The sequence below is a fragment of the Rhyacophila brunnea genome, unplaced genomic scaffold, assembly GCF_057557595.1.
Source record: "Rhyacophila brunnea isolate RB1 unplaced genomic scaffold, BYU_Rbru_1.0 scaffold_7, whole genome shotgun sequence".
Lineage (NCBI taxonomy): Eukaryota > Metazoa > Arthropoda > Insecta > Trichoptera > Rhyacophilidae > Rhyacophila > Rhyacophila brunnea.
This window is the reverse complement of record NW_028233339.1, coordinates 44,515,908-45,669,340: the sequence shown is the minus strand read 5'-3', so window position 1 is coordinate 45,669,340 and position 1,153,433 is coordinate 44,515,908. Positions and strand designations below refer to the sequence as shown.

Sequence of the window (1,153,433 nt, the reverse complement as noted above, 5' to 3'; positions counted from 1 at the left end):
AGGCCAATGAAGTAACAGGTGTCTTAGTGTAATAAATTAACTTAGCATTTTATAACATGCAAGGTAAATCTTTAATTTATTAAGAGAGCTAAAAATAAGAATGAAATATTGAGATAGTTATATACCAGAAGAGGGGGGGGGGGGGTGGATTATACCTTAAGGTCGCAGGTAGTATTGAGCAGCAGATTGGAGGGCTTCAAATCCCGGTGCAGCACGTTCGCCGAGTGGATGTACTTCAGCCCTCGGAGAATTTGATAAAGGAAGTAACAAATGTGGTCATTGCTCAGTTTCTGCAACAGATCAAATCGATTGATTGAGTACACATGATATAATCAAAAACTTGAGTTAGAATTAGTTTTCATATGATCAAATACCTGTTCATGGGTGAAAATGTTTTGTATGAAAAGTTTGGATTATATCCCATAGACATGGTGTACAAAATATTATTAATTGCATGTAAATAATTTAAATGTTCTGGTTTTAATTGCCTACCATCTATGAAACATAACATGCCCACCAAATGTGACCCAATAGAGCAAATTATCTTTTTAAGCCTTGATCAAATTTGGGTGTTGCGTCCCAAGAAAAGATCGATAAACTCATTTCAAGAAACTTTATAAATATTAATGATACAAAATTCAATACTTGGCTTTGAATATGTTTTGAAAGCTCATCAAATCTTTATGTTATATTAAGATAGACTGCACCTTTGGTCACCTTCGGACAAGTTAATTTTTGTAATAGTTATAATATTTAAAAACTGTTAGAAACTGTTAAGAATGCACACAGACAATATTTTTTTCTTATTGAAACTTCGCATTCACACGAATTGCTCTCGACGTTATTACTATGGACAAAATCTTCATGCAAGTCTTGAAGACATTATCTTCTTCAGGAATATGCTGATAAAATTCCACTGGGTATTATGTTTGGTGAGTTATTTAAAATGTTTGGTGACTTGCAGTAGAACCTTTTTCATAACATGCTATCTACACGTCATATCATACATCACCGAAGCCCCCTCCGCAATATCAACACATTCGATTTTGTAATATAAAATATATAAAACAGAAATAAGGAGTCATACCTGTGTTTTTAACAATTTGTAAAGGTCAGTCTCCATTAGACACTGCACTATGTAGACGTCTTTCATTTGATCTATTGTGACTGCTCTCAATATATCTCTTATGTCAATAATCTGGGGAAAAAAATTAAAAACAATATTATCAAAGAGGGAATCGGACGACTGGCCTCCGGACAATTGGACGCCGCACTGTCGTAGACACGTGTAGACGAGGTATTTTAATCAGTTTCTATCTACTACTTAGTAGTTTGAATTCATTTTACTCTTAACATAATGTATTCTTTATCGTGGATTGAGAATTACCATGCCTAAGGCTTTATATAACATAAAAAAACTCATTTTTCGTTGGAACTTAAACATATGCACGATTAAATCATTGTTTACGCTTGCATATTTACATTCTTACCAACTATTAAATCATAATATAATCATTGAAGTATAAATAATAATATTGAATATTTTTTTTAAAGTACCTATAAGTACTTAACGTCTATTTATTTTCGAATTCCGTGGCGTCCAGTTGTCCGGTGCCAAATCGTCCTAGACCCATCAAAGACTATTAAAAGTAAACTAATTCTGGGTAATTACGCTGCAGGTGCCCGCATGAGCTTTTATATTTTTTTTTTACGAAAACAGTTTATTCCATGTAGACAATTATATTAAATACCCCTTTCTGTCAGCGCAGAAGCTTTTCGATCCAATTGTTAATTTAAAAGTTGTAATTTTCATACATTTCGATGCATTATTATCACAGACTAAGATTATATCAGGTTGGGGTAGGTTAGGTTAGGTTGGGTTTGGTCTAAAAAGAAAGTTATAAAAACTCATGCGGTCATCTGTGATACATTTACCTAATTCTGTACCTACCTAATGACACAGACAGTATAATATCAGTGTATTTCAGCAAAAAACACTTTCAGGAAAATGCAATTTAAGATTTTGCAGGTGCTTAATGTTAACAGACTTACTCATGTATATGGATTCGGGTCTCTATAATGAATAACGTAATACACATATTGTTTTTCAATGTGTGTTTGCAGTCCGAATATGGATCTAATATGGTGAGCGAGTGGCTAACATTCATTTCTCGTAAAAACAAAAATCTGTCAATACAAATCTCCACTTTGTGAAGTATCGGACACGGTCAAAAAAAATAATAAAATAAATTGGCTCTGAGAGATATTTTTGGTTTAAAATCTGTAGTTAATAACTCAGGCAAAATTAGACTAAACTGGCTCTGAGGTACAGAACTAATATATTAAAGTGGACGAAACCATTCCAGATTGTCATTAAATTGTGCAAAACCATTACCTGAACTAAAGTAAGATAAAATTAAACATACAAAACTATTGATAATTTCAGACATTGAAGAAAAAGTTCTTTACTAGACGGAACCAAAATATATGAAAGTGAAATCGAAAAGGTTACTAATATCAACGATTAAATTAGCTGCAAGTCATTTCGCAAATATACGCTATTATTCTACAAGCATTTTAACACAATTTTGAGATATTAAATTCTAATGGATTCAAGCTCTGTACTATTCCATTTAAGTCGTTTTTTGCGAACTGGGTTTCGCCTTTCGGCATCTTCAGGCGCCGTGTACACACACTAACAACGAACACTCTTTGGAATAGTACAGAGCTTGAATCCATTAGAATTTAAATTCAAATTCCATCAAGTACCTTCAGTCGATAGTATTAATATTTGAGATATTACCGAGATAAACATTAAAAGTTGAATTTTGTTATAAATGATTGGTTTTATTTTGTGAAATACATTGACCATTTCTAACATGAATCATGTTAGAGTTGAACCGGAATCAAAGCATTCACTGTAAAATGAAAAATGTAACTAGAACTACCTGTGAAAGAACAGATTACATCAATTACTGCACAAAAATAGCCAGATACCGAACCAAATTTAGATTATTTAAAATATTTAGATGAACAATCATAAAAATCGCATATGTTACACGTACATTATACTGTCACGTTAAAAACACTAGCCACAGATGACTGTAAATAATAGTTGGTCGATCGCTAAACTAAGAATTACACGTGACAGGTGGGGTAAATTGTGTCCGGAAAGTTGTACGTATGCAGTTTGGCATATCACAATTCACCGTGAGCTATACACAGATTGCTGTCTAGCATTGAGATAAAATTCATGTCTAAATAAAACACATAAAATTACGTTATTTTGTTAAAAAAAAATACTTACATTTTCATGCTTAAACCTTGTCAAAATTTTGATTTCCCTTAGAGTCCTCTGGCAGTAGGTCTGGTGCTCAAAGGGCGATATTTTCTTTATGGCAACTTTCGCTTTTTTCTCATTGTCGTGGGCCGATCTGTAAACGAAAAGAAATATGTCAAATTAGACAATGGTGTTTAAAACAGCAGCTTGCCTGCATGATATAACAACTGAACTGCTTATTGAGACCCGAGGAGAATAGAAGCGTGCCATTGGAAGAAGAAGAATTTTAGGCAACTTTTCTCCCCTTCGATCCCCTGCAAGCCTGTCCACTTTTCCGCCGTAGGCGATTGTAGAAGTGTGTATTGCATTGAGTAAAGAGGGTAAAAGCTGCTGCGACCGTGGTCAACATGTGCGGACAGCCTAATGTCAACAGATGTGTACTGTCATTTTAACGATTATACATGCCTATTACGATAAAATGATTAAATGTGGCAGCATCTACAGAATAATCAATATGATGTAATTATGTATACAGCTCGAATTTTACCCACGAGATGGCACACATAAATTAATTACGGGAAACTATACTGTTTAATTTCAATTCAATACAGACACATAATTATTTCAGGTACATTCAGCATCATCTAAAATGTAAATATATTTTTACGAGGATCAAATCCGATCTAATTTTTCAATCATAAATTGTACAGTAACCAGTAAATAAACGAAAATTCATTCAAATAATCTTATTTAATTCACTCTCATTTTTCATTTCCATATTATCGCCATACAACCTTCCATAATTTTGACACACAATGTCTAGTTTCAAACTCACAGCCAGCAGCATCCCTACATAAAGTATGCAAAGTAAAATTGTTTTAAAAAGAGAAAGTAGGCTTTATCGAATAATAAAAAATATATAATATTATGAAAAAGTTACCTTTAAATTTTAAATTCACAAAAAGTGATTTAAATGAATTTTGTTAAAATTCCAACAAACCATTAGAGTTAATGAAAGTTTGTAAGCAAAAAAAAAACTATTCCAATTTAATCATTCTGAGCTCATAATTTATTTAAAAGATACTCAGGATTAAAAGCTCTCAGTGAAAAATTAGATTATTCAATATAATACGTAATACAAAAAAAAAACGTAGACACCTGAATCCATTTAGACGCCAGCAAGAAATTAAAACTACGAATTTATTGTTGTGTCCCATAAGACTAATAAGAAAAGTTTAATTTTCAGAGGACAATGATTTAATCTTAGCTAAATAATGAAAGCATTTTTTTCTATTTACTCAGCCAAAATATAGTGTTATTATTAGGTATACTTGAATTGAAAAATCGAGAAATATCAATGAATACGAAAATAAGCTAGTCAAAACATTAGTGTTCACCACTCCATAGGGCGCGAGGTAATTGACGTCTTTCAAATATGGTGTTGGTGCCGAATGCTTCGAATTCGTTAGATAAAGCACAGAAAGAGTCACCTAGCAATGGGATGACTGTCGACCAGTGGCGAAGGGTGGATAGGCTGTGGAGATCCAACATAAATAGTGCACATCAAACTTTGCCAATAATACTTATTTGATAGAACTAATGATACAAATTGCAAATGGTTTTGGTTAGTTTTTAATATTCAATTAAACCCTGCCTAGAAAAACCATAATAATGTGTAAAAGAAGTTTTAACTTTTATCTATTACGGTTTTGTTTAGGCAGGGTTTGATTAAATTTTAAAAACTAACCAAAACCGTCTGCAATTTGTATAATTCTACTAAAACTATTTAGTGCAATATTTATGTCGAATCTCTACAGCCTACTTCGCCACTGCTGTCGACAATATGTATAAAAACCAAAGAGATGGGAGGAGTCCAATCTCTTTGATAAAAACACATTATTTCGGGCGTAATTGCTAGTCATGGACTGGAAGAATGTTAAAAAAAATCAATATCTCTATAGGTTAATTCGATAAACTGAAATTATGCACATCTATTCACAATATGAAGCAAATAGTAAAGAATAGCATTATTAATCAACAGATGGCGCACTGAAATCGCATCATTTCGTTTTAAAGTCGTTAATGAAATTCGTATCATAAACGTCAAGAATTGTGAACGAATTAACGTAATGCGCCGAATAACGAACGAACCAAACGACTTACCTGCGTTACTTAATTAAGTTGAATGGATACTCTGGCGAAAGGGCGCAGGATTAATTAACGAAACGTTTCCCACGGCGGGTTCAAAAGAGAGAATCGTCAAAAAATATGGGAGGAATATAATAGCTTTAATAATATTCAACCAAATACAAGATAACTGTTTAAATTTGAAATATTTATCGTTCATGTTAACATCTATTAGGTATTTAATAAGATGATATGATTTTGTTCTATTTTATTTTAGTCGGTAGCAGAGTTGTAAATGTAACCCTGAGAACCCCTTAAATATGTTAGAACCAAAATTGGGCTGGAACATTTTATTCTGAGAATCGTAACCTATTAAAAATGTCCGGGTTCCGGAGGTAATATTTTTTAACATTGGTTTTGAAATCCGCCGTATTTCGAAACAGATTTTATTACAAAGAATGGATGTTGGCAACTTGCTCAACCCACTGAGCCGATGTCAAGTGAGTATAATATTAAGAGCATACATAAGTGAAACGGCAAATATAATAGGTGGAACGAAATTTCGCAGTCGTCGCCAATCGGAGACTGACAACGAGGTGTGAGCACGTCAATTTGTTTTGTGATGGCGTTGGAGGAATATATTCTTAAATCGTGTAAAGATGACTAAAAAACGTTCCGCATGTACTTGAAAAAGAAAACATGTTGAATTTTTATGACAAATTATATTTCGTTCGGCTCACGTTATTTGCACAATCTGCGCATCGCCTAGTCACGATATTTTTAGACAATGCCTCAGCTGAAGTATAGCCTTAACATTTATGACAATATGTCTACTTGCCTGATTACTGCTTTAGAATCGGACACTGCGCGAACCAAACTGAGGTGCATGTCGCGGACTATCACGTGACGTCACAGTAAGCTGCCGCTACGGGAGAAAAGTGTGTAATGACGTTGTACTTGGTGTTTAAAATGTTATCAGACTGATGCTCCCATCCCGTAGCACATTTTGAACCTTTAAACGAACATTGTCAGTTGGCATAATCTGCCGAAATCACTAAAACAGTGAGGTCACCTCACGTTGAACTGCACTGCTTCGACACCTGCATGACGTTATCATATTCCACATGCCTACACTTTTCGAATGCCATGTCAAAATCACGTTTTTTTTTGTTTTTAGCGGTTGGCACTATGTATTTTCGATAACAATGACGTCTATTATCTATGGTCTGCAGTCAAAATATTATCTATGGATGTCATGCCGCAAGTATTTTAACATACGCACACGTAGAAACTGTTTAAATTAATTGAAATTAGCATGAATAATTAATTAATAATTCAAATTACTAATACATTATATTAGACACTCTTCATCAGTGTCATTATTCAGTGAATTTACTTATTTATTTATTTAGATGGTGATGGTTCAAAATATTCTGCAAAGTGACGAAACCATAAATACTAAATTTGTCGCCGCGATAGCGTGACAGTGGGCGACATGCACCATGACATGCACCTCAATTTGATTCGCGTTTATCACGGGGGAGGGGGGGGGGGGTAGGGTGGTGATCAGAAAATTATACATTCCTCCACAACGTTATTTATTCATAGAGATAATATTAAAAAGAAGTTCGTCATAACTACATCCTATTCTGCTCATTTAACGTCTGAAAGAACAAACATAATAATATCATAGTTAAAGGAGGTGAACCAGGAACACCGTGTTGCACTGCCTTTCACACATACACACGATTGCAAACGACCTTGGGGGAAGGTCTAGAAAACCGCTGTTACTAGGCGAGACCCCCCATATTTTCCCAGCTCAAATATTCACTTTAAGCTTACCTAATATCCACCTGAACCGTACGGCAGGATAATAAAATAACACGCGTAACGTATTAAAATTAATTTCACTGGATAATATTTTATTCAAGGTAACTTCCTGTTTACACATTGTTAACAAATCCTATGTAAGTAATAAAAGTTTTCAAAATTTCTTACCTTTAGTAGGTATACAAACAAATCTGAATCACAACCAGAGCTGGAAATTGAACCGGAACCGAACCCCTGAATCCTAATAAGTGATAACCGATCAGCTGAAATAATTATTTTTAAATATTAATTCTGAATTTGGAGAACCCAAACCGAAACCGTTTAAATATCAAGGGGTTCGGTAGGCTTCTTAATTTTTAATTTTGTAATATATTAAGTATAATATTATTTTTAATCTGCTGGTGCCAGTTATTCAAAAATAATATTAATTCATATATTATAAATTACTACGTAATGTTTATTTTTTTTAATAATGTGGTTGAATATCTACAAATTGTGGAGTCCATATGCTCCACCTGATAACGATATCATGGAAAAGTAGTATATACACACAGTTATGGAGTTTTCAAATTACATATTCATAATAAACTATTTCTTTTATTCAACGAATTTATTCACAAGATTAAAGAATGTAAGATTCTAAATAATATTGAACTTACCTACATCATTTGAAAACATCTCATGCATATACCCACTAGAAAAAATCATCTTTTTTAGAAAAAATACGACACCCGACGGGACTTGAACCTGTAACCTCTGGATTCGCGCCAGCGTGCTTCATAAATTAAATTACGGGCATCCTACTTAATTACGTCGATTTTAACTAGCTACTTAACTTGATTAAATATACAAAAACCGATAGCCAACATTATAACGCAATTCGACGAGCAGTTCATATAAGAACCACTAGTTAAAATCGACGTAATTTATCAGGATGGTCGTAGCTTAATTGGTAAAGCAAGCACACTGGCACGAATCCATGGGTTACAGGTTCAAGTCCCGTAGGGTGTCGTATTTGTTTCTAAAAAAAGATTTTTTCTAGCAGGTATGGGTATATATATACGATGTTTTGAAATTATGTAAGTAGGTTAAATATTCATAACATGTAATAACAGTTATGACTGATTAAAAACAACTATTTTCCACTGGAACGGTACCCGGAATCGAAACCTTTAAAATAAATATGGGTTCTAAAAGCTTTGGTCAGAACTCAACGATTTTGACGACCTGGGATAACATAATATTGTATGATGTACATTGTACCTACTCACACAGAGATCGGCAATTTTTTGACATATAGATAAGAGCCAAATGTTAGTAGCAAAGATTTCGATTTTCAAGAACCATAAGATGTATTTCATTGGGCTTTTTAGTTTACGGTGCATAAAAATAGGGTAAGGTCACAAACAGGAAAACACGTGCAACAATATTGGCGAAGCTTTTGTATGCATAAGCAAAGAGTTGGTAATTCGCTAGGTCTACACTAACGGAACTTTCAAAAAATTTAGTTTCGGACAAACAACAATGTTTAGGCACTCGGTAATTTCAATGGTTCGTTCCTACTAGTACGATTTTGACTACAATTAAATGAAAATGTCATCTAACCAGGGTTCACTCGTCTATGAGCAGTTTTCAACGTAACCGTCGTATTGGTTGAGTGAAAGTAATACTAAAGCTCAGTTGCTATGAGAATGTACAGTATTTAAGTAATTTGATTTGATTAAGTACACATATTGTTTTTCAATTTGTGTATGTGTCAGATACGGACCTAATAGGTTGAGCAAGTAAGTGGCTGACATTCACTTCTCGTAAAAACAAAATCTGTTAATAACCAACCTCTACTCTGTGGAGGCCCATATGATCATATTAGGATCGGATATGGTCGAGAGAGAATGTTATTGAAATTTCAAGTACTTTTATTATCTTGCGAAAGTTAAATGAAATAAAAAATGAAACATTTTTGTAAAGGTAGTAATACAGTAATCTGGACAAGATAAACAAGAAAACTTTGTGGAGACGATCTGCGGAACTAGTCTACTCATTTGTGTCCTCCCAGCAGCAAAAGATGGAGCGTTAACTGCAGACCAGATAGTTCACATCCCGGGATAATTAACTGTTAGAATACGACACGAGTAATACGACATACTTATCACCTTTTTTTATAAATTGAGTTAAGTGATATTATGTTAGAATAGTCTTGCTGGCAATTCTCAAAAATATGAATACATCACAGACCTACCTGTCGAAAATACGCAAAACGAGATATTGTTTCGTACGTGTATGGCTAAACAGTTTTCCAAGGTTTGCGATCTCTTACCGAGGAGACAAGTATATTGTTTCACTTTGTTCCGGGGTGCTATGTCCCTGACCCCGGCCCCATACCCTCCGGCTGGATCAACAGGACGGTGCTCCGCCCACCCCTCCTCCTCTAACACCCCGAGAAAAACCCTCGCGGCCTGGGAAGCCTTTATTGCCGCACGAACCCTTGGCACTTTGACCTCCAATCGAGAGCATCATATTGCGTTTCTGCGCGTGTCATCATGAAACATTATTATGTAAAAAAAGCAAGTTTTAAAACACTGATAAGTAAAGTTACGATACGCCAGAAAACCAAAAAGAAATTATCGTTAGGGATAACCATTGCACGTTCAATCGATGGGTACAATTAAACATTCTTAGATTAACAAAGATTATGATATTGTATACGCGTCGGCGTATAATGTCGTGGGTCCCAGGTTCGAATCCTGGGTCTGGCAAATACACATTGTTTTTCAATTTGTATTTGCACATGAGGCCCATATGATCACATTAAGATCGGACATGGTCAAAAGAAAAAAATATATATTTGTCTAGGTTTATCTGTCTGTCTGTAACGCAGCGTAGCACAGAGCCCACACGCACGCACTCTCTTGGCCAAGGTATAAATTTTCATGCGAAAGTTTGATGCCAGATCGCATAAAGAGCACACCGACGCTGCATCCCTCTCACGCGCGATGCACTTATGCTGCGAACACATTATCATCACGTGCTGGCACGGCGACAAATTTAGTCTATGGTTTTGTCAATCCGCAGAATATTTTGAATGATAACTATCTCTATAAATTCAACGATAGAAACTGCCAACTCTAATTTATTAGTAGATATGTATTTTAAATATTATTCATTATTAATGGTAATTTCAATTATTATAACAATTTCTACGCGTGCGTACGTTAAAATTACCTAGGATATTGCATCCATAGATAATAGTTTGAAATGAACACAACCAGTAAACCATAAATAATAGACATACCAGAAATATATAATATTTTAATAGACAATCCATAAAACAAAAAAAAACAAAGAGCACGGGTTTTGACGTTAGTCGAAAATGTGTAGGCAAGCAGAAAATAATAAAAAAAAAACGTTCACTGACTCGTTTGGTTGGCGATGTAGCGCGATACGCATTAGGTGACCATCCATGAGATGACCCTTCATTTTTTACTGGACATTTCGGCAGACTTTTCTAAGTGACAATGTTCGTTTTTAGTTCTAAATATTGTGCTACGGGATGGGAGTATCGTATATTTTAAACACCAAGAAAAATGATATTACACTTTTTTCCGATGTGCGAGCTTACCGTGCCAGCACGTGGCGTGATCGTAATATTTTCGCTGCATTAGTCACGTATATGCATTACGCTCACGCGTTTAAATAAATAAAAAAACTATTTTAAAACAATATCAATCTAACTCACGTAAAATACACCGCACCGGCTTTATCAAAATACACACCTACCAATCCATACCGATATTGAAACCGACGCGTTCAGCTATGAATATTATGGTTACATGTAAGTTGTACGTATGCAGTTCATCGTGGGACACTTATTCGTATCTTACAAAATGCGGCGATTGTTTGCAAATAGTACTGTTCCAATTAGATTAACCCTAACCTAACCTAACCTAGTAAAGACATCTCATAAAATTCGCCACATGTTGTAGCATACGTACAACTGATATACTCCACGGTGAAATGTTCAACGAAGAACTCGTCATTTGATTAAGTGTTACACGAACTCAAGTTTCACGTAATGCGTCGCACGAATAAGTGTCCTGCGGTGAACTGTTTACGTAGGAATTTTCGGATACGGAATATTATTACACTATATCAGGGTTGAATTCTGGGTCTGGCAAGTGCACAATATATTGTTTTTCAATTTGTGTATCAGTCAGAGTATGGACCTAATAGGTTGAGCAAGTGGCTGACATCCATTTCTCGTAAAAACAAAATCTGTTAATACATACATACATATGGAGGCAGCTTGTTAACGACACGAGACACAAAATACGCAGTAAACCCGGTATGAATAACTATCCAATTGTTATTTAGTTTATTAATTTTTTACACTATTTATATTACCTACGGTGCGCAATGACGAAATCGGGAGATTTTCATACTCTTTGGTCCAATTTTATTGGAATTTAGTACACTGGATGGATGACCAATTTGATTGCAGCCATAAAATCCAAAACTACCAAACCATTATGAAACTAGAGTAAAGTTAACAATTATTCGGACAATTCTGTGACACATTATCGCGGCATCGGTGACCATTTGTGAAGAACCCAAGATCAGTAAAGGGAATTCAAAATTTAGTTTACAATAAACGACAGTAAAACACAAATTTACAAATGTAAGACACATAATTCAATCAAAACCTAATTTACGTATTAAAATTAATATAATATATCTACAAACACCGTTGTTTTGTCGAAACGATCGTTCTTTCATATTATATATAGGTATATAGCCCAAAAATACACCAAAGTTCTATTCACGTATTAATATTTCGTCGAATATTGGATACTGAGCCTCGGATCAAATATTTGGTTAGGATAGTAAACAAAGACAAAGTTTTCACTGTATAAATAATTTACGTATAGAATTGTGTAATTTTATTGAATATTATAATCGAGAATTGTAACTAATTGTCTGTTATAACTTACAATAACAATAAAACAGGGTTTTATTTGTTTATCATACTAAGATAACTATTATTACAATACACCACAACGTAATACTATGTAAATACAAATGGACGTTAACGTAATTATTAAATACAGATGATATAATAAGATGTTAAGATATTAAACTATTTTTACGACAGTTTCGTTTTAGTAAGGTTTAGAAATGATCAAATAAGAAGTATCTACAATGCGATGACGAAAGGAAAATAGCGGTTTATGTAGGTACCATTAATTTTTTACGATTTTTAGCAATTACTCATTTTAAACAATGGTTCATCTACGAAACATCTTTTAAGCGTCACTTTCGTATACGTATTATAAGCGATGGTGCCCATAGAACGCGTCGAGCGGGCGAAGTCGGCGTATGAAGTGTTTATTCATAACCATAATCACACGTCTCTCGCCGCGCATTACCCTTCACCTATGTAATAAGCGGCCCAAGCAGCACAAAATAATTATTATTACAGCGCCTCTCATAACAAAGCAATAAAAATATTATATTATTTCGGGGCTTGTAATTAATATTTACGACGACATTATTCAACCAGCTATAAACTGGACACGCAATAAAATTAAACAATGACTTCCCTGTTATTAAATAATTGCTTTTCGCCCGTCGATCGACGACGCCTCGAGCAGCGTAATTTTGGTAGCCGTGTTCAATGAATGGACTTCATTAGTATTTTCATTAAATCGTATCGCCGAGAAGCGAAAAACGGTGACTCATGCGGCAGGCGGGGCGCAAGGCATCGTCAAGTCCAGTGGGCGCTGGCGTATTTGATTACGTTGTATTTTTGATGATTTACGCGCCACTTCTAGAAATTTTGCGCGAGCGCCGCACTCGCTGCGTCAATGGGCTTTATGCCTAAGAGTTATATTTGCATATAACATACATCGGCAGTTTTTTCCCTTGTATGGCGCAAAACAAAATTGAAAACCGCTAATTCAAATTTTATTTATTTTAACGTATAGTGAACATTACAAATTATTACATCAAGACGTTCACAACATGACATTTAGAAGCAAAGAAATATTAATAAAACGGTATTATATATATATAAAAAAAATCAGCATTAGAAAAGTGTAAATACAAAAAAATACATAAATTAGATACAAAGAAAAGAAAAAACAATGCCCACCTATTATACTCATCCTCACGCAGGTGGAATATGTCAATATACGAAGTGATTTGGTTGAACAAAGTTATTGCCCTCCCAATTGGCATTACCAATGGCAGGTTAGTTCTGCACCTTGGGAGAACAAACAACGGATGACCTCGATTCCTAAGATAATTATCAGAGACACACAAACCAATACCACCAAGAAAGGCAAGAGTTTCCATTTACACCGCGTATACGTCGGAAAAAATATGTAGCTAAATGACACATATATATTTATAGTAGTATATTGATTAAGAGCATAAAAACTCTCAAATATCTCATATAAATATTTAATAAGTTAGCAACAACCGACAGCGGGTTTAAGTCTACATCTAGATTCTAGAACATGCTCCATCTCTTCTCTCTACTGGGCTGGTATATATTGTTGATACCAAAGTTGGGAAATGTCCATCGACCTGTAACCATTGCCCTGCTATAACTAGACTGATCATAAAATCTCGGCATATGTACTAATTCAAGTGATACGTTTCCATATAATGGCTATATTATTTTCAATAACAATAAGCCACCTAAATGGTCGCAATTTCAACTTTTACGGCAGTAATCTATTTACTTAAAGCAAAGGGTGAGCCTGAAATTAGAAGCACACTATTTAACACTAAATTGTGAACATTAAATAATAATATACCATTTACAAAACTCATCAAGTTTATATCTCCACTTTATACAAAGTGGTAATAAATAATACTAGTCCTCTCATTGACCTTAATTTATAAAGCCTATACCTTATCTTAGAAGCAAGTATTAATGAACATAAAATTATACTTAGTCCATAGTAATATACTATAACATCTAAGCTCCTCTCCTTCAAACCATCAATCTGCCAGTGCCACCCAGTAACGCTAAATTTTACAAATTAGATTCAATTTTCTTCGGTGTAGGTAGATGCTAAGTTTCAATGGAGAATTAAACCTCAGGACATAAGTTCATCATAATATCATAATACTAGCATGCTCCCGTGCCAAACATTTATCAGACAGGGCTATGAGAAGCAGCTATTCAGCGAGTAACAGTGATCATTGATTGTCCAATGGAAAAAAGATGACACCCTTTAAACAGTCGTTCATGAAATTAAAATGATCCCCTCAAAAAATAGTTTAAAAGTTTTCTTCTTCTCTGTTTAACTTGCGTGCGAAAAATCGTCAGTTTTATAAAAAAAAATACGTATATAATATATCAATATTCAATATCGTATGTTGAATAAAGAATGTTATATTCCCAAACCTTGTGGATTATTCGTTGAATAAAAAAAAAAGTTTGGTTGGGCCAATTAAAAAAATCCAACCCTCCTCATCCAATCCTCAAAAACCCTTATTTATTATTTTCGCAAGACCAGGACGACCAGCAGTTACGGCTTATGAGACGACCGTGATTGCGAATAACATTTAGTGAGCTCGAGTGACATCGGACGCGTGCGGGCTTGTTATAGCTTAGCCGTCGCTAACTACAGAGTGACAAAACACATATGTTCAACCTTCGTTGCCCTAAGTCTGATACGGTTTGAGCGAACTTCGCGTCTATCATCCACCATGTACTTGTCATCATCATTCACCATCAGAGTGACATTCCGAACAGTCCGTTCACCAGTGCGTGAGTGCATGAACACCGAACCCGCTCCAGCGCGCGCCAGCCCTCTCAACATAAAAAAGTCAGTGTCTGGCATCCTGGATAACCCTCCCCCTACCAAATGCGTAATCCAATAACCAGCATCCTTCAAATTACAGTCTACTGCTAAAAAACGCGACCATAGTTTATTTAACTATTAGCAACAAACTGCAAGTACGTTATAACTAAAATTTGGAGAGATCCTGACACCAGTTTGTAATTACGGTAATTAGTACCTACCTACTTTGATTGAGAAGCCGAATGCCAAAATTAAAGCAATAATTTGTGAAGCGCTTCAGGGAGATTTAAAAAAAACAATTTCGTCACAATTAAATGGGACGCACGCAGCTTAGTTGCTATATCACGTTGACGCGAATCCAGTGAACGCGGGTTCGGATCCCGCTGGGCGTCGTATGTGTTTTTCAATTGGTTATAAATATTTCTCTGATTATTATGTATGTGAAATGATGGACGCTAAACCAAGAAATGTCACGGAGACTTGAAGCTTTCGAGATGTGGCTGTATAGACGCATCCTCAAAATTTCTTGGACTGATCGGGTGACAAATGTTGAAGTTCTCAATCGAATGGGGAAGGACCGAGTAGTTCTACGTAATATCAAAACCAGGAAACTTCATTACCTCGGCCATATTATGAGAGGACAAAAATACAGCTTTCCCCAACTTGCCATTCAAGGAAAGATCAATGGGAAGCGTAGCAGAGGACGGCGCCGCATTTCGTGGCTTAAGAACCTCCGTGATTGGTACGAGTGCACCTCCACTGAACTGTTCCGGGTAGCAGACGACAAAGATAAGATCGCCTTGATGGTGGCCGACCTCCGCTAGGGGATGGCACAATAAGAAGAATGATAATTATTAGATCTAAAATGTGCACACGCTGTGCAGATCCAGTATAATTTGTATGGAATGGTGACGGCATCAGGGTATATACATATATTACTAAGCACACGAAGAGTCACGTCAAAAAATGAATAAATTAATTTTCCATTAAAAACCAGCCGAGTTTATATTGTTTCGGGCATAATAAAAACAATTACTGTGGAGCGCTGCCATAATTTGCCAAACATCTCATTAAAACTTTCAAAATGAAGTTTGCTCGAGCGCTCACGGGGCACAATTTTCCAACAGGCTTCTAATTTTTATACATTAACTTTTGTTAATGTAAACCTTGGACATTTTTTTTATGTGGAGAAACATGTTTTTTGTAATTACATCGATGTAAGTAGACCGCGTTTACAGATTAAACGACACATAAAAAAGAAAGATTTATGAATGCTGTTAAATGTCATTGGCTGTCATACTAATAAATCCACAAAACACCACAATAATGGAAAATGCGTTACTTTCTGGTGGTAGGTAATATATTTTATATCTCGGGTGTGGACAAATTAGAAAAAACTTAGAACACGTGTTAAAGAATATGTTATTTTTATCAATTGCATTACATGACGTAAACGTAACACGCATTCAATATTGGTAATACTTTAGGACGCTTGGTATCTTATGTGTCATGCGATTTATGGCCTGAGTAATAAACCAAACCCGGTTTTAAAGCCTTGGTCCGTGACGACTGGCAAATACATTTCTATCTTATTAATATGTTCTATGAGTAAACCTTAAAATATATTATTTTACAGTTATTTCTTAGTGGAAGTACATTGTACTTTTTAGCCGGCTCGCACATCAAAATTCGTCTCGCCTGCAACGTTTAGTGACGTCATCGTTATTCACAAAATACACGTTGCCAAATGGAGCTCACCGCAGATTGGTCGAATCGACTTATTAGTTTGAAAAAAAAAAATAGTTCTGCTATCAACAAATCGCATGCGTTTCGGGCTGCGAGTCGAAGACGCCAGAACTCGTACACACACCTACGAATTGGTCATTCCTATATCGGCTCGCTGGTCGCCGCATCCAAAAGTATAATATACGTTTCGAGAGGTTACGCGCGACTGTCGCTAGGTTGATGTGCACGGTCTTCATATGCAACACCGGAGCGACGTTCCTATAAGGTTTGATGTATCGCTGTGCGGCAGACGAGGCGAGTTTAGATGTGAGAGAAGGCTTAGAGTCACTGATATCTGAATGTACCCACGCCATGTCATAGTTACAAGTATTCACCACGTCCCAATGCACATTAGCAAAAATTACTAGCAAGTTCAAGTTACAACAAAAAATCTTGGGAGTGATCCGTGACGCCGGTTAGTAATTAAAGTAATACCTACTTTGATTTAAAATAAGAAAGCCGATCGCCAATAGTAGCTCAATTTGGAAAACGCTTCAGAGAGTATTAAAACCCATGACTTAAAATTTGTCGCAATTAAGTATGGCGCATTTAGTATAGTGGTCTATGTGCATGGGCGCGATACCCGAGAGATGCAATTTCGTTTCCTGCGGGGTTTACTTTTTTCAAAAAGATTTTTTCTATTGGTTATAATATATTTTCTCAGAAGTGTTTTCAAAATTATGTATGTTAGATACTAGTTCAGTTACGTTATGTATTAATAAATACCTGTTGGACGGTTAATGGATAAACTTAGAAAAGGATTCATTAACTTTGGAAGTTGACTGTCAATCATTCTGTTTTTCTCGGCGAAAATAATAATATTATGCAAGACAGGCAAATGTTAAAATTATAACTGACTTAAATCTTAATGAATTCGTTTCACTCGGAAAATTCGAGTTATATTTATAGCATCCAATCTATCATCGTGGTAACTCAGCCTTCTCATTAATAATAATTTCTCTTTTTCTTTCTCTAGTTTTTTTTTCACAAACATATCCGTGCGTAAAAATAACATGGTTGGATATGGGTTGGATCTATTTTTTTGTAGCGATGTTGAAAAAATACTTTGAAAGACTCAGTACCAAGGTAGGTACCTACTAGGGATTCTGAGCTATTTTCGATACCTATGAATCCCGGGATTGATGAACATAATCCCGAAACTTTCGGGATTGATTTTTAAAGAATTTTTATGGAAAATAAAATAGAAACGAAAATATAACAGAAAAAAATACTTTTAATAACAAATAACTACATTAGAAATAAACTGAGTTTGAATGAAGTATTTTGATTTTTGAAGCGGAATGGCCATAAGTACACCATGATTTGCTTTAATATTTTAAATCTCGCTAACCCATTTATTAAGTCTTTACTATCAGAAACAGCAATCTCATATTAAATTCACATTATTATTTATATTACATTATTATTTACTCCATTAAACTTATGTATTTCCAAGATTGAACGTATACAATATTAACAAAAAATGTCTTAAATAGTATAAATTATACTAGATTTATTTTTGACCGATTTTATCAATGTTATTTGTAAATATATATTTTTTTTATATTAACAACGGAAAAAATACCAATCCCGGGATTGTCAAATTGTAATCCCGAAATCCCGGGATCAGAATTTTGGCTCGGGATTGGATTCCCTAGTACCTACATTAAAAATAATAAAAAATAAATTACACATGATAACTTTAACGTAATAAGCCAGGCTTTTATATGCTCCAAATCTTGGCCCTCACATCCTGAAGCGGGCCCCCTACCTATTGCTAAGGTTACAGGCAGTCTGACGCTCTACAGTGGCGTTTACCAAATGGTGTTCGAGGTCAAATAAAATTCAGTGTATTTTTTTAACATATCGAACTATGGAGTTATCGAGTATAAACACACATCAACCAAAAATTGCATCGCACAACCATATATTTTAAAAGGTAATAACCCTGAAGTAAAATAGTTCCGCGGGCGACTTCTTTACTATTGGAGCAAATTTAAGATGTGTGTTTATCTCATTTATCTGGTCGACCCGCCACGCCGCCGCCCCTCCTCGTAGGGGCCTTGCTCCAAATACTATAGTAATAGACTATCCATAATGAAATATTGAATATATGGATGCATACTAAAGGTTTTAACTTTTCCAGATGCTTATTATTCCAATCCCCAGCATCATAAAAATCTACTGGAAACAATTCTCATTGCGGGTAAATGTTGCTTGGAGACATGATAACGATGACAGAGATAGGGTGAAAGAAAATCTTGCGGTAGCCCCTAACCTACTTAAGTCGTCTTCCTCAGTCCGATCGATCAACCACAATCCTGGACCACGCCATCCAAGCACCGTAATTTGGGTCGTCCGGCCGGACAGCTTCGCACCGAAAAATATCGGCCCAGGTCCATGGTTGAACATGACCAACCCATTTTAGTTGGAAATTGTTGGTGGTTTGTATATTGTTGGGTTCCCAAAACCCCACGTAAAATTCACGGTTGTAACTAGAGTTGGGTATTTCCCGAGAAAATCTCATCTCGAGATTTCCAGAAAAGAATTCTCGAGATATCGAGAAATAAACTTAATAAAAAAAACTAAAAATCCTAAGATCAGTGTAAAACAGACAAATTCCAAAAAAAAATATTTTTATATTTTTTTTTATTATTATTTATTATTTTATTATTTTATTATTTTTATTTAACACAAACAAAATAGAAGTAGGAAAACAAAAATAATTCAAAACATTACTTATTAAAATAGAATTTAAAAAACAAACTGTCAATCGCTGCGCCAGAGACACAAAAATCCCTGATGTTGCAAAAACTGCGCTCATTTTGAGACGACGTTGGCTTAATTGTGATGCCAGTCTTCAGTTATCAGTCTTTGAACGTTTTGTGTTTCTGTCCACTTTTTTCATATAAAAAATGGCTTTTTCAATTAATATTTGATAATAAAGAAATCTCGAGATCCGGGATTTCCCGAAATGTTAAAAATTTCAATTCTCGAGATTCGGGATGGAAAATCTCGAAAATTTCTCGAGAATTCCCGAAACCCTCCAAATTTCGTTCTCAGGAATCGTCGTTCAAAAATCAGAATACCGGTTTCTTGCAGCTACGTATACAATAATATTATATATTATATCTAATTTAGTCATTGATATTGCACAGAAAAAAGATGGTTAACAGTCAGTGGCGAAGAGTGGAGGTAGGCTGCTTGAATCTGACATAATATAGTGCACACTAAAATTTGTCAGATGTCTTTATTATTTTTGTCGAATTTCCACAGCCTATCATTGTTATGATTTGGACTAGGCAGGGTTTAATTCAATTTTAAAAAATAACCAATTTCATCTGCAGTTTGTATTCTTAGTTCAATGAAAACAAATAAGAATGACTGACAAAAGTGTAATGTGCCCCATTTATATCGAATATCCACAGCCTACCTTAACCCTTTCGCCGCTATTAACAGTATATAATATGGCGTGTGGTGAAATCATCATTGAAGAGACAACATGCCAACAGAAACCAACGGATCAGAAAATTAATCTGATGGTCTACAGGTTGAAACCAATGACTTGGTAAGATCTCTATATAACCTATACGTTTATTGTTTATAGATGCAAAGTTTTTAAATTATAAATAAATAATAAAATATACCACGGGTATACATAATTTATTTTTGAATCACTTAAAAATCTTTAAATTGTATTTTTAGTGTGAATTCGCGTTATCGGTGATATCATTCTTATCAAAGCGAACACTCCCGGCTAGGTACTGTTTATCAGTTGATATTATTTACTTTGTGTAGTTTCACTTATAAATAACTAAAAAAAATACACACAACGATATTTTCTAGTCGGCACGATAACAATGTTATTGTGTCATAGAATTTAAACAATCATAATTATGTTTAGTAAGTAACGCTAATTATTTAAATAACTGTGAAACAAAGAGATTGAAAGACTGTCCAATCTCTTTGGTGTGAAATGTAAAACAAAATGGTTTTGTATAATAATTAGGTACCTACTGAATTTGTGTTATTTCTATCCACATTATTGTCACAAAAAAACGACTCTGCTAGTAGTATAATATGAACTAATCAAGAAATTTATTAATGACTTAATGATGCATTTGAACAGTGCAACACAATTTTCATTGGTAGAAAGACTTTTATATTAAAATAATAAATCTGAACTAAGGACCGAGAAGAGTGGAGCTATGGGAGACTTTCATCCAGCAGTGGATCGATCCTGGCTGATAAAGATATTATATACCCACGAGCGGGTCTATTCTATACACAAGGCTGCTTTTGGTCCACTACAGCAGCTAAATAGGGTAGGAAAGTATCGAATTAGAACACTTATTGTGACAATTATAATAATTTAGTTATAATTGTTACAATCAGTAACAGCACCTCTCTTGGCTGTTATCAATTTTAGACCGAGATTTGTAATAAGTGTTAATAATTCGATACGTTCCTACCTTATTTAGCTGCCATAGTGGACCGAAAGCAGGCTTGTTATAGAATAGACCCGTAGGTGGCATTACCATCTCGACAATTTGAATTTTTTTTTTTAATTTTTCTAAATATTCAATAAATGACCATAATATATTTCGCCAGTACAGATAAAGTAACAGAAATATACTGTGGATTCTACACTCAAGCGAAAACCATTCCTATGCAAGATCTTAGGGAGTTCTTTACGTTTTTTACGCCATGGTGTGATCCGTAAATGATGTAGGACATGGCGGTTTGTAGAAGGAAAATCATTAATTATTAGTCTTCTATTTTCCTTCTTCTAAACGAAGGTCGACTATCAATAATTGTTAAATCGCAATCAATAGAATTAACTATTTTTTTTTATGCAGACGATGAAAACCATTTATACAAAATAAAAAAAAATGTAGGAATTACTTTTGAAATGTAAATTTACGTAGGCCACAAAACTGTGGATTAATTCAATAGAAAAGCGGCGCGGTGCTACCCATAACGGCGCGAAATGGTATTTTTTTATAAATAAGGCCTGAAGAATAGTAGGCGCTCAGGGAGAGCGAATAATTGACGACAATTTACTCGACATCCCTCGTTTGACGTAACCTAACGATAATTACTGACAGTCAGTTAGCATAAAGCCTATGCCCAGTCTTCGCGAGTACGCACAAAGTTGTAAACTATCCAATAATGGATAGCCAACCTTCTTAGTTGGCAGTTAGAATGATATTCCTTCAAAAGTTATTACTCCAACAGAAGAGTATGGTGAACTATTTATAGAATTTAACTACTTACTATATTACGTATCGTATTTACCTGGCAGTGGCGAAGGGTGGAGGTAGGCTGATAAGATCTGACATAAATAGTGCACACTAAGCTTTGTCAGTCAAACGTATTTGTTTTCGTTTAACTAAGAATGTATAGATAGGGTTTGTTAGTTTTTAAAGTTCAGTGAAACTCTGCCCAATCCAAGGCATAATAGATAAAAGTAAAAAAATACTCATCCATCCATAAAATATCTAAAATTTAACCATTAAACCTTATATAATTTTAGATATGTTATAGATGGAAGAATATTTTTTATCGATGACGGTTTCGCGTGGCCAGGGCTTAATGTATTTAAAAAAACTAACCAACACCATCTGTAATATGTATTATTAATTCAGCGAAAACAAATTAGTATGACTGAAAAAGTGTGCACTATTTTTGTCGAATCGCCCATAGCATACGTACCTAAATTTGTATGGTTTGGTTAGGCAAGATTTAATGAAATTAAAAAAAAAACTGACAAAGTTTAGTGTGCACTATTTATGTCGAATCTTAACAGTCTACCTCCACCCTTCGCCACTGTTACCTGTTAACTATACAGCAGAAGACTTGAATATTAAATTTTAAATAATATGCCTACAACAAATATTCGTTCAATCAATGGGTTTGTAAGACCATTTTCATAGGAAATATCAGAAGGTAGGTACTTAATTAGGTTGATGTAGTCCAGTGCGTAAGGCGCTGGCCTTCATTCCCGGTGAGGTTACCATATATTTACGTGATTTTCCCAAGGCCTGGGTGTTTGCCATTGTTTCACTTATAATATCTTATTATAGGGAAATTCGGAAAAAGCAGGTAAGTAAATTATGATACTCGTCCCAAAGGCCCGCATAACTCAACATCAACAATGAATATGGGAAGGTGACAATTGGATACTAAAAGAATTTCAGTTGAGCACTGGTGAACAGAGGACGAGGAATAAGGAAATGGGCATAAGAATTAGGAAGAGACGAGCTACCCGAAAGTATGATTTCTCGGGGAGGGAGTTCTTTGTTTATATACAACACTAAACCCGCGGCTGAGTGCTCCGTATTGTTTCACACTACACTACTGTCATTGGGCCTCAACGCCTGATGTAGGGCTAAAAAATAATATAATATATGTACATATGTATATTATATAATATATATATATATATATATATATATGTGCGTATTTCAATAATTATTTAATTAATAAATCACCACCCCTTTCGTCGTATACGTGTTAATTTTCGCGCGGGAGTTGTGTCACTATGATTCGATTTTAAAGTGGTTACCACATATTATATTCTTCATATCGTCGGTGTTTTGTAAAAAGGGCGAATCAACCATTTTGGCGAAATCGAGATTTTAATGAAAATACAATATGTACCCCACTAGCTTTGTTGTGTAAAAACGGCGAATTTTTATCTCTATAGGAAAGTACTTAAAAACGATAATCGACTAAAACTAAATTAATTAAAATTACGAAATAAAAAGCAAATGTGACATTGTAACGTTATTATTCACAGGCTTGTGTATAATATACGTTTTAAACACTAGCAACATTCGATGAGGATTTTTGGGACGTCGTTAAATTGGCAGGACTGCGCAGAGATTTTTTTAAGTTGTCAGCTTGCCTACGCGCGATTGAAAGGCGTACGTATTACTCTGAAGATAGTCGATAGTAGTATATAGTATATTAGTCTATGGTCGATAGTGAGACACGAGCAAGGAAGGACGTTTTTCGGACGGGCTGCTCGTCAGCAAGATGGCGACTTGACTCTACGGTATTTATTGTATCGAATTATGTTTAAAGGACTAGATTCCTATCTCTTAAATTTGTATTAACCTTCCCCCGGTAACTCTGGTAGTGTGGTTAGGGATTTTGGCATTGGTTTCGGACCTAATTTTGTAACTTTTATAATGTAACCTCGGCGATGGCCGCGTTGTTTTACTAGTACCAATAAATATGCTTAGTGTCCATTTTGGACCATCCTCCAATGACTTTATTGTTTTTCTTGACCTGATTTGTTCTTTATATAGTAATATGCCAGGAGAGGAGTCAGGCAAGATGGCGCCCTCTAATAATTTGTAATTAATTGATTATTTTTCTTAATCCTAAATGCAGAACACTGGAAGTTTTATAACCAAAAGACCACATGGAAGTCCACGACCTACTGTTTGTAGGTATTATAAACCTACGGGGATGGGATCCTCATGTTTTACCGCTGTTTTGTATTTGAGCTATTCCGGATGTGTTAAGCGAACGGTCTATATCTATTTTAGCCATGGTAGATGTTGTTTTAATCTCCTTTCGTTTCAACATATTAGGAATTTTAAAATATTATATAATAGTATCTATTATAATGACAGTATTCTTTCTAAGCTTTATTATAAACTTGTTAGATATTAATAATCACCTACAGGTAAAACACAAAAATGTCAAAAGTTAAAAATCCTCCTCCTGTAAAGTAGCATTTTGGTTAATTCGCTCTTTTTACAAAACAACGACGATATATGGAAACCAATCAACGATGCAATTACTAGGGTGATTTTTTTATAAATATGTTTCAGATGTCCTTAGCGACGAAATTAACAAGACATCACAATGGATTTTGCCAACAGAAATAACCACATGCTGTGCATCAGTATCACCTTTACTTTTGTATGGGGTGCTCGCACACGCCGTTGCTCCAGTTAGACAGTGCGACCGGTATCAGTTGTAACAGGGCACTACCTTACCGCAACTCGATGCTTACATCCTTCACCAATTTCGTCCTGAACGTATATCTGCTCATGCCCAGGAACTCCGCATTTTAACTCTAGTATTCAGTTTTGTGCGTAATAAGATTATTACTAAAAGGTGACTAGCATAGAAACGTGTTATTGTGAATCGGGTTTGCGTGGCACTGGCTGTGTATTTCTGATGTAAGACGTTTCGTAGCGTTGCGCTTCCCTTAGTGGCAATCGACGTCATCGGCGTCTGTCGTAGCCGCGTGTAAAGTGAAAGACGTCGCGACGGACACAAACGAGCGTCTAAACGATGAGCTGGTTCATTTCAACTTTAACCCGTACAGAAAATGCCTCGCCACCTAACTAATGGCGAGCGCGTGCTTCGTGGAATATTATTGTGAAGGGATGTTTGTAATAAAAACATATTATACAAATGCTAATGCTGTATGTGAGAACTATACTAGACTATGATCATTGATCACCATGTGGGTATAATGTACATTCTTAGAACTGTTGGTAGAATACTGGTAGAGAGATATCATCAACGTCATTTGGAACTACGTAGAGAAAATGATTATAATGGTTCGACTCTGTAGGTAAATCCGGCACATTGATTAAACCACACAGATTAAAAAAAAATAGAATAGCAACTTCAGCAGGCGATTCTAATATACCAATTAACTCCAAAGTCAATAAAACATGTGATAAATATGATATGTCGTATTCCGACTGTTAATAACCCCAAGATAGGAACTGTTAAGCTTAATCTTTTTTAACCCATTGGAGACAATCAACCATATAAATGTACCTACATATTTAAAGAGACTTATAAAATAAATTGTTTCATAGCTTTTTTTAAATTTTGAATATAAACATTATACTCGTAATAAGAAAGTCCTAGTTAAACTCTTGTCAAATTACCTACAAAATGTAATCTGGCTGTTGGTCCATTTTTTCTCCTTTAAACCCGGGTCGAGATAAACTGGTTTATAGCAAGATAGAGTACGACAATTAAATATTGAGAATTGAGATGCGGCGATTTTGTAAGTGGATACTAATTTCAAACACTAGCGCTTCGGTCGTCGGCTCAGCTCATCACGAGTTCATTCAAAGTTGTCCGAGCTCTGCAAAAAAGAGATGCAGTTCATACGACATGCGCACCAATTTAAATATTCACTATTACCAATTATAGTAGATAATTGTTTTGTAGTAGTGATATCCATGTTATTTTGGATCAAGAAAAATAACAGAAACGTGTTAATTAGTTAGATTTTTACTGAATAATTTTCATTCGACGTGATAGTGTTATGTTTCTAATTTTTATAGTCAAAATTATGTATTTTTATATAAAACCGATTAATTAAAAAAAAAACTGATAGTACTTTATTTGGTAATTACCTAATAACGGATATTAGGACCGGTTTCGTCCGGTCTGAATGACATTGTATGCTTCGAGCTGACAATAATGTAAGAAAACCCCATTATAACGTAATTTTATAATTAAAACACGCACAGTTAAAAACACACCGGTAACAGTGCGAATGTTAGTCATACTTGATATTCATATTCCCCGAGTTGTTTCCATTAAAAATTTCACGCGGTCGCATCCCTAGGGGTAAATATTACAAACGCCGTACGAAGTTATTTCTACCCCGGGGGTTTTATTGTAATGTAGCGAGTACTCCATTTCACTTCAATTAACGCATTTTGTTTGAATTAAAAATAAGCACATACACGCGAATGAAAATTATTCAGTAAAAATCTTTTGAAATTTTAAATAATTATTATTCGTTCTGGGAACCTTTTAGTGGAGTATGTTATGTTTCATATCTTTGAACCCCGGCTCTAGGAAAAAATAATGTAATATATTCTAAAAATATATTGTTTACATATATATTTTCAGCCGGGGTCGATCCACTGCTGGATGAAGGCCTCCCCCAGCTCCCTCCACTCTTCTCGGTTCCTTGTTTTTCTCTGCCACGTATTTCCACCAAACGTGACAAGTTCGTCAATCCAGCGGGTTTTGGGGCGCCCCTGTGGCCGCTTAGTGCCCCTCGGGTACCACTGAATGACTGCATTCGTCCAGCGGCCGTCCATTCGCCGTGCGATGTGTCCGGCCCACCATTTCATCAATTTGGTGACCTCTATCACATCTCTCACTCTTGTTTGCTTTCTTATCCATTGGTTTCTTCTGCAGTCCTTACGCGTGCCCAACATGCACCTTTCCATGCCACGTTGCGCAACTCTCAATTTTTGGATCATTCGTGTGTTGAGAGTCCATGTTTCGCAAGCATACGTTAGCACTGGTAGCACACATTGGTTGAACACTTATTGTTTACATATATTATCTATCTATTTATTTATTACTACAAATATTAATACAAGTGAATATCATTTGATCCAATTTTATGCGAGGTAATCAGACAAAGATGCCCATCAGTATAGCAAAAAGTACAAAAAGGGGCAAAGTTATAAAATGTATACTCTACTGATCTATACAGGGAAGTAGAGTATCCTCCACGTAACCTTGCCATTTCGAATAGATTTTTTTTAAAATTAAAACGTGAGTAAACCAATCAAGTGCTTGGAATTTACTAATACAATTATACGGTTGCGTATACACACAAATCCTTGTCACTGTGTACAATGGCAAGGTTACGTGGAGGATACTCTACTCCTCTACTTACTCCTTAACTACAATTTCCAATAACCCTTATAGCCCATTCTCATTTCTTATCAGCGACCACAATCGGGACTCCATTGCATCATTGTAGAAAATTAAAATCTTACTCGAGGAAACTGCAAGCCAAGCCCCCCATATATCCAACGTACTTTTACCGCGAACACTACGAGCCCGGGGTCTTGCGCATGGTAGAATGTCTTCGAAGATAGATGCCCACGCAAAGGGAAGCCAACAGCTGTGAAGACGACAGTTTGTTGTGTGACACGTAAGGACTTCACCCATCTAGCTACTGACATTGCCGACTTCCAGGCACAACTAAGCACCTGTGGGTATTTAAATTCGCCAAACACCCCAGATGAAGAGGATAAAGGCCCACGTCCCAAGGCCCTTGTAGTCGAGTACGTAAAGCCTTTCACCCGGGTTCGATTTCCGGTGAGGTCACACTATATTTACATAATATAATATGTGAATTCCTCAAGAATAGAGAAAAAATATATCAATATACTGAATTTTTGTTTTCATATTAGTAAAATTGAGTAATTCAATACGCTTGTTACTTCAAATCATGTAAGAGATAATAATCACTACGAATCCAATAATTCTACAATCGAAGATACAATTTTTAGTATTAGCATATCGAATTCAGAAATATAACAATAACATAATGATGTTGTGATGAAACAAAATACTTATATAATACGGACTGAAGCTAACGTAGTGATTATAATCATTTCACAGAGCAATCATTCATCTTTATGTCGTGTAAGTAATCATGTGAATATCAGATTGTTAAAATAACACACATTTACGCAAGGCGCACCTAATGAAGTGATATTAAATTTCTGATGAGAATTGATTTCATCACAACATTCCCCGAGGGTAGGCAAATGTTTTGTAACTTCAGTCGTGTTACACTTCGTGTTAAAAGTATTATCAGTATTATCACGTATCTAGGTATCATAAGATTCATAAGGATCTGTCTAGAAAGGATAATACAGTATTGAAATGTCGTCAATAATATCACTTATAACATATTATAATGTATCACTAATACGATTTTGCAACTTTAAAGTCTTGGGATCTCGGGTTCGACTGTTGTATGATTTGTTGTCATATTTTTGTGACTTAACTGCGTAGTTTCTAAATAAATCTATGCAAACATATCGCTACCTGCAAAGCAACTGTGAGACAAATAAAAATACTGGTCTTGAGATAATTAATACTTGTGAAATTGGTAGTTAATTACGTATATTTCATAATAATATCGTATAAGGAAGAAAAAAACTTTAATTACCTAAATAACCAGTACGGAACAAGTAGTAATATTCAATTATCTTGATACTGGTATTTTTGGTTTGTTTGATTGTGGTTATATTATGTTTAATTGAATAACTTTACATATTAAAAAATCAAGGCATTCACAATATAACACAGAAAAAATAGTAATAAAAAAACAAAGAAATAGAAGCAGTAACAGAAAAAAACAGTATCTATACACGGAAATCAATTCACTCAGTAGTGATTAGGAGGCTTTCGTTCAATTATATTTAATGATCCGTTCTGACTACTTCGTTCATTTGCGTCTGTTGGAAACATGAACGAATTGGGCGATACCATTTTAACATCCAAGTTTTGACGTCTCACTATTCCCGAAGAAACAATTATGCCATCAAGTCATGACTCTTTACTATGCAAACGTAGCTTTTTAGCAATGACGACATGGTCAGTCATAATGCTTTCGCTTAGACTTAGAAGAAGGCCCATGACTGATTAACGGACATGCCCCGACTCATGTAGGTTTAATCAGTCGTTCGTGAACGTCGCACGCTAGGGGCGGCAGGTTATATGAAAGTATGGTGAAAAAGTATGGTGAGGCAGGCTGGTAATCAATATGTGGCCAATTTTCCACGTTACCACTATATTATATGGGTACGTTATAATGACCAAAGTAAATCATCCGTGATGCTCTGCATTTTTTTTTATCCCGTCGCTATTTCACGTAAGTTGTCGGCTATTGTTGGCCTGCTTCATTCAGTTGTATGAGAAAGCTGATTTCTTGCCCCTCTTTTTATTTAATACCTCAGTGGTCGCACGTCTAACTGAGAAAATATAAACATTATACAGTACATGAAAGTACGTCGAATGAGCTAAAAAGACTTATTTCAGAATTTATAAAACAAGAACGTCCACCTAAACTCATCCTCACATCGGTGGAATATATCAATATCCAAAGCGATTTTGTAGAACACAGTGATTGCCGGCCCAACTGGCATTACCAATGGCGGGTAAGTTCTGCAGATTGGGCGACCAAACAGCCGATGTTCCCGATGTATACGATAGTTATCAGAGACTCAAGAAAGGCAGAGATCGAATTTACAGATATTTATTTAGTAGATATATTAATATACCGCTACAACATCTGCTAAATGACAGGAAGTGTCATTAAGTGTACATAAATAGACAGTTAAATGCACAATATTTAGATGAACGACAAATATAGATATTATAAATGGCCAAAGCCGGTGTCATATATCAATGCGCCAACTTACAAAATAATATTTTGTATGTCGCTACTGATTAAAATGCTGGTAGATCATTGTGAAAAGTTAACAAGGCTCCATTTTGTTCGTGTCCGGAAACTTGTACGTATGCAGTTTGCCGTATCACACTTCAACGTGATGTGTTGTATCGGAAATATAAAGCCGTATATTAAAGACCGTCCAACCTCTTTCGGTCGTATAGTACTGACATAAAATTCATGTCTAAATAAACCACGGTTCTTGTCGGTTTACACTTTACAGGAAGCCAGCAGCAAACAAATTTTGAAAATAGCCGATATACTGGATTATTTGTTAGGTTAGGTTAGGTTTTCTTTTTTGAATTCATGAATTTTGCCAAAATCAGTCATGACAATTAAATTAAAGTTCATATTGAATCTAATAAATTGGAAACCGTATAGGTACTGTCATCTCGTTCCGATACGAAAGCTCACGGCGAACTGGGCCACGGTGAAATGTTTTACGTACAATTTACATGTATCCCATTTTGTTATAGTCCAAACTCTTCGAAAACACCAATCTTGATATAATAATATGCTCTTTCATTCTTAATAATTATGGATTCTGGGTAAGAGGTCGCCATTGTCGATTAAAATATGCATAAGTACATTTCGACTTTTCAGCGGGATAATCGAATGCCTTTCAAACGCGAAAAGATCAGATTTTCAATAAAATATTCGTCACGGCTCGAGACTCCGATTGATAAAGAAGAAATTCGAGATATCTCATATCACAGACCCAATAAATATCCGAACAAAACCGCTGATCTTTTCAGCCGGGGGGGGGGCGGCAGTGGAGAAACGGGAGTGGACAACAGAACAAAGGCTTCGGGGCGATGGGAAGGACATGGCCGCGGTCTCACGCCGACACGGGGGTTAAGAAAGTTTTGAACGCGGACTTATTTTCCGGAGATCGTAGTTAGAAACTATATTATATTTTTATTGAGCAGTGGCGAAAAGTGCCTCTTCGGCGAAGGTAAACGATAGTCGATGCCGCCCAGACATTGCCGCCAAAACAAATGCGCCCGTACCAGTGCTCGTCAATACCGCCCGGACAAATCCGCCTAGACAAAACCGTCCGTAAAAAATACAAAAATATATAAAACAAGTGCTTTTTTGGTTTTTCGAATTATGTATCGATAGAAATTTCCACACTTACGAATCTGTGTAATTAGAGATTTAATCCGTTGCCAGCTGTTAGTAGAATAATAACTTAAAATCATCAGCTTTAAACACTTAGTTAATGGTGCAGTGGGTAAGGCGCTGGCCTTCCACCCGAGAGTTCTGGGTTCGATTCCCGGTCATGACAAAAACATTTATGTGTTTTTCTCAAAGCCTGGGTGTTTGTGATTGTTCAAAAATTACTAACAACCACCTTGTACGAAAAAGCAAGGACATGGTTATTAATAATTCTAAAAAAAAAACACTTAGTTAATACCTTTGTAGTATTTCTAATTTAGAATATTTAAGAAGGTTAGCACACACTATTGAAATTTAATTTTAAATAATTTATATTTTTTTAATATCTTTATATTATATTTTATACTACGAGGGTGGGTCAATAATTCCTTAGAAAAAAGCATTAAAACAGTTTTTATTTTTGTATTTTTTTTTTATTTCTCAACATAATCTCCTTGGAGCTCAATACACTTGGTTAGACGTTTCTCAATTTTTTTTAAACCGTCAGAAAAATAAGTTTTCGGAAGGTCCTCAAAATAAGCATTTGTCCGATCGATGACTTCTTCATTTGAAAAAAAAACGTTGTCCACTTAGCCATTTTTTTAAGTTTGGGAAAAGGAAAAAGTCACTGGGGGCTAAATCTGGCGAATACGGTGGGTGGTCGACCAATTCGAACTTCAATTCTTCAATTTTAGCCATTGATCGTAAACATGTGTGAACACGGGCATTGTCCTGATGAAAGAGGATTTTTTTCCTGTTTAAATGAGGCCGTTTTTCTTCAATTTCGTTTTTTAGCTGATCCAATAAAGATGCATAATAATCCCCTGTTATTGTTTTTCCTTTTTCCAAATAGTCGACGAAAATAATTCCACGTGCATCCCAAAATACAGTAGCCATAACCTTACCAGCTGATTTTACGGTTTTCGCCTTCTTTGGACATGGTTCGCCTTTCGCAATCCACTGCTTTGACTGTTCTTTCGTCTCGGGAGTATAGTGGTGTATCCATGTTTCATCTACAGTCACAAAGCGACGAAAAAATTCATCCGGATTGCGTTGCATGAGCGACAACAGGGCTTTAGAGGCCACCACCCTATTGCGTTTATTGTCGACTGTGAGCAAACGCGGCACCCATCTTGCAGAAACTTTTTTCATGCCCAATTTGTCATGTAAAATAGAAATGACGCTACCTTTTGAGATCCCTGTAACCTCAATTATCTCACTCAACTTTAATCTTCGGTCACTTAACACCATATCGTGGATTTTATTGATCATTTCTGGTGTAGTCACCTCTACAGGACGTCCTGAGCGTGGTTCATCCTTTGTTGATGTACGACCACGTTTAAATTCATTTAACCAGTTATAAATAGTTGCAAGTGAAGGAGCAGATATGCCGTGAACTAAATCCAACTCATTTTTTATTTCTTATCTTTTATTTTATGTTAACCCTTTTATATTAAAATGTTTAATAACAGCTCTAAGCTCAATTTTCTCCATTTTTGTAAACAAGCAAATTTTTTTTTAAATGTACGAAAATAAAAAACAACAACCCGACCAATCTGATTGAAACTTCGCAGCATACTGAATCAGTAGTGCCGCTGCATGAAAACAAACCGCTTACAGTACTAGTCGCGCCACCTGTCGGCTTTTCTAAGGACTTATTGACCCACCCTCGTATATTACTATTATTATAATTCATATATTTGTATGTAAATAAGTGAATCTAGTCTTATCACTGTGATTTTTTTTTGTGTTTGGTGATAGATGACAAATTTGATCAGATAAAAAAATCCTATATACGCATTTATATGCCTTGCGGCAGATTTTAATTTCAAAAATAAGTAAACGATCATTAATATGTCTGAAATATTATGGATATACTCGTGGCAACCTTGCTTCATTTGTGTCTTATGCCAGACGTAACCCACACGAGGTATATGGACACCAGCTGTCGCCCCATTTACCTACTATACCTACCAGGAAGCATGGGGATGGGCATCACGAGCAAGACTTACTCCCATAGACTATAGATACATCTAGACGCCACCCGTTGCATTGCTAAATGAAGCTGCGTGCCATGCGTTTGGTTTGTGAGCGAGCGAACGCATTCGTCTACAAATGTTGGAGACCATCACCGCGATTTCCTAACTATCGTCTCGTGTGGCACCAGACGATAGTTAGGAAATCGGGCCCCATAGACCATTTCGGTAGTGCTCGCCCAAAGTGCTCGCACTAGACGCTCAGAATTAAAATATAATTTTCTATTTTTTTACGTTATATAGTATTTTTAAGCGGTCAAAATGCAACCATTAGATAAAGATATTCACAATTTAAGTTATTTTAAAGAAACACTAGGTCACTGATATTAAAATATATAATAATAATAATATACAAATAAATTATCACGAACATGTATCAACTTACCTATGAAACGTAATACCATCTTCTTGCTTAACAGTACGGCTACCATATTTTAATACAACACACAGAACCATCTTTCCTACTTAATTAACTAAAAATATTTACCACTGACTTTATGTTTAACACAAAAATAGCAATTTAGCAACACGAGCTACGACGCTACGTGAAGCGATTCACCGCGATTTGTCAGCGATAGTTTTGGAAACTAACTAAAACATATGTAGACCTTTTATCTTACTCTAGCGCGTGTCGCAGAGATTATAAGGGTGCCGAATACTTTCTCACTCGCACTCATGCATCGTTTTTGTTACTCCACTAATTCGCCAGTATCGGTGGAGTGGGAAGCGTATGATATTTCTTGACTAACGTTGGTATCACACTCATTCTCTTCATGCGATTTGATGCTGCCACGGGTAAAAAAGTTTGGCCAGAAAAAAATATTTCCCCATCCGACAATTTTGTTATTTTCAATCACAGACATTCTACGCCACTGTTTCGGAAAAATGTGAATATGAAAAGAAAGAAGTGATAGCCGCTTCGGATTTTACAATATTATTAATAAAGTGTCTCCATCTCAGTCCTATTCCCGACGCCACTCGTTGATAATGGAAACGTCCCTCTGAGAATCCATTGTGCACCCCCTCGGGAACCACTCCACTGCAGTTGGCAATCGTTCATTAAAAATAATGAAAAAACATCAAGAGATCACGGAAGAAAAAACAATTATATTGAGAGGCTTTTAACCATTATTAAATTTAATCCACCAAGTATGTTTCATAATATAAAGTATAAACGAACCCTAAGCGAACGCATCAAAATAAACTCTTTCATAAAATTAATAAAAACAAAATATGAGTTAATGGAAACAGTAGTCATGAAATTTTATTGAATAATTTTCAGAAAAAAAATGACTAAAGATCAGTGGTTCTCAACATTTTACGGGTACACACTATTTTTTTTAAAGCGACACGTGCGACAAACTAAATATGATTTTCAAACTCTTAAATAACATAAATATTATTCTAATTGATTCAGTTTTGTACTATTCCACTTGAGTCGTTTTTTGTGAGACGGGTTTGTCTTTCAGTATCTTCAGGCACTATGCGCACTCACCAATGATAAATGCTCACTGACAACGAATACAGTTAATTTCGGATTATTTAATAAATTAAAACAATATAAGAAGGTAAAGTATTATCAAAAAAGTGAAGGTTTACGTATATTTTTTTTTTTAAATATTTAAACAAAGTGTTTGTAAAAACCCGTAGTAGATAAATCGTAACAAATAAACAGTTATAAAGTATAATCCATAATTGTTTACGAGTAACGCCAATTTAATGCGCTTACTGAATGTGTAAGTTGTACGTATTTTCTGATCCACACGCAAGAAATCAATAATTTGAGCCCCAAAACACCATGTTATATTGTATTTTACAACGTTTTTATTAGGTCGTACTCTTATTTGTCCGGTGGTTGTCTATCCAGTACAAATCTTGCCATCGATTTTTAACTAACTTCCCGACTAGCTAGACATTTGAAACTTTTAGAATATACCAGAACACGATGCCAATGCATTTTTAATACTTTTAGCCATCTTTAAGTAGAATTGAATTCATTTTCAGTTAATTCTATTTTGTATGAAAAGTTATTTCGGAAGAGATCCGTAATCCAATCCACTATTATTGGTTGCTAGGGGTCTGGGGTCCTAGCAACTACATTATTAATATAAACGTGCGTTACTATGGAAATCAATATGTCTAAATGTCAAAATGACATTTCAGTATTATTTCTATCAAATTACCTACGATTTTTTTTGATCGTTTAAGTTAGTCAAGTCAAGTTTATATGATTCAACAGAAAATTTAAAAACGTAAGTATATAAAAAGTTCTTTCTATCTTGTAATTATTACATACTTAGCCATGATTATGTTTTATATGACGTGTGAAGTTTTGTTATTGGTATATCAGCCATTGCCAGATAGTGCAAAATCGAGGTTGTCGAAACACTTTGTTTTAATCTTTGACATATTATAATCCGTGTTTTATATACCAGTGGCGAAGGGTGGAGGTAGGCTGTTAAGATCCGTCATAAATAGTCCACACTAAACTTTGTCAGTTATGCGTATTTGTTTTCATTGATATAAGACTACAATTTACAGATGGTGTTGGTTAGTTTTTAAAATACAATTTAACCCTGCGAAGCCAAGCCATAATAAATAATAGTCAAAAAACACTCGTCTATCTATAAAATAGGTATCTAAAATTATGCAATTAAATCATCCATAACTTTGGATATTTTATAGAGACAATAATAATATTTTTTATCTATTATATTTTGGTTAGGCAGGGTTTAATGCATTAAAATCCTTAGAGCGCTGACGGCACAGCTGTTGTGTCCTCATTAGGTGGACGTTATATATAATTAGCATGTTATTTAAATGTGGTAATTAAATGTTCCGCGGTGAAGCGGACTTAAAAAATGAACCAACAATATGTGTAATACGTATTCTTAATCCAAAATAAGTACATACGAATAAAAAAGTGTGCACAATTTTGTCGTATCGCCCAAAATATACATACCAAAAATATTATGGTTTGGTTTAGGCAGTTGAAATCTAACCAACACCATCTGTGAATTGTAGTCTTAGTTCAATACAAACAAATATGTACGACCAACAAAAATGTCACTATTTATGGCGGATCTTAATAGCCTACCTACACCCTTCACTACTGTTATACACACACTTAATGATTTTTTAGTCAATAAATAATTCTAATTTTATAGTTTAATTTTATTTTATTTTGTCCTGGGTTAGACAAAAAGAATTATTTTAAACCTACCCAGAACATACATAATATATAGGCATAATGTATTATTCGAATGTGCCCTTCTTGTATCCAGGCAGAAAAATAAATAAACTGGTAGACTTCGTTGTCATAAAAAAATAAGGCATTTTTATTGTAACGATGGTGGATATTATATTAAGAGCAAAGTAAAAAAACATTGAAGATACATTTTATTATGTTCGCGATAGAGTCATGGCCGCCTTTCTTTGTGCGGCTAAGAAATTTAGGCGGGAGGAATCTCTTTTCAAATTAGTAAGTAGGTACGCAGTTATTCGTTTCACTTCCATTATTATAAAGTCACTCTAGGGATGTTTATTACAATACATGCGTCAAGGGATTTACTTAGAACAGTCGCCGTGTCCGAACACGTGTACTGTCGATAGAACACGTCAGAATATGAGTTTAATGATAATTATAGGTATGTGCAAAACATAAAACTGTATACTTGTAGAAAAAAAATCACAGCGACATGTCTAAAAGTTGCCATTTACTAAAGCCATACTGGGGCTGCAAACTGCGCGTCGTGGCCTAAATATGGGATTTTCGTATACGTATTTGTAAAACTTGTCAAAACACTACGTACAAATTACCATCTTTGACCCTGAGCGGAGCATAATATGGGCCTAATAGTTGTTAGCCATTCGCCAAACCCCAAAGAGCTCTTGCACTGGATCACATAAACTTTTTTTTTCAAATGCATTTTTTGATCGGGTTCGAACCCGCGATCCACGCGTTCATATTTATATAAAGACAACAGGTGCCCAATGAACCAGGCCAATGAGACATAATTATTTTAGGAAAGTTATATAAAGCATAATGGAATCTTTTCCGGTGACTGTTTGTTTGCAAAATTCAAAAACAATCCAACCTTTTTTTCGCATAGTATCTCTTCAGTAAAAATCAATGTCACATAATTTAATCGGCGCAGATTTATTGGACCCGGCCGAGTACGTCGCTATCTGACGTCCGAACAAGTGAAACTCTTCACGGGGCGAGGGAATGGACATTTACCCCCGCGTCGGGTTTTAACTGTGTTTTATACTTAAGTGAAATTCCCATGTGATATGTTGTAATTATTGTCAAATTCTTGTAATAATGAAGACGTGGTAACTTTTTGTTTTAATTGCACCCAACTTCATACACGTGGCCCACTGCAGAAAGGTGGAAGGTTTCAGTGGTTATGAGATCAAAATACTGAACTAAAACAGTGTATGCATTTGGATGAAGGCATATGTACGTATATACATTCAAATCCATTTCCGACGAGATAGTCGTGTGGGAATAATAAACACTAGTATTGGCAACAAGTGAAAACGACGCGCGGTTAAATCTGGCGGATGAAAACATGCCCGACACTCGCCCGCGAATTAGCCTAATGGGAAAAGTTTCAGTGGGGGGAGTGGGCGCTGGTCTCAAGTTTCCCGACCACCCGAAAGTCGGCGACTGAAGAAAAGTTGGAGGGAAATATCCGCTGGATGAAAGCGGGCATCATTAGCGGCCGTAATTACCTGGCCGCTATCACTTTGTAATTAGTCATTTCTATCTTGAAGTTATCTGATGGGTTAGAATAAAGGTACCGAATTATGATGAGCTCCCGTAAGTATACTAAGTTTGTACGATAATCCATTCATAATATACAGTTTTACTTAAATCATAATAACTTGACATAAGACACTTGACACGTAAGAATATTTTCTTCTACGATGAAGAATCCAAAATATTAGATAAAATGAGAAAATGTTACTATGGTGTAATTATCGTTTCGAAATACCGTGTCCATTTAATTAAATTAAATTAAAATTTTGGTTTTCCAATATTTATTTAAAAGAAAAAATGTCAAGAATGGTAAAAGTATGGAAACGCCACAATATACATTGAATAATCATAAATTAATACATAGTTAATATATTTTTTAATTAAATTTAATTTAAAGTTACTTTATCATTGATTAAAAGAATTAATTAAAACATTATGAATCCAGTATATCTAGTAGGATAGATTATACACTTGATCTATTTTTTTAATATGGCAATAAAATTGGTAGATTTTTAAGATATTTGTTTACATTTTAGATGTAACAGACAATATATAATACGTATTTAATAACGATAGTCGTTCGTATTTGCGTATTTTAATCGATATCGTAGATATTTTAAATGCTTGCATAGCATTTTTGTTAGTTTTGCGCGAATACTGACCAAGTCACGAATGACACGTGTCGCCTGTCAACAGGTATATGCGGGCACCACGTGTGTTGATTTTTTTTCGCCATTCGTTAAACAGTCGTTCATCGTTGGACATCGCGCTCTTAACAATATCCTGTTTTCAGATATTTCCATAGTACTAATAATAACACCCTAACCAACGTATTACTACCATTAACAAGGCGTTGTGATTTTGTTGACATGTTTCTGTTTGACATTCAACAAATTAATATCAATTGAATGCCATTTACGCTCGATTATTGTACTGAACGTATACGCTGAGCATTCTGACATTGCGGTAATAATCAGAGCACAGGTAAATGCCTCAGTAATCATTCGCTAACGAATTTCCGCCACCTGCGAACCGAATGGGAGATACTGTAATAGGCCCGAAATTTACGCTCGGTGTGATTCCCCGGAGAAATCGACCTACGTAGAAATAGGGAAGCAGAAGAAATGGGCGACCTTCCATCTGCACCGCAAAAACCTCTAATTAGAGAGACGCTGATTAATTGGGCCGTCCTCGTTTTGCCCTTCATCGTTTCAGTAGTTTGTGTATCGGATACAACAGCGATGTCGCACCTTTTATCAGCTGCATACAATAACATTAATATGGACGAAGCGTCTGGAAAAAAATGACACTCACTTTTTTGTCGGGTCTGCCGAATGGCATAATCTGTTCTAAAGCCATTAAAATATTGCTATAAATTCCCGATGCTTTTTGTCGGGTCTGCCGAATGGTTCGGTTCGAACGGGTTCGCTCAAATAAACATTGGCACTAGAAACACAGGTTCTTTATTATTACAAAGGTGATATTGCTATAAATTCCCGATGCGTGATATCGCATAATGGAAATTGCGTGACGTCTACCTATACATGTGCGAACGTCGCTATGCGCGAATTTACTTGCTAGCTACTGTATTGAGTGCGTTGTCCATTAACTGACGGCGTAGTACATTTATTAATCAAGTGACATTTTTGCAAATCTGAGAAAAATAGCTTCTATATTCTATCTTTATACATAATTATATTGGCTCGGTGAGACACCGGGAGAAATGTCGCTAAACATGTTTATTAATTTCAAATAGAATATCAAAAGAAACAATAAATATGCCTTGAACGGGACACGGCAACATCCCACGAATTCCGCACCTTCGCCAGATAGCCAACTGTGGATGCTGCGTTAAAATATGAATTAGAAGTCCCAGGCGCTGATTGATTTTGAGGCCTCCTACAATAAAAAATATAATAAAAATCCTAAATTCCAACTACCAACGTACTTACGTAACGAGTGATTATGTTACTAGCCCTCTGAAATTAGTTTAGGGATATTTTATAGGTCTATCTACTCCGAGAAATATGCAAGCTTTTTGGATTTTTATATAATTTAATAATTGTATGATTGGTTTGAATTGTTTTGATGCCGCCTTTTAAATCGTATAAGAATGCTCTGCAGAACAAAGACAATACCGCGGCCTTAAAGTAGCACGTCGTAAATTGGAATCATCGAATAAGCCGTTTGAAGTTTGCTTAAAATCTAAAATGAAAATGAACAGGACATGTACCAACATTTCTGTTTGAGTTTATATTTTAAAATTTACAACTGTTCATTCTCAAAGTTCTTTTTTCAATATTTTAGACTGCAGTATTTGACAGCTCTTCCCAATGACGTATTGTTAAAAGTAACGCTGCTCGATTGGACAGTTCATCATAAAATCGCGTCAATAAATCGTCGTCTGGAGGCGGCTTAACGATATCAATATTCTCATAACTCATAACTCATAACATAACACACCTGCCGCGACTTAAGATTTCCCACGTCTAGTAAACTAATGAAAACAATCTATTTATTCTTGACTGCTAAGTGCACTTAGCACAAAACACTCTTTTATAATACACCAAATTATTTTTTTAATTAAAATTTGACTTAAAATTTGCGATTTTTTTTCTTCTAAAATAATAATAGGTACACTATGTTTTATTCAACGAATATTAAATTATTTGCAGGTATAAGTTATAACTAAAATTTGGAGATCCTGACATCGATCAGTTTTAAGGCAATTATTTAATACTTTGATTTAAAATACAAAGATCGACTACCAAAATGAACGCAATTTGTGAAGCGCTTCAAAAATGTAAAAACACTGGTTAATTTCATCGTTATTAGATAGAACACACATAGCTTAGTTGGTAGAGCACATTGCCGCGAATCCAGTGAATGCGGGTTCGGATCAGGCGTCGTATTTTTTTCTAATAGTCATATTTCTAACGCCCACGATGGTCGAGAGGCTTAAGCGTCGGCCTAGAACGTCGTGGATCCAAGGTTCGAATCCTGGGCCTGGCAAATATACATATTATTGTTCAATTTGTGTTTCAGAGTATGGACTTATGGGTTGAGCAAGTGGTTAACATCCATTTCTCGTAAAAACTAAAATCTGTTAACACAAACCTCCAATCTGTAAAACTAATAGTAAAAAAAACTCTGTGGTGTTTTTTTAATTATGTATGTTCAATATATTTTTTTTAATTACTGACAAAATTCGATGCAGACAAATCTTTGCAATTTCAATTTCAAAATAACGCGGAGTGATGTCCCAGTCGCGAAATGTTCCGAAATATCTGTAACTGTTTCACTGATGTTACCACTTGACAAAACATTGTGTTCAGTACAAATTAGTTTTTCATTGTGAAGTGTTTCGTATCTGTACTACATAATAATTGTTTAAGAAAACACAAGAGCTATCATACACAACAGATTAAAAACAAAAAAATATTTTAATACCGAATTAATCACGCCAAACGCAAAACAGAACATGACGTTTATCTTTACTGTACGCAACAGTAGCCTGAGGCGATACCAATAACTTACGGCCCGGTTTGAAAGCTGTCTTATGCGAATCATGGATACGTGTGACAGTCCCCCCGAAACTTTTGAAACTTTGGTCAGACAGTAATTACATTTGAGAACTTTATCTTTCCCAGTCAGTACGTCTAGAATGTCTGCGATCATTGGCTGATATATCATATATTGATTAGCGCACCATTACCAAGTCGGGGGTGACTTGTGCGAAGTTTTCAACTCGGACACATCAAGCGAGGCAGTGTAGACGCGAAAGAAAATCAGCAACATAAAGTTTTCCTTCTCAGGACACGGTTGAGGACGGTCTATCAATACGTAAAAGGTAGAATACCAATAATGGAAAACTAATCGCATCTAAGAATCTCTGATAAGATACTGGATATTTTATCGGGAGGTTTTTTTTAACATTTGGGATCCCAGTTTTTTTCTGTTGAATGGACATATTTATAGAATAATAAATCAATCGACGATTTCGCGAAACTGATATCTTCAGATTATTTTTGATCATTTTAAGATACTTAACTTGAGTGTGACTGAAATAATTAGAAGATAAAAAGAACTTTTTATATACCACGTTTTTAAATTTTATGTTGAATCATATAAACTTAACAATTATATGTATTAATAAATACTTTTTTTGTACTTGATAGAAAAACTGAATAAATATAGATACTGAAATGTCATTTTGACATTTCATATTGATTTCCATAGTAACACACGTATATAGTTTAGTTAATAATTTTGTTGCTAGGACCGCCTTAGCAACCAATAAAAGTGTTATACTTTTAACGATTTTTTCCGAAACATACAAAATAGAATTAACTGAAAATGAATTCAATTCTGTTTAAAGATGGCCAAAAGTATTAAAAGAATGCATTGTATATATTCTAAAAGTTTCAAATGTCTAGCTTGTCGGGAAGTTAGTTAAAAATCTTCAATCGTCCAATACAAATCTTGGACAAACAAGAAAAAAATTGTACCGGACATACAAGAAAAAATTTGTACCGGACAAACAAGAATACGAGCTAATAAAAACGTGGCAAAAAATCGCAGGGTTTCCAGACACATTTTTGCATAACAATTATCTCCTGTGATTCTTTTGACATATAATATGTCGACAGTAGAAAGGGAAAAGGACGTAACCCTCAGTTTATTCAAAATAGATTTTATTAGATAATAACGTTCTACCTATAGGACTAAATACACGTTGTGTCAAAAGGATGTAAGCTGCAAAATGCCGATTTATCATCTAAATTAAGCTGGAAATTAAAAAAAAAACAAAGAAGGAAATGAAGTGGAGAATTAACTATCATTTTTGTTGGTTTTTCTTTAATTAACTCAATAATTAATATCATATTGAAGGTTAGGTTTGTTATAGAAAAAAACGATTTTAATGACAATATGTAATCAAATTTCATAATTAAAATAGACAACATTTAAGAATGTCGCATTTTATTGAATACACATTTGTAACATGTCAGGAACACATCCATTAGGGACTAAATAGAAAAATATTTAAACCCACAACCATCGCAATCCCCGACAATTCCGTGTAATGTTATTAAAAATATGTAATTACAAAACATAAGTTGAGAAGTTGTCCAAGAAAAATGTTTAAAGAAAAAACTTTTCCCACGTACGCCAACATGTCGTGATTAACATCAGCGTTTCCGAGCTGCGAATCCTCGGAGCGTCTATCCATCGATCGACGTCGGGCGGGTTAATTTATGCGAAAGCCTTACGTCCCGTCTATCCAGCATTAATCTTCCCCTCCAGGATCTGAGAATTTCGGCATTCCGGCGACCCGAAGGAAGCGCCGGATTAATTAATGCCGCCCTTTCACCTGGCCGGTCCTGGTAGACTCGATCAGTTGCACGGTAGTCGGGTGCATTATGATTGCTTATTGCTATTGGGAAACCGTGCATCACTGTATCAGCTGCGAAAACGACTTGACAACGAGAAACGGCTAGGAATTTAGAATGTTAAGTTCAAAGGTTTTAAAGAAACTCTTATGTACTTGATAAATATATGAAAATGAAACTAAAAAAAGGACTTGTCGACTAAGAAGTAAAAAAGTAATGTTAAATGGTTTGGACATTTAAATTAATTAGTTAAAATTTTAACTTAACGCAAAATGTTGCAACTTCTCCGAAATTAAAAGTTTTACCGAATATATTTTACTACCTAAATAATGTTAAATTAAATGAAAACTGTAGATACGATCAATGCGCATGTTGACAAAATAATAATTTGAAAAGGTGCTATAACTATGAACATCTGTTAACAAATATGGCTTTCTTTTCAACTTAACATGACGTTTACAATAATACTCTTGTGTGGTGGTATTAATATATTTTATGTGATTAATTTTTAAGAAGAGAAAGGACAGGTTATCATAATGAAACAACAAAGTCTACATATTATCTAGGCTATGGTCGCAAAGATATGTAAGTACCCAAAATTCTTTATTTTTGACCTTCACACAGCACCTGTACCCTTAAAGATGAAATGGATATAAGCTAGAGACATAGACGAATAAGAAACATTCAGTGGAAAAATCTCTCAGTGGTACCCTGTAGGTAGAAAACGTCCGAAATATAGGCCCAATTTCCGCCGGATCGAAAAATTAGTTATGTTCTGTGGAATTATTACATGGCAAAGCAAAACACATGACCGAATGCAGTGGAATCAGTTTGGAGATGCCTTTATCCAGCAGTGGATAGATTCATACTGATAACGACGATAATACGTCATACTTGAAATGTAATTTTTGGAATAAAATGAATAAACAGAACAAAACATGACGAATGTTTACTTTTAAGCCAATAAATTTTCCGTAAATGCCCACAGATATTAATCACATCAAAGATAAACAGTACATGCGAAGAAATAAGCCAAAAATTGAAAATGAATACACGAAAAAACTTACCCGAAATTAAATTTATTATTTAATAACACGAAAAAGAGTATTTTATGATAATTGGATGATACCGATCTCTGGGGATGTTATTCCGTTTTCACAAAAAAAAAAAAAAAATGAGGTTTTATATATGAATACTGTCTGAATCTGTGCCAGTGGCATCGCATAAAAAGGCTGACAGGGTGTGATGTCTGGGTTTTTCTAATTGTAAGTGGGAAATCGTTTTTTAAATTGCAATTATCACAAACATGCATAGTTGTGGTCTCCCTTAAGTAAGCATTGTCAATTTTGTATACTTATACTAATGTAAGTGTAAGTTGAATAAGTACCAGATACATATTGTGTTAATGATTTTGAAACAAATATATTTTTGTTAATTTTACTTTAACTTACGAGTCATTTACGTTGACAGCTGTTTGGGCTATAAACCCATCTTCATGAATGGGTTCACACCCCGAAACAGCTTTCAACGCAGATGACTCAGTTATAGTAGAATCAACAACAATAACTTTTAACTATTTTAATTAATAAGCATTGTCATATTTTATCAATAGGCTGAAGATATTGGCTACCTTAAATTCTACGATCCAGTAGAGATATCTTGGGGTTGATTACATTACCAATGAGGATCTTTAAGATGAGTCTATACGACACGAGAACTTGCGGCTACTATCAAACGAAAAAAAGTTGCATACATCTGCCATATTTTCCACAATGATAAGCATGATTGACTCCGACTCAGAATGCAGGGAATTCAGAATGAGATTCACTTGGCTACCCAACCTCCGTAAATGTCCAACGTGTACTTAGCAGTGGATGATCTAGCCTGATGATGGTGATGTTTAGCAGTATATTGAAAGAGATAACTACTCAATGATTTTGAAATGAATTATAACGTCTACATATAAATGAGTTGCCTAGAGTCATAAATAACTTACTCACATATTCGAAAAATCGAGTTTTGAGATAATCGAAAAAAGCCACCAGAGCACTGTTTTTTGTAATTAGAAGAAAGCTATTGCACTTCCTTGAATATTAATGAGTGACTGAGTCAATTTACATTTTTTTTTTAAATATATATAATAATCCTAAGGATTAATGAGTGACTGAGTCGATTTACATTTTTTTCTAAATATATACTTACACTAATCGTAAGGCTGCACACTATGAGAAATAGAGTTCCCCGATTGGTCACAAAGGCCTTGATGACAGAACTCACATTAATCATTGAAAAATGTGAGTTATGAAACCAACAGTCAACTTTTCAACGATTTTAGCATGGTTTAAACTTTAAAGTGACTTTTAATTAATAAAGTTATTAATATTTTTATTTATATAGATTAATGCCTTTAGAATCACAATGACAAATTTAGAAAATGTGAATTATGACTCGAGGCGACTCAAATTATTGATACCAAGCATTTATTTTTCTTCCCCTCGTGTGGCGATGCACACCCACGGAATTCGTTATGATACGACACTGGTTTCAATTTTTACTTTTGTAGTTATTCGTATAATATAATATATATCGTTACTTCACGAAAGTTAAAAAAATAATAGAATCAATGCATTACTGAGATGATTGAATTGAAAGAAAGGAAATATTCAATTTTCTCTTCATACATTATTTTTATCCACGTCTCTCTATGGAGATATAAAAAAATATTTTTGTCAGAAATATTACTATGCTATATTTTTAATTTATATGTATGTGTACAAATGAGCAGGTAAGTATGGAATATTTTATATTCGATATTTTTATTATCTTTTGAAGTCTAATGAACAATTCAGTTAAAAGCACAAGTATTTAAGTCAAAGGAAGTATAACATAATAGACAGAAGTTTTCCGACAGCTTAGAAATTTCAAGAATAAAAATGCCAAAGGCGACCACTACTCGAGGGACAGAGAGTTCCATATAAGGCAAAATTACTGTAGTGAACGTAAACGTTTTATGAAATGAATTTGTCATTTTTTGTATTCGCCACAGATAAAAAAATGTTTTACGAGACGTGTTTCGATTATTTGGTGAGCTTTACGAACCATGAGTAGTAGTAATAATTATTATTGGCCTATGCTAAAAACGTAGATATGTTTGGAGCATTTTGTAGTATTATTAACTCACAAAATGTAATATATTATGACTTCTTGGACAATGCATAAATATAAAACAGATAGTTTTCATTAGGAGAGTTTAAAGCAAAGGATCAATTACATAAAACTAATCAAAAATACTATCTAATAAAACTTTGTAAAACCGTATACCTGTCTCAAAATAATCAACATTGCTCATTCCAAAAGACAATAGATATCGTCGGTGTTTTGTAAAAAAGGCGATTAACCAAAATGCTATTTTACAGGAGGAGGATTTTTAACTTTAGACATTTATTTATTAATTACCTGTGGATGACTATAAATGTCTAACAAGTTTATAATAAAGCTTAGAAAGAATAGTGTCCTTGTAATATAATATTTTAAAAGGCCTAATATGTCAAATTCACTTTTTATTCGTAATACTAAGTGTATATTCGTCCTTACGATTATTGTTTTTAAGTACTTTCCTGTGGAGATAAAAATTCCCCGTTTTTACACAACAAAGCTAGCTAGTGAGGTACATATTGTTTTTTCATTAAAATCTCGATTTCGCCAAAACGGTTGATTCACCCTTTTTAAAAAACACCGACGATATATTATAATGCATATTAGGGGAGCAAGGGGGAATTGGAGCCTACTAAGGAAATTGTTGAAAAAAAGTAACAAAATGTTCTAATAGTTTATTATTAAAACTTGAAATGAGTCCTTTGGTTACATAGTAATAATATTACTGGAAATTTCCACTCAAAAATTCTATAACTAAGGTACAAAAAAAACGTTTTCCCAAAAAACACATTTGGCTCCAATTACCCCACATGGAGGGTAATGAGAGCCAAAAATTTACCAAATATGTAATGGGAGCTTCATATTTTAATATGCTTACAAACACTTAAACACATTATAACAGACATAGGTACAATAAAATGTTAAATATTTACTAATGTAATTCAATAAAAATATGCTCTAGTACTAAAAATATCAAAAGAATCAACACGTCATGTTATGGAACTAAGCAAACAACACAAATATAATATTTCTGGTTTCGGAGGGCATTTTCCAACGAAGTCACCGTCCAACCAGCCTTGAAAGTCGTCAGCTTTCTATTTCTGGGCACCTGGAACAATTAAAATCTTGTCTACTAGTAAAAGAGGTGTGAAATTTATATAGGGGCAATGGGAGCCATAAGTTCCAATTACCCGAATGTCAACCACTTTGAAGATTGATAAATAACGTAACCAAACCATTTTAAACCTTGATTCTGAAACTACTAAAAGAAAATACATGTATCCGGCTGTACAATGGACACAATATATGATAAAATAAGTAAAATTTTAAGTACTTGTAAGATGTTTATGTATTGTAAATTTATATAACAACCTAGCCCAAAACACACTTCCACTTGCCACGCGCGTGCACCTGCCACTAAGCAGCCGACAGCGATCGACGGGCTTAGCCGACGATTGACGAAGATGTTTTGGTTATTTTCGAGTCATTATAGTGTTAGATGGTACCTGTTTTGCAGTCGCTCCAATTACCCGCCGGCTCCCATTACCCCACGTTCCCCTAATATTATTGAGAGTTGCAAAAACGTGTTGATTATCCGGCACGCGTCCTGCGGGTTCACCACAAGTTACTAAGCAAAATATCGAGTGTAGTAACATCTATAGCATTGGCGGCCAACCCGCGGCCCACGGGCTGCATGCGGCCCGCTGGGTGTCAACTTGTGGCCCGCGGAGCAGTGAGAAAATAAAAATAATATCAAATGCTGCCGCTAGATGTGTTAATTTTGCAAATTGAGATTCGATATTGGATCACTCGAATTTGAATTCGCGCGCGAACACGCACATAGTCCTCACACCCCGCCTCTCACGTCACTGAGCACCAGCCAATCTGCGGCGAGTTTGCAACGCTGTTGAAGGTGTGGTCGCTGTGTGCGTCGTCGACACGTGCATCGTGTGCTTTTTGCTGCATTTGCAACGCCATTCTCCGTAGACGTGAATTTGTTACCGAGAAATTTACAAATGGAACATTGTGAAATATGTTGCGATGAACAGTTAAAGGAGCAATTCCATCAGGTTGGTTTGGAAGAGTTTTACAAAACTTATTTGGACAAGGAGATATATCCTGCATTTTACAAACATGCTCTTTTCTCTCTCTTCTCAATTATGACTTCGCTATTTGGAAACACTTACACGTGTGAACAGCTTTTTAGTTGGATGAAGCATATCAAATCCCGAGTGAGAACACGAATCACTGATGTGCATTTGGAAACTTGTTTATTTTTTATTATTTAAAAAAAATCTAATCTTATAAATATGTTTGATTCTTATTTTTGTTTTGTTTTATTAATATATATTTCTTTACTGTTTTGTATAATAAAAGAAATTGGTTGTGCGGCCCGGTATAAAATCTCATTTTTAGAATCTGGCCCGGCTGCTGAAAATGTTGGCCACCCATGATCTATAGTCTAAGGTAGCGCAAAAAAATGAGGGGGCGGTCTCCAGTTTTATTAAACTTTATATACAGTTTACCCTGTGTACGTGACCTCCTAGTGTTCCCCTTAACGGGCTTTATATCAGTCCGGTGGATGGGAAGAACGACTTGACTGTGCCGCCGAGCCCAGGGGGTTGAAAACTACACATGCCTGCGCGGGGACGTATAAAATGTTACGCGCCATAAAGACTGGGAACATGCGGACTTAACAAAATGAGTTTTTTTACTGCACGTGGAACACACAGTGGCCGTATATTCAAGATAAAACAATTAACAAAATATTTCGATAAATCTAAACAAATACGTGTTTGTCAGTGGCCTTGATTCCGAGTGGCCTTGATTCCGATTAATATATTGTGTCTGACGATGCGTGACAATAATATACGACAAAGAGGTCAGACATTTGCGATCTGAAAGAAATAAACACGAAAGGCCGACTCTGTGTCCTGGGTATGTATAGCAAGTACAGATATTGTTTTTCAATTTGTGTACGAATCAGACAGAGTATGGACCTAATAGGTTGAGCAAATGGCTGACATCCATTTCTCGTACAATTTAAATCTGTTAATACAAAACCTCCACTCTGTACAGGCCCATTAATATGATCTTATTAGGATTGGACATTGTCGAGAAAGAAATAGTCAGTGGTCGTCGCGGAAGAGGGAGATCGCCTACACGATGGTTGCACCAATAATAATTGATGGACGATACTTCTTCTTCTTCTTTTGCCATATCCGGCCCTTAACTGGAGCATATGGATACGACGCGGCGCCTCCAAGAATCCTTGTCGCTCGCCAGTCTTCTTGCTTCGTTCCAGGTCAAACCAGCATCCCGTAGCTCCGCCGACGATACAGCCCTCTCAAAATTTAGCCATTTGGACGATAAAATGCAGGCATCAGTGAAGACATAACTCGGAAATTGAAACTGTATCCAACCTTAAACAAGGATATGAATGTCGAATAACACTCAAAAATCACTGCGTTAATATTGGGTAACTAGGCGAACTGAACGTCAGGACGGCCGAATAAATGTCGTCCCTAATCGAAGATTTTCGGGCAAGTTAGGGATCTAAACTTGGACAAATCGCAGTCTGTTCGGAAATTATTTTGGTCATTATGAGGTCATATCTTTTCTCATAACATAACATAACTTCAATGATCATGTAATATATTTTCATACCAGAAAATAGTATTATTTTAAACGTTTCAAAATTTCGTACTAAAATTGTTAATAAAGTCATGAATCCATTAGAATTTAAAGTCATATTAGTTTCATTAGAATAATGTATCAGTGTTATAGCACCTTTATAAAATATTGTTTTATAATATGCACTTTATGCATTTAATTTCATTATGTCGTACAATAATATATTCGATAAAGCTGTATATTGCAGTTTGCAATTGAGTTGTAATTTTTCTAGAGATATTTCAACATTTCATCTACATTTTCCATGGTGAATTTTTATGATAAATGCTAATATTAAAAAATATAAAATTATTTTATAATAGCACCATGGGTGATTGGAAACATTAATTTGAAGACGAGCGAGTGCGTTAAATCAAGTTACATTATATTATAACCCTATTATATAAATAATTACAAGATAAAAATAACTTTTTATATACAACGTTTCTAAATTTTCTGTTGAACCATATAAAGATAGTCAGCTTAAACGATCAAAAAAATTTCTACTTGACATGTCATATTGATTTCCATAGTAACGCACGTATATATTAATAATTTAGTTGCTAGCACACCCTTAGCAACCAATAATGGTGTCGAAATAACTTTTCATACAAAACAGAATTAACTGAAAATAAATTCAATTCTACTTAAAGATGGCTAAAAGTATTAAAAAATGCATTGGCATCGTGTTCTGATATATTATAAAAGTTTCAAATGTCTAGCTTGTCGGGAAGTTAGTTAAAAATCGATTGCAAGATTTGTACCGGACAAAGAACCACCGGACATATAAGAATACGAGCCAAGAGAAACTTTGTAATATACATAAACATATAAGGTAAGTCGGGGGAGTATGCCTAATGGGGGGAAGACGCCAAAGGTCAATTAATTTATTTGTCCATGGCTACATATTATGTCGGTGCAGTAACCATTTTTAGGATCTGTCATTAGTACCGGAAAATACATGCTCGGCGATGGCCCTGTCAAATTTTAAATTGAAAAAATACGCTTATAAAACGAAAAAAGTACTCATTTTTATGGTACTTTATTTACACATTTACTCAAAATATTCTTAGCATAAAGATTTGATTTGATTCATGGTTAAATTCAGTTTCATTGAATAATACACTGTCTGGCATCTCATTTTACCGATTGCGGTTATGTTGCATACTGGCGTTATTTTATTTCAGTCCTTGGCACCTTACCCCTAAAAATGGGGGAAGATGCCATTTTGAATATTTTTAGTCATTCACGATCTCGGTTTTTAGTATTTTGCAAAGCCTCATCTTTAACCATTATTACATTAACATTAAAACGTATTTCTGTAATTTTTGGTGCCAAAATGGCTACATGCAAAAAACATGTCCAATCCGGACATTTGCCACCTGTGTCTGCAGTCTTGTTTTTTTAGTTTGTGACATCTTCCCACGTCAAAGTAGAGGAATATGGCATTTTTAGTTTGTATATATATTTTTATATTGTTCCAGTTAATTTTTAAATACTATTGCTGCTAAATATTATAATGAGGTGTTTTTCTAATATAACTATATATTTTACAATCAGTAACCAGTCAAAGTAAAAATTAGGCATATTCCCCCTACTTACCTTGTATGTGTATTCTAATTTGTACGCTCACGTGAAAAGGAATAAATGAAGCCAGACGGCTGCGTGTAATACAGTCATTGACTAAATTAAATTTTAGCTCGACATCAATCGACCGTGTGTAGGTAATTCTCACAAGCGATCAACGCGGTGGAAAGCGCTTACCCTGCGACATTCGGAAACAATAAACACGAAGACGTTTATCGGGGGTCAGGGCAAGGGTGGGGGCTGGGCCGCACTTTCGAGTGGGCGAAAGCCAAAACACTTGCGGTAATTGGGTCGGCGGCGGATGCAAGATCACCTGTGCGTCGAGCGCTGGGCGGCGCGGCACGGCTGCTTGTCGTGTCGGACTGGGGTAGCCACAGGTGGGCGGCGCGGAAGACGGCGCAATCATTATTATGAGGGCCCGGAGGGGCGCGTTGCAGCGCTATATAAACAACAACCAGGAAAACAGACCAAATCTCACCAGTACATCTAATATTAAATTTCACAATTTAGTTCCGTCAGTCCAGTGTTTCCCAGACTAATAACATAATTTGGAACACATCAGACGCATTTATAATGCATGGAACTTGAATCCACAATCATTGTATGTGCGGGATTCTCTTCTAATTAATACTGATAATGGCCAACATTTTTTGTAATTTTGCTTTTGAAATAATTCCCCGTTAGAGACAGATTTTACCGAAGAATGTCACTTTCACCGAAAATAAATTATGGTTTATTGTTGGGTTGTAATCAAAAAATTGAAGATTAAAAATATACATAATTTGAAATATAGCATGTTACATTCTTAAATCTCGTGTCTTATTTCTTTCAATAAAAAAATAGTTTATTATTAAATAGAAAATTTCAAATAATAATTATGTTATATACATTCAAAGACATGTTTGTACTTCTTCTTTCCATTCCTTATCGGCCACCATCAGGTCAATATTTGCTTTACGGTATTTGCTTTGTGGAGTTGCACTCGTTCCAATCATAGTAGTTCTTAATCGGCGTATTCCTCTGCTCGTTTCCAGTTGATTTTTCCTCGGCATATGCACTGTAGTTTTTCCCTTTCATAATGTGTCCGGAAGTACTGTCCTTCTCTGTTTTCCTCCATTCATTTGTCATTGACATGTCAACATGTACCAACTAATCTTCAGTTCAAGGATTTTTGTGGATACGACTATACTCTTGGCATGCTCTTGTTTGTCGTCCGCACTTGCATGTCGTAGACAAGGATTGGGATGACATAACATATTTTACTAATGATAGTTAAATATTATTTAAGGCATTTTATAACCATCTTACAACAAAAAAAAAACACAGAATGTAATTAATTGAATAATTACATCGTTTAATTTTTAATTATTGCACCAGCTTTCAAAGCACAGTTTTACATAAATCAATAATTTATTATCCAACATTTCAGGAGCAGAAAACGTCTATTAAAATTCACAACGTATCTCGGAATCGACTCTTCACAATATCAAAACGATATGATACTTTACGGCCACGTATATTTAATGTTAACCCGGCTTAAACAACGGTATAAGTACTTAACTTTTATTACACCACAAAATTTATTTCCCAAGGCAATGCCATCTCATCCAATCATCTTCTGTAGTCAAGTCGTACTTGCGCAACTAAGGAACGACTCCTGGCATTCAGACGTATCGGAAACCGATATATCCTGCCGTATAAATATTATGACGGCGGAACGGCATCAGATAAAGACGTTTCAATATTTCACCTTTGACTTTTTATGGTTTCGGGTCGACCCGGGGCACCTTCGGCCAAATTCCTTGTCAACTAACTCCTGGTTAGCGAAAACCTTTTTTATACAAACGTTGCCCAAAGGAATAGGGTTATTTCAAGACTATTTCAAAGTTTACAGCATGTGGTCTAGAAAATTAAATAATTTATACTATACATGTACATAACAGTCAAGAATAGTAGCTATATAATATTATCGTTTTTTTAGACAACACATTATTACAAGGTTAGTTAATCATAAATGGATAATAAGATGATAAGTATAGTACATAAGAAGGAATATCTCGCTTTAATCTGTAAACATCATTTCAAAAGTATTGTGTATTAGTGATGTATTATGAAATATTAATATCCAATTTCATTAATTTTAATGTAATTGTTATTGACAAAATATTCTTGGATGGATAATTCAAAGTATTGGTAAATTATTTGTGTCACCTTTTGAATTTGTTTTGATAAATGCTTGTTTTATAAAGATTGGCTGGGTCGCAAAAAACGACTCAAATGGAATAGTACAAAACTTAAATTCATTAGAATTGAAAGATTATTTAGTTGAAAATGTCCCTCTGAGGTGGACGAAACTGGTCCAGATTTATTTATTAAAAGTCGAAAAAGTACCTACTATAAAAAATGTTGTGTTTTATTAAATTAAATTAATAATACAATGCATTTCCACCATGAATTGACAGTTAACACAATAAGAGAAATCTGTGAATTATTCTTAGTTAGAAAGATATTGGATTAAATGAATGTAACATACTAATTATTGAACATGTTTAATCTTGTGAATTATTGGTTGAATAAAAAAATAGTAAATTAACAACTAAAAGAATTTATCATAAATCATATAAATTATACTCTGTAATCACACAATCAGAGTTTTCGATTCATTTAATCACATGTAAACTGATGGTCCATGATATCTGCGTTTTTCCATAAAATAATTTCGTTTTCGATAGCGTATGTACCTATATGATTTTTGTGGATACGACTATACTCTTGGCATTTTCTTGTTTATCGTCCGCACTTGCATGTCGTGGACAAGGATTGGAATGACATACAATATTTTACTAATGACAGTTAAATATTATTTAAGACATTTTATAACTATCTTACAACAAAAGAAAACAGAGAATGTAATTAATTGAATAATTCACAAGATTTAAGAATGTAACATACTAATTATTGAACATGTTCAATCTTGTGAATTATTGGTTGAAAAAAAAAATGGTAAATTAAAAATTATTAAGTAGCAAGTTCAAGAAAGTTACAACAAAAAATCTTGGAGTAATCCGTAACGTCGGTTAGTAATTAAAGTAATACCTACTTTGATTTAAAATACAAAAGCCGATCGCCAATAGTAACTCAATTTGGAAAGCGCTTTAGAGAGTATCAAGAGCCACTAGTTAAAATTTGTCGCAATGAAGTATGACGCCTATAGCATAGTGTGCATGGGCGCGAAACCCGAGAGATGCAAGTTCGATTCCTGCTGGGTGTTTTACGTTTAAAAAAAAATCTATTGGTTATAATATATTTTTTAATGTTTTCAAAATTATGTATGTTCTTTTAGTTGTGTTATGAATTTAAAAATAAGTCTGCGTCTTATGATCGGGGACGTCTTATAATCGACACAATAACGATACAAAGGAGTAAACGTTACGCAAAGAGAACCACTATTGATTTTAAAATATCATTATTTTTTAATGCCGAGTCGAGGGTGTAATTATTACAGCGTTTAATCAAGTTTCGGAGAAAACTTCCCGTAAAGATAATGAATAATCATTTTTCGTTTTCCGGTTCAATCGCTTTTCCTCCGTTGTGATTTTAATCAAAAGGAAATATTTCAGCCGTTCGCGGCGACGTAAGAAAAATACCCAATAATGCCAAATAAAATGGCGGATTTTTCAATAAATTTCTGTGAAAGTATCCATAATGGAGTTGCTTTTAATAATATTGTAATTTATTTTATACTAGAAATAATTATTGTATTTAATTTTAATGTTAAAAATAAATTTTAATGTCCCACGGTGGCATAGTTGATATTGACCTTGTATCTGTGTACAAAGTACGTTATACGGAATAATATGTCTGTGGGATTCGGGTACACGTCGAAATAAATATTTTGCAGAAGTTTCTTTAACGGTGTCAACGTCTTCCGTACGCCGGGCGAGTGGTCTAATACGGATAATATTTTTTGTGAATGTTTCATAGCACCAATGGCGAAAATGTCATACTAGCCGATTACTTAAAGCTTACCTTCCTAAGAAATATCATTTATAAAAAATATCAACATATCAACCCGTCTATAACTATAATATAATTTTGGATTCACATAAACATAGATATGCTGTATCAAAGTCTATCAAATCTTCTACTAAAACACTAAGACTACTTGACAGATGTATAAGTACTTTATTTGATGAAATGACTGATGCTTCCACGACAACGTCTACCTACAAGGCACATATTGTGTAATGGGTATCTTATTTAACGCACAGTAGACAAAGTCCGGGTGGCATACGGATAAGAAGCCCAACTAACGAAGCTGTAGATGTTTTTTTAGCGCAAATTCGATCCCGGTCCGGCATCTTTTTTTTTGTAAAACAACATTTTATCTAAAGTTAATTGTAGCAGTAAAATACTGAAGACGAAACAAGTAATATGGCTACCCTAGCAGTTTTTTCATCCAGCACCTTTAATAATGTCTTAATTATTAATAATGTCTTAATTATTACGAGACGCTACTTCGTGAGATAAAATAATCTAAACCTACGTAAAAGCCATCATTTCGTGATAGAATACATTATCATTCGGATATAAACGTACTTCAAATTACGTATTATGTAATAATAAATAATTATATAAATAAACATTATTTGTTTTATGATTTCGGGGAAAAACCATTTCAAAGATTCGAGAAATTATTAAATTGCCACAAATCGGCAACTCGTACAGGTGTCAAGGCATTTAGTTGTCGGAGAATTCATTATTTAAAACAGAAGTTTCCCAGGAATCCCCGTTTTGCCTGTCTTATCTTTTAGAAGAGGGTATGAATTCGTAAAAGAAAGTTTTGGTTTTGGCAACGACAAATGATATAAGTTGAGAAATATCTGAGAACTTACACTAACTCGTAACGAATATAATAATATATCTTTTATAATATATAATATACAACATTATATATATATATAACACGAGTGTTTATCAAAGAATGATAAAAGCTTATTGAATGTATTATGCGTGTTAATGAAAAGCAAATGAATCCAGGGTAATTGAATATTTCTAAGGCAAAAATCCTGAACAAAGCGATATGGCGAAGTGGTTTCCGAAGTATCGCTCATCGCACACAAAAATGAGACACTCACTCCACTACCCATATGATCAGTAGCGAAGTAGTGAAATTACTACATTTGATTATCTCAGAAAGTAAATCGATCGCATTTTTTATTTCATTTTTCATTTTATATTCAGAAACCTAATTAAGTCAACGTCGACTCAAAGGGAGCGCAATTTTTCAACATCAGGGAATTTTGTGTCTCAAAAGCATGCGCGCTTGTCAGACGCATCGATACAGTCTGTATTTTTTGAATTTCTACTTTAATAAGTAATGTTTTGAATTATTTTTGTTTTCCTACTTCTATTTGTTTGTCTTCTTACATAAATGAAAAAACATATTTTTTGGAATTTGTCTGTTTTTACATTTGGTTTTGGTTTTAGGATTTTTACAAGTTTTTTTAAAATTCCCCGATACCTCGGGAATTCTCGAGAATTCTTTTCTGGAAATCCCGAATCTCGAGATTTACATTTTCTCGGGAAATAACCAATTCTAGATAATAATAATGAATAAGTACACATTAATTCAATGAAATTTCAAAAACTCACTGACAACATAAAATTGAGCAATGAGTTTAAATTACGTTTATATTTCTTCTTTTTATCTCTTCTTAATTTATCTTTATATTTTTAAAAACAATATTAATATGCGATTATCCACAATGGAAATATTTTTTTTTAATTATCAAATTATTAATTATTTTGGACAAAGTAGTCATGACAATAATATTATGCGTAAAGGTTTAGACTCTGCGATATAAGCCTAATATATCTCATACAATTCAATAGACTGACTGAGGTTACATGATGTTAATTCAATACGAAAAAATATCACAATTCCTTGAGAAATAATCCGATATTTATTTACGTGAAGACAGATGGCGCGCTGTGGTATATTTTTTTAAACCTTTGCAGATTGTTTAATAGTTTAATACATTCCAACATCATATTATACGACATCTGTCATTGGTAAATTAAATTATGTTTATAAAATAATCAAGTGATTATATAAATATGTCAATATGCAATTAAAACTATTTTTCTTAAGAAGGTAGGCTTTAAATAATCGCCTAGTATGGAGTCTTCGCAACTGAGCTATACAATACCCTTATCAGGCCTAGGAGGGGAAGCTGTGTAGTGGATATCCTTGAAAGGAAAATATTGAGAAGGATCGAACTGAAAGAGCGACGATATCTGAAAGGTGGGTAAGACCAAACCACCCAAAGTGCGCCACTTAAATACGTCAAAATTGAAAAAAGAACCTTGCAGAGTGGAGGCGTTTTCTGTGGGAGGTTGTAAGGGTTGTGTTGTAGTGCCGATTATGTATCTTTTTAGTGATTTTATTATGACTAAATGCTGCATTTATATATTTTTTCGCATGCGGCCACAATTTTCGATGTATACAGAAAATTCGAGCGAAAATTCTATCAGTGAAATGATTTCCGTGCTTCCTCCGTAAATAAACGTTCCCGCAATATCGAAAATTATTCTCGTTCGCGGCCGACATCACTAGCGGGATAATCTAAAGATGGTATTTTCTGTATCTCACGCTCTCTATGTGTGTGTGTATAAGACGAACGTATTTTTTGTCAGAAACAGACGGGAAAGTTTCAAGAATTTTCCACAAAACAAAGAAAAAGCCTAACAGCGTAATAATATACATGCGAGACGCGGCGTAACAGGCCGGGGGAGCAATTTCGCGTTTACCTGGGCAGGATTACATTGGAATTGACGGGTGTTAAGCATAGTGAAAAATGCTGTAAAAATATGAAATCATTACGTATTGTAGGGGGAAAAAGCTAACAATTTTACCTTCACCATTCTTTGTAAAATATAGTATGCACAATATTATAAACACATTGACGTTTGGTACTGAAGACACTGAAGACCCTGGACACTGAAGAATAAAATTGTGAATCTGAAAACACGGACTTGTAGACAAAAGCTTAAATTATTTGGAGACGAGTCACATAGCAGATTTATTTAAGACGATACATCAGTGAAACGGCAAATAATTTTCAACTATAGACGCGACGAAATTTTGGACTCGCCGGTTTTCGGAGAGCGAACGTCGAGGTGTCAATACGTCAATTTGTTTCGTGATTGCGACGGGGGTATTAATTCTTAAATCGTGTAAAGATGACTAAAAACGTTACGCATTTACTTGAAAAAGAAAACATGTCATTGAATATAGTATTATTGTTACTAATAGAACATACGTTAAAGTGCCCACCACCACCCGTCATATATGCACAACCGTGGATATGCACGGCCGCTTTCTATGACGCTTTAAACGTGTCTGAAAGAAGTGATTTTAAGTGCTCATTCCGTCCCGAGACGGAGCCGCACGGGACTGATGCTGCAACCATGCACCGTAGTGCTGAAAGAAGAAAGTTAAGAAAGAAAATGTTTGTTTTTGGACTGGCTCTGCTGTCCGCTGACGTTAAGCGCTTTGTGTACCCGCATACTGAGTGTCACGAATTGAAATGGATGAGTCTACAGAAGAGTCGGGACTATCCCGCTCCCCATACGACGCTGCAAATTTCTCAAATGCCGCAAAGTTGGCCTCGGTTGCTACCAGATCTCCATGACCAATTGGGCCCGTGTGAGGACGGACCCTGGCAAACAGCTCCGCTCGTTCGAATTCCATAAGCAGGCAATCCCAGAGGATGTGTTCAACATCTTGGTGGTCATGCCCGCAGGTACAACCCGGCCCATCTACTATCAAGCCAAACTCGTGGAGTCTGGCGGCGAAGTTGCCATGGCCGGTGAGGAACTGACTAATCCAGTGCGAAGGTTGGAGTCTTCTAGTTTGGTGCCTGCAGAATACGTCTGGAAAAAAACGGTAAGTGTGCCGCCCCTTGGGGGAGGCGGTCCACCTCGCCTGCCATGCCGCAAATGCGGTCTTGTACACAATGTCACTTACAGTCTTCCTGTAAGGAACGTCCTCGGATCTCTGCGGTGGTGTCAGATGGACACCGGCGAGTATTGTGCTGATCCCCCTCAAGAGGAGGGTGATCGATCCTCTGACTTGGACGTGCAGATCGAGGGGTAGCACCCCCGCGAGTACGGCAAGCGCGTCAGTAGAAGTTGTGCGGTAGGCTTTGGTAAGCGAGATCAGCGCAAGTCGCTGCCCGCTTAATAGTGCGCGTCTCACGAGAGTTAAGGAGTTTACTCGAGAATGCCAAATGCTGGAGGCGTAACCGGCAATTCCCATGAAAATTGCGCCGTATGCAACCTTAAGGGCTCTAGGTTTAAGTCCCCAATTGCTGCCCGCCATTCGGGCCATTCTCTGATAGGCCGAATTGGCCTTAGAGACGGCCGTCTTGGCGTGGTGAACGAAAGACAGCTTGTCATCAAGAATTACTCCCAGATACGTAACCCTTTCGGAGAAACGCACTGAGGTCTGGCCAAAACGAACCGTGGGCGGCCGTCGAGTTATGTTGACCCGAGAACTACCCCTGAGGAGGACAGCTTCCGTTTTGCTCGGGGCAAAGGTCAGCTTGTTCAGCAACCCCCAATTAAGGATTCTGCCCAAGGCGTCCGTGGCTGCACGCTCAAGTGCCGGTCGGCTGGTCGCCCCAACAAGCAGGAGCAAGTCGTCGGCGTACGCAACGAGCGTGCAGCCCGGAGGCAGTGGCAGTTACTAATAGAACAATAAACAGAACATTAAATGGACGCATGTTGGATTTATATGACAAATTATATTTCGTTCGGCATGCGTCATTTGCACCCGCGACCCGCAATCCGCGCATCGCCTAGTCACGATCTTTTTAGACCATGCCTCAACTGAGGTATAGCCTTAATGTATTTGCAGTCGAACTTGGTTATTACGAGGAAGATGGGATCGACTGAATTTGCTCGTTATAAGCGTTACTCGTTATTTCAGAGAATGGTTATTTTTTAAATGAGCGGTCACATAACGCAAAAAGTCGCAATTCAAAGAAAAATACACAATTAGAATTTTTCCCCGAAACAAGCACGGCATTCATAAACTACAAAATAAGTTGTTTATTGTAATGAACGCTGGTAGGTACCTAGTGAGTTCACAAACCTTGGATTTTTTAAGTGCAATTTCAACCATATGCATGTATACTTTTTCAATATTGTCGGCGAAAACACAAATTAGGTTGGTACTTAGATATTTAACTAGTGTCATAAACGTAATCCGACCCCGGCGGCATCCTTTCCGGTCGCATTTTATTGCTAAAGGTCGAAATGTTAAAATTTTTAAGTAACAGTAATTTTAAGAATTTTTTTGACGATATTTTAGCTCGGTATACCGATAAGGAGCTCGTTAAAAAAGTGAATAAGGTATGTGGAAAATCATAAACTAAAATGTCAGCGAATGTTTCCTCGTTACACCCAAGATCTCACCATATCCGTGATCGTAATAACCGAGTGCGACATAATAAAAATAAGTATTCTTTTCACGTAGCATTTATATAGTAATATTATTGTGACATCTAACATTTGTGGTGGTTTGGGTCGGAAAAAAACAAACAAATACGGTCGGTATTCAAAATAAAAGTGTTTTGCAAAGTAAAATAAATTTAAAGGACATTGCGTTAATAAATAAGTGTCCTTTTAAATAAAGGACTGGTGGTCACCTTAAAACAAAAAGATCGTTTCGCCATTATTCATAACGATAACAGTTGCAGCTGTATGCTTTTCGGGACGGAATGAATATCTTTCGGATTTATCCCGTTGTGACGCGCCCGACTATTAAAAACAATTATTTTTCCCGCGTAGCTACTTCGATAAAGCCCGTCAAGGTCATAAACTTTCTCTCTATTATTATTAATGGGCGTTGGGTGAATCCTCCACGAGTGATTTTTTTGTAAGGGTGCTGGCCTGACCCAGTGATTGTGAATTGCAGATTCGGGATTTGAAACCCGTCATACGTAATATGCATTTTCACTAGGTTTGTTCATATGAAGTTTTCGGTGGAGAATGCCAGTTCAACGTATAGGTATACCAACGGGATTATTTCTTACAAAATCTCTAAAAAGCTACGACTGAACCATAAATTGTTTCTTATTTTTCTATTTTCGGCAGTTTTCTTGCTTTCATACAGCAGTTAGTCTCAGCATCATATTGTAAGATAAAGTTTGTTGCGATGTTTTTAAAGAATATTTTTGTTCGTTTGGGGTATGATAGAGTGGTACACGTCATAATAAACGTGTTTTTTTTGTAAATTAGCCATTTTTTTTCAATGATTACTTTTTTAGAGTGTCTTCTTTCTTTTGCCATATCTGCCCCTTAACTGGAGCATATGGACACCACGCGGCGCCTCCAAGAATCCCTGTCGCTCGCCAGTCTTCTTGCTTCGTTCCAGGTCAAACCAGCATCCCGTAGCTCCGCCGTATACACTCTGTAGATTGTATTTAGCGGCCTTCCAGGACGCCGGAATCCAGTCGGCTTGAAAAACAGGCAAGCCAGGTTGAAGTTCTCTTCCGCAGTACGTGACCGAGCCAGGTCCAACGTCGCCTCTTCACTTTCAACGTGATGAGAGGTGACAAAGATGCTTGGTGCGTTCTCTTATCTCCTCTCCTGTAGGCATATTATTTATTTTTTATTCGTTATACCGTTCACCGCTCTAGTCTAGTTGAAGGAGGCGCAGAATACTGTGAACAAACGTACGTAACGCAGAAGTCTGATATCACCATGAGACGAATACTAATATGTATCGAAATCTAAGATGTTTTACGTAAAAGGAAACTGCATCCATAAACATTTACCAACGGATTCATCATCATCAGCCTGAATCTATCCACTCCTGGATGAAGGTCTCTCCAAGCTGATTCCACTTCTCTCGATCCTGTGCGTTGCGTTGCCACGTACTTCATCGAGCCAGCGGCCTCTAGGTCTACCTTGCGAACCTTTTGTACCTCTTGGATACCACTGGATAACTAATTTTGTCCACCGATTGTCTCCTCTTCGAACTGTGTGTCCAGCCCATCTCCATTTGAGGCTTTTAATGAACTCTATCACATCGCAAACCCTTGTCTGCTTCCTTATTATTATTAAGGAATGAGTGGATAAGGAACCAACGCAGTACCAATCATTAAAACAGTTTGATTGAGCCAACAACGATGCGATTTTAATATAAATGTATGTAATAATCACCCCACTCCCTTTGAATGTATTGCAAAATCATAATCCCTATAAATACACAAGATTTAAATTTGGAATATTACACTGCGCGTAACACAGTCATAAGTCACGACTTTGATTTACGGGTTCAAAAATGGTGCTCACAAATTACGCCCGATGTATCCATAAATCGAATAATTAGACAGATTGCTTTAATATCCGTTACGCCAAGCGGCACGCTATCGAATATCCACGACACAAAGCCTTAGAATAGATGTGCAGGATCCACGGCACGAAGAGCAAAGTTCGTGGGCAGGTCGATAAGTTCTCGACTTGGGAATTGGGCTAATATGTGAACAAACTTTTCAAGCACACTTCATAATTTAATAACCAAATTACATGAGCAGAATTGCCGGATTGAGATATCTCATTTTCAATCTTTCGTCGTGTTTAACATAAAAGAAAAATAAATATTCCTACTTTACATACATAATTTTGAGAAAATATATAATAACCAATAGAAAAATCTTTTTTTTTTGAAAAAAGTAAGACACCCGCACGAATTGAACCTGCGTCTCTTGGGTATCGCGCCCTGTGCATTACCACTATGCTACGACTGCCATTCTTAATTGCAACAAATTTTAACTATTGGCCTTTTACCTGCTCACAAGCGCTCTCCAACTTCATACTTTACTTTGATTCATCTTGACAACTGGGGGCGATAGATTGCTCGATGGACCGATGGTGTTAGCTTCTGCCTTCCGCCCCGTCAGTGCGGTCGGATTGACGTTTGCTTTTATAATGATGGCCGATTAACTTAACTGTAGATTCTTGGAGGAAAGGCAATATATTAATTAAAATATAATACAAGTAATATATCACCTTAGTTCCGGACGGCAGTAAGGTAATCAAGATGATATGCAAGCTTCAATAAGGGACGAAGAAACTCTTAAAGTATACAGAAAGTTGACCATAGTGCAACTGCCTCACTATATATTAAGACCAGTAATCAAATGGTGTCAATAATTAAATACAGGGTGGCTACTCGCGCAAAATTTACATGTTTTTTCAATGTACTTGAAACAGAAGGGCGAACGGTAAACACCAATTATTACCGATTCCATAGGCTCTTTAGGAGAGAATGTGATAATTTGCATTTTAATAACACAAGAAAAATATGGGGAAGAAGGTGAATGGATAACGAATTAACAGAAAAATCAACCCAAAAAGTCATGCTTACTTAACCTTACTCGTTCTGTGATGTTACGTTATACGTTATGGATATTCCGAAAAAATGAATTTCAGTTTACTTCATCTACATCTACATTTTAGTTACTTTAGAATCATAAACACATACTAAATAATGATAGAAAATATTTATAAATCTGTATTTGTTGCCAAAACGGTCATTTACTTTTTCAAATACTGCCATATCTTGAAACTAAAGCGGCAACGTAACGTGACTGACAGCACACGACAGAAGGGTATTTATTATCTCAGTTAGATAAGGGTTAATAAAGAAAAATATTGTAAGCTTGGAAAATGCTGAAAAATAAAACGATGGTACTATTTTTAATCTCCTTTCCGATTCCATTCCAAGGGCTTTTCGGCCTGGCCCATTAAAACATTCGCTATTCTGAAATCGGGGAGCCTTTAAATTATAATGAAGATTGAAGCGAAAAACACGTTACGGGCGCTAAGTGGAAAAATATCGCTTAAAAAAGATTCACCCGGTGGTTGTATTTCCCACCCCTTTCATTTATAAGAGGTGCGTAATGAGCGGGATGACCAGTGAAGTATAATAGGATAATTAAATTATTATACCATTTACTTGCCTGCCTAAGCTATTTAAGATTTTTAAACACAGTACCTACTTAACAACAAAACATTTATTTGTAGGATATGTAGAGACGTTGCAACTCATTTAAAATTAAAACCAGTCACAATAATTAAGCATATTAAGTTCAATACTGACAACTGGCATATCTACAATTTGTCAGTGTCTTGATACGTACAAGTGATGTTTGTTTAGGAGCACATTCCCAATATATATATATATATACAATCTTAGAAATAAATAGTTTATTTTTAATCAAGTTAATGCATTTTTAAGGCGAATAAGAACCAAGCAAAATTGCGCCGCCAACTCCCGGTCCAAGATTTTTTCTAGGAATTTTCTAATAGTTACGTGTCTGACACTTTTACACGTTACGTAAAATATAAATATATATATTAATTGAACTTAAGTTTCCATCGTAGAGCGTCGTTATACTGGGTTAAAGTTATTGTAAAACCAAATGCAGTTTATTCAACGCTTGACGCCTTATGAATGCTCAGAGCAACCGTATACTGAACTTCGAGAACAGATAGAGAAGAGAAACGAGAAGATAAGAGAACGCACAAAACAACATATAATCACGCTGAGAGTGAAGAGGCAAGTTGGAGCTGCCTCGGCTACGTGCTGCTCAGCATGGCTTGCCTGTTCTTCAAGTTGACCGGATTCCAGCGTCCTGGAAGGCCGGTAAATATTACCTAAATTCTATATTGTATACAACGGAGCTACGGGATGCTGATATGACCGCATAGTGTCCATATGCTCAAGCTACGGGGCAAATATCGTCGAAGAAGAATAAGTTTGTTGTGTCAGGCATAGTAACACCATCGCAGTTTCGTTTTCTACTTCGACTGAAATGTGCGTAAGTATTTCTACATTTTTCAAGTTATCGAGTTGTTTACAGGATGTGAATATAGGCCGAAATCATTACGGATCTATCAAGACCAGGGGTCCACAAAGTGTGTCCCGCGTGACTTTTTGATGTGTTTGTATTATTTTTTATTCTTCATATCCAATATTAAAAATTACATTTAAATTAAATATTCTTTGGCAAGAATTAATGATCAGACACTTTGATATTTGTGTGTATGGGTGTGCGAAGTGCTGTTCCCGTAAATATGGAGTTTGAATGAATAGATTTGCAAGTGAACGCGGGAGCATAAGCATCTTATCGTGATAAGAATTTAATTGAATTCTACAAAGGACTTTCACTTGAGGTAAGTATATCCAAATATAGTTATAGATGCTCATCAAATGGCTTCTTTAATTAGAAGTATGTACCTATATTTGTGAAAAAAACATTTTCTACAATGACCATTAATAAATCAAACTTAAGATCACAATTAACAGAGTGTCATATCACATGTTTTGCGTATTCACACCACAAAATTTGAGCTAAGATTGCAGGATTTAGTTTCAAACAATTGCATAAGCATGGCGAAAATATTATTTTGTAGTATATTAATAGGAGTACCAAATAATAATGTATATTTAGTTGAAAATATAAGTTTACACAATGAATTTTTTTTGTTTTTTTTTTTTTTAAGAGAAATTATTTACAAAAAAATGGCGGCCCGTCAAATATTTTTGATTTCAAAATTGTCCCTTTGACGAAAAAGTTTGTGAACCCCTGAAAGACTCTAGACTAAATTGTTCGATTGTTGTATGATATACACATTGTAGGGAAAGTAGTAGGAAAAATAACGCATATAAATTTGAAGGTACACAATATGATATAAATCAAATTGAAATAAATCTACATTGTATGTGCCTACGTGAAGTACCTATGTATTTATGGATAAAAATATCTAGCCAACAATTTCTCTTTGAATGAAATTATAAATATTGGTGATATGCGTTAACTGATGCGTAATTTGCAATTAATTAATATTTTATTGTTTATCGAAGCATATAATAATAACTATACGATTTATTTTACCTCACTGCAGTCAGGATATTCAGAAAAAGGTATAGAAGGTCGATTGAAAAGGTGAAAAGCAACTTACCTGAAAAAGAAGAAAACAATATATTAATTTTTTATAAACAAATAATATATCATATTATCATATCGCAATAATCTCCGTAACAGCTTCCAGTTCGGCTTGTTGCATGGCTGAAACTCCTGCAGGGAAGGTACATTAATTAAAGTACTCTAAAATGTGTTCCGTGGTTTGAATTTCACCAAACTCGTACAGTATTGACACATTGCTGTATGTGTATTTACATTTGTTTATTAGTTTTAGGATTTTTTTAGGGATACCAACTGATTTAGATCACTATACGCAGGTATTTCATACAATTCGTTATAAAAGGATAATTCATTAGTTTAGGATAGAAATAGTAACCAAGTAGGTACTGTAGCAATAGGTACCTGATAAAAGAGTTATTTTTATAATAATGTTTGCTGTTAATGTGTCAAAGTCTACATTTTCCATAAAATCCTCTCAAAAAGTCAAAAAATCTCAGGGTTTGTCGTACACTCGTACAACTACGTTTGTTGGGAATCGGGTTGTGTGGTCGAAGTAGTGAATTAAAGTATAAACGATCAGCTGTTGAAGTAATTTTAATTTGGTCTGTTGCTATAGCGCCCGAAGTCGATGTCAATAATGTCCGTAGTTAGTGCGAGCGACCTCCTTTGTTGCTCTGTCTATGCAATTCTGCAGCAGTGAGTGGCACATTTTTTATATTTCTTACGTCTGCTCTTTCCTATACTTGTTTTATTTGAGTCTGTCATTGTCGTTTGTTATATGTTAAGAGTTCGTCAAGAAGAATCGTATTATACCTCATTTGCTTTGTTGCGAAACATGGCTGTCGGTGGCACATGCATAATGTGGCATGCAACTCTAATTCGTTATCTATGCAACACCACTTTACTCATTGCGATATCTTGATAGTTTTAATAAGTTAAGTTACTCCACAATTACAATTTCATTTTGGTCATGTCACTCTTCCATTTATAATGAAAAGCAATTTTTAGATTCGACGCCACTGACTACGGGAGCGACTACAGTAATGAATGTATGTTTTCGAAACGGTGTTTTTTTTTTTGTTGCTCTGAGCACTTTTACAATAAAATTTATTCGCGGGTTCGCGCTCGAATAAATAATTCGAAGGGCGGGCGCCTTTGTTACATTGTTCAAACAATGGAAAAAAATATTATAATAAATTCTACACATTATATATAACGCGGAGGTTTTTGTGCAATCAAGTAAACACCTCACATAAACAATCAAATCATTTGCAAAAACAGCATAACATACAACACATAAACACACAGGTACCAATTATTAAACTAGTAATCATCTGATTGTCTCTTAAAACTGCAGAAAAGAATAGCGAATGAGGTATGAGGATATACCTATGTATTCTAAGGAGAATAAATTAATGCCATTAATATCATATCCACTGTTGGATGAAAGCTTCTCCTAGTCTCGCTAGTCCTTTCAGCCCTTTATTATATTTATACTTACACTTATTATACCCACTTATGCTTTTAAATGTGTCGCTACATTATTTGTAGGGTATTAAGAATTATCTAAAAATTAAAATTAAAACATTTTTACCAAGGACAACAGCGGCATCAAATTGGCGCCGATTCTCTCCAATGGGTAATAATAGTTGCTTGGCGGAAAAAAAATGAAAATACGCAGAACCCGCTGGATCGATTAGATTCTAGTCGAAGAAGCCTTAAGAGACAAATGCTCGAAAAATCAAATGATCCCGTGATACGCAACAAACAGAAAACGGCCCATTAATATATAAGTTTAAAATATGGCTACTTAAATGAGGAGCAAGCATTCAAAAAGTGATTTGTCACACATTTTGAAAAATGCCGTTTATTGTCAATTCTGATAGTCCATATTTAAATCTTTGAAAGGAAACCAGGATCAGTGTTCAAAGAACCTTTTATCCTATAAAAAAATATAATGCCTTGATTTTCATTCAAATAGTGTTTTGCCCACAAGTTTCGTGCAAATCGTGTTTTGTCCAAATTTCAAATCAAAAAATGAACCACTTCCGCGAATTTTGGATTATACAAAATACCAGGTTTAAAATTCTTTCCTTAAACAGTTTTATAATAAAAAAAACCATTTTGAGTACAATATGTTTTTCTTGATTATCTCAGCTCAACATCTGTGTGACAAATCACGTTTTGAATGTTTGCTCCTCAAATAGGAATACCCAAACACTATAGGCGTGTCGCAAAATCTAAACTGCTTTTTCAAAAGCTTATGTCAACAGCAAAATAATTATTAAAATGGGGTGAAATTTCATGGCCCACGATGGCCGAACAGTAACGCGTTGGCCGATTAATGTCGCGGGTCCCCGGTTCGAATGATGGGTCTGGAAAAAACATGTTATTACCACGTTTTTATTAGCTCGTATTCTTGTTTCTCCAGTACATTTTTTTTCTTGTTTGTCCAAGATTTGTATTGGACAATTGAAGATTTTTAACTGACTTCCCGACTAGCTAGACATTTAAACCTTTTAGAATATATCAGAACACGGCGACAATGCATTCTTTTAATACTTTGAGCCATTTTTAATCAGAATTGAATTCATTTTCAGTTAATTCCGTTTTGTATGGAAAGTAATTATTGTTGGTTGGTAAGGGGGCCTAGCAACTAAATTATTAATATATACGTGCGTTACTATGGAAATCAATATGAAATGACAAAATTACATTTCAGTATTCTATATTTACTCAGTATTTCTATCAAGTACAATAAAAAGTTTTTATTAATACATATAATTGTCAAGTTTATATGATTCAACGGAAAATTTAAAAACGTGGTACATAAAAAGTTCTTTTATCTTGTAATTATTTGTCAATGTATGTTTGGGAGTATGGACCCAATAGGTTGAACAAGTGCAAAAACAAAAACCTGTTATTACAACCTCCACTGTGTGGAGGTCCATATAATCTTCTTAGGATCGACCATGGTAAAATATATATATATTCTATAAATATATTTTTTTTAATTTTAAACTTCTCCTAATAACACAGTGGTGTACAGCCAGCCATCCGTATGCGGACCTCTGTATTATTAAAATTTATCAAAATTAAATGAAAAATAAACTATTAATTATTTAGACTAGCTATAGGTACTTACAGTAGTAATTTTTAAATGTATTGTTTTGGAACTGATATCATTGATGCAGGCAGTAGTGTAAAACTATGTTGCACTCGCTATAGGTTGATAATATATATAATGATAAATGTGCGTCAAATTATCAGTTAAAAAAACAGAATTTTCGCTTTAAATATACGTACGTTCGAAGACGCTTAAAGCATGAACAACTTTGACAAAGTTGGTTAATAAACACGATGTAGTAATAGCATGCTTTATATGCATACCTACGACTAAACCAGCGACCAAAACATTTAATGAAGAGAATATATTTTTTAATTAACCATTTTTTTATTCAACAAATAATTCACAAGGTTTAAGAATGTAACATTCTAATTATTGAACATACATAATATATAATATATTTTCTCAGAAGTGTTTTCAAAATTATCTATGTTCAATAATTAGAATGTTACATACTGAAGGGGGACATGCTCAGCGTAGGTCAAAATGTAGCTTTTGTTCTATTTTCAAAACATGATCCTGTATTAAAAGAATACTATTTTATGTAATAAAAAATACTTTATGCAGTCATAAAATGTTTAAAATAAATATAAAGGATAATAAGGCTTCAAAATTATATAAATAGATTATCTACAACGTTTAAGGTATTTCCAGGATCATGCTTTGAAAATAGAAAAAAGCTTAATTTTGACCCACGCTGAGCACGTCCGCCCTTAATTCTTGTGAATTATTATTCGTTGAATAAAAAAAATAGTTAATTAAAAATAATTAGCAAGTTCGGGTAAGTCGCAACAAAAAATCTTGGGAGTGATCCGTGACGTCGGTTAGTAATTAAAGTAAAACCTATTTTGATTTGAAATACAAAAACCGATTGCCAACACAGTAGCTCAATTTAGAAAGCGCTTCAGTGAGTATTAAAAAGGCAAATAGTTTGTCGTAATTAGGTATGACTCCTTTAGCATGGTGGACTATGTGCGTGGGCGCGATACCCGAGAGATGCTGGTTCGATTCCTGCGGGGTGTCTAATTTTTTTCAAAAAGATTTATTCTATTGGTTATAATATATTTTCTCAAAAAAGTGTTTTCAAAATTATGTATGTTCAAGAGAATATATCTTTATCGGCGATACTTGTACCTTGTACAGCGCACAAATAATAAACTGGCAAATGAATAAATTGGACTTACCGATAAAAATGTTGTGCATCACTGTTCTAAATTCATTATTTTAATAATTCGGATTGAGCATAGCAAATGAGAGAGTTGACAAAGCTTTGTAAAAGTGTATTTTACAAATTGCGCACGTATCACAAACTGATAAAATACCACAAATATATATAAATAAACATACATAGCATTATATAATATTATGTAGGTACGGTGGGTCGTAACGGGTTTATATTTAAAGCGACCAAGGTAAATTTTCTGCCTAGCCTATTCTAATATAATTTAAAAACAAAAGAAAAAATCGAAATTTTAATGGCGCAATTTATAGTAAAAACAACAATAAGGTTCGCAGCCGCAGGCTCAAGTTTTTGAGGTTTCGATGTAAAAATATTTATTATTTGTAATAATACATTTTTTCGCGAAATGAAAATACCTCTGCCTAAATTTTACCGTATCTCATTACAGTATAAAATGTAAATCTTTTTTTTTGTTTCGTATTAAATTTATAATTAATATTTCGCCAAGGGAAAATTTAACGAACATAAATAAATTAGCACGTTATAATATTATTGAGTTTATTTTTGATTACAAAAAATGCGTTCAAACACGCCTTTTTTAACTATTTAGACCATCGATTTTTGACTGGGTTGCTGTACAATTGAGCCCTTGCCCGGAATAACGTTGTATCCAACAATATTCTTGTTTTGAGAAAAATGGAAAATATTATACCAGTTATGTTTTGTTACATTTTATATTTTAAATACAATAAACACACAATTATTAAGAGTTTTAAATGTAAAGTGGTGAAAAAAGGCAATTAAATTTGAATGTATTACAAAAAATATAGTAAATTAGTGGAAAAATGTTGTATATGAAAATTTCACATACAACATTATCCCGCAAAATGTATTTTATTTATTTTGCTTCACTCAAGAGTGCCTTAAAAAAGCAACATGCTCATCCAACATGAATTCACACATGTCATTGAGGTCTTTGAGCTTAGAATTATCTCCGTCTGCTTTCTGAACATAGCGTCCGACATTCGATTCTCAATACATGAGACGAGATGATGACTTTGTCCATTGTGATTCAGGAACCTGAATGCTAATTGAATATTTGTCTTGATATTAAAATCGAGAACACATCCCGGATTCAAATTTTTTTGGCACAAACGCGACCTAGCAAAATATAACCAGGAACGATTAAAAAAAACTATAATGCCAGCATTATTACCAAACAACATTTCCAATAACAATATGGATAAATCAATTGAATACAATCGATTAACGTTCGACATAATAATAATAATACGTCGAACGTAACAATTTTATTCATGAGATCAAGAGAACTAACTGTCAAATGGTATACAACATTATTCCACAAAACTGTTTCGACGGGTCAATTGCAGACTTAATAATATTTTTTCTGGATAAATACTCTTTTCCTACATCCTTCAGCTTCCTAGCTTTGATATTTTTCAAGTTTAAAACATTAGATGTCCGTTTTCTTCCTTTATTCAAGTGAATTATACCACGCTCCGTGAGATTGACGGACAGCGACGCCATTTTGACAATAACATAAATACAACGTTCTTCCACAAACCATTGATATACTACTGGATGAATCATATGCTTCTTAAAATGACGCCCGATTTTCAGCGAGTCGGCCTTTGTTAAAACTTACTGAGTAAGCCCGGTCTAGCTTGCATCTTACTCTAACTAATAGTCAGCGCATGCCGACTTGCTCTGTCTGTTTTGCGTTGCAGCCACCCTTAGGTTCACTATTCCAAGAACGCAAATTTAGTTTTACAGCCAGGGCAATACGGGTGAAATTCGGGAATCCATGTTAACGGTCTTAACGCATTATACCTACAAGGAAATATTATAAGACGATATTCGTTATATCTTTTGTGGTACATTTTTAAAATGACACTTGTATGGGAACTGCTCATCTAGTAGTATATCAATGCCACAAACCGATAACTTTAAAATGCTGCCACAAGCCTAAATATTTTTTCTTTGCCATAGTACCTACCTTAAACGATGCATAAAAACATAGCCAACATTATTCCATCAATAACTCAACATTGATAATTTTGTTGGATACAACATTATTTCGGGCAAAGGCTCAATTCATATACGAGGTTATACCATACGGTGATGGTACACAATTAGTAGATGAAGACCCAGCTCACGCTGTATCATGCATAGTCTTCAACGGATATACTACAAGATGACGAGGAATGTATTTTATGTAGGTCTGGTAATGTTCTGAATTTATTTTTAAAGGACTCACAAGAGTAGAATATATATAAGGGAAAACATAAAAAAGAAAAGTCATCGATCTGACAGCTGAGAACTTCATGCTCGCCATATAACGCCGAATTTTTAAAGCGTAAAAATTAGCCATTATGCCAACCGATGGGCCCCCAACAGCTAGTTGGGTATCTGTACCCTTTCAATACACATTTTATGACATTTCTATAGGATTTAGTCAGAATCGTGCGATTTTACAACTAGAAGAATATGTATGCCGATATTACAAGAAAAATTTGGAAAAGCTTGCGATAAATGACTCGTTATTAGCAAACAGTGCAAAGAAGACACGTAAAGGCCTTAATTTAAGTACTAAATAGCATAAAGTTCTGCCGAGGATAAATTCTAATATAAATTTGATTAAAATCACGACCCTCAGCAGTGAATAGAAGATTAAAGAAGAATGAATTGATAACAAATAGTTTATTGAACATACATAACTTGAAAACATCTCAGATATATTACCCACTAGAAAAAATCATATTTGAAAAAAATACGAAGCTCGACGGGATTTGAACCCGTAAAGCAACTGGTATTGCGCCAACTGTTGCATTAACCAATTATGCTATGAGCGTCCTGTCTAATTGCGACAATTTAAACTAGTAGGTCATACATGAAATGCTTACAAATTGCATTATTATTGACTATCGGTTTTTGTGTATTAAATTAAGCCACACTGGGATGTAGTACCGGAGAAGAATAAATATATTTTCGACAAAATATCACGGATTAGCTTATTTTGCTTTATTTATATTTTAAAAAATTAGTATATTTTGTTATTAATAAAAAGCAGACAACTAATAATGTTACGCCGTAACACGTACGTAGTTGATTAAGTTATCAAGTGATTTAGTGCCATTTAATATGTGGTATAAATTTTAGTTTACAGACTTCTTCCAAGTTAATTTACTTATAGTAAAATAAATATGAAAATGCTTACCTCACGAAATATACAGAATAATTTATGAATGTTAAATCCACTCATGGTAGAAATGATTTATCATAAATATGAAAGTAAAATGATAAAAATAAAAAAATTTAACGATATCCAACAACTTAGGAATTTAAATTAATTTCAAATGACAATTAGTATATAAGCTGCTTAGTGAAATAACAGTTGATTTAATTGCGATAATGATGATTAATTGATGTCACATATTGCGTATTAATTTTAATTGATTGAATTCCCTATAACCATCATTCAAATTAGATTGTCAGCAGCATTAATTTTATGTAGCCTGACATAATCAAGGTATATTAATGTATTCTGTGAAGCTAGGGTAAATTAAAATCACTCATTTTTTAGCAAACATTTTTTTAAGAGTGTATTCAAGTCTTTAATAAACAATAACTGTTTAAATTCTAATGCATTCAAGTTCTGTAATATTCCATTTAAGTCGTTTTTTGTGACCCGGGTTTCGCCTTTCGGCAGCATCAGGCGCCGTGTACACTCACCAAAGGTTAACACACACTGACAACGAACACTCTTTACTCTAGCTTATATAATAAATCAATACAATAAAGTAGGTAAAAACTCCATTACCTACCTATCACGTCAAAGGTCACAAAAAATACAATAAACAAATTATGAATAGTTGAAGTGTCAGTAAAAAACCTTATTAGTAAAAACCCTATCTTATTAATAACAATACACTCCATAGCATATTATAATAAGTCGTCAAAACCTAATAATAGATCATTATTATTTATGTGAGTGTACACGGCGCCTGAAGATGCCGAAAGGCGAAATCCGGGTCGCAAAAACGACTTAAATGGAATAGTACAATAGTACAGAGCTTGAATACATTAGAATTTAAATTCAAATTCCATCAAGTACCTTCAGTCGATAGTATTTTAATATAATAATTGTTTAAATTGTTGTCTTTAAATTGTCAGTATGAATAGCTGTATGATTGAAAATATTTATTTGTTGCATCAGTTGTCGCCAAGTGGACGACATCGGCTCTGACTTTTATTTTAGGGAACGGGTGCTGTGTGAAGGTCGAAAATTTAAAATTCGGTTTATCTTGAAAACCATGTTTAAATAATCTGTAGACTTTGTAGGAAATGTGAATATTATGTCGTTATATTTCAGTATCCTTTCTCATCTTACAATTCAACATTTCATGAGCTCATGGCATATATTAATACAGTGAAAGAGTATTATTGTAAACGTTGATGTACTAAAATTGAGAATAAAACCGTATTTCGCACATCAGACAACTGTGGTTATAGCACTTTTTAAAAATATTATTTCATCAACAAGTGCATTATATCTTCAATGTGAACGTTAAATAATATTTAATAAAATATAGTCGGTAAAATTTTGTAATTGATACGCAATTTGGGTTCTGACTTTATTTCAATGAGTCGTTGGATCTTTATAAATTGCATGATAAACAGTTTACCAACGACATTATACATACAGTTCGTGATTAAACCAACACATAAATACACCATTTACAAAGTTAGCCCAGAAATCTTTTTAAATACCAGGGACACAGCATGAAAGGGAACCGGCTTACCCTACTGAGTGTGGTTGGTATATATAGTTAAACCTAAACACGTGTTAAAGAATATGATATCGCCCATAGCCCAATAATAATGGTAAAACTCCCAGGCTTGAAAAATTTACGTATTAAATTATGCAAATATATTTTGACCTTACCGGGAATCGAACCCAGAACTCCGGGATGGAAGGCCAGCGCCGTACGCACTGCACCAGGAGATAATATAATTATGTGTACATAAATATTAATTTAAAGATTACAAAATTACACTACCTACTTAAACAGACGCTTCAGGGCAGTTTTTTATTTATCAAACATTGTAAAATGTTATTTATACGCCGGTTGGATACGCAGACAAAAGTTTCAAAAATAAACAAAACTATTCAGAAGTTGTGTTTCACTCGCCAATAAATATATATACTTATACACATACATATATATTGTGAATTGTCTGGAATCAATTATTAAATCACCGGCCCGGACAAGTTTCAGCGGCGTCGTGTAATAATAACTCCCGAAGCTCCGACGTAGAGGCCACTACGCGTCTCCGTAGAGCACGGTTGCTACGCCGGGCGAAAAGTTGTAGCACGTACGGCGATAAAGGTTGGGGGGAGATCCCCCGAAATGGCTTCTAAACGCCCGAGGATAAATTATTCCGCAACAGGAACACCACGCGCTGTTGTTGATGTCGGTGTTGGACGCATGCAAAATCGAGACATCGGCAAGGAGTCCAATCAAACACGCTTTCAATCATGCAAGAAAATGTTATTAAATCAACTAGAAGCCAAAACAATATTGTAACTAATTATTGTGGGTGAGTAAAAATAGCATCTAAGGAATATAGTGCGTACAGCAGTACCAAAAAAGACTTGTAATGAAAAAATCAAGTTAAAACGTATATAAACGTACATAAAGTATAGGTTTTTGAGCTGAGTATTTTCTTATAATATTGTATTATTGATTAGATTAATAAAACGCATTTTTTTAGTACTTATTCCACTTTTATCATTTAATAAATTTGGACCGTATCGTCCGCCTCAAAGGGACATTTTCAACATTTGAGGCGGACGAAACCGGTCCAAATTTGTTAAATAATAAAAGTGGAATAAGTATTAAAAAATGTTGCGTTTTATAAAATTAATCAATAATACAATGCGGTTCCACCATGATTTGAAAGTTAACACAATAAAAGAAATTGTAATATTGTATTTAATAAGTGTTCAAGCCTTCGATAAATACAGTAAACTCCCGAGTATCCGTGTGCGGATTATTCTGTTTGCGGATTAACCGTGAACGATATAATAGCTTTTACAAAAATTCGAACTGATTTTAGAAAATCGTTACAAGATTCCTGCAAACAAAGCAAAATTGCAGATTTTTTAAAAATAAATAATGAGTATTAAACATGTTAAAATAATTATATGCTTTAGTTAATAGTAATAGTAGTAATACAATAGTAATATGTAAACCATAGTTCGGATTATTCGTGTTTTTTGTTTATCCGCGCCGCCTCTCTCCACCATTCGCCCATATAATCGAGAGTATAATGTATATATTTTTTGATATTCAGTATAAATAGCTGCATAAATACATGTTTCGTATCAGTTGATAATTGTGCTACAAGGACGAAACGGGCCCATGGTATGAATAATATTATGATATAAGTATTGTATTTTGTTTTGACGTCGGAGATTATTTCAACAATCACTGAGAGATTTGGTATTACAAATTTACAAGTGACATGATTAAAAAATTCACATATCCGCATACCTATTTATGCGTTCACACGTACAACAATTAAACGGGTGAATACTTTTTCACACATGAATAGGTATGTACTGATGTGAAAAAATGCTAACATTTTTTCCTAATATGTCATAATATATACCCGTTTAATCTTCAGCTCTTCAATTACTCCACCGATGTTTATTATATTCAAGCCGTCATAGCTTGATGGTATAGTTATATAAATAACTATATAACTTTAATAATACTATCAACCGAAGGTACTTGATGGAATTTGAATTAAAATTCTAATGGATTTAAGTTTTGTACTATTCCATTTGAGTCGTTTTATTTTGTTTCGACCCGGGTTTCGCCTTTCGGCATTTTCAGGCACTATATCATTAATAATTATAAACAATAAAAATACCACACTCAAGAGGTGTAAAATCGTGAATTCTGGGAACAATGGCAACACATTGGGAATTAATGGCGTTAACTAATGAGATATTATTCATAATTACTATTTATTATTATTAAGGTATGGGTTTTTTTACAAACACTTAATTTGTTTGTTATATTTTTTTTATTGTGATCCTTGACTTAATAGGTAGTTGATAGAGTTTTTACCAATTTTATTGTATTGATTTGTTATATAAGTTAGAGTTAATAGTATTCGTTATCAGTGTGTATTTGCCTTTTGGTGAGTGTACACAGTGCCTGAAGATGCCGAAAGGCAAAACTCGTGTCGCAAAAAACGACTCAAATGGAATAGTACAAAACTTAAATCCATTAGAAATAGATAACAATTTTGAAGTTCTTTATCAAATTTGACTTTGTAATTTAATAAATATTACATTTATTTACAAACGTTATGTAAAATTTAATTTTTCAGTATTTGGGTATTTTGACTATCGTGATTTTCTCTAAAGTTTTGATCATGTAAAAAATGAAATAACTCAAATATTAGAGAAATTGAAATTTACGACCAATAAGGGCTATGTATAAAATCACTCAATCTCCATTTGTTGACTGCCGTAGCGCGTGAGTAACCTACGTCAAAGTTTCAATGGAGAATCTTCCGATTCCCTCTAGGTTTGCCCAAATTGAAAATGACTGGCGTTTTTGCCATTACCAAAAAAAAACGGATTATGCAAGTGAGACGCTGGGGTTATCGTAGAACTTCGCTAAGATCTATCTAGAAAAAAAACCTACCCCAAATATCTTTTTCAATCAGACCTTAAGTGTCACCGCAAATCTGCGACGTGAGATTTGTCAAAAATACACTCCATGCTTTATGAACGCGTGGGTAAATAAATATTTTCGCCAGAGAATATATCTTTCTCGAACATGGGAGAGAGGAAAAAAGAACATTGAACAAGAAACTTTTTGTCGCATTAAAAAGAGCAATCTTTTCCATACATGTGTATTTATTCTTCTGCTTTATGTATGTATTTATATACATGTATATTCCGATAAAGCTTCCCAAACTTTGAACCACGACCGCATTTTAAGCATGACACATTTTGGCGACTCACCTCCTCTCGGTCATTGTTTTTAATGTATTACTTACTACGCACGTTAGAATAAATCTGGATCCTAGAGGTAAACTGGATTATACTAAATGTAAACAAATTAAAGTGTTTTTTGCATTCGCCGTTTGTTCATTTAAAGGTAAACTGCCTGTTGTCATATTATATTATAATATTATATTATATTTTAAATAAGACAATTTCGCACTCAACTGGTATGTACTTTTCGAATAGACCAATATTATGTTAAAATAAGTCATTTGCTGTGGGTCTTTTTCCATGTATGATTGACTAATTTCAACGAAATAATTACCCAACTATGAACTTGGTTAACCCACAGATAACTGTAAACAATGGTGTCTGTAACTACATCTATCTCTATAGAAGGTGGTATGTCTGACGAAATTCTGCAAAACAAACTTGGTGGGGATTGTACACAAGCGCAGGGTGTTTAGCCGATGTGTGCTTACGGTGCTCACATATTATGAATATGAAAGTTTAGTAATTCAGACATTGCTAGTAACAAATGCTAGAAATGAAGATGGACCTGACACAGCTCTGCAGACAGGATGGCTGCTGGACGAATGAAATAATCTAGTGGTACCCAAAAAATATAACACGACCAAAAACAACCTCAAGGTACGTTAGATTGACGAATTATTAAGTTTCTTAAATTACGTGGCAGCAAAGAATAAGGAACCGAGAAGAGTGGAGAGAGCGTGAGGAGTAGACAACACTGTTTCAAGGACAGCTTCTGACTCGCATGGTTCAAGTCAGTTGTACATGAACGACGCATGTCTAACCAGGTGCACATTTATGTACTGTATTTGGAATGTTTAATTCAAAAAAATAGTTTAATTAATATCACCTCGAAATATTAATTGTTTCGGGCAATGTGCCTGCTACAATGGGTAGAGGGCGAACACCGATGAGATGGAGAAACCAAATCAAAAAATTCACTAGCATCCACTACAAGGCTTGTATATGATAGAGAAAACTGGATAAAACTGATCCAGAGTGTCACAGAACCTCATTCATGAATGTTAGGTACGAATAAGATGTCTTACATAAATAATTATATTTAAACGAAGTGCTTGAAATGAAAAAAATCACGTTTTATACTAACATGTTTTTACAAACCGTATAATATAATATGGAGGTATGTTAGTTTAATATTAAAATATATAAATACATTGGAATTCAAAAGTCATTAACTGATATTCTGTGCTGGCTTATATAAGTACCAATATAGATAGTCATACAGTGGTAATGAAGAAGCATAAAACGTCTGAAAGTTAGGCGTAGACCTAGAGGTCGCTGGATTAGATGGTAGGCACCTAAGCGGATATACGAGCAACTCACAAGACCAAAATCAATATAATCAGTATGTTGATGCCTTTATTCGCCAGTGGATTGATTCAAGGTGACAATACAATATGACCCGCCTTAAAAAAGGTTTGTTAACAAATGCTGTATACTTGGAATTTACTTCCACCGATGTGAACGTTGGCATGCTTTCAAGTAATTATTTAAATATGTAAAGAATTAGAAGAGCAAAAGTAATAATGTTTCTTTACTTAATTCAATAACCACCAACCGGCGACTCATGGCTTTGGGAAACGCTGATCAATAAAATAATAAAAACAAAATGACGTACATACTGCGAAAATGGAGTGAGACATGTCTACAACTCATATCTTCGTAGATTTTTCTATGTTTTGCATATAGGGATAGTATTAGGCAAGAACGTGCCAGTGAAGAAAGAAAAAATATATAGTATACCATTTATATATTATGCACGTCCATCAGCGACATGGCGCACAGATTTATATTATTATTATTGACAGACATTTTCTGATTATTGGAGAAAACAAAGAAAACATTTGGTTACTTGTCTAGCGTATTTTGTTTATTCTAACAAAGGAATAATGTAATAGTTAGATCATTATTTGAAAACGTCCGAGTGCTACGTACATTATACGTATCATTAATTGTGTTGAGTATTCTTAAATATGCCAGCATTATTTGGAGTCCTAACAGGTCCGTCCACACAATTACGTTGGATCGAGTCCACAATAGATTTCTTAGATTTCTCTACTTAAGGAAATACGGATTCTTTTCTTATGATAATGATATTAAAACGAATTTTCCAACTCGTTTTTTTCTGTGTATGCTATCAATGCAATCCTTGTCCACCCGAAGAGTGATTGCTCTTTTAAAGCATTTCTTTTTACTTCATCGTGGGTTCATTTACAAACCGTATATACTGGCAAAAATATTAATTTTAATGTTCCCACCAATATCACTCGTAACACTACGGCCTTCATGATACCTCGTCGCAGAACAGATGTGATGTCTCATGATGCTGTGTATCGTGCGATTAACTTATTTGATGGCACCATAAAGGTTGATTTATTTTTTATTAACTATATCATGTCTGTGGACGTGTTAAGTAGATTAAATTTATAATTGTATTTATCATTTTACTTTGATATCTACACAAGCACATACTTTCTTTTCTACTTTCTTGTTATATTGGTTGGTATTGTAATAAGTCATTTTTATAATTTGTATGTATTATATGGCGCATTGGCCAATCGCTGTAATGCCATAATACTATTTTTCTAAATAAATAAATATTATGTGAATTATTATAAAAAAAAATATGTGTGACATGGAATCCATATAGCGCAATATGAAAAGTAGGTATATTATAATATAACATGCATATACAATAATATGTGCAACAACGTTGTTTTAAATTCGGAGAAAATAAAATATTTTATTGTACCGGAATTCAATCCTACTGAAGTGTAGAACTCCAACTCTTCCGAATTTGAATCCGTAGCTTCTACGGCGTAGGTAGATACGAGGGTGGGTCAATAAGTCCTTAGAAAAGCCGACAGGTGGCGCGACTAGTACTGTAAGCGGTTTGTTTTCATGCAGCGGCACTACCGATTCAGTATGCTGCGAAGTTTCAATCAGATTGGTCGGGTTGTTGTGTGTTTCTCGTACATTTAAAAAAAAAATTGCTTGTGGAAAATGGAAAAATGGAAAATGGAGAAAATTGAGTTTAGAGCTGTTATTAAACATTTTAATATAAAAGGGTTAACTGCAAAGGAAATAAAAAATGAGTTGGATTTAGTTCACGGCATATCTGCTCCTTCACTTGCAACTATTTATAACTGGTTAAATGAATTTAAACGTGGTCGTACATCAACAAAGGATGAACCACGCTCAGGACGTCCTGTAGAGGTGACTACACCAGAAATGATCAATAAAATCCACGATATGGTGTTAAGTGACCGAAGATTAAAGTTGAGTGAGATAATTGAGGTTACAGGGATCTCAAAAGGTAGCGTCATTTCTATTTTACATGACAAATTGGGCATGTAAAATATTTCTGCAAGATGGGTGCCGCGTTTGCTCACAGTCGACAATAAACGCAATAGGGTGGTGGCCTCTAAAGCCCTGTTGTCGCTCATGCAACGCAATCCGGATGAATTTTTTCGTCGCTTTGTGACTGTAGATGAAACATGGAAACACCACTATACTCCCGAGACGAAAGAAGAGTCAAAGCAGTGGATTGCGAAGGCAAACCATGTCCAAAGAAGGCGAAAACCGTAAAATCAGCTGGTAAGGATATGGCTACTGTATTTTGGGATGCACGTGAAATTATTTTCGTTGACTATTTGGAAAAAGGAAAAACAATAACAGGGGATTATTATGCATCTTTATTGGACCAGCTAAAAAACGAAATTGAAGAAAAACGGCCTCATTTAAACAGGAAAAAATCCTCTTTCATCAGGACAATGCCCGTGTTCACACATGTTTACGATCAATGGCTAAAATTGAAGAATTGAAGTTCGAATTGGTCGACCACCCACCGTATTCGCCAGATTTAGCCCCCAGTGACTTTTTCCTTTTCCCAAACTTAAAAAAATGGCTAAGTGGACAACGTTTTTTTTCAAATGAAGAAGTCATCGATCGGACAAATGCTTATTTTGAGGACCTTCCGAAAACTTATTTTTCTGACGGTTTAAAAAAAATTGAGAAACGTCTAACCAAGTGTATTGAGCTCCAAGGAGATTATGTTGAGATATAAAAAAAAAATACAAAAATAAAAACTGTTTTAATGCTTTTTTCTAAGGAATTATTGACCCACCCTCGTACTACGCGCGTAGCAATTACGGATATTTGAATGTGTCTGATTTCCATCACTCAGGAAGATGGAATACCACTAGATGTTGTGACTAATATCATTTTCACTGGTGACATAACAACAAGACTATATATATATATATATTATATACATATATTTGTATTATGATTTTAAATAAATAAACACACGTGACATAAACCTGAAATCAGGTCATCGGTTATTATGATTAAACCCAGTACATATTATACCAGCTCAGTACGTTCTATTTCTTTCTTTCTAGAGGCGGTATCTTATTTTGTAAACAATTGATTTTGAAAATTTCTTAAGAATTGTGTATATTGTTTTTATTTATATGTCAACGGGCTATATACATCATAGACGTGCGAATTGCAGTCGTTGTATCTAAATACTCAAATAATCTAATGAAATTGGGTGTCATAATACCTACTTTGATTTAAATTACAAAAGCCGATTACCAATAGTAGCTTAATTTGGAAAGCACTTCAGTGAGTATTAAAAGGCCAATAGTTAAAATTTGTCGTAATTAAGTATGACTCCTTTAGCATAGTGGACTGTGTGCGTGGGCGCGATACCCGAGAGATGCAGGTTCGATTCTTGCGGGGTGTCTTACCTTTTTCAAAAAGATGTTTTATATTGGCTTTAATATATTATCTCATAAGTGTTTTCAAAATAATGTACTTATGTTCAATAATTAGAATGTTACATTTTTAAATCTTGTGAATTATTCGTCGAATAAAAAAAAAATTAAAAATATTATTTATATATAGTGAAGAAGGGGGTGACCTAAGGGCGGCAGGTTACATGAAAGTATGGTGAATCAGGCAGGTATGGTGAAAAAGTATGGTGAGGCAGGCTGGTAATCAAGTTGCGGCAAAATTTCCACGTTACCATTATATTATATGGGTACGTTATAATGACCAAAGTAAATCCTCCGTGATGCTCTGCATTTTTTTTTACCGCGTCGCCATTTTCTTTTATGTTGTCGGATATTGTTGGCTTGCTTCATTCAGTTGTATGAGAAAGCCGATTCCTTGCCCCTCTTTTTATTTAATACCTCTAAGGGGGTGAATTTTATTCAAATGTGACTTGGAATTATCCAACTATCGTAAATTTCTGTATTCATACTTTAATAAGCTCACCGCGTGATCTGAATAAGTGATAGTTACATAACAAACTAGACAGGTTTCATCCTAGCAGACATTTTAAATATTAATTTTAAGTGTTTTTTATTTCTAACACAAAAATATAAAATACAAAATTGAATTCAATTTGAATTTAACAATTAATAAAAATGACATGTTGGTATACTTAATTGCCGTTTTGACATTCATGTTCAACGATACACCCTCTCACAATATTAAAGTGTAAAAAAGAACCCTCTTAATATACATACTTTACTACCGCATGTACCTATTAAACTGTAGGCGATAGTAATATATATATATATATATATATATATTTGTGTATTGAAATAAGCTGTGTGGTGCCAATAACTTTGCTTTCTAGCCAGCCAGTATACATAAACAAGCTACGTGTAATAAATGGTGCTGCTGGCTGCCGATTGTACAGGTCAATGTCAACAAAGCTACAACTCTGGAATACATTTAAAAAGAAAATACACTTTCACGTAAAGCTTTATGAGTTTTCTGACAGGGAATTAGCATTCGACAATACAAACTGTCAAGAACTGTCCAAATAGAGCCGGAAAGCCTTTGTCGGTGAGATTGCCCAGAATAGACAAAGCGAAGTGTTCAACAAATGGATAAGTATGGTATTCGTGCAAAAAGAATCTATCGCACAAAAGTAAATTACTATTATGAATAAGTAATTTCTTTCCTTGTTAAATTCGTTGTTTTAAATCGATTCGGAATATAGTTTTTATTTTTAATGTTATTTTCTGAATAGTAGGTAAGTAATCTTTACAGTCTGTTGGTTTATAATCTGAGATAAAATACACTAATATTTATATTTAAGTGACAGACACAAGAGTGTAATTACTTAGTATCTTCGTAGCATAGAGTGAGGGTTATATTAATAGAATTTTTACGGAGAATAGTTGTTAACCGTTCACCAACCCGATGAGTCATTGCCCTGGATCGCATTGAAAAAACAAACAAAAATGTGTTTTTTTTTGCGTAGACAGACGGCAGAAACAGATACGCATTTTCTGCAATGTGTCGAATTTAGTACCTATTAAAAAATATGTGATATGCGTATCCCATATGCGTCGCATAACATTGCGTAACATCGCATGCATTGTGAAATAATCCTCACGTAAGCTTAGAGAGAGAAAAGGAATGATCAGCATGATGTGCAGAAAGATACACAGTGTGGATCGAAGAGAGTTTGCTACGGACACAAGCGCAATAAAGACATTTTCTGGAGAGAACCAAAACGATCGAACAGTGGGTTCAGTACCTATGATAGTGGTGGAAAATGGTAATACAACCTTTTTAATTGTTTTTAAAGTTATACTTCTGTTGGCGCGTTTGGGAAATCAGCTCAGAGTGTATTTTTGGCGTGTGACAAGTAACACATTATTTATTTTTTCACACAAAAAAAACGCACTCGATTGGATTCGAACCATCGATTGTTCGGTTATCAGCCGAACGCACTACCTTTACGCCACCGTATGGTACTGCAATCGTGACGATTATACAGTATAATATTATAGTATGGAATTGTTCCGTTGCCTAAGCAGCGAATTTATTATTGTCGGCCATTTGCAATTCCTTACGTAAACAAACGATTAAACGTCTGAGTGAAAGTTGGTACTTTAAAAATAAAAACAACGAGAAACCATTATATAATTTAGTAATGTAAGTTAAAGTGTATAGAAATAAACCAACGGCGTTCCAATAAGCAGTTTTTTTCTTGAGTGTGTAATTTAACAAGATACGAGGGTGGGTCAATAAGTCCTTAGAAAAGCCGACAGGTGGCGCGACTAGTACTGTAAGCGGTTTGTTTTCATGCAGCGGCACTACCGATTCAGTATGCTGCTAAGTTTCAATCAGATTGGTCGGGTTGTTGTTTTTTATTTTCGTACATTTAAAAAAAAAAATTGCTTGTTTACAAAAATGGAGAAAATTGAGTTTAGAGCTGTTATTAAACATTTTAATATAAAAGGGTTAACAGCAAAGGAAATAAAAAATGAGTTGGATTTAGTTCACGGCATATCTGCTCCTTCACTTGCAACTATTTATAACTGGTTAAATGAATTTAAACGTGGTCGTACATCAACAAAGGATGAACCACGCTCAGGACATCCTGTAGAGGTGACTACACCAGAAATGATCAATAAAATCCACGATATGGTGTTAAGTGACCGAAGATTAAAGTTGAGTGAGATAATTGAGGTTACAGGGATCTCAAAAGGTAGCGTCATTTCTATTTTACATGACAAATTGGGCATGAAAAAAATTTCTGCAAGATGGGTGCCGCGTTTGCTCACAGTCGACAATAAACGCAATAGGGTGGTGGCCTCTAAAGCCCTGTTGTCGCTCATGCAACGCAATCCGGATGAATTTTTTCGTCGCTTTGTGACTGTAGATGAAACATGGATACACCACTATACTCCCGAGACGAAAGAACAGTCAAAGCAGTGGATTGCGAAAGGCGAACCATGTCCAAAGAAGGCGAAAACCGTAAAATCAGCTGGTAAGGTTATGGCTACTGTATTTTGGGATGCACGTGGAATTATTTTCGTTGACTATTTGGAAAAAGGAAAAACAATAACAGGGGATTATTATGCATCTTTATTGGACCAGCTAAAAAACGAAATTGAAGAAAAACGGCCTCATTTAAACAGGAAAAAAATCCTCTTTCATCAGGACAATGCCCGTGTTCACACATGTTTACGATCAATGGCTAAAATTGAAGAATTGAAGTTCGAATTGGTCGACCACCCACCGTATTCGCCAGATTTAGCCCCCAGTGACTTTTTCCTTTTCCCAAACTTAAAAAAATGGCTAGGTGGACAACGTTTTTTTTTCAAATGAAGAAGTCATCGATCGGACAAATGTTTTGAGGACCTTCCGAAAACTTATTTTTCTGACGGTTTAAAAAAAATTGAGAAACGTCTAACCAAGTGTATTGAGCTCCAAGGAGATTATGTTGAGAAATAAAAAAAAAATACAAAAAAAAAACTGTTTTAATGCTTTTTTCTAAGGAATTATTGACCCACCCTCGTAATTAAGAGCTAGTCAAAAAATCTAGTTTTTTTTTTTAAATCGGTATTTTTCTGAAAATTTTAAAGTTCGCCGACGTGTATTTAAATTATGAATTATGTATGACTCACGAGTGCATGTAGGATGCAACGTTTGTATATGATTTGCGTTGGTCTTGTGTCATCTTTTATGTAATGTATTTTTAAGAGCTTTCGTTGCAAGTGCATTAAGTGCTTCCAGGTGTGCTTTAAGATGCATAAGAGGGAGCTTGAAAGAGTCATCACTTTGCGAATGTAATAAGATTCAGACCACGGAGCACAGTATCAAGTCATGTAAAATGTATGCCGTCCCGGTGGAGTTTCACACATACACCAGGCCTAAGGCCATCCTCCCACGGCGCAACTTATGTCCGTCGGAACTGAAACTAAAATTCCAGCCAGTATCTAGCTAATGTATTTCAATGGCGGCTCGCTGACGGCGAGACCGGAATCTCTCAGCTTCAAAACGGTCGCGAAGAGATGCGACATGCTAGTCGCGCGGTCTCTGAAGTTTCCAGTCACCGTAAAACAGTGGTACCAACATCATTAGATTTCGGTGAAAAATCATATTTTCTTACCAAAATTGGTAGCACTTCGTAAAGCCGCTAGCGTCATATCGTAAAAACCGAAACAATCAGAGACGTCAAAACTCAAAAGTACAAGATGAGCGAAGCGAGCATGTTTGTATTTTCTTTTTGAATAGCAGGAGTAATGATCCTAACAAGCTCGAGGTAGCTTTTCTTGGACATTCTACAGAAAGCCAGAAATTTGGAATCGGTTTCTTGCAGTTCCTTTGCAGCAACAAATAGTCTGCAGTTTATGTTCCTTTCTATATAAGGATGAATCCAATATTTTCTTTTATTTTGACTCCTGTATCTGTTGTATTGATACAAAACCAGTCTCCTCGTCGCTTGACCCGCTCGAAGACATTGTTTGTTAAATATTAACTTAAATTAAAATAGCCTAATAAGCGCGCGTGTTTTGTACAACACAGCTGATAGTCCAGTTTGACAGTTTGAGGTTATGTGATTATTATTTCAACTGAGTTTCAGTAGCGCCGTGTGCGAAGCATCACATTGGCCAGTTTATGAGATCCTTCACAAACCAGTTCTGTCAGATTTCAGTTGCGCCGTGGGAGGAGGGCCTAACTGGAAGCTATTCTGTGGATTGATGCCTACCTTGTCGGTTTCGCTGTGACCTTTTATATTATTAGTTCTGTGATTTTGTTTCCTAATAACTTTTCTTTTTGAGAAAAATGTTATACTTTTTCTTTTTTTACCCATATGCATATATATTATAATATACAATATTGTAAATTCACCATGGCAATTGTTTATCATAAGGAATGTATCTTCGAACATGTTCGATCCTAATAGGATCATATGGGCCTCCACATAGTGGAGGTGTGTATTAAAAGATTTTGTTTTTACGAGAAATGGATGTTAGCCACTTGCTCAACCTATTGGGTCTATACTCCGACTCATACACAAATTTAAAAACAATATGTGTACTTGTCAGAACCAGGATTCGAACCTGGGACCCACGACACTATAGTCCGACGCTTAAGCCACGCGGCCAACGTGGGCAATTGGATAAGTATTTATATGTATTTTAGGACCCATGATTTTAGGACAATGTTCAATTCGTTACATGTATTGTACAGAACTCACCCTTCTGTTTTTATAATCCGCCGTGTACCATGGGTTAATTCCGTCCTGCATAACGCCATCCATTATAATTATTGTTATTATAAGCACCGTCGGTGTTTTGAAAAGTGTCAGACCAGATGTCTTAGGTCACCGCTCTACAAATGCTATTACACCGCCTCGCTTTGAAACACCACAAATATTTCCAGACCACATATTGTTTCAGAGTGTCGGTGAAAACTTTGGCACACCATATTGGAGTATGCTCGTGAAATTCATGAATAATATTAGTTATCATACGAAACAATATCAATGAAATCATACATTGTACAAAGTACAGCATACTATGGACTGCTATTTTGCACGCAATTTTCAATCCCGTGTTAGAAAGAAATAAATGAAATCTCACGTATTTTTTTTACCGAAGTGGTTGATATGAATTTAATATTTTTAAGTGAAACTTTTTTGCGCGCTGTCATGACATAGGAAGGATGTGTATCGAGAAAGCTCACAGCCGACTTGAAAACGTAAAACGCCTCCGGGTTGGCTGGAACCTTCGTTTGTTTGATCTGCAGTCTAAATGTCTTCCAGGCTGAGAACGTAAAACGCCTCCGGGTTGGCTGGAACCTTCGTTTGTTTGATCTGCAGTCTAAATGTCTTCCAGGCTGAGACTGGGGGAAATACTTCGTTGTGTATTATTTAACACGAAATCGTAAAAAATATAATGCAGACAGTTTAGGTCAAACCATGAACATTTCGAACGCTCTACCACTAGTAAATGGTACGTACGAATGACCATGTCGTATTACAAAGGCATAACCAGGATTCTAAAATAGAAGTATAAACATTATACGCAAGCTTATTTAGTGAACTTCTAACAATGTGTGCACATGTTAAAGTTAATGTACTCAGTACAAATGCAAGACGAAAATTTATTAAAATACAATAGAACTTATGTGGATTGCACGTGGTGTAACAATTAAGAACAACCCAAGTATGAATTTTGTTTTACTAAATAAACCACAACACGACATCCCTACGACGATGATCCTTTTGTAAACATAAAGTATTCCACTACATCATCATACAATATGCGAATGTATATTTATAGTTATGTTTGCTGTCAGGTAGGTAGGTACATGGGTAAGCCAAGAGTTCTGAATTTGGCATTGTTCGTGCAGAGTGAGTGAAAGCTTTGTTTAGGGCAAACAAACAAACTCCAGGCGGTGCTTAGCATTAAAACAATGTTTTAAAAACTTTGGCCATTAAAATGTATAAAGCTTCAATCAAAACAATAATCAAGGGGAAGGCTTGCTTCAGGTGAACCGTGATTTAAAATTTACATTTGGAGAGTGATTTACAGCATAAAGCTGTTTAGAGTATGCCGGAGGTAAACTAATGAAAATATTTTATCATACATTTTCATTTCACTATTCGTCTAGGATAACACGTGCATAGGGTAGTGTTTTTCAACCAGTGTGCAGCGAGTAATCTTCTAATATTACGTCGATAAAGTTTTATCTATATTCCATACAGAGTACGATGAAATAACAATAGTATAATAGAGCGCAAATCTGGTTCAACAAAGGATTCGAATGTGGTTGCAAAAAATTACGGTGGCCGTAATCGTTACTTCCCAATTCCCACCTCCCTCAAATCCCAGTATTAAGACCAGACAATTAGCAATTACGGGCCACGAAGGACCGTAATGCAAATAACATTTAGTTAGCTCGAATGACACCAAGCTAGCGGTCCTGTTGCGGGCTCCATGATAGCTTGGTCGTCGTTAACTACCGATTACACTGTGGTGAGGTCAATACCCTACCACCTACATGACTTGGCAGGAAACCAATAATTTATATTTACAATGTATCTTGCAACATAGTAATGTTGAAATAGCAGAACAAGCAATTTATGTGAATCAATCAATTTTTAACAGAAAGCTTATTTAGCAAAATAATTTAATAATTATATTAATCAATTATTTATAATGTACCAAACAATTTATCATGATATGCACAAAATTGTTTATATGAAAATCAATCGTGCCTAATAATTAAAAAGTGCTTAATTGTCCAAAATTAAAATCAATTATTTATAATTTACAAACAAGCTATGCATTACACAACAAAGCATGATTATCAAAATATCCAAATAGTGATAGCAGCATTTTCTATTGTATCGAATCGCTATAAAAACACTTAGTACATGAAATTAAATAGTCAGTCAGTTATCAAAGATTTAACCGTAAGGTTATCGTTCTGCTCCGCCCGATCGACTTCGCAATTCACCAGAACTCATACACGTGATTTTACTCAGCTAAATTATAAATCTGTAAACTTACCTGTAATAATTAAATTGATATTTATTTGTAAGGAGATAATAAAACCAGGGTTCATTTAATTCACGCATCACTCTTCTTATTATTGGAGTCAAACAAACCTACCATGCCTGTTCCCTATTCCATCTCACTTCTAAAACACTACTACTCAAAAGTATCTGTTCGACCTTAGTTTCACTAAGTTACGATTTGAGTGAACGTCGCGTCGCGTCCATCAATCATATACCCTATCATAATCATTCATCAACCCCATATTATATCATCCATAAACTGTGTACCGTCAAGTGCCGCGCACCGGGTAACCCAAACATACAATACTGCACGAGTGACAGTGCAACCAGACCACGGAGCCATCATAAAAGGTCAGTGTTTGGCATCCTGTTAAATCGCCCCCACCCCTAGATCCAGAATCCACATTACCCTTAAAATTATACAGTCCACTTGCAAAAAGCGCCACCTGAATGCATTAGCGGTAGTATGCACACGTACTGGGTGGGGAGCGATTCAAATAACCCCGAAGTGAGTAAAAATAGCTTGCTAGATGTCGATTGCAAGAGTCCTGGTCAATATCAATTACCGAGTAAGAGGAGTATAGTAGCAGGTCAATTGGAAGAGGCCAAGGCTGTAGTTCCACTAAGATGCGGAAGAAGAATAGATTTGACGAAAAAAACGGAATTTACACTGTAATATAGAATACTATGTGTTCTTCATATTTGGGACTTTTCTTTTAGCTAACATTAGCTATCTTCAAAATCTGTATACTAATACAATAGTATCCTGTTGCTTTTAACGGCGCAATTTTACGACATTATAAAATCAATTACTAATATCTGCTACTACGATATAGATTTATTAATAAACTATCAAATAACTATTCTCCCTTAACGCTGCTTAATTTCAGTGACATTTATTCAGTAGGTATATCGATTTTAAATTCACGTAAAGAAAATGCGTTATACCCTTAAAAGCCCGTTACGCATAATAAATAATACCATAAACATAATGTTATTACGGTAACATAATATTTAAATCACCTTTCTACCTGCTACGGTTCTACGCCTCTACGGTGCTACGCCGACTTCACACGTGCAAACATTTTCACGCGCCGAACAACGGATCATAAAAAAATATAAAATGAAGGTAAGAAAACCTGTATGTGCGCGATGTACACACTGTTATGTCTCAGACATATAATCTCCAAATTCGGAGCCTGGTTTAAAAACAAAGTGGCAATAGCTTGTGATGATATTACGCATCGCAAATTGCCTGCCTTGTAAATGGGTACGCTTTGTTTCAGAATAATATTGTGAGTTGTGAGTTCGGATTCGTCAAGATGTTATCACATTTGTACTAAGTAATCACGCCGGGAGTTGCCAGAGAGCACATATACAATGTATAGTGAAAACATGGCAACACAACCAACACTTGCTGTTTTGAGAATTGACCTTGCTTGAATCGTTGTGAAGCTAATGGAATTGCCTGTCATAAAACTTAACGCACTACTACGTCAAATAAAATTAATCTCGATTTGGTCTGCAATACAATAAAACCACTGAGTTAATAACTATATGGAGACCACATTTAGGCGAATAATGAATATAAAACTTGTCAATATCGCTGTTTCAACTTTCCAATCATGCATTTAATACATAAATAAATCCATTATATGGCGAAGTGACTAATAATGTAATAATAGATATATATATATAATAGATAGTGTTGAAGTTTAAATCAATTGCCAGGTACGGAGTGAGTGATTTCTCTCTTCTAGAAAATAAAAAGGAGTACGTCTTTCAGGAAGGTTGAGGAAGGTCGTGAGGGGTGGAGTTTTCGTAGTTCAAAATCATTTCAGTAGGAACGACGATCCTCAGCCGTGAGGGACAATAAAATAAATTAATAATATAAAGGACGTTTGTTTCTTAAAATAACTTGCAGTATTTAATTAAAAAAACTATGTAATTCGATATAATACCGAGAGCACACGAACAGACGTGCAGATTTTAAATCTTTTCATTGAGTTGTGAACGACATATTTATATTTTAACCCGATCCAATTTGATGATCGGGGTGAAAAATTCCATCAAATGCGTTAAGTTTTACGTCTGGCCGAGAGCTACGCGATCTGTAAATCCTACCAGTTTGACGTTTGTTTTCATAATGATAGTCGCCTGACATCGTTCCATTATTTTAACAGACAATAAGATGTGACAAACTACAAAACATATCACTTGTCCGAATACAATTGCCATTAGTTTGCGACAGCATTCGAGGCGCATATGAAAATATTACTGTGGCCGTCAATCTGACCAATAAATATGTGTTTCATTAATTTTAATAAAAACACTTTTATTAAATAATTGTACCGGTTTCAACCCCAGTTGAAAATGACTCTCTGAGGCGGACGAAACCGCTACGGCTATTTAATAAAAAGTGGAATCAGTTCGATAATATTTGTGTGTTTGTTAAAATTAATAATAAAATGCATTTCCACTGTGAAGTGACAGTTAACACAATAAAAGGAATATATTTTTTAATTACTTATCATTTTTCATATTAGCAACATAACGCGGTACTGTGATGGCAAACGGTTATAACTGCTGTTTACATAATTTTACAGGAGAGCAAAAACAAAGTTTTTAAATCAGTCCGACAAGAGTCAGTTTATAAGATATTTATATTATATAGTATTTTATATCAAAATAAGCGGAATTAGCATCCCAACACAAACCTCAAATCATTTCTTTTTAAAAGATTGATTTTTTTATGTTGCATTTTAAGCATAAGTATATATTTTTATGCCATATCAACTTTTTTCACATTTGGTCAGATGCATATATATTTTACCGTTACTTTGTGACCAATAAAGTTGCAGCTCTAATATTTTGCCACATCAATATACAATTTGGAATATATTATGGAAGAACACTCATCTCTCATGAACCAATAATCAAACCAAGCATTTATACCTGAACCGTCACGTGTAATTGATATTTAAACGAATAAAAAACGATCGGCGTGTATCGTCGAATCTGCTACTTGAATACCTGAATTTGTGAAATTACACCATTAATAAAAGATAGAACATATTATTATAACCTCTACACAGCAGGAACATGTTTCAACCCACCCCTGTTTTCTTCTGACTTATCGCCGCTTAGCGATCCGTACGTGTATTTGTTTTCGAGGCAAATTTCCTTCGCTACACAATAATATAACGAGATGAATTTATAACTTGCAGGTTTATTAACTAAGACAAAAGTGTTCTGCGAAGAGTGATTGTAGACTCGGATCGTTTCCTATTTACACAGGCAATGATTAAATACAGAGAGCAGGCAGTCAGAACAATTCCCGGTGGCTGGCATTTAGAAATGTTTTAATAGGCATTTAATTATTTAGCGATTACCTGGAATCGCTATTTAAATTATAAATTACTATAATACAGACAATTCATCCTGTTTCCTTGCTTTCTCGACGAAAATATGTAGGCATCTTTCGAACACGATTCAAACGAACTGATCTGTTATTAAATTTTCGCAAGATGTAGGAATGTAATAGTCTTTAATGGACATATGTAATCAGGAAGGGTTTGTTTCCAAGGTTATTATATTTAATTAAATTATAGTATATTCTCAATAGGAATTCCAGTGTTTTATTTCGTAGCTACCGTGTAATAATTAAAACTAGCATAGTGCCTCGCCTGTCCGCCAGGATATTCTTGGCGAAAAATAACGAAAGCCATTTTAAATCAACGAATTGTTTACACAGCACGCCGTAAACATCTTCATGTTGACATTTCACGGAATTATACGCGTAAAATGGCTACTGACTGGAATGCAGTTATCGATGCCTGTTTCCCCCCACTCGCCAATACAGAAGTTCTGACCAATTTATAGCTGATATTTTTGTCTACACAGTGGAATACTTTTTGATTTGCTATTTTCATTTCTTCAACAGATATAATCGATTCTACAGATTTGGTGACTTGTCTTTCTGAATACAAATAATTATGTAGTTCTACGTCAAAATATGACTCGATAAATAATCAAACTAATACTGATTGCGCGAATGTCAAGGGGTGGCAAAAAGCATCGCCGACATTATGACAAATCACACACGTCGACCCGGTGGCGTTTGAAGGACAATTATTGTGTACGGCCGCCGGTTAAGGGTGGAAAATAATAACCTCTCCGGGGGTTAGATTGCCATTCTACATTCAATACAACAACCCACCCCCCGATTGCAAGTTTATTGCGATCGGATCTTTATCAAAATGTCTTTAGCAGGAGATTTACGAGTGTATTTTTGTACGGGGCTGCTCAGCCGATAAGTGCCGGGGGATGGCAGCTGATGACGTCAGAGCGATAAATAATACACTGGATAGCTTCTATAAATCTATCACGCACTTCTGGGTTTTTTAAATCTGATATATCATTGGCTGTAGACAAGGGGGCAATCGATATCACTAAAAATATCTCTCGAGTAACGATTCCCATTTTGCGGGCCGCTGAACCAATATTCCGTATCGCGGCGGTTAATACCAAAACTAACAAGAATAATATCTAAAATATAAATAATATTTTTGATATAATTAATAGAATGAATTAGAAAGAACATATCGTCCATATTGGCCAATTTTATTGCATTTCAAAAATTTGTGGCGTCATACTGTCAACGTGAAGATCTCTTCACTTCGAATGTTCAGAGCTTTGTATTAGCTTTAATTTGTTACTTACTACAATTTGTAACATTGCCTCTACGTGCTCATCTCTCCCTTGGGTACATTAACTAAAAATCATGTAAATTCAGTCAAAGCACATTTGAGTGCATGGCGACCTTAGTCTTGAGTATCTGCTCCTGAGACATTCCCAGTCATAAAAATAAAAATGATGCTTCACATCCAAACGCAGGGTTCCATGATACGCCCGATTAAGACCGGGTGTGGTTTGGTGGGGCCATTAAATTCAACGTCCATATTTGTAAGTGACATGTCGTGTCAGTGGTGTGACATAAGAGTAACAATTGCCCATTGAATCAATAGTTGTACTGGCCAGCATACATAATTCGGAAACACCTCAGAAACACAGCTTTAGTTAGAATAAATCTTGAAAATAATATAGTACTGGGCGAGAGTCGAAATCGTTGCTACGTTTTACAAAAAATGTAAACACATCGACAGTACACCATATCACATGTAGGGAATCCAATCCCGAGCCAAAATTCTGATCCCGGGATTTCGGGATTACAATTTGACATTCCCGGGATTGGCATTTTTTCCATTGTTAATACAAAATTTTTATATTTACAAATAACATTGATAAAATCGGTCAAAAATAAATCTAGTATTATTTATACTATTTAAGACATTTATTGTTAATATTGTATACGTTCAATCTTGGAAATACACAAGTTTAACGGAGTAAATAATATTGTAATATAAATAATAATGTGAATTTAATAGGAGATTGCTGTTTCTGATAGTAAAGACTTAATGAATGGATTAGCGAGATATAAAATAGTAAAGCAAATAATCATGGCGTACCTACTTATGGCCTTTCCGCTGCATAAATCTAATTAGTCAGCCAAATATGAAACTGCCGTAAAACGTATGATATCATGGTGAAATTACTTTGTTAAAAGTGCGAAGCATTGTTTTTTTCCAATCTTTCCATTTTTAATAATTTATGTGAAAAAATAAAATGAATCGGCAACCTACACATGGGTATAAATCAAACTTCATTCAAACTCAGTTTATTTCTAATGTAGTTATTTTTTATTAAAAGTATTTTTTCTGTTATATTTTCGCTTTTATTTTATTTTCCATAAAAAATTTCAATCCCGAAATCCCGGGATTATGTTTATCAATCCCGGGATTCATAGGTATCGAAAATAGCTCGGGATCCCGGGATTGGAATCCCTAATCACATGGATGAGGGCTGTTTTTTTTCGAATTAGGTACACCAGTGTCAACTTAATAAGAATGTATCACATACGCCTAATTTATCACATATAATTCAAATTACACTTTACAAATTAAAAATCAATATGTGTATTTGCAAAACACAGGATTTGAACCTGGGACCCATAACATTATAAGCCGACACGTAAGCCGCTCGGGCATCGTGAGGGTCAACATAGCGTTGTCTTTTACATAATATTATATAACATAAGCACAGAACAGATAATAAATAGAATTCCGATAGGCTATATTCTATACGCTACATTTTGACGCTGGGTTTTGAATGTGTGAGTGACTTACGAAAATGAAACACATTATGCACGTACAATAGTGTGTGTAATACACCAATATTAAAATATGAGCGTCAATGCATAAACCGAGAGCAGTGAAGTTGTCAGTATTCGACGTATGACGTATTCTTGACACGTGTTTAAGTTTATACTGGATTCTTCCTTACTCGAGATCGTTTACCTGCTACTCCTTACCCGTTAGGTCTTTTAGTTCCCATTATTTCTGAGTTCCCTGAACATAAGTTTTAAAACGTCTGATTGCACTTTAAATAAAATACTAATGAAGTTTTTCGATTATTTATATGGTAAAAAATAAATAAATAATGCTTGATTTAGACATTTTCTTTTGTCCCGGTTTGGGGGAAAATAATTATGATAAGTGTATATATATGTATATTTATATTATAATGAATTGTAATTCAAAATTCTCAGTGATCTCACGTGCCAACATGGTATACAATAAAACAGTAAAGCATACACAACAACAATAAATATAATGTTTATGTATCTCACTATATTATTTCTACATTATAAAATGATATATTAAATATTAAGGAACAATCTAATTTATTTATTTACGCAAATGAATATCACAAAGTATAAGTCCTCAATATGACAGGAAAAAGAAGCAACATAATAAAAAAACACAATGAGATAAAAACATTCAAATAAAAAATATACCTACCTTACATAATAAAAAAAAACGTTTGATATATTTTTAAAAAGCTATTATAGTATAGGTTATTATTCCGTTTGATACAAATGATATTTATCTTCCCCATTCTTAAGAAAGGAATGCGATATTTATTATTCATTACAAATATATATATTTACCTGTAAAAGAAATATATTTACCTTACTTCAATACTTGCGTTGTAACTATATAGGTACGTCAATCAACATTATTGGCTTGACAATTCTGCGTGGATACCGGCTGTCTTCCGTAGAGGTTTTTGAACAGAATTTTGTGTGTTATATACATTCAAACGTACAATTTAAGTACTCATAATTTTTATATTATTATATATCATCATCATCAGCCTGAGTCAATTCACTGCTGGATGAAGGCCTCACCTAGCTCTTTCAACTCTAATCGGTCCCTAGTTATTTGATGCCATGTACATCCACCGAACTTTATGAGCTCGTCTATCCATCGGGTTTTAGAGCGTCTCTGTGGGCATTTAGTATCCCTTGGGTTTTCTGCCGAAAGAGTCTAGACGATATTTATATTTGACCACGTATTTTTCCAACTTTGCCGTAACCCAGAAATCCTCGAAAGATTAATTATTTTGAGCAATGTGCCTGGTAAAAGAGGCAGAGGACAAACACTGATGAGATTGAAGATATTCACTAGAAAGACCGACAGCATCTACCACAAGACTTGCAAAAGATCGTGTCAGGAATTTTGTACGTATGCAGTTCACGGTATAACACTTCACCGTGAAATTTTGTATCGGAAATACAATATGGTCGTACATTAAAGAGATAGTATAGTACTGAGATAAAATTCATGTCTAAATAAAACACGGTTCTTGTCGGTTTACAGGAAGCCGGCGGCAAACAAATTTTGAAAATAGCCAATATACTGGATTATTTGTTAGGTTATGTTAGGTTTTCAGTCTTGAGTTCATGAATTTTGCCAAAATCGGCTAAGAAAATTGAATTAATGTTCATATTGAATCTAATAAAATTTGGGACAGTATAGTATAATTATACGGTCAATTATTTTCGATACAAAGCTCACGCCGGAATGTGCTACGGTGAAATGTTTTACGTACAATTTACATGTAACCGCAAAGAATATGTGCAGGTGGAGAAGGCTGATCAAGAGTTCCGCAGTACATGTTCCTAAGTGATGACAATCCTCAGTCATGAGGGTTATGACGAGCAAGAATAAGAATACATGAAGAACTAACGAAAGGACGCGGTAATAATAGCGGAATTTATATACTTTCCTGGTGTAAAATATAAATGCCTTAAAGAAGACTTTTTATAAGTAGCGGTTTCCTTTGCACTGATGATCGGTTGGGACTAAAACAATATCTTTGGAATAACGAAATTGAAAGTCGACATGATAATGCTTTTCGGGGATGTTTTAGCCCACTCTGTTACAGGGAGACAAGTTCCAAAGTAAGTATTGGAAGTATTATTATCGAATTCAGTGAGAGAAAATTACGCTCGGATGGGCAAACAGATAATGTAATAAAAATTTACGCGCGAAAATACTGAGGGGGAGTGCCCGGTTTAAAATATCAATGAGGGAAAAACGCTTCGGGGAAGTGAACAGAATCGTTTTTAAAACATGAATTATTATTGAGCCATTCAATTTCTTTGTATAACGAAAATATCAACATATTATATAAATAAATTATTTAGAAATTGAGTTAGCATTTACTTGGTAGAATTCCATTTTACAAGAAATGAAAATATAATTGATATTAAATTCTACAGGTTTTAAAAAGGTTTGTCGATAGCTATTTCGGTTGTAACATCATTATCAAGACTATTCAGATAGGAAGGTTTGCCTTTGCTTAAATACTATACGTATAGATAGAGACAGAATACATTTTCTTATTCGTTCAAACAATATTATGACTTTGTATACTTATTATTAATTGTAATATTATTAATACTTTGAAAACCCTACGTGTTTTTTAATGGATATCAAAATTTACCAAATTTATCGAAAGCACAGCGAGTGCTTTAGTTATCTATTGACATTATTAATCAATTAAAATATTATTAGTATACTTGTCTTAAGGGGGAGAGGCATGCCAGGAGAGAACCTAGCGGAAAAATACGAAGCTTGCAATTTGAGATTTTTTTTTGATAATTTACAATTTCAACTGTATTAATTAATAAATATGTATCTGAAAACATTAAAGATTTTTCGTTTTTTTTTTTAATTTAAAAATAAACTTGTGTAAAAAATGTAATAACAAGTGAATTCGTTGTAGGGTCACATCTTAGTATTACATTATATTTTATAGTCATATTTATTAGTAAAAATTAGTTTATTAAGTTTTAGATTTTTTGTCGTTTAGATTTTTGACTAATTCATGGTTTTAATATTTTTTATATTTATTTAAAAAAACATCCATTTTTATAAAAAATATAAATGTGCATAACTTGAAATCCTTGAGTGTTTTGGTTTCGGTACAAGTAGTCATTGATTACAAATTATGGAATGATAATTTGAAACATTTTGGCGGATTTGGGGCGATAAAAGTATGAAGTTTGCTATATGACGATATGACGTCAATGTAATATGCCAATATGACGACATGTATAAATAAAAAAACATATTTTTAGCTCTTGCTTGATGTTGATTATTTCGAATCGACGAAATGCGTACTTTGTTACATTCATCGCTACATTAGTACAAAAAATCCGATGACAAAAAAATACCTCTCTTTGAAAAAAAAAACGTTGTATGGGAGAACCCTAAGTTTACAGCACTTCACCATTAATACAATGTACCATAGCACTGCGTACACAATTTCAATGATTGAAGCGGGTGAACAATCATTTGGCATAAAAACACATCTTGCGGTGTAAAGTAGAAGTTGTAAATTGCCCACTGAGCAAATAATTAATCAATTAATATTCTCACAGGCCAGTCTAATTCATAGACAAAGATTTCATTCATGGATTGTAAAATTTAATAACAAATAAATAATTTCAGTGATTATTTGGAGCATTTCATGTAAAAGTGATACCTAAAATATAAATATATATTAATATATTATATAATGTTTTTTTTTAAATAATAGGATATTTGGGTCGCCTAGAGTCATAACTCACATTTTGCAATTTTGACATTTTTTGAGTTAAATATACCAAGTGAATCTAAAGGCATTACTCTATATAAAGAAAAATAGTTGGCTATCAAAAGTCACTATGAAAATATTTGACGAAGTTGACTATGTGAGTTCTGTCATCAAGGCCTTTCTAATCAATCAGGGAGCTATATTTTTTCTCAGTGTGAAGCCAAGAGTATTATATGTATTTAAAGAAAAATGTAAATTGACTCACTCAATTCAATACTTTTTTTTCTAATTACAAAAAAACAGTGCTCTGGTGTTTTTCTTGCGATTATCTCAAAACTTGATTTTTGGAATATGTGATTTGTGACTCTAGGCAAATCATTTAACGGAAGAAATAAATATTATATATACGGACGAGTAGGTATACCCTAAAAATTAATATGAAAAGTTTTTATTTCGTGAATATTCCATAGTAGAACACGAGGAAACTAATATAACCATAAATTAATTATTATCGACAACTGCGGAAATACAAGTTACTACGGAAAGTTTAACTTAAAATGTTTGCTAATTAAATTAGGCCTAGAAGTCTATCGGGCCGTGACAGCCCCCGGGAAAATAATTACAAGTACCTATTTCACTATTCAAAAACCTTCAAGCTTTCCGGTACAATAGGGCGTAAGGGAATTCTGTGACCCCCGCCTCTCCTAGAAGTAATAGGGTGGGTAAACAATACGTGTCAGCGGACAGCGAGTAGAGGGGGGAACATGCCACAGTTCATTTCTTCCGAAGTACGTGATCTTTCTTTCATCGGGTCTTTGAAACTCTGACGTGGACACAACAGAAACCTCATGATTAACTGCCCAACAATGGCGGGGAATAAGCAGGGGATTTGCGGCGGCAAACGACAGGCATTCAAACTAAATCGGAATATTATGTCTACCTATACTCTCACTTCAGCGTGAGCTTTGTTTTACTACGGGGTTGTTTCCTTGTGAGTTGCGAGCACTAATATCCCGGTTTTGAATTCACCCATCTGCCTTATACCCGGGTGAAATTTATGGCGTGCTCCAGTTTCGCGTCGACCGCCCTCTCCTCTATCATAATAACTGTCAGAAGTACACTAACACAATTTAAAGAATGCAGAAGATTGTTACAAGAACAACCAGTATTGTAAGGATATGTCGGTCGAATAATTTAGAGATTTAGAGGCTGGTTGGTGGCTTTGTGTAGCATTAATAAAAAAACGAATTTGAAGAAGAGTTAGGAATTAGCGGAATTCAGTGAAAAATGGAGAAGATTGGATACTTAAAATTTTTATTATGGAAGTGATATTTTTTGGTTTTATTGTTAATTGATATTTTTGTTGTTAAGTACGTTATATCTCTCACACAATCAAATCAACTCATTCCGTTAGTGAATTTTGATTAAAATTAGAAGTTAGTTGCAAAACCATCACCAATTAAATTTAATTTTTTAAAATTTCAAATTTAATTACATATGTATTTTATTTTAACTTGACAAATTACAAATTTAAGATCTTCAAAACATGACATGGAAAACAAAGAAATAGTATTAAAACAGAATTTAAAAAAAAAACAAATAAATATAAGTAATATCAGTAACAGTAAATTTATTACAAAAATTATGTAGTACATGGAAATACGTCAAATGAGTAAAACATATTCTAAGAATTTATAAAACGACATATATAGTAACATCTATCGACATACAATAGTACTGTGTTTGTAAAAAACCCATACCTTATCAATACAACACGTCAACTATTCATAATTTATATATTATATATTTTTATCGGATCCTTGACTTAATAGGTAGGTGATAAGTTTTTACCTATTTTATTGTTTTGATTTATTATGTAAGTTAGAGTTAATAGTGTTTGTTGTCAGTGTGTGTTTGTCTTTTGTGTGAGTATACACAGCGCCTGAAGATGCCGAAAGAATGACTCAAATGGAATAGTACAAAACTTAAATCCATTAGAATTTAAATTCAAATTCCATCAAGCACCTGATAATAAGCATTGATAGTATTAATATAATCTAATATTGTTGCGAATATCTCGAAATAAACGTTTATAGAGATAATTGACTTTGCAAACTACTCTACCTTTGTTTTTATAAACAATTTGTGAATTCATATCAAATTAAAATATACAGGTAATTACGTAATTGTCGAGACAGAGTTATCGCAAATTATCTATAGTTTGTGATATAAACATAGTGTATATTTTAATATTTGATTCAATTTACTAAATAAACGACCCATTTTCTATTATTCGTTAGTATAAAATATATTGGATATACTTGCTTAGAATATAGGGTGGGGAAAGTGTGGCACAGCTGTGTCTATCAGACGTTATTAAGCCTTTTCATTAGCGTATATTTAATTCGAAAATATATATAAATGCAGACACAAATTCACAAATATAACTAGTAACCTTGTCGTGTCAACGAACACCATAATTTAATTCAATAAACGGCACATTTCATATTGAGTTTGCTCAGCAGTATTGCAATATATATATCGCGAAAGTTTATGTGCACAGTAGAGAGAACTGTCACGTATCAATGACAATTAGCTATTATTAATACTGCTTGTATTATAGTTCCCCTTCACTAGTCAACGCACGAGCGGAGAACTGATGTTAGCTGTTTTATTATTTAGATTATCTATCTGTTAAACAAAAAAGAAAACATACATACCCAGATACCAACGCCAAATATAGATACAGTCAATAATAAAACATATTATACAATTACGATGGCATTACAGAAATTACATTATAATATAATCTCATGTAATTCGGTTTGTATTGTTAGGAGCACTCTTATTCTACAGTTCAAAGACATGAGGATTTAACGTGTTAGCAATTCCCTTAAGTTACTGGTATTCGAATGTAGAATATAGAAGATCTTTGGCCACATATACGAGGATGTCAGTTTTATTTATACAATAGAGTGTGGGAAAACCATTCGTGGTAGCTTGGTGACATACAGAAAAACTTGTGAGAACTGAGACTAGGCAGGGTGAACGAGTTTAAATTAAGAAAATTTTTTAATTTATTTGAAAGCCAATTGGTTGGACCAATTATACTCGCATTCATCCTTTCTTCCCACCACAAATCCCTTACTTTTTTCACGGGTCATCAATCGACCGTGATTGCATAATATTTAATTAGCGGCGGCTCTCGTGGTGCAGTGCGTATGGCACTGGCCTTCCATCCGGGAGCTCTGGGTTCAACCCGGTGAGAACACAATATATTTATGTGATTTTCTCAAAGCCTGTGATTGTTCAAAATTACTAACAACCACCTAGTACGAAAAAGCAAGGACATGGTTATTAATAATTTCAAAAAAAAAAAAGCTCGAGCGACATTAAGAAAACGGAAGCGTGCAGACTTGTTATAGCTTAGCCGTCGCCAACTGGCGCCACCACCAATGGCTTTTAAATTGCTACTAAAACAGCAATATTCAAAACATTATCTCGAGATATAAATGTTTATTGTAATGTTATATCAATTGTTACATGTAAATTGTACGTGAAAATTTTTACCGTGGCACAGTTCGCCGTGGGCTTTCTTACCGGAAAGAGATAACCATATACTATTCGCCATACGGTCTCATATGTTAATACATACAATATGAACATTGATTCAATTTCCATAGCTGATTTTGACAAAATTCATGAATTCAAGAATGAAAACTTAACTTAACCTAACCTAACAAATAATCCATTTTCGAAATTCGTTTGCTGCTGGCTTCCTGTAAAGTGTAAACCGACAAGAACCGTGTTTTATTTGAATATTAATTATGTCAGTATTATACGACCCAACTAAATTGGACGGTCTTTAATATACGGCCATATATTTCCTATACAACATTTCACGGTGAAGTGTGATACGACGAACTGCATACGTACAAAATTCCGGACACGATCACAATTATGTTGCGACTGTAATATTATAATATACAAATGTCAACACATAATGAATACAGCTTTATATTGTGTATTATGTAGCTATCAAAGGTGTAAATTTTACTTGAGACGAAAGCCTTAACTTAATTCAATAAACGACACATTTCTTATCGCGATTACTTGGCAGTATGAGGGGTGAAAAAATCGAGAAGGCTCACGCGGACTGTAGACGGAAATGTGTCACGCACCAGTGTCTATTAGCCGTTATTAAAGCTACGCCGGGCGAAGACGCCGATGCGGATGACACACAGCGACATACGACGCCGCACATAGAAATGTCACGGAGGCCCTAATGAAAAATAATGTCGCACATAATCCCGGACTCCTTTTACGGGCGCCGCCGTACGACTTTTGGAACGTTCGCAATGTTTATTTTAATTAGGGAGATTAATTAATTAATATTTACCCGAGTTTTTGTTTTCTTTTTTTTTGTAATAATCTTCTTGCTTCATCTCAGGTACAAAAGATATCAATACTAGAGGTGGGAAAACTGGTCGATTTTGAAGACTAAGTATACTTACTACCAGTATTAAAAAATACTTAGTATCGAAACTTGTTCCAAAATACATACTAGTATTTGAAATATCGGCTATAATAGAATCGTTAAAAATACATCCGCTTTTCGGAAAGTCCCATTTTCGAGACAGGTATAGCTGGAACTATGGCACTAGTCACTCCTGTTTCAGTAGAAAATACTGAAGCATTAAAAGCACTGGTTTCATTTATCTGTAAAGCATTTTTATTTACAGGTGGAGCTATATTTTGCCTGGCAAATTCAATATGAATAGTTGGGTGCTTGCGCTGTAAAAGTTTCTTCAAATTTGACATTGACTTGTATGAATTTTTTATTTTACAAACATTACAGATGGCATAATTTGTAAATATTTCTTTGGAACGATACCACACGAAACTTAACCTTTTAGTAGCCATTTTTACACAAATTGTTTATTAAGTATAATATAATTATTATCCATTTATACAATCACGCATACAATTTGAATTCAGTTTATGTTTATAAGTTCCAATTATAACACTAAAAAATCGAGAAACTCGACGTGACAAAACCAGATAAACGCGTAGTCAGTTAGCGTTATAAGAACGCCGTTATTCCGGCTTGCGACTGACGTCAACTCGATGTAAATATCTTACTCAACTGAATCTAAAACTAAAACCAGTCGCATACTAAACATACGCGAGTCGCGACGCCGAGGTGTGAGATTTCATACGTAGCAAGACTACAAACTATCCAGCGGACGGCGAGATCACATACCATGCGTCGAACTACGGAACTCGATAAAGTCTCATACTCAACTGAAACTTAAAACTCTTAAAACTAAGGCGAACTCAAATAGTATACTATAAAACGAATGACCATTTCTGTCATTCACTATACCAACTTTACAACAGAGGAGAAAGGGAGAACAATGACAGTTGAGTATAATATCAGGGCTAGACATACGTGTATCATGATATCTCGCTCGCGCGCATTTAATATCAATAGCGTTGAAAGTCAACCAGCATTACGCGAGTCACTGCTAGACGCGACTCGGCGCTGGGCAAGTCACTGCGATGACATCATCAAATGCGTTCGAATTCGAACATCTAATACGTTTCAAGTTTCTTGAAACAAGTTTATTGGGCCACAAATACTTAGTATGGATAGTTTCATCCGAAACTTAAGTACACAAACTGGTGACAGTATTTCCAACTCACCTCTAATCAATACCCTAGTAACATAGTGAAATAATTAAACAATTTAAGGACTAAGAAGGATTTTCATTTATCAATAAAGAAATATGTAACAATATCGAATAACGCTTCCTGGGATTAATCATTATTTCAATTATATGTGGGATGATTATAATTACAAAGGGAGTATGAAGACAAAATATTGCAATATTTGTACCTTATTTCCCCATCTACTTCACATCCTTATTTATTGTCACAAGACAAGGCAACCAGCAATTACGGATCATCAATCGACCGTGATTGAAAAACATTCAGTTAGCTTGAGTTACTCCAAGACAACCGGGCGCGTAAGCTTGTTGAAGTTAACTCGCTCTATCTGATACGATACGAACGAAGCCGTCGAAAACTACCGAGTGACTCAAAACGCACATGTTAGACCTTCGTTGCACTAAATCCGTTACGGTTTGAGTGAGCGTCGCAACTATATCATCCATACATCAACCTCATATATTATCCATCAAAAGTGTAGATACCGTCGTGAGTGCGTGAACACCGAATCGGCTCCAGCGCGCGCCAGCCCCCTCAACATAAAGGTATCTGGCATCCTGTATAAACCCCCCTAGATACGTTATCCACCATCATATAGAAAGGCTACAGTAAAGGAGAAGTATGCTGAAAACAAATCGTATTCAGGGAGGATAAGGAGACTATAAAGTTTGGGTACTGAAGATCCCGGATATTCCGAATGGCCGAAATTCTGACAGTCAAAATGTCGAAAGCAGAAATCTCAAAATATGATTATTGTTAATAATATTCATCGGCGAGTGTATAATTTAAAAAAACATTTTTTTCTATATAATATAAAATAGATTCTAATGATACCGAAGTATCAACGGATGGCTTCTGTCTGAGCTAACTATTCGTCGAAAACAACAAAATTTAAGCAAAATAATTAGGAATAATAAAACAAAAAATAAGCTATCAATTTCGATAGGTACAGGAAAACATCAAAGCACTGCCAAAATTGAAATTGTAATAGTATCATGTAAACCGGATTTGCCGAAAAAGGCAAAATAAAGGGTAGGTATTATTTTTGTTTCCCAAAACTCTTTAAAGGGTTTTCAGAAGGAAAACAGCTGTTTGTATTTTTAGGAATTTAGGAATATAAATGTTATTCATGTTGTGAATGAAATATGTACAAAAACACTCATATAGCATATATAATTTCTCTCGTAAAATAATGGATTCCGTAACATAAAAAATATTCCAATTATTTTATTATTTACGTATTGTTAGTATTGGGAGGTGGCAAGTCCAATATACAACAACTTGAGCGGAGTTTAAGTTTCAAAGATAAAGACAGACAGTGTACAGTTTACAATAAATATTATATAAAATAGAGAACCAAAATGAAGCGATAGAACTCCAGACTGGCGATACCGTAAAATTGACGAATTCAAATTCGCAGTGACGACACTATCTAAACATCGTCTAAGCGCCGATGTGAAATGTAGGAAATGGCTCACTGGCAGAACATTCAGGTTACTGTCTTATTCTTACGCATTGTTGGACATTTATAAAACTGCATAAATAAAACATAGTAATGTTATTTGTATGCGTTGAAGCCACTCCTTGTATGAGACCGTCAGAAGACGGTCTCGGCCTAATCCCCAATGAAGTCAATTTAGTGGATATCAGTACCTCGGCTACATTATGAGAGGACACAAATACAGTATTCCCCAACTTGTCATTCAACTTAAGATCAATAGTAAGCGTGGCAAAGGACGGGGCCGCGTTTCGTGGCTTAAGAACCTCCGTGATTGGTATGAGTGCAGCTCCACTGAAAGGTTCCGGGTAGCAGACGACAAATCTAAGATTGCCTTGATGGTGACCGATCTCCGCTAGGGGATGGCACGATAAGAAGAAGAACTAAATACTTATTATTTTTGGTTTTCTAAGACAGCGAAATAATGAGTAATGTATTGTCTGTAAAATGTATATTGAAAATAATTACAAAATAAAAAGAACTTTTTATAAACAACGTTTTTAAATTTTCTGTTGAATCATATAAACTTGACTTGACTAGCTTAAGCTTAAACGATCAAAAAAAAATGTACTTGATAGAAATACTGAATAATTAAATGTCATTTCATATTGATTTCCATGTGCACGTATATAATATTATTTATAATAATTTAGTTGCTAGCACCCCTAGCAACCAATAATGGTATCAAAATAACAAAGTGACGATACAGATTAATTCAACCGCATTAAAATTTTGCGGAAAAATATTTGGATGCGATATTTCCTCGTAGAGACGTTTACGCGTGGAGGTTTCAGAGAAAACAAAATGTGCCGTAGACGGTTCTACGCAAACCGTAGACCCACAAGATCAACCGATTGAAATTCTCAGAAATATTACATGCTACGCCATGCAAATGATACTTCTAAGAAATAATGTACGAGGGTGGGTCAATAAGTCCTTAGAAAAGCCGACAGGTGGCGCGACTAGTACTGTAAGCGGTTTGTTTTCATGCAGCGGCACTACCGATTCAGTATGCTACGAAGTTTCAATCAGATTGGTCGGGTTGTTGTGTGTTTCTCGTACATTTAAAAAAAAAATTTGCTTGTGGAAAATGGGAAAATGGAAAATAGAGAAAATTGAGTTTAGAGCAGTTATTAAACATTTTAATATAAAAGGGTTAACAGCAAAGGAAATAAAAAATGAGTTGGATTTAGTTCACGGCATATCTGCTCCTTCACTTGCAACTATTTATAACTGGTTAAATGAATTTAAACGTGGTCGTACATCAACAAAGGATGAACCACGCTCAGGACGTCTTGTAGAGGTGACTACACCAGAAATGATCAATAAAATCCACGATATGGTGTTAAGTGGCCGAAGATTAAAGTTGAGTGAGATAATTGAGGTTACAGGGATCTCAAAAAGTAGCGTCATTTCTATTTTACATGACAAATTGGGCATGAAAAATATTTCTGCAAGATGGGTGCCGCATTTGCTCACAGTCGACAATAAACGCAATAAGGTGGTGGCCTCTAAGGCCCTGTTGTCGCTCATGCAACGCAATCCGGATGAATTTTTTCGTCGCTTTGTGACTGTAGATGAAACATGGATACACCACTATACTCCCGAGACGAAAGAACAGTCAAAGCAGTGGATTGCGAAGGCAAACCATGTCCAAAGAAGGTGAAAACCGTAAAATCAGCTGGTAAGGTTATGGCTACTGTATTTTGGGATGCACGTGAAATTATTTTCGTTGACTATTTGGAAAAAGGAAAAACAATAACAAGGGATTATTATGCATCTTTATTGGACCAGCTAAAAAACAAAGTTGAAGAAAAACGGCCTCATTTAAACAGGAAAAAAATCCTCTTTCATCAGGACAATGCCCGTGTTCACACATGTTTACGATCAATGGCTAAAATTGAAGAATTGAAGTTCGAATTGGTCGACCACCCACCGTATTCGCCAGATTTAGCCCCCAGTGACTTTTTCCTTTTCCCAAACTTAAAAAAATGGCTAAGTGGACAACGTTTTTTTTCAAATGAAGAAGTCATCGATCGGACAAATGCTTATTTTGAGGACCTTCCGAAAACTTATTTTTCTGACGGTCTAAAAAAAATTGAGAAACGTCTAACCAAGTGAATTGAGCTCCAAGGAGATTATGTTGAGAAATAAAAAAAAAATACAAAAATAAAAACTGTTTTAATGCTTTTTTCTAAGGAATTATTGACCCACCCTCGTATAACAGAGGACCCTTAGGGCTGGATATTTTTAGCAGCTTAGAAGATGGCTGCAATGAAGACTGGTCACGATTTTCTACCATAAAGGACCAAGATAGAAGAGACAAGAAGATAATTCTTGAACAATCACAACAATCCTTTACAACATCTAACTTACATGATATGCGTATAAGAGATATGACAATATCACAACTACAGTGAAAATTTTCCGGATATCATATTATAATATAAGATAATCACAGTCTTATTTACAATATACAGATTTATCACAATTCGTCGAAATCTAATATAGAAAATTGCCTACGTGTTTTTCTTCATCGCAGCAATTAAATTCAAATCGAGTTTAATCCAAAATCAAAAGCCATTTCAAGAATCCAGGAATCCAAGTATTTAGATATAAACGTAAATGTAGTTTAATACAGAGCTTCTCAACCAGCGTGCCGCGAGATATTGGTAAGTCGGCCGGTACGGTAAGATTATTACTATTTGCCACAATATGTGAGTTATCTTTCTCATCGATTATAACTATCAAGAAATCAAAGAAGTCATTTATATAGAATGTCTTGACCAGTGGGTCTTCTCTATACTTATCGACCGCTAAAGTGATAAAGTGATAAATATTATGAAACTTAGGGTAGGTTTGTATCAAAGTATTAGCACTTATTTTAACAATTATAATAAGATGTTTGTAATTGTTGCAGCAATTTAACAGCAGCAAGAGAGGTGCTGTTAAAATATAGCATTTATCACTTTATCACTTTAGCGGTCGATAAAGTATAGAATAGACCCAACGGAATAGTTATCATTCTCTTTCACGCATCGAACTAAATAATATAAACAAGTATCTTACGGTATGAATATAAATATTATCATTTAACATTGTTATTTGTTTATTAATTTGAATTGAATTGAAGTGGTATTACAAAAAATCGGTTCAATTAAAATTATTTTGTTTTACATGTAAATCTAAAATACTGTGAGAATTCAACAAAAAATGTTAATATTTAAGAATTTTTTACATTACATCACATCATTCGATCCTAAGTGTACGTCCTGAGTGGCAGCGTTCGGCGAAGCGTTGAGCGTTTTGCGCAACTCAAACGTATAACCGTGTGTGAAAATGTTCGTAGACAATGTCTTTTTTTGGTTATACATTTATACGGTTATACGTTTGAGTTGCGCAAAAACGCTCAACGCTGCGCCGAACACTGGCAGTGAGGCCTCACACTAAGAGAATCATATGGGCCTCTAATCTCAATATAGTGGAAGTTGTATTAGCAGATCTTTGTTTTACGAGAAATAATTGATGTTAGCCATCTGCCCAACCTAACATAACCCGTTAAGTAAGCTAATACGTTAACGCTCGGCTATCCTGGGCCATACTTAGAAACGTAACTGGCGTATGACGCTAAATCTAGCGTTTTTCGATAGGTACCGCAAACCGCCTTAAAACGTATCATAAAAATCCTAGAATATTACACCAGATTTTCTTTAACAGTCTCATGCTGGCGTTTGTACCATACACCTTACCAATAAACAAAAGTTATATAGGTACTTTCAATATTTAAGCGATGACCAAAATTAATAATTTTGTAATATTAAATTATTGTCGAGTCTTTGTCCCCATGAAAATAATGTTGAGAAAGGCGACTTATTTTATGAGATGCTAGTTTACACATTTTAAATTTTGAGACAATCTAGCATTCTGTTCCATTGTCGAAGTCATCTTTTTATCTTGCTGGACATTTTTTTGAAACAGTTGGTAACACTGCTGCTTGGGTACGGTATTCGCAACATTCACCACCGTTGCGATTCAGCAAAGTTCATTGTCAGAACCCTTCCCGACATACTTAGAGCGGCGTTCACATACATACACCTAACAGTACACTTCTATACATTATTCTTGAGAATGGATTCTGGAACGAGTCTAAAACGTCAATATGATAAGAGGAAATAAAGAGAAGAACACACAATTTTATAATATTTAATAGTTATAAAACAATATCGTTAATAGTGGGTTTTTTTAAAATTATTAATAACCATGTCCTTGCTTTTTCGTACAAGGTGGTTGTTAGTAATTTTGAACAATCACAAACACTCAGGCTTTGAGAAAACACACATAAATGTTTTTTTGTCATGACCGGGAATTGAACCCAGAACTTTCGGTTGGAAGGCCACCGCCTTGCCCACTACACCACGAGAGCTGCCCGTAAATAGTGGTTTGGGTAATGGGACTTAGTCGAAACTCTTATCATGTGCATAAGTGGATAGTAATCCTAACAACATATACACAGGGGATTTCATTAAGGATATAATACGCTAAACGAAAGATTTTCTGAGAATTATAAGGTACCTACCTATCTAACTAACTAACTCCATCATCCCTTGCCACAAATATGAGTGTGAATCCTATATGTCAGAATATTAAAGCACACATTATAAGGCCTATAGAAAACTAGCTCAATAGCGCTTCTCTGTTCGAGAATCAAAAAGAATAATATGAAAATCATACCATTGATCCGGAAATTTTCGAGGAAGAGCTTTATTATTTATTCCCCGAGTGGTTTGGCAAAAAGGCCAGTATTTTATAAAAGCATTCAAAAATAATTTTTATTTTATGCCTACCTACTATTTATACACCAGCGTTACCAACACGTTTGGCATGGGGCTCGGATTTTTAAAAAAATATTTGCGACTGAAAATGTCAAAAAATAAATAAAACATTTTGTTCATTAAGAATACGTCATTTAGAAAAAAAATATATAACAATAATATAATATAACAGGTCACAGTGGAACCTGCAAGGCATCAATCCACGCATTAGCTTCCGGTTCGGCCTGGAGTTTGGCTGAAACCGACCAGTATGACATGTTCTTAATAATTGTCACATGTGTAATAATATATTTACGCCCATATCCATAAAAATTGAATAGTTTCCTTTTGATCAGCATTTTGACTATTTCCATGATAATACCTATCCGCAAAATATGGTTTTCTTAATTTCGGATTCAGTTCTTTTTATTGTTCTGTTAGACCTCAAAAATCGGACACAATATTGATGAAACTTGTACCAACGTATTAATAGTTTGATTTCATATCTAAAAACGTTTTGAAGTTACAAAATGAAAATTCTCGATAATAACGCACTTAACACAATTCCTTACGAGTACCTAAGTGCAATGGTCATATAGCAGCAGTGGAGTGGCGAGGTGAGGTTCGGGCATAATAGTGCGCGGTAATATCCAACCATTGTCGATTACGCGATATATAGTTTTAATTAAACGAAGATACGAGGGTGGGTCAATAATTCCTTAGAAAAAAGCATTAAAACAGGTTTTATTTTTGTATTTTTTTTTTTATTTCTCAACATAATTTCCTTGGAGCTCAATACACTTGGTTAGACGTTTCTCAATTTTTTTAAACCGTCAGAAAAATAAGTTTTCGGAAGGTCCTCAAAATAAGCATTTGTCCGATCGATGACTTCTTCATTTGAAAAAAAACGTTGTCCACTTAGCCATTTTTTTAAGTTTGGGAAAAGGAAAAAGTCACTGGGGGCTAAATCTGGCGAATACGGTGGGTGGTCGACCAATTCGAACTTCAATTCTTCAATTTTAGCCATTGATCGTAAACATGTGTGAACACGGGCATTGTCCTGATGAAAGAGGATTTTTTTCCTGTTTAAATGAGGCCGTTTTTCTTCAATTTTGTTTTTTAGCTGGTCCAATAAAGATGCATAATAATCCCCTGTTATTGTTTTTCCTTTTTCCAAATAGTCAACGAAAATAATTTCACGTGCATCCCAAAATACAGTAGCCATAACCTTACCAGCTGATTTTACGGTTTTCGCTTTCTTTGGACATGGTTTGCCTTCGCAATCCACTGCTTTGACTGTTCTTTCGTCTCGGGAGTATAGTGGTGTATCCATGTTTCATCTACAATCACAAAGCGACGAAAAAATTCATCCGGATTGCGTTGCATGAGCGACAACAGGGCTTTAGAGGCCACCACCCTACTGCGTTTATTGTCGACTGTGAGCAAACGCGGCACCCATCTTGCAGAAATATTTTTCATGCCCAATTTGTCATGTAAAATAGAAATGACGCTACTTTTTGAGATCCCTGTAACCTCAATTATCTCACTCAACTTTAATCTTCGGTCACTTAACACCATATCGTGGATTTTATTGATCATTTCTGGTGTAGTCACCTCTACAGGACGTCCTGAGCGTGGTTCATCCTTTGTTGATGTACGACCACGTTTAAATTCATTTAACCAGTTATAAATAGTTGCAAGTGAAGGAGCAGATATGCCGTGAACTAAATCCAACTCATTTTTTATTTCCTTTGCTGTTAACCCTTTTATATTAAAATGTTTAATAACAACTCTAAACTCAATTTTCTCCATTTTCCATTTTTCCATTTTCCACAAGCAAATTTTTTTTTTAAATGTACGAGAAACACACAACAACCCGACCAATCTGATTGAAACTTCGCAGCATACTGAATCGGTAGTGCCGCTGCATGAAAACAAATCGCTTGCAGTACTAGTCGCGCCACCTGTCGGCTTTTCTAAGGACTTATTGACCCACCCTCGTAATTTGTGGTTTTTTTAAACCTTCAGTGCTAATTTTTCGAGACCCACCGCGACCCGGTTAATTATTTGCTCGCGGACCGCGAAACACGAAATGGGAAAGACTGTCAAGCTCGATGCCTGTTACTCAAGCTAGGCGGTGGAAATATAATATTTGTTTTCTCTTTTGATGGACAGGTCCATATTAATATAACATATATTATGATTTGATTCTTTCTCTGTACCACAATATTTCGTCAAATAAAAAAACGAAAACAATTTAGAATGATTTGCATAGGAAATGAAATATATTATATTATATTCTTTTAAAAACTTGGATCGTTTTAATGATCAAAATAACCCTGAATTGCATTGATTTTAATTAAAATAGAAATTCCATCGTTATATTGAATATAAAATAATAGCATCGTATTGAAAACCATTCTACCTAATATACTACACTCGACTGTGATTCTGCAAAGTTTTTAGAGTGTAGTTTTGAATTAGCACTAGGAACAAATAGAATTTTGTACGTTTTTATTGTCCATAAAGATGTATGCAAATCCACGCTTTGTACACCATGTCAGTCGAGTGATTCTAATTTTACACGAAACTCCTTTATTCGGCGCTCTTGTTTAAATTGGGATGTCTATGTCTACAAAAATGATCCATGCAATAATCCATCTCCTTATTTAAACGCGCCATCTCCAAAATGTGAACTGAAATTCAAATGTATGTCTTTTCTCCTTTTTGTTTTTCTGTTCCATCTTGCATTATTCATATGTCCACAATTCAATAATACTTAACACACATGTTACCTTTTCGTTTATAATAAATTATACAATATTCTTTTTCGATTTGTCTTCTCATTTTTTTTTCCTATGTTGTGTTATCGCTATCTGCTATTATGCCAGATGCGGTTGATAATAGTGTGAAATCTGCAAGGCACGAATTATGAAAGGTGTGGTAGATATTTTTAGCGTCACATTTATACATATAGATTCAACATTCAACGTATACAAATAATTGATGATCGCAATAATAAGTTCGACTAGTTTTTTCCATCAACGGGATTATTAATTAGTCCGGTGGCTATTCTGTCACAGCTAATGACATCTATATTTGGAATTCATAATTAATTAAAAGCTTTTTACGATATGTACTCAATTACAATATTGTATGCATGTTTAACGTGACAGGTGTATCATTTCATTTGCAACGTACACATAGTAATAATTAATTACGTGTAATTTTACAATAATTAAAGTAATCAAAATGGTGTGTTTTAAATAAAATGTATCATTGATGCTCTAGTGTTTAGCAAAACTTTAAAAAATAACGCAAATATTTGTGGAATCGTTTATTTTAATCCACATTTTAGGACACCGTTCACAAAACAGATTAATATGTAAAACACCAGATTTACTAAGGTGCATATTCATTAGTTCTACGATCTGGTGTGGATCTTAGTCATATGGGGATAAAAAACTCATTTCGTGTCAGCATATTGATCGGCGATAGTAAATACATTACCGCAATTACAAATTCTTTAACATCCATTTGCCGTAGTGTCCAATTATGGCAAACTCAGTAAATAGCTTACTGCAATTATTATTTCCGCGATATCCCTTTTTCCAGATAATTAGCTATATCCGATGACGCAAAATCCATATTATTTTGATTATGAGTACGTCAATAAATAGCGGATCATAATTCATTGGACATGTCACTCGAATATAAGTTCTCAGTCTGTTGGTATCTCAGTCTCTGTATCGCTCCGCACAACATCTCATTCTACTGAGACTCGGGCCTTGGAACAGTATCATAAGTATTGTAAAATAACTACTGTAACATACTCCTGTACCGACTGTACGCTGCAAATAAAACTCGCTCCTCCATCCATCGGAGCAACCGTCAAATCTCTACCTCTTCACCCACAACAACATGACCCCCACAGTTAAATACAAGTAGGTATGGATATATTAATAATAATACTATCGACCGAAGGTACTTGATGGAATTTGAATTTAAATTCTAATGATTTAAGTTTTGTACTATTCTTTGAGTCGTTTTTGCGACCCGGGTTTCGCCTCTCGGCATCTTCAGGCGCCATGTACACTCCACATAACACAAAGGCAAACGCACACTGACAATGAACTCTAGCTTATATAATAAATCAGTACAATAAAGTAGGTACGTAAAAACTCCATTACCTACATACCAAGTCAAAGGTAACAACAAATACAACAAACAAATTATGAATAGTTAAAGTGTCAATAAAAACCCTATCTTATTTTCATTAATAACAATACACTCAATAGCATATTATAATAAATCGTCAAAGTCTAATAATAGATCATTATTCTTTATAAACAATAAAAATACTACACTCAAGAGGTGTAAATCGTCAATTCTAAGAACGGTCATACATTGGAAAATAATTAATGGAGTTAACTAATAACTTATGAGATATGGATATAGCAATATTAATCTATTAATTACGAATGCATTGTAATTTTAAAAGGTGGATTGAGCGAATGGCTAACAAGGAATACCCAACTTTATTAGATTCAAACTATGAAGCTTGTGGCAGAAATGAGTGAAAATACAGTTTTATTATGCACCCTTCGACTATAGCATCCCATAGAATGAGTTCCGGCAGCTGCGTAATAGGACGAAATAATTGAAAATATGGCGAGAGTCCGGTGAATAATTTATTTTATTTGTCGTTCTGAATACAGATTTGTAGCCTGAAACAGGTGTTTTTGTTGCATAAATCTGGCTGAATTTGCTGTATGGCGTTCGTTATGTTGGCTTTGAGGGCATCAGTTGTTTGCGGTTTATTCGCATAGACGTGCGATCTAAGATAGCCCCAATGAAAGAAGTCAAAAGGCGTTAAATCGCACGATCTCGGTGGCCAGTTCCGGTCGCCGCCGCGCGAGATAACCATGCCCTCAAATCGCTGGCGCAGATGTCCATCGTGGAATGCGCTGTGTGACACGTAGCGCCGTCCTGTTGGAACCATATGTTATCGGTATCCATATTATCCAGTTTAGGCGACAAGAAGTTGCTTATCATCAATATGTAGCGCTTGCCGTTGACGGTTATGGCAATGCCAGTTTCGTTTTGGAAAAAGTACGTACCGATGATTCCGTCAGACCAAAATCCGCACCAAACAGTGACTTTCTCGGGATGCATTTGGTGCTGGTGTATCTCGTGTGGATTGATATCGCCCCAAATCTGACAATTTTGATTTTTGACAACGTCGAATAGTCGAGGCAGACGGTTGTAGCGAGGATAAAAATCACGTATTGCGCGGAACGTTTCTCGAACGGAGCACTGACTTTGATAATAAAATTTGATGATTTGCACACGTTGTTTGCACCAAGCAAGGCACCTGCCTATGTGGCCGAAGCCTAAACAATTCACAACAAATTTGACAGATGTCACTAACAACATGTCATTTATGAACATTTAAAAAGCGAGCGGCCTTATTGAAAGACCCTTTATTATTATATTATAATATCAAGCATACGTTGTAAAATGTATGGCGAATTATTATGTAAATTCAATTATTATTCAATAGCCAGTCCCAAAGGAAAGCGACCACGAGAGACGTTTTGCAGATGCAGAGATGCGCCGCCGGCAGGTCAGGGTGACCCAGACGCGGCGGCATCCCGCGGCTCTTAACCCACCCCCACAGTCTGTCCCGGCCCCACAATGAGGGGGCACTAAGAACTTATTAATTTTTGAAAATAATTCTACGACCGTTTCTATTTGTTGCTTATTTTCGTAAAGATGTATCAATTATTTATTATTAAGACTTAAATAATTGGCTTTAATATTTTGCCTTGTCTCAAATATGTATGTGATATTATTGATTTAATTTAATAAAACGCATTTTAAGTACTTTTTCCACTTTTAATAAATAAATTTGGACCGGTTTCGTCCGCCTCGGAGGGACATTTTCAACTGAATAATCTTTACAAAACAGGCATCTATCAGAACAAATTCAAAAGGCGGCACAAATAATCTACAAATACAATTATCCGTTCAATAATACTTTGCCAGTAATTATTAAATGAAAATTAATGAAATTGGATATTAATATTTCATACTACATCACTAAGGACACTAAAGAGCGTACTTCAGTGAAACGGAAAATAATTTTTAACAGTAGGTGCGACGAAATTTCTCACTAGTCGCCAATCGGAGACAGACATCGAGGTGTCCCGCACGTCGATTTGATTTGTCATGGCGTCGGATGAAAATATTCTTGAATCGTGTAAAGATGACTAAAAAACTTTTTTACGTATGTACTTTAAAAAAAAACAAGTCAAAGAATTTACTATTATTATTAGTAATATAACAATAAACATAACTTTAAATGGAAACATGTTGGATTTTTATGACAAATTATATTTCATTTGGCACGCGTCATTTGCACAACCCGCGTATCGCCTAGCCACGATCTTTTTAGACCATGCCTCAACTGAAGTATAGCCTAAACAAAATATTCTAAATTATTACCATTTTTGGCAATGAGTCGTCAATTTGAGTCAATTTGCGTTTTATTAAATTAAATCAATAATACAATGCATTTCCATTATGAATAGACAGTTGACACAATAAAAGAAATGAAATGTATGTGACGCTTAATTGAAATATCTCAATAGAACATAAATATTAATATTAGTTTAATTGTTCAACGCCTTCGCTTAATATTTTCAGAACAAGCATCCGATGAATAAAGGTAAATAATATGATTCATTTGAAAGATTTTCCATGGCTACCTAAATATTGTTGCAAATTTTAGTTTAGAGATTTTGCCGCCTGACATCGCCACCGGTTTTCGTACATTTTAAACGCGGGAATTAAAAGTCAAATAATCGAGTAGCGCAACGTGGTATGGAAAGTTTCGTGTTGGGGATACCGCGAAAGAAACCAATGTATACTAAGGCAGACAATAGTACGTGGTGTGATAGTGGTCGATATGAATGGACCCGACGTGTCACTCTGCGAATGGATAAATGCAGTCATACAGTTTTACCCAAGGGGCACGAAACGACAACCCTTTTAAAACCCACGATCACTCACCACTTGACTTGACTTGTGATATTCTTCGGTTTCAGGGCACCCGAGCTAATCCCACATCCCCTTCATCTGTATTTTTATCTGAAATATAGGTTTGTATGAATTTACGTGTGCGATTTTAATTTTAATATCCCGGTTCTTGAGGAGGACCGGGAGGGGTTCATACCTCCAAATGCAAGGGTGTTGTTTTATAATTGATTTTAGAAGCTACTATCTTTATATATCCTCTCGATCTCGAGCCACCCCCTCGGCCCACACCGCACCAACCACGCCGCCGCTTTTGCACCCGACGTGACGATCGTCATGCCACCCGACCGGGCTCATTTTGATGCATCTGGGTCCAGTGGCTTCGACATGAGGGTTGAGAAGGTTGCGAGTTCTGGAGTTCGGGCGTACAACAGTCACCAGCTCGAAGCGAAGACCGATGAGAAGAAGAAGAAGAAGAAAATACTTTTGCCAGGTAAGCAGTTAAAACCTGTTCGTTCATCAAAAAGTGAACCGCGGTGGGGTGAAAAACTCCGAGAGTGGGGTGTGCAATACTCTCGGCCAAAAACCTCACCGCTGTGTTTTTTTCTGAAAGGGAATTGGTATTAGTGGTCCTTGGTTGCGTTGGTCGTCATGGGCTGCTTGGCTCTGATATCAGAGGTGGTGTGTTGGTAGATCCTGGTTGTAGGTGATCCCTGATTGGGTATGTCGTTAGATGTACATATATGGTAACGAAGGTCTAGGGTCCAAAAGAGTGAAAGAAAGTCCAGCAGCGGACAGGCATCGGCTGATGATGATAAATCTAATAAAAAAGGACCTGTCCATCATTTAAATTATGTAGTCACTAGTTTTTGCTCACGATTTGCCCAATTTAAATACTACAGACAAAATGTTACTTAATGTTACTTTATGTTCCACTCAAAAAAAAATTATTTCGTAATTCTAAGCAGTAACTCAACTGTTAATTATCGCGAAAATAATTGCGAAAATTATCAAATTTCGATTATATTCAGACGATAATCAATACATTTTGTGATGTGTTATTACAAGAGTGATTGTATTCGCGGAGGCAGCGCTAATGCGCTGTCGAATGGCGCCCTCCCTCAAAACCGACCCCGCGCCAAATTCAATTTACACGAAAACTCTCAATATTCAATACGCGGCGCTCGCGTGACATTGCCAAAGCAAAAGTGGCGGGTTCGCAGTTCGCACCATACCCCCGAGCACTTTCGTGAGACAACCAATTACGGCTGTAGGCCAGGAGATAATCACCATCGAAGTACAGCCGTTAACACTTAATTGAAAGCATTACGGATAATCTTAAGGGTGGGATTTTCCCCTTACAAAACTGCAACATAAAACCCACGTTTACTTGTAGAATAGTAGACGTAACGAGATTACTTAGGATTATGTTTAGTAAATTTTGTTTAGAAGTTTGCTGAGGCATCAACATTACGCGCATATTATAGTAAATTGGATCGTATAAAGCTGTACTAAAGTAAGCCTCACTCTTTTATGAAAATAAGTTACCAGTGAATGCAAAAAATAAATATGTTTTAAGTAAACTATTATTCTTTTCAACGAATTAAAATATGTCATCAGCCTAAATCTATTCACTGCTAGATAAAGGCCTCTCCAAGTCGAATCCACTTCTCTTGGTCCTGTGCGTTGCGTTGCCACGTACTTCCGCAGAACTTAATCATTTCATCGATTGCCTCTAAGTCTACCTTGCTGACGTTATGTACCTCTTGGGTACCACTGGATGACTAGATTTGTTCAACGATTGTAGGTGTAAAATATGTAATATTATTTCAAAAATACAAACAATAGGTAAGTAATGAGACGCGCGTGCGGTGTCTTTCAAAAACTTCCTAGGCTGGCACCATGACTTTTCTAGTGTAAATCATCTCAGATGGACGAGTCATAAAAGAAACTGCGTCTCTCATATTACCTACACGAAACTGAGGAGTGCGAGTGACGTACTTGAAGTATCAAGTTATGGAGGAGAGGAGTGGAAGCCACGACCACTTCCGGGCCTGGCATCATAATTTTTCGTATATACTATTATTGTCTTCGGTAAACGAATCACAAAAGAAACTGCGTCCCTCATATTATGCATACTCAACTACTCGTAAGATCCGGTCTAAAATACGAATAATACATAATTCAATATGTTTCATTTAAATAAAAACAGTAATGGTGGAACTTCTAGTATTTACAATTAATAATAAAGCTATTAACTGCTATGACTGAAAACATATCCTGATAACGGCACTCGCCTCAAACAGTTGAAGAATAACATACGTGAGTCAACAAGTGTCAAGACTATATTATATAGATGTATGTTTGGTGAAATTGTACGCACATTCTGGTATGCTTTTGGTAGTCCGATTAATGTCTTCAAAGGTGTATATATTGTGCCTAAAACGCGAAGTATAATTTAATTAATTTTCGTAACATGTGCCCTCATTAAGAAAGAGATGCATGCTGGCCATACACGTAGACAAAAAACATAATAATTGGGAATGGTAAAAAACAAAGGGTAGGAGGTATGAGGTGCAATATGAGTTTGAAAAAAACTTTAAATGCAAATGAGCAAGACACAAAGCTAGAAGACGAGATAATTAATTGCTGGATAAGTTAAGTCATCCACCTGTACCTAAGAGGTAGAGACCTTTCAAAAGGCAAACCTAAGAGCGATTGGATCAATATGTGAATGGAGTCAGTACGGCGAGGCCTACACTACAGTGAATCGAACCACGGCGATGATAACGTTTTATAATTTTATATCTCATATTACTTTAATTAATAATTCGATATTTAATTTTATAACTAAATATTAATAATTTACGATAAGACTTCATTGAAACAAAAATTAAAGGCGTAGGTTATATAAAACGAGATTTTTAATATACATATAGCGAGGTGACTGCCATCTTGGTAGTCAACGAGAAAGGTCGTTTTAACCCAGCTAAAAACATGGAATAGTTAACATGAAAATCTTTATAAATAGGTATCTACTATTTTAAAAGATATCTTCTAAGTGATATACATGAACATTTAAAAGACAAAGACAAATGCTAAAATAATAATACGTCGCCCTTTCGAGAACTTAATGGGGCGTGCTTGATAAGTTTCTGGAGAGAAAAAAATGTATTAAATGTCAAACGAGCGGCAGAATAACAAATTCATTCGCTGAAAAAAGTGGGCACACTTAGTAATGAAACGTATAAATAATTACTGAAGGGTTTTTCACTTATTATTTTATGAGAAGACTGTATATGCCGATAATATTTGTGTTCCTCACAGCGTCAATGAAAATCAAAGTTTCTATTATTTTGTCTGTGACACAATATATGGCGGATGCCGCTTAGGAGTAAAACACTCCACGCCCTTGTGCACCATCAACACGGTTTCCCCGGCGGATTGTGGTGCATTTAAAAAATGTACAGACATTAGATCAACTATAAAAATTCTTCCTTACTCAATGATAACACAATCTGGTACTCGCCATTCTACTGATTTATCGATTTGAATTCTGCTATTTGTACTGACTTCCACATATTTCTTACTGACAAACAGGTGATACCTGAATCTCCGTTAAGTGCTGCCGACTCCTGCCGATATTCTTGATCAACATCTTCGCTGCTCACCTACCGTTCTGCCCAGTGGTACACATCACTTCTGCATCCCATCTCCACGCGGCACCCCTGCCATTGCTCATGGACATGGCTTAAGTGAGTCATACCGCTGACAATATCCAATCCAAGCTGAACTCAAATGAGACTCAACGCCATGCTATGGCTACGGGAGCGTGCCCCCCTCTACACTACATCATATTGCTGACGGCTTTTCGCGGACACCTAATCACGAAAAACAACATAAACAATGGAAATTAAAACCTAGCGCCACGTGCATAGGGCCGCTCCCAATTTACTACGATGGCTGCAAGAACTATCCTAAATACAACCGACCATCCGCCACTCACGCTTAAATAACGGAATAGGACACACCCGAAAAATCTTGACCTCAGTCGTCACGGATTAAGGATTAGATCTACCATAAGTCGCAGAGACCAATGAAAACACCAGACAACGTTCACGGACCAGCATAAAAAATATGTTCGACAGATAGGTGAAAATCCTCGTCTCAGCCGAAAAAACCGTTGAAAGAATTGAATCCGTCAACATAACCAAATAAACCAAAGATCCACAAACCGCAGGCAAACCATTACAGTGAACAGGGTGTCGATTTAACTATTGTTCATCTTGACTTGACAAGAGTTATTGTAAATTCGCTATCCCAAAACTTCAGACGAATGTGTCATAGGTTATAAAACCAAAATACATCAAATACTGAAACAACAACAAATTGCCATACATTTACACCAATTTCGGGATCAGGGACGAGATTACTAATCTCGCCGTCACTGGCTTACCTGCCGATTCGAAATTATCATTGATATTAAAGTACATGACAATATACGAGTGTCATTGTTATCCCTCGATAATGGCGTATAAGAATAACGTAAAGCATTTATTGTTTGAGCATACATTGAAATTGCTAATAAACGTGCATCCCGAATTCCCAGAGACGTTTTAAAAACACTTTATGGCGACATATTATTATAGCACGTCATATTACGGCATGCCGTGCTCCAGTTTCACGTGCACCGCGAAGCAAACGCGTGTCCTCAATTGTACTTATGACGGCAACATAGATACCATTTCACGTAAGGATTCCGAAATTCGAACTATTACGTGTATTTTTTCGTGGCTCCTGTAATAATTATTTTAGTAAATCGAAATACTCATTCCATATAATTTCCACCGTTCTAAGCCGGCTCTTACATCAAAACTCGTCTCGCCTGCAACGCGTCGAATACGCCGATGTGACGTCATCGTTATTCACAAAATACATGTTACCAAATGGAGCTCCGCTTATAATACATATAATATGGACAGACAAGAGTGGGAGAAACTAGGGAAAGCCTTCACCCAGCAGTGTATCGACCCCAGCTGCTGCTGTAGATGTGCCGTCATCAATGGCTACAGATTTAGCTTAAAAAATTAGGGATGTCAACACCATCTCAACTTGGAAGATCTCATTGAAATTGTATTGTGTTTAATGCTTTTTATTTTAACGTACTCGCAAGCTAATTCGTTAGAAAATCCTATTGTCGCCCATACTGTGCCCTATCTACCATCAGTATATTGAAAGCTTTCAATGATCAGTACCTGATACTAGTACCGTGAGAGCTTTTGCACTTGTGTAAAGTGACGTTTACGACCTAGACAGTTTTAATATATGTATATATATTAAAGCAATGATAATAAATAGTATTATCATATTATAAATATATCGACAAAAATATGGCTACGAACCAGCATCGGAATTACTCGATGAAACTCTATACAAGGTCTGCAGTCAGTATGGCGTAGCACTGGCGTAGACCAGAGGCGTAGAGGGCATACACCGCGCCGTGGCCCCTTGGTAATATTTACGATACTGCGACCGACCGCAGCGCTCGCGTAGAACTTTCAGCCTCGCCAACACTGCAGACTCGTTAAAACATAATTAAAAATGCAACGGAGCCGCAGGAAGGTTCTGGCTCCCTTTGGCGCAATTTTAACGACTCCCCTTCTTCCACATAGCATGTATATATAATTTTCACAGAAAAGAGACAGAAATAAATTGAAAATATAAATTGTAAATTGTATATTTTCTTATTTGGTTTGATATAAGGCAATATTTCTCAAATTATCAAACCTGCAAAACATAGTATTTATAAGTGAAGTTTCTTACATAACACATACGAGAGTGCACACCAGGGTGTCTCTTAGGGTAGATTTCAGAGGAAAATGAAGGTTGCCAGACGTAAAAATCAACAAGACAGAATACCCATATCTACAATACAAAGATAATGCGTAGGTAGCGAGTTTAATTGTCAGTTGTATGTCAAAACTAAAAACAGTTGAATTACTTTTATGTATACACGTTTGATACTAAATGTTCAACAAACCGGCATAGTTCGTCATTACTCCTGGTTAAACAATTTCCAACTACTAATAATTAGTTTCAGATCTAATTCAAGTAGTTACACAATATAACATTACAATAATTTATCCACGTTAGAAGAAAATTACTTAACGGCTTGACAATGTCGTAGATATATATATGAAAATCCCAAGTTGTTGGAAAAGAATCGTTATCCAGCAGAGTGGAAAAAATCGCGATTTAATGCCAGCGTAACAAAACATATATATTATAAATGTTACACTACACGTACGGACAATAAATATAATCATAACGCTGTTTTAGTTTGTTTGACAGTAGACTGAAACCTAAGCGAAGGTTGAGTTTATTGATAGGTACATTATATGTTTACAGTGCACACACTGATGGATAAGGGTGGATCAACAACCAAAACATGGCGTCATATTTTAATATTAGGTTATGAATCCAATTAAACGTTGACAAATTGACAGAACGGAAAGTAGTTAGTCTGATTATGATGACGTTAGTATCGTCCCGGTAATTTACTGTTTTACTAATTACGTTGGTTGAATGACTTGAGTATTGCCATATCACGGTTTACATCCATTACTATTTGGGAAAATATTATTTATTTGTTTTAATCGTAAACACTGAATTACAAGGGTAAGATTGTCGAAAATCCGGAATATCGGTCCGGAATCGATAACTTTCTGCAGTGACACTGAGTCGCGAGCCGCACAACGAGAACCGCCGTTCAAAATGATAAAATATAACCCATTCTCCGTAAAAACACGTAAAAAGTGTAAAAACGGTACCATATTTACACGGCTCTATCGCGGTTGCTTTTAACACATACCTTTATACACACCGTGTTCCTGTTTCATAATAAAAAATTATACCATGCAAACGCTCACAAAGGCGAGCAGTTAAATTGACTTTGCTCTCTCGATACTGTACCGCCAAACTTGATCATTTTTTATCGAGCCAATGGCGAATTTATACGATAGGAATATATTATTACATACTTTATTTCTGTGAAGTCGGGATTAAAATAATGTTTTATTATTTATAAGGCGACGTACGTTTCGTATTGTTGTGTACTTCGAATGAGATCATTGCAAGATAGAATTTGTGCCATAAAATAGAGACAATTGGTTCGTGGATATATTATGTATGTTTGAGGAAAACTAACAATGAATAATATATCACACATTAAAATAAGAATGGCAGTGGCAAAAATTGATATGTCGCAGGTGCAACTAATCTGGAGACGTAAAAGCATTACCAAAGCTCTAAAGATCTAAAATATCTTGTCTTCCCAATGTTGATGTCGTTGGGCTGTTAAAACCTCTAAGATGACAATTGTATCAAAACGTTTTCATAATATTAATAAATACTATCGACCGATGGTACTTGATGGAATTTGAATTTAAATTCTAATGGATATAAGTTTTGTACCCATTTGCAAAACTTCAAAACAAAAATTCAAAACGTTTTTATATATCGTCACTAGGTCAAGTATCGTAACCCTCAAATATCAAATTGTGCAGGAAGTGACAAAAACTGTGGGCATTGAATTTACTTATTATTTTTTTATATAATATGTATTTATTATTTTATTATAAATTGAGTGGCTTACTCTGTACGTACCCTGTGGCTTACGTTTAGAGAGGGTTACAGCATTTGGCTGGAATATTTTCTGTCAAGTTACAAATGGCTTAAAAATAGTTTTGAATTATTTTGATATGAATTATTTTTTGGGATTTATGATACTTGGCCAGTTCGCGTAAGAGTATGCAATAAGTCCCTTACCATCAAAATGTCACTTAGGTGACGATATTTATTATATTTTGTTCCGTTTCTACTTGTCCGCATTTTTAGTAATATATACCACCAAAATTTAAATATAAATAATTATAAAAACTTCCAACTTAACTGGTGTCGTTTATTGTTATTTAGATACATGAAGTTTTCCGGCGATACAAAAATAAGTATACGTATAATATCTCACATGTAAAATTTAATTATGTCACATTGAAGGTTCAAACAGCCTCAACTACGATAATATGTTTCTATGACTAGTGTTGAAAAGGTAAAAGAAAAAACAGAGACTAGACGTATTTGCAATCTGTTGAAGAGGGATGTCGAGAATCTATCTCTTTGGGCGGTCAAACGAACTAACGAGACTACCACCAGTAAACACATTTGAGTCATACGTTTTATTTATACAGCCCGCGGGGAAGATGACAGCCATGAAAAATGCAAGGAATCTGGTCAGCTCTAAGGCAGGAGAGGGCGAGAAAGAGTTCCATCTAGAAAGCCAGATCATATCAATAAATGCTACAGTTTTCCACTGACAAGAGGCAATGCGTGTCGCTGAATGCCGAGAGTAGTGGAACTAAGCCGAAATAAATAATATTACACGTATCAATCGCGAGACGTTCATATATGCGGTATATAAAGAGAAATTGTGAAAATGAGTTAAAATCTTAGTGAAAATTAAATTTCAAAAAACTAGATATTTATGTTTTTCCCTTCACCGCATGTCTTACTTCAAAAGTCACCGCACGCCACTGGTAGCTATTTGTTTTATTGTTCAATTTAAAATGCTAGAAATAAAATAAAAATCAACTGCAATAATTGGCGCGAGTCGAAAGGACTGTATTGTTAATAATGCGGTTATCTCTGCCGGGTTGAATTAATATTATGTATATTTGAATGATATATCATATAATATAACCTATACAAATAGTATAGGTAAATGAAATACAGAAAGCATTGTTTAATATTCTATTGAGCCGGGTTATTGACAGCTGTTTATAGCCCGAAACACTAGTTGTCAATATTAACAACAGCACCTCAAAACTTGTACATAAACAAAGCAGTTTGATTCACACCATTGTAATGAAATTCTGCCCTCCAAACAACAGATGAGTACATAATATTATGATTTGAAACATATTGATAAATAAATGCATCGATATTTCAAACACGTCAAAAATGACAACCGCTATCAACCCTCAAATTACATCAATGTTTATAGCTGTCATCTTTCGCAAGCCGTCGACAACACTGTTTGCAATTATTATTGTTTTTATCTAAATATTATTACTTCGTCAAACTGCTTCTGCATCTTTGGCTTAAACCCTTGTGGGTTGATAGATACAGGTGACGAGTGTGCGGCATGCTACAATCTAATATGCAACACGAAATGAGCTTTACATCCCTTTTTAAGCTTCACTTTCATATATATAGGCTCCGTCCATAATATAACTTAACAATATCATTTGTTTCCAGTTGTGTACGTATTGTGCCGAGGTTGCTTCCTTTGAGCGCACCTTTTGTTTTTATGCATCCTATTATTACATGCACTTTTTATCGTCGTATTGCAATACAGCGATAAAAAGCTCTGCAGAGCGTCTCACAAATTGATTCCGGTAGTAGTACGAGAACTATTTCTAAATTAAGTCGGTCAAAAGTTGTATCTAAATAATTACAAGATAAAAAGAACTTTTTTATATACAACGTTTTTAAATTTTCTGTTGAATCATACAAACTTGACTTGACTAGCTTAAACGATCAAAAAAATTTCTATTTGATAGAAATAATACTGAAATGTCATTTTGACACTCATTGATTTCCATAGTAACGCACGTATATAATATTAATAATTTAGTTGCTAGGAGCCCAGACCCCTAGCAACCAATAATAGTGGATTGGATTACGGATTTCTTCCGAAATACTTTTCATACAAAACAGAATTAACTAAAAATTAATTCAATTCTACTTAAAGATGGCTAAAAGTATTAAAAAAATGTTCTGATATATTCTAAAAGTTTCAAATGTCTAGCTAGTCGGGAAGTTAGTTAAAAATCGATTGCAAAATTTGTACCGGACAAACAACCGCCGTACAAATAAGAATACGATCTAATAAAAACGTTGTAAAAAATGTAATACTGTTGAAATGCTTCTTAACTGCGGTTTGCTCTACTACTGGCAGTGGGTCAATTCAGTTAAAACACATAAAATACACAAACGTACTGGAGGAGAAATGAATATTTATATGTATGTATATACAAGCAGATCTAAGTCGATCACTACACAAATTATGTAAACCACGTGTTTATTCTTATATAAGGCAGACCGTATCACCATGAAACACATACATTGAATAATCATCTGATTGCGATGTTTGTTCATATAAAAACAGAAAGTTTGACTATGCAAAACCACTTGAAACGAGAGTCTGTCGAAATACATTTAAATTGTTTTACACAAGCATAGTGTATGTACCATCGGTAGTTAACATATATGTAGGTACTATGTTTCAATGAAGTGAAACATCTCTGAAATTCATTTGCATATATCTCTAATGAGTTCTAAAACCCGTTTTATGTTATACTTTAACTGGTTAAGTCACATAAACGACTATAGTCGGTTTTTGAAAACAAAATATATAAACAGCGGAAACAAAAGGACGCACGGTCACAGTAATTACAACTCATTCTTGCATGCTTTCAACAAAAGAAAAATAAGAAAAGCTTTCAGTAGACAGATAGTTGATACCAGCTATTTAACGGAACTTTGATAAAAATAGTACAGCGTGATCAACGGGAGAATAGGAATATCAAGTGATACAGGATATTTATAATTGTTATAACTTAACGACCTTTTACAAATGGGAGATACTTACTTTTATCAGAAACACCGTGTAAAATTATGGTTGTCAAACTTTTTCATTTGGGATCCCCGAAAAAATAGTTTGACAGTACATACAGTAAAAACACAAAACCATGATTTGATTCGTGGATTGTATGCGTACTAATACGTGTACGGTTATCAGCGCTACGGGCATACCGGCTAGCAGGTAATTAATACCATTAGTAGGGCTCGGACATCCGCACGCACACCATCGAACAACCGAATCATTGTTATGTTTTTACTGTACTTTATTCACCATTAATTATTATATATGGTTTTTTGATTAAAAATAATACAACACTTCAGATACTTACTTATAAACCGAAAAAAATAAAATGTCCCCCACTTGTATAATATGTACATACATATTATATGTTATATTTTTGAGAAACGTGTACGAATGTGTATTATTATGGCCCGGATTTATATGCTAGTGCATGTTTTGTTAGGGTGTATGCACAGCTATGACAGTTGCACAGAAATTCGTTTTGAAAGACGCAGAACCCAAAAATAAAATTTTATTGTGCATATAAATGCATATTTGAGACGTTAGAGGATATTTGAGACATTCGTGCATATTTCATAAATAAATGCATATTTTAGGGTTGTTCCATTTATAATTATAGTTTTCTTTAACCGAAATATTACTAAATTAGGTAGGTAGATAGTTTAGGTGCACTTGAATTTTTTATGGCATCCCCGAGCTATGGATTTATCAGAAAAAGTGAAGTCAACTCGGGCATCTTTATTTAAATTTTGCGCAATCATCTCTGTGGACGTTGAGAGATCGTTTTCCGTATATAAACAAAATAACTGACAGATATGTGGAAAATTCTAATGCCAGAGCACAATATTGAAAATATATTGTAACTTTTTTTCGGACAAAAAAAAACTATATACCTACACAGATAGTATTTAGGTTTTTAGTATTTAGTCGTTTTTGTTTTTTAAAGTTGTGTATAGTTTACATTGCACTTCTTATTCAATTATTTGCAACGAACTATTTGAAAATTGTAATTGATTAACTTTATATTGATAATTTGTGTTTTTTGTTATTGTATTCTATTGATTAAGATTACATATTAATTTGTTATTCGATTTGTATCAGTAATATTGGATGAAGTAGATATTTACAAATTTTTAACTGCATATTTTATTGGTTTAGTGCATATTTTAATGATTTTAAGTGCATATAATCATGTTTTTTGTTTCATATAAATCCGCTCACTATGTATTATATTATATTACTTTTATTATATATACAATATCTGGGAACATGAGCATGAACATGGCACAGAGCATGGTGTGAGACGCACCAAAATCAAACTGCCCTCTATTCTTGATATTATTAACACTGAACGCGAAGACTAAAAATAATATTGACACACACAGATTACATTTTCTTTTATTACATTACACAAAACGAAGAATTTATTTAAACGTGCGATTTTTTTTAAATAATACTTGTTTGTTCATACATAGATACGTACTGAAATATCTCGTAAGTTCTTGGAAGTAAAATCAAACCCATAAGTACACAAAATTACTATATGCGTAAGAGGAATTGATGAGATATAGCCTAGGCTTCAGTCAAAATTATATTCAAAATCATATCATGCGAGAGTGGTATGCTATTCAAACACAATTTCGATTAAATTAGACTTAGAACCTGAGGCACGGCTATTAATTAATTAATCTGTAGACGAAAACAATATCATCAACCCGTGCCATTGGGGTTGACAGCCCCTACAGACAACAGCGCGCCATACATAGATCACTTCATTGTTAGTTTTGGTTCGATTTCTCCATTTATTTGCAAGTAAAATTTAATCTCCCGTGCAATATTAACAGAGGTACGTATCGATTACACCAGAGAATTTCAAGTATATTAGACACAATGCCAATAGAAATATAACATTTGTTATGAATACTGGATTGTTTTGTAACGTAATAATTGAATCAAAAGGGGAATTATTAACTTTTAGTTATTAGTTTAAATAACACATTCCTAAACATACATAATTTTGAAAACACTTCTGAGAAAATATATAACCAATAGAAAAAATCTTTCTTGAAAAAAAACGACATCTAGCAGGAATCGAACCTGCGTCTATCGGGTTTCGCGCCCAGGCACATCGACCACAATGTTATAGGTATCCTATCTAATATTGTAAGAGCCATTAGTTAAAATTTGTCACAATTAGATAGGATACCTATATCATTGTGACCAATGTGCATGGGCCCGAGAGACGCAGGTTTGATTCCTGCTGGGTTTCGTATAATTTCAAAAAGATTTTTCAAAATGATCTTCAATAAAAAGAATGTTACATTCTTAAATCTTGTTGAATAAAAAAAAATAGTTAATAAACATTCCTAAACGTTTTGAGACGTGAAGTTGTAGTTTCAAACATTATATAATCACGTTGACTGCACTGAATGCATTGTTTGTAAATAAAAAGAAAATTAGTAATTTAACTGAAAAAGTGGTGTTTATTTGCTACAGTGAGTAATTTGTCGAGCAGTTTATCTGAGGCAAACATGCAGAAGTTTCTGAACCTACATTCGTGGAAAATTGATAACGTTAGTTTCACAATATGCCATATTATCCAACTCATGTACATAACGTAACATAACCTAATCCATACATGTGCATCTATGTGACAAGGGTCATTGGCTTAACCTGACAGAGGCTTATTTTCTCAGTCAGTTAAAATATCAGAAATTATAGAGACGCACAAATTAACAAATTCACTGGACACCATCTTGATTACGACTATCTATACATATTTCAACATTCAACAGACAGTTAAACGCCAAAAATTGCCAAGCAAGAATATGGCATTAATATAGCATTGCAGATGGGTTAAAGTCTGAAACAGCTGCTAAATAAATAACTGAAGTATTATAGAACTAACAAAAAAACTTTTTTAAACGTTTTTAAAATCAAAAGAGATTATGTCGGTACGCAATTGATAAGTACCCTTCTTTAGATACTTACTTGCCTACTGGTAGTTGCGTTTGTATCTTAATAATGACGGAAAATTGTATTACGAAAATATTTTAGTACCCACGATATCATCATCATCATCATCATCAGCCGGGGTCAATCCACTGCTGGATGAAGGCCTCTCCAAGCTTTCTCCAACTCTCTCGGTCCTGTGTCGTTCGCTGCCACGTATTTCCGCCGAACTTTACCAGTTCGTCAATCCAGCGGCTTTTAGGGCGACCCTGTGGCCGTTTCGTACCCCTTGGGTACCACTGGATGACAGCATTTGTCCAGCGGCCGTCCTTTCGGCGAGCAATGTGCCCCGCCCATCTCCATTTTAGCTGTTTGGCAACGTCTATTACATCGCGTACTCTTGTCTGCTTCCTAACCCATTCGTTCCTCTTACGGTCCTTTCGCGTGATGCCCAACATGCACCTCTCCATGCCTCGCTGTGTGACTCTTAGCCTTTGGACATCTCTCGTGTTGAGGGTCCACGTCTCGCAGCCATACGTGAGCACGGGTAGCACACATTGGTTGAACACCCTACGCTTAAGACATAATGGTAGGTCACTCTTGAAGATAATATTCAGACGTCCGAAAGCACTCCATCCCAGCTTTGTTCTTCGAGCAATTTCATCGTGCATGCTTCCGTCTATGGACACCTGCTGTCCGAGATAGACGTAGCTGCTGACTTGCTCGAGTTGGGTGCCAGAAATACAGATAATCGCAGGGTCCGAAAAACAGTTCCTCATCACTTTTGTCTTTGAGACATTTATCTTTAGACCGACCGTTTGACTGACATCCGCGAGTTCTTGCATTCTACCTTGGAGGTCTTTCGGGTCTTGTGAGAGTATAACAATATCATCTGCAAAGTGCAGGTGACTGAGGTGCTCCCCATTAATTGGAACACCTTTTTCCTCCTAATCAAGTTTCCTAAATAAGTCCTCAAGAGTAGCGGTGAATAGTTTAGGTGAAATGGTATCACCTTGCCGGACACCTTTGTTAATGGGGAATTTACACGACCGTTTGTGGAGTTTCACGCATGCTGTGGAATCACTGTATATACTGTTAAATATGTTTATATAGCGTTTGGAAATTCCTTGGTTGTTAAGGGCGTCTATAATTGAGAATTTTTTGATGGAATCAAACGCCTTTTCATAGTCTATAAAATCAAGATATAATGGCAGTTTGTATTCCTGGTAGCGCTCTGTGATTTCCCTGACAACCTGTATATGATCCATAGTACTGTAGCCTCTTCTGAATCCGGCTTGCTCTCTTGGTTGGTTCTCGTCTAGAACTGTTTCGAGACGGTTTGAGTATAGTAATACTACGATATAGTAATAAGGAATTATAAAAACTAAATAGTTTACCTTACTGCGACTGAAGTGTTAAAAGATAAAGCGTATAATTCGAGTAGAAAACATCAAAGAAACTTACCTGAAACAGAAAAAAACAAAAAATTAGTATATACAATTAGAATTAGAGGAATAAAAAGACATTTTCAAGAGATTCAGTAATCCCTGATAATTTTACAAAATTGATCACGACGTCATGTACTCCGTTCATATACTATAAGTAAACATTGTCAAGTATAAGTAACAAAATGTTGAGTTATATTATAATATATTGTAGACATTGAAAGAAATACGTGCGTTTTTGGCCAGTCGCGTTATCGAACGCGCGAACCACGGCTAACCAAGGCGGGTTTGTTTTCCACCTATAAATAAAAGGTTATAAATATTTTCGATAAGATGGTTTGCTTAATTGAAATAACCATAATTTTAATAACATAATAATGAAAACAGTTTTTGTAATAGAATATTTTAATATGAGACAAGAACTATATATTCAAATTTGCAATTTTATTTATTTAACAATTATTAACGCATTCAAATCCATTGAAAATATGTACAGCGATTCTTTCGCTACTATCACATAATTATAATGAAATTAGGTACGCATGACAAACACTAATTAATTTCGCCCATCCAGAAATAAATGTCAATACCGTAGATCTTTCAGGGATAATAATGTGCAAGTGGTACACGTTTATCTTCAACGGTTATGGATTGCAAACGCTAATCGAACTCTATACACTAACTAAAGATTTTGGTGGTGGACATTGATAACATAATCATATATTGATGCAACGTCCGTTCGTTCACATTAAGCGTTGCCAGACGTCCATTGATTGTTCCGCGCGGGACAGCTAAATTCACGATTATTCAATGAATACAAATAACGCGTAGGTCAAAATGGAGCTTTTATGGTATTTTCAGAGCATAACCCTGGACATTTCTTAAACGTTGTAGATAATCTATTTATATAATTTTGAAGCCTTATTATCATTTATATTTATTTTAAACATTTGATGACTGCATAAAGTATTTTTATTACATAAAATAGTATTAAGTTTTAGAATATAGTCATATTTCAGTACGTCCATGTGAAGTGGTTTTAAGAATTTTTAGAACACATTTACAAAACCATTAGTAAAATTAATGTAAACATTATATAGTGACATATTTACGATAAAAAAAAATATTTTATAATCTTTTTGATCCCAAATTTGACAAGAATTAGGCATTTTGTTATTCAAAAATGGGCACGATTAACACATTTGAAGAAAATTTTAAAGATACTGACACTGACTATAAGCTATGTCTTTGACTATTCAAATGTGATAAACATCCTACGAATAATGATTGCTTTATAATAATCGACATAAGAATAAGGTAGTATTTTTTTGAAAGACGCCATCTCTATTGGCATTTCCCAGTGGCTAAGCTACAACATACGGCCGTAGCCATAAATTGACAAACGATAAATTAAGTAGGGAGTAAGATCATGGTAACGCGCGTGTTTGAACATGTACTAAACCGAAATTTTTTTTTTTTTAAAAACGGTTGTAAAAAGCTTTTCATAACCATGAAGAACGAAATAAGTTTCTAGCGTATAGAGAATGCGGTGTCTATATTAAATTTGACGGGAGAAGTAGATATTATGGACATGATGTATGAAGAATTTAACTCGCTGAAACCTTATATTGATCTGATTACGAAAAATTCAGAAAAAAGACTACTTACATAAAAATTCACAGAAAAGTTATTCAAATTATTCCCAGAAACAGAAACTAAAAATATTTTCAAACTAATTTCATTTATTTTAAGCATACCAAAACATCAAACTGCTATACCGAACGGGCATTTTCGCAGATGAATTTAAAATGGTCAGACGCAAGAAACAGCTGATGTTCTATTGAGTTGATAAAATCTGAATTACCTGTTCAATTCAACATCATATTATACTAATGTGCTGAATTTTACCAATACATTAAGCAGCAGAAAGAAACTCTTCAGGAAGTAGAATCAACAAGTACAGATAGGTGAGTTTCGCGTAAAAATATTATTTTGATAGTTTTATAGTTTGTGTTTATGTGTCATTTATGATTGCTATTATAGAAATTAAACATTATAAATATTGAACTATGCGTTATTTAGTTTGTCCCGCTTTTTGCTTTTAATTCCGATTTTTTTATTTCACATGGTAAAAATCCCGATTTGGTAAAATAAATATATGGCAACGCGCTCATATTGCAAATTTTTATTTGCAAAAATACAAGACTTCTTTTTCTTCTTTCGCGTATACCTACGACGCAAGAGAAAGGTTATAAAATAATTTTAGTATTACAAATCGATAGCTTTAATCCAAATACTAAACACGGAGCGGTATGACTAAACAAATTATGATTTCATAAACCCTGGCCCGAATTAGCGTGGACATATGAAGACAGTGTTATAGATACATACGACCACACGCATGATAACATGTCAGGGTACCCGCATGATTTCATTATCTCTAAGGGCTCTTAACTAGCTTTCACTTGCCGCGAAATACAATATGTCAGTTTTACTTTAACTCTGTATCAGAAACAATTCAAATTGAGGCAGTGTCAAAATCACGAATATTCAAAACTGAGCCGAACGCAACTGAGAATCTTAAATCGTTACAAGTTATAACGCTTGCTCTCAGTATTAATAGTAAACTTATTATCATGCCAACAGCGGAGCTAGAAACATTGAGTATATAGATAATATTAAAGAGATAACTAGTCGCCAAGGCTTTAAAACTAATTATCATGCCAACAGCGGAGCTAGAAACATTGAGTATATAGAAAATATTAAAGAGATAACTAGTCGCCAAGGCTTTAAAACTTATTATCATGCCGACAGCGGAGCTAGAAACATTGAGTATATAGAAAATATTAAAGAGATAACTAGTCGCCAAGGCTTTAACGGCGGATTTCGTTTGTGACATAATAATTAAACAAAACATACACAGAGCTCCCTGAATGTCCTCAAATATAACATACATTGAAAGCGCGTTGCGTTTACATATCAAACTTGAATGCATATTATGATAAAGGCGTAAAATTGAAAATAACATAACATTATTTTGTACGTTTTTAAGTTTGTCCAATATTTCTATATACACACTCGAGAATTGTACCTTCAATTATTGTTGTGTTCCCCTACGCACTGTATAACTTTCAAATATACGAGGGTGGGTCAATAATTCCTTAGAAAAAAGCATTAAAACAGTTTTTATTTTTGTATTTTTTTTTTATTTCTCAACATAATCTCCTTGGAGCTCAATACACTTGGTTAGACGTTTCTCAATTTTTTTTAAACCGTCAGAAAAATAAGTTTTCGGAAGGTCCTCAAAATAAGCATTTGTCCGATCGATGACTTCTTCATTTGAAAAAAAACGTTGTCCACTTAGCCATTTTTTTAAGTTTGGGAAAAGGAAAAAGTCACTGGGGGCTAAATCTGGCGAATACGGTGGGTGGTCGACCAATTCGAACTTCAATTCTTCAATTTTAGCCATTGATCGTAAACATGTGTGAACACGGGCATTGTCCTGATAAAAGAGGATTTTTTTCCTGTTTAAATGAGGCCGTTTTTCTTCAATTTTGTTTTTTAGCTGGTCCAATAAAGATGCATAATAATCCCCTGTTATTGTTTTTCCTTTTTCCAAATAGTCAACGAAAATAATTCCACGTGCATCCCAAAATACAGTAGCCATAACCTTACCAGCTGATTTTACGGTTTTCGCCTTCTTTGGACATGGTTCGCCTTTCGCAATCCACTGCTTCGACTGTTCTTTCGTCTCGGGAGTATAGTGGTGTATCCATGTTTCATCTACAGTCACAAAGCGACGAAAAAATTCATCCGGATTGCGTTGCATGAGCGATAACAGGGCTTTAGAGGCCACCACCCTATTGCGTTTATTGTCGACTGTGAGCAAACGCGGCACTCATCTTGCAGAAATTTTTTTCATGCCCAATTTGTCATGAAAAATAGAAATGACGCTACCTTTTGAGATCCCTGTAACCTCAATTATCTCACTCAACTTTAATCTTCGGTCACTTAACACCATATCGTGGATTTTATTGATCATTTCTGGTGTAGTCACCTCTACAGGACGTCCTGAGCGTGGTTCATCCTTTGTTGATGTACGACCACGTTTAAATTCATTTAACCAGTTATAAATAGTTGCAAGTGAAGGAGCAGATATGCCGTGAACTAAATCCAACTCATTTTTTATTTCCTTTGCTGTTAACCCTTTTATATTAAAATGTTTAATAACAGCTCTAAACTCAATTTTCTCCTTTTTTTTGTAAACAAGCAAATTTTTTTTTTAATGTACGAGAAACACACAACAACCCGACCAATCTGATTGAAACTTCGCAGCATACTGAATCGGTAGTGCCGCTGCATAAAAACAAACCGCTTACAGTACTAGTCGCGCCACCTGTCGGCTTTTCTAAGGACTTATTGACCCACCCTTGTAATTTACGAAAAAATCCCGAAAGTAGTCCAGCTACCTGAAAATCAGTCCGCTGCTCACCGTCGTTCGTAACTTATCTCGTCAGAAAATAGTTTATTTTCGTAGAAGGTTTTCAATTAACAGGACGAAAGGAACTATTAAGTCAGATCCCTTTAATTAAATTAATTTGTGATATATTTATTCTTACTGTAATAATATTTATGAAATAAATACGTTATGGGTTAACCATGGCCCCCACAAAGGGGGGCTGACAGGGCTCTAGCCTGGGGGCCCGGGCTCAGGAAGGGCCCGGCGTGGCGAATCGACCACATAAGTGATTTGAACACACATCACAAATGCTCTCGAATAGTTAAAAAAAAAAAAAAAAAGTCGGCTGCGGCGCTATTTATCTTCAATATTATTATTATTTAAAATTATGTGGTTGTACGATACAACTTTTAATTGTGTAACGATAAGTACTCGACAACCTCATAATTCAAATATATGAATTCAAATATACAAAAAACACTAAATATACATATTAATTTTACCGCGGACACTATTTGGAAAACGCTACTGTAGAGCGTCATACTGCCTTTATCTTTAGCGATAGGTAGGGGGCCCATGAAAGATCGTAGCCTGGGGGCCCGCTTCAGGACGTGGGGGGCATTGGGATAACTCATATACGTGTACATCGTTTATTGTGATTTACCACACACGAATTGTCAAGAAATTCTAAGTCTCGGTATCTGTTTATTCAAATATAAAAGTTTTACTTTCAGTAGGCAAAATTTTTGTTTTCTATTCATTTAGAAGTGTCAACGTAAGTAATAAATTCTGACTATCGGCGAGGCTTTTCAACATTAACTTTATATGAGAGATAATAGACAGAAAAACTAGATACTTTACAAGATCTTTACGATAGATCGTAAGGACTATATTTATAAGTAAAGCGTCTCTTGAAAAAACATTGTTTATGTTAAAGATAAAAGAGTAAAGTTAAACAACATTTTCTTAAAATCTTCTTCACGCACCGGGGCTCGAATGAAGTTTGTTTTTTGTTAGTGGCAAATTCGGATAGAAAATAATAATGGGCAGAGCGTAAACAGAAAAACGTGAGATATTTTTTAAGAGCCGAACCCAAAATGGAAAAACATGTTTTATCTTTTAAAAGGTTTAAAATTTGAGGGCAGGGCATGGATCGGCAAAATCCAGTCTCGGCCGCCGCCAGAATGTAAACATCATTACGATTTCGAAAATTATTATCGAAGCGAGGGGGGTGGGTCTCCGGCAAGGGTTCGTTTGACCTTCGTTGACTGATGCGGAGGACAGAGGGGCGGATGCGGTCCACAGGCCACGTATCTCGCGAAATGCAAGTCAGGATGATAAATGATATAATATCTACCAAGTACCAGTAGCTAATAGGTTTGCCGAGTGACAACAACATATTTTTTCCGGGAAGTGACAAAATAATTACGAGTTATTACATAAAATGCCTATGTTACTATGATAAATTGTATTTTTTTATTGGATTCACCTATAAATATTAAAAACCTAAAATGCATGAATAAATCAATCGACATAGCATCAGAAAGAGTAGAGTTGAAAAGTACCTGAAAATAAGTCAGGTTAAAATAATATAATTAACATTATTTGACAATATACGGTGTAGGTACCTATTTCTTGATGTAATATTAGCTTATAATGTGATTTTATAACCATTTTTTAAAGTTTCATTATTCAATGAATATAATATGTACCTAAAGACCGACAACTATAGCTTGAGGCGCGGCGTTGGTGCTACTGTCGCGATGTACTACGAACTATTAGTTCATCAAACTGCCGCAACCCAAGTACTTACCTACTATAGTTGTCGGTCTATCTATATTATACACACAAAACTTAAAAATGTAACATTTTTTACCTACGAAAAATGTAACGAATGTGATTTGAACCTACATTCAAGGTATAAGTATTCAATTCCATTCCAAATTATATTTGTTCAATAAAGACTGCTACATTCTTTAATCTTGTGTATTATTCATTCAAGAACAAATATTTTAATTTAAATAATATTAAAAAAAAAATAATAATTTGTACAGATCCCGATGCCATCTAAGAATAAAAGTTAGTATTCAATTAATGTTAATTAATACATTAATTTTAAGTTATGAATGTTATGGTTATGATATATTATATGGTCGCCAATATTAACGGGAATTCAAATAACACTTCAGATACCTACATAGTTAGTACAAAATTTCGGCATGACATGTAACACATTTCAGTCGATAGCTTAACTCAAAAAACTTCTCGCCTTAATATTGGGTTCACGTCTCAGTCAGCATGTTTCTGAATGTTCCAAATTATTTAACGTTAATATAAAATATTACCTTCTTAAATCTCATATATTTTTCAACATTATATAAAAAATAATCCACCTAAATTAAATAATCGTATGTAAAAGTAAATTACCATTAATTCACCAATAATAGAGTGATTCACAATCTTGTCCGAGAGAAAATAATAATAAAATCCTGTCTACGAGCAAAAACAAAACCATTTAAAAATTAATTCGAGAGTTTTAGTCATCAAAGTGTCTTATGGATACCTAGACGAATGTAGTAAGAAAACTTCGTTCAAAACTCAATTAAGTCCTTACAAAAACATGATTATGTTATTCGTAGTCTATTTCCGTGGTTTTCAACTTTAAAAAGAAAGTAAACTACCCATTTTTCATCCCTGAGCGCTCCACAGCGTGTATGATTTGAAATGTGATTTGTGGAGAATAGTTGTTGTTAGCTTATTAGTTATGTTAGCTATTACCCTTACACTAGTTCAAACATAAATTGTATTCTTTAATTGAAACTCACACCCACGCCTTCAGAAACGTTTGGAAATGTATTTAGAATTATTGGCATTTCTTCTTGTATAAAATCACACAATCTAGCAATTGAAGAACGGGGAATGGGACAATTGGGCGCCAGAACAGTTGGGCGCCGCATTATCGAATGAAATAATTGTTTAATCATTTTTTTTAAATACGTTTTATACAGAAAGTAGACGAGGAATTTTATATATTTGAAAAGTGCCTATAATAATTCACGAACGTCTATTTATTTTCGAATTTTATTTGATTGCGTAGCGCGCAGTTGTCCCGGCGCCGAACCGTCCTAGACCCATTTTACGTGCTCTTGCATATTAACTCCGAAAAATGCACTATATTTTCATTTGAATGTCCCACAAATTTGGAGGCCTTTCTTTAACCGTGTGGTAAATGCAGACCTGATGATATTATAAGTGGATACATTATCAATTCATGCATTTTTTTAATCGCTGAGAGCGTCTTCTCCAACGACCTCCCAAACACAAAACAACATATTTCCTGGAACGTAATACCAGGTAGGAATGTAGTCAGTATTGATGCAATAGTTACATTACTTATCGAATTACTCAAATACAATATATATCACACCACCGAAACATAATAATGTTAAAAATGTTAGTCACAATATTAAACACTTAAAAGTCTTTGAAGTGAAAGATAAACAAAGCGGAGTAACATCATGTGATATAGATTTGCTGATAAAAATAAGTCTGCGTAAGGCATAAAGCCCATTGACGCAGCGAGTGCGGCGCTCGCGCAAAATTTCTACAAGTGGCGCGTAAATCATCAAAAATACAACGTAATCAAATACGCCAGCGCCCACTGGACTTGACGATGCCTTGCGCCCCGCCTGCCGCATGAGTCACCGTTTTTCGCTTCTCGGCGATACGATTTAATGAAAATACAAAGAAGTCCATTCATTGAACACGGCTACCAAAATCACGCTGCTCGAGGCGTCGTCGATCGACGGGCGAAAAGCAATTATTTAATAACAGAGAATCATTGTTTAATTTTATTGCGTGTCCAGTTTATCGCTGGTTGAATAATGTCGTCGTAAATATTAATTACAAGCCCCGAAATAATATAATATTTGTATTGCTTTGTTATGAGAGGCGCTGTAATAATAATTATTTTGTGCTGCTTGGGCCGCTTAATACATAGGTGAAGGGTAATGCGCGGCACGAGACGTGTGATTATGGTTATGAATACACGCTTCATACGCGGACTTCGCCCGCTCGACGCGTTCTATGAGCACTATCGCTTAAATATAACTTTTAATATAATAAAATATTCTGCCATATTTTTATAAGATAACTCGAATACCACCAGTAAGATCTTCATATTAAAGCATTATTAATTATTAATAATTAATAATTATTAGAGGTGCATTACATAACGATAACTATCAAAAATAAATATTCTCAATACGAAGGTAGATACTTTCAACAACTAAAATAAATTTGTGCCCCTCTATCTAACCATCTATTTTGAAAAGCAAATATTAGCGAAATAATTTCAGGAAGAATTTATTAGATAATAATATAAACGCTTCCTGTTTCCCGATAGCGTTTGTCAACGGGGAATACATTCTCAATTTAATAATTTAAGTGGCCCTAAAAGTAATTGAATTACACTCATTAGGAGTTATCAATTTTACCATCACTGAACGTATTCAAAGGAAACCAAATAATGAAATTGGCCCCGGGAAACTGAGTAAAAGTTACCGCCTAGGCGAATTATAATTTTAATTAAACGATAAATTTCATAAAGGAAAATACTCGACAGAATGTAAACTTTATTGGGATTTATTAATTTATAAGGCGTTGTCTCTACACTACACCTACCAAAGACTCGCGAGACAGCATACTATAGAATGGTGTATCAACCTAAGACGTTGTAACAGCCATTCTCCAGAACAGAGCCACCCAACCGGTGTACCGCCAGCATGAAGCAAATGTGATGCAAGATAAATGTTGTGGACAGTAAAATTCAAGTGATTCTAGGACGAGATGCATAAAATATCAAGAATCACTAAACACAAATTAGCTGTTTGTCGGGTGACAAACGGTTAGCGCTAAACACTAATAATATACAGATGTACATCCCATCTGCAAATCGGACACTGTCACATTTTAACAAGAAAAATTACAAGATAAAAAGAACTTTTTATATACAACGTTTTAAATTTTCTGTTGAATTATTATGCTCAATATGCTCAAACTTGTACTTGATATGAAGTAATAAATAAAAAACAAACAAACAAATATAGAATACTGTCATTTTGATTTCCATAGTAACGCACGTATATACCACGGTGGCCGCGCGGCTTAAGCGTTGGACTATAACGCCGTGGGTCCCAGGTTCGAATCCTGGGTCTGGCAAGTACACATATTGTTTTTCAATTTGTGTGTGTCAGGGTATGGACCTAATAGGTTGAGCAAGTGGCTGACATACATTTCTCGTAAAAAACAAAATCTGTCAACACAAATCTCTACTCTGCGGAGGCCCATATGATCTTATTAGGATCGGACATGGTCAAATATTAATAATTTAGTTGCTAGGACCACCTCCTTAGCAACCAATAATAGTCTTTTACTTTCTACGGATTTTTCTGAAATAACTTTCCATACAAAACAGAATTGACTGAAAATGAATTCAATTCTGCTTAAAGATGGCTAAAAGTATAAAAATAATGCATTGGCATCATGTTCTTATATATGCTAAATGTTTCAAATGCCTAGCTAGTCGGGAAGTGAGTTAAAAATCAATTGCAAGATTTGTACTGGTCAAACAAGAATACGAGTTAATAAAAACGTTGTAATAATAAAATACGCAGATCCCAGTGGGGATTGACATTTTTTGTCGGCATCGGTAGTGGAACTAACTGGTATTGAAAGTAGCAAACGTAAACCGTAAAAAATACAACATTTCAAATGTCGTTTACTTGTTGCCAACGAAGGGAAAATATATTAAGTATCGAAAGAATAGCGGTATAAGCCTTATCATACTATTAACTTCCCGGGTTCGAAACTCGAAAAATCCTAAAAATAAAATATGTTGACATTGTTATAAAATAATATTAATTCGTAATGTTATGAAATTGCTCCGATGATGAAATCCGCCATCTCATAACATTGAATATTTAATAAATATTATTATAATTGAGATCTGGATTACAGGAAACCGATGACAGCCACATGTTTATAGGGTCAAATGAAAAGGAATTTCCATTAGTATATAAAAGGCTAAGACCCTAACCTTTGAAATGATTGATCCTAAAAACTCAACGTAAATTGTTTATTTTTTACTAAATCTCACGGATTTATAATTTATCGGCTGAAATATTTATAAATCGCGGCAATGAACAAATGTTAGGTAATATTAAAATGTAAAAAAAAATACTTACAGTTGACGCCGTGAAAGCTACTCAAAAACCTCTCTACACACGTAATGAAATACTTTATAAGCCGTGAAAAAGTATTTTCTTTGAAGTCATTTCGTTAATTTCAGCGAACTGGAATATTATTTTTTTATCGAAAGTGGCCAACGCTCGTTTAATATACAGCCTTTTGAGTAGCTGAGGGAGTAAAATTTGAATAAATTATTTAATTTCCAACTATTTCGCAGCGAATTCACTCCAAAGCGAAGAATTTGAAGGATTTTTAAACATAAAAAAATCCTGAATTGCGCCGTTCATTTCACGCCCGTGCCTGATATTTAAAACACGAGAGATCCAAAACAGACTCATTGAATACTCCTTAGGCAGATCGCCAATAGAAGGCGGCGTGGCGAGGTGTGAAATTCGCCGAAAGGTTCAACGCACACAAAAAGAGTTACATGTAAATTGTACGAAAAACATTTCACCGTGGCCCAGTCCGCCGTGAGCTTTCTTATCGGAAAGAGATGACCGTATACTATACGGTCTCCAATTTTATTAGATTCAATTAATTCAATTTTCATAGCGGAATTTGGCAAAATTCATGAATTCAACAATGAAAACCTAACCGTCCTAACCCAACAAATAATCCAGTAGATAGGCTATTATCAAAATTTGTTTGCTGCTGGCTTCCTGTAAAATGTAAACCGACAAGAACCGTGTTTTATTTAGACATGAATATTATGTCGGTACTATACGACCCAGAGAGGTTGGACGGTCTATCTTGATAGTAGCCTTTGCAACGAGCACAAAACGTCGAAGAAAGAAGGAAGAAGTATACGCGGTGGAAACCAAAACATCTACTAGGTACTATAAAGAATTGTAAGTTAAATCACAACGTTATAATTACCTATATTAGTAGTTTTTATAATGATATAATAACCGAAATAGCTATCGACTTAATCAAATTAATTTATAACAATCTTATTCACGCTAACTAAGAATATTCTTCTATTACTACTGAAAAAATGAATTGGTACCCAATTTCTTTGAAGTGACTTAAATCTAGCAAGTAACTAGACTAAATTAAAGATGAAGGCCTCGTTGTGGTATTTCCATATTATAATAACCTGGGTATAATTGCCACATGGGTGGGTATATAAACTTTATACAAGTTTCATATGTCTCACAATTATTATTAAACCCAAATAGTTTCGTGCTCTATCGAAATGGCCATTGGTCAGGCCCGAAATGTATACTTTCTTTCCCCCCGTGTATAATTAGATAGCTTTTTAGGCAGGAATAACATTTTACTTGTTTTATTATTATTACAAGAGATCGTAAATTATTTTCGTATGAAAAAATAATTTAATATCCATCAACAGTAGCTAACTTTAAAGTCCATAGGGAAAACTGAAAATGTTTTGAAGTTTTGAGAGGAAATGTAAATTACCATAATATAGTGAATAAGGCAGAGCATATTGATGTTGATACGGCAAAAGAGCGTAAAGAGGCATTTACGATTTTGAAGGAGAATAAAATCTTATTGGTTTCGTAGATATCTTTCTCACTATCACCAGACGTTCCTAACTCTAACTAATAACTTCGTCATATAATAACTCTTTTTAGCAATTTAGTATTCTTAATAATAATACTCTTACGTCATTTTGTGTCTTTTTATTACTAAAACTACGGTTAAGTTTAAAGCTAAATCGGACATGATGTCCATGTCTTTAGACGTACCTATGTAACCATTTATCTACCTACGTACACCTATATTACGTATGTAAAACAAACATAAATCAGTCAATCATGCGGTTAAACTCTGAATTCACGACACTGTCATTTAAGTAACTTGATTTTTTTCATAATTGATGACATGATCAGAACATAGCAGAATAACACTACAAATAAAAAAGACCGACGTTTGTAAATTATTACACCGTACTGGCCAATGTTGACATTATATGACACGCCTTAGTGTGAGGCCTCAGTGGCAGCGTTCGGCGCAGCGTTGAGCGTTTTGCGCAACTCAAACGTATAACTGTATACCCAAAAAAAGACATTGTCTACAAATATTTTATACGTTTAAGTTGCGCAAAACGCTCAACGCTGCGCCGAACGCTGCCACTCTGGACGTACACTTACTATACTAAATTCTTATTTTCCGTTGCGCGAGGAAAATATTGAGCGGGTGGACAACATGTTTATTCCAGCCAACTGCCGTCCTAAATCGGATCGAGTACCCATAAAGATTGATTAATTAGCTGCAAGTAAATACGCATTGCAGATTGATTTCTAGCCTCACTCGACCACCAAATTCCATAAGTTACTAAATGTAAAGATATTGTCAGGTTAAACCCTGAAAATAAAATGTGTTATGAGTGGATGGATAGTATCGGTTTGGAATTTTGAACACAAAACACATAATCAACTTATACCGGAACCGAAAAATACAGTTTACAATAGAATATATGTAGATATTACTGCCTGCGTACAGATATATAGCATATGTTATTGTGTTATATATATACAACCAAATAAACCGAACCGTCATATTATTTAATATATTAAGATGAACAAACAGTCATACGTACGTACCTAGATAATATAGTCATAACTGAATATAAAGACTAAATTGTATGGAAAGTATAGGTACATAAAATAAAGCACACCACATACTCGGACATCGCAACAATTTATAATAATATAGAATTTATTTTGCTGAATGACTTCAACAAAAGCAATTAAACCAAATATTTGGACAAAGGAAAATAAAATAATAGTGTGGCCCAGACTCCAGGAGCATGGACACATAATTTAATCAAATAACTAACTCTATTTCATAAAACATCGTAATGAATCGCTGTGGGAGTTGGGGGGTGTCGAGTAAATCCCGACGCACTTTAAACAGTGTGTATTGTGTTTTCACCTTCTTACGTATTAAATATTCATTTTTGAAACACTACGAGGATTTAGCAAAAACGCTTTTGAAACATAAGTAACATTAGAACTCTGCTCTGAGTAAAACTATTTTCGAATTACCTGTGTATTAATGTGTAAAACAGGTCCGACTTTTAAAACAAATGTGTCTGGCAAAGTACCTACTTTAATTACAAGAGCGAATTAATTTAAAAGAGAATTTAAGTCAAGAAGACAACAAAATAACTATATTCCTTTTATCTTAGATTTCACATTGCTAAGAACGTAATGCAAAGAAACGTAGAAAATAACAAATTATACAATGTATAATAAAGTTAATATACCATTTCGCAAGTATTAAATAACAGTTAATGAAAAATCCGTGGCATTCTTGATTTCATGCGCCCATCTATCTATAGGAAGCTATTCATCGTCCTTTTAGATTTAGACATTCGATCTGTTTATCAGATCAATTGGGGAATCTAACGCAGGTAAACTATCTAGAATACTCTAGAAACTGATGATTGAGTCGCTCGTCCGATTGGCCGTTCACGCGACTTACAGCACCAAATTTTAAATGCGTCTCTAGCCTTCGTCTTGGAAGCATTTATACAAATTGGGAAGAGAATAGGTAGGTACCTACGTCAATCTAATGCTATACCCATTTTAGTGATGTTTTAGCTCTTTCAAATTAGGTACGACGTAGCGATATTTACCAATGCCATTATCCTTGTGATGTCAGTCTCACATCCACTTTACTTATAAACATAAATGTATGCATATCGGTAATATGCTGTGATCTAAAACGCAACTATTTCAGTATACAAAAATGATAATATAATTATTGAGCATACATAATTTTGAAACACTTCTCAGAAAATATATTATAACATAATACCTATAATATAATTAATGATATTAAGTTTTTAGGGTTGGTTTATTTATTCCATAGCTCTATTGGTTCTCACACCAATATCAATAATACTTGCGCACAAAATAATGACAATGTATGACGAGCGTCATACCTTTCGACTAGTATGAAGTATAATTTATATTTATATTAATACTTTTTGTCAAATGAAATTTTACCTAGAAAACGATAATTCAAATAATATTAGACGAAGTCAGAGCGGTAAATAAAGAAAATTCTTTGAAATACGTGTACCTATTTAATAAATAAAAACGTTTCAGTATTCAGTAAAAAAAATTCAGTACTTATAATATTTATATCCATTAAAAATATTATGCTAATATATTTGAAAGGCACGTAATAATACGTGTTTTTTTGGGAACAAAAGAAAAAAAACTTTACACCCTACTTTAGAGTCTACAGGTGCTGAAACTGTTGAATTTATGGAAGCAATTACCCAATGAGACTGCAATAATTCATAAGATATTGTTTAAGTACCAAAATAATTATTTTTACTATTACCTACAATAAATTTACTGTCGGCGCGTTTAGCAGTGAACCTTTCTTTTCCTGTGATGTCAAGTAACGTTACATAACTTTTTTTTTTAAATATTTTATATTACAGTTAATATGCACACCATCCACTGTATATGATGATGTAAAAATATTTAAAAATCAGCTTAAATGGCATTTCCATTTGAAAATACGGTCTAACCGTGAAACTAATACGGTAACACGGTGTGAGCACGGTAAGGGAATGGTAAGACCAAAATTAATAATAAATCAGCTGATATACACAAACGATTACTACAAACACGGATTTACTGAGGTGGTTTGAGTTCCACACGTGTCAATTTATTGGTTTCGGAGGCTGAGGTAGGCAGATTTATGGAGTAAGCTGTAACACGCAGACCTGGAAACGCGTCGACGGTTAAGTTAACATAATACGGTAGACAGGTAAGAAAATAATCAACAAAATAATAGAAAAGATAAATACCTTTATTGCTGGACGTCAGAACAAAATCGTGGCTATTAAAAATTACTGAAAGATTTCAGTTTTTTTTTTGTAATACATAATTTGTGGAATAATTTACCTCGGTGTCGTGTAACCAAGAAAATTTATTTATCATAGTAAAATTAATTATTATCTAAAATTTTCCTCAAATAACTGAGTCTAAAAGGGCGAGATTATTGCATTGACCACAATATTATCTACAGGACACTCCATACAATGTCTGCACAGAAAATTGAGTACATTATCCAGAAATAAAAATAGTCTGTTAATTTTTTTATTATAACATGTGCAATCCTATGAAGATTGTATTGCGGGCCTACGCAGAATGGAGATTTATGTTTTTTAGGAGAAATTAATGTTAGCCATTCGCTCAATCTGTTAAGTCCATACTGTGGATCTAACACATACTGAAAAACAACATGTGATTTTGGCAGACCCGGTATTCGAACCCTGGACCCCCGACATTATAAACCTGATTAATGCGGCACCGCTCGGTCATAGCGGCTTATTATGAAATAAATAAAAACTTGAAAACTAGTAGTCATTTTATTTTTCACACACTTTTGTATAGTTAATACGTCAATGGAGTTTATTAATATTTGATCATGATTATAGTCCCAGACAAAATCTTTCTATTCCAGGAAAGGTGAAAATATATTTTGCCAACATCCTTCTGAGAACATCGTTAGACATTAATTATTGTTAGACTCATTCTGTCTACGTTACACAGGTACGATTACTCTACTACGTTAAACCGACGCAAGATAATCTTCACAATATAATAATATATTGTATATTGACTCGCATGTGTATCCGTGCTCTTTGAATTGGCAAAGATTCTTGTAGGTAACTAAAGACAAAATGATTACTTAACAAAAATTTAATTATTAAATATTTGCCATAGGTACCATACAAAATTACATAACCCCCGGAGCACAAAGCAGCAATTCTGCTAATGGGCCGCGCTTTAAATTTATCTGAATTCCCCGGTTGAAAAAAATAATTCTTTCCCTCTAGCAGGGGACTGAATCCAGCCCAGATGCGAGGGCCTGGGGTGGGTGGATAAAGTGAGCTACCCCGAGGCGGATAAACATACGGAGGCAAAGATGACGGTGCATGCAATAGTGCGGAATATGGGATATGTACCTAATGCTAAGTAAATTTCGCTCTAGCATTTTTCCCAGAGAGACAAACAAAAAGCGAAATATCACGTGAAAAGACAATATTTCATATCGGATGGATTATATTGAGTGTAAAAATACATATTTTCTATTTAATATCTACTCTTATCAACGTGACATTGCAAGAAGAATAATAAATATAATATATATTTATCAGTGGCGAAGGGTGGAGGTAGGTTGTTAAGATCTGACATTAATAGCGCGCACTGAACTTCGTCATCCATACTTATGTGTTTTCATTGAGAGCTAAGAATACAAATTGAAGATTGTATTGGTTAGTTTTTAAAATTCAATGAAACCTTCTACATAATTTAAAATAGTTTATAGATAGAAGAATATTTTTTATCTATTATGGTTTGGTTTACGAAACGCTAATAAAACACTATCTGTAATAATATGTATTCTTAATTCAACGAAAACAAAGAAGTATGACTGAAAAGGTGTACACTATTTATATCGCCTTGAACATATCTAAATTCTAAACCAATATGGTTTGGATTAGGCAGGGATTAGTTGAATTTTAAAAACTCACTAACACCATCAGTAATTTGTATTTTTAGTTCAATGCAAACAAAAATATATGACTGACAAAGTTTAGTGTGCACTATTTATGTCGTATCTTAACAGCCCATCTCCAACCCTTGCCACTGATTCATATATAAAAAAATCTTAACATGTCAGTAGGTACGTATGTTTAACGAATACCTATACCTTCTTAAAGCTTAATTTTGTTTCATCATAATATGAGTTTTGTAAGTAAACACTGACTCAATTAATTACAATTCGAGTAAGTATAGAATTAATCTAACACTATTAGGGATGGTTTATTCGTAAAATTTAGATGAGTTTGCCTTTGAGAACGTTTTCAATTAAATTTCCCGATAGGAAAAAAAAACAAAACTTAAACGCCGAATTTCAGCGTCTCAAAATCGCCGCAAGATCTGTAAATGCATAACGCAATCCAATCGGAAATTGAAATAGTCGCTAAGTATAAATTCTCAAAATATTTGGACTGTTAATAAAGCATTACTTATCTTCCCAATCTATATATAGCATAGAATAACTGAAATAGAGCGTTCCACATCGGACGCGCCCCAGGAATTCCATTACTGATTAAGTGGATGTCTATTTGCCAACATGGTTAATTAATTAAGTTCTCGGTGGACTAGAGTATTTGCTATTTCCAAGGCATCGATAATATTATTTAAAGTGCCGATGTTTCAATGTAAATAGTGGTATATTTAATTATGTATTTATTCAGAAAACTGTATAAAGGCATACTAGTGATTGGCCAATAAGCCAAAAAACACGGTTATCATAACGTAACTGTACAGGCCAGGTAGCGTAACCCTCAAATATAAAATTGTTCAGGAAGTGAAAAAAACTGTGGGCATTGGATTATACAATATTTATTTATTATTTTATATATATTATTGCAAATTGGGTGGCTTACTCTGTACGTACCATGTGGCTTACGTTTAGAGAGGGTTACAGTATTTGGCTGGAATATTTTTTGTCAAGTTACAGATGGCTTAAAAAATAGTTTAGAATTATTTGGATATGAAATATTTTTTTGGGATTTATGATACTTGGCCAGTTCGTGCAAGAGTAGGCAATAAGTCCATTGCCATCAAAATGTCACTTTGGTGAAAAGTGAGGGTTACGGCAATAATCGGCCTGTACAGTGACGATATAATATATTATTGTACAAAGCATGTATTGGAGGGATAAGTCAGTGACTCGATCTCGTTTCATTGTGTGTTAGAACTAGGAATTAGTAGTTTTGAGTAATGGCTGATTAAAGTTTTGACTCACTTATACTGACTTGTAGATAAGTGACAAAAACATCCCTATAAAGACAACTAGTAATTTATTCGAGTTGTAATTTTGTGGGACTGAAGTGGAGCGATATACGAATATAATGGCTAACATAACTAAAAACTTGAATTTTTTTACTTATAGTATGGAACTGAGCCATCGATATAATATACCTATTTTGTTTTGATTTATCTGTAACGCACGAGAAACAACGTGTACATGTGTAGGAGAGGGTTACATGTAAGTTGTACGTATGCAGTTCATCGTTGGACACTTATTTGTGCGCCGCAGTACGTGAAACATGAGTTCGTATAACATTTTATCAAATGACGAGTTCTTCCCTGAACATTTCACCGTGGAATACATTCGTACGTATCTTACAAAATGCGGCGATAGTTTGCAAATAGAAAAAGAATTTCTGAAATTAAATGAAAATTATGAAAGAATTCATGTTTCATGTTCTGCGGCGCACGAATAAGTGTCCTGCGGTGAACTGTTTACGTACAAATTTCCGGATACGGTAGGAGAGATGGAGAACTACTAAAAGAAGTGAGGTAATAGAAAATATACCGACACAAAAAATAAACTGATAAGTAAATAAAGAACACGGCTTAAGCGTTGGACTATCACGCCGTGGGTCTCAGGTTCGAATCCTGGGTCTGGCAAGTACACATATTGTTTTTTTAATTTGTGTGTGAGTCAGGGTGTGGACCTAATAGGTTGAGAAAGTGGCTGACATCCATTTCTCGTAAAAAACAAAATCTGTTAATACAAACCTCTAGTCTGTGGAGGCCCATATGATCCTATTAGGATCGGACACGGTCGGGAAAAAAATCGTTTATTGTAATTGGGCCATGAAAGAAAACACATGCTAGGATACTGGCATAATAGTGGAGGGTACAGAAGAAATTCTTGAGACTCCTTTACTTGAGGTTGTATGGATACTATCCGTGGCTTTATCCAACTGACTTTCTCTTAGGCATGCTTACATACCGCAGTCTGCAATTTAGAAGAAATCTTTATTTAGCTACGTATTTTTTTCGACTTATTCGAGGTATAAATGAGAACTCTGCCATTCTGGGTAGTGTTCACCTGTATGTCCCTGATAGGTAACTTATCTTATAAATAGAGACCATCAGTTGTTTATTCTCCCAAGGTGCAGAACCAACCTGCCACTGGTAGTGCCAATTGGGAGAGCGATAACTATGTTCAACGAAATTGCTTCGGGTGTTGATATATTCCACCTACGTGAGAATGAGTTTAGGTGGATGTTGTTTTATAAATTCTTAAAATAGGGTCTGCTTAACTCATCCGGTGTACTTCCTTGTACCTATCTAATTTATCTACTGATATATCTCTTTTTTATGTAATACTGTTATAAACAAACGGTATAACATGCACAAAACTCTCGACATGTGTAGGAAGCCACCATGACAAAACCAAGATTTTGTTAGCTCTAATGCTGGCTGGTGTCAAGAATGTGGCGACATTGTCAAAGCAAATACCTACCTGTTATTTATTCTGTACCTCAGGGGTCGAGTGTCACTTTAGTAATCATGCGAAAGAGACAAAATTGTAAAATAATTAGAATTACACTGAATAATGTAGACATTTATTTATTCAAATGATTTAATTAAATATCATGTTCACTGAGAAAATATTCTACTGTACATTATATTCTGTTGGGTGTAATACTGTAATGCAAAAAGGTCGTGTTTGTACTGTACCTTTTATTACGGTGTAACTCTGTTACACGTCAACATAGGAAATACCACTTGACATCTTTATGTAGTTAATAAAATTACAAGAATCTTAATATAAATAATTAATCTTCATGAAAACTGGACGACCGATGTTGTACCTCTGAGGTGTGTGTTTTTTTTTTAATAATTTCCCAACGCAAACTTCAATATTACGATGACAGAGTTTGTTACATTAGTTTTATAACCGTTTTGTTATTAAATCAATTTCCTAGTCTACATTCTTTGTACGAAGAGATTCACCATTTTGTGGCAATGTATGGCAACTTATTAAATGTCTCACATCACTTATTCACCACGTATAAAATATTTTACAAGACGTGTTTAATTCACATAGTAATCCTTATCCAAGTATACGTAAAAATATCAATGCCATAAAGTGGGGGGTGAAAAAGAGATATACATACCTATATTGTGAGAAAGGGACAGATGGTAAAATTTCCAAATTACATTTGAGCAGATGGAGGAAATATTTGATGGGAAAATCGTGAGTGGGGTGCAATTATTGGTAGTTAAAACTGAATTAATGGATTAAGCAATCTCGCAAATTGTGTGTTCGAATTCCACTCGGTTCAAGATGTTTTCAATAAAAAATGCTTTGTTTATAAATTAATAGGTAACCCTCCCTCACACTCACAAAAGCGAGGCAGGAGGCGTGAGACGTGGCGATGGACCGAGGAAAGTGGCACGACCTTGTCCTTGCCCTTTGCCCCAACACTGGGGCGTGACAGGGTGAAGTAAATAAGTAATTTAAAAAAAAATATATATATATATATAAAATGTATAATATGCAAACCACCTAATCGAAAATAGACATAGGTTCATTAAAGATATTGGTAATTGAAAAATACTTGTACTTCTACTGACTACTCTACTTTCATATCCATTATCAGTGATGTCAGCGAAGATTTTGAATGCTTTTCTCTGCGTCGATTTTCTAAACAAACGGCAGAGTGCTGAGCTCGAGATTCCACAATACGCGGAATTTAATATCTTTTAAAATAGGCTGGTATTATACTAAATATATTCTGTAAAATTAGCAACAATGAGAGTAAAAATACAAATTTTCTACGTATCAAGTTAAATAAAAATGAAGATTCTGGTTACATATTTTTCCTTTTTTTTTTTCTGTCGCTTCCACGAAATAATTCTTGAAGGAGAAGAGCTCTGTCACCGAAAAGAATTCTATTATTGTCGCAAGTAAACTAATGTATTGTCGAGTAGGTACCCATGATAGGATATCCGTCATACAATCTAGTTAGGTTTATCCAAGAGATTTTTTGAGAGTGTGCTACATTCAAGTACTAGGGTACACGGTTGGGTCGTTGAACATTATACTAATTCAACATCACAATGAAACACTTTTTCAATACTTGATAAGGTCCGTTTTACTAGGGATGTGAAAGGAACTTTGGCAACAGAAACTGAAAGTGTCGTCTGGCAAGTATCTCACGATGTGCATCAAAAGTGAAATGGGGGCTGTGGACCATATAATTCTGTAAATTAGAGTCTAACGGGGATGTTAAAATAATTGTTATAAAATGATTTCCATGTCTCGATAAGTAATTTTCTCTACTTCCGTTTTTCAAAGCGCTTTTCCGTCTGCATGAGGCGTCCACTCCGCGATGCAAGCGGTGTTCTGACATTAATTGCTTAATTGGTCTACCCGGTAGATTGGTTGTGTTTCTCAACTTTTTACGCCTGCGGACCGATGAAAATAGAATACATGTTTCGCGGACCGCAACACATAATAAAAAAAGATTCTTGTATATTTAGTGGAAGCCAGCGGCAAAAAAATTGAAAATAGCCGATATACATGATTTGTTAGTTTAATTGAGGTTAGGTTATCATTCTTGAATTCATGAATTTTGCAGAAATCGGCCATGAAAATTGCCGCTGTTCCCGCCTGGATTCCAGTAAACAGACTTGTACAAAAAAAACTATTATTTATAACATAGTATTTTATTTGTTAGTTTTAAATTCTTGTATTATAACTGATGGACTTAACAAATATATACCATGAAAATTCTATTGTCAACAGAAATAACTAGAAACAGATCTGTAAATAAACTGTTAATAGGCCTTAAACAGCTGCATCTTTGATAGAATAGTAGCCTTCGCTAACCACGCGCTGCATTTATATCCATTTTTATTACTGATATGGCAAACAGTCTTCTAACATGAATATGCAGTTGAAGTGATTTTAGGGATATCCAAAATGGAGGCAATCTTTGTATTTTATGGATGAACACCAGTGGGTCTATTCTATACTTATCGACCGCTAAAGTGATAAATATTATCAAACTTAGGGTAGGTTTGTATCAAAGTATTAGCACTTATTGTAACAATTACAATAAGACGTTTGTAATTGTTGCAATAAATGCTATATTTTAACAGCACATCTTTTGCTGCTTTGATAATATTTATCACTTTATCACTTTAGCGGTCGACAAGTATAGAATAGACCCACAGGTGGCATTAGAAGAATAATATTTGTATTTTTTCAAGATTTGTTGGAATTTTTGGCGTTTTAAAATGGACGACAATACTATTTGCGGACCAGTAGAAATTTTCTGCGGACAGGCGATTGAGAAATACTGATTTGGACGCCGTGTGTCCCAAGTAAGATTTTGCCGAAAATTAGTTGAAGTACAAAAATCACCAGCGAATGATATGTTTTTGAAATAATACAATGAAACGTACAACGTCCGTCACGGAGTTCACATCCTGCTGTTTAGATTTTAGTATGATAAAGATAGTGTCTTAATCGCTTAATAATAACAATTATACTTTGATTTATTCATTACACGATTTTAGACAAAACGACTAGAAATGCTTTTTCGTTTTACTAGAGCTTATACGTCTCTTAATTTGTCAACATTTGATGCGAGACTAATATCAAAAGGAGAGCAGTACTGGCAAAATAGGCAACCGATTTGAAGGGCGAAAATATTACCAAAACGACTAAAATGCGTTTATCACTTATCTTCCAAATTTTAATACTTATGTCGCTGAGACTTTTGACGGTAAAAGTAGGAGAAATACAAAGACAAGGCGAATTTTAAATGTGACACTGGAAGCATATTATGCTGAGTTTCGTGTACAGTAGAACGAACTAACGATTCGATATTCAGCGAACTCCAGAAACAAGACAGATTCTCCTCGGTTTGCCTAAACCGGAACACTTAAATTTTTTCGTTAAGTAAAGTGTTATCACATTAGTACCTACTATAGATTTTTTTATAATGTCATAAAAGCCGTTTATTTCTGATTTCTACCAACATTGATATTTGTGTTCAGTATTGTTTGGCAAATCATCATGGAAAGATACACAGTTGTACAAAGTATACAAATCTATTCGAGCTACGTTTTGGACATTACGTGAAATTTATGGTCAAAATAATCGACCTACAGAGCTTATTATTCGTAATTTATTTGGAAAATGGTAATTTTTATCAAAAATGTCAAAAACGTAAACGTTCTGCTGAAAATATCGATGTTGTGAATCAAAATGTGGACGAAAATCCAGAACAATCAATTACACGCCATTCTCGAGAACTTGGACTTTCTTATGGCATTGCATGGAATATTATTCATAAAATACAGTTAATACAAGAACTTAAACCGAATGACCATCTAGTGCGTCAAAATTTTGCCGATTGGGTTTTAGAGCAACTTGAAAAAAAAATACTGTCTTATTTGATAACCCTATATATAGCCCGCAAGGTCAGTGACAATCTGGAAAAACTTGTGATTTTGATCAGGTTGAAAAGTTCGGGTAAGACGAGGAAGAGCTCCCTCCAGATGGATTGACCAAATCACGAAAGCCACACAAAGACGCTGCATATTGCTGAATGTCCCGAGGGATGGAGACAAGCCGTGGAGAAGACTGTCAGACGATCCAATTAACCGGGTCACGATCCTTACCCATGAACTGTAAAATACCTATATATTATGAATGCTATAAAAATCTTAAAGAATTATATTATGGTACAAATTTAAACAGCCAAAAAAAATGTGCCATGTTCCTTTGTGAAAGTTTTAAACGAAGCGCTCTTACGCCGACACCATCCATATTTAAGAGAAGACAAATCTTTAAAGTTAATTATCTCAATGTATATATATACACGCACAGAATAGTTTAAGAGGATTTTAATAAAGTTAAAAAAAAACGCGCGCAAAAAAATAATATATATGTATTTATAATTAACTCCAGCAGCCCTGTGCAAATATACCGTAGCGTTTGAGATTGAAGAGCGAAAAACACTAGCCAAGTAAATCGAGTTAATAAACTCCACCCGAACGGATAGCTGGCAAATATTTTTCAACCCCCGGTAATGAATATGCAAATGCCGCCACGGTAATCCTTGAATAACTAATTAAAGTTTCTTGGAATAGAAACCTTCTTACTGAAGGTGCTTGATGTGGTTTTGGGGGATCGGGCGCTCTCAGGCAACGAAAAGACACTATTTAAAATATGTATTTAAAAGTGCGTAATTAATTCTAGGCGGGCTTTCGGGGAGTTGTATCGTAGTTAGCACGAGTTTGTTTAAACGTAAATCACTTTATTCATTTAACACAATCACTGCTAACCTTTTAATTACCACATTTAAATAACACGTTAATTATATCTAATGGCTAAGTACTCCAAACGCGCCAGTCTCGGTGTTAGCACTAAATGAGTAAAAGAAAGAAAAACGCCCATACAGTTCCGAAACCAGAGCGTCAACTGCCAAACAATGAATATTAAAAAAATATATATTTATTTATCATTATGTATGTTAGTCAATATACGCATCCTCGAAATTCCTTGGACTGACCGTGTCCGGAAACTTGTACGTATGCAGTTCGCCGTATCACACTTCACCGTGAAATGTTGTATCGGACGGTGTTTATATGGCCTTAAATTAAAAACCGTCCAATCTCTATGGGTCGTATAGTACTGACGTAACATTCATGTCTAAATAAAACACGGTTCTTGTAGGTTTACACTTACAGGAAGCCAGCAGCAAACAAATTTTGAAAAAAGCCGATATACTGGATTATTTGTTAGGTTAGGTTAGGTTTTCATTCTTGATTTCATGAATTTTGCCAAAATCAGCTATGAAAATAGAATTAATGTTCATATTGAATATAATAAAATTGGAGATCGTATAGTATTCGATCATCTTTTTCCGATAAGAAAGCTCACGGCGAACTGTGCCACGGTGAAATGTTTTACGTACAATTTACATTTAACCGGATTAACTGGGTTAGGTTAGGTTAGTGAGAAAGGACAATACAGGTAAGTACGTAGCAGAGGAAGGCGCCACATTTCATATCATAATAACCTTCTCGATTGGTTAGAAACCAGTAGCAGATCGCCCTGATGGTGACTGACCTCTGATAGGGGATGGCATAAAACGAAGAAACCTAATTGAAAGACCTTTAATGTGCTTGTTCCAGTGACATTCTTTCACAATTAAATCTACCGACCACCAATCAATGAACCCGGGAAATGCAACTTTCTGAGACTAGTGATTTTTAGTGTAGTTTAGTGACAATATAATAGTACCCACCCCTTACCATACCCTGTCTTAACTGGGCGTATTAAGAGGCACAATCGGTGACTAGAGCCGTGTACAGTTTTTTAACGTTAGAAATGTCCAAGACTTAGGTTCTCACTCATACGACATCAGCTGAATGCAGAACTATTCTAACTCACATTTGCTTTGTTTTAGAATGGTGTTCTTTAAAACAACCTACTTCAATTATTTATTATTAAATTTATATAAATATAAAATCTCATAATTAAGTAGAACTGTTGATGAATAAAATGATGTATACATTATTTGTTTATATAATTAATAGATAACTTAAGTAAGCTGTTTCAAAAAACACTTCTGTAAAATATTTCAAATGTGAGTTAGAATAATTCTGCATTCAGCTGACGATTATAAATTTATTTTTTAATGAGGATCATTTGAGAAAAAAGGAAATAGATGAATGAAAAGCGGTCGACATCACTTGGAATTATTTTTTAAACGTTAAAGCTGGCCCTTTTGCAATCGGGCAGGACGACCCGATGGGTTCAACAGGTGGTTGTATCGACCCGAATAAGTTTTATCTTTCGGTAAACAATTCATGGTATTCCCAGAAAATGGAATTAGCATCCTGTCAATCACAACCTCAACGAGAATTAGGCCAACCTACTATACCAAGTTGGAATAGTTAATGCCTATGATCATTCAAGAATCGGCTTGTATGATTGTCCGGATAGAGTGCAGTTATATTCATTATACACATAATGTTCGGAAAGAAAAACTACGGAAAACTTGTACTAAATGATCCTCCTGATTCTGATGATAGCAGAAAGTCCACCCAAACAAAACCTTAAGCGTATCTTGGCTTCCGATCAACTTGAGACCAAATAATTAAGACGGAGGATATAAATGGACGTGTCAAATATTAGTTCACTCGTATGAGCGACGAGACTCATTTTGCTAACTCTCTTTGTAAATGTAGAGAAAATAATATTAACTTAATATTTCTTTATGTACACAAAAATGGCATCTTGCTTATTTTAATCTATTCATATATATTTTTACATCACACAAAAGGATCATATTATTATGTATTAACAGATTGTTATTCTTACGAGAAATGGATGTTACCCACTTGCTCAATCTATTAGGTCCATAATCCGGGTCCAACAAACACAAAACATCAAGAGAAATTTTACCAGTACCTACTTACCGGGATTCTAACGGTTACATATAAATTGTACGTAAAACATTTCACCGTGAGCCTTCTTATCAGAAAGAAATGACCGTATACGGTCTCCAATTTTATTAGATTCAATATGAACATTAATTCAATTTTCATGGCTGAATTTGACAAAATTCATGAATTCAAGAATGAAAACCTAACCTAACCTAATCTAACCTAACAAATAATTCAGTACTTATATCGGCTATTTTCAAAATTTGTTTGCTGCTGGCTTCCTGTAAAGTGTAAACCGACAAGAACCGTGTTTAATTTAGACATGACTTTTATGTCAGTACTATACGACCCAAAGAGGTTGGACGGTCTTTAATATTAATTTCCGACACAACATTTCACGGTGAAGTGTCATCATACGGCGAACTGCATACGTACGACACGGATTCTAACACGATACCCACAACATTCAACGCTGATACGCTACCGTTCGGCCATCGTGAGCGTAAATAATAAATACTTTATAATATATTAACATGTAATCGTGAAGTTATTACAACAGTCATCAGTTCAGAACAGAGTCCAGTGGGATTTCTTTCTTTGGAGGAGGCCTTCACCCGAAGATGGGTTCTAACAAACCAAACAAACTAGTATCTTAGCATTAAAAATATTATTTAAGTTACAAATACAAAAATATATACTAATATAAACGTTACATAGCACTATTTAATATACAAACATTATTTATTAGTATTATATACAAAATAAAAATCTTAATATATGTACCTATGTATTATACAAAAATATAAAAATAATAATTAATATTATATAAACTAGATAATAAGTTGATAATACAATCATAGATAGTTAGATATATATACATAATAGATATAATCATAGGTTATCATTAGATATTATAGTCAATTCACTGTCATTTACTTTTTTTGTTTGTAAGAAATAAAAAGGCTTTTTTTATTTTATTTTTATTATTAATATCACAATATGTAATCGTGAAGTTCTTACAACAGTCATCAGTTTATGAAAATGATTTTTTCGTTGAGTTTTCATAAAAAAAATACAATAATATCGACGGAAAACTATCTCTTCTTTATGTATATTATTTTAGTTAAATAAACACATTAAAATAATTCACCTATGTAAAAATAAATTGTACGAGGGTGGGTCAATAATTCATTAGAAAAAAGCATTAAAACAGTTTTTATTTTTGTATTTTTTTTTTATTTCTCAACATAATCTCCTTGGAGCTCAATACACTTGGTTAGACGTTTCTCAATATTTTTTAAGCCGTCAGAAAAATAAGTTTTCGGAAGGTCCTCAAAATAAGCATTTGTCCGATCGATGACTTCTTCATTTGAAAAAAAACGTTGTCCACTTAGCCATTTTTTTAAGTTTGGGAAAAGGAAAAAGTCACTGGGGGCTAAATCTGGCGAATACGGTGGGTGGTCGACCAATTCGAACTTCAATTCTTCAATTTTAGCCATTGATCGTAAACATGTGTGAACACGGGCATTGTCCTGATGAAAGAGGATTTTTTTCCTGTTTAAATGAGGCCGTTTTTCTTCAATTTTGTTTTTTAGCTGGTCCAATAAAGATGCATAATAATTCCCTGTTATTGTTTTTCCTTTTTCCAAATAGTCAACGAAAATAATTCCACGTGCATCCCAAAATACAGTAGCCATAACCTTACCAGCTGATTTTACGGTTTTCGCCTTCTTTGGACATGGTTCGCCTTTCGCAATCCACTGCTTTGACTGTTCTTTCGTCTCGGGAGTATAGTGGTGTATCCATGTTTCATCTACAGTCACAAAGCGACGAAAAAATTCATCCGGATTGCGTTGCATGAGCGACAACAGGGCTTTAGAGGCCACCACCCTATTGCGTTTATTGTCGACTGTGAGCAAACGCGGCACCCATCTTGCAGAAATTTTTTTCATGCCCAATTTGTCATGTAAAATAGAAATGACGCTACCTTTTGAGATCCCTGTAACCTCAATTATCACACTCAACTTTAATCTTCGGTCACTTAACACCATATTGTGGATTTTATTGATCATTTCTGGTGTAGTCACCTCTACAGGACGTCCTGAGCGTGGTTCATCCTTTGTTGATGTACGACCACGTTTAAATTCATTTAACCAGTTATAAATAGTTGCAAGTGAAGGAGCAGATATGCCGTGAACTAAATCCAACTCATTTTTTATTTCCTTTGCTGTTAACCCTTTTATATTAAAATGTTTAATAACATCTCTAAACTCAATTTTCTCCATTTTCCATTTTTCCATTTTCCACAAGCAAATTTTTTTTTTAAATGTACGAGAAACACACAACAACCCGACCAATCTGATTGAAACTTCGCAGCATACTGAATCGGTAGTACCGCTGCATGAAAACAAACCGCTTACAGTACTAGTCGCGCCACCTGTCGGCTTTTCTAAGGACTTATTGACCCACCCTCGTATATTATTATAGTTAAATAAACACATTAAAATAATTCACCTATGTAAAAATAAATGATTGAAAATAGAGTTATCAATGTGCATACAGTATTTACTTCACAAGTATGCAGAAAATCTAAGCATTATAACTCGGCAGACGTTTGAGACATGGAATACGTCATATATTATACGACTGCTAACCTTTTACAGACAAACGTCGCACAAAGAAGCGCATGAAAATTCTTCACTCCAATCCTTTGAGATAAGATAATATGTCAATTTTCTTCAGACAGACGACGGAATATGAGACAATCCCTGCCGAATGATAGGTACGTACATCGACGCCCAATGGGAAGACATCAGTATGCCAACCGCATCTTCAGGCGGGGCTCGCATCATCTGCGAGTCGACGCATGCAAAATTTACCGATCGAGAGAAGTAACGACTTTATTATTTTTATGTCCTTCGAGGCAGAGAATAAAAGATGGCGAACGCAATGAATAAATAATAATGCATGATATATTAAGCAGCTTTTGTGTCTAATTGTTAAATGTCTAGAATATAACAATTATAATGACGTGTATAATAAGTTTATTATAACAATAAGTAGAATGAGCTTCTGAAACCAGTAGGAATTAGAGGTGATTTGGAAAACTACCCATACTAAGTATTTGTGGCCCAATAAACTTATTCCAAAAAACTTGTGATGATATCATCGTGAGTCGCTGTTCTGTGCACTCGCCAGTTGGTAGACTTTCAACACTATTGACATTAAATGTGCACGAACAAAATAGCACTTGGATATAGGTATATTTTAATTTATTAGTCTATTGCGTTCGAATGTATGAATAATAATAGGTCATAAATTTTGTGTCGCAGCACAGTGGTGAGATGACGCACAGGCTTAGGCTTGTTATATACCGCTCAAAACATGTTTAAAATTTTTTTAAAAAATCACTGTTATTCATTTTTGTTAACAATAATATTGTAACCAAACAGAAAAACAACTCATAAATTTAAAATTTTATAATAAATGGGACTTTTTGACAAGTGGAGGAGCTCAGCGTATTTTTAGCGATTATATTGAAGCCGATACACAGTCTGAGTTCCCTGAGCCGATACGTATTTTAAAATACTAATAATATGGAGTTGGTTTTAGTTTCAGTATGAAACTTTTGTCGCATACGCACGCCAAAGGATCTATATAGTATTCCAAATACTAGTAAGTATTTTGGAACAAGTTTCTATACTAAGTATTTTTTATACTGGTAGTAAGTATACTTAGTCTTCAAAATCGACCAGTTTTCCCATCTCTAGTAGGAATACTTCGACTGTTAAAATTCAAAACACTCTCAAGGGACTTAGAAAGTAAATAAAGTAAGTAAAGAAAGAAGAAAAAATGTTCAGGAAAGCCAAACATCATGTTTTCATGAATCGCATTTCTGTAATTATTATAGAATTTTAAATTTCCAATTGACATTGAATAAAAAATGGCTTTCGCACTTCACAAAAAAACACTTCCACTGTTGTATGACCTTTACTAATCATCAATATTAGGGATTCCAATCCCGGGATCCCGAGCTATTTTCGATACCTATGAATCCCGGGATTGATAAACATAATCCCGGGATTTCGGGATTGATTTTTTAATCAATTTTTATGAAACATAAAATAAAAGCAAAAATATAACAAAAAAATACATAATAATATAGTAAAAAATAACTACATTAAAAATAAACTGAGTTTGAATGAAGTTTGATTTATACCCATGTGTAAATTGCCGATTTATTTTATTTTTTCACATGATTTATTAAAAATGAGAAAGATTGGAAAAAAACAACGCTTCGCACTTTTAACAAAGTAATTCCACCATGATCTCATACGTTTTACGGCAGTTTCATATTTAGCTGACTAATAAGATTTATGAAGCGGAAGGGCCATAAGTACGCCATGATTATTTGCTTTACTATTTTAAATCTCGCTAATCCATTTATTAAGTCTCTACTATCAGAAACATCAATCTCATATTAAATTCACATTATTATTTATATTACAATATTATTTACTCCATTAAACTTATGTATTTGATTGAACGTAGATATACAATATTAACAATAAATGTCTTAAATAGTATAAATTATACTAGATTTATTTTTGACCGATTTTATCAATGTTATTTGTGAATATAAAAAAATACTATTAACAATGGAAAAAAATGCCAATCCCGGGATTGTCTAATTGTAATCCCGAAATCCCGGGATCAGAATTTTGGCTCGGGATTGGATTCCCTAATCAATATGGTATCCAATACACAATGAATAATGGGTTCCCAAATTAAAAACATGTATGCACAAAAAGATTAATTCGAAATCTTCGTAATTCGTAGGAAAACACTGGTTTTAGTCTAATTATTAAGATCTTATACATTGTAATAGTATTTGTTTCATGTTCCTGTACTGTTCATTAATTATTATTAAGTACCTATTAACTTTATTACGCTTCCTGGGAACCTACGTGAAAAGTTGAAATTAGTTTCATAATTAATAAAATACTTGGATTACTTTCTCTGAACAACAGGAACAGAACAGTGACAAAACAGAACAGCGATTATGATGTTACTAGATAGATTACAATACGTAGACAAATAGCAAAGTTTTCGTTTTTTATCTTCACGGAATTATTAAACTCATTATTTCGTTGTTAGTCACACCTAAGCATTTTGAAAATATTAGATTGATTAAGACGAGACATAGCCTGCCGGCAACACCGAGTTGAGTCCCGTTTAATTGAGGCTTTCCAACGATTAGGAATGTACAAACTATATAATAATTTGACTTTCTACGGTGAACTGAAACCCTATATTATTAAAAATCCCTACAACATAAAGGCATACGACAAATTCAATATTAAACGTTATATTTTTCATCTATACTGAATTTTCATAGTTCTGAATTGGCATAGTTCTATTTCTTCATGTTCTGTTTATTCATGTTCCATTCTGTTAATTCATGGAACCGTTTTTTTCTGCCAAAAAATGTCACACCGACGATATGTGCAGCAGTACCTACATTAAAGAAGGTTTACCTATTTTATTACAACGTTTTTCTTAGGTCGTATTCTTATTTGTCCGGTACAAATCTTGCAATCGATTTTTAACTGACTTCCCGACTAGCTAGATATTTGAAACTTTTAGAATATATCAGAACACGATGCCAATGCATTTTTTTAATACTTTTAGCCATATTTGAGTAGAATTGAATTAATTTTTAGTTAATTCTGTTTTGTATGAAAAGTTATTTCGATACCATTATTGGTTGCTAGGGGGTCCTAGCAACTAAATTATTAAATATTATATACGTCCGTTACTATGGAAATCAATATGAAATGACATTTCATTATTCAGTATTTCTATCAAGTACTAGTCAAGTCAAATTTATATGATTCAACAGAAAATTTAAAAACGTTGTATATAAAATGTTCTTTTTATGTTGTAATTATTATTATAATTAATATAATGCAGTTTTGTTTCATTTTATTGCTAAAGCAAAAACGTGTATTATAATAATATATCATAGCAACCATCTCTTCAAATGTAATATATTTCTTCAATATCAAGATGTTTCTTATAAATTATCGACCTCCAGCAAGTGGCGCTAAAGCAGAGTAATGTTTCTATTTATTTTAAAACTATCAATGATCAAAGTCCTCCTCTAGTCCAAATTCCATCGTAATGGCGTATCGGTGGCGATTTTTTCTGCTTTCTTTAAATACTTCCCCTTAAATGTAATTCGAGAATAATGTAACGGGGTTGCGCAAATACAAGACATCAAAGTAAAAGACTTAACGATATTACACCGACTCTCTTTTTAACAGCCTAAATTAAATCAATTTGAATCGCCGGGACTTTTTTTAAACGTATTACAGTACAAATGAAAAACCACGCGAAAAAAAATTGTGGGCACTGGAAAAAAATTACAACTTACCACCGTTTCGTATACGGATGTTTCTGTCGCTATCGCAATTAATTATGTATTTTCAATAAAAAATGTTACTTTCTTAAACCCTGTGTGTATTATTATTTAGCCTTGTATAATACAACTATAAAATGTTTACAAACATAACATTTAAAATATATTGAAAACTGCCATTGTTGAAATCATTGATTATTATTTATCGCAATATCAAACAACTTAACACAAAAACTAAACATATACTGTAATAAATAGTCAATTGTATAGTAAAATTTATTAAGTAAATACGGTTTCCGAATTACTTAGAATAAGGGTAGTATTCTTTAATTAAATGTTGCCGGAGAGAAAGAGATGGAGGATCCCACATCTTTCAGCGAGCTAAATATTTAGGAAGTGAGACAGTAACAGATCGTTTTTCTTTCTAATCGTTAGTCTTGATTACGGTGTGATAACCGAAATAACTATCGACCAGCGGCGAGTGGTTGAAGGTAGGTAGGCTGCGGTAATTATCTGAAAAAAAATCCTTAGAAATCCGTATTTACAGGACTCGAGTTTGAATTTTGTTCATATTTTTTTATATTATACCATTTTATAATAGATATTACACTAAAAAAAAGACAACAGGTGCTATAATAGCTCATCGCTGCTAACACAGGAAAGCCTGTTAGGCTTAAATACATACAGCATCAGGTCACGTGATAGTATATTACACTGGTTGTGACATTGTGTGTGTGTTTTTTACAATACACATGAAATCGTGTTGATGTGTCAAATAACCAAGCTACCTCTTTACAGTTTTTTTCTATGTAGGATTATGTCTACAACATATATATATTATATACAACTAAAGTGCCTAATTCCTATTATCTCGGAATTAAGATTGTACGATAACGATTGCGATATTATTCCAGCCAGGGACTCAGCTGTAAGGGCGTATTTGCCATGTACTTTTGAAACATAAATACCAATAAGCCTCATATTAAACTAGAAATCCAAGATTATGTTGCCTTAATAATAAATCACCATATTATATTTATTGTAAAATTAAGCCGACGGAAATTACCAAAGGAGATAAATCACATAATAGGGAGGTAATATTTTAATAATAATAAATACATATTATGTAATGATTATAGGTACATTCGTTTTTTATATAGCTAAATAAATGTAAATTATAAGTAATATCTGAAGGTTCTTTATATGTCAATTAATATTAAATGTGTTTTATTACAGGCTAAGCGGTGATTACATTAGGTACATACGAATATTCTAAGCACCGCAAAGAAAATGAATGAAGATTACTCGAATGAATAATTAGTATTTCCATAAATTTACAAGGCTGGAGACGACAGAAAAGGTTTACGAATTGGGCAAGTGCCGTATTATGCAGTCCGTAAAGATGGAAATAATTTTCTATGTGTAAACGTTACCATAAAAGGTTTCAATGCACTTCTGCCGAGACGAAAAAAATAGTAAGTATATTAGAATGTATTTTTTTCTATTAAAATAATCCCACACAATCTTGATACAAAACACTGATGGACAGTCACAGTCACAGCGATAGATTCGAATGGCTCGATTACTGTGTTCTTAAGATTTATTTTTCAATTGAGCATATAGCTCTCTCCTTGTCGCAGATATCATTTTAACTGTATATCTAGTTGATTAAAAGATTCTACAAACTGTAGTAAACAACAGATTGGTTATTTTTCGAGCACATACATCTTTGTAAACTAAGGGCTAGGAGCACAGATTGAAAGCCAAAGTCATACTGTCTTGATACCAGTGAATTTGGTGCTTACCCGATGGATTATGTAGGTATTACATTTTTTTTATATATTTACCATACACCAGAATGAAGGTGACATAAAATGTCATAAATATCAAAAATAATTCTTTATTGTTAAGACGATACATCAGTGAAACGGCAAATAGTTTTCAACTATAGGCGCGACGAAATTTTGGACTCGCTGGCATTCGGAGAGAGAACGTCGAGCTGGGAACACGTCAATTTGTTTCGTGATGGCGACGGGGGTATTAATTCTTAAATCGTGTAAAGATGACTAAAAACGTTACCAATTTACTTGAAAAAGAAAACATGTCAATGCATATATTATTATTGTTACTAATAGAACAATAAACAGAACATTAAATGGACGCATGTTGGATGTATATGACAAATCTTATGTTGTGTACGTCTTGAATTTAGATTTGTTATGTCCAAAATGTTTTGTATTCTTAAATAAATAAATAAATTATATTTCGTTCGGCATGCGTCATTTGCACCCGCGACCCGTAATCCGCGCATCGCCTATCCACGATCTTTTAGACCATGCCTCAACTGAGGTATAGCCTTAAGACGACAATGATAGAATGCTTAAAACACAGTCATGTAACGGTTGTTTTTTAAGCCCGATATATTATTGTAAAAAAATAACACAAAAGTTTTTCATACTTTTAATGAAAAAAAATCACGGTTAAGTAGGGTCTGCGATCGCTGGATGGTGATAACTGAAGAAAGAACGCTGAGGTCCAGGCAAAAGTACCTACAGATACATAAGCCCCGAAGAAAGTAAGCTACTTAAATTTCAAATACAAAATAATCAGAGACGATTAAAACTTAAAATTACCGCTTCGAAAAGACATCAAACAAAAAAACAATACCTATGGATTGATACAAAAAAAACACAGTGAATAAAAAAAAATCAATCGTCTTTTTATTTCATATTTGAGTGAGGACAAAAAACCGTTTGAAGCGACAGGTAATCCCCGGAGTGGAGATCGGAAAAGGGGATGGGGGCACACAAAAATAAATGATTTATATTATTTTTTTAAAGAATTTTCCCGGCCAAGGACCGCGTATGAAAACCCTCAATACCCGACGTCAGGCGGTATAATTAATTGTTTCCTACGACAAGGAAGACAGCGAAGTGCCCACGTATTTTATTTTACGTTAATGCTATTGTACTTTTTATTACTTACCAAATTATTTTTAATCGAATTAAAATTCCGACTACAGATTTTAGACTAATTTTGCGGTAGGTAGATTAATGATACCTATTATATTTTTTTTTTATTAAATTTCCGTATTTAATTAAAAATTTGATTCATATTTCAAAACAGTTGTCATTATTTTATCGTACACAAAGAAAAGTTATAACATATTTTATGTTATAAAAAATAATACTACAGAGCAGCGGTGGCGAACCTATGGCACGCGTCTACATGTAGCACACGCGGTAATTTTGATGAAGAATCTTAGATGAAATCAATTTTATTTCAAAATAAAATGCTTTTTGAAGTTATACTTCTTTTGGCGCGTTTGGGAAATCAGATCTGAGTGTATTTTTGGCGTGTGACATGTAACACATAATTTATTTTTTCACACGAGAAAAAACGCACTCGATTGGATTCGAACCACCGATTGTTCGGTTATCAGCCGAACGCACTACCTTTACGCCACAGTATGATACTACAATCGTGAGGATTATATAGTATAATATTATAGTTTAGAATTGTTCCGTTGCCTAAGCAGCAAATTTATTACTGTCGGCCATTTGCAATTCCTTACGTAAACAAAACATTAAACGTCATAGTGACAGTTGGTACTTCAAAAATAAAAACAACGAGAAACCATTATATAATTAAGTGATATAAGTGTATAGAAATAAAACAACGGCGTTCCAATAAGCGGTCCTTTTTCTTGAGTGTGTAATTTAACAAGATAATTAAGAGCTAGTCAAAGAATCTAGTTTATCACAAGTTTTGTTTTTGTTTTGTTACGCCAAGGAAGTATAACTTCTAACGCGCGTACATAAGTACACACACCGTTTTTTTTACAGGATAGTTTTGGCTATTTGGCTTACTATATGGAGTCTGCCAGACGGTCGTCATTATAATACGAACAAGCATTTGGTTTAAATGGTTTGTTAACAATAAATGTTGTTTGGGTTGGACAATATATATTCATAGATTGTAAATATATGACAATTGCATTTAAATAGATTTTCACTGAAGCGTTTTTAAGTTAAATTAAGTTTAAATTTCTAATAAAACAAGTATCTGATGTAAATCACTTGTGATCAGTTTTCTCACCAGCATGATATTTTGGGTGATATACATTTTACTTTTAAATTCAGAAATATCGTATTTATTGCGGTTTTTCTCGGTTCTTCAAATGAATATGTGTGTTTAACTGGTCAAATCTACTGATTGTATAACAACACATATCGCAAGTTGAAATTTCACCAATAATATCGAAATTAAAATTATTTTTTTTTATTATTTTAGTTTTACTAACACTTTATGGACAGGGCGGAGAAATATATATATTTCCCTAAGTTTATAATAATAAAGTAATACTACTAATTGTCACATAATGCAGTTGCCAATTTATAACTGTTTACCTCCGATATTAGCCATTGGCACGCCACTCATTATTACGAATATTTTGCCACGTATAAACAAATTCGCCATCGCTGCTATAGAGTTTAGACTGAGCCGATATTTAAATAATGTGTAATATTATTTACAATACAATGTGTTATATTTTAATTAATTAATAATGTATTTATAAAGCCTACTCTATAATGATGGCATAACACTAAATAAAACCATTAAATCCCCATCACACTACGTCGTTAATCCACCACCGTAAGAGTAAAAATTTTACTGTATGATATTATATTATAAGTTCATATTTTAGTGCCGGATATGACGCAAACATGCTATTTCCGTTTTTATTACACCGAATGAGCAGAACGGGTGTTTTCCTTTGCCGTAGGGCTGGTGGCTGGTGTGCATCGGATGCTTCGAGCAAATAGGTTAGACGGAAACTGGTTCTAAGGGAATAATAACTTAAAAGACAAACCGCAGTGTCAGTATTAGCGATTGTTGTGCAGCGATTATGTATGGAAAATATAACAAAATTAATATACCTACATAGGATTTGTTTTTTTCGTGTAGAAATGTTGCATGGCAATTATTCATTTCTATAAACCTCATTATTACATAGCATATTATGTGATTACGGGAAATACAACGCAAAGTGGAAAAAGAGACTCGCCAATGTCGATGTGGACGCAAGAGAGGATACGAACTGCCTTTCGATGTCTGGAAAACGTTCAATAGGCGAACAGTCGACGTTACAAAATTCAAAACTAATTATTGTTGTGGAAACCATAACCGATGAGAACATCCCATGTGGGTGCAATACATGGGTCATATTATGCAACGAAGAAAAATTACCGGCGATCTACGCTACAATGTTTTGGAGATAAGTGACAAGATTTCGGACACGTTAAGTAACTAACTCAAACGGAAATCGGCAGCGCGCATAGTTCGAAGAAGAGATTCGCTGTGAAAATGTAGCCACCCAGTTTTACTGTCTCGAGGCCGTTGGATAGACGAAATATATGAGTTCTGCGGAATTAAGTGACAACGTAATGCAAATGCCATAAAGAATGGAGTGTCAATCACTTTTTTACGAGAATTAAGAACAATTGTTTGAAATGAAATAATAATAAGCAAAAACCAAAAGAAAAGCAGCATACTTCAGCCATATTTTCCGAAATAAGACGTATAATTTAGTAAAATTCACAGTGCAGGGAAATTAGAGGTCAGCAGAAGCGTGGGTAGAAGAAAACACTCTTGGCTACGCAGCCCGCTAAGTTCCTCAATGTCCATGTCGTTTGGTAAGCTAATACGACTGGCCCAGGATATAAACTTTCGATAGAAGTGGCACCAAAAGAAGAAAGACAAATAATAATTATAAATACCAGAAGTATGGTTAAATTATAGGTAAGTAAGTAGATAATAATTACAAAGCAATATCTTTTGATGTCTGAAATTATTTTCGATTAAATTTTGATATATGTGATCTTGGTATATTTTTTTTTTAGAATTATTAATAACTATGTCCTTGCTTTTTCGTACAAGGTGGTTGTTAGTAATTTTGAACAATCACAAACACCCAGGCTTTGAGAAAAACACATAAATGTTTTTGTCATAACCGGGATCGAACCCAGAACTCTCGGGTGGAAGGCCAGCGCCTTACCCACTGCACCACGAGAGCCGCCTGATCTTGGTATATTATCATTGAAAGGTTTCCAGCTACTCCGAAATATATATAAAGGTAAAATGTTAGAGATGGACAAACCATTTTTCTTTGTGATTTATCTCAGGTTGTTAAGATTAATTTTACCCCCTGGCAATATTAATACAGGGAAGACCACGGTATTTTCCAACGCCAGGAAGGCGATACGGCGGGAATAATTGATAAGCCGATAACCCGACCCGATTAAACGTAACAGGCCAATTCGGTGATAAAATGATAAACGGGCTACATCTCCCCGTTAATTCGCCTGTCTTAAATTCCGCCCGCTCCTTCGAAAATTTTCATAACACTGCCAAAAATTTAATTAAACAATATATAAATCAGACGGCTCGGCGCGTGAAACAAAAACAAATACATAACGGAATACATACCAAAAGAGATTTATTATTTTACATTTAAATACTGTCAAACGACGGGTAATACAAAACGTGCCGATCTTTGATTCTGAGCAGCATTAAACAAGAACAGCATGCATTCTGATATTGTATATTCCAGTGGCGAAGGGTGGAGGTGGGCGGTTAAGATTCGACATAAATAGTTCACACTAAAATTTGTCAGTCATATTTGTATGTTTTTATTGAACTAAGAATACAAATTGCAGATTGTGCCGGTTAGTTTTTAAAATTTAATTAAACTTTGCCTAAACAAAACCATAGTAATTTATGTATGCTACGGGCGATCCGACAAAAAATAGTGATAAGATTCAACATAAATAGATCACACTTTTTCAGTCATACTTATTTGTTTTTGTTGATTTAAGAATACATATTACAGGTGGTGTTGGTTATTTTTTTTAAATTCATTAAGCCCTCTGTTCCAATCCATAATTGATAAAAAATATTGTTCAATCTATAAAACATCCAAAATTATGTATGGTTTAATGTCATAATTTTAGATATTTTATAGATAAACGATTACTTTTTGACTATTTTCTACTATGGCTTGGATTAAGCAGTTTAATTGAATTTAAAAAAAAAATCTATCTATCTACACATAGTAATATTAGTTCAATGAAAACAAATACGTATGACTGACAAAGTTTAGTGTGCACTATTTACTTCGGATCTTAACAGCCTACATCCACCCTTCGCCACTGGTATATTCAATAAAAAGTGATAGCAACAACATCATGTAGATTCGAAGATTTTACAAAAGAAAACTGATCTAATAACGCCTGGACACGTGCATCGATTCACTGGCACCAATAGTGTGTAAATTTAACTATCGCGATAATAACAACTGTTTACAAGTAATAGTGCTGATTATCTTGCCGATCTCATTCTTCAAGCGAAAGCCAGACATGTTGTTGCGCTATTTGATAGGTTGTTAAACGTCAAAATGCGTTGCGTGGTGTAGTACATATTTTTTCCGGCAAGTTCGCCACTATGCCGAAAAACTAGATTATAAAAAATTGAAAATGAAAAATTATAAATGCATTTTATATATTGTAGTGGTTCCTTAAAATGACGAAGCACTGTCTGCAAAGCATTAAAAAGATTTATTGGAAGATTTCTGGTCACTATTAATTTATATAATATTAAAACACCTCAGAGAAATATATAGAAAAAATCTTTTTGAAAAAATACGACGCCCAGCAGAATTCTAACCCTCCCCCACTGTGCACAACCAACTAATCTACGTGCGTCCTATCTAATTACGACGAATTTAACTAGTAGTTCTAGTAGATTTTACACCTCTCTGAAGCGCTTCATGAATAATGTTAATTTCGACAGGCAGTTATTACCTTAATTACTAACCGATGTCAGGATCTCTCCACATTTTTAATTATAACGTAGGTACATGCACTTGCTAATAATTTAATGAACATTTTTTATACTCAACGAATAATTCACAAGCTTTGAGAACGAAACATACATTCTTGAAAACACACCAGAGGAATATATTAGAAACAACTTATTGAAGGAAAAAAATACGACGCTCAACGGAGGATGTTTTCTATAAAGAATGGTACATTCTCAAATCTTGTAAATTTCCGTTAAATATAAAAAATAGTTTATTACTTCGTTAATTTTATTACTAATTATGGAAATAATATTTTAATATATGCAAGACATTTTCTTTTGTAATACTGGTAAAAAAATATGACTGTATTAGGTACCAACATTAGGCAATCTTTTATCGTTACTTTTATAAGGACAAGTTCCCAATAATTAAAAATAAATTATATAATTTAACGTACGCCCTTTCAACCTAGTAATGACCGAGATGTAATATTAAATATTATGTTTATTTTATTCTTCCAATTATTAATTTTTACCAAAGATAAAGTTTGCATAATATTTTGGATTCCATTTTGATTTGGTGTTCTGTTGTTTTACATAGCCGTCAAAATTATTTTCATTTTGACGTATTATATTGTAATAATCAATGAAGCGATCTCGTGCGATATCGGCTACTTCAGTTAATTATTAATAAAAATGAAAAACAGCACTAGACGACAAACTATTTTAATCATCGCAATGCAGCAAAAGATATAATATATTAATGAGAATTTTCTCGCAAGAGACTTTACAAAAAAAAAGTCACTCTGAAATATTTATTCGCAAGAAATCTTCCAAGAAGAGAAGAGTGTAAGTCTGTAATTCGAAAATGATTCGTCTGGGGAAATGGCAAAGTCATAATGTTATACAAGGAGCAAATCTTGCGCCGGTGCTCGACAATATTACTGAATCAGACGGGAGTAAAAACAGAAAGAATACCTTTTTACAGGTGAGAGAGAATCCTTGCGGGCAGATAGACAGCAGAGATCAAAGACAGATCATACATACATACACTGAGCAATATTATAAGCAGTTCTGAGACGAGAGATTTTTTACGAAATAATAATAATATACGAATTTGCACGGGATACTTGGTCTCGCAACGTTTTTATTATACACTAGTCGTCGAGTCGTATATGCATATACGACGCATGCATAGATTTGCAAAATAAGTATATAATATAATATATATAAATAATGTAATGGGGAAACCTAGGATATAAATAGTTTTAAAAATATTAGTTCATCATTTAATTTTACATCTGTTCTCATTGTAATTCTCTATGTAGTCTAATTTAATAAACTCGTTTTATCCAGAGCTAATAATGTAATAGCATTTTCTATAATCCATTGTAATTGGCCGGCTAGACGAAAGCGACTTGCCTGCGCGGTATAATTTGTGCAAAAATACGGAACACTTTAACAGCGCTTTTCGGTTTTTTCACGAGCTACAGTTTTCCCGTCCATACACACGGGCTTCCCGATACAAACCAGTTAACGCAAGTAAGCTTATAGTAAAGCACGAGCGTCTAGCCGGCGCATATAACAATCAACAATTTATTTGGTCGTATCGGTGGCGGGCTTAGGGACTTGGAGGCCCGAGGTACTTCCTGATTTTGAGGCTTTCTATGAAAAAAGAAATAAAACACAAATCATAAATTCCAACTACCAACACCGAATACAATATTAGTGTAACCCTTTCCTAAAATCACGTCTTGTAACTAAAGATGATTATTATTGAAGATCAACGTTACGACGCCCACGATGGCCGAGCGGCTTACGCGTTGTCTTATAATGTCGTGGAACCCAGGTTCGAATCCACATATTGTTTTTTAATTTATGTTTGGAGTTAGAGTATGGACCTAATAAGTTAAGCAAGTGGCTAACATCCGTTTCTCGTAAAACCAAAAATCTGATAATATAAACCTCCATTCAGTGGAGGCCCATATGATCGCATCAGGATCGGACATGGTCAAAGGAAAGAAGAAAGTTATGAGTTTACGACACAGTAATAATAACAGTGGTTAATTATTTTGTGTGCTAGCACGTATCTGTTCATATTATAGAGGTTTTTGTTATCTCTTTCCGCAATATTCTATACTCAAATTGTGAGAATTTGGTAGATATAATTTAATATTTTTATGACTGGTTTGAAGTGTTTCAGGTTTGCAACTTTTAAAATCTTCTGACGATTGAACTGCGTCATTTGCGTCAAAGAAAATCGTCGCTAGTCACCATCATCAGGAGCGCGACAACCCGGTGTGGGTCCTGGCCTCCTCCAACAGCTCCCTCCACCTGTCCCTATCCAGTGTGGCCGCTTTCCAATTTGGTACCCCCAGAATACGGCAGTCACTGGCAGCTCCATCCAACCAGCGAATCTTTGGCCTCCCTCTTCTTCTACGTCCTATTGGATTGCTGGACATCACTCTCTTTGCCGGTTCATTGTCATCCATACGGTGCACATGAACTAGCCATCGCAGTCTCCCAATCTTGATTGATTGAACTGCGCTGCAATCTTCGTACAGCCCGTAGAGCTCAGCATTATATATTCTCCTCCAATTGGTGCCATCCCTGATCGGTCCATATATACGGCGCAGAATTTTTCTTTCAAAGATGTTCAGGGCTCGTTCATTTCGCAGAGTTAATGTCTAGGTTTCCGATGCGTAGGTGAGCACTGGCTTTACAAGTGTCTTGTAAAGAGTGCTTTTAGTTCGGCGAGATAGTATGCGCGACTTAAAATGTCTTAACAGGCCAAAGTAGCATTTATTCGCAGACATGATTCTCTTGTTGATTTCTTCTGTAATATCATTGTCGTCGCTAGTATTTAGAGGTCATAACTCGGACATTAAATAATATTTAGTGTTATTTAAATTTCATGTTTGTTTTGATGGATATCTGACATTATTTGCTAACCTAACAGTTAATTCGATCATTAAAAAATGATGACATCGATACGATTAATTGTCAGGGCTACATTATTAGTTTATTACATGAAAACAAGGCAATTATGAAAGAAAAACAGCTTACAATGAATAGTTCGACATATTATTTAGTCTTCTTTCGTGTGACGTGTCAGTTAAATCAGAAGTTAAAATAATAGGCCATGCCATATGTCTATCATTTGTAAAAAGGCGCTACAAATCTTTGGCTTCGTCTTACGTACTTCTTATGTTAAAAATTGACAGATTCTGTTTTTCATTTTTATAAAGGTCCATTTATCAGGATCATTCACAGATAATACATATTGATGATAAATATAGCAATATAACTATTTTTCTATGTAACGAAAAATTCACAAGATTTACTAATGTAACATTCTTTCATTGGCGGGCCCCTTACTTATCGCTAAGGTTAAAAGCAATGTGACGATCTACAGTTGCATATTCCAAATGGTGTTCGAGGTAAAATTAAGGGTATTTTTAGCGATTTTTTGTATTTTTATACACCCACTTTTATGGTGATATGCACAATTATGGACATGTCAAATATCGACAATAATCATACATACGACATAAGTGAATTTTTTTTTCACTATTGGTGCATGTTAGTGATGTGTGTTTATCTCACTTGGCTAGTCGATCTCTCACGCCGGCCGCCCCGTAAGCCCAGGCCCCCAGGCTAGAGGTCTGTCTAGCCTGTCAGCCACCCCCCCCCCCCCCCCTTGTGGCAGTCATGACTATCTAGATACTTGACGTCATAAACATCAGTGGAGATTGATCATCACTCACCTTTCAATATGACGTAGATTCTTTAATATTTAAATTTTACTTATTTTACTTCTACTTAGTAGAAGACCTTTAAATGTGTTGCAGTGTATAAAACCTTTCCAAATGGTCGTGGAACACCTATTCAGGTTCAGCGGAACACTGGTTTTCCGCGTAACATAGTTTGGGAAACCCTGGAATATGATATGAATATATAACCACTGTCTTTTTGAAAAATACGACGCTCTTAGATCACGCCGGGCGTCGTATTATTTTCAAAAAGATTTTTTCTAGTGGTAATTTATTTTTCTGTGTGTTCATATTATCGATGGCTTAGAGCTAAAATATTGTATCTCCAGTTTTGGTCGAAAATGAGTTAAGTACTGAAATGTACCAAATATAGCCTATATTTTTATGTGTTAAAATATTGGATCTTCTAAACCTACCATTTCAAAGATATATACCTATTTTTATATCACAAAATCTAATTTTCCAAGGTTTGCAAACTTTCAATTGCAGTTTTCTGAATATTATGATTTATGGAGATACAATATTTTAACTCTAAGCCATCGTTATGTAGACACATATCATAAATATAGCACTGAAATTAAATTATAACGACAACAAAAACAATAATTATCAAAGCAGACACGGATTATGTATATTAGGCACATACTACCTTTAGTGTGCTGTATTTATAACTCAATGCTATAGAAAATAATTGGGGAAAATATAAAACAATGAACGAGATTTACCTAGAGTTATCAGTTAGCAGTTTATCTAAATACTAATCTAAATAGCATCGGAGCAAAACAAGAAGAAGAAAAACACTCAACCCCTATGACGGTTTATCGTTCTGCAGAGTTGAGCCACTCTATAAGTCCGAGATTGGTATATTGGTGAACGAACATGTGAGGCCGAAGTTTACTCAAGGGATGTTGAAATTTATTTTAGACTGAATTGTGGGTAATTTATGCAAGTAGTTTAAAGACATAAACAAGGTCAGAAATAGTTCGCCAGTTTGCTAATGATTGTATTTTGAAATTTTGCACTTGAGGTGTATACTAATTATGTAGTTCTGGTTTTGAGTGAATGACTATGCCCCTTTTCAGTTCTAATAATAGGACTGACGTAATCAATGGCGTGCGGTGTCTTTTTAGATGGGGGCTCTTCTAAAGCATATTCATATAAATGGGCATTGTCAGATAACTGTAACAGCCTACCTCCACCCTTCGCCACTGCGAAATAGCATACATAGCAAAGACTACATATGATTTTCACTTTTATTTCTGAGATATTTAAACGAAAACTTTGAAATGGATTTTTAAAAATATTTGATAACTAAACGGAAATTCAAAACATATTAAGAAACCACACGGGGCGGGTATTAGGGGTGAAATACTATTTATTTTGTCTACAAACTGAGTTTTTTAAGAACTTAATTCTTTTAATACAACTAAGAAGTTGTTGACAAAAAATACATAACATCGACTTTTCTAAGCCAAAAGGGCGTTAGTGACTACTATTCAAGAGATCTAAACAAGTGAAAAAATCATGTTAATGAGAACAACTCCGTTTCTTTACAACATCTTTCTTAGTACTTATTGATTTTTTTCTTTCATTTATTGTAGAATATTGGAGTATGTAGTATTAATCTATTTATTTATTTATTTGCAATTACAATTTTTAAATCACTCAATTCCTTTTAGCTGTTCTAGAAAAAATACAAAGTTCATAAAGGAACATAATTGTGTTTTTTTTTTATTATATTATTCATGTTTTTGTTCGTATTTCTGTTTATTATAATCATTTTAATTTTGGTACGTTAATTCTTATTGACTTTTTTTTTACACTCAAATTGTAATTGTAAAAGCATAATTCTGTTTGCAATCGTCTATGAAGAACGCCCTTTTGCCATTTTGTAGATTTTTTTGTAAACCTAATCTCATATTTAACTCAAAATCACCAAAATGTTACTTACTCCTTATTGGCTTGGTGAGGTCGACATACTGGATACACAATAAAAAAAATAACAATGTTAAACATATTATATAATTAATTAGTATCTAAATAAGTACCATAAGTGTTTGAGTGGAGTATCATAAAAAGGTAATATCACATGATGCGGTACTAATTAGATATTCGCCATAAAAAAAATCTCAAAATGTTACTATTTTTGTTACACAATAACATATTACTCTTATCAAACTGACAACATATCAGGTAAATAAATATACGTTCAGACAACTTACTCGAAATAACCCATATTGTATTCAAATAGGTGGCAAAATCGTGTCCAGAAACTTTACGTATGCCATTCGCCGTATCACACTTAATATGGAATATGGAAATATATGACCGTATATTAATGACCGTCCAACCTCTTTGGGTCGTATAGACTGACATAAAAATCATGTCTAAATAAAACACGGTTCTTGTCGTTTTACACTTTACAGAAAGCCAGCAGCAAACAAATTTTGAAAATAGCCGATATAATGGATTATTTGCTAGGTTAGGTTAGGTTTTAATTCTTAAATTCGTGAATTTTGCCAAAATCAGCCATGAATAATTAATGTTCAATTAACCATTTTTTTTATTTAACGAATAATTCACAAGTTTTAAGAATGTAACATTCTAATTATTGAACACACATAATTTTGAAAACACTTCTGAGAAAATATATTATAACCAATAGATTTTTTTTTTTTAAAAAGTAAGGCACCCCGCAGGAATCAAACCTGCATCTCTCGGGTATCGCGCCCACGCACATAGTCCACTATGCTAAAGGAGTCATACTTAATTGCGACAAATTTCAACTATTGGCTTTTAAAATTCACTGTTCATATATTATAATATAATAAAATTGGAGACCGTATAGTATACGATCATCTCTTTCCGATAGAAAGCTCACGGCGAACTGTGCCACGGTGAAATGTTTTACGTAAAATTTACATGTAACCGGCAAAATATTATAGAATATCGCTTGACAAGTATTATTCCTTTCACTAAAATTGGATGTGAAATTATTTTTCTTTTAGAGTTAAAATTTATTTCTCTCTAAGTATGTAATTAATTATTATCGAATGGACATCAACCAACGTCACTCGCTTTTGACGTGCAACCGATGCCACAGGTGGTTAGAGAACAAAGCATTATTATAATACTATTAAAATGGCGATAGATATTCCAAGCAACTTACATGAAATATTTATAATTCATAATATTATGATTGATGACAAAATAACCATAGTAATATTATAATGTAGATTAACAGAGATTTTTATGAGATGGAAAAGTCACTTAGGCAAGCGTAATTTTATTAAGAGGATGAGTTTTCATCGCCTGACAACAAATCGAAGAAAAAGAGAAAAATTATATTTCGATCACTAAAAAAATAAGCGCGAAACATTGGTAAACGCATTACATGATAAACATTACCAATTAGGGTAAAAGGGTATATAACTCCGTCCAGGTAGAGAAAACAGGGTGTTGGTGCGTTCATTACCTTTTAGTCATACCATTTCGATTAGATTTGACATGGGCTGACTGGAATTTAAAAATCGTTCGCAAGAATTACATACGGTAGATATATGTGTGTAGTTTTTTATCTTACAAAGTAATAGATAGAATCAAATTTCCCGAAGTCGTTATTATTAAAAGTAGCATCACATGGTTAGAGCATTCCGCCGTAGCGGCTAACCGTTTCTCGCCCCACAGTGATCCTACAAGACCAATCTACCCACCGCATCGTTGACACGACAAAATATGATAAAATGCTCTACCTTTTGCTCGTTTGCTTCGCATCGTAGAAGCAAGCAATCATAGTCCAACTTTCTTTGGAAGAAAAACCTGGTCGCAAATTCCTTTGGCCTTACCTATCATTTCTTTTATTTGACGACCCGATTAAAATAAACGGTTCCTTTATTGGCGAGTACTGACAATAAGTTAGTTGTATTTTTTTATAATGTTAATTGTCAATTCATGGTGGAACTGCATTTGATTAATTATTTGTTTAATTAAATAAAACACAATTTTGTAGTACTTATTCCACTTTTTTAATTAAATTTTGGACAAGTTTCCTCCTCCTCCTCAAAGGGACATTATCAATTTCGTTGCGATGTATTGGTAGGTTATTTTGTCGCTTTTATGATTTTGTTTGATAAATGCCTGTTTTACGATTATTATTTAGTTGATAATGTCCTTTTGAGGACGAAACCGGTTCAAAAAAATTGTTGTAATTGTTACAATAAGTGCTAAACAGCACATCCCTTGGGTGTGTTAAATTTTAGAGCGAGATAGACAAGTTTTGACTTTTTAAACGGCTAACGTATTGTAATTGTTACAATAAATGCTAATACTTCGATACACTGGATAGCTGCCGTAGCGGCCGAAAGCAGTCTTGTGCATAGAATAGATGCGCTGATCCCTCAAAAATACATACTTTCTACAATAATTATTAACGTAACTGTTTCTTGGTTTAGTAGCCAATCTCCCAATCACTATTAAGTATGTCATAATACACTGAATAAATACACAATTAAATATAAAATATAGATAGATAAATCAAAATAAATATATTATGTAACATAAATAATGATTCAGATGTTGGCATAACGGTATCCTATTCAAAACTTTCTGATATAAACATAATATTATTATGACTACATGTTTGTCTGTTAAAATATTCTTTACTGTATTGGAATACTCGTCAAGTGGAAAACTGATGCAGTACTATAATATTTTTAGCGCTTTATCCAGTGTGCCATGGGCTGATGAACGTTCAACAACGCTTATATACAAAGTCGAGATCTTGTTCAGTTGCGATCAAAGTGGCTTGGCAAAGTTAAACAACATGTCACCACGGTTTCAGATGCTCGATCAGGCCGACAACAATGCCTTAGATACACAGTTATTTACATAACAGGCACCCCTTAATTCCTTTCACGAGACAGCTTTTATCCCATCAACGATATAATCAAATAAGAGTAAACGCCTATATGAAATTTAGTCTAGTGCTTTTGTAACGAGATGTTTTGACATCGAATCGATAGAACAATAGTATCTACAAAATAAATCAATATAAATTTGTATGTCGTTCGATTAAAGGGGTACATAATATTATAACCTATTGGAAGGATACATAAATCTAAGAAATGTAAGTAGAAAATATAAACTCAATTAATGTTTTTGCGTGTACTGTCCGACGACAAGATCTCTTCGATAACCGGAAGTCGTTGCAGTCGCATATGGAAGACTTCTCAATGACGTACCTGTCATGGCGGCAATGCGTGTTTAAATAATGTATCGGCTCTCTTTTTAGATGCGACTCCTTTTCTTCTTCGCAATAAACCAAAAGTTTACTAATAATAATTTTAATATCACTCCTTAACGTTGTATATATTTTTTTATTATAAAAAGCATAAAATTATGTAAATTGATAGATCCGTACACCACGAAAGCGTAAAATGAAATGATAATTTTAGGGGAAATGGAAATACGATTAACTGCAAAGGAGGGGCTTGTTAGTTCACAGTTCAAGAAGATCTTGTTCGACAATAGGTATAGTACTGTCTTTATATTCTTTAAGTACCTACACGGGCAGACTCGCCGACTCACACCGATCGTTGTGAGCAATCGATAAGACCATGAAACTGGCTGATTCTCACACCGATTGTCTGGGCCGATTATACGAGGGTGGGTCAATAAGTCCTTAGAAAAGCCGACAGGTCGCGCGACTAGTACTGTAAGCGGTTTGTTTTCATGCAGCGGCACTACCGATTCAGTATGCTGCGAAGTTTCAATCAGATTGGTCGGGTTGTTGTTTTTTATTTTCGTACATTTAAAAAAAAATTTGCTTGTTTACAAAAATGGAGAAAATTGAGTTTAGAGCTGTTATTAAACATTTTAATATAAAAGGGTTAACAGCAAAGGAAATAAAAAATGAGTTGGATTTAGTTCACGGCATATATGCTCCTTCACTTGCAACTATTTATAACTGGTTAAATGAATTTAAACGTGGTCGTACATCAACAAAGGATTAACCACGCTCAGGACGTCCTGTAGAGGTGACTACACCAGAAATGATCAATAAAATCCACGATATGGTGTTAAGTGACCGAAGATTAAAGTTGAGTGAGATAATTGAGGTTACAGGGATCTCAAAAGGTAGCGTCATTTCTATTTTACATGACAAATTGGGCATGAAAAATATTTCTGCAAGATGAGTGCCGCGTTTGCTCACAGTCGACAATAAACGCAATAGGGTGGTGGCCTCTAAAGCCCTGTTGTCGCTCATGCAACGCAATCCGGATGAATTTTTTCGTCGCTTTGTGACTGTAAATGAAACATGGATACACCACTATACTCCCGAGACGAAAGAACAGTCAAAGCAGTGGATTGCGAAGGCAAACCATGTCCAAAGAAGGCGAAAACCGTAAAATCAGCTGGTAAGGTTATGGCTACTGTATTTTGGGATGCACGTGAAATTATTTTCGTTGACTATTTGGAAAAAGGAAAAAAAAATAACAGGGGATTATTATGCATCTTTATTGGACCAGCTAAAAAACAAAATTGAAGAAAAACGGCCTCATTTAAACAGGAAAAAAATCCTCTTTCATCAGGACAATGCCCGTGTTCACACATGTTTACGATCAATGGCTAAAATTGAAGAATTGAAGTTCGAATTGGTCGACCACCCACCGTATTCGCCAGATTTAGCCCCCCAGTGACTTTTTCCTTTTCCCAAACTTAAAAAAATGGCTAAGTGGACAACGTTTTTTTTTCAAATGAAAAAGTCATCGATCGGACAAATGCTTATTTTGAGGACCTTCCTGACGGTTTAAAAAAAATTGAGAAACGTCTAACCAAGTGTATTGAGCTCCAAGGAGATTATGTTGAGAAATAAAAAAAAAATACAAAAATAAAAACTGTTTTAATGCTTTTTTCTAAGGAATTATTGACCCACCCTCGTATATGGGCATTTTCGCCAAAGTTTGTACATGTTTGAAATTTGGGTAATATTATTTTTTCACTCAAATTAACCATTTTTATATAGCTAGCAGATTTCTTGTTCTATTGCTGAATTGGTGATAGAAATTTTTCAGCAAAATATTGATTAATACAATATTTATATCATTTTTATTATGAAATTGGGCAAAATAAGTTTCCGTTCCGTGACTACGAAACTAAGCTTTTAAAACATGAATGAGACACTTTTTATCACTTAAAAGAGCTCTATTAGATTAAAAAAACCATACACTTAAAAAGAAAACTACAAATAGTCAAAAAATATTATTGAATTTTAATTCTTGGGCACATTTCGTTCCCCTCCGTTACCCTATGTCTATAATGGCAGAGCATTTTTCCTTTAGTATTTGAAAAAACCAATCAATGTTCGTTCTGCTATTTTTTTAAAGACAATTATCACTTTTACTAAATTTTATTGGAAAAATAAATAAGTTTCGTTATTTAATAATCAAATGAAAAATAGTTAACGTTCAACTTTTTTGGGGACATTTTCAGAATGGAATGAAATGGTAACGGAGTGTAATTTGTAAAGCTAAAGTTACATGTTACCATAAAAACAAATTTTTGTTTTATGAAATTTATTTGAATTTTTTGATAGACAGATATATATTCAACGTGCGTCAAAATAACAAAACAAATCAAACTTAATCACTAAAATGGACATATTTTATAATAAATTTCGCAATACTTGTAAAATAAGGTAGGTAATAATTTTGACACACTATACATTACCATAACGTTTATTTGGCATTTATATTATTTGTAACTCAGATAAAAAATATTTTTAAGCAAATTAACAATATATGAAAAAAAAAATCAGCAAGGGATTCGGACGCGAGTTCCTAGCGCGGCACGGAGTATATAACTTTTACGAAAATAATTACAGTCAAACTCGGTTATTACGATCTCGGACATAGCGAGATCTCGGATGTAATAACGAAACATTTGTTGACATTTGGTTTATGATTTTCGCCATACATTTAATTTTTTCACTGTTATAACGAGCAACTTATCGGATATACCGAGCTAAAATACTGTTAATGTGTCGATCGTTTTAAAACATTTCGACCCTAAGCAATAAAATCCGATTGGACAGGATGCCGCCGGGGTCGGATTACGTTTATGACACTAGTAAAGTGTCTAAGTACCTACCTTATTGGTGTTTCGCCGACAATAATAAAAAAGTATCCACGCATACGGTTGAAAAATCCAAGGTTTGTGAAGTCCGTAGGTACCTACCAGCGTTAATTACAATAAACAACTTCTTTTGTAGTTTATGAATGCCATGCTCGTTTCGGGGATTTTTACGATGGTTTCCAAATTTTTATTTTCGACTTTTTGTGTAATGTGACATGCTCATTTAAGAATACCTATTCTCTGATATAACGAGTAACTCTTATAACAAGCAAATTCAGTCGGTCCCATCTTCCTCGTAATAACCAAGTTCGACTGTATGTTGTCTTGAAATTTACTTGTATTCATCAACATAAAATGTAGCTATACAGGTTGATTGTAATCAAGACGTACTTTTCTGACATTTCGCGAATACCTACAGTTCCAGGTATTAAATCTAATAGAGTACACATTTCTGTTAAACGTGACAAAAAATACTTTTTCATACATTTTTATAAATTTCTATGCCTAAAATGTATGGAGAAGTTTTAAAATTTTGGTGGCGTATAACAGAAAGAGTTTGACAGAGCCAGTGCCTGTCTCGCAATTATTTCAGTCTGGTGTTTTTTCTTTTCCTTCTGTTGTTTTTTTTTTATCTCCATACTTTTATCTGCGCTAGTTTTGCGTATTCAGACATATCACATACTTTTTTAATCTTTATTATATAGTCAGGTTATTTTCTATATTTTTTAATGAAAATATTTTTGTTTTTCATACGAACAGACAAAATAAAACTTTTTATAATCTATGAAGAACTAAACACACACTGTAAACCCAACTTTATGCATTCCATTTCGTTACTTTTACATTACACATATACGTTACCACCAATATAGTTTCGGACTGGAAGTAACGGATTCGGTTTCAGAAGTGTTTGAAGCCAAAATTTAGCTTAGTTTTATTGTTAAACCTGCGATATGTTTTATTATATCTGTAGTATGAAAGATAAGCTCCATATGTATAGTATGTGAAATAGAAATATGTGATTTCTTACCTTATTAATCGTGGTAACAGTAGTGGAACTTCTTAAACGACCAACCCAGAAAGCAACCTGTTCCGATAGCGATACCGACACACACCAACAATTTAAATTGTAAATGGCGATCAGTGTTATACAAAAGTGTTGCTACATTAAAAAAAAACATATTTATAGTGGAAATTTTTCGCCTTCATGCTAAAATCGTGGTAACGGAATGTGGAGTTCCACTTTTTCAAATATCCTGGGACACACTTTAAACGTGATTTTTTTCAATATTGGTACAAATTTACGGAAAAACTATATATTTTCCAAAAATATATAATGTAAGCTGTTGAAGACACTACGAATTTAATTTTACACACCAAAAATTAATGACGAAATCAGACTTTGTTTATTTGAATTTAGGGGTGGGACATGGTAAAAACACACTACCTTTCGATATAAATAATCAATTAAAAATATATACAGGTCAGATAGTTGTATTTAACTGATCGAATAGGGTAAATTAATAAATTTGGATGTTAAAAATTCATAACTTTCCAATATTTTATAATATAATAACTATGAAAAAATCAATCAAAGTCATGGGACATGCCAAAAACGCAATGTACAAACTTTGGCGAAAATGCCCATATGTAAGTCCAATTTTTCGCGCACGTCTTACTCGTGGATCGGTAACAGTTGGATCGACGATAACTGAGAACAGTCGGGAATTGTCGACCCAATTGTCACTGAATTGGGTTGTGACCGAAAAATAGGAATTATACTACTATTCTTCTACAATCCAAAGTGACATTTCACGACAGGGTCAATTAGCGCAGACGATCGGCGTGCGTCGTTGGATCTGATTGCGTCTGCGAGTCCAACAGTGTAATCTGAGCATTACCCTTAAATAATAATTACACGCAACGATTCATGTATGACGTAGGTAATAATTGTATCTAAATTGCCCATTTTCAAACTATTGCAAAATATTGTATTTTGGTTAAGTAGCATGTTACTTTATTTTTGTCAAATGTTGAAAAATGAATCATATATATTTACTTATTTTTTAATATTAAACTTTGTAGCTTAACAGCCCCTCCATGGAATAAGCCAAACCGAATCGTTTATTACCCTCAAAACTTACGCTGTTTCCGTTTACAACCATGTACTAACTAGTCGAGTGTTCATGGAGGTGCTTGCGAAACTGTATACAGGAATCGCTTCGTGTTCCACAATGCTCCATTCAAATAACGGTGTTTGTACATGCACGTCTATTTGAAACAAGTATTCCTTATACATAAACAGAAAAATATTTTCCTCTATGGCCACTTTTTGATGTCTATGGGCGCTTAACTATCAAATAAACGATAAATTTTCGCATTTTGCCGCTTGATATCCCTAGTAGTCTCTATATGTTGAACTCGCTATTACATACTTTCATATTTCTTTTAGTTTTAGATTTAATACTACATTATGTTACGTTATTGAATAAATATATAATCATTACAATATTTATTTATAGGAAATCTCTTAACGTGGACGGTAAACAAATAAAAGTAAATGGTTATCGTGATAGTATAGGTACTTACATATAATTATTATGCATGAATCGATTCCAGCACAATCATGTCAATTGAGTTGTTAAAAATATAATATTATTATATTTATTAGATTTTCATGAATCTGCGTCTGATGTGTATTTACTAACGAACCTCTTGAATTCGAAAGCGTCGCCGCTTTCACGAAATTTGCGGCATTGTAGACTAGTTTCATCTACGAAAGCAAAGTTTAGTATAAATAAAGCAGTCATGATTGAATAAAATGAAGCACCAATTATATGATCAATTGTAAAATAGATAATACCATTAGACAATAATCAAAATAATTCACAGAATCATAATAAAATACAGAAGAAAACAAGTACCTATGACAATTATCAACAAACACGGGCTGTCAGTTGCAATCTGTCAAACATCGACTCTGGCAAATTTTGCAATCGGTTCGCTAAATTTATGGTAGAGGGTCATTCTGTGTACGGATTCGGCGAGATGCTTATATAAAAAATTTGGATGAACGCAATTATATGTTTTGCACGCCATCTGGCATAAAATCGCATTCGAAAATATTGGATGAACGAACAGGGTATAAAACCAAGACAAAACGACGAAAAAACTGTGGCAGAAATTGGGTGTCATTTAGCGGGAAGAAGGCGTATGAAGTGACGATATGTGTCGTTATGGAAATCGAAAGACATAATGCATCCGCTGCCTTGGGGACGTTACTGGAAGGGGGGCTGTGGGTATTGTTCTACCTGTTGGGGGAAACAGCATATTTACCTTTATTATTTATCGCTTATTAAAAAAAAATTGGTTTTATATAAATGTTGTGTAATGTATCACTGAATATGTCAATACCATCATGCTGTTTGTGGTTGAATCGAACAGCGTTTGCAACTAGCATTTCATAACAGTCTGACCGAGATTCAAGTGAAACGAAATCATACCCTAAAGAAATATAGTAGGTTAAGAAATCCAAATGCCTCACTACCTGGATTCAAGCAACAATTTTGAATAATTGGAAACGTAGGTACATCATAAAGTAGATCAACGTAAAAATGCAAACTTTGCAAACCAACCGCCATTCGGTTATATAGCGATGACTGAATGAGGTACACATTTCAAAAGCGACTGCAAAGTTTCGATTCGATTAAAACTACTTCATCTTTCAGATCCGGATACTTCCTTGCAGCTATATATAAAAAGTAATAAACCATTAATTTTTTGCCTTACCGCGATTGGAGACGCATGAGATAAGTATGTCACAAGGATAAAACATCAAAGAAACTTACCTGAAACAGAAGAAAACAAAATATTAGAAATACGACATACCCTACGTGAAAAATGAAACCGGATATTAAAAACAAATTAGTACACTTGGAATTATAATTATTGTCCTCGTTATATATTTCAGAATCGGACAACAGCGTACCTACCTAATACCAGTAGCGAGGAATGCCCGTCGGAGGGATGCAATCGGTAATAAAACACGAAACGGATTACAATACATACTTAGACAGTAAGGGTACATGTAAATTGTACGTAAAACATTTCACCGTGGCACAGTTCGCCGTGAGCTTTTTATCGGAAAGAGATGACCATATACTATACGGTCTCTAATTTTATTAGATTCAATATGAATATTAATCCAATTATCATAGCTGATTTTGGCAAAATTCATGAATTCAAAAATGAAAACCTAACCTAACCTAACAAATAATCCAGTATATCAACTATTTTCAAAATTTATTTGCTTCAGGCTTCATGTAAAGTGTAAACCGACAAGAACCGTGTTTTATTTAGATATGAATTTTATGTCAGTACTATACGACCCAAAGAGGAGGCTGGACGGTCTTTAATATACGGCCATATAATATTTCCTATACAACATTTCACGGTGAAATGTGATACGGCGACTGCATACAAGTTTCCGGACACGAGACAGTAAACATTGCGTCATAATGATAACAATTGATATAAAAACTTACGCATTTTTCATGAGTCAATTACGAAATTGTCGATTGTCATCTATTACGATTTTTTAATAATAATAATTATCATTACACTTGTGGCATATAATAATGCCAAAGAAAATTCCGCATTTCGTTCTATTCTATATGATTTAACAAAAAAACAGTATTAACGTGTTTGAGTTTTTTATTAGGTGTATTCTCAATTTATAGTTTTAGATGTATTTTGCTCGCATGGTGAGCTTGATCAAGTATAAATATATTATTTGTATATATCATCATCATCATCAGCCGGATGAAGGTCTCCTCAAGCTTCTTCCAACTCTCTCGATCCTGTGTCGTTCACTGCCACGTATTTCCGCCGAACTTTACCAGTTCGTCAATCCAGCGGCTTTTAGGGCGACACTGTGGCCGTTTTGTGCTCCTTGGGTACCACTAGATGACGGCATTTGTCCAGCGGCAGTCCTTTCGGCGAGCAATGTGCCCCGCCCATCTCCATTTCAGCTGTTTGGCAAGGTCTATTACATCGCGTACTCCTGTCTGCTTCCTAACCCATTCGTTTCTCTTACGGTCCTTTCGCGTGATGCCCAACATACACCTCTCCATATTTCCACATTTGTACATATATGTGGTGAATATTTACCGAGTTAAAAATACATGTTATAAAGTAGGTATCATGAATTGCCACTAAATAAACGCTGTATCTTTTGAAAGAAAAAGAAAGTGATCAATTAATATTCTTATGCATCCAAAATGCGGCGCTAATAACATGGATATAATAACATGGATATAATAACATGGATAAGTAATATATTAGTTACGATTACAGATCAAATAATTTCAAAATATTTAAAGGTGTCGCACATTTCTCCGGTTGGTAATTCATTACTTTCGAAGTCGCACTATTTGTGGAAATTGGGTTAAGAATATTATATTTCAATTATTTTTATGAGTATTCTTAGTATTGAATTTTTGCCACTCCCTATTTAATATAAAACAAAGCATAAAAATCGACACGCGCGGAAAGCCAAATTTCAATAGTCGGCAAAAGTGAATAACGATGGCAATTAAAAATCCGATAGTCGTATCAACAAAAATAAAAACCAAAAATATTCCATACGAAGAGCGCAATTTGCAGTTTACGGTTTTATTAATTTTCGTCGATAACACAAATTTCATAGATATGCCATGCACGGTTGTTATCGACTTTATATGCCAGAGAAAAAAAAACTTTTGTTTTTTTTTCAATATTTTGTACTTCGGTGAAATTATTTTTAATAGCCCTAGAGAATAATAATATATAATATGGACAAATTCCGATGTACCAATTTCCAATATCCAATATTCATGCATGAATTATGAATCATTTTAAGCCATTCAATTTAATAATAATTAATAATATATTCCTCATGGGAATTAAAACATTCCACCGCGTTAACCACATAATCCTTCAATTTGTGATGCTAACATGAAATTGTATTATAAATGTAAATGTCTACATTTTGACACAATAAACAAAACTAGACAGCAGGCTGTATTGCAGATATTTCAGTTTCCATATTGAGAAACAAACGTTACTAAAATACCATGTATACAATAAATACAGAAGAAAAATACTATAGCAAAAAGGAAACATATTTTTTTGAGTAGCTTTATGAAGTTATCTGACGAGCAACAGACAGATAAAAATTTTAAGATAGTCCAGAACGGATTGGCAATTGCCAACATGGCGCCTGTAAAAAATAAATAAACGCGTATAAAAATTTTATGGCATAAAATACCTGATAGAAAGCCATTGTAGACAATATACATAATCATGTGGTTTTTTATTCATTTAATTACGTGGAGTAAGTACTAAATATTGCGTTTTATCTTAATGAATACATAATATCGTCTCTGTTCTAGCAGAACACACTAACTGGAGAATACTAGTTTTGAGTAATTTGACTTTGAAGTTGTTAAAATGTTTGAAATGGTCTATCATGTGAGTTTATTAAGTAATCGTAAAAAGGATGACTTTAAAATAAAGACTGTTTATTTATTAAGAAGGTTTCCAGACGGTAAAGTTTGAAATAAGGAACATTTTGGTATAACTAACTCAATATGTCATTTTTTCGAATTAGTGTCTTCTGCCAGAACAGTGACGATATGCTGTTAATGACCGAGGGTACTTGATGGAATTATATATAATATAATGGATTTAATTTAAATACATATTGTGCGCTGCGAACATCGAGTAGCTAATAATATTATGTAAGTAATCAGTTAAAAAAAAGTTTAATTTATTTAACTAAATTTAAAAATAAAGTATAACGGATAAAAATATTATCAAGTTGACCCGATTTGTTGTCAAGATGTATTATCGTGGTTTCCGGGTTCGAATCTCGGGTCTGGCAAATTCACATGTTTTTTTTTCATTGTGTGTTGGAAACAGTCCAGCAGACTACAGAGTATGAATGGCCCTAATAGGTTGAGTGAGTGGCTAACATTAATTACTCGTAAAAACAACTTAAAAAAAAACGACTGTTAATAAATAATCTCGTGGAGGCCCGTAAGTTGATTGTCTTAGGATCGAATATGTTAATACGGTGATGTGAAGGTACATACAATTTTATATCGTAGTTTTTAGTGATTGGTCTAGTGGGTCTATTCTGTACTTATCGACCGCTAAAGTGATACAGTGATAGATATTATCAAACTTAGGGTAGGTTTGTATCAAAGTATTAGCACTTATTGCAACAATACAACCAACTTATTGTAATTGTTACAATAAGTGCTAATGCTTTGATACAAACCTACCCTAAGTTTGATAATATCTATCACTTTATCACTTTAGCGGTCGATAAGTATAGAATAGACCCACTGGGATCCAAATTGGTGAAATGATTTTGCTAGATCAGACGAAGAGGCGGCACAATTAAATTTCCTTTCAATTAAACGGTTTTAGTCAATGTATTGTTATAATATAATAATTGAGAAAGCATTTAGTTTTGTTTTCATCATAATAATTGTGTACATTGAATAATTCGTTTTCCCTATGAAAACAAAACTCATATCGGATAGAAATGGAATTGATAACTAAAATACTGACTAATAATCGACATCAATAACGTATAATAATATTATGTGATGTAAATGAGAGCATATTAATTTCCCGCTATAATTGAATTGTTTTATAATAAAATGAGTAATAACATAATATATTTGAAATGTGTGTTTCCAGTTGAGGAAATTTCATATTTTACCAATTTATAAAAAAGCTCCAACCAAAAATAAATAACGCAGAATATTATATTCAGGTCGATAACGATTGACAGCATATTTGTATTTACGCAGTATAAAATATGCCACAATTTATATAAAAAAAAATATACCTAATAGTAAACAGTGAAAAGTGGGAAACGTATTTTTTTTTTCAAGGAAAATCTTTCCTGGACAAGACAGTTTCAACGAAATAAAACTAAGGGGTGTCTCTTTACTTAAATAATAAATGTCAGCTTAATACTCGTATAATAAAAGGGTGTATCATTTCAAGGGGAATCTAAATTAGAACGAAAAATACTGAATATAAACACAAAAAAAAATAGAAAGAGAAATACAAAAAACTATAATCGGCAGGCAAAGTAAAAAGATCGCAAAAAAACTTGAACATAAAATATATTCATGGCATCTGTAAAACTAGCAGCCGCCGCTATCATCGGCCTGTTACAAATTACGGAGGCATTGTTTCAGAATTAGTGGGAGGGTCGCGCCCGGCTGGCTTACCCCTTTCAGGGGGCGAAGGCTGCCCACAGCGTGTGTGAATAGGAATAGGCGAATAGACGATGCCCACATAATAACGTACCGTTCGCAGACTTTTGACTACGGACAATAGGGTTTACGAATTTGGCCAGAAACAATAACAATTAATTGTTGGATATTCGCGGAATAATTATTTATCCCTATTACTATTTTCCGATCGTTTCAATTGCCATCCATTGTGCCTGGACGTTAAAGGAACGAACAATAAGAAGACTGGGGGCTTTCGGGTTATGGCTATAAATATCAGTGGCGAAGACATACTAGGCTATTATTTAAAGCAGTGCTCCGCAACCGGTGTGCCGTGAGACGATGCTAGGTGTTCCGCGGAGCAATGCTTCCAAAAAAACACAAATAATTTTGTATATTATACAATATTTACTTTATAGCCAAATTTGCGTACATGGCTGGTAATACATTTGAGCACCTGCATGAACTTAATAAAATAATGCAAGGTCAGAATGAAAATATATGGACGTGATCTGATAAATTAGAAGGAGTTAAGACAAGTATCTCTACAAATGTACCAAAGGACCTACCAGACCACCAATGAAAACTAGCAATTAATTTTGGATCCGTCTTAAAAACATTTAAGTAACTGCTTCAAAAGAAATTTCATCGATACGTTCATACAATCAATACGGCTGAATCCGAAACCCTTTTGCAACCAATGACGAAAATTCTATGGAAGCGGTTTCCCTATAAATTTGAGAGTAATTTTTTTAATTGAGAAACAAAACTGAACTTCGCCGATGTTCCATTGGCTATTTTCTGGATTTCGGTTAATAAAGAATATCCTCGTATTTTTGACAAGGCTATCACAGTTCAGCTCCCATTTTCTACGACATATCTAGATGAGCAAAGTTGTTTAACTCAAGTTATAATTAAAAATAATATACAGTCTTGCTTGAAAGGTTTTGACCAAGAACTTCGGGTTGCTCTTTCAAATATCAAGTCAAAATATATTAAACTTTTACGTTCATTGAAACAAGATCAGGTATCACATTAATTAGTTATTTTATTGATAATACAAATACATGGGAATATGTACATTTGATTCTTCGTCTTGAGTTACGTATATTTAATTATATATCAAATAAAAAACATAACATAAGTATGTAATGTAATTTTGGTGCATGTTCCCCACGAGGTGGGGGGCTCTAGCCTGAGGGCTCAGGCTCAGGGGGGCGGCGTGGCAGGTCATGCAGATAAGTGAGATAAACACGAATTACAAATTTGCTCTAATAGCAAAAAAGTCGCCTGCGGCGCTGTTTCACTTTGCTGATATTAATATTTTAAAACATATAATTGTGAGATACAATAATTTATTATTATTGTGTCAATACTCGACAAACAATTATTCTTAACCCGACCACTTACACTAATTCAAGTGGATGTATTAATAAATACAAAAAATCGCTAAACATACAATCAACACCATTAATTTTACCTCGCACACCATTTGAAAAACGCTATTTTAAAGTATCACACTGTCTTCAACATTAGCGATAGGTAGGGGTGGGGGCGCCGAAGATTCTAGCCTGGGGTCCGTGTTTGTGTGTATAAATTGTTTTACGCGTGGTGTGCCGTGGAATTCTGGGAAGAACTTTAGTGTGCCGTGGGTGAGAAAAGGTTTCGGAGCACTGATTTAAAGCGTACCTTCTTAAGAAAAATAATTATTTAAATAATAACACATCTGTCTGTAGGTATGTATTATAAATCAGTTGAAACCAGCTGTGGTACTTACTAATAATATAAAGAAGGCTTTAAGTAATTTCGAACATATCACGCATACAACACGTACATACGATTACACATGCATTGTAAAAAATATACGCAATATCAAAATCAGTCATACTATCACATGACCCGGGGTTGTAGGTATTTAAGCCTAACGGGCTCTCCGGTGCTAACATGGATGTAATTTTTGTAACGCTCAACTACCGTGATGTACATTTTTCTAGCCCTAGTTTGAACACGGTTGGGTATTACGTTTTTAATATCTATGTTGGTGCCTGTTGTCTCTTTTCGTGTACCTAATATATTACTAATAAAAAATGTGAAACATGTTTTCTTCAGTAAAATAATTAAAATAGGATCGAAATTCTAATTTGAAACATAATTGTGGTCTAGGACGTTTCTGGGCTGATCACATAACAAATGAGGAGGTTTTAAGATGAATCATTAAGACAAGAAAATTTATCAGAAGTATGGAACTCATAATGCATGGGAATGTAGAGGGCAATATAAGCATAGGTAGAAGAGGATTATCTAGGCTACGCAACACCTGTAAGTGGCTCAATGACCAAGGCGTTGATGATCTGATACGACAGGGAGATATATGTATAGGTAAATCATTCTACAGTGGCACCATGGGTACGGCAAAATTGATTTGCAATTCCATTGAAACACCTGCTAATTGCCACTAATACCACTGACAATGATCTCTATAGTAAATTGGTCGCCAACTTTCGATAGAAGACGACACCAAAAGAAGAAGTAGCACACAGGAAGCGAGATGGCGGTCCAGTGTTAGAACCCCTTTAACTGCGTGTAATATTCATTGTTTTTATGTCATTTGCTGTATTCAAATGTCCTAGTACATTCCGCCATATTCAGATATGAAGATTTTGAGAGACCCGTATCGTCCTTCAGTCGGTCAGAAATACATGTATTGTAAGACCTCTTCTTCCGCGTTTCCGATGACAACGATTCTTTCCAAATGAATGATTTCCCTTATGTGGCCCAAAGAGCTTTAAGCTATTTGGAGACATTTTTCAAGTCGAGTCAGTCCTTCAAGTTTATTTATATCAGAGCGGGAATATTTGCCTTCTTTGCCATCCATAGAATCTTTAGCATGCGTCTCCAACACCACAACTCATGACATCATTCTTACGTCTTTCTTTTTCCCGTATGGTTTTCCAAGTCTCAACAACATGAAGAAAATGGAGAACATCAGAGACTTATTTTACTCAGCCACATGTAATTTAATCCAATTTGATATGGCACTAAATTTCCATACTTTGTAAAACGGCGTCATTACTGACTTAGCGATGCCTATTCTGCAATTTTATGTTAAGCTTTGTTCTATCACGGCTACACGGAGGCGGGTGTTCTATCATTACTCCACCGTAGTCACAAATATTACGCGCAGACAAAAAAAGGAAAATCGTGAAAATTTTCATAAAGCTGTCATCAATGTCACCGGAGGCTGAATGTGTCGAGGGCGGAAAAAATAATTGAGATAAAAGAACACTGAGCACTTTTCAAACAAAAACATTTCCCGCGCCGTGAATTAATCCCGCGCGAAAGCTATTCATGCGCTTCGAAAAAGGCATTTTACGCACAATCCAGGATCACGCTGTCATCGCGAGCGGTCAAATTAAATTCGCATAATGACACACAAAAAGACATTTTAAATAATTACTATTTTAAAATCTCCGCTCCATTGTATATAAAGTGTACACATTTGGGGATAACAGTGAGACTTATAATAATATTTTTTCAATAACACGGAACTCATATTCACCTAGTTATTTATATGTATAAAATGATGTCATGAAAAAGGATCGCTACTCGGGTATAGACTAGAATTATCCACAGATCAGCTCACCTTGTCCATGATTAGCATAGTTCATCATGTTCGTCCGGAAAAACCTATTCTTCGTCCTATCCGACCTTAGAGCTGACGGAATACCACGATCTTTCATAAGATTTTGATGTCTTTCCTGGAGAGTATGGTCAAAATACCGGAGACTGAATTAAGTGAATAAAATAAAAAAACGTAGGTACCTACATAAGATATTTTCTGTTATAAAATACCTACATCATATTTTGTACCAATATCGTTTGAAAAAAATCTGGATAAAATCTTGGACCGATTCGGATTCGAACACATAACATTTACATTGTTTTGCGACCCGGGTTTCGTCTTTAAGAATCATCAGGCACTATGCGCACTCACCAAAAGGCAAATACACAATGACAACGAATACATTGTTACAAGTTACAATACTTATTTAGTTTATTTGAGAATCTTGGATATATATTATTATCAACAATGAATTATTTATTACTAGCTAGACGAAGGGTCACTTCGTGGTTATATTTATCTTAGATATTTAAAAAATAGTAAAAGGAAATTATTTTTTTAATATTAAAATATCTGTGTAATACAATATGGCAATATGAAAATAATTCTAATAGGAGTAAAGGTCAAACAAAAGAACACTAAATTAAAATCGAATCCAAAATATGAAAACGTTATTAATGTTATTAATATGTAGTAAAAAAAAAATCAAAATTGTATGGAATAAACAAACATTGTATTTTATATAATACTAATTTAGAAACCTTCGCAGGTGTGCGCACAACAACTGACAAAAGTTTCATCGCAATCGGATGAATGGTATAGGAACGCATACGAATAGAAGAAGAAGAAGATGGTTGTACCAATTCAGAAACCTTTGCGGGCGTGCGCACAAAAACTGGTCAAAATTTCATCGCAATCGGATGAATGGTATAAGAACGCATACGAATAGAAGAAGATAGAATAGAAGAAAAAGAAGAAGAAAATGGTTGTATCAATTCAGAAACCTTTGCGGGCGCGAGCACAAGACTTGTTCAAAATTTCATTGCAATCGGATGAATGGTATAGGAACGCATACGAATAGAAGAAGAAGATGGTTGTACTAATTCAGAAACCTTTGCGGGTGTTACCACAACAACTGACGAAGGTTTCATCGCAATCCGATGAATGGTATAGGAACGCATACAAATAGAAGAAGATAGAATAGAAGAAGAAGATGGTTGTACTAATTCAGAAACCTTTGAGGGTGTTAGCACAACAACTGACGAAGGTTTCATCGCAATTGGATGAATGGTATAGGGACCATACGAATAAAAGAAGATATAATGAAGAAGCAGAATATGGTTTTTCTAATTTAGAAACCTTTGCTGGTGTGCGTACAATAACTGATGAAAGTTTCGTCGCAATCAGATGAATGGTATAGGAACCATACGAATAAAAGAAAATAGAATGAAGAAGAAGAAGATGATGGTTTTTCTAATTCAGAAACCTTGGCGGGTGTGCATACAACCCAGCACTCAAAATGGAAAAATTTACGAACCGGAGCGCTCGACAGTTATCTGAAGATTTTTACATAGTAAAGTTATCAAAGTTTATGTGTTTTTTTTCTTCATAAAAATAAGTGTGTTAGATTTTCTATTATATGACCATCCAGCTCAGACGGTAAAATTATTTATTCCACGAGACGGTGCGATAATTTTACCGATTTCACGAACAGGAACGGCGCTCCGGTGCGTTCCGGTCCATTTCGAGCCCTGATACAACAACTTAGCAAAATTTCATCGCAATCGGATGAATGGTATAGGAACGCATACGGGACAGACAGACAGACATTCATTTTTATATATAAGATATAGCCTATACTAAGTGCAAGCAATAAGTTGACAAAGTTTTATCGCAATCGGATGAACGGTATGGCAGCGCATAAAATACGAACAAACAAACAAACAAATATTGATTTTTATATATTAGATTATTAAATTTAAATATTTTTTATCCAATATATTAAATGTACAAAAATTTCAGAATTAAACTATCTTTTTTGTATATTTATTTTCTGATCCTATAACAAATTATGTAATTTTCAGTCATGAACTAGGTCAAAACTACAATTTGTAGAGATCCTGACGCCATCTAGGAATCACAGTTAATAATATTTAACGTGATTTAAAAAATTCAAAGATGGTTGCAAATAGTACATGTGCACAATTGTTTGGAAATGTCTGTAAAGATTTTAATATTTTTTAACCAATGTGTATTTAATGTACAACAATTTAATAATTAAGCATTATTTTTCTTGTACTTATATTTATTTTCTGATCCTATAACAAATCATGTAATTTTTAGTCATGAACTAAGTCAAAACTAAAATTAGTAGAGATCCGGACGCCGTCTAGGAATCACAGTTAATAATATTATAACGTGATAAAAAAAAATTACAAAAGATGGTTGCTAATACATAGTACATACTATGCACAGTTGTTTGGCAATGTCTGCATAGATAGTGTTAACGGCCCACATGCTCGTCGTAGGTCAAAATTGAGTTTTTATTGTATTTTCAAACCATGATCCTGGACACTCCTTAAACGTTGTAGATAATCTATTTATATAATTTTGAAGCCTTATTATCCTTTATATTTATTTAAAATATTTGATGACTGCATAAAGTATTTTTATTACATAAAATAGTATTCTTTTAAACCTCTCGCTCTAATGTTTTAGAATTTAGTCATATTTCGGTACATAACTGTGCAGTGGTGTTAAGATTTTTTACATTTATTAATTTTTAAATGCATTTATAAAACCATTGGTATAATTTATGACGAGATAATTTTAGTAAAATATTCACGATAAAAAATTATATTGATAATCTCTGTGATCCCAAATTTGACAAGAATTAGGCATTTTATTATTAAAAAAATCGGCAAGATTAACAAATAACAATTTCCCCCCTTAGGGCGGTAGCTTACCCATCAAAGTCCAGATTGCGATGAATATAGAATCAAAAAATATATATAAGATTTTTCTAACAGGTATGTTTTTGAGATTGTTCTCTAAACAGTCTAAACTATGTAAGCTCCCTTATTACATACTTTGAAGAATTAATTAAAAACCCGTGTTAAATTTTGGCTAAAATATTAAGTAAAAGGCAAAGTACCCACTGTAACTTTTCGCTAACCGTGTTTCAGATTAAAAGGCGATTCTTGTAATCGTAGCCTCACAGCTCGAATAAGTTTATAGACTGGAGAATGTTTGATATATTAATAATAATTGTTCGAAATTCTAAACTGAGATAGAACGTTCTCGCGCGAAAGCATCGTCAAAGGCAATAATCTCCCTTTGTCACCAAAGCGCAAGGTTTACTCAAAGTTTATGTTTTCACTAATAACGTATAACTACAAAACATGGGCTATTTAACCATAATAAGGTATCGCTCCCTTAATACATTCCAACATACAATGAACATACCAATAGTGGCTATCTCTATGAAATCATAATATTATAGAACTTAATAAAACACAACTGACGTTTGAGCGAGCTTTCTTAGAGAGGTTAGGTTTGATGTATTCCAAAACTGCATTTACCATGTCATTTTTGTTCTTATTATTTAAAACAAGGAAGTTACAATAGGTGTACATAAACATGGTTACATAATATATCACTATGGAATGAGTGGCGGACCATTGCCGGCCCCGCCTCGATTGTAAAATCAATTGATTACATTAGTTTAAATATAGATTTACATTCTGAGCAAATTAGATAAAAATCACATGTTTACTCTCGGTCCTTTCACGACTGTCTTCCTTGTGAATTGAAATAAATGTGTTATTGGCATAAATAAAATTAAGCTTGATCTGTTTATGTCAAACAATTATTTAGTTAGATTGTAATAATGCATCAGAATATTATAATGATAAACACTGTAATATATTAGAATATAAGTACTGCTGTACTGCTATTATAAGGTACACAGCTCACAGAAGGCGACATCGCGGGCGTCAATTTTCCGATCGGTACGACCAGTCAACAAAATATTGCAGATCCCACAAGTATGACGTGGCCTTCACACTTGGGCCTCCAGAGGTTTGGTTAAGCGGCAAGCACCTTTCATATAAATGAAACGTAAAAAAAATATGCCGTCAATCTATATTACGAGATAATTATTATTATTATTTCTTCAGTTGTAAGACGCAGCATATTTACAAATAAGCTGACGATTAATTGGATACATCTGACAAACAAATAATAAAAAAAATGATTCAACCATATAACTGGTTTCATGACATCTTCAGATGAACTAACTTTATTATATTTTTTATGGCATATCAAAACTTCATTTGAACGACACACTGATAATGTCGTACCTACACACAATATACATGCAACAAGCTGTTGCAACAAAGATTGTAGGTACAATAAAGTACGATTAAGATAAAAGAAGAAACATAAAGTTTAACGCAGCATAGTTCGGCACCAGTACACTGCAGGATTTAGCAAAATCCCCGCAAGCTTACGGTAGAATAAAAGAGACTTCGAGTCATAAAAGCGACACTTTACGACCTGAAGCGACAGTTCTTGGACCGTATCGGAATGGGATCTTGTAGAAAAGTTTAAAACATTAGTAAAAATAATTATAACATTAATTGATATAGTCATTGCGATAAAAAATTTGAGAATATCATTTGAATTAGATTACAAATATACTTTTAAATCTTTTTAAAGAAAACCGAATGTCATGCATCCATGTTTTACCATATATGACAGTGGTGACGAACCAATGGTACGCGTACCACCAGTGGCACACGAGATGATTTTGCATGGCACGAGTTGAAGAGAAAAAATACATATTATACTAATAAATAACAGATCGCATTGTATAAAAAAAAAAGCAAATAGTATTCAAGAATAAGCATTACGTTTAATGTAAATATATAATTGAATTGGTCGGTCCACTGTAGGTGGACAATGTACGAGTTTCATTTGTAAAAGCATTATCTCCATTGAGTGCAGCGAAACCAAACCTCATTCGGGCATGAGTACAGACCTACAAACTTATCTATAGAATGGATGGGGGAGCCCCTGTCGAAAACTGTCGCAACTGGACAGAATCTGACATTCGAAAGACGTTTTCAAAATGGCGTCCATACGGTAGTTCGTAGTTCCATTTTTGACCATTCTTTAGATAAGTTTGTAGGACTGTACGATGCAATTTAACCACATTACAGTTTGATATCATGAGGGCGCGAAGATTCAAATCGGTGGGTTAAGCTGTTAGATGCAATATGCGATGGATCTAGAACTCTCCACAAAGTGTAAGGATCCCCAGTAGGCATTTATGCCACCCCTGGAGGACAGTGGCGAGGGGTATAGGTGGTTTGTTAAGATTCGACATAAATAGTGCACAGTATATACTAGTAATACTTATTTGTTTTCATTGAAGTAAAAATACAATTTACAGGTGGTAAGTTTTTTTATATGTAATTAACCCTCCATAAACCAAACCATAATAGTTTAGGTATGATATAGGCGATCCGACAAAAATAATACAAACTTTTTCAGTTATATTTATTTGTTTTCTTTAAATTAATAATACAAAAAATACAGATGGTGTTGGTTAATTTTATAAATTCATTGAGCCCTGCCTACATTATACCATAACCAATAAAATATTCTTCCATCTATAAAAAATCTAAAAGTGTAGTTTAATGGCATAATTTTTGATATTTTCTAGATGAACGAAAATTTTAAACTATTATCTACTATGGCTAGGATAAGACAGGGTTCGATAATTACACATTGTAGTCATAGCTCAATGAAACGAAATACGTTTGACTGACAAACTCCTACAAAAACGCCAAAAGCCTAAATCCACCCTTCACCAATGCCAGAAGAGATGGAGGCAATGCTGTGATCGCTCCGTGCATGCTGGGTAAGTACTACCCCTTCTTATGTTGAGGCGGAGTGAAATCAGTACAACCAACTGATGTAGTCCATGCATAACTAATTTGTTAAGATAATAGACATGGTAGAAATTATTGAAAAATTGAGAATAATATAATAATCAAAAGTTCACAAATTTATTAACGTTAACACCATGTTTGATCCAAAGGAGATTAATATGGCCCTGCACGCCACAGACTGGAGGTTGTATTAACAGGTTGTTATTTTTGTTTACGAGGAACGGATGTTACCCACTTGCTCAACATGTTAGGTCCACACCCTGGGTCCAAATATTTATAATTCAGAGTTTATATCGCGTCTTACTCTTCGTCGGGTAAGCAAATACATGTTCCTGATATACTTCTTTATATACTATTCTAGATATACTATTCTTACGCGTTCATAAATATCTCGAGAGCGTTAATAGTCCAGTGAAATTCCTTAACATACAACTAGAGTTGGGTTTCGGGAATTCTCGAGAAATGTTCGAGATTTTCCATCCCGAATCTTGAGAATTGAAATTTTTAATATTTCGGGAAATCCCGGATCTCGAGAATCTTTCCTCGGGATTCGGGATTTCTTTATCAAATATTAATTGAACGTAGTTATGCAGAATGTAGCCAGTCCACAATAATGTCGAGCTGAGATAATGCCACTTTAGTAACAACATGATTCAAAAAAATGTATGTAAAATGTCAAATTGTAAATAGTATTTTATTTCAAGAATATTTTTTTTGCGACTTGGCTATTTTCAGCAGAATGTAGAGAAAACCTTCTCGCATCTGATCTATATCATATCTCATTTTTTTATTTTTTGTGGACTGGCTACTTCCTGCATAACTATGTCCAATTGAAAAAACAATTTTCTATATGAAAAAAGTGGACAGAAAACACAAAACGTTCAAAGACTGATCGGGGCATTTAACACAATTTAAGCCAACGTCGGCTCAAAATGAGCGCAATTTTTGCAATATCCGGGAATTTTGTCCCAAAAGCGTACGCGATTGTCTGACGCAGCCATTCAGTCTGTATTTTTTGAAATTTTATTTTAATAAGTAATGTTTTTAATAAGTAATGTTTTTAATTATTTTTGTTTTCCTACTTCTATTTTGTTTGTCTTCTTACATAAACAAAAAAAATCATATTTTTTTGGAAATTGTCTGTTTTTACACTGATTTTAGGATTTTTACAGGTTTTTTTAAATTTCCCGATTCTCGAGATTGAGATTTTCTCGGGAAATACCCAACTCTACATACAACTACCAGCTATCGAACGATTTGTCCGACCAATTCAAATTTCAGCCGTTTGGCGGCATTAATCGCAATACAAATAAAAAATATGAATAAATCGAAGATGGAAAAGCGAATGTAAATATTCTACGTAACTACCAAGTAACGTGAATACCTCCGAGTATAACTCGATTATGTTTTCATGAAAGCTTCGCGACTAACCGACGGATAAAGTTAAACCCATATATTGCAGCCGGTATTAAAAGTTACTCCTTTAGAGTGAAACTGCAGGAAAATGCAGTAAGACAGGCGAGGCAAACGGTCGACCCGTGGCCACGATGCAAGTCAAATGTTTGTTCTGTTATACATTGTATTATATGTTGGAATACGTAATTAGCTTCTGCATCTTACGTAAATATATGCTATGTTTTGTTAGTGCGTAGTATAAATTAATATGGTTTCATTATCAGCGCCTTTATTCCATTGTATACAGCGCGAGTGGAATTTGTCGCACCGGGATTATTACGTATACCTATTATTTCTCTCGTGATGGTTACAATCATGGACGCCACAAAGGGGGGCTGACAGGGCTATGGCCTGGGGGCCCGAGCTTAGGAGAGGCCCGGCATGATGGGTCGACCAGATAAGTGAGATAAACGCACTTTAAAAATTCTCTCTAATAGCAAAAAAAGTCGCCTGCAAGTAATTAACATTTTAAAATATGTGGTAATGCGATACGATTTTTGATTATCATGTGTCAATAATCGACAACTTCATAATTAAAGTAGATGTTTTCATAAATACTAAAATCGCCTCGAACACCATTTGGAAAATGCTTGTATATATAGTGTCACATTGCCTTTAACATTAGCGATAGGAAGGAGACCCGCCAAAGAGGGCCATGGTTACAGTAGAACAAAGGCGCTGGAATCCTTATACAGTTTCTTACAAGCTTATTTTAGAGCGAATCCAGAAGAAAATTCTTTATTTGAACATTTCCGTTTTCTTTCTCTTCTACTTTTACTCTTAAAGCATTTTTTCTGATAAAACTCCAACACGCACTAACTCACCCGAGAGCGTTCCGTGATGCTCAACTGTGGTGACTTGATTCGTCGGACTAAAATTTTGTCTCATAAAAGTTAACGATTCCTATAATACTACGAATATAATGCCATGAAAGCATTGTATACTCATTGAAAAGGAAAATGGCAATTCGAGAAAGTATTTAAAGATGGCATTGCGGCGTGTTAAGATGCTAATTTATGTTTATTGCGAAATTGAAACAGGGAAGCTTCTTCGGAGCTACCCTACTCAATAATGACCAGAGCTGGAAAAGGGACCGAACCTTGAAAACTCCTAAATATTTTTTGAACCGGAATCCTAAATTTCGTAACTTGAGAACCCCGAATCAAAACCAGCGGGTCTATTCTATACACAAGGCTGCTTTCGGTCCGCTACGACAGCTAAATAGGGTAGGAAAGTATCGAATTATTAACACTTATTGTAACAATTACAATAACTTAGTTATAATTGTTACAATAAATGCTATGTTTAAACAGATCCTCTCTTCCCTATGATACATTTTAGACCGAGATAGACAGTTTTGACAGTTCAGACGGCTAACTTATTGTAATTGTTACAATAAGTGTTAATAATTCGATACTTTCCTACCCTATTTAGCTACCGTAGCGGACCGAAAGCAGGCTTGTGTATAGAATAGACCCGCTGAACGCGTTAAAATATCGGGGTTTCGGAAGTTACATTGTTAAAACGCTATTTTCACTCCGTACCCTTGTGGCATATAAATGCGATCACCTACCACTGGAGTGTGTGAGTGACTAACATGGACCTAGAGAGAGATTCAATTTCAGTATTGACTTGCGAATACCGCCCTAAGTGATTCTACTCAATGTTTCCAATATGTATTAATTATTCATTGCTGCTATCTCAATATTGCGTTCGATAATTAAAGAAATCTATGGTTGCATACTGCTTTTCCAATGAAGTAACTGATTCTCACACACTTTCGAGATAAATGACATGTGTCTTTTTTAATTTTTGTACTGCGATTTAATAAAAAACGGTAATATTTTTTAGTAGTAGGATGTTAAAAATACAAAGTAATAATAAACAAGCAGTAACTGCAACAAATATGTGCAATGACTGCCTTTTTGCTAAGAAATGTGTATTATTTTAGCAGATGTCCATTTTTCACGGATTTCAGGATTTTAACGGTATTTTAGTGATAATACTGATTTAAAAGTGAACAGAACATAATATAGCTTTCAAAATTACCTAACGGATGGCATCCATAACTCAATTTCACAATTATACGAGTTACCGCCTTCTTCCTTGGAATGGTTGTTTAGGGAGCTGACAGCGATACAAGTTGCGCGAGGCCTTCTATGGGGCCGTCCAGGAACTTATTTCGATGTCGATCAGAATGCTTTGCGATTAACGTGAACTATACATCTGGCTGCAATTATCTAATTATTCAATAAAATGGTTTTACTAACCGTAACTAGAACATTACCATCACATCATGGACGTTTTAGCGACGATCTGGGGAACTACAAATCCCCCCGCTCTTTCAAGTTCGTGACAAAATCAAAACATATTGGTCATAGAATAACTCACTTTATTTTGGATTACGCGATACAAAAGGAAAAAAGTACAGAACAACGCACATTATATAAATTCACAAAAAGAAGTTTCATACAATATTTATGGACCGAATCTGTCGCTAACGATTAAAATTGTTGGAAATTCAATAATGGGATAAAAACCCATACCCAACCTTTTACAATTTGCAAAGGGGGAGGGGGGCACAGGAAATCGGAAAATGGCGGATGCGATGAAATCACGAGACGAAAAAATTTACTCCCTTCACACGAAATTCCATCTATCATTATTATTATTTCATAAAACACACATATTATATAAATTTAATAATCGCGAAGGTTCGCGGGGGAGGGGGGGTCATATTTCCGATTTCATCGCAGACCCTTTCGCGTCCGCTTTGGTAGACATTGGGCCGCCCCAATTTAATACGGGCTTATAAATTCATCTTTTTTTTTTTTTATTCAAATTTTGTAGCCGACCCTGAGATTATACTGTAATGTGAGGTAATAATTTTGATATAAGGGAATAACATTTCTAATTTTTCTCCAAATGTATTTATTCTACCGTGCAAAGTATGATTGCAATAATTTAATCCTAAAAAAACAGTGTTTCCTAAACTGTGGTAAATACGTGAACTCTACGCGGAAGGAACGCAGTTAATTAAAATATTCCTTTATGCATGGCGCAACACAAATAGAGCCAAGAGTTTTCTTGGATGAAATTTTAAATTTGCGTGACCGTAATATATATTGTCTTATGGATCCATTGGTTAATATTATTATGTCTTTACTCATTGTCATTATACAGAATACTCGAGCAGTGTGCATGATGAGCAGACAATCACAGATGCTTACATACTGACCAGGCAATGTATTTTTTTTTAAATTTAGAACTCATTTGCTGTCAATGAATATTTTCAAAATTAACATATATACCCCACTTTCTTGAGTAAATTGTATAATTGCTCCTATTTAAAAAGACAAAAATAATTACAAGATAAAAAGAACTTTTTATATACAACGTTTTTAAATTTTCTGTTGAATCATATAAACTTGATTTGACTAGCTTAAACGATCAAAAAAAATTGTACTTGATAGAAATACTGAACAATGAACTGTCATTTTATATTGATTTCCATAGTAACGCACGTATATATTATTTAATAATTTAGTTGCTAGGACGCCCTAGCAACCAATAATAGTATCGATATAACTTTTCATATAAAACAGAATTAACTAAAAATGAATGCAATTCTACTTAACGATGGCTAAAAGTATTAAAAAATGCATTGGCATCGTGTTCTGATATATTCTAAAAGTTTCAAATGTCTAGCTAGTCGGGAAGTTAGTTAAAATCGATTGCAAGATTTGTACCGGAAAAACAACCACCGGACAAATAAGAATACGACCTAAGAAAAACGCTGTAATAAGGAAAGTCACTACAAAAATTGCTTTTCATCTGATTAGGTCTAAAAGTTTCAAATGTCTAGCTAGTCGGGAAGTTAGTTAAAATCGATTGCAAGATTTGTACCGGAAAAACAACCACCGGACAAATAAGAATACGACCTAAGAAAAACGTTGTAATAAGGAAAGTCACTAAAAAAATTGCTTTTCATCTGATTAGGTAGGTACCTATTCTAATCACATTGATGTATTAAAGATTTATCAGGACATGAAGATTACTGTAATGAAAACATGTATTTTCCGTTTATTAATATATTGCAGCAAACCACCGCTACGTGTATGTACACGTGACAACGCTAGAAACAAAAACGACAGTTTCCATTTTTTTTAAACGTTGGCAAGTCAATAAAATTGTCTTATTTCTCTCGTATGAGATTTCTAAAAAAAGTATTAAACAATGTTATATATTATTATTATACAAACCACATTTAAAAATACTTTTTTTCAAAAATTATACGTAATATAAGAAAGATAGCGCCTCATGTAAAAGAGCAACTATTAATAACTCGAATGGCATACTTCCTTTACAATATCAGCATCGGTGTCAAGGTAATATCCTATGACATAAAAATACACGCATCTGCTATACTTAACTGCATCCCATTTTAATCCCTAACATATTTTTTGTTACTATATAAATAACTACATACATTCGTTGGTTTTTATTTTCAAATACATAATGATAATCGATTATAACAACTGAGGGGAATCTCAATTTAACTAAATTAGTGGCTATATTTCCCCATCAAGTAAATCGCTCGTTATCAAAGAAGCAGACTAGAAAATGAGGCACTCGCGGAGTCCCTTGTAAAAACACTTTGAAAACAAGTTCGAACGAAAACACACTACTTGAATCTGGAAAATTTACAAGAGAGTTTACGAAGTCTTTGATAATTATTTAAAAAATAAAAGACCGCGTTTTTGAAGTTCGAACACTTTCCGAAGTTAGATTTACCGTAACTTGTAATATAACCACATATTTTTCTCGCAGACACTTTGGTAATATGTACAACAAATTATTACTGAAGACTTTATTTTTATCATCATATTTATTATCACTATATTTATTAGCCATCATCAATGGGTCTATTCTATACTTATCCACCGCTAAAGTGATAAAGTGATAAATGTTATTATCATTTTATCATATTTATGTATTGAGGTATTATAATTTGTTACAATAAGTTAGCCGACTAAACAGTCAAAACTGTCTATCTCGCTCTAAAGTTAACACAGCCAAGAGAGGTGCTGTTAAAACATAGCACTTATTGTAAAAATTACAACTAATTTATTGTAATTGCTACAATAAGTGCTAATATTTCGATACAAACCTACCCTAGATAGCTGCCGTAGAGGCCGAAAAGCAGTCTTGTGTATAGAATAGACGCGCAGGTGGAAATACCACGAGTCTTAGGAATGTATTAGTAGTTCATTCGCACACCCTACTCATAAGGGAAAACAATACTGCCCTTGATTCATTCACATTTTTGAACCTAATGATATTTGCAGCTAGGTGTAACCAGTGGCGGCTCGTCCATGTGCACTGCGAAACTGCAGCACCCCCAAGCAAATTGAGAAAAATATAACATTATAATATACATAAACTTATTTATGTATATTATATGAAAATATCAATATTATTTAAGCGTGATATTAAAAGAAATAACAAACACAAATTTTGTTTAGTTATTTTTATATTTTAAAATTTGTTGTAAAAATCGTGTAAATAATAGATATACAAAAATAATATCTTAATTATCTTTGAATTTCACATTAACCTTACATCTAATACTTCAGTTTAAAAAACGTTTGAAAATGCTTAACACTAGATAGATATTCGAAATGTTTACTTACTTGTCAAGCTTTTGCCTCAAATATCCCAGTACATCTAAATCACTCGACGTGTGGCAGGAAACAATCGAATTTCAGAAAGTACTAACAAGCATGAAGCAAAAACTTTATCTCTTTCTATCTCATAAGAAATGTGGATTTCGGATAACACATTCTTACAGTCATAGAAGTCCTGCCATTCTTATTTTTTGGAATTTATTCTAAAATTGCCGATAATTGGAGCAATGACGGAAATTGGTACATTTACCTTATATAAATGTGTCGCTAGTTTTTCTCGTTGTGGATTTCGGATAACACATTCTTACAGTCATAGAAGTCCTGCCATTCTTATTTTTTGGAGTTTATTCTAAAATTGCCGATAATTGGAGCAATGACGGAAATTGGTACATTTACCTTATATAAATGTGTCGCTAGTTTTTCTCGTTGTGGATTTCGGATAACACATTCTTACAGTCATAGAAGTCCTGCCATTCTTATTTTTTGGACTTTATTCTAAAATTGCCGATAATTGGAGCAATGACGGAAATTGGTACATTTACCTTATATAAATGTGCCGCTAGTTTTTCTCGTTGTGGATTTCGGATAACACATTCTTACAGTCATAGAAGTCCTGCCATTCTTATTTTTTGGAATTTATTCTAAAATTGCCGATAATTGGAGCAGTGACGGAAATTGGTTCATGTACCTTATATAAATGTGTCGCTAGTTTTTCTCGTTGTAATTTCATTACTCGTTGATGGAATGATACATCAATTCTGATCATTCTTGGCAATTATTGTAATGTTAATGTCATCATTGCATTGATATACTACTAGATGAGCAGTTCCCATACAAGTGTCATTTTAAAAATGTACCACAAAAGATATTACGAATATCGTCTTAATATTATAGGTATAATGCGTTAAGACCGATAACATGGATTCCCGAATTTCAACCGTATTGCCCTGGCTGTAAAACTAAATTTACGTTCTTGGAATAGTGAACCTAAGGGTGGCTGCAACGCAAAGCAGACAGAGCAAGTCGTCATGCGCTGACTATTAGTTAGAGTGAGATGCAAGCTAGATTGGGCTTACTCAGTAAGTTTTAACAAAGGCCGAGTCGCTGAAAATCGGGCGTCATTTTAAGAAGCATATGATTCATCCAGTAGTATATCAATGCATCATTGCATCAAAATCATTCTGAGTTAAGGTAAACGTTAAATAATCAGCCGGTTTAGAGCCTTCGCCGTTGCCTATTGATATGGTAATTAATACACATGTATGCCGTAAAAAACCAGCACGTACTTTATGACGCAACATACATTTTAGGCTCGTACCCATTACAATATAGACATTGTTAACCTTCTTTGCAAAGTCGTTACGGTTATCCATATATCACTGGGTTAAAACCCTACGGTTCAAGGGAGTGAAGAATGCGTACTTATAAAAAATTTATAGGCAAATACGTAACACAAAGGTAAGCAGTGAAAGGAAAATTGTTTCAGGTGTAATAGTCTGTCTGTACGAGGTTAGGAAATTATACATAAAAAGATCATGAAAAGAATGAACGTTAATCCTAGAAAATGGCGAAGGATTTCGACTGATATTATACTAATTATTATGGGCTAATTATTGCTAACACTGCGCACAGTCAACAGTTTAACAAAACAATAGATAATGTGGCAACATCGCTTTTTGCGAACGAAGGCGCTGCCCTTAAAAATTGGCAGTCACATTGGCAGACTGGTCCATGTCCAAATTTCCTCAGAAGCAACTCGCAACTTCTGCCCTGCCATCCAGAAAGACTTTCATTTCATGATTTTAGCCGGAATTCGGGCGAAAAGATTATGTTACAATTATTTAGCGATGTTCATAATTAATATAATATATTTATATATATGTATGCGTGTATAACCTAACATCGCAGCGTAAACTCTAGTTTCGTTGATTATTTTAGACTTTCACTTCGAATTATGCCAATTTGAATTGAGGCTATTTTTAAGAAAATTTAAACTTTATATCGAGATATCGAATGTTAAAAATGGTTTTTTCTACCAAAACTATACTTTGTAGAAACTTTCTTTCTTTCAACGGTCGAAAATTAACCGCAATGTCGCATTCTTCTTCTTATTGTGCCATCCCGTAGCGGAGGTCGGCCACCATTAAGGCGATCTTATCTTTGTCGTCTGCTACCCGGAACAGTTCAGCGGAGCTGCACTCGTACCAATCACGGAGGTTCTCAAGCCACGAAATGCGCCGTCCTCTGCTACGCTTACCGTTGATCTTTCTTTGAATGACACGTTGGGGAATGCTGTACTTTTGTCCTCTCAGTGTCGCATGACACCTTTTAATACGTAGCGTTTTCATACGATTCTGAATGTGTGAATCAAACAACAGTAGTAAAATTATGCTATGCAAAATTTCTGCGCTCTACCTTTTTTCAGTTGGGACCAAATAATTCATTTACTGATAAAGTGCTGTTAATTAATTAAATTACATACGTCATGTCACACATAATCAAAATAAATTACTGAATTTAAACAAAGAAGAAATTCGCCGAGATTACTCTATCCATCTCTCATCTCCATACTCTATCCAAGCAAATATTTAATAATGGAGTAATTTGAAAAGCCTGCGAAAACACAATTCTCGTAAAATACGGCTCCGTTTTAAATTGAGCGACTTAAATAAGAGAGCAAATAAAAATTAATCTTGCGAGAAGCGGCGGCGACTATCTTGAGGGGCAATTTTCAAAAATTATTCGGTTCGCGGAATACCACTCGGGAACGTCTTTCCTCTTCCATTTGTGACAGAATTGAACGATTTACTTTAGTGACACAATCTGTAACTGTCTGGCGTATTTGTGACAAAACTAAAAGAATATTGTAATAAAACAACCCAACTGTTTTTATTCATTTTTTTGGTAACCTTGTAATTGAAACAGATATAAGATTGCCAAAAATGGAATGACACGTCTTACCATAATAACATAGAAAGACCGAGGAATCTCAATTGTCAAAAGCATCATTATGTTGATCTGCCCTCTTATTGGCGTCATATGCTATGAAAAGGGCCTTCTGGGGGCGAATGACAAAACGATCTACGGAGTATTGTTAAGAAAAGAAGTGACGTCTCCGTTAAGTATTCAATTATCTATATATTGCACGATGATGAATGATGACTATTGGAGACCAGAGGGCAAGAAAGCGCAAGGCTATTGGTGTATTTGAAATATCGATGATCTAACATTTCAATTATTTTTTTTAACATATTGTGGACATTACAAATTATAAGTTTAAGACGTTCACAACATGACATGAAACATTAGGTATTATAAAGAAAAAGGGTAATAAAAACGATAAAAATGAAAGAAAGATAAAAATAAATTTTTATATACAACGTTTTTAAATTTTCTGTTGAATCATATAAACTTGACTTGACTAGCTTGAACGATCAAAAAAATTTGTACTTGATAGAAATACTGAATAATGAAATGTCATTTCATATTGATTTCCATGGTAACGCACGTATATATTATTTAATAATTTAGTTGCTAGGACCCCCTAGCAACCAATAATGGTATCGAAATAACTTTTCATACAAAACAGAATAAACTTAAAATGAATTCAATTCTACTTAAAGATGGCTAAAAGTATTAAAAAATGCATTGGCATCGTGTCCTGATATATTCTAAAAGTTTCAAATGTCTAGCTAGTCGGGAAGATAGTTAAAATCGATTGAATCGAAGAATACGGCCTAATAAAAACTTTGTACAAATAGAACATAATATAAACGTACAAAAGCAGTGAAAATACAATTATACATATATTATAGAAGTTCAAAGAAGTACACCAACTTTGCTAAGGAGACCCATTTTAAAAGTTTATAAAATAGCGTCCACCTAAACTCAACTCACGCATGTGGAATATATCAACACCCGAAGCAATTTGGTTGAACATAGTTATCGCCCTCCCAATTGGCATTACCACTGGCAGGTTGTTCTGCACCTTGGGAGAATAAAGAACTGATGCTCTCTATTTCCAACATAATTATCAGGGACACACAGACACATTGACACCTCGTATCTGACATTTAATTTTTTTGATAGAGTAGTTAAAATGTTATACAAAAACTATTAAATGATATTAAATAAAAACAAAAATACATTAAAAATTGAACTAAATTATTTTTGCATTAAGCGTATTTTTGTTTTTATTTAATGTCATTTAATAGTTTTTGTATAATATTTTACTACCCCCTGTCAAAAATATTGAATGTCAGATAAGAGGTGTCAATGGTAGAACATCGATATGGAGTTAGCACCGCACACAAACACAAACCACGGCACACACTGATCAGTCATCCAAACACACAAAATAAAGGAACGGCTGTCGATCATTATTAGTCCAAGACGAATTTATATGATAATATATTGCTCACCAGGGAACCGAATAATATGGTAGTTATAATATGTAGACTTCAGGTAGGTCGCAAAAATTTCCCGAGTGCCCAAGGACATAAAAATCAGAATTAAATAAATAGTCGCAATTTGATTATATTATCTTAACTGTACAGGCCAATTCCCGTACCTACCCCTCACTTTTCACCAAACCCTCACTTTTCACCATTTTGGTGATAATGGACTTATTGCATACTCTTACACGAACTGGCCAAGTATCATAAATCCTAAAAAATATTTCATATCAAAATAATTCAAAACTATTTTTTAAACCAATTGTAACTTGACAAAAAAATATTCCAGCCAAATGCTGTAACCCTCTCTAAACGTAAGTCACAGGGTACGTACAGCGTAAGCCACTCAAATAATAATTATTTAATTTTATATTTGAGGGTTACGCAACTTGGCCTGTACAGTAACGATATTAAGTCGACGCTGATAAAATTAGCGAAGAAACAAAACTCATCTATGACGATGATTATTTGCGGTGGGTCTATCACTGGTGGATGGTTTTCGTTTAAGCTGTCCCTATATTAATCTTCATTGAATATAAGCTGGGAACAAAATAAGCCGACTATAATTATTAATCATGTTAAAAATAATATTGAAGTAATATTATTACCTTGATATTACAAATTTGGGAGCCATTTCTTAACGGAAAATCTATTTAAAACAATGTATAAACAGCGTGAATGTAGCTGTAGGCAATTATAAATGTGTTTATTTAATTTAAAAGAACATACTGGTATACACACCCGTTTTGCCCCAAGCCCTCAGTTGATTGTATGAATATTTTGTCTGTTAGATATACATTTTATAATATACTTTGGATATTTCATCATATAAACTAATTAGTCAATTACTGGTTATTTTTCGATCGATTATGTTTTACCTTCATTTGTTTCATAATTATGAAAATGTACATTGTACACATTCATGAATCAGCAAACAGTAATATCATAAATTGTATATTATATTCACTTGGAATCTCGATTTAAAAATTACTTAATGCAACACGTGTTTCGCTCACATAGTAAGGTTTATCAAGTACACGTGTGGTATTAATAGATAAATATAAAAATTAGAGATAGATAGATTTTTAAAAATTACCACAAAGTAAACGTCGAATCTCTTAAAAAGGTAAGCAATCAAAATCAGCAACATTTTTCTATGTTTATGAGGTTTATCAAAATTACATAGTTAGTTACTTACCAAGTAAATTTTGTATTTTTTATATTCCGCTAAAAGTAGATAAGTAAATATTTCAATTTATTATTCATCACACAGAAGGATCCTTTCACCAACACGCAGGTGAAGGTCTCCCCAATGATATCATCGATGTCTGACAAAAAAGCCAGACAGTTATATACATAAATAATAAATGATCCATTACCATCAGACGGCCGGCCGGTCTTGAAAGATTGTTATAATATTAACGTAGTATTAATACAGTATATTTATTTTAGAATAATATTAAATTAGCCCTAAGCTATTCCTCTGGAAGTCTGGAAGGTTCTCTCGCCGCTGGAACTTTTTGACATTTATTGAGTTAGGATCTCGAATTTCAGCAATCTAATAATATAAACCTTCGCGAACAATTTTATAAAGGGTCAACTTACATAAAAGGGTGCCCGGACCATGCACGTCTATTGTGAGCTATTAAAAGAAATGACAAAATATTTTCTCTATTCCATATATGCATATTTCTATACTGGATACCTCTAGCAGTCTGCAATTTAGAAGAAATCTTTATTTAGCTACGTATTTTTTTCGACTTATACAAGGTATAAATGAGAACTCTGCCATTCTGGGCAGTGTTGACCTGTGTGTCCCTGATAACTATCTTAGAAATAGAGACCACCAGTTGTTTATTCTCCCAAGGTGCAGAACCAACCTGCCACTGGTAATGCCAATTGGGAGAGTGATAACTATGTTCAACGAAATTGCTTCGGGTGTTGATATATTCCACCTACGTGAGAATGAGTTTAGGTGGATGTTGTTTTATAAAATCTTAAAATAGGGTCTGCTTAGCTCATCCGGTGTACTTCCTTGTACCTATCTAATTCATCTACTGATATATCTCTTTTTTATGTAATACTGTAATATTTATATATCTTTGTTTCTAAATGTCATGTTGTGAACGTCTTAAACTTATAATTTGTAATGTCCACAATATGTTAAAAAAAATAAATGAATTGAATTGAATTGAATTGAAATGAATGTGAATGAAAAATCAACTCAATAATAGTCGTATTCTAAACGAAGATTGCCTATCATCTTTAAATTTTCGCCATATTTTGCATAAAGGCTCTGAAAAGTGAATATTATTATGTATCGCTAGAAACTTTCACGGTTGATAATTACTATTGTATTTAGTTTTTGTGTTATCACCGTGTTTTCATCTTCGTTCTTTCATTAGCGTTTCGTGCTATGAAAAGACCATTCACAGGAGATAATGGAATAGAGTCAGGTGACATGTTAAGCATGGCCCCAGATCGCGATGCGGGGCCCCTCTACCTATCACCAATGTTAAGAGCAGTGTGATGTTCTACAGCAGTGTTCCCTAAACGGAATTCCACGGAACCCCTGCAAGGTTCTACAAGGTAAAATTAATGGAATTCCGTATATTTTTAGCGATTTCTTGTATTCTTAAATAAATCCACTTAAATTATTGCATAGTCGGCACTCAGTATCGCAAGTCAAGTAACACGCGACCCTTCGTCATTAATTCTACACGAGAATTACATTTAATTATATCAATCATCAAATCACATCAAATTGCATTGCAGTCACATATTTAAATAATTACAAGATAAAAAGAACTTTGTATATACTTACAACGTTTTTAAATTCTGTTGAACCATTTAAACTTGACTTGACTAGCTTAAACGATCAAAAAAATTTGTACTTGACACGTCATATTGATTTCCATAGTAACGCGCGTATATATTTAATAATTTTGTTGCTAGGACCCCAGACCCCTAACAACCAATAATGGTATCGAAATAACTTTTCATACAGAACAGAATTAACTGAAAATGAATTTAATTCTACTTAAAGATAGCTAAAAGTATTTAAAAAATGCATTGGCATCGTGTTCTGATATATTCTAAAAGTTTCAAATGTCTAGCTAGTCGGGAAGTTAGTTAAAAATCGATTGCAAGATTTGTACCGGACAAATAAGAATACGAGCTAAGAAAAACGTTGTAAAATGGTAATATCCATTATGGAAAATGCGACTTTTTTTTACTATAAACCAAATTTGTAGTGTGTTTATTCTTCTCCCTATTTTCTTCAACATCGTTCTAGGTTGAACGCAATATATTTGACTAACATAAGCAATTATCATGGTTTTGTATAACAAACGTTTTACTAATTATTAAACCCCGTATTATTTACCCCAAAATCGCTGGAGAAGAAATCCATGCATTTATTACCCGTTATTGTGCAGGTTTCTTATACTGTCTTGTTTTGCGTGTTCGTGTTAGATACTAGTCCATATCCACTCCCTCATACAAGTATGGAACTATAAATATGTTTTATTGTATCTCCTTTTCAGGTGTGACAAAAATATACTTTTGTTATGTTTTTGAGGCATCGATTTTTAGCCCGTATCCATTTTCATAGTGTAATCGTGGTAACCTCTACTTGGATTGACTTGTAATAACTACATAACATGTCATCTAAATAAACACCCATCTGCAAGCAAATTATGCCTACTCATGCTTCCTGCACAAGAGCTAGGTGGACAGTGGATCACCTTGTCTAACTTCTTAATACTTTGGACGCGGAAGACGCACACGGTGCGTAATGACCAGACGGCCGATCGATGTAATTAACGTGCATTTTAAAGGGGGCAATTAAAATCTCATTATCTATTCAGCAGCGAAAGCGTTAATCGTAATACTTACGGTTGGTGCATTCTGAACATTTAACATTAATAATTGAGATTCTGATCGTTTTTTATGACTTACTAGCTTTAAGGGGATTCTTAGTATTTTCAGATATAATATAATATATCATTTCGAATGGTGTATCCAGATAATTAAGAGTTTTCGATGCTTCCCATACGGTAAATTAATGAGTTTTTTTAAACCAAATTGGGTACTATGACCAAAGGATTACCCAGTAAACCCAAAAAGCCTTGATTTAGTAGCAATCAATTTTATCCGTGTATATATTTATACAATATATTTAGGCGTAACAAATGATCAAATAACATATTTTGTTACAACGTCTTGAATATATTTGTCGACGAGAATTGGCAACACTGTTTCACATACTTACTCGGAATTCCAGCAAAGTTATATATTTTTTTATTATTTCAAACAAGCTAAACGACGCGTTATATAGACTTCACGTGTATTTTTTCAGGTTGTTTTCCTAGCATTAACCCTACACACGAAGACACTAAAAGCGTAATATTAAAAAATACACAATACAGAAGAGTACACAATGATTCCGAGAACGGGTTAAGTGTGCTTTCAGGAGGAAGCGAAAAATAAAGGAAAAACTTATCGACGGTAAAAGATGGGGCCACAATAAGGACGATGTTGCAGTTCCACTTCATTTCACCGTAGAGCGAGTCGGTACTTTTCACTTCCATTTGCTCGAGTGGCCTTCACTCGCCACTCGGCAACCCGGTAGACCAATTAAGCAATAATTGACGTCAGAACACGGCTTGCATCTCGGAGTGGACGCCTCTGCTGTGGAAATGCAGACGGAAAAGCGCTTTGGAAAACGGACGAAGAGAAAATTACTCATCGAGACGTGAAAAGCATTCTATATCAATTATTTTAATATCCCCGTATGCCCACTAATTATAATAGATTGGTGCAGGCCGCAGGGGTTACTAAGGCGAAATATTTCAAATATAAAGTGAAAGATCTTGGCATATTGTTTGACTGAAAATTATCTTTTCACTCACACATTATTTTTACAGATCTACAATTTGGATGGGCAAAAAGAATTTTGGCGAAAACACCTAAAAACAAAACAAAAAGAATCCGTATTAGGGATTGAGGTGGGAAAAAATAAGTTATGGAAAACAGCTAAAAACGAGTCGACTCCCGTGAACCAAAAAAAAAAAACTAGGTAACCTTTGGATTTATGGGTATGTGTTCCGGTCAGTTGATCGGTAGTTTCGAGGTGTTGCTATAAAATCAAAGACGGCTACAAACAAAAATGTTGGTGTAATGCGGTATAGTAATATTAAGTCTAAAACAACTGCAATGATACCTCAGCCGCATTACACGTGTTTCAGACAATTTCGAGTTAATCCAAATAAACCGAATTTCCGCACGCCACTGCACATTACACAGTTAGGTGTCACTATCTAAACGTGTATTATAATTATTTACGTTTACTCATCGTTTATCTTCGTCCAACAGGGAGTCATCGCCACTGATAGGCAACTACTTACATTAAAAAAAAATGAATTCTTTTCTAGATTTACTTAGTAAGCGCTTCGAAAAAATTACCCCCATGGTTATTTTTGTAATAATCAAGGTGCTGAGGATTAAATGATAAACTTCAAACTTAAATGTGCAATAACTGTATTTTTACATGACGGTTTTCTAACATTCTGTAAATGAGTTCCTGTTCTCAAATGATCCTACTATTCCACAAAATAGTATTTATATTTATTTGTGTTTATTAATGTTTTAAGTATTTGAAAGAAGACATTCAAATTATACTCATCGTAAGATAGCTATGAAATAATAATGACGGTTTACAGTTTACACACAATGTCCATGGGATGGATATACTATAATGTTTTAGGAATAAAATGCTTATATTTTTAATACTAACCAGTTACGTATTTGAATCCTCTTTCACGCATAAATTGGTACATGGTGATGTGAAAACTGGTCGTCACTAATATTCTAATTATGTCGTTTATCCCTCAACCTATCAATTTTATTATAATATTACATAGAATTCAATATTAAATCTCTCTCACTATGAGAGGGTTTCACTATGTATGAGTCTCACTAAGTGTTATATTTATTTTTTTGTGTGATGAATAGCAAGCGATAGAGACATTTTATTAATTAGAAACTTATTACAGTTTTCAGTTCAACTCTTACTTTGGAGAAAACTTATTACCAAACTTATGACAGATGATATTTCAATAACAAAAAATAAACTAAGTTTCCAGTGGTACGAGGGTGGGTCAATAAGTCCTTAGAAAAGCCGACAGGTGGCGCGACTAGTACTGTAAGCGGTTTGTTTTCATGCAGCGGCACTACCGATTCAGTATGCTGCGAAGTTTCAATCAGATTGGTCGGGTTGTTGTGTGTTTCTCGTACATTTAAAAAAAAATTTGCTTGTGGAAAATGGAGAAAATTGAGTTTAGAGCTGTTATTAAACATTTTAATATAAAAGGGTTAACAGCAAAGGAAATAAAAAATGAGTTGGATTTAGTTCACGGCATATCTGCTCCTTCACTTGCAACTATTTATAACTGGTTAAATGAATTTAAACGTGGTCGTACATCAACAAAGGATGAACCACGCTCAGGACGTCCTGTAGAGGTGACTACACCAGAAATGATCAATAAAATCCACGATATGGTGTTAAGTGACCGAAGATTAAAGTTGAGTGAGATAATTGAGGTTACAGGGATCTCAAAAGGTAGCGTCATTTCTATTTTACATGACAAATTGGGCATGAAAAATATTTCTGCAAGATGGGTGCCGCGTTTGCTCACAGTCGACAATAAACGCAATAGGGTGGTGGCCTCTAAAGCCCTGTTGTCGCTCATGCAACGCAATCCGGATGAATTTTTTCGTCGCTTTCTGACTGTAGATGAAACATGGATACACCACTATACTCCCGAGACGAAAGAACAGTCAAAGCAGTGGATTGCAAAGGCAAACCATGTCCAAAGAAGGCGAAAACCGTAAAATCAGCTGGTAAGGTTATGGCTACTGTATTTTGGGATGCACGTGAAATTATTTTCGTTGACTATTTGGAAAAAGGAAAAACAATAACAGGGGATTATTATGCATCTTTATTGGACCAGCTAAAAAACAAAATTGAAGAAAAACGGCCTCATTTAAACAGGAAAAAAATCCTCTTTCATCAGGACAATGCCCGTGTTCACACATGTTTACGATCAATGGCTAAAATTGAAGAATTGAAGTTCGAATTGGTCGACCACCCACCGTATTCGCCAGATTTAGCCCCCAGTGACTTTTTCCTTTTCCCAAACTTAAAAAAATGGCTAAGTGGACAACGTTTTTTTTCAAATGAAGAAGTCATCGATCGGACAAATGCTTATTTTGAGGACCTTCCGAAAACTTATTTTTCTGACGGTTTAAAAAAAATTGAGAAACGTCTAACCAAGTGTATTGTGCTCCAAGGAGATTATGTTGAGAAATAAAAAAAAAATACAAAAATAAAAACTGTTTTAATGCTTTTTTCTAAGGAATTATTGACCCACCTTCGTATCATAGTTAAATTTTTAATAAATTTAATGTCAAGACTCGTTGAGCAATAATATATTGAAAAAAATTTGATTAACCAAGTTTCTAGTTTTTGTGCGGCTTTAAAAAAAAGTTTAGCATCTGATATGCGCAGCAATTTAGAATATAAATAAGACTTTCGTTGTATTGTCTTTGCAAAATTCCACGTTTAGATGAACGAACAGAAAAAAAACCTCATCCCTAGACGAAATGGATGGCTTTGTAAAAAGCAATCGCGAAATTGTTTGCAAAATATATATTACGCTGAAAGCTGTATGCATAGTAGTCTGGCGAATGGAAATTATTCGCTAAATTTACTCCATACAAAGTCATATCATTTTCATACAAAGAACGTCTGGATCAATGTTAACAGATCACTAAAATTGTAATATCGAATTTTTCTCAACGACCTATCAGCTTGTAAGAATATCTACATAGGAATAAAAATGACAGTACGTATTTTAAACATCATATTTTATCAGCGCATCTATTCTATACACAATACTGCTATCGGCCGCAGTCTGCAGCTATCGAGAGTAGTTTTGTATCGTAGTATTGGCACTTATTGTAACAATTACAATAAGTTAGTTGTAATTTAATTAACTATTTTTTTTATTCTATGAATGATTTTAAGATTTAAGAATGTTATATTCTAAGTAAGTATTGAACATACATAATTTTGAAAAAATGTTTAAAAAATGTTAAAAAAAAACAACCAAGACACCCAGTATAGTACCTCGCAATACACGAGATATTATGCAGGTTCGATTCCTGCGGGGATGTATTACTTTTTTCAAAAAGATTTTTATATTGGTTATAATACATTTTTTCAGAAGTGTTTTCAAAATTGTGTTAGTTATAATTGTTACAATAAGTGCTATGTTTTAACAGCACCTCTCTTGGGTCTGCTAAATTTAAGAGCGAGATAGACAGTATTGACTGTTTAGACTTTAGACATTCAATAATTTTGAATACTCCGTAGCCGGTAGTAGTCGTTATCATCGTTTCCAGGGGGCAACAACGTAGAGGTTCTTTAAACGTGCTTGTCCGTTTTAGAATATATCAGAACACGATGCCAATGCATTTTTTAATACTTTTAGCCATTTTTAAGTAGAATTAAATTCATTTTCAGTTATTTCTGTTTGTATGAAAAGTTATTTCGGAAGAAATCCGTAATCCAATCCACTATTATTGGTTGCTAGGGTCCTAACAACTAAATTATTAATATATACGTACGTTACTATGGAAATCAATATGAGTGTCAAAATGACATTTCAGTATTATTTCTATCAAATACATTTTTTTGATCGTTTAAGCTAGTCAAGTCAAGTTTATATGATTCAGCAGAAAATTTAAAAACGTTGTATATAAAAAGTTCTTTTTATCTTGTAATTATTTTTATTGAGCTTCAAGATTTAGCTTCGCTTTACAATATACACACCGTTATTACATTTGTGAAAACATAATATTACATATTTCAAGCCATTTAAAGTAAGTGCTAATATGTAATAATACCTACATAATATTACAATTTAGCTTCATCATGACGTGGTATTAAAATTTACACAGAAATGGTTTCATATTTGACTGAGCTACAAACATCCCACGATTAGGTGGTAATTGGTATTTTTGTCTACTTACATTTTCAAAATGCCTTTGTCTTTGGGCATCATATAGGCAGGAGACATTGACAAACAATGTGATTGAATGTCTTCATTATCGCTTCCGCACTGACACTTAGGACCATTTATTATACCCAAGCGAGCTAAGGATGCTGCAAGATTATAAGATCAGCTCTGCAACGATTAATTGTAATAATTGTTTCTTTATTAAGCATTTTATTATATTACGTAATACTATCTTACACATTGGAATAGCTCGGATGGATGTGTGTATGGATCTTATTTTAATTATCATAAACCAATGATTTGATCATACATAATTTTGAAAAACACTTTCTGAGAAAATATATTATAACCAATAGAAAAAATCTTTTTTGAAAAAAGTATAGTGAAATATAGTAAAGTATATTAAAAAATTGGTTATACCTAATATATTTTCTCAGAAAGTGTTTTTCAAAATAATGTATGTTCAATAATCAGAATGGTACATTCTTAAATCTTGTTAATTATTCGTTGAATAAAAGAAATAGTTAATTATAAATTATTAGTAAGTTCAAGTAAGTTACATCATAAAAAAATATTGGAGAAATCCACGACGTCGGTTAGTAATTGAAGTAATATGTATCTACTTTGATTTAATAAAACAAAACCCGATTGCCAAAGTAGCTTGATTTAGAAGAACGCTGATGAGTAGGTATTAAAAAGGCCAATAGTTAAAATTTGTCGCAATTAGTACGTCGCCTCGTAGCATATAGGTAAATGCAACGGACGGGGCGTAAACTCAGTAGATGCAGGGTTCGATTCCGTTTTTCAAAATTATGTATGTTCAATAATCAGAATGGCACATTCTTAAATTTTGTGAATTATTCGTTTAATAAAAGAAATAGTTAATTATCAATTATGATTTACTAAAAAAACAATTAAAGTATTGTTTCGTTAAATATTTGGTTAATAAAGTTTCATTCCTCCCTTTGCAGTGCATTGTATGCAAACACAGAGAAGTTAAAGTCCCTCCACCAAACCCGCCCCGTACCACCCTCGGTTTTAGTCGAGAGTATCACGGGACCCATCAATTAATTGGTGAAACACAATATTATTTAACATGCGAGTATTAATTAGCCTAATACCCCGTTTACGCGTGCATGGATTTACTGTTGACAGTAAGTATTATCGCGGCCATAACAAGAAAATGTACGGGTAAACATGTATTATCGTGCAGTTACAAACTTGCATGCATAAATCAAAAAAGTTTGGAAGCTTCTAAAGTTTCATGCGACAGTAGGGATTTTTTTCGATCCGGCGAAAAAACGAACTATACCTACTCATTTCGAGGTTAACCGATTTTCACTATCTGTCAAAGAGTATCATAAATTGACAACATCGCGTTTCGCTTATTCTTGAAGAATGAGATTGGAGAGACAGTCAGCATTTTTTGTGTAAACGGTTATTATCACGATAGTTTAAAATACGCACTATTGCTGCCAGTAGATCAATGCACGTGTGCAGGCGCTATAACTATATACGAGTTATATGTCAAAATCAGCCAAGTCCATAATAGATGAATAGGAGAAAAACAACTTTTTGTTTTCTCAAATACACAGTCACAAGGGTGAAAGTTTATATTATTTCGAGTATAGAATATTTAAAATTAATAAATTCCACATTCTGATAATGCAGAAATGTTAGAAAGCAGTAGTTCTTCAACAATTCACAAAAAAGTAAAAAAAATACCTAAATGTGGACTTGGCTGATTTTGAATATGTACATGCTTATAATGATCGAAAAGTTGTTACTGGCTCTGTCGACCAAAATGCATTTTATACAAATAAACAAAGAAACATTGCACGCGCGTGAATAAGTTTTATAAAAAAATATCTTTTATCAACGTCCATGACGTAAATGTACTTTTGTAATCTCTCAAAAAGTAGGCAGATACTTGTTTGCATCAGTATTTTCGTCTAATCAATTATAAATACGTTCCAAGGACGCGCATTTTTGTATTCATTATAAATTATCAAAGCGAAAGCAGAAATTCTGTATTTACTCTGGCCCGAACAAGCAAACGCTGTCTTCGGACAAACAAAGGAGAAGAAATGCGCAAAATGTTCTTACTATGGCCTCAGATAAGACGGAGTATTTTAAATACAAGTAATGTTGGCATATAAGGAATAATATATAGGTAACAAATATTAAATTATTGTCCATAATGATGTCAGTGTAAATACACAAGATTCAATTCATTTATTTATTTTCATGCGTGAACATTGGTCCCAATTTCTCAGAAAGCTAAAGGGAATTAGTAAAGGGTCATGCGTATCTATTCTGTACACAACGCTGCTATCGGCGGCTATCTAGGGTAGTTTATCATATTTATGTATTGGGAGGATAATTGTTATGGTAAATTAACCGTCTAAACTGTCAAAAAGTGCTATGTTTTAATACCACTATTGGCTGTGTTAACTTTTAGAGTAAGATATACAGTTTTGACAGTTAAGACGGCTAACTTATTGTAACAATTATAATACCTCAATACACAAATATGATAAACTACCCTCGATAGCCGCCGATAGCAACCTTGTGTACAGAATAGATGCGCTGGAAACTGAAAAATAAATTAAAATACTACTGTTAATATATTTCGCAATCGTACGGTCAATTACATACAATAATTATTTGTAGGTGAATCAAATAATTATAAATTTTGTTTTTATAACTTAGCCATGACCAAACCAAACAAACATAACCAAAAAATACGATTTAGCAAATAATATATAATATGGACAAAAAATTAAGTAAGTATGTTTTAATTATTTGGTTTTATTTGGGACCCCAAAAAGTATTAGCCAATGCCCCCTTTCAAGTGTAAATTGAAAAGTTTATAGTTATTACAATATAATATTGAACTTACATAGTTTGACAACATCTCACGCATATTATATTATACCCACTAGAAAATTTCCTTTTAGAAAAAAATACGACACTGATCGGGACTTCAACCTGTAACAGCTGGATTCGCGCCAGTGTGCTTCTCTAATTAAGATACGGACATCTTACTTAATCACGACGACTTTAACTGGTAGTTGTTACATGAAATGCTGTCAATCAAATTGTTCAATATATAGAATGTTACGTTCTCAAATCTTCTGTCTTATTCACTGAATAAAAGAAATGGTTTATTATAAGAATTTGTCAAACGTTTATATGACAAAATATCATAAAAATGAAATTAAAAAAAAGTCAGAGTAATAAAAAAAATATACATCATGATTTACCTACATACACGTACAAGAAAGTACCTACACCGACAGAGCTAAATATACCCCATTTTAAGAATTGTCAAAACTGCATCCACTTAAGTCTCCCTCACGTAAGTGCAATACATATATTATCAAAACACAGTTATAATCCTCTCAATTAGCATCACCAATGTCAGGTTAATTTTGTATATTGGCAAAAAAGCTGATGCTCCCGATATGTCACGATACACACGTATAAATAAAACCAAATTAAAATCAGCGTACCGACTAAAAATCTATTCAATATCAGAAGTGACAAGACAACGAAAGTACAAAGTAAAAATGTTTGTTTGTTCTACCAATATGTATTACAGATGGCGCGGGTTATTTCTGCGCTCTGCATCTTTGGCGGTAAACGACTGATGTTACCGATTTCTTATATAGCCATCAGGGAGACTCAAATGAACGAATGAAGAATTACTTCCAGAAGAATATACTCTGGTTCATATCAGAAAAAAATACATTATCACCCAAATAAACATATTTTTGACTTTCACACTTTAGTAGGTCATGGCTGGGGAGGGCTGACAGGGCTCTAGCCTGGGGGCCCGGGCTGTGGGGGGCCCGGCGTATCGGGTTGACAAGATAAGTGAGATAAACACACATCATAAATTAGCTTTAATAGTAAAAAAACTCGCCTGCGGTGCTATTACTCTTCATGGCCATGAACATTTTCAATTACTTATATAATAATTATATTGTGCGATATATTTTTTGATTATTATGTGTCGATACTCGACAGCTCCATTATTAAAGTAGATGTATTAAAAATCGCCAATAATTCACTGTATAAGTACCCTTAATTTGAACTAAAACACAATTTGAAAAACGTTAATGTAGTGTTTCACACTGCATTTAATCTTAGCGGTAGGTAGGGGGCCCGCCAAATATCCTAGCCTGAGGGCCCGTTTCAGGATGTGGGGACCATGGTATAGGTACACCGAGTGCAATAGACAAAAGACCGATAAACGAGAAATTAAGCTGTGAAGAAGAAAAAATTTACATTCTCCTCCTTGGCCCCCCCCAATATTAAATCCTGGGTGCGCCACTGCCTACGAGAAAGTCAGCCGAATAAAAGCCTCGCGCACACATGCAATAATTTGTGACTGTCATCGTTTTATTCAATACTATATAATTAATAATATTTTAGTCAATATTATTGAATATTCATTTTTCACGTACAGTCCAGTACCTACATACTTATTAATATGATTTCGTAATGTTATGACTTATGAGATAGCGCATCTTCAATTTCATAACATTACGAATAATTAATGTTACTTATTTCATCGCAATTTCAAAATATTATTTCATAGTTTAAATATGTATAGATAGGGCGTCAGAATCGAGATGTAGCATGGTTATTAAACCAACCATGCTGTATGCATCCCCAATTTGGACTACTGACATCACCAAATCCAATTTAAAGATGCTGCAAACAATAGAGAACAGATGCATTCGAATCGTCTACGAACTCAAGCCTCACCATAGCATCAAACACATCAATGCAAAACACGATAGAATCGACATTGCCGAAACCATAACTAAATACAGAGAGACCTTCTTGAATAGACTGACAGAAGGGCCTCATAAGAAACCTACACTATTTGCCAACAAAACTCAAAATTTTAAGTACAAGCGCAAGGAAGCTAGGCTCCGTCATAAGATGATGCCCCCTGACTCTCCAAATCCTGATGATTCACCCCCTCCTCACTCAATTACAGGTACCTCTTCCACATTAGATGCGGCCGGTAGTACTCTGACCCCGCCGGATCCCTTCCAGGGTCTAGCGGTAGAGGTAAAAGAATGCTAGGAAGCCCTAAGAGTTAAACTAGGTAGCTTTAGGATGTACATCAGAATGAGACTCGGGCTCAAAGCCCAAGTGAGAGCTAAACTTGTAGAAAATAGAAAACGGAGTATACCCCCTAGGGCAGGGGGGGCAAACTGCGGCCCGCCGGGTATTTTTTTGCGGCCCGCCATCATTAATTGTACTTCTGATTACGAATAAGTTTTTATAATTTTTTTTTAAATATTGACAATAGATTAAAATTTGAAGAATTTGTTATTTTGTAAATGTATTATCTCAATACGTCTTCCTTGCGTCTCGTCTCACACTATGTAACCATTATTTTCTACGTTGAGCATCGATTTCAATAGATATTGATAGTGTTCCGACAGAGCTACAACTTGAGATTATTGATCTGCAGTGTGACACTGATTTAAGAGAATTGCATCGTCTTGAAGAAATCTCCAAATTATACAATGCCCTTTTCAGACAAATTCGACCAACTTAAAGATTATGCAATAAAAATGTTCGTTATTTTTGGATCAACCTATATAATGTGAACAAACATTTTGAATTCTTAAATTTGGCCCTCCATCCAAAAAGTTTGCCCCCCCCCCCCTGCCCTAGGGACTGGGCGAACATCTTTGATGTTATAAAATGATCCACACAAGATCATAATTTCAAGCCGAACATCCCGCTAAAGGATGAACTTTTTGTTGTTGGACCTATAAGGACAATATTCGGAAGACTGTTTTCCCTCGAAAGACTTGTTTGAAAAGCGAAGGTAAATGTAAATTCAATAGCTCAATACTTAGATAGATTACATGCGTGAAAGGGCGTTAATGTACTCACAAGACCCAACCCTAGAAATAATAGTCAGGAAACCGAGGTCTGCCTCTCAGACCTCACAAGGTCTCAGTTAAAAGAAAAGGCAGGAAAAAAAAGATTGGACATCTCACTCGATTACAAGTTTCCGTCAAAGACACATCGCACCGAACTACAGTTATTTTTTTCATTATTATTATTATATTGCATCGATTGTACCATTGTAGATATTTGAAACAGTAAATAAAATCTCGCCTCCTCCATCATTACGAACAACTACTACCGTATCTTATCTGCAATACATATCCTCTGCCGAACGAAAAGTATACCCAGTAAAATAAACCCAACTTTTTTTATTTGTAAATAAATACCGGATTTTAGAGTTTCCAAATGATAACCTTTATGTACAAAATGCTGTACAGATAATTACTAATAAAATTGTCCTTTGTAATAAATAGTAGATAATATTACAAAGTAAACAAACGCTATATGTACATAGCTATAATTTCATGAAAATAATGATCATAGGTATTGAAAATTGAAACACCTGAGACCTACTTCAGCTAATTATTAACAACTCGGACAGTTTGTATCACCCTATAATATTTTAAATTATTACTAAACGCCAGTGGTGTGCGGTGACTTTTGAAATCAGGTATGCTCGACAAAATAATTAATCGTTTTACTTATCAAAACAGCTATTAATACTAGAATTACCTACATATTATTACAAATAAGTCTTACTTGAATTTGCTATATAAGTATCGGGATTTATTTGAAAAATAATTATTTAGTGTGTTTTGATTCATGAACCACGGAGCATAACACTGATGGGTAGCTAACATTCAGTTCTAGTAAAAAAATCTGAAACAAGATGCACACTCGGTCTTAATCATGTATGTGAAGCACCAGCAGTCGTTTACGCCTGGGAATGTCTCAGGAGCAGATTCCCAAGACTGATTGACCCAACTGGTTAGCGTACGGTAATTATTTAAACATACCGTGACATCACTGTCCAGTCTGTGTACACGGAAGAGAGTTGTAACAGTTGGCAGTTGTTATTTACGGCCATGTTGCAGTAGAGAAAATTTTGCATGTGCGACAAAGTTATTAAGTATTTCAGTTGCGTCAATCCAGCAGTACTGAGGAATTTTAAGCACAGTATTGCGCCTATGTGGACAACAATGAAATACAGAAAATGTACATTATATTATATCTTGAAATAATTGAGGCACGTCTCGCATCCACAGAACCCATGTCGCACACCACTGTTAAAACATATATATCTATGTAATAGCATTCAATAATATGAATATGTGGATGCTTATAACTTGGGAAGTTACTTAGCAAACTTGAATAACAAACAGCAAGCCTTATAATAATGAAGATGGGTAACAAGCGAATTATTAATTATTACTATGTTATTGATAACAGTAAGTTATGCTACGGCAAAAGTTGAACAGGTAAATTACGTTTCAGCATAAAATACCGGGTTTTCAAGTTTGAAGCGATCGAAGTTGATTTATTTAACAACGAAATAATAATATTACGGTAATACGCAACTTTTCATAATATTAATTAAATTCAAATTGAAATTAAATCAACCATCAATCAAAAGCACGAATAGAAGAAGTCTTGAATCCGTCCATCAAGTCAATCTTGGTTTGGGGGGCAATAAAAGATGTACATATACAGGAATGTCTTCATATTATACACTTGTTCTTGTAGACAATTAGGTAAGTATGTTTTATTCGGAACTATTGTTAAACTATGGGCAATATTTGATCGATACGTATAGGATACCATCATTATTTTTTACCAGTTAACACCAACATAAAATACCGTTTAAATATCTATGATAATATAATATATATTTGATGGCCCAAACATTGTCACCTAATCTTTACCCCGGCGGCTTTATAAAACTCGTAATTAAAATCCCTTGGAAAATCGTCAATCTATCTTTCTATTTCAGTTTAAGTCCTCGCCCTGTGTATGCACTGGTGTACACTAGGTGGGAAGAATTTGGTAAATTGAAACAAGTATGCGAGGTGACGAATGGAGTCAATAGATTAAGTAAATATTTAAATTGTTTAATTATGTTTTCAAATAATATGGTATGTACATAGCACGTAAGTTTTAAATAAAGAAATATCTTATTAATAATTATGTATACTCGTATGTGAGGAAGATGTAAAATTGATATACTATAAAGGAGATGAATGCCGGAGAGAATGAGAACTACGATAAATAAATATAAGCATTCATTAAAAATGTAATAACATGTATAGCAAAATTACCGAAGAGGGTTACTATTAAACTCAGTAGTTTTGTTTTGTATAATTAAATTCAGTAGCTGCATTTTATAATTTAAAATAAATAACGTGTTTAAATAAAATCTGTAAATTTAAAATAATACACGCACTGCACTGCGTATTCTGTCAATCACTCGATATGCGTGAATCGGGACTATTTTGATAGTGTGTGTGCACCGCTCACACCGATTCGAAACAAAGAAAGAAAATTTTTCGGCGGGAGATCCCTATATAAATTTTTTTTCTTCGCAATGTTTTTATAATTTGGAAATTGAAATAACTTCTTCAATACTTAACTTCCTGCGTAGCTTTCTTCCGTAATTATGTTTTAAATAATTTTACCTAGTTGTTTATAGATTAGAATAAGAGTTTATAACAAATTAAATGTTAAGGAATAATACGCGCGATCGCACTGCTAATTAGGTGGTGCCTCTGAAGGGGGACAGGCTTTAAAAAATAGGTCCTCTCCCGAAATAGAAGTAGTGTGATCAGTTCGATTTCGCTCTTCTAACAAGATAGTTGAGTTCGATATTCGGCTCCTATAGGATTATAGTATAAAACCCACGCTCCTTTATGGTGTGCAAGTTAATAACTAAATAAATAAAAATATTATCAATTGAATATCAAAAAAAATAAATTCCTAAATAAATAACCCGTTTTATATAGAGTTAATAAAAAATTAAATGTAATAACCCTGTAATGTCTGAAATGATAAAAAGACCGTGTTATAACAAAATAAATAAATAAATAAACAGATTTTAATATTTTCTTTAAGACTTTAATTCACATTGTATACATTTCCAAAAAAAAAACTATAAACATTTAATAACCACCCTATGGTACGTGCACTAACAAGTGAGCTAGCCAGATTTGTGTCGTGCTATTGAGGGTGTGTTACAGTGATACGATAAAATTATAAGAGAGTCTCTTTTATGTATCTTGTGATACGATGAACGATACCGATTACCCATTGGCGAAGGGTGGAGGTAGGGTGTTAAGATCCGACATAAATAGTATACACTGAACTCAGTCAGCTGTACATATTTGTTTTCGTTGAACTAAGACTACACATCGCGGAATGATAGTGTTGGTTAGTTTTTAAAATTCAATTAAACATTGCGTAAACCAAGTCATAATTGGATAATATTCAAAAAATACAAAATTATGTACGATTTAATGGCATACATTTAGATAATTTATAATGGTAAAATATTTTTTTATCTATTATGGTTTTTTAAAAACTACCCAGCACCATCTACAATTCGTATTATTAGTTCAATGAAAACAAATAAGTATGACTGACAATGTTTATGGTTTCGTTTAGTTTAGTCGGATCTTAACAGCCTACCTCCACCCTTCGCCACTGCCGATATCCATATTTAAAATTCAAATTTATTTATTTACATACGGGTAACTTTACAAATTACAAAATCAAGACCTTCACAATGACATAAAAAATATTAAACAGTATTTAAAACAAAGAAACAGACGCTGTATAAAAAGAGTATAAACAGTAAATACAAAAAAATTGAACTACATAGAGTTTAGAAGACCATATTTTTAGAATTATTTATAAAACGACATCCACTAAACTCATCCTCGCGTAGGTGGAATATATCAATATCCGAAGCGATTCGGTTGAACATAGTTATTGCCCACCCCATTGGTTCAATATGGTGGAATAAGAGATCTGATGACTAAGCCTACAAGTGCGGTATATTATACCCGTTTTTACGAAAGGTGTACACACTCACCAAAATACCAATTCTACGAGATTTTACAAGTTGCGAAAAAATGTTATCTTCTTTGCCAACTTCTAAAACGACGCCCTGCAGTCATTGGAACTGATAACGATATGAAACTTTAAATATTGTTATACATAGTTTTATACACCATTTGTTTGTTTACCGGCAAATACATCAGTCTGAACTAGGCTAAATGTTCAAAACATGTCAGTTGAATGCAAAAGGTTTCACAAAGGAAGAGAAAATCCCTTTCTTGCAAAGTAACTTAATTAGCCGGGGTAAGAATTTTTCTTCCCTAAAATTAGATAAAGAAAAACAAACCCTAACATAAAGCGGCGAATTGTTGTCGCTGTGCCGTGTGACTAATTAATTTATGGGCAAATCGCTCGGTCAGCACGGTCAGTTTGACGTGTGGCCCTCGGGGAAGTTGCCCGTGTGTGCGGTCGGTGCAAACCACCTGACCCAGCCGACCAGTATTGACCCGACTCGGCGATGCAGTTTATGCAACTAACGAACCGTTTTGGCAGACTCTGTGAAAACGTAGTGCAACATTTTACCCTGAATCACAACCACTAAAAATACATTTCCATATAACAATGTTGCAATAGTCCCCGGGAAAATGTCACATACTTAGTTGTATAATGTAACACAATACTGTTGTCAGTCGTTGTCAATTATTTATTAACGTAGTTTTAATATGGAATTCCGAATTTTGAAAACGTAACTGTGAAACCTGAAGCCTAACAGAGGAACAAGAGAAGATTATATAAGTATTCGAAAATAAAAATATCCGAAAAATACTTGGATCGGTTAAACTGGTTAAAGAAAACCAAAGGTGGTGCATTCGCACTAAAGCGTTGGTGACATTGAGCTACTTTACAAGCTGCTAGTCGGCGACTTTAAAAGCGGGCGAGTCAGCTAGTGCTATCTTGATGATGACACACAAAACTTTCCACTCGCTGCAACAAGCTAGCGAGTTGAAACCGTCATTTTTGGTACTATTTGACAGGACGTATTTAGTAGTTCGTTTTTTTACCGGCAGGTTCGCCACTATCACTTTACTGCGCAGACGCAGATCGGCCGACACGACAGCAAGTAGCGAGTAAAGTAGGCGGGCTTTCAACTTTTCTTGGTAGATTGTTTACAATCTGCTTGTTAGCTAGATCCATGATGACACTGGGCGAGTTTACAAACAGATTGTAAATTCGCCGGCTTGTAACTTGTAAAGTAGCTCAATGTCATTGACGCTTAATGCTGAGGTCTGCGAAAAATTGAAGTCCAATATAGTCAGTCCAATGCCTTGAGGGCGCGAAGACAGTTGGCCCGGTCACGTTATTAAATGCGATTAATCTAGAACTATTCATAAGGTTTTTGAAGGAACCCCTGTAGGCACTCGGCCCCTAGGCTGCCCTTGGAAGAGATATTCGGATAACGTCAAGAGGGACGTGGAGAGGCTGAGTAGACTTCTTTCAGGTAACCAAAACGGTTACAACCAAGGCCTGAACAATAACGATGCATGAGTGCGAGTGAGAAAGTATTCGGCACCCTTACAATCTCTGCGACACGCGCTAGAGTAAGATAAAAGGTCTACATTTGTGTGAGCTAGTTTCCAAAAGTATCGCCATCAAATCGGGGCGAAACGCTTCACGTAGTGTCGATAACTTGCGAGCTCGTGTTGCTAAAATTGCTATTTTTGTGTTAAACATAAAGTCAGTGGTAAATATTTTTAGTTAATTAAGTAGAAAAGATGGTTCTGTGTGTTGTCTTAAAATGTGGTAGCCGTACTGATAAGCAAAAAGATGGTATTACGTTTCATAGGTAAGTTGATACATGTTCGTGATAATTTATTTGTATTTTATTATATATTTTAATATCAGTGACCTAGTGTTTCTTTAAAATAACTTAAATTATGGATATCTTTATCTAATGGTTGCATTTTGACCGCTTAAAAATACTATATAACGTAAAAAAAAATAGAAAATTATATTTTAATTCTGAGTGTCTAGTGCGAGCACTTTGGGCGAGCACTGGCGAAATGGTCTATGGTCTCGAACATTTGTAGACTAATGCGTTCGCTCGCCCACAAACCAAACGCAAGGCACGCGGCTTCATTAAGCAATGCAACGGGTGGCGTCTAGATGTATCTATAGTCTAAGGTTACAACTAAGGCCTAAACAAAAACTAACAATAAGTGCGAGTGAGAAAGTATTTGGCACGCTTATATCAATGCAATACGCGTTAGAGTAAAATAGAATTTCTACGGCTGAATTAGACATTTTTTGTAAACGTCGCCAGTAAATATTGTTTTGAATGACTACATTCATTTAAAAACTGCGAGCACGTGTTGCTGAAATGTATTCTTTTTGTGTTAAATATAGAGTTAGTGTCAATTATGTTTAGTTAATTTAGTAGAAAATATGGTTAACTATGTTGTATTTAAATTTGGTAGCCGTACTGAGAAGGAACATGATGGTATAACATTTCATAGTTAAGTTAATAATAATAAAATTGAGGTTCTTCTGTGCGTTATACGCAAGAAACAACGGCTACACTTTGCCAAACAATATCCACTCTCTTCATATTATTACTCTGGTGTTATGTACAACCCCCTGATTTTTTTTAAAGGATCGATTCCTGTAAGTGTAGAAAAATAGCATGTAGTTCGGCGGTTGCAGAGTTATATTTCATCGAATCAAAAATTATTAGTACAATCCGAATCACTTTATGATTACTATTCATATTACGTATCAGCCATTTTCCAGGAGAGCCGAAACAAACTTTTTGAACCATGTTTATGGTAACTTGATTTAATGTCTAATGGCTTTACAATGTCCAGTTGTAGAATTGGAAATATATCTAAAATATATATAAAAAAAATATATCTTTCTAGTGGCATTCATTTAAGAGTATCAGAGTTACTGGAGTGTTCTTCTCGATATTTGACTCAATTTATTTAAAATAACACTGGAGTTATGGGTATATCTCGTTAAATAATTTTTTTAGAGATACGCCAGTATTCTCCTGAGATAGAGAAAAATAAATGTAATTGAACTGCATTCATAACTCAAAACAGCAAAATTCAGACTTACGTCAGTGTAGGTCTGGGGGTGCGATATTTAGATTTTAGCTTAGTTTAAATTATTATATATCACAGGAATAACAAAACTCATGCTCATATTATGACCAAATAAAGTTTCGTTATCTGATTACAGCCATGATAACGCCTATGTATTTTGACGAACTATTACAACTAATCGAGTGTTGCTTACCGCAGTCGGATTGCGATGGAATATGTATTCTACGGGGAGATTGAATGGAAACGTCAAAGAAACTTACCTGAAACAGAGGAAAACAGAAAATTAGCACAATGATACGAGGGTGGGTCAATAAGTCCTTAGAAAAGCCGACAGGTGGCGCGACTAGTACTGTAAGCGGTTTGTTTTCATGCAGCGGCACTACCGATTCAGTATGCTGCGAAGTTTCAATCAGATTGGTCGGGTTGTTGTGTGTTTCTCGTACATTTAAAAAAAAAATTTGCTTGTGGAAAATGGAAAATGGAGAAAATTGAGTTTAGAGCTGTTATTAAACATTTTAATATAAAAGGGTTAACAGCAAAGGAAATAAAAAATGAGTTGGATTTAGTTCACGGCATATCTGCTCCTTCACTTGCAACTATTTATAACTGGTTAAATGAATTTAAACGTGGTCGTACATCAACAAAGGATGAACCACGCTCAGGACGTCCTGTAGAGGTGACTACACCAGAAATGATCAATAAAATCCACGATATGGTGTTAAGTGACCGAAGATTAAAGTTGAGTGAGATAATTGAGGTTACAGGGATCTCAAAAGGTAGCGTCATTTCTATTTTACATGACAAATTGGGCATGAAAAAAATTTCTGCAAGATGGGTGCCGCGTTTGCTCACAGTCGACAATAAACTCAATAGGGTGGTGGCCTCTAAAGCCCTGTTGTCGCTCATGCAACGCAATCCGGATGAATTTTTTCGTCGCTTTGTGACTGTAGATGAAACATGGATACACCACTATACTCCCGAGACGAAAGAACAGTCGAAGCAGTGGATTGCGAAAGGCGAACCATGTCCAAAGGCGAAAACCGTAAAATCAGCTGGTAAGGTTATGGCTACTGTATTTTGGGATGCACGTGGAATTATTTTCGTTGACTATTTGGAAAAAGGAAAAACAATAACAGGGGATTATTATGCATCTTTATTGGACCAGCTAAAAAACAAAATTGAAGAAAAACGGCCTCATTTAAACAGGAAAAAAATCCTCTTTCATCAGGACAATGCCCGTGTTCACACATGTTTACGATCAATGGCTAAAATTGAAGAATTGAAGTTCGAATTGGTCGACCACCCACCGTATTCGCCAGATTTAGCCCCCAGTGACTTTTTCCTTTTCCCAAACTTAAAAAAATGGCTAAGTGGACAACGTTTTTTTTCAAATGAAGAAGTCATCGATCGGACAAATGCTTATTTTGAGGACCTTCCGAAAACTTATTTTTCTGACGGTTTAAAAAAAATTGAGAAACGTCTAACCAAGTGTATTTAGCTCCAAGGAGATTATGTTGAGAAATAAAAAAAAATACAAAAATAAAAACTGTTTTAATGCTTTTTTCTAAGGAATTATTGACCCACCCTCGTACAAATAACAATAAAGCAATAACTTTAATTAATTAGATTGGCTTTTTTTAATTCATTTCTATACACACGATTTACGAATGCTAGATTATTACAAAATTTACTTATAATTATTTTAAGAACATCTATGGTTTCACATTTAGGTATTGGGAAAAATTATGTAACAAAATTTTAAAAAGATGTAGTAAAAAACCTCTACTCTGTGGAGGCCCTATGATCCTTTCAAGGATCCTAGGATCGGACATGGTCGGAAGTAAAAAATAAGCTTACAGTACACAGTACATTTATAATGTATTTAAAACGGTTAATAAGCATTTTTAAGTCGTTTTAATCATGCTTCAAATTTACTACGAAACGACTTCAAGATAAGAAAATACTTTTTAAAATTAAAAAAAATTAAAAATATGTTAAAAAATATTTGATATCTGTTTCGCGATACAACATTCCATATAATGTACCGGCACTGAATCGATATACGATGCACACCAGCGACGCCAAACGTCCCGATTTTTGCGAGACGTCCCGCTTTTTAAGCAAAAATACATTGTTCCACGTGGAACAGCTAAATTCACGATTGTAAAATATTTATGTTAAGATGGGTGATGCACACGTGTTTACACATTAATTTAATCTATTTAAACATACCAACATCAAATTGCTATACCGAACGGGTATTTTCTCAGATGAATTTAAAATTGTCAGATGCAATAAACAGATGTTCTATTGAGTTAATAAAATCGGAATTATTTTTTCAATTCAACATGATATACTAATGTGCTGAATTTTACCAATACATTAAGCAGCAGAAAAAAGGAAGTAAAATCTTCAGCCAAGTACAAATAGGCGACTGTCAATTCATGGTGGAACTGCATTGTATTGTTGTTTGATTTAATAAAACGCAAATTTTCTTGCAGTACTTATTCCACTTTAATAAATAAATTTGTACCGGTTTCGTCCGCAAACAACAACAAATATTATATTGTTTAATGTTATTATTTTGATAGTTTGCGTTGTCATTTATGATTGATATGTACTAACTATGCGATATTTAGTTTGTCCCGCTTTTTGTTCCTAAATCCCGATTTTTTATTACACATAGTGAAAATTCCGATTTGGTAAAATAATTAATTATCTGGCAACGCTGATGCGCACCATCGATCATATACACTGTACATGTTGAATACCTATGTATACCTCAACACTTAGATAAAACGTTATATTTCCTCGATAAAGCCTCCAGAGCCAATTATCAGCTATCATTTGAGCCAAAGTTCTACCACTAAACCGCTTAATTTGCATTATCAATAGGCGCATACCAAATCTGCCTGAATTTAGTCACCAAGACATACCTGTGGCATCCCACAGGCAGTGATGTAATCCTTTGTGTATCAGATTTGTCGATAAAAGGGGAAGTTGCTCGTTCGGGATAGGTATTGGAATTTTGTTTGGGGAGAGCCGGGTAAAAACGGCCTTGGCCCAATTCCCGCGGCGGTTTTTCACCTCGAGGTAACGCATGAAAAGCTAAAGCCTCTCTAATAGTCGCGAAATGCGCTGGAATACGCCCCTAATGCAAATGAAAGCATTTAGGAAACGGTTGTGATATCTTAAAATATTAAATAATCAATTTTTGATACCTATATTAAATCCAAACTAAACGTAGGTACCTACATGTAAATTGTTAATATTGTAATATCTACAACAGGGTTCGCGAACCTTTTTACGAACGCGTGCCAAATTTCCAAAATATTATTAGTTGACTGTCTGACGTGCCGAGCAGTTTTTCATATGGATTAAAAAAGTTCAAAAATTATAATTGAGTTAATTGAGATTAACAACACACAACTTTTACAAATTAACGCTAGAATTGCTCCGATCAGATGAGGCATTATCTCGCTACAGTGGTCTCAAGTATTGTAAAATGATTGGAAACCAGAGGTTAGCGGCGCGGCTGCCTCCGCCGCCTGTTGAGGTCAGTGCGATAATATTATGTTTGACGCATTGAACCTAAGTACCGACTATGCAATTTAAATGAAACATAATGCTTATTCTTGAAGAGTATCTGACTGCCATTTTTTATACAATGCGATCCATCTTGGCGTATGCATAAATTACGCCGTTTCACAAATTAAATATACACTTATACCTATTTATTTGTAAAACATTGAAGTAAAAAAATATTTTTTAAATTGTTACATCTATTTTTTTCTTCAACATTCGCGTGCAATGCAAAATCATATCGCGTGCCATAGGTTCGCCATCACTGATCTATAATAATGAAAGCATAGAGTTTTATGGTAATATTTTTCAAATTTTACTTTACAATAAAATGTTCGATCAAACGATCGAAAAAAAAATTGGTACAGAACCACGTGTTGCTTCTTTGGCAAGCGCACTCCTACTGCGTGTCACGTGTTCAAGCAATAATCCTTAACTAGATAAAATAGTGCGATTGCCAATTACTAATAATGTGTCACCGAGTTAATTTCCAAGAGATATGCATTCATACTCTTAGCCCCCTGAATTCTGTAATTAAGTAAAATATGAGATGTTGTCTTACGTTTTAATATGGCTTTAAAACAAGAGAATTTGATTAATAAACGAAAGAAGAAGAAAATTCAGTTCTAATCGTGGAAATATATCAATATTTCAGACGATCCAAATTGTATGTACCTATACGTCTAACTCTAATCCATAAGGAAGTAAAGAAGATACAATTCGTTGCGGCCGCAATATGCGTTTATTTCACCTGCATTTCACGTACAGCTGGCGTAACTGTAGGCTATTAAATCGTAATGGTTTTCTTTAAGCCGTAAACATAAACAAGATTTTTTTATTTCTAGTTTAAACCAACAAGACGTATTCGTTTTTATGTCACCATTGAGATTGCACTAGTTTTATATTTAAAATATTAAATCCACCGTTAAAGTTTTTCCTAGCCGATAACAATTCCGGTTGCAACACCATTATAAAGGTTTACTCTTACTATAATAGCTATCGAATTTAAAAAATCTTGTGGATACAACAATATTGCGTTTTATTTTAATTAATGAATTTAATACCTACTATTGTAAAAAGGCAAGGAGTGCTCTTCTCAAAATGAGACGCCTCCTTAGCAATCGAGATCTTAACCTAGGTCTGATACTGCGTATGGTACGTTGTTATGTTCTCTCAATTCTTTTCTATGGTAAGGAAGTATGGACGCTAAACCAAGAGATGTCACGGAGACTTGAAGCTTTCGAGATGTGGCTGTATAGACGCAACCTCAAAATTCCTTGAGATTGACCGGGTGACAAACGTTGAAGTTCTCAATCGAATGGGGAAGAACCGAGAAGTTCCACGTAGTATCAAAACCAGGAAACGACAGTACCTCGGCCACATTATGAGAGGACAAAAATACAGCATTCCTCAACTTGTCATCAAGACGATCAATGAGAAGCGTAGCAGAGGACGGCGCCGCATTTCGTGGCTTCAGAATCTCCGTGATTGGTACGAGTGCAGCTCCACTGAACTGTTCCGGGTAGCAGACGACAAAGATAAGATCGCCTTGATGGTGGCCAGGGGATGGCACAATAATAAGAATTGTAAAAATAAATATTACCAAGAAAATACCATCACAATTAATTAAAACATCAAATTTTACCGATTTCTTTATATTTTTTGGTTGCAAGTATACCCACTGCTTACGAATTTTTTATATCTCTATTAAAATATTATTTATTTCACAATTTTCACTATTTATCAAATACCTACTTTGATTTTTTACTGCATATTATGAGTATTATGACACATTGGCCAATCATGGCATAATTCCTTTTCTGAATAAATAAATTTTAACATAATTTTATTTATTTTAAAGTTGAAATGAAAGTTTATTATTTCTCAAAAGCAACAGTTTGAAATAACTTGTGCTTTTGAGAAATAAAAAATCTAAATAGGTACCTACCTAGTTGCTTCTTCCAAAATTAATTATATTTTAATTATTAGCGGGCGTTTTACACGCTGCAGATTTGATATAGCAAGAGGCAAGTATGACACAAAGACCAAGGGATGTGGCGCGACATTGTGCCTGCACTACGCTCTCATATTGGAGAGTGAAGTAATATAACAGTAATTATTCCCTATAATCCATTACAATGGTACTGTATAATATCAATTAATAGCCCTTTGGATTGATGAAATAATCAAGTTTAGCCGAAGTACGTGGCAAGTAAAAACAAAGAACTTAGAATAGTGGAAACAGATAGCGGTGTGATTGGCAGAGATGAATATACGAATACAAAATATATAAAGCATTATTGCCTTTTTTGGTTCGTACAAGATTATGAATTATTCAATAGGGGATGTTTTGAAAATCGGAAGGGAATAAAAACAAAGCAAAAATTCCAAACGATTTCAAATACATAATTAAATCAGGCGAACAACATTGAATGCTCTCGCATGTCCGCATTCCGGTAAAATATTTAAAATTGCTGCGTGTTCCCGCCTCCGGAATTTCACCATAGACAAACAGAGGAAGAGTAGAAGCGACTCTCGACACCGGTTGCACAAAACAACGGTTGCCGGGAATTGGATGTTGGATTTTATTTGGGTACAGTAGGTAGGCAAGAAGAACCCTTGACCCATTAACCGCTGCTCCTGACCCAATTCTTCGCACCAATACACATCATAACCTATTATATAATTTAGGTACTTATAAAGGCTACAGGTCATCGTGAAATTGTTAAGTTTTGTAGCCATATACTCAAAAACTAATAACAGTATTAATACCTTATTTGAATTTAGAACATATTTACGTTGTATAAGTAAAACGCTTCAAGTACATACACTAATAAACTATTGCTGTTTAATGAGTTTTACCTATGATAGGACGACACCTTCCTCGAATATTTTTTTAATCCATTAATTTAGAAAAGGGGTCACCAACCGGCGACCTAAAAATGGTTGAGATTTGTCAAGCAATATAATAAAATACAAGTTGAGACTCCAAAAGAAGACTAATTTTCTGCAAGTACCACTAGACCTGCACAGAGGTATTGGATATGTCAATAGACGACACAATGGAAATATAATGAATCACTGTGATGTTGAGTATGGAAAAATTGATTTATAAAAATCAAACGTGAAGTGGTGTCACATTTTTCGTATATCGAGAGGATATTTTATCTACGCAATTTAAATTTTAATTGATTTAAGATTGGTATTATTCCATTTGAGAGCTTTGTAATGACCTGTGTTTCGTCTATGGTAAACATACAACCAACAGATTATATGTGTCAGTAGTACCCAAATAACGAGGTCCAATAGTCATGGGATTCTACGGATATGCCGATGATATAAGCACATAGTGGCAAAATCGGAACCAGCCCTAAAAGAAGCGTTCACTGCCTAGAAATAACTGACAAGGAAACGGATCATTAAATGGAGTGGAGACGTTTCCTGGCGGCTACTAAAACCCACATTAGATTGTAGTTCCCACAATGTACTAAAAAAATGACGCTTAAGCAAGGTGATTTTAACTATCTGAATTATCACCCCGAGAAGAAATCATAAGGCAAACATAGATTATTTGTTACAAGACCTGTGCCCATAATAAACATACAAATAGATACTGTCCATCCACCATTTCTGAGTTGAAAAAAACAAGGTATCTAAATGAGATCTACAAAGTCTATAGATTATTAAGCTCGCAGCACCCAATTCTTAACTTTCGACCTTCCAGCCCTTATTGTGCCTTTATTTGCATGTAGATTAGTTTTCGACAAAATGAATTCGTGGAACGTTTAGACAACTCGTGTATGAAATAAATATTATTTTAATATATTTTGTAATTCACATGCGACGCCAACAAACTGCTTTTTATTATTCTTCAGTTAATGAATTTACATATAATCTGATACTAAAAATAGAAAACTGAACGGGATTAATAAGAATTTTATTATTTGATTAATTATTTGTAATTAAATGAAACACAATTTTATAATGCTTATTCCAATTTTTAATTAAATTCTGTACCGGTTTCGTCCTCTTCAAGGGGACGTTATCAACATTTCTTTTAAGTTACAAATAATTAAAATTAAATCGTCAGCTGAATGCAGAACTATTCTAACTTACATTTGAATTTTTCGACGAGAGTTTTTTGAAACAACTTATTGAAATTATTTATTATCTTTATGGATAAATGGATGCATCATATTTTAGTAGGATTATTGATGAAAAAAATGGTGCATACACCTGTCCATATAAATAATAAATAACAGAAGTAGGCTGTTTCAAAAAACTCTTCTGCAAAATATTTCAAATGTGAGTTAGAATAGTTCTACATTCAGCTGGCGAAACAATGCAGTTCCACCATGAATTGACAGTTCACACTATAAAAGAAAGAAAAGAAAAAAGAATGTTATTGTTTGCCGTTTACCTCAGTGGATTCGTGGAAACCATGCAGGGGGTTCCCCGAAATTTTAAGTTACTTCCAAGGGTTTCGAAAACAAAAAAAGGTTGGGAATCAATGGGGCGTAGATTAAGCGCGTGACGAATGCTTTCTGTCTTGCACTTATGTTTAGATTATGTTCAGACCAGATAATAAAACACATTATGCATGCAAATATCGAAACATATGAAATCTATAAAGTATAAGCGGTAATACGACGCAACGGTCGCAAAGTTTGAATGGACGTTTAGCGCATTCAAATTGGATTGGGTATATTATACGCGTGAGAGATAAACCCTGTTAGAACCCCGATAAAGCAATAGATATTTTTACGACTTTCATTATGCGGCATCTAAACCATGTTAATTCATTCCGCCGTATTTTGCAGAATAAATTAAAATAGACATCGGTATTTAATTGTGTAAATAGTGTTAAAAAATACGTAGTGACGAAGAGTGAACGTAGGCTGTGGAAATCCTACGTAAATAGTACACACTAAACTATGTCGGTCATACTTATTTGTTTTCATCGAACTAGGAATACAAATTGCAGATGGTATGTATTGGTTAGTTTTTAAAAATCAATTAAAACCTACCTAACGCAAACCATAATAGGTAAAAAAATATTATTCCCTTGAAAATACCTATCTAAAATTATGGTATTAATAAATCATACACAATTTTAGATATTTTATAGATAAATAGAAGAATATTTGTTATCTTTTATGGTTTAGTTTAGGCAGGGTTTAATCAAATTTTAAAAACCACTTGCAATTTGTGTTCCTAAGAAACTAATTCAATGAAAACATTATGACTGACAAAAGTGTGCTTTATTTTATTCTGATCTCCATAGCCCATCTCTACTAATATTGTTTTGTCTAGGCAGGGTTTCATTGAATTTGAAAAAATAACCAATACAATCTGCAATTAGTAACATTAGCTCAATGGAAACAAATAAGTTTAGCGTGCGCTATTTATGTCGAATCTCGACAGTCTACCACCTCAACCCTTCCCCACTCCAGTGTGCTGTCATTGTCAAAATATCCCTGTGCAAACAAATATTATTACCGGAATAGTCGACTGACATTTTTTACATTATATGCACCCAATCTTCAAGTTGAAACATCGTCTAGTGACTATTTCGCCATGATGGGGAAGGAGGGGAGGTCGTTACCAGGGAACTCAGAAATAATGTGAACTGAAATACACAACGGGTAAGGCGATAGCAGGTAACCGACTCGAGTAAGGAAGAATCCGGGTTAAACTTACACACGTGTCTAGAATACGTTTTACGTCGAATACTGAAAACTGCTCTCGGTTTATGCATTTACGCTCATTTAATGTTGGTGTATTACACACGCTATTGCACGTGCATAATGCGTGCTTCATTTTCGTAGGACACTCACACATTCAAAAGCCTGCTTCACCATGCGGCGTATTGAATATAGCCTATCGGTATTCTATTTATTATCTGTTCTGTGGTCGTTACAATATTTACTTGCACGAAATTAGCCGCTGGCACAGAGTGAACGATTATTTCGCCAATAGAGTAATAGAATAAACTGACATCCTAGCCGCAGCCCGTTAATGGCGTCCGGCGAATTTTAAGCCGTAAAGTAAACCAACAAGTGGGAAGCGCTCTGGTATATCCAATAAATACCCCAGCACTTTGCCAGCCGTTTAACCACACTAAATAGTATAGGATTTGTCATGCTAGCCGCCAAACCAACTTCGTTTATACAGAACAAAGCGTAAATGTAAAACTAATAAGTATATCATAATTCAGTTAATATTTTGTCACAATGTAATTATATTAAAAACATTGCGCCACTATTATAATAACTATTTTTTTTTTATTCAACGAATAATTCACAAGATTTAAGAATGTAACATTCTAATTATTGAATATACATAATTTTTGAAAAAACTAGGTACTAAGAAAATATATTATAACTAGGCTTAGGATTCTTAGGTATTTAAAAAAAAATTTTGAGCGGCCCCACAACAAAATATCAAAAATATCTATCTCTTCTTTCTTTCTCGGCACTACATCCCGGGGCGGGACTTGGCCTCCTCTACAATTGTCCTCCACACGCTCCTTTCCCTGGCTGCTCCTCTCCAGTCATCTGTTTCAGATAAATTTGAAACATTTAAGCCCTATTTGTTAGCACCTATTTTTAAATATTTTCGGATAATTACATATTATAAGTTTAGGCACACCTTTTCACATAAACACAAAATTTCAATGTTCCTGGACCAATTAAATAGTGTTTTAAATAAAAAATACTGGACTTCAAACGCTGCGGAATATTAAAGCTGTTTTGGAAAATCCGTCAGATGCCCCTCAGATGTTTCAATTTTTTCTACTTCAGAAATAGTTTCATTTACATACGCAATAATAACATCTGTAGAAGTGGAAAGAATGTATAAAAATTTGCTAATATCGAATCGTCAAAGATTAGAGATAAAGAGAATTCACTTCAATTTGAAGCATTATTTTATTATTTATTGTAATAAAGCGTTTTCTGGTTGTGAATAAATAATAAATTAAACTGTTGACATATAAATGTATTTATTGAAATACTTACTTAAATATTTAGCACCTATTTATTTTTTTTAGCACATAATTACGAAATTTTAATAACATATTTTCCAATTATATCTACATATTTTAGGTACCTATTATTCATTTTTAGCACCTAAAATCCTAAGCCTAATTATAACCAATAGAAAAAAAATGAAAAAAGTACGACACCGATCGCCAATCTCAATAATTTATAATTCATACGTTTATACTGGGCGCGGGAGAATTTCAAATAAGGTTGTTCTGGTTTTCCGTGAGAGTGCCATGTTTTTTAGAAGCCTTTGGAGACCAAAATAGTACCTGTTGGCGAGGGTGTTCCGGGTATTTATTTCGTCGCTCGTGTTATTAGTATTCGTGACGAGCTACCCCAGATTAAAAAAAAAATCTACAGTTTCAAAAAGCATCGCCGCCAATGATACGGGTGTTATTATCATTTGTTGCACTGTGGAGGACTGGTAGGTATTTTGCTTTACTTCGTTTATCCGGAGTCCCGTGTTTGCAGCAGCTGACTTTATGGAAATAAATGCTCGTTTCAGGACTTCTGTGGACCGAACAATGACATCGATATCGTCAATAGTTGAATTGATTGTACTACCTACCTATATATTTGTAAATTTCATCAGCAAATGAAATTACACCATTGTCCTGATAGTGGTTTTACAACCGAAATAATTGTCGACAAACTTAAATATTTGTAGAATAGAGTTGTAAATCAAACTACCGTGAAATGAAATTCTTCGAAGTAAATTTTAGCACAATTAACAAGTCACGAAATTTTAGGCAAACTACGTAATACTATTTACCCTAAACCGAAACTAAATTTTCTCATGTTTTACTTTTTAATATTAAATGTGACAAAACACGCAAATATTATATAGTTTAATTATGCATGTCTTGTAAAATAAGTGGGAGGTATATAAAATGAAAAACAATGGTGTAAGTTTAATATTATTCCAACGTGTTTACATTTACATTTTCGTTATAAATTCCAAAAACTTATAAAATCTAAATGACACATGACGAAAATACCGCTACGAGTCCGATTTACCTAAGTGTTAGCGGGAAATTAGTTGACATTTTAAAGAGAAAATAAAATACTCCAACCATGAAAATAGTATCTAAGTTTAAACTTTAAAGTTTAAACTCATAAGTTCCTGCTATATTTATAGAGTCGACTGATCGGTAGTGTCAAAGATAACACTGTATTTTTTTTTTAAATAGTATCAGCAAATAAATTGGTACTGTTCGGTTAAAGCAGATACAGCGGAAAACGCATTTTGAAAATAGCCGATAAACTGGATTATTTGTTAGGTTAACCTAACCAAACCTAACCTAAACTAACCCAAACTAACAAATAATCCAGTTTATCGGCTATTTTCAAAATGCGTTTTCCGCTGTATCCGCTTTAACTGAACAATACCAATAAATTTCCAAGAATTTTAGATCAAGAAGCTTTAAAAAAAATAAGAAAGGAAAACGTGGGTAAGAATAATTATTGTCTCAGAGACTCACAGGACCAGTTCGCGACTTCTCGCGACCCTCAACGGTAATCTAAGTAGGTAACTTCTGTCGAAATTTAAAAGCGAATTTGGGTTTCTCTTACGTCAACTAATCTACTTCAAAGGCAAAACATTGTTAAAATATTTTACACTGGATAATCGATATATTTGTTGGGTTTGAAGTTGATTTCTAAAATACACCAATTAATGGAAGAGTTTTTGAAAGCATTAAATAAATCGTACATTGTTACTTCAATTCACGATAACAAAGAGAACTATCAACAAAATAATATAAATTACAAAGCCTGTCAAATAAATATTTCAAATATAAATTAGTTTAATGAAGATTTCACAAAAAATCCGGCAGTCATCACAATACCTGTCGAAGGAATCCAGGTCCAATACCGGTTAAACGGTTACTGGAGTTCAAAATAAATTCTGAGACATTTTACTTAAGCGTGTATGGATACTATTCGCGGAATTATCTGGCTGACTTTCTCATAATGCATCCTTACATACTCGTACTATAGTTTAAAAGTTATGAGATCTTTATTTGGCTAAGTCATTTTTCAAAGTCCAGTGATGTTATTCCCTAATAAATATCGAATAAATTGGGAGCACCAGACGTTTGTTGTAAGTCGATGAAAATTAGGAAGGCAAGAAACGTGATAAGTGATAACGCAAATCATTTCGGATATTGATTTATTCCACTTACGTGAGAATGCGTTTAGGTGAATATCGTTTTATAAATTTGTAGGTCATATTTTTTTAACACACTGTTTATTTATATCTATATGTAATTTTGCATCGTACTACTATTGTCAAGCTACTTACTTATCATTTCGTGTCATGCGTTTATTAAAAATAATTCACTGTCATTATTTAATAACGCCATTTTGTCTCATATTTTTTAATATACCGACACTCTTGGGCGTATATTCATAAAAAATCATTTTAAGAAAAAAACAAAAAACACGACCGGTATACCGATATAGAAAAAGAAACGATTTACCGGTACACAAAATAACCGATTTACCGAAAAGTTATCAGTCAATTTAACTACAGAATACCATACATCGTATAATCTATCATAACATCGCAAAATTGCTTACACGTTGAAAATGTTTTCAAAATATATATTATGACGAAAATATTTAGTATTTTTAACGCAAATGATTTTCCAATAAGGTCGCCTCGCAAAATTTTGATGGCTGCGGGCGAAAATCACGGCACGTGCTAATTTTATTTGCCGTGTCAGGTTCACGGGGACACCCGACCGGGATTATTATCACAGGAGGTTAGAGTTAATCGGTATTTCCACGAACACTTTCCCACTTTAAAAGAGCGTTCCAAACAGCGGCGACACATCTTTTTCTATAAAAAATATCTTTAACGGTAAAATAAAAGCTATCGAGGCACTAGGTACGGTAGATGCGTTGATTTTTGCCCGGCTCTCCGAAAGGTCTTATCCGAGCGTTATCTTAATCGGCCCTCCTCCGAATGAAGGCTAAGTCCAATCTTTGCTCGACTTAGGAGTGGGAGGGATTAAATATCTGGCAGTACTTTACCGAAGACTGATAGCAATCAGCTTTTATTTCGTAATTTGTTTTACCAGTAAATTTTCGTCGCATTAAATGTTTCAACTGCCGGCACACATCGATATTCCCTAAGTAAGTGATATGAGTATGTAAGAGATGCAATTTCAGTATCGATTTGCGAACGCCTCTCGAAGTGACACAAGAGTGCTAGCCTCGATGCAGTCCAATATAATATATTATATTACAAATAACCAACCGCTAACGAATGCAGATGATCTGGCAATTGCAACAAAGGGGGGTTCTTTTGATGAGATCGATAAAAACCTAAGTCAACCGCTACGAGCACTAGATGAATGCTATAGGGCCAATGCATTGCGACCCAACCCATCCAATACTGTAGTTATCATCTGGAGCTGGACGTAGTATGGAGAGGTGTGACGTTTAGACATTCACCAGGGCCAGGATACCTGAGGACCACACTGAACAGAAAGAACCCTAAATATCAACGTCCACTGCGAAAAAACAAAAATGAAAGTCACCATAAGGATTTTTATTTTAAAGATGGAAGTAGTTTGGGTGCTTGACCTCATGTTCGAATGTTCGAATTCACATTTTTAACTGGTGGATATTCATGCCCCGTAAGGACACTTTCAAGTGACACGAGAAAGGTGAAAATCTTTGTAATTATGTTTTTTGGCTGGGGTCGCATCCACACTCGCCGATGTAAATCGCACACCCCAATTGTGTTGTGAAAGACATCCACTATATGAACGTACAACAGCGCGATCACGTCTGAAATGCAGTAAAAGCTTCCTTAGATGCAAAGGAAAGAAAAGCAAGGTGGCGCAAAGATGCGACTAAACAGCCTTTTTAGCGATACCCGACAAGAATAGATCACCTGGGTACACGGAGACTACCCAAATTAGAGAATGATGAAACGGATATGAGCTGAAATAACAAAAATTAAAAACAATATGAAAACATGAGAAAACTTCGGATCACATTATGGTCAGCCCACTTGTTGCACCATCGCTGTGGCCTATCCGTGGATGGGAAGCGTTTACGCGGATCTCTCACACGGATACGACTAAAAAAGATCTCAGCACACACATGAAAATTCAAAATACATTTATGCGATAACAGGGTTGGATACCCCTGCAAGAGCTTGCTACAGTACCTAGTGTTTATCTGGATCACTCACTGTTAGAGAGCAATATATTTGTCAGCGATATATTATTTCTCTCGTTGAAATAAATTACGGATAGTGTCATGTTGTCACTCACTTACCCTATTAAACGTAAAAAGGGTATACCTATATATATATACCATTAAAACAGCACTCAATACAAAACACTGCCGGTATTAGCATAATATATTCTTTCACGAAAACTCAGGCGTGACAGTGACTGTGAGAGAGAAATGTAGGTATTTTTTACTCGCACCCTTAGCCCGGTCTCACATTGAATCATCTCGACTAAGATATGGACATAAATCAAAATCGGGCGCAATGTTGCAAAGGACTTGTTGCTGTAAATCGGAGTCTCGCTCTCGCGCCAGATGTTGGCAACCGCCGTATTAAATATTACGCCACGCGAAACGGCTTCCGCGGGAAAAGCAAGCGGCATTAACGATTCCTTAAATGTAGAGTGCTTTCCAAACAAAGTCGCCGCCGCGGAAGAGGGATAATGTAGCCGGCGCAGGGATTTCACGGGAGTTCCGGAACGCAAAGGACTGGCGCCGCTACGTGCAAACCGCCAAATCAGAACAAACATACAATAAATATGGTAAAGCTTGCTCTATACACTAGAGGGAGAATATAGTAATAGTTTTTATTATATTATATTTTATAAGTTGGCGCATTGAAGCATGATGACATTATTTATAGACACCATCATTAATTTTGACACTCAACTTTTCGTTGATAGGCGTTTCACAGAAGCTATTACTGTGAGTGCTATCTAAATCAGCAGTCCTAGTTAGAGGTAAATTACACGAAATGGGGTAAACGTGAATTTTTGGAGGGCAATAATATACCTACGCCCGAAAAATACAAATAAGTAGGCGAAAGAGTGTGAAAGCGACAAAGGTGTATTTTCAACCCTTATTAAGAAGTCCTTCAGGCCCTGATATCAAAGTTGTTTTTTTATCAAAACTGAAAAACACCAATTTTAGACATTTCATTCGGTTTATATACTTACATAATACCTACTTCGCTATATGCGGTATTTAAGTGTAGCCTTTGAAGTATTTCATTAATAATCAGTATTGAGAGAAATTCATTGTTTATTTTAAGGGAAATTAGCTATTTTACAACGTTTTTCTTAGCTCGTATTCTTATTTGTCCGGTGGTTCTTTGTCCGGTACAAATCTTGCAATCGATTTTCTTGAACTTCCCGAAGCCAATACATTTTTTGAATACTTTTAGCCATCTTTAAGTAGAATTGAATTCATTTTCAGTTAATTCTGTTTTGTATGAAAAGTTATTTCGACACCATTATTGGTTGCTAGGGCTCTGGGGTCCTAGCAACTAAATTATTAATAATATATACGTGCGTTACTACGGAAATCAATATGCCATTTTTTTTGATCGTTCAAGCTAGTCAAGTCAAGTTTATATGGTTCAACAGAATTTAAAAACGTTGTATATAAAAAGTTATTTTTATCTTGTAAGTATTTCGTTTACTTTCGGGAGGGGGTTATATAATTAAAAAAAAAAAAAACACATGTAGAGTGATCCAAAAGAGTCCAAAAAAGTAGCCCGACCCCTGATTTAAATATTATAAATACATAGTTTATTTGGCTACCCCCCTACCCAATGTTCAGTCGAAATCAAGCCTTTGCCTTTGTCTTTACAATAAATTATCCTCATCCATATATGCCCTACTATAAACAATGAATTGATGCAATCTCTTCTCTTACAGGCTGAATTTGAAAATTGAAAGGCTAAGTGGGGTATTCTTTTATTTTTCAGTCGACGCAAAAAACTAAATTCATCCACCATTTATTTAGTGATAAACATTACAATTGAAATCGCATGCATTTAAAATTGATTAAGTGCCTAATTTCGTTTATGCCACGACTGAAAAATAAACTTATAAACACACTTTGCCTCTCGGCTCCAAGAAAACTTATACATCTCTTGTGTAATACCCATTATGTAAATAACGCGAACCGGGAGCCCGAAAAGTTTCCGGATATTTTATTAATCTGGGATTTTATATTGAGGGACTTTCAAACAATGAAAACAGAGTGCTGAATAATATTGAAGTAGCTACTTACTACCCATCTGAGTAAATTCCTAAAAGTTTAGTTGCCTACCTGTTCGAATAACAGAGCGAGATATTAATTTTGGACGATTACGCGCGCCACTGCTCGCTTCTCACGATATAAAAGGAGATTTTTACATTTAAATGCAGGTAACTCCCCGTTCGCTTGGAATAAAGTATATTCAAAAAGTTTTTGAAGAATTTATGAGCAAAAAACTGACAATTTTAAAGCTGGAAAAGACATGCTTTTATCTTTACCTGTCAAATTCAGTACCCCACCACCGTATTACGTCACCAACAGATTTCCTCGAGAAGTGAAAAGTTTAGGTGGCTTAAAAATAAAAGGACAACCGTAAGCTACCCGTGCCTTGATTACATTCTTTCGTAATCACATAAATATAATGAATTTGGTTGAAAACTGAACTTCAACAGTAGTGTAACCTTACACACACACCGACGCGACCGACCCCTATGTAATTGTGACGTATGCTCAATGCACGCATCGAGGCGAGCCACCCAATGCGCACGGCCCATTATAGATATTATTATGCCGACACACTTATCTGTGTATGGGGACAATGATTAACGCCAGTGGCCTTATGTTGTAACTTGCTAGTTGAAGTCGCCCGGTCGACATGACGTCATATGACATCATTGTGACGTACTCCCGGAGTGATAATAGCATTCGAGAAATTAACGCTACTCAAATACTGGCGTTTTTCATTGTCCCCATACACAAATAGGTGTTTCAGCATAATAATATGTATGGTGAGCCGTGTGCTTGGGCGGCTCGCCTCGATGCGTGTATTGAGGTTACGTCACAATTACGTTATGTCGTCGGGTGACTTCATGTCACAAGTTATAACATAAGGCCCCAGTATCAGAGTAGCGTTAATTTATCGAAGACTATTGACACACTCCGGTAGTACGTCACAATGATGTCATATGACGTCATGTCACCGGGTGACTTCATGTCACGAGTTACAACATAGGGGGCGCGTAGAAGACCACGATTTCATATAAAATATTGTCGGTGGCCGCATCGACTCGGTCGTAGTCGTGGCCGCATTTATTAGTGCGAAGCGTGGATCTTCATTCGAACGACACAATAAACAAACAAAAAATATACCTACTCATTTATCTATAATTATACAATACGCACTTATATACTGAAATTTTAACTTCAGACCGGTGTGGGCATCTGTCATAATTAAAAATCCTTTCAAATTGTTAATTGTCACACAAAATATGCTCGAATATAATGGCACGCGTATTCCGCAACACCCATTACGCGTGAACATTAAAAATTACAATATTAATATTATTTTGAATATGAAAATATGTCATTATTTTACTTTGTATCGAAAAATGGAAGTTTCAACACGCTACATTTCGAAAAAATATAATTGTAAAGAGTTTTTCATAAATATCTAAATACCTAAATTTATCTGTCCGTCATTTTTTTCATTTAAAATTCAATTTAGCTATAAAACCATGAGACGCAACCCGTATTACGTCTCCGCAACACAAAATTGACGTTTTTTTGGTAGTATAACACAATCAGTGGCGGCCGGTGACAAGAATATGAGGGAGTGCAAAAAAAACTCACCTATTTATGCAAGAAGTCCATTTTCCATCGATTTTGAAAACACGTCGATAAGACGAACATCTATACTTAAAATCGCAAGAGCATTTAGCCTGTCTTGAGTCATTGTATTTCTCAAAAATAACTTAACCTTTTCTAAAGTTGAGAAACAACGCTCACTTCCCACTGAAATCATCGGGATTGTACAAATTATTTTTAATAGGGTAACACTTTTGCCAAATACTTCCAGTAAATTATTATTAGTGAAAAGTTGAAGTATCAATAATGCTCCAACAGTAACGTAGAAATCTTCTCTACTGTATTCTGTACTTCTCTACTGTCTAATCTAGACTATTAGTTCATTTTTAAGTTTAAATTTGTCACGTTAATAATAATTATTCATTATTTATAATTAAGTATTAAATTACCCGATTTAAAAAAAATCATTTACTAAAATATAAAGCCAGCCGGCTAGGTAGGCGGCTAGCTCTCTTCAGTACACATTTTAAATATACGTATGATTTTGAAATGATTAATGCGAAACATAGCTGATAATTTGGCATAATTCGGTCGCGTTGTTTACGGAACTCTAACTGTGACCGCCGATTTTTAAAAATTCATTGCGTGCGGTCGCATTGTAGATATGTTTCAGAAGATGCATATTTACATATTCCAAAGTTTTAGCGTTGTCCATCGAGTAATAAGATAGTTATAATAAAAGTTATAAAAAATAAATGTCACCTCCGCGCATTGCCAATCTGCCCCTATGTTAAACGTCGAACTGCAAAAAATGATATAAACTTTGCAACGAAGGAATTTCGGCACATTTAACATGATGAGTGACATGCTTATTGAACATATTTAAGCCGAAACGTCGATATTGAGTGGGAAAAATTAATATCTTCGGTATTTTCTTTAAAATCAGCCCATGTCAGATTCAAATCGCAGAACGTTCCCGCGACACGACAGTGCTGTGGTATGTCATATAAAATCGCAACTTCGTTTAATGAATGCATTTTCACGATACCTACGATGACGTTATTGAATTGAATCGTCAATTTATGCTCTAAATTCCCATTGATGACATTCTGCCGCTACGGCAGCTATCCAAGGTAGGGTTGTATCGAAGTATTAGCACTTATTGTGATCCAAAAGCAGTCTTTATACTTACCCACCTATAGAATAGATGATGCGCCGATGTGAATAATAATTGCTCCATGAATTCGACTCGGAAAATTAATTCCCATTAAACTATAGGACAGTGGGTAGTTATCGACATACTACCTACACAATTACCTACCTAATGATAAGGTTAATGATACCTACCTAATCTCAAAATGACCACAAAAGAAATGGGGCCTTTTTATCCTACTTACTTACCTATCAAAATAGGTACCACCTAATCTCAAATCGACCACGAAATAGGGCCCCATTATCGTTTCAAATAAGAAAAATTATAAATAGGTAGGTAGGTACCGTTCAATGATTGAATACTTGGCTGAGCTAATAATGTCGGCCAATGTAAACTGTCATCCGTCTCGATGTGAATCGCTAATTAAAGTAACGATGAACAATAATAATTTCACTTGTAAAATTCTCATTCAACGACAGTACCTATGCTCCATGTTCCTTCTTATTGAATAGATACCTACCTACCTATCTGTACAAAATAAACGTAATAATAGATATTATAAGTCCTATGTAACTAGGTACCTACTTCAATGCGACAAACACTAGGATAATTAATTGTTAAAAGCTACCCACCCACCTACGTCTACAATTCTACACCTAAACCTATTTATTCTCAATAACAGCCTTTCTGTGGAATACCCACCTGATTAAAATCATAATGCACCTAAGTACCAAATTAACAAGCTGAACTGAACTGTGTGTACATCAAATTTAAGATACCTACCTATTGAAACACTAATAGTAATAGGGTAATCTCAAAATGAAAATAAAAACATTAATCCACCAACGTTAGCATAATAATATCGGCGAAATCGGTGAAACCGGGAGCGGCTTACGTTGAACTAAACTTACTAAACCAACCGTTTGATAAATAAGTCGGGAATATGTTTTTTTTTTGCACTGCATGCATCGACATGACATTAGTCATCAATAATTAGGCTTCCAACTATATCTCGACGCGTGGCCTAAGCTCTTGTGTTGGAATATTTATATCGGCCAGTGTATGATTTTATTGTCCGAACGCCGAGTTAAGCTTTGTGTGCTATGGCATTAGGTACAGGCAACCTCCTGAAGAATTAACTTGGAAAACATCATTTCCAACGAAGATTCATGTAGTCTTATAGAACTTTGTTGGTTTTGATTCTACTAGCCTCATTTGTCGATGTAAATTTTTAAATGTATGCGTGAAAAATAGTGTAAATTCAAGGTACACTTTGAATTTTGCTCCTTGGCATGTCTCACCGATGGAGGCATGTGTGTATTGGTCGCGTCTCATTGGTGTAGTTACGTGTGTATTGGTAGACGGTGGCGTTGGCGCGTCGAAATCACTATGTTCGAATACGCGCGGAATTCAAAATGATTGATTTCGTATAAGTTTCCGATATCGCATTTTTCGGAATACATGGGGGTTGTATATTATATATTTTTATTTAATCGATGATGGGAGTGCAGTGCACACTTTGCTCCTTTACTAGAGCCGTCCCTGAACACAATAATTAATATTTTGAGCAAAAATCCCTTTCATTTAAATCAATTGAAAGATTTTTTCGACTGGCAGCCCAGAAAGTGTTTTTTGTAGCTTTTTTAAAAGAAAAGTTTCTCGAGAATCTTGACGATTGCAAAAGTCGACAAATCACAATGCGTAAAGCATTAATGTAAATACTTTTTAGCATTAATTTGTGTAATAAACAGAGTCCAGGTTGAAAAAAAGCAACGTTCCGATAAAAGCATAACAATGTATCCCTGCTCTGCTTTCTATTGACTTTTCCGTCACTTCCGGTGATGAATGGCGGCAGATTTAAAATATCGAGCGTTATTAGACGGAAAATAGCGCGGCAAAATGTTTGCGACCATGAATGCCGTTGACTTCATGTCGTAACACTGATCAATCCATCACGACTGAAATATTACACTTTGAGACCGGTGCTTCTTAAACTTTATTGAGCCGCGGCACACTTGATGGATAGTGACGACATAAGCGACACACCATTATTTAGTTCACCCTGATGTGTATGTTAAATGATACTATTATCATGAATATGTACGTAATAAACAGTCAGCGGCATATTCAGAAAACATGAGGAATCACTAAAACTCACTGAAGACAGGCGGGAAGCTGTGCGGAAAAATACATCAGAGCACTGGTATTACATACGAATCCCTCCATGTTAAAATAACAGTATTTTTTTCTCACGCTTAAATTATGATTTCTAACATCGGCATTAAGAATACAGGCGGCCACAGTTATTTCTATAGTTTATTGTTTGATCATCTTCCGTTGCAAGTAGGTATACTTAATTTAAAATGATAGCACCGCAGGCGAACTTTTTGAAAAACGTTACAACTATTAATATTTCGTTATTTGACGACTTACGTACTAACTAAAAATCAATATTTAGGTCCTGAGAGATAAATTGGGTTATACGAAATACGCAGAGTGATCAGTCGAGACGAAAAATAAAACCAAGTTATTGTTGTCCGCTAGCTGGATGAGAATGACTGGAACAACATTCAACTCAATGCGGAGTGTCTGGGATTCACGACTGTGCTCAGTCAAAACCAAATGCCGCCTATTCGACACTTGCATTCTGACGGTGCTACTTTACGGTAGCGATTTACGGAAGGCTCTTGCTATTCTTGGTTGCTCTGAGAGCAACCGTATACTGAGCTTCGACAACAGATGTTTGCCACGGTGGGCGGTGTATTATAGCTTTAGGAGTAACGAGGATATAAGAGAACGCACCAAGCAGCCTCTCATCACGCTGAGAATGAAGAGGCGACGTTGGACCTGGCTCGGCCACGTGTTGCGGATGCCAGAAGAGAACCTCAACCTGGCTTGCCTGTTTTTCAAACCACCCAGATTTCGGTGTGCTAAAGACTGCTAGCTACGGGATGCTAATATGACCTGGAACTACGCAAAAACTGACTGGCGGGAGCCGCGTGGTGTCCATATGCTCAAGCTAAGGGGCGGATGTGGCAGAAGAAGAAGATTGTTGAGTCATACATACTAACTCAAATGCATACATTATAATATATGAGATGGTTTCGTTTTCTACCCCGACTGAAATGTGCATGTTTTAAATAATCCAGTTTACCTCTTATGACAAGGTTAACATTAATCAGACAGGTGGGAAGGATATTTTTTCAAACAATATGCCTGATAAGTAAGTATGCCATGTAAATATATCCGCGGTGCACCATGTGGAATTATCGATAACATAGTACCTACAGTGTTTTTCAACCGGTGTGCCGTGTATGTCCACCTAGTGTGCCGCCAAATTTTAGTAAAAAAACTGCAAAGTTTTACTTTAAAGAAAACAATAAATTATTATTCATTAACATTACATCAAACTTTCCAACAATCCACAACCATGACAAGAGATCTGCAGATATGCAACTGGTTAGGTACATTTAAGTGACGATTGTTTATTGTAATAGATTTTTGGATTTCCACCGTGTGTACTTCTTCCTTCTTTCCTCGACGTTTCGGGCTCGTTGCAAAGGCCATTATCAAGAGATGATATGTTTTATGATGAAGTGTAGTGTATGTATATTATGAATGCACGCTCTAAGAATGCCAAAAGAAATCCGATTAGCTAAGAGCAAACGTTGCTCTGGCCTCTGCAACGAGCCCGAAACGTCGAGGAAAGAATAAAGAAGTACACACGGTGGAAACCCAAAAATCTACTACGATAAAAAAACCGTGAAAGTCTCAAACATTATATGACCATTGTTTGGTTCCAAATGACAGCTCATCTACACGTGTATTAGTTTAGCACGATTGATCAGCAAACTGGTCGTCGACACGTTTCGAGCGTTGTCAGTTATTGCGTTGTTCCGGCGCCTTCTGTGCAACCGCACCGTGTCCCGGTCGACCGGAATAATTCGCACTTTGTTTATAGGGAGCGTCATGCCTAATTATAATGTCGATGATTGTGTGTCATGATAGTTTAGCACATGGTCAAATGTGCAGCATTAGTAAAAATATTGAAAAACACTGACACTTTTATTCTTATACAATCATAGTATGAGGTGTGCTCCGTGCTATCATGCCATGATTTATTATCAAGATCTAATACGTGGCATTTAAATAGAAATCACAATCGACTTAAGCAAACTTAGCGATATCTACCTAGATTACTTAACAAAATATTACGAATCCAATCCACTCAAAACTATATTACCTGATAACGTAAAACATTTTATACAACATCGAACTGTAAACATAAGGTTGATTTATACACCTCGGTACCGTATCAGTACAGTGTTTAAGTATTATCTGTAATTACACCTGTAACTACATATTCCATTACATCAGTGGCGAAGGGTGGAGGTAGCCGGTAGGCTGTTAAGATTCGACGTAAATAATGCACACTAAAATTTGTCAGTCATATTTATTTGTTTTAATTTAGGTGTGCTATGGGCGATCCGATGAAAATAATGCATACTTTTTCAGTCATACTCATTTGTTTTGTTGAATTAAGAATACATAATTACATATGGTGTTGGTTAGTTTTTTTAAATTCATTAAGCCCTGCCTATTCCAAACCATAATTGATAAAAAAAAAATTCTACCTCTAAAACAGGGGTGAGCAAACTGCGGCCCGCGGGCCGCATGTGGCCCGCCGGGTATTTTTTTGTGGCCCGCCATCATTAATTGTACTTCTAATTACGAATAACTTTTTTTATATATTTTTAAAAAATATTGACAATAGATTAAAATTTGAAGAATTTGTTGTTTCGTAAATGTATTATCTCAGTACGTCTTTTTTGCGTCTCGTCTCACACTATGTAACCACTATTTTCTACGTTGAACATCGTGGCACATTTAAATACTTTTAACTCCGCGTTGCAAGGAAAATAAATATATGCCCATATATGGTAAAAAGTTTCAATGGATTTCAATTAAAACTCAAGTTATTCCTTCGACAAATATCGAATAACAACGTGGACCGCTTTCCAACTTTGAAGTTGGTGAATATACCAGAATATAAATTTGAAGAATATGGTAAAATTATTAAAGCTCTGAATGACGATTTTTCACAAAGATTTAGTGACTTCCGAAAAATTGAGACAAGTTTAGCAATAGTACGCGATCCATTTTCAATAGATATTGATAGTGTACCGACAGAGCTACAACTTGAGATTATCGATCTGCAGTGTGACACTGATTTAAGAGAATTGCATCGTCGTGAAGAAATCTCCAAATTTTACAATGCCCTTAATTCAGACAAATTCGACCAACTTAAAGATTATGCAAGAAAAATGTTCGTTATTTTTGGATCAACCGATATATTATGTGAACAAACATTTTCGATCATGAACATCAATAAAAATTCTTTACGATCAAATATCTTCGATGCCCATTTACAAGCAGTTTTAAGGATATCAACTACAAAATTAACACCTGCATTTAAAAAAATGTAGGTACAACAGTTTCATTCTTCTCATTCATTTTTTTGTAAGTAATGTTTATTTTTCGTGATAATAAATAGTGTATATCTAAAAATGGTATTTTACTTGCGGCCCGCCGCTCATTTTGAATTCTTGAATTTGGCCCTCCATCCAAAAAGTTTGCCCCCCCCTGCTCTAAAACATCTAAAATGATGTACGATTTAATGTTATAATTTTAGATATTTTATAGATAAACGAATATTTTTTAAATATTATTTGCTATGGCTTGGATTAGGCAAGGTTTAATTGAATTAAAAAAAACTAACAAAGACAATCTACATTATAGTAGTGTTGTTTCAATGAAAACGAATACGCATGACTGAAAAAGTTTAGTGTGCACTATTTATGTAGGATCAGGAACAGCCTGCCTCCACCCTTCGCCACTGCATTACATGGACAGGAAGGCGCCGAAGTCTCAATTATATTTTACATACAGCAGTGAGTAAACAGTATTATAATATACGAAAAAAGGATTAATTATTTTGATTGACTTAAGATTTATTTTCTTTTGCTGTAGGTATATCATGGAAACCAGTTGATAACTTCAGTAATATGGAAAAGTATTAGTTACTATGGTATTTAATTAATCAGTACAGTATTGTAGTATTGCAGATTTTGGCGAACGTGCTGCATATAACATGTACATATACAATCAAGTAGGTAGTGTCAAAATCTTCAAGACAGCCAAATATTTGATGATATTCATGCATGTTATCAGAAGAAAAGGGTCAACTTCGTAACCTTACCAATTTTGATGGACAAACAACTCTCTGGTTATCTAAGAAATCAGGAGCATCATTTAGCTGTTATCCCAAATTCCCAAGATGCAGAATTGACCTACAAATTATGAGAGCAATATAACTGTGATCAACCAAATCGCCTTATATAACGATATATACCAGTGATGGCGAACATATGGCACGCGAGATGATTTTGTATGGCACGTGAATGTTTTATTTTGAAGAAGAAAAAATCATCTAACTATATTTATTTAAATGCGACATATCCATGAATATTTTCTTCAGTTTTTAATATCATTTACAATCGATACGCAAACTGAAACGACGAAATTCAAGCATAACTGAGAGATCGCATTGCATAAAAATGGCATTACTCTTCAAGAATAAGCATTACGTGTAATATAAATATATAATTTGATAGGTCGCTCCTTAGGCTTTATGCAGCATACACAATATTACCCCACTGACACCATCAGGGATAGGGGAAGCCGCACCGCGAACCACCGAGTTTTATCGATTTACAATACTTGAGACCACCGTAGCGAGAGAATCCTTCATTTGATCGGAGAAATTTTAGTGTCAATTTGTACGTAACCAAATTAAGTACTTAATGCGGAAGGAAAAAAATATTCAAATAATAAAAGATAACTATTCGGTTAGAAACACGGTGAAAGATAGAATCTAAAGAACTCAATTGTATTTTTAAACTTTTTTAATAGGATTCTTAAAAACTATTGTTTCATTTTTTTTTCATCAAAAACTGCTCAGCACGCCAGATAGTCGAAAAATAATATTTGGGAAATTTTGGCACGCACACGTAAAAAGGTTCGCCAAAACTGATATATACCATTTGCGGAAGGTGAATTTAGATGGATATTGTTTTATAATATAGTGATAGTCACTCGACGCACTTCTTTGTATGACTATTTTTTAATATTTATATGTCTCACAGTTTTTATTGTGCTAGTTTTTTTTTTGTTATATTTTTCAAGTCATGTTGAGTACGAATTTAATTCGTAATTTGTAATGTTCTCTCTTAAAATAAAGGAATCAAAATAAATGTATAAATCCATATTTTTATGTGGACCGAGAAACATCTTTCATTATACAGTGTTCGGCACAAAATATGTTTTATTAAACATGTGTCATGGGTAAAAATAGTTTAAGAACCAGTAATATACAAAATATATCATCAATTGAAATTAACATTAAAACTAATAATATATACGTGACAGTGTATGTACTGATCCAGTACCGAGACGTGTAAATATACTATTACACTTCTTAAGTGTATTAACATTAAAACTAATAATATATACGTGACAGTGTATGTACTGATACTGATCCAGTACTGACACGTGTAAATATATATTACAGTTCTTAAGTGTATTAAGTAAGCCAAGGTTAGGTAACGTTAAACAATAAAATCACAGTGTAAATTTCTTGTCCGAGTCACGAGAAGTATGATAATAAAAGGCGGATGGTCCAGTAAATCCGGTGAACGGTAAGTAGCGAAGAAAGGAGGCTTAACAGAGTTCAGATTAAAGCCGCTATCGCCTTCCGCCCGATGGCGCTCGCACAATGCCTACGACAATTTTATTTCATTATCCGATAACACTTTTGGGCGTTGGTGGATAATCAAGGAGCCTCCAACGAGCGACCTGATAAGCAGTGACAACATACCTTAGGCTTAGACATTTGGCGTATTTAAAATTAATTAAATTTTGAAATAGATGAGTTACTTCAACAACCGTTTGAGTGTAACCAGGGGAACTAACTCACTGATATAGATAGCTATTAAAAAAATCGTAGTATTTTATATTTTTTCGGTTTCGGTTTTGTACCTTACAAAACTGTACGGCGTGAGCGGAGTGGGCGTATTTTTTTGCTGACGAGAACTACTGACCGTAATTAACTGTCGTGCAATTAATTTCCTAATCGTCGATCTTAATGTACAACTTTACTTTGGTCATCAAAATGACATCGATATGCAGGTTTTCTTCGAAAAATTGACACTATGCGCTCCAAGATTTCCCATCGTTAGCCAGTGTTTTCATGTCTCCATAGGTCACGCCAACATCACGCAGCACCACCGTATACACCATGTGGATACGCCACGGTGGATTCGCTGGCAGCCTCTATGAACATGGTCTTGTATACTACAATTTTATTATTTGCCTCTACGTACCTACTCCTCTCTGCAATGGGTACTCTTAACTTAAAATTATGTAATTTCGACCAAAACACATTTATGGCGACCGCAGTCTTGGGTAACTGCTCCCCAGTCATAAAAAAAATGATGATTCATATCGAAACGTAGGGTCCCATGATGCGCCCGATTAAGACAGGGTGTGGTGCGAGGCGGATGTAGTTTGGTGGTACCATTAGATTCAACGTGGATAGTATCCAAAGACTTCGCTGGGTGGGACACACAGAAAGGATGCAAGATAAATCAGCGTCGAAGCGCTTAATGTACATAAAAACGAAGAGATGACGACGTGCCGGGAGAACACGACTCAGGTGGCTGGACAGTGGACGGAGTAGACAAAGACTTCCAGAATCTCGGTACGTCTAACTGACTTCCAGGACAAGGAAATGATGGAGAGCAATGTTGGGGGCGGCCGGAACCCTCACCGAGCTGTAGCGACATCGACAATAATAGTACGCCTAACTAGTTTGTTTATTAGACCACTAATATATTATATATACAAACGATTGCAATTTACTGGGATAACTAAATACACAAAATATTGCGATAGTTTGTCAGATTCGGCAGACGTGTTACGCTTTGCACATAGCCATAACTTTAACTCTGCATCACAAATTGTCTCGCGTCCAATTGTAATTATAATAGTAAAATTACTAAAACATAACTTAACAAACGAGTATTTGTCTCACCACGAACCATAGGAAACTGCGATTGGTTTGAATTTCGTATACCAACAAATTTTATCCGGCATTTATGATGAGAACCTTGTTGATTGAGATGTTGTGCACAACTGGAAAATATGCTTACGAAATCACAGCGAGAATAATATGTCGACGAGAATGAAATACCGCACGACAAAATTATGATTGATGTCAAGACGCCACCACTATCTCACCTTTCTTTCATGCAATATTATATAATATATATACACATGTGGATTAATTATTTAGCTTGTTGCTTTTTTCTTTTATGTTTGCTTCCAGAGCAGGGATTATACCAGCGGGCGCATCTGCACCTTTTCGTGTGCCCAAGGAGTCATTTGTCAAATAATACAGGTAGCGACTCACCGATACGAATCGAAATTATTGGAATAGGAATATCGACATATAAACACCTAACAATGAAAAATTGATTAAAAATGCCAAAAAACGCACTAATTAAATTGTCATTCTATATAGTTTTTGCATACGACGACCAAATATATTTTTATAAAAAACATAATTAAATAATATTTAAAACTTCTTTAATACTGGGTTATTGACTAGGATTTACTTTACATTAAGGATCCATTTTTCCCACGCATACGTGAGCACTGGTAGCAATCATTGGTTGAACACTTCAAGCTTAATACACAATGTGATATCACCTTCCAGATACTATTCAAGCGCCAAAATGCAGTCCATGCACGTTCACTTATGCGAGCAATATTGTCATACATCAAATTTAATATTTATGTACTATGTCTGTATGTTATGTAAGTTTTATTGGAAAATAGTGTCTCTTATGAAAATAACGCCATTCCATATTTGGCTATAAATGTGCTTAAAAATAATGTTGGGAACCCATGAAACAGAGCATCGATTCGATGGATTGACATAACAAAACTATATTGTAAGCTTAACTTTATCACCAGGGAACTCAGAAATGATGAAACTGAAATACCTAACGGGTAAGGAGTAGCAGGTAACTGATCTCGAGTAAGGAAGAATCCGGGATAAATATAAACACGTGTCAAGAATACGTCATACGTCAAATACTGACAACTGCTCTCGGTTTATGCATTGTCGCTCATTATTTAATATTGGCGTATTTATTACACACAATATTGCACGTGCATAATGCGTGTTTCATTTTCGTAGGGCACTCAAGCAATATTCATAACCCCGCTTCAAAATGTAGCGTATTGAATATAGCCTATTGGAATTATATTTATTATCTGTTCTATTTTTATCACTTTTCCCATTTTACAAACATAAAATTTTGACAATCATTTCGACAAATACAGTCACGAACACGTCAGAAATATAGACCTAGACACCGCTTGATCCACGAAATAGTTAATATGCAGCAAAGCAACGCAGACGGCCAAGAGGAGTGGAATCAGCTTAGAGAGGCCGTCATATAACAGTGGGATAGATTCTAGCTGATGATGATAAAGTTTTGTCCATTTGTCGGTTACAACACCTGTTTGAATCCGTTCACAGATGAATTAGTATAAAATAAAACAGGACACCGTTCCCATGGCAACAAACAGATGGCAGGCGCCGATAGCCGGGCTGGTAACACTCGGCTCAAAGAGCTTGGGCACGCTCGATTGGTTTTCCACAATAATAGCCGCTATCTGGACGGGGGGGCTAAGCCACGAAGATGCACGAAGACATTTTGTGTGTTTACCGAGTGGAAATCTTTCGATACATTTTTTAGGGGCTCTTTAAATATTGACAGCGTCTGAGCTTTTGAGGGGTTTCTCTTTTAATACGTTTTTGAAAGTTTTCTGAAATGATGACATTATCAAAAAAAACACGTACGAGCATCGATACTGGAAAATTCTATTTATATTACGAAAAAATGGATATATGAATACGAAAGGTGACACCTAAAGCATGAAAATAATAATGGATTAAATAAAACAGAAATGGTGATGTAATTAAGATTTTTTAGGGGTCATTTCAACTATTTTATCGTCGCAACATTGTAGCAACATAATATGAAACTATTTGATAGAGTTTTCAATGTTGGTATTAAGTAGTGGCAAAGGATGGAGATAGGCTGTTAAGGCTATATACCTCAGTTGAGGCACGGTCTAAAAAGATCGTGGCTAGCCGATGCGCGGATGCGGGTCGCGGGTCCAACATGCGTCCATTTAATGTTCTGTTTATTATTCTATTAGTAACAATAATAATATATTCATTGACATGTTTTCTTTTTCAAGTAAATGGGTAACGTTTTTAGTCATCTTTACACGATTTGAGAATTAATACCCCCGTCGCCATCACGAAACAAATTGACGTGTTCCCAGTTCGACGTTCTCTCTCCGAATGCCAGCGAGTCCAAAATTTTGTCGCGCCTATAATTGATGTATCGTCTGAAGATCCGCCATAAATAGTAACACTAAACTTTGTCAGTCACACGTATTTGTTTTCATTGAATAAGACTACAATTTACATAATATTACGGTGTTGGTTAGTTTTTAAAAGCCATAATAAATAATGGTTAATAATAAAAAATATTTGTTTATTTATTTATAAAATATCTCAAATTATTCAATTAAATCATACATAACTGAATATTTTATAGATAGAATAATATTTTTTATCTATTATAGTTTGGATTGGACAGGGCTTAATGAATTTTAAAAAAATGAACCAACAATATGTATAATATTGTATTCTTAATCCAACGAAAACAAATAAGTATCAATTAAAAAGTGTGCACAATTATGTCGTATCGCCCAAACTATACCAAAACTATTATGGATTGGTTTGGCCAGGGTTTAATTGATTTTTAAAAACTAATTAATACCAGCTGTAAGTTGTCGCCTTAGTTCAATAAAAACAAATACGTATGACTAACAAAGTTTAATGAGCATTATTTATGGCGGATCTTAACACCCTACCTGCAACCTTCGCTACTGGTATTAAAGTAATATTATTTTAAATGGCGGAATTAGGCGATACAGATTAAATTTTACACGTTATGATTTAATTTAATACGAAAAATAGATGCGCTGCCAACCACATGATACCGATAAAATGAACGCTCTGGAAACAAAAACAATTGCAATTCAATAAAAATATTTTATTTCCTTCCAATATGTAGGTATTATTTCTAAAAAAAAGTATTCTTAAATGCTATTATAATTATTATATACCTACAAACATTTTATGAAAATGGAAACTAACCTTTTTATTTCTAATGCCCTCAAATAAATACCTACGTCTGCTTTTACTGTTTAGTAATTACAACAATCTCAATGCTACATCTAAGTATAAAATGTTACACAAATGTAATGATGAAAAGTATTAAGGCTATACTCAGTTGAGGCATGGTCTAAGAAGATCGTGGCTAGGCGATGCGCGGATTGCGGATCGCGGGTGCAAATGACGCATGCCGACCGAAATATAATTTGTCATATAAATCCAACATGCGTACATTTAATGTTCTATTTATTGTTCTATTAGTAACAATAATAATATATTCATTGACATGTTTTCTTTTTAAAGTAAATAGGTAACGTTTTTAGTCATCTTTACACGATTTAAGAATTAATATCCCCGTCGCCATCACGAAACAAATTGACGTATTGACACCTCGACGTTCGCTCTCAGACTGCCAGCGAGTCCAAAATTTCATCGCGCCTATAGTTGAAAATTATTTGCCGTTTCACTGAAGCACCTTAATGTAATAAAAACGAGTAATGTATCAGACTAGTGTCACTGACTCGTGAAATTCTAAAATATGACAGGTCAACTTCTGCCATAAATATGAAATATATTAAAAACATAAATCACAATTTAAGTACATATATTATATATATATGTGGGATTGGTTGTAGGTGTAGTGTGGACACATTTGACTTCCGTTTATTTGATTTGATTATTTAAAGATGTATTTGTTACTTGTGTGCGTGACTGTGTAATGCGTGTGCCTTCTGCCGATGCCTGAAATGGACCGAGTATTAGCGAGACGTTACAGTGTATTTTACTATAATTATAGGAGAGGCCTTTAGCTAAATTCACATATTATTATGTCTGATGTATATGTTACACCGAATGTGTGAAATTGCTTATTACACGAAATCGGCAATATTTTGCATAATTCATGAATAAGACAACGGGCTTGCATTATTCATGAATTAGGCAATTTATATGCCGAGTGCATAAATTTGGCAGGGTATGGAATTTGTAACTGTCAACATGACAGTAGAAAAAGTAATTTTAATACGGATGGTTTTATTAGTTATAATTGGACATAATATAATAGTATTATTATTAAGTTAGGTTAGGTTAGGTTTTGTAATTCTGAATTCAACAGAATGTCCATTTTGAGGTTAGCTAACATCTGTCAACATACTAACAAATCATACTATCACAAACAAACAATCGACCATTGCACATTGATACCCAAGCACGAATCAAATCGCGAAAATACCTTTTAATAAAATTCTTCCGTCATCATATTATAGTTCTAGATTTTTTTTGGGCATAGTAAAAACAAACAACACAAACAAAAAACACCACCGGAGCCTCGACCCTCTATTTTGACCAATGCATGAGCATTTGACACTTTGGTTTAGTTGCAAAAAACACCACCGTAGCGCTACTATCTAATTAGCCCAATGCATGAACTAGGCAGAAAAAATTACTGCCGAATTCACGCACTTGGCAGATATTTTGCCTAATTCATGACTAAGGCAACGGGCTTGCATTTTTCATGATTTAGGCAAAATTTTGCCCATTTCATGTAATAGTCAATTTCGCACATTCGGCGTAACATATATACATACATTTTCTGATAGTTCTTTAAGCATTCGGAGCCATTCATTGGTCGGCGTTTTGGTATTAAACAGTATGCACCCAAAGTGGTATCGCCTGATTATTATGGAGTAGTTTTCCTCCCCTTCAGATTTTATATCGGGTTCGTTCAAAACTGAAGGGGGCAATGTACGATTTTTGTTCGTAAGAACGTCTCCGTGAGCGCAGCGAAAAAATCAAACCCATTGACTATGAGATTCCAATATAATTATTACAGATTCACCTAATTAGTTAGTTACACACTTACATGATTTGATCATTATATTATGTGATGATATTGCCAAAATAAACCTTGAATATTTAAATTCATAAGATTAGAGTGTATAATTAAATTTGTCTTCAATTTGACATTTGAACATACTTCCTCGATATGAATAATCACGTAAAATACTGAGAAAAGCGTACGTAGGTTATATACAACAAGCCATTTTGTTGTGTTTAGGACTGCCAGTATAAGAATAAAATAATGAATAATGAACATGTTTACCAATGCAAAGAAACGTAAAATCGTTCGATTGGAAATGCCTTAAAAATTCCAAATTCGAATCGTTCTATCCAGAGTCAAAATTCTTTAAAGTCACCGAAAAGAGTTTAAAATAGTAATCAATTATAAGTTTATTTATAACTATTATATAATATTATATCTGCCAGTGACTGCCGTATTCTGGGGGTACCAAATTGGAAAGCGGCCACACTGGATAGGGACAGGTGGAGGGAGCTGTTGGAGGAGGCCAGGACCCACACCGGGTTGTCGCGCCCCTGATGATGATGATGATATAATATTATAATAGTATGTTTATCAGGAAATTATAAATAATATATATAATGTCGATCGTTTTAATGTCGGCACGGTCCGCCGGTGGTATATTTCCTAGGCAGGATATTGTCTTTCCCTTGCCACAATATCCGTTCGGCGGTTACTACGATTCTAGGAAACTAGGTGCTCGTTCCATTGGTGCTCGTGCACTCGATGAAAAAATATCGACCCTACTGAACGCGTTTCAATGTCCCACGTAAACTGATATCAATAAATTTACCGGTGATTTAATTTCCATGAAGCAGCCTCTTCTGTTTCTCCTGCATGCCGTTCCGCCAAACGATTGGCGATCACTGCTCTGCCCGGTATAAATAGACCCAGTTAATTGTAATCGAGTTATCATTTATGCGGTAAATTCGTATTACTTATACAAAAAGGTCTAATATACACTGTTTTTAATTATAAACGCCATAAGTTCACTGGTCGACAGCGATTGGCTATCATGATAATGGTGTGACTACGTGATAGCCAAAATAACTCGATTAATAAACCAATATGTAAAATTTTATATTTATTTTTTATTTGAAACATGTCAATCAATCGAAATGGGCCTCCACACAGTGGAGGTTGTGTTCACAGATTTTTTTACGAGAAAGCCACTTGCTTAATCTATTAGGTTCATACTCTGGGTCCAAACACGGTGCCCACGACATTATAGGCATGACGCCTAACCGTTCGTCCATCGTGAGCGTATAAGTATTTATATAATAAAAATTCCATACAAAAACTCAATTTTTAAATGGAGTAGGTACTGGATAATGATAGTGGATGAAAAGTAAGTCATATAAACTGTTAACCGGCTCTCACATCTAAACACGCCGCGTCTGCCGCACAGCCATAAATCAAACCTTCTAGGAACGTCGATCCGATGTTGCATATGAAGACCGCGCACATCTACCTAGTGACAGTCGCAACCTCTCGAAAAATATAGATATTTGGATACGGCGACCGGCGAGCCGGTATAGGAATAACCAATTCGTAGGTGTGTTTATGGGTTCCGGCGTCTTCGACTCGCAGCCCGAATCGCATGCGATTTGTTGATGTTTTTTTAAACTAAAAAGTCGCATTCGACCAATCTGCGGAACTCCATTTGGCAACGTGTGTTTTGTGAATAACGATGACGTCACATCGACGTATTCGACACGTTGCAGACGAGACGAGTATTGATGTGCGATCGATCAACATCGATTGTCAAAAGTTCAAATTGATTATTGATTTATAATTTATTATTCAACGTGTATTGTGCAGTTTTAATACGTTCACCAATAATTGTAGGTACTATGTCAATTTAATTATTTTTTTTTAAATACTGAAAATAGAAAGTTTTTAAATTGCAGCACTTTTGATCGCAAAAAGCGACGTTTTCATGCTATTTATTGTTTTAGTAAACTATCGACTGTGAATAAAGTTAATAATTAATTAGTTAGTTTTAAGACGTCTTCACATTTGGCCATTAGTTCTTTTATAACCAAAAATATGGTGCTGTAGTTTTCGCTGATTTTTACTGATTCATGCTAGAACAGCCTTAACGATAATTATTGCACACGGCATTATGACCGTGACCGTACCATTGAACGATACACATTTGCAAATGTCTACATTTGATTCGACATGGACAACTTTACTCTAGTTGGCAATGCAAAAACTCAAGAATACACCTGTGGCACTTATCCGAGGAATGTACGTAAGTAAACAAATAAACGAATGACTTTAGAATGTTATAAATAAAATGAGGTCTGATGATAAACTTGTTTAGATTGCGATTACTGCAACAATGTGTCGTTTTTTTCCTCGGTTTTGTTTGCAATCTCGGAATATCCACATAATTATCCATTTCATACAATGTGAGTTACGTCAACAACAAAAAATCAGTGCATACAGATAACACATAAAACAAGGTGTGTGGAATTGAATAATATATTATGAACTATTTATATTTATTCATGATAAGTCAGTAACACTCCTCAACGCACACAAAAAGAACACGCCCTCCGCACTGCTGAGTCTAGTATCGAAGTACTGAAACGTCTGTCTTCAACTATTTCAGAAAGTATATCAACGACAAATAATCGCCCGGTAAAGATTTCTGATAGATTGCACCGATAGCAAAAAAGATAGGCGGGCAGTGACGTTCAGGAAAAACTAGCGCGCCATCAACCCCTTCATATTGAATTAGATTACATTATATTTTGGTTTAGTCCACACCGCTAGCAAAATTTAGTAGGTACCTAGGTACATCATCCCTTTGTCAACTCGAATCATCGCATGTACATATTATATCAATGACAAAGTATTATGTTGCACAACAACAAACTGAAATTGTAAGTAACGGATATTTTTATCACATTTCACTGAAAACTTTATGACTATTTTTACAACCTCAGTAAGTTTTTGCGTACCTACCAAGAATTTGTGCTGCCGTTTGAAGTACACCTTGTACGAGACACTAATAAGGCCAGCTGTCGTGTGTGTCTCGGAAACCTTGATCATGACGAAAAATACACAGTGCTTTGCACAGCTTTACGGGGGTGCTGTGTGGTGTCTTCAGTCACATCAATTATGTCCAGTCGGGTGACCTCAGGGAGTCCAAAATGTAATGGAAATTACCCGGAGAATCTTGGAGCCGTAAACTGGAGTAGGTCAAGACCCACATCAGGATATATACCAGAAAGAGATTAGCTTATTTTCGTAGATAGAATGATGGAAAAAGATTACAATTACACCCATGTCATATATCCGGTTTTTAGCAGATATGTTAAAGAAACCCTTCTTCTGTCAGATGGTGTTCAACATTGCTAGTGAGTCATATCTGCCTTTTTGTTTTTCCTCAATTAGTAAACAACGTTTTCTTTGCTTCACTTACATAATATTTTAGGCTTCATCTATATAGAACAGGAGTTCCCAACCCCGTGCCCGCGGGCATCATGGCGCCCGCGGAACGATTCGTATGTGCCCGCCACTATTCGACAGAGACAGAATTTTCACGCTAGCCTGACACACGCCTTGAACAATTCAACAATTTGAAGAGAGATTTTTGCAGTTTACAGATATCGAGTCAATTGTTTCCTTCTGTATCAATCCTTTTACTTGCCAAATAAATGTAATGGAAATGGCCGCATGTATTGCAGATTTTGTTCAAGGTAAGACTAAGAAGTTAGAAATTTTGGAGCTTAAGAATGATATTTTGCTTAAATCCTTAATATCTGAGGACTTTTGGAATACAATGGACAGAGAAAAGTTCCCATTTTTGAAAAACGCGGCATATACAATTGAATCATTTTTCGGTTCGATATATTTATGCGAATCATTGTTTTCAAACATGAACTTAATAAAATCAAGATATAGATCTCGACTCACCGATGAGCATCTTTATGATTGTTTGCTAACAGGATTATCGTCATACTCTCCTAATTATGAGGCACTGGCCAATGATATGCAATGCCAAAGATCACATTGACATATTGATATTCTATTTTTTTATAAAATGTTTTCTTTGTATTTGTGTTTTTTGTTTACGTTTTGTAAATACATTTCTCTGTTTGTATGCAATTTGAATAATAGTTTTATTATTTTGAAACATTTTTGTTTATTATTTATTAATAAATTATGAATATAAGAAAATAAATTATGGGAAAATGGGAAGTTATTGAAGGAGTTTGTCGATTAAAAATAGATGGTGCCCGCCACCCTACCGATATTTTATAATTTGCTCTAGAGTACAAAAAGGTTGGGAACCCCTGATATAGAATAAGGTTTTCTTTCATTTTTTTTATACCAACCGGCGTAGACCTTGGCCGCCTATTGTAGAGTCCCCTTTTAGAAGTGATGGTTATGAACATTCGTTCAACCTATTTATAATGCTCTGGAGCGAAGCGCACGTTTAAAAAACACCATGACAATGTTGTCTAGTCGCGGCATTCGATTCGTCCTATTTTTGAGACGTTCGTTTTATCCATTACTCCAGTGTAAAATATCATACTAGATACTTTCACGTGTTCGTGTTACAATTAACGAACCGGGTTTCCTGACCGAAGACGGTTTTCCAACTGCTAAACGTGTCATTGAAAATTATTCAAACCAACACTATAACACTGACACAATTATTATTCTTGACTAATAATAATTTATTAATATAATTAATTTTCCTTACTGTTAATCCCAGTGATTAAATAAACATCATGATTTTGTTTTATTTTTTAATCAATACCGGTTTCATCGGTCAAGTCAATAATAATAATAATGTGCAGGTAATAGGTGGCCGGCATAAGCGTTGGACTATAAAGCCGTGGGTCCCAGGTTCGAATCCTGGGTCTGGCAAGTACACATATTGTTTTTCAATTTGTGTGTGTCAGGGTATGGACCTAATAGGTTGAACAAGTGGCTGACATCCATTTCTCGTAAAAAACAAAATCTGTCAATACAAACCTCCACTCTGTGGAGGCCCATATGATCCTATCAGGATCGGACATGGTCGGAATAGGTATGTAAATATAATAAGCGGTGTGTTCTCACGGTGCTGCACTGGGAGCACTGTTGTGTAGCAAACATCGTATGAACAAAACAAAATATTATGATCGTTTTGAAATACGGCTCCAACTGGGCAAAATTTAAAAAAAAACATGAATAAAAAAATCGATTCCACCAGATAACTAAGATTATAATAATCGTAGATACCTACCTACATGTTATTAATGTATCCCTGAATTTCGGCTATTCTGGTACAGTGATGTACCCATACTTGCAAACTAAAATAAGCACATAAGGGCATATAATTGTAATGTATTAATTACATTATATGTCCGTGTGTATTTGCCATTGGTGAGAGTGCATAGTGCTTGAAGATGCCGAAAGGCGAAACCCGGGTTGCAATAAAATATTCAGATTGAATACTACAAAGCTTAAATTAATTATAATTTCAATTTAGATTCGTTTGACTTTCATAAACACACTAAAGACCATCATTAGTTTTAACTCACTATATGATTTCGTACGTTAATATGACTTTTCGAGAAGCAAACAGCCTTCTTAATACGGCGGGGTCAAGACAAATAAATACTGGATTAATTAAGTCTAAAGATGGATGATGATGCGATAGTTAATTTATTGGAAAATATTAACGATAAAATGATAATAAAATTCAGTAGAGGGCTTATGATAAATGAATCTGGCCGGAGGGATTGAAGTAGCTCGCGAAAAGACAGGGTGGGAGAGTCTTCCTGAATGCCGAATAATAAAACCAATCAATCATAACACTCTCATAGCCATTTTGACGCAAATTACTTTGCGATCACGGTGTACTCGAGTACAAAGCAGAGATTCTCGACCATGCTTTTATGACATGACATAAATGTGTACTACGCATACAAACGACATTAAACGATAGAAAAATGCAGTCGTGCAAGTATTATGTATTTGGAATTTCGCGTAGGTAAGTATATTCTAATCAATAACTACTTTAAACAAAACTTACCTATAACTACCTACTTAAATGTTTATATTCTCTATTATAAGGCTATACTTCAGCTGGGGCACGGTCTAAAACGATCGTGACTACGCGACGCGAAGATTGTGCAAACGACGCGTGCAGAACAAAACATAATTTGTCATAAAAATTCAACATGCGTCCATTTAATGTAATGTTTATTGTTCTATTAGTAATAATAATAATATATTCATTGACATGTTTTCTTTTTCAAGTAAATGGGTAACGTTTTTTAGTCATCTTTACAGGATTTAATAATTAGTTCGCCCGACGCCATCACAAAACAAATTGACGTGTTCACAGATCGACTTTCGCTCTCCGATTGGCAACGAATCCGAAATTTCGTCGCACCTATAGTTGAAAATTATTTGCCGCTTCACTGAAGTATGCTCTTAACAGTCTTGACAATTATTGAAAAGAGCAATTGAATATTTTCAAGAGATTCAGGATTTACATGGTGGTAATCCATGATACATTTATAAAATGTGTTCACCTGGTATTCACTAAATATGACATGAATGGCTTTATCAAATAATAGGCACTTTTATTTACATTTGAGTTTAAAGTACTGTCATAATAATAATTATTATTGACAATACTGTGTAGTGTGTAGTGGTTGTAAAAAAAACAAGACAGTAATGTGTGAAAGCGATAGTTGGTAAAATTCCAAGTGACATCAGAGTAGAGGGGGTTGAATTTTTTATGTAAAATCGTAATAGATTGGTGTTATTAAATGTTGGAATAGCTCGTTTCAAATTGAATTTTATCTTGGCATATTGTAACCTATAAATCTAATAAAATATTTTTATTCAGTAGATACTACACAATGTGGCAATGTCACCAATGAACTTTCGCCCAATTTACCCCGATTCAAACACAGAGAAATATAAAATAATAGATTGGATGATCGTCATCTTTATGATACAACGAAATGGCGTCTTGAAAATGAAAATAAGTAAATATAATACTTACAGCATTTATCAATTTATAGAATATTCCCTCACTGCAAAAGCATTTTAAAAATCGAATACATAGTATCGTGGGCGTACAGGCAGAAGTCACTAACTCCAGTTTTGACGAAATTGAGATTTTAATGTCATTATATAGAAAAAGTAATACTGCTTGACTGGCATAAGTCACAATTCAAGATTATTGAACATATAAAAAAATAAAAGTAATGAAGAACTCAAAAAATAAAGATTTTACAACCATTTTAAGAACACCAAAAACACAAAACATTGATTATCTCAGAACTGCGTATTTGGAGTTAGTGACTTCTACCTGTACGACCACGGTATTAATTCTTTAAAGTCAACAAAATCACGTATACAGTGCAGATTGCCGTTATCGTACTGACACAAGATTTCGTGAACAAATTACCTACTTAACATAAATTCATGTAAGTTGACGCTTTAACATAGAATTCACGATATGCCATGGTCTATTGATATCAACGAACTGTTTAATGAAATGTAAAAACAATTTCTTCGCTACCGTCTGGTAATTTCTGGAGGAAACTAGGTGTGCCGCACTAAACGCAATTACATTGCAATAACAATACTTACACGGCGTATTATCAAGTTATAATAAATGCATTATTATTTTTTTATGATTCCAATAAATGTTTCATACAAAAAACATCCGACACATTCATGTATCACATAAATCACGTTTATATTATTTATATTGCTCAGGGCGAATTATAATATGATATATCTATATATAAAATCGAGCTAATTGCTAACTATAAATACTAATAGACCAGTAGTGAAGGCTGTTAAAATCCGCCATAAATAGTGCACACTAAACTTAATCAGTCATACGTATTTGTTTTAATTATTAATCTAAACCAATTCAATTAAACACTGCGAAAACAAAGCCATAATAGAATACGAGGTACTTTTCGGTTATCGGGAATACAGCGGAATACATTTTGAAAATAGCCGATAAACTGGATTATTTGTTAGGTTAACCTAACCAAACCTAACCTAACCCAAATTAACAAATAATCCAGTATATCAGGTGTTTTCAAAATGTGTTTTCCGCTGTATTCCTGATAACCGAACAGTACCGAATATTATAATAGTCAAAAAATAATCGTTTATCTATAAAATATCTAAAATTATGCCATTACATCATACATAATTTAGGATATTTTATAGATAAAATAATATAGTTTATCTACTATGGTTTGGTCTAAGCAGGGCTCGATGAATTTTAATAAACTAACCAGCAACATAATATGTATTCTTAATTTATCGAAAACAAATAAGGTATGAATGAAAAAGTGTGCACTATTTTGTCGAATCGCCCATAACATACCAAAACGATTATGGTTTAGTTTAGGCAAAGTTTGATTGATTGTTAAAAACTAACCACACCATCTGTAAATTGTAGTCTTAATTCAATAAAAACAAATAATAATGACAGACAAAGTTTAATGTGCACTATTTATGTCGGATCTCAACAGCCTACCTCCACCCTTCGCCAGTGGTATAAAATCTAGCCAATTGCTAACGATAATACTAAACATCATACAGACACTAGGTACAAATTAATAATACGAGGGTAGCCGCTTATATTTCGGGAACAACAAACAAATCCGATTTTTTTATCAATGAAAACAGTTTTATTGTTTTTCAAAATATTCTCCACGATAATTTATACACTTTTCCATGCGTTTGAACCAATCTGAAAAGCATTTTTGCCAATTTGCAGAAGGTAACTCCAAAACATGGTTTTTGAATGCATCAACCGCCTCTTATGGCGTAGAAAATCGTTGACCACGCAATTTATCTTTCACTGTCGGGAATAAAAAGAAATCACTTGGTGCCAAGTCGGAACTGTACGGTGGATGACCCATCAATTTGATGTTTTGAGTACTCAAATAGGCGCTTGTTTGAGCCGATGTGTGAGAGTTCGCATTGTCTTGATAAAGGATGATTTGACGCCGACGGTTGCTTTTCCTTATTTCACCAAAAACTTCTGGTAAACAAATGGTTCTGTATCGTTTAGAATTGACTGTTCTACGATTTTCTAAAGGCGCAGTTGCGACATGGTCCGTTTTTCCGAAAAAAACAGGCGACCATTTGCTTCGAAGTGCTTGAGCGCGAGCAACTTTTGTTGGTTTAAGCTCATTTTGGAAGACCCATACGATCGACTGCTGTTTAATTTCGGACTCATACGTATATATCCAAGATTCTTCACCTGTAACAATCTTATAAATGGTTTTTGAAGCTCCTCGATCGTATTTTTTTGAGCATTTCATTGCATTAATCGACACGCGACTTTTTTCTGCGATTGTCAAATTATGCGGGATCCAACGCGAACATAGCTTCTTCACGTCTAAATGTTCATGCAAGATCGTATACACGCTGGTGTTACAAATGCCCAGAGATGCCTCAATCTCACAGTATATCACATGACGATCTTGCATTGTCAGTTCACGCACAGCATCGACGTTTTCTGGAGAAACAACCGATTTTGGACGACCTTCACGCGGCTCGTCTGTGAGCAAACGACGATCACGATAAAATTCGCTGAATGAGCGATATACTGTAGTTTTTGATGGTGCTTCATCACCATATAAAGCACTAAGTTCAGTAGTGCACTGTTCCCACGATAATCCACGTCGAAAATAGTGAAAAATAATCGCACGAAAATTTTCACGAGTTAATTCCATTTTTGGCCGAGATAAATTTTTCAAATGAATTTAAAAAAAATAAAAAGCGTCTGTTTATTATAACGTTCTAAGTACTTTTGCCGTTAAAAATGTCAAACTTCAAAATACAGAAGTCAAATTGCACCTAGCAACACCAGTGTTGCCAATTCCCGAAATATAAACGGCAACCTATGTAGTATGAATTATCAAATACAGAAGGATATTCGGACGATGGTTGCGTACCACAGTAATGTAACAGTAATGGCAAAACTTTGCCGATCAAAGAAATTATTAATATTTTCGCAGACTATATAATTATCGTAAATCTAAAAAGAAAATCTAGTAGTTAGTGCATAATGTGAAAAGAAACCCACTATCCATGCTTTGGGTAAAACTTTTAATGTCCGGACAAGTTTTTTAGTGGCCACCTAAAGCCTCGTAAGAATAAACGCCTACAAATTTGATCATCAATCTTCTTTGCAAACACACTGTGGCAAAAAAACCATGAGCTCTTCGGGAAGCGATAACTATTATAATAACAGGCAGTGTTTAGTACCTAACCTGTAACTAAACTTATATAAATTCTATAAAATTAAATAAATTTAAGTTTTGTACAAAGAGATTAGACTGTGGTTTTGTACTATTCAGTTTGAGTAAAACGCAGTTAGTACGTAGTAAAAAGTACATTTACACCCACGATGGCCGCGCGGCTTAAGCGTTGGCCTATTGCGTCGTGGGTTCTAGGTTCGAATCCTGGGTCTGACAAGTACACATATTGTTTTTCAATTTGTGTATGAGTCAGAGTATGGACCTAATAAGTTGAGCTAGTGGCTGACATCCATTTCTAGTAAAAACAAAATCTGTCAATAAAAACCTCCAATTTGTGGAGGCCCATATGATACTATTAGGATCGGACATGGTCGAAATAAAAAAGAAAAAGTACATAGTACAAAACTTAAATCCATTAGAATTTAAATTCAAATTCCATCAAGTACCTTCGGTCGATAGTATTAATATTATATAAATAACGTATACTGGTTTATCGTATCTCCTTCTTATCTATAGCTACGTAATATGTACATGAAAATAGCAGTGGTGAAGGGTGGAGCTAGGCTGTGAATATTCGCCATAAATGGTGCACACTAAACTTTGTCAGCTATATGTATTTGTTTTCATTGAAATAAGACTACAATTTACGGATGGTGTTGGTTAGTTTTTAAAATTCAATTAAACCCTGCGAAACCAAACCATAATAAATAATAGTCAAAAAATACTCATCTATCTATAAAATATCTAAAATTATGCAATTAAATCATGCATAACTTTGAATATTGTATAAATAAAACAATATTTTTTATCTATTATAAGTAGTTTGGTTTAGACAGAACAGAGCTAATGAATTTAAAAAAAATGAACCAACAATATGTGTAATATGTCGTCGCCCTCAAGGAAGAACTCACCAATAAATAAAAGTAAAATCCTGAGATAATCGACTTTTAAACTTTTTGAAAATTTTAAATTGCTCTCATTAGAAAACGAAAATACATAGAAGGAAACGGTTTTTTTTTGTTTGATTGGCTATTTTTATGTTTATGTACATTACATTTAAAACATTTAACCTTTTTCCTGACTTTTTCCATAACACAAATATCTTTTCTATGTAGTTGGTGAATTTTTTGTTTTTGTAATTTTTAACATAAAACGTATAGATAGAACTTTGGTGATTTTTTCTAAGATAGAGTTAAAAATTGCAAGATTTTCTGTATAAATAACTCATTTTGAGCAAAAACTGTATTTGGCGAGTTCTTCCATGAGGGCGACGATGTATTCTTTAATCCAGCGAAAACAAATAAGTATGAATGAAAAAGACTGCACAATTTTATCGTATCGCCCAAAATATACCAAAACTGTTATAGTTTGGTTTAGACTGGGTTTAATTGATTTTTAAAAATTAACCAATACCAGCTGTAAAGTGTAGTCTTAGTTCAATAAAAACAAATATGTAAGTATGACTAACAAAGTTTAATGTGTACTTTTTATGGCGGATCTTAACAACCTACATCCACCCTTCGCTACCGGAAAAAAGACTATATAATAAACTGTCTTATTAAAACAAAAATCACATCTCTAGAGTGTCCCAACGGATGTGCCACATGATTTATTTCTATACAAATCATATAAATTCTTATATTTTCGTATGCTTTTCCCACAAAGTTATTCTCCTCGTATGTAAATAAGTTAAAAAAACAAAATTATCTTTAGTATTCGTTGATAGCAGGTATCCTTTTTAAATTTTAGATTATTGTTTACTTATTATATAATATATAGTCTCACTGTTCCTGTGACAATCAGAGTGTTACATACTGCGTATTATGTTGATTGAACGGCATCAAAAAATGGCAAACGTCATCTGTACCCGTCTAAACACAACGTCAAAATAAGTCGCCAAAGATGACGATAATAAACAAGAGATTATAGTCGCCATTTTTTCAATATACCGCCAACATACAAAACATTAATTTTTCTGTGACTACCTATAAATCCACACAAAAAACGTTGTGGAAATGTAGAATAAATGACAAGTATACACAATTTTGTATGGCACCTTCTGGTTATGTTTTCAAATTTGGATTACGTAAAATACGATAATTTAAAAGTCTGAAAACGTGATGAGACTGATGAGTATTTAAGTATTCTTCAATGTGACGCGAAAATTTTATAATTTTAAAAGTGTGCCTAGTTTTTAAGCATGCTTATTTCTACAATATAAATTTACAAAGTGATAGATTAAAATAATATACTTATAGAATATATACCATCATAAATAGTCAGGTGTTCGAATTTTGAACTAAGCTCATCATCACATTAGAAAAAGTATTGGATGATAATATGTAAAATGTTAGTATGTGACGCCCTCACTCAGCGGACAACTTATACTGATGGTTAGGTTAGGTTAGGTGATGTCGAATACACAATGAATTATAGGCGCGGGGAAAATAAATGCAGGGGAGGATTTTAGTTCCAGAAACAACCACGGTGACGTAGAATACTTGATAATATAGAAGTCGCACTGTAGCCATAGATCAAAAGATTTTAAACTCTTATTATATATTATTATAATATGTAAGTAATGTGTTGTTTCGTCGATTGGTACTTGGGTACTTCGTATATTTTAAATTTCAACATAAGATTCAATAATTTATAGAATCGAATTGAATATACCTAGGACCATTATTGCAAAATGTTTTATTCGGGTATTTTGCCGCCTTCTGAATCTTTTGCCGGGGTGCCATGAAACGGTAACACATCCCATTGGCGCAGCACTGAGCCCGGGCTCAAGTACCAACCCTTAACCAAGTTTTCAAATTATAATAATACCTATTAGGTACCTATATTAAATATTATTCAATGCACCCTATTAATATCCCACTTATTAGTAATTTATTCGTCGATCGTGATCAAAATAATATGTTGATCATCCGTGAACTTGTACATAAATTTACTATAATATGCTGACACGTAAACTAAATGAACGAAAGAAATAACATGTAACAAGTATCTACCTACACCCATACAAAAAATATTTGGCATTATTAACAAACAGTAAATTATAGCAATTCGGAATGGTTCGTACGAATGACGTTTATTTTTATTGAAATGTCGTTTCCTTTCGGCTTGTCATAGTCATACGATAGGAATTTAAAGAATTAAAATTTTCTCGATGCCATCCTATGTACCTACAAGTGTCAAAATTTTGTAGAAGTTTTGACAGCACAACCACTGATCGAACGATTATCTAAATACGTGAAAGTTATGTATTTGTGTTAACGGTGTCCCGTTATTTTACACGATACACTACAATTAGGAAAGTAAACAATTTTAAACGAAACTAGTGATTAATTTAACATATCAATTTATTGAATTCTGCGGGCACTCTTGTTATGACTTTTACAACAAAGATGGTTTACCCATTAACACATGAAAGGTGGATTATTTAGATTCATATAAAAACAATAGTTTCATCGATAAATAACAAATAATCATCACAAATACCGGGACGGAAAACATTGTTTATCATGAAGTTTGTCATGCTAGGTAGTACTTAGTATACGGCATATGGGGCGTTTACAGGGTCACTGACAGAAAAGCGAAAGAATACGTTAAAATAAATTAAAAGTGAAAAATACTTACACCACCATGCCGTAGGCACCTTCCCCAATGTATTGTAAATTTGTGTAACGGGGTCCCACTTCAAAAACTTGACCTCGCACAATTTCTGCATTCGGATTAGCGCTAGCGGTACTCGCAGCTTCCGCCATTTTGACAATACAAGTTTCCACAGACGAAAACAGTTTGAAGATCGGGTACTCACTGCTCCTACTTTGATAAGCGACTACCTTTTTTTATTATTTGTGGATACTCGATCACAATACATTTCATGTAGGAGCGAAATTGAATTAAATTATTACACATTACAATAAAACATTAAATTAATCATCAAATTGAAATAATATTACATCAATAATAAACGGTAGTTATAAATAAAAAAAATTATGGCTCGTATTAAATAATTATGTTTTGTAAATAAATACTGAATAATAACAAAAAGTAATACATACCAATACAACTTGATTAGATACATAAACGTATAATGTTTTTTATTTCTTCAGCCATGTTTTATTGAATTTAAATGTCCATTGAATGACATTTTTTTCACTGGTCTAAACTAACCTCGTTTCGCGGTAACATTTTGAATAATAATTATATTAATTATGTCAAAGAGATAGGAGAGAAGAGAATCTCTTTGTATTATGTAGATACGAAAGTTGAAATTTTTAGTGTAATTTTAGTTCGTTTAAGCTCGTTAATATTATATTGTTAATGTTATTATAAACTACAATCATTAATAATTTTATTTCAAAATTTAAAGTATTTCTTGGCAATATTAATTTTATTGTTAGGTATGTACCTACTACATACTAACATCTGTGTTTTTTGAAAAAAATTACATATTATTTTATTATGCAGATTAGTATATTCCACATTCCACCCATTCTTGTGTTCAGGCTTATTGCATAATGTATGTTCACATTCATGTTGAATATTGGCTAAAAATTGATAGATTAATGAAATATTTTCCAAGCCATGTTTTATTAGCTTGTCCAAAACAAATTTCACTATTTTTTCCTAAAGACACAGACTTCATAAAGAGCAAACATAATATGAAAGAAATCACTATCTCACTACTAGATATATAATATCTTTTTATCCGCCTAGTAGGTAACTCTGAAAAATTCAGATTCGATTCAGATCGTACTAGATAAATATTTTTTTATTTCTGCATTAGCGATCCGCAAAATGTTTCTCCTATTGGTCCGCAGGTGTAAAAAGGTTGAGAAACTAGATTCTAGTGTAGGTATACGAAAAATAAACTTAATAAATAAAACACAAAAAACTTTATGAAATAAATAAAAATCTCATTATAGAACTATTTCATTAAAACATTGAGGAATTTAGTTATTTCATTTTTAATGGCCATTAAAAGTTTTCAGCATACTAACACACACAATGCACATCTAGACTTCGACTTCTATATTGAGACGTACATGTCACTGCAGCCGTTCCTGGAACTAAAACCGTTGCTATACCGCCAGCATGCAAAAATGCATGGCATAATACTTAAATTGCCAATGAGACACTGCGGACTGTGTGATAGAAGACGATGCACGCGGTTATTTATACAAAATCCTTGCCCAATTTATATCATTGCCAAAGAAATGGTCAGCACAAACTGGATTTGTTTCACTCGTTATCCCATTAAATGCTGGGAAGCATTAGCATGGCGGTCGGTACCTAGTGGGCCATGAATTTCTATAAAAAAAACATAATTTTTTTTTGGGTTACACCATGATTAAAGATTTTGCAGTGTGTACAATATATTAAATTATGGAATTGTAGAGCGTATGGCGTACGTGCAGTTAAATATTTTTTGTACAATTAATTTACATATTGTTTATTGCCTTTATTACCTCCAAGATTTTCAATTTTGCCCTACTTGGGGTAATTATTTACCCACTTCACCAAACCCTGCACTAGACGTACAACTAAGTGTCTGAAGAATAAAATGTACATGCTTTATAAAAATTATTATTAACTTTGTTTGTAAATACAAATCGAAACAAAACTCAATAATGTAAGGTTTTAAAGATTTTTTTATTGTAATAATTATACTGGAAACATATTATGACAAAACAAAACACTCTATGTTATTAGAACAGATGAGTACAATTGGGTATGTACATAAAAATAAATAAATATGCTTCTCTAAAGACAATAATAAATTAAGGTGCAGAGATTTAAAGGAGTTCATCTGCACCAGTAACCGATGTGAGTAAATCAACTTCAAAGATGCCTTTGTAAATTCTAGATAACTTTACTGTTTAGAACATTTTGTAAATCAGATCTGATTTGATTCATTATTACTATTCCGAGAAAAGGTATTGATATTTCTTTATGTCTATTAATGTTTTTAGCATTTTATTGAAAAGTCAGGCCAAAATACAATGCAATTAATAACATTTTATACTCAGGAATATAATTCGACGTTAGGAACAAAATGCTAAATTATACAAAAAAGTTACATAGTTATACAATGATATGAAAATGTTCCCAACTTATTTTCTACTTATATATTATAATATATATATATATCACTTGTACTCCTTTAATCCTCGGCCTCTGAATTATGAAATGCCAGCAATGATTTGACCACATAGAAATAGCATCATACCGAATCTCTTGAAATGATGTATCGTCAGAGATTCTAAATAATAAACACGAAAAATAATCAAAATGGACAGAAAATTTACACAATTTTTAATTTTACATATAATATATCTGGTAAATTTTTAAGTATTACATATTATATCATAACATACACAACTTAAAACTAGGGGTTGCATGATTATTGGTAATGTTAAAATGTACTGTGTATCATATTTTTCATTGAAAAGGTTGAAACGACGGTCCGAAACAATTTTCAATTTTAAAAAAATTACTCAATTAATACATCCATATTACATAATCACATAATTAGGACATTGTTGCAATCTCTTTTAATCACTAGGGCCAATTAATCAATTTTAATATTTCTTTGCAGATGATACATATTGTGTCACGGATAACGATGTATTCTCTCCAGAGTCTAGACTTTTAGACTTACAATTTGACACAAATTATAACTAATGGCAATATAAATCTACAGCAAGAAAACTGTTACAGCACAATAAACTTTAAAAGCAATTAACTGATGAAACCATTATTTTACCATGTTTTGTTGAAAACCTAGTCTAGGTAATTCATTTTTAGGATATATTATATTATGTACTACGGTTTTACTTTCACATATTTAAATTAGATCATGGACCACAATAGATGGCATGGCCGGCACATGTAAAAACAAGGAAATTGCAGATTGAGAAGCCTGAAAATTCATTTGTATTAATTAGGTCATTAGGTGATGTTAGATTAGGTTGATATCATGGCCATTTTGCCAACATTCTCTCTAAGGCAATGATTCCCAAGCGCGGTTGCAGATTAAAGAAGGAATACGAATATTACAACTTTTGATAGTAGATTATGTGAAGATTACAAATAACATCCTGTATATAATATGTTCGTAGAGGTGTAAATCGTAATTATAAAGATTTTCTATGAAAATATCTTTTAAATATAGCAACACATAAGAAATTTAGATAACATTTGGAACTAAAAATGGCAGATATGTCACTGGCATGGACATTAAAAATGTCGCGAGGGTTCCGTCAAACGAAAAAGGTTCAGAATCACTTAAGAGTTTAAGGTGTGCGTGAATAAAATTTTGTATTATATCAAGATCGATGGATGTACATGGCAGCGAAGAACTAAGGACCGAGAAGAGTGGAGGGAGCTAGGAGAGGACTGCATCCAGCAGTGGATCGACCCCGGCTAATGATGATGATATACACTGAGCATTCATTTTGATTTCGAGATTAAAAACTAATGGTTTTGTACGCTTTTCAACATATCTCTCAATGATATACCACCTATCTACATACTACTATAATTTTAACATTTCATCCTTTTATTACTCATGCTATTTGTACGTTTACGGTAAGGTTCCACAGGATATCACTGGAATAGCATTAAATGAAATCTTAATCACTCAATTTTCAAAATTTAGCGCTTTATTTGGTACAAAGATCAGATCCTGCTTAATCTTGTCGTCAACATTTCGGAGCGAGCTGCACAACTGAACCATATGCTTCTTCGAGATTGATTTCCTGGCCGAGTGTTTCAAAGGTGTCTTCAAAGGGGTACTTGCAATCTCCGGTGTCTTCTCCTGATTGTTTGTCATATTTTTAGGACTGAGTGGTTTTGTTTGACTGATGTTATTCATATTTTTACGGGTGACGAGATCGTTGTCAGTATTTTCGTGAACCCTCGATAATCTTGAACAGCGTCGGACGGGTGTTGCAACATATTTTGACTTTACGGTGACAGTGTTACCATTCAACCTACAAACAGAGAAACAGAAAGTAAAATAAAGATATGGCAGTAAATAGGTTTCAATTCTAAGTTGATTATGATATTAAAAATATAATGGAAATCAGTGTAAGAGGGCTTTGCATAGTTCTTGAATGGTTTTGATCTCTTTCAACATCCCTGTCGTCCAGTTGCTTGGTGTACAGTCGATGGCAGCGCCGAATCATCTTGCCTTTTCTGTGAAGTTGCTTTTTCAGCATTTGTAGACATTAAGTTAAAAAAAAAAAAGGAACAGGCTTTTGGATGTGGAACCGCATCTCAGATTAAAATTAACAACCAGGGAATCAAATTATGATGATCTGTCATCTAACATAAACAATTTCATCCTTCTCATTGATTATAATGAATGTTATTTATAATATAACTTTTATTTATTTAATTTATATTTTATGAATGAATTTTATTTTTCGTTTATTATTTTGTTTATGTACTAAAAAAGGAAAAAAATATATTTTGATTGTTATTAAAGTATATGCAATTTTTTTTGACGACGGGTACAAAAATTATAGAAGGGGTACCAGATGTCGAAAGTTTGGGAAACACTGGTATAGACTGTTAGAGGAGTGCATTTACAGCCATTTACTCAAAATTGGATTATCCATCTCTTATTATGTCTACTAAATATGTAGAACTTACTTAATTTAGCAGAACAAATTGATAACACCTTTGTTAACAAAATTTTTTGAAACAAAAGTTCTGGCAAAACAGGGTAACTAAATCTATTTCATTCTCGCTCTACTCCATGTATGCATCTCTGTTTGACGTCACCCCTAGCAACAATAAAAACATTGTATGTAGTGACAGCCGATTTGACAACACATTATTATAATTTTTCACTATGTCGTTATTAATATTATTATAGCGTTATTACTAATCGTCAATTCACACTATGTGCAATGAATAAATGAACAAACCATGAGGTATTGAAGCTTATTAACGAGGTTTATTTATGTATTGAACTATCGAACGTGGAATCCAAACTATATAATGATCAAAATATGAAAAGGCCAATTATCAAAGCTGCACAAACGTCTGGATCTGGAACAATGTGAGCAATCGAAGAGTTGAACACCCTGAATAAATACATTTAACTCCTGTATTTAACAAATACCTACTTAAAGTCAATTTTTGTCATTCTTGTAAAGTTTTTAAATAAATAATTATCAATAACTAATTTCTGGTTTATATTACTTATTGTTTCACGTTTGTTTAAGTAGGACCCGATCCAAATCCTAATTTAATTTTAAATTTGTTTATGTGATTATTTAGGACGAGATATGGTGCAGAAACTTCATTGCCGGCTGTTGTTGTCACGTGTAAGCACAAAATACATCAGCCTCACTTGCCCGACACTGACGACTGGTCATACATTGCCCAGCAACTGGGCAATAGTTGCATCATTTTTTTGACAATTGTATCGGCAATCTGCAATTTTTGAAGCTCGTTTACGGGCCCCTTTTGAGCTGAACGTCTCAAAAGTAAATAAAAGAAAAATAAAAGCAAATTACCATTTTCACTCATAAGTAGAGCATATGGGCCTCCAAAGAATGGGGATTATATTAACATAATTTTTATGAGGAATGGCTGTCAGCTATTCCTCATAAACACCCGTTGGACTCTTGTGTTGGATCAAATGCACATTGAAAGAAAAGCATTTTTTTGTTAGCCACAAGATCAATCCTGCAACCTATGGCTTCAGAGAAGGGCGGTGTACCACTGTGGGGTACTCGTTACACAGTAACAAATACACTATCTAAGAAATCTTTCAGACCCGGATGTAAAAAAAATAATAAATAAATCAAATACTAACTCTTCAATATTTTTCTCTTGAATCGCAAACTGAATCAATGTGGATTTGAAGACATTTTTGACTTCAACTAATTTAGACTCATTCAAAACAGCTCCTTTGGTATCATTCGGATCCAATTTCAATTCCATAAACTTTACCAGAAGAGCATCGAGGGAGTTCTCAATTTGGGATGGCTGAAAACGACAACACAAATAAATGCATGATTGTGATTATAATAGCATTATTTATCGTAAAATACAATAAGTATGTGTAGATAAAACTATTCTTAAATTATTACAAGTGATCACAGCGGCGAAGAGTGGAGTTAGGCTGTTAAGATTTGACATACATAGTGCACACTAAACTTTGTCAGTCAAACATATTATTTGTTTTCATTGAACTAAGATGTGTAGATAGTATGTATTTGTTAGTTTTTAAAATTCAATTAAACCCTGCTTAATCCAACCCATAGTGGAAAATAGTTTAAAATATTTGTTTATCTATAAAATATCTAAAATTATTCCATTAAACCATACACAATTTCAGATATTTTATAGATAGAATAATTTTTATCGATTATGGTTTAATGAATTTAAAAAAAAAAACTAACACCATCTGTAATAATATGTATTCTTAATTATATTAATAAAACGAAAACAAATAAGTATGTATGACTGAAAAATTGTGCACAATTTATGTCGTTTCGCACATAGCATACGTAAACTATTAGGGGTTTAATTGAATTTTAAAAACTAACCAGCACCATCTGCAAATTGTATTCTTAATTCAATGAAAACAACTAATTATGACTGACAAAGTTTAGTGTGCACTATTTATGTGGAATCTTAACAGCCTACCTTCACCCCTAGCCACTGATTGATCGAAATTGGCATTCAATAATAATTATGTTATAGTGCAGGTGCAGTCGAAGAACTATAAACATCAAGAATATAGAAAAGTATGTTTAAAATTTCTTGAAATAAGAGAAAAATTAATAAAACTGACAGACGAGTGTCGGTATCTTTAAGTGTAGATCTGAGTAAATATGCCCTTATGATAATATACACCAAAATTTTATCTTAAACTAAAAACAACGCGTTTAAATTGAAGAAATTGTTCATTAGGTCACAATGTATTTAATAATCACCTCAACCCCTTGGGTAATAGCATTCTTGAAGCAACCGACGGCTCGAGGAAAATCTCCTCGTTTTTCCTCCAATGCGGAGCGACATTCCCAATAGTCGGCGGTATTTGTGATAATACCGCCGACACGCTTCGTGATAAGCGTCAGCCATTCCGCGCAATGCTGCCAAGAGTAACCCTGAATATAAAAAAAACAGTTCATAATTATAAACATATCACATTAGTGTCAAGTTTGATAGTTTTGACAGAATACGAGACATAGTCGGGGCGCTGCCAAGCAAGATGAAACGATGCAATGATGTATAATAATAATTATTGTAAATGCAGTTGAGTAATAGTATAACAATGATGACATTTTCTTGCCAAATTGGTAAATACCAGAAGAAATCGCATATGCACATATTTAAGGTTAAATAATTGTTCCTCTATGGCAGGGTTGACAAACCTTTTTACATACGTGTGCCAAAATTTCTCAAATATTTATCGACTGTCTGACGTGGCTAGCAGTTTTTCATGACAAAAAAAATGTTTTTTTTAAAGTTTTCTAGAAAAAAAATTTTTAAGAGTTCTGTTTAAAAAGTTAAAAAATTACGATTGAGTTCTTGATATTCTATCTTTCACCGTATTTCTAGCAAAAGGCGTTTATTCTTTTTTTGTATTTTTTTCCTTGTTTTCAAATTTCTCAAACAGATCGTGGAAGCATTTAAACCACTCTTATTTCATATTATATTCTCCATCACTGAACGGTTTTCCATTTTTAGAGATTATATTTGAGGAAAAATAACAAGCAGTCATTATACTTAAATGCCTGTCGATAATTAATTTCATAAGGTTTGTTGATAGAATATTTTTATTTTTAATTCCCTGATCCTAAGGCAATAATTGTATATTTACATTTAACGTAATGATTATTCTTGAAAAGGATATGCCTGCAATTTTTTATACAATGCGATTTGCCATTTATGCATGAATTTCGTCATTTCCGTTTGCGCATCGATTGGCAAACATAATATGAAAAACCGAAGAAAATACGCATGGCTATGTCGTCATTATTTTTTAATTTATATAAGTACTTACGTACTTATATATTTATTTGTAAAACTTTTTTATAAAAAAAACACTTTTTAAATATATTATAATATAGAATAGGTAATTTCTTTTTCCTTCAGAATGAAACATTCACGTGCCATGCAAAATCATCTCGCGTGCCAGTAGTGGCACACGTGCCATAGGTTCGCCATCCCTGCTCTATGGTTAAGAATATTACTTAATATATTATATTAGATATATATTTTATTAAGTAATAGTACCTATATTACATTTTTTGCTCTTAGGGGGAGCATATTTAATATAACATGATAATATTATGTGGAGGATATATTAATAGACTTTTTTATAAGAGATGTTCGTTAGCCCTTTGCCCAACCCACCGGATTAAACACACATTAACAAATCAATATGTAGTCACGGACGAAACCCATAACCCAAGATTTTAGAAATGGCCGCTCTACCAATTAGGTCACCGCAATATTTTAGTGATAGATATTTCATTCAAAATATTCCACAGCTTAAATGTTGGATTTTAAAAGAACAGATATCAACGTGAAATGAGGAAAAATAAAACTCACATCAATTATTAAGTTTTGTAGCTCACGCAATGCAGCAACTGCAACCGGAAGACTAACAGATACATCTGGAGAAAGTTGTTTGAAATCAATCGAATCAGCAATGCTTTCAGGGGTGAGGGAAAGCGCCAAAGGAGCCGAATGATCCTCGGGTTTAAAATTATCTTTGCGCCACTCAGCAGCCACATCCTTCACGTCGCCTGTCATGTTTTCATGGAAGGACTCATCATCGGTTATCTCTTCATTTTCCTTGTTTTCGTCATCTACTGGAGGAAGCGAGTCGAGTGATTTCGATGCAGATTTCCATCCGTGATGAGCACCGAAACAATTCAAATGGCGGTAACCGCTGAGAGACTTTCCTCGCTTGTGCAAATAATCATTCAGACGGCTCGTCAGCTCGCTGAGTTTCGGGGTGTGAAGAAAAACAATCGGTGAATGCTTTTTACGGAGTGGCGTTAGGAACTTGACGGATTTTTGTCTTTCAGATACAACGGGCAGAGTGTACTCTTTTGGTGGAAAAATGTCACCAGCAATTTCTTCAATGTCTCGATTCTTCATGTTACCCACGGAAAGGGTTCTCGTCATGCACTTCTTGGCAACATCGGATCCCAAACGCTTGAAATGCACAGTAGAAAGAGACCTTCGCAAAGTTGGTATCTCACTAAAGCGCGATTTCGCTGGTGCCTTATATTGGGCACTCGATAAACGACCAACTATCATTGATTTGCGGTCAGCTTTAAGAGATGTAACTACTGTATTTTGTATGTGGCGAACAGGAATCGGTTTTGCAATGGTCTTCGGTTTGGACAATCTTTCAACAGCTGCCATGGTCCATTTTTTGTTAAGGACTTTCGGTTGCGTCACCGCAGCAGTCGAAGCCCCGGCAATGTTTTTATTTTCTTTTTTATTAGCATGTAGAGAATCCAATTTTGACTGACTGATCGACTTGGGTTTTGACAACCTTTCGACGGCAGAAATATTGAAAGATCTATTCGATGAAGACTTCACAAATGGTTTTCTCGCCGAGTTTGGAATATTTGCTTTTGTTGTACTGTTCACAACCGTCTTAGCAGAATGTATTGACTTCCGATTCCAATCATTGGGACCATGGTATGATGCCGATTTGATCAATTGGGAATGTGGTAATGTTGGCACTTTATGAGAAACCGTGGATGAATGAGAATACAAAGATTTTTTTGATATTTCACTTTTGTTTATTCCGATTGGCGCATGTGGTAATATGGAAGAAGCGCGAGATCCCACAGGCCGAGCGGACGCCGGGTTCTTTTTCGGTTCTTGTAAAACTTTCTTTTCAGAAATTGGAATTGTGTGTGTCTTCTTTCCTTCATTTCGATTAATGGTGGCCAAAAGCTTTGACAATTCAGCAGTTTTTTGGGTGTTGATTTTCCTCAACTATAAATAGAAAGACCATCAATGAAACATTACTAAAAGAAATCTAAAATAAGGGCGTCTCCATGAGCGCAGTGGAAAATATAAACCAATTGCCGGATATATTATACCTATGTAGGTACGGTTTGGAAACTAATACTGAAGAGAAAATTTTGAGAAAAAAACAATGATTTACGGCAATAAAATCCGTCTCTAGTAGAACGTACACAAGACGTCATATACACTCCACACAGATCAGTAATAGTCGGAGTAGGGCTTACCATCTGTGTTCTAGCAGCATGACGGAGTATTCTTTCATCTCTCAGTTTTTTAACTTTTAATTTCATTTCTTCTATTTGACGCTCCTTTTCGAGCCTGACATCCTGAACATTTTTCTTGGCAGAGTTAAAGCCATCCATGTTTTCAGAAACTAACGAATCTCCCGATTTTACAGACTTATTCATATTAATAGCTGGTATTTAGTTTTCAATAATCTAAGAATAGAAAAATCGTTATGTCAAATTTAACGGGCAGACGAAGTATAATATTATTTATTGAGCAACTTATATCTCACGCATGTCTCGTAGCATTGGGAAGTTTCTATCTCAATGCTATTTTCAAATTATATTACAACTTTTACAAAAACAAACGCACAAATACCTATAACTAAATTCACAAACTGTCTGTCACTGACCGGCCGTTGTAAAATTTATTTTCAATAAACAATTAAACAAGCGGTCGTTCAAATTTAAATTTGAAAACAATGCAAATATCAATGCGTTCCGAAAAGTGCAAACTATTTTTAACGTAAAATTGCCTAAAGGCCATATTCCATTGGCAGACGCACAGACCCAACCCGATCCAACGATCGACGCCAACCGTCGTCGCTAGCTATTTGCAATTACACGCAACGATTCAATCTCGTTGGTCCTTGTTTTGATTGGTTAAAATAATAGTAGTGTTGCTATTATTAAAAATATAGGTTGAGTGAAAACTAGATATTTCTTAGATTGGTGGCTACACTGAGCGCATTCTCGCGCAATTTTACGTCAACAAAACTGAGCTGTCAGCTGTCAAACCTAGCGAGATGCTAGCATGATGCTAGCGAGCATCAGATCTGTTAAAATTTATGCGGCCGTTTGACATTTATAGAAAGTTTGTATACTTATTGTTAATTTACATCATGAATAACTGGGCGAGCTTGAATCTCCAAACCAATTGAGTAATTCGAATATCGAAATCGAATAATCCAAAGACTAATTTATTTATTGTAGCAAGTATGGCTATATTTTAACTGGCTCAGGCGGTCAGGACTCGCCGTAAACGAAAACACTGGGTCAAAAGTTGGCTAACTGAAGAACAGCGTGATCGCCATTGAATATGGCGGGTTTTTTACGTTCCACACTATATCTTTGGCGTGTATTTATTCGACGAGGACTGTGTCCTCGGTGATACTCCATATATATTTTTTAAGTTTTCGCCATCTTGTAGTTGTACAGTTGAAATCGACCAGTAGAATGAAATGAACGACCGTTTGCATGACTCAGGCGCATATTCGGCTATTTTCGTACGCTTTCGGCAATCTTCGCTTGATAATGAAAGGATCGCACGACGGATAATAGAAAATTTTCCACTTTCGACCCGATCGCTCACGATCCTTGAAAACCATAGAGAATAGAGTTTGACAGTCGTGGCAGACGATCGGGCCAGACGCAATCTGCCAATGGAATATGGGCTTAAAGCTGCGTTTTTACGTATATTATCTATTGCTGCGTTCAAAGCGCCGCAAAAAAAGGAAAGGAAAAAGGAAAAAATTTATGAAAGGAGTTTTACCTACCAATAAAACTCTTATTATTCATGTTGACTTTGAAGTCCTTGAGATAGGGCTTGCTCTTTCTTCTTCGCGTGAGGTTATATTCTACTAATTTATTTTCCTTTTTCTTGTCGTTGGTCATTCCTCCCTTTTTATTTACTGGTAATACCCGCGCGTCTATTTTTTTATGTATGTAGTTTGGGATCGCTTTGTCTTCATTATGATATGACTCAAGGAACCGGGTAGAAGTTACCTGGATATAATATAATAATAATTATTGGTAGGTAAAACTCCTTTCATTATTAGAATTTGACTTTGAAGTCCTTAAAATATCTGTTTGTTATCACCTGGTGTTGGGTATGCCAAATTCCTGTATGTGACAATGATTCATTAACGAGGTATAGACCATCGTGACTTTCCATGTATATGGTTGAATAGAGAAGTTATTGGGTTCTTTTCCCCTTCTGATGGTGGTGTATCCATCGTTCTCTGGTAGTTGTCGTGAAATGTCGACTCACTACGCCAGTTACCTCTCTTTAAGATATCATCTATTGGGTATATTTACAGTTTGAGGAAGCCACCACTGAGCGGACACTGCTTGGTGGTTCTTGTACCGCTGCTTCCAACAGTACTGACCTTATTCAATTCCCTATAACTGTCCTGGTGGCTGGTTTTGGTGATCCTCTTGAAGATATAAATAATTCCGAAATAACCCCACCTTCCCCTCTCCTTGGGTTTGACATGCAGACGAGTTACCGTAACCAGAATACTGGGTCGACGTGGAAGCGCTTAGCTTCCATTCCGATTGACGATGCTTGGAAGTATCTGTATTTGAGCCAAACATTGGCCATACAATTATGTGGTCACTTTTTTCCACTAGTCCATTGTCTACTATTACTGAGTAGTGTGAGGTCATGAACCCTTCGTCCCGATGCGAGAAGCAGCCGAGTAGGTAGCTGTCCTGCGAGAGATTTCGAATAGGTTGTACTCCACCGGTGTTGTTTTCCTAAGATGATCTACCACTCGTCCTGGATCCCAAACCGGTGGTTTGACGGGTTTCGTTTTTTGTACCGAAATTGCCTGTAACATATTGTGTTGTACTACCACGTTGATGCTGATATCTACAATGATAATCGGTTTGCAAAATGTGGCTATGGCTGACTTATGCACCAGGATGGTGTTGTACGACAAACCCTCCATGTTGTGCATGTAGCCTAGGTATCTGGCCAATTCCATTGGTTGAGGGCCATTATGATCCATTAGGTTCATGTTACCCATGTCATTGTCTTCCATTTGTGCCAAGCCGGTTTGTAAGCTTTTAGAGTCGAAGGCCGCCATCTGGAAGTAAGGAGTCCCTTTCTTCCACCATTCAATTTGATGTTATTTCAACCCCACCCGAAATTATCCATAGTTAAAGGGACAGGTCCTGGGTCCTTGGAGGTTGACGGTTGGTCTCCATACCTACTAGTGTCGTATGTAGGTGAGGTATTGTATAAGGAGGTACTATCGCCCTTTTTCGTAAGTTCACTCCCCAAAAGCATTGTTTCCAGCTCGGTGCCACTAGTAAGTACTTCCCTTTTGCTGAGTTCAGGTGCGCTAGGACTCGTGAAAGTATGTTTGGTGGGGGAAATATCCACGCCAGTCTGAAGTCCTACATTCAGCTGAAGGCGTTGTGAAACAGCGCGCCACTGTCTGTAACGTCTCGTGACACATACGTTGCAATGACATGTGCTGTTTCGCTTGCGAATAAATCCACCTCGGGAACACCCCATCTTTGAAACAGGGGGTGGTTGCTGTGTTGATGAGGTGCCATTCGGGAATGAGTTGTCTGCGGAAGAGATGATCTGCCACGCAGTTGTAATTTCTGCGGAAGTATTGTGCAGTGGGTCTAGGACGATTTGGCACCGCGAACTGGCCTCCGCCGATTGGCCTCCGGTAATTGGCCGCCGGTACAATCGGACGCCGGCCCAATTGGACGCCAACCTAATTCGACGCCGACCCAACTGGCCTCCGGGAGATTGGACGCCGCACAGTTGAATTAAATGCGCAAAGGAATAGACGTACGTTACGATTTGTTGGAGTAAATAAGCAAGTCAGTTTAATATGCTTCTATCTTCTCAGTAGTCGTACCTGATACATTTCGCGCTTGACACATTTTTAATATAGATTGAGAAAAATTATTATGCCTTATGATGTTTATTTAAAGAAAATAATTCTTCCCTCGCAAAAAATTAAAGATGTGCATAATCAATTAATTTATTGTCTATACATGGGTACTTATTTATATTTACAACAAATATTAAAAATAATGTTAGATGTTAGAATGAAAATTACATTATATTTCAGCGTTTTATCGACTTAATATTATAATAAAGCTTAAACATGTATATTATTATGCATAAATGCGTATTTTAAGATAGTATGAAATTGCAAACAAAATATTAAGTAAGTTATCTGCTAATTATAAATGTTTTAGTAGTTTGATTGATAAACTACTTAGGTACTGGGTGCCGGACGAAATCTCGAAGGCCGAAATCCCGAAAGCCTAAATCCCGAAAGCCGAAATCCCGAATATCGAAATCCCGAACGCTGAAATCCCGAATGGCCGGAATCCCGAAGGCCGAAATCCCGAAATACAAACATCAATAATTGCGCAATTTTTGCAAGAGACACAAAAACCCATTTTTTGTGGAAATATAAAAAAAATGTAAAATACAAACATCAATAGTTGCGCAATCGTGAATTGCGCAATTTTTGAAAGATGCACAAAATCCATTCGTTCTACAAAATGGTTTCTCCCGAAAAAAATTGCGCAATCAGAAAAACCCATTTTCCGAAAAAATGGGATTTGTCTCTCTTACGAAAATTGCGCTCACGATTGCGCAATTATTGATGTTTGTATTTTAAATTTTTTATATTTCCACAAAAAATGGGTTTTTGTCTCTCTTGCAAAAATTGCGCAATTATTGATGTTTGTATTTTTTCATTTTTCGGGATTTCGGCCATTCGGGATTTCAGCATTCGGGATTTCGGCCTTCGGGATTTCATCCGGCATCTAGTACCTAAGTAGTTTATCAATCAAACTACTGAAACATTTATACTTAGCAGATAACTTACTTAATATTTTGTTTGTAATTTCATACTATCTTAAAATACGCATTTATGCATAATAATATACATATTTAAGCTTTATTTTAATATTAAGTCGATAAAACGCTGAAATATAATGTAATTTTTATTCTAACATCTAACATTATTTTAAATATTTTTTGTAAATATAAATAAGTACCCATGTATAGACAATAAATTAATTGATTATGCACATCTTTAAGTTTTAGCGAGGGAAGAATTATTTTCTTTTAATAAACATCATCAGGCATAATAATTTTTCTCAATCTATATTAAAAATGTGTCAAGCGCGAAATGTATAAGGTACACCTACTGAGAAGATAGAAGCATATTAAACTGACTTGCTTATTTATTCCAACAAACCGTAACGTACGTCTATTCCTTTGCGCATTTAATTCAACTGTGCGGCGTCCAATCTCCCGGAGGCCAGTTGGGTCGGCGTCGAATTGGGTCGGCGTCCAATTGGGCCGGCGTTCGATTGTACCGGCGGCCAATTACCGGAGGCCAATCGGCGGAGGCCAGTTCGCGGTGCCAAACGTCCCATTCCCTTGTGCAGTAAACGTGATGTTGGCTCGACTGGTAAATACTAGTATCTGTCGGCATAGGTTTAGGAGGGTGACAGATTTTGTGCCGCCCTCGTTGTTGATGTATGCCACCACTGTTTTGTTGTCTGTCTGCAGAAGCAGATCTGATCCTATGATTGATTGTACCTGAGATTGAATTGCAAACATTTCCTTCCTGTTGTAATGCCATGCCATGCTAACTGGTCTTGTTCCCACGTACCTGATAGGTGGTGTTCATTCAGTTGGGCTCCCTAGCCTGTGTCAGCTGCGTCTATCGTCAGGAAGTGATTGATGTGTGTCAACTCTGAGGAGCCTATCACCTGGAGCCACCACATGATGTCCTGTTAGGCCTGTGGTGGGATTGTCGTCTATTGGCGAGAATGGGACCTCGACAATATTGATGACTGGAGCTTTGTAGCCATCGGCAATGCAACCTTCCTCGTGGAAGTAGGATGCGAAGTTAAGTCGCCCCAGAAGGAATTGAACATGTGCCTGCCTGAGGGACCAACTGCCTTTTTGTACCTGCGTTGTGTCAAATCTGAGGATCCTATCGCCTAGGGCCACCACATGATGTCCTGTTGGGCATATGGTGGGATTGTCATCAATTGGCGAGGATGAGACCTCGGCCATATTGATCACTGGAGCGTTGCAGCCGTCGGCAATGCAACCTTCCTCGTGGAGGTAGGATGTGAAGTTGAGTCGCCCCAGAAGGGATTGGGACAGAAGGGGAAGGGAATGTGCCTGTCTGAGGGACCAACTGCCTTTTTGTACATGCATTAGCAGATGGTGACGGAGTGCTACACACTTCTCCGGCGACAGAAATCTCCGCTTGTTGTGCGTGTTTTACGTGATGTCCAGGGACCTTCGTTGTTGGCTTGGGTTCAGACAGGATCTTTTAATATGTATTAACCACCCTAAAGACTGTAGGAAGGTTATCCTGTATTCCACCTGAACCGAGACTGTTTCTCGGATTGGTTGGCTACTAAGAAGTCGTCTAGGTAACTGAATATTCTCAGCCATTCTTTCGTAGGCGTTCGGCGACCCAATTGGTCAGGGATGCCAACATAATCGGAGCGGTTGGCAGCACGAACGGGAGACACGTGAATTGTAGAAGCTCCCCTTGGTAGGCTAGTCGAACGAATCGACGATGTTAAGAAGCCATTGGTACCTGGAGGTACGCCTGGCTTAGATCTATTATCACTAGCCAGTCTTCTGTTTGTAAGACGGCTGGAACCTCGTAATGGTGAATTAGTTTGAATGGCTTGGCTGTAAGAACGCATTCAAACGCTTTCGGTTGAAAACAGGGCATAGGGCCCCGTCTTCTTTCTTGATCAGAAACAGGGTTGAGATAAAAACTGGGGGTTTGACCCGCTTCTTCTAGAACCCCTGAGTTCTTTAAGTCCTCGATCTCGAGAGTGACCTCTGCTGATTGTTGCGTTTGAAATTCCTTCCGTAAAAGTAAAGAAGGACTTACCAATGGTGGTATCTGCACAAAAGGTATGCGGGCTACGGCTATTATTTTTACCAATGTTGGGGGGGGGGGGTACACTACGCCATCCAGACTCCCCGAAAGTCTCTTAGGCGGCCCCCAATGTTGTTGGTCGTCCAGATGCGGTCACCTTCGTTTAGAGTACGGAACCCTGGTGGAGCCCGTACCTCCGATGGAGAACTCCCTTCCCACAGGACGTCGCCTCTTGGGAGTACCCCGGCCATAATGTGAGTTCGAGGGCCTTCCGGGACTCTCAGCTCGGAGGAATCCTTGATAGTGCCTCCCGATTGAAGGTATCCTTCCGGTAAGGATCTGAGTCATGTTCTCGCAAATGTTATTATCCGTTGTCCCCAAAACCCTCTTCGATTTTTTGGTACAGACTCATCGCTGTTATGATGTTTTGAGGATTAGTTGCCCAATCCACTAACCCTTGCATACCCTTTCAGAAGCTGTCCTGTTGGGAAAACATCGCATTCTGGTGGGCCGCGATGGTCCTCTCCGTCAGATGGTTAGATGGTTAGATGATGACGAGTGGTCGCACCGACGTAACTTGTCATTTAGACCTAACTCTACGACCGTAGGGGCCGCCAAGAATTGCTTTTTGGGCGTTGTGCCACTCTTTGCCGGTCCCCCTGCTGAAATAACGTACGTAACGAGGATACCTCAAACATCAGCATCTTAATCGACGTTCGTACGTTGAACTTTTCCTCCTGTAGCAGTTCTGCTTCGCCGTCTGGTGTCCATTGCTTTTAGAATATCCTCTTCACGGTCATTCAGATGTTGCGCCATAATCACTGTCACTATCACTTAACGTTCGTCCAAGATAATTGTTTTGATACGAGGGTGGGTCAATAATTCCTTAGAAAAAAGCATTAAAACAGTTTTTATTTTTGGTTTTTTTTTTATTTCTCAACATAATCTCCTTGGAGCTCAATACACTTGGTTAGACGTTTCTCAATTTTTTTTAAACCGTCAGAAAAATAAGTTTTCGGAAGGTCCTCAAAATAAGCATTTGTCCGATCGATGACTTCTTCATTTGAAAAAAAACGTTGTCCACTTAGCCATTTTTTTAAGTTTGGGAAAAGGAAAAAGTCACTGGGGGCTAAATCTGGCGAATACGGTGGGTGGTCGACCAATTCGAACTTCAATTCTTCAATTTTAGCCATTGATCGTAAACATGTGTGAACACGGGCATTGTCCTGATGAAAGAGGATTTTTTTCCTGTTTAAATGAGGCCGTTTTTCTTCAATTTCGTTTTTTAGCTGGTCCAATAAAGATGCATAATAATCCCCTGTTATTGTTTTTCCTTTTTCCAAATAGTCAACGAAAATAATTTCACGTGCATCCCAAAATACAGTAGCCATAACCTTACCAGCTGATTTTACGGTTTTCGCCTTCTTTGGACATGGTTTGCCTTCGCAATCCACTGCTTTGACTGTTCTTTCGTCTCGGGAGTATAGTGGTGTATCCATGTTTCATCTACAGTCACAAAGCGACGAAAAAATTCATCCGGATTGCGTTGCATGAGCGACAACAGGGCTTTAGAGGCCACCACCCTATTGCGTTTATTGTCGACTGTGAGCAAACGCGGCACCCATCTTGCAGAAATATTTTTCATGCCCAATTTGTCATGTAAAATAGAAATGACGATACCTTTTGAGATCCCTGTAACCTCAATTATCTCACTCAACTTTAATCTTCGGTCACTTAACACCATATCGTGGATTTTATTGATCATTTCTGGTGTAGTCACCTCTACATGACGTCCTGAGCGTGGTTCATCCTTTGTTGATGTACGACCACGTTTAAATTCATTTAACCAGTTATAAATAGTTGCAAGTGAAGGAGCAGATATGCCGTGAACTAAATCCAACTCATTTTTTATTTCCTTTGCTGTTAACCCTTTTATATTAAAATGTTTAATAACAGCTCTAAGCTCAATTTTCTCCATTTTCCATTTTTCCATTTTCCACAAGCAAATTTTTTTTTTAAATCTACGAGAAACACACAACAACCCAACCAATCTGATTGAAACTTCGCAGCATACTGAATCGGTAGTGCCTCTGCATGAAAACAAACCGCTTACAGTACTAGTCGCGCCACCTGTCGGCTTTTCTAAGGACTTATTGACCCACCCTCGTAGTTAGAATGAACTGTCAGACGTAACATGTAAACAATAAGAAAGTCAAATCCTTAATGAAGACAAAGCGATCCCAAACTATATACATAAAAAATAGACGCCCGGGTATGACCAGTAAATAAAAACGGAGGAATGACCAACGACAAGAAAAAGGAAAATAAATTAGTAGAATATAACCTCACGCGAAGAAGAAAGAGCAAACCCTATCTCAAGGACTTCAAAGTCAAATTCGAATAATACATATTACTGTGAATCGTGGTTTTCGTGAGTAGGTACCTACCTAGTCTCTTAGTAGGTACTCAATTTCGTTTTGCATTGCTCTCTGGATTCAGCTGAAGATTTAAGAAGATCAATGAAGTTTCTGTCGCATTTTTGGGTTTAGTGGTTCAGCGCGGGGATACTACCTATCTACTTATTTCCTTTCTTACAACCGTTTACGCTGCCAATAATAAGCAGTCCATCTAGCATGCTCCACGTTCGAGTCTTTTCACTAAAAACTGCTGACTCCGTATCAAACAAAATGGTTGATAGTTTTTTCACTATTAAATTTGCTCTTAAGTTATGGCTTTTCTACGCTTGGTGCTAGGTAGATGAAATCTTGAACATACGTCTCCATCGTTAGGTAGGTGGTAGGTACATTTCATAAAAAAATATTCTTCTTCATTGGGCTCTCGTGACCAAGAATCAGGACCCGGATGATTTTGCCTTCTTCACGGCTTGGTTTCATCCCACTTGACATTCAGTGGTACGTAGGACATGTGCTGGTGGGTAACCCGTGATATTCTTGATATTTTGGTGCATCCATCTGGATGGAGTTGTTTCTCTTCCTATCCGGATTTTACATTCATCAAAAATCATGAGTTTTTCAAGAGTGTCATCTCCCCTGTGGTCTATACTCTATGTATAATAACCAAACAACTGAAGAGTTCAACAATGGCAAACCAAGAAAAATCTTATAAGCATCGACCCTGTTGAATGCTATTAACACGCAATTACTAGGGCCATATTATATCAAATGATAGAATATATCAATACCTACCTACTTGGCATCGATATTGTATCCAAAGAAAGTACCTACCTACTTACCGGTATAAACATCAACGCGAAGAAACCCAACCTGTTGTGCAATAGCACCAGTCAGTTCCAGAGTCAGTTCCTCCCTGATTAGAGACGGGCAAAATATCGAGTATATCGAGAAAAGCGTCATTACATTGAGCTTCTTTACGAGCTGTTTGTTGGCGAATTTAAAAACGGGCGATTCAGCTACTGCGATTTGTTGATTACACACAAAACTTTCCATTCGCTGAGAAGCCACAAGCCAGCGACTATTTTGACAGAACGTAGTTCGTTTTTTTACAGGGATGTTGCTACTGCGTCGCGCAGTAGGCCCACACGCCGGTGTGTAACGTGTAAAGTTGACCGGCTTTCAACTTTTCTCGGTTAAAACCAAATGCCACCTATTTAACACTTACATTATGACGGTACTGCTTTACAGTAGCGATTTATGACATATTCTAACGAAAGCTCAAAGCAATCATATTATACTGGAGCTTCGAGGACAGATGTTTCCATTGAATACTGGGTGTGTGGTGGTATTTCTTTGGGAGTGAAAAGGCCGTGGTTAACTTGGCTCGGCCACGTGTTGCAATAGGTAGGTACCTCAAGAGAATTTCAACCTGGCTTGTTCTTCAAGTCATCCGAATTTCGACGTCGGAGCTATGCGATGCTAGGTAGCATGATCTGGGAAGATGCAAAAATACTGGCGAATGACAGGCATTCTTGGAGTCGTCGTGTAGTGTTCATATTGTGGTCCAGCTATGGGTCAATGACATTGAGCTACTTTAAGCTGCTTGTTGGCGAATTTATAATCTGCTTGTAAACTCGCGCAGTGTCATCATCGAACAAACTAACAAGCAGATTGTAAACAATCTACCGAGAAAAGTTGAAAGCCCGTCTACTTTACACGCTACAAGCTGGCGTGTGGGCCGATATGCGTCTGCGCAGTAGAGCGATAGTGGCGACCTTCCGGTAAAAAAACGAACTACGTCAAAATGCTTGTGGATTTTGAGCTAGTGGAAAGTTTTGTGTCATCATCGGGCTGACTGGCCCGCTTTTAAATTCGCTAAAATGCAGCTTGTAAAGTAGCGCAATGTCATCGAGGCTTTGTGGTGGAAATGGACGTCGACGAAAGAAGAGGAAGAACATATCCACTTAAATTTATTTAATTTAAAAAAAAAATCGAAAGCGAGAGATAAGTAAAGTTAATACCTATTCGAAATTTAAAAAGAATGTCAGCTCAAGTTTCTTACATTTTAAATTTCCTGCCATGTATCCCTGTCGCATCGACTCGAAAGCGTACATTGAGAAAATTTCCTTGAATTTAACCTCAGACCCGAAAACTTTTTGGACGTATGTTAGGAGCTTACGTAACTCTTCTGCACAGCTATCGTCTATGTCTTTTGGGGGTAGTGTATTGAATGGCTATAAATCCATCGCTGACGGTTTTGCTGAATATTTTAGGTCAGTTTATTCCACGATTCCACCAAAACTTCAACCTCAACCTGAATACTTTTCGTCTTCTTGGCCCATACTAAATATTGGTCCTCTTGATGAGTCAGATATGAAATATGCTTTTTCTAGACTATATCTGAAATCCTCAGTAGGTCCAGATGGCATTCCTCCATGGCTATTAAAAGGATGCAAAAAACTTTTAAGCGATCCTTTGTTGTATATTTTCAATCTATGTTTAAGTAAATCTACCTTCCCTGAATGTTGGAGCTTAACTCGTATACGACCGGTGTATAAAAATGGCTCGGTATCTGAAATAACTAACTTCCGACCAGTGGCTGTTCTCTCTGCACCGGTCAAACTATTTGAGTCCATTTTACATAAATATATATATACACAATATGTGGATGGTCAGCTGACTGACGCTCAACATGGTTTTCGATCTACTCGATCAACAGTTACCAACCTCATGGAGTACACTGAATACATATCTCGTTCACTAGACAATCATTGTCAAGTTGATGCAATTTATACGGATATGTCAAAGGCTTTCGATCGAGTTGATCATGATATTCTTTTAACTAAACTAAGTGCAGTAGGCGGATCTATTAATTTTGTAAATTTTTTCAAATCTTATTTTTCGCATCGTTGTCAATATGTCGAGTACGCTGGGTGTGCATCTGAAGTCTTTCAAACTCTTTCAGGTGTTCCCCAAGGAACAAATCTTGGACCAATTATGTTCCTCATATTTATCAATGATATAGTTAAAGCCATGGATGGAGTAGAATTTTTACTTTTTGCGGATGATTTGAAATTATATGCACCAATTCGGAATGAGTTGGACTGTTGCATGTTACAGAGAAATCTCTGTTCAATTGAAAGTTGGTCAAAAAAGAATAAATTAGAATTTAATACTGACAAATGCTTTTGTATTACTTTTTCTAGGTCAAGAACTCCGATTAAATACCATTATATTATGTCAAAAAATTCTTTAAAACGTCAATCTGAGGCGAAAGATCTTGGGATAATTTTTGATTCTTCATTATCCTTTCACTCGCATATAACTTCCACGGCTCTACGTGCGAGTAAGCTTCTAGGATTCATCATGCGACAATCCAAACCATTCAAGAATCCTAATGTATTACGTACACTCTACGTCTCATTAGTGCGTAGCATTCTTGAATATGGGTCGATTATCTGGTGTCCTTATGAGGTTTCCTATAAGCTTATTTTAGAACGCGTCCAGAAGAAATTTCTTCGATGTCTTTATTTTAAAACATTTAACTATTTTCCTTTCGATAATTCGTCAGATGATTATTTTCCGACTGCCTTTCTACAAGGCATGCTTACTTTTCACTCTCTTGAATCTCGTCGGTCTCTTCTGCTGTTGAAACACTTTTGCCTGTTATCGCGAGGGATGGTTTCCAATCCCGGTGTCCTAATGAATTTGAATTTCCATGCGCCTGTCAATTACCTACGTGGTCGCAGTCATGATTTATTCTGGATTGGAACCGTTTCCTCGCGTCAAGCCTATCAGGCACCATTAGCGAGGGGTGCAAGACTAGTAAATGCGCTCCCTAAAGACATAGACATTTTCAATGATGTACTTTGCATTTTATTTTTGAAACTGTATTTTTCTGTATAAAATTGTATATTTTCCGTTCTCAAAAATTAAATTTTTCTGTATTAAATTATACTTAAGTATGTTTTGATTATATATATTTTTTTTGTTATTATTATTGTTATTATATATATATTTCTTTTTCTATATTCTCTTCTCTCTTGTGAGGGTAATGTTTGACTTATAATGTAAATCTCATGTTGTGTACGTCTTGAATTTAGATTTGTTATGTCCACAATGTTTTGTATTCTTAAATAAATAAATAAAATAAATAATGTGCTGCGGTGTATTGCCGAGCAAGTGCATGTGCATACCACGAATATTACACATTCCTTCTATGGACGTAACAAATTAAGTAATGCCAACCGCAAAAAAATCGACCGACCTGCCAAAAAGTGTGACATAAGTTACACAACCTCACGATACATTAATGAGAACGTGAAAAGGTCTTTAATTATTCAATAATATGTGTTAAATACTCATTTTATAAATAAAGTAACGGAAGATTTGAGTGGGTTAACATTTATTGTATGTGAGTGACATATACTTTTCAGTTTCAGCCAGGATGGCTGCGCCTGTCAACTCAGAGGACCTAATCGGTAAAGGATTCGATAAATGTCTCACTGACGGTATCATCAAATTTGGTAAGACTTTGTACGATGCTCCATGAAATTACTGTGATGAATTGAATAGTGCTTTTTGTTAATATTGGCTCTTATTATTCAGGAGGCGGAACCGTCGTGGGAGCAGTACTTTCTCTGCTTTTCTTCAAACGAAGACGATGGCCGATTCTAGTTGGGGCAGGTATGGGCCTCGGAATGGCGTATAGAAGCTGTGAAATTAGTGTAAATGATTTATTCAATTCGCCATCCTTTCATGGAAATGAAGGTAAAATAACGGACTCCGTAACTGGAGAGTTTATTTTACCGAAAAAGAAGTGATGCGGCTGTTGTAATATTTTTAATGTTTTATTTTTGTAAGTTTGTTTCATCGACACGTTTATGTAGAAAGTTTTCTATTATCTATTGATTAAGTGCAATCAAATCATGTGTGCTTGTTATCAATTATGTAATTTGGAATAAATTATTATTTATCAGTAAATCTAAAAAGTTTTTTTTAATGAAATTAAGCCTCTCGACCAGGCGCTCCCAACTGGTTTGTTTTCAGAAGAATATTATTACCAAGAATGAAGTTGCGAGTATAATAGCGCCTGCACACGTGCATGGAATCATTGTCGGCAATAGTGCTTATTTTAAACTATCATGACAATAACTGTTTACACGTAAAAGTGCTGACTGTCTCTCCAATCTCATTCTTCAAGAGTAAGCGAGGCGCGATGTTGTCATTTTATAGTACTATCTGACAAGTCATATTGAAAATCGGTTAAGCTCAAAATGAGTAGTTCGTGTTTTTACCGGCATGTTCGCCCCTATCGCGCTACTGCGCAGGCGCAGATCGAAAATAATCTTACTTGCGCTTTGAATTCGAAACCTTCCAAACTTGTTTGATTCATGCACGCAATCTTACCAACTGTAGGAATACATGTTTCCCCATACATTTTCTTACTGTGCACAGTGAATCTATGCACGTGTAAACGGGGTATGAGATTGGAGAGACAGTCAGCACTTTTACGTGTTAACAGTTATTGTCATGATAGTTTAAAATAAGCACTATTGCCGACAGTGATTCCATGCACGTACAACGTACACAGGCGCTATAATATTTATCCATTGAAATGTCCATAATTAAATTTACCTATTATCTCAAAAATAAATCTTAATGCTATTTTTTTGTGTCCAGAAACTTGTACGTATGCAGTTTGCCGTATTCCAACCTCTTTGGGTCGTATAGTATTGACATAAAATTCATGTCTAAATAAAACACGATTCTTGTCGGTTTACACTTTACAGGAAGCCAGCAGCAAACAAATTTTGAAGTTCTTTTGTGGTACTTTATCCGACACAAATCTTGCAATCGATTTTTAACTAACTTCCCGACTAGCTAGACATTTGAAACTTTTAGAATATATCAGAACACGATGCCAATGCATTTTTTTAATACTCTTAGCCATCTTTAAGTAGAATTGAATTCATTTTCAGTTAATTCTGTTTTGTATGAAAATTTATTTCGACACCATTATTGGGTGCTAGGGGTCTGGAGTCCTAGCAACTAAATTATTAATATATACGTGCGTTACTCAAAATGACATTTCAGTATTATTTCTATAAGGTACAAATTTTTTTGATCGTTTAAGCTAGTCAAGTCAAGTTTATATGATTTAACAGAAAATTTAAAAACGTTGTATATAGAAAGTTCTTTTTATCTTGTAATTATTTTAGTTAATAACTATTGCTGAAAATAATGTTTCACATACATAAGTAGAACCAAAATATCTTTTTATCTTATGTGATCCATTTTTTAGGAAGATGTTATTTACAAAATAACACAGGTACCTACTCAAAGATTCGACTTTTAGATTATCGCTGATAACCATTTTGCACTCAATATATATCCATAACACATTGGGGTTATCTCAGATACATAGCGAAACAGTATGTTTATAAAGTTACATACTCAGAATAGATCTGCCGATACCAAAAGCTCTCGTCTATTGCACATTATTATATTATTTTGGATGTCCAATACTTCTAATTCAACAACTTGGCTTCTTGCTTGAATGAATTATTAAAATTAATTGTCTATTGAATCAACTATTTCAGTAATCATTTTTGGCATAGATGGATTGACGAAACGGAAACCACAGGCATAATATTCTCGGATGATGGAACTCACTTGGTATTTTCGATAAATATAGAAAATGCACAAGAGAATCAATCTTTAAATGAGACATCCACAATGCTATTATGGTACTCATCATTAGTCAGGGTCGATCCACTGCTGGATAAGCCCTCTCCTAGTTCCTTCCATTCTTCTCGGTCCCTAGTTCTTACATCTGCCGAACTTGTTATATATCGTTAATCCAGCAGGTTTTATGGTGTCCCCGTGGTAATTTAATGTCTTTCACAACATTGTATTACCTACTGCATTTGTGCAATCGCCGAGTTAAATTTACGTCCCATTGCCATTTCACGAGCTTAGCAATCTCTTATTCATTAATTTCTTTTAGGAATTGCCACATTATCGAATTTCCATAACACGTTGCGCTACTAGTAGTTTTTGGATTTCACTTTCATTAGACTGTTTCACATGCATATGTGCTGATGATACATTGTTGAACACAGCGCTTTAGGGACAATGGGATGACACTTTTGAAAATAATATTCAGGCGCCCAAATGCACTCCATGCCAGTTTGTGCTCGAGCTGCCTTTTCATGCATACTTCTGCCAATTGACATTTGTTGTCCAAGTAGACCAAGTGCCATTGGCGAAGACCGCTTTCTGGTCAGCAAAGCAGTTTCTTTCAAGTGAACGTATTATACTATTTGCATTTTAGTGATGTCCATCAGAGGCACATGCATGCGCCCGCTGACACATGGTTGGGAACCCGGCGTAGACTGCTGTTATGTCAGCATTGAACAAGTTAGGTCACAATCAAAATAAAATAGATGATTCAAATTCTCTCAATATTATTTGATGTACAAACTCTTAGGTTAAATTGAATAATCAATTTTAATTGAAAATTCGCTCACAAATTCTTATTGTTACCATCAGCCAAAATTTGAATGCATACAAAATCATTATAAAGCTTATTCCATGTTCTAATATTTTCAATCCTGAGATTAAGGAATCTAGAACAATTATATTGCTTGTTTATAAGTGATGTCTTTCGACTGACCTCAAATCAATTGAGACAAATTCTTGTCTTCTGATTGGTTCGATGGTAGGATATGGATGGGTGCAATATTAAAAAAAAAAAAGGTGTAAAGTGTATATTTTAAATAAGTTTCTTAACTGTACTGATGCAGATTGCACAATAGGAAACATTGTTATAAAATTATTGGAACAGCAGCAGCGTTGCCAACTTGACGCCTTTTTTCCAGATTTAGATCCATTTTTTAATAAAAATATTGCAAACATGCAACTGGCGTAAGACTTTAAATTTAGCATTATTATTTAGTATTATTTTATACCATAATCAACTTAACATTTCTCAAAAATTTCTTTAGAACAACAAGACTAGCTTGAAAATTAATATTCCGACTGTACCTTATATTTTAATTATAAACATAACAAACAATGTTTAAGCGATAATCGCATTAATCATTTACAAATTAATAAATTATTCAATGTAACTTATCCTTGAAAAAAAATTGGCATTTTTTGATGCCAAGTGGCTTACTTTTTTTTGTGTGGCATATATTTTGACAACGACAGTTGGCAACACTGAACGGCAGAATAATATATAATGCGGATTCAATAAAATATTCAACATCTTTGTATATATTCTTAAATACTAAAATATTATGCAGTTGATAACTGAGAGTACACATAAATGGTACAGCACACCCCCAACAATAAAACGACTAGAATCATTTGCACAGGCTTGTGATTATTTCATCACAACAAAAATATACAACACTACACATATAAAAATCATTTCTTCTCTTACTTCCGAGGTTTTAGAGTTATAGTATTTCAAAGGTGGCATGATGTAAGTGTTTAAACGAAAACGATAATTATTTTAATGACTACAGCTCGGTTTCTGGTGAGCACAAAGAAAATGGCATCTTGCAGTTGGCAGATTATCTGTGTGTCCCCCCCCCCCGGTGGTATAGATATAACACTAACAAGTGTCGCTAGATTTCAAAATCAGCTAAGTCCATAATGGATGAATAGGAGAAAAACAGCTTTTTGCTTTCTCTAATACACAGTCACAAGGGTGAAAGTTTATATTATTTCGAGTATAGAATATTTAATATTAATAAATTCCACATTTTGATAATGCAGAAATGTTAGAAAGCAGTAGTTCTTCAGCAATTCACAAAGAAGTCAAAAATACCTAAAGTTGGACTTGGCTGATTTTGAAATGCAGCGACACAAATATGCTATAGTTATACATAGCCATAGAAACATTGTCCTTTGTACCCTTTACTTCTACTGAATTAGTCGTAAAGAACCACATCTTTAAATGTAATACAATTTTTTTTCTTATCTTTGTAGGTAATTTATAAAATACCATTTGTGCTTCAAGACAAGAGCGTTATGAATTTCTGCTCGGTTTATAGTGATTAGTTTAACTCATGGGTCCATACGGTCAACCCAAACAAACACATAATATACTGATTGAAAAAACAATTTGTGAATTTGTTTGTTATAATTTTGTTATTTGAGGTGAGAGTTCTTGCCTCTATTCTACTGTGGATTTTAAAATTAATTTTGATATGGATTGATGTTATATATAACTACTTTGCAACCTGCAGTAAGAGAAGAAATGGTTTCCCCCTACATATTGTGACCGCAAACCGATTCAAAATTTATAAGAAGACAGAGAATAGTGAAAAATTGTTCCAGAGTGAAGAGGTTTAAAGCTATGTTTTATCTTATGTTATGTATCTTTAAGATTTGATAATAATAACGTAATCTATTCATAATACGGGAAGATTGATGACAAAGCAACGCAACGAACCGAGTTCCACACTTACAGCGATTTCTACAAATTAAGCACTATACTATGTATTAGACTTGTAAAATCTTACTTCCGTACTTTGTCATGTACTAAATAGGTATATAAAATTTTGAAAAATGTTATTATTTTGTAAAAAGTGCGCACTAACTACGACACTACACTTGAGTCGTTCGGCTAAGTTATTGATTCATCATTCGGCAAGTGAAAATCTATTCAATATAATTATTACAACTATGTTTTCTTAATAATATTTTTGGTTATAATTATTATATCTTCAAAATCATAGTATAATTTACACAAAAACACAGGGAATATCTCGATAATTAGAAATAGTCAATGGCTATTGTTTGAAAAAAAAAGGTAAATGATTATTTTAGCTCCTAAACTTTGCAGATGGGTCTCGGCAGACTTTTTATACAAGGAATGGTTATTAGCCATTTGTCTAACCAATTCGGTCCAGGCTCCAGATAAAACACATTTTCACCAGACGCAGGATACAAACACGAACTCAGATAACCACTATAGACAAAACGTATGCTGTGTTTCTGCCAGTTTAGTTGCAAGCGTCAAATCACTTTTTTACATCAACAACATTAGAGTCAACCATGTATATTGTGTCAATGCGTTAAATAACATGTTAATACAACATACTGCTTACAATAACGCCTGATATAAGTCGACAAAATATATATACATTGCAAAATTTAATATCGAACATTGATCTCATATCACTGTGTTAATTAAAATTCAAATCGGCGAGATTTCCCAGTGCGTTGGCAGTTAGTTAAATAACATATTATTACTACTATAATCGATTTAAATGAACATCCGATGAACTCAGGTGATATCTCTAAATATGGTGGTCGTCATCCTTAACAAATTGAATCACTCTGATTTTTGTTTACATACTATACAATAAACAATTTAAACAATACATAGTAATATAATAAATACACAACATTAATCAATAATTTAACAGATCAGAATATTAACTGACTACATAATAGTATATTTACATTATTTTTTAATGTAACACGTTGAGAAATAGATCTCTGGATCTCGTTACAGCATGACTGTCGGAAGAGGGTTTCGGGAATTGCATCTGTTGGGAAACGTGGCTACAATTACACTACTCAGACTGTAAAAAAACTGTCCAAAAATACTATATCCCCATGCCTGCGTCAGCACTTACATTTTCCAGTGTTGCCGTCAGGAATTACTTTCAATATTTTACCAATTTACGAGTCAATCATCTTATTATTAGCCAACTAAAATGCTTTTTACTTTACGTTCGTCTAACATTAAAAATGGTGAGAAAGTAAGAAAATGTATAAAATCTCTATAAATGCCTAATTTTCATACTTGCAAGCGAATGCTAAGACGGCTATTGACGACGCAAACATTTAATATTAGTGAGTAGGTAAATTTATTAGTTTTGATTATTAAATAATTGGTCAATTATTGCTAACCAATTTCTTATGGAGAGGAAATCTTTAGAGAATCAAGATTTGTCCTTATTGATAATATATTATGTAGTTTTAAATATTTTAAGTGTTTCGCTACAAGTATGTTTTTTTTACAAATGCTCAAAAAGGTGTTTGACAGTTACTAATGTAGTAAAACGTCTTCAAGCCAGCTAACTATTTTAGCTACGATGGTAACCGTGTATTAAAGGTATGCAGGAAGTGCGCAGGCATCTATGAACGTTGTAATATCATATAATAAAACAATAAATACCACACTGACTCGAATATAAGAACACCTGTTTTACGATGATTACGAAGGACATAACCAAAAAATTAACTGTTGCATAATATACAATAAAGATTTACTTATCCAATCATTAGCATAAGTATCCGTTTAAACCTCAAGTAGTCAATGATATGCGTTCGTCGAATATCAATTCGAACAACACGACGTGTTTATTCTATTTTAACTAGTCGACATCATCACTGAGTCTGTTTCTTATGACACACAACTCTGAAAATAAATGTTGCCTTGGAATACGAATAGAGTGCAGGCCGGTTGTGAAAACTGGCACGTGTTCTGTCAGCATGAAGTTGACAAATGGATGTGGTTTACACTGAAACTGCAGGCCACTCGCAATCATGGAGTTTTTAAAAAATTTAAACCAGCAAATTCTTTGTGGTAAAGCACCTGGCTTAAACTCCTGCCGCGAATTCCATTGCCTGCTGTCACTATAACAACTCTCATTGCACAATACAGGTCTTTTCGCACCGGCTTGTGGAATCAGCCTGCACCCTGTCCATTCTCCCATATTCATGTCAATGAACAGTGATGACCGAATTTAAATGATTACATATAGTGAGGTGGGTTCAATGGTACCGATTACATACTTAAAAACAGTAAGTATATGATTTGAAAACCCTTTAAATCTCATTAACAAATGACAATTTACACTACAGATCTGTACGGTATATGGATACATTAGTCGTTGAGAGCAGGAAACTGTAGACAAAGGTTACCCTAGATACAAGTTTAATAAATAGACTTATGATAAAGGTGAAGGTTTATTTGGTTGTGAAGTCGGGCCAATAGTTAATGTAGTAGCGGTGGGTCGACCCCTCGAAGAGGCGGTCCAGCCAGTTATCCAGGCCGTCGAGCAGAGAGCCTTGCAGCAGGAGACCTCCGCTGGTGCTCTCGCTGTCCGAGGACTCAGAGCTGTGGAAGCCCATGAAGGCGCCCGCCTCCGCATCTGCATCGGACGGAGTGCCGCCACCCAGACGCCGAGTCATTCGGGCCATCCTCTGATATAAAAATAGCATCATTTATTACACACAGTCTGTAAATTTGGACCAGAAATGTCAAGCATATGTGAAAAGTTTAACTTTTTTTGGTCACATCAAAAAAAATCACCACATGTAAAATGTATTCCCAATTATTCGATATTGCATAGTATCTTTTTATAGAATTATATATTTTAGAATTAAATATGCACACCGTGAGGGAAGTAAAGTCATATAGTATTTTTGTCGGTATCTAACAGATTGACCGTTGAATTAAAAATTAATTGAGGTACTTACTACTGACATGCACAATTATTAAATTTAGCCTAGCATATTATTAAATTTACAAATCATTAATTAGTAAGTAACATTAAATTAACATCTTTGCCCTTAAGCGGACATGTGGACCTCCACAGAGTGGAGGTTATATTAACACATTTATAAGTAATGGTTGTTAGTCATTCGCCCAATCCATTGGGTTAGTTGAAGATCAAATATACATTGAATAAACATGCATTTTTTGCCGAGCCGTGGAACCAACCCCGCATTGCACGGCTTCAAAAACGGCCACTCTATCAACCAGGCCACCGTGGATGTGATCCTAGTCATACTAAAAAACCTACTAGAGCAAAATATATAGTATCATTCAGCCACAATGGTGAATTATAATATACAATCTCATGGGTGCTTTACCTTTGTCCCCTTCACGCTCTCTGGATGCTTCGCGTGGAACATACAAAAGTATTTCCGATGGCCATTGAGGGCGAGAACTGTTCCGACGCAATTACGAGGGTTAATCATTAGCTCTCGCGGCTCGGGGAGTGACAGTTGAAGCAGGCGGCGGTACCAGATCACGTGGCGTTCTACATCCAGGTATGCAAACAGCAATGTCTTGTTTCTGGTCAAAAATACAAGTCTTAGAAAACGACTACTTATATTAAGCTGATATAATTATTAAAATCAAATATCAACAGAATAAAATGAAATCATATATTTTATGACCAATTCTTATATTCAATCCCCCCATAAAGTACTAAAAACTTCAACAGTGGGTCTATTCTAGACACAAGGCGGCTATCGATGCTAGCTTATCATATTTATGTATTGAGGTGGTTAATTGTTACAATAAGTTTTTTAACAGCCCCAGACTGTGTTAATTTTTAGAGCGAGATAGACAGATATAGATAGAATAGACCCACATGCGTATTTTTCACAACCTCAAGATTTATAAGTAATTTTTTTATTGCAATACAACTATGTATATTATTATATTTTTAACACTTGGTATTTGGTTTAATGCCGATTAAATTTTACAATACTGACATAAAACAGTCAATGTGTTTATGTAAATTTATTGACAAATAAAACTTTGTAACTTTTATTCATTTTTTAAAACAATTTAATTGGCTTAATTTCTATAATAGAGCACCGCAAAATCAGTTAGCGCCTAGGGCCTCAATATACCTTAAACCAGGGCTTCTCAACTATTTTCAAATCAGGGCACTATTCAAATTACAAAATTTTCATGACACACTGAAGAATATGTACCTACTCTTTCTCTCGTCTGAACGGCCCACATGCCCCACGTAGGTCAAAATGGAGTTTTTATGGTATTTTCAAAGCAATAGCCTGAACATTCCTTAAACATTGTAGATAATCTATTTATATAATTTTGAAGCCTTATCATCCTTTATATTTATTTTAAACATTTTGATGACTGCATAAAGTATTTTTATTACATAAAATAGTATTCTTTTAAACCTCTTGATCTAATGTTTTAGAATATAGTCATATTTCAGTATATCCATGTGCAGTGGTGTTAAGATTTTTTAGTTTTATTAATTTTTAAACGCATTTATAAAATTAATGTTAACATTATATCTATAGTGAAATATTTACGATAAAAAAAAATATATTTATAATCTCTGTGATCCCAAATTTAACAAGAATTAGGCATTTTATTATTCAAAAAATGGGCACGATTAACACATTTGAAGATAATTCTAAAGATACTGATTATAAGCTATGTCTTTGACCATTCAAATGTGATAAACATCTTACGAATAATGATTGTTTTATAATAATTAGTGACTTAAGAATAAGGTAGTATTTTTTTGAAATACGCCATTTCTATTGGCATTTCCCAGTGGATAGGCTACAACATACGGCCGTAGCCATAAATTGACAAACTATAATAACTGAAGTAGGGAGTAAGATCATGTTAACGCGCGTGTCTGATCATGTACCGAACCGAAAAAAAAATTGTTTTGAATATTATTTCTTACTTTCTGTATGGCCAAACAATCTTGTGAAACATTGACAGAAGTTGCACACGGGACTGAAGATCGACCAATAGGACAATGGTACGGCATCCAGGCTTCAGTAACCTAAGAATACAATAGACATAGAATATTTAAATTACATTCCAAGAGGTTTTAGTAACAGATTTTTGTTTTTACAAGCAATGGATTTTATGTCACTTGTTTTAGTTCAACTTATTAGTTCCATAGTCTGACTCCAAACCCGGACCGCCTGTTCTCAGCACCATGATTTGGTGCATACTGCCGTTCCAAGGAAGAAGGCAGTAACTGACTCTAACACACTTTCGAGATAAATGTCATGTGTTTTTTTTTCAAATTTTAGTACTGTGAATTAATAAAAAACGGTGATATTTTTTATTAGTAAGATGTTAAAATACAAAGTAATAATGAACAAGCAGTAACTGCAATACTTTTTGCTAAGAAATGTGTATCATTTTAGCAGATGTCCGTTTTTTCACTTTTTTAACGGTATTTTAGTGATAATACTGATTTTAAAGTGAATAGAATATATTATAGCTTCCAAAATTACCTAACAGATGGCATTCATAACTCAATTTCACAAATTTTGCGAGTTAGAGCCTTCTTCCTTGGAAGGGCAGCATACTGATCAATCAAAAAATTGATTAAACAATATGTGGACATTCTTTCTTCAGCACATTTTTTTAGTTCAAATTAAACTATACATACTTAGATAATTAAAATAGCAATTATGAACACAGATTTCTACAATTCCTTGCCACATGTAAACGGAAGATGAAAATCTAATGAATAGTTAATGCCTTCCATATATAATATTGCTCATCAGTGATAGAACACTGAGAATGTCAACAGTTTCAGTTGTGCATCACAGGAGATGGCACTTAGCAAATACTGCCTGTTCAATGCTTGCATTTTGAAGTATACTGGAATCATTCCACAGTGGCACCATGGGTTTGGAAAAAGCGATTCGCAAACAGATATTAGCGGATGTAGTGATATAGCTTTGTCAAAAACGAGGAAATAAGAGAGCAGAAAATGTAACCTCTCATAACACCTAAGATGAAGATGTGACGTTGGACCATCCACAGGGATATAGATTAGATGGTATGCTTGCATGACCTGGAAAGACACAGGCGAGTGAAAGGCATTTGTGTGGTGCCATATCATGCTCTATATTAAGAACAGGCATAAAGAAATAAAATATTCATACCGGACAAGTCCATTATATTTCTCGGCTCGTAGTTCATGAAGCTTTAACTCCGACTGTTGTATTGCAGTGGTACGCGGCAAACTCGGTGAGCCGTTGTTATTATTTTGAGACGCTTTGCTTCCGTCATCATTTCCATTTGCTCGCTTTTCGGCTTCACGGCGTTGTATGGATTCTTCTTCCATTCGCCTGAAACAGGAATGACAAACATAGCTTAATTTAAATAAGTACGGTCGAATCTTGAATTTAAGATGGGATTTTCTCAAATGCAGTATCCCAAAGTTTCATTACATTATTTTACATTATTTCCAATAAATTCCAACAATTTAGATGAAATTTGGCATAGGTTTGTTTTAACTAAGTAAACGTTTTTGAAAGAAACATTCTCCACAGTAAGAAAGAAGAAATATTTATCGACACCTATATGGTCGGAAGTGCAAAATGGTAACTTTTCCGCAGTACGATTTCAATAAATTTTAATGACAGCACTACGTTAATTTAAATGCTGGAATCATATTTTTTTAATTATGCCTAAAATAAAATATTGATTGAATTTTTGTTTTTTTTTTGATATCATCGTTTTATTATCTTTAAAATTATTTAATAAAGGCAATCAAGTCAAAATAGCTAAAAACGCAGTTCTGACCTTTTACGTAGGATCTGTCGATATACATTGTGTTCTTTTTAATACAAGCCATAAGGCCCAATGAGAGTATTGTAGTACCTAGTAGTGAAAGTTAAGTTAAGTGAAACAATCACTTAAGCACCCAGACTTGACCAGACACCACATAAATATATTTTGATCTCACCGGGAATCAGACCCAGACAGACCCATGATTACTGCGAAGTTCAATCAATTAAGATTGAGAGACTGTACTGGCAAACTTGTGAACGACGATGGACCAGCAGAGTCCAAAGAAATTCAATAGGGGGCAAAAGACTTTTGGATTAACGGCTTGTGTGCGCGTGCAAAGTATATAAGTTTTAATGAAAAATTATATGTGTGTGTTTGTGGGGGGGGTGTAAATTTACCGCACCTGGTGACGGCCCGTCACTGATGGATGACACCAACCCTAGTTACGCCACTGCTCAGATGCGCTGATGATCCGCACACACAATAGAAAAATTAGAGGGAACGTTGGTCATAACCCGTGTTAAATAAAAATTGGACTGTACCAATTAAAAACTTACTTATTTACGAAAAGATGATTTATCAGTTTCCCAGAAATTTAGTCGAAACTGTGTTTCTTATCAGCGAAAAGGTTTAATTAGTGATAACGGTAAATAAGAAGTTTTACTTACACAAGATGCGCCATGAGGTATCCAGCAGCCAGAATGAGGAGAATAGTTGCAAAGACAGACAAGACAGGTAAGAGTGTGTCCTTCCGAATAGCATTTGTAGCCTGTTCGGCCATTGCAGTAGCCGCATCGAGCAGACGGCCCCAAATTCCAGCTGTGTGCTCGTCTATAAGTTCCTGTGACAAGACAACTTTATTTGTAAACAAATCATTTGACAAATCACAGTGGCTAACCACTTCGTTCTATTTCTTTAGGTGGAGCATATAGACACAATGCAGTGCTTTCAAGAGTCCCGGGCCATGCCAGCATAATTGGTTCCTCCGCATCCTGTGAATGGTATTTAGTAGCCTTCCATGACGATAGAATATGATTGGTTTGAAAAAAGGCAGATCAGGTTGAGACTCTCTTGAGGTATCCGTAGCATCATCGACTTTAGTTGTAACAAGAGGCAGCATGATACACTTCCTTCTAATAATCTCTTCATTACTGGCAAAACCATCTGCCGTAAGGAACTGTTGTTGAAACCCAGCATACGGTTGATTGCTTTTAGTCTTCGTAAGGTGGCATTACTGTAAAGCACTGCTGTCAAAATGCAAACTGTTAATGACACTTCAACTACAGTTGGCATAAAAAGACATCTTAAGTTTAGCACAAGCCACAAGAGAAGCTTTATTTCACTTTACGATAATATATCAGTAAAATTACCTTAACAACTGTCTCATACGAGAGCGGTTCAGTAGGCCTCAACAATCGTCGTAGGGTATCAGCTAGATGTCGCTGCGTTCGGTTCAATTTCGAATCGGAGTCAGTCTCTCCTGTGGCAATTTCTCCGCCTTCAATTCCCGTGGCGCTGTCCACTGTGGCAGGCCACCGGTCGGCAAACCACTCATGCCGGATCCGAGATTCATCTCTGCGCCAAATTATCACGATGCGGAGCTCCGCCCACGATGGATCTTCTGACTTGCTGCCAGCTGCTATCGAAATGGTTTATATAATATACAAAAAAGGAGACACAAGGATGACTTTTAAGTATCATGTTCTGATTGTCATGTTAGAAGATTGTATATAATGTTAAAGGACAGAAGCGGGGGATGAAGACATAGACATGTACGTGAATTGGTGGTGTGATATTTAGTTTCCCATATCTCCATGATGATGCAACCAGAATATAGAATTCGCACAGTATGTGATACATAATACATGCATAAATGTAAACCAATCAATCTTCATATAGATGAAGCATCATACCAGCAGTGGCGAGGGCCTGAACAAATTGCTGCTGGGAGTCCATGTAGACATGGGCGAAGCGCACTCTGTCAGGAGGCAGTTGGGCTGAGCGAACGTATCTCCGGAGAGCGGCACGCGCCCCAGCATGTTGAGTACCACCCCGACTGACGAGCACCGCGCACAGACGACGGCGTCCTCCTTGCCATTCCGCTGGACATACTGACTCCAATACACCCTAAAAATTATATCATTTATATGTCAGTGCAATTTGGCTGATTCATCGCACGCAACCGACTATATTTTCTTTTTAGGCCTGGTCGTTTCATAATTTCTTTTTCGTCCTGTGTTAACCCTTAATTAATGTCTCTGAGGGACAGGCAATTAATTTCTTATGTTATATATCATTTTAAACAATAAATTATGACAATGACTAAATATGGGGACATCAGATCAAATTTTATTCTTTCATAAAAAATCTTTAGTTTGTTTCTGCAATTTGATTTTAATCCGATATCCAATAATTCAGGCAGTATAGAATGTACGTACGTAGCTGCTTGACATACAAACGAAACGATCTAAATATTCTTTTTCTTTCGACCATGTCCGATCCTAATAGGATCATATGGGCTTCCACAGAGTAGAGGTTTGTATGGACAGATTTTGTTTTTTACGAGAAATGGATGTCAACCACTTGCTCAACCTATTGGGTTTATACCCGGACACACACAAATTGAAAAACAATATGTGTACTTGCCAGACCCAGGATTCGAACCTGGGGCCCACGGTGTTATAGTCCAACGCTTAACCTGCGCGGCCACCGTAAATATTATGGGTATTTTAATATTCAAGAAATCTTTCTTCTACGATAATCTTCTATAAAAACAAACTAACAGATGCTTTGTCGTACTTATGTAAATGACATTATTCGGCGAAAAACGGACGCATAACGAATGACTCCACCCAACTGTCGGAATTTAGAAACACAAGTGACTGCGATGCGTTCATCTACCGAATGAAAAAATGCATGAATGGAGACATGCCTATTACCATTATAAGTGGATACTGTTTAACTAATAATATAATAATGTCAACTATGCAATGAGATCATGATTAGTTAGTTTCACATTCTTTGCACCCGGCCCATAGACATTGGAAACATAAATAGCAATTCTACCTGCGAAGAGAGCCGTGGCAATGTGAGGAATTGATTGGCGGAGACAATCTGGTGCAGGGTGGTGGTGGGGATGTCCGCCATGCTGACTGTGGCGGCCGGTCGGTGCCAGTCTTCACGGAAGAGCATCACCGTGTCAAGGCCTCGCGCCACCGAGTACCGACTTCGAATCTTATCTGTGTTCGGAGCGCTCAGATCCACAAACCTGTGAATGTTAAGGTAATCCACATTTAAGAGAGCATGAAAAGCAAGTTTTGATATTATAGATTTTGTACATAAAATTGAATATTTTTTACAATAAACTGTGTTGAATAAAATAGTATATTTTCGAAATTGTTATAATACATATAACATAATAACATATAGAAGGTATATATAGGCAATAGTCATATCCAAAAAAGAATGCCATCTGTTGAGAAAACGTTGACAGAAAATCTAGTTTGAGTGTTGAATGAAGCACCATTAAATTCAAAACTAAACTTCAAATGGACATAATTATGCAGAAAGTAACCAGTCAAAAAATTAGATATGATATAGATCAGATGCGAGAAGGTTTTCTCTACGTTCTGCTGAAGATAGCCAAGCCGCCAAAAAAATATTCTTGAAATAAAATACTATTTACAATTTTACATACATTTTTAATATCATGTTGTTGCTAAAGTGCCATTATCTCAGCTCAACATTATTGTGGACTGGCTACATTCTGCATAACTACGTCCAAATCTAACCATCAGAATTTAGAAAAATTGTCATTGATTTATAAATGCGTAACGCTTTTCGTTTATGTAATAAGACATATCATACAGTGGCGGAGTCCGATACGATATATATAGTGATTATAGAATTTTTACCTACGTATTTTTATTCTAGTGTCCCCACTGCGAGTGGAATGTATCACAGTGCGTACTATCGAACTATTATTACTTTCGTTATTTTCAAGGTAATAATTCAATAATCCTGGCGATACATTCCACTTGCGATGGTTACATTGTATAAAGGTGTAAAAAAAAGACTAAAAATAATTTAAATATTTGATTTTTCTAAACATAATACCTACAAGGCTATAGCGACAAATATGGATTAATTTATCATTCCATCCATAAGTATATAATATTCAATAGGATTGACAACATGAAAAATTATCGACATCTATAAATATGACAGAACCTCGATTATCTAGCTAGACTTATTGGGAGTGAGATAATCCGGATAATTGAAAAAATTGTAAAACATCCATTTTACTTCCAGAATAAACTTTTTTAATGTCAATTTTTGAAAAAATTCTATGTCATGAAATCTGGATAACCGAGGTTCTACTGTAGAATGAAATTATCGGGTCTGCAATCATAACTAATATTTGTATAGGCGCATAGTTGATCAGCGCTGCATTTTGGGAAAAAAAGATGATCTGTTATTTAGAAATCTTTTGAGTTAATCTGATTCCAAAATTGCTACTGTCACTATATTCTGCAGATATATTATAACACACTGGTCACTGTCAAGTGTGTATTGTTATTTTTTTCATGCAGTCTCCACCATTGATATCTTGAGAATATAATTATTAGTAAATAATATTGTCATGCTATTAAATATGCCAGACCTGACAAAAAAATGCTGAAACCTGTCCTTTGAATGTCCAAGAATCAAGTATCAAAAGCAAAAAAAATGTTAGCTAAAGTATGCTGAAATGAACCACATAAATTCCGGCATACTACTTCGAATTGAATTTTAATTGACAAATAAGATGTTGGGTCAATTGAGAGTAGACAGGCGATAGAGAGTGATTTATCATGCAATGAAATTGGGTTATGTGCATATATACATTTATCAAACAATCGGTACTTAAGAGCTAGACTACCCTATCTCCAAAATAATAGTTTCCAGAAAATGAATCAATTAAAAAAAATTCATGGCTTCAAATGTTAATGGCTTTATTGTTTTAAGAATTTCGGGTTTCTGTTATAAATATACTGAAAGTGTGAATTGAGTCAGACAGATATGACAATTATTTAGGTACAAAATCTGTACGTAACTCATTTTCGGCAAATATGGGTCTGAGTCATTCTTCAAACTTCTGTATTACAACATTTGAAATCGATTCCAGAATGTTTATATTGTGGTTCAATTGGTAAGTTAATAAAAAATTATACTCTATACGTTGGCAGCATTGTTAATGCATTATTAATGCAGCATTAAAAATGACAACTTGCTGTCAACATTTTGCTTCGGTTACTTTATGTACTGTTACAGTAAAACTTCGTTAATACGAATTCCACGCGACCGAAAATCGAAAAAAAATTCGAATTACAAAATGTATGGGGGGAAAATACTAAAATTTTGATTTTCATTAATTTGGTTTACGATCATAGATGTGCCTACCAAATTTCCGATAAAATTCTTTCAAATTAAAATCTGTGCAAATACCATGTGTCAATTAATTGAAGTTACCAAGTAGCTAGAATTATAGAAAATTTAATGAGAATATTTTTTTTTTCCAATTTGTCAACACAATTGTTTGGCATTGGTTCTCTAGTAAAACTATGTGAAAATCGAATAAACAATTAAATACCTACAGCCCTGAAACTGACAGTTATTGTTGTTTTAATGGGTCATAAAATTTCAGGATTATTTTTATTACCTTCATAAAATAAGTAATTTATGACGTTTTAAGAAAAGTCTGTCACAATTTTCAATGACTGGCTCATGAAATAGTGTACTTTATTACGATTTATTGAATATTTTTATATGCTAGGACTCTGAAATCATTTCAAATTACGAAATTCGAATTAAAGGTATGGTTTTATATGAAAATAATGTTCAAGGGACTTTTTTTTGCGAAAATTTCGAATTACAGAGAATTTCGAATTATCAGTGTTCTTACTAACGAGGTTTTACTGTGTTTGTAACTATATGCGACTGTTATACGAAATAACTTTTTTAGGCTTATAACACTAATTCAAGGTGATGGTGGCGGCTATGGAAAACCAATCTAACGAAACTTACTACAAATTAACCCGAAAATGGAAAAAGGCTCTGTACATTTATGATTGCCAGTATGATTTTTTTTAACAAAAGTGGAAGTAGGTAGTCAAATCTGCTGGGTATGAATTGGCGCAATGTCGAGAGCTGGCATATGCGTGAAGTGCACATCACAGTGATATGGGAGATGTTAGTTAATGCATCGAAAAGCATGTTAACAATGTTGTGTTGACATCGAAACATATTGAAAAAAAAAGTGTTACTTAAAAATTACCCAAAAGCGACCCTGTCTCGGTAATGAAATGCAGTTAGAAGGTATCTCAAGCGCACGGCCGGTCTATCCTCGAAAATCAATCCCCTTACTCTGTTATCCTCCCAACCGTCCAGGAAATGGTCGACATTGTCATCCGTAATGGGTCTTACCAGTTTGTAAGGCAATTTGCTCCGAATGAACTCTGAAAATGGAAAACATGATGAGTAAATTTTCCAATGACGTTAATTGACGATTGAAGAAATAAATAACAAATAAATAATATAAGTGTTTCTCTACCTACGACTTTCTGGACAGAGATCATACTTTCTCGGTAGACATAGGAGTGCTTATCCACAAGCAGCACGAGGCTAGGTAAGCCAGGAACGCCCAGCTGTCGAGCTAGTAGGGGTTCGTGTCCGGCATGAACAGTCGCTAATGTGGCCCCTCGCGGCTGAAGGGCATCTACCAGTCTGCGCCACACGGGAGCCGCCCGGAGACACTCCATGCACCAGTCCGAGTAGAATAGGACCAGGACGGCATCTCGGCCACTCTTTTCTACCAGTTTATTCTCAAAATGTCTGCAACAAGATTTTTGTCAATATATTAAGTACTAATTTGTTGGTTGGTCCATAGCTATTTATTAGTGGGGCCAATTTTATGTGTACAATCTACAATATAATATAGGATAGGTATATATTAGTGTCACTCACACGTATCAACAAACATTTCAACATTACCTTTGTCATCTTCAAAGTGAAAAGGAAGCGAACAATACGGTTTATTTTGCTGTGAACCACTGGTCCATAGGATGGTAAAAAACATATCTTTGTGAATTCTACTATTGTTAAATATGTATTACATAATTTATAATCTTACCTAGTTGTAACAGCGAGCTTATGGAATAATGTAATGTCTTGGTCTTGAAAGTGAAACCGGCCTCCAAAAAACTCTTCAAAAGGATCATTGCTGTAAGAACAAAATCATGATGTTAATTAATTTTTCCAAGATTTTTCAAATAAATAGATTCTGAGGCTTTTCCGAGTTACCCAAATCCAATGTGTGTAATAAATGATTCATTTAACATGTAAAGAATTGCATCACTGTCATTTTTTTGTGGCAAATGATAATAACAGATTGTCAGAGACTTTTTGATAGGTACCGTAGAATGTATAGATGCATGATAATGGTAGATGCTCTTTAATCACCTAAGCTCCTTCCCACATAAATATTGCAATTATGATTATCAGACATTGAGGTGGTAAGAATCAAAATCTACTAAACTAAAATTATATATATTTTTTTAAATATTAATGTAGGTAGGCTGTTCCATTTCAACTGTTGGAAAGACAAAACCACTTTTGCTCTACTGAGCAGTTAGCTTGCATGGTTTTGCCTTTCAAAAGTCGATTTGTTTTCTACATGGGGAGGTAATAATATTATATAAGATTTTTTTTTAAACTGACTGAATCTATATATTTAGCACCTCTAAAAAAAACAATTTAGCACACTCTTTTTTTAAACATTAATAATTCTTTGAATAAATCTTTTTCATTATAAATATTGGAAACTTAACAATTTGTTAACGATATCCAATTTAGTAAAACTATGTTCCTTTATACACCGGCATCTTCCTTAAATCTGTAGTGTGCTATCTATTCATGTTATGGATATATGCGGTTTTACATTTTAATGTCTTGACTAGACTGTGATGCGTCAACAAAAAAGGTTAAAGAAGAATGACGCAAGTGTTGTTCGCCGATCGCCGCCTTCCTATCTAAATGTGTCGCAGTCTGTATTAACATTAACGAATGTATCATAATCAGAATTCGTTTACCTAAAGCGTCCATATTGACTGTAGTCATGTCTTTCTCTATATAATGTGTTATCTTCGGATGTAATCCCATGGAGATCATACGCTTTTCTTCTCTCAGCGTCTGACAACAGTTCATATGCCTGCTTTATCTCAACAAATCTCGTTTCTGCAGTCGGATCTTCATTCTTATCTGGATGCCTGAAATTATTGATCTATTGTAAGGAAAAATATCACATATGGACTACATTCCAAGTTCAGTGGTAAAAGCATGGCTCTCAGAGTTCAACAGAGGCTTAAGGGCCCGGCGTGGCGGGTCGAAGTGAGATAAACGCACATTAAAAATATGCTCTGATAGTAAAAATAATTGCCTGTGGCACTATTTTACTTTACGAATGTTAACATTTTAAAATATGTGGTTAAGAGATACAATTATTGATTATTGTGTCGAAACTTTGACAAATACATAATTAAAGTGGATGTTTTCGAGAATACAAAAAATCGCTAAAATTACACTTAATACGCATAATTTTACCTCGAACACCAGGTATGTGGAAAATGCTTGTATAGTGTCACATTGCCTTTAACCTTAGCAATAGGTAAAGGGGCCGGTGCTTTTTACTGCTTCTCCGTCATCTTTATCTGTCAGTCGCCATTTTGGGATTCAGCTATCTTTTTGTCATCGAATTATAGTATGCGGTCCATGACATTATAGTATTTCGGCAAAAATAATGGGACATGTTGAAAATGTAAGTTTTTTGTTTGTCACATTAACATGATGGAGAATTCGAGAAATTCCGATGCCCTGCTTTATTAAAATACCTCTTACGACCGAAAAATGGTAACACCGGCCGCCGTCATTAACTGTCACGTTAATTTTTTAGAGTATACAACGCAAGACTACGTCCATAGACTAATATCGCACACTGAGATCTTATATTATTTATATTATAAAGATTACACTTACTACGTCTTTCGCTTCACGTTATTACGATTTTCTGTGATTGAAGTACGAACATTTTACGGAACAGACAACTTTTAAACGCAATGAAATAAGCAATGGGGAATATTCGCAAAACCGGCGAATTCAGTTAATTCCATTTTTCAAAATTGTGGTATTTTTGATGTACTATACTTTTGTTATAGTACGTGGACGAAAATGTTACTTTTTTAACAGTACGCGAACCAAACTGTACTACAATTATAGTTCGGTTGGCAACACTGCGCTCACTGACAGATGACAGCAAGCGGTGGCGGAGAACCAGTAAAAAGACCCAAGGGGCCTGCCAAAGATTCTAGCCTAGGGGCCCGTTTCAGGATGTGGGATTATACCTACATAATATATTGTATTCTTTTTAACACTACAACAGACCATGAGACCCAATGACAGTAGTGTAGTTAGTAATAGAAGTGAAACAATCACAAACAGCCAGGCATTGAGAAAATGGCAGAAAAACATTGAATATTAATAATAATGTACAATTGTGACAACATTGTGGGAGATTTCATGTGCACTGTTTTCAGTAAACCTATTTGAAAGGTCGCGGATGAATTGTCAAATTAAACGTCATTTCTGAGAGTCAATGCAAACCACAGTACATTAAAATTAATAACATGCAAGAACACGAACAAGGGATATGACTATTACACACATTTATTTAAGTTTAAGAGCAATATTTACAATATCCGACAAACAAACGTTAACATGACAAATGCACAAAATCGCAGGATAGTGGTCCGCGGAGAGAAGTCAGTGTTTTATCACATTCTTACCATTCTTTCGCTAGTTGTTTATACGCTCGCCTTATTTCTTGAAGACTAGCACGTCGATTGATCCCTAAAACTTCATAAGGGTCACCTAACTTTTGCAAAGCTCCCAGAGCACTTAAGGATAATATAAAAATAAAATACACAGCCGAGCGCTGCGCGCACGGACTTCTCCATGTCCATCTCATGGTCCGGTCCTTTAATCTGTCGAATGCATGAAATAATACAGCACACAGGATAATCCTCGATTACAGGAGATATAGTATATCTGAAATATTGATCATAGCGAAAAATATTATTTCACAGAACACAAGACAGATGAAACACTTTTTGATTTGCTATCAGATCAGTCACCGATCCGAAAATAGACGCAGATGGGTTGACTTGACTTTTATCGGTGCCGAACTTCATGTTTTATGATAAAATTAATATTTTTTTCTGAAACCAGAACATACTAGGTAGCTTCCAAAATAAAAAAAAGTGAAGTATTGATTGTGTATTTTTAATCTAATTTAAGACATCAAAATGTAGTAAAATTAATTAATCATAATTTATATCAAATTTTATTAAATAAAAAATAGGGGCGAAATTATACCACTAAGTAAATTCAACTAAAACCTAAAAAGATAAAACCCATTAAAACTAGGTACCTACTAGTCTTATTTTAAAAAAATAATTTTAATTAGGTAGTTACCAAAGAGATTGGACTCCATCTCTTTGGTAGTTACTAATAATAATTTATCAATCATTCAACTTACTTCTTTCCATATTTTCAGAGTTGGGAGAATAAAAAGTATTTTTTTTGTGTCCTGGCATCATTTAATTGAAGTTGAAAGTTGAAGTGCGGCGAATGTGATTATCAAATTTTGAAGGTTAACTTTTTATTTATTTCCTTCGCTTTCATATTCCGGTGCTGTCTTGACTTTCCGGCTTGTCCGTGAAGTTGTATTAAATTTATAAAGCCTGTGATTTAGGATATCGGTTAAATAGTAAGTATTATAATTTCCTTATAGTTTATGCATACTATGAAAGTTCCCAATATATTCTTTATCTAGCGAAACGTAGATTTTTTTTCTTTAATTTAGTCGGTGTCAAAATACGTCGTATTAAAATGTGCAATCTTTCGGAAATTCTGCGTAGGTTGTTTTATAATGAAAAATACCAATACTAGAACCACTATAATTCATATGTTAAAAACCTTCCCTGGCAATTTTGCAAGCATATTATCTGCTTATTATAAATTAATATTGACTCCATAAGCAGGATAAGTTATTGCTGACGTATTGTATTTAATGTTACCTGTGTTGAAAGTCATTAATTATGAATTAATAAAATAAGTACCTTCATTGTGGAAAACAGATTGATTCCTTTTATCCTCTTCGGTGTATTGTTTATTAGTTAACAAGTCTGGCAATATTCTAGTGTCATGTAGGTACTAACTGGATTCATATTGGAATGACATTTTCGATTTTACAAATAATACACAATATAATATGTACAAACTCATTTCCGTATCTCCTAAAAAGTATCGGTAGGTAGGATTTTAAAAAAATAATACCGTTTTACCAGTAAACATATATTTATGTTATAAAGGGTCTGAGAATCTGTTTTGTGTGGCTGTTAACTTTCTGCCTAGGGCCACCACAAAAGTATCAATACCATACCGATACCAAGTATCGATACTTTTGATATGACGGCCACACTTCTGGGCATTGAAAATTAGGTACGGGAAGCCAGGCGGGAACTGCACCAACCCTTCCCTTCTTAAACAATTACATTTGAATAAAAACACAAGGTATTTAAGATGTGATGCTTGTTATTATACAAACAGAACTTGTCACTACAGTGGAACCTCGCTCTATCGTTTTCCCGTATTCATCGTTCTTTTTTAAAAGGCCCGGCCAAACACCCGTAAGAACAGTGTTAAATAATCCCGCATTCGTCGTTCCCCGATCTGTTGTTTTCCTTGATCTATCGTCTAAATATTACGGTCCCGTCAACAATTTTACCCCGATTGATCGTTTTACTACTCAAAAGTGAGCGAATTAGAGAGGTCACTGTTTGAATTAAAATGCACAGACTACGAAGAGGCAACTCACTATGAAAGACTTCTTTGTAAAAAAAATGAATTTTCTGATTCTATTTCATTGATATTCAAAAAAATCTCATAATTAAACAAGTTTTTTGAAAATGTTACCAAACAAGTATTTTTCTTACTTTTTGGACTTTCCGCATCAATCGTTTTCCCGCATTGATCGTTTCTTTTGGAGAGGCCCTTAAATAACCATAGATTGGGGTTCCACTGTACTTAAACACACATAAAATGACACATACTGAAAAAAAATCTAAATCCATTCATACCTAAGTTTTTTAGTACCTATGTATTCTTTAGTATTATTCATCCCCTTTCACCATTCTAGTGCATTCTGCTGTCTTCTCAACATCACCTACCGCCTCCTTGACTTCCAGTGCCTACTTTGAGAATCACTGGTTTATACAGACGGACAGGATGGCTAATATTTAGTTGTTTCTTTATCCGCTTTGTAATAGGAATAATACTTTGATTGGAAGATTAGTTGGTCATACTTTATTTATGTCATGTGATGCATTTGTAAATGCAACAAGCTCAGCATCAAGGATGTTGATAACAAATCTGTTAAATAGAGAGTTACACGTAACATAAATCAACAATGATTTTCCATTGATGTCCAACCTTTTTAGATCTACTGGCTATCTTGGCCACCACAAATATATTGACGGTTAATATAATTATTTACTAAGGTAAAGAAAAGGTTAGGTGTTATAAAAAGCAATGCCAGAACTGCCGAATTGAAAGGAGAAGAGAAACCAAATTTCATGTAATTATATCAACCATTTTTCTTATTGACGTTGGAAAGTCAAGTAAAATTGTTTTGCATCGGAGGGCATCTACTTCCAGAAACTGATTTGTCCGCAATTTATTATTTTTTTGTAAACAATTTTTTTGTCTTTAATGCGTAAATAATTAGTTTTAACATAGGTTTCTTTTTTCCATTGAATTGTATTTTCAAATTAGAATAAGAACCTATAATTGCAAAAATGGCAAAATAAAATTTGGCATATCTGTATTGGTTTATATCCTTTTAATCCATCAGTTTATGTCGGTCAATTAAGTTTTATAACATTTTTTTCACATGTTATTGATGTGTTCTGTTACAGATGTTTACATATTATGTAAAATTACATAATATAGAATATGTATTTACGGAGATTTTATCATTTTATCGATTTTTAGATTTTTGGCCCCCTCTTTGCTAGTTTCTTTCTTGTTTTTAATCAAAATTGTCAATGGTTTTTTCTAGCAATATGGAAGCCTTTGCTCAGCTGTTGGATCCCTACAAGGATATTGTTGGAAATGCTGCCGCTATTACAACGATCGCTCAGTTTTTTTCACCAGCATTTTTGTGCAATGACATCCGGAAGCAGGGCAACACTGAGAATTTCCCTATCATGCCTTTCCTCGGCGGTTTTGTTATGTGAGTAATATTTATTTTATTAATATTATTAGTGAACTTTACAAATTTATTTAGCACTACACCGGTGTTTAGTGTAATTCCTAATTGTTTATTTTTTTCATGTACTGAAAGTACTTTGAGAGTCACTCTGTGAAATAAAGTCTCCATAATCGTTTAGAATGTTTAAATAAATCATACAGTTTTCGGAAATTTCATATTCCAATAATTTTGTAATAATATATAAACTTCATAACAGTATAAGTTTCAACATCGTTTATAATATTACCACTGTGAAAACACAAAAAGTATTACTTCATATACTTTTTTTGAATCCGACAATGCATTGCCACGTTTTTACGAAATACGCTGTTTTATAAATATATTTATAAATCCACAATGCAGTAAAATGTTATATTATGTACGTAAGCATTTGTGTCAAATAAATACTTACAAGAAATGCATTAGTACGCATTTCATGCAATTTGTTTTATTAATGCAAAATAATTTATTAAAGATGAGCTGTGCAATTTTGGCATTTATATTCAAGGCTACTGCTTATATAAAGACCTTTAATGCCAAAGCAATGTTATTATCATGTAAAAAAATCATGTATCCTATTAGCGAACCTTTTTATGGTGCCTCAGGTGCCGAAATACTAAATATTAATTTCTAATAATGGGCGCCCGTGCCAAGGATTTGTTTCCCTATATAAAAGAAGAAACTTTTTTGTTTTTTAACTATTCCAAAAAAAATCTGTCAAAATGTTGCTACGTCGACCGCGACGTTCTGCTTGACACTAATTGAGATTGACGTGGTTCTAAAATTTGAGATAAAATATCTATTATGCTTTTTCCGACTGACCTAGCACTCACCTCTCTTGAATAATGTTGCTACATAAGAATTGTATATATCAGTAGTAGGTACATTGGTTTGATCCACGTCTAAGTCTAAATGCATTCAAACTGCAATGTCACAGGTATCACTTACTACCAGTTGCACACATTGTTTATCTATGATTACGGCATTCACTTTATCTTTATTATTATGCAATTGATATTTTTATGTAGTTCACAAAATTATCAGCGATTGCTTTTTTATGATTTATGGTTTTTTTAATATTTGAAGCACTCACTAGAATGGCCTACATATTATTTGCAGGTAGCAGTGTAGTGCTGCCGTTTCAAGTTAAACAAAACTTAGCCCAAGACAATGGTCAATATCGTAAACTTTACAGCTTAGGATCACTAAATGCAGTCGATTATCCGGACTGATTGGGGATGAAGGTTGGATGTTTTAAATCTAAGTGTACGGCCTGAGTGAACAGCGTTCGGCGGGGCATGAGTGGTGTGCGCAACTGAAACGTATAACCAAAAAAAGACATTGTCTACGAACATTTCACACATGGTTATACGTTTGAGTTGCGCACGCCCCGCCGAATGCTATCCACACAGGCCGTACACTAAGATAGTCGATATGTCAAAATAATACATTTTGGTCAGCTATGTCTTGATTTATATAGTACAGTGCTGAGACACATCCGACCCCTCGTTTCCTATATATGGACACTTTTAAATACCTATATCAACAAAAGAATTTTTTGGAAATACATTATAATATTAATTAAAACTAAAGACAATATGTAGTAGGTACTAATTCCTCTTAGTATGTATAATAATAATAAGACCGGTTTCGCCCGCTTCGAAATGACATTACCAACTGGTACAAAATATACAATAATACGGATATTAATTATACTAACAAATTTTTAAAACTAAACTAATTGTTTAATTTTTATCTATATTTATATACCTATCTACTGTTATTTTACTCGTGTTTTCGTTGTTTCTTGTTAATATGTATTTTATTGTAAATTTACAAATTCATTATTGGTCTTATTATTGCCATGTCTAAATTTTATTTGATTATTGTTCGTATCTTCTAGCTTAAGCGTCGGCCTATGGCGTCGTGGGTCCCAGGTTCGAATCCTGTGTCTGGCAAGTACACTTATTGTTTTTCAATTTGTGTATGGGTATGGACTTAATAGGTTGACCAAGTTGCTGACATCCGTTTCTCGTAAAGACAAAATCTGTTAATACAAACCTCCACTCTGTGGAGGCCCATATTATGATCTTATTAGGATTGGACATGGTCGGAAAATAATTAATTAGTGTAAATATCTGTATTATCGCAAACGATGGCCGGGCGATTGCGCATCAGGCCTATAATGTCGTGGGTCCCGAGTCATTCAAAATCACACATTGTTTTTCAATGTGTTTGGCCCATAGTATGGACCTAATAGGTTGAGCAAATGTCTAACATCCGTTTCTCGTAAAAAAACAAAAATCTGTAATACAACCTCCGCTCCAGTTAGATCTCCTTGGATTGGACACTGTAGAAAAAACAATATATTGCATATTCTGTAATTATGTTTCTTTGAAACGGATTAAACTTATCCTAATTATTATTAAACTAAATGGAATTACTAGTACACAATTAATTGTGTTTTGTGTTAATTATTTTATATGAAATGGTGTGGGACCTCTTTCTATGAATGATCAATTCCAGTATAAGATAATTTCCTTATGATGTGTTAAATTTAAACTGTAGCATTTAATTAATTTTGCCTGACACAAACAATCTGTCATCAGTTTACCATATCTTTCCATAAAAATCCATGATTGCATTGTTTCCTTGTGCAAATATAATGAACTTGGAATTAATTTTGTTGTCCTATTTTTATCTGTTGTCTGTTTTGTCTTACATTTATGGGAAAACATAAGTTCCCCGAGTTATGTTACAATCGTGTGAATTTCGATTAGATAACCTTAGACATTTGAGGCCATTCTTCGATATTGAAATCGTAATTATTAATGCCTGACCAAATGATTATTTTTGTTTGGATAATATCTTGTAAATTTGTTTATACCTATTTTCCTACTTCAAATTAACCAATATTTAAAAGCAGTGCTTTTGAGGAAACTTAGATTGAAATTCAAAGTTAACTCAGATCTGATGATTTACATTGGCAACGAACAATCACGTATCTAACTTTGAAGTCAATTTGCTCAAGTTGGTCCACTTTTCAATCCTCAGCGCCTCAATTAACATTAATAGTATTACCACGAAGACTAATATAATGCTAGGCTTTGTTATTAACATTATGATCATTTGTGTACAGTGGTGTTCTCAATCTGCAGTACGGTTTGATGCTCCGCGATGACACAATGATAAAAGTCAGTTTTGCCGGAATATTTCTGAACATCATATATCTTTGCTGGTATTATGCATATTCCAAGAGCAAGGGATCCGTCTGGCTGCAGATGGGTTTGGGAGGAGCGCTCACGGCTGCTATCATATCTTACACTGTCATGGAGGATCCGGCCATAGCTGAGGACAGACTCGGCATAATCGTGACCATTCTCATGATGCTGCTTGTCGCTTCGCCTCTCTTTGGACTTGTAAGTTCACTCTTACTATTCATTCTCATTATGCATGACTTAAAATTCGGCTCCTAAGGATCAATGAAACCTATCTCATTTTCTCTAATTTACAGGACACTCCGAACACAAATAAATCGACACCTGACATTAACAAGTGTTTTCGGAAGATACGTATTGATCTATCTTTTACCTGCTTATTTTTTTGATAAGTCTCTTCGCCACTTATATTTTTATTTATCTAATATTTTATTTTACTGAATATACATAATCTGAAAACACCTCGGATACCTTCCTATTTGAAAAAATCTTTGAAAAAAATATGACAGCGGTAGTCAAACCTATTATATATCTGAGGTATTTTCAAATTATGTATGTTCAATTAAGAATGTTACATTCTCAGGTCTTGTGAATTATTCGTTGAATATAAAAAGAAAATAATTGTTTATGTTATTTTACAAAACGCTAAAAATTGAGATACGTTTCTATGGCACTAAGGAGCCGAATTCATCCCGGTGAATGCCTTTACTATTTTATAATAGAAATCTGATTTTGAAATCCATAAAATGCAAAGCGATCCTTCATAAATTTTGCCGTACGTCCAACATTTCATGAACATATCTTGGCAGTAATGTGATGTATTGGTATATTACAGTATTATACAATCATAAAATGGAATCCTTACAAATAAATGCTAACTCATTTGACAATATAGGTAATGATTGTCTGTATTTCTGTGTGTAAAAGATAATAAATTATGTCAGTAACTCTCCAATAACAATATTGTTAGATAATGTTGTAATTATAAATTGAATGACCTTTGTGTCTGCTTGAAATGTTTAAACATCTGTGTTCGGTATAATCTACCTCGTTTTGTGATAAGATTGAAAAACACTCTAGTAGTTATGTACGCAAATATTTACATTTGATTACAATGATAATAATTATTGCATCTACAATTCACTACAATTCGCAGAGTGTAGTATAAACATTCACATACTGACACTCACTCGCGACAGACTTGAGAAATATTATGTTCTGGAAATAAGAGTTGATATCTTGCAAAAGAACCGTTGTTTCTTCAGTTAAAACAGTTGAAGTAGCGCACGGTTATTAGGGTCGATTTACCTCGAGGCCGATGCAACCAAAGGGTATACATAGTTATATTCCCGAGAGGTGTATAGTTAGTGACCTTAGTGATGTTATCCTACGTTCTTTCATAGCGTGCCCTACACAATTCAGTGAGCGATGCAAGACATATTGATACTGTATTATAAATTTACGAACATTGTTCGATGAGATTTTATATACAGCAAAAATAAGGTCATTCTGTCAAGAATTTTTTATTAACAGCTGTCAATCACAACTGATTTTTTTTAGGATATGTCGTCTCTCAAGGAGGTTCAGGTAATAATAAAAATAACGGTAGATAGTGGATGTGTCACAGATTTTATGGATAGGAATAATAATATCACTTATCATCATTAATTATTGCGCTTTTTTCTTGACAATAAGAAATATACATTAAATCAGTTACATTGTTTCAACCTAAGGCCTGAAATCTCTGTTTACTCTGTCTAAATATAGATTATGTATACACAGATGTTAATAACAAAGACTACAAACTCGATTGTAATTAGTATAAACATTACCCCTTAATGCAGGGGGGGCAAACTGCGGGCCGCATGTGGCCCGCCGGGTATTTTTTTGTGGCCCACCATCATTAATAATTGTACTTCTGATTACGAATAACTTTTTTTATATTTTTTTTTTAACTTTTATAATTTTTTTAAAAATATTGACAATAGATTAAAATTTGAAGAATTTGTTTCGTATTTGTATCGTGTTATCTCAGTACGTCTTCCTTGCGTCTCGTCTCACACTATGTAACCACTATTTTCTACGTTGAACATCGTGACACATTTAAATACTTTTAACTCCGCGTTGCAAGGAAAAAAAATATATGCCCACGATATGGTAAAAAGTTTGAATGGATTTCAATTAAAACTCAAGTTATTCCTTCGACAAATATCGAATAACAACGTGGACCACTTTCAAACTTTGAAGTTACTGAATATACCAGAATATAAATTTAAAGAATATGGTAAGAAGCTCTGAATGACGATTTTTCACAAAGATTTGGTGATTTCCGAAAAATTGAGACAAGTTTAGCAATAGTACGCGATCCATTTTCAATAGATATTGATAGTGTACCGACACAGCTACAACTTTAGATCATTGATCTGCAGTGTGACACTAATTTAAGAGAATTGCATCGTCGTGAAGAAATCTCCAAATTTTACAATACCCTTAATTCAGACAAATTCGACCAACTTAAAGATTATGAAAGAAAAATGTTCATTATTTTTGGATCAACCTATATATGTGAACAAACATTTTCGATCATGAACCTCAATAAAAATTCTTTACGATCAAATATCTCCGATGCCCATTTACAAGCAGTTTTGAGAATATCAACTACAAAATTAACACCTAAATTTAAAAAAATGTTAAAAAATGTACAACAGTTTCATTCATCTCATTAATTTTTTTGTAATGTTTACTTTTCGTGATACTAAATAGTGTATACCTATCTAAAAATGGTATTTTATTTGCGGCCCGCCGCTCATTTTGAATTCTTGAATTTGGCCCTCCATCCAAAAAGTTTGCTCCCCTCTGCCTTAATGGATACAGTGAAATGCAATTTTTAGTGTCCTGTTGCTTCAGTTTTTTTTTTGTCTATTGATAGGCGCACAGAACAGATAATTAATAGAATACCGATAGGCTATATTCAATACGCCGCACGTTGAAGCAGAGTTTTGAATGTGTGAGTGTCCTACGAAAATGAACCACGCATTATGCACGTGCAATAGTGTGTGTAATACACCAACATTAAATGAGCGTAAATGCATAAACCGAGAGCAGTTTTCAGTATTCGACGTACAATGTATGTGACACGTGTGTAAGTTTAACCCGGATTCTTCCTTACTCGAGACGGTTACCTGCTATCGCCTTCCCTGGATAGTCGTTATCATTGCTGTAATGAAGTTTTTAGTATCATTTCACTGTCGAAATATTGAGACATGTGCTTTACAAAAACCTAACCATCTTTAATGGTGGTATTTACTGTCAATTCTTGGCGAAAAGACATTGCATTAATTAAAATGAAACACAATAATATATTATATAGTACTTGTCCCACATTATGTGATAATTATAATCAGCACCAGTTTTGTCCGTTTCAATGAGACATTGTCAATTAACAATCAGTGTACATATTGTGTTTTGCTTTATTTAACTAAACTAATTAAATAATTTCCACATTGTAGGACTATCCGAGTTCAATGGCCTTATTCATTCAATTCGTGAGATTTTTTTATCTCATTATTTTTGCTATGATTTCATAATGATTCAGTTGCCTACTTTCAAACGCTGATAACACCAACACTTATCTCTGTATGCTAAATTAATTATATCAGATTCTATTGTATACATATTAATTACATTCACTTTGATAATGAATAAAATTGTACACCCTTACCCTATTCCACTCTTGCTGACCTTTATTTTTGATTGTGACTTAATGGGTTCATAGCCTGAAACAGCTGTCACATCCGCAACACAAAAGTGTACAACTGATCGACAAGGCTGTACATCAATGGATAGTTTATTTTGCATTTCGTCATTTTAAGCATACTTCTCTTTCCAATTTCAGAGGGAAATCATCAGAACGAAGAGTACAGCCGGCATGCCATTCCCCATCATATTCTCCGGAACAATCGTCTCCATGCTTTGGCTCGTCTACGGAATTATTCTAAGGAACCAGTTTGTTATTGTGAGTACCTACACATCTCCATTTAAACATTTCTGTGCCGCAATTAGATAATTGGTGTAATTACCGTACAAACGGTTAATTAATACCTAAAAAAAAAATCTAGAATCGTAGAAATTTCATTTACACCACGACGTATAGGTGTTGAAAAAAATATGTAGCTAAATATATCTCTATTCTAAACATTAAACTACAATATTATGTAAGCATACCTAAGGGAAAGTCATTCGGATAGTATCTATAAAGCCTCAAATAAAGGAGTCTAAAAGAGAATATCTTCTGTACCCTCTTCACCACAATGATGTATGTACTTCAACTGACAATAAATCCACTCTCAACCTACTTTGAACTAAAGCGTCAATTACATTGAGCTACTTTACGAGCTGTTTGTCGGCGAATTTACAATCTGCCTGTAAATTCGCCCAGTGTAATCATCGAACAAGCTAACAAGCAAATTGTAAACACTCTACCGAGAAAAGTTGAAAGCCGGTCAACTTTACACGCTACACGCCGGCGTATGGGCCTACTGCGTCTGCGCAGTAGCAACCTCCCGGTAAAAAAACGAACTACGTTCTGTCAAAATAGTCGCTGGCTTGTGGCTTCTCAGCGAATGGAAAGTTTTGTGTGTCATCATCGTAATCACAGTAGCTGAATCGACCGCTATTAAATTTGCCAACAAACAGCTCGAAGTAGCTAAATGTAATTGACGCTTAAGGAATTTTAAAGAATTTTTAATATCAAGTATTAAATGTCACTTGTGGTGAAAATATGTATGTAGTTAATAAATAATATTATTACTTTGTTTCATAAATTTCTTAAATATTCAACAGATACCTATATATGGTGTTTTTGATTATCTTGGAAAGCATGCAAATTCGATGGTTTATTTTCGGTGCTGTTTTCTATCAAATGTTGAGTAGAAATTAATTTCTCTGGTTGAATAGCCAAGTGAATTTTTCAATCGTTCCTCGCACAATAATTAATCAGACATGTCTATCTGCTTATCTTACTAGTATTTCTTAGAGAGGATATCAGGAACATGTTTAATTTTATTTTACTATGTTTCAGTTCCAAAATGTTGTGTTCTTCGGGCTGAGTGCAATCCAACTCACTTTGATGGCCATCTATCCTTCGAAGCCGGTGAAATCTATCACCAGCAAAAAGAACAGATCGAAGAAATCAAATTAACTCACTCGTGAACAGTTTTTAGCTGTGCGATAATTTTCTTAATAAATTCATAATATAAATGAAAATTGATTGTCAATAACTTAATGTATTATAAAATGTTACAAATATGCAATAATAAATTATGATAGTTTGGTTAGAATGAGATTAAAATATATGCCAACAGAGTACAATTTTAGGAAAACAATATTAGGCTGTCATGTCAACACAATAACTATTTTAAAATAAAAAAATATTTTCATATAAATATAAATAATGGGTAGCTATATTTTTGATTCATAAAGTATAATGTAAAATAAAACCGATTCCTGAATTTATTAGTGATACTTATTTCAGATAGAAGTTAATTTAAATCATATTGCTTGAAAAGAGAAAATCCCCATTATTTTTTATGCTCTGGCAATCTTTTGAAATGTTTCAATTAAATATACTTATTTGTAATGTTTTCGAAGGATAGCAAAATAAACTTTGCGCAACCAGAAATACTAAAGCAAGACAGTCACCAAATTAGATATTAACTATTATTTTGTATAATATGCTCAATAATAATTATTTCGTAGAATTAACTATTTAATTTTTCAATAGAATAAAATGAAAATTAAATTGGGAGATTCATATTTATATCCTTTTCATAATAATATGTAAATCCACGAATTCTTTCATTCCATTTTTTCCTTGAAGTCAAGTCCTCATTCCTTTGATAAAACATTTATTTAAAAATTGTTGTTTTATAAAATATAATATAACCGTTGCTTGGATGTCCGTTAAGTTTAGAGATGAGATTGATTTTATTGTTTACTTGATGTAATGAACTGTAATACATAATATTCAGACTCGTATTTTGAATAAATTGTTTGATGAATGATTATTTTTTTATAAACGAAATAGCGTATTTGTATATTTTTTTATAAATGTTGGAAATTAAAATATTTTACTATAAATGTTTGTTTTTTTAATAAAACATTTTTGTAGCCCCTCAATGACCATTGAAAACTGTACCCAAAGCATTAATTTAATTCATTGAAACCGGATCCCAGTTCAGTTTGATATACTGAAAATAAATTCACCAATGAGAACTGATATGCCACATTTTTTATGTATGTCTGTTTCTAGTTTTGTCTGAAAGCTGTAAAAAAATTTTTTTTTTCATTAATTAGATTGATTTTACTAAAAAGGGTTAGCCACTTGCTCAACCTGTTGGATCTTACTTCTGGACCCAAATACACAGATGCGCGAGTTGAATTTACGACCCACGACTTCAAAAGCGAACAGATACTCTACCCCTCATCCATCGTGGGCGCCATAGAAGTAAATCATTTCTCATTGCGGAAAATATAGCCGAAGTATGCAGCTTTTAGGTATTCGATTGTCGCTATAAATTATCTTGTGCCTGTCTTAAATTCCTTATGATCGGTGACAAGTTCAGCCCATGAAATCCTCATCATACACCGATGCAGCCACATATTGAAAACCTTCTGTTGGTCTGTTCCTTTAACATTCAAGTTTTGTTGTATTTTGTTTTTAATAATTAATTGAGTTGCTAAGGATTTAACCAATACGAGTGCACCGGTAACCAAGTTGTGTAAATCGACTTTAAATTTTGTTTTCAACATTCTGCAAATTAGGGGTATTGTTCTCAAACAATCCTTTCTATTTCACGAAAAAATTATATTTTTAGAAAAGAGACATATTTCAATACCTTAAGAATATGAAAGACCCAATTTTAATTGATTTGAGTTTTGTACTATTCTATGAGTCCTTTTTTTGCAACCCGGGTTTCGCCTTTCGGCATTTTCAGGCACTATGAATACTGACAACAACTACAGGTAATTCTCGCTTAATAATAAATTAATACCTTAAAAGAAAGTAAAAACCTTATTACATACCTACAAAGTGAAGTGTTTGTAAAATCCTGTAAGACACATTGGATACTCACTATTAATATAGGTACATAATTCAGTAAGCGCATTAACAGTAATGACAATTTAATGCGCTATTAAAAATGATTTAAGTTAATGGAAAAGTACAAAACTCATCAAATCAATTTTAATTAAAATTCCATTTAGTACATCCCTCAATCGATAGTATTAATTTACTTGCTATGATTAATTCACAATAATTTGTTTTTTTATTATAATCACAGATATACGATTTCTATTATCAAATCTCGAATTGTCATTCAGGTAGGTGGAAAATAAATAATCACTTTTATTTTTTACAAAAATTTATTCCTTATCTGGTTTTTTTTTGTCTTAGTTTAAATAATATTATTATGTTCAAAATCAATTGTATAATTTTGTTCCTTTAGTCCATTATTTTTGGCAAGACAGTTACTATCTGTACAAATTTACATCATTCTAACCTAGCAGATTTACATATAATACTAATGATTCTTATACTATGGATTTAGAAAAGAATGTTTTGTGCACGAATCTTTGGATGAAATTAAAAGATTAACTCTTTCAAACTATGCATTTAACCTAGTCATACAATAGTTGAAATTCACCATTGTAATGTAAACTAGAATGATGTAAACGATATTAATCAAGCACAATTAATAGATATTTATTATACATCTTGATATGTGCATATTTTGATAGTTAGTCAAATAAGTTATTTTTTCTTCACCAATTGAAAATTCCTCCTATGTGATAGGAATTACAAAAATATTAAAAAAAAAAAAATTTGCTCTCACATTAGTCCTTAATGTTTTTTATGTGTTGAACAACAACTTTATGGCTGGAATGCTGGAGTTACCAAGAAGGTGGGCTATGTGTGCATCACAAGAGAAAACTTGGACGGCTCAAACTGAGATGGCTGGACTGTGCTACAGGAAATTTAAGAATGCTCGGCCAAAGCAACTGGAAAATGTTTTGGAGAAGGCCACGGTTGTAGTGCCAGAAATGATGATTTTTTTATGTGTTAGTAAAGAGATGAATTATGATCCACCATTGCTAAAATTAAGTTTACCATATTCGCTTCTAATCGGAGCATATGAACAGAGTACAGGTTATAATAACAGTTTTTTTTAACAAAGATTGATTATGAACCATTCACCCAACCCATTGGGTCTTTGTACCTGTGTAGTTTTATTTGTCTCCAGAATAATACAGTTTTGTACACATACAAGTATTACAGAATCATTGTAGAAATACAATAATAATAATGCCTCAAATATAACTAATAATTTTTTAATCTGAGATTCTACCATAGTAGTATTTTTTTACTGGCATTAAAGGCTCACGGTTTGTGACTATACCTAATTATTCATAAAAGTATCATAATGGTAATATATCTTGTAATAATTAATTATAATTTTAAAAATAATGCCCAGAATATAAAATAATTATGTTTTTGTACAAATTTTGACTATGTAGTAATATATCTATACCTGACTAGCGAATTACGTATCTGTGGTCTTTGGTCAATCTAGTGTAAAATTGATAAATTCATCATAGGTACCAGTGGCGTGCGGTCTATAGATGCTGTAGATGCGGAGCGTCTCCATAAATAATCGATTCAGAATTATATAATAAATATTATGCATGTATTAATTGCACTTGTGTGGTAAATTTTACTAAACTATATTATTATATTTCTTCTGAATACTGTTGTCGCAGTCTTACCACTCTGCAATAACACAGAATATTCTACTTCATAACCCACCTGATAAGATTAAATTCATGACAACACCTTACAATTAAGTAGTCAATAATATAGCAAGTAGTGGGATAGTAGCAGATACAATTATATTTTTAACAGCATCCATTTAATCAAAAGTCACCGCAAGCCATTGTTGTTTGATCAATACATACTATTGAACAGTGGCGAAGAGTGGAGGTAGGCTGTGGGGATCCGACATAAATTGTGCCCACTAAAATTTTGCAGACATACTTATTTGTTTTTATTGAACTAAAAATACAAATTGCAGATGGTGTTGGATAGTTTTTTAAAATTGAATTAAACTCAGCCTAAGCCAAAGCATAACAGATAGAAGAATATTTTTTATCTATTATGATTTGGTTTAGACAAGCTTTAATTGAATTTTAAAAACTAACCATCACCATCTGCAATTTGTATTTTTAGTTCAACGAAAATAAATAAGTGTGACTGATGAAGTTTGATTGATGTGCACTATTTTTGTCCAATTTCCATTGCCATATTGAAATATTGATGGCAAATTTTATAACGTTTACATATACAAATTAAAGACTCTTCTAATAAAAAATATCAGTCTTACACTAATCATAAATTGACCAAATAACACATATATTATTCTGCTGGTTTCTCTATGAAACATTACATAATTATAAAAAAACATTAGCATACAATATATTATACATAGTGTGCAGATCAAAATTAATAACAGTCTTACAGCATTATTATATTTTTAAATGCAATAATTTTCTTCCTGATACTTTAATTTGGCATTCACGAAGTTTCCATATTATGTCAAATGAAAGCACAAAAACGATGCACCACATTCACTACAATTCCCACCGATTTTCGATGATGTTAATGCTACACAATGTCAAAAGACACCTTATTAATGACTCAGTTAAAACCAAAGATGTCTTCCGTCCCTTCAACCTTCTTTCATACAGATATTGCCTAAATATATGAAATTGAAGCAAAAAAAGGATATGTATGGTCTACTGATTAAGTAAGCTACAATAATGACTGCATTGCAGGTTTATTTGAAGAGATCTTCACACTACATTCCACCATAATTTCAGATTCACTCAATTAGTTAATTACATGCATGATTCTATGTGCAAGTATTGCTAAAGCTTTGAATATTTAAATTCACAGGAAAGCAGCAGATTTCAAATTAGAATGCGAACCACCATTATGTTTTAGGTGTTACCAATAGAAGAAGTAAATAACGAACATGTTACCAATACAACCACATGTATAATCGTTAGATTTGAAAATTGAACGGCATTCAAAATTCTTAATACGGAATGAATACAAGACTCCTACCTAGAAACCAAATGCCACCCGATCAACACTTGTATTTTGACAGTCCTGTTTTATGGTGACAAGATGTGACAACTTACGAAGACTCAAAACAGCTGTATGCTGAGGTTCAAGAATAGATGCTTGCGGCGGATACTGGGTTGCGATAAGACTGTCATAAATGAAGAGGAATGACTTGGTGAAAAACGTGAAATGATTGATATGTGACAGGTATTCTTGGGGATGCAGCACGTTGTCCATATGCTCCACCTAAGAAGTGAACAAGGACGAAGACGTAGAAAGGGTTGTTAGATAATTAGCAAATAATGCTGTAATTGAGGCGTGACCTTGGCGCTAGTGTCGTGATATGAGTATTGCAGGCTATTAATTATCAAAATTGCCGCACCTCAAGTTATAGCTGTCGATCTCAATATACATAAACATTTATCATTATATTTTATGTATACATAAGTACTAATTGTGGTTTACTGACACATTGGAATGATTTATAAAATTTTTATCAATTTAATCTGCAACACATTTAGACATTTGGATACATTGTGAATGACTGCCTTTAGAGATAAATAGACGGACAACTATTATAGAAATCATAGTGAATGGAGGCATCTATATTCAAAAAACTATAAGTCTACATAATATGGTCAAAATTGAACAAAAATACATACGTTATATTTTATATTATGTAATTTCACTCAATCATAACAATGATCTGTAACTTCTAAATTCATTAAAAGCATACGGAAAAAAATGTATCAAAATATAATGACAGAAACCAATAAATTAAAAGGATGTAACACAATACCAATATGCATTTTTATTTATATTTTTACAATTACTAGGTTTTTAAATATCTTGTGAACAGACAATTAATGTTGTTTACAGCAAATGTTAAATTGTAGACGTATAGGTTTTTCAAAATAGACACCGCAATTATTCCATTTAATACTGTTAAAAGACTAATTACAACCATTAACTTCATAATCCTTAATTGCTCGGTGGAAGAAATTCTTATGTTACATACTACTAATGACAATTCATGAACACGTATTATAATATAGATAATATGTAATGCTTGTTACGTATTTAAGTCAGCTGGCCCAGCTTTGAATAGGATATTGTATTTGGTGAATTGGAATAGCACACAAACAGGGATAGCTGAAAGGCGGCCAGAACTGCACCTATAGCGTTTGGAAGCTGAAACATAATAGATAAAGGCATTCTGTAGTTCTTATAATATGCTTATACAGGGGTGACGAACCTGCGGCCTTTTAGGTTCTCATGTGCAACCTTTTGACTGAATCTAAATTTCACAAAATAAATCCTGTTTTTTTATAACTTTTTAAAAAATGTTAGATTATTTTTATATCATTTTAGTGCGTTTTTACATATAAATTTATAATATAATAAAATCCCGTGGAGTATCAAAGGAGAGAATGCGCAAGCATCAGGATAAAGAGCGTACTTTACCCGTGATACGTCAGCTGTCATTTTTTTACGTAAGTCAATTATGTATAACTGTTTAGTACATCCACCAGGTTAAATATTATTTATGCAGAAGGAAGACATGGAAGCAACAGCATGGTTTGGCTGTGCCAAATAGTGCAATTAAAAGCTGTCAAATTAATAAATAGTTTTCATTAATAATTTTAAATATTTACTATATCCATATAAATATATGTATATTATAATGCATTTATACATTTTAAAGGGTAAACACGTAAATAAATAAATTAGTAAATTACATTGTTTTCCTTCAGTTACAAAATAATGTACACTCATCCTTCGATTTACGCGGTTCAGTTTTACGCTGTTGAGAAAAAACAAAAATTTTTTTTTTCAATCAAAATCATTTTTTGAAAAAAATATTTTTTTCTTCTTAAAAAATCCTTTGGAACCTATCTACCGGGTAAATTGAGGGATGACCACATGCATTTTTATGTATGTTTCTTAAATGCGGCCTAGATAGAGATAAATGAATGTGGCCTTCCGACCGGAAAAGGTTCGTCTTTTTTTTAAATTGTGACACAATTTAGGTTTACATTTCATTTTTTTTACGGCCGAGTAGTATACTTTTCAATATATTTTCGACAATAAAGCCAAAAGCTATCAATTTTGTTGAATTAATTAAACAACCAGTTTATAGAATTATAAGTTAACGTATGTAATCATTTCAGCATTGAAACCTGTTATAGAATACATAGTTTAAAAAAAATGCAAGTTTATAATAAGGTAATTTGATAATGAGGGTATACTCAAGATAATTATCTATAAGTATGGCATTTTAGTTAGTGCGTTAACACTACAATTATATTGTTACTATCATTTTAAGCGCAGGGGAATTTTATTAAGATGACAATATCTTTTGATAAACTTTTTTTGTCGTGGATTGAATACGCACACAGAATGTAGCATTCTATTTTTAAATTACATAACTTGGGACAGCCTTAGAAATATATATACCTATAAGAAACATTCTAGATTTTCTCATACGACAGGTGATAGATGTGTCTCAGAATATTTCAATTAGGCACATTTCTGAGGCTGTTTCTTGTGATTATTTTTATACAAACTTCTTTAGCAGAGAGTAATTTATCATTATAGCATTTGAAGTGCCACAGGGTGGAGTTTAGCAATAATTATAATTAAATCATAAAGTAATAGACAATACGAGTCATATGTCGCAATAAAATGCATTTTAGAAATATAAAACCTGTTTGATTAAGTAGGAGGGAAAGTCAAGTGACAAGTTACCAAAGAAGGCTAATTAAAAGATTTCAACAATTTATTTTGCTTATGACATTTCTTGTTCTTTTCCCGTGTATTTCGTTTTCATAAAATAATGTTAACATTAAGAGCATACTTCAGTGAAACGGCATATAATTTTCAGCAATAGGTGGGACGTAATTTCGCCCACGTTGCCATTCGGAGAGCGATAGTCGACCTGTGAGCACGTCATTTAGTTTTGTTATGGCGTCGGAGGAATTAATTCTTAAATCGTGTAAAGATGACTAAAAAACGTTACGTATTTACTCGAAAAACAAAACACGTCAATGAATATATTATTATTATTATTACTTAAATAACAATAAACATACCATTAAATGGACACATGTTGAATTTTTATGACAAATTATGTTTTGTTCGTCACGCGTCGTTTGCACAATCTGAGTGTCGCGTAGTCACGATCATTTTAGACCATGCCTCAGCTGAAGTATAGCCTTAACAAAACGTCGCTGTATATTAAATACCGCCTATGTGGTCATTCTGATGAAAATGAGTTATTTATACCACATAACGCACGTTTTTTTTTCTCTACCAATGTATTATTCACTTGTGGAAAGATAAAAAAAAATATTGAATCACCAAATAAAATCGATATTAAATTAATACTATGTGAGAGCATCCAAAATCATGCACCGTAATTAATCCTATGCGAGCGTCCGCCGCAATAGATCAGTATTAAAATAATCTTATGTGAACAAGGCAGTGGCGCACCCAGGATTTAATATTGGGGGGGGCCCAAGGAGGTGAATGTAAATTAGTCCCATAGGATCTTTTTCTTCTTCACAGCTTAATTTCTCGTTTATCGGCCTTTTGTCTATTGCACTTGTCTATTATCAGTGTACCAACACCATGGTCCCCACATCCTGAAATGGGCCCTCAGGCTAAGATATTTGGCGGGCCCCCTACCTACCGCTAAGATTAAAGGCAATGTGAAACACTACATTAACGTTTTTCAAATTGTGTTTTAGTTCAAATTAAGGGTACTCATACAGTGAATTATTGGCGATTTTTAATACATCTACTTTAATGATGGAGCTGTCGAGTATCGACACATAATAATCAAAAAATATATTGCACATTATATAATTAAAAATGTTCACGGCCATGAAGTATAATAGCGCCGCAGGCGACTTTTTTTACTATTAAAGCTAATTTATGATGTGTGTTTATCTCACTTATCTGGTCAATACGTCACGCCGGGCCCCCCCAGCCCGGGCCCCCAGGCTAGAGCCCTGTCAGCCCTCCCCAGCAATGACCTACACTACTCCGGAATTCGTTCTACAGTTCCATTAGGGATTGGGTTTCTAAAAAAACCTGACATTAGTGTTTTGAAATTTTTGTGTTGGAAATTAAAATCTAAGAAATTTTTCTAAAAAGGGTGCTGGAGAATTACAAATCATTTTTTTGCCATGTTTTTATTTGTCTAAGCACAAAGGTATAGTTTATCGGCTTTCAATTTCAATGTTGAAAATCATTCTGATAATTTTGGGGGGTGCCAGGGCCCCTTGCCCCCCCCCCCCCTGGGTGCGCCACTGGAACAAGGCATGTTTACACATGATTGGACATATTCAACATGGTGCATAATATAGAATTAATCCTATGTTATAAAAACATGGAAAAGGCTACGATTTTATTTAGCATTTAATAATAAATATATTATAAAAAAAATATAATTATCCAATTTTAATTTATAATTAGGATCTACAAAAATTGTTAAAACATATATATTATCATTTACGATTATTTTTTAAAACAGTTTTCTCAGAATACGACTCAAACCATATAGGAGGCATTTAACATACAGCGATGAAAAACAAACCTCTATAATGTTATCAGCCTTATTAACGACATACATATTTTAAAATTGTTATTTCATGACATCCTTTTGGCATGATAAGGCCTGATTGGTTATAATGTAAGCCTAAGTACATATAGAAAAATGAATAATAAATAAATAATGGAAATTAAAATGCCTATTATAAAACATAAAAAAAATGGTAAAAAAAGTTACCTCCATATACGCATCATCAATGATCACTCCATAGAGATACCATAGGGTTGAAACAAAGAATGAGGTCACGATAATGGGAAAAGGTAAAGCTTCAGTGCTGCGAACACGGATTACGTGGAACAGCATTGTCAGCGGAGCCCCAATGAAAATCATTGTAACGATGCAGCATATTAAGCCTGAAAATAAACATCAACGGTTCATTAATTAATAAAAATACATACATTTTCGCGAGCTCACATAAACAAACTCGAAGCAACCAAAATTCTTCAATTTATTGATATAATTTAGAGGCCATCCAAAGACTGAAACCGCATGTGGGATTGAACCGTATCCCATATTAAACTTATGATTTTTGTGCATGGAAATATAAATATGGTCAGACGCTTGTATACTTAGTGAACATAGATTATATAAATCATAAGTTTAGTATGGCAAAGGGTTCAAAACCACATGCAGTCTCTGTCTGCTAGACACGCCTGGCGTGTGGCCATTAAATACACTGCTGACCAGTTAATTACCACATTTAATTATCATGCTAATTGCTACACGCCAGATCTTTAGCAGTGACCGAGTTGTGGTAATTAACTAGTCAGCAGTGAATGTGAATCAAGCATTGCTGTTTGAATTCTGATGTAGGGCAGGTCCGAGGGATTAATCAATGGTTGATACAAGAAAATCTGAGAGAACACAAACAACCCCGCAAGCTCATATTTATACCGTCCTGAGGTGCTTGAATAATGGGTGTCTGAGAGATCATTATCCCATTATCCACCGTGCGTCGTCCATGTCCCCTGAGTGAGAGACACTAGTGGGGGAGCGAGAGGCACCGTGTGAGAGAGACGGATGCCCCAATACCAACTCAAAAATGCTGAGCTAAAGTGTAACTATATAACGTCGCTTAAGAAACACCGCGGAAGTCAATTAATTAAAATTTTCAGAGGCAAACAAAAACCGTCTCAAAAAATTGAAAATTGATACCTTTTAACTTATTTTTTTTGTGTTTAGTTAAAAAAAAATATTTTTTTAACTAAACACAAAAAAAAAAAGTTAAAAGGTATCAATTTTCAATTTTTTGAGACGGTTTTTGTTTGCCCCTGAAAATTTTAATTAATTGACTTCCGCGGTGTTGTTTCTTAAGCGACGATAATCTGATTGTAAAACATGTTACCACAACTAAAAATTAAAGGGAGCCAAGTTTTTGAAACTGAGAAATTTTCCTTCACAGAAACTGGCCCAACTGAGAAGTTCTTCACTTTCAATCGACATATAGGAACTCAGGATATAATTAGCATCCTGCAAATTCACCACATACACAAGGAATGTCATCATCATCTTTGTCTCTTGCTCCATAACACATACGCCGGCTGCATCTACTGCACTTCTCTCAATAAACGTTCTTAGAAAAGATGTCGATTATAATTTACTGGACCCTACCAATCATCCACATACAACCGGCACTCCACCCATTTCACACAAAAAAAAACATAATTATCTTACCAGTTCTTTCAAGAGCTGTTGAAATGTCGTCTTCGTACTCCGTATATCCGTAGATAATTCCGAGAATAACACAAATCGATAAAAACTGTGTGAGTATTAGCGATTTTTTAATAGTGTATTTACAGTAAATTATAATATACACTAGCTGAAGTGTCGCTCCAATTGTGTTAACAAAGACAACCGAATTGTCATTTTTGAGCAGCCCATATTTCAACCAGAGACTACACCTAAAAAAATAATGAGTGTGTTCAAATTTTCACAATATTGTCATCGAAAAACTTAGCAGGTATCTTATAAGACTATGAGATGCAGCGTCTAATAAACATACCTTATACCGGTAATGTTCAGTAATTTGAGCAGAAAATAGGAGACTGGGAGGGGCAGGGTAAGGCACCAAGGCATATCACATTTGAGTATATTGATGGTTAAGCAGTTCCACCATACTGAGGCCTGAAAGTCTTGTCTAGAATGTGGTACAAGCCATTCCAATTTGGATGCAAATGAAGCAGATTGCAAGCGTTGATAAAACAATAAAATACAATCTTTATAAATTATTGGTGTACTTACGATAAGAATCCACAGACAAATGAAAATCCTGATGAGTCTCCCGTGGAACCTTTCTGAATAAATTTTTGACACACTAACCTACAAAAGAAAACACATTTTTTGTATAGATACGGAAGGAAGATAGGTATCTAAAATATAGAGTAACTCTTAAGTGATCTCATTAAAAACAACTATTAAATACATATTCACTACGATGACAGAAAATAAATAATTACTGTGACATTACGAAACAATAGCTAGCTGTGTACCGACCACCTTATTTCACCAGAGTATAATGTGACTACTACTATTACTTCACCATGTTCGATCCTTGAAGATCATATGGGCCTCCACAGTGTGGAGGTTGTATTAACAGATTTTTTCTTTTTACGAGAAATGGATGTTAGCCACTTGCTCAACCTATTAGGTCCATACTTTGACTTCAAAAACAATATGTGTATTTGCCAGACCCATGATGCAAACCTGGGACCCACGACATTATAAGCCGACGCTTAAGTCGCTCGGCCATCGTGGAAAAACATAATGTATAGGTAATACGGATTGGAGTGGCCCATATAGAATTTTCAATAATAATTCTTGAATGATTTTCACTTGTGGTTTATAACCTGTTTAAACGTGCATGGATTTACTGCTTGCAGTACATATTATCGTGGCCATAACAAGGAAATGCAAGTGTTAACACAAATTAGGTTAAGCGTATGCTGGTGCGCTGATGATGCAGTCCGCACAGCGCAGGGCAGTGGAGATAAAAATAAACCTCGCTTTAAGTGGATACTTTATATAAGACATGCTTGTCTACTTCCAGTGCAAGTCAAAGTTCTGCGGCTTCTTAATTTTTATGCGATAGTTGCAATTTACTCAATTTCTCCGCATGCGTAATAGAACCACAGTGGCGAACCTACCGGAAAAAACAAAAACTACACCACGCAGCACTGAAACCCTTCATGCAACAATAACCCACGCGTTTCGCTGATACTTGTCTTGAAAATTGAGATTGGCGCGATAATTAGCATTTTTGTGAGTAAACTCGATAGTTCAATTTACTGGTAGTAAATCCATGCACGTCTATAGGTGCTATTATTCTTTCTATCTATTCTGGAACAATACAGAAACCTTAAGTAAATAAAGAAATAGCAAAAAAAATCTGGAATTACAATATAATCTAGTATTTCATCTGTGTTCAATTTTCGGTGATATACTATGAGTAACTGCTAGTGTACTTCCAAAATCTGATAAGTCCACTATCTAACTGTGACTGTCGTAAAATCTAACAAAAAATATGCAAGTATTATTATATTATATAATAGGCAATTTCACACAATATGTAATTATTTATAACTTCCAAAACCCGTCCAAAAGTATACGAAAGAATTTTTTTTAATCTATTATGAAAATATACGACCGTGAAAGTCTCCAACATTACATTTATTTTCAATGACTTTTTGATGATTTACAGAAACTATTAAAGTAATAAAGTATAAGTGAAACAAAACAAATATGACCTATTTTATTTTTCTTATATTATATCGTCGGTGTTTTGTAAAAAGGGCGAATCAACCATTTTGGCGAAATCGAGATTTTAATGAAAATACAATATGTACCCCACTAGCTTTGTTGTGTAAAAACGCGAATTTTTATCTCCACAAGAAAGTACTTAAAAACGATAATCGACTAAAATTAAATTAATTAAAATTATGAAATAAAAAGCAAATGTGACATATTAGGCCTTTTAAAATACGAGGGTGGGTCAATAAGTCCTTAGAAAAGCCGACAGGTGGCGCGACTAGTACTGTAAGCGGTTTGTTTTCATGCAGCGGCACTACCGATTCAGTATGCTGCGAAGTTTCAATCAGATTGGTCGGGTTGTTGTGTGTTTCTCGTACATTTAAAAAAAAAATTTGCTTGTGGAAAATGGAAAATTGAGTTTAGAGCTGTTATTAAACATTTTAATATAAAAGGGTTAACAGCAAAGGAAATAAAAAATGAGTTGGATTTAGTTCACGGCATATCTGCTCCTTCACTTTCAACTATTTATAACTGGTTAAATGAATTTAAACGTGGTCGTACATCAACAAAGGATGAACCACGCTCAGGACGTCCTGTAGAGGTGACTACACCAGAAATGATCAATAAAATCCACGATATGGTGTTAAGTGACCGAAGATTAAAGTTGAGTGAGATAATTGAGGTTACAGGGATCTCAAAAGGTAGCGTCATTTCTATTTTACATGACAAATTGGGCATGAAAAAAATTTCTGCAAGATGGGTGCCGCGTTTGCTCACAGTCGACAATAAGCGCAATAGGGTGGTGGCCTCTAAAGCCCTGTTGTCGCTCATGCAACGCAATCCGGATGAATTTTTTCGTCGCTTTGTGACTGTAGATGAAACATGGATACACCACTATACTCCCGAGACGAAAGAACAGTCAAAGCAGTGGATTGCGAAAGGCGAACCATGTCCAAAGAAGGCGAAAACCGTAAAATCAGCTGGTAAGGTTATGGCTACTGTATTTTGGGATGCACGTGGAATTATTTTCGTTGACTATTTGGAAAAAGGAAAAACAATAACAGGGGATTATTATGCATCTTTATTGGACCAGCTAAAAAACAAAATTGAAGAAAAACGGCCTCATTTAAACAGGAAAAAAATCCTCTTTCATCAGGACAATGCCCGTGTTCACACATGTTTACGATCAATGGCTAAAATTGAAGAATTGAAGTTCGAATTGGTCGACCACCCACCGTATTCGCCAGATTTAGTGACTTTTTCCTTTTCCCAAACTTAAAAAAATGGCTAAGTGGACAACGTTTTTTTTCAAATGAAGAAGTCATCGATCGGACAAATGCTTATTTTGAGGACCTTCCGAAAACTTATTTTTCTGACGGTTTAAAAAAAATTGAGAAACGTCTAACCAAGTGTATTGAGCTCCAAGGAGATTATGTTGAGAAATAAAAAAAAAATACAAAAATAAAAACTGTTTTAATGCTTTTTTCTAAGGAATTATTGACCCACCCTCGTATTATATAATAATACCTATTATAATGACAGTATTCTTTCTAAGCTTTCTTATAAACTTGTTAGATATTTATAATCATCTACAGGTAAAAAACAAATAAATGTCAAAAGTTAAAAATCCTCCTCCTGTAAAGTAGCATTTTGGTTAATTCGCCCTTTTTACAAAACACCGACGATATTGCAATAATTAAGGTTTCATCGGCTAATATAAATGGGCACATCGTTTAATCGTAATTTGAAAATACAATATGATGGAAACGTGAAACTAATGTAAAAACCAATTATAGGTATACACTTGAAACACAACATTTACCACTTAATATTGAATTGGGGACGTATTGATTTATTGGAAATAGACTCATCATAATGGTGAGTATTGCTAATTTGAATTGGCTTTCTTCAACAGCTTTCTCCACCTGTTCCTATTAAGAGTAATTACTCTTCAATGTGGTAATCCAAGCAAACGGCTTCTCCAGGATTACAAGACATTACTATATTTGCAGTTTTATGATTGTTTATACGGCGCACATTGCTTAACCAGCAGTCTCCCAATCTCAATTGAGATTGGAATGCACTAACATCATCATGAGCGAGTAGCTCATATTGAACTTTTTTCCAATTATTGCTATCGTATAATATAATATGTGAAGGATGTTTTGGATTACGATATGTGGCGAGCACTGGCTTTACAAGTGTACTTTTAGTTTATATAGCAATCATGCAAGGCTTTTTGAAAGTCACAATTTTAATAACTAAAGGTAGGTACTTAGCTAATTTATTGTTTTAAAAATCATTAGTCATTCACTCATGTTCACCCGTCAAATAAAAACTAGATTAATGCTTTCACCCTACAATAACTGATGATATAAAAAGTAAGACCTTATTTAAATAATTATTTAATAATAATAAGAGATATTACGATCCAGATAGAAATTGCACAATAGTTGTGATCACGGCTGCGGTGCTTATGATTTCTTTCCACTGTCCTAAATTATCAGAAAACATTTTAAATATTTTTTACTTAAATTAATTCAGATCTACAATAACCGTATGCTTTTAACGTTTGTTTTACATGTCTTTATCTGCGGTTACGTGGTTATATACGAATTTGGCAGTTGTGTGACATGTTTATTTTTGTGACGTTTATTCTGCTGTCAAAATATTGTTTATTCTTAAATTACTATAATATGACTACTAACAACACTATGTATATAGCCGGCAAAGACGTTGCTATTAAAATAACTTAACAATACATCCAAATATTTTTTTATTATATAATAATTTAATACAATGTTTTATAAATATTATTAATTATTGTTAGATGTAATTCAGAATGTTGAAATAATTAAGTTGTGTAAATAATACCAAAGAGATTGGACTGTGCCAACCGTACTATAATTATAGTATTTGTACTATAATTTTAGTCCGCGTACTATGCACGATATATTTATTAAGACAGGTATAGTACGCCAAAAATACTATAATTTTGAATATCGGCAAAAATATGTAAAATGACTAAAAAGTCGATATTTCCGTTTGATAAATTGGTGCAAAGTACTATATTTTCGCAATATAAGAAAATTTGGAGAACTTGGAAAAAAATTGCTCGAAAAACGTAAAAAATTCCCTTCACTTTGGTTAAAAATGATTTTTTTTGAATTCTTCTGTAAGTGCTCAGCCGTAGTGGTTTGGCGGGCGCGGTGGCGTCTTGCGAAACTCAAACGTATAACCGTGTGTGAAATTAATGTTCGTAGACAGCAGTGTTGCCAACCGTACTATAATTATAGTATTTGTACTATAATTTTGGTCCGCGTACTATGTACGATATAAAATAGGTATAGTACGCCCAAAATACTATAATTTTGAATATCGGAAGAAATATGTTAGAAGTACAAAAATTTCGATATTTTCGTTCGATAAATTGGTGAAAAGTAGGTACTATAATTTCGCAATATGAGAATATTTGGAGAACTTGGAGAAAAATTGCTCGAAAAACTTAAAAAAAAAACTTTGGTTTAAAATGAAATTTCTTGGATTCTTCGGTAGGCATTTTTGGTCGGAAGAGGTACCTACCTAAATAAAAAGGGGTCTCGGAGTTTCTCAATTTCTCCGTTATTTTTCTTCTGAGAAACAAAAAAACCTACACATTTTCAACAGATGGCAACGTGTACTATATTTTTTCCCCAAATACTATAATTTTGGAGGCTCTGTACTATAATTCCACTTTGAAAAGATGGCAACACTGTAATCATGTTATCATTAGTATTATTTGGCAACACCTTACTTATTAGAGTGATTCGGAAAAGTTGTTGCGTGTTTTTTTTTAAATACTCGAGTCAACTCTGAACTCAAGTTACCGTTGACAAAAATAGAACTTTTCATAAGTTGACTGTTCGCTGATTCCGTTTTTACACCGAAGATATAATGGAATCGGTTTCCGAAGTAAAAGTCAAACAAAACGGTAGAAATGGGCATGAAGTGGAACAAAGGATTGATGGTGAAGACCAAGGTGATGCGCGAGGGACAGCCGCTCCGCAATTAATTCCGACGGTGGCGAGAATGCCCACAGACAGATATGCGTTGTATTATAACATGAACCACAAGAAACGAGGAATGGCCTTAATATTCAACCACGAAACGTTCGACATACACGGCTTGAAGCCTCGAAACGGTACGAACGTCGATTGCAATAATTTAAAAGAAGTGTTGAAAGGCTTCGGTTTCATGGTGACAGTTTGCCACAACTTGGTGTATAAAAAGGTCTTGGAGTATATCACGGAAGCCGCAAACACCAATCATACCGACCACGATTGTATAATGATATGTGTGTTGTCCCACGGCGAATTAGGAATGCTGTACGCCAAGGACCATTCCTACCCGCCCGACTTGCTTTGGAATAGTTTCACCGCTGACAAGTGCCCGACTTTGGCTGGTAAGCCTAAAATGTTCTTCATACAAGCCTGCCAAGGAGACAAACTGGACAGCGGGTTGACTATGAGTCGAACCGAGACAGACGGACCTTCGTCGACTCACCGAATTCCAATTCACGCCGACTTCCTGATTGGGTATTCTACGGTTCCAGGGTATTATTCCTGGCGTAACACGACAAGAGGATCTTGGTTCATTCAGGCCCTGGCCGAAGAGCTGCGTCTCCATGGAAGAGAAAGAGACATTATGACATTGCTGACTTTCGTCTCTCAGAGGGTGGCGTACGACTATGAATCTAACACTCCTGACAGTCCCATAATGCATCAACAGAAACAGATCCCTTGCATCACCACCATGATGACTCGTTTACTTGTATTTGGAGACAAGAACTAAGTATTTATACTTATATTATTATGAAAATAACAATTTTTTAAAGCTGCTTTAAACATGTCCATCGTTGTATACCTCTTATTTAAATCTATCTATAATAAGTCACCTTTGTCATTTATGAATTATATAGATAACCAACACTGCCTATACGCAAGTTCATAATCATTATCATTTTTGGCACCGCAACCCTCGATGTGTCTTGATCTACTCCAAAAACCTTCTTCATCGCAATTCATCTCAGTTTCAGCTGTCCAGGTCTTCTCATGCTCTCAGGAGTTGTGTATCAAGCACAGCCTCTACATTCTCATATTATATAAATACCAACCATGTAGAACACGTCTTGCCAAAGTTTTATTAAAGGCCATTTTAGAATTGTAACGCCACATTGAATTGTGTGTTTATACATGAGATGTTAACCATGTCTGCGTAGTCAACTGGAAAGAAGTATCTCAAATGGAAGCTAAAAGTTACATTGAAAATGATTATGTAATATTTAGTCATCATTATTAACTAGAAATAATCTACTGCCAGATGAATACCTCTCGAAAATGATTCCATTTTTCTCAGTCCTATGCGTTGCCATGTACGTATGCTGAATTTAACTCTAGCTTCGGACGTTATCTACGTCTTTTGTACCACTGAAAAACTAGATTATTCCAGCAATTGTGTCTTCCTTATTTCCAATTTAGGTTTTTAGCAAACTTGCATAACTTTGCACTCCAGCTCTAGGATGAAAATGATGTAATATATTCTTAATATATGTTTTTTTACATATATTATCTATTTATTTATATATTACTACATATCGTCACCGTTTTAGCAAAACCATCTATGTGTCACTTTTATCAAAAATGACTTTTAAATACCACGTCATTCCTTATTTTTTTCTCTATAGGCCAGTAAAATGATCTATGTGTTGGGTAAACTCGCTCCGAAGTTATTTCAAAAAATAAAAAACAGCTATGTGTAAGGTTCAAAAACCACGGTTCACAAAAACAACTATGTGTATATTATAGTAACATATAAGTAAGATGGTATTTTGATATCGAGAGTGTAATGTTTTTTTACAGTTTGGCTACACATTGTTTGTTTCTATGTTATATGCTATGCATTATGGTCTTGCACGACGGTTTGAAAGATGCTTTCTCAAAAAGAGAGACAGGAAATATTCAATAATTTCTGGAAGATGCCTACATGGTCAATAGGGTATAGGCGAGAATTAATTTAAAAGTTGGATAAACAACTACAAACGCCTCGATGACAGTGGCCAATTGAAAGCAACAATGACAAGTAATAAGAATCTGACTGAAGATAAATAATTGGTAGTGCAACCAAAAATCAAAACGGAGAGATTTGTGGAAAAATGTTACATTATGGTTGGATCTAATTCCAAAGTTCCCACCCATTATTGCAGAGAAAATACCTCCAGGGTGTATGTGGAATCGTGTTTCCGATCCAAAATACAAATGCATGATGAATATAAAAAATGGTCTCTGGAAAATGGTCATAAAGCAGCTGAATATACTCCAGCATATTTACCACCAAAAAATCAGTATCCACCAACCACGTAAAGATCAGTGTGCCATCACTGCCATATGCTGTAGTTATAAAATGAAGAATGTTTCAGAAATGGAATACAATAGCCACATTATTAAAAAAAAAAAAGATGCTAGAAGACCAAAAATGAAATGAAGGAGAGTACCAGAAGTATTACTGGACGGTTAGTAATCACAATGGATCTCCAAAGTGTGCTGCTATGTCCAAAACACAGGCACAAATGTATTATAAACAAAAGCTGCAACTACACAATTTCACCATATACATTCTTCATAATGTATCTTCTAATGAATTTGTCTCATCTCATCGAAAGCAGGACAATACAATGAAATAATTCTAATATCGGATGGGTGTGGATATCAAAACCGAAATAAATTATTCGCTACTGCTCTAAGTTATATCTTTAGAGAGAAAAAACATCGAGATTCAACAGCTTTTATAATATATATAATGAATCATTGCCAATATCACAGTCGAAATACATACATCTTCAGGAATTAAAAAGTGTAATAGAGAAAGATCACCACTATTTCTACGATAACCTAACATTTAAACCTGCTAATAGAAAGTAAACGAACTTATAAATATAATATCATCTCACTATTGCATTAATAATTAATAAAATGATATTGCAATTTATCACTAACACACTATGTATATTTCAACTATTATTTATGTAACAGTTTTTCATGAATTTATTATTATTCACATTTTGATGAATAAATTAAACTATGTGTATTTACAAAACGGTCAAAACAACTTATGTGACATCACAAACTGTATTTTTATTATTTTTGTATTAAAAATAAAAGATTTTTGTAAACAAAATAATAATCTTAGACCATTTTCTGATTATAATAAAGCATTCTTCATAATTTTAATGTTTAAATGTAACATTATTTTTTTATTCAGTTTTATCCTTCTCCTGCACAATTTGAGAAAGTGCACATAGATGGTTTTGCTAAAACGGTGACGATATATTAATACAAATGTATATCATTTGATCTAATTTTATGTGAGGTAATCAGGCAGAGGTGTATCAGTGTAGTAAAAAGTGCAAAAAAGGTGCAAAATTATAAAACATGCACCCTTTGTGTGCTGTTATGCAATTATTTTGTTTTTTTTTTACTGCACCTTTTCATACCACGCTGTGCCATCTCTTTTATCGAGGGTCCATGTTTTGCAAAGTTGTGTGATTACGGGAAGTATACAGACTGGACGTTTTAAGCATAATGGGAGGTCACTTTTAAAGACATTTTATATTCATAAGACATAAGTATGTAATTATTTTATTTTCTTATGAACATATGTATCTGTTAAAATGATTAAAATGATTATTGTTTTAGGTTTCCATTCTGACAAACCTATAAGAAGGGTATCGAAAACTATTAACTTATCTAGTAGTAACTAGTGGTTTCGTTTGAAATAGCTTTTTTTGGTTCCAAGAAGTGTTTCTTCCAGAATGCTATATTCATTGAAGAATACTATGACATTGACTTATGTCGGCAAATTATTGTTGTAGTATTACCATACATACTGCATTGCATTATTCTTGATTCTCAAAAGTTTAGTTTTGCCCACAGCATTTTGGAAAAAAAATCATAATTGGTAACTTTATGAATGCGTAGATCGCATGTGCTGAACGCAATAGCAAAATGAGTACAGAATTACTAGACTGCGATTTCATTGCACTGAGTGTAGTATAATAGATGAAACCGGGAATTCGGGGCATAGATTTACATGTGAAAGAGCAGGAGTTTATAGTCTTGCCAATCACCGCTAAATCATCCACAACCATGATATCGTCCATGTAAATTCAATACCGCGTATGATCCAATATGTTCAAAATACGTATTTTTGGCTCTCTCGTTTAAACGGTACAAGAGATGATTGGTGCATTCAAATTTAATTGACCAATAGACTACTTGCATTCGGTTAAAATCAATACAGCGTATGAATTATCAAGCAAGACCGCGTATATCCCTGATCCAATACAGCGGACGAACGGAGAGGATTTACAAAATAATCCAATGGCAATTAATTTGCACAGACGCATATGATAGTAAAAATATATTTTCTAATATAAAAGACACAAACTGTATTTAAATTTATTTTTTATCTTTTTTATTGACGAAATTGTCCCTCCTTAACATTTTGACAAATCGTTGCCTTACTTTGAAAGGGTTCTAACTGACATTTAGGCCTAAAATGACTTTTTGGTGTGAAAAGGTTCCATTAACCATATTCTATCATATACATTCATTTCAGAGTCATCTATTGTCAAATATGGTAGTTAGCAGTATGCCGGAGGTCTATCTACATGTATTTTTATATTGAAAATATGACCATTCCAAATTTCAAACGCTCATAGTTAAAAACATGGTCAAGTGCAATTAGAACCTTTTCAAAGTAAGGTAACGAAATGTTTCTTCCGTGGTACTGGACTTACATAGATGATATAATGGTAAAGTTCTAACATTGCAATACTGTATATGAACAGATATATCATTGTGTCCATGGCAACCAACAAAACCTCTTATCAGAAAAAATATTCACAGCAAAAATGTTGATAAGACGTTTTATTTTTGGTTTGGATTGGCTGTTTTTCGTTGGGTATCCATAATACATGTTTTGTTGTATATTTACTAGATATTTCTGTATCTATATTATATCTACTGAATAAATGGCGAATGATAACAATTGTGAAATATAACCTACAGGTGTTCACCCATGATTCATAATAATTATTATTATGTCTGTGGAACTCTAGGAGTTGAAGTATGTAATAACTTGTTTATTCAACAATGATTATGATAACAATTTGACAATATTGATATGACTTTCTTTTGATTTGCATTTGATTGGAAAATCCATCATTTGATGGTGTGCAATTAATCAGAATATATTATCTGAGAATGAAGACAATGCTATATGTTATCATTAATTTATTGCAGCCTTGATTATACTAGAGTCTGTATTCTTTATGTTACGACGGAAAGCATTGTATCATCGCGTTCGACTGTTGCAAGTTTTCAATGAGAGGGAATGCAATGTTATGATGCTGAAGCGGGGGGGGGGGGGAACTGCACGCCAGCATAAAGAATACGGACTCTTTATTTACTTTCATATAAGTACGTATCTGGATATTTATTTACAGTGATCACAATATGTACTGACTACATATTTTAACATCATTGTTAGCATAAATTTTGTTTTGTTGTAAATTTTTTAGATAATTTTACATAATTGGCAACATTTAATCAATCTCTAACATTTCTAAATTTATCCCCTCAGTCTGCTGTAAACAAGGGAATTCTGTATCCTACTGCCAAACCATTAACTTTATTTTTATCAAGTTTTTTCCCTTTCATATTCAATGAAATAAGATTATAAAGTAACAAATAAGATATTTTTGTTTTATTATTTTAATATGCTGTTTATAAATTGATTTTTGTTTTATGAACACTCTTAATTAAGGTTATAATGTTGAAGAATGGGTAATCGCAATTTTGATATCGATATTGTATTAGAATTACGACTGATTTTGTTACCAGTATAGTGATGAACAAAGGAAGACTTAAATGTATTAGTAATAATGAACAGATGAGTTTTTTTATCATCGTAAAATCTTTTGATAAGCATTTTTCCATTTCATTTAAGAAATGGAAGTGATTCTATTTCTAAGTGGTGCCTAGAAACATGCTGTCATTGATTATCTTTGACGAGTTTATATAATGGCATAGACAAATATTTGAGTGCAATTCATAATTATTGCCATATCACTGAATTGAAAATTACGGTTGTTAAGTACTTGTGTCATTTGAAGAGTAATATTCTTGTCTAACAAAAAAAAATTGTTTTCATCATATGAGTCACTCGATAATGTTGACCAAATTAAAAAAAAAAATAAGCTTTCATGGCTAATGCTTCTTTCACAATATACAGTTTTGACCGGACAGCAGAAAATTGAATGGCGACATGGCGTGAAGAAGAGCATAGCCCTTTTCACATTACACGGTGACTGTTAAAAACTGAAACGGCAGCCGTCTGTTGCCACTGTAGACACGGCGCCCGGACGGTCAACGATGACTCAGTGGTGTACGTGACCTAATGCATGCTTTCGTATTAGAAGATTTTAAATTGTACGTTCAGTCGATTCATTATAACCAAACAGCACCATAAACTGAGCTTGTGACAGAAGAAACCGTGCATTAACTGTATAGTGTGAAAAGAGCGTGAACTTTTCCGATTCGGATTTTTTGCTGTACGGTCAAAACCGTATAATGTGAAAGGAGCGTAACTCATGAATTGAATGGACAGCGATTGGTTTTTAAAACTATTAATAAAATTTGTACCTCAGGTTTATTATTACTGCAATTTTTTCGGTCATAATATAATATAGTAATAGTGACCTTAAGATAACTGCTTATGTAGTCCATTGTGGTTGATATATTTTTTTTGTAATTGATAGGTGTCTTTACGATAATCTGTGGTTTGCAATAATAATTACCTATAACTATGTGTCTACAATATTATATCTCGTGCCTTTAATAATCTATTTATAAGATGTTTGAAACATTTAATATTAGTCAATTAGATTTTTATTCGAATAAACAAAAAAGAAGAGATTCGTTTTCACGTTATTTTAATTTTTCAATGTTTCAAATTTTTTTTTAAAAACTACTTATTCTATATTATCAAAACGGTAATCTCTGATCGATGATTTAGAATTATTTTTGGAACAAAGAAAGACATTTACTTTTGGTGTACTTATTTATCTTTTTTTATATTATCATAATGATAACGTTTGTTGGATAAAAATACTGTAAAATGTATTTACCAGCAATAAATAATACCCCTTACAAATTTGAACCCACCAAACGATAAAAAAACAACATTATAAAAATGTTTCTTATACTAATTACTTTATTGAAGCCTTTCTTTTCCATTCTGCATTTCTTTCTTGATTTAGTTTGTAAAAAATAATGTACCTAGTTTAAAAAAAACAAATATTCTATCCCAAATACATACTAACATTAATTTATTCTTCTATTGGGACACCAGCCAACCATTTACTTTACATAATATAATTACCTAATTAGGTATGTAGTTACTTATTTTTAAATGAATTTTAGTGAATGTTTATGGTAGTAGTGTCTTTTTGCAGACCATAAACTAAAATATTTTTTTCTTATCAATTATAATATAAAACTTTATAATATCTTTTTTTGTAAGTGCTCAAATTGTGGTACACACTTGATCTCATACGCACATTTTATTTGTACAGTCAATGTAGAGTGTGAGACTCTTTGAGTACATAGGTAATGTCACATAGCCCTTAATTTGTGCTCAAATTCTATTGTATAGATAGATATTGTAAGTAATTAGTAATTAAGATTGATTTAATAAAAAAGTAAAGATATGTGGGCTATCAGCCTGAAGAAATGCCTTATCTGGGAATAGTGTCATTCATAAAGTTTTTTTTTTTTTTTTACATGGAACAAGGCTGTAAGTGTAATAATTCTGTATTTTTTTACTGAATAAAAGCTGTTTTAATAGCAAATAAATATTGATGTTTTATTTTTTTGTCCTAACGAGAATATCTTGGTAACAAAGAATATTATCTCCTATATATTATTATCCTAAGAGATTTTGGAAAACGCACCTACTGCTCATTTAAGCGACATTTTATTGTTATTTTTACATTTTCACTTCGATATGTGAACTACCAAATTATCTACCGATTGAATTGACCAAATTTGCGGAATATCTGATGATTTTTCAGAAACGTGACATTTAAAATCCACATTTTATTATATATCGTATTTGATTAGCCATATTTCTTTTAACGCCCAACAGAATGACGTCTTCGTCGCTTAAGACGTTCTAATCCTTTATTGACAAACGAAATCGATTATTTTTTATTCAAATGTCGTTATGTATTAGTGCACTTTTTTCCGGTGAGAAAACCATAATTTTGGTACAATTTACTATGATTATCTTCTGACAGCCGCGTCCGCCACTGCTATAATTTCATAGATAACGTGATATTCCAAATCTGATCTTTTTTTAAATACTTCTTTGTGGCTGTTCACACACTCTTTTTTTATTGAATAATTACCCAGGCTACTAATTTTCATAGATCTCAATATAGTCATATTAAACTAACAAAGTTGCCATTGCAAACAATGAAAGAAATTAATACGAATTGTTATAGTTATCAAAATTAGTGATATTGTATAATATCTACCTATTTTTATCCTCCTTATCATCATCAATGTGGACCTATCCACTGCTGGATGAGGCCTCCTCAGCCTTATTCTACTCCTTACTTACACATGAATTGTCATATTTATCAAAATCAGTGATATGTTATTATCTACCTATCTATATATAATGCCATTATTATCACGAGCCTCAATAAATCCACTGCTGGATGAAGACCTCTCTACATTGATTGTATTCTTGACAGTATTGAATTTCTATATATATTAAAAATGCTAATGTTATTTATCTACATATTCATATCATCATAATCATCATCATCAACCAGGATCAATCCACTGCTGGATGAAAGGTTAAGCAACCTGATTCTACTATCGGCTTAATGAATTTGTGAAATACCTATTTCTATCATCCTTGACCTGAACCAATCCACTGCTGGATAATGGCCTCCCTAGCCTGGTTCTACTCCTTTCTGTCATATGAATTGCTGTATTTATCAAAATCAGTGATATTATATTTATCTACATATTCATATCGTCATCAACCAGGATCAATCCACTGCTGGATGAAGGGTTCCGCAACCTGATTCTACTACTATCGGTTTAACGAATTTGTGATATATCTATTTCTATTGTCATTATCATCATCGACCTGAACCAATCCACTGCTGAATTAAGGCCTCCCTAGCCTGATTCGACTCCTTCCTGTCATGAATTGCTGTATTTATCAAAATCGATGATATTATATGTATCTACATATTCATATCGTCATCATCATCAATCCAGTGCTGGATGAAGGGTTCCGCAACCTGATTCTACTACTATCGGTTTAACAAATTTGTGATATTATACATATTTCTATTGTCCTTATCATCATCGACCTGAACCCATCCACTGCTGGATAAAGGCCTCCCTAGCCTGATTCTACTCCTTTCTGTCATTTGAATTGCTGTATTTATCAAAATCGGTGATATTATATTATATCTATTTATGTTTCCATTATCATCATGAGCCTGAATCAATCCACTGGTGGATGAAGGCCTCTCTAAGTTGTTTGAATTTCTGTCGGTCATATGAATTGCTATATTTATCAAAATTGCTGATATTATATTTACCCATTCATAATACCGTTATTATCATCATCAACCAAGATCAATCCACTCCTGGATGAAGGTTATCCCAACCTAATTTATTCTTCTTGGTCCTATAAACTGCTGTATTTTTTAAAATTTGTGATTTTATATACCTACCATCGTCATCAACCTGTATCAATCCACTGCTGGATGAAGGCCTCTTTAAGCTAATTCCACATCTTCAGGTCTTATAAATTCTTATTCTTATCAGAATTGTTCTATTCCTCTCAGATATAGTATTGCTTCATTGTTTATCAACATTTGTCTCGATATGAATGTCCCACACCGGGAAACTATATTGTTTAAGGTTAATTTTTAATTCAAATTTTTATTTTTGAAATATTATTCTATGGCTGCAAGCATTTATTTTTTATAGACATTCAAAATAATGTTTAAATTTATTTTATACACTGTTAACCTTCTTCTATTATCTATTTAATTGCACATACCTACACATATATTGTATTCAAATTAAAATGTCAGTGGTTGCAATCGGCGATTGCCAGCTGTTCTGCTAGGCCTATCAGTCTGAGGTGGTGTCAGACGATATTGTGATGGCCAGACTCCAGAATAGACTACGCATATGAGCCCAAATTTATATTGACAATGACGACTTGCAAATCGTAAAACTGACAAATCAGCGAAATGTGAAACTGTCTGGGGTGAATGAAAATCCATCCCGAAGGGGTAACTATGGCGCCGTCTATGCATACTACACAATTATGTTATTAATATCCAACACCGCCAAGCCGTCTGCAAGACCTAGCGAGACAGACTGGCGACCGCCAGCTGGCTCAGCTAGTAATATTAATATCGACCGAAGGTACTTGATGGAATTTAAATTCTAATGGATTTAAGCTTTATACTATTCCATTTGAGTCATTTTTTGCGACCCGGGTTTCGCCTTTTGGCATCTCACCAAAAGGCAAATACACACTGACAACGAATACAGTTTTAATCTACTTATATAACAAATCAATACAATAAAGTAGGTAAAAACTTTATCACCTACCTATCAAGGATCACAATAAAAAAAATATAACAAATTATGAATAGTTGAAGTGTTTGCAAAAAACCACTACCCTATGACTAATAATACACTCGATAAGCGTATAAATTGTCAAAACCTAATAATAGAGTACAGTGGCACACCCAGGATTTAATATTGGGGGGGCCCAAGGAAGATAATGTAAATTAGTCCCATAGGCTCTTTTTCTTCTTCACAGCCTAATTTCGTTTTCTATTGCACTCGGTGTATCTACACCATGGTCCCCACATCCTGAAACGGGCCCTCAGGCTAGGATATTTGGCGGGCCCCCCACCTACCGCTAAGATTAAAGGCACTGTGAAACACTACATTAACGTTTTTCAAATTGTGTTTTAGTTCAAATTAAGGGTACTTATACAGTGAATTATTGGCGATTTTCAATACATCCACTTTAATAATGGAGCTGTCGAGTATCGACACATAATAATCAAAAAATATATTGCACAATTATATAAGTAATTGAAAATGTTCATGACCATGAAGTATAATAGCGCCAGGCGACTTTTTTTACTATTAAAGCTAATTTATGATGTGTGTTTATCTCACTTATCTCGTCAACCCGACACGCCGGGCCCCCAGGCTAGAGCCCTGTCAGCCCTCCCCAGCCATGACCTACACCACTCCGGAATTCGGGTGGACACCGAGAATTTTTTGATAGTTCCATTAGGGATTGGGTTTCTAAAAAAACCTGACATTATTGTTTCGAAATTTTTGTGTTAGGAATTAAAATCTAAGAAATTGTTCTAAAAAGGGTGCTGGAGAATTACAAATCATTTTTTTGCCAGTGTTTTTATTTGTCTAAGCCCAAATGTTTGCTGGCTTTCAATTTCAATTGTTAAAATCATTCTGATAATTTTCATGTTAGGGGGGTGTCAGGGCCCCTTGCCCCCCCTGGGTGCGCCACTGTAACCACCTCACTTCAGTGTGAAAAAGCAAACATTCGTACTTAGCTTCCATAGAAATGCAAAGTTTTTTTTAAAAATGCCTGTTTTTAAAGGTCTGGATTTGAAGAAATTTACCATATTGGTCTAGTACAGCTTTTAGCACTGCGGTAATGTTTTCGAAACTATAGATTCCCTGTGTAAATAAAACAGTGCGTAGATATAATGTTAAGGTTTCTTGTCTTTGCGAGGGTAACAAATCCTTTAAATGAGCCTAACATTGACGGAGCACCATCCATACAAATTCCTCCATGATATTTTAGATTGTTCTAAATATGAAGAAATATAATCAAAAACATCTTGTCATGTCGTACGCTCGGTGAGTTCTTTGCAGCCATTGATGTATCCAATATATCAATTTTTGCAGCATAGATATTGATCCACTATTTTGTTTTCATTTATGAAACGAAAACCTGTGAGGCCAACGGTAGACGCGTGCGATCGATTCGGCAACATCGAAATCACATTAGATCTTTCATCGACTTTCATAATTTCACGAAGGACTTTTTCGGTTTTCGCTATTTCGCGGATTTTTCTGCTTTTATCATTATTTTCGCGGTGCACTGGTTAAGAACCACTGGTCTAGAGCCACAATATTTATGCTGAATTCCACCGATAAAAATGTTTTTTTTTTTAATTTACACCACCACCGACTGTGGTGGGCATGGCCCCCACATCATGAATGTTTGGCGGGCCCCTTACCTATCACCAGGGTTAAGGGGAATGTGATGTTCTACAGTAGTGTTCCCAAATGGTATTCCGTGGATTTATCTATATTGTTAAATAATTCCCTTGAATTCTTAATTTGTCGGACCTCATATCATATTATCGATCGTTATCATACTATGAACCACTGGTCGCGACCCCCTCTTGTGGTAGCCAAGTAGCATTCGACCCTTCGATATTGGATAAATAACCATTTTTATTTTACTAGAAACACTAAAAATAATTGTAATATAAAATGATACACGTGAATTATTATCATGTAGTTACGTATATCATATTTTCATCATACTTCATATTTTTTATGTTAATTTTGATGAAGTAGTATAGCGCCACATGCGATTTTTTTTTTATAATATAACAAATTTCTGGTGTGTGCTAATCTCACAATTAGACGAGCCGCCACGCCGGGCCCTCTTAAGCCTGGGCCCCCAGGCTGTAGCCCTGTCAGCCCATGGTGGTGGGTGTAGTCGTACTTTTCGCCGAATTTTTATCGTCGATTTTGGGTTTTTTAATAGTGAAGTTCCAAAATATTAATTGAAAATGGAAAAAAAGTATTATTGCATTTAACTTATAGGTACACAAACCTACCCAACAGAACACAGCCTAATTTCTCGTTTATCGGACTTTTGTCTATTGCACTCGGTGTACACCACTCCGGAATTCGGGTGGACACCGAGAATTTTTTGACATTTCCATTAGAGATTGAGTTTCTAAAAAAACCCGACATAAGTGTTTTGAAATTTTTGTGTTAGAAATTAAAATCTAAGAAATTTTTCTAGAGGGTGCTGGAGAATTTCAAATCATTTTTTGCCGTGTTATTATTTGTCTAATCTATTGGCTTTCAATTTCAATGTTTTTGGGGGGGGGCAAGGCCCCTTGGCCCCACCCCGGGTGCGCCACTGATAAGAGTAATTATAAACAATAAAAATACTACACTCAAGAGATGTAAAATCATCCATTCTGGGAGTATATTGAGAATTTAATGGAGCTAATGCGATATAATATTATTATCTATGATATCAGTCTTTAAAAGTTATTAATTAAACAATTAATATTCTTACATGATACCTAGCCTGAAAATGCCGAAAGGCAAAACCCGAGTCGCAAAAAACGATTCAAATGGAATAGTACAACGCTTAAATCCATTAGAATTTAAAGAATATTATGTAATGATGTTCTCCAAATAATTAATGCCTTTAATAAATACAAGGACTTTGGACTCTAGATATTCTGTATTAGAAATTTTTAAACCAGTTTGTTTTCCAAATCAAATGATTGTACATGCGGTTGGTTGTATTGGTAACATTATTTTTATCTTCTATTGGTAGCCCCCAATACAAAGTGGCGGCTCGCGTTGCTTTGTTTACTATACCTACGTACGCATTTATCAGTGTTTTATATGATTATTCATCTTAAAAATAATGGTCAATGAATTGGTTACCTACATAAAATTGAGCAAGAGTATCTTTCCACAAGTATTTATAGCTAAATTATATATTCAAATATCTGCTTTGATATGGCAATATGAAATGAGATCCATGAAATGTCAAATTTATTTAGATACTAAAATTCTATGAATTCCGAAGCTTATTTTAGCAATATCTGCACACACAATCGGGTATGTATTTAACAAATTGGGTGAATCTAAAATTGTAGTGGAATGTCATCGTAGAAGTCTGAAGTTCTCTTCAAATAAACGTGCAATATGAAGTCGCTTGTAGTCAGTAGACGTGCGTTGTTTTGCTTCAATTTTAGGAAGGTTTTTCAACATCTTTGCTTTAATAGCCCATGGATATAGTATATATATATTCATTCCATATTCATTGTAGTTTTGAACGGAGACACATGAACACCTTTGACGGATACAATTGTCTGCGAAAAAAGCTGTAAGCATACATGCGGCATAAATATTCATGTCTCACTTTGAAGAACCGCTCTTAACAAGTGCGAGGCACAATTTTATTGTAGCATATGCAGGAAGGAGCCCCAAAGTATGAGGTGCAAATATTATCTATATAAATTCAATAGAAGTATTTTTGAATGGAGAATTTTCTTAGGATATGTAGTTTATTCTCATGCCTTCAATAAATAATTATCGTTAGATTGTTAAGCTACAACATACGTACCCAGTGGTTAAGCTACAACATACGGCCGTAGCCATAAATTGACAAACTAAAACTGCAGTAGGGAGTAAGATCATGTTAACGCGCGTGTTTAACCTAACCTAATCGAAATTTTTTTTTTAAACGGTACATGTTCAAACACGCGCGTTAACATGATTTTAGTTTGTCAATTTATGGCTACGGCCGTATGTTGTAGCTTAACCACTGGGGAATGCCAAAAGAAATGGCGTATTTCAAAAAAACACTACCTTAATCTTAGGTCAATAATTATTATAAAGCAATCATTATTCGTAGGATGTTTATCACACTTGAATGGTCAAAGACTTATAACAGCTTATAATTAGTATCTTTAGAATTATCTTCAAATGTGTTAATCTTGCCCATTTTTTTAATAATAAAATGCCTAATTCTTGTCAAATTGAGGATCACAGAGATTATCAATATAATTTTTTATCGTATATATTTCACTATAATAATGTCGACATAAATTATACTAATGGTTTTATAAATGCGTTTAAAAATTAATAAACGTAAAAAATCTTAACACCACTGCACATGCATATACTGAAATATGACTATATTCTAAAACATTAGAGCGAGAGGTTTAAAAGAATACTATTTTATGTAATAAAAATACTTCATGCAGTCATCAAATGTTAAAAATAAATATAAAGGATAATAAGGCTTCAAAATTATGTAAATAGATTATCTACCACATTTAAGAAATGTCCAGGATCATGGTTTGAAAATACAAAAAAAAACTCAATTTTGACCAACGCTGAGCATGTCCCCCCTTAAGAATTGCCTGTAAGCACCATTCAAATTCATACAAAAATAATTAATCTGCCTCGAATAAAAGCTGCACACTTGCCATATAATATTTATGTTAATATAATTATTATATTTTAATAATATTAATTTGTGTTATTAAAGATTTGACCACTGATGCATGGGATCATGTGTTGGCTAGACACACATAGCCTGCGTTACGTCGGGTAGCGTGTTTTTCCCCACCACCGTAAACACACTGAACCGGACTGATTCGATCGTGTGGTGTTTTAGACGCACTGCATTGCGCCAGGTGTTAATAGTATGTTTCTCTTCCATAATACACTACGGAAAATGATAAGATTCGATGTCACTCCACACGCATGGTGTTACGTAATGTGTTCCTAATCTGTTCCCAACTGAAGACAGTAATTGAAATAAAAACAATTTCAAACAGGGTACAAATTTTATTTGTAAAAAAATATTTTTTAACAATATAGTATTAAAAATACAATTTATATATTAGAAGTAGTTCAATATAATGAAAATTATTCCTTTGATCGATGAGAATTAAATTTATAGAAACTTATCAAAATCAAACAGCCGTTGATATAACCAAAATTGCTATTTTACAAATTTTTATTAGTGGCTGGAGTTCTGCCTAAAATGGCACCATTTTAAACAAACATGAACACTATTGCCTAGCTAGAGCCGTGTAAAATTTTATAATAATATACTGTATTGCAACAATTATACGACACATTTTTTTCTAATAGTCTCTGAATTGATAGTGAGTCTTACCATCTCTGGAGGTAGTGAAAATCGATGGTGTGTCGGGTAAACTGGGGCAGATAGTTGAAATGCAGTCGTCACTGCCAAAACCTAATTGCCATAATTATCAAAGAATGTTTTCAAGATTACACTATGATGCTGCATTGAAGGAAATGTAAATTTGACATCAGTGAAGCAAATGTTCTTCAATGTAGAAATAATTATATTTTTGTTTATGTATGACTTTCATCTTTGAATGTAATAAAGTTTTAAATAAGTTTGTCTTATAATTGGTACAATTGATACTAAAATCCAAAGGAAACTAATATATTGGACTACTTCCAATTTTCTATATTATATATGTAACAAGTTTTATTATTAAAAAATCACAGTTGATTCTAAAAGTATAGTATTGTTACTCATTCACTGTGAATTCTTTCATTATATATTATGAAGACAGTAACGCGTTTCTACTGCTTTTATTTATGTTTTAAGACTAGACTATATTAATTTCGAGAATCTAACGGATTTATATAATATTCTCCATACTGCAATAGTTACTTAATATAATATTCGGAAATAGCATAAGTATTTTTTATTAAACGTTTGTGAATAAGACACAAAATTATAGTCATTATGATCGCTGTTTCCTCAGTCATTCAATAAGTCCATAATACCTAAATTATGATTTGATATAATGTATTTATTTATTCAACTTTACTAGCCTAGTATTAAAAAAATAGGTACTGTTTGGCTATGTTAGCTGGCACGCCACATAGTGCAAAAGGGTGAGGAGATTTGTGGCTCCGTAGACGGTCGTTACGAAGTCACACAGTATGTAAGGAAACTCCAGTTGGACATTTTCAAATGTATAAATTTAAATTCGAATTCCAGTGGATAAGTTACGTAAATAAATAGGTTTAAAATGTTATGAATAACAAGACATGCCTAGAAACAAAGAGCTGGACAAGAGTTACTCAAGCAATCGTTAAAATTGTTGAATTAAAGTGAGCAATTCCATTTTTTCATATGTGTAAGAAGTATGATGACGTAATAATTTATATATATTTGATTGCTGTCGCCGACAGTGTTTACATTACTCCTGTCGTACCGGCTTGTTTCAATGTTCATTGAGGTGTTATAGTTTCATATATCTCCCGCAATGGGGTAGTGAATGAACGCCCGCGTCCAAAGCCTGATTGGATTGCAGATTAGATTGTTTCAATTGTTCAAATTGCAAAAATACAAAGACATGTCTTATGAGAGCTTACATCTTAAAGAGTCCGATTTGATATATTTTACTATCCACGGGATGTGTGTAAGGAATCTCGGATTCACCTCTGTATGGCCTTATCTTCTACTTACAAAGTGTATTTGCTATGCTGTCCCTCTTCCTTTTGCGAACATCCCCAAAATAGTTTTAAGACGATAGATAATAGATAGTAACCACAAACTCTCATAAAAATACCATCACAAAACATCGATATACATAATACAGTAAAACCTCGTTAATACAAATTCCACAGGACCGAAAAACGAAAAAAAATTTGAAATATGAAATGTATGGGGAAAAAAATACTCCATTAATTGAAGTTACCAAGTAATGAGATAGGTATTTACCATCATGTGTTGAGCTAGAATTTGTCAACACAATTATTAGGCATCGGTTCTCTAGTAAAACTGTAAAAATCCAATAAACAATCATCGATTCAATACCTACAGTCCTGAAACATGTGAGTTATTGTTGCGTTGATGGGTCATAAAATGTCAGGATTATTTTTATTACCTTATAAGATAAGCAATTTATGATGTTTTAAAAAAAGTCTGTCACAATTTTCAATGACTGGCTCATGAAATAGTGTACTTTATTTCGATTTATTAAATATTTTTATATGCCAGGACTCTGAAATCATTTCGAATTAAAGGTATGCTTTTATATGAAAATAATGTTCAAGGGACTTTTTTTTCGCGAAAATTTTGATTTACAGCGAATTTCGAATTATCAGTGTTATTATTAACGAGGTTTAACTGTATTGAAAACAGAATAATGCACCACTCGGATATACAAAATGAAAAATACCTTTGGTTTCTTTAACAATTAGTACAGACACAATATGATAGGTATATGGATATTTTTGAATCTTATACAGTTGAAACAAAACATGGAACAGTTTAATGTAATAGGGATTGTGCGAGTTTAAGTCTATTTGTTATTTTTGCGTCATTCTTCGCCGACGGCAACATTCTCCTTCAATTCCCAGCACTGCTCCCAGAACTGACTCAACCGCTGTTCCTGGTTTCCGCAGAACTGTTTGAAGTCACGCAGGAAACGCAGCTGGAACATTTCGTCTCCCGTAGCAGGAGTGTTTGACGATCTAAACTTCTTTGATACCATGTGATTCCATGACCAAAGGAATCCCATCTGTAAGCAGACAATGAAAATCTTAGGAAATGAAAAACAATTTCACTGACTATACTCACACAATTAAAAACCTTCTCTACTAGACAAAGCCTAAATATATTTATGAAAACAAAGTTGATAAAAACGGCTCGGGCTACTGTTTAAATTAGCTGCAATTTACTTCATATTGCGGATTCATGTGCAGCAAACTTCACTATATTTACCTGTATAGCGCGAAACATATTATGGTGCATGTCGCGGACTATCACGTGACGTCAAAGTAAGCTGCCGCTACGGGAAAAAAGTGTGTAATATTGTTTTTCTTGGTGTTTAAAATGTTATCAGACTGATGCTCCCATCCCATAGCACATTTTGAACCTTTAAACGAACATTGTCAGTTGGAAAAATCTGCCGAAATTACCAATGAGGTTACCTCATGTTGAACCGCACTGCATCGACACCTACATGAAGTTTTGAATATTTTACACTTTTTCGAATCATGTCAAAATTTGTTTTTAGTGGTTGGCACTATGTATTTTCTTTAAGAATATTGTTTATGATTTTTGTTTTCGTATATTGCTGTTGCTATGGGTCCGGTGGTTTGGTTCACCACAGTTCGATCTCATCCCAATCCGAAGAACTAGTTGAGCTACTACTTTCCATCATCGAATTTATAGAGATAGTGAACGTTCAAAATATTCTGCGGAGTGACGAAACCATAGACTAAATTTATCGCCGTGACTCCCACGTGATAGTAGGCGACATGCATCTCAATTTGATCACAATATATCTGTCAAAAACTAAATTTCGACAGAATTTTGGATTTACAAAAACAGTTAATTCAATAAATTATTATTGTTATTACCAATTCATGAAGTTGGCAAATATACTTATTCTGAAATTATTGGATAAAATTTGAATCGTCTAAAAATAACTTCGCAATATGGAATTAAATTGTAATTAATGTAATAAATGATATTGGTAAAACTTTTGCAGAATATTTAGATGAACCATCACAAGTATGTTATTTGTATTAAAAGGAAAGCAAAAATGGCAGGTACAAACAAGCCACCATATTCCAATAAACAAAATATTAATTTTGCTTTACCAAAATAAAAACATTCGAGAAATGCCATCGAGTGTTTTAATAGTAAAATTTCATAATAATCCCTGTTATTACGGTCAAACTGTTTGGGTTTACATACTATTTGCTTACTTTGATTAATCAGTAAATCCAGCAGGTTAATTGATTACTGTAGCTATGGGCGTAATGCTCAATTCGTACTTACCACAAACTTACAGTAAAATTGGTAAATAGCCGAAATCCATCTGTTAACTATAGATTATAGAGATAAGGAATCCTTAACCATAGACTACTTTTGTTATGAACTCGCCCCCTTCTGTATTACCATTTACCACTGACAGCTGCTGTCAAAATAAATTTACGTGTCTATAAACAGCCCATACACTCAAATTCATTTAACAATTGATCTCAATATGGGTATTGAACAACTATCAAATATCCGTGACATTTAATACGACATATTTTCCTTTACTTTCGTTGATTCTGTACATGTCTTAATTTAGTAAAACCGATTATCGAACTGAAATGTCAGTGTCAATGAATTATGAATTAACTTTTCTTATTCGGATTTAGATATTTATGTAATATTAAACCAACAGATAGGTAGTTAAAATATATAAGTACTTAGTTACCTACACACCAACATGGTAATATTAGTTTTAATCACTCTATATAATTATTCACATCATGGCATATTTGTAATAATTGTAAATGACAAAATCTGACAATTCAACGGCAAGTGTTACCGTATCGGGAAAAACATGGGTCAAAAAATAACTTATATTATTCACTAATTGCGGAGACATTTTATCATTTTAATTAAATATTAATTGTGTATTTATAGTTATTGAATTTATTTTGTATATTTTTCATATTTTTGTCATCGTTTAACAATTACAAAATAATTTACCTAAATTATGAAAAAGAGAATTTTTATATATGGTAATATTTTCAATAGAAAAACAGAACGAAGCTATTGCAGATTTGGTGGACCATAGACAACTCGATCATAACTATGAAAGGCTTTTTGGATAGTGTTTTGCCGTAATTTTGTTGTAATTATGACAGACGATTGAGCATCGCGCTCTATGTTTATTAGATCATAAACAACGAATATTGTATAATAATTAAGTAATTATATGTATTAATTTTTAAAGAATTAACAGGTTTGACAGTTACCCTTCGGCTAGTGTCGTAATCATCTTTGTTTTTCCCGCTGACATGTCGAGTTATGTATGCTTCGTGAGGGCTCGGAGCAACCTCTGAGTGTACTGGGTATCTACAACAGATAATAAATAAAAGTCAGAAAGGACACCAGCTCAGATAACAAATATGTATAAATAGATGTTTCATTAGTCGGCTAGCTTTGGCCCCATCTCGTTTTAACATCTATATACACACAGCCTGTATTAGTGGAAATTTCGGCAGAATTCTTAATTTGACCCTACAGACCTACTTTCCGACCCTACAAACACAGTTTTTTCAAACTGTCATCCTCTCTGCATATTTCTAATAAATTTCTCCTTTACATAATATATATAATTTTATTATGTGCATAATGTGTTCAGTTTTTAATTTTTCAGGTATATATGGATTTTCCTTTTGTACACTGACAATTTATGTCAGAAACAATAGCACAAGACTTGCATTGATGCAATACGATTATGGATAGTGGTAAAGATTCTTTGAGTTAAGATATGCTATAACACAATACAATTAGTTCTCACAGTCACCCAGCGAACACAGCCTATCTATCCAATTTTAAATGTTAATAAAACTTTTACCATATTCAATTACCTTGTCGGGTTAATATGTTTGGTAACAGGGCGAACTCTCACGGTCCTCGGCGGTGGGGGAGTGGTGGGGATGAGAATAAACATGTTGCCGGTGATGTGCACGTAGAGATGTTCACCTACTCCGCCTGTATGAGATGTGCTCTCCACGGTACATTTTATAAAGCCGAACCGACCCACGATCGCTTCTTGGAACAGGAACAGCCTCTCAGGCCACGACTCTTCGGGGAAACCTGAAATGAAAATAAAATTTGCAGATTTACCAATTGTAACTTTTTATTCAAGAAGGCCGTAGACAAAATGTATAATTATACAAATAACATGAAATGTCAGATTCAGCTTGAAATTAAATACAGTACTTTCTACACATTTGTCTGTTGCAATGATCTCCCAATGACATCAGGTAGTTTGGAGTGGCAAATAACCATTCGTTACGAAACAAGTATTAACCAATAACTCTCTCCCAATACAGTATTATAAATGTGATGACGCAAATTCCTACACTATGACCCTCTCGAGGATAAAAAAAATCCGATTTATTTAAGAGATTTTTCAGTTTTTGTCACCTTCAAAGAGCGCAGTCTTATTTCTGAGAAGAGGTTCCTCATTGAGTGGAACGTAGATAGGTCCTCTCAGCGGATCCGACTTGAGGGTGAAAGGCAAAGCAAGCGGATCCGCGGGGATGGGGACCATGTGGAGACCGCACGCAAATGCTTTTCTCATCCATCCGTATATCTGGAAAGATAAATATCATTATGTTTTCATGAATTTTGACAAATATTAAAAAGTACATTTTATATATTACTAGCTGAAGTACCCGGCTTCGCACAGGGTCGCTTCGTGGTTATATTTATCTTAGATATTTAAAAAATCATAAGAGGTAACAAAAACTGGTCAAAATTTCATCGCAATCGAATGAATGGTATAAGAAAGCATACGAATAGAAGAAGATAGAATAGAAGAAAAAGAAGAAGAAAATGGTTGTATCAATTCAGAAACCTTTGCGGGCGTGAGCACAGCACTTGATCAAAATTTCATTGCAATCGGATGAATGGTATAGGAACGCATACGAATAGAAAAAGAAGAAGATGGTTGTACTAATTCAGAAACCTTCGCGGGTGTTGGCACAATTACTGACGAAAGTTTTATTGCAATCGGATGAATGGAATAGGAACTCATACAAATAGAAGAATATAGAATAGAATAGAAGAAGAAGATGGTTGTACTAATTCAGAAACCTTTGCGGGTGTTACCACAACAATTGACGAAGGTTTCATCGCAATCGGATGAATGGTATAGGAACCATACGAATAAAAGAAGATATAATGAAGAAGACGAAGAAAATGTTTGTACAAACCTTTGCGGGTGTTGGCACAACGAATGAATGAATGATATAGGGACCATACGAATAAAAGAAAATAGAATGAAGAAGAAGATGGTTGTACAAATTCAGAAACCTTCGCGGGTGTTGGCAAAACCACTGACGAAAGTTTCATCGCAATCGGATGAATGATATAGGGACCATACGAATAAAAGAAGATATAATGAAGAAGAATAAGAAGAAGAAGAAGATGGTTGTACTAATTCAGAAACCTTTACGGGTGTTACCACAACAACTGGTGAAGGTTTCATCGCAATCGGATGAATGATATAGGAACCATACGAATAAAAGAAGATATAATGAAGAAGAAGAAGAAGATGATGATTTTTCTAATTCAGAAACCTTTGCGGGTGTTGGCACAACCACTGACAAAAGTTTCATCGCAATCGGATGAATGATATAGGGACCATACGAATAAAAGAAGATATAATTAAGAAGAAGAAGAAGATGGTTGTACTAATTCAGAAACCTTTACGGGTGTTACCACAACAACTTATGAAGGTTTCATAGCAATCGGATGAATGATATAGGAACCATACGAATAAAAGAAGATAGAATGAAGAAGAAGAAGAACATTATGATTTTTCTAATTCAGAAACCTTCATGGGTGTGCATACAACCACTTACCAAAATTTCATTGCAATCGGATGAATGGTATAGGAACCATACGAATAAAAGAAAATAGAATGAAGAAGAAGAAGAAGATGATGATTTTTCTAATTCAGAAACCTTCATGGGTGTGCATACAACCACTTACCAAAATTTCATCGCAATCGGATGAATGGTATAGGAACTCATACGGGACAGACACACAGACATACAGACATACAGACAGACAGACATTCATTTTTATATATTAGTATAGCCTATACTCTTCGCGCAAGTGCAAGCAATAAGTTTACAAAGTTTTATCGCAATCGGATGAACGGTATGGCTGCGCATTCAATACGAACAAACAAACACACAAACACACAAATATTAATTTTTATATATTAGATAATTATTTAATTTATTATATTATTATTATTTACATATGAAATTTGAAAACATTTTTACCCAAATGCGAAATATGTAAAACAAACCTACAAGATATTCTTTTATAAGTCTTTAAAAAAATTAAGTGACTAATAGGTATGAATTCTTGGAAGATACATGTTTCCGCCAACACCTGCATTAGGGGCCTCATCGAACCAATAACATAATTAATGAAATATGCTAGGTATATATTTAGCAATGTCGTAGTTATCTGAAATTGCTCAGTCAAATAATTTCAGATCATATTTCTCACCAGATCGGCAACAATATTCCCGCTAGATGTAACCCACTGAATGCACATTTCATATGCAGTGTGCGGTCTCCATGACGCCTGGTAACGGGCGTGGCCCCATTCTATGCGGTCGCTCTTACTGCTTACGTCTATATCCAGATGAGTATTCTTGTACAATGGTACTGTGGACGAAAAAAAATATGAATGAACATTGAGATACCTTAGTGACATCACATTAACTATTTTTTTATTCAACGAATAATTCACAAGATTTAAGAATGGAACATTTTTTTATTGAACATACATAATTTAAAAACACTTCTGAGAAATATATCAATAGAAAAAAAAAATTCAATACTCAGGATTCGACCCTGTGTCTCTCCGGAATCGCACCCGAGATTGAATGATTATTCGTCGGATAAAAAAACTAGTTCATTAAATCATTAGCAAGTGCAAGAATTGTCTGTGATCTACGAGACAATGTTGTGTAATGTGGTGTTCTCCTACAGAGATCACATTGCAAAATGTATTGTAACGGTTGCTGATAATGGCGTTTTATATAATAATTTTCCCTCTTCAATAAATGCTAGTCTGTATTGTATATTATACAAATTATATTCTTTTTCCTTTAACACTATAACAGGCCATGAGCCCCACTGACAGTAGTGTAGTTAGTAATAGTAGTGAAACAATCAGAAACACGCAGACTGAAAAAATCACATAAATATATTGTGACCTCACCGGGATCGAACCCGGAGTCACCGGATGAAAGGTCAGTGCCTTACGCACTGGACTACGAGGGCCTATGTGTGTGTGACAGGTCGTAATTGAAAGGATGAATTTTATTATTGGGTATACTTGAACCTTTATAGTTGAAAATGTAGTTTTAATATAAAATTTGAATGAATCAAAAATTATTGTCATTTTGTTATCGCAGAAATGATGCTGTATTTGTAAATATAAAATTAATTACATTCGGAATCACTATTATCTTGATACAGATAATCGGGGTCAATCCATTCACAAAGGAAAGCGGGCACGGCACTCTCGTCAGCGGGCTTCAGAGTGACCCCTCTCACAGAGACATCTCGGGAATTTATATCGCGGCCTCGCCCCCTCGGGGTCTCTGGATTGCATTCAGCGCGAGGGGAGCGAACTCCCAGTACTTCCACTTCCATCCACTCGTTCTCGAAGCTCTGCAAATCGCCTAGGGGACGGACGAACTCTGCAACATCTGAATAGTAAACAATATAATCATTTTATTCTTTACAGGGCTACCATCATTACATTATTCGAAGCAAGAGATACCATGAAGAATTAAGCTATAACTGTCTATGGTATCCGGCATTTTCAACATAGTGTTTTTTGGCAGACTTTTTGAATAAGCATCTAGTTTGCAAAAAATGAATTAGGTGTATGGTGTCAAATCTATGGTTTTTTGCAGAGCGTTGGAACGGACCCTTTTTTGAGTTGCTCCGCTCCGGGACCTAATACTTGCTCCGGCTCCGCTCCAGGGTCTGCTCCACTCCGGGTAAATAAGTATTATATGTATACAAATGTTAAAAAATAAAAAATTCGGACAGCAAATCGTTTCTCATTATTTGCCTCTTCTGTCAAAAAAAGTGAGGTTATTTATCACTCGGCAGTGTTGCCATATTTCAAATAATTTCAGTGTTGCAAAGTGTCAAAATATACTATTTTCCTTGGATTTTAGGACGAAAATTTAATAATAAAAAAAAAACATCCGGAGCAGTGGAGCACTACAAATGGCTCCGCTCCTGCTCCGGGTAAAATCCCATTGCTCCATGCTCCGCTCCAACGCTCTGGTTTTTTGGCACCGCAAACATCTTAATAAAATCTCATAAAAATGCTAGAAATACTACATAAAAATTGCTTGTAAATCAACATTGTGGCCTTTTTCTTTGTATAACTATAACAATATTATATTATAACGATATGCAATGGCCAAATAATTATCTTATCAAAACCGCTAGCAGCTAATAGCATATGGAATCTACAAATAATTTTTATTAAAATATTTAGTTACCCCACACAACCCCATAGCCACAGTCTAACATAACATTTTCATAAATAAGAATATTACTAAAATTTGAATGGAAAACTAACCCTTATCTTTCTTTTGTGGTAGAATGTAGTACATATAATAACCCACGATGAACCCTTTAGAGAAATCACCAGACGCATGGCAGATCATTCCTTCTTTCAGCATTGTCTGGAAACACCAATAATTATTTAGAATCTTTGTTGAAGCATTATTTGAATGGGTGTAAAAAAAAATACAAAAATATTATACAAACAATTGCATTGTGTAACCTTGATCTTGGGGACTACAGACGTGTTTATAAATAGAAACGCATACGTCATGCATCTAGAATTCATTTCAATTATTGCCATGCATTCATTGAATTGAATCTGTTCAAATTTAGTTTTTATTTTAATTCAGTACAGTCCCAGTAATCCGCCGCTCGATTATCCGACAACTACTATAATCCGCCGTTATTTTTACTAGTTGAAAGTACAAAATCAAGCTCTATAATTCGCCGGTATTCAATTGTCAAATTCAGTAGTCTGCCGCGTACAAGTATACAATGCAGATGAGACGGGTTTATTTTGGAAACTTCTCCTTCGTAAAACGTACGTTCATCGCGAAGAAAGTAATGTACCAGGGAGGAAAGTGCCCAAGGACCGCATCACAATTATGCCGTGCTCCAATGCAACCGGGACACACAAACTGAAGCTTTTGGTCAAAGGGAAAGCCAGGAATCCTAAGCCAGTCAAGAATATCTGCCTCACTGAACAACTGGTTGTGTCAAGTGATTTACTGTTTAATATTTAGTTAATAAACTTATTGTCGTATGCATGAGATTCCCAAAAACCTTATAGGCTATATACTGCACATTTGTATGCATGAGCACAAACGTAATTAGCCGTTAAGTGACGTCACGAATGTGAGATCTCATTTGTCCTGGTGTTCGTATTATAAAATTTTATTCCCCAATAAATAATTCAAAATTTTGAAATTGTAAATGTATCTGAAAGTGTGCGAACGGTACCATATAAATTTAATAATTATACATGAATAATTATTATGAACTTTAAATAATTTATCAGCTATTTTATCACATGTATTTTAAAATTATTCTACTGTACGAAAGGTTGTATTGCCAGTAAACTTTTCCATTTGGTGGCAACACTGAATACATTTGGTGGCAATACTGAATATTATTATGACTAACTTCACTTCAATGGGACTCCTTCAATTATTATGAGAAATGTCAAAACAGAATAAATGACAGAAAATGCAAATGATTTTAGACAATAATATGTAATGATCTCTGTATAATATTATCATTTATACCAATCACCGTATGACACTATTGATGTTTCCAGTGTATTTGAGAGTTGTGCCTTGTTTATTACAGTTATCTTACAATAATTAACTAGGTAGGTAGGTACCTATTTTGAAGAACGCAGAATGCTTCCACTTGTATATTTTAATGCCAGATACAGCAGTAGGTACATATTTTTGCGGTGGTTTAGCGGAGATATTTTATCGTAATCTTACGTAAGTCCATCTTATGTCTCCATGAGAAATATTGCAAGCGAAATAGGAACGAGGCATTTTATCAGTTACCTACTATCTAGATTATAGACTAGGGATCAAAATTATACGTATTTTGTAAACAGCACGACTAGGAACTGTTTTTAGAGTTCGCAAATGTTTTACAGAATCTACAAAACGAACAAGGGCTTCAACCAAACGTTTGTTGCAATAATTGCAAAATTAAAATGACATTTGAAAGTGACAGCTGAGGCAGACATTTTGAATGGCGTGTGACGTCAGATCGCTTACGTCACAAACAGTCTTATAAGCTATTCGATGGAAAATCGGTTATATAGCTTATAAAGAATTTGGGAATCTCATACATACGGCCCTTAGTTTATAAATATGTATAATTTAGTAAATACATACTTGATTTTGATTATAAATAAAGCCGTAATTTGCTACTACACATTTCTCAAAAAAAAAAACTATTTTTACAAAATACCTGTTTTAATTTTTACCATATTTTGTATGTATGCACTATAATCCGCCGCTTTCACTAATTGGACACTTGTCTGGTTTTTGGGGTGGCGGATTACTGAGAGAGTACTGTACGTAATTTTAATTGAATTTTTAATTTTTTAGACAGTGATTACTGGAAATAAAAATGTAACAAAATTAAAATGACACAGGATTGCAGAAACTACACGTAAAATCAGGGATTCACTATATTTCTTTAGGTGCCTTGTGATACCATATATGTATTAATTATGTATTGGAATATTGTCGTAAATTATAGAATTGACCTAATAATCTGTTGGTGGATTCATTCTCAGGCCATTTACATACTGGACGTTGTTAGCCTAGAGTTCTAACCCACTCCCAACTAATCATAGTAAATAAGATGTAAGTTGTTGGTATAGTTAGAGGTATTAAAAGTATTATAACACTTGCACAAGTAGAATATAGCTTCAAGAGACGCGCTTGCCTGCCGACAGCGATGAGCATACACCTGTGGTCAAACTTGTACTATCCCACACTACACAACATTCACGTTTCTTATGAAGTTTTTTTTTTGTGCCTTGACATTAATATTATAGATGTCGACAAACAGGTGAAACAGTAATGGTCTAGTCATACGATGACATGTTGGAGAAAGAAAAAGACCCTTACCTCCATTTTTCTCTTCGCCGTATCAATATCGTTGACTCCGTCCAACCGGTAGATGAGCCATTGTATAGCATCAATGGAGACAAACGCCTGCGAAGGAAGACTGACAGTCTGCGTCATAAAACCTACGCCTCCTTCGGCACTTCGCATCGCCTCCAGAATCTCTTGCAAGGTTGATGTACTCTTCAGCTTTGGCCCTGACATGTATCTACAAATTTTGATAACTGTCAATAAATACTTCAAGGCAAGCACTTTTCTTAGTTATATTTGGATTGGTTTTGTCAACCAAACAGTCTGCGATAACGAAACCGACTCACATAATAATACATACACATTTCAATAATTAATCGGGTTACATTGAGATATAATAATTAAGCTACTTAAATTCTACATTCGATTCTATAGAATTAAAGTGTTGTTGGGAATATTAAATCATTATTAATTTCTTGTGTGACAACAGATGGCATTGTATGACATGTTGAATCGGGTAATCTATACACATATGAAATTTAAATTAATTCAATATATGACACTTTTTAACACAGTTATATTGGGGGGATATTAAACCAACCCCCACACTGAGAATATTTTGCATACGATCCGATATGCCATACAATTCTCTCTGATCATATAAACAAGTGTTTAGAAATTTTGAACGGCAACCAAAATTATCGGAGTCACATCAACCACAGAATGCAGTCCTTGTAGGGCAGTCTTATATGATATCATAAGTAAAAGAATACATTTCTAAGATTAAAGTTTATATACAATAAAATAATGATTTATATCAATCCATACCCATCATCGTAAAAGTCATCCGCGGTGTGGTCAGCCGTTTCATTAGCTACTCTCATAACTCTTTCTTTACTCCCGGCAGCCCTATAACACATACCAAAATAATTAGGATATATTATAATAACCACTTAATTCATATTAAAATGCGTTTTTATTCCAACTGAATTTATGCAAAGCAATAGAATTTATTTAGAAGATTATTTTAAAATAGCAATATTTTTTTGTTTTTTTTTTTTTATCCAATTGGAGATTCTAATCGGATGCATTTGGGATCAAGACGGCATGGTAACTGTGATACTCAACGATATTTGTCAGATCAGTAAACGCAGTGCGGTCATGAGCGGCCATATTATAAAATAACACGCCCTTCCCGGGATAATTAACTGCTTGAATACGACATCATATTCATCACCTTTTTATTGATTTTGGAGTTTAGTGATATGTTAGAATGTTTGATGAGATGCAAATACTTAATTAATGCATTCATTTACTTTTAAAAAACTACAATTCTTCAATGCGTTAACGAATTTGAAAAATCGTGTTACATTAAAATGATATTAAAAATATTAATTACTTATAACAATGCATAAAAGTAATCACGCTCAATTAATACTTTGGACGCTGAAGACGCACCTGGCACGTAATGACCAGGCCGCCGATCGATGTAATTAACATTCATTTTAAAGGTGGTAATTTAAAAAATCATTATCTAGTCAGCAGCGAATGCGTTCCATACCATAAACACTATAATGTTGAATTGAAAATATCGATTATTCCAATAGACTTACTTCCCACTCGCGGATCCATTGTTTGAAATCTTGTCAGATGCAATTGGCTGTAACCACAAATGATGACAAATGACTCACTTAATGCATCATTCGGTTAGAAGCGTTTTATATCTACAAATCCACAAGCGATAGCAATTACTGCATTCTCTTCCACCTATCTGATGCTGGATAAGGAGATCTGGTTCACCCAGACTTTATAGGTAATAAATACAAAATACTATACAATGCTAGATATTTATCATATAAAATGAAAACCCCAGGTATATGTCAACCATGCGAGACCTAAAAATTTCATCTTAAATAGACTCAGGATTTACAATAGACTTTGTTCATCTAGTGATGCAAATTCATACCTAAGTTTTATAGTATACCATTGGCGAAGGGTGGAGGTGGGCTGTTAATATCCGACATAATTAGTGCAAACTACACTGTCAGTCATTATCTTAGTCTCATTTGTTTTCGTTGAACTAAAAATACAAATTGCAGATGGTACTGGTTAGTTTTTAAAATTCAATTAAACCCTGCCTACTAAAAAGTGGTATAAACGGTTGCTAACGAAAATTGATATTTCATATATTGGCGCATTAAAACATGGCGGCATTGATTACAGCCGCCATCGTTATCGTTGGCAGTTAATGTGTCGGCAAAGTGTGTACACGACAAGCAATTTTTGTGGTTGTTCATCTAAATATTTTAAATAATTGTAGTTCGGTGTATTTGGCTGCCTTTCTATGAACCTACAATGATAAAGCAGTCTATCTTTCTACAGGCTACATTAATTTTATTATAATGTAAAAGTTTTGATTCTAATATAAGTCAAACATCTTGCTTTGTGCTTCACAACCATTCGCAACCAATGCATGTTTCAGGGTTTATCTTGACAATACCTGCATTTAATATTTTATAGAGTTAACTGTTTAAATCTAAAACTGTGTTGCAATGCTAGCAGTTTTTGACAGATGGGCGAGGTAATAGTGTGAAATTTGTTACAAATGAATCTGCAATGCAAAATGTCATGCAGTTAATAAACGTAAGTCTGTGGGTCCTTTTTGCAATTTCAATTTCATATATTTGGTTATTGTTTGTTTTACCCGTGAGAAAATTATAAAAAGGTGTTTCAAACAATATTCAATACCCTCACAGGGATTTAGAAAAATGACTACTAACCTAATACAGTAGGTATGTAATACGGTAGATCTTGAAGTTTTTTTAACATGAGAAAAACCGTCATATCAATTAGTTTTGTGGATGATTATAATATTTATAAATCATTAATAAACAGTATTTGATTACTAGCCATGCACTCGGCAATAGTATGTAGTTAGAACCATTCAAGTCTATAATATGAGATGAGCTATGTAGTCGGCTACAGAAAAAATGTGTTCACCATGCTTTCGATGTCTATGATAGCATTGTATAATATTTTAGTATTACGTAGAATGTCTTCTATTAGTAGAAACCAAAACCTTTAAGCGGGAAAAAAATATATATAATGTAATAGCTGCAGGAAAGTTCAGGGATTTTAGTCTAAAAAATATCCCTAAGAAAATTGTAGTATCATAAATTATGGCGTGCTAAAAGAATAGGTATAAAGAAATGTAATTGTATTTGCACTAATTAATAATTTTAAAAAAACTAGTGTATCATAAAGAAAAACATCAATTAACACGATAGCCATAAATTTTTTACAAGCTGTTTACTCTATGTAAATTATCTATGCAAATTGAAAATAAGGCTGTAAAATATTTAAGAGTAAAGCCATGTATCTTACGCTGAAAATTATTTTGTAGTAAATTAAAATTTTGTTCCGCGTATAATAAATTTAAAATGCAGTGAATTCATGCAAACATGTACTATTATAAAGAGAATAATGTCGTATTGTGAAAGAAAACAATGCTTAAAATTAAAAATGATTACATATGCATGTAGTGTTGCCATCAATATAATAATAATTAATGGTTTAATTGCTATTGGGTGGATAAATAAATCTAGCTATACTCAAAACATTTTAGTTAATGATTGATTCATAATATTAATATTGAATACAACTCATTTTAATATGGAGACTTAACAGGAAACAATATAATAAATGTTAAATTAATGCCACATCACATATTATATTACGAGCTTTAAATTATTTCAATCATTATTTGGTAAGGTTAAGTTAACATAGTCGTTGTGAAATCATAAGACTATTATACAGTTGATTGAAATAAATTGCTATTATAGTAAGTAGCCAACACATTGCAGATTCTGTTACTCCAAAACACTCCACCAAAGAGATTTTACGGCACGATAGAATAGAAATTTTTCACAAAGCTAGAGATTAAAAATCAAGGGCGCTAGGTTAGAATAATGAATAATAATATCAAAACAGGTATGGTAGTAACAGTGAGACTTTAGGAGTACGCTACAACTAAAATTGAATAAATAAATCACATACCTAATTAGTTTATTCTCACTTCTATGTTCCATATGACAATATGATGTAATGACAAACGTTGCCATGATGTCATGTCAAAAGAAGGGGTTAGAATGTACAGGTAGGTATGTCTTATTGATTGTATTTTTGTTGCAGTGCACTCTTAATCCTAGTTCAGACCTACATACATCTGCCCGCAAGCAATGTGTAAAAACTGTTTAAAACCATTTACATAATTTTTATACAAATGCTTGTTTATTTTAGTATTACAGTAAGAATGATGAAGATGTATGTGTGAATGCACCGAGAAACAAGAGAGCAATTTTTTTACTTTTACCCCAAAAGTTGCAATGCATGGGTCTCTTGGGAGTATTATTTAAAACATGCATTTTTTATGAACTGGACTGTGCAAACTTAATTTAATAGTTTGCAGGTGTGAACATGCGTTGAGTTCCAAACAAATGTTGGCGACAGGCACAGGTTAAAGGTTTACAAACAATTGTATAATTTGTTTGCGGGAAGATGTTTGTAAGTCTGTAATAGGCTTTAAGTTCTCGCTGCGAGAATTATAATATGCTGAAAAGATTATCATAAATCACCAGGACCAAAGGGAGTTATTTCGGGACAAGCTAGAAAATATTATTACGCTAGAAAGTGTCAAAAAAAAAAAAAAAACCAATGCACAAAAGAGGATGCTCCTAATGAAGGCGGCAGTCAAAAAAGCGGGCGCAGACCGAGAGATAAAAAAGAGATAATGCTGTAGTCCACGAATGGCGGGTATTTACTGACATGGTGTCGAACCGGAGCCGCGGCTTGTCCGGGAGTCTGGTGCTGCCGACGCGCTCTCTGAACGGGGAATTTCCCACCCCCGGCTGCGGCTGATCGTGAAGAAATAAACAATTAATCAGATTCACCGAACGATACGTCTCTCACCGTAATAACTAACAGAACCAATTTTAATCTTATACAAACGAAATGTTTTATACAACAAAGATATAGATAGACCAATCTGCAAGTTAAATAATTTTGTGAGTGCTATAAAACTGACATTCTCAATTTGTTGCACCTAATAATTAGTTTGTTATACTCAAATAACTACTTATTAATATTTGCATCATTCAAAAATTGATTTTATCATATCAAATTTAGAATTGAAGAGAATTTAGTTTTTTTTATAGATAAAATGAAAAATTTCAATTTTCATATATGATGTTAAAATTTCACACAATGTATATTTTTTTGGAAACTAGCATAATATTTATGTTATGTTCTTGATTTCATATTAAAAAAAATGGGTTGTAAAACAAATAATGAATGCGCCATGAATGATTAAACAAAAAGCATAAAATACGAATTCGATATAAACACAAAAATGATAAAAATATTAATAAGCGATATTGTTAAAAGTATTTACAAAACATACTCTATAAAATTACCACTAAACTCTTCAACCCATGAGTAACACATTCAACGTTTATCAAATGTGGAGTTGTCCACTTCAGTACAAAGCTACACCATATGACAAAACGATTTATGTTCTTTGTAATTTGTTGCACATGTGACCAACTAAAGTGTGATATCAAAATGCAACTTAAAGTCAATAAATAATTAACTTTTATTCATTTACAATCAGTGGTAATGTGTAAAAAGAAGATGGGATACGCCAGCAGTACGCATTATTTATTTCATTTTAATTACAATGTGTGATTGAACTAAGGTTGGTATTGCTATTTAGCATTATTTGACAAAACACAATAAAAATTGTTAATATTAGCAACGCAATTATCTAGAATAGTGTTTCCCAAGTGCCGGTCCGCAAATAGTATTTTCGTCCATTTTAAAATGCATAATATGCCAAAAATTAAAAGCATACATTCAAAAAAATTTATATATAAATATTATTACATATTCTTCTAATGCCACTCTGGTATTCGGACATAAAATACAAACATTGCCACAGTTTTGGATATTATTAAAATCACTTATTCATATGAGACGATTTTTTCAGCCATGTCAGTAATAAAAACCAAATGGATGTCAATCAACACTTCGTTTATCCGAAACACTGAACCCACGGTTATCAACTATTCTAGCAAAGATGGTGCAGCAGATTTCGCACTATTAGTAACAATTTATTTGTTAACAATACAATTTTCATGCTATATATTTTTTTTATTCACAATCAGACTGTTAAATGTTTGTTATATCTATCAGTTATAATAGAAGATTTAAAAACTAAAAAACGAAATAGATAAATAATAGTTTTTATTATGCGTCAGTGGTCTGCGATATAATTCTCCTATTTTCACCGGTCCGCAGGTGTAAAAAGGTTGGGAAACACTGATCTAGAAAATTTTGCGTATTTTAGACCTGATACTTTAACCGATTCAATGCACTTAATACTATTTTGTCATATGGTGTATCCTTCCTACTAAAGTAGCGGATATAATAAAAAATCAAAAAGAGTGAAGTGAGATACTACTAAGAGCATAGAGACAGATGTAATAATTAAAATCATAGACAAGAGTTTACTAAAATCGACAGTGAAATAAATAGTACTACATGCAATCCTGATAGGGCAAATCTTTGTAATATGTAGTACCAATGTGCTTTAAGGCGATAGGAGAGTTTTTCATCTTTAGTACCTATTCTGCTATATTATGTATATGCAAAGAATACACAGATGAAACCAATCAAAAAAATAGTCCATAAATGAAATAAGTACCTATCAAATACCAAAATATACCATTTGAAGGAAAACACCTTAAGACTTATTATCTTCTTTATTGAAGTTTAGTTGGAGAATGCTCAGTCTCTCACTGATGCTACTACATGTGACTTTAAGGCCGGTTCGGATTAGTCGAGTAATTTAGTTGAGTGGCGAACAATTTAGTAACTAAACATGTACGAACAGACTAATTTAGTAAAATCATTTAGTCAACTCAATCCATTTTGTTCTAATTTTTCGGTCGAGTAACAACCCCCACCACCTCTCACTAAATACTAAACAAGCCACGAGACAAGTCTGAACACGTTATCTTTAGTCAAGTTCATTAGTTGTCGTTGAATTTATTCCTCCAATTCTTCTAATATAGCCCTTATACATGGAGTTATTAACTTATTTATTTTTTGAACATACGTAATTCTAAAACACTTCGAATCAGGTTCATCACGCAGGTTTGAACCTGCTGGTGTCATATTTTTATATAAAAAAAAAGATTTTTTTCTATTGGTTTATATACTTCTCAGAAGTGTATTTAAATTATGTATGTTCAATAATAAGAATGTTACATTCTTAAATCTTGTGAATTATTCGTTGAATAAATTGTTGTGCTTGTTCATTTTGACACGGCACTCTTTAATGAACTGTGTTCGGACACTTTTCAGTTACTAGATCATTTAGCGGTAACTAAATCACACGCCACTCGACTAAACTACTCGACTAATCCGAACGGGCCTTAAGTCTGGTTGGATGTGTCGATGTTGATATATTATTTGGTATTCGTGGATACTTATCTCTTTGGAGTGCGGATGGATATAAAGAAAGAATATTGTAAAAAAGGAACTGATAAAAATAAATAAAATGAGACAATGAATTATGAACGATGTTTATAATATATTATTATAAAAAATTGGCATATCTATTCTTAGAAAAGTATGTATAATTTAATACATATTATGATGTAAATGTAAATGAGTATGTAAGAAAAATGGTAAATTTGTAAATTTTAGTGTCAATTAGGACTGTGAAGTCAATTAAAGATGTATTTAACTGAACCACTTCTTAATAAAGTGACATTTGATTGGTCTATTTCCAAGATGCACTATCTATATTGGAAATAGCTTAGGGAAGGGAAATTCAATTCTTTTCAGCCTTTATAAATAACATCTATGAATTAGCACGCAATGACTATAACCAGGTCTACACTGAGAAAACCCAACGAGACTTTAATGAATCGTGGGATTACTGCCAAAAGTTGGTAAGTCTCGAAATCATGTTATAGAGTAATTGCAATTTGATGTTTGACATGCCCTCTAAAATCAGGCATAATACTAATTTCTTTTTGTTTCATTCTTTCTTTATTTCATTCTATTCTATATCGTCGCTGTAGGATTGGTTTGTCAAATAGACCAAATGTTCAGGAGCCGAATTTCATAATATTTAAATACATGGAGATATGTAAATTGCTGTTTTTACAGCATATGAACGATGTATTCATTAACATTACAAAGTAATTTAAAGAAAAGGATGGTTCTGGTCCATTTAGATACAAAAAAACATTCTGCATTAAAAGGTCGATTTCGACAAAAACGGATATTCGACAAACCAATCATATAGCGACGAATATCGGATGACCTAGATTTTTTTTCTCTAGTATACATTTATGTATATAGATTCGTCATCTGTTGTTAACACTAAATACCTAGATTATCGACTTACCAACTTTTTGCAGCAACCCCACGATACTAGAGTTTAGAAAAGTAACAATTTTTCAAAATTCGCAACTCACCTAATCGAAAATAACCATTACTTTGTTAAAAATAGTAATTTTAAAATATTTAAACTAAGAAATCAATTGTTGATTGCCTCATTGCACCTCACTCCGCACGACTTTCCTATTAAAAATTCCCACCCACACAATTAAATTATAAATGTTACCAACTATTCCTTTTCACATCACATAGCTTTTTTTCTACCCCACCACACAGTATTGACAATCACGGCAGCTCTCTTAGTCCGGTGCTTAAGGTACTGGCCTTTCATCCGGAGATTCCCAGTGAGGTCACAATATATCGTCACCGTTCAGGCAAAAGTCACCAACCCTAAAAACATAGTTTTGAGATATCGCAATTTGAAAGTTTGAAAATGCAGGAAAAATCAGATTTTAATGTTTTTAAGGTTTTATCTACATTAAATTATTTTCTCATGTCTTCTTAATAATTTCTTTAAGGTAATTTTACTTTTTGATGCTAATTAAAACATCTGGAAGGTTTTGAAGGAGGCAAGGTAGCTCAATTATGGTTTGGTGACTTTTGCTTGTTAATAATCTGAACAATGTTAGCCTAAAGAAGGATCAGTAAAACTCACCATCCATAGTATAGTGACTTTTGCTTGTATATTTATAACGAAGGATTAATTTTTTTTGTATAGTCAATAATGTCTATTCACCTATAATGACTTTTGCTTGTTAAGATTTTATCGAAAGTCATTTAGTGAAAAACAAATAATTCGGATTTAAGCAAAATTTTACTAACTAATGTACTGTGGTGAGTTTTGCATCTTAAAGAACATAATTTTACGCTTCGGGTGACATACTCAACTCAAAACTGCCATTTTCAGGGTTGGTGATTTTTGCCTGAACGGTGACGATATTTTATGTGATTTCCCCAAAGCCTGGGAGTTTGCGATTATTTCTCTTCTATTACTAACTACACCACTGTCATTCGGGCTCAATTTATTTTGATGCGAAAGAAAGATATGTTATAAAAATAATATTTATATGTAGTGAATACCAAGTGATAAACCCATTTTATATATTTAAATTGACTGTATAGATCAGGGATGGCGAACCTATGGCATGCGAGATGATTTTGCATGGCACGCGAATGTTTCATTTTGAAGAGAAAAGAAATTACTATTTTATAAAAGTATATTTAAAAAATGTTTTTTTATAAACAAATAAATATATGAGTACATACTAAAATATCGTAATTCATATATAAATGACAAGTCGCATGGTATAAAAAATAGCAGGCAAATTCTTTTCAAGAATAATCATTATGCTAAATGTAAATAATATACAATTGCATAGGTCGGTCCTTAGGATTGGGCAATTAAAAATAAAAATATTCAATGAACAAACCTTATGAAATTAATTATCGGCAGTCATTCAAATATAATAACTGCTTGTTATTTTGCCTCAAACATGATCTCTTAAAATGGAAAACCGTTCAGTGATGGAGAATATAATATGAAAGAAGAGTGGTTTAAATGCTTCGACAAACTCTTTGAGAATTTTGAAAATAAGAAACAAAATATTCAAAGAATAAAAGATATGCCTTCGGCCAGAAATACGATGAAAGATAGAATCACAATCACAAACTCAATTGTAATTTTTAAGTTATTTTACTAGAATTCTTAAAAACTATTTTTTCAGAAACCTTTAAAAAACTTCTTTTTTCGCCATGAAAAACTGCTTGGCACGTCTCAGTCGAAAAATATTATTTGGGAAATTTTGGCACGCGTACGTAAAAAGGTTCGCCAACCCTGGTATAGATGCTAATCCATAGATAGAGAACTGAATAAATAAGATATTTTCATATTTATAGAGATAGCGGATATTGGAAATAAATGACACATTTAATATAATATAAGAATGACACTGAATAATGAATTTAACGACATGAGAATGAAGAAGAAAGATTTTATGAAAATTATATATTATTGGTACGTAATTACATTTTTTTATAAAAATGGGATGTCAGTTTTACAAGATAGACCAGCGATATGTAATATTGATAATCAGTAAAGGAAGTTGTAGAATGCATAAACAATAAAGATGGAAAACAGAAAAATACGATCAGTAAAGAAATTACCCATCCAAGTATGAAAACTAGACTTCAATGATTTAATATGGTTTAGTGATTTAGTGGAAAATGCAATTTACACGGTGACAACAACGGCAGTACTATGATTATATTATAAATAAGCTAATGATTATGTCGGTGATTATTTGGGACGACTGAGGCTAAGTAATATTAGCTATTAGCGCTGAATTGAACTTAATTCAATCAGTTCAGTCTGCTAATATACAACAATTAATTAAATAAATGAAAAGTGTAACTTTGTTGAGATGAGGTTGTTGAGCTAGTATGCAGAGACTCGTTAAGGAGTTAGATACAACAGGGTTTCTAAGTTGTAAAAATAATGTAAAGTCTACATCATGCATGTCCAACGCGTCGATCACACCATAATCAATTGGAATTGAGTCATGAAAATTTCAAAAGCGTATACATTACGATGCAATTTAATATGATTTCATTGAAGGGGAAGTATTAACCATTCCCATAGTTTACTTGAAAGTCGTTTTCAAATGAACGATGAGAAAGCCCGTGTGACCTCGTCGTATCACTTAATTAGTATTGCATCACTCACGGCCTGTCACAGGAGTGAGAGAAAGAGAGGTGTAGTTTCCTCTAACTATCGCATAGTAGGTTCTTTTTACAGAATAATAGTTTGACGATGAGTGGCAATAGTGAGTGCTTAAAAGGAAGACCAAAACATATCATTTTCATGACAAATGAGATATTGAGTATTTCTTGTCAAGTGCTGTTGTTTAATTTGTAACGCCTTAGAGTCATCGGCAAATATAATATGTACTTAATTTTGTTCAAGTTGAAGAATGACAAGGGAAAAGTGTGGTAAATAACTACCAATTTTGATACCGGATAGTAAGTAGATCACGGCCTACTTGAAGTTGGACATGCCTCGTCTACCATGAAGATAGGTTATTTTTTTAATTTGAGAACATGATAAACAACGATTTTTCCAAAGTGAGACTTATGTCAACAGACTTTTTACAAATAATGGTTATTAGTTATTCGCCTAACTCTTACTACAGATCAAACACACATTAAACACAACATGTAATTTTTGACAAATGCAGGATCTTTTTAACAAACACTCTTATGTCAATATTTAATTCAATGATAAGACAAATATTAATTTGTAAAAATATGAAGATTTAACAGTGTGGAAGGAATAAGCTTTTTTTTATAAAAAAGACTACAGAAAAAAATTGGGAAACACTGATTTAAATAAAATGTTTCATTAACGAGTCTATGCACAGAGAACTAAAGCATTCATAACTAAAGAGAAATTTAATAAAGCAGATGAATGCGCGTAATAAACATGAATGGGCGTGAAAACGACGCAGTGAGAGGTGAAGAGGGTCTGAGGGTACCTGATTGGTTTGTCTGGAGACGATGCTGGTTGAGTGGCGGCGGCGCGTGAGGTGCGCCGCGCTGGGCGGGGCCGCGGGGCAAAGCGCCTAGCACAACCGCAATCGCACACACTTTACAAATATGTTACACGCCAATTGTTGGAGTTTATCATCTACAGCGCGCCGACCGCCGCTATGCCCTATTTGTTGGGGGCACAACGACGGCGGCAAGGGCTGGCAGTTAACATCTGGCATTCAAAAAGAATTTTGACAAAAGGGAAACTATGCCGGATGTGTCTACGATCTAGTAATAAAGGTGCCGTTGGATTTAGCTTAATTTGAAAATATGCTATAATTTTTATTAAATTCTTTACAAGCGACGGTTAACTGATTTCGAAATGTGAGAGAAAATTTTAACCAGATTTGATAAATAAATAATACGTAATATTTACCCTTGTTTTGCAGAACAATTTACTATTGTTGATTCAATAATATAGATTATTTTATATCGCAAACATTATCAAAATAAATGTTGCTAATTTCAATACAAAACAAATGGCTGAATTTATATATATATATATTATATATATGGCATTTAGTTTCAAATACTGACGTCCACAAATTCTTTTTTTAGGATATAAGGATGTTATTTTTAAACTCAATTTACTAGTTTAATTTTACTTTCATTTAAAATGTGAAATATGTATACATACTATTAAATTAATAATTTTTCACTTTGTATTCCTAAATAAGCCCAAAATACAATAAATATAAGATAAAATATTAGACTACTTATCATTGTTTGTTTTAAAATATTGTTTTTTGTATGCTTATCACAACTTCAAAATTTGATTAGTAAATTGTATAAAATTACATAGATTAAAATAATTAACGTTTGGACTTATCGGTTTTTGAAATAAGGTGATTCACGTCATAATGAGGAAATAATATAAAGTATTTCCAATTTCAGCTAATTAATATTCAGATAACTAGAGAACTTTTTTTAAAATATAATTCGAATATAGGTTAACCATCGCTAATATAGATTTTTTTGAGTCTAAATACATCATAAACAAAACTTTGAAAGAGCATATAAAATAAAATCATAAAACAAAAATTGGCATGAATAAACTTTGAGCACCTCGTAAAATGGATGCATAGCAAACGTATCAGATATTTAAAGTGAGAGATATATTTTTTGGACACCGTGTTGTTAGTAGTCAACGCTAATCATTTATTAAAACTACAAAAAGAGAAAAAAAGAGATAATTAAACAGTCAAAAATAATAAGAGAATTAAAATCATGCAGAAGCCACTATCGGATACTGGTTTAAATTCTAAAAAAACATAACGAGAAGATTGTACACTAAAACTTAAAATACAGAGCAGAAGAAAATTTTAAATCTCGTCGTAAGTGATGTAAAATATCAACTGGATTACTGTTGCCTGAAAATTGCTTACAAAACAATATATTATCAAACAATATTATATATATATATTTTTTAAATATCATCAAATTAAGAAGGATTCTGCAATTTCGTACAGTGGTGAAGACAAAACCAAATTTCGTACAGTGGTAAAGACAAAACCAAATTTATCTTACACTATACGTTCTGATCTGGACACCATAATTAATAAAAGATAATCAGCTGTAAATAAATGAATTAAATCAAATCATTATTATTAATAATTCAAGATTTGAAATACCTGCCTGATGGTTTAATTTCAATTTAACTAATTTTAATTTAACTTTCAATTAACTTTATTCCAACAATGGAGAGTTTCATTTATGTTTGTGCGTAAACTACTAGCATGTAAGGTTTTTAATTATTGACTGATAGTAAGTCAAACCATATCATCTTTGCCAAATCTACTGCAATATTATTTATATGATTTAAAAAAGAGTTTTTTCAATTTTTATTATCAAAACTTAATTAATATGTTATGTAAATAAGTTATGTAAATTTAATATATTATAATATTAATTTTTTATCAACCAAACTTGAAACAATATGAAACTTTTTTTTAACCATGGTTTAATTAAATAGATATTTAAAAAAAAACTGCCCAAAAAGATGTGTAGAGGCAGATTCATAGCTTCGACTAATAGATTCCAGTTTTTGGTGTATTTAGATTGACACCTGAGAGCATCACAAACTGTCGTTTGTTTCCTATTAACATTGGCGCAATAATCTGTATTTGACTAAATTAACACGTGATAATAATATTGAAATCCGTCATACCCGCTGTTTACAGTTATTTTGTGGTCTCTTAATTTTATTTAAATGTAATTCTGTCATCCGAAGAAAGCCGTTTGTCAAATTGTCGAGGTCCGCCTTCGTCGGTTCCGGATAAATGTCACAGTGGACGGCTCCGTCCAGGATTTGCTTAGTGGCTGGATTGCTGAGCGGCAGAAGTAACGTGCGGAATCGCCAATATTTAAGAGGCTAAAAACAAAAGGTTAATCAATCATTCCGCTGTCTAACATAAAGCATGTTAATTTATCATACATTTTCTCTCTCTTATACAATCAGCAAAAGTAGATTCATTAATGGTCACACATTTGAATATAATATTGTACTCACTTCAACTAAGGCAAAGTCCGTGTCGCCTCTGGTGCAAATATAGTGATCCATATAGTTCCAATTGAAGTTTTCTAGCTTTTCAGTGGTGAAAGAGACCCAGGATACCTCGTATGTGTCATGATGAGGAGCGTGAAACCGATATCGGTAGTGGATATTGAAGGGAGGGTACGGGTGTCTACAAAATTTGAATACACAAAAATTAATAACACATACATTAATAAAATAAAATCAATTACACGGCTTTACAGTTTTACAATGTCAAATTCTATGCGAATATAAATTACACATTAGGCAGTAATATAATGCTTTCGACAAAGGAGTATTCTCCTAAGACAACAATAATGGCAGATAAATCGACACCTCCTACGTATAAGGCCGGAACTGCAAAATGGTACTTTTCAGGAGTACGATTTTAATAAATTTTTATGACACCACAATGTTAATTTTTAATGCTGAAATTGTAATATTTTAGTTGATTGATATTATGTATTAATTTAATTTTTGTTTTTTTTCGACTCTCATTGTTGTATTATCTTTAAAATTATTTAATAAAAGGCAATCAAGTCAAAATAGCCAAAAACCCAGTTACGGTCTTCTATGTAGGAGGTGTCGAAATATCAAAGCCAGAATCATTGCTGATATGCGTAGTGGATATGGTACCTGGAAAAAAAAATATCATGTAATAAAATACCTAGGTCTGTATCTTGTAACAGTGATAGTTGAGCCAACGAGGGTTATTTTATGGAAGACTCTGCCTATGGAAAGAAGGTGGCGAGGTCGGACGGGTAATTTTGTCGGTGCCGGTGCCACGGTAGACAGAGGAAGTCCACCGGAAGCTTCTGTCGAGGATCCATTGCCAAGGCCGACAATCAATTGGAATCCCTGTTAAAATTTAAAAAAGGTAAGTAGTAACAAAACACCTGCAGTTTAAAATGTTTTTTCTACAGTCATCGTTTGTCCATGTGTTATTTTCCGTCAATATTATTGTCTACTAAATTTTTTTTTTATAATCTATGGTAATGAATAATACATTTCATTTTATGTAATTGAATTAGTTTTTGTACAAAAATAATATTTATTTGGTAGAATTTCATTTAAAAAAATTATAATAAAAAATAAAGTCTACAGATTTGTTTATTAATTGACTGTTTTTTCAGTTGTAGCCAGGGCTCGAAATGGACCGGAACGCACCGGAGCGCCGTCCCGATTAATAAAATCTCGTAGGAAAATAATTTCACCGTCTGAGCTAGATCGGCCATAAAACAAAAAACCCTAGCACTTTTTTTTATAAAATACTCATAAATTTAGATAACTATGTTAATATTTTCGTAAAATCATCGAGCGCTCCGGTTCGTAAAATTTTCCATTTCGAGCGCTGGTTGTAGCTATTGAGTGATAAACCACCCTTTAGAACTTAATATAATTTATATTATCATGAGAACATATCATAAATAACAATAACTGAGGTGCTGAGGATTGAATTAATACAAGCGAATCAGTGACCAAATTAAGTACCTGTCAAGTTAACATTTAAAAATATGTGATTGCAAATTCTACATAAGTTTTCAACATTCTGTAAATGAAGTCTTGTTCCCAAAAAATCAATTATTACTATTCTAAGATAAAAGATGACATTTCATAATGTTCATACAAACAAGTAAAATATTCAAATTAAATACGCTGCTATAAAAATAATAATAACATTGAAGACAGTATGTCCATGAAATATAATCCAATGTGAGAAATAAAATGCTTATAACTTTTCATGCATATTTGAATTTTGTTTCACACATAAATAAATACCTATGTGGCAATGGAGAAGGGTGGAGGTAGGCTGTGGAGATCTGACATAACTAGTGTAAACTAAACTTTGTTAGACATATTTATTTGTTTTCATTGCACTAAGAATACAATATTCAGATGGTGTTAGTTAGTTTTAAAAAATTTAATTAATTAATCTTTAAAACTTAACCAACACCATTTGCAATTTCTATTGTTAGTGCAATTAAAATAAATAAATATGACTGACAAAGTTTAGTGTACACTATTTATGTCGAATTTCCACAGCCTACCTTCACTCTTCGCCACTGCTTTGTGGTGATGTGAAAACTGCTTCGAACTCATTTTTACTCGTTTGTCACATGTACTCATTTCATCCTCGGCACCTCAATTATCTGACATCTACTGAAAGCACATTTAAAAACAGTCCATCCAATTTCAAATAGTTACCTGAGCGAGTCGCTGAGAAACTAACTCTTTAAACACCTCCATAGTAGTCAAGGGCTCTTTATAGATGGCTCTGTTCTGAGCGAAATCCGCATTCACGTCATCGGGAAGGAGATTATAATCGGAGACCAGATAATCGTTCTGTAAAGATCTCTTATCGGGAAAGTAGTCGGTGGTAATCGGTAAACAGGCCGGTATCGTAAGAGATTTCCAATCAACACCTGAATGAGGAGACGTTTTGTTATTTTAATTCGCAAATTGCTATTTCTCACTACTTTAATACAATATCTGTACTATTTTTACTATATTCTATAACATACATAATTTAAATAAGCTATAGAGAGATAAAGCGTGCAGAAAAATAAAGAAATATATATATTAAATAAAATAATAAGAATTTTAACGGCGAAATACAAATATAACATTTTCAATTTATCCCAGTTGGGGATACATGCTATCAACTCACTGGCAACATTATTTAAACAGTCACAGAATTTACATAAACTGATATTACATAATTTTGAAAAACCTCAGTAAGATACCTAGTATTAGAAAAATCCTACAAAAAAAATCTTAGACCGAATGGGATCACTCTCCAGTTGAGCCTCTGAATCAATTAAGCTACCAATCAAAGTTTTTTTTCCTTGAAATGATCCCTAATAACTATGCTTACTGAGGTGTTTCCAATACCATCAGGACATGCCTACTATCTTTGTAACTTAATTCAATATAATAACATTACTGTTTTTGTTGAATTTTGTATAGGATGTATTATTTAATCATAAATTATTTTTGTTTTAATTATAAACGTATTTGTTGCCATTGTTGGATATGATTGTCGATAATTTCTAATTGAGCAAACAAAACGACTTTTGATCTTGATTAAAATTGTAATGGATAAACCAATAAAAAAATGTTTTATTTTATTTTTGTCTGAAGAATAGATAGTTAAAAGAAGATAATTTATTATGTATTAATAGATCAAACCTGTTTTGTCTTTTCACAAACATTTAGCATCTAATTGAAAACATAATTAATATATATTCTGGTCTGATTAATTTTATTTTATTAAAATTATAATTGATATTACCTGCAACATTTTTTTATTGTAGAATACTAATTGATCTGTTAATACATAGGAAAAGGGTGATTCGCGTTTTTTTATTAAGATATAATATTATTGTAAAGTTTCTGTTTTATATAAGCTTACCAAAACCTTCAGATATATAAAACATCATAACTTCTATTCATTCATTACAATTTTTTGTAAATAATTGTAGAATGGAAATATGTATTAGAATACAGTGTGTGTCAAAAAGCTGTAGTGGTCTGAGTGAAAGTTATTAAATTATTATTAGTCTACTGCTAAAAACACGATAATTATTAATTAGGATGCAATATTAATCCATGCCACACAAAACTAAACAGAAACCATAACACGTAGCCAGTTTAAATTGTCCATTGCGTGAACACTTTTAATATTGACGACATAATAATACAATTGAAAAAAAAAACATTTTTAAAGAGACATTTTCAACTGTTAGTTATGCTTGGATTTGTTTTCTATTTTCACCAAAAAACTCCGTCAGTTATACAATACTACTTCTGACAACTCAGAAATAAGAAATAGTTGTCATAAACGAATAAAATTATCCAAAATTAAATGCAGTTGTGAAGCTCAGATATGAAGACAAGATGCATTCATTGTAGGAAATATCCTTGGAGATCATGGAAGAAATTTTTATAAACCATCAAAGTATCCAATCACCCTGCTTTTCCAGCAAGAATTGAAAGTAAATGAATGACATAGTAAATAATAAAAATTATAATCAACAAAAAACATTTTGATTTCATTATAATTATTCTTCATTTGTGGTAATGGAATGATTCAGGCGCTAGGACAACTGGACGACAGATGTCTGGGTACTGCACAGATAAATGGTATTCGTAAATAAATACAATTACATTACGATTTGGAGCAGCCAGTAGACAAGTAGGTCTAATGTAATAAAGTGAGGTTTGTAGTTGTTGACTCACGTCTATTATAGTATGCTTTCACATTCCGATATTGCGTAAGAATTGTTAGAAACGAATCAATATTCCACAAATTGCACAATAGATTTCGATATACTTTTGATTGAGACTATATTTTATATTAATCATTGAGCAATTTTGTTGATCGTTGAGTCGATATATTGAAGGTTTTTTCAATACATTTTATGAACCGAAAGTTCGTCAATATAGTGCAATTTACAGAATATAAACCAATTTATAAAATTGCACGATATTGCTGCAGCTCAGCGTGAGATTGTAATGTGAAAACACACCTTTGACATGAATATTCACCGTTACCCATAAAACTCACTATGACATGTTGGTTCAAATCATGACATACATGTATTTCATTCATCTGTGCGGCGTCCAGGTGCCCTGTCATCCAGTCAGCGGAATCATCCTAATCTCATGTCTTGTCTAAATGTTTAGGTTTACAAACCATTTCAACATAACATCGTACACCAGTGGCAAAGGGTGGAGTTAGAGTGTTGAGATCCAACATAAATAATGTACACAAAACTTTGTCAGTCACATTTATTTGTTTTCATTGAACTAAGAATACAAATAGCAGACGGTACTGGTTGGTGTTTAAAATTCAATTAAACCCTGCGTAAACCAAGCCATAATAGATACTTACCTAATAGTCAAAAAATATTCGTCTATCTATAAAATATCTTAATAATAATAATCTAAATAAATTATGTCAATAAATCGTACATCATTTTTATATCTATTATGGTTTGGTTTAGTCAGAGGGCTTTTAAAAACTAACCAACAATATCTGCAATTTGTACTCTTAATTCAATTAAAACAATTAAATACTGACATACGACTGACAAGTGTACACTATTTTTGTCGAAACTCCACAGATTACCTCCACTATGATAGTTTGGTTTAGAGTAGAGTTTAATTGAATTTTAAAAACTGACCAGCACCATCTGCAATTTATATTCTTCATTCAATTAAAATAATTAAGTATGAAACACCCACGGTGGCCGCGTGGCTTAAGCGTTGGACTATAACGCCGTGGGTCCCAGGTTCGAATCTTGGGTCTGGCAAGTACACATATTGTTTTTCAATTTGTGTGTGTCAGGGTATAGACCTAATAGGTTGAGCAAGTGGCTGACATCCATTTCTCGTAAAAAACAAAATCTGTCAATACAAACCTCTACTCTGTGGAGGCCCATATGATCCTATTAGGATCGGACATGGTCGAAAGAATGACTGACGAAGTTTAGTGTGCAGAATTTATATCAGATCTCTACAACCTACCTCCACCTTTCGCCACTGGCGTCTACATAGAATTATGTTATCATCACAACTCAAACAATGCAATTGAAACAATTATTACATAATAATAAATATGCCATAAATACTAGAATGACATTTACTGTGAGCATCAAATCTTGCTTGACAGTTAAGTTGTGATTATATTATGCTGCATGTCGCGTACTATCACATGACATCACAGTAAGCTGCCGCTTACGCTTACGAATAAGGTATGCAATGTCATTTATCTTGGTGTTTAAAATCTTATCAGACTGATGCTACCATCCCGTAGCAGATTTTGGACCTTTAAACTAACATTATCAATAATAATTAGCAAAATCTGCCGAAATCACCAGAACAACAATGAGGTCACCCCACATTGTACCGCACTGCATCAACACCTGCATGACTCAATGAACGTTTTTTATCACTTTCTACATGCCTACACATTTTCAACCCATGTCAAAATTGCATGTTTTTTTTTGTTTTTAGCAGATGGTACTATGTATTTTCTATAAGAATGTTGTCTATTATCTATCGTCTGAAGGTGGGGTTCTGTTCAAAATATTATCTACGGATATAATATCGGAAGTAATTTTAACGTATGCATACGTAGAAACTGTTTACACTAATTAAAATTAGCATGAATAATAATTCAAAATATTAATACATTAGAGATGGCACTCTCCATCATTGAATTTATAGAGGTGGTGATCGTTCAAAATATTTTGCAAAATGACAAAACCAAAGACTAAATTTTTCGCCGTGACAGTACGCGACGTGCATCTCAATATAATCACAACTTTATAGTTTTCATCTTTATTATTTATGTGGAACATGCCAGTTTATGTAACAATAAAAAAATATATGAGGGATATTGTTACTTACTACCCACTACTGAAAACCAAACTCTCAAGACCATACAAAAAAAAAGGATATGTTAAAGGAAACAATATTAAATGCGCAATATTATAAATAATATGGTGACTTCAATGTTTTCTAATGATTCTCAAAAAATATACCAAAGCCAAATAAATCTACATGTATATATTAATCACTATTAAGTATAATATATTCTACTAAAGCTACGGAGTTATTCAGAGAGTAATATTGCCTCGAAAGTCTGTAATTTAATATTAATAACATGTACTAAAATTTTGTTTTATAACAGAGTGAAGATTGCAGTTGTTATATTTTGATACAATATATATATATCAAGAATATTAATTTATTTTATCATGTGAATCTACTTAATTTTTATTGGCACTTAAATTACAGGCGCAGATAGAATATTTTTTTACTGTCACATAAAAATTCAGAAGCTTCCAAACTTGTTTGATTCATGCATGCAATCTTGCCAACTGCAGGATAATACATGTTTACCCATACATTTTCTTACTGTCAACAGTAAATCCATGCACGTGTAACGGGGTATAATGTAAGTAACCTTATTGTGTCTATTGTTAATAGCCATGTTGGATTGTACATAATATTATGTAATCATTAAGTGCTTCTAAATACCAATAAAAAAATATTTCAAATAGTTTCATCTGATTTCAAATCGAAATCATTTAAAAACACAAAATTGGTAAAACAATTTTGTTTTGTGACATAGATGTCGGATTAAAATGTTACATTATTATAGATTATAAAATTTAGGCAGAATTAGCAATATTGTTCTCTGACATACCCGCGATCAAATTCTACAACCATGTAATTATTAATCTACGATGTATGGTGCAGCCACCGCATAGCTATGAGGAAATGTCACGTTTATGCGAACCTATTATCACTCTGCCCACTGTTGGGGTCCAATCATCAATTTGCACGAACGGTGGCCATGGAATGAAGACAAAACCAGAACAATATGTAAAAATATGAAATAATGGCCCACTAGCTTTATACATTATGGGCCAGATGCAGAGATATAACTAATATAAGTGGCGCCATCACCAAATAGTGGCAGACTCTAGAAACACATGCGGCGTCTAACAAAACAGTCAAGCATATTGCAAACAGAATTTAAGCAAATCATTGTATTTCGTTTATTCATAATTGAGACAAAATGAATCTGAATTTTGATTTAAATTCATAAAAAATAATACAACACTATATTTGCCTCGAAATCCGTACACAATACACCTGACTATTCTGACAACTGTCATTTTGTTTTTCAATTCCGGCACTTATTAATGCATTAGCACTCACTGAATGGCGAATTTCGGCCACCTAATACTATACAGCAATTAAGTATGACTAAGCATCTGGCCCAATGTTCGTTTAGGTCTAGCATAATCTAACCCAGTGGTCGGAAAACTACTCATATATAAATGAGACTCTTTTTAAAGAACAACGAATGTAAAAATACAACCATACAACAAAAAAAATGCCTCATTCTACTGTTGTATTTTGTGAATTCAAAATAAAAAAATCAAAAATCAATTACTGGATACAATCTTCTAATAATGTTAATATTATAATCTTTATCGTGAGTCAAGTAATCGTTAAACGATGAAAACGATTCACAAAATAATGGTGACTACATAAAAAGGTTAACCTTTGCATTAGTTTTACGGAATGCTAGTTTGTTGTGTATAGTTAATTATCTGTAAAAATATATTGATGGCTCTCAAAAAAAACCAATTCGTCTGTCCCAAAAGTAGTTTGCCGACTCCTGATCTAACCCATTGGCATAGTATATTTTATCTGATGCATGAAATATGTCAGTATGCCTACCTTATTAATTGAATCATAATTGAAGGTTATTTTTAATCTTTAGTTGGTAACACTACCTCACTGTAAAGGAGAAGTTTAGACCAATATATGTAACATCGTTGTCATAGTACTAAATACAGCAAAAGCTTATTAGCACCCGGCAATGAAAATTCAATAAATAAAACCAGTTTCTTCATTCTTTATTCATGTATGTTCCTCGCTTGCCAGACTTCTTGTATCTTCCTATGTCTGTGTAAGTTATTATTGGCCTTCCAGGATGACAGAATCATTCAGAAGTTAGGAAACTCTCCGAGGCATTTGTAGCATATCGCTGAGCCAGCATCTTCACCTGCATGATCTGCTTTTTTACATCCTCATTAATGACAGTCATACTCTCACACATGTAGTATCTGCTACAAACATCTGTTCTCGTATTTCAACATACGGTATCTCTGAGTCTTTAGCAAAGATGCTACAGCCACTATATTTGGTTCTGACTGAGGCACACTCACATATACCTTTTTTATATAATAATAATTTTGTTTGTGGAGGTTTATTATTGATCAGGGAAAAGCTTGTAGAAGTATGTTTTATTTATCGAATTTTCATTGTCAGGTTCTAGTAGGTAAAAACTATTTCATTTAAAACACAAGTTATTATAAGTAATTGCTTATAAAGTCAAAGGCTAGCATGTATGTGTTGAATAGACATAGACTTAGGTCGGCTACACACGCTCATGTATACTTGAGCGATATACTCGTGCATTTTGTTTGCACAAGTATACAACAACTGTACATGTAGCTGGCTTTATATTCGATTTACTTGAAGTAATCGAGACAGATACAATAAGATGTATGTTATGCACACATATAATCACAAACGTAACACATAATTTTGTTAAATTTTGCAAATGATTCCTCAGGGTTACAATGCCAATGGGTTAAATAGTGATAATTTCTCAATAAAATTTAAATTAATCACATAATTCAGGGGACCAAAAGGTAATGGATCTAAATACCCTTGTCTAGCTTTAAATGAAGGAATTATGATTCTTAATATGGGGTAAAATAATGACATAATTCTTAACGACACTGATTTGAAATAGATGGATATCACTTAAAACCTATTTATGTTTTTATATGTATTGTTATATTTGTAATAATCCATACAGTCATCCTCTAAACTCGGTCAATATGTTTGGCCAATGAGGGACAAACATTGTGTAACATTTTCTATAATGCAAATGTAATATATCCATTTTGCGTCTTCGATTAAATTAAATCACCTGACATGTCACAAAATGTTTTATTTTATTACAGAAGCATTCATAATATCGTGGAGTCAGTGCCAAAGGTTGGTAAGTCGACATTTTAGGTATTTTGAGTTAATGATCAATTATGTGTATTCAGCTAAATATTTATATCTTTTTGGATCTGATCCGGACCATGGGAAGGTATATTTTCAAGTAGTCATATTGTTAATAAAAGTTTTTAACTGCTGATTTTTCAATTTGTTTTCAGGGAAAAGTTTGTAAGTTGACATTTACCAATATATTCAGTCAATAAATCTTTAATGAATATCTGTACAGCAAAAAGTTTGTAAGAACAGTTATCATATTCTTACATGAAACTTAGTGTCAAAATATAGCATTCCGATTTAAAAAATGCCAAAGGTTTATAACTATATTTACAGAGTGTTTTTATGTAATAAATGCTATTTCTCAATGCATTTTGCTTTCTCTGGAAGACATAAATTACTAATTTCACTATAGTAGATAAATTGAAGCATTATAACACGGTTGATGTAACTTTTCTGAATTAACTACACTGACAACAATGATAAGACCTATGACGATTTTCTTCCTTGATTCCAAAGAATGCACAGTAAACTAAACAAATATGTAAAATTTGTCTGGCAAAGAATGGTAAGTATGACCAGTTTATAATAAATACATTTTTGTGTATAATTCTTAAATAATGTGGACTGTTTATCCGATGTATTAAAAAATCCTTACTTTAAATTAGATTTAGACTATGACTGATTTTATAAAAGATGTTTAATACTTTGGACGCTGAAGACACACCTGGCGCGTAATGACCAGGCGGCCGATCGATGTAATTAACGTGCATTTTAAAGGTGGTAATTAAAAAATCATTATCTAGTCAGCAGCGATTTTACTGCCGGTAAGTGTATGTATGGTGGTACCTTGCATGCCGCGAATTTTATTGCAAAGATAAAAAAAAAATCAATTTACATTTCAAGTGGTAAAAACGAATTCTGTTTCAATTCTGAGTATGTGACGACATTCCCAATATATGTCGTTGTGTGTTCAACATATTTGTATGTTTAAAATAATTGATTTACCCCCCCCCGTTTCCCGTTTAAAGCGGGACGTTCAAAGACGTCATTTTTGTATGAGCGGCGTTCCGTTCACGGAAAAGTTCGCGTCTTCAGACTTCATTGGCAGCCATCCGGTTAACTTTATAATGGCCATACTTTTGGCAGTAACCCCACATTATGACATTATAGATTTACAACATTTTGTCATAACTAAATTTACATGGACATATCAGATTTGTACTTTAAAAGATGATAAGTGAGATAAAATAAAAAGTTAAGTATTTTTAATTATAATTCAATTAATTAGTTATAAAAACCATTTAAAAAATACACTCAATTTTGTTAATGGTAGGCAATGAATGGTGATTCAACGGCACATTTTTAAATTGTAATTATTTATTGTTAATTGTATTACATGTTAGTGAACAAAATGAACGCCCACAACAAACAATCACAACTGATAAAAATACTCATTAATTGGTATGGTGTATGGTCGATTTTATTTTTATTTACACATCTCAATATAGGTTCAGAATCCATATTATCATGATGATGGTTATTTGTACTACACTATGAATAAACAGGTCAATCAATCGAACAGGATATAATGGAGTCCTGGCTATATTTTAACGGCTGACCGCTAAGGAGAGAGGGTGGGTCCGATGTAATGTGATGATTTGTGACAAAGGTATAGGGCAGGAGTTGTAGAAAATGTGACGTCACAAAACTAACGAAATATATTGGTACTATTCTAAATATTCCATGAGAACATCATTATACTGAAATCGATCAGACATAATTTATACGAGGGGTGGGGGTAAAAGATTTTTTTTAATGAAGTGTGATGACGGGAAGGGGGGTTAAAAATACTGAAAATCGTGTGGTCATTTAAGGATGACCCTGGACCATGGACACCAACAGCTGGTAAAACTTTGAGCTTGAATATGTAAAATTTTAACAGGAATAAATATCGACCCATGTTACTGTGGGGGCGTGTGAATTAAGTGCGTATTAATTGATTCAATCTCAAAATAATTACATCGAATTATCTTTGTCATTACAAGTACCATCTAAATAATAATATTATATAATGCTACGAATTTATGAATCAAACAATTTTTTCATTATACCAACAGAAGATAACACACTTCAAAGTGTTAATTTTCATGACGAACATGAATCAATATTTTTCCTGTTTAAATCTGTTGGCACATAATGCAGACCAATTATGGACATGGAGAGAAGAAAGACCCAAGTAAAATTGGGGCAATCTGCGGTGAGTGGTTTTAGAATTCACGATTTCTTCATAATCATGGGACGAAAAATCTTTTCAATCCAACATGGTGCTGCTAGTGATGAAAAACGCATTTTTCTTAAAACTATGGTTTAGCATTTACTCCTTTCTCCTTCCCAGCTCCTCAATTATTATCAACATTAATATACATGACAAATCGTTCTGTAATAATTATAGTGTTGCCTCCAGAGAAATCGTTATTAAATCGACAAAGAGAAAGCTTCATAACGATATTTTAACTATTAATTACTATGTAGTTATGATAAGACAATTATTGAGAATTAAATAAATAAAGTAGAATAAATGGGTCATGAGAAATAGATGAGCCAATGTTTTATGACTTTAAAACATCGTAGTAAAACATTATTGAGCCTATCAACAATATACATTCATGGGATAGTGCACAGACGTTGCATGTCCTATTTTGTAGGTTTTAAAAAAATCAATTTTCTAAAATTCGAATCCATTGAAATCCTCAAATACAATACAATTGTACATACAATATTCTTACAGCATAAAGGAGTGATGCAGACGAGAGTTTCTTGTTTGACAACTCGATTTATTTAGGGAATAAAACTGGACATACTATTGATATCTGCACACTAACCAATCGACATAGTCACAACATTAAAATAATTTACATGATGAAAACGGAAATATTAGAAGTTGCTATAAACATAACTTTGAACGAGTTTCATGGGATTTTATCTCCATTTTGAGCGAATGATTGTAATAAAGCCGTTTTACCAATGAAGCTGTGTACCTAAAAAAAATCTTTATCCTCTGAGGCCAAATAGCATAGATGCAATTATCCGCAACTATGCAATACAGTATTATTGGCCATCTGTCCAAGAGCAGGAGAATGGGTCAATTTTAGTTAATTGTACAATTATGGTATATACAAGATTTAATAAAAAAAGAAGAAATATGGTAACCATTCTTTAACAATGTATGTACATATTGATTATTTATGTATATTCAAGCCCAATTTAATAACCTTTTGAATGCTACATGATATATAGTTATTTATAATACCAGCCAGAAATGCTTATCAGGATCGTTGTTGGCATCACAGTGCATGTTAGATGATTTATTTATTGGAAATTAAAGTTATTTATAAAAGGGGAAATCCATGTGCCTACTCCTGGTTAAAACTTCTATTGACATTAAAAGAATACAAATAATTATGTGCACTAAATAGACCATTAGTGTTATCAATTTTACGACATTTTATTCTGAATAATATAATACAATAAAAACAATGAAATAATGTAATCAAGTGTAAATAATTATTGGCAATCATCTAATCAATATAAGAGTCGGAAACACACTGCCGGAAATTTGTTGTCAACTTTATTTTGTTGCGCTGACAAAACTATTAGAAGGACGTTCGAAGAAATTTTCCAAGTCAAAGTAGATTCATCTACCCTCAATTGGCAAGTTTTCAGGCAGTCGGGCAATTCACTATTTAATCTAACCACTATTCAATTCAACCTACCGCGAGTTGTTAATAGTCTCCCGCACGCTCGGCGTTAAAATAATCTATTCTCGCACAATCAATAAGAAAGGTAGGGTGTTTAAAAATAAAAACATATTTTATCAAAAATAATTATAAACGGTAGCATTTCTCACTAGTATTTTGAAAAACATCATAAGTAGCCAAAAAGTTAATAAAAATGGATGTACCTAAGTTCCACTGGAATCTTCAATACACCTGAATAGTGAGATTTATTTAAATAAACTCATTGAATCTGTACAAAAAAGGTTTATTCAAATTCGACCTGAGATTTATACATGCTATAAAAGAACGCGTAACTTTTCAGTCATGCCAAATTTAATTATTTCTTTTAAAAAACATTTCACATGTTTTGATACACATACCATGTTACATCTTAACAAAGCATGTATGTAGCAATATTCATCAACAATAATATAAAAATAGCAAACAAAGCAGGTGACAGACATTGATAATGCTACTTTCTTCAATTACTTTTTGGTCCAAAGATTATGCAAACGTTGCCAATGGACACCAGTAAATCATATACATAATATCCTTCTTTAGAAAATATCATGACCTGCACCAACAATTGGGCAAGTGTTCATTCTTCAAATATTCTTTTCTTTAACGCAGTTCAAAATAATCATTTATAACGATTTTGAAACAAGAAGACACAAGTTGATCAACTGTTATTATTAAACAAACTCAAATATTTCTCAACGTAAATCTACGTTAATTAAAATTGTTCTTGTGACCATATATAATTCTTCTTTACAAGTTAAAAAAACTGTGTTGCCATGTATAACAATTAAATATATCGACCTGTTGTGAGAGCCGGGGTCCATTCCTGTTCGCCAGTCGCTCCCCATAGCAGAGCAATGTTGTTGTTATTGCCGAGACTTCCCACACCATTGTTTTGAATAGGGTAAGCGGAGACGCTGGGCACTGGAGACGAAGACATTACGGGATGACTGGATCCCATCACTGATCTCTTTCGGGTTGCAGTAGTAGCTGGGAACAAAGTCATTTGTGAATATCAAGTGTATTAGTCACGAAGTGATCCATTTGTGCAAATGTAGACTGTAAAAATACACGATATTATGTGATTTCTTGATTTTTCATCCACTAAATAGATTCATATTGTGGTTATTTTTAGACGTAGTTGTAATAATTATTGTAGATGACATAAGTTGAGGTAACGTAAATCGTTTTAAAAGTTACTGATTATTATAAACAGATACATACTTTCGGCCTGGAAAGAATGGTGCGTGGAAGGCGGTGTGTGCGAGAGGGGGACGGGGGGAGTGCTGGCTCTGGTGAAGGTGTTGGTAGATGTGGCCATGTCAGAGTCGTCTTCTCCGATGCTCCCGTTGCCTGCCGGCCGCGCCTGGTAATGATGCTGCTGGATCAACACTCCAGTTGGACCTGCACGTTAATGCAATCTATTAATTCTTGGATATAAATCTAAAATATTTTTTTTGTATAATTTTGGCGGGTTTATAGACGTTATTTTTTATTAAATATAATGTGAATTTTTTTTTACTAAATTCTGACCATTTGTGAACGGATTATAAAAATAGAGGCCTCATACAAAGTATTTATAAATAACTACAACTTCACATAGGCAAGTGATATAAAAGGTTTTTAATTTCTCTGACATATGTATGAATACAGAGTTTTGGCACATACTGTATGAAAACATCTTCTTGGCTACGCTTCCAGGCGCTGTTGTCTACTAAATGGGAGGAGCTTATAATGGAATTGCGGTTAAAAATGGGTGGAGCATGTTAGTTCACAGTTTTAACACGTAGCCAAGAAAATGTTTTTGTACAGTAATCATTTCCATTAATACCACCATAAATGCAAAAACAATAGGGCCTGTACACGTGCGTGGATTTACTGGCACCGATAGTGTGTAAATTGCGATAATAACTGTTTACACGTAATAGTGCTGACTATCACACCAATCTCATTCTTCAAGTGTAAGCGCGACGCGTTGTTATTGTATGGTGCTATTTGATAGGTTGTGAAAATTGATAAACGTCAAAAATGCTCTACGCAATGTAGTTGGTTTTTTTTTTCAGGAAGGCTCGCCATGTCATTCTACAATACGTGTTTACACATACATTTTCATGTTATGGCCGCGATAATATGTATTATCAGCAGTAAATCCATGCATATGTAACGGGGTATTAAGCCAAGACGTTAAAAAATAATTTTTATATAGTTTTTTTTGTCATGATATTACTGGTAATGGTCACCAAAGAAAATATTAAAAGAATACACGGAGGTAAATAAAGCACTGTATGTGTTGATCACCTTTTGGGAAAATATGGGTCCATCTCCGTCGGTTACTGGTGAGTTTCACGGTGACATGCGAAGGATCGAAGGGATTGATGAGGGCTCGGCCTGCGCGTACGACAGCCGCGCTGCCACCACTGTCAGGACGATCTCCGCCGGGGGACTGGGCTTCCGATGCACCTGTGGGGCTGCTGCCTTCACCACCTTCACCACACGAACCCCGATGTTTCACTATAGTAAACAACAACAATTAAAGTGAACCATAAAATATACAAATAGAAATGATAAAACTATTTCAATTACCTGTCGAAATATATTATGTACTATGTTTTTCAAGCACATGTTTCAAGCATTGAACATACATAATTTGAAAACACCTCAGATATTTATGTCTAAAATCTTTGAAAAAAATACGATGCTCAGTGGGACTTGAATCCATATTCACTGGATTAATTATGATAAAATTAACTGATAGTATAGCGCACAACAAACTGTATTAATTTTTGGCAATCGGCTTTTGTGACTTAAATCAAGATATAAATTAATACATTAATTACTGAGTGTTCAAATTGAGAATAAAGTCATATTTGGTGCTATCATTCAATTTTAATGTTTTAAATTTTATAGTAAAATATGTTTGGTAAACTTTTCATTAAAACTCTTTTATGGTTTTAATATATCTTATGTGATTATAAAATATTAATTTCTAAGATAAGAAAAGAAAGGGAATCACAGCATAAATATTTATTGTATAGTCTAAAAAGCTACCAGCTCGCAAAGATATCCCAAATTCTTCATTATCGTCCTTCACCCTTTAATAGACATTGATTATTGTATCTATCTGTTTCACATGATTATAAAAAAGGGAAAAATGAGAATACATCACAAATACAGCCTCGATGCAGATTGGATTTCATTCTTTCAAGATCTTTCAATCATTCATGTAGAGAAATGATTATATTCAAACCTGATCCCGATAGTATATCTGGAATATTGTGGTGAATGTCTGGATCGGACATCTTTCTTCTTCTGTTGATAGTGCACGGTGGACTTCTCTCGCGGTGAATGCCTTCCAGTCCGGCCACCGATGTTTTTTTAGTGCGACACACGCGCTGAACACTACAGAAAAAAAAATAATATACAATACCGATATTTCAGATTAACTATTCAAATTTTGGCGATGGTAGTTTGAGATTAAGACTGAAAACAACGGCAGTTTCCAAAATACAACATGGCTACGCAGTTTGTACAATGCTGTGTACAGAATTTTAAGACAAGGCACGCATACGGAGATTGATAACCAGTCTTAACCTATCTGCATGTATTCAAATGGTAAAATTATACAAAGATTTTTAACACTACAAGCCATGAGGCCCAATGCTTTGGGAAACACCCAGGCTTTGAGAAAACCATATAATTATATTTGGATGTTGATAAAACCATTTAAAAAAAAAAATAATATTAACCCAATGTTTACGGGCCGCACAAAATTGTGTTTTTGCTAATTACTTTTCAAATGCAGATTAACACGTTAATTACAAAATTAATTAAAAGGGCCCGTAAGCATTGGGTTAATATCCGTTTACATCGCAGTCAACTCATTGTTAAAAGACCGTCAGAAGCCAGTTTCAGCCTAAATCCAAGGTCAATTTAGAGGGGGTTACTATCCATATGCGGCGCGGATTCTATAATAATTTCTTTCACTATTTACACTTCTATATGCCAATACTGATAAATATGAGATATTTTGAATAGAGTCAACATGATTGATTCAGAGCCGAGTGTTAATCCAGTGTCAAGAGTTATTTTTAATTAACGCCCATAGGGATGGGCATTAGATAAAGAATCAACCAATTTTTATAAGATATTTTTTTAATGAAAAGGGTACAAACCATGTCCCATGAGCTGGCGGCAATTGGAAGACTTGGGCATCATAAGCATCATAGTCGAATAGGGAATTGTGGATGTATTCATCTTCTTTGACTAGTTTCCCTTTCTTATCTGATTCATATACCTGAAATGTCATCATTTTAATAATGTATAAACATATTTTTACAATTAATCATGACAACTTGCACGGATTCGATCGAATAAAAAAAATATGAACTGCCAAAAATATGGATCTATGTTCCTCGGAAGAAGTTTAAAATCAAGCTGATTGATCAGATTAAGAGAAGATCTTGACACAATTTTAGTAATAATATGTTGATTTAAATTGCAAAGATAGTTGATTGAATTTGAAAACATCTTTAGTTATGTAAGTATTAGAATTTACTATCTGCATGAAGGACACTTGGGTCAGTAACTTAATGGTTAGAGCACTCGCCTGACAACCGATAGATGTGATTTACCCCCCTCGGTCCAAGATTTCTAGGATTTGTCTAATATACGTGTATCTGATGCTTTTCTAGGTTATGTATTTAAAATTATCACAGTTTTGTTTAATGTACAAATGCACGAAACCATTAATTGCGCAATATATGCTTACAAGCAAACTAGTATATTTATATTAAGTAAAATATACACATATTATATTTCCGTGTGCAAAAGGAAAAAGGACATATTAATTTTAAATCACTACTTTTGAGAAGAGCCAAAAAAGATTATGTTTTATTTTAGATCACATTGTATCTGAACTGTATGAAATTTACTAATTCAGAAGGGTTGATTTGACCCCTTCCTTTTGTCATACATGCATTATTTTTTTTAAAGCTCATTTTTCAGATTAAAGTATTATCTCCCTTTTCCTTTTACACATATTAAATTTATATAAATAGTATCTTACCTTATGCAATGGTTCCTGTGTTATTCTCGGAGGTAATTTAATCCTGGGTATAAAATTAGAATAGGCCACCTTCTTATTGGTCGAATAGAATGACAGATTAATCCAATGCGGCATGGAGTAATCGTCTACAGAGCTGATAGTGGTGTCTTTATTGTGAAACTTCAGCAAAGGCACGGCGTGCAAGGGCTGTTCTCCGACGCATACCAGATCGCTACCCACACCGTTGTCGATGATTCGCTGTTTAGTGACGTTGGTGAGCTCTCTGTCCACTTCAAATACGCCTACTCCTGGTGTGATTACGACACTCAACTGTCCGGTTCTTTCAAAACTTCTGTCCAGATAATGCTTTTCGAATACTAAAAATACAGAAAATTTTATTACAAAACAATCCATGATGAACACTTGCATTAGATGGTAGCGAGTCATGACACCTTACAAAGACTATATATGTACTAAGCTTTGAGAAAAGATGTTTGCAGTGGATGTCGGGTGTGCCTATGTTAAGGTATGACTATGTTAGAAATAAGAGAATGGATCATGTAGCCTATGCTACATCTAAGTTGAAGACATTGTACTGTCACGGTTAAATCCTATGAATGTCTCAAGATAGTGTCAACCTGGCCTGCCTTTTCTTTAAAGCAAACAGAGATTGCCATGCCCTCGAAGATTACTATATACCACACACAGGGTGCATATAGCTGAGCTGTAGGATGATCAATAATCTGGTGAGTGACAAGAATTCAGAGGCTCTACATAGTGACTATATTATGCTCTACCTAAGAAGAAATATAATCAATATAACATACCATTCAAACTCATATTCAAAACTTCCAAGAAATTTCCTTGTGCAGCGGTAGAATTGGTGGCCGATGGAATATCGATGTTAGATCTCTCATGATATTGTAAAACTATTTTTTGATAGTCGGTGAATAGTCTCCTCAGCTGCAGAAGAACATTCGACCAGTCTTCGTAACGCTCATTTTGGACGGCAACCCTAGACAAAAAAATAAACAAATAATATTCTGTTGACTTAATCGGTTCTCTAGGCATTGTTTCCACAGTAACCTAGTGTACATAACTTTAGTACAATTATTATGTAATTTATAATGAATTGATCTTGATTGGAAAAGATAAGTTGCATTGTTACTTGTTAAAACCATCGTTGATTGTGAATCTCGCACAAAATTTAAATGTGGCAATACATAAAACAATAATTTGGCATGTTCAATTGATAGCATGTGATTTAGAAATCGTATTTCACATTTTAATCAATGAGTGGGTTTGCATAGCTTCTATTCCAGTTTCTCAATTTTTAACGTGTGTCAAAAGGCTCCACAACGGTTTTCTTAAGTTGTTTACCTGTAAAAGTCTTCATAGAAACGTCCCCTGTAGTCCATTTGTAAACACTCCCTCATGTGCAGCGGGAATTCATCTAAGCTTTTTGCTTTGTAGAAGGTTCTAGAAAACAGCACAATCGTGACTTCGTGATTACTGCCATGTTTCTGGAAAATAATTAAATCTACAGTAATCAGACAAAATTCAAATTACATAAAAATTTCAGTGCTAATTTATTACTAATACAAAAAGTATCTGCATGCATGTTCCGTTATAACTCAAAAACCACTGGACAAATATTGATGAAAGTAGAACAGCTTATGAATTACATGTCAGTACTAATATAATACAGTTTCATTTTGATATCTCAAAGGGTTTCGAAGTTAAAAGATAAAAACTTTTCTAAAACAATGCACTGGGTAAAAATGGTCAGAAAGCAGCGGTGGAGTGGTGAGGTAAGGGTACGGGTATAGGGGCACACACTTTCAATTCAATTCAATTCAATTTTAATTTATTTTACATATTGTGGACATTACAAATTATAAGTTTAAGACGTTCACAACATGACATTTAGCAACAAATAAATATTATTAAAAAAGTATTATGTAATATTGTAATTATGCAATATTAAGTTATTCTATAGTATAAATGTGTAAATACAAAAAATATGAAGTATATAGGTACAAGGAAGTACACCGGATGAGTTAAGCAGACCCTATTTTAAGAATTTATAAAATAACGTCCACCTATACTCATACTCACGTAGATGGAATATATCAACATCCGAAGTAATTTGGTTGAACAGAGTTATTGCTCTACCAATTGGCATCACCAATGGCAGGTTAGTTCTGCTCCTCGGGAGAACAAACAACTGATGCTCCCGATTTCTAAGATAGTTATCAGGGACACACAAGTCAATATTACCAAGAATGGCAGAGTTCTCATTCACACCACGTATTAGTCGAAAAAAATACGTGGCCAAATATTGATATCTTCTAGCACTTAAACTACAGTATGTTAGCATACCTAAGAGAAAGTCAGTTGGATAAAGCCACGGATAATATCCATATAACCTCAAATAAAGGAGTCTCAAAAATTTCTTTTGAACTCGCTCCACCATAAGGTCATATTTCAACTGATGCGGGGCCCAAACAATCGACCCACTCTCAAGCCGGCTTCTCACTAAGAATTTATAAAGAATTTTTAATACAGTAACATCCGAAAAGACCCGGGAAGTACGCAAGACGAAGCCCAACATTTGTAGCGCCTTTTTACAAATGATAGCTATATGACCACTAAATGACAGCTTACTGTCAAACGTAATGCCAAGATCCCTTACAGATGGTATTCGCGAAAGAACTCTGCCATTCATCGAATATTGGAAAAATAATACTCGCGAGGCTCTGGTAAATGATAAAATATTGCATTTTTCAATATTGAAGTCCAGTTTGTTACGCCTGCCCCAATCTAATATATTGTCTATATCAAGTTGGAGTTGACGACAATCGTCCAAGGTGACAACTTCCATGAAGAGTTTCAGGTCATCAGCGAACAACAAAAACATAGCATTTTTAATGACCATTGCTATGTCATTTATAAAAATCGTAAACAGCAATGGCCCCAAGTTTGAGCCCTGAGGGACACCAGAAAATGTATTGAACATCTGTGACTGATAGACGCCATACGATACGTATTGTTGACGATTCCTAAAATAGCTCCCGAATAACTTCAGAAAACGATCGGACAATCCAATTAGTTGGAGTTTTTCCAACAGGATGTCGTGATCGACTCTGTCAAACGCTTTTGAGAAGTCATTGTAGGAACAGTCAACCTGATGGCCTCTATCTAGTGCTGACGACACATAATCTACAAATACCATCAGGTTAGTTTCCATCAGATAACAGCGGTGGAGTAGTAAGGTACAGGTGGAAGGCATCGCTCCTAGATCGAACCATTGTCCATCTCATTGAATTGAAACGAATGGAATTGATGAATCAGTTCTTTTTTTCATTCTGTATTTTTGCCGGTATTTCATGCAGACAAAGTTGCAAGCTTTCGCTAGTTTAACGTAAAGAAACAGTTTCGATATTTTATAAACTCTATAAATTCAAAAATTTATAAAACATTACTTTGAATTTAAGAGATTCATAGTTATGGTTAAATGGTTTGAGATCTAGCGGCAGGGTTTGGCTATGGCTTTTGTACACATCCAAAAAATGTGATGAAGGTATTATTAAATTTGTAAAGGTCACAACTTGTACGGTCTTGTTATGACCGACATCAGCTCAATTTGGGATCATGGTAATCCATTGGACACACAAAACTACATACTCCAAACTTCATGGACACAGAATAGTCTGGTGTTTCGGTCAATTATAGGTTGAAATAAATAAATTAGATCTCACCTTCCACTTGGTGAAAAGATCTGCCAAAAAGCCGTTCACCGCCTTCTCGAAGTAAAGATCTCCGTGGATATCAAAGTCCCACATCTCCGACGACATCTGAATGAAGAGGTACACCATGGAGGTGGATGATCGGAAAACCACTTTGGTATCGTCGTTGATGACTCCACACGCCACCCGGTCTCCCTGGGACCACATCTCATACACCTGGCATCGGATTGATCCTCCGCAGTACTCTATCTTCTTGTTCAGGTACACACAGGTATTCGTCTGAAAGAGATGTTATTTCAACATCATTATTGGCTGATATAATCAAGCTTATGACAATAATTTTGGAAAGGCTATTACGATCAAACATCAATTAAAAATAAAAATTGCGATTTTTGTAATAATATCTTGGATATGAATAATTGTCTGACTTGTCCTCGTTTTCTCATGCTTTAAATGGTCCATTAAATGCAAGCAATCCTCATAAGAACTATGTGTTAAAACAGCTCCTAGTAGCAAAAGTCCCTCGGTGAATGAATTATTACTCCATGGTATAATAATATTATACTCTATGGCAAATGTGTAAATTTTATTTGTGTATGGGTCATATTTCAGTTGTCTATGCAAGTTTTAATGCATTGGTAATAATTATGAAAATGTCTATCGTGTGAATCTGTGTAAATAATATAACTGCACCAAAATTATGATAATTGCCAACACAGCATCGCCTTAAGACAGGGGCCAGTTCACGCTACTACCGTTGCTGCTATGTAGATCACACTCCAATGAGCAGACGATTGATTTCAAGGTGGTATGGAGTAATAAGTATAGATGGGCGATAAATTCAATCCTAATTGAAAGATTTGTACTTTTCTATTTGAGTAATTTTTTTTTTTAACATGTGTTTCGTAGAAAACGTTAACCAATTATAATTTTAATTCAAATCTCGTCAAGTACCATTTATTTGATAGTAATAATTTAGTTAATTGTATTAAATTTCTAAATTCAATCCTGTTTATACCAGAGATTCGCAACAAAATATGTTTTATGCCATTAAACTTAATACGGGTCTGAAGCATACTTTCGTGTAAAGTGACCTCAGTCTACGGTAGCTACAACAAAATTCAAAAATCGGACTCACCAAGTGGTTTTTCAACCGCCACATTTCCGAACGACCCAAGTACTGATCTTTGAAAGTGAACTCGATAGAGTCGAGAGCGACATCGCTGGGATTGACGATATTCACGTAGACGTCGGCAAAAGTTCGCAGCTGAAAGAGTGTCGCGATAGTTTGGTCTACGCTGATCGTGTCTGCAAAAAGTTTTTCTGAACGTTTAATTATAATATATAATTAAAATCAACTAAGAAATAAATTTTAATTATCTCGAAAACAAAAATAATAAACCTTAATAACCTAAAGATTATACATAGTGAACAGATGTCGCAATAATACCACATACAGTAGATTTGTAAAGATAGCCAAAAAATTAGTTTCTTTACATATTATCTCTCTTGTATAGGTAAATCATTCTACAGTGTCACCATTGACAATTCGCAGGTGTATTGGTATCATTTACTATAATGCCTATTTCAATGATAGCAATCAATACCGATACAATTGCGAATGACGTTTGCTGTACCCATGCTGACACTGTATTACAACAAATGGATATTCTTGTATCAAAATTCTGTTTCAGCCAAATTTCAATATACATATTTCCAGTATAAAAACAGTATATTATGTTACAATTAGGGATTCCAATCCCGGGCTATTTTCGATACCTATGAATCCCGGGATTATGTTTATCAATCCCGGGATTTCGGGATTGATTTTTTTATCAATTTTTATGGAAAATAAAATAAAAGCGAAAATATAACAGAAAAAAATATTTTTTATAAAAAATAACTTCTTTTTCTTCTTTCTTTTGACCATTTCCGATCTTATGGGCCTCCACAGAGTGGAGGTTTGTATTAACAGATTTTATTTTTACGAGAAATGGATGTCAGCCACTTGCTCAACCTATTAGGACCATACTCTGACTCATGCACAAATTGAAAAACAATATGTGAACTTGCCAGACCCAGGATTTGAACATGGGACCGTCAACACTATAGACCGGCGCTTAATCCACGTGGCCATCGTCAAAAAATAGCTACATTAGAAATAAACTGAGTTTGAATGAAGTTTGATTTATACCCATGTGTAGGTAGCCGATTCATTTTATTTTTTCACATAGATTATTAAAAATGAGAAAGATTGGAAAAAAACAATGCTTCGCACTTTTAACAAAGTAATTCCACCATGATATCATACGTTTTACGGCAGTTTCATATTTGGCTGACTAATTAGATTTATGAAGCGGAAAGGCCATAAGTACGCCATGATTATTTGCTTTACTATTTTAAATCTCGCTAATCCATTCATTATGTCTTTACTATCAGAAACAGCAATCTCATATTAAATTCACATTATTATTTATATTACAATATTATTTACTCCATTAAACTTGTGTATTTCCAAGATTGAACGTATACAATATAAATGTCTTAAATACAATAAATTATACTAGATTTATTTTTGACCGATTTTATCAATGTTATTTGTAAATATAAAATTTTTATATTAACAATGGAAAAAAATTCCAATCGCGGGATCGGAATTTTGGCTCAAGATTGGATTCCCTAGTTACAATGTACTACACATCGACATTATTAAACAAATCTATAATTAGTGTCATGATATATGAAATAATTTATAAATGAAATCTATCTTAAAAGAGCTATGCATTATAATTATATTTTAATTAACATCCACCATGCAATGCATCCTATAGAGTAGAGTCAACAAAATTGAAGAATGAAATCATGTCATTATGTTTAATCGTCAGCAATACAAATTTTTGTGCCCGGGGTTACATTAAAAGACTTTAATCAAAACTTCGGTATCAAGCCAATAAGAGTGTCATGTTAGCATGCCATCCATGCATCCTTTGTGAATCGGTCGTATATTTTGCAATCTACGTTATGATTGTGAAATGTGCACCTCTGCTTCTGCCGTGCAAGTCTTCTTTGAACACCGGAACTTGAAGTAGAAGGCGGGAGAATCCATTTTCCGGATGGTATATCTCTACAACATCGCCGACTTTTATCCCTGGGTAGTCTCGGGGGTTTACAATCAGATCCTCGGCTGAAAGAAACAGAATAAAAAAGATCATAGTTATTTTATTGACGAATAAATCAGGGAGAAAATGAAATAGTTCTCAGCTGAATCTAATAACTGAATCTTGGCCTGCTGTTAACTGCCATACTGCAGCGGTGGAGATACGACAAAAATTCAACTGTAATTTGTTTGCATTTAACTAAAAATACAAATTGCAGATGTTGTTTAGTTTTTTAAATTTTGCCTAGACCAAACTATAATAGATAAAAAAATATTCTTTTATCTATAAAATGTCTAAAATTATGTATGATTTAATGGCATAATTCTGTACTTAGTAAGATGGCAAAACATATTTTTGGTAAATTGAGTTATATATACCTTCAGACTCGTCTCAGTGAGATCTACAAGATATCAATATATGGAATGTCTGGGTATTATAGGTTCGGAGAAATAAGCTGTGTCAATATTATGTGATAATGTCCACCCATTGTTTGAATTTCTTTCCAAGTCTAAAATTTCTCTCCTGAACAATTTAGAAAAACAGACATACAGTACTCTCTAAGTAATCCGCCGCTCGATTATCCGACAACTACTACAATCCGCCGTTATTTTTACTAATTAAAAAACAAAATCTAGCTCTATAATTCGCCGGTATTCGTATGTTAAATTCACTAGTCCGCCGCGTGCCTATATCAGCTGTCCACTGTTGACGAGGCATAGAACAACGTACCGGGATGAGCAATAATATAATCGTAAAAAAAGCTGTGGCCCTCTATTAAACAATATGATGAAAACTGGGAACCGGAAGACTTAGTTCCATTGGAAGAATTGATTCAGAGGGCGACTGAAAACTCAGAGCTAACGCAAAATGTTTTAGAAGAATGGATAGTAGAAAGTTCTGAGGAGTATTCGCCACTTCCGATTGAAGACGAGCTCATCAATACATCAAGAGGCTTGGATTCTGAGGATGAAGACAATAATTGTAAACTGGCCGCAGCTCATACAGTCAAATCAGGAGATGCACTAGCTGGGACTAACGCGTTACCATTGAATGGGCAGAGGAAAATAATGCTACCGTCAACACATTCATGACACAATCTTCCAACAATATTCAGAAAAAAAACAAACAGCACTGAACAAGTGGTTGTATTAAGTGATTTGATTAATGATAATTAATATGTACCTATAATTTAATACATAATTGATTTTGATCATAAAAAAGTTGCTAGTACAAATTTCTCAATAAAAACTATTTTTACGAAATACCTGTCTTAATTATTACAATATTTTGTATTTATGCACTATAATCCGCCGTTTTCACTAATTGGACACTCATCTGGTTTTTGGGGTGGCGGATTACTGTGAGAGTACTGTCTCGTGTTTTGCCATCTTACTACAGAAATATAGTTTGGTTAGGCAGAATTTTTAAAACTAAACAACACAATCCGCAATTTCTATTTTTAGTTCAATGAAAACAAATAAGAGTTGACCGACAAAATTTAGCTTGCACTATTTTTGTCAGATCTCCAAAGCCTACTTCCACTCTTCGCCATTAGATATTATAAAACACGCTTTATGTCATAATACCAGTAGATCGTCTCGCCACTCTATTATTTTATAATATATCAGTGCGTGGAGTAGCAGTAAAGAAAATAGGCAAAAAAGTGTTTTCATTTACGCAAACTTTACGCTAGTATGCATAGGTACCTCTCACTTCTTTTGATAGCAACCAAATTTTGAAATAATCTGTTGGGTAGGTATATTTCAACCTGGCACGGAGTGCATTCGGGTGCCTGAATAGTATCTTCAAAGATCACCGACCATACATAGTGTCTTAACCGTAAAATGTTACGCTAATAATGTGTACTACCAGTGCTCACATATACATGTGAAACGTGGACGCTTAATGTAAGAACAATCCAAAAATGACGAGTAGCACAATGTGGCAAGGAAAGGTGCATGCTGTGCATAACGCAAACAGATCATAAAGAGAACAATGGATACGGAGGCAGACAATAGTGTGCAACATGATAGAGGTTGCTGAGCAGGTGAAATGGCAACGGGCTGGACATGTTGCTCGGTGAGTGGACAACCACCGGACAAATGCTGTCATTTGGTATTCAACAGGACTAAAAACCACAAAGAAGCCCTAAAACCCGCTAGATGGACAAACTCATAAAGTTCGGTGGATAAAAATAATAGCATAATTTAACCAACAATCTAGGCTGGTGAAACCTCAATATCTGCTAACATTGATGGTTAATAAATTGATGGGTTACAATTTTAATGATAACTTTATGTATTGTATTATTAATAAACATGTGTATACTTACTGCTGAAGCTTTTATTGTGCACAATCAACTTGAAAGGCTTCATGCTGAATTATTGTGCAAGATAACGTCGATTACCGTAAATAACAACACAATTTGACCTTATTGACATGCAGTGGTTTTATCGTCTTTCGTGAATAAATTGCACGCACGATTTAATACTACAAGTTTTATAGAATCTATCAATGTGAGAAGCTTGAAAAAATCTGTGATTAGTATCATTTCTGACTATCTCCATGAGTGATATAAAGCAAGCAAAACACAATATTTTTATGTGACAGAAAACACGCAGTGGAATAATTAAATTCAGCTGTCATGTTTTTGAAGGTCAAGATTGATGTGAAGTTGGATATAAACAGTTTGACCAACAGCAATAATCAAAAACATTAATGGATACCATGTGTTGCCATCTTTTTCTATGCTGAGGACAAAGGCATAAAAATTAGGGGAATATATATTCGCACAATTGAATAGACTGTTTTCACAAAGCGCTGACAACATTTAAAAAGTTGTTCGTCACATCGGAAATGGATGATATTCACAAATCAACTACAACAATCAAATGATCGATTTGCACTAAGGAAAAAGTAGTCTTCACGTATCAATATACTATTGTAACCCAATTAATCGTAAAAGAATATAAACACCATGAAAATTAGGTTTAATGATTTTAAACAATATTTTGGCAAAACATAAGTATGAATTAGGTACCTACTTTCAGATTCAAATAATACTATGAATACCTATTTAAAAAGTGACATTAATTAAAACTTAGGTAATTGTGCCGCAGATGCCGTCATGAGCTTTTATGATTTTTTTACGGAAACAGTTCATTCCATGTAGACAATTATAATAAATACCTTTTTCTGTCGGCGCATAGGCTTTTCGATCTAATAATTGTTAATTTAAAATGCTCATAGATTTTGATACTTACTTCATTATCACAAACTAAGATTATATTAGGTAATATTAGGTTGGGGTAGGTTAGGTTAGGTTAGGTTAGGTTAGGTTAGGTTAGGTTAGGTTCCCTCCTGTGTCTGTCACCTTGTGGTAGGAGGGCTTACGCTGCCATGGTAGCAAACAGACAACGTCTTTAATCCAAGATAAAGTGGGAGGAATCGTGCTGATGGATGAGTGGCCTGTAGACGTCAAATAACGGGTCGTAAACGATCCCTCAGGGGAACCTGCCACCCCCCCCTGAGTATTATGGCTTGTCCGGCCACGCGGGGCTCTGGTCGGATGGACTTCCTTTCCCTAGCTACTCGTGGGACACATTATGGAGAACATTACAACTATTGAAAAAGGAAAAAATGATTTGTGGGAGACCGTGAGCATGCTTGAGGAGCAAGTAGAGGCTCTGATGAAACTGATAAAGACGAAGACGAATGTCCACATCCCCATTAAGGAAGGGATCCAGGGACTCACCGATACGGTCCGCCTATTGGTTGAGTTCAAAAAAACCGGCGACAAAGCGGAGGCAACTGAAAGGAGGCAGAATAAATGCACCCAAACCGGAACGGCTCCAAAGAGTTCAAAGAACGAAGAGTGGCACGAAATTGTTGCCAAGAAGAAAAAGAAGAAGAAGATTGAGGTGCCAAACGAGATACCTAAAGACAGGAGCAACAAGAGTGCTGCCCTAAACGCTCCGAAGCTGCCCAGTCACGCAAAACCTCAACCCCACCCTGGACCCCGAAATGAGGCTATAAAGATCAATAACGAGGGGAAGGCTTCGTATGCGGAGACTTTGCGTCGCATCCGAAGCGAAGTCGTGCTTCCAAACGTCGAAGTCTCTGCCATCCGGAAGACCAAAGCTGGAGACCTGCTCCTTCAAATGAAATGCGGGACGCAGCAGACGGAGGAGCTGGTCAGCTCCATCATTAAGGTGCTGGGAGACGGTGCTAAAGTGCGAAAGCTGACCCCTAGCATCGTTGTAGAAATCCGTGATATTGATGGCGCAACAGATTCAAAGGAAGTCATGGCTGCGCTGGAGACCGCATCTCCAAGGCTTGCGGATGCGTCCCAAATCATATCACTAAAGCCTGCCTTCAGTGGAACCCAGCTGGCGATTGTGAAGCTATCCACAGGGATCCTCAAGGCAGGAAAAATCCGCATAGGATGGGTTAACTGCAGAGTCAGACCTCGAGCTCATTTACCAAGGTGCTACAGGTGCCATGGACTCGGGCACATTGCAAATGATTGCAAAAGTCCAGAAGACAGCAGCAAAGAGTGCAACCGTTGTGGGCAGGAAGGCCACAAAGCTGCCTCCTGCCAAAATAGTGCGTATTGCAGGACTTGCGCTAGCCTCAAAAAGAGCCATGAGCACCAAACCGGGAGCCGAAAATGCATGGCATTTGTAACTGCTCTGAAGATGAAGACGAAACAAAAATGATACGCTTCCTGCAGATTAACCTGAATGGATGCCAGGCTGCCCAGGATCTGATGGCCCAAGTAGCAGAAGAGCGACGAGCGGATCTCGTGATTATCTCCGAGCAGTACCGCAACGCTCTTAACCGGTGGTACTCAGGAGGCGCAGGCTCGAGGTCTGCTATTTACGCACCGTCTGCCCAACTGCGCGTAACTGCCTTCGGTACTGACAGTGGAGGCATCTGGACATGGGTGGAACTTCAGGCCCTCAGAATATACAGCTGCTACTTCTCCCCCAACTCTTCTATTGTAGAGTTCACGAGCGATCTCAATCGTCTCGAAGATGATGTGAAAACATCATCCCTACCTGTGATTCTCGCTGGAAATTTCAACTAGAAAGCTCCAGAATGGGGTTCTCCTAAAACAGATAGGAGAGGAGTCTTGCTCTCTGAGATGGCGTCTCATCTGCATCTACATGTAGCAAATGTAGGAAGCAGCCTCACCTTTGTTCGGGGCGGCAGTGGCTCAGTCATCGATGTCACGTTCGCAGACGAAGCAGTCGTGGGAGGAATCAGAAACTGGCAGGTCCTCGAGACATACTCCCACAGTGACCACCGCTACATCAGCTTCGAAGTGGGGGCACACGCCACCAGACCCCAGCCGTATCCCATCAACTCTGGGTGGGGGGTACGAAAGCTCAACTTGACAGCTCTTGATGAGGCCGTTGCTGAGGGAAGGAAAGCAGTGATGGACACAATTGATGGTGGTGCTGGAACTGAGGATGCTGTTCGCTCCCTAAACAGACTCTTGAAACAAAGCTGCGATGCCTCAATGGTAAGACGAAGCCAAAAAAACCAGCGAAGGCCAGTCTACTGGTGGACCGACACTATTGCTGACCTCCGTCGCGAGTGCCTTTACTGCACAGCGAAAGCCCGGAAACAACGACTACCAACAAATGCATCAGAACACAAGGAAAGCGCTTCGGAACGCCATCAAAGAAAGCAAGGCAAGATGCTGGGCTGAGCTCTGCACTTCGATCAACGAAGATCCCTGGGGAATGCCATACAAAATTGTGAGGAAGAAGCTCCGGACGGCAGTTGCGGATCCCTACCTGGAGATTTCAGCTAATCTGGAGTCAGTTATAAATGGCCTGTTCCCACACCACCCTGCAAGAGAGCAAGTCCACTTGCAGACGACGATGGACGAAACCGTCTCACCATTCTCCGAGGCAGAACTGCTAGCAGCAGCTGAGCGCATCAAGACCGCAAAAGCGCCAGGACCAGACTGTGTCCCAAATGCGGTCATTAAAAGTATCGCACAGACCGATCCTGCACTGCTGCTGGCAGTTTTTAACACGTGCTTGCTCGAGGGAACCTTTGCTTCACCCTGGAAGAGGCAAAAACTTGTTCTTATACCGAAAAGCAAAGCGACGCCCAGCGGCCCTTCTTCGTATGGGCCACTTTGTATGCTGGATGGAGCCGGAAAGCTTCTCGAAAGATTGATCCTGCAGCGCCTCCAGAATTCACTGGAAAATGACGAGAAAGGGCTATCGAACAGCCAGTATGGATTCCGGCCTGGGCGTTCCACCATCGATGCGATAGCGCAAGTCGTCTCAACGATTTGTCTTGCCTGGCAGGGAAGCGTGAAGGCGAGCAAGCACGTTCTGCTGGTCACGCTCGACGTCAAAAACGCCTTTAACACGGCGAACTGGGAAAAAACTCTCAGCGGGTCTATTCTATACACAAGACTGCTTTCGGTCCGCTTCGGCAGCTAAATAGGGTAGAAAAGTATCGAATTATTAACACTTATTGTAACAATTACAATAATTTAGCTATAATTGTTACAATAAGTGCTATATTTTAACAGCACCTCTCTTGGATGTGATAAATTGTAGAGCGAAATAGACAGTTTTTAGAGTTCAGACGGTTAACTTATTGTTTTTTTTTCTTTATTGTTAACTTATTGTATTTGTTATAAGTGTTAATAATTCGATACTTTCGTACACTATTTAGCTGCCGTAGCGGACTGAAAGCAGTCTTGTGTATAGAATAGACCTGCAGGTCCCTAGTTGAAATTGACGTCCCAGCAAACCTCATAAGAATAATTGAGAGCTACTTCTCCGAGAGAGTTCTTGAATACGAATGCAGTGGCAAGAAGTGCCAGCGAAGTGTGTCGGCGGGTGTTCCACAGGGCTCAGTTCTTGGGCCAGCCCTGCGGAATGCAATGTAATACAATGCAACGGAAATTGCAACGGAATACAATGAAGGTGAACATGCCCGAAGAAGCGCGCCTGGTGGCCTTCGCTGACGATGTGGCAATCCTCGTCACAGCCAAGAGGACAGAATCCCTACGTCTCGCCGGAGAAGAAGCCATCAGGCGGGTTAAGAGATGGCTGGACAGCAACGGGTTGCAGCTCGCAGTCCACAAAACGGAAGCCGTTTTCTTCACCAGGCGAAGGAAACTGTTGCCACCCAAACTTGAAGTCGACAACTTCGTGGTGCCGTTTTCCAGGTCACTGCGGTACCTCGGAGTGCAGATCGACGACAAGTTGCGGTTCACCGAGCACGTTGAAAAGGCGGCCTCAAAAGCGACCGCCATAGCAGAAGACCTTGCCAGGCTGATGCCCAACACCGGTGGACCAAAACATAAAAGACGGAAACTCTACTCCGAGGTGGTCCACTCTGTCCTACTGTACGGCGCCCCAATATGGGCCGACGCCACCAGACGTCGGGTTTTTTTAGAAACTCTATCTCTAATGGAAATGTCAAAAAATTCTCGGTGTCCACCCGAATTCCGGAGTGGTGTACACCGAGTGCAATAGACAAAAGTCCGATAAACGAGAAATTAGGCTGTGTTCTGTTGGGTAGGTTTGTTTACCTATAAGTTAAATGCAATAATACTTTTTTTTCCATTTTCAATTAATATTTTGGAACTTCACTATTAAAAAACCCAAAATCGACGATAAAAATTCGGCTAAAAGTACGACTACACCCACCAACATGGGCTGACAGGGCTACAGCCTGGGGGCCCTGGCTTAAGAGGGCCCGGCGGGGCGGCTCGTCTAATTGTGAGATAAACACACACCAGAAATTTGTTATATTATAAAAAAAAAATCGCATTTGGCGCTATACTACTTCATCAAAATTAACATAAAAAAATAAGAAGTATGATGAAAATATGATATACGTAACTACATGATAATAATTCACGTGTATCATTTTATATTACAATTATTTTTAGTGTTTCTAGAAAAATAAAAATGGTTATTTATCCAATATCGAAGGGTCGAATGCTACTTGGCTACCACAAGAGGGGGTCGCGACCAGTGGTTCATAGTATGATAACGATCGATAATATGATATGAGGTCCGACAAATCAAGAATTCAAGGGAATTATTTAACAATATAGATAAATCCACGGAATACCATTTGGGAACACTACTGTAGAACATCACATTCCCCTTAACCCTGGTGATAGGTAAGGGGGCCCGCCAAACATTCATGATGTGGGGGCCATGCCCACCACAGTCGGCGGTGGTGTAAATTTAAAAAAAAAACATTTTTATCGGTGGAATTCAGCATACATATTTTGGTTCTAGACCAGTGGTTCTTAACCAGTGCACCGCTGACTTGTTGCAAGTGCACCGCGAAAATAATGATAAAAGCAGAAAAATCCGCGAAATAGCGAAAACCGAAAAAGTCCTTCGTGAAATTATGAAAGCCGATGAAAGATCTAATTTGATTTCGATGTTGCCGAATCGATCGCACGCGTCTACCGTTGGCCTCACAGGTTTTCGTTTCATAAATGAAAACAAAATAGTGGATCAATACCTATGCTGCAAAGAACTCACCGAGCGTACGACATGACAAGATGTTTTTGATTATATTTCTTCATATTTAGAACAATCTAAAATATCATGGAGGAATTTGTACGGATGGTGCTCCGTCAATGTTAGGCTCATTTAAAGGATTTGTTACCCTCGCAAAGACAAGAAATCCTAACATTATATCTACGCACTGTTTTATTTACACAGGTAGTCTATAGTTTCGAAAACATTACCGCAGTGCTAAAACCTGTACTAGACCAATATGGTAAATTTCATCAAATCCAGACCTATAAAAACAGGCATTTTTAAAAAAAAATTCTATGGAAGCTAAGTACGAATGTTTGCTTTTTCACACTGAAGTGAGATGGTTACAGTGGCGCACCCAGGGGCGGGGGGGCAAGGGGCCCTGACACCCCCCAAACATGAAAATTATTATTGATGATGATTATGATTTTAACCATTGAAATTGAAAGCCAATAAACCTTTGGGCTTAGACAAATAAAAACACTGGCAAAAAAATGTTTTGTAATTCTCCAGCACCCTTTTTAGAACAATTTCTTAGATTTTAATTTCTAAAAAAAAAATTTCGAAACACTAATGTCAGGTTTTTTTAGAAACCCGATCAAAGAACTATCAAAAAATTCTCAGTGTCCACCCGAATTCCGGAGTGGTGTAAGTCATGGCTGGGGAGGGCTGACAGGGCTCTAGCTTGGAGGCCCGGGCTGTGGGGGGCCCGGCGTGTCGGGTTGATGAGATAAGTGAGATAAACACACATCATAAATTAGCTTTAAAAGTAAAAAAGTCGCCTGCGGTGCTATTATACTTCATGGCCATGAACATTTTCAATTACTTATATAATTGTGCAATATATTTTTTGATTATTATGTGTCGATACTCGACAGCTCCATTATTAAAGTGGATGTATTGAAAATCGCCCATAATTCACTGTATAAGTACCCTTAATTTGAACTAAAACACAATTTGAAAAATGTTAATGTAGTGTTTCACACTGCCTTTAATCTTAGCGGTAGGTAGGGGGGCCGCCAAATATCCTAGCCTGAGGGCCCGTTTCAGGATGTGGGGACCATGGTGTAGGTACACCGAGTGCAATAGACAACGAGAAATTAGACTGTGAAGAAGAAAAAGAGCCTATGGGACTAATTTACATTCTCCTCCTTGGGCCCCCCCAATATTAAATCCTGGGTGCGCCACGGGCATGACACCATATTCACTTAGTGTAAACAGTAATTATATTTGTATCAGCCACTTATTTTGCGTGTGTCGACACTCACCTGTCATTTATTCCAACTACTGATATTTGTAAATGTAAACACCGCGTATACGACAAGTCCAAACTTGCAGCGATATATCACCGAAGTTGAGCTGCCGTCTACTTTTATGTCAAGCATCTGACACATTATTCGTACCTAGTTTGACAGTTGGTGAAGTTGATATTATTTCGGAAAAAGTATGCAATAAATTATTATCCATGATGAGTGATAAAAAGAAAGTTAAAGACATATATTGACGAATTAATTGATCGATATTGTTTAATATTATTAGACTTTACGGTAAAAGTGCACTATTCGGAACGGCCCTCAAAAATCAACTTTTTTAAAAGTAACTGCTATAAACACTAGATATATGGATAGAATGACATTTTGGCACTTTATAAATATACTCAATTCATAAGGAATAACATCAATTTCACGTAGAAATATAGTTTCTCCAAGTGGACTCATCAAAATGATTGATTTTTGATGGCCGTTCCAAATAGTGCACTTTTATCGACTTCACATTTTTAAAGTTAATTTAAGTGGGTAGGTAGGTATGTAAAACTATCGATTTCAAAAACTATACCTAATTTATTAGTTTTTTTAAATTTTATATGTAGTAAGTACCTATAATATTTTATATTGCCAAGATAACTCTCCTTGAGAACTGTCAAAATATTCCCAAAATTCTTCTCGTACATCTTTTGCATCCAAGGAATAATTAATTATTACTTCCTTGCTGTTCTAGAGGTAATAGGTTATGTGTTGATTCCTCATTTCGCCAACTTCCATTTTCTATTTCACCTGTTTCGATATTCTCTTAATCCAAAAATATTGATAAGAGAATACAACTGACAACGTTTTTGAGAAGTACTTATACGAAATAAATGTCCGAATAAGTTACAATGCCATATGTAAACACCGCATATATTTATTCCAATGTTGCCATTGAATAAAGTGTCGAGAATTTATTTCAACGAGAAGTATACGAGAATTTTATGTCAGATCCATGCAGGTGACACATAAAATAAGTATAACGGTATAAGTGTCAGATGTAAACGTACCATAGATATCAATTCCTATATAAATATAACTCACGATTTATTTGAGGTAGGAATGACTAATTGATAAAATAATATGCCAAAATCTACTGAGAGACAAAAACCACACAATTTAAAATCTACTTATTTGTTTCCTTATAACAAATTAAAAATAATGTGACAACATGCCATTAATCTTTTAAATAAACATACCTAATATACTTATTTTGCACACTGCTACACAAAGTATTGGTGTATTTATAATATGTGAGACTTTCAAAGAGATTTTTGAGGCTTCCACTGTGTGTTCTTCCTTCTTCTTTTCTCTTGAGTGTGGCCTCTGCAACGAGCCTAAAACACCGAGGAAAGGACACACGGTGGAAGCCCAAAAATCTATTACGATAATTATTAGTGTATTGCTATACTTTATTTTCCTATATCTGTAAATAATTACATATTATTACTAATAATTCCATTTTAAGGGAAAACCCAATCTGGATAAGAACAAATCTTTGTTTCGTTTCATTTTATTCACAAACAATATTCTTTCTGTCCACACAGACCTTCACCATCTATTGGAAAAGCAAGAAATTCAAACACGTGTTGTTCAAAAGATGATATATTGTTAAATTACATTATTATTTCATGTTAGATACACATTTTATTTTAAAACATCCGCTGAATTGTTAAAGAAAGTCCTTATGTCCAAGAAAAATTTAACTTTCAGATAATAAAGGAAAATTGTCAATGTTATCTATATTTAAACTACAGATGATACAAAATTACTAAATATCTCCTAGCATTATTCAGCAAATATGTCGTGTGGTGGATCAGATTTAACCTTCTTTGATTCAGAGCTTTCTGATTCATCTTGATCACCATCAATTTTGGGTTTGGATTTTGAAGATGATGGTCTTTTCTTAGCCTCTTTTTTCGCTGGAGCTTCCACTCCGTAAGCTTTATCAATAGCAGAGTCCAGAAGTTCTTTTACCTTGGATGGTTCAGGCTAAAACAGTAATAAGATACATAGAGGGCATTAAAATACTTTGTCATAAAAATATTAAATTTGTCAAGAGGTTAATAAAAATATAAGCCAAGTTTTAGACACCCTACTTCTATTAGTATGGGTGATTCTCAATATATTATGATGTTCACAACAAGACTGGTTTCAGTTTAAACAGATCATCAATAATAGTATGTTGAAAATAACTGTCTGACGAAACAGTCTGAAGAAATCTTAAAAGCATATATTATGATGGCCTTCTATTGAGGGTTGACATTAAATAAAACTTCATTGTAATAATACTAAATCCAATGTGTGCTTATTATTGTAAAAATATTCACCTCTGATTCGATGACATCCTCTTTCTCTTTAGCTTGTGCATTGGCAACCTCCACTTCTAGCTCGGCGATTGCTCTTTCCAGTAAATAATTATGGGACACCAGCTGGACCCAAGCCTGCTCCAAGCCCCTCAGTTTAGAACCCATAGCTGTCTGTATTGATTTGCGATCCCAATTCACAGATGCTGTTTCTTTCCTAAAAAATAATGACGTTAGAAAATTATTAAGCCATAACTGATAACAATCATCTCATTGCCGGTATTTGTAAAATCAGTCACCAGATTCCTATAAAAGGGAGCATGACATCCATCCATAATGAAAGAATATGATTACAACGATATTTTCCAAAGGACAAATAAAATAAGTGTAGGCCAATGACTTGCAAGATAGAAAAAAAATGTTGAGGCAGACCTGTTAAAAGCTGGAACTAGTGCTGTGGAAACAGCCATAGCAGTGGTGAAGGGTGGAGGTAGACTGTTAAGATCCGACATAAATAGTCCAAAATAAACTTTGTCAGTCATATGTGTTTGTTTACATTCAAGTAATACTACAATTTACAGATGGCGTTGGTTTGGTTTTAAAGTTCAATTAAACCCTGCCTCAACCAAACCATAATAGATAATGGTAAAAAATAATCGTCTTATCTATAAAATATCAACAATTATGACATTAAACCATATATAATTTTGGATATTTTATGGATAGAATACTACTTTTTTATCAACTGTGGTTTGGTTTAGGCAGGGCTTAAAGAATTTAAAAAAAAAACTAACTAATAACACGTGTGATACATGTTCTTAATTCAACGAAAACCAAATAAATATTAATGAAAAAGTGTGCACAATGTTATCGTTTCGCCCAAAGTATACCAAAACTATTATGATTTGGTTCAGGCAAGGTTTAATTAATTTTTTAAAACTTACTAACACCATCTGTAAATTGTAGTCTTAGTTCAATAACAATAAATACGAATGACTGACAAAGTTTAATGTGCACTATTTATGTCGGATCTTAACAGCCTACCTTCGCCACTGAGCCATAGTGCTACAGAACCAAAAATTAGTGTAGTCAATATTTCAGTGTTGATGACAGAGCAATTTCAAGAGAGCATGATAAAAAACATTATTGAAGAATACCTTAATCCAGTTAATCGGCATTGAGCTCCAGAAACCATTTTAGTGATGACTTCCAAGTATGCACGCCAAGTCTCGCATGCATAGTCCAACTGTAGTTCCAGGTTGACAACTCTAAAAGAGATCATGGTGATATAAGAAAACTACACCGTAGAAAATCCATATCGATACTTCCATAACGACAAAATTACTTGTTTACTGGGAGCAGCCTTTACCCTGCCCTGAGAATCGGAAAACCAAGAGGGATGGAGAGTCTTGGTCAATCAAAAGATGACTGAATATCAGGGTGGTCACATCCTCAGCAATGAGGAAACGACCAAAAAGAGAATAGAGGAAGATATTAAGCATCAAATTTATTTTAGAAATAAAGATATGTACAGAAAAGACTGCCATTCATAATAAATACAGAGTTAAATAATAAGCTATTATTTCTTTACAACGTTTTTATGTCTGGATCGATGCTTGGAAGAGCTACTCATGATTATTGGGTAAGAAATTTTAATTCTGATCATTAGAGTTGAATAAAATGGTGCTAAATAGCACTAAAAAAATATTTTAATACCGCATTGAGCCAAATGTATGGGATCGCAGGATTTTGTATAGACATTTGAGTTTTATCGTTTACGATAATCTCTGCCATATACTATAATATCAATATAGAATGCAATGGCAATCGGTCAAAATATAGAGGTCGTATTTTATTATTATTTTTACATCTTGGAACCGCCGTATACCTGTGGTTTTGAGTCTAAATATTAATAATAAGGATAATCAGATTTCAACCTAGTGGCTTGATGTTCGAGTTGAGCGAGTGAATTGTCTACAGCCTCTGTCCATGCTGTTACATCACTTAGACGTCCTGCAACAGGAGGTGGAAGTTCATATCTAAAGAATAAAAGTAAGTAGTCAGAGTAAACAGAAAAATCTCGTCAGATGGATATTTATTCGAAGTTATCGAATTAAGTATTCATTCTACATGTGATATGGTATATTTACCGCATATTACACTATTAATATTGAAAAGAGACTAACCGTTTCATGGAAAGTGGTTCAGGTGGCAAACGAGCATTCAATCTTTCAAGTTCTCTTCTGAGCATAGGAGTTTCAAAAGTGGCAGTAGACTGGGCCACTGATAAAGGAGGCAATTGTTCCAGATAATTCTTTGTCGGTCTATATCGTCGGCATTCTTCTTCAACCATAGACAGTGCCTAGGAATATAATAAAATAGGTAAGTGGAACAAAAACAAGCGAAAAATATAACATGAAGTCATCTGTCAAACAATCAATAAAATAACTGAAAATATTTGGTATAAATGGATCAAATAATACGAGTAAATTCATAAATGAAATGTAGTGTTATTTACCGCTTCTCTAACGCCTGGATCATCATATCCTTGGTCAATATAAGGTAAAGCATCAACAACAACTTCGCCGGCCATCGTGGTACGCGAATATTATATGTTTTTGACAGTTGATGAAAGTGTTGCTATAATGCCTCTGTTTTTTCTCCTCACCACGAATAATTATTAAAAATTATTGTTATTTTATGAATTATTATATTATTGAATGCACAATAAACCATCAATTAAAACTTTGACGTCCATTTATTATTCAAATATTTTTTAAATTTTCAAACAAAACTACCTATTTATTTACTAACCATGTTATGCATGTCACCCTCACTTCGGATGTTGCAGTGTACCAACACAAGAATACGAATACAATGTTATAAACACAGAACAGATCTGTGGCGTTATGGCAGAAGTTGATATGTCCGTTTTACCTTAGTTTACAGGAGAAGAAATATAAGGTTTGATAGGCTATTGAAAATCAGAATTAAAAAAGATATTCTTTTAATTCTTTCACTAATTGGTGCATCACACATCTGGCTAGTAACTAAACAATTGCACTTTGGTGTAGTTTACATGGTTAAGTTGTAAATTGTGGTTTTATGACATAACATATTTTGCCACCATATGCATAGTTTCACACCTCTTATAATGATGAGAAAAAGTTTGACATACCATAAAAATTTATTGTTGAATTTAAATTAAATTAGATAATTCGAAAGGAATTCAATGTGGCAGCCAGCGTAATAGTGTGAAAAAACAATTTTTCGAAAATTTACATTTTATTAGCACACTAAGTAGGTAATTACATAATATTTTATTATAGTGTATTTGAAAAATTATCGAAGTAGTCAGACATGACATTAAAATATGTCAATTTGTTGTTTTTTTTTTATTAAACCAAAAATAAACATAATTGTTAGTTAACATATTAAAAACGTATAAAATTACTCATTATTCATATCAATGTCATCATCTTCTTCTCGTCTTCGGATAAATCAACTTCAGGGCATATGTGGCTTGTTTTTAAGCTGTTATAAAAATAATGAAATTCTTCGTTTATTAATGGAAAAAGATCAATTAAATCTTTCTTTTTAAGAGGGTTAACAAGGAGAGGTCCATCATAGCGCTTTTCTAAAGACCAATTCACATTAATAGGTCTGCCTCTTTTACTTTGTCGCAAAACTAATGTTCTGAATGGCTCAGACTCATCTAATGTGTACTTGAAACTCAAAACACCAAATGTTTTCTCGTACCTTATCCACCTTATTTTCATCCAGTTAACTTTTTGGCCGTCAACATCGATAGTTTTTTTATAAGACAAGATCGGAAAATATTTGAAAAAGCCCAGAAATCATCTTGAGTCATCTCAATAACTGTAATTTTTTTTTTCCTCTCACTTCGAACCAATTGAAACCAGTCCCTGGGAACAATAATGGGAATATCACTAAGTTTTTTGGCCCTTTCAATCCGAGAATGATCCACGTCACATTCCAAGTGGGTGTGGCCAGGTAAAAGAAATTTCTGGTCAATTATTTCTATTGAATCGTGACAAATTGTTACCAGACTAAACATCGCAGCCATATTAATGTTACGGTTTTGGCCACCGCACGTATCCGAATAGGTTACAATTCGGGTGACACTTACTGGTAAATTTTTTATTTTTTTGTACAAGCATGACGCAATATCGTCGGATCCTCTTTTACCTATGGCTTCATCCCACATGTAACATTCTGTGTTGCTTTCGACAGAACAGTCCCTTATCGTTAAATTATATGTGGAAAACAATCGTTTGTAAAATGCTACGTTCGATGTTAGTGATGGTGTATCCAAAACCTTCTGTAGGTCAAAAACCAAAACTCTGGTGTTCTGATTTTCTGCTGCAAAGAATATTTTATCTTGTTTCTTTGTATTGTACCCTAAATCTGCCGTGATTTTATGACTATTGAAGTCTATTTCCAAAAGTTCGCGTTCTGCTTGAATTTTGCATAGTTTTAGTTTTAAGGAAAAACTGTCGCATGTTTTACAAGTATCAAGCTTAGGTTGCTTGAATTTGTATTCAGTTTCCTTGAAAACTATTTTGAACAAATCATAGGATCCATATTTAATATTGATATTTTGATCTTTCAATTTTCATCTTTGAATAATTCATACATTTTTTTAATATTTAAATGACTGGGTAAATATGTTTTAGCTGTGTGTTGACGTGAATAGTGACTCACATATTTGGGAAACTTCTGAATAAACTCTTTCATACATTGTCTTTCCGGTAACATTTTATTGAAAGGTTCGTGTTTTCCACGGTTGTCACCCTCAGGTATAATATTACCTGAACCCTTAACCTTCTTGAGTGCTTTATCTATTTTGCCACAAGATATTCCATAAATGCAATGATACATTTTTTTACACACAGCAATTCGACTACCGCTTGCCTGAACAAAATATGTAGCCGTAATATTACGGGAATGCTCTCCGCCATTTACAGATCTTCCTTTTCTTTCTTCTTTCTTCTTGGCAATTGCTATTCCACTGCTGATGATCTGATTTTGTACATCCCTAGTTTTCGTATAAAAACTGACAAATATCTGATTTTGACCACGAGAAGAACACAACGTGTAACATTTTTTCTGCAACATTCATCTATTGGTTTGAATGTTTTAGCAGCAACCATATTCCCTTTCCGGTTTACATACTGCTTCCCTCGGCACTTTAATTCTTGTTGCTCCTTACGCTTAATCGTTATTTTTTTTGACGAAGCTCTAAGGAAGATATTTCAATCGGCTCATTATGATTCCCTTCGACCACAGTGGCAGGGGTAAAATCCGTGTTTCGCTCATCAGCAGAATCAAGTTGCACAAGTAAGATGTTCTCCAATTCATTCGATGACTCTTCCTCTGAAGTTGGTAGTATGTAATCAATGTCTTCTACAGAATCATCAGAAAAATCTATTGTTTCCTGCCTACTGCTCCCAGCATTCTCACATATGTTGTCAATTGAGGATTCATTTTGTTCTGAAATGCAAAGAAAACCGCTATAAGCATTCAAATAATACTTTATAAGTTTAAATAAATACTAACCATACGATTTATAATGTAAATATTGTAACAGCATATAAAAATAGCCATTTTTATCATTTATCTTAATACCTACCATGTTCTGTTGTCAAGTGTCAAACAAAATTATTGAGGTTATGAAATAACAAAGTTAAATGTAAAAGCATGCAAATAATACATTATACGTTTAAATAAATACTAACCATACAATTTACAATGTAAATAACGTAACAACACAAGAAAATAGCATATTATCATTTATCTTAATATCATGTTCTGTTGTCAAGTGTCAAACAACGCATACAAATACATACCTTCTTTATCTATGAAGTTCATTTTTGCCAATTCCATTATCCGACAAGTTCGGTTTGAATACATGTTGTATGTTTTAACTTCTTTACAGTGTTTTCACACAAAATAAAGTAATATTAAAGCATTGACAGTGACAACAGGTCCATTGACAACTGTGCAATGTCCACACTGATTCAAACTTTTCACAAAAAGTGCGAGTTGCCAGAAGTTGATAAGTATACATATCAAGTATTGCCGCCACATAGTATGAATAATGATGCTGTACTTGTGTGATGCCAAAAACGATATGTAACATAATATTTTTTGGCTTCTCATCCTTTTTAATAAATTGACATATCAAGATTGTTCACACGCTATATCTTTTGAATGGATAATGACTGAAATACCAAATTTTGCCACCACATCGTCGCTATAGGATTTGTTTCCCGAATATCCATTTTTGTCGAAATCGACATTTTAATGCAGTTCAATTTCTTTTATCGAACTCTACCGAAATCGTTTATAAAAACAATATATTTTTATCTAGGAAAAGAGATATTTTTTTGAAAAACCCGAATACGCCATGTTAAGTTACAATTACTCCGTGTTGTTCTCCCGAATGTCCAACTATTCGCACCTGAATATCCAAGTTAATTTCGGTCGAAATAAATCTCTGGCTGAGTTTTTATTTCCCGAATATGACTTTTAGCCAATCAAACCGCGCTGTCGCCGTGCATCTCGCTTCCACATTCACGCTGTCCAGCTCTAAAACAATCACGCCCACTTTCATATTTTTTGGCCGTCCGGAATGCTTAAATTTCGTCTTATTGATATTGTTTTTAAAGTTACTATTGTTTTAATAGTAAATTCATCAAATTTGAAGAGATCATTTATAGCTGATACATTACCAGTTCGCCCTGAACTTATAGTAAAGTTATGGAAGTGAGTATTTTAACCTAAATAACTGCATTTTGTTTTGATAAATGACACAAAATCCCAACGGTTATATGAATTCTACAGTGTGACCCGGCAACTACTATGACGTAAAAAATAATTATTATTTCAAATTATTATTAATTAAACATTGTTTGTCTTTATTTTACTTTTAATCTAGGTATTTCTATGAAAATAAAGGCGATGCTATTATTTATTTTTGAATGCGCTGATAGTTAATTTAATTTAATATGTATGTTAGTAACTATTTATTTGGTAAATATTATATGCTTAGGATATTGGTACCTACCTAATATTAGCAGCGAATGGTAATTAATTTATAGATGCTAATATTTTGTATTGTCATTCCAATAGTTAATATAAAATATTTATTTGGTGGTTTGTAATAAGTTTAATTGTTAATTATAGAAATATATAGATATAATAATATACAGATATATATACATAGATTTTTTTTTTTTTGGAAAAAGTATAAATATAAAATTGTTAGCAAGTACGAGTAAGTACCATCATAAAATATTGGAGAAATCCGTGACGTCGGTTAGTAATTGAAGTAGTAGAGACCTACTTTTATTTAATAAACCAAAACCGATCGCCGATAGTCGCTTGATTTTGAAGAATACTGATGAGCAGGTATTAAAAGGCCAATAGTTAAAGTTTGTCGTCATAAGTATGTCACCTCGTAGCATAGTGGATAATTTGTGGACTGGGTCGTAAACCCAGGAGATGCAGGGACGATTCCTGCCGGGTGTCTTACTTTTTTCAAAAAGATTTTTTCTATTGGTTTATAATATATTTTCTCAGAAGTGATTTTAAAAATTATGTATGTTCAATAATTAGAATGGTACATTCTTAAATCTTGTGAATTATTCGTTGAATAAAAAAAAAAGATTATTAAAAACTATTTTATTACTTATTACGAAAAAAACCGAAAAAAGCGAATGCCGCATGTTATTATTACCTACGAACTTGGATTATTACGATCATTAGGTATTTAAATAGTAAAAGTAATCATTAAAATTATCGTGTAAATAAATATAACATTTGAGGTGCGTACTTTTTGACCACTCAGTAATCCGTGGGCCGTGCAGCAATACGCTACGGTCTTAAGTCCCGAACGTCCTTGTTTTGTCCCGAATATCCATTATTCTGAGAGAGCGCTAAAAATTTCCCGAATATCCACAACGAGTACTTGTAAATAAAACGCATTTTCCGTGCATTTACTGATTTATACCAGTATATTATTCTTGGAATTTATTCTTTGATAATGTTGCAATCATACAGTGTAGAAAAAATGATTGATACATCTACTGATTGTTCATAATACGACAATGAAATTTGTTTTTCGTCTCCTGAAAAATTGACATTTGGTCTATTCGGGAAACAAATCCTATAGCGACGACATGCCGGGGAATATTTTCTATAAATTGTGAAAATAAACCCAAAATGACAAAAAAACGGACATATCAACTTCTGCCATAACTCTACAGAGATAATAAATAGAATACCGATTGGCTATATTCAATACGCCGCACGTTGAAACAGGGTTTTGAATGCATGAGTGTCCTACGAAAATGAACCTCGCATTATGCACGTGCGATAGTGTGTGTAATACACCAACATTAAATGAGCGTAAATGCATAAACCAGGGCAGTTTTCAGTATTAGACGTACAATTTAACCCGGATTCTTCCTTACTCGAGACGGTTACCTGCTATCGCCTTACCCGTTGGGTATTTCAGTTCCCATTATTTCTTCCCTGGTTATAATAGTAGGGCGGGAAAATTATTTCAACACCCCCCCCCCCCCGCTTGTGTGCGCGCCTGGTTGCAAGTTCTAAAATGTATTTGCCTAATTATATCATGTTTTTAATTAATTATAGTTTAATTTTTTTAAATCACCATTTAATTTAATGGGCAGATTGAAATTTAAATATTTAAATAAAGTATTTTCAGACTCCACAATATATAAATAATGCAAAATAAATAACAATCCTGTGGTCAAATGAAAACCTCATCCATAATAAAAATATTGCTGTTCCATTTTGTAAAATGAAATATTGAAAGAATTAAAAACACGATTTTTGTATATCGACAGCGATTGATGTCAGTTGAAGAAAAGGTTCCCAGTGTTCCCACTGAGTATGTCCCGTAGTCGCATTACCCAATTCTGGCTACGTTCGGCAACATACATACAGTTAAATTAAAATTTGTCGCAATTAAGTATGGCTCCTTTAGCATAGTGGTCTATGTGCGTGGGCGCGATACCCGAGAGATGCTGGTTCGATTCCTGCGGACTGGGGTGTCTTACTATTTTCAAAAATATTTTTTCTATTGGTTATAATATATTTTCTCAGAAGTGTTTTCAAAATTATGTATATATCTAGGTAGGTACCTACATACAATAATTTAAAAAAGATTAGTCCTAATTATGTTTGTTCAATAACGTACACACTAAATAAAATAAAATAGTCTAAAAATCAAATGTCTTACATAATTTAAGTAAAGCCTTGATGACATTGAGCCACTTTACAAGCTGCTTGTTGGCGAATTTACAGTCTGCTTGTAAACTCGCCCAGTGTCATCATCGAACAAGCTAACAAGCAGATTGTAAACAATCTACCGAGAAAAGTTGAAAGCCGGGCTACTTTACACGCTACACGCTGGCGTGTGGGCCGATATGCGTCTGCGCAGTGGAGCGATAGTGGCTACCTTCCGGTAAAAAAACGGACTACGTCCTGTCAAAATAGTCACTAGCTTGTGGCTTCTGAGCGAGTGAAAAATTTTGTGTGTCATCATCATTAGCTGACTCGCCCGATTTCAAACTCGCCGACAAGCAGCTTGTAAAGTAGCTCAATGTCATCTTTATAATCTCAATATTATGTATTTTTAATATTTTTCAGACAGATGCTCACATCACGTACACATTTTGGGTTACCAAAATCTGCCAAAATGTATCAGAACCACAATATGTATCGGTATGCCACCAAATTCACGAATGTGAATAATAATAATAATAATAATTGTGGGTTGTGGTTTGGAATAGTGGCGCATCCAGGATTTAATATTGGGGGGGGGGGGCAAGGAGGAGAATGTAATTAATTAGTCCCATAGGCTCTTTTTCTTCTTCATATAATTATTTTTACATATTTTCACAATACACGGCGGTATATTTGTACAGTTTCTCCTAGTTTTTATTAAATTGCTGGCATAACGGCGGTAACCGTTGAGCGTGTCATCAGCGACTGGCGGAATGGAAGTGACTAACAGCGACCATGCTGGACATGTGCGCCTAATATGCTAAAATATTACCTACTCAAATATTATCGGCTGTGCTACCCGCTTGGTCTAGAGAGCTACAATATTTATGCCGAATTCCACTGAAAAAAAAATGTTCTTTTGACTTACACCACCACCGACTTGTGGGTGTAGTCGTTCTTTTCGCCGAATGTTTATCGTCGATTTTTGGTTTTTTAATATTGAGATTCCAAAATATTAATTGAAAATGGACAAAACAAATATTTGTGCATTTAACTTATACACAAACCTACTCAACACAACACAGCCTAATTTTTCGTTTATCGGTCTTTTGTCTATTGCACTCGGTGTACCTACACCTTGGCCCCTACATCCTGAAACGGGCCCTCAGGCTATGATATTTGGCGGGCCCCCTACCTACCGCTAAGATTAAAGGCAGTGTGAAATACTACATTAACTGTTTTCAAATTGTGTTTTAGTTCAAATTAAGGGTACTTATATAGTGAATTATTGGCGATTTTTAATATATCTAAGGTGAGTCGGGGTAAGTGTGACATATAATTCAACGAGATGAATTTCAACCTGGTTCATGATGAATAACAGTTGAAAACTTTACCATATGATCTACAATATCATTACAATTAATATGTACAGAAGGAACCCACTGTTTATCTTACTATAATACGACATTTTAATATTTTTTGATTACTAGTCAGTTTGTTACACTTACCCCAATATTGAGGTAAGTGTAACTAAATTCACCATTATTCCAAAAGTTCTTCAAAACCATAACGTATTATATGCATAGAAAGGTAATATATCATTTAATGGATATTGATTCTTAAATTAAAACTTTTGTATAGATTTTCAACAAAAATGATCTCTATCATTTTTTTGGGGTTAGTGTGTCATACTAATCTATGTAGAGCTAGTGATGTCCCAAAACAAAAATGACGTTTTTTATTAGGTAGGTACTTAATTATTTAATGTGGTTATCTCAGCAACAGGGGTGGTAGGTAAATCAATCAAAGGCTTTTGAAGATTAACTTATAATTTTATTCGTCTTGAAAGAGCACAAATACAAAGTATACAATACAGGAATGCAGAGTAACCCTAAAAATAGTCAGTACTTACATGACAAAGACGTAAGCACTTACAGTAAAATCAAAACGATAAAGAGGTTTGTCGATTGTGTGTGGCATGAGAATAAGTGTACGAAAGAATGAGTTAAATTTAAAATGTTATAATAGCTTCACCAAGAATTAACAGGGTAAAACATTATTTTTTTAGCTCTAAACAGTGAGCATTAACAAACAGTTGATGAAATTTAATATAAGTACCTGATATGATTATTTTCGTATTATTACAAAATTAAATAACAATCAGCAAAAATAAAATGTGGATACAAATAGAGAGTAAGACATAAAAGAAAAAAATAATAATTAATACAAAAAAACATTAAATCTCTAGTAACGTTTTGGGTTTCATTCTCGAATCATTCTTCGTTTTTACTGTACTTACAATTCAAGTTAAGTGCTTACTTACAAAACTATTTATTCTAACTTAATTATTTCGAATTGCAATATTTGAAATTCCATGACTAGGTACCTACTGAATATTGTAACCAGAGATTTTTGTTTTGAAAATTATTTCGCCTCTTCGTCCAGTTGATGGTTGAGGCAATATGCAGATGACATCCTCTTCCTTCACTTCGTAAATGTCTTCTACTCTTGGAAATGAAAACATAATTTCGTTTTCTTTTTTCATCGTCTTAAGTTTTCGAGCAAACTTTGCCAGAATTCTGTCATCTTGCTCAAGTTTTATTATAACCCCGACAAAATGTTTCACAGTTTTTTTTGTAGCAAATTGTACTACAATCCATTTTCCAATCTCTAACATTTCTGAATTAGATGCAACTGCAGTATCATCAAACTGATCAAACAATTAATTGAAGGATCGTTTTCCTCATCGCCGAGCAAATCATTAATATAGTCTTGCATATTATCTTCGCTTTCGTCACTTGATGTCCATGACAAATCTTCTTCTGATGACATGGGTTCGTGTTTTTTTTTGTTTTGGTGTACTTTTATCGGTTTCAATACCTTCTTCTGCATGTTAGTTTTGTCTTGCAATGGCTTTATTTTCTTTTCTATTGGGACATTATTTTTCATTCGCTCTATAACATCATAACATTTAATCACTTCTGCTCCTGGGGCAACCATTTTTCTCTTATTCTTTATATGCGCCTTACTACTGATAGAATTCAGCAAAAGTGTTTCAAACAAAGTTTTTTTCTATATTTTCTGCAGGAAACTTTTGTAACAGTGGCATTTCTATTAAACTTTCGGTAACTTCTTTATTTGGTAATTGAACAACTTTGCAATCCAGAATTATAGGCTTAGAAGAACATTTTTGAGTCGAACAGTCCCCATACAAATTGACGAATTTTTTTCTTCTTCAAAAGTCCCTAGGATTTCGAATTATCTAGGTTATACTGGTATACAAATTCTTACATATAAACATTATATTTCAATTACGAACATGTTCGATCTTCGATACTTCGATCGATATAAATAATGCGTCATGTCCCATCACTAGTTAAAATATTGACTTTGCAAATTCATACAAAATATATGGGGGAAGTGTGACACAATACAAAGGCACACTTACCCCACGTGTTTACTTTCATGGAGGAAGTGTGCCTACTTGATTAAAGGTTTCAAATGCTTATAATTCAGTAAAACGATAACACCACGTGAAGCAGCGTATCAAAACACATATACTCACCAATTTTTACAACCACAATGTGCAGATTTCCGTGTTTTAAAAAATATTTTAGTAACAGCTACCATCTCACTCGTCTACTTAAAAATGTCGTCTGGAGAATAATCCATGTAGTCACCTCAAAAAACATGGTATCGACACCATTTCTGATTATTTTTATAAATCCGTGATCACCTTTCCATAGATGGCATCATCCAATTTGTAGTAGATACTGAGATATCTTAGTAGCTACACTTACCCCAAAGTCACACTTACCCCGACTCACCTTACTTTAATAATGGAGCTGTCAAGTATCGACACATAATAATCAGAAAATATATTGCACAATTATATGATCTAAAATGTTCATGGCCTGCTTCAAGTATAATAGCGCCGCAGGCGACTTTTTTACTATTAAAGCTTATTTATGATGTGTGTTTATCTCGCTTATCTGGTCAACCCGACACGCCGGGCTCGTCACAACCTGAACCCCCAGGCTAGAGCCCTGTGAGCCCTCCCCAGCCATGACATATACTACTCCGGAATTCGGGTGGACACCGAGATTTTTTTGACAGTTCCATTAAGGATTGGGTTTCAACAAAAACCCGACATTAGTGTTTCGAAATTTTTGTGTTAGAAATTAAAATCATTTTTTTGCCTTGTTTTTATTTGTCTAAATCCAAGGTATAGTTTATTGGCTTTCAATTTCAATGTTTAAAATCATTCAGATAATTTTCATGTTTGGGGGGTGCCAGGGCCCCTTGCCCCCCCCCCCTGGGTGCGCCACTGGTTTGGAAGGTAGCTACGAATGACAGGTAATTATTGACACAACGTTTTTGTAGGTTGTCAGTTTTTATTATTGAATTTTCAGAAGGTTATAATTTTACATTTCATGAGTTTTTCTAGTAAATGACAGCAGGGAAATTCAATACGCTTTTTTATTTACTTAACTCTGTTTATGAGCACCGGTTTTCGTATCAATACGGTGCGGCTTTGTTTCGGTACAAGGAAGTATGCCACTATTTTTTCCCATTCAGACACGTGTATAGTGTCATGGAAGGTGACTCGACAAATCGCGGTTGGCGACTGCATAATATTCATAGACGGTACTCTCAAATCATACTTAGTGATCAATCATTCAATAATGGGTAAAGTATGGAAAGGTTGACGGAACGGAATAGTCGTTTTTGAAGTGAAACTTCTTTACTCGCAGTAGGTACAAAAATATTACCGTTAGAATGGATTCGGTTGATATATGAAGTAAATCGTCATAGCCGAATGGAAAATTGAAAAACGCCCGTGGTCAACCTCAAATAACTAACCGTTCGGTTGACAGTCGAGCACGCTACCAATTGCACAAAAATTGAGGCTTTGGAATATGTGAAAAATTTAGAAAACACTGACTGACTATACATAATTACTTGATAAAATATGATCCACTCGAAATCAAAGGAAAAATTGCTTTGATTTCGAGTGGACTGGCCAACTGCGTAAATCGGTCGACGCTCACGAGGGTTAGGAAATACCAACTACAATGAAACGGAAATTGCCGGTTGACACTTACTAGTATACCTACAATCTACATAATGGATGACGAACCTATGGCACGCGAATGTTTCATTTTGAAGAGAGAAAATATACTTTAGTAAGTAGTACCTACTTAAAACAATTTAAAAAATATTTTTTTATAAATACTTAAATAAATATAAGTATTCTTATATATTATTATAATATTAAAAATAATGAAGACATAGCCATGCATGTTTTATTCGGTTTTTAATAATATTTTTACCAATCGATGCGCAAACGGAAATGACGAAATTCGTACATAAATGACAGAGCACACTGTATAAAAAAATAGCAGGCAAATACTCTTTAATAATAATCATTATGTTTAATGTAAAAATATTTAATTGCATAGGTCGGTTCTTAGGATTGCGCAACTAGCGGCCAACATGCTCAGCGTGCGTTAAAATGGAGCTTTTATGTTTTTTTAAAGCATGATCCTGGACATTCCTTAAACGGTGTAGATAATCTTAATTAAGTAAATTAGGTAATTAGATTATCTACAACGTTTAAGGAATGTCCAGGATCATGCTTTGAAAATAGCATAAAAGCTTAATTTTGACGTACGCTGAGCATGTCCCCCCTTAAAACTCAAAATATCTAACATCATGAAGCTAATTATCGCCAGTCATTCAAATATAATATCTAGCGGCTTGTTATTTTCCCAAAATATAATCGCTAAAAATGGACCACCGTTCAGTGATAGAGGTTTAAATGCATCCACGATCTCTTTGAAATTTTTGAAAATTATTCAAAAAAATAAAAGATATGCCTTCGGCTTGAAACACGGCGAATGATAGAATATCAAGAAGTCAATGGTAATTTTTAAACTTTTTAATAGAATTTAACTATTTTTTCATGTTTTTCGCCATGGAAAACCACTTGGCACGTCAAGCAGTCGATGAATATTATTTGGGAAATGTTGACACGCGTACGTAAAAAGGTTCGCTAACCCTGATCTACATCATGTATTCCAAACATTAAATACATTTTAATAAACTATTTTTTTATTCAACGAATAAGACATAAGATTTCAAAGTGTATCATTCTACATACTGAATATACATACTAGAAAAAATCGACGCGCCAGTAGATACAGGTTCAAGTCCCGTCAAGTGTCCTATTTTTTTCGATAAAACCGATTTTTTCTAGTGTGTATATGCATGAGATGTTTTCAAATTATGTATATTCATTAAATACATGTCATGATATTTTGTCAATCGATTTTATAAAATAGGAGCATAAAATGTTCATAGCGGAAAATAGGACATAGATACATATTATTATGAATTATTCGATAAAAATGAAAAAAAGACACCAGACACGGATATTGTCCCTAAAAAAGGAGGACTTCTACTGGGAAAAGAGGACGTCTGGGAACCAGGGCACGAAATGGAACGGAACGCACCGGAGCGCCGTTCCGGCTCGTGAAATTTGTAAAATTATCGCTCCGTCTCGCTCACTTATTTTTATAAAATACACATACGATTTCATAACTACGTAAATATCTTCAGAAAATTTGTCGAGCGCTCCGGTTCGTAAACTTTTCCATTTCGAGCGCTGCTGGGAACCCTATTCATGTTTATACTTATACCCAGTATAACCGTATAATAACCATAATATAATATTAACCCTACAAAATTTTTTCGTTGAAGAATTTCGAAGACCTTTTTAATTTAGTGAAAGTCAAGCTTTATTTTATTAGTTGCATGATACGAGTAGCACTCACACCCTCTTACAAAAGTTCACCAACACAAGAAAGAACGCATTGTGCGCAAGAGAGGGGTAGATAAAATGTATTTTGTTTCATATCAGCGTGGGATAAACAGGCTGCCGTGTCTTGGGTTCCAGTTTCCGCGTGTGCGAGAGGGATAGCTGCCTAGTGATCCTACTTTACAAAGTTTGAGGGTGACAGATGTATCTTCGAGATGTTGCTAACAAATGGCGGGCTGGAAAACAGTATCTTTATGTCGGAATTTTAATGAAATAAAATCTCGTTTATTTAGCAAATTCAAATAAGTAGGTACTTATTGCAAAAAGGCGGAGTCTTACGTATCATAATATCCAGATCTACATTTACCATAGGGTTAAAGGAAATAAATTATATAACACACGGCCACAAAAAAAAACACAAAATAAAGCATCGATGACGTTGACCTACTTTACAAGCTGCTTGTTGGCGAATTTACAATCTGCTTGTAAACTCGTCCAGTGTCATCAACAAACAAGCTAACAAGCAGATTGTAAACAATCTACAGAGAAAAGTTGAAAGCCGGGCTACGGACCGATATGCGTCTGAGCGGTAGGGCGATAATGGCGACCTTCCGGTAAAAAAACGAACTACGTCCTGTCAAAATAGTCGCTAGCTTGTGGCTTCTGAGCGAGTGGGAAGTTTTGTGTGTCATCATCACAATCGCATTAGCTGACTCGCCCGCTTTTAAACTCGCCGACAAGCCGCTTGTAAAGTAGTTCAATGTAATCGAGCCATTAGGGGGCAGTGGCCTAAAATACATAATTGTAAGTACTTGTGTGAGCAGCGTTTGAAATGGAAAATTGTACGAACCGGAGCGGTCGATAATTTTACGAAAATATTAACCTAGTTATCTATTTTTATGGGTATATTAGGTGGGTTGTATTATAAGTGGGTTCGATTTTTTGTTATAAGGCTTATTTAGCTCAGACGGTCAAATTAAATTTTCTATGAGACGGAGCGATAATTTTGGAGATTTTATGAACCGGAACGGCGCTCCGGTGCGCTCCGGTCATTTCGAGACCTGTGTAATATCGAGCATGTTCACATTCTAAGGTCACTTTAGTCTGACATACCTATTAAATTTAATAGATGATGGAAGTGTTTGGAGCGTACGACACGAATTAATATTTTTGGACACAATAATTTATCATTTCTAGAAATCGAGGAATCATTGTAGTAAAGTAATTCTTATAAAAATAATAATAATTAAAGTTATTATTCATCCCGTGATACCTACTCTATTATATAATAACTTTTCGTACATAGTTATTCCATGCGACAGCATACACTTGGGTCCCATTTGGGTCGCAATATCCAGATTGCATTGTACATAATAAGCTAATGGTAGTATTGTAAAGTTCAAGTGAGTGCAAATATGCAACCCGTTTCGAAAGTGTACAATACCCGGACTGTACAATATTTTTTTATCACAAAGTATAGGCGTTGACTCTAGTTGAAATTTACAACGATAATCAGCATATTATTGCGCAACCCTGACACTATGTTTACTGTAGACTGGTGTGAATGACTGCATGATATCACAAACTGACAGCATAATGCAGTCTGAGTCATCTTTTAATTAAATACCTAACTAGCGGGGCTCACTCTATGGCTGCCTTCGGCCCCTCTACCCCTGTTCACCACCCTTCGCGCTCAGAACGGCAAACGCACACTAATGAATGCAATCGTTATGTTCTATTATCTCGAAAAGTAAATCGGGAACATCAAATTTTTTTTTTATATTTCTGTCTGTAAATCGACCACGAATCTTTAAGTAAATGTTTAAGATTCATAGTATCATTAGGAATTTATAGTTTTTTTAAGAACGCAATATTTGGAAAAGTTGAGAAATGTGAAATCCGGAGATTTATGGAAGATATCTACCGTTTTGACTATAAAGGTATGTAGATTGGTAGGTGTAATATCCAAGAAATTTCTTCTTTGTATGATCCCATTTTACAAAATTATTTGAGATCTATTCAATGATAAACAATGTGGGGAAAATTTCCCGATTAAACTATAAATAATTACAAGATAAAAAGAAATTTTTATATACCACGTTTTTAAATTTTCTGTTGAATCATATAAACTTGACAATTCTATGTATTAATAAATACTTTTGTTATACTTGATAGAAATACTGAATAAATATAGAATACTGAAATGTCATTTTGACATTTCATATTGATTTCCATAGTAACGCACGTATATATTAATAATTTAGTTGCTAGAACCCCCTTAGCTACCAATAATAGTGTTTTACTTTTTACGAATTTTTTCCGAAATAACTTTCCATACAAAACAGAATTAACTGAAAATGAATTCAATTCTGCTTAAAGATGGCTAAAAGTATTAAAAGAATGCTTTGTCGTCGTGTTCTGATATTATATTCTAAAAGTTTCAAATATCTATTTAATCGGGAAGTTAGTTAAAAATCGATTGCAGAATTTAGACAAACAAGAAAAAAATTGTACTGGACAAACAAGAATACGAGCTAATAAAAACGTGGTAAAATAATATGATGAACGGATTCAAGCGGGCAACCCTCTTTGCTGTAACTAGGGTTACCAACTTTTTTGAGAAAATTCCGATAGAAATGAGAGTCGAAAGCTTTTTTCAGCTTTTCTGGGATGTATAAAGGATTGCGTACCGGTACATAATGAAAATCAATATTTATATATTTTTATTACCTAAATGTTTAACGGTTTATTTATAACTACGATAAGGGTCGATTTTTAGAAATTAAAAAAAATCCATTTATTGGTTAGTACGGATTAGTGTAAATCCCGATTCCCGGATAATCTCTAACCGAGATCCTGGACTAGGGCTGCCGGGGCCGAGCTAACTCGTCAAAGTATGTCGCGTCAGGTCATGGACGAGTTAACTCGTGCTTTCTTGTAAACGTCATAATTTCTGAATAAACTGTTGGCGTATATTTTCTAGACAATATATTTATCATTTTAGTGTGAAAATATTCACGATAAACTCGAGAAACATGTTGATTTGACAAGTTTTCACAAATATTTATCATTCTGTTCCTATTTCATATTTTTTAAAGAGATTTATTTTATTCAAAAAATAGCTGGACTACAAGTGTCCACCTAGTAAAAAATGGCTGGCAGTGAAAAGGTTAATTCCGGGACGATCATGGCCAAAGGACAGTGTTGGCAACCCTAATTGTAACCCCTAAAGCCCATGTATCAAACCGACGACCGACACTATCGAATTCGATTCGAATGTACCGAAGTAAATTATTTGATTGAATAGATTACAAATAAATTTAATTGATATTTCGAATTTATTGCCTGTCTATAAAATAACTGATAAGATACTATTACATTTATAGCTGTTTATTTTTTACGAGGCGTCAATGGGCTGTAAATTGTAAGGCGGGGTGAGGAGTGATCAGCGCAAGCGCACACGCCTGGTCGATAGTCGTCGAAACAGTTCGGCTCTAGAGCCGCGGGAGAGCGCTGCGTCCGGCGGATCGCGCATGCGCCGCCTTCGCTCTCGCCCCTACCCTCCCCGCGCCCCGGCGCGTTCAAAAACGCTGTCGTACTCCTCAATGAGTGGTCGCGTTTACGCTAGACGTGAAACCTTCGTAAACAATATTACTTCAAACTAATCCCGAATAAAAATAAACCGTGAATCTATTCCCACTGCTGGCAATAATTTATTTTATCTATGTACGTTTGAATTTGGAACGAAGCGCTTGGTGCGCTTTCGGAACGTATATTATTTTATTTTTTTCATAAAAAAAAACAATTTTTATTGATGTGTTTCGAGGTGAAACTTTTCATTAAGAGGTTTTAATTTTTAATGATCGGGTCACAATAATTTGTCATTAATAACAAGTCGTCTTATATTTTGTGGGTGGGAAAGTGTTGTGTGCACGGATTCACGTGTCGGTTTACTCGATCGTGACATTTTACAATACAGCAGTCAGCTGTCGCCTCTTCTCGTGAAACGTCCGAACGTAAAAGTTCGCTCACAAAAACATAAAACGTCAGTTTTGCGGCTTGCTAAAAGCTCAGCCGGAAATCTCACTGCAGTGTACCTTCTACCTAAACTACAAACTTTCTTGTTATTATTGCAGTAGTAATAAACAAACTTATTTATTGCATATTGTATTATTCTGTCATTAGTCGCGATCAGTGAATAAAATGTGAATGATTACAAATTTGTTTATGTGTGTTTTGAAATAGTAATATTTATTTCTAAGATAAATACATTACATTTCACCGAGTTCTTGGAGAAGATGGGGATTGCTGCCGACTTAAAAGTGTAAAACTGAAAGGTTACTCATTTTCTGACCAGGTGATATCAAGGAAATCATCATGCTTCTGAAGATTGTTCTCTTCTGCATCATAGGTAAGATCCATAGACTAATATATATTTTTGCCGTACTTATTATGTGTTTAGTTCGATATCTATGGAAAACAATCTTTCAAAAATCGAACAGATATTATCTAAAATTCATTTCTACATATTATTTTATTCTAATGTAGGTAGGCAACTAAGTACTCAATTCGAATACACATTACATACCTACCTATATTCCTATATAGGTAATATGTATGGGAAGGTACTTAATATATTTTTATAATGATCATGTATACATTAACATTGACGATTGTAAAACAGCAGATTGTCTTGGTTGAACGCGACTCTGGATGAAAAACGTTGTTATTTTTACTCAACTTTACAACAATTATTAATTAATTTACTTCCCACATTAATAATAGTGAGGTTCGATGTATCGGACGAGTAATAAGGAAAAGCGGTGGAGGGGGAACTAATACTGTCGGCGATAGCGGTCATAGACAATTTACACGGTAGGCTCTGCCTACTTCTTACACACGAGAAGAAATGGCATCTGCGCACTTTATCTACTGTGATGTCACTATATCATAGTTATTGACAATTTACATATACGACTGCGCAGCCTTTCATGTGTGGATAGAAAAAAAAAACAACATACCCAGATGATTTGGTTTAAAAATACTGACTAATTATAATTAGGTACATACGTTGGTAAATCAGTTTTTTCGCCTGCGGCGTCTTTAACTTATGTAAATGAATCACATTCATTAAGCTTTTTAGCTCAGCACTACAACCCTGCTTAAGCTTCAATTACATTGAGCTTCTTTACGAGCTGTTTGTTGGCGAATTTATAATCTGCCTGTAAAGTCGCCCAGTGTAATCATCGAACATGTTAGCTTCTTCGATGATTACACTGGGCGACTTTACAGGCAGATTATAAATTCGCCAACAAACAGCTCGTAAAGAAGCTCAATGTAATTGACGCTTTAGAGAAATGACATATAATATTATCGCCGACATCCGATAACGACTATGGTACGGGAAGAAGACGATTACATTTTGTAGCATTTTATTTATTTTGGTATACGTCTCCATAATTGATTTCCAATTATTTATGACACTGTATATTGGGCATAACGCACAGGGATCTAACAATAACTTATTGAATAAGGGAGCAAACAGGGGGCAAGTCACATCGGTAGAAAAACGGATGATCGCTGGTCAAATTTCGTCATCTAAATACATTAAAAAATCTCATTAATCCACTGGATCAATTAGAAGCATAATGGAGCTACCTACCTACCTACGTCATTACGAAAGATTAAGGACATAGGATCATGGAGACAGCAAGTAGAGTCCTACATCTAGCAGTACATCGAGAGCCTGGTAAATATTTATTATTACTGTGTGCCTTACCTACAAATGATCCGATGTTCGAGTTGCGTGGGGTATTATTTAATCAATATCCATAAAAACTATCAAAATAAATTGTAAATTTACGAACTGTTGTGTGAACCAGCGGTCAGTAGAATACTTTTTTTTAATTGAAAATAAATTCAATATATTCGGCCCGTGATGAAGCAATCGATACTACGAGTATTATTATAATTAACTATCTATTCGATAAATCAACTGGTTCTAATGGCTCCCAATCTTGTACGTAAAGATATGTAAAATTAATATCAAATACGTAATAAGTAGGTACTTAATTACCTATAAGTATACAGCGGTTTTACAACTTTAGATTTAGATTTATCTACAATTAATAGGGGTTGTGCTCGAAAATTCTCGAGAAATGATCAGAAAAGGCCAATTTCTAATCTCGAATTTTTTTTTTGCGAAATTTCGTGAATATTAATTTCTCGAGAAATCATCAATGAGATTCTCGAGAAGTTGTTAGTAGGATGATCCGTCCAAGAAAATTTGATTTCTCCGTAATATTTCTCTAAAGAAGTTCTTGACTTCGATGTTGAACGATTTTTTTAATTACCTACCACTTAGGTAATTTTGATTCGGCTTAGAGAGCTAAGAAAAGTGTGTTGAATGTGGACTTTCAATGTGGACGGATTTTATTGAATTTCTCAAGAAATCAAAAAAAAAAAACAATGGAATCTCAAAAAATCACAAGCTCTAGATCATTTTTCTTCAACCGGTGGTCAACGGACCGGCGCCGGTCCGCAAGAATTTTTTGCCGGTCGACGAAAGCTTTCACTATGCTTTCAACGGACTATACCTGCTTATAATTGTCATAAGTATTATAATTCGGGGAATTCCCATTAGAAAAATACTGGCCGCTGAATCAGCATTTCCATATCTACTGAAATTGCAATAATATTTTTGCTAATATACTGAATTTTTTATTTTTTTCTGAAATCCAAGAAATCTACTGATATTTGCGTGTTTTCCATATTTTTTGTAAGTTAACCGATGATTATTTTAATAATAAACTTGAAAAGATTTACGCACGCCTTTTTTGATGTGGATTAAAATTATCTACCTAAAGGCGGCATTTTGCCCATTGACATCAATCATTATCATTGTTACTAATAACTTAATATTATTATTAAACACTGCGCAAACTTGGACGCTGCAACCATGTCTCTCAAATTTGCTTACAAAGAAGCAGCATCAGATGTCGCAATAATCAATAATTGTAATTAACATAAGATTTAACAAATAAAATTTTAAGTATCTATATTGGTTTCTATTTCTGGGTGATACCGGTCCGGGAAATATTTTTCCTATGTTCGCCGGGCCGCGAGTGTTAACAGGTTGAAAAACACTTCTCTAGTTAAGATAATAGCTATGTGACTCACAGAGATACATAATATCGACTAATTATTAAGGGTAGTAACGAAAGGTAACAAAATTAGCTATCGTTTATGGACAAAACAAAAAGCTCAGTTTTTGGTGTACCTACACATAAGTATTTTAGGGTAAGGTAAATAGCTTCACACCCCTTGTATGTATGTTTTAGGGGTAAAGTTTTTTCGAAAGCGGTAAAAAGGTGTCTCGTAATAACCAACAAAACGACATCACACCGAAAAGAGATTTGAAACGCGAAAGAAATTTTGCATCTCCACAACATTCCAGAAATGCTTTGAAGCCGTTGCACAGATTCTGGATAAGGGAATTACACCAAGAAAAAAACCCTCCATGCAAAATACTTTCGTTGCCTTTTTGCAAATTTGATAGTAATATGTTCACCAGTGGCTAGAATTCTGTACAAGACGATTATGGGACGTTTACCTAGGTTAATAATAATTATTACATTCAATTATTAGCGTTAATACTAGGGAACGGAGGGTGAGTATATATTTTTTCAGCCGGGGTCGATTCACTGCAGGCACATGAAGGCCTCCCCCAGCTCCCTCCACTCTTCTCGGTTCCTTGCTTTTCTCTACCACGTACTTCCACCAAACCTGACAAGTTCGTCAATCCAGCGGGTTTTGGGGCGCCCCTAAACAGTACAAATTAATTACAAAATAATGGATTGTATTTTTTTGTTAATATTCTCCCGCACGTAATGTCGAATATGCATGTGTCGCACAACCAATAAAAAGGTAGAATGATTACTGATTGTAAATGCAGCCATATCTTTTTTATCAACAGTAATTTTATTATAAATGGTAGCATTTCTCACTGGGAATTAAAAAAACACCCTTATCAGCTAAAGGGTTATAAATCCGATGATGATTTTAACAATACAAGAATAGATAGACGAAATAATTGAAATCGGAATCCGATTAAAATTTGTACCCACCTACTTATCTTCAAAGTACATACAATACATTACCGATTAGGTACATTGAAAAAAACATACATCACGACTCCCGATAAATTGTATCGATTATTTTTATTATAATGCAGGTTATTGCGACAAATCATGCAATTTAATTTCGTGATTTTAAAACAATGTTTTTGTTTATTTCTACGATATTTGATTTATTTGTGTTAACAGGGATATAATCTTTAGAATGCCATTTTTTTTCTTTCTTTTTACCATGTCCGATCCTAATAGGATCATAATATGGCCCTCCACAGAGTGGAGGTCTGTATAACCAAATTTTTGTTTTTACGAGAAATGGATGTCAGCCATTTTCTCAACCTATTAGGTCCATACTCAGACTCCAAACACAAATTGAAAAACAATATATGTAGGTATGTGTATTTTTGCCAAACCCAGGATTCGAACCTGGGATCCACGACATTATAAGTAGTGCTTAAGCCGCTCGGTCATCGTGGGCGTCAACTTATTAATCATTTATCTTCTTGTCTTTCTGAAGGTTATAGCGTCCCGTAACCATAACTACTATCGTAGAATTAACAAAAAAATGTTTTAAAAGCACTAAAGTGGACTCTGCAACGTCAACAGAATATATTTAATTAATTTTACTGTATGTATGTCAATATGGGAAATGCGGAGTCTAAAAAAATTGGAATTCGATATTTTCCGAGAATAAAAAATCAGCCGTAATCAAGTCGTTTCGTTTATGCGGACTGTGCAAGTGTCAAATTCCAATCAAAATGCTGCGTTTTACGTGCTCGCAGATTACGTCGAACGAAAGCCGACTATTTCTTCATTGGTTTTGTACGAATAACGAAAAACTGATTGAGAATCGGTGACCTAACTAATATTCCTCGGCGTGGGATTACTATTTTAAATTAATGTTTATCATAATTTAGCCCACAATTTTTATTAAAATGTAGCTCTAAAAGATTGTAGGTGTTGATTGCTTTTTCTCCCAGTGTCTATTATGGCAAAATATCGTATGGCTAAGTGGACATTTCCCTAAGTAACTTGTTAAACGCCGGTGTATTTTACTCACTATAAATTATTTCTGACATATCTACGAGTATTATGGCGGTAGGTAGGTATATCTATGCTCTAGTCTAGATTGTATAAATATGTTTCAATCAGCTGTAAACCGTGTTCACATTAGATTAGTTAATACTTTGATTTGTATTTTTTATTCGTGATTTTTTCGTTCATATCGCGCGTAGGAGTCGCAAAGGGTGGATGTAAGCTGTGAAGATCAGACAGAAAAATGCATGCCCAACACGGTCTACCTATGGAGTTTGTATGCTGCGGATAATTGTGACATAATATTCGTAAGATTATGAGTGCCTAGTATACATCAACCAAGTGGTTTATATCTACGCCAATGATTCAGTAGGGCTAATTTATATTTTTTCTAATGTTCGCGGCCATAGGAAAAGTATTTTTTTCTTTCTTTTTCTTCTTCGTTTTTTAATGATTCACTGATAATGTAAATGCATGAATAATATGTAGGAGTTTAGTAAATACACGTCCAATATTGTGAATTGGGGGCTCTCATGGTGCAGTGCGTAATGCACTGGTCTTCCATCTGGGAGTTCTGAATTCGACACAATATATTTATGTTATTTTGTTTGTGATCGTTCAAAATAACGAATGACCACCTTGTACGAAAAAGCAAGGACATGGTTAATAATAATTACAAAAAATAATATTGGAATAAAAAAAATATAATTTACTGCCCGCGAACAATCGCCGGGCTCAAAATGGCTGTTTAACAAACACAGTATTTTCAACGTTTGTTTGGAATTGGAGTATGGATCTGATAGATCAGTAGTGCATAACCTATTTGAAATAAAGGCGAATTTATCCATTTTCTAATTTTTCACGGGCCGCAGTGGGTAAAAGTGTTGAAAAATAATGATATACATATTACACATACATTTTATTATTTTTAATTTGATAGTTACATATCAGCTACTCCAATCTCTCCACTCTGCATTACGTAGGTACATATGTATTTGCACGATATAACTTAAGTAGTACCTATACTTAAAGGAAATTACAATTTTGTCGTATTCAATGACAAATTTGGTGATAAAGTACTTGTTATTTTGGGTGGCAAGAAAGTGCCATTTTGTGATAGATTGAGCAAGTGGCTAACTAACATCTCTCGTAAAAACAAACAACTGTTAATACAATCTCCACTAATAATCCTCATAGGATCGAACGTGTAGATTTGACACACACACTTTTAACATAGTAATCAACATATTTTACATACCACATGCACATCACGCACAATTTCCGTCCTAGACACCTCGCGGAAAAATATTTATACTAGACCGGACGCAAACCGAAACATGTGTAATACGTATTTGTTCATAACAAAAAATGTGTTCTACGACATTTATTATAGCATCTCTATAACATGCATATCTTCAAAACTAAACAGTTAAAAGCACAGATCAATATTCCACTGGCGCGCCGTGTGGACTCGACATTATTGTAATTAATTAGCCCACACGAAATCCATTTTGCTGAAATGAATGCCTCCAAAGTGAGGCTGGTGACGAAACAAACACGTTTTTATCGCGAATTTTAATGGCCGCCATTATGAGAGTATGAAATAAGTACCTATATTAATTTCGATCTTCTCGTCACGTAGTCGACATTTTCATGAGAACCTCAAAAGCGACGAAAGTGCATGCTTAGTCCTCAATCAGGGGTAGCGGAGTCGTAGTTGTGAAATATCGTATTTATTGAATTGTCGACCACTCTTTTTCGTAAACGCATTCTATTTAAATACGTTTTTAATACTTAATTAATCACAAGTATGCCCAATTTTAAGTAGTCTGTGATCTACTATCCAATATCACAGCTGACAGTCATCTCCCACTCTCATTGAACAAACGTATTATATTTTGGTTGGAGATATTGACGCGTTATAAATTAAAATTACATATAAATAAATACACAATTTCCCATTTACCGTGAAAAGTTTTCGTTTTCTTCTGGGCACTCATTGTCAAACTATTCTCCTACTGGTAAGGGGAAACTCAGTTTAAAGCGCAATGTTCACATTTTATTTTTCTCTCACTCTTGTGGCAAGCCGTGAGTGATGCAATAAGAATTAATTGTGATACGATGAGTCATTCAGGCTGTCTCATGGTTAATTTGAAGACGACTTTCACATACGCTAGAGTTAGGGTAATCAATTACTATGGCAGTATCTGACAGGCCGCAGATTTTTAACAACACACGTTGAATGTAGAGCGAAGCTTTTACTATAATCGCTGTAATACCGATAATTTGTGGCTTAGGATTTCATAATTATTCAAACAAATGTCATTGTGTGTTTAATTTTTTAGATTATGCAAATCAATAGACAGTTGCTAGTAATTTTAATTTAAAGTCGGACGAGATAACTCGCGAAATTTGTATGTACGGCCTGTCGTTCACGACCTGATAGAGCGAGATAACTCACTGAAGGCATAATGCTCTCCTTTTAAAAATTCAATTAAATCCTATTATATTATTACAACTGAATGTACACGCTTTTTACATTTTCACGGCTCAATTTCTAATGACCTATGTTTCGATCGACCAAAATCCATCCCGTCATCGACGCGTTGAACATGCCTGATCCAACACAAGCGAAAATATACCTAAGCCTGTCTCTATTACACCCATCAGTACGTACATGTTTGATAAAGTCGACAGTTTCGTTTGCCTCTGGTCTCTCGTGATTCGTGAACCGACAACGACATCATTATATTACAGAGGGAATTAATCGGATAATCATGTCGTCTACTTCCGTCTATTAACATTTCAAGTACATACCTACCGCCTAATACCTCACCGGACCAAGAATACGCTTTTCACATACACCTGTTAAGCCTGTGTTAAGTTACGCCTTGGAATCCTGGACATTAACTTTTCGTAATGATCAAGTTTTTATAGGCCAATTCGGGACAAAAACAATGTTGATCTCTACAGTCTGCGCGAAGATTGCAGAGCAGTTCAATCAATGTAAGATTGGGATACTGCTCTAGCTAGAATATGAGGCGGTAAAGAATTAAGGCCACACCTCAGCTGAGGCATGGAAGTACATGCGGAACATTTTTTAGTCATCTTTTCACGATTTAAGAATATATTGCTCCGACGCCATCACAACACAAATTGACGTACTCACAAGTCGACTATCGCTCTCCGAATGGCAACGCGGCCGAAATTACGTCCCACATAGTGTTAAAATTATTTGCCATTTCACCTATGTATGCTAAAAAGAAGCTGGCTAAAAAATCGCCGGCTAGATGGAGCGCTATCTTGGTGTATCGAACTGGAAAGCGGCCTTACAATCAATTACACATGTGGACAGATTTGTTAGAGGATGCCAGGACCCACTCCGGGTTGTCGCAATTCTCAGTGATGATGGCCTTTTATCGAAACAAATTCAGAGTCGGATATTTTTATTGTAGATAGATACATACATACAAGTCCCACTTTAAAATGGTAGACTTACTGTGACATAAAACATAATTTTAATGAATGCGACGGCATGAATGAGTGATGTAAAAATATCTATTACGAAGTAAATAATAATTTTATGTAATCAGTTCTTATCACATTGTATGACATTTTGCATTCGTAATCTTCGTTTCGGGTCGCCGCCGACTCTAGTGCAGTGACTATTAATAATATTAATTTATCAGTTTATTAATAGTTTACGAATGAATGAAGGAAATGCATAAATTTACTATTTTATACTTTAACTCAGGTCTGGGAAAACTTTTTGGATGAAGGGCCACATTAGGAATATAAAATGTACGGCGCCGCAAGTAAAATATTATTTTTTAGACATATATTATTTATTATCATGAAAAAGGAATTTCAACAATGTCAACTTGTAATTTTTATTCTAAAAATCATGTTGTGAACGTCCTGAATTAATAATTTGTTATGTACTCAACGTGTCTTTCTTAATAAGTAAAATAAATAAACATAAATAAATAAATGATTCTCTAATTGCCAACAATTTAATGAGAATAATGAAACTGTTTTACTTTCTTCATAATTTTTAAATTTCAGGTGTTAACTTTGTAGTTGAGATTCAAACTGCTTGTAAATGTTCATCGGCGAAGCTTGGTCGTAGAGAGTGTTTATTGATATTCATAATTGAAAATGTTTGTTCACATTATTTTGTAGGGATCCAAAACTAACCAATATTTTTCAAGCAGAATCTTTAAGTTGTTCCAATTTATCCGAATTAAGACTAATGTCAAATTTGCAGATTTCTTCTTGACGATGCCCTCTCTAGTTATAGTCCAAACTATTAGATCTGGTTTTTTTGATGAGAACTGCGTAAAACAGTGGTTTCCAAACATTATGTTACTACGCCTCCCTTTTAAAAAATCTTATCTTGGCGCCTCCCCCCCCACCTTTATTCCATTAAATAATACAGACACCTTTTTAAATAGTCAACAATGTACTAATACAAAAATGAACAAAAAAATATAAAAATAAACAAGGTTTTAGTATTTATATTGTATTAATTTATAAATTAATTCGTTTTTCATGCGACTAATGTGCTTGTTTATTAGCACAATCAATTTCAATAGTAGTCAATCCAAATTAATCATCGTTCATTGACAAATGGATTTTACCATGGGCCCCACATCTTGAAGCGGGCTCCCAGGCCAGGATCTTTGGCGGGTCCATGACATGACCCGGCTCACGGCTAGCTCAATAATGCTACCGGGCCGTCACTGAGGAGACTAGTGATGAACTAGGAGAGGTGGATCTCCTTTGTAGTATCACAACTTTTGAATTCCCGAATAAAACTCTCAGCTGGTGTGGTGCCGAATTTATTCAGGTACTAGAGTTCACGGTCACACAATAAGGTTAACTGTCATTGTTCCCGTAATTAAATCTCATTAAAGTATCAGCAAACTATTTATTTGTTCACTATAGGATCTCTGTGAAATCTTTCACAAGTTCCCAAAAAGTCACACCTAATTCAGAGAATGTGTACGCAGATATTCTTTGGATATTTTTAATTCATGAAATATTTTCCCATAAGAAAGAAAATATAAATTATTCTGGTCACACAGTATTAGGTTTATAAAAGAATAGAATTATTTTATTGTTGTTTATAAAGTTTATTTATGTTCACAGTGTATTTACAAATATTTATTTGTGTTTACAGACTTGTTTACAAAAGGTTTGCTTAATGTTTACAAATTTATTTACTAAAATTAGTTTTTATGTTTATGAATTTGTTTACTAAAATTTATTTTATGATTATGTTTACTTAATAAAGTTTCAAAAATTTATTTTATAATCCCGAAAAGATTTGTAAAATTTATTATTACAGACTGAGTTTATTAATTTGTTTTTATAAAACAAATCCGATCGCGTAATTTATCCCGATTACGTCACCTCGTAGGATGAGTAATGAAAAATAAAATTACTCCGCGTGTACGTCACTACCGGCAGATACGTGCTATTCGCGCTGCGTTTTAGCGGCCGACGTCACTACCGACAGATACGTGTTATTCGCGTTACGTTTTGCCCGCCGAAGGGGGACTTACTGGTACGTATGAATCGCGAATGTACTGAGAACCGTGTCTCACAACTTGGCAGTGAGGACTGCTGCTTGTTGAAGATCGCCGGTGAAGAGTGTAGAAACTAATGATTTTACGGGAAAAGTGGTCGCCTTTTATACCCTTCGGATAGAGGTTTAACAGGAAACAGTCCGTAAGGGATAGCAGATGTATATCTTTCTCTCACGGGATAAATTTACATATATCTCCCGTTCCTGGCAACTTTCTAATAGAGATATCTTCTAATTAAATCGGGTTAAAATTACTCTACCTTATTTTCACAAAATAAAGTTTCAATAGGGGTGTTTCAAGCACCCTCTAGAACAAGTCCCTTAAATACGCGGTGGCGATGACGTAAGCAAAGTAGTTGATTTTATATGATTTTTCGTGTTCAAACGAAGGGGAAAGTTTCTAGCTTTCCATCGAGGTATCGGAATAAGTATTCGGGTACTAAATAAGGGAATGGCAGTCTTTAAATTTAAAATGTCATAACGAAAGGTTGACACCCATGTACTAGTCCTTTCCACCACTCTCGGCCTTTTTAGGCCAATAGAATTTTACTAAGTTTTAATAAAACTGTTTGGAGCCGCAGAAACTTTCTCATTCGATATTTACCTTTCGGACGAACATTATTACGTGAAAATACTATAATATTATACTTAACATTTCAACTTAAATATATAAATGCTTAATCCTAACAAGATGTTATACACGAGCAGTTACTAACTTATTTAATCTTGCATAGTGACTTTTATATAGTAATATGGATGTAACCTTGAATCTATTTTTACCTCGCGAGCCAGCACAGCTGGGCCGTAAATTCTAGTCGGACAGAATTCAGTTAAGGTTCAAGGTCACGCGTCAATTTGTATTTTTAGTTGCAGTATTTAATTCTTTTATTTACCCAAGATGCGATTAAGATTTATTATTATTTATGGGTAGAAACCCATCTATGCCAGAATCTTAAGTTTTTCCAATTGTTACTTTTACAATATTCGTTATAGTCAGTAAGTTATAGCATTAACAAAATCTATAATTATAATTACGCGTCTATAAATATAGGTACGCGTTTACAGTATTTTTATAACGGTAGTTAGCTTCTATCTTGTATTGATAAAATTAGTATTAAAATTCTTTATTCACAATTATACAGTATATAAATTTATAAATATTCAATTTTCTTTTTCAATTTTCATACACTTCCATTATTGCTATAAAAGTTATTGAAGCATGTACTTGCTAAATTTTACGTAAACAATCTCTCCCATAACTTATTTTCTAAGTTTAATGGAGATTTCCCGGAAATTATTTCCAAATTAGATCGCGCCCAAATCTACGCGACGTGTCATCTCGAGGTCTGTGGTCACAGCGTTCCAATTACACTGGAGCACTCTTGATTTTCGGAGGCGAAAATTTTTTTCGTAAAATTTTATTACATTTACAAAGAAAAGGTTAACAACATACATTTTACTTCCTAATACTAAACGATTACGCTAGTGGTTACCTGTTCATGGTCTTTTTGACCATTTCATTCTTGATTCTTCCATAGTTTAGAACCATGGGACTTATATATCCTGTCTGAACCGTGTCGTGAGGTTGTCGCAAGGCTATTGAGAAGTAGAATTGACTACAAGGCTAGATTTGTATAGTTATGTCGTTAAACCATACTCTGCCACAAACACTAACTGAAGGTCGGCGTTTCTGCTCGTGTCATCCACCTACCTATCGCTGAGGTTAAGGGCAGTGTGGTGCTCTAATTTAGTATTTCCTAAATTATACACGGGAGTTATCATTTAAGTATATCAACCATCATATAGGTATCACATCAAATTGCAACGCACAACCACGTATTTAATATATTTAATATCCCTGAAACAAAGCAGCGCCGCTTTTTTTTACTATTGATAAAATAATGTGAAAAGTGCATTAGCAAACTAACCAAGAACTCAACAAATAGATTTTTGTTTGGTTCAATTATAGCTGCCGTAGAAATTAAAAAAGGAAACATGGCGAACTTATTTTTTTGTAATTTTGATTTCCAAAGTTCCATTTTTTTTATGAATGCCTTCGCTTTGTCTTTTTTAAATCAATGAATGCATTAGTGGTCTTTGCATTGATTTATTCGCTCAATTTTTTTAAATTTCAACCAAATAGACAAGTTTGACAACAAAATTATCGTTCCTAAACAAATTTGCCTCAAATTTCAACATTATGATTTGACCCTTGTATTTCATTTTTTACGAGATAGCCAGCGCGCTTCACAATAGTATAGAAGCGAGGTATTATAAAATTAGTCTCCATATTTTCAGACAGGTTTGCAAACAACTTTATATAGGACTGTTTTTTGTGTAGTTTATAACTAGCGGCAGTTTTATAAACTGTGCATTTGCAAACTGCAAAGCTGTGGCTACATTAATTGTGTTAAACTTTTCGCGCCTCCATTTGCACCACTCCGCACCTCCCAGTTTGGAAATCGCTGGCGTAAAACATCAAATAATAATAATATGTACAACGAAAGTTTTCAGTGTGCCGTGGAAGTTGTACCTATACATACATACTTTCAAAGATGTGCCGTTATGTGGAAGGTTGGGAATCTAAACTTTAGTTTAAACCGTAAGCCTGTCGCCAGTTACAATTATTGAACACTTCATAATGAGACTGTTTTTATTAATAACAAATGATTAATGGAACGCAAATAAGCCATTTTCATAGATAAAGGGTTGTTTCTACGCCCATTGCGTTTTGGTCGAATTACATAGTATGATATTTTTTTAAATTTGTTTATTTATCAAAAGTTAGAAAAAATAATCAATACGGTTTCGGTCTAAGTTAAGTTAATCAGGTGGGTAATTAATGAATTCACAGGTAATTATTTTTGACCGCGATTGTGCCTACTTATATGCATAGTGATTCCAGGAAGTTTATGCATTGTTTCGTTTGAAAGATATTCAAATTTCATTATGCGGTAAGAAACTTGTTTTTTGTTTACCAAGGAAGATGCTTCACGGTGAGTGAATTATTCGATTGAATTATTAATGATCAATGAATTGACGACAATATAATGTAGTGGGGTGTGGCTTGCACTTAATGCAGCTCTGCTCTATTAACGATGTATATAAAATTATATTGTTTTGATGTCTATTAACTATATTATAATATTTAATTGGATAAATTGCATAATATGATCAACGTTATGTATTAAGCGCCTTCACATAAATGTCAAGTATAGATTATATTATATAAGTAGGTACCTACATTACTTACCACTGGCTCTACAATTTTGTGTGGATCTTGCCTCCTCTCAAGGAAGGCCGCTAAATAAAATACCATCTATAAAGTGTATACGGCGGAGCTACAGGATGCTGGTTTGACCTGGAACGAAGCAAGAAGACTGGCGATCGATAGGGATTCTTGGAGACGCCGTGTGGTGTCCATATGCTCCAATTATATGGCCGAAGAAGAAAGAAAAGAAAGAAGTTTATGTTAGAAATGATTGTTAGACATTCGCTCAAACTACAGGAGGACCTCGACTTTCGCACATAATTGGTTCCTGAAAAGGTGTGCGAATGTTGAATGTTCGAAAGTAGAGGGAAGTAAAAAAAAATTAAATTGTGTGTATTTTGAAATATTTATTTATCAAGTAAATATAAGATGTTTAAGAGACATGTTTAAGTGGGGTTTGCGGGTGTTTCCCTTAAAAAGTTATCAAGAGTTAACTCTTTGCCACTCTTTTTTTTCTTATTTTAAATAAAATATTTTAAATGGTAAATCATTAACTTTACAATATTGCTTAACTGCTGGCACGAAATGTAAAGTGAACCAATCTTTTAATATTAACGCAGTAAACCCAGGCTTTTTTATTTGATTACTGTAAGCAGTTTTTTATCCTTCCCTTTCAATGCTCTGGGATTTTCTGGTTGATAAATTAACATTGGCATCAATTTTAAAAATAAACCTGTGTCATCTACATTAAATATTTGGCTAGAGGAATATTCTCCATCTTCAATAATTTTGGATAATGAGGAAATAAATTCTTTTGCAGCATCTTTATCCGCATCAGCCGATTTTCAGTGAATTTAATATAAACCAACTGTTACTTGCTTGAAAAATCGTGTTAGAATCTTCTTTTTCTAGCCTTCCAATCTTTGTACAAACTAAGAGCCTTCGCTTGAATAATTGAAATATTCAGAGGGACATCTTTTTGATGTTGGTCGTCGATCCATGATGACAAATATTTTTCCATTTTATCCATAACTTTGCCGTGTCCTTTCGAAACAACCTTTAAAGATAATATATTTCCACAATTTTGAACGTATTCCTTAATTTTATTTTTATTTTTCAAAATTGAACATATCGTAGTAGACCTGTTTGTATCATACGAACGTCCGATTGAAGCAAAAGATTCACCGCAATCAGAACGTCATGTGAAGTTTATAAGTCCTTGATTTCTTTTTGTTCGTATCAACACTGCAGTTTTTCCGTTTCTCACTCATGTTTATAAATTTTTAGGGTGAAATATTTCAAATGAAGGAAATTAGCAAAACGCACAACATGACACGCCCGCACGCGCTTCTGCGCAAGCCACCTATCCTAGCTAACTCACAAGCAAAGTGACGGGTGCGAGCAGGATGCAAGTGACGCAAGAAATGCACTTGCTTGTGAGCGAGCGAGAAGGGGATATCTTAACCCCACGGCCAGCGCGACGTTTTAAAAAAACGATTTTTTTTGAAATGTGCGAAATAGCGAATTGTGCGAAAGTCGAACGTTCGTAAGTCGAGGTCCGCCTGTATTGAGTCCATATTATGCCATGTATAAAAAAATATGTAAAAAAAAAACAACATAATAATGAATTGATATGACCTATCGAAGCGCATTGATAGTTTTTACAAGAATTTAATGATGGCAACCGTTCTATTTGTTCTTTTGTTTGAGGATGTGAAAAAATAATATTATTTTTCCGACCGGAGAACCCCAATTCTAGTAAAGATCGCCTGTTAGCTATTCGCTCATTTTACACTCAAAAGAAGTGAGTTTTATGCGTCTCATAATCTAATCATTTCTTGTAATGGGTTCCCGTTCAGTCAGACATCGTGAGGAACGTAATCTTGTTACCCCTGCAATGCTGTTTGAATAACAAAACATGCTGTAAATATAATACATTCGTAGGAACGTCTTTTAGGTCACAATCTCATTACTCAAGTCGTGATGGCCACGTCTATTTAGCGAATAAGCTTTTACAAGAAATTGCGATCAGAGCTTTTTTTTGAAAGGTGACAAAATCGAATGGGGTTTGGTTCAATCAAACAAAAAATCGGTTCTGGTTCTTCAAAAAAAGATTATTTCTACATGCATTTTATTTTAATTTAAAATGGGTGTTTATATTGTTTACCAGATATCCTTACGAAATGGAGCATGTAGGCGACACAATTTATGTGTAGTAGTCAACCTGCGGATTTCCGGTCTGCCCCTCGAGCTGGTGTCCAGGTTCAAATACTTGGGTGCCGCGGTTGCCGACGATGGTGGTATTTCTAGTGAGCTTGGAATCCGCATGGGTATGGCGGGTGCATTCAACCAACTTGGAGTCGCATGGAGGTCAAGGCTGTATTCTGTGAGGACCAAAAACCGTTTGTTTAACGCGTGCGTGCTACCTGTGCCCCTGTATGGATGTGAGACATGGCATCTTACTAATTTCTTTTATTTTGTTAACTGTCAATTCATGGTGGAACTGCATTGTATTGTTGTTTAATTTAATAAAACGCATTTTTTTGTAGTACTTATTCCACTTTTAATCAATGAATCAGGACCGGTTTCGTCCACCTCAGAGGGACATTTTCAACCGAAAAAAAAGAGTTGACAATTTCCCTCTGAGGCGGACGAAACCGGTCCTAATTTATTGATTAAAAGTGGAATAAGTATAACAAAAAAATGCATATTACTAAGCGTCAAGAGTCTCGGCTTTTGAGCTTTGATAATCGATGTCTCCGCTGAATGTTAGGGGTACATTGGTACGACCGCGTTACAAAAACCCGAGTTCGTGAGCAGACACAGCAGCCCTCGGTGATTGAGGTTATCACGAAGATACGCTTTACGTGGCTGGGACACGTATTCCGGATGCCACCAAAGAGTACCCTTGTTGCACAGCCTCAAGGGTTTCGTGGCCGGCCCTCCCTCACCCTGCAGCGGTGCTACAGGAGCGATCTACGTGCTGCAGCTCTGACATGGCGGGAGGCGCAAGAGCTGGCCATGTACCGAGGGAAGTGGCGCGAACTTGTGCTTGCCCTATGCCCCAATGTTGGGTCGTGACAGGGTGGAAGAGGAAGAAGACGAAGAAGTCAACCTCATTGGTAAAAAAACATTTGTAAAACATTACGTCGGAATAGGATGTTCTATGCATATAATATTATTACATATTAAAAATAATTTAAACATTGTAATCGACGGGGTTCGAGGGTTCTGTTCCGGCTCCATTCCCAGCTCTGTTTACAAATTGACAATCACCGATTCCTGCCTACGACTAATTTTCTTCTTCCTACCTTATATGACGCCGGAAGACAATGCAATATAATATACCTATACAGTGTTTGAAAACATATCCATCACATTGTGATTCGATCGATATAACAAAAATTCCAACCTCATACGCTAGGGGAGCAGCTAAAGAATTCGTTACGTATCAGTATGTGAATTTTTGTATAAGTACATGTACACACTTACTTACGTAGCCCCTCGATTTTGGCATAATTGGCGTATCTATAGACATTTTATTTTTGTCCACTGTGTTACATTGTTACATTTTATCACATAGGACAGGGACGGCGAACCTATGGCACGCGAGATGATTTTACATGGCACGCGAATGTTTCATTTTGAAGAGAAAAGATATTACTATTTTATAATATAATATATTTAAAAAAAAAATGATTTTTTAAAGCTTTACAAATAAATATATACCTAAACACTTATATAATATTTAAAAATAATGACGACATACCCATGCGGATTTATTTTCGGTTTTTCATAATATTATGCTTACCAATCGACGCGCAAACGGAAACGACGAAATTCGTGCATAAATAATATGACAAATCGCATTGTATAAAAAATTGCAGGCAAATCATTTTCAGGATAATAATTAGGCTATATCTCAGTTCAGGCATGGTCTAAAAAGATCGTGGCTAGGCGATGCGCGGATTGCGGGTCGCGGGTGCAAATGACGTATGTCGACCGAAATATAATTTGTCATATAAATCCAACATGCGTCCATTTAAGGTTCTGTTTATTGTTTTATTAGTAACAATAATAATATATTCATTGACACGTTTTCTTTTTAAAGTAAATGGGTAACGTTTTTTGTCATCTTTACACGATTTAAGAATTAATACCCTCGTCGCCATCATGAAACATATTGACGTATTTACACCTCGACATTCGAGCGAGTCCAAAATTTCGTCGCGTCTATAGTTTAATAATTTGCCGTTTCACCGAAGTATCGCCTTAATAAGAGGAATTAAAAATAAAAATATTCAATCAACAAACCTTGAATGAAATTAATTATCGGCAGTCACTCAAACATAATAACTGCTTGTTATTTTCCCACAAACATAATCTCTAAAAATGGAAAACCGTTCAGTGATGGATAATATAATATGAAAGAAGAGTGGTTTAAATGCTTCCACAATCTTTTTGACTAATTAGAAAACAAGGGGAAAAATTCAAAGAATAAATGATATGCCTTCAGCTAGCAATACGGTGAAAGATAGAATATCAAGAACTCAATTGTAAATTTTAAACTTTTTTAATAATTCTTAAAAATATTTTTAACTTTAAAAAAACTTTTTTTTTGCCATGAAAAACTGCTTGGCACGTCACAGTCGAAAAATATTATTTGTAAAATTATGGCACGCGTACGTAAATAGGTTCGCCAACCCTGACATAGGATGTTTAACTAATATTGAAAATTACCAGCTGTATCACATTTGACCGTTGTATTGTTAGGACAAAATTTATATATTATATTATATTCTTTCAAAAATAATGAATTATTGTTCTCTATATAAAACTGTACAATCATCGCTTTGGTCCTACCTAGGTTTACTTATACAACAGTATCGAAAATAGGTTTCTGTTTTTTTTTTTTTTTTAATAATTTTACCGACGCCTTGTCTGCGACCTGTTGTCATATCGCATCTTCACCTCTGAGTGAGAATCCGCTGTTCAGGTCCTCTCTCCATTTATCTTAAAAAACTTTACAATCTTACTGACCTCTCTCCATTCTCTCCAATGTCAGGGTACGTTTGAGGTCCCCGACGTTCTTAAGGACATCTGTAAGTCACAGCTCTCCACTGTATCGTTCAAATGTTTACCAATGTGCCGGAAACCCCAAATTAATAGGAACTGGCTTACCACCCTATCGGGTGTGGTATAACAGGGTGCGGATCTCGAGTGTGGAAAAATATGGGATACACTTAAACATGACGTGTTGAAAAATATTTATCATTAACAAGAAAAACTTTGTTTCACAACACTTTGTGCTTTTACTTTAAGGCTTTATGTAGTAGCGGAGATGGAGGTAAGCTGTTAAGATTCGAATTTTTTTAGATATTTTATAGATATACGAATATCTTTTGACTATTTACTATAACTTGGATTAGATTGAATTTTAAAAACTAATAAACACACTGTAGTCATTGTTCATTGTAAACAAATACATTTGACTTTAGTTTAGTATGCACTATTTATGTCGGATCTTAACAGCCTACCTCCACTCTTCACCACTACTTTATGCCTTATGGTATGAAGGTATAAAATACAACGAAACTTATAAACTGCCTGGAATCGTGCGTAGTCTTGAAGCCGACGACCAGCTTTAAATAATATTCAAAGTCAAAGTGCGTCTCTCATAATATACATAATAATATGAAACTAAGGCGTTCGCACAATGCTATTGTAATTCCAAGTTAGGCGGTGGAGAGTTGGATCCATGACCATTTCCGGTGCTGTTACCATGATTTTTCTTGTGTACTATTGTCACATGAAGATGGATCACATAATAAACCGTGTAGGTATATTATATTATGCAGGCGAATTCGAAGCTCGCGCGGTCCACATCACAAGTTGGAGCCACGACCACTTCCCGGCCTGGCACCATGACTTTTCGTATATATAGACTACGGTCCCAACTAGACGAATCACAAAAGAAAGTGCGTCTACCCAACTATATATCGTGTCCTGAAAATCGTACGTATGCAGGAAATATATGGCCGTATATTGACCGTCCAACCTCTTTGGGCCGTATAGTAAGTACTGACATAAAATTCATGTCTAAATAAAACACGGTTCTTGTCGGTTTACACTTTACAGGAAGCCAGCAGCAAAAGAAATTTTGAAAATAGTTGATATACTGGATTATTTGTGAGGTTAGGTTTTCATTCTTGAATTCATGGATTTTGCCAAAATCAGCTATGAAAATTGAATTAATGTTCATATTGAATCTAAATAAATTAGAAACCGTATAGTATACGCTCATCTCTTTCCGATGAGAAAGCACACGGCGAACTGTGCCACGGTGAAATGTTTTACGTAGAATTTACATAGTAACCACCATGTAGGTATACGGATTTGATGACAGCACCAGGTCTAACAGAAACATAACATGTTTCAAAAACTCAACCTTCTTATGGCTGTAATGAAAAGTAAATTTACACATATAATTTTGTATTTCTCGAAAGCTAAGTAACTACTTATGTGAGTATTTATTAAAATTAGATAACTTACATACTTAATATTGTGTAGGTATTTTCACATACATACTTAATAATTTATAAGTATGCCTGGGACAATAGTAATAAATAATAATCGATGTGATCATTATTACTTATGACTGTACGTACCTACCTGCTGAGTAATTAAGTCCAAAATGGGTCCAATACTAGTATTTTTAAACGAAAACTGAACAATGGCGTCGCAGGAGGGTTCGCTGATAAATACTTCCGATATTAATGAAACCAATTTGGTTGGTCCTCCTTACCGAGAGAAATATTTGAATACAATGAATGTGGTAGCAAACCATTTAATGTATTTCGATGGAACTGTATTACATTAATGCGTATTTTATGCTGAATAGCAACTCCCTATTTACTCCTAAACACTGCTTCTACTACAATGGTGTGATTGTAATATTCTAACAACCGGTTCGAAATTTAATTAACCCAAGTACTATAATATGGTAATATTAGGTCTTGAGTTTAACAAAATCATTCACTATATTGTGGTAATAAATAATATGTATTTATTTATTTAAGAATACAAAACATTGTGGACATAACAAATTTAAATTCAAGACGTACAAAACATGAGATTTACATTATTAGTCAAACATTAACCTCACAAGAGAGAAGAAGAGAATATAGAAAAAAAATAACAATAACAATAATAATGAAGAAAAAAATCAAAACATACTTAAGTACAATTTAATACAGAAAAATGAAATTTTTGAAGACAAAAAACATACAAATTTTACTACTTACTTTTATTACTTTAATTATTAAATATTAATTTTTATTACTTACTGAATCCCTGTTACGCCCCAGTGTTGGAGCCTAGGGGTGGCAGGTTATATGAAAGTATGGTGAAAAAGTATGGTGAGGCAGGCTGGTAATCAATTTGCGGCAAAATTTCCACGTTAACATTTTAGTATATGGGTACGTTATCGTTTCGAACGGGACCGCCCCGTTTTCAAAAAGAGAGCAATATACGGTAACAATTTCAAAAAAAACGCGTGAAAAATTAAAAAATCGATAGAAAACCACCGGTAGAAAGGATCTTTTCTCTTATTTAAGAAAAAACACAGTTGCAAGTCGCAGTAAAGCAATGCTAATTACCAAAGTAAATTTTAAAAAATCATGTCAAGAATTTCATTCTTATTTGAAATCAAAATCAAATATAGGTACCTATTTTGTTCTTCAGAAAAATTTAAGACCACATAAAATATTTATTCTCACTTTTTCATTCATGTTATTTCCATGAATAAATAAAAACTATGAATACGCATTTTGATACGCGTTTGTAACGCGGTTGAGCCAATGTACCCGTAAGATTTGGCGGAGTCATCTATATATTTGAAGCATGGTAAAAGCGCAACATTGTGTGGATATACATTGAAGTTAAGCGCCCTCCACCGACACCCGCCCTGCACCACACTCGGTCTTAATCGAGCGTATCGCGGGGCCCTACAATTGGTGATGTGAAGCATCTGAAACAATTGGACTGGGAGTGACCTGAAGAATACGCGATGTGATAGAGGTCGCTAAGCAGATGAAATGGTAATGCTCTGGAAAAGTCGCTCGGCGAGTGGACAACCGCTGGACAAATGCCCTCATACTGTGGTCTCGCTAAAACCCGCTAAATAGACCAACTCATAAAGTTCGGTGAATGTACGTGGCAGCGAATAACTAGGGACCGAGAAAAGTGGAGGGAACTAGGATATGCCTTCATCCAGCAGTGGTTCGACCCCGGTAGATGACGATGACATACAATTACATGCAAATAAGTATTTTTAGTAATTTGGCCGTCATCTGGAAAATGTAATTTTGCATATTGATTTTCACAACTATCGCTAAAATGGTAAAATGGTAAAAATGATCCTAGTAGATATTTTTTTAATTAAATAACGTAGACAGTACCTACTTAAGTACTTTCTACAATAAATTTCTTTGAATTTACGGTTTCGTTTGATGAGTTTCAGATTATTGTTGTGTATGATTGCGTTGATGACGATTTCGTATTATTTTCATAAAAATTAGGGTCGGCCCAAACGCACCGAAACTTTTCACAAAATGCGCTATCCTGCTACAGTTCTCGGTATCCTGTGGCAACTTTCGTTCTCTGCGGTGTAATTTGCCTGGACCTACTTTTGTTGTGACAACACTCACACCTAAAGCACCGTACATACCTACATGATAACAGCGTCGCAGGCTATTTTTTCAGCAATAGCCGTAACTCGTGTCGTACTTACTTAGTTACTTAGTAGTTACCTATCCACACCTACATTATAGTTGGGAATGCTGTGTTCCAGCCATTTTAGACTTTGCAATGCAAATTAATTAATGTGTGATATTGATGTAGTCGGTAGTGAGTAGTCTATTAGTGCTGTAACAATCGACTTACAACAGTAACTAATTTAACAACCAGTTCTTCGATGAGATCAACTTGTCATGGGCGCCACTGCTTCAATATAACTACTACTCAAATAACAAATAATAATATGGTTGTCAATTGAATAACTGAAGATAGGAAACACCACGCATTGTGTTCTTCTATATACGAACGCCATTGTTTAAATATTATTTTACCATTGTTTCGTGATTGATGAATGAGTAAAATTGTTATTTAATTTATTCATTATGCCTCCCCTACGCACGCCTCTGTGATTTATTGGTGGATTTGTGTTTAATATATTGTATAGTGAAGCACCTAATAGTTTATTTTGTTGTTTTAGTAAGGTGGTATCTACTATCTACCTATCACACATGCTTTCTCTCCACCACCAGTCTTCTCTCCACACACTTTTGTACGTATCCATAGATCAGGGGTTCAACTAATTACGTTTTTAACGTTTTTCTTAGGTCGTAATCTTATTTGTCCGGTGGTTGTTTGTCCGGAACAAATCTTGCAATTGATTTTTAACTAACTTCCCGACTATCTAGACATTTGAAACTTTTAGAATATATCAGAACACGATGCCAATGCATTTTTTGAATACTTTTAGCCATCTTTAAGTAGAATTGAATTCATTTTTAGCTAATTCTGTTTTGTATGAAAAGTTATTTTGATACCATTATTGGTTGCTAGGGGGTCCTAGCAACTAAATTATTTAATACTATATACGTGCGTTACTATGTAAATCTATATTATATGACATTTCATTATTCAGTATTTCTATCAATTACAATTTTTTTTGATGTTTAAGCCAGTCAAGTCAAGTTTATATGATTCAACGGAAAATTGAAAAACGTTGTATATAAAAAGTTCTTTTTATCTTGTAATTATTTTTACATAAGATCTATTTCGTTAAAGAAAAATCCTCCGTGCTGTACTTTTTATGAAATTTAGAACATATTATATTATATAAGTAAAGTATAGTATATTATAGATATATTTTTAAACCAAAGTAGAATCCTACTCTCAAATTGAGTAGTCTAGGTGAAAAACCTGCTAAGTGTGTTTGAATAGATTTTTGGCATAATGAAATAAGGCGTTTTATATTGTGTTGTTTCTTTATCATGACAAAGAATTAATTAATAGTCATGTTCCAATTCTTGATGATAGTGAGTTTTTTGAGAAAGTATTTATTGTCAAGATTTAAAATTCGATTGAAGAAAGAAACGCAAAAGCAAACGAAGGAAGAAACAAAAATTATTATAAGTACATCGACAATTATTCAGACAAATAATAACTAACGGGTTAACAGACATGTCAATTTTGTTCGACAGTTCGATAGTTTGTAGTGATAACCTCTTAGAAACCACTGCTACGAAATGAGTCACTGCCCTAAGTAATGATATTTGTATTAAATACAAATAATTACAAGATAAAAATAACTTTTTATATACCAAGTTTTTAAAATTTCTGTTAAATCATATAAACATGAAAATTCTATGTATTAATAAAATCTTTTTATTGTACTTGATAGAAGTACTGAATAAATATAGAATACTGAAATGTTATTTTGACATTTCATATTGATTTCCATAGTAACGCACGTATATATTAATAATTTAGTTGATAGGACCCTCTTAGCAACCAACAATAATAACTTTCCATACAAAACAGAATTATCTGAAAATGAATTCAATTCTGCTTAAAAATGGCTATTAAAAGTATTAAAAGAATGCATTGTCGTCGTGCTCTGATATATTCTAAAAGTTTTAAATGTCTAGCTAGTCGGGAAGTTAGTTAAAAATCTTCAATTGTCCAATACAAATCTTTGACAAACAAGAAAAAATTTGTACTGGACACACAAGAAAAAAAATGTACTGGACAAACAAGAATACGAGCTAATAAAAACGTGGTAAAATAGATGGCAGTAATAGTACCAGATATTTAGATATTAATTAAAAAAAAATAATAGAAATAAGTATGTATAATACAGTAAATCCCAGTGGCGAAGGGTGGAGGTAGGCTGTTAAGATCCGCCATAAATAGTGCACATTAAACTTTTTCAGACATACATATTTGTTTTCATTGAAATAAGACTACAATTTACAGATAATGTTGGTTAGATTTAAAAAAATCAATTAAACCCTGAAAAACCAAGCCATAATAGATAATAGTCAAAAAATACACGTCTATCAATAAAATATCTAAAATTATGCAATTAAATCATACATAACTTTGAGCATTTTATAGATAGAATAATATTTTTTATTTATTATAGTTTGATTTACGCAGGACTTAATGAATTAAAAAAATGAACCAACAATATGTGTAATATGTAGTTTTAATCCAACGAAAACAAATAACTATGAGTGAAAAATTGTGCACAATTTTGTCGTATTGCCCAAATTAGACCAAATCTATTATGGTTTCGTTTAGGCAGGGTTTAATTGATTTTTAAAAACTAACTAACACCATCTGTAAATTGTAGTCTTAATTCAATAAAAACAAATAAATATGACTAACATAGCTTAGTGTGCACTATTTATAGCGAATCTTAACAGCCTACCTCCACCCTTCGCCACTGGTAAATCCCATTATACTCCCAAATTATGAATAAATGAATAAAATATTTTTGGCGATCGACCGGTAGATCGCGATTAACCTTATTGACTGACACCCCTGCTATTATAGATAGCCGATAGCGTGATAAACGAGAAGCTCTCATCGAAGTTTTGGTGGGAGTGTCACAGGAACAATACCATGCTTTGCTACTCGCCAGTTTCCGAAGCTCTCTCTGTTGTAGGTTAATTTTTCGCATATTATAAAGGTATGTGATTGGAAGACATGTGGATACCTACTGATATTATTAGGGGTTTGCATCTATTTTCGTGAGTTGTCGTATCTATAGGCTTATCCGATCACGAATGACAAACGTAACATTTATGTCTTACAAGTATTAATTGCTTTTTTTATTGTGGGGAGCAATTAAACATTGGCTGGTATTATACCGGTGTTACCCGGTGACACAGACAAAAAGCCCCACTTTGAAAGTTTACACAAAGCGGTGCGTGGTTTCGGGGTTTAGTTTAGTTTTCTGCTCTTGCTTTATTATAATTATCCACACGTGCGATGGGCGTGACGCTGGCAACATTTATGGCCGCGGAAAACATTTACCTAGGTAGGTACGTGGAACTAAAATTACTGAAAGTTGGTTTTGGATTTGGTTGCCGCCGATGGTTATCTCCCCGTGCATGTGTAAACTCATTGAAAGTTTCTCGTAATAAGAGCAACGTACCCTTTAACTAGGGTTGCCACTCGTCTTCTATTTACGGGACCGTATTTCAATTTCGTGTCGTGCATATGTTTCCGTTTAGTCCCGAATTTCCATATTTTTAATAAATTATTGAATTCATTGGATTATGATCATACATACTGAACTAAATGCGTTAATATATTTTGACTAAAAAATAGCCAGTAAGCAAATACTACTAGAACTAGAGGTGAGTTGGAAATACTGTCACCAGTTTGTGTACTCAAGTTTCGGATGAAACTATCCATACTCAGTATGTGTGGCCCAATAAACTTATTCCAAAAAACTTGTGATGATATCATCTCGAGTCGCTGTTCTGTGCACTCGCGAGTTGGTAGACTTTCAACACTATTGACATTAAATGAGCGCGAACGATATAGCACTTGAACGTAGGTATATTTTAATTTATTATTCTATTGCGTTCGAATGTATGAATAATAGGTCATACATTTTGTGTCGTAGCACAGTGGTGAGGTGACGCACAGGCTTAGGCTTGTTATATTATTACCGCTCAGAACATGTTTACAATTAAAAATTTATTCATTTTTGTTAACAATAATATTGTAACCTAACAGAAAAACAACTCATAAATTTAAAATGTGTATAATATTTTATAATACAAGCGAAGCTCAGCATATTTTTAGCGATTCTATTGAAGCCGATACACAGTCTGAGTTCCCTGAGCCGATACGTATTTCAAATACTAATATGGAGTTGGTTTTAGTTTCAGTTGAGTATGAAACTTTTGTCGCATTCGCACGCCAAACGCTCTATATAGGTATTCCAAATGGAACAAGTTTCTATACTAAGTATTTTTTTATACTGGTCGTAAGTGTAAGTACTTAATCTTCAAAATCGACCAGTTTTCACATCTCTAGTTTGAACCAACGCTACAGCAATAGTGAAATACACACTCACTCAATTATTCGACTATTAATCTGTCTTTTGCAGCAACTATAACATAAAGTCGATTGGATTTTTGTATTTCAATACAATTCATTCGATTTAATATGGTAATTTCCCTAGAGAAGGGACAATACGAATGCAAACTTTTGACGAAACAACAAGAGTAACTTTCCATCCCGCGTATGGGGAAATGGTTAATAATCATTATCGTAAACAACTCTTCTTATAACTTCCAGAATCTCACATATACTCCCCCTAGGAGTGATTTTTAAGGCTTTGAAAACATTAAAAAATATCTTAATATACAGACTTGTCATATCAACAGCAAAATGCGACCGGAGCACGATAATGTAGATTTTTGCAATTCTTAATTGTTATTTTTTTTATTACTCACCTCTAGTCCCCTTCACCCTTTTTAGGGTTTTTTCATATACGACACCATAAGCTGATACGTATAATGTGATGATTTATATCTAATTTAGTGTACCTAAATATTTTTTGTCTGAGAAAATATATTATGTATCGAATATAATATTATCTTTTAATGCGCAATAAAGGTGACATAATTTAGATGGGAACTAAAAGATTTTGTGAAGAAATGTGACAATGGGGTAAAAGTCGTGCAATATCATGTATGTTCAATTCCTGTATTCTTGTTCGACATTTATGGCAACCCTACATTTACCTGACAATGTAATCGTTAAATTGCTTCAGGAATTCGTGCTTTAGTTAGTAACCTGCTTATTTTTTATGTCAGGAAACATGCTTTTACATACGTGCATTATGTAGTATAAGTTTTCATTGTTACATGGGTGTAATTACAGACCTTATGGATATTGGAATTGTTATGGGAACCAACTCTTGCACATTCTTCGTTGAAAATTGTATAATATACTATATTATTATATTGCATGAACTCACAAATATTATCAAAATTTGTGTGGTAATTATTTCTCATCAATTATTATGAAAATTATCTAAGTATATGCCCCAGTGGCACACTCAGGATTTAATATTGGGGGGAGGGGGCAAGGAGGAGAATGTAAATTAGTCCCATAGGCTCTTTTTCTTCTTCACAGCCTAATTTCTCTTTTATCGCCCTTTTGTCTATTGCACTCGGTGTACCTACACCATGGTCCCCACATCCTAAAACGGGCCCTTAGGCTAGGATATTTGGCGGGCCCCCTACCTACCGCTAAGATTAAAGGCAGTGTGAAACACTATATTAACGTTTTTTAAATTGTGTTTTAGTTCAAATTAAGGGTACTTATACAGTGAATTATTGGCGATTTTTAATAAATCTACTTTGACTTTTTTACTATTAAAGCTAATTTGTGATGTGTGTTTATTTCATTTATCTGGTCAACCCGACACGCCGCCCCCCCAGGCTAGAGCTCTGTCAGCCCTCCCCAGCCATGACCTACACCACTCCGGAATCCAGGTGGACACCGAGAATTTTTTGACAGTTCCATTAGGGATTGGGTTTCTAAAAAAACCTGACATTAGTGTTTCGAATTTTTTGTGTTAGAAATTAAAATCTAAGATTTTTTTCTAAAAAGCGTGCTGGAGAATTACAAATCATTTTTTTGCCGTGTTTTTATATGTCTAAGCCCAAAGGTATAGTTTATTGGCTTTCAATTTCAATGTTTAAAATCATTCTGATAATTTTCATGTTTAGGGGGTGCCAGGGCCCCTTGCCCCTCCTGGGTGCGCCACTGATATGCCCACATAAAGCAGTAACCGAGCGACTACCTCCCGAATATACTCTCCATGGGTCACAGTTCGAACCACGCGTCTGGTTAATTAAATGCAAGCGTTTATATTATAACATAACCTCCGTAAAAAGCCTGGATAACATTACCTACTTAAATTATGTGTCTGTGTAAGGTCATTCTTGGGAATTACATTAATTATTGTTTGTCATAAGTTCATACAACAGTAGTTATTGAATGATTATTTACATTATATTTTACACTAGAAGAAAATTTTTTGGTGACAAGAACGAATGACATTATTAATGAGGTTTATATATATATAGGTACATAATATCAATAACTGTCTATTGGTGTAAGCCAGTGGTTTCTAACTTTTTCGTTTAACGGAGCTCTACAAGTAGGAATAAAGCTTTTTTCATTACACCCAAATAATCTTTATAGTAAGTAAATACAGGTTTGCAGAATTTCTTCAAAATGTTTGTCTCTCACTAAGTACAAATTATTTTATTTTAACTACCTACTGAGTTTCCACGAATCAGAATCACACTCGAAAGCCCTTTTTAGCATTTCAGAATCGTGTATATTGGTGATTGGTCGTGTAAAATTTAAGTTATTTCCGATATCGAGTCCTAGTTAAATGTTTGTGATAAGGGAAGAGCAGTTTAAATTGTGGTATAGCGTGAACAAATCAGCCACCACCTACTACGCATCTGCCATTTTGATCGTGTACCGGCGTGTTGAATTAACATGGTCTTTTTCGAACAGTCTTTGACGCACACTTTCAATGCTTATCTCTGGTACCTATAAGGTATTCAAACAATTCTATTCTTAAAATTTAAATTCAAATTTCGAACAGATCACATCTAAGGTTTTGCCAAAAAAATATATTTTGCTGCTTTGTCGAGGAAATGCTCAATAAACAAAAATGATTAAATGATTCGTAAACAAATAAAGCGGGTACACCAGTTAGATACGAGTAGTTATAATATAATGATAAACGCGGGAATTTTACGTTCTGTGTGCGCGGGAAAAATAATTATTTAATTTTAAATATTGTAATGTTCATAAAAATGTTGCCAGAAACAATGAAAGCGCGGGAGCGTTGGACAGCTTTTTATGGCATCTGACGTCTCGCGTGTTTTATGGACCCTAGAAAGAGACGGCGTCATCATGCGTAATGGCCGGCCGGCGAGCTTAACAAGATTTATGGCTATCAAAAACCCCTCCATCTTGCGAATAATGTACTGACATTATGTTTTCTTTTGTGTTTTCTGAACGCTATGAATTTTCAAAAATTGTAACTTCCTCACAAGTAAATTATGTTGAAATGAATTTATAGACTATTTATAACTTTTTTATTATTAACATTATTTTATATGCTACATTGCCACAATTATTATTAGATCTCTGCCATTCTGGGCAGTGTTTACCTGTGTGTCCCTGATAACTATCTTAGAAATAGAGAGCATCAGTAAAGTTGTTTATTCTCCCAAGGTGCAGAACAAACCTGCCACTGGTAATGCCAATTGGGAGGGCGATAACTATGTTCAACCAAATTGCTTCGGGTATTGATATATTCCACTTGCGTGAGGATGAGTTAGGTGGACGCTATTTTATAAATTCTTAAAATAGAGTCTCCTTAGCAAACTCGGTGTACTTCTTTGAACTTATATACCTATATGTATAATTGTATTTTCACTGTTTTTGTATGTTTATGTTATGTTCTCTTATTATATTTTCATTTTTATACCTTTTATTACTTTTGTTTTTCTTTCTTCTTTATAATAATATTTTATGTCATGTTGTGAACGTCTTACTTCATATTACAAATTATGGGCACAACATTTTATTTTGTTTGATATCTAAGCCCACTTCTCACCCCGCATTGTTGCAAGTTCGTTATTTTCGAGAAGTTTATTTTGGGTTATCAAGAATCGAGTGGAAATCTGCTAAAATCCTACTAATCTGGTATCGCATAAGATATAAATGCAAAACCAGTTTCCATAGCCGAAGACTTTGTAGCTTGATACTTTATGAGTTAGTCCAGTCAGGCTATAAAATTCAAGAGATACAAAACCTCCAGAATGTCCTGAAATATTATAAATATTGAATGTACGTTTCGTTTACGTGACAAACTTTAATGCACAGTACAAGTGTAATATTGATATTACATTTTTCTTAAGACATGTTTAAGTTTATCCCATTATTCCCCACGTTTGAAAATTAAAACTTGTGACTACCACACCCAGAAAGTAACGCACTTATTATTATTTTTCTGTTTTTTGGATGGTATCAACTATTGTGTATGTGCAGTGCAACTTTCATCATATTGGTCGAGTACTTTTTGAGTAAATTATTAGGTTATGTTATAGGTATAGTTATAGGTACGTAGTCATATTATTTACTAACTATTATTAATAAATATAATTCCGATAGGCTATACCCCAATACACTACATTTAGACGCAGGGTTTTGAATATATGAGTGTCCTACGAAAATGAATCACACATTATAGACGTGCAATAGTGTGTGTTGCGACCTTCAAACACACCGATATCGAATGAGCGTCAGTGCATAAACCGAGAGCAGTTATCAGTATCCGAAGGACAACCGTATTCTTAACACCTGTTTTAAGTTTATCCCATATTTTTCCACACTCGAAATCGATTGCCTGTTACGTACACACCCGTTAAGTATTTCAGTTCCCATTATTTCTGACTTCCCTGATATTTGTTATTGTAAATTATATTAAATATTGATCGAAATATTGGCCTTGTAGATGTGTTCTACTTATCTATGGTTTATTAGTTCCCCCATACATAATATAAAAGGACCAGAATTATTTCAACGTAAATCTAAATTATAGTAATCTATGGATATTCGGGCATTAAGTATGGACACTTAATTATGTGATATATTAAAATGTAAGCTTGCGCTTTAGTTATTTTCATTAAGTATGAAAGGAAATAATTAGCCACACATGCTAACAAATGAGTATGTACATAATAAACAAAGTCTAACTAGCTCTCCATTTCAACAAATTTAATTATGGCGATAAATAATATCACGAACGCGGGCAGAGGTGACTTGTGGAATTTAAAACTTAATGTTAATAAATTATCGCGAGGGTGACACGCTGTATCATGACGACTGCTGGCTGCATCAGCAAATAGGGGTGGATAGGCTTGATGGATAGGGTAGGAAGTGGTACCTCGAAGCAACCCCAGCACATACGTACAAGTGGGCCAATTGAAATTTGTTGTGTGTTGGTACTTCAATCTGGGGTATCTAACCGTTTATTTGTGTAGTAGGTACTTGAAATATTATTCATTATTAACAATATTTTGATAGTATTACACATTGGGCTTTTGGATTCTAATTAATCGCAGAATGCAAATAGTACAATAAAATTATAGGTACTAAAACCAATTAGAATTTAAATGCAACATCCATGAATTCCACCTCAGATTGTATTAATTTGATTAAGTTTTTAAGTTAAGTCTGTTTAGAGTAGGATTGCAATACCGAATAAAATCATCAATACAGGTATTTCGGTATTTCATATAAATATCAATACCGGTATTATTTAAAAATATTTTTTCTCAGAGCCATGAGTCAAAAATAAATATGTAGTGGATATTTTTGTTATTTTTTCACTTTTTTTGATCATTCAGTAGTTTTGGATATAGTTTTTTTGCAATTTTTCTGCTATTTTAATACCGAAAATACCGGTGTTTTGATATTTTAAAACCGATATTTTGATATCGGTGAAAACCGGTTTTCGGAATACTGGTATTGAAATCCCTAGCTGTTTTGCGCTATGTAGGTACCTCTCACGTGAACCGTCGTATAACGAAAGTTGGCGACAAACAGTAGATACGTCAATAATTCTCCAATATCTCTAACGCAGAGACAATTTTTGAGACAAGATCCTGCATGTATTTTTAATTACCCAATAATATTTGAGAAATTTTGGCACGCGTACGTAAAAAGGTTCGCTAACCCTGTAACTAATCCATTAAAATGGCTACATATTAAGTTCTGCTAACTATTCATTAAATATAAACCTTACAATAATATCCTTCGTTATATTATCGCAAAAAGAAATATACTGTCACGGAGTAAGGACCTATCACAAAGTAAGCTCAGTTTATCCCATGTCCACACCAGTCGCATCTTCGACGCATTTTGTAACATCTCGAAAGCAGAGACAGTTTCTGAGGTTTCATAGCAAACGAAAACTCCTTCTTCATGTATTTTTTGATTGTGGAAGATGTGTTCGAAGTATGTATGCAGCCAACCTGTGCTTGATGATTTCTACCTACTAGAAATTCTCTCCGCGTTGTTATTATTTGTTAAATTTGTGATCGACACAAAATAATATTAAAAGTTGTAGGTACCCGAACATTACCGTTATACAAACGAGTAAAATGCAGCTACGTATTGCTTACGTGTTTTTTTGTAATGTTATCTCTACGAAACCATTATTTGCAAATACAAGATATAAATAAATAATAGATAACAACATAATAATATTATGGTTATCCTGTTCATTTCTTAGATCGGGAGCATAAACACTTGCGAGTGGGGTGTTTTTGCTTGTTCGGATGCTGAAACAAAAACATATCGTACCTACTATTTAGTACCTATAGATTTAGTACAATATTATCTACTATTGGTTTTGTAACTATGTACCTAATTGCATATCGATTGGTTGCCGATTTAGTAATAATGTGGTGTTGCCCTGATACATTCTAAAAATATTTACACGATAAAACAAAATTATTGAAAGAAGTCAAGTTTAGGTAACATACGATTGCACAATTAAATACCTACATATTATTGTTGGTTACATCTAAATTGTGCGTAAAACTTTTCACCGTAGCACAGTTTGCCGTGAACTTCTATCGGAATGAGATGACTGTATACGATACGGTCTCCAATTTTATTTGCTTCAATATGATTGGAGTGGTACATGGTACTGTATCGATTATTTTTGAGGATGCTTTGCATCTACAGTCTACACCAGGGGTAGTCAACCTGGTCCCTTCCTCCCAATAGTGGGCGTTCCAGCTTTCATGGTGGGCGGTACAGGTTTTGCATTATGCATCATGGAATCTCATTAATAATTTAATTAGTAATTTCATCAGACTTCATGCTTCTATGTATGCAAAGTATAAATAAAAATATATATTTAAATACAGTAAGCGAAAGTCTGACATAAAATATTTGGTAAGTAATTATTATTATATGCTTTAACTTGCGCGTAACTCTGCTTTATAAATTTTATAAAGTAAAGTTACTTCCCTACTTTATAAATCACCGTTACTGTGGAATCGGTGGGCGATTAGAAAATTTTACTACTTACAGAGATACAACAGTGGGCGGTAGGTATAAAAAGGTTGACTACCACTGGCCTACAGTCTACAGCATCTATGGACCGCACACAGTTTGTTTCTTACTACTAATCTGTTGTCTAATCAAACATAATAAAATTATTTCAATACTGTAAATAGTGTAAATGTATTCTTCCTCTTATTGTGCCATCCCCTAGCGGAGGTCGGCCACCATCAAGGCAATCTTTTCTTTGTCGTCTGCTACCCGGAACAGTTCAGCGGAGCTGCACGCCGTCCTCTGCTATGCTTCCCATTGATCTTTACTTGAATGGCAAGTTGAGGAATGCTGTATTTTTGTCCTCTCATAATGTGGCCGAGGTATTGTAGTTTCATGGTTTTGATACTACGTAGAACTTCTCGGTCCTTCCCCATTCGATTGAGAACTTCAACATTTGTCACCCGGTTAGTCCAAGGAATTTTGAGGATGCGTCTAAACAGCTAAATCTCGAAAGCTTCAAGTCTCCGTGACATCTCTTGGTTTAGCGTTCATACTTCCATACCATAGAAAAGAATTGAGAGAACATAACAACGTACCACACGCAGTCTCAGACCTAGGTTAAGATCTTGATTGCTAAGGAGGCGTCTCATTTTGAGAAAGGGGCTCCTTGCGATCTCAATTCTAGTTTTTATTTCCTGAGACTGGTCCCATTTCTCATTGACCCCTGTACCTAAATATTTATAATGGGTCACACGTTCGATTGGTTCGCTGTTAATGACAAAATTGTAAATGTATTAAAATATTTATATTTGGCATACGCGTACTTTACGGAATATGGGCGCAAATCGTTGCAATTGTCTATAATTTTCTGCAATATTGACGCTCGGAAGTAAGTGTTGAATTGCTATTATTTGCGCTGTTTTAAGTTTGATGGCCCTGTTTTTGATACTAGGGCCTCGATCGCAATTCGCATTTCTAACATTGTTAATATGAATCATATTATAATGGGAAACCATTTAGCCCAGATGTCGATGTTGAGTCGACCTTTTAATCTAATTTAACAATGCAGATATTGTAGTGAGTGCATAATATTATTCCTAATACACATAATCACATAGGTTTCACTGAGTCCCATGATAAATACATTATCAATGTATATAGCAGTTGTTTTTAATCTCACTTATTTTACAACGTTTTTCTTAGCTCGTATTCTTATTTGTCCGGTGGTTCTTTGTCCGGTACAAATCTTGCAATCGATTTTTAACTAACTTCCCGACCAGCTAGACATTTAAAACTTTTAGAATATATCAGAACACGATGCCAGTGCATTTTTAATAATTTTAGCCATCTTTAAGTAGAATTGAATTCATTTTCAGTTAATTCTGTTTTGTATGAAAAGTTATTTCGACACCATTATTGGTTGCTAGGGGTCCGGGGTCCTAGCAACTAAATTATTAATATATACTAGCGTTACTATGGAAATCAATATGACATGTCAAAATGATATTTCAGTATTATTTCTATCAAGTACAAAAGTTTTTTGATCGTTTAAGCTAGTCAAGTCAAGTTTATATTCAACAGAAAATTTAAAAATGTTGTATATAAAAAGTTCTTTTTATATTGCAATTATTAGTATTAATTACTAAATATCTGGATACATTAAATTTATCTAATATTGAACGTTTTGATTGTGTCATTAAATTATATATCTACCTATTTACTTGCTCATCGTGATACAGATACCCTTTCTCATATATCTAAATCACAATTATTAACGTCAGTTTATTTATTTATCACTATAGTTACTGTGTTGTATGATGATTTAAAAAACGAAATTATGTGACTTTTTCGGCGACCGTTTGATAAATATTGGATACTGAACATACAAATTTTTGAAAACACTTCTGAGAAAATGTATTATAACCAATAGAAAAATATATTTTTTTGAAAAAAGCAAGACACCCAGCAGGAATCGAACCTGCATCCCTCGGGTTTCGCGCTCATCCACATAAACCACTATGCTATATAGGCGCTATACTTAATTGCGACAAATTTTAACTAAAGGCTTTTAATACTCACTGAAGCGCTTTCTAAATTGAGTTACTGTTGGCGATCGACTTTTTTATTTTAAATCAAAGTAGGTATTACTTTAATTATTAACCGCCTATTATAGTATCTATTCCTGTGGGTCTATTCTATACCTATCGACCGCCAAAGTGATAAAGTGATAAATATTATCAAACTTAGGGTAGGTTTGTATCAAAATATTAGCACTTATTGTAACAATTACACGAAGTTGGTTTTTATTGTTGCAATAAGTGCTTTATTTTAACAGCAGTAAGATAGGTGCTGTTAAAATATAGCACTTATTGCAACAATAAAAACCAACTTCGTGTAATTGTTACAATAAGTGCTAATATTTTGATACAAACCTACCCTAAGTTTGATACTATTTATCACTTTAGCGTTCGATAAGTATAGAATAGACCCACTGCTGGGTGTTAAGACACCCTAAGCTGTAAGCTTTTTTCAAAAAAGATTTTTTCTGTTGGTTATATATAATATATTTTCTCTTAAGTGTTTTCAAAATTATGTGTGTTCAATAATTAGAATGGTACATTCTTAAATCTTGTGAATTATTCGTTGAATAAAAAAATAGTTAATTAAAAAATATTGTTTACTGTAGTAAAAACGCATACATTCTTAATAACATAATAACAATAATTTCGTATGTATCCATTTGACTGAAAAAGTTACGTTAAAAATGAATCCAGTTTACCCCGCGAGTCTAGATTTGCAATGGAATTGAGTAGGTATTTACCATTTTTTTTATTTAGGTTGTAATACGTTTTTGAGATTTCATACTTATGTCGTAGGTATCCTTTCCTAAGTACCCCGATATTATATTTTATGCCTTATCCCATGTAGCTAGAAATCATCTATCGCGGTTCAATATCGCAGAAGTAACTGCCCAACTTGATTAATATCTACGAAGCGATCAATGTAGGGGAGATGCTGAAAGGGATTGTCCTTTGTAAAGGGCAAAAAGTAATTATTTTACCAATGCGCAATGATAATTCAGTATCTATAATAAACGAGCTATATCAGTTATATACTAGATTGGGGATGTTTTTTGGCCGTTTGTTAAACAATAGTGGTACTTCCAAGAGAAATCGAGTATATTGGCTCGCTACTAAAAATATCGGCATTTTAATTTTGGATTTATTTGAATGTAAAAATGAAACTACCTATAGGTACCTGCCAAATTTCTGTTTCTTACCTCGAATAGAGATACTGTGACCACATTTCTTTGGTGGAAATAGCGGATATATTGGGTTCATTGAATGTTGTTAATTTTCCTTCTAAAATTTCTTTATTTCCCTAAAGTCAAATGCCAATCTCTAATCTGAGGTGCCGAATGTTTTCTCGGACTGAGCAAAAGTACGTTTTTTAAAATTAATGACAAAACGGATTCTTCAGTATAACATAAATCTATTGGACATCATGCTCAAATAAAGGACTGTCCTCTTAAATAAATGATGTATGGTCACCATAGCAATAACATTATATATTATATTAATGCCGTGTCCACACTGGCAACAAGTTGCTGGCAACCTCATTAAATTCTACGATAATTATTATAATTGCTTAAGAAATTTTACGATAATTATCGTAAAATCTAACGAGGTTGCCAGCAACTTGTTGCCAGTGTGGACCCGGCATTACATATTATGTATAAGTATACATAATATGTAATGCCGGGTAGTGAAAGTCCACTACCTGCCACGTCCCCACAATCTTTGAGGCGTATACCGTGGTGAAATTAACGAGAATCGCCCGTCAACTGTTGTACTGTCGGAACTTCCGAAGACCTCGATATCGAATGGCGTACCTCCACTACAAGATTGTTGGTTTAACTTCTATTTTATTACTACTTCGGTCGTGCCCAGACGAGAAAACCTTCCTCCCCGCCGCTGTTACTAGTAAAAGCTAAATAATTTCACCAGGTAGGAATCAGGTTGCAATAGCCGATCGTATATACATGGATAACACACGGTTTCCCAACAATTTGCCCGCAGTAAACTGTTAATAAACAAAAAGAGTAGATTTTTAATTGTGAAAATCTCAATTTCGTATAAAATATTTAACAAATTCTTTAAATATTAAGGAAGTTTTGTCATAGGAGCATGAATAGAAGTGTCAGAATTAGTGGAAGAAGATGCAATAGTGAAATAATAAAAATTTCATCCTCAAATATTAAATGACGAACCGCCTCCCCATTATTTCATCTTGATTTTTTTCCTAAATTTTGTAAATTCCAATAAAAACGTCGTATTTTCTTTCACGTTTCTTTTAGTTCAATGAAAAAAGTGCCATGTGGCGGAATTTTGCTTACTTTTTATACCTGATCTTGAAAAACTGTTTTTGCTCGATCAAACAATAAATTAGTAGCAGGCAATTTGTAAAATTGTATGTTTAAAATTATTGTTTCCACTCTTTCAAATTATGAGAAAAAACAGTTGGCAACCCCTGTTATAACTAAAAAAATGTTTTTTGCCTTTTTTATTATAACGTTTACCTCTCTGCCCATCAAACAGTCTACACCACTGGTTCTTATTAATTCTTTTCGTCTCTAAGGGTCTTCAAAATTTAAGCGATTATAATTTACTTACAATATTTTTGTGCATGTTTCTTGCTTTACGTATAGCAAGGCAGTAATTTAGCATGACCGGTAGGCTTTTATTTCAAGGAAGGCGCCATTAATAATAATAATTGTGGTGAATTAAGGATCGTTTCTGAGGCATCACGTCTCGTCCAAAGAGCGCAACCCATCTCGTTTCGCGGACATTGAAGGCAGGACCGTATTAATGAGTACCAGTTCAAAATACGCCAGCTGCTTTAAAACTGAGTTTGTAGTTTGAATTATTCACTAGTAATTCGATATTTCAATACCAAGTAACGAAGTATTTCAATTTTGGAAATACACAAGTAGGTACAGTGGTACAGTTTTGAGTTTGGCATTTGAAAATTGTTTTGGACTTTTATCCCATCGTCAGTTATTATGGTGGTTTGATCATAACTAACTCTTAACAAACTCGATCAATATTTCTGTTCAAAATGAAATAAGTAATATTATTATTTATATTGGTTTCATTGTTATTTTCTTTGATCACTGAACGAGTCTGATTGCGTTTTTTATGAGATAAGGTGAATATAGGTATTGGTACGATTTAAAAAAAAAATGTAATTGAACAATGAGTTGTTTTTAAAACCACTCTCATCCTCTTCTCTGTCTAAGAAATTGTGACGATTTTACATATCACCATTATTTTTGTAAAAAAATAATGAGTACGTTGGAGTTTTTTTAAGTAATTTAATTCTACTACACTGGCAGATTTGGAGCCCCCCACAGTACCAAGTTAATATATTAATGGGTATTTCTTTTCTAGAATCACTTCCCATAATTAAAAATAAATATTGAATATTTATTTATTTATTTAAGAAAACAAAACATTGTGTACCTATATAAAAAAATATAAATTCAAGTCGTTCACAACACGAGATTTACATTATAACAAATATTACCCCCCCCCCCCACAAGAGAGAAGAAGAGAATATAATATATAAAACCTAATAATAAAAAAAACATAAGTAGGTAGGTACAATTTTATACAAAAAATAAAATTAAAATACAGTGCATTGACTAGTCTTGCAGCCTTCTGACATGCAATAACGTAATGATATATTATAATATAAATGGTAATATAAGTTTAAATAATATTTTATTGTTTGTGTTTCGAGTGGTTGGATAATATGTTATAGACCCCTTCGATTTTACTTGTAGCGATTTTGTTATGCTTTGAGTAATATTTATACCCACTTGCTGAATTTGTGTGAAATACGCATCGATTTTAGTATGATTTAATAATTTTATGTCGTGTTTGAACCCAGATTCCAGGCTCAATTTAAAATCTTCCGACGAATCGTTTGCGTTATTTGCGTCAAAGTAAATCACAGCTTTTTATTATCGGTTTACTCCGGGGTAGGGAATCCAATCCCGAGCCAAAATTCTGATCCCGGGATTTCGGGATTACAATTTGATAATCCCGGGATCCCGGGACTGGTCCCGGGATTGGGATTTTTTTCCATTGTTAATATAAAATTTTTATATTTACAAATAACATTGATAAAATCGGTCAAAAATAAATCTAGTATAATTTATACTATTTAAGACATTTATTGTTAATATTGTATACGTTAAATCTTGGAAATACACAAGTTTAATGGAGTAAATAATATTGTAATATAAATAATAATGTGAATTTAATATGAGATTGCTATTTCTGATAGTAAAGACATAATGAATAGATCAGCGAGATTTAAAATAGTAAAGCAAATAATCATGGCGTACTTATGGCCTTTCCGCTTCATAAATCTAATTAGTCAGCCAAATATGAAACTGCCGTAAAACGTATGATATCATGGTGGAATTACTTTGTTAAAAGTGCGAAGCATTGTTTTTTTACCAATCTTTCTCATTTTTAATAATCTATGTGAAAAAATACAATGAATCGGCAACCTACACATCAAACTTCATTCAAACTCAGTGTATTTCTAATGTAGTTATTTTGTATTAAAAGTATTTTTTCTGTTATATTTTCCATAAAAATTGATAAAAAAATCAATCCCGAAATCCCGGGATTATGTTTATCAATCCCGGGATTCATAGGTATCGAAAATAGCTCGGGATCCCGGGATTGGATTCCCTACTCCGGGGCAAGGAGTTGATTGAGCAGCTAATACAGGGGGGGGGGGCAAACTTTTTGGATGCCGGGCCAAATTAAAGAATTCAAAATGAGCGGCGGGCCGCAAGTAAAATACCATTTTTAGATATACACTATTTATTATCACGAAAAACAAACATTAAAAAAAAATAATGAGAAGAATGAAACTGTTGTACCATTTTTGAACTTTTTTTTTTAATTCAGGTGTTAATTTTGTAGTTGATATTCTCAAAACTGCTTGTAAATGAGCATCGGAGATATTTGATCGTAAAGAATTTTTATTGAGGTTCATGATCGAAAATGTTTGTTCACATATATAGGTTGATCCAAAAATAACGAACATTTTTCTTGCATAATCTTTAAGTTGGTCGAATTTGTCTGAATTAAGGGCATTGTAAAATTTAGAGATTTCTTCGCGACGATGCAATTCTCTTAAATCAGTGTCACACTGCAGATCAAGAATCTCAAGTTGCAGCTCTGTCGGCACACTATGAATATCTATTGAAATCGATTTTCAACGTAGAAATTAGTGATTACATAGTGTGAGACGAGACGCAAGGAAGACGTACTGTGATAATACATTTACGAAACAACAAATTCTTCAAATTTTAATCTATTGTAAATATTAAAAAAAAATATATAAAAAAGTTATTCGTAATCAGAAGTACAATTAATGATGGTGGGCCGCAAAAAAATACCCGGCGAGCCACATGCGGCCCGCGGGCCGCAGTTTGCCCCCCTCTGAGCTAATAGGTACCTAGCCCATTCCTTGTAAACAAATGCCTGATATTCCTCTGTTTGCCAGCGCGCATTATATTTTAGGAGAGAAAGTAGTAATCTGTCTAATTCAATGATCTACGTATATGAAAATATTATATACACGTAGAATATAAATGTCTTAATCATGTCAATATTGTGAATTCGTGCCTGCATAAAAGCGACCGCGTTGTATACGTCAGTACAATGGCCATACAGACCTTCAAAGTTTCGAGAAATACCTGTTTTTATGTGCCAAAAGAAGGCAGGTGCGAGCGAGCAACCGCGTCCCATTGTGCCCCGATGCCCGAGCGGTGTACGAACCACAATCCAAAATCTCAGCTACTAATAAGGAACTCTTTGAGATCATACGGACCGGTACTAAACGAGACCACTGATGTATTGTCTTTGACTCGTGCGTGGTGAAAATACATAAAGGATTCCTTCACAGGTATTTAGACTAATTAGTAATTAATTACTCACAAACAATGAAAATGACAGTATAGTATTATTATTATTACCAGTCAAAGTTTTAAAGTGACCTTCAACTAAAATTATTCGATAAAATATGAATTATGTTTCTACGTAGGTACTTAAGCAGTACGCAGTGAAAACAATAATAATTATTTATGTAGGGACCGAATTTCAGACTACAGAAAATATCGGTATTTGCTTCCCATGTCCTATCTTATAAAGCGATTTCTCTAGAAATTATTATCTTCTGGTAGTGTGTCCCAAATTTACGCCCAGTCTGACTGAATATTATATATTATGTAAAAGATTTATAAATGAAACATTAATTGAAAATAGAAGAAACATACATAATAACTAGATATTAACAAACATCTTGGAGATAATGGGATTTGAACACACTAGTTGGGTCTTTTGCATGCGGGACTCTTACTAGTTTTACCACTGATCTACAGACCCAGGGTTTTTGTAATATGTATGTTTCTTAATCTTCTCGTAGTTATACAAACTGATGTCCCATGGGGGTAGTTAGTTCATGCGTTCCATAGGGGCGCAAATTATAAAGGGCGGCGAAAGAAGGAACCTATACAAATATACGGACGAAACCGGTCCTAATCGATTGATTAAAAGTGGAATAAGTACTGCAAAAAAAAATGCGTTTTATTAAATAAAAACAACAGTACAATGCAGTTCCACCATGAATTGACAGTTAACAAAATAAAAGAAATATGACAACGTTTGGGAGCATTGGTGGTTTTCCATGAAGTAAACAATTTTGTCACTTCGTTGTAAAATACCTATCGGCATCTTATAGGAAATCCTGACAACATAACTATTATTGTATTGTAATACCTACATGTTGTAATGGCGATTTATCGCACAAACATTTTCACAAGGGTGCCTCTAACCCGCTGTTGCCACTTCACAACTTTGCACTTCGGCTCCAGGATGAAAATGATGTAATATATTCTAAAAACATTTTTTTTACTTAATATATCTATTAAGTATATATTTATTTATTACTACTTACGTAAGATATTAATACAGGTGAATATCATTTGTTTTAATTTTAAGCGAGGTAATCAGACAAAGAAGCGTATCAGTGTAATAAAAAGTGTAAAGTTATAAAGCGTATAGGTATCCTACCTAAAACCACCCCTGTTTGAATGTAGGTTTCGTGGAAATGTAATAATTATTTTTAATTTGTCTGTTTTAGCGTTTTAGGTAGATGAAAATAAATAATAAAATATGTACCTATGTAGGTGTCTAATGCATTTGCAGAATTTAAAAACTAAACATGAAAGGGGTGGCAATTTGCCAAGGGTCGTCACTGTAATCAGCATGATTGGCAATCGAGTGACAATTATTAATTGTTCTAACTTTTAAAGCTATAATATGTAGCCATGTTAGTTAGGTACTGTAGAATTCTGATGTTTAAAACATTGAGAACCAAAAATTAAATGTAGAACTCCTTTGTTATATTTATTTCATTATATTCTTATATAATTAGTGGTGGAGTAATAAATAAGGTGGGTACTTCTATGTATCTACCAGTAAGCACTACCAGACATTTACAAAATGTAATATAACTTATGATGGGTAGACGGTATTTTATTAAAGTTAGGCATGCTTTGTTGTTATTATTTTGTATTCAAGTACATACAGAACGGCTAGCCGCTTTTCTGCGGTAAAATACAATAAATTGATGTGCTTAATTTCAGAACAATTTAATGCCACCAGAACTTTACAAGCAAGACTTTCTTTGGTGGTCTGTTTTGATTCATTTACACGGGCCAAAGATCCAAGTATATATTATTTATAACGTGTTGCGTGGTGCGGAGTTCCAGCTGAGATAATGTATCGTATTTTAATTACTTGACTATATAGTATAGATAGATACCGCTAGTGATAGCTTAGTGCCGCCCCAAAATAAGACATATCGGCATAATAATAATATATTCTATCGATTTAAAATACAACCAGGTAAGTTGATGATAATATGTATTACTATTATTCTGTCTTTATTTACTCAATATGGTGACAACTCCCCATGAAAGGTTTTCAGGAAAAAACTTCTATGCGGATTAAGATTTTTTTTGGTTACCTGGATTGAAATGGCTGATAACATTTTGTTATTGCAGATTTATTTATTGTAAAGTTAAATTTACAATTGTTTCAACGGCTCCAATTGGTTAAAAAAATATTTAGATGAAATATCACATACAATTGCAGTCAACCAATAGAATATTATTTGTTCCGTTGTTACAATTATTGCAATCGCAATAGAAACGTTCTAGACTTGCTGTCAAGTGTCATAATATAATATATTTTTTCAATGTCTTAGATTATCGTTTGAGAAAAAAAATATATTACATACATTTCATTATAATATTCTTCTTTTTCTTTTGACCATGTCCGTTTCTAATAGGATCATATGGGCCTCCACAGAGTGGAGGTTTGTATTAACAGATTTTTTATTATAATATTATTATTATATTATAATATATTGATACACAAATAGTAGGGCCCCGTCCCGCTGATCACTTTCGGCCCGGCGTCCATTGGGTTACGTGTGTTTTATGAATACCAACAAAATCACATCGACGTATTCTTCGACGTATTGCAGTCGGACGAGTTTAGGTGTGAGACCCGGCTTACGAAGGCAGCTTGAAGTCATATTGTTACGGTAGTTATAGAGATTGTTTCGCTATGTTCAATGAAATACTGACAATACTGTCAGTGTTGCCATATTTTGAAAGTGGAATTATAGTACAGTGCCTTCAAAATTATAGTATTTCGGCAAAAAATATAGTACGCGTTGAGTGACCAATAATTTTCTGCATTTTTCAAAAAATTAAACGTGGGGTAATTGAAGCGTCTAATTACAAAAAGCGATAAGTCCACAATTCAATATTTTCGAGAAACAACGTTTTTATGTTTCAAGCTCCAATTATTTGTTTTAACGTGAGATTATTTTCTCCGTTCTATTCTATGTCGAAATTGGAACCAAATGGCAATTTGTTTCAGCCGATAAACTCTTAAATGTAATAAATATAGGCAAAATAAAATTGGACACAGCGCTATTTGTACTTCACTTTTTAATTTACGCCGCATAAGGCACATATTTCCGTGGCACTGTCATAAGTTTACCAAATGCTACGGCATGGGAGACGCCCTTTTCAATATTGAACGTTCCCTTATTGGTTGAATTAAACACGCGCGAAATCAACCAAGCTTTAAATAATATGAAACATGGACTTGGCGCTTTTTGTAATAAATCGAGACTTAAAATATTTTTTTTTCATAGGGTTGGGTTATGTAACGTTTTGGAATTTATAGATCAATACATATTGTGTAAAATTATACAAAGAATACGTGCGTATTTTTTTCTCGATTTTGACCAAATGTGGACTTATCGCTTTTTGGAATTAGACGCCTCAATTAACTTCTTGTTTTTTTTATTTTTTTTATACAAAATTCAGATGTTAAGCCAGTGGTTTCCAAACTTTATGTTACTACGCCTCTTTAAAAAAAAAACTAATCTAGGCGCTTCCCCCCCCCTTATTTCATTAAATAATACAGACCCTTTTTTAAATAGTCAACAATGTATCTACTTAAGAATACAAAAATGAAAAAAAAATAAACAAGGTTTTACTACTTATATTACATTAATTTTCAATAGTAGTCAATCCAAATTCATCTTCGTTCATTGACAAATGGATTTTATCATGGATCCCACATGCTGAAGCGGACCCCCGGGTCAGGATTTTTCAACCACATATACCACCACGGCGACTTTTTTTGCTATTAATAGAATAATGTTAAAAGTACATTAGCAAACTAACCAAGAACTCAGTAAACAGATTTTTGTTTGCTTCAATATACCTATCTTGTGTAGAAATCATTTAAAAGTGGAGAAATGGCGAACTTTTTTTTTGTCATTTTGATTTCCTAAGCTCCAATTTTTTATGAATGCCTTCATTTTGTCGTTTTAAATCAGTAAATGCATTTGTGGTCCTTGGATTGATTTATTCACTCCAATTTCAACCAAATAGACAAGTTTAACAACAAAATTATCGACATTATGATTAATTTGACCCTTTTATTTCATTTTTTACGAGATAGCCATTGCGCTTCACAATAGTATAGAAGTGAGGGATTATAAAATTAGTCTCAGATAATGCAGAAAAGTTTGCAAACAACCTTTTATAGGACATATAAACTATGCATTTGCAAACTGAAAACCTGTGGCTACATTAATTGTGTTACACTTTTCGCGCCTCCCTTTGCAACACTCCGCGATTCCCAGTTTGGAAATCGCTGTGTTAAGTAATTAACGTCACCTTTTTTTAGACATGGGGGCTTTTTTTGCTTCTCACGGATTATTTTGGCGTTGTTTTGTTTTACGATTTCTCAAAATTATAGTATTTTGGGTTATATTATAGTTTTATATCGTACATAGTACGCAGACGAAAATTATAGTACAAATACTATAATTATAGTACGGTTGGCAACACTGATACTGTATCAAGTTCCTAGACAATGTTTGCATGTCAGTTAATATGGTATTATTTCATTTTTTTTCTTAATACGGAGGTGTAATATGTATTTTTTATTATCCCGGGGTAGAGTTACAGATACGCAAAAGCATATCATCAAGTTTAATGTAATCAAATCACTTGCTGTGAAGCGTAATACGAGTGGCTCTGTAGCCATTTTTATATTTATAAAAACACTGCATAATGAAATTATATTACTACAATAAAGTTACAAGAGTAAGTATGTACCTACTGATGATTAATTATATAATTCATATGTAAATTATGTTATATGAAGAATATTGAAATCAGCAAAAAACGTGTGGGTAATAAAATACTGATAATCAAAAATGATGTTGGTAATATTTCAAAGAATTTAAATATATATAATATCACCTATCTGTACCTGAATCCATTAGCTAGTGCAGGGATCGGCAAACTTTTGGACCAAAAGAGCCAAATATAAGTGGCACAACGGTTATTAATTTTTTCGAGAGCCATACTTATATTTTTATAAATATGATTTATTTAAATGAATTAATTACATTTTATTTATTAAGCGAAGAAGATTTCCCGGATAACACTAACGTAAATATAATATGTTTTTATTGTTGAAATTATAAATGTAATTTTTACAGAATATGAATTACATACAATTTTCACGCATTCCTTAAAACTAATGTGTACTTACTTAATACTTCCTTACATTTATTTGGACAGTTTCTGTATGTTTTTATGTAACTTGTAGTTTTTAATTTCAGGCGCGACTCCAAATTGTCATTGGTTATCTGGCTTCTCTGCTATGCTATTTATATTATTCATGTTTGAAAATGATTGTTCACATACCTATTATGTAGACTTGAATATGAGTTAGGAAAGCTATTCCATGTATTAAAAATCGTAGAATCTACCTTATGTCGATCTTTTAGAGCGGTTCACTTGTGTTGTCAAATTAAATTGCATTTTTCTCTCTCCAAATCCTCAATTTTGGTGGCAAGACCTACAAATTTCGAGGTCCATAACTTTTTGCTTGTTAAATCCACCAAGAAAATTGTATTTCAAAAGTGCTCGTGTCAAACCAAAACAACAATCATACCTTTTTGCATCAACCTTCACGGAGGAAAAATTAAAATAATATAAGTCTACAAATCAATGACAAAAAATAAAAATTGTGAATTTTGCAAAAACTTTTGTAAAAATTGTGAATTGGGAATTTGGCAAAGAGCCGCAAGCCAATACCAAAAGAGTCGCATGTGGCTCGCGAGCCGCGGTTTGCCGACCCCTGAGCTAGTGAATCCTAAGTTGATAATTAACACTTTCGGGAAACCGCAATTTAAGTTTTTTCATGCCCTTAATAATAATGGACGTGTAGTAGTGGTTATGAATAGACTCATACGTTGAATTCGGGTTGAAAGATTTGATCATTTTTGTACAAAATATATAAACTATAGGTACTTCATTTATTTTCGGCAAAGTTGGGGTTGGTATACACTGACTCTATGGTAGACATATAAATATATATATAAGAAAAACTTTGTATACCTATAATGTCACAGTGGCGAAGACTCCATACAAAACGATTATTTAAAGTCTAGCTTCTTCAGAAAAATAAATTTAAATAATTTACCGACATTTCAAATGTAAAAAAAAACACCAGAGCCACCTGTCTCTATGTATTGAATTTAGTAGTCAAATACATATAGATACTGTGTCCAAGTCTATCGAATCTTCTACCAACGCATACCGACAAAGTATTGGGATAATCAAAAAATTTTGTATAGTGTATTTTTGTCACTGAGACATCCATAGGGTGAGATATCCAACACAACGACCAAAATGGCCGCCACGTTAAAAATTATAACGCGATGGTGTTTTTTTATATTCTTTTTTGGCTGGCGTCATGTAATCCTTTTCTTTTTTAATAAATATATTTTAAGTAGAAGATGGTCGCTTCTGAGGGGTGTAGTAAACAAATTGGCGGCGATGCCGGCTATAATATAACAAAGTATTTTATTTGTTAAAGATAATTAAAAATCTTATTTATTTTATTGTTTATTCCATTTTCCCATTATTTTCAGATATGCTTAACATTTTTTTATTCGTAAGTTGTGTATTTATGAATTTATTTTTAATTACGCTGATTTCATAAACTAATTATTAGGTTTTATTGAAAATTAACGAAGCGTGTTTATATTATTATTTATTGCTTCAGGCTAAATGTGATTTTTTCACTTTGGTGTAATTGGTATTGTTTTTGTCTTAATTGACTTGTATATAAAATATACCATCGTGTGTTGGCCATTTTTTCTAACATATATTAATGACCGTATTATGCATTTACATATAATGAATTCACGGAATTTCGTCTAGGTACATTGTAATATTTCTCAATACAACTGCTTGCTCTGTAAAGTATAATTAAGGAATTTAATTCAGTACCTAGTTTAATAATTGCTTATAATTATTATGCTGCACTGAAACTTAAAAGTATAGGTAGGTACTTACTAATAATTCTCCTTTTGTCATTTCCACTCCATGATTTTTTTTGACCACCGCTTGGCACTGTTATCAGCGTTGCCAATTTAACGTTTTTCTTGCCAGATTTAACATTTTGCGATATGTATCCAGCTTGAAAAAAACGCATCTAGCTTTTGGCGTTTTTATTAGCATTTTTTGATGCCTCTAACAGCTTTAAATATGTAATTTATTTATTTTCATGCCCATGAAATTTCTGATTATCAGATACCTACTTAATGCAGGTAGTTCGGTACCTATTTTAGTGGCGTGAGATATAAACATAAATGAACACTTGAAACAATATGAGCATTCGTGGCGTTATAGTGAAATGGTATAATTTAATGTGTGCTTAGGTAAGTGACATCACATCAGTTTGACGATTATCGAAATGACATGAAACGAAACTTGAACGCCGTTGACAGAATATAGGCATTTGTTGTCAATTTTGAAATAATAATATTTCTGTCATTAAAATATGTGGCTTTTACACGTATGAACATTTTTTCGATTTTTGTACTTTTTTTCGATATGCGAAACGAAAGGTATTGACTTCCTTCTTGGTAGAATAAGTAAATTTATTTGCAATTTTATTTTGACAAAAAGTATTGTTTTTTCCTGCCAAATAGCATGTTTTATCAACGACAGTTGGCAACACTGACTGTTATTCCGGGTCCACACTGGCAACAAGTTGCTGGCAACAAGTTGCTGGCAACCTCGTGGGATTTTACGATAATTATGATAACCAGCTGAGCCAGCTGGCGGTCGCCAGTCTGTCTCGCTAGGTCTTGCAGACGGCTTGGCGGTGTTGGATTTTAATATAATTGTGAAGTAGGCATTGATGGCGCCATGTTTCCCTTCGGGATGGGTTCTTCATTCACGTCAGACAGTTTGACATTTTGCTGATTTGTCAGTTTTACGATTTGAAAATCGTCACTGCCAATATAAATTTGGGCTCATATTCATAGTCTATTCAGGAGTCTGGCCTTCACAATATCGTCTTAAACCACCTTAGGCTGCTATGCCTATCAGAACAGCTGGCAATCGCCGATTGCTACCACTGATATTTTAATTTTAATACAATATATGTGTAGGTATGTTCAGTGAAATATGATAAATAATTATACATCTCAATTAGGGAATCCAATCCCGAGCCAAAATTCTGATCCCGGGATTTCGGGATTACAATTTGACAATCCCGGGATCCCGGGACTGGTCCCGGGATTGGCATTTTTTTCGATTGTTAATATAAAATTTTTATATTCACAAATAACATTGACAAAATCGGTCAAAAATAAATCTAGTATAATTTATACTATTTAAGACATTTATTGTTAATATTGTATACGTTCAATCTTGGAAATACATAAGTTTAATGGAGTAAATAATATTCTAATATAAATAATAATGTGAATTTAATATGAGATTGCTGTTTCTGATAATAAAGACTAATCGAATGGATTAGCGAGATTTAAAATAGTAAAGCAAATAATCATGGCGTACTTATGGCCTTTCCGCTTCATAAATCTAATTAGTCAGCCAAATATGAAACTGCCGTAAAACGTATGAGATCATGGTGGAATTACTTTGTTAAAAGTGCGAAGCATTGTTTTTTTCAATCTTTCTCATTTTTAATAATTTATGTGAAAAAATAAAATAAATCGGCAACTTACCTACACATGGGTATAAATCAAACTTCACTCAAACTCAGTTTATTTCTAATGTAGTTATTTTTTATTATAAGTATTTTTTTTGTTATATTTTTGCTTTTATTTTATGTTCCATAAAAATTGATAAAAAATCAATCCCGAAATCCCGGGATTATGTTTATCAATCCCGGGATTCATAGGTATCGAAAATAGCTCGGGATCCCGGGATTGGAATCCCTAATCTCAATCATTCGAAATGATTCGCAATATATTATGTGATTATCATAAATAGCGATCCAATATAACGTGATATTAATCTCCTTCGGGTCCCATTGAGATACTAGAAGAAGGTTAGCAGTGTAAAAAAAAATTAAACATTATTTTGTTTCATTGTCTATAAAAAATAAATGCTTGCAGCCATAGAATAATATTTAAAAAAATCAAAACTTGTTATGATAATTATCCTAAAATTTAATGAGGTTGCCAGTGTGGACATGGAATTATGCTGTGTCATTTTTACTTTCAATATTTCATCGACGGTAGGTAGACCTGATTTTACTTAGATCAGTTTGATAAATCACTCCATTTTTACATATTTGTTAAACCTCTCATTGTGTCCTTTTATTATTCGTCCATGTCCGAGATATACGTAGTAGTTGGCCGGCTTGATTTGAGGATCGCTTTTGGGTCAGCAAAACGATTTATAATTAGTTTTCGAGACGTGCATATTTAAATCTACTTTACGGTTTGCATTTGAAAATTCCTGCATACTGTCCTGGGGGTCTAGGACGATTTGGCGCCGGGACAACTGGACCCCACGCAATTCGAAAATAAATAGACGTTAGGTACTTATAGGTACTTTAAAAAAAATATTTAATATTATTATTTATATTTAACTTATTATATTCTGATTTAATAGATTTAATAGTGAGAATTTAAATATGCACGTGAATGATTTAATCGTGCACATGCTTAAGTTCCAACGAAAAAAGAGTTTTTATTTTTGTATAAAGCCTTAGGCATGGTAATTCTCAATTCGCAATAAAAAAAACATTATGTTAAGAGTAGAATGAATTAAAACTACTAAGTAGTAGATAGAAACTGGTTAAAATTCCTCGTCTACGTTCTGTATACGTGTCTACGACAGTGCGGTGTCCAATTGTCATGGCGTCCAGTTGTCCCATTCCCCTGTCCTGGTGTACGTAGGTAGTTACTATAATTTTATAGTTAATAAAGACACATTACAATACAAAACACATATAAGCAATGGAATAAACAAGGAAGACAAACGAATGTAGGTATGTATAATAAATAATAAAATTTTACACGTAAATGTGCTGACTGTCTTGCCAATCTTATTCTTCAAGCGTAATCGAGACGCGTTGTTCTCATTTCATAGTGCTATTTGACTGGTGTGAAAAATGGGAAACGTCAAAAATTCTCTGCGCCGTGTAGTTCGTTTTTTTCCGACAGGTTCGCCACTATCGTTCTACCGCGCAGGTGCAGATATCCCGCAAGTTCCAACTGTCGCGTGAAAATTCGTAAGCTTGATACTTTGCAACTTGCACGATCATACGTGTTTACGCGTGCATTTTCTTGTTATGGCCTCGATTCAGCAATAAATTAATGCACGTGTAAACAGGGTATTATGCACCATGGACTGCACTGGTAGCAATACTTTAATTATATATACGTAGCAAACTCTTGTTCAATTAATAAAATATTTAGCCCCCTACGCAGTGTCGTGCAATAAATTATTTCGTCGGGATAAATCATGCGAAAAAGGGCTAACTAAGATTTTTCTTTTAGAAAGCTATGCGGCAATAAATACCGAGTTCTCGTTAAGCCCGGACAGGTACGAATAAGAACGGTGTGCGCAAATAACCTTTTAGGAATAAATCAGGCTAGGCTTTTGTGGTAAGTACCCACGGCCGCGACTCGCCTTTTTATTATTTAAAAGCGAGCGTTTAAAAGTACATATTTCAATGCTTTTCAATACCGCGAACTTTAATTCTCAAGGAAAATGTGGCTAAGCGCGTCTGGTCCACCATGTTGACTGTGGGCTTTGACGAAACCGTTCTCTTTGATCCATATAATACAGTCAGATTAACAAAGTAGGGGTTTACGGGGAGGGAGGAATTGATAAATGCACACAATACAAGATACGCCCAATTTAGTAGCGACATGTTTGTCTGTATTATCTCGGAAAGTAGATAGACAAGGTTTTGACAAAACCGTCATATCTTTGATCGTCATACGATGGTCAGATTAACAAAAAACTATCTTGGAGTAATACGTGACGTCGGTTAGTAATCAAAGTAATACCTACTTAGATTTAAAATACAAAAGCCGATCGCCAATAGTAACTCAATTTGGAAAGCGCTTCAGAGAGTATTACCTAAGAGCCATTAGATAAAAATTGACGCTATTAAGTATGGCGCCTATAGCATAGTGGTTTATGTGCATGGGCGCGAAACCCGAGAGATGCCAGTTCGATTCCTGCGGTGTCTTATTTTTTTCAAAAAAGATTTTTTCTATTCAGAAGTATTCTCAAAATTATGTATGTTCAATAAAGGGAGGGGGGTTTACGGGGCATTGCTCTACGCACCGTTTAGTAGCGAATTAGTGAAATGTTTATCTTTAATCATCTCAGAAAGTAGATCAACGGCATATTTATGTCTGGAAATCGACCACAGAGAATCGATTGATATAATCTTCAACATTTACTCTGATTATAATCGTACCTATCGATTCAATGAGCAATAGTTATTTTTCGTTTTACATTTTTATGACAATTTATTTGTATTCCATATTAGGCCGGTGAAGTTTTATTTGACGCAGAAATACAATACTCGATTAGCTATTCTGTACGTTTGTTATTCTATGATAACAACGAGCATTTGTTTTTATTGACAATAATTACGGGTTATTTTTTTTTTATTGTAAAAGCGAATTGCATTTTTTTTTGCTGGAACGGGCCCGTTAATCCATTAATGTATGTCCATGCACAGATTATATAATAATTACCTATTTTCTATAGGTAGTATCACAAAGCATACGATTACGTTGCCAGCAAGGTGGAGTACTTTTCAAAGAGACTCTTACGAAATGGTTCTAAATTTAATGTTTCCTGCTTTAACATTTGCCGCAAATCTTTTTATCCTTGTCGAATTTAAATTTGAACACATGTATACAAATACAACACAAATTTTATATTGAAAATCCATTATGCTATAAAATAAATAACATACATAATGGATTTTTGGAGTATACAATATACTTAATATAATACGTCATATTATTATACCTCTACAAATCCGTATAATTTTAGTTATTGGCGTAAAATAATATGCCCAATGATCATTGGGAAAATAAAATAAAGTATTTATTGAAAGCTGAGGTTCACAATCTTTTTCGTCAAAGGGACAATTTTGAAATCAAAAATATTTATATTTTCTGTTTTTAAAAAACATAAGACAAAAAATTAAAAAAATATTTTATTGTGTAAACTTATATTCGACGCCTTTTATCCGTTTTAGTTTTGGGGTTTTATTTTTCAACAAAACCGATAAAATTTGACAGCTAATAACACAACAACTATGGCAGCGGCGCGCCCGTAACTGCGCCTGCACCTAAATCCCTCACTTCGCACATCCGCATACACAAATATCAAAGTATTTGACCATTCATTCTTGCCAGAGGATATTTAATTTTAAATGTATTTGTTAATATTCGATATGAAGAATAAAAAATAATGAAGATTTAACATAAATCTCGCGGGACACACCAAAAAGTCACGAAGGACATAATTGATTTAAAGCATGCGACGTAAGTCAAAACTAAGGTTTACTAAAATTATAGTTTTCTTTTTAGCATTACAATAGGCCACGAGGCCCAATGACATTAGTCTAATAGTAATGCAACAGTGGTAGTAGCTATGAAACAATCACAGAAAGACTTCGGTAAACTCACATACTTCATGCTTTTGAGACCCCGTATGAGAAGCAAGTGCCTACGCATTGGACTACGGAGACTGTGACTTGATCGGCACTGGGACAACAGGACGCCAGGGCAAGTGGGCGCCACACTGTCAATTGAAATAACATTCATTAATGAAATAAACAGACGTTCGTTACGATTTGATACATGAAGTAAACAGGGAAGCTAAATTTAGTTTATATCTATTACTTGGTAGTTTTAATTTATTTTATTCTCGATATATTTTTTTTTAAATTGTGGATTGAGAATTATTATGCCCTACTCTTTATATAAAAATAAAATAACCATCATCTAGCCGGAACTTAAAATTGTGGACAATTAAATCATTATTTACGTGTGCATATTTAAATTCTCACCAAGTATTAATTAATAATATACCTATACGTATTAATATATATTTTAAAAGTACCTACAATAATTCACGAACGTCTATTTTTTTTCAAATTGTATGTTATTCAATTTATATGCAAATTGAAATTCATATGCATAAAAGTTGTTTAAACTCTTAGATATCTACCCACTTTAAGTTGTATTAGTTCAGTTTTGTGGAGAATCTATGATTATGATAACCCCCACCCCATTTTTTACCACGTTTTTCTTAGCTCGTATTCTTGTTTGTCCGGTGTTTGTTTATCCAGTACAAATCTTGCAATCGATTTTTAACTAACTTCCCGACTAGATAGACATTTGAGACTTTTAGAATATATCAGAACACGATGCCAATGCATTCTTTTAATACTTTTAGCCGTCCTTAAGTATAATTTAATTCATTTTCAGTTAATTCTGTTTTGTATGAAAAGTTATTTCGGAAGAAATTCGTAATCCAATCCACTATTATTGGTTACTAAGGGGGGTGGTCCTAGCAACTAAATTATTAACAGATATATACGTGCGTTACTATGGAAATCAAAATGACATTTCAGTATCCTATATTGTTTGTTTTTTTGTTACAAAATAGCAAAAAAAATGATTTATTGACTTATACTACATTAACGTCAACCCTCGAAGAATGGCAGTTGCGAGGGGTGGAGGTAGGCTGTTAAGATTCGACATAAAAAGTGCACACTGAACGCCTTATTCGTCCTAAATTATTAATACATAGAATTGTCAAGTTTATATAATTCAACAGAAAATTTAAAAACGTGGTAAGTATATAAAAAGTTCTTTCTGTCTTGTAATTATTTCCATCATGGTTAATCAGCTGCCAGGTTAAAACATAATACCTGTAAATTGAGAGTCAGCTGTACATCATAATAATAATGTTTTTTTTTCTGTTTATTTTCAGGTAAGTCAAACACCTACCTACTCGAAGTGCTTTGAGTCTAGGAAAAACGTCAACTATTCAATTTGGTATGCTCACTTTAATTTTGTGTTGATAGGTATTAATTTCAATAAATAATATTTTTACAATAATATACCATAGATAATATTATAAATTTATTGTGATGATTCGAGTCATGGTCTTCCGCATCGTTTTCTTCTGGGTGTGTCTTTTGCGAAGTGTCTCCAGTATATCCCGGGAAAACAATCTGCACCTCAGGGATTGGTATCTCTGGGAGAAAATAAATGTGGATTCTGGTTGTTGCGGAAAAACTGTGTTATTGATAGAAAAACGGAGGGCAGAAAAATATGGAAGGTGATGTAACGAAAAAAGCTCTTTAAAACTGTCTTGCAGAGGGAATGTTTACATTTTTTTAAAAGGAAAATTTACGACAGTTCAATGCGAGTGCTTAAAGTCAGACAACGTTATCTACAAAAAAATGTTTTTTTTTTTTTTAGAGATAACGTTATTTTACATTTACGGCTACATGATAGTCAAACAACGTTATGTCAATCTTTTCTAATTTTTTCTAAGTTTAACGCTAACTACATAAGTTACCCTTGTTTTCATATTTTTTGAAAACTATCCCTATAAATTTGAACATCATCATAAGCAAGATAAATGTACAATACACAATCTAATATATAAAAATTAATATTTGTGTGTTTGTGTGTTTGTGTGTTTGTTTGTTCGTATTTAATACGCGGCCATACCGTTCATCCGATTGCGATAAAACTTTGTAAACTTATTGCTTGCCCTTGCGGGAAGAGTATAGGCTATACTAATATATAAAAATGAATGTCTGTCTGTCTGTCTGTGTGTCTGTCCCGTATGCGTTCCTATACCATTCATCCGATTGCAATGAAATTTTGGTAAGTGGTTGTATGCATACCCATAAAGGTTTCTGAATTAGAAAAATCGTCATCTTCTTCTTCTTCTTCATTATATTTTCTTTTATTCATATGGTTCCTATACCATTCATCCGATTACAATGAAACCTTCATCAGTTGTTGTGGTAACACCCGCAATGGTTTTTGAATTAGTACAACCATCTTCTTCTTCTTCTTCTTCTTATATTCTATATTCTTCTATTCGTATGCGTTCCTATTCCATTCATCCGATTGCAATAAAATTTTCGTCAGTAATTATGCCAACACCCATAAAGGTTTCTGAATTAGAAAAATCATCATCTTCTTCTTCTTCTTCATTCTATCTTCTTTTATTCGTATGGTTCCTATACCATTCATCCGATTGCAATGAAATTTTGGCAAGTGGTTGTATGCATACCCATGAAGGTTTCTAAATTAGAAAAATCATCATCTTCTTCTTCTTCTTCATTCTATCTTCTTTTATTCGTATGGTCCCTATACCATTCATCCGATTGCGATGAAACCTTCATCAGTTGTTGTGGTAACACCCGCAATGGTTTTTGAATTAGTACAACCATCTTCTTCTTCTTCTTCTTATATTCTATATTCTTCTATTCGTATGCGTTCCTATTCCATTCATCCGATTGCAATAAAATTTTCGTCAGTAATTATGCCAACACCCGCAAAGGTTTCTGAATTAGTACAACTATCTTCTTCTTCTTCTTCATTCTATCTTCTTTTATTCGTATGGTCCCTATACCATTCATCCGATTGCAATGAAACCTTCATCAGTTGTTGTGGTAACACCCGCAATGGTTTGTTTAATTAGTACAACCATCTTCTTCTTCTTCTTCTTCTTCTTCTATTCTATATTCTTCTATTCGTATGCGTTCCTATTCCATTCATCCGATTGCAATAAAATTTTCGTTAGTAATTGTGCCTACACCCGCGAAGGTTTCTGAATTAGTACAACCATCTTCTTCTTCTTCTTCTTCATTCTATCTTCTTTTATTCGTATGGTCCCTATACCATTCATCCGATTGCGATGAAACCTTCATCAGTTGTTGTGGTAACACCCGCAATGGTTTTTGAATTAGTACAACCATCATCTTCTTCTTCTTCTTCTTCTATTCTATATTCTTCTATTCGTATGCGTTCCTATTCCATTCATCCGATTGCAATAAAATTTTCGTCAGTAATTGTGCCAACACCCGCAAAGGTTTCTGAATTAGTACAACTATCTTCTTCTTCTTCTTCATTCTATCTTCTTTTATTCGTATGGTCCCTATACCATTCATCCGATTGCAATGAAACCTTCATCAGTTGTTGTGGTAACACCCGCAATGGTTTTTTAATTAGTACAACCATCTTCTTCTTCTTCTTCTTCTTCTTCTATTCTATATTCTTCTATTCGTATGCGTTCCTATTTCATTCATCCGATTGCAATAAAATTTTCGTTAGTAATTGTGCCTACACCCGCGAAGGTTTCTGAATTAGTACAACCATCTTCTTCTTCTTCTTCTTCATTCTATCTTCTTTTATTCGTATGGTCCCTATACCATTTATCCGATTGCGATGAAACCTTCGTCAGTTGTTGTGGTAACACCCGCAATGGTTTTTGAATTAGTACAACTATCTTCTTCTTCTTCTTCTATTCTATATTCTTCTATTCGTATGCGTTTCTATTCCATTCATCCGATTGCAACACATTTTTCGTCAGTAATTGTGCCAACACCCGCGAAGGTTTCTGAATTGGTACAACCATCTTCTTCTTCTATTCTATCTTCTATTCGTATGCGTTCCTATACCATTCATCCGATTGCAATGAAATTTTGATCAACTGTTGTGCTCACGCCGCAAAGGTCTCTGAATTGTTACAACTATTTTCTTTTTCTTCTATTCTATCTTCTTCTATTTGTATGCGTTCTTATACCATTCATCCGATTGCGATGAAATTTTGACCAGTTGTTGTGAGCACGCCCGCGAAGAGTTCTGAATTAGTACAACCATCTTCTTCTTCTTCTATTCGTATGCGTTCCTATACCATTCATCCGATTGCAATGAAACTTTGGTGAGTTGTTGTGCCCTTGCCCGCAAAGGTTTCTGAATTACTACAATCATCTTTTTCTTCTTCTATTTGTATGCGTTCTTATGCCATTCATCCGATTGTGATGAAATTTTGACCAGTTGTTGTGCGCAAGCCCGCGAAGGTTTTTGAATTAGTACAACCATCTTCTTCTTCTTCTATTCGTATGCGTTCCTATACCATTAATCCGATTGCAATGAAACTTTGGTGAGTTGTCATGCGCATGCCCACGAAGGTTTCTGAATTAGAAAATCATCTTCTTCTACTATTCGTATGCGTTCCTATACCATTCATCCGATTGCGATGAAACTTTTGTCAGTTGTGTGCGGTTTCTAAATTATTATTATATAACATACAAAGTTTGTTGTTTGTTTGTTCCATCCAATTTTGATTTTTTTTTTATTACATATTTATAACATTAATAACGTTTTCATATTTTGGATTCGATTTTAATTTAGTGTTCTTATGTTTGACCTTTACTCCTATTATAATTATTTTCATATTGCCATATTGTATTACACAGATATTTTAATATTAAAGAAATAATTACCTCTTATTATTTTTCAAATATCTAAGATAAATATAACCACGAAGCGACCCCGTGCGAAGCCGGGTACTTCAGCTAGTAAATTATAAAATATTAACATTAGGTTTTAAATAAACATTTCCCTTGTTGAGTTACAAGAATCTAAAATAACGATTTTTGGCTCCTGTAAAGCTGCACTTTTGTAGATAGTGTTGTTTGACACTAAGCCCTGGAATGTGTCATCTATTCATCATTATCAGCCGGGATCGATCCACTGTAGGATGAAGGCCTCCTCTAGCTCTCTCTCCACTCTTCTCGGCCCCTAGTTATTTGCTGCCACGGACGTCCACAGAACTTTATGCCTCCTATTACCGTTAAGGAAATAATGGTCACCGTCACCGTTGCCATTTTTGATTAGGCACTTAGCTTGAAAAATTGGGATAAGGCTATGGCGTTAAATCTAGCATTTTCGACAGTGCAAAGAGCTTCAAACTTCTCATAATAAAGCTAGAATAATTAGTACTTATACCAGATTTGCTTGAATATCAACTTAGTGATCTTTTTTGTAGTATACATACAATTAATGTTACATACAAAATGAAGACTAAATTGCTTATCAGTTTAATTTTTAATGTTAAGTTGTAAAATACTAGATTCTTATTCGATCGTTATGCTTATAAAAATAATGTGTCATAATTTCTTTTGAAATGCTCGTTTCTAGACAGTTTTTAAATTTTGAGAAACCTAGCATTTTTTTCAGGAATCCATGTTATTTTCTTACTTGATCTGGCATACTATTGTGAAGTGGCAGTGGGTAGCACCGGTCACCTTACATATTATTTTATGTAAACCATTTTTTTTATTCAACAATTAATTCACAAGATTTTGAGAATATAACATTCCACATATTGAATATACATAACTTGAAAACACCTCAGATATATTATTATATAGTATTAATATTAATTAAGGTAATTAATATTCCTTGATTTAATACACAAAAACCGATTGTCAATATGTCATGTATAACTCATTACGTGCGTCCAACGCAACTATTGCGTTGCCCATTAGATATAATTAGCATGTTAGTTAAATGTGGTAATTAATTGGTAATTAACAGGTCCGCAGTGAATGAGATAACCTACTAGTTTAAATTGTCGTAATTAGATAGGAGGCTCGTAGCATAATTGGTTAGGTAATGCGCAGTTGGCGCGATACCAGTGGTTATACGCGTTCAATTCACATCGATCATCGTATTTTTTCAAATATGATTTTTTCTAGTGGGTATATAATATATCTGAGGTGTTTTCAAGTTATGTATGTTCATAATATTATGTAAATAAAGCCGACTTATCAAAAATCACTACATTGCTTAGAGATAGTGTATAAAGTTAATGCAATTGTAAAAAAGTAAGTGATGTAAATAATGAACTAATAATAGTTTCAAGTGATAAGGAATCATTTTAAAGGGCCCGGTGTAAGTTTGTTTTATCATTTTTTTATCAGCCTTAAGCTAGCTATTACTAACAATACTATGCATGAATCTTATCTCTTATCTTATTTGCCAGTGTTATTTTATTATAGAAAATGCGTAAATGGCTTTAGTCGTGTGAAAAAATATTTGTAAAAGTACGCATTAAAATCATTTGCATTTATTTAATATACACACTCGAATAAATTCACTTGCGTATTTCACTCTTACCACGCTACAGAGTATAATGCGTCAATTACATTGAGCTACTTTACGAGCTGTTTGTTGGCGAATTTAAAAGCGGGAATGCGATTGTGATGATGACACACAAAACTTTCCATTCGCTGAGAAGCCAACAAGCTAACGACTATTTTGACAGAACGTAGTTCGTTTTTTACCGGGAGGTCGCTACTACGCTCTACTGCGCAGACGCAGTAGGCCCACACGCCGGCGCGTAGCGTGTAAAGTTGACCGGCTTTCAACTTTTCTAGGTAGATTGTTTACAATCTGCTTGTTAGCTTGTTCGATGATGACACTGGGCGACTTTACAGGCAGATTGTAAATTCGCCAACAAGCAGCTCGTAAAGTAGCTCAATTTCATTGACGCTTAAGGTAAGCAAGGCAAGCACACAATCCCATCATTTCCCTGGGTGTAGCGCAACTTCATGACCCTCTTGCCATGTCAACGCTGCAGCGCGTACATCGCTCGTGTAGCATCGAAAGTCGACCACGACGACGGGATTCGTGGGTGAAGGAGGCGTACGCCCAGTCGCACATTGAAAATCGTCTCAGCTGGGATAATAGTAGATAAACATATTGTTTTCTTCCAGCAGTGTGCAAAGCTCCATAAGATAACGTGTGCTTTGTGAATAACGATGACGTCATATCGACGTATTCGACACGTTGCGGGCAAGACGAGTATAGATGTGAGAGCCGGCTAACAGCGCGTAGTGTCGAACTCTCAGACTGTGTTAATGTTATATTATGTTGTTCTTTCATAATATATAATTACCCACTCCCTCAGAAACATAAAAAACGCTGCGATAATGGTGCTATTAATTTAAAATTTAATTTGTCATTGTTTCATTGAAATTTCATTGACTTATCCCCCTGACCATTTTCAAGTCGCACGCTACACTAACTTGGCAACCGACCGTGTTTGAAGTCAGGCTGATTTAATTTGCCAATAATTTAATAAAGACATACTGTTTATTGGATTTAATGATTGGTTGTAGCCACAAAGCCAGTCACCATAGATAGACGAATAATTTGAAGCAGGATTTGCTTTATGATTTAATAACGTTCAGGGCATAAAACCCTAGAAATACAAAGACTGTTAAAGGTCCTCAAATATTACCAATATTTAATGCACGTTTCTTTTACGTAAGTACTTTAATATGCATATTATGATGCAGACGTACCAAACTAATGAAATATCATATTGTTCCCATATTTCCCCACACTCGAGAAGATAATCCACTTGCCATTATTCTTCCGTTCCCTGGTTAATACATAAATAAATAAATGCTGTTTTTCAAAATCCCAGCGAGGAATGGTAACCATTTATAATTATTGTTCATAAAAAAGTATTACTTATAAACACCCTACCTTTCTTATTGATTATTCCGGTGGATTATTCTTTAAAATATCGAGCGTGCGGGAGACTAATAACAACAACTTGCGGCAGGTTGAATTCAGTGGATGTCGGATTAAATAGATTGCCAATAATTGAGGGTAGGTGAATCTACATTCCCTAATCTAAGTTCTCAGTTGAAAATAATGCAAAAATTGTGTGCAACTGCTGCACCGTGCATCTCATATCTTTTTGACAAATTTGTTGGGTATCACACTTTGATGGAATTGGTGAAATTATGTTATTATTTTGTGGAAAAAACAAACAACCTCTTTCAGAACGTATTTATTTAGCAGTAGTAGTCGGTAGATGGTACACAAAAACGTTTACTTCCAAATATTTTTCGCTTTGTGTTCAATTTGGAATTTATCGCAAACTGCCGGCCACGTCTCTCCAATTCAGAAATGCGCGACCCTTGGCAGGTGGACCAGATTTGTTGTTTAATTTAAACAAGTATTTTTTACTTCCACGTGTCTGTATGAATATAATATTCATACATAATTTGAAAACACTTCTGAGAAATATATAACCACTAAAAAAATATTTTAGAAAAAATACGACACCCCCATGATTTGAACTTAGGCCCCTCGGGAAACGCGGTGCCCATGTGCACTGGCCACTTTGCTATAAGTATCTTATCTAATTGCGGCAAATTTTGACTAATGTTTTTACAAATATTCTCTGAAGCGCTTTCTAAATTGCGTTACTAATTGGCAATCGGCTTTTGTATTTTAAATCAAAGTATTAAATTACCTCAATTATTAACCGGTACGTCAGGATTTGTATATTTTTTTTGCTTAGATGCCTATACCATAGTGGTCAGTGTACATGGGCGCGATGCTGGGACGCAGGTTCAAATCCTGCTGGGTGTCGTATTTTTTTCAAAAATATTTTTCTGGTGGTTATATATTTCTCAGAAGTGTTTTCAAATTAAGTATGTTCACTAAAAGAATGTTACATTCTTAAATCTTGTGAATACAATTATTCGTTGAATAAAAAAAATAGTCTTTTGAATATAATATAAGTAGATCATTTGTATTTTGATATCAGATGATTTGATTCGCTTATACATGATTTAAACCGCTCTAAAGTTAGGCACAAGAAAGTAAACCATCCCTAACGTTTTTTGTCGCAGTATTTGTAAGGGAGGTATCAGTGAAAAAAAGTTACCATATAGAGAGACGTTCAACAATGTATGTCCTTAGACAGTGACGGCCTTAGACAAAATGCCGCCCCTGTGCAGCGCCAAAATGTCGCCTCATTTTTATACAGTATTTCATTATCATCCACGTATCGTTTCTGGTCACCATGGACGTCGAAGGGCATCGGAAGTAAACTAGACATCACGAACTCGAAAAAAAATACAGTCCTGTTAAACCTTTTATGTAAATTAATACATTTTGTTTCAAACCAGTGAGCTGAGTTTTTCAAAGGAAATATATTTTCGTTAGCTATTTCTATATATACCAAATGATTATCCTCGATTTTCCGCCCTTCGAGTAACTGCCGCCCAAACGACGCTCAATCTGCCTACCCCCACGGGACGTCACTCTATTACGTTGGCATAACAACAGTATGGAGAAAGTTATCTAATATTACAGTTAATGTATAATTTCAAAAAAAAATGAAATGATCGCGTATCACTGCTATAAGATATCAACTTCTATTCTTATCACGACTGAAATTGGGCAATTCTAACGCGTCGCAATATGGCACCGTGGCCGCGCATTGGCAGGGGGGTGGTGGTAATTTTGAACACCCTATATTTCGTGTTTGTGTGTGGGTGTGCCCCTTCAAACATATTGTGCAATAAAGTTGTAATCACTATACCTACATTCATTCATTCCTTCACATTATCTCGCGGCCCGTGCGCCACATTTTTCAAGATAAAAATGAATTATTACACGGTACTTTCACGTCTGCTTTGGCTATGACTGCGTATTATTACATTGTTAGGATTTAGTTAGGTAACTACCCTTTTAAAACACATAATTTTCCCTTTTCGCTGTCAGTGTTTTGGTTCAGTAGTTGGTCCACGGATCGAATGCCACCGAGAGTCGTAAATCATTGCTGAAAATAAATGTTCTCTTTAAGTAGCTTTTTCAAAATTCCAAAAGTTCTATTATTTACAATTTATTTACAGATAGGTTTCTGATTATATTAAATTAACAATAGAATTTTATTTCTTGTATTCACAATCAGACTTTCACAATATGTCTGTTATGTGTATAATATGTCAGTGGCGAAGGGTGGAGGTAGGCTGTTAAGATCCGACATAAATAATGCACAATAAACTTTGTCAGTCAAACGTATTTAAGGGCGAACGTGCTCATCGTGGGTCAAAATGGAGCTTTTTTCTATTTTCAAAGCATGATCCTGGACATACCTTAAACGTTGTAGATAATCTATTTATATAATTTTGAAGCCTCACCTAACCGATTTTTTTTAAACGGTACATGTTCAAACACGCGCGTTAACATCATTTTATTCCCTATTTCAATTATAGTTTGTCAATTTATGGCTGCGGCCGTATGTTGTAGCTTAACCACTGGGGAATGCCAAAAGAAATGGCGTATTTCAAAAAAACACTATCTTGTTCTTTGGTCCATAATTATTATAAAGCAATCATTATTCGTAGGATATTTATCACACTTGAATGGTCAAAGACATAGCTTATAATTAGTATCTTTAGAATTATCTTCAAATGTGTTAATCTTGCCCATTTTTTGAATAATAAAATGCCTAATTCTTGTCAAATTTGGGATCACAGAGATTATCATTATAATTTTTATCGTACATATTTCACTATAATAATGTCGATATAGATTATACTGATGGTTTTATAAATGCGTTTAAAAATTAATAAATGTAAAAAATCTTAACACCACTGCACATTTATGTACTGAAATATGACTATATTCCAAAACATTAGAGCGAGAGGTTTAAAAGAATACTATTTTATGTAATAAAAATACTTTATGCAGTCATCAAATTAATGTTTAAAATAAATATAAAGCTTAATTAGGCTTCAAAATGATATAAATAGATTATCTACAACGTTTAATGTATGTAAAGGATCATGCTTTGAAAATAGAACAAAAGCTCCATTTTGACCTACGCTGAGCTGTTCCCCCTTAACTAAGTCTATAATTTACAGATTGTGTTGGTTAGTTTTTTTTATATTCAATTAAACACTGCGAAAACCAAGCCATAATATATAATAGTAAAAAAATTATCGTCTATCTATAAAATATCTAAAATTATGGCATTAAATCACACATATTTTTGGATATTTTATAGATATAATATTTTTTATCTACCATGATTTGGTCTAGGCAGGGCTTAATGAATTTGAAAAAAAATAACCAATAGCATGTCTAATATTATGTATTCTCAATTCTTAACGAAAACATATGAGAATGAATGAAAAAGTGTGCACTATTTTGTTGAATCGCCCATTATCCATAACTATCATGTATTGGTTTAGGAAAGGTTTAATTGATTTCTTTTATTTTGTTAACTGTCAATTCATGGTGGAACTGCATTGTATTGTTGTTTTTATTTAATAAAACGTATTTTTTTTTTGTACTACTTATTCCACTTTTAAAAGTCACTAAAAGTGGAATAAGTACTACAAAAAAAATGCGTTTTATTAAATAAAAACAACAAAACAGTTTAATTGATTTTTAAAAACTAACCAAGATTTTAGTCGTAGAAAATAAAAACAAATAAGTACTAATAGCTGACAAAGTACGAGTATCTATAATGTGCACTATTTGTGTCGGATCTTAACAGCCTACCTCCACCCTTCGCCACTGATATACGTTATAAAATAAGGTTTACTACATTTTACTGGTCCGCAGCTGCCAGAGTAAAAGTTAAGTGAATATGAGGTTAGGAAAATGATTCAAATTAATTAATTACTATAACATTATTATGTACGTCCTTGAGTGTGATAATAATAGATGTGTTCGTAATGTGCAAGTAATGTATATATATGGGTTTTCTACATTTATATGTAGCCAGCAGCAATCAAAGCAAGTGCTTGGATCGCAGTTCTACATTATTTCTTACCAGCACTTTTATACATTTCAAAGAAAACAATCCATTTTTATAATGGAACTTATTCTTCACAGAGAAGGGGGATTTCTTCCCACCGTTGTTTATGTTCGGACACCTTGGCGTTTTGATTCGATTGGCTGAAATATATTAGTATTACATGACTTATATACTTAGTACACCTATTGGGAAATCTTGCAAAAATTATTGTCTTTGTTATTTAATATTGTCACCAGGCAAGAGGGCTACATAAAATTCTATATTACTTACTTACGTACCTACCTAATTAAATTCATTTAAAACCCTACCGCGATTTTCTCACTTAAATTTCTCCGAACAACTTCAATAATAATATTAATAATTGATATAATATAATAATTACAAAATTCATACTATCGACTTACTTAATTGGATTTTCATTTTAATTCTAATTGCTTTGTCTTACTATTCCATTTGAGTCGTTTTTTGTGACCCGGGTTCCACTTTTCGGCATCTTCAGGCACTTTGCGCACTCACCAATGGTAAATGCACATTGACAAGCGACAACGAATACACTCAATTTTCGCTTATTTACTATATAATGTAGGTATTAATTTGTTATTTAAGGGGGGACATGCTCGTCGAAGGTCAAAATTGAGTTTTTATTGTATTTTCAAACCATGATCCTGGACACTCCTTAAACGTTGTAGATAATCTATTTATATAATTTTGAAGCCTTATTATCCTTTATAGTTATTATAAACATTTTATGTTATTATAAACATTATTGACCTAAGAATAAGGTAGTGTTTTTTTGAAATACGCCATTTCTTTTGCTATTCCCCAGTGGTTAAGCTACAACATACGGCCGTAGCCATAAATTGACAAACTATAATTAAAGTAGGGAGTAAAATGATATTGACGCGCGTGTTTGAACATGTACCGTTTAAAAAAAATAAAAATAAAATCGGTTAGGTACATGTTCAAACACGCGCGTTAACATAATTTTACTTCCTACTTTAATTATAGTTTGTCAATTTATGGCTACGGCCGTATGTTGTAGCTTAACCACTGGGGAATGACAAAAGAAATGGCGTATTTCAAAAAAACACTACCTTATTCTTAGGGCAATAATTATTATAAAGCAATCATTATTCATAAGATGTTTATCACACTTGAATGGTCAAAGACATAGCTTATAATAAGTATCTTTAGAATCATTTTTAAATGTGTTGATCTTGCCGATTTTTTGAATAATAAAATGCCTAATTCTTGTCAAATTTGGGATCACAGAGATTATCAATATAATTTTTTATCCTGAATATTTTACAAAAATTATCTCGTAATAAATTATACTAATGGTTTTATAAATGCGTTTAAAAATTAATAAATGTAAAAAATCTTAACACCACTGCACAGTTATGTACCGAAATATGACCATATTCTTAAACATTAGAGCGAGAGGTTTAAAAGAATACTATTTTATGTACTTAACAAAAATACTTTATGCAGTCATAAAATGTTGAAAATAACTATAAAGGATAATAAGGCTTCAAAATTATATAAATAGATTATCTACAACGTTTAAGGAGTGTCCAGGATCATGGTTTGAAAATACAATAAAAACTCAATTTTGACCTACGACGAGCACGTGGGCCGTTAAGCGAGAATTAATTATATTCGTTGTCGGTTAACGCGCGCGTTTGAACATGTACCTAACTGATTTTTTTAACGGTACATGTTCAAACACGCGCGTTAACACGATCTTTCTCCCTACTTCATTTATCGTTTGTCAATTTATGGCTACGGCCGTATGTTGTAGCTTAGCCACTGGGAAATGCCAATAGAAATGGTGTATTTCAAAAAAATACTACATAATTCTTAGGTCAATAATTATTATAAAGCTAACATTATTCGTAGAATGTTTATCACATTTGAATGGTCAAAGACATAGCTTATAATCAGTATCTTTAAAATTATCTTTAAATATGTAAATCTTGCCCATTTTTGAATAATAAAATGCCTAATTCTTGTCAAATTTGGGATCACAGAGATTATCAATATAATTTTTTATCCTGAATATTTCACTATTATAATGTCGACATAAATTTTACTAATGGTTTTATAAATGCTTTAAAAATTAATGAATATAAAAAATCTTAACACCACTTCACATGGACGTACTGAAATATGACTATATTCTAAAACATTAGAGCGAGAGGTTTAAAAGAATACTATTTTATGTAATAAAAATACTTTACGCAGTCATTAAATATTTAAAATAAATATAAAGGATAATAAAGCTTCAAAATTATGTAAATAGATTATGTACAACGTTTAAGGAATGTCCAGAATCATGCTTTGAAAATAGCATTAAAGTTCCATTTTGACGTACCCCTAAGTCGAATACAAGAAAATCGATTTCATAATTGGAATTGACAGGAAAGGTAATTTGAATAGAGGAACTTGTATTTTCCAGGAAAATTAAATCAAATAAACATAGTATTTTGAATATTATATTATTTGATGAAGTTTATACTATGTCGCGGTTGGCGAACCTTTTTACGTACGCGTACCAAAATTTCCCAAATATTATTTTTCGACTGTCTGACGTGCCGAGCAGTTTTTCATGGGGATAAAATAAAAAAATAGTTTTTAAGAATTCTATTGAAAAGTTAAAAAATTACAATTTAGTTCGAGATTCTATCTTTCACCATGTCGCTAGCCGAAGGCATATCTTTTATTCTTTGAATATTTTTTCTTTATTTTTAAAATTTGATTTTTAGTGATCGTGGGAGCATTTTAACCATGCTTCTTTCATATATTCACCATCAATTAACGGTTATTTCTTTATAGCAATTGTGTTTGAGGAAAAAAATATAAATATAAAATATAGTTATATTTGAACAACAACAGATACATTTCATTAGGTTTATTTATTGAATATTTTTATTAATAAAACCGAAAAATACGCATTGCTATGTCGTAATTATTTTGTTTATTATGGTGACTACACATTATAATATAGTTATGTACCTACTATTCCAAGAAAACATACTATTTACTTAAAAAACTCTAGCCCTGACAAATTTGGAGTAAAGCATTAACTATTCATCGAGTGTTTAGCGATTGATTCGTTTCAAGAACTAAAATTAATATGCGTCCAATAAAAACGTTCAACTATTATAATACTTATCGGGCTCTAAATGAATTATTTAATTAATAGCTATTGTTTCGCTTACATCATAGAGGAAACGGCGTGCGCCAAGTTCTATGAATACAGCGCGTCACTGAGGAAATGACAGAGGCTGGATACCGATCGACGAATGATCAGCTGAATAATTAACTACGCCAGTGCCCTGTCGCCTGAACAGCGGATTGAAATGGACGTGGCCAGGTGTGGTCGGTGGTCACCTACCACCGTTCTATTCTATCACGCTGCTTTTCCTGGAATTCCGTCAGAATTTCTCTATCTAAGCGACAGCTGTAGGTGTCAATCTTCAAAATCCGTTGTTTCGTCGTATTTATTTTTTGTATAATAATATTGATGGATCACAGTAATTATGGATCAAGGTATAATTTTCATAAAATTCGATTTTTCCGTCCGTAAAGCCGAAATTCCGTTCTATAAAAACACAAACAAAATCCTATTTATCCGTCTTCGGATGATATATCCAGACACGCCCACGTTGTGAAGTGACGTTAATGTTCGATGTCGACGCGCTTGCTTTTAGTAATCTTGTTTTGAAAAAAGAATCAAGTTTTATTTGCACTTTGAAATCTGCTGTTTTTTTTTATAATTAACTCTCTAAATTTACGAAAATACGAGGGTGGGTCAATAATTCCTTAGAAAAAAGCATTAAAACAGTTTTTATTTTTGTATTTTTTTTTATTTCTCAACATAATCTCCTTGGAGCTCAATACACTTGGTTAGACGTTTCTCAATTTTTTTTAAACCGTCAGAAAAATAAGTTTTCGGAAGGTCCTCAAAATAAGCATTTGTCCGATCGATGACTTCTTCATTTGAAAAAAAAGTTGTCCACTCAGCCATTTTTTTAAGTTTGGGAAAAGGAAAAAGTCACTGGGGGCTAAATCTGGCGAATACGGTGGGTGGTCGACCAATTCGAACTTCAATTCTTCAATTTTAGCCATTGATCGTAAACATGTGTGAACACGGGCATTGTCCTGATGAAAGAGGATTTTTTTCCTGTTTAAATGAGGCCGTTTTTCTTCAATTTTGTTTTTAGCTGGTCCAATAAAGATGCATAATAATCCCCTGTTATTGTTTTTCCTTTTTCCAAATAGTCAACGAAAATAATTTCACGTGCATCCCAAAATACAGTAGCCATAACCTTACCAGCTGATTTTACGGTTTTCGCCTTCTTTGGACATGGTTTGCGTTCGCAATCCACTGCTTTGACTGTTCTTTCGTCTCGGGAGTATAGTGGTGTATCCATGTTTCATCTACAGTCACAAAGCGACGAAAAAATTCATCCGGATTGCGTTGCATGAGCGACAACAGGGCTTTAGAGGCCACCACCTTATTGCGTTTATTGTCGACTGTGAGCAAACGCGGCACCCATCTTGCAGAAATATTTTTCATGCCCAATTTGTCATGTAAAATAGAAATGACGCTACCTTTTGAGATCCCTGTAACCTCAATTATCTCACTCAACTTTAATCTTCGGTCACTTAACACCATATCGTGGATTTTATTGATCATTTCTGGTGTAGTCACCTCTACAGGACGTCCTGAGCGTGGTTCATCCTTTGTTGATGTACGACCACGTTTAAATTCATTTAACCAGTTATAAATAGTTGCAAGTGAAGGAGCAGATATGCCGTGAACTAAATCCAACTCATTTTTTATTTCCTTTGCTGTTAACCCTTTTATATTAAAATGTTTAATAACAGCTCTAAACTCAATTTTCTCCATTTTCCATTTTTCCATTTTCCACAAGCAAATTTTTTTTTTAAATGTACGAGAAACACACAACAACCCGACCAATCTGATTGAAACTTCGCAGCATACTGAATCGGTAGTGCCGCTGCATGAAAACAAACCGCTTACAGTACTAGTCGCGCCACCTGTCGGTTTTTCTAAGGACTTATTGACCCACCCTCGTACGTTTAATATAGTTGAATTTCGTTATCTGACGAATTAGTCATAGATGACTTTGTTTTTGGACGTGATGTTTCTTATTCCTTGTTATCTTCACTTCCATCTTTATTTTCCAAGATTATAACTTCGTACGCTATTTCACTTTCAGTCATGGTATGAAACCCACGGCCACCTTCATCTACTTCTAACCATTGTAAACTTATTGGATGTAGTAATAAATGCATCCATTCACTTTGAGTAAACAAATTAAACAGCTGTGTGAATTAGCTGCCAGCGCTGCAAACGTCAGTGCTACGTTCAATCTACGAGCAGGACGGGCGACGCCATTGTGACTCGAAAGCGAGATGTATGACATGATTATCATGCGCAGAACATTGTTTATGTTTTGGAAGCAGTGACACTTGGATTTCAACATGTATAACATTACCTAACAGCAGAGCGTTGGTGCGGAGCTCGGAGCAGGAGCAGTAGAGCAATAGGGTTTTACCCGGAGCACTGAAAATTTGTAGTGCTCCACTGCTCCGGATGTTATTCTATTATTAAATTTTCGTCCTAAAATCCAATGAAAATATATTTTGACACTTTGAAATACTGAATTTTTTAAAATACTGCAACACTGCCGAGTGATAAATAATCTCACTCTTTTTGACAGAAAAGGCAAATAATGAAAGAAGATTTGCTGTCAACAATTTTGCTTGATTTTTCGATCCGCGTTCCAGTTAAATTTGCTTTAGTAGTTTTTTTTAAATAAAATAAAATAAACACTTTTTTGAGACCACAAGATTGTTTGTGTCTACAACTCTACAGTGCCAATAATATAATTAATTAAGCACCTACTTGATTTTGATAATGGGTTTCGCGCTTGAAAGCCCCAATTACTTATTGAGCTACCGTTGGCACGTGACTGCGATCGCGACTTGTCGGCCCTTTGTCTAGTACTCCAGTCCTGACTCTTTTTTATTATTGTTTACACGCACTCCGTCCGCCATTGTTCGCTTACATTCCACGACATTACTCTTTCTCGCGAAGGCTCATTCACGACGACCCACGCGCCATTTTGTCAGAAGAAAGTTTATTCCTTTTTTTTATTGCTATTAAAAGTTCAGTGGAGTTGTATTCGTTTATTTGCGACGACGACGTATGGCACGGACTCATTCACTCGAATAGACCAGCTATTTTCAACCTTTCGGTAGGCTGGCAGACAACGTTTACTTACATAAAAGGTAAATAATAATATATAACACACCACGCCCATATGTGGTGCAATACGTCGCACGTGCAATATATTGAGTACTATTATATTGTACCTACACCATTGAAAGATTTTGACTTAAATTAGTATTACTATCTAACTATACACTTAAAGTAATTTGTTAGAGGTAATTAATATATCCATGTTAACCTTTCCGGGAGTATGGACGTACATGTACGTTTTCTAGTAGTATGGGTTTATTGGTGTGTCTATGCTTCAAGTATGAATTGCAACACCATCTATGGACACTTGGGTGTATTTTTATACCATTTCAAAACAGATTTCAACTTTACAAACTGCAGAATTCTACTTTTTCGTATGTCACGTGACATCAATATGACGTCATACCTACCAGATCGGACAAGTACATAAATCGCAAACAATCGATTTCCGCGCGCGCGATTTATCATACTTTTCATGAGATTTTAAGAAGTTTTACTGTGTTTTACGGTATTTTAATGCGTTTGGAAGTTTTTGTATTGTGTTTTAATACTTTTATCGCGATTTTTCGAAGTTTTTAACCGTATTCCATTGTGATTTGAAGTTTTTATATTGTGTTTTTATACTTTTCTCGCAATTTTTCTAAGTTTATAACCATATTTTATTGTGAATTGAAGTTTTTATATTGTGTTTTCTCATATTTTTTCCGCGATTCTTAGATGTTTTACTGTGTTTTACGGTATTTTAATGCGTTTGGAAGTTTTTATATTGAGTTTTCTCATACTTTTTCCGCGATTTTTAGATGTTTTTCTGTGCTGACATTTGATACAGGGACTTAGTGGTGTTTTTATTGCCGTGATTTATTTGTGTCGATCTATATTCCTAAAATGGATTTCGAAAGAGGCAAAGATATTGACGAAATTTTGATGAACAGTGACAATGAAGAGGAGAACATCAAGAACATTGATGATATATCGATGGAATTTTATGAATCTTCTTCTTCTGATGACGAGGATCCAGACATCCAACCAAGTGCTAAATACAGGCGGAAAGAACCAAGGACCTGGAATAACTCAACCTTCACTCCAACACCTAACGATTTTGGTGATTTTCAGTCCGGTATAAAAGGGAATATAAATGTAGAAGGGGATTACCTTGAGCTGGACCTTTTTCAGCTCTTTTTTACGGAATATATTGTCAACACAATAAAAATCCGTAAAAATATACTAGACAAATAATGCCATTATCGAATCACCATTTTATTTTAAGTTTAATAATAGTGTTAAGTTATTAACAGTTATTGTGAAAAAAATTCGAATGTTTTGGTGTCAATCTATGGTTGGTTACACCTGGAATACGCAACCGGTTTTTTTACGATAAAACCTTTAAAACGTGAGTTTTTTTTTTTACTATTTTTAAAACATTTCTATCTTCATATTACACTGATTTGATTTTAAAAAAAAATTATATTCATGCAAAAAAAACTCACTACCCATAGCATGACCAGTACTAATAAAGGTACTCCCTGAAAGGTTAAAATCGATGCTAGAAATAGTTAACACTTTATCCAGTTCCGTGTCCCCACTAGGCATACAACAAATATCAGTGGCGAAGACTCCATATTAGGCGATTATTTAAAGCCTACCATCGTAAGAAAAATAATTTTTAATTGCATATTGACGTATTTAAATAATTACTTATGTTCTATAAAAATAATTTAATTTGCCAACGACATCAGTTGTTTAAAGTTTAAAAAATATGCCACAGCCCACAATTTGTCTTTAATGTATTAATCGGCTTATTCGCCGAGGAATGCTAATGTTTTTTTTATATGGAATTTACATCACGTGACCTCAGCATGCCTATCGCAATGTATGCAATACGATAGGCTCTGAAGGCTAAGCCTAAAACATTTGCGTATAATATTATTGTCTATGACTGTTGTTAGACATCTCAGAGAGAATATAATTAGTGATACTAAATATTCACTAATTATATTCTCTCTGAAATGGATATGGAATCGTTACGGCAAGTCTGCATGTGATGTCCGTTGCTAAGGAGATCTCAAATTTAAACAGATTTATATAAAAACATCTCTACGATTATACTAGAATTTTGCAAACTATTTCCATGCTTAAGCTTTAGAGCCATTTGATTTTATGGACGTCATGACGTTAGACTATTATATCGGAACTCCATTATGATGTCTATTATTCGATGGTGATGAATAGTACCCTAATAGCAAGGCGGTCACAATTTCCCTTTGTACTGGTGTCATTATTGAAAATACCAGCCAATCAATGGCGAACGAACTAAATTACGGGAATGGTTCTAGCATTCGATGCGTACGTCTGAAGGGTGGCAAAAGGACGTGCTTACATGACTGATTGTATATAAAATGTAATATTATATAGATACGTGCCACTGTTACCTAATAAAAGTTTGTGTTCTGACACCATTTTTTATATAACAAAAAAAAATAGCGGTGTATCAGATACTTGACGCGTTTTCGACTTTATATACATTTTATTTAAATGGATTCAATAAGTACTCCATGGCCCCCACAAGCGGGAAGACAGGGCTCTAGCATGGGCTACTTGGGTCAGACGTTCCTTCGAGAGATTTACTGTTTACATACTTAGTGGACTAAACTTGTACTTCCCATTTCAATTTTAACTATTCATGGTTTATCTATTAATTGGCCTAGTTACAATATGAACTTACTTATGATATGCAACATCTGACGATTAAGAGAGCCCTCATAAATGACCCTGCCCATTTACATCTGAACCTGCTTATACACATAATTCGTTCGTAAACAGATGAACGTGGTTGAATATAATTTTACTCACATTCAAATAAGGCTGCGTATTGTTATTTCGTGTTCATATGTTCCAATACTATCCGTTTAGATAATACCACACACAACTTAGGGCCAAGACACATGGCAACGCAAACGCACTTGCGTCGACGCAGGTCCTTACTTGATTATAAACGTATTGAATTGGAATTATTATAAGCAATTGGATAGTCTTGCTTGACCTGCGTTGCCGTGTCTTGACCCTTACATTGAATATTGTATATGACTGAAAAATTAACTGTACCTACATTGCAATAAGGGTGCATACTTCAAAATTGCACTCATCTCTTTGACGTGTTCTGCTAACGTGTCCATTTTACTATTGAGAATTAATAATTAAAGGTGTGTCCTGTACAGATCAATGCCTAGATAATATACCCACTCCCGATAATTTTTGTAACTAGTAATTATATATATGGTAGAGTATGGTGAATAGGTACTTCATATTATTATAGAAAGTTATGGGATATACATTAATAATTCAAATATGATCTGTTTGTTAAAACCATACATATTAATACAAAATGTAATATTTCCTCGTCGTCACCCTAATGACTGGATCTGGACCAATCTGGAATGGACTGTGCAATTTTGGTTCAGCTGTTTCCAATTTTTCATATACCCTGCAAGTATTGTGGTGGACGCATGTTAAAATTTATGAATACTATTAAATCCCACAATCCATGGCACCAAGTTTGCCTTGATAATTGTGTTTAAATCAAAATACCTACCTGTAAAATAAAAAAAACTGAATTTGTGGAATTAAGTATTGTTAATGTTATAGTATCTTACATTTTTATCCGATCGTCAATGAACAAACGGTTAGTACTTGCTCAAGGGTAGATTTACATTTAAAAGGGAAATTTACTTAATACAATATATTGGGGGTTGAGGAGAGGGTTGCAAAAACATCCTAATAAATGCTACTCTTCTTGCTTTTTTGTTTGCAAAATCACTTATTATATCAACGAAATCTATTATTTTTAATACAATTCAGACTTTTTATCTACGTCAGGGTAGGTACGGTAAGGTAGTAGGTAGGTAGGTGGTGAACTTAATAAATTTGGGCCAAGTGATGTTTCGCAAACAACTTTTTAGTTCATGACAATCGTTTGTCTTGGTAATTTACTTGTATTTATACATACTCAGTATTTTTCTTAAGGTGATTTAAATAAGTGTAAGTAAGTACCTTCATAGAATTGGGGTCCCATCATGTAGAATCTAAATTCTATAATCTCACACATTTGCGAATTTATCTACCGTACGCGTTTCTTGTAGATATAAAACAAATAATTTTCAGATTTCAGGAGCCCACCAATTTGGGCGCCATGGGCTATGGCCCTTATCATAAATCCGACCCTGTCATTCATTGTACCTTATTGAATTGCTATCTCAAACATAATACTAGTATTTCGGTACATTAAGCATTGCTGCTAACACGGAACTATAACCTAAACACTGGACCTTTAGACTAGATCTAGGTATAGTGTGGACGGAGCTTTGTTTCTCGCGGTACTTTTGCGTTCTACAAAGGAAAGCTCGCAGCTTGTGGGTTAAGTGGAAAGGTAAACAACAGGCGCCTTAACCCTTCCGATGCTGCATTGCATACATTGGAATAAATTTAATATTAATCTTTAAATTAAACATAGAATTAACCACAGCTCACTTAAGGCTTATGGAAGGATTTAGTTGAATACCTATCTCTAGAGTATATGTACAATATATACTCTAGAGATAACGCTGGTAGAGTACATATATGTTAGATCTATACTTTTACAAACTTTTAAAATTACAAAAGGTCTGCACGTAATGCCATTTTTGTCTAAATTGAATATATCATTTTTATTGGATGCTACAAATCATTTTTGTATTTTGTATGTACGAGTTTCTATTGTATATGTATAATATAATATGGTAGGAGGGCTCCGATACCCCTCTCCTCAGTTCCCTCTGACTGCAAAATTATACGAGGGTGGGTCAATAAGTCCTTAGAAAAGCCGACAGGTGGCGCGACTAGTACTGCAAGCGGTTTGTTTTCATGCAGCGGCACTACCGATTCAGTATGCTGCGAAGTTTCAATCAGATTGGTCGGGTTGTTGTTTTTTATTTTCGTACATTTAAAAAAAAAATGCTTGTTTACAAAAATGGAGAAAATTGAGTTTAGAGCTGTTATTAAACATTTTAATATAAAAAGGTTAACAGCAAAGGAAATAAAAAATGAGTTGGATTTAGTTCACGGCATATCTGCTCCTTCACTTGCAACTATTTATAACTGGTTAAATGAATTTAAACGTGGTCGTACATCAACAAAGGATGAACCACGCTCAGGACGTCCTGTAGAGGTGACTACACCAGAAATGATCAATAAAATCCACGATATGGTGTTAAGTGACCGAAGATTAAAGTTGAGTGAGATAATTGAGGTTACAGGGATCTCAAAAGGTAGCGTCATTTCTATTTTACATGACAAATTGGGCATGAAAAAAGTTTCTGCAAGATGGGTGCCGCGTTTGCTCACAGTCGACAATAAACGCAATAGGGTGGTGGCCTCTAAAGCCCTGTTGTCGCTCATGCAACGCAATCCGGATGAATTTTTTCATCGCTTTGTGACTGTAGATAAAACATGGATACACCACTATACTCCCGAGACGAAAGAACAGTCAAAGCAGTGGATTGCGAAGGCAAACCATGTCCAAAGAAGGCGAAAACCGTAAAATCAGCTGCTAAGGTTATGGCTACTGTATTTTGGGATGCACGTGGAATTATTTTCGTTGACTATTTGGAAAAAGGAAAAACAATAACAGGGGATTATTATGCATCTTTATTGGACCAGCTAAAAAACGAAATTGAAGAAAAACGGCCTCATTTAAACAGGAAAAAAATCCTCTTTCATCAGGACAATGCCCGTGTTCACACATGTTTACGATCAATGGCTAAAATTGAAGAATTGAAGTTCGAATTGGTCGACCACCCACCGTATTCGCCAGATTTAGCCCCCAGTGACTTTTTCCTTTTCCCAAACTTAAAAAAATGGCTAAGTGGACAACGTTTTTTTTCAAATGAAGAAGTCATCGATCGGACAAATGCTTATTTTGAGGCCTTCCGAAAACTTATTTTTCTGACGGTTTTAAAAAAATTGAGAAACGTTTAACCAAGTGTATTGAGCTCCAAGGAGATTATGTTGAGAAATAAAAAAAAAATACAAAAATAAAAACTGTTTTAATGCTTTTTTCTAAGGAGTTATTGACCCACCCTCGTAATATGTACCTATCGTTCGCATTATTTTATATTGATACTTTACATAGATTTTCAAGAAAACTTTAGTCGCAAGTCATTTCGCATAGTAGAATTAATTCCAGTATCGCACTCGTACTCTTGAGAATTATCCGTTAAGGCTGTGTATTTAAGAAGTTTTTATACGAAGCACAAGAATTATTAAGATGCATGTAAAATCGCAAATTAGTAAGTACCTAACTAATTAAACAAAAATTAAACAAAGAGTTGCCAGTACTGAGAATATTAATTTTTCTATAGTTACTAATACAGGGTTGGCGAACCTTTTTACGTACGCGTGCCAAAATATCCCAAATATTATATTCGACTCTGACGCGCCGAGCATTTTTTCATGGGGCAAAAATAGTTTTTAAAAATTCTATCAAAAAAATGATGATGTTCTAGATACCACTCACAGAACATATTAGCACACATATAGCTTCACTTTTTTCTATTACGCCTTACACTTCCACTAATTTTGACACTGTCTGCAAGAATTACTACTACTAGCTTCACCAAATTTTTGTTTCTTATTTGTCATTTTTTGTGGGTAGAATGAAATTGTTTGTTAATGTACTTATTCGTTCGCTCTTTACGCACAAATTGAAAGAATTTTTCCGGTCAGATGAGGCATTCTCTCGCTACAGTGGTCCCAAGCATTGTAAGGCCGGTTTCAGACGGGACACCGGTGTCGCGCTCGTATATAATAAGGAGACCTTTGTATTCGAATAAAAAGGTCTTAGTATTATATTTATGAACGCCAGAGCTAATGAGTCAAGGCGTGTATGGTACACTTTTCCGTTGGCCGCTACATTCTCAAGCCGCGGATACACATGTTTTTATGACCGCAGCCAGTTTTATGTTCTAATTTATATCGCGAAATTATACGTTGACTCATTAGCACTGGGCGTTCATAAACATATTAAAAAGGCCCCTTTATTCGAATACAAGGACCTCCTTATTATATACGAGCGCGACACCGGTGTCCCGTCTGAAACGGGGATAAATCGATCAAAATTAGAGGTTTGCGGCGCGGCGTCCCCCGCCGTCTGATGGGGTTAATGCGATAATATTATATGTGACGCATAAAGCCTAAGGACTGACCTATGCAATTAAATATAATGCTTATTCTTGGAGAGTATTTGCTTGCTATTTTGTATACCTACAATGCGATCTGTCATTAATTATTATTATTGGTATTTTTGCTTATCAATCGCGTTCTATCCAAAGTCATCTCTGTACTAATATATTCAACCAATGCGAACTCGTTCTTTCGTTTCTATATTGTCCAAACTTTTTCATACTTCATGTTTCTTGTAAATATGAACACACAAAAATGCATAAATGCAGAAATGCTTTGGGTCAGAGTGACAGTATTATTATGAAATTCCAGTAAGGCTTCCTCTCTTAAATCACGAATCATAATGTAGCATTCTTACCCAACAATGTCTGCCCTGCGTCACGTCATGAATGAAGATCGAGTCATACATAAATTACATTAAATATGAAAGACTCTGTTCAATGTTTATACTATGCGTGTATACGTCAAGTGACTGATTGCTATTTCACAGCGTGGCCCAAAATGATTGTGATATCACTGATATCAAAAAAATTACATTAAAAAAAAACACAAATTTCACACTTAGTACAAATCAATTAAAACTGTTCGATAAACATCAGAACTGTTTTCACTTGGTTTTAACACACGTCACATCCGTTTCAAATTAGGTACCTACCTACAGATTGTTTTAGAAAATGTATTTTATTTATCTATCTTACGTACTGCGACAAGCTTACTCGATAACTCAGATTGCATGCAGGTAGAGTTGGGTGTTTCCAAAGAAAATCTCAATCTCGAGATTCGGGATTTCCAGAAAAGAATTCTCGAGATATCGAGAAAATTCAAACTTGTAAAAAATCCTAAAATCAGTGTAAAAACAGACAAATTCCAAAATATTTTTTTTTATGTAAAAAGACAAAAATAGAAGTAGGAAAACAATAATAATTCAAAACATTACTTATTAAAATAGATTTTCACAAAACACAGACTGTCAATGGATGCGACTGACAATCGCGCACGCGTTTGAGACACAAAATTCCCTAATGTTGAAAAATTGCGCTCATTTTGAGCCGACGTTGGCTTAATTGTGTTGAACTAAAATCACACGATCGCTCATTCGCACACACTGTTTCGCACTCAAGTTTTGTTAATTTACTTCAATTAAAAAAATCGTTTTTTTGACAATTATTTTTTGAAATCCCGAATCCCGAGAAAAAATTCTCGAGATTCGGGATGGAAAATCTCGAAAAATTCACGAGAATTCCCGAAACCCAACTCTACGTACATGTAGGTAGGTATTTATAGTTAAAGTATCCGGTGTGTCTTAAGACGAAATTATTGAAATTCTCAAATCTTGGGGGCGGTTCGGACCCATCTGCTTCTATCTTTGTACGCCGGTCATCTTTTCATGGTAACATTATATTTTCTAATAAACTATTTTTTTTGACACAAGATTTGAGGAAATATGTAACATAAATATTAATTAATTGAACAGAAGTACATAATTAGAAAACATCTTAAGTATACCCACCCACTAGAAAAAAAACCATTTTAGAAAAAACACCCGATGGGACTTGTACCTGTAACCGCTGGATTTGCGTATAAATATACAAAACCCCATAGCTAACATTGTAACGCAATTTGATAAGCAATAAATCGTAATTAAGTAGGATGTCCGTAGCCTAATTGGAAAATCACAGCGGCGCGAATCCAGCGGTTACAGGTACAAGTCACGTCGGGTGTCATATTTTTTTTTTCTGGAATGGATTTTTTCTAGTGGGTACCTATATGCGTAAGATGTTTTCAAATTATGTACTATGTTCATTATACTTTCTATTTTATACTCGTATCACAAAACTTGACAAAAATAAATCGTCGAATTGCGAAAGCCAATCAATAGATCTGGTGCCATGGTTACATGAATCGAAAACAAATGATTAGTTTCAATATTCCAAACTTGATAATTTTCCTAAGTAGGTGCTTAACCTAATGACAGGTATTTTGGTCGGAAAGCAAGTAGCTATCAATCGACATGGAATATATTAGTTTATATACGTATAATTGTTATGTTTCGTATACAATGTGTGTCCAAAATATTAATTATTATGATATTTTTAGATAGAAATGACCTTCTCCTGAAATGATTACGTAGAATAACGACTGGTGATTATTAAGATATAACCATAGAGGTATTAAATTAAAAGAGGGGCAAGGAATCGGGATATAACCTTTCCTGGAACTGAGAATAGTCCAGTCATAACAATATGTCAAAAGGAAACTTGCTTACCTAGAACGTTCTGAAGGAGTGTGAAGACCGTAGGTGGGCTGGCTCTCTTCGAATTTTATTTTGCCACCTCGTATTTTTGCGGCTCGCTAAAAGCTATTGGCTAAAAAGTTGGCAAATAAATACTTTAGGATTTTTATTAATGGATTTTTCCAGCGATGATCGACTTATTTTTTAAGTCAAAACTATTTTGTTTACCATTATCAGGGCGTCTATCATAGTCTTGGTAATAGTGTCACATCGTCTAAAATACTAAATTTGTAGACTTCGAAAAGATACCCATAGATGGCGCTGCCCATGCCGCTGCGCAAGCGCTATATAGACGGATGAGGATTTAATTTTATGTTAACTCCGTAACTTTTATCTCTCACAGTCTTACAGCTTTATCTGATAAGCTCTGACCCTTTTGATCATACGTCATGTCCTCCATTTTGAAACTAAGTACCTTACACTATCAAGATTCATTTCTAGTGATAAGTGTGGTTTCTAGTTGTCAAATGTGATACCTACCTGAACTGAACTAATTCTTTGCGAAGTTCATCTGGTTATTTGGTCGAGGGAGTCATCTTATCTTGTTAATCCATTTTCATGTACCGTTTGAAGTATTCTTTGTTATTATTGATTACATTTTTGTGGTCTCTGAATGAATTCTAAACCGGAAGTGTTTCTATTTTATAAATAAAACATACTATAGAATTTAATTTTATAATATTGTAAAATAAAATTCTACCAATGATGACTTATAAAATTATACAACGTTGAATGCATCAGCTGCAGTTTTATAAAAGTGTTTTTTTCTGAATTTACCTGCCTACTACATTATCTTATCTTATAGATTCCTCCACTTGCGTCCAAACTAAACTGATATGGCCACGAAATTGGTCGCGTCGTCCAGGGGTTCACAAACTTTTTCGTCAAAGGGACAATTTTGAAATCAAAAATATTTGCCGGGCCGGGCCGTCTTTTGTAAATATTTTCTGTTTTAAAAAAAATAAGGCAAAAAAATAAAAAAAATAATTTCATTGTGTAAACTTATATTATTAACTTGGGCCTCCACAGAGTAGAGGTTTGTATTGACAGATTTTGTTTTTTACGAGAAATGAATGTCAGCCACTTGCTCAACCTATTAGATCCATACCCTGACACCCACAAATTGAAAAACAATATGTGTGCTTTGCAAGACCCAGGATTCAAACCTTTCGAACCACGGCGTTATAGTCCAACGCTTAAGCTACGCGGCTACCGTGGGCATTATTATTACTCCTATTAATATACTAAAAATAAATCCTGCAATCTAGGCACACATTTTGTGGAGTGGATACGCAAAACGGATGCGATATGGTTGTCTGTTAATTTTGATCTTAAGTTTGATTAATAAATGCTTATTGTAGAAAATGTTTTTTACACAAATACAGGTACTTCCAAATAAAGAAGCCATTTGATGAGCATGTATATTTGGAAATACCTCAAGTGAAAGTTATTAATTTGTAGAATTCAATGAAATTCTTATCACGGTAAGATGCTTTTGCTTCCACGTTATCTTGCAAATCTATTGATTCAAACTGCATATTTACGGAAACAGCGCCCGGGTTACATGAAAAGGGATCTTGAAAAATATTAAAATGAATAATGATTTAACATAAATCTTGCGGGACACACTTTGTGAACCCCTGGTTTAGTTTATTTATACAATATGTATTTTATATTATAACACCAGGACACGCTATCATACATATTTCAGTAAGTGAAAGTGCTTAACGAACGTACCGGAAAGATGTCGCTAAAATGAGAAATATAAATTTTCTTTTTTTTATTGCCTTCGCCTGCTGATGCTTTTGGTCATATAACCCGCAGGGAGGATGGCAATGTAGAATTCCATTTTACAAAATGGTATAATTTCATATAATTTAGCAGTGGCGAGGAGTTTAAGTAGGTTGTTAAAATTCTATATAAATAGTGACTACCTTTTGTTAATCATACTTATTTGTTTTCATTGAACTGAGAGAGGAATGCAGAATCTAAGATTTCGATCCTAAGGATAAGTCGCCGAAAGCATGACTTAACCATAGACAATCCTGAGTATAGAGTTAAGAAATCCTTAACCATAGACTACTTTTGTTATGAACACGCCCCCTTCTGTATTACGCATGAGTGCAGGACCGTAACAAAAATATCGATATTTTGAAGTATCAATACTTTATGAAAGATACGTCGATATTTTGCTATTGATAATTTCTTTCGATAACGATGGATACTATATAATAAAATTATAAATAATCCTTCGCAGACAACCATAATTTGACAACGATTTTTACAAACATGGCCCCCACAAGGCGGGGGGGGGGGGGGGTAACAGGGCTCTAGCCTGGGGGTCAATCAGATAAGTGAGATAAACACACATCACAAATTTGCTCTAATACTAAAAAAGTCGCCTGCGCACTATTTTATTTCAACGATTTTAACAATAGTAGTACGATGCATTTTTTTATTATCGTATGTCGATACTTGACAACTCCGCAATTCAAATAGATATAAATTCGAATGGTTTTAAGTTTTGTACTATTCCATTTGAATCGTTTTTTGCGACATGGGTATCGCCTTTCGGCATCTTCGGGCACTATGCACACTCACCAATGGTAAATACAATTGACACACCAATCCGGGTCATATAAAAATGATCCATTCACTGCGTCCAACGCAACTGGTGCATTGCCCATCAGGTGGCCATTAGATATAATTAGCATGTTATTTAAATGTGATTAATTAAATATTAATTAAATGGTCCGCAGTGAATTTGGACTGCGGACCTTTTAATATAGAGATATATTAAAAAAATACACAAAATCACTAAAAATAAAGTGAATATCCTTAATTTTGACCTCGAACACCATTTGAATGCTGTATTTCGAAAACGTTGCTTGACACATTTTAAAAAACAGTGGCGTAAGTTGCAAAAATCTTCATATTACATAAATACACAAATGTGAGTAGTTTTTTTAAAATATGACGGTTAACATTTGCTATAAAATAATATATTTTACATCTACCTACCTATTTATTTTTATACCTATAGGATTGTTTTCACTATTTTGACTAAAACACAATTGTGACTTGTAACGTTTTCAAAATACAGCATTCATTTTGAAAACGCTTATATTGAGCGTCACATTGCTTTTAACCCTAATTAAACTTAAAAATCCTGGCCTGGGGAGTGGGGGCCCGGTTCAGGTTGTATGGGTAATCTTTTCCTTAAAGGACGATACTTTCTTTCGATACGATCCCATTCCATGTATCGATACTTTTTCAATGGATAGACAGGCCTATTCGTTTTTGCTCCCCGTTTCAACTTCTGCTTGCCTGATACTGCGCAAGAAACAAGAGTGTTACCATGTTAAAAAATATCTAGCGGTGCCTGTAGAATCACGTATAATGACTTATAACGGAAACATAAGAGTATTATAATTAAATATTAATATGTATTTATAGTTATTGCATTTATAAAGTGCAGTTGTCATATTTTTGTCATCGTTTAACAATTATAAAATAATTTACCTAAACTATAGGTAAGAGAATTTTTAAATATGGTATTATTTCCATTAAAAATAACGAATGAAGCTTTAAGACGAGGTGAACCATAGACAACATGATCTTAGCTAAGGACGATGTTTCTGCATAGTGTTTTGTCCTGAGGAAATCTTAGTTAAGACAAATGTTTCTGCATTAGGCTCTAAGAACACAATTACAGATGGTGAAAAATTCAACTTAAACCATCCCTACACCAAACCATAAAGTTAAGGTATATGTACTATGGGCGATCCGACACACATAGTGCATCTTTTCAGTCATACTTATTTGTTTTCGTTGAATTAAGAATACATTACAATAATTAATGGTGTTGGTTATTTTTTTTAAATTCATTAATCCCTGCCTCAACCAAACCACAATCGATAAACAATATTCTTCTATCTATAAAATATTTAAAATTTTGTATCGTTTAATGGTATAATTTTAGATAAGTAGGTATATTGTAGATAAACGAATATTTTTTTACTATCTACAATGGCTTGGATTAATCAGGGTTTAATGTTTAATTGAATTTTAAAAACTAACAAACACTACCTACACATTGTATCTTACTTAAATGAAAACAAATACCTATGTTTGACTGACAAAGTTTAGTATGCATTATCTATGTCAGATCTTAACAGTCTACCTTCACCCTTCGCCACTGTAATTTAGGTATATTATCGTTTTGTATGTTTTTTTCGTTATTTTTCATTAAACCGACTCGGGGGCGTGTTGCCAAACCCAACATAACCTATAATAGCAAGCAACGGAGTTGTCGCGGTAAGCATCTATGTAACTTTTGGCTACAACATTTCAACGTCCCACATACAGTAGGGTTTGGCAAGTCCACGCCGCCTAACTTGAATGTAGTGCCGAAGCCTACCCCTTAATATGGAAAAAAGTGTTTTCTTAACTCTCGCCAGTAATTGGAATTGACAACTCATCTTTTGTATTAAAAAAATGGAATGCAATATATGTGGGTTCGAAATAGAGGTGGGAAAACTGTTCGATTTTGAAAACTAAGTATACTTACTGCCAATATAAAAAATACTTAGTATCCAAACTTGTTCCAAAATACTTACTAGTATTTGAAATATCGGCTTCAATAAAATCGTTAAAAATACACTGAGCTTGGCTTTTAGAAATGTCCCATTTATTATAAAATTTTAAACACATTTAAAATTTATGAGTTGTTTTTATGTTTGGTTATAATATTTTTGTTAACATAAAATGAATAACAATGTTTTTTTTTTTAATTTTAAACATGTTTTGAGCGGTCATAACAAGTCTGTGCCGTCATCTCACCACATTCCCGAGGAAATATGCTGCCACACAAAATTTACTCATTTGTTACAAATTTGTTCAAACATAAGATTATGTCATTCGAGTGCATATAGACTAATAAATCAAAATATACTTGTATTCAAGTGCTATCTCACTCGCACTCATTTAATGTCAATAGTATTGAAAGTCTACCAACTAGTGTACGGCTCGCGATGATATCATCACAAGTTTTTTGGAACAAGTTTATTGGGCCACACGAACTGAGTATGGGTAGTTTCATCCGAGACTTGAGTACACAAACTGGTGACAGTATTTCCGACTCACCTCTAGTTCGAACCCCATTCGGTCTAAGATTTGTTTCAGGATTTTTATAAGATGTATCTTTTTGAGACTGTTCTAAATTATATATAGGGACATAATATATTACGTGGCAACATAATGTAAAATGAAACAATTAAATACGTACATACATGCTTGGTAGTTTAATCATTTCAGACCCAGCCTAAACAATAACACGCATTCTCATAGAGACGCCGTTTTCATTACCAGGAATATTATTTTATTTATTACGTTTTATGTGTTTTTTGTCTGCGAAATTAAATTTCAAAGGCCGGGAGATGTCGCGCCATGGCGTCTGTCGCCAACCAGACAACAGTACTTGTAAGAATTATTATTAAGTGTAATTATTATTCTATGCCTCAGCATTTATTACCTTTATTTTTTCCAATTCCAAACGATTTTACCGCTAATCAATTACGTGTGGAATTATTAATCGGTCTAGTACGTTCGGCAGACTTTCGTGGTCCACCATATTATATTTACTTACTATTTTTTTTATATAAAATAAATATATATTTACATATTATTATATTATAATTTTCACTTGGAGCTGTTTATCAGGCTCATTTCGATTCCGATTCCCTCATTAGACTACCTATCACTTTCAACTCCGGACATGGGTACAGAGGACACTTAACACTCTCGTTCCCATAATAGGTTACCAAGCTCATTAAACTGCAAATACTTCAATATTAATACTATCGACCGAAGGTACGAGGGTGGGTCAATAATTCCTTAGAAAAAAGCATTAAAACAGTTTTTATTTTTGTATTTTTTTTTTATTTCTCAACATAATCTCCTTGGAGCTCAATACACTTGGTTAGACGTTTCTCAATTTTTTTTAAACCGTCAGAAAAATAAGTTTTCGGAAGGTCCTCAAAATAAGCATTTGTCCGATCGATGACTTCTTCATTTGAAAAAAAACGTTGTCCACTTAGCCATTTTTTTAAGTTTGGGAAAAGGAAAAAGTCACTGGGGGCTAAATCTGGCGAATACGGTGGGTGGTCGACCAATTCGAACTTCAATTCTTCAATTTTAGCCATTGATCGTAAACATGTGTGAACACGGGCATTGTCCTGATGAAAGAGGATTTTTTTTCCTGTTTAAATGAGGCCGTTTTTCTTCAATTTTGTTTTTTAGCTGGTCCAATAAAGATACATAATAATCCCCTGTTATTGTTTTTCCTTTTTCCAAATAGTCAACGAAAATAATTTCACGTGCATCCCAAAATACAGTAGCCATAACCTTACCAGCTGATTTTACGGTTTTCGCCTTCTTTGGACATGGTTTGCCTTCGCAATCCACTGCTTTGACTGTTCTTTCGTCTCGGGAGTATAGTGGTGTATCCATGTTTCATCTACAGTCAGAAAGCGACGAAAAAATTCATCCGGATTGCGTTGCATGAGCGACAACAGGGCTTTAGAGGCCACCACCCTATTGCGTTTATTGTCGACTGTGAGCAAACGCGGCACCCATCTTGCAGAAATATTTTTCATGCCCAATTTGTCATGTAAAATAGAAATGACGCTACCTTTTGAGATCCCTGTAACCTCAATTATCTCACTCAACTTTAATCTTCGGTCACTTAACACCATATCGTGGATTTTATTGATCATTTCTGGTGTAGTCACCTCTACAGGACGTCCTGAGCGTGGTTCATCCTTTGTTGATGTACGACCACGTTTAAATTCATTTAACCAGTTATAAATAGTTGCAAGTGAAGGAGCAGATATGCCGTGAACTAAATCCAACTCATTTTTTATTTCCTTTGCTGTTAACCCTTTTATATTAAAATGTTTAATACAGCTCTAAACTCAATTTTCTCCATTTTCCATTTTTCCATTTTCCACAAGCAAATTTTTTTTTTAAATGTACGAGAAACACACAACAACCCGACCAATCTGATTGAAACTTCGCAGCATACTGAATCGGTAGTGCCGCTGCATGAAAACAAACCGCTTACAGTACTAGTCGCGCCACCTGTCGGCTTTTCTAAGGACTTATTGACCCACCCTCGTAGGTACTTGATGGAATTTGAATTTAAATTCTAATAGATTTAACTATAAAACTTAAATCCATTAGAATGCAAATATTACAGTTATTATAAATTTTGTCAAATTAATATTTTAGTTATTTCTCTGGGTCTATTCTATACTTATCGACCGCTAAGGTGATAAAGTGGTAAATATTATCAAACTTAGGGTAGGTTTGAATCAAAGTATTAGCACGTATTGTAACAGTTACAATACGTTGGTTGTAATTGTTGCAATAAGTGCTATATTTTAACAGCAGCAAGAGAGGTGCTGTTCAAATATCAAGTAACTTTGATACAAACCTGCCCTAAGTTTGATAATATTTATCACTTTAGCAGTCGATAAGTATAGAATAAACCCACTGGAATCATCATTTTCTTTTGACCATGTCCGATCCTAATAGGATCATAATATGGGCCTCAACAGAGTGGAATTCTAATTAAACTGTTAATATAATATTCAAAATCGATAGCATTACCTATCCACTAATCACACATAGTTGATAGATAGATATCCGCCAGATTTCATTTACGTAATTTCGTATTTCGTATTTTCGCGGATGTATATATTATAATACATGACAGGTGGAGATGGGGTAACTCAAATCATGTCATTTTATACTCTCTAGATAAGTCGTGATCTCCAGGTGTCGAGGTTGGAAACGTCTACGACGATGCGTCGTTCACCTTTTCTATCGTTTCACAAATTATATTAAATATAGAAATAAACATTAGAAATATTGAACCCTGCGTTTTTCAGGTTGTCCCGCTTTTTGCTCCTACATCCCGATTTTTTAAAAATTTTACATGAAGAAAATCCCGATTTAGTAAAATAATTATCTCGTAAAGCTGTTTAGTATAATATATAGAGTATAGAGCTTTCACCTTGTGTAAGAAAGTTCTATGTTTTCCAAAGCATTCTAGGTTTGGTATATAGTATATCGACCCTATTTGACCTTCCAGAGTTTGACGTCTGATTTCTCAGAATCACGAAGTATTCCGAGAAATTGTATCTATTCTCACGAAATCGCGGGATGTGGTTTGAGGTTACAGGCGCCATGGCGCCTCGCCATCATCATAATAATAATAAATTCGCAAACATACCAATGCTCGGCTACAAATATTGTGATATCACTAAACTACGTAAGTAGATTAAGAAAATAATGTGACATAGGTATGAAGTTATTTTGTGTTTCTTTTCCGTTTTGATATCAGCTGTTAAGTGATTAATAATATTATATTTTTATAAGTATGTACGAATATTCGTCTAGGCGGTGTTGTAAGTATCTCTAAAAGATGGAAAATACCCTGATCTCTTTTGACAACATATCGACCGTAGAAAGGAAAAGGGCGTAACCCTCAGTTTTTTTCAAAATAGGTTTTATTGCATAATAACGTTGCACACGACTAAATACACGTGGTGTCCAAAGGATGTAAGCTACAAATGCCGAAAAAAAAATATTATGTAAATTTAGCTAATTTAACATGAAGTGATGTGGGAAAAACGGCTTAACCATAATTTTTGTTGGTTTTTTTAATTAACTCAATAATTAATATCAGATTAGGGATATAAAAACCAATTTATTAATTATCATGCATTTCAAGGTTACGAGTGCCTATGTCTATTTTGTATTTTAACATTGACCGAAAACCTTAACAAAAACGTTTTTGTGCCTCCTGTAAAATATGATCCTTTCCACAGTCAATATTTTAAAATGTCCCTTTTGGGTAGTTAGTCTCTTTGTTCTGTTTTTTACCTTCTTATTTCTTTTTTTTCATTAGGCGTTATGCCCGACATGCATCTCTCTATACCGCGTTCTGTTATTCTGTACCAATGTACTTCTTTTCAATGTATTGTCACATGTTTCTCATTCATACTTTTGTACCGGAAATCGATTAAATTGAATATTTTATTCAGACATCCAAATCCAAATACACTCCATATCAGGTTCGATATCTTCAAAAATGTCCTGAGAAAAAGTTTCTAAATATTTGACACTTTTCTTATGTATGCATAATATAATATATGATACAAATATACCTGAATATATCTTGTTATATTGTAACATAAAATAAGCTGGTGTGTTCTCAGCGGAATATTTATTTAATGTAATATTTTCTTATTCCAACATTTATATTTATATTGTATAGCCTTGCTATAAAGCACAATATACATCGGATATATATTATATTATTCTATGGCAGATATATGTAAATTTTTCTATGCTAGATATTGTTTCGGCGAAGGCTTACGCGTGCCATGTCTCTGTAATGTGTTTCGCTTTAATATTTTAAGTCGAATCCGAGATCCGGATGTTTGTTTTATGCCAGTGTTTCTCAATCATTTTCGTTCAGCGTGGCCCTTTACGCATTTTATAAATCTCGGAGAACCACTAACTGGCTAATGCATATTAGGGTTTTTTTGACCATGTCCGATCCTAAGAAGATCATATCGAGTGCTTAAAATCAAACAAAGTTATCTACAAAACAGTGTTTTGTTTAGATAACGTTTTTTTACATTCTCGGCCACGTGATTGTCAAACGACTTTATGATAATCTTTTCTAGTTTCTTCTTAAATCATCAGTAAAGTTTAACGTTAACTAGGTATACAAAGTTACCCCTGTTTTCATATTTTTTTAAAACCATACCTATAAATTTTAACGTCACCATAAGCAAGATGTAAAATACACAATAAATTATAAAATATGAACATTATGTTTTAAATAAACATCTCTTTTGTTGAGTTACAAGAAACTAAAAAAAAACATTTTTTTGCTCTTCCTATAAAGTTGCACTTTTGTAGATAGTGTTGTTTGACATTAAGTCCTCGATATGAACCTCCACCTTTATATTAACAGATTTTTGTTTTTACGGGAAATGGATGTCAGCCACTTGCTCAACCGATTAGGTCAATTAGGATTATACTCTGACCAAAAATAAATGAAAATCAATATGTGTATTTGCCAGACCCAGGATTCGATCCCGGGACCCACGACATTATAAGCCGACGCGTTAGCCGCTCGGTCACAGTGGGCGATATAGGTGTAAACAAAATTACAAAGTATGTGTGAATAGTTTGTAGTGATATAGGCACATAGTCAAAGTGCCGTCGTTAAGCAGACTCAAAATCCTTACATTCCATGTCTATTCTAAAATTGTATATAAATTCACTTCTCGTGGAATACTGGTTGGAAACTAACGCTACATGTTATGGGCAAGTCATGGACAACTTTTTTCAAGTCTCGCGGTCCCAATGTCTCAATGTCTGGGCGTTTGTGATGGTTTCACTTTTGCTAATTACACTACTGTCATTTTGCATCATGGTCTGTTGTAGTTTTAAAAAGATTCACTAGCCATTTTGTGGATTCGAAGTGAAATATCGTGAATATTTATTATGGTGAAAATATTGATTGTCGAAAATGTAGACTTGTACGTGAGTATGGTCGAATTGATGTACATAATTATTTTTTTTCCTTTTCTTCGTGTACCTACTAGATTTTGAATGTTTTCAACAAAAACTCATTTAAAAAGAAACAAAAGTTCTAACCAGTGCTTCTTGAATTGCCACTATGTACCGACATCGATAATAATTCATATTGTCGCCCCAATATTTTTGACGGTCCATCGGCGGACCGCGGTCGCCGTCTTGGCCAGGACTGTCAGAGGGTTATAAATTATTCTAGAAAAGTAATGAAAAAAATTACTCAAACCATCTCTATCTAGGTTTTTACTATTTTATGAAAATAAGTATTTTCCGATGTCTCATAAAAATTCATATCGGTACGAGTTCTATAAATTCGTAGCCACGCGTGGTTAGAGGTCACGGCAGACACTCTTTTAGGAAATCAGCACACACGCCGTAAATTGCGGCCGATGCCGATCAGAAAACCGTAAGATGTTTGCGGAGATGCGATGTACGAAAACAACACAGCCTGCAGCAAACTTCAAAAAAAATGTTATTATAAGTACCTACCTATCGACTTTGTCTTGTGAATAGTGTATCCTTACTTAAGGTGACGCATCAGTGAAACGCCAAATAATTTCCAACTGTAGGCGCGACGAAATTTTGGACTCGCTGCCATTCACTGAGGGAATCTCGAGCCAGAAGCACGTCACTTTGCTGCGTGATGGCGACGGGTCAATTAATTCTAAAATCGTGTAAAGATGACTAAAAACGTTACCCATTTACTTTAAAAAGAAAACATGTCAATGAATATATTATTATTGTTACTAATAGAACAATAAACAGAACATAAAATGAACGTATGTTGGATTTATATGAAAAATAATATTTCGTTTGACAGGTGTCATTTGCACCCGCGACCCGCAGTCCGCGCATCGCCTAGCAACGATCTTTTTAGACCGTGCCTCAACTAATGCATGGCCTTAACTATAAATAGATATTCAGGAAAAAACACATGACATTTAGCTCAAAATGTTTTTTTACAGCTTAATGGACTGTATGGATGGGCAGGAGTGGTAAGTGGTAAGTGTGGAATCACGGGCAATAACCTATGGTGGTCTATGTGCTGGGCGCGAAACCCGAGAGATGCAGGTCCGACTCCTGCGGGGTGTCTTACTTTTTTCAAAAAGATTTTTTCTATTGGTTAAAATATATTTACTCAGAAGTGTTTTCAAAATTACGTATGTTCAATAATTAGAATGTTACATTCTTATATGTTGTGAATTATTCATTTAGTAATAAATATAGTTAATTATATATACCTAACCTATATGTTGACGTTCGTATAATGATACTGATGTTAGTTTCCCACACCCCATGATCGTGGGTGTGAATTAGTTTGAAGAATGAATGACATTATGTTGTTATTCTGTTGTTTCGTGTGCCCTATTTTTCCGTATTTTTTTTTTGCGCTGGCGGCTTGTAAGACACTGGGTTTGACACTCACTTGTGTGAGAATTATCGGTGTAATGGCCAGGAAGGTATTGAAGGAAGTCTGACGTATGGCTTTGGAAAAACACTAGAATTGTTGAGTAGGGTAAAGATGAAGTTTTATTGTCAATAAAACAGTTGCTCATCCTGCAATCACAAGAAAATGAATACCTACGTACTATTCTTGATTTAAGCCCTTTCCGTATTTTTTCAAAAACACTTTCAAGCTACGATTCCTATTATTGATGTCAGTTACTTGTCAATTTTACACAAAGAGAAATTAATTGGAACTTACTGTTACTGTAAAGCATAACTAAAAACTAACTCAGGATTCCAGTATGTTCAATCGGGGTTACTGCAAACCTTAGGCCGTCCTCCCACGGAGCAACTGTAATCCGACGGAACTGAAACTAAAATTCTAACCAGTATCTAGCTAATATATTTCAATGGCGGCTCGGTGACGGCGAGACTGAAATCTCTGTTTCAAAACGGTCGCCAAGAGACGCGACATGCTAGTCGCGCGGTCTCTCAAGTTTCCAGTCACCGTAAAATAGTGGTATCAATTTCAGTAGATTCGGTGAAAAATCATATTTTCTTACCAAGATTGGTAGCACTGCGTAACAAGCGTCATGCTATATAAACTATAACAACCCAAGACGTCAAAAGTACAAGATAAGCAAAATTGAAATAACCTAATTGTATTCGAGTAAACGCAGCAGCGTGCGTGTTGTCGGTTTGCGTACAAAACAGCTGATGGTCCAGTTTGACAGTTTGAGGTTATGTGATTATTATTTCAAGTGAGTTTCAGTAGCGTCGTGTGCGAAGCATCACATTGGCCAGTTTATGAGTTCCATCTCCAACTAGTTCCGTCAGATTTCAGTTGCGCCGTGGGATGAGGGCCTTAGTTATAACCCCTAGCATATTTTGTTTTAACCTATGAATATAATCACTGTATCCCGTGTAATTACAAATAATAATTCATACACATAACTATGTAATACATACATTATTGTGATTGTTTATTTTTATTATAGATTTCCATTTCATCGAATAAATAAGCTTTTGCGCATGCGTGTAAAATACATCATTAAAAATGTTGGTTCTCATCAAGCTCTGCATGAAACGATTCTTTTTGGCCTGATCGTTTATCACCTTATAATATTATGACAGTATTTTCCTTTTAGAGGGGGATATTTTTCATAGGCATGGCAACCCTTGGTGCGTAGAGGTAGTAATAGAAGGATCATACATGAAACATTGGAGATATATTTTTAAACTATGTAGATATCGAAGATATGTTTTTAAGGATTAATACAGTAATTAGACGGCGTTGTGAGTTTGTAGATTAAATAACGTATTTTCGAATGAGCTTTAAAGTTTTTTCTTTGTGAGATACGTACTCGTATGTTTATGATGTTTTTTTTCCCCAAAATAAAAAGGTTTTTATTTTTAACGAAGAATGTTGCATAAGTAGCTATTTAACTTTCCAGTAAGATTAAAAATGCTATCCACGCTACGTAGAGAAGTAGGTATGTTAGATATTTTTAAAATCAAGTTTGTAAAAATGATTTAGAAAATATGAAATGTTTGCGGGAGTACAATTTTTGTTTAATATTTTTTGAATTTTGGGGTGCCTTGTCAGTGTGGGCCCCTATTTCAGCACGGAGTGTTATCAAATCAGCCCCTGCGCATCTATTCTATACACAAGAATGATGTATGCCGCTATCGGCAGTTATCGAGGGTAGTTTTTCACTTTTTGTATCGAAGTATAGGCACTAATTGTAAGAATTACAATAAGTTAATTGTAATTGTTACAATAAGTGATATTATGTTTTGACAGCACCTCTCATGGCTATGCTAAATTTTAGAGCAAGATAGACAGTTTTGACTGTTTAGACGGCTAACTTATTGTAATTGTTAGAAAAAGTGTACTTCGATACAAAAAATGAACTACCCTCGATAGCTGCCGATAGTGGCATATATAGCAGTGTATGGGATTAGGTTGTGGTCGATTATTTTAAATTCCAATTTAATCTTGATTTCTCGAAAATTCCATTGATGATTTCTCGAGAAATGAGAATTTTTCGAATTTCGGGAAATTAATTTCTCGAGATTTGAGATTCTTTTTTCTGATTAGTTCTCGAGAAATCTCCAGACGAGATTTCTCGATCACAACTTTTAATTGTAAATGTAAACCAATCCTTACAAATATGCTCACATCGCGAATTTCAATCAGCTGGTGTTGGGAGGGGGCATAAATATGAATTGTACGCTGGATGAAGTCAATGCTGCGTGATCTTGCAACAAAATGAAGTAGGTAAAGGATAGTCGGATAAGTCTTTTTTAGATGTAAGTGTATTGGACATTATTTTTCCTTCTTGTACGAACTGTTCAACATGTACAGCATAGGGCGTGCCCTGATGTTTATACCGGGGGGGTGGGCCCGAACACTTTTTTACGCGCACTCATTTTTAACGCGAGATTTCGTGATTGTAATTTTTTACGCCGCCCACGAATTCTGTAAACCAGAGGCGTCAAACTAATTTCGAAATGGGATTTACGAGCTGTTAATCTTGGCGTAAAGCTTGATGACACTTATTGTCGCTGGATTGTTAAGTAAAAGCAAAACTGTCTCGATCCAGACTTATCTGCCTCTGATGGAGGGATATGAAGTGCACACAACGGGATATAATAGTGCTAGTAATAAACGATATCACCCCAGCACGACGCTCCAGTCTAGGAGAATATTTATGGCTGTATTATATGGGCGCAGAATGTAACACTTTTGAGTGGGATTCGGAGTGCGTGAAGCATCTCTTTGTGATCACATCATCATAATGGCAGGTATACTCATGAACTCGATCGTTCGTAACGAGGTCGCATAGTACCTATCCTCCACGTAACTTTTCAATTGTACACAGTGACAAGATTTGTGTGAATTACGCACTCCGTGTTAGTGTATTAGTAAATGCCAGGCACCTGATTGGCTAATTTCATCAAATAATTCAAAAAAATCTATTCCAAATTGCATGCTTACGTGGAGGGTAGTATACCAGTATATCCCTAAGGTTAGGCAGACAACGATTCTGAAAGCTCAATTATTGTTGAGATCCTTGGACTTCGGTAATGTGCTATATCTCACGGGTACACAGGAATATAGGAAGCACAATTTACATCTTAGTCCCTACAGAATACAGGAGCAATCTCCGTGAGACTCTTAATTAAGTTCAATAGAAAAGCTTCCATCTTCGGAAACTGTTACATTCAAGTGCCTACTTATTTAAGCTCGGCATGCAGGCCGGGAATACGTGCTAATTCGTGCTTTGGCCGTGCATTCAGCTGGAGATTCGGGTTGGTGCGAGTCTGTTCACAGGAGCTACCATCCATTCAATCGTTTCCAAGCGTACTATAATAGATATACCAAGATAACCCGTCCACTGCTCGAATTTTGAAATAAAATTATCACAGTATCCAAAAAAATGAATGATCGGCGGAAAACTTATACTTACTGGTAGATCTGTACAAATCGAACGATCTTACACCATATTCATGATACAAAGATAGGGCGAAAGTGCACAGCTTTCCCTGATTCCTGAAGTGATTTTGAAGAGTTCGGAGGCGGTCCCGGTTACTCTCTTGCAACATTATTATAAAAATGTTGAGAGAACATTATTATAATATAGAGATGGAGCCAAATTATATGAAATGGAAGCAAAAAAAAATGGAACCTCTGGTCTACTGAGTACTGACTACAAGTAACTTGCAGATTCATTTGAAAAAAGCTTTTCACTTCGACTATGATATTCTATTATAATTTCAGATTTATCCAATTAGTTAATTTTTATATGCATGGTTATAATGTGTGTTATATGCATAGTATTGGATAATGTATAATTCAATTCGATTCTAATATCACATATCTGACAAAACTGACATTTGGATACATTTATCATTATTTATCATAAGAAGACAGACAAGGGTTTGCGATATTATAGAGTTCGCAAAAAACCTCAAATGGAAATGGGCTGGACACATAGCTCGATGAAAGGACAATCGTTGGACAAATTTAGTCATCCAGTTGTATCCGATGAAATGATAAAGTTCTGCGGAATGACGTGGCAACGCATAGGACCGATGGAAGTGGAATCAGCTTGGAGAGGCCTTCATCCAGCAGTGGATAGATTCAGGCTCATGGTAATTATTTTTGTGATGAAAGAATTAGAATACGAGCCGCCATTTTGTTTTCGGGCTGCCAACAGAAGAAGAAAAATAATTAGCAATGTTACCAATACAATCTGATAGTTCGATTCGAAAATCGAAATGCCTTCAAAAATCCTAATAGGTACGGAATGCGTATTAGACTCATTTTATCTATAGCCAAAATCCTTTGGTTGGTCAATATTTGAAGCCGTGTTTTCTACACCTGACCCTAAACTGTAAACTGTGTTGCCTCCTTTTTATGGGCGCTCTTTCTAAGGACTAAATTAAGACTGAGGATTTTATGCGCATTTTTTTCTCGCTAAAGTTATTACTTATTGCCGTTTATAATAACAAAGCGCTAGATTATTCTTAAGTGCGAAGGCTTTGATGGTCTTATTACAACGCCCTACGTGTCTACGGCCACGCCGTTTTCGGCAAGAGAAATAATTATTATCCGCCATGTTTCGGTAGATAATATTAAAAAAATACGAACGTGTACGTAGGTAATTATGTAGATTCTTCTCGTAAAAATGTAATAATAATTTGTAACCAACATACAAAGAAATTTTTTATGTTTATACATTGATCTTCTTCTTCCTTATCGTTATTATAACTGCACAGGCTTTATTTTTACCACGTTTTTCTTAGCTCGTATTCTTGTTTGTCCGGTGGTTGTTTATCCAGTACAAATCCTGCAATCGATTTTTAACTAACTTCCCGACTAGCTAGACATTTCAAACTTTTAGAATATATCAGAACACGATGCCAATGCATTATTTTAATACTTTTAGCCATCTTTAAGTAGAATTGAACTCATTTTCAGTTAATTCTGTTTTGTATGAAGAGTTATTTGGGAAGAAATCCGTAATCCAATCCACCATTATTGGTTGCTAAGGGGGTGGTACTAGCAACTAAATAATTAATATATATATATACCTACGTGAGTTACTATGGAAATCAAAATGACATTTCAGTATTCTATATTTGTTTGTTTGTTGCAAAATAACAAAAAAATGATTTGTTGACAATTAACTTATAATTATGTCCTAAATTATTAATACATAGAATTGTCAAGTTTATATGATTCAACAGAAAATTTAAAAACGTGGTATATAAAAAGTTCTTTTTATCTTGTAATTATTAGGTACATAGTCAGTTCAGCGAAGAGTCCACACTATACCAATATTTAATTAAAAGCGTACTACAAGTAAGTACACGGCACCTGAAGATGCCGAAAGGCGAAACCCGGGTCGCAAAAAACGACTCAAATGGAATAGTACAAAACTTAAATCCATTAGGATTTTAATTCAAATTCGATAGTATTAATATTATATTCTGATGGTTATCCTTGGCATTTATTATGACTTTTTAATCTTCCAAAGACCAGCTGTGCGCAAGATCCCACGACAATAATAATTACTATTGTGAAGGGAATTCAGCGGGACACTCGAGCACGTGTCGGACGGGTGGAATTATGCCGAGAGCACGGGTGGAGGAACGGCAGGCATGTGCGGTGGGCTGTGCCCACAACTACTCCCCCATCCGGACATTTAGGTGCCCACCCTGTCGAGTTCCACCTCATTCATTGGCGTGACGCGGGACGAACGGAGACAGTTTCTTGACAAACCTACATCACACCCTTAGCTATTATGCCGGTTATTGACGAACCTACTAATAACAATCTTAAATTTATAATATAATAATATTTATTAAACGTACAAGTGAATTAAGCCAGTGATGCAGTCTTTTTAAGAGTAGAGGAAGTTTATCCATTTTCCACTGGCGGTACGTTTGATTATGTCGCGGAGATGATGATATCTAATTTACAGACACTGAGATACTTGTTAATTTGCAGAAAATGATCACAGTTAAGTCATCCGGAAATAAATTCATAAAAATATAGATACAAGTAACAATAAAATACTAGAATTAAGTCGTATTAATAACTTTGTTTTTACTAGAATAAAGATCATACATAATTTGAAAACATCTCATGCATATAGGTACCCAATAGAAAAAAATACGACACCCGACGAGACTTGAACCTGTAACCACAGGATTCGCGCCATTGTGATTTTCCAATTAAGCTACGGGCATCAATATATCCATGAGATGTTTTCAAATTATCTATGTTCAATATAATGTTAAATTCTGAAATCTTTTGAACTATTCGTTGAATAAAAGAAATTATAGTTTATTAAATTATTAGCAAGTCGAGTACGTTATAAAAACTAAATAATGGAGTAATTTGTGACGTTGGTTAGTTAATATACTTAATTTAATATACAAAAACTGATAAGCAACATTATAACGTAATTTGATAAAAAATTCATGTAATAATTACTGGTTAAAATCATCGTAATTAAGAAGGAGCTTAATTGGTAAAGCACACTGACGCGAATCCGGCGGTTAGGTACAGGTTTCAGTCCCGTCGAGTGTCGTATTTTTTTCTAAAAAGATTTTTTCTAGTGAGCATATGCATGAGATGTTTTCAAATTATTTATATACAATATACTTCTATATATCTTGTGAATTATTCGTTGAAAAATATAAATAGTTTATTATAGAATAAAGATAGTCTAAGAATTTATTATTTCACAACTAATAAATTAGTCATAGAACTATAAGTAATTAATGTAATTTTCTGTAGGTACTTACTGTGCAAAATGTTGTTAATTTTTAAGAAAATTATTGTACGTTCTACTAGAATTCAGAGTACATTGGTATTCAACTAAAAACAACAAAATAAATAATCCACTACTCGGCTTCATCGAAATTATCCGCAAGAGCGCACTGAAACAGTCATGATCGTCATTAAATACATGGGTTAAATTTTCTTTTATTTAACAATATCTACCAATCAACTGTGACTGATAAAATTATTACAAAATGGGTAATATTTTTTTATTATTGAATCCTTAGTACGTCCCTGGTACCATCCTTATTTCCCAGGGGGTGGAATGTGGCGCCTCTGGAGAGTATTACAAGCACCCTGGGCGACTATGATTTATGGTTATTGTCATACTGTTTAATTGTCTGATTGCTGAATGCTGAATATTATTCTCCTATCGCATGTTTGGTACCACCATTGATTATTTATATTAAAATGTATTTTTTTTATATGGGAAGACGTAGTAATAATTAATGATTAATTGATTGATTGTGACGGACTAAATGCCTAGATCGATAATAAAAATAAAATATTATTTATCGAAAAAATATGTTTCGACTACTACCTACACATTAATAATATGGTAGATTTTCTTCCTCAGTGGTTTGAAATCTATTTGAAAGCGAAACCCTTTAAAATAAGGAAAGAAATAATAAAAAAGGATTCAAAATATCGTTTTGCGGACCCCATGCAATCTTTTTAATGAATATAAGTAATGATTTGGTGACGCAAATTTATAGTTAAACATTATGACAGAATATGTGGATATGTGGCCAGGCGTACAAACTACCTAACTGTACTGGAAGAGCTTGGCATCAAATACCATTTCTTGGCCCTTCCGTCACGTGGTAAGAAGAAATCCAGGCAGTCGGTGAGAGCAGATTTGTCTCTGGTGACGTCGAATGTAGGAGGTTGCGAGGGCGTGCGACTTCTAGATGTAGTGATATTATCAAGAAAGCGCCAGAATTAACACTAGGTGAAGCTAAAATATCTGTGCAAGGATTGCTCTAGTTGGAAGAAGTTCATTGAAAACGTATGTACTTCTTTCAGTGATCACCATCCAAAGGATATGAAGAGATCTGGATATAATAAATACGTCTCATATCTATAGAATATTTATAAGTTTTAACTATCAAAATTGCCAAAACTAGTTCCATTTTTCTATTTAACAAACGATGATGTTTCTTTTTATTCTTTTCAGTGTTTAGATGGAAAGTGATAAACCAGATGTCCATTTTTAGTTTACCTTCACTTTCGTATTATTAGACAGTATCTCTACAAAATAAGGGTTTCTTCAACAACCTGTTTGTGTGGTGTGCATAATTAATTGAAATAACGAAAAATTGTATCAAACGATGGCTGGCTCGACCGAATAATTATGTTCTATACAAGTAGAGTATATGCTTCATACATTTGCATTCCGGCTCTAGGATGAGAATGATGTAATATATTTTTTATCTGTCTATTTATTTATTGCTACATATATTAATACAAGTAAATATCATTTGATTTAATTTTATGTGAGGTAATCAGGCAAAGAGGGGTATCAGTAGGTATAGTTAAGAGTGCAAAAAAGTGCAAAGTTATAAAACGTATACTTTAAATCATGGTTGGCCAACTCGCGGCCCGCGTGCCGCATGTGGCCCGCTGGGTGTTAACTTGTGGCCCGTGGAGCAGTGAGAAAATAAAAATAATATCAAATGCTACCGCTAGATGTGCTAATTTCGCAAATTGAGATTCGATATTGGCTCAAGATTTTAAAAAGTACCGTGTGCTTTTTGCTGCATTTGTTACGCCATTCTCTGTAGACGTGAATTTATTACCAGGAAATTTACAAATGGAACATTGTGAACTATGTTGCGATGAACAGTTAAAGAAGAAATTCCACCAGGTTGGTTTGGAAGAGTTTTACAAAACACATTTGGACAAGGAGAAATATCCTGCACTTTTCAAACATGCTCTAATGATGTCTTCGCTATTTGGAAACACTTACACGTGTAAACAGCTTTTTAGTCGGATGAAGCATGTCAAATCCCGAGTGGGAGCACGAATCACTGATGTGCATTTGGAAAACTGTTTGCGTGTAGGAACAACCTCATTCGAATCGATATTGATGCACTTAGTTCTGCCACACAAAATCAAACTTCTCACTAAAATTTATTATTTTTATATTATTTTGTTTATTTTTTATTAAGTATTTAAAAAAAGTCTAATCTAATAAATATGTTTGATTCTGATTTTTGTTTTATTTTATTAATATATATAATATATATTTCTTTTTTGTTTTGCATTATAAAAAATCGGTTTTGCGGCCCGGTAGGAAATCTCATTTTTAGAATCTGGCCCGGCTGCTGAAAAGGTTGGCCACCCATGCTTTAAATGAAATTAACTTGAAGAGATCTTCATTCAGCAGTGGATCCATTCAAGCCGATGATATGAATGATGATTTCACTAATAAATCGTGTTATTTTTGAGTATTTCGCTCAGTTTGAACGATTATCAAGACGCCATTATGATGCGGGCATACTTAAAATGTAAATTCTTTCGACGCTCTCAGAGATTGTACGTACGAGCGTCCCCCTTTGAGGCCACACGAAGCGTGGCGAATTCATAATTGCAATTTCTCGCAATATTATGTATGGCTGCATCAGATTTTGAAAACCTTTTAAAAACAAATACTAATGTAAGTAGGACAACCCTTTTACCCTATTATCTGGAGTTCTTAAGAAGTTTCCTACAAGTTTATTTTAGAGCGAGTCCGGATGAATTTTCTTTGACATCTTTACCTTAACATTATTATAACTAGGTACCTATTTTCCTTTCGATAATTCCTCAAACGAGTATTTTCCGACTATTTTTTACTTTAACTTTAACTTCTGCCCCCAAAGAAATGTTACCTGGTCTGAAATATTTGGATTTGTACTTGTAAAACTGTTTCTTCTTGTCGTCAGATCAGGAACTTATAGCGAAGGTTGCATGACTTCTTGGAGTCGTATATATTCATGTTCAGTAATGTATTGTGATCGTACACATAATGTTTTATTTTTTTAATAAATTAGTAAGACAATCCTTATGAAACTATCCTTGGGGAGTGGTGGAAGAGCTCTACTGCCAAATTATTCTATTCGTGGTCCTCGTCGGAACAAGGATCACGTTCTATCCTCGTCTGATTTTTGACTTTCATCATTTTATTGGACACTCCCATATTGGAGGTCGGCCACAATCAAGGCTATCTTTGCTCTATCATCTACTACCCAAGTAACAGTTCGGTGGAGCTGAAGTCGTAACAATCACGGTGTTTTTATGAGCCACGAAATGCGGTGTCGTATTCTGCTATGTTTCCCATTGATCTTTCCATCGACAACGAGTTGGATAATGCTGTACTTATGTCTTCTCATAATGTGGCCGAGACACTGTATAGTTTCCTGGTTTTGATGCTACGTGGAACTTCTTGCTCTAATACCATTCTTCGAGCACGTCAACAATAATTATCAGCCCAAGGATTTTTGAGGATACGTCTATAAACCCACATCTCAAAAGCCTAAATTCTCCGCGACATCTCCCGGCTTAGCGTCCATATTTCCATACCATAGAAAAGGATTAGAAAATATTTGATAATTATATCAAATATTTGTTAAGAATTACTGTCGAATTTTCTATTTTAATCCAATTGGAACATCATGCAGTGCCTTGATATAAACTTCGTATCTCAAATGGATGGCGCGTGTTTTTTAAATTCGTACAAATTACCGCTCTGCGAAATGTTCTTCTGCCATCTGTAATGCGTACAAATGTTTTCGGCCATAATGTGTTCGTATAAAGTCCGTGCAATCATAATATAACATACTATGAGTCAGTACGTGTCAGTAGGTACCTGCATATATTATATCATTATTTATAGATTTTTGGTTATGTGACAACACTAAACTTTGGCTGTCGCTATTGAGTATAGTATTTATATACCTATTGAATTTTAGTTACGAGTTTCTATACACCTTTCATCGAACGTAATATAAACCTCTAAATTCCAATAAAATATTGTAGACAAACACTGTAACATACAAAATCTTTCCTAGAATTTTTAATTACTTGTTCGGGGTATTATTAAAATGTCAACGATGTGCCACAACTGTTCTGACACCTCGCGGCTCGCACTCACGAAGTTTTTAATTTATTCGAAATGTTTTTGGGTGTTTTCTGGCCAGCTTTTAATGCCAGTTTCCTGTTTAACACTTTGTGGTGAAACTATATTCGAATTAGCTTTATGTTCTGACTTATACAGGTAAATATCTATATAATAAATATACGTTTTAATTAATAGTGCCTATCACTTAATTTATGACATAGGTACGAGTTGATACTTACGAGCACCTACTTGCTAACCTACTTTTGAACCATTCAGTATTCTTGTATTTCTAATTTACTTATCTATTTATTTTGTTCTGTCTTTCGCTTGTAAATTACTTATTTTTTGAGTGTTTTATTTAGACATGAATTTGATCTCAATGCTATACGGTTGGTTGTCCGTTTCTGATATCACCGTGAACTGTATACCTACGTAAAAAAATAACAGGAGTATAAACTACTTTTGACAATTTGTGTAAAAATAGTGCCTAGATCACAGGTTCTCAAACTTATTTTGACTACCGCCCACTTTGAGATTTAAAAAAAATCTAGTGCCCCCATATTTTTAACTTATCTTTTTACATTGCGTATCTTAAAAACAGTTATTGCAAATATACTTTTTGAACATGCATTGCGGATAGGATAGATAGGGTGTGACCCATATCCCATTTCTGAGATCAAAGAATGTTTCAATGAGAGGAAATTTTATTCTTTAAGTACGCTATCAAGCCTTTGTAACACCCTGTCATAGCCGGAGCGTCATCTGTAGCAGCTGACATAATATTATTGAAAGGAATTTTCTTTTCGTCACAAAATTTTTCCAGTGTATTAAATATGGTTTCTTCCTTTGTTTCTAAATTTCTAGCAAATACCTAATACCTCTTGACATGTTTTCTCTTCTTTGATAAATCCCACGTATGACAATAACAATGCTTCATTAGTTGGTAAAGTGGACCAATCCAACTGAATTGAAAATTGATAAGTCTACTGCCCCCTGAAAGCCTCCAGCGCCCACAAGGGGCGTTACCGCCCACTTTGAGAAATACTGGTCTAGATAGTATAAAAGTAAATACACAGAGTAAATTACAACTTTCGTTCTCTAGCAGAGAATATGGGTTTGAGTATAGTGAAAGTTACATAATATATTAGCAGACTTTTATGGGGAATATTTCTTAGACATTCGCATAACGTGTCAGCCAATTGAGCATTTGCTCTGAATTACAACGCACGTTGAAAAAACAACGTGTAACACGCCACTATTCCACTATCATAGCTACGCGGAGATAGTATATTCTACCCTCAGGTCGGTGCTTCGAAAACTTTCCACTTAAAATGATGACACAGCGTCGGTGCTTGTTTTAAAATAAGTAGTTGAATCGTAGTATCAATTTTATGGAAATTAGTCTCCCAGGATGGAGTTGTGACACGAACAAAAACGCCGACCTTCAGTTAGTGTTTATGGCAGAGTATGGTTTAACGACATAACTATACAAATCTAGCCTTGTAGTCAATTCTACTTCTCAAATAGCCGTGCGACAACCTCACGACGAGGTACAAACAGAATATATAAGTCCCATGGTCCTAAACTATGGAAGAAGCAGAGAAGAAATGGTCGAAAAAGACCATGAACAGGTAACCAGTAGCGTAATCGTTTAGTATTAGGAAGTAAAATGTATGTTGTTAACCTTTTCTTTGTAAAATGTAATAAAATTTTACGTAAAAAATTTCGCCTCGGAGAATCGAGACTGTTCAAGTGTAATTGGAACGCTGTGACCGCAGACCTCGAAATGACACGCCATGAAATTTCAAATCGATCTATTTCGGAAATAATTTCCGGGAAATCTCCATTAAACTTAGAAAATAAGTTATGGGAGAGATTGTTTACGTAAAATTAAGCAGGTACATGCTTCAATAACTTTTATAGCTATAATGGAAGTGTATGAAAATTGGAAAAGAAAATTGAATATTTATAAATTTATATACTGTATAATTGTAAATAAAGAATTTTAATACTAATTTTATCAATACAAGATAGGAGTTAACTACCGTTATAAAAATATTGTAAACGCGTATCTATATCTATAGACGCGTAATTATAATTATAGATTTTGTTAATGCTATAACTTGCTGACTATAATGAATATTGTAAAAGTAACAATTGGAAAAACTTGAGATTCTGGTATAGATGGGTTTCTACCCATAAACAATAATAAATCTTAATTGCCTCCTAAGTAATAAAAGAATCAAATACTGCGACTAAAAACACAAACTGGCGCGTGACCTTGAACCTTAACTGAATTCTGTTCGACTAGAATTTACGGCCCGGCTGTGTTGAGTTGCCGGATAAAAATAGATTCAAGGTTACGTTTAGATTACTATGGAAAAGCCACTATTAAGGACGAAATAAATTTGTAGTCGCTTGTAAATAACATCTTGTTAGGATTAAGCATTTATATATTTAAGTTGAAATGTTAAGTATAATATTATAGTGTTTTCACGTAATAATGTTCGTCCGAAAGGTAAATATCGAATGAAACGTTTTCTGCGGCTCCAAATAGTTTTATTAAAACTTAGTAAAATTCTATTGGCCTAAAAAGGCCAAGAGTGGTGGAAAGGACTAGTACGTGGGTGTCAACCTTTCGTTTTGACATTTTAAGTTTAAAGACTGCCATTCCCTTATTTAGTACCCGAATACTTATTCCGATACCTCGATGGAAAGCTAGAAACTTTCCCCTTCGTTCGAACACGAAAAATCATATAAAATCAACTATTTTGCTTACGTCACCGCTACGGCGTATTTAAGGGACATGTTCTAGAGGGTGCTTAAAACACCCCTATTAAGTCTTAATTTTGCGGAAATAAAGTAGAGTAAATTTAACCCGATTTAATTAGAAGATATCTCTATTAGAAAGTTACCAGGAACGGGAGATATACGTAAATTTATCCCGTGAGAGAAAGATATACATCTGCTATCCCTTACGGACTGTTTCCTGTTAAACCTCCATCCCGAGGGTATAAAAGGTGACATCCTTTTTCCGTAAAATCATTAGTTTCTACACTTCTCACCGGCGATCTTCAGTAAGCAGCAGACCTCTCTGCGAGCTTGTGGGACACGGTTCTCAGTACATTCGCGATTCATACGTACCAGTAAGTCCCCTTCGACGGGCAAAACGTAGCGCGAATAACTCGTATCTGTCGGTAGTGACGTCGGCCGCCAAAACGTAGCACGAATACTACGTATCTGTCGATAGTGACGCGCCGCGGATTAATTTTATTTTTCATTACTCATCATACGAGGTGACGTAATCGAGACAAATTACGCGATCGAATTTGTTTTATAAAAACAAATTAATAAACTCAGTCTGTAATAATAAATTTTACAAATCTTTTCGGGATTATAAAATAAATTTTTGAAACTTTATTAAGTAAACATAATTATAAAATAAATTTTTGAAACTTTATTAAGTAAACATAATTATAAAATAAATTTTTGAAACTTTATTAAGTAAACATAATTATAAAATAAATTTTTGAAACTTTATTAAGTAAACATAATTATAAAATAAATTTTAGTAAACAAATTTTAGTAAATAAATTTGTAAACATTAAGCAAACTTTTTGTAAACAAGTCTGTAAACACAAATAAATATTTGTAAATACACTGTGAACATAAATAAACTTTATAAACAACAATAAAATAATTCTATTCTTTTATAAACCTAATACTGTGTGACCAAAGAATAATTTATATTTTCTTTCTTATGGGAAAATATTTCATGAATATCCAAAGAATATCTGCGTATACATTCTCTGAATTAGGTGTGACTTTTTTTTGGGAATTTGTGAAAGATTTCACAGAGATCCTATAGTGAACAAATAAATAGTTTACTGATACTTTAATGAGATTTAATTACGGGAACAATGACAGTTAACCTTATTGTGTGACCGTGAACTCTAGTACCTGAATAAATTCGGCACCACACCAGCTGAGAGTTTTATTCGGGAATTCAAAAGTTGTGATACTACAAAGGAGATCCACCTCTCCTAATTCATCACTAGTCTCCTCAGTGACGGCCCGGTAGCATTATTGAGCTAGCCGTGAGCCGGGTCATGTCATTATGGCGCCCAAATGCGTGCGGCATCTTCAGGTTGCGAAAACCTGAACGATCCTACAACTAAGATCTACTAAAAGATTTTAAAAACAATATATTGTGAAGTGTATCAATGAATTGTGGTTACCTGAGAGGTTTTAAGAACCTTATACCGGAGCTACAAGAGCGATCTACCTCAACTTTATAAATGTGAGTACAATGAAATAAAGTGTAACTCGCATTAACGAGGAACCAGTGATGAATACTTTTGAAAAATATAATTCGGAGAAGAATATATACGTAAAGGCGACTGTATATAGAATACTTTTCTTGATTTACTTGGAAAAGGAAAGAATAAATAAAATAAATACTTTTGGTAATTTATTAGAGTCAGATACCGACATTAAGCAAAAGTATGTCGATGAGACTATCCAAAGGATCTCTCTGACCCTTTTAAGCCATAAAGAAAGTATAAAAATAAATTGTGTTACTCACCGTAACAGAAATAATAGAATTAAGAATAAAATGCACAATAAAAATTTCGTGTGAATTTTTAAGCTTTTTTCTAATATAAAGTTGAGTACCATACAAGTATAGGTACAAGGACCCAGACAAAGAAAAAATTTTTTGAAAAAAATAAATTTATACTACTTTGTATATTAAAATCTCGATAATTATCATAACTACCGTGACGTCATGGGTATAGGTACATGAAGGCCTGTACCTATTACAATATAAGATTTTAAACGGAGAAGATTGGACGCTTGTAACAGGAGTTGCAAGCCTTCAGGGTTATCAGCGACAAGCAGCGCATGCCCTCAAAATACTTTAAACGTCGATTGCGGACGAACGGGTGGTCGTAGGAAGCTGAAAACCGGCGCAATCGATAGCTGAATTTTTATATGAATTTACGGTCGAAGGTCCGCTTCTTCCAACTCCAGGGGACGGAGGAATTCGAAGAAATTATGCCGAACCCTGTTCCGGGTCCGAGTGTAGAAGAAGACTTCATATTGGAAGAAGGCTTGCAAAACGCGCAAGTATTCCCCGAAGAGGATTCATTTTTGCAAGTAAGCACGTCGGATCCCAAACAAAAAATGGCACCACCTGAACCAGCCGTATGTACCCCATGCCATGTTAAGCCGGAACTCCATTCCACCTATGAGGGTAGCCCAAAGCAGAGCGTTGAACTTTTTCTCCGACGCTGCAGAGAATATTGCGAAGCTGTGAAGTACCCAGCTGAGAATTGGACAGAGTTGGCTATACGTCAGCTCAGAGGAGAGGCCAAGACTTGGGCCAAGAATATTGACACATCGGACAGTTGGCGGTCGTTTAGTAACGACCTGAAAGAGCACTTTGAATCGCCTTCAAGGCGTCGTGCTCAACGAACGGAGCTCGAACATAAAGAGCAAGGACCTCAAGAGGGAGCTTATGGTTTCCTCCTGAAGAAGATGGAATTAGCCAAGGTACTCCTTCCGGAAATGAAGTCGGAAACCCTGGCTTCAACCTTTTATGACCTACTCACCGTGAGCGATCAAATAAGGGTTAATCAAGAGAAATGGAAGACGATGGACGAGCTGCTTGAAGTAGCTCATACACTTCGACCATTGAAATCGGCATTGGCTTCCGTGCCATCTCCAGCAAATGCCCCCAAGGCGAACAATGAAAGGAGACCCGCTCAGCAAAATACTTGGCGCGAGAAGCCGCGTTCGGTACAAGAGACTAACGTGAAATCTGATAAGACCACGGAGGCTGTTGATAAAAGGCCTCCACGGCAATCGGACCAGCAAAACGATTCGGAAAGACCTGCGTACCGCCCACGTCCTCGCATTGATGAGCGAGGCGGTGCCAGACAAAGGCGCTGTCAACATTGTCCTGGCTTCCATGAAAACAAGGATTGCCCAGACAGGCAAGCAGCTCAGCAGACCAGAAAGGAGCCATGAAGACGGCTCGCGGGCCGGGTTGATCGTCGATGGCTCCAAGACGACGAACACTGGCGGACCGCCGAAGAGAAGACTCAAGAAGGTGACACGAACGTTCCTCGAACGCCATTCAGCCGAGTTCTAGCTAGTGACATAGACGCTCTTCTGGCGAATAGGGTTAACTGTGAAAGTGAACTGAAGGACACCCTTCCGGTGAAATCATTTAACCCTAAGGTTCACTGTGAGGTCGAAGCTGGCCCCAGTAACCAAGTTAATCTTTGTACAGGTCCTCTTGTAAAGGATAGCAGCGTAAGACCGGAGAATTATCGCAAACGCGATATTAATAATTCTGCTAGTAAAATAGTAGAAAATCTTAATAAAAAGAATAGCGGTAAGACGTTGTCCAATGTTGAGACTTCGCGAGCTAATAATTCTTTTACCGGCGGCGAAATAGAATATAAAAAGTTTTTAGATAAATTAGAATTAGGAAGTTATGAAATAAATGTTGGCAACAAGGAAGAAGGTTATCAAGATAAGCAGTTAAAGACAGCTAGCGGTGGATGCGGCGAAGGCGTAAGCAGTGGCGCTATTGGTGTGCTGAGAACATCGGCAAACGTAAGTAACTGTAGTCTCGTCGATACTGACGACAGATCTCTTGTAACAAATAATTTAACGAATTATTGTGCTTCCGCTAACCATTTGTGTAAAAATATTAATAGTACTAATTATACTAAAGCCGAAGCTGGCAGTTTACTTGAAATTAATAGCGATGTATGTAGTTTAGATAGTCGATCGTCGTCGCAATCGAGCAGCGAAACTTTAGGAAGGGACTCACCTTTTAAATTAGCGAACACACCCCACGAGGCTGACGTTAAGAATATTATTAGGAAGAGTCGAACTAATCGTCGACTACAAAACATTAATACCTTCGGTAAATTAAGGCGAAATAAACTTAATGAAGAAGAGCTCATAGCATTAGATGACTATAATCGTTATCTTAAGCAAAAATCAAGTAAATGTAAGTCCTTTAGTATTAAGATTATTAAAAATAAGTTACGTAGGCTTAAAAAGATTAATTTTGATAGCGTTAAGTTTGAATTAAGAAACATGAACTTAATGTATATAGATAAAGCTAGATATAGTGACGAAAGAGTTGTTGTGTATGATCATCGTCTCAAAGGCGGTGATATACTCAATAACGGAGAACAAGAGTTATGGGACTCAGCTACGGCGGCCCATGACCAACAAAGTAAAATATCTACGGATTTTCTCGGTTCTGTAAATATTTTAGATCCTAGGGACAGGTGTAGTCGGGGACAGAATTTTGCGGCGTGTCAAAAGACACTACCATCTGTAACGACTGCAGACCGTCCAAATAGCGTAGTCAGAAGTACGTGGACAATTGTAGGTAGTACGTTGGATGCGTCGGGTGAAGAGAAATTGCCAACTACTGCAATTGCACGTAATAAAAATAGTTTACCTCATAAAGATTTAAATATTAAATTTGATAAAAATGTTAGTAATAAGAGTGTTTTAAATGCTAGTGTGAAATTGATATATATGATTATGATAAGCGTGATATACATATCAGTGATAAGTGTAATATATTTTAAATTAATAGCGGAGAGAGTGTTGCTAGTTAAGGCGTGGGGAAGCGCATGGCTTCCACGCTAAGTCCTTTACTAGTATTCGGAGCTGCGGTGCGAAATAGTTTGAGAAGAATCTGGCTAATGAAAGTGCGGACGACCCAGTGGAACCGCCTGCACCGCTTTCCGAAGTTACCAACGACAGAGACGAGGGAGTGCACGCCCTGTCAGAAAGTCGTATGGATGCGCAGGAATGTGCGCGGGAAGAACTACTGGCGAGTTCAGGAACAGATTCCGAACTAAGCGATGGAGGAGCTGAAGTGGAAAGAATTGTTGACTCGACAATATCTAATGAAGAGATGACCCTTGGCGAGAGGCTGGATGCGTTGGACGCAGTCTTGCAAGACGCCCCCATCAAGATAGCGCCCCCCAAGAGAGAATTTAGGAGAGTGGGACGGTTGGGAGGGCGGCGCCCTGCGAGGACCAACTTCCCAACGCCCTGGAGCAAAGATCAAGGTACTACCTTTGGCGAGTGGCGGGATGCGTTGGACGCTGTCTTACGAGACGCCCCCATCCGGAATGCGCCCCCCAAACGTCAGTATCAGCGTATAGGCCGATCAGGTAAGCGTCGCTCAAAGCGATCGCTACCGCCATCGCCTGTAAGCTAAGTCTCTAACTAAACCGAGCTATAAGTCTTCGAGAGGAGCGATAAAGAAATAAGTCTATTATCGAAGCGAGCGATAAGACTTCGAGAGGAGCGATAAAGAAATAAGTCTCTGATCGAAGCGAAAAACAAGTCTTTTCTCGAAGCGAAAGAGAAATAAGTCTTCGGGGAGAGCGAAACGAAGAACGTGTTGCTAATTAAGGCATGGAGAAGTCCGTGACTTTCACGCTAAGTCCTTATTAGTATTCGGAGCTGCGAAACAAACAAGTCTTCGAGAGGAGCGATAAAGAAATAAGTCTATTATCGGAGCAAACCACAAGTCTTCGAGAGGAGCGATAAAGAAATAAGTCTATTATCGGAGCAAACCACAAGTCTTCGAGAGGAGCGATAAAGAAATAAGTCTATTATCGAAGCAAACAACAAGTCTTTGAGAGGAGCGATAAAGAAATAAGTCTATTATCAAAGCAAACAACAAGTCTTCGAGAGGAGCGATAAAGAAATAAGTCTATTATCGGAGCAAACCACAAGTCTTCGAGAGGAGCGATAAAGAAATAAGTCTATTATCGGAGCAAACAACAAGTCTTCGAGAGGAGCGATAAAGAAATAAGTCTATTATCGAAGCAAACGAGTCTTTTCTCGAAGCGAGAAAGAAATAAGTCTTCGGGGAGAGCAAAACGAAGAAAGTGTTGCTAATTAGGGCATGGGGAAGTCCTTGACTTCCACGCTAAGCCCCTAATAGTATTCGGAGCTGCGAAATGAAGACGTGTTGCTAATCTAGGCGTGGGGAAGTTCGTAACTTTCACGCTAAGTCCTTATTAGTATTCGGAGCTGCGAAATGAAGAGAGCGTTGCTAATTTAGGCGTGGGGAAGTTCGTAACTTTCACGCTAAGTCCTTATTAGTATTCGGAGCTGCGAAAAATAATTCTCTTGATTGGGATTGATTTCAAATTCTTGTAGAATGTAATATATAGCTAGGAGTATTGAGCGTTAGATTGAATAGGTTTAAATGACCCTATGTAATTTAATGTTAAAGGTATTGTCAGGGGAGTCTCCCTGGCATATCATGGTACTATGCCGTATTTTCTAGTAAGCGGGAACGTGATTCGCGACGGGAAGTCGAACTCTACTTCTGTCCATGGGTCGTAAAGGGAGCGTCTCCGTGAGTCCTCTTCCTTGCGGTTGTCCCTCGGCAGGAAAAGCAGTAGTCGTCCCATACAGCACTCACCGTCCTCAAAATAAAATTTTTAACTTCAGAATTATTGAATTATATAATTTTCTTTTATTAATTAGAATTTTAAGACCTGAATCTGGGCGAATATTAATTATAAAAAGTAAAAGAAAAACTTTGTGTGCATGCGCAGATTTTGTATATTTTATTTTGAATATGCTTTACTGTTGCTTTATCGCTTTGCATATTACTGAGTCCTGAGGTGTGGCAATGGTGAATTGAGACTAGACATATACAGTTATGTCTTTATTAAGGGTGGGCATTTGACACGAACAAAAACGCCGACCTTCAGTTAGTGTTTATGGCAGAGTATGGTTTAACGACATAACTATACAAATCTAGCCTTGTAGTCAATTCTACTTCTCAAATAGCCGTGCGACAACCTCACGACGAGGTACAAACAGAATATATAAGTCCCATGGTCCTAAACTATGGAAGAAGCAGAGAAGAAATGGTCGAAAAAGACCATGAACAGGTAACCAGTAGCGTAATCGTTTAGTATTAGGAAGTAAAATGTATGTTGTTAACCTTTTCTTTGTAAAATGTAATAAAATTTTACGTAAAAAATTTCGCCTCGGAGAATCGAGACTGTTCAAGTGTAATTGGAACGCTGTGACCGCAGACCTCGAAATGACACGCCATGAAATTTCAAATCGATCTATTTCGGAAATAATTTCCGGGAAATCTCCATTAAACTTAGAAAATAAGTTATGGGAGAGATTGTTTACGTAAAATTAAGCAGGTACATGCTTCAATAACTTTTATAGCTATAATGGAAGTGTATGAAAATTGGAAAAGAAAATTGAATATTTATAAATTTATATACTGTATAATTGTAAATAAAGAATTTTAATACTAATTTTATCAATACAAGATAGGAGTTAACTACCGTTATAAAAATATTGTAAACGCGTATCTATATCTATAGACGCGTAATTATAATTATAGATTTTGTTAATGCTATAACTTGCTGACTATAATGAATATTGTAAAAGTAACAATTGGAAAAACTTGAGATTCTGGTATAGATGGGTTTCTACCCATAAACAATAATAAATCTTAATTGCCTCCTAAGTAATAAAAGAATCAAATACTGCGACTAAAAACACAAACTGGCGCGTGACCTTGAACCTTAACTGAATTCTGTTCGACTAGAATTTACGGCCCGGCTGTGTTGAGTTGCCGGATAAAAATAGATTCAAGGTTACGTTTAGATTACTATGGAAAAGCCACTATTAAGGACGAAATAAATTTGTAGTCGCTTGTAAATAACATCTTGTTAGGATTAAGCATTTATATATTTAAGTTGAAATGTTAAGTATAATATTATAGTGTTTTCACGTAATAATGTTCGTCCGAAAGGTAAATATCGAATGAAACGTTTTCTGCGGCTCCAAATAGTTTTATTAAAACTTAGTAAAATTCTATTGGCCTAAAAAGGCCAAGAGTGGTGGAAAGGACTAGTACGTGGGTGTCAACCTTTCGTTTTGACATTTTAAGTTTAAAGACTGCCATTCCCTTATTTAGTACCCGAATACTTATTCCGATACCTCGATGGAAAGCTAGAAACTTTCCCCTTCGTTCGAACACGAAAAATCATATAAAATCAACTATTTTGCTTACGTCACCGCTACGGCGTATTTAAGGGACATGTTCTAGAGGGTGCTTAAAACACCCCTATTAAGTCTTAATTTTGCGGAAATAAAGTAGAGTAAATTTAACCCGATTTAATTAGAAGATATCTCTATTAGAAAGTTACCAGGAACGGGAGATATACGTAAATTTATCCCGTGAGAGAAAGATATACATCTGCTATCCCTTACGGACTGTTTCCTGTTAAACCTCCATCCCGAGGGTATAAAAGGTGACATCCTTTTTCCGTAAAATCATTAGTTTCTACACTTCTCACCGGCGATCTTCAGTAAGCAGCAGACCTCTCTGCGAGCTTGTGGGACACGGTTCTCAGTACATTCGCGATTCATACGTACCAGTAAGTCCCCTTCGACGGGCAAAACGTAGCGCGAATAACTCGTATCTGTCGGTAGTGACGTCGGCCGCCAAAACGTAGCACGAATACTACGTATCTGTCGATAGTGACGCGCCGCGGATTAATTTTATTTTTCATTACTCATCATACGAGGTGACGTAATCGAGACAAATTACGCGATCGAATTTGTTTTATAAAAACAAATTAATAAACTCAGTCTGTAATAATAAATTTTACAAATCTTTTCGGGATTATAAAATAAATTTTTGAAACTTTATTAAGTAAACATAATTATAAAATAAATTTTTGAAACTTTATTAAGTAAACATAATTATAAAATAAATTTTTGAAACTTTATTAAGTAAACATAATTATAAAATAAATTTTAGTAAACAAATTTTAGTAAATAAATTTGTAAACATTAAGCAAACTTTTTGTAAACAAGTCTGTAAACACAAATAAATATTTGTAAATACACTGTGAACATAAATAAACTTTATAAACAACAATAAAATAATTCTATTCTTTTATAAACCTAATACTGTGTGACCAAAGAATAATTTATATTTTCTTTCTTATGGGAAAATATTTCATGAATATCCAAAGAATATCTGCGTATACATTCTCTGAATTAGGTGTGACTTTTTTTTGGGAATTTGTGAAAGATTTCACAGAGATCCTATAGTGAACAAATAAATAGTTTACTGATACTTTAATGAGATTTAATTACGGGAACAATGACAGTTAACCTTATTGTGTGACCGTGAACTCTAGTACCTGAATAAATTCGGCACCACACCAGCTGAGAGTTTTATTCGGGAATTCAAAAGTTGTGATACTACAAAGGAGATCCACCTCTCCTAATTCATCACTAGTCTCCTCAGTGACGGCCCGGTAGCATTATTGAGCTAGCCGTGAGCCGGGTCATGTCATTATGGCGCCCAAATGCGTGCGGCATCTTCAGGTTGCGAAAACCTGAACGATCCTACAACTAAGATCTACTAAAAGATTTTAAAAACAATATATTGTGAAGTGTATCAATGAATTGTGGTTACCTGAGAGGTTTTAAGAACCTTATACCGGAGCTACAAGAGCGATCTACCTCAACTTTATAAATGTGAGTACAATGAAATAAAGTGTAACTCGCATTAACGAGGAACCAGTGATGAATACTTTTGAAAAATATAATTCGGAGAAGAATATATACGTAAAGGCGACTGTATATAGAATACTTTTCTTGATTTACTTGGAAAAGGAAAGAATAAATAAAATAAATACTTTTGGTAATTTATTAGAGTCAGATACCGACATTAAGCAAAAGTATGTCGATGAGACTATCCAAAGGATCTCTCTGACCCTTTTAAGCCATAAAGAAAGTATAAAAATAAATTGTGTTACTCACCGTAACAGAAATAATAGAATTAAGAATAAAATGCACAATAAAAATTTCGTGTGAATTTTTAAGCTTTTTTCTAATATAAAGTTGAGTACCATACAAGTATAGGTACAAGGACCCAGACAAAGAAAAAATTTTTTGAAAAAAATAAATTTATACTACTTTGTATATTAAAATCTCGATAATTATCATAACTACCGTGACGTCATGGGTATAGGTACATGAAGGCCTGTACCTATTACAATATAAGATTTTAAACGGAGAAGATTGGACGCTTGTAACAGGAGTTGCAAGCCTTCAGGGTTATCAGCGACAAGCAGCGCATGCCCTCAAAATACTTTAAACGTCGATTGCGGACGAACGGGTGGTCGTAGGAAGCTGAAAACCGGCGCAATCGATAGCTGAATTTTTATATGAATTTACGGTCGAAGGTCCGCTTCTTCCAACTCCAGGGGACGGAGGAATTCGAAGAAATTATGCCGAACCCTGTTCCGGGTCCGAGTGTAGAAGAAGACTTCATATTGGAAGAAGGCTTGCAAAACGCGCAAGTATTCCCCGAAGAGGATTCATTTTTGCAAGTAAGCACGTCGGATCCCAAACAAAAAATGGCACCACCTGAACCAGCCGTATGTACCCCATGCCATGTTAAGCCGGAACTCCATTCCACCTATGAGGGTAGCCCAAAGCAGAGCGTTGAACTTTTTCTCCGACGCTGCAGAGAATATTGCGAAGCTGTGAAGTACCCAGCTGAGAATTGGACAGAGTTGGCTATACGTCAGCTCAGAGGAGAGGCCAAGACTTGGGCCAAGAATATTGACACATCGGACAGTTGGCGGTCGTTTAGTAACGACCTGAAAGAGCACTTTGAATCGCCTTCAAGGCGTCGTGCTCAACGAACGGAGCTCGAACATAAAGAGCAAGGACCTCAAGAGGGAGCTTATGGTTTCCTCCTGAAGAAGATGGAATTAGCCAAGGTACTCCTTCCGGAAATGAAGTCGGAAACCCTGGCTTCAACCTTTTATGACCTACTCACCGTGAGCGATCAAATAAGGGTTAATCAAGAGAAATGGAAGACGATGGACGAGCTGCTTGAAGTAGCTCATACACTTCGACCATTGAAATCGGCATTGGCTTCCGTGCCATCTCCAGCAAATGCCCCCAAGGCGAACAATGAAAGGAGACCCGCTCAGCAAAATACTTGGCGCGAGAAGCCGCGTTCGGTACAAGAGACTAACGTGAAATCTGATAAGACCACGGAGGCTGTTGATAAAAGGCCTCCACGGCAATCGGACCAGCAAAACGATTCGGAAAGACCTGCGTACCGCCCACGTCCTCGCATTGATGAGCGAGGCGGTGCCAGACAAAGGCGCTGTCAACATTGTCCTGGCTTCCATGAAAACAAGGATTGCCCAGACAGGCAAGCAGCTCAGCAGACCAGAAAGGAGCCATGAAGACGGCTCGCGGGCCGGGTTGATCGTCGATGGCTCCAAGACGACGAACACTGGCGGACCGCCGAAGAGAAGACTCAAGAAGGTGACACGAACGTTCCTCGAACGCCATTCAGCCGAGTTCTAGCTAGTGACATAGACGCTCTTCTGGCGAATAGGGTTAACTGTGAAAGTGAACTGAAGGACACCCTTCCGGTGAAATCATTTAACCCTAAGGTTCACTGTGAGGTCGAAGCTGGCCCCAGTAACCAAGTTAATCTTTGTACAGGTCCTCTTGTAAAGGATAGCAGCGTAAGACCGGAGAATTATCGCAAACGCGATATTAATAATTCTGCTAGTAAAATAGTAGAAAATCTTAATAAAAAGAATAGCGGTAAGACGTTGTCCAATGTTGAGACTTCGCGAGCTAATAATTCTTTTACCGGCGGCGAAATAGAATATAAAAAGTTTTTAGATAAATTAGAATTAGGAAGTTATGAAATAAATGTTGGCAACAAGGAAGAAGGTTATCAAGATAAGCAGTTAAAGACAGCTAGCGGTGGATGCGGCGAAGGCGTAAGCAGTGGCGCTATTGGTGTGCTGAGAACATCGGCAAACGTAAGTAACTGTAGTCTCGTCGATACTGACGACAGATCTCTTGTAACAAATAATTTAACGAATTATTGTGCTTCCGCTAACCATTTGTGTAAAAATATTAATAGTACTAATTATACTAAAGCCGAAGCTGGCAGTTTACTTGAAATTAATAGCGATGTATGTAGTTTAGATAGTCGATCGTCGTCGCAATCGAGCAGCGAAACTTTAGGAAGGGACTCACCTTTTAAATTAGCGAACACACCCCACGAGGCTGACGTTAAGAATATTATTAGGAAGAGTCGAACTAATCGTCGACTACAAAACATTAATACCTTCGGTAAATTAAGGCGAAATAAACTTAATGAAGAAGAGCTCATAGCATTAGATGACTATAATCGTTATCTTAAGCAAAAATCAAGTAAATGTAAGTCCTTTAGTATTAAGATTATTAAAAATAAGTTACGTAGGCTTAAAAAGATTAATTTTGATAGCGTTAAGTTTGAATTAAGAAACATGAACTTAATGTATATAGATAAAGCTAGATATAGTGACGAAAGAGTTGTTGTGTATGATCATCGTCTCAAAGGCGGTGATATACTCAATAACGGAGAACAAGAGTTATGGGACTCAGCTACGGCGGCCCATGACCAACAAAGTAAAATATCTACGGATTTTCTCGGTTCTGTAAATATTTTAGATCCTAGGGACAGGTGTAGTCGGGGACAGAATTTTGCGGCGTGTCAAAAGACACTACCATCTGTAACGACTGCAGACCGTCCAAATAGCGTAGTCAGAAGTACGTGGACAATTGTAGGTAGTACGTTGGATGCGTCGGGTGAAGAGAAATTGCCAACTACTGCAATTGCACGTAATAAAAATAGTTTACCTCATAAAGATTTAAATATTAAATTTGATAAAAATGTTAGTAATAAGAGTGTTTTAAATGCTAGTGTGAAATTGATATATATGATTATGATAAGCGTGATATACATATCAGTGATAAGTGTAATATATTTTAAATTAATAGCGGAGAGAGTGTTGCTAGTTAAGGCGTGGGGAAGCGCATGGCTTCCACGCTAAGTCCTTTACTAGTATTCGGAGCTGCGGTGCGAAATAGTTTGAGAAGAATCTGGCTAATGAAAGTGCGGACGACCCAGTGGAACCGCCTGCACCGCTTTCCGAAGTTACCAACGACAGAGACGAGGGAGTGCACGCCCTGTCAGAAAGTCGTATGGATGCGCAGGAATGTGCGCGGGAAGAACTACTGGCGAGTTCAGGAACAGATTCCGAACTAAGCGATGGAGGAGCTGAAGTGGAAAGAATTGTTGACTCGACAATATCTAATGAAGAGATGACCCTTGGCGAGAGGCTGGATGCGTTGGACGCAGTCTTGCAAGACGCCCCCATCAAGATAGCGCCCCCCAAGAGAGAATTTAGGAGAGTGGGACGGTTGGGAGGGCGGCGCCCTGCGAGGACCAACTTCCCAACGCCCTGGAGCAAAGATCAAGGTACTACCTTTGGCGAGTGGCGGGATGCGTTGGACGCTGTCTTACGAGACGCCCCCATCCGGAATGCGCCCCCCAAACGTCAGTATCAGCGTATAGGCCGATCAGGTAAGCGTCGCTCAAAGCGATCGCTACCGCCATCGCCTGTAAGCTAAGTCTCTAACTAAACCGAGCTATAAGTCTTCGAGAGGAGCGATAAAGAAATAAGTCTATTATCGAAGCGAGCGATAAGACTTCGAGAGGAGCGATAAAGAAATAAGTCTCTGATCGAAGCGAAAAACAAGTCTTTTCTCGAAGCGAAAGAGAAATAAGTCTTCGGGGAGAGCGAAACGAAGAACGTGTTGCTAATTAAGGCATGGAGAAGTCCGTGACTTTCACGCTAAGTCCTTATTAGTATTCGGAGCTGCGAAACAAACAAGTCTTCGAGAGGAGCGATAAAGAAATAAGTCTATTATCGGAGCAAACCACAAGTCTTCGAGAGGAGCGATAAAGAAATAAGTCTATTATCGGAGCAAACCACAAGTCTTCGAGAGGAGCGATAAAGAAATAAGTCTATTATCGAAGCAAACAACAAGTCTTTGAGAGGAGCGATAAAGAAATAAGTCTATTATCAAAGCAAACAACAAGTCTTCGAGAGGAGCGATAAAGAAATAAGTCTATTATCGGAGCAAACCACAAGTCTTCGAGAGGAGCGATAAAGAAATAAGTCTATTATCGGAGCAAACAACAAGTCTTCGAGAGGAGCGATAAAGAAATAAGTCTATTATCGAAGCAAACGAGTCTTTTCTCGAAGCGAGAAAGAAATAAGTCTTCGGGGAGAGCAAAACGAAGAAAGTGTTGCTAATTAGGGCATGGGGAAGTCCTTGACTTCCACGCTAAGCCCCTAATAGTATTCGGAGCTGCGAAATGAAGACGTGTTGCTAATCTAGGCGTGGGGAAGTTCGTAACTTTCACGCTAAGTCCTTATTAGTATTCGGAGCTGCGAAATGAAGAGAGCGTTGCTAATTTAGGCGTGGGGAAGTTCGTAACTTTCACGCTAAGTCCTTATTAGTATTCGGAGCTGCGAAAAATAATTCTCTTGATTGGGATTGATTTCAAATTCTTGTAGAATGTAATATATAGCTAGGAGTATTGAGCGTTAGATTGAATAGGTTTAAATGACCCTATGTAATTTAATGTTAAAGGTATTGTCAGGGGAGTCTCCCTGGCATATCATGGTACTATGCCGTATTTTCTAGTAAGCGGGAACGTGATTCGCGACGGGAAGTCGAACTCTACTTCTGTCCATGGGTCGTAAAGGGAGCGTCTCCGTGAGTCCTCTTCCTTGCGGTTGTCCCTCGGCAGGAAAAGCAGTAGTCGTCCCATACAGCACTCACCGTCCTCAAAATAAAATTTTTAACTTCAGAATTATTGAATTATATAATTTTCTTTTATTAATTAGAATTTTAAGACCTGAATCTGGGCGAATATTAATTATAAAAAGTAAAAGAAAAACTTTGTGTGCATGCGCAGATTTTGTATATTTTATTTTGAATATGCTTTACTGTTGCTTTATCGCTTTGCATATTACTGAGTCCTGAGGTGTGGCAATGGTGAATTGAGACTAGACATATACAGTTATGTCTTTATTAAGGGTGGGCATTTGACACGAACAAAAACGCCGACCTTCAGTTAGTGTTTATGGCAGAGTATGGTTTAACGACATAACTATACAAATCTAGCCTTGTAGTCAATTCTACTTCTCAAATAGCCGTGCGACAACCTCACGACGAGGTACAAACAGAATATATAAGTCCCATGGTCCTAAACTATGGAAGAAGCAGAGAAGAAATGGTCGAAAAAGACCATGAACAGGTAACCAGTAGCGTAATCGTTTAGTATTAGGAAGTAAAATGTATGTTGTTAACCTTTTCTTTGTAAAATGTAATAAAATTTTACGTAAAAAATTTCGCCTCGGAGAATCGAGACTGTTCAAGTGTAATTGGAACGCTGTGACCGCAGACCTCGAAATGACACGCCATGAAATTTCAAATCGATCTATTTCGGAAATAATTTCCGGGAAATCTCCATTAAACTTAGAAAATAAGTTATGGGAGAGATTGTTTACGTAAAATTAAGCAGGTACATGCTTCAATAACTTTTATAGCTATAATGGAAGTGTATGAAAATTGGAAAAGAAAATTGAATATTTATAAATTTATATACTGTATAATTGTAAATAAAGAATTTTAATACTAATTTTATCAATACAAGATAGGAGTTAACTACCGTTATAAAAATATTGTAAACGCGTATCTATATCTATAGACGCGTAATTATAATTATAGATTTTGTTAATGCTATAACTTGCTGACTATAATGAATATTGTAAAAGTAACAATTGGAAAAACTTGAGATTCTGGTATAGATGGGTTTCTACCCATAAACAATAATAAATCTTAATTGCCTCCTAAGTAATAAAAGAATCAAATACTGCGACTAAAAACACAAACTGGCGCGTGACCTTGAACCTTAACTGAATTCTGTTCGACTAGAATTTACGGCCCGGCTGTGTTGAGTTGCCGGATAAAAATAGATTCAAGGTTACGTTTAGATTACTATGGAAAAGCCACTATTAAGGACGAAATAAATTTGTAGTCGCTTGTAAATAACATCTTGTTAGGATTAAGCATTTATATATTTAAGTTGAAATGTTAAGTATAATATTATAGTGTTTTCACGTAATAATGTTCGTCCGAAAGGTAAATATCGAATGAAACGTTTTCTGCGGCTCCAAATAGTTTTATTAAAACTTAGTAAAATTCTATTGGCCTAAAAAGGCCAAGAGTGGTGGAAAGGACTAGTACGTGGGTGTCAACCTTTCGTTTTGACATTTTAAGTTTAAAGACTGCCATTCCCTTATTTAGTACCCGAATACTTATTCCGATACCTCGATGGAAAGCTAGAAACTTTCCCCTTCGTTCGAACACGAAAAATCATATAAAATCAACTATTTTGCTTACGTCACCGCTACGGCGTATTTAAGGGACATGTTCTAGAGGGTGCTTAAAACACCCCTATTAAGTCTTAATTTTGCGGAAATAAAGTAGAGTAAATTTAACCCGATTTAATTAGAAGATATCTCTATTAGAAAGTTACCAGGAACGGGAGATATACGTAAATTTATCCCGTGAGAGAAAGATATACATCTGCTATCCCTTACGGACTGTTTCCTGTTAAACCTCCATCCCGAGGGTATAAAAGGTGACATCCTTTTTCCGTAAAATCATTAGTTTCTACACTTCTCACCGGCGATCTTCAGTAAGCAGCAGACCTCTCTGCGAGCTTGTGGGACACGGTTCTCAGTACATTCGCGATTCATACGTACCAGTAAGTCCCCTTCGACGGGCAAAACGTAGCGCGAATAACTCGTATCTGTCGGTAGTGACGTCGGCCGCCAAAACGTAGCACGAATACTACGTATCTGTCGATAGTGACGCGCCGCGGATTAATTTTATTTTTCATTACTCATCATACGAGGTGACGTAATCGAGACAAATTACGCGATCGAATTTGTTTTATAAAAACAAATTAATAAACTCAGTCTGTAATAATAAATTTTACAAATCTTTTCGGGATTATAAAATAAATTTTTGAAACTTTATTAAGTAAACATAATTATAAAATAAATTTTTGAAACTTTATTAAGTAAACATAATTATAAAATAAATTTTTGAAACTTTATTAAGTAAACATAATTATAAAATAAATTTTTGAAACTTTATTAAGTAAACATAATTATAAAATAAATTTTAGTAAACAAATTTTAGTAAATAAATTTGTAAACATTAAGCAAACTTTTTGTAAACAAGTCTGTAAACACAAATAAATATTTGTAAATACACTGTGAACATAAATAAACTTTATAAACAACAATAAAATAATTCTATTCTTTTATAAACCTAATACTGTGTGACCAAAGAATAATTTATATTTTCTTTCTTATGGGAAAATATTTCATGAATATCCAAAGAATATCTGCGTATACATTCTCTGAATTAGGTGTGACTTTTTTTTGGGAATTTGTGAAAGATTTCACAGAGATCCTATAGTGAACAAATAAATAGTTTACTGATACTTTAATGAGATTTAATTACGGGAACAATGACAGTTAACCTTATTGTGTGACCGTGAACTCTAGTACCTGAATAAATTCGGCACCACACCAGCTGAGAGTTTTATTCGGGAATTCAAAAGTTGTGATACTACAAAGGAGATCCACCTCTCCTAATTCATCACTAGTCTCCTCAGTGACGGCCCGGTAGCATTATTGAGCTAGCCGTGAGCCGGGTCATGTCAGTTGTTTAAAACTAAGAAAGCAAGTATGACAGTATATTGAACATATTATTATAAAGTAGAACTGAATTTTTTAGACGAAATTAATTAAAATAATAATTACAAGATAAATAGAACTTATTATATACCACGTTTTTAAATTTTCTGTTGAATCATATAAACTTGACGATTCTATGTATTATTAAAACTTTTTATTGTACTTGATAGAAATACTGAATAAATGTAGAATACTGAAATGTCATTTTGACATTTCATATTGATTTCCATAGTAACGCACGTATATATTAACAATTTAGTTGCTAGGACCCCCTTAGCAACCAATAATAATAACTTTCCATACAAAACAGAAGTAACTGAAAATGAATTTAATTCTGCTTAAAAATGGCTAAAAGTATTAAAAGAATGCATTGTCGTCGTGTTATATTCGAAAAGTTTCAAATGTCTAGCTAGTCAGGAAGTTAGTTAAAAATCTTCAATCGTCCAATACAAATCTTGGACAAACAAGAAAAAATATGTACTAAACGCACAAGAAAAATTAGTACTGGACAAATAAGAATAAGGGCTAATAAAAACGTGGTAAAATGAGAATGAACTGCCAAATAAGTTAAATAAGTTACAAGAAACTGTCGATAGTAGGCATAAACGTTTACAAAAATGATTTCTTTTTTTTCCTTTTTTTGTTGGAGCCATTGGACCCATTCATTGATTGGCGTATTGATATTAAATAGTATGCAGCCAATGAGGTATCACCTGATTAGTATGGAGTGATTTTCAGTCAATGAGATTTTATATTGGGTTTGCCCAAACTGAATGTGGGCAATTTACGATTTTCGTTTGTAAGAACGTCTCCATTAGCGCAGCGAAAAATCAAACCTCATTGGTTGGAGCATATGTATACTACACGGTGCTTCCAAGAATCCCTCACGGGTCTTCCATTTTTGCGGGTTATGACCTGCATGTCGCAGCTCTGTATACGTCCTGTAGATATTTAACGGCTTTTCAGGACGCTGGAATAAGTTTAGTTTGAAGCAGAGCGTTGGAGCGGAGCTCGGAGCAAGAGCACGGAGCAGTGGGGTATTACCCGGAGCACCAAAAATTTGTAATGCTCCACTGCTCCGGATGTTTTTTTTAATTATTAACTTTTCGTTCTAAAATCCAATGAAAATATTATATTTGACACTTTGCAACACTGGAATTATTTGAAATACTGCGACATTGCCGACTGATAAATTTAATAACCTCACCTTTTTGATAGAAGAAGCAGATAATGTACCATTTGCTGTCGTCAATTTTGTTTGATGTAATTAATAATGAAAACGACGAATAATGAATCTTATTTCAAAACTACTTATTTTTTTTAAATTTTTAACATTTGTATGCATATAATACCGACTAAACCCGGAGCAGAGCAGACACTGGAGCGGAGTAACTCAAAAATGGGTCCGCTCCAACCCTCTGGATTGAAGTGTGAACTACATAAATATATAAAATAGTGAACTTAAATAAATAGTTTATAGTACAAACAAGACAGTATGAATATATATAAAACACGTAAATATTTATAAAATTGAAATAGTATTTATGAGATCGTAGCCAGAGCATACACATTGAAAACTATTTTCTATTAGTAACCACAATAATTTACGAGGGACGCGTCTACAGCCACATCTCGAAGGCATCCACTCGCCCTTATGTATTTTCCTTGTTTGTGGTCTGTCCATACACCCATGCCATAGATAGAATATAATAAAATTGAGATGATATGTCTGTCAACCATAATAATATGTAATTAATCTCAAATATTAGAGTAGTTATATTGAGAAGTAGTATTTCAATACTTCTGTTTTTTTAGAATGTGTATATAAGAGAGTTATCGTATATTATAATAAATAAAATGCTGTAATATTTTTTTGATTTATCTGCCTGCGATCGCATGTTAGTCGCAATATCTCCATGCATTCGTAATGCACACAATAATATCGAATAATACACGACCATAAATCGTGTGCAAGTGCAAAATTGTGTCTTCTGTATGGAATGTTTCTAGCGAAAATGCACTCATATGTATGCAAATTTCACAACTCTCATAGCGCACGAGCGTGGCAATCTGAGATTTTATAGCGGAAATGAGTATTTTAAATTCTGTTCTTAGATGTTACGTGTATTTGTGAAATGAAGGTTTTATTACTTGATTTAAAGTTTAAAGCTCAGCCGTCACAATGCTGTATGTGGCACCATTAAAATGTCTTACATGCAAAGTTGAAAGAATGTATCCCAGTAGAATAGTAGGTATACCTACCTACCAGTGTCGAAGGGTGGAGGTAGGCTGTTTAGATACACCATACTTAGCGCACACTAAACTTTTTTTAAGTCAATGGGTTTGATAGTTTGAGGTTATGAGATTATTTTTGTAAGTGGGCTTCAGTAGCGCCGTGTGCGAAGCATCAGTCATTTGCCAGTTTATGAGTTTCATCAGCAACCAGTTCGTCGGATTTTAGTTTTTCTGTTGAGGATTGTGACTCCTTTTAAATATCCTAGTTATGTCTTCGGCAGTTCCTGTATCGTGTCGTCCGTATAGAATCCTATATAAAGGTATTGAAAGACTTCATCTTGAGCCTACTTACCAAAATATATGGTAGTTTGAGTTTTCATAAAACACGAAAACAATGTTATTGAATTAACCAAATGTTTATGATCTGAGCTGCACGATTCTAAGGCTAGCCTCCAGAGCGCATTTTCTAACGGGAAAATTCGAGCTTTTACTGTTACACGACTTGCAAAAGCCACTCGCGGGGGAAACTTTTAACGACCGCTCGCCTCCTTTGTTACGCTAACTTTTCCTGCTTTCCCCACTTTTTCGACACAGCCTGAACAAAAGCCAGTTTAGTTTGGGCATTTGTATAATGACGTGTCGGTAGCGAGTACGTTTTCCGTGGTTAGGATTTAGGGACTTGTGGATGCTTACTGCTACGCCGCGCTACGGGATACGGCGCTAATAACAAAAGCTCTACGACCAGCAATGCTGGAAGTATGTTTATATTTTTGTCTTCTACATTTTCGGTGATTCTTTTCCGTTTATATTACGACAGTTACCATTGTCTAGAAATACAATCGAGTTAAATCGAATTATAAGATATTGTAATAACAATTTTCTGTGCTGAAAAAAGATTAGTTTTGATATGTTTATATGGGAACACGAGAGATATCCAAAGGCTAAGAGTCGCACAGCGAGGCATGGAGAGATGTATGTTGGGCATCACGCGAAAGGACCCTAAGAGAAACGGATGGGTTAGGAAGCAGACAAGAGTACGCGATGTAATAGACGTTGCCAAACAGCTAAAATGGAGATGGGCGGGGCACATTACTCGCCGAAAAGACGGCCGCTGGACAAATGCCGTCATCCAATGGTACCCAAGGGGCACGAAACGGCCACAGGGTCGTCCTAAAAGCCGCTGGAATGACGAACTGATAAAGTTCGGCAGAAATACGTGGCAGCGAACGACACAGGACCGAGAGAGTTGGAAGAAGCTTGTGGAGGCCTTCATCCAGCAGTGGATTGACCCCGACTGATGATGATGATGATACGTGAATTTGTACGTTTTTGTATGAAATTAATGTACTACGACAGCGGTGTGAATTCCACTGATTCCTGCTATATTAATAGCTTCCCACCTCTCATGTGAAGTTATTCATCACTACTTTCCGTCGGGATCACCATTTGTAGTTCTTTTATATAATTTATTAATAAACACAGAACTGTTTTATGGTTGTTTTATTGTATGCACTTGCATATTGTATTACATTTTGATGATTTATATATTTCGATATTATTAATTTAGTTATCTGTGTGAATTTAGTATTTAATAGTTTTACGTCATTCTCGGACAAACACAGTATGCGTGGAACGACTATTCAGTTGACTAATTATTGTCAAATGCTTGATTGAAAGGTTTGATATCGTCTCATTATTGCGTGTCGTATATACAATGAACGAGTAATATGATAAGTTCGAGTGACGAGTACTTAATTATGGTCAGAGATCGTTGATTCTATTTTATGTTGATAAATATTACTATACCTGACCAAACTTAATAATATATGAATTAAATAAAGGTGTACGTACACAAAGGTTTTATTTATTGATAACAATAATACAGTTTAACCCCTATTTTACGTTTTTTAAGAGACTGGAAAAAAAAACCTAATTGGAGGGAAAATGTAAAAGAGGGGTATTGAAAAAAAGAACATTAAAATTTTATGTTTCTAAAAAAATAAAGTTTTATTAAAAAACAACATTCAATTTAAATTTTTATTGAAAAAATCATGTACATATGTATATTAGTTTGTTGCATTTTTGTTTTTTTGTTATGTCATTCTCTTTCAAGACTATATAAACATTTAAAAGTGTCATCTTGGATATCAGCAAAGTTTGTAAAGTAGGTTTTTAAACCCTCGGTGAACCTCATTGCTTCTTCTTTTGTTGGAATATCAACCTCGTCTTCATCAGACAGTTCTTCAGAAGCGCGCGTAACTTGCATATTTTGAATATTTCCGACGTAAATCGCGGGAAAGAAAAACGTAAATGCGGGTATTAAATGTACTGAAATACATCGGGACCGAAAAAATTACACGCAATTGCCGGGAAAACGTAAATACCGGGCACGTAAAAACGAGGTTATACTGTATTATCAAAAATGATATTTGGTAAAAAACATCGTAATTTTTTGTTCAATACTGAATATGTGCAACATTGCAGAAATGATGTACAATTAAAAATACCTCAGAAGCATGTTTATTGGAAAATTTCTTTGGAAATCAAGTACGCATCGTGCAGATGTTACACAATACGACGCTGAATGATAGTGACGCCATCTATGAAAGAAGTTAGATTAAAATCATACAGACGCTCAGTCCATTTTCTTCAAATTATCTTGTGTCATTTTCTTCCTCTAAAATTAGAAAATATCTTTTATTTTATAATCGCTGACCATTGTTTTCGCTCCTGTGTTCCAAATTTTTTTTTGAATAAGATTTATTAATGGCGTCTCTGGCGTAGTTAGAGTCACAACCAGCCCCACAGTTTGTTGCTTTTTTTTAGTTATCCCTTTTCCTGACCCATATTTAAATGTTCCTAGTAGAATTGGAATCAACTTACAGACAGTAACTTACAGACTTATTGGCAGGTTAATTTCTAAACAATTTAGATTATTGCTATCTCTACGGCAGGCAGATAAAGACACATATCTACTTTCAATGAATTATTTTAGTTTATTCTATTTATACCACCGCGAATGTACCTACTACAATGTTCAGACTCTCGCTGCAATGGTAATACTCTCTGACAGTCCAATTTCAATTTATTTATTTTTAACATATTGTGGACATTACAAATTATAAGTTTTAGACGTTCACAGCATGACATTTAGAAACAAAGAAATATAAAACAGAATTACATAAAAAAGAGATATATCAGTATACTGCCCTTCTTATGAAGAAGGCAGTAACTCGCAAAATTTGTGAAATTGAGTTATGAATGCCATCCGTTAGGTAATTTTGAAAGCTATGTATTCTGTTCACTTTAAAATCAGTATTATCACTAAAATACTGTTAAAATCCTTAGTGAAAAAATAGACATCTTCTAAAATAATACATTTTTTTAGCAAAAAGGCAATAATTACACATATTCATTGTAGTTACTGCTTGTTTATTATTAATTTGTTTGTATTTTAACTTCCTACTCATAAAAATTACAACCGTTTTTTATTAATTCACAGTACCTACTAAAGTTTGAGAAAAAACACATTATGTCATTTATCTCGAAAGTGTGTGAGAGTCAGTTACTGCCTTCTTCCTAAGAAGGGCAGTATAGAGATAGATAGTTTGTTATTTAACAGTAGAAATGTGTAGCTATAAAAATATAAATTAGATAGGTACAAGGAAGTACACCGGATGAGTTAACCAGACCCTATTTTAAGAATTTATAAAACAACGTCCACCTATACTCGTCCTTACGTAGGTGGAATATATCAACACCCGAAGCAATTTGGTTGAACATAGTTATCGCCTTCCCAATTGGCATTACCAGTGGCAGGTTGGTTCAGCACCTTGGGAGAATAAACAACTGATGGTTACTATTTCCAAGATAGTTATCAGGGACATACAGGTCAACACTACCCAGAATGGCAGAGTTCTCATTTATACCTCGTATAAGTCGAAAAAAATACGTAGCTAAGAAGATGTCACCATAATTAGGGCGTATAAGTGATCACATTAAGAATCCAATTTATATTATATATTTTTTTATAATAAAGTACATGATTCGTTTGACCTAATATATTTGATATGTTCGAATAATTTTTTGGCATAGTTTGCAGTTCCATCTATCCAAACTGACGAATAATAAATACTGTTCATTTATCTATCAGTCAGTCGAAATTGTTACATAATAATTCTCTGAATATGTTATACGAATATTCCGTGAACAGATTCTGAGAATGTCGCATTATTTTTGCATATTTTTGAAATTCAATATTTTTTGTACTAATTGCGTATTCCTTGATTCATGTTTTGCATTCCTACAATTTGGGGAAAATGGTATTTTTTGAAATTCTTTCTCCGATTTCAATCGAAAATAATGTTTTTTTTTTTTATATAAATTCTAATTCGTATATCCGAAATGGCAATACCTACTTACAGAGCGATGGTATTATCCGGATATATAAAGTCGTTTTTTGCATTTAATATTCCCATAAAAACGATATACCTACCATCTTGGTTTTCAGTACGGCTATATACCACAATTTTCAATTCAATTCAATTTCAATTTATTTTTTAACATATTGTGGACATTACAAATTATAAGTTTAAGACGTTCACAACATGACATATAGAAACAAAGAAGTATACTTGAAACAGTAAGTGTTATATAAAAAGAGATAGATAGTATGTTATTAAACCGTAGAAATATGTACATACGAAAATATAAATTAGATAGGTACAAGGAAGTACACCGGATGAGTTAAGCAGACCCTATTTTAAGAATTTATAAAACAACGTCCACCTATACTCATCCTCATGTAGGTGGAATATATCAACACCCGAAGCAATTTCGTTGAACATAGTTATCGCCCTCCCAATTGGCATTACCAGTGGCAGGTTGGGTCTGCACCTTGGGAGAATTAATAAACAACTGATGTTCTCTATTTCTAAGATAGCTATCAGGGACACACAGGTCAACACTGCCCAGAATGGCAGAGTTCTCATTTATACCTCGTATAAATCGAAAAAAATACGTAGCCAAATAAAGATTTCTTCTAAATTGCAAACTGCAGTATGTAAGCATGCCTAAGAGAAAGTCAGTTGGATAAAGCCACGGATAGTATCCGTACAACCTCAAATAAAGGAGTCTCAAGAATTCCTTTTGAACCCTCTCCACCATAAGGCTATACTTCAACTGATGCGGTGCCCAAACAATAGACCCACTCTCAAGTCTGCTTCGAACTAAAGAATTAAATAAAAGTTTTAATACCGTAACATCCGAAAAGACCCGGGAAGTACGCATGACGAAGCCCAACATTTTAAGCGCTTTGTTACAAATGGTAACTATATGGCTAATAAATGTCAGTTTACTCTCAAACGTAATGCCAAGATCCCTTACAGATGATATTCGTGACAGAACTCTGCCATGCATCGAGTATTGGAAAGACAACACTTTTGAGGCTCTGGTAAACACAGCATCGTTAACCACAGTTTTTACCAAATTAACTAAAATATTGATCTCTAACTTTATATTTCGCTCAAATTCTATTATATTACAGCAACACGTACCTACTCGCAGTATTGGCCCTACGCCCATCCGCCAAATTAATATTTACTGGCTTCACGTTACTAAAACCCAATTCATTTATTCATATGTCTTCTATTTTGTTATACCGCATATTGCGGAGATGATATGCGTGCCGAATGCTTTTTCACTCTCACTTATGGAATGGTTAGTTTTATTTTAGGTTTAGGTTCTGCGTAATATTCGAGTGTTGAATCGCCAATTTATGCATGCCTAACAAATTTTGATTTTATGGAATGTTGAATTTAATGTTTCTTTTTCTTTTTTCAGGTATGTCAACAATTTTACCGTTATCGATGGTGAATATTTTCCGAATATTGGAAATATAATAGATCAATCAAATGGGTATGTTTAATATTCAATTTATTCTAATTGTCGTTCTCATTATATTTTTAATATAAAACATATCGAGCGAACTTTTAATGTTAACAAGGGAATCAGAATGAGTATATACTGACACTATAAGGAATTATTTGATTTTTTGTATTACATACAATAATATGTACTTAATCACGATTTTAATATGGTTGAATTGGTTGCTTTATACAGATAAACTACTTTTTAAACAAACGTTTCGACGTTTTGCTTCGGTTACTTTTTTGTGAAAATACCTACTGTTATTTGAGATTTTTTTGTAATTGTTCATCTGGATCTGCTATACAAAATGACTTGCAGCTAATTTAATGGTAATATTATTAAAACAAAAATATATAAGTATACCTAGGTATGCATTATTAAAGATTATAGGCCCTATGACAGTTGTGTAGTTTAACAGTAGTGTATTTAGTAATACAAGTGAAACAATCACAAATACTCAGGCTTTGAGAAAATCACATAAATATATTTATATTATATATATAAGGACACAGCTTTACGCACTGCACCACGAGAGTATTATTTGTGTCACCCTTTTCCAGCTATTTTAAAAAATCATGTTTCTTGTATATTTAGGCTCTATCTGTATATATGTGTATTAATGCAATATAACGTATCTGCGTATTTATTTGTATAATATGTACTTACCTTGTTTTGATTAAACATTGTTATTAGTTCGTCAACGTGAGCATGCTCAATCATTGCCATATCTATTTAAAGACAGAAATTAAGCTTCCATCTCTTTACTCATTATCCTGGGAGACTTAGGGGTACAGCACACAGACTATATTTTGCGGTCGATACAAAACGCAAAAATCGTCGTTTGCCGTAAACGTCCATCCGCTTGCGTGAAGCGTGAGGCACTGATATCTCACCCGGGGGTTTCGGCGTTTGGTATATGGGGTTTTCTCAAAGCATGGGAAGGTTGTAGTATTAAAATAATATTATAAAATATGTATAATAAGATATACTGTATTATATATATATATATATCCAGTAATACCATGTCGGGACAATAGCATTTGTAGACAGATTCCAAACTCCAGTAAAAATCTATCACCTCAGCGGTATATAAGAAAATTACTATGCTAATACAAAACAATAATTATGTATTTCTTATAATATTTTGATGCCCTACAGATAACTTTAGTAAAGTTGTTCATCACTTTCCGTCGGGATCATCATTATTGTAGTTGTTTGGTATTTTAATTTGGTATGCTGACCAACAACCAAGTTTAATTTTATATGGATACATGTTTGATTAATAAACACAGAACTGTTTTTAATGTTTCTTTATTGTATTCACTAAGGCTTGTATACTGTATGTATTACATTTTGAGAATATATATATATTTAGTTACCTATGTGAATTTTGTATTTAATAGTCACTCTTTGACAAAAGTATGAAAAAAAGTATGCGAGGGGAGATTATTTGTGATCTGTTTGATTGAAAGGTTTGAAATCGACTACTCATTATAATCTAATATTATATCTTTTGTGACAAGTATTTCATTATCGACTGAGATCGTTAGTTATATTCTATGTCGAATGTCGATAGATGTTATTATACTATATCGTTTGATTACATACAATTGAGTGTATTTCGCCGGTGGTATTTTTTAATCCTTTCCTAAAAATCGAAACAACCCTAAAATATGTATGAAATGATAAATAAATGAGTACTGTAATTTTAATATAACTTTGTAACAATAATACTTCTGTCTGATCGTCGTCCATACACGCTTGTATTCGCTACACTGTAGCAGACGTTTACGACCATGAAATGCTGTTCGTGTGGGGCACACCCGTGAAAAAGACAAATGCCCTAAGTCTCATTGATTTATGGATTTTGATACGTTTGAACTTTTCGCGAGTTCACAGTGATGAATCTTTGGCAATAAAAGCGAATTTGAAACGAAGAACACGTGAAGAGAATTTAATTTATGCGCTTTCGTGACATTCTTCTGCTGAATACTAAGAATAGACTCACCGCGGCACTATACATTGTCGATATAATTTTGAAATAAAGACATCGCGACGTGGATAATATATGAAAATCACACCACGCCAATCATAAAACACTGTCCGGTAATTTATACATAATCACTTTAGACGAAGAAAATTTAGCCGAAACCATCAGGCTGATTCACAAATAGCAGAAAAGCACTCTTATTTACCTTTTTGATAAATTCTGAATTGAATATAAATGCCATATCTTTATATCACAATATAATATAAATTAAATTTTATTTATAGTGATATTTTCAAATTAGGTCCATATTCATGTAGCATAAAAACAAAAATCTAGTATTAAAACAGTGTTAAAAAAACAAAGAAATATATGCAATATTTGTTAAAGAGAGAATACGGAAATTTTGGAAGTACGCCGAATTATCTAACTAGACCCTATTTTAAGAATTTATAAAACAGCTTCTACCTAAATACATCTTCATGTAGGCGGAATATATCAATAATATCCGAAGCGTTTTGGTTGAACACAGTTATTGCCCGCCCAATTGGTATTATCAATGGCAGGTTAGTTCCGCACATTGGGAGAACGAACAACTGATGTCCCTAATTTCTAGGACAGTTATCAAGGACACAGTTGTGTTATCTAGTGCTAGTTGACTAGTCGACAGTCGCTAATGGCAATCACCAGGGAGAGTACGCCTACATATTGTGTTTTATAATTAAACGCTATTATTAGTTGTCGTTGATAAATTTATATTTGGGATGATTAATTAATTCTCTAAATGTAATATAATACTATTTGTATTTTATATATCAACATATATTTTTAGCTGAAATGTAAAAGGTATCAATACACTGCCTTAAAGTTGAAATACACTTTGTTTATACAAAAGTAGATTAAATTTATCAAACGTCTTTCACGCGTATCTCTTTCTTGTTTATTTTTCGTCGAGTAAAAGGTTAAAAGTTTCCAAGAAAGAATATTTTAAGCTCCAAAGAGAAACTCTCAGTGAGTTCTTTGAGCTTTTGAAATTGTTGTGTTGTGAGTCCGATCAGTGATTACGAAGAAATTCGTAAAATAGTTTGTTGCGAATCGCTGCATTCCAAATCCATCTTTGTGGTAAAGAATTGACTGATCTTCCGTTTTAGATTCAATTTTCGCATTATATAGTGATAATTCCTCCTAGCTGGATCATCCATTGTTGGTGATACTCAGGAGTCTTTCATTTCTTTGGGACTTTAATGGAGGAACTTGGATCATATAGTTACTTCTCGATAGAAGTGAAGAACACACAGGACTTGGAATTTGATACATCTGTGTAGAGTAAGATTTATTATTATGGTTTAAAAAGAATCTGCATTTAGTGCACATAGTGCCTGAAAATGCCTAAAGCCAAAAATGACTCAAAAATGGAATTATATCTACAAACTTAAAACAATTAGAAATAAAAATATTTTCAATACATAATAAGAATTGAACATTCTTGTATGTGTATTGGATAAACATAATAATCATTTTGAACGCAAAAATGAAAATATTATTTTCTATATTTCACATGAAATAAAAACCACTCGTAATTCCTAGTTGAGAATTTCTATAATATAATAGCATTTTTTCATTCTTGGTAGTGACCATCGACGAGAAATATTACTCTATAGCAGTGGTTTCCAAACTTTATGTTACTACGCCTCCCTTTAAAAAATCTAATCCTGGCGCCTCCCCCCCTTTATTTCATGAACTAATAATGCAAATACCTTTGTAAATAGTCAAAAATGTACTAATATAAAAATGAAAAAAAAAATATAAAAATAAACAACATTTTACTATTTATATTAAATGTGTAAAATAAATTATTCGCTGGCGACTTTTTTTACTATTAGAGTAAATTTGTGATGTGTGTTAATCTCACTCGCCGGCGCCCCAGGCCCGAGCCCTGTCCAATCCCGCCCCCTTGTGAGGGCCATGAATTCTATATCCACACGAACTTTGTAAAATCGAGATCTTTTATTTAAATAAATAATGTGAAAAGTGCATTAGCAAACTATCCAAATGTTCAGTAAATAGATTTTTGTTTGCTTCAATATATCTGGCGCAGAAATCATTTAAAAGTGGAAACATGACGAACTTATTTTTTTTTTCAAATTTCAACCAAATAGACAAGTTTATCTACAAAGTTATCGTTCCTAAACAAATTTGCCTCAAATTTCAATATTATGATTTGACCCTTTTATTTCATTTTTTCACGAGATAGCCAGCGCGCTTCACAATAGTATAGAACTGAGGTATTATAAAATTAGTCTCCATATCTTCAGACAGGTTTGCAAACAACCTTTTATAGGACCTTTTATGCAGTTTATAACTAGCGGCCGTTTTGTAAACTGCAAACCTGTGGCTACATTTGTGTTAAACTTTTCGTGCCTCCCTTTGCAACACTCTGTGCCTCCCAGTTTGGAAATCGCTGCTCTGTGGTCGACATTGGACGTTAAAAGTCGATACCATTGCGCCAAAAGTAAAGAATCGCGCGACGTTTAGTGGACCCTTCAATAATTATTAAATTGTACTGCCAACACGAGATCACCAGACACCCCACGCGCTAGAAGATAGAGAGACATTCGACGCACACGCCAATCGCAGGCTTCGGCCACATAGGTAGGTGCTTCGCTAGTGCTAAGCTAGGTGCTATGCTTGTCTACTCAAAACACTACTGCCACATTGCACGCTACGTGATTAGGTACAAATTCATTTGACATTTGGGAACGCTCAAGTCGACAACGATGTCACTCTCAAAACTAACGAGAAAGCTATTTCTCACAGAGAATTTAAGTTTAAAATTTCGAAAGTCGCAAATTCGGGCTTGTTGGGTGCATAATATCAATTCATCCCATGCGTCATTATTCATAACGTTAAAATATACGGTGTTTGACGTTTGTCATACTGAAGAAACATCCGCTATCTTGCAAAATCACTAGGTGACACAATAAAAATAACCAACACGTTTGTTCGCTGGGAGTCTCACGAGGTGACTAATAATCACGTAGCGAGGCGAGAAGTTTGCAGTGTGGCCATTGCGATAGTATAGTGTGCGTCCGTTCGCTAGGATATGTCACCTAGCACGTAGCCACCAAACAAGGCACCTACCTATGTGGCCTTAGCCTCACTGGTTGAAAATCTCTGGTCTTTTATATTTATATGACTTTAAAAATATTTGAATTATGACTATTTCTAACATTTATGGTAAAACTTTTTCATCATATGAAAGAAGTTGATTTATTTACTATGTAGATAAAGTGGTTAAAATGAAGTATCTCTCTTTGAGGCACTTAATTAACCACGTTTGTTGAACATTATTTATTATGCTAAGTATGACAGTTATGACTAATTTCTCCCGCCATTTAAATAACTAAATGTGTAAAGTGCTGATGTTGTGTTTACCAGGTGTCAGCGAGATGAGTAAAAAAAAAAGAAAAATTATACGACATTCGTGTGAAATGTTTGACTACTGAATCAGCGTATACATGCCGTCCGTGTGTAGAGATCGCTTCATGCCGGAGTTCCAGTCATCGCCATCTTTATTGAATATAATTTATTCCAGTCTGTAGTTTATTTATACGCTAGAGGACTTACTTACCAATGTATACTTATATCCATTCATTGTCGGTATTTTTTACCACCCTCCACCTCCCACGGTCAAAATTCATCATAAGATATTTTACACACTGTCTGAATATTAACACCCTATTAAAAAAACACTGTTCTCGAACGAAAAGTTTCACCTCTCATTTTCAAATTCGTTCCCTGTTCCCTTCATCACAAATCACACATTAGATCATACCCTCTAACCCTTACGGCATGACAACGTATATCAACGACTCATAAGTCTGTGTGATGATTTAAATTGTAAAATGACCGGAGTCTTTTCGGGAAACCGTCTCTACTTGGCTAATTTAGTGCTAAAACCATGTCCGAGTCCATCCACAAATAAAAGCTACTCCTGCCGGCGCAAACACGCGAACTGAAAGTAGCTTTATTTTTGGTGTCATTCTATTCAGCTGGTGTCATTCAGACAGTTCATGCAAACCGGTTGTTCAGTATTGAATCAATTTGCGAATCTATAGGAATCAGAACATAGGGCTTCGATGTGAAAATTATCATTATATATAAAATAAATATACACAATAGAAACGGGGAAGTATAGGAAGATACTACTTTTTGGATGCGGCACTGTTTTTGTTTCTATTTGTATCCCATAAAAAGCTTGAATTAACAAGTAATATAATTTATAATATAACTGTCATTTTTCAATAGAAAATGCGTTCGTCTAATTCGATTTTTGACACTTGTTTTATTATGCTTTGAACCACAATTTTTCACAATCTTTTTTCTCAAATTGAACTGGGGACTGGTTGTCAGACAATAATAATATTATAGTGCGTTCGACGTTATAATTTCAGCGATTATAGTGTTTGTAAACTTGTTTTGATTATCCGTGAAAATTTTTATGCAATTGATACAATATAATATACCTATTATCAACTGTAATCAGTAGTCTAAAACATAAATTATTATTATATCAATATTGTTTTATTTTACTTTTTATTATGAAAATATATAATATTTTGTGCTAACTAAATGTGTATATTATTATAATATCCGTTTGGTCTGTTTTCTATTAGATATAAAATATATTTGTATATTAGATTGGTTGTACTAGGTAAAACTCATTAACATAATTCATATTATGTACTTGTAATAATTATATTATATCGATTTTCCTTATACCTTATTATCAACGAGAATCCTCGACATAAAATTATAGTGTAACAAGAAAAAACAATATAAAACTCTGGTATATTCTATTTACTGGATTTTAATAAAATTGTCAGATGATTTTAACTTTGAGTGCAATAGGTACGACTATTATTTTGTCTTGGTGTAACAGTCCAAAATAGTGCCATTATTATGGTATATTCTATTAATCCATTTCATCATCATCATCATCAGCCGGGGTCAATCCACTGCTGGGTGAAGGCCTCCCCAAGCTTTCTCCAACTCTCTCGGTCCTGTGTCGTTCGCTGCCACGTATTTCCGCCGAACTTTACCAGTTCTTCAATCCAGCGGCTTTTAGGGCGACCCTGTGGCCGTTTCGTACCCCTTGGGTACCATTGGATGACGGCATTTGTCCAGCGACCGTCCTTTCGGCGAGCAATGTGCCCCGCCCATCTCCATTTCAGCTGTTTGGCAACGTCTATTACATCGCGTACTCTTGTCTGCTTCCTAACCCATTCGTATCTCTTACGGTCCTTTCGCGTGATGCCCAACATGCACCTCTCCATGCCTCGCTGTGTGACTCTTAACTTTTGGACATCTCTCGTGTTGAGGGTCCACGTCTCGCAGCCATACGTGAGCACGGGTAGCACACATTGGTTGAACACCCTTTACTGGATTTTAATTGTCAGATGATTTTAACTTTGAGTGCAATAGGTACGACTATTATTTTTTCATGGTGTAACAGTCCAAAATAGTGCCATTATTATGATATATTCTATTAATCTATTTACTGGATTTTAATTGTCAGATGATTTTACCTTTGAGTTCAATAGGTGCGACTATTATTTTTTCATCGTGTAACAGTCAGTGCCATTATTATGGTATATTCTATTAATCTATTTACTGGATATTAATTGTCAGATGATTTTAACTTTGAGTGCAATAGGTACGACTATTATTTTTTCATGGCGTAATAGTCCAAAATAGTGCCATTATTATGGTATATTCTATTAATCTATTTAATGGATTTTAATTGTCAGATGATTTTAACTTTGAGTGCAATAGGTGCGACTATTATTTTTCCATGGTGTTACAATGCAAAATAGTGCCTTAGCCTTCTTGATTTTAGACCCCCACGATAATCACCCCATCGATTCTACCCTCCAGCAGTTTACCAGCAGTAACTACGTGGCATTCTACACAACTTCTTAAAACAAATTATTTAGTTGAATGGAATAGGATATTACTTATTTTTCCTCTACGTCAGTTCCTCATGACTGAGGACCGTAACCCGAATTATTTCTTCTCAGCAGATTGATCCCATTTCTCTCGGCATTCTACGATACGTAAAACCCGTGGCCACTAAAATACCCGTGGCGCTCATTGATTGATGCCCCGTCATCTAATATTCTGATGCGGCATGTCTTAAAGACAAAACAGGACGGACGACACAAACGGACACTAACTATCCTAATAATTATAATCGTAGGCCACACGTATTCGATAACCACTTGTGCATGCGAGTGTTGAGTGTCTGGTTATTGGGAATGTACCAGGAAAAGTGTGGGATCCGCGATGGAAGCAACGAGAAACTATAAGTAGAGGCGCGGTAAATGCGGACGTCAGTGGGACCTGTTTTATTTTTTAACCCCGCTCCCTCGCCGCATTAAAAATGAAAAATACATTAGTATAGATACTTTTTTCGAAACGGACCCCCCCCGACCCATTTTTTTAGCCTTAGATTCTGTGCGGACCTTTTTTCCCCGTAGCTCCTTGCCTCCGTATGATGATGAGTTGAAGGAAATTGTATTTTTCACCATGGATTAAGTGTACATATACTTATAGTATTTTATTACAACGTTTTTATTACCTCGTATTCTTGTTTATCCAGTACAAATCTTGCAATCGATTTTTAACTAACTTCCCGACTAGCTAGACATTTAAAACTTTTAGAATATATCATAACACGATGCCAATGAATTCTTTTAATACTTTTAGCCATTTTTAAGCAGAATTGAATTCATTTTCAGTTAAAACTGTTTTGTATGAAAAATTATTTCAGAAAAAATCGTAATAAGTAAAAGACTATTATTGGTTGCTAAGGGGGTGGTCCTAGCAACAAAATTATTAATATATACGTGCGTTACTATGGAAATCAAAATGAAATGTCAAAATGACATTTCAGTATTCTATATTTGTTTGTTTGTTTGTTTTTTATTTACTTCATATCAAGTACAAGTTTGAGCATATTGAGCATAATAATTCAACAGAAAATTCAAAAACATTGTATATAAAAAGTTCTTTTTATCTTGTAATTATTTCTCTTTATACCTACTGTATGTAGGGGAGCAAGGGGGAATTGGAGCCTACTAAGGAAATTGTTGAAAAAAAGTAACAAAATGTTCTAATCGTTTATTATTAAGACTTGAAATGAGTCCTTTGGTTACATAGTAATAATATTACTGCAATTTCCACTCAAAAATTCTATAACTAAGGTACAAAAACACCGTTTTCCCAAAAAACACATTTGGCTCCAATTACCCCACATGTAGGGTAATAAGAGCCAAAAATTTACCAAATATGTAATGGGAGCTTCATATTTTAATATGCTTACAAACACTTATACACATTATAACAGACATAGGTACAATAAAATGTTAAATATTTACTAATGTAATTCAACAAAAATATGCTCTAGTACTAAAAATATCAAAAGAATCAATACGTCATGTTATGGAACTAAGCAAAAAACACAAATATAATCTTTCTGGTTTCGGAGGGCATTTTCCAACCACCGTCCAACCAGCCTTGAAAGTCGTCAGCTTTCTATTTCTGGGCATCTGGAACAATTAAAATCTTGTCTTCTAGTAAAAGAGGTGTGAAATTTATATAGGGGTAATGGGAGCCACCTAGGCTCCAATTACCCGAATGTCAACCACTTTGAAGGTTGATAAATAACGTAACCAAACCATTTTAAACCTTGATTCTGAAACTACTAAACAAAAATACATGTATCTGGCTATATAATGGACACAAAATATGATGAAATAAGTAAAATTTTAAGTACTTACGGTGATGTTTATGTATTGTAAATTGATATAAGCATCTAGCCCAAAACACACTTCCACTCGCCACGCGCGTGCACGTGCCACTAAGCAGCCGACAGCGATCGACGGGCTTAGCCGACGATTGACGAAGATGTTTTGGTTATTTCCGAGTCATTTTAGTGTTAGATGGTACCTGTTTTGCAGTCGCTCCCATTACCCGCAAGCTCCCATTACCCCTTGCTCCCCTATATAGGTACTATATTGAATAATATGTAGTTTACTTTTTCATTCTCCGTAATATTGTACATACCGTGTCGTTTCTTAATATGTATTTCTACGATATTGTACGCAACAGCCTGAACGATTTATAATCTATATGAGTTTACGCCATTCAGGAGGACAGTGAGATAATTATTATATAATATGACTGTAGTTTTAAACATCAATAATGATGTTACTTGCAGACGAGATAGAGAAACCTGGCCAAAGCAGCTTATTCAAATGCCATCTGTTCGGATGGACTGTGAAAACTCCTGTCGGACAGGTCCTCTGGAAATGTATTCAAATTATTCCGCCGCTGGTCTGCGAGTGTTCGAAAATCGAGAAATTTCTTTTAACATGTTTTTTTGGACCCTGTTATCCAGAATGAAACATTGCTTCAAATAAAAATAAAATGGTTCAACCATCAATTTGTTACGTATTATCTATAAAATACCACTTGCGTTTTAATTACCATAGTTAGTGACGCCTAAAATAGTGGTTATTATAATATAGTGTATGGCAAAGAATAGACTTAACGTAATAATAATAATATTTTACAATTCCTACTAATAAACTTCAAAGATCAAAATTAACGAAAAATTGTAATATTATTTGTAAAAAAAACACTCTTTTCAATCTCGATGTAGAGACACGCGCGAATTAATTAGGTTTTGCTTTGCGAGGGAAGATTTTAATTAACTAACTAATAAATTCCTATTTCGTTCGCCGAGAGACTAGAGTGGTTTTTGGTTATAAGAATGAAAGACCTCGTTCTGGGAACGAAAAGGGATGGAGTATCAAATTAAATGCGTTTTGGAAGAACGTCCTAAGGCACATTTTCATATTAAAATTTTCATCGCTGAAATATAATGAACTCTTCAAAAGTGTTTATTTTTTTTACTAACATTACATTATCTTCACTCGGGATATATTATATTATATTATATTATATTATATTATATTATATTATATTATATTATATTATATTATATTATATTATATTATATTATATTATATTATATTATATTATATTATATTATTTAAGTACGGTCCCCCACTTTACGAGTAGATATCCAGTGACTTTCAATTCTGAATTAAACAAAAATTCTACAACATAGTATTATTTAGACGACATTTTTTTAAAACATTTGTTTAAGTATATAATTATCAGTCGAACTTGGTTACTACGAGGAAGATGGGACCGACTGAATTTGCTCGTTATAAGCATTACTCGTTATATCAGAGAATAGGTATTTTTAAATGAGCGGTAATTAGAATTTTTCCCCGACACAAGAATGGCATTCATAAACTACAAAAGAAGTCGTTTATTGTAATGAACGCTGGTAGGTACCTACTGACTTCACAAACCTTGGAATTTTTACAATATGCTATTTCAACCATATGCGTGGAAACTTTTTCAATATTGTCGGCGAAAACACCAATTAGGTATGTACTTAGACAATTAATTAGTGTCATAAACGTAATCTGATCCCGGCGGCATCCTGTCCGGTCGGATTTTATTGCTTAGGGTCGAAATGTTTTTAAACGATCAACGCATTAACAGTTTTAAGAAAATTTATGACGATTTTTAGCTCGGAATATCCGATAAATAGCTCGTTATAAAAGTGAATAATGTATGGAGAAAATCATAAACTAAAATGTCAACGAACGTTTCCTAGTTACATCGGAGATCTCGCTATGTCCGTAATCGTAATAACCGAGTTCGACGTATTTGTTTTCTGTTGTCAAAAAAAATGTTTTGATAGAAGAATGTAAGTAATTTCGTAAAGGTTATTGTGAAACTGGCCGCTTAGTTTCTCTCCTCGTTTACATAAGTTCTACAAATGGTGAGATTTAGTGAGAAATCCAGATTGAGCGGAATTGAAAACCCTAGTCAACACTAACAACATGCAACAGGCTAACAAAACTTGACCTTTATCTTACGACAATTACGTCTTTAGATTGGGTTTACCATTGTAATAATATTTAACGTATTCTAAGATCGTAGTCGTACGTATTAATTAGATGAGCAAAGATTTCAGTTAGTTCAAATAATTTTTATTTTATATTTTTGATACGAGGTTGGTTTTTTGAAAACGTTTTTATTGTAAAAAATACTCGTATTTAAAAATACTACATATTTTTCTATTTGGCGTTGGTTTATTGACATTAGCTGACGCCCAGTGCAGCTGCCGTCGACGTTTTATGGTCACTCTTGGATAGGGCGCGCCGGTCTTCGTACTGTGGTAAACGTAACGCCCATGGATACTTCCATTCAAACGCTCTTCTACTCGAAGAGGCGGAAGACGATGATATCCGCATACAAATTTCATTGAGAAAGAGGACACGAAAGGGAAAGCCTGGCATATGTTTTGTGACTGGAGATATTGAAGGTTGTTAGTCAACAAACATTTATATCGTTGCTATATGAAGTTTTATAAGTATTTTTGACTTACAAGGGATCAGTCTATGACGGGTTTGTCCATAATTGAAAACGGTCTGATATATACGTACCTATATTGTTTCAGAATTTTTAGTACACCTATACATAGGTATTATATCACCCAAAATAATAGACAGCATGCTGTCTACACATCTTTGACTGCTTCAATTACCTACCTGATAAATAATTGTTTTCTCTTCTTTATTAAGTTTTTTCCATTTAAGACGCCACGACGTCCATACGTCGGAATGCTTAAAAATAACTAATGACGCGCTATCGGCATATAGATACCATGTGCAACTCTACTACCCCGTTTACACGTGTATGGAGTTACTACTGATAGTACGTATTATCGCGTCCGTAACAAAAAAATGCACGTGTAAACACGTATTATCGTGCAAACTGCAAGATTGTATCCATGGATTAAAAAAGTTCAGAAGCTTCTGAATTTTTACGCGACAATTGGACTGTGCGATATCTGCGACATCTGCGCATGAGCAGTAGACCGATAGTGGCGAACCTGCCTGTAAAAAATGAACCACACCGCGAAGGGATTCATTTTAAGGTTAACCGATTTTCAAGACTTGTCAAAAATAGTACCATAAGATGACAACATCGCGTCTCGCTTACTCTTGAAGAATGAGATTAGCGAGACAGCCAGCACTTTTAGGAGGAGTAAACAGTTATTATCGCGATAGTTTAAAATACACACTATTGGTGCAAGTAAATACATGCATGTGTACAGGTGCTATACCGATCGGCCAGATCAGTTAATTTTCATTGTAACCATTCATCGTTTCATTCATGCGTTTATTGTAGACCCACACCTAATCGGTCGCAACACTAGCATTACCCTACTTACCTTCACAATAAATAAAATTAAGAAAAATTGTGGTATATTAAAGAAATGTTTAAAGCATGATGTTTTTTTATGAAATAAAATGTGGTGTCTAACGTTCTTCCATGGCGTCTCTAAGATAACCTCAAGGGACTCTTTCCATAGAGTGGCGTGGTTTATTTTTGTTTTGGCGCAAGCTCAAACGCTCGGACGTCGGCCGATTTCGGTTTTATGGCCATCGTTTGGTCCCCCCTTATTTGGTGTTTGAATAAAAATTATCCTTGTACGCTATCCCAAGAGATTGCGCACGTAGGGCCGGCTGACCGCGATTTATTTTGCAAATAACCGGGGAAGGGATCTCTTCGAAATGCACATTATCTCGAGCGGGTCAACGTCTAGGAAATAAAATGAAAAAAACCACCCTTGCCCCCTTCTGTCTGTCTGCCGTGGAGTGTTATTTTTTTTTCCAATTTCGCTAATGCGGTTTGAGATTCCCGTTATAAAATAATATAATTATAATGTCCGGATCAAGGAAGATTGGAAATGCGGTCACTTTTAGCCATGCCATTGGCACGGTCGTATAAATATTTAGAGAAAAAAAAAATGAAAATTGTAGGTAGCGCAATGGATTCAGTATAGTAGATTCGTATAGGGTAACTATTTAGGAATATTTATGTATAGAACACTCCGTCTGTTTATATAAGGAATCTTAACCCGTTTCAGACGGGACACCGGTGTCGCGCTCGTATTATAATAATGAGGCCTTTGTATTCGAATAAAGGGGCCTTTGTATTATGTTTATGAACGCCCAGAGCTAAAGAGTCAACGCATAATTTCGTGATATAAATTAGAACATAAAACTGGCTGCGGTCATAAAAACATCGGCGGCTTGAGAATGTAGCGGCCGACGGAAAAGTGTACCGGACATGCTTTGACGTGTTAGCTCGGGGCGTTCATAAACATAATAGAAAGGCCCATTTATTCGAATACAAAGGCCTCCTTATTATATACGAGCGCGACACCGGTGTCCCGTCTGAAACGGGCCTTAGGTGAATGCTCCGCCTGGCAGAGGCACTTAGCGGAAAAATACGAAGCTTGCAAATTGAAAATTGTATTCTTTGAAGTGCTTCAATTAATCAATCCGCATCTAAAAATAATATTCAAAGATATACTTATGATAGTTTTGAAAGTTATTATTGTTAATGCTACTTGAATTAAGACATTTACGTTGACGGCTGTTTCTGACTATAAACCCATCTTTGGAACGGTCGACTATAACTGGCCTTATTGTATGGGTTAGAGTCGACCGTTCTGAAGATGGGATTATAGCCCGAAACAGCTGTCCACATAAATCCCGCGATTAAAGTAGAATTAACGAGAATAATTTTGATTGAAAATCATTATAAAAGAATTCTACCACGTATCGACAGTTCAATTCATAAAGATAAAAGTTATAAAATGTAAATTCGTTGACGGATCTCATCTTATTATATTATATTACTTTATGTTTCGTTCTAAAATTTAGCAAGTAGTTTTAAGTTTTCTCTAAAACGGCGAAAACATTTTTTGAATAATTCATAGTTTTAATGTCTTATTTTTTTTTTATTAAAACTTTAAATCTATTTTATTTATATCAAATCGAGCTTCAATATTGTGAGTTGTGACCATAGTGACCATCCTGAAATTAGATTCGATCTCCAAATTTGTTAACTGCCTAATTAATGTATGGCGGTTAGAATTTTTACAATTTTAACAACTGAAAAACTATCGCCAATATTTAACATGTCGGCGTGACGTTTTACGTAAAATTTGCGATTCAGTAGCTTGCATCCCACCGCTATTTTTTTGTTTTAAATATTATTAAATGAGGACGCCAATTAAAACAAATATGTTCTTTCTAATTGTCACTGTTAAAGTTTTAAAAGCTATTTGTAAAATTGCTCGTTTGGATCTGTATATATTTTCGATGATTGAGTTTTAGAAATAATATACCGTCGACTAAACTCACTAAACGAATGAGACAGGTAACTAACTACTTATGTACGAAAAAAAAACAAATAAATAATGCAAAGCTCTCAACAAGTTAAGTGTTCCCTTTTGCCCCTTGAAAGGTAACGGTACACACCTGTACAATAAAAAAGTCATAATCCGGGGGCAAACACGTCTTTTATTAGCTAGCACTTTATGGGCAGCATACTATGCGTGCATACACTTAGGTAGTCAATAAGAGCTGCACCCGAGACGTACAGTGGGCTAATGGAAAAACGCAACTCAGTTGCGATTTTAATTCGAGTGTCATGTTATGCTCGTAGCGCTCGCGGAGAATGAATGCCATAACGTTCGCTTCCGAAGCCGTGAGTTGCAAGTTCGAATACTTACCGTACCCGGTAAATTCACATGTTTTTTTTTTTTTTTAATGTGTTTAGATTGTGAGCATGGGTTAAATGGTGAGTGGCATTACGTGTCCGGAAACATGTACGTACGCAGTTCGCCGTATCACACTTCACCGTGAAATGTTGTATTGGAAATAATAAATATGGCCGTATATTAAGGCTATACCTCAGTTGAGGCATGGTCTAAAAAGATCGTGGCTAGGCGATGCGCGGATTGCGGGTCGCGGGTGCAAATGACGCATGCCGAACGAAATATAATTTGTCATATAAATCCAACATGCGTCCATTTAATGTTCTGTTTATTGTTTTATTAGTAATAATAATAATATATTCATTGACATGTTTTCTTTTTCATGTAAATGGGTAACGTTTTTAGTCATCTTTACACGATTTAAGAATTAATACCCCCGTCGCCATCACGAAACAAACCGACGTATTGACACCTCGACGTTCGCTCTCCGAATGCCAGCGAGTCCAAAATTTCGTCGCGCCTATAGTTGAAAATTATTTGCCGTTTCACTGATGTATCGTCTTAAAGACGTCCAACTTCTTTGGGTCGTATAGTACTTACATAAAATCATGTCTAAATAAAACACGGTTCTTGTCGGTTTACACTTTACAGGAAGCCAGCAGCAAACAAATTTTGAAAATAGCCGATATACTGTAGTATTTGTTAGGTTATGTTAGGTTAGGAATATTCATTCAATTTTCATTGCTGATTTTGGCAAAATTCATGAATTCAAGAATGAAAACTCAACCTAACCTAACCTAACCTAAAAAAATAATCTAGTATATCGGCTATTTTCAAAGAATGTGTGCTGCTGGCTTCCTGTTAAGTGTAAACCGTCAAGAACCGCGTTTTATTTAGATATGAATTTTATGTCAGTAGGTACTATACGACCCAAAGAGGATGGACGGTATTTAATATTATGGCCATATATTTGCGATACAACATTTCACGGTGAAGTGTGATACAACGAACTGCATACGTACAAGTTTCCGGACACGATGTAGATGTGTATGCAGTATGATGTTTTAAACTTTTAAAGTCAAAAAATGGTTTTGTCTATGCACTCAAAAATATATTCGGTCCCACTATTTTCCGTCACACTTGCGTTACACCTTTTCCAAGTTAAACTAATTGAAAAACGCCCGTAAAGTAGGTTGTTTCACTTAAAAAATAATAAATTGCGTGTCACTTAACTCGTTCTACGTCTCGGGCCCAGGTGATGCGTATTTTGAAGGTGCATACCTACTGTATAAACAGGGGGGAGTTTTATTTTAAAATTTATTTTTTACCCACCGCGAGATTACTTACCAGTCTTTTAAATTGTCACTCAAGGTAAAATAACAAACACTCAAAACGCTAAAAAAATCTCGCCCGCTTACATAGCAAAGCGGTTTTGTGATGGCACTATTAAAATAATTATTTATTTTATATTTACGGTAGTGCCGTCAGCCATTTTCAATATTGAGGGTTAGTTTAAATACTTTAGTGGTAGAACGGGATCCAGACTGTGACAGGGAACTGTAAACTTTGATAGTACCTACCTAGTGTTAGATATTGCTCATACTTCGAATGCGATATGGTAAACTGTTTGTACAAAATGATGATTGTTGCATATTCAAATAAATGGTAATAACAGGTTACCGCATAAAATTTGAAAATAATCAATAACTAGCATTTTTTTAATTTTTTAAATTTATTATTAATAACCATATCCTTGCTTTTTTTCGTACAAGGTGGTTGTTAGCAATTTTGGACAATCACAAACACCCAGGCTTTGAGAAAAACACATAAATATTGTGTCCTCGCCGGGAATCGAACCCAGAACTCTCGGGCGGAAGGCCAGTGCCTTATCCACTGCACCACGAGAGCCACCCAATAATTAGCATTACCATCGTAATTCCCGAATTCCCATTTGCAAACGCTTCTGAAAAGTTTGAATCGAAAATCGTCAGCATAGTTAACACTTGTTTTATAGCCATAGCCAATTTGCAGCATCATGTGGCTTGGCCCTTAGCCTGCAAACAGAAAACGAAGATTTCTACCGCAGTTTTTGCGAAATAACGCATTGCAGTACGGGATGATCTTGCCTGTCAAAATCAGCGAAAATTATTCACCCATATACTCGTATTTTGAAAACAGCAAATTATGTTTCAGCGGCGCATGCGCATATGGTACCTACTCTTCGCGGTCAGACATTAGTTTTGTATATTATACGTAGACACATCGTTGTTTTGGTTAGCCGCGTCACTGTCCAGGCTGTGTCCGGGTCCGACCCCATTCGGGCCCAATAGGACACGCGGACATGGTGGCAACCGAGGCCAATTTTGCGGCCTTTACTAAATTCGCCAGAGCGTACGGGGGGCGGGACACTCTCGACTTCCCTTGCGACTCTTCAAACTAAAGTCACTCTGATAGTTGCCATATAAATTAACATCATGCATTCGCACTTCGGTGCAAGGTTGCATCACCAGTCCCGTGCGGCTCTGCTCGGGACAAAATGAGGGCCTAAATTCTTTGATCTGGCACATGTAAGGGTTATGTTAGCCGGCCGCGTATGACGTGGCTGCATATACATAACGGGAGCGGAGGTGGGAATTTTACACACCATGTCCAGGCTGTGTGCGCGGAAGATAGTTGCACCATTGCTGGCAGTTTTGATATATGGCCATGTTGCAGTTTGTTTGTGTGACTCTTCGCCACTGTAATTATTTAAAATCTACAACACCACTCACCATCATAGGCTGACGATCAAGAGTTAATTAGTTAGTTACAAACCCTGAGTAGATAATAGTAGATATTATATTATGCGTATTTTTCAGCGCACTCCTACAAGCTACAAGCAATAGTCACCGCACGCCACTGATGTTTATTATATTTTCATTTTTTCATAACTATTAAACATTGGTTTACATACCTACCTAATACGTTTTAGATCCCAGTATTGTACCAAAAAATAGGTAGGTACATACTTTTCTATCATAATGCAGTGTTGTTATCGTTTGAACATGCACCCAATTCCGCATCTACCGGTGAGAATCTATACCCATTTCCATTTTACATTCTCTATTTCTATTTCTCTTCTTCCTATTCTCCCCACATTAATCACTCACGTAGTAGACTGCGGCCTCAGTACGTGCACTGTGCGGTGCACCTCGGCAATTCGTCGCCGGAAAATATTATTGCACCGTTCTGCATACATATTATATACATCCAGGCAACACTTAATTAAACTCAGTAGTGACAGTTATTTTTAGTGCGTTCTCTTGAGTCAACTTCAAGCTTATGAATGAACACCGTATTTGAAAAATAAAATCGTCCTCGTTTGCATAGCCCCTAGTAATATGTACTAATCGACGCTGATCATGCTAATTTAATGGTACCCCAACACAGATCCACAATATTGTACTTATGTTGATATTGTATATGTTTCAAAAGTGAATTCCACATAAATCTTGCAGTAAAATATGAATGTCATTGTTCATATTACATAATTTGGTTGAGTAATGGAGGCAGTGTCACACACCCGAACTGTCCCCATTAGGGAATGTCTCCTCTGGGGGTCTTGGGAGGCCGGAACCATTTCGAGCTGACTCATAGTAATGGTCGATTACGAAAAAAATTATATGCGGCAACGCTGTAAGTCCCAGCCATTGAACAAATGACTGGCAACGTTGCATATTTTGTATACCGCTTTTGTGGTGGGAAATCGCTTCTCGCTGAAAGCAAAAGTGTTGGCGGCAGACGCTTTTAGACATCCCAACTATAAACAAGTGTCAAACTCGTCCTCCGAAAAAATTGTATAAAAATGTAGCTGAAAAAAGTATAAGCCAAATAAAAATCGCCATTTTCGACCATTCCGAGGTGTTTATTTGTTCACTCCCAAGTCCCAAATAACAGACGATGACCAGCAACCAGCAAACTGAGCGAGAAGAGGAAAGCGCTTTTCACTCTCGCACTTGACGGGAGATGACAGTAGGTTATCTGTAAAGAAAAACGCAATAGTTTTTAGGCATATTCTGCTAATATATTTATTTCTCTATCGATTGCCTATTTATAAATATGTCAATATTTTAAACGGAGACCAGAATTATATCTAAATGTACTTACCTTGTACGTATGTATGCGGATGTCACTGTTATAATGTTCGGCTGTTTGGCGGGGCTGGTATTAATTTTTCGAGCGGTACAACCACTCAACCAGTCGCCTATCTTCTTTGTTTTTATGTCTTAAGCTTTAAGCTCATCGATTTATTTTCGTAAATAACGAAAGGTGAAGATTCATCGTAAAGCCCTCGCGAATTTCACATAGAGTCACTCCGCATTCCCTGAGCTATCTCAGTTTTAGGTACCTATTGAAGACACAAACTTTTTACCGTAATTAAGAGGTACATTTTCGCTCGAACTTTTATTGAATACTCGTGCACAACGTAATTTCCTTGGGTAGGTAGCTATCTAACGAAATGATCTATTTGTTGCTGAACTGTCCGCATGCACAGAAACTGCTAAGTAATGCATATACTCGGATAAATTATTTGAATCACGATTGAACTAGTCTTGTAAGGGTGAAGATAACGATGGTCAGAATAGTAGATATCTACTTTACCCAAAGGAGAGAGATGAAGAGTATATTATATTAGTCTTTTCCTCTTGCTTGCAACACCGTAATATTAATCATGTTTTGTTGAGGAGGGTTATTTGAAACTGAAGTAATTAATAAATGCATGAATATATTCATCTGGTGTGTTGTGTATTACGTGAATGATTTTTAAAAGTTGTGATGCATTTGCGTTGTAGACCTTTGTTGTTATTGATTGGGGAATTGGACATGGTATAAAATATAATATAACCCCCCCTCCTACAACTTATTATACTTGGGAGAACTCTAGGAAAAATATGTTCGGTAATACAGGTTTATATACGGCCGCTCTACGAACTCGGCCACAGTGAGTGCTGTAAAAAGATCTCAACACAACTATCACAAATAACATAGTAGATACGAAAATTAAATAGGAGAAAGATAAAACCGCCGTCGGTAAATTGTTGTTATCATTTTAAACATACAGTTTTATTTCGCCTAGATTACCAATAAAATTTTTAATATTTTTATTTATAACGCAATGTTTCTCCAATTCCGAAAGATTGTACTGCATTATATTATACGTGCTCCTCTCTCCCATTGGTCCTCTTAACTTAAAGTCATGTAAATTCAGCCAAAGCACACTTGAGTCCATGGCGACCACAGTCTTGTGTAACTGCTTCTGAGTGATTCCCCGTCACAAACAAATGATGCTCTACGTAGGGTCCCATGATAAGACTGGGGAATTATAAATAAATGAGAACTCTGCCATTCTGGGCAGTGTTGATCTGTGTGTCGCTGATGACTATCTTCGAAATAGGGAGCATCAGTTGTTTATTTTCCCAAAGTGCAGAACCAACCTACCACTGGTAATGCCAATTGGGAGGGCGATAACTATGTTTAACCAAATTGCTTCGGGTGTTAATATATTCCACTTGCGTGAGGGTGAGTTTAGGTAGACGCTATTTTATGGATTCTTAAAATAGGGTCTCCTTAGCAAACTCGGTGTACTTCTTTGATCTTCTATAGATGTATAATTGTATTTCACTGCTTTTGTATGTTTTTATTATGTTCTCTTTTTATATTTTCATTTTTAAAACTTTTATAACTTTCCTTTTTCTTTCTTCTTTATTATAATGTTTCATATCATGTTGTGATCGTCTTCAACTCATAATTTGTAATGTCCACAATATGTTAAAAAATAAATTCATTGGAATTGAATTAACTTCAATGCATTATATTAGAGAATTCTCGTAATTAAATGATTTATTTATAAATTTAGGTAAGCTGTAGATAATTTTTTGCTAACGGTCTTCGTCACTTATAATTTTATAAGCACTAATTAATTTGTTATAATATATGTGATACTTCTTGTTATAAATATGAGTGGTTCACAATAATTATGGATTGAGTCCATCAAAATGGATCCTGAGATATTTTGACCTATAGTTAAAACTCCTTTTGTAATATTCAGGAATGTTTTCACTGTATAATACTTACCATATTTTTATAGTACATGGATCAATTTAAATAAATAGTCGAAACATAAAGTATATTCAGGCTTTATTAATATTAGCAAATTAATGTAAGCAAATACCTCTTTATACTGCTGAAGGAACCTGTCAAAATGGATATGATTCACATTCAATTTGATGTCTTATCAATAAATTAATACTAGTATTGCCATTTATGCAGAAAATTGCTGAGCTACGATTGTGATATTAACACACAATATAGAAATCTGTTTTGTCTAGCCACTGAAAAACGAACTTTATGAAAATTGGACTTCATCCATAATTATTGTGAATCACCCATATATTATTATGAAGTTACTTGCTTACAATATTCCCATACTGTAATATGATTGTATTTATAACATGTCAATGATGATTTCATTTTTTTTTTCAAATTATCTAGTCAATAAACGAAATCGATTTTTCGTTCAAACGGTGGCGTAACCCGCGTACCTTACCGCATACTTTTTTTTTTTTTTTTTTTGTGATTTTACCGAGGCTTTGACTGCGACTCGCTGTCATATCGCCTCTTCTCTTCTAGAAGGGGATCCGTCGATCAGGTCCTCACTCCTATTCTGTTAAATGGCTTTATAATTATTTTGTCTAGCTCTTCCGTCTTTCTTTCTTTCTTCTTTAGACGCCAGTGTTTTATGCACCAGAATCGCTCTCCTCCGTATCCATCCCTTCTGTATTTTCGATACATCGTGTATTCATTGAATTTCAGATAGTCTAATTCAGACCTCAGCCAAGTCTCTGAGATTAATGCTATTGAATTTTTTTGTCTTATTAAGTAGAGTTCTATATCATCCTTTTTTTGCTTCATACTTCTGGCATTCCATTGTAACATCCTAATTTGTTTTTTACTATCCATTTTGCTCCAGAACCTCCCCTAGAATTTCCTTTAAGTGTCCTTCTTTGAATTGTTTGCATACCCAGTCCACTGCTTTAATTATTAGTTGTTTAATGATCTGCTGCCAGTCTCCTCCTTTCAGCAAGACTTTCATAATTTCTCCCATCGCGTTAACCTCTGTCTTCCCCTTTGAATTTTCCTTATTTTTTGTAGGCTTTACGCTACTACCTGTAGATATTATTGTTGAGCCTGAAGCTTCTACCACCGCTTCTTCTTTCTTTTTGTTTTCCTTAGTTTTTTGAATTGTTTCGCTTTCATCTCTTCCTACGATTTTTTTTTGTTTTAATATGTCAGCATAGCTATTATTTAACATATTTTTTTTTGCTTCCTTGAAAGGTATGTTCATTTTTTTCATTGCTTCTTTGCAATTCTTTTCCTCTTGCCACTTTGGGCATTTTTGGCTGTTTGCCGCGTGGTTACCTTTGCAATTGATGCACGTAATTTCCTCATTTTTTTCGCAGGTTTTGTGGTTTTCACCACACTTAGGGCACGTTTCTACTGTACGTCCGCAATTGTTCGCGATATGCCCATATCGCCAGCATTTGTAGCATTGCATAACCCTGAATACATACGGTTCTACAGCAAAAGAGACTCCATACATGTAAATTGTTCTCGGCAATATTTTCTCCCCAAATTTAATACTGACTGACGAGGTCTTTGTCAGCTCTCCTGTATCACCTTTTCTTGTCAACCTCTTAAGGTTGATTACTTTTGCATCACTTTTGATTTCCATTTGCAGTTCTTGGAGGTCCATATCAATATCGACTTTTCTTATTACTCCATAAGAGCAGGAGTCATTCTCTTTGGTCACAAAACCGAGATCTTTGAGTTCTCCAGCTTGTTTCACTTTATCTGCTTCTTTTTCGTCTTCTACTTGGATGTACGTCTTTAAATTTTTATTGTAAATTTTCTGTACTTTTACTCCTGCCTTATGCAGCATCTGCGCTATTTTCAACTTTAATGGAATTTTACTTCCCGTCGCTATCATGACGATGTTTTGGTTTCCCTTTGGAGTGACCCCAGAGTCTCTTCTGGGTTTTTTTCCAGAGGTCACCGTCTGCCATTCTTCTTCTTTTTCTCCAACCACTTCCTCTTCATCATCGTTTCTTTTCTTCTTCGTTTTTTTGGTTTCATTCACTTCCATTGTGGTGTTTTCCATTTTATTGTTTTTGCCGTTCACGCGGTCTTGGAATTCGCGCAACAGTGTGAACAAAAAACAGTGTGGACAACCCCTCGCTTCACAGCGTTTGACGCACTCCCCGCACAAAGTGCACTATCCGTGCAACAATAAATATTTTTCACTTTTTCTCAAGCACTGGCACTGATTGTCAAAATCACATGGGACCACACATGTTGAGTTTATTGTCAAATTCATTTACAAACAATATTATTTTTGTTGTATCCCGTATTTATAACCGTTCGCGAGTAACCAGGCGATTAGCGACACGCATCACAAGCGAAGTTGTACAACCTCACTCCACCGCTGTTGGCTTCCGACTGTACCGCATACTTAACAATTGACATTTTGTTTGGTTTTAGAATAAATAATAACAGTTCTAAAATTTCTCACACATGTTAAAAAGCATTCAGCCGTATTCTGTAATGCTGCGATGATTGGCGAGACAGCCCATTAATGATATGCGGACCAGGGAATGACAACTATCGGTAATTGAACTAAATAATATATTCTTTCAAGATCTCCATGGTATTGTATACCTACATCATCCGTGATTTTCGAAATTATTTACTTTCAAAAACACGATGATTTACGTTTTAAAGCTATAGTTATTTGTCCGGTTTGCAGAGTCATTTGGTTTCTTTTGGATTTTTGATCATACGGATTAAATTTAAAAACAATCCTGTCGAAAGTATAGGCGTATCTATCACACGGACACGAAATTATACCATCGGCTTTAGAGGTTCTGCGGGGGGCCGCGAAATGTTTCAACAGAACTACACAAAGATATAGGTATTACATACAATTACTAATTATTAGTAATATTACTTTTTCAAAAAGTGTTGAAAAGTGGTAGCATTACGATTATAAGTCGTGTAACCTACTGCGAAGAAGAAAAAAACAAAATAAGCTCACTGGGAATATAAAATAAATAAGCTCGATGATAATAAGAGTCACTGCAATGACAGCTAGATTTTCTTTGAGATTTCTGTGTTACCATATAATTAAAAATATCCCGACAGATTGGAAAAATATTGTCATCTGACGGCGGCCATGACACTTGAAGATATAATTTATTTACCATTTCTAACATTGAACCAGATTTTAATCTGTTGTTTAAAAACATACAACCACATCCATCTCATTTAATTGTTTTTGCAAGCTTCACGTGTAGAAGATTTCTCTTATTTTATGGTGTTTATAAAAAATATGTATAATATATACCTACATGGCGATAATTAGTGCCAAATAAAGCTTTAGCGCCCACGCTTACGCGTCGGCTTAAAATCTTGTTGGTCCTAGCTTAGAATCCTGTGTCTGGCAAATACACATTGTTTTTCAATTTGTGTTTGGAGTCAAAGTATCTACCTAATATGTAGAGCAAGTGGATAACATTCATTTATCGTAAAAACAAAATTCTGTTAATACAAACCTCCACTTTGTGGAGTCCCATATTATGATCCTATTAGGATCGCATGTTGTCAAGAAGAAAAAAAGAGAAAGCTTTTGATAACTAAAATAATTACTTTTTCGGCGGGGGTTCGGTGTTATTTTATTCAGATTTTGGGGGCCGTGGTATGAAAAAGTTTGGGAAGCACTAGTCTATACTATATGTTCCGTTTGTATAATAAACCTACTCATCGTGGAAAGCTCATAAACTTGAAGCGACTAATATAATATTATTATCGAGATTATCTTCCTTCAATCTCTTAACTAAATATCTACCAAATAACAAAAACGGAAACTGTTGCAAATCTCTGTAACATGTCCTCTTTTAAAATGGACTCTCCACTATTTTGTTGTTATTAGCTTCTGTATTCCAGATTTTTAATAATTCCCATGCAGTCTCTCCCCGAATCGGTCTGATGCTGCAGACGTTATGACAGAAACCAGATCTCACAAAAGGCAGGAAGTGTCGAAGCGAAAAGCGAACAACACACGTGACGCCGGGAAAATGTCGACACACTTTTGTTTACACTCCATTGAAATCGATAACATACTTGAAATTGTTTGGATAAAAGTGGATTCCGTGTTCCGTGATGAACCCACTTCAAAGTTTCATTTCCATATCCGTTATTTAAACATCGGGAATGCTTTGCCATGCGTTAGTATTGTGTAATATGCAAAGTAACAAATAAAAACGCCACATTGAAACGTAATGGATATGTAGTCATTAGCAAGTTGTTTAATTAATTCCTATTATCTAAAAACATTTTATATTATTAATTTATCAATGCATTCGATACTGCCAACGTGAAGAATAAAACTATGTATTTATAAGTATAGGTAGGTGCGTATTAAAATTAGACCATGTGTCACTCAGGCAATTGTATAAATGTTTCGTAAGGCTTTCCGCCTGTCGCAAAATGATCCGTATTATTAGTCAGGCCAGGGCACTGAATAGGGTGTCACGATGGTAGTGCTAGTTATTTATTATCTTCGAATGCAATGCGATAACCTGTTCGCATTAAAAGAAGGTTTTCATTAAAAAAAAAAATACGACAATCATTTTCTATAAACAGTTGGTTTCGAAGAATAAGGAACAACTAGCACTACGATCAAAATTGGGAGCTTTGTGCCCTGGCCTGACTATATATATATGGCGTCGCAACTGTAATAATGCACGATATTATAAAATGAATAAGTATTTAAATCTAGATTTTTCAAATGTTAAAATATTCAAACCAATCGCAGTTCTTATTGCAGGTTACTCTCACAATGAGGGGAATATTCATTACTTACTTACAAGAAATAGTTTTAAAATTTATATTTGTAGTTTTAATTATAATCGCACCCATGAACTTGCATTTTCTTTTATTCGTATGCTATACAAGAGACTGGTGGTTTTGGGTAACCTCTAGGTAAGGTGAAGCAGAGGAAGAGCGTCTGCTCGCTGGAGCGATCGACTGAAGGAGTTGACTGAGGCCATCTTTACTTTGCTCCAAGAGAAGCAGACGATCTATAGGGGTGGAAAGTCTTGGTCGCTACGCTTCCTGGCGTAATGTACTTTGTAGGGAATAACAAGAAACTGGACACAGTTTCGAAGCGAAGGGTAGATATTAAATTTGATAACAGGCACTTTGTCTACGGACAAACAAACAAGCCTAGGGAAGTTACATTTTTAAATGGAATCTATGTTCGTGTTCGCAAGGGCGTGAGACAACTGAACTTTGCTATGTATCTGAAACAATGTCTAATATCGAAGACTGTTTTATTGTTTGCGCTAAAAACGCGCCAATTTCAAATACAATCAAACTCGCTCTGCTTTGGCCAATTTTTCATCACAAATACAATAATCATCGATTCATGCGTCATGTTATTGATATATTGTTAACACTACATATCCCCAATCGAATCGTTAAAATGATTGACGACTACAGAGAGTTCGTTAACCACTGGATTATTTCAAAACAAACCAATTTAAACTCTGAAGTCGGAGTACATACCTAGCAGTTATCTTCTATAATACCTGCAATAATTACATGAGTATTTCACTACCTGCCGTCGCGAATAATTCGCTAAAGGGTCCAATTGATGCCTCTCGGCGGCGACTGGTATGATCACTGCCAACTCGTCTTTCTTGCCCCAAACCAGTTTGACGTGTATGGATAGTAGATATTTTTTTTCATTATTACTTTATTTCCTTCGCCCTGCCCTGTTCGTCCTGAGGGCTTAACTATCATCGATTGGCGACTTTAAAAATGGTATTTATTTTCTTCAAATTTAAAGTATGACCTGTAATCAAGTCTAATTAAAAAGTGTTGTACTATTTCAGTATATTATGATAACTTGAAATAACTTTCCATACAAAACAGACTTAACTGAAAATGAATCCAATTCTACTTAAAGATAGCTAAAAGTATTAAAAGAATGCATTGGCATCGTGTTCTGACATATTCTAAAAGTTTCAAATGTCTAGCTAGTCGGGAAGTTAGTTAAAAATCGATTGCAAGATTTGTACTGGACAAACAACCACCGGACAAACAAGAGTACGAGCTAATAAAAACGTTGTGAAATAAGGCAGCGAGAGGGGACGGCGTTAACAAAATCCAGATGCCACTGACTTCCACATCCACTCCACCTACTACTTATAGCTTCAACCGCGGAATACTGCACTTTTCAGATACATTCCCCATACCCAGACACCACACTTTGAGTCTAACTAAAAAATACCTGGCCTGCAGGTATAACTAAGGCTGCTCACCTACGAGTTGTTGCCAAGTGTCGTATCCACAACTGGTTATCGACTGCGCGTGGCTTGACGGTCATAATTATTAGGATCATTAGTGTCCGTTTGTGTCATCCGCACTGGCTTCTCTTTTAGACATTGGGTGCCTTAAATAGTTGCAACAATTTAGTGGCGTGTTGTACAATGCCGAGATGAGTGGGTCCAACCCGTTGAAAAGGCTGTTCGTAGGGATTGCAATACCAAATGAAAATGTCAATACCGGTTTTTTGGTATTTCTTATTGAATACCGGTATTAATACCGGTATTCGTTAAAACATTCAAAAACAGAAGTACTTAAAAAGTAAATATATCTATTAAAATCTCTTTAAAACATTATTTTATAGCAAAAACCTATACGCCTACAATTATTATGTTGACATTTAAAAATATGTACTTATTGGTCATCATATTGTAGAACTGGTAGTTTTTACAAATAATTTGAATAAGTATATTTATAATTTTAACTAAAGCCCTCAAAAAAGCTAGTGTTCATCAAGTGCAAATAAGGCCGGCTGCAAGAAAAGCTTCTTAAATTCAACGCTAGTACTAGTAATTGAACATTTGCCACGGATGCTTACTATTTCGAAATAATATTATGATAATATTATGATAATTCATCGCGACAATTATATAATTAATATCATATTATTGATAGATTTTGTTTTTTCATTATTTCACATCTGTTGCATTTGCATTTTAGCAGCACATAACTTATTAGTGTGCTTTTTAATGCCGAATCCGGTATTTTGGAATTTTAAACCCGGTATTTCGGTATTGATAAATACTGGAATACCGGTATTGCAAACCGTAGCTGTTCGTCAACCAAATCATTCGGGTATATGGTCTTGATAAGATTAAGAAGAAATAATATTCAATTTACATAAATAATTTGTATTTTTCCGTTTTTTTTGGGGAGTTCGGATATAGAATTATTATAAATTGACATGTTTAATTGAATTATTAACACGATGAATGTACCGAAATGTATTAAATTGTGATCAGATTAATTGAGTTACCTTTTGAAGACATTATTAACACAACACACTGTTGTAATGTTGTGTTAATAATGTTGTATGGAAAATGACAAAAATCTTCCACTAATATATTTTTTAACTAGTTACCATAATATTTATCAATTTCTGCATTTAACAAGCCTATTCGATTCACATATTTTTTTTTATGAAATTAATATTAAATTATCATTGGCCATCGTTTTGGATTGCTGTCTTTGCGTCCAACTAGTCATCTTTGAAACAACCATTAATTCGGGACGTTTTGACATTTTTGCAACCAAGATTCATTTTATAACTTACACATTAAGACATGAATTTGATCTCAATACTGTGCGGTCATCTCTTTCCGATGTAATAGCTCACAAGGATGATGTAATATGACCAACTGCATACGTACAATTTTTCGGACACGGCTTCTAGTGTGTTAATTTATTTGAGACAACCCATTTACTCGCTCCGTGCGTCCGACGCAACAGGTGCCCATTAGATGTAATTAGCATGTTATTTAAATTTGGTAATTAAATATTAATTAAAAGGTCCGCAGCGAATGAGTACTTATATTTTTATCAGACATGCAAGAATTTGAAAACACTTAAGAAATATATAACCACTGGAAACAATCGTTTTGAAAAAAATACGACGCCGAGCAGGATTACCGTGCATGTGCTCTGACCCCTATGCTATACGTGTCCTATCTAATTGCGACAAAGATATCTAAATTGCATTACTTATCGGGAATCGGCTATTGTACTTTAAATCAAAGTATTGAATTATCTTAATTACTAACCTATGTCAGGATCACTCCAAATTTTTGTTATAATGTACTTGCACTTGCTAATAAGTTGATAAACAATATTTTTTTGATCGTTTTTTAAATAACCTTTTTTGTCAGTTATACATACAATCGAAATTAGCACAATTTAACCCTTTTGAACAAGGCAATCGATGAAAATGAATATTACGCTGTAACCTTTAAACTGGAGGTGAATATAACTTCTCTCTTACGAGATAAACAGCTATGGAGTGAAGCAATAGGACGGCTCGTTCCGGACTTTTTTTTTTCTTTCGGCCTCCTCTCTTTATTTCATTTCATTTTCATCGTCCCGTCTGCGAGCGTGACTTAACTACACAATCCATTCTCCAACTCCTTTGTACGGCTGTCATGTCTTCGGGAGGCGGCTGTCATATTTGGGCTGTTCGCTGTTTGCTTTTTCCAGGTCCAGTGGCGAGGAAGCCGAGGGGCTAAATGCCCACTGGAGAATAAACGGAGAAAAATGATGAGAGAAATATTCCAACGCCCTCCAACGGGAAACTGTATTTTTACCGTGTTAATTGAACCGCGAAATGTATCTGTTTTCGCGTAGTTGAAAAAAAATATGAATTATTTTACTTGTTTCCTAAAACAATGATGTTATTATTTAAATTATTAGTCTCCTTCTAGTCAAAATGCATTCAATTTTAGATTTCATATATGCCCAAAAGCACCTGTATATGAGTACTGTAAAAAAATGATACTATACTGAAGAAAAATAACAATTTACAATTAACTCTATCTAGGATTTGAGTTATGTGCGGCAATCTATTTTTCATATGCGCTCCTTTAAAAGCTTCTATAAGCTTTAAGCTTAAGATGACATAGCACTGCTCCCAGTTGTCATTCATACATTTATTTTCAAGAACCAACCATCGTCTCTAAATTGTATGGTGATCATTTCAAAAATTTTACCATTGATCAAGACAGACAGATATTTTCAATTGATGAATGATGCAAAAAATAAAAAATGAGAATTTTTGGCCGCCATCTTGGTATTTCATTAGCTTCCATATACAAAATAACGTTAAACATAGAATTAATATTTAGCATCACAAAAAAGCATGTCTACACCGAAGTTTAGTCATACTAGATGATAATTACAGAATATTAAACTTTTGGCCGCAATCTTGGTATTGTGTAGGGTTCCAATTGCAAAAGGTCAAGTTTAATATCACACTAGTGTGCAGCGGTATAAAATACATGTCAAATCAACCAAATCAGACAGTAATTATTAAAGAAAATCGAATTTTTCTCCGCCATTTTGGAATTTAGGTCTCGTCGGTAAATTTTCAGGCGACTTGATATCTTAAAAAAATAACCATGAGAATTCATCATGCGGAAAGTTCATGCTTTTATATAAAACTGCACAATTCGCTGAATTTTCCGAGCTACGAGAAATAATAATCTTTATATACATACCTAGTCATGGGCCCCACATCCTGAAGCGGCCCCCCTGTCTTGGATCTTTGGTGGGCCCCCCTTCCTATCGCTAAGTAGTGTTTTCCAAATGATGTACGCGGTAGTATTGGTGTATTTTTAGAAATTTTTTGTATTTTTCATCCATTTGAATTTTGGAGTTGTCGAATATTGGCACACAGTTAAAAATTGCATCATACACCCAAATATTTTTAATTATTAATATTATTAAAGCAAAATAGCGCCGTATATATGGACCGATCAGGGATGGCACAAATTGGAGGAGAAGATATAATGATACAATTATGATTGGGAGACTGCGATGGCTAGGTCATGTGCACCGTATTAATGACAATGAACCGGCAAAGAGAGTGATGTCCAGCAATCCAATAGGACGTAGAAGAAGAGGGATGCCAAAGATTCGCTGGTTAGATGGAGCTGCCAGTGACTGCCGTATTCTGGGGGTACCAAATTGGAAAGTGGCCACACTGGATAGGGACAGGTGGAGAGAGCTGTTGGAGGAGTCCAGTACCCACACCGGGTTGTCGCGTCCCTGATGATGATGAAAATAGCGCCGCATGCGACTTTTGTTACTGTTAGAGCAAATTTGTGATCTGTGTTTATCACACTTATCTGATCGCCTCGCCATGCTGGGCCCTTTCTGAGCCCGGACCCCGGGCTAGAGCCCAGTCAACCCCCCCTTGTGGAGGCCATGTACCTAGTTATTCTTTTATAGATAAAAAGTGGACATCAAACATGTTTTTATTTTCCAATAATTTATACATTATTGTGAAGACAATTATTTGACTAATTTCCTTTTTTAAACACCATTGTATTTAATAGTTTCTTTAACATATCCATCAAATTATGAGGGATGATAGATAGATCATGACCAGAAAAAAAATAAGAAAATTGATAGACTGTAAAATATATTTTATCAAACCTTACAACGATAATAGTGATCAGATTATATTGAACGTGTAAGTATCTTTCAGCATTTTGATAGACCGGTTTCTTACACAGTATTCTTTCCCAGTGTATTTTTGGCACCGGATTAGGAATATACATAGGCAGCTAGCTTACTGTGTCCGGGTGATTGATCGCTAGTTTCCGGAAAGTTTGCTTCCTCAATAATGCGAAAATACATAATTACGTCACTCCCATTTCGCGTGTGTTCGCAAAATGAATAATTTATTTCTTCTTGTGCCATCCCTTGTCGGAGGTCGGCCACAACCATGACGATATATACTTTACGCTCCTTTCATATTGTACGGTTTTGACTGTACGACAAAAAATTGAATGGCGAAATTCTTTTAGTGGCGCGATGAAGAGCATGACGCTTTTCATATTACACGGCGACGGTTAAAAACCGAAACGGTGCCGTATAGCAGCCGTCCATTTTCACTGTATTCACGGCGCCCAGACGGCCACCGATGACTCAGTGGTGTGGGTAACCTTGCACGCTTTCACATTAGACGGTTTTCAATCGTACAAACAGCACAACACTCAACCATAAACTGATCTTGTGACGGAAAAAAACCGTGCATAAACTATATAGTGTGAAAAGAGCGTCAACATGTTACCGATTCGGATTTTTACCATTCGACTTTTCCCGTACGGTTGAACCGTATAGTGTGAAGTAAGGGTTATTATCTACTGCCCGGAACAGTTCAATGGAGCTGCTCTAGTACCGATAGTTCATTGAGAGCCATCTTCAAAGTATTTATCGTGGTAAGCTAGTGGAAACGAAGTTTCATATATCCAAATGTGCGCGATGCTGATTCATACTTACTTTCTAAGATATGCGGTTATCTTTAAGAGGTCAATATCGGCAACTTAAATTGCGTCGCCTACAGTATCCCTATATAATAATACGTCACATTTAAGGTATGAAATCTATGGGAAAATGCAGTGGTTGAGCTAAATTAGCAACTCTGGATGTTCTTTATGGCCAAAAATAATCCAGATGGTTCTGCATTGCGTTCTAAGACACATAGCGCTGTCATATGAGTTGGATCAATAATATAATTATTCTCCAACATTCCAAACATTAAGGTAATATCTGTATATGTTGTATTTCCAAGAATATCATCCTGCCTACACATCTACTTCACTATATGTCTCCAAAAAAGTTATTATTCAGTTTTATTGGCTTATTATTTCGCTTTATTGCTTCATAAATCGTGATGTGAGCAGCCTGGGAGCAATGACTATATTATTTACTTTTTTTGTTAAATAATAAATATGTTTACTTATTCAATGGTGGAAAAAATGGGCGCGCCACTGAAGTAATCCCAATGTCATGTCTCATTTCATTTTTACACATTACCAGAGGAAGTGAGAGAGATTACGCTTAATTCGGACGATGTCTCAATTCGCAAAGGTCAATAAAATGAGCGGGACAAAACGTGGAAAAGAATATATTTTGCTGGGTCAACTTTAAACACGTTTTCTATTCGCCTAATTGGTGGGTTTGAAGTTCGCTTCTGGTATAGTATTGTACCAATATACTGTTGGAAATTTGACCACCGCTGACAAAATATAATTGATTTAAAATATTATTACTTCTGTATTTTTTTTGAACCGTTTCTTTTTATAATTTATGTGGGAATGGAATGGATGTACACAACTATTTTAATTTCCTATAAATTCTATTATTTCACGGTCTTTTCGTTTTATGCCCTAAAATCTATATATATATAAGTATGGACCTTTACCTTTACGTTGTGCTACTCGTAGTGCTCGACTTTATCCTACAATAAGTGTTTCAATCGATAATGAGGCGGACAAGACAAGGCGGAGTCCCCTCCGAGGGTGCACTAAAACCCGATGAATAGAAAAACTCGTGAAGTTCGATGGATATAATATGTGGCAGCAAAGAATTGGCAACCGAGGGGAGTGGGCGGAGCTAAGGTAGACCATCATCCAGCGGTTAATCGACTCCATCGGATAATGACCAAACTCGAGTTATTCGAAGTTCTAAAGAAGATTCTAAAACCCGCATTACCAAGTACCTAAATGTAAATAATTACAAGATAAAAATAACTTTTTATATAAACGTATTTGATAGAAATAATAATGAAATGTCATTTTGACACTCATATTGATTTCCATAGTAACGCACGTATAATGTTATTAATAATTTAGTTGTTACGACCCTAGCAACCAATAATAGTGGATTGGATTACGGATTTCTTCTGAAATAACTTTTCATATAAAACAGAATTAACTGAAAATTAATTTAATTTCTTATCCATTATTTTCATTATTTAGAAACCATTATTTTCTTATCATGTGCATTAAATCGTTCTTCATTTCCTCTCAATACTGAAGATGGTCGGTCATCAAGTTGCCAATAATCTCATTTCATCTAGAGCGATACTGCCCCGATCTTGTAGCTTCAGTTATTGTTCATTCAGTCGCTTTCTTGATAATGTCACTCCATCTAGAAGGCACACCTTCGCAATTTCCTCCCTGCGACACCACCAGAGAACACTCTTCCCTCCAGGCTTCTCGGATCGCTGCGTACCACGTGATTGTAGAATTGAACTTTTGCAATTGGCAGAGAAACGTTCTTTGATAGAAAGCTCTTCCAGTACCTATATAAACATTTGTATGTCTGTCCGTGCATGGAATGCGGAGCAGAGCATGCTCCGCATTCTCCTCCTTCCGCTCCTCCAATGGGTCAATTATCTTCATATCGTATTATCCAAAAGTCCAGATTTCACCACTGTATATAAAGATTGTAAATATGATCAGCGTTTTTACTAGTCTTTTTCTTAGTTGTTTTTGTGATGCTACAATTTTTCCATATCTTGGTGCGACTCAAAGCGTTCTTAGACGTCGTATTTCTTCACCTAATTTTCATCTCGCATCTACCGAAGTCATTCAGCCGAGGAAAAGAAATCACTCACTCGTTCCAAATGGTTTAGTCCAGTGCTTCCCAACCGCATTTTGCGCAATAGTATTGTCGCCCATTCGTCGTTCAAATAATTAAATATACATATCTTAGTATTCTTCTAATACCATTTTGGTGATCAGACATAAAATACTAGCATTACCTCTGTTTTGGATATCACCAAAAAGTCACTTATATTATTGTCAGGATGTTTGACTACACATTGATATGATAAAACCTTTTCGGCTATGTCAGTAATAATAACTAAATAGAGAAACTGAATGGATGTCAATGTAGTGCTTCGTCTTTCCGAAACAAAACTGATGCCACGTTTATCAAATATTCTAGCAAAGATTCAGCAATAGATTTTGCACTATTAACAATTTATTTACACATCGGTTTCAAATTATTTTCATGGGATATATTTTTGAAGTTATACTTCTTTTGGCGCGTTTGGGAAATCAGATCAGAGTGTATTTTTGGCGTGTGACATGTAACGCGTCATAATTTATTTTTTCACACGAAAAAAAAACGCGCTCGATTGGATTCGAACCACCGATTTTTCGGTTATCAGCCGAACGCACTACCTTTACGCCACAGTATGATACTGCAATCGTGACGATTATACAGTATAATATTATAGTTTAGAATCGTTTCGTTGCCTAGGCAGCGAATTTATTATTGTCGGCCATTTGCAATTCCTTACGTAAACAAGCCATTAAACGTCAGAGTGATAGTTGTTACTTTAAAAATAAAAACGACGAGAAATAATTAAATAAATATAACTTCTAACGCGCGTACACACACACGGATTTTTTGTATTCACAATTAGACTGTTATAATATGTATGTCATGTCCATCAGTTATTATACAAGATTTGAACATACAAACTACTATAGGTATTATAAATAAACCTTTTTATTTTGCATTAGCAGTTCGCGAAATATTTCTCATATTTTCATCTGGTCCGCAGTTGTAAAAAGATTTGGAAATACTGGTTCGATCGACAATCATTATCTTCGTTCCAGATTCGTTAATGCTAAAACCCAATTCGGCGATTGATTTTTCAATCCAACCAAGGATATCGTGCATGAAATACCTAGTACCTTCTTCCACGGCGCTACATCCCGGGGTAGGATTTGGCCTCCTCCACAACGGCTCTCCACTAACTCCGGTCTCTCGCCACACTTCTCCAGTTACCGGGTCTTCCTATACGAAGCCAGTGCACTTCTACAGCGTCAGCCCATCTCCTTCTTGGACGGCCTCTGGGTCTCTTCCGTTGGCGTACCCACTTCGTCATGATCCTTGGCGCTCTAACTTCAGGCATTCTCTCCACATGTCCCGCCCATCGTAGTCTTTGGGACTTACAGTATCTTATGATTGTTTGATTTGTTTGTTTGATTCAATCAGCTCTTCCAACTCGTGGTTCATTTTTATTCTGTAGTTCCCATTTTCCAACGTGGGTCCAAAGATTTTTCGGAGTATTTTGCGCTCGAAGACAGCTAATTTATTTTCCTCGTTTTGAATTAAGCACCAAGTCTCACAGCCATAAGTGACCACTGGCCTTATAATTGTTTTATATATTAGAAGTTAACTTCTTCGGCCTAGAATTTTCGACCCCACCAGTCGCTTACAGGCATGCCAGCATTTATTCCTTAGTATACCTATTGTGTATATGGACGCTATCAAAGATAGTTTTTAGATCGCTCCTGTCGTGTCTGGTCGTCTCAATCACCCCCACCTTGTTATGCCTTATTTTCAATGTGATGCGTTTATATACTTTTCTTTGATGTCAGATGAACACACTATCATCTGAAATGCAAAGTCGTTAAATAAAAATTTACCGCTTATAAAATTCGAAACAGATTTTTCAATATTCGGAAGCCGATTTTTATTTGCGTTATATATTTTATTACCGATTTACTGCAACGTTAAATTGATTTATTTGGTAAAAAATATAGGTATATATTATTTATTTTTATATCCAGTGGCACGCGTGAAATGTGCATTCAGTTCTAGGCGGGATGCATTAAATTTATTCGAATTCCGAACATATATTTACGAAACCGTTTGATTGCCGCATAAAAAGCCACTCCCACTATCGTATTTTGTTTTTATTTCACGGTGCAGTAGCTATTTAAATTTTGAAAGATAAACTAGTTAGTATTAATTTCCCGTGTTGCGTAATATAAAGATTGAATTAAATTTTACTTATACAACACTAGCTACTTTAAAAATACAATTAAATTATATTTTACTACGTTTTTATTGGATCGCATTCTTATTTATCCAAGATTTGTATTGGACGATTGAAGATTTTTAACTAACTTCCCGACTAGCTAGACATTTGAAACTTTTAAAATATATCGGAACACGACGACAATGCATTCTTTTAATACTTTTAGCCATTTTTAAGCAGAATTGAATTCATTTTGAGTTAATTCTGTTTTGTATGGAAAGTTATTATTGTTGGTTGCTAAAGGGGTCCTAGCAACTAAATTATTAATATATACGTGCGTTACTGTGGAAATCAATATGAAATGTCAAAATGACATTAGTATTTCTATCAAGTATAATAAAAAGCTTTTATTAATACATAGGTCAAATTTATATTATCATTCAACAGAAAATTTAAAAACGTGGTATATAAAAAGTTCTTTTTATCTTGTAATTATTTATTTATAATTATATTCTTTGATGAATTATTTATTATTTCAATCTTTCTGTGTTCTGTATTGGATTGCAAAATAATTTAATTAAAATGAACATATTATTATTATTGTGGTTTATGTTGAGACAATGGGTCAACATTACTTGAGTCATCTTCTTTTGGTATGGCAATAGGGTGCAAATTAGGGGCGGCAGGTTATATGAAAGTATGGTGATAAAGTATGGTGTGGCAGGCTGGTAATCAATTTAGCGCAAAATTTCCACGTCTATTATATGGGCACTTTATAATGACCAAAGTAAATTCTCCGTGATGCCCTGCATTTTTTTTTATCGCGTCGCTATTTCTCGTAAGTTGTCGGCTATTATTGGCCTGCTTCATTCAGTTGTATGAGAAAGCCGATTACTTGCCCCTCTATTTATTTAATACCTCTATGCGTGCAAAGTACACCACCAAGTCAATTTTTATTTTGTTGTCATTTCAGCTATAACGAGAGATTTTTCTTTTTCTTAGAGAGGTTTCATTATTCGCCGAATTAATTGAGAAAAATAGGATGAATATTACTTTAATAAGTACTTATTTATATGAAAGCCGCTGGCCAAATCATTTTGAAAAACCGTCTTATTAATGTGACAGTACGTCTTCGAGTTCACTAAGCCGTTGCCAAATTATCTGAGTAATAGTGTGATTTATGTATCGGTAACCCTTGTTCATTGATAGATCTTTAATATGTTTTTTCTCCGACACTGTGCGACTTGACATGTGCCACATAGGTACATACCTACTAGAAAATTTCTTATTTGAGAGTTATCAACATTTTTACATACTAAGTGTACACATGCCAAGCAGGGTAAACGATGTACAGTAAAAGCGAAACAATGATGCGGTTCGTCGATTGTATATGTACGAGTACGCAGTCATCGGCTGCCAGGCATTTATTACGGCTCCCCATACGTACGCACACTATCGACCGACCGCATTATTGTTTCGTTTTTACTGTAGATTATTAATGAAAATTAATGTTATTTTTTCAGTTTTATTTTATGTATAACATATATTTTTTTTAATATTTTAAATTGTAATTGACAGTACAACTCACATATTATTTAAATTATACTCCGATGTGTATTTAAGCCATCTCACGAAGAGGTTTCTTAACAGATTATCGTGTATATTTCTTAGTATTTAATACAAAATTAAATTCGAATACCATTAGTACAAAACAAATTTTTTCCGATAAGTAATAATTTATATGACCTGAACACTTCGGCTGCATTCGCTTCCATTAACTTTTCTGTGACAAATATACAATTTAACTAGTTAGTTAATAAACGGATTCCACGCATGCACGTGGTGACGTGGGCACGTGTAGTTTTTTTATTATAGGTATATCAGTAGTCAATTTATTCAGTCGAAACAGTAGTGCTTATGGATAGAGTGTAGGTATCAATATATTATCCAACTTGACACGGCAGTAAAATAGTTGAATTATTCGTAGTTGCCACAGTATCATGTTTCATGTTTGTACTATCGGGACAACATATTATTACTCCACTATTTTGTATGTTTTCATACAAGGCTATCGTATAGATATCTTCAATTGAATTTTATCAACATTTCGTTAATTATGGCCAGTACTGGTTTTAGTAGTAAATGTTAAATACAACGTTTTACAACTAAGGCTGGAAATGGAACCGGAACCCTGAGAGCCCTTTAATTGTTTTGGATCCAGCCAGAACCTTTGATTATGAATCTTGAGAATCCCGAGCTGGGACACCTTAAAAATTATATGGTTCTGGTGGTTCTATTGTTCTATTATTTTTGGGGATCAATCACTCTTGCTAGAGCAAATCATTAAAACTGAAAAAAATAGTAGGTACCTACTTAACTGGTATTTATATAGATATACAAAAGAAATAGTTTATACAGCTTATTTATAAGGTTGGTTGAGTTAGACCTAAAAATTGAGTTGAGACCTAAAAATTGTGGTACCTATCATTATGTTTCACCTGGTAAAAATATATTGGAGAAATTAATTTTAAATACAATTTTCACAATTGTTTGTGTCAATATTGCTACAAAACTCCCACTAAACATTCCCGACCATATAACCCTCTAAACATTTATAAAAAGAGGCACATTATCAATATTATTATTCAGTTCAGTGTTGCCATGTCTACTGAAATTTCAGTAGATCTACTGAAGTTTTGGTCAGAAAAAGAAGACATTATGATATTTATGATGAATAAAAGTTACTTACTTACTAGAATAAGACACTTGTGAGATTATGTCAATATGCACGCTTTCACCAAACACAGTCGTTGAATTTCATACATTTTTGTCAATCTACTGATATTTTGAAGAAAAAATCACTAAATCTACTGAATTTTGAAAATTTTAGTTGGCAGCACTGATTCAGTTGCAATTCGACCGCCACGTCAACACCACCGCAATTCAATCATAAAATAATTAACAGAAACATGTACAGTGTGACTTGTCGCGAGAGTGATAGACATACCAGTAATCAAAACAAGTTTACGAATGCGTGACCCGGTATCCAGCTGGAGCGCTTCAGAAAGCTCGCAGTTCAATTATCAAAAAGGTTAGTGCCTGGACTACATCGTTGCGTCCAGTATTCTCCACAAAAGTTCAACTTCCTCAAATACAGTCAACACAAAATTATCGTCACTTATATTATTTAGTATATTATTATTTAAGTAGGTATATTGTCGTTTAAAGAATCGACCCGAAGTCCATTCAATGTTTTATAGAAACCAATTTCTTAAAAATTGGGGATTCTAACAGCTCTGATTAAAACAGTTTGGTCGGGAGTTGTGGAAAAAAAATATGATTGAAAAATGTAAAAATAAAATATCGCGCCGCTATTATCAAAAGCAGCACATGACGTCTAGATAATTTTGTGGTCACCCAATAAACGCGTTTGTTTTTAGGAAAATAAAAACGCTTGTAGAAAATACCTTCTTCTTAGTTTTTCTTGGAACTTTGAAACAGCAGTCTTACTCCACTCTGCTATAACTGAGTTACCGAATCCCCCTTTGTTTCGACTGTTTCGGGTTTCGTTTGTCCCTGATAACAAGTTTCGATTGACCCTACGTGTTTTGCGAATATTCTGTTTGCCCTTCAAATACTCAAATTCTCTGACGTCACGATCACTGCATGTAGCTACTATGTACTGTTTTATTGCATTAGTGGTACATAGTTATTACATGTGTACGTGCTTTGTGACAAATGTAGGATAAAATATTATATGTGTTCATAAACTAAATAAGATATTGGAAAACTGGAGACAACACCCCGGGTTGTCGTTAAGTAAGAGTAGTTATTAACCGGAAAACGAATTTGTTACACTAAATTACGAATTATTTGAAATTAAAAATTAAATGACTACGAATTACAATATAATATTAGGTACTACAACTATTGGGATTTTAACGGGTTTCACGCGGGAACGAAAACAATACAAATTATTAAGGTAAATGGAATATTACTTCTTCGTCAGGACCTCGTGACCTAAGTGATTTGGTTGTCTAACAGCCTACTCAACGGGTTGCCCCCAATCGTCTCGGAATTCTACGACTGAGGCCACTGGAAGACCCGTGACACTCATGAATAAGGGCAACCATATGGGGCATCTAATGTTTGCTTGAATGTTCTGATGCGGCATGACTAAAAGATAAAACAGCGTGGATGACACAAACGGACACCAACGATCCTAATAATTATGTTATGACCGTTCATTTTATTATTCTGTCTAGACCTTCTGACGAAGATGACGAAGAAGTAATATAATTTGTTTTTTTTCTGCTTCTGGCGAGGTCCTATTCGAAAATCCTTTCGCCCTCATGATGTGAGTGCAGATATATATTCATTGTTCGTCGATCTCCAAATGCTTTTTTCTTTAATAGCCCCCGAGATTCTCATCTCATAGATTTCCACATGTTTGCTAAGTGCCACGTATTCTGATCAATACGTTAATACTCGGTGCAATACCTGGCTTTAGGTTTCCACGCAAACATAGCATGTGTCTGAATCGAATCCTGTGTGGCCATTCTACGTTTGCCTATAATACGATACATACCTAAGTGGGGGTTGAAAAAATCACCACTATGAAAGTATGGTGAGATTAAGGGTTACATGTAAGTTGTACGTAAAACATTTCATAGTAGCACAGTTCGCCGTTAGCTCTCTTATCGGAAAGAGATGACTGAATACTATACGGTCTCCAATTTTATTAGATTTAATATGAACATTTTTATTCAATTTTCATAGCTGATTTTGGCAAAACTCATGAATTAAGAATGAAAACCTAATCTAATCTAACAAATAATTTAGTATATCGGCTATTTTCAAAATTTGTTTGCTGCTGGCTTCCTGTAAAGTGTAAACTGATAAGAACCGTCTTTTATTTAGACATGAATTTTATGTCAGTACTATACGAAACAAAGAGGTTGGACGGTCTTTAATATACGGCCATATATTTCTGAAACAACATTTCACGGTGAAGTCAGATACGGCGAACTGCATACGTATAAGTTTACGGATACGACATACGTGGGGCTCGAAAGAATTACCACTATAAAAGTATGGTGAGATTAAGATCACGGAGCAAAACACGAAGTCCTGCAACTTGTATGTTTCCCGCCGAAGATTTTCTCCCGAAAGAATCGAAGAAATATTCCGAAGACGATATACTGGATTATTTGTTAGGTTAGGTTAGGTTTTCATTCTTGAATTTATGAATTTTGCCAAAATCAGCTATGAAAATTGATATATACCTATATCATCATCAGCCTGGGTCAATCCACTGCTGGATGAAGACCTCCCCAAGCTTCATCCAACTCTCTCGGTCCTGTGTCGTTCGCTGCCACGTATTTCCGCCGAACTTTACCAGTTCGTCAATCCAGCGGCTTTTAGGGTGACCCTGTGGCCGTTTCGTGCCCCTTGGGTACCACTGGAAGACGGCATTTGTCCAGCGGCCGTCCTTTCGGCGAGCAATGTGCCCCGCCCATCTCCATTTCAGCTGTTTGGCAACGTCTATTACATCGCGTACTCCTATCTGCTTCTTCACCCATTCGTTTCTCTTACGGTCCTTTCGCGTGATGCCCAACATACACCTCTCCATGCCTCGCTGTGCGACTCATAGCCTTTGGACATCTCTCGTGTTGAGGGTCCACGTCTCGCAGCCATACGTGAGCACGGGTAGCACACCTATATATATATATATATACATACATATATAATATTGAAACTAATAAAATAATTGGAGACCGCATAGTTTACGGTCATCTCTTTCCGATAAGAATGGAAATGTTTTACGTACAATTTACATGTAACCTATAGACATATCTAATGAAATTACTAATTAGATTAAAATCCCTTATACGAGGTTCGAATACATTTGAATATCGACGTGTTTGTTTAACGAGTTTTCTATTGAATCATGAATCATTGGCAGGACAACCTTATTGTCGGGTAATATACATCCGGAACGTAAAATTGGAAATCGAACGACATATTGTTTTTATGGCCTAACTTTTAATGGTCCCAATGAAATAGAATAGGAACCTTCAATAAATAATATTTAAGGATAGGTTACCAACTCCGGTGTAATAGATAACTATTCGTTTAAATGCTATAAAGTTTTAAACTCACCACACCAGTCGACAATGTTAGTCTGAGCGGACAAAATGGTTACGATATTGCTATTAAATTATTTGGAATAAGTGCCTACCTTCATTTAAATTTGTTTGATTTCCGCCCTTTTCGTCTAGTTTTCCGATAGGTAGTGATTTTTATTTTACGTAAATTCGGTCGAAGATTTGACTGTGTTAACAACATACATTTTGTCATATTAATGAATAATCTGTTGTGTAGTGAGATCGATATGGAACCGTTAGATTGCGTGTGATAGGTATTTTAAATAAGATATTTTTTATTAAATCGTCACTGTACAGGCCAAGTAGCGTAACCCTCATATACAAATGGTTCTGGAAGTGAAAAATAAACTGTGAGCATTGGATTTATTTATTTTTATTATAAATTGAGTGGATTTTCTCTATACGTACCTTGTGGCTTACGTTTAGAGTGGGTTACAGCATTTGGCTGGAATATTTTTTTTCAAGTTACAAATGGCTTACAAAATAGTTTTGAATAATTATTTTGATATGAAATATTTTTTTGGGATTTATGATACTTGGCCAGTTCGTGTACGAATATGCAATAAGTCCATTACCATCAAAATGTCACTTTGGTGAAAAGTGAGGGTTACCCTACTTGGTCTTTACAGTGACGAAATATTTATATCTGTAAAACATCTTTTTATTCAATAGTAGTTAATGAGTAGATTAAAGGCAAAAGGGCTACTTCACTATAATTTAAATTAAAAAAAACTATGTTATCTAGTCTAATTTGAACATTTCAGAGAGGGACTGTTGTGATTTTCAAAAATGGAGAGATGCCTTTTTGCTTTTAAGTTACTCGGATAATAACATACGATTTATGAATTCTTCATTCTTTAATATTTTAAATTACAACAGTAACTCGCACTTATTGACGGAATTGAAAACTAATTTGAATGAGTCGGTATTAAATTTGTTAGAAAATATGGATATGCATAGAGACTGTTTGAGCCAGTAGTTTAATTGGTGAAGCCCAGATTGGTCCCTGGTTCCCTGAATTCGTCTTCCTCAGTCCGGAATCATCCGTCAATCCGAAATTCAGATCGCTCGTACCAAAAACTTTCCGGGCTGGTCGGTCATACGTTTGAGTTTCAGCACGCCGCTCATGTTCCGCCGAACGCTGTCCACTCAGGTCGTACACTAAGAATTGCCATCTCATGTAAGTGGGCAAGCTAAACGCAGAACTATTCCACTATACACACCACATTAATTGTTCCGGGCAGCCAGTAACATTAATTTTATTAAATTCCATATATTCGCTTTTTAGACGATAGCTATTTCGGTTGTAGTAGTGACATTGATACCAAGCTTTGTCATATTGGTAATTTCTGATAATACTGTGTTATGCTATTCAGCGACGTCCCGTGGGGGTAGGCAGATTGAGCGTCGCTTGGGGGCGGCAGTTACTTGAAGGGCGGAAAATCGAGGAGAATCATTTGATATATATAAAAATAGTACCTAAACTCAATATTAATAGAAATATCTTTCCATGAAAAAATCAGATCACTGGTTGGAAACAAAATGTATTAATTAACATAAAAGGTTTAACAGGACTGTAATTTTTTTTGTCTGGTTTGCGATGTCTAGTTGACTTCCGTTGTCACGTGCAAATTTCCGAATTATATTTGAATTATAGGTAGGTACGTAAGTGGTCAAGTACCTAATTAATTTATCCAAATATTCTTGCCAGTCATTCGCGAGTTTTGAACTTTGTCAAGTGTATTTTTAAATGTATCTGAAACCGTGGATGGAATTTGAATTAGATTTAGTGGTATATATTTTGTCAGTAATGTATCCATACAACATATTTCTTAGATATTGGAACCATGAAAGGATGATAAAAAATACTGTATAAAAATGTGTGGTGCAGTTTTGGTGCAGCCTAGGTACGGCATTTTGTCTAGGGACGTCATTGATGCTATTACATAATATTATATACATTATTGAACATAACAATGTGTTTTCGTTAGCACCCTGTCCCTATCCAAGTCAATGACCGTATATTGTACTTTATTGATGTCTAAATTCGAAAGAAATTTACAAAAAAACACTACATTTGAAATAGCTAAAAACCTCGCATGGAATGACGGAAGAATATATTTCCGACGTGTTTGAGTCGTCCCATTCAGACCCGTCTTTTCAATACTAGAAGTATACTTTTTCATATTGATACCGGCTATAAATCAGGCGATGCCGCGTAATAGTGTTGGTAGGCCGTGCTCGCGTTTCATGCCAATGGGTTAACTTTTTTCAGGCGTCTTGCACGACGGTACGACGAGCATGTTATTGCGATCATTCTAAGAATGTCTATTTGATTCATAAATACAGATTCAATTTATTTTTTACCATACAGTTGTATTTTTCATACGCGCCCTGTCAATAATGATGTGAAATTATTTTTACAGACAATGATAATACGTCTGTGATAGCTGAGTTTTCCGAGAATTCCGGGTCTGACAAAATTCATATTATGTTTTTCAATATGTCTTAGGATCTATATTTCTAGAAGTATTTCTAGTGAGCATGGAATCCGCATGGGTATGGTGCGGTCCGCATTCAACCAACTTGGAGTCGCATGGAGGTCAAGGCTGTATTCTGTGAGTACCAAATGTCGTTTGTTTAACGCGTGCGTGCTACCTATGCTCCTGCATGGCTGTGAGACATGGCATCTTACTAAGCTTCAAGAGTCTCGGAGAATTGATGTATCCGCCGAATCTTAGGGGTACATTGGTACGACTGCGTTACAAACACCCGAGTTCGTGAGCAGATACAGCAGCCTTCGGTGATTGAGGTTATCACGAAGAGACGCTTTACGTGGCTGGGACACGTATTCCGGATGCCGCCAAAGAGTGCGACACTTCGTACCCTTGTGGCACAGCCTCAAGGGTTCCGTCGCCGTGGCCGGCCCTCCCTCACCCTGCAGTGGTGCTACTAGAGCGACCTACGTGCTGCAGGTCTGACATGGCGAGAGGCGCAAGAGTTGGCGATAGACCGAGGGAAGTGACGCGAACTTGTGCTTGCCCTATGCCCCAATGTTGGGACGTGACAGGGTGGAAGAAGAAGAAGAAAAAGAAGAAGAAGTTAGGACCCAGAGTATGACCCTTATATGTTGAGCAGGAGTAAACTTTTTATTGAGGCGACCAAGATACACGCCAGATTATAGAGCCAATGAAATTTGTATCATTTCTTTTGTTTTATTGACAATATTTTATATTGAGAATTGTACCAAACCATAACTATACTATAATATATGCTGCAGACTGGTGGTAATCTTAGCACACCCCATATTTTACCTGCAGGCTTATTCTAACATATCAATTAATATCCAAAAAGAGGTAATTGTGATAAATATATCACATTTGTCACTTTACGTATTCAGGCCCTGAATTATGTAAATAAGTTAACCGTCTGAACTGTAAAAAGTGCTATGTTTTAACAGCCCCGCTCTTGACTGTGTTAAGGCCGTCCATCAGTTGAGGCACGGTCTAAAAAGATAGTTGCTAGGCGATGCGCGGATTGCGGGTCGCGGGTGCAAATGACGCCTGTCAAACGAAATATTATTTGTCATATAAATCCATCATACGTCCATTTTATGTTCTGTTTATTGTTCTATTTTGCAGCGTCGTATGGGGAGCGGGATAGTCCCGACTCTTCCGTAGACTCATCCATTTCAATTCGTGACACTCAGTATGCGGGTACACAAAGCGCTTAACGTCAGCGGACAGCAGAGCCAGTCCAAAAACAAACATTTTCTTTCTTAACTTTCTTCTTTAAGCACTACGGTGCATGGTTGCAGCATCAGTCCCGTGCGGCTCCGTCTCGGGACGGAATGAGCAGTTAAAATCACTTCTTTCAGACACGTTTAAAGCGTCATAGAAAGCGGCCGTGCATATCCACGGTTGTGCATATATGACGGGTGGTGGTGGGCACTTTAACGTATGTTCTATTAGTAACAATAATAATATATTCATTGACATGTTTTCTTTTTAAAGTAAATGGGTAACGTTTTTAGTCATCTTTACACGATTTTAGAATTAATTGGCCCGTCGCCATCACGAAGCAAAGTGACGTACTTCTAGCTCGACGTTCTCTCACTGAATGCGAGCGAGTCCAAAATTTCGTCGCGCCTACAGTCGAAAATTATTTGCTGTTTCACTGATGCGTCACCTTAATACTTAGCGCTAGACAGAGTACGTCAATTTCACATATTGAGTATTGAGATGCGCGGTGCGACTGTTTTGAATTATGATTACGTCACGACTGCCGTCTTAATTTATAGTTCCCCGCTAGCTGTCAAATATCGAGCGGCTAGTAGCAGATAGTTGTAACTTAATATGTCTTTTACTGCAATTACATTTTATGCTGTAATCACAATGCCATGACTAATAAAATTGTAGGTTATGTTGATATGTCTGACGTGTCAATACGAAATTATTGTGTCCGGCCGTATCCGCTTGGGTTCGGACGTAACGGCCAGCACGAACATACCCGAATTTGACCGATATGTCTACCAACCTAAATTTTCGTCGTATTACGAACTGGATAACTGCTTTGTGTATGGAATGCTTTCCGTGTTAATTTGGACCAATGAAAATAACAGAAACGTGCCCAACCAATAGCTTTAAACACATTGCGTTCGTTCTCCGGATCAAACGCACATTAAAAGAATGATATTGGAATGAACATGGTTTTCGTGGCGGGTGTTCTGTCTTCACTTAACCATGGGCGCGTAATATTATTCTACCACATGATCAAAAATATACTACATATTGTAAACAATGAGCCATTTCTCCTTTATTGGAGTCGCAATCACCACTGTTGATATAGAATGAATAAGTGATTGTTCATTGTCGCCAAGCGCCGATCTTTGATACATAAATTATTCGTATGCCTTTCGGGTTAACGGAATCATTAACCCTTCGGCGGCCGAGTTTAAGGTTCGCCATAAACTTCAACCCTCCAAAGTTTGAGAGCCCACGATTACGAATTAATTATGCAATGCTCAGTGCCTTGCGGTCACTCAGACTTCATGAAGTCAAACCCGGACTTTAAAACTTCGTGATTTTAATTCGACTCATAAACCCTTAGCTTTACGAGTTGTTGTCATCGACATTGCTCTAACTTGAGGTGTCTGCTTTTGTATTCTTGTCCCCTTTTCTCTTATAGTTCATGTAACCCTTGTACATCGAAATATAGCGCTTTCTTTTGTATAAGGCATTTTAACTAACAGAAAGTATAATATACGTATGCAGTTTGTCATGCCATAGTTCACTGTGAGCAGTTGTATCGAGAAAAAAATGGTCTTGTAGCATTGAGATCAAATTCAGGTGTAAATAAAACACTTTAAAATACAATAAAAATACAGAAGAAAACGAATGATTTAAAATTAGATTAGCGAGTATCTACTCGTGGTATGCTCCACGAACAAAGCGTCATTTTTTGTTATCGATTCTATGCGGCTAACTATTTCCCGTACAACAGGACACGGTGTATTGTGATATGGCGAACTGCACACGATCAATTTACATGTATGTGACCATTTTAACTAACTAAAACTACCAGAACGTAGGTATGGATCACTTAGCTCAAAAGGTGATACTTGATAGCAAACGATTATTTATTATCTGACATCGTAGAAATTAACGCGTTTTAATAAAAAAAACGACCGTATTTTTTCCCCAAAATATGGCAACACTCTTGCTTGCTTGTCAGTAAGTATATTTAGAAATTTTTCCTTATACGGCGGAATACAAAAAAATAATCATTTGTATTCAAATGTGTTTATATAGGAATTTCAGTAAACAGTTTTTTTAATTTTTTTTTAAATTTTATTTATTAAGGAAACAAACAGTTGCATATTGATTACAAAAATTTAAAATACAATAATGAAAAGTTATTGCAACCAGCAAAGTTTCCATGTATACATTATAATATAGTTAAGCCTAACAAGAGTAAGAATAACATAAATATAAAGAAATTACATAAGAAACTTACATGAAAATATGAGGAAGAATAATGAATAATTAAATTATATACAAAAAAAGTAACATACATAAAATATATATAGAAGTATATATTATATACAATGTTTATTTATTTTCGGACAAATAAATGTATGTGAGAATTAAAAGGTAACTGTGAAAAATACCAGACTTGGACTGGAAATATTGAAATAGTATGATATGAGCTTATATCATATTTCGATTTCTTTATTTTTCACGTATAAAACCTAACGTAGAGTTGATAACCTCTGCCGTAGGCTTCTCAAACTCGGCCGCCTTCGGGGGTTGGGATTTCGCGACGCAGATAAAAACTTTTGATTGCTTTTGATTTGTAGCGAGCCACTTCTTCTTCGTCTTCCTGTTCCAGCCGAGCCTGGAGTTGATGAAATTCATTACAGCTCTGGGATTTCATTTTCAATTTCTTTTGTGGGGTGATTTATTGAATACAATCCGGTCTGCCGAAAGTTAGTACTTATTCGGCTGATTGAGCACTTTTTGTGGCTGAATATAATGTATTTTTAACTTTCACATTACGAATTATGATATTGCTTATAAGTTTTCAAAGTTTTACATTGTTTTTTTTCTAGATGCCTTTGTGGATACCTCGCATTTACTATCGAGGTTTTTAAGGACTTTGGCACGCAAACTACTCTACTTGATGCTAATCAAATAAAAATTGTGCCGGCTGAGAAATATGCCTTATTGAAAACCATTCATCTATCCGCATCAACAGCAATACCCGCTAATTTAAATTCGGCCAGGGTCTTTGAAACCGCCTTGCAAAAACCCCGGATAATTCTTTGTAGCGCAAGGTGATGGTGATTCTGATGAATATTTTGTCGTATTCATTGGGAACTGAGAACTGCGATTTAAAGCCGAGTTTTTTTCCGTTGTAAAAGAAATGTCGCATAGGACTGATATTCTGAGTATATGCTTATCCTATCTTATATGCCTGAAATCACTGGATCTGAAAGGCATGAATCATCATTACATGTCACCATTTATTATTCTTTTTATTACTATAATCAATACAGAAATTAAAAAGTGCACCTCTTCCGGCCTCGTTTACCATGGTCCCCGGAAGGTTTCGAGTGTCCGCATATGCCACATGTTATAAAGAGTTCAGGTTATGCAGCTCCTTGCTAAAAATTGGACAATCGAGGAGTAAATGTAGGACGTCCTCGTCGCTTCCGTCGTCGCATGTGGCACTGATATCATTTTAAACCGGTGCAGGTATGCTCGCATGACTCCGTGACCTGTCACACATTGTTGATTATTGCAATACAGTTAATAGTATTGAAAGGGTCGGGGGCGAGAGAGGTTTAGGGTCTGCATGTCTGACGGGAATGACCTAGGAAGATGCAAGAAGACTGGCGAGCAGCAGAGATTCTTAGGGCTACTGTATGGTGTACATTATGCTCTAACTATGGAACGAATATGTTGTGAGATGGACAAGATAAGATATCATTATGGGAGAATAGATAGTATGGCACGGCACAAAGCTAAATTTATTTATTTTTTATAGTTGGTATGACATAATATTTTAGAACTGCAAAATATTCAAGATGCGCAACGAATTAGAGTAGTACAATAATTAATTGTTCTTTAGGTTGGACAATTTAATGTAGATTTTCTCTATATATTATCTGATACTTTCCACGTATCGCTCATTGCATTCGTTGTCGTCTTACCCATGAGGAATTTAAAGAATTATATTCAGTCAAAGCACACTTGAGTGCGTAGTAAATTTAGTCTTGTCTGCTCACGTTACTTAATATGACTCCAAAAAAGGCACCTGGACACGACAACCTCACATTAGATATCTGCCAAAATTTCGCAAAAAACTTCCCTGAAGAAATTCTACTACTATACAATAAATGTCTGACACTCGTTCACTTCCCGAAATCCTGGAAAATAGCGATCATTAAGGCCGTTCCTAAGCCTGGGAAAGATGCTATGGACACAAAATCGTACAGGCCTATCGGCCTCCTTCCCGTTTTCGGAAAAGTGCTAGAAAAACTAGCAATTCAGAGAGTGCACTGGCATCTTACAAAAAACAACAAATTGAGCACTAAACAGTTTGGCTTTACCCCTCAAACATCAACAGAACACGCACTAAACAAAGCCGTACACATAATCTCAACGCATCTCGAATTGAAAGAATCACTCATAGCAATTTCCCTAGACATTCAAGGTGCATTTGATAACGCATGGTGGCCACACATAAAAAACGCCCTTGCAATCAAGTCAACACCGCCTAACTTGTACAAACTGTTTTGCAGTTATCTACAAGATAGGGAAGTAAAACTAAAGTATGCAGACGAAGAAATAAAACAAGACCAAACCCAAGGTTGCATCCAAGGCTCAACTTGTGGCCCAACACTATGGAATATCGCCTTAGACAGTCTATTAACAATACTCTTACCCCACAATACATACATACAAGCCTTTGCTGACGATGTGTTAATATTGATAGCAGCAAAAGACACCGACGAACTGGAATTAAAAACCAATAGCGTGCTTCAAAAAGTAAACTCATGGGGTGAAGACGTAAAACTAACCTTCTCAGATATTAAGACAAATATAATGTTTATCAACAAAAGGAAAATACGAACACCAGAAATCCAGTGGAAAGGAAAACCGAAAGAGTTGGTCGATTCCTTTAAAATTCTTGGCATAATACTAGACAGGCACATCAATTGGGCGAAACACGTCGACTACATATGTAAGAAAGCAGCTCAAATGGGAAAATTCTTTTTAAAAACAGCAAGAGCCACTTGGGGGGCGTCTCCTGAAGTTTTAAAAATTATATATCATGGAGCTGTGGAGCCAACCTTAACTTACGCGGCATCGGTCTGGAATAAAGCAACTCACAGAAAGTCGATCCAAAAAAGACTGAATTCCGCGCAAAGACCTTTCGCAATATCAATTTGCAAGGGATATCGCACAATATCGCTAACGTCAGCACAAGCCCTGGCAGGAATAGCGCCAATAGATATAAAAATACAAGAACTTACAGGAATATACCAAGTTAAAACAAGCCACATACTTCCCCGACACTTACCTACAGACAGAACATACGAAAACAAAATACACTACACACAACTTCCACATCCTGGTAACAGACATCTAGAAAATATAGAACACATAGGAACAGTTGACGAAGACACTAAAACAAAATACCACATCACAGGATTGGAGATCTACACAGATGGCAGTCTAATCGATAACAAAGTAGGGGCAGCTTTTGTAGCCTACGAAAATGGAACATTAATAACACCCCGAAAATTTAAGCTCGAAAGCTACTGCACTGTTTTCCAAGCAGAAATATTTGCTATCAGAGAATCTCTCGAGTGGACACTCAAAAGATTAAAGTTCCACAGACACGACTATGTAAACATATTCTCAGATAGCCAATCCAGTCTGGTAGCTCTCCAAAACCCATCATCGACACACCCACTTGTAAGAGACATTTTAACACTGTCAACACAGCTTCGAATGATAGGAACAAACCCCAGATTCTTCTGGATAAGAAGTCACACAGGGATAGCCGAAAACGAGGAAGCTGATAAATACGCTAAACAAGCCACAACAGACAAAAGACCTTTAACCTATACACACTTCCCTCTGAGTTACGCAAAACAAAAACTAAACGAAGATACCATAGAGCTATGGAACCACAGATACACAACATCCGCCACAGGATCAATAACGCAGAAATTTATTCCAAACATAAACTGTGCCATCACTCTTGCCAGGAACTTAAAAATATCACACGAACTCACACAGATACTAACAGGCCACGGATCGGTGCGAGCTTATCTAAAAAGATTTAAATTGAGGGATGACGACTGTTGTCCATGTGACGGCAACACATCTCAAACTGTGTGGCATGTCATCAACGACTGCCCTATACTAGAAAGGGAGCGATGGACTCTCAGGACTCGATGTAGACAACATAATCACGAAATTGACCTCCAAAAGCCTCACGAAGCACTAAGCAATAGAACAACACAAGAACACTACACAAAATATTTAATCCTGGCCATAAAGAAAATTAAAGATATAAATGGAGGCACCTAATTAGCCCCACATCAATGCAACTAACCCACCCAACCACCTTGTACGAAAAAGCAAGGGTATGGTTATTATAAAAAAAAAAAAAAAAAAATATGTGCGCTTTTATTTTCAAATTTATTTATTTTTACCGTGAACGTTACAAATTATAAATTTAAGACGTTCACAACATGACATTTAAAAACAAAGAAAAGGTGTAAAGAAGAAATAAATATGCAGTATCACAAAAACAGTATGAACAGTAAAGTAAAGGGTACACAAATTATAAAGCATGGAAGCACACCGAATAAGTTAAGTGGACCCTATTTTAAGAATTTATAAAACAACATCCACCTAGGTGGACCATCATCACGTAGGTGGAATATAATATCAACTTTGTAAAGGTATGGGGTGGATAGGATGTTGGGATTTATTAGATTGTATTGTAAATATAACTGTCGATGGTTTCATTGAATTCCTATTGCATTATTTAAACTGCTCTACTAATCTAAATTACCCAACACAATTTATTGTGAACCATGTCCTTATTTATATTGCAAATAACGATTTGGTTCTGAACAGATTATGTCCAGATAAAATTCATTAGTCTTAGTAGCCTGTAATCACCCAAGCAAATGAACAAATTAAAACAATCATTCAAACAAACAACCTGACCCGAACGTAACAAAAACGTATCCAATCCGATCGGACCGTTCGATCACGCTCGTACCTCCCGCCGAACACGGTCTGGCGTCCGGGAAACTCCCGGAAACTTTTTTCCCGCCTCCCGGAGGCGGCGTTTTGTATAAACATAATCTCGCACCTGGGCGACGTTACGTTATTAATTACGAATTCAGGAGATGGCGCCACCCCGATTCTGGCGTGTTCCCCCCGTTTCCGTTACAGCGGATATTCCCGGTGAGCTTTTCGCGCCAAAAACGTGCCTCGGCCCACGCGCGAAGCAATAATAATATGCAATGAACCGATTTTTAATTAACACGTAAAAACATTCTATGCACAGAGCTTTTATGTTATTCATCTAAATATTGTGCTTATAATAATACATATTTACACGTTGATGAATCAATATTTGCACTGATATAAAAGCAGTGTGTGTTCTAATATAATATTTGCTGTATATACTCGTATAACAAAATTAATAAATTATTATGTACTAATTCTGAAATTGTCAGTTCTATTAAATTTTCCTACATAGTTTCCATTAAAAGTAACGTATATACAATTTTACGTGATATTAGCGTGTTCAAACTCATTTTATAGGCAACTTGCACCACATTACACAAATATATCAATAATTTAAATAAACCAAAATTATCTGTATTTATTGTAAATTCCCAATACCTATTGACGATTTTACACCTCTTGAATGTATATAGTATTTAATGATATATTATTATGGTTTGACAATGTATACGCCTATTGATTGTATTTTAGTGTTAGGGTTTTTTTACAAACTCTTCAACTATTCATAATTTGTTGGTTATATTTGTATTGTGATCCTCGACTTAATAGGTAGGCGATAAAGTTTTTACCTACTTTATTGTATTAGTAATTGATTAGGTAGGTATATAAGGTAGAATTAATCGTATTCATTGTCACTGTGTATTTATCTTTTGGTGAGTGCACATGTAAAAAATGACTCAAATAAAATAGTACAACACTTAAATCCATTAGAATTTAAATTCTACGTATATACTACAGTACTATTCGATATTATTAATATTATAACATAATCGTTATTTTAATCGGGTAGTGAAAGAAAACAAATTAGAGGATACTCTCATATGCTTACAGTGAAGTATTTACAAATCGAGTATATAGTATAAACGATATTACAATTATTAATCTGTGACAGTTTGACAGAAATGTGTAAATAAATATGGTGTCTGGTGGTAGTGGTTAATTATAATATTTCTGCTGCAAAACTAAGCCACATCCTAGAATGTTGACAGCTGGTGGCATTTTTTACTTGATTCAAATCGAAGAGATTTCAGGAGTGGAGAAATCAAACTGAAAATGTTAAAAAATCAACAAAGTGGCGTTTAGATAGTGTATTATCTAAGATATTTCAGGGAAATTATAATAGAAACATTATTTATGAGGAAGAACCATCAGCTAATCGTCGCCGTTTGACAGACGATCGAGTTCAGCGATGGCCTGCTCGGCAAAGTCAAGAGACTAATGTAGCAGCGTACAGACAAATTAGAATTATAAATTGACGATAGATTATTAATAAGCATTGATCTTTCTTGTCGATCGATGTTCTTATAAATAAATGTATCTTTAGAATCTAGGTATTTTACGTAATATCATATGGCGTAGGTACATTATCGAAATAATAATATAATGGTAGGACATTTAATACGATGGAATTTCTTGTTCGTTTACCACAAAGCTTTGCGCATTTGGCAACGTCGTAACAAAAGCTTCGTGGAAAATTGTAAGGCCGGAGTTTTTTTTTTGGAAAAATGTCTAGTGATAACGGACCTAGAAGCTCACGTCCACTTCCTAGATGTTATAAGCTGCGTCGCAAAAGGCAGGGGTATAAAACTCAAATATATTTATGGACTCGTTAAGACATTTTTGATTATTTATAGATTAAGATTAAGTAATGAAAAATTGAAAGGGGTTTCATGGCAAATAAAGGCATTATAATAAAATTCCACATACAATATTGTAAATACATACAGCAGTAATAAAATTTATATGAATGCACGGATTTAATCCGGGTAATTTTCAAGTATGGCGACAAATAGGTTTCTCAATATTGATTACTCTCTCTGGATATACTTCAATGATTCTTTTTTCTTAGTTTATGTCCGCTTTTTGGGTGGAGCATATGGACATCTCCAGGATTTCTGTCATGTTAGCATCCGCCGTACACGTATTGTGTATCATCAATGTCTTCCAGGATGACGGAATCCTTTTGGTATAGTAAGAATAGCGGGTAAGCCACTTGAAATTTTCTTGAGGCATTCGTAGGCACTTGGATGAGCCAATTTCAGTATTCTCTTTCTTTAGTTTCTGACAAAAACTATATACAAATATACGCTTTGACTCCGGATCACTTGGTGGACCACGGTGGCTTCGTTGGCATGCTCTATGAGCTTGTTCTTGTTACCTGTTCAACATGTCAATGTGGCGGAGAAATATGGGATGCAAATCATATCCTCTGTAAATATCCTAAAACGTGTACGGAAAAGGGAAGTGCTGCTCAAGTTGGTTTAACCAGCTGTTGGGTCCATCGGAACGTCTGACCTGGTCAATTTTGCTACATTTATAAAATTTGTGACGTTATATTGTCAACGTGAAGATCTCTTCACTTAGATTGTTCTACAGTTTTGTTTTGTTATTTTTAACATATTTAAAATTTTGCCTCTATGTTCTCCACTCTCCCATGGCCACTTTTAACTTAAAGTTACGAAATATCAGTTAAAGCACACTTGAGTGCATGGCGACCTAAATTTGCTAACTAACTACTCCCGAGATTTTCCCAGTTATAAAAAATACTGACGCTATGGTTTGTGGGTGTAATTTCGTGGGACCATTAGCTTAAATGTGTAGATAGTAAAAACAGAAATAGGGAACTCAACTGTTTTAAGAGCATACTTCAGTGAAACGGCAAATAATTTTCAATTATAGGTGCGACGAAATTTTGGACTCGCTGGCAATCGGAGAACTTAAGTCGAGCTGTGAACACGTCAATTTATTTTGTGATGGCGACGGGGGTATTAATTCTTAAATCTTGTAAAGATGACTAAAAAACGTTACCCATTTACTTGAAAAAGAAAACATGTTATGAGTTAGCATACTTGATAGAATTCCATTTTACAAGAAATGAAAATATAATTAATATTAAATTCTACAGGTTTTTAAATAGTCTTGATAATGGTGTTACAACCGAAATAGCTATCGACAAACCTTTTTAAAAGCCTGTAGAATTTAATATTAATTATATTTTCATTTCTTGAAAACATGTTAATGAATATATTATTATTATTATTATATAGAACAATAAACAGAACATTAAATGGACGCATGTTGAATTTTTATGACAAATTATGTTTTGTTCTGCACGCGTCGTTTGCACAATCATCGCGTCGCGTAGTCACGATCGATTTAGACCGTGCCCCAGCTGAAAAATAGCCGTAACTTTTTTTTTCTAGATGCCTTTATGGATACCTCACATTTACTATCGAGGTTTCTTAAGGAATTTGGCACGCAAACTACTCTACTTGATGCTAGTCAAATGAAAATTGTGCCGGCTGAGAGGATATGCCTTATTGAAAACTATTCTTCTACCCGCATCGGGTATTGCTAATTTGAATTCGGCCAGGGCCTATGAAACCGCCTTGCAAAAACCCTGGAAAATTCTTTGTACCGCAAGGCGGTGGTGATTCTGATGAATATTTTGTCGTATTCATTGGGAGCTGAGGACTGCGATTTGTAGCCGAGTTTTTTCCCGTGGTAAAAGAAATGTCGCATAGGACTAATATTCTGAGCATATACTTATCCTGTCTTATATGACTGCAGTCACTGGATGCAGGCAAGGCATGAATCATCATTACATGTCACCATTTATTATTTTTATTCTTTTTATTACATCAATATAGAAATTAAAAGGTGCATCTCTTCCGGCCTCGTTTGCCATGGTTCCCGGAAGGTTTCGAATATCCGCATCTGTCATCTGTAATAAAGAGTTCAGGTTGTGCCGCTCCTTGCTAAAGATTTGACAATCTAGGAGTAAATGTAGGACGTCCTGGTTGCTTCCGTCGTCGATAGCCTTAACTTAGAGATGCTTACGGTAAGCGTAACGATATATGTAACAAATTTTTCTTTGCGGCGGCCAAGACATTCATGGTTTTATTTCATACGACGATTCGGCCCGCGGACCTGATTCTATCCATTTCTGCACCCAACCCTTTGGCCTGTTATTAATAACGAATTCACGAGATGTCGCCTGCCAGACCGCAAAAAGAGCCTCACTCACTTTTCGCATTTTTCTTACTGACTGACGTCACCAGTGCCACATTTTTTTAGCACTTATTATGTCCGATATGATACATCGCCCGGCTGAAGTTGTCGCGCGATGTCCGCTTACTGCGAACTAGACGGTGTTATGCAGGAGGGAGCCATCTCACAATGTCTGTCCCAGTGGCGAAGGGTGGAGGTAAGTTGTGGAGTTTCGACATACATATAGCACACTAAACTTTATCTGTCATACTTATTTGTTTTCATTGAACTTACAATACATGTTGCCGACGAAATTGATTAGATTTTAAAATTCAAATTAAACCTTGCCTAAAGCAAACCATGATAGAGGTTAGATAAAAAAAAATCTACCAATAAAATATTCTATTATAGTTTGGTTGGGTAGGGTTTCATCGAGTTTAAAATAAATCATGTGCTATTTATTTGTATTCAAGTCCAATGAAAATAATAATAAGTATGACCGACAAAGTGTCCATTATTTTGGTCGGATCACCATAAACAGCCTACCTCTACTACTAGGTATGATTTAGTATAGGCAAGTTTTAATTGAATTTTAAAAACTAACTTACACCAACTGCAATTTGTAATCATAGTTCAATGAAAACATAATATAAGTATGCCTGATAAAGTTTAGTGTGCACTATTTATGTTGGATCTCAACTGTCTATCTCCACCCTTCGCTATTGGTCTGCCCACAATACAATCGGGTTGGTTCTCATTGAAAAAAAAACGATTTGGTCTTATACATAAATAAACCATTTTACATGCTGTTTCAACATAAATAACGGAAATTGTAACTATTTTTTTTCAGTTTATAAATTAATCATCATACTCGGTACCTATCATGATATATTGTATTATTTAATTCAAAGTTTTTTTAGAATACAGTATATTTATAGTTGCCGCACCAAAAATCGCCTGCCCATTGGATATTTTCCAATATCACAGGAAGTATGTAATAGTTTTTTTTTATTAAGGCTGTACTTCAGTTAAGGCACGGTCTAAAAAGATCGTGGCTAGGCAATGCGCGGATTGCGGGTCGCGGGTGCAAATGACGCATGCCAAACGAAATATAATTTGTCATATAAATCCAACATACGTCCATTTTATGTTCTATTTATTGTTCTATTAGTAACTATAATAATATATTCATTGACATGTTTTCTTTTTCAAGTAAATGGGTAACGTTTTTAGTCATCTTTACACGATTTAAGAATTAATACGCCCGTCGCCATCACGAAACAAAGTGACGTGTTTCCAGCTCGACGTTCTCTCTCAGAATGCGAGCGAGTCCAAAATTTCGTCGCGCCTATAGTTGAAAATTATTTGCCGTTTCACCGATGTATCACCTTAAGCTTGCACGTGTAATTGTTAGCATCATATAGGTATTAAATAAAAAGCAGGGCAAGGAATCCGCTTTCTCATACAACTGAATGAAGCAGGCCAACAATAGCCGACAACTTACGAGAAATAGCGACGCGATAAAAAAAATGCACGGCATCATGGAGAATTTACTTTGTTCATTATAACGTACCCATATAATATAATGTTAACGTGGAAATTTTGCCGCAAATTGATTACCAGCCTGCCTCACCATACTTTTTCACCATATTTGCCTGCTTCACCATACTTTCATATAACCTGCTGCCCCTAGGTTAGCATGGTCTTTTCCCCCGATATGAAAATGCGAACGGAAGAATAAAAAACACTATTATTAAAAGCATATACCTACTATTATAATTTAACATAAATAAAGTAAGTAATAAGGTTATTTTTAATAAAATACGATACTTAACTTAAAAGCTCTCTTTGCAATGCTCCTTTAGCTTTTTAGTTTTTAAATAAACTACGAAACATACAATATATTTTATTTGTTATCATAATAATATATATGTATCAACATCCTAGCAGTATTGTAGAGTGACCTTTGGAAGGGGGTTGGGTCCGATAAAATAATGCAGTTTATCAGTTATACTTATTTATTTTGAATTTAGAATACAAATTAAATTGCACATTTTTCTTGTTACTTAGTATTTAAACTATAATTTAACACTGCCGAAAAGTCATGTAATAAATAAACAGTTTAAAAATAAATTATGTTTTATTTGTGTGGGATGATAGCTTTTTAAATAGCGCCGTCCAATATTTTCCCAAATGTCTACATACTGAACTGTCCGAAATATTCACGCACTGAATTATCTGAAATGTCCCCACTATATGAGCCTCCGGTTATATTATTCTGTTTTGTGTCAAGTGTGTTTGTTATGATTTTCATGTAGAAAAGACCTTTTCATGCTGTCCCAAGAGCTTTTCAGCTGAGGGCTTTTCAATATGAGGCATGTTAGGTATTTACCTGTTGATCCTATAAATCCTCTGAAATACCTGTCGTAGTAAATAAATTTACCTAATAAAAATAATAATAATATCAATATAAACTCATAATCACTCACTGTAAACATTAAAAATAGCTTCATCTTATTAAATAAACACAGTTTGATAATTGGTTTACTTGTAGGTAACTTTTTCAGTAATAGATAGGTTTTGAATAAATGGGGCAAAATGATGCTTACAATAGTTTATATTTATCCCTCACACTTTGTTTAAACATCCAATACCCATGCCTATTATCGCTTTAGGAATGTCCTGGGGACATCTAGTGATGGAATAACGAAACGTGACATTGAATATAATTTACTAAAAAAATATCTGTCTGGGTGTTTTGATTAATTAATTATAATATGTATTTGTAAAATTTTAATATTTTACAACGTTTTTATTACCTCGTATTCTTGTTTGTCCGGTGGTTGTTTGTCCAGTACAAATCTTGCAATCGATTTTTAAATAACTTCCCGACTAGCTAGACATTTGATACTTTTAGAATATATCAGAACACGATGCCAATGCATTCTTTTAATACATTTAGCCATTTTAAAACAGAATTGACATTTTCAGTTTATTCTGTTTTGTATGGAAAGTTATTTCAGAAAAGTCCGTAAAAAGTAAAAGACTATTATTGGTTGCTAAGGGGGTGGTCCTAGCAACTAAATTATTAATATATATGTGCGTTACTATGGAAATCAAAATGACATTTCAGTATTCTATCTTGATTGTTTGTTTTTTATTTACTTCATATCAGGTACAAGTTTGAGCATAATAATTCAATAGAAAATTTAAAAACGATGTATATATATAAAAAGTTCTTTTTATCTTGTAATTATTTATTATTAAAATGTAGTTTGATGAATTGTCTCGACAGTGTAGGAGATATTTAAAAAAAATCATTTACAGTTATAATGTATTGTAAAAATATTCAAAAACTATCGCGATTTATCTAAAAATAATGTACTTATAAACATAGTTAACGTGAAATTAATTTTATTTATATTTAATCGAGTTTCGATAATATTACAGTATTCAATTCCTATTACATCGCATAGCTTTGTTTGATTTTTTCGTTTTTTTTTTGTCCAGCATGCAGCTTTCCACATCACGCCGAGATGAGCTAAATTTATTTACTGAGAGAGTATGTTTCGCATGAATTTGTAATTAGGGGTAGTTAGTTGAACACTGCGTTTTAGGCACAATAGGTTACTTTTAAATTACACAATCCAGCTCGGCTTTTATCTTCGAAAATTTTCTACAAATTTCATCCATCTCTACGATTTATTGTTTATCCCACATATGTGTATGTTAAACATTAAGTAAATAAATAAGTAATCCTGACTTTCGTTTTTTATTCTTTATTAAAATCCTAATTTGCTATTTTATTCAGCAATTTCCTGCATTCTGCTTCGTAGGTCTTCTGAGTTTTGTATGTACCTATACAATATTCATTCGATGCATAGTTGCAAAAAATGAAATGTATCAATAAATTTGGCCAACAGCCAGTAATCTCTGAATTTGAATGAACTTTCGACAAGCGATGTAAATTTATCTTTTTTTATCCGAACATAAATCAACTACACAAAAAGTATTTTTCTCCATCTTTCTGCGAATGAAAATTGGCTTCCAATAAAACGAGGAAAAGTTGCGAACCGTTCCCAGACACATTCGCTCGTAATGAACCAGCGTTATCGGATAATTTTTCGGCGCGAGAAATATTTATATGACTGGGGGAGTGAAAACTTTCCCCGGATAATGACTTATATTGGCAAAGTTGCGAAGGCAATGCTGCACGGACTAAGCCGACCCCAACGGCCAAACGGAGAATTGAACCCCCGCCGGTTTTCACGGCGCTGAAACTCCATATATCGATCGGAAACGCCGGTTTTCCTACGTACGGGAAAATTCGGAAAACGACTGCCTTTTTGGGCGTCCCGTTATTATCTACTCGGCCATGCAATATTTTTCTTGCGTTTTTCGCCCTCAATAAAGAAAGAAGGATAAATAATTTACCGGTTCATACACGCATGGCGTTGAGTGTTGTTCGCTTTATGTGTTACATTGAAGATGTACATAATACGACACATAAAAAACTTAAGAACTTTTACGATACCTAAGTATTATAATTTAATTGAATTAGTGTTGAATTTTTATAATTAACTCTATTATAACGGTTTTTTAAGAAATCTTTGAGATATGTTTCGGCCTATAAAGCTATAAACATAATATTTCATATTTGTTTTATATAAACACACATTAATAAAACTATTTTATCTTAGGGCTGTCTATTTTTTTAACCACAAAACAATTTAAATAAAACTCATATTGTAATAATCCATATCGTGGGATTACTGCCGAATGTTTGTAATTCTCAAAAACATGATAAGGCATTATTTCATTTTAAAGGTTGACATCTTCTATAAAATCAGTTTTAGCATAAACCTATTTGTTAAAAATTCAACAATCGAACATAAAGATAAACAATAAACATCATATCTAATAGGTATAATTCTAATGTGCATGCGCTGTTCATTACCTATTTTTTATTACAACATATTTGTCTTGATTTATCTATTTGTCTATCTGAATCGGATCAGAGAAAACGTATACATATAAATTTGTAGGACAGACCGAGCTGGGAAGAAGAATATTGGTAAATGCCGATTTACACACTTTTCCCTGGCCATATATTTAATAACCAGCAGTTACAAATTGTTTAATAAATTTACAATTTACTTGATCCACATAATTCATCATTAACTCAAAACACATAATTACCAACTTTTCCAACAATCCCACGATATAAAATTAACCCTACAATATTTTCTATACACATTGTTCATAACTTGCATGTATGTAAGTACACAAATATTTGTGAAGAGTTTTTATACTATGTTCATTTAATCACGAACAGGTATATTACCACGTTTTCCTTAGCTCGTATTCTTGTTTGTCCGGTGGTTGTTTATCCAGTACAAATCTTGCAATCGATTTTTAACTAACTTCCCGACTAGCTAGACATTTGAAACTTTTAGAATATATCAGAACACGATACCAATGCATTCTTTTAAATACTTTAAGCCATATTTGAGTAGAATTGAATTCATTTTCAGTTAATTCTGTTTTGTATGAAAAGTTATTTCGGAAGAAATCCGTAATCCAATCCACTATTATTTCTATATTTGTTTGTTTGTTGCAAAATAGCAAAAAAATGATTTGTTGACAATTGCCTTATTTGTCCTAAATTATTAATACATAGAATTGTCAAGTTTATATGATTCAACAGAAAATTTAAAAACATGGTAAGTATATAAAAAATTCTTTTTATCTTGTAATTATTTTAGTCTATACTAGGCATCAGTAACGGTGGTTATTTTTTTATACAATTTCTCTGTTAGCTATATACTTAAAAGCATTGTTTAGATAAGCCGTGTTACACTGTAGTTTAAAACTATAATATACAAGTCCGCGATAAAATCTTGCTTTCACGAAAACAACAAGGAAATAAAGATTGCAGTAAGCGCATACAATTTATGCGCCATAAATCGCCGTTGGAAAAGACACTCCTGGAACTGTGATTTAAAGCTTTTTAGGTACTTACGTATATATTTATATATATAGGTAACTTTCACATGCGTACGTCATTTTAATATTCCTTTTTTGTCGAACACGATGTTTTATATCTTTCAGTCGGGATCTGAAGATTCCAACCACGGTTATTTTCTTTAATGCACAGATGACGCAATCGATTCGTCAGAAAGGGCGACCACGAAACAGTTGAAACCGGTCATGTAATATCTTAATTATACTAAAATCGTAAAAAAGTGTGTTTTTCTCAAAAAATGCGTAGGTATACCAAAGCATAAAAAAATCAGTAATTAACTTAAAAAAGGCTTATAACGTAACTACACAAGCAGAAACGTACCTACCTGTAAATAAAAAATTAAACTCAAATAATTGTACAGGGATATGAGAGATGAGGACGTAGAGGTACGTTGGTGTTGGAATCTATGCTTTATATTTTATTGTTTATCGTCGTGGGCCCACAATCAGTCAGGGCCTCCATGTCTCTAAACCAGCCACTGATTCCAACCATATAATATCAGCCAGGTCGATCTCCTGCTGGACGCCTCCCCCAGTTACTTTCGCTCTTTTAGGTACCGAGTTCCTAGTTAGCCACGTATATCCGCCGAATTTTATCCATTAATATTTACCAAGAATTCGTCGATCCAGCGGATTTTAGGGCGTCCCTGTGGTTATTTAGTCCCCGATGGGTACGACTATATGACTGCTTTCTCATTCACTGCTGACCAGTTATTTATCACAACTCGGTCAATGCTAAAGACTCGCCTGGCGTGTAGCAATTAGCATGATAATTAAATGTAGTGAGCGACAGCCCATTGATATCACATCGCGTAGTCTCTTATCAATTATTTCTTTTATTGTTTTTCCGCGTTATGACTCATTTGCATGCCACCTTGCGCTACTTGTAGTTATTGGATTTTTCTAATATTAAAGGTCCATGCTTAAAGTGCATACGTGAGCACCGGTAGTAAACATCTAAAGGGAGGAATTCATCCAGCAGTAGATAGACCTCTGCCTATGATTATGATATATATTCCAGACACATGCACAAGTGGTGAAATAATTATTTCAGATACGTATTTGCTAGACAATATTGTCTAGCTCTAGCATTCGGATTGCGATGGATGTGGGCTCCAAGCCCTACTCAGTGTACTTTTTTCGAACATGTTGATTGCTGACATTGCGACACTTACATATTAAATATTAGGTATATCATGACTGCGGACTGAACTCCTAAACCAGGCGTACAGCTATATCTACGCCCAGACTCCCGCTATCTTCCTATACAATACATTTATCGCTATGTAATTACACAATAGGCATGTTAGTTATAGAATATGTGTACATTTTCTAGCATACATTTTTTTGCGTACACGAAACAATGCAATTATGAGTATTGTGCAAAATATGTCTGAATTAAAAAGCTATATTAAAAATTTGATTCAAAGTGAGCTTTTTTAAAGCAAGCGTTGTGTATACAGAAAACTTTCATGTTTGGCTGAACGGAACGATGCAACTGTGCAAACACAGGTCCGGGAAATTTCATTTTGATGCGATGGAGTGGTTTTCGAAAGGGTCGCCCTTTGTTTGGCGAAGGGTTGCAGCCACCCTTATTCCAAAAGACTTTTTCACGAAAGATGATGAAACACTTTGCAGAATTTCTTTTCGAATATTATACATTGCAGGCACATTGTTGAATGTTTGCTTTATAAATATTGTCCACGTAATTGCTTTGGTGTGGTGCGTTAGTAATACGGTAGAACTGAAGACTTCTAACTTCTATCTGCCTTCTACTCCTTCGAAATCGACTAGAAAAATGAAAAAACATCTGCCTACCGATGCTTCATTATAGTATCAAAACCGACTTGCGTATTATTAAATTGAACTGGCGTTTACGTGTTATACACCAATATGATGGTTTTATAACCAAGTTATTTTTGTTCATTCTATTTTAAATAGGTCATTGACTTTGATTTGACAGACGTTTCAGGCTCTAAACCTATCTTCCGTTCCGTTAAAGTAATTTTATTTCAAATCCATTAAGTCAATTGGATTCCAGCATCTTGAAACGTTGCTTAACACAATCACTGATAACCTTTTAATTACCACATTTAAATAACACGTTAATTATATCTAATAGCCAAGTACTTCAAACGCGCTAATCGCGGTGTTGGCACTAAATGAGTTAATATCATCCGCATGATGTGTTTGGGAGTAGTTTGGAATGGTTGCACAACCTAGTAGGCATGGACTGAAAAGATTGGCTAGTGATAGGAATTCTTGGAGCTATCCCATGTAGGTATGCCACTTAAAGAGCAAATCTGAACTATAGGGTAGAGGTATTAATGTGTTAAGTCAATCCTGGGGTGAATACTTTCAGTGAAAATCGCAGCACTATGGCCCCATATTCCGGAAAGTGATTCTTAAAAAAAGTATTTGATCAATTTGGGTTGTTGTGTATGTTTCCTTTTACCTACGATGACTGGGGATGTTTTCTAACTCTGTTAACACAAGTGTATCGTATTTATATTAAATCAAGGTGACACTCGTTACTAAATTTGATTCATAGAGGGCGTCTGGATTTTGTTGGTGTGGCGTTATTGTGCTATAAGTTTCAATGGAAACGAGTAAAACTACTTACATTCTATAAAATCTCATATTATATGAGTCATATAGTATCAAAAGTAGAACTGTCGCAAATATATCGAAATTTAATTAAGTATGCCAAATTATTCTTCTGACCATAATGTACGACTAGCAATATTATATTCGAATCAAAATCATATCTGTGTGGTATAAAATTGTGATGGGAAATAGGGCTTGATATCAGAATTAGAACTGTTCAATACTTTGGAAACAAAAGTAGAACTGTTGAATTTGAATTGAATTTCAAATTTATTAATGTAGAAACATATTTCATGCTATTATAATACTAAAAAACCCAACAAAATGTTTTTCGTCATTTTCTCGAAATGATGAATAATGCACAGATCTACTTTTGATACTATACGACTCATATAGTCTTGAATAAAAATAATGTAATAAACTATTCTTTATTCTGCGAATTTTTATTCAGAGATTATTGTAAAAACATTTGTTAACTTCGTCGCAATTGGATAGGACACGTATTGCTTAGTGATCTGAGCATGTGGGCGCGATTGCCGGGGGCGCATGTTCGAATCCTGCTAGGTGTATTTTTTTAAGTGTTCAAATTATTAATGAAAAATAATACGTGCAATTAAAATTACTGTGATAATTTAAAACATTTGCTTTATAATGAGTAGAAATATTTTTTTCCAACATTCAATTATTCTTTCTAATTACTTCTGTCAAATGATATATGGCCGGTGCTGTATGTACAAATGAAATGGGAGCGGTTATTTAATGTTTTTGACATCAATTAATATTGTTAAATACGTTAATTAAATTAAACATCCCTCACCTGTCTCATTTTTTTTTATTTCCTAAGCGTTTTTGGGCGGAGGCAAAGCGAAAGCTCGCGTGCTGATGGACAAAGCTGAGTTCGCTTTTTCTCGATGTTTTTGAATTCTCAATCTTACCTACATGAAAAGATTTCTTTTAGTTCAATGAACCTTCAACACGAAATTGAGTATAATATCTCACTAGCTAGGTCAAGTTCACATGTTGTATTTTCAATCAATATATTTTATATTATAATTCAACGCAAAGAGCCAAATACCTTTTAATGAATAGACTAGCTTAAACGATCAAAAAAAAAATTGTACATATTGATTTCCACAGTAACGCACGTATATATTAATAATTTAGTTGCTAGGACCCCAGACCCCTAGTAACCAATAATGGTGTCGAAATAACTTTTCATACAAAACAGAATTAACTGAAAATGAATTCAATTATACTAAAAGATGGCTAAAAGTATTAAAAAATGCATTGGCATCGTGTTCTGATATATTCTAAAAGTTTCAAATGTCTAGCTAGTCGGGAAGTTAGTTAAAAATCCATTGCAAGATTTGTACCGGACAAATAAGAATACGAGCTAAGAAAAACGTTGTAATATACAACGGATTCAACCCGCCAGAATTGATCTTCTAAGAAAACCTTTGGTATATGACTCGATGAAATATTTCGTAATGGGCAGAATTTTTTGCCTATGATAATTCGTTCCCGAGGAAAATTATTTTATATTGTAACATTTTTAGAATTTTTAACATTTAAAAAAAATAAAACAATGCGAGGCTACTAAACTTCTTCTCGTTCGCTTATTTCCCTCTTTCCCTGAAGGTAGTGTTTATGTACGGATATTCGAGTTTGTTATTAGAAAATTAGGAATGTTTCTGAGTCTACGTAGATTCGAATTAATTATAACTAAAGAAATGGCAAGCCTAAATTAAATATATCACCAAATCAATAAAAAACGAATGTTCGTATAATGATGTACGTGGAAGTGAATGTATAGGTCACTGATGTCGTTTGTCATATAGAAATAGAGACTCAGAATTTTATTATTTCACTTAATAGAACTTTTGTAAAACCTACTTTTAAATAAAAAGCTAAAGAAATATTCGGAACAAAACATTTCGAGTAGGTGAGTGTTACAAATATATCTATCAATATATTTTGTTCAATATATCAATACATACACGCATTGGCGGCCTTAGACCCGAAAAACTGGTAGGTCAATTTTGAATATATTATTTCAATTTGCCTTTTCGTTGTATACTTAAAAGACGTATTGCAAATTGACTTTTTATACATTATATAATAAGTGCTAGAAATTGTTATAGGTGGGTACCTACTTACCCTTCAAAAAATGTCCATTTTTCATAACGCCAACCCATCGTTAACCGAAATTGCACACAACGCGTTATAATTTTTTGTAAATTAAGTCCACTTTTCTTTCTTTACTTTTTGAAAAATCATCAATCACACGATTATAAAAATTGTCTATTTTTCCCACATATTTTTTTTCAATACTGAGCATTGCAAGAGCGGTCAGTCTATCTTGGCCCATCGTATTGCGTAGAAAGGTTTTTATTCTTTTGAGAGTGGAAAAACATCTTTCACTTTCAACTGTTGTCATTGGTATGACGCAAATAAATTGGAGAACTTTGATCGACTCGGAAAATGTTTCATTGAAATTATTGCTGAGTAAAAAATGTAGAAGAGAAACTGCACTATTAGCGCCATGCAAATCATCTCGTTGATAAAACACCAATAATTCATTTTTTAACTTGGTTATGTTTATTTCTTCTAACTGTTTTACCAAATTTACTTGACTTGTGGGAAAATTATTTTTAAAATCAGCGTAATTTTCTTTATTGAACAAATCGGATATAATGAGATGATCGTTGGATGTGAATCGTGCTTCTATTTCCACTATAATTGTATCACAGACTTCAATTGCTACTGCGTTGCTATTGTCATCTATCCGTCTCTTTTTATGGTCACCCGTTGCACAGCTGGATTTCGGATTAGTGCTAGCTTCATTTCTGATTTCGGAAATATATTTTTTAAAATTATCGATGTATGTTTTTATCTTAATAGCGTCTAAGTTTCTTTTTTGCATTTGTTTAAATAAAATTTGACAATGAGGCATTATTTTGTGAAAAAAAGTCAACCAATAAATAAAAGTGTTTTTTTCCAAATTATTTATTAAGTTTTGGGCTTGACTTAGGGTATTGGTGTCATTTTCTCTGTCCAGTATTGAATTTAAGCACTGTAAAATGTCTTCTCGGTACAAAAAAACTGTCTCACACACATTTAGCATTGAAGCACCATCTAGTTGGAGCTGCTTTCGGTAGACGCACTTTGACGAATTCATCTAATATTTTCGTTCTTTTTGGTGATCTCGAAAAAAAGACAGAAAATGATTGGACGGTGGCAAAAAAAACTTTCAGACCAGTGGTTATGGTGGATGCTTTTTGCATAACTAAATTAAATTGGTGAGCATAACAGTGGATGTACTGTGCTAGTGGAAAAGTTTCGCGGACTCTCGTCTGAACTCCTCCAGTTTTTCCACTCATTATTGCCGCTCCGTCGTAGCTTTGCGCTATTAGCTGTCGAGGATGAATTTCCAAGATTCTCAGCTCTTTTAAAATTTCTTCTGTTAATCCTGTTGCCGTGCACACCTCTGGATTTACAAACTTCCAAAATCTTTCACATACTATATTGTCTTTTAAATATCTAACAACGAAAACCATTTGCGTTTTTGTAGAGCTGTCTGTCGTTTCGTCAACTTGAATAGCTACGTAATTAGATTTTTTTATGTCACATCTAATTTCTTCTTGAGTGACTTTTAATATTGAATCTAGCAATTCGTTTTGGATAGTCTTCGAAATTCCTTTGAATGAAGTTGACCTTTCTAAATGCTCCTTCATAACAATATCTATTTCCTGCATGAAATTTATTAATCCACGAAATATACCAGGATTATCAGACTCTTTAGACTCATCATGGCCTCGTAAGGCCAGCTCAAACGATCCGCAAAATTGAATACACTTTAAAATTTTTGTTAAAATTAAACGATTTTTATCGACAGTTTCATTGTGATCAGCAATCGATCTGCGGTATGCACTATCTAACTGAATTCGGATGTCTGTTGTTCCTAATAAAACAAAACTCATAGAATTATTTATGTGTGCTGTTGACTTGCTATGCTTTTTAATTTTTTCTTTAAGATGTTTTAGATCACCAACACCAAATTCTGTCCATTGCTTTTCATTTTTGCAATCAAAAATTAAACAATGAAAACAAAAAAATAAATTCCTTTCATTGCAACCACATATCCATTCACAAAAATGATAGCTTTTCTTGTTGAAATATCTGTTAACATCTTTGCTTTTCTCTTTTGTTTTATTTGAATTATTTTCATATCCGGCATGTACCTGCCTAATATCTTCGCTTGTAGACGTTTATCATAGTTAAATGTCCCATTCTTTATTTCGTTTAAAATATAATCCACTGAATTAGACATTTTGTGTTAGTTCAAACAAATAAACCGTCGTAAATTCCACAAAACTTCACGAAAATGTAATAAATCACTAAAAACCAAACTTTGTGTGTAAATTCGTATAATAACTACACCAAAAACTATTTAAATACGTTTAAAACAACCAAAAGACATTCGTCGAAACTTGTCAACTGTCAGAACAAAATACAGTAGTATACAATAATTTTCGGCGTGGCAGAAGCATGGGACTCCATAATTCAGTCGACTTTATCATTCTGTTTCGCAAAATTAGCTGAAAATATGTTTTGTTTCACACTCGGACAATGGGCGAGAGGCCTGTAATGCACGGATCTTTGGAACTCAAAGCGTCGAATATTGAATTTATCTTTCTCTGTCTAATGTATGAGAAATGAGAGAGAAAATTTTATAAAAATATTAATTTTGGGTCAAGAATTGAATTGTCCGGCAATTGGCGGGGAATTCTCGCCTATCGAGAATACAAAACAAAAACAAGCGTACGCCTTATAATTTCAAATCCACCGATTATTATTATATATGACATTGTAGATATTATTAATATTATTCTGTCGATTGTAAGGTATTTATTTTGGGAGGTCATTGACTAATTGACCTAAGGAGGGAGCCGCGCATGCATACACGATAAAAGCGCTATACTGATAATTTGGCTAATTCATAGCGATCTGGACTTTTGCTTCACTTCCACAATCCAGATTTGTGGCATAGACCTACTCCCTGTTTTATCCAAATCATTCGTCTTCTTGTCTTCAATGACTACCTACGTGCCACTCCAGAAGTTTGTAAAGGCATTTTAGTGGACATGCCTTGCGCGAATTCTCGTACGTATTCCTTGTTTTGCATTTGTTGTCATCAGAGATCCTTTATTTCACCTTAATATCCCACATTTTCACACCCTGTTGAAGAAGCTCTGTACTTTATCCGTATCCATCCTTCAAGCCCTTCACATGCTAAATCCTTTTTGCGTTCTCCATCGCGTAGATCTTTCTTTTAGCATCATTGTGGAATGAAAGATCGGTAAGGTCACGCTACCGACACTAGGTCTTGATAATTTTCTCTTATTAAAATGTACTCAATTACATGGATAAGTGCTTTAATGATGTTAAAGTTGAATTTTGTTGAGATGAAATTGTATTATGGGAATTAGTATTCCGACTAAATTATCATTTTATTGTATGAAATTATATTATACCGTATACATTTGTTTATATTTACGAGATAATTATACTCTAAGTGTAGTTATATTACTATCTTAATTGCGTTAATAAGAAGTTGAAATTATACTGAACACATTAATATGTAAATATTATTTCTTTAGATACATAATCAAATAATAGCAGATTCTACGGAAAAAAATATTACATAGAGGAGAGATTGTGTAAAAAAAACCTTGGTATACTGAATAAATCTGAATAAATTAAATTAAGGGTTCCTTTGACCATTTTCTATGCTTAGTCCAGACCAGAATACATCTGTCTGTAAATATATAGGTACTATATTCTAAAAACACAACACACGTCCACATCTGCGAACATTCCTATAAAAATAAAATTGGTTTTGGACAGTTGTCATAGTACATATTTGAACGTTTTAATAAGAATAATATTTCACAGGACCACGCGTCGCTACTTCCGATGAAACTGTAGTTTTTCTTTCGTCAAATATGGCCACACTTGCTTGTTTGTCGCCGCGGAATACATAAAAACAACAGTTTATATTCTTCTTCTTCTTTGGCCAAATCCGCCCCTTAACTGGAGCATATGGACACCACGCGGCGCCTCCAAGAATCCCTGTCGCTCGCCAGTCTTCTTGCTTCGTTCCAGGCCAAACCAGCATCCCGTAGCTCCGCCGTATACACTCTGTAGATTGTATTTAGCGGCCTTCCAGGACGCCGGAATCTGGTCGGCTTCTTCTAAGTTCTCTTCTGGCATCCGCAGCACGTGGCCGAGCCAGGTCCAACGTCGCCTCTTCACTTTCAGCGTGATGAGAGGCTGCTTGGTGCGTTCTCTTATCTCCTCGTTGCTCCTAAAGTCACCGTTTATATACAATGTTTATATTCGATTTATATTTTACAGAACAAACAATGTGAAAATTAGTGACGTCCAGTGGGAGTAGGCAGATCATACATTGCTAAGAGACAGCATAATGAGGCGAGAATTGCGAATATTATACCCCCTACATACAGTAGATTTTGTAGACGTGATTTTTTTCTGGAGTTGCTGTCTATTTTCGCGAATAAATTTAATTAAAGGCGAGTAAATCATGTTCGCATAAAGTAGACGTAATAAAAACAATAAATTATTAAAAGGCATGGATTTTATTGGAATTTAGAAATTCGTTTGTATTTTTTTTTATCCTACGTGGCCTCAAAATAATTAAATGAATCGGGCCTCTACGTCACTAAACGCGCTACTGTACCTATACTGCCCTTCTACGAAAGAAGGCAGTAACTCGCAAAATTTGTGAAATTGAGTTATGAATGCAATCCGTTAGGTAATTTTGAAAGCTATATATTCTGTTCACTTTAAAATAAGTATTATCACTAAAATACCGTTAAAACCTTGGTGAAAAATAAACATCTTCTAAAATAATATATTTTTTTAGCAAAAAGGCAGTAATTGCACCTATTTATTGCAGTTACTGCTTGTTTGTTATTACTTTGTTTGTATGTTAAAATCCTACTAATAAAAATTACCACCGTTTTTTATTAATTCACAGTAAGTACTAAAGTTTGAGAAAAAACACATTATGTCATTTATCTCGAAAGTATGTGCGAGTCAGTTACTGCCTTCTTCCTTAGAAGGACAGTATAAATCCTATACACTTAAATCAATTAAATAGTCAGCTCCCTAATGTTCTATCATTTAACATTACGTGATGAATTACATCTAGATTTATCTCCATCTAAATATACTAGTCAGGTTTATTTATAAAATTTTAGAGGCTGGGTACCTATCTACTGTTAAATTTTGGCATTATTATACTGCATTGTACAGACTGTGTTAACTTTGAACCACAGTGATATGTTAACAATATCGTGTAGTTAAACGGATTTTGACAAGCATGTTACACCGCCTAACCGTAACCGGTTCAGAATCTTCTAACTATCGCTTCCATGCTAACAACTTCGCTTGCGCAGATATTAATTTCAATATTCTGTATGAGGTAGTTGGCAGGGTTTCCTAGGATTTTCCGGGATTATATATTTTCCGAGATCCCGGAATTGACGAAAATATTAGAACTTTTTAAAAATTTATAATTTAGTAGTTTTCTATCTGTGTAATGAAATATTAATATTTTTTTTCAATACTCGTTTACCAAATTAACCAGGTAAGCATGTAATAGTCAAACTAAATAAATAACATGTTTTTATTAATCGTGTCCGGAAAATTATACGTATGCAGTTGTATCACTGAGCTGTATAGTACATGTTATGATAAAATTCATGTCGAAATAAAACACTTGAAAATACGTAAAGCCATTGGAATATAAGGAAAAAACAGAAGAAAATGGATAGGTAAGTAAATTAGAAATATAATCATATCGTATATATTTATATATAATTATTACGAATGTGTGTGTTATAAAGTATGTGCTTGTGAAATTCAGTCCACGACCAATGCGTCATTTTTTGATATCAATGCTATATGGCATTCCGTGTCCGAGTTGAATGTTGGTTCAGCTATTCTCATTTGGATTTCTCTGCAAAATGCCATCTCCCGTGATATGTATCCCCAGGTGTATGATTATGAGTAGGTATATATTATTAAAGATTTTTTTTAAATTAGGCACGTTTGAACGATTTTTGGGCCTATTATAATTTTGGCTGGACACATAGCTCGAAGAAGAGACAATAGTTGGACAAATTTAGTCATCCAGTGGTATCCAAGAGGTACAAAACGTCCGCAAGGTAGACCTAGAGGCCGCTGGATCGATGAAATGATAAAGATCTGCGGAAGTACGTGGCAACGCAACGCACAGGACTGAGAAAAGTGGAAGCAGCTTGAAGAGGCCTTCATCCAGCAGTGGATAGATTCAGGCTGATGATGATAATATATTGTATTAGCCAATGGTCGCCTGTAAATCCGACCATGCACTTGGCATACTAACTGGTACTAATGAAATGAAACTATTGGTATTATCTGATAGTACCAATAGTTTGCACAGGGCATAGATATTCATTCTTTCAATGATTTGATTAATTCAATGATTTAAAGTCGCGCCGTATCGGGGCTGGACTGATTACCGGGAGAGTAGACCCTGCCGAGTATTTTAGTGGAGGTAACCGTGAAATTACTTGCTTCATAGCTTCTTGATGACCCATTGGAGCGCATTACATTATCCGTAACATAATTTTCACGTTTATTAATGCAATTAGGAAGCGTAATGGCGTCCACGTAGGATAGGATGCATGCGAACAGGTAATAATAATCACTAAGTACCTACCTCTTGCTTAAACGTGTTTCTCAGGCATTTTGAGCGCCGCTTTTCTTACGGTAAGTAGTGAGGTAGGTACTTACTTTTAATGTCTTATTTAAATAAAAAAAAAAACAGTTTTTTATAATAATAATATGTACCCAGTTAAATTATAACCTCATGTTTTATTCCCAATATGCTCCCATGTAGATTTTTATTAAAAGCGAGGCCGAAGGAAATATTGGAGATACGAAGGGGAGTCAAGCCTGAAATGAGTGAGTTTGGATTGAATATAAAAATCTTCGTCTAATACTAAACCATCCAATTTATAATTAAATACTATTCTCCACATTTTCTTATTTCGTTCCATACTGAAATTATGACACTTCTTTGGCGAGATCCTACGGGAATGGGACAACCGGACGCCAGCACAATTGGACGCCGCACTGTCGTAGACACGTATACAGAACGTAGACGAGGAATTTTAATCAGTTTCTATCTACTACTGAGTAGTTTTAATTCATTTTACTCTTTACATAATGTTTTTATTGTGGATTGAGAATTACCATGCACAAGGCTTTATATACAATAAAAAACTCTTTTTTCGATGGAACTTAAACATATGCACGATTAAATCATTATTTACGTGTGCATATTTAAATTCTCGACAACTATTAAATCATAATTATAATAATGTAAATATAAATAATAATATTCAATTTTGTTTTTAAAAGTACTTATAAGTACCGAGCGTCTATTTAATTTCGAAATGCGTGGCGTCCAGTTGTCTCGGCGCCAAATCGTCCTAGACCCAGATCCTACTGTAATGCTACATCATAAAAGCGCGACAAATTTTCTTATTTCAACTGCTTTATCGAAATTTTAGGATCACGTTTAAAATAACTACCCGTGCAGCTTTGTTGCGGTCAGAACGCACCGGACATCGGTACCTACATCATGTACACAGCCTGAAGATGTCGAAAGGCGAAACCCGGGTCGCAAAAAAACGACTCAAATGAAATAGTACAAAACTTAAATCCATCAAGTACCATTGGTCTATAGTATTAATATTATAAAAGGATTAGGATCACATTTAATGTTTTATAAAATTAACAGTGGTACCTGTGAATAAAACTAAAACTATTTTATCAGGATACCACTGCAGAGAACTGCAAGGTATTTATTTTATTCACATATACAAATATAAATACAAAAATACAGTTAGCTGCTGAAAGGCAAAACCATGCAATTAAGGGTTTAAATTTTAAATAGTTACTTGGCACATAATATATTACTTTCTACCTTGCGTGGAGGCCACACACATATTTTTTGTTAATAACATATTATATTTTATGAAAGCACAGTCTCATTGTAAATGAATTCACATAATATTATATACCCGGCCATTCCTTTCATAATAGACGAGTTTGGCTAGTAATAAATGTAATGTAAAATTTGAATAGAAAAACATGCTTTGTTACGGTTTCGCTTTACAATTCCAGCAAACTGTAGGTATTATTTTCTATACAAATATTCAACTCTGACCTACATAAATGATTTTTAAGCCACGTTTTGGTAGAACCATCACGTTGCCGAAAACAAGCAATTACGGGATTACGCGTTATTTTTGCAAAAAAATATTTTTCGAAAAAAAAAAAATGATCGATTTAAGTCGGCAAATATTTTGTTAATTTATTTTTCTTGTTAGTTGATTTATTTTTGGCGATGGATTATAAGAGAACGTTTGTTGATATTGAACACTCCATTATTCGTATTAAAAAAATAAATTGAGGCTGTTTTATTTTGGTTTTGATAATTTATTTCTCTAAGCTTTTAAATGCACGATTCTTCTTTCTTTTGCTTAAATAAATATAACTAAACCATGACTACACTGTTTCATTATTACTAGGGATTCCAATCCCGGGATCCCTAGCTATTCTCGATACCTATGAATTCCGGAATTGATAAACATAATCCCGAAACTTTCGGGATTGATTTTTTTTATCAATTTTTATGGAAAAATAAAATAAAAACTAAAACATAACATAAAAAATACTTTTATTAACAAGTAACTACATTAGAAATAAACTGAGTTTGAATGAAGTTTGATTTATACCGATATGTAAGTTGCCGATTCATTTTATTTTTTCACATAAATTAATAAAAATGAGAAAGACTGGAAAAAACAATGCTTAGCACTATTAAAAAATTCCACCATGATCTCATACGTTTTACGGCAGTTTCATATTTGGCTGAATAATTAGATTTATGAAGCGGAAAAGCCATAAGTAAACCATGATTTGCTTTACTATTTTAAATCTCGCTAACCCATTCATTAAGTCTTTACTATCAGAAACAGCAATCTCATATTAAATTCACATTATTATATTTTATATTAACAATGGAAAAAAATGCTAATCCCGGGATTGTCAAATTGTAATCCCGAAATCCTGGGATCAGAATTTTGGCCCAGGATTGGATTACCTAATTATTACAACAAAAGAAAGTTTTGAAGAAAATCTATTCTAAGGTATAGAGTGGAAGAAATTTTAAGAAGCCAAGATAGGAAACCGTCCCTCGTGACAACAGAGAAATGTCTTATAATCAGAAGTGCCCTACGAGCTTCAAGAGAGAAATGAAATGCGAGCACGCCTTAAGAGCATACATCAGTGAAACGGCAAATAATTTTCAGCTTCGCACTAGTTGCCAATCGGAGAGCGATAGTCGAGCTGTGAGCACGACAATTTGTTTTGAGGAGGCGTCGGAGGAATATATTCTTAAATCGTGTAAAAATGACTAAAAAACGTTACCCATTTACTCGAAAAAGAAAACATTTCAATGCATATATAATTATTATTACTAATATAACAATAAACATAACATTAAATGGACTCATGTTGAATTTTTATGTCAAATTATGTTTTTGCACGCGTCGTTTGCACAATCTGCGCGTCGCGTAGTCACGATCTTTTTATGCCTCAGCTATAGTATAGCCTTAAAGAAAATTCAGTCGGATAATAAATCAATTGGCGAATTATTTATAAGAAAATAGTTTTTTTTATGATAAAATAAAGAAATTTCGATTCTTGTCTCATTAGTGGAAGCCAGTGACAAAAAAAAATGAAAATAGCCGATATACCGGGTTATTTGTTAGGTTAGGTTATCATTCTTGAATTTTCGCGAAACCGCCTATGAAAATTGCCGCTTTTCCCGCCTGGCTTCCAGTAAACAGACTTGTACCGAAATTTCTTCTGAACGCGCTTTTATATAAGCTTGTCGACTCATTTTATAAAATACCAACAATACTTTGATTATTAGATGGTTTCTGGATCTATCAAAAGTTTAGTTTTAATGTACCTTCATGCAAATGATAGTAAATAATTTTAATTAAACTATTTGTTATTTAATGAATAATAAAATAAATACCTACTTACATAAGTTAGAATGCATCAGACACATATTTTTTGTACAATAATAGTAATTTTGTAATAACTATTTTTCTGATATAACTAATTCTACATTCTTAGGTAAGTCTTTTGACCTATTGGTTAAAATGTAGCATTTGTATTGGACAAATGTATATTTTTAAGCGGTTGCTGAACCGCTGTTTTTAAATCAAGAGGCGAGTATTTCAACAGTGGCAATGAGAAATGTTTATTTTTATTGAACATAGGTACATAATTTAAAAACATGTGTTGGAAATATATAACCGCTAGAAAAAATCTTTTTGAAAAAAATACGACACCCAGGAGGATTCGAATCTACGCTCCCCGAGATTCGCTTATATAAATAGTCTACTCAGTTGTAAAGTAGGGAACCCAGTGAAAAAGCGATTTGTAAAGCGTATCATGCAGTTGAGAATAAATTCATGTCTTGAATATAATTTCCTTCTTGAGATAATGCTATTAGATTAAGTAATAATACGATGCTGTCATTTTTCATTAGAAATATCTTATATTTTTCTGCGAAAGAAAATGCACTCTTGAGTTTTTCATTTGCATTCAACATGGGAAATCTCTTTCTTTTTCTAAAAAGAGTCTTATATTCTTGGTACAAGTATTCTCATAAAAAGCTGTTATAATTTTCTTTTTAACATGAAATCAAAAAGTCATTCCAGCAAACTTCTTTGAAATGTATGTACTTAATTAATTCCCTTCTTGGAATTTATTAATATAGAAAGATATTAAAATACTGATTTTAATTCCTTGTCTTTATTCGTGACGCCGAGAAAATAATCTTAATATTTATGTATTATTCATCTTACTATGATAAGCTCTCTTCGCCGGGAATCCAATCCCGAGCCAAAATTCTGATCCTGGGATTTCGGGATTACAATTTGACAATCCCGGGATTGGCATTTTTTTCCATTGTTAATATAAAATTTTCATATTTACAAATAACATTGATAAAATCGGTCAAAAATAAATCTAGTATAATTTATACTATTTAAGACATTTATTGTTAATATTGTATACGTTCAATCTTGGAAATACATAAGTTTAATGGAGTAAATAACATTGTAATATAAATAATAATGTGAATTTAATATGAGATTGCTGTTTCTGATAGTAAAGACTTAATGAATGTGTTAGCGAGATTTAAAATAGTAAAGCAAATCATGGTGTACTTATGGCCTTTCCGCTTCATAAATCTAATTAGTCAGCCAAATATGAAACTGCCGGAAAATGTATGAGATCATGGTGGAATTACTTTGTTAATAGTGCGAAGCATTGTTTTTTACAATCTTTCTCATTTTTATTAATTCATGTGAAAAAATAAAATGAATCGGCAACTTACACATGGGTATATATCAAACTTCATTCAAACTCAGTTTATTTCTAATGTACTCGTAGTTATTTGTTATTAAAAGTACTTTTTCTGTTATATTTTCGTTTTTATTTTATTTTCCATAAAAATTGATAAGAAAATCAATCCCGGGATTCATAGGTATCGAAAATAGCTCGGGATCCCGGGATTGGAATCCTTAGTCGGGACCTCCTGACTGAGGACTATCATTGATTTAGTTGGAGGTTGCCTATCATTTCCACGGCTCGGCTTCACGTCTCTCGACATTCAATGACACCTGGGGTCGGTGATGGTAGGAAATCAGTGGCACTCTTGACTTGGTGTATCAGGGTTGTATCCATTTGGAAAGAGGTTTTTGTTGTCAACTGACCTTTTACCTGGTCAAATACGAACCTATCAGGATAATTGACATTCGCAGGCAATTTGACACAGGTTTCTCCGAACTACTACATATGTGTTGATATGGAGGGATTACTACGGGAGGGTTTGTTTTAACTTTAATTAAATCCATGGGTTCGGGGCGATTGAATATTAGAAATAGTTATGGAAAAAAAAACTAAAACATAAGTGAAAGTTTACCTGATAATTGTCGAGATGTCACGGCACTTTGTTGTAAAGGTAAAACACATTTTTTTCTGCACGGGGTTAATTAAAAAAAAAATTATATCGGCTGGTAGGTACGTGCAATTTGGCGCGAAAAAGGTGGCGTATTATGTTCGACGCGCCAAGGGATTCAAGGGTTAATTGTCGACTAACTGTTATCTTTTTCTCCAAGCCACGTAGGGGTAAAACAACGGTACTTTCTTCAATATGTCACAATTCGCGGAATTATTTGTTCTTGTTGTGTTGTTTTAATCAAAGATGTACCTACCGGTCCAGCATACCTAGATCGTTTCGTTTCAAAGTTACACATATTTATTACCTACGAGTTAAATTTATTCCTCGAATTCTGTCGAATATAGGATTTTTGATGAGAGATTTATTAATTTTATCACTTTTAATTATTGGTAATCATTGCGACATTGAAAGAAATCAATAAATACTTCAAAACAGATGTGTAATCATTTTTTGTTTGACAGATAATAATATTGAACATACATAATTTTGGAAAACCCTTCGGAGAGTATTAAAAGCCATAAGTTAAAATTTTTCGCAATCAAGGATGACTCATTTAGCATAGTGGTATATGTGCGTGGGCGCGATAACCGAGTGATGCAGGTTCTATTCCTGCGAAATGTCTTACTTTTTTCAAAAAGATTTTTTCTATTGATCATAATATATTTTCTCAGAAGTGTTTTTAAAATTATGTATGTTCAATAATAATGTTACATTCTTAAATCTTGTGAATTATTCGTTGAAAAAAAAAATAGTTCTTGATTAAAAGTTAATAATATTATTTGATAATATTTATTTTATACTTTTGTATATTTCGAGTTTATATGCCATTACGTGTGTTACGCCAGTGGATTTAACAATCGTTGTACAATGCAATGACCAATGATGAAATACAAGGAAACAACACTCCTGGAATTAAAAAAATTAGTAAGTATAAGATAAAAATAATGACGCTAATTTTTCATATGCCAGTTTTCATAGGATAATTACAACGATTCCAAATATATGTATTTAAAAAACATATAGGTACATCTTTCTACATACTGGTATACACTGAGACTGTGTTGGGTAAAGAAAACTGGTTTTCTTTCTAATAATCTTAATTTGTTTCTAAAGTATTACAAAAACCCAAATTCTCACGTAATTATGTCGTAAATTTGGCTTTATTATACGTTAACTCGACGAGTGGGTATTTTAACTTGCGTTTTTCTAACGTGGCCTCATCAGCATAGTTTAAAGCCGCATCCAACGTGTATATTATGTGGGTTTTTCGTGAAAAGACTAATGAACGAATTAATGATTATTCTGGTAATCGTAATTCTATTAGTATTGGTAGCCGGGAGGATAAAATTATTAAATTTATTTCAATTTGATTGTTTAGCGACGGAAATGAGTGTATAGAAACATACCGTATAATTGAGTTTAAGATAAGTAGTTAAATTTAAAAAAAAAGTAACATGTTTCGTATAATATTGTGACCATACCAAAACTAGATTCAACACTCATTCAATATTCAATATATAGGAATAAAACGTACCTTCTTCAGAAAAAATGCCTATTAATAAATAAAACTTGATTATTTTATATTCTACAAAAATAATATAATTTGTCAACGATATCTGTCGTACATGTAGGAATGCATTGTAAATTGACTACCTGCTAGACGGACATATTGTATCTACTCCTACTGGGTCAATAGTATTGATACTAAGTATACGTTTTAGAAATGACACAAACATACAAATGCTTCAAGTAATTTGGTTTATTTCACGCACATAAACAATTACACACGTATTATAAAAATATCAGGCACATAATGGTCAAAATCAGTATCATTCTATCGCGTAGTCATAGACTCATAGCCCATAGTGTTGTATGCATACATTTAGTTTGGCGCGCTCGGTTCGTCTCGTAGTCCCGAGATCTAAGCGTTTGACTCTCGTGATATATAGAAAATTTATTCGATATATTCACGAACATATTCGATCCTAAGAAGATCTTATGGGCTTTCCACTGAGTTAGTTTTTACGAGAAATGGATGTTAGCCACTTGGTCCATATTCTTGTGTCCAAACACACATTAAAAAACAACATGTGTATTTTACCATGTCCGAAATTCTAACCCGAGCCCTACAACGGGCTACTATTAGGTACTTCACATTTATACTATGTATTACCACTATAATTCCAGATTCACCCGATTAGTTAAATATATTCATGATTATAATATGTCCAGATATCGCCAAAATAAATACTTTGGTATTAAATTCATATGATTGAATTATTGAATAGTGTATAATTAGATTTCACGCATCTGACTTATTAATTGCTCTCTCTAAGCAAATATTATTATGTCGGTGTTTGAATATACATTTAGTTAAAATTACACGTCGAAATATACTCCCTCGTCAATTTATATAGACAGCTAAAAACAATACATTGACTCATTATTTTTAAGATTAATAATCTCGTAAAACACCGAGAAATGCGTACCTAGCGTTCACACCAGAACGCGAGCCGCCATTTTATTTTCAAGGCTACAAATTAATGAAGAAAAATAATGAACTTATTACCAATCCAACCACACGTAATCTTTTAAATTTTTAAATTTGGAATGAGTATATAGGAGAGTCCAAATTTTTGGTTTATTATAATTTTTTCGACTGTTAATAGATATAAGTATTGTTATTTTGAATACTTTTATCCCGGTAATTAAGGTTCTATTGTGGGTAGGTACGCCATATTTCTTATCGTGTTCATTTGCACAGAAAACGGCCCTATAATATATTATATAAGCGGACAATATTATCTTTGTATAATATATTCTTGCTCTGTGTGTATGTATATAAGGTTTCGGTTCTCTTAGGTAATAAACGAATTACTTACTTCCGCAAAAAAAAAAAAAAAACCAAAACTGCGCAGTGTCGTCTCCCTCAATTTAGTGGAAATCTTTTTAAGGCTGCGCCTAACGTGAAAAAAATGTATATATTCTCTGCCTTCTTTGGACTCGAGATTTTATCAGAACGTCTTGGGATAACCCCGGGCGTCAACGATCAAGATACGAGGCGCTTTTGGATTTCTTACTCCGAAGCTATTTTTACGTATTATCTTTTTTAAATTTGTTTGTTGAAGGTACACGTGTTCCTGCATATTGTCTTATACCCATATATTGGATTATTTAAATTTCTTACAATACGTCTCGGAATTTATCCTTTTAATAACAATTTCATGAATTATTCATTGTTGTGGACGCCTTGGTCGTTTAATTATCTTTTATATTACATAAAATATGTGCCTTGTATAGCAGAAGAGAAGCTGTTTCAAAAAATAATAATAAAGGCCTCGTTTGACGTTGTGGAAAGTCAACTGTGGTAGAAGAATTCTCGTTCAATTATTTCTTGACCTATCATGGATAGTGGTAGATTGGTGAGCTGAAACCGTTCCATGAAATTTTCTAGTCAATCGGAAAAACAATTACCTACTTAATTAAAGTATAGCTCGGAGGGCGATTCGATCAATATTACAATTATAATAGTCATTATAAGTACATTCCGGTTAAAAAAGAATTCTATCTGCATTTGAATATTTTTTTCTTTCAACCATGTCCGATCCTAATATGATCATACGGGCCTCCACAGTGTGGAGGTTTGTATTAACAGATTTTGTTTTTACGAGAAATGGATGTCAGCCACTTGCTCAACCTATTAGGTCCATACTCTGACTCATACACAAATTGAAGAACAATATGTGGACTTGCCAGACACAGGGTTCGAACCTGGGACCCACGACTATATAGACCGACGCTTTAGCCGCGCGGCCATCGTGGGAGAGGATTGGAATATGGGTGCGTAATAATAATTCGAAAGGATATCTTCTGTAGAAGTCAATCGTTGTAAACGTCCATTAACTCATTTAGGGCTGACAACGCGATCGGCGCGTTTGAATTACTTGGCCATTAGATATAATTGACATGATATTTAAATGTGGTAATTAAATAATAATTAACAGGTGAGCAGTAAGCGGATAGCCTGCGCTTCGCCCGCATGGAATACGGAAATAAAAAGTAGACATACAGAATGAAGAACTACACTGAGTTTTGAACATTTTTAAAATCAATGCGATTGACAACAGTTGGATATAGGCGCATGCCCCTCTGCCTTCACCTCACCTAGCTGACTTTTTACTTAGTCGTGATGAAATGTTACAAATGCAATTTTTTCGGAACTTTTTGACTTATCGAGACGAAACTCCACTGAATTGCTACCACGAATGTCATCTAAAGACTGTGCAAGTATATTGCAAGTAATATCCATATACGTCCAGTAGTTTTTGAGTTATAACGAAAATTAATGCGATGAACAACGGTTGGATATAGGCGCAAGCCCCTCTAATTCCACCTCACCTAACTGACTATTTTACTTAGTTGTGATGAAAGACTAAAAGTGCATTTTTTTGGATCTCTTTGACTTATCAAGACGAAACTCTACTGACTTGTTGCCACAAATGTCGTCTGTTTATAGACTGTGTAAGTTTTATCCATATACGTCCAGTAGTTTTTGAGTTATAACGGAAAATTGAAAAAAGGTATATTATTTTATGCTTTTATGTATAGTCGAATTTGTATTTGAAACGAGTAACGAGTATTTGAAATAGTCAAAAGAGAAATATTTAGAAATCACTTGACATTCGCTTAAATTGTATTATTAGTATATAGATAGATAAGAGCTCTACATAGTTTCGCCCATAAACGTCTTTTGGTCAATTGATTCTACATATTATATTTCAAATGATAACACCACATAACACCCACCTACCTGAGATACGAAGCCATTCGAGAAGTAAATTATAAAGGTAAACTTTCCGTAATGTTATTGCCTCAGGTGATGTTACTTCTATCCTGCACGTGGGCGCGTGTTTTTTTTCCGATTATTTACCTTGTTAAAAAAATCTTCAATTTAAAACGGCTAGAATTCCTCTCGACTTTTGTATTAAGGGGGGACATGCTCGTCGAAGGTCAAAATTGAGTTTTTATTGTATTTTCAAACCATGATCCTGGACACTCCTTAAACGTTGTAGATGATCTATTTATATAATTTTGAAGCCTTATTATCCTTTATAGTTATTTTAAACATTTGATGACTGCATGAAGTATTTTTGTTACATAAAATAGTATTCTTTTAAACCTCTCGCTCTAATGTTTTAGAATATAGTCATATTTCGGTACATAACTGTGCAGTGGTGTTAAGATTTTTTACATTTATTAATTTTTAAACGCATTTATAAAACCATTAGCATAATTTATTACGAGATAATTTTTGTAAAATATTCACGATAAAAAATTATATTGATAATCTCTGTGATCCCAAATTTGACAAGAATTAGGCATTTTATTATTCAAAAAATCGGCAAGATTAACACATTTGAAGATAATTCTAAAGATACTTATTATAAGCTATGTCTTTGACCATTCAAGTGTGATAAACATCTTATGAATAATGATTGCTTTATAATAATTATTGACCTAAGAATAAGGTAGTGTTTTTTTGAAATACGCCATTTCTTTTGTCATTCCCCAGTAGTTAAGCTACAACATACGGCCGTAGCCATAAATTGACAAACTATAATTGAAGTAGGGAGTAAAATGATATTAACGCGCGTGTTTGAACATGTACCGTTTAAAAAAAAATAAAAAAAAATTCGGTTAGGTACATGTTCAAACACGCGCGTTAACATAATTTTACTCCCTACTTTAATTATAGTTTGTTATTTTATGGCTACGCCCGTATGTTGTAGCTTAACTACTAGGGAATGACAAAAGAAATGGCGTATTTCAAAAAAACACTACCTTATTCTTAGGTCAATAATTATTATAAAGCAATCATTATTCATAAGATTTTTATCACATTTGAATGGTCAAAGACATAGCTTATAATAAGTATCTTTAGAATTATCTTCAAATGTGTTAATCTTGGCGATTTTTTGAATAATAAAATGCCTAATTCTTGTCAAATTTGGGATCACAGAGATTATCAATATAATTTTTTATCGTGAATATTTTACAAAAATTATCTCGTAATAAATTATGCTAATGGTTTTATAAATGCGTTTAAAAATTAATAAATGTAAAAAATCTTAACACCACTGCACAGTTATGTACCGAAATATGACTATATTCTAAAACATTAAAGCGAGAGGTTTAAAAGAATACTATTTTATGTAACAAAAATACTTCATGCAGTCATCAAATGTTTAAAATAACTATAAAGGATAATAAGGCTTCAAAATTATATAAATAGATCATCTACAACGTTTAAGGAGTGTCCAGGATCATGGTTTGAAAATACAATAAAAACTCAATTTTGACCTTCGACGAGCATGTCCCCCCTTAACAATCATAATTCTAACTCCACTGGCCCAGCCGGTTGGTTAGTCGGAACATTAGAAAAGTATCCACACACGCTAATGGCGTTGTTTTCGTGCTGTTATTACTATAATTTTATAATTATAATTACATTACAGATTTATACGCTGCATGTACAGTGTACACTATATCATAAAATAAACAGGTATAGTGTTGACACCGTTATCATATTGACACAATATCGTATCTGAAAAAGAGGTTTCACGTAATTATCAGTTTTAATTATGGAACAGTATTTTAATTAGCTGGAAAAGAACGAAATGAGCGAAAGAGAGATTACATTAATGTTACGGTATTTATTGAGACAACGCCATGTACGTTAACTAACTAAAATGGCTTTCATTTTTTATGTGCATTTTAATCCTTCCGCTTTCTACATATCTACTACAGGTCTTCCTTCCGTTTCACGTGGGTACATATTTATTCTCCGTTGCTGCCTTTTCATACTATATATACTTAAATTATTTACAGTGATCAGGCAACTACTAAGTATATTATAATAATAAGTCCCACTCTAATCGGACTACACTGAAAACTCAACTGATGAGTGTGACTGTGACTGTTTTGATAGAATCTGATTTTTTGTTTTTTAAATCTTCTTATTTTTCTTTGGCGTTACATTCCAGTGTGGGATTTAGCTTCCTCCCCAACTGATCCCCACTGACTCGTAGTCCTCGCCAGTCCTTTAGTTTCCAGGCTTTTCCATTTTGTTCCAGTCCTTCCCCACGCACTCATCATTCTTGATCTTTCAATACGTCGCTTTCGCTGGTGTACCCACCTGGTTACGATCTTTGGTACGCTGTATCAATTCCCGCCCATCGCAGTCTTTCTGCCTTAAATAATTTATCAATGTTTTAGTGTTCCTTTCGGATATATGTCAAAATCATGATTCATTTTTCTTCTGTAGGGTCTATTTTCCTAAAGCTGGTCCAAAGATTATTCGCAATATTTTTTCTTTCAAAGACTGCTAAATTTTCTTTTTTTGTGTGAGTTAGGTACCATGCTTCACAACCTTAAACACACTGGCCTTATTATGGTTATTAATACGGCATTCATGCACGTATCTGCTTCTTGCAATTAGAAATAATGGACAACAGTGTCATATGTTATACGTTTTGAGGAAATCCTACGTAGTGTGATGTAATATTCTAATCGCGTAGGTACATATAAAATGAATAGTTTAGGAATACAAAAAACTATATTAAAACACCCTTCACTGGTTGACGAGTTAGTTTGTAGCAAACAAAACAGCAAAAGACCACTAATTATATTTTATTGGTTTATAATTAGCTGTGTTTTAACTGACAAAATACGAATATTCACTTAAAATGTTCTTCAAGCAATTTACAAGGTTGTATCTACCGTTATTATTATTTTGCATTAAAATTAGTTTGTCGTCTACAATTTTATTCGTTTATTCCACCAGTGAATAATCACTTTCACAGAGTTGTTATATAAAATATGTAGCATAACGATCTGTCAAATATTGTTTTACAGCTCAAATTTGAGTTTAATTTATAATTGCTAAATGTAGATACGAGCTTGCATCGCAAAGAAAATAGTATTTTCAATTTATAATTTATTCCACGAAATATGTCTAAACGACCATGGTGAAAGCCGGCCTATCATTTTAATGTTTTATTAAATGCACCTGTGATTTTTACCAATGCAGTATTAATTTTTCCGACGTTAAACGTGTAAATAAAATAAATTTCCGGTTTGAAGTGATCTTGTGTGGCTGGCTTTGATATAGTCGTGTATGAGTGGCACATGTCCATTTCTATTAGTGGTCATTTATGTTCGTTAGAGGTCTGTTGATCATTAGCATTTCGTTATTTAAAAAATCAAATAAATACTTCGTGCAGCAACTATCCACAGTAATTACCTGGTGAAACATGTACGTATACGAATAACGGTATTTCCAATAACTAAGTTTTTATATTAAGTAAATATTTGTATACAATACACAATATAATATAGGTTTGTCCCATGTTTGCCCATTCGTCGAGATCTTATGACATGATAGTCACCCGGACTATTTAGCCGTCTGACAGCCTTCTCTACGGCTTGGCTCCATCCTTCTCAGCATTCATTCAGCACACGGTATGTGCCAGTAGAAAACTTGTATCATTCTTGATTTGGTCAGTTAATTTGAGAGGTCTTCATCGTTTTCGCCGGCCTTAGAGTTGATAAGTTGACTTAATTCAGTTGTCATTCTCCTACACGATGATTTGATCATGTAAAAGACACCACAAGCCTCTTAGTATTTTCAGCTATACGGACTGCCTCTAGATCAGTAGTGAGAAATAATTAGGAAATTCAAATCGAGTCATATATAAGGGATGTTCCTTGTTATATTACTGTGTTCCAACTACATCCGTTATTAGTTTGATATCAGATAGGTTGCTAATATGTGTTCGGGGCAGAGTTGAATGATACATACTTTTTGGCGTTTTGTATTGTTTGTATTGTGGCGCATATTAACCTGTGTTGTTATTACGTATCAAATTACTCGATGTTAAATTATATTATATCACTAATGTTTACATAAATGACCGGAGCGCCCTTGTAACCTCAACACAGGAACGAGGTTTTCTAGAGAACTGTCAGATTGGGGTGTTTCTGCTTCACCACTGTCTATGCCCCAAACATGAGCATAGACAATGGTATAGCCATTGTAGAATTGGGTAAAACCTTTATGCCAGCGCTCCATTGGCGAGCCAAAAGTCCAAGGACAATAAATCGTCCGATTTGTCTATGATCTGCTACTGATCAAAGAACGAATAAAAAAGTCGATCTGTCAAAAGTTAAAAGTTGCGATTATCGTAATGTCTTCCGATAATCCAATAATTTTGTGTTATTTTTATGTTGACTTGCATAAAATAATATAGCAGTGAAAACAACACAAGTTTTTTGTTTTCTTTTACGAATTTCATAAATATAAATAAAAAAATATATAATTTGCATAGTGATCGACGGACGAAGTGTGGCAACTCGGAGAGTAAAATATCAAACATGTTTGAAATCCAATGAGCCTGGTCTGCGGATTGAAAAGTCAGTAGATTTGGGGTACTGTAAATCGTCTGACTTGCGTGTCAATGGAGCGCCGGCATTACACATATTCCTCTGTACTTCTACAATGACAAACACGAACACAATGCAATCGATTTCAACAAAATATAATAAGGCATCAATGTGAATTATTTACTGTATTCCCTAAGAATTGAGTGAGTATTTTATGTGTGGTGTGTAGGTGCTAGGTAAGTACCTACTTTTCTAATTGAATTTAAACAACGATTGTACACTTTCCGAAAAACCACAAAAAGACAGCGGCGTACAATTTGAAACGTTTTTTTACGACCCTACTACACACGGTAGGCAGTTGTTGTAATTGAAAAACTTTTCTCGAGTATTCAATTAATTAAAATTCTCTCCACGAACCGCCCCCGTCCGTCCCGCGGCCGTCTCTCATTAGGGCGCCACTGGGCGAAGACCTCTGCCCTAACAACTCGAATCAACGTTAAAATAATTAGAGTCGCCAAATAATTAGTTCGCCATTTTGAATTAAGAGCCTAGCTACTAAGATGGAACTTCTTCCGGAAATTCCGGAAATTCCGTTTTATACCGTAATCCTTTTTCTACATTTTCCAATTGCAGTGGCCTGTGAAACTTAGGAGCTAAGACTGAATTAAATTTGTGAAGAATCTTTGAAATTTCAAGCATTATTTATGGGGGCAATTACACAAGGCATTACGTACATTAAAACGTATTCATTATCCCAAAGTAGTAAGTACTTAGTTAATTGTTATATTATTTCCTCGTCAAATTTAATTAAAATAACAAAAACTCCCTAATTTGCATTTTTGCATATCAAATGTCTAATGAATTAAACAAAAATTGATCCGTTTGAAAGATAGATAATATTATATTTCCGTGAACAGTATTTTTTAGATTTTACTTTCACCCTGTTACGCCCTAGCATTGTAGCATAGAAAAAACACAAGTTCGCGCCACTTCCCTCGGTCCATCGCTAACTCTCACGACTCCCGCTATACCTGCAGCGCGTAGATCGCTTGTGTAGCACCGCTGCGGGGTGAGAAAGGGCCGGCCACGGCTGTGCCACAAGGGTATGAAGTGTCGGACTCTCTGGCGCTTTATACCCTATACTATATTGTAATACTAGTACTGTAATATTAAACTATTCATATATTTGAGCACGGAGTTTCAGGAGATTTTTAATGTTTTGTATACCTACATAATATGTATAGTTAATATTATCATGCTGCAGAGACGTATTATACCTATATTCAGTCTTGTCATTTAAATAAGTTACTGTGGTATATTCATTTCTTCCATAAATTCGAGCGTACGATATTTATTTATTTATTTAAAAAATATGCATTGAGCACATAGCAAATTATTAATTCAAGACGTTTACAACATGATATTTAGAATAGAAAGTACAGATAAATCTACTTAGTAAAGAAAAAAATAATTTCATAGCAAAAGAAATAAAATAAAAAAACAATAATTAAAGAAAAATACAAATTAAACAATAAAATAGAATTTTAAAAACAAAATACACAATGCATCGCTAAAAATGTCTACATCTCTAGAGAGTGCATTGACCAGCCGCACAGCCCTCGTTATTGGTGCCTGGCGAACCATGCGGAAATAGCTTTCACCCAAAATAGGTCATGGCTGCCTGCGACCACGCATGGGTGCATAAAAATTCAAATTTTCCAGAATATCGGGATTGGAAACTATACCACGTGAGAGCAGGGAAAAATGCTTTAACAGTTGAAGTGACCTATGATCTTCAAGAGAATGAAAGGCGAGCAAGCCTTGAAGAAAGTTAGTCGGAAAATACTCGTTTGAGAAACTGTCGAAAGTCTGTATATTGTCGTATGCGGCTTTAGCGACCACGCACACACCAGCCACTAGACCACAGGTTCTCAAACTTATTTCGACCACCGCCCACTTTGAGATTTAAAAAAATCTAGTGCACGCATATTTTTTAACTTACCTTTTTACATTACCATCTGTTGTGTATCTTAAAAACAGTTATTGCAAATATAATTTTTAAACATGCATTATTATATGGATAGGATAGATAGGGCGAGACCCATATCCTATTTCTGGGATTAACGAATGCTTCAATGAGAGGATATAAAACTCATACTATTAATCATATTTAGAAGAATTTTTATTAACATTAAAAGAAGGCTTTAAATTTAAAACTTATCTGATGTGAAGGATGAATCTGATGCATTTCGACGAGTTTGTTAATATCAGGCTCGAATTTACTTAAAAACAGCCGTAAGTCGCCGCGTTCAGTAACTTGCAGCTGATTTCTCTTTTTAGTTAGCAACGTTGCTACAGCATTAAATCCACGTTCAAACAAATACGACGATAGAAATGCTTTCAGGAATCATTGAACAACCGACCCTATAACCCAGGTTAAAGTTGAGAGATTCGCTTCTGCAGTCAAAATTCATGGTAGCCATTCTTGAATTTAATTTTTAATTCTTCGTTTGTTGTCAGTTCTATAAGTTCCTCAACTGGGATGATCCTGCTGTGTTGACATAGAATTTGTCTACAGTCGCCCTTCTAGATCTCCTGAATGTCCCCTAATTTTTTTTGAGCCTGAAAGGCTCCAGCGCCCACAAGACTGCAGAGAAAGACTGCACTATACGTTACCACACTTTGGACAGCTGCGTACTTCGAATCGCTCGGATCGATTCACGTGCAGTATCTGGTCTGGGACTTCTTGCTCTAAGATGCCTTCATGTGTGTTCGCCATTAAAGTCTCTTAGTAAATAGCGTATTTTGTAGTTGTTTAAAACAAATATAATATAAAAAGGCTTAGCTGCTTCAACATTAATTATTTTGACCTAAAAATTCTATTGGACTTTGAAGTAAGTAATTTACTTTCATGAAACGTCGACCTGATTTAATTAGTGCATTGTTACTTGGTCCGCGAATGCACGTCGTCTCGTTCCCAGTGAGGCGTTTTATTACTTCGTAAATAATTTATAAAGTGGGTTTATGGGGAATAATTACAGCGGAAAAGATTATTGTACTCACGAAGTGTGCGGTAATAATTTACTAAAATACGTTGTTTTGATTTTTATGCTGCGTGCTACTTCAGGTTAGTTCAACTTCGCGTGTTCATTTTATTTCGTTTCCGTTCACCCACAAAACACAGTCACGTTACCAGACATGAGAGGAAACTTCAATTGAATGCAAACAATCGCATATCCGGGTGCTTTTTTGGGCAGCAGAGTAAAACAATTAATATTCTCTGTGCTGATAGTAGACTTTTCGTATACATTATATAAGAGACGTAGATTATTTTGCGATTCGTCTACCTGAGATGGTAGTATACGTGAACAGTCCTTGTGCCAAAGTGGTTGTGGGTCCCACTTGTGGTGCTACTGCGTGCTTGCCTCCATTTTATATCATCATCATTATCAGCCGGGGTCTATCCACTGTTGGATTAAGGCCTACCCTAGCTGCCTGCACTCTTCTCGGTCCCTAGTTATTTGCTGCCACGTACATCCACTCAACTTTATGAGTTCATTTATCCAACGGGATTTAGGGCGTCCCTGTGGGCGTTTAGTGCGTCTTGGGTACCACTGTATGACGGCATTTGTCCAGCGGTCATCCACCCGTCTAGCGACATTTTATCTGGTTAGCGACCTCTATCAGATCGCGTACTCTTTTCTACTCCATTATCAATTTGTTTATTTTGTGATCTTTATGCGTTATGGACAACATGCCCCTTTCCATTTTGTATGCATAATTTTAATTATTATATGCACTTTGACTTCTGATGGGTGTTAAGGTATTCACCTAATTCTTTTTCTTATCAGTCGGGATTTCGTGACTGTGATCGTGATGAATGATTTGGTAGTCATTATGACGTTTACCAATTTTCACAATCAGTCAAATAGCGCCATACTAGTAGCGAAGGGTGAAGGTAGGCTGTTAAGAGCCGCCATAAATAGTGCACATTATTACACTTTGTTAGTCATACGTATTTGTTTTTATTGGAATAATACTACAATAATTTATAGATGGTATTGGTTAGTTTTTCAAAAATAATTAATCCCTTTCTAAACCAAACGATAATAGTTTTGGTATATTTTGGACAATACGACAAAATTTTGCACCGTTTATCATTCATACTTATTTGTTGTCGTTGGATTAAGAATACATATTATTACACATATTGTTGGTTCATTTTTTTTAAATTCATTAAGCCCTGCCTAAACCAAACTATAATAGATAAAAATAGTATTATATCTGTAAGTTTTGTATGATTTAATTGCATAATTTTAGATATTTTATAGATAGACGAATATTTTTTGACTATTGTCTATTATGGCTTGATTTTCGCAGGGTTTTATTGAATTTTAAAGACTAAACAAGACCATCCATAAATTGTAGTCTTATTTCAATGAAAACAAATACGTATGACTAACAAAGTTTAATGTGCACCACTTATGGCAGATTTTAACAGCCTACCTCCACTCTTCGCCACTGCACCATACTATGACAACAACGAAGCTTGAAGAATGCGATTGGATAGTCAACACTGTTACGTGTAAACAGTTATTATCGCGATAGTTTAAAATACAGACCATTGTCGCCAGTAAATCCATTATTGTCTTTCATGGGTCGCATGTGTCGTTTATAAATAATTAAATTCTTTATTAAATAATAATATAGACAATTTTTTGGATCACGTCAGATTAGAAAAAATACATAAATATTTGTACCAAAACGGATATGAATCCAATATCATCGCATTCCGGGCCTCATGTAACAGCATCGAGCGTGCAATGATTACGGAATTAAATCCCATTCGGTAGGTAAATTTTGTTTTTTTTTCTGATGTGTTACGAAAATAAATATGTACAATGTATTTTTGTTCATATTCTGGAATACTGGACAGAATTCTTCATTTTTTAACGCAGTTAATGCCGACAGTTTGTAAAACATGTCACTATAATATTTTTTGTAATATATTTTCCGCTTCACTTATTAACTGGTGGGGATCTGAATAAAAATGCACTTCTTTATCGTGACGTCATATACGCGTGACATTTCCATTACCCGTTCACTGGGGCACCATCATTTGCCCTCTCAACAGGGGCGGATCAGTGAATTAACATTCACTCACTCGATAAACTTTCGGATAAAATAATTCAACTCACATTTATTTGTGTATTTTATTACATAATAATAGCGTTACTACTAAGATAATATCAAATAATACAGTTACGAGATTGATGAGTTTTTTCATAGGTATATTGAATTATATTGATTCCATCATGTATTTTTCACTATACTTTATGCGAAGTAAAAAAAATAGTAGGCCAAAACGGACTTGCTGTCATTGGTTTTTGGCGGACCTATGTGTTATAACTCAACCGTTGGTTGAGTTAGGCATAAAGTCCACTAAAGCAGGCTTACGGGGCGCTCGCGCATTTTCTATGTGAATCATCGAAAATACAACGTAATCAAATACGCCAGCGCACACTGGATTTGACGACGCTTTGTGCCCGCCTGCTCCATTAGTCACCGTTTTAGGCTTCTCAGCGATACGAATTAACGAAAATACAACGTAGTCCATTCATTGAACACGGCAAGCAAAATCACGCTCCTCGAAGCGTCGTCATAGACAGGCGAGAAGCCATTACTTAAGAACAATGAACTCTTTGTTTAGTTATTGCGTGTCCGATATTAATTACAATCCCCGAGAAATTTAATAATATTTTTATTGCTTTGTTATGAGAGACGCTGATAATAATAATTATTTTGTGCTCCTTGAGCCCGTTATTACATAGGTGAAGGGTAATGCGCGGGTGGGAGAGGGCCTACTCAGTAGTGAGCGCACCGAACGCTTTTTTGGTGGGCTTTATGCCGTGGGCTTTATATAACCGCTTTGAATGGAGTCTTCATCACTGCAATATTCTTCCCTACATTACTGGTTGTATTACTCATTTATGTCTAATTGCGTAAAACATGACCGACGTTTCCAACTTTATGGTAGGTATTTAGCTGTAAAATCTATTTTTTTTTGTCTTAAAATCTTATCATTGGTAAAGTGGTCAGCCCAGAAAATCTCATCGTATACACCTCACCGTATACGGATACAGTCACGTCTCGAAAGCTTTCAGTCTTCATGATTTCTTCCCGAACAGATTTCTAAAAAAAATAATAATTATTATTATATTTAAGCATTACGAAGTTAGAAAATAATGTAATATGCAAAATCATAATTATCGAATTTAATATAATTATCTTGTGACGATGCGATCTAATACCTACTTATCCCAACCTACCCAATCCACCCCTGACTACAAAAAGAAAGCATCCTTTTCTCCCTCAACCAGCGTCTTTCTCCGATAAGTTTATCTCGCTCTCTTTCTTTCGAGCGCAGAAAAAAACCTAGATAGCTCGACACTGTCTCCTTCGTATACAATTATGATAATTTCGCCCTGCGGCCTACCAAAGGTACTTGATACCTGTCAAAACCAAACTACACGGGGCTAATTTTTTTTTAAATTAACTGCTTCAATAAAAAATAATAACCTGGAACCAGGTATGCGTATAATATTATATCAAAATTATACTTAGACATACATAATAACTCCGACTTTTATATAAAATTAGTATGTATCTTTCACTATTTAAAACAAAAATGTTCTCTAAGTATCTTAATATATTATTTATACGAAACGTGATCAGATAATTTTATAAACATTTTCGCGTGTTTTAAAAAAAAACTAGAGTTGAGTCATATTATGACGGTACTTCATTGAAACGGCAAATAATTTTCAACTAGGTGCGACGAAATTTTGGACGCTCTGGTAATCGGAGAGCGAACGTCGAGCCGTGAACACGTCAATTTGTTTCGTGATGGCGACGGGGGTATTAATTCTTAAATCGTGTAAAGATGAATAAAAACGTTACCCATTTACTTGAAAAAGAAAACATGTCAATGAATATATTATTATTGTTACTAATAGAACATTAAATGGACGCATTTGGATTTATATGACAAATTATATTTCGTTCGGCACGCTTCATTTGCACAATCCGCGCATCGCCTAGCCATGATTTTTTTAGACCATGCCTCAACTGAGGTATAGCCTTTTAGTTTACTGCATGGTTTCGATAACGACACTATTCATAAAAAGTATTGAATATTCCGCTAGACCTGCTTGATTGCTTGATATTCAATTGAAGCTAAACACAACGCCACTCTGAATTTTGGATGAGTTTTAAAAGAAATAAAAGACGGATTCCCTTTTTTCGGAACAGGAATCCTAAAACGTCCACAACTGGAACTGGACTGATTGAAACCGTACAACACCTTAATGTCTGAGGTATGGGGACTCAATACCTCGAATAATCCGACTATCTTTAAATATCACTAAATTCGCTAAACACCACAGAATTATTATAATCACTTGTAGGTACATCTAATTCAATTCAAATTTGATTTATTTTTACATATATTTAACATTACAAATTATTAATTTAAGACGTTTATAATATGACATTTAGAAACAAGTAGTATTGAGTCAGTAGAAATCAGTAGAAAAGGGTTAATACAAAAAAATATTAATTAGATACAAGGAAGTACGCCGAATGAGCTGAGCAGACCCTATTTTAAGAAGTTATAAAACAACTCTACCTATCTCATCTTCATGTAGGTGGAATATATCAACATCCAAAGCGATTTGGTTGAACATAGGTATTGCCCTCCCAATTGGCATCACTAATAAATGGCAGGTTAGTTTTGCTCCTTGGGAGAACAAACAACTGATGCTCCCGATTTCTAAGATAGTTATCAGGGACACACAATCAATACTACCAAAAATGGTAGAGTTCTTATTTACACCACATATAGTCGAAAAAAATACCAATGGTTTATTAACTCGAATATTGCAGTTTTTTCCAGTCCGCCTACGAAATGATTTTACGCTATCCATCGTTGCAGTTATATTTTATTAACATTCTCTAAAAATAAATCAGAGACTGTACTATTAAAAGGATATAAGTAGGTAGTAAGTATGTATTTACATCGAATAGCAATGTCGGAGAAGGATTTAATTTGATTGGAATTACAGAGAAAATCCTCTCACTATTTTATGTATGTCATGTAATGTAATTAATTCCATCAAAGGAGATCGGGATGTCATCCTTTGTCACACGTCTGACGCACTTACCTATTTACATGTCATTACTTTGGTATTATAGTATTAAGAAGACGTTAGTCTTTATTTAATTTCTGTATATTATAATGCGTCCTCTTCGATTTACGTAAATGCCATTGGGGCGTTTACAAGGGATTAATTTCCTGTTTGGGTTCATGGAATCGAAAGACTTTTCAAAAACATTCTCGAATATTCTAGGTGTTCTTGAGAAATTAATTATTATTGTTTATGTTTATAGGGAACACAAATTTTGGCAACTGGCAAGACAGTGTTCATGTTCTTATACAATTTCAATAAATTTTAATTAACATTAGATACATATACATTCATTGCTGACCAGTTAATTACCAAATTTAATTAGCATGCTAATTGCTACACGCCAGGCGTGTCTTGGGCACTGATTGAGTTGTGGGAATTGACTGGTCAGCAGTGAATTACTGAAGTCAATTAACCCCCATTATTTAATAGCTAGGTAGGCATCTAGTAGGCACCCTCTTTTCACTAAGAATCTTCAGTCGATCGTTGTTAATAAGTTAATTAATATTAGTGGTGTTACATCTTGGTTAGTAGGTAGGTCAGGGTGAGGTGCGTACACAGAACGCTGTTACGGGGTTCCATTTCGAAAAAATATCCATAATAATTTATTACTGGTTTTGAGTGCCACTAACTTCGGTATTTGCTCCACCTAATACTTCTCGTCTTTTAAACAAGGGACCTTGCACTTTCCCGGGTACATTCCCAATACCCAGGCACTCCCCACTTTTGGTATAGTGACGGAGACCTAGTCTGCAGATATAACTAAGGGTACACTAATTCATGAGTGCCACGGGTTTTCCACTGAAATAGGCTTTTCAATAGCCAAGATCCGTTGATAATGAATGCTATTCGATAGCTAAATCATCTGGGTCAGATGCTATCAAATATCTGTCACGAGGTCCTGTCGATCAAGAAGAAGAAGTAAAACTCCATTCACCTAACTAATTTGTATTTTTTTGGGTGATCTGAACCTGAAAACTCCCTTTGTGTGCGCGCCTGAGGTAGATACTATAATTTTGGTTTGCGGTTACTGTCAACTATTTTTTATAACGGCTAAAAGCTATAAAATCTTTTTTACTAATGTGAAACGAATAACTATTTAAATATTACAGCGCACCTATTAATTATTTATTTGAACATATCTACATAATTTGAAAACATCTTGTATTTTTTTTAAAACACTACGACACCCTATGGGACTTGAAACTCTAACCACTGGATGCTAATGTGATAGTGGGTATGGTATATATATGAGATGTTTTAAATTATGTATGTTCAATATTATAGAATGTTACATTCTCAAATTTTATGAATTATACGTTGAATAAAAGAAATATATATTTCATAAAATAATGATTCGCTTCAAGACCAGTGGCTGCCGGTGGTTTCCACAATAATTGATACACATACCCATTGAAGACATGTAATTTGTGCGTTCACCAACATATAATATATATATATATATGTAAGGATTTAGTAAGTGGTTTAAGAGATATATTTACTTTAATGTGGTCCTTTGTCTTTAGATTGTGTATTGAAGTAGAAGCGGTTTTCCTTTTTGTTCATTTCTCCTGTTTGGATTCTCAATGCATCCCTAGAGGGACATTTTCCTTAACAACGGTAGAATTCCATATATGTAACATATATATTCGTGTCTCATATATATGCGATACATACATCCGAGGAGATAATCTTGAGGTCGTCTTAACAATCTGGATCTTGCTTATTACTACGTCGTTTGTAAGATAATGCCTACCGTAATATATATACGTCGTAACGTATAAGTTTAGCATAATTTCTAATCTAACCTCGAGGTATAATTATATTTCGTGTAATATTAATGGATTTATTGCCTAAGAAATAATACACCGAGAAATTGTTAATAATTTTGGTCATAATTTAAAATTATGCGATCGAACTGTTTATGAAATAGTAAACTCATATAATAGGTATATAAATTAAATTTGAAAAAGTGGAACACCCGTCTTTAATAAGAGTTTCTTAAATTGTGACATAATACGAAATTATGTCTGTTTTTTATTTTTTTAATATAATATTATTGAAAATGAAAAAATTGAAAATGTCCCACTGAGGCGGACGAAACCGGTCCTAATATATTAATTAAAAGTGGAATAAGTACTACAAAAAAATTGCGTTTTATTAAATAAAAACAACAATACAATGCAGTTCCACCATGAATTGACAGTTAACAAAAAATAAAAGTAATATCATATACTTAATACTTTATTAATATGTATATCAGTGGCGAAGGGTGTAGGTATGCTGTTAAAATTCGGCATAAATATTGCACACTAAACTTTGTCAGCCAAACGTATTTGTTTTCATTGAACTAAGACTACAATAATATGTAGAATGTAGATAGTGGCCGCGCGGCTTAAGCGATGGACTATCACGTCGTGGGTCTCAGGTTCGAATCCTGGGTCTGGCAAGTGCACATATTGTTTTTCAATTTGTGTGTGAGTCAGGGTATCGACCTAATAGGTTGAGCAAGTGGCTGACATCCATTTCTCGTAAAAACAAAATCTGTTAATACAAACCTCTACTCTGTAGAGGCCCGTATGATCCTATTAGGATCGGACATGGTCGGGAAAAAAAAGATAGTGTTGGTTAGTTTTTTTTAATTCAACCACTAACCAGCAACCATCTGTAAATTGTATTCTTAATTCAATGACATCAAATAAGTGTGATTGACAAAAATTTATTTTTACAAATTTATTAGCCAGGGTTTAATTGAATTTAAAAAAACTACCACATATGTTCTACACATTTTATTATTAGTTCAATGAAAATAAATTCGTATGACTGACAAAGCTTAGTTTGCACTATTTATGTCTTATCTTAACAGCCTACCTACACCCTTCGCCTCTGTTAAATTTAATATTATGACGATATAGTATATGGTAACAGTTGTTTCTGTGATATTTCGACGCAAACTTGGATAAATAATACAATATTTAAAAATATTTACCTATTTAATATTCATATATTTTTTCATAAATTATAGTCTGTTGAATGAGCTGGACATGTCGCCTTAGTGAGTACATGATGGGTGGACGGACATATTATGCTGTCATTGAAGTAAATCCACCCTATCTGATTTTCTGATCAGAATAATGTTTTCTTTTTTTATGGTGTTAACGCTGTCATGCTGTTAATTATCGGTGAAAATACATTTGTATTAAAGAATAAAACACTATGAAGTAGAATACTAGTTTCACATATTTAAATATTAGTCAGAACCAGTTTCGTGCGCTTCAGAGGGACATTGGGAACTAAACAGTGACAAGTCCCGGACTAAGTTGAACTATTACTACATATTGTGTTTTATTTCTTGAATCAAAATTATTCACTTATAAAAAATAAAATTTATAGGTACTAATAATATACTAATTTAATGTTTTCTTTACTTGCAGGTAAGCAACACTGAATCATGCGGTGACTATCGTGACTATAGTGAGTATAGATTGATTGATGTACATTAACTACGATGACTTCCAACAGATTCGACATCGCAAAATCTTTAATAATCTGCTTAGCAAATAGGAAATTGAATTGATATGCATAAGTAGGTAGTTTGTTAGTCTATATATCAGCTGAATATTTGTTTTGAATATAATCAAAAGGAAAAAGCCATATTACTTTGGTCACGTGATCAGTATTTTGGCCATCTTACAAGGGAATCTTCGGGGAAATTGAATTTTGGAAGACGAAGTATCTCGCGTTAGGGCAATCTCATTCGGTGATGGTAGGTGTCTGATAAATTCAAAATGAGATATATAATTTACTTAACATAGGATATATAATTTATACGATGGCCGCGCGGCTTATGCGTTGCCCTATTGCGTCGTGGGTCCCAGGTTCGAATCCTGGGTCTGACAAGTACACATATTGTTTTTCAATTTGTGCATGAGTCAGAGTATGGACCTAATAGGTTGAGCAATTGGCTGACATCCATTTCTCATAAAAACAAAATTTGTCACTACAAAACTCCACTCTGTGGACATCGGACATGGTCGAAAGAAGACATAACATTAGGTAAAAAACAACAACCTTCATTTATGACGAATGTCAAATATACGATGGTCTCATCCAATTATTATAAATAACGTAAAGGTCAATACTATTTTTTACTGCAAAAAGTTACACTAAATAAAAATTAAACCAGAAAATCCAGCTGATTCACTAAGCAAAGTTATCTATTTGGCACGTCAATTGTTAATTCTTTATTTAGTCTTCTTTTGATGTTACTTTCTTGAAAACTTGGGTTTATTTTCTCCAATTTGAATGACTTCTTTAACCATTGATTTTCCATATTATATATATATATATATGTATATATATTTATTAAGCTACGAAGTCTCAACTGCGTCTTATTTAGCTCTACGTTTACACACTTATATACAGTGTTAATACATATTATTACAATTACTCATGCAGTATTACAATTCAAATTTACAGAAGAAAAATTACAATTTACACTTGAAGGCCACACTCCCTCAGAAACACTTAAACACACTGGAACGCCTTGATATTCGGCCGAGCCAAACACATCGCAAGATCCAGTGGCAATTGGTACTTTTGTTTGCTTAGTCCTTCAAGAAGCCGCTCTCTCTGGGAATCATACAGAAGACATTGCCAAACAACAAGATTAATATCTTCAATATCACTTCCGCATTGGCACCTAGGGTCATTTAGGGTCTAAGCGAGTCAGGGATGCGGCAAAATTATAATGATCCGCTCTACAGCGATTAATTGGGGAATGGGACAACTGGACGCCGGGACAATTGGACGCCGCACTGTCGTAGGCACGTATAAAGAACGTAGATGAGGAATTCTAATCAGTGTATATCTATTACTTTAGTAGTTTTAATTCATTTTACTCTTAACGTACTTTTTTCCTTTTGGTTTTAAGTTCAATTCGCAAAGCTTTTAAGCTCAGAGTTTAAACTAATTTACGAATATAAAAATACCCCTTTTGAATATCAAACGTAAAGTAATCTATTCCATTCGAACGACGTGCTTTATTCACGTTTATTAGTATTTGGCAGTTGTCTCAAAGGTTGTATAAAGGTTGTAATAAAATAATACTATACCTCGTAACGGTCGAGACCTCACGGAACATTTGCCATTGCACGTCTGGAATACTTCCAAATTATTATTGTTTGGTAAATGTCTGCCTCGGAAAATTGCCGGTGACCCGCTGACTTATTTTGGCGTCTATACATTTTGCACGACCGTCGCTAAGTACATTAGGGTGTGTTGAAGACAAGGGTACTTAATGAAAAGCTTTGCTTAGCCAAAAACGATTCTTTTTAATGGTATTCAAATCATACAAGTCGATATCGGCAACAAATGTCTATTGATAGACAGTATTTACGTAGATTATTTCGCTAGTAACATCGCCCAATGTCTTCAAACGTAAAATCTTTCTAATTTTCCCATTGAATCGGAAACCCCACGTTAATTTTCGAGGGTGGTTCTAATTCTTCTGCTTATTCTAGTTCAGTGTGTTATATTATTACACTGTATGCATTTTTCATGTCATTTGTGTGTAGAGTTCGTAGTTAAAAACGGTATGACAAGTGTTTGCGCCTATACATATTATTTTCAACTTTCATCTTACCTTCATATTGCATGTACACGTGTCACGTGCATGGATTTACTGGCAGCAATAGTGAGTATTTTAAACTATCGTAACAAAAACTTTACTGTTTACACGTAAAAATGCTGACTGTCTCTCTAATTCATTATTTAAGAGTGAGCGAGACACGATGTTGTCATTTTATGGTACTACTAGTTCGTACTATTTGACGGGTAGTAAAAATCGGTCAACCTAAAAATTCGTTCGTAGTTCGTTTTTTTTTGCCGGCAGGTTCGCCACTATCGTTCTACTGCGCAGGCGCAGATAGCTTACTGTCGCATGAAAATTCAGATGTTTCCATTTTTTTTTATTCATGCATGCAAGCTTGCAACTGCAGGATAATACATGTTTACCCATACATTTTCTTGTTATGGCCGCGATTATACTTACTGTTAACAGTAAATCCACGCACGTGTAAACGGTCCGTACAACAATTACCATAAGAATCCTCGCGCAAGTGCAGTGTAAAAAAACTAGTATTCTACCGGCAGTCAAAGCGACATGTACCAGCATTTTACGAATGTCATTGCGCTATTTATCAACTGGATGATCTAAAATTATATCGTAACTTGCTTTGGGAGCACACTGTAGCTACAAGTGTTCTTAAAAGCCGTCCATAAGCCAGTGCATATGGTGGAATTCTTATCGTTCACAGATAATTCTTTCTAATTCTTTCCTAACCCTATCCACACAGTCCACCCCAATTTACAACCAACGACATTACAAGTCTTCCAGAACCGAACTGTCATGAAGTCCATTTAAGTGTGTACATATTTTATCTAAATGTATCCTTCCATTGTATATAAAGCAGTGACGACGGGTGAATATTGAAAAGAGGTAGGCTGTGGAGATCAGAGAAAAAGAGCACACTTATCAGGTATACTAAATACGATATTACCCTCGCGTTTGAACTGACTATTGTGACTGCATGATAACATGATATAAACTATTTTTGTCTATGGCTGAACTAAGTAACTTAAATAATAATCACGAGAGTTTTAAAAACAATTTATATCTGATTGAACCCAATAGAAATATTTTTTTTAAATCATCTTATTTATTTATTATTTGCGGTTAGTAGAGTTAATACTATTCGCCTATCGTTTATAAAATCCATACAATTTTCCAGACATGTCTGACGTCACGTAAGTGACGGGCCATATAAAATAGACCTGGGATTATTTCTTCATTAATTTGCTAGTTTAGTTGAGAACAGATGGCGCTCGTCACTTATTTTTGATTCTAAACTTGACTAAACTGAACGGTATTCTAAATTCTGATGATAGATGACTCAATTTTTTACCCATTTCTTTATTTATTTTTAAATTAAATACTTGATGATCTATATTTTTCTTATAAGGTAGGCTTTAAATAATCGCTTAGTATGGAGCCTTCGTCACTGATGTAAAGTGTGTTCAAATAATGTGTGCTATCTATCTTAAGGTACGTATGTGGAACATGGACCTTTAATGGAAGAAAAATCTAAAAACAAAGAGTATCGCAATATGGTATAGAGAGGTGCATGTTGGGCATAAGCCAGAAAGACCCACAAAATAACCAATGTATAAATATTACGCGATTTGAGAGAGATCGCCATGCTCAGATATTATGATTAGCCAAACATGGCGAATGGATAAATGGTATAGAGGGCACTAAACCTTCGAACGCGCTGGATCTGCGAAGCCATTATGACCGGCGATGTACATGGTAGTAAATAACAATGTACTGAGAAGTGTGGAATGAGCTAGGGAAGGCCTTCTTTCAGTGATCCTGTATGTATGGAAAATATAACTTCATTCTATTGACGAAAATAGCATTTTTAATCTCATTGAAATATCAAATTCCACATTGGTGCGGTATACCTACTATGTAATATAAATTCGATACTTTACTTGTTTAGTGACATACATAAACCTACAAAAGCTTCCTAAATAAATAATCGGCTTATAACATAATATTATTGTGCCGTTCTCTCCAAAACCTATTCATAAATGATTGCGAGTATGTACACATTATTTTGAATGAACGTTGTAACCGCTCTATACAAGATTATATTAGTCTACCTAGTGACTTTTCGATTTGACAACAACGTTTACTTCGTGAGACTAACTTGTAATTCGGCATAGGCACGTATACAGTCACATACCTACATTTATTATTATTATGTAAACTTCCTAAGCGATTATTTTATGAGCTCCATGCTCGAAATTTATTGATTTTTGTATTATGTACCTGATACTGACCGTTGTATTGCTTGGTTTGTAATCCAGGAGAGTTGTCAACAAAGTTATGTCAAATATACGCAAATTTAAAACGAATTACGCTCTTGTCATATAATTATAAAATTGTCAAATAAATTAATTAGGTATTCAAAATCTACATAACTAATTGCCATTTATAAAAATTGAGAAAGAAATATTGATTCGTTGGCAAACAGATACAGAATCTAGGCTTATTCGCTGACTCAAGTATTCAGTTGAACGGCACTCAACTGTTTTATCAGTCAAACGACGACTAGTTTGGATGCTGGATGATTTCAGCCACCGTCTTCAAAGCAGACAGTCCCCAGGGTCCAAATGTCTCCAAACCCAGGGAACAGGCAATGTAGGCTTTGTTAGACTGCTGAACCTGCCGATTGAACTGATTTATTCAGGTGAGAGATGCCGCGAGTGTATCACACTACAATGGCATCCAAAACCATACATTTGCCTTCCCTCAATGGAATGGTCGTGATACCACCAGGTCGCTTGCCATCTTGTCAACGTACACCAAGAGAATCCTGCCTTGACGGATAACATTATTGGTATATGCGCATCTATTTTATACACAATACTGTTATCGGAAGCTATCGAGGGTAGTTTTTCATATGTTTTTATCGAAATATTATAATTCTTTCAATAAGTGCTAATAGGTCGACTCCGTCTAAACACTCTAAACAGTCAAAACATCCTATCTCGCTCGAAACTTTAGCACACTTAAGAGAGGTGCTGTTAAAACATAGCACTTATTGTAACAATAATTATAACTAACTTATTGTAATTATTACAATAAGTGATAATACTTCGATACAAAACTACCCTCGATAGCTGCCGCGGCGGCCGATAGCAGTCTTGTATATAGAATAGATGCACTGAATACGACAATGATGATAACCATTTGCTCAACAACTTGTATCGCAACCCCATGTTATGGTACGGATACGGGTAAAAAATCAGATAATCGCAACGATAATACGATACGTGGATGTCGATTTTATAAAATTTTATGTCGGCATCAAAAAGTGAGCCACTGTGTTACAATATAGCATATACTGTCATCGTGGACTTTTTTGTTGTATACTTACTTACCTAAATATTTAAACTTCCAATAACAAATTTATTGAATATTGGTAAAATAAGCTTTTTATTACAAAGAATTAAATTTCGATGAAAAACCAAACGGAGTTGGAATCTTAATGAGTAAATAATCAGCTTATATGTTTACATTATTGTGTATATGGCCGTAATCTAATTAGGCCTTTATTAAACGGAACGATCCTTCTGCCATTATCCCATTCTTCTTTGTGTTCTTGTCGTAACAGAGAAAATGTGTAAAGAAGCAATAACCGAGCTATGTTGTTGCCAATTAACCAATTTTCTTCGGTGTTTTCACAAAGGTCTGGTGAAGTTTTCACTCAAAGTTGATCAACACTGCGCGTTGCCTTTGTGTCTCTCGACAAATAATTACTGTTAAAATTGTATGTTATTTTTCGAGATGAGATGTAAAAGGTCACGCCCTGTTATAGAAACGTGATAACGTATTATTTTGTAATCATGCTTTTTATTCTAAATATATTTTTTTAAATATTACCGTTAATCAAATTTGATGCCTTCAGTATTTAAATACATTTAAACTCTGATCTAAGTATTAGTGGCGAAGGGTGGAGGTAGGCTGTTAAGATCCGACATAAATAGTGCATTCTAAACTTTGTCAGTCAAATGTGTTTGTTTCATTGAACTAAGACTGCAGTGTGTAGATAGTGTTTGTTGGTTTTTAAAAATTCAATCAAATCCTGCCTAATCCATACCATAGTATATAATAGTCAATTATCTATAAAATATCTATAATTATCTCATTACACCATACATAATTATAGATATTTTATAGGTAGAAAAATATTTTTTGTCGATTATGGTTTGGTTAAGGCATGGCTAAATGGATTTAAAAAAAACTAACCTAAACCATCTGTAATACGCTGTAATAGTAATATAACGATTCTCCAGTATAGTAAAATATGAGATAAACTTAAACACGTGTTAAAGAATATATAGTTATGTTTAATATTTACGCGTGTATCATAATATGCATTAAAGTTTGTCACGTAAATGAACCGCGCATTACGTCTACGATGTGGATGACCGTCATTAAGTCATAAACCAAAACTGGTTTCAAAGTCTTGATCTATCGTAGCGTTTCTGTCTGATGAATGTGTATTGTGATTGTAGTTAACTTTTGACAAAGATGTGGGAAATTGGTATTCATCTTAAGCGGCTAGTATACCCAGTAGGTACTGCATGGGATTCACATCCTGAAGCGGGCCCCCAAGCTAGAATCTTTGGCGGGCCCCCCTACCTATCGCTAAAGATAAAGGCAGTGTGACGCTCTAAAGGAGAGTTTTCCAAATCGTGTACGCGGTAAAGTTAATGTGTATATTTAGTGTTTTTTATATTTTAATAAATCTATTTGATTTATGGAGTTGTTGAGTAACGATACACAATTAAAAATTGTATCGTAGAACCATGTAATTTTAAATAATAACATCATTGATGAAAAATAGCCCCGCAGGCGACTTTTTTTACTATTGAGAGAATTTTATTTGTGATGTGTGTTTATATCACTTATCTCGTCGACACGCCACGCCGGACCCTTCCTGAGCCCGGCCCCCAGGCTAGAGCTCTGTCAGACCCCCCTTTGTGGGGGCCATGAGGTACAGTAGAACCTCGATATAACGGACAAATGCGGGTAAGGGAATGTCCGATAAAGCCGAATGTCCGTTATATAAAAATACAAATAAAATCCTGTTTCGTCTTTGGGTGTTATATCCAGACACACTTGTTGTGGAGTGATATAATGTTCGTAATCCTGCTTTGAAAAAAGAATCACGCTTAGTCTGCTGTTTTTTGATACTTAATCAATTCTCTAAAATTACGAAAATGCGTGCAATATAGTTGAATTTCGTTATTTGACGAATATTCAATGAACGTTATTAGATTATCATTTATCAGGACATTATTTAAACATGTATACTAATAACAGAATGTTTTTAACAATTTTCACATTTATCCGGATATTTTTCCGTTATATCCGAAGTCCGTTATATCGAGGTTCTACTGTACTTAGTGATCCAAGTTCTAGTGATGAATGATAATTATTATGATAATTCGTAGAGACTTATGATCCCTAGACATGAAAATTCAAACCAATAAATAATAATGATACTATTATTTAGATTTACGGCGCGTTCGGCGATTGGATTCCGTGTCATCAATATCAATTAAGGAGCAGCATTACCTTAGCGTCAATAAAATCGACCCAACGATCCCCGTGGGCGCAATCAATTTAAAAGGGGCTCCATACAACTTTTAAATATAATCAATAGCACAATGTACGACGTGTATCTACGTGTTTGTCCAGCACCGTGCCTTGCTGTGTTGCCAACGGGTAGGGTTACCATTAAGTATTGTAATCCCGGACAAAATATTCAATCCTGGGATTAATATTCTCGATCCCTTGATTCCGGGATTGGTGACCACATCAAATCTTTCCCATTTCTTTTTCAGTATCTATATTATTCGAGAGATTTTTTATTATCATTTTGTCGATAGGGAAGAAGTTTTGTAGTGGTTTAAAAATCAGTAGTCGATTCCGAATCTCGAGAAAATATATACGTACGGTACCATTCAATACATGTTCAAAAAAATCTTACAACTTATAACTGTTTTGTAAAATCTTTAAATATAATCATTTACCTAGATCAGGGTTGGCGAACCTTTTTACATACGCGTGCCAAAATTTCCCAAAAAATATTTTTCGCCTGTCTGACGTGCCAAACAGTCGGCTCATTTTTTTAGGTGAAAAATTTCGCCGCGGGCCGCAGGTTGCACAATGTTTTACAGTCGGTTCGTTTTTTGCCTGCTATTTTTTGTACAATGCAATCTGCGCGTCGATTGGTAAAAATAATATTAAAGCCCGAAGGAAAAGCGCATGGCTATGTCTTCATTATTTTTAAAAATGTATGTACCTAAATATAATATTTATTTGTACAACTTTTTTGAATTTTTTTATTGGTTTTCATTCGCGTGCCGTGCAAATTCATCCCGCGTGCCACTAGTGGCACGCGTGCTATAGGTTCACCACCCATGTAGATATAATTTTTTTCATAAACATGAAACTTGAACATATTTTCTTAACGTTCATCTAGTCACATTTTATTACAGTTACGAACGTACGCTATATTTGTCTAAACATATAAAAACTAATCCCGAAATTCCAGGATTTCTGCATTTTAAATCCTGACATTTCGGGATTCAAAAATCAAGCAGGTCCGCCATCCCTATTTTTCATCGTAAATCTATTTTTTGAGACTGTAATTGGAGTACGCGTAGGTACCTTTATTTTGAAAGTATTTTTTTTGCCCTAGGAGAGAAAAACCTCAAACTCTTGATTTTTTTTTTGTAAGATAATGAATTAATTAATAAACTTAATCAGGACCCGCAATTTTGTTTAGTATAATAGAGTTATCAACTAATTTTTAAATTATGCGTCCTCTGTTATATTATTTCTCATCTGGTAACCCTATCTGCACGTATCTATACCATCCTACCCATCCCCCAGACACGGCCATTTTATGTTGTATTATTGTCGTTTTGAAATCCTCGAATCGGGGGAAAGCTTTTTTCGGTGGCTGTTCAATTTAAATCTGCTTTGGTGAACATATTAATATGACAAGTGACAGGTAACTTTATTACTTTGGGCTGTATTCGAATTTTGTTCAGTAATAACAAAATAACGCTGTAGGTACCAGCCACACATAATAGTATACTCATGTGCTTATTGAAAAAATCAATCAGTATAATATTGAAGATTTAATTCGTTTCAAGTTTTTTTAAATTTCTATATCTACCTAACTATAATAGGTAGGTACTTTATAAACTCGGCACCTCAATGGGTATTTTGGCAATATAAAGTTACTAATTATTACACTGAATTTATGGGATGTTAAATTTTTTTCATTAATATCCTTTCTTTAAATAAAGAAATTTTACATTACAATATTTAAATATACTGTTTATATAAAAGAATCTATTACTTTATGAAATGCTTAATAATTTAATTAATTATTTTTTTTATTCAACGAATAATTCACAAGATTTAAGAATGTAACAATCTAATTATCGAACATACATAATTTTGAAAACACTGCTGAGAAAACACATTATAACCAACAGAAAAAATGTTTTTTTGGAAAAAGTAAGACACCCCAGCAGGAATCAAACCTGCATCTTTCGGGTTTCACGCCCACGCACATAGACTACTAAACTAAAGGTACCATACTTAATTACGACAAATTTTAATTAATGCTTCATATAGTACTTTCTGAAGGATAGCGGTCTATGTGCTTGGGCGCGAAACCCGAATGATGCGGTTGTCTTACTTTTTTCAAAAAAAGATTTTTTTCTATTGGTTATAATGTATTTTCTCAGCAGTGTTTTCAAAATTATGTATGTTTAATAATTTAAGTTAAATTTCAATTGGATTAATAACGCGATCACACATTTGTATACAAGATGCGGTTTGAACAGATAGTAAGAACCGCTGTATCGACGATTCGATTAGTTTTGCAGTAAGTACTTACTTGGTGTCTACGTAGTGGTTTGAAATACGTATCTAACAGTGGGTTGACTCTATCTGATGGTATACCGTTTTAAATTTATTGGGGATAAACAACTCAATCCTTGTCAGCATATTGATCGGCGATATTAAATTCATTACCGTAATTACAAATTCTCTAATTATATCCATTTCCCGTAGTGTCCAATTATTGCAAACTCAGTAAATAGCTTACTGTAGTTATAATTTCCACGATATCCATTTTTCCACATAGTCAGCTATATCCGATGACGCAAACTCCATATAGTAGCTGATTCAATTATAATAATTATTTCGTACACATTCTTTTCAAGATATTAATATTTTTGATAGTGAGTACGTCAATAAATAGTGTATCATAATTCATCGGGCATGTCACACGAATATAAGTTCCCGGTCTGTTAGTATCTCAGTCTCTGTATCGCTCCGCACAACATCTCAGTCTATCGTGATTCGGACCTCGGAACAGTATTGTAACATAACTACTGTAACATACTCTTGTACCGACTGTTTACGCTGCAAATAAAACTCGCTCCTCCATCCATCGGAGCAACCACCAAATCACGACTTCTTCATCCACAACACCATGACTCCCACAGATACCTTGGTACATTCACTACGTGCTAATTCGAAACGATGTGTCGCGGGTTCGAATACCACGCTTGGAAAATTCTCTTGTTATTTTTGAATGTATACAAATCAATGTTATAATAGGTTGAGCAAGTGGCGAAAGTGAAATTTTCTAAATGAAAGTCTGTTTGATAGAACGGGTACAAAACAAAACACAGGTAGGAACATTTTTGGTTATATGTTGGTATTGCTGAATAATGATTTCATGGTTTCGTTTTTGAATGGTGGTCGTATAAGTTTTCCGTGGTTTCCTAGTTTGGTTTCCTATCGTAATAACCCGAGAATACGATTCTTATATTTACTTATTCGATGCGTCTCGGTTTTACAGGTTTCTTCTATTATTCTTGGCTCAATAAAAATGTCACGCCCCCAAATAAACGTCAAATATTTTACGTCCTATCATTGTTCCGATCGCTTTCTAACCGCTTGTGCTCCTAGAATATTTTTTTTCTCTTATTGGGATTCTATTACCGTCGATTGTCTGCTCGGGCTTCTTACGAAAAATATATTTTGAGTATTTACCTACCTACCTTTTCTATTGTTAAATCAAATTTTTAAATTTTGCGATTTATTAAAGCCTGTCTTATTTATAAAAATAATTCACCATTTTATATTCTACAAACAATATAATTTGCCAACTACATCAACTGTCTGTGTAGGTATGTATTATGTTAATTGTCGACTTTGTCAACCAGACGGCACTTACATTGATTCGTAGCGAGCTATAACATAATTTAACAAATTTCGTGCGTTTCACGCCTACAACAAATACAAACGATTAAACACATTGTGAAAAAATACACGCACATAATGTCACCACCTCGCTGCCTCAGTACGAGGGCACACTATTTGACAAAAACCTGTTTGGAGAAAATGTTGGAGTTTGGAGAAAAATTTGGAAAAAAATTTTTTTTTTTGGAATACCAATAAGAGTGTAATTACTAATTAGATATTTTTTAAATAATATATTATCATTATGTAAATATCCTAAAATAATGAACATTGTATCTATACTTATAAAGAACCACTTTAAATTTCCCCCATATTTAAATTAAATCAATTTATATAATAAAGTGTAGAATTGCACTAAAACAATAATTATACTCGTTTTATATACATGTTGATGTCATACAAATTTATCTGAATTATCTGAATAATAATATAAATTTCAACAAAAATAGTACAGCCTTGCTCATAAACTTCAACTAATTCTCCATATTTTGTAATTCACAAGTCAAACTGACATTTTGTCAAATAGTGTACCTTTCTACTGAGACAGCGACTGAGGCTATAAAACAGTGGCGAAGACTCCATACTAGGCGATTATTTGAAGCATACCTTCTTAAGAAAAATATTTTTTAATTGCCTATTGACTTATTTATATAATCACTTGATATTCTATAAAATAATTTATTTTGCCAACGAGAGATGCCGTATGTATAGGAATGTATTACAAAAATTACAAAACAATCTCCAAAGGTTTTAAAAAATATATCACAGCGCGCCTTCTGTCTTGACGTAAATAAAGGTCGGATTATGTTTCAAATTATTCTCAATTTTTTTTATATGGACTTTACGTCACGTAGCCCCGCCCAGTCTACCGAATTGTATCAACTAAGACTAGCTCCGATCGCAGAGCCTAAAACCGAAAATTTTTTTTTATGGTGTTTAATCGAATATTAATAAATGTACCTAGACTGTTTTTTAAAATAAAAAGAACTTTTATGTAATGATTTTGATGTGTATAAACGTTTTGAAAAAATACGCAATATAAACTGATCGCTTAATTTTATGTCGTCAGTGAGTTTTTAAAGTTTCATTAAATTAGTGTCATTGTCATTAGTGTGTACCTACCTATTCATTAGTAGTAATAACGTACTATCTTCTTATTTCTCGTAAGTATACCTGACACGTGTGTTCTTTTTATCAGATCTCCACAGCCTACCTCTTTCCAAAGTTATCCTTCGCCACTGCTATAAAAGCTTGAAATGCTTACAGTGATGTTTTTTTAACAATTCATTAGTAGTAATAACGTACTATCTTCTTATTTCTCGTAAGTATACCTGACACGTGTGTTCTTTTTATCAGATCTCCACAGCCTACCTCTTTCCAAAGTTATCCTTCGCCACTGCTATAAAAGCTTGAAATGCTTACAGTGATGTTTTTTTAACACAATATTGATTTTTTTTTGCGCTAGATGTAAAACGGTCCCTTCGACAAAACGCTGAATTACCGAGACAGTAGAATTTTCTACCTCGAGTTTGAGTCCCGATTGGGTATTACTTTTTTGTAAGTATATATTTTAGTGTGTGTTGTCTTATTTCAATGAAAACAAATACGTATAACTGACAAAGTTTATTGTACACTATTTATGGCGGATCTTAACAGCCTACCTCCACCCTTCGCCAATGCCTACCATAGCCTACCCACTTTGAACTGACACCCTTCACCACTGACTTGTATATATATGTTACGCCGAATGTGAGAAATTGACTATTACATAAAATGGGCAAAATTTTGCCTAAATCATGAAAAATGCAAGCCCGTTGCCCTTATTCATGAATTAGGCAAAAATCTGCCGACTGCGTGAATTCGGCAGTATTTTTTCTGCCTAGTTCCAGCATTGGGCAAATTAGATAGTAGCGCAACGGTGGTGTTTTATGCAACTAAACCAAATGTGTCAAATGCTCATGCATCGGTCAAAATAGATGGTCGCGCTCCGGTGGTGTTTTTTGCAACTAATCAAACTAACCAAATGTGTCAAATGTCATTGATTATATAAAAATATACCAATCAATAACTACAATGCGGTTCATATCCATTTACTATGCCCATAAAATCTAGAACTATAATAATATGATAACGGAAGAATTTTATTAAAAGGTATTTTCGCGATTTGATTCGTGCTTGGGTATCATCGTGCAATGGTCGATTGTTTGTTTGTGATAATATGGTTTGATAGTTTGTTGACACTTGTTAGCTAACCTCAAAATGGACATTCAGTTGACTTCAGAATTACAAAACCTAACCTTACCGAATAATAATAATATTATATTATGTCCAATTATAACTAATACAACCATCCGTATTAAATTTACTTTTTTCTACTGTCATGTTGACAGTTTAAGAATTCCATACCCTGGCGAATTCACGCACTCGATAGATAATTTACCTAATTCATGAATAAGGCCACAGGCTTGACTATTACATGAATTCGAAAAAATTCAAAAATTAAAAAAATGTAATGAATAATTTGGGGCGTTCTTTATTTGAAACCGGAAGTTTGATTAGCTGTACTGGAGGGGATTGTAGTTCACAGATTTGCCACGTAGCCAAGATGAAGTTGCCGGACAATACTAACCAATATTCCAAATTTAAATAGTTTTTGAGCTTCCGTTTAGGAAGTTTTTATATTGTGTCAAAGTAATTCTTTAATTTGACTAAGGATATCGTTGTAATATTATGTATACTGATTTTTAAATCGATCACATTACAATTTACAATTCGATAGAAAATATGCCTTTTAATAATCGTTCGTATTTCATATACACAACAACTTTATTGAAAGAATAGACGTTATGTAGAAATTTACCGATATTGGTATTGTAAGAAAATCTATATACCTAAATATATTCGACATTTCTGAGTCACAAAAATCTTTTTTGCTGGAGGTTTTTATGCTTACACGGATTTGTGTTAATCAAATTTTATTGTAGTGAATTCCCTTGTCACTGTATAAATTTCACGGCGTATTCAATGAAATCTTCAATAACGATATTGTATTACGGTTATTAGTATGTCGATATGCTCTAAATGTTCAGCATTAGGGATTCCAATCCCGGGATCCCGGGATCCCGAGCTATTTTCGATACCTATGAATCCCGGGATTGATAAACATAATCCCGGGATTTCGGGATCGATTTTTTTTATCAATTTTATGGAGAATAAAATAAAAGCGAAAATAAAACAGAAAAAATACTTTTAATAAAAAAATAACTACATTAGAAATAAACTGAGTTTGAATGAAGTTTGATTTATACCCATGTGTAGGTTGCGGATTCATTTTATTTTTTCACATGAATTATTAAAAATGAGAAAGATTGGAAAAAAACAATGCTTCGCACTTTTAACAAAGTAATTCCACCATGATATCATACGTTTTACGGCAGTTTCATATTTGGCTGACTAATTAGATTTTGCAGGTTGAGCAAGTGGCTGACAGCCATTTCTCGTAAAAAAAAAACAAAATCTGATAATACAAACCTCTACTCTGTGGAGGCCCATATGATCCTATTAGGATCGGACATGGTCGAAAAATTAGATGTATGATGCGGAAAGGCCATAAGTACGCCATGATTATTTGCTTTACTATTTTAAATCTCGCTAATCCATTCATTATGTCTTTACTATCAGAAACAGCAATCTCATATTAAATTCACATTATTATTTACTTCATTAAGCTTGTGTATTTCCAAGATTGAATGTACACAATATTAACAATAAATCTCTTAAATAGTATAAATTAATTATACTAGATTTATTTTTGACCGATTTTATCAATGTTATTTGTAAATATAAACATTTTATATTAACAATGGAAAAAAATGCCAATCCCGGGATTGTCAAATTGTAATCCCGAAATCCCGGGATCAGAATTTTGGCTCGGGATTGGATTCCCTATTCAGCATGCTCGACGCTCGTTAAATTTTTATTAACCCATCCACATACGTAACGACGATGTTGGAAGGATTATCCTCTATCATTGATGACTCGCGAACCCTCAATTTGCCACAGACTTCGAATGTGAAAGCACATCATCGATATAAGTATAAAAACTGAACGAATGCACGATTTGAGACTTTTAAATGCATTGTCGAGAGGGAGCACCGTCAATAATATTTCACGTAATAAAAGAAACATGATATTATAAAATAAAAACCACTCAAAACTAAGACACCTCAAAAATTATTTTATTCTTACTTTCTACAACAGGTAGTGTTACACCCCCGAATTGTCCTCGTTTGGGGATGTCTCCTCTGTGGATCTAAAGAGTCCTGAACCATTATCAACCCGACGCATAGTAAGGGTTGATTGCGAGAATAAATAAATAAATAATGATAAATATATAACTGGCAACATTGTCCAAATGCCGTTAAAAATATATGAATGGCAACGCCGCATTTTGTACCCACTGACAGCGAACGATTTTCCCGCGCGATTAATCATGAAAAATGCAAGCCCGTTGCCCTTATTAATGAATTAGGCAAAAATCTGCCGACTGCGTGAATTCGGCAGTATTTTTTCTGCCTAGTTCCAGCATTGGGCAAATTAGATAGTAGCGCAACGGTGGTGTTTTTTGCAACTAAACCAAATGTGTCAAATGCTCATGCATCGGTCAAAATAGATGGTCGCGCTCCGGTGGTGTTTTTTGCAACTAATCAAACTAACCAAATGTGTCAAATGTCATTGATTATATAAAAATATACCAATCAATAACTACAATGCGGTTCATATCCATTTACTATGCCCAAAAAATCTAGAACTATAATAATATGATAACGGAAGAATTTTATTAAAAGGTATTTTCGCGATTTGATTCGTGCTTGGGTATCATCGTGCAATGGTCGATTGTTTGTTTGTGATAATATGATTTGATAGTTTGTTGACACTTGTTAGCTAACCTCAAAATGGACATTCAGTTGACTTCAGAATTACAAAACCTAACCTTACCGAATAATAATAATATTATATTATGTCCAATTATAACTAATACAACCATCCGTATTAAATTTACTTTTTTCTACTGTCATGTTGACAGTTTAAGAATTCCATACCCTGGCGAATTCACGCACTCGATAGATAATTTACCTAATTCATGAATAAGGCCACAGGCTTGACTATTACATGAATTCGACAAAATTTTGCACATTTCATATAATAGTCAATTTAGCACATTCGGCGTAACATATACATCATAAACAATCTCATAAGAGTCTATTGTAATATTACTTTATACTATAAAATGTCGGCTGTGTTATGATTTTCAGTTACAGTTACCGAAGACACGAATGTGCAGTTAAAATAAATGACTGTGGTACTTGCTAGGAATATTTTACAGACTTCGTTTAAACTTTAAATAATGATATAGTGGTAAGACTAGTATCTTTCATTTTGAACTATTTATGTATCTGCCTACATACTATCTTTTAAAACTGCTGTTCCACTGACAAACTACGCCATTACTCTTTGGATGTTTCCATGTCAGTCTTCGCTCCTATCCACTGTGTCTATAAACAGGGACAGATCGAGTATTTACTGAAACAAGTAAAAGAAACGACACAACTATGCACTAAACATTCTCGTGGGTAGGTATATTATTCCACAATACCTTTTACAAAGACATCGCAGTTTTTCTGCGTGTTTTAAATGTTTAGTTTTCTTCATATAAGGCAGGGATGTCCAACTTCAAAATATCAATCTACCACACTCTTTTATTGTAATTATTCACCTTGAACAGCGTATTGTATTTGGCTGAGTATGTACACTCGTTTTGGTTTTCTTTTGCACACTCATTGCACTCAATGTCGAACTATTCACATAATGTGCAAAGACGGGTTTCAGTTCAAAAGCGCATTCACATTTTCTTATTCTCTCACTCCTGAGACAGGCCCTGAGTGTAAGGCATAAAGCCCATTGACGCAGCGAGTGCGGCGCTCGCGCAAAATTTCTACAAGTGGCGCGTAAATCAACGAAAATACAACGTAATCAAATACGCCAGCGCCCACTGGATTTCACGACGCATTATACGCGCACGCCGCATGAATCATCGTTTTTTCGCGAATCACCGCTTCTCGGCGATACGAATGAAAGAAAATACAATGGAGTCCATTCATTGAACACGGCTACCAAAATTACGCCGCTCGAGGCGTTGTCGATGGACGGGCGAAAAGCAATTACTTAATAACAGAGAATCATTGTTTAATTTTATTGCGTGTTCAGTTTATCGCTGGTTGAATAATGTCGTCGTAAATTTTAATTACAAGCCCCGAAATAATATAATATTTTTATTGCTTTGTTATGAGAGGCGCTGTAGTAATATTTATTTTGTGCTGCTTGGGCCGCATATTACATAGGTGAAGGGTAATGCGCGGGAAGAGACGTGTGATTATGGTTATGAATAAACACTGCATTCGCCGACTTCACCCGCTCGACGCGTTCTGTGAGCGCTATCGCTAAGAATACGGATCAATTGATACGATAAGTCATGACATAAATGATGCGATGTTTACAATTGATTAAGTATAAATGAATTAATATATCTGACTTTTCACTTGAATTATTCTGAGATTTGTACCTATCGATTCAATGAGTAAATATTTCTATTTAATAATTAGTAAGTATGTTAAAACTCAGTTCTTCTCAATTCTTTTATATACATATGTTTGATGTTATATAATTTTAACATTTTCCGGGTCACTATATTACGAATCCACCCCTGCCCGCGGCTTTATTTAACGACCAAGTGCTGGATAAACACGCTCCAATGAGCGAGTGGTCGGGATTCGAATTTACAGGGTTCAATTCCCCGTTAGGCCTCCAAAATAATAATGTCGCTTAGGCTTATTATTTATTATGTTAACATAGGCCGAACGTGCTTAGGGTCTAACAAACACTTGATCATTTGTAAATAAACAAACTGGTTTATTGTGATCTATTGGAGGAGGTGTTATTTCATGGATTATTGTTACCTGCCTTGATAATTATAGTCCTGTTTTTTTAATATTGCAATGTTATACCTACTCCTTTAAGTATGTTCTATTATCTTTTCTTTTCTTTTTCTTTAAGCACTACGGTGAATGGTTGCAGCATCAGTCCCGTGCGGCTCCGTCTCGGGACGGAATGAGCACTTAAAATCACTTCTTTCAGACACGTTTAAAGCGTCATAGAAAGCGGTCGTGCATATCCACGGCTGTGCATATATGACCGGTGGTGGTGGGAACTGTTCTATTAGTGACAATAATAATATATTCATTGACATGTTTTCTTTTTCAAGTAAATGGGTAACGTTTTTAGTCATCTTTACACGATTTAAGAATTAATACCCCCGTCGCCATCACGAAACAAATTGACGTGTTCCTAGCTCGACGTTCTTTCTTCGAATGCGAGCGAGTCCAAAATTTCGTCGCGCCTATAGTTGAAAATTATTTGCCGTTTCACTGATGTATCATCTTAACCTTACGTTTTATCATCTTTTTTTGCCAGATCTGATCTCTCGCAGCGAACGTCGGACTAATGTCAAAGATTGCCTAGTTAAATTAATCTAAGTACTAGAGTATTGTAAACTGTATGCTGTTTGTCTTGTTCAGTAAAATATAAACCATAATCCACACATTTCTTGATTATTGGAATGGTCATCCCCCAGCTTTAACTGTAGGTTCTCGGTATTTGCGTACTTTCCGGTTTGTAGCGACACTAATGTGGCTTTATATTATTGACATCTTATGTTAATATACTCAGATTACTATTCCGTAAGTATTAACTAGTCATTAATACCTTGTATGACAATATTTGGTGTTGTAACACGCCATAATAACGCAAGCCTACTACACTAATAAGACGTTTTTATTTGTTAATCGGTTTTCGTGTACCGTTTGAAGTATTCTCTGTTATTATTGATTAATCTCTGTGAACTCGGAATAAAGACTACCTATAACTGGCGACCAACGTGGGCCCAAAGTGTTTCTAAGTTATAAATAAATAAAAAACCATCACGTGAGAACTAAATTTTCTCCTGCAGTTTGATTTTTATTTTTCGACGTCCAGGTCTACCGCCATATTTGGCCTCTTAAGGGGGTACATGCTCAGCGTAGGTCAAAATGGAGCTTTTGTTCTATTTTCAAAGCATGATCCTGGACATCCTTAAACGTTGTAGAAAATCTATTTATATACTTTTGAAGCCTTATTATCTTTTATATTTATTTTAAACATTAGGTGACTGAAAGTATTTTTATTACATAAAATAGTATTATTTTAAACCTCAAGCTCTAATGTTTTAGAATATAGTCATATTTCAGTACATAAATGTGCAGTGGTGTTAAGATTTTTTACGTTTATTAATTTTTAAACGCATTTATAAAACCATCAGTATAATTTATGTCGACATTATTATAGTGAAATATTTACGATAAAAAATTATATTATTGATAATCTCTGTGATCCCAAATTTGACAAGAATTAGGCATTTTATTATTCAAAAAATGGGCAAGATTAACACATTTTAAGATAATTCTAAAGATACTCATTATAAGATATGTCTTTGACCATTCAAGTGTGATAAACATCCTACGAAAAATGATTGCTTCATAATAATTATTGACCTAAGAATAAGGTAGTGTATTTTTGAAATGTGCCATTTATTTTGGCATTCCCCAGTGGTTAAGCTATAAAATACGGCCGTAGCCATAAATTGACAAACTATAATTGAAGTAGGGAGGCGTGTTTGAGCATGTACCGTTTAAAAAAAAATCGGTTAGGTATTAATAACTAATAATAATAAATAATATTAACTAATAAAATTCCGTGTCTTAATAACTAACAGTTAGTTTTACAAAACGTTCATCTTGTGTGTCAACAGGTAGTTACAAGTGTCGGCTGCCGCAATGCGAAACAATTGTGTATTATGCTGTCTGTCGAGTATTATGCAAATAATGTCGGTTCAACCGCATTATGTCGTGGATTTCTATTCTATTTGTATTCTATTTTGTCCAATAAGTTGGCCGATTTGATGGGCAAACAACATGCCTCGACTGACGTAAATCACATCATAGTCAAATACTTCGTCATGGCGCTTGAATAATAGAGATAAGGGACATAACATATTTTGAAAATTGTATTCTTTGGTTATGAGTATTATATTATGAGATAATGATAATAGGTGGCGTTTAAAAAATAGTTGGACGCAAAAAATCATCACATACTTCAGTGGTATTCAAAATGGGCATTGCGGCACTTTGGGGCGCCGCAAGCTGTTTCAAAAAAAAAAATACGCGCGTTAAAAGTTATACTTCTTCGAAATATATTTTGAACATACATAATTTTGAAAAACACTTTCTGAGAGAGTATATTATAACCAATAGATAAAATCTTTTTTGAAAAAAGTAAGCCACCCCGACGGGGAATCAAACCCTATATCTCCCGGGTTTACGCCCCATCCGTCGCATTTACCAATATGCTACGCAGTGACATACTATGAGTAGGTATTAAAATTGACCAATAGTTAAAATTTGTCTCAATTAGTATGTCACTGCGTAGCATATTGGTAAATGCGACGGATGGGGCGTAAACCCGGGAGATACAGGGTTCGATTCCCCGTCGGGGTGGCTTACTTTTTTCCAAAAAGAATTTATCTATTGGTTATAATTAGGGAATCCAATCCCGAGCCAAAATTCTGATCCCGGGATTTCGGGATTACAATTTGACAATCACGGGATCCCGGGACTGGTCCCGTGATTGGCATTTTTCCATTGTTAATATAGATTTTTTATATTTACAAATAACATTGATAAAATCGGTCAAAAATAAATCTAGTATAATTTATACTATTTAAGACATTTATTGTTAATATTGTATACGTTCAATCTTGGACATACAAAAGTTTAATGGAGTAAATAATATTGTAATATAAATAATAATGTGAATTTAATATGAGATTGCTGTTTCTGATAGTAAAGACATAATGAATGGATTAGCGAGATTTAAAATAGTAAAGCAAATAATCATGGCGTACTTATGGCCTTTCCGCTTCATAAATCTAATTAGTCAGCCAAATATGAAACTACCGTAAAACGTATGATATTATGGTGGAATTACTTTGCTAAAAGTGCGAAGCATTGTTTTTTTTCCAATCTTTCTCATTTTTAATAATTTATGTGAAAAAATAAAATGAATCGGCAACCTACACATGGGTATAAATCAAACTTCATTCAAACTCAATTTATTTCTAATGTAGTTATTTTTTATTAAAAGTATTTTTTCTGTTATATTTTCGCTTTTATTTTATTTTCCATAAAAAATGATAAAAAAATCAATCCCGAAATCTCGGGATTATGTTTATCAATCCCGGGATTCATATGTATCGAAAATAGCTCGGGATCCCGGGATCCCGGGATTGGAATCCCTAGTTATAATAATATACTCTCTCAGAAAGTGTTTTTCAAAAAAAATATATTCAATAATTAGAATGATACATTCTTAAATCTTGTGAATTATTCGTTGAATAAAAGAAATAGTTAATTATGAATAAAGTTTTGATTAAAAAGCAAATCAAATTAAAACGATATTTATTTATACACAGTTAAATTATTTTTACACAATTAAATAAAATTAAAAAATAATAAATATAAATAAAATGTAATAAGTTCATGAACTGTTTCACTATGGATTTTAACAATAACCACGTGTTATGCTGAGTACCTTGCGTTTTTATACAGCTGACTGATTCGAACATGCGCGTTGGGTATACCCCGATCATGTCGCACTTTCGTAACGGTGTGCGCGCGCAGCTCTCAATTTTACCCTCCTACGCGTCAAAAGAAGTATTACTCAAAACTACAATCTCAATACAAGGCGCCACCGATATCACGGAAATTAACCGATACCGTCTGTAAATTGCAGTCTTATTTCAATGAAAACAAATACGTATGACTGACACAGTTTAATGGGCACTATTTATGGCGGATCTTAACAGACTACCTCCACCCTTCGCCAATGCTGTAGGTATACCTATTATGACTAGTATTTCCTCTACATCAAAGACAATGCATTATAATGCCAACGAGGATAATATAGATAGAGAATATAGTACAGAGGTAACGAGCGATGTCATAAGGGGGCGATGACGGAAGACTTAGTAATATAAAAAAAGTCGAGAAAAACTTGAGCCGGGGAAAAGTTGAAGATTTTCCCTTTCCCGTAGTTGGAAATTATGTCCCGCTAGCACTTTTTTAATTTATCATGTCGTGATGTCATGATGTCTCTTCTATTCATTTCTTCAAGTATCACCCCCTGCCTCCGCGCGCCCTCCAGCGCCCACTACCTATGTGGGGCCACTCCGTTTTTCGAGTTGACTTTTGTACGTAAGTGGATAAGGGGAAGGGGAAGACAACCATATGTACATATTATTTTAATTGTAATAATGCAATATTAATTTCACATAATAATAATATGAATAAATTATACAATTTATACATTGGAAGTATGGGAAATCCAATGATATACATAAATATATAGGTATATGTCACTATTTTTTTAGTCAACGAATAATTCACAAGATTTAAGAATGTAACATTCTAATTATCGAGTATACATAATTTTGAAAACACTTAGAAAATATCATAGCAATGGAGCGGAGCTCGGAGCAGGAGCCCGGAGCACCGAAAATTTGTCGTGCTCCACTGCTCCGGATGCTTTTTTTATTATTAAATTTTCGTCCTTAAAATCCAATGAAAATAGTTGAAATAGTGAAAATAATTTTGACGCAACACTGGAAGTATTTGAAAATATGGTAACACTGCCGAGTGATAAATAACCTCACTTTTTTATAGAAGCGGCAAATAATGAAAGATGATTTGCTGTCGGTTTATTTTAATAGAATTAATAATGAAAATGACGATTATTTTAAAACTACTCGTTTTTTAACATTTAACTATTAGTTTAAATTATATTTTATTGTTTAATTTCTATTTTTTTGAATTATTGTTGTTTTTTTAATTTAATTTCTCTTGTATAAAACTATTCTTCGCTTTGTTTTTTTTCTTTACCTTGTTTTTTCTCTAACTGATTACTTGTAATTTTTATTCTAAATATCATGTTCTGGACGTCCTGAATTAATAATTTGTTATGTACTCAACGTGGGTTTTTTAAATAAATAAATAAATGAATCTCTTATTAATTAATTAACATTCGTAAAATTATCTATTTTCAAGAAAGAATGTTACATGTTTAGATCTTGTGAATTATTCGTTGAATAACTTGAATTATACATGAAGAGATAATACAAAGAATTAATTAGATAGCGTGATAATCTCGCGCGCCATCTGTTACCGACCCACCGAGAAGGGATGCCAACTGCAAACCGAAAAGTGCGCCGCGAGTGTTTGTTCTGTCCTCATAACGAGCTGGGTATGTCGAGATGGAGTGCCTACGTCTGGCGCCGTCACCACATTTTTTTACCAACTAACTTCGTCGCGATGATGCGGGCTGCCTCTTCATACCATATCAACTCGTCTTTCATTAAGTTGGCTGCGAGGAGGGGAAGTCAAGTGTCTCTGAGACGTAAGTTGTAAAAATTATTTCGTTATTCTATTTTCACATACAATTGCCTCCGTAGATGAAGAATTCGGGATCATAATGTACGCGGTGTATTCTGTGATGAAAAAATCAGACCATTGGAGCGGACCCATTTTTGAGTTGCACCGCTCCGAGACCTAATACTTGCTTCTGCTCCGCTCCAGGGTCTGCTCCGCTCCGTTAAAAAGTTTTAATATTAGTATTACTTAATTTTTTATTAATAATAAATAATTTACTTTTAATAAGTAAACTAACAAATAATCCAGTATATCGGCTATTTTCAAAATGTGTTTTCCAATGTATTTCTCATAACCGAACTGTACCATTACTTATAAAATAAAAAAAATGTAGTTTTAAAATAATCGTCATTTTCATTATTAATTCTATTAAACAACATTGACACTGACAGCAAATCGTCTCTCATTATTTGCCTCTTCTGTCAAATATTAAATTAGTTATTTATTACTCGACAGTGTTGCCATATTTCAAATAATTCCAGTGTTGCAAAGTGTTAAAATATACTATTTTCATTGGATTTTTGGACGAAAATTTAATAAAAAAAAAACATCTGGAGCAGTGGATCATTACAAATTTTGGGTGCTCCGGCTCCGCTCCTGCTCCGGGTAAAATCCCATTGCTCCGGTGCTCCGTGCTCCTCCTCCGAGCTCCGCCCCAACGCTCTGGAAAAAAAGACAGTGAAATAAGCCAGTAAATAATCGTGAAGCCTGCCATTAATCTAATCATCTTCTGAATGTCTACTCTTATCAGCATGGTCCCCATATCCTGAAGGGGGCCCCCAGGCCAAGATGTTTGGCGGGCCTTCCTACCTGTCGCTAAGGATAAGAGCCGTGTAATGTTCTACAAAAGTGATCCCCAAATGGTATTCTGCGGAAATGGACGGTTTTGTGTAAAATAAAATCAAATTGAATTTTCGGCATATTATGAAGCAATGATCGCGACCCCTTTTTGTGATAACGAAGTAAGCAGGCGACTTTTTTACTATTAGCGCGAATTTGTAACGTGTGTTTATCTCACTTAAGTGATCCACCCGCCAAGCCGGGCCCCTCCTAAGCCCGGGCCCCCAGGCTAGGCCCAGACCCCTGTCAGCCCCCCCTTGGGGCCATGCTCCATCAGTCTTAAGGCTTTTATTGCCACGTACCTTAGCTAAACTTATCTTTGCACCTATAACCGCTGGATTTGCACTGGTGTGCTTTTGCCAATTAAGTTACGGGGATCCTATTTAATTACGAAGATTTTACCCAGTAGTTCTTACAGTGATCAATCCTGCCTATGTTCACAATATAATTGATAATATTCACTTATAATTAAATGTGCTTTACATCAAAGCTTATCTCAAGCTTTTAACCCTTCTGCAAGGCATTTCAAAAAATATTTTAGGTAATTAATTATTTTTAGCTGCGTTATTGAATTGCTTCTATAACGTAAGCAATAAACAAATAAACATGTTATTTATTGGCTGATTTAATATGGAAAAATATGCTTCTTTTATAGTCCAAATTTACATGACGTATAACGGAAATTAGGAAAATAGGTATACAATAAAGAGTAATTAGTAAAACAAGTAGGTATACAATATTAAATAGCGCATCTGTACTATGAATGCCTAATGCTAGTTAATAACGCATGTGTGACATTACTTCAGTACCTACTATGATTTGAAATGACATATTTTTTTAGATTAGATTGATAAAACATTGAAAGATAGGTATGCAATTATACAGATTAAACTGCATTTAAAAAAATGTATTTTGACCTCGCCGGGAATAGAACCCGACGCCTACGGATGAAAAGTCAGTACCTTAAATAGAACTACCTAGAACCGAAACCTTAGCTACTAACTGTTAACTTTGACCACAAATCTTAGAGCACCATCTGCATTGCGAATTGACTTTATTTAATAAATTCTCGTGAAAAGGGCTCTACATTTTGTTTTTCGTTTATCACTAGGGATGACAACTTTTTGCGCCCAGTATAGAAGTCGATTTTTCCCGTTAAATTAAGGAATTTCCGTTTATTGGTTGACTTTAAAAAAAATCGGGGATATTGTGTGTCCCGGTGTAAGTTTCAATTGCTATCCTGGATTCAGGGATGATTCCGGCCCTAGTCCATACCTGCAAACATTCTGTTGTTATCACCGTTGATAATAGTGATCGTAAAGCTTACTACAATGCCACAGTATATTATTTTCCAACCGCGGCTGAATGAAAAAAAAACATCTTCATCTGGTCTAGGGTCTACAGTGCATGGCCTCCACAAACGAGGGTCTGACAGGGCTCTAGCCTGGGGGCCCGGGCTCAGGAAGGACCCGGCGTGGCGAGTCGACCAGATAAGTGATATAAACACACATCATAAATAAAATTCTCTAATAGTAAAAAAAAGTCGCATGCGGGGCTGTTTTTCTTCAATAATGTTATTATTTAAAATTACGTGGTTTTACGATACAATTTTTAATTGTGTATCGTTACTCGACAACTCCATAATTCAAATAGATTTATTAAAATATACAAAAAACACTAAATATACATATTAACATTACCGCGTACACGATTTGGAAAACGCTACTGTAGGGCGTCTCACTGCCTTTATCTTTAGCGATATGTAGGGGGGCCCGCTTCAGGATGTGGGGCCCATGCTAGTGTTTTTGTTTCTTCCATTATTGACAACCTGTCCATGCGCTGCAAAAGTGATTTTACGCAATAAAATAATATTGCTGAATACGTTTGAAGCCCCTGTCAAAAGCTTTCTGTGATGCCATAGCCATGTAATTCATCATGACATTTGGTATTTGAATCCGCTCAAATCAAAAGCTAACGTGGGAACAGCTTCTCGTTTAGGTTTAATATTACGCATTTCATTTTGAATCTTTGAATCTGTAATAACAATTTATTCGCATTCTGTTGATGAATAATACAAATCTCTCTCTGGATTAATTTTATTTTTGATGAATCACTGGATTAATTAGTGTTTTAAACAGTTTAGAGTAGTTTAGACATTGCAGATTGTATGTATGTTCGATTTTCCAAACAATGACACCGAACCAAATATTGCCTATTTTTGGCCAATCACCGTTATGTCCACAATACAACTTTTTTATGAATGAATAAACAAACAATTGTGACGGCGTGACTTCGAAAAGATATCCATAGATGGCGCCGCCCATTGACTAGTCGCCGCAAGCGCTATGTAGACAGATTAGTATTTAACTCCAAAATTTTTATCTCTCACAGTCTTACAGCCCAGTCAGCTTAGTCTGATTAGTTCAGACCCTTTTGATCATACAGGTCCTCTATTTTGAATCTAAGCACCTTACACTATCGAAATTCGTTTCTAGTGATAAGTGTGGTTTATAGTTGTTAAATGTGATACCTACCTGAACTGAACTAATTTTTTGGCAAGTTCATAAGGTTGTTTGGTTGAGCGAGTCATCTTATCTTGTCAATCTGTTTTCGTGTACCGTTTGAAGTATTCTCTGTTATTGATTATAGGTATAACTGAATAAATACGAAAACCGTTTCTATTTTATAAATAAAAAGGCAAGTAGATACTATACAATGAAAATATTTAATTGAAGTAATAAATAGCATTTATTTAAACTGTAGAATAATCGTAAACGAGCTTAGTACAACGTCATATTTTGTAGATTTGTGTTTGCCATCGTTTGTCATGTCGTGTTATGTCACTTGTTACAGTTGACATATTGTATTCCCGGTGTCTGCTACATCAAACATAATGACGACATTCTTAACCTATCTCAGAGTGCGATAGTTACAAATGATATAATGATGCTTTATTACACGTGTCCTTGCCATCCTTTTTTGGTACGTGTCTACAAAAGACTCTTTTACGCATACAAAAAGTTTGCCATTATTTGGTAATGTGTACCGATCTTTCTTCAAATTGATTTTCACACAAATCTGAAATGTTGTTAATATCAGTATATAATAATATTACGATTGGTACAAGTGTTAAGAGGGATTTTATTTTACGTATGGTCCCAATATTGAAGCTTGATTTGATATAAATAAAAAGGATTTCAAATTATACACGTTTATATTTTTATAAACATCGATGTTTTTTAAAATAGATATAGAAAATATTAAAACGATTAATTAGTCATAAATCTAAACGTTAAAAAATTGAAAACTTAATAAACTAAATTTTAATAATAAATATGACCATAAAATATAATGTAATAGTAAGGTGTGACCCTGCAACAAATTCACATTTTATTCCATTTTTTTCAATTGTAAGTTTATCTTTGACTAAAAAAAATATTTATTAAGTAATACAGTTTAAATTGTAATGTCTCAAATTGCAAGCTTCGTATTTTTCCGCTAGGTGCCTCTTTTAGAAAGGCTGAGTAAAGGCTTCACCTTAAGTCATTTGCATAATTTGTATTTATGGCGCATTGGCCAATCGCTGTAACGCCAAAATAATCTTTTTCTAAATAAATTAATAATAAATCCGACAGAATCTCATTATATTTTATATGTACTCCCATATAATATGACGTAAGTATGTATCTATTCTATATTTTATTTATACTGTATATTTCAATTTTAATTGCGTCTGGTAAGTTAACGTTCAGCCTGGATAGAAACTCGTCTCGACTTCTACACATAGAATCTTTCTATGTGATTTTGTTGTCATTCAAAAAACACATAAAACTTTATGTACTGCAGCACATAGTGTCGGTGCGGCACTTACTTGTCGCATGTAGCAAATTTCACTCAAAATGAGCCTCGGGTAAAATAGCAACGTTATGTTACAGCGGCGCATGTGCCACGTGACGTCACTGTCCTGGCATGGTCCCGCATTTGTACGCGAAAGAGAGTTGCAACATTGACGAAGTTTTGATGTATGACCATGTCTAAGTCGAGTTGATTTTATATCTGCAACCGGACCAACAGTCGATAAGACCCCATTTTTACACGTGTATTGTGGTCTCTGACTATTTTCATCTATCTTGTGAGGGTAATTTTTGGTGTATGTTGAATTAGCATGTGTTTTTATTTAACTTGTTTGAATAGAACTATTTTATTTCAATTTAATATCATATTGTGAACGTCCTGAATTCTGATTTGTTATGTCTACAATATTTTGTTTTAATAACTAAATATAAAATTGGAAAATACGTTTTTTAAGAAAAAAGAAAAAGTTTATTAAATATTATTCGTGTGACTTAATATTATACATACTTTAGGTGTTTATTGCGTAAAGAATAACTGTAAAATTATTTCAAAAGAAAGCTTAACAAAGCTCATTTTAAAATAAGCGATTAAAGTAAGTCGCCGATACTAATAATATTTAATAGTAATTGTATACATTTTTCAAGGCGGAGTTTCTTTCGCAATGGAAGCTTTCGAAATCCTCTCGAAATCCGCAACGTTTCTTACAGTCGAAGAGCTTTTAGCTCATAAGCTTATAAGCGGCTTTCATTGCTGGATTAGCTTTGAAATATAAATGTTGTTGTTTATAAGATGTCTTTAAAATCAACTTACCTGACTTTTTGATATTTTTTATTTTGATATATTTTTATTATACACTATTTCTAACTACTTTGTGGTTTATCGAAGAAATTTTCATTTGGATAAACAATCCAAAACTTGGATTTTCCAGATTAAGTAAATAATCACTGCTCTCTATAATATTTAAATCGGTTTATTAAATCTACGTATATATTTTATATATATGGAAATATTTTAAGTCGCTTGTTGAGTGGACAGCCATTGGACTATTGCCATCAATTGGTGGTATCCAAATAACGATAAGCAACCGCAGGGACTCACTAAAACAAGGTTGATAAACGAATTCTTAAAGTTTGGTGTATTTACTTGACGGCGACTAGCTACGAGTTGAGAATAGTAAAAGGAGCTAAGGGAAACATTCGTCCAGCAGTGGATTGAAAAAAAAAATAATAAACCCAGAGAAATCTTCAGTCATCATGTATTTAGGTAGGTGTCAACTTTATACGTGGTAATCTTTTCGTCTTACTTTATAAAATGTCAATTAATAATGCCAGCTAAGTTTCTAATAATTATAAACATACTATATAAGCGTGAAGTTTGACAGAAAATAAGACGTAGTTAGAGCGATGCCGAGCGAGAGAAAATGATGCAATACGCTTCAAGTAAGAGCAGTCAGAAATAATAACGATATTAAACGGTAATTAAATATAGCCTATGTAATTTGTCCGCAGTAGAAGAAATCGCAATCTGCGCAATTTCAAGGTTAAGTTGTTGTTCCACTATAACAAGAATTCAGATAATTTGTTTTACACCCTTCCACGTAGCAGTATATTAAAATATGAAAAATTCGACTTATTTGGGTTTAATTTAAATGGAATGCCCCACAAAGAAGTTTAGCATAACCATTGTTTTGAAAGCATTAATCTTGACTTACACAGAAACATATTTTCGCGTGAAAAATGGCGGTAAACATAATCAAATTATTACAAAACAGAGCAACATTTTAGCTCATAACCAGATGGGGCTGGTTTGTATAATAATGTACACCTAATGACGTCTTCTGCGCTCCCAGCGAGACTTTGAAACTCGTAAAGAAATATTACAATTTCAAATTGTTGCCGGTTGTATTACTATTATGCGTAACGTCAGAAGTTTGCCGCGCCGGAAGTTGTAGTTTGCCTAACCAGTAAGTCATTATGCTCCCCGGTATTTCACGGGGGGCGCAGTTCGCACGGGGGCTGCCCGGCCCGGTCGCCACCCCGCGCCCGTATGCTAATGCTATCTGGCTTCTGGCTTTTCCGCCATATTGTGCTCGCAGGGAAAATTTTAAGGGGCACGGGGTCACGAGGCTGTCTTATTACTACGCTCTGGTGTATTATATTATTTGTATTAAATTCGCCAAGGTAGACGAAATTGAGACTTTGAATAATTACACAAAGTGACTGGCGGTTGGTTGTAAAAATTTGACAGGCGATGTAGAGGCCATTAGCCACAAAAACGCCATGTTTACTACAGAAACTTTTTAACCCTTAGGTAATTAGTTATCAATTTTCTTTTTTGTTATTTATTGGCAGGAAGATATGACACTTAAAACAAATAACGATGTATAATGTTGTAAGACGAAATCGGCCTTGTGGGAAAATTATATATTTTTTTATTTATTTAGGTCAACCAACAAGATCAATCACAGAGGATAAGTATAATTATAATAGTTAAAAAAAAATGTGATAGTCCCAATAACAGGCGGGCACAAAAAGCATAATAAATCAAATTAAATTGGATCAAATATTCTATATAGCTGTAATGAATATAATTGGGAGAGTTATTGAAAATCGTTAAAAAAGGAAACACATTAGTAGTAATATAAGACAGGTAATATAAGAAAAGAAAAATATGTTTAAAAAAAATACAATAAAAATAAGCAGTCGTATAATAAAAATAAATACATAAAAAATATAACATAATAATATGGCTATGACATATATTGGGTGAAAACTGTTTCCTCGTGTCAGGCTCACCAGGCACCAATATCAAGGGCTGTGCGGCTGGTCAATGCACTCCCTAGAGATGTAGACAGTTTTAGCAATGTAATAATATGTCCTTTGATTTTAAAATTCCATTGTATTTTTCTTGAATTATTGTTGTTTTTTTATTTTATATCTTTTGATTTTTTCTATAATAATTTTATTTAAGTACTTGTATTTTTTATTTTAAATATCGTGATGTGAATGTCTTGAATTAATAATTTGTTATGTGCTCAAAGTGTCTTTTTAAAATAAATAGCCTGCTTGACGAACGTCAGTTGATCAGCTTGAGGTCCATCCTGTTTTTCAACATTATAGTCAAATGATTACCTAGTCATATTGTAACCACGTTATAATAACTCGCATCGGTACGTTAACTTGACTCGACATTATTTGAGACTGTTTTAGTGTATGAACGCATTTTGTATGCCTTTTCTGCAGAATTTTTATTAGTTCTTTACTTACAATTTCAGAAACAGTGAACTCAGAAATAACGGGAACTGAAATACCTAACGGGTTAGGAGAAGCAGGCAACCGATCTCGAGTAAGGAAGAATACGGAATAAATTTAAACACGTGTCAAGAATACGTCACCTGTCAAATACTGACAACTGCTCTCGGTTTATGCTTTGACGCTAATTTAATATTGGTTTATTACACACACTATTGCACGTCTATAATGCGTGGCTCATTTTCGTAGGGCACTCACACATTCAGAACCCTGCGTCAAAATTGACTGTATTGGTATATAACCTATCTTTATTCTATTTATTATCTGTTCTGTGATCAGAAATCATGGAGACGCATGAAATAGCACGCCGTATATTATTATATTAGTAACGACTATCGATTCAGCTTAAATCGATACTTAAAATTCGCCACGTGAGAACGCGGTGTTAAATTCTTCTTTTTCAAGTGGTATGTATGATCTGCGAGCGTCCCCACATGATTAGCATCCTATGATTCGCCATATAAGCATGCTGAAGAATTATGATGGTGGGATTTGGTGGGAAACCACCGTAGCTATTTAAGAACTCACCAATTGTCTGCAGTCAGTCTGGTTATAACCATACGCCACTAAAAAGTGTCAAGATTTTCTTATCGAATTAACTTAAGTGCACCACACTTAAATTAATTATTTTAAAGCTAATTATTAATAAAGTTAATAATAACTGATACGTAAATCATCAAGAATACAAATAATGGTTATTTTAAAGTACGAGTAGACTTTGTCTTAAATTTATAATGAACTCCTATTAATTATTATAAAATGTGCTTTCAGTGGGTCTTCTCCGCGAATTGTAAGTCGCGATGACTTGGCCGTAATATAACGAACTATTAGTCAAGCAAAACTTCGCTTAAAGTTTCATAAACTCTCGGAATCTTTAAGTGCACATTATTGTTGTTGACTAGCTACATATTTTAGAGTCACTTAGGAGTTTATTTAAACCCACGTCATCCTGAACAGCTTAAAATCGTTCGAAACTAATCGCAAACTTTGTGATCGGAGTTGCTAAATAATTATTATTTTAGTTATTAAACGCCTATCGATTGTCTTACCTTCGTCAGCGTGGTCTATTAATAATTTCAATCGTAAATTATGCCGTAATTACTTTCTTATAGTTGGTTTTTTTCACTAATAGCATTAAGTTAATGGAAGGAAGTTCACTGTAAATTTATAGAAAATTTATTTATTAAATAAAAAAACAAAACATTGTGACCATAGCAAAATAGAGCACATGACTGAAAATGTCTATGTTTTTTTGGGGAGGATTGACTAGTCTTGCACCCCTCGCTAATGGCGCCTGATACGCTTGACACGACGAAACGGTTCTAACCCAGAATAGGTCATGGCTGCGACCACTTAGGTAATTGATGTATGCATATAAATTCGAATTCTTTAGGACGTCAAGGCATCTATTCTATACACAAGACTACTATCGGCGGTTAACGAGGGTAGTTTGTGATATGTTAGTTTATCATATTATGATGCCGGTAGCAGTCGTGTGTATAGAATAGATGCGCAGGAATGGAAACCATACCTCATGAGAGCAGGCAAAAATGACTCAAGAGCAGAAATTAATGATTTACGAAAGTTAACTTATGGAAAAGTTGTCGGAAAATAATCGTTTGACGAATTATCGAATGGAAAATACTTGTATGTCTCAAAATAAAGACACCGAAAAGATTTCTTTTGGGCGCGCTCTAAAATAAGCCTGTGGGAAACTTTGTAACTACGCATTCAAGAACACTACGAACTAACAATACGTCTGATAATTTGACCGGGTTTAGCTTGTCGCTTAATGAATCCCAGACGCTTACTTGTACGCAGAGGTGTTAATCTAATCTAAACACTGGGTAGTGGGTACCCAACAAAAATATGGTTTTGAAAAACTCTCGTGACAGGCTGAAACGTAGACCCACCCTATGCTCCAATGTTAATCAGAAACACACAAAGACTCCTGGCTGAAAATGTAGTAGGTACTGAACTGGTGTATGTGATCAGTTGGATATCGTCATGTCGCCTAACCCAGAAGGACGATGACTGGTGCTACTGAGTTGGACGCAGTAGAAACGGACTTCTAAATTCATTGGCGATAAACGTTGAACTAGATTTAATTTTTTTCTCAACACGAACAATCATCTGCCGTTTTCGGTAGCTTTCTTGCTTTCGTCGAACAGTTAGTCTCGAGTCTCGACACTGTAAAACTGTAAGAAAAACTTTAACTCAATGTTCTTAGGCATTATTAGAGGTTTATAAAGTGTATTTCGCACCATGAGTGTAAAACCAAGGCATCTGCAAAAGACATATTGTGGATATATTAGGGTTTGAAGTCTTCGTTTTGTTAGGAGAAATAGAGTTTCTAAAAAAAACCATAATATTTGGTTTCTATCTACATTATATTGCATGTTCTTTCAGTTACTTCACTTTTACATTACCAAGTTCATGACTTTTGTAGTTGTTTTGCATTTAATCTCTAAATTGAAAAATTTGCAGATGCCTTGGTTTTACACTCACGGTGCGATTTGTTTGTTAATGAATGTTGAGTGTAAATGCCGGAAGTGTGATTTTGACATGGTTGTCATTTTGGCAGCTTTAATTTGTATTTATTTTCAAAATCTTTTAAACAATGTATCGTTCACTGCTCTAGTTCGGCGTAACGCAGAAGTGTCTGACACCGCGAGTAGACCTCTTTTGTATACGTCGGAAATGAGATAAAATAAATTGAAAATCTGTTTTCAGTATCGCGAATCTCGATAGTTTACTATTTTTATTTATTTATATAAAAAATTCGCTACTTAAGTTTTGGCGGTTATACAATGTTAAAGAATCGAGATGTTTGAATGTGAATCCAAACTGAAAGAGAAATAAAGAAGGATCAGACGTGACGTGTCTGCTTTCCATCAAACTGACTTTGAACTTCAAAGATGATTTCCACACCATATGAAAATGTACTAAAACCCCATTCCATACGTTTCAAGAACAAAGCTTTTCCGAAAAGAGAACAAAAGGGGAGAGTGGGTTGTAAGTGGCACACGTGCTTTTTATCGGATGACACTGCTACAAAAATTCACCCCACGAGTTTCCTCTTCCCCTTATATGGACACCATATCGGCAAATCGTTATTTAATGCACGCACTAAAAGAAGCGTAAGGGAATATTCGCCAATCGGTTTTTGACGAAACATCCCTGATGGTATCGGGGTTATAACATTTTTATAGTAGAGAATAATATCAAAATCGATTTTTATGAATATATTAAAGTATTCTTTTAGACAGCGCGCCGGGACTTAATGTGTTTTTTTGCGATTACAGTAAAATAGTAAAATCACAACAGGGGTGAATTGTGGATTTGTTCTTTATGTAGGATCGTATAAAAATGGGTTTATGTTTTTGATATGTATTTAATGACGTACTGTGTCCATAATCTTTATAGATACTGACGTTGGAAAGGTCATCCTATGACAGGGTTGGCGAACCTTTTTACTTACGCATGCCAAACTTTCCCAAATATTATTTTTCAACTGTCTCACGTGTCGAGCAGTTTTTCATAAGGAAACATAGTTTTTAAGAATTCCATATACAAACTGATGATGTTTTAGATACCACTCACAGACAGCACATACATATAGCTTTATCGCTTTTTTCAATAACCCCATACATTTTGGTCCACCTATTTAAAAACTGTTTGCAGAATTACTACTACTAGATACACCTTGTTTCTTATTTGGTGCAACCATTTTTATACATTACTTTGGTTCTTTACACATAAATTGACACCAGAATTGCTCCCATCAGATGAGGCATTATCTCGTTAAGTATTAAGCGTTGTAAATCGATCAAAATTAGAGGCTCGCGGTACGGCATCCCCCGCCGCCTGATAAGGTTAGTGCGATAATATTATATATTACACACAAAGCCTAAGGACCGGTCTATACAATTATATATTTACATTAAACGTAATGCTTATTCTTGTATCTGCCTGCTATTTTTTATACAATTCAAACGCGTGTCATGCAAAATTATATTGCGTGCCATAGGTTCGCCACCACTGTCCTATGATAATATAATAATTGTATATACTAGCAGTGGTAGTGGAGGTAGGCTGTGGTGATTCGACATAAATAGTGCACGTTTAACTTTGTCAGTTACACGTTTTCATTGAACTATAATACACATTACAGTTGGTATTGATTAGTTTTTTTAAATTTCAATTATACCTTGCCTAGACCAAACCATGATAGTAGTGGTAGGCTGTGGAAATTCGTCAAAATAATGCACACTTTGTCAGTTATAATTATTTGTTTTCATTGAACTAAGAATACAAATTCCAGATGATCTTTTAAAATTCGATTAAACCCTACTTAATTAATCAAACAATAATAGAATATCATTCTATCTATAAAATATCTAAGAGTATGTATGACGTAATGGCATATTTTAGATATTTTATAGATGGAAGAATATTCTATTTTGGTTTGTTAGGCAAGGTTTAATAGAATTTTTAAAACTAACCCATACCATCTGCAATTTGTATCTTAGTTAAATTAAAACTGATATGAATGACAGAAAAAGTTTATTTTTTATCATTTATGTCGCGACAAAATTTAATGCATATATTTAATATAAATAATATGTCTATATTATATTGTTTTAATCGCATGATTTCTTTACGAATAAAAATCATTGTTTTTGCTTCACTGAAATTTTAGCTTTAAGTAATTTAGTCACTTGTGTGATTATTTGAACAGTCGATATAATATTTGAATGGGATTCGTGAATCAGAGATTGAGTTTTAAAAAAAGTTACAAATAATAATCTATAAATATATCACACTTATAAAATAATTCTTTTAAAATTGCGCACGTAGTAATTGCTGCTTTCCACGAGTAGCGAAGGATGGAGGTAGGCTGTTAAGATCCGACATAAATAGTACACATTAAACTTTGTTAATCATACGTATTTGTTATTATTGAACTAAGACTACAATTTACAGATGATGTTGGTTAGTTTTTAAAAAATTAATTAAACCCTAACTAACCAACCATGCTAGTTTTGGTATACTTTGGGCGATACGACAAAATTGTGCACACTTTTCATTCATACTTATTGGTTTTCGTAGGATTAAGAATATGTACATACTATTCCACCGTATTGTTGGTTATTTTTTTTTAAAATTGATTAAGCGCTGCCGAAAACAAACATAGTTAAAAAATATTATTCTATCTCTAAAATATCCAAAGTTATGTATGATTTAATTGCATAATTTTAGATATTTTATAGATAGACGAGTATTTTTTGACTATTATCTATGATGGCTATGATGGTCGAAAATTCTAGGCCGAACTAAACCTAACCTAAACTAAACTTCTAATGTATAAAACAATTATAAGGCCAGTGGTCACTTATGGCTGTGAGACTTGGTGCTTAATTCAAAACGAGGAAAATAAATTAGCTGTCTTCGAGCGCCAAATACTCCGAAAAATCTTTGGACCCACGTTGGAAAATGGGAACTACAGAATAAAAATGAACCACGAGTTTTAAGAGCTGATTCATCAGCAAACAATCATAAGATGCTGTAAGTCCCAAAGACTACGATGGGCGGGACATGTGGAGAGAATGCCTGAAGTTAGAGCGCCAAGGATCATGACGAAGTGGCTACCCCAACGGAAGAGACTCAGAGGCCGTCCAAGAAAGAGATGGGCTGACGCCGTAGAAGTGGACTGGCTTCATATAGGAAGACCCGGTAACTAGAGAAGTGTGTCGAGAGACCGGAGTGAGTGGAGAGCGGTTGTGGAGGAGGCCAAATCCCACCCCGGGATGTAGCGCCGTGGAAGAAGATCTATGATGGCTTGGTTCTTGCAGAGTTTAAATGAATTTTAAAAACTAACCAACACCATTTGTAAAGTATAGTCTTATTTCAATGAAAACAAATACGTATGACTGACAAAGTTGAGTGTGCACTATTTATGGCGGATCTCAACAGCCCACCTCTACCCTTCGCACTGCTTTCCACAATAGACTACTCTTCTAAAAAAAGATTTTCTATTACGCATTCATCATTTTAAGCATTTATTTTGTTTAATATCAAGTATGAGAGGCGTGTAAATGTCATATGAATTATAAATAATTTTTGGGTAGTTCGACCGAAAATAGTTGTACGATTCCTGTATTAGTATCTTCTTAATACTCGAATGTAAATAATATAATGTACTTAAAAAAACAAAACACATGTTAGTACTTATTTAAAAAAAACACGTTGTTTATATCGTTAAAAGTGAGTAAAAAAATTACATAGATAAAATTAATCTTCGTTGCTTTTTAGTATGTTTTACGTACGTACCATGCGTTGTAAACAGCGTTACTGCCAAAATTTTACTTAAAAACTTTATTATTATTATTTCGCCGCAAGGAAATTTTAAGCGCTACCTTTGCAGCGTTTAAGCCCGGAATGAAATGCCACATTTATTTCACACGGTTAAGTTTCCGGGGCATTTGTTATTCGCCAGGGTTAGCAACTTCTTTATTCCTCGTCGCCGAGAAGAGGTTATAACGCCATGCTTTTGGTCGATGGGTCAAAGGCTCGAATCCCTTGTGTGTAGGTAATCGATGTTGTTGGACTGTAGCGAATAAATATCGTCGATTGAGTCGTTCTGTCCTAATATTATTAAATGATGCATGGAAATACTCCACCAGACTTCAAAGTTCTTCGCGGTGGTTTTACCACCATGCTCTGTGTCAGCTTTGGCCTGATAGAGTCCTACTCATGCTTAGTTATTGTAGAAAATGTGATATTACAAACTAATTATGTGGCGAATAGAAGGATGCCAACGGTTGAAAGACAAGGCCTTCAGTTATAAGTAAATATCATGGCTGAAGAATCTCAAGTTTGATCACCAACACAAACAATGACCCCTCCAAACTAACCTCCCTGCACCACATTCGGTGTTAATCGAGTGTATCATGAGGATCTACATTTGGTGTAAAGCATCCACATTTTTTTTACGCCTGGTAACGTCTCAGGAGCAGATACCCAAGACTAAAGTCGTCACGCTCTCAAGTGAGCTTTTTTACTGAGCTTACTTAGTTGACTTTATTTAATAAAAAGTGCCATGTGAGAGAAAAGCACGGAGAATTAACATATTTTTTTATGATACATATAAGTAGTACACTCACGTTAAACTCACAATGGCCGCGCGGTTTAAGCGTCGGCCTATAACGTCGTGGGTCCCAGGTTCGAATTCTGGGTCTGGCAAATACACATTGTTTTTCAATTTGTGTTTGAGTCAGAATACGAGGGTAGCCGTTTATATTTCGGGAACAACTAACAAAAATGATTTTTTTTATCAATGAAAACAGTTTTATTGTTTTTAAAAATATTCTCCACGATAATTTATACACTTTTCCATGCTTTTGAACCAATCTGAAAAGCATGTTTGCCACTTTACAGAAGGTAACTCCAAAACATGGTTTTTGAATGCATCAACCACCTCTTCTGGCGTAGAAAATCGTTGACCACGCAATTTATCTTTGACTGTCGGGAACAAAAAGAAATCATTTGGTGCCAAGTTGGAGCTGTACGGCGGATGACTTATAAATTTGATGTTTTGAGTACTCAAATAGGCGCTTGTTTGAGCCGATGTGTGAGAGTTCGTATTGTCTTGATGAAGGATGATTTGACGCCGGCGGTTGCTTTTCCTTATTTCACCAAAAACTTCTGGCAAACAAATGGTTCTGTACCATTCAGAATTGACTGTTCTACGATTTTCTAAAGGCACAGTTGCGGCATGGTCCGTTTTTCTGAAAACAACAGGCGACCATTTGCTTCGAAGTGCTTGAGCGCGAGCAACTTTTGTTGGTTTAAGCTCATTTTGGAAGACCCATACGGTCGACTGCTGTTTACTTTTGGGCTCATACGTATAGATCCAAGATTCGTCACCTGTAACAATCTTATAAACGTTTTTTGAAGCACCTCGATCGTATTTTTTTGATCATTTCATTGCATTAATCGACACGCGCCTTTTTTGTGCGATTGTCAAATTATGCGGGATCGATCGCGAACATAGCTTCTTCACGCCTAAATGTTCATGCAAGATCGTATACACGCTGGTGTTATTAATGCCCAGAGATGCTTCAATCTCACAGTACGTCACATGACGATCTTGCATTGTCAGTTCACGCACAGCATCGATGTTTTCTGGAGAAACAACCGATTTTGGACGACCTTCACGCGGTTCGTCTGTGAGCAAACGACGACCACGATAAAATTCGCTAAACCAGTGATATACCGTAGTTTTTGATGGTGCTTCGTCACCATATAAACCACTAAGTTCAGTAATGCACTGTTCCCACGATAATCTACGTCGAAAGTTGTGAAAAATAATCGCACGAAAATTTTCACGAGTTAATTCCATTTTTGGCCGAGATAAATTTTTCAAATGAATTAAAAAAAATAAAAAGCGTCTGTTTGTTAAAACGTTCTAAGTACTTTTGCCGTTAAAAGTGTCAAACTTCAAAATACAGAAGTCAAATTGCACCTAGCAACACCAGTGTTGCCAATTCCCGAAATATAAACGGCAACCTATGTATGGACCTAATAGGTTGGGCAAGTGGCTAACATCCATTTCTCGTAACTGTTTATAAAAACCTTCACTCTGTGGGCTCCCATATGATCTTATTAGATCGAACATGGTCAAAAAAAAAGAAAGTGTAAAAACAAAGGTAAAACAATACAGACACACAAAATTATGTATTTGAAGAGACCTTCACCATGGCAACGTAGTATGTTTATAGTTGGTGTGGGTACGTGCCATTTTGATAATGTGTTATTTAAAGAAATGGGATAAATCGATTAGTTACGTTTGACGACCCTAGCCGTCTTTACCCTATCCTTTACTTACCTCATGACGTGTGTGGGTAGTAAATTTCAACGACATCAACGTCCCGAGTCTGCGAAACGCCCCGAGCGGGGAGTCCGGGGTCACGGCGAATGCCCATTTGTCACTGCTGCTCCCAAATAAGACGGTGGCGGGCGGAAACGGGTTAGTTTATCGGGCTGTGCTCCGATATTAGACGAAGCTTTCAACCCTTTGAGAAAGAATTTCAATCCCGGGATTGCTTAGTTGGTAGACCGAATCTAAAATATCAGGATTAGTTAGTAACCAGCGAAAAATTGCCCATTTTTCTAGCGTACATATCTCTTTTCTGACGTCAAGTACGTAATGTGGATAGTGTGCACATCCCAACTGAACTGCGACAATCCCAAATTTGTCATATACATAACTCTCTTTAAAGTTTTTAATCACTACAATCAATTTTATCACAAGATTTACGCATGACAATCAAAAAAAATTCCAATATATGTTTCAATCGCAGAACAGACTAATATTTTGACGGTAGTTTGGTTTATGAGTATTGGGGGCAAGTTATTAAATGCAATTTTTTTATTTTCCTTTCTTATTATTCTCTTTTTCTGTTCTATCTTAGATCAACCATATTATGTATAGATTTTAATAATTCTTAAAACACATATAATATAGATATATATTATAATATATACTTATATATTTAAAAAATGTTACTTTTTTGTCTATAATTATTCATTATTCTTCCTCATTTTTCTTATGTAATTTCTTTATATTTATGTTCTTCTTACTTTCTATCTTGTTAGACTTAACTATATTATAATTTATATATATGGAAACTTTGCTGGTTGCAATAACTTTTCACTATTCTATTTTTAAACATATTTTTGTAATAAAAATGTAACTGTTTGTTTCCTTAATAAATAACAATAAAAAAATATATTTAAACATTATAAATTACAGATGTAAATATTTAAAATGACATATTCTTTAATAGGTGTTTAAATTTATCCCATATTTTTACTCACTCGAGAATCGTATTTTGTTACGACCACACCCAAAAGGTAAAACAATTCCCAATATTTTTATGTACCCTGGTTGCAATATTACGGCTTAAGTTATTTGACAAAAAATGTATTTAATAATTATTATTGAGATAGTACATATTTACTTAATTCCACTTATATGGTACTTCCACAAATTAAGTTTTTAGTGATAATAAGCTATTTCGCTTATGACACCATTATCAATACTATATTAAGTTACGGTGTGTCATTGCTAGCGTGTATTGGTTGACAATACGTCAATAATAAATAATAGTACGACTTCTATACGTCACGCTCAACAAAAAATCACCCACTCTTTCATGCACATGCCTAACCCTCCACCCTTACTCTTGTCATTACATTACACTGCATCCAGAGTTAACTCACGTCGGTCACATAATATTTTTGAAGTCGCATTGTAGTTTTTCCACAGTATCTACACGTTTTTGAATAAAAATAATAAAATATGACTATTTTGAAAATTGTAAAGGGTAAATAATTACCTAAGCTTTTAAAAAGTTTCTATTATGCGGCGTCTTTTTTAATATGATTAGTTTGTTTGTCCATAAAATGTTGCACAACTTTGTGAAGTCATAAAAACTTGCACTGTAAAATGGTGAGCTTATTATGAGTTTAGTCATTATGACTCGTCAAAGTTTTCGTACCGTTTCTGGGGAAGCTTTTTGGATATTCGTATATATAATGATTATTAATTCGCCTGGATTTTGCTAGTTTAAAACGTATATTTTTTATTGTACTTATATTCGGCCGTTGGTGTCTCGATTTTTCAAAAGTGATCTTCCTGTGCCTAAAGCGTAAAGTGTTCAATCAAAGATACAATGCATAACGTGAAAAAAGTTGTTCTTTAACGATGTGAATCGGATAGTTGTAGACGAACTACGCTTATAAGCGAGGGTGGCTTTGGTTGGACCAAATTTTTTTTTTTTGAATTCGTTAATTGAATTAATGAATGAACGGTTTACAAAGTACAGCTGGAATGCAATTATTGACTCCGACCGACCGTTTTAAACCTGATATTTATTTTCACAAGATTCCTTTATCCACACAGTGATAGGTAAACTCTTTGTTTTGCTATGTTTAATTCTTCAAAAGTTAAAAGTTATAGCTTATATATTTTATAGAGTTGCCTTTGACAACTACTAAAGCGACGTCATGTACCCATTGGATGCCGGATACAATGAAAAGAAGAACTTGATTATTCCAAGTCTGAACGGAATTGCATCACAAATTTTTATTTTAAAAAAAATGCGGATACGATACAACCTTTTTAATTACCGCGATTGTGTTATTAAATTTCCTGAATGTTTTCATTCAATATTCACACATACTTAGTTATTTCATTCAAAATTTGTATTGATATAAACCATACTTAACATAACTACATAGTGTGAAAATCCTTTTAATCTTCTCATAACTGTTATAAGAGTTTTAACTTGTATGGCAACAAAATAAACATTAAATTAATCATCCCATCTGGAGTAGGATGGGGTGAAGTGTTCCATTAATGAATCTACTATAAACATACATGCAAAGTATGTTAAACCGACGGAAAGAACAAGGAACGTCAATTAAAGATTTTTTTTTTAATTCTTGTCTATTCTTATTATTGTTTATTTATTTGTTTAACAAACGGCCCATGCACATTGTAATACAAGTTTACAAATATTTTAATTGTAAATAAAAATGGCAGGCATCGACATCTGCACTTAATCATTTAAGAAAAAAATTCCTGCAAACGGGAAAATTTACTACTATACTACCAAAGATTCTACCTAATGGTCACAATCAAGCGTATTACAAGGTTACGTAATACTGTGAAATCCTTGCAGAAGAACAACCGCCCTGATTAATTAATTCAAATTCATAACGCAAAATTATACGTTGACTCATTAGCTGTGGGGCGTTCATAAACATAATTCAAATGCCCCTTTATTCGAATACAAAGGCCTCCTATACATCGAGCGCGGCACCGGTGTCCCGTCAAAAAGTGGCGTGGACACCCACAAAAACACCGCTAAGAAAACTTGTACTTTTCGGAATGTGGGTGTACAGACGCAAGCTTTGTATCAGCTGGAAAGACAAAGTAACGAATATCGATGATGAAAATAACGAAATAAATTATTAAAGAAAAAAACACCAGAAAGTTGGCATACTTTCGCCACATCCTGCGGGGCATCCCAAGATATATCAAGCTCAGCACTATTTATATGTAAAGCAGCGACAGTCAGTGAAAAACACCAGGTGTTACCAGTTACTCATAACGGATATGGTACAAAAAGAAGAAGATTCATTATACACGACGTAACATACGTTACGGAATACTCAAAATCCTGTAATTTTTAGCGGTTCACGTCTTGATTAGTTTGTAAATATTAAAGAAATTTGACTTTCCCTATTTTTCCCATTTCGCTTTGAGACTCTTCTCGGCGTCTGACTAAGTGGTCTCATATCTTCCAACACCCCACACTTAATTTGTTTAAAAGTATATCGCTCTCGAGTGTTCGGCTTCTCCAAAGGCAAACGTATAAATACATACTCAAGTGTGGTCGGCAAAAGCTAAGTGTTGAGCTGTCATTAGACGCTAAGATCCATCCGGCGTTATATGGGCCACCTAAAGTAAGGCGAAAGCCGTCAATATGTTATTATGTACCTCAATTGTTAAGGCCCGCTTTTGGTGATTTGCTAAAAATTACTTTGGGGAATATACATATTTACATAATATTTTCATTGTAAGTTACAGGAAAAATATTGAGCTTCACAACAGGATCACCAAATGAAGTAATACAAATTAACATAAATTTTTGGTCTGTTTTCTAAGAATCCTATATTTTTTTTTACATTTTGTTATTCTGATATTATACTGTCCACGCGATATTTTTTTTTAAACATTTTCGTTTCACGTTGCCCCAAAAGACATGGGAGGGCTCAAAGAATTTTAACTATAAATATAATGAGTATTATACGTTATTTCTGTTATGACATTTGAAATTATTTTGCAATATTAACATTGCTCAGTTGTGTTTCCGATTTTATTTCATACGTAATGGCCGCAATTTTTTATGTTCATTGTGATTACTTACTCGAGTGTATAAACGGTTTTACACAAATTTTAGACGATTTTTAAGTGTTTTATTGACGTTACCGAGCGATCTGTATTTTTGAAGGAAATGCCCTCTCAAATCGTCCAACATCTTATTTTATTGACCAAAAGTTTTTTTTAATCGAGACCAACCATTTCACCACAATTTTATACGTGGCTACATGAACTAAAATAGGCACTTAGCGCCCGAAAATAGAAAAAATTGTATGTGCCATCGACGATATCCTAAATAATGCAATATGTCTTAAGTGCCAAATTATTGGAATTAAAATTAGATTACCTATATTTATTAAAATTAGGTAAGTTAAAATAAAATTTCAAAAAAATAGAGCTTCTATGAATATTCAAAGATGGTTCTGGGTGTAAGAGGCAGTGTGATTATTTAAAAAAAATATACAAACTGCCGTTTAGTTAATATGTGTGTAGCAATCATACCACTCAGCATTAAATGAGTGACACACTTTAATATGCATGTTTTTTTGTCAAAACAAAACAATAGAGCGATAATAATCATCAATATTTCCTAAATCATAACTAGATCAGTAGGGTCTGTTGTGATTTTTTAATTGCGACAATATATCTTGTAATATATCTACATTTCTACAAATTGGAAGGACAATGCATGAATCCTTACTCACCCATTGAGTCCGCCACGCGACGCACTACTGTTGTCACGAGTTTTCTGCTTGACATAGTCAACCGCCATTCTACTCGAGTTAAATCTATCAGTTCATTAATATTATAATCAATCTCTTGATCACATCGATCTCACCAGTGCATCCGTATCCGCAATTATAATCTCACGCTGTCGTCTTTATTAAGGTATTATTATATTCATGTAATGACAAATAAACACTTTCCTCGAAGTCTGCAAGCAACAACGACTTTATCACCTTCATCTCATCAACTACCAAATGTGTCATTGAGACTTATCAATATAGAACGTGGCACTTAGTCCTGATTTTAAGAAATTTGTGACGTATACTTTTATAAAAAAAATATCGTTATTCAAATATGCTTTTCTTATAATATTTAATTATAAATTGTAATTCTTTTTCTTCTGAGGACATTAAGATTGTATGTGAAAAGCTAATAAAATAGTGCTTTAATGAAGAAAACGAATTATTAATTAAAATCCCTATATCTTAGATTCAGCTTTTTGGTAGGTACTTAGTGACTATTTTATTTCTTGTATTCACTTACATTAGAGGCGCACCGAGTAGCATAGTAATGTTATCGGCTTTCAGTTTACTATCTGGAGATTTTTTGTTGTAACTTACATGAACTTCGTAATACTCTAAAATAAACTATTTTTTTTTATTCAACGATCCATTCATAAGATTTAAGAATGCAGCATTCTAATTATTGAACATACATAATTATGTATGTGCGTGGGCGCGATACCCGAGAGATGCAGGTTCAATTCCTGTGGTGGTGTACTTCTTTCAAAAAGATTTTTTCTATTGGTTACAATGACATTATTAATGGACGACGCACTCATTACAATAGCTAGCAAGTAAATTTGACATTCGCACGTGCATAGGTAGACGTCACGCAATATCCATTATGCGATATCACGCATCGGGAATTTATAGCAATATCACCTTTATTGTAATGGCGTTAGAACACTGTTTCTAGTCACTGTCACTGAGCGAACTCGTTCGAACCGAACCATTCGGCAGACCCAACAAAAAGCATCGGGAATTTGTAGCAATATCACCTTTATTGTATTGGCGTTAGAACAGATTATGCCATTCGGCAGACCCGACAAAAAAGTGAATGTCATTTTTTTCCCCAGATGATTCGTCCATATTAATGTCATTGATTGGTTATAATATATTTTCTCAGAAGTGTTTTCAAAATTATGTATATTATTCTTAATTTACAATTAACATACTAGTTAAATACTTGTGTGGCTTCTGTTGTATACAAGTCACCGAAATAAAACTAATTGCTTAATTATAAACGACTTGTTCTGACAATTTTGCCAAATTGGATCTTCCCGGCTGGTCTCACGCGCCACGCCGCGACCCTGTCGTGTAATAATTGGACTCACAAAATGACTTGACGCCACAAGCCTGCGGTTCCGGATTTAGACCGGGATTATAATATATTCATTCCACTCACCTAGTCGGGATATATTCGTTATGTGAATTTAATATGGCAACCTCCAGTTCCGACAGGATTTATTTTAATTGGTAATTTGACAGTGGGACTCCCCTTAAAGGTTTGTAAAATAATTATCTCGGTTCGCGTAAATATTGTCCTCAGACATTGTGACCGTCGTTTTACCCCTACATTATCCTTCGCATAAGTTGTATGTATATTATGACTTGATATCATTTTATAAATTCCACGTAAAAGTTATGTTACTATCACTTGATTCAGCTTTAACAATTTATTATATTGAATATACAAAATTTGAAAACATCTCATGCATATACACACTAGAAAAAATCATTTTTGTTGTTTTTTCTCTATAAAAGTGATTTTTTTCTAGTGCATGAGATGTTTTTAAATTGTGTATATATTATTCAATATAATATAGAATGTTACATTCTCTAACCTTTTGTCTTATTCGTTGATTTATAAAATAGTGTATTTAATTTATTATAATATGTTTGTGTCTAGTCTAATACGAAATAATATGCAATATTGAAAAAATACATTTTTTACGATTGGCATGATGCGACGTATCTATTCACCGCAAGTTGATACAAAATTCGCTGTCATGCAGTAACATAATATTGTGGTCATTTTCGATAATTGCGGTAAATAGTTTTATTGCAAAAGTATGATATCATGGATGAAAACGATGAAAAGACAACAGCATTAGGTACCTGTAACCACGGTGGCCGCGCGGCATAAGCGTTGGACTATAACGCCGTGGGTCCCAGGTTCGAATCCTGGGTCTGGCAAGTACACATATAGTTTTTCAATTTTTGTGTGTCAGGGTATGGACCTAATAGGTTGAGCAAGTGGCTGACATCCATTTCTCGTAAAAAACAAAATCTGTCAATACAAACCTCCACTCTGTGGAGGCCCATATGATCCTATCAGGATCGGACATGGTCGAAAAAAAAAATCACTGCAAATTACCTCAAAAATGCGATAACATGCGGTAACTTACGGTGCTTTGCAGTAACTTGCAGTAGAATTAGGAAAAACTTTTTAAATTTCAAATTAGTTTATATATTTTACATATAATGAACATAACCAATTATAAATTCAAAGTGTTTACGATATGACATAAAGTGAATTTTAAGATTGTTATTACAATGAATAGTATTGAATAGCTATATTATTAGTAGGTATAATAGTATGTATCTATCCCATTAAGATCATACACCGCAAGTCGCCACAGACAAGTTAGATCCTAATAGCGCTGGGATAAGGCATATAATTAGGATTATCAGGTGACACAATTATGAATGAATGACAAGTTGAGGACATTATGCTAGATTACACAGATTTAAAATGAAAAATAATTCAATATTTTTTAAATGTATAGATTAATAAACCAATTGTACCCCTTTTGCTGTACCTACGTAAAATTATAAGAATATATGATAAATATTATGTGATATTATGTACGTTTGTAGAAGAATGGAGAACAAAAGACAACCATTTCTAAAATGGATAGACGTCATTATTTTTAAGCCAAAAGGAGTCTATTTCTAGAGTTTTAGCAACGGTAGGTACGGTTATAGAACTTGCATTTTGACGTGCAAAAAATCCACATATATAAAATATCCTAGTATTGTGATAATTTCTCACAATGACTTTGATGATAGCTAGGAGAAGGCACCCGAAAAAGGAGGAGAATGCCTCTAAGAACAAATCTGCACAACAGTTTATTAACGATATTTTGTAATTTAACAGTTTGAATTTAATTCTGATGGGACATGTTGAATATTTTGTCAAGTAATTTTATTTCTAGTTCATGCTAATATATTAATATGTACATGTTTCTGAATGTTTGCATAAAATTCTATATTATATTTAGAGTTTATTTATTCGAAAAAAGCAATCTTTACAATGTTGAGTTTCCTTCGAATTATTTTCCATTATAAAATATTATTTGTTGTCTTAAAAACATCTCTGATACGAAATATCTTTAAAGAAGAAATAAAGCAAATATCAGTAGACAGTACTTGATAATTATCTTTTGTTATATATTTTTGTTCGACGTTTCATGGACCGCCTCACCCTCATTCTCTAAGAAATAATCTTTTCCCAAATTGAATCACGGATCATTAGCCCTTTGAGTTAACCCGACAAAGTTTTCTTATCTCAATGGAAATTGAAAATATTTTACACAGTCGTTTGTTAATAATTTATAATTATTTTAATTATAATCATATTTTATTAATCTCATTAACTCTGGATTGTTTGCTGGTTTAAAATTAATTTAGAAGAAAATGATTTGATAGCGTTTTGAAGCGGAATTAACGCCATTGACGGATTTAGTTTTTCTTTGCATTTTATAATGTTTTATAAGTTCAAAGACCACTAGTAAAATCACGAGTCTCAATTAATTTTAGGAGCTTAATGATCAGTCGATCAAATCGAATTTAAAAATATTCATTATTTTTTTTAACGAAATTACAATAAAGTAATTAATGTACAGACTGTAAAGATTTTTATTTTCGCATTAAACATAACTGAGTTTGTGTGACAGTACTGGGAAGATTTCGATTTTGAAATATAGTTCAATAGGATGGGGTCACATGCCATACAACTTGTAAATCACTGGCTCTATTGCATGAAAAGTTCGATAGTCGTTTAATTTCAAGACTCAGCAACTTTAATTGGCCATCAAGACCTTGCGATTTGACACCGTTGCTTTTATTTTTGCGGGGTTACGCGAAAGAAAGCGTTTATGCCAACCATTGCAAATTCCTGACGCGCTTAAGGACACTATCGTCGATAGATTACGACAATACATCAGTGAAACGGCAAATAATTTTCAACTATAGGCGCGACGAAATTTTGGACTCGCTGGCATTCGGAAAGCGAACGTCGAAGTGTGAATACGTCAATTTGTTTCGTGATGGCGACGGGGGTATTAATTCTTAAATCGTGTAAAGATGACTAAAAAACGCTACCCGTTTAAAGAAAATAATTAAACTAATGGAACAATAAACAGAATATTAAATGGCTAAAACGTTACCCATTTACTTGAAAAAGAAAACATTTCAATGCATATATTATTATTGTTACTAATAGAACAATAAACAGAACATTACATGGACGCTTTTATATCTGTATATTTCTACATATAATTGTAAAAAAGTTACTTTGTGCACTTCCATTTTAAAGGTTAATTGAAATTTCAAATTCTACTAGTATCAATTAAACATAAGAAAAATATGGTATGGCCAGTTGGTACTTTGAGACCTTCATTTGTTAACGGAGTAATATTTCTGAACGAGGTCAAGACTCACACTGGGTTGTAATACATGAAGAAGAAGAAGATTCCTTCATTGCTCTAAAGATCAAAATTCTTTTTTGTTATCGTAAGAAGACGCCTCGATTTTTTCTCAGTCTTCTCGGTTCTTCTTGTCCGGTTATCATCTCCAAAAGCCTTTCCGGACACGATAACTATATTAAATCATTTAAGTCGTGGTCTTGTCGCATACTATTTTTCTTTTCGCACAAGTTTTTGGATTAAACATTAGACACATACTGATTTAAAAAAAATAGAATTTGTCAACCATGGTATTCACCAGCTGGATATACCTAATAACTCTTTGGTGTGTATTTCTTGCGAGTTCTTTTATTTGATGACAACGTGTTAAAGTCTTTGAAGGGACAAACGGGTATTAATTTGGCGGCCTCACAAAAGCGAAACCGACAACAGTTTGTTGCGACGCGCGTGGAACAGTTTTACAAAGGAAATTAGTATAAACGCTCTGTTTTAACAAAACTTACCTCATAACAAAAACTAAACAGACGAAAATCAGAAAAGTTACCAGGAGAAATCTTTGTCATTTAGTCAACAAGATGAAAGAAACAGTTGAAACGAGTATCAATGGTTATACCACCGCAAAACTATGAACACTCGAGAATATAATATTATGGGTTGATTATTCTGTATTACACTCACTGAAGTCGTAACGTACGCTTATTACTTCATGCATTTCATTAATCTTTGTAGCGCCTAGTTACCCGTCACCCATTTATCTGGCGCCCAGTCGGCGGCATCAAATCGTCCATTCACCATCTTCTATTTTCTTATTTTTATTTTTCTTTTTTATACTACAACAACCTTCGAGCTCGAGCTTCGAGCTGACAGTGCAGCCATAGTAAAATGTGGAATTTTTACCATGGTCAATCCTAAGAAGATCATATGGGCATCCACAGTGAAGGTTCTATTAAAAGATTATTTGCTAAACCTATTATATCAATACTCTGGGTACACACATTGAAAAATTATATGTGAATTTGCCAAAGCATAGTGGATGGATACTTTAACAATATTTATTTATGTTGTTTAATATTATATTTAGTGACTTTTCTCATTACCAAATTTTATTAAATTTCCAACACTTTACCTAGTTCCATTGTTTATTAATAGGAATTATGTTTAAATAGGCTTGCTGAACATGATAACAGTGGGTATCTAATGTTTTACGGTATTTTTATACAAGTATTCAAAATTCCAGTGGATTGTATTAAGCTGTCATATAAACAAGAATTAACTGTATTATGACATGTGTCAGTGTGCATTTGCCATTGCTGAGTGCGCATAGTGCACAGAGATGTCGAGAGACGTAACACACTTCGCAAAACGAGATTCAAATGGAATAGTACAAAACATTTATCAATTATAATAAATAATTAGTCGGTTACTACTAAAGTATATTGATTCACATTATAGTCTCACAATATAATATAAACCAAAGATTCTTCATCAAACCGAAGAGATGGTTTCTGAATTTAGTGTCTTTGTCACCAATGATTTATGGTATTATCAACTTGCCCTGTTCTGCGGGTGACCAAATCTAATTAATCCTTTAGTCTCGAATGAAAAAGCAACTAACTCACTTGATTTATTTCGTGTCTCGGAATGTTCTGTTCTCTAAAAATCATTGTTTTTTTAATGCGACTTATTTACCGTGGAACGGCAATTAAGAAGAGCAAAACTCAAGGACAGTGATTGATTATAGGTTATGTAGACCAAACAAACCGTCTATCCGGTATCTAAACCGCCAATGGTTACTTATTTTTGTGGTGCTGTATGGATAGTATCTTTGGCTTGATACGACTGCCTTCCTCATTCCTCAATGATTTTTCTTCGTTTTATCGGACACTACAACAGACTACGATGTATAATTAAAGTAGTGTAGTAGTCAAGTCGTGATAATTTTTTCCACGCCATTGGCACGGTCATACGACGATTCGTCTCTTTTGAAAACATGAAAATAGTAAGTACTGAGTACCGTTTACTTACGTGTATTTTATAAAATTTGTTTTTTTATGAATATTTCAAAATTATTTGAATTGACATAGGTTTAGACTTATAAATATATTTTATACAAAAATTCACCAAATACTTATGCCACTTCATTAATTATTAAGCACTCGTTTATAAACTGGTTTCCACGACAGACGTTTAGATTATTTTATAGATAGGTACAAGTTTTATATGTTTCGTTAAACCAAAATTTTCTAAATAATCTGGTTTTAGAGTGATGTTAATCTGCGTTTTCGTGTTAAAATCAGCAGCTAATTTCGTAATAAAATAAACTTTTCAATAATAAATTCACCGGCTACTTTGTTAACACATTCTCGGACAATATATTACTGTCACGACCGACCTGCTATCCCAGGAAGCCCCTGGCAATTAACATTTTATCACGATTCTAATTTTATTAAAGCGATCTCTAGAATTCCCCTACTTCTGCATTTAAATTTAAGCACTTCACTGCGTTTTGGATAGTAATATGCGGTTCTACAAAAGAACGGAGTGAAATAGGATGCAACCAATCCACAAAAACTCTTTTTGAATACTTGAAGTTAAAATTATTTATTTAGTTATCCGTCGTTGTCTTAAATTAACGGCGCTCTCGTGTTCAATATATTATCATGGGGTATAGTTCCATTGATTGGGTAATGTGGTACATCGAACATTGATGTTAATTTTATCGACCTATCACTACGCCATTAATTTATTTCGTAGAGTCAAAATGCGATTTTTAAACACTATTTACTATCTTAAATATTGGGTATATTTGTCAGTTAATTATGAGACATAATACTATGTACCGTTATCATCTATTTAGTTTGACAGCTGGCCTGTAGATGGAAATGGCAATTATTGGAAATGAGTTAGAATAATATTCTGCATTCAACAATTCGAACAATTATAGCATGCCGCATCACAGCCAATTAAGTTAATTAATCTATGTGTACGTCTGTGCATGATTTTTGAGAATGTTAACTAAATTACTACAAAGATTCATTCTATCATTTACAATCCGTATATACTGGCAAATATTGATTTTCATGTTCCCACGAATATCACTCGTAGCTCTACGGTCTTCAAGATACCTCGTCGCAGGACAGATGTTATGTTTCATGATGCTGTGTATCGTGCAATTGACTTATTTGATGGCACCATAAAAGTTGATTTATTTTTTATTAACTATATAATGTTTGTGGACGTGTTGAATAGGTTAAATTTATAATTGTATATTATATTATCATGTTTCTTTAAAATTTACATATGCACACACATGCTGTCTTTTCCAATTTCTCGTTATATTAGTTGTTATTTGTAATTAAGATATTTTTATAATTTTGTATTTATTATGTATTATGGCGCATTGGCCAATCGCTGTAATGTCGTAATACTCTTTCTAAATAAATAAATTTTTGCGTCGAAATTGTCATAACAAACCACAAATCATATTTTTATTATATTTTAAGTCATATTTTTTTTCCAGTATAAACGTTTTTGTGAACACAGAAGACACCATAAATTGAACAGAATGAAACTTATTAATTGTTATCCAGTAACTAATAACTAATAAATGTAATTCATCCAGTGTTACAATATTCCAACGAATATGTATATGTTTTTTAATTTACATATATCTGTTTTGTGTGTTTTTGCACCCTTATTTTCAGAGGTAAACTTAAGTAATTAAGTTGTTTATAATAATATAACATTTTTCAGACAAATTTTGACTTAGATATGTGCGTACACATAAATGTACTGAATCTTATTGATATATTTAATCGATATTAAAATGCAATTTCTTGACTTATGTGCTTTCACAACCCGGTCATAGAATACACAGTTGTTTTTTGATATTGTGCTAGAAGGATCATACTTGCAGGCTTTATCTTGTTGAGGTGTAAGAATGGTGAACGCTTCTATAGACCTTTCTGGGAAAATAGATAGGCTAAACCTGGATTTTATCCCATCAGTATATTGCGTAGTAGATAATTGGTGATTTACATAAGTACATGATTATCTGTGTCGTATTTAAGTATTTTTGACATAGTGCAGGGTTGGTTCGTTCCTGTAAGACTCCGTCCAATTATTGGATATACCTTCGTATTCTTATCTGGCGTTAAAAATCAACGATATCTACCAATCTCCCTAATTGATCAGAATGGCCCAATGGACCGATTTCAATCTTAATAGTCTCTCTTACGTCTACTGCGCCGCCTTTGAGACACTGTATTTGCATAACTGTTAAATTTTATTGTTGAATTATGTACGAATATGTATATAATTAAGAATATATTAATTCTTTTCATTTCAAATCGCATTTATTAAAAGCTACCGTTTGTATTTCATAATATCACGTTGTTTCCATTTCAAGAATTTTTAATGTAGATATAAAATAACCAATATTATTTTAATCTGATAAAAAGGGTTTTCAGTTTTATCTTATGTATGTTACAGTGGCGAAGGGTGTAGTTAGGCTGTGAAGATCTGACATAAATAAAGAATAAATTTGTCATACTTATTCACAGTTTTTAAGAAATTAATGTAAAAAGGTGTCACTCGCTTTTTTTTTTTTTGTTTCTTTATTAAACACCACAACAGGCCGTGAAGCCCAATAATAGTTGTAAAACTCCCAGACTTGAGTAATTTACATATTAGATTATGTAAGTATTTTGACCTCAATAGGAATCGAACCCAAAACTCCGGGATGGATGGCCAATGGCTTCGCACTGCACTACGAGAGCCGTGAATAAACAGATAAAGAATACTTACAAGATAAAAAGAACTTTTTATATACAAGGTTTTTAAATTTTCTGTTGAATCATACAAACTTGACTTGACTAGCTTAAACCAGTGCTCCGCAACCTTTTCTCACCCACGGCACACTAAAGGTCTTCCCAGAATTCCGCGGCACACCACACGTAAAACAATTTATACACCAAAACATGGACCCCAGGCCAGAATCTTCGGTGCCCCCCTACCTATCGCTAAGGTTAAAGACAGTGTGATATGTAAAATTAATCGTATTTCTTCTATGTTTAGCGATTTTTTGTATTTTTTAATACATACACTTGAATTATGGTTAGTTGTCGGATTAACAATAATAAATTACTTGTCGAGTATTGACACAATAATAATAAATTGTATTTCATAATGGAAACGGAAGAAATCAGCGCCGCAGGCGACTTTTTTTGCTATTAGACCAAATTTGTAATTTGTGTTTATCTCACTTATCTGCTTGACTTGCCACGCCGCCCCCCCTGAGCTTAGGCCCCCAGGCTAGAGCCCCCCACCATGTGGGGGACATGCACCAAAATTACATTACATACGTATTTGATAAATAATTAAATATACATAACGCACGACGAAGAACCAAACATATTCCCATGTATTTGTATTATCAATAAAATAACTAATTAATAATATGATACCCGAGCTTGTTCCAATGGACGTAAAAGTTTTTAGACCTACTACTACTACTTAGTTTGATGGCCTTGTCAGAAATACGAGGATATTATTTATTAACCGACATCCAGAAAATAGCATAATTAAGCGCTTCTGGTATTTTAAGATTAGCGATTAGATAATTAAGCGGCATTGGTTGCAAAAGGGTTTCGAATCCATTCGTATTGATTGTATGAAAGTAACGATGAAATTTCTTTTGAAGCAAATTTGAGACGGATCCAAAATTTATTGCTTGTTTTCATTGGTGGTCTGGTAAGTCCTTCGGTATATTTGTAAAGATCCTTGTCTTAACTCCTTCTAATTTATCAGATCACGTCAATATATTTTCATTCTGACCATGTATTGTTTTATGAAGTTCATGCAGGTGCTCAAATGTATTCCCAGTCATGTACGCAAATTTGGCTATTGAGTAAGTATTGTATAATATACAAAATTATTGGTGTTTTTTTAAGCAATGCTCTGCGGCACACCTAGCATCGTCTCGCGGCACACCGGTTGCGGAGCACTGGCTTAAACGATCAAAAAAAAATTGTACTTGATAGAAATAATACTGAAATGTCATTTTGACATGTCATATTGATTTCCATAGTAACGCACGTATATATCGTATATATCGTAGTTGCTAGGACATACAGTATCGAAATAACTTTTCATACAAATCAGAATTAACTGAAAATTAATTCAATTCTATTTAAAGATGGCTAAAAGTATTAAAAAATGCATTGGTATCGTGTTCTGATATATTCTAAAAGTTTCAAATATCTAGCTAGTCGGGAAGTTAGTTAAACATCGATTGCAAGATTTGTACCGGACAAAGAACCACCGGACAAATAAGAATACGAGCTAAGAAAAACGTTGTAAACAGTAGGCCGCTCACTCAAACAACGGGATTACATCCATTCACACAACCGAGTCCCATCATACGTAGTTCTACGACAAACCCCAACGGCTGTAACCCCGTGCATATAAACCGTGATTTTTTTCTTTACAGGTTCAGGTAAACGATACCTATATAGTGCGGAGTCTTTGCCACACGCTTTGATTTATTGAAAATCTAAAAATATATATTGTAGACATACACTTACGATAGGTAGGTACTTCTGAATGACAGAGCATTTAAATGAAATGTTGCCAGTTTGTTAAATGCCATATTGAATAGTTGCGTATCTACTAATATTAAATGGACTTGTATCAGCGTTTTTCAATTATCCCCAATTGGAATGCATCTCGAAGCGCAAGCAAGCAAGAAAGAAATAATTCAAAGCATTTCGATTCGTACGTGTCTTGTAAGGCCGGTCGCTTCATCTGTACGCTCAGCATTAAGTTTATACATACAGGATACACACTAAGTATGTATCAATTAAAATCTAGCTTACATATTTTTAAAATATATTTTATAATAAAATAATTTTAATTCAAATGTTATATACGTTTGTGAGAATCGTAATAGGTTAAAAAGAAAAGATTGAATTTATTCTAGTATAGGTTGATATTTTTTATTCACTGTTTAGTACAGGTTTTATATTGTGAGATAGAATATACTTGTAGGAACACAATATACTAAAAACATTATTATATTGTTGAAGTAACTTAACGTCGAATTAAATGAAATTTGACTGTACCTACTGATCGATTACCTGATTTAAAAAGACAGAATCTAATCGAAAAACGTTATAACTACCATTGGCGAAGGGTGGAGGTAGGCTGTTAAGATTCGACCTAAATAGTACACACTAAACTTTGTCAGTAAAACATATTTGTTTTCATTGAACTAATACTACAATGTGTATAATCTAGAATGCGTCGCTAAGTTGCAAGCATGCTTTGTATGTAAAATAATCAATTTATAGAATGATTTCAAATTCTATAAAAATTTGTCGACCTTCTCGTAGACTTAGCAAGACAACTTGAGGTCACCTTGTAGATAGTGAATAGACATTTCATTCATATGGGCCACTCCCAGCGTCTCGTACTTTAATAGTATCACGTCCCCACTGCAACGGCTTCTGAATCTTGGAAACTTTTTCAAGAAAATACTCCTTTTGAATAGGTACTTACCAGCGGCGTGCTGTTCTAAGATGCTGTAGATGCGGCGCATGCCTAAATTATTGATATTCATATAAAATATACATAAGATAAAAACAAAAAGGATTTCAAGTTATACACATTTATATTTTTATAAAAATCGATGTTTTTTAAAATAAATATAAAAAATATTAAAACGATGAATAGTCAAAAATCTACACGTTGAAAAATTGAAAACTTAAAAAACTAAATGTTAATAATATATATGACCATAAATATAATGTAATAATAAGATGTGACCCTGCAACAAATTCATCTTTTATTACATTTTTTTTACAATTGTATGTTTTTAATAAAATTTTCAGATACATATTTATTAATTAATACAGTTGAAATTGTAAATTATCAAAAAAAAAATCTCAAATTGCAAGCTTCGTATTTTTCCGCTAGGTTCTCTGTTGGCATAAGGATCCCCCTTAAAGAAAACATTGGATGGCTCAGATGACCAATTTAAGAGTGCCACGGTTCTTCCAGTGGCCACATAACGTCTCTGTTCTGGCAGAACACGCTAACTGGAGAATACTAGTTTTGAGTAATTTGACTTTGAAGTTGTTAAAATGTTTGAAATGTTCTATCATGTGAGATTATTAAGTAATCGTAAAAAGGATGACTTTAAAATAAAGACTGTTTATTTATTAAGAAGGTTTCCAGACGGTAAAGTTTGAAATTAGGAACATTTTGGTATAACTAACTCAATATGTCATTTTTTCGAATTAGTGTCTTCTGCCAGAACAGTGACGAATATCGAGATGAGTATGGCCAGTCCGTTGAGAAGGTTGTTCGACAGCAAATCATCCGGGTACCGATCCTCAGTCATAACATTCTAACCAAAAAGAAGAAAAGGTAATATTATATTTATCTAAATAACGTGTATTTTTATTTTTCTTGGGGGGGCGGCCCTGAAACACCCCCTCCCCCTTTTGTGCGTGCCTGCCACTTATAGTACAAAACCGAATTTAAAGAAGTAATATCAGGTCGGATAGGTACTTAGTATATTTCACGTTTTAAATCGGCTGTATCAAGCCAATTTATAATGTACTCGTAAATACACGGTCGTTATCATAAAGGGACTATCCATTTGGAAAATATACGTTTGACTTTATTTGGAAAATCGTAATTCAAAAATATTTATTCAATATCTATGTATTTGCGCTCACAGTGGTGTAGTGTAAAAACGCTTATATGTCGCCGAGTAGAATTCCTTGGCTGGCTCATATTAATATACTGTTGAACATACGTGGTGGCGCTTTTAGCAGCGGACTGTAATTCGAAGGTGATGGTGGATTACGGATCTGGGGGGGGGGGATTACACAGGATGCCAGACACTGACCTTTATGTTGAGAGGGCTGGCGCGCGCTGGGCCGGTTCGGTGTTGACGCACTCACGCATAACGGACGGTATACTTTGAATGGATGATATATTATGAAGTTGATAATGATGATGATAAGTTCAGGATGGATGATATAGACGTGGTTTTCACTCAAACTGTAACAGATTTGGTGCAACGAAGATATGTTTTGAATCACTCGGCAGTTAACGCGGTGCGAAAACATGCACCCGTTCGTTCTCTTGAGCTGACTGAATGTTCTTCGCAATTACGGTCGATTCATGTCACTGCCGTCACTTAGTCTTGTGACAATAATAAATAAGAGGATTTGAGTAGGTGGGGAATAACAATGACGGCCACCACACACGGCCCAACCAGTACATAATTTAAACATCTCCCCGCTAGACAAAATCGTTTCCTCCTCTCTAAATCTCCAATCGGTTAGGCATATAGCTAACAATCATTACTTTTAAATGTCCTGTTTAGGTAACCTCAACTCTATAAAGAGACAGTACAGACAGACCCGATAGTAGAAAAAATCAGCACTTCGGCAATAATATAAGACACCAAAGTATAGCATTCTTCAGTTTATTATCCAAGGAAAGATCAACGTTTTACGTGACAGATGAAGATTCTCTGTAATTAGCATGATGGCAAATCAAATAAGTGTCCACTAGTCATTATCAGAAATATATATATAGTCTTTTTCTGTTTCCCAAATATTTGAAGCGGTACTCTTCGGCGTTGGATAACCCGAAACTGATTTCCATTGTCCCTTAAATCAGCAGTTCTGAATGAAATAATAAGCGATATTGAAACCTAGCTCCTCGTCGCGCTACCTTACACTATGAGGCAAGATATCAATTAAAATTAAAGCTTTGGTCCTTTCAATAACAACGTAAATTTACAAGTGGCCAGCTGAGCCGGCGAGATATTAAATTGTAGGATATTGCTTTACCGTTAAAACAAAAACAACGAGTTTATACATTTACTATGGCTAAGGAGTGAGACTTGTTCTCCCAGCCCCCGAAAACAATTGCGGAATGTATTTACATAGTATGTAAAAGACACTGTCAATGTCTTTTTAGAACGAAAGCAGGTACAACAGATAGGGAGTGCTTTCTGTGTTTTTAAATACGATGCTCTTTACAAAACATAATCAAAATTTGCCTACCGTCACATATGAATATTATGCGAAACTTTTTTACTCCTCATACAAGACGAAAATTATGATTTTTTTTAAAACTGAAGACATATTTAGACAAATTTATTCTTATCTCAACAGACATAATATCTACACAATTTTAAAACATCTCATGCATATATACCTAGGTACTAAAAAAATACGACACCCGACGAAAAAAAGATTTTTTTAATGGACATAATATGCATGAGATGTTTTTAAAATATGTATGTTCAATATGTAGAATGTTACATTCTCGAATCTTGTGAATTAATCGTTGAATAAAAGAAATAGTTTATTAAATTATTAGCAAGTCTAAGTACGATATAAAAACTAAATAATGGAGGTCATTGTAACGTAATTTGATAAGCATTTCAAGTAAGAACTACTACCCACTTGAAATCGTAGTAATTAAGTCGGATGCCCGTAGCTTATTTGGAAAAGCATACTGGCGCGAATCCAGCGGTTATAGTACATTCGGGAATTTCTTATTTTTTTCTCTTCTAAAAACGATTTTTTCTAATGGGTATATGCATAAGACGTTTTGAAAGTATGTAAGTTCATTATACTCTCTTCTTGGTCGTGCACTCATGGTTGAGGATCGTGACCACATTTAAATTTCGCCATCCTTTGAGCGACCAAGACTTTCCATCCTTCTCGATATTCCGCTTCTCTCAGGGCAGAATGGATGGTGCCCCCAGTCAGCTCTTTCACTTGGTCGCTCCATCGCGCAGACGCTCTTCCTCTGCTTCGCCTTCCCTGGAGGCGACCCAAAACTTCCAGTCTCTCCAGGTTGTCCGGTCCGCGCCTGACAATATGTCCAAAAAACTGCAGAATTCTTCTCAGACATAATATCGTCGAGAGCCGTTCCTTTATCTTCAGTCTCTGGATGATTGACTGGTTCGTCCTGTGCTCCGTCCAAGAAATGCGAAGCATTCGGCGCCAGCACCACATCTCAAAGGCATCAATTGCCTTCCGATCTCTTACCATCAGGGTCCACGACTCGACTCCGTATAGAAATACATTATACTATGTACTGCATATTCACTTACATACTAGAAAAAACCCAGGTGGTAGTACCCCTGTGAAAATATCTGTTGATGCGCCCAATAATACTATTTTATCATAAGCAAAGCAATATAGGATAGCGATATTCATATCTAAATAACGCGTCGATTTTAATACAAATATAAATTGGTTGGTATCTATTTCGATATAGCCCGTGTATCTTACGTGAGTTTCACAAGTTAATGGTTTGAAAAGCGCGTTAGAAAAATGTGTTTACACGACTAAACGATTAAAACGGTACTTCAGTGAAACGGCAAATAATTTTCAACTATAGGTGCGACGAAATTTTGGACTCGCTGGCAATCGGAGAGGGAACATCGAGTTGTGAACACGTCAATTTGTTTCGTGATGGCGACGGGGGTATTAATTCTTAAATCGTGTAAAGATGACTAAAAAACGCTACCCGTTTAAAGAAAATAATTAAACTAATGGAACAATAAACAGAATATTAAATGGACGCATGTTGGATTTATATGACAAATTATACATCATTTGCACAATCCATGCATCGCCTAGCCACGATCTTTTTAGACCATGGTCTCAACTGAGGTATAGCCTTAAGTGGACCGCGAATTGTAGAAATGCTACGTGGGTGGGTGTTCTATTTATGCAATCGCGCAACAAAGATGCAAACCCGTGGAAATTTACGTGCGTCAGAGAGAGACAGATAAATCAAGACAAACTTGCAACGTAATCTCTATATATAATGTAGTATTTATAATAGGTATATAATTTGTGTAAGGACAAAATACTTCAATTTAAATAAACCCTCTTACGAATCTCTTAACGATCTGTGAATTATCCTTTATATCTTCTCAACAATATTGAATGCGAAATTTTGTGTATATACTCCGTTGATCTTTTGATTATGCTAATGAGATCCTTTGATCTCTGGAGTTTGTAAGGATAAGAAATTCAAGTTTTCTTCGCGAAAGACGAATTTATTGTTTGTAATTTTAGGCTGATCCAGATTTACGAGTGGAGAGCGAATAATTGGTTAATAGACGATAAAAGAATAAAATTCCCGTCGGTTCTTCTGAATACAATTTTATTCATCGCAATCATTCGGCTGCATATTGTCTATTGACTTTTATTGTCTATGCCAATTTATTGTTTATTTATTTATTTATAAAGCCAACATTTTGTTTTCATCTTGGCGCAGATAATAGGAGAATAATTACACTCCGGTTACATTGGTAGGTGAGCGGGGCGGTTATGTACTTGTAAATTGTACGGATAATTTATATTTCGTCGTAGCATAGTTCACCGTGAGCTGTCTTACCGGAAAGAGTTGGTCGCATAGCATTCAAATTTAAAAAAATACGCGTTATTCGTGGATCATTGTAGATACTAATGTTGCAATTTATAAGATTCAATAAGAGCATTGATTTGATAGCTACTCTATGACAACATCTTCTTGGCTACGTGCTAAAACTGTGAACTAACATGCTCCTCGCATTTTTAACCGCACTTCCATTATACACTAACAAGCTCCTCCCATTTAGTCGACAACAGCACCTTCCTTCACGTAGCCAAGAAAATGTTGTCGTACAATATGACTTGATACGTACGAGCATTTACCAGATTTATATATAAATATAAACCATATGATTGTATCTCTAATTAACTTACCTACACATTTTTTTTTGTATTTCCCTTGTATTCCGGCGGTTTTTATACGTATTTTTAAGTGTTTTATTTAGACATAAATTTGATCTCAATACTGTATGGCCATCTACTTCCGATACATCGCACTGTGAACTGTGATACGGTCATCTGTATACGTACAATTGTCCTGTCACAGATCTGGGCAAACTGGCTGATTTATTTCTTCGCGCACTTACGCCCTTTTGGCCGAACAAACTCTATGTAAATACAAATAATATTTGTAGGAGGAATAGAAAACGGTGGTAAAACGACCGCAATGTCGAAAATATAGCTGGTCATTCTGTTAAAATATAAAAAGAGCAATTAATTATATATTCATCACCGGTCGCCACTGTTGGACCGTTCCGTAGCTGTAGGGGTAGGGGGTGTAAGGTAACTGATGTAGGATGTAATGCGGCTTATGACGTCACTAATGGTGGCGATAAGGGCCCGCGGTCAACCGTTAGCATGCTAATAATTGTCCCGGCAAACTCAAATGACCGGTAAAACCGGTAAAGCGCCACCGGACTAACAAAACGTCCCCTGAAATGTCTAAATTAATGCTCTCGTACGCTGTTATTATTGTTTCGTTTAACTATTCCTTTTTTTATTCAGCTAATAGCTGTTTTTTTTTTGTTTTTTTGTTTGTAATTATATTTTTGTTCGATGTTTAATACTTGTTCAGTCATGATGTTTCGTCAACATGTTTTTAGGTCTTGAAACGTTTAATGTCGTCCTATAAAAAGGACAGTTTTAATAACAAAAAAGAAAAAATAGATATTGTTAAGTAATCTACTACATAAAGCGGTAGATGCGGTAGGTACGGAATTTTAAATACGGTTAAAAAGCAGAATTTTGGTTTGATATTCCTACTTATTTCTTCGATCATATCCGCCCCTTAGTTGCAGTATAATATGGACACCACGCGGCGCCTCCAAGAATCCCTGTCTCTCGCCAGTCTTCTTGCTTCGTTCTAGGTCAAACCAGCATCCCGTAGCTCCGCCGTATACACTCTATAGATAGTGTTTAGCGGCCTTCCAGGACGCCGGAATCCGGTTGGCTTGAAGAACAGGCAAGCCAGGTTGAGGCTCTCTTCTGGCATCCGCAGCACGTGGCCGAGCCAAGTCTAACGTCGCCTCTTTACTCTCAGTGTAATGAGAGGCTGCTTGGTGTCACCAATTCTGACACAGCACTCGCTATTCTCCTGCAGGCATTTGATTATGGCAAAGATCTTGGGAGGGATCCCGTATGCTCCCAGTATCCTCCAGAGGGAGGGGTGGTACGGACTGTCGAAAGCCTTCTCATAACCCACAAAGCAGCAGGCCAACGGACTGCTAGAGAATACATCGAAGGTTGTGGATTTGGTCAGCACACGCTCGTCCAAGTAGAAACCCAGCCTGCTTTTTCCTGAGGATGTGCATTATTGGGCCCCTTATTCTCATCAAGAGGATGTTTGCCAAAATCTTTCGCGGAACACTGAGTAGCTACCTATTTACAACATGATTAATGGAGACGTCAAACGAGTAGAGCAGTGCTAATTATTACGCATGAATAAAGATCTGGTTGCATTCTTGATTTGATCTATCAACCCCTATTAAGGTCCAAATAACTGAATAATTTGCCACAGATTGATTGATGGAAAGTATGATTTGCATTAGCTCTTTAATGGTAGATTTGTTGATACGACTGACCGTCTCACCTCAAAAGTATAGATCCTTTTTTAACCCACTGCTTTATGGTCCATGCTTCTGCTGCATAAAGGCGTATGGAAAAGACGAAGTTTTGTTTGAGATAGATATTTATCGTAGTAAGTTGTTATACGTTGATATACTTTTATCTTTCTATATGTTTCCCAGTCACATAATTGTACTGTTTGTTGGTCATTGCGATCCGTCTTTTAATTTCCTTTCCAGCATAGTCCATCATTGTCAATGCGAGATTTTACCATTCACCACGTTATTATCTTGTAATAATTAAGCGGTCTACTTCATCCTGTCTTAGAGAACAAATGCTAATTGAAGGTTGTATGTATGACGAGATTGTTTGCAGAACCAAACTGTCACGGGACCAAACTGTGACGGGAATTCTCGGGATATTTTCGAGATTTTCCATCCCGAATCTCGAGAATTGAAATTTTTTACATATCGGGAAATCCCGGATCTCGAGAATCTCGGGATTTTTTTATTATCAAATATTAATTCAAAAAAACAATTTTCTATATGAAAAAAGTGGACAGAAAACACAAAACGTTTAGAGACTGATCGGGGCATTAAACACAATTAAGCCAACGTCGACTCAAAATGAACGCAATTTTTGCGACATCAGGGAATTTCGTGTCTCAACGTAGTCTCAAGAAGCGCAACGTGACATAGAAAGATGCATGTTGGGCAAACGCTTAAATACCACAAAAGAAACCAATGGATAAGGCAGATCAGAGTACGCGATGTGATAGAGATCGCAAAGTAGATGGAATGGCAACGAACTTGATATCATATTATAATGTCAGTTGATGTACGACATTTCGAAAAACTTGGGACCCAGAAGAGAGGAACGAGCTACAGAAGGCTTTCATCCAACAGTGGATAGACCCAGGTTGATGGTATATAATTATTTATTTAGAAAAAATAATAATATTATGATATTACATTGATAAGAAAAAGTACAAACTATATAATAGTAAAAAAATCTAAGAATAAAAAATAGGTATTATAAAAATGCAGTAATAAGAAAATCTAAAGTTATATGTACCTAATAGGATAATGAGAATTCATTTTTTTGTTTTGAGCAATGAAAGATTTGTTTTATTATGATATTGAGACAGGTTTGAAATAGTCAATAGTAATAAAATATGAAATAACAAGAAATAAGTATAACTTACTTTTATATTCGATACGTCTCAGTGATAGTTATGCTATGAATACACAAGCGCGTGGCATTAGTATGTAGAACAATCGCATGGGCGATTATTCACTCCGCGACGTCTAGTTTGGGCTTGTATGCCACACGCGTTGCGCAAGCGGTTAAGCGCCCTATTCATAATCCATTTCCCTTCAAACATGAACACATAAAATTCTCATAGATAGATGATGAATGTACGGATAATCGCTTTATAATTTGTCAATTTCATGTCAAAATAATATTACATCCAGATAATGTTATTTTGTGAAGGTGGATTTCGGAAAGAAAGATTTTTCCTTTTCCTAGAAAATGTATCAATCATGGGGCTGTCACTGGAAATTTCACGCGATACTGCGTACATGGAAAAGTTTCATTTCTTACATTAACTATTCTATTAGAATATTGTTTTCTCCACTATAATGTTACGGTAAACTTAGAAAATATAATGGCCTGTAATAGAAATCAATAGAATACGGCATGTCCTGCATTACCAACGTTGCCAACTTAGCGTTTTTCTTGCCAGATCTCAGACACGTCGATTCGTTATGTCATGGCGTCGGATGAAAATATTCTTAAATCGTGTAAAGATGACCAAAAAACTTTACGTATGTACTTAATAAAGAAAACATGACAATGAATATACTATTATTATTATGAATATAATAATAAATATAACATAAAAAGGACGCATGTTGAACTTTTATGACAAATCATATTTCGTTCGGCTTCCGTCATTTGTACCCGCGACCCGCATTCCGCGCATCGCTTATTTACGATCTTTTTAGACCATGCCTCAGCTGAGGTATAGCCTTAATAATTAATGAAGGTAAGTCGGTGCTTAAGAAATAAAATAACACAATGAAACAATAAGGGCATTATTGGCGTTATAGTGATATAATGGTATCAGATATTATAATTTAATGTGTGCTTAGGCATATGGCATCGGATTGACGATTAACGGGAGATCACACTCTCTGTTATAACCTAATTATTACTTCGTAGGTTGTTAGATAAATAAATTATTATTTTTTCAATTTTCTAATGAGTTTATGGGAAAATGTGGTGTGATTTTTACCCGTATAATAAATAGTCATTTTTTTCGATAGGCAAAAACAGGTACTTATTGAAATTTTATTTTCACAAAATCTAGCGTTTTTTCCTGCCAAATAGCTTGTTTTCCTTCCCCGTCTGGCATGTTTTTGTCAATGAAAGTTGGGAAACACTGTGCATAACGTAGAAAGATTTAAAAAAAAAACAATACTTGCTAAGGAAGGAGGTAGACACGAGTCCGCACCGTAATATAGATGGCCAAGCTGATATTGTGGTAATGGGCCGGACATATCACTCGCCGAGTGTACAATCGTAGGACAAATGCATTCATACTGTGATAAGTAGAGTGTAACGCTTTATAACTTTACACTTTTTACTACACTGATACGCCTCTTTGCTTGTTTCGCATTCAAATGATATTCATTTGTACATATTAATCTGTTTAGTAATAAATAAATAAATGAATATATAATATGTATTTTTTTTTTTTGAATATATTACATCGTTTTCACCCTAGAACCAGAGTGGAAAATTATGAATTGGCAACTCTACCTAAGGAGTTAGTGGTCCGCGAAATATTTTCTTATTTTCACCGGTCCGCAGCTGTGAAAAGGTTAAGAAACACTCTAAACTGTCAAAAAGTGCTTTATTTGAACAGCCCCTATATTGGGCTGTTAACTTTTAGAGCGAGATGGACAGTTTTGACAGCTTAGAAGGTTAACAGATTGTAACAATTTTAATACCTCAACACATAAATATGATAAACTAACGTCGATAGCCGCCAATAACCACCTTGTGAATGGAACAGACCCACCGGGCTGATTACATTATGTACCAATGAGGAATTTATAGCCAATAATACAAGATAACTTATGGTTAAAAAAAATTAACTGAGTGGAATCTACCAAAAAGTTATATTATGTAAGTATTTGCATTATTTTCCTATATGTGATTTTTTTATGTCAATTCTGCCATTTTAGTTTATCGCCCCCGATTTAGAATACGAATGTATGACATTAGGAGAGACCATCATCCAGCAGTGTATGACGATAATGATAAAATCTTTTAAAGTATATATTTGTTTGTATTGCACGACGAACATGACCACAAAATAGGTAAAAACGAAATACGTGGTGATATAGTTCAATATGCGATATTATGTGAATAGTAATAGTACAGAAAGAAAAGCAAAAGACACGTCACAAAAGCTAACCTCGATCGTGAGGCATTTACCGAAGTCGCTCGATGTCGCGCGCTTTCTCGTTTCTTCACCCCTTCCGATGAAAAGGGCGCAGAGAAAATGAGGTTGTAGCATGTGACATGCGACTCGGTCACACGTGACGTGACGGGACGCGATCATAACGTACCACCCGTATCTAATGATGATACGACCTCATAAATCTTTCCGTAATCTCGCCGCAGACAATACCTACTGCGACTTTACTCAGAATCTTCTCTTCGATGTACATCATGGGCCGAGAGGCGAATGGTGGAGGTAGGCTGTAAAGATCCGACATTTATCTAAACTTTGTCAGTAAAACGTATATATATATATATATATTTGAAACTATTTTCGTATTCAACGAATAATTCACTAGATATAAGAATGTAACATTATTTTTATTGAATACATAATTTTGAAAACACTATACTATACTACTACACAAAAAAATGTATAATCAATAGAAAAAATCTTTTTTTGAAAAAAATACCACACCTAGCAGGTGATTCGAACCTGCGTCTCTCAAAATGTAATCAGGCTTTACTCAATGTGTAGTCTTTGATGTACCTACTCAGAGTGTACTCTTAGGTGTAGTGCACCGCAAATGCTTTGTCGAAGTATGAGAGAGATGATAATATATGGTTTAAAGCTTTTCTTTGGCGAAGAATTTTTACAATCTTTTTAATGGTTCGGTGAGCAGGAGATTTCCAATCTTCCATTGTACTTGTATTTAAAGATAGAGCTAAATTTAAGGAAAAAATACATATGTTATAAATGTTATAATACTTGTAATATGATTATTATGTGTACAAGTAACATACAATAATTATAAAATTAATTAGAAGCAGTTATCATATCACCACGTATTCATTAATGCGTAAAGAGATTCAAATAATCATATGTAACTGTTATGTAAGAAAATGTATAAACATTTAATGCTAACGTTTGATTACAATCCACGGACTTCTGCATATAAAATTTTATTATTATTTTCATAACAACGTACCTAACGTAATCTGCATGTTTTTCTGTGACTTGTCGTCCTTAAAAAACTAAAACATGAACAAATACAAATAGATTTTACCATACAATTTATCTTGGAATAGTAATTTGAGAATTAGACCTCATTTAAAGGTTACGCCTACCAGAAACACCTGTCGGGAAAATCCAGGTCTTCTTTTGCCCTCAAAGATCTTTCTAGATTTTCGCAGCTTAGATTGACTTAACGTAGAGAATTAAATTTACTGTGCCATATTTCGAACTCGAATATCTTCTTCACGTAAAATACATCGCTCGGCAGTTGTGTATTATATACAACTTTTAATTTTAACTCTATGTGTTCTGCTCTGTTATGCGCACTCTTAATTTAATAGCGCATGTTCACGTGCATGGATTTCTTTCTTTTGCCATATATCCGCCCCTTACCTGGAGCATGTGGACACCACGCGGCGCCTCCAAGAATCCCTGTCGCTCGCCAGTCTTCTTGCTTCGTTCCAGGTCAAACCAGCATCCCGTAGCTCCGCCGTATACACTCTGTAGATTGTATTTAGCGGCCTTCCAGGACGCCGGATTCCGGTCGGCTCGAAGAACAGGCAAGCCAGGTTGAAGTTGATGGATTTACTACCAGCAATATAGTGTAATTAAAACTATCGCAATAATAACTATTTACTCTTAAAAATTATCGCACCAATCAAATCTTTCAAGTGTCAGCGAGACGCGCTGGTTTTTGCATGAAGGTTTTCTGTTCTGAGCGGTTTCCGCCAGGTTTGCTACTATAGTTATATTGCACATGTGCAGATATCGCGCGAATTGCAACTATCGCAAATTCAGAAGCCGTTGATCCATGCACATGCCATATGGTCATGCATCTTGCAAATCCAAGCACGTGTAAACGGGCTATTAAGTAATATAAACTCAGTCCAAGCACTTCATGCCGATCTCAGTCTTGAGTACCTACCAGTTCCTGGTCAGGAAAATTCACATGTTATTTTTCAACATCTGTTTGTACCCAGAGTATGGACCTCATATGTTAAGCAAGTGGCAAATGGCTAAAATCCATGTAACATTAAAACAAAAAAATCATTTACCATACTTACATATTATACTCTTAACTCTGTGTATGCCTATGTGATCTTCCTAGGATCTAACATCGTGATCTTATACAATTATCATTAGTAGTGGTTACAATCCGGTGTGTGCCTTTTCTAGCTCCAATATTGCTTTCCACTAACTCCTTTCCTTTGCCTTGGAGCGCCAGTTGGACACGTCGAGACTTTGGATATGATTTTCTATTCAATCCAGCTACCGGAGTCGTGGTCTCTCAGCACATCGTTGTCCATCTGATTTTGTTTACGTCAACCGCTTCGACGCTAATAATAAGCTATGTCTTTATTTCACCACTTCATCTTCCACTTTAATACAACTTTTTTAATTCTGGTGTTAACACCTAGTAGTTTGGCGCATGCGTTAAGTTGACAGTGTGTTATGCACCGCCTCAGCTGTCTACACTCGTACGTCAAATGGTTATAATTATTTTACGGGAAACAGTGCTGTCATCTTTTTAAAATTGTGATTTTAATACAAAGATGTAAAAATTATAGTATTTTGAAAAAACAACTAAGTATATACAGAACATTTTTTACAGTTTATTTTTGACTTATTTGGCGTACAATTGTGGTATAATATACTATTATACATTTTTCGCGGAATTTTTAGCGGGGTTACGAAAAACGGCCATTTTAAAACCGGTTTGAGAGAGAAAATGCGCAGGTTATGCATGCACTGTGATGCGTTCATATAGCGAACAAAAAAAAACTGAATGTAGACAAGGGTTATAAATACACGACTACCTAAACATACTTTTAAAATTAACTTGTAGAATCATCTCCAGAATACATAATTTACATAATACATAATATGACATATCGTCTTGTACTATAACTATATCATATTTTTAGTTACAGTTACATAAAGGCATTTTAATTATGACTGTCCTTTTCAATTTTCGCCCATTATGTCACATAATTTAACTATTATTTCGCAGGAATGCGGTAAATATGGAGTGACATTAAATTTAGGAAATTGAATGCTTCCCATCTATTTGAGAAACGCTGGTCGGATTTAATTCCAGAGATTGCTCTCAGTCATGCGGCTATCGGGTTTTACCTCTTCGCTGTGTATTGCGGCTGGAAACTAGTAAGGTATTGTGTGGTTAGAGACCATAATAGGTTCGCGTCGCTAGTGCCTGTGTTGGGACTATATCACTACAGTAGTATCGTGTGACATGAAAGGATTATGGACCTTCTTGAATCCATACTAATACCTAATAGTTATAAGGGGTAAGAAGAAAGGAAAGGAAAGCAATATTGTATGAACCAGTGGTGAAGGGTGTAGGTAGGCTGTTAAGATCCGCCATAAATAGTGCACACTAAACTTTGTCAGACATGCGTATTTGTTTTCATTAAAATATGACTACAATTTACAGATGGTGTTAGTTAGTTTTTAAAATTCAATTATAATCTGCAAAAACCCAGCCATAATAGGTAATAGTAAAAAAATACTCGTTTATCTATAAGATATTTAAAATTATGCAATTAAATCATACATAACTTTGGCTATTTTATAGATAGAATAATATGTTTTAGCTATTATGGTTTGCTTTAGGCAGGGCTTATTGAATTTAAAAAAAATAACCAACAATATGTGTAATATGTATTCGTAATCCAACGAAAACAAATAAAGTACGAATGAAAAAGTGTGCACAATTTTGTCGTATCGCCCAAAGTATACCAAAATTATTATGGTTTGGTTTGGGGAGGGCTTAATCGATTTTTTAAAACTAACACCATCTGTAAATTGTAGCTTGGTTCAATAAAAACAAATACGTAAGACTAAAAAAGTTTAATGTGCACAATTTATGGCGGATATTAGCAGTCTACCTCCACCCTTCGCTACTGGTATGAACACTCATACGCCTGATAGATCTGGCGAAAAAAATACTATTGGCAATGACCGATGACATTATTAATGGACAACGCACTCAGTACAGTAGTTAGCAAGTAAATTCGCGCATAGCGACATTCGCACATGTATAGGTAGACGTCACGCAATTTCCATTATGCGATATCACGTATCGGGAATGTATAGCAATATCACCTTTATTGTAATGGCGTTAGAATAGTGTCTATATTGTCAATGTTAATTTGAGCGAACTTGTTCGAACCGAACCAAAAAGTGAGTGTCATTTTCTTTTCCTGATGCTTCGTCGATATGAATGTCATCGGCAACGATGTATTTATAAGGACAATGTGTGTAGGATTATTATTTTCGACAGTAATTAATATCCTCTTGGAGATCCGTTACTGTTTATGTTTTCGACCGTCGGCGATTGTTTTGAAAGTCGAAAGTCGAGTGGGCGACATGAAGATGATGCGATGACTTTTGACCCATTCAGTGCGCATGTCGAACTCGGCAGTAAACCACTCTGTATCGTCTCAATTAACAGCATTTGGCTATTAAAATTCAGACATTAAAATAATGGATTTTTTTGTAGCTAATTTAAAATTCTTGACCCATTCACAGTATCATTAAATTTTAATGAAAATATTATCTGCTTGTACATTTGATTTCCATCAAGGATTAATATTGACAACATTAATTATATAGTATTAGTTGTTACCCTGACACAGTTAAATTAAAGACAATTTAGAAAATGAGAATATTTATACAGTTATATGAATATTAACTTATCACACATCAGTTCAGGGTGCCAATCGACTTCTCTAGTCGTCGTCCCCAGTCTGGTCTAACAACTGCAATACTCGTATAGTCCGAAATTCCGGTTGGCCATGAACATGGCCCCCACATCTTGAAACGGGCCCCCCTACCTATCGCCAAGGTTAAAGGTAATGTAACACTATACAAGCATTTTCCAAATGGTGTTCGAATGTAAAACTATTTAGCGATTTTTGTATTTTTGAATACATCTACCTGAATTATGGAGTTGTCGAGTATTGACACACGATAACCAAAAATTTTATTGCATAACTACATATTTTAATATTATGTTTGAAGTAAAATAGCGACTTTTTTCTATTAGAGCAAATTTTTAATGTGCGTTTATTTCACTTATCTGGTCGACCCATCACGCCGGGCCCCTCCTAAGCCCGGGTCCCCAGTCCAGAGCTCTGTCACCCCCTCTTGTGGAGGCTATGGCTATTAATCTTGGGTTACGCCATCTAACCACCCCAATTTAGATTTCCCAATACTCGTCCGCCCAATTGGCTTCGCACATAAAACTTTCCATGCTGGTCATCACAAGTCCATTCGTTGACAGTGACTAGCCCATTTCTATGTGTTGGATTATATTGGGTTCGACGTACTTCGTAGACTTCGCCATTGTCCAGTATTCGCCATACTCCATCTTAATTTTTGGCTCAAAACACTGTTCTTATGATCTTTCTTTCGAATGTCAGGTCTTTTTTCAGATTTGTTTCTGATATACCTATCCATGATTTATGTGTTCCGAGATAGCATTTAGGGTATCAGATGTTGAAGGATTCTAAAGTGGTACTTCTTCACTGTCTTTATTTGTCTTCTGAGTTCTGTTTCTATAGGTATCGTTATTAGCGGTGACAATGGAGCCCAGATACCTTCATGAAGTGGTTGGTTTTCTCCAATGTGTCATTTACCTATGATTATATTATTTTCATGTGGCTGTATTGAAATCCCGAAAGCCGAAATCCCATTACCCGAAATTCCGAATGCTGAAGACCCGAATGGCCGAAATCCCGAATGCTGAAATCCCAAATGGCCGAAATCCCGAATGCTGAAACCCCAAATGGCCGAAATCCCGAAAGCTGAAATCCGGCACCCCGAAATCGGAACTATGGTTTTACATATTATTATGAAATTTACAATTTCTTTATAATATTGCTTATAGGTACCTACCTACCTTTGCTTTAAAACGTTTATTAATAAATTCTACTACGTAAACGGCAATTCAATACCAGTTTTGTCTCTTTTCATTTGAAAACGTACTAGCAGACAAAACTGAGTTATTTAGTTTTATTGTAGGTATACCTAAGTATTACTTTAGCTTTTCTATTAACATTTAATTTTCTTTTTTTACAGGTAAGAGATAATGATGTTATTGACTCCTTATTGGCCTGGGTTACGTCTCTAGGACAGGGAAATATGATTTTAATGTAAGTATGCATACTATAATACACTAAATATAACTTATTTTAAGATCAGTGTCAGTTATGACATTCCGTTATAATAAGTCAACAGGTACGTTTTTATTATTAAAGAATTTAATTATCTATTTTTTTTTATTCAAATGAATACTTCACAAGATTTAAGAATGGAACATTATTTTTATTGAAGCTACATAGTTTGAAACACTTCTGAGGAAATATATTAGGTAAGTACCTACACCTACCATTAAAAAAACCCAAACCTAAAAGACACCCAGCAGGATTCGAATGGGTCTATACATTTATAATATTCAAGTTTTAGTAGCATATTTATTTTATATTTAAAGGTGTTATACGTTATCCGCGAACGGGTTAAGGCCACTCAAAATGTATTAAACTATTGGGAATAGGGCGATATCTCACTTAACGCGTTGTTATTGTTTTTTTTAGATTGCATCGAGTATTGCTTACAATTGATGAGTGTATCGATTCGAAGACTAATATGGAACTGTTTTTTTCTTCATTGTAGCTATATTTTTTTTTGGTTCACGCTGTACGTTGACCCATACCCATAATTGCAGTGCCTGTCAACTTTTCTTTTATTTGAAAGAAGTTTATCATAATAATAAATTTCTATTATTGAATATATATGAGAGGAATATATTATTGAATCGTGTAAATATGACTAAAAAATGTTCCGCATGTACTTGAAAAGACAACATGTCAATGAATATACTAATAAACATAACATTTAAAGGACACATCTTGAATTTCTATGACAAATTATATTTCGTTCGGCTCGCGTCATTTGCACAATCCGCGCATCGCCTAGTCACGATCTTTTTAGACCATGCCTCAGCTGAGGTATAGCCTTAAGGGGGAGACGCATGCCAGCAGAGAACCTAGCGGAAATATACGAAGCTTGCAATTTGAGATTTTTTTTTGATAATTTACAATTTCAACTGTATTATTTAATAAATATGTATCCGAAAACATTAAAAAGATTTTTTATTTTTTTTTTAACTTAAAGATAAACTTACAATTGTAAAAAAAATGGAATAAAATATGAATTCGTTTCAGGGTCAAATCTTATTATTGCATTATATTTTATGGTCATAATTATCATTAAAATTTAGTTTATTAAGTTTTAGATTTTATGTGGTGTAGATTTTTGACTAATTCATCGTTTTAATATTTTTTATATATATTTTAAAAAACATCGATTTTGATAAAAATATAAATGTGTATAACTTGAAATCCTTTTTATTTATATCAACTCGAGCTTCAATATTGTGACCATGCTTAAAATAAAATTTGATATAAATAAAAAGGATTTCAAGTTATACACATTTATATTTTTTTTTAAATCGATGTTTTTTAAAATATATATAAACAATATTAAAACGATGAATTAGTCAAAAATCTACACCACATAAAATCTAAAACTTAATAAACTAAATTTTAATGATACTTATGACCATAAAATATAATGTAATAATAAGATTTGACCCTGCAACGAATTCACATTTTATTACATTTTTTTACAATTGCCAGTTTATCTTTAAATTTAAAAAAAAATAAAAAATCTTTTTAGTGTTTTCAGATACATATTTATTAATTACTACATTTGAAATTGTAAATTATCAAAAAAATCTCAAATTGCAAGCTTCGTATTTTTTCGTTAGGTGCCTCTTTTCGCCTCTGATAGTATAAGTATCCCCCTTAATGATTCGTATGTACACTGACGATTTCAGATTAAATTCAAACGAAATAAAAAAAAAATGAAAATGAAAATCTTAAGAATGGGTTCTGCCATTCATCCCGAATTGTCAAGAAAACAAAGAATACAATGTATAAAAAAACACTATTTCAAGACTAACCTTAAATTTAAATTCGAATTGATAAAAAATAGTCCGTACTATTCTGTAAGAATCAATTTATCGCAAGGAACCCATGATTAACCGTTCGGCATTGCCAGACTATTTGTACAAAATAATAACAACTTGTATCTATAACACTGACAAAGATTAGAGTTTCTTGTTCAGTAAATAAGGTAAAATCTGGGTCGCATAAACAAAAAGTTCTCCAAAACTCAACTCATCAATTAGATTAAGATATAGTTTTATCTCCCAATGAATAGCCCATCGTAATCAATGACCGTTGTTTTTGTTTTACTTAATATTTCAGCTTTGGCTTTGATTCAAATTCTTAATTGATCATCGGTTCTCGAAAATGTATTGGTGAATGTATTTGATCGATTGTATCGTGAACAGAAAACGTTATGTTGAATGGAGACATTCAGTTTGGCATGATTTTTTGCCTTTAAACTTTAACAGTTCCAAATTTAAAACACATTATTTTAATATCCACTCATGCTATACAAGATTTAAAAAAACGTACGAATACATATTACATCTTCTATCATTTGCATACAAAATATGTTTATATGACAATTTATTCTCTAGTGTCAGAAAGTCTTTTTTAAAACGTATTTTACTTATGATGATTTTACATCCAGTTTTTTCCGAGCTTAGTTAGATCTAAGGCCGGTGGCGGAGGCCAGGGCTTGACTTGAGCTGTAGCGCCATCGAAGAAGAAGTTCGATCTAAGAATTATTGCTTATCTAACACAATTCGTCTGCTGAATGAAGAACTATTCTAACTCACATTTTAAATATTTTGCAGAAAAGTTTTTTGAAACAGCCTACTTCAGTTATTTATTATTTATATGGACAAGTGTATGCACCATTTTTTCATCAATAATCCTACTAAATATGATGCATCCATTTATCCATAAAGATAATAAATAATTTCAGTAAGTTGTTTCAAAAAACACTCTCCTCAAAAATTTCAAATGTAAGTTAGAATAGTTCTGCATTCAGCTGACGAATTGCTCGTGGAGTGGACAATATAAACAAGCTGTTTCGGTATTATATGCAATAATATCGAAGTGATCGGACCTACCTGCAGGCATGTGATGGTGTCATTGGTTCAGCAGATTAACTTGGGTGTCCTCAAAAATTTTAAAATGTAATATCTTCTCTGTCTTCTTATGATACATTTATATGTAGTTTTTTGGCCAGTATAGATCTAAGAATTGCCATCTAAAAAAATGCATGTGAAGTAGGCAAACTAAACGTGAGTATTTTATTTTTATATAAAAATTAACTTGAAATGTTGTGTGAATTTATTAGGCGTGTAAGATTAAGTAATAATTATGATATGTGTCAGGATACTTGTAAGTATGCAGTTCGCCGTATCACATTTCACCGTGAAATGTTGTATGGGAAATATATGGCCGTATACGTTCAACCACCTCTTTTGGTAGTATAGTACTGACATAAAATTCATGTCTAAATAAAACACGGTTCTTGTGGGTTTACACTTTACAGGAAGTCAGCAGCATAATAGTTGATATACTGGATTATTTGTTAGATTAGGTTAGGTTTTCATTCTTGAATTCATGAATTTTTCCAAAATCAGCTTTGAAAATTGAATTAATGTTCATATTGAATCTAATAAAATCGGAAACCATAAAGTATACGGTCCGATAAGAAAGCTCACGGTGAACTGTGCCCCGGTGAAATGTTTTACGTACAATTTACATGTAACCATTATAATATGCCTTTGTTAGGAGTATATTATTATACTCTTAGTGACATCTATATTACCCACTATCGCCGCTTTCGATCGGATGTTTAACCACCAGGAAACATGTTATGATAAGGTTAATATTCGAAAACTTATTAAACTTATTCCGTATTTTGCGAAGGCAGTATACTTGTACAAAATTGTCTCGCGGCCCTTATAATGCCAGCATGTAAGACAAGTTTTTGTTAGTAGGTACTTAATTAATTTCCGCAGTTTGAGATTTAACACCAGTCTCTTTCAAACTAATTAATTAACAAAGTTAACCGGGTTAGCAAATGGCAAATATTTTCTTTTTCCCTTTAAGACACCCTTATGTAAATTTGTTCAATATCAAACAGATAATTGCTAATATACGCACCCACTTTTATCAGAACTTTGTTATTCTTTGTTATAGACCGTTAAATTTTATTTTTATTTAGATTTTTGCGAAGACTAGTGCAATCAAATAACCGGGATAACAATATTACCCGGTTTTTCGGTTTACTTATGAATAAGTAACTGGTTTAAACTGCCCGATTTAAAAATACATGACATGTTTAAATAGGAGCTCTATTTTTTATAGTTCATTTGCATACGGCAAAAAGTCGGTAAATTATTTATTACATTGTAAGAAATTTAATCAATCCAGATGCAACTGATTTAGTAGAGTATATGCCTCACTTTGCACTCCGGCTCTAGGATGAAAATGATGTAATATATTCTAAAGATATTTTGTTTACATACATTATCTATTTGTTTATTTATTACTGTATATATTAATACGAGTGAATATCATATTTGATCTGATTTTATGCGAGGTAATTAGGTAAATAAGAAGTATAGTAAAAAGTGCAATGTTATGAAACGTATACTCTACATTAGCTTGCGTAAAAAATAACCACTGAAAATATATTATTTACAGTGTGAAGTAATTTCGCTACCAAATTTATTTGTTTGTAATCCATTTTAATTCTTTTTATTTGTCTGTTTCATTCGAATACCTACTAAAATATTAGCCATTTAGCCGAGTAAAATTACTCGGTCTTAGGTTATTTAAAAAACGCGCGATTACTCGGTTAGCCGGTTTCGGCTTAACCCGGCTTGGAAGCTTTAGTTGGAACGGATAGTCCAGTCTGCATCGCGAGGTGTGGAGTCCTCTTTATTAAGCTCATTTTTTCCACGACTTGAATTAAAAATGCCAACATCTATCACATAGTGTAATCTTGATTGTTTTCTTAAACATATGGTTTTTGAGCGTCATGCCCAACATGCATCTTTCACGTAACGTAGCGCTATTATTAGTTTGTATTATTTCCCATGCATTAAAGGTCCAAAGGTTTATAGGTAATCACATGGTGTAATATTGTTTCATTCGATGGCTCGATCCCCAAAATTCCAGTACCTAGGTACCGAAAATAATAAAACCTCAAGATTTCGGGAATAGGTTTTATTTGATTTAAAAGACATGTATAATTATAATTTAGATAATATAATATATTATAGTAGTTATTTAAAGAAAATGACGAAAATATGAATTTATATTGCAGTGATAGTTGTTACTTATACCTACCTCGAATGGAATGGGGAAACTGGGTAAACTGTAGAAAATGATGATTGTTACATATTAAAAAAACATTGTAATACGTTAATTAATATGAAAGAAATATGAAAATTAAAATTTTCAATTATGTTCTGCGAAAAGATTACAATATTGCATTCGAAGTTATGCAATACCCAGCACTACCATCGTAACTCATCATAATATATATTAGCGCGGCCTTGAGTAAAGCGGTAGATTCATTAACACTTAATATAAAAATTTTATTAACTTCCTAACTTTCGTAGGATTACGGGGTCGGATAAATTATCAATTAAGGATTGAAAATTGCTGAAAAGTAAGGACTGTGATTAAAAATCCTGTCCTGGGTTGCTATACGTGTTTTAGGATAAACCAGTGTTACGGACCGTAGATGTATGACACCTGGAATAACGTGGATATTGGCTCTATGAAGCAACATTATTACAAGTATAAGTTGCTTGATGGATGGGCACGGAAAAAAAACAATCGGCCGAATATTGTATCTGACTATGTAGATGCCTATCGAGTGGTGTCAGTCGAATGGCGTAACAACCGGCTCGCAGTTTAATTCAATTCAATGCAAAGCGACAAGCGACACCACTTCTTCCAATCGGTAAGTCACGTCGTGCAAAATATCAGTCAGAGAGATACTTATAACTTTGGAAGCATTTTCCCGACGAAAATATCCCAATGCCTTTAATTTAACTTGTTAATTATTCGTAGAGATATATTATTATTGATCAGCAGCTTCGCTTAGTTGACGGTTTCTCAAACCTTTTTCATTTTAAATTTAGTCTTTTAACATATTGTGGACATTACAAATTATAAGTTTAAGACATTCACTACATGACATGAAACATTGTTATAAAGTAAAAAAGCAATTAAAATGTTAAAAATGAAAATATAAAAAGAGAACATAATATAAACATACAAAAGCAGTGAAAATACAATTATAGATCTATAGTAGTTCAAAGAAGTAACACCGAGTTTGCTAAGGAGACCCTATTTTAAGAATTATTTATAAAATAGCATCCACTTAAACTCACGCACACGCAAGTGGAATATATCAACACCCGAAGCAATTTGGTTGAACATAGATATCGCCCTCTCAATTGGCATTACCAGAAGGGTTTGTTCTGCACTTTTCAACAACTCCGCCCTTTCAAAACAAAGCCCTCTAAGTAAGTCAGTGATCAACAGTAATAATATGTACATTAGTTACATAATAAAAATAATATTATTAAAGTGTGATATTTGTCCTTTACAAGTAAAACGAATCACCACGTTAATATTCATATATAAAATGACACATAATGGTAAAAAGCCATTTTGATGCCACACGTAAACTGACACACCGGAGAAAATCAATGAACATTGTACGACTCATAATGACTCTAAACTACAGAAAACGAGTCATCGAGACGAAGGTGAGGCGAGGTTACAATTTGAATTATTTGTCGTTTCCGTTAATCCAAACATCACTCTAACATGTTCCTAGCGCTCTGAGTCTTCTAGCGTATCCAACGGTGCAATTGACACCACTTTTCTAGTCGGTAGTGTAAAGTTAGTTTTGCAGGGTTTGCGTTCGATTCCCGCACGCTAGTCGAAATACATAAATTATCTTTTAATTAAATCAATCTGTAATAAACTATTTTTTATTCAACGAATAATTCACAAGATTTAAGAATGGAACATTATTTTATTGAACGTACATAATTTGAAAACACTTCTGATAAATATATACCACTAAAAAAAGCTTTAAAAAAATACGACACTCAGCTGGATTCGAACTTTGCATTTGCTAATAATGTTTAGCTAAATTATTAGCAAGTACGTGATGCAAAAAATGGAGTAATCCTGACATTTCTGACACCAATTCGAAACTAAGGTAATTCAAGACTGATTTTAAATTGAAAAGTCGATTTCCAATAATTAACGCAATAATTTAGAAAGCGCTTCAGAGAGTTTTGTAAAAAACATTAGTTAACATCGTCGCATTTAGATAGGATACGTATAGCTTATTGGTCAGGGCACATAGGCGCAAATCCCGGGGGGTGCATGTTCGATCCCTTCTGGGTGTCGTATTTTATTCTAGTGATTATTATTAAATTTCTCAGAAGTGTTTTTAAATTTTGCATGTTCAATTCAATTTGTGTATCCGAATCCGTACATCCGAATATACAAAATATACTGTGAAGTCACTTCCCACATATGTGAAGTGTAATCGAGAAAAATACTAGGTATGCTAAGAAAATTAACACGTCCCACGTTATTATTTTGTTTGGCTTCCTCCAAGCCAACAACTACCTAGTTCTAAAATTCGATACTATTTTAACAACCAGTTCTCCCGTTTGAATTACATCACTATTTGTATCAGAGTAATGTTATAAAGTTATAATAATAATATATTCAATTGAACATTATGTTGTGCTGCATATGGTCATAAGTCATTAATCATAACTTCGTCGGACATAACCGAATTTCGTCATGAATTATTTATAAATCAATCAATAATAATATTTTTGTATCTTGAGATTCATCTAAGTGAGTCATATTGTTTTTTTTTCATCAAGGTATCATAGTATTGCAGAAGCTTTTGCCAACTTTTTTTTTCTTCCATATGTTTAATTATTAGCCAACTACACTTCAATATGAACAGACTGATAGACTAAAATCGTATACAAGTTTCATCGAAAATTGAATTGTCGCTTATAAATATTTGTAAAATAAATGAATAATTGCACTGTAAAGATAGTGCGATCTATGGGTAAGGCCCGTTTCAGACGGGACACCGGTGTCGCGCTCGATATAATTTAGAAGGCCTTTGTATTCGAGTAAAGGGGCCTTTATATTGTGTTTATGAACGCCCCACGATGGCCGCGCGGCTTAAGCGTTTGGCTTTGGCGTCGTGGGTCCCAGGTTCGAATCCTGGGTCTGGCAAGTAGACATATTGTTTTTCAATTTGTGTATGAGCCAGAGTATGGACCTACTAGGTTGAGCAAATGGCTGACATCCGTTTCTCGTAAAAAACAAAATCTGTTAATACAAACCTTCACTATTTGGAGGCCCATATGATCTTATTAGGTTCGGACATGGTCGGAAAAAAAAATCAGTAGTTTTTTTGCGACCCGGGTTTCGCCTTCCGGCATCTTAGGCACTACGCTCGCTCACCAATTATTGTAAATGCACAGTGACAACGAATACAGTTCATTCTCCCTTATATAATAAATTAACACAATAAAATAAGGTAATAACCCAATTACCTGAGTTAAGGATCAAGTATAAAAACAAATTTTGAATATTTGAAATATTTGTAAAAACCCGTAATAGATACAATAAATACTCAGTAATAACTATTAATACGTCACTGTTCTGGCAGAAGACACTAATTCGAAAAAATGACATATTGAGGTAGTACCAAAATGTTCCTTATTTCACACTTTACCGTCTGGAAACCTTCTTAATAAATAAACAGTCTTTATTTTAAGGTCATCCTTTTTACGATTACTTAATAAACTCACATGATAGACCATTATTTCAAACATTTTAACAACTTCAAAGTGAAATTACTCAAAACTAGTATTCTCCAGTTAGTGTGTTCTGCCAGAACAGAGACGAATACATCCAGTGAGCACGTTAAATTGTCTTTAGTCGTTAATAATTGGACTAGGTAATATGTTAGGAATTAGAGGTGAGTTGGAAATACCGTCACCAGTTTGTGTACTCAACTATCGGATGAAACTACCCATACTCAGTACGTGTGGCCCAATAAACTTGTTCCAAAATACTTGTGATGATATCATCGCGAGTCGCTGGATAGTTGGTAGACTTTCAATACTATTGACATTAAATGCGCGTGAGCGAGATAGCAGTCGAATACAATTATTATATTTTAATTTATTAGTCTATGCATGCGAATGACATCATCTTATGTATGAACAAGAGGTCATACATTTTCTGTAGCAGCATATTATTCCCTTGGAAATGTGGTGAGTGACTGAGGTGACGCAGTTTACAATTAAAAAAATCTGTGTTATTCATGTTATATTAACATTAATTTATCATAAATTTAAAATGTGTTTAAAATTTTATAATAAATGGGATATTTCGAAAAGACCAGCTCAGTTTTTTTAGCGATTCTATTGAAGCCGATATTTCAAATACTAATATGGAGTTAAGTTTTAGTGCCAGTTTAGTATGAGACTTATGTCGCATATGCACGCCAAACGCTCTATATAGTATTCCAAATACTTGTTAAGTACAAGTTTTGATACTAAGTATTTTTTTATATTGGTAGTAAGTATACTTAGTCTTCAAAATCGACCAGTTTTCCCACCTCTATTGGGAATATAATACAATTAGCTGATGAGAAGCAACTAAATAAAATTAAAAAAACAAATACGATGTTAATAATAATTCATAATCAGTAAACTGAATGCAGTAATCGTAGTATCAAAAAGATACATATATTAGTTAAATACTACAAAATTTTCATGTTGAGCTTTTTTTTATACGTTAATAATATTATGTTTTTACACAAACGCGTGAAGAAATTGTCTTGTTAAATTTTACTGCGGAATTATACAGTGCGGAAGCGTGAACACTGAACGAGTCACTGATAAAAGCATTGAATTATGGATTTACAGATGAATGACTAAAGTTCTTTGGACTGAATAAGCGAAAAATTCGGTTATCTTATGGATATTAATAAAATGCGTGATATAATAATCGTAAGCTCTGTCGCACATTTAAAATCGTTTCGTCTGAGAAATAGTCATAAATCAAAATTGAGCGCAATGTTGCAACTGTTTTCCGAAAGCACTGGTGGGGCGAAAAGCTACTTCTGCACATGTACCAGCGCGACATTTTCGAATTATACCTGCGCCTCTTGTTAAGTGTAATTTGTTGCTTGTGACACCGGCTACTTTTTTCAAACTAAAATGTCGCATTCGAGCAGTGTGAATGGAGGAACATTAGGTCAACGGTCCCCAACCATTTGGACCTCGCGTACCACTAAACTCAAAATCTTGAATCCCGCGGACCACCACCACGTATTTTTTCTACACTTGTTAAAAAATCGATATGCCAAGGAAATGATAAAAGAATTATAATAACATAATTAACACAGATATTCATTACGATAAATGCAAAAAAAACATTTTAAATTTAATTTTATTAAACAAGAATCAATACAATAATTATTAAATTAATATGAATTCTATGTCGACATAGAGATGCATAAAAGATTAATTACAGGTAGCAGAAAGGTAATCAGTGTGACCTTTGTTGCTGCTTGATTGAAACAAACTGTTGGCTTCTTGGTTCCAATGACGTTACTGCAACACGGAGAGCCGTTTGTATTTCAAGCCGACTGCCGTACTTGGTTTTAATTGCCGTAACTGATGAGAATATCTTTTCAAACACATATGTAGTTATAAATGGAATCAAAATTTTCTTTTGAATTAAGAAAAGGCCTTTTCACTTACTCAGTACTCATTTTTAACAGAAACCCAAAAATAAGATCTTGATACGCCTGTATATCACTCGTCTGAGTGGAATTTACTTTTGGAATCATCGTAGATCAATTAAGTTTTTTTTTTCAAACGTTATTCAATTTATTTTTTCTTAAAACATTGAATATGGACTGACGACGTAATAAGGGTAAAATTGCAAAAAAAAATATTATAAGAATATACTGAAACTTTTTAATAAATACGAAAATTGCAAATATATTCAAATTACTCTACAGACCACCAAAATTCTCTCACGGACCACCGGTTGAGGACCGCTGCATTAGGTTACAAGTGTTACATTGTGAATACAACATTATTATAAACGAATTGTTAATTATTAATGTATCATGATATTATTGATTAATCAAAATTATTTCTTTTGGGATATTAATGTGTTATAGTAAGTGTTTGTTGCTTAATATTTTTCTTTTATGTCAATAATTAAGAATGTTTAGTTTTAGTGTCCTTTTAATGGGGTATTATGAAATAATAATATGCAATTTTATTCAGATTGTTGTTAATGACATAATATCACTAGGTAGGATACTTCAATCTATTGGTTGATGATATTTTTAAAATTTATTATTATAAATGCCTGTTGTGTTGAATATTATTTGAATATTATGAGTATTTAGACCAGCGATACTCAACCTGCGGCCCGCGGGCCACATGCGGCCCTTTAAGCTTTTATGTGCGGCCCGAAACACATTTATTATCAGGAATTTCGTATATCTTGAGATTCGTTTCGACTTTGACGCACAGATAGTGACACCCGAAGAGGATTGTCATTATGGTTCACATCAGATCTGGTATAAGAGTGATGCTATTGTACACGATTAATTTAAAAAACACGCATAATTTTTAAAATCTCAAAAATGTTTTGTAAAAAAGGGGGGGTTTCATGATTTTTTTCGTCACATCAGTAGTGATGCGGCCCGCGTTACTTTACAAATCTATGGATTTGGCCCGAGGAAAAAAAAGGTTGAGTACCATTGATTTAGACCATACTAAAATTTCGCTCTGAGGCGGACGGAACCTGTCCATACATTAAATAAAAGTGAAATAAGTACGATGAACAATTTGCGTTTTATTGAATTAAATTGATAATATTACGTAGATGTCAGTTTTTTTATTATTTAAAAAAATAAAAAAACACTTTTTGAAGAAAATCATCTGTTTAACTATCTTGTTTCTAATTGAAAAAATATTGATTATTATAGAAAACATAAATTAATATTATATTAATACTATCGACTGACGGTACTTGATGTAATTTTAATTTAAATTCTAATGGATTTAAGTTTTGTACTATTCCATTTGAGTGGAGTAGTATAAATGAATATAATTTGACATCCTTTTATTTATAACTATTCGAGCTGTGGATAGATAGTTACGACGTTTTAGTTTATTTTTATTTTTAATAAAAGTCGATTTTTTCATTACAAAAAACCACTGGAGACTTTTGAAATGTATTTACAAAATACAGTCTGCAGATAAATAGTAAATACACATACAATCTAACGAATGTTGAACTCTACTATTCTATATCATTGGTTTTTTGAACTTCGGCGAAAGCTTTCTATTCAAGTATCCCAAAATTCATTGTGGAGTGTGGCCTCAACGCGTACTTATATTTTATTTGCAAAAAACTTGTATTCACGTTCACTGGCGTCACGTAAAAGTTGCTTATAGAGCTTTCACATAATATGTAGTATATTTCTTTCGTTTTGGCAATCGAATTTATTATACAATAATAAAATGGTAGTAAAGCTTTGCATAGACAATTTAAAGCCGAACACAGAGCTTTTAAAAATAATTGATTTGAATTTAATTGGTCTTTAAAAATAGTTTTATAAAAGCTCAGCGTTATAAATTATACACGGTTTCAATTTTACCATTATTATATTTATATTTTTTTGTGTAGTCTTCTCAAGCGAGAGCTTTATATAGCGATTATTTTACGATTTGTATTTTATTTAGAAAATCCATTAACTCGCTGTTTAATGGGAGGTATGAGGAAATGGAAAATTTTACAAACATATTGATATGTGCTTTTAATATTACGAGCAATAAACCGAGCACATTGATTAAAATATAAAACATTTTATTTTCACTCAGCTAGAGGGATTCGAATATAAAACCATAAAAATCGTACACCTAGGATTCTCCAATACCTGGGCAATTATTTGTTTACGAGTAATGTGACTCGGCGAGTGGACAGATGCATTGGCACTCAAAGAGTACAAAACGATTAAATGACTACCACCAATCCCGCTAGATTGACAAATTCTTAAAGTTCAGATGATTCAGGCAGCGAAGCATTAGGGATCGCGATGAGTGGATGGAGTTGGGCTCTAGGCCGCTAATGATGGACGTCATTACAGTACACTCAATAAATATGTAATTCTACTCTCTGTCAGTTATATTTACATATATATATCATATAGGTATTTATAGCACACGAGAGAAAACATATGTAAATCTGTAAGAGAGAATGAGACAGAAAGAATACGTATTAAATGGGGTAGGGTGAAAGAAAACATGTGTAAATTTGAAAATTAAGGAATCGTTTATTTTAATCGGGTCGTGAAAGAAAACATATGGTAGCATACTCTCAGATTAGTTTAACAGATACTTACAGTGCAGTACTAGCTTATCGGGTAAATATAATGTTTTAAACGACATTTCAATTAATTTGTGACATAGACGGAAAGGTAAGGCCGCAATAAAGTCTAAATGTGATTTTAACATAAATAATTTCTGTTACAGAACTAAACGGCACCCAAGAATATTGACATGTGGCACTGCCACCTGATATTTTTTTCTAGTGTGTAATAGTATTATACTTTCATAAACTATAATTTTAAATCAAATTCCATTATGTTATATCAGTCGATAGTAATAATTAATATTTTGTTTGTGAATTAAAATTACAATTTGGCGGCTACAGTGGAACAACTTAACATTGAAATTGCGCGGATTGCTATTTCTTCTACTGCGCAGGAATTACATAGGGTAAATTTAATTATTGCTACCATTCTTAGTTCCAACTAGTAACATGAAGCACATTGTACCTCGATAGGTTCGAGCGACAGAATCATCGGATTCTCTCACTCGACAGCGCTCTATCCATGTCTTACTTAAAAAATTCAAAAATTCTATATTTAAAAATTCTATTCTAAAACTATCGAACTGTACGATTATGTGGTAGGTTTATTTATAGCAGAGGGTTGGAGCGGACCCTTTTTTGAGTTGCTCTGCTCCAGGGTCTGCCCCGGTCCGGGTAAAAATGTTTTAATAGGTATAATATGTATACAAATGTTAAAAAAATTAAAAAATAAATAGTTTATTATTAATTGTATTAAACAAAATTTCCGACAGAAAATCTTCTTTCATTATCTGCCTCTTCCGTCAAAAAAAGTGAGGTTATTATTTATCACTCGGCAGAGTTGCCTAATATTTTCATTGGATTTTATGGCGAAAATTTAATAATAAAAAAATATATCCGGAGCAGTGGAGTTGTTCAAATGTTCGATGCTCCGAGTAAAACACCATTGCTTCACTGCTCCGTGCTCCTGCTCCGAGCTCTGCTCCAACGCTCTGGGTCTATAGCCAGTTTTATTTGACAAAAAAATAGGTATTCCATTGATTTTAAAGTAGGGAAGCATTATACGAAACGAAGTCTAGCCGCAATAACACTTCTCCCCTAATGCTTGTATACCTACTTAGGTTCTATTGTTGGAACTCCTTTGTGCCGGGAAAATCCACAGTTTTCTTTGGGCACAGCGCTTTTACCTCTCCATAGTTATTATACAATTGGAAAAGTTTCCATCGATTTTTAGAATCACTTAGGTACTTATCGTAATTGGAAAAATTTTGTCAACAACAAAAATATGAACGAGTTAAGCGTACCGTAATAATATATTCTAGATTCAATGCAATTTTACTACATTGAAAATAAAAATATAGTATTACCTCGATATAACGGGCCAATGCGGGTGAAGGAGTGTAATGAAAAAATGTTATTCTCCATAACTATCTATTCAATCATTGATATTCATATAAAAAAGATAACTTTAAAATGCTAACTAGATGATAATGTGGCGGTCAACAACCCCAGGCCAGGTCAGCGGTACTGCATTGACGAATTGCACAGGTATCTACGGTCAGCACATTCTACAGTACACGAGTATGGCACAACACCTCAGCAGGTTACCCAACGGTGACCTACATCAACAATGACTTGCCGCATTTATTGTATATGTAGTTATATAAATAGCGAAGGACGATTGATGGAAAGATACACTCGATCGTAACATCTCTGACCAAGCATATCTCACCGCGTGTATCCTGCATTGCTAACTTCGTTCTTGTCATTGTACTTATCATCCAGTCAATGAAGTCGCAGCCTTCTGCTCATCTACTCTCACAACAAGTCTTCTTCATCATCCAACGTATTTACCTCAAAATAATATTGCCTAGCTCAGCGATTTCCAAACTGGGAGGCGCGAATTTAACACAAATGTAGCCACAGGTTTGCAGTTTGCTAGTGCATAGTTCACAAAGCGGCCGCTGGTTATAAACTACATAAAAACAGTCCTATAAAAGTTAGGTTGTTTGCAAACCTGTCTGAAGATATGGAGACTAATTTTATTATACCTCACTTCTATACTATTGTGAAGTTGTGAAGCTATCTCATCAAAAAATGATATAACATGGTCAAATCATATTGAAGAGACAAATTTGTTTAGGAACGATAACTTTATTGCTAAAGTTGTCTATTTGGGTAAAATTGATTGGATAAATCAATGCAGGCCCATTTAGTAGAAAAAGAGCACTTTGTGCAAATAAATAACCACATCAATCGCATGAAAAATAAATACATTTAAAGTGGAATATGTACTAAAACCTAATTTATTTTCATTTTGTATATTAGTACATTTATAGACGTAAAATGTGTCTATATTATTTAATGGAATAAAGGGAGGGGGGAGGCGCCAAAATTTGATTTTTTTTGAAAGGGAGACGTGGTAACATAAAGTTTGGAATCCACTGGCCTAGCTCAACAGTACTGATGAAAACTCAATGGCGAGGTCCGCCCCGATCTTTTAGAGAGGTCTGTCAGACCTCTGAACTGTTACCGTTGAATTGTCTGTTACTGAATATAGTGTATTTTTAAACTTTTGTGAAGTTCTTATAGCTCTGGGCGATCTATAAATTCTGTACCTAATTAGAAAATTCAATAGTGTGGCGCGGTGTTAAAATGTTGCGACTAATTTTATAATTATTTTAATAACCCCTTTATCCATTGAATTTTGTGCAGGTGGGCGGAACGCGAGAGGCGCGCAAGGCTCCTTCGTAATTACGCATTTTTAATTTATAACCTCGCAAAATTCGCTGAAAACCTATTTAGCACCTGCAATTATTAGTACTTGCCGCCCCCGAAAAGCATTATTTCATTAACCGATTGAAGTTATGTAGGTAAACTGAAACCACTGTAACAATAAAAAAACTAATTCTATTTACTAAAACTTTTAGGGTAGGTATGCGAGAGGGATGCTGAAAATTGTTGATTAAATTAGCTGCAAATCTTTTCATATTGGTCATTCATTGGTACCAAAATTACAGAGGGGAAAACCTAAACGACTAGTGGCTACGCCGGCGGACAGCTTCAGTGTTTAAAAGCTTATAAGACGTTTTCTACACAATGCACTATCATGTATTTAGATTAATAATTACTAATTAATTGCGTTTTTAAAAGAATATTGTTTATTTGTTTAGTTAAATACATATAATTAAAAACAGTATAATAATATGTACTCCCACGATGGCCGCGCGGCTTAAGTGTCGTGCGTCCCAGGTTCGAATCCTGGGTCTGGCAAGTACACGTGTTGTTTTTCAATTTATGTATGAGTCACACTATGGACCTAATAGGTTGAGCAAGTGGCTGACACCCATTTCTCGTATACACAAAATCTGTTAATACAAACCTCCACTCTGTGGAGGCCCGCCCAAATGATCCTTTTAGGATCGGACTTGGTCGAAAAATTATTTTTTTGTACAGTATGTATTTTGTCATTATAGTAGTTCAACTTCATTGACTCCCTAGGAGTTCCATCTAAACTCAACTCGCCCGCACCACACTCGGTCTTAATCTAGGTTATCACGAGGCCCCACGTTTGGATGTGACACATCAGTAGTTTTTACGACTGGTAATATCTCAGAAGCAGATACCCATTACTGAGGTTGCCGCGCACTCAAGTGTGCTTTGTCAGAGTTTACAGAAAATTTCTAATAAAAGTGTCCATGGGAGAGATGAGCACGGAGAATTAATACAAATAAATGATTCTAATTAATTTACATATATGTAAAACAAACCTAAAACAATACGGACATACATCATGAGAAGAGATCTTCACGTCCGCATTAAAACGCTTCATTTTTTAATGCATTGAAGTTGGCCTTCGTGGAGACAAGGTCGGACGACCCGATGGGCTGAATAGCTAGTTGGCCCGACTTGAGCATGTCTTCCCTTTCGGAGCACATTCTCGGACATTCCCAGAGGATATGGTTTACATCCTGTGGTTCTCCGTCATATGGAATATTAGTTGGTTGATAAGTCCAAGCTCAAAGAGCTTGGCAGCCAATCCACCGTGGCCATTCAAGAATTGGGTGGTGTGATGGTTAGGAGTCAAACTCGTTATCTCCAATAGCCATTGGACATTAGGAAAGATCACATAAGTGTTCCCACTTTCGCTTCCAGGTCTTAGACACCATATCCAGCGTCATTTGACGTATTGTGCGTTTCCTTAGTGATTCTTTGACTGTATAAATGTTTGATATGCTGAAACTAATAAGTCACTCTGTCTAGTCTACAGTGATGGTTTCGTTAAATACTCTGCAGCGCCGCGAGGGGTGAGCATCCTACACGCTCGTCCAAAATTGAAGATAGTCATCAATTTCATTTTTGCAGTCGACCCATTATTACTACTTGCAGCTTTTAGTTATCAGTTCGTAGAACTATATGCTATAATGGTGTCCCCTGGGGTAGTTTTATACCTTTTGAAGAGGGTGTTTTCCCAGCCCATTGAAATTTTAGCCATTTGGGCGATATATTATCATAATATATGATATTTTTATTTGCGGCTTTCAAGCAAGTGGGTTTCTTTTAAGTACTGTTACGACTGAGAGGGACAGGTATTCATTTGGAAGGTATGTTATACGTCGTGTAAAATAATTAATAAAAATAAATTTATTAGAATAAAACGGCTTAAAGGACATAGGTCGACAGACATATTTCACAACGCTTTTCTTAGCTCGTATTCTTATTTGTCCGGTGGTTCTTTGTCCGGTACAAATTTTGCAATCGATTTTTCCTTCTTCTTCCCGACTAGCTAGACATTTGAAGCTTTTAGAATATATCACTTTTAGCCATCTTTAAGTAGATTTGAATTCATTTTCAGTTAATTCTGTTTTTTATGAAAAGTTATTTCAACATCATTATTGGTTGCTAGGGGTCTGGGATCCTAGCAACTAAATTATTAATATATACCTACGTACATTACTATGGAAATCAATATGACGTGTCAAAATGATATTTCAGTATTATTTCTATCAAGCACAATTTTTTTTGATCGTTTAAGGGCTTAAGCTATTCAAGTCAAGTTTAAGTATATGATTCAACAGAAATTTAAAAAACGTTGTATATAAAAAGTTTTTTTTATTTTTTAATTATTTATCTATAGTCTACACAATCTCAGGTGGGTGGAAAATCACGACAAATATAATCATCACCCTCTTTCACTCTTTGGTCGCATTCTCTTTACCTGAACGTCATCGCTGGTTAACCTTCCATGTGACCTTCTTAGAATTTTGAGTATGCTAACATTTGATTGAGCAGGCTATTGGTTATAATTTAGAATTTTGAAAGTATAATATTCTCTACATAAGTAAATAACATACCATAGGACTTCTCAGTTCTTAACCGGACACGGTGGTTTTGCCTCCAACCTCTGTCAGTTTGGGCTAATAAAATCTCCGACTTGCTTATTGCAGGATGCCGATCACATCATCTAGGAGTGTCCCCATATTATGTCGGTTGAAAGGGAAGAGCTTCTCAAGTCGGTCCGACCCACAGTTGGACCGGTTGGCCATTGCGACTTGGTATCTACGAGGTAAAGTTTCTCATCCTTTAAAAAGTTTACGGCATTTTACGGCGAGCAAGAAGGTCTTTTCTCATCGAGAATTGACCGTAATACATTATATCGAAGAAGGAATCACGCACACTCTAGTGCACGCCAACCAGGGTCTTGGTAAGTTGCTCCTGAGACACTTTCAGCACAAATTTGAAGAGCGCCTAGCGTTCGTTACGCCACGGTATACGCCTGCATAACGGGTATGGAGACGTGGTGGGTGGTGGAGGGAAAAGCAAGTATACTATTAATTGAAATGCAATTTAATATTAATCTTAGATACGAGTATATTAAATTTTATTAACTATTTATAAAATTACTTGAGACGGTTCCAGCCTAATTCCCGAAAATGATCGATATAATAGATGTCAATACGCACTAAATGAATTTAAATAAAATAAAAAAAAAACAACGCAATGTATTTTAAAGAAAGGTTGGGACTCGTTCCCTCATACTTCGAGTACCAACCGTATAAATCACGCCCAACATTGCTTAGTGTTTTGCTAGCTATTTACACTTGCGAAGGTAGATGACACTGTCTTTTATAGTTTAGGCTGTTTAGGACTTTTAGACCTTGCGTAAAAAGGTATCGGTACTAACTCACATCTTAAAACTTAAACATAAACCCAACTCAAACTTTTTTTTCTCTTATCTTGAACCTACAAAAGATGTTTTAATATCAGTTAGTTATTTTTAATGTCAAGCGTACTTAAAAAAAACGTATTGCGTAGGCTAGTGGTTTTCAAAGTTTTTCGTTTCACTATAGTCTATTCTTTGACGGCGCTTTAGAACTGAGGCACGCCAGTAACGTTTTTTTGGTAAAATCATCTGAGATGTCCCATATTGAAGATTTGACAATGTATTGTAGGTGCCCATCTATGTATTAATTATCTAGATTATATTAATGTATATTTTTAACTACGTCTCTCTCGGATAACAAAATGTCAATTGACTGTGGTATAAATGACAAGATTGCAACTGACATAAATTGCATGTGAGCCCCAAAATATTATCTTCTTAAATGACGTTCCATTGTGTCTTAAGCGTGAGTGTTCTACAGTGCTCACGCATGCATGTGAAACATTGATCCGTAATGTTAGAGAAATCCAAAACGTGACATGGAAAGGTGCATATCGTCCATAACGCGGATAGGCCATAAAACAAACCAATGAATAAGGTGGCAGATATTGATAGAGGGCGCCAACCAGATAAAACGGCAATGTGCTGTAAATGTTACTTGGCGAGTGGGCAACCGCTGGATAAATGCTGTTAAAGAGTAAACTCAGTCAAAGCTCACTTGAGAGCGAGACTCGGATAACTGCTCCTGGGACATTAACAGGCGTAAACACTGTACATAATATGCTTCATATCAAACGTAGTGCCTCGTGATACACTCGATTACGATCGAGTTTGTGCGGGGCGGGTTTGGTTTGGAGGGCGTGTTTGTGTTGTTACACAATGCTGCCCAGGCACTAAACGGCCATAGAGACGCTCTATAACTCGCTGGACGACGATCTGAACTCACATAATTCGGTGGATGTAAATGGCAGTGAATAACAAAGGACCCATAAGCGGTAACTAAGGGAAGACTTCATTTAGTAGTGGATCGAACTCGGCTGATGATGACGATATTTTGAATGATTTCAAATATTATACAGTAAAACGTAATACTTTTAAAATATGGTTATGTACTATTATATTTCAAATTCTCCTATTGAACTATGGTATCGATATGTAGTATATTAAAAAATAATGTTATAAAAAAGTAGTTTGGTACCATGTCAGAGTATTATTGAGTGTTGGTTGTCTAATAACTTTAAAGACTAAGATCTCATTGGTTAACTACATTAATTATTTTCCAATATATGACCAGTGTTCCTAGAATTGGCGATTTACACCTCTTGAGTGTAGTATTTGTATTATTTATAAAGAATAATGATCTATTATTAGGCTTTGACGATTTATTTTAATATGCCATCTAGTATATTGTTATTAATAAGATAGGGTTTTTACTAATTAGGTTTTTTACTGACACTTCAACTATTCATAATTTGTTTGTTATATTTTTTGTGACCTTTGACATGATAGGTAGGTAATGGAGTTTTTACCTACTTTATTGTATTGATTTATTATATAAGCTAGATTTAAAGAATGTTCGTTGTCAGTGTGTGTGTAAACAGTGTACACGGCGCCTGAAGATGCCGAAAGGCGAAATTCGGGTCGCAAAGAACGACCTAAATGGAATAGTACAAAACTTAAATCCATTAGAATTTAAATTCAAAATCCATCAAGTACCTTCGGTCGATAGTATTAAGAGCGTACATAAGTGAAATTTTTCATTCATCATTTCAACACTATGTGGAACGAAATTTCGGCCGCCTTGAGGCGCGTTGCCATTCGGAAAGAGATAGTCAATGAGTATTCTATTATTATTACGAATATAATAATAAAAATAACATAAAAAGGACACATGTTGAATTTTTATGACAAATTCTATTTCGTTCGGTTCGCCTCATTTGCACCCGCGACCCGCAATCCGCGCATCGCCTAGTCACGATCTTTTTAGACCATGCCTCAGCTTAGGTATAGCCTTACTATTATTATATTTTAATTAATTAACCGAGGCACTAACTGTAGGCACAATCCAGAACCTTAACTCCAAATAGACGAATAATGTCTCAAGATATCTGAAACAGGAAATTCGGTTAAGCCTCAAAGCTTTATGTTTTAACGTTGACCTTTTACAAAACGGCGGAGCGAGTGTAACGGAACCTTCGAGCATGAAAGCTTTCGAGTGTGGGTCGGTGCTGGGATGGGCGTCGGAGGGTAATTATTACTGCTTACGAAAACACACGGAAGCCATACGGAACTAGGTGAAACGCTAATGTCGGAATGTGACTTCTTATACCCTGTGCAGGGTGGAGTGAAGCTAGTGGTTTTCTCAAAACGTATTGGTTCATACTACGGGATTCATTTTAGCAAATATAATTATTCGCAGTGACGACCCTAGACAAAATGCCGCCCCCAGGCAGCAGCGCCAAAATGCTGCCCTATTTTTTACCACGTTTTTATTAGCTCGTATTCTTGTTTGTCCAGTACAATTTTTTTCTTGTTTGTCATTTGTTTGAAATTGTTTGAAATTTTAGAATATATCAGAACACGATGACAATCCATTATTTTAATACTTTTAGCCATCTTTAACCAGTATTGAATTCATTTTCAGTTAATTCTGTTTTCTATGCAAAGTTATTTCGGAAAAGATTCGTAAAAAGTAAAACACTATTATTGGTTGCTAAGGGAGTCCTAGTAACTAAATTATTAATATATACGTGCGTTACTATGGAAATCAATATGAAATGTCAAAATGACATTTCAGTATTCTATATTTATTCAGTATTTCTATCAAGTACAAAAAAGTGTTTATTAATACATAGAATTGTCAAGTGTATATGATTCAACAGAAAATTTGAAAACGTGGTATATAAAAAGTTCTTTTTATCTTGTAATTATTATACAGTATTTTTTATCATCCTTTCATGACTAAAAAATGTGTTGTATGGATACATTACTAAAAAAATAATATTTACCACTAATTCTAATTTAAATGCCACCTCTACTTGAATAGACAATATTGCGAGTCCACGGTTTCAGATACATTTAAAAATACACCTAACACCTTTCAAAACTCGCGAGTGACTGGCAAAAATGTTTGTATAAATTATTTAGGTAAGTTTTTACCTACCTATAATTCAAATATAATTCGCAAATCTACACGTCTCATTGCTCGTCATCAAGGGTATGATTATTGACGACAACGGACGTAAACTAGACATCGCGAATCCATAAAAAAAACTACAGTCCTGTTAAACCTTTTATGTTAACTTTGTTTCCAACCAGTGAGCTGAATTTTTTAATGGAAAGATATTACAAAGTTTAGGTACCTATTTCTATATATACCCAATGATTCCCCTCGATTTACCGCCCTTCGAGTAACTGCCACCCCCAAGCGACGCTCAATCTGCCTACCCCCGCGGGACATCATTGATTATTCGTATTAGTGTCTTTTGCTGTTGGGAATCGTGAATTTCTTATGGGGCGTTTTACGTGGGCGAAGTCGCGCGAAGCGTTGAGCGGCACACGCAACTGAAACGTATAACCATGTGTGAAAATGTTCGTAAACTATCTTTTTTTGGTTGTACGTTTATACGGTTATACGTTTGAGTTGCGCGCGGCGCTCATCGCTTCGCGCGACGTCGCTCACGTAAGACGTAGTGTTAGTTATGTCTCTATAGCCTTTCCGGATTTTTATTTTCCCCTTGCAAATAACTGGATACATATTTTAGTGATTCAGTATATTATATCATGTGTATTTCTTTCCGAATTTAGATATTCATCCTCTTCACCGTTCATGGAATCATTAGCACGCGCATGCTAGACTACATCTCAACGATATGAACACACTATTGAATATGTCTTTACTTTTTTGTGATACAAGTTACCACCGTACACAATAGAGTTATGATCACACAAACTTTGGTCCATTTTGATACATATAGGACTACACATTGTTAAATCCCGAAAAATCTAATAACACGTAGATAATATGTATGTATTCAGTAATATGTCACAAATAAAAAATCGGTTCATAGAAAATTTACCCAGACAATATATTTTAATCACATGAAAGTTTTGTTTACCATCACAGTTTACTCATCGTCATTGTCAGACTTGATTTTTTTACAGCTTAATGAAGGCCTCTCCAGGCAGATTTCGTTCTCACACCTACACGAAAGACGAATCAACAAAAAGGTGATACGCGATCTGCTCTGGCCGAAGTATCTTTATTCCAGTATCAATTTTTCATAGGTAATTTTAATTTGCACACTCGTACAGGGTTAATATTACATTCTTCAGTTATTATTCTTAAAACTGCCCTACGCCAGCCAGTCTTCAATTCTACTTTCCAAGAATAGCCTCGTTTTTAAAATTAAATTATATTATACTATTTTTCCTGTTCTGTGTGCTGCCTTAACTTTTCGTACTTTAACACAACATATTTATTTCGTCGATATTTACTTACCTATACAATACTACAATAATTATAAATCGTAACGGGTAATACGGATATATTATAGCTTCAATTGAACAAATCTTATATATGCCATATGGTGTATTTATCGTTTATGGTTCTCGCTATTAAGCAATAGGTGCAATGAAAATTACTGGACACACTGACGTCATTTGGGGGTAGGCGGGTCATGCGGTGCATAGGGTCTGTACATTATAATGAGCGGCGAATGAAGAAACGACGACAATAATATTACAACGCCGGTTTTTCATGAAGCTGTTGAATCATCAGAAAGTATCGACATGTCAGTTAAAAAAAATAATCGAAACATCAAAAATCCTGTTACATAACTATTATTGTATTATTATTTATTTATTTATTTAAGAATGCAAAACATTGTGGACATAACAAATCTAAATTCAAGACGTATACAACATGAAATTTACATTATATGTCAAACATTACCCTCACAAGAGAGAAGAAGAGTATATAGAAAAAAAATATATAGGTATATAATAACAAAAAGAAATAATCAAAACATACTTAAGTACAATTTAATACAGAAAAATATAATTTTTGAAAACAAAAAACATACAATTTTATACAGAAAATACAGTTTCAAAAACAAAATGCAAAGTACATTGAGAATGTCTATGTCTTTAGGAAGCGCATTTACTAATCTTGCAGCCCTCGCTAATACCTAATGTACCTAATATACCTAATGTACCTAATACATATTTTAATGTCGGTTTGACACACAGAGAAAATTTACATAAGGGTGCCTCCAAAATTGTCAGTGCCACAAATTCACCAATACACAACTCTGCTATAATTATGAGAAGTTATTGATATAATTGAAAGATTTTTGGTGTATTTGGCTGTTTGATTAATTGTCCGAAAATAAGTAATAAAATGCGTAAGTAGGTAACTAACGAATTTTCAGATAATTTGAGCCTAACAATGGATGGGAGCCGCGTTTCAGTAGTCTGCATAAGAGTGGCACTTTACCTAGTGACGTCACTGACTGGACACATCTCATTATCTTGAGTGGTACCCTAGAGATATCAATATACCAGTGGCGACGACGCCATACTATGCGACCACTCAAATCTTAACTTAAAGCCTACCCTACCTCATTAAGAAAAATATTTTTTAATTGCGTATTGACGTATTTAAACAAGCGCTTATTTATATTTTAGAAAAATATTTGAATTTGCCGACTACATCTGTTAAAAGTTAAAGGTTAAAAAAAATATGCCACAGCGCGCCATCTCTCTTCAACTATTGTATATATCGGATTATTCACCGAGGAATGCTAATGTTTTTTTGTATGGACTTTTGTATGACCTCAGTACGTGTATAATTTAATTAATAAATAATTTCTATGGAATTAAACCAATTGCTATAACTGTGTTTAAGAAAATACATAATTTAAGCTTATCGCTCAATTTTATGTCGTCAGTGAGCTATTGAAATTTCACCGAATTAGTGTGTTTCCATCAGTAGTAATATCGTATTATCTTATTTTCTGTAAGTATACCTGACAATTGTGCTCTTTTTCTCTGACCTCCAAAGCCTACCTCTTTCCAAAAGTCACCTTTCGCCACTGTAATTTAATATGTACTTAAAAAGCAACCAACACAAACACGCCCTCCAAACCAACCCGCCCCGCACCACACTCTGTCTTAATTATTTCTTATCACGAGGCACTACATTTGATGTAAAGCATCTGTACAGTTGTTTACGCCTGGTAATGTTCCAGGAGCAGTTACCCGAGGCTGAGATCGCCACGCTCTCAAGTGAGCTTTGACTGAGTTTACTGATTTTACTCTAATGCAAAGTGCCGGGGAGAGAAAAGGCACAAGGAAATTAACAAAAAAGAAAGGAATTTAATAAATATAACGAAGCTTATAATACAGATAGCAAAAAATATGTGAAGAGATCTTCGCGCCCGCAGTAAGACGCCGCAATTTTTTTGTATCCTATGGGAATGTACGAGAGGGAAGAGTTACTCGAATCGGTCCGACCAGCTGTTGGGCCCATCAGGCTGTCCGACCTGATCGCCACAAAGGCCAATTATCTTAAAAAGCAACCGTGGGACGTGTACATGAATGAATAAATGCCATAGCAAAGATAGGCTTTCATTCATTAGTAAATCAAAAGTGGCTGAGACGTGATGATGATGATTCTATCTGTTATTTCCAAAAAAAATATTTTGCAGGGATAAAATACGGTGACAGCGAGATTTCATCGGTATTGTCATGTCTTAAGCCTAATTTATTTACCTTCTACTGCAAGAAAATCCAATAAAATGGAAACACACTCCACCCTGTTATGTAAGCGACGAGGGTAGTCGTTTTAATCTTGGGGTGCCATTTAAACGAGTGACTTACTTATCAACACTTATTTTAAGATTTCTGTGCCTTCTTCGCTGTATTAGGTTGTTTTATTTTCCAACAAAGACTACTAAATGAGGCAAAGATTATACATTTAACTAAGGATTATTATAATATAGAAGGAACGAATTCTCAACGAATAAGTAAGTGCCCGATAATACAAATAATAGCTTTAAAATGTCAATAGGTCTTCGACAAACGATTTATATTAATGAAAATACATTTTTAATAAACCATTTCTATTCAACGAATAATTCACAAGATTTTGAGAATGTAGCATGGAACATACATAACTTGAAAACACCTCAAATATAAATACCCACTATATATAATACATACTAGGTATATAATATATAGATAAGCATTTCATGTAGGACCTACAAGTTTAAATTGTCGCAATTAGATAGAAGGTTCGTAGCATAATTGGTGAATGCACAGTGGCGCGATACCAGTGTTTATACGGTTTCAAATGTTTACGGTTTTTATAAAAATAACATAATTTTGAAAACACATAGGAAAAAAATGTTTTACAAAGTGGGACTCAAATACACGTCTTTTCACTTTCCGGATGGGTGCTTTCACCTAACTTATCGATCTGTCTATGATTTCTGCGATTTATTTCGTATAATTCCGGTCTGACTAATATAGAGAAATTTAAAATTATATCAGTCAATAGACAATCTGTTTTGTGATTAATTAGGGACATGTTTTTTCTGACATTGCGACCGCGATGAAATCACTTTGCAACGTTGTTCGTGCCATTTGAGAGTAACGATACCAACACCTAAATGAGTCGCATACACTGCCAGAAAAATCTGACACCATTCTAAAAGACTTTTCTGAAGTTAACTTAACTTAAGAAACTTTACCTAGAAAGGCTAAATAATTGTTCAATGAGGTTTCGCCACTGTCAATACCAAATTACACAGAATGATATTATAAATTATATTTAATTCTACAGGTCGATAACTCTTTAGTTTTAGCCATTATAAGATTACATACTAGTTTTAATTGTTACCAACGATACATGGGTACAGGTCTAGACTTGTCTTAATAATGGTGTCACAGGCGAAATAGTTATCGACATAAAAACAATTTGTAGAATTTAATATAATTAATATTGTCATTTTGTAAAATGGAATTCTTCCAAATAAATGCGAACGCAATTAATTACCAAATTACAGTTTGTAATTATGACATATTTAGCAACAAGGAAGTAGTAGGATCTGCGTGATTTTTGCATTAGCCCGCAAACTTTGTATCTACGTCACTGCTTTGGGTCGGTTTATTATTTCATATCACAACTGTTATATAAATAAATAATAAACGAATTCCCTGTTGATCTTGGAATGAGGTCAAAACTAACTTCATTATTGACCCCATTATTTTTACTCAACGCAATGATGTAGCACCAGGGTTAAAATATAAATATATTTCGAAAACAATATTATTTTTCGCAACCTTTAGCCGGTGTACCTTCATTCATGCCTACTCGTATTGCGTCAGGTTGTCAGAGACTGTTCATTGTTGGGTTTTATCACTTATATCTATTTTTCTCTTTTCAAAATCGGTAGATTTAATAATATTTAGTCCGAATATTTTCATAGGTTTATTGGGTGACCAATTACTTGAGAGAATCTGAATGTTATTTCATTTGTTATCTTCTGGAGTTTGGTCTAGAAATTTCTGTTGTTTCTCCTCCTTTTGAGAATGGGTACTGTAGCGAGTGTGACACGTGAACACATTGACTGCTGACTAGATAATCACTTTTTAATTACCACATTTAAATAACCTGCTAATTATATCGAATGGCCACCTTAATCGTTACGTGCTGGGCGCGTCTTTAGCGTCCAATGTATTAAGGAAGGAATGACAACAATAAACGATGACAGTCTAAAAGTGGAACTACACCAGAAACTTTTGTCGCCAACCTCATAAAATTTAACGATAATTATCATATTTTATTGGAACATAAATTACATTAATCGTTTGTTGAACTAAGTTGACAAATGTTGGAGTTGACAACATCGTCCTCACTGAAATCAACAAGTGGTGACATCTCAAAATGAGGTCACTCATCATAAAAATAATCGCTCGAGTTCCCGAGTTTTAATTACTTTTATCGTTTTAGGAATCGTATTTCACTTACATGTTGATGTCGAGAATTGTCGACGCTTGTTTCGAGGAGCGTCGGTATTTTGTCAAAAGAGCGAGCAACACACTTAATGATTCATTAATAATAAAATTATTCTTAATACAATTCACATACCAGTTGATTATAATAAGTGCTACGTGAGTAGGTACTGGAATTTAGTGATATCGACTCTTTATTTTTTACTCTTTATTCTTCCGTGTAGGTAGCGATTGCCAATCAATTGGAGCATATGTCTAGCACTTATTTTGATTAGTTATTTATTACGCATTTTGTGACATTTTTTACAGAATCAAAATAGTATTTTACTCTCCGAAATCTCGAAAAAAAAATCTGAGAAACAACGCGTACGTATTATAAAGCAGTGGTTTCCAAACTTCATATTACTACGCCTCCCTTTAAAAAAAAGACTCTGGTCAAAAAAGCTGAGGTCATAATGAGGATTGGGTTATATTATCTATGGATGCAATATCGCAAGTCATTTTAACGTACGCATACGTAGAAACTGTAAAAAATAATTGAAATATGCACGAATAATAATTAAAAATACTAATTAACATTGGAGTATTGGAGAAAAGAAACAGTACCTGTCAATGTGGTCAAAAAATTAATACTCGCAAATATCGGTACCAATTATCATAAATTATCAAATGATGTTTGTCCAAACAATCGAATATCAATCAATATTGGCATCGAAAGAAAGTATTGATACCGGCAATATATCGATATCGGTACACAAAGTAGGTATCTATATTTTTTGGACGGATTTAATTTTATTGTAGTGTCATTCATTTTATATATTTCATTGAAGGAACACGTGAAACAGCGGCGGTGGTTCTTTTGTTTTTTTGTTATTACATATTAGTCATATTACATACCTACACACTGGTAAATCATGGCACATTGGGACAATGATGAAATTATCACAGCTATTGAACATTACAGAGAAGAAAGGTGTGTATGGGACCCAAAACATCCCAATCACAAGTGCCGCAATTCCAACCACGACGCTTGGGTAAATATATCCAATGCGGTTGGAATTGACAATACATTGTATGTGTACACGCGGTGATTGTATCTAGGGAATACCGAATGAATATATCAATACCGGTATTTCAGAATTTCTTATTGAATACCGGTATTCGTCAAAACATATTATAGAATAAAGAAGTACCTATCAATAAATATAACTATTAACATCTATTTAAAACACTATTGTATAGCAACCTAAAGAACCTAACTACATTTTTTTATTATGATGACCTTTGTAATAATGTATAGATCATTAGTATAGATATTTTAGAACTGCTAATTTTTACAAATACCATAAGTCCGGGTACAGAAAACCTTGCTGAAATTGAACGTTTGGAAATATTTACCATGAATATTTTCTTTTTAGAAATATGTTAATTCATCGCGACAATTATATAAGTATATTAATTGAGGGATTTTATTTTAATATTATTTAACTACATTGTCGTCCAGTCCTATACATTAAATTTAATATAGTATGTAGTAGTAAGTAATGACAAAATAATATTACATTCATTTTCGAAAAACATAAACGTGTACTTACGGTTTCTTAATACCGAAAATACCGGTATATTGGATTTTTGAAAATGGTATTTCGGTATCGATAAATAATTGAATACCGGTTATGAAATATGTACCGGTATTGAAATCCCTAATTGCATCATTATTATAACACGCGAGCAGTGTTCCAACTAAAATTTTCAAAATTCGTAATATATTATATTCAAAGATGTCGTTTTTTTCTCTTAGGTTTATATCGACCAAATTGAAGTAGGTACTAACCTACATCTACCTATTTTGGGTTAGCCGTGTCAGATCACCAACGCCTTTGAGATTGCAATATAGGTAGCTATAAGTACCTATAATATTTATTTCACTGTAATAGGTACCTACATTTTAAAGAGTGCATGAGTCCCAGTCGCAAATATCGAGCGCGTTTTGATATGTAGGTATAGCAGGTGTCCCGCGCTCGCAACAAATGCGAATAAATAATAATAATCAGGCGAACGTTCCGTGGCTTACAAGAAAAAATTACGTTGCCGCGACACGTTGCCTCTCTGTGTGGACAAACGAGCAACGTCAATAAGTAGCAACACCTTCGATTTTATTACCCTATTCCGAGACATAGTCGTAAAATTTTATGAGGTTGGCGACAAAAGTTTCCGGTGTGTACTAGACTTTACGTGGCTTGATGTATCAGTCCAATTATTTTAATTTTTGTGTAATATAAGATTTGTCCCGAAGTTAACCACCTCGAATCGTGTGATCGCTACACCTATATAATTGTATTACCAATACTATTAAACTGACAAAAGCTTTATGCATAAGTATCGCGTTTTGGTGTAATGTCACATCTTGTGGTCAAACTATATTTGCTTTCTACTTTAAACCTTTTCGATTAAATCATTTGGCTTTATTAATCCTCGTTCGGTTTCAAAGATCGAAATGTTATTCTTATAGCGTGTACATAGTTAGGTCGTGATGTAAAACCGTAAATTTTGTTGGTAGTGCTAGTTATTTCTCATACTTCGAATACAATACGGTTAACTGTTAGTATAAAATGATGATTGCTGCATATTTACATAAATGCTAATAATTTGAACGAAGTATGCAATCGAAAATTTTCATTTATAAATTAACAGATAACCGCATTGTATTTGAAGATAAACACCAACTATCCACGGGCCGAAGCGAGTATGCAACATGCGTATGTACCACACATTTAAAAAAACCTTTTGCGGCCCTTGCCTCCAGTCTGTACAGGAGAACCAAAATGACTTATTGAATATAACTCAGTGGGGTGGATGTAGGCTGTGGCGATCCGACGTAAATAGTGCACACAAAACTTTGTCAGTCATACTCATTTGTTTTCATTTAACTAAGAATACAAATTCAATTAAACCATGCCTAGACCAAATGAAAGTAGATAAAAATATTCTTCTATCTATAAAATACCTACAATGATGTATGATTTAAAGGCAAAGATATTTTATAGATTGAAGAACATTTTTTATCTAATTTCTATTATAGTTTGCTTTAGGCAAGGTTTAATTGAATTTTAAAAACTGATCAATTACATCTGTAATTTGCATTCTTAGTTTAATCTAAACAAATAAGTATGGTTAATAAAGTTTTGTGTGCATTATTTACGTCGAATCTCCAAAGCCACTGATACAACCCACTTATTAAACAACCCTGTATTTAATAAATATTATCAACCGAAGGTACTTGATGGAATTTGAATTTAATTTTAATGAATTTAAGTTTTGTACTATTCCATTTGAGTCGTTTTTTGCGACCCGGGTTTCGCCTTTCGGCGTCTTCGGGCGCTGTGTGTACTCACCAAAAGGAAAACCCACACTGATAACTCTAACTTACATAATACATCAATACAATAAAGTAGGTTAAAATTTATCATCTAGATTAGTCGAATATCCAATAAAAAAACCGTGTATTTTATTAATACCATTAAATTCGACAAAACGTACTAACATCGTCGACCCGTTACTGTTCCGATTCTGAAATATAATACAAATGTACCTTAATGTATCAGGGGGTTATAACCAGTGGCGGCTCGTCCATTTGCACTGCGGTACTGCAGAACCCAAAGCAAATTGAGAAAAATATAATATTATAATATACATAAATTTATGTATACTATATGAATATTTATTTAAGCGTGTATTAAGCTCGCCTGCGCACCGATACATCCAATAATTATCATACAGCACGGTACTGCGGTACCGTTTTCAAACGAATATGCTCGAATGGGCGCAGGTGGAGTGCGGGGAGCGGGGCACACAGCTGGGAGCTTGATCGGTACTGCAGGCCCGACAGTGTATGCGAGCACGCGCGTGACAGTGGATGAAAGAAATATAGCTTTAATGATTTATTAATATTGTTAAAATTTATTTCAAGCAATTTATGGAAAGTTCTTTATTTTAATAACTTATTAATATAATTAATAATTTGTATAAAATTTTGATGTTAATAGTAAAATATAATCCAAATAAACATATTTTTAATCAACTGCAGCACCCCCAGATGTAATATCCACGAGCCGCCACTGGTTATAACACAGCTAAACTCCGAAATAGCACCTTATTTTTCACGGCATAATGGAAACAAAATAATTGGGTCTGACCGTACCTATACACAGTGATAATAATTGAATTATTGACTTCGTCGGCTTTTGCCTACTCTACTCTACCATATTGCTTTGTCTCGGCGATAACAAAGCGAATAACACGTTGAATTTTCTGAAAATACAAGAACTTCTATTATTATTACCTTCTTGGTAGGTATTTTTTGGTAAATTAATTTTGAAAGTAAATTACCTACATCGGAAAATAGTGTTCCGAGGGAATTGAATGAATGTTCTTAAGGTCCTTTTAGACGTCGGTTCAGTTGTTCGTTCAGTCTCAGTTGTCCGTTTAGTTCGGAAGCGGCGTTGTATATTTATTTATTTTTTATCAATTTAAAACAAATATTATTTTTGAAACATATTGATTGGTATATGCAGTAGCTAAGTATATTTTGAAAGAATAATAATATTTCAATCGATATTAGAAGAGTGGTATAAAAATACAAAATCACAGCACGTGACCGTTCTAGTAAGGTTATACCTACCTAAAGATTCAGACTAAGTTAGTTAGTTTACGTAAATCAATTAGGTACTTTTTGGAATTCGATTTCTCTCTTATTTTGGTTCAATTTAATATCGTATAAAGTTTCTCTTTTAGTGGCGATGTGTAGAACACTATTCTCTCTTATTACGCACTCAATAAATCTTGTCATAAAGTCGTAGATACGTAGTTTTGAGACACTGCGAGAGATTTGAGCTCGACCAGCTATCAGACGGAAGAGATTGCACGGACTGTTTAGTTTACACGTCAGTTTAACTGGCAACTCTGATAACTGATGGTGTTTTAGTTGGCGTTTTCTGTTGTTGCGTAGCTATACATATCAGTTTAACTGACAGCTCAACTGAAACTGAGACTGAGCTGATCATTTAAAAAGACTTTTAGATAGATATGCTAGGGGGATCGGATAGTTATCCATTATTCTTACGTACCTAATGTTGTTTGAGTCTAGTTTGTAACCATACGCAGTGGAGTTGACATCTTTCAGGCTTTTATTTTATTTTATAAAACTATCAGGTAAATTTATTGTGTATTTTAGTAAGCATGGCTTGCATCGAAACAGGTGCTAGCGTTTCGCTGTTCTTTTATCTCTATATCGCGTCTCTGAGAACCCTCATTTCACCATATTGTCAAGTGAGCTCATGGAGAGACTTCTTCAAGATCTTAGAGACAGCTCTTTAAACATATTTGAAAATCCCTTGGACTGACAGGTTGACTAATATTAACGTTTTCAGATTTATTGGAAAATTGTCATGAAGTTCTGCGTAGTGTTAAAACAAAGAATTTGGACTCTAGATAAAAATGAGTCGTATACGCATTCCGTATTAAGAATTTTGAATGTAGTTCGACTTTCAAACGACTGTAGGTTTCGTTGTGTTGGTAACAAGTTCTTATATTGGCAGCCACAAAGATAAAATGGCAGCTCGCATTCTGAATTGAAATCTGTACGTTTGTTTATATTATAACCTATATACGCATTTCTCGGTGTTTTACTAAGTATTCATCTTGATAATAATGTTTAATATTGCTCTGGGCTGTCTACATGTGAGGAATATATCGTCTCTGGTCTGGCAGAACACACTAACTGGAGAATACCTACTAGTTTTGAGTAATTTGACTTTGAAGTTGTTAAAATGTTTAAAATGGTCTATCATGTGAGTTTATTAAGTAATCGTAAAAAGGATGACTTTAAAATAAAGACTGTTTATTTATTAAGAAGGTTTCCAGACGGTAAAGTTTGAAATAAGGAACATTTTGGTATAACTAACTCTAATAACTAACTGTAATATGGCAATATGGTTGAAATGTCAAATTGAAGTCGAATTTAATTATACACTAATTAATTCTATAAATTTAAGTATTCAAGGCTTATATTGGCAATCTCTGCACATATTATAATCATGTATGTAATTAACTAATTGAGTAAATATGAAATTATAGTGGAATGCAAGTGTAAAGTTCTCTTTAAATAAACATACAACGCGTTATATAATGTTTGAGGCTTTCACGGTTGGTTTTTATGGTAGTAGATTTTTGGGTTTTCAGCAACGTTTGCTGTTAGCTAATCGGAATCCTATTGATATTCTTAGAACAACGTTTACATTCATATACCTACACTACATTTCATCACAAAACATATCACTCTTGATAATGGCCTCTGCAAAGAGCCCGAAACTTCGAGGAAATGAGGAAGATGGACACGCGGTGGAAACCCAAAAATCTACTACGATACAATGCGTTATTTGTTGAACATCCTTTATAAGGTTCCTTCTCTGTAGAAGAAGGTTCGTTTCAATATCTTTGTGACAAATAAATACCAGAAGATTACAATACCTCATCGTCCTCATCCATATTATACAGTGGCGAAGACTCCATACTCTGTGATTATTTAAAGCCTACCTTCTTAAGAATTTTTTTTTAAAATTTTATATTGACATATTAAATAATATAATCACATAATAATATATTCAATATGCCCAACGACATCTATTTTATAATTGTCATAATAATTTAACGATCTTTTCCACTATTTCAATAAGCACCATTTATGGAATGTTTCGAAGGTTTAAAAAAATTAGCGACATCTCGTTTCGCTTTACATATTGTATGGATTACGTTCGCGTGAATCGAAAACTTTTTTTATATGAAGTTTGTTTCTCATAATTTCAAGACGTCTGCGGCGGCCCATATAAATTGTTAAGCTATTTGAGGAGCGCTTATGCTTACATATTACGTAAGTGCACATTTATTGAAAATAATTTATAGGATAGTTTAAAAAAATAATTTCTAGGGATTCAATCACATATAAATATTGATTGTTGTTAAAAATAATAAATAATTTATCTCGTGATTTTTATTTGTCAGTTAGTTTATTCATAGACTAAGACAATTTATTCAGCCAATTCTGTAAGTTGAAATCTGATATTGTATCTAATTCTGTGTTTTAAATATAGAAGTATTTTAAAATGTCTAGTTTACGGGATAAATTATAAATTGTTATGGAACAGATTCACAACAACGGATATTTTCAATATATTTTGAGCGTATCTTGCGTTTATATTTAAGAAAATACATAATTCAAATTAATTGCTTAATTTTATACCATCAGTGAGCTTTTGAAATTTCATCGGTTTTTGTGTGCCTACCTATTCATCAGTAGTAGGATAATGTTTTTATTTCCCGTAAATACATCTAACAAGTGTGCTTTCTCCACAACCTACCTGTTTCCAAAAGTCACCCTTCGCCACTGATATTATGAGTGTTCTAAGCCATCAACTCATTAACCATGAACTGTATAGTGTTGAAAGAATCAATGTGATTTGTATAACAGCAACTTAACCGAAATGTTCCGGATGGTAGTCAATGAAGTGAAAATTCGCTGATAGTGGCTAACCTCGAATAGGGGATACGACAAGAAGTAAAATGTTTACTATTTCAAAACGATTGAAACTAGACATGTCGCATTTCTTCAAATAAATAGGCTTTCTCAAATGAGCCGCGCTGGGGACTTGGTTGAAAACTTTTAGTCGTCTAATTAAGTGTGGCAATTTCCGATAAATACGGACGCTTAATTTACGACGCTCTTAACGTCTAAAGCGGCCATCTTGAACCGTTGCCATTACTGCCGCCGTATCGACTTCCCCTTGATTGGATTCCCCGGCCAGAAGAGTTACCGATTTAACGACCCTTGGACGAATGGTTAAACCTGACAGAAACCCACTAATGCTGCGTTTACTATTATTTGTTTCTACAACTGATGGGGTATGTGTGAGGCTTGTTTAGTGAGTTGTTTATAGAGTTGGGTCACTCATACTAGGGATTGCGTTTGTCGACAGAAATTTTTCAAGGCAGTATGAATTTATTAATGTGTACTAAGGCTTTTCTTAAAAATTTATCTCCTTTTGTGACAATTCTTATCATGATTGAGAAGGGCTGAAATTTTATAGATAAGTAAAAAAATGCCGAGTCCGTAATCCTTATAAAATAATCACGTTCACTTGATTGACTAATATCAGTTTAAAAAAAAACTGTTATCTATCCCCACTTCTTACTGTTATGATACTTATTGATAATGTATACTGTACGAAAACATCTTGGCTACGCTTCCAGGCGCTGTTGTTTACTAAATGGGAGGAGCTGATAATGGAATTGCGGTTAAAAATGGGCGGAGCATGTTAGTTCACAGTTTTAACACATAGCCAAGAAAATGTTTTCGTACAGTAATGATAATGTATAAACGGTTTTCAACCTTTACGCGAATGTCAACCAAAATTCAAAAAGTACACCCAACAAAATATGTAATTTAGAAAAAAATAAATAGTACAGGTACGGTAAATTATATACAATGTATATTGTACAAATTATCTACGTAGGTATTATTAAAAATCGTTTGTCTAAATCATTTTACATTATTATATATTATAGGTATGTAGATCTTCCATTTCGGCGGTGGATAGGTATTGCAGATGAAAGACGGTAGTAATTGTTCGTGATGATGGAGGGGGCGAGAGTTTATTACACGGGTACAATCGATACAATATAATAAATATAATGACAATTCGGTGCGATGTGTTTTTAACGGGAACTTATAATCGAGTGACATGTCCAATCAATTATGACCCGCTATTTATTGACCGGCTCACTATGGAATAATATGTTGAAATGAGTATGCAATAAATTGTGGATCCGCTATCTCATAATATTACGAAATCATACTAGGTATAACAGTGGCGAAGGGTGAAGTAGGCTTTTAAGATCTGCAATAAATAGTGCACATTTAACTTTATCAGGCATACGTATTTGTTTTCATTGAAATAAGACTACAATTTACAGATGGTTTTAGTTGGTTTTTAAAATTCAATGAAACACTTCAACGAAAACCAAGCCATAATAGACAATAGTCAAAAAATACTCGTTTGTGTATAAAATAACCAAAATTATGCAATTAAATCATACATATTTTTGTATATTTTATAGAGAGAATAATACTTTTTGTCTATTCTAGTTTGGTTTAGGCCGGGTTTAATGAATTTAAAAAAATGAACTAACAATATGTGTAATATGTATTCTTTATCCAATCAAAACAAATAAGTATGAATGAAAAAGTGTGCATAATTTTGTCATATCGCGCAAAATATACTAAAACTATTATGATTTGGTTTTGGTAGGTTTTAATTGAGTTTTAAAAACTAGCCAACACCATCTGTGAATTGTAGTCTTATGCCAATGAAAACAAATACGCATGACTGAGAAAGTTTTGTGTGCACTATTTATGTCGGATCTTAATTGCCTACCTCCAACCTTCGCCACTGGTATATAATATACTGACTGATTCTACGTAAAAATGAATATTTAATAAATAATATTATAAATGAGATCCGGGTCACAGGAATCCGACGACAGCCGAAGGTATTACAAAAATTGACTTTATATTATCTTCAAAATAATATCGCCTTTTTTGGAACTCAAACAAATTCTTTTATTTTCAGGTAAGCAAGCTTTGATTTCTGTGTGTCAGGAAACGTCTTAGTGTGAGGGTTGATTCTTGGTAAGTAATATTAACACATTTATATCATTCCTGGCCTTCGTGTGCACTATGCGAGTATAGTAATGTTCATCCATATATTGAAAATTCTGTACGGGATGTCAATTTTCATTACCTATCCAGGCATGGCATACGCCAGGGATGGCCAGTACGTCGATCGCGAAGGTATTTTTGGTCGGACATAATAACATATTGTACTATTTCTTGTTCAAACGAGTCAAAACTACTTGACGTTCCAGCTCTTAAAATCCGCTAGTTCTTATCTCTTCTCTTACATAATATAATTATCAAAAAATACAGTCATGCTAAGAACACGAGTGATGAGCCTGAACTAGGAAGAAATTCTACAGGAAAACATTAATAAAATAAATGTAAATTCCTATCCTTGCAATTTGACGAGTCGGTAGATTACATGGATATTGCACAATTATGCGTTTTTATTCGATTGGTTTTTAAAGACATGTCTGCTTCAGAAGAATTATTAACAGTTTTACCAATAAAGGAACGATCCAAAAGAGATGATATATTTAATGCATTTACGTCGTATATTAATCGTACTCGATTTCCTATTCATACACTAGTATTGGTAACGACTGATGGAGCTCCTTCTATGGTTGGGAATCATGTTGAGTTTATTACTTTATGTAAAAATGAGGAAGCAATACCCACTTTTATCAGTTATCATTGCATTATACACCTAGCACGCTCTGGCCTGAGGGGGGCCCGGCGTAGCGGGTCAACCAGTTAAGTGAGAAAAACACAAACCACAAATTCACTCGAATACTTTAAAAAGTTGCCTGCGCTCTGTTTTCCTTATGAGATATTTACATTTTAAAATACATGGCTGTGCGATGCAATTTGATGTGATATGATTATTGATTTATTTAAATAATAATAATATAGAATTTATTTTAAGTATGTTTCCTGGCGAAGGGTTGCATGTTACTTGGCTATTGCAAAATTTCTAATATTCGAAATCAGGTAAATTGTGTAACTATGTCGAAATTACAGTTTATGTGTACCTACTTAATTTTTTTAGAAGCGAAAGACATAATATTATATTAATGGTCGTTTATTCGATTTTTTATATCGTTATTTTTTATTTGTATAAAATATCTGTTTTTTAAATAAATAAATACATATTTGAATTATAAAAAATGGGTTTTTATTGTTCTCGCATCATAATATAATTACAAGTGATATCAGTCGACCGCCATAAATAATTTTATCAACTAGTCGATCCTAGAAAAAAAAGTGTGGCCACCCCTGGCATACGCAATAAGTTCTGTAGTTCAGATATTTTTTTTACAATGTTCCATCTCGCGAGAAAAATAGATGTTGGCGGGACAAGGAAAGATATTTATTTATTCAAAAGCAGTAATATTCATATGGCGATAGTAAAAAAAATAAAACAAAATGACAGAAACAAAATCATAGAACTTGGCATATAACAAGTTATAATGAAATCGGCAAGGCGTCAATAATAGTTTCCGATTTGACATGGTCAGGGACGGCTCTTGTATAGGAGCAAAGGTGCACTGATCTCCCAAATTATTACGTAACTATGTAATAATAAGTACGTATTCAAATACCTACATATTGTATGAATTAATTATTGTAAAATATCTTTAATTTGTCGCCCGTCTGCACGCATAAAATGCGCGTAATTTCTGGCGGCCTGCATGTATGCGTAGGTACGTCCTTCGTAGTATTAATTGTGCAGGAGAGAAATCGAACCGCCTGGCGATGATTTTATTTTCACGCTGCCGATAATGTGGGCTCAGTTGTGATCTTTTTTTATTTCCGAACGTGCAATATTTACCTCACTTGGGACACTGTGCCTCCCAATCTGAGCTTACGAGCGCAGACGACATTTCACGACAATGCTGTGTTTGACTGGCGCGAATAATAACAACTCACAAACGCTTTTGAAGTCGGTACAAGATTCCCGCGTAATATTTCAAATTATTATATTATTATTTCGTACGTTATGAGGTAAATGCTACGTTGTTTGCCATATAATATTGAATCGATCAAAATATCGATTAGAGTGATATTGTGTTCATTAAGTTAGGTGTAGCAATCTCAACATACAAATACCAATTTTATAATTATTTTACCTTTAAAAATTAAATAATTTTATTATGCCTAGAGCAAAGTAAACTTGTAAGTAAGTAATTGATAAACTATTAATAACATTTACATAATATAATATACATACTACAATTTTTTACGTACCTACTTATACTACTCTAAGAGAAGTAGTTATTTAACAAAAGCGTTACATTGTAACAATTTCTACAATATTAGGTATTTCAATAGTGTATGTGGAGTATGAGCGTTATTTTGAACGTAAAAGAGGATAAAATATTTTTTAAGAAGATGAACAAAGCAATTTTCCAATGTCAATTATTGAAGAAAAGAAATATAAATTATTCTATCAAATACAATATTCGTGTTACCGAAGTATTTTTCATTTTGAATACGTCTTTCAAATCAGTCCCATTTGGAGTGCAATTCTGGAGTTGAAGTGTACAAAGTATTAGCAATTTTTTAACAGATATTAACTATATCCCGTTGAAAAATCACCGATCCATAGTATTTATCAAAATGATACAGCGCGTAGGTATATGCGGAGAATGTGGGATGCAAATAACCGAAAGGGGAGTATAAGATATGCCCGAATTGCGTCAGTATGTGAACTTCAACCGACCATAACCCGCGTACTACCTATCGGAGCTACACAAATGAGGAGTTTACGGCTTTGTACCAATGACATATTGTCTAAAATACTTGCATCAGTTATAATTTATGGAAGTTAGGAGTGTCAAACGTGGAAACTACGTTGGCACATATGAAATGTATTACAATAAAAATCGAAAAGAGTTTGTATGCCTTTTGCATCATACCTATCATATCCAGAAGCTTGGACTTTATAACTTTGACAATAAATAAATGCTGTCGGTGAATGTGAGCGTCGTTTCGTTTCTCAACCCCCCCCCCCCCCCAAGATGTATTATATATTTAAGCATAAGCCTACCTCCACTCTGAAGGCTATTGCCGATTTTTTTCAATACCACAAAAATGAAAATGCATGTCTTTGCAGGCACTCCCTAATTTTATGATCACCGGCCGCCACTGGACATGGTGTATGGCTGAAACTTGATTCCGGTGAAGGCAATTAATACATGTTACTTGACTCCACGATGCGATCCGTGAATGCTCGCAATATGGGAAACTTTCAATTCCCACGTATGCACTATATAAGCACACCTGGAATGCAAACACAGGATTCGGTTCAGAAATAAGTTATCTGTGTGGAAGCCAAAAATCAGGAAATTCGTCCAGTCGATCTACCATTCAGATGAAGATCCTCTCCTACAATCTAATATACCTACAATATGGTAACTCACTTGCAACAAACATTATTGTGATGCAAATACTGACTAGTAGAATGCAACAAAAAATTATAGGAAACAAACTAAACGTCAAAACTTTCATTTTAAATTGGAATATATAAGGGGTAAAGTTCGAGAGATAACATATTGTCACCGTTTGGTTAGTTGCATTTTTAGATCTCAGCTATGGAACGAGACATTTAATTCTTTTCCAACACTTGCATAATAATATGGATTTTCTTGAAGAATCCAAACATGAACTTGAATAATAAATTTGCAGCGTCAAAATATGATATATTTAACGTAATGTTCCGTGACTAAAATTAAGTAGAAAAATCTACCAAAGAGAAAGGTAAAATACGGTTATTATGACCAAAAAAATCCCCGTCGTGGAAACAGTGCAAAAAATATTCTGCAAACAGAAGAATAGATTGTAGAATTCCGAGTAAGGAAAGGTGTGGTGAGGGGGAAAACAGCGATGCGTCGCGACGTCTCGTTTTGATTGAGGCAACAGCGTCGTGAATTTTTAATACCCGAGCATTATTCAGAGAAGTCTTTCGTACATTTCAAATGTATTTTTAGAATTATATTGGAAAACGACTTTGGCCATAAAATTTTATGCATTGTCATTTTTCGTATGTTTTCAAAGTCACGCGAAAGGCGAGATAAATTGAATTTGGAATATTTTGAAGCGTGTGAGCTTTTGCTAAAAGCAGAATTATTCGTAATGGTATCACATTCTTCCGGGGAGGATGTTGCCCCTTTAGCAGGTTTCTCCATTCAGCTCGATCTTCAGCTTTCTTTCTCATGTTGATTACTCTCACCGCTTGCAAGTAGTTGTGTAGACCAAGCACCATATCCAACGTGTCGATCGCATTATAGGTTTTTAAGAATTGGATTGTGGAAAATTAAAAACCTTGTACATTCATGATTTAATTGATATTGAATTTGTTTGGAATGGCGACGCATCTCGTGCTTCGCCCATTAGGTGGCCATTAGATATAATTATCATGTTATTAAAATGTGGTAATTAAATATTAATTAAAAGGACCGCAGCGTTAAGGGGAAGCATTCCTCTTTTTATTGTCTTAATCAGCTTACGTGAAAGTCACTTTCAAATTAAGCACGAAGAAACCTGTGTCTTCTCGTGGTATTACGCGATTTGCATTGCATCACTGTTGCATGCGTGAGAGTATACATTTTCTATTTGTAATCATTGTATACCTAGGGTCGTATGTATGAGATTACTAAATTATTTATAAGCTATTTAACAGATTTCACACCATATAGCTTATAGCACATTTTAAATTAATGGTCGGGGAATGAAATTTTATAACTTTGCTATTATTTGGACGCCATGACACATTATGACGTCACATCGTGACGTCGCTAACCAACAGATTACATTTGCACTCATGCATACAAATGAGCAGTAGATATATAGCCTATAAAGTATTTGGGAATCTCATGCATACGACCCCTACTCTATAGATACCTAATTTTATTGTGTATTGCGGCGCGTTAGTTTCTTTTTTGAATAAATAATTAAATCGTATTATTATGCCGTTGACAAGGAAATGCTCAGTTATCATTTATAGTTTAAAATTATTGTAAAAAGATTTTTTTTTTATAAAAATAATCACAGTCAAATATTTTATTTTATTTTCACGTCCGTTCAGATATTTTGTTGATATTTTATGTCATAATATATATTTTTTTATTCTTCGTAGAGAAAACACAGTTTATATTTTGCCAATTGGACCATTTTTTTTCGGTATTATATGCGACGAAATGTTTCGATGAAAATGCCTCCGTATTTGGAAGGTCTTGGCAGCTATTTCTGTAAAAATACGCAACACTATTTCGCTTTAGGCCTTAAAAAAATGTAGACGGCCATAAAACATGAAAATGAGACATTTGCCTGATTATTTATATTATTTTTATAATATTAAATTTTTTTGGATCAGTTTTTTAATATTTTAATGTTGGGGCATTGTCGTAAAGAGATATAGATACGGCAGCTCCATAAATGAATTGACTAAAATGCGTTCTAAAGGTTCTATGTATTATTTTGATTGGAAAGCTGTAAAACTGATTGTCGTTTATACCCTTTCATTTTTCGATACTTATCTGATTTTTTCTCTTGCTGATAAATTACGGTAAATACCATAATACATGATTCACAATTAATATATACTAATATACTAGCGATAATTTAAGTAGACTGTACTATTTAGGCTAGTTGTTAGGGTAGGTAGGGTGAAATGGAGAACTCCGGGCTCTAACCTTGTTTTTCGATGGTGAGCAGAGAAAGTCCCACACTATTAGCTCCCTGTCACACTCACTCACTGTTACACTCGTATTGTCATGTGACCTTGGTACGCGCGGTCACCCTGTAGTTTTGTTTTATTTATTGTTGTTGATGAATTTTATATTTTTGGTTTCACTATCAATTGCCTCAAATACATACTTTAATAATGATTGGTGTATACTTCGACAATTTGGTTGAACATTGTCAGGTGATACCGAAAAATATGTCGTCTAAATTATTTTTTAGATAATAGAATTAAATAACAATATATTTATAATAACATGAGTTGGTAATCACCTCATATCATCAAATCTCATGAATAGAGGAAGCTTTAAAATTAATAAAGTATAATTCCTAGAAATAGAAAAGATGTTAATAGCAATAACACATTAATAAACAATATTTTAAACCCGAATAATTGCTCTTCACTTTAAGGATTTCCCATTAAAAATCCCATCCTTGAACTCAATTATATATTGAAATTATATCCCTGTTCCACATTACCTATACTTACACTATTTTTTATTCCAATAACACAAAGTACATTATAATAATATTATAAACTCACCCTTAATTTAATTTCGATATTTATATATCTGAGAAAGCTCATCATGCGTACACGTGTCAGAAAGCTTTTATTTGATGAATACCAAATGATAATATTATAATAATATAAATTATCACGAATTATCATCAAGTTAACACAGAATCCTCTTCGAATGATATGAATTATTAAACAATGTGTTATTTAAATCCATACTTACAGTTTTCGCAGAATCTCATGTTTGTTCACAAACCATTTACAGTATCCTGATCTCAATAAATGTAATATAAAATAATCTGGAGACCTAGTCAGTTCTGATTTATAGAATATGTTAAAAGACCTGTTACTTTTACTTAAGGCCGTGCATTAGTTGAGGCACGGTCTAAAAAGATCGTTGCTAGGCGATGCGCGGATTGCGGGTCGCGGGTGCAAATGACGCCTGTCAAACGAAATATTATTTGTCATATAAATCCAACATACGTCCATTTTATGTTCTGTTTATTGTTCTATTGGTAACAATAATAATATATTCATTGACATGTTATCTTTTTAAAGTAAATGGGTAACGTTTTTAGTCATCTTTCACGATTTTAGAATTCATTGGCCCGTCGCCATCACGCAGCAAAGTGACGTGTATCTGGCTCTACATTCTCTCACTGAATGCGAGCGAGTCCAAAATTTCGTCGCGCCTACAGTTAAAAATTATTTGGCGTTTCACTGATGCGTCACCTTAACATATTATACCAAATCTTATCACCGGATGGCCGAATACTATTTGTAAGGTACAGGTTATATTTTGATTTTAATAACAATTACTTTCTACAAAAGCATACTTTTATTACCGCCTGTCATAATAACATAACTGTCAAGATTTATTAACAGCTATTTTTAAATATATAAAATATTCAAGCGGACAAATTCGCAAAAAAATTCAGCAAAGTAATAACTTAATTTATCTTCGCTATAAAGTAAATTACAAAATTTGCATACGACACTTTTATTGCCTATAATATTTCATAACAGAAAAAAAGTAGAAATTATTCTTTTCACCTTAAAACTTTCCAAGCAATCACCTTCTTTGAATTACTTATTTAACCCGGGTACTGTTAAGTTGGTATACATTTTATACTGTCTTATTTTTCAAATATATACGCATTTGAAATACCCAGGCGTCTAGCTAGGGTTTATATAAGTATAAAATCCTACGTGAAGGTCGCGTGAAGTTTTCATATCTGCTTTTTTCGAAACCCCGCGCCAAAATAATGTACGCAAGTTTTCTAGAACTTCTGATATTTTTAGATAAGAAGATTATGTTTCTAAAAAGGGTAAAATTTATAATATTATGTAGGTATCGGATGTCTAAAAAATGTTTGAAAGTAATAAAATAGTAGCTCAGAGATATAATATAAATTTACACCGAGATTTTTAGTTAAAATTTGCTCAACTACCTGTATGTTTATTTTTCGTTATTAGTCTCTCATTTCTCGTTCGTTATTCGATTTACAGTCCACTGTGGAACTTGACTGTGTCCAAGTTGTCTCTCCAAATCTGTCCATCCTGCACTGTTGTTCTCCAGTTTTGAGGACATGTGTAATGGCGACTATATTCACCAATGGCGAATATGGGCTTTTGAACAGTTTAAAAAAAACATTTTTTTTCCGGATAGGTACATGTTCAAACATGCGCGTTAACAAATGATCTTACTCCCTACTTCATTTATCGTTTGTCAACTTATGGCTACGGCCGTATGTTGTAGCTTAACCACTGGGAAATGCCAATAGAAATGGCTGGCGTATTTAAAAAAAATACTACCTTTTTCTTAGGTCAATAATTATTATAAAACAACCATTATTCGTAGGATATTTATCACATTTGAATGGTCAAAGACATAGTTTATAATCAATATCTTTACAATTATCTACAAATGTGTTAATCGTGCCCATTTTTGAATAATAAAATGCCTAATTCTTGTTAAATTTGGGATCACAGAGATTATAAATATAATTTGTTTATCGTAAATATTTCACTATAATAATGTTAACATTAATTTTACTAATAATTTTATAAATGCGTTTAAAAAAAATTAATAAATCTAAAAAATCTTAACACCACTGCACATGGATGAACCGAAATATGACTATATTCTAAAACATTAGATCGAGAGGTTTAAAAGAATACTATTTTATATAATAAAAATACTTTATGCAGTCATCAAATGTTTAAAATAACTATAAAGGATAATAAGGCTTCAAAATTATATAAATATCTAAAACGTTTAAGGAATGTCCAGGGTTATGCTCTGGATATACCATAAAAGCTCCATTTTGACTTATGTTAAAACGATTATAACGGTTACTAATAAAATATTATGATAATCTTATTACCATATTTTAGGTTATTTTCTTGTTACGTTAACTTGAGCTGTCATTGGCTGTCATGGAGTCCATTGACTAAAATATAATGCAAACTCTTACGCGATCGTAAATGTACCCCCAGTATTTCCGTTGCGTTTTCGGACACCGTTCGAAGCATCGTGTTTATTTTTCAAGCTACCGATACTGCTTGATTCCAAAATTGTGCTTCTGTTATTACATACGCAGCCAGCGTCCGGCGCCTGCTACCCACTAGCTATTCAGCTGACCACGTGATATGGGCATCTACGTCATTGGAAATCAGCTCACCTTTACTGACGCCTACTCTAAAATCCACCCCAGGTGTGACAATAAAAAAATACTTTATTTTTCTTCATCCAGTATCGTCCCCCGCGAGAGTAAAAGAAAATATGTGCGCTCATGTCAATAAGGAGTAGGGAATCCAATCCCGAGCCAAAATTCTGATCCCGGGATTTCGGGATTACAATTTGACAATCCCGGGATTGGCATTTTTTTCCGTTGTTAATATAAAATTTTTATATTTACAAATAACATTGATAAAATCGGTCAAAAATAAATCTAGTATAATTTATACTATTTAAGACATTTATTGTTAATATTGTATACGTTCAATCTTGGAAATATACAAGTTTAATGGAATAAATAATATTGTAATATAAATAATAATGTGAATTTAATAAGAGATTGCTGTTTCTGATAGTAAAGACATAATGAATGGATTAGCGAGATTTAAAATAGTAAAGCAAATAATCATGGCGTACTTATGGCCTTTCCGCATCATAAATCTAATTAGTCAGACAAATATGAAACTACCGTAAATCGGCAAACTTACACATGGGTATAAATCAAACTTCATTCAAACTCAGTTTATTTCAAATGTAGCTATTTTTTATTAAAAGTATTTTTTCTGTTTTATTTTCGCTTTTCTTTTATTTTCAATAAAAATTGATAAAAAAATCAATCCCGAAATCCCGGGATTCATAGGTATCGAAAATAGCTCGGGATCCCGGGATTCGGGATCCCGGGATTGGAATCCCTAATAAGGAGTACAGTGTCAATGTCTATATATGTATTTACTCGTTCGCATTTGTAAAGTTAAAACTGGGGTGGTGCGGCAAAAAAATATACTCCCGCAAGGCGTTCTTCTTTCTTTCTTTCTGAAGTAATTTTTCCCGGATGCGAGATCCTTTGTGAGGGCACACTCCAGGAAAAGTTTTCTCAAGTCTTTTCCGTTGTGTGTACCCTTTAATGCTGTTTCCCGGCCGCATTTTCAATACTCTACCGCATCAAAGTTTTCAAGGAGTATCGCTTATTTCTCAGAGGCCGTTACGATTCGTTTCGCCGAGAGCTTCCGTTGGCAGTTCTAAAATTCTGTTTAAATAAGCTATATTTCCTGGCGTGAGACGTGGCACTGATTTCTGACCAATGTTCAAGTCTTACGTTTTGGAAATATTAAGATTTAAGCCGATTACTCTGATTATATTTATACGTGGTGTAAATATTTAATATTGACCTCTGTCCCTTTGATAACTAACTACCTTAGAAATCGAGAGCATCAGTGTTTGTTCTCTCAAAGTGCAGATCTAACATCCTATTGATGATGCCAATTGGGAGGGCAATAAATATCTTAAAATAAATCGCTTCGGAAGTTAATTATATATATGAAGATGGGTATTATAGGTGAACATTGTTTCATAAATTCTTCATTCGATGTACTTACTTCCATGTATCTACTTGATACTTTTTGTAGGTATTTATTCTTTAAATATACCTACTGTTTTATCTAATATTGCATCTATTTCTTTGTTTTATTTTATACTTTCGTAATATTTTTTTAATGTCATGTTGTGAACGTCTTGAATTTGTAATTTGTAAACGTACAAATTTGTGTACGTAATAAACATATTTGAATTAGTCAACTTTCTTGCCAATAACTCGTGGCATAATTATTGCAACTGATAACTATTATCAACTTACTAGGTTCCCGGTATTGCTTACATTAAGAGGAAATTTGATGTGGTAGTGGATGTATTATTATTATTTATTCGACCATGTCCGATCCTAATAGGATCATATGGGCCTCCACAGAGTAGAGGTTTGTATTAACAGATTTTGTTTTTTACGAGAAATGGATGTCAGCCACTTGCTCAACCTATTAGGTCCACACCCTGACTCACACACAATTTGAAAAACAATATGTGTACTTGCCAGACCCAGGATTCGAACCTGGAACCCACGGCGTTATAGTCCAACGCTTAAGCCGCGCGGCCACCTTGGGATGTATAATTATCTAAAATGAAATTAGACGTTGGTTATTTAAAATTTTGGTTTTAATATTATAAGATTAATATTATTGTCATATCTGATATAATCTGGCGACGGGTGTTATGACTACGAGGCATTTCACGTGTTTGGGTAACTCTTCATTCCCATGGATTTCATCGTACCCTATTTGCCCTGCAGAGCTACAATAACGATCTACGTAATGCATCGCTAGAATGGTAAAAGGGCTATTATGGGCGCAAGTAACGATTCCATACAATTTTCCTAGTGTTAGAAATCATGTTTTAGTACCTACATAACAGGGTTACTATTTATTATAATATAGTTGAACCGCAATTTACCTGGTAGATATCCATAATGATGCCTTAAAATTATATTTTCTTTCTGCCAGCAGGCTTAGAGCTAACAACATCTGTCAACATAAGCAATGTCTAAAATCAAATAATACAGAAAAACTTTCTTTCGAAAACATAACATTTCTAAAATATTTTAATAATTTGATTTTTTAATAAAATCTGTGTAATACTCCGTCACAGCTAGGATGGAGTTAAATAATTATATGAATGACCGTAATCGTTAGATGAAATGATCTATACGTTCGAGTGGAATGTGGAAAGTGTTGATGGTTTTTCGTAGAAAAGAAATCGCTTTTTGAATCAATAAATCAAACCTTGGTCTATTAGTCGTATCCAACCATTCTTAGCTCGCGAACCCCATTTTGGTATAAGCCTTTGTCTTGAACTCTCATCGTAAACTTCTACGTAGTATTAAAATATATTATAATAATCATTTTAGACAGACTTCTAAAATTTGTTAATAATTATTATTATGAAAATAATATCGCCAGAGTGGTCACACGTCACGGTCTTGCTATCTTTTTCTTTCTCTCCTCTCTGGATGGTGTTCAAACGGCGATGACTTATAGGCTGAACTCTCTTGATAATGGTCTCTGCAACGAGCTCGAAACGTCGAGGAAAGAAGGAAAAAGTACACGCGGTGGAAACTGGAAATCCAAGAATCTATTACGATAAAAAACAACAGTGAAAGTCTCAAACATTATAATGCTATGAATACTTGGGGCGTCAGATGATGTATATGGATGGCAAGTAGACGTATTTATACTTTGTTCTATCTGTTTTACCCAAGGCTTATTGAAGTGCTTAAACACACCTGAAACAAACAAATCCACGTCTGAAAAAAAAACAGAAAAGCTTTAAAAGACATCTTTAAATGAAATCGTCTAAAAAGAAGATTGTCTGTCACGTTTATTTTCTACGCAATCTTTTTTTTCGTTTGATGTCGGGTGTTTGAAAAAAACAAACCGCTTCGGTGCTGTAAAATATTATGATAACAAATACATACGAATGGGTTTTATTTCGCTGAAACACGATGAGAAATTTCGCATGTCTTTTTGCCATACGGAATTTGCTTATCGAGAAATTTAAAGCCGTACGGTAAGTGTTACCCATTTATCTTGATCAATTTTTTAAAACTAAATTCAAATTTGAAAACATGACATCTTAACATTCATAACAACTTATAATATGTGTTATCACTTGGTATTCACCACATAATATATTTCTTTTTACGACACGTGTTTCGCTCACATACGTTTAAGTATATCACGTCTGAGGATGCTTGAGTTAATGTAATGGTATATCTGACAGTGGCAAAGGGTGTCTGTTGAAGGTAGGTAGGCATTAAAGCTAACTGTCGGTCAGTCCTAGGACAGCCATATTTACAGGACTTGGAATTTTGTTCATTTTCAGTATTTTACCTTTTTATGTATTTCACAGGTAGATACTAAAATAAACATAAAAAGTAATGCCCTTGCACGATTCGAACTCGAGTTAAAAAATTCTACTGTCTTGGTAATTATTCAGCGTTTTGTCGAAGAGACCGTTTTCCACTGCGTCCAGCGCGAAACAAATAATGGATAGGTATATATTGTAAAAATGTCAGGCTTTTATACCTATAGCCTCAGGTTTCGACATTATGTCGTCAACTGAATGCGGAACTATTCTAACTTACATTTGAAATTTTTGAGGAGAGTGTTTTTTGAAACAACTTACTGAAATTATTTATTATCTTTATGGATAAATGGATGCATCATATTTTAGTAGGATTATTGATGAAAAAAATGGTGCATACACTTGTCCATATAAATAATAAATAACTGAAGTAGGCTGTTTCAAAAAACTCTTCTGCAAAATATTTCAAATTTGAGTAGAATAGTTCTGCATTCAGCTGACGATGTGTAATCATTTGTATGTATTCTAAAATAATAAATGAATAAGAGAAGAAAAAATACATGAGATGTAATTGTTTTATTATAACCTTGTATGGAAATGGGCAGGATATGTAGCTTGAAGAAGAGACGAATGCCGGACAAATCTAGTCTTGACAGCTTGGATAGGTCTTTAACACGCAATGGGTTTATCCAAGCTGATAATGATAATAATAAACCCAGTCGAGAGGATTTTCAATGTCCTTTTAATACGTTCAGGGTTTCCCAAACTTTGTTCCGAACACTGGTGTTCCGCGAAAACTTGGAATGGTTTTATTTGCTACAACGGCTACATCAATTTCAAACATGTTAGACTTCATATTATTATGTATAAAACATATTTGCAACGCAAGGGTACAAAATCATAGAAGCCATTAAGAACTTCATTCACTCATATTTTTACAACGTTTTTATTAGCTCGTATTCTTATTTGTCCGATGGTTGTTTATCCAGTACAAATCTTGCAATCGATTTTTAACTAACTTCCCGACTAGCTAGACATTTGAAACTTTTAGAATATATCAGAACACGATGCCCAATGCATTCTTTTAATACTTTTAGCCATCTTTAAGTAGAATTGAATTCGTTTTCAGTTAATTCTGTTTTGTATGAAAAGTTATTTCGGAAGAAATCCGTAATCCAATCCACTATTATTGGTTGCTAAGTGGGTGGTCCTAGCAACTAAATTATTAATATATACGTGCGTTACTATGGAAATCAAAATGACATTTCAGTATTCTATATTTGTTTGTTTTTTATTTACTTCACATCAAGTACAAGTTTGAGCATATTGAGCATAATCATTGAACAAAAAATTTTAAAACGTTGTATATATAAAGTTCTTTTTATCTTTTAATTATTATGTGTTACGTTTTAAAAATAATAATTACTAAATACTATACATTTAATTATTGTTTTTTCTCATTTTTTTTAAAATTTTATTGATTATGTATTATTTACATAATTTACATAGCAATACAATTTGGGTAACCCAAATCCAAACCAAAATCAACGACCGCATTACCTATTTTAATATGTATGAATTTCGCTATCACAGGTGAGAGGCACTCACCTGGACGACATGTCGATTAATTTCTGTTACCATCCTCAAAGCAAAGGGTAACACGTTGGCGTATTCGTAACAATGACGTGTTTTATGTTTTTATACAAGTAACTATTATTATAATCCCCGATACTTATTATTTTTCTTATATTATTTAATACCTACCCCGTTTATTATTAACTTGTCTGCCATGTTCTTCTTCCATTCTTGACGTAACGTTTTATAACGACCCCGTAACGTCGAGAAGGGAGGAAAGGAGCTGGCATAAATAGTAATAAGCCTATTTATATTAGGTTGTATTTTTTATTTCTACTTTTCACGTAGGTGAGCTTAATGCGTCTCCGCTTTACGTAGTTATTTAGAATTATTTACGTGAAAAATATAAACAAATATGTTTATTATTTATGCAGTTGAATAAGCAAAGCCCGAACTATAAAAGCAAGAATAGCTTTTTCTTCATATTGAAGACAATGAAAAATATATTTTCCTCGGGATTAGACGAACTGTCACCCAAAGCCCGCCGTAATATCAAATGACAAAAATGTTACCATTATAACCAACGTTATTTACGGGTAAGCCTCTACGTGAGAGGATTCGGGTGTCTCTAACAATAACTTGATCTTGCCCACTCTATTCAATTCATTATAGTATGAAACACTCTGTACATAGTACTAGGATTTATCACTAAGAATTATTATTAACGTAATACGTGGGATGTTTGTTTATAAAAAAAGAATTTAAAGTGGAATTCAAATTTATTACGTCGTTATGAATTAAATATCAATTGTGTAACATTTGGATTTAAAACGTAAACGAGTGTATTAATTAATAATGTACCGCTCGCCATTAAAATAAACGAAGTATTAAAAGCATTTTTATTTGGAGTGGAATTTGCTTGAAACTAGCAACCTAGTAATATATATAAATCCGTTTTTGTTTGAAACTCAAATAATTTACGTTGGAATAGTTATTTGCAATTTGATTATCGATTGCTATTTTTGTTACTTATGACGGTACTTCAGTGAAACGGCAAATAATTTTCAACTATAGGTGTGACGAAATTTTGGACTCGCTGGCAATCGGAGAGCGAACGTCGAGGTGTGAATGCGTCAATTTGTTTCGTGATGGCGACGGGGGTATTAATTCTTAAATCGTGTAAAGATGACTAAAAACGTTACCTATTTACTTGAAAAAGAAAACATGTCAATGAGTATATTATTATTGTTACTTATAGAACAATAAACAGAACATTAAATGGACGCATGTTGGATTTATATGACAAATTATACTTCGTTCAGCACGCGTCATTTTCACAATCCGCGCATCGCTTAGCCACGATTTTTTTAGACCATGCCTCAACTGAGGGATAGCCTTAATTTCTGGCTGGTATTTTTTATATTTGTGTTGGTGAAATGGACTTCTATTATAATATATTCATCATACGTTTCCAGACTATATCGCTAATTAGACGCAAAAAATCTGATTAAATTATCTATTTTCAATAAATTTTCTTTTTGACACTTACGAAAAAGGAATGGGAGGTTTTGGCGCGAAGCTTTGATAGATGTAGTGTTGCCATTATCAAAATATGGCCATTATTAGTCGGGGTCGATTCACTATTCACGTCAGGCGTCAATGGCATTCTGCAATCTTATTTACATACAATATACAACACAATATATTATCATACATGATCCAAATATACAATACATATATTGAAAATTCGTAATAATGTAAAAATGTTCGCACCTAGAACTTTTGTCATGCAACTAACCTCGATTGCCGAAAATTTATATGTATTCGTTTGTTTAATATTACTTAAACGTCGTATTCTTTGATGTGATGTTGCGTAAAGCTCAAATCAAACAGGAAGACTCGTAGATCCAAAATCAGATCCAACGACTCACGCCGATCGTTGACTGAGTCATGCGCGAAAATGGGAACTATTTTACCCACGACTCTAGGGAACGATTTAAAATTACTTTTTATGATCAAATGCGATTAGGGCAGACGTTCGGCATGTGTCGTTGGATTTGATTGAATATGCGTTTCTGCAAATGTAATTTGAGCTTTACCTATATGTACAGTCCCACAAACTTATCTGTAGAACGGCCAAAAATTTAATTACTATAACGCCATATTGAAGGCGACATTCCATAGTTAGATTCTGTCCAGTTGCGAGCCTTCATTGGGTAGTTTTCGGCTTTGGCTCCCCATTAATTCTACTGATAAATTTTTGGCACTGTATTTATTTACTTTAATGATGAAAAGTTACCCCGCGCGATCGACAACGATTGGATATTATCACGGGCATTGTTTCTCGCACCTCACCTCGCCACTCCGCCGCTGCTATCTAATCACTTTACGGTTTCGTGAAGAATTGCTGCATACGCTTTATTTTTGAAAAGTTCTCTTCTAATAGTTGTAACGTCGAGATTAAATTTCACCAAATTTGGTACCAGCAATATCTATAATCTGAATAGCAATTTTTCTCGATATCGGTTCAGTAGTTTTTGAGTTCTATCGGACTTCCGTTTGTTTACCTCCCAAAGCTCACATGCTTACAAAGTTTACCTATTATCTTCGGTACTGGTATTGATCGCATTAAAGGGCACGATAAAATAAAATTTCGACATAAATAGTAATAAGTAACTCAATTTCACCAAATTTTGAGCGCAATTTAAGTCTCGTATATTAAAATTACCTCCTAATAAACGCTAAACCCGTAAAAATATAGTTTTTCATTACTTTGCCAGGATTTATTGTGCTGTTATTTTGTCAAACCTAATATATAAATGCTTTCAGCAGAAAATATTTACGTTACGTGTGGGTAAATAAATCATTGTAATCGTAATTTTATGGAAGATCCGCGCATAATGTGAAATGTTTATAAGTACAGACGGCTGCGCGATTAATTAACGTGTGTTAATAATTATTTAATTAATTAAAATGGTTACAAAATTATGTCATAACACGACGTGACATTTTCGCTACCCAATGGTTTGCAAAGGCCGTTTTACGTAATCGCTCGCCTGCCTTATTATTGCGCCACAAAATAGAGTATCTTTCAACGGATCGTTAAATTTCCAACACCGGCAGCGTAAAATACTGAAGTAATATTGTTTTAATTTTTTTGCATTCAATATTTTTGTAGGTTACGACAAATGAGTTAGTCGAATACAGGCGCAGGATTTATTTAAACCAAATATAGTTCACACTATTTAGTAAACGAGAAGTGAACTGCGAAAACATTAGCGCGTTTTGTCGTAGATAATCGAAGCAAACGCTGTTTCTAGTTGCCATATTGAAAAGTATTGCCCGTGCATATAATACCGCTTTGAATTTGCTCGTTTTACGTAGTGTGTATTAATAACGTCACTACTCAGTGAGTTAATAAGTTACGAGAACTTATGGTTACTATCAAACGCAGAAATATGCATACCCCAGTATTTTTTTACAATGAGAATTACCATGAACTACAACTGATAATGGTGAGAAATGTGTTAAAGTGTATTTGTAAAGAGATCGTTTCGCTATAGTAACCTCAAAGACGTTATTGATCTGATATGGCTGACCGGGTACCATGACAAAACAGAACACTGTCAAAACAGAACATGACAAAACAGAATATGATAAAACAGAACAGTGACAAAACAGAACAACGATAAATATAACTATGACCTTTCAAGAAAAATATAAATTTAATATTGAAATTGTCCTATCTCTATTATGTTGATAGATTTTTAATAGCACATATTTTCAATACGCTATAATAAATCAAATTATATACAGTGTTGCCGTACAGTATATATAGTGTTGCCGGTAAGCTTATGATATCTCATCCTAATCAATATAATATGTTAAAATTGATTGGGTGACTACGTACAATGAAATAATGACCTAACCTAACCTAACCTAAATAGATTCCACAAAAATTAATGTTTCATTTTTCCCCTGGCTGTTCTGTTTTGTCATGTTCTGTTTTGTCATTTTCTGTTTTGTCATATTCTGTTTTGTCATATTCTGTTTTGTCACTGTTCTGTTTTGTCACTGTTCTGTTTTGTCCGGTTACCGACTGACCGGTAGCCATAGAAACCGAGTCACTCAGTAATGACTTTCGGTCAATTAGAGGTAATGATTCGTGCTGATTAATTAGTTCATTTGAGTCAGTCAACATGAACGTATTGCGCAAAAACGTTTTAACGTGCGAGTCTATTTTTGAATCTTCGGCATTCATGACGTCTCACTATTCTCATAGAACAATCATGAAACGGTATATTGCATTCACATAAAAGCTGGTGACCGTTTCACAGGTAGCCTCTGGCTATGGAAACGTAAGGTTTTAGAAATGATGTAATGAGTCAGTCATGATGCATTCGTACAGATAGAAGATGGTGCTTGACTGGTTAATGGGCAGGCTCTGACTCGTGTAGTAGTTTTAATCAGTCTTACATGAACGTCACACGTCTACTGACTTTGTATATGAAGGTATCTTTCGGTTTCATCACAGCCAACCTCCGGTAGAATTGACTACGAAAAGATAAATTATTTATATCCACATTTTGTTCGAAAAAATTTCAAGCCCCATCGCAGGCTCTGAGTGTTGGTACATCTATAAAATGACAAAATTGCGTCTCGATTACTCATGAAGAATGAGATTGGAGAGACAGTCAGCACTTTTTATGTCTAAACAGTTATTATCACGGTATTTTAAAATAAACACTATTGCCGACAGTAAATCCATGCACGTGTACAGGCGCTATTACTGTCCGTGACTTATGGCACAATACTGTTCTCATTGTACATGGTCCGTTTAAAAATCCTCGCGTGTGTATGTGAGTTCCCAAAGCAACGTATTTCGGTCCCATAAAGGTTATTACACTTGATGGTCTTATGAGTTCCTTCGTACATTTACCTCCCGCTGTGGAAATTGGTCCTTGGAACCTGACACAACCTTACATAATCTGACCTCAAATTAATAAAATAGTACGGTGATATTTTATTGAAAATATGCGTATCACAAAATTCATTATATTTTATGACGTTGTAAGTGATTTATTATGGTGTTGACGATCAGTACATTTTAAATATTAGTAATTTTCAGATTTTTTTATTTGTTATTTTCAGTAAATAATACAATAAGCTCACTTAAAATTGCGTTTGGTTTAAAATTAATTACTTTTATATGTACTATATTGTTTATAACCAGAGGGCTGGAGCGGACCCTTTTTTGAGTTGCTCCGCTCCATGGTATTATAAATTAAAAAAATGAGTAGTTTTAAAATAAGGTTTATTATTTTTTCAATATTAATTCCTTTAAACAAAATTTTCGACAGCAAATCGTCTTTCATTATCTGCCTCTTCTCATATAGAATTAATTTTTATGACAAAAATTTAATAATAATAACAAAAAAACATCCGGAACAGTGAAGCACTACAAATTTTCGGTGCTCCGGGTAAAACCCCATTGCTCCACTGCTACGTGCTCCTGCTTCTAGCTCCGCTCTGTTTATAATGTCCTCTTCAGCATTGGAAAAGTGTGTCAACTATAGATCTTCCGTAGTGAAGTTACAACTGCTGTTTGTTTGGCACCTAGGTTAGTTGGTAAAAAATGTATGATGATAAAAAAAACTAATTTCAAACCACTCTTATAAAATTCCAAATCGTCACTTACGGCGCTTGCCTTTTCATTGTCATTAAAGTCATTATAATGGAATTAAATTATACATCAACTAATTTAAGAAACATTCACCTTGTCGAACGATAATAAATTGTCGTTGATAAAGATTATAGTCCAATTTCACGTCGCTACTGTATCAATCGTGATTGTTTCTTGTAACTAATAAATGTGTTAAATATTTGAATTTGAATACTCCGCGTTGGAACAAAAATTGTGGGTTACTTCAATATACGTGATATAAATCTACTTTCACTGTTGAGGGACCGTGAAATTTTCAATCTCGAAGTCAACATGAATTTTGGGTTGAAAAATATTTTTGTTCGCTGATCTCGCAACCCCGAAAAAATAATCCACGACGTTCGAAATTTACTACCAATGAGTACGGTGACCATATTTTCCATTAAAAAAATATAAAAATATAGGTATGACTATGAAATTATAGGTTATGAAAAAATAGGCATGACTATGAAAGGATAGGTAAATTAATAAAACGATTGGTAAATTTATATAAAGATTATAAGATTACTAAGAAATAATGGACACATATTTTGGGTTTATTCCTCTGAGACGTATGTCTTATTTTAATATTCTGAGCGGCCAATTCAAAATTTTCTATTCAGTGTCAGATTCGATATCTTTTTTTTAGTTTTTGTGGGCTGTCAATTGGAAATTTTCCTTTCAGAGTCACATTTGAAAGCTTTTGATGTCTACTGTCAATATTTTCAATTACATGAATATATGAAAATATTATTGTCAAAAAATATTATTTATTACAGTAACTGACAAGTAGGTAGTGTAATGGCATATGTACGAACGTCGTTTTAGTAAGAAATTAGTATTATTCACAAACATGGGTTATTTTAGATTACAATTACGTGAAACATTTTCCCCAATTTTAATATTCCAAAAATGTTTTTTAAAAAACTTTTTAGTGTTGTTTCTTAATTCAAATAGATAATGTATGGCGCCGTATCTTTAAAATAATATTTTTTTATCTTTTTTTAATCCTACTCTGTTTTGATGAGCTAGTTACAATAGTTCGGTACTCTGATTGCAAAAGGTTATAAGTGCTGTTTACACAATTTTACAGGAGACCAAAAACAAAGTTTTGAAATCAGTCTGACATGGGTTAGTTTATAAGATATTTTGAAATATTTTTTTATCAAAATAAGCGGAATTAGCATTCCAACACAAACGTCAAATCATTTCTTTTAAAAAGATTATTGTTTTATTTATCTTGCATTTTAAGCAGATACATATATCTTTTTGCCATATCAACTATTTTTCCGGATATCTTTTAACGTTACTTCGTGACTAATAAAGTTGCAGCTGTAATATTTTGCCACATCAAAGAATATATAATTTGGAACATGGAAGAAAACTTAAAAAGTGAAAAAATCTGTGGTTACAAACGTCTGCCATCACAGTACCGAGTTCTTAAATACAATTGTGAGAAAAAAACGGTAGTATACAGCTAAACTAATTTGGAAAACGCTGGCTTACATTATGCATTTCGATTTGCATAAAGTCTCCTCTGAATATTCAATTGATAGTACTGTATCGCGTGAATTCGTAAATTATTCGTAAGGCCATAATTTTGATAATAGGGTCGAATTGTACACAGCTGAATTCGTACCGTTAATTGCCAATGAATCCCTCTGGGACAATAAAATTAACCGCTCTGTACAACGTTTAAATTGAAATTCAATTAAATTTTGATTGTTTTATATGGTCAATAACAATATAAGTAATGTCTTTTATTGTACAAAATGACACTATAAATTATATCAAATTCTACAGGTTGGTTGTTGACGATAGCTCTTTCGGTTGGCACACCATTATCAATACTATGAATATCAGTAGCGAAGGGTGGAGGTAGGCTGTTAAGTTCTGCCATAAATAGTGCACATTAAACTTTATTAGTCATACGTATTTGTTTTTATTGAACTAAAGCTACACTTTACAGATTGTGTCGGTTAGTTTTTTTTTTTTTTTTTTTTTTTAAATGTTTGTCAATCAATGAATAATGATGAATACAAGATTGAACATACATAACATCTCAGATATATATATATATATATATATATATACCCACTAGAAAAAATCATATTTGAATAAAATGCGAAGCTCGACGGGATTTGAATCAGTATAATTACTGGTAACGCGCCAACTGTTGCAAAGCATTTCATGTATGACCTACTAGTTTAAATTGTCGCAATTAGACAGGACGCTCGTAGCATAATTGGTTAATGCAAAAGTTGGCGCGATACCAGTGGTTATACGGGTTCAAATCCCGTCGAGCTTCGTATTTTATTCAATGTTTGGGTGGGAGATGTTTTCAAGTTATGTATGTTTAACAATAATTATTGTAACCCGGCACAATTCAAGAAATTACGAAGATGCTTTCCGTCACATCTTCTGTTTTAATCTCCATGGCATAGAAATTAATTTTACAGTATACTAGGAACTACTTACTTCGTCAAACGAGTGTTAATCATCAATTATAAATTCGAGAGGCCCTACGATGATATTTTTTTTTACAAAAAAATGTGAATGTAGGCTTCTTCACTAACTGCGCATGTGAAAATGAAATCGGAGCGGGTAGATTATATACTTAAACGCCCGACAATCCATTGTGTAAATTTTCCGGAAAATCGTCATGAACTTTTTCCGCGATGAAAAGCGCCCGCAAACTTATGATAAAAGATTGCGGCGAGTGCTGGGACGATCGCCCCGCCAGTCTCCACCACCATTAGGCGAGAGAGTGAATATAAATTAATTTTACTCCAACTTTCGTAGGAGGGGGAGGGGGCTAATGGATCTTTTTAATTCTACCGAATGAATAAATGCCAGTATCTATCTATCCAAGTAAAGATCTGGCAGAATTCTTTAAAGAAAAAAACTAATTTGATTTAGTTATATTGTGTAGTTTTTCTTATTTAAATTTTCTTTACTTAGTTGAGATATTCAGATTAGGTACTGTATATTTTACTCAACAATGGGAACGCGATGGGAATTGTCGCAGTGGTTTCTATCGGGAGATCTTTTCGTTGTGGGGGCTCTAGTTTTTGGGATAAAGTGCGATCACTCAACCTAAGTACAATGTAACCTACCTATTGCTAAGTACACACGCACGTTCTTGCTCGATGGTTTTACGTTCATTCGAACATGTGTCAACGTGTGTACCATCTCGCTCTATGCTTTTTGTTCGATATCTGGCCAACGGCTCGATGCGAAAAATATGCAAGGTCCGTAAGTGCTCAGCCGTAGTGGTTTGGTGGGCGCGGCGCGGCGGCGTCTTGCAAAACTCAAACGTATAACCGTGTGTGAAATGTTCGTAGACAGTGTCTTTTTTGGGGCATAATACACACGGTTATACGTTTGAGTTTCGTAAGAAGCCGCCGCACCGCGCCCACCAAACCACTACGGCCGAGCACTAATTCTTGCTCGATGCTCGACTGAGCGTCTTATGTCGAGCTGCTCTAGCGTGTGGACGCAACGACGAACATGCTTGCAAGTCAACGCGTTCGATCGAGTGAAACCGTCGAGCAAGAACGTGCGTGGATACTAGGCTTAATAGTGTATGCAGCTTTCGTGGTGCAGTACGCGCTGGCCTTCCTTCTGGGAGGGTCGGGTTCGATCCAGATGAGGACACAATATATTTATCTAATTTTCTCGAAGCTTGGGTGTTTGAGATTCTTCAAATTATTAACAAACCACCTTGTACGAAAAAGCAAGGGCATGGTTTAAAAAACAACCTAATATTGCAGATGTGACGGGGCAGAGCGAAAAGTGCGTGAGCGGCACAGTTTATCGCAGTTTTTATTATTATTCCAAACGATTATTTATGATCATTTTACCTAACACGTGACTTACGCCATCCACCCCATCACTTTCACAGAAGACGTCATCTATACTATAGTAGAGTGCCCCAAAATCTTAGGTTTGTCTTACATACCATATTCACCACATTTCCAATCATTTTTAACTACTTTTTTCGCTCATAGTGTAACCAAATGTATCGTATGAGTTCATATAACATTAAGAAAAAAGATAAGGGCGACAAAGCGCTCCTTCCACTTGGGGGTAGTCAATTTTTTTATACCTACCGCCCACTTTTGTATCTCTGTTAGTAGTAAAATTTTATAACCGCCCACCGGTTCCACAGTAATGGTGATTTATAAAGTAGGAAAGTAACTTAACTTTACTTTATAAAATTTATTAAGTAGAGTCACAGCAAGTTAAAGCATATACCTAATAATAATTACTTACGAAATACTTACAGACTTTCGCTAAGTTTGGCATAATAAATCTTTACAAAACAACTTACTGTAGTGTAGGACGATACAAATAGTATATTTTCTGAAATTTAAATTGTCGCGGGGAATTTTTTGAAAAGATAATGAAAACGTTTTTAAAACCTCTACCGCCCACTATGAAAGCTGGGACGCACACTAGTGGGCGGTAGGGACCAGGTTGACTACCTAGCAGCTAGATGAACGAGTCAAATCAAGAGCGCCACGAGTTTTCCACTGATACTGATTGCCGAGACGGGTGGTCAAGCTGTGAAGAAAGCTACCTGAAAACTAAATCATCCGGGAAGAGAACGAATGTGAGAATGACAAGGGTAGTTACAATTGAGAGGGGTGCGAATTATGCGTTATTGCACTAACCGTAAAAACAAATCGGAAAAAATATTTTTACTGTACGGTACTTGAATTCCGGGGAATGTGCTTTATCAAGCTTTTAAACTATTACGCTTTTTATACAATTATTTCATTAGGCTAATTTTGACAATGAACCAATTCGTAGAATTACATTGTATCGTAAGTAGTTTCATAAGTCTGTTAGGAACACCTTGTATATAATATAAGAAATTCATTTTATAAACAAATCCTTATTTTGGATACTTTATTTAATCTTCCAAGAAAATTGTTATTTTTCTTGAATAAATTGTAACAAATTCTCGGAAAATATGCTCGTACGTAGAACGTAGGTAATCATAATAATGTTATTTTGTTAGGAAATCTAACTAAAAACTCGTAGTCGTAGAATGTGTACTGTAAGATTTATGGGCATATATTATATTGATAGATCGCGATACTGCGTGACCTATTTTCTGTTAGATGTGTGCGATAAGCCTTATAGTAATAGAAAAAGGCAATTTTTTTGTGTACTAACATCACACCATCACCGTATTTGCGTAAGAATTCTCTTCTCAAAATGACTGTCGCCTTTATAGTTAGGTAATAGGTCGGCCTTTAGTAAATAATTAGTTTTCGAAAACCTGCCCACCTGCCCCAATTTGATTAGAAATAAATTATAAACACACTTTTTTTTATTTTTAGTAGAAAATTCGCTTCCCTACTCCAATGGACACATTGCGTTGTTTCAAAATCTTCTCATTTTGTTTCTTTTGAACTCCGTGGACATGAAGATTGTAGGCATTTATCAGTCTTTCGGTTTGTCACAATCTTATTGTTTGGACTCTCATTGAGTGCATCCTCATGGTTTAGAGTCTTAGACATTGCGTAGAGGTCCAGTGTCGAGTCTTCACTCTTCATATTATGATATCATATGTAGTAGGTAGGTACCAGTGGCGAAGGGTGGATGTAGGCTATATCCGACATAAATGGTGCACATTAAAATTTTCAGTCAAACGTATTTATTTTCATTGAACTAAAACCAAAATGTGTAGATAGCGTTAGTTTTAAAAATGCAATTAAACTCTACCCTGCCTAATCCAAGCCGTAGTAGATAATAGTAAAAAAATATTCGTTTATCTATTCGATATAAATTATCTAAAATTATACCATTAAACCATACATACTTTTGGATATTTTATAGATAGAGGAATTTTTTTTATCGATTGTGGTTTGGCTTAACCAGGGCTTATTGAATTAAAAAAACTGACCAACATCATCTGTAATATTATGTATTCTTAAATAAATGGATACTAAATAAGTATGACTTAAAAGTATGTACTATTTTTGTCGGATCGCCCATACCAAACCTAAACAAATATGGGTTGGTTTAGCCAGTATTTAATAATTAAATATTTAATAATAAATAAAAATTATTGAATTTGAAAAAAAAAACTAACCTGCATCATCTGCCAATTGTATTCATATTTCATTAATAACAAATAAGTATGACTGACAAAATTTAGTTTCCACTGTTTATGTCGAACCTTAACAGCCCACCTCAACCCCTCGCCACTGGCAGGTACATTTCGTCGGCAATACTGCAAGAACACTAATTATCTTGAATTGTGCAAATTTAGAGGAGAGACAAAAAACCATTTTTCTACCGAAATATAAAACTTAGAAATATAAAATAGCTTATAAATAAATCTTCCAAAGAAACTATATTTTAAAGTTCTAAGTTTTATATTCTTGTAGAAAAATGGTTTTTTGTCTCTCTTGTAAAATTTGCGCAATTCAGGATATAAGTGTTTTTGCAGTATTGGTGACGACTTTAAATTTCCAACACTAGATTTAATACTAATAAATGGCAATAAACTGTGTTCCTTATCATGGTACATTTGCTGTTTTTGAGTACACATTTTGTCTGAATATACTTAAAGGCGAATTCCATGTCGTAAAAAATGATCCAAATGGAGCAGTACAAACAGTGACGTCCCGTGGGGGTAGGCAGATTGAGCGTCGCTTGGGGGCGACATTAACTTGAAGGGCGGCAAATCGAGGAGAATCATTTCTGATATATAGAAATATGTACCTATACTACCTATACTATGTAATAACAAAAATATATTTTCATTAATTATTCAGCTTACTGGTTGGAAACAAAATGTATTAATTAACATAAAAAGTTTTACAGTAGGTACTATATTTTTTTTGTCGGCTCGCGATGTCTAATTTACTCAGTTGTCCTTGGACGTCACGTCCTTGATGACCAGCAATGAGACATGCAGATTTGCGAATTATATTTGAATTATAGTTAGGTATATAATTACCTAATAAATTGATCCAAATATTTTTGCCGATTATTCCCAAGTTTTGAAAGTTGTATAAAAGTGTATCTTTAAATGAATCTGAAACCGTGGACTAGCAATATTGTCTATTGAAGTATAGATGGCATTTAAATAGGATTTAGTGATACATATATAATTGTTTTTTTTTCTATGTGCTTTTATGGATACCTCGCATAGTATATAATTTGTTAGTAATGTATCCATACAACACATTACTTAGATATTGGAGTCATGAAAGGATGATACAAAATACTGTAAAAAATGGGGCGGCATTTTGGTATTGCCTAGAGCGACATTTTGTCTAGGGACGTCACTGAGTACAAAACTTAAATCAATTACAATTTGAATACTAACCTTGATTCATAGACGACGTTAGAATCTCTGCAATGAATAAATGTTCTTGTGTATTTGACCTTGAATGAAAAGTAATTGAATTAAAATTTTAAAATCGTTATCACTGTAGCAGCGCGAGACATGCATTGTGTAAAAAGATAGGTTTATCTGAATTTTAGATTTCCTTTGGGATTCGATAAAATGACAGATCTTCGCAGCGCTCGCGGGAATTTGTATTTAAAAATCCCGCTTCCGATTTTCCGGAGTACATTTTTAAACAAATTTCCGCGCAATTAGTTCGTTCGCTTTAATTAGGGCCGCAATTAAATCACCGATACTGAAACTTTCCGAAACTGAAATCTCACGACGCCTCTTCCCAAACTTTTCAGTGGGCGGATGGGTGATTAGGTGCGGTAGGGGTAGCTAGGTTCCCGGAACAAGATTTAATTTCCTGTAATCGAGAGAGGAATGTCGCGTTTGCACTTTTCGCGAGGAGATAACTTTGAGTTGGAAACTGGTCGTGTTATTGCATTTCACAGTGAAGGCTTAACGCTGTAGGGGTAGCCAATTGCTGAAAAAAGGGTTACATGTGAGTTGTACGTAAAAAAATTCACCGTGGCACAGTTCGCCGTGAGCTTTCTTATCGGAAAGAGATGACCGTATAAGTACTATACGGTCTCTAATTTTATTAGATTCAATACGAACATTAATTCAATTGTTATAGCTAATTTTGGCAAAATTCATGCATTCAAGAATGAATACCTATCCTAACCTAACCTATCAAATAATCAAGTATATCAAAATTTGTTTATTGCTGGCTTTCTATAAAGTGTAAACCGACAAGAACCGTTTTTTATTTAGACATCAATTTTATGTCAGTACTATACGACCCAAAAAGATTGAACGGTCTTTAATATACGGCCATATATTTCCGATACAACATTTCACGGTGAAGTGTGATACGGCGAACTCCATACGTACAAGTACGGAAGAAAAGGGTTGAAACCAGTGATGGTTGCCATCTTTTTCTATGTTGATTATAGTACAAAAGGGTAAAAATTATAGTATTTCAGAAAAAACTATAGTATAGGAACATTTTTCGTCTCGAATCCTTCAAAATTATAGTATTTTTGTGATATTTGCGTAAAATTATAGTATTTTACATTTTTTGCGGATTCGAATTTATAGTATTGTACTATAATTATAGTACGGTTGGCAACACTGGTTGATACCATCACCAAAGGAATATTAAAGAAAATTTGTGGAGTTTTACTGCATTTGCATTCAAAACTAGGTCTTGCTTTAGAGTAGAAACTATATTATGTTCTGTAAACAATGTGCGTGATAGGCACATACGACAAAGGTCAAACATTTTTTTACCCATTCTAGATTATAAATAAACACTCATAGTAAATTACGTACGTATATTTTACCTTTATAAAACCATTTTATATAACTCTCGTCATTCAAAAAGATATCGATTTTATATTTCCGTCTGTTAATACTAACACAAAATGATAGTTTTAATTAAAACTGACCGTTGATTGGTTTGTGCTTACAATAATACTTTTCTTCTATATACATAAAAAAAATGTCACTGGTATTAGAATAACGCATTCGGCAGCACTAGTACTTAGTATTCGAAATGTCTACGGGTCAATGCCTTTAAATTTTATTTCATTTGTCGCTTAAATCATGGGCCATAGAGCATACGTTTGTGGCATTTAGCTCGGTCTATCATCACGTAGATCGTTTCTGTAGCGCCGTTGCAGGGTTTAGAGGTATTTCGATAGTGAGGATTGTAGGTAGTTGTCAAGCTTATCATAAAAAATGAATACTTAAGTACATTTTATTCCGAGATGGAGTTCCTGAGTCGTCTATTAAGTTTTTATTTGTTCAAATAAACTGTGTATGAATCCGAAGTACGAGATGCAAATGACACTGGGAATGCCTGAGAATGTGCTCCGAAAGGGAAGATATGCACAAGTCGGTCCAACGGTCCGTCTGACCTGGTCGCGACAAAGGCCAATTTTGTAGCGTTTAAAAAAATTGTGGCGTCTTATTGCTGACGTGAAGATCTCTTTATATATTTTTCTATGTCTGTATTGTTTTGGCTTTATTTTTTGTACTAGGTATATATTTTTTAATTAGAATCTTTTATTTTTGTTAGTTCACCGTGATCCTCACTCCCATGGACACTTTTCCATCAGAAAGTCTCTATAAACTCAGTCAAAGCACACTTGACTGCGTGGCGACCTCAGTCTTGGGTATCTGCTCCTGAGAATTTCCCAGGCGTAATAAACTGCTGCTGCATCACCACCAAATGTTAGGGCCTCGTGACTTAAGACCGAGGTGGTGCGGGGTCGGTTGGTTTCGAGGTGTCGATGTTTTTATTGTCTTAACAATATATACATAATGGTTTTGAATCTAGCCAACTTTTTTACAACACGTAAATACTTATTAAAACATATATAATACAATCATTATATGGCGCACTTATTAATTTAAAAAATAGTTGGTGCGGCTCTCGGTCCACACTCTATATACCCCTGCATCAAAATATCCTATTAAACTTTTCAGATACTACATATTTCAGGCTTCGCTCGAGGGCCAATGCTTATTGCCGCTCCGCGTATATCGCGTTATTGTACGCTACCAACAATAAAACAATAATTTAATTTATTACCACTGGCGGTGGAATTTAGTTGGCCGACTCATAACATAATTGCGATTTCGTACTTTTTGTTTAGAAACTTGCTAGACAGTTTTTATTGGCTCTACAATGTGAATTGATATTAGATTGCTTTCCATTTTTCATAATAATAAAAGTGAAAATTCAATATTACTGTAATGGACGGCATATTAAATTAGTAATGGAGATGTAGTATTTCCAGCCAATGTGACCTACGTAATAATTCTCTCCAAACTACCCGCCCCGCAGCACATTCGGTCTCAATCAAGCGTATCACTAAGTTTGATATGAAGTATCAGCAGTTGTTTATGTCTGACAATGCCTCAGGAGCAGATGCACCTATGTAATAATTCTCGCCAAACCAACCGCCCCGCACCACATTCGGTCTCAATCAAGCGTATCACTACGTTCGGTATGAAGCATCAGCGACTGTTTATGCCTGAGAATGTCTCACGAGTAGATGCCTAAGACTGAGGTCGCCACGCACTCAAGTGTGCTTTGACTGAGTTTATTGCGACTTAAGTGCCCATGGAAAATAGGAGCACGGTGAGTTAACAAAAATAAATGATTGTAAATAATAATTAACATATAATTTGTAAAAACAATATTGACATACTAAACTATGTGAAGAGATCTTCATGCTAGTAATCAGAAGCAGCAATTTTTTTTAAAGCAATATAGTTGGCCTTTGTGGCGACCAGGTCAGACAGCGTGATGGGTCCAATACCTGGTTTGACCAAACATTTGAGAATGTAACATTCTTTATATTGAACATACATCATTTGAAAACACCTCCGATATTATATACTTACTAGAAAAAAAATCTATCATGTTTTGGCACGTTCGCGCGTATCCAGTGGATACGGGTTCAAGCATCGTATTTTTTTCAAAATATATATGTTTTCATATAATATAATTTATCGTTGTAGGTGTACATTGTTGAATATTGTCAAGATTACCGCTTCTATTCCTTCAATATTTCGTTGGGCACTGATTTGAAATTAAGATTCTCCTGAACAATTGTCAATTTAACGAAAATCAATATTTCAAAATAATTAAATAGTATTAGATGATTGCTGTGCGAAAAATCTATGGTTTGTATTTATTTTGTAACTTGTTTTTACTATTACTTGTTCTTTTTTTAATATCTGAATGCTGTATCTTGAACGTATAATGTTCATAACATTATGTTTGTCATATTACGATATATTATTGTGTTATTTTTATGGTATAGCTGCTGCTATAATCCCACATGGACCATGGCCTCTTTTATTAAAGTCTGCCGAATCCGCTTCTAGTGAAATGTGTAAAAAAAACCGAACACGCCATACTATCATGGGGAAAATCGTCAGTATTGCTATTATAGTATGCATGAGTTATTTTCCTCTCCAGTAATATTCTATGGTACAGATCACTTACAGTCAACGATGATAACAGTGACCGTAATTTTATTTTATGCAGCAAACATGGCACGTTCAATTTTGATTTTTCCAATTTTCCTTACGTAAAATAGTGTCCTGTTGATTTTTTATGGTAAAAGACACGTGATATTTTTAACAATATCTGGTTGCGCTTTATAGTGAACTGTAATTTGTGTATTCCGGAATCTGGGTGGTTATAAACGGGAGTTGATGCAAGCACTAACCTTGATGTTGTTCGACTTTAGGGCTGGAGCAATCTAGCACTCAATGTTGATTTTGTATGAATGATGAGACACACACTGCCGGTAACACGGCTTGATAGGTGGTCTAATTGCCTGAGTTCGTACGAAGACTCAAATTGAATTATTGCTTGGACAACGGCCACACTGCAGCAAGTTGACCCGGTCGATGTCTACGAATAAATAACTGTTTAGCAATCACGGTCGACTGATAACCCGTGATTGCGTCGAGCGCCTGGACTTTCGACAATACTTATGATTATAGGTAGGAGGTAAATATTGAGACCATCATTTTCCCAACCAATATCCTTTCCCATAACTATTAATATAATCTACGAATGCCGCTATCATCGTCTACACGCCAAAATTCTTATTAAACGCTCTTGTTATGACCATATAAAAATTGAATAATTCATCTTTACATGTTTTGCCCTCCTATTGTAGACTAGGAATTTGATGACATCAAAAACTATTTCATTTATTTTCATTTTTTTTTTCATGGTCGTTATGAATATGCTCCGTCTATGATTAAGTGGTAATTTACTTTTGAACTCCTATATTTAAATTTTGAACAATTTAAACGGAGCTCATTTTATGTAAAATAACTGCTTAATTTATCAGAAAATTACTAAACTTGTATACTCGGACGTGTAAAATTTAAAATTGTATAATCCTGCATTAAAAAAACTCTTTTTTTAATATACTTTAAGGCTGCAGCCGGCAAGAAAGCGAAAACTTTTCTCTCTTTGTCCAAAATATATTCTTTGTAAATTTGTACTTTTCGTTTTTTTTTTTTTCGCGAAAGAGATTTTCGAGAAAAAGTTGCCGTGGTTTTTTGCGTGAAAGCCTTAGCGAAAGGTAAAAGAAGACGAAAGTTTTGTGAAAATTCCATTAAAGAATCTTTTCGTAGGGCGCGGGGGATGCCCTCCGATGTGGAAGACGGCATAAATCACGGGAAAATATTTTCTCAGGCTCAAGGTGCTATCGCGGCTTATACGCACTAACACTCCGGGTTGTTCGATGAAAACTTTCTGGCCGCGAGTTTCTTAACAAGTCGGGTTTCATTGCAAATGTTTTGTTTTCAACTGATTTTTTATTTACTAACTTGCACGGTGAACATATTAAACTTTCTCCTTGAGTTAGGTCTAAAACTCAGCCAAAGATATTTTGATAAAATGTAACGCTAGGATTCGAATTGAATTATATGTTATTTTAGTTATAGAACATTTATAAGAATTTAAAAATAAAGTTGAACAGTATCAAAATAACCAGAATTATTGATACGGTCGTGACATACCTATAAGCAATTTAAGTTTATCCTGAGAGTTTGTATAAAAATTAATGATCCTAGTAGTCCTTTTTTTGGCATTGCTTTCAATACGTTTAGGCTTTACCCAAGTCCGGAGTATAAAATCGATTGGAAACGAGGCAAGTTTAGAATTTAATTTAATATATATTTTTTTTGACCATGTCTGATCCTAATAGGATCTAATAGGAATTTAATATAATCATTAATCAATCATAACTATTGTCGATTCTACTCTACTGTTTTGGATGTCGTCCTTTTTTTCGCAATCTGAAGCCTAAAAACAATGTTCTTAACTAATAAAAATAATGTCACCATTTGAATAGAATACTTGCGCTTATACGCCGTTTTGGTTGATAGATCTTTTTTATACGTCTATAATATGAAACTGTGAAATACATTACGTTGAAAATTCTAGATTTTTTAAATCGTAAATTGATAGTTCACAACGACTTTTACTTAGGTACCATTCATTCAGAAATTGATTTCTTTATAATATACTATACGGTAATGTTGTAGAGAGCGCGGTTTGTTTTAATTGTAAGTGTAACAGACAGTCGCGACTCGTGGGAGAGACATTTTAGAGAAGTATATTGAAAGTAAATTTAAAATAAAAATAAAATGAAAGTTTTAATGTACCGATACCTAAAGAAATCTTTATCAAGAATATCAAGATGGCTTTGATAGTGGTGTTACAACTGAAATAGGTATCGATTTTGTTAAATGGAATTCTACCAAGTAAATGCTGAGTCAATTAATAAATCTTAATTATCTTTTCTTCCTGGCGTTACAACTTTACAATCTTCTCTAGCATCTGCATCTTTATTGATAATTTTTAAATTTTAATATACGTTTTATTGACTATATAAAGATGTTAATTTGCAATGGACTGGTAAAGTCGGCGACACTGCACCTCTATCCAGGTCTGTTGAAAGTCACTTCTCTCTAGTTATGTTGAGATTGGCCAGGTCTTCGTTTTCCTTCCGGATTCCGTGATGCGACGTGAGATGCGTGACACGTCCGTCCTGCGTACATGGTCCAGCCATCTTAATTACAGCGGTCTCGAAAGATTCCCATGCATCTTTAACTCTCTTAATTGCAGAGGGTTGGAGTGGACCTTTTTTGAGTTGCTCCGCTCCAGCCCGCTCAAGGACCTAATACTTGCTCCAAGTCCACTCCAGGGTCTGCTCCGCTCGGGGTAAAAAAGTTTAATATGTATTATATTATTATGTATAGAAAATATGTTAAAAATAAGTAGTTTTTAAATAAGGTTTATTATTCGTCTTTTTCATTATTAATTCTATTTAACAAAATTCCGACAACAAATCGTCTTTCCTTATCTGCCTCTTCTGTCAAAAAAGTGAGGTTATTTATCACTCGGCCGTATTTCAAATAATTCCAGTATTGCAAAGTGTCAAATATAATATTTTCATTGGATTTTAGAACGAAAATTTAATAATAAAAAAGCATCCGGAGCAGGGGAGCACTACAAATTTTCTGTGCTCCGGGTAAAACACCATTGCTCCACTGCTCTGTACTTCGAACTCCGCTTCATTGTCTCCATATTATGCTACAGTTTAACGTATGTTTTAAAATCCTGTCCTACCTTTAGACAACATAATAATAATTACAATAACGGAAACGAATAATCCTGAGGATTATCGTATATATTCGCCAATAAGCTATGTTTGGCAAACTTCACAAAAAAATCGTATCTATTTATTTCTTGTTTTTAACAATATCTGCCATTTTTATGTTTAATAAAAACTACACTATAAGTATAGCGCTTTAAATAATAGGCCTCTTTGTCTCAAATCCCCGACCAAGCATTCATTGTACCACTATATTGCGTTGAAAACGACAGAATTATACATCATCACATTGTTTTATTTTCCCCTATAAAAAAACACAAAACACTCGGCGTAGCAATGCATACAAGCCTCCCCTCTTTCCAAACATTAATTTTGGTTTACTTTTAAAATGCAAAAATGTCTTTCTTTGCATAGTGAAATTATGAACGCTTCTTTCTGTTTGGTCTTCGGAACAAAAGACTAAGTGCCACTTAAATTTTAAATGGTGAACTCGTCTGAATATTAAATCTGGTTAAATGAATGTGACTAATGGGTTAGGGGAGGCCAGGGTGGAGCCGAACATCCCTGCAGAGTATCATTTCCAGCGAGTCGTAACAATCGTAAATTCTTTAATGTTGCAATGCAGTCCATATTTCCACCATTACATAATATATTTATGTGTTTTTTATTTGTCGTTTTACTGATATCTTCTAGCACGGTAAATGGGGAATGTTTATCTTTTCTTCATCATTATAAACATATCAACATTTTCGTGAGGTTCAATAATTTTGCCGAGAGAAAGCAATGACATAATAATCATATTTGACTGCGCATATTTTTAGTTAAATGGTTCGTAATAAATTAATGGCATTTAATTATCATTGTTGGTTGACTACAATCCTGTGTAGATCTGTGCCGTCGAACGAATGTATTTCTTAACAAATTTGTGTTTAACAAGGGAATGGATGTCAGTTACTTTCTCAACCTATTAGGTCCATACTCAGGAACCAAACATACATTTAAAAACATTATAAGCCTGACGCGTAGACGCTCGGCCATTGTGGGCGTATATTAAAATAAATCGTGAATCTATTTGTCTTTTGATTATGTGTAAACATCGCGCCTATGTATGTATGTTACAATTTATAATAATTGTGTACGCGAAAAAACTTTACGGCTCACTTATTAATTATTATGAATGGAAAAATGCAATGACATTATTAATGGACAACGCACTCAAAACAGTAGCTATCAAGTAAATTCACGCATAGCGACATTCGCACGTGTATAAGTAGAGAACACGCAATTTCCATTATGCGATATCACGCATCGGGAATTTATAGCAATATCACCTTTATTGTAATGGCGTTAGAACAGTGTTTCTAGTGCCAATGTTCATTTGAGCGAACCCGTTCGAACCGAACCATTCGGCAGACCCGACAAAAAGCATCGGGAATTTATAGCAATATCACTTTTATTATAATGGCATTAGAACAGATTATGCCATTCGGCAGACCCGACAAAAAAGTGAGTGTCATTTTTATTCCAGATGCTTCGTCCATATTAATGTCATTGGAAAAAAGTCAATAATACAGAACAACAATGAAGTAAATACGCCGTACACGTATGCGACATGTGACAACGTGAAAAGACGCCTTTATTCAAGCATACGCCTGATGTAATTCGTTCAGGAATTTTATCACTGTTCCCACGCGATCACTTCATGGAGAAATTCATCTGTCCTTTATCCGACCTAGATGACACGCGCGTCGGCTTTGTTGCGAATGGTATAATACCTATTACGTTACAATGTTTGTCTCAAAATTATGAGATGATTTTAGTAAGATTTGGGGGAGGAGATGGTAAGATGTTTATACATAAAAAATGTTGTATAACTTGGTACACGTTGATGTAGGTACTGAAAAACTATTTTAATATTATACGACACGAGTTTTGTTTACATTTTTAAACACGTTATTGTAGGCATGGCGTGTGAAAAATTAATGAATCGTTGTGAACGACCTTACCTATAAACATATGGGTCTCTTTATACAAATGCAAGGTGCTTTTACAGATGAATATGGTTTTAAAAAATCTATCTTCATTGCAATAAGGTTCGTCATTCAGCAAATGTCTGTTATCAGAAAATATGTTCAGTTATTAATTTTATTGTATCAATTAATTGATTATACTACCCTACTACAAGCACCAAATGAATTCTCTGGTTAAAACGTTATAAACCAAACTGAATTTAATTTTACTAAGCGAAATATAATTATCTGAATATAATACTAATACTTACTATCATTACAGATGTCATTTATGCTGCATGAAAATTGTTCGTTTTGATCGGACAATGATTCTATTTTAATGCACGAAAACGCTAAGCTTTTAATTCAATTAAAAAATCATCAATCACAAAACATTGCAGCGTTAGTACATCACTAAAAGGATTTCACTCTAACATCATTATGGCGGGAATATAATCTCGTTTTAATAATGATGATAAATTTCGGGGAATTACCGAATTATTTGTTTATACAGCCTGTCGTTTTTAATTAGTTGACCGGTCAACATTGACCGCGTACAAAATCTGGTTATCTTTTTGACCGAGTTTTAAAATGGATCGTTTTTGTATGAACTATTTTATAGAGACATTAATTTGTTTGTAATCAGTGAATCACTAATCACTAATGACAATTATTGACAATAATAATTATTAAAATTAGTGTAGGTATAGTATTTTTTAAGAAATTGGGTAAGTATATCAGATTTATATACATAATTTGAAAACATCTCATGCATATACACACTTTTGTAGAAAAAAATTCGCGCCAGTATGCTTTTCCAATTAAACTACGGGAATCTTATTGAATCACGACAATTTTAACTACTTAGTAAACATTGAAAAACATAGTTACATGAAATGCTTATCAAATTACGTTATAATGTTGGGTATCAGTTTTAGTATGTATATTAAAATAAGGTATATAATATCAATCAATTCCTTAATTACTAACTGTGTCGCGGATCTCTCCATTATTTAGTTTTTATTACTCATTTCACATTTGGTGCTAACACCGCGACTGGCGCGTTTGCGTTAGTTGGCCATTATATTTAATTAACATGGTATTTAAATATTGTAATTAAATATTAATTAACAGGTCAGCGGTGATTGTCATAAGTCATAAGATAACGTACTTGTCTTTGCTAATATTTTAATAAACTATTTTTTTATTCAACGAATATGACACAAGATTTCTAGTTACATTCTATGTACTGAATATAAATAATTTGAAAACATCTATATAACTCTAGTATACACATTAGAAAACATCATTTTGTAGAAAGTTTATTATTTTAGATTTGTGAAATTATGTTTCTTGGTAGTTAATTATTATGTCATTAGTAAAGCAACATAACAGAGAGCATTAAACGATTAGTGGTAGTTTGGTTTACAAAACCAACTGATATTATTTAGAATTATTTGTAATAATCAAAAATGTTACTGATTAAGTTAGCTACAAGTGACTTCGTATTGCAAGATTATTTGAAGAGAACTTCACACTTCTACTATGATGCTCGATTATAATTTCAGATTTACCCAATTAGTTAATTAAATACCTGCATGGTTTTATACTTAAGGGGGGACGTGCTCGTCGAAGGTCAAAATTGAGTTTTTATTGTATTTTCAAACCATGATCCTGGACACTCCCTAAACGTTGTAGATAATCTATTTATATAATTTTGAAGCCTTATTATCCTTTATAGTTATTTTAAACATTTGATGACTGCATAAACTATTTTTGTTACATAAAATAGTATTCTTTTAAACCTTTTGCTCTAATGTTTTAGAATATAGTCATATTTCGGTACATAACTGTGCAGTGGTGTTAAGATTTTTTACATGTATTAATTTTTAAACGCATTTATGAAACCATTAGTATAATTTATTACGAGATAATTTTTGTAAAATATTCACGATAAAAAATTATATTGATAATCTCTGTGATCCCAAATTTGACAAGAATTAGGCATTTTATTATTCAAAAAATCGGCAAGATTAACACATTTGAAGATGATTCTAAAGATATTTATTATAAGCTATGTCTTTGACCATTCAAGTGTGATAAACATCCTATGAATAATGATTGCTTTATAATAATTATTGACATAAGAATAAGGTAGTGTTTTTTTGAAATACGCCATTTCTTTTGTCATTCCCTAGTGGTTAAGCTACAACATACGGCCGTAGCCATAAATTGACAAACTATAATTAAAGTATGGAGTAAAATTATGTTAACGCGCGTGTTTGAACATGTACCTAACCGATTTTTTTTTATTTTTTTTTAAACGGTACATGTTCAAACACGCGCGTCAATATCATTTTACTCCCTACTTCAATTATAGTTTGTCAGCTTATGGCTACGGCCGTATGTTGTAGCTTAACCACTGGGGAATGACAAAAGAAATGGCGTATTTCAAAAAAACACTACCTTATTCTTAGGTCAATAATTATTATAAAGCAATCATTATTCATAAGATGTTTATCACACTTGAATGGTCAAAGACATAGCTTATAATAAATATCTTTAGAATCATCTTCAAATGTGTTAATCTTGCCGATTTTTTGAATAATAAAATGCCTAATTCTTGTCAAATTTGGGATCACAGAGATTATCAATATAATTTTTTATCGTGAATATTTTACAAAAATTATCTTGCAATAAATTATACTAATGGTTTTATAAATGCGTTTAAAAATTAATAAATGTAAAAAATCTTAACACCACTGCACAGTTATGTACCGAAATATGACTATATTCTAAAACATTAGAGCGAGAGGTTTAAAAGAATACTATTTTATATAACAAAAATACTTTATGCAGTCATCAAATGTTTAAAATAACTATAAAGGATAATAAGGCTTCAAAATTATATAAATAGATTATCTACAACGCGTAAGGAGTGTCCAGGATCATGGTTTGAAAATACAATAAAAACTCAATTTTGACCTACGACGAGCACGTGGGCCGTTAAATTCGTGGGACTGAATAGTGTATAATAAAAGTCTACATTATATGCATCACACATATTGGCATATCAAAACAGACATTGAATAAATATAACAGTTAGTTTTACCTTTGATAAGAATCTCCCTTGTTAATTTTTATTTGTGTTATATTATTATTTATTAATGTAACTCATCGCTAATAGTTGTTTTATTTTTATTTCAGGTAAGCTTTTTTGGATCAGCTGTTCTCATCATGGATGTTTTAATTTCAAAGGTATTTATATCGATTTTTCAAATTGTCATATCTTTTAATTTAGGTACCTACATAGACAATATGAATGTAGACAAAATTATAAGTGATTGATTTACTGACACACGAAAGTATCCAATAACAGTGTTTGTTTTTTAATGAATATTAATTATTAGTTAAGTTGAATAAAAAAAAATAATTAAATACACAATACGAGATGTTTTCGTATGACACTGTCACTCGTTCACTCTGCTTTTTTGAAAACTCTTCTAAGAGTTTGTGATTTAAAATAATTAAACACAACTGAAAGGGAACTATTTATTTATTCTGAAGATATGATAAGATATGATATGAATATGTTTTAAAACTATTACGAATGTAAGTACTACAATGAATTTATACCACGTAAATGCCAATTCAATTCATTAACTATTTCGTTTTATTTGATTTGGTAATATTGTGGGATTACGGCTTTTGGCCAATGCACCACAGTGGAACACAAAAATGTGCATTAGAGTTATCGAAAAATGTAAAACGTATAAATTATTTAACTATTTTTTTATTCAACGAATAATTCACAAGATTTAAGAATATAACATTCTAATTATTGAACATACATAATTTTGAAAACACTTAAAAAATATATAACCAATAGAAAAAAACGTTTTTGAAAAAAATACGATACCTAGTAGGAATGGAACCTCCATCTCTCGGGTTTCGCGCCCATGCACATAGACTATTATGCTATAGGTACCATAATTAATTGCGACAATACTGTTAAATCTCTTAAGGCTCTTAATACTCTCTGAAGCGCTTTCCAAATTGGGTTACAATAAATTTACCTAATTTCTGTTTGATACATGAGCAGGGAATTTTTTTTTATTGTAATAGTCTAAATAATGACGTAACAACCGAAATAGTTCTCAATAAAACAATAATTAATTTGTGGAATTGAATATAAGCATAATATAATATAATGCATAAAGTCCACTAAAGCGGGCTTGCGGGGCGCTCGCGCATATTCTATGTGAATCATCGAAAATACAAGGTAATCAAATACGCCAGCGCACACTGGATTTGACGACGCATTGTGCCCGCTCGCCCCATGAGTCATCGTTGTGTGGCTTCTCAGCGGCACGAATTAACGAAAATACAACGTAGTCCATTCATTGAACACGGCAAACAAAATCACGCTCCTGGAAGCGTCGTCGATAGACGGGCGAGAAGGCATTATTTAATAACAGTGAACTCTTTGTTTAGTTATTGCGCGTCCGATATTTCGCTGGTAGAATGATTTCATCGTGAATATTAATTACAAGCCCCGAGAAATTTAATAATATTTTTATTGCTTTGTTATGAGAGACGCTGATAATAATTATTATTTTGTGCTCCTTGAGCCCCTCGTCTCTGTTCTGGCAGAACACACTAACTGGAGAATACTAGTTTTGATTAATTTGACTTTGAAGTTGTTAAAATGTTTGAAATAATGGTCTATCATGTGAGTTTATTAAATAATCGTAAAAAGGATGACTTTAAAATAAAGACTGTTTATTTATTAAGAAGGTTTCCAGACGGTAAAGTTTGAAATAAGGAACATTTTGGTACTAACTCGATATGTCATTTTTTCGAATTAGTGTTTTCTGCCAGAACAGTGACGCCCTTATTACATAGGTAAAGGGAAATGCGCGGGTGGGAGGGGGTCTACTTCGTAGAGAGCGCACCGAGCGCCGCTTTGGTGGGCTTTATGCCTAAGTCAACATATACAAAGTAGATGTTACTTATATTATCCAGATAGTTTAGTAACTATGTGTATATAATTGAAACGAGTTTGTCTATAAACTGACTGTATGGACCAATAATACTTTTTCTTATTTACCGCCTCATCGATCCGATGCGCACCCGTATCAACTCGCTTCCGGACATTTTTCTGTTCGGTACCGAATCATAGTAACGCCACTTCATCTAAAAGTATTGAGTTAATGTCTTTTACAAAATACTATTCAGCATTGTAAATTCTTGAAGTGACTTTTTTCTCTCCCGAGAGCTTTAAGTTAAACACTCTTGGTACACTCTCTGGATCTCCATTAATCTTATTGTCTGCGGAACTGAGCTTTTATAGTAGCACTGGAGATAACTTAGGTTTGTACAGTATGTACTCGTATATTCTGTTAAATGTATAAATGTACTTGCTTATTGATAATCGAATTGTCATTTTTTACAACACTGAACTTCGTGTGTAAAAGTTTGCATCGAAGTAAGAAAATATCATAGTTTTGAAAACTTTATTGTATAAAGTAGAATTAACGAAAATAATTACAAGATAAAAAGAACTTTTTATATACAACGTTTTTAAATTTTCTGTTGAATCATATAAACTTGACTAGCTTAAACGATCAAAAAAAATTGTACTTGATAGAAATAATACTGAAATGTCATATTGATTTCCATAGTAACGCACGTATATATTAATATTAATAATTTAGTTGCTAGGACCCACTTAGCAACGAATAATAGTTTTACTTTTTACGGATTTCTTCCGAATAACTTTTCATGCAAAACAGAATTAACTGAAAATGAAATCAATTCCACTTAAAGATGGCTAAAAGTATTTAAAAAAATGCATTGGCATCGTGTTCTGATATATTATAAATGTTTCAAATGTCTAGCTAGTCGGGAAGTTAGTTAAAATCGATTGCAAGATTTGTACCGGACAAACAACCACCGGACTAAGAATACGAGCTAAGAAAAACGTTGTAATAGCTTTGTTTCAAAACTATTATAATGGATATCTTCCACGTAAATGCCAGTTTAATTAATATATATGAGAAAATATCTATATATATTGTATGTCTCCAAGTTAGTGTATGAGTTAGCTAACTTTTCATGTTTGTTACATAACTGTTTACGCTTCATAGCAAATTTTATATATTATCTCACAACGAAAAGTCCCTGGTACGTAGTAGGTATTTATTGACTTCGGGATAGGCGTTTTCTATTCCTGCATAAAATTTGCACCTCGTTCATTAATATGACAATCGAAAAATATTCTAACGTTGTCTCCCCGTCGTGAGTAGTCTTCAATCTATTGTAATAAGACACATTAGCGACATTTTTTAATGGACTGTATATTTGGTGGCTGTTTGTATATGTAGGGTAGACGGATGGACTCAGGGTACTAATCTTTTGAATGTGGGTAGAGGAAGTCTCGGATTTTTGAGGTACTCTGTGATCTCGGGTCACTCACTTGCACCCTTTTTATGATATATTATGTTTATATACTTACTACGCTCACTGTGTATTTATTATTATGTATTAATAATTAATCTTTGTATTGTGACAGTCGATTCTACGCTAAATTATCAGGTCCCTGGAAGCAATATGGATGAGTATAGTATGGGATTGTTTGATGGAGGTTTTGAAACGATATAAGGCGCAAATAGTTACGAAGCGATTGTTTAAAATATTCATTAAAATGAACAGTGGCGAAAATCCGATAGCAAACGATCATTTAACATTTTAAGACGTAATTTTTATCTTGGCTTATAAATAAATCATTATTACGAGTGAAAATATATTTACTTTTGTTTTTATTTAAAATAGGCAGCGACATCTCACGGAATTTTAGAACGAAAATAATTATGATACGAGGGTGGGTCAATAAGTCCTTAGAAAAGCCGACAGGTGGCGCGACTAGTACTGTAAGCGGTTTGTTTTCATGCAGCGGCACTACCGATTCAGTATGCTGCGAAGTTTCAATCAGATTGGTCGGGTTGTTGTGTGTTTCTCGTACATTTAAAAAAAAATTTGCTTGTGGAAAATGGAAAAATGGAAAATGGAGAAAATTGAGTTTAGAGCTGTTATTAAACATTTTAATATAAAAGGGTTAACAGCAAAAGAAATAAAAAATGAGTTGGATTTAGTTCACGGCATATCTGCTCCTTCACTTGCAACTATTTATAACTGGTTAAATGAATTTAAACGTGGTCGTACATCAACAAAGGATGAACCACGCTCAGGATGTCCTGTAGAGGTGACTACACCAGAAATGATCAATAAAATCCACGATATGGTGTTAAGTGACCGAAGATTAAAGTTGAGTGAGATAATTGAGGTTACAGGGATCTCAAAAGGTAGCGTCATTTCTATTTTACATGACAAATTGGGCATGAAAAAAATTTCTGCAAGATGGGTGCCGCGTTTGCTCACAGTCGACAATAAACGCAATAGGGTGGTGGCCTCTAAAGCCCTGTTGTCGCTCATGCAACGCAATCCGGATGAATTTTTTCGTCGCTTTGTGACTGTAGATGAAACATGGATACACCACTATACTCCCGAGACGAAAAAACAGTCAAAGCAGTGGATTGTGAAAGGCGAACCATGTCCAAAGAAGGCAAAAACCGTAAAATCAGCTGGTAAGGTTATGGCTACTGTATTTTGGGATGCACGTGGAATTATTTTCGTTGACTATTTGGAAAAAGGAAAAACAATAACAGGGGATTATTATGCATCTTTATTGGACCAGCTAAAAAACAAAATTGAAGAAAAACGGCCTCATTTAAACAGGAAAAAAATCCTCTTTCATCAGGACAATGCCCGTGTTCACACATGTTTACGATCAATGGCTAAAATTAAAGAATTGAAGTTCGAATTGGTCGACCACCCACCGTATTCGCCAGATTTAGCCCCCAGTGACTTTTTCCTTTTCCCAAACTTAAAAAAATGGCTAAGTGGACAACGTTTTTTTTCAAATGAAGAAGTCATCGATCGGACAAATGCTTATTTTGAGGACCTTCCGAAAACTTATTTTTCTGACGGTTTAAAAAAAATTGAGAAACGTCTAACCAAGTGTATTGAGCTCCAAGGAGATTATGTTGAGAAATAAAAAAAAAATACAAAAATAAAAACTGTTTTAATGCTTTTTTCTAAGGAATTATTGACCCACCCTCGTAATAACAATATGTGTACTGTACTGGCGGCGGTTTTATCTTTCTGCTATCTGAAGTCTATCATGTTCTATGTATATTACCGAGCTTTTTACGTCACGGATTTTGTGGCTGAGTTAGTAGAGCAGCCGTTAGTCAAATAAAAATGCATGTTGTCTTTTTATGTATATCAAGAAAATACTCGTTATGAAATAAAATTCAGCTTCAACATAATTTACTGATGATTGGCTTTATATAATATGTTGGTACTTATGCTAGATAAAGCTCAGCACGTCAGTGAAATATATGTCGTAGAATTATGTGGTGAATACCATGTCATAATATCTTTTATAAATTCCAGTACATATATTAATGTTTATCAGAACAGCGTTTGGGAGACGCTGACCTTATCTATCGCTGGTACTCTTATAAGTCCGTATTGGACAAACGCATCCATTTTTTGACTCGGATCGCTGCAGGATTTATTAAAGCCGGCCTGTTTTTCTTTTGTTTTCGTTTGTTTTTATGTTTTTTTCATTCGCATATTGTGTTTTTTCGTTTGTTGTTTTTAGTGATTGATCGTAAAGTAATTTCCGAGTGCTTCTATCTTTATCTGGTGCACTTTGTTAGCAGCACAGTCGTTCATTTCGCGATACTAACGTGCTGCATTTTGGTGTGCATGTCTTATTCATGATAAAAACCTACAACTGTATAGTTTGATAAAGAATTCACATTTTAATTGATTTTTAAAGTTTTCCTTCTCCATCTTGGACAAATTATCTCGAAAATGTACTTGTTTTACTGAAAAAGAGAAAATGAAATTACAAATAAAGCTTGAATAATTTTTCATAGTTTTTTGATGATAGTAAATATCGACTTTTTCACATTAATCTGGCTCATCCGAGATTATACTAACATACATTTATCTGAAAGTAAACAAATAAATATTGTAAAAAATCCATTTATATTTTTTTGTTTAAAGTTTTTTTTTTTGTATTCCGCCGAGGATGGAAAATAATATATTGTGCAAATGTACCTATTGACGATTTTTTTTTCTATTCCATTGGAAGCGGTGACAAGTGGTCTTGTGGATTGTTGTTTTGATTAAACTGTGTTTGGACGATCTAAACCTTACCTACTTATAAGGTTAGAACAATGTTTGCAGACGTGAACATAAATGTACCTATTGACGATTTGTTTACTATTCCATTGGAAGCGGTGTCATGTGGTCTTGTGGATTGTTGTTTTGATTAAACTGTGTTTGGACGATCTAAACATAACCTACGTATAAGGTTAGAGCAATGTTTGCAGACGTGAACATGCGTTGCGCGGCTAGGGTTCGCAAACCATTGTGTAATCTGTTTGCAGGCATATATATATTAGACATTAGTCTAGACTTGGCTTTACATTTAGAGTCACTGGATAAACATTTGTCATTTATTTCAACCCAAAGGCAGACATGGGTAGATACCATATTGTTTGTAAATTTCGGACGTTTCTTATATCCCTAGTTTAATTTGATAATATGAACGCAAGTTATTGTTGTTATGTATGTATGTTACAATTAATGTAATGCCATGTAAATATCACAAAATGAACTGTTTCATCAAAACTGACAGGTTACAAGGTAATCTAACCTATCTGAGCCGAATGATTACTCGGAAGAGTTTATTTTTTTTCGATAAAAAATCTTTTTTCCGTTTTGCTTTGTAGTTTTTTTCTTCAAATTGTCGATTTAGGATGTTAAGAAAAAGACGGATTCGTAGTTATGTTTTATTTTTGAAAACGGAAAGCCGCATAGAAAAACAATGTTTTTTTTTTTTAATTATTCTTACTTATTTGTTATGCTGATTTTTATCTGTTATTGAATTAAATTAGCAAATACTTCCTAAACAAAACAAAACCTTCGTGGAAGATTTGTACTTTTAGACTTTTGATACCGTTTCACTAAAGTTTCTGTGCTTTTCCATTTATTTGATTAATCTAAATTTGTAAACTATTGAAATAATCAGTATATTGTCATAGTTAGTTTTATATAATTTATCTTTGGAAGTTTCTTTTCTGACTAAGTTTATATCGAGAAATTGAAGTTTCAAGCGTTTCTAATAAAAAATATCATCTTTACATTTATCATAAATATTTAACAAAAAAGACCGCGTATATATTATAACTACATAATATTATATTTTTTTTTCTTCTTTCGACCATGTCCGATCCTAATAGGATCATATGGGCCTCCACAGAGTAGAAGTTTGTATTAACAGATTTTGTTTTTTACGAGAAATGGATGTCAGCCACTTGCTCAACCTATTAGGTCCATACCCTGACACACACAAATTGAAAAACAACATGTGTACTTGCCAGCCCCAGGATTCGAACCTGGGACCCACGGCGTTATTGTCCAACGCTTAGCCGCGCGGCCACCGCGGGTTTAATATTATATACGAAGCTTTTACTGCTTATATTATGTTATATGCTCCGTCCAATGAGGAAAATTGTTTATTTCATGAATTATGTATTAGGTATAAAACAATAATAGATAATAAACTTTATTGAACATATTGTTATAGCACGGTTTAACCATGCTGCTATAATTAATCCAAATTAGTAATTAAAGATTTTATCTTTTTAAAATACTTTATTGGATTCATTTATTCGCGCTATATCGGCTACATGTGTAATATATAGTTTGGATACCGGATACAGATTTTTCGTAGGTACTTGCGATATGTTCATGCGGACAAGGATTAGGGGAGAGTCGCCTAATCAGCAGACGTGTTACACAAAAACATCATAAACCATCGATTTTATGGTGTGAACAATTACAATTTATATTATTACACCCTTCACAATATTGTGGGAGTATAGCTAGTTCTTAAAATTAGACAATACATATTATAGTCTATAATCAGTACTTAACGGCCCACATGCTCAGCGTACGCCAAAATGGAGCTTTTATGCTATTTTCAAAGCATGATCCTGGTCATTCCTTAAACGTTGTAGATAATGTATTTACATAATTTTGAAGCCTTATTATCTTAACACCACTTCACATGGACGTACTGAAATATGACTATATTCTAAAACATTAGAGCGAGAGATTTAAAAAAATACTATTTTATCTAATAAAAATATTATGCAGTCATCAAATGTTTAAAATAAATATAAAGGATAATAAGGCTTCAAAATTATGTAAATAGATTATCTACAACGTTTAAGGAATGTCCAGCATCATGCTTTGAAAATAGCATAAAAGCTCCATTTTGGCGTACGCTGAGCATGTCCCCCCTTAATCTAAACGGTATCCCTTGTTTATATATATCAAACATCCCTTGCTATAGTAGTTTTTAATATAATATAATACTGTAGGAATTCGGTGAGTGATACATTTACTTATTTATTCATGTCTTATATCTAATAATATTTTATGACAATACATATATTGAAAATTCCTCAATGAAGAACGTTACAGTCTCAAAACTTGTGATTTATTGATTAATTAAAAAAAAAACATAGTTTGTTAAACTATCATTAAGCGCAAGTACGCCGGTTAGTAATTAGGGAAATTATTGATACTTTGATTTAAAATACAAAAGCTTACTGCCAATCAATTACAATTTTAGAAAGCGCTTCAATGAGAATTGTAAACACTAGTTTAGATATTACACACATATTCTAGTGGTTAGTCACATAGGAGTGAGTCTCGCTAGGTGTCGTATTTTTTCAAAAAGATTTTTTCTATTGGTTTTATGTTTTTTGAGGTATTTTCAAATTGTGTATAAAAACTGTAATTGTTCAGAAGCGATAAAGTAATACTTCATTAGAGAGCCAATTATCATTTTGTTATAATTATATTACAATAGGTGGTTCACAATAATTATGGATGAAGTCCATCAAAATGGATCTTGAGAGAGTTAAAACTCCTTTTGTAAAATTCAGGAATGTTTTCACTGTATATACTTACCATATTTTTTTGATAGTACATGGATCAATTTAAATAAATAGTCGAAACACAAAGTAGGTATATTCAGGCTTTATTAATATTAGCAAATTAATGTTAGCAAATACCTCTTTATACTGCTGAAGGAACTGTCAAAATGGACATGATTCACATTCAATTTGATATCTTATCAATACTAATATTATCATTTATGCGGAAAATTATAGAGCTAAGATTGTGATATTAACACGCAATATAGAAATCTGTTTTATCTAGCCACTGAAACAAAAAAATCGAATTTTATGAAAATTGGACTTGATCCATAATAATTATTGTGAACCACCCATATATATATCATACATTAGCTGTAGTCCTCGTAGTAATTTAATATAAATAAACTATGTCACATATATTTATTAAATAAATAGTGATATTTATTTTATGAAAGAGGCAAGCGGTAGTTTCGAAAGACCTTGCGTCATCGCCGAGAAAGTAGATGGCGGTATGTTTTCCATCGTCAAATATTGACTCTCAAAAGCCTAGCCTTTCCGCAGATAGACGGCGTACTCTTCAGATACATGTATGTGAGTTAGCTACAACTCAAATGAAATGTATTGTTTAACCCCTCTCTTCGGCCAGATATTATTGAAGGGTTAACAGGTTAACTAAACACTAAACTAACAAAAATTACAATAGTGTTGAAACCTTCCAATTCCGTTGATTTGACAGTAGTATTATAAACAATAACGTTAAACATTTATGATAATAAATGGTACCGACAACATAATTTCTGTGTATGTATTTTCACGTTAAGTTTTAGTAATATCTATCGACATAAAATAGAACTAACAAATTCGGTCAATAATGAAGTATTCGTCACTCGAACTTATATTGTGTTGGATAATATAACGAGTAGTCGATATCAAAACTTTCAATCAAGCAGTTCACAAATAATCTCCCAATTGAATAATCGTTCCTCGCATACTGTTTGTCTACAATAGACATAGGACAAACTTCTACAATAATAAAGCCATAGGTACTATCGTGTAACATTAAAATATGTATGAAACAATAAAACACTTATGTGAGTATTAATCAATAATAAAATTATGTGCTCATATAAAAAACTTAGCTTAGTAGTTGGACGTCATACCAAATTAAAATAACGAAAGTGATAAACAACTAGAGATGTTTGGTTATTATTTTTTTCAAATCTTTTTAATAAATGTGACAAGATTAAAAATAATTCACACCTAATTGATCATAAAATAAAATGACAATTTTACCCAGTCACATCGATTTTTAACTGGATCTGCCGATCGCGATAGCAGTCCGCTAACCTACATTGTGTATGTATGTATAACATAGTATTAATTATACATATTATAAATAAACAATATTTTACGACACGTGTTTTGCTAACATGGCGAGCTTTATTAAGTACTAAAGTAAAAGTTCATATTTCAGCGTGAGTAATTGAATAATTATGAATCGCTACTGTGTAATGAACGTAGAAAGAAATGTGTTTGGTGTGGGAAAGGGACAATTATTGAGAACATTTCCAAGTTACATTGGATAGAGATTTAATTTGCGCGATTATGATTCTATTTGGTGAATACTATCTCACTACACTCTACACTGACTAACTAGAAGGCCATGATAACCACGAAGTGAAAGCTGAATATTTTGAAAATAATATGTTAGGTATGGTATACTGGTCAATGATAATACCAAAATTTTCACCACAAACATTGTCAAAAAATATAACCATATTAATTCTTTATACTTAACTTAATATTGCATTTTTATCCTTGTAAGAATTAAAGACATTTATATCTGAAAGCAACCGTTTGATTGAGTAGATATATACAGTCGAACTATTACAATCACGGATATAGCGAGATCTCGGATGTAATGAAACATTCGTTGATATTTTAGTTTATGCTTTTTTCATACATTTATTCACTTTTATAACTAGCTACTTCTCGGGTACACCGAGCAAAACTTTTAATGTGTCGATTGTTTAAAAACGTTTCGACCCTAAGCAATAAAATCCGACCGGACAGGATGCCGCCGGGATCGGATTACGTTTATGACACTAGTACCTACCTAATTGGTGTTTTCGCCGACAATATTGAAAAAGTATCCACGCATATGTTTGAAATTGCATGTAAAAAATCAGTAGGTACCTACCAGCGGCGGCGGCTCAGCACTTCATTACAATAAACAACTTTTTTTGTAGTTTATGAATGCCATGCTTGTTTCGGGGATTTTTACGATGGTTTTCAGATTTTTATGTTCTATACTTAAATAGAACGTGGCGCGGAAAATGTTATATAACGATATAATTAGTAATGGTTATAACGAGCAAATTCAGTCGGTCCCATCATCCTCGTAATAACCAAGTTCGACTGTATTTTGCTTTTGGCGTGCCGGAACAGCTCTAGTGACAGATCAAACACGAGCGCGGCATCGAAAAGGCCAACGCTTTCGCCATATTAAATTAACTCTTGGATGCCGTCAGGCCGTATTGATTTAGGATTTAAGGATTTGCCTCTCGTTAAATTAGGTTTAAGCTACGCGTATATGTGACTAACTTAATATCACTCCAAATTACATCATGACTGTGCGATTAGCCTTGGCTAAATGATCCTCAAATATTGGATGTACTCACCACCCTGTTGGATTTACCGCAGTTCAAATAAGCGTATTAGGGGACCAAGTATTAACTAGCAAAGTGAAAGTTTGCATGTGGGTTGTGTATAGAGTTGAACTTTGCAGATTGGAACTAAGTATTGTAAACATTTGCTCCTTACTGGATGTGATTATAACGCTGTTTATTTCTTAAATACGATACTTGACCATATTATCTTCTAACGTCCGGTGACAAGTATAAAAATGTAGTAAAAAAAATATTCAAACACGTACAAGGGAAGTTATAATTTTATTCTTTAAAATAAACGGAGAAATGAATAAATAATGTCTTGATTTTTATAAAAATACTTTGGTGTTTTAACATTTTTCTATGATTTACTTTTGAATGGAACAACGATCATATTAATTAAAATAAGTTGGTATATTGACAACAAATATTTCGATTGTTATTAAGTTAAGTTTGGTGTTTCAATCCCAAAAGTGGGTGTTACGTTTTTTCACGTTTTTGTATTTCATAGTAAATAGGTAATGAACAGTGGCGTACGGACTATAAATGCTGCAGATACTCGGCATCCCCAGAAATAATCAATATAGTACTAGGTAATAATATTATGTAGATAATTACATTTAAAATATATCGGGCTACCAGGCTGCAATATGACGTACCATACTACATCATCATTTATAAACCCAAAGTACATAGTAATTATGTAGCCAATAGTTTAATTTAACAGCATCCCAACAAGCATAAGTTACCGTACGCCGTTGGTTAGAAAAAACTAAAATACAGATGAATGAGAGAGAACTCGACTGTAGATCGAAATGTTTTGTTTTTATCGTTACACATCAGCCGGATTCATTCTCCCAGCTAATTATGGTTCTAACTGGATAAATATTATCATTATTCTATCACATCAAAATTCTAGTTATTGGTATATATCTAGTATCCAAGTGCACACCTCCTTTCAGGTAGTGCGTGAAAAATCAATGGAACCCACGGCGTGCATCTAGCTAAATAATAATCGATAGAACCTTTGTGACTTTGAATGATTTACCGAGCAATCCAAAAGAAACATAACGGACCACTTCCAGAGAAAACTTGTACATTTAACATGGTGCTTATAATATTATTTTAAATAAAAAGTCAGTAGGATAAAGATTCCGAACCGAGAAGAAATAAACCTTGATAGCGCGAAACCCTCCACACTAGTTTACTAAATGTTTACCACGATTAATCATTCTTAGCCCTTTACAAAATATGCTCCTAATGTTTTTATGGTAATAATACTCTGCGTAGAGAAGAAGAAATTTCAAGCCATGTGTTTTCTCCTTTTGTTACTGCAAAATAACCTCGTGATATACACAAAGCCTACCTCCACTTAAATACAGTACTCTCTCAGTAATCCGCCACCCCAAAAATCAGACAAGTGTCCAACTAGTGAATGCGGCCGATTATAGTGCATACATACAAAATATGGTAAACATGAAAACAGGTACTTCGTAAAAATAGTTTTTTTGAGAAATTTGTACTAGAAAATTACGGTTTTATTTATAATCAAAATTAAGTATGTATTTACTAAATTATACATATTTATAAACTAAGTTTATTAACTAAGTACCTAAATATTAAACGGTAAATCACTTGACACGACCTGTTGTTCAGTGAGGCAGATGTTCTTAGATGGCTTAGGATTCCTGGCTTTCCCTATGACCAAAAGCTTCATTTTGTATGTCCCGGTTGCATTGGAGCATGGCATAATTGTGATGCGGTCCTTGGGCACTTTCATCCCTGGTACATTTCTACGCGATGAACGTACGTTTTACGAAGGAGAAGTTTCCAAAATAAACCTGTCTCATCTGCGTTGTATACTTGTAGGCGGCGGACTACTGAATTTGACAATCGAATACCCGCAAATTATAGAGCTTAATTTGGTGCTTTCAATAATTAGTAAAAATAACGGCGGATTATAGTAGTTGTCGGATAATCGAGCAGCGGATTACTGAGAGTATACTGTACCATAATGAAAGACCCCTGTGTATCCTCACACAGCTGGGAGGCAGTGTCACTACAAGTAGAGAATTACGGATGAAATTTTGCAATTTTCTGCCTTGGCCTAACTATAACGGACTTAGCATATTTAAGGTAGGTATAGCGAAACTTTAAAGCTGTTATATGCCTAAACTAAAACTAATATCATCGTGTTATTTCAAATTGGAAGCGCTTTGAGGTTAAGTTGTTTTCAATTTCGATAGTTCACCTAATTTCCGGCTTCGTGGAATCCAATAATAAACAATCCCATTTCGCAGCTCATTTGATTCCTCCTCTGGCAAAATATCGAATTTAATGTACCAAAAAGCGTTTGCAGCGAAACGTATGGATTGCAATAATAGGTTATCCTCTCCAGATAATATAAGGTTGTTATCGCATTGGGGGGTTGAATGCACCCCGGTAATATAGAGACGAATCTACACGGTAGGATTAGATTTTATCGTTTGAAATATTGATGTAACCTTTTTAGAGTTGCCTTCGAGATATGGTTGTAACGACGTGTAATGATGATTTCCTGGCTGATCACGTCACCAATAAGAAAGTTTTAATTATTAATACAATGCATTTTCACCATACATTGACAGTTAACACTATAAAAGAAATTAACAAAAGAAATAAACTAAAATAACATCAAACGCAGACAAACTGTATACTCCGGACATATTATCCGTAATTGAGAAAAATGATTAGTAGTTGTTTTATTCACTTTCGTTGAGGTATAACCAATTGTAGTTGATTTATAATAAAAACTTCTTATAAGTTATTGCACACAACTACAATTTTTTTTACATATTATCTTTTATGTTGATTTAATTGTTTGACTTTGATGTTGTTGACTCTTTCATTGCTTGAAGCGATCAAGATGTTATCGATGTAGGCGTAGCAGAAGTCCATGCCGTGTATCCACGATACACATACATTTCGATCTTAATATAATGTAGTAAAATAGATTTAATTAGTTTTACATCACTTGCGGAGGGACTTCGCCTAGTTGCACTGACTGTTCGTCGATGTGTGTTTTTATTATAGACCGAGAGAGTTAATTTGTTTTCTACCGATATAGATTAACTTCAATTTATATAGCAGGGAAATGTAGAGAGCATCAGAGGCGGTTCAACGGAACTAGTTTAATGCTTTAATATCCAAGATTTTTCATGCAGCGTTGCTAACTTACCATTCTTGAACAGGCATCTATCTAACTTGCAAAATTTGTATCTGACGTTAAAGCTATAATATTTTACCAGACGTACTTTAAAATCGTCATGCTGGTATTTCGTACCTTATAAATGATATAAATGTTACATAATAAATTTCTGATGTGCATTAATTTTTAATTTTATGACTTATTTATTATTTTTAAATGACGAAATTCTTCTTCCATCCTCGTTCTTGTAAAAACAATGTTTATAATTTTCTAGGCACTTTTTGAATTTTGAGGAAATCTATCATTTTTTTGGACATCTAGCTTCTTTTAATACCCTAACTCTGGCATATTTTTGTGAATGTCAATTGGCAACACTGCTTTTTTGATAATATTATACAAGGGTAAGGACATCAATAATGAAATTGTGACCTTAATATCCCGATATCATTTCATGCAGCTTTACGAAGAGAGTGGTGAAAGTATTGTATGACAGATATCCCGGATTCTTTTTCTCGAGTGTTTGGAATAACCCACTTGCTCAAGGCTTTCACGATTATTTATTTTGTTGACTTACGTCCATCGACTTATTACGTACTATGTTTTATTGTATTCTTAATCCGACATTTCAAATTATGTAATATTTTCGAAACATATATGAATACGTGTATTAATTAAGGCTCTAAGTACCAAAAAGTAGTATTGCCTGTAGTTACAAAATACCGAGTCATTGCAGTAAAATTTCATGAAGCAGACCTTTTGAAAAATGTGGTTTTACAGTGTGATGCAATCAGGGCAGCTTCTATAATTTAAAATATTAAGAACTCGCAAGTGTCAATACACCATCGTCAGCCATTTTATATTGAATGAGGTTGACCACTGTAGTGCTATTTACACCATTATAAATAAAACAGGCCAACGGACTTACAACGTCAACAGGTTTAAATATTTTGCTGTATTTTTTTGACTTGCTTGAGGCACAAAGACTATAGTTGAGGTTATTGGCATTAGTATGTAGAACACTTTTCTATAAAAATGTCAGTTTTTTTGTTTTTGGTACTTATCGCCTTAATTAATACACATATTCATATTATGAGTATTGGATGACGCTTTAATGTAGGTTTAATTCTCCAATATTTGGGTAAACACCGTTTGTTATCTGTCTTCTTTTTTTTTTTTTTTTGATTTGTAGCTATCATCTGGTTAGAATTACGAAAATAGAGAATGCCCTAGCAAAAGCACTCTCCCGAAAAGTGAAAGACGTGAGTTCGGTCAACCTTTTTTCTATTTTTTTTTCTAGTATGTAAGCACGTATGTTCTTTAGGATTTTCAAAAATATATTAATTCTATAATAAATAATCTATCGTTCTTAAAAAACCCTGTGTAGGTACATATGACAATATTGAATAAAAAACAACATAATTCATAAGTACAAGAACGTCAATAATAAATACGTGGCTAGCGCCCAGACATCTGTTAGGTACAATTAAGTTTTAATGTCATTTACCGTAATTGATCATAAAGCAGATTGAATTCTGATTGGTTTAAATCAAGTACTTCAGTTAAAACGTAGTTAAAGTACGCGATGACCGCGTGGCTTAAGCGCCGGTCTATACTTTCGAGAGTCCCAGGTTCGAATCCTGGGTCTGGCAAGTACACATATTGTTTTTCAATTTGTGTATGTATTAGAGTCGGAGTATGGAACTAATAGGTTGAGCAAGTGGTTGACATCCAATTCTCGTAAAAATAAAATTTGTTAATACAAACCTCCACTCTGTGGAGGCCCATATGATCCTATTAGAATCAGACATGGTCGAAGTAAATAAGTATAAGAAATAATTCACATGAAGCATCGACGGATCGATAGCTTAGGGGCGAAAGCACTCTCCGAAAGTGAATGACGTGAGTTCGAGTCCTACTCGCTCTAATTTTTTTTCTAATATATAGGTATTCCTAAGTTTTTTAATGTTCTATAAATAGTATTCGAATTTATAAATATCGTATTATTATTGGAGTAGATGTTTATTATGCTCTCGTCCAGTGTAATATATATTTATTGCCTCATGTACTGAGTACCTAATGACAAAATTAATGAAACGTCGAGCTTTTCATTGAGGCGGCTGAATCCTTTAGTCGGATCTCATACACGACAGACGTAACCAAATCACCGTGTAATAACGACCCTACTGTGTTTGGTAATAATAATAGGTTCGGCGATTACCCCATCCCTGGCCTGAACTGTTCAGGTGATTTACACTCCGGGGGCCGTGGCCTGGCTGCGACTCGTAAATCACAACCGCTGCCTGCATATCGGAGAAACATACGCCGGAATTTTTGTTCCCCCTGTAATAATTGAATGTTTTGTTAATTTCGTTGTATTTTTAATGTTTGATGCGAGTTTGAAAGAGAATGGGAATGATTAATAACCACATCATATGTCATACCTGCATTATAAAACAGAGTAAATGGGTGTTAACGTCAAATGTATCCACCAGCATTATTAACACAACTTGTAAATAGGGGCGTCATATCGAAAGAAAAAGTGTCAATACTTGGTATCTGTGTCGTATCGTTCGATCGTAAAGTTTCGATGCTAACGTATTGATACTTGCAATTGAGCGTAGTTATGGTAAATGCTGACGGTCCACACAAACCACAAACTGAGATATTATAAACACTTTTGTGTTACATAATATGATTATTTAATTCTACACAATTTAATGTCCTATTTTTTGTTTTTGCTTGATAAATAATATAATAATATGTACTAGTGGCGAAAGGAGACTTTTGGAAATAGGTAGGCTTTGGAGATCTGAGAAAAAGAGCACACTTGTCAAGTATACTAACGAGAAATACGAAGATAATACGATATTACTACTGATGATTTTTTTCGACCATGTCCGATCCTAATATGATCATATGGGCCTCCACAGAGTAGAGGTTTGTATTAACAGATTTTGTTTTTTACGAGAAATGGAAGCCAGCCACTTGCTTAACCTATTAGGTCCATACCCTGACTCATACACAAATTGAAAAACAATATGTGTAGGTACTTGCCAGACCCAGGATTCGAACATGAGACCCACGGCGTGATAGTTCAACGCTTAACCCGCGCGGCCACCGTGGGTGAATAGGTACATACTAATGACAAGGACACACTAATTCAATGAAAATTTAAAAACTCCCTGACTAATTCACGCACTCGGCAGATATTTTGCCTAATTCATAAATAAGGCAACGGGCTTGGATTTTTCATGAAATAGGCAAAAATTTTCCGATTTCATGTGATACGCAATTTCACACATTCGGCGTAACATATATATATATATATATTATTTAATAAACCTATATGTACTAATAGATTTCAATTCATATTCTATCAAGAAGGTAAATACCCACCCTCAGGCGATAGCATCCATTTTATAATAAGTATTTATAATCTCCTTAATAATATTATATAGACTGTTTATACGTAATATTATATTATTTTTGTGTTCAGTATTAGTTCAATAAATTTATGTTCATACACGTTTCAGTATGTACCTACACAAAGAAACCAGAAAAAAAGACAACTTCGATCAGAATAGACGGACGTGGGCGTAAGCAAACTTTCCAAGCGTAAAGAAGTACGTCGCAGTATAGGGCACTCGAAATACCCTCGAAGCCTTCACAAAAATGACACGGAAAAACATCCCACGCTGGAAACCCTCTTTGGGGGACGGACTTTTGAATCTTTCGCCTAAATGTTAGTTGCTATTCAATACACACGGCTTTTGCATACAATACCCAAATAATTGCAACTTGATACCGACGTCACATTGTACAACATGTTTCTTGATTGCTGACAAATCATTACAAGTTACTTTTGCTAAATTTTTCCTAGTTTTAACAATGAATACTCACGGATGTAATGTGAATTTGAAATAATGCCATGTGTTCATGCAGACATTATTTTCATGTTTCGATGATGAAGTGTGGTAGGAGTAATTAGAGTTGGGTATTTCCCGAGAAAATCTCAATCTCGAGATTCTGGATTTCACGAAATGATGAAATTTTGAATTCTCGAGATTCGAGATTTCCGGAAAAGAATTCTCGAGAATTCCCTAAAAATCTTAAAATCAGTGCAAAAAGAGACAATTTCCAAAAAAATATTTTTTTTTCTTTTATGTAAGAAGACAAACAAAATAGAAGTAGGAAAACAAAAATAATTCAAAACATTACTTATTAAAATAGAATTTCAAAAAACACAGATGTCAATCGCTGCGTCTGACAATCGCGTACGCTTTTGAGACACAAAATTCCCTGGTGTTGCAAAAATAGCGCTCATTTTGAGTCGACGTTGGCTTAATTGTGTTAAATGCCCCCTTCAGTCCTTGAAAGTTGACAGTCAATCGCTGCGTCTGACAATCGCGTACGCTTTTGAGAGACAAAATTCCCTGGTGTTGCAAAAATAGCGCTCATTTTGAGTCGACGTTGGCCTAATTGTGTTAAATGCCCCCCCCCATCAATCCTTGAAAGTTTTGTGTTTTCTGTCCACTTTTTTCATATAGAAAACCGTTTTTTCAATTAGTATTTCATAATAAAGAAATCCGAATCCCGAGAAAAAATTCTCGAGATCCGGGATTTCCCGAAATGATAATAATTTCAATTCTCGAGATTCGGGATGGAAAATCTCGAAAATTTCTCGAGAATGACCGTAGGGAAAATCCCGAAAACCAACTCTAGGAGTAACCATAAAAATAGGGTAACATGTAAATTGTACGTAAAACATTTCACCGTGGCACAGTTCGCCGTGAGCTTTCTGGAGATGACCGTATATTCTACGGTATTCAATTTTATTAGATTAAATATGAAAATTAAATCAATTTTCAGATTTTAGCAAAAATTATGAATTCATGAATGAAAACGTAACCTAACAAATAATCCAGTAGGTATATCGGTTATTTTCAAAATTTGTTTGCTGCTGGCTTCTGTAAAGTGTTAACTACTGTAAACCGACAAGAACCGTGTTTTATTTAGACATGAATTTTATGTCATTAAACACAAACACGTAAAAATAGATATTTTTGAAAAACCTCGTAAACATACTTTTATAGTGAGTGATCTAGTTTTAAGCTATCGATCCGTGTATGATTAATGTGAATTAGTTATATTGACTACGTTTTATCTAAAGTACTTCGAATTCCGCCAATCAAAAGGTGGTCGGCTTTGGAATTAATTAAGGTACATTAACTTAATAATAATTGTAACCGACGTCCGGTGACAGCCAAGCTTATAATTGACGTTCTTGTAGGGGAAAGGTGTACAAAATGACACAGTGTCCGTACTATATGTATGCTCATATGCTCCGGTTAGCAGTAAACGTGGTAATAATTATTTTTAAATTGTGTGTTTAAGGTGATTAATTTGTTAGAAATTGTGTCCCTTCTGCTATAAATACTTGAGTTTGTGAGCGGGCAAATCAGTCCTCTGTGATTGAAGTAGTTAGGCGCTCCACTGGGTCTATTCTATGCTTATCGACCGCTAAAGTGATAAAGTGATAAATATTATCAAACTTAGGGTAGGTTTGTATCAAAATATTAGCACTTATTGTAACAATTACACGAAGCTGGTTTTTATTGTTGCAATAAGTGCAATATTTTAACAGCAGCAAGATAGGTGCTGTTAAAATATAGCACTTATTGCAACAATAAAATCCAACTTCGTGTAATTGTTACAATAAGTGCTAATATTTTGATACAAACCTACCCTAAGTTTGATACTATTTATCAATTTAGTGTTCGATATGTATAGAATAGACCCACATGTGGCTTATGTATTATAAATGCCGCTAAAAAGTGTGACACTGTGGCACAGCATGAAGGATTTCTTCGTCTTGGCTGATCCTTCCTCACACTGCAGTGTTGTTACAAAAGCGATCTACGCGCTGCATGTCTCACATGCGGGAAGCGCGGGACGTGGCGATGGAGTAAGGGAGATGTTGTGGTTGCTGTAAGCTCCAATATTGTGGTGTAACAGGGTGAAGTAGAGCATATGCTTCATAACTTTGCACTCCGGCTCTAAGATAAAAATGATGTAATATATTATTTGATTAATTATTTTTAATTAAATGAAACACAATTTTATAATACTTATTCCACAAACATTAAACACAAATATTTTATAATAAGTATTACAAAATTGTGTTTCATTTAAATAAGAATAATTAATCAAATAATACAATGCACCATGAATTGACAGTTAACACTATAAAAAAATATTCTATGCTATATTCAATGCGCCGCATATTGATGCAGGGTTTTGAATGTGTGAGTGTCCTACGAAAATGAAGCACGCATTATGCACGTGCAATAGTGTGTGTAATACACCAACATTAAATGAGCGTAAATGCATAAACCGAGAGCAGTTTTCAGTATTCGACGTACAACGTATTCTTGACACGAGTCGGTTACCTGCTATCGCCTTACCCGTTATGTATTTCAGTTCTCATTATTTATGAGTTCCCTGATATTATCTATTTATTTGTTTATTATTACATATATTAATACAAGTGAATATCATTTGATTTATTTTTATGCTAGGTAATCAGGCAAATTGGCGTATCAGTGTAGTAAAAAGTGCAAAGTTATAAAAGTATACTCTAAGTACCTAAGTAAGTTTATGTATAATTTAGCCAATCAACAATTAATTAATGAAGTTAATGTGCCTACATATACGACCGTTGTAGTGAAAATGGCTGCTTATTTATCAGTTTGTAATGTCATGTTTGCAAATCCACCCGTTCGGCGATAGCTTCCGGGATGAAATCGAACTGGGAAAATGTTTAACGGGATTTTTTCCGCTCTGTGTTTTTCCTACGACTGTCGGTGTTCGGTTTTATATTATAGCGTAAAACGTAATTGATCCTTTTATCTCAAGTCTTTCTAACGGGACTTACCCTCGTATGTTATGCGGTGTATTTTATTTTAACTACTTCTATTTTATGGAATGCTCAGTTATTTATATTGCATATAAAAATCATGTAAGTAATTTATTTGAAACTTCCTATTGAGGTTGGAAAATCTATTTTACCTTATCCATCCGCGACGACAATATACTATATTATAGTTATGGTTGAGCTTTTCAAGTGGACTGTAATTATGTTTCAGGGAAGATGAGGAGGTCGGATCTAATGGTGGGGGCGATGGAACAGAATGCCAGACACTGACCTTTGTGATGATGTTTGATGGCTCTGTAGTCTGGTTTCAACTTTCGCTCGCGCGGTATCGTTGTTTTGGGTCACCCGGTTCGTACACTCCCGCACTGTATGACACAGTTTTATGGATTATATGTAAGGGTGTATGAATGATGATGATAGATTATGAATGAGTCTGTATCTGTGGGGTCAATCACTTAAGCGACGGAAAGCTATTAGAAGCCCGCACGCGTCCGCTGTCGAGATGCAACTGAACGTTCTTTGTAACACCGTCTCTCATGACCCCTAATTGTTTATTGAATGTCTGGTAACAATAACACTGGGGATTAGGAGGAGTGTGAGGAGATAAGGAGTGGAACGGGAACATAAATGGCCCAACCAACAGGTTATGTTGGTTCTTTCGTAAATGGTTAAAAAAAATACTTTTTCTAAAATGCATCTGTCAGTTGATATTCGTAATATAAGCATTATTTTACAACAAGAATTTCACCCACATGGTGGCTTATGAAGTATGATAGTTTAATATTACTATCGTTGCTGTAACCTGGACGTATATAGAAAACAGTGTAGGTACTGTGAGAATGGGACAGCTGATAAAATTTACAAGTTACAATTAACAATAATTGCTAATCGAGGAATGGGAGAATTTCGAAGAGTGTTATATTAAGATTTAATATGTTATTGATTTTAATATTTTATTAAGTTTTAGGATTTCTCAAGAATTAATTTTTAAGGTTATGTTCAAGTTGTGAAGAATTTTAAAATTACTATTTTTTAATAAATATACTTACGATTATTTTATATGTTGTGAATATCAAGTGATAATATATTATGTATCATGGATTACTACAATCTACTCGTTGAATATTTTGAAAAAGTAAATGACTATTTTTGCTGTAAAGTGGATATGGGCCACCTATTCATAACCAGTGGCGGCTGGTTTAACATCATATAAGTACACTGCACTGCTTGCATTAATATATAAATGGTCGATCCACGGAAACTTAAATTACAAATATTAAAAAAAAATGGGCGGAATATTATTTTTTTGAATAAATTTAAACATTAACACGAACTGTCAGTAATTTGCAATAAGGGCGATTTTTAAAACGTGGATGGTACCATAGCTATTTTACAATGTAATCATTTCCACATAGTAGTCGATTTCTAAAGATAATTTGTATGATTCTAATGATATCTTTAGAAATCGAAAGTTGTTTTTATATTTTTGAGAAAGTTGTAGAAATGTTTGCTAAGTAGAAGCAACTGTAAATAAATCTTTTTTAATAATAAGTTATAAGTTCATTTTTTTGCACCCTCACAGAAAGAAATTTTGGAAACCACCGGCCGTCACTGGACATAACATATATTATTATGAAGATTCGTTTATATTTATTTGGTCAATCCAATGTTAATTGATTAATCGAGGATAATGACTCACATGTCATGTTGATTGAAAGAAAATCAGGAATTTGACCCTGCCTAGCGATGTATGTAGGTACCCGTCACCCGTGGAATAAGAAGCGGCGGTCTACCATTCACACCTCAATCACCTTACTTGCGGTCGTCCATAGATGGCGACACACGATGTTTGATATTTTGTCTTATCTCTTCCCCATCTCCACAGTTAGCAAAATCCTTTACTTAACCCATTCGTAAAAAAGAAAATCGAAAAATTGATCGATTACCAGTAAGTATAATATTCTTAGTTTATATTTTTGTTAGTTTTGTGACGTAAAATTTTCTACATCCCCTTATTCCCTTAAGACTTATACCTCAGCTGGGGCACGGTCCAAAACGATCGTGACTACGCGACGCGAAGATTGTGCAAACGACGCCTGCAAAACAAAACATAATTTGTCATAAAAATTCAACATGCGTCCATTTAATGTTCTGTTTATTGTTCTATTAGTAACAATAATAATAAATTCATTGACATGTTTTCTTTTCCAAGTAAATGGGTAACGTTTTTAGTCATCTTTACACGGTTTAAGAATTAATACCGCCGTCGCCATCACGAAACAATTCGACGTGTTCACAGCTCGACTTTCGCTCTCCGATGGCCAGCGAGTTCAAAATTTCGTCGCACCTATAGTTGAAAATTATTTTCCGTTTCACTGAAGTATGCTCGTAATCAAAAATTATTATATTATATCATAACACCTCCCCCTTTAGGCCGTGACATCATATATGATGACCAAATGACCATTATAAATTAAGTTATTCTACGAAAATTTGGCTTAAAATATTAACAGTCACTTAGATAATACTAATTGATTTGACGTGCTCGTGTAGGTATATATCAAATTTGTATAGCTAGAAGTGTAGAACGACAAAAACTTTATATTTGAATGTCGGAATAACCACTATCCGCCTGATAATATGCTTTACCCCGTATAATATATTATTTGTATAAATTTGTAGCTAACACACCCATTCTCCGGTTCGGTTAACAATTCAATAGGTATTAAATACCTGTTAGCAGGTTATTTAGTTCCTAATACGAACCGACAACAAGATAGGTTTTGCGCTGTATATGTGCGTAACGTAGAGATATCGATTTTCGCTTCTGAGAGAAATTAGTGAAGATTAATTATATAAACCCTCATTTGGTTCCTCTACCCTTATGGATTGTTAAATCCGACAACAATAAGACGTTGATTGTGTAAAGCAGTGTATAAATATGTCTTCAAATTATTTAGTAATTGCGTTTATAATTACATACATTATTTTGATACTACTGGCAAATGTAACGAGACAATGGCGAGTATTTAGTGATCAATTGCAAAATTATGTAGAACAATTATAGTGAATATACTAATATATTATAAAGTTGTGAAAAATATTTAAAAAATAAGATAACCTAATAAAAAATCGGTGTGTGTACTTTGCGTTAGAAGTTATACTTCTTTGGCATAACAAAACAAAAACAAAACTTGTGATAAACTAGATTCTTTGACTTGCACTTAATTATCTTGTTAAATTACACACTCAAGAAAAAGGACCGCTTATTGGAACGCCGTTGGTTTATTTCTATACACTTTAACTTATATTACTAAATTATATAATGGTTTATCTTTATTTTTAAAGTACCAACTGTCTATCTGACGTTTAATCGTTTGTTAACGTAAGGAATTTTAAATGGCCGACAATAATAAATTCGCTGCCTAGGCAACGGAACAATTGTAAACTATAATATTATACTATATAATCGTCACGATTGTAGTACCATACCGTGGCGTAAAGGTAGTGCGTTTGGCTGATAACCGAACAATCGGTGGTTCGAATCCAACCGAGTGCGTTTTTTTCGTGTGAAAAAATACATTATGTGTTACATGTCACACGCCAAAAATACACTCTGATCTGATTTCCCAAACGCGCCAAAAGAAGTATAACTTCAAAAATGGAAACATGAAAGACTAAAACACAGTTAGATATAACTAGCTAATATTTTATGTATAGCTATGTTTTTATTGATTAATAAATTATTAGTAAATGAAAGTCTCCCCCAACCTTAAATTGAGTAACCTCTGAACACGTCCTCTCATAGGACGATGTGTGCTCATAAGAGGGTGTATCATTCTGAGTTCTATTCCAACTGGTTAACTCCATAACATCTTCTTGTTACTTTTCTTGAACCGAGGTAACTCCGATAATATTTGGATCAATTCTAAATTGTAAATTGATACCTAACACATGATGTTCAAAGCCTTTGACATTAACTTATTACGTCGCTTTGACGTTTGGTTAAGGCTATACTTCAGCGACGCGCAGATTGTGCAAACGACGCGTGCCGAACAAAACCTAATTTACAAGAAATGAAAATATAATTAATATTAAATTCTACAGGTTTTTAAAATGGTTTGTCGTTAGCTATTTAGGTTGTAACACCATTATCAAGACGATTGAGATAGGCCGTTTGCCTTTGCTTAATTACTATACGTATAGATAGAGCAGAATACATTTTCTTATTCGTTCAAACAATATTTATACAATAATAATAATAAGTATACAATGACTTTGTATACTATTATTATTAATTGTAATATTATTAATACTTTGAAAACCCTAAGTGGGTTTTTAATGAATATCAAAATTTTAATTGATTCTGATTCAATGAGAAAAAAATCTTCATCTTTGACGATGTGTTTAGTCTGGAAACTGATCACGAGACACCATTATTTACACCGGACCGCCCCCAAATGAAATTGCATTGTCATTTCATTAAAACGTGGGAATATTTCCCCACATAAAATATCTGTGTCTGATAATGGTATTTTTTTAAAGATATTTTTTATCTTTGGAAATATTTGAAATATTTTCCGTCCGATCGTGTACGCTTATTTTCTCGTAATGTAATTTTCCTTTGTCGAGCACGGCGATCTCGATATATATAATATTATTATACTTATAAATTTTTTATTTTTTCTTTTTCGTTTTCCAAATAATATGTTTACCGAAATGTCATGTTATAATTAACTTTGCCGCTTATATTGTAATGCGTCTCTTTTCCGCGAAGTTTTAAAATTGGATTTGGGATTGGATTTTTTGGCTTTCGTAGGTGAGTCAGTATTCTTTCTTGTTTTCCTTTGCGTTGTTTTTGTTTTTATTTATTTAATACTGTCCGTTCGAAGCGCTTAAATATTATTCACATTTAGTTATGTTTTATGGTAATTAAGTCTTATTTCATTCAAACTGTAGTAAAACAAAACAATGATGTTGGCAACATTTAAATAAAAATAATTAAACTATTGCTTTCATTCGATGAATAAATAATACGCGAGATTTACGAATTAACTTTTATTATTAAATGTACCAGCCGGCCTGGCCTATTCAATCAACATATCATTTAACGTCTAAAAAGAGCTAATTGTGATAAATATATCAACGTTACGTATTCTAGCGGCTAATTATGTAAAAAAGTGAACCGTCTAAACTGTCAAAAGTTATCTTTTAACAGCTCGTCTTTTGGCCGTGCGAACTTTGAGAACGAGTCAGACACGTTAATTTTACATATTGAAAATTGAGATGCAAGATTCGACTGTTGTACAGCAATCGCAATGACATGACCAATTGTTGGTTATATTGATATGTCTGACGTGTCAATACAAAATTCTTGTGTACGGCTTATTACCGACTAGATGGCGCTGGTTCGGCTTTATTCGCTTGTGTTCGGCTTTATCCACTTGGGTTCGGCAGCACGAACATATCCGAATTTGACCGACATGTCTACCAACCTCAATTGTCGTCGTATTATGAATTAGAGATAGCCGCCGATAACTATTTTTTTAGTGTTAATTTGGACAAATGAAAATAACGGAAACATGGAAAAGTGATGACTAGGGCCCGGATTTATATGCTAGTGCATGTTTTGTTAGGGTGTATGCACAGCTATGGAGCTATGGGTACAGAAATCCGTTTCGAAAGCGCAGAATCCAAAAATAAAATTTTATTGTGCATATAAATGCATATTTTAGACGTTAGAGCATATTTGAGACATTAGTGCATATTTCATTAATAAATACATATTTTAGGGCTTTTGCATTTATAATTTTATCAAAACATAACTAAATCAGGTAGATGCACTTGCATTTTTAATGGCATCCCCGAGCAGAAAAAGTGAAGTCAACCCGGGCTCCTTTATTTAAAATTTACGCTATCACCTCTGTGGACGTTGAGAGATCATTTTCCGCATATAAACAAAATACTGACAGTTATGCGAAAAATTTAATGCCAGAGAATATTGAAAAAAATATTGTAATTTATTTTTTCGGTCAAAAAAAGAGCAAATAGTATTTAGTATTAGTTAAGTGTGTCGTTTTTGTTTCTTTTAAGTTGTGTTTAGTTTCCACAGTTTACATTTACATTTTGCATTTCTTGTTCAATTATTTGTAGGTACCTCCTACTTGTAAACAAACTATTTTGAAAATTGTAATTGATTAACTTTATATTGATTATTTGTGTTTTTTTGTTATTGTATTATACCTATTTGCTTAAGATTATTAATTTGTTATTCGATTTTTTATCGGTAATATTGGGTGAAGTGGGTATTTACAATATTTTTCCAAAAAATGTCAATTTTTAACTGCATATTTCTTTGGTTTTAGTGCATATTTCAATGATTTAAAGTGCATATGTGCATGCATATAATCATGTTTTTTGTTGCATATAAGTCCGCTCCCTAGTGATGACCGTTAAGAATAAACCTGCAGGCATGTTCAACGCGTCGATCACGGGAAGGATTTAGTCGATCTCACGAAAGACATGTGAATTGAATCATGATAATGTAAAAAATATATTCAGTAATAATATGATTTTGATAAGAGGGATACAATAATTATTCATCTTTATATTTCCTTAACAAGGTTACATGAAAGTCGTTTTCAAATTAACCGTGACGAAGACCGCGTGACCTCATATCATTTGATTCGTATTGCATTGCTGCAGAATGAAAGAAAGAGAAGATGTGAATCCTTGCATTTAAAACTGAAGCATAGTTTCACCTTATCGTCGCGCAGTAGGCTCTTTGCACAATGTGGTAATAGCTTGATAATGAGTGCAATAGGAAGGAGTAGAAAAGATGATATTTAATGTGTTTCTGAGGTGTTTGTGGGGAGGGTCTAACTTATTAATGTGGAATTCTTTATTTATTTTATGGTTGATTGTTCTCAATATTTTTTATAATACGTATGTTTCTGTAGTGTTTCCAAATCATGTATGTTCATTAAAAATTATTTTATTAATCATTAAAGCACTTAAATTACATTAGCACATTAAATCTTGAAATAAAAAATAGTCTATTAAATTATTATTAAGTGCACGTACGCTAAGAATAAAAATTTGGAGAGATTCGTGACGCCGGCTATGAATCAAGAAAGTACCTACCTATCGTTGGTACTTTGATTCAAACCACAAAAATCGGTAGCCAATCTTAACTGAGTTTGAGAATCGCTTAAAAGCGTACTTCAGTGAAACGGAAAATAAACAGTAGGTGCGATGAAATTTCTCACTAGTCGCCAATCGGAGACCCGACAGTCAAGGTGTCCGCACGTCGATTTGTTTTGTCATGGCGTCGGATGAAAATATTCTTAAATCGTGTAAAGATGACTGAAAAACTTTACGTATGTACCTACTTAAAAAGAAAACATGTCAATGAATATACTATTATTATTAGTAATATAACAATAAACATAACATTAAATGGACGCATGTTGGATTTTTATAACAAATTATATTTCGTTCGGCACGCATCATTTGCACAATCCGCGCATCGCCTAGCCACGATCTTTTTAGACCATGCCTCAACTGAAGTAAAAGCCTTAAGTTGCATGACTATTAATTAATAGTGATGTTTTCGCAAATTCGTTTTTTGCATTTGTTCAAGGCGTTCATCGATCTTATTTGAATATTGTACACATTCAATACGGTTGTGACGATCGCATAAGTAAAGTCGCTTAATTAGTTAATTTTTCCGTAATTAGATAGAGCGCAGATGGCTAAATTGGTAAAAATACCTTGGCAGGAATCCGATAGATGCAGCTTCGAGTCCTGTTTGGTGTTGCTGAGTTGTTTCCAAATTATGTACATACGACTATTTCTGTGAGTTCTTCGATGTCTTTTTATATCTTGTTATCGTCATACGATCATATAATATGTGTTATAAATTTAATAATAGCTTTAAGGTCGTAGTCAATCTACACGATAAAAATACATACTATAATATACTCCCTTTATACTTTCATATACTTACGCATTCTATATTTATATATAGTTGTATACCGAAATAATCCAATCAATATCGAGCTGGCCTTAAACAGTGAAGAGATCTATTTATAAAATACATATACCACATCCAATCCGTTTCTCTTTCTATGTAGGTACCTACTTCGTATCAAAGTGATAAATCAAATATTTCCTCAAGCATGAACGCTGAAATTTCATATAAGAAGATAATAATATAAGACGAGGTCAGACGAAGGCTCTCGTCAATGTTGTCTTATTATTTTGCGACAAATTTTCTCTCGCATAATAATAAAATATAATGCCCAGGAACTGACAAAACTGACAACGTGACAATCAAAATCTACATTTCTAATATGTATATACTTTTATCAGTTTTTTTTACATATGTACAGTTCTTTCATGAAAGTTCCCGGGAGAGCTAATCCAGTTGTTCTGTGACGAAAAACCGTTATTATTTAACAAAATAACTAAAAATAGTAGATTCAACGATTTTTTCGATTGGCGAGTGCGCATGCTGTCGATTGCGCCATTCCAGGTGACAAACGATGTCTCGCGAAAAAATAAGTCTGTGATTCTGTCAGCGTTCTTTCTTACGCTAAAACTCAAATCCCGATTGCTTCCCAGGCGTGGAAGCTTCGTCATTTAAAAAAAAATGTCAGAAGTGCAGGAGACAACAGAACACCTCTTCGCATCATCAATCTGTTCGCAAGCTACGATGGTACACATAATATGACAACAGTGCAAGACAATTTAACATACTCACTTCAAAGTTGGTTAATAGTCAATATCATCGATTACCTACTACTGTCACTAAATCGCCGTTGCCATTTGGATCGTCGTATCATTGCGAATGAAGGTATCAGCGCGCTCGAGAAAATAAAAAATCCTGAAAAGATTACAGATCGTAGATGAGGAGTTGCCTGTTTGTTTATCTAATTATAGAGCCGTGTTTGACATATTTTTTTCTTAAAATCAGTTGCATCCTTCTCATTATTAAAATTATTATATATAAATTACTCACTTCGATGTATATGTTGATACAACCATATATTTTTTTTAAATCATAGTAATGTGGTATTTATATTTACTATTTAAACGTTTTTATTGTTTTATGTTAAATTAATTTACATGTGCCGTTAGATAAAAGTATGTGTGGCAAACACTTTATTTGTATTAGTAGATATTAACAAATGGCAGAAAAAGACGTTGCAGAAAAAAATGGGATTCCTCCACCAAAAGCATGCGTATATTATGTATATTTACAAAATATATCAAATGGTGAATCGGGAACCGCTTTGACTCCTGATCATTACACCGGTCAATTCTTGACTGGACATCGTGGCTGGCAGGCTCTATAAGCATGGTCTTGTTACCCGTTCCATGTGGCGAAGAAATACAGGATGCACACCACATCCTTTCGAAATGTCCTAAAATGTACGGAAAGAGAAGAACTGCTCAAATCAGTTGATCAGCTGTTAGGCCAGGAATCAACCATATGTATGATATGTAATTAACTATTTCTTTTATTCAACGAATAATTCAAAAGATTTAAGAATGTACCATTCTAATTATTGAACATACATCATTTTTGAAAAAAAACTTCTGAGAAAATATATTATAACCGATAGAAAAAAGCTTGATTTCGAGGAGCGCTGATGAGCAGGTATTCGAAAGGCCAATAGTTAAAATTTGTTGTAATTAGTATGTCATCTCGTAGCATAGTGGATAATGCGCGGACGGGGCGTAAATCCAAGAGATGCAGGTTCGATTCCTGCCGGTGTTTTACTTTTTTTTAAAAGATTTTTTCTATTGGTTATAATATATTTACTCAGAAGTGTTTTTCAAAAATTATGTATGTATATGTATTCTTAATACAACGAAAACATATAAGTATGAATGAAAAAGTGTGCACAATTTTGTCGCATCGGTCATACCAAAACTATTATGGTTTGGTTTAGACCATTTCTAAATTGTAGTTTTCGTTCAATAAAAACAAATACCTATGACTAACAAAGTTTAATGTGAACTATTTATGCCGGCTCTTAACAGCCTCCCTCCACCCTTCGCTACTGATACCGGGTGTTGTTTGGTGGGGCCATTAACTTCAATTTATGTTTTAGGTACATAATTATGTTTTAAGACTGAAGAATTTACATTGGTGTTAGGTTTTTTATTTTGAGAAATAAAAAAATGATTTTGTAATTAAGTACTTTGTTTCAAATAAAAATATCGCCTCAGTGAATGTAGGCCACGAAAACATGATAATATTTTTTCTCGTGCCTATTTATTTCCTCTGCTATAATCCCTTTAGATGTTGCATTTACGAAGTGCTCTTCAGATTTTCTTGTTTATTCGAAGCATTCCATTGTCTGGTCTGACGTATCAATCAATATCGGGGGCAGTATCTTTATTGGGTTACAACGTTTCAGGCCCGACTGGTATTTGCTCCCCCTCCCGGGCCATTTGTCAAAATGTTCGGCGGATGACAGGTGACGGCTTCGGAGGGGTTAGAAACTTCCACTTCATACACTGACGTAGGTTAATCATCTATACAGTAAAATATACCAAAAAAAGGAAAATAAACTTAGCGACACTTCCATGCTCAATATTTAAGGATTATGATTATATGTACCTACTTACTTAATTATTAAGGGTCCGTGTACTGTCTGAAGGTTGAAAATTAAGAGTGTTTGAAAATAATTGTGGATAATTTTTGGGATAACAATCGGGTGATTTTTGAGTGACTCAAAAGTTTAAAAATTCGAATTAAGAACTAAGCCTGAATAATCTGTAAGTATGGGTACGTTTATAAATATCGTTTTCTTTTATCATCTTAAAAATTATGTTGAAACAGTAAAATTAATTAATACCATAAAATAGTAGGTATTACTGTTGAAGTCGTTTTAAAATTGAGAATAAAACCATCTTTGGTTTAAAAAATAACTTTTCAAAATATTATTTTATCAACACGTGCAGAAAATACATAACACAAAGTGTTCTCCAAAATTACAAGTCAATTACAAACTCCGATGAAAAGTTTACCGAATACAATCATGTATATAATATTATTTAACATTCATCCTTTTCACGCGGACGGAACACCTGTTGTACACAAATTAATTGGCCATTCGATATAATTATCATGTTATTTAAAAGTAACTATATGCTCCGCGGTCAACAATAATTACGACAATTTTTAACTAATGACTTTAAATACTCACTGAAGCCCTTCAGTTACTTTTTTCAAAAAGATTTTTTCTATTGGTTATAATATATTTTCTCAGAAGTGTTTTCAAAATTATATATGTTCAATAATTACGATGTTACATTCAAATCATGTAAATATTCGTTGAATAAAAAAAATGGTCAATCAAAAAAATATGTTTAGTTAAGGTAAACGTACTCGTATTACAGACTTTTTTTAAAATTTTTCTGTTGAATCATATAAACTTGACTTGACTTGACTAGCTTAAACGATCAAAAAAATTGTACTTGATAGAAATACTGAATAATGAAATGTCATTTCATATTGATTTTCATATTAACGCACGTATATGTTATTTAATAATTTAGTTGCTAGGACCCCCTAGCAACCAATAATGGTATCGAAATAACTTTTCATACAAGACAGAATTAACTTAAAATGAATTCAATTCTACTTAAAGATGGCTAAAAGTATTAAAAAAATGCATTGGCATCAAAAATAAAATAAAATAAAAATAAAAAATAAAAGATTCAAATGTCTAGCTAGTCGGGAAGTTAGTTAAAAATCGATTGCAAGATTTGTACCGGACAAATAAGAATACGACCTAAGAAAAACGTTGTAAAAAGTTGGAGCTAGTGGGACTCGAAGGATGAATTTCCACGGTTTCATTATATTAGGACATATTCAGCTGCTGAGAAGCTGATTTAATTGTTAAAAAACCAATGTGGAACTGGGAATGAAGTTATCTGAGTCTAGTTTGGTTCCAAGATATGAAAAATTGCAACAACATGCTCTCGTATTACACTTATTTGTATGTTGTTTGTGTGCCGTGTAATGAAAAACAATTGGACTGCTCTGCTTCATTCAATCGTATTATTGGTTATTGCAGTGATCGCTCCTCGTATGATGTGTTTGTTTAATTAACTGCGGCCCATTTGTTACTAGTGTGTGTGGTCATGATTGTTATTGTTTTGAATTTAATGAGAACATCCAATCCAGCTTTCATAACAAAACAATACGAGACAGAAACAATTTATTCATAATTGGCGCGAAATTGATAGTCTGGCGTAAAATATTGCGCGAATTAATAAACCCGACAGAATGCATATTAAAACCAAATATTCATAAGTCCGTTTTCACTCTATACATGTAGCTATTTAATTATCACAATGTATCCACTTAAATTTGTATGCCGCAAGCTTTATCGACTGTATTAGCTATGCCCCCCTTACCTATCGCTAAGGTTAAGGCCAGTGTGATTTTTGACAATTGTGTTCCTAAAATGGTTTCCGCGGATCCCCAGAGTCAATGTGATTCTGTTTGTTTTCAGAGATTTATAAATAAATCCAGTTAATTTATTGAGTTGTCGAAAGAATATACCAACTCCGTGTATTATTTCATCACTGCCCGAACATACCATATCACACACTCAAGCAACCTTCAGAACTTAAACATAACATCGGGGGTAAGTAAAACACTACGTTTATCCCCCCGACTTTTAAATCATATCATCACGTGTCCAGAATAATCTTACCACTTCTCGATAACTGATAATGATAACAGTCTAATAAAAAAGACTACACCTACGTGAGTTACCTCTCAATATATACGGCATTTTATAAAGCTATTATTACATTCATGCCTACATATCCCACGTGTTTTTCATTTATTTGTAAAACAACGACAAAAAAATAGAAAGTTTAGCATATTAAGTAACAACTCAATCTACATAAATTATAGATTATAGCTTGATAACCATGTAATTGTGTGGGTAATAATTCGATCCGTATAGTTTTCAGGTTAAAGTTTAAACCCACGAAGATGTTTTTTTGGTGGCACGTGTGCTTATACAGCTGTGAGAAGGTACAGACTTATACGCTTCGATTATTGAATGCTAATATTTTGAATAAAATAATTTGTGGATGTACCATATGCGAATGCTGAAAGTGTTACATACACTCGTATTGACTTTTGACATACGTTTTCATTTTTCTCTTCCCTACATCTTCAATTTTGCCAATTTCTCAGATCCTTTGACACACGCTTTAATAAAGCAATGTTTTACAAAGTATCAATCCTTTTAAACACGTGATTGTATAAAAAAATAATCAACCGAATCAGAAAAACAAACGATATGGTTTTTCGGTTGCCATTTTGGTATTTAATGGGATTCTAATTACAAAATATCAAGTTTAATAGGCCATCCATGGACTGAAACTGTATGCGGTTTAGAACCGTGTGCCAAACTAAGCTTATCTTTTCTGTTCATGGAAATATATTTTCACAAACTATATTATAAGCATCTGATCGTATCCGTTTATACTATACACTTACACTTTTTTCGTGAAAATATATTTTCGTGAACAAAAATCACAAGTTTAGTATGGCACACGGATCTAAACCGCATGCGGTTTCAGTCCATGGGTGGCCTCTAACTTTGAATTTGCATTCAGCATTATAAGATACAATGGTACTGTTCGGTTATACGGAATACAGCGGAAAACGCATTTTGAAAATAGCCGATAAACTGGATTATTTGTTAGGTTAACCTAACCAAACCTAACCTAACCTAACCTAACCTAACCCAACCTAACCTAAACTAACCCAAAATAACAAATAATCCAGTTTATCGGCTATTTTCAAAATGCGTTTTCCGCTGTATTCCGTATAACCGAACAGTACCGATACAATTATTGTAAATTGAAAACCAATTGAATTATTAGAGAGTGATTATGTAACATTATTGTTAGCTTTCCAACTGCAAATATCAAGAATAACGTCAAATTTGTTTTTAGCATTTTAAAATACATGCCCAGTCTGAAAATCATTTAAATTATTATTATTAATAATAATAAGTAATAAAATTTTCTCCGCCATCTTGAAATTTACGGACTCCTAGGTAAATTTTGGAGATATTGAATCTTTTAATTTAAATTTTTTAATCATTCATGCTTAGGTATATTCAAAATGTACAATTATGCCGCTGGTTTAATAATCTATGATTACGTTTTTAAAAGTAAAGTTAAAGTATTCTTTTTCATTCTGTGTGAAATTTAGTTTATTGAACACCGGTATTTCTTTGCAACATATCCGGCGGCGAAAGCGGGTAATCCGCCAGCCGAACCCAGTAAAGAGTATCAGTGAAACAAAGTGAAAAAAAATCGACGCGTTGGGTTAGTCCCGGTGTTGCATGCATAGGCGGATTTTCGATTTCCCGTCAGGCGGGCTGATGGACGACCCGCCTACGCCCTGCCCTTAAGCCCGTCAAAATAGCATTTCCGCCCAGGTTAACCGAACTAGATTATTCACTAGGCGGAAACTTGCTGATTATATCGAAAAACTCAACTCGTACTTTCACTATGGCATTGTATTGCCAGAGTTAAGCCCGGCATGACGTAGAATTGATATTTATTGTTTTATTAGTAAGCTGATAATATTCAAATTTATTTATTTTCATTGAGTGAGTATTATAAATAAAATATTTTTAAACCAGTATTGTCCTAGGCCAGGGCTTAGGAAGTAAGTTGCATGTATATTACACAACACTATAGTGATAATATGTAGTGCACTTTAATTGTATATATCGAGTTAATACTATATTTATTTTTAAAACGTCATAGCCGCCATTTCTTTGTGATTCCATCCAAAATTGATATATGTGTTCAGTATTGTTTGGCAAATCATCATGGAAAGATACACAGTTGCACAGCGTATACAATCATTGTTAAAATGTATTAGGAGCTACGTTTCGCGCATTACGTGAAATTTGTGGTTAAAATAATCGACTTACGAAGATTACTATTCGTAATTTAATTGGAAAATTCGAGTAAAATGGTAATGTTTGTGATAAAGAAATCCAAGTTGTCAAAAACGAAAACGTACCGCTGAAAATATCGATGTTGTAAATCAAAGCATAGATGAAAATCCAGCACAATCACTTACACGTCGTTCTCAATAACTTGCACTTTTTATGGTACTACATGCAATATTCTTCATAAAAATACATTTAACACAAAAAATTAAACCGAATTTTGCTGATTTAGCTTTAGGGCAACTTGAAACGGACCCACTATTTCATGAAAAAATCATTTTCAACGATGAAGCTCATTTTTATGCAGAAATATTATTCTTCGACGAAAGTAAGCCGAATACTGAAGGGTATAAAGGAGTTGTTTTGAGGTGGGAAAGGATCACATCAAGCGGGGTAAGCCTTACAACATGAAATTGAAATTTTAAAAAAAACACAGACAGATAATTCATATATCTACATATTATTATCACGTGATAAAAAATGACTAAATTTAAGATTAAGAATACCATCATATATAGATTTATATACATATACACACTGTACTACTCTACCCAGTTATCTGGCCTATTAAATGTACGTCTGAGATGAAGATCTGGCTTATATATATTTTTATATCAATAATCCTCCACTGCTTTTGATTAATATAAAAATGGCTCCTCCGAAAAATGTAAGTATATGAAAATAGTAACAAGAAATACGACCCTAAGCAAATAAATAGTTTATCTGACGGATTCGTTTTTCATACACAAGTTTCTCTCTCTCTCTCTCTTTCGATAGGCAGGCAAAAGAGTGTAGCTTTTTTCTGCGTAAGCTCTTGGCAAGCTTTCAAAATAGCCTCCGAAAGTGCCACTAGTATCGGCCGGCAAGAACTGAAAACGAAACGAAAACACGGGACGAAAATTGAGCTTTTCTTTATAATGCCTCTAATGGAGCGAAGCTTTGAAACAAAATCACTTTATTTGGTGGATGTTTTTTTTTTTTGCTCTTGATTAATAGCTTCTCGGAATTTTCTTTTTTTCTGACGTGAAAGCTGATATTTTAATGACCGGATTAAGGGTCGTTCAAACGCACAGTGCTGGATCAGTAGCCGGCCGGTGATTATGTTGTATATTTTATTTTCCAGACAGATTCAAATGAGTTAAATGATAATTGAAAATTTATTTTCGATATAGAACAGTGTTTCTCCATATTTTTGTATAACGTAGGCATGTGATGTGTCACACATATTCAGTTCCGATTTTTCGTATTATCGTGATCGGACATAGGAAAATAATTCGTGTTTAAGATAGTATTAAAAAAAATCATAATAATAAATTCACTCTCTCCACTCAGAAGATACTATCTCCTCAAGAACTGAAGATTGATTTACATCCCGTATACATGAAAAGGGGAAACAATAATGGAAAAAGAAAAATTATATAGTAAATATTTTGTTTATTCAACAAATAATTGACAAGATTTAAGAATGTAACATTATTTTTATTGATCATACATAATTTCAAAACACTTCTTAGAAATATATGGCAGGACCCTGCTGGGTGTCGTATTTTTTTCTATTGGTTATATATTTCTCAAAAGTTATGTATGTTCAATAGAAATTTTAGATTGAGAAAGTTAAAAAAATGTCGATTAATCAATTAATTAATAAGTCAATTAATATCCTTTCCACCTTTGCCACTCTAGCAAACAGGAGTGATTCAATAAATGATAATTGTGCATCATTGCAATTTAGATAGTGTAGTAAAACGGAGCTTCACCTCACTTTCTAATTGTCAAATAAAACAAAAAACAAACTAAACAAATATATTACTCATGTACCCTTCCTTGTAAAAGTGAAAATCTTCCCTACTAGCAAGATCAGTGCCAGCCCAGCGTATATCCATTATCCACACCTACTTGACACCCTTTTCGTATGTGGTCGCAATTACAGTTTTCATAAATAGCTAATTAAGTCTAAGCGAACCTGATAATATACATATTACATTGTCTTACTTATATGTTTTGTGATAATTAATATAATGTCTTTCTATCAATAATTCACAGTGACGTTAACACAATTAACGTGGTAAATAGCTAATGTATTATGTCGTAATTTATTTAATCGCTTAAGGGGGGACATGCTCAGCGTACGTCAAAATGGAGCTTTTATGCTATTTTCAAAGCATGATCCTGGAAATACCTTAAACGTTGTGGATGATCTATGTACATAATTTTGAAGCCTTATTATCCTTTATATTTATTTTAAACATTTGATGACTACATAAAGTATTTTTATTACATAAAATAGTATTCTTTTAAACCGTTTTTAAATAATTTTGAAGACTTATTATCCTTTTTATTGTAAACATTTGACTATATAATGTTAACATTAATTTTACTAATGGTTTTATAAATGCGTTTAAAAATTAATAAATCAAAAAAATCTTAACACCACTGCACATGGATGCACTTAAATATGACTATATTCTAAAACATTAGATCGAGAGGTTTACAAGAATATTATTTTATGTAATAAAAATATTTTATGCGGTCATCAAATGTTTAAACTAAATATAAAGTAGAATAAGGCTTCAAAGTTATATAAATAGATTATCTACAATGCTTAAGGAATGCCCAGGATTATGCTTTGAAAGTAGCATAAAAGCTCCATTTTGACGTACGCTGAGCATGTACCCCCTTAAGCGATTAAATAAATTACACATAATACACCAGGAGTATGCTCTGAAAATACCATAAAACCTCCATTTTGACATACGTGGGGCATGTGGGCCGTTATTTTGACTGATGCTCGCAGGTATATAAAGGGCAAATGACACTATAAATATTGTATTTTTGTTCAGTGATCGCGGCGATTGAAAACTTGACCGCACCTTCGCCCCGCCGCTTCCCGCGGATTTCGCGGCTAAAATTATTTTAATCTGCTATCGAAGCGCACGAGCTGTTTGAATTGTAAATTTTGATATGATGTTAGGTACATTATGTCTATCGGATTTAATTAATTCTTCAATCGAGACCTCTGCCGAAATTCACCCAGCGCGCATTAAATCCTTTGATTTTATTCCTCCGCCGCCGAACACGAAGATTGATAGAAACGAAAATTGTGAAATTCGCCTCGTGGGCCCCTCCACCCTTTTTTGCCCCCCAACTCCTGAAATTTCCCTCTCATTATTAATTCAGAGCTCGCGGGCCGCAGGATTCGCTCCTAAATCTGCTCGCTTTGCAATTCTGACTCGTCTCAGACATCGCTCTTTGATGGCAGTCCCCGACAGATGGGACGCACTTCTTTCGTGGATGGCAGAGGGTGGGGGTGGGGTCTGAAAGTCCTAATACGGAGCGTATCTAGGTAACAGTATGGTGTCTTTAAAATCGTATCGTGCGATTTTACGTTTACATTTTTACGTGTAAATAAATTAGTGATGTGTATTAGAACCGGGTCGCTCGAGCCATTTGTTAAATTAAATAATCCACGATGCGAACCGGTTGTTATATTTCTTTATATAATATTGTTTAGGATTTAGCTCATTCTATTATATTTGTTGTATTTACTCTTCATACTGTTTCTCTAATACTGCATGTTTTAATACTATTTTACAACGCTTTTCTTAGCTCGTATTCTTATTTGTCCGGTGGTTCTTTGTCCGGTACAAATCTTGCAATCGATTTTAACTAACTTCCCGACTAGCTAGACATTTGAAACTTTTAGAATATATCAGATGCATTTTTTTAATACTTTTTGCCATCTTTAAGTAGAATTGAATTCATTTTCAGTTAATTCTGTTTAACCTTTACTCTAATTCTCTTATATGGGTTCAAATCAACAAGACCAAGTAAAATTGGACGACGAAAACCTGGTGCTAATAGAAAATATCACTACCAGTTCAACAGATGGAACGTAGCCAGGAAACGGCAGACCGCCATGCCACATACCTTCGTCTTATAACAGCATAATATCTAGAAAATCTGCTTCAAAGAAATTCAACTTCTCGGATCTATCTGCAGGCATGTGATGGTATTATTGAAAATTTCAGCAGAACAACTTAATGCCATCAGTATTTTTAAAATATATTTTCACTTACTATAAATTTCCATTCAATTTTTGCGAGCTTTGGGAATCTAATAATTTATCATGTTACGAGTGTGGAGTGGGCAAGCTTATTTAGAAATATTTTTTAATTAATTTATTAATTTAAAAAAGACATATTGAGCACAAAACAAATTATTAATTCAAGACGTTCACAAAATGACATTTAGAATAAAAAGTACAAATAAATCGAATAGAGAAAAAACAAGGTAGAGAAAAGAAAAAAAACAAAGCAAAAAATAATTTTATAGAAAAAAAACTGACAAAAACAAATAGAATTTTAAAAACAGAATACATATAGCATCGCTAGAATGTCTACATCTCTAGGGAGTGTATTGACCAGCCGCACAGCCCTCGCTATTGGTGCCTGGTGAGCCTGACATGAGGAAACAGCGTTCACCCAAAATAGGTCATGGACCACGGGTGCATAAAAATTCATTTTTTCCAGAATATCGGGATTATAAACTATACCACGTCAGAGCAGGGATAAATGCTTTAAGGTGATTCATCAGTGAAACGGCAAATAATTTTCAACCATAGGCGCGACGAAATTTTGCACTCGCTCCCATTCGGAGAGAGAATGTAGAGCTGGAAACACGTCATTTTGCTTCGTGATGGCGACGGGCGTAATGATTCTTAAATCGTGTAAAGATGACTTAAAACATTACCCATTTACTTTAAAAAAAAAACATGTCAATGAATAATATATTATTATTGTTACTGATAAAACAATAAACAGAAAATTAAATGGACACATGTTGGATTTATAAGACAAATTATATTTGGTTTGACATGCCTCATTTGCACCCGCGACCCGCAATCCGCGCATCGCCTAGCGACGATCTTTTTAGACCGTGTCTCAACTGAGGTATGGCCTTAAGAGCAGAAGTGACCTACGAGCATGCCTTGAAGAAAGTTAGTCGGAAAATACTCGTTTGAGAAACTGTCAAAAGGAAAATAATTATATATAATTAAAATACAGATGTCGAAGAGTTTTTTTCTGAACACGCTGTAAAACAAAATATATATTATATGTATGTATTATTGAAACAAAAATGAAAAATGTACAATATATCACTTGTATTTTTCACTACCTAATCGCAAAACCATACCACATTTTATCCCATATAGAGTAGTACCGGGTGTAGGGTATTAGTATTATAATATAATAATATTATTAACTAATCGATTTTTAAATAATTCTAAATATTTTTTTTTATCTTACGATTACTGTAAAATGGATTATTGTTTTTCTTTATTTTTTTATTGTCATTTGACTAAATAGTTAGAACTTTGAACACTGTTTTTTATGTTGTAAGCAATAAGGAAGAAAACAAGTCGTAATGTTGAAGAACCGCTGTTTACTCCATAATCTTACACTGAAGAACGTTTCCTTTAGATATGCGTGTTCGATTTGTAGACGCTGTTTTTTTTAGATGTGTTTGTGTCGCAACCACCCTTTCAGGGAAAACTCGTAAACTCCCTAGGTTATCTTTAACGGTACTAGCTCGTTACCTTCGCTATAAAAGATTTTGTCTGCGTTTTATCGTAAAATACCCACTCTTGTAGTTATTTTTTTCGCAGGACGGAGTATTGGGACGCACCCTGTTTTGAATACTTACTTACACGCATTATTTTTTTGCAATGAAAAGTCGTTAAATGTTTCGCTTTTTTACAAACAAAACACGATAACTACAAATAAATATTTATAATATTCGTTTCCCTCATTGGTCGTTTTATATAATATAATATTGATTTTTTTAGAGAAAATTCATTACATATTTACCCACCACATACCAGTGGCGAAGGTTGAGTCAGTTGTTAAGTTCCGACATAAATAGTGTACACTAAACTCTGTCAGTCATACGTCTTTGTTTTCATTGAACTAAGACTAAACATTGCAGATAGTGCTTGTTAGTTTTTTAAATTCAATTAAACCCTACGTAAATCAAGCCATAAAAATGTAACATTATGCCATTAAATCATACATAACTTTATAGATAGAAGAATTTTTTATCTATTATGGTTTGGTTTACGCAGGAAATAATGGATTTAAAAAAAATCTAGTCAACACCGTCTGTAATAATATTATTATGTATTCTTAATTAAACAAAAACAAATGACTGAAAAAGTGAGCACAATTTTTGTCAGATCGCCTATAGCCTACATAATATTATTATTATCATTATACTTTAATTAAGGCAGGGTTTGATTGATTTTTAAAAACTAATCGGTACCATCTGCAATTTGTATTCTTAGTTCAATAAAAACATATAAGTATGACTGACAAAGCTTCGTGTGCACTATTTATGTCGAAACTTAACGGCCCACCTCCACCGCTCTCCAGTACTATATAGGCAAAATGCAATAACTATGCATTTTTAATTTTTATACAATATGCAATTTACCATTTTTTTTGCAAAAAAATATTTTTCATCTCAATGAAAAATCAGTCAAATCACTACCTAGAGCTTTTGAAGCATACACGCACTTTTTACAATGTTTTTATTAGGTCGTATTCTTATTTGTCCAGTGGTTGTTTATCCGGTACAAATCTTCGAATCGATTCTTAATTAACTTCCCGACTAGCTAGATATTTGAAACTTTTAGAATAAATCAGAACACGATGCCAATGCATTTTTTAAGCCATCTTTAAATAGAATTGAATTCATTTTCAGTTAATTCGGTTTTGTATGAAAAGTTATTTCGGAAGAAATCCGTAATCCAATCCACTATTATTGGTTGCTAGGGGTCTGGGGTCCTAGCAACAAAATTATTAATATATATACGTGCGTTACTATGACATTTCAGTATTATTTATATCAAGTACATTTTTTTTGATCGTTTAAGCTAATCAAGTCATGTTTATATGATTCAACAGAAAATTTAAAAACGTTGTATATAAAAAGTTCTTTTTATCTTGTAATTATTTCCTAATCAATTATAATATTATGTAGACTAAATACGATAACTGTGCGTTTTTTTTTCTTAGAGACTTTAATTATACTACTACATACTTTGGCAATATTTTCCTCAAAAATAAGTATATTTTACTCCAACTCGTAATGCAGGTAAAGGTAGAGGGCTAAGCCTCGGTAGAAGAAGATTTTCTTGCTACGCAACCTCCGTAAGTGGCTCAGTGTCCAAGGCGTTGAGGGTTCGATGACTGGTCTTGAACTAGAATAGGGAGGTTTAGGTAGTGACGACAAGTTGCTCGGCAATTTTTGATATAAGGCGACACGAAAAGAAAATTAAAATAAGAATGTATTCTGTAATGTATTACTTGTGATACATTTAACATCGGTAAAATTCATTGGGTTGGTTAAATGGAAAAAGGAACCTTTTCATATCATGACTAATATATTGTTATTTAATACATAATGTAAAATATAATGCTGTTTTTTTAATGATAAATAATATAGCATTTGAAGTATTTTAGGTAGACACACTTCAATGAAATATCAAATATCAATGTGTAAATTACAATGGTGGAAACAAAATACCGCAATACACCGATAAAAATACATGAAAAATGACAGGTTTTATTTATCAGGATAGTACATTTATTCGTTTATTCGGTTGTGTGTAAATAAATAAATAAATAATTCACCAACTGGGTAAATTTACCAGCTTTTCATCTGATGCGTCAGGCAGGGGTTAGGTTTTTTTTTGTAAATGATTGGTTGTTAATTTTAAAGACCTACTACATGTTTGTAAATTAGGGCACATAGCAAAACATGTCGCATTGGCCTAATTAAGAATTTAAATTTGAATCTTATACAAAAAAAAAAACTATTTAGGTAGGTATATTTAGTGACATTTCTCATAGCTAATTTTATTAAATTCCCAAAACGTTGCCTGGAGTAATGACAATTTAATGCGTAAACCATATGTATTAATGGTGACTATGTATGCCATGTAACTTACAGGATTTTACAAACACTAATTGCTTTTATACGCGATTCTTTACTAATTAGGTAATAAGCTTTTTCTCAATTTTTACCGTCTTTTATTATATAAATTTATTATATTTGTTGTCAGTATGCGTGTACCATTGGTGAGTGTGAATAGTGCCTGAAGATGCTGGAACGTAAAACCCGGGGCATGACTATAAACATGGAAAGAGTTCTGATTCGTCAGAGTGGAGACGGGGATACAACAACGAGCTGTGCGCTTTGGACAAGGTCTATCTTTTCTAAATAAGATATAGGTATGATGTATGGCCCCACAAGGGGGGGGCTTACAGGGCTCTAGCCTAGAGGTCCGGGCTCTGGAAGGGCCCGGCGTGACGAGTCGACCAGATGAGTGAGATAAACACAGACCACAAATTTACTCTAATAGTAAAAAGTCGCGTGCGGCGCTATTTTACTTTAATAATAATTATTTATTCAAATATTTGATTTTACGAAGCAATTTTTAACTGCGTGCCGATACTCGACAATTCCATAATTCAAATGGATAATAATTCAAATACATATTAAAAATACAAAAAATCGCTAAAAATACACCTTAATTTTACCGCGTACACCATGGAAAACGCTAATGTAGCGCGTCACACTGCCTTTACCCTTGGTGATAGGTAGGGAGCCCGCCAAACATCCTAGCCTTGGGGGCCGCTTCAGGATGTAGGGGCCATGGATTCATGTGTCATTCATGATAATATAATATGCAAGATATTATGAGAGTGTCGGGTCGAAAGACTTTGGGCGTCCAAACCTGGATTGAGGTGGATGCTGGATGCTGGAAGATGACCAGATCCATTTAGGGTTGTAGCGATGAAGGATGAAGAAGAATTTGTTAAAATATATAGGTACATATATTTCTTGTGCCTCTCATTGCCATAATTCGACGACGCAGCCAGTGGCTTGCGAAATAACTTTGTAAATGAGGCTCGTTTATTGTGATTAAATTCGTGATTCGACCCAACCGTTTCGCCATCGGATAAGAATGAATAAAAAGCTTTGAAATTTTAAATTAAACCCTCCGTATCAGTACATTTATCGTCTCAAAGAAAGTCTGGGTCGACTAATCTATTTTTGTTATCACCGAGAAAGAACTAGTTTTTTTTCCGACCCTTACATTATTATCTTATTCTTGCGAAGCATGGGTTATTTATATACTTACTTCAATTGAAATAATGGTGACCATTATTAATAGACATTCGTGACAAAATCGTGTTAAATACAGACATTAAAAAATTAAATAAAACAATTTTTACTAATAATGCAGTCTTTCATTAAAGTGGCACATGGAAATAATCAGATTGACTCCAGACCATAGGACTTCTCAGTTCTTAACTGGACACTGTGGTTTTGTCTGCAACTCTGTCAGCTTGGCCTAATACAGGGGTCGGCAAACCGCCAAACCGCCCGCGCAATTTGCCAAATTCCCAATTCACAATTTTTTTTTGATTTGTACACTTATTATATTATTTATATAATGACATTATCGCGAAACTAATTTTTCCTTCGTGATGGTTGATGCAAAAAGGTATGATTGTTGTTGTTTTAAATCCGCCCATTGCAAATGTAGACAAATTAAAATTTTCTCCATTTGATATTTCAACAATAAAAACATATATTTACGTTAGTTTTATTCGGGAAATCTTCTTCGCTTAATAAATAAACAATTATTAAATGTAATGAATTCATTTAAATAAATCATATTTATAAAAATATATGTAGGTATGGCTCTATAATTTTTTTCTAACGTTGTGCCACTCATATTTGGCTTCTTTGTTCCAAAAGTTTGCTGACCTCTGGCCTAATAGAATCTCCGACTTGATTATGTGGCGAATTGCAGGATGCCGATCACACCCTCTGGAAGTCTCCACATGTCGTTGAAAGGGAAGAGCTTCTCAAGTCGGTCCGACCCTCAGTTGGACCGGTCGGCCATTGCGACTTGGTATCTACGACGGAAAATTTCTCAGCCTTTAAAAAGTTTGCGGCATTTTACTGCGAGCAAGAAGATCTTTTCTCACCGAGAATTGACCGTAATACATTATGTCGAAGTAGGAATTATGCACACTCTAGTGCACGCCAACCAAGGTCTTGAGAAGTTGCTCCTGGGACACTTTCGGCACACATTTGAACAGCGCCTAACATTCGTTACGCCACTGTATACGCCTGCATAACGGGTGTGGAGACGTGGAGGGTGGTGGAGGGAAAATCTTTCATAAAACTATTGTTTTATTTAATGAACAATATACGCGATTCATTAATGCATCATTCGTTAACGGACTACGTTAATTTGAAAATGTACTTTTCTGTATTTATGTTCAATAACATTCTTAAATCTTGTGTATTATTCATTGACTAAAATCGACCGCGATTGCCGAGCGGGTAACGCGTCGGCTTATGATGTCGTTGGTCCCGGATTCGAGTCCAGGATCTGGTAAATACACACGTTGTTTTCAGGTCAGAGTATGGAACTAATAGTTTGAGCAAGTGTAACATACATTTCTCGTAAAAACAAAAAAAAAAAAATGTTGATATAACTATAGTCACTCTGCGGAGGCTCATTTATGATATACTTAGCATCGGGCTTAGTTTAAAATCAATCAAACTATTACCGATAGGTAATCTAACTTTAATTCCTGGACGACACAGGATCTCTCCAAATTATCTCCAAAACGAGTGAGCTCGATTAAATTTAAAAAAACTGCATGTTGATAACTTTTATTTTAATCTGCACCTAAAAATTAAAAGTTTTTTTAGTTAAAAAGTGTACCTATCTACAATTAAAAAAACCGATATAAAATTTGTTTTTATAGGGAGCCAGATTTTATTCGTACACTGTATTTTATAGACATGTTTTATTTATATCGATTCGAGCTTTGGTAGTGTGGCAGAAAGACAGAAATTGACAGGAATTCTCGAGAAATTTTTAACATTTCGGGAAATCCCGGATCTCGAGAATCTTTTCTCGGGATCCGGGATTTATTTATTATCAAATATTAATTGAAAAAACGATTTTTCTATATGAAAAAAGTTGACAGAAAATACAAAACGTTCAAAGTCTGATCGGGGTATTTAACACAATTAAGCCAACGTCAACTCAAAGTGAGCGCAATTTTTCAACATCATGGAATTTTGTGTCTCAAAAGCATGCGCGATTGTCAGACGCATCGATACAGTCTGTGTTTTTTGAATTTCTATTTTAAAAAGTAATATTTTGAATTATTTTTGTTTTCCTACTTTTATTTGTTTGTCTTCTTACATAAATTGTTCTTTCTAATTTAAAAAAAAAAAATATTTTTGGAATTTGTCTGTTTTTAAGTAGGTAACACTGGTTTTAGGATTTTTACAGGCTTTTTTTTTAAATTTCCCGATATCTCGGGAATTCTCGAGAATTCTTTTCTGGAAATCCCGAATCTCGAGAATTCAAAATTACACCATTTCGGGAAATCCCGAATCTCGAGATTGAGATTTTCTCGGGAAATACCCAACTCTATGCGCGGATACACCACTGATGGAGGCTGGAAACGTCTAAATCGACCTTAATTTAAAATGTCTCTTTTTCATAAAAATAAGTTAAAAAAAAAATCTCAATTTGGCTTAGTAGTGACCCAAATTATCCGTCTGCGGTTATCAAGTGTCCCAAAACCGGGGCTTAACGACGGGATGTTTATCTGCGGGTCGCGTCACGATGACGGCCCGTCTAAACTTTTCACGGAGACTTAATCTAAGTTTCCCATCTATTCGCAATCCACTCAGACATAGTGGATGGGAATACTATAAACACGGTCAGTAGCGAACTGAGCACAACTGCCTATAGTTCTAACTAGGTAGTTGGTTTCATCGTGTCCAAAAGACTCGATATACTTAATAGTTAATCACCTCGACGATGTAAAGTTAACTGTCAGTTGCTCTTGGAAAGACACGATAATAATTAAAATATAACACAATATATATGATATATTACGATTCGATTCAATCATCAAAAATAATCATAAATACGTGAAAACTAATTACTTAGATTAATTATCCCTAAAAAAACATAAACATTTTCAATGATGTAAGTACTTTGCATTTTGTTTTTGAAACATTATTTTTCTATACCTATAAAATTGTATGTTTTTTGTTTTCAAAATTTTGTTTTTCTGTATTAAATTGTACTTAAGTATGTTTTGATTTAATTTTTTTGTTATTATTATTATTATTATTATTATTATCAATATTCTCTTCTTCCCTCTTGTGAGGGTAATATTTGTTATAATGTAAATCTCATGTTATGTACGTCTTGAATTTAGATTTTTTATGTCCACAATGTTTTGTTTTCTTAAATAAATAAATATTCATTTTAGTTTTCCTAGATTCACACAAAACGTTAATACTACATTATTATAATAATCTATTATATGAAGCTAAGGTTCATTATAGTCAAGGCGTGACACGAAACTGTAAATTCAGTGCCACGGCCTGAAACTAAGGAAATTAAATTTTATAGTGTTTGAAAATTATAGTAGGTATTGTAATACTTTTCGTAATTCAAATATGTACTTGTATAATATAGTATTCTGAATATCAATATAATTTTTATTTTTAATAAACTATTATTTTATTCAACGAATAAGACGCAAGACTTCAGAATGTAACATTCTATATACACACTAAAAAAAATCGTTTTTGTAGAAAACGCCCGATAGAACTTGAACCTGTATTTGCTGGAATCGCGCCAGTATGTTTTACCATTAAACTACGGCTGCCTTAGATAATTACGACGATTTTAGCTAGTAGTTGTTACATGAAATGCTTATCGAATTGCGTTATAAGGTTGGCTATCAGTTTTGGTATATTAACCTAATCTTACCTAACCTAACATAATTGACGTAAGAATTATCAAATCATTTAAAATATAACAATTATTGATAATCAGTTTACCAGCCTTAGTCCGCCACTGTACACAGTAAACATCCGATATCAAATCTGATATACTTAGGCCATTTTCTCGTTATCTATTTTGGCTTGTGATCTAAGTATAAAACTGGATTTAGTTTTTCTGCTTTAGATCTATGTAGAGAGTGGAGTATTTCTTCATCTGTCGCATGTAATGATGATCCTTGATCGATGAGATTATATCAATATGCCTTATGTATTATCCGCCCACTATGGCACGGAGTTGGTGTATACTCTGATCTGATACGCGCCTAAAGAAGTATATCTTCAAAAAGGGGAATTAGTACTAAATAGTGTCTTAGTTTAATTATTATTACATGCTGCATATTATTTCCACTGCTGGATGAATTAATCTCCAAGCTGGTTCTTTGCTACCTATTTCCGAAAACTACTTCTCGATAACGATCTCGGTCTACATTTCAGACCTTCTCTACAAACTAGATTTGTCCAGTGATTGTCCTTTCTTCGTGGAAGGTGTCCAGACCATATTCATTCGAACTTTAACTAAATCGCATACCCTTGTTTCTTCCCTTATGCAATATGCATACTTATTATTATTATATATTTTATATTCAAATTACGGATTAAAAACATTGTCATTTTTCTGATAAAAAAGTTATAACATCAAAAACGAATTAAATCTTTTGAAATATATTGCGTTTCTATCCGTTCGCATTACACCTGGGCCCGAGTCGTTTCTTTCCGCGTAGGTAGGTATTGCGATATGAATAATGAAATATTTCACAAAAGGTAAAAAGAAAAATAATAAAATATTCCGGCCCGTTTGACATAAAGGACGGCCTGACGAATATTATTTCTTCCGTTTTGTATTGTCTGTGTTTCCTGAGATTCGCTTCCGGGAAATCTTCTTTCAGAATTAGGGTGAAGGTGTCGCAGTACCTTATGTATGTATTTTTTTTTTAAATCGCGGTAGAAAAATGGACAGCAATATGAATAGTAATAGAAATTGTGTTAATTAACCTGTTGCTAAAAGATCAGTGCGTTGGACAATTAAGTTCTGATCAAATTGAGGTGCATGTCGCCTACTATCACGTGACGTCACAGTAAGCTTCCGCTACAGGAAAAAAGTGTTTAATGTCGCTTTTCTTGGTATTTAAAATGTTATCAGACTGATGCTCCCTTCCCGTCGCACATTTTGAATCTTTAAACGAGCATTGCCAGCAAAATCTGCCGAACTCACCAGAACAACAATGAGGTCTCCTCACGCTGACCTGCACTGAATCGACACCTGCATGACTCAACGAACTTTTTATTATCTTCTACATGCCTACACTTTTTGACTGTCATGTCGAAGTCAGGTTTTTTTGTTTTTATCGGTTAGCACCTAGGGGCGGCATGTCATATGAAAGTATGGTGAAGCGGGCTGGTATGGTGAGGCGGGCTGGTAATCAAATTGTGGCAAAATTTCCACGTTAATATTATATTATATGGGTACGTTATAATCACCAAAGTAAATCCTCTGTGATGCCCTGATTTTTTTTTATCGCGCCGCTATTTCTCAGAAGTTTTCGGCAATTGTTGGCCTGCTTCATTCAGTTGTATGAGAAAGCCGATTTCTTGACTCTCTTTTTATTTAATACCTCTATGGTTAGCACTATGTATTTTCTATAAGAATGTTATATATTAGGTTGGGTTCTGTTCAAAATATTATCTATGGATGTCATGTCGCAAATAATTTTAACGTACGCACACGTAGAAACTGTTAAAATTAATTGAAGTTAGCATGAATATTTAATAATAATTAAATGTACTAATACATTATAGTTGGCACTCTTCATCAGTGTCATTCTTTAGTAAATTTACAGAGATGGTGATCGTTCAAAATATTCTGCAAAATGACGAAACCATAGACTAAATTTGTCACCGTGACAGCGACAATTTGATACATTATTCACCTCTTCTCTGGAAGATCTATTCAGGTGACTTGACTGGTTTCTATAGTCTAAGGGTTGAACAGTAGAATCGCGATTAACGATGAATACCTTAGTCGTCTACGCGTTGGAGACGACATTATTGTCTTTTCAAATGACCCAGAAAACCTTCAGAGGATGCAGGAGGTTGCAAATGAATGCCTCAAAGTAGGTTTAAAGTTAAATGTCTCGAAGACATAAGTAATGATAAACTGCTTTGTTAATTGACGATGATATGTAAGACGAGATTGCACGTAGGACCGAACTGACATGTAGTGCATGTGGGTGCCTGCCGGTGGCGTGCGGTCGATATAATATGCTCTAGATGCGGAGCATCCCCAGAAATAATAGATAAAGTACTATGTAATAATTAATATTATGTAATTGCACAGAGAATTGTATAGAGAACTATATTCAATTATAAATATTCCTTCTAGGGGTGTATACTATTTGATATAAAATTTATATCAAATAGTATACACCCCTAGAAGGAATATTTATAATTGAATATAGTTCTCTATACAATTCTCTGTGCAATTACATAATATTAATTATTACATAGTACTTTATCTATTATTTCTGGGTATTTTATTTATATTATTTATATTATTTATATTATAAATATCCCCAAGAGCTATCTATCACTCTGCAATACCACATACCATATATATTATTTTATCGACCGCTCGTCATGTATTTCGCAGCGATGTATTTTGTTTAACAGAATTCCTACAAGTAAACGTCACCGCACTTCAACTGGTATCCGGATAGTATCTTCAAAAGTAACCTCCAACTGTGTTTTGGCATGTTGTTTCGGAATGCCTACTGTTTTACGCGTGTACTTTGTAATTTACCTGGGATTTAATCTGGACCTTAACATATTATTGTGGCTACCGGGTTTATGGAGATCTTAGTAATTGTCTCAATGGTTCCGCCAAATAAAAAAGGTTGGGAATCGCCGGAATAAAAAGATAAGCGGTAACTACACAGCATTTATAGTAGTGTAGTAGTATGGAAAATATATTAATTATTAAAACATAATGATATAGCCAGTAGCCACCATCTATTAAACACTTGTCAATCAAAATAGTTCCCTTTCAATCACTGCTAAAAAGATTTATTTTTTCTGTTACCCATCGTTTCTTCTTCCATGTCCGCCCCTTAGTTGGAGCATATGGACACCGCATGACACCTCCAAGAATCCCTGTCGCTCGCCAGTCTCCTTGTGTCATTCCAGATCATGCCAGCATTCCGTAGCTACGACGTATGCACTCTGTAGATAGTATTTAGCTACATTTTAGAACGCCGGAATTCGGTATTGCTTGAAGAACAAGCAAGTCGTGTTGTAATTTTCTTCAGGCGTTTGCAACACGTAGCCGAGCCAGGTCCAACGTCGCCTCTTCACTCTCATCGTCGTGATGAGAAGCTGTATCATTTACCTCACTGTAAAAACAGATACTAAATTATAAAGATATTATATCTACAATTTTCATCGATTTAAGAATTGTATGAGTTCTTGAATCGGTGACCCGTCATCATTTTCGTTGATCCAAATTGTATGCTTTCGCTCATAATTTTTCAGGCATTTTATTCTCTGGTTTTATAAATATTTGCATCGTTTTTAGCATAGCAATTAGATAAACGCACGATCGCTTCAAAATTACAACCTTCAAGTACACTGACTGGCATTATCAGTTATAAGACTAAGATAAATAATAATAAGAATACTTTTATGTTTGTTTTTCACCATGTTTATCTTTCCGGTTGAACCGGAAACATTCTCCGGTGCCCCACTCCAATGTTTCACGAAGCAAGTCACAAGTTTCGACTGTATAATATTACTCAACAAAAAAAGCTGCTTATGACATATGTCACAATTCAAACGAACAAGCGAAACGTTCTATCGACAATGAAATTATTTTGACCGGTTTGTTATCAACCTATCACAAAATGTCCCCTGCGTTGTCGAGTAATATACTTCCTGAAGGCAGAAAGTCTTTATAATAATATAACAAAACATGCAACTATACTATACTGTTGAAAGTATGTGAAGCTTTCTTTGTAAATCGTGTTTATGCATTCACAAGTCCAGAAGCTTATAAAAGCCCTCGCTCAATAATGAAAAGCGTTGGCCTCTGAATTATGTAACGTTTTTTTCTTTTACATTTTGTCACGTTTTTATGACTGGCGGAATGTGCCTTGCGACATTTTTGTGATAAATTATTGCGCTGGAATTATTTCATAATTTACCAGAAATTTATTCGCCTATGAAAAATTATAAAATATAGGGTGTAGAAATACAGTTTTACGTTGCATTAATATAATCAATTGCTTAGATTTTGTATGCTTGAAAAGCTTTCAATTTTAGGTTTTTTTTTATCCATACGCCTTTCGCCGGCAGGCACGCCCCAAGCAACTATACCGCCCTCATGAGAGATGCCAAAAAAGCCACCCCGCCCTATCTTAAACGAATAAAAACAAATGAATATTTTTGTTTTAACAAAATCTTACAGGAATAAATAAATACATATATTTTAGGAAGATACGAAAACAAAAATAATCACACGTTTGTATGTGGTGGACGAGCGTCTCGTCACGACTACTTTTCGACAACTGTGTCGTTTCCGTTGCGTTATTGTCTATGCTCTATAAATAAGCATCTACAATACATGTCAGTTATAGAGTTGCATGAAACCTCTACAGACCAAATTGCATTAATCGATTTAATTTAATTGTGTTGTATATAGAGTACCTACCTACCACTGTATGATGGTATTTGCACACTCGCCGAGCGACATAATAGCCCATTGGCATTTCATATGCTTAACGACCTCTTTAGGGTTAACTAAACGTTCACAGAGACGACCTAAAACTCGCTGAATGAACGAACTCACAAAATTAGATGGATGTAGGTACTTGGCAGCGAAGAACTAAGGACCGAGAAGAATGGGTGGATCTAGAATGGGTGGATCCAGCAGTGGATCGACCCCCGGCTGACGATGATGATAATAAAGGGTAGCTGTCAGCGGTGCTAGTATTTTTTTAAATTTTAGCTGCCCTTTATTGCAAATTTTGCACGTATGGATAGAGACGGTCTGCCTATCACAATATTGCGTGGCGTAATGGTGACTTTCTTCAAAATTATTTAATTGCTATTTCATTCTTCCCATCATTCCAAATTATTCTGCCCATAAAATATAGAGCAACGTTAATGTTACGATTTACTTATTAAAATTAATTAGCACGCGTTAAAATAATTGTAATCGATTCTTCGCCGCAAAGGGAAATGGAAAGTTTTTGTCGAAATGTAGAACTTCGAAAAGTAGTTAGTGTATTAAATTTTCCAATCAATTAAAATTAACTGCCGAACAAAGTATTCATTTTATCGGATTTTAGTGGAAAACTTTTGCATTAAGCACGCGAGTAAATGAAATTTATTGCGTTGTTGTAAGTATTGAATTTTATTGTTATATTATTATAGTCAAAATTAACTGTTTTTTCATCATGCATAGTCAGTGGCAAATCATTTAAGTACAAGCAAAGCTTTTGAATCTTCTTCTAGATTAAGTCTTCTGTGGTTTCCTTATATAACCACTAAATCATGCTCCAGTTTGATTTACATGCAATTTTTGAATAGAAGAAGAAAGGCCAACCTGAATAATCCGTTATATGAAAAGTAAAGGTACCAATGGCCCTTTTTTGATTCACTTCATATGTTTTCGCTCCTTCTCTATACAACAAGGATTTCTTCAACATATTTGTGCATAGCATACTATAGTGACATCATGATGAGAGTTACAGCCGGTGCACGCACCTTGTAAACGTGTCCGAAAAATTGTACGTATGCAGTTCGCCGTATTACACTTAACCGTGAAATGTTTTATCCGAAATATATGGCCGTATATTAAAGACCGTCCAACCTCTTTGGGTCGTAAGTACTGACATAAAATTTATTTCTAAATAAAACACGGTTCTTGTCGGTTTACACTTTACAGGAAGCCAGCAGCAAATAAATTGTGAAAATAGCCGATATACTGGATTATTTGTTAGGTTAGGTTTTCATTCTTGAATACATGAATTTTGCTAAAATCAGCTAAGAAAATCCAAATAATGTTCATATTGAATGTAATAAAATTGGAGACCGTATAGAATACGGAATATTCTTTCCAATACGGAATATTCTTTCCGATAATGAAGCTCATGGCGAACTGTGCCACGGTGAAATGTTTTACGTACAATTTACATGTAACCCCTTGTAAAACGGTGTGGATAGTATCCAGAAAAGTTTATATTTTCAAATTCAAATACATTCTTCACATGCGTAAGAAGTAGGCCAGCTGTGGGTTGGATGCGAATCGCCATCGCCGACAGTGTTTATAGCTTTGTCTCACTTACTCTTTCATGCTCTTACTTATTACCCGATCGAACTAAATATTACCAACATTGTTCTCAATGTGGTTCGTTAAATTTATAACATTCTTGGCGGATTTGATTAGTACTTTATCAAGAACTTTAACATGCATTGCGGCCTCGTTTGGAAACATTTTTGTTGTATTCTGTCCAGAATTACCCGTGTTCAGCGGTTGTCATACTTTCCATTATTTTGTACACACAATATGCCTCGGTATTCTGTGTTCACTATTTCATTTACTACGGCTATAATCCCTCAGCGAGTGGTTGAACCTTTTTATCAATTTTTGGACCGTCCATTCGTCCACGAAAACTGCATCAAGATAAGGCTGAAAGCATAAAAACATCGCGTGCCCCGGCCGCTCGACCCGGCCACCCTCTTCTGTTTATTTTATATCACCCACCTACCCGCCTATGTATAGTTCTGCCTAATCCCCAAAAGATTTACCGGGGCGATTAGTCATACGAAGATTAAACCCATTAATTATGCATTATTATTCGAACGTTTAGCATTTCTGTACTATTAAACATTTTCTACTGACTTTTCATAATAATGATATGTTTGAATATTACTCAAACATAATAGTATGACTGATGGCACAGGCTTTTGAGTTAGGTATACACTTTTTAGGTTATAATAACTGTAATTAGTATACATATTATAGTAGGGATGTATAAACCCTCTACTATATTTTCGATCGAGGTTTGTTTATGAAAAAAAAAAATAACACACGAAAATATGCTCTACCCAAATTAAACGATCAATTTAACTTACGCTTGCAGTGGTAGATAAACGTGGATGTAAATGTCCGCGTGTGAATCCTGAAATTTAAATGTATCCATGGTAAATTTTTAGCACATATAATATTCGTTGAACCGTATTGAATATATATGTTTTCAGTTGTACTATAATTTTGGTCCGCGTACTATGTACGATATAAAACAGGTATAGTACGCCCAAAATACTATAATTTTGAATATCGGAAAAATATGTAAAAAGTACTAAAATTTCGATATTTCCATTCGATAAATTGGTGCAAAGTACTATAATTTCTCAATATAAGAAGATTTGGAGAACTTGGAAAAAAATGCGCGAAAAACGTAAAAAATCCCTTGACTTTGGCTTAAAATAAAATTTCTTGAATTCTTCGGTAAGCATTTTTCGTGGCAAGAGGTAGGTACCTAAACAAAAAGGGGTCTCTGAGAAACAAAAAACCTATACATTTTCAACAGATGACAACGCGTACTATATTTTTCTCCCCAAATACTATAATTTTGGAGGCTCTCAACTATAATTCCATTTTTAAAGATGGCAACACTGAGCGGAAATGACAGTCAACAAGTCAGTCGCATTCTAGGCATTAAGCTGTACAGTCAGATATTCACTCGCGACTCCGTGAATATCCAAACTCAATCAACATTCATAATGTAAAATCCTACGTAATAAACTTTCAATATCAATTTATCTTTATTCGTAATGCCGTGTATAATCCAAAATGTTTTTACCAGAATATAAAACAAACAATGTCAACGCTGTGTCTCATTTCAATTGTGCCCCGAACATAATATAACATCTCACACACGACGCAACCTTCTACATACATTAATAGATGCTGGATCCTACAGCCAACAATTCAAGATCTAATATCTATACAGTATAACATGTTTCCAGGACGCACTGAGATGGGTGGAATAGAACTAATAACACTTACAATTTTTCGTTACAAACAATCCGTTAAATACTTTAGGGCAGTGGTTCTCAATCATCGGTACGTGGATACTTGTGTAACATACAGTACTTACTCATACTACTGCTATTTGAAACGTTCATAATTCGGTACCATGGGGACACACTGACATTACTAGGTTCTATAGACATCCGTTTGTCACGTAATTTATGAGAAATCAGCTGCCAAATTTTATCATATTCCGTTATCAAAGGGCACCATGAAATGGCAGATTTTGTAAGAATTGTCAGTTTAGAGGCGAAAGAATGCATTTCTATAAAACTGCTGATATAATAAACTTTGCTTAATTACTTAACTGCTAGGTACACAATTTTTTTTAAATCGAAATAAAAATTATATTTCACAGTAACATAATGGAGTAACAATTATTCCTTTACGATTGGGTTTGATTCTGTACGTCAGTAATATAATTATTATATAAATTCACAATTTTTCAATATTCATGTTCGGAAGGATGCCTACGATTCTACCAAGTAAGCATTTACTGTCACACGTATTAGAGTCACTAAGTATTGAGTTGTTTATAATAATGATTAAATTAGTCTCATCCGAGAGACTGCGTATTATATCCATTATTAATTTGAATGTAAAGATACATTATAATGCGGGTGTAGCACACGATCATGCCAGATATCTGAACACTGGTGAGACATATTGAGACATTTTTGAGCCCCGCTTGCCAACCGAAACGAATACAGAAACAACAGGACTAATTCGTAACTACTCTGCGAATTTGTGAAAAGGTTGAAAACCGCTGCTTTAGAGTAAAGCCGCGTACCTATTCGTGACTGGGTAACTTTCAGGGTAAATTTCTCCCTTTTGTGAATCTCACGCAGCCCACGAACGTTTGTAACCGAGTTCCGGTAACATGAAAAATTCATTGATTCAAATGAAAATGGGCCTCCGACTGTGAATGTGGGCGGGGGGGGGGGGGTTGGGTGCGGTCATTTCGGTCGAAATAAATTTCCGATATGGCTTTAATTAGCCCGTTGTAAAGACCGCGGCGGGGCTTTTCGAGAACTTCTTTTGGGGTGGTTAATTAATCAGAGCTTTACCTCGCCGAGAGACGCAGGTGGTTGATTAACTTCGCCGGCGGATTTTCGCGATGAAAGCGCGATTTGTTACCACTCCGACAAAAGCGCATAATTTTTGCAAAGGCATAAAAAACGTTTTGATTTGGATACGATTGAAATAATAATGTTAGTAGATAATTTGTTAGAAATGATAATATTATCTATTTGTAGTTGTTTGGTATGATGTCTAACTACATATTTTATAGAAATACGTATTTGATTAATGGTTCTTTATTGTTTCATTTATATTTTAATATTACTCACATGATAGTATGACTTCATTATTTTGATAATTTAATCTCTATTGCGGACAAACACAGTATGCGAGCAACGATTATTCAATCGAGACATTATTTGTGAACCGCATGATTGAAAGGTTTGATATTGACTACTCATTATATCTAATGCAATACAATATGATAAGTTCCGTTAGTTCTACTTTATGACAATTGATGTTACTGATAAAATAATATATCATTGCGTAGGTATTATCTGATATTTTTTTCACAACCCTGACACAATCAGGAATTGTTTCTTTGGGTAGAATCTGTGATAAACATTATTTTATGATAAATTAATATTGTTTGCACATCGCTTAGGCTTCGGCCACATAGGTAGGTGCTTCGCTAGTGCTGAGCTAAGTGCTATGGTTGTCTACTAAAAACAACACTACTGCCGTATTGCACGCTACGTACTTAGGTACAAATTCAATTGATATTTGGGAGCGCTCAAGTCAACAACGATATGTCACTCTCAAAACTAATCAGAAAGCTACTTCTCGCAGAGAATTTAAGTTTAAAATTTCGAAAGTCTCTAATTCGAACTTGTTGGGTGCATAATATCAATTCATCCCTTGCGTCATTATTCATAACCTCAAAATATACGGTGTTTGACGTTTGTCATACTGAAGAAACATCCGCTATCTTGCAAAATCACTAGGTGACAATAAAAATAACGAACACGTTTGTTCGCTGGGAGACTCACGAGGTGACTAATAATCACGTAGCGAGGCGCAAAGTGTGTAGTGTGGCCATTGCGATAGTAGGTATAGTGTCTGTTCGCTAGGATATGTCACCTAGCACGTAGCCACCAAGCAAGATACCTGTCTATATGGCCTTAGCCTTAGTATTTTCAATAACAAATTAATTTTTCTTAAATTCTTTTTGTCAAATGATCACAGCGAATGAAAAAAAATATAACGTTAAAAATAGTATACTTCTTTGTCTTATGTCATTTGCGACGGTACATCACGCCAAAGAAAATATAAATATCGCCGTAAATTTTATTCATTAATCACGTTATTATCCGAGAATTTGCGAAACATCTTATCTCGTTTTCTTTAGAATTTACCTCGCGCGCTTTGACTTATTAGATCATCTCCCGTGTCATAAAAACACAAGGTGTCTTTCTTGTTCGGAAGAGGGTATTTCCCGACTTTTTTTTCGAATTTTCTTCGTGATTTCCCTTTGCGTAACAATGAAATCCCGCTCGCCGAACGCGGTGCGAAGGGATTTGGAGATTACACGCGATACGGTGGTGTGCGGCACAGATCGTCAAAGTTTTTCTGACATATTTTCCTATCTGCATATCTATTCCAATGAAACACTTATTAACTCAGAAAAAAATCGGTGTGCGCGTTAGAAGTTATACTTCTTTGGCGTAACAAAACAAAATAAGCCGTTACCTGAGTATATTATTATTACACTGGATAAGGTTGATTATTGACGCGATTTATCTGTATCTCATATAGCACATGATAATTGTAATTTAATTATGGTATTAGACCAAAACTCATCTTTGCCATACAACGGTTATAATCGATTCAGAAGTGCCCATGATGAATTAATAAAAAATCAAATTTTAATAAATTTTTTGAATTATTTACCAACTCAACATTCATAAAATGTATTTATTTATTGATATGTAATTTTACTCATAAATAATATTTATAAAAATATAACCTCTAATCTTGATACACGATCTTTGCAATGAAAAATAAATATACACTCCAATATAAATAAAATTTTATGAATATAAATCAACAGTGTAGAATTTTAGTCTCCAGAATTTTGTTTATAAACATATATATTTATTATAACACAATATTGGTTATGTTTACATGGTTGTATTGAACAACTAACTAAATGACACTATGCGCATGCGCATGTACCCCTGAGACCGGAATGAATATAATCATAATAATGAATAATCATCATGTGACATGATTGGGGAGGCATTTTTAGGGTTTTTTCATTCTATATACGGCGTAAAGTTTGACAGTCAGCGTGATATTGGTGATATTGGAACATACAAATAAATGGGAAAGGTTACGCATTTTCTTTTGCGTTTTAGTAGGCTTAGTGCGCGATTTTTTCTTTGAACATTACAGAATAACCTTGTACCTTAAACTATATTACCTCACAACCCTCGCGGAGACTCTTCTTTTTGTAGCAATCTATGAAGTTGCTCGGTTACCTGAGATTGGTAGTATTTTGATATAAAGTTTAAAATTTCTTTCTTGGGAAAATGGGAAATCATTTTCTCCTTCTTTTGTCATTGGCTAATGATCTTATCGCAGTTCTTGCAGCAGTCTTTTAAATGGTTGTTGATGAAGATTACTTGAACGAAAATAATAACTAAGTGCATTGAAACTACAATTGTGTCATACAACAATTTCTTATATTAATCGGAAGATTATCAGCGTATTGTTAATCTTATTTTCTTACATAAAATACTGAATAGTTGTACCGTATTTCATGGACACGCGACGCCAGTAGTTTTCATATAGTCTGTAGAAAGCCTTATTAGAATAACATTTTGATATACCTACTCTGCTTGTTGTTATTGCATTTCTATTTATTTTTAGATATCGCTAGTTTCTCGGGTTGTATTTTTTAATACTTTTAGACATCCGCTTGCTAATGGAGCATTTATTTTGAAGAATAATGTAGATACAGTCCTACAAACTTATCTAAAGATCGCAAATGAACTACGAAGAACTGCGAACTACCGTATGAACTCCATTTTGAAAACGTCATTCGAATGTCAGATTCTATCCAGTTGGGAGTCTTGATTGGGTAGTTTTTGACAGTGGCTCCCCCATCCATTCTTTAGATAAGTTTGTAGGTCTGTACATACATAGTTTTTTTTCTTTTGTTGCAATGTTTTATGTTTCATGTAATAAATTCGCGAAAGTTATGTTATTTTATTCAGTCTTCAGAGAGAACGATTGTCATAAAAGGGGTATCGGTGGCGCATTCGGACCGCCGCACTGGCGATGTATAATAATTTATAGGACATGTTCGACAAAGGCTGTAAAATAAAATATTAAAGCGCTCCCGTACAGATTTTATCGTCGCACTTTAGGGATGCTGTAACTACGTGTCTGAAGTATCTTTCAAGTATCGCTACTAACCGTTACTGTGAAACATTTCAATGCTCATACCCGTTATGATGTCGGTACTATTTGCAACAGTAGCCTAATATCCTAATACACTAGTATAAGTTCTCTTACGAGATACTTGTAAAGTGAAATAATGTTATATTTTCATTAGAATTGTTAACCAATAATTGCTATGAGTACTTCAAAAAATTCGTCATATGATTTTAAATCTACTTATTGTAAGTTATTATTTTTTGTTATTACGAATATCAGTGATATATTTAATTAGAGAATTATTTTGGTGACTGTACGATAAATCACTTGATAATTCAAATGAGACTAATCCCTTCCGCTATTTCAATTACGTTTGATTTTTTTCAATTACCACGGTTTTATCCAATTTCTACCATCAAAGTCCACTAAAAACTGTAGCAAAACAGTCGGGAGTTTGTGTAATTTTCACGCCAAAATACCAAAATCGATGGTCAAAACACAGAATTCGGTTCATCTTTAATCAGCACTGTATAATTTAAATGAAAATACACCACTAGGGAATCCAATCCCGAGCCAAAGTTCTGATCCCGGGATTTCGGGATTACAATTTGACAATCCCGCGATTGGCATTTTTTCCATTGTTAATATAAAATTTTTATATTTACAAATAACATTGATAAAATCGGTCAAAAATAAATCTAGTAGGTATAATTTATACTATATAAGTCATTTATTGTTAATATTGTATACGTTCAATCTTGGAAATACATATTAAGTTTAATGGAGTAAATAATATTGTAATATAAATCATAATGTGAATTTATGAGATTGCTGTTTCTGATAATAAAGACTTAATGAATGGGTTAGCAAGATTTAAAATAGTAAAGCAAATCGTGGTGTACTTATGGCCTTTCTGCTTCATAAATCTAATTAATCAGCCAAATATGAAACTGCAGTAAAACGTTCGAGATCATGGTGAAATTACTTTGTTAATAGTGCGAAGCATTGTTTTTTCAAATCTTTCTAATTTTTATTAATTTATGTGAAAAATAAAATGAATCGGCAACTTACACATGGGTATAAATCAAACTTCATTCAAACTCAGTTTATTTCTAATGTACTTATTTGTTATTAAAAGTATTTTTACTGTTATATTTTCGTTTTTATTTTATTTTCCATAAAAATTGATAAAAAAGTCAATCCCGAAGGTTTCAGGATTATGTTTATCAATCCCGGGATTCATAGGTATCGAAAATAGCTCGGGATCCCGGGATTGGAATCCATATACACCACAATATGGGTCCATATTTTACTACTAACTGACTAGAGGCCCTTTACCAGAATTAGTTCAAGATTCGCTAAATTCTTTAAGGCCAACCCTTGGATTGAAAAATATGTAATCTATCTATCCAGATAAATCAGGTCCCATACCATAACTTCAGAAGTGCAATGTGTTGTCCTCTGTGTCACAATGGACCGCAACTGGATAAATGATGGTAGAACAAATACGTTACCTACTAATAATACATAAATGTTTGTAAAAACCGTTAAATATATTCTGTCATTGATTTGTTGCAAATTTCACAATCAGCTTATAGCTTTTTATACTAATTATATGCAAGTTTTATATGCTTATATACCCATCTCTTCTGAATGTATAACATTTTTTTTCGTTCTTGTACTCACTGTAGAGGCCCATAAGATCTTATTAGGATCTGTCGGGAAAAACTCACTGTTAAGACAGTGACTTTTTTTAAATTTCATATTAATTATATTTAAATATTTCCAGCGATGTTTCCACTGTCTGCACGGTTAAAGGTATTGATGGTCCGCATTGTCATTCACTTAGAGGCCATCCATGGACTGAAACCGTATGCGGTTTAGATCCGTGTGCCATACTAAACTTATGATTTTTGTTCATGAAAATATATTTTCACTAAATTTGTAAGTGTAAGTGTATGGTACGAGAGTGGGTCAATAATTCCTTAGAAAAAAGCATTAAAACAGTTTTTATTTTTGTATTTTTTTTTATTTCTCAACATAATCTCCTTGGAGCTCAATACACTTGGTTAGACGTTTCTCAATTTTTTTTAAACCGTTAGAAAAATAAGTTTTCGGAAGGTCCTCAAAATAAGCATTTGTCCGATCGATGACTTCTTCATTTGAAAAAAAACTTTGTCCACTTAGCCATTTTTTTAAGTTTGGGAAAAGGAAAAAGTCACTGGGGGCTAAATCTGGCGAATACGGTGGGTGATCGTGGGATTCGAACTTCAATTCTTCAATTTTAGCCATTGATCGTAAACATGTGTGAACACGGGCATTGTCCTGATGAAAGAGGATTTTTTTCCTGTTTAAATGAGGTCGTTTTTCTTCAATTTTGTTTTTTAGCTGGTCCAATAAAGATGCATAATAATCCCCTGTTATTGTTTTTCCTTTTTCCAAATAGTCAACGAAAATAATTTCACGTGCATCCCAAAATACAGTAGCCATAACCTTACCAGCTGATTTTACGGTTTTCGCCTTCTTTGGACATGGTTTGCCTTCGCAATCCACTGCTTTGACTGTTCTTTCGTCTCGGGAGTATAGTGGTGTATCCATGTTTCATCTACAGTCACAAAGCGACGAAAAAATTCATCCGGATTGCGTTGCATGAGCGACAACAGGGCTTTAGAGGCCACCACCCTATTGCGTTTATTGTCGACTGTGAGCAAACGCGGCACCCATCTTGCAGAAATATTTTTCATGCCCAATTTGTCATGTAAAATAGAAATGACGCTACCTTTTGAGATCCCTGTAACCTCAATTATCTCACTCAACTTTAATCTTCGGTCACTTAACACCATATCGTGGATTTTATTGATCATTTCTGGTGTAGTCACCTCTACAGGACGTCCTGAGCGTGGTTCATCCTTTGTTGATGTACGACCACGTTTAAATTCATTTAACCAGTTATAAACAGTTGCAAGTGAAGGAGCAGATATGCCGTGAACTAAATCCAACTCATTTTTTATTTTCTTTGCTGTTAACCCTTTTATATTAAAATGTTTAATAACAGCTCTAAACTCAATTTTCTCCATTTTCCATTTTCCACAAGCAAATTTTTTTTTTAAATGTACGAGAAACACACAACAACCCGACCAATCTGATTGAAACTTCGCAGCATACTGAATCGGTAGTGCCGCTGCATGAAAACAAACCGCTTACAGTACTAGTCGCGCCACCTGTCGGCTTTTCTAAGGACTTATTGACCCACCCTCGTATAAACGGATACGATCAGATGCTTATAACATAGTTTGTAAAAATATATTTCCATGAACAGAAAAGATAAGCTTTGTATGGCACACGGTTCTAAACCGCATACGGTTTCAGTCCATGGATGGCCTATTAGTCTAACTATTGAGAAGTGTATCTTTCTTTTAAGCTTTGACCATCGTTGTTACAGCTGATCCTTGCCATAATATCGTTTTCTGACTGTGCGACCAAATAACTGCAGAACTTGTATTTTATAACTATACTATCTGGTAAAATATAATAATAAATTACGTATATAGTATACTATATTAAATTTGATCCTACCAGTACTAGCGAAATGCATACAGGTATCGAATATCGATCATTCTTCCTTACAATATGACATCTCTAATAACATTTTACGAATAACGCTTTCCCGAGAAAACCCGCTGAACGACTCGGCTTGGATCATTTAGTTTTCTTCCCTCGCGATTTGGATTTCACTGCTTTGACACTGCGCTCCCTTGCGGAACCAGTTCGCAACTTTTTACGTCCAAAATACCGAACGTTCCTTTCACTCTACACTCACCCCGTGACTGTAAATTTTATTTGCAGGTTATATTAATGTTATACTATGCCAAGCGCTTTGCAATTCATAATTATATATTCCCGGACAGATAAGAATGTTAAAAGATATTTTAATTTTGTATTTTCTTTAGCTACGATTTAGATTTCATTCCTTTTTAAACTTATGTTCCCTCACGTAACCGGGTGGTGACGTTTTTTTACATACATATAGATAGAGTTGGGTTTCGGGAATTCTCGAGAATTTCCATCCCGAATCTCGAGAATTGAAATTTTTAACATTTCGGGAAATCCCGGATCTCGAAAATCTTTTCTTGGGATTCGGGATTTCTTTATTATCAAATAATAATTGAAAAAACGATTTTCTAAATGAAAAAAGTGGACAGAAAACACAAAACGTTCAAAGACTGATCGGGGCATTTAACACAATTGTCAACATCGACTCAAAATGAGCGCAATTTTTGCAACATCAGAGAATTTTGTGTCTCAAAAGCGTAGGTACGCGATTGTCAGACGCAGCGATTGACAGTCTGTGTTTTTTGAAATCCCATTTTAATAAGTAATGTTTCGAATTATTTTTGTTTTCCTACTTCTATTTTGTTTGTCGTCTTACATAAATATTTTTTTTTTTTTTTGAATTCGTCTTTTTTTACACTGATTGTACGATTTTCACAGCTTTTTTTAAATTTCCCGATATCTCGAGAATTCTTTTCTGGAAATCCCGAATCTCAAAAATTCAAAATTTCATCATTTCGGGAAATCCCAATCTCGAGATTGAGATTTTCTCGTGAAATACCCAACTCTACATACAACCTACTTACCCAATTTTCCGTTCACACCATACTTACCAGATAGTGTAAATGTTACTTGTAGGCTTTATGAAAGGTATAATAAGACAAACGCAATGTAATGCAGAATTTATAATATCTACATAACATTATATTACCATTTACGATTATTGACCATTCTACATAATTTTGAAAACACTTCTGACAAATTAATTGAGTTAGCATCTACTTTGTAGTATTCCGTTTTACAAGAAATGAAAATATAATTAATATTAAATTCTACAGGTTTCTGATAAAATATATTATAACCAATAGAAGAAATCTTTTTGAAAAAGAAGTGTTTTTAAAATTTTGTTGGTTCAATAATTATAATGTTACATTCTTAAATCTTGTGAATTATTCGTTGAATAAAAAAATAGTTAATTAAAAATTTAGGATTATAATATGATTGTATTATAATTTTCATTGCGATGTCATTGTGTTCGTTCGAACTGTTTCGAAACGTTTTTTTTTATTTACAACCCTATCGTTCCGTTTCACCAACGAGTGTAAGTACTCGTATTACTTTTGCAGGTTATATGAAAGTGAAAATGCCATATGTGTATATTTTGGCCTTTCCGCGATATGCACTTTTCGATATCACGTTACGCTAACCTTAATTATTTTAATCTCTCTTCCATTGACCCTATGTTACAGGTTCCTTCATTGGCAATAGTAGCAATTAGCATTAGTTGACTACAACACTTTTTGCACGATTACATCAAAATAATAATAATGTACCTACGCGATTCGTAATCAGGATCGTGGGATGTCCTTTCTGGGATGCACAGTTCGCCGTGAGCTCTCTTATCGTAAAGAGATGACCGAATACTATACGGTCTCCAATTATATTAGATTCAATATTAATTCAACATTAATTCAATTTTCATTGCTGATTTTGGAAAAATTTATGAACTCAAGAATGAAAACCTTACCAAACATAACCTAACAAATAATCCAGTATATTGGCTATTTTCACAATTTGTTTGCTGCTGGCTTCCTGTAAAGTGTAAACCTGGGCAGCAGGTTATATAAAAGTATAGTGGAGCAGGCAAGTATGGTGAAAAAGTATGGTCAGGCAGGCTGGTAATCAATTTTCGGCAAATTTTCCACGTTAACATTATATTATAAGGGTACGCTATAATGACCAAAGGAAATTCTCCGTGATGCGCTGCATTTTTTTTATCGCGTCGCTATTTCTCGTAAGTTGTCGGTTATTGTTGGCCTACTCCATTCAGTTGTATGAGAAAGCCCGATTTCTTGCCCCTCTTTTTATGTAATACCTCTATGGTGTAAACCGACAAGAGCCGTGTTTTATTTAGACATCAATTTTCTGTCAGTACTATACGATCCAAAAAGGTCGGACGGTCTTTAATATACGGCCATATATTTCCGATACAATATTTCACGGTGAAATGTGATACGGCGAACTGCATACGTACAAGTTTCCGGAGACGTCATGAGAAGTCCTATCTGGGATGAATCCAGCATAACTTTTAATATGGCTTTTTATTAATTACCCCACGCCATACGCCCGAAATGGATAAGAGACGTGGAAGGTGTTTAAGGGAAACGTGCGCTACAATTTGAATTTCACTGTTTTGAAGCTGCAGTTCCGCGTGTATCCATTTCCCAGACACAAAATACATAACGTCCCGATTATACTACACTTACTCCGTGAGAATAAGTATTACGTAGGTACTTCGGGTTATTTAAAAGGCAATATGCCAAGCGTCGGAAAATGCATTGCTATATCGCCTTCATAATAATAATATTGTAAGTAATTTTATTCTGAGTGTAGAATATTAATTGTATGATAATAATATTATCATACAATATTATGTTTAAGTTCTAATTAACATTTTTCTTTTATTTTCAGGTAAGCTATTGGACTACGAGGCGACAGATGATCGTCCAAAGTTATTTATTAGATTCATCAAATATAAGGTCAGATACAACTTTTCGTAATGATTTTTTACGACTGCTGTAAAATTGATAGACAACTTCTTATAAGTGTTATAGGTATATTATTTTTTTATAAATTAAACGTCGAAATTATATTTTAATTATTTTCATTATATACATTTTACATTTTCCATAAAATAAAGCCTGATATGCGCACAGGTGTTCTGCGTAGTTCCAATTTTAAAAACATTATTGTGAAGTTGATTACGAATGAATGAATAATGAATTAAAAAAAAAATGAAAACAGCGTTGTCGCCATTCGCATTACACACTGAAAAAATAGTTATTGATTAAATTATACGTTATTATATTATATTGTGGTTGTTCTTTTAAATAATGGGTAACATTTTGCAAAGCATTAAAAGAGTATTGGAAGATTGAAGACATTTTTCTGACCATTTGGATGACTTCATTAATTATTAATTATTCTGAAAATAATACTAATGAAGACCATGATACCTTAGGTACAACTTTATAGGGGGTCATTTATAAGGCACGTTCATAAATTATCATAGATACCAGCATAATTATTAAACTTAATCCCTAAAATGAATTGAGATATTTTTTCGTACTGTGCGAAAACATCTTCTTGGCTACGCTTCTAGGCGCTGTTGTTTACTAAAGCATGTTAGTTCACAGTTTTAACACGTAGCCAAGAAGATGTTTTCGCACTATACATACTTTGATTACACCGTCAATTATCTACAATAACATTGAAAACGTCTATGATTATCGGGATAATATAATTATAAACTATTTTTTTTATTCAGAAGATTTAAGAATGTTCCAACATTTTTATTGAGCATACATAATTTGGAAATACTTCTGAGAAATATATCATCATCATCATCAGCCGGGGTCGATTAACTGCTGGATGAAGGCCTCCCCTATCTCCATCCGCTATTTTTGGTCCCTAGTTTTTTTACTGTCACGTACATCCACCGAACTTTATGAGTTTGTCTGTCCAGTGAGTTTTAGGGCGTCCCTGTGGGCGTTTAGTGCCCTTTGGGTACCAATGTATTATAAATTGTTTGTATTTTAAGATATATCCAAAAATATAATGTTTCACTTAGCATGTACTTACTGACGCATTCGAATTCACCGTTTCTTTAGACACCAGAAACAATTACCTTTCTTACCATATTTTCATATAAGTAGGTAGCTCCCTCTAGTTATTAAAGCCACCGCGTTAAAAAATTGGCTTGTGTCCTCGAAGGAATTACTTTTTAGCTTTGAATATAAGTTGCCTATATAAAAACATCGTAGCAGTGAAGTTATTGAACCAGAATATCCGAAAGAATTCGCTGAAGAAATATACATTTTTGTGTAATATTATTTACATTTTATCGCTATCTTGCTAGGAAAATGCATGGAATTTTCATGGGAAATGCTTCTTTCTGTTTTACATTACTTTACAAAGCGGCTTTGTTGTTTTAAGAATTTTGCTATTGATAAAGAAGTGTGGGTATGAACGTTTATGAATTTGTTTTCGTCTTTGAGAATTTATTAGAAATTCATGATACTATTATTTAATACTTCATAAAAAAAACTCTTACAATTTTATAGTCTGTGTACAATGTACTGTACATTGTATTTTGACATAAATTTACTTTATCAATATTATGCATTATTATAAAATATTGAATTTTCCAGAGATTCGTCGTCCTAATTCTGATTAAATTTCACATATATTAAATTTTTTTGCTAGCTAAGAAGACAATAATAGAGAAAAGGAAAACGGAAATATATGATTCTAAGTTCTAACTTATGGCTATTTTTACAGAATCTACAATTAAAACTGAAAATTAATATCAACGAAAAAAATACAAATTGTTAAGTTAAATGGAATATTACTTCTTCTTCATCATGACTGTAGATCGTGACCCAAGTGATTTGGCTGCCGAACATCCTTCTCAGCGGGTTGGCCCGAATCCTTCCGACATTCGACGACTGTGGCCACTGTTAGACCTGTCACTGAATGAATTGATGCAACCATTTGTGGTATATAATGTTTGATTTAATAGTCTGGTGCGGCATGACATAACAGCGTGGACGACACAAACGGACACTAATAATATTAACAATTATGATCGTAAGCTAAGAGAATATAAGAATTAATAATAATAATAAATAAAAATAAAAACATACTTAAGTAGGTACAATTTTCTACAGAAAAATAAAATACGAAATACATAGCACGTCAAACTATTTATAAATTATTTCCTACCAAACATCCGTATCCATCATCTATTTTAAGTTTTTTTGATGAGATAATCATTTCTGCCATACTGTTCTATTTTGTTTATAATTTATTTCTAATAATAAGTCCTTATAATCATATTGTCTTGCTGACAGACTAAACAATTGAGCTAATTATAAGTAGAAAGTATATTAAGAATTCATTATTACCATCATCCCTACAGAGAACTTTCCTTGACATTTTGCTTGCACAAAAAACCGCCGACTAAATTAAGGAATTAATTCCTTGCGTGCTTTGTTCAATGTTGTACTTAAAAAAAATTAATTGATAAGTGGGTAGTAGAAGCAGGACTTCCGCCCTTACCGAAATAGCAATTCCCCTGACGTTTATTTTATACCATTTTTGTTGTGATGTAGGAATCGTGACACTGCACATTTTCCCGTGGCCCTTTAATAAAATTGAGGTGACCAACTTTTTAATGTGGATTAAGGCCTTTCACGAGGCCATTAGTATTTTGGTTTATTTATAGTATCAGAATATTATAATTATATTACTAGAATAATGGTTTACTGCGGATTCCCTTTTTTGTATGATGTTTGTCAATCTGTCAAAAAGAAGCATGTACCTACCTAAATTGTTGAAGAATCGATGTGGGCGCAGTAATTGTCTCTTTAGTCACGAAATGGCGTTTAGTACGCCTATGAGACAATCAACTACCATAAACTAAGCGTAAACGCAATGTCGGGGGTAGCGAACGCCAGATTCCCAAAATTTTAAGAACTTCCGGGATCGACGTCAAGCTCCAAAAGGTTGAGAACGTCGTGAAAGCGGGTGTTTCAATTTTCAATTTCAATTTTAATTTATTTTACATATTGTGGACATTACAAATTATAAGTTTAAGACGTTCACAACATGACATTTAGAAACAAATAAATATCATTAAAACAGTATTATGTAATACTGTAATTATGCAATATTAAGTTATTCTACAGTATAAATGTGTAAATACAAAAAATATGAAGTATATAGGTACAAGGAAGTACACCGGATGAGTTTAGCCGACCCTATTTTAAGAATTTATAATATAACGTCCACCTATACTCATTCTCACGTAGATGGAATATATCAACATCCGAAGCAATTTGGTTGAACAGAGTTATTGCCCTCCCAATTGGCATCACCAATGGCAGGTTAGTTCTGCTCCTCGGGAGAACAAACAACTGATGCTCCCGATTTCTAAATTAGTTATCAGGGACACACAAGTCAATATTACCAAAAATGGCAGAGTTCTCATTCACACCACGTATTAGTCGAAAAAAATACGTGGCCAAATATTGATATCTTCTAGCACTTAAACTACAGTATGTAAGCATACCTAGTTCCTAAAGGTTGAGAACCTCAAGGGTGGTGAATGGTAGGATCCTAAAACGTTAAGAACGTCGAGAACGCTGACGTCAGGTTTCAAATATTAACTGTGGCGTGATTTATCATTTAATAATTCATCTCTGCCCAGTCGCCCAGTTGCCAATGACGTCCCTAGGCAAAGTGCCTCCTTTAGAGTTTAGACAGACTTAAAAGGCTGTCACTTTCATTTTTGGTCCCAAATAGTATGCGAATTGTTAGGTGCATCGTTACCTATTTTATTATCTCAAACGTACAAATACAATAAAAATCTAGAAAAATGCATAGGTACACGAGAATATTTCCACGACACCTACTCTCAAACAGCGGTGGTATTAGGTGCGCGGAGGTCTGAGACGCTGACTAGCTTGGAGGCCCCTTTATGATTTTTTAAACTTTTTAACAAAGCGACCGCATCGTCTTTTTCATGCAAAAACTGCCACTGCTTTCAAGAGTTCTAATAATCGTATTCGTTCCTTCACATGCCGCCTTTTATAATTTGCCGCCACTAAGCAACGCATGACCTGTTTACTCCTACAGGACGTTACTGCCAGTTGCCCAGTCGGTAGTTCCAAATATTTGCTTAATTTTTTACCAGAAACATCTATCAGGTACGACATAATAATCCGTAGAAATGTTGGACACGTAGACACCCAATTTCGTGCAAATCCATTATTACTCTGCGCCCTATATATTTTCACTCATCATTGTTTGACCGTTAAAATTTTGTTATCAGATTTCAAATGTGTCTAAAACATAATATTTTACACAAATTTATTATATATTATTTATTTATTATACGAGGGTGGGTCAATAAGTCCTTAGAAAAGCCGACAGGTGGCGCGACTAGTACTGTAAGCGGTTTGTTTTCATGCAGCGGCACTACCGATTCAGTATGCTGCGAAGTTTCAATCAGATTGGTCGGGTTGTTGTGTGTTTCTCGTACATTTAAAAAAAAATTGCTTGTTTACAAAAAATGGAAAAAATTTAGTTTAGAGCTGTTATTAAACATTTTAATATGAAAGGGTTAACAGCAAAGGAAATAAAAAACGAGTTGGATTTAGTTCACGGCACATCTTCTCCTTCACTTGCAACTATTTATAACTGGTTAAATGAATTTAAGCGTGGTCGTACATCAACAAAGGATGAACCACGCTCAGGACGTCCTGTAGAGGTTACTACACCAGAAATGATCAATAAAATCCACGATATGGTGTTAAGTGACCGAAGATTAAAGTTGAGTGAGATAATTGAGGTTACAGGGATCTCAAAAGGTAGCGTCATTTCTATTTTACATGACAAATTGGGCATGAAAAAAATTTCTGCAAGATGGGTGCCGCGTTTGCTCACAGTCGACAATAAACGCAATAGGGTGGTGGCCTCTAAAGCCCTGTTGTCGCTCATGCAACGCAATCCGGATGAATTTTTTCGTCGCTTTGTGACTGTAGATGAAACATGGATACACCACTATACTCCCGAGACGAAAGAACAGTCAAAGCAGTGGATTGCGAAAGGCGAACCATGTCCAAAGAAGGCGAAAACCGTAAAATCAGCTGGTAAGGTTATGGCTACTGTATTTTGGGATGCACGTGGAATTATTTTCGTTGACTATTTGGAAAAAGGAAAAACAATAACAGGGGATTATTATGCATCTTTATTGGACCAGCTAAAACACAAAATTGAAGAAAAACGGCCTCATTTAAACAGGAAAAAAATCCTCTTTCATCAGGACAATGCCCGTGTTCACACATGTTTACGATCAATGGCTAAAATTGAAGAATTGAAGTTCGAATTGGTCGACCACCCACCGTATTCGCCAGATTTAGCCCCCAGTGACTTTTTCCTTTTCCCAAACTTAAAAAAATGGCTAAGTGGACAACGTTTTTTTTCAAATGAAGAAGTCATCGATCGGACAAATGCTTATTTTGAGGACCTTCCGAAAACTTATTTTTCTGACGGTTTAAAAAAAATTGAGAAACGTCTAACCAAGTGTATTGAGCTCCAAGGAGATTATGTTGAGAAATAAAAAAAAATACAAAAATAAAAAGTGTTTTAATGCTTTTTTCTAAGGAATTATTGACCCACCCTCGTATATTATTATATACAAACACAATATTATTGTATGCTTGCTTGGTAGTGGATTGTTTTTCCTTTATATGTGATATTATGTTGTTACTAAACATGCGCTCATATTTTCGACTTATGTAAGAATTTATACTTGTTTTATAAATATTACTGCAATATTAGTTATAGTAAGTCTCTCCCGTGTGGCCACCTTACCTTTGACAAAATATGCAGGATTTTAAGCGGCTTGTGTGTTGTATCAGGAAGCTAGGGACCTGTATTTTCCGTATTCGTTTTCATGAAATTTATTAATGAAATGCCTTACGCTATCAATGTGAAATAAATTTGTTTTTTTAATAATTCTGTCTTGTTATGGAAAACAACTTTGACAGCACAACAATATAATTGTAAAATACAAAATATATACTGCAACGTAACAAAACGGACAACTTAATTTATTGTAGTAAAACAAAGTATTATATTTTTTTTTCACAGATTTTGTATTTATGTTTGATGAATATAACGTTTTATTATATAAGTGAAAATATCTATGGATTCATATAATATTGTATACTTACTCATAATTAAATTTAAGTTTTTTGCTTAATTTTGTGTCTGTTCTGTTATAATTGCTGGTACCGACTTAGTATATTTTCATCTATGTCGAAAATTACGTACTTGCAATAATTCATTACGAGTAGGTAATGTGTTCAGGTAATCGCGGTGGAACGATGAGGTGAGGTGTGGGTAGAGGAATGTATACACATACAGGAAACACAAAAATACTGGAAGTGGGTTGTGTTGAATAAAAAAACAACACGTGAATTTTACTCAGCCTCAAGATTCGATTTATTCTTCCATTCTTCTCCCTTCCCCAGCTTAATCATCGGTTACCTTCTAGGTGTGGCTGTAAGAAAGTGTAATTGTAACATAATAATATGCATTACAGTTTGTCACGTGAACGAAATGCACATTCAATATTCGTAATATTTGATTAAATTGAGCGGGCTTTGTATTTATTGCGTTTTATGACATGACTTTTATGAAGTTATAAAACAAAACTAGCTTGTATTAATATATTATTATAATTGTGCTGTGGGCGTATATGTATAGTGTGTAATTTTATTATAAAATGGACATCAGGGCCCTTGCACTGTGGTGTCTTAAGCTTCAATTACATTGAGCTTCTTTACGAGCTGTTTGTTGGCGAATTTATAATCTGCCTGTAAAGTCGCCCAGTGTAATCATCGAACATGTTAGCTTGTTCGATGATTACACTGGGCGACTTTACAGGCAGATTATAAATACGCCAACAAACAGCTTGTAAAGAAGCTCAATGTAATTGACGCTTTACGCAATATAGTTCCGCCACTGCTTTTCGGTTAATCCATTGAGATCCAAAAAAAAGTCTATGGATGAGATGATTAATTGTTAACTGTGAAAGACATTACAGACATTGAAATATCTTATTAATATTTAAATGACACTTTCTTCATATTGAGTGATTGTCTATTTCGCAATTATTAGTTTCTCAAAGCATGTCAACCCTTGGCGCATGTGTTACTTGGTAAAGTGGTGAAATATTGTCGGTTTATGCTAATGCGAAACTAAGATTTCAAGACATTCGCTGGAGGAGGGATGATTTTGGCAAGACGTGCCGCATCTTGCTATAATTCTCTTTGCTGGCAACATCATCGTTCACTCTGAGATACACTCTCCTCAAACCTCTATTAAAACTATTTTTACCTAGTGTGGCTACCGAAAATAAATTAATCCACTACCACATTAGGTGTGTCAGATGCTGCACTTTGTACAATCACACAATGTAATATATAGAATGTTACACTCTGAATTGTTTGTTGAATAAAAGAAATAGTTTATTAAATTATTAGCAAGTGCAAGTACGTTAAAATCTAAAAAAATGTAACGATCCGGACGTCAGTTAGTAATTAAGGCATTTAATTGATTTAATATACAAAAACAGATGGCCAACTTATTTAAAGCAATTGATAAGCATTTCATGTAAGAACTACTAGTTAAATTCGTCATAATTAAGTAGGATGCGCGAAGCTTAATTGCAAAAACACACTGGCAGGAATCCAGTGGTTACAGATTTTTTTCTTTTAAAATAAGATTGTTTCTAGTGAATATTATTATATATGAACCAAACTGGTATGGAGCGCATTTGGGGACCTAAATAGTGTCTTCAAATTCGACGTCGCATTGTGTCTTAAGCGTGTGTGCTACCAACGTACACGTATACATGTGAACATGGACTCTTGATGTAAGAGAAATAAAAAAAAATACGAGCAGCAGCAACGTGGCATGGTAGTATGGATATTGGGCATAGCGCGCGAAGAACACAAAAGAAACCAATTGATAAGGAAGCAGATAAGAGTACGCGATGTGATAGAGGTCACTAAGCAGATGAAATGGCATGTCGCTCGGCGAGTAGACAAACCGCTGGACAAATATCGTCATACAGTGGTACCCAAGGGACATTAAACGCCGTCAGGGACGCCCTAAAACCCGTTCCATAGATGAGCTCATAAAGTTCGGTGGATGTACTTGGCGGCCAAGAACTAAGGACCGAGAAGAGTAGAGTGGCTTATGACGATGATGGTGTACACGAGATGTTTTCAATATAGTATATTATAGTCTTTCTTAAACAATAATCATCACCATTATACGAGTAGATTAACCTACTGCTTGAAGAAAGCTTTTCAAAGCTGATTGCATTTCTCTCAGCCATGTGCATTGAGTCGCCACAACTGCAGAACTCCATCATTTCGAGCCCCTAGGTCAAACTTTCTCACTTTATTTTATCTCTTGTTTTCCACTGGTTGACTAGATTTTTCCGGTGATTGTATCTTTTTTATCTTCATGACCTACCTATTTTAATTTATGGTTTGTAGAATCAAAAACAAATATTAATTTAGATTGTTCATGCAATCATGAATATTATTTTATGGCTGATATTCCGTGCCAATATCATATAGTGAACGATTCGTTGTAATGGTAACAAGTTGCTTCGCCTTCGCGCAAACTGTTTTCGTAACTACATTATTGTGTTTTAATTATTAATACAAATTATGCGAACTATTTGAATAGAAAATCTATGCTATGTTCTGAATTGAACAAGCCTACAATTCAATCAAGTTTGGGAACGTTTCAGAGTTGACTTATATTATAAATTATATTAATATTAGGTATTTATTGTTTGTCTTTATCAAACAAAACAAAATATATCTACCTTTAATACCTTATACATATACATACTTTTATTAATAACCGATTAACGGTTAACCAGATATCTTGTTAAAATCATGTATAGTATCCTCCAGATAACCTTGCAAGAGTGACAAGTATTTGTGTGTATACGCAACCGTATAATTGTATTAGTAAAAGCCAGGCACTTGATTGGTTTACTCACGTACGCCGTATAATATTGTATTAGTAACTTCCAAGCACTTGGTTGGTTTACTCACGTTTTAATTCAAATAAATCTATTCCAAATGGCAAGGTTAGGTGGCGGCCACTCTACGTAACTTCGAATGGGTTTTGCAAAAGAAAAGGAACCATGAAAACTGTGTGGTGTCCACAAATCAGTAAACTAGTAAACAACTACATAGAGTAAACAATTTCCTCATCAGTTTTAAAACTTAGTATCTTATCAATCAGTTTGCTTGTTGACTTTATGAGGGGGAGGGACAACAGAGAAGTATTCGTCACGAAAGGGGGCTACTGTCACAGACCAAAAAAGGTTGATAAATACTGCCGGTTAATGGATTAAAATAGTACTTTGTTTTCAATCATTAAAATGTGTGTCCGTATGCAATACGTACGGAAGAATCAATCTCGTAATGCTTAAATATATGCGTTATAATAAAGCTTTTAATTAAATATAAAGGCCACCGTTAGGCGATTTTTGCATTATCGTTCGCAAATCACGGATATTCTTTATTCAAAAATTATAGCGTCTTCCTCTTTCCGTTGATTTTTCATTGTACAATGAGTTGGAGAATGCTGTACGTTTGTATTCACATAGTGTCGCCGAGTTCCTTATGTATACAAAATAGGTACAATTAAATAAACCTTAATTCATGTAATTTAGGATACAACGTCTTTCTAAACTCGCTCTCATGCAAGTAGATTAATATATCTCGAATTCTAATGGATTTAAGTTTTGTACTATTCCATTTGAGTCGTTTTTTGCGACCCGGGTTTCGCCTTTCGGCATCTTCAGGCGCTGTGTATACTCACCAAAGGCAAACACACAAAAAGCACTCTTAACGCTAAATTATATATTAAATCAATACAATAAAGTAGGTAAAAACTTCATTAATCTAGTCTATCTATAGTAATCTATCAAGTCGAGGGTCACAAAAAATATAACAAACAAATTATGAATAGTTGAAGTGAAAAAAACCACCATCTTAATAATAATACACTCGATAAGCATATTATAATAAATCGTCAAACCTAATAATAGATCATTAGTATTTATAAACAATAAGAATACTACACTCAAGAGGTATAAAATCGTCCATTCTAGGAACAATGGTACGTATTGGAAATTAATGTAGTTAACTAATGAGATATTATATCTATGATATCAGTATTTAAAAAACGACTCAAATGGAATAGTACAAAACTTAAATCCATTAGAATTTAAATTCAAATTCCATCAAGTACCTTCGGTCGATAGTATTCATATTATTAATATATCTCGATTCAAAAAAAATGTTTGAATACAGTGTCATTGCCTTCCCAATTGATACTTGTGGTAATATTCTCGAAGATTAAAAATATCCAAAAACGATACGCTCAAGAGGTTCCTCAGGAATAGAATAAAGAAAAAGGAGATGCCAAAATCGAGGTAAGTAGTTTGATTGTGTATAAAGGCTTCCAGCATCCATAGAGGTAATGTTAAACCTGAGAGAAAATGTAGACTTTCTCTGGGGACTTACAAGACCAACAATGTGTTGAAGTGTGAAGTAAGTGATAAATATATGATGCTTTAGGGTTTAGGTACTGCAGAAATTCCGATGTAATTAATTCAAATTCAATCAAGTAAAATTTTCGTCACACGTATAAATTTAATAATGTATCGAGTAGACGTAGGTACATTGCGTACGTAAGCCCATGCCTCGTTAATGTTTATTCTTTGTTGACATGTTCACCTCCCTCCGAAGCAATTTTCCTTTGGCGCTGTAGTAATATGAAAAGTTTCCCCTTCGCTCGGGGTCCCTTGGCTTTTCCGGGAAAGCCCCCCTTCCACGCGTTGCCACTTCCACTTTTCGATGTTCAAGGGTTATTGTATTTTGTCACCGCGCCTTCACACTGGGTCAACATAAACATATTGAATTTATTATGGGTGCCGTTGACACAGCGTAACGTTTTATCAGGTTTTATCCTCGGCAATAATGCCCACAATAAATAATACAATATCTAAACTTATCGATGTAGTAAAAACAACAAAAGTTATTTTAGTACGATATTATTATTAAGGCATAATAATTAATTTGCTTGACGACTTCCTGTGGAAGGTTTTGTGAAACTTTCGTTGCTTTGTTGCAATGTATTTTAATTAAATGCGCTATATTTTCAATAAGTTAGCCATCTAAACAGTCAAAACTGAAAACGTTAAAACATAGCATTTATTGTAATACAACTAATTTATTGTAATTGTTATAATACGTGTTAATAATTCGATACAAACCTACCCTAGATAACTGGCGTAGAGGCCGAAAAGCAGTCTTGTGTATAGAACAGACGCGTTGGTCTGAATTAGGGTGATTAATATATAACCGAAATATACATGCTGTTCCACTTTGATATATTTTCTTTTGCGCTGATTAATATCAACATTTTTCAATACGATGTAACATTTTACAAGGGTCGATGGTCGATTTTAATTTTAGTTTTCTTTTTTTATTTACACAAGTTATTAAATGACAGCGTCGTAAATTCATTGTTCAACTACGTGATTGACTCATTTATGGATGATAGTATGTCGAACACACGTAACGATCACTTACATCTAAAGAAAGACAAGGACAACATATCTGATCTAGCTATCTGACTTCTTACTACATATTATATCACAGAACAGATAATAAATATAATACCGATAGGCTATATTCAATACGCCGCATGTTGATGCCGGGTTTTGAATGTGTGAGTGTCGTACGAAAATGAAGCTTGCATTATGCACGTGCAATAGTGTGTGTAATACACCAACATTTAATGAGCGTAAATGCATAAACCGAGAGCAGTTTTCAGTATTCGACGTAAAACGTATTCTTGACACGAGTGTAAGTTTAACCCGGAATCTTCCTTACTCGAGTCGGTTACCTGCTATCGCCTTACCCGTTATGTATTTCAGTTCCCATTATTTCTGAGTTCCCTGTATGATATACTATAAGAATACATATTTTACCATCGACTACATCTGTTTTTTAACCACAGGTATTCCGCAAATATTTAATAAACGTTTAAAATAAATGACACATACTTAAACCTTATAATTTAATGAAGAGCAGGGCCGGTTGCGTCAACTTAAATGAACATAGTCATTTGATATAACAATAACCATTTGTGATGAGACGAAGGTACCTACACCTACATAATATATCTGTACTTAGATGAAAGCCAGACTATCTTATATCCATAAATAGCGCTTTCGATAAAACCAAGTTAAAGTTGTTAGTTCACGCAAGCTTCTGTTAAGAATAGCTTCGAAGTGTTAATTTAGGTTAAAAATCTGTACTTTTAACTAATACACTCCGCTTTGAGGTACAGAATGTTACTTTGTATTTCAACTGGTAATTAGTATTAGTATTCTACAAAGAATTGACAGTTACCACCATTAAACTAAATTTTATATAATAATAACTAAAAGTAGGCATTTGAGACTTGAAAGCTCACTTCAAAATGTACTGCAAGCTTTTATTTGTAAGTTCATTGCTGAAGCTCTGCCAAGTAATTTGTCGCGTGGTTCGCTTGTGAAGTTTCCAGCGTCGGCCGACTGCCAAATTTTACAACTGTAATAATAATTATTTAGTATGTAGTAAGAGAAAATAGCAAGACTTGTCTGGTCTCAGTACTTATCGACATTGCATATTTAAATATCAATATGGATTTAATATTAGGTACATATTATTCTTGAATCAACAATTGGGATGTGCCGCCCCCCCCCCCAGTATGTAGGCAAACATTCTTCTTCCGGTAAATACTTGCATTAGGCTCATTATTAATTTTAGGAAAGTTATATTCGCGGTGATATTACGTCACTAGGCAACGTTCAATTAGAGAAACGGACTTAAAATCGTTGAATAATAATGTACGTTTATCGATTATTATAATTATTTAACTTTTTCAGTAACTTACTACTAAGGCTGGAAATCATCAATGCGGTTTCCATGTATCATTTTTCAAGCATGATATTCGTTTTTTGTCTCGACCTATATTTTTCAGAAATTTTACCCTTATCAGAAGGGATATTTTTCACCACACATCACGGGGTTTAAATACTTTTCTTCTATAAATGTGTATTCTAATTTTTCATTCCACAATATTTGTGATATTTTATTAGTTGTGTATTATAAAATACTATATATAGGTTACAATAATATATAGTGTAACCCCCCTAAAAGTGTCATCATTTAGAGAAATCTCATCTAGAACTCCAAAGAGGCCGGAATCATTCTCTGTCAAACTCATAGTAATAGAGCAGGTTTGATTACGAGACAGCTCAATTTCTGGTACTTAAGTACAATTTTATAGTCGCTTCTTTTCCAGTCGAACCATTTTCAGCCGTAATTTTTGCATTTATAATACATTAATTATTTTAGAAGCAAACCGAATAAAACCTAGCATCATTATCAGTTATCTAATTCAATCTTAACGCAACCATCAGCATAAAACATTAGATAAAATCAATTGTAAGTATACATTTCTATTAGTAAAATATCAGGCCGTTGGAGCCGTAGACTATAGATACAGTTAGAGCTGTTTCTCACACATGTGTAAAAACCACGAAGGGATGAATTTGCACGTGTAGCGACAGAAATATTTTGAGGGCAGACCATCTTGAGTATTCGATTCACGTGGTACTGCCACGGCAATTTTTGTTGTAGGTAAATTTTATAACAATACAATCCATAATGACTTAACAGAACTGTACCTTTCTTCTGCAATACACCTCTCTCTACAAGTTCTCTCAACCATCTGATTTTTTTATCATTTCGAAGATTACACAAACACAACAGACGAAGTCCTCAGATAGTCCCATCTTCCATCGAAGGTAATAGATAATAAATAGGTTTGTCTATATATTATTCGCATATGGACATAATATAGAATAGGTATACTATACTTTCATTTTTTCTATTCGTCTAGCGATAACACTATTATATTATTATGAACAATGTTGTCTATGAAACCTCAAAAGCATGGCATACCATCTAAAAATACGTATTTTGAATTAAGAACGTAGCTACCCAACCAATGCTGCGATGATACCCTTTGATAAAACAGTTTTCTATTTATTAGGTGAAATGTCTGCCACAGAGTAGCGCCATTGCCGCTCAACAGTTTATTTGTGAAGCAAATAAGGCGGGAAGAGTTTTCGCAGTGACTCCATTTTGAATAGCCCTTTCCCGTCGTCGGCCATTATGAGTCTTCTTTACACTAGGGAAATTCTATTCGATGTAAAATCAACGCTCGCTCGCTGTAGATTCAGATCTTAATATAAAAGTCAACGTAACGATCTATTATTTGCCCATTGAACGAATTCAATGAACTTTCTTTCAATATCTCAATATAACATTTAATTTTTATCGTTCATTCAAGCGTACGCGTTTTGTTCAATACCTTCATTAGGTATTTATAATGTCAAACCTATAATGCCTACAGTGTAATAATTAGGGATCCCGAGCTATTTTCGATACCTATGAATCCCGGGATTGATAAACATAATCCCGAAACTTTCGGGATTAATTTTTTTTTATCAATTTTTATGGAAAATAAAATAAAAACGAAAATATAACCGATAAAATACTTTTAATAACAAATATCTACATTAGAAATAAACTGAGTTTGAATGAAGTTTGATTTATACCCATGTGTAAGTAGCCGATTCATTTTATTTTTTCACATAAATTAATAAAAATGAGAAAGATTTGAAAAAAACAATGCTTCGCACTATTAACTCATTCGCTGCTGACTAGATAATGATTTTTTAATTACCACCTTTAAAATGCACGCTAATTACATCGATCGGCCGCCTGGTCATTACGCGCCAGGTGCGTCTTCAGCGTCCAAAGTATTAACAAAGTAATTCCACCATGATCTCATACATTTTACGGCAGTTTCGTATTTGGCTGACTAATAAGATTTATGAAGCGGAAAGGCCATAAGTACACCATGATTTGCTTTACTATTTTAAATCTCGCTAACCCATTCATTAATAGTTTACTATCAGAAACAGCAATGTCATATTAAATTCACATTATTATTTATATTACAATATTATTTACTCCATTAAACGTATGTATTTCCAAGATTGAACGTATACAATATTAACAATAAATGTCTTAAATGGTATAAATTATATAAGATTTATTTTTGACCGATTTCATCAATGATATTTGTAAATATAAAATTTTTATATTAACAATGGAAAAAAATGCCAATCCCGGGATTGTCAAATTGTAATCCCGAAATCCCGGGATCAGAATTTTGGCTCGGGATTGGATTCCCTAGTAATAATTATACTATACTAATAGAAGAATAGAATTTAAATATATTCAAGGTTTTATTTAAGCTTGTATTATGCACCAGTCGGTTGATTGTATGATATTAATAATATAGTTTTGAATGTCGTCACATAATCACGGTGCAGCAAAAGATTAAATCTAAATTGTACGTATTACATTTCGCTGCATCACAGTTCACCTTGAGCTGTCGTACCGGAAAGAGATGACCGTATAGTATTGAGATAAAAATGACGCTTTGTTCGTGGAGCATTGCAGATAGTATTTTTCCAATGTCATAAGATTCAATAAGAACATTAATTTGATATTGATTGGTATCAAATATTTGTTAATAATGCTGTCATTATTATCGGATATTTAATAGGTACGACTTGATACTTTCGAGCACCTACTTGCTTTACTATAATATATACGATATAATGGAAATTCAATTTAGTTACCTATTTCTTCTGTCTTTCCCTTGTATTCCGGTGGTTTTTATTACGTATATTTTAAGTGTTTTATTTAGAAATGAATTTTAACTCAATTCTATACGGCAGTCTATTTCCGATTCAACATCTCGCGGTAAACTGTTATTTGTCCAACATCTTTTCTTCAATTCTCCGGACACGGTAGCAAAATTGTTATGAGTATCGAATATACACGCAAACACGAAAGACTAGCAGTATTAATCTTGTATCCACAAGAAAAATATGGCAGCACTATTATATTTTGTCCTTTTCCTTGTTATTTTTAGTGGATGGCAACACTATCTTACATGTTAACGTTAAAATATTGAGGTTATTGTTACTTCGGATGTTTGTAATTGGCTTATTTAATTTCGTTTTTGAAAAAAAGAAATCGTCTTGATATCACATACCGTGGTAATGATATCACATACCGTGGTAAATAACATACAATATAAAAATAATTACATGATAAAAAGAACTTTTTATATATACAACATTTTTAAATTTTCTGTTGAATCATATAAACTTGACTTGACTAGCTTAAACGATCAAAAAAAAATGTACTTGACATGTCATATTGATTTCCATAGTAACGCATGTATATATTAATAATTTAGTTGCTAGGACCCCAGACCCCTAGCAACCAATAATGGTGTCGAAATAACTTTTCATACAAAACAGAATTAACTGAAAACGAATTCAATTCTACTTAAAGATGGCTAAAAGTATTTAAAAAATGAATTGGCTCCGTGTTCTGATATATTATAAAAGTTTCAAATGTCTATCCAGTCGGGAAGTTAGTTAAAAATCGATTGCAAGATTTGTACCGGACAAAGAACCACCGGACAAATAAGAATACGAGCTAAGAAAAACGTTGTAAGATATGTAGAATTTAGAGTTAGATTACAATACTCGGTAGCATTTTCAAAACGTTTTATTAAGTAAGTTATAAGAATAACAGTATAATAATTATTTTTGTTTATCTCTCTCTTCTTGGTCGTACACTCATGGCTGAGGATCGTGACCACTTTTTAATTTTGCCGTCCTTTGAGCGCCAGGACTTTCCATCCTTCTCGATCTTCCGCTTCTCTCAGGGCAGAATGAATGGTGCTCCCAGTCAGCTCTTTCACTTGGTCGCTCCAGCGCGCAGACGCTCTTCCTCTGCATCGTTAGCATCTTAGTTAAAAATCGATTGCAAGATTTGTACCGGACAAACAACCACCGGACAAATAAGAATACGAGCTAAGAAAAACGTTGTAAAATTGACCAAATTTGTACCTCACATACAAACTCTGCAACTCACATCAAGCACAAGGATCGCACTAATTTCTTACGAGTTGAACATAATAATTATACATATTTACTTGCATTATTCATTTGAAAAAATTCATTCCTTTTCAGAATTCTTTAGGCGGGGGGCATGGAGATTTTTGAAAACATCAAAGTGGGGCATCGCATAATTAAGGTTGGAAAACACTGGTCTACAGTATATACATATAAATGCCATTATATTATAGTTTGACCGTGTAAAAACCACTAAACGTCGTGCAGAGCTTAAAAAGTTTTTTTTCCTTAAACCAAAAGGTGCCGTCGTGATTTATATTGTGCTCACTTTTGACTTCTTAAATTCGTTTTCGCGGCCGCATACCCTTCCCTTGCTCGATAATACTGTTATACAAACTTTTCTGGAAGTCATTTTCCTTATATTAAGTAAGCAGTCAGGCCGAATAGCTTTGGCAGGATTACGACGTGGTAGCGTTGCGTAAACCAGTGGGAGAAATTAAACTAAATCCAAAGTATTCAAAGAAATATTTTTTTTTAAAAATGTCACAAAAATATTTCTTCTACCATAAGTATTTAGTCTAATAATTAAGAATGCAATTTGCATTGCAATATGCATTTGTTGTTTAAAATGATACAAATCTTTGCGAAGTGTTATCTCTCGCGATGTGTATCCTAAGTTTACGATATTATATACATATACTTATCTGTCAGTGGCAAAGGATGGAAGTAGGCTGTTAAGATTCGTCATAAATAGAGCATATCAAACTTTGACAGTCATACTCATTTATTTTCATTGAACTAAGAGTACAATTTACAGATGGTGCCGGTTACTTTTTAAATTAAACTAAACCCTGCCTTAACCAAACCACAATAGTTTAGGTATGCTATGTGCAAACCGACAAAAATGGTGCACACTTTTTCAGTCATACTTAATTGTTTTCGTTGAATTAAGAATAGGTACATATTACTGATGGTGTTGGTTAGTTTTTTTTTTTAATTTATTAAGCCCTGCCTAAACCACACCATAATCTATATATTCATAAAACATCTAAAGTTATGTATTCTTTAATGGCATATTTTATAAATTTTATAGATAAACGAATATTTTTTTGACTCTTATCTACTATGACTTGGGTTGGGCAGGATTTAATTGAATTTTAAAAACTAACAAACACTATATACACATTGTAATCTTAGTTCAATGAAAACAAATGCGTTTGACTGAAAACGTTTAATGTGCACTATTTATGTCGGATCTTAACAGTTTACCTCCCTCCACCCTTCGCCACTGATATCTGTTTAAAACGTACAAGTGAGATTATTCTGTGTAGCTTTATAATACGAGGGTGGGTCAATAATTCCTTAGAAAAAAGCATTAAAACAGTTTTGATTTTTGTATTTTTTTTTTATTTCTCAACATAATCTCCTTGGAGCTCAATACACTTGGTTAGACGTTTCCCAATTTTTTTTAAACCGTCAGAAAAATAAGTTTTCGGAAGGTCCTCAAAATAAGCATTTGTCCGATCGATGACTTCTTCATTTGAAAAAAAACGTTGTCCACTTAGCCATTTTTTTAAGTTTGGGAAAAGGAAAAAGTCACTGGGGGCTAAATCTGGCGAATACGGTGGGTGGTCGACCAATTCGAACTTCAATTCTTCAATTTTAGCCATTGATCGTAAACATGTGTGAACACGGGCATTGTCCTGATGAAAGAGGATTTTTTTCCTGTTTAAATGAGGCCGTTTTTCTTCAATTTTGTTTTTTAGCTGGTCCAATAAAGATGCATAATAATCCCCTGTTATTGTTTTTCCTTTTTCCAAATAGTCAACGAAAATAATTTCACGTGCATCCCAAAATACAGTAGCCATAACCTTACCAGCTGATTTTACGGTTTTCGCCTTCTTTGGACATGGTTTGCCTTCGCAATTCACTGCTTTGACTGTTCTTTCGTCTCGGGAGTATAGTGGTGTATCCATGTTTCATCTACAGTCACAAAGCGACGAAAAAATTTATCCGGATTGCGTTGCATGAGCGACAACAGGGCTTTAGAGGCCACCACCCTATTGCGTTTATTGTAGACTGTGAGCAATTTGTCATGTAAAATAGAAATGACGCTACCTTTTGAGATCCCTGTAACCTCAATTATCTCACTCAACTTTAATCTTCGGTCACTTAACACCATATCGTGGATTTTATTGATCATTTCTGGTGTAGTCACCTCTACAGGACGTCCTGAGCGTGGTTCATCCTTTGTTGATGTACGACCACGTTTAAATTCATTTAACCAGTTATAAATAGTTGCAAGTGAAGGAGCAGATATGCCGTGAACTAAATCCAACTCATTTTTTATTTCCTTTGCTGTTAACCCTTTTATATTAAAATGTTTAATAACAGCTCTAAACTCAATTTTCTCCATTTTCCATTTTCCACAAGCAAATTTTTTTTTTAAATGTACGAGAAACACACAACAACCCGACCAATCTGATTGAAACTTCGCAGCATACTGAATCGGTAGTGCCGCTGCATGAAAACAAACCGCTTACAGTACTAGTCGCGCCACCTGTCGGCTTTTCTAAGGACTTATTGACCCACCCTCGTATTATCATAAATTGTCAGTTTTCTCTATATTGAAACTCTATTCAGGATTTTTTGCGTCAAAGCTCATGAAAATGTTTATTTATTGAATACTGCAAGCTTATAATTAGGTAGGTATAATACATAAACTCGAGAAATTGCCAAGTCAAATCAGTTACCAAGCTAGGCATACGCTCTATTCAATCCATTATACTTAGATTATCAAAGCTTGTATGTACGCTGGGAGGGTTCTAAAGAATGCACTTTGCAGTAAGTATGCAATAATTTATTGCTTCATTGAAAATTCTTTATGCATTGATCGATCGAGCTATATTGTTAGAGAGCCCTTGAGGAATCAGGGCTGGCAAATAAATTAAATCCAATATCTAATCGAAATTTAATATTATCTACAATTTACCTACTTTAGTTTGATAAATTACTATTTTAATTCCAGTTGTGTGTGACCCATTATAAATATTTTTAAACATTAGTTAAGAAATAAAAAAAATTAATTGAGATCGCAAGGAGTCTTTCTCGAAATGAAACGCGTTGTTAGCAATCGAGACCTTAACTTAGGCCTGAGAATGCGTATGGTTCGTTGTTATGTTCTCTCAATTATTTTTTATGCTATTGAAGTATGGACGCTAAATTAAGAAATTCTTGAAGCTTTCGAGAATTGGCGTCTATGCATCCTCAAAATTCCTTGGACTGACTGACTGCGTGACAATTGTTAAAGGTCTCAATCGAATGGGAAAGGACCGAGGAGTTCTGCGTTGTATCAAAACCAAAAAACTACAGTACGTTGGCCACATTATGAGAGGGCAAAAGTACAGCAATTCCCAACTTGTTATCCAAGGAAACATCAGCGCTGAGCGTAGCAAGGGGCGACGCCCCATTTCGTGGCTTAAGAACCTCTGTAATTATTACGAGTGCAGCTCCACTTAACTGTTAACTGGTAACCGGGTAGTAGTTGATAAGGATAAAATAGCCCCGATAGTGGCTGACCTGGCACGATTAGAAGAAAAATTGAAGGTGGAGCATAGTATATGATCACATAATGGAGAATAGTTATTTTATCCTATCATCATCATCAGCCGGGGTCAATCCACTGCTGGATGAAGGTCTCCCCAAGCTTCTTCCAACTCTCTCAGTCCTGTGTCGTTTGCTGCTACGTATTTCCGCCGAACTTTATCAGTTCGTCAATCCAGCGGCTTTTAGGGCGACCCTGTGGCCGTTTCGTGCCCCTTGGGTACCATTGGATGACGGCATTTGTCCAGCGGCCGTACTTTCGGAGAGCAATTTGCCCTGCCCATCTCCATTTCAGCTGTTTGGCAACGTCTATTATATCGCGTACTCTTGTCTGCTTCCTAACCCATTCGTTTCTCTGACGGTCCTTTCGCGTGATGCCCAACATACACCTCTACATGCCTCGCTGTGCGACTCTTAGCCTTTGGACATCTCTCGTGTTGATGGTCCACGTCTCGCAGCCATACGTGAGCACGGGCAGCACACATTGGTTGAACACCCTACGCTTAAGACATAATGGTAGGTCATTCTTGAAGATACTATTCAGACATCTGAAAGCACGCCATCCCAGCTTTGATCTGCGAGCAATTTCATCGTGCATGCTTCCGTCTATGGGCACCTGCTGTTCGATATAGACGTAGCTGCTGACTTGCTCGAGTTGGGTGCCATTAATACAGATAATCGCAGGGTCCGAAAAATAGTTCCTCTTCACTTTTGTCGATTCAAACCCGCTTCCCATGGAGTTAGGACGCGCGTTTTCTATCCTTTGCTCCAATCTGGTAATTCGAAAATAGATGCGAAAGCACATTTTATTTTATTACTTAGTTGTTTATTAAGTTTTTTTTGTTAATTATCATTGCCAGCTGGTTGCGAAAGTGTGTCTGACTATTGAAAACGAATCAGTGGTAGACTAGATACTAGAACTAAAGGTAGGGGTATTAAAAATGGTAACCGGACAAAACAGAACATGACAAAACAGAAAAGTGACAAAACAGAACAGCCAGGGGAAAAATGAAACATTAATTTTTGTGGAATCTATTTAGGTTAGGTTAGGTTAGGTCAGTATTTCGTTGTACCTAGTCACCCAATCATTTTGAACATATAATATTTATTAAGATGAGATATCCTAAGCTTGCCAGCAAAGTCACGTTTATTTGAGGCGTTCTAGCGATTAGGAATGTAAAAATTAGGTATATAATTTAATTTATTATAGCGTATTGAAAATCTGTGCTATTAAAAATCTATTAACATAATAGAGATAGGACAATTTCAATATTAAATTTATATTTATATTTTTCCTGAAAGGTCATAGTTATTTTTTTATCGTTGTTCTGTTTTGTCACTGTTCTGGTTTGTCATGGAACCGCTTATTAGATACGTGACTGGCAACAGTGGCAATCCTGACATCGAGACAAGACGCTTTAAAACTTGCTGCAGATCGCCGTCCAATTATGGGCATAACTTAGTCATGGTATCAATTTGCGGTGGTCATCTCTTATACGGAATTGCGACTGAACAATTGATTACTGAAGTTGCATACTTGTATGGTAGCACCAATGAAATTAATTGGAACCAAAATTTAATTAATAGGTTGCACTGGTAGGTGTATTATTATATTTTTCCTTTTTGACACGTTTATCATGATTCATGTATTGAGATATCTACTAACAAACATTCCTCGCGACTCCGTACGAATACAGTGGAGAGTTGTGTTTTGGTCAAACTAATTTAATAACGAAGTGTAAATTACAAAGTTAAGCATAATATATTGTTTACGCAACGCGTATGCTAGGATACGCATTAAGTTAAGAATGCATCTTATTGCTTCGACAGAGAGGTCGGTAGGTACTGATCGCAAAATCTTCCCATGGGGTAACGAACTACATGAATTCGAGGTAAGCATCGTAAACCAAATGTATGGCTAATCAATCGTCTTTACTAGCGACAATGGAGTGTCACAATAAAATACGATTATACCACATTTATAATGTCTTAAAGATGACGCTGTCTATCGTGCGGTTAACCTGTTTGCATTATTGATATCGATACATTGTTTTATGTGTATTTAATTGAATTTACATGTTTAAGCATTTATTTTTCCTGTATTAAGGAGGAACATGCTCAGCTTAGGTCAAAATGGAGCTTGTGTTCTATTTTCAAAGCATGATCCTGGACATACATTAAACGTTGTAGATAATCTATTTATATAATTGTGAAGCTTTATTATCCTTTATATTTATTTTAAACATTTGATGATTGCATAAAGTATTTTTATTACATAAAATAGTATTCTTTTAAACCTCTCGCTGTAATGTTTTAGAGTATAGTTTTATTAATTTTTAAACGCATTTATAAAACCATCAGTATAATTTATATCGACATTATTATAGTGAAATATTTACGATAAAAAACTATATTGATAATCTCTGTGATCCCAAATTTGACAAGAATTAGGCATTTTATTATTCAAAAAATGGGCAAGATTAACACATTTGCAGATAATTCTAAAGATACTCATTATAAGCTATGTCTTTGACCATTCAAGTGTGATAAACATCCTACGAATAATGTTTGCTTTATAATGTCTATTGACCTAAGAATAAGATAGTGTTTTTTTGAAATACGCCATTTCTTTTGGCATTCCCCAGTGGTTAAGCTACAACATACGGCCTGTCATATCGGATTATCATATTTATTACTGGAAATTAATGTGCTCAACCTATTTCGTTGGTTTGGTTGTGTTGGGAGTGTCCAAGGACACTTACATAGGCCTTGATTGGCGAAAATTATGACTTTCCGCTGGTTTAGGCTGTTGTAGAAAATTATTGGAGAAAAAATATATCACGTTAATACTGATTAAATAACTATGTAGGTATGTTGCACCGAGTGGAAAGCTTTTAGCTCGAGATTCTACCCCAGTTAGTGCACAGTACGTTACACTAACTAAATCCACTTTAGACTCTCAGTTTCGCTGCACACTTCGCATCGGCTGCAATTTGCGGTCAAACTTTCCAGCAAGCTTAGTGCAGTTTGTCGCTGGATGTTGAATTTAGTACATTTAGTTATCGTTGTACTGGTTCTCCCGGTCAAAGAGAATCAGGCTGGAACGTACTTGATGTTGGACCTAAACGGAGTCTTAATACGTTAATTAAACGTCAAATTTCCATTTATTCCCATATAGAACATTAGTATCCAGTCTGTTTTATCGATTATTCAATATGTTGTGATCATAACGTTGATGGGTCGGCACAGAGATTCCTTTTTAGAAAAAAAACAAATTTATAGCATTGTATTGTAAACAAGTGATATCATGGGTAGAGTTGGGTATTTCCCGAGAAAATCTCAATCTCGAGATTCGGGATTTCCAGAAAACAATTCTCGAGATATCAGGAAATTAAAAAAAAACCTGTAAAAATCCTAAAATCAGTGTAAAAACAGACAAATTCCAAAAAAAAATATGATTTTTTTTTTATTTATGTAAGAAGACAAACTAATAAAACTAACAAAAAAATAATTCAAAACATACTTGATTACATACTCATTTTGAGTCGACGTTGGCTTAATGTGTTAAATGCCCCGATCAGTCTTTGAACGTTTTATGTTTTCTGTCCACTTTTTTCATACAGATAATCGTTTTTTTCAATTAATATTTGATAATAAAGAAATCCCGAATCCCGAGAAAAGATTCTCGAGATCCGGGATTTCCCGAAATGTTAATAATTTGAATTCTCGATATTCGGGATGGAAAATCCCGAAAATTTCTCGAGAATTCCCGTCGGGAAATTCCCGAATCCCAACTCTATTCATGGGCATATTCCTGCCGACACGCTTGTCTTCACCATTTGTTTGTTCAGATCTGTGGATGGATATGGGCGCATAATATATCCTTATAGCTTACATATTGTGTGTTTATTTCTTTAAATATAGTGGACAAAAACAACAAATTTAATTATTGTATGATACACAACATGTATGAACAGATTTTAAAATTTGTCTTCTACTTTCGTTTTGCATCCATCGTTCCCTTATTTATATGCAACGCCCCCCAATTATTTCCGAGGGAACTACCGCCCTCTGGGTCGCTCCAACGCCCACTTTAAGAAACACTACATCTAACTAATCAAAACAATATTATCTAACTGAATTTTTATATTAGGTAATTCAGATAAACAAATCAGTAAACTTTTACATAATGTGTTTATCAGACTTGTTGTTTTATTTTTCAAGTACCAATCTACGTTCATTAAATTTCTGAATAAATAAACTAAATATCTAGCTTATTTTCACCACATTTACAGTTGTTGAAGGCAACAAAAAACGCCATAAGCTAGATGCATAGACAATGTCACTATTTTTGTCTCTACATTGCATAAAAGATAAAACAAAACAAGCTGCTTCCTCAATGCTAAATAAATTTATACGTACAAGTGTATTTGTTGCTTCCATACCATTGTATAACAAGTCATTACATCAAGTTACTCGGAGAGCTGCGAATCGTCTAACTGCAAAATGTTTCAGAAAACACGAATGTTGTCTTGTCCAGAACACTCTCTAATTTACTTTAAAGACAATTATTTAAACTATTCGTAAGTTGGTCGGGATAATTTTGTTATATTTGCATTACATAATTTTAGCGAATAATAAGGTTTGTAGTACTTGTTTATACGAATTCACATAATATAATTACGTGAAATATTATCTTCATATAACCTGTCCCAACAGAAACGATTAACTTCAACCCATAATAAAACGAAATAATAAACTATTTTTACAACGTTTTTCTTAGCTCGTATTCTTATTTGTTCGGTGGTTCTTTGTCCGGTACAAATCTTGCAATCGATTTTTAACTAACTTTCCGACTAGCTAGATATTTGAAACTTTTAGAATATATCAGAACACGATGCCAATGCATTTTTTTAATACTTTTAGCCATCTTTAAGTAGAATTGAATTCATTTTCAGTTAATTCTATTTTGTATGAAAAGTTATTTCGACACCATTATGGGTTGCTAGGGGTCTAGGGTCCTAGCAACTAATTTATTAATATTATATACGTGCGTTACTATGGAAATCAATATGCCATTTCAGTATTATTTCTATCAAGTACAAATTTTTTTGATCGTTTGAGCTAGTCAAGTCAAGTTTATTTGATTCAACAGATAATTTTTAAACGTCGTATATAAAAAGTTCTTTTTATCTTGTAATTATTTTTATATTATATTCAACGAATAATTCACACGATTTCGAAGCATAAACTACTTATTGCTTTATTGTAATACATATTTATTTTAATTGCAGTTTATCGCACAGGCAAATTTTCATAAGGGTGGCTCCAAACCTGGCAGTGCCACAGACCTCCACTTACCTAAAACCACCACTGTTTCAGACTACATCTTATAATTTGTAATGTCCACAATATATAAAATAAATAAATTTAAGTGAAATGCTCTAATTCTTGTATTTCAATTTAAAGGTTGTTGGTGTATTTATCTGTCTAAGATAGGCGAAAATAAATAATATCATAGTTAAGTAGGTACATAACAATGTTTTAGCCAGATTGATACTAAAAATGAAAGGGGATGGCATTTTTCGTCTGTTTAAGGGTTGCACTTTGCCTAGAGACCTCACTGACAATAACCATTTTGCAATAGTAACAGAAATTGACAAGGCCTTCAGTTGTATCTACTCATACGCATCTATTCTATACACGATGTTGCTATCGGCGGGTGTCGAGGGTAGTTTATCATATGTATGTATTGAGGTATTATAATTGTTACAATAAGTTAGCCGTTTAAACTGTCAAAACTGTCTATCTCGCTCTAAAAGTTAACACATCCAAGAGAGGTGCTGTTAAAACATAGCACGTATTGCAAGTATTGCAACTAACTTATTGTAACAATTATAATACTCGTACTTCAATATATAAATATGATAAACTACCCTCTGCACCCGCTGATAGCGGCCGATATCAGCCTTGTGTATAGAATAGATGCGCTAGTTCATTTCATTATAATTAGGTAGGTCACAGGTGGCTCAATTGGTAAATCATATGGGCCCGAATCCGATGGATGTGGGTGCCTGTCGCGCCCGGCGTTGTATTTTTAATAAATAAAATTGTTAAACATAATCAGAAGCATACTATATGCTTTTTCAGCACACCCTTTCAGGCGTATAGTGTGGTGTAACAAACTAAATTCGTTCTTCAAGTTGAACTGGGAGCGTCCTAAGAATTAATTCCTACGACCCACAATTGTAAATGTCGTTCATTAAAGTGTCCAGGAATTATGTTTTGTCTTCATTATTACTACTTTTGTTAATCCAGGATGAGAATTAGTGTTGTTCTTCATGAAAATCAAGATATACGTTAAATAAATCACTCAGTGTTTAATCTACGAGACTGATAACTGATAAATACATAATAACTGTAAAAATATTAGAGACTTAAAACATTGTAACATTGGAGTATGTACTCAGCCATTTTTAGATATTCATACTGCTAACATTATTCAGAAGTTATTCATTTTGGCCATTGAAATTTACGCGTATATTAGGCACCAGACAAAGGGTTGGACTCCTTTCTAGAAGCATTTCCATGTATGGAAACAAGCCTTAGCATGCATTATGTATGTCTGGAAGCTTTTCGCATGTCTTCCAGTCTCTTAGATGTTAGTCACTGCTTCTACGGGCGAGTGGAAGACGTCTCCACATATATATACGTTGCCACATATATATTCTCAACGATTTTTCGTATGCACCCTGGGTAACACATAAAAGGTTTATGTATATAGTATGCTAAGTGCGGAGTACGATAAAACACTGGGAAGATTTGCTAAGGTGTAATATACCTACATGTCATGAGGTTGATCTTACCACTTTTTGTATTACATTCGGATTAAACCTGTCGATCAATAGTACCTACTGGCTAGTATTTATTATCCGATAGATATTTGATAGTAATAATATAATAAATAACAATGCCCAGTATTTTATGTAATGTAACATTATTAACACTCCCGTTGCTGCAATGTTACCTTAGGTTACCCAGCACATTAAACTACAAATTAATATTTCAGTTAATATGCACTTCGTCATCTTCATTTTTCTGATATTTATAGAATAATTAATATTGCACCTAATTAAAATGTTATTATTTTCAAAACCGATAGCACATTATCCAGTAAATAATTGATAGATATTCATTTACGTGTCATTAATTATAAAAGCTCATTACAAACAGAGCGTCGTGTTCTATTGCGAACAATAGAGAAAGATCTAAAAGTATAATATGTGACAAAGGGAAAAATACGCAATTGTGAGAAAAATATATGGAAGTAAAGGTTGAGATTATGATAGTATATGACTTGTAGGCTGTAAGAATGTATAGACATACCCATATGATTATAAAGTAATAATTAAGTTTTGATACCTTTTTGATAATTTTATAGATAAAACAAATGATGATTTTTCAAAATATGCATTTTTCTTTTACCTACCGTTATATTGTCGATCTTGTACGGTATCCCATGATGACATCACCGGAACGAACGGAATTTATCAGCATCGTAAAGGGAATGTTAAAATTCTTTATACTCGTAATTTACTAGTTTAAATCAGATTTAAAAATTGGTGATTGTTTAGTCCCCGTATCGGTTGAAGTACAGTCTTGTGGCGGAGAGAGTTGATAACAAAATAATAGTTTTATACTTGATGGCTTATTGCTGTACGGATGGATACTATTCATTGCTTTATCCAACTTTCTTCATATTGGTTATTATGTTGTCTCTATGATAACTAGATATATACGAAATTGGGATAGACATTAATTGTTTGTTTTTTTCCGATATGCAGAAATTACTACTTAAATTGGTGATGTCATTTGGGGAGTGCAATATTAAAATATGTCTTCATCCAAACTGTTTCGGTTAGCGATATATTCCACTCTCTTGAGGTGTGATTTTATATTAACTTTGTTTTGACAAATGGTATGTTTGACGCACCCAGTAGACTTTTCTGGGACTACTGTAGGTATTTGTTGCTATTCTATCATCAATTTCTAAAATGTGTTTAAATAATTAAATTAAATTGAATTATAACAACATGTATATTATATTATGTAGAGACTCCCAACACTACACTAAATACTCTCGAAACTTTCACAACCACACCAAACCGTTGTTATTTTATATTTTTGTTTTTTTATTGCGGTGTAATATATATATCTATATATAAAACAAAGTCGGGTTAAATACACCATTTATAACTCAAGAACGGCTGGACCGATTTTTATATTCTTTGATTTGTTGGATTTGTCTCCGTCCCGAATAGCAGAATAACTATTAAAACATCTGATAAAAAAATATGAAGAAATTTCATTTTCTCATACATTTTGTATGGAACGGCTTTTCACTGATTTCGATGTTTTTTTTTGTTCGTCTCGGCCTCGAGAAGTTTCTTCGCGAATTAGAAAAGTAAGAAAATCACAAAAAAATACGTATACAACGCCATCTCTGATACATGACAGAAACAAAACACGGACAAGAATGAACATGGCGCTGTATGCTGGTTCCGATGGTGTAGTGTTCCCAACATTTCGTGTTGCATGTCAACAGCTCAATTTGCTTGAAAACGATACTCATTGAGACATGACAATCGCTGAAGCAATTGTTTCTGCATCTCCAAGTCAGATACGCACATTATTTCGACATGCTTCCCATCGAATCCACCTGAACTGTGGAACAAGTACAAGGATGACATGTCAGAAGACATTTTACATCAAATTCGTGTTAGTTCAGGGAATCCAGATCTTGAGGTGAATGAGGATCATGGTGTGTAAAACTCTTACCTCCGCACCCGTTATGTATATGCAGCCACGTCGATGCGCGGCCGCCTAACATAACCCTCACATGTGCCAGATCAAAGAATTTAAGCCCTCATTTTGTCCCGAGCAGAGCCGCACGAGACTGGTGATGCAACCTTGGACCGAAGTGCGAATGCATGATGTTAATTTATATTGCAACTATCAAAGTGACTTTAATTTGAAGAGTCGCAAGGGGAGTCGGGAGTGTCCCGCACCCGACGTCCCGTGTACACTCTGGCGAATTTAGTAAATGCCGCAAAATTGTCTATGTCCGCGTGTCCTATTGGGCCCGAATGGAGTCGGACCCGGGCAAACAACTCTGCTCGTATTATATAAATTATTTTTTTTTCTCTGTCTGTCTGTCTGTCTCTTATGCGTTCCTATACCACTCATCCGATTGCGATGAAACTTTGGTGAGTTGTTGTGTGCACATCTGCGAAGGTTTCTGAATTAGAAAAACCATATTATTCTTCATTCTATCTTTTTTATTCGTATGGTTCCTATACCATTCATCCGATTGCGATGGAAGGTTTCTGATTTAGTACAACTATCTTCTTCTTCTATTCGTATGCGTTCCTATACCAAATTTGGAAAATCCATGCTTCTCACATGGACAGCTGTATGTGGTCTGCTCACGCGTTGGAAAAGCTTCTGATTTATTCATGTACTCACCAGACGTAAATAAAATATTGTGTATCCAAAAGCACTTCAATAAACAGAATTAAAATACAAACATTTATTTCTTTGAGTGGCATTGCAACGCATGCCGGGTATCTTATATTTTTTCGTATATTTGCGACTTATACTCGTAGTATTACGAATTTAACGGAATCTTCGTATAAATCTGTGGTCTTTGGTGAAATTACGAATTAAGCGCAAAGTTAATGAAATCCAACATGCAAACACTGTTTCAGTTAATAATAGCGTAGGTGGTCATTTCGCCATAGAGCACTTTCATATGGTTGATCCAAAAGATATAATATCTTCTACCTTACAGTGTCTTGAATTATCTGTAACGCATGAGAGAAAACAAATGAAAACATGTAAGGCTGATCGATACAGGGGAAAGGCGTATTAAACATGCACGTATAAACGCAAATTCGAAATTTGAAAAGTCTGAATCGTTTATTTTTATTGGGTCGCGAAATAAAACAAATGATACTCTCATAATAATTTGACAGTTGCTACATGGTTGCTACGGTGCGGTAATAGCATATCCATAAATTAGTGTGTTATTTAAATTAGTTAGATTTAAGAGTAATTTTAATAACTATTACCATTATTGGGAGAGGCTGCTGTAACCTACTGTAACCTTAGGCAACGGAACATACACAATCAATCAAATAATATAAGAATTATGGATGAGAAAAACCCATCAGCTAAGCATCGCCGCTTGATATATGAAGGAGTTCAGTAATGGCATGCTCGGCGGAAGCCAGGAATCCACGAAGACTCCGCCAGACGAATGCAGAAGCTCACAGACAAATAGTTGAGTCTGAAACACCAGAACAGATGCGGTAAGACAGAACATACATGTAAACGTATGAGAGACAGGGAGACAGGGAGAAGACGTATGGGAATGTTGTCAGGCAGTACTGCCACCTGGTAATATTTGGTTAAGTATATTATAATAATATATTTTTTGACTTACATGGAAAAAAATGAATGTTTAAAACTCTTCTATTTTCTCAGAAGTGTTTTAAAAATTATGTATGTTCAATAATTAGAATGTTACATTCTTAACTCTTGTGAATTATTCGTTGAATAAAAAAATAGTTAAGTAGTTAAAAATTATTAGCAAGTTCAATTAAGTTACAACAAAAAATCTTGGAGTGATCCGTGACGTCGGTTAGTAATTAAAGTAATACCTACTTTGATGTAAAATACAAAAGCCGATCGCTAATACTAGCTCAATTTGGAAAACGCTTCGGTGAATATTAAAGGCCAATAGTTAAAATTTGTCGCAATTAAGTGTGGCTCCTTTAGCATAGTTGATTATGTGCGTGGGCGCGATACCCAAGAGAAACAGGTTCGATTCCTTTTCTTACTTTTTTCAAAAAGATTTTCTCTATTGGTTAATAAATAGTATATTTAAAACTTATATAAAATATATCAGTTTTGCATTTATCCGAAATTGATCAAACACCATATTTATGGTGTTATAGTTTATTTATATACAGAAAATTCTAAAAAGGATTAAAAGTAACTGAAACACGCTCCCCATTACAATATATGGTTATTTAAATAATGTAGAACAGAATTCCGACGTTTTCAGGAAGCCACCATGTTCTCGTCGGCAGCAATTAAAACGTGGCCGCCGTCAAAAATTAATTAATTGTATCTGAAACCGCACGAATTTAGTTGCAAGACACTGTGCACTCGACTTTGAATTATATTAGATTCCTTTGCTATTTAATTTGTTACAAAATAAAGGAATTCCTTCATTTGCAATGTTCGCTATACCAACTTAACCGTGTGTATTTACTACCAAACGGTAGGTAGGTACGTTAATAATGAAATATGTACTTACGTGAATATTTAATAATATATCGGATACTGCCTAGGAATCTTGATGAACAGTGAAATGTCGTAACTTATGCCTAGATAGGTGGGTGCAGCTTTAGTTTTCCAAACTATCTGAAGTCGACAATACTTTTTCATCATACAAAAACATTATATAAATTAATAATTACAAGATAAAAAGAACTTTTTATATACAACGTTTTTAAATTCTTGAACCGTATAAACTTGACTTGACATGCCATATTGATTTCCATAGTAACGCACGTATATATTAATAATTTAGTTGCTAGAACCCCAGACCTCTAGCAAACAATAATGGTGTCGAAATAACTTTTCATACAAAACAGAATTAATTGAAAATGAATTCAATTCTACTTAAATATGGCTAAAAGTATTTAAAAAATGCATTAGCATCGTGTTCTGATATATTCTAAAAGTTTCAAATGTCTAGCTAGTCGGGAAGTTAGTTAAAAATTGATTGCAAGATTTGTACCGGACAAAGAACCACCGGACAAATAAGAATAGGAGCTAAGAAAAACGTTGTAAAATATGTAGAATTTGTAGCATTTTTAAAATGTTTTATTAAGTAAGTTATAAAAAATAACAGTATAATAATTATTTTTGTTTATCTCGCTCTTCTTTGTCGTACACTCATGGCTGATGATTGTGACCACTTGTTAATTTTGCCATCCTTTGAGCGACCAAGACTTTCCATCCTTCTCGATCTTCCGCTTCTCTCAGGGCAGAATGAATGGTGCTCCCAGTCAGCTCTTTCACTTGGTCGCTCCAGCGAGCAGACGCTCTTCCTCTGTAACGCCTAAGTAGCTTTTCCACATTTATTATATATCTAGCAATACTGGTTTTGTCGTACGATTTTATCAAATCATGACAAATAGGTGTTTTTTTTAAACTATTTGCCAACAACTGAGATTCATGGTCTCCCGACGACTTTTAAAAAAAGCCTTTTGGATGTATTCCATACTTAAAACATTGCTTGTTCTATTGAGTCATGATTTGATGTTGGATGATGAAGAGGTCTCCATGACGTACACAGTTCGTGTTTTTATCTTTATCTCTACATGTCATCTTCATTAGATATAGCATGTTACTTGCGTGCTTTTAAATAACGTAGAACCTATTTTTTCTCCATAAAATGTCATATTAAACAATCCGTGGAAGGAAAGCGACATCATTGTCGACATTCATGTTCACGAAGTGACTAGCTAGGCTGTGGGGACACTATAGTATAGTAGCTGATTTTTTGTATACAATTCGCGTAAGTGTTTACGACCCTTTTGATGCTAGCTGCAGGTCATATTTTATACCCAATTTGTGACAAATGAGCATCCTTTTGAGATGTTGGTATAATTAATAATTGTATCACTGGTTTCAATCGTTTCGATGCCCCTTTTAAATCTTACGACAAATCGATTGTGTCATCTGCGTGAAACGCTACTTGGCTCCGAAGACATTCTTCCTTTCAAAGATATCCAGATATCTCCTAACTATTCTTGAGTGTATCGTATGAGCCTGATGATAGTTTTCTGATGATTTATTTTAATTTCCTTTTGGAGTAGTTTTGATCTGCAATGTCTATGTAAACTATATTAGCACTTTATTTGCTAGTAATATTATAATTATTCTTCTTCTAACCTATTTGGTGATATCTACTTTCTAAATAAAGAAACTAAATAAAGACACCGGGTAAACTTAAAATCTAATAAAATCTTTCAATTAATATCAATGAAAAATTAATAGTGTACTCTCAACTGCCGCCCATCAAACCATGCAATAACAATAATTATCAATAATATTTTGCTGGATATTTCGAGTTGAGCGTCGTCCATTATCGAGCTACTATTTGTTAGCAAAGAGCGAGCGTTTCCAACTTTAAGCCGTGTGACAAGTATTTCGGTTGTCAGAATTAATTGTGTTAAAATCGCGCCATTTTGGTCGACATTGAACCAGGGTTCCCACTTGCTACTTTATATTCCATTTAGTTACCTCCTGCGATCTTTTTTTTACTGCCTATTGAATGTTTTTTGAAAATCAATTAATAAGTGCCAATTAATGATTGATTAACTTGTAAAACGTAATTGAGGTCCTTTTTACTTTTGTGGACTCAACCGTGAATCATCATTCGTGTCATCTCGTTGCCTATAGTAAGTAAATAAACTGATAATAAATTGAATTGAATGGAATGAAGTTGAGGTCCTTTCTACTTTTGTCGATTCAACAGTGAATTGTCATTCGGGTCAACTCGTTGCCTATAGTAATCAAGGTGATAACAACTCTCATCCACACGTTATGCAAATATTTACACAGTCGATTGTCTTACTACACTAGACTGTTATTGTTTTCGTTTCTTAGTTAAGTCTGGTATCTTCATCTAAAAAAGTTTTGAAGTGGTCGGACGAAATGGCTTTAATGAACTAACAAATTCACTCGACGCCATCTTGGTTACGACTTTCGATTCAACTTAAATTAATATGTGGGAACATTGCTCTCAATTTCTTTTTCAATATTCAACACAAAGTTGAGGAACAAAAATCGACTTGTGAGATCGCGGCGATGGGCGATAATAATCTAAGTATGTATCTACCGTAAATATGGCCATTTTGGTTACACTAAAATTCAATCTCACGTGAAGCAGACATTTTCTGATGGGTGTGTCGTTGATGTGTAGTCTGCCATATTAATACATTCACAATATGTTTGTTTTGTCTATAATTATTTTGCATATATCAGTTTATATACAATAATGATTTCAATTTATATCTCCGTAGGTATATTACGTTATATCAGAACTGTTATATTGTGTAGATTCATGAATAATGAACGTGTCGTTTCATTACAATGGATTGAGTCTTGAATTTTGGGTTTATAATTAAAATATCATGGAAAGACGAGATAAAAGATGACACAGTATTATAAGCAGTTCCCTACTGTGAAAGAAGGTATTCTCACCATTAATAGAAAACATTTGAGCAATTTCGGACACGTGATACGCGGTGAGAAATACAACCTCGTATAGCTTATACTACAAGAGGCGAGACCAGAAAAAGAGGTCCGGGTATAAAATAATGTTATGGTTGAAGAATCCAGAGACATGGTTTCATAAAAGCACAACGTCGTTGCTCTGGTCAGCGGTCTCAAAAGGTGGATAACGTTTTTATAATAAAATTTTCAGTCTTCGTAGAGGAGACGATACTTAAAGAAGGTGAAGGATCCAAGGAATGAAAGGGTGGTTAACAATCTATCCCGGTAAACGTTTGCTTAAACACTATTATTATCATCTCGCATTTGGCTAAACTGCTTTTTTGTATGGTGGCTAGATTTATTCCATGTCTTTATTTAGTTATAGCTTTATTATTATCTTATGCCTGCCTCATTAAAAAATACATATTTTCAAGAGATTTAACGTTTACTTGCTGGTCATTTATGATTTAGGTATTATAATAAGTCAGAAAACCATTTTATAAAATGTCATAATATTGAGTACTATTTTACAACTTCTTTAATCACAATATTATTTATAAATACAAAAATAAATAGGGAATCAATAAATAATTATTATTCTGTTTAACCGGTATTATTAACAAAACGTTTAAAAAAGATTATTTGTTGCAATGGCATTATAGCGCCTGTACACGTGCATGGGTTTACTGGCACTGTGTGAATTCAATCATCGCGATAATAACAGTTTAGACGTAAAAGTGCTGACTGTCTAGCCAATCTCATTCTTCAAGAGTAAGCGTGACGCATTTTTGTCATTTTATGGTGCTATTTGACTAGCTGTGAAAATTGCTAAACGTCAAAAATGCTCAACTCAGTTCGTATTCTTTCCGGCAGGTTCGCCACTACCGTTCTACTGGGTATGTGCAGATATCGCACAAATTCCATCCATCTGAACTTTTTTGATCTATGCATGCAATCTTGCATTTATATTTCATATATTTCATACACGTGCATTTTCTTGTTATTGCCGCAATAATACGTACTGTCAGCAGTAAAGCCATGCACGTGTAAACGTAGTGTAAGTCACATTTCTCATTCTTTTTAACAAATCAAACAAACTAACGTTTAATTTGCAAGAATAGAGCATCTGGATAATTAATCGTCAAATTGAAATTGCTTATTTATTCCGCATCCCTTTATTAAACAAACGGCAAAAGAAACTTTCGTGAAAGCATTATTGCGGGAGAAATCAGTTATGTCATTGAACCCGGTTATAAATACGTCGGAAAACCCTTTGTAAACGATATCTTTTTGTTGTCAAGATTGAAAATCGGTGCCATGCGAGTTTGTTTGTCATGATGTTTTGACAGCGCGGGAAATTTGGAGCGACGTTAAAAACCAAAATGGCGGGGCGCGTTCCTTTTTTTGGACGGTGTTGCCCTTTGACGGGTAACACGGTAAAGCTTTCATCGAAATAATTGATTTGTACGCGAAATTTATGGAATCGGGGCGCTTATTGTTACACTAATAAAGCGATTTTTTGTCGGGCACGATTGTTGTGGGCCTTTTGTGAAATTAACTTTGTATTGTTCGTGACATAATTTAGCAAAATAATACGCTCAAAGTTTGTGAAAATTTCATTATTTTAACAACTTTGACGTGTTTTGTCAGAATTCAGATTTTTTGTTACAGAATTTTTCTTTATAATTTGACGTGTATTTACAAAATTATTATATTGATATAATTATGTACTAAAATCCCGCTTTTTTCCTTTCATTGATTATGTTATCGATAATTAAATTACTATGTAACAAGCTTACCTGTTATATCCAGGTGTTAAGGGAGGTTTATTGCAAAGTGTGTTATAACCCACGATAAAAAAATGAGCATGTTTGTGTGTGTCGTACACAAAATTGGATATCTCTTTTTTTATTGGTTTCGTAATATAATTTCACGGAATTATTCTCAATAGCGTACTTTTCGGACGCTATAGATAACATCCTAAACTAGAAATTACCCCACAAAAAAACCTAATACCCCATTTACACGTGCATGGATGTACTGTGCGCAGTAAGAAAATGTATGAGGAAATATGTATTTTCCTGCAGTTGGCAAGATTGCGTGCATAAATCAAACAAGTTTGGAAGATTCCAAATTGTGATGATTTATTGCGCGCAAATAAGATTATTTTCGATCTGCGACTGCGCAGTAGAGCGATGAACATGCCGCTAAAAAAACGAACTATTCATTTTGAGCTCCGATTTTCAATACGACCTGTCAGATAGTAATATAAAATGACAACATCGCGTCTCGCTTACTCTTGAAGAATGAGATTGGAGAGACAGTCAGCACTTTTACGTGTAAACAGTTATTATCATGACAGTTTAAAATAACCACAATTGCCGACAGTAATTCCATGCATGTGTACAGGCGCTATTACACACTTTTGCCATAATATATTTTTGTCGTGGCAACCTAGAACTATTGAAATTAGATTTCATCAAAATAATGACATAATCTGTGTTGTGTTGTGTCCATCATATTACGTGATTGAATAGTTAATATTAATATTTTGAATTCGATTAGTTGTTTCTGCAGCCATGTTTATTTGTTTGCTGGAGATAAATCGCTCGCGGACTCATTAATAATCGTCTGTCACGTTGACGTTTATGAGTTGTAATAATTTGCTCCAATTGTGATAATAATTTTATGACATTTTAACGATTTGATAGGAAAACGACAGTAGCAATCCAATTGAATAAAGCCGAGGCCAATAATAATTTCGCAATATTCATGAAATTACAATGGGCCAGCGGGCGAGGCGACAAAATTTATAATTGTTTCCAGTGGGACGAATAAATCAAACACCCCGAGTGGCGAGCTTCTACCCCTTCGATGCGAACTCTTTTTTTCAAATGCGAAATCTGATAATTTTTCAGAATTTGTATTAGGTATATTCTCTTCGATTAAGACCATGTTTTTTTAAGTCACTAAAATTTGAAAAATATGTGATATATTTCGTAGGCCCTCATCATCTAAATTATTTATATTCAGTCGCTCTTTGATTATTATTATTATAATTATTTAGCTGTATTATTATTTCTAGCCCTCTTATTTGGAACTGCCGCCATCGAATTCCAACTATGTGTCATGGGACTGGGGCAATTTGACGCCAGGGGCCTTATGTTAGAACTTACGAGTTGTAGTCGCCCGGTCGACATGACGTCATATGACATCATTGTGACGTACTACCGGAGTGATAATAGCATTCGAGAAAATAACGCTAGTCAAATGCTGGCGTTATTCATTGTCCCCATACACAAATAGGTGTTTCAGCGTAATAATATCTATGGTGAGCACGTGTGTGTTGGGCGGCTTGCCTCGAGCGTGTATTGGCTGACGTCACAATTACGTCATGTCGTCGGGTGACTTGATATCACTAGTTAGAACATAGGGCTGCAAAACAATTGGGCATCGCACTGTACAATGAAATAAACAAACGTTCTTCGTAACGATTTTGTACAGAAAGGCAGAGGCTAGACGCATTTAAAATGTGGTGCTGGAGGTAGATGTTGAGAGTCTCGCGGATGGAAAAACGATCCAACGAATGAATAATCAGCGAACTCCAGATCTCTCCTTGTTTTGCTTTTGCCTTCGCCGGACACGACAACGAGGGACTCTTCAGATGGACACTGGGTTTTCACTGACATAAGCCCTGCGTGACACTAAATTCCGAAAGCATAGAGTCAACTCGTGGATAATGCTGGCAGACGTCCAACTCACACGGGTACGACGCTCAGTCATGAGGTCTCGACAAAAAGAAGAATAATATTCATAATATAACGTAATTTTACATATATTGCCTGGGACGTCTCTACACCCCTTACGCAGGCATATAGTAACCTCTGAAGATCTTGATTACCTACCGTGCACTATTAAAGTGTGTGTGAGTCTTAATAATCTATAATGTTTAAGCCTTGGTAGAAACATACCTTCTCATTCGTCGCAAGACGCCTCAAAATCTTTGAACGCTGAATAAGTGTCCTTCGTATAAAGCCATATTATACTGTAGTCCGGTAGTGACACGAAACTGTAGTCCTTTATGATAGTATCTACTAGTTATAATAGCATATGGTTAACTGTTTGTATAAAATTATGTTAGTTAAATATTGAAATGAATGTTATATGATATAATAAAATAAATATGCAATCGAAAATCTCCATCCATCGCGAACATTTGAACACATTAAATTCAAATAATATAATCAATAACTAGCACTATCACCTTAATTCGCAATTCAGTGGCATGGCCTGGAGTATAGTGTGCCTTGGTAGAAAGCTATAAACCAAAGTCGTTTTGGCAGACAGTTCCTACCGAGAGTCAGATGGCTCTTACCTTTCAACCTTCATGATACAGTTATGACTTTTGACTTCATTCCATTACTACCTAGACTTTAAACAATAATCTATTTTAATCCAGGACTGAGTTGGAGAATGGGGAATGAATACTAGGTATAAATGAGAACTCTGCCTTTCTGGGCGGTGTTAACCTGTGTGTCCCTGATAACTATCTTAAAAATAGAGTGCAAAGGTGCAGAATCAACATGCCACTGATAATGCCAATTGGGAGGGCGATAACTATGTTCAACCAAATTGCTTCGGGTGTTGATATATTGCACTTGGGTGAGGCAATTTTATAAATTCTTAAAATAGAGTCTCCTTAGCAAACTCGGTGTACTTTTTTGAACTTCTATAGATGTATAATAATTGTATTTTCACTGCTTTTGTATGTTTATATTATGTTCTCTATTTATAATTTCATTTTTATCGCTTTTATTACTTTTTTCTTCTTCTTTATAATAATGTTTCATGTCATGTTGTGAACGTCTTAAACTTATGATTTGTAATATTCACAATATGTTAAAAAATAAATTGAATTGAAAACTATCTTCCTAAAAAGTATTTGTGGAGGTTCATAATATATGAAGCGGAAATGTAGATTTAGTTTTTTTGTACCTTACGTTAAACTTATTACTATTAAGATTCCATCGTAGAGAAAGGGTTATTTTCTATTGTCGCCAACTTCCAAACTGTCTTAATTGATCGTCTCCGCAGAACATAATCATTTTGTCGTTTGCCCACTCCAGCCCACTCCCAATTGACTTTCTTCAAGAGTGGTAGCGGTAAGTTGATAGCAGTGGTTCAATATTCGGTTACAATAATGCCCACCCCAAAACAGTCTATGGTCCCTTGTTTAACTGCCTTGTTTCTTGGATATCTGCCAGCCGGCTTCGATTGTTTGACCTACACGACGAACCAGTGGTTGCGAGTTGTATTGAATTTAAATATATTTTTTTACTTATGTCAACTTTCGTTTTTCACCATTATCATACCAAAATACTTTGACCCAAATAATCCTATCTTGATAACTATTGAATATATTTTCACCATTATCATAAAAAAATACTTTGACCCAATAAAATCCTATCTTGATAGCTATTCTATAATGTTTTTAGAATAAGTAGTTAAATGTAATTGGTGACTATTCCATATTTTCTCGTTTCCCTGTCACTTTGCTATTGACGGTCTTACATTGGTTACTGATTTTGCGATATTTTATCTAAATAATGATGGTTCATTGTATAGCACTAATGCCCTATATTTTTACTTAAGAGCGTTCGTGGTAAATACTTCTCAAAGGGCAAGGAGGAGGATTGCTCCAAATGAACATGCAATGCGAAATACTTACATCATCATCATCATCAGTAGTTTAAAATCCCAGGACATGTCCTGGCGTCCTTCAAGAACTTCCTTCATCTCCACCTATCCTGGGTCAGTGTCTTCCAAGTGTCTGTACCGACCGCTTTAGTATCATTTTTGACACCGTTCATCATTGTCATTAGTGTATACCTATTCATCAATAGTAATATCGTATTATCTTCTTATTTCCCATAAGTATACCTGACAAGTGTGCTCTTTTTCTCTGATCTCCACAGCCTTCATCTTTCCAAAAGTCACCCTTCGCCACTGCTATAATATATTAATAATTGACACGGTCTGTTCTTTCATATGGTAAGTTTGTATTATACGAGACAATTTTCGACAAATGCGGGTGATACGAGTGTGACATTTTCACAAATTAATCGACAATGCTAAATTGTCTTGAAGCTGATTTAAGTTTTAGTCTTGGTAACCCATTTTTAGCTATACTTTAAAATATTTACGCTTCGTCTGTATAGAGAAAGTTTTCTTCGTTGCTGTTCAAACCACATCTCCTAATCTTCTCAAAATATGAACTTTGTTTTATAGTACCTACTTCTTAAGAATTGTGTAAGTATAATATAAATTATTGTGTAGCTACCATCAATGGTTGACGATTACTGGTTAAATAATGGCTTTAACAAATCGCCGACCACTACTCAGACTGCAAAAAGAGAAGTTTTAACGAAGAGTCAGACATACTGGAATTCGCTTACTTAATAGTTTTAACTGATTCGTGGTTAATGGGCCTATATTTATTTTAATTGCGGGGGCGTGTTCACGGTGCACATCTCTGTCCAAAGCTGCGTTTATATTTTGTTATTTTATCATAGTCAGCTATCCTTACTTTTGTATTTATTTGTTTAGATTTTTTATTTATTTAACTATTTTTTTTTATTAACTCGGCTGGTATTTTTATTTCTTTAGTCAACTAGTAGAACTACTAAGTTAGAAACTTTAGTCGATTGTTTTTATGTAAGTATTATGTACTTATCTGGTCAGTATTTTTATTTGTGGGTCGGTGTTTTTTTTAAATTAACCAGTATTTTTTCAAATTAGACTTCCTATTATAGTGGTCGACCATCCAATCACCATTTGCACGGAAATTCTGCTTAACCGTTCACTTACTGTGATAATTAAAACCTTATGTCCTGTGTCGCCACATTGCGTTACCGTAACAGTTTCACAATATGATATTATTACGCGAAATGACGAATTTCTTCTGATTCAGTTATTAATATCAACGTTCTATCTTGTCAACCTCACAAATTTTAGTAAAAATCGCCTAAGTTTTGTTTTATATAAAATTTCAAAATTTAGTATATGAAAGCAAAGAACAGACTGTATACAGAATTATAAAAAATCCTGGTATTCAGTAGGTTTGTATTTTTTCCGTTGTATGGACATTTTAGTAGGTTTTTATGGATTGATTATTGCAATGATTAGATGTGTTATAGGTGCAAGAATCTTATTCAGACCTAAGTTATTCGATAATATTAGCGTATATATAATATATCTATTTTTTCTAGGACGATAGAAGGTCTTACGGAACAAAAGTCTCAATCAATAGCCCAACCAAAGTCCAGAATCATTATTCATTATTTATTGGGTTGTATAAATAGTACTGAGGTAATATTCATGTCTAAATAAAACACGGTTCTTGTCAGTTTACACGAAGCCAGCGCCAAATAAATTTTGAAAATAGCCGATTTACTGGATTATTAAATTGTTAGCTTATGTTAGGTTAGGTTTTCATTCTTGAATTCATGAATTTTGCCAAAATCACAGATCACCGTATAGTATACTGTCATCTCTTGCCAATAAGAAGGCTCACGGCTAACTATGCTACGGTGAAATGTAATACGTAAAATGTACATGTAACCTAATAAAATACTTGCAATTAACATGAAATTACTTATGTTTCATGACTGTCACCTTAAATAACAATCAGTTTTAGTTATTTTCACATAATATGATTATTAGAAAGAGGTACATATGTTGACAATTTTGTAAGTTCTACTACGTTGGTAGATGGAATTTAAGTTTTTTATTGTTGGGGCCCCAAAATCTGTCATTGCCCAGGGGTTTCCAGAGGCCAACTGCCGGCTTCTAATCTGCCAAATATCCCAGTGATATTATTGATAATAATTATTTGTGTCACTTACAGATACGATTTTTTTCTATTTGTTAGTGTTACTACTTTGCTTACATATTAGGTTATGTTAAAGGTTGATATTGTTAAAATAAACACATTGGCAACCGCTGCGCCCAATCAATAAATCTGTTTTTATTGGTTTGATCAGTGAACCGTTTAACTCTGTCAATTTAGTATTATTGTGAATGACTAACAACCGTGCTAGATTACTTAACTATTTCATTGATTGAATTGCATTAAAAACGTGTTCATTCATTCATACGAGTAGGGTATCGTTCTAAATAGTTTTTTTTTTAAATATATAACTACCTACCGAAAGTGATTTAGATTAATTGTCTCGTATTGATGTTTTCAATTGTACAGTTTTAGATTACATAATAGATAGAATAGATTCTCGTATTGTCTATGATAGATTTTCTAGTAGGTATAGTAATTGTAACCAATGTATCGTATCCACTATTATTAATTGATTCGACATTTACTTGGTTGAATTCTGTTGAAGAATGGTAATTTATAAATGATAATTTATTTCTAATGGATTCAAGCTCTGTACTATTCCACGTAAGTACGTTTTTTATTTACTTACATGGAATAGTACAGAGCTTGAATTCATTAGAATTTAAATTCAAATTCCATCAAGTACCTTCGGTCGAAAGTATTGATAATTTATTTATTTAGTAGGTGCCTAATTTATTTATTTAAAAAAGATACGTTTAGCACATAATAAATTATTAATTCAAGACGTTCACAACGGCACGCTTAGAATAAAAAGTACGGGTAAATCAACATAGTAGAGAAAAAAAAACCAAAGCAAAATAATTACAAGATAAAAATAACTTTTTATATACAACGTTTTTTAATTTTCTGTTGAATCATATAAACTTGACTTGCTAGCTTAAACGATCAAAAAATTTGTACTTATTTGATAGAAATAATACTGAAATGTCATTTTGATTTCCATATTAACGCACGTATATATTAATAATTTAGTTGCTAGGACCCCAGCCCCCTAGCAACCAATAATAGTGGATTGGATTACGGATTTCCACTGAAATAACTTTTCATACAAAACAGAATTAACTGAAAATGAATTCAATTCTACTTAAAGATAGCTAAAAGGCAATGGCATCGTGTTCTGATATATTATAAAAGTTTCAAATGTCTAGCTAGTCGGAAAGTTAGTTGAAAATCGATTGCAAGATTTGCACCGGACAAACAACCACCGGACAAATAAGAATACGAGCTAATAAAAACGTTGTAAAATAATTTTATAGAAAAGAAATCAAATAAAAAACAACAATAACTAAAAAAAACAAATTAAACAATATAATAGGTACAGATGGGCCTATTAGTCGATAGCTATTTCGGTTGTCATACTATTATCGAGACAAATATTTATAATCTTGACAATGCTGCGTTAACTGACATAGTGTTATCGGGTAATAAACCAATCTGTAGAATTTAATATAATGTATATATTACGTATTATAATCAATTTTCTATCCATTAACAGTATCAGATTTCCCTATCGAAGCGGCACCGTTAAAAATGTTGTTTTTACTCATTCATATTGTATCTAGCTATTGTAGGATAAGTGAAAAATAAGCTCTTTAACTTGGTCCACCAAAATCATTAAAATAATAATAATAGTACATATTTGTTGACAGTTTTGTTTACCATTGCAATTTATTTTCATAGTTTACAAGGAGAAATTTAATGTACAAAATTATGCAATGAAAAATTTAGTTTTGAATTTTATTTATCATAACCACAAATTTAATAATATATTGTCAGATATTTTTTTCTATTGTATGAAATACGGACAGGAATACTAAGAACATTTCATGTGAATATATCAATTTATTTTCCGACCATGTCCGATCTTAATAAGATCATATGGGCCTCCACAAAGTGGAAGTTTGTATTAACAGATTTTGTTTTTACAAGAAATGGATGTCAGCCACTTGCTCTCAACCATTAGATCCATACTTTGAGTCACACACAAATTAAAAAAAAACAATTTGTTTACTTGCCAGACCCAAGAACCAGAACCTGGGACCCGATATAGGCCGACGCTTAAGCCGCGCGGCTCAATTTATTTAAATGGAAACATTGTATCCAACGGTGGGTTGAAGGATAAATAATATCAACATTCTCTTCGACCATGGTAATTTACTTTACAAAAAAATAGTTTTCATTAGCAAATCAAACATACTAAGAAACAATCTGGAATCGCTATTTAATGATCGTTCATATCTTCGGATATATCCAAATGTGCCTATGTCTTATTTAATACCAATAATTGTAAGTTTTATTCAATGCGTATATTTTACTATTTCTGTGTGCCGGTAACTATGCATGCGAATAAGATAAGAACAAAAAGTGCAACTGATGCACACTATTTCGGCGTATGATTTCGCGGAACGACTGACGCATGCGCAGTCTGATGTTGCATTCCGCTGCATTCTTCATGTACGTCACATTGCACCAGCGTCTCACATAATATACATACACACTTCTTTCAGGCAATGGTGTACCGATGCTTGCTTGACCCTTGAAATAAAATTGACTAATAAAATGAACGCTTGCAAGTTACAGTACATACACGAAACACGGTGCACAGGTGCACGGTTTCCGGTGCACAGGTGTTTTTCAAGGTTAAGTTTAAATTGTACGTAAAACATTTCACCGTGGCACAGTTCGCCGTGAGCTTTCTATCGGAAAGAGATATACGGTCTCCAATTTTATTAGATTCAATATGAACATTAATTCAATTTTCATTGCTGATTTTGGCAAAATTCATGAATTCAAAAATGAAAACCTAAGCTAACCCAACCTAACAAATAATCCAGTATATCAGGTATTTTCAAATAATGTTTGCTGCCGGCTTCCTGTGAAGTGTAAACCGACAAGAACCGTGTTTTATTTAGACATGATTTTTATGTCAGTAGGTACTATCCCCCCAAAGGTCATATATTTCCGATACAACATTTCACGGTGAAGTGTGCTTTATCAATCTGGAAAGCGCACACCCTTGCCATCTTCTCCCTTCGACGTTACCAGTATTCACCCTCATTTCCAAGCTGCTCAAATCTCTTCTTACTACGTGACTTAAAAATTGGAGAACGTTTCTGTTGAAGGTCAAGAGATGTTCTTTAATACCAAGCTCTTCCAGTATACAAATATTATCGTCGTCCATGGAATGCGGAGCATCCTTCACGAACACGTCGATTCTCTTGCATCAAAAATAATCTGGGAATTCAGTTTTCAACACGACATAATTATGAAGATTAGAAATAACAGTGTTTTAAGAATGGCTTCGTAGCAAAATAGTACGAGGGTGGGTCAATAATTCCTTAGAAAAAAGCATTAAAACAGTTTTTATTTTTGTATTTTTTTTTTATTTCTCAACATAATCTCCTTGGAGCTCAATACACTTGGTTAGACGTTTCTCAATATTTTTTAAACCGTCAGAAAAATAAGTTTTCGGAAGGTCCTCAAAATAAGCATTTGTCCGATCGATGACTTCTTCATTTGAAAAAAAACGTTGTCCACTTAGCCATTTTTTTAAGTTTGGGAAAAGGAAAAAGTCACTGGGGGGGCTAAATCTGGCGAATACGGTGGGTGGTCGACCAATTCGAACTTCAATTCTTCAATTTTAGCCATTGATCGTAAACATGTGTGAACACGGGCATTGTCCTGATGAAAGAGGATTTTTTTTCCTGTTTAAATGAGGCCGTTTTTCTTCAATTTTGTTTTTTAGCTGGTCCAATAAAGATGCATAATAATCCCCTGTTATTGTTTTTCCTTTTTCCAAATAGTCAACGAAAATAATTTCACGTGCATCCCAAAATACAGTAGCCATAACCTTACCAGCTGATTTTACGGTTTTCGCCTTCTTTGGACATGGTTTGCCTTCGCAATCCACTGCTTTGACTGTTCTTTCGTCTCGGGAGTATAGTGGTGTATCCATGTTTCATCTACAGTCACAAAGCGACGAAAAAATTTATCCGGATTGCGTTGCATGAGCGACAACAGGGCTTTAGAGGCCACCACCCTATTGCGTTTATTGTCGACTGTGAGCAAACGCGGCACCCATCTTGCAGAAATATTTTTCATGCCCAATTTGTCATGTAAAATAGAAATGACGCTACCTTTTGAGATCCCTGTAACCTCAATTATCTCACTCAACTTTAATCTTCGGTCACTTAACACCATATCGTGGATTTTATTGATCATTTCTGGTGTAGTCACCTCTACAGGACGTCCTGAGCGTGGTTCATCCTTTGTTGATGTACGACCACGTTTAAATTCATTTAACCAGTTATAAATAGTTGCAAGTGAAGGAGCAGATATGCCGTGAACTAAATCCAACTCATTTTTTATTTCCTTTGCTGTTAACCCTTTTATATTAAAATGTTTAATAACAGTTTTTCTCCATTTTCCATTTTTCCATTTTCCACAAGCAAATTTTTTTTTTAAATGTACGAGAAACACACAACAACCCGACCAATCTGATTGAAACTTCGCAGCATACTGAATCGGTAGTGCCGCTGCATGAAAACAAACCGCTTACAGTACTAGTCGCGCCACCTGTCGGCTTTTCTAAGGACTTATTGACCCACCCTCGTATATTGTAAAATATCGGCATTTCGCGACTCATTCCAGTACCTGTGTTGGTAGTGAAATTATATTCATATTTACAGACTCCAATCATCAGCAGTATTGCGCAATTTCGAAGATATAACTTGAATATTTGTGCAATATTGTGTTGCAATTGAAATGCATTGCATCATTTGCGGAATAGCGATAAAATTGTAAATTTTATTGCACATTGTCGCTGCGGTCAGTGCAAGATTTCCACCACACCATCAATATTGCTTTATTATAGGCAGCTACTTAGTATCAGATTTTCTTTGTGTCTTCGTGCATTCCACAGCGCCCAGATGTCCGTCGTCCAATCGTGGAGCCGAATCGTCGCAGAACCGATTTCGTCTGTGTAAAAAAGCAATATATCTACATGATAATACAACGAAAAAACGTTGTATCAACCTTGAATGTTTTTTTTTGTTTTCACCACAGTGTTTCTGTTACTTTTTTGATATATACAATACAAACACGACCTCTAAACCAAACCCGCCCCGCACCACACTCGGTCTTAATCGAGCGTACCATGAGGCATATTACGTTTGTGATGTGAGGCGTATGTACAGTGTTTACGCTTGGTAATGTCCCGGGAGCGATACCCAAGACTGAGGTTGCCAGTCTCTAAGTGAGCTTTGACTGAGTTTACTCTAATGCAAAGTACCGAGGAGAGAAAAAGCACAAAGAAATGACAAAAAAGGAAATGAATTTAATATACCTAAGTATATATATAACAAAAAACGAAGCTATTCATACGGACAGCAAAACTTATGTGAAGAGATCTTCATGCCCGCAGTAAGACGCCGCAATTTTTTAAAGTAATTTAATTGGCCTTTGTTGCAATAAGGTCGGACAGTCCGATGGGCCCAACAGCTGGTATATACAAATTTATATACGAATTTGTTTTACGTACGCCATTGGCTCGTTGACAACTTCACGGTGAATGCATTTTCTCATGCACTATCATGTCGCCGTGATTCCCCCTTCCCCCATTGCACTCACTCAGGACGCTACTCGAATTGCCAGGAAAAACTAAACCGGGACTCGTTTGAAGATTCGAGAATGCCGGCGTGATACTAAATATAGGAATATTCGTCACTTACCGCTCTCGTTAAGTATTACAAAAATGTCAACTGAATTTATTTTAGGAAAGCTTACTTTTACTCTTAGCAAAAAAACCTACGGCACTGCAAAGATAAACTTAGTTTTAAAAAACGTTGGATTTACAATACAGATGAATTATTTCGGTATATATAGGTACTAGCTCGATCTCGATAGTTAATGCAAGGTATCCACAAAGGCATCTAAAGAAAAAAATGTATAATATCAGAGCGTTGGAGCCGACCCTTTTTTGAGTTGCTCCGCTCCGGGACCTAATACTTGCTCCGGCTTCGCTCCAGGGTCTGCTCCGCTCCGGGTAAAAAGTTTTAATAAGTTTTATATGTACTTATACAAATGTTAAAAAAATAAGTAGTTTTAAAATAATCGTCATTTTCATTATTAATTCGATTAAACAACATCCGGCAGCAAATCGTCTCTCATTATTTGCCTCTTCTGTCAAAAAAGTGAGGTTATTTATCACTCGGCAGTGATGCAAAGTGTCAAAATATTCCATTTTCATTTGATTTTAGGACGAAAATTTAACAATATAAAAAAAACATCCTGAGCAGTGGAGCACTACATATTTTCGGTGCTCCGGCTCCGCTCCTGCTCCAGGTAAAATCCTATTGCTCCAGTGCTCCGTGCTCCTGCTCCGAGCTTCGCTCCAACGCTCTATATAATATGTACATACATAATATATTAGATTTGTCGGTCTGACTTGCTTGTTTGTTCCGTTATAACTCAAAAACTACTAGATCAATTTCGAAGAAACTTGTACAGTTTCTGGACTATATTATTAGTATAAATTTCTTCCCGATGTCGAATAAGGTTATCTTATCTTATGTAAGGTTATCTTAAGGCATATCCATCTTGAAGGGAACAGTGCTATTGTTTGGCCCATAAGACTTGTAATTCGGATAATAGTAATCCACTGTATTGATTAATTATAATATTGGCAAGGAACATACGGGTTCTTTCCTTATGATAATGATAATAAAATGAATTTCCCGACTCGTTTTCTTCTGGGTATGCTATCAATGCAATCCCTGTCTACCCGAAGAGTGATTGTTCTTTTAAAGCATTTCTTTTTACTTCTTCGTGGGTTCATTTACAATCCGTATATACTGGCAAATATTAATTTTCATGTTCCCACCAATATCACTCGTAGCTCCACGGTCTTCAAGATACCTCGTCGCAGGACAGATGTTATGTTTCATGATGCTGTGTATCGTGCAATTAGCTTATTTGGTGGCACCATAAAGGTTGATTTGTTTTTTATTAACTCTATAATGTTTGTGGGCGTATTAAATAGGTTAAATTTATAATTGTATATTATATTATCATGTTTCTTTAATATTTACACATGCTGTCTTTTCTAATTTCTTGTTATATTAGTTGTTATTTGTAATTAAGATATTTTTATATATTTGCATTTATTATGTATTATGGCGCATTGGCCAATCGCTGGAATGCCGTAATACTCTTTTTCTAAATAAATAAATGATTATTTTAATTAGAATAATTACCATCTGGTAGCAAAAACAACTCACATTTGCAAAAATGTCTTACCAAGGGACAAAATTACAAATTCGTTAACCAATTTAATGTGTTTTTTATGGTTTTACCGTTAAATGCCCCAACTGTCCGCTCTTTATTGATTACTTATACGTTTTATCTCACCAATACTTATTTATATTCATTGCATATCTACTCATTATCTCTCTCATTGATTTGAATAACAATGAAACTTGAACAAGTTACACTAACATCGAATCACTTTATTTCTTAATTTTGTATATCTGTACTTTTCACGCTCACAAATTCGTAGGCCATTCCTAATATATAATATAATATGTAATTGTAGAGTACAATGCCTGGCTGAAGATTGACCAAAACGATGAACCTGCGTGATTTAAGTAAGTTAAAATTATGTAGATAGGTATATATTTAATATATTGATTGTCAGTTTATGGTACTTATTTATAAGCCGTGTCAAAGAAGATTTCATAAAACATCGAAATAAGGACCTGTACCGTCCAATGAAAGGCCATTCCGAGCGCTGGGCGGACAATAAGGAGGTTGAAAGCTTTTATCCTTGCCAAATTTTAACTACCTGCCGCGGATGACCATCATGTGTAGGTAAAAACTTTCCTGGACGATTAGATTAACCCAACACTATCGTTTTATATACTTACAGTATTTGTATACGCGTGTCGGCGTGTGTAGTGATAATACGTATATACAACATCATAAGTTTAATACTTAGTATGTCACACGTGGTAGAATATCACACGTAATGGATGGTTTCTAATATAATTATTAGGTTCTCGAAAACTTACAGTACATTAATTTATATTTGTAAACGTAGTATGTGTAACGGTGTTCATTTTGCTATGAAATTCTATCAACCGAAGTGCCAACTCAATTAATAAGTTAAATCTAATTTTGAGCATACCGCGGCTAATATAATATGCAATTACTTAACAACAATGCGCCACTTTGACCCTTTTTGTCCCATAATATTAAATCAGAGCCCATCTTGCGGCGTCTGACGTTATAAACAGATGTAAAACGCCGCCCGGTTAGCCAGGCGGCCGCTGTTTAAAAATCCACTATGCTAATGCGGCCCTGAAATTTGTTGCTCATTTCGGAGACAAAGCTTCCAAATTACCATCTTCCCCGGGGTTCGTTGAAGAGGTAATAAATATCCCGAGACTTAGTCGCTGTCGACAAACACGCGACATTTCGCCCAAGAGTACTTAAGTAAGAAATCTCCAGATTAAAGTCATCCCGGCTCTGTTCCAGCTGCTAACTACACATGTTGTATACACAAAAAAACTCGAGTTCTGAGAACATCGGTGACTTTAATCCTTTCAAGTTGGATGGAATGGCGATGGAATTGTGTAATATAGTCATCCCGTTCTGTGTTTGGCGTTGGGATTAAAGACATCGATCTAAAATCATCACCATAATCGGACCAAGAGACACTGAATGTCGTCTATGTGACGGCAACACCTCTAGTTAATGGCTCAACAATTCTCGTAAAGAAACGATGGGGTCGAAGAGCTCTGTGCAGACAACACAATTACGATTTTGACCGCCAAAACCCTCACGGAATATTAAACACAAAATAACACAGAAACACTACACAAAATATCTAATTTCGGCTATTAAAATAATTCAAGAAATAAATGGAGGTACGTATCAATGACAGTAGGTACTCATTATATCTACAGGCCTCCCTTAGCTCCCTTCACTCTTCTCGGTCCGTAGTTTTTTGCTGCCACGAACATTCATCGAACTTTATGATATTATTACTATCCAGAGGGTTTTAGAGCGTCCTTGTGGGTGATAAGTGCCTTTTGTTCAGTGGTTATCCACTCGCCGAGCGACATGTCCAGCCCATTGCCATTTCTGATAATACAGGAAGTCCAGTTCAATCAACATAGAACACCTACATGAATGCGGTGAAAACTTATATTTGTCTACATCGCATTATGAATGATTATTGCAAATATGCATCCATGACTTTATTGTATAGTTGTCATATTCTGCTAACGTGTCCACACGTAGTTTGAAATTAATTCTACCGACATACATTAGATTAGAAAAAGGTTGTAAGTATATATTGCAAATATGTTGCAAATTTTTTTTTCGACCATGTCCTATCCTCATAGGATCATATGGACCTCCACAGAGTAGAGGTTTGTATTAACAAATTTTGTTTTTACGAGAAATGGATGTCAGCCACTTACTCAACCTATTAGGTCCATACCCTGACTCACGCACAAATTGAAAAACAATATGTGTACTTGCCAGACCCAGGATTCGAACCTGGGACCCACGGCGTTATAGTCCAACGCTGCCGCGCGTCGACCCTTTCACTTATACCCACACACATTTTCACACGATACCTTTCACTTATGTTGCTATCGTGTACACTTAAATTGACGACAATGGCGGTTCCGATCGATAACTCACCGAATATGTCTGGATTGATAATACAAATTGATCGAAACATGACGTTGATTAACTCAACCATAAAAATTGCTGTGTCCATACGAGTATCGATACGCGTCATGTTTGTGGACATCGTTTTATTTCGAATGCGTGTCCCAATAACTCGACGTAATCCTCGCCGGAGAGGACTTACAACGTATTAAAATTTAATATTACTTCAGCGGAAAGGTCCGCCTGTATGTGTTAATATTAAAATAGTCCGGTCACTCTCAACGTATTTACATTGCTTAATCTCCGATAAGCCCTTTGGCCTTTTTGTTTACGTTCCAATGCGTATTTACTGGACATCCCCATTCCATTACGATGACAATATAATAAAACAATTAGATTTTTCTATCGTCATCGTCATCGGACAGGGAGCAGGGAACTCGGAAATAATGGGAACTGAAATACATAACGGGTAAGGAGAAGCAGGCAACCGATCTCGAGTAAGGAAGAATACGGGATAAATTTAAACACGTGTCAAGAATACGTCATACGTCGAATATTGTCAATTACTCTTTGTTTATGCATTGACGTTCATTTAATATTGGTGTATTACACACGCTATTGCACGTCTATAATGCTTGGCTCATTTTTGTAGGACACTCACACATTCAAAACCCTGCGTCAAAATTTACTGTATTGGTATTTATAGCCTATCGGAATTCTATTTATTATATTATGTTCTGTGGACTAATCCTCCTAATGATAGTTCATTTAACTCCTCTCGATCATTTGCCACGTAAAAGGCACTACTTCCTCTCTCGATATTTTGATAATTATTATATGTGACCAGTCATATTAAGGTTTTATCTGGAAATTTTCTTTTTTCTTTTGACGATGTCCGATCTTTTGAATTTTGTTTTTACGAGAAATGGATGTTGGCCACTTGCTCAACCTATTAGGTCCACACTCTGACTCCAAGCACAAATTAAAAAAAAACTACTTATGTGTATTTGCCAGGCCCAGTATTCGAACCTGGGACCCACGACATTATAATCCGACGCGTAAGCCGCTCGGCCATCATCTGGTAATAATTGGCCCGAAAGGGAGACTTTGCATGTATAGTGCTAGTGGTCAGTAACAGCATACTAAAATCAACACTCGTATTATTGATGCACATCTGATTGGCAGGCAGAAAGAGAGATCATTGTTACATTAATTCAGCTTTGAGATAAAGTGAAAATCGTTCGCCATTTTCCAAGATGGCGACCGTAACACTGCTTGTACAGTCCTACAAACTTATCTAACGAACGGTCATAAATGGAATTACGAACTACCGTATGGACGCCATTTTGAAAACGTAATTCGAATGTCAGATTTTGTCTAGTTGCGAGTCTTGATTGGGTAGTTTTCGACAGTGGCTCCACCATCCATTCTTTAGATAAGTTTGTAGGTCTGTAGGATTGTTAGTTTTTTGTATGTTGTTACAGGTCCCAGCATTGTAGCACTATGATACATAGATACGCACAGTCATCCATTTTGAGGAATTATATCCTGGTAAAGGGTTTTTTTTACCTGACATAACTGGGATGTTAGCGAAATATTTTTTTTTTATTATCAAGAAACACCATTTACGCGACTAACAAAATATATCTTGTCTCTTTACAGGCATGGCCGCATGCGTGGAGGTGCACTTCGAGAACAAGGATGGGGGTTTTTTCCTGAAGCACACGGGCCGCGGCACCGGAGGCGTCGTATCCTCGGGCGGAACACCCCTCTCCGTGGACCGCTTCACCGTATTCCAAACAGCCCGGGCCGTCTCCGTGCGGGCCTCTTACGGACCGTTCTCCACCAAGCAAACGGTCCCAGCGAGGTCACTAGTGCCGGATCCACTGGCCCCAACACCGGGCCTCAAAAACTCGTCCTTGGACCAAACTCCGGCAAGACTCGACATGTCCGCTCACATAGTCACTAGAGAAATCCCAAGAGATGCTCCTGTGATTAGAGTGCTATTTCATACTGGCGGAGAAGCTGGATCAAGGGTTTGCGGTGTCGTTCATGCAACTATGGGTGGTAGGCCTCCTCTAGCCGGGGCTTGCAGTCCTGAAGGTGGTGAAGGAGCTTGCTTGGCTCAGTTGGAAGTTCCTGCTGGATGGTGGGGGCCTCTTCAGCTTCCAGCGGGCAGGGAGTCAAAGCCTCCGCCTCCAGCCAAACAGCCTCCTAGGATGGTGCAGCTTGCGTACTCTGTGCTGGAGCCGCGCACCGCTGATACCGAAGGTGGTGGGTGTATGCCGAGAGTCCAGGTACAGGTACTAATCGTCTTTTTTTCACTTATAAACTTATATCTAGAGATTACAATTCTTTGGACATTTTAAAATTGAATTGTAATTCTTAACTCAAAGTTAAGTTGCGTGAGATGTGACGTGATTTTGATTCAGGTATTAATTAGGACAGAATTAAATGTTGTTATATTATATCATTTTAAAAAACGTGGTTACCACAACACCATCAGATGTGCTAGGCAAGGAAGGGTTCATTAACTTTTTCGAAATGGATAATTTTGAAATCTAAAATATTTGGTAGACCGCCCTTTTCTTTTATAAATATTTTCTGTTCTTAATAAACGTAAGACAAAAAAATAAAAAAAATGTTTTATTGTGTAAAATTATATTTTTAACTAAATATACATTATTATTACTCTAAATACTAAAAATAATATTTAAATTTTTTCACCACGTGATTAATGCAATAATTGTTTGTTTGAAACTAAGTCCTGCAATCTAGGCTAAATTTTTGTGGTGTAAATACGCAAGATAGATGCAATATGGTTGCCTGCTAATTTTGATCTTAAGTTTGATTTATTAATGCTCATGGTAAAAAAGTTTTTTTTCACAAATATGGGTACTTCTAAAATCAAAATAAAGAATCCGTTGAGCATGTTTAACTATATTTGGATATACCTCAAGTGAAAGTCCTCATTCTTGTGTAATTTTTAATATTTGATATGAAGAATAAAAAATAATACAGATTTAACATAAATCTCGCGGGAGACATCCAAAAACTCACGCGGGACATAATTGGCTCACGGGACACACTTTGTGAACCCCTGTGCTAGAACATTAATTAATTTGCAGTTTGGACAGTTGTGAGACTATTATGGCATGTGGTGCAATAAGTAACTGCAGAGTTCTTCTTCTGATTAGTAACTCTTCATACATGGAGACTGTCTCTTCTGCAGATCCAGCCGGCGACTCGACTTGGCTCCGTTCAGCTTTCGGAAGCACGCGCTCCTCACCGGGAAATCCGAGCTGACGAAGCCATTGCACTCCTGGTGCCACGCGCGCCTCTTTATCCTCTGGCCCGGTTTCACCTCCCCGTCTTTGTCAGGCATACCGCAGAACGGCCCGTCACTTTCTTCATCATGAGGTAAGATTTTGTCTTCACTTATATATGATTTCAATTTGCTGAATATAATATTGTATAGTCACTATCGGCCAGTAGCTAAGGGTGCAGGTAGGCTGTTAAGATCCGCCACAAATAGTGCACATTAAACTTTTTAGTCGTAAGTATTTGTTTTTATTGAACTAAAACTACACTTTACGGATGGTGACATGGTTAGTTTTTAAAAATCAATTAAACCCTGCCTAAACCAAATCATATTTTTTGTGACTTTACCGAGGCTTTGACTGCGACTCGCTGTCATACCGCCTCTTCTCTTCTAGAAGGGGATTCGTCGATCAGGACCTCACCCCTATTCTGTTAAATAACTTTACAATTTTGCCTAGCTCTTCCGTCTTACTCACCGCCAGGACACCTTTCAATTCGTCGACATTCTCATAGATATCCGCAATTCTTCAATCAAAATAGTAATAGTTTTGCTATATTTTGGGCGATATGACAAATTGTGCACACTTTTTCATTCATACTTAAGTGTTTGTTTTCGTTGCCAAAGCTATATATGATTTTATTGCATAATTTTAGATATTTTATGGATAGATGAGCATTTTTTGACTCAATCTTCTATGGCTGGATTAGGCAGGGTGAAAGTGAAATTTAAAAACTAACAAACACTATCTACTCATTGTAGTCTTACTTCAATGAAAACAGTTATGTTTGACTGGCAGAGTTTCGTGTGCACTATTTATGTCGGATCTTGACAACCTACCTCCACCCTTTGCCACCGCTATCGGCAACCTACATACACTGAAGTATCACGTAGTTGTTTTTTTTTTTTTTTTTTAAACAAATACTAGAGCTAACAATGCGACTTTTTTCATATATAAACCTGTTTTGTTTTGGAGCTCATACCATGTTTACGTTAATGTGTCAAGTCAATTGCCTTCGTATTTCATAATTTCATCTCCAAATTTAATATCTAAATTCTAGAATTATTTTATCCTATATCCAAATACTATTTTTTTCTAAATCTATTTTGAAATTTACTGTCTTTAATGCCTGGTTACATAAAATATTAAAAAAAAAACGAGTGTTTTTTTGTAAATCATTAACTGGAAAGTGCCATGAGCGAGTTTATTTGCCAAAGTTTGTATGTACTGTCAAGCCACAAGCGAGATAACTCGCGACTTCATTGTCAACATCACGTATATTTGCTGCCTACTTATGTATTCAAGATAATACAATATATCAATGTTAATATAAATGCTGACTCAATCAACAATATTTATCATTTTAGTCGGAAAATGATCACTGAAAAAATCAACAAATCTGCGATTTTCATATTTATTTTAAAGTTATTTATTGCCAGTGAAAACTTCAAATCTATGTGAGATTTTTGTTTGCAATGTAAAGTCATCATCTATTATTTAGAATTCACAAACTTTAAATTTTCAAAATATAATAATTCAATGTCTTTCTTAAAAATATAAAATTTTCACCAAAAGAAACCTGCGTTCTTATAATTGTGATATACCTATGCATCGTCATTTACTAGTGTAGAACGTGCCATGAAAAAACCTTTCTGCGTGCCACAGGTTGTTAAGAACTAGTATAGTGCATAGATAACTATACATATTTATGATAATTGATAACGATACAAGAAGTCGATTGTCCTTTACGACAAGATGTAAATGGCGATGACATTATGTAGATATAGATACAGTGTAAAGCGATACTCGTTTTCCCATCTTTGATATACGCCAATAATTATTTGCAGAATAATAATAATAATAATTCATTAATGTATTCACTTGTATGACAGAACAGGGCGTAAAAGTCAACGTATAAAATATGCATAGAAATAAACCACATACATCAACACATGGATAGATATCCAGTGCTATTTCATCGGGCTAATTAATGGAAGACAGAAAGTCCCTTAGTGGTTAGGTATGTCTCAAAGATGTGTTCTGTGGTTTCGCTTTCTCTCCTCTCACAAATGAATAGATTTAATCCACACATGCTTTATATACGCACATTGATGATGACAGCGTATTAGCTTGTGTGATGTGACAATTCTTTTTATCTAGGGATTGCAATACCGGTATTTAAAAACCGGTATTCAATTATTTATCGATACCGAAATACCAGTTTCATAAATTCAAAATACCGGTATTTTCGGTATTAAAAAAGCATATTACACGTTGTTGTTATTTTGTTCACTACTTACTACTGTATTGCATTTAGTGTATAAGATTAATGCTGAATATATGCAAATATATCGATTAAAACCAACAGAGTTAAATAATAATAATACAAAATCCTTCAAAAATACTTATAGAATTGTCGCGAGGAATTAACATACGTATTTCGATAAAGAAAACATCCGTGGCAAATATTTCCAATTATTCTATTTACTATTGATCCATCGTTGACCCAACAAACGTTGAATTTGAGAAAGATTTTCCTGTACCTGAACTTATATTATTTGTAAAAATTCTAGCAGTTCTAAAATATTACGATCTATACATTTATAAAAGGTCAACATAATAAATGTAAGTATGTACTTTAAGTTGCTATAAAATAGTGTTTCAAATAGATTTCAACAGCTATATTTATTGATAGGTACTAATTTTTGTCTATAATATGTGTTGATGAATACCGGTATTATACCGGAATTCAATAGGAAATACCGTCCCTAGCTTTTATCATCAGATGGGACTAGGAGCCAAGGATGTTATTACTCTCAAATTATTACTCTCGTAATATTGGTAGTTATTGTAAAATTGAGACTAATGTTTTATACTAATAAGAAATGCGCCAAATTTAAGTATCAAGTTAATATAATATTTTATTTACGGTCATATTGTGAGTTTGCTCCTGTACCTAAATCTCGCAACAAATCAGAAATGCATATGGGAGTGAACAGAGTGAGTTGTCGTTGACGCGCAAACCTGACAATAAGCACGAGTAAGATGTAAGACAGATAGGGGCCTAGGGATTGCAATACCGAATGAAAATATCAATACCGGTTTTTCGGTATTTCTTATTGAATACCGGTATTCGTTAAAACATAAGTACTTATCGCTAAATATAGCTATTACAATCTCTTTAAAAACATAATTTTATAGAAAAACGTACCTACCTACATTTATTACGGTGACATTTAATTAATTATTGGTGATTGGTGAAATAATTCGAATATATTGACAATTTCAACTAAAGCCCTCAAAAAGGCTAGTTCATTAAGTGTAAAAAAATAAGCACAGCTGCAAGAAAAGCTTCTTCAATTCAACACTTGCACAATCATCAATAGTGTTTTTTTATTTCGAGATAATATCAGTATGTTAATTTATCGAGACAATTTTATAAATGAGTATATTTAATGAATTGTGTTATATTATTTCACTTATGTTGGATATCAGTCAATATTTTGCATTTTATCAGCACATAACTTATACAATCAATTGAATAGGAAATACAGTAAATACAAACTAATGAAGAAATAACATTAAATTCATCGTCAAAAACGTAAACGAGTGTGTTTTCTTAATACCGAAAATTTCGGTATTTTGGATTTTGAATACCGGTATTTCGGTATTGATAAAAACTGGAATACCGATATTGAAATCCATAGATAGGGCTTAGTCGGGAATATTGCCAGGCGCTTTTCGAGACCAATATTAAATGAGCGTATATTGAGTTTCGTCCGCTGATATTAAAACAGTAAGTTTTGCCACTTGGCCGAGTCGCCGAAAATCGGGGTTTATTTTTAAATATCATATGGTTCATCCAGTATTTAACATCATTGCTAGGACCTCATTCATTTTATTTGTACCACCTCCTCTTTTGTCATTTAGAAAGGTTTTCTTGACGGACCGAAAGATCATGCCACATTGAATTAGTAGTTGTGAGTTTAAATGCATTAAAATCGTACATACATTTAAATTTATGCATTAATTTTCACAAGTCACAACTATCAAGCTTTCACAATATGTTTTTTTGCAATAAATAAAATACATTCTAAAAATGGCGGCAATTTTTCCGCGTGTGACGTCAGCGGCATTCTGTTTTTACGCTTTCTACAATATTATTTTGCGTAACACATATTCAAATATGTAAATGGCATCTGCGCCATTATTTTCAATATATTCTATACAATAAAGCAGAATTTAGCATATGTTGTATGGGCGGGGAACGTTCTGTGTCTTCTCTTGGGGAAATATTACATTCCGCATATACACTGCGCATACTGCGGGTGTGATTGCGAACATTTTGCGACATGCTTGCCATATATTTAGAGGACCTGAGTCCGGCAACCTGAAAAACGCATTGTTCAATATTTTGAATGTTTATCTCTATAATATTAATCATGCATAACACAATACAAACTACATAACTCTAACTATGAAAATAATACTGTCAAACAATAACAAACATTCACCTATTTGTGTCACTAGATTTCAAAATCAGCCAACTCCATAATAGATGAATAGGAGAAAAACAGTTTTTTGTTTTCTCATCAAATACACAGTCGCAAGGGTGAAAGTTTATATTATTTCGAGTATAGAATATTTAAAATTAATAAATTCCACATTTTGATAATGCAGAAATGTTAGAAAGCAGTAGTTCTTCAGCAATTCACAAGAACGTCAAAAATACCTAAAGGTGGACTTGGCTGATTTTGAAATTTAGCGACACATTTGTACTTGGCTGAAAATTTTACTTCCTGAAGAGTTTCGTTCTGCTGCTTGATGTATTGGTAAAATTTAGCACATGTTGCATTTTTTTAAATTATTAATAACCATATCCTTGTTTTTTTCGTACAAGGTAGTTAGTTGTTAGTAATTTTGAACAATCACAAACACCCAGGCTTTGAGAAAATCACATAAATATATCGTTTCCTCACCTCGTTAATTACTATCATTTTCGTATTGGGAATATGATATACAGCAGTTTAATATTTTTTACAAAAACGATAAATTATATTCTGCAAGATAGAATGTCCTATCTGTAAGTATTATACTGTTACCATCATAACTGTTGGAATAATATTATATTATAATATAGCCACACTTATTATTCACTCAACTGCCAAACATTTATTTTATTGTCTATGGTCAAATAGTCATAAAGTGTATTGCCAACATTTGGCCCGTTTCAGCGACCCAGCTTCAGTTGACACCTGTTCTATCTATAAGTATTATACTGTCAGGCTTCGGCCACATAGGCAGGTGCCTTGCTTGGTGGCTACGTGCTAGGTGACATATCCTAGTGAACGAACACACACTATTCTATCGCAATGGCCACACTGGACGCTTCGATTATGAGTCATCTCGTGAGTCTCCCGGCGAACAAACATGTTTTATTGTGCCACCTAGTGATTTTGCAATTGTCTATGGATTTTGCAAGATGGCGAATGTTTCTTCTTTATGACAAATGTCAAACATCGTATATTTTGAGGTTATGAATAATGACGCTTGGGATGAATGCATCCAACAAGTTCGAATTTGAGACTTTCGAAATTTTAAACTTAAATTTTCTGTGAGAAGTAGCTTTCTGGTTAGTTTTGAGAGTGACATATCTTTGCTGACTTGAGCGCTCCTAAATGTCAAATGGATTTGTACCTAAGTACGTAGCCTGCAATGTGGAAATTGTGTTTTTGATAGAAAAGCATAGCATCTAGCTCAGGACTAGCGAAGCACCTGCCTATGTGGCCGAAACCTTACCATCATAACTGTTAGAATAATATTATATTATAATATAGCCACACTTATTATTCACTCATCTGCCATACATTTATTTTATTGTCTATGGTCAAATAGTCATAAAGTGTATTGCCACTATTTCTATTGTGACACACGAAACTCACCACTACACACTGTTATACTTCTCCTGATAATCTGACCTAATCCTAACAATAAGAATGCATCGGTAAGCACAGCATTCGATTTCTTAAATTACTATTTTGGCGAGACATCGTCGGTATCATAGAGGTATTAAATAAAAAGAGGGGCAAGAAATCGGCTTTCTCTTACAACTGAATGAAGCAGGCCAATAATAGCCGACAACTTACGAGAAATAGCGACGCGATAACAAAATTCAGGGCATCGCGGAGGATCATTATAACGTATCATATAATATAATGTTAACGTGGAAATTTTGCCGCAACTTGATTGCCAGCCCGTCTCACCATACCAGGCTGCTTCACCATACTTTCATATAACCTGCCGCCTCTAGGTCGGTATAAAAAAAATTCTCTCGGATTCAGACAGAATATATCGACAAATTTCGATTTAAAAAAATCAAAATTGCAGCAGCGCTTACGAAAAAAACGGCATTCTCAATCGTATATCGGACTAGGCAAAGTGCTTTTTATATAATAAATCCTCTTTATATATCTTACTAGGGGCGGGGAAAATGACCCTAGCTTCTCTACCCATGTATTATGTATTTACTTACCACGTGTTTTAATCTTACGAAACCTCAAAATGAGATCCCTCACCGTGGTTCTACGCTCGTCTACGTAGAGGTTAACTTGCAGCCATAAGGTTATATAATACCTAATTGTAAAGTTATGAAATAAATATATATCTTATATGTAACTATAGTTTGCTACATCACATTATGATGGCAAATGAGTGAAGTGTGTGACATCCTTCTGCAATGGGTTAAAAATGAGTTGGAGTTTTTGTATTGATAAAACTAAATTCATTAATAATTGACGTGTTTTAATGTCAATAATAGATAATAACATCTCATCTCGCGTTGGTTTGAAAATCAACACGAAGAAAACCAAAGTTTTGTGTAATAGCACCTGTCCTGATCTAGATTTGCTTCTGATTAGCGTCGACAGCTTCAAGTACCTGGGGGTACACATCACGGGAGATGGCATTTTGCATAAAGAGCTCTCTATCCGAATGAGAATGGCTGGAGCAACATTTAACTCGATGCGGAATGTCTGGGAATCATGATTGTACTCGGTCAAAATCAAATGCCGCCTATTCGACGCTTGCATTCTGATGGTGCTGCTTTACGGTAGCGAATCATGGCACCTTACGAAGGCTCAGAGCAGCCGTGTACTGAGCTTCGAAAACAGATGTTTGCGACGGATACTGGGTGTGCGGTGGTATGACTTTAGGAGCAACGAGGAGATAAGAGAACGCACCAAGCAGCCTCTCATCATGCTGAGAGTGAAGAGGCGACGTTGGACCTAGCTCGGGCACGTGTTGCGAATGCCAGAAGAGAACCTCAACCTTGCTTGCCTGTTCTTCAAGCCGACCGGATTCCGGCATCCTGGAAGACCGCTAAATACTATCTATATAGTATATACGGCGTAGCTACGGGATGCTGGTTTGACCTGGAACTAAGCGAGAAGATTGGCGAGCGACAGCGATCCTTGGAGGCGTCCATATGCTCCAATTAAGGGGCGGATATGGCCGAAGAAGAAAGAAAAATAAATAATAATATGTAACTTGCGTGAAAATGTTTTCTTTTACTGTACCATTACACGCATACATAATACATCGCACAAACAATGTTATTAACATTCTATTTTCATAAATAACTATGTCCTTTATCGTGGAAATAGTTTCCCTATGATTTTTCCTGTGTTTTCCTTTCGTTTGTGTATGAACATGGTATGAATGGTTGTAACACTTTTTAATTCCACTAACTTCCAATAGTTGGGATTAAAGGTAGACACAAATCTATCGCTATTATTATATCTACCCGGTTTTTAATTACTACTATTATATAAGAATCGTTCCTTTACTTGCATAGTGCTATAAAACTTTGTCTGGTAACTACCTCTTCCATTCATCATGAATCCGAGCTACGCGCGGCCAGTAAATTATAATTAATATTCTCCTTTATTTGGCAACACTAATAATTCTCAATTTTCAAATCGCGGTAATTTCCATTCCAATTTCGAATTCAAAAGTGGAACGCGGCTCGCTAATGCCGCGAATTTGAATGATAATGAGGCGTCCACCTGCTTTTTCAGGAAGAGGCGCCCGCTGAATTATTCAACCGGCGCTCTTAACTTTACACTTTGCAGCAGTGGCGTCGCAGATTCCGCCAGATGGCGCTTTAATCAAGCGGAAGCCGTCCCCCCATTTTCAGTCTCCCCCCCCGCGCCGCATGATGATTTCCCGCCAAATGAGAAAGCCGGAAATGGCAGCGCTGCGTTGCGGTTATTAATTGAAATGTTGGTGTATGGTTAATTATTTATCACTGGGTTAATGCTTTCTTATCCATTTTCATACATATCTTCATCTTCAAATGTCCGGAAAGGGAAGAGCAGCTCAAGTCAGCGGTTGGACCCATCGGACCGTCCGACGGTCAAACATATTGAATTTTTAATCTAGCCTCTACGTACTCCTCTTTCACACGGGTACTCTTAACTTAAAGCCACGTAAATTCAGTCACAGCACAATTAATTGAGTGCATGGCGAACTGTCTTGGGTAATTGTTCCGGAGACATTCCCAGTCATAAAAAATATGCTTCACATACATGATACATACATACATGAAGACCGGGTATGGTTTAGTGGAGCCATTAATTTAAAAAAAAAATATCTTTCTTCGTCTTCTCATATACCGTTAAGTCTGTTTTATTCATATTTTTGCGAACGTATTGAGAGGTATTCTTCCATCTTTTAGGAGGTCTACCACTGAGACGGTAGTACAATTATTATATAATAATTTAAATTAGTGTTTACACATAGTTCACTATTTGTAACGATAACCTATGAAACGTGAAAATATTGCATATTATGTCGATTTTCTGAAATGAACTAAATAATTTTGGATGCATTTTACTTATTTCCGACAAAGAAAAAAATATTTTGATTGTATATTAAATACCTAACGGTATTAAATACTTACGTCTTATAATATTATCAACATCGTTTCATCAACAAACGCCATCTTAGCATGGTATACGCATTTCCTGATATGTCTATCATATAAGATAATATATACACATAACACTGTAGGTATACTTTACCACCGCGCGTGAATTTATAATTAAAACACTATGATAAAGTAACCATTAAATTATTTAAAGTGTTTGTTAAATAATTCACTCTATTACACTAGTTTTCATACTTTTGCCATTATATGTCAATAATTAAAAGAATATTTTAATTTAACAATAATTGGAATTTTTAAATTTATCATTGTGAAACCGATCGTATGCCACTAATTAAGACTTTGGTAGCTGTCATCCAATTTTGATGTAACTTTGGCATTTTGACGTAATTTCGGTTTAACGTAACTCGACGTTCTGTGCATCTGAGCCTTATAGGATATAGAAAATTTGTTTGGCTAGAATATTAAAAATATGATGTAATCGAACATACATAATTTTGAAAAACTCTTCTGAGAAAATATATAATATAACCAATAGAAAAAATCATTTTGAAAAAAGTAAGACACCCGACAGGAATGGAACCCGCATCTCTTGGGTTTTTTACTCCCCCTGCGCATTGTCCACTATGCTACAAGGTGGCTTACTAATTACGACAAAATTTAAATAGTCGTTGAATAAAAGAAATAGTTAATTAATAATGTAATCGATTGATCTTTGCAGTTTTTTTTATCTAAAAAGCGATTTATTTATTCTTACAGTAACATGGTTGTAGATGTAGGTTTGGGGCTCTATTTTTATAATTTGAAAAAAAAAAACTATTAGTTTGAATAAAAAGAAGAAAATTGTAAATTATTGTAAAATATACAATAAACAAGGCTAAACCAATTTGTTCTTTTACGCTTTAAATCGTGCTACCTAAATAGATTTAGCGAAATAGCGACTTAAGCATATCTTTGTAGAAATTAATATCATAAATATATACGCAAATATAATATTATCAGTTATAAAATATTATAATAATTGTACTTACTTAGTTTGTGATCCATTTGGGGATAAAACGGGGCAACTCTCGTAGCGCAGTGCGAAAGGTACTGGCTTCACTTGCCGGCAGTGTTACCAACTAACTGGGTAAGAAATTAAACTAGTTGGCAGGACAAAAACGCTAGCTTTTACAATAATTAAAACAATGTGTTAGAACTTGCACTTAGCAAAGTCATAATTTTGAACATGGTTTTTCAAGAACAAAATAATATATTGAATTGATTTATAAAACGCTATAAGCTGTCTTCAAGAGAGGAACATGTTAATTTTCGTGTTTCTAGTTTTTTTATGATAAATTATAAACTGTTTGCGATCTAAAAATGCTAGATTTAAAGTCATACACCAGATGCGTGTCTTGCATGCTAGATGTCTATTGTAGCAAAAAAAATGCTATTTTGGCAACGCTGCATACCGTGGGTCGGTGACAGTTTTATAAAGTACCAATATCTTATAAATATGCGTATTTTCCATAAAATTAACGTAACAACTCAATTAAAAAATATATAAATAATCCTGCCAACATAAGTAGTATTGATATAGTTTTAATACTTAATAGCGGTTCAGCGCTTTGGACCACCACATAATATCTAAAACCACTATTACTAAGGATTCCGGATTCGATTCCCAGTGGGGTCACAATTATATCATCACAATTGGCTACACACTTCTGTGTCGATCTACGACTCTACGCCTGCACGTCTGCCAATCCCGGTCTGTATAGTGCGACTTTGATATAAAGTATTCTACGTCACAGCGCTCCATGCGCTAACCCTGTTACGTCACGTGGTTTTTGCGCGCTTATATTATTACGTCACGTGCTCTTTTTGTGTTGACTAATTATTGTCATAGCAGATACACTATTTCTGGCACTATTGAAAGGAATCAAAAGCTTTCTTTTCTGCTTCTTATAATAATTCTACATTCGAAATAATGCTCTTCGTCTGCTTCCGCAAAGATGTTAATGTTAATAAAACTGCACGCGATATCTAACACACACTGAATTATGAGCGCGGGGAAACTAAATGTGGGGTACGAGTTTCAGTTCCAGAAACTACCGTGGTGACGTAGAAGGCTTAAATATATAAAATTCGCACTGTAGTTCTCCAGTTTTGACGAATCTGTCGTCTTTATTAACGCAGTCAAGGAATCTATCTCCACTTGGGTCGTTCAATGTTTCTTGTGATGTATTTTGGTCGCTGAGTTTAATTATTTAATCTATCCTTACGACATTCTCGTTGACGAGTTGCGTTATTCTTGGCTCTGCATACTGGCGATAGAGCTTTTGCGTTGCACCTGGTTCGGATAAAGCCATTTTTATACTATTTCGTACTCTTCTTAGGAATCATATCTCTGATGTTTATTTTGGGAGTGCCAAATATTCAGAGTCATAAGCGGGTCTGTTGATTGTCTTGTATCAACGACATTTGACGTTCGGTAATTATGCCGCAGATGCCCGCATGAACTTTTATATATTTTTCTAATGAAAACAGTTTATTCCATGTAGACAATAATTCTATTAAATAGATCCAATAATTGTTAATTTAAAATATTAAATTTTCATACATTTCGATGTATCATTATCACAATAAGATTATATTACTTTGGGGTAGGTTAGGTTAGGTTATGTTAGGTTGGGTTTGATCTAAAAAGAAAGTTATAAAAACTCATGCGGGCATCTGTGGCACATTTACCGGCCTTTCTTCTGAAAAATGCCCTGACGTCTTGAAGTGTGTCACAATTAAATAAATTATGCGATTTTCTCAAGCCTGGGTATTTTTGTTCGGTGTTGCGCCACTGTCCTATTGTAGTGCTAAAATATTCATAGTTGAAATAACGTTGCAAGTTGCTGCTATAATTAAACTTTCCTTATGTTGCAAATGGTCAAATCAATTATTAAAACTGAATTAGACATCAATATTTATTCGACCTATGCGTACCTTTATAATCCCGTGCTCATAACAATACGGTGCCTGCACGAGAGCCTATTCCGAATATGAGGTTAAAGCCTTCGCAAGGTTAGCAGGGCTTAAGGCTGGGCGTGATGGGGTATATGGCCCCCGGGGAGGGGCTGTGGAGGCCTCGTAGGTGGCGCGGCGCACACTTCAAAGGCCCTCTCTTGGCTTTTTATGAGAATAAATTAAGGGACTTTCCCCATTTGTGCTTACGTCACAAATTGCCTTCATTAGGAGTCAACATTATTTGTTTAAACATGCCCGGCAATTTAAAGTCTCTATTTAATGAAATTTACTCCAGCGTATTTATTTTATCATCATCATTAGCTTATTATTAGCCGTTTGAGCTATTTTTGTTATTATGTGACGCTCCATTATACTGAAACATAAACAAACGAATTTGATGTTATTTTGCAATGATCACCAACCCTTGACGAGCGAACGATACAATAATGCGATATTACTATCTAACTCGACGGCCTTTGCCCCGTATTAGGGAATACCGAATGAAAATATCATTACTGGTATTTCAGTATATTGAATACCGATATCAGTGCCGTTAAATTTTCCGCAGAAAATGAAAAAAAATATCCGCCCAGAAACCGAAGTCGAGTGATTTTTTTTAGACCTTGCAAAAAAATATTCCAAATACCAAATCGAATCAAATACCAAAGCTTTTACGTCTACAACAATTTGTGTTGGATTTTTTTTATTATTTTTTCACTTTTGTTGGATGATTCAGGTACTATCGATGTAGATTTTTAATTTTCTCTGCTTTCCTAAAGATACCGGTATTTTGTATTTAAAAAAAACCGGTACCGACGACTACCGATATTGCAATCCCTACTCATATCCATATTACCTATTCGCATAATAATGACGTATTTACGTACCTTGCTATATATTGAGCTGTTGGTACATATAACAATCACTGAGGTTCTTAAGCCACTACCATTGATGTTTCCTTGAGTAATTAACTAAAAAATATTAAACATTTTGTCCTCTAATAATTCAACACAAGCTACTGCTGTTTTTTAATGTTGCAAAAAAAATCTCGCTCTTTTCCTATTCGTTTGAGGACGTGCAAGTTCAAGGAGCTTTGTAGACATTTCATAATATCATATCTGAAGATTCAGGATAATTATAATATTATCCTATTGCCATTTGGTAGGTATACATTTTACTTCTCACGATTTACCATTAAAATATAATCCCTCTCCCCGTAATTATAATTACGATATTTAGTATTTACTATTTATAACCCTTACTCATATTACACAGGTCTCTCCATCCAGCCCTACAAAATCGATATTTACAATATTATACTATAGAATAAACTAAAGCGTATAATAATTAACGTTGCTTAGTTCTATCAAATAAATCATTACATTATAGTCCAAATACGAGTAAATTTATTGACAATTTATCACGTTAAATACAAAAAAGAAATTATAATATGTCTATCTAAAGTTAACATTTATATCATAAATTTCCACAAGAGAATTCATATTATTTTAACTGTCTCTTCACTTTCAATCTTTGTCTTTTAATTATTTGTTCAGAATGTAATAGGTATTTTAAATAGCGCCACTTCATTTATAAAACTTTTGTAGCTGCAGAGTAATAGCGATCAAATATCTATTGTTTAAAGGTTTCAAATTACTCTGCAGTAATATATTCCCAGCGAATCCATTTCCAGTAAACAACTGAGCTAGATCAGCAAGTCGGTTGGCGAAATTAGAGGCGGTGTATTATTACATCATATCACAGCACATTATACCATTACGGTGTATTAGCCGAATAATCATTTTTCATAGTATCATATTTTCTTACAACTGTAATAACAAATAATATTTCATTTCGCTACTCGATTTAAAACGCTGATTCTATAATTAGTCCAATATGATTATGTACCAGAATTTAATGTTAATGTGTTACTTTTTATTGTATAAATAACGAAGAATAATTTATCTAGATGTCACTCGAATCCAAGTACCTAGCTCGTAACTATCATGTATAATATACTATTGTACCGATACGCTGCTAATAAATCTCACCCTGCTACATCGTAGACTTCATTATCATCATCCTCAACCTACACATCGAACACCACACTAGTGACCCAACACTTTCATTATGTAATTATCATTATTATTATACTGCGTTTTCTTTCGTATCGTCTGGAGAAGCTTTTAGGAAGGGAATTAAATTTAAATCAATAATAAATTTAAAAAAAAAAATTGCCAGTGCAACCTGTCAATATTCTCAGTCACCTGTCAGACTATTATGGGAGTATCATGTAATTTGTTTTCTTTCACTACCCGATTAAAGTAAAGCGTTTCAGCTTATTTTTCAAATTTATAATTTTCTTTTAAATATATGTTTTCTCTCACTTTACTCATTTTAATACGTCTTGTCCCTGTCTCGTTCTCTCATGCATTACAAATGAATTAAATTTTTCGTCATAAAATATTTTTCTTTTAGTTTTATAATTTAGTAACACAATAATATATATATATATATATATTTTTATTAATGTCCTTATTATTTTATTGTTTCAGGGCCAGAGTAAAGTCTGGACTCCGCCTACTCGGAGCGACTGCATCATCAGACCAGTGGTCAATTACGGTGGAACTGAAATCCAAAGTGGCAACCGTCACCGCCGTGCGAAAGGATTTTTCAGAACAGCAAAGCTTTCCAAGGTAAGGATAATAATTTATTTATTTTCCACGGACACGACAGAAGAAGACCAACATTTATGTATACGTATCTAGGAGTCCCCGTACCCAGTGGTATTCAAGAGGTACAAAACGTCCGCAAGGTAGACCTAGAGGCCGCTGGATCGATGAAATGATTAAGTTCTGCGGAAGTACGTGGCAGGACCGAGAGAAGTGGAATCAGCTTGGAAAGGCCTTCATCCAGCAGTAGATAGATTCAGGCTGATGATGATCTAGGAGTCCAGGGTATGGGTATATAGTTGTCTTGTTAATCGTATTGTCGCATATTTTAGACAACATGTTAATATATTATAATAATATAATTATGTTTTCATAATTTTCATCTCGATAGAGCTGGACACCTCGAAATTGGGCCGTGTAAAAAATCTCTTTGAACTATCCCACATTTTGAATACTTATATTAGGTTTTATTTTAGACTTAATAACTCACAAGATTTAGGGATATAACGTTCTTCATTACATAATTTGAACCAGTCTCAGTAATAACCACTTATAAAAAAAAAACTTAGATTGCTCTTGGAAAACTCACGCCCGGAATGCGATAGGTACAAACCATATTCGGTTATAGATTTTGACAAATTTTCTTATATACATGTTTCTGGAGCTTTTCTCAAAGACGTACATCTATTACTTTGTAATTAATAATCGATTATTAATAATTTTATCATATTCAGAAATATTGACTGGTTATAATGGACATTTTGGAAAGGCAATTGTGTATGAAAAAATATTGACTAATTTCTATTGAAGTTGACATTATTATAATTAGTTTATGTGTGTGATACGGCTTAGATTAAACGGACCAATATCCATAAACGGGTTTTGGTCAGGATGTTGTGGAGGGCGGGTTCCACAAATCCAGAATTGGTTGTGGATAACAGTGATTATTGAAGAAGGCAGATGATTACAGCATCATATAGTATACCGTCAAAATGAAATTGGACAGCTGATTCCGAGTAACTCATCCCGGGTAAAAGGCCGGGTCCAACTGACTGGTATTATTCAGTCCCTGGCCTTCTTGGAATTGAGCAGTCTCGCCCATGGCAGATATTTTTCTACAATTATTATTCTTATGGATAATTTGTACATACAAAAATAAAACTTTATAGGTATCAAAGATGTTGATACTGACTACGATTATTCGACCGTTGAATGCTGGTTCTGGCTTGTTTGCGAAGGACCTCTAAAACAGTGGTTCTCATGTGCGGCCCTAGTGACCCCATGCCACCAACATCATTTTCAATATTTAATTGAATTAACTGGGCTAACGTTAAATATGCCTTATTGTAAATGCGTAATGACCAAATTCTCAAAAACCATTTTAATAATACCACGGTTGAAAAATTTTGGTCGAAGTTATAGGTTGACCAAGAATCAAGTCAATTTAAAGAATCGGCAACAATTGCTTTATTAATATTATCGATTTTTCCTACTATTGTATACTGTGAAAGATCATTTGGTGTTATGCACTTCATAAAAAAACAAATATCGAAGCCAGTTGACAGAATATATGTAAGCTTCGAACCAGCCATGCGGCTCGCATTGGAAAAAATGAGTTTTCAGGAATTTCCGTTCGCATTATTTTTGAATGAATAGATATGTACTAAAATTTTCAAATTACTTTTATTAAATGCACTTGTCTATAAATAAATTGATCCATTTTTTTAGCAAATAAAATTTAGCTTTAATTTTTCAGACGTTTCCATAGAACTGTCAATGTTAATTGTTCGGCCACAGTTAAATTTCACGTGAGAACCACTGCTCTAAAATGTAGAAAAGAATTTTTGCAAAGAAATTATAAACACTCCGTAACTAAAACATAACAAACTCGGCATAGTTAATAATATAGCTGTTGCATCATTCAATAGAATTCTAAATTCAAAACAGTTAACTGGAAAATCCATTCCGTGTTTGCATTCGAGAGCTTTACAAGTTGCTTGTTTAAAACTTCAGGTGTGCATTGTTCCATGTAAATGTACATACAATATTGTAAGGCCTGGAGTGCTTGCAATTGTGACTTTCCGTGAGATTGATTGCAGATTGAATTATTTAGTGCCCATGTAAAGTAACGTTAGAGCCTGTCTTTCGTCAATTCCGCTGTGCTGTATTTTTATGTGAATTTAACAGTTTACTGCGCCGAAATAAATTTTTGATAGACAATTTATTCTAATAGCATAATGTATAATGTTACACCGATTGTGTGAAATTGCGTATTACAAGAAATCGGCATAATTGTGCCTAATTCATGAAAAATGCAAGCCCATTGCCTTATTCATGAATTCGTTGAATTACGTTGAATATGGAATTCTTAAACTGTCTACATGACAGTAGAAAAAGTATTTTTAATACGGGTGGTTTTATTAGTTATAATTGGACATAATATAATATTAGGTTAGGCTAAGTTTTGTAATTTTGAATTCAACTGAATGTCCATTTTGAGGTTAGCTAACAACAGTCAACAAACTATCAAATCATACTATCAAAAACGATCGACCATTGCCTGATACCCAAGTACGAATCAAATCGCGAAAATATCTTTTAATAAAATTCTTCCGTTATCATATTATAGTTCTAGATTTTTTTGGGCATAATAAATGGATATGAACGTCTTTGTAGTTATTGATTGGTATATTTTTATATAATCAATGACATTTGACACATTTGGTTAGTTTGATTAGTTGCAAAAAACACCACCGGAGCGCCACTATCGAATTTGCCCAATGCATGAACTAGGCAGAAAAATTACTGATGAATTCACGTACTCGGCACTTATTTTGCCGATTTCATGTAATACGCGATTTCACACATTCGGCGTAACATATACAAAGATGCACCATAAGAGTACTACACTGCATTTATTTGTGAAGTTTGGGATAGACCTATACATTGACAATTACAGGCTACATTACGTTACGAGTGTTGTGCTTTTTTAAAAAAATATTTAGGTCAACCAACAGTACCGATCACAGTGTATAGATTTGAATATAATATGTGATGGTCCCAATAACAGGCGGACACAAAAAGCATAATAAATCAAATTAAATTATAGATCAAATATTATGTACAGCTGTAAAGAATAATTATTGTAATATATATTAATATATTATATTATAATATAATAATTTGAGAGTATTGAGAATGGGTAAAGAAAAATAGAGAGAAAAAACCAGAAAAACATAAAAAAGTATATACATAGATAAGACAGGCAATACAAGAAATGAAAAAATACAATAAAAATAAGCAGTCGTCCAGATACATTTAGTCGTGGATTTTGATGCAACTTAATTTGAAAGAGGCAAGAGAACAAAACAGGTCCGCTCGATCACTGTAAAGATTGAAGGTTCTGTAGAGTCGAGCCACCGGACAATTGTAACCTAAATTCGTTTTATATGTATGAATGTATAAAAGTGAGAAAATGTGAGGGTTGTGTTCCAGGAGTAACTTCTTATGACCTTGGTTAACGTACACTACAGTGTGCGCGATTCTTATATTAATTGATATATTATGGTCAATCGTCAATGAGAAAAGACCTTCTCTCTAGCCGTAAAATGCCGAGTCACAGTGAGCGACCTGTCCAATTGAGAGTCAGACTGACTTGAGAAGCACTTCTTTTTCAACCGATATATGGGAACACTCCCAGAGGGTGTGGTTCAACCACACATCGAAAAACAACATGTGAATTTGTCAGACTCGGGACGTACGACATTATAAGCACGGCTATTGTACAAATCGTATCGTATCAGAACAACATTAATATAAGTTGGCAGATCGAAAATGAAACATGCTGGCTTATTTATATATTATGCCATTTTTGTTTTCATTTTTCAATAAGAATGATAATTAATATACGCAATTGTTTCAAATGTGGAGCGTGATTGTAGTAAAAACCAATACCAATCAAATCTTATGCTTGCTTACATACTGTATTTATCATATAAAATCAATTATTAAGCTTAATAATCCATCACACTGATTCGATGTTTTATATTATTTTAGAGCCGAAGAAGTCTTCACATGGGCAGCGGAAGCGGGCGGTGGAGCTGGTCGAGGCGCTGTCAGGCTCTCCTGCTCCGTCAGGTATGCGAGGCCCGTCATCGCACCAGCCCCGGTCCAGCCGCCTCCGAGGAAACTGGCTGCGAGACTTGACATCGACAAAGATGATATTCAAGCCGTTCTTCCTATATCTAAGGTAGGGATCTGAACATCTCGTCTTGTCAGCTTGGCTAAATAGCATATCCTACTATATCATGTCACGAAAAGCTTTTCAAGTCGGATGGCGCGGTCAGCCATTGCGACTTATTTTCATTAAGAGAAAAATTATCAACTTTCAAAAAGTTTGCACCACCTTAAGACCCGTATGACTATAACATACTTCACTCTGTCACGTCCCAGCATTGGGGAACAGTGCAACCACAAAGTGGCGTCATTTCCTTCGGTTCATCGCCACATCTCGCGCATCTGCATCCCAGCGCACCTGCAGCGCGTAGACCACTTGAGGTTGTGGTACAAGGCTTCACGTGGTTAAGTAAAGTGTGATAATCATATACGTAGGTACCTATATTAAAATCATTATATGTAAATAGGTATTTTGAAGCACATTATATCTTATATTGAATACTTGACAATATAAATTTTAAAAACAAATGAACGTTGCATTTTCTAGCATTGCTTGCTTGTCGAGTGTAAAAGCTCATTTTTTATTACTTAACTTATGTACAAATTAGGTATACGATAAGTAATAGTAATATTCCATTTTTTGTACTATTAAATTTACCACCAAATACTAAATTCAACACCTTACCACATTTGCTTATACAGTAGGGAGCAGTACTGAAGGGACTGAGACAACTGGACGCCAGGACAATTGGGCACTGCGCTGTCGAATTAAATAAATATACGTTCGTTATGATTTTCTACAGAAAGTAGACGAGGAATTTATCTTCTACTGGTAGTTTTAATTCATTTTACTCTTAATGTAAAGTTTTTTTTATTGCGGATTGAGAATTATTTTGCCTGGGGTTTTATATAATAATAGAAGAACTATCTTCTCATTGTAACTTAAACATATACACAATTAGATCATTATTTACGTGTGCATATTTAAATACTCATCAAGTATTAAATAATAATATAGCAATTTTAAATATATATTTTAAAAGTTGCGTGGCGCCCAGTTATCCCGGCGCTGAATCGTCCTAGACTCTTACTGAAATAGATTAACTTAGAGTAGGAATCCTGTTCTTGAAACAACTTTCAAATGCCTAACGTTCGTTATGTCTCAACTCAATATACTTGGTGTATATATGTAGCTTGGTGGAGAGAGATCTTTAAATGCATGACGCTGTCTATTTGGCAGTCATATATACCTACTAAACAGTATAACTACTCATCTAACTCTTTTACAGGGCTCGAAATGGAATGGAACGCACCGGAGCGCCGTTCCGGCTCGTGAAATTTGTAAAATTATCGCTCCGTCTCGTGGAAAAAATAGGTTGACCATCTGAGCTATATAGGCCATAGAATAGAAAATCTGACACACTTATTTTTATAAAATATACATACGATTTGATGACTATGTAAATATCTTCAGAAAATTTGTCAAGCGCTCCGGTTCGTAAACTTTTCCATTTCGAGCGCTGCTCTTGTACTTTAATTAAGGCAGTCCTGTTTTTATCTCTTTTAAATAATACTCAGCGTCAATTAATTCCAAATGGAAAGTCAAGTTTTGTTGTGTAAAAACAAAAACAACTGGGACACTGTTCAGTGCCTTACAAGTTTGTAGATTTTAATTTAAAGTTATCCAGTCTGCTAGCCCGACCGAGAGAAAGCTGCTTTAATCGTAATAATTATTGTTACATTTCCCACTTAGCGCTGCGCTCCGCTGAATCGGTTCTCCGAATCACCCAATACCACTCTGTCCAACTGTTTCAAGTTCGCTTTATGATGTTAAAAGCTTTAAAAGCGAGAAAAACTTTGGTAGGTACTAGTAGTACCACATTTATAATGGATATTTAATTTTACCCCAGTTATGTGTACGATTATCCACAGTGCATGATGGTATAAGGGTGTCAGAATTTATTCACTAGTATGTTGGTAAGGTATCGGCGACGGCATCGAGATATACAGTGACGTCTGCAGGCGAAGTGCCGCCCGGCTCGCGTATCAGTACTTGTCTCGCCTAAAAACGTGTCGAATACGTCGATGTGACGTCATTGTTGTTTAACGTAACAACGAATCATATGTTGCCAAATGGAGCTCCGCAGATTGATCGAATGCAACTGTTTCGTCTGAAAAAAAAATCTGGCTGTTGCAATCGACATGTTGCATCCTTCTCGGGCGCCGAGTCGGAGGGTCGAAGTCACAAAGAAACACTTACGAATTGGTCATTCCTATACCGGCTCATCGATCACCGCATTCAAATATCAATACGTTTCGAAGGTAGATGTTTTTTTTCAAACGAAGCAGTCGCATTCGACCAATCTGCGGTGCTCCATTTGGCAACGCGTGTTTTGGGAATAACGATGACGTCAGCTCGACGTATTCGACACGTTTTAGACGAGTTTTGATGTAAGAGCCGATTTACGGTTGAGTCGGTGTGCTGGTTACTCTACCATTACCAGATCCTCTCCTACCATCCATAAAGGCTTTCTATATAAGATTTTAATAATTAGCATATGGGCAGAGAGATTATCTCTATATGAAGCGGAACTTTTTTATAGTATTGTATCAGAATGAAACGTGTTTATTGCGTCACTTCCATGTGCGCCATGGGACCATTGATATACTACTGGATGAATCATATGCTTCTTAAAATGACGCCCGATTTTCAGTGACTCGGCCTTTGTTAAAACTTACTGAGTAAGCCCAACTAGCTTGCATCTTACTCTAACTAATAGTCAGCGCATGACGACTTGCTGTGTCTGCTTTGCGTTGCAGCCACCCTTAGGTTCACTATTCCAAGAACAGCCAGAGCCAGAGCAATACGGGTGAAATTCGGGAATCCATGTTATCGGTCTTAACGCATTATACCTACAAGGAAATATTATAAGACGATATTCTTAATATCTTTTGTGGTACATTTTTAAAATGACCCTTGTATGGGAACTGCTCATCTAGTAGTATATCAATGCATGGGACCGATAAATCAACCATTTGACGATTAGCGACAGTTATGTCCCCTGGGGTAGGTTAGTCATGCACCAATTACTTAAAGGGGAAAAAATAATGAAGGTAGGGCAGAGAATAATGCAATTTTTTAATATAGGTTTCGTGAAAATGAAATTTCTTCATAAATTGATTAAGTACCTAATTTAATACAATAATGTATGAATTACATTTACATATATTTTGAAATAGCTTACTACATTTGGTGACAGTCATGCATCCCATAGCATTTGACCGCATCATGTCCCACCGCTATCTTTTCTATTTCATAAAAGTGCTGACACAGTTAGCGCAATGCACTTAAGGCGAAGTCATTACTTACCAGAGGCACCTAGTGGAAAAATACAAATCTTGCAACTTGAGACATTTTTTTTGATAATCGAGCTTCATTGAGACCATACCTAAATAAGATTTCATATGAATAAAAAAGATTTCAAGTTATACTCATTTACATTTTTATAAAAAACCAATATAAAATATATTAAAACTATGAATTAGTCAAAAATCTCTTAGGTACAGTAAAGAAAACTTAATAAACTAAATTTTAATAAAATTTATGTAATAATAAGATGGGGTCCTTTGACAAATTCATATTTTATAAGATTTTTATACATTTGTAAGTTTATATTTGACTTAAAATAAAAAATAAATATTTTTAATGTTTGCACATGCATTTATTAAATACAGTTGAAATTGTAAATTATCCAAATAAAAAAACTATGAATTAGTCAAAAATCTCTTAGGTACAGTAAAGAAAACTTAATAAACTAAATTTTAATAAAATGTATGTAATAATAAGATGGGGTCCTTTGACAAATTCATATTTTATAAGATTTTTATACATTTGTAAGTTTATATTTGACTTAAAATAAAAAAAAATATTTTTAATGTTTGCACATGCATTTATTAAATACAGTTGAAATTGTAAATTATCCAAAAAATGTCTCAAATTGCAAGCTTTGTATTTTGACATCGCTTTTATGTGTGTGCTATCTGGAAATTAGAAAAACAAATTCCCTCAGCCTGCTTATAATATCACTAGACTGCCCTCGTAGTCCACTGCACAACGCGCTGGTCTTTCAGCCGGGGTCGCCAGGTTCGATTTCCGGCGAGGTCACAATATATTTATGTGATTGTTTCACTTAAGCATATTATTAACTACTATACTGTCTCACTACGCTATTGTCATTGTGCGTCATGGAATGTGTTATAAAGAAAAACAAAAAATGTAGAATATACGCGACAATAAAATAACTAAATATATATAAATATAACGTGATATGTATAATAGTTCTTAAAATAGTTCTCTTAATTAAGCCACGAAATTCGGTATCTTCCTCTGCGACGTATATGTAGGGGTTGCAATACCGGTTTTTCAAAACCGGTATTAAATTATTTATCGATACCGAAATACTAGTTTCAAAGATCCGAAATACCGGTATTTTCGGTATTAAGAAAGCATACACGTTTATGTTTTCGAAAATGAATTAATGTTATTTTTTCATTATTTACTACTATATTGTTTAAATAATATATAGTGTATACATTTTATGCTGCCAAAACGCAAATATATTGACTGAAACCAACAAAAGTTACATAATATTAAAACAAAATCCCTCAAATTTACTTACAGAATTGTCGCGATGAATTACCATATTTCCAAAGGAAGACATTCGTGGCAAATATCACCGATTATTCTGTAACTTTTGATCCAACGTTGATAGTACATCTAACAAACGTTGTATTTCAGAAAGATTTTCCTGTACCCAGACTAGTATTTTGCAAAAATTAACAGTTCTAAAATACTATGATCTATACTTACATATTTAATAAATGTAGGTAGATTGCAAAAAAATGTATTTTAAATAGATTTGAATAGTTATATTTATTAATAGGTATTTTTTTCTATAATAAGTTTTGACGAATACCGGTATTCAATAAGAAATACCGGTATTGAAATATTCATTCGGTATTGCAATCCCTACGTATATGGTTGATCTTTCCATCGATAATATGAACTGGCGATGCCATGCTTTTAGGTTTTCTTCTTGTAATAATATGCTGAATTTCTTAATCTTCTCCAATTTGTTTGAGGACTAAGATTAAGATCTCGGTCACCTTGTCAATTGAATATAATACATCCACATATGTGTAATATTTTTTGATTCATATAAAATTTTTCCTTGTCATATATAATAGAGTTAGCATTTCCAATCTGTCAATCAAAATTCTTCTCATAAAATAGCAATGTTTTACTTTAGTTTGTACCGTAAAGGGAGTCTACATTTATGTTGTCTTTTCCAAAATTATTCTTTGGAAGTTATTATTGCCGCTGCTCGGTATATTGGCAAGGGAGCCTAACAAACAAAACTCGTGAAAGTTTTTATAACCCTACGAGCACACTACCTGTACCTACGTACCTGCGCACACTATAAGACACTCGATCCTAATGAGGTACCCGAGACAAAAGTTTGCTAACCACTTTACAAAAGGAAAAGTTTAGTTTAGTTTCCCTTTTCGTGGGAGGAAACTGGGGCCAGTTAGTTGCGTATCGATTTTTTTATCGTTTTCTATCATGAGAACCTTGCAAACTCATGCGGATTAAATTCTTAAAAATATTCGTCTTTCTTATGTTACAAAATCAGTACCGATTTTAACTTTTTCTATCAGTTCGGCTAGCCATAGAAAAAATTGGTGATTATGAAGATTTATTTAGCTTTACTTTACGCGCGGTTTTTTTAAATATGCTGAGTTTTATGTGATTGGTTTATTTTGATGGATTGAGAACGATCTTTTTTGGATATTATTTTCTTGCTTTAATTATGTTAATGTTAATTAATGTTAATTTCAATGACGATAAATTAAGTGGACTGTAATTTATGGCTAAGATGTGTAGGGTGGACATGGAATCTCCGGTGAGTAGCGTTGTTGATGTTGAATAAAGGAAGTCATACCCTCTTTTTTCTCAGTCACTCGCACACACACACACACACACACACACTGGCACGGTTATATCATAATGTCACTAGTGGCTTTGGAGCGCACACTCTGTACAGGCGCGCGTTCACCCTGTTGTTTTTGGTGTTTATTGGTCTTTGATGAATGTATTAGTGAATGTTGTTATGGCACTAAATTAAATGTGCCCAAGAGATACATAATTATATGGGCATGATGTGGGATTGTTTGAAAGAGATATTACAGGAAATTGGCACAAACATTCAAAGACGTTGAAGAAAATCCTCTCGCATAGAGTGGAACCTAATTTCATAGGAAAATTATGGCTCAGTCTGTGAAAAATATTCAACATCTTTGTGTATCCAACAAATAATTCTACATTTTAATATACTGAGTATTAAGTAGATATCGATTTAAAAAGAGCTTAATTAAAAAAAATCGGTGTGTGTACTTATGTATGCGCGTTAGAAGTTATACTTCTTTGGCGTAACAAAATAAAAACAAAACTTGTGATAAACTAGATTCTTTGACTAGCTCTTAATTATCTTGTTAAATTACACACTCAAGAAAAAGGACCGCTTATTTGAACGCCATAGGTTTATTGCTATACACTTTATCTTATATTACTAAATTATATAATGGTTTCTCATTGTTTTTATTTTTAAAGTACCAACTGTCACTCTGACGTTTAATAGTTTGTTTACGTAAAGAATTGCAAATGGCCGACAATTCGCTGCCTAGGCAACGGAACAATTCTAAACTATAATATTATACTGTATAATCGTCACGATTGCAGTATCATACTGTGACGTAAAGGTAGTGCGTTCGGCTGATAACCGAACAATCGGTGATTCGAATCCAATCGAGTGCGTTTGTTTTCGTGTGAAAAAATAAATTATGTGTTACATGTCACACGCCAAAAATACACTCTGATCTGATTTCGCAAACGCGCCGAAAGAAGTTTAACTTCAAAAAACAGAACAAATATTTTCCTCGGTTAGGCTGGCTCTTCCATGACGAACCACATGTCGCAGTCACTTTACTTCCTTTGTAGACCACGCAACACACAATCCACCGTAGTGATTGAAAGAGCAATTCGGCGGTATACAGACGGGGGCTGTTGGCTGTGACGCGTGGTTTGCCATGGCCGGGCAGCCTTAGTTGCGAGAATACAGTTACGAGGTTATGGTTCAATGGTGTCCAACGCATGTGCTGGGGTCAAAATAGTAGCCGTAAAGAAATAAACCGTTCAGACTGTATAAGCTGGTTTAATCTGGTCAACGTCCACCCCCGGCTGTAGCGCCACAAAAGAAAAATAAGCTGAGATTTCCAGTAAAAGCAATTTGGTATAAGTAACCATAGATTTATTTTGTATCAATGTTCTTAATAGTCGAACTAAACTTTTACTATTCGCAGAAACGGAGTCTGCGAACAACATTTACTGTCTTAAAGATTCGTTTAATTGCCGATTTACGTTTACTTCTTAAGGAAAATTGCGAAAGTTCAGCGCAGTAATTGTAGTTTTTCTTTGTTAGTCTTTGATTTAATTATACATTCTGGCTTAAGAGCGTTGTACTTTTTGTTAATATCTGCCATTCATACAAATATAATAATGTCTTTTATTTCTATCGAGACTGTGTCAAACGGTTACATGTAAATTGTACGTAGAACATTTCACCGTGGCACAGTTCGCCGTGAGCTTTCTTATCGGAAAGAGATGATATACGGTCTCCAATTTTATTAAATTCAATTCAATTTTCATAGTTGATTTTGGCAAAATTCATGAATTCAAGAAGGAAAACCTAACATAACCTAACAAATTTAATAATCCAATATGTCGGCTGTTTTCAAAATTTGTTTGCTGCTGGCTTCCTGTAAAGTGTAAACCGACAAGAACCGTGTTTTATTTAGACATGAAATTTATGTCAGTAGGTACTATACGACCCAAAGAGGTTGGACGGTCTTTAATATACCGTCATATATTTTAGATGTAACATTTCACGGTGGAGTGTGATACGACGAACTGCATACGTACAAGTTTCCGGACACGGTGTCAAACCGGTGAAGCAAATAAGTCTTACATGTACGAGGTTATTAAAAAGAAAAATCGGAAAAAGCTGATACTGTAGTTTGTGATGTCAAATTCGATGTTCAACACACTAAAAAGCTCATGAATAGCTTAGTGACGTCGCATATGAATAAAGCTCAAAGATCTCGGGTTTCAGTGTTGATAACTGCAGGCCGATACTAAATAGTAAACAAGGTGATACGTTTCCTTTATTTTTATTGCTCCAAAATAACACGGATATCAAGGAGCAATTCCATAAACAAGGCAGTTATCTACAATAATTATTGTAACACAGTTAACACGTCTTATTTGATTTTGATGGGGTGCATCTGTAAACTTAGGCCCCGTCCAGGGTAGACACGTTCGACGGAGCGTTGAGCGGCGTGCGCTACTCAAACTTATAACCGCGTGTGAAAACGTTCGTAGACAATGTCTTTTTTTGGTTAAATATGTTTATACGTTTGAGTTGCGCACACCGCTCAACGCTCCGCCGAACGCGTCCACCCTGGACGGGGCCTTACTCAACGACATTTGACAGCTCGCAGTCATATTTAAAAAATATCACGCCCGACAGTTGACTTCCCGGGATACCTAATTAACTGCCTGAATACGACGACATATCATATGTATCACATTTTTTTCTATTGATTTTGGAGTTAAGTAATATGTTGATCCCAGCTGATCTCTTCGTTCAATTATTACATTATACTGGTACGATCGTGTCGCTCATATGCAGAATCGTCAAATCTTTGCTAACACCTTTAACCCGTAGACGATTCTCCGTCGCCCTGCAGTGCTGGGTATAGGATGATACGAGTAGCATGGTCGTGTGTTTTAAGCATATGGTGAAATAAATAATGGATAGCTAACAAAAAATAATTTTGGAAACATTTAGACATTTGAGAACAATAATTGGCCTGTATTTTAATTGTTTATAGCAAACATTCAAACATATATTTATAGTGGAGCTTCTTACAGAATGAAATACACAGATGTAAAAGTAATTGCGTTAAAAAAAAAAAATTTCAATATGAAAATTGTTCATGCTTTGCCAAAAGAATTATATTTATGATAGAATATTATAGCAAAAACTTATTGTTAACGTTCAAACAATATTTTTAGTGGAATGTTTCTTGAAGTTGTAATAAACTATTTCTTTTATGCAACGAATAAGACACGAGATTTCAGAATGTAACATTCTATATACTGAATATACATAATTTGAAAATATCTCACTCATATACACATTAGAAAAAATAATATTATAACGCCATTCGAAAAGCATTTCATGTAACATATAGGTACTAGTTAAAATTGTCGTGAATCAATAAGATTCTCGTAGCTTAATTATTGGAAAAGTATACTGGCGCGAATCCAGCAGATACAGGTTCAAGTCCCGTCGGGTGTCGTATTTTTTTTCTACAAAATGATTTTTTCTATTGTGTATACCTATGCATGATATGTTCAAATTGTGTATATTCATTTTCTTGAAGCATTTTTTTATATATTTTAGATAAAAACACGTCAAATCGACAATAATTACGGTATTTTCGTCACTGAAGCAATAATACTATGTTAACCATAGATTTGACGACGTTGCTAATGTGAATAAGGTATTGCAAAAGCATCTTAATTTCGAGTGTAACATATTCATATCAAAATTGAATAATTTGGTCTTCACAGAAGATTATAAAATAATAGTTTTATAATATTATGTTTTGGGCACTTTCGAGTAATAACTATTAGTTCACTAGAAAACCATTCAAAATGAAGGCTAATAGGTACATGTTATTATAACTTATTTTCGACAAGTCTAGTGTTAGTTAACATGTTGTTGCCTTGGGGTCTTCAATTTATTGAACTCTAATAAAGTGCGAAGTAAATTGAGTAACATTAAAGAGTGTTTTTTGCTAACAAACGAACATGCATTTGGTAGGGAAAGATGCCACCTACTCGAAAAAATAGAATCAAAAAAAATATCACGTAAATAAAATATACAATAACCGACTTCGAAACCAAAAAATGTTAGATAATATTTCGTTACTACTTACGTGCTAAATAATCGTTTAGTAAGGTCACTGAGTGACAAACAGAGTAGAAATGGCCAATGTCATTGAAAATGTGGCATAGAAAAAAGATACTAGCGAGTAGTAGTAAAACACAGCAGTTTAACACCCTCGGTGGCCGCGCGGCTTAAGCGTTGGACTATAACGCTGTGGTTCCCAGGTTCGAATCCTGGGTCTGACAAGTACACATATTGTTTTTCAATTTGTGTCTGACAGGGTATGGACCTAATAGTTTGAGCAAGTGGCTGACATCCATTTCTCGTAAAAAACAAATTCTGTTAATACAAACCTCTACTCTGTGGAGGCCCATATGATCCTATTAAGATCGGACATGGTCGAAATAAGTAGTAAAAAATAAAGTTGTCTCGCTCCCTTCTCTACGAATAAAACAAAATAATGAAATTTGAATAGGTAAGTATACCTATATCTTGAATTACAGGCATGTACTTGGTATTATTTGACCCGTAAATAAATAGCCTTGACCTCACTTAACACGATATTCGTTTCTACCGCCATAATACATAATAATATGTTATTTTTTTATTTTTCCCCCATGTCAGGGCATGATGTATTCGTTCGGCGCTAGTGAAAATATAACCCTACGCAGGCCAAAAAATACAATGGAAACATTGCCACACGAGAAAATATTTCCTAACCATTTAGAATATTTTTTTTCGCTCACATGGTAGGTATATCAGCACATTCACTTGTTTGCACTGACGGACAAATTTATCACTGTAATGTTGCTAACTTAACTGCTAACTCTTGATTGAACGCTAAAAAGAAAAAAAAATGATAATTAGTATTCTGCCCTTCCAAGGAAGAAGGCAGTAACTCGCAAAATTTGTTAAATTGGGTTATGAATGCCATCCGTTAGGTAATTTTGAAAGCATTCTGTTCACTTTAAAATCAGTATTATCACTAAAATACCGTTATAACCCTTAGTGAAAAAATAGACATCTTCTCAAATAATACAGTTTTTTTAGCAAAAAGGCAGTAATTGCACCTATTCATTGCAGTTACTGCTTGTTTATTATTACTTTGTTTATATCTTAACATCCTACTAATAAAAATTATCACCGTTTTTTTATTAATTCACAGTACTAAAGTTAAAAAAAAAAACACATTGTGTCATTTATCTCGAAAGTGTGTGAGAGTCAGTTACTGCCTTCTTCTTTAAAAAGGCAGTATTATACTCGTATTGTAAGACTATACGACTATAGACTGATTGAGGTATTTAACATATAATGAAGCAGAGTAAAGCTGGATTGGAGTGCTTTTGACCGCCTGAATAATGTCTTCAAAAATGACCTCCCACTGTGCGTAAAGCGCAAAGTGTTCAACCAGTGTGTGGTTCCCATAATCACATAAATGCGTGTGAAACATGGACCCTAAGTAAAAGAGAGATCCAGAAACTTAGAGTAGCACAGCGTGGTATAGAGAGGTGCATAACGCGAAAGAATAAAAAGCGGAATGATTGGATAAGAAAACAGACAAGGATTTACTAAGTAATAGAGTTCGCTAAAAACCTCAAATAGAAATGGGTTGGACACATAGTTTAAAGAAGGGACAATCGCTGGATGAATCTAGTCATCCAGTGGTACCCAAGAGATACAAATCGTCCGCTAGATAGACCGAGAGGCCGCTGGATCGATGTAATGGTTCAGATCTGTGAAAGTACATGGCGACGCAACGCACAGGACTGAGAGAAGTGGAATCAGCTTGGAGAGACCTTCACCCAGCAGTGGATATATTCAAGCTGATTATGATTTGAAATCACCCGTGAAAAATATATAAACACTAGAAAACATCTTGTCAAACCCTATTTATCAAAAAGTAGGCTAGAGGCAATTTTCATACAAAGATTATGTTGAAATGTGGTCGCCAAATGCCACATCGATATAGGCGCGAAAATTGCCTCTTGTTATGCTTACTGATAAGTAGGGCTTGGCAAGCCGCGTACCAGCTAAGGTGCTTAATAGTCAGGCCACGGCACGAAGATATGAATATCGCTCGTAGTGCTACTACTCCACCATGTTCGATCCTAAGAGGATCATAATATACGGGCTTACTGTCCGACAACAAGATCTCGTCGATAAAGAAGTTAAAGTCCCTCCACGAAACCCGCCCCGTACCACCCTCGGTCTTAATCGAGAGTATCACGGGACCCGTCAATAGGTGATGAGAATCATCTAAGAATTGTCCTGGGAGTGTCCTGGGAGAAAATGCCCAAGACTTAGATTGCTACGCTCAAAGTGAGCTCTGACTGAGTTTATCTCGTCGATAACCGGAAGTCGCTGTTGTCGCATATGGAAGACTTGTCAGTGACGTACCTGTCATGGCGGCAACGCGTGTTCAAAATAATGTATCGGCTGATCGGGTCTCTTTTTAGGTGCGACTCTTTTTCTTCTTCACAATAAACCAAAAGTTTACTAATAATAATAAATATCACTTCTGATCGTTTTATATATATATTTTTATTATAAAAAGGATCAAATTGCATAAATTGATAGATCCGTACACCACGGAAGCGTAAAATGAAATGATAGATTTAGGGGCGTTCCGTTCCTCATTTGAAACGGAAGTACGATTAACTGCATAGGAGGGGTTTGTTAGTTCACAGTTTTAACACGTAGACAAGAAGTTCTTGTTTGAGAATACATATTATAGTAGAGGTTGTATTAACATAGTTTACAAGAATTGGTTGTTAGCCACTTGTCCAACATCTTCGGTCTAAACTTACATTGAAAAACAATATGTGAATTTTTCAGACCCGACCAGAAAATTATGATTGCTTCATGTTGAAAATATTGTTACTATGAACGAAATGTATAATCAAAAATCTTCATTGCATTGCATCCGAAGCATGTGCAATAAGAAACACTACCAATCGGAACAATTTAGTGCCGCGGCCTGACAATTTATTGATGACTTTGAGTACCGGACTATACAGATTTTGAGTACAGGTAGGCGCAGAAATGGTGATTAAAAATAGTGTATTTTCTTGGTCTGTTGATTAGGTTGACCTATTCGTTTAAGTGCTATAATTTTATTGAACTTATTTTCGCGCTATTTATAAAAAAAAATGACGCCAATTGAACGTTGCGAACGTGTCAAAATTTACTTAGATATATAGGTATTCCTATAGGTAATACCTATTCATTAATACCGATTTTAATTTTGCTTGTTGGATATTTATTAACATAATAATATATCTACTCACATAATATCAAAAGCTTCAGAAAAGATACATATTATGTGAATACTCTGGAATAACTGGAAAGTAAAATACGTGTGTGTTTTAATCCCATTTGGTTTAAGATTGTTTCTAATATGTATGGTTCTGAAGATTTTCGAAATCAAATTAAAATTAATTTATTTTGACATTATTTAGTGATCTTTACAAATTATAAATTCAAGACGTCCATAACATTGCATGGGGTGGGTATAACAAAGAAATATGTAATAATATGTATAACCAAGCAATTAAAAATATATACACAAAAAAACCACACCAGCGGGTCTATTCTATCCACAAGTCTGCTTTCGGTCCGCTATGGCAGCTAAATAGGGTAGGAACGTATATAATTATTAACACTTATTGTAACAATTACAATAAGTTAACCGTCTGAAATGTCAAAACTGTCTATCTCGGTCTAAATTTATCTCAGAGAAGAGAGGTGCTGTTAAAACATAACACTTATTGTAACAAGTATAACTAAATTATTGTGATTGTTACAATAAGTGTTAATAATTCGATACTTTCCTACCCTATTTAGCTGCCATAGTGGATCGAAAGCAGCCTTGTGTACAGAATAGACCCGCATGAGTTAGTAGCCCATATTTAAAATATATATATATATACTTAAAAGAGCATCGACCCAAACTCATCCTCACGTAGGTGGAGTATATTAATTGTCTCAGTTATTGCCCTCTCAATTGACATCACCAATAGCAGGCTAGTTCTGACACTTGAGAGAACAATCAAATTCAGGTATGGCAGAGTTCTCGAAAGTTATGTTGCAATTTTATTATTACTATCAGATATTTGATAAGCACGACTTAATACTTGCGAGCTCCTGCGCATCTATTCTATACGCAAGACTGCTATCTGCCACTATCGGCGGCTATCGATGGTGGTTTTTCATATTTTTGTATATATGTTATAATTTTTATAATAAGTTAGTTGTAATTGTTACAAGAATTGATATGTTTTAACAGCACCTCTCTTGGCTGTCCTAACTTTTAGAGCGAGATAAACAGTTTTGACTGTTAAGACGGCTAACTTATTGTAACAATTATAATACCTCAATACAAACATATGATAGACTACCCTCGATAACCGCCAATAGCGGCTGATAGCAGTCTTGTGTGTAGAATAGATGCGCTGATCAGAATATCTATAAATTATACGATATGATTGTATTTCTAATTTACTTACCTATCTGTTTTCTTCTGTATTTCTCTTGTATTCCAGTGATTTTTATTATTTACGTATTTTTAAGTGTTTTATTTTGATATGCGTTTGATTTCAATACTATACGGCCATATATTTCCGACAGCGACAGCATATCACGGTGAATTGTGATACAGACAGCTGTGTAGGTACGAATTTCCGGATACACTATTATAGTTACCTACATAGTTCTATCACTTTGGTTGTCATGTTGTAGGTATATTGCTTTTTGATATCAGATCATTCTCCTAATATCTTTAGAACTTCGACTATAATCTACGATCATCAGGGAAACAGATTTATGGTCAGCGGTACGGAGCAGGTCGGGGGGGGGGGAGTGCACCCAATCCTATCAGTATCAGATGGGATCCCCTTTCAACAAAGCCTTCCGGACCGGCGATCCGCTATGCCGCCCCAGCTCCATGATTTGCCAACGAGCATTATTGAGGCATGTCATTTTGGTACACCGAGCATTAAACTGAAAAAAAAAACGCCCAAACATGTAAACAAACGAAATAGAAAAGTGTGTCGTGTCATAGAGGAAATTAAATATATAGGAGACGAATCTATCTATACAAATCATAGTTACATTTAGGAAATCCAATCGCGAGCCAAAATTTTGATCCCGGGATTGCCGTTTTTTTCGATAGTTAATATTATTATTTTTATTTATACAAATAGTATTGGTTCAAATTTATACTTGGTATTTAGGACATTTAATGTTAATATTGCGTACGTTCAATCTTGGAAATACATGGGTTTAATTGAGTAAATATGGATAATAATGTCAAAGTAAAACAGTTAAGTTAAGAAAAGATAACATTCGTAAAATTGGGCGTAGAAACAAATGCTTGCGTGCACGTCCGTGGCACTGGCGGTTAGACGCCGTTCGCGTGCCAGAACGTCAGTGGCGTCTAGCTGGATAAATTAATGAATTTATTATTTTTCTGATGTTCTTACTACTACGTATGACAATAAATAATGGTTATTTATTATCCATGATCATCCGGTGATTCCTCCTGTGACATGTGCAGGTACATACACTTCACTAACATAATTTTGTATACATACTAATTGATTTTGATTGATAAAAAAATCAATCCCGAAGATTTCGGGATTATGTTTACTAATCCCGGGATTGAATTCCCTAGTTGTTTCAGTATCCGCAGTACGTTAATGTATATTTGGCGGTAAGGATGAGGTGGTGGTTGATTAAGAGTCGTTATTGCTTGGTTCTTGAGATGTGAGTTTATTGGTTATTACAAGCATAATAACAAGGATGATGACGTGAGATTATAATCTTGAAGTAATGATGTATTGATGAGATCGTCATGATCAACAGATTAATAAGAATGCACTGAGAGACTTGATTCGAGTGGAATAACGGATGTAGGTACTGTGTCGGGTGAAGACCTCGTGACGGACTCGATGAGTGGAGTGTGGTTTCATTCCCCCCCCCCCCCTACGTTTTCTTTTAACTGAAACCTTGTGTGGTCTGAGAAGCAGACCTCGGTTGGATTTTTCTTCTTATTTATATGAATGCAGTACCTACATAATTATATTATTACCATAGATATTGTCGTAATTCTCAATCAAAACAGACACTACTGGTCTAGTTATGATTTATGAAACGCTGATAATTATTATTGCTAATGCAGAGTAGCACGATCGCTACATATGGTACATCGTGTCATCCCATAATGGTGGTCGGTCACCATCGGGGCAAATTTTTCTCTATCATCTGCTACATTTACTATTGATCTTTCTTTCGATAGCAAAATGGGGAATGTTGTAAATTTGTCCTGTCATAATGTGGGCGAGGTACTGTAGTGTTCTGGGTTTGATAGTACCCAGAACTTCTCGGTTCTTTTTCGATTCGTTTGAGAACATTCACACTGTCACTGGGTGACGTCTTGCCAAACCCTACTTGTTAGAAAGTAAGGCAGAGGCAATTTAAGCGCCTACATCAATATAGCTTTTGGCGACTGTGTGTTAGTTATACCATGAGGTAGTCGATATGTCAATGTTTTGGTTGTATTTATTTATTTTTAAATACACTAAAATAGGTCCCATTGAATGATTATGCTAATTTTTTTCTTAATAGTGCCAAGACAAATGCACGCAAAAACCACGTGACGTAACAGTGTCTTGATATAGAACTTGTTCTATACATTGCTTAGCTAGAGTGCGAAAGGTTTAAGTTGATGTGCAGTGGTTCGAAGAACTAGAATCCCCTCCTCTCGCGTTTAAGTATTCATTGCCCTCACCTTGGAAGCATTGGAAGTTTCTTATAAGTGCGCGGCGCGGTATCAGTCATTTAGACGTGTTAACAATGGCAAAAGTTTTGAAAAGTGACAGCAGGAAAATTATAAGTTCATTCGGCCCTTCAACAACGTTGTCGAAAGAATTGCCGCGATGACAGAAACTTGAAATTTTAATGTTGCTATAAAATATATCCTTAGTTATTGGGGAAAAATGTAGGTAATTATTTTTGAAATCTGCAAAATTTGAGAAAATATATACCTATTTAAGGAAGTGGGAAATAATATCTTCCAATCCTGGCAATACTCTCACAATACTTCGAAATCGAAAACAATACGAGCGCCTCCGCCAGGCCTCACGTTAAACTTTTAAAATAGCCGTTACCGTTTATTGTCCTAGTTTAGTTTAGAACCCATGTCCCAACAGTTTGCAGAATATCACTACACGGAACGAGTGATCTACTCGCATACGCAAAATGGCCTAAGGCTGTATGTATTAGGTATAATATTATTGTGTTCCGCAGAGCTGAGCGACCCAATCGATAAGAGCGTTCTGTATGAATTTGTTAAGTGGACATTTTTATGCAGAGGTCGGGGCGGTAAATCACGGGCCCGAATCCGGGGCGCATTGTCCGCTGCATCAGATAGCACCTCAACAAAGCGCCCCGGAAGATTATTACATCCTGGTGAAATTGACGGATTTTTTTTGTGGGCCTTGGACGTTTCCGTGCATTTATAATATGCCATTCTGCGAGCAGGAAAATTGGATTAGGTATCTACTATTATAGGTACTGACTAACGGCAAACGTTATAGGTCAGGGTTGGCGAACCTTTTTACGTACGCGTGCCAAAATTTCTCAAATATTACTTTTGGACTGTGACGTGCCGAGCAGTTTTTCCTGGGGAAAAAAATATTTTTTAAGAATTCCATTGAAAATTGATGATGTTATAGATACCACTCACAGAATATAGACACATATAGATTTATCACTTTTATCAATTACACTACATTTCGGTCCACCAATTTTGAAACTGTCTGCCAGAATTACTACTACTACTTAGCCCCACCAAGTTTTTATTTCTTATGTGATACAGCCATTTTGTGGGTCGAAATGAAATTGTTTGTTATTGTATTACTTAGTTTGGTTCTTTACGCACAAATGGACACCAGAATTGCTCCGATCACATGATGCTTTTTCTCGCCACAGTAGTCTCACGCATTGTAAATCAGAGGTTCGCGGTGCCGATTCTCCTGCCGCCTGATGAGGTTAGTGCGATAATATTATAATATAATATGTGTCGCCTAAAGCCCAATGACCGACCTATGCAATTATAGAGTTACGTTAAACGTAATGCTTATTCTTGAAGAGTATTTGCCTGCTATTTTTTATACAATGCAATCTGTCATTTATTATTATTATAAGTATTTTTTTCACGCGTGTCATAGGTTTGCCATCACTGCTATAGGTATTATCTTTCGAATATAATATATCTTTTATATCGTAGGAATTTCAAATTTGTTTAAATTACTGAATATTATTGACAATTTTCGTTATATAGTGCGTACACCTTTGCTTCTCGACATGGACGAAATTTTACGATTGATATAGGCTGCAAAATTTAGTCTACCGCTCAACGTCCTTGTATGCCGTATGGGAACGCCGAAAAATAGTTTAGTGGGGCAGCCCTTGGCTTATTTGAGTACCTAGATATTGAACAAAAATCTACTGTGACAATTAAATAGGTACCTATTTGATGCACGGTTCGAGATGGGAATAAATTGATCCAAGGAAGGACTCCATAGATAGCCCTTGTGGTAATAAAAGCGAAATTTAGTTAGAAATATGATGATAGTAGTATGATAAGCCAGATCAATATAAACGTTTCATTTCTTATAGGTATAACTTTTGAAAAAAATATTATAAGTACTTAATTGTTATAAATAATAAATAACATGGTCAATTCGTTCATGTCCCGAGATAATTAACTCTCTGAATACGACTTACTTACTGAAGTACGACGTATATTTATTGATTTTTAAGTTAACACAGTCAGTGCTCAGTGCAGTGGCCATTAGATACATATACATTCACTGTTGACCAGTTAATTACCACATTTAATTATCATGCTAATTGATACACGCCAGGCGTGTCTTGACCATTGACCGAGTTGTGGTAATTAACTGGTCAGCAGTGACTATGTTAAGTGATATGTTGGAATAGCCCTGTAAAGCCCTCGTGCGTTAAAGTATATTATACGTTTCGAAACGTATGCATAGGATACACTCACCACAAATGAAAAGATCTCCAGTGAAACGACAGTTTTTACTTCTTTGCCCCTGGGGAATAGAAATTCTTTCAATATTCCTAAACGCCAATTATCCAGTTAAAACTTTCTCTCTCTAAAATTGCGTGATATTAAAAAAAATATCTGTGTACGATTCTTCCGCATACGGAATGCTATCACACTAAGGACACCGGATATGCGCATTATCGGAAAAGTTTCTGCGAAAAGCGCGCGGAAATTGCGAGAAGGGGATGGAAAATAAACTTCCGTAACATACACGTACCTTCGCATACACACGCTATAAATTTTATTAATGCTGTTACACAAAGTTGCTATCATTAAGAGATTACCTTTGGAACTAATTAAATTCTGTTTGCTCGCGAAGTAAAGTGTTGAAGGTGTTTCACTTTGGCGTCTGGTAAATGTTTCTATACTCTCTATACACCTGATTCGATCGATAAAACAGGTTGGTCCTCAGAGTAAGTATAACAATGGAGAGAGGATAATATTGTCCGGCTATGTGCGGCCGTTTGATCTGTACCTACCGGTAAACCACTACAAACTTCACACATTGGTCCCGGCGTCTCGGCCGGTTTGGCATTTTGTCCCGGCTGTTATTCCGCGTATTAATGATTGTCAACAATAAATTGTCATGATTGACCGCAGACAGAAGACGCATTGTGTAAGTGTTAGTAATGACACTTCAAATAGAATATAAGTAAAACTAGCGCCAGCTATTAGATACTTTTTACCATTGGAAGGTGTACAAGAAAATCTATTGGATTTTGAGTCTGTTCACGGCGAGACATCAGAAATATTGACTGAAAACATAATTTCAACATTGCGTCGTCATGATATCGATAAAAAGATAGGTGCATTTTGTAGTGACGATTATTCTAACCCGAATTTCGGAGGCGTTGTTGTTGTTTCTTTGACCTATCTCCCGTTACTGTCCCGGTTCAGAGTTTCATAATTATGGTAAGTTTACGTATATTTGAACCTCAATTATCCGGACTAATTGGGATAACGGGTCCGTCCAAACACGGGCCCGTCAGTGTTTATTTACCGTTTGGGGAGTGCACATACTGCCTGGAGATGCCGAAAGGCGAAACCTGTGTCGCAAAAAAATACTCCATTAGATCCATTAGAATTTTAATTCAAATTTCATCAAGTATCCTCGGTCATAGCCCCCACATCTTGAAGCGGGCCCCCAGACCAGCATGTTTGCCGGACCCCTACCTATCGCTAAGGTTAAGGGCAGTGTGATATTCTAAAATAGTGTTCATCAAATGGTTCCGTGAGGTAAAATTAAGGATATTCCGTGTATTTTAAGGGTTTTTTTTTGTATTTGTATAAATCCACTTGAATTGTTCAGTCGTCGGCAATCGGCATTATTATGAAGCACTATTCGCAACCCCTTTTTGTGGTAGCCAAATAACATTCGACCCTTTGCCATATTGAATAAATAGCCATTTTTATTAGTCAGAAAACACACTAAATATAACTCCACGTGAATGATCATTTAATTATATCAATCATCATCATCGCATCGGATTGCATCGCACAACCACATACTTATTTTAAAATGTTAATATTGTTAAGGTGACGCATCAGTGAAACGCCAAATAATTTTCAACTGTACGCGCGACGAAATTTTGGACTCGCTGCCATTCACTGAGAGAATGTTGACCCAGGAACACGTCACTTTGCTGCGTGATGGCGACGGGTCAATTAATTCTAAAATCGTGTAAAGATGACTAAAAACGTTACCCATTTACTTTAAAAAGAAAACATGTCAATGAATATATTATTATTGTTACTAATAGAACAATAAACAGAACATAAAATGGACGTATGTTGGATTTATATGACAATTAATATTTCGTTTGACAGGCGTCATTTTCACCCGCCACCCGCAATCCGCGCATCGCCTAGCGACGATCTTTTTAGACCGTGCCTCAACTAATGCATGGCCTTAAGACGGTACTTCAGTGAAACGGCAAATAATTTTCAACTATAGGTGCGACGAAATTTCGGACTGACTGGCAATCGGAGAGCGAAAGTAGAGCTGTGAACACGTCAATTTGTTTGTGATGGCGACGGGGAAATTAATTCTAAAATCGTGTAAAGATGACTAAAAAACGTTTCCCGTTTACTTGAAAAAGAAAACATGTCAATGAATATATTGTTATTATTAGTAATATAACAACAAACATAACATTAAATGGACGCATGTTGACTTTTTATGACAAATTATGTTTTGTTCTGCACGCGTCATTTGCACAATCTTCGCGTCGCCTAGTCACGATCGTTTTAGACCGTGCCCCAGCTGAAGTACCTATAGCCTTAAGTAAAAATAACTCCGCAGGCGCCTTTTTTTACAATTGAAGCAGAATTGTGGTGTGTGTTTATCTCATTTAACTATTCGACCTGCCACGCCGGGCCCCTTCTAAGCCCGAGCCCCCAGACTAGAGCCCAGTCAGCCCCTCCCTAGTGGGGGCTATGCCCTCTGTCGATAGTATTAATACTATGCATAATGTGTGTTAAGCTTTGGATAATTTAAATGTAAGCTTTTCACACAAGAAAGTGCTTTTATATTTTTCAAATTCTTATTAAGTACCTATGTTGGTATATATTTAAATTATTTTCGGTAGATTTTAGATTTTCCGACATCCCGCGATACAAAATTCTGTCGGGATTGCAGTCTCCATTTCCCAACCGCCATGCTAAGTAAACATAATGTAAAATTCAGACTACGAATATGTTGGCGAATGTACCGACATATTTACAGCGGGATTAAAGGGAGATGTTTTGATCGTAAATATCCCGATTTTATTAACCGAAGTGCAGCATTTTAGAGCAAGTGGCAATGTATTTTAGTACTCATTCCATAATTTATTTTCCTTCGTGTGCTTGTATACACTAGAGCAGGGTTTCCCAAACTTTTTCTGCAATGGAACACTTCGCAAACCCGGAAATTTTAACGGAACACTTAGTTTATTTTGTAGGTTATTTATTAGCGCAGCTAACCGTTCTGCCAATTTTGGCATTTGTCGTTAAACTGACAAGATTTGTCAGCCGGTCAGTTAAAAACAATATACTTACCCCATCTTTTTCATGCGCACGGTGTGAGAAAAGATGGTCCTCCGTCTGTACCTAGATCATGGCCCCAGGCTCAGATTTTTGGCGGGCCCCCTATTTATCGCTAAGGTTAAAGGCAATATGACGACCTACAGTTGCATATTCCAAATGTTGTTCGATGTAAAATTAAGGGTATTTTTATCGATTTTTCGTATTTTTAATACATCCACTTTTATGTTGCACAATTATGGAAATGTCAAATATGGATAATAATCAAAAATTGTAAGAATGGCAAAACTAAATATTATTAAATGTTAGTACGCTTGAAGTGAAACAGCCCCGCAGGCGACATTTTTTTACTATTAGTGCATGTTTGTGAGAGGCTGGTCGATCTCTCACGCCGGGCCCCCCGTAAGCCCAGGCCCCCTTATGGGAGCCATGACCTATCTAGATACTCGACGTCATAAACATCAGTGGAGATTGATCATCACTCGCCTTTCAATATGAAGTAGATTCTTTAATTATTTTAGTTTTACTTATTTCACTTCCACTTAGAAGAAGATGTGTTGCATGTATAAAACCTTTCCAAATGGTCGCGGAACACCTATTCAGGTTTGGCGGAACACTGGTGTTCCGCGGAACATAGTTTGGGAAACCCTGCACTAGAGACTAGACTGTTCTTATGGTAAACTACTTATCACGTGATAAATAAATAAGGTTTTCATATTCGTATTAAGTACTCATTTACTATACAATCTTATGATAACTTAAAAGCTGCAACGTAGGATGCATAAAATAGGTATAAGTGTTTATCCTAGCTATAAAAAGACAATTTATTATTTATATTTTAATTGGTTTTAAGGTTTGTACTTTTCTATTCGGTTCGTTTGCGATTTTGCAATTCGTGCAGGGCTCGAAATGGAACGGAACACACCGGAGCGCCGTTCCGGCTCGTGAAATTTGTAAAATTATCGCTCCCTCTTGTGGAAAAAATATATTGACCGTCTGAGCTAGATAGGCCATAGAATAGAAAATCTGACACACTTATTTTTATAAAATACACATACGATTTGATGACTATGTAAATATCTTCAGAAAATTTGTCGAGCGCTCCGGTTCGTAAACTTTCCATTTCGAGCGCCGAATTCGTGTGTTGCCTTTTGGCATATTCATGTACTGTGCACACTCACCAATGGTAAACTTGCAATAGACTAGTGCCGTCAAAAAAAGTATCGCTAATTTCTTTGCATGTAGGGTTACACACTAGGGGTGGCAGGTTATATGAAAGTATGGTGAAGCAAGCTAGTATGGTGAAAAAGTATGGTGAGGCGGGCTGATAATCAAGTTGCGACAAAATTTCCACGTTAACATAATATTATATGGGTACGTTATAATGACCAAAGTAAATCCTCCGTGATGCCCTGAATTTTTTTTATCGCGTCACTATTTCTCTTAAGTTGTCGGCTATTGTTGGCCTGCTTCATTCAGTTGTAAGAGAAAGCCGATTTTTTGCCCCTCTTTTTATTTAATATCTCTATGGTTACACAAGTGTATGGATTTACTTGCACCAATGGTGTGTATTTTATACTATCGCGATAATAACTATGTACATGTTGAAGTGCCGGCTGTCTCTCCAATCTCATTCTTGAAGCGAGACGCGATGTTGTCATTGTATTGGTGCTATTTGACAGATTCAGACAAGTTCGTAGATAATCGGTAGACGTCAAAATAGTCCGTGGGGTGTAGTTCGTATTTCTTCCGGCAGGTTCGCCACTATCATTTTACTGCGCATGCGTACCGCCATGCAAGTACCGATTATTGCGTGAAAATTCAGAAGCTTCTGAACTTTTTTATACATGCATGCAATCTTGCAACTTGCACGATAATAGGTGCATTTTATTATTATGGCCGCGATAATACGTACTATCAGCAGTAAACCCCATACACGTGTAAACGGGGTATGATACCTACTTATATTTTGTTCTTTTTTCTCGAAAATAAATCCCGCGCGGACAAGCATCGTTTGATACCGATACCAGGTATCGATACATGTTATTTCAATAAAACGGTCCTGCAACTGATACAGAACACAGTTACTTACTGTATTATACGTACAATTGCATATTGGAATTTAAATCCGCACTATCAACGTCCGTTTTCGCTAGACTGCGGAAAAACAGATTCAGCGCATACTCATTGTGTGTTATTATTGTTTTGTTTGCAAAATTTATCGAAATAACGACATAATTTCTGGTAAGGGGTGCTGTAATGGTCAATGACTTCTGGGCCTGTCAGCATTATTTCGACAGTGTTAGAATTAGCAAGTCATTTAAATTATTTAAACTATCACATCTAGTCAGCATACGCGTAACATTATTCGATGGGATCGAAACGTTCGAAGTGCCTTAATGCAGAGGCCAGCTGATTTCTCAATTGTAAACTTCATCAATCTACTTCATCATCGATTCGCGATTTACCGAATATTCATGCATATAATTAGCAGGTCATACATAGTTGATGAGTTAGTCAGTCTAAATACCTATTAGTATCAATCGTAATCTCGGTCCGATCAGTAAGCTTCATGTAAGTCGCGCCGCACAGCATTCTATTCCACCAAGTTTGGACCTCGGAACATTATCATAATAAGTATTTTAACATAACGCTCTTGTAACATACTCTTGTACTGACTGTTTACGCTGCAAATTAAACTCGCTCCTCCATCCATCGGAGCAGCCACAAAATCTCGACTTCTCATCTCTCCTCCTGACGACTTTCCATCTACACCTCCTGGTCATCCCCAATCACAGCGGTCTAATTCCTCGACAACGGGACTCCCCAAAGTGTATATAGAGGCGTCTAACAATAAAAAAATGAACGCGACTTGGCAAAAGAAAAAAAATAATCCCAGTCGATAATTGAACATATTCGGTTTACCAGTCGTTCGAAACAGGCAGTGCCCATCCGCGATGACGTTCAACTAACAATTCTAAATTCACCTAATACCTCAATTAATATTATCTATTTCGAGTTATATTATAAAACATATAATGTAGTGAAAAAGTAGAAAAAGTCGCGGTGTTTTAACAGAACAGTTCCTATCTAATGAAATATACTTAGTTAAAGTTTAGTTAATGTACCTAGATCTGCAATTAAATTACTCGACATAAACCATTGTGTTTACATAGGTACTTAAAATCGTGAAAATATGTTATTCCTTAGTAAAGTAATTATTACTCAGGTATTATAAAATCGGACGTTATAATCTGAATTTTGAACATTAAAATACTTACGATGTATAAAAAAAGATTGTAATCTATTATGTACATCATCGTATTTATTATATACACAAGACTGCTATCGGCAGCTATAGAGGGTAGTTTTTCATATCATGTTTGTATCGAAGTATTTTAATTGTAACAATAAGTTAGCCGAAACAGACAGACAGTCAAAATTGTCTATCTCGCTCTAAAATTTAGCACAGCCAAGAGAGCTACTGTTAAAACACAGCACTTCTTGTTACAAGCATCAGTTGTTTATTCTACCAAGGCTCAGAACCAAACTGCCACTGAATTGGAAGGGCGATAACTGTGTTCAACCAAATTTCTTCGCGTGTTGATATATTCCACTTGCGTGAGGGTGAGTTTAGGTGGACGCTATTTCATAAATTCCTAAAATACCGTCTCCTTAGCAAACTCGGTGTTATTCTTTGAACTTATATAGATGTATAATTGTATTTTCACTGCTTTTGTATGTTCATATTATGTTCTCTTTTTTATTACTTTTCTTCTTTATAATAATGTTTCATGTCATGTTGTGAACGTATTAAAGTTATAATTTGTAATGTCCACAATATGTTAAATAAATTGAAATTGAAACAATTACAATTGACTTATTGTAATTGTTACAATAAGTGCTAATACTTCGATACAAAACTACCCTCGATAGCTGCCGATAGCAATCTTGTGTATAGAATAGATGTGCATGTGTAGGTACAACATTAAACCTTACAAATGGTGAGTGAAGTAATATAAACTCCAGTAGGTAAAAATAAACAATGAAACAAGAGAATGTGTCGTAGTAAAACTACATTTTTCTGAACAACTTTTCGCAATTTTTTTGCTCTCATTCGCTTTGAGTATATTTCACAACAGAGCAGTTCACAGAATCCATCTTTCTTTACGTCTTAAAATATACTGCAAGCTATAAAGCAGCTCGAGGTTTTGTTCCTCCCTTTGCAAAGAAACTATTTGCAAATCTTTGCTGCATCTAACTTCTGTTTTACCTGTGGCGTTAGAACGAATTAAATGAAATATACTTGGCTGTACGGTTTCTTAATATTCTCTGCTCTTATTTCAGAACTTCTGTAATTGACATAGTTGAGGATGTAAACGCTGTATTGTAAAACTAATTCGACTGTATTTCATGTAATTTACAACATAATCAGTAGGAATGATTGTTATAATACCTATGGTGAACGTTCCGATAGAAAGATCACGGCGAACTGTGTCATGGTGAAATGTTTTACGTACAATTTACATGTTGCCACAAAAGTCGGGTAGGTAAAGCCGATTCACATGGATTAATACAAAACGTTCATCATACTATAGCAATCATTCCTACTGGGTGTGTTGTAAAATACATGAAATTCAGTCGAATTAGTTTTACAATACAGCGTTTACATCCTCAACTATTTGTCAATAACAGAAGTTCTAAAATAAGAGCAGAGAATATTGGTTACATTTCAAATTCAAATATTTTTCTTTTTTACATACCGTGAACATTACAAATTACAAATTTAAGTCGTTCACATCATGACATTTCACCGTGGCACAGTTCGCCGTGATCTTTCTATCAGAAAGAGATGACCGTGTACTATACGGTCTCCAATTTTATTAGATTCAATATGAACATTAATTCAATTTTCAGACCTGATTTTGGCAAAATTCATATATTCAAGAATGAAAACCTAACCTAACCTAAGAAATAATCCGGTATATCGGCTATTTTCAAAATTTGTTTGCTGCTGGCTTCCTGTAAAGCGTAAACCGACAAGAACCGTGTTTTATTTAGACACGAATTTTATGTCAGTACTATGCGACCCAGAGAGGTTGGACGGTCTTTGATATACGGCCACATATTTCCGATACAACATTTCACGGTGAAATGTGATACGGCGAACGTACAAGTTTCCGGACACGGACTTTTGTCATACGGCATTTGTATATCTGCGTAACATGTAAAACTATGTACCTAGTACCTACCTACGTATATAATAATTATGACAATAGGAATAAATGGTCGGTAATATACGAGTACCTATGAAATAGTACAAAATATTCGTTAACAAGAATTTAAATTAACCTGGTTTTGCTGTTTTACATTTTGAAAACAATTGTTTTTTTTTACCATTTCTGTTCCCAAGGAGGTTGTATTAATTAAATCCTCCATACGGTGGAGGTTGTATTAACAGATTTATGTTTTTACGAGAAATGGATGTTAGCCACATGGTCAAAATATTAGGTCCATACTCTGGTCCAGATGCGATAACCGCTCGGTCCACGTCGGGTATTTGTATTAGCTATTCTTAATTTGACGATTAATTAAACACTTAAAAGTTGGTCGAATTTACCGGTTGACCGAGTTCCCAACCCTAATACTCACTACTACATATTCTTCAACACCGTTTGACAGATGTAGCAATCAAATTAAGCTAACGGTAGTTAAATCGCAATCTAATTTTGATTGCTTTGAACCAAATGATTAAAAATCTTTAGCATTTTCTTCATTAAAACTAAACGTTCCTAGAATAATACGTACCTAGTTCCGTATGTCTAAATAGAGCTTTATTCTTATTTAGTTACCTGAAAGTGAATGTTGCTTACAAAGAGCACTTGTGATTCGAAAGGAAAATTAATTAGTTTGTAAGTACTTCCAATACTCGTAAATCGTAGAAACTTATTGTAAAACAATCACTAGTATTTATCTTTACTGCAAGCAGAAGCTGGTTTCCCGGTGTTTATTTAGCAGCAAACTTTAATACCGCGGAATCCCTCTAATTCTCCACTTCCGGGGAAATCCCCCCGCGATCGAGCGCCGCTTCCGGTCGCGCTCATTTTGCGGATTTCCATTAACGTTGCAAATTGCAAAAGGCGCTCCTTACCGCTGGATTACAGCTTGCTAATCGCATTATTCTATGTCATTATGGATTTTGTCTATGTATGTTAATAACACGCCCATATTGTAATCTAGTTTAGCAGGGAGTACCACTTTAAATACAAATTTATGCCCAGGTATGCGCGTGAATATTTAGGTAAGTATTAAGAGTATATTTGGCAAGTATTAAAAATGTCAATGCAAGTTTTTAGAGTAAACGGTATGTAATTTTTTTTACCATGTCCGACCCTAATAAAGACCTTATAGGCCTCCCACAGAGTGGAAGTTTTGTATTAAGTAACATTTTTTTGTTTTTACGAGAAATGGATGTTAGCCATTTGCTCAACGTATTAGGCCCATACTCTGACTCATATATAAATTGAAAAACAATATGTGTGCTTGCCAGACCCAGGATTTAAACCTGGGACTCATGGCGTTATAGGCATTTTTAGTGATAATTTACATTTTTTTTAAATCAATAAATACGTATCTAAAACCATTAAAACGAAAAATATTTTTTATTTAAAGTAATTCATTACTTTAAATAAAAAAGAAACGTGACAAAGTGTGAAAGGATCCCATCTTATTATTACGTAGTATTTTATGGTCGTGTTTATTGTTAATATTTAGTTTATTCTTCTTCTTATTGTGCCATCCCCTAGCGGAGGTTGGCCACCATCAAGGTGATCTTAGATTTGTCGTCTGCTACCCGGAACAGTTCAGTGGAGCTGTACTCGTACCAATCACGGAGGTTCTTAAGCCACGAAATGCGGCGCCGTCCTCTACTACGCTTACCATTCCCTTGAATGACAAGTTGGGGATGCTGCACTTTTGTCCTCTCATAATGTAGCCGAGGTACTATAGTTTCCTGGTTTTGATACTACGTAGAACAATGAATGTCATTGACGTAGAACTTCTCGGTCCTTCCCCATTCGATTGAGAACTTCAACATTTTGTCGCCCGGTCAGTCAAAGGAATTTTGAGGATGCGTCTATACAGCCACATCTCGAAAGCTTCAAGTCTCCGTGACATGTACAGTAAAGATTTTTTACAAATTCGTAGTTGTAATGCTTTTTTTCGATTTTTATAAAAAAAAATTAAACTGTGAACTGAGCTAAAACTTAAAATCCTTTTTACGTACGAGGGTGGGTCAATAATTCCTTAGAAAAAAGCATTAAAACAGTTTTTATTTTTGTATTTTTTTTTTATTTCTCAACATAATCTCCTTGGAGCTCAATACACTTAGTTAGACGTTTCTCAATTTTTTTTAAACCGTCAGAAAAATAAGTTTTCGGAAGGTCCTCAAAATAAGCATTTGTCCGATCGATGACTTCTTCATTTGAAAAAAAACGTTGTCCACTTAGCCATTTTTTTAAGTTTGGGAAAAGGAAAAAGTCACTGGGGGCTAAATCTGGCGAATACGGTGGGTGGTCGACCAATTCGAACTTCAATCCTTCAATTTTAGCCATTGATCGTAAACATGTGTGAACACGGGCATTGTCCTGATGAAAGAGGATTTTTTTCCTGTTTAAATGAGGCCGTTTTTCTTCAATTTTGTTTTTTAGCTGGTCCAATAAAGATGCATAATAATCCCCTGTTATTGTTTTTCCTTTTTCCAAATAGTCAACGAAAATAATTTCACGTGCATCCCAAAATACAGTAGCCATAACCTTACCAGCTGATTTCACGGTTTTCGCCTTCTTTGGACATGGTTTGCCTTCGCAATCCACTGCTTTGACTGTTCTTTCGTCTCGGGAGTATAGTGGTGTATCCATGTTTCATCTACAGTCACAAAGCGACGAAAAAATTCATCCGGATTGCGTTGCATGAGCGACAACAGGGCTTTAGAGGCCACCACCCTATTGCGTTTATTGTCGACTGTGAGCAAACGCGGCACCCATCTTGCAGAAATATTTTTCATGCCCAATTTGTCATGTAAAATAGAAATGACGCTACCTTTTGAGATCCCTGTAACCTCAATTATCTCACTCAACTTTAATCTTCGGTCACTTAACACCATATCGTGGATTTTATTGATCATTTCTGGTGTAGTCACCTCTACAGGACGTCCTGAGCGTGGTTCATCCTTTGTTGATGTACGACCACGTTTAAATTCATTTAACCAGTTATAAATAGTTGCAAGTGAAGGAGCAGATATGCCGTGAACTAAATCCAACTCATTTTTTATTTCCTTTGCTGTTAACCCTTTTATATTAAAATGTTTAATAACAGCTCTAAACTCAATTTTCTCCATTTTCCATTTTTCCATTTTCCACAAGCAAATTTTTTTTTTAAATGTACGAGAAACACACAACAACCCGACCAATCTGATTGAAACTTCGCAGCATACTGAATCGGTAGTGCCGCTGCATGAAAACAAACCGCTTACAGTACTAGTCGCGCCACCTGTCGGCTTTTCTAAGGACTTATTGACCCACCCTCGTATATCAAATCGAGCTTCAATTTCGTGACTATGCCGAAATTACAAAGATAGAAGTCTAGCTGTGAATTTAAAAATATTTATTTATCTTTTTACAATTATTTACATGCGACCAAATTTTACTTCAACTGCTATCAAGAAACAAAGTTTTAATGGAGTTTGGCAATAAACATCGAGAAAACTCTTGGGTGAATGTTGTGCGACAACTTCCATAAGTAATCCAGTGTTGCCATCTTTTTGGGACCAAATTATAGTACGCGCTCTAAGAAATTATAGTATTTTGGCAAAAATTATAGTACGCGTTGTCATATTATTATTATGTTTGAAATGTATAGGATTTTTGCTACTCACATAAAAATAGCGGAGAATTTGAGAAATCTCCGTGACTCCCTTTTATTAGGTACTTATTCCGACTAAAAACGCTTACTGACAAAATTTTATTTTAAACCAAAGTCATGGGTTTTTTTTACGTTTTTCGAGCATTTTTTCTAGGTCCTCCAAATTTTCTATGGTGCTTTGCACTAATTAATAGGACGGAAATATCAAAATTTGAGTACTTTTTACGTTTTTTTTTCCGATTTGAATATCGGTTATAGTATTTTAGGCGTATTATACCTGTTATAACAAAGACGAAAGTCATGTTCAACTGGTTTGCGGGCCAAAAAGAGATCCTCAGCAATGGCACTCAGCTCGAACAGGTGCAAAGCTACATCTATCTGGGACAAAAAGTGTCTATAGATGGATGTATATTTGATGAAATTGTTCGCAGAGTAAAGCTAGGCTGGAGTGCTTTTGGCCGCCTGAATTATGTCTTCAAAAGTGACCTTCCACTGTGCCTAAAGCGCAAAGTGTTCAACCAGTGTGTGCTTCCCGTGATCACATATGCGTGTGAAACATGGACCCTAAGTAAAAGAGAGATCCAGAAACTTAGAGTAGCACAACGTGGTATGGAGAGGTGCATGCTGGGCATAACGCGAAAGGACAAAAAGAGGAATGAGTGGATAAGGAAGCAGACAGGGTTTGCGATGTAATAGAGTATATTAAAAGCCTTAAACGGAGATGGGCTGGACACATAGCTCGAAGAAGAGACAATCGTTGGACAAATCTAGTCATCCAGGAAGTACAAAACGTCTGCAAGGTATACCTAGAGGCCGCTGGATCGATGAAATGATAAAGTTCTGCGGAAGTACGTGGCAACGCAATGCACAGGCCCGAGAGAAGTGGAAGCAGCTTGAAGAGGCCTTCATCCAGCAGTGGATAGATTCAGGCTGATGATGATGATGATACCTGTTTTATATCGTACATAGTAGGCAGACGAAAATTATAATACAAATATCTACTATAATTATTATAGTACGGTTGGCAACACTGATAAGTATATACATAGGTGGGTGTATGTATCATGTCACAGCTGATTACGGGCGCCACAAGAAAACGATGCGGGACTTTCCCGCCGCAGAGGCGCCAGAAACGATTTGCCGGGCCGTCGTCTGACCGGGATTACTGCCGAAGTTTACCACACCTGGTAACTCGATGCAACTTCGTGACTTGCGGATGCGGAAACTTTTGCGCGTCCAGGTTATTAGTACTATTGGGGCTCAGTGGCGAAGGGTGGAGGTAGGCTGTTCCAGATCCGCCATAAATGGTGCATATTAAATATTGTCAGTCGTATGATTTGTTTTCATTGAAATAACACTACAATTTAAAGATGGTATTGATTAGTTTTTAAAAATCAATTAAACCCTGCCAAAACCAAACCATAATAGTTTTGTTATATTATGGGCGATAGGACAAAATTTTGCACACTTTTTAATTCATACTTATTTGTTTTCGTTGGATTATTATTACACATATTGTTGATTCATTTCTTAAATTCATTAAGCCCTGCCTAAACCAAACTATAGTAGATAAAACATTTTATTCTATCTATAAAATATTCAAAGTTATGTATGATTTAATTGCATAATCTTAGATGTTTTATAGATAGATAGATGAGTATTTTTTGACTAAATCTTATATGGATGGATTAGGCAGGGTGAAAGTGAAATTTAAAAACTAACAAAACAATATCTACACATTGTAGTCTTACTTCAATAAAAACAGTTGTGTTTGATGTTTTTGACTATTATCTACTATGGCTTGGTTTCGCAGGGTTTAATTGAATTTGAAAAACTAACTAATACCATTTGTAAATTGTTGTTTTATTTCAATGAAAACAAATTCGTATGACTGACAAAGTTTAGTGTGCACTATTTGTGGCGGATCTTAACAGCCCACCTCCGCCCTTCGCCACTGCTATAGGGCTGTGGTCAACGGTGGGATTTAAAAGTTTCAACAGGCGGTTCGCACTCTCCTACCCTCCCCACAAATTACATATTACTCACTTACGTGGTTATATTTTGAAAATATCGCGTGTGTATTGTGTTACGACTCACTTGATATTCAAAAGTTGTTATCGGCAATGAATATTGAATTTTCACAACAATAGCTATTCATAACTTTGTGTACAGTTAATAATATAGGTATATCAAGTACTAGTAAATACACCGTCTACTTAAGGGCGGACATGCTCAGCGTAGGTCAAAATGGAGCTTTTATTGTATTTTCAAAGCATGATCCTAGACATTCCTTAAACGTTGTAGATAATCTATTTATATAATTTTGAAGCATTATTATCCTTTATATTTATTTTAAACATTTGATGACTGCATAAAGTATTTTTATTACATAAAATAGTATTCTTTTAAACCTCTCGCTCTAATGTTTTAGAATATAGTCATATTTCAGTACATAAATGTGCAGTGGTGTTAAGATTTTTTACGTTTATTAATTTTTAAACGCATTTATAAAACCATCAGTATAGTTTAGGTCGACATTATTATAGTGAAATATTTACGATAAAAAATTATATTGATAATCTCTGTGATTTCTTTTATTTTGTTAACTGTCAATTCATGGTGGAACTGCATTGTATTGTTGTTTTTATTTAACAAAACGCAATTTTTTTGTAGTACTTTAAAAGTGGAATAAGTATTACAAAAAAAATGCGTTTTATTAAATAAAAATCTCTGTGATACCAAATTTGACAAGAATTAGGCATTTTATTATTAAAAAAATGGGCAAGATTAACACATTTGAACATAATTCGAAAGATACTAATTATAAGCTATGTCTTTGATCATTCAAGTGTGATAAACATCCTAAGAATAATGATTGCTTTATAATAATTATTGACCTAAGAATAAGGTAGTGTTTTTTTTGAAATACGCTTTTTCTTTTGGCATTCCCCAGTGCTTAAGCTACGACATACATAAATTATATAAATAGATTATCTACAACGTTTAAGGAATGTGCAGGATTATGCTTTGAAAATGCAATAAAAGCTCCATTTTGACCTACGCTGAGCATGTCCCCCCTTAAAGCGTCGAAAGGCACTTTCTCTCGAATACATGAATGATGTAATCCGTTCGGTGCAGGGCTCGAAATGGAACGGAACGCACCGGAGCGCCGTTCCGGCTCGTGAAATTTGTAAAGTTATCGCTCCGTCTCGTGGAAAAAATATGTTGACACTCTGAGCTAGATAGGCCATTGAATATAAAATCTGACACACTTATTTTCATAAAATACACATACGATTCGATGACTATGTAAATATCTTCAGAAAATTTGTCGAGCGCTCCGGTTCGTAAACTTTTCCATTTCGAGCGCTGGTTCGGTGTTTTGTCATTGTTTCCACGAGATTATTCCACGGAGAAACACGTATATCTCCCACCTTATCTGCTGACGCTGGTTTTCTTGCTGTGCGTGTTATATTTTTTCTTTTGGGTTTTTGTCACATTTTTCCATGGTTCAGTGAAAACAAATAAGTATGACCGAAAAAGTTTAGTATGCACCATTTATGTCGGATCTCCACAGCTCACCTCTACTATTATGGTATGGTTTATACATGGTTTAGGGCAGGCAGAGTTTAATTTAATTTTAAAGACCAACGAACACCATCTGCAATTTGTATTATTATGGTACATATATTGTACATATAAGTATGATTGACAAACAGTGTGCATTTTTTGTCGTAATTCCACAGCCTACCTCCACCCTTCGCTACTGCATCCAATCATATCACATTACTAAATCATTAGACATTGAGCCACTTACGTGAGTTGTGTAGCCGAGAGAATCTCAATGTATGATAAATACGTAGGTATATTTTGCGATGCTAGTATAATTTATTAATTTTTTGACTGGTTTGTTCCGTTTCGAGGCCTCCTTTTAAATATTCTGACGAATTGACTCCGTCATCTGCGCGAACCGGTTGAATGCCACCACTGGATGAGTTGCATTTTAAGATTACTGTCGAACAAGATCTTCTTGTCAACGCGTTAAAACTGCCGCTCCAAATTGTAACCGCACTTCGAGTGCAACGACTTCCGGTTATCGACGAGTTGTCCACGTGTTAAAACTGTGAACTAACAAGCCGCTCCGATTTAGTTAATCGCACTTCGGCTACAGCGACTTCCGGTTATCGCCTAGCTAGATCTTCTTGTTGGACATTACCTACGTGTTGTTGCCGTCGTTAAAAAGTTACTCTCCTTGTCGATGTGTTTCAATCTCGGAAGCGATTGCTAATTGGATGCGGCAAACTTCTACGCATCCAGATTATTATCGGATAGTGCCCGTTAGGGGTGAGATGAAATTTAAGATTGCATGTTATGTTGATATTCCCTATGGTAGATAACATAGTTACTTCGCGTTACAGGGTTGAGGTAATTTTCCGAGAATCTTTTTCGAGGTGTTTTAATAACAGAGGGTTACTTTTTGCTGTGCTTAAGGGCCTTAATTTTTGAGTGCGTAAATGGCGTATTTCAAAAAAATACTATTTTATTCTTGGGTCAATAATTATTATAAAACAATCATTATTCGTAGGATGTTTTATCACATTTGAATGGTCAAATACATAGCTTATAATCAATATCTTTAGAATTATCTTCAAATGTGTTAATCGTGCCCATTTTTTGAATAATAAAATGCCTAATTCTTGTCAAATTTGGGATCACAGAGATTATAAAATATATTTTTTTTATCGTAAATATTTCACTATATAATGTTAACAACAATTTTACCAATGGTTTTATAAATGCGTTTAAAAAATTAATAAATGTAAAAAATCTGAACACAACTGCACATGGATATACTGAAATATGACTATATTCTAAAACATTAGAGCGAGAGGTTTAAAAGAATACTATTTTATGTAATAAAAATACTTTATGCAGTCATGAAGTGTTTAAAATAAATATAAAGGATGATAAGGCTTCAGAATTATATAAATAGATTATCTACAACGTTTAAGGAATGTCCAGGATTATGCTCTGAAAATACCATAAAACTCCATTTTGACCTACGTGGTGCACGTGGGCCGTTTAACAGAAACAAAAAAAAATAACGTTCAAGATATTATTCTGATGACTTTTAAAAATATTTATACATAGATAATAATATCTAATAATATAATATAGCTCCGGCTGATTTATACAAATTATATGTAATTTCTTGATCTGATATATATTATATTATAGAATATTTCTGATCTCTGAAATGTCAGTACGTCTTGTACAGTACAGTACAGTCTTGTACTTGTATTTTTTTAAATTGATTAATGGTATATTTTCGTTGATCAACTCTTTAAATAAAATGTGAAAAGTAACACTCTGCACTTAAGATATTTGCGTCTCGGCACCACTCAATTAATAAACAATAAAGTAGAACGTAAAGACCGGTACTTGCGATATTTAAAACCGGTAATTCGGTAGCGATAAATACTGGAATCCCGATTTTGAAATACCGTTGTTGCATACCCTAATAACGATGTGTGGGATCCTAGTTTCCTCCACCCTTTCTGCGTGTGCATTTTACAAAGTTGTCTCATATTCCCTCTTCATCTTCGTAAATTTATTGGACCTGTAATTTCTGAGGGTTTTGCCTGCTATACATGTCCTCGTTTCTAGGCTTCAGAACATGCATTTAGTTGTGACTCCATCTGCTCTCATCTCGAACCCATGGTCTTGGGCTCTTTTTATATCAACATAATATTTTTCTGTCTATTCTCATATCTTTATTTTTTTTTACAAACACTGTCTTGTAAACGTGTTGAGATGTTTTATTAGCTGAGCAGACCCATCCCGAGATATTTGAACTACATAACCTGCTCTATTGGCATATTATAATATAATTGTGTTATAGTTTGTTAAAATAATTGTCCAATTTTCCTTGTTTTCAGAACTGGGAAGTCCTAAACACGGCAGTCATCACCGGGCGTCAAGTCTCTCAGGCGATGAAGGTCCTGATTGTCTCTCAAGCTGGTCAGGTCGCTGACGTCACGCTGCAGAGCTCCTGCCACTCCGAGGATGACAGTGTCCTTAAGGTGCGGTACACTTTGCTTTCACTCGTCTAACGTTTCACGCCGTTGAAAACATGCAATATACGAGAGTCATGGCTACATATTATTTGGACCAAACGATTTTCCAATTTTTTTATACCGTCTGAAAAATAATTTTATCGAACTCTACAAAATAGTCAGTCCTGCGGCAATGAAAAGGATATCAGGAGATTTGACGAACTTTTCTTACCAAAGGGCCAAATTTTAAAATTCATGTATAGGATGAGAATCCAATTCCATGGGCAATTTATGCAATTTTGTCATGGCAACGGTTGATTTTTGGTGCGTTGTCCTGGTGGAAAAGAACTTTTTTGTGCCTCCAATCACGCCACATAAAAAGCTTCGGTATCGATTTTGGAGTACTTTAATTTCATATTTTATGAATTTAAATTCCAGGTGTCATCATCATGCAGCTCTGTATACGTGGACGGCTCCGAAATCAGGGGCTCGTCGAATGCTTCCGTAATCGTGAAGTACGGAACCTACACCGGCCTGGCAAGATACACCGTCTGGATGCCAGAGTTCCCCTTGGAAGTGAACGTGGATGACTTCAGACTATCGCAGGTCAAAGGGTGGAGGGTTCCCGAGGAGAGCAGCTCCAACGCAAAGGGCAGGCGCCGCAGGAGAAGGCGATCTTACGGAGCGCCGGAATCTGAGGATTTTGGAAACAGCGTCACTCCCGATAGGCATTCGTGTAGATTGCGTTTCCAACAGAGTCCTGTGGATGTAAGTAGATTATTCTGAAATAATGATAAACATGCTTACTGGCACATCACTTTGTAATTGACGAAGACAAAATATTACGAAGATGTGTGATATAATATTTCTATTGAACCTCATTTGATGGTATTCTTCTTCAGGTATATGCACGCTTTTTGGCCACCGATCATGACTCTGGCCGCGTGAGTTATCTGGTCTCCCGCCGAACTTGGCTCCGAGTCACCGAGTTGGTACTTCCACTTCTGCGAGTTGCAGATCCTCGATTAGCAGTACTCCGAGGAAGATCTCTGCAAGGACGAGCTACGGGCAGGACAGAGGTTCAGGTCCTCTCACCGATAACAGGTATTAAGCCTATAACTAAAACTTTTGCAAAGACAATAATATCTCTCTAATTTTAATGAAAAATGAACTCTGCTTTTCCTACACTACACCATCCACTACGTATTCGCACCTTTTTCATAGATAACATATTCTGTGGCTTATCAGATGAGTAGCAGCCTGCAAGTGTCCCAGGAAGAACTTTTTAGGACTAAGCTACCAAATAGCTTTCCATATTCCGGCCTACTTGGCTTCCAATACACTTTACATTGATGGTGCTCGAACATCCATATGTGTTGGGCAGTGGCGAAGGGTGGAGGTAGGCTTTTAAGATCCACCATGAAAAGTGCACTCTAAACTTTGTCAGTCAAAAGTATTTGTTTTAATTGAACTAAGACTACAATGTGTAGATAGTGTTGGTTAGTTTTTAAAAATCAATTAAACCCTGCCTAAAACAAAACATAATAGCTGTGGTATAAGACAAAATTGTGCACATTTTTACATTTATAATTATTTGTTTTCGTTGGTTATATACGTTGGTTAACATACATATTGTTAGTTCATTTTTTTTAATTAATTTAGTATTTATAACATATTCAAATATTATGCTATCTATAAAATATTTAAACCTATGTATGATTTAATTGCATAATTTTAGATATTTTATAGATAGACGAGTATTTTTTGACTATTATCTATTATGACTTGGTTTTCGCAGGGTTTCATTGAATTTTAAAAACTAACGAACACTATCTACACATTGTAGTCTTAGTTCAATTAAAACAAATACTTTTGACTGACAAAGTTTAGTGTGCACTATTCATGGCTGATCTTAAAAGCCTACCTCCACATCCTCCACCCTTCGTCACTGGTGGTGGGTGACCGGCCCTTCTATTCTGGGTTTGATACATCTGATGATGTCAGGCTCATCAGTTTGTGAAGACTATTATGGGATCAATCCTTTTTTAGGCACAATTAGAAACAACTTAATTTTATATTTATTAAACTCAAGGTGCTCATAAACACTTAATTGAATAGCTCAATACAATATTTAACTTTATTTTATTTAAAAACGATATCTATTATTTAAAAGCATTTGATTACGTTTATTATAGGACGAGTGATTGGGGCTAGAGAAATTCGCGTTGGCAGCGATAAGGTATCAATCTCTCGACTGATAGTCCGAGTCATATCTGGTCTCCAGCTCAACATCTCCCCGGACAATGCTATCGAGAACGGATATATATCTGAGACTACAGTTACACGAAGACTCACAGCCCAGTACCAGGTAATTCATGATTCCATTTCGGTTGTTCTGCAGTTGCATGCTAAGGTCAACTGTCCTATTATCCTGTTTAATAAGACTCAGGCCCACTGTAGTCAGTAGAGGTGAGTTAGAAATACTGTCACCAGTTTACGTACTCAAGTTTCGGCATTTACTACGCATACTCAGTACGTGTGGTCCAATATACTTGTTACAAAATACTTAGAAGTTCGATGCATGCTATGAGATCTCGCCGTCCGCTAGCTAGTTGGTCTTACTATGATGATTGATGACGGCTCAAAACATGTTTGAAATAAAAAATCATTGGGAATTCCTTCAAGAATATTATATTTATATTATAACCTAACATAAAAACAACTCATAAATTTAAAATGTGTTTGAAATTTTATAATAAATGCGACATTTCAAAAAGCGCAGCTCAGTATATTTTTAGCGATTCTATTGAAGCAGATATTTCAAATACTAATATGGAGTTAGTTTTAGTTCCAGTTGAGTATGCGACTTATGTCGTATACGCACGCCAAACACTCTATATAGTATTCCAAATACTAGTAAGTATTTTGGAACAAGTTTCGATACTAAGTATTTTTTTATACTGGTAGTAAGTATACTTAGTCTTCAAAATCGACCAGTTTTCCCACCTCTAGTAGTCAGGCTGTGACATGATACTATAAATTTTGATTGTATTGCTAGTTATTTCTCATATTTCGAGTGCAATATGGTAATCTGTTTGTAGAAAATGATAGTTGTTTCATATTGAAATAAATGGTAATAATTTAATTGATTTGAACGAAATATACAATTGAAAATCTTCATTTACTGTGAACAGGATACACCGCATTGCATTCAAAAATAATCAATAACTAGCGCTACCATTGAAACTTGCAATTCAGTGCCCTGTCCTGGCTATAAGTCAGCCTTGATCATTAGATCAGTCAGGCCCTGATAAGAGTTTTATATTAATTTTTTAGATAGGTCTTGAATCTTAATAGTGTAGGATAGGTATAATAATCCACACAGGCCAAATTCCGCGAACAGTGTTGACTGATATCATCGTTCTATGGAACCCAAGGATGCATCATATGGACTCTTGAAGGAGAGTAACAAGAAATTGTCAAGATTTTTTTCAATTACTTACGGTAGTGCCTGAAAATACCTGTGCAAAGGTAAACACGCCGAACCATTAAGGTGATTCAAAAATGGTTGAAACATATTTACGCCGAATGGTACTTTCACCCAAGTAGCGATTTTTGTTTATAGAATTTTAAATATGTCGGAATTGATTAAATTTAAACTGGTCAGGTAGCTCCCATTAATTTTGCAATTTGATTTTATTTAGTGAATCCTGCGCTGCGCTGCGCCTACCAGAGCATCCTAGCGGAAAAATATGAAGCTTGCAATTTTCAGTTGATTTATTGATAATTTACCACAGAACAGATAATAAATAGAATACCGATAGGCTATATTCAATACGCCGCATCTTGATGCAGGGTTGTGAATGTGTGAGTGTCCTATGAAAATGAAGCACGCATTATGCACGTGCAATAGTGTGTGTAATACACCAACATTAAATGAGCGTAAATGCATAAACCGAGAGCAGTTTTTAGTATTCGACGTAAAACGTATTCTTAACACGTGTGTAAGTTTAACTCGGATTCTTCCTTACTCGAGTCGGTTACCTGCTTCGCCTTACCCGTTACGTATTTCAGTTCCCATTATTTCTGAGTTCCCTGTAATTTACATTTGAAAGTGTTTTAATCAATCAATAAACACAAAAAGAAAAATATTTTTTGTTTAAATTCAAAAATAATCTTACTTACTTTTTAAAAAAAAAGTTACTTATTTAAATGAGATTTCATTTTATAAAAATCGATTCTAATTGCTGCAACTAGTAAATCCGCCCCTGATTGACTGTGACAATGTGTAAAGTTTTTCTTAAAAACAGATATCTATTTTTTTGTAAATTTCAGGAAGGGCTCTTGGATATTGACATCGAGTTTTCTGATGGATCACGAACCCCCCTACGTGATGTTGCAGTTGCCGACTACATTCTCCGTGTGGAGAGCCTCGATCCTGATGTGGTAGCTTTCGCTCCTATGGTTGCCTCCCATCACCCAAGAGTTATCGCAGTGGGCGAAGGTAAAGATTTATGATTTTTATTTTAATGTATTAAAAATACAGTAAACAGAATTTCTAAAATATTTTTTACAATGAATAGAGTTTGTTCTCACTGAATAAATTGACTGGGATATTAAGCTACTTTTATGTCATGCTTTTAGTGGGTTATTAAAATTGTTCATGTTATTATCAGGTAATGGCGAGCTTCTTCGCGTCACTCTCCTGTTATCGGAGGATTGCCGTGGAGGCGCGAATGCTATCAGCAAATCACGAGGAGTGGGTGCCCCTGGCAAAAACGACGCAACAGCCAACGGAGTGAGCGGAGCAGCCCTGGCCACGGCTGCTGCTTCAGTGGAAGTAGACTTCTCTGCCAGTGAAGTACCGCAGAGACCCGACACGCCACAAAACGATGACATCATGAGGAACGGAGGAAACAAGGGACCCTTGGCTGATCTTCATGACATTCTTATTGGTATGGAATCTTATCTTTTAGTAGAGAAAAGGTTGTAGTAATGAAATACTAATTGGGGATAATATAAAATAAGTAGTAAGAGCCGCAGCTGTTTTGGAAGGATTGTGTGAAAGACTCCATTATGGCCCCCACATCCTGAAGTAGGCCCCCAGGCCACGATGATTGGCGGGCCCCCCAACCTCAATATATTAATAAAAACTCAAATAGTATGCCGCAGAACTCCAGGGTTCTGTTTATAATTAAGAGTATTACGTATATTTTTAGTGATTTTTGGTATTTTTAAATAAATCCACTTGAATTGTCGGTACTCGGCATAAAGCACTGATCACGACCTCCTTTTGTGATAGCCAAGTAACATGCGACCCTTCACCATATTGGATAAATAATCATTTTTATTAGTCAGGAAATGCACTAAAAATAATTATAAAATAAAATTCCACTCGTCAAATAGCCTTTTTACTATTACAGCAAATTTGTGTTGTGTGTTTATATCACTTAACTGGTCGACATGCCACGCCGGGCCCCTCTTAAGATAGGGCCCACAGGATAGAGCCCTGTCAGCTTCCCACCTTGTGGGGGCCATTGCCGTGCCACACTGTGGTCCCAGTGACAGTTCATTTATATGTTTGTTAAGAAAAAATATGGAAACGAGTAAGAATTTAATGGAAAGATAAGGTCTCCAAATAGTTTTGAATCACATGATAAAACAGGTGTTATCGATTGACATAGAAGAGCATAAAATCTAGAAACTTTGAGAACATCATAAGAAGCGATAAATACTAAGTACTGTATCTGATCATTCGACAACAGATGGAAGGATATCGAAATGCCGGTAAGGAAAAAATCCTGGCTGGTCAACCTCTCTAATAAGTGACAATGATGGTGTCCAACCTTCCATAAGAGAGGAATCAGAATAAAATACTTTTTGTTTATGAATATAGTCTCGTCATAATATTTATTTGGAATTATTTCAGGAATTCCGTTGAAAGATGAGAACAATCACGAGCCAACAGTGCAAGCACGGCAGCTGGGGGGAACACTACGAGGTCAAAAGAACCGACACCCTCCTCACATGACACCTGTTGAGATAGGAATGTACGTTTTGCTGGCAGCGTTCTGCATTGCCATTGTGGTGAGGAAAGAATATATTAAAATATTGTTTGCTATTCTAATAAAATAATATTTTCTTGTCTGTCTAAAATTATACACTAAGTATTTATTATTCAACTTTTGGCTTTTCTAAAATACATAAGAAATTTTCGCAATTGTGTTTAGTTGAAAGGGACACGTATCTTTGTAATTGCTTGTTTGAGTTTTCCTTTTTTAACTTGATGTATCCATCGCCAGTTTATTTAAAAAAGACGAAAATATTAACTACATCAAACTAATCATTATAATGCAAATGTAGCTTGTGAAATGACTGGCCGCTTCAATTATTGTACACAGAAAGACTGCCAAATATATCAAACTCTGTAATGACTTCGAATAGTGTTTCTCAACCGGTGGTCTGCGAATTTTTGGCGTCAAAATGCCTGTCCTAAAAATTCCTGTAAAATCTTCAAAACCCTGCAAATATTTGTGTAGCTACTGTGTTTTTGTTCTTAAAATAGATTAATGGTTTTATGTGAGAAAATCAACCATGATTAGAAGCTATTATATGTTAATAAATATAAATAATATTTTTTATTTCTGCGTTAGGGGTCCACAAAACATTTCTCCTATTTTCAGTTGTCCGCAGGTGTAAAAAGGTTAAGAAATACTGCCAGACTAACAAGAAACATAAAAGTCTGAAGAAACTGTCATAAAAAATGCTACACAAAACGCTACAACTCTCAGTCTTAAGTAGTTTTACAATGACCTGAATTTTAGAACATTCAGCTGAGCAATCCAACATCCAGTAAGCCATACGTGTATTAGCAAAAAGTTAACTCTTAAAGATAATACAATTGCTATAAAAAAACAATGGAGTCATGTTTCAATGCGCCAACTTACAAAATATCAATTTTCTTTGGCTACCAGTTCTACCACACTATCTAATCAAATTTCTAAATATTTATTCCTTCCAGATCTTTGTGGTGTCATGTGTGGTTTATGCATCGAAATTCAAACCTTTGGGACCTGAAGCAACGACCGGAATCGGAGGACAAGGAATGCCTCTACAACCGATTGCTGAATCCGGTAAAATCCAAGTCGCCGGACTAATCGGAACAAGTCTAGGCATCGGCAGGGACAACAGGAAGCCGCCAAGAGAATCTACTACCAATGCACACGATTGGGTTTGGCTGGGTCAGTGTATTTTTTATTAATTCATTCATTTAAATGGCTAGAGTTTGTCAATGACAAAAAGAAACAGAAAACCCCATCAATACTTGCTTGATGTTTTCTATTCTCACTGCTGGAAGATCACAGTCAAAACCTCTTCTCCGATTATTATATTATATTAAACCGATTCTCTATTTCTCAGGTCGAGCAACCATTGAACGTCACACCGGCCACCAGGCACATCCGGTGAACCGAAACAGCAATCAGCCGCCTCCGCCACCTGCGCACGCCAACATCGACAATGCCCGCGAGATCAGAATCACCAGCAACCCTCTCAACATGAACTACGCCGATCCTGACGACGCCATAAGACCAGATCACGTCAACGCAAATGTCATCAGCTTTGAGAATCCCAACCACACGGAACTGCCCTCGCAGGGAAACTTCGAGAGACGATCCCGCAGCGGAAGCAATGACAACAGAGTCATCGACACGACCACTTATTGCAAGAAAGACAAGATCGTTCGGCCGGGTCGCCACTCTGCCAATGACAACGCAAGAAGCTGGCAGTGAGTAATAGATGTTGTTTATTTTCGAAGAGTTTAGACTAATACAGGGAGCCTATCGAGTTTTTTGTATTACAGTACCTAATAGTGGTTCCAGAATGTTTTTAGCATGACTGAATTGGTAACTATAGAAATAAATATCAATATTTATAGTTATCTCTTGATGATTGCCTCTGCAACGAGCCCGAAACGTCATGGAAAGAAGGAGAAGTACATGCGGTGGAAACCCAAGAATCTTTTATGATAAAAAACTACCGTGAAAGTCTCAAACATTATATTAATATGAAGATCGCCAAGCCAAGAGGTATAGGAAAACGAGATATTTTTGAGGTTAGATTGCATCTTCAGTGGCCCAAATGTGTGTCTGAAAGAGTAACCATTATTTTTGGGAGGGTTTGTTATTGAATGATATAAATTGTCCTTGTGAAGCTCCTACAAATGAACCTGCAATGCGAAATAACTTGTAGCTACTTACTTCATTACTTAGAGCGGAATGCACAATCTGAGATTTCGTTCCTAAGGATAAGTCGCCGAAAAGCATGACTTAACTATAGACAATCCTGAGTATAGAGTTAAGGAATCCTTAACCATAGACTACTTTTGTTATGAACACGCCCCCTTCTGTATTACCATTTACCACTGACAGCTGCTGTCAAAATAAATTCGCATGTCTATAACACAGTCCATACACTCAAATTCATTTGACAATGTATCTCAATATGGATATTGATAGTGTTAATTCGTTTGGCATGTACTTGCAGAATATTATTTTATTTTTATACGCCAGCCCGCAGAAATACAAAATACCAGATGAAGAATGACACTTGATGCTAGTGTTACCATGTTAAAAAACAAACTTGTGGTGCCTGTGGAATCACGTATAATGACTTATAACGGAAACATAAGAGTATTATAATTAAATATTAATATGTATTTATAGTTATTGCATTTATAAAATGCAGTTGTCATATTTTTGTCATCGTTTAACAATTATAAAATAATTTACCTAATTTACCTAACGAGAATTTTTAAATATGGTATTAGTTTCAATAAAAATGATCTTAACTAAGGACAGTGTTTCTGCATAGTGTTTTCTGCTAAGGAAATTTTAGTTATGACAAATGTTTCTGCATTCCGCTCTTAGCTCCTAATAAATTTTGTTCAATAAAAATATCATGGCAAACGTTATAATAACTTTGTCTTGCAGGTCGGACACCAGCGCGCCTCCGTTGCCACCTCACGGAGTTCCATTTGAAGGATCCCAGTTCTCCCCGGAAGACTACCGCCCGCCTGTCCCTCCCCACCGAACCCCTCAGCACCCCATCTCCAGCGGCAGAAGTACGCCTCATAAGGTAACAACCATTTACTCTCATTTATACAAAGCAATTAAACTTGTTAACCCTTCAAATTAACTAACTTCTATGAATTTATGATATTCTATTAAGTCTGTAAACTTTGCCGTTTCTTATGGCCATTATCTAAATAAGGTTATGGTGGTTTTTATAAATTTTGAATTGAATATAAGTAAATTCCACAATTATTCTCTTTAATGCTTTACTTTATCTATTTATTTATTAGGTCTTGGCTGACACCATAATGCCCCCCACTCGGCGCAGTCATCACGCCCGGCACCATTACAAACCAGAGAAATCACCGAGCCCGCAAGTCTCCAATCTGGGAAGCCCTCGGAAGTCGTACAACCTTGATAACAGGTCAGGATACAGTTTCAGATGTCATCACATTGTTACAAAAATATAATCAACGTATATTATTACCATGCAGAATAGTTGCATACAATAGAGTATACATAAGTGAAACGGCAAATAATTTTCAACAACAGGTAGGACGAAATTTCGCATCGTCGCCAATCGTTTTGTCGGAGCATGTCGTTTTTTTGTGATGGCATCGTAAGAATATATTTTTATATTGTATAAAGATGACTAAAAAATATTATTACTAATATAACAATAAACATACCTAACACTAAATGAACGCATGTTGAATTTTTATGACAAATTATGTACCGTTCGGCACGCGTCATTAGCACAATCCGCGCGTTGCATAGTTATGATCTTTTTAGACCATGCCTCAGCTTAGGTATAGCCTTAACTTTTAAAATTTTAATAAACGTGATTTCGATTGAATATCGTCTCAACCATTTTAAATCTTGATTTGTATTTCGAGTTTATTATGCCGGCTCCAGATTCTCAGGAAACTGAAGATTACGATTTCCGGTGTCATTTGTAGGAAATTTTCAGGTTGATAACTCAAGAGTGGTATAATTAACGTTGAATGTACAATATCACCTAATCATTTATCACCCCAGTCTGATGATAGGGTGCGATTCAGACTTTATTTTTGTCTTAAAGCAGGCATGTCTAATGCGTCGATCTTGGGATGGATTTTGATCCTGACGGAATTGAGTTGTGAAAATGTATGTACTTTCAGTTAAGATATACCTATTGTGATTTAATTGAAATTTTGAAACGGAAGAATTATCATTCCTATTTTTATTTCCTTAATTAATTGGCTTATATGGAAATTGTAGTAACCATAAGGAAGCCCTTATGATCTCATCATATCACTTGATTCGTATCGCATCACTTGCCGTAGGAGTGATAGAAAGAAAAGATGTGAATCTCCGCGCTTTAAAGTGAGGCGTAGTTCTGCTTACCGTCGAGCAGTAGGCTCATTGTATAATAGAATAGTTTGATGATGAGTGCCTACATGAAAACATTATTTTCACGACATATTGGAGATTATATTCTTTTTGTTGGCGACAGAAAGAGAGTTGGTGTCGAATCTGTATTGCCTCAGTGCCTTTAGCAAAATATAATACATTTGTTCGAGTTGAAAAATGTCAATAGTAGAGTGTGGTAGACCACTTGCATATCTATCTATAACTAGCCAACACTTACATAATATACATCTTCTGTTATGTTCATTCATTGTAGTAATTATTTATTAATTTGTTTGACAGAATGTTTCGTGACAAATATTACCCAACCAATGACAGCGCAGCAGCTCAAATGACCTCAAACGACAACTACGGTCACGGAATGATGAATGGAAACAATAACGCGCCACCGGGAGTCGGAAACATGACCTCCTTAGTGGACAACATCACGAGCCTCTCGAAGGAGGAGTGCTCCGGAATGTTTGAATTCGACGTGGACGTTCAGCTGGGCAACGATGCACTTTGCGAGGTGGTGGAGCCGCCCACCAGAGGATGCATGAGCGCCGACGTTCACAGCGAGAAGGAGAAAAATTTCATCGCAAAAAAGGAAACATCACCCCAGACGCATAGTCCAGACTTAATGAGAGATTCTGGCATCGGTGAGAAGCAGTTTCATTTGTAAAATACATCCATGCTTCGCTTTCTTATGTATGATTCATTAATTACATAATATTAGAAACCAACTGCAATTAATTTTACTATGTATGTAGTATCATATTTGAAGTGAGTCCACTATCGTTTTAAAAAAATTGTCTTCATAAACTATAAATTCTGCACGAATTTCAATTATGTTAAAGTCATATACAACTAAAAATTCTTTGTAAATATAGATCCTGTATTTAGAATTTAACATAGGGACCTCTTAGGCTAAGCGCATGAAAGATTAATTAATCAATTGGCCAAGATCATACTTAGCCGATTAGCTTCAGCGCGCATGAATTGCCGATTGTACTCGACCGATAGTAGCTTTGCTCGCGCACTGGCTTCTCATCTGGGAACTCCGGGTTCGATCCAGTGAGGTCACAAATCATTTATGTGATTATCTCAAATCCTGAGTATTTATGTGATTGTTTCACTTCTACTGTTACAATACTGTTTCGCTGCACGACTGTCATTGGACGCTTAGCCTGTTAAAAAAATTGGACCGTTTCCTATGTCTAAATACATAATGAATGAATAATAAATAATGAATGATATTATTACTACTACTACTTAACTCATCCATTTTGGGTGTTGTGTTATATTTTTTATAAATACAGATATAGCTTAGTGGTCAGGGCATATGAGCGCGAAGCCTGGTCTATGAATCGGTCGAAAAACAAACGTTCATGCGCGATTAGTCTTATTAAACGTATCTGGGTCAAATTCACACGATTTTCAATATATTTTCATTATATTTCAAGAAAATACTGTCAGTATATCTCCAAACTGTGTCCATATGCTCTGTCTTTAAGTGAAAATGACAATTTAACTATTTTTATTTAACATACATAATTCGACACCTCAAAAACGTGTCTATTAGAAAAAAGATGGTGCCAGCGGGACTCGAAACTTCATCCATTAGATTCCAGGCAATGTGCTTTACCAATGACTTGGGTACATACTAAATTATTCCTTGAATAAAAAATGTATTAAATTATTAGCAAGTGCAAGTATAAGACTAAAATAGAAATGCTTCAGTCGCATGACTATTAGTTAATTTTGTCGTAATTAGGTAGCGTGCAAGTGGTTTAAATTAGTAAAGCAGATTGGTTGGTGTCAAATGGATGCGGGTTCGAGTCTCGCTGGCACCATATTTTTTCTTATAGGTATATAATAATATATCTGAAGTGTTTTCGAATTATTTCCAATAAAGAATTGTGCATTTTAAAATCTTGTGAATTATTCATTGAATTTAAAAAATGGTTTATTACTTTGATTTAGTTTTTTTACAAGACAAAATAAATGTACAACGTGTAAAATTGACTCATTTTTTTTAAAAGGCAACACTCAATGCGTACAATATTACGTTTTGAAGGATATTCCTCATCAGATATGTGTCGCTGAGTTTCAAAACCCGCTATAACACTTTTTCATTATGTTGAGAAAATAAATAAAAACTTTTTGAACTAAAAAGGTTTTTGAATGTTTCAGTAGTGTTATAGCGGGATTTGATAGACACATTGATTTTGTTTCATAAATGACAGTTAATCGTAGCGGCTTTTGAAAGAGGCGATAAAATTATCATGTAGAGATTTTAATAACGAATCCAACGATATATATATCTTAATTATTTCAAAAAAGTGTTATAGCGGGTTTTGAAATTTAGCGACACATATGACCTTTATTAAAATTCCAACTGATGTAGATGGAATTTTAGTGTTGAATTGACGATATATTCACAGTATATTATTTACACCTAAAAGAATGGTTTAAACTTAGTTATTTTATTTTTCCCATGCAATTTGTGACAATTTATAACAAAATAACAAGAGTTGTTGCAGTCAGGTACGGATTGGCCCAGTGAGATAATCCCGGTATGCTGATGGATCCCAAATACAATTAACATTATTATTGAAAATCATTAATAATGCATGTTATATTAATAATGCATAGATTCCAAATATGACAATCATAAAAAAATTCCCGGGCCGGTCTCATGTTACAAATCTGCCTGTGGTTGTAAAAGTATAATGAAATAGAAGCTGCGTTAAATTATCTTCTTCCTAGTACAAATTGACCTGTATCTGTTAGTATAATACTCTATTGTCCTGATTTAGTTTAAATGATAAATTAGAAACCTAGTAGAAATATAATCTATTAGTTTTAACTGAGTAACAAATTGATTTTAGGTCTGGGAGAAGTAGTGTATAGAGTAAAACCTGTAGGGCGCGCGTTGCAAAAACCCGACACGTCAAACTCGGAGTTCGTCGAGATCGCTGGTGAGAATAATGGTAACAATAGTTTGTCTATTGTTTCTGTATTTATCAATTTAATTAATATAGATAATTGATTAGAAAGTAGATTTTTGTTTATGTTGCCAATGGAGAGCTAATTTGCTTCATTTATTAATTCCATCAAAATTGTCATTCATTATCTTATAAGACTGTATCGAATAATCTGATTTTGTGATATAATACGTTTGTCGATCCATTACTATATGGGTATGTGAGACAGCTTAAAATAAATCCAGAAGAATTTAAGGAGAATTTGTTTTGCAGTGTTATTCTAAAGATGGATAATGGAATTTTTTACAGGACGGTGTGTTAGTTACTTTGCATTCTCATTTAGTCTTGACCATATCTTTCTGGATTAAACCTAACCACCAAATAGTGCAATTTATTTTAATTTATATTTTGGAATAGCCAAACATAATGGCTCTTAAAATTGTATACCTGTCTCGGTATTACTACCAATATTTTAATTATCATAAATTGATCAAAGACCACGGATATAATATATCATGAAGCTAGGTTAGAAATGAATATTTTTATTTTGAAGTCTTCCTAAATATTCAAAATGGCTGCCAATTAGTCAATAAATTTTAAATCAAAACAATATTTTACTTTTTTGGTAATGTCACTTAACCTTTTCTCTGCCTCACGATATTGCTATGGCAGCAGCTGACACGCCGCACATTTTTAATGCTACACATTGAATGTAGAGCGAAGCTCTTACTGAAATCGCTGTAATACCGATAATTTGTGGCTTATTATTTCATAATTATTCAAACAAATGTCTCCGTGTGTTTGATTTTTTAGATTATGCAAATCAATTGACAGTGGCTAGTAATTTGAGTTTAAATTCAGATGAGATAACAGCTCACGAAATTTGTTTATGCGGCCTGTCGATCACGGCCTCATAGAATGAGAAAACTTGCTGAAGGCATAGAACCGGTTAAGCGAGTTATTAAAATGAATATTAGAATAGTGAATGTATAGCTATTACACAAAACTGTCACATTGTCCATGATGTTCACCGGAAAGCTTAAAAAACGATCAAGCCAATCAGAATAAAATAATCATTGTAATGTTTGGCCACCATCTTGGTATTTTATGCGTCGCCAATTGCAAAATGTCATGTTTAACTTCAAATTAGTCTTCGGCACCATTAAATACATGTCTAAACTGAATTAGAATCTAGCATTTTCCTGTTCATCATGCTGAAATTCATGCTTTTATACAATATTTCACGATTTTCTAGCTATGCCGCTGGACTAAAAAACATGTGAAATAACCAAACGTGAGATTTGAGCCCCAATTATAAATTAGTAGCCTTTTGCATCGCAATCAATGCAAGAGGTTCTTGTGTAATCTTTATTGTTTTAATTACATCTTATTTTTATTCAATGTTATATTGATATGGTGTGTAGGTGTCAGTTCCCGTGGGTCCAGTCCGGAAGTGAAGCGCGCAACAATAGTGGGCAACCCCATGTTCTCAGGGAGCCCCACCGACAAGAGTGGCATAGACGACCTGCCCACCGAGTCTCTGGGACTCGACGACCTCGAAATGGACTACGAGCAGATCATGCACTATTTTCACAATCTCAAGGTACCTTTCAATATCTCATTGTAGTTTCACTCCAGGAACGTTCGAATAAATAGTCTGTATTCCGAAACAGCTGTCGACTTGCCTAATATTGAACTGCAGAATGATTAAGGGTCGGGGTGCTGTGGGAAGGTCGAAAAAGAAGAATTTTGAGCTTAGCCTAGATAATCTGTAGACTTTTTAAAATCTTGCTAAAATAATTAGAGAAATGAATAATTTTTATTCCAAAATATGATTTGTAATAGCACATATCTTTTTATCGGTGGTATGTCGGCAATTGTATATTTTACAACGTTTTTCTTAGCTCGTATTCTTATTTGTCCGTTACAAATCTTGCAATCGATTTTTAGCTAACTTCCCGACTAGCTAGACATTTGAAACTTTTAGCCATCTTTAAGTAGAATTGAATTCATTTTCAGTAAATTCTGTTTTGTATGAAAAGTTATTTCGACACCATTATTGGTTGCTGGGGCTCTGGGGTCCTAGCAACTAAATTATTAATAAAAACGTGCGTTACTATGGAAATCAATATGACATGTCAAGTACAAATTTTTTTGATCGTGTAAGCTAGTCGAGTCAATTTTATATGGTTCAACAGAAAATTTAAAAATGCTGTATATAAAAAGTCCTTTTTATCTTGTAATTATTATGATACCAATTCATAGTTTAATTTTAGGAATTGAGGAAATGAGGACTAAGGTGAGGAAAAAGGATTTGAGGAAATGTTGGACTTCAAATAATATGTCAAGGCATACGGAATGCAAAATGTTTCATTTTCTCTAAAGTTGATTACAAACTATATTGAATAATAAAATTTACTGAATATCAAATATATCAAAAATTTAAGATATAATGCTTGTGTTGACAAAATAATAATTTGAAAAGTGCTATAACCACGGACATCTGCGCATCTTTTCTATACACAAGACTGCTTTCGGCCGCTACGGCAGCGATTTAGGGTAGGTTTGTATCGAAGTATTAGCACTTATTTTAACAATTACAATAAGTTAGCCATCAAAACTGCCTTATCTCGCTTTAAAATTTAGCATAGCCAAGAGAGGTGCTGTTAAAACATAGCACTTATTGTAACAATTACAATAAGTTAGTTGTAATTGTTACATTAGTTACTTAGATACAAACCTACCCTAGATAGCTGCCATAGTGGCTGAAAGCACTCTTGTGTATAGAATAGATGCGCTGATGTACCAAGTTAAATATGGTTTTATTCTCAATTTTAACACGATGTTTACAACAAAATACTCTCTTATGGTATTGATATGTTTTATGTGGTCATTAAATGTAAATTACTAAAATGAGAAAACACAAAGTATCATGATATTATATACGTTTTTCCTACAAAGTCTACAGATTATCTAGTCCAAGTTCTTCATTTTCGATCTTTACACAGCACTCCGGCCCTTAACACAATTTGGTTTCACATAATTTAACTTCTATTCTAGATTGTATGTAGGTATAAACAAATATTAGGTGGTGGTCTTATAATTGAATTTTGTAAGGCTTGCTAATATGTTTTGTTAAAGCCTCAATTACATTGAGCTTCTTTACAAGCTGTTTATTGGCGAATTTAAAAGCGGGCGATTCAGCTACTGCGATTTGATGATTACACATAAAACTTTCCATTCGCTGAGAAGCCACAAGCCAGCGACTATTTTGACGGAACGTAGTTCGTTTTTTTACCGGGAGGTTGGTACTGCGCTCTACTGCGCAGAGGCAGTAGGCCCACACGCTGGCGTGTAGCGTGTAAAGTTGACCGGCTTTCAACTTTTCTCTGTAGAGTGTTTACAACCAGCTTATTAGCTTATTCGATGATTACACTGGGCGACTTTACAGACAGATTGTAAATTCGCCAATAAACAGCTCGTAAAAAAGCTCAATGTAATTGAGACTTAAGGGGTTGAAAGAATTGCTGGAAAATCATGTTAACTATTATACAATCATATTGGTGAATTAATCTGTCAACGGTTTAGACGGTTAACTTATTGTAACAATTAACCACCTCAATACATCAATATGATAAACTACTGTCAATAGCCGCCCTGTATATAGAATAGACCCTCTGAGGTTATTGGCAATTATCTAATTACATTTATTTTCAAATTTACAAACAAAGACAAAATCGTTAGAAGAGAATCTTTCAAAGTCGAGCAAAGAAAAAATGCGTGAGGGAATGTAGATTCATCTACCGTCAAATCAATAAGACAATAATTGACACCCCAATTATTGGGGTGTTTAAAAATAATACCATTTTTTTATCAAAAATAATTATAAATTTTGACATTTCTCGGATTTTGAAAAACATCGTAGCTGCCAAAGGGCTAATTAACTTGCTACATATATAAATAACATTCTTGGGGTGAATGACTAACATGCCTGCTGGTGGCGGTATTAAGCGGATAAGAATTTTCCAATAAATGATCATAGTTTGTGCATGATCCCACAGGAATCGAACGCCTGAGTAGAGGAGATCATTGCAAAGATTCGTCAGATTCTGTCAACGTTTAAATATCAGCATCTCAGCGGCGGCACGGGCACCGACCCGACACCCAACCAGACGCCCGTGAAGGTGGCCAACACGACCGCCGCCGTCACCGCCGCACAAGACCTCTGTTTAAACAACAACAACGTGGGATCGGACACGGACCAAGTGGGGCTGCTGGATGTGGAGAATCTCCTGAATGGTAACGTCACCGTCTCGACTCCGTGCGTTATCTCCAACATCAGGAATTATTCTGCGCATCAGCTGGAATATCTGTTTGACAATTTGAGTGAGTCATACGCATGAAGTATTCGCGTACAAGGGGATTGACGATACATAGACCTGTAGATAGTTTCATGTTATACGGCTTGTGAAAGGCGTAGATTATTCGACATGTTTCAATGTCTCTGAAACCTTAAATTAATACCAATTATTTAATATTATATAATAAGTAAAAACTAACTAAACTACTTCAAAATTAATCATATGAACATCAGTAAACTGTCAACATTAGTTATTCGTAAGTTTCGTATACAGTAATCCTGTCACTTAATACACTGGAACTTTTATCCGATACGAATTCAGTATGGATAAGTTCTAATAAGTTTATCTGTTACATGGTGGGCGAAAGGAAGAGGGCAAGAAGTCTTAAAAATCTAAAAATGGCAATTGAACCATAATACATATGCCTTTATTACCAAATTCCATACAGAGACATTTGAGTTCCCATACAAAATGGTCTAAAAATTAATCTTCTTTTCGCTGTCCTAAAAGTAGTGATTTTAAGACTTAACGCCTTCTTCCTTTCGCACACAGAAATAAGTTATGAGTTTGCTGTGTAAAAAAACTTACAAACAGCTAATACACCTTAATTCATTGTTTAATTTTTCAATTACTGGTGAATGAAAATACTGATAGTTCCTGATTATAAAGGATAATGTGATTTTAAAGGTTATTTATTAAAAGAGTATACTAATTTATTTACAATTAGCTTTGCTATACGTTTTGTACCTAAAGGAATAAGAGACATTTTTACATTTCCGAAGATTCTACGCACAAGTATGTTGAAAATTTACTCTCCGAATCCAGGACACCACCATATTCGATAATCTGTCATAACAAAAATCCAAATCAGATAGATCAATCTCCTTTTGAAATATTTCCACAAACAGATATTTTGTAAGACGAAAAAATATAAAGTATTTTTCCACTTCCGAACGGATCCTTGCAGTGATCAAATTAAGTATTAAATTTGAACAATAAAAGAAAAATGAAAGATGCTTACGTTCCTTGAGCATAATAATATAATTATTTATGGTGTCTGCGATAAATCTAGTCACAACAGAAGCACGTGTCTACATAGCTTTAACCTGTGTATTTAATATTCAATACAATAATAATGATATAAATACTAATCATATTAATTGAAAGTTTCATATTTCAACGCTTTCTTTTTAATACATTGCACAAACTCGTGTCGATGGCGGCGAAACTTGAGCTATTTTTGTGGTTGCATTGACAGGCGAACCTGTATGTAAATTTTGTGTTATTACTATAAATAAATTAAATTAATTCATAGCTCTTAAAGTGTTTGTAAGTTTAATTTATTATATTACTACGTGACTGAGTCCTCGTCCTGGAAATGTCTCATTCAATTTTTGTTAATTATATTTTTGGTCAGTTTTTTGTAAGTATTAAGAGAATCACGATTTTTTTATAATAATTAATAATAGATATTTGGAATACGGCAATGCATGAATTTGTAATCGGTAGTTTTTTTAACAAATAAATTATTAATATTATTATCATTAAAATGAGACCACTAAAAACTGCATTAACCATATCAGCTTGTGAAAAAAAAATTAGCGACGTATGCACAAAAGTCAACGTTTAGATTGTGTGGAGTGTTATTAATTGTAACAATACATTAACTAGCACAGCGAGGTTAATAGAAAAAAAATTGATTTGAAATGTATTTTTCATTAAATGTCTGGGAAAAAAATAAGATTTTAAATTTTTTTTACGCAAGAGTAAAATCTCTAATAGATCTTTAATTTTTTTTTTTAATATACGTATTTATTGTTCTCAGACTTCTCTGTATATTTTCTGTTATGTATTATAGATCATTATGTAAATATTTAATTTAAATATTAATATAAAAGATGTATTAAACGTAAACTTGCAACGTGGAAGTAATTATGAATAGTCGAATAAGGGGACGATGAGGAAATAAATTGTAGATGGCTTCTGTGTATTGTTTAACGATGAATGTATTGTTTTGTAATATAATAGATTAGATTGTTTGTAATTGATTTAAGATGATATGATGTTAAATTCTTTTTAATGTAACGATAATACTAAATGATTAATTGTCATTAGATTATGCACCTCGCATAAGACAAAACACTGTGCAGTAGGAATAGTCTGCTTTAACTGTTAAACAATTGAATTTTTTCATAAAATGTTATCGACACTCGCTCCATAGCTGTAATTTCAGTTGGGGATAAATCCAACGAAATAATGTGACCGTATGAATTAATTAATGATATTAAGTTTTACGTTTGAAGTTTTACCCAAGCCAAGCGTACGAGCACATAACAATAACAAAAAAAAAAACTCTGGAGGAATAATAAATTATTAAAATTATATATTTCTTATTCCTCTGATTTGTTTTTTATTATGTGCTGTATGCTCGGTATTAAAAATGTTTACAATCAATATTATTAATAATGAAATAAGTAACCTAACCTAACTATTTTTTTTTTAAATACATTTTGACAGCATAATAATAATAATATTGATGATTGAATAACCTTCAATTTTATTCTTCAAAAAAAAAAAAAAAAAACAATTGACAAACATTTCTAAAACAATGATTTTATACACCTCTAATATCATGGAGTTAGTTTTATATTGATAATGATAATACTTGTGTTTAGTCCAATAATTCTATCATATTTTGATGTACAACATAAGTGGTCTAATTCATTTAAACTTAGTTTCAGTGAATGTTAAAATTTATCCTGATGTTTTAAAGATCCATTAATATTCGATAATTTTAAATATATTTGTAATATTGTGTGTTAAAACGATGTATAATATGAAATTGCCAGCTTATTTCAAAATTATCTATAGCATTAATTGTCGGCAAGGAGTCGATATAATTACTAAAATGTCGCAATTTGTAATCCTTTTAGTGTTAAATCTATAAATTTTTTTCATATTTATACCCACTACTTTTCCGTAATTCTTTGACGGTTAATTGAAGCTCCCCGTAGTAGTAATCGACAATCTTTGCATCATTGTGGCAGTTTTGACGAGACGGATCGATGGCTTAGAAGTGAAAGCACTCAACCTGTGTCTGTGTAAACGATCCTTGTGTCATTATTGCAGTTTTGACAGTTGTATACAATAACGATCTTTGCCGCATTATGGCAGTTTTGACGAGACGGATCGATGGCTTAAAAGTGAAAGCACTCGCCCTGTGTCTGTGTAAACGATCTTTGTGTCATTATTGCAGGTGAATTTTAATAGAATAGTGATATATGTGACTTATGGCTATTACATTGTTCTTATCGCTGTAACGTGTGGGAAGCTTCAATTTACCCTTTAAACTATGCTTAAATTAAACATTTAATATCTGTCATTGACGACTCGCAAATTACTCTTTAAAATGCTTTTTTTTTCATTGATTATCGTACTCTAGTCATCGAAAATGTTTATGTATTTATTTATATCCCATACATACATAAATCACATTAATTACATGCATAAAATGAATGGCTTTTCAAATGTGTTTTATACATTGTCATAAATCCTATCATCATATATTTAGATTTGAAATGATGCAGTGATGCATCATCGTTCAATTATCATACGCTTTATATTTCATACCTCAAATCTTCTTATGGAGTGTTTTTAATATAGATATTCTGAACCTTTTTTTTGTTAATTGTTATATATTATATTATTTTAAACATGTATTGTATTTTAACATAATGTAAAACCTTCATTATCTGACCGAGGTATACATAGAAAGTTTTTGATGTTGATTTAGAATAAAATGGATTAATTGGTTTTTAAGGTAAGTCCTTCCGCTTAAAGACAGCATAATATTGAAGCTAAACAGTATGGAATATCATTAAAGACTTTCAATGAGGACTGATCGTTAACCATTAATTCCTTGCTGGTGCGCAAGGTGTACGAGTTATTAAGAAGACATGAATTATATCTAGTCAGAGAGATTCGAACCCAGTTGCAAAGGCAATGTAGTATCACTTGTTCTGTGTGGGCGGTTTTTTGGATGCTGAAGGGGAAAATCTGCCTAACTTAAAAAATTGTGCATGCATCTTTGAAAATCAGGCTAAAGCAAATCAAATCTCTTTTTGGCATTAGTTTCACTTTTTTTCATTCTTTCCTCAAAGTGCTTTGCTGGAAGCAGGTTATAGATGTCTACCGTGTCAAGGTCGGATAATCAGGGTTTTACTGTATTTGTGGCGACGTAAACTGACCCACAATCCACATTTTGTAATATTTTGGAATACATACCAAAAAATCGTACATAAGTAATTTTTAATGTATCACGACAGTACGAAGTTTGAATAACAAGTGACCAAGTATGTATATCAATTAAACGGTTAGGAATAAAAGTGTGTAGAATCGATATCAACGAGTGGAAACAATCACGACGTAATGTGAACGGATTTATTTTATTTTAGTTGATAGTAATTTATCTTCCATATTGTATGATTTTGTAGTTTTTTAAGATGTTTAAACAGTATATTGTTAAAAGTGATAAAAAAATATTATTTATATAAAATAGGCAGCGGAATCTGTATGATTGTTGGAGATTAGGAGACGATCAGACGCAGAGTTACGATTATAGTAAAAATATTGTAAAAACCCCTCTGCCGTTGGAGAATATGACCAGTATTAAATTTGTGACTAATTCTGAAATTCATTTAAAATAATTATCTTATTTCGTGGCTCTTTATATTGTCTCAACTTTTGTAGATTTATCAATCAAATTTAATAGAGATTTTTTTTAAATATTTTGCTATATTATGTACCTACTGTAATTTATAATTATTTAATTCACACTCTTGCAAAATATATAAAATCAGCTCCCTAAATCATAGAGAAATATAATCTTTTTCAATGGGAATATACAATTAAAAAAACTTAACCATTATTAACTTACCATTATGTTAAATTTGATACTTTCATTGTCCACCTAGGATTTTTTGTAATTTTATTAACACTGGTCATAATTTCTTTGGCTAATTATTTTCAACGCATTGCATCTTCACTCAGAGCAAGAGTTTCTTGTAAAATTTATTTTATAATAGTACTCAGTACAAGTGTGTTCCCCTTATATAATTAATGTACCTACTTGATGGAAGTTTTAGTCAATTTCTAATTTATAAGAGTTTTTATACTTTTCCTTAAAGATTGGTTTTAGCGACCCGTATGCATAGAATCGAAACGTGAAATTCAGGTCACAAAAACTGATCATTATTTAAATGTAAACAACACTTTAAAATTAGATAGTTACGTGTCGGCGGTGGATTATCAGTAGTCTCTGAAGCCAAAGGTTACGGGTTTGAACTCCGTATCTGGCAAATACACGCATTGTGTTATTAATCAAGATCACGGACTCAATTTGTTGAGTGAATAACCTAACAGTTATCGTAAAAGAAGGCATATAAAGGTAATATCGTAATTAATTAACCATTCTGTTTATATTTATTCCGTGATAAAAAAACCTACTGGATTTAATTCAAAATTTGATTAATTAGAATGCAATTTAATATTTTTGTTCTGAGAGTGGATGTATGCCTGATCTGTGTTCACTGAAACGGTACGTCTCTGTCACAATGATAATTCGTGGAACTGTAAATTCACTATCCCCTGCACACAGTGCTGGTGGCGTAATTGGCAGAGACGTATTTACTGTGTTTACATTATTATAAGTAGCTACCTGCACAAACTAGCAAAAGAGACATTCCTTGTAAGAAAAATGTGTGTACTTCCATTGTATAAGTTTCTATAGTGACGGTGAGATGGTGATGAATCATGTTATTGTCGTCTGTATGTTTATTATATTGGCGCTGAATCGGCATTTGTATCCTTGATTGTCAGTCGAATGCTACTACACTACTACATGTACAATTTATAATTATGAAGCAGTTACCAAATATGTCATTGCATTATTACAAACATTCTTTATCATATAACTATACGATAAAAATAAACGTTATTTGTAATTCTTTTTGATTTTTTATTACTTCCCCACATTCTTGTATTACTTTGGTGTATTGAAGTTAATCCCTCCAAACCAAAACCTGCCACGCACCACACCCCGTCTTAATCGAGCGTATCGCGTGGCCCTACATTGGCGATGTGAAGCATCTAGTTCAGTTCTAGGCCGGGAATGCCCTAGGAGAAGATACCCAGAACTAAGGTTGCTACAGACTCAAAGTGAGCTCTGACTGAGTTTAAAGTTACTTTCTAATGCAAAGTGCCGGGGAGAGAAGAGCACAGGGAAATTATAAAAATAAAAATGATTCTAGTGTATATATAACAAAAATAATTAAGCTAATCATACGGACAGCAAAAATTATGTGAAGAGATCTTCACGCCCGCAGTATAGGTACAAACACCGACAGAACTGTCCGCCTTCAGCAGACGTAGAGCACTAAAAGACTGGATCATCGTTCTTTCAGTCTATTAGTCAGCTGAACTTGTAACAAGTCTGCTCCCCTCAGGGTAAAAAGTTTTAATGAGTATTATATGTGTCGCTGAGTTTCAAAACCCGCTATAACACTTTTTCATTATGTTGAGAAAATCAACAAAAACTTTTTGAACTAAAAGGGTTTTTGAATGTTTCAGTCAATGACATATTAAATGGACGACTCACTTCATACCCGGCGCGCACGAGAAATTGTGCATGAAAGTCATTCACAGATGTATAGGTAGATGTCACGTGACCATTGATGTATCCGTTTCCATTATGCGATACAAGCTTCGAGAATTTATAGTAATATAACCTTTATTGTATTGGCGTATTAGTGTCATGACTCATTGCGTTAGAAACAGATTCTCGGTTACTTACGACTTCTCGGAGATTAGACGCAAGTGAGCTCAGCGAATCACAGGCGACTGACTGTCCAATGGTTCCTGTCATTCAATTGCATTGAATAAACATTCATCAATATCTTAAAATGGCATTTTATAAATAATAAATAATACTAACACATGCAAAGTGATATCCCATCTCTCTTGGAGTGTTTAGTAGATTTTTTTACAATTTTTAACTAGGCACATTGGCATTTTGTAACACAATAATAACGGTGGAGTCGAAACCTGACAGTCAGAAATTTTGTATGGGCAGACCCAGCGGTGTTGCCAGACCGCTTGCAAGCAGAATGTTCATTTGAGCGTAGGATACCGATATTAAAATATGAATTTCGCCATCCGGCAGAGCCGACACAAAGTGAGTGTCATTTTATTTTCTAGATGCTTCGTCCATATTAATGTCATTGGTTTCAGTAGTGTTATAGCGGAATTTGATAGACACATTGATTTTGTTTCATAAATGACAGTTAATCGTAGCGGCATTTGAAAGAGGCGATAAAATTTTCATGTAGAGATTTTAATGACGAATCCAACGATATATAGATCTTAATTATTTCAAAAAAGTGTTATAGCGGGTTTTGAAACCCAGCGACACATATTATGTACTTATGTAAATGTAAAAAAATAAGAAGTTTTAAAATAATTGTCATTTTCATTATTAATTCTATTAAACAAAATTTACGACAGTAAATCGTCTCTCATTATTTGCTTCTTCTGTCAAAAAGGTGAGGTTATTAATTATCACTCGGCAGTGTTGCCATATTTCAAATAATACCAGTGTTGCAAAGTATCAAAATATACTATTTTCATTGGATTTTAGGACGAAAATTTAATAATAAAAACATCCGGAGCAGTGGAGCACTACAAATTTTCGGTGCTCCGTGTAAAATTCCATTGCTCCAGTGCTCCGTGCTCCTGCTCCGAGCTCCGCTCCAACGCTTTGGTGTAAATTACTGATTTGCCGTATATTTCATACTACTTTTCTAATTTCAATCGAAATATTATTTCTTCAAATATACCAACATATTATTAATTTTTAGTGAATAAAAATATGTAAAATATACATCGCCGTTTCCCAGCTGATCTGTCTGTCAACTGCAACTGAACGGCCAACTAAACTAATCGTCTAAATACACCGACGTTTCAAAACTGAACGGACCAAAAAACCTCAACTACACGGACAACAGAATTGACGTCTAAAAGGATCTTTAGTTCAGTCAATGAGTGCTCAAAAGATGGGTGTAGTGTGAGTACATGGAATATGCGAGAATTTTTGACTTCAGGACTTTGTTAGGAGTAGTTAGTAAGCAGGGACGGCTCGGCAAAGGGTGCACTGATCTCCCAAATTATTATGTAATAATATGTACGTATTCAAATACCTACATATTGTAATAATTAATTATTGTAAAATATCCTTAATTTGTTGCCCATCCTCTACGCGCATCCACGTATTTCTGGCGTATTTTTGTCCGGCCGCTGAGCTGGATGTAGGAGCATGTACGTCTTTCATAGTATTTGTTGAATGTTCGAAAGAGGACCTGCACTGCCCGTCCGTAGATGGTTTTTTTGCATGCTGCCGATATGTAAGCTCAATGAACGTACAATTTTTACCTTCTTTTGTGCAGTGTTCTGCCTCCGAGTGCTTCTAAGCATAACTAACAGATGGCGCATTTGATTGGCGCGTTTATAATAATATTATTGTACGTACGCGCCTATGAAGTAGGTAAAAGTTTCCCGCGCAGTATTTAAAAATACTAGGTATATTATTATTTCACACGTTATGACCAATGACATTATTAATGGACAACACACTCAGTACAGTAGCTAGCAAGTAAATTCTCACATTGCGACATTCGCACATGTATAGATAGACGTCATGTGACAAAATTTCACAATTTCCATTAAGCGATATCACTCATCGGGAATTTATAGCAATATCACCTTTATTGTAATGGTGTTAGAACAGTGTTTCTAATGTCAATGTTCATTTGAGAGAGCGATATTGATATTAAAATATGAATTATGCCATTCGGCAGACCCGACAAGAAGCATCGGGAATTTATAGCAATATCACCTTTATTGTAATGGCGTTAGAACAGATTATGCCATTCGGCAGACCCGACAAAAAAGTGAGTGTCATTTTTTTTCCAGATGCTTCGTCCATATTAATGTTATTGGTTATGACCTTATGCGCCATATTAATATTGAATCAATCAAAATATCGATTAGAGATTAGATTGTGATCATTAAGTTAGATACAACAATCTCACCATACAAATACCGATTTTATAATTATTTTACATTTCTAAATTAAACACTAAATAATTTTAATATAAATCTACAGCAAAGTAAGTCAGTAACATAATACATATAATATACCTACTTATACTTACTATTATTTTTGACGTTGAATGTCTTTCAAATCAGTCCCATTTGGAGTGCAATTCTGGAGTTGAGGTGTACAAAAGTAGTAGCAAAGTTTTAGCACAAGTGATATCCCGTTGGAAAATTAATGATCCATGCCTAGTATTTATAAAAATGATACAGCGCGTATATGAGAATAATGTGGGATGACAAATGAGGATTTTGCAGCTTTTTCTCAATATTACATCAGTTACGATTTATGGAAGTTAGGAGTGACAAATGTGGGTACTATGTCAGCGTATATGAAGTGTAATTAAAAAATCGAAAAGAGTGTGTACCTATTGCCTTTTGCATCATACTTATCATACCAGAGGCTTGAACTTTGTAACTTTGGCAACAAATAAATGCTGTCTGTGACTGTAAGCGTCGTTTAGCATACGCCTACCTCCACCACGAAGGCTATTGTAGATTTTTTTGCAATACCACGAAAAGGAAAATGCATGTCTTTATTTGCACTCCCTAATTTTATTATCACCGGCCACCACTGTTAAAAGTAAACATACTTCTAGTCCCCGCCCCTGGAAGGTGAGCTAAACATGGGAGGAGGGTCGAAAGGTCCCATTTTTTGGTTTTTCGCTTATATCTCAGAAACGGTGCATGTAGAAAAAAATGTTTCAAATAAAAATGAAAGCTATCATTATACTATTCTTTTTGTTTGGAACCAATGAAAGATATGAAAATTTAATAACCTAAATATAACCCAAAAATATTTAAAGGCCATTCAACAACTGGTGATATAATATACATATTTTGTCATCCACTGCTTGTCATCAAATAAATCCACTGCTGGATGAAGGCATAGCTAATCTAATTCCATTCCTCTGGTAATATAGTAATTACGGTAATTTTTAATTAACTATTTCTTTTATTCAACGAATAAATCACAAGGTTTTAAGAATGTTCCATTCTAATTATTGAACATACATAATTTTGAAAACACTTCTGAGAAAATATATACTTGGCAGGAATCAAGCCTGCGTCTCTTGGGTATTGTGCCCTCTGAATTACCACTATGCTACGACTGCCATGCTTAATTGCGACAAATTTTAGCTATTGGACTTTTTAATACCTGCTCACAAGCGCACTCCAAATTAAGTTACGGTAGACGATCGGTTTTTGTATTCTAAATAAAAGTATTTATTACTTTAATTACTAATCAACGTCACGGATCACTCCAATATTTTCTGTTGTAACTTGAACTTGCTAATAATTTTAATTAACTATTTCTTTTATTCAACGAATAATTCACGATATTTTAAGAATGTATATTGGTTATAATATTTGTGGCTCTCGTGGTGCAGTGCGTAAGGCGCTGGCCTTCCATCCTGGAGCTCCGGGTTCGATTCCCAGTGAGGTGAAAATGTATTTACATAATCTAATATGTAAATTCCTCAAGCCTGGGAGTTTTACCACTGTTATTGGGCTTCACGGCCTGTTGTGGTGCTTAATAAAGAAACAAATAAATAAATAAAAATAATAATATTATTTCTCTAAGTGTTTTCAAAATTATATATGTTCAATATAATTTTTATTAAATTAATTTCACAATTTTACTAACACTTACTAGGCCCCAGGAATTTATTACTTACAGCAATAATTATAAGTTATTTCAATGAAATTATTTATATCGTCACCGTTTTGCAAGTTCTACAAAATTTAATAGAATCAGTCTAGCCCTTAATATAAATAAAATCCTGCATTTTTTTATACCTACCTACATTAATTCTATAAGCAAGCCAAGTAAAACCTAGCGTCATTATAAATTCTATACTTAGTCAATTTAAAAAATACTTAGAAGCAAGCTGTAATTTTAAAGCCAATCAATAGCAAACGATTTTGTAGTTACCTATATAAATTAAAACAATTGTCAGCACAATATTTTAGATGCCAAAAATAGTAATTATTAAAACCTATCATTTTTAATATTATTACCTACATTTCATCCAATTTTGACCAATATTGGAAGCAAAGTTCCCAGCCATACAATGTACCTAATACCTAAAATATCTGATTTGAGAATATTTTGAAAAAAAAAATGTATTTGTATACCTAGTTCAAATATTTCAAAATATGTAGCTAACAAGCAAAGAAATGCAGAAGGTAATAATAATTCCAAGAAATTCACAGCCTCTTTCCAAAGCATGTACCTAGAAAAGGTCTGAAATATGACACTTGAGGTACCTACTTACAAGCCAGGTACATATGCCAAAGGCTGTTTTTGTCATTTTTCAGAGATAGAATAATTGTGAATTGTTTGTTGTGTATTATTACTACCTACTCTGCCCTACCAGACCCTAATAGGGTCAGTCGGTTTTCGAACTCTCGAGGAGCGTGACGTCGGCCGTGGCGTCGCGCTCGCCGACGTCACCGCGATTTTAAATTTAATTATTTTTTTTTTTTAAATATTTTCTACGCTGTACTACTTGACTGTAAATGTATTCCGACAAATAAACGCCCTGTTTTCGCCTATAATTCCGCGTTGTCAATCAACATAAGCATGTCCCCGAAAGAAGCCAGCAGACGATATCACCGTGACTGACATTACATCATCATCAGGGGGGGTCCAGCGCTCTTACCTACCCCCCCCCCCCTTTCGGAGGTGACAGTATATTATAGTAACATATAGATGGTATTTTGATATCGAGAGTGTAATGTTTTTTTACAGTTGGCTACACATAGTTTGTTTCTATGTTATATACTATGCATTATGGTCTTGCACGACGGTTTGAAAGATGCATGCTCACATAAGGTGATTGAAAAAAACCGTCACGTCATTTCTTTGTGGGGAATTTTCTCAAAAAGAGAGACAGGAAATATTCAATAATTTCTGGAAGATGCCTACATGGCCAATAGGGTATAGGCGAGAATTTATTTAAAAGTTGGATAAACAACTACAAACGTCTCGATGACAGTGACCAATTGAAAGCAACAATGACAGGTAATAAGAATCTGACTGAAGATAAATAATTGGTAGTGCAACCAAAAATCAAAACGGGAGAGATTTGTGGAAAAATGTTACATTATGGTTGGATCTAATTCCAAAGTTCCCAGCCATTATTGCAGAGAAAATACCTCCAGGGTGTAAGTGGAATCGTGTTTCCGATCCAAAATACAAATGCATGATGAATATAAAAAATGGTCGCTGGAAAATGGTCATAAAGCAGCAGAATATACTCCAGTATATTTACCACCAAAAAATCAGTATCCACCAACCACGTAAAGATCAGTGTGCCATCACTGCCATCTGCTGTAGTTATAAAATGAAGAATGTTTCAGAAATGGAATACAATAGCCACATTATTAAAAAAAAAAAGAAAGATGCTAGAAGACCAAAAATGAAATGAAGGAGAGTACCAGAAGTATTACTGGACGGTTAGTAATCACAATGGATGTCCAAAGTGTGCTGCTATGTCCAAAACACGGGCACAAATGTATTATAAACAAAAACTGCAACTACACAATTGCACCCATATACATTCCTAATAATGTATCTTCTAATGAATTTGTCTCATCTCATCGAAAGCAGGACAATACAATGAAATAATTCTAATATCGGATGGATGTGGATATCAAAACCGAAATAAATTATTCGCTACTGCTCTGTCATATCTTTAGAGAGAGAAAACATCGAGATTCAACAGCTTTTTCTGGAAAAAGGCCACATCATGATGAAGGCCGATAGTGCACATGCCACCTAAGAAAAGTATTTTAAGCCTCCAATATATTCACCATCTGATTATATAGCACGTATGCGGCTAGCAAGACCAAAACAACCTTATAAAATTAATGTCATTGATTTTTAATTTTTAAGAATTATGGATAAGATTAAATCTGGATTAAGTTCAATCAGACCAGGAAAACGAATCGGAGATCCTGTTGTATATGATATTAAAATGTTACAGTATCTACCAGATGGAACAATCTTTTACAAATTCAACTTTATCAGTGCAACCGTTTGATTGCCTTTGTAATATATATAATGAATCATTGCCAATATGGAAGTCGAAATACATACATCTTCAGGAATTAAAAAGTGTAATAGAGAAAGATCACCATTATTTCTACGATAACCTAACATTTAAACCTGCTAATAGAAAGTAAACGAACTTATAAATATAATATCATCTCACTATTGCATTAATAATTAATAAAATGATATTGCAATTTATCACTAACGCACTATGTATATTTTAACTATTATTTATGTAACAGTTTTTCATGAATTTATTATTATTCACATTTTGATGAATAAATTAAACTATGTGTATTTACAAAACGATCAAAACAACTTATGTGACATCACAAACTGTATTTTTATTAATTTGTATTAAAAATAAAAGATTTTTGTAAACAAAATAATAATCTGAGACCATTTTCTGATTATAATAAAGCATTCTTCATAATTTTAATGGTTAAATATAACATTATTTTTTTATTCAGTTTTATAAGGATATTTGAGAAAATCTCCTGCACAATTTGAGAAAGTGCACATAGATGGTTTTGCTAAAACAGTGACGATATGTGGATTGTGTGTGCCCACTTATGGAAATAATTTTAGTAGGTAAAAAATACTCCTGAAAAACTGTGTGGGAACTACTTTCCCATAGTATGATTATGGGAAATACTTAATATGATAAAAAAACTAGCTAAATTGTATGTGGAAAAAATATCACTGACTTAAATCCAACACCTTGTCATTAGGACGCCATAGCAGTCTACATGACCTATCGCAACAGATGGCTGTCGCCAGCTGGCTTTGCTAGCTATTTTATCTCTATATATATAAAAATCTCGTGTCACGAGTTTGTGATCGAACTCCTCCGAAATGGCTCGACCGATTTTTATGATTTTTTTAATGTATATTTGTTAGGTATGAGAATAGGTCAACAAGTATATTTCATACCGCTAGGTGATTAGGGTATCTCTATCCAGAAAATTTTTCTTTTATTTTTTTGACAATTTTTTTTTGTATTTTTTTTATTATTTGGCATAAAAAAATCTTTTCGTTCCTTCGTCTCGCATTCGAGTACGAGCCAGATATTGAATATTCCGCTCATCCGAAAGTGCTGATTGGTGCTATGGACAAAGAATACTGCGGCAAATGGTCAACAATTCCATTCTACGTTCAAAATCAAAGGCCAAGTATACCACAAAGTAGGCTCATTGCTGCCAATGCCAAACGAACCACATACATTTTTACAAATCTACTTCATGGGCGAGGCGGTGAGGACATCAATCATGTGGATGCACGTTGCGGCTACAATAGCCTCAATTTGCCTAATGCCAGGCGCATCGTCGGCGAACTGGACGCCCTGTTGAATGAGCACAATGAATTATTGAAATTCTTCAAAGCACGAATTGAAAAGTGACAATCACGCTATTGTCATCAATCCTGATAAAACACCAGCTGGAGAGCACGTACGTCGATTCAATGCGACTGTTGTTGACGACATTGCTGGAATCATGGTTGGCGACCGCACATCGACGCGAGAAATCGTGATTCGAAGAAGAAACAATAATCTGGAGTTCATCGCTGACACACACCGTTCATATGACGCTCTCCAATATCCGCTAATTTTCTGGAAGGGACAAGACGGATATTGCACAAACATTAAACAACGAGATCCTGTCACAGGTAATTCATTCATTATGAACATCATTACTCATTTTGAATTGAGAAAATGAATGGTTGATGTTTTTTTGTTTTTATCGGCGGTCATCGTCTACAGCGCTCTATTCCTCTTTCTGTCATAGATCCCATCCCCACACACTTACGATACATTCATTATTTTTTATTTAACAACCAAAATATTCACTAGAAATAATTTATATGGCAGAAGAACGTTTGCCGGGTCAGCTAGTATTATTATAAAAAGTAGTTTAAGAGGTCAAGAAAATTTTAGCGATGAAACAATAATAGAAGAACGCATTAAGATAAGAGACAGGTTTGTTCTCAAAAAAGAGATAAATAGATTAACAGTTAATAAGATGGATTCAGTATAGCAGTGGTTTCTAAACTTTATGTTACTACGCCTCCCTTTTAAAAAAATCCAATCTTGGCGCCTTTCCCCCTTTATTTCATTAAATAATACAGACACCTTTTTAAATAGTCAACAATGTACCTACTAATACAAACATGAAAAAAAATATATTAAAATGAACAAGGTTTTCCTACTTATACGTCTTATTGTAGTCATTTTTAAATTAATTTGTTTTTCATGCGACGAATGTGCTTGTTTATTTGCACAATAAATTTCAATAGTAGTCAATCCAAATTCATCATCGTTCATTCGATTCTATCATGGGCCCCACATCCTGAAGCGGGCCCCGAGGCCAATATCTTTCAACCACATACTTAAAATATTTAATAGTCCAGAAACAAAACAGCGTTTTGAACATTCAGAAACATTTTTTACTATTAATTAAATAATGTGAAAAGTGCATTAGCAAACTAACCAAGAACTCGGTAAATAGATTTTTGTTTGCTTCAATATATCTGGCGTAGAAATCATTTAAAAGTGGAGACATGGCGAACTTATTTTTTTTTTGTAATTTTGATTTCCAAAGCTCCAATTTTTTATGAATGCCTTCACTTTGTTTTTTTAAATCAGTGAATGCATTAGTGGTCCTTGCATTGATTTATTGATTTGTTCACTCAGTTTTTTTTTTAAATTCCAACCAAATAGGTTAAACAACAAAATTATCATTCCTAAACAATAATTTGCCTCAAATTTCAAAATTATGATTTGACCCTTTTATTTAATTTTTTCACGAGATAGTCAGCGTGCTCCACAATAGTATAGAAGTGAGGTATTATAAAATTAGTCTCCATATTTTCAGATAGGTTTGCAAACAACCTATTATAGGACAGTTTTTTTGGGTAGTTTATAACTAGCGGCCGTTTTATAAACTATGCATTTGCAAACTGCAAACCTGTGGCTACATTAATTGTGTTGAACTTTTCGCGCATCCCAGTTTGGAAATCTCTGCAGTATAGAGTAGTGTCCTACTAATTTGAAGGCGTTTGGCCATGCATCTGAGGGTTACGCTGGAACCAAACTGAGTCACAAAGCGTGACCGAAGACCGAACGTTGTCATATGATAATGTCGATGCCGGGAAAGGCTCGATAGGTGCTGCTTAATGATGGCAGACTTTTCATGGGGTGGAATTCGTTCCCTGTGCGTGACTTTTGCGGAGTTGTCAAGTGTGCAAAGTGCCACTTGTACGGACACATGGCGAAGGGTTGCAACGCTAAGGTTACAACGTGCGGCCACTGCACTAGGGCATGACAGAGCGGACTGCCCCATCGCTGATGAACCGGGCAAGTGCCCTGCGTGCACGTGCTACAAGAAGCCTAACGGCCACTTGGTCACCGACCCCGACTGTCCCGCGCGCCTACACACTATTGAGGAGGAAAGAAGCCGCACTGATTACTGTCCGCAATGATCTCCTTCGCTCAGATCAACGTGGGCAGAGGTCGAGCCACATCTGCCGAGCTGCTTGAGGTTGTTAATTATGATACAAGAGCCATACACCTTTGGTCCTAATCGGGGCGGCCTAAGCGGTGGCCGTATCATACAAGCTACCCCGAAGTCTCTAGCTTGCATATTTGTAATTGACACCGCACTGACTGTGTTGCATCTCTCGCATCTATCCAATGAGCTCTTTGCGGTGGTGGAGATTGCTAATAACAGGGAGCTCTCCATTGTAGTTATATCTGCGTATTTTCAGTACAGTTCTTCTACCCTGTATTGCACAAAACAACTGGAGAAGATCCTATATGCTTGCAGAGGCAAGCAGATAATTGTTGGGGTGGACGTTAACGTCCAGTCCTTGCTCTGGGCCCAGACCTAACAAGGACAGTCCTAAGCAACTCGAAGAGTTCTTGGCCGCCTTTGATTTGACGGTGCTAAATGACCCTGACAGGTCGGCCACTTTCTCCACCAAAAATGGTGAGTCACATATTGATGTCACTCTGACATCCAGTGGCGTTGCCAGACGCGCTGTGGACTGGCAGGTCCACATGGACGCGGTAGCTAGCAATCACCGTCTGATCACATTTTTGTTCAGAGTTGCGGGAGATGCGGCCCCATTGAGCCAAACCGAGAGCGTACTGCTTCCCAGGCGCTTTCGGACGAGGGGTATCAATTGGGATGCTTTTGATGTCAAAATTGGTGGACTGGCCTTTGCCATGTCGGCTGACAATCTCCACCAAAGAGCCAATGACTTGACTGCGTTCATTACTCAAACTGCGGAGTCCACGCTGGGTAGAACCTCTTTGAGGCCACCCAACCTTGCGCCATGGTGGATACCAAAATTGACGTCTTTGAGAATGGCCATGAGACTTGCCCAAAGGAAATTGCAAAGAGCTAGAAGATCTCAGAATTACTTATCCAGAAATGACGAACCTACGGGGATTGCTTATAAATCCGCAAGGGCAAAATTCAAAAAAGAGTTAAATAAAGCCAAGAAAAAGCACTGGCGGGATTTTGTCTCTGAAATGGGGGGCTATAATCCGTGGGGACCGCCTTTCCGCGTGATGAGGCCTGGTAAAGTCATGGCAGCTATGCGACGCCCCGATGGCACCTTTGCCATGGACAGCGCAGAGTCTGCATCCATACTGCTGGAAGCTCTAATTCCACAGGACATACCTAAGGCACATGAGGATGACAGAACCTGTCAACTAAGACTATCTGCAATCTTGCCGTTGGAGACTCAGCATTCTCCTGAGCCTACCCAGTCGGAGGTGGGACTAATTTTTGATGGCCTCAGGGCGGGCAAAGCCCCCGGACCTGATGGGATCAGCAATGCTATTGCCAGAAGGGCGTGGCTTCGAGCGCCTCATGAGATAGTCGGGCTGTATGCTAACTGCATGAGCAGGGGCATCTTCCCGGACTGTTGGAAGAAGGGTCTCCTTAGGATTATACCTAAGATGAGCACACGACCACCGCATGACCCAAAAGCGTACCGTCCAATCACTCTTCTGCCAGTGCTGGGTAAGATATTGGAGCGGTTAATCAGCAGAAGGCTGGAGGACCACCTTAAGAGAATCTACCCTATCTCGGATAGGCAATTTGGCTTCAGACCCGGCAAGTCTACTGAGGACGCCATCAGATTTGCACAGAAATTTGTTGAGGACTCAGGAGTCATTGCTTCTTTTTGGACATAGCCGGTGCCTTCGACACCGCATGGTGGCCATTAATTCTGTCTAAGCTTCGGCTCCGACAGATCCCGGGGGACCTCTTTGCCCTAGTGCAAAGCTATTTTAATAAAAAGGAAGTTAAATACGACTCTAGCACTGAATTGATTTACAGGGAGACCACGATGGGGTGTCCGCAGGGTTCCGTGCTTGGCCCCTTGCTATGTAATATACTTTTTGACGATGTTTTGACGTTACCTCTGCCACCGGGCTGCGCGCTCGTCGCGTACGCTGACGACCTTTTTTTACTAGTTGGCTCGTCGAACCGTAACTAAGGACGCATTATCGAGAATCCTAAGCTGGGGTAAGCTTAATAAGCTTGCATTTGCACCTGGCAAAATGGAAACTATCCTCTTGAAGGGCAGCTCAAGGATAAACATAAATAAGCGATCACCCGCAGTGCGCTTCGGCGACTCTGCTATAAGGTTTTCTCGAGAGGTGACCTACTTGGGGGTCGTTCTGGACAAGAAGCAGACCTTTTTGAAGCATGCTAAAGTAATTGTGGCTAAGGCCAGGTGTCCCTCTGACACCGCCATCGAGAGTGGAGGAAAGAAAGACAGAAAGACTGTATCTGAGCTGGTCTACAAGACCGCATATGCGGCATGGCAGGCGAAATGGGTGGCCTCCCCTAAAGGCCGCCAGACTTTTCTATACTTTCCAGTTCTCGGTGAAACACATGACGAGGAGACTGATGCCAACCCACCGGACCAGTCAATTCATGACTGGCCATGGAAATTTTGGGGCCAAACTGCAGGGGTTTGGTTTGGCAAGACATGGGTCGAAGACGCAGAGCACGTTCTGTGGGACTGTCCACTTATGGGCCCCGAACGAGCGGAGTTGTTTGCCCGGGTCCGACCCCATTCGGGCCCAATAGGACACGCGGACATGGTGGCAACCGAGGCCAATTTTGCGGGCTTTACTAAATTTGCCAGAGCGTACAGGGAGCGGGACACTCTCGACTCCCCTTGCGACTCTTCAAATTAAAGTTACTCTGATATTTGCCATATAAATTAACATCATGCATTCGCACTTCAGTGCAAGGTTGTATCACCAGTCCCGTGCGGCTCTGCTCGGGACAAAATGAGGGCTTAAATTCTTTGATCTGGTACACGTAAGGGTTATGTTAGGCGGCCGCGTATGACGTGGCTGCATATACATAACGGGTGCGGAGGTGGGAGTTTTACACACCATGTCCTACTAATTTATATTATAAAACATCTTTAGATGCAGAGCGATGAGACTGAAAATGATTATTTACCAGATGAAACACATGTTAGTGAATAAGTGTGTCCTTAAACTGCCTATATGTTGCTTATTACTATTATGTAATGTATATGTGAGTAAATAATTGTGTGAGGTACATAATTATTATTTGTAATAAAACCCTGTAAAATGATAAGTAATAATAAAAAGTGTGTCTTAAACTGCCCATGTCTTGTTTATTTACTGTTGTGTATTTGGTGCAAGATGTGCCCTATGTCACTCCTATTTTCCTCATTTTCCAGTATTTTCAAACAAAACCTGTCTGATTATCCGCCATGAGCTTATCAATTTATATTTTTTATAACCATGCTCATGATGTGTATTAAAAGAGTTAATAATATTAATTATTGATGAGAAATAAACAATTGTTTGTACTGAACAATTGATATATTTGACATAGACACTTCTTACATTAGGCCCAGATTACTAAACTTGTGTCTAGTGCGTAATGCGCTGGCTTTTTATCCAGGATTTCCAGGTTCGATCTCGGTAAGTCTAACATATTGCAGTCTAGGTCCTTTTTCTTTCTGGTCTATTAAAGAGGAACTTCTCGGGTGTCTTCAATAGTTGAGGTATCCAAAGCACAACGTAGTCACCACACTTTCATGTGTGAGATGACAGGGAGATCACTGTTGTACAACATTATATACCTTCCTCACTGTGTATATCATTTTTATCACACATTGACGAGGGATGGAGGTAGGCTGTTAAGATTCGACATAAATATTGCATATTAAACTTTGTCAGTCATACGTATTTGTTTTCATTGAACTAAGACTACAAATTGTAGATAGTGTAGGCTCCAAAGACATTTCTCAATATCTTCTTTTCAAAGATATCTGATTAAAAGTTTTTTACACCATAGTACCAGAGTACCAGTGGCATGCGGTCCATGCTGCATATGCAGAGCACCCCCAGAAATATTTGATAAATTACTATGTAATAATATTATGTATTTATTGGACAATTGCATGGTAATTTTTACTTCTTCTAAAGGTTCCATATATTGACTTGAGACTTTCAAGTCTATCATTATTATTCATGTTGAAAATATCGCAGACCTACCACTCCACAATACTGTGTATCATAGGTACTATCCACCAAGACTTAATTGGTTGATATAAACACACCACATAAGCGTTAAGTTCGATAATGTTGACAGCAAATACAGTCGAACTTGGTTAATACGATCTCGGACATAGCGAGATCTCGGATGTAATGAGGAAACATTCGTTGACATCTTGGATTATGATTTTCTCCATACATTTATTCACTGTTATATTGAGCAACTTATCGGATATACCGAGCTAAAATACTATTAATGTGTAGATCGTTTAAAAACATTTCGACCCTAAGCAATAAAATCCGATCGGACAAGATGCTGCCGGGGGCGGATTACGTTTATGACACTAGTTAAGTGTTGATGTACCTACCTAATTGTTGTTTTCGTCAACAATAATGAAAAAGTGTTCACTCATATAGTTGAAATTCCATGTAAAAAATCCAAGGTTTGTGAAGTCGGTAGGTACCTACCAGCGTTCATTACAATAAACAACTACTTTTGTAGTTTATGAATACCATGCTTGTTTCGGGGAAAAATTCTAATTGTGTATTTATGTTTGAATTGCGACTTTTTGTGTTATGTGACCGCTCATTTAAAAATACCTATTCTCTGATATAACAAGTACCACTTATAACGAGCAAATTCAGTTGGTCCCATATTCCTCATAATAACCAAGTTCGACTGTATATTTAGACACTGAATAGCTATTTATCTAGGCCGTCTATTCAATAACAATAATTAGTGATGATTTATACAAGTGATTTTTAAATTGCTTTGTTTCACGGTGTCCTAATTATATCAATTAGTACGATGGGTCTGTTGTAGTGTAGATGTAGTCTGTGGTTCACTACACAGTTTCTCAAAACTACAACATATTTTTTTTTCAAAATTACAATTGCTCCACTGCACTACATAAAAGGTTTAACTCGCTTATAACGAGCAAATTCAGTCGGTCCCATCTTCCTCGTAACAACCAAGTTTGATTGTATGACTTAGTTAGAGCGATGAGCAGATGGAAATAATAATTGTAACCATTTTTAAATTTACCCTATGTACCTATATATTACCTCGTGCACAAGGTTAAGTTTTTCCACTATAGTGGAATGTAATAAATTGAAATACAATTTTTTTCAAAAGCAATACAAGGAAAAGTTACCACGCCTATGCATATCACATAATATTGTTGACGCTAAACAAAATATAAAAGGTTTTGGCATATTTTCACTGCTACTGATGATGGTGACAATAGAAAGGTTCGAAATAAAATACGACAATTTGGCTTTTTATTTTATTGTATGCATATGTAAAACTTTAAACGATTATATTACAGGCAAAAAATAAATGATCTGTATATTTTCATGTTACAACATTCATTATACCATTTTTTTTTCAATGTATATTGGCAACACAGATTATACTGTGGTGGTGAACTGACCTACTTCACATGTATTTAAAAAAAAAAACGCTTTATTTGACGTATCGTATGACATAACACAACCCAAACTGTATGGTACCTAATGAAGACATCCAAGTAATGATTTGATATTTAATTGTCGACAAAATAATCATCGGGAGGGCGACAACCCGCGGTGGGTCCTGACTTCCTCCCATAACTCTCTATATCTCTCCATATCCGCAGTGGTCATTTTCCAGTTGATATCACAAATATACTGCAGTCATTGGTAGCTTTGTCTTGCCAGTCATAAAATGTATGTATTTATGGGAGTTTTTGTGTAAAAACATAATTCGTGGGTCGGGATGTGTAGTCAGGTAAGTCACAAAACAGCAAAAATGAGATATGAATGCCAATATACTAAAAAAAAAAATCTTTCGTTCTGTGTAGTCAGGTAAGTCGTACGTCTCACCATTGGCGAGATGCATTTTCAGTCAAAACATATTTTTTATTTTACGGGGTGTGTACACAGTTAAGTCACATGAGTAGTCAGATAAGTCAACATTTTGTGTGACTTACCTTACTACTCATAGTTGGCTTACCTTCAAACGTTATACCTACTCAGTGTTGATTTTGTGAATCTAGCGTATTTTTAAAGATATTTTGAGAAATTTTGAAAAAAAATAACAACAAAACGTAAGTAAAATAGTCATATTATAAATATGACTTATAAAAATAAGTGGGTTTGTGTATTATTTGTAAATTATACAAAATTTACCAAATTTATCGAAAATGATTTATTTAAATCTAAAAACACGTACACAATATCTAAACAAATAATCTTGCTTCTAGGTTCAACCACACACTCCAATAACTTGTATGTTGAGGATTCAGATGACAGCATAAAAGATCCTGAGTTTAATATTTGAGAATTATTAGTCTAATTTACCATCTGATGATAGTGACGTTGAAGAACCACACCCTTCGTTCTCAAATAATGCTTCCACGATTACACATCACAACAATGTTTTAACCTGTAACCCTCATTCTCGATTCATAAGAAATAATCATCAAAAACGTAACTTAAAGGATGATACAAAAGTCTTGACAATTTGTGACTTATCTGACTTCACATCCCGACCCACGATATGTTTAATGAGATACTTATAAGATTTTTAAACATCCATATCTCCTAAATTTATAAACATGGAATAAGTCAGTTCATCACTAAGGCAATAACAGTATGTAAGATATTCTTTCAAGGTTTACTAAATTATACAATCTTAAATGACTATAATCAATGACAAAATCGTTAGTACATAAATTGTCTATTGGCAACATCATGTCCGTACTTATTTATTTAGTCATTGCATTTGACATAACAAAAAAATCTACAAACTTATTAATATAATTATTACTATAACGTATGAATCACCGATGTTCACCATACCACTTTAGATCTACAGGTGACAGCCACCTATGACAGCCCCCCATGTTGTTCTGTATGGCATATTTCATCGTGTACCTGTTCAGGTTTATTTCTTCTAAGTGCTTTGCTTTGGCCGCCTCCTTCTCCATTATAGCTTGAGACACGGGTATCGCTCTGAAGGGCATCGCGTGCGCTATGGCTTTTAAAATTGTAAGAACCTGTAGAAGTAAAAGAATTGAATCCATGATTCGTTTGGCCATAGTTGACTGAAGATAATGATACTTCTAGCTTACAACATGCTTGATTAGTGCGGAATCGAAAGATCCGGATATCCCGGGATTGCTGGAATCGTATTTGTGAACCAAAGAAGTAGAATTTGCTTCTAAACCGGATCACTGCCAGAGATGAAATATCTCGTCTAATAATCCATGGGCGCCAGAGATGAGATTTCTCGTGAGTAACTGATTATTTCATTTAATCAACTAATTTAAAAATGGGACACAATATACCTACTGATGCTATTATCCAAATATATCCTAAATCCATTTTTTCAAGAAAAACTGTTTTTCGCATACAAAAAATAATTGGTGAGTTAATTATGATTCATTTTTAATTTAATTAAAATTTCCCAAATTTTTTACAGTAGCCAAAAGGTAATAAATCAATAGATACAATATATTAAAAAAATATGTGCACATATAATTAAATTTTCAATTATTTCCAGGAAAATTACAATAATTATTTTGCCTAATATCTTCAAATTATCCGCTGTTCATTTTTACCAATACCAATCGTGAAATGTTGCAAAATCTTCAAAATTGTAAGTCAATTGAAAACTCCAAAAGAAAGTTTTACCAAATATAATATTTTGTCTATAAATAACCGGTATATGAAATGTTTATTGTGCATGTTAACGTAAGAATAATTTGAAATAGTGCTATAACTATGGATAGTTTATCAAAGTAAATATGGCTATATTTTCAATTTTGGAACAAACATGATTAAAATAATCCAGGGTTCGAACTGTTTATTTTTTCGTTTCGGTTCCGGTCAGAAAGTTTAAGGATTGTTGAGACTTCATGGATCCCTACGATACACAAAATTGTTTTTCTACGACCATTAGACCATGACATCTCGGCCCTTAGGCTAATATAATGTATATCAATTTTATTCCAAATGATGTTCAAAACCAACCTCTGAATATTCACATTTTCCTCCAATCTCCATGATGATCCTTCCGGCTTTGACAGGCGTGACGTACCTGTCGATAGGGCCTTTGCCTCCGCCCATTCGCTGTCCTTGTCCTTTTTTAGTCAGCGGTTGCCAAGGCGGATCCACGCGCCAGATTGAAAACATGCGGCGGGCGTCGATCTTGCGCGCTACTTGAAGACGTATGTACTCAAAGTGTTCAAACTCCATGCGACCACCGCAAGTTGCCTGTAAAAAATAATCTTTTTTGAAGGGTTCTTATACAAAGCTTATATACATACACACTTGCTGGATTTAATTGCATATTTAAATTGAATAACACTGATATGTGTTACCTCGGAGTGCAAAGCTCTTAATCAGGTGTATACAGGCTGTTCAAAAAGTACCCGACCTTTATTTTTTCTGTGGAAACAAATGAAGTACAGGAACACCTCAATTGGGGAGGTGGAAAATATCTTCATGCGTACGACTGATTTTTTTCTGTCCGCAGAGAGGTTCAGTTGATTTCAATCCATCAGTGAGTGGGAAATGTATAATTTTCATATCACACAAAATAATAATACGATTCGAGTAATATTGCATCAAATTTTGTATTAAGATTTTTTCTATTTGGTATGTTTCTTAGGTGTTTTTTAAATGATGTATAGTACACTCTCAGTAATCCGCCGCTCAATTATCCGACAATTACTATAATCCGCCGTTATTTTTACTAGTTGGAAGCACAAAATCAAGCTCTATAATTCGATTGTCAAATTCAGTAGTCCGCCGCGTACAAGTATAGGTATAACGCAGATGAGACGGGTTTATTTTGGAAACTTCTCTTCGTAAAATGTACGTTCATCGCGAAGAAAGTAATGTACCAGGGAGGAAAGTGCCCAAGGACTGCATCACAATTATGCCGTGCTCCAATGCAACCGGGACACACAAACTGAAGCTTTTGGTCATAGGGAAAGCCGGGAATCCTCAGCCATTCAAGAATATCTGCCTCACTGAATAACTGGTTGTGTCAAGTGATTTACTGTTTAATATTTAGTTAATAAACTTAGTTTATATAATTACAAGATAAAAAGAACTTTTTATATACGTTTTAAAATTTTTTGTTGATTCATATAAACTTGACTTGACTAGCTTAAACGATCAAAAAAATTTGTACTTGATAGACATACTGAATAATGAAATCTCATTTCATATTGATTTCCATAGTAACGCACGTATATATTATTAAATAATTTAGTTGCTAGGACCCTCTAGTAACCAATAATGGTATCGAAATAACTTTTCATACAAAACAGAATTAACTAAAAATGAATTCAATTCTACTTAAAGATGGCTAAAAGTATTAAAAAAATGCATTGGCATCGTGTTCTGATATATTCTAAAAGTTTCAAATGTCAAGCTAGTCGGGAAGTTAGTTAAAAATCGATTGCAAGATTTGTACCGGACAAACAACCACCGGACAAATAAGAATACGACCTAAGAAAAACGTTGTAAAAATATGTAGAATTTAGTAAATACCTGATTTTGATTATAAATAAAACCGTAATTTGCTAGTACAAATTTCTCAAAAAAAAAAACTATTTTTACGAAATACCTGTTTTAATTTTTACCATATTTTGTATGTACGCACTATAATCCGCCACTTTCACTAATTGGAAACTTGTCTGGTTTTTGGGGAGGCAGATTACTGAAAGAGTACTGTATGCTCAATAAAGAATGTTACATTCTCAAATCTTGTGAATTATTTCTTGAATACAAAAAATATTTTATTAAAGAGTTTCCACTGTTTCAAATGTATGATTTATTTGTGCTTCCCAGCAACTGACATTCGGACAGTTTTTATAAGTTGCATTGTGTATTACAGAGAGTTGGGGACGCCTTCGAGATGTAGTTTTTTAGACTTATTCCCGAAGGTCCTTGGAATGACAGGGTTGATGTCCTCAACGAAGTGGAAAAAGGGAGAGACTAAACATAATCAGTGCATCCATTCTATACACAAGGCTGCTATCGAGGATAGTTTATCATATTTGAGTATTGAGATATTAAATATAATTGTTACAATAAGTTAGCTGTCTAAACTAAACTATCTATCTCGCTCTAAAAGTTAATACAGCCAAGAGAGGTGCTGTTAACTTTTTGACAATTCAGACGGTTAACTTATTGTAACAATTAACCGCTTCAATACATAAATGTGATAAAACTACCATCGAAAGCCGCCGATCGCAGCCTTATGTATAGAATAGATGCCCAGAGCCAAATTCAAAATGCCTATTAAAGCCAAATCTTAATTTATTCTGACTCCATGCAATAGTAAGACCGCTGCCTTTTATGTGTCTTGTGCCTAGAAAAAAAAACCGTGTGTGTACTTATGTACGCACATTAGAAGTTATACTTCTTTGGCGTAAAAAAACCAAAACAATGTTAGTGATATATATACATTAGTGATAACCTAGATTCTTCGACTAGCTCTTAATTATCTTGTTACATTACACACTCAAGAAAAAGAGTCGCTTATTGGTTTATTTCTATACACTTTAACTTATATTACAAAATTTTATAATTATTTCCCGTTGTTTTTATTTTTAAATTAACAACTGTCACTCTGACGTTTAATCGATTGTTTACGTAACAGGACAATTCTACTATCAAACTTGTGTTTGTATACAGCTGACTGATTCGAAGCTAACTTCATACTGTCACGCACTTTCGTAACGGCTCTCAATTTCACTCTCTACCAAACGGCGCAAAAGAAGTATAACTTCAATAAACTTTGCGACATATGATGAGATTTTACTAAATAATAATTGAGAGAAACCTGTGACCTTTGGATAGTTTTACTGAAGCAAACCAGTGATGCAGATTTACATACCCCCAGTGGCGAAGGGTGGAGGTAGGCTGTTAAGATCCGACATAAAAAGTGTACACTAAACTTTATCAATCAAATGTATTTGTTTTCATTAAAGGTGATGTCTTTACTAAGCCTTTCTACCAGAGGCACCTAGCGGAGAAATATGAAGCTTGCAATTTGAGATATTTTTTTGATAATTTACAATTTCAACTGTATTAATTAATAAATATGTATCTAAAAACATTAAAAAGATATTTTTTTTTATTTTAAGTCAAAGATAAACCCACAATTTAAGGAAAATGTTCTAAATTTTTATTTATATCAAATTGAGCTTCAATATTGTGACCATACCTAAATAAGATAAGTATATCCATGCACGTGTACTGGCGCTATAATGTTGAAAAGGTAACAATTATTATAGTGAGTGAAAATGACCAATGTCTTATAGCGCCTGTACACATGCATGAAATTACTGTCGGCAATTGTGCTTATTTTAAACTGTCATGACAATAACTGTTACACGTATAACACGTAAAAGTGCTGACTGTCTCTACAATCTCATTCTTCAAGAGTAAGCGAGACGCGACGTTGTCATTTTATACTACTATCTGACAGTTCGTATTGAAAATCGGAGCTCAAAATGAGTAGCTCATTTTTTTGCCGGCAGGTTCGCTACTATCGCTCTACTGTGCAGGCGCCGATCGAAAGTAATCCTAGTTGCGCGCAATAAATCATCACAATTTAAAATCTTCCAATCTTGTTTGATTTATGCACGCAATCTTGCCAACTGCAGGATAATACATATTTCCCCATACATTTTCTTACTGTGCATAGTACATCCATGCATGTGTAAACAGGGTATAACAAACCAAAATCAAAATGTCTGGTTAGCTTAGAGCCATAGTAAAAATTCCTTTAATTAATAACATATCTACCTACATTAATTATTGATTAATAATAGGGGTCTTGCGACTGGTTCTCCACCGTCGCGCGCTGCCTTCTGTCAGTGAACGCAGTGTTGCCAACCGAACTATAATTTTGGTCCGCGTACTATTAAAAAAGTATAGTACGTCAAAAACACCACAATTTTGAAAAATGGAATTAATTGAATTCGCCGGTTAGCATATTTATTTTTTACATTTTCAACATGTCCTATAATTTTTGTCGAAATACTATCATTTCTTGGACCGCGTACTCTAAGCGCCGGGCCACACCGGGCAACTCTGGTCTCAAGACCAGTCGTGTGACTGTGGTCTCTCGGGCGATTTACTCGGGCGACTTGCAGGCGACCAAAGAGGCAGCCGATAAATAATAATGAATGTATACGCAAGTTATGCAAAAAATACGTTCTCTCCGCGGCGTGGCTGCCCGCGAGCCCGCGACTGATCGCCGAGTGTGGCAGCGCTCAATACATAGCTAATATGTTTTCATACATCGCTACCGATCGCCCGACCAGAGAGACCGGGAGACTAGACCGAGCGCAAGAACGAGATTTTACTGATCGCCCGACTTTATTGCTTGTGCGACTACTGGGCGACCAGGTGTGGCATGGTCCATATAACTGCATACATCGGTCTGGTCTCGGCGACTGGTCTCGCGACAAAAGTCCATGACAAAAAGATAGCTGAATTCAACAATGGCGACTGACAGTCAAAGACGGCGGACGATCAGTCACAAGCACAAATAATTGTATTGTCTACTTACAACAACTCCATATTGTTTCAACTGGAGCTTGTTATGGAGTTCTTCAGGTCCTCTCATATATCTGATTCGTTTCTGCATCTTTGGTGGTTTTATTGTAGACGGAAAAACGGGAACTTTTTCATAAAACCTTAATTTCGGCTTCTCCGGTATTTCGATTCCTGGCACAAATACAAACGAAAAACGATTATTGTCATGTTATTATCGTTAGAAAGTCAATTAAATGAATATTATTGCGTAGATATAATTTAACAAACCTTCGTAACTCGGAGGAGGAGGAAAATACTTGATGCCACATCTTGGCGTAAGGTTTATACATTTTCCGATGGTTGATACTGCAATATAAAAAAATATATAAATTGAAATCACTCGAAAAAATAAAATACAGCTATAGTATTCAGAGAATAATGGTAAACTCACTTTTAATTACTTCATTATATAAAGTTTTGAGGCACTGCATTTCGGCCAGAAATTGATAAAACAATGTAACCTAAAAATTAGCTGTCACTAAAAATACTGTGTTGCCATCTATTTATCACCGAAATATTATCAGGTTCGTATCATTGAAACTGAATCAAACAAAACTAACGGAGATTGGATTCGTTAGGTTTCGGACCGTTTCGCAGAATGTATACGGGAACGAATTTCGCGTTTGACAGATCGTCATTAGTCTATGAACGGTCAGAAGTGGTTTACGTTAGGAGTAGTTATTAAGTAAACATACTAAAAGTCCCCGCCCCTGGGAGGTGAGCTTAAGGCGGGAGGGATGTCGAAAGGTCCCATTTTTCGTTTTTCGCTTATATCTCAAAAACGGTGCATGTAGAAAAAATGTTTCAAATAAAAAAGAAAGCTAATTAAATTTCCTATAAAATTGTTTCTATACATATTTGTTGAATTCCCAACGGTTTCCGAGATATACGTTATTGAAAATCGATAATTGGCAGCCAACGAGCAAATGGGCAGTGGGCAGGAGAGGAGACAGTCGAAAATTATTGATTTTCAATAACATCAGCGCTCGGAATGGAGCGGAACGCCCCGGAGCGCCGTTCCTGTTCGTGGGATTCTTAAGGATGGCGTTCCTGTTCGTTAAAACCTCGAAAATGGCGTACCGGTTCGTTAAATATCCGACGGACAGCGAGTCGTCTAGTAAAATCCTCAAGCGTCATACTTAATATTATTACGTTCCGGGTTAGATTTAAAATTTACGAAAATGAATTGATAGGTACAAAGGTACAAAAACATAAATATTTTTTTTATTAAAAAATAATTTTACTGGTTTAGAACCACTGGAATTTCTATGACCCGTACATAGTTTACTTAAGTTTTTTTGAAATAGTGATAGAGTAAGTGTAAGACAGCGTATTTGAGAAATAACCTTTTTTCAAGACAATACTTTTTTCAACGAATTTGGCCTTGAATGCACCAATAGACATATTACTCTTTTGCGTCAATGGTGATAAAACAATAAAATTGTATACAAAGAAATGCACTGGGGTAAGTAAGATTTATTGCATTGTCGTATGGGACAATAATGTATTTTGAAAAAAAAAGTTTTTGTGATTGTAAGGAAATGTTGGAAGCTATTTTACATTGGAATGTAGATTTACTGTATTATTAATTTATAAAACGAGACACTTACTTTTTTGCAAGTTCAAACATATTATTTTAATACAGTTAAGGTTAAGTTACATGCCTAAATATAGTGAGTTAATAACGTAATAGTTATAATGCACACTGGAACTTTTAAATTTTTAAATGAAACACATTCAATACATATATTATCTTTACTGCAGTGGTAGGCAATTGTTTTTTGTAATGAAACTTTAAATTTTGTATCGAGACAACCATAATTGGCCGAATTGTCCATTTATCATATTTTATGTTAGCGAAATTTACATGGGTTTGACGCGTTCATAGTTTTTGTATTTCATAATGCAATCGAGGTCGTTCATTGGTCGTTTATCAATATTAAGTTGTATGCAGCCAATGATAAGCGTTTTCATCAGAGGAAGCGACAAAATTAGACTCCTTATTTTTGCCAAATTTAATAATTTTAAGTTGTGTTTTTTATCTTCTATCATATATTTTTATTGTTTTAATTTTATATGGATATTTTTCGGGTTGAATGAACTGTGTTTTTTGATGGTTAAACTAATATTATAATAGATTTAATAACTTAAATCAAATAATTCCATAATTAATATAGATACATTTTCGTGAACATCGTATGCATGTTAAAAAAAATTGTATTGTTTAAGGTACAATACGAAATAAAAATATTTAAATAAATCAATCAGAATCCAATAGGATAAATATATGAAAAATTTCCCTGTATATAACAATTTCTATAACATTGGAAACCTATTAGAATAAATTATCCTACATGTCCACATGATGTAAATATTTTTTTTCTAATAATATGTACCTAAACTTCTGAGGTTGTTTAAAATGATGCATATTTAATAAATAATGCTACATTTGTAAATCTTGCGTATTACATACTTTTTTAATTAATTTATTTAAAACCATGCCCTTGCTTTTTCGTATACGATGGATTTTGATTTGATTAAAAAATAGTTTACCATAATCAAAATATTTCGAATTTACGAAAAATCAGAGCTTTGAAAAAAGCGGCATGTATTTTGTTTAAGCCGAAGAATCTTCACTCATATTTCTATCCACTCTTAGTTGCATATTTTTATTCAAACTACTAACGAAACCAATGGGAAATTGTGATTAGTTTGTCTATTGTTTCGTGTAAGTATTTTAATACTGTTTCCCACTCCAATTAGATTCATATACGTTTAGTTATTTATATTTGTATAATTATTAATGTATTTTTTAGAAAACGATTTCGTAAACTAAAATGACTCTATATTTGTATGTTACCACTAATTGTTATAGCCGATAGCGTATTGGGCGAAGATGATGATAAAAAAAGTACATCATGTAAAAGTAAAAGATATTTTTATATTACAGATATTACGAGGGTGGGTCAATAAGTCCTTAGAAAAGCCGACAGGTGGCGCCACTAGTACTGTAAGCGGTTTGTTTTCATACAGCGGCACTACCGATTCAGTATGCTGCGAAGTTTCAATCAGATTGGTCGGGTTGTTGTGTGTTTCTCGTACATTTAAAAAAAAAATTTGCTTGTGGAAAATGGAAAAATGGAAAATTGAGTTTAGAGCTGTTATTAAACATTTTAATATAAAAGGGTTAACAGCAAAGGAAATAAAAAATGAGTTGGATTTAGTTCACGGCATATCTGCTTCTTCACTTGCAACTATTTATAACTGGTTAAATGAATTTAAACGTGGTCGTACATCAACAAAGGATGAACCACGCTCAGGACGTCCTGTAGAGGTGACTACACCAGAAATGATCAATAAAATCCACGATATGGTGTTAAGTGACCGAAGATTAAAGTTGAGTGAGATAATTGAGGTTACATGGATCTCAAAAGGTAGCGTCATTTCTATTTTACATGACAAATTGGGCATGAAAAATATTTCTGCAAGATGGGTGCCGCGTTTGCTCACAGTCGACAATAAACGCAATAGGGTGGTGGCCTCTAAAGCCCTGTTGTCGCTCATGCAACGCAATCCGGATGAATTTTTTCGTCGCTTTGTGACTGTAGATGAAACATGGATACACCACTATACTCCCGAGACGAAAGAACAGTCAAAGCAGTGGATTGCGAAGGCAAACCATGTCCAAAGAAGGCGAAAACCGTAAAATCAGCTGGTAAGGTTATGGCTACTGTATTTTGGGATGCACGTGAAATTATTTTCGTTGACAATTTGGAAAAAGGAAAAACAATAACAGGGGATTATTATGCATCTTTATTGGACCAGCTAAAAAACAAAATTGAAGAAAAACGGCCTCATTTAAACGAGAAAAAAATCCTCTTTCATCAGTACAATGCCCGTGTTCACACATGTTTACGATCAATGGCTAAAATTGAAGAATTGAAGTTCGAATTGGTCGACCACCCACCGTATTCGCCAGATTTAGCCCCCAGTGACTTTTTCCTTTTCCCAAACTTAAAAAAATGGCTAAGTGGACAACGTTTTTTTTCAAATGAAGAAGTCATCGATCGGACAAATGCTTATTTTGAGGACCTTCCGAAAACTTATTTTTCTGACGGTTTAAAAAAAATTGAGAAACGTCTAACCAAGTGTATTGAGCTCCAAGGAGATTATGTTGAGAAATAAAAAAAAAAATACAAAAATAAAAACTGTTTTAATGCTTTTTTCTAAGGAATTATTGACCCACCCTCGTATTATATCTAATATCACACATTTTTGGAAAATTGTCGAGCGTTCCTGTTCGTGAAATTTTCCATTTCGAGCACTGAATAACATATATCTCAATACACCATACACCCACGATGGTCGGGTGGATTAAGCGCCGGTCTATAGTGTCAAGGGTCTCAGGTTAGAATCCTGGGTCTGGCAAGTACACGTCATGTCATAAATTGTTTTTCAATTTGTGTATGAGTCCAGAGTATGGACCTAATTCTAATAGGCCGAGCAAGTGGCTGACATCCATTTCTCGTAAAAATAAAATCTGTTAATACAAGCCTAAATATGATCCTATTAGGATCGGACTTGGTCGAAAGAAAAAAATATCTAGGAAACCGTTGAGAATTCGACAAATATGTATACTGACAATTTTATAGGAAATTTAATTAGCTTTAATTTTTATTTGCAACATTTTTTCTACATGCACAGTTTCCATGATATAAGCGAAAAACCAAAAAATGGGACCTTTCGACCCCCCTCCCGCCTTTAGCTCACCACCCAGGGGTGGGGACTTTTAGTATGTTTACCTACTAACTACTCCTAACAAAGCCATGAAGTCAAAAATTCTCACATATTCCATGCACTATACATTTAAAATATAAATTATTGACTGGATTAATAGGAGTTTGCCCAAAATACTATATTTTTGAATATCGGAAAAAATACATGAAAAGTAAAAAATTTTCAATATTTCTGTACAAAGCAGGTAGGTACCTACTATAATATTTTAAAAGAAGAATAGGTAAGGAAGAGAACAGGTGAACTATTTATTTCGACTGTGAAAATCCACCATTTCACAATATTGTCTATCATTTGTGAATCCATCCATTTCCGATGTGAATTTCATCTTTTTAAAAAATACTGTCTGAACTTTGTGAAAACGGTCTATTTAATTTTGCGAATATATTATATTATTCCACTTCAGATTTCATAAGACATTTACCTTTAGCGACTTTTGGTTCTGCATCACGTTCTTAGGTATATTGAGGCATTTTTGTTGAAAACAATTGATTGTCTTGAAAGTTTACTTCTTGTATTTTGTGGTGCTGCCGTTTTGTTTTGATTATTATTAATATTTTAATAAAATCCATTGATTCAGCCACTTACCTTGGATTAGGAAAGAATACTCGAAACATTAAAACTGGAATAACGCTTTTCAATATTAATAATTATTACTGCGTTACCTTCATGGCCCCCACTCCTGAAGCGGGCCCCCTACCTATCACTACAGCAGTGTGACGCTCTATATTAGCGTTTTCAAAATTTGTGTCCGAGGTTAAAGTAAGGATATTCTGTGTAATTTAGCGATTTTTTTATGTTTATGAATACATCCACGTGAATTATTATGGAGTAGTATCAACACAATAATCAAAATTGCATCACACAACCATTTGATTACATATATATTATATTAAATTGTGATCTATATTTATCTCACTTATATGGTCAACCCCTCACGCCGGGCCCCCCTGACCTCGGGGTCCTAGGCTAGAGCCCTGTCAGCCCCCCCTGTGGGGACTATTCTTACCTTACTCGGTATTAAATTAAAATACTACATTCTGAAGGCCCAAAAGCCCTAATCAAGATTGTTTGTTTTTTACACACGTACAGTAAAAACGAAACAATGATGCGGTTCGTCGATTGTATTTGTACGTATACGTACGAATACGCGGTCATCGGCTGCCAGGCATTTATCACGGCTCCCCCAGTGCTCGAAATGGAAAATTTTACGAACAGGAACGCTCGATAATTTTCCAAAAATGTGTAATATTAGATACCTATAATAATATCTGTAACATAAAAATATCTATTAGTTTTTCATCATCGTCTTCGCCCAATACGTCATTAGCTATAATAACAATCATTGGTAACATAAAAATATATAATCATTTTAGTTTAAGAAATCGTTTTCTAAAAAATACATTATTAATAGGTATTAACATTAATAATTATACAAATATATTATTATATACCTAAATGTATATGAATCTAATTGGAGTGGAAAACATTATTAAATACATGAAATAATAGACAAACTAATCTTAATTTCCAATACGAAAGATTTACAAATGTTGCATTCTTTATTAAAAATGAATCATTTTAAACAACCTCAGAAGTGTAGGTACATATTATTAGAAAAAAATATTTACGTCATATGGGATAATTTATTCTAATAGGTTTCTAATGTTATTGAAACTTTACTGTTATATACAGGAAAAATTTTCATATATTTATCCCATTGGATCCGCGTTAATTTTATTTAAATATTTTTATTACGTATTAATTATTGCACCTTAAAGTTTTAACATGCATTCGATGATTACGAATATGTAAGTATATTAATAATGGAATTATTTGATTTAAGTTATTAAATTTATTATTATGCTAATTTAACCATCAAAAACATAATTCATTCAACCTGAAAAATATGCGTGTAAAACTAAAACAATAAAAATATATGACAAAGTGATATTTTTTATGTCACTCAATGTAAATATAATAGATTAGGATAAATAGTTATTTATCTGGCGATGCCGTAACATTGAGTAGGTAGGTAAAATAGCAAATACGTAATATGTTCTGGTCACAGGGAAAAGCATGACTGTAACTATTGGTAATATTTTCTGCTGACGTTTCTGACGAAATTTCATCTAAATCTAGGTTGAATACATAGGCGTCCCTTGGATAATCACCAAAAAAGGTTCTAATTGCTATCACTAATGTCGTTTTTACTCATCGTTGTTGACTCGTCGATTAAAATCGCTATTTTTTGTTTCCATAAAACAGTATCGTTACATATTGATTTTTTCATTTTTGATGAAATGTGAATAGCAATTTCTGCACACGTTTTATCAGAATGCAAATTTTCCCAAGGTTAATTCCATTCAACGTCTGTAAATCAACTTCCACCGGTAGATCTGAAAATGGCCTCTGATGTTTAAGTATACAGTTCTAAATATTCTCAAAAAAGATGTTTGTTGTGCATTTTATACACATGTAATAATTGCGTTAATATTAGAGGTTTGGATTATTTCCGATGCAGTGTTATGCGCTGCTGAAATTTTATGTTCATACTTATATTTTTTTAGATGATGTTGAATCACCGTTATGAAACACAGAACCTTGGTACCACTGTATTGCCAACCTTATAATTTATCGGAGTAGATTCCTAAGGTTTCAACAGATTTACATAAAATACAATCTAAACCTCCATTATTTATATATAACCAGTCATAATCATTTTTAAAACGATAAAATTGTACTTGTGACCGGTAAATCTATAGAATATTTTTCAATAGTTTCGGTTGAAACTTTGCGATCGTCTAATTTTTTTTTAATGTGCATAAATATTATTTTCCTGTGTAATGTCATTGTTTGCTGAGGTTTTTAACCAACTTTTAAGAGAACCCATTTTCATTAAATGTAACTAAAACACAGGTAATTTTTTTAATTAAAACACAAAACTTATCAGAATGTCGTACTGTCAGCACAAAACTAATTATTATAAACAATCAAATAAAATTACTTTTAGTTAAAATATTTACAAAAAAAGTATACATATGACCTATGGCACATAAATTAATAAATAAACACACGACACAACATTTGAATATATTATAACCGCAATGAATCTAAAATAAATTTAATATATCCGTTTATAAATTTATTATTTGTAAAATAATAAAAGAAGTTTTAAAAAACATGCGATAATCACGACTAGGTATATTAATGGTGGAATTATTTGAATTAAATTATAAATAATGTATTATTGTACTAATTTAACCACCAAAAACACAATTCTTTCAACCCGAAAAAATATACTACTTATGTAGTATATTTTATAAGGGAAAAACAAGACTATATCAACTATTAACTATTTAATTTGAAATATTTCAACCCCTTAGAAAGTAAGTAGGTTATTTGAGGAATTTAAGCTTTTAATAAAAAGTTTTGTTGACACAAATTTTGTCTGTAATAAAACAATAAAATTTAGCTCACATCTGTGAAGATCTAACTAGGTTTTTTCATGTATGCAATATTTATTTAGTTTACTCTTTTTTAGACAATGCATTTCTCGCCTGGAAGATGTAGGTACGTAGAATATTGGTGAACACAAAATTTATGACATGTGCACTCATACGTAATTTTTTTTTTTTTAACATGTACCTACGCCCGTCCCTAATATTTCGGTGCGTAATTTAATATTAAAAAAAATGCAATATTTTTTCTGTGACTATAAATGAAAAAAATTGAGAGAAATATTAAACAATATTCTCAATTACGTATGGTCGTGTTTGAAAAAAAGTCTTTTTCGGAGGCCCATTTTATTGAATAGAGTATTGTCTTGACCGTTTAAACCGCACTTTCTTAACCCAATCAATACCGGCAAGTTTTCCAGTGGATAGTAGTAGTATCTACTAACAAATGATGCAGAAGAGTGGTTTGAATCTTTGCTTACTTCACTGCATCAAAAAATTTTCCCGAAAGTCAATAGATGGCTGAAAATATTAGATTAATCACGGCCCGGGAAAAAAAACGGAAATTTCCGGGTCCGGTATTAAAAGGATTAAGTACATACTATTATGTACGCGGGTCATCCAGAAAAACCTGAGATTCTAAATCAGTAAAATTATTCTTTCACAACAAAAAATATATTTTTGTTTTTTATTTACCTATCAATTCAGTTTCCTTCATTTTAATTGAATCTTAACCGGAACTTAATATTATTAAGTATGACGCTTGACGATTTAACGCTGTCCGTCGGATATTTCACGAACCGGTACGCCATCTTCGGAGTTTTTACGAACAGGAATGGTATTCTCGAGGAATTCACGAACCGGAACGGCGTTCCTTGCGTTCTGCTCCATTCCGAGCGCTGGCGCTCCCCATGCGCACGCACACTATCGACCGACCGCATTATTGTTTCGTTTTTACTGTACCTAATTAAGGTTTGGCATAGAGCTCTCATTTTTTCCAAATAAAAAAACCAGGAACAGAAAATATTAAATGAATTAGGTAGGTAAGTATGTGAGTATTACAAAATTGAACGCAAAATTGGTAAAAATATTCATATTTATTTATTATAATGATTTTAAAAGTAAAAAAATACAAAAAAACATTAGTCATATTAAAATCAAGAAGCTGGCATACATTGAATGTTTGATGCTATACGTATGGAATGCACAATATAAATTATGTACAGAATGCATTAAGGTTCCCTGCCTACCTGGACGGCTAGTCGCAACCACAAGCTGCAGAAACTCATACCTATTCAATGAGCGACTTTGGCATGAGGAAATCAGGCTTTGTGGTGAGTGGATAGGTAGGTATCACACGTTGTCGATTCTATGATTGAAGGATGCGTAGTAGGTATATGATAAATATAATAGCCGACACCACATTGCATACAGTCCTACAAACTTATCTGAAGAACGGTCAAAAATGGAACTACGGACTACCATATGGACCATAGATAATATATATGGACGCCATTCGAATGTCCAGTTGCGAGTCTTGATTGGGTAGTTTTCGACTGTGGCTCCCCCATCGATTCTTCAGATAAGTTTATAGGTCTGTACCTCGACGTCTTAGCATTGCATATCAAACTAGTGACTCTCTGCGATTTGTGACTGGTTGTCTTGTCAGCAAATATTTATCTCTCAAATAATCCTACCTTTTATTTTTGAACCTTTTCACTTTGTGCACTGTTTATTTCGATAGCGATCTGATTTTGTATGAAAGTATGCAAACCGTTACCGGAAGTGTACATTTTTTCAAACCCATCAAGGGATTCAATACCCTTGATCACCTCTTTTATACGCTTAGATAGAGAAGCACTAAAATTATTCTTAGGGGAGGCAAAATCCATGTAACATCTTTTGTATTGAAAGCCTGTGCCTATGAAGTATTCTAGTAATGGTAGAACAATCAAATTGTATGCTACCAATGAGTCCAGAACACCTCCGGGAAGGCCAAATATAAACTTAATTCTTTTATCAAAAATACATGTGGCGAAGATTGTCACTGCGTCCGGATTCGTGGTTACATGACTAAAATGAATCGACGCATGGAAATCGTCCTTCAAGACACATCTGAGGATGTATCGTTCCGGTGTATGTAATTCTTCTGTGGCGATAATAACTATGTCGTCTGTTGTGAAAGCTCTCTCTAATGCCGCTTTGATGGGATTGGGATCCAGTTTTACAACGCCCAAATTGTAAAAATCAATAGTCAGTTCACTGTGAAATAAAAGCAAAAAGTATTGAAATATAAAAAAATACCATAATATATTACCACACATGTGAATACAAAGACTTTCGACGCTTGCATCCAAGCATCCAGCATTTAATGAAAGTATCTACATGTCTCGGAATACATGAAAAGAAAATATTATCAGTCACTATGTATACCGAACTCTTTTAAGAGTATATTTAATAGTCATAGTAATTAAAGTAATTTAAGAGTCTTAATTGAGTCGAGAGTTTAAATCATAGTAATTTAAGAGTCATGGCATAACATACGTGAAAAAAAATACAATTTCTATGAGTTTTAAAGTACGAAAATCTGCATATTATTGTATACTTTGAACGACTCACTGTTTACCTATTATTATGAAATCGTGTATACAAATCACAATATTTTTTCAAACCTATTTAAGCTTACCTCTATTTTATCTAAATTACTTCTTTGTCTAAATGTCTAAAATAAATAAATGTTGCACCAAAGGAATATACTTAGGTCTTTATTGTAGCCATCACGGGTACTAGATTACATCATATTACATCATATTAATATGTTGCATTCATTTTCACTACATTTTTCTCAGTTTGACATTCAGTGGACTTAACAACGTTTAATATCAGTCAACACCAATGTTCCCTGTAAGGTGTGCGTGTGTGCGCGCCCACACCTGCCAAAATGTGTCCACACACATGTTTTCAACCCCCGCACAGTCCCCACACAAAAATATTGTAAAGGACAGTTTACTTTGCCAGATTTTAGTATTATCTACAGGTGTGTTCAGTGTACGTAACAAACAATTCAAGTGAACAATACGATTCTACATGAGTACGAGTACAATTATACTTATTAATTATAGAAAACTTATCCCTTAAAAATGTCAAAAAGGAGTGGATGTGATATTTCAAATGCGATCATTAAGAAAAAATCCCGCGATAAATTTTAATTGGAATGGCTCTCTGAAATCGTCGAAACAGAAATTTCATCTTCAATGCATTCGCAAAAAGTAAGAATTGGTGATATATTTGTTTATTCGGAAACAGATGATTGTGTCAAATGCATCATATGCTTCGCAGCAAATATGCAAGGTGAATTCACGTCTGGAAAGAAGTGAATTGAATGGAAGTTGTATCTTTTAAAAAGGCATTTAAGTCAAAAAGTGCACCGGCAAGCTATTATGAAATTTAAAAATTGGTGGACTTTTGAAAGTAATGACGGAAACACCCGAAGAACGAAAGAATAGGATTGAGAAAATCTGGTTGCGTTCTAGTCAAAGTGTTAATTGATAAGGTAGGTACTATTGGCTATAAAAATAAATGCTCCTATTCATTAAAAAATATTTTTTGACGAATTACGTAAGTCCCGGTTTCATACATTATTTGTTGATGAAATTACGGAGATATCTATGCAAAAAATGCTAATTTTGTACGTTAATTACGAAATTAATAAATACCTCAAAAATATAAGTTTTAATGAAAAATTGTATGTGCGTATTTGGGGGGGGGAAGGTGGGTTGTGAATTTACCGCACCGCTTAGATGCGTTGATGATCCGCACACACAATAAAAAAAAATAGAGGAAACGTTGATCAACACATATTATATAGAACAGTCAACTTTTCGGTTAACAGCTGGGCACACCGAATGCACAATTGAGACTGGAAAATATAATAACTATTTGACGAAATAGATAAAATAATGATCTAGGTGTTATTAATAATAAAGGTGACATTTTAACGATTTAGAAGTTTGATAGGTACAACAATATTTTAATAAGCCGAAAAATTGTTAAAATGTTAGCTACAGCAGTGTTAAGAGAATAACATTTTAAAAAATCAACAACCTGACATTCATTAACTTTTCAAACTAATTATTGTAATTATCTAATTCCAGAAAAGAATGCATCTACAAACCATAAATAAAAATGTAAACATATTATAATATAATACCTTAGAAAGTTTTCCTGGACAATTCTATTAGTAACAGGATTCAACAGACTATCAAATTTGTTGTTCAGACAACTCTCTATTGAAAAGAACGAGACTCTTGGCCTTGAGTAGATGGCGAAATCTTTTATTCCCAGATTGCTGAGAAGACCCTTTTCCAGTGGACCGATCATCGTGCCTTTATAGACTATGCTTTCACTTCTCTTGATGCCAAATCCATCAGGATGAATATTCTCCTTGTGGGAATTGAGAACAGTGAAATTTACACGGCCATTTTCTATCTTCAAATCACTGGTTTTCTGAAAAGAATAAATATTTTGAGAATTACCTAGTCTTCCCTATCAGAAGACATGGTAGACATGAGTTGATTGTAAATGGCCTCCGTAACGACCATGTCAGGAAAAGAATGATAGCATACAGTATACAGCATGGCCCCCACAAGGAGAGGGGCTGACAAGGCTCTAGCCTGGGGGCCCGGCGTGATCAACCAGCTAATTGAGATTAACAAACATCTCAAATTTACTCTGCGGCGCTACCTTGCTTTAGGGTTATTAAATATTTAAAATATATGGTTGTGCGTTACAGTTTCATATGATATGATGATTGATATACTTAAAATGATAATTGCCGTGTAAAATTTGGGAAACAAAGCGTCACACTGCCCTTAACCTTAGCGATAGGTAGATGGGCCCGCCAAAGATCCTGGTCTGGGGGCCTGCTTCAGGATGTGGGGGCCATGGTATACAGTATACACAATGACAACCGAACTGCCATCAAAGAGTGACAGCACGGTGCATTTTTAATGTATGTAGGTACGATTAAAGTTCTAATTGGTGGAAGTTTTGTACTATATATTCCATACAGTCACACGGGTTTGTTTTAAATACACAACTGACAAAGATTTAAGTTTAATACTGTTATATTAAGATACCAACATGGCAGTAAGAGGATTTCCCATGCCCACAAAAAGGCCATCTGGAAAATTCACATGTTGTTTTTGCGTTTTAAGTGCGTATTAATACTAAGTATCGACCTTACAGGTTGAGCAAGTGGCTAACATCCATTTTAAGTGAAAACAAAAATCTGTTAATAAACGTCTACCATGTGGAGGTCCATATTATGTCCATTTAGGTTGAAATGTGGTGATTTAATGTAAAAAGAATTTCCCAGACATTGCAGAGTATTATATAATTATTATAATATTTTAGCAACATATTTGTTTAAGATGACTTTGAGTGGGCTCGCACATCAGAACTCGCCGCATACGTCATCGTAAACCAAGAAACAAACGTTATCAAATGGAGCTTCGCAGATTGGCCGATGCAACTGCAACTCTACGACATGCGTCGAGTTGCGTTGGCCAAAGCCTGCATGTCGATGTCCGGCCAATATCGACTCCGCGGATGCACACAGCTGTACAATCGGCCATTTCTCTCCAGACTATCGCCGCGTTTGGCAGAGCTAGAGCTAGCAGTGCTAGGCAGATGTGCGAGGTTGTGATCATGCAACATTCGCCGGCAGTCTCGGAAGTTTTGATTTATGGCCGTCAAGCACACAAGGCGAGTTGTGATGTGCAAGCCGGCTAATGCAAGAATATGTAAATCGAATATGAAGTAGGTAGGAATACACACCTCTATAACACTGTTACCAATTCCTTGAATGGCATCACCGGCGTTGATTTTCACACACTCACTTACATTTTCATTAGTAATCAATTTGCATATAGAGAAGGTATATTTTGAGTTTATGTAATGTTTGTTACTATTGTAAACGAATCCATTTACTCTGGATATTGGAGTCGAGGGAAACTCTTTCGGAGTGGTAATATCTTCAGCTAAAACTGATCCTAAAATGTTTTCAATAGAACAATGCTCAATTTTACGGCTGAAGTCAAACAACAATCCAAATATGATTTGCAAAGCTTCATCGTATTTGTATATACGACAGTCATCATAGACTGATGTTTCAATTCGATTCGAATCAACTTTACTATCAGATCGACTTTTAATATCCGATGAAAATCGGGGCTGAGTAACTTTCACCGCCTCTTTTAATAAATTAAGCGTTTGCGGTAACAATACCGACGTGCAAGCATCGTACAATATTTGTACGTCTTCTAAAGTTTCGGGGAAATCGAGAATGAGGGTGTTCTGTCGGTTTCCGCAAATCATTCGGCACGGCAAGACATTCAAAGGGCCTCGTAGAGCCTCCAGGCACTCAAAGAACAGATGAGAGTTAACGAGTTCGGTCTCGCGGATAACGTTTTGCACGTCTATGATGGCGGGATCCTCAAAATGTACACCAGCACAGCCGAGTGTAATGATCAAATCGGTCATTAAAGTCTCCGAATTAAACATAAGAAGTCTCCGAATTGTATCTCCATCTTTGAAAGCGTATTGAGTGTCTATATCGCCTTCTTTAAATGTCTCCTGCAGTGCATCCTTAAGAAAACAGTTTGTATTCAAGATATTTTCATTTTCTTCAACATTATCATTGATTGTAATCAAAACCACACACTTCATTATCTGAAATGTAAAAAAACAAGAAATGAAAATAATCATTTAAACAATAAAATAATAATGGGGATACTAGGCACCTAGCAGAAAAAGTATCTACAGTACACTCTCAGTAATCCACCGCTCGATTATCCGACAACTACTATAATCCACCGTTATTTTTACTAGTCGAAAGCACAAAATCGAGCTCTATAATTCGCCGGTGTTCGATTGTCAAATTCAGTAGTCCGCCACATACAAGTATACAACGCAGATGAGACGGGCTTATTTTGGAAACTCCTTTGTAAAACGTAGATACGTTCATCGCGAAGAAAGTAATGAACCTGGGAGGAAAGTGCCCAAGGGCCGCAACGCAATTATGCCGAGCTCCAATGCTACCGGGACACACAAAATGAAGCTTTTGGTCATAGGGAAAGCCAGGAATCCCAAGGCTTTCAAGAATATCTACCTCACTGAACAACTGATTTACAACAAGTGATTTACTATATTTAGTTAATAAACTTAGTTTATAAATATATTGTATAATTTAGTAAATACTTAATGCACTAAGAGAAACCTTATAATATGCACTATATGGATGTAAAAAAATATTAAATTATTCGGTTAAATAGATATTTAAAAAACAACGAGTGTGACATTTGCTGTTTTTACACAATTTTTGGACCTTTGTTGTTTTTATTGCAAAATTGAAAAGATGGAAATGTAAATAGTATGACTAAAACTATAATTTTATTAAATAAAATAATGAATATATATTTCTGTTATTTTTAAATCATAATACAACATTTAATAAGGTTTGAACATATTATTTACCTATTATAAAACGACTTCAATGTTTCTAAAAAATCAAGAATTTAATATAAAAAAAAAATGTTTTCAACCATGTTCGGGTTAATACTGATTAGCTTCATATTATTATTTATTTAATTTAATAGAACAATTTTTTTAGTATCTACTTATTCCACTTGAAGATCTTGGCATAAAAACATCAAATGTCCACTTTTTTCCATTTTCATTTTATTGCATTTCTATATTCCCTGTGTATGATTACATACAACTGTGCAAAGATATATTTAAAAAAAAAATCATAAGTCCCTCAAATCTGCTCTCAAAAATATGCCACTTTTCTAAAAACCGCAATAGTCCAGGCATTTTTGTGTGAAAACAGCAAAGGTCCAGTAGTTCTACACTTTTATCACCAGGCGGCGTTAGTAATGTTAGTATACAATGTATGGAATGTATACTATACATTCCATACAATTTAGTGTCTGAGCTGTCAAATTATCCTTGATTCGTTTAATTATTGCTTTTTATAACGTTTTCTTATGATTGTTTTTATATTTTATCATGGATATTACTAGCATAGACATCTGAAACGTCTCGAAAGAGAAAAATTAACAAAACCATGCAACGTTTTTACCAAATAACGGTGACATTCATTATTGTTCAGTTGGATGCAATAAGGAAAATTCTGGGCCCTTCATTATAAAATCCGGTCTCCTTAAAAAGATTTTTTTAATTTGAAATATAGGTTAAAACTTAGGCATTTTTCGGTAAAAAAATTGTAGGCTAGTTATAATGTACAAAATAGACCAGGCTAGTAAGGGAGAAGTGCTTTGCGAACATTTCAGTTTCTCTCTAGGCTGTGGTATAGATTCAATGTAGTGAATAAAAATCAAATGCAAGACACGATTGCATTTAAAACAACATAATATGGTGGATTAGTTCCATTGAAAGGAGATAAATAAAAAAAATATTTTAAAATTAGCTAAATATTTATAAAACCCAATAATGTATCGTTTAATTTGCTGATAGTGAAGGTGTCAGACGAGGCTTATCGGTTTTCTTTTTTCGTGTTAACTATCAATTCATGGTGGAAATCCATTGTGTTAAGGATTTTATTTAATAAAACATATTTTTTTAGTACTTATTCCACTTTTAATAAATAAATATGGATAGGTTTCGTCCGCCTTAGAGGGACATTTTCAACTGTTGAAAACAGTTGGCAGAAAAACAGAGGCGGACGAAACCGGTCCAGATTTATTTATTAAAAGTGGAATAAGTAGATACTAAAAAATGTGTTTTATTAAATTAAATCAATAATAATAATATGAAGCTAATCAGTATTAACCCGCACATGATTAAAACATTTTTTCAAATATTTAATTCTTGATTTTTTAGAAACATTTAAGTCGTTTGTTAATAGGTAAATAATATGTCCAAACCTTATTATTAGAAGTTGTATTATGATTAAAAAATAACAGAAATATATATTCTTTATTTTATTTAATAAAATTATAGTTTTAATCATACTATTTACATTTCGATCTTTTCAATTTTGCAATAAAAACAACAAATGTCCAAAAATTGTGTAAAAACAGCAAATGTCACACTCATTCTTTTTTAAATATCTATTTAACCGAAATAAATTTAATATTTTTTTTACATTCATATAGTGCATATACGGTTTCTCGATAATTTCTCATTGTCAAATTAATAAAATTTCTTTTGACAACCAAGATATTATGTTTTTACCCTCTCCTGAAAAAAAAGTGTTTTGTGACATTTGCTGTTTTTATGCCAAGATCTTCACTTTTAATAAATAAATCTGGACCGGTTTCATCCGCCTCTGTTTTTCTGCCAACGGTTTTTAACAGTTGAAAATGTCCTTCTAAGGCGGACAAAACCTGTCCAGATTTATTTATTAAAAGTGGAATAAGTACCGAAAAAATGTGTTTTATTTAAGTAAATCATTTATACAATGGATTTCTACCATGAATTGATAGTTAACAAGAAAAAGAAAACCGATTAGCTTCGTCTGACACCTTCACTGTCATCAAATAAAACGATGCATTTATTGGGTTTTGTAAATATTTAGCTAATTTTAAAATACTTATCTTTTTTAAGCTCCTTTCAATGGAATTAATCCATCATATGTTGTTTTAAATGCAATCGTGACTGGCATTTGATTTTTCTTCACTAGGTACATTGAATCTATCCCACAGCCCAGAGAAACTGAAATGTTCGCAAAGCACTTCCCCCTTACTAGCCTGGTCTATTTTGTACATTATAACTTGCCTACGTTGCAAATTTTTACCAAACAATTCCAAAGTTTTATATAATAATATTTGAAATCAAAAAAATCTCTTTCTCCGGTCTCTTTAGATTTTAGAATGAAGGGCCCAGAATTTTTCTTATTATATCCAATACCTACCACCCTATTCAATCCTCTAGCCGCTAGCGCGTCTGAAAAGATTGTTTTTCTTAGGCGGCCATAGACGGACAGTTCTCGTAATAGGTTGAACATGGCACAGACAATAACTGTACGTTAGTGGCCACACCACAGATCAGTTTAACTACCCCATTTAAATCTGTCGAACTGTCAACAGACGTGCCCATAAGGCCATCCTCCCACGGCGCAACTGAAATCTGATGGAACTGGTTTATGAAGGAACTCATAAACTGACCAATGTGATGCTTCGCACACGGCGCCACTGAAACCCAGTTGAAATAATAATCACATAACCTCAAACTGTCAAACTTAACTATCAACCGTGTTGTATAAAAACTGACAACACGCGCGCTGCAGCGTTTACATAAGGTTATTTTGATTTTCCAATTAACATTTAACCAATTTTGGTAAGAAAATATGATTTTTCACCGAAATCTAATGATGTTGGTACCATTGTTTTACGGTGACTGGAAACTTCAGAGACCGCGCGACTAGCATGTCGCATCTCTTCGCGACCGTTTTGAAGCTGAGAGATTCCAGTCTCGCCGTCAGCGAGCCGCCATTGAAATACATTAGCTAGATACTGGCTGGAATTTTAGTTTCAGTTCCGACGGACATAAGTTGCGCCGTGAGAGGATGGCCTTATGCGTACAGTTATTGTCTGTGGCAGATCAAGTGTCAAAAACTGTGGAGGTTATGTTCGCGGAGATCATACACAGGGGTACCTACCTAGTGTTAAATTAGTTTTAAGTAGGGTATATTGAACGATATTGATTTTGTTAGATTTATTATGATTAGGTACAATTTATTGTTTGTGTAAATGTATGTCCAGATTCTTTTATTTTGAATAAATTATTCATAGTATACTAATTATTATTGTTAACAAAAACAATATACTTCTTATCGAACGAACTTAGAAGATTATGACAGAACTGTCAAAATTTCCAAATCGCGCCAGCTACTCCCTTTACGATACAGCTAGCTAACGTCACCCGAAAACTTTCGGTGAGTTGAAATTACAACAGTTTTAAAAAAACACGGGAGTGGGGGGTCGCTGGCAGTTTGAACATGGCACACATCTGACAGGTCGAAAACTGTCCATCTATGGGCGCAGCAGATTATCTACCAAAGATAAATGTATGGTCGCCATTACGTATTAACTGGCATGTTCAACCTCTTACGAAAACTGTACGTATATGGCTGAACAAATGAAAGTCAACGTCATTTGGTAAAAACGTTGCTTGGTTTTGTTAATTTTTCTCTTTCGAGATGTTTCAGATGTCTATATGCTAGTACTATCCATGATACAATATAAAAACAATCATAAGAAAACGTTATAAAAAGCAATAATTAAACGAATCAAAGACGGGCCCAATTGGACATCTGATAGCAACCGAGGCCAACTTTGCGGCATTCGAGAAATTTGCAGCGTCGTATGGGGAGCGGGATAGTCCCGACTCCTCTGTAGACTCATCCATTTCAATTCGAAACACTCAGTGTGCGGGTACACAGGGCGCTTAACGTCAGCGGACAGCAGAGCCAGTCCAAAAAACAAAAAAAAAATCTTTCTTAACTTTCTTCTTTAAGCACTACGGTGCATGGTTGCAGCATCAGTCCCGTGCGGCTCCGTCTCGGGACGGAATGAGCACTTAAAATCACTTCTTTCAGACACGTTTAAAGCGTCATGGAAAGCGGCCGTGCATATCCACGGCTGTGCATATATGACGGGTGGTGGTGGGAACTTTAACGTAGCTCAGATACTAAAAAGTATGGAATGTATATTAACATTACTAACGCCGCCTGGTGATAAAAGAGTAGAACTACTGGAACTTTGCTATTTTTGTACAAAAATGCCTGGACTATTGCGGTTTTTAGAAAAGTGGCATATTTTTGAGAGCAGATTTAAGGGATTTTTTTAAAAATAATATCTTTGCACAGTTGTGTGTAATCATACACAGGGAATATAGAAATGCAATAAAATGAAAATGGAAAAAAGTGGACATTTGTTGTATTTATGCCAAGATCTTCAATTATAAATAAAACCATAATTTTCTATTACAAATTTGTCAAAAAAACTATTTTTACGAAATACCTGTTTTAATTTTTACCATATTTTGTATGTATGCAGTATAATCCACCGCTTTCACTAATCGAACACTTGTGTGGTTTTTGGGGTGGCGGATTATTGAGAGAGTAGGTACCTAATGTTAGTATATCTATACCTATAGTTATTGACCGATACTTTAGTATCGATCATTTTTTGATAGTATCGAATCATTCGATACTTTTCTTGGAGTTCTCTTAGTTGGAGTTGAAATAGTTATTTATACACCGATGACAGTGATGACTGATTGGTGATTACGATGTATTATTATTCTAAAGATATACCTATCGCAATTTATTTTAATCTTAGTCTTGGCGTAACTCGGGAGATACGATATCAGTCGCGAGTTTATCTGACAGCGTTGTGTTTATCGATATTTGTAATCTTGCAACTATAAAATAAAAAAAATATTTGTGCTTTTGACTGGTCCTCCGCCGTCTTTATCTGTCAGTCGCCATTTTAGAATTCAGCTATCTTTTGTCATTGAATTATAGTACCTACGCGGTCCAAGAAATGATAGTATTTCGGAAAAAATTATAGGACGTGTTGAAAATGTAAGGTTTTTGTTTGTCACATTAACATAACGGAGAATTCGAGAAATTACGATGCCCTGCTTTATTTAAACACCTCTTACGACCGAAAAATGCTAATCGGCGAATTCAATAAATTCAATTTTTCAAAATTGTGTTATTTTTGACGTACTATACTTTTTTAATAGTACGCGGACCAAAATGTACTATACTTATAGTTCGGTTGGCAACACTGCGCTCACTGACAGATGGCAGCGAGCGACGGCGGAGAACCAGTTAAAAGACCCAAAATTTTAATTATTCTCGGAATAAATTTTACTTCGCGAGTACAATCATTGTATAGGTTTTTACTTTTGATTTTGACAGTTTATCTAATACAGCGCTCGAAATGGACAGAAACGCACCGGAGCGCCGTTGTGGTTCGTGGAATTCCAAAATATACCGTTCCGGCTCGTGGATTCATTTGAAATTGCGTTGCGGTTCGTTAGATTGAGATATTTATGTGTGAATGTATCTTTTAAAGTTTTTCTCAAAATTAAAAATTAACGAAGTTATGTCATGCCGGGCGTGCAAGGGTTAAAAATAAAATTTATGACATCCCTAAATTTCTTTCAATTTTCTTTTTTGTGTCGATACATCCGTGTCTAAATTCATTGTCTAAACACTCCAAATAATTGCATACTTACATAAAAAAAGTAACTACAGCTGCAAGCTACAAAAGAATTGTGCCTTTGCTGACATTGTTTGAAAACCTTTTGTACTTAAATAACTTAAATTCAATGAAAAATAAAGTTGGCACCTACATATTAAATTTGTATAATAATTTCTAAAGTATGAAACATCTCAGTACAGTCTCGCTTTTACCTTTGACTGGTATGCATTGCGAATTTACTTACCTACTAATTTATTACTTATATTTTATTGTGAGTGATAAAACTTATTTATTTTCATCGCCATCTAATCGCCGTGTTAATTTTATACCCACGTCTATTTTTGCGGGCAAAATTTTCGGTGGTAAAATTAATATGATAAAGTTTGGTAATTTAAATCGTACAATTCCGCTAAAATATACTTATTAGTGATAATCGCTTGTTTTTTAAAACATTTTGTATTATTTAAATTTGTTCTCTTAAAATTTGGTTAAACATCTCAGCAGGCGATACCTTTCTATATACAGGAGGACCTCGATTTTCGCACATAATTGGTTCCTGAAAAGGTGTGCGAATGTTGAATGTTCGAAAGTAGAGGGAAGTAAAAAAAAAAAAATTGTGTGAATTTTGAAATATGTATTTATCAAGTAAATATAAGATGTTTAAGAGACATGTTTAAGTGGGGTTTGCGGGTGTTTCCCTTAAAAAGTTATCAAGAGTTAACTGTATGCCACTCTTCTTTTTCTTATTTTAAATAAAATATTTTAAATGGTAAATTATTAACTTTACAATATTGCTTAACTGCTGGCACGAAATGTAAAGTGAACCAATCTTTTAATATTAACGCAGTTAACCCAGGTTTTTTTTTATTTTTATTTGATTACTGGAAGCAATTCTTTATCCTTCCCTTTCAATGCTCTGGGATTTTCTGGTTGATAAATTAACATTGGCATCAATTTTAAATCACCAGCCAAGTTTCCACCAAGAAGCAATGTCAATCAGTTTTTAGAAGGTTTATGCCCAGGGGCAACTGATTCTTCCTTAGATAAGAATGACTAGGCATTTTTTCCAAAATAAACCTGTCTCATCTACATTAAATATTTGGCTAGAGGAATATTCTCCATCTTCAATAATTTTGGATAATGAGGAAATAAATTCTCCGCGAAAATCATCCGATTCTCCAGTGAATTTAATATAAACCAACCGTTACTTGCTTGAAAAATCGTGTTAGAATCTTCTTTTAATCTAGCCTTTCAATCTTTGTGCAAACTAAGAGCCTTCGCTTGAATAATTGAAATATTCAGAGGGACATCTTTTTGATGTTGGTCGTCGATCCATGATGACAAATATTTTTCCATTTAATCCATAACTATGCCGTGTCTTTTGGAAACAACCTTTAAAGATATATTTCCACAATTTTGAACGTATTCCTTAATTTTATTTTGCAAAATTGAACATATCGTAGTAGACCTGTTTGTATCATGCGAATGTCCGATTGAAGAAAAAGATTCACCGCAATTAGAACGTCGTGTGAAGTTTATAAGTCCTTGATTTCTTTTTGTTCGTATCAACACTGCAGTTTTTCCGTTTCTCACTCATGTTTATAAATTTTTAGGGTGAAATATTTCAGATGAATAAAATTAGCAAATCGCACAACATGACACGCCCACGGATATCTTAACCCCACGGCCAGCGCGACGTTTTAAAAAAACGATTTTTTTTGAAATGTGCGAAATAGCGAATTGTGCGAAAGTCGAACGTTCGTAAGTCGAGGTCCGCCTGTATTACATATAAGTATATTTTTTGTCGTTGGTATCCAAACTGATTTAACATATAATGCTGTTGACCAGTGGCCACAAGCAGAATTTTTTCGTTTTGAAAATGATAAATATGAGTGGATATTTATAAATTTTATGAAGGTTTAATTAAGTAGTAGGTACTTTGTGTAAATCTTCTAAAACATTAAGAATTCACTCCGATAAGCATTTAAGATCGACAATACAGTTGAAACAGGGTTTTCTGATTCAATGTCATTTCGACAATTGACTCGACGTGTTAAAAAATATTTATGACGTGTCGTAAACCCTTATTTTTACAATGAATAATAAATGAATGCACCATTATGCCATTTTCCTACAAAAATGTTTTTGGTATGAAACTATTGAATAGCCTACCGTAATTAGTTTATTTTTAAGGGACGTTTCTATTGTGTTATAATTACATACGTTGTAACTTGCTACTTTAAAAATAATAGAAATAATAGATACCTACTATGTAGAGAACTTTTAGTTAATTTTTGATTGTAAATTTGTTTTAAAAAAAAGGAATATCCTCCAATAAAATTTTATTACTATCATAATAATAAATTATTGTTCTGTATTATCATTATTCATCACCGTGGCAATAATAATGACTATAATGAGACTAGGTAAGGACAAACATCACAAATTGAATCGTTTAGTTTAAAATACACTCACAAATTAGGTAGGTACGTGTTCAGTGCGGACAACAAATAATTTTAGATGGTAGTCATAGATTAAATAAATACGGTGGTAAGTTCTTTAATCTGAGGTGGTAAGTGTACGTATATTACAATAATGGTAACTGGTAACCAAAGCATCATCATTGTAACATATAGGTCATGGTCTCCACAACGAGGGGCTGAGAGGGCTCTAGCCTGGGAGCCCGTGCTCAGGAGGAGCCCGGCGAGGCGAATCGACCAGATAAGTGAGATAAACACACATCACAAATTTGCTTTAATAGTAAAAAAAAACACTTCATGACTATGAACATTTTAATTTATATAATTGTATATAATTTTCTTACAATACTATTATGTATAGTTATGTGGTTATACGAAACAATTCTTAATTGTTTATCAATACTCGACATCTCCATAATTCGTATGGATGTTTTAAAATATACAATAAAACACTAAATATACAGATTATTGTTACCCCGTACATACTGCCTTTATTCTTAGCGATAAGAAGGGGGCCCCACCAAAGATCCTAGCCTGGGGGCCAGCTTCACGATGTGGGGCCTATGGTATATGTATTTACATACACTACAATATTAGTCCTTATAATGTTTAATATAGGTAGGTACCTACTGATTAATGACAATTTTATATTATTCTATAGGAATCGTGTTTAGCAACTCGAGTTGCACCTTCCGTCATGTTTTATCTTATATAATTAATGATACTTCTTCTTCTACCCTGTCATGTCCTAATATTGGGGCATAGGGCAAGCATTGGCGCCACTTCCCTCGGTCCATCGCCATGCGCCTCCCGCCATGTCAGACCTGCAGCAAATAGGTCGCTTTTGTAGCACCGCTGCAGGGTGAGGGAGAGGCAGCCACGGCGATGGAACCCTTGAGGCTGTGCCACAAGGGTACGAAGTGCCGCACTCTTTGGCGGCATCCGGCATACGTGTCCCAGCCACGTAAATCGTCTCTTCGTGATAACTTCAATCACCGAAGGCTGCTGTGCTCACGAACTCGGGTATTTGTAACGTGGTCGTACCAATGTACCCCTAAGATTCGGCGGAGACATCGATTCTCAAAGCTCAAAAGCTGATAATTAATGATACACCATTGGTAATTTAAAATGCTATAATTACGTAGTTTGGTGATGATGGCTTGAAGCTTTTCTTAGAAGTAGGTATGGCCTAATGGCCCTTATGGTGGAGAAGGTTCAAAAGAAATCTTTGAGGATCCTTTGTTTGAAGCTGTGTGGATGCCATCCATGGCTTTATCCGATTGATTTATCTTAAGAACGCTTACACACTGTGTTCAACCAAATCGCTTCGGATATTGGTATATTCCTCCTGCGTGAGAACGAGTTTATGTGAACGATTTATAAATTCTTTGTTTTATAACTTCTTAAATAATTAAATGGCGTAGTTAGCTCTATCGGTGTACAGATATGTACTGTATAAATTTTGTATTTACTTGTCTCTGTATAGGTACTTACTATTTTTTCTAATAGTTGCTGCATCTATTTCTTTATTTTTTAAACACTATTTTAATACTATTTCTTTGATTTTTTTTTAAATATTCTGTGCTCGTCTTGAATCTATAGTCTGTAAAATTTGTTACGAGTATATGTAAATTAATTTTTAATTTGAATCTTTATGGTAGGTATGTGGATATGTTGTTTTTTAAGTTTAATTAATTAACAAACTGAACTATCCCAAATGAGACAGTAATATAAGTTATAAGCAGTGACGAGTGGTGGTAGAAGTAACATGCCTGCTGATTATGGGTGGTAGATAAAGTAAGAGTAAAGAATAATACAATTCTTGACGGTATACTTTGTTGAGACGAGGTTCTTTCGCCTGCGGCGCTGACAATCCTTGCCCACACGCTCACTCCTTATCCACCGTAAGAAGTTCAAAGTTATTTGTTGCATTTATACATCCAACGTACGTACGTATGTAAAGAAAAAAAATAAGCATACCGTTTTTTCGGAAAATTATAGAGCGTTCCTGTTCGTGAAATTTTCTATTTCGAGCACTGATCTAATATCAGTTTATCTAATATGTTGACAGATTATGTTTTTAGATATCGACGCGAGAGGGGCGAGACCAGTGTTGCCATATTTTCAAAGGGCTTTTTTTAGCGGTATCTTCATCTATTGCCGACTTTTTTCCGATTTTTCAAAATTATAGTATTTTGGCGTACTATACCTGTATTATATAATACATAGTACCCACCCAAAAATTATAGTACACATACTATAATTATAGTACGGTTGCCAACACTTGGCGAGACTGAGACACGGGACTGATTTTCGGTACAAAATATCCTACAACTGGTCGAGATACAATTGCAAGATTGCAAATAAGGATAAATACGTCACAGTCGGATAAACTCGCGACTGACTTCGTATCTGCGAGTTACGACATGGCACCCCTGCGCATTTATTCTATACACAAGACTGCCATAGGCAGCTATCGATGGTAGTTTTGAATCGAAGTATTAGCACTATTGTATTGTTAGTTGTAATTGTTACAATAAATGATATGTTTTAACAGCACCTCTATTGGGTGTACTAAATTTTAGAACGAGATAGATAGTTTTGACCTAATATCTCGTTTATCGGTATTTTGTCTATTGCACTCGGTGTACCTACACCATGGCCCCCACATCCTGAAACGGGCCCTCAGGCTAGGGCAGTGGTCGGCAAACTGCGGCTCTTTGGCCCCTTGAGTGCGGCTCTGCCACAGATGCTCTCTGCCATATTTGACATGGCTACAAAGAAGAAGCAAAGAAGATGGAAGAGGATAACCGTAAATGTAATGTTGAATAGACCAAGACTTCACGTTTATTCAAAACTTAAATGGCTTACCGACCTTTATTTATGTGTCGGGAAAAATTAGCGCATTCAAATTTAGAGAGATACTACAACTAAAAACTCGTAATTTTGCGCTAAATATTCTGTCGATAATGCAAGGAAGAAAGCAGCTGAGGAGAAGAGTCAAGAAAAATAAAGTTCTGTATTTAATTATGTACTGAATAAAATCTTTCAACAATGTTAATATTGCAATTTTTGTGGTTAGTAAAAAGATTTCCAAGAGAGAAAATCAAGAGTAAATTGAAAAATCGATTTATTGATGAGAACCTGGAATCCTGCTTAAAATTAAATCAAAACATACGAACCTGACTTACCCAAACTTTACAAGGAGATGCAAGGCCATTATTCACATTGAGTTTGTCAGTCATTGTCATGATTCAATTTTATGGATACCTTACTTACAATTTAATTTTTATTAAAAAATAAGATCATTATTACGTATGATATTCAGTTTTATTCAGTGTGCCTACCTATAATTTAATTAGGACTTAAAACTTTAACTAAAGTTTATTAAGTAAATTAGCAGTGTACCTACTTACTACCTACGCATATAATTTCAGTTTAAGAAATTTGGCTCTCAAAAGAATTCTCAATCGTTGTACTGTTGATATTTGGCTCTATTGACTAATGAGTTTGCCGACCACTGGGCTAGGGTATTTGACGGGCCCCCTATCCACCGCTTAGATTAAAGACAGTGTGAAACACTACATTAACGTTTTTAAAATTGTGTTTTAGTTCAAATTGAGGGTACTTATACAGTGAATTATTGGCGATTTTCAATACATCTACTTTAATAATGGAGCTGTCGAGTATCGACACATAATAATCTGAAAATATATTGGACAATTATATAAATTAAAATGTTCATAGTCATGAAGTGTCTTTTTTTACTATTAAAGATAATTTATAATGTGTGTTTATCTCACTTATCTGGTCAACCCGACACGCCGGCCCCTCACAGCCCGGGCCCCCAGGCTAGAGACCTGTCAACCCTGCCTAGCCATCACCTATACCACTCCAGAATTCGGGTGGACACCGAGAATTTCATTAGGGAACGGGTTTCTAAAAAGACCTGACATCAGTGTTTCGAAATTTTTGTGTTAGAAATAAAAATCTAAGAAATTTTACTAAAAAGGGTGCTGGAGAATTACAAATCATTTTTTGCCGTGTTGTTTGTCTAAGCCCAAGGTATAGTTTATTGGCTTTCGATTTCAATGTGTAAAATCATTCTGATGATTTTCATATTTTGGGGGGGGCAAGGCCCCCTGGCCCCACCCCTGGGTGCGCCACTGGTTTTGACTGTTTAGAGAGTGTTTAGACCAGAGCGTTGGAGCGGACCCTTTTTTTAGTTGCTCCGGGACCTAATACTTGCTCCGGCTCCGGCCCAGGGTCTGCTCCGCTCCGAATAAAAAGTTTTAATAAGTATTATATGTATACAAATGTTAAAAAATAAGTAGTTTTAAATTCCTAATCGTCATTTTCATTATTAATTCTATTAAACAAAATTTTTGCTGCCGAAAATCGACTCTCATTATTTTCCTCTTCTGTCAAAAAAGTGTCAAAATATACTGTTTTGATTAGATTTTAGGACGAAAATTTAATAATAAAAAAAATATCCGAAGCAATGGAGCACTACAAATTTTCGATGTTCCGGGTAAAATCCCATTGCTCCAGTGCTCCATGCTCCTGCTCCAAGCTCCGCTCCAACGCTCTGGTTTAGACGGCTAACTTATTGTAACAATAAAATTATAATACTTCGATACAAACGTGAAAAACTACCGTCGATAGCTGCCGATAGCAGTCTTGTGTATAGAATACCCATATTATGTGTTGTTCTTTAAAAGACATCTACTCCCCTGACCTTGAAGGATGGGACTAGTGTAGACAATCAATTCGTAAATAATGACTTAATCTTCTCCAATTTTCCTCTCACCGATTGACGAATCGAAGCAGATTGACACTTTTGAATTATGTTGTTAGGTACTGTCGGATTTCACTATGAATGTATACATCACAGAAGGACTAAGCAATCCTACACGTTTATCGGAATAAATGATTTATCTACTCACCACTTATGTCGATATTAATAACAATAATAGTTCACTTAACGTAGTTCTATGCCATACTGCACTAATAACACGTATATTAGGTACCTATACATTATATTATTGCTATGCTGATAAGTTATCACTGATAACAGTGATGATAACTTATCAGCCTTATCACCATCTTATTACTTATCAGCATAGATACCTAGATAGGTACGAGGGTGGGTCAATAATTCCTTAGAAAAAAGCATTAAAACAGTTTTTATTTTTGTATTTTTTTTTTATTTCTCAACATAATCTCCTTGGAGCTCAATACACTTGGTTAGACGTTTCTCAATATTTTTTAAACCGTCAGAAAAATAAGTTTTCGGAAGGTCCTCAAAATAAGCATTTGTCCGATCGATGACTTCTTCATTTGAAAAAAAACCTTGTCCACTTAGCCATTTTTTTAAGTTTGGGAAGAGGAAAAAGTCACTGGGGGCTAAATCTGGCGAATACGGTGGGTGGTCGACCAATTCGAACTTCAATTCTTCAATTTTAGCCATTGATCGTAAACATGTGTGAACACGGGCATTGTTCTGATGAAAGAGGATTTTTTTCCTGTTTAAATGAGGCCATTTTTCTTCAATTTCGTTTTTTAGCTGGTCCAATAAAGATGCATAATAATCCCCTGTTATTGTTTATCCTTTTTCCAAATAGTCAACGAAAATAATTTCACGTGCATCCCAAAATACAGTAGCCATAACCTTACCAGCTGATTTTACGGTTTTCACCTTCTTTAGACATGGTTTGTCTTCGCAATCCACTGCTTTGACTGTTCTTTCGTCTCGGGAGTATAGTGGTGTATCCATGTTTCATCTACAGTCACAAAGCGACGAAAAAATTCATCCGGATTGCGTTGCATGAGCGACAACAGGGCTTTAGAGGCCACCACCCTATTGCGTTTATTGTCGACTGTGAGCAAACGCGGCACCCATCTTGCAGAAATATTTTTCATGCCCAATTTGTCATGTAAAATAGAAATGACGCTACCTTTTGAGATCCCTGTAACCTCAATTATCTCACTCAACTTTAATCTTCGGTCACTTAACACCATATCGTGGATTTTATTGATCATGTCTGGTGTAGTCACCTCTACAGGACGTCCTGAGCGTGGTTCATCCTTTGTTGATGTACGACCACGTTTAAATTCATTTAACCAGTTATAAATAGTTGCAAGTGAAGGAGCAGATATGCCGTGAACTAAATCCAACTCATTTTTTATTTCCTTTGCTGTTAAGCCTTTTATATTAAAATGTTTAATAACAGCTCTAAACTCAATTTTCTCCATTTTCCATTTTTCCATTTTCCACAAGCAATTTTTTTTTTTAAATGTACGAAAAACACACAACAACCCGACCAATCTGATTGAAACTTCGCAGCATACTGAATCGGTAGTGCCGCTGCATGAAAACAAACCGCTTACAGTACTAGTCGCGCCACTTGTCGGCTTTTCTAAGGACTTATTGACCCACCCTCGTACGTAAATATATTATATTTGTTGCGTTTCAGCAAATGTTTCGGTGCATTTTACTGGTTCTCCGTCGTCTTTATCTGTCAGTCGCCATTTTGGAATTCAGCTATCTTTTTGACATCGAATTATAGTACGCGGTCCAAGACATTATAGTATTTCGGCAAAAATTATAGGACGTGTTGAAAATGTAAGTTTTTTGTTTGTCACATAAACACAACGGAGAATTCGAAAAATTCCGATGCCCTGCTTTATTAAAACACCTCTTACGACCGAAAATAATGCCAACACCGGCCGTCGCCATTAACTGTCACGCTAGTTTTTTAGAGTATACAACGCAAGCCTACTAAAGAACTTTAAACATCGACAATATAGACAACTTTTAAACGCAATGAAATAAGCAATGGGGTATATTCGCACAACCAGCGAATTTAATTAATTGCATTTTTCAAAATTATGGTATTTTTGACGTACTATACTTTTTTAATAGTACGCGAACTAAATGTACTATAATTATAGTTCGGTTGGCAACACTGCGCTCACTGACAGCTGATGACAACGAGCGGTGGCGGAGAACCAGTAAAAAGACCCAATGTTTCCAATGGTTTGATATGACAAAATTGGCGCGATGCGCATACGTAGTAAATAAACTGACAACAGTTCGAGATTTATTCTGACGATTGGTTCAATTCAAGTTGACATTTCAATAAATGTGTTGCTGTTTTAGATAAATAAATTATTGAATTAATTTTAGGTATCGGCAATACTAATTAGTTGTCAGAAATCGCGTCCTGCAAAAATCTGAAGGTTTCGGACAGTCCGGTTTGATTTGTTTGGTTTTAGTTTGCTGAAACTAAATTATTAGTAATATTAGAAATTGAGGGATTTAACAATTACTTTTTTATTTGTATTTATGAAATTTATAAAATAAAACGTAAAACTTGTGTTATTTTCAATGCTATATTATTTTATGGTACGTCTACATTATAAATAACAGAAAATTGTAGGAGTATCTGAAGACAATACGATAATCGCAACTCTTGACTTTTGACAGCTCGATTTTTTTATTCGTTCGTTGATCAGTTGCAGAGCATATACAAATAGGATGATTAAAATTTATAGTCCTCGGACTTTTGGCTCGCCAATGCAGCGCCGGCATAATATCGCCTGCTGGCCTATTGCAGAGCATAGACAAATCAAAACTTTTGGCTCGCTGCATTTGGAATCTCAATATTTTTTTAAAATATTTTATGGTTGGTATTACAATTTGATTTCAATTTGTTGCTTAGGAACGGAACACAAAACAAATAAACATTTTAGATCAAATTCAAATAACATATCAAAATTGTGTAAACTTAGTCTTTTTACCAACCAAAAATGACTATAAAAGATACAATCACATCTGTGTCAGACAATATTTTTCCTGGTCTTAAATATAATCAAGAATCGTCAAACATTATTGGTAAATAATTTAACAATGATTAATTTATTTCAGTAGGTATAGAAATGTTGGTACTGTTCGGTTATCAAGAATACAGCGGAAAACACATTTTGAAAATAGCCGATAAACTGGATTATTTGTTAGATTAACCTAACCAAACCTAACCTAACCCAACCCAAACTAACAAATAATCCAGTAGGTATATCGGGTATTTTAAAAATGTGTTTTCCGCTGTATTCCTGATAATCGAACAGTAGTGAAATGTTTTTACACTCACACATTTACAAAGTTTAATTTTTACAAACTGTGTGTCTTAATATCATATAAGAATACCTACTAATGTGAAGCAATACAATATTTGTAGGTACTTATGAAGCGTTGTCCAATATGCCTCTTCAAATGTGTCTATTTTTGAATGTTTGCTTATTACCATTTTGGTTTTCAACGACTGCAATAATTCTGTATTGGAAGGTGAGTTTACTACTAACTATATTAAAATAATATGTTTTTTAATTAATGTATATAATAATATCGTCTCTGTTCTGGCAGAACACACTAACTGGAGAATAGTAGTTTTGAGTAATTTGACTTTGAAGTTGTTAAAATGTTTGAAATAATGGTCTATCATGTCAGTTTATTAAGTAATCGTAAAAAGGGTGACTTTAAAATAAAGACTGTTTATTTATTAAGAAGGTTTCCAGACGGTAAAGTTTGAAATAAGGAACATTTTGGTACTAACTCAATATGTCATTTTTTCGAATTAGTGTTTTCTGCCAGAACAGTGACGATATATTGTGTAGGTAGCAGTGGCGAAGACTCCATAGTAGGCGATTATTTAAAGCCTACCTTCTAAGAAAAATATATAGAAAGTATTTAAATAAAAAATGTGCGGGAACCAATTGAATATATCATCAGAATAATAATTAATATTTAAAAAAAAATATAAATGAGAGCCATCTATCGTCAGAATAATGTAGAATAAATAAATAATAAGTGACAAACTAGCGCCTCTAGCGAGTATTGAATTAATATCAATTCACTCGAGAATAATTGTTTGCCGAGCTTATTGTATGAACTGCCTCTCAAGGGCATCGGGGCAGTCTGATTTTATTCATACGAATCTATAGGCTTATAATTTAGTGTCGAAACTGTCGCTTCATTCAAATAATAATTAATAATGCGATAATTAAAAAATAAAAATTCTATTTGTTCAATCAGGTCATATAAAGATAGAATATTTAAAAAAATAATTAATAATTTTATCTTGTGATTATTATTTATCATTTAATTCAGTCATACCTATTCATCAGTAGTAATATTGTATTATCGTCTTATTTCCCATGAGTATACTTGACAAGTGTGCTCTTTTTCTTTCATCTGAATAGCCTACCTCTTTCCAAAAGTCACCCTTCGTCACTGGTAGGTACGTAGGCATCGATGCAGGTAGGCGCGGATCCCAGGTTCGAATCCTGGGTCTGGCAAGTACATATATTGTTATTCAATTTGTGTATGAGTCAGAGTATGGACCTAATAGGTTGAGCAAGTGGCTGACATCCATTTCTCGTAAAAACAAAATCTGTTAATAAAAACCTCCTGTGGAAGCCCATATGATCCTATTAGAATCGGATATGTTCGAGATAGAGATTTAATATTTGGTGAGAATTCAAATATGCACACGTAAATAATAATTTAATTGTGTATATTATGTTTAAGTTCCAACAAGAAAAGAGTTCTTTTATTTTTATATAAGGGCTTGCGCAGACAGAGCGCGGTCAGGCGGTCTGCGTTCCGCGTTCGGAGTTCGGCGTTCTTTGTACTGTATGGACTTCATACTGTATGGGTACACAGCCGGCGGTCAGACCGCGCCGGTCAATTGGAGCGCTAGAGTTCTGGAGTTCTATGCCCGGAATTACAAAGAACGCCGTACCTCCCGTCCAGTCCCGTCATAGGAATTTGAGCAGTCACACAACATAGAGCGAAACCACACGGGGGAGTGAGTACGCAACAGCGGTGCTTTCTCACTTCCACTCGCAGTCGGAATATAGCGGTCTGGCATTATGCAGCGCTTGTGTCAGTACAACGTTTGTAAACAAATGGAACGCTTATTGTTGACCGCCACCTGTCTGCTGTCCCTGAACGTTAGCGGTCAACGGTCGGTTGAACGCAGAACTCCGACCGCTCTCTGTCTGCGCAAGCCCTAAAGTCTCAGGTATGACAATTCTCAATCCGCAAAAAAAGCATTATGTTACGAGCAAAATGAATTACAACTACTAAGTAGTAAATAGAAAGTCATTAAAATTCCTCGTCTACTTTTTGTCTTCGCCAATAGATTTTAGACGTAAACGTAAAACAAACTATTTAACGAAATCTTCAAATTTTGTTAAATAGTCACGATGCATAACTACATAAATTTAGTATTACATTTTTCTCTTATCTCTTTCTGTCATCATGTATCTATCGTGAAATATTATGTTTTTATAATAGTTATTGAAATATTTTGGCTACACTAAAAACATTAATATCCATAAAGATATATATCAAATTTTTCATGAAGTAAGTAGTTATAAAAGGTCATTTGAGAATAAGACTTCATTGAATGTTGAAATCAATAATCTAGAATAATTTAAAATGACATATTTCACTTTGAGGTGAATTTATCCAACTTGGTCACCAGTGTACACGTATTCCTTCAATCCCCAGGGCCTCAATTATATTATGATAGATTATGTAAAAACTTTTATTTGTTAGATCTTAATCATGAACAGTTCTCATTAACTGTAAATAATGGATTCCGGAACCGGACAAGCAAATTTAGCTGGCACTGTAGACGATTCGCATGTGTAATGGCATTGTTTGCTATAAACAATGCCATTACAATTTCAATACGAGCAAACATTAACAATACAATTGCAAATCGCTTGTGCCGTTACCGTGGTGTCACTGTAGAATGATTTAACCATTCTCCCGATCACTTCATCTATTTTGTAATGTATAATGCATGATCATTTCATTGTAATATCTATTTTTCGCAGCATTTAAGAGATTGTTAAAATTATGTTATAATTATTTCAGTTCGAGAATTTAGGCCATCTTACCCAATTTTTAGCTGTTGCCGTGTTGGTTATGACATCCGCTATAGAGTGTATTAGACTATATCTTGGTTATATTGGCAACCTTTCTGAAAGGGTAAGTTGATAAAAAATTTATGAATTGTAGCATTTTTAGTATAATATACATTGGCTTTTTGAATTTTAATGTAGTTATATTTGGATAAAATGTGTCAGCGGCGATGACTACTTGTTGGAGGGAGATAAACAATTATAATAAATAATACAAATTTATTTATTTTTTAACAGCAAATTCATTGTAAATGTTCGATTTCAGTATATTGTTATTATGAAATAATATGTTAATCTCAGAAAATATAAATTTATATTTTGTTGGATTTGTGATGTCATATTTTATACAACCCCCGAACCCTTTCATCATAATAATTATAGTTGACTGTCCCCCTTAACAGAATACTTTGTTTTCATAATTTTTTGAAAATCTATGTTGACAAATTTAACAGCTCTGCTTTCGTCAATATTCTTCCAAGCAGGCAAAACAGGTCATTATTAAATTATATGAATAGTATCTACTACAGTTGAGCTTGGTTATTACGATCACGGATATAGCGAGATCTCGGATGTAACCAGGAAACTTTCGTTCACATTTTAGTTTATGATTTTCTCCATACATTTATTCACTTTTATAACGAGCTCCTTATCGGATATACCGAGCTAAAATATTGTCAAAAATTTTCTTAAAACGGTTAATGTGTCGATTGTTTAAAAACATTTCCACCCTAAGCAATAAAATCCGACTGGACAGGATGACGCCGGTTTCGGATTACGTTTATGACCCTAGTTAAGTATCTAAGTACCTATCTAATTGGTTGTTTCGCCGACAATATTGATAAAGTATCCACGCATATAGTTGAAATTCCATGTAAAAAATCCAATGTTTGTGAAGTCGGTAGGTACCTACCAGCGTTCATTACAATAAACAACTACTTTTGTAGCTTATGAATACCATGCTTGTTTCGGGGAAAAATTTTAATTGTGTATTTATGTTTGAATTGCGACTTTTTGTGTTATGTGACCGCTCATTTAAAAATACCTATTCTCTGATATAACGAGTAACGCTTATAACGAGCAAATTCAGTCATTACCATCTTCCTCGTAATAACCAAGTTCGACTATATAAAATTTTTTTAAATTGATAAACATTTAATAAATTATTACATCTTATGCCATGTATGAAATATGGAGGCTATTGGTTTTAAAGTCGGATACCTCCATGAACTGGCATTCCGAGATACATAATTATAAAAAATAGTTATTGCATAAAATGTTTTTTGTAGATACCAGAGTTGGCCGGGTTCTGGATGCTGTCTGTTCTACTGCAATTACCCCTGCAGAGTTTCCAACTGGGAAATCCTTATCTTCAGCACTTGCCGATTGAACTGACGCTGCACACAATTATGCTACTATTGCTGTTGGCGCAACTCACCACGGGATTTATCGCCCTTCGTAATGCCGCCGCACGGGCCAAGCAGTATTATTCATTTATATCTAATTTAAGGAAACCCAACCACCTTGAAGTTGACAGTGATAATGAAAAAGATAAAACAGAATGAAACTGAAAAATGTTGAAGGAAGACCTTCATTGGTGCGGATCAACATTTTATACAGGTAATTGATTGTGAGACTGGTAAAATGGGTTACTAAGGCCAGTGGACAAGTGCGAGGGACTGGGAAGTCCCCTATAATAAGAAATCAGATAAAAACCATAAATTCCATCTACCAATATAGGTATAGCTAGTAAAAGTAACAATGTATTATCAGCTTTTCCCTATTCAATTATTATTGAAGACACATGTTTTATTTTTTTGTGTACAATTACGTATCTGTTTGAGTGACTATATATAGGCCATTTTGATGTTGGTTGCAGAGATTTTGTTATGCTTTGGGTAATATTTCATAGTACGTACTCTCTCAGTAATCCACCATCCCCAAAAACCAGACAAGTGTCCAATTAGTGAAAGCGGCAGATTATAGTGCATACATACAAAATATGGTAAAAATTAAAACAGGTATTTCGTAAAAATAGTTTTTATTGAGAAATTTGTACTAGCGAATTACGGTTTTATTTATAATCAAAATCAAGTATTTACTAAATTATACATATTTATAAACTAAGTTTATTAACTAAATATTAAACAGTAAATCACTTGACACAACCAGTTCGCACCCCTGGTTTTAGAGTATGACAAGTCAAAAAACAGCATTCTGAGATAATTGGATTCAAAGATTTAAACCCTCTCAACTAAATCTAAAAATGTATGTACCAAACCTATTTTCTAGCTCAATATGTATCAGGGCTTATATTTTTGTATGAAATTATTATTTTATTGAAAAATCATACAGAAAACATATTTTTAATAGTATTTTTGAAATGTCATAGTCTAAAATTGGACTATTTTGATAAATTTTGAAATAACCCATCATGCACACAATACAAACTAATATGAAACAATATAAAATCTCTTCAATATATTATGCATATCAAGTAAAATAATAAACAAAATGGTTATTTGAAATTTTGAAAAAGCCATCACATACCTACCGAATTTTTTAAATATAATTGTATAAGATTATGATTACCTATTCAAGATTCTTGCACATTATGTAATGAAAATTATTATATAATTTAGAATTAATAAGACATAATAAAGAGTAATTTCCATCACTCTCTTCATGAACCAAGTCATTTTTTGCCACTTTTAAGTACTATTAGCAACTTTCAATTATTGTAAAAATCGTGGTACGTCATCGGTATCAATTTTTTGCATACGGTTAAAAGATCTTGCTTTTCCTGCATGGTTATTCCTGGTGGCTCATTATAAGCTTTCAGCAAAATTATCATATTCATGGGAACCATGCGATAAATCATGCGATGCCTTATATTAATTTCCTTGTAGGAAGAATCGTTAACATTGGTTTTAATGAAAAAACTATACCGTGATTCTTTGTTCAAATGCATGACTTTGATTGCTTGCCATGTTACCTTCGTACCTACGGTAGTTATAACATAATTTTGTCCCAGCTCATCGGAAAGCAATTTCAGGTCAAATATATCATCAGTTGCCATTGCATGAACTCTATAAGGTCCACCATTCTTTTCAGCCATGGCTATAATGGGTATCCATTGAGCTGGTATGAAGACTGGAGCACTTTTAGCATTTTCCTTTTCAATGAGTGAGTGCATCGCAATCCTCTGATTTTGGGTGTGACCCGTGATCAAATATTTTTGCGTTATAGACTTTATATTTTCTGTTTCCAATAATAAATACAACGCAACTAAATATTTATTCTTATTTTGTTCAGCACAGTTATAAGACCAAAAATGCACATTCTTATTTAGAATTCCCTTTTCAAGTAATGGTATATAAATACAACTACCAATTTCATTAGAACCTCTTTTATAAGTCACTTCGTTCCAGATACAACAAAACCCTTTTTCTCAGCAATATCAAAGATAGTGAAAATATATGTTGCAAGTTTTCTGGTGTAATAGAAGTTTGAGACTTCACCACAGAGTTATGAAAGAACTGCTTGCAAATCGAAGCATGAAACTATCATATCTGGATCAGGGATGTTTTGCTTTTTGTGGATAATTTAAATTTGTATATGCTGTGCTGACCATTGATCTTTTTTTGACTGAAAGCGCCCTATATTAAATTCTGTAATAAAGATCGTAGAATACTGAGATAACTTCACGAAAGGTCGATCATTTTGTTGGCACTTTCCTTTGGCCTATAGTGTTGCTAAATTTAAATCTAAATTCAAGCCATCAATAAATTGTCTGGTAGTTGGTCTGGTGTAAGCATCGGACTATGGCGTCGTGGGTCATATGTCCAAATCCTGGGTCTGGCAAGTACACATATTGTTTTTCAATTTGTGTATGAGTCAGAGTATGGACCTGATAGGTTGAGCGAGTGGCTGACATCCATATCTCGTAAAAAAAACAAAAATCTGTTAATACAAACCGCCACACCATGGAGGCCCATATGATCTTATTAGATCGGACATGGTTGGAAGTTTGAGCTCTCAGGAAGTGGGATTCTACCATAGGAATGCAATTGATGTGATCTCTAACATATTGTTTTAATTCGGTATCAATTTTCTTATGATTTTTATGTGTTCCTCTGAGATCCTTTTCTATGATTCCATAACTGTCTGTTTTATTTATTACTGTATTTATCAACAAACTACTGTCAAATTGTCAATGTTTTCAGGATGGCTAGTCACCAGTGTGACCACAACACAAGTTTTATTTACTTTGTCCATTCTTGACCTATGATAATTCAAGATGTCATAGTCTTAAACTCAGTTTATGTGTCTCGGTTGCATTGGAGCACGGCATAATTGTGATGCGGTCCTAAAGCACTTTCCTCCCTGGTACATTACTTTTTTCGCGATGAACGTATGTTTTACGAAGGAGAAGCTTCCAAAATAAACCTGTCTCATCTGCGTTGTATACTTGTACGCGGCAGACTATTGTATTGCAGTCAATTCTCGATGAGAAAAGACCTTCTCGCTCGCCGTAAAATGCCGCAAACTTTTTAAAAGCTGAAAAATTTTCCCTCGTAGATAACAAGTCGCAATAGCCGACCGGTCCAACTGAGGGTTGAACCGACTTGAGAAGCTCTTCCCTTTCAACCGACATATGGGGACACTCTCAGAGGATGTGATCGGCATCCTGCAATTCGGCACATAAGCAAGTCGGAAATTCTATTAGGCCAAACTGACAGATCTTGGAGGCAAAACCACCGTGTCCGGTTAAGATCTGCAAACTATGAAACAATAGATATTGGTAGAATTCCACATAATTCCTCATCAGCTGATGTCCCGGAGAATGACCAGGAATAATTCTCATTGTGTTGATTTTTTTCTAGAGCAGTAAGTAATAAATTTCAAATAATGTTGTACTTATGTAAATTTAAAAAAATAAATATAATTCCTTTTCATATGTAGACTTACTGAAATATTTTGTGTATTTATAATAAAATAATTATTAATAATGATACACAGGAAATAAAAATAATTTATACCTATATGGACTTCCGTGTATTATCTATTGGTGAAGTATTGCTTAGTGGTACTTCTACATTATGTGTTAGAACATAAAACACGGAAGTCCATTAGTTTATTAATTTTAAATGATTTGGTCTTTCTATCCATACTATGGTCAAAAATAAATTTAATTATGAATGATACCGTTCACAGACCCTAATTATTATAGTTATTAAAAACGTTATAGAGTTTCAAACATTTAATCTACACTAAAATCACTCTCCTGAACAAAAGTCTAAACGTGACTTCCGTGGTTTATGTTCTAACGTATTGATATTATAACCAACAGCATGAACTTGTTGCCGATTCGGATGTCTACTGTTCAATTATTTCCGTACGGTTAAAACCGTATAGTGTGAAATAAAGGTTAGTGTTATAAGTGTAGACATTTTTTACACAATGAATCATTATTTAGATTGTTGTTTGTCAAACTGTGGTACACGCACCGCACCCCTGGTGCTGCGAATTATTTTTCATAAAAATATTTGTTACAAGTATTAGTACTATAATTTTGGGCTATTTATTTTGTAGATAGTTCGAATGCTATTTGTTGAAATCATTGCTCCACCGACGGATGTGCCAATTTAAAAATGTTGAATTAAGTATATCGCACCATCGCAACTAAACTGCCACAATCCAAAAAACGTCAAACAGAGAAAATCAGCTTTGAAGTTTTTACCTTTCGCATTTTTGAAATATGTTTAGATATTGAATGAAGTTTTGACTTGAATTTGATGACTTAGAGATATGAAATTTTCGGTACATATACTATGAACGATAGACAATGAAACATAGTAATTAACTCAAAACACGTAAATTTGGACTTGTGGCGGTTTAGTTGCGAGGGTGCGATATTATGTGATTAATAAAACACGCGGTTGTTTGAGGAATAATATATTTAGTCATAATTAATGTAAGACAAAATTAAGAGCACAATATCCAATGGGGTCATTTATTATAAGAATTCAATGAATTACATTGTAATGGTACACTTTACAAAGCTAATAGGTTTTTTTCTATACTTAACCTAAAAATTGTTTAGTCATTTATAAGGCTTTATCGAGATTAAAAAGTAAACGCTATTCTTGTCTATTTGAAAAGGATAAAATAAATTGTATTACAGTATTACACACTTAACGGCTAATGTTTTTTGTAATCAATACTTGAATGCTGCCAATACTTCTGCTTATAATTTATTAATCTAATTCACAAAAAAATATTTTCATTTTTTTATCTATTAGGTGATTTTTATATTTCGTGGCGTATATATTAAAATAAATATGTAATACAGTGCTGGAAATTTTTATTCACTTATGCAATGAAAATATTATTACAATAATAATTGTATTTATACATTAAAAGACTTATTATTACAACTAAATAAAAAAAAAATAACAGATTCAGTAAGATAGTCTATACATACTGAGAAAAAAAAACACAATAAAAGTTGCTTATTAATATTTTGTAAATTACAGAATTTTTTATAAAAATTATTTTGGACATCCCTGATTGTATGTACTTGTTGGTATAAATTATAATTATATGTCACCATATTAAGCACAGAGGGGGTATATAAGTTTTAGTAGAATTGGAGAAAACAGTCTACAAATACCTACATATTTATACAAAACAGCAGATGTGCCCTTATTTTTCTCAAGAATTATTACACAAATATCTTTGGTTTATTTACCCGTCGATTCAATATCTTAAAATGTATAAATTGTGCAGATGCCCTCTCTGTGTTTAGTATGACTAGTTATAAAAATAACTACAGCAGGTGTGAAGTTAACCCAACGGGGCAAAGGCGGATAGCGACAACTTTAACGAGGAGGGTGGCGCGTCAGTGTCATTATTAAAGTATTGCTAGAATCAGGAAAAATTAGTTCCCCACCTTGTTATAACTTCTTTTTTCTTTGAACTTTCATGATTTTTGATTCACATAACTTGGTATTAAATTAGTTAGGCATTTCTTACATTCATGAATAAATTTTACGGCTTTTTATTTCGAAATTGTAATATGATTTACGACATTAGTATAATATTAAAATTTCAACTGATTTATGTCTATCGTCTCGGAAACTCAGTCTTCAACGCTTTGTATGGGCTGAGTGAGTCCATTTTGTTTTTCTAGAGTAGGTTATAAGTAACACAACTTATGATCGTCCTAATACAACATATCAAAATTATTTGATTATGAACAATTTTAAACACCTTGAAATATGTACAAACAAATAAATGATTTCACGGTTATGTGTATGTAGAGGATATTACGCGAGCCTAATACTACAAGATTCTAAAGCGAAAAATATATTAGGGTGCATGTCGCGTACTATCATGTGACGTCACGTGAAATAAGTGTGTAATGTCGTTTTTCTTGTAAAATGTTATCAGACTGATGCTCCCATCCTGTAGCACATTTGAACCTTTAAACGAGCATTGTCAGTTGGCAAAATCTGCCGAAATCATCAGAACAACAATGACGTCACCTCACGTTGTACTGCACTGCATCGACACCTGCATGACTCAATGAACGTTTTTTATCATTTCCTACATGCCTACACATTTTCGACTCATGTCGAAATTGCGGGTTTTTTGTGTTTAGCGGTTGGCACTATGTATTTTCTATAAGAATGTTGTCTATTATCTATGGTCTGCAGGTTGGGTTCTGTTCAAAATATTATCTATGTAACGGTTAAAATTAATTGAAAATTAGCATGAATAATGAATAAAAATTCAAAATACTAAAACATAAGAGTTGGCACTCTCCATCATAGAATTTACAGAGATGGTGATCGTTCAAAATATTCTGCAAAATGACGAAACCATAGAATAAATTTGTCGCCGTGACAGCACGCGACATGCATCTCAATATAATCACAACTTTATACTACAAGTATTTATTTTTGACAGCCTAACAATGGAGTCGTATTTTAAGCTGCCTCATTGTTACTTTTGTTTCACCAAAAATAAACACTTAGAACGTTGTAGTTCTGCACTCGCGATTAGTTCTCCAAATGGCCACCTCCATAGTTAAAGTTGATACAGTCTTGATACTGTTTCCTGTGTAAATTGATACAAAATAAAGACCGAATCCATCATATTATTATATATGCAAAGTTTCGAATTATTGGTGGAATATAATGATGGCATATTATTAAGTCTATTTTAGGTATTTGAATAAATATTATTAATCTCACAGCGTTCTTTTTATTCATTCTCTTAAAAGTACAGCTAACAAACATTACAGTTTAACACGTATTTAACCTCATAAGAAGGAATAGTTGGTACACATACTACACACGTAAATTATTTTGAATTCTGTTTTACGTGCTAAACTAACATTTTAACATATCAGTCATTAATAATAATATTATAAATGAGAAACCGTCAAGTGATCTTACGACCTGAAGATATTTTTTTTAAGGGCATAAGTATCCAAAGTATTTTGCCGAATATTACAGCAATGATTCATTTGTTATCTTAAATATTTTTTCACAAGGAAAACACTAAGAGAAAATAATAAAGATTGAAGAACTGAGAATTAAAAGGATCGAAGTACATAGATAAACAAGATGCATGAACCGGCTTTAACGTTATAAATTTATACGATTATAAAATTTACATAACATTTCAGCATTCTGTAAATGAGGGTGGTTCTCAAATGATATATTTTTACTATGCCAAGTGACTTCTTTATGTATTCAGAATTTTAATCCAAGATAGGAAAAAAATAATTATAATTGTTCATACATAGCAGTGGTGTGGTTGAATCCTTTTTAATATATAATTACGTATGTCGTGCTGTGAAAACTGCTGTTAATTCATTTTTTTACTTATACATACTGTCACTTGTATCCTTTTAATTGTTAGTAAGTCAATTATATATTATATCTTATAAAAAAAATGGTTTATAATTCATTTAAATAAAATGTTGGTTATATTATAGATAGAATAACTTGTACACACAGGTCATTAAGGGATAAAATATAAGTAATATGGCAATGATAATACATTTACGTAGCTTATTTTAATTGTATAAACAAGAGTATACATTATTAAATTTGATAGTCTCAAAGTAACTAAGCAGTTATATCTACTTTTTAATAATAAAATTTAAAGACACTTCTAACTACATACTGGATTGTCGCCAACAGTAAAATATTTTCAATATGCGTGTCAAATATGTATTGAAATTAGATAAATGTTTATAGTTTAAACAAAAAGTATGTACTAAAATACAATTCTATTTGACATACATTTGTAAAATAAATCTGAAATATTCCACTGTTGATACTGATTGGATTCCATCAATACACCATAAACGACACGACAAATAAAGATATAATAAAAATATCTAACATTCAGTTTACATTATCTAGAGCTGCATACGATTAAACACTTAGACAATATTTATATATCAAACATAAATATTAATTTAATGCCCAAGTTTGTTGCAATTATATTAAAATAAATACGATCAAAAAATAATATCTGTACCTTAGAATCAGTTTACTGTATGCCATTTTCGACATTTCGGGTTTAGTAATTTCAGGTTTCTCTTATGAATACAGTAAAACCTCGTTAAAACGAATTCCACGGGACCGAAAATTGAAATTTTTTTTTTGACATTTTGAATTTTTTTTTTTAATTCAATTTCCTTAATATCGTTTACGATCAAAGCTGTGTCTACCAAATTTCCGGTTCCTTTGTGTTAATGGGTCATAAAATGTGAGGACTATTTTTATTACCTTCTTAAAATAAGTAATTTATGATGTTTTAATAAGAGTCTGTCACAATTTTCAATGACTGGCTCATGAAATAGTGTTCTTTATTACAATTTATTGAATATTTTCATGTCACGATTCTGAAATAATTTCGAATTACGAAATTCGAATTAAAGGTATGGTTTTATATGAAAGTAATGTTCAAGGGACTTTTTTTTAAAAATTTCGAAAAGGGAAAATTTCGAATTACGGCAAATTTCAAATTATCCGTGTTCATATTAACGAGGTTTTACTGTATATTCAAATGATGAATTGGCTCTGAAAGGTGACATGATACTTTAGGAACAAAAACTCATCTTAAGCAAACGACACATTACATCTAAGGTACAGATATTATGGGTCAATCATGTCGACCACAACAACCTGCATGATACAGAGATACATTGTTACTGAGTAGTACTTAGCCTTTGGGGTCACGTAATTATTTATTTATTTTACATCTCACATTCTGGTAAAACTGTCGAGACTAATTAATTCTCACGAATTCAAATAATATACATAATTTGAAAACATCTCATGCATACACACACTAGAAAAAAATATTTTGTAATCATTTATCGGTTTTGTATTATAAACAACCAACCAACATTATAACGCAATTAGATAAGCATTTCATGTAACAATAATTACTAGTTAAAATTGTCGTAATTAACTAAAATGCCCATAGCTCAATTGGAAAAGCATACTGACGCGAATCCAGCAAATACAGGTTCAAGTCCCGTCGGATGTTGTATTTTTTTTCTACAAAATAATTTTATCTAGTGTGTATATGCATGAGATGTTTTCAAATTATGTATAATATTCAATATATAGATTGTTACATTCTCAAATCTAATGTCTTATTCGTTGAATAAGAAAACTTGTTTTTTTAAATAATATAGTGTGAAGAAAAAATTGTGTGAAACAATTAAGAATAAATAGGTAAAATATAATACATATTATATCGACTGTGTTTAGGTGTTCGGGCGTAACCCTTGATTTGTCGAAAAGTGCTTTTATTAGATATTAAAAATGTATACAACCACTCTATGACAACATCTTCTTGGCTACGTGTTAAAACTGTGAACTAACATGCTCCTCCCATTTTTAGCCGCACTTCCATTATAAGCTAACAAGCTCCTCCCATTTAGTCAACAACAGCGCCCTCCTTTACGTAGCCAAGAACATGTTGTCGTACAATAAATACACGTTCTGTAAAAAGGAAGTAAGCCGCAAATGCCAATTTATTATCTAAATTCAGGTTTTAATTGAGCTTTAATTAAATTTTAATTTAAGGAAAAAAGCATTTACCCTCAATTTTATTGATTTTCTGTAATAACTTCTTTAATTATAAGTAGATCGAAAAGATATTACACCAAATCATCAATAATTATGCACCCAATGTCTGTGCCTATTTTTTTTTATCAATATTAAACCAAAATCATTCAAAAAACGTTTTTTGCCTCTCCTGTAAAATTTGTTCTGTGTGGGTTACATCCTTTTTCTTAAACACGGTCGATATGGAATAAATCAAGTTTATGAGAGACTGGTCCAGTGTACAATTGAACCAATTCAAAATGGTAAATTTATTGAGATTTTATCTCCACTGTGGTCAGTATTAGGTATAATAAGGCAATTGCTTCTATTTAAAATAGACAGAATCAAATACGGCATCGCTAAATCATCATTTTAAACATTATCTGTTTTAAATGAAAAGTGGCATACAGCTAATAATACCTATTAGCTGAAATATTCATCGTAAATACTGCATTGTCATAGTCTTTTTTTATAGCGGTGTAAATATTTCCATTTCATAAAATTTCATAAAATAAAACATAATGACTATTGTATGCAATTAGCAATTAACTGTTTGGAGATTGCATTATATAACGACATTGAAGCGGGATCTAGGCGACTATCCAACCAGGACTCGGAGACAAGGCAAGAAAGAGATAAAATAGACACCAATAGTGAGACAGTTTCATTTCGCTCCAAATCATTCAAAACGTGGTCAGTTCTAAGTTTCCAGCTCAACAGTTGTAAGCAAATCTTTTCCGTCACATTTAGCACCAAAAATTTCTATACACGTTTTGAAAAATTAAAAAAATTCACATACATACATAGAAATAGTACAATAATTTTATAGGCCAACAGGCTAGAATGGCTAGCGTAAAACCAATCGTGTAATATTTATCCTGCCCAATCTGTCCGTTAATATTATTAAAATCATTTTACAAATAAGACGTTAATAATTTATTTCGTCACTTCAATACTCCAACTAGATAACTTGATTTTCACTGTTTTTGAGTTAGCTATTCAATATTATTCGACATTTCTTTCTCAACAATACGACAAAACTAGATAAGTCAGAAGTTAATGGGAACTGTATTATTTTGTGTTTGAAAATATTACACAACTTTGAAACCATAAATGCATTAAATAAATAAAATATCTACAATATTTTTCATACAATTGAACATTATTTAATTGTTCCCAATTAGACGAGCACAATTTTCCATTTTTATTTTAAATAATAATTTTAGCCTAGATTTAAGTTAATCAAGTAAAATTTAAATTTCATTTTCCCAACAATCACCAAATCAGAGTTATCTAGTTTTAGTATTGAGGTGACGATATATCGAGGGCTTAGTGTCAAACAACACTATCTACAAAAGTGCAACTTTACAAGAGAGCCAAAAATCGTTATTTTAGATTCTTGTTACTCAACAAGGGAAATGTTTATTTAAAACCTAATGTTAATATTTTATAATTTATTGTGTGTTGTACATTTATCTTGCTTATGATGATGTTAAAATTTATAGGGATAGTTTTAAAAAAATATGAAAACAAGGGTTACTTATGTAGTTAGCGTTAAACTTTACTGACGATTTAATAAGAAATTAGAAAAAATTGACATAACGTTGTTTGACTATCATGTAGCCGTAAATGTAAAATAACGTTATCTCAAAAAAAAAAAAAAACATTTTTTGTAGATAACGTCTGACTTTAAGCACTCGATATAAGACAGAGAAACATAAATGTAATTATAAAATTTGTACAGGAAAGAAAAAATACATATATATTGAAAAATTATCATTTCTTTTAGTATAGATTATATAATATTCATTTTAACATATCATATTTATGTAAAAGAAGACAAGATCTTGCATTAAGTTTTACAAACCACATACTGTTTTCATTTTTACAATTTAAATTACACTAAAAATACTTTAAGGCTATATTTACTAGACACCAATTAGGTAATATTATATTATATCTTGCGGTATGTAACTACGACTGACTCGGATGTATGTACTCAATTTCGACTTAAATACCAAGTCATTTGTTTTCAGTGGGATTTTTTACTAGACTTATATAACTCGTAGACTTATCAACCAACAATGATATTAAATCGAAACTGTGGCGAAATTTTTATCTCGTGATAGCTTTTCATTGAATTATTTTACCTTTCTTATATTTGTCTTTCGACAATAGAATTGAAAAATGTTTAGGTGCAAAAAATCTGAGGTCTTGCCGATGAGTTACGTGACACGTGTCATAATTACCACATATACATACACTATGACATAATATATTTCATAATAAAATGTATCTGTGGGCTTACGAGAGAAAAATATCTCACACCTTAAGATACAATATTACTTGATGCAATGAAAGTAGAAGTTTATGGATGGTATGTACACGTAATTACCCATTTTATAGCGAGGATAATACAAGTGACATATTTTAAAACATAAAATAAATGCCAAGTCAATATGAAATGTATATAACTCACTCATGTAAATATATAGTTAAGAGCTGTCGTCAATTATTACAGAAACATATTGTCAACACTATAAGCTTCATAGAATGTTCACGTTTAAAGGAATTATAATCATTTGGTGAATTTTCGCTGGGAAAGGACGAATGTAATATTAATAATAACAGAATTTAATTTATTAAACGATTGCGTTATTTTCTAGATTGTGGTCAGCGTAGAAGCGGTGAATCTCAATTCGGTTGATTCGCAATCTCTGATTGAAGGCGTCCATGTCTTTGTAGAAGCCTTCGGTGTCTGTGTCGTTTCCCAGGGATTTTAAAAACTGCGATCGGTTCGGGCACATCTCACAAATAAGCTGCGTAAAAACAAAATTTTTATATCTCTGCTCATGAAGGAACAGCAACACAAGTATAATTGATTTACTAGATATTACAAATCTTTTTAAATCAATCAACTTGACATGGCGAAAAAACAGAAGTAGCACTTAATATTATGAAATCCAACACAGAATTTTGTATTTATTCACATTGGTTCGTGCCTCAGATATATAGTGCCCATTCATGCATATAATCAGTTGCATATATTGACATTTTTGAAACAATATCCAATATGGTATGGTACTGTGATTTTGTCAAACTATAACTTTCATTTTTTATTCAACACTAATCAATTAGTAAAAGTTGTAGGGGTTGATACCAGTTAAAGTAATAGAACCCCAGTTAGTGCCATAACTACCCTTAGCACCGGCCAAAGAAAAAAAAACTTGTTGAGAAAATGTATAGAAACTCAAACATGCTTTTGCCAGTCACTCAGACACTCTGATTGGAGTGATGCAAAAGCGCATGAGAGACGACCAATAGTTATCCATCACTGCACTCAACCTGATTATAAGACGTTATTTCGATTTAACGTAACGTCGGCATCCTACATAAGTGAGCCTTGGTTAGTTATAAAGATAGTTACGCTCTCTCCTAACTCAAGACAGGTTAGGTATAGAATTTATAGAATTTTACGTTAATAATTGTGCCACTTTTGAAGAATGTTATTCATGTTTCCGAAGGATGTCACTGATAAAGTAAAGTGCACTTTATCTGCCTAAAAAATATTAGGGGGTAAATAAAATTAATAGAAGAGAAAATAGATTACTTACAAGGAAGATTTTTTGAGTCACCCATCCGTGGTAGCGTTTAACCGTTAACGTATAAGCCTGTGAGAGTTCTTTTTTAATATCTTCATTGGTTGTCGTTAAGATTAGTCCTAAGAACGTTTCCATAAAATGTAGAGCTCTGCAATTAAAAATAAAAAATTAGTACCAACAACAAAACACATAAATTACGCTGTAAGAAACCCCAGTGAATCTGCCCAGTGGATGGAGGTTATTGATGAATAATGCAGCCCTCGTTACTTCTTTTCTTCTCATTGACCATGTCCGATCCTAATAATATCATATTATGGGCCACAGGGTAGAGATTTGCATTAACAGATTTTTGTTTTTATGAGAAATTTAGAATATTTGGTCTATTCTCTGACTCCATACACAAATTGAAAAACAATATGTGTACTTTTGCCAGACCCAGGATTTGAATCTGGGACCCACAATATTATAGACTGATGCATAAGTCGCTCGGCCATCGTGAGCGTACGTTTCTTAATTCGTTACGTAATGTTCGTCAAAAAATATGCTAGATGAGGTTAGAAAAGAAGCCATCAGGCAGGAAAAAATGCTAGATTTTCTTAGCTAGAGGAGCCTTTTTTGTTATTATGAAAATGTGAGAGCTTCTTTCATGAACATTGTAAGATAATCCTATTTTTTCAATATACATGTAAACGCATGGCTAGTTTTTAATTATATTAACAAAACCTAGCAATTTCATATAAAACCTTTAAAGTTAGTTGCAATATGAAAAAATGCTTCAAGCTGCAAGCTGGAAGAAAAGTGAAAAATGGTAGATCTGGCAAGAAAAACACTGTTGTCAATGTGTGCCCTCGATGTAGTATGTGTGAAGGACGGAGTGTTAAATGTTAATCTGATTTTTAATAAACAGATCTTAATAATCATTTCGTATTAACGATTTATACCATAGTTAGAGACCATTATTATAATATATGAATAGTAAAGTTAACGCCTTTTCGCACTAAGTTGATGATGTGCTAAAATTCTTCTCCTTCTTAGTTGGAGCATTTGGATACCATGCCTCTAAGAATCCCTGTCACTTGCCAGTATCCTTGCATCTTCCCAAGTCAGACTAACATCTCGTAGCTCTGCTATATACATCCTTTAGATGGTATTTTGTGGCCTTTCGAGGCCCTGGAATCCAACTGTCTATTGATCAAACAAGCGTGCCCGGCTGAAATTCTCTGGATGGGACTGAGCTAGGCCCAATGTCGCTTCTTCACCCTTAAACTAATAAGAGGTTGCATGGTTCAAACTCTTAATTGAATTCTTCTTTAGAAGTCTTTTCCACCGGCTTATGTATTATCATACATTGGTGACTTGAGAAACACAGTAATGTGTAAAATGACAATTTTAAAATATTTAAATCATTGTTTTGTTTTTAATTCAATAATTATTACTATGAACTGGGTATACATATACCTAGTAAACCATAAAAGCCCGCCCGTACCGAGGTTTCCACCTTCAGCCTGCTCTGACAGTACCATGTCGTGTAGAGTTCCATTCTTTGTAGTGTTTGATTGGTAGCACCTCGTTATTTTCTGAAAACAAATTACACTAAAATACTTCCTTTTATATCAAATTTTGTTGACTTATTGTCAGCCATTTAGTGGAAAGTTGTCAAATTTCCTATAACGGCACAAGTATTAATAATCACATCAGCTTGAAAATGTGTTAGACGCTATACATTCAAGTATTATTTACTTCCAACATTTATTGATTTTATTCCACCTACAATTGGTTTTTGAGCCTATCGCTCAAATCGATACCCCATTTCAATAAGGAAACAACTCAAAATTTCAAGGTTTTGAGTTAATAATGCCATTCGATGTAAAGGTTTTTTCTTTACAATTCAGCAAAAAAAAGAGTCAAAAATTTCTTCAATGTCTCATAAAATCGAAAAACCCTTTCTGAGATTAATTATTTATTCAGTTATATAGTGGAATTTCTGGGTTAATTCCTTATTAAATTGTAAAATTTCACTGTGCATTGCTGAATTCCACTAAACTAAATATAAAAAACATACATTTTCCTTGAAAAAAAGGCATTAAAATTAAAATGATAATTTCTGCAAAAAATTCAAATGCCGTTATCTTGGAACAAGATTTTTTGGGTTATTTCACTATTGAAATAAGATGGTATCGATTAATATATTTAATGATTTTAAAGCAAACAAAACAGTTTTTAAATACAAGCAATTGATACAAAATACATACAACCATCTTTTTCTAGAAAAGAAGCATTCATCATTACTCATTTTATGGCTGCAGATAGCCTATATTTCTTAAAAAAAAAATTCTGCATGATATATTTATATTTTGTACTTATATTTTGAATTATTATTTAATATACAGAAATACAACAGCAAATGTTACATATAATAAATAAAATTATTCACCTCTACATTTCCCATCATGTCATGTTTCACTGGAGCAAAGAGTTTCCCCAGTTTTTCTGGAATAGTTTTCATGTTATTCAGTACTTATAAAAGAAAATATTATTTTGGGTAGATAAAAAGTACCTACTCCCGTATCGTCAAAATGGTGGTTTTAATTTAATTTTGACAACACATCAAGAAGCCAAAGATGGTAGCGCAGAAAATAGTGGCGCAGATGCCCGCATGAGCTTTTATAATTTTTTTTTTATGAAAACAGTTTACTCAATGTAGACAATTGAAGGGGTTATTGCAAGACAATGATATGCCACAGAAACATAGTTTGGAGATACGAGCAATTTAATTTTTTTGTTCGTTCACTATAGAAACAGGAAAAATTACTATCCTCATTAAAATGTTCGATATATCTCTCATCTAATTATTCTATTTTGGAGCAGAAGGCGTGGATGACTGACCGATATCAATTTTGACTGGCATGGCATATCATATTATTGTTTTAACTATTTTTATAGCAAAATTTGAATTTGTAAGAACTACACATTGATCATGATTATTGAGAAATCTGTGTTTTTTTTTTTTAAAAAAGTGTCTTAAGTAAAACGTGAGTGTATGCCCTGGGAATTGGTTTTATTCAAAATCAACAAATTCATAATTATGTGGCATATCATTGTCTTGCGATAACCCCTGAAATTATATTAAATACCCTTTTCTGACGGCGCAGATGCTTTTTGATACAATAATTGTTAATTTAAAATTTGAAATTTTCACACATTTCGATGTATTATCACACACTAAGATTATATTAAGTTGGGGTAGGTTAGGTTAGGTTGGGTTTTGTCTAAAAAGAAAGTTATAAAAACTCAATAATATATTTATAAATTTACCCAATTAAATTAATAATTCATTATTGAAACAAGACAGCAGTGGCGAGGATCTTAACAGCCTACTGCCCTACCTCCACCCATCTCTTACTTACAGACTTAGTAGGTTGGATTTGTTTTTTTTTCGTTGGCTGTTTTCAAGTATTTCTTTGACGATACAGAGTATGGTCTATTTACCTTATTTTTTTTGATACCTTAGACTAGTGAAACGTTTACAAACATTGTTACATAACAAATATCTTTTACGGTGGTGGTGCTAACTGTCAATAATTCACGTAGAAATGCAATGTATTATTTTTATTTAAATAAAACACAATTTTATAGTGCGCACTAGTTGACAATGTCGCTCTGAGGGGACAAAATTGGTCCAGTTAACATCTAATAAAAGTGGAATTAATACAATAAAATTGCGTTTTATTTACATTAATAATTTAAGAAATACAAAAGTCGGTAAGTCGATAATTTAGATATTTAGAGTTCACAATGGATTGTCTATAAATAAATATGTATGCTAGAAAAACTTACAAAAAACATTACAACAGGCGGTGAGTCCCAATGATAGTAATGTAGTAAGTAAGTAATAGAAGTGAAACAATTACAAACAACCCAGACTTTGAGAAAATCATACTATAAATGTATGGTGACCTCACCGGGAATAGTATGAGCGTGTATTCACAAGTTTAGTACCAAGTATACTGCTCACGTATGCAGTTATATCTGTAGCCGGCTTTATACAATAAACATAATATTACTTAATGACTGGTTATTAAATCGTAGCACTTAGTTGTTCGCAGTTGGAGCAAGTTGAACAGGAAATAATTATTCATCATTAAAATGACATTCAACATCAACATTAGATTTCAAGTTCACTAATAAAACAATCGATTATCGATAATCGAAAAGAGTGAGTAGTAATAAATAAGCAAAAATGTAAACAACAAAGAATTATACATTATATTGAGAGATAGGCAAGTAAATAAAAAGACAAAATAATCTCGGGGGTAATAATTGTGCCGCAGATGCTGTCGTGAGCTTATATATATATTATATTTTTTACAAAAACTGTTTATTTCATGTAGACATTTATTATAATAAATACCCTTTTCTGTCGGTGCATAGGATTTTCGATCCAATACTTAATTGTTAATTTAAAATTTTCATACATTTTGATGCATCATTATCACAAACTAAGATTATATTAGGTTGGGGTAGGTTAGGTTTGGTTTGGTCTAAAAAGAAAGTTATAAAATTTCATGACGGCATCTGCGGCACATTTACCATCTCAGGTTCATGAAAATTCGCTTGTTCTATAAACGTCTAATTGTTGAATTTGTTTTAAATACCTACAAAATATTAATCTTAATATTTTTGACAGTTGTGTTGACAGATGCTTTGGCGTGTTTGTGAATAATTTTCCCAATAACAGTGTGAGATATCGTTATATAATGATAGAATAACTGTTTTAATTAATATTTCACGAAAATGAACTCACCAACTAAAATCACAACGCCTTTCGCCGCCTCGATAAACTGTTCCGTATCGATTTTTCCATCGCGTAGGTCCGGAAAAGGTTTCTGAACTGTATTAAAGTGGTTACATCCACTTTTTGCAGAATCACCACAATCAAGCGTAGGAGCCATCATGTTTTATCCACGTATTCACCATAATAACTCACTATCCTCGCACTTTGACACGCGAAAAACAACTTTTGATTTGACAGCTGGAGAAAATCAACATTGACGTGATGACGCTATGATCACGTGGTCACGATGATTGTCCAGCCAATACACGACGAAAAGCAGAAGCACTATCGTAACATCACTCGCGTTACGAAGATTACAGTCATCATTTTTCGGTTATATAAGCTCTAGCATCTAATATTTGGCGCTAACTTATTGTCGATCGCTCTTAACATTAGTTAAACTTAAAGTAAGCAATGAATAGATTGCACTGGTTAATACGAAAATAACTGCTTGAGGACGTTGCCCAAGTCATCTTCGACGACGATGACGAGCAGTTTGTTTTTGGCCGCCGAGGTAAAGGGGACTAGGAACCGCTTTTCCGGTTTTGTATCCGTGAATTCGTACGAGTCGATTACGGTACCCGTCGACTCCTCGCGTACTTCCACGACTCTGATTCCAGCGGTAGATAAAATCATCATCTTATTTTTGTCAAATTTCAGATATCTTGTGATAGCTTCTCTTTCGCGTCCGTATTCATTGTTGAACCATCTGTGGTAACTTAAAAACACTCCACAGCTCTTCGTCCAGTAAGTGTAGTCGTTGCTTGATCTTATGAAAGAATTTCTTTTGGAGTCGTAGCTCTTGTTCATGTTGGAGTTGAAAGGCGGCCGATTGATAGGGGTGATGTTTGGACCTCGCCGCGAATTGTCATTGAAGCAGGCGAAGTTTCCAAGAGTCGTTTTGCTGCGAGGTCCTAATGTCCTCAGAGGCTCTCCGACGTTCATGGTCACGTTGATATTTCTCGTGAAAGAAACGGTCGTGTGTTGGGTTGGTTTCCCGTTGAAATTTAAGTTAGCATCTTTGTAGACCAATCCCCGGCGGTCTCCCACGGTGAACACTCTGTCGACGTGATCGAATCCTCGACCCATTATGCCGTCTTTCGTATGACCCAGATCAAAAGTGTGACCCAATTCATGACACACTGATCCGAGCGTCGTTGCAAAGCATCCTCCGATTGTACCGCGATAACAGCTGTCGTCCATAAATCGCTTCGCGTCAATGATAGTGGTGTCCAAGAATTTGGAAACTATATCTTCGACGCACGTTGGCCAGGTGTAAAGACACGCAGATCCAAAAACGGCCAAGCCTCCGCCGCCCAAAGCCGCATGTCCTTCGGTCATAGAGACGATTTCTTCGTGCGTGAGAATTTTGTCTATATTATCCATACCTTTGAAGCGAGTACAAGAAATAAATGCCATAAATTTTCTTTCATTGCTTCCCAGGTCGGAAAGCATTATCTCTCTACCGAAATGACCCCACAGTTCACTTTCTTTCATTTTACGAGCCTTGTTCACGTTCAAGTTACTGCGGAAGACGATACATTCTGGTTTCTTTGGATTGATCTCATGTTCAAGTTGGAACGTTTTTCTACCCAATCCAAGTTCGAAGAGCTTCTCCGCCATGATGCACTGGATCAGTCTGGCTCCGATGGCGATCCGCGAGCAGGCGCTCTCCACAGAACTGTCCATATCTTTTGGGCTCTGAAAATTTCCATCGTGACCCTGGCATATTATATACACCGGGGTGACTCTGAGGTTCGTCTTCCTCGGAGCGTACTCGAAAACTAAAACTCGAGTGCTGTCTTCGTACTGTAGCGTGACTTGATTCCTCCCCCTTTTCAAGTCGAGGACGCATTTGAACTCTCCGTTGACAACATCCCATGCGGCTGTATATTGCTCTCCATTATGAGTGACCGTTGATAGAATTTTATTTTCTTCACTTCTCTCATTCCGCCAGGCGACATACCCTTTCAGTAATACTAGCGAATACGTAAACGAATCCTCATCTTGTGCATTTGTGACTGAAATCGCATTGCTTTTCAGCACATTATTATTGAGGGCGGAGATATCCATTACCTGAAAGACGAAAACAACATTAGTTGAATATCCAAGGTTATAATTTAAAGGAATTTTAGGTAATTGTGCCGCAGATGCGAGATTTTATGTTTTTATTTTACGAAAAGAAATTTTCCATGTAGACAATAATTATAATAAATACCTACCTTTTTTCTGTCGGCGCATATGGTTTTCGATCCAATAATAATTGTTAATTTAAAATTTGAATTTAAAAAATTTTCATACCTATATTTTGATGCATCATTATCACAAACTAAGATAATATTAGGTTGGGGTAGGTTAGATTAGGTTAGATTAGGATATCGACGGTGATCTGACAATAGTATATATCTGCAGTTTTGGCGAATTCTGGGTTATCGGTGTATTTTGTACAAAATTTGGCGACGGATCGAATGGAAATATTATTGTTCTACGAAAATAATCATAAAGTGCTCAAATTTGACGTGGAAAATAGTTTCTATCTGCATCGAAGTGTCTAAAAAGAAAGAAACTAAAAATAAATATTATCTGCTTGATTTATTTTATTATGACATTACAATTTCCATATATTTTTAAATCATTGTTTTAGTACCTACTGATATTAAATCATTTCACTTGAAAAATAAAAATAAAACTGATACCGACAAAAACAGTTTTTTGAACCCCCTGAAAAATTTACTATACCTATTATGTCAGATCAACATCGATATATTAGGTTAGGTTAGGTTAGGTTTGGTTTGGTCTAAAAAGAAAGTTATAAAATCTCATGACGGCAGCTGCGGCACATTTACCGAATTTTTAATTATAACAAAACGAAGCGATAAAATTGCGTAAACAACGTCATTATTATTTTGATCGTGCCTCACGGAAATTGTTGTACAGTAAGTACATCTAGCGGGGAAAAACACAAGCTCATTCTGACATTTCGCTGGGTACTTATTAGATACTGCAGATAAATAATTGCCAATAAACAAGACATGTTATAAATACACCGGAGTTTCATGAAAATAGCGTAGAATTAAATGGGGATATTTTGTGTACGAATTAAAATGATTACGGGTGAATATCTTACCATTTTTGAAGAGATATTAGCCACCGCGATCGTGTGTAGATATTGGACAGGCGACCGCTGCGACGCCCCCGCGCTTCACTTCGACTGGAGGCGAAATGGCGACAAACGAGGCGCGCGCACATTTCTAACGATTTGCGGCATTGCGAACATTATTTTCTTCCCTTCCAATATTATTTTTACCCGCCATAAGTTACAATAATAAAGAGATAAACAACACAATTCAAGCAGGCAACAAAAAAGTCGGTGCCCCCTGTTCACCGAATAAATTATCGACAATAAATTCCAAATTCAAATAGACCGGGAAAATTGGAAAACCTATCAGTATAAGTTAACAATGAATCATTTTCCGTACGGAAATTTCACAGATATTTGAGATATTTGACAGCAACTGACTGGAATCAAATACTTATGTCAAAAACATCTAGGTACCATTTTATTAGTCACGTCAGAACAAAAAAAATGCAACAGATAACTAATTATAATGGTAATATAAGGATAAGGATGGCAAATATAGAAAATGTACCTTATTGAATAATATTAAATTTGAGAGTAGGTTTCGTAGAGATGATATTTTTTCACCTACGGAGTTTAGGGCATTTCCCTTATCTAAGCGTTGTTTGATATACATATCAGTAGTTTAAACATTTTTATTGCACTTTTTATGTTTAAAACGGCGATGAGAAATAACACAATACAACATGTAGGTATCTACCAGTGGCGAAGGGTGGAGGGAGGTATGCTGTTGAGATCCACCATAAATAGTGCACATTACACCTTGTTAGTCATACGTATTTGTTTTTACTGAACTAATACTACAATTTTCAGATGATATTGGTTAGTTTTTAAAAATCAATTAAATGGGCGATACGACAAAATTGTGCACACTTTTTCATTCATTCTTATTTGTTTTCGTTGGATTAAGAAAACATATTGTTGGTTCATTTTTTTTAAATTCATTAAACCCTTCCTAACCAAACTATAATAGAGAAAAAATATTATTCTATCTATAAAATATTTAAAGCTATGTATGATTGAATTGTATAATTTTAGATATTTTATAGATAGACGATAGACAGATAGATAGAAGAACATTTCTATCATTTATTTATTATGGCTTGGTTTTCGCAGGGTTTAATGATTGAATTTAAAAACAAAACCAACACCATCTGTAAATTGTAGTCATTGAAAACAAATACGTATGACTGACAAAGTTTAGTGTGCACCATTTATGGCGGATCTTTTTCATTTATGACAGCCTACCTCCGCCCTTCAACACTGGTAGGTATCTACCTAATGATTTTCATAGGTACAATATAAATCTAATGGAAGAGGGCGGCACTTTGCCTAGGGGTGACACTGGATTGGACGTACATACGGCTTGTTGGATCACCCACTGTTGTATACATTCAAAGGATTGAACCGATGGGTGAGCCAATGGCTGACAACTAAATCTTGTGAAATATTTTAATAATACTCTTCTGGAGGCAGTCAAGATCCAGCAGAATTTTGGAGATAATTTTTGAAACAATAACCTTTGTAGAATTACTTACTTTGTAGAATTAGTACATACGTGTAAATGGGGGAGATAGATACAGTTTGGAGAGAGTAGTCATGAATTCAACGTTCCCTCTAATTTTTCTATTGTGTGTGCGGATCATCAACGCATCTGAGCAGTGGCATAACTAAGGATGGTGTCACCTGGTGCGGTAAATTTACACCCCCCCCCCCCCCCCACAAACACACACATACAGTTTTTCATTAAAACTTATATTTTAAAGGTAGGTACGTATTTATTAATTTCAGTGATTTTATTTAATAATAACACTAACAACGATAATTTTTGAACTAAATGCTTAAATAAAACAATAGGAAATATAGAAAAAAGTATTCGTTGATAAAATATTAAAAACTAAACTTGCAGAACGTTTTTTTTAATATTTATATTAAATCTAAGTATATATTTGTATGTTGAGTTGTTTTTGTTCAATATAAATAAAAATATGTATGCAAATTAAATATTTATAAAAAATGTGTTTCTTTTCACGAATAGGGTGATGCAACAAATGTTTTTCGAAGAAGCATACGATGGTTTCGTGCATTCGAGAAAATCTAAAATATGGCAAAGGAAACTTTCTTTTACAATATTTTTTGTGTGAGGACTGTGCGGGGGATGAAAACATGTGTGCGGACACATTACAGGAAACATTTGTCATGATTTAACAGGGTAAACCGTCTCAACAATTCGCATAACTGAACATCAGGGATAACTGGGGCACTGGAAGAGAATTAATGTGAGCAAAATATGAACTGCTCATGAAGATCACAATTCTCAGTACCTACCTAATGAGGAATGACGAAATGAATAAAATGTAAAAAAAAATGCATCATGACGTGTTTCCTTGAGGCAGCCGAGTGGCAACAGTTACTCGTCGAGACGACGGCAATGTTAGTTATGAAAATAATTTGCGTGTAACAGAAATAATTAAAAAAATAATCATGCATGACATATCAAATGTGTGCCACCACCCAGACAGTAAAATATTTATGCCGTAAACTGTCGGCAATTAAATATTAATAATACAGACTGGTTCCACGTGACAGTGACAGATATTTTATGATACAATTGCTGTCTAACCCTTTTCCACCATTCTGATAGTTTTGCTAATGGATGTTGGTGTCTATCTTAAAATAAATATGAGGTAATAGTTACACCGTGTCTGGAACATCGTGGTTCCATGTTACTAGAAAGAATAATACCTTTTAAGATATACCTATTTATAATTAGAATGATACCTGTGAAGATAACACATATTTTATATTTAACTATACCTACGTTAACATTAATTATTATAAGTTGTTATCAGGCATCAGTGTTTCCCAATTTAATTTTAATCATGAAACCCTTTTATATATTATTTACACAGTATTCTTGCCTAGAGCATGAAAGAAATTCGCACCAGGCAATTTATTTCTTTCTCTTTGTGAGTTTTGAAAAGAAAATTGTTTTATTTATCTTCACAGTTGATAATATACAAAATTCTACCGAATTAACGAGACAGTGAAAATACGTTTTTCTTAGAATGATAAACGGATTCATTTAATTTTGTGAAAATGTCAGCAAGATATAGGTACAATTTTTGGATAACCACGAAATGGTTGTTAATTGAACTCTATGATACAATATCAGTGGCGAGGGGTGGAGGTAGGCTCGACATAAATAGTGCACACTAAACTTTATCAATTATACAATTTAATATTCCGATGTGGCATGTCTTAAAGAAGACAGCGCGGACGACATAAACGGACACTATTAATCCTAATATTTATGACTGCTAGCCACGCACATGTGATTACTACTTTTGGAAGCGACAGCTATGCAATACTTGTAGGCTAGGTGTTTATCGTTAGAATGAAAGTGCGGAGTATCTGGGTATAGGGAATGTATCAAGAAAAGTGCGAAATTTCGCGATTGAAGTAAGTAGTAGGCTGAGTGAATGTGTAATTCAGTGGTACATACTAGATATTATCTAGTGGCGATGGGTGGAGGTAGGCTGTTAAGATCCGCCATAAATAGTGCACATTAAACTTTGTTAGGTGTACGTATTTGTTCTCATTGAAATAAGACTGCAATTTACAGATGGTGTTGGTTAATTTTTAAAATTCAATTAAACCTTGCGAAAACCAAACCTTAATGACTGCTGACTGGAATATTCTTATTCCAACGAAAACAAATAAGTATGAATGAAAAAGTGTTCACAATTTTGTTGTATCACCCAAAATATAGGTACCAAAACTATTTTGGTTTAAGTAGGGGTTGATTGATTTTTTAAAACTAACCAACACCATCTGTAAATTATTGTAGTCTTAGTTCAATAAAAACAAATACGTATGACTAACAATGTTTAATGTGCACTATTTATGGCGGATCTTAACAGCCTACCTCCACCATTCGCTACTGCTAGACATGGCCTGGAGAGTTAGTCCTGGGTTGTGAAATAAAAACGGTTATTTTTTTTTCGACCATGTCCGATCTTAATACTAGTAGGATCATATGGGCCTCCATAGAGTAGAGGTTTGTATTAACAGATTTTGTTTTTTACGAGAAGTGGATGTCAGCCACTTGCTCAACCTATTAGGTCCATACCTTGACTCACACACAAATTGAAAAACAATATGTGTACTTGCCAGATCCAGGATTCGAACCTGAGACCCATGCCGTGATAGTCCAACGCTTAAGCCGCGCGGCTAAATAACTCCCGGGTGTTTGGGTGTGATCCACGTGTGGCAGAAATGATTATTTCAGTACCTACATTAAAAAATCACTTGATTTCGTCATTAGGTTTCCATTTTTGAACGTAGTCTACCCGATGATGGAGTCAACGTTAGCCGGATACGTAGTATGGTACACATGTCGTAATGTTTATACTTAATTTGAAAATAATGACAGGTATTCAGTGCTGCCATGTGCGTGCGTGTTTTCGGCATTAATGGCCGATGGCCGTAAATATTATTTGCAGTGATAAAGAGCTTGCTTGAAATATTGAGTTTTCAATAAAACTTCATAAGGTCACCGTGCTCGTTAAAGTCTAACTGCCATAATACTACGCCATGTTATAAAGCACTGATATAGGCTCTTATGATTATGACAGCTTTGTACAGGTGTATCCAATCGATCGATCGCAAAGCGAATACATACGTTGACATTACAGATAAGTTACCATCATCATCAGCCTGAATCTATCCACTGCTGGATGAAGGCTTCTTCAAGCTGCTTCCACTTCTCTCGGTCTTGTGAATTGGGTTGCCGCATACTTCCGCAGAACTTTATCATTTCATCGATCCAGCGGCCTCTAGGTCTACCTTGCGGACGTTTTTTACTTCTTGGATACCACTGGATGACTGGATTTGTCCAACGATTGTCTCTTCTTCGAGCTATGTGTCCAGCCCATCTCCATTTAAGGCTTTTAATAAACTCTATTAATAATACTTATAATAATATGATTTTATTATTGGAAAATGAGTAATTTGTCAGAATAAATAATATTATTATCCGAGTCGTTACTTAATCATATCTAAAAAGCGTGCTTAAAAATATTAACTTAATTAATAATAATTATTATTAATAATAGACTATACCGACACATAGCAAACCCTTGTCTGCTTCCTTATCCACTCATTCCTCTTCTCTCCATACCACGTTATGCTACTCTAAGTTTCTGGTTAAGTTATATTGAATATAAGTTATATTGATACATATTATTATATCGATTTCGTCTCTGCCTGAAAAATTCTGTAAAATTATTGGTAGTATTTTATTCATAGTACAATAGAATTTACATATAACGTACTTATGCAGGTGAGGGTGAGTCCGTTATATAAAAACACAAACAAAATCATGTTTATTCGTCTTATTCGCTTTCGGTAATCCTGCTTTGAAAAAAAATCAAATTGTACTTTAGAAGTCTTCTGTTTTTTACATTACAATGTTTTTCTCAGCTCGTATTCTTATTTGTCCGGTACAAATCTTGCAATCGATTTTTAACTAACTTCCCGACTAGCTAGACATTTGAAACTTTTAGAATATATAAGAAGACTATGCCAATGCATTTTTTAAATACTTTTAGCCATATTTAAGTATAATTAAATTAATTTTCAGTTAATTCTGTTTTGTATGAAAAGTTATTTCGACACCATTATTGGTTGCTAGGGGTCTGGGGTCCTAGCAACTAAATTATTAATATATACGTGCGTTACTATGGAAATCAATGTGATATGTCAAAATGACATTTCAGTATTATTTCTATCAAGTACAATTTTTTTTGATCGTTTCAGCTAGTCAAGTCAAGTTTATATGATTCAACAGAAAATTTAAAAACTTTGTATATAAAAAGTTCTTTTTATCTTGTAATTATTTTATAATAAACTCTCTAAAATTACGAAAATGCGTGTAATATAGTTGAATTTTGTTATCTGACGAATAGTCAATAAATGTTGTTAGATCGTCGAGATAACCTCGTTAACTTCACTTCCATCCTCATTTTCCAAGATCATAACTTCATTGTGACCCAGGGTCACCTTAATCTACGTCTTCTAACAATTGTAAACTTATTTAATAGAGTAATAAATGCACCCATTCACTTCGAGTAAACAAATTAAACTGCTGTGCAGCTATGCGAATTAGCGGCCAGCGTTGCAAATGCCAGTGCTAAATTCAGGCTATGAGCAGGACGGGTTCACATGGTTTGAATGCCGTCAGAGAGTGGAACACTCCGCATCTTTGTAGCACAGCCTCATGGTTTCCATCGCTCTGTAGCTGACCTATCCTCACACTACAGCTATTATGCAGAAACGATCTACCTGTTACACGTCTGGCATGGTGTTGGACCGAGGGAAGTAGTGTTACCTTGTGTTTGTCTCCGCTCCAATCCTGGGGTGTGATTGGACGAAGTTAGTTAGTATTAACTATTTCACAAATAGGTTTTACTTATACAAGATAAATAAATTCTAATGGGCTTAAGTTTTGTATTACTCTCTTTGAGGCGTATTTTGCGACCCCGGTTTCGCTTTTCGGCATCTTCGGGTGCTATGTGTACTCACCAAAAGGCAAATATACACTGACAACGAATACAGTTAACTCTAACTTATATAACAAATTAATACTATAAATAGGTGAAAACTTTATCACCTACCTGTTAAGTCAAGGATTACAATAAAAAATATAACAAACAATTTACTTAAAACTAATCATGATTCGTTGTCAGTATGTATTTGCCGAGTGCCGTTTGGTGAGTGGACATAGCGCCTGAAGATGCCGAAAGGCGAAACCCGGGTATCAAAAAAAGACTCAAATGGAATAGTACAAAACTTAAATCCATTAGAATTGAAATTGAAATTCCATTAAGTACCTTCGGTTGATAGTATTAATATTATACAAAATAATATAGAAACAGAAATACTATGTATTTTTCAGCGCATGTAGCTATGTGGATTTCTTATGAAGCATGGCTGTTTCGACACGTCACTCTTGTCAGGTCTATACTGGCATACGGATTGAGTACTGGACCTTTAAAATGTATCAGAGGTAGCTAGACATTTTTGAAAGGAAGATATTGGGAGCATCTTCATCATCGTCTTATTAGTGACTACGATGAGCAGACCATGTCTTAGGATGAACGACACACACCCATAAAAGACACATCTTACCAATCGGAAAGAAAAATGAAGGCCAAAAGATCCCAATTGAATTGGCTAAAAGACGCGGAAAGCTTGAAGACAGTGAGTGAATATTCCTTCTTATATTATGGAAATTACTGTCAACCATTAGCGATACCAATGACGTAATTTGGGGGTGTCATAACCTTCTTCTTTCAATGTGGTGACAGTGTCCTCAATTTTCTTGTATCTCAAGAAGTTTTCGACCAGTTCCGTATGTTAGGCAGCTCCAACATGTCCCTATTCACCTACATGCAATATTACTGTGACTAGGGAATCCAATCCCGAGCCAAAATTCTGATCCCGGGATTTCGGGATTACAATTTGACAATCCCGGGATCCCGGGACTGGTCCCGGGATTGACATTTTTTCCATTGTTAATATAAAATTTTTATATTTACAAATAACATTGATGAAATCGGTCAAAAATAAATCTAGTATAATTTATACTATTTAAGACATTTATTGTTAATATTGTATACGTTCAATCTTGGAAATACACAAGTTTAACGGAGTAAATAATATTGTAATTTAAATAATAATGTGAATTTAATAGGAGATTGCTGTTTCTGATAGTAAAGACTTAATGAATGGATTTGCGAGATTTAAAATAGTTAAGCAAATAATCATGGCGTACTTATGGCCTTTCCGCTTCATAAATCTAATTAGTCAGACAAATATGAAACTGCCGTAAAACGTATGATATCATGGTGGAATTATTTTGTTAAAAGTGCGAAGCATTGTTTTTTTCCAATCTTTCCATTTTTAATAATTTATGTGAAAAAATAAAATGAATCGGCAACCTACACATGGGTATAAATCAAACTTCATTCAAACTCAGTTTATTTCTAATGTAGTTATTTTTTTATTAAAAGTATTTTTTCTGTTATATTTTCGCTTTTATTTTATTTTCCATAAAAATTGATAAAAAAATCAATCCCGAAATCCCGGGATTATGTTTATCAATCCCGGGATTCATAGGTATCGAAAATAGCTCAGGATCCCGGGATTGGAATCCCTAACTGTGAACTTCCCACATTTGCTCCCCCCACGCCTTTCATAATATAAACATACTGATGTCATTATTCGAGAGTCGATTGGCATCAAAATGAAAAAATCGAATTGCTGTTCCTGTCTCCGAAAAGGTTGGCCACATGCGGGATACTATAATTTCAGTATTGGCTGAGTTAGAGATTAAAAAAATATGATCAATGACAGTATTGGACAGAGGCTTAATGGAAAATTGGTCGCTTGGACAATAACAATAATTAGTCATTGACGACACATTTGAATTATTATAGAATATTTTTTACGATTTATTTGTTTAATTTGTAATTACTGCATCATTCATAAATGTATTAAAAGAAAACTCCAATTGTGTTACCCATTGAATAATTCGCTCGAATTAATTGAAATAATAATAATCTTCTTCTTCTTCTTCTGATTCGTAGTCGAGTCCTGGCCTCCTCCACCGCCATCCTCCAGCTGGAACGGTCCTCCGCACGTCTTTTCCAGTTCCTGATTTTTAGCAGCTGGTTGGCATCTTTTGTAATGTTATCACCCCATCGCCCCATCGTGTGCGCGGCGAATGTCATAAATGTATTAAAAGAAAACTCCAATTGTGTTACCCATCGAATTATTCGCAAATTAGAATTAATTGAAATAATAATAATCACTCTGTCTCATTTTATTTTATTTATTTATTTAAAAAAAGACACATTGAGCACATTGAGCACATAACAAATTATTAATTCAAGACGTTCACAACATGACATTTAGAATAGAAAGTAAATTAACTAGAAAAAAAACAAAGCAAAAAATAATTTTATAGAAAAGACATGAAATAAAAAAAACGATAATTAAAAACAATACATGACGCATCGCTAAAAATATCTACATCTCTAGGGAATGCATTGACCAGCCACACAGCCCTTGCTATTGGTGCCTGGTGAGCCTGACATGAGGAAACAGCTTTCACCCAAAATAGGTCATGGCTGCGACCACGCATGTAATTGACGGGTGCATAAAAATTCAAATTTTCCAGAATATCGGGATTGGAAACTATACCACGTGAGAGAAGGGAAAAATGCTTAAAGAGCAGAAGTGACATACGAGCTTCAAGAAAATGAAAGGCGAGCATACCTTGAAGAAAGTTAGTCGGAAAATACTCGTTTGAGAAACTGTCAAAAGGAAAATAATTATATATATTAAAATAAAGATGTCGAAGAAATTTTTTAGACGTGATGTGTGATGAAACAGAGGAATCAATACACACCTTTATTGTTATTTTATAATGTCAATATGATTATTATTTTGGTTCAATATCACAGCGAGTTATCTAGCAGTTTTTTTAATAAGCTTCTAAGTCTATTTGCTCGTATATTTATTTTCCGCGCAGTCATAATTATCCGGATATGAGCAAGAAAAATCATGATGAAGTGTTTTTTTCTTGGCAATGTTTTTATTTTATTATGTATATATTACCATATTATTATGGTGATAGCGAGATAAAAACGTATAAATAAAAGATACCAGAAAACAAAATCACAAAACTAGTCACATAAAAAGTCACAATGAAACTGGTAATACGTCAATCCATGCAAAACTCTCTGATTCGGTCTGGTGTATAGTTGAAACTCCTCCGGGAAATGGATACATGTTGCCAGATTCCTCAGTTCAGCGGATTCGCAATTATCTGTTTGGGTCACGTCGCCAGGTATCTATTTGTTTGCTCTCAATCTGTAACCCAGAAAGGATTCATCGAGTCAAGACGTGATTAACGAATTGAAAATAAGAAACATTTAGATACAACAAAGACTTTGATGTTTGACTGAACTATAAACATCTCAAGATTAAGTGGTAATTAATAATTTTGACTATTTAAATTTTCAAGGAGCCTTCGTCTTTGATCGCCATAAATCGGACATTGCCAAACAACGGGATTAATATCTTCATTGTCGCTTCTGCATATACATTTAGGCTCATTTTTGCTATACCTAATCGAGTAATTTATTGTTTCTCTATCAAACATTTTATTGGCGTGCCTGGACTTGATTTTACAACTGAATAAGACTGAAAATACTAGTAACCTTTTGTTATATCCTGTTTTTTTTTTTACATAATTTTTAAATAATTAAATAAGAAAGTTTGTATAATGTATGGTGTATGGGGACTTTATCTATCCTCCTCTCTACAATAATTACTGTTTTCGTTAAACTATCTCCTTTTTTATTTCCCTGAAGATCTTAATGGCACTTTTTTGCTTAATTTTCCCATTTATAATGTATAACTCAGGTAACTTTATCCAATAGACGGCCTACAGTCACACCTGCTTTTAGATTTGGCAAAAATGCTATTTTTTTCTAAAATATATAGGTATATATGGATAATATTATTATGAATGAAATATGAATATTTTTTTTTCAAAAAAATAAAGATTTTGAAAGCAATTGAATTTTTAGTATAACTTGGCTAAGTTCAAATGATTTTTTAAATTTGTATTTTTTTTCGACCATGTCCGATCCTAATAGGCCTCCACAGAGTGGAGGTTTGTATTGACAGATATTGTTTTTACGAGAAATGGATGTCAGCCACTTGCTCAACCTATTAGGTCCATACTCTGACTCATACACAAATTGAAAAACAATATGTGTACTTATCAGACCCAGGATTCGAACCTGAGACCCACGACGCAACAGGCCAACGCTAAAGCCCGGTCATCGTAATAATGATGGATAACTATAAACATAATTATTATAAAATATATTCAAGTCATTCGTTATAATATAAAAAAAAAATATTGCAACTAAATAGATAAACTATATTATAATAAAAATGAATGAGCACAGCCAAAACTAAAAGTATTTTGAGAAGTCGTTTTGATCTATGTATCCATGATATAAATGCATGTATGGATCAGTAAAATGTAGAAGAATAATATGACCAAAAATAGTGATATACAAGAATCCTTGATTGTACATATTTTTTAATAAATTGTCTATTAACGTATTTAAATAAGAACTTCATTATTTTATATTCCTCAAAAATTATATAATTTGCCAACGACATCTGTCTGTAGGTATGTCTCAATGAACTACCAGCCTGCTTAACTAGACGGACATATAGTACTTAAATTTATTCAAAGTACATACTCCAACAAAGGCTTCAACTAATTTGGTACATTTCACGCAAACACCACATACATACTATTCCACACGTATTGTAAAAAACACACACAATATCATACTACCACGTGACCTGAGGCTGTAGGTATTTAAGCCTAATGGGCCCTTCTCTCCATACAACGATGTAATTTTTGTAAACATAATATAATTGATTGAAACAGTCTCATGGTCTGTCGTGATATGATCATTATCTAGCCCGAGTTTTATTTTATTTAATAATCTCCTATCTCCTATATATTATTATCCTAAGAGATTTTGGAAAATACACCAACGGCTCATTTAAGCGACATTTTATTGTTATTTTTACATCTTCACTTCAAAATGTGCGCTACCGATTCATCTACCGTTTGAATTGACCACATTTCAGAAATTTTCAATGATTTTACAGGTACGTGACGTTTATAACTGATATTTTCTCATAAAGCGTATACAATTCGCCATACTTCTTTTAACATACAGCAGAATGACGTCTTCGTCGCTTAAGACCTTCTAATCCTTTATTTGACAAACGGATTCGATTATTTTTATTCAAATATCGTAATGTAGGCATTGGCGCACTTTTTTTCGGTGAAAAAACCATAATTTTGGTACAATTTACTACGTATAATATCTTTTGACAGCGGGGTACGCCACTGACGGCCATTTTATAGATAACGTGATATTCCAAATTTGATTTTTTTAAAATACTTTGTGGCTGTTCACTCAATCCTTTTTTATTAAATAATTACCTAGGCTACTAATTTCCATAGATCAGATAGTCATATTAAACTAACAAAGTTGCCATTGCAAACAATAAAGGAAATTAATACGAATTGTCATAGTCATCAAAATGTGTGATATTGTATAATATCTACCTATTTTTATCGTCCCTATCATCATCAATCTTGACCTATCTATTGCTGGATGAAGGCCTCCTCAGCCTTATTCTACTCCTTACTTACACATGAATTGTTATATTTATCAAAATCAGTGATATTATATTATTATCTACTTATCTATATATAATGCCATTATTATCACGAGCCTCAATAAATCCACTGCTGGATGAAGGCCTCTCTACGTTGATTGTATTCTTGACAGTATTGAATTTCTAATGCTATTTATCTACATATTCATATCGTCGTAATAATCATCATCATCATCAACCAGGATCAATCCACTGCTGGATGAAGAGTTCCGCAACCTGATTCTACTACTATTGGTTTAACGAATTTGTGATATTATACATATTTCTATCCATCTTATCATCATCGACTTGAACCAATCCACTGCTGGATAATGGCCTCCATAGACTGATTCTACTCCTTTTTGTCATATGAATTTCTGTATTTATCAAAATCGGTTATATTATATTTATCTACATATTCATATCGTCATCATCATCATCATCACGCCGACCTGAACCAATACACTGCTTAATAAAGACCTCCCTAGCCTGATTTTACTCCGTTCTGTCATATGAATCCCTGTATTTATAAAAATCGGTGATATTATATTTATCAGCATATTCATATCATCATCATCATCATCATCATCATCAACCAGGATTAATCCACTGCTTAATAAAGACCTCCCTAGCCTGATTCTACTCCTTTCTGTCAAATGAATTTCTGTATTTATCAAAATCGGTGATATTATATTTATCTACATATTCATATCGTCATCATCATCATCATCGACCTGAACCAATCC

At 34.4% G+C, this 1,153,433-nt stretch overlaps 14 protein-coding genes across 19 annotated transcripts in view; 5 read left to right on the top strand and 9 right to left on the bottom strand.

Moving 5' to 3' along the window:
* The window catches only part of rl (Mitogen-activated protein kinase rl), a 296,415-nt gene extending 7,937 nt beyond the window's left edge, over window positions 1-288,478 (bottom strand). The window contains exons 1-4 of the mRNA XM_085958359.1: window positions 288,351-288,478; window positions 3,308-3,434; window positions 1,088-1,198; window positions 156-290 (exon numbers count right to left, since the gene is read on the bottom strand). Coding sequence (XP_085814485.1) covers window positions 156-290; window positions 1,088-1,198; window positions 3,308-3,434; window positions 288,351-288,478 — 501 coding nt within the window. The remainder of the gene's footprint in view (window positions 1-155; window positions 291-1,087; window positions 1,199-3,307; window positions 3,435-288,350) is intronic.
* A 3,767-nt stretch (window positions 288,479-292,245) lies between these two features.
* On the bottom strand, window positions 292,246-299,453 carry LOC147064965 (uncharacterized). Its single transcript, XM_085958309.1, has 5 exons — window positions 298,970-299,453; window positions 297,303-298,712; window positions 295,679-295,852; window positions 294,514-294,725; window positions 292,246-292,714 (listed from the first exon to the last, which is right to left on the bottom strand). The coding sequence occupies exons 1-5, from the start codon at window positions 299,150-299,152 to the stop codon at window positions 292,363-292,365; spliced, it is 2,331 nt and encodes a 776-aa protein (XP_085814435.1). The 5' UTR covers window positions 299,153-299,453; the 3' UTR covers window positions 292,246-292,362.
* A 12,885-nt stretch (window positions 299,454-312,338) lies between these two features.
* On the top strand, window positions 312,339-313,060 carry LOC147064964 (MICOS complex subunit MIC10-like). 2 transcript variants are annotated; one of them, XM_085958355.1, is made up of 3 exons: window positions 312,339-312,397; window positions 312,506-312,595; window positions 312,678-313,060. In XM_085958355.1, exons 2-3 carry the CDS (start codon window positions 312,517-312,519, stop codon window positions 312,890-312,892), a joined length of 294 nt encoding a protein of 97 aa, XP_085814481.1. In that variant the 5' UTR covers window positions 312,339-312,397; window positions 312,506-312,516; the 3' UTR covers window positions 312,893-313,060. The 2 variants fall into 2 exon arrangements, with proteins under 2 accessions (XP_085814481.1, XP_085814482.1); XM_085958356.1 differs by having other exon boundaries at window positions 312,339-312,595.
* A 6,062-nt stretch (window positions 313,061-319,122) lies between these two features.
* Window positions 319,123-334,650, bottom strand: l(3)80Fg (dnaJ homolog subfamily C member 16 l(3)80Fg). 2 transcript variants are annotated; one of them, XM_085958350.1, is made up of 13 exons: window positions 334,305-334,650; window positions 332,556-332,732; window positions 331,598-331,687; window positions 331,019-331,299; window positions 330,743-330,923; window positions 327,493-327,694; window positions 326,340-326,553; window positions 325,797-326,062; window positions 325,095-325,267; window positions 323,796-323,981; window positions 322,571-322,672; window positions 320,979-321,183; window positions 319,123-320,306 (listed from the first exon to the last, which is right to left on the bottom strand). In XM_085958350.1, exons 1-13 carry the CDS (start codon window positions 334,484-334,486, stop codon window positions 320,070-320,072), a joined length of 2,496 nt encoding a protein of 831 aa, XP_085814476.1. In that variant the 5' UTR covers window positions 334,487-334,650; the 3' UTR covers window positions 319,123-320,069. The 2 variants fall into 2 exon arrangements, with proteins under 2 accessions (XP_085814476.1, XP_085814475.1); XM_085958349.1 differs by having other exon boundaries at window positions 319,931-320,306; window positions 325,797-326,065; window positions 334,305-334,637.
* A 469-nt stretch (window positions 334,651-335,119) lies between these two features.
* On the top strand, window positions 335,120-347,182 carry LOC147064962 (sugar transporter SWEET1). Its single transcript, XM_085958353.1, has 5 exons — window positions 335,120-335,287; window positions 337,640-337,813; window positions 340,971-341,250; window positions 344,945-345,064; window positions 346,130-347,182. The coding sequence occupies exons 2-5, from the start codon at window positions 337,644-337,646 to the stop codon at window positions 346,247-346,249; spliced, it is 690 nt and encodes a 229-aa protein (XP_085814479.1). The 5' UTR covers window positions 335,120-335,287; window positions 337,640-337,643; the 3' UTR covers window positions 346,250-347,182.
* A 1,281-nt stretch (window positions 347,183-348,463) lies between these two features.
* Window positions 348,464-362,253, bottom strand: slv (sugar transporter SWEET1). The gene is made up of 6 exons (XM_085958354.1): window positions 362,020-362,253; window positions 358,086-358,163; window positions 357,519-357,745; window positions 356,022-356,197; window positions 352,306-352,420; window positions 348,464-349,107 (listed from the first exon to the last, which is right to left on the bottom strand). Exons 1-5 carry the CDS (start codon window positions 362,103-362,105, stop codon window positions 352,310-352,312), a joined length of 678 nt encoding a protein of 225 aa, XP_085814480.1. The 5' UTR covers window positions 362,106-362,253; the 3' UTR covers window positions 348,464-349,107; window positions 352,306-352,309.
* A 1,129-nt stretch (window positions 362,254-363,382) lies between these two features.
* Window positions 363,383-364,561, top strand: LOC147064960 (caspase-1-like). The gene has a single exon (XM_085958351.1). It carries the CDS (start codon window positions 363,525-363,527, stop codon window positions 364,419-364,421), a length of 897 nt encoding a protein of 298 aa, XP_085814477.1. The 5' UTR covers window positions 363,383-363,524; the 3' UTR covers window positions 364,422-364,561.
* A 16,727-nt stretch (window positions 364,562-381,288) lies between these two features.
* On the bottom strand, window positions 381,289-434,918 carry Iml1 (GATOR complex protein Iml1). Of its 4 annotated transcripts, none has more exons than XM_085958345.1 (28): window positions 434,605-434,918; window positions 432,155-432,298; window positions 430,253-430,437; window positions 429,127-429,393; window positions 426,746-426,888; window positions 426,193-426,380; window positions 425,387-425,742; window positions 424,494-424,615; window positions 423,569-423,720; window positions 422,620-422,832; window positions 421,546-421,725; window positions 421,123-421,311; window positions 414,237-414,254; window positions 409,133-409,350; window positions 407,595-407,785; window positions 406,904-407,078; window positions 406,562-406,765; window positions 404,340-404,426; window positions 397,165-397,253; window positions 393,169-393,249; window positions 392,374-392,578; window positions 389,763-389,868; window positions 388,609-388,869; window positions 387,657-387,817; window positions 385,554-385,722; window positions 384,992-385,220; window positions 384,374-384,473; window positions 381,289-382,131 (listed from the first exon to the last, which is right to left on the bottom strand). In XM_085958345.1, exons 1-28 carry the CDS (start codon window positions 434,645-434,647, stop codon window positions 381,931-381,933), a joined length of 4,677 nt encoding a protein of 1,558 aa, XP_085814471.1. In that variant the 5' UTR covers window positions 434,648-434,918; the 3' UTR covers window positions 381,289-381,930. The 4 variants fall into 4 exon arrangements, with proteins under 4 accessions (XP_085814471.1, XP_085814472.1, XP_085814473.1 ...); XM_085958346.1 differs by having other exon boundaries at window positions 430,253-430,422; XM_085958347.1 differs by lacking the exon at window positions 414,237-414,254.
* An 8,790-nt stretch (window positions 434,919-443,708) lies between these two features.
* On the bottom strand, window positions 443,709-447,048 carry BCAS2 (BCAS2 pre-mRNA processing factor). Its single transcript, XM_085957384.1, has 6 exons — window positions 446,944-447,048; window positions 446,612-446,787; window positions 446,363-446,464; window positions 445,583-445,693; window positions 444,450-444,642; window positions 443,709-444,111 (listed from the first exon to the last, which is right to left on the bottom strand). Exons 1-6 carry the CDS (start codon window positions 447,016-447,018, stop codon window positions 443,908-443,910), a joined length of 861 nt encoding a protein of 286 aa, XP_085813510.1. The 5' UTR covers window positions 447,019-447,048; the 3' UTR covers window positions 443,709-443,907.
* Window positions 447,049-464,197: 17,149 nt separating this feature from the next.
* dtn (transmembrane protein 132C dtn) lies at window positions 464,198-1,053,072 on the top strand. The gene is made up of 20 exons (XM_085958344.1): window positions 464,198-464,935; window positions 977,779-978,419; window positions 979,349-979,536; window positions 993,936-994,076; window positions 998,109-998,301; window positions 1,035,320-1,035,463; window positions 1,035,875-1,036,204; window positions 1,036,339-1,036,540; window positions 1,037,632-1,037,804; window positions 1,039,772-1,039,940; window positions 1,040,113-1,040,391; window positions 1,041,366-1,041,523; window positions 1,042,458-1,042,677; window positions 1,042,856-1,043,222; window positions 1,044,427-1,044,571; window positions 1,044,798-1,044,931; window positions 1,046,200-1,046,555; window positions 1,048,788-1,048,877; window positions 1,050,308-1,050,486; window positions 1,052,945-1,053,072. Exons 1-20 carry the CDS (start codon window positions 464,902-464,904, stop codon window positions 1,052,957-1,052,959), a joined length of 4,158 nt encoding a protein of 1,385 aa, XP_085814470.1. The 5' UTR covers window positions 464,198-464,901; the 3' UTR covers window positions 1,052,960-1,053,072.
* A 22,272-nt stretch (window positions 1,053,073-1,075,344) lies between these two features.
* Window positions 1,075,345-1,083,153, bottom strand: mRpL16 (mitochondrial ribosomal protein L16). Its single transcript, XM_085957449.1, has 5 exons — window positions 1,083,065-1,083,153; window positions 1,082,902-1,082,979; window positions 1,082,648-1,082,805; window positions 1,078,084-1,078,326; window positions 1,075,345-1,077,107 (listed from the first exon to the last, which is right to left on the bottom strand). The coding sequence occupies exons 1-5, from the start codon at window positions 1,083,102-1,083,104 to the stop codon at window positions 1,076,892-1,076,894; spliced, it is 735 nt and encodes a 244-aa protein (XP_085813575.1). The 5' UTR covers window positions 1,083,105-1,083,153; the 3' UTR covers window positions 1,075,345-1,076,891.
* A 32,806-nt stretch (window positions 1,083,154-1,115,959) lies between these two features.
* On the top strand, window positions 1,115,960-1,122,764 carry LOC147064955 (transmembrane protein 17-like). Its single transcript, XM_085958308.1, has 4 exons — window positions 1,115,960-1,115,965; window positions 1,117,595-1,117,708; window positions 1,118,928-1,119,258; window positions 1,122,220-1,122,764. The coding sequence occupies exons 1-3, from the start codon at window positions 1,115,960-1,115,962 to the stop codon at window positions 1,119,201-1,119,203; spliced, it is 396 nt and encodes a 131-aa protein (XP_085814434.1). The 3' UTR covers window positions 1,119,204-1,119,258; window positions 1,122,220-1,122,764.
* A 7,902-nt stretch (window positions 1,122,765-1,130,666) lies between these two features.
* LOC147064954 (uncharacterized) lies at window positions 1,130,667-1,137,523 on the bottom strand. The gene is made up of 5 exons (XM_085958342.1): window positions 1,137,189-1,137,523; window positions 1,134,819-1,134,874; window positions 1,133,843-1,133,961; window positions 1,132,397-1,132,532; window positions 1,130,667-1,131,601 (listed from the first exon to the last, which is right to left on the bottom strand). The coding sequence occupies exons 1-5, from the start codon at window positions 1,137,337-1,137,339 to the stop codon at window positions 1,131,425-1,131,427; spliced, it is 639 nt and encodes a 212-aa protein (XP_085814468.1). The 5' UTR covers window positions 1,137,340-1,137,523; the 3' UTR covers window positions 1,130,667-1,131,424.
* A 127-nt stretch (window positions 1,137,524-1,137,650) lies between these two features.
* Window positions 1,137,651-1,140,434, bottom strand: LOC147064953 (uncharacterized). Its single transcript, XM_085958341.1, has 2 exons — window positions 1,140,346-1,140,434; window positions 1,137,651-1,139,294 (listed from the first exon to the last, which is right to left on the bottom strand). Exons 1-2 carry the CDS (start codon window positions 1,140,346-1,140,348, stop codon window positions 1,137,651-1,137,653), a joined length of 1,647 nt encoding a protein of 548 aa, XP_085814467.1. The 5' UTR covers window positions 1,140,349-1,140,434.
* Window positions 1,140,435-1,153,433: the final 12,999 nt, after the last annotated feature.

Excerpts from the sequence above, each read along its gene's own strand:
- LOC147064955 (XM_085958308.1), top strand. Across the intron at positions 1,117,709-1,118,927 it reads TTGGCAACCTTTCTGAAAGG|ATACCAGAGTTGGCCGGGTT; the intron begins GTAAGTTGATAA and ends TGTTTTTTGTAG.
- BCAS2 (XM_085957384.1), bottom strand. The coding sequence starts at position 447,018 with ATGGCCGGCGAAGTTGTTGTTGATGCTTTACCTTATATTGACCAAGGA. Across the intron at positions 445,694-446,362 it reads CTCGAACATCAAGCCACTAG|AGTTGTCAACCTGGAACTAC; the intron begins GTTGAAATCTGA and ends GATCTCTTTTAG. Across the intron at positions 444,112-444,449 it reads AGGATGTCATCGAATCAGAG|CCTGAACCATCCAAGGTAAA; the intron begins GTGAATATTTTT and ends TTACTGTTTTAG.
- Iml1 (XM_085958345.1), bottom strand. The coding sequence starts at position 434,647 with ATGAAGCCTTTCAAGTTGATTGTGCACAATAAAAGCTTCAGCA. Across the intron at positions 430,438-432,154 it reads CTTGCACGGCAGAAGCAGAG|AAAAACTTTTTGCAGACACG; the intron begins GTGCACATTTCA and ends TTAAACGTTCAG. Across the intron at positions 422,833-423,568 it reads AGATATACTATCGGGATCAG|TGAAACATCGGGGTTCGTGT; the intron begins GTTTGAATATAA and ends TGTTTACTATAG.
- dtn (XM_085958344.1), top strand. The coding sequence starts at position 464,902 with ATGCTTCTGAAGATTGTTCTCTTCTGCATCATAG. Across the intron at positions 998,302-1,035,319 it reads CCGTTCTTCCTATATCTAAG|AACTGGGAAGTCCTAAACAC; the intron begins GTAGGGATCTGA and ends CCTTGTTTTCAG. Across the intron at positions 1,043,223-1,044,426 it reads GACAACGCAAGAAGCTGGCA|GTCGGACACCAGCGCGCCTC; the intron begins GTGAGTAATAGA and ends TTTGTCTTGCAG.
- LOC147064954 (XM_085958342.1), bottom strand. The coding sequence starts at position 1,137,339 with ATGATGGCTCCTACGCTTGATTGTGGTGATTCTGCAAAAAGTGGATGT. Across the intron at positions 1,134,875-1,137,188 it reads AGGCGTTGTGATTTTAGTTG|AAAAACTGGGGAAACTCTTT; the intron begins GTGAGTTCATTT and ends AAACTATTCCAG. Across the intron at positions 1,132,533-1,133,842 it reads GGGCTTTTATGGTTTACTAG|AGCTCTACATTTTATGGAAA; the intron begins GTATATGTATAC and ends TTTTAATTGCAG.
- slv (XM_085958354.1), bottom strand. The coding sequence starts at position 362,105 with ATGTTTTCTGATAATTTAGGACAGTGGAAAGAAATCATAAGCACCGCA. Across the intron at positions 358,164-362,019 it reads GTGCAATTTCTATCTGGATC|GTTAGTGTGTCAAAAATTTA; the intron begins GTAATATCTCTT and ends TTTCTTTTGTAG. Across the intron at positions 352,421-356,021 it reads TTGATGATGCGTATATGGAG|CTTCCAAACGCTATAGGTGC; the intron begins GTAACTTTTTTT and ends ATTATGTTTCAG.
- LOC147064960 (XM_085958351.1), top strand. The coding sequence starts at position 363,525 with ATGGAATCGGTTTCCGAAGTAAAAGTCAAACAAAACGGTAGAAATGGG.
- LOC147064964 (XM_085958355.1), top strand. The coding sequence starts at position 312,517 with ATGGCTGCGCCTGTCAACTCAGAGGACCTAATCGGTAAAGGATTCGAT. Across the intron at positions 312,596-312,677 it reads TGACGGTATCATCAAATTTG|GAGGCGGAACCGTCGTGGGA; the intron begins GTAAGACTTTGT and ends CTTATTATTCAG.
- mRpL16 (XM_085957449.1), bottom strand. The coding sequence starts at position 1,083,104 with ATGCAGTGCCTCAAAACTTTATATAATGAAGTAATTAAAA. Across the intron at positions 1,082,980-1,083,064 it reads ATATAATGAAGTAATTAAAA|TATCAACCATCGGAAAATGT; the intron begins GTGAGTTTACCA and ends TTTATATTGCAG. Across the intron at positions 1,077,108-1,078,083 it reads GAAAATGTGAATATTCAGAG|GTTCTTACAATTTTAAAAGC; the intron begins GTTGGTTTTGAA and ends TTACTTCTACAG.
- LOC147064965 (XM_085958309.1), bottom strand. The coding sequence starts at position 299,152 with ATGAATAAGTCTGTAAAATCGGGAGATTCGTTAGTTTCTGAAAACATG. Across the intron at positions 298,713-298,969 it reads ATGCTGCTAGAACACAGATG|TTGAGGAAAATCAACACCCA; the intron begins GTAAGCCCTACT and ends TTCTATTTATAG. Across the intron at positions 292,715-294,513 it reads ATTATTTTTTTTACATCCGG|GTTGAATGGTAACACTGTCA; the intron begins GTCTGAAAGATT and ends CTCTGTTTGTAG.
- LOC147064962 (XM_085958353.1), top strand. The coding sequence starts at position 337,644 with ATGGAAGCCTTTGCTCAGCTGTTGGATCCCTACAAGGATATTGTTGGA. Across the intron at positions 337,814-340,970 it reads TTCCTCGGCGGTTTTGTTAT|TGGTGTTCTCAATCTGCAGT; the intron begins GTGAGTAATATT and ends ATTTGTGTACAG. Across the intron at positions 341,251-344,944 it reads CTTCGCCTCTCTTTGGACTT|AGGGAAATCATCAGAACGAA; the intron begins GTAAGTTCACTC and ends TTCCAATTTCAG.